Source organism: Geotrypetes seraphini, chromosome 1, assembly GCF_902459505.1.
Source record: "Geotrypetes seraphini chromosome 1, aGeoSer1.1, whole genome shotgun sequence".
In the NCBI taxonomy this organism is placed as follows: domain Eukaryota; kingdom Metazoa; phylum Chordata; class Amphibia; order Gymnophiona; family Dermophiidae; genus Geotrypetes; species Geotrypetes seraphini.
Genome location: NC_047084.1, coordinates 459,628,133 through 460,700,192, shown reverse-complemented (window position 1 = coordinate 460,700,192; position 1,072,060 = coordinate 459,628,133). Strand labels below are relative to the sequence as shown.

General features: G+C 43.6%; 3 protein-coding genes across 8 annotated transcripts; all 3 read right to left on the bottom strand.

The window, feature by feature from the left end:
• Positions 1 to 272,903: 272,903 nt before the first annotated feature.
• On the bottom strand, positions 272,904 to 752,113 carry PLXNA3 (plexin A3). 5 transcript variants are annotated; one of them, XM_033922827.1, is made up of 32 exons: positions 752,015 to 752,113; positions 731,147 to 732,393; positions 705,450 to 705,632; positions 610,006 to 610,134; positions 606,836 to 606,936; positions 500,653 to 500,776; positions 479,358 to 479,517; positions 474,281 to 474,380; positions 471,285 to 471,399; positions 425,710 to 425,910; positions 416,427 to 416,523; positions 415,944 to 416,134; positions 411,483 to 411,628; positions 407,750 to 407,870; positions 406,733 to 406,869; positions 405,252 to 405,422; positions 394,206 to 394,299; positions 360,667 to 360,909; positions 348,285 to 348,428; positions 341,577 to 341,811; positions 331,841 to 331,983; positions 331,002 to 331,261; positions 316,437 to 316,503; positions 310,729 to 310,875; positions 291,783 to 291,942; positions 286,680 to 286,783; positions 286,484 to 286,580; positions 286,181 to 286,371; positions 280,282 to 280,451; positions 278,905 to 279,117; positions 278,540 to 278,690; positions 272,904 to 275,983 (listed from the first exon to the last, which is right to left on the bottom strand). In XM_033922827.1, the coding sequence occupies exons 2-32, from the start codon at positions 732,323 to 732,325 to the stop codon at positions 275,888 to 275,890; spliced, it is 5,670 nt and encodes a 1,889-aa protein (XP_033778718.1). In that variant the 5' UTR covers positions 732,326 to 732,393; positions 752,015 to 752,113; the 3' UTR covers positions 272,904 to 275,887. The 5 variants fall into 5 exon arrangements, with proteins under 5 accessions (XP_033778718.1, XP_033778710.1, XP_033778727.1 ...); XM_033922819.1 differs by lacking the exon at positions 752,015 to 752,113 and adding an exon at positions 742,647 to 742,878; XM_033922836.1 differs by lacking the exon at positions 752,015 to 752,113 and adding an exon at positions 742,647 to 742,878 and having other exon boundaries at positions 331,002 to 331,258.
• Positions 752,114 to 939,053: 186,940 nt separating this feature from the next.
• On the bottom strand, positions 939,054 to 973,731 carry FAM50A (family with sequence similarity 50 member A). The gene is made up of 13 exons (XM_033922806.1): positions 973,509 to 973,731; positions 958,571 to 958,655; positions 958,089 to 958,188; positions 957,219 to 957,376; positions 955,632 to 955,714; positions 943,019 to 943,085; positions 942,817 to 942,878; positions 942,642 to 942,718; positions 941,965 to 942,019; positions 941,787 to 941,835; positions 941,310 to 941,380; positions 939,589 to 939,699; positions 939,054 to 939,363 (listed from the first exon to the last, which is right to left on the bottom strand). The coding sequence occupies exons 1-13, from the start codon at positions 973,617 to 973,619 to the stop codon at positions 939,355 to 939,357; spliced, it is 1,038 nt and encodes a 345-aa protein (XP_033778697.1). The 5' UTR covers positions 973,620 to 973,731; the 3' UTR covers positions 939,054 to 939,354.
• A 13,452-nt stretch (positions 973,732 to 987,183) lies between these two features.
• On the bottom strand, positions 987,184 to 1,058,987 carry GDI1 (GDP dissociation inhibitor 1). 2 transcript variants are annotated; one of them, XM_033922783.1, is made up of 12 exons: positions 1,058,845 to 1,058,980; positions 1,054,663 to 1,054,770; positions 1,053,609 to 1,053,741; positions 1,022,057 to 1,022,156; positions 995,377 to 995,511; positions 993,545 to 993,743; positions 993,172 to 993,303; positions 991,387 to 991,486; positions 990,364 to 990,535; positions 989,861 to 990,005; positions 989,622 to 989,676; positions 987,184 to 988,903 (listed from the first exon to the last, which is right to left on the bottom strand). In XM_033922783.1, exons 2-12 carry the CDS (start codon positions 1,054,698 to 1,054,700, stop codon positions 988,751 to 988,753), a joined length of 1,362 nt encoding a protein of 453 aa, XP_033778674.1. In that variant the 5' UTR covers positions 1,054,701 to 1,054,770; positions 1,058,845 to 1,058,980; the 3' UTR covers positions 987,184 to 988,750. The 2 variants fall into 2 exon arrangements, with proteins under 2 accessions (XP_033778674.1, XP_033778685.1); XM_033922794.1 differs by lacking the exon at positions 1,053,609 to 1,053,741 and having other exon boundaries at positions 1,058,845 to 1,058,987.
• Positions 1,058,988 to 1,072,060: the final 13,073 nt, after the last annotated feature.

Here is a 1,072,060-nt window from a genome sequence, read left to right as displayed (position 1 = left end):
ACTTTAGCCCTTCAGAGCAGCTCCTAAAACGGGACAAGGTTTGGGATATTCACAATGAATATTGAGAAAGTTGACATTTGTTATATTACAATGCCTTGCCAACATGAATATGATGGATGTTGCTGCTGCTTGTAGGGCAAAGAGCTATAAAGTCTCATAAGAGCTAAAGCTCCTATTGAACTGGGAGCACATTATCAGTTACCCTTCCATTATTGTTGGTCTCTCACAAGGTTCAGATAAATTTTCCCCTTGCTTTCCACAGACTCTTCCTTTGTGAATCTTCTTGCTCCCTGAAACAAACATTTGTCAGATATTTTTCTGTAACTGTGTATTGAGCTTGATGCAACTGTGAACCTGTTGGACCTTTGCTTCCAGTAATCCCCTTTGAGCTGGAAGTGTGTCGTAAGCATTATCAATGGTATTTTAATTATTGGTTGTGACTGTGCAAAGGCCTCTTTACTGTTGAAGATATGCAGGGCTATCACCAGTGCATATGTGTTTCTGTTGTAATCTGCCTGTTTGCATAGCATAAGAGCTATCCTAAAGCATTGGAAACCAGAGGAAGGGGGATAGGACTTGATATACTGTCTTTCTGCTGTTACAGCAGTTTACTTATTCTATTTAGATCAGGGCTGCCCAAGTCTGGTCCTCGAGATCTACTGGCAGGCCAGGTTTTCAGAATATCCACAATGAATATGCATGAGAGAGAGATTTGCATACCAAGAAGGCAGTGCAGGCAAATCTCTCTCATGCATATTCATTGTGGATATCCTGAAAACCTGGCCTGCCAGTAGATCTCGAGGACCGAACTTGGGCAGCCCTGATATAGATACTTATTTTTTGGACCTGGAGCAATGGAGGATTAAGTGACTTGGCCAAAGTCACAAGGAGCTAAAGCTAGAGACTCAGCAATTGGAGGCTGGTGCTGGTGAGATGACAACATTCCTTAGCAACAGCAGCAGATGAATCCAGAGACCAATGGGATAGCACACATCTACCAGCAGGTGGAGATAGAGAAACTGATTAACAGGTGGTCCTATTGACTGGCACACCTCATGCATCTTCAGTATGCTCTATCTCCCAACAGATGATGGTCACTATTCAACTAGCTCCTGGATTCTGGCTGTGACTGGATAGTTATTTTCTCCTGTTGAGGTTTCTCTTTAATGAGACAGGGGTGTCCGGCTGAACGGTGCCAGCTTTAGGGGTTACACCTGGGCCCCCCCAGGTCCCTCCAATGATAGAGGATCTGACTGGGTCTCAATTTTTCTTCTTTTCCCTTCACTGTAAAAAAAAAAAAAAAGACCACAGTGACTATTAAACAATTCTGCCCTCATAGTGCTGAGCAACCGGCATCTCCTGGCACTATCAACAAAGTTGTGAGTATACGTTTTATTTGAACTTTTTTTTCTGGTTTCTGGTTGTGGTGGAGCTGTGGGTTCGGTGTGAGTCTACAGAAGGAATATGTTTTTTATTAATTTTAATTAAGCGATTAATCAAGAAAAATAATAAACTTGAAACTTGATTAAACGCTATATTTTGTAGAGTTGTGGAAATGGTTTAGTGACTGACAAGTAAATTTACATTTGTATGAAGTTTATTCAGTAAAGGGCTTCAAGTGTATGGATAGAGCTCCATTGACGGAACTAGTGCCTTCTCGTGTGTTGTAGGCACGCGCTTATTTTTATACTCTGGCAGCAGCGCCACAGCGGTAGTGGGATTTCTCCCTGAGGCAGACTCTGCTTGGCAGTTCCTGCGGCCAGGGTGGAGGTAAATATTTGGATGGCTCCGGGTGTGTTCTTCACCCAGCAGCGGGTGTGTTCTACACCCAGCAGCGTCTATTGCGAGCTGTCAAAAATCAAGGTCAACAAGGCAATGGGGCCTGACAACCTACACCCTAGGGTACTCAGGGAGTTGGGTGATGTCTTGGCGGAACCGCTATCCGCGCTCTTCAATCTCTCCCTTAGTACAAGTAACGTCCCGATGGACTGGAAGACGGCTAACGTCATTCCACTACACAAGAAAGGCTCCAGGATAGAGATGGCAAACTACAGACCACTGAGTCTCACTTCAATAGTGAGCAAACTAATGGAAACCCTAATCAAACGCCAATTGGATAGGATCATGGACGAGGAGAATCTACAGGATCCCCGCCAACATGGATTCACTAAGGGGAGATCCTGCCAATCCAATCTGATCAGCTTCTTTGACTGAGTGACGAGGAAGCTGGATGTTGGTGAGTCCCTGGACATTGTCTACCTGGATTTCAGCAAAGCATTTGATAGCGTGCCACACCGCAGGTTGCTGAGCAAGATGAGTTCTTTAGGTTTGGGCGACACATTAACCAAATGGGTTGGGAACTGGCTTGGGGGTAGGCTTCAGAGGGTGGTGGTGAATGGCACCCCCTCCGAAATGTCGGAGGTGATAAGTGGAGTGCCACAAGACTCCGTCCTGGGCCCGATCTTGTTCAACATCTATATAAGAGACTTGACAGAAGGGCTCCGAGGTAGAATAACATTATTCGCCGATGATGCCAAACTGAGCAATGTGGTGAGCAAAAGCACAACAGACAAAAAAGCAATGGCAGACGATATGGTGCATGACTTACTTCTGCTGGAGCACTGGTCTAGGTCCTGGCAACTCAGCTTCAATGCCAAAAAATGCAAAGTCATGCACCTGGGAAGCCAAAATCCATGCAAGATTTACACCCTAAATGGCGAGATTCTGACAAGAACTGAAGCAGAAAGAGACTTAGGGGTGATTGTCAGGGAAGACATGAAGTCTGCAAACCAAGTGGAGCAAGCTTCATCCAAAGCAAGGCAAATCATAGGTTGCATACGCAGGAGTTTCGTCAGCCGTAAACCTGAAGTCATTATGCCACTGTATAGATCCATGGTGAGACCGCACCTGGAGTACTGTGTGCAATTCTGGAGGCCGCATTACCGCAAGGATGTGCTGAGACTGGAGTCGGTCCAGAGAATGGCCACCAGGATGATCTCGGGACTCAAAGAGCTCCCGTACGAGGAGCGGTTAGGGAAATTGCAGCTCTACTCACTCGAGGAACATCGAGAGAGGGGAGATATGATCGAGACATTCAAGTATCTCACGGGCCGCATCGAGGTGGAAGAAGACATCTTCTTCTTCAAGGGTCCCGCGGCAACAAGGGGGCATTCGTGGAAAATCAGGGGCGGGAAACTGCACAGTGACACTAGGAAGTTCTTCTTCACTGAAAGGGTGGTTGATCGCTGGAATGGTCTTCCACTTCAGGTTATTGAGGCCAGCAGTGTGCCAGATTTTAAGGCCAGATGGGATAGACATGTGGGATCTATCCGCAAAGATAGATAGGAAGGGTCACTGGGGTGGGCAGACTTGATGGGCCGTGGCCCTTATCTGCCGTCTATTTCTATGTTTCTATGAGTGCAAGAGGCGTGTGCTTATTTTCCTAAGTTGAGAATGAAACAGCATTCATTTATTTCTCTCCAATGTTTATGCATTTTATATCATAACAGTGAGAAAAATATTTTAATGGTTGGCTCTGGGTAGATTTTTAATGCATTGTTGATATAGCCAGCTCATTTCAGCATGAAACAGGCATGCACTTGGGTCTCCGGCGCTAGCGGGAGCACCGCAGCATTCAGAGTTTATTTTGCAGCTGACTTAGGTCACTATCCCGCGGTTTCCCTGTTTTCGGGATTCTACGCGTCAGGAGTGTTTCAACAGCTTTTACCACTGTTGCAACTTTAATTGCGACTGTACTGTTATGCCTAACGGTGCTTAAGAAAGAGATTCTGCCCTGTGCTCAGCCGCCCAATCTTGTTTTTTTGCCATTATGGGTCAGCAGAAGGCAAACTACTGCACAATGATGTCAGCGGCATGAGAGTACCCTGTGTTTCATACGGGTATCTTCTTGTCTCTCTCGGTGTCCCTGAAGGCTGAGTATATGTAGGTTTACAGGTTTTCTTATTCTTTGTGCCTCTATGCAGCGCTGTGTGTGTCTGGTAGCACTATAGAATTGATTCCTGAACTGTCTTTTCTATTTCTAGTGTGCCAGGGACTGCAAGTTTCAAAGTTTCTCGCACAGATTTTTCAGGTCGCCATCTTCTCATGGCACTTGCTAGACAGTCCCTCAAACTAGCAGGAAGAGCTGTGTGGCTCTTTCTAACCAGGGACAAGTTACCTATTCTCCCAAACCCACAGAGTAGCAAATGCTATGTGGCTGTTGGAATCATCCCTGAAGCTCTCTTTAGGGATGTGAGCTTTATCTGATAACAATAGTTAGGGTGCAGATTGTTTCCCATGGGGCAGTCAATGCAGCTTCTAGATTACGTCGAGTACATCTTCACTTTAAAGGCAGTAAGTTTTTGGCTAACATTACATGGAGTTAGTACTGTTTTCAGAATTCTACCATACTCCATCTTACATCGCAAAGCTGGATTTTTTTGTAGGAAAGTTCCTTTCTTCCAGAATTTACAGCTCTTGTCTGGCCATTTCCTGACTTCTTCATTCTGAAGGGGTCTTCACTTCCTCTGGTAACTCTTCATGCTTTCTTGTGAGGGGGGAGAGACACTATGATATCAGGTCAGGGGTCTTTGGGCATTTTTCAGCATGCTTGCAACTTTGAATCCTCCTCCCATTTCAGATTCTTTCTTGGAGTGACCATGTTTTGAGCTTCCAAAGGTTACGTTCGTGCGAGACCCTTTTTAAGTGTTACTGGTACTTGGGGCAGTAGTTTTAGTTCTTACGGAACTAAGGGAAGTTATTCCATTTTCTTCATAGTGCCTAAGACGGGGGAATTGGTCAGATGGGGGCTGGATCTCATTCTGGTAAATTAGCTTCTCAGAGTTAGACATTTCCGGAGAAAAACTGTGAGAATATTTACAATTTCCCTATGGACACTGAATTTGCACTATCTTCGCTTAGCTCTCATCGAGCAGTACTATCAGTTTTGGCAGATGCCATTTGGCCTAGCTACGGCTCCATGAACATTTTAGAAAGTGAGGGAAGTAGTGGCGTTTTGGTGCAAACAGGAGATTCAGGTACTTTCTTTCCTAGATGACTGCTTGATTTGGATGTCTTCCAGCCAGGTCAATTTGTCAGACACAAATGGGTGATTTCTTTTATTTGAACTTCTTTTATTCAGTTCTTTGGATGTGAATCTTCAAATTTCCAAAGATCTCTTTTCTCCTGTACTAATTATTGGAATATCAGGGGATGTTGTTCACATAGGAGAGGAATGTGTTTCTTCCCAAAGACTGGGGTGACAGGTTACAGTCTCAGGTTTGCCTTCTTCAGTCACCAAGAACAAGAGTATGGGATTTTGTACAGGTTCTAGGATCTATAGTTTGGACTCCACTGGGAACTTCGGCTTGCTTTCACATGAGAACGCTACAGCAGTTGCTTTTGTTCCAGTGATTCCTGGTATCTCAAGGCTCCAATTGTAGTATCTAGTAGGCTCCTCAAGCATTGCTCAATATAATTTGGTGGCTCAGCAAAATTAATTTTTTCAAAGGCATGCCTCAGTCTTTGCTGTACTGGCTCAAAGTCACCAAACATCCCAGGCTGTCAGGTTGGGGGACTCAGTGCCTTCAATCCTCAGCGCAAGGAGTCTGGTATTAAGAGAAGACTCAGTACTCGTTCATTCTACTGGACTGAAGCATGGTCAGGCTGCTGTTTCAGGAGTTTCAGACCATTCTTCCGGAATGACGATTAAGGTTTTTTAGGACAGTGGTATTTCTCTTCAGCCAGGAAAGTACATCATGTACTCAGTTGGCGAGTAAAGTAATGGTTCTACTTCAATGGGTGGAATCTCATCTTCCTTTGCTGTCAGCGCATCATTTTACAGGACAGGAAAAGGGTTTAGATAGACTTTCTCACCACAAAATCTGAGCATGGACCGTCTATTGTATGTTAAAATGTACAGCGCTGTGTACACCTTTCAGCGCTTTAGAAATAGTAAATAGTAGTAGTAAAATCTTCAACATCCTGGAAATTGGGAACTATTTGCTCAGGCATTCCAGCTCTTTGTATAAAGGTGAGATCTCCTAGAACTAGACCTCATGGCCTTGTCTCGAAATTCAAAGCTTTCTAGCTTCTTCAGCAGACGCAGGGAGTGGCAGTCAGAGGGGGTAGCAGCGTTGCTTCTTTCTCGCTTCTGGTTTTTCTTTTTAAGTGTTTTCCCTTGGATGATGATTGGATGGATTTGCCATCTCAAGCTCGCTTTCAGGGCACAGTAATTAGAGAATCTCCGGATTGGCTGCGCCATCCTTGCTATGCGGATCTGATGAGTCTTTCGACGGCCGAACTGTTGAGATTCCTGGTATCTCCGGATTTACTCACCTAGGGTCCGATCAACATGGATATTCGTCCTATTTTGGTATTACGACCTAGCTTTTGAAAAGTCATGGCTGACGTGTAAGGGTTATGCGAAGCAGGTTATTTCTTCTCTTCTCCAGGCGATACAGACGTCTTCACCTGTGGCTTATGCTTCTGTTTGGAGGCTTTTCCTTTCTTGGGTACTTCTCAACATTGGCACCGTTCCAGAGTTCTATAATTTATATTCTTTCTTTTTTGGCATAAGCGTATTGCCAAGGGCTTAGCATTCAATTCCCTTCAGCTTCAAGTGGCAATCTTAGCTTGTTACAAGGGCTAGGTATCTCGCTCTTCGCTTACTTCTCAGCTTCATGTAGTTAAGTTCCTAAAAGGAGTACAGTATATTCGTACATCTCTTAAGAAGCACTGTCTGGAGTACAGTCTTAAGATACTTCTTTGCAGTTTACAGAAGGCTTCGTTTCAATCTTGTCTTTTGAGACTCTAAAAGGCTGTGACGTTGAACACGGTGTTTCTTGTGCTCATGGCTTCAGCTCGGCGGTTTTCTGAGTTGCAGGACTTGTACGGCGGGGATTCTTATTTCTGATTTACCAATTCTGGGGTGTCAGTTCGTACAGTACCACAATTTCTTTCTAAGGTGGTGTCATCCTTTCTTTTATGCCGCTCTCACTTTTCCTTCCTTCCTTCCTGGGAGGAGGAATGGGGAGGCGAGCTTTTCTTCACTGCATTTTTTTAAAAGTGCGTAGCATTCTCCGCAATCTGTAGGTTTCTAATGACTTTTAGTCGTTTAGATCACCTCTTTGTATTCTTCAAGGGATGCGACAAACGTATGGCAGCGTCCAAAGCCTCCATTGCTTGAAGGATCCAGGAGGACATTCTTTACGCTTACTTGATGGCAGGGAAGCGGTTGGCGGAAGAACTTCATGACCATTCAGCCAGAGCAATGGCGGCTACTTGGACATAGTCCACGGGTTTGTTTTTTTTTCCTTGGAGGAGTTTTGTCATGTGGCTACTTGGTCTTCCAAGAATACTTTATCTCAGCATTACCGGTTGGATGTGGGGGGCGCATGCGGAGGCAGTGTTTAGTGCTTTGATTGTTGCTGCGGCGGCGTTTGCTTCCCACCCAGATTGGGAATTGCTTTGCTACATCCCATTGGTCTCTGGATTCATCTGCTGCTGTTGCTAAGGAAGGAAAAATTATGTTCTTACCTGTTAATTTTCTTTCCTTTAGATGCAGCAGATGAAGTCAGTGCCCCACCCTTTCCGGATATTGACTGTCGGTTTTTTCTTTTGGAACTTTCAAAGTTTGTTATTATTGATAGTTGTATTCTGTATTATTACCTTCTTTTTTTATTTTTTATTTATTGAGCAAATTATCAAGAATAACTTCTTGTACAGAGTATGATCAAGACAATCAGCAATCTACAAAAAAGAAGTTAAAATAAACAATCAGAAAATAACTAATTTGCTTAATCAATTTTTAAAGTCCCATAATAAGGATCCAAGGTGGTAATTTGAGTGAAAAGTAAAAACTAAATAAGTATAGCAAATTTACCAATTAGGCGGTTTTGCTGTAAGTGGTTCACAGGAGCATTCTAAATGACTAAGTTGTTACTATCTCCCCTTCAAGACGTTTCATGGAGAGAAAACCCGTCAGCTGTGAAGGTTCAAAAAAAAATACATAATTAGAAGATTTGTATTTAACTATACACTTGCAGTGACCCCTGGTTTAAGGAGCAAGAACTGTTTTCTGCGCGTCTGGGTTTCTTTTGTCACATCAGGAAATATCTGAACTCTCTGTGCCATAAACTCTTTGTCTATTTTTAAAGTATAACTTTAAAATCCAATTCTTGTCAGATAGCAGGAAGACTGTTACCAATAAAGTAGCTGGCCTATCTACCTCCTTTGTTGAAGTTTCCAAGATTGTAGTTAAATCCATCTGTTCGCTCTCTACCAGAGGTTGTTCCTCTGAGATTTTTGTAGAAAGATAATATATTTTTGAAAAGGGAGGAAAGGTATCTTCTGGAACATTAAGGATTTCCATAAAATATTTCTTTAGAACTTCTTTAGGAGAAAGTAGAGGTAACTGGAAAATTCAGTAAACTAAGATTATTTATTCAGTTATTATTTTCCAAGATTTCCATCTTTCTTCTTAAGTTTAGACTATCTCTAATTAAAGTTGTTTGTACCTCCTTTACTTCCAATATCTCTTTCTCAACTTTTTCAACCTTAGTTTTTACAACCACTATGTCCTGTTTAAAACCCATTTAATTCCTCCCTTTGTTCAGAAAGTTTGTTTTCTAGGTACTTTATTTGTGGTGACAAAGTCTGTCCCAGCGCAGTTACTAAATCCCATAAAGAATCTAGGGTAACATTGATAGGTTTAGGCATTGAAAATATACTTGCAGCCATTAATCCAGCCTGTGATGTTCCCGGTATCTTTTCCTCATGTAGGTCTTGTCTTTCTTCTTGTCCCCTCGTTGATCTAGCCACTGGAGTGTTATCTAGTGCTACACTCGATTCAGCCTCCCAGGAACTGAAGTCTGCCTCTTCGGACTGGCTACTTTGCTGTGGCGAGCTTGCACTCTGCGGCTGAGGGGGCGGGGTTCTAGCATCGTGGCTCAGCGTCGATTCCAGCCCATGGTAGCTCACAGCAGCCTCATTCCTAGCCCGCGGCTCCAGCGGGCGATTTCCATAGACGCCTCAAGAAATCATACAATGTCGCCTGTGAAGGGGTCCCCAAGCACCCCGAGGTTCCAGAGGTGCTTTTCCCTCTCCTCTTCAGCATTGAGTATAACGAAAGTAAGTAATAACTGAGTTCTGTGAGTGTCTCGCACACATTCAGCAACTTGCGGCCATCTTGGATCCTAATATCATTCCCATATTATTACCTTTTGAAATTTGTTATGGGAAAGAAGTTTTTTACATGCTAAGCATATTGATGGTTACGGATGCTTGGGCAAGGAGCAATACTGAAGATGCAGGAGGTGAGCCAGCCAATAGGACCACCTGTTAATCAGTTTCTCTATCTCCACCTGCTGGTAGATGCGTGCTATTCCATTGGTCTCTGGATTCATCTGCTATGTCTAAAGGAAAGAAAATTAACAGGTAAGAACATACTTTTTCCTTGAGCCATTTGGTCTCTTTCAGGGTTGATATAGAAACATAGAAATAGACGGCAGATAAGGGCCAAGGCCCATCAAGTCTGCCCACCCCAGTGATCCTCACTATCTATCTTTGCGGATAGATCCCACATGTCTATCCCATCTGGCCTTAAAATCCGCCACACTGGTGGCCTCAATAACCCGAAGTGGAAGACTATTCCAGCGATCAACCACCCTTTCAGTGAAGAAGAACTTCCTAGTGTCACTGTGCAGTTTCCCGCCCCTGATTTTCCACGAATGCCCCCTTGTTGCCGCGGGACCCTTGAAGAAGAAGATGTCTTCTTCCACCTTGATGCGGCCCGTGAGATATTTGAATGTCTCGATCATGTCTCCCCTCTCTCGACGCTCCTCGAGTGAGTAGAGCTGCAAATTCCCCAACCGCTCCTCGTACGGGAGCTCCCTGAGTCCCGAGACCATCCTGGTGGCCATTCTCTGGACCGACTCCAGTCTCAGCACATCCTTGCGGTAATGCGGCCTCCAGAATTGCACACAGTACTCCAGGTGCGGTCTCACCATGGATCTATATAGTGGCATAATGACTTCAGGTTTACGGCTGATGAAACTCCTGCGTATGCAACCTATGATTTGCCTTGCTTTGGATGAAGCTTGCTCCACTTGGTTTGCCGACTTCATGTCTTCCCTGACAATCACTCCCAAGTCTCTTTCTGCTACAGTTCTTGTCAGGATCTCGCCATTTAGGGTGTAGATCTTGCATGGATTCTGGCTTCCCAGGTGCATGACTTTGCATTTTTTGGCATTGAAACTGAGTTGCCAGGACCTAGACCAGTGCTCCAGCAGAAGTAAGTCATGCACCATATCGTCTGTCATTGCTTTTTTGTCTGTTGTGCTTTTGCTCACTACATTGCACAGTTTGGCATCATCGGCAAACAATGTTATTTTACCTCGAAGCCCTTCTGTCAGGTCTCTTATATAGATGTTGAACAAGATCGGGCCTAGGACGGAGCCCTGTGGCACTCCACTTATCACCTCCGACATCTCGGAGGGAGTGCCATTCACCATCACCCTTTGAAGCCTACCTCCAAGCCAGTTCCCAACCCATTTTGTTAAAGTGTCGCCCAAACCTAAAGAACTCATCTTATTCAGCAACCTGCGGTGTGGCACGCTATCAAATGCTTTGCTGAAATCCAGATAGACGATGTCCAGGGACTCACCAACATCCAGCTTCCTCGTCACCCAGTCAAAGAAGCCGATCAGGTTGGATTGGCACGATCTCCCCTTAGTAAATCCATGTTGGCGGGGATCCCGCAGATTCTCCTCGTCCATGATCCTATCCATTTGGTGTTTGATTAGGGTTTCCATTAGTTTGCTCACTATTGAAGTGAGACTCACTGGTCTGTAGTTTGCCATATCCACCCTGGAGCCTTTCTTGTGTAGTGGAATGACGTTAGCCGTCTTCCAGTCCATCGGGACGTTACCTGTACTAAGGGAGAGATTAAAGAGCGCGGATAGTGGTTCCGCCAAGACATCTCCCAACTCCCTGAGTACCCTAGGGTGTAGGTTGTCAGGCCCCATTGCCTTGTTGACCTTGATTTTTGACAGCTCGCAGTAGACGCTGCTGGGTGTAAATTTGAAATTACTAAACGGGTCTACTGATTTAATCCTTGTATGTGGTTGAGGGCCGATTCCCGGCACCTCGCGGGTGAAGACTGAACAGAAGTATTCATTTAACAGTTGGGCCTTTTCCGAGTCCGTCTCCACATGGTCTCCGTCTGGTTTTCTGAGTCGTACTATCCCGCCTGAGTTCTTTTTCCTGTCACTAATATACCTGAAGAAGGATTTATCTCCCTTCTGGATATTCTTTGCTAGAGACTCCTCCATGCGGAATTTGGCCTCTCTAACTGCCGCTTTGACGGCTTTTGATTTGGTCAGATAATCTACTCTGGAGTCCTGTGTCCCTGATTGTTTGTAAGAGATGAATGCTTTTTTCTTCTCTTTGATGAGGTCTGAGATCTCCATAGAGAACCACTGTGGCTTGTTGTTCCTACTTCGTTTGCTTACTGATTTAACATAGCGGTTTGTTGCTTCCTGTATGGTGGTTTTCAAAGTTGACCACATTTCTTCCACGCTGTCGGTATCTGCTTGGGTTTGTAGCGCCTGGTGAACGAAGTCTCCCATGTCCTGGAAATTTGTGTCCTTGAACTTGAGAACCTTGGTCAATGTGGTAGATTTCGTGAAACCTTTCCTGAGATTGAACCAAATCATATTGTGGTCACTGGAGGCCAAAGTTTCACCCACCGAGACCTCTGTGATACTTTCTCCGTTGGTAAGTACCAGGTCCAAAATTGCCTGATCCCTTGTTGGCTCAATTACCAGTTGCCTGAGTCCTGCTCCATTCAAAGAGTTTAATAGCTTCCTGCTGCTGCCGGAAGCAGAGGAAAGCGTGACCCAATCCACATCGGGCATGTTGAAGTCACCTACCAATACTGTGTCCCCCCGCAAGGTGATATTCTCTATATCTCCGATTAATTCCAAATCTAGGTCTTCTTGATGTTTTGGGGGTCTGTATACCACGCCAAGATATAGGCATTTGTCCTTCCCTCTGGCCAAATTTACCCAAAGGGATTCCCCAGTGTACTGTACATCTGTGATTCTGGTGACCTTAATGTCATCTTTAGTATATAATGCTACCCCACCTCCCATTTTGCCCTCCCTGTCCCGACGAAGCAAGTTGTAACCTGGTATGACCATGTCCCACGCGTGGGAGTCTGTGAGCCAGGTCTCAGATATCGCCACCACATCCAGGTCGGCATTCCTCATTTCTGTCTCCAAATCTAGGATCTTGTTTCCCAGACTGTGGGCGTTGACGTACATAGCCCTCCATGTTGTGTGCTTGTTGTATCTCAGTGGGGACAATCCCTCTATATCAACTAGACCACCATTAGTATTTTTCGCTTGTCTCTTACACTCCCTAGACCCAGAGCTACAGCTTGTACCTATCCCGGACTCCCCATAACTGCAGTGCGCTCCTATCAGAGACTTGGTAATGTGTGTACCCTGTGGGGGTATTCCCGTTTGGGCTACTTGAGCTCCTTTAGTGCAATTTGCAGCGTGTGCACTCTCGCTGGTCCCAGAATTACAGTGTGTACTCCCTCTAGACCTAGAATTGCTACGTGTACTCCCCTTAGACCCAGAATTGTAATGTGACCCAATGCAGTGTTTACTTAGTTCAGTTCCAAAATAGTATTGGTAGCCCGTACCCTCCCCCAACTCACCTAGTTTAAAGCCCGTACCCTCCCCCAACTTATATGTTTTTGAAGTAGGGAAACGTGTGGGAATATAGGCACCTTTGGGGAAAGTTCTTTAAATCAATGATAAGCTGACAAGCAGCTAGCTTTCTTTGGGGGCTGAAGAATTTCTGCTTGCTCCAGAACAGGAACTCCTGATCCAGGATCTCTTTCCCCACCCCCCAATACAGAAGTTGCATTATTGGATTTCCTGTGTAAAAAGATATTTTATTGTGTCATGCGTATTATGGATTTTTAGTTCAATAGGTACATCATTCCTGAACTCTTCGGTAATGAATCCCTTCTCATGAGATTCTGTATACAGTGCCTCATTAACATTTTTTCGTTCCACCTTCCATCACTCTGGGCTTTTCTTCAGTTTGACAGATGGTAGGAGCTTGTCTATTCTGCTTGTGTTTATTTCTCCTTTAAGTTCAGGTTTTTCCCTACTTTCATGAGGCTTTTCTATGCTGCAGAGGCTCCGGGTTATAATAATAATAACAGTTTATATACCGTAGGACTATGAAGTTCTATGCAGTTTACAACGATTATAAGGTATTACAGATCTAGTGGAATGAAACAAAGTTCAGAGTTGATGAGTAACAGTTCTAAAGATCATTTGTTGAGGACTAAGATTGTATAGATCAGTTACCTAAGTACTTCAGGAACAGATGTGTTTTTAGGCGTTTCCTGAATTCCCTATAAGTAGTAGGCACGAGCAGTTGTTCCAGGTCTTTACCCCATAATGCTGCTTGATGTGAGAGAAGATGTTGGTGATAACTTTTAAATTTACAACTTCTAACCGGTGGAGAAACAAAGTTCGTATGTGAGGTTCTCCTGAATCTGTTGTTTATGAAGGAGAAAAGGTCTGTTATATATTTAGGGGCTAAGCCGTAAAGTACCGTGAAACAAAAACAACCAAACTTGAATTTCACACGTGCCTCCATCGGTAGCCAGTGCAGAAGTCGGAAGGAAGGTGTCACGTGACCAAACTTCTTCAATCCACAAAGTAACCTAACCGCTGCATTTTGTACCAGTTGCAATCGCCGCAGGTTCTTCTGGGAGAGTGCCAAGTAGGCGATGTTACAATAATCGAGTTGACTCAGTATGAGTGATTGTACCAGAATTCTGAATGATGAGACATAGAAGTAAGCTCTGATGGACCAAAGCTTCCAGAGGGTGAGAAAGATCTTTCTAATCAGGGAGTCAACCTGGTCTTCCATGGTCAGGCTCTGGTCCAGTGTTACTCCCAGTATCTTCATAGTGGGCTGAATGGGATAACTAAGGTTATTGATGCACAATGATGCTTTGGTGTCAAGTGGGCATTATGAGACATCTCTGGCTGAAGGAGAGCTTAGACTCTGAGGTCAGCAGTCTGTAGTTAAGGGGCAGTCTGCTTGTCAGGGTACCTGCTTGGCTGGTCTGCACTAATAGTTCGGGAGCTCAGGGACCATTCTTTTGGATGCAAGGCTTACCCTAGGTTCTGTTTGCATTGGGCTTGAGCGCAGGCCGAGTGGCTCCATGGCAGTTTATCACCAGGATCTGAGCCAGCTCCGTTTCCTTGCCCCAAATATGCACATGGGTTCTGGTGGGGGTTGAGTCCCAGACCACTCATAGGGTCTGAGAGACAGAAGAAGCAAACAGTTTGGTTTCCAGGCTTGTTTGAGACAGAAATTCTCACAGAGAGCTGGCTGTAGTTTCATCTCTGGCAGCTCCCCAGTACAAGGCTGACAGCCTATGAGAAAAAGTGGGGAAGTCTTTAAAAGACTTTTGTGGAGAGGGGGGGGGGGGAGCTAGAGACAGGATTTCTTACCCCTGAAATACTAATCTTAGAATTTTTTGACCACCTGGTGTATCTCCCACAGGCCATTTTTGGTACCAGAATCACTTCTGTGGTAGCCATCTTTAAAGTATAAGCCTATAGGAGCCAGACCTCCAACGAGGTTAATGCCCTATTGGAAGGCATAGGCAGGGATCACCCAGAATGCTGAGTATTGGAGATTATTCAGGAGGGGTACAAGCTTCGGTTCTCTCATTCTCTCCAGGATCTGTTTGTGGATTCTCCAGTGGGGAAACCCAGAGAAAGTAGTCAGGGTCTGAGTGATAGTGCAGAGGCTTCTAGATCTAGTGGCCCTAGAAGCTGTGCCAGAAGAAAAATTAGGATTAAGCAGATAAGTGCCCAAAAGAGACTCAGGCCGATTCTGGCCCTCAAGATACCCCAGTTCTGCATGGAGACTGTGTGGTTGGTCATTGTTTCAATGGCACCAGGGGAATTTCTTGCCCCTCTGGATTTGACTAAGGCAATGGTTCATCAGAGCAGGTTGTGGACTGTGATTATTTGACTTTCTAACTGGAATTTTGATCTGTGAAAGGGACTATAAAATGAGCATTGCCTTTAAAAGATCATGTGAGATGCAGGTGGCATTCTCTTCTTAATACAGTAAAGTCTTAATACAGTAAAGTCTTGATTATTCAAGATAGATGGGACTGACCCATTGTCAGACAAGTGAAAAATTGGATAATATGGAAAACTATGGTAATTCCTCAAACATAAGCAGTAAACTCAGGGTCTTGAGTCCAAATCAAATTGTCTCAGATGTGACACTTATGTTTGTGCTACGCCTGAAAATGGAAAGAGAAGCTGTATTTTTAACAGTGACGCAACATCACTGGGGGGGTGTCTCGGATGTGCCAGATGGTCAAATTAGTAAACTTAGTAAATTAGTCAAACTTGGTAAAGGTGTGCAGGGAAGACCATGTAGCCGCCCTGCAAATCTCTTCCAGCAAAACTACTGGAGATTCTGCCCAAGAAGAAGACATACGTCTAATAGTATGAGTCCGAACCCCAAGGGGGGCTTTTTCCCTGCCGCCCCATAGGCAGCAGAAATGGTTGCACGAATCCATCTGGAAATGGAAGACTTAGAGACAGGCCTACCCATACGGGCTGGGCTCGAGAGAACAGACGGTCCCACCTGTTCCCAGAATAAAAGGGTGGATTTACAAGATAGAAGATTAGCCGAGGTAAGAACCTAATCTTTCGATGTTGACATCACTGGAGGATGTCTTGAATGTGCCAGATGGTCAAATTAGTGAAGGTTGGATAATCAAGACTGTACTGTACTTGTTCCGTTCCATGTGCTAGATCAGTAGATAATGTAGCTGAGTGAAGAACGTGATTTAACTCAGCAAAGTCTTCCTAAAAGGCTTCTCTGTTTCCTGAATGTCAGCATAGATGCTGGTGTAGACTATATGTATGAAGCCACTTGTCTGACCCGTTACTGTGGGAAAAAGTATTAGAAGAAGAGTATAGAGCAAACTGTGGCTGGCATATTTTGCTTTTGAAAGTTCAGTTCCAGGGTCTCCCCTGTCTAAGAAAGATAGGCAGATAATGAAAGTTATTTTATGTTTTTCCCCTCAGGACCATGTATATCTTTTTGTAGGTGCGGTCTTGAGACTTGTACACAGTATTCTAAATGAGGTCTCAGCTGAGACTTTATACAGAAGCACTATCGCCTCCTTTTTCCTGCTGGCAATAGATTAGAATTGGTACAGAGGATGGCGGCTAAAATGGTCAATGGTCTTTGAGATAAAGCATCTGGGAACAGATTGAAAGATCTAAGTATGTATAGTAAACTCTAGAACAGGGGTGTCAAAAGTCCTCAAGGGCCGCAATCCAGTCGTGGTTTCAGGATTTCCCCAATGAATATGCATGAGATTTATTTGCATGCACTGTTTTCATTGAATGCTAATAGATCTCATGCATATTCATTGGGGAAATCCTGAAAACCCGACTGGATTGCGGCCCTCGAGGAGGGATTTTGACACCCCTGCTCTAGAAGAAAGCAGGAGAGAGGATTTATACTAATGATAGACATTTAAATATCTTTGTGGCATAAATGCAGAACAAATAAGTTTCTTTCAATTGAAAGGAAGCTCAATGAGAGGGGCATAAGATGAAGGTGAAAGGAGTAAATCTTAAGGAAATAATGTTTTTACAGAAAGTGTAGTAGATGAATGGAATGGCCTTTTGGTAGAGATTGTGGAGACAAAGATATATCCAGCTTCAGGAAAGCATGGAACAAGCACATAGGATCTATAAGGGAAAGGAAAGATAGTAGATGGCATGGATGTATAGACTGGATAGGTCATATGATCTTTTTTTTTTTTTTTTTAAATAATTTTTATTGAGAAAGCAGTCAATACAAATAACAAGGTCCAGGCAGAGGACCAAAGAACTGGTTCATGAAAAGAAGAAGCATTGGTATATACAAATGCCATACAACAGGAGAGGTGCAATCAAAACGGCCTCATGAAACAAAAACAAAGGCAAGCTAGTAGAAGAGGAGAATCCTGCCAAAACGGGTCCCGGTAGGTGCACCAAAAACAAGCCCCGAAAGACATGCCATGGGGTTATGGGAAGATGTGGCCACCAACTCTCACAGCTCAAAGTCGCAGACAGATTCTGGCACCCCGATTAACCGTAAGTTGTTGCGGCGGCTGCGGTTTTCAGCCTCCTCAGCCTGGTCCTCCAGTTGTTTGATTTTGCGCCTCCAAAGCCATGATGCGGGTATCAGCCGCCACTGCACGATCCTCGTGCGCTGAAATGCGCTCCTCAGCCTGTTGGATCCGCGCAGCATGACCCACAATGCTGTCCTTCACCTCCTCCAACATAGCGTGCAGCTTGGACAGCTTCTCGTCTAGCAACTTAGATAGGTGACAGACGGAGACTTGCATGTCTGCATTGTGCTGGGGTGGAGGGGCAGAGATCGGCTGGAGGCCACCATATTCTTTGTTGACTTTTCCTTGCCGGGCCTCGTGGTCTTAATCGGCATCCCTGCTGAACGGAGCTAATCTAATCTAATCCTTAGGTTTGTATACCGCATCATCTCCACGTTATGCTGCACTCCACCGGAGCTCCCGGAGGGAAACAGGAGGGAATCAGAAGAGGTAAGAGCCCTGATACCGCGGGGAATTAGCCGACTACAGGCAGAATTAGGGGTATTGAGTGAGAGGGAAAGCGGAGCTCGAGCTCGAGACGTCTGGTCAGCTCGCTGTCATCACGTGACCCCCCAGGTCATATGATCTTTATCTGCTTTCACTTTTCTGTGTTTTATCCAGACAATATTTGCCATATCCTTAAGGAGAGAACTTTCAAGTAGAGTTAGTAACCCACCATGTTTTGTGCATGGCTCTTTTCAAGCAAAGAGACAAGACAATTATGAGATTTAAGCAGGTTTCTTATGGTACCACAGAATTTCACAGGGGCAGTAGAACCTCTTTTTGATAGATTTCTTTTGCCCCTCCAATCTCTGGCCCTACCCTTAAAGCTCTCTAGTTGCTGATATTGTGTTGAGTAAAATATTGGATAGGACATGGCCCTCTGGCCTATTCCTTTGGAATAACATTTCCAGATAACTTAAGAGAAATTAGGAAGGGAGATTTTGTTTTTTGTTTTCCAAAATGCACAGCTTACTTTGGCAGTTGCAGAGGCAGGGTCTTAGGCATCTGCGCATGCTCAAGGTCCTGCACAAGCCCAGCGCCATAACTGAGACGAGATGGGGGGCAGGGGTGGAGGCTAGCAATTCTGATTACTGTGAATTCTAGGGGTTCGGCTATTATTGGGGGGAATCTAAATTTGGCTTTAAGATGAAATTTAAAGTTATGTTTTATTTTTTGGTACCGAGGTGGGCTATTAGAAGCAATATAGTATTTAAAGATTTGCCAGAGTCAACTGATGAACTTATTGAAATGTAGAAAGAACTACAGCAGTTCAGTGTATTCTGTTTACCACTGCTGCTTTTGCATTCACATTGAAAACTCCACTTGAGAACCTGAATCTCACTTTGGGGTTTTTTGCTGAAAGACATGCAGATGTTGATGCTTAGGTTAGAGATTGCAGCCATAAGCAGTTTGTTCTTGTGCAATGCATTATCCACTCATTCAGGTATCTTACAGTTCCTTAAGACCATATGGTGGTTATTCCCTAAGACCACCATATTTTTTTTCCCCAATTTGATGTTTTATAGTCTAAGAAGCATTAATGGGGCTATTATTTGAAGCCTTGCATTTGTCTTGAGTACTTATTAGAAAGAGTTCTTGATGGCCATATACACAGCATAATGCGTTGAGAACCCTCTTGGTATTTGCACCAGGTTTTCAAAACTAGGTTTCATTCAGAAAGTCCATTTCTATTTTCATGTGAATCAAAAGGTAAGTTTGCTTAAATATTGTTCAGTGTAGCAAAATCAGAAGTTGGAAATTAAGAGCAAGGTTTTTTTTGTACAAAAGAAAAACTATTTAGCAAAACATTGATTTAATTTATCTATTAAGAAAGAATTACTAGTGTTTTGATATGTCCGTTTTCAGATGGTTAAAATTTTGTATATCTGAAGCTTAACTAAATTTTATAAGGACTCATCTAGAGATGATTAGGGCCCATTTGAGAAGGGTGGTTTCCGGGTATTGCAGAGGCGAGTATGGCATTAATCTGGAGCTCTTTTTTTTTTTTTTTTTTTAATCTATTGATTTTCAAACTTTGACAGTGCAGTACAATTAATTGAACATAAAATACTGCATAAAACGCACTATTAACTACACAAGTAATACATAAAACAATCATTTTCTCCCATCCTCCTCCCAATTATTAATACAATAAGACATATGATGTAATTACAGTATTATAATTAAGTAATTTAAATCCTCAAAATACATTTCCCACCCACCCACTCTGGAGCTCTTTTGATGTGGAGATGTTGCCTTATGGTTCAAGCAGCTGGCTGACCAGTACAGAGAATTTGAAAATGCTGGTTCAGGTTCATTACATTTGCTTATCTACTTAAGGGAAAAAAACCATCTATATAAGTAGTTCAAGTACCATAGTACTTTTTAAGCCAGAGCCAGGTAGATTTCTATGCTCCTTACCCTAAAAATGGCAAGGACTGCTGAAGATCAAGTATGCATATAATATCATATACACTTCCCCTTCCACATTCACGGTGATAGGGGAACAGCAAGGCAGCGAATAACGAAAAACTGCAAATATGGAGGGATACACTAGGAGTTTTATCTTGTTGGGGAGACTGGATGGACCATGCAGGTCTGTATCTGCCATCATTTACTATGTTCCTACGTTTGCAGACACTCCTCAACCACTGCAGGAATGTTCCATTGTTTTCTGCAGCTTTTGAGAGACTGATGCAGGCTGCACTATTCTGCTGCCCATGGAAATACAGCTTTGATTTGCCCACGCTAGTATGGGGAAAATTAGTTTTTGACTTGTCCACGACGATTCCTGTTATATTAATTATCCCTAGGATTCTAGACAAAACACCACTAAGCAGAGTGCTATATTTTATAAGATATTGTTGGAGACATTTTCACTTTTTCTTTTCATTACAATAAAGGTCTGGAAGTGTCTCCTAGGGGGAAACTGATTGATGCGTTATAGTCTCATCAAGGGAGCTACATCTTTGAGAGGGTTAGTTTTGGCCCTATAGGAGCAGCAAACTCATTTGTATCCAACCAAATTTGAAAGACGAAAAATGTAAGGGAAATTGACTTAAGTGCACTTAAGTGCTTAATTATTTCACCTCTCCCTTTTTAAAAATTTATTTCTTTAACCGTTTTGAACTTTATTTCTCTTTCCTTCACATACAGTTCTAACCATTGTATTTCAGGCACCTTAGCTCATATCGTGATCCCAGCTTGGGTCAGTTAGAGAAATTCAATGTGTCTACTACCTTATATAAATGGTTCTACTATTTTATTGTTAAATTTTCTTCTCCTTGTTGTACTTGTATTTCTGTAACCGCATTGAACTGAAAGGCAGTTTGCGGTATATAAATAAAAGCTTATGTTATGTTAAGATAGCATATTGGGGTCATAAGCAAGTTGAGAAGGCAAGAGGAATTAGGAAGAGAGTAGCCTAGTGGTTGCTTCAGCGGCAGACTGCGAATCGGGGAAACTTGGTTCAATTTCCACTGCAGCTCCTTGTGATTCTGAGCAAAGCACTTAACCCTCCATCGCCTCAGGCACAACATAAGTACCTGTATGAGTCTATAATATGTAAACTGCTTTGTAACTACAGAAAAGTGCTACATCATTCCCTTCCCCCTTCTAATTAGTGCTGAAAGTCCTCTTATTTAGTTGTGTAAATGGGCGCTGACTAAAAGCAAAATGGAAATTGGGATACCTAAAAGCCAGGTCCAAAGGGACTGAAATCGGCCAAGTTTAAAAAATTTGAGTAAAAGGGTCCTGTCATGTCTATTCAGTTTGATCATTTTATACTCCACTGAAGTGTGAGACTAAAAATAAAACACTATCTACTTACCTCATGCTCGGAGCAGAGAGGGATGAGCAGCATTCGGGTTACAGACTCCTAGGGAGTTTTCTTGAAATTGAAATATCGGTAATAATAGGTGGATGCGATTTGTCTGGTGAAGGAGAAAAATGGTGTTAGCCAGAGAAACTGTTAGTGCTTGGTATGTTGTCCTTGGGATTGGGGGCAGATACTGTATGTTTTTAAAGCAAACTGACAAGAGAAGCGGTTCTTGGTTTAGGAACTACCAACTGACCTCTTAACTGAAATATTGTAAATTGGTCTCCAGCTCAGGTAACAGGAACACCGGAGAAAGGATTTCATTAGTTTGCTTTTGGTTCTGTCAGATGCTGCTGCTGTTGCTTTTTCTTACTGATTTACCACAAAATGTAAAGAAATCAACTTCTTTCACCCAGCTACCATCTCAAAATAGACTCTAAATTTTACTTCTAATGATCCATTTCTTTATTTTTCCTCTTAAGTTGCTTTTGCTGTTAATTCTGAAACCTGTACTGAGAAATGAATAGTATTTGAATGTAAAATGGCAAATAAAAAAAAAATTTAGTTTTTATACATTGTTTTTGGAAATCTTTTTACAAAAAATAACATCTCTTCGACCCCTTCCTTAATATTCAGTCGCTGTGCACTTGTTCTGTTCTATAGGACTGAAAGATGCTCACATTTTTATACTCTTACTTTCCAAACTGTCCATCTTAGCTGGCTTCTTGTAAAGTGAATGCTTTAGAAAACAAATGAACAGTAATAACCTTTTAGACAGCAATTTAAACAAATAGATATTTTAAAATTTAGTTATCAGCAAAGAAAATGTATTAGGTCTAGAATAGCTCTTCCTCTTTTCAGGTTCTCACTCTAAATCAGATCAGCTTGTTGAAACTTTGTTGTGCTTATCAGCCTTTTAAGGTCACCTTATAGAAATTACCCCTCCCCCTTTTTTAACAAAACCGCGCGAGAAGTTTTTAGCGCCAGACAGTGCGCCGAATGCTCGGCACTGCTCCAGCGTCATAGTGTTCCTATGAGCATTAGAGCAGTGCAGAGCATTGGCCAGTGCTAAAAACCTCTTGTGCAGTTTTGTAAAAAGGAAGGAAAGATATTTGTCACCCCTTTCGGTTCAGCGAAAGCTGGCCTCTTTTTTTGAACTCTGATCCCAAAAGCGTACATATCCTCAGCAATCAAGGAAGGTTAGTCTTCCTATTTTACGTCTTTCCCACCATCGTGATTGGATGAGTTATAATGAGGATTGGAATAGTGAAACCACAACTACCCTTCAAAATCTAGTCAACGGGAAAATACTACAGCGGTCTTATTACAGGAGGAGCTCACGAATCTCTCTGGTTCGCTCAGTCCTTTGTATTTTCATGCTTTTCCAGTAACGCCTCCTTTGTGCTTCTCTCTGCCAATCAAATTGGGAAACACTGTCAGGCATGTGCGATGGAAAGCCACTCAATGTGAAAAGAAGTTGGATGCTACTGCAAGAGTCTGTTATTTTTGCAAGGGAATTAAGAGCTCAGAGGAGTGTCTGTTGCTCAGTATAGAGCAGGGATCTCAAAGTCCCTCCTTAAGGGCCGCAATCCAGTCGGGTTTTCAGGATTTCCCCAATGAATATACATGCAATCTATGTGTATGCACTGCTTTCAATGCATATTCATTGGGGAAATCCTGAAAACCCGACTGGATTGCGGCCCTCAAGGAGGGACTTTGAGATCCCTGGTATAGAGTGATTTTGTGGCATGTTTCCGCGCTCAGGAAGAGTTTCAAAAGAAGAATGCAAGCAAGTTTGGTGGTTGAGGGAGAGGGAGGTAGATATGATGTACACGAATGGCTATGATTGATATTACAGGGGAAAAGGCATATGAATTTGTCTTTTTTTGTATCTTTAAAAAAAACCAAACTTTTCTGCGTTGGTGCCTTCTCTGCCTGGCCAAGGGTGCCTGGGGTTTGGCCCTTTTCTTTTCCTGTCTAGTTGCAGCACAGTGGAGCTGAAGATTGGGAAGATGAGTCTTTAGTAGGGGGTTTGGAGGCTCACTTTGGTGGGCAGGTGCTAGTGGGGGTTCTGTTTATTTCCCCTTTCTCCATCCTCCTCTTCCATTGGCATTTGCTTGATGAGGCATTCCCTCTGTAGTTCCCCTACCTGAGCACTTTAAGGCTGTGCCTGTCACAAGGGCCCCGGTGGGATGGGGTTGCCATAGAGATGCTGGATCTGGACATGGGGGGGGGGAAGAAGAGAAAAGAGAGAGACAGAAAAGGACCTTGAGGAGGGGTGGGTAAGCAGACTTGAATTAAAAAGGAGGGGGGAAGACAGGGCAGACGTTGTACTAGAGGGGTATAGAGGGAGAGAAAGAGACTGCAGAGAGGGGAAACACCCTGAACTGAGGAGCGATTGATGCCAGGACCTAGGGAGGTAGAAGACAAAGAGAGTGAGAGAGACAGAAGGACCTGGAACAAAGGTGGGAAGATTTGAAATGTTAGCAGAAGGAAGATAGAGGGAGAAACCTGAAACAAAGGGAGACAGAAGAGAGGAGGGCAGATGTTGAACTTAGGGGTGTATAAAGGGAAAAGAGACCTCTGAGAAGTGGAAAGATTCTGGACCAGGGAGGGAGGAAGGAGAGAGGGAGAGAAAGACCTGGAAGAAAGGAGAACAAATGCTGGACTGGGGGGGGGGGTTGTAAGCAGAAGAAAGACAGAGGCCTGGACCAAAGGGGCAGACTGGATGGGCCATTTGGTCTTTATCTGCCATTATGTTTCTATGACATCAGGCAGATGTTGGACTATGGGAGGTGCAGACAGAAGAGACAGGGGGTGTGGAGACCCTGAGGAAGAACAGAGAGATTCAAGATCATAACAGAGGAGGTAGAAAAAGGGAGACGTTGCCAATAGGGGGTGGTAGAGACAGGAAGAAAAGTTGGACTCATTGATGGGGAAGGGAATGAGGTCCAGAGGAGAGGAAGCATGCAGGAGGCAGCAAAAAAAAGAAATGTTAGATGTCAGTCAGAAGGAAGTCCAAACAGAAACTAATTAAATCACCAGACAACAAAGGTAGGAAAAATTATTTTCAATTTAGTGATCGAAATGTGTCAGTTTTGAAAATTTATAATCTGCTATTTATATTTTGCACCATATTTGTCTATTTTCCTAGTTATTACTGAGGTGATATTGCATATTTTAAAGTCATCTGCCTTGACCTCTTTGAAAATAAAACAAATATAAATGATAATTATCATTTTCCCTGCATACAGTGTGCTTTGTTGTTTTTTTAAATTTTGTGGTTACCATTATGAATTAAGATTATATTGTGTGTACGTGAAAAATGAATGGAAGAAATTGCATTACAATTAGAACTATTATAGTGGGGGTGGGGTCGGGAGCGGAGCTTGGGCTGGGGTACTCGGTTGGTATTTGTTAGACTTAGGGGATACCTGGCTTGAAGAAATTGAGAAACACTAGTCTCGGTGACTATGGAGTTCACTCAATAAAGGCCCCTTTTAGAAAGCCACAGTAGTGATTCTCCTATGGCAAATGCACCAAAGTCCATTCAATTCCTATGGGCTTTAGTGCATTTGCTATGGCAGAATTGCTATCGCAGCTTTGTATAAGGAGCCTAAGGCAGTAATTACTATCTCTGTGCTATGTTTTAAACAAAAAAAAAAGATTGCAGGGGATGCAAAGCATTAACTGATTCAACATGAGTTTGAAGTTGGTTGAATACCACTCTCTCAAGTACAGTAGTTTTGAAAGAAATGGAAGGTTTGATACTGGCCAGTAGTTATTCGGAATAAGAGGATCTGTATTACTTTTTTTCAAGGGTGGCTTAAATGCCACTGGAACACTGCCCAAGTGTCAAACCTTAAAAAAGGAAGTCATATTGAGCATTGGAAAATAATTAACTAATAAAAATAGTGCATATTTAATTTTCCCCTTAAATTTCTGTGTCTCGCCCCACCTGGCTGGAAAAAATTTCTGGGGAGAACACTGGAATATCACAGCTGACCGATGAGGCAGGCAGTTGCTCAAACATGGCTATGTTGAGTCTTCCTCAGATTTCTCTACAATAATTCCTGAGGTTACATTCTCTTATCATATCGAAACTCGACTACTGTAATGCACTGTACAAGGGTATTTGTTAAAAAGATACCCGGTTACAATTGATACAAAACTATGCCATACAAATTATTGCAAATAAGAAAAAATTTGTCCATGTCACCCCTCTGCTAAAATCTGCTCACTGGTTACCAATTCCACACTGTATCATTTATAAAATAGCACTTCTCTCCTTTAAATCTCTAGACACTAAAGAACCGGCCTTTATTCATAAACTTCTTATCCCACATGAACCAACACGAGTCCTAAGATCCTCCTCGCAGTACCTTCTCCATATACCATCATTGAAAATTATTGGCTCACATCAGGCTTCTTTCGCAATTACAGCTCCTACAGGTCTAAAGCAGTCAAAGCGGCAGTCAGAGAGGCCAAGATTCAAACAGAAGAACAACTAGCGAAAAACATTAAAAAAGGGGATAAATCCTTCTTCAGATACATTAGCGACAGGAAACGAAACACAGATGGGATAGTACGTCTCAGGAAAACAGACGGGACCTATGCAGAAACGGATTCTGATAAAGCCAAACTACTAAATGAATACTTTTGCTCAGTCTTTACTTGTGAGGCGCCGGGGACTGGTCCACAACTGCAGGCAAGGCAAACCTCGGAAGATCCGTTTCAAAATTTCAAGTTTACACCCAGCAGCGTCCATGGCAAACTATCAAAACTCAAGGTGAACAAAGCCATGGGACCGGACAATCTACACCCCAGGATTCTTAGGGAGCTGTGTGATGTCCTGGTGGAACCGTTATCCGTGCTGTTCAATCTTTCCCTAAGTACCGGAAAAGTCCCCATAGACTGGAAAACAGCTAACGTCATTCCATTGCACAAAAAAGGTTGCAGAACGGAGGCTGCGAATTACAGACCGGTCAGTCTCACCTCAATAGTGAGCAAACTCATGGAAAGATTTATTAAACACGAACTAGATACAATCCTGACCGAGGAGAATCTACAGGATCCCCAGCAGCATGGATTCACAAAGGGAAGGTCCTGTCAATCCAATCTGATCAGCTTCTTTGACTGGGTTACAAGGAAACTGGATATGGGGAAGTCTCTAGATGTCGTGTACTTGGACTTCAGCAAAGCTTTTGATAGCGTCCCGCACCGCAGATTGTTGAGCAAGATGACTTCGATTGTTGAGCAAGATGACTTGCTCCTTTGCTGACCTTATGCCAATCTATAGGCTTCAATGTATTTGCATATGCCGATGACATTCAACTCTTACATCCCATAGATACCAATAATCCTTCCGACTCAGCATCAATTAATATAAAATTAGAGAAAATTCATAACTGGTTAAATGAAAATAGACTTGCATTAAATATTAAGAAATCCAACGTATTACTCTTCCCTTTAAAGGAGAATTTCAATTTACAGCTCCCCATTTCCATTAAGGGTCAACCATTACAAGAGGTATACAACATAAAAATACTAGGCGTTATATTTGATCAAAAACTTACTTTTCATGAACACATAAGTAGTGTTATCAAGTCTTCATTTTTCAGGTTCCGCCAAATCCGCTCTGTGTCACAATTTCTTAGTATTAAATCTCTTAACATTCTTATTCATTCCCTTGTCATTTCAAAAATTGACTATTGTAATGCGTTGCTTATAGGAACAGCACAAAAAGAAATTAAACGATTACAAATGATACAAAACACATCTATAAAACTTATTTGTAAAGCTAAAAAATTCGACCATGTAACGCCTCTTCTTAAAGAAGCTCATTGGCTACCAGTTGCCCATAGAATAATATACAAACTTGGTCTGCTTACTTTCAAATCCCTTTTTTTTAAAACTCCAGCTTTCATTCACAAATTATTAATACCTTACACTACCAACAGAACTTTAAGATCTGCAGAACAACATTTATTATCTATCCCATCTTTAAAAATAATAAATACGCGCCGTCAGTTTATGTTCTCCGTTATTGCTCCCCAAAATTGGAATTCTTTCCCTAGTTATCTAAGAGAAGAAACTAATATAGAAAAATTCAAAAGTAAATTGAAAACTTTTCTTTTCAATGATGCATTTATAAATTAATTATAATATGATTTTCAAAAAATCAGAAATCATTTTTTTCTCTTTTTTCTATCACCCTACCCTCCCTTATGTCCTTTCCCTATATGTCTCTCCAGACTTTTAATACAATGTAAATTCTCCCCTTAATCCCTTATGTTTCCAGTTTGTCGCATTTGTCTTAAGTTGAGTTTGTTTTATTTATTGTAGTAATAATTTTAATAATGTAATTTTATCAAGATGTATATCGCTTTGAATCCAGATAAAGCGATTAATCAAATTTTTATTAAACTTGAAACTTGATTGGGAGTGATATTGATGACATGGGTCAATGACTGGTTAAGCGGTAGAATCCAGAGGGTAGTGGTTAACGGTACCCCCTCCAATACATCGGAGGTGACCAGTGGAGTGCCACAGGGATCGGTCTTGGGACTGATCCTTTTCAACATATACATAAGAGACCTGACTCAAGGGCTTCAAGGTAAAATAACACTATTCGCCGACGACGCCAAACTATGCAACATAGTAGATAACAGCACCTTGCCCGACAGTATGGAACAGGACCTGCTCTTATTGGAACATTGGTCCTCGACTTGGCAGCTAGGCTTTAATGCCAAAAAATGTAAGGTCATGCACCTTGGCAGCAAAAACCCGTGCAGAACTTACACTCTGAATGGTGAGACCTTAGCTAGGACTAGGGCAGAACGTGATTTGGGAGTAATCATTAGTGAAAACATGAAAACTGCCAAGCAGGTGGAGAAAGCTGCATCCAAGGCTAGACAAATGGTGGGATGCATCCGTAGAGGTTTCGTCAGCCGGAGGCCCGAAGTCATAATGCCCCTGTACAGATCCATGGTGAGACCTCATCTTGAGTATTGTGTTCAATTCTGGAGACCATATTATCAAAAAGATGTGCGGAGAATCGAGTCGGTTCAGCGAATGACCACCAGGATGGTCTCGGGACTCAAGAACCTCCCATATGAGGAAAGACTGAATAAACTGCAACTATACTCGCTCGAGGAACTTGAAAAGAGAGGGGGGACATGATTGAGACTTTTAAATATATCATGGGCCGCATCGAGGTGGAAGACGATATCTTCTTTCTTAAAGGACCTTCAACCACAAGAGGTCATCCGCTGAAAATCAAAGGTGGGCAATTTCATGGCGACGCCAGGAAGTATTTCTTCACCGAAAGGGTAGTCGATCATTGGAATGAACTTCCATTGCAGGTGATTAACGCCAGCAGCATGCTCGATTTCAAAAAGAAATGGGATATGTATGTGGGATCTCTAGCCGGGTGAAGTCTGGGGGTGGGTCATTAGCGTGGGCAGACTTGATGGGCTACAGCCCTTTTCTGCCGTCATATTCTATGTTTCTATGTTACAATATGGAACTCCTTACCTCTGTATATCAGGGTGGAAAAAAACTTAATAAATTTAAGGGAAATTTAAAGACTTACATTTTCCAAGATGCATATGACTTCTAAATCGATCTTAAACATAGTCAGAGTTGCTCGATAATTCTAACTGCCTCCCCTTCCTATTGTGCTCTCCCCTTTTTTGTATTCTTTACTTTTGATTTGTAGTTCTCCCAACTTTCCTAACTGTTTCTGTCAGTCAGGTGTTAAGTGGATATCTGTCCATTTCATCTCCCTATTTTTAATATAATTTGTAAAATGCTTAGAAATCTTGATTTGCATTTAATCAAAATTTTAATAAACTTGAAACTTATTGTATTTTGGCCTTTGTTTCATCAATCAGTCTCTCTTCACTGGCAAGGTTCCTTGCAACCATGATCCCCAAATCTATCTACTTGGTGTCACCACTGAGAGATGGCTATAGCTCCCTCCTCTTTGCAACAGCTTCAACTAGCCCACGGGACAGGCCTGTCCTAGGAATCGAACCCGGGTTCTATACATGGCAACATGTGGCACCTGCCATTGATCCAGCTGCAAAAAGATGGATTTTTAAATAGCTACCCAACTGGTTCTAGATGGGGAACAGGGCCAGGTCACTGTAATGGGTCACACTTGCCTCGTGCACTTCCATTGGCAGCGCTGTACAAGCAACTTGGTAAGGTTTCGTAACCTTGTTATATCGGTGTCTCACAGCTGTGTTCATGTCAATGTGTGGCGATATCTTGCTGAGTGGTATCTATTGCATGTTTTTGTGTGTGGTGAGAATGTCAGAGCTTGATTTAGAGCAACGAACAAACAGTAAATTTCTTGTTAAACTTAGCAAGAGTAGAAGTGAAATCAGGGATGTGTTAGTCCAAGGTTATAGGGATTATGCCATGAACAAAACGGCAGTATACAAATGGATTAAAAGGGTTTCTGAGGGGAGGGAAAGTGTCACTGATGAAGAAAGGTCAGGGTGGCCAATAACGAGCAGAACTGATGAAAACTGCAAAAATTTGTTGAGTTGTTCATCAAAATCATCAGCTGAAAGAGAAACAGGAACATCTTAACTGAAAGTCTTGGCATGAGAAAGGTGTGTGCAAAACTGGTCCCAAAGGAGCTCACCGAGAAAGTGGACATGGGAAAGGATAGGGAAGCAAAAGAGGTGTTGGACATGGAGAAAGCATGGATACAGTGGTGCACAGGTGTGAAACTAGATATAAGGGGATAAAGTAAGATAGGAACACAAGATATACTGAATATAGAAGATGTTGGATAGGGTGAATAGAGACGCAGAGGAAAGATGGCTAATGAATACAGAGAAATGTCAAAAGGATAGGAGACCTTGGAAAGAGTTAAGAAAAAAACAGACAAATGCAGAAATCAGTGGGCCCAAAGCAATGCTCAGATCACAATCTTTTATTTCTGAATTTATTAATTGTAATATAATGACTGAGCAATTCAATTTCTATTACCGTGACAGGTTTGCTTTTTTGTAGGGTTTACTGGATCTCTGAAAGTGTGTTCCGTCCCCCCTCCCTCCTCTGATCCCTCCCACCTTGGGAGAGGATGTTATAAGGAGCCTATCCCAATTTTCTACTCGTGGCTCATTCAGTTCTATCTACACAGGATGATACCTAGTGTCCAGATCTAAAGCCCAAGTTTCAAGGTTCTTTAAGTGCCTTGGGTTTTGGCTCCTGGTTTCAAGCTGAGGAATGTTGCTGCAGTAACTAGACTGCAATGAGATAGCAAGGATATAAAATAGGGCAATTGATTGAATAGTCTTGGCATCAGACACCAGATGTATTAGAATTGAGCTGAAAGATCAAAAGTACTGGAGGAAACTGATAATCTAAGAAAATTCTTCTTTCTACTTTAATTGTCATATTTTAGGTGATACCTGACCAAAAGGTTTTTGAAAGTTATTGTAGTAACAACTTCAGAAGGTTGTAATATTCTGATCCTTATAACATTAATATCTTTTTGCATGTCTCATTGCTGATAAACCTGCTGCTTTAAATGCAGAAGCCTTGTTAACTGCTTTCTCTGGATAACAAACTTTACATATGGAGGTGTTGCTAATTTTGAGTATGTGGCACAGTGGTTAGAGCTACAGTTTCAGCACCCTGAGATTGTAGGTTCAAATCCCATGCTGCTCCTTGTGACCCTGGGCAAGTCACTTAATCCCCCCCCCCCCATTGTCCCAGGTACATTAGGTAGAGTGTGAGCCTGCCAGAACAGATAGGGGGAAAATGCTTTAGTACCTGAATGTAAACCACTTGGAGGGGCATAATCAAAAGAAATGCCTAAGTCGCAAGTTGCCCAAAGTCAGACACGGGAAAAGGTCCATTTTTGAAAAATATGTCCAGCATTTTTTTCCCAAACATTGTCTCTGTACGTCCAGACCGCTAAGTTGTCCATCTTTATACCCCATTTTTGACCAAATATTCGTCCAACACAAAAACGCCTAGAAAAAGACCTTTTGGGCATGGGAGGGGCCAGAAAAGTAAGGGACTAGATACCCAGACATGGCACTATAGTAGTGGGGTACCTTACAGGGCACTGTTGTAAACTTCACAAAAAGGGTCCTACATACACATCTCACAGCAGCTCTTTTATAGGTCATGGTGAGCCCCCCCCCCAAAAAAAAAAACCCTCCCCAAATCTACTAGACCTACCTATCTACCATCCCAATAGCCCTTATTGCTGCAGGAGCCACGTATATGGCAGTACAAAAGGGTTGGGGTTTTTTTTTGGGGGGGGCTCACATTTTTCACTATGAATGCAGTGATTAGAGTGGCTTATGGGCCTGGGTCCTCCTTTATGGTTCACTCGCCCACCCCTAAGACCACTTAAGCCACATCTGTGCAGCTTTACTAGGCTTTTCTAAGTCAGGCTGCCAGGTGCTGATGTTCTGAAGGCAGATGTAAAGTTGTTATGATTTTTAGGGGAGGGGGGGTCAGTGATAACTGGAGCAGTGTGTGGGGGTCTGTACTTTGTGTCTGCAGTACTTATCTGGTCACATTGGATACCTTGTGACTTAGACCTGGTTTTAGATGGCCTAAGTCACAACGTCCAGGTTCCATCTAGGTCAGTGGTTCCCAAACCTGTCCTGGGGGACCCCCAGCCAGTCAGGTTTTCAAGATATCCCTAATGAATATGCATGAGAGAGATTTGCATATAATGGAAGTGACTGGTATGCAAATCTCTCCCATGCATATTCATTAGGGATATCTGGTAAACCTGACTGGCTGGGGGTCCCCCAGGACAGGTTTGGGAACCACTGATCTAGGTAGTGTTGTAAAACGTTTGGCTATACATGCAGTATGACTAAGTCTAGGCCGGCCCACGTCCCACCCAAATCCCGCCCTAGGTACTCCTCCTGACATGCCCCTTTTAGCTCTGGTCATTCAGCAGCACTGTGAAGGCCTAGGTCATTTTTAAATTTGTCTAAAACCCGGTTTGATTATCGGCACTTAGATGACTTGTCTTTTAGATCAGTGGTTCCCAACCTTGTCCTGGAGGACCACCAGGCCAATTGGGTTTTCAGGCTAGCCCTAATGAATGAAAGATATTTGCATGAGAGATTTGCATATAATGGAAGTGACAGGCTTGCAAATGTGCTCCATGCATATTCATTAGGGCTAGCCTGAAAACCTGATTGGCCTGGTGGTTCTCCAGGACAGGGTTGGGAACCATTGTTTTAGATTGTCCAAGTGCCGATTTAGGCCGGTTTTTAGACATCTTTCAGTTTCGATTATGAGCCCCTTAGGCTATAAGTGACATATAAATACTAAAAATAAAATAAATAAATAACCGATGAAGTCTAAGGTCAGAGCAGAATTTACAGTAGATACTCAGAAATAAACCTATCCAAATATAAACTGGGATGAACACTTTCCCCTGTTTTTAAGGGGAAAACATAAATATAAACCAAGGGTAGAAATTTCAGTGAAGATGAGCCTAGCACAATGTGCTGACTCCATGGCTAAAACAGCTACTACTGCTTTCAAAAGAATAATCATTGCAGCTGTTTTTTGTATATTAAAATCAATAAAATTTTTGAACTAAAAATAGCAAAATTTGTACAGGTGTTCTGCCATATGTTTAAAAAATATATTCACTTCCCATTGTAGCCTGTAGTAATCGAATTTTGGTTGAGCTTGCAAAAATATGAACGTGTCAAAAGAGGATTCTTAAGTGTCAAGGTTTCCAAACAGCAGCCATTGACTTCTGAGATGTCATCAGCATAAACATTGTCATTATTGATGTCATTGTCACCATTGTTCTTGTAAGGCTGGAAGGGGTAAAACGTGGACCTGACGGACCTCGCGGATCTAAACCCGCACGTCCTTAAAAATCTGAGGTCCGTGCCGCTTGTAGTTAGTTTCTGGCTCTGACAGACCTCAGTGACAATTTAGTGCTGACGGATCCGTCTCCGCATAGGGAGGGAAAAGTATTAGGATCCATCAGTGCTACAATGTCACCGAGGTCTGTCAGAGCCAGAGACTAGAGCTAGTGCTGGAGCAGCTCGAAAATGAATCCTTTAAACTGGTTTCCTGCAGCCCCAGTAAATCGGCTCTGACAGACCTTGATGACATTGTAGCGCTGACAGATCCTAATACTTTTCCCTCCCTATGCTGAGACAGATCCGTCAGTGCTACATTGTCATTGAGGTCTGTCAAAGCCAGAAACTAACTACAAGCGGCACGGACCTCAGATTTTTAAGGACGTGCGGGTTTAGATCCGCGAGGTCCATCAGGTCCGTGAGGTCCGCGTTTTACCCCTTCCCTTGTAAGGCACTTCTTTACTGCCACTTTTTTTTTTTTTTTTTAAAGCATGTTGGTCTATATCTTCTGGAATGTCTTCCCATGCATCTCTGACTCACTTTGCAATCAGTTCGATGTCTGGTTTCATCAGATTTCCAGCTTTTGTCAAGCGTGCTTCACCAAAGGACATTCATACATGCCATGTTAATAAGAAAGTTTTAGTAAAAGAAGCAGGGTTGTGGACATATCTGAGTAGGTATAATTGACAGTTTTAAGTCCAAAATCTTGCTCTATCTTGACTATAACCTGACATCACAGAAAGGAAAATGGTAAAACCAGAGGACATAATTTGAGGTTGAGGGGTGGTAGATTCAAAGGCAATGTTAGGAAATTCTACTTTACGGAGAGGGTGGTGGATGCCTGGAATGCGCTCCTGAGAGAGGTGGTGGAGAGTAAAACTGTGACGGAGTTCAAAGAAGCGTTGGATGAACACAGAGGATCTAGAATCAGAAAATAAGATTAAATATTGAACTAAGGCCAGTACTGGGCAGACTTGCACGGCCTGTATATGGCCTTTTGGGGGAGGATGAGCTGGAGAGGGCTTCAATGGCTGGAAGGATGTAGATGGGCTGGAGTAGGTTTTAACAGAGATTTCGGCAGTTGGAACCCAAGCACAGTATCGGGTAGAGCTTTGGATTCTTGCCCAGAAATAGCTAAGAAGAAAAAATTAAAAAATTTAAATTAAATCAGGTTGGGCAGACTGGATGGACCATTCGGGTCTTTAGCTGCCGTCATCTACTATGTTACTATCTGATTTTTGGTATTTTGGTTCATAGTTTGGTATATATGGTCAAAATTTGTAGGGATTTCTAAAAAAATAAAAAAATTCTTGAATAGGAAACCTTTCCAGATCTCAAGTAATAATTTTATTAGGCTCAATAGAGATCACACAAATGGAAATTTTAGACCACAAAAGAGGGGGGGAGGGGGGGGGCAAGAAATTTTTTTATTTTATTTTAAATTGTCCTTTTCTGTAGTTTGCTTCTTTGCTACTCTCATTCAGTTTGTTTCCTGTTAGATTGTCTTAAGGGCTGTTCTTCAAAATTTTCAGTTTTATTTAATTTTTTGCACCGATACCAGTGTGGTGAACAGCATTGGGTAATTTTTAATTGAGAAGCTTTATTTTGCTTTGGCTGTTTGGGTTTTTTTTTTTTTTTTTTTGGGGGGGGGGGTTCTTTTTGGAATCCAATGTGGCCACAGTGACACTGACATATTACATGTATCCTATACTATACAGTATGTGTGCATCCTAGACACAATATTCCTAGCTATGCCACCCCAAAATCATAACATAATAGCCATACTGGGTCAGACCAATGGTTTATATAGCCCAATATCATGTTTTCAGCAGTGCCCAATCCAGGTCACAAGTTCTTGGCAGAAACCCAAATACACATCCCCCTCCATCTTCGAAGGTTCAGAACTCACAAATTTGGTTATTTGCTGTTTTCATCTGGGTGTACCACCCCCACCTCCTGGACCTCTCCACTTACTTTATAAAGCCTGGTAGTCTAGCAGTGAAGCAGGGCAAGAACGATCTTCCCATACTCCTGCCCTGTGCAGAACTGGGAACAAAAATGGCTGCCATGATTTCCTTTAAAGTAAATATAGTGGCGAGGTCCAGGAGGTGGGAGTGGGTCAGAGTCGGCCCTAAAGTAGTTTGTGACATTTTTGTATTTGCGGGTTGGGGCTTTGCACCTAACCCCCATGAATATGGAGGAGGATGTGTAGTAGCAAATTTCATGCTACTGATCCTAGGGCAAACAGTGGCTTTCCCTATGTTGATCTCAGTGGTAGACTATGGACTTTTCCTCCAGGACCTTGTCCAAACCTTTTTTTTTTTTAAAGCCCAGACACACTAACCGCTATTACCACATCTTCTGGCAATGTATTCCAGAACTTAACTGTTCTTTGAGTGAAAATATTTCAATGTAATTTTATTGGATATGTCTGTACTTTTTGAAAGAATGAAAAATTGATTCACTTTTACCTGTTCTACACCACTCGGGAAGTTGCAAACCTCAATTACTCCCCCTCCCCCCACCAGCTGTCTTTTACAAGCTGAAAAGCCTTAACCTCTTTAGCCTTTCTTCATATGAGAGGAGTTCCAATGCACAGGGGATGTCATAATTGACAAGAGCATACTGGAAAGATGGGTAGATGCTCTTAAAGTCCACTCCAGGCCAATCCACATTTATCCTCCATAGGTGCTGCAGTTGCACTGGGTTCAAGTCAAGTACTAGTAGAAGTCATTGAGTCAAAGCATCTAAGTCTCACATGATACATTCTGTTGCATTGGTAGAACCATATAATAACACTAATGTAGGGTATCAAGTGAAGGCAAAGAAACAGTATCAGACCCTGTCTATTCATGATGCTTACAGCAGGGTGCTTTAGCAACGGCTATACTTTCTCCAAAGCAACCCCACAGCGAGGGACATTCATTCTAAAGCAGGGATCTCAAAAGCCCCTCCTTGAGGGCCGCAATCCAGTCGGGTTTTCAGGATTTCCCCAATGAATATGCATTGAAAGCAGTGCGTGCACATAGATCTCATGCATATTCATTGGGGAAATCCTGAAAACCTGACTGGATTGCGGCCCTCAAGGAGGGACTTTGAGACCCCTGTTGTAAAGCCTCTCCTGTACTTTTAGCATTAGCAGTATTTGAAGAGGAGCGGGATAGAAGGATCCAGGTACTTTTGATTTGCTATCTTTAAACACTAGTACTGCACTGACATTGATATAAGAAGACACAAACTAATCCTGGAGACTGATGTTGGAGCCTGAAAGGGCTGTTTAGGTTTTTGCCAGTTACTGGTGACTTGGATTGGCCACTGTGGGGACGGGCTACTAGGCTTGATGGACCATTGGTCTGGCCTAGTAAGGCTATTCTTATGTTCCAAAGGAGGAAACTTCATCGTAACATTGGAGTCTACATCCCAGCATTCAAAAGGAAACTCTCACTGAAGCATTGACTGCTAGCAAGATCTTTGCTCAAAGATATCTGTGAATAATAGACTAATCTGACATGGATTCTGAGGCCCATATGCTCAACACTCATTGTGCTTTTAATGATTGACGCTAAACCAGTTTTAACCAATTCAGCTTTTGATGCCCAAAATGGCTAATCATGGTCTTTTCCATGGTTTGTAGCAGCCTCTGATAATCATATGTAAAGAGATTAAAATGAACTCATAAATATTAAAATGATTGATGCCCAGATGATGCTCAAAATGAAGCATTGGTTTTTAACACTCTGAAATATCTAACAAGTCTGGAGGTGCTGGTAATGTTAAAAAAAAAAAAAAAATGCTGAACAGCAGCCCTTTTTTTAATGGGCACAGATGTGTGTGTGTGTGCTACACATGCACAATAACTGTTCTTATTACAAGAAAAGGGGGCCAGGACCCCCTAGATCATTGGTTCCCAACCCTTGAGGACCACCAGGCCAACTGGATTTTCAATATAGCCCTAATGACTACATGAGAAATATCTGCATATACTGTAGGTGCCAGGCATGCAAATCTGTTCCATGCATATTCATTAGGGCTATCCTGAAAACGTGACTGCATAGTGGTCCTCCAAGACAGGGTTGGAAACCACTGCCCTAGATGATGGCTCTCATCCCCCATCCCTGAACTTAAAAAAAAATCAGCAGAAGGGGTAAATAGGGGCTTATAGGTGCTATGAATGTAGGGGATAGTGGTAAGTAGGGGTTTGTAGGTGGTGTGGAGTGCCTTGGTCACCTGGATCCCCCCACATCCCTCTGACCCACCCACATACCTTATTTAGATGACCAGCAGGAGGGATGCCAATTCCCTCCTGCTAGCAGGTCCGTCTCTTCAAAATGGTGGGCCTTCCCCTTCCCAGCACATCCTGGGATACACTGTGAGGGGCCTAAGGCCCCTTCCATTAAAAATACCTGCTCTTTCTGCCCTGAAAAGTTGAGCGGCAAGAGGATGCATCGGGGCTTCCCCTGCTGCTCATTTGTTCAGGGGTATAGAGAGAGCTCATTCAAAAGCAAAGGTTCTAGATAAAGCCCATCTTTGGCTTATCAAGTCTTCCCATTCAGTTTTCCTGAATCCGCCTGATAATGTTCCTGATATTCTGGTTTCTAAATAAGATTTCACTAGAAAATCATTGCTTGAAATGGAAGAGTTTTGCCATCTAATGTGAGTGAGTTATTGGTTCCTTTCTCCTTCCCCAGATAAAAAAAACACTGTTTGAATACTTTCTACAACTATCAGATTCAGGTTTAAAAACTGAGTCCTTTTACTAAGCTGTGTTAGATACTAATGTGTGTTTAATGCTACAAAAAATGGAGTCCTATGGGATGCATTCAGGCTTCCTGTGGTAATGCTGAAATATACATGCACTAAAAAAAAGTTTCAAAACTTTTTTTTTTTTTTTTTTTAAAGGCTAACTGATTAGTTCATGGATAATGTAGGAGCCCTTACCACTTACAAAATGGATGATGCCAATACTCTCCATTAATGCAAAAAAATAGAAAAAAAAAGTCCTTTATGGCTGCAGCAAAAATGACCTTAGAACCACTAATAAGACTATTATTAATGAAAGGATCCCTGTTATTCATGAAAGGCTGTTATTAATGAAAGGATCCCTAAGTTAAGGCTCACTTCTACATAATTGGCATTCATCACCATGATGAGGAAGGTAAACCAGTATCTCCGTACAACTCAAGTATTCTGTGTATGTGGTCCTGTTCCCTACCAAAGCCTCCCATCAAGCCACCTGCTGTGTCTGGGACTTCACTGTGGTATTAATCCAGCTGATGAACCCTCTGTTTCAGTGGTCTCAAACTTGCAACCCGCCAGGTACTATTTTGAGGCCCTCAGTATGTTTATCATAATCACAAAAGTAAAATAAAACAGTTTCTTGATCATATGTCTCTTTAGTTATAAATGACAATATTATTATTATGACTTAGCCAAAAGGAAAGATTTATAAACTAAAAAGAGTTTTTACCTCATGCAAAATTGTCATTTCTTTAACAAGACATTAACTATTTTTTTTCTGAGGCCCTCCAAGTACCTACAAATCCAAAATGTGGCCCTTCAAAGGGTTTGAGTTTGAACCACTGAACTTTTAACTAAAGCTTCTGATCTGGAAGGTCTTATTTTTTGTAGTGGTCATGTCATGCAATCAGTGAAAAATCTAAGCCTGACTGACTTATCCAAATTGTTTAAAATTTTGCCAAAATAGGTTGTATTTATAAAGCCTCCCTAAGTTCTTCCTGAAGGTGTTGTTGAATTTCCACTTTAACTAGTCCAGAAGGGAAGTTATCAACCTGGATTAACCCAGTTATTAGTAAATAGTAGGTCTGCGTTTCGATTAGAATTTTTCATCACAATCATTTACTTGAAAGTTATAATTGCAATGAATCTTGTGATTGAAGAACCAATATCAGAAGGAAGCAAGGATGCAGTGGAGGACAAGAAAAGGAGGATGTGAGATGGGTGAAGAGGTCTGGCATACTCCTGGATGAAAGTGTTAAGAGGTGGAATACAGAGCAAAAAAATTAAGGATTTAGAAGGGGGTGTGGCAGAGTTGAGCAAGAGAGTTGGAGGGGGTTGTAGGTGATGTGGGGTGTAAGTGAGAATAGAAGAGGGATGCAGGGTGTGAGTTAGAGAATGACACAGGGACAAATTTTTTCCCGTCCCCTCAGGAACTCATATTTTCATCTCATCCTGGCGAGTTCTTTTCCTGTCCCTGCTCCATCCCTGCGAGCTCTGTCCTCTTCTGTACAAGCCTCAAACACTTTAAAATCATAAGTATTCAAGGTTTGTGTGGTTAAGGCAGAGCTTACAGGAATGGGACAGGGACAAAACTTGTGGGGACAGGACGGGGAAATTGAGTTCCTATGGGTACGGAGAAAAATATGTCCCCGTGTCATCCTCTAGTGTAAGTGACATGTAGGAAAATGTAGGAAGATGAGGAAAGAGAGGGAATCGGAGGGCATGTGAGAGGCGGGAAGAGAGTATGTAAGTGGAGATCAGAAATTACACTGGCTGCCTGTGGAGGCGCGAATACTGTTCAAATTCGCTTGCATTTGCTACAAACAAGTCTGGGGCCTGGCACCTTCCTACCTGCAAACTCACTTCACTCTACACAACCCCACACGAACAACCAGAAACAAAAACATCTTTGCATACCCAAAGATCACAGGCTGCAAATACAAATCCTTCCTAGACAGAACCTTCATGTTCCAATCAAACAGACAGCAATCTTGGCTGGGAAACCACATAAATAAAGCCAGACAGACCTACAACACATTCCGAAAATCAATTAAAACCGCTCTATTTAACAAATTCCTTGCTTAATCAGATGTCCTCGCTCAGGTATTCCTTCCCCTTTCTACCCCAATGTATTATGTAACATCTTTCTTCTCTCATATATTTATGCTTCTCCAATTTACTATGTAACATCCTTCTTCTTGCATTTTGCAATTCGCTGATTGTCCAGCCTTCTTTCAAGTTTCAAGTTTATTAAAATTTTTGATTAATCGCTTTGTCTTTTTTTTCAAAGCGATGAACATACATATATATAAATAGAAATAATTAATATTACAATATAAAAATAAAAATTAAGACATTAATTATACATGACCTTAAAAATTAATTTAAAAGAGAATAAAAAAATCCTAAATAGATATTTAACAAAACATGAGTAAAAGGAGAGGGGGATAAGAACTACAAATTATAATAAAAGAAGGTTGGGGAAAAACATAAGGTGGGAAATTTTTTAATTATTAAATTATTGTGATCCAGATTCAAGTTTCAAGTTTAATAATCATTTGATGAATCGCTTATAACAATATCTAAGCGATGTACATTTTAAAAACCACAAGGATGTGGTAATACAATTAGAGTAACAAAAAATTAACAAAAAAATTTTAAACAAAAGACAAATAACATTGGACAAACAAGAAGGGTTGGGGAGGAGGGGAAAAGTTACAATTTTTATATTTAGAATTTAACATAAATGGGAAAATACATTAGGTAATAGCGGGTTTTAATAGAAAAAAAGAATATGGAAACCTGAAATATTACTTTTCATGCATCAAAAGCATCTTGAAATAAGTATGTCTTTAAAATTTTCTTAAAAGAGACAAGGTCTGTTTCATTTTTAATAAAATTTGGAAGAGAGTTCCATAATGTAGGGGCTTTCACGGAGAACATATCATTGCGTCGTGTTCCTATTATTCTAAGCGAAGTTATTAATCAAAGGCGTCTTTAAAAAGGAACGTTTTTAAATTAATCTTAAATTTTTCAATATCATGCTCTTTTCTTAGGTAGAAGTCAGTTTGACTATGGCGGTATAGAAAAATAAAGTAATTATTATTATTATAAATGGGGATTGTGGAGTGATGGGATCAGAGGGGCTATGGAGTGATGAGTGAGAATATCAGAGTTAGTGTAAATTGTTCCTTCATCTATCAGTTTACAATCAGGTTTTACTTTGCAAGTAGATAAAACGTCTAAGGTTTTGGGTATTCTTTTAGACTCCTCTTTTACATTTGAAGATCAAATTTCCCATATATGGAGGAAGACTTTATATATTATGAGGAAACTTAGGGCTCCTTTTACTAAGGTGCGCTAGTGTTTTTAGCGCGCACTAACACCGCACTACGCGAAAAATACTAACGCAAGCTCTATGGAGGCGTTAGCGTGAAGCACAACTTGTTCTTCCTGTTTATTTCGTTTCAGCCTGTAGCGTGCGCGGCATTGTAGAGGGCACCTTAGTAAAAGGAGTCCGTAGATTAGTGAAATCTTGTTTGTTTTGAACATCATTATACAGTTTTGGTCCAGATGTTAGGGTTGCCTCCACTCAATTATTATAATTTGTTATGTTTGAACTTAACATCAAAGTTGGTTAAAAAAACTGCAGTTGCTCCAAAATACTATGGTGAGGCTAATATTTGAACTAAAAAGATACGAAAGTGTTGCCTCAGCGGATAATAATCTTCATTGGTTATCGGTTGAGAGGTGAATTAAGTTTAAATCTGCTTGTATAGTTCATTGTATATTACAAACTGATTCTTCAGATATTTGACCCTCTTTTTACTTATTTACATTATACTTCCACTAGACTTTGCGGTACTTTATTATTACATTATCCTCAGGTTAGAGGAGTACGGTATAAATGACAGTTTAACTCCTCTTTTGTTTATGCTGTTGTTACAATCTGGAATAACTTACCTGTTCAAATAAAGACTGATGTTAATTACATAAGGTGTCATAAAATACTGAAAACTTTTTTACATGATTTATTATAATTCTTATCCTATATAATAAAACCCTAAGCGCACATGCACACTTACGGTTTTGTGATCCCTGCTGCCGTTTTTCCTGTTCTGTGGCCGAATTCTATTTTAGAACATGGCAGAAGGGAACATTCTGGCGACTCTCCTCCCGCCTCACTCACCAACTGCTGCTGCTGGAGGAAGCACAGGCAAGCTCTCTCCCAGCGGCGCCAGAGCCGCATCATCACCGCCTGATTGCCGGCCGTGTTGGCTGGCGCTGCTGTGAAACTGCCCAGTACTGCTGCCGCTCGTCAAAGGAGCCTGGTGAGGATAGCGGCCGGCTGTAGCAAACTTTGCAGGCCGCTCAGCACCTCTGGTAGCAAGTTTCCTTTGATGTACACTATCGCGTCAGAGGGATCTTGCTACTATGATGCATAGCGGCCTGTGAGGTTCGCTACAGCCGGCCGCTATCCTCACCAGGCTGCAAACAAACATGCGGGACAGGGGGAGCACGAAAGAGGTGCTGATGGACCGGGGAGCAGGGAAGAGGTACTGATGGACCGGGGAGCAGAGAAGAGGGACAGGGGAGCGCAGAAGAGGTGCTGATGGACGGGGGAGCACAGAAGAGGTGCTGATGGACCAGGGAAGAGGGACAGAATCACTTTCACTTTCAGAATCACTCAGCTCTGGAACAGTCTCCCTTCCCCTCTCCGCAATTTGAGCCCCCTTCTACCATTCCGTAAGCATCTGAAGACCTGGCTCTTCTCCAGAACGTAACCCCGTCCCACTCCTGGCACTCTCACACCAACCTCTCTTCTCTCATACTTATATAATTCCACTGGAGTTCCGTTCCTTCCCTAACCATGTAAACCGTGTCGAGCTCCATCTGCGGAGATGATGCGGTATATAAACCCAAGATTTAGATTAGATTAGATTAGACAGGGGGAGCACGGAAGAGGTGCTGCTGGCCACGGGGGGAGATAAAAGGAAGGGAGAAGGGCTATGGCTGGACAGGGGGAGCTGACAAGGTAGTGGACAGCGGAGGAAAAAGAGACAGAAAGACAGACAGACAGACAGACAGAAAGCGGCCAAGGAGAGAGAAAGACAGACACACATCTATTCTAGCACCCGCTAATGTAACAGGTTTAAAGACTAGTTATATGATAATAATTTAAATATTAATTGCCTCTGTATTTTCCTGTTACTGTACTGCTTCTTGGAGGTAAATCACCTTGAACCCTATTAGCATAGTGTGTTTCATAAGTTGTATATTAGATTAGTGTGGTGGGGAGAAGTGACGTGAGGGGATCAGAGTGCTATGGAGGGATCATCCAATCCTTGATCCACCCCACTATCCTATTGAATATTATAGTTCTCCCTCCCTCCCTCCCTCTGCATACCCTCTCCTCCTTTCTTCTTTTAGATTGTAAGTCGCTCAGATACTAAATTTATGGACAGGATAGAAATTCTAAATAAACTTGGAAATAAATCCCCTCTTTTTTGCATGCTTCCCTCCTCTCCCTCTTTTCTGCTTTCTGATGTTCCCTATTCTCCATTTTCCTGTCCCATTTCTCTTCCTTCTTGTCCCCCCATGGTCTAACATCACTCCTCCTCTCTTCCTTCTTTCAGAATCTCTTTCCCTCATGCCCACTCCCAAGTCCAACATACCTCCTTCTCAAGTCTAGCATCTCTTCATCTTCCCTTTCACCTTCCTTTTATGCAGCATTTGTTTTCCTCCTCTCCACTATTAGGTCCAACAGCACTCTCCCTCCATCCTTTGTTCCCTCCCACTTTCCAACATTTCTGTCTATGTTCCCCTCCATTTCTCTATTTCTCCCTCCACTTCCTGCTCCTGGCCTACAGTTTGACACCTCTCCCTATCTCTCATTCCCTATCTCCCGGTTACCTTTACAACTTGTCTTCTATGGTTCCTCAGCAGTGTTAGTGATATGCATATGAACATAAGAACATAAAAATTGCCGCTGCTGGGTCAGACCAGTGGTCCATCGTGCCCAGCAGTCCGCTCACCTGGTGGCCCTCTGGTCAAAGACCAGAGCCCTAACTGAGACTATGCTACGTGCAGCCTGATCTGAAGCTTTCCATTGGAACTGTTCCACTCATGCAGAAACAGGAAGTTACATCAGAGAGGGGTGAGACAGGTCAGGGGGGCCCAAAGAGGTGGAGAGGGACAGGCCTACGTGAAGAGGTACAAAAATTTCGTGGAAGGAGTACACAAAGAGGTACATATCGTGGGAGGGTCTCACATTCCGATACAGTAGGCCTACGTGGAGAGGTATAAAAAAATCGTGAGAGGGGGACATGAAGAGGTACCTGTAATAAGTAGGCCGACAATTGGTCGGGTTTTCCTACAATTGTATCCTATGAATTGATTTCCTACAAATTGTCTTCCTTCCAGTTGTCTGGATCCTGTTGATTAATTTTACTAGCTGCAACTGATTTTTTAAATAGCGACTTATAGTGCATTAATTGCTGTATTAAGAGAAATTTAAGGTGCAGCCCTAGTAATTAGGACTCAGCGGATAAAATGAGGCCTTTGCTAAAATAAAATGTCTTATTGGTAGCCCATGTTGATAACTGATGTTCTTCTAGGCCTCATGTCCAAAAGGATGAGCATACTTTTGGATTGCAGACACTTTCCAGAACCTAGTTAATTAACTCACAGCTGGAAGTCAGTGTCTGTATGTCTCCAGAACTGCCACACAACAAAAAGCACCAGGTCTCTCTGAGCACTGGCTTCATCTCTTTCATATAGCTTTTTCAGTCATATGGTTTGCATTCCTGTTTTGGTTCTAATATACTGTATTTGCATTCTTTAACAAAAGAAGGCATGCAACATTTATTCTGCATTAACCTATTTATCTGCAGATCACAGATGCTCTTACTGTCATCATAACTGTTCACTAAACTTCAGTGTGGCTCTGTTACAGAATAGAGCTGGAACTCTGATCATCTTTGTTAGGTGTGTTTATATATGTTGCTCACATGCTGGTTATTTTTATCTTTCAGTAGTTCTGAATGTTATAGAAACCAGCAGTTTAGACTAGCAGGTTTTTAAGTAATCAGCAGAGCACCCTCCACCCCCACTTAGATTTCTTAAAGTGATACTGGCAAAATTAGATGGAGCTTTCAATATTCCTCAAACATAAAAGGAAACACAATTTTAACAATGTGAGTTTGGGTCATTCCTAAGCCCATTAGAAGTGGGACAATCTGGATGAAATGGTGCTGGGGTCCTGCAGCATTCATATGAAATAGCAGATATATTCACTAGCCATGCTCTTGCATCCTCTAATGCAGTGGTTCCCAACCCTGTCCTGTAGGACCACCAGGCCAATCGAGTTTTCAGGATAGCCCTAATGAATATGCATGGAGCAGATTTGCATGCCTGTCACTTCCATTATATGCAAATCTCTCTCATTCATATTTAATAGGGCTGGCTTGAAAACCCGATTGGCCTGGTGGTCCTCCAGGACAGGATTGGGAACCACTGCTGTAATACCCAAATCGGATGTTCTAACCAGTGCTATGAGGAGCTCTCGGCTGATCTACCTTCTGTTTTCTTCTCTTCTCTCCCTCTTATCTCCTTACAGGCACATCTCCAAACAAAAAGGCTCGTAAGAAAGGCAGGATGCGATTAGACGAGAGCAGGCCATTGCTGGGGTGCTTCTGATGGTGGATACGATAGAATGCTGCTCTCCCTGTGCCAGAAGAGGCTATTCTCACATTTCTGACTGGACAAAGGAGACTGCCTTATAACCCATTGCCCTTTGTAAGGAGATGAAGTATTAGAGCTGTTTTTGGTTTTTTTTAAAAGCATACCATGTAATCTATTGCAGTATAAAGCAGGGATCTCCAAAGTCCTTCCTTGAGGGCCGCAATCCAGTCGGGTTTTCAGGATTTCCCCAATGAATATGCATTGAAAGCAGTGTATACACATAGATCTCATGCATATTCATTGGGGAAATCCTGAAAACCCGACTGGATTGCGGCCCTCAAGGAGGGACTTTGAGACCCCTGGTAAAGGAAGCACGTGGAGCTGGATTCCATAAATGTCGCTCACAATTTATTTATTAAAAAATTTATATACCATATATTACCTATACGGTTTACATAATAACATGCATAAGATGTTAAACAATCCATACACATTTCAAATATTATAACTCACCATACTTTAAAATGCAGTTGATAGGACAGAAGACATTTCCAGATCATTCTAAATATATAATCTCAACACAAGAAAGCATTAACAAACAGTTGGGTTATTAACATTTTCTTAAAATTCACCCTAGCAGTACAGAAACACAAGATTCCTGGCGGTGCATTCCAAAGCTTTACGCCCGCTACTGACAACAGGGCCTCACCAATCTTAATATGGGAGATTGGCAGCCCAACCCTCTGAACATAATCTTATACTATTTTCTGATCTCAAACTTCTTTTAGGCTGATAGATTTCAAAAAGCCCTTGAAAAACAGTAGGAGAGACATGGTACAAAATTCCATGGTATTATGGAAGGAATTTTGAATTGGAGTCTGCTGCATCAGCAACCAATTCAGCGCTATGCATCCTCTATAATAAACCCTAAGAGCGCATGCGCACTTACAACTCCGTGTTCCCTGACAGCGTGATGTGTACCTCCATGCTGAATTCAATTTCAGGCACGCTTGCGGCGTGTGGGGCGGCTTGCGACAGCTTGTGGCGCATGCAGCGATTTGAGCGGTGGTGGTGGTTTAACTCCTGCGCTGCCGCTGCCGGGATGCCTCTTCTCACACCCGGACCAGCAAATGCAGCAGCTGGGACATGTAGGGGGTTGGACATTTTGGGATAAATAAATATCCGGGCAACGCCGGATAATCAGCTAGTAGTGAATATTAACAATCTACTCCACAGCACTGTAACGGCATAATCCTCTGCTTCACAGACTACTATGCTCTTATGCTACATTATAGTCTACTGCCACCTTCTTTATATCTTCCCTTTCTTCTCCTTTTTGAACTGATAATTACTGTCTTTGCCTATTAGTGTTGGCACTCTCATATAATTGCTACTTTAGAACACTAGAATAATGAGAGATACAGATCACTGCCACTAAGAGAGAGAGTGAGAACACTAAGACTAAGAGAGCCCTCCCTTCCTCCGACGTCAGCACTGACATCGGGAAGACTTCCGGTTGGCTGTGTGCGGCAGGGCAGGTAGGGAGAAGGCAATTGCATACCAAAGAGGTGGGGTGGTCCGCCCCGGGTGCAGCCATGGGGGAGAGTGTGCACAGCCGGTCAGGTCCCCTTACCCTTTTGGCGCTTCCCCTGACCGACCGACAACAGGCCAGGCCGACAAACCTCCCTGCCCTGTAGCCGCAAATCTAAATTACCTTCTTACAGCAGCTTCAATACTCCAGCTGCTGTAAGAAGGTAATTTAGATTCGCGGCTACAGGACAGGGAGGTTTGTCCGACCGGGCCTTTTCTGTTGTCGGTCGGTCGGGGAAGCGCCACAAAGGTAAGGGGCAGGGAGGGAGAAAGGGAGGAAAGGTGGAGTGGAGAAGAAAAGATGCTTAAGGGAAATGGGTAAAACTGAGGGGGGCGAAGGCCGCTGAAAGCACTGGGGAAGACAAAGTTGTGGAGAAGGACGCTGAAAGGACATGGGGAAGACGGGAGGGGGGAGAAGGATGCTGAAAGCACATAGGGAATACAGAGGGGGGAGAAGGATGCTGAAAGCACATGGGGAAGACAAAGGGGTGGAGAAGGATGCTGAAAGGACATGGGGAAGACGGGGGGGGGAGAAGGATGCTGAAAGGACATGGGGAAGACAGAGGGGGGAGAAGGACGCTGAAAGGACATGGGGAAGACAGGGGGAGAAGGACACTGAAAGCACATGTGGAAGGCAGAGGGGGGAAAAGGATGCTGCCTGACAGGACATGGGGAAGATGGGGGGAGAAGGATGCTGAAAGGAAATGGGGAAGAGAGAGTGGGGAGAAGACGCTGGCAGGGAAGAAGACAGAGATGCCAGACTATGGGGGGAGCGGAGGGAAGAAGATGGGCGCCAGACCAATTTGAGAGGGGGGAGAAAGGGAGAGGCACAGTAACAGAGCAAATGGAAGACGCAGAGAGAAGAGAGACAGTGGATGGAAGGAATTGAATGAGAACATGAGGAAAGCAGAAACCAGGCAACAAAGGTAGGAAAAAAATTCTTTTTTTGCTTCAGGATAAAGTAGTATATTAGTTGTGTTGATAAAAATTTATAAACATTCGAGGCTCTGGTAGAAACCCGTTTACAAAGTATGTATTCTTCCCAATTAATATTTCCAAATTAATAAAGTCTTTTTGCTTATTTTTAAATGGGTTTCTATCAGAGCCTTTAATTCAGTAGCATAATTAAATAAAATAACTATTTCTGTAGTTTATAGGGACGGGCGGGGGTGGAGGGGATTCCTCGCGGGGACGAGTGGGGACGGAGGGATTCCTCGCGGGGACGGGTGGGAGTCCTCACGGGGACGGGTGGGGACGGGTGGGACTTTGGCGGGGACGGGTGGGATTTCTGTCCCCGCACAACTGTCTAGTTCCAACTGCCGAAATCTCTGTTAAGACTTACTCCAGCCCATCTACACCCTCCAAGCAATTGAAGCCCTCCCCAGCCCATCCTCCACCAAACGGCCATATACAGACACAGACTGTGCAAGTCTTTCCAGTACTGGCCTTAGTTCAATATTTAATATTATTTTCTGATTCTAAATCCTCTGTGTTCATCTAACGCTTCTTTGAACTCAGTCACAGTTTTACTCTCCACCACCTCTCTCGGGAGCGCATTCCAGGCATCCACTACCCTCTCCATAAAGTAGAATTTCCTAACATTGCCCCTAAATCTACCACCCCTCAACCTCAAATTATGTCCTCTGGTTTTACCATTTTCCTTTCTCTGGAAAAGATTTTGTTCTACATTAATACCCTTCAAGTATTTGAACGTCTGCAATAGTAGCAAGAGCTACTATTGCACAATCTTATTCATCTGGTTGCTGGGTTTGCTTTTCACTCACTATCTGGTTCTTCTTCAGCCACCCACTGTTCTTGCCTGCTGTTCCTCTACAGTGGGCTTTTTTCCCTCTGCAAGTATATTTTATTACTTTTCTGATTCTTTTTTTGTTTTTTCCTTACAAGATGCATACAGCTTCTGCTTCTTCTAGCATTACTATATTTATAATTACTGAGTTCTCACTCTTTATATGTAATGTTTTTACAGGTACTCCACTCTTTACGCAGTTCACAATTAAACAACATCCTTCCATTTCAATCTTATCCATCTCCCATGATACTTATGGTAGATGGGTTAGTACCAAACTTTCTATTTCCAATCGTGCATTAAGTATTATTAATATCTATGCACCAAATTTGGATTCCCCAGAATTTTTTCATAATTTGGCTAATCATATCTTACAGGACCCTGACACTCCCATTATTATTGGAGGTGATTTCAACCTTATCTTAGATCCATCTAAGGACAGGAAATCACATGCCTCGTACAAGAAACCAAAGTCCTGGTATGCATTGCATGATTTTATTTCCCAGCTTCAATTAACAGATCCTTGGAGACTTCAACACAAAGACCATGATCAATTTACATTCTTTTCTGCTCCTCACTCTACCTATTCCAGGATCGATTATTTTCTTGCTAGCTCATCTATCTTGCCACACATTTCCACTTCTGACATTCACCCCATTACAGTGTCCGATCATGCTGCTATTGCCCTGACTTGCACCTACTTCTCCATTGCACCTCGCAGAAAGCAATGACGGTTTAATTCCTCATTCCATGCTGAAGCCCAATTTTCAGAATGCATTACTGCTGCTATCAAGGAATTTTTTCAATTCAACATCCCCACACAAACCAATTGGATTGTCACCTGGGATGCCTTCAAAGCTTTTATACATGGGACAGTAATTCAGTTCACTGCTCGACTCCACTCCTCTCGGAAACAAACCCAACAAGATCTCGAAACTCGCATACATGAAGCGGAATCTAATCATATCTCAGATATTACCGATATTCCAGCCCTGACTAACCTTCAGAACCTCAGACTCCAGTATAACTATCCTGAGCTCATCTGCTGCCAAATCCATTTTCCAACTAGAGATAATAATAAACCCAGCCATTTGCTTGCAAATTATTTTTAAAAATCCCAAGATAAAGTCACCATATCATCGATTAAGGATCCCTCAGGACAACTTACTATGGATCCTTCTGCCATTTCTTCCGCCTTCTATAATTTCTATCAAGATCTATACTCGTCTGAAATCGCTTCTTCTACTCCTAATCTCAATTTCTTTTTGTCTTTCCCTCATCCCTCTCTATCACCTTCAGAAACTCTCTAGCTTACCTTTTCCTTCACTTCTCAAGAACTCACGGATGCCATCAACTCCATGGCTCCTAACAAATCTCCGGGCCCGGATGGTCTTACAATAGAATTCTACAAGGCCTTTTTACCCACTTTACTTCCCTACCTGCTACCTTTCTTCCACTCTTTGTGTAATCAAGACCATTCTACGGGGTCTTTCACAGAAGCTACCTTCATTGTTTTTCCTAAACCGGGTAAAGACTCCCAAGATGTTAAAAATTACCATCCCATTTCATTAATCAATGTCGATACTAAAATTTTCACCAAGATTCTCGCTTCCCATCTGCAATCTGTATTCCCTCTTCTTATCTCTCCGGACCAATCTGGTTTTCTAAATAATCGCTACTCTTCTAATAACACCCGACTATTGTCTCATATTATCCACCATTCCTCATCTCATTCAGATAGACTTTTAATTATGGCCCTAGATGCTGAAAAGGCCTTTGATCGTCTCGAATGGTCCTATCTCTTTCATGTTCTTCGTTGGTATGGCTTTCCTGAGTCTTTCTTATCTATGATTAAAGTTCTCTACTCTCACCCGACGACACGGATTATGATCAACGAACATCTTTCACGACCCTTCTTTCTGTCCCGTGGCACAAGAAAGGGATGTCCCCTATCTCCCTTACTCTTCAATCTTGCCCTTGAACCGCTTCTAACAACTATTAGAAATGATTCTCGGATTGGTGGTTTCCATTCTGGTGACTTTTCAGTCAAACTTTCGGTGTACGCTGATGACGTTCTTCTATATATCACTCCGGAATCCTTTATCTTTGTTCTTGAACAAATTCATCATTTCTCTGCCATTTCCGGATACAAATTAAACGTCAATAAATCTGAACTATTGCCGTTGAATTGTATCGACATTCAATCTGAATCTTCTCAATATGGTTTCATTTGGTCCCCTTCCAAGATTAAATACCACGGTCTATATTTCGGGCCATCTCTTGAATCTACTTCACGGCTTAATTCTGATTTTATCTTCTCTATTATTCGTTCCTGCACTTCTAGATGGTCCCCCCTCAATCTTTCCTGGTGGGGCAGACTCTCTACAATTCGCATGATGATCACTCCTAAGATCAATTACATTCTAAGTATGCTTCCTTTTCTTCTTCCCCATACAGTCTATTCTCGCATTGAACAATTACTTACTTCCTTTGTATGGCAAGGCAAGCAACCCCGGATTGCACTGCGCAAATTGAAATGTCCTAAGGAACAGGGTGGGGTAAATTTTCCCAGCTTTCGCGAATATCACTATGCATTTTTGATGTCTCAGGGCACTATGTGGCTGAATTGCTGTTTCATACGTACAACTCCTACGTGGCTATCTCTGGAATACTCTATAGTAGATACTGATATTTTACAACATGCTCCTGTTATTCCTCTTCCCCAGATTGCCAAACAAAATCCAATTTTATTGAGCACATGGCAGGTGCTCAATCATATAGACTCCATATCAGACAAAAAATTGGCGGATTCAGTGTTTGCACTAATCTGGCATAACCCCAAACTCAAAATAGATAATGCGGTGATCATTTGGAAAACTTGGCAACAACACGGACTTTGGAATTTTACTCATCTATTAAATAATGACAAATGGATCACCTTTTCTGATATTATGGCCAAATTTAATATTCCTCCTTCTCAATATTTTAAATGGATATAGCTACACCATTGTCTTACTGCGAGGTTTCCTTTCCCCCACATCGCTTCACTCCACCCCAGAATTACACTCTATGGCTCTTTCCTTTACTGCCTCCAAAGGCCAATCGTCTAAATGGTATAAATATATACAATTTAAATGTTTCCAACCACTCCCTGTTTCTATGACCAAATGGGATACAGTATTACAATCTCCTCTAACCGATCGTATGTGGCTGGCACTGTGGCCCAGATTATTTAAATCTCTCCATTCTGCCTCTCACCGACAATCAGCAATTTTCCTTTATCATCGAGCCTTCTGGACTCCTTCCAAAACAGCCAAAGTTAAGCGGTCCTTGGATAGCTCCTGTTGGACTTGTAAATCCTCAGAAGGCTCCCTGCGGCATATGCCATTTGATTGTCCCCATTTACAGGTTTTTTGGTCCTCTATTTAGGATATGATTACTAAAATTTTTCTTATTAATGACCCCATTTCATTGGACGTGTTAATTCTGGGATCCTTGGCACTATCTACACCTCTATGTATCATGATCGCCTTTTGACCCTTTTACTCTTTGTAGCTCTTCAATTAATTTTGTAGAATTGGAAAGACTTTACAAAACTCAGTTTCACTCAGTGGTGGAATTCGGTATATCTCCATGTTAAATATGAACGGCATATGGCGGAACGCTCTAATTCACTATCCACTTATAATAAAACATGGTCGATATTGGTGGATTTTTGTGCTTAAGACCTTTGCATACACACCTTTTGACCTCTTACTTGACTATTATTGCTTGTCTATTTGACTAATTCATTTACATTTCTTATTGTGTATTTCAACTATGCTAACTTCTTAAGACTCAACTTTGACCCTCTCAGTTACCACATTACCTGGTTTTGCTTTGTGCTGCTTTGCATCATATTGGATTATTCTTTCCCCATCTCAATTATGGTATTTTATCCACTACCCTACCAACTTATTTCTGTTTGTATTTTCTTATTACTGTCAGAAGACTGTATTGGATAATGCTTCTGTATTTTATTGCTGTTATATTGTCTTATTGTAATTTGATATACTTGATGGGAGTCGTCACTTCCACTTCTTTTTGGGCTTCCTTGGAAGCCTTTTCTATTGTTATTACCCTATCTATAAAATCAATAAAAATATTTTGAACAATAGATGTACTAAGGCCCAAATAAGTCATTAAAAAAAAAGAAGAAATCTTGCAGTTTTGAAAATGAACATTTTCTCTGCTGGATTTCTGGACGTCTTTCTCAAAACATCCAAACTCAGACTTAGATGTCCTATTGAAAATGCCCCTCCACGTATAGTATAAAATCCAGGGGATGGTATATCTTGTTCTCTGTAAGTGGAATGGGCTATGCAGTTCACTGCCCAGGATCAAAGGGCCCATGGACGTGTTTTGTGTTGAGTTTTTCTCTAGGTGCTTTGACTATTCTCAACAACACAAGAGCCCTGGAAGGCTCCCTGAATGTTTGCATTGTTTTAAAAGAAATGTAACAAACAAGTTTTAAGGCAAGACCTTTATCTGATGGATGAACCCAAGGTACTTGTGAGGGAAACAAAACCCCCAGCCAAGAGTATTCCAGTTGTAGAAAATAAAAGGTTCAACCTATCAACCACATGCACATGTGTGTATACAGTACTGTCCAACTGAAAGTGATAGTATTTACCTCCAGTGCATTTTCCCAGCATATCAGAAACAAAAAGAGGGGAGTCCAACCTTGTCTGCAGTGAAAAAACCAACCAGGAAAAAACAAGCCAAAACTGCAGATATGTACAACGATGTAGGCAAAATTTATTGTGACAACCAAACTATATATTAAAACCTTTTTACCAAACAGGGGACCCAACACGGTCCGTGTTTCGGACAACCTTCATCAGGGGTCCATGGTAGAAAAAGGAAAAAACATATGTCACAACAAATGTATATATTAAAGCCAAACTGATGTTATGTAACGCCGAGAGTCACTGTGAATAGTAAAAATCGCTAGAGTAAAAAGCTCATTTTCCAGCATTTTCCAGATCATTTTCCAGCATTTATAGATAGACTTTTACTTCCATACTAGTTTTTTAGCCCGTTACATTAATGGGTTCTAGAATAGGCTTAGGCCTTCCTTCCCTTCCCTTTCCTTCCCTTCCTTCCCTTCCCTTCCCATCCCTCCCTTCCCTTCCTTTCCCTTCCCATCCATCCCTTCCTTTCCCTTTCCTCCCTTATTTCTTTCCTTCCTTACTTCCCTTCCTTCCTTCCCTCCCTCCCCTTCCTTCCCTTCTCTTCTCTTCTTTCCCTTCCTTCCTTCTACCTCCCCATGTCTAGCGGTACTCCTTCTCCCTTACCTGCTCACTGTCCAGCATCCGCTAGGCTGGGCAGACTCGGGGCTTTTGCTAAGCCGGCCCGCTTCACATTATCGAAGTGGGCCGGCCTAGCAAATGCCTTGTGGCTGCTGCCGCTACTGATCCTCGGGTGAGAAGGAAAGATGTCATCAGAAGTCAGCCGGTGTCGGAGATAGGGGCAGGAATGGTGCTGGGGAAACCGTCACATGTGTCGCAAACCGCCGAAGGCTCCTACTGCGCATACGGCGACACAGAGCCATGGATCAGGGATCACGGCTGCACAAAGTTTCAACTGTGCATGCGCGCTAAGGGTTTTATTATAGCAGATACTACTTCAAGAGCACTTCGATCAGGCCAGCAAAATCTCCTTTCTGTTCCTTCCATTTGCCAGATAGTTTACACCATTTTTTCAGTTGTAACAGCTACACTGTGGAATAACCTTCCTAGTAATCTCAGACAGGAAAACTGCACCTCCAGATTTAAATCAACACTTAAAATCTTTCTCAAGGACACATTTGATTATGTAAATGGAGATAGTCCTTCAATAATATAATATTTTTAGTGCTTCCAGATTAGGTTTTTAATCTGTTTACCCTTTCCCTTCATTGTTTGCTCCGTTCACAATTTAAATGTTTAAACAATAATTGTAACAGTATTTTCCCTACTTTCCTCATGTATCTAGTATCGTCTTTGTTTTATTATTGTTCAGTTTTCTTGTAAACAACTTAGATTGTGAAACAGACAGTATATCAAATTGAAATAAACTTGAAACGTTATAGGTGAATCCAATTGCCTCAAACAGTCTGGTCACATTGTGGCAGAAGCAGAGTCCATCTTGATGGGTGAAGAAGATGGAAAAAGCTTGGTGACTTGAACATTTTCATCCAAGTTCCACTGCTTGATCCTAGATTTCAAAAGTTCAGCACTGGACTTGGCCAAGATCTCTGATCAAATCATTGAGGTCTTTTTGGTTTGGATAGTATGAATTTCTCTCATCAGCTGCACCATCTACAACATCTCCCTCACTCTCTGACTTGATGCTCCCTTCTGAAGACAGCTGCTCTCTCTCTGGGGGAGTCAGTATGGGGAACTCAAAGAAATGTGGCACTGGGGCGATGAATGAAGGAATGTCTGGATATGTGATTGCAGTTGCATGCTTGCCAGTTCGACATTTGGAAAGGTCCATCATGTAGAAGCAGCAGTTGCTTGAGTGGTCAGTGGTTTCCCGCCAAATTCTTTCATTTCCCCTATTACCATCCTGTAGTATAAGGTTGTCCAATGTCAGTCCTCAAGGGCCATAGTACAGTCAGGTTTCTAGGATTTCCCCAATTAATTTGCATGAGATCTATTTGCATGCACTGCTTCCATTGTATGCAAATAGATCTAATGCATATTCATTTGGGAAATCCTGAAAACCCGATCTGGAGAAGGCCAAGGTTGTACACCCCTTCAGAAGAAGAAAATGAAATTGTGGTAATGAAAACAAATATTTATACTGTAGGCAGAATTAAAAAGGGTGAAAAACCAAATCCATCAAGCTAAGTCATTGTGACAGGGTGACGTTCCTGCCACTGGCCAGCAGAGGGAGTCTGGGCAGCAGAAGAAGGAGCTAATTTGCATAAGACCCTACAAAGGCTACTGGGAGTTGTCCACTCACCCTGAGTGAAGTAAGATGCTGAAAAGCTAAGACCTGAGAAAAGCAACATAACATAACATAACAGCAGACTTATAAACTGCATAACCGTAAGTTTAATGTGGTGGACAAAAGATTAAAAATAACATAACCTAAGGATGATTTAAATTAGTTCCTTTGGGAGCCAGGGGCCAATAGTGGCCCTACAACAAGCAGTCAGAAGAGTCCAAGGTTCTAGGCTGACAGGGACCAGCATACAGACTGGTAATGGTAACAGGATCTGTCAGAAGACCTTTTAGAAAGCAGCTTGTAGACCATGAAGGTATTGACCAAAAGTTACTGGCCAGTAACTGGCAGACAAAACTGGTAAATGGTTCCAGAAGCTTCCAGAAGACCAATGAAGGGTCATGGAGTGTCTGGAGATGACCAGGAAGGCCTGGAGGGACCTGGTCACATGTTTTAGAAAGATTTCACCAGACTGTTGTTTTAGCAGAGCCCATAAGGAATACCAAAGGTGCCTGTAGGTAGCTGTGTGGTAGGCATTGACCGCTCAGCCTGATCACATGATCAGTCATACAACAATCAATACTAACAGGAGGAAAATATTTCAGTAGGTATCAACTTACTGTGGGCATAACCAGTATCACCATCATCAATCAGAAAGACCTCCTCAAATTTTAAGTAAATAAACATTTTGGCACAAAAATTACAACATAATGCTAAAAATTACAATGATATCTACCACTTAACTTAGAAGTGCTTATTTGAAACAGTAGTGTGGTAGCTACATAGGTAGAGACTGCTAGCGCTCAATGGTGCACCCATTTCACATGAGGCTTCATCAGGAGCTTATGTCGCCTGAAAAAAAATGTTCATACTAAAAAAGAAGTTGAATTGTGAAAAATCATATAAAGAACCCAGTGAAATAGACAAAAGTAGAAACTATAAGAAAATAGCTCACGAGTAAACAACTGCATCTTAGAGGAAGTAGTTGCAAGACACTCGTCACACCTAAAGATTTTGCAAAATGGTAGTGGTTTTTTAAAATGCCAAAAAAGCAGACACCAATCACATGCCAATTCTACCAACAGCCAGCTATTGGTCTCAAGCTCTTAAAGGATCCCACTGTTTCAAGCCCCAATCATTCCAATGGTTACAGCAACCTTCATGAACTGAATTCAGAAAAGAAATTTAAACCTGTTGGGTGCAGACTTTTCAATTTATAGATCCGCCTTTGTTCAGATCTCAATAAGGTTTTACCCATGATTGTAAATCATAAGAACATAAGAATAGCTGTACTAGGTCAGACCATTGGTCTATCTAGCCCAGTATTCAGTCTTCATGGAGACCAAACCGGGTTACAAGTACCTGGCAAAAACTGAAATAGTAGCAACATTCCATGCTTCCAATGCAGGGAAAGCAGTGGTTTTCCCCGTGTCTGTCTCATTAGCAGACTATGGACTTTTCCTCCAGGAAATTGTCCAAACCTTTTTAAAACCAGCTACTTTAACCACTCATACCACATCCTCTGGCAATGCATTCCAGAGCTTAACTATTCCCTAAGTGAAAAAATATTTCCTCCTATTGGGTTTAAAAGTATCTCCTAGTAACTTAGAGTGTCCCCTAGTCCTTGTAATTTTTGATGGAGTACAAAATTAATCCACTTGTACCTGTTCTAAACCTTCAGGATTTTGTAGACTTCAGTCATATCTCCTCTCCGCTGTCTCTATTCTATTTAAAGATTTTGGCTCTAGGAACTTAGAGATTGACCGAATCAAACGTAGTCTAAAAAAGCATGATTTTACGATGTTATTTATATGCCAAAATATTTACTTAATTAAAAACTGAAGAAGGTTTTTCTGATTGATGATGGTGGTACAAGTTATGCCCACAATGAGTTGAGATTAAGTAACCCGTGTTGGTAATACCTTCTGAAATCTTTTCCTCCTGTTAGTATTGATTCATTGTTGTATGACTTAGCTTGTTGGATTTGGTAAGGAAAACAATAAATTTATTTCACCTATGACTAATTCTCATATTTCATATATGATATATTTTCAAATAACATTGAAAATGTTTAAATTTGAATATTTAAAAAAAATTAAACATTCTAAGAAATTTTATAGCAGAAAATTATGCCGTCCTAGTGAGAAACAAAATTGTCTTACCTTCTAGAGTTTTCTTGGCAGTGCTTGTATGTGAAGTGACATGCCCAACAAGCATCACATACAGTGGCATAATAACTCCGTGCCCCTGCGTACCTCTTTAAAAGTTCACCAGTGCGAGCAGCATCTCGGCTCCCTTCTGATATTTCTGTCCACACGAGCTGCAGTAACAGCATGTCTGAAAAGCTATTACCACCTGCCATTTTGCAGGCAGTAAAGGCTCCTGCAGTAACCCAGAGGTTAGAAACGCCACATGCCTTTACCGCAGCGTGCCAGTGCATTGTGGGTATGCACACCCATAATACGTCCCTTCCTCTGCCCATCTCTGTCCACCTCTGCCTGAATTGTCACATGGTAAATATATATATATATATATATATATATTTTTTTTTACCACAGTGGTAAATATGGCATGCCTGCGGTGTTGTATGCCACATGGCAATAGCCTACCGCACCTTAGTAAAAGAGCCCCTAAGTTGACTCAGCTTGGAATCAATCTGGAATGTTCTACAAACAAGGTAAATTTCAAATTATCAATGTCCTAGTCACAAAAGCAAAGTTTGAGGGGGATTGATGGTCATTTTCTATACTTTTGTGGCATAGGCAGTTAAGAAAGAACACTTATTACTGAGGAACCAAAAATAAATAAAAAATTGTCACATAGTGATACGAGCCAGTTTATACAGTATTGGCACAGACATAAAGACTTTTTAAAATATATTATCACCTGCGCTTGGACTCAAGACCATCAAACTTTGAAAGTTTGAAACTGCAATTTCTTCAAGATAAACAGGTTTAGTTAATATCAGTAAAGGGTCCTTTTATCAAGCTGCGGTAGGGGTTTAACGCGCATAATACTGCCTGCCGCGCTAGTCGCTAACGCCAGCATTGAGCAGGCGTTAGTTTTTTTAGCCGGCTGCGGGGGTTAGCGCGTGATGAAATGTCCGACGCGCCAACCCCGTTAGCGCGGCTTGATAAAAGGAAACCTAAGTGTGAGATCTTGTCTCATTTGATTTGAGATGGGAAGGTGGATAGCAATAAGAAATTAAGCAGGTTTGATTGGGGGTCTTTTATCCCTTTTTATTTATTTGCTTTGGGTGGTTTTATTTTTTGTTTCAGAGTTTAATCTCCAAGATGTAGGCTAAAATCTCTATGTGATTGAACTATACTGTTTCTTGGACATGGTTTAGTTATTTTTCCCACATTTTTCTGATAATGCGTGATTAAAAGCTCAGTAAAGAGTTCAAAACTGTTTGAAGCTTAAGGGGGGAATTCAACAAGGGGCATTATTATTTATTGGGATTTATTAACTGCCTTTTTCATGATGAGATTCACCCAAAGTAGTTTACAGTACATTGAATAGTAATCAGGTACTGTTAAGTATTTTCCATATCTATCCCCAGCAGCCTTAAAGGTTAACTGACTTGCCCAGAGTTACAGGGAACATGCTGGAGCTCCCAACCTCAGGGGGACTCCTCGAGACGCTAACTGCTAAAGATGCCCACAGGAATATAATGGGGATCTTTAGCGGTTAGCGCATGGTAACGTGCTTAGCACCCTATGTTGAATCCCCCCTTAAACCACCAAATCTACCAGGAATATGATTAGAATTAAGCAGAGCCACTCATTCCTTTATCTGGCCTATTCAGTATAGTTTTCCCTGGATATTTATTTGCATATATTTTGATATACCTCCTTTATAAATATGTAATATTGATTCCTATGCAGTATACTATATTCCTTTTTTAAAATTAATGTTAACTGTTTTCGTTTGTTTTCAAGTATTTCTAAATTCGAGCTATGAGGTAAAGGAATGTTAGCTTTGAACCACACCAGTTTCACTCTAAAACCTCCTTTCTGTTCATAAAAATACTGCTTAAAGATTGATAAAGTTGAAGTGTACTGGAGGACTGTATTTGACTTTATTCATGTTTCAGTCTTTTTCCCTACAGTTTAGTGCGTATGAGTGAATGTGTAGCCTCGTGGCATTTTATTTCCCTGTGGATTTGGATTTTAGAATTACTTGCTTTTTCCAGATCTGGCCCCGAGGTGATTTATACTATTTATACCAGAAGCAATGAAGTGCTTGTCCAAAGTTGTAAGGAATGTCAGTAGGAGAAGCAACATTTCAACACTGGCTTCATTGATTTCCCAACTACTGCTTCACTCTGTATTATGCATCCCCAGGCCCTGTACGATATACTTGAATGTAAGTGGAAGGACACCCTCCAGCAGCATTACTGGCAACAGAAATGTTTACAAAAGCATCCATAGGATCATGAATGGGGATCAGAGGTTTGGAGGGGAAAGTTTTATTTTATCCTTTTTGGCACTGTTAAAGGGTACACCAACTAAGATAAAAGAAAATAGCTGGAAGTCTATGGAACTGTCATTGTAGCTTGTGTTTGATAAGCCTCACCTTGCATTCCCCTTATTAGAATTCCTAGCTCTTGGCCTGGCTATGTCACCAACTTTGAACTTCTGGTTGCATCAGAGGAGAAGCTTCCGCCTACACAAACGCAACTGCAGGCAGGCAGGCTTTGCCAGCTTCGGTAAGTTTCTTTACTAAAGCACTGCGAAGGTAAGGGGGAGGGAGGGAGATTCGAGCCAATGAAGGGCGGTGAGGTGGCAATTTTTTTCCCCCGTGTCATTCTCTATGCCTTATGTTGAAGACTATCGACCATTTTAGTAGCCTTTTTCTGACCCGACTCTATCCAGTTTATATATTTTTGAAGATTCGGTCTCCAGAATTGCCCACAATATTCTAAATGAGGTCTCGCCAGAGTCTTATACAGAGGCATCAATGCCTCCTTTTTCCTACTGGCCATACCTCTTCCTATGCACCCTAGCATCCTTGTAGTGTTCATCGTCGCCTTTTCAACCTGTTTGGCTACCTTAAGATCATCACATATTATCACACCCAAGCTCCTCTTTCATGCACAAAAGTTCTTCACCCCTAAACTGTACTGTATTTGCAGCCCAAATGCATGACATTGTATTTCTTAGCATTAAATCTTAGCTGCCAAATTTTAGGCCATTCCTCAGACTTTGCTAGGCCCTTCCTCATGTTATTTACACTATCAGGGCTGTCTATTCTATTGCAGATTTTGGTATCATCCACAAAGAGGCAAATCTTACCTGACAGCTCTTCAGCAATATCATTTACAAAAATGTTAAAAAGAACAGACACAAGAATCAAACCTTGAGGCACACCTTTGGTAACATCCCTTTCTTCAGAGCAATCTTGATTGACCACTACCCTCTGTCGCTTTCTTCTCACCCAGTTCCTGATAAAGTCCATCACTTTGCGCCCATACTGGGGCACTCAGCTTATTTATTAAATGCCTGTGTGGAACACTGTCAAAGACTTTGCTAAAACCTAAATACACCACATCTAGCGCACTTCCTCTATCCAATTCTCTGGTCACCCAGCCAAAGAAATTGATCAGATTTGTTTGACAAGACCTACCTTTAATGAATCCATGTTCCCTCAGGTCCTGTAAGCCACTGGATTCCAGAAATGTCACTAATCTCTGTTTTAAAAGTGTTTCCATTAATTTACTTACCACAGAAGTCAGACTTATCAGCCTGAAGTTCCCTACTTCTTCCTTACTTCCAATTTTGTGAAGAGGGACCACGTTCACCCTTCTCCAGCCTTCGATACCATTCCTAACTCTAATGAAGCATTGGTCAGCTAGCGGAGCTGTCATAACTTCCCTAAATTCCTTCAATACCCTTGGATGTACACCATCTGACCCTATCGCTTTGTCCACTTTTAGCTGAACTAGCTCCTCATAAACACAGTCCTCTGAAAATTGATCAGGATCTACCACACCTCCAGCCCTATTTGTGTTTGCATTCTGCAGTCCTGTTTCTGCTATTTCAGCTGTGAACACAGAAAAGAAATATTTATTAAGCAATTCAGTCTTATCGTTATCAACTTCTACATATTCCTCCCCTTTGAGTCTCTTGCCACTTTTGTCCCCTCGTTTTACCGTGTCAGCTATTTATTTTCTTCCATTTGCATCTTTGCTCTCCTGACTACACGACCAGCCTCTCTTAATTTTTCCAGATATTTTTGCCTGTCTTCCTCTTTCTGTGATCTTTTGTAGTTTATGAAAGCTAACCTATTTTTCTTTACCTTCTCAGCTACTACTTTTGAGAACCAAAGTGGCCTTCTTGTACTCTTATTTTACTTTCTTTCCTTACAAAATGGGTTGTTACCCTTACAATAGCTTTCTTGCCCACTGCTTTCCTACTTTTTCCATATGTTCCCATCCAGACGATTCCTTGACGTTATCCCTCATCCGAACAAGGTTTTTGTAAAGTCAAGGGCCTGTACTTTTGAATGATCCCTCTCTATCAAGTTTCAAGTTTATTACGTTTTTATATACCACCTATCAAGGTTATCTAAGCGGTTTTTACAATCAGGTACCCAAGCATTTTCCCTCTATACCTATCTTAATATTAAACTACACCAAGCAGTGATCACTGGATGCCATATGATCATCTACTGTAACATCAGAAACAATTTCTCTGTTTGTAAGCACTAAGTCCAAAGTGGCCCCATTCTGCATAGGCTCCATTACCAACTGCTAGAACAATCTAGGACCTCCCTACTTCTAGAAGACCCTCGTAATAGGGATACACCAATCAATATTTGGCATGTTAAAATCACCTATTAGTAATACTTTCTGTTTTACAGCTATATTCTGAATGTCTAATATTAAGTCTCTGTCTACTTCTGTCTATGAAAGAGATCTGTACATCACACCAATGTAAATACATTTTCCATTCTCTCTTTCCAATTTGACCCACAGTGCCTCTTCTTTACTCTGCAGATCCTGCAATTTTGTGGCTTTAATATGATCTTTAACATATAACACCACTCCCCTTCCTGTTCTTTCTACTCTGTCTTTTCTGAACAGATTATAGCCCAGTATAACTACTGTGTATCCCAGTCATGGTTCTCTGTAATCGCCACTAAGCCAATTCAGCCACTTCTATCACAGCCTCATGATCCAGAACCTTGTTTCCCACACTTCAATCATTAGTACATATTGCTTTCCAGACATTGTCCCCTTTTCCTATTTGTTTAGAGATATTTAGTGATTCACTTACCTGAGGGCTTATACTCACCTGGGGGCTTTGATCACCCTGCCCCAACGGTTCTAGTCTAAAGCCCTCTTCAGAAGGTTAGCCAGTCGGCTGCTGAAGACATTTCTTCCCTTCTTTGATAGATGCATACCATCCCTGCTCAGCAGCCTTTGGAAAATCAACCCATGGCCTTATAATCCTTGTTAGTAAGACTGTCTATAATAAATATCTTAGATTTAGCAATCATGGTAATGTTCAAAGAAATCAAAGGCCGTGTATGATAATCAAAAATCCAATACAATATAAAACACATACAATAATAAAACACAATCACAAAATGAAATCAAATGTGGCTACATTTTTGTAAACCCTCCTCCCCCATTGTTTAAGTGGGCTAGGTGGCTGCCTAGTCATTGCCCAACTGGTGGGAAGAAGGGGATACAAAGAATTAATTTTTGTCGGGGTCAGGAATGTCCTGTCAGGCTGGGCAAGTTCAGCATCAATAAATTAGTCCACACTGGTTGTTAACTTAAACCAAAAAAACAACTTTACTTCTACTTTCAGTTGAAGAAGCACACCACATAACAGTCCAGTACATGTGGCCAACTACTGTATTTGCATTAGTTCTCCTCCTCCTTTCTAGCGTAGAAAATTACCTTTAGTAGATGGTAGATACTGTTCCTTCAGTTACATAAGAACATAAGAATTGCCGCTGCTGGGTCAGACCAGTGGTCCATCGTGCCCAGCAGTCTACTCATACTGAGACTAGCCTTACCTGCGTACATTCTGGTTCAGCAGGAACTTGTCTAACTTTGTCTTGAATCCCTGGAGGGTGTTTTCCCCTATAACAACCTCCGGAAGAGCGTTCCAGTTTTCTACCACTCTCTGGGTGAAGAAGAACTTCCTTACATTTGTACAGAATCTATCCCCTTTTAACTTTAGAGAGTGCCTTCTCGTTCTCTCTACTTTGGATAGGGTGAACAACCTGTCTTTAAGTCTATTCCCTTCATTATCATGAACGTTTCGATCATGTCCCCTCTCAGTCTCCTCTTTTCAAGGGAGAAGAGGCCCAGTTTCTCTAACCTCTCACTATAAGGCAACTCCTCCAGCCCCTTAACCATTTTAGTCGCTCTTCTCTGGACCCTTTCGAGTAGTACTGTGTCCTTCTCCATGTACGGCGACCAGTGCTGGACGCAGTACTCCAGGTGAGGGCGTACCTTGGCCCGGTACAGCGTCATGATAACCCTCTTTGATCTGTTCATGATCCCCTTCTTGATCATTCCTAGCATTCTGTTTGCCCTTTTCGCTGCCGCCACACATTGCGTGGACAGCTTCATCGACTTGTCGACCAATACTCCCAAGTCTCTTTCCTGGGGGGTCTCTCCAATACTGCACCTGACATCCTGTATTCGTATATAAGATTTTTGTTACCGACATGCATCACCTTACACTTATCCACGTTAAACCTCATTTGCTATGTCGCAGCCCATTTCTCGAGAGTGTTTATGTCACATTGCAGATCTTCGCATTCCTCCCGCGTCTTCACTACTCTGAATAACTTTGTATTGTCTGCAAATTTAATCACGTCACTCTTCATACCAATTTCCAGGTCGTTTATAAATTTGTTGAAGAGCGCGGGTCTAAGCACCGAACCCTACAGCACTCCACTCGTGATGTTTTTCCAGTTCGAGTATTGTCCATTTACCCCGACTCTCTGTTTCCTATCCGCCAGCCAGTTTTTAATCCACGTGAGTATTTCATCCTCGATTCCATGGCTTGCAATTTTTTGAAGTAGTCATTCATGCGGAACCTTGTCAAATGCCTTCTGAAAATCCAGATATACAATGTCGACCGGGTCACCCTTGTCTATCTGCTTGTTTACTCCCTCGAAGAAGTGTAGCAAGTTCATCAAGCAAGATCTTCCTTTGCTGAAGACGTGCTGGCTGATCCTCATCAGATCGTGTCCATCAAGGTGATCAATGATGCGGTCCTTTATCAATGCCTCTACCATTTTTCCCGGTACCAAGATCAGACTCACCAGTCTGTAGTTTCCTGGATCTCGAACCTTTCTTGAAGATCGGCATAACATTTACCACCTTCCAGTCTTCCAGAATCCTTCCCGATTTGATCGACAGATTGGCTATTAGTTGAAGCAGTTCAGCTATAGCCCCTTTCAGTTCCTTGATTACCCTCGGATGGATGCCATCCGGTCCAGGGGATTTATTGTTTTTAAGCCTATCAATCTGCCTGCATACCTCTTCTAGACCAGTGGTTCCCAACCCTGTCCTGGAGGACCACCAGGCCAATCGGGTTTTCAGGCTAGCCCTAATGAATATGCATGGAGGAGATTTGCATGCCTGTTACTTCCATTCTATGCAAATCTCTCTCATGCATATTCATTAGGGCTAGCCTGAAAACCCGATTGGCCTGGTGGTCCTCCAGGACAGGGTTGGGAACCACTGTTCTAGACTGACCGTCAACCCCGTCAGTTTCCCGTCTTCGTTTCCTGCATATAGCCTGTCGGCTTCCAGTATGTTGTGTATATCCTCTTCGGTAAATACAGACGCAAAAAATGTGTTCAATTTGTTGGCAACGGCTTTATCCTCCTTTAGCACTCCCTTTATTCCATGGTCATCCAACGGCCCCATCGCTTCCTTCGCGGGTCATTTCCCCTTAATATATCGAAAGAACGGCTTGAAATTTTTCGCCTCCTTGGCTATTTTCTCCTCGTAGTCTCTTTTGGCCCCTCTTACCGCCTTATGGCACCTGCTTTGATGTTGTTTGTGCTTTTTCCAGTTTTCGTACATTTTTGACCTTTTTCATTCCTTAAACAAAGTCTTCTTGTCTCTGATCGCTTCCTTCACTGCTACAGTGAGACACGCTGGTTCCTTGTTTTTCCTCTTGGAACCCTTGTTGATACGTGGTATATATAGATTTTGTGCCTCGGTGACTGTGTCCTTAAAAAGGGACCATGCTTGCTCTAGTGTTTTTACAGTGCTTAACCTCTTCTTAATCTTTTCCCCATCATGAGTCTCATCCCTTCGTAATTCCCTTTTTGTAAGTTGAGTGCCGTGGCCGTCATTCTGGATCGATGTTTTGCCCCCGTGCCCCCGTGTCCAGGTTGAAGCAGATCATATTGTGATCACTGCTTCCCAGCGTCCCTTCTACTTCTACACCTTGCAGCAGTCCTCGTAGTCCATTTAGAATTAAGTCCAGAATCACATTTCCTCTCATATTTTCCTTGACAAGTTGTTCCAGGAAGCAATTGCCTACAGCATCCAGGAACTTGGTCTCCCTACCACAGCCAGAGGTGCCTAGGTTCCAGTCTATCCCTGGATAATTGAAGTCACCCACGATAACTACGTTGCCTCCCTTGCAGTTGTGTTTAATCTAGTCCGTCATTTTTCCATCAATTTCTTCAGACTGCCCTGGGGGTCGGTAGTAGATGCCGATCTTCGTTTCCATTCCATTTGTTCCCGGAATTTTGATCCATAGAGACTCTAACTTATTTTTCGTTTCCAGCGTGTTCTCTCCAGTAAGCTCAATTCCCTCTTTGACGTATAGGGCAATTCCCCCACCTTTCTGACCCACTCTGCTTTGTGGTATAGCTTGTATCTTGGTAGCACAGTGTCCCAGACATTTTCCTCGTTCCACCATGTTTCTGTGATGCCGATGTTGTCAAGGTTATATTTTTGTGCCATAGTTTCCAATTCCCCCATCTTATTCCTTAGGCTCCTTGCGTTCGTGTACATACACTTGAGTTTGCGGCCTGTTACTTTTTTGCATTTCTTTCCCTCTTGTGTCCCTTTTGATCCGTCAGGATTTCTGTCTTGCCTATGATCCGGTAAGTCTTCCCCGCTATCTTCCTGCATGGTATCCTCTGGGTATACCGGTTCCCGAACCATCGACTCTTGGTTGACTGTCGGTTTTCCCCTTCTTCCTAGTTTAAAAACTTCTCAATTTCTCTCTTAATGTTGCTTGCAAGTAGCCTCATTCTGTCTCCGCTGAGGTGGAGTCCATCATTCATGAATAGCTTGCTCTTCCCCCAGAATGTTGTCTGGGGCAGAGATTGGGTGGAAATGGGCAGGGTCTGGCAGGTGACTTAGCCTTTGTTTTGGATTTCAGGCCCTTAATGTGATTTGAGTTTGACACCCCTTCCATAAAGGAACATGTCTAGTCAGCTTGCACTAACAAGGAGCTCGGAGACTGTACACCTGGGAACAAGGCTCACCCCTGATTTATCAGGTGCTTAAACACAGGCTGTTTGGCTTTGCAGTGTTCCAGGAGGACTTTGCCAGGTGCCTGCTGCATTTTCCTCCCTCCTGTTGCTGTGTGCAGATCCATGGGGATTTGAGGTCTCAGTCTGGCTGGCAGCCTGAAGACTGAAGTGTCCTGGACTGAGAATGTACTTGTTTGAGGCAATGGTCTTCTTGATGGAAACAGCTAGCTTTTGATGGCAATCCCATTAGTGAGTCAGATGGTAGAGATCTGATTCCTGCATTCAGCTTTGCTGGAACACTAAATGAAACCCCCTCTGCCTGAGATGTAACCAGTCTCTTAGCTGGTTAAAGGGTTTTAGCTGGATGCTAATGCACTGCTTCAATAAGTCTCCTTCTCCTTCACTTGGATTTCTGTGGATAAAGTGGTTCCCTATGACAGGTAGCAACTTTTCTGGTTCTGGCTCCAGGATCTCCTAAATCCTTGTCCCAGAAACAAGTGCCTGTATTCAGTTAAATAGCGAGGGAGGGAAGTACCTGAGGCGGTGGCACCCAGTATTGTTGTGCCATGAACCCCCCCCCCCCAATTCTTCCCTGCTGCTTGAGCACCCCACCCCCACGTACCTCTTTTTTTTTTTGTTTAAATCTTTATTGAGTTTCAAACTTTGATAGTGCAATACAATTGGTAAATCATAAATACTACATAAAACGCACTAATAACTACACAATTATTACATTAAACAATCATTTACTCCCATCCTCATCTTAATTATTAATACAATAATACATATGATGTGATTTCAGTATTATAATTAACTACCCCACGTACCTCTTGAAATGTTTATTGGTGTGAGCAGCATCTTCCACATGCTGCTCGTGCTGGCCTTTGTTCCCTTCTGATGTCAAGCTCTGGTCCCGCGACCAGGAAGTGATGTCTGAAGAGAGCCGAGGCCAGCGCAAGCATGATGTGGAAGATGCTGATCGCGCCTGAAAACATTTCAAGAGGTATGTGAGGGGAGGAGAGGAGGAGAGGCACTGGCACCCCCGAAAAGACGGCACCTGGGGTAGTCTGTTGCCCCCTCCTCCCTTACTATTTATTTACCATATTTTTTGCTCCATAAGACACACTTTTTTTCCCCAAAAAAGTGGGTGGAAAAAAGGATGTGGAGCGAAAAATACGGTAATTAGTTTTCTATCCCGTCCACCCCAAAGAGCTCAGAACGGGTTACAGGTTAATATACATAATATACCATTTACAAGTTGCAATTTGCCATAGTTACAGTACAAGGTTTTTCAATTCAAGTTTTTATCATCTTCTTTTGTAGTTTATGAAAGCTAAACTCTTATTCCTTATCTTCTCAGCTACTACTTTTGAGAACCAAAGCGACCTTCTTGTCCTCTTACTTTTATTTACTTGCCTCACAAAAAGGTCTGTTGCCCTTATAATAACCCCTTTCAGTTTTGCCCACTGCATTTCTACTCCTTCCAGACGTTCCCATCCAGATAATTCCTTGATGTAATCCCCATCCAAACAAAGTTCTTTTTTTTTTAAAGTCTAGAACCTTTACTTTTCAATGAGCCCTCTTTAAACCCATCTTAATATTAAACTGTAACATGCAGTGATCACTGGATGCCAGATGATCACCCACTGTAACATCATAAACACTTTCCCTGTTTGTAAGTACTAAGTCCAATATGACCCCATCCCACGTGGGTTCCATTACCAACTGCTGGAACTTAATCCAGGGTTTCCCTTCTTCTAGAAAACTCCGCAATAGGGATATCCCAATCAACATCCGGCATGTTAAAATCGCCTATTAACATGCCTGATGTTGATTTGGGTATTCCTATTGCGGGATCTTCTAGAAGTTCAGAGACCCTGGATTCTCTACAAGGAGAACTGTTCCAGCAGTTGGTAATGGAACCCTGTGAGATGGAAGGTCAGAGGCAGGAAAATATCTAAGAGAATTTTGGTGGGCAATGCAGGAGTTCAAATTACTTTGGGGTGTTCACTTCTGCCACCAGGAACATCCCTCAAGAATAAACTTCTCTTCACTCCCATTCTCTTCCATTTACTTCCCCAAGTCTCTAAAAGATTCCGATGCCAGAAGGTCTGAATTTCCAGGCAGGTGCAGGAAGCACACAGGAAAAAACAACCAGTCAAAGTTCACAAAAGAGCAACCTAAATGCTCTAAGGTTGCTTAAAAGATTTAAACAAAATGCAGGCTTAATTTGCAGTCAGACTGCTCCAATTGGTTGGGCACCTATGATAGAAAAAGGCTGCATAGGAAATAGGCCACAGGCACAGAAAACCAAAATTAGGACAGCAGGGATAAGTTTACACATCTAATATGCTGAATTTACATTACATTACATTAACATAAGAACATAAGCAGTGCCTCTGCTGGGTCAGACCAGAGGTCCATTATGCCCAGCAGTTTGCTCATGCGGCGGCCCATCAGGTCCAGGACCTGTATTGTAATCCTCTATCCATACCATTCTATCCCCTTTTCCTTCAGGAAACTGTCCAATCCCTTCTTGAACCCCAATACCGTACTCTGTCCTATCACGCCCTCTGGGAGCGCATTCCAGGTGTTAACCATCCTTTGGGTAAAGAACTTCCTAGCACTGGTTCTGAATCTGTCCCCTCTTGATTTTTCTGAATGGCCTCTCGTTCTTGAACTTTTTGAAAGTTTTAAGAATCTGTCCCTCTCCACTTTCTCTATGCCCTTCATGATCTTGTAAGTCTCTATCATGTCCCCTCTAAGTCTCCGCTTCTCCAGGGAAAAGAGCCCCAGTTTCTCCAATCTTTCAGTATATGACAGGTTTTCCACACCTTTTATCAAACGTGTTGCTCTCTTCTGAACCCTCTCGAGTATCGCCATATCCTTCTTAAGGTATGGCGACAAATATTGGACGCAGTACTCCAGGTGCGGGCGCACCATTGCCTGATACAACGGCAGGATAACTTCTTTTGTTCTAGTTGTAATACCTTTCCTATTCGCCTTCTTAGCGACCACTGTCCACTGTGCCGACGGCTTCATTGTCTTGTCCACTATTACCTCTAAGTCCCTTTCTTGGGTACTCTCACCCAATAACAGCCCTCCCATCATATAGTTATACTTCGGGTTTCGGTTTCCTACGTGCAAGACTTTACATTTCTCTACATTGAACTTCATTTGCCATCTCGTCGCCCATTCCCCTAGTTTGTTCAAGTCCCTTTGTAAATCTTTGCAGTCCTCTTGACTTGTATTCCTTGCAATTCTAGGCAGATTACAAAAGAGGTAAGCTGGACATTTCCAGAATTACAGGATCAGGTACTAATTACAAGACTGTGAATTTCTCCTAATACTACATTTTTAATTGCGATTAATCTCATGATTTAAAAAAAAAAAAATTGTAAGCACAATTAATCACACAATTTAAGGTATTTTTATATATTTATTTAGCTCCTATTACAGCTCCTTGTGACTCTGGCCAAGTCACTCAATCCTCTATTGTTCCAAGTGTAAAATAAGTACCTGTATATAATATGTAAACCACTTTGATTATAACCACAGAAAGGTGGTATATCAAATCCTATCCCACTTCTCTTCCTTAAAAGACTGATAATCTCCCTCCTTCCAAACTTTCCTTCAGCTCCATCTCACCTCCTGTGACATCTTTTCCTGTTTCCTCATGGGCGAGGAACCATATAAAGAAGCAAAGTCACTTTAATGGCAGTCACGCAGAGTAAAAACTAGAAACGGACGCGACACAGACTGTGTTTCGGCTAAAGAGCCTGCATCGGGGATCCTCATGGGCGGGACCAGGATGTAGGCAGCATATGAGGGTCAATTGAAAAGTTTCTGGCTTAATCAAGAAAACAACATTTTTTGAGGGAAAATTAAATTTATTTTTCAATATTTATTTATTTAGTTTTCTAGCCCATCACCCCAAGAGCTCAGAATGGGTTACAGTGATATATTAGGAACGCGGCAGCGTGAAATCCCCGACAGACAAGGCCAAACAGCCTGTTTAGAGTGCTGCCGGCCTGACGCTGCTTCAGTTGAAGGTAGGGCTCGCTCGCAGTCGGCGGGGAGGGAAGGATGGAGGGTCAGTAGGGGTGTGGCTGCATGGTGGGGGGGGGTTGATGCGACGATGGCATGGGGCCGGGTTGAAGAGTTGCTGGCTAATCCCGGGACTAGGGCTTATTTTTGGGGTAGGGCTTATATTAAGACCTACCCAGAAAATGATGCTAGGGCTTATTTTCGGGGTAGGGCTTATTTTTGGGGAAACACTGTATTAATGGGTTTTCTCTTTTCTAGATAGTTAATAAAAATTATCTCTTGGAAATCCCTATAAGACGGTTGCCATCACTTTCCCAACCAATGGAGACATTTTCGCTTTCTTCTGTAGGAACTTGGACACATCCAGAGAACAAAAGAAGTCTTGGAGCTGTCTTCTTGTCCCAGACACTTATTTCACACACACCCAGAACCAAAGAAATCATACCAGACCGTGCACGGGCAGATACTTCTCTTTATACACTTCTCTTTATTTTGTTCTCTTTATTCTGGTTAGCTTACACACTCATTGAAGGAGAGGTTATACAAAACAGAGAAGAACACAAAGCTATATCAGGACAAACTTTACACATAATATACATATCAGACAAAACAAAGCCAGCAAAGACAAAAAAAACAACAGGTTTTGGATTTGTAATCCTGGCCCAGAAACAGTCTCTGAGGCAAGAGAACGAAGTTCCCTCAGGAGAAGTTGCTCTCCCAACACACAGAAATACATGTGTGGTAGAGAGAGCAAGACTCACCCCTCCCTTTGCTGAAACGAGGAGTTCAGATTTTATAGGTTTCTGAGTCATGTATAGAGTAGGAAAAATGCATGTTCACTAGTTCACATAATTGTTTAGTGTAGCTAAGGCCATACTATAAACCTTCCTTTGTTTCTGCTAATCTCTTTCAAGTGCTTCGCCAAGTGAGAGTTTTAAGCCAAACTCTGGAGTGTGCCATTTCTCTTGTTGCCAACAAAGCTTAAATTAGGCTACTACTATTACTATTTATCATTTCTATAGCGCTGAAAGGCGTGTGCAGCACTGTACATTAAACATTCAATAGATGGTCCCTGCTCAGCAAAACTTACAATCTAATTTGGACAATCCAAACAAACAAGGCTGTGGAAAGTCAGTGTTCTTGATGCTGATTTTATTCAACAAATTCTGTTAAAATACAAAGTCCACATTTGTGATAGAAGGACCCAACATGGGCTGTGTTTCGGCAAAACACACCTTCCTCAGGAATCCAAAATGTTGATGATGTGAACTTTACAAATTCCACATTTGGCGGTCATATTTGGCTTTCATAAAGCTAGCCCAGCCTTTGATGTTATTCCACATTTGTAAAGTTCATGACATCAACATTTTGGGCCTGATTCTCTAAAAGTGTGTCCCGATTTTAGGCAGCTGTAGGCGTCCTACAGCTGTCTAATCAGCCAATCGGGATGCACGTTTTTTAAAAAAAATGCTCCCCAGGCAGGCTCCCCAGGCAGGCCACCGCCCGGGAGAGGTGTCCTATTCAGAATCGGCCTAAACTAAACCCCGATTCTGTAACCGGCGTCCATGTTACAGACGCGAGTTAGAGAAACGGGTTAGATTAGACACGGCCCGCTACACTTATCGCAAGGGATCTCTCTGCCGCTATAAGTATAGCGGGCCGCGGCCCCCTGACCAGGAGGGTGCCCAAACCCTCTGCCCGAAGACGCACCCCCCCCCACTACCGACCGCCCCCCGACACTATCGACCGCCCCCCCGACACTATCGACCGCCCCCCCCGACATTACCGATCTCCCCCCCTGACAATATCGATAGCTGGCAGGAGGGTGCCCAATCCCTCCTGCCCGAAGACGCACCCCCCCCGGCGCTAACAACCCCCAAACCTCCACTCCACCAAACTGTTCTTAGATGGGTCTTGCACGTCTTGAGCCGGCAGGCACGCCTTGTCGAAATGAAGTGGACCCGCCCCTTCCCAGCCCATCCCGCCGAAGCCTAAGGCCTGATTGGCCAATCAGACCTTAGACTTAGTGGGGATGGGCGGACACGCTATGCCTAAGGCCTGATTGGTCCAGGCTTCTAGAGCCTGGGCCAATCAGGCCTTAGGCTTCGGCGGGATGGGCCGGGAAGGGGCAGGCCCGCTTCATTTCGACGAGGCGTGCCTGCCGGCTCAAGACGTGCAAGACCCATCTAAGAACAGGTTTGGTGGAGTGGAGGTTTGGGGGTTGTTAGCGCCGGGGGGGGGTGCGTCTTCGGGCAGGAGGGATTGGGCACCCTCCTGCCAGCTATCGATATTGTCGGGGGGGAAATCGGTAATGTCGGGGGGGGGGCGGTCGATAGTGTCGGGGGGGAGGTCGGTAGTGGGGGGGGTGCATCTTCGGGCAGAGGGTTTGGGCATCCTCCTGGTCAGGGGGCCGCGGCCCGCTATACTTATAGCGGCAGAGAGATCCCTTGCCGCGATAAGTATAGCGGCCGCGTCTACTTACAATGTAGGCCAGCATCTACTAGGGAGACGCGTAGGGCCGCCTAGGTTCAGCCTAAGGCCCGCCTAAGGCCCTTAGACGAGCTTAGGCATCTTGCGGGTCTCCCTAGGCTCCCGGAGGCGCCTTCAGGCTTGGCTGGGGAGCATTTTTTTTTTTAAAAAAACTTGCATCCCGATTGGCTGATTAGACAGCTGTAGGACGCCTAAAATCGGGATGCACTTTGGAGAATCAGGGCCTTTGTATCCCTGAGGAAGACGCTTTTTTGCCGAAACAAGGTCTGGGTTAGGTCCTTCTATCACAAATGTGGACTTTGTATTTTAACAGAATTTGTTGAATAAAATCAGTGTCAAGAACATTGAATTTCCACACCCTTTGTTTGGATTGTCCTTTTTTCACCTGTGGAAATCCGGTCATCTTCTTTTGTTGTAATTTTTACAATCTAATTTGGACAGACAGGACATCTCAGGGTTGGGGATTTTCTAGCAGAAGGAATGATGGTGAGTGGGAGTTAAGAGTTGAAAGCAGTTTCAAAAAAGTGGGCTTTTAGCTTGGATTTGAATACTGTTAGAGATGGAGCATGACGTATTAACACTGGCAGCCTGTTCCAGGCATATGGTGCGGCAAGAAAGAAGGGATGCAGTCTGGAGTTGGTGGTGGAGGAGAAGGGTACAGATAAGAGGGACTTACCTGATGAACAGGGTTCATGGGGAGGAGGAAGGGGGAGCATAGGGGAAGATAAGTGAGGAGAGATATTGAGGAGCTACAAAGTGAATATACTTGTAAGTCAGTAAGAGCAGTTTGAACTGTATTTGGAAAAGCCAATGAGTTTGAACTGTATTTGGGGAGCCAATGAAGTGACTTGAGGAGGGAGATAATGTAATCATGGTGGCTCGCAGAATATGAGCTGTGCAGCAGTATTTTGAATAGATTGAAGGGGAGAGAGAAGTATGTTGCAGTAGTCTAAGCAAGAGGTGATGAAAGTGTAGATAAGGGTTTTGGTAATGTGCTCGAAGAGGAGAGGTCGGATTTTGGTAATATTATAAAGCAGGAAGTGACAGGTTTTAGCGGTTTGTTGAATCTGAGTGAAGAAGGAAACATAGATTACATTAGACTAATTAAATTAGATTAATTAGATTGTCAATACAGTCAGTTGGGGAGACTCATTATAAAAGAACAGAGACAATAGCAGTTTCAGTTTCAGGTCCACGATTATGGAACCAGTTGCCAAGTTATTTAAGATTATATAGGGAGTTAAAATCTTTTAAAAAGGAGTTGAAAATTTACTTATTTGTACAAGCTTTTTTCTAGAGCGAAATGTGAAATATTCCTTTTTGATTGAAATGTCTTTGTGAGATTTTATATTTGAAATTTTAGAAGAGGGAATGATGTAGTAGGGTTACTTGTTGCAGTTTGTTTTGTTGTGAAGATTATTTGAAATATTCTGTGCTTTATTATAATCCACCTAGATTGTAGGCAAAAAATAAAATGTTAAAATAAGTAAATAATAATTAAAGATTAAATTAGATCCTTAATTGCAAGGATTGTGATTGATGGGCAAGGGAGTAAGAACATAAGAATAGCCTTACTGGGTCAAACCAATGGTCCATCAAGCCCAGTAGCCCGTTCTCACGGTGGCCAATCCAGGTCACTAGTACCCGGCCAAAACCCAAGGTGTAGCAATATTCCATGCTACCGAAGCAGTGACTTCCCCTGTGTCTTTCTCAATAACAGACTATGGACTTTTCCTCCAGGAACTTGTCCAAACCTTTCTTAAAACCAGCTACATTACCCGCTTTTCCCACATTCTCTGGCAACGCGTTCCAGAGCTTAACTATTCTCCGAGTGAAAAAAAATTTCCTCCCATTGGTTTTAAAAGTATTTCTCTGAAACTTCATCAAGTGTCCCCTAGTCTTTGAAATTTTTGACAGAGTGAAAAATCGATCCACTTGTATCCATTCTACTCCACCCAGGATTTTGTAGACTTCAATCATATCTCCCCTCAGCTGTCTCTTTTCCAAGCTGAAAAGCCCTAACCGTTTTAGTCTTTCCTCATACGAGAGGAGTTTCATCCCCTTTACCATCTTGGTTGCTCTTCTTTGAACCTTTTCTAGTGCCACTATATCTTTCTTGAGATAAGGAGACCAGAAATGAACGCAATACTCCAGATTAGGTTGCGCCATGGAGTGATACAGAGGCATTATAACATTCTCAGTCTTGTTAACCATCCCTTTTTTTAATAATTTGCTTTTTTTGGCCACCGCTGCCGAGTAGCTTCAAACAAAAAAGAAAACAAACAGGAATGTACAAGATGCCAAGTCTTTAATCCAAGAACAAAAATTAAAACACAATACTTGGAACAATGAGCAGGGGAGTCGCTTGTTATCCATATCTCTTCAGGCCATGTGAATCATTCTGCACTCTCCTTGAACTGGTCTTTATCAGGGATTGGGGAAAAAAAAGGAATGAAGGGAAACTCAGAAACAGAATTGATGTGAACAGTAGGAGGAGGCAGAAAGGTTTATCCCTTAGATAATTATTGTTTATTGTAGCAGTTATAGTATAAGATCTTAAAAGAAAAAAACAATTATAGGACAGAAAAAGGGAGTGTAACACTCCGCAGAGGCTAGATTCACTAAGCAAACCGATCGTGTACCTATCAGTTTGCGAGCCCTTTGCGACCTGATTTCCCTCCGACTCGATTCACTAACCGATCTTGATCCGTGCATGCAAATGAGGGGAATCGGCATGCAAAGCAGGAAGGATGTGATTCACTAAAATAAAAAAAGCTATACCAACTGGGCTGGCAGATCCAAAATAAGCGACTGCTGAAGACCACTTGCTGAGGTCCTTTCCGACTGCCCTGCCTTCTGCTGCCCTGCTCTCAGCCCCAATCTGCTCTCTGCCCCGTTCTCCCGCTCCTGTCAGCCCATATCTACTGCTCTGGCCACCCTGCTCTTGCCCTGAATCTCTCCTGCTGCCCCAACTCTCCTGCCCTTCCCCGCAGTGCGAGCCCGTGCGTTTTTGTTTTTGTTTTTTTTTAATCTTTATTGATTTTTAAACTTTGATAGTGTAATACAAATGAAAAATCATACAAACTGCATGAAAACACACTATTAATTATACAAGTATTACATTAAACAATCATTTTCTCCCCTTCTTATCTTTTACCTATGATATGGTTTCAATATTATAATGAAATAATTTAACTTCTTAAAATACATTTCCCCCCCACCCCTCCACCACGGGCTCACTGGGCTAGTAAAAGTTTTTTTTAAAAAAGTCACAACTCTTAGATGCATGTGCAGACCATCTACAGATGGTCTGCACAAGCGTCGGGATCGCACACTAGCAATCCGTGCAGTCCGAGGGGGTGTTCCTCCAATTGCCCTCATTTAAATTTTTTTTTTTTTTTAATGAATCATGGCCTGCACGGATCGGCCATGGATTGGGCACAGAAAGGAGGTTAGTGAATCTTGCCCTAAGTTTATAGCCTTATTGTTTCAAGACTTCATTCATTCTGAGAACCTTGACCAAACATTGACACATCCTACATTTCCCTGTAATTAGAACTGCTGTAGTCACAAAGGTTCTTCTGATCCTTTGTGCTATAGAAGTTTGCAAAGAGGAATAACAGTCACAGGTTCAGTTTCAGCAGAAACCGATAATCCTGGTTTCACTCAGGTTCTAACCATAGTGTAGGCGTTAGCACCAACTTACATTGGTACTCTCTAATGGCAACTACAGGCATAAGTGCTTTTATAGAATAGTGTGTCGCCTAAGATTTTAGGTATGCCGAAAAATGCTAGGAAGGAGAGGTGCCAGCTGACTGTCTAAAGAACATGCCTTTCGTGACATCATCGCGTTGACATCTGCATACTTCCAGATGCCTCAAGCCAAGGCCACCACGTCATGTCACTCCTCTTCTACAAAAAGCCCACTGGTTACCCGTCATATATAGAATAACATTTAAAATAGCACTTCTAACTTTCAAAACAATACAAACACATGTCCCAGCATTTATTGACAGACTTCTTATTCCATATGACCCTCCGAGAACTCTAAGATCCACCTCACAGCATACTCTTAATATCCCATCCTTAAGAATAATAGGTACTCGACGTAATACAATCTTTTCAGTAACTGCCCCCACGATTTGGAATTCTCTTCCTATATATATACGATCTGAAAACAATTTACAGAAATTTAAAAATAATTTAAAATGTTTCTTTTTTAAAGATGCCTACAATTGACTATTCGTTTCAAGTCCAGCAACTCTTGACTTTCCCTCCCATTGTTCTTTCCTTTTCTGTAGCTTTTCTTAATAAATATTGTAGTTCTCCCCCCCTTTTTTCCTATTGTGTCCTTATAGATTAACAAAAAAAACCCCAAAACAAACCCACGAAGTATGTTAAGATGTTAGCCTCTGTGTACTTTTGTCAATGTTTTAATTATTATTGTGTACTTTTGTCAATGTTTTAATTATTATTGTACAACGCTTAGTATTTTTGATAGGCGTTTAATCAAATAAACTTGAAACTTGAAACTTAGTATGCCGTGGCTTGGCAAAGTTTGCAAGGCACTGGAATAGGCTCACAGCTCAGGCATGGTGGACACTTAAATTGTAGCACCCCATTATAGAGTTTCTCCCACAGGTGCATATATACCATTATTTTAACGATTTACGAGTGCATAGTTTGAAAAATTATGCCTAACATGCATAACAGAATGCTCTGCATATATTCTGGGCCATCCTCTCAAATGTTAAATATAGATCAAACTCAAATTAGCGAAAGAATATACTTCCAGTGAGTGTGAACGTCCCGATGTGGGGTGTCAGATATGACCAATAAAAGCAAAAACGCTTCAACGGTCTGTCAATTCTTCATGCATCCCCAATCATTATAACATCGTGATATCTTTATGTATTTTTTCTTTATGCTTTTTATACTCTTTATACTTTTTGTAAAAAAATTATTTCTTTTTCTTATACGTATTCCAGTGCATCTATCTTAGAAATGTTGTTAAGTTTAAAGAACTTATCTTTGTTCCATTGTGGGTGATAGTAGTAATTATCTTATGTTCCAGCATTGAGGGGAGCGTTGACTTGAATGCTGGAACATAAGATAATTACTACTATCACCCACAATGGAACAAAGATAAGTTCTTTAAATTTAACAACATCTAAGATAGATGCACTGGAATACGTATAAGAAAAAGAAAGAATTTTTTTACAAAAAGTATAAAATATAAAGTATAAAGAGTATAAAAAGCATAAAGAAAAGATACATAAAGATATCACGATGTTATAATGATTGGGGATGCATGAAGAATTGACAGACCGTTGAAGCGTTTTTGCTTTTATTGGTCATATCTGACACCCCACATCGGGACGTTCACACTCACTGCATATATTCTGCCATTCAGTTTTACAAGAGCTTTTTTCTGTGCACAAATGGTGTTTTACATGCAGGAAATGGTTTAGAAATAGGGCTTCTGGTTTTAGATTGTAACCAATACATACTGATAAAACTTGCACAATACAAAAACAAACAAACAAACATGTAAATGGGTTTTAAAAAAAATAAATTCTGGAAAAAGCACTACCGTACTTCCCTTAGTACTGTCACTCCTCCCCTGATTTGTCCTGTATTCTCCACTCACTTTTTGTGTCTTTTCTGCATCAAATCCAAAATGATACAAATAAATATATTTCATTCTACAAGAAAAGCTACCAAGCAATAGTCCCTGTAGTATGAGATCCACAAAAATCACAAATTTCTTTATGCATACCCTTGGTTCACTTGGTTCACGGGCTCACACGGGTGGGATATGGCTATACCAGTGTACAATTTAATCCGTCAAGACAGAGAGGGCAGGTTAGGTGGAGGGGTAGCACTATACATTAAAGAGGACATCAAAACCACCATGATCACAGATGTCAAGTACACCGGGGAGTCCCTCTGGGTAAACCTAGCAAGAGGCGGCAAAAAATGCCTGTATCTTGGTGTGGTATACAGACCCCCAAGACAAATGGAAGACATGGACGCAGAATTAATTGAAGACATAGAGAATATCACTCTACGGGGCGACACTGTTCTGCTAGGGGACTTCAACATGCCTGATGCAGACTGGAACACATTTTCAGCGACAACCAGCAGCAGCAGGAGGCTATTAATCTCCATAAAGGGAGCACATCTTAGACAGATGGTAACAGAGCCCACTAGGGCCCAGGCGATCCTCGACCTGGTACTCACCAACGGGGAAAGCGTCTCAGAGATCTCAGTAGGAGATACGCTAGCTTCCAGCGACCATAACATGGTCTGGTTCAACCTTAGGAGAGGCTTCCCTAAATCAATCACAAAAACAAAGGTACTCAATTTCCGGGGCACCGACTTCGCACGCATGGGGGATTTCATCCATCAGACACTGCAGGACCAAGCAGAGACCGGTAATGTGGAAGCTATGTGGTCGTCCCTGAAATCATCCATACACGAAGCAACTAGTTGCTACGTAAAATCAGTAGATAAACGGCAAAGAAACAATAAACCTCAATGGTTCACTGAGGAGATCTCGCACCTCATTAAGGAGAAGAAAAAAGCATTTCTTTCCTACAAGCGTACGCAGAGAAGAGAAGCTAAAGTAGAATATTGGACCAGATCTGCAGCGGTCAAAACAGCAGTTAGGGAGGCCAAACTTCGGTGGAAGAAACTCTGGCAAAAACCATTAAGGAAGGGGACAAATCCTTCTTCAGGTATATTAGTGATAGGAAAAGGAACACGGACGGGCTAGTACGCCTTAGACGACCGGACGGAAACTACGCGGTAGCGGATTCCGAAAAAGCCGAACTGCTAAATGAATACTTCTGCTCAGTCTTCACCTGCGAGGCACCGGGACACGGACCACAGTTGAAGATAAAACAAAACGCAGAAGACCCGTTTCAGAGTTTTGAGTTCACACCTAGAGACGTCTACAGCGAGCTGACAAGGCTCAAGGTAAACAAGGCCATGGGACCGGACAATCTACACCCAAGAGTGTTCAGAGAATTGAGAGATGTTCTGGCGGAACCGTTGGCCGTGCTCTTCAATCTCTCGCTAAGTACAGGGAAAGTTCCCTTGGACTGGAAAACAGCTAACGTCATTCCTCTGCATAAAAAGGGTTGCAAGGCAGAGGCTGCGAACTATAGACCGGTGAGTCTCACTTCAATAGTGTGTAAACTCATGGAAACACTAATTAAGCATAAATTAGATACGATCTTGAATGAGGAGAATCTCCGGGATCCCAGTCAACATGGATTCACCAAGGGTAGGTCCTGCCAGTCCAATCTCATCAGCTTCTTTGACTGGGTAACAAGAAGGCTGGATTTGGGAGAGTCCTTGGATGTTGTATACCTAGACTTCAGTAAGGCTTTTGACAGCATCCCACACCGCAGACTGCTGAACAACATGGAATCGATGGGGTTAGGAGAGACACTAACTACATGGGTTAAAGATTGGCTAAGTGGCAGACTCCAGAGAGTGGTAGTTAACGGTACCCTCTCTAAAACATCGGAGGTGACCAGCGGAGTGCCGCAGGGCTCAGTCCTGGGCCCACTCCTCTTCAACATATTCATTGGGGATCTGACTCAAGGGCTTCAAGCAAGGTAACCTTATTCGCTGATGACGCCAAACTATGCAATATAGTAAGAGACGGCAATCTACAGGATACTATGGCGCATGACCTGTGTACATTAGAAAGTTGGTCCTCGACCTGGCAGTTGGGCTTCAATGCCAAGAAATGTAAGATCATGCATCTCGGAAACGGAAATCCATGCAGAGCTTACACCTTGAATGGAGAAACCTTATCCAAAACTACAGCAGAACGAGATTTAGGAGTAATCATCAGTGCAGACATGAAAACTGCCACTCAAGTGGAGAAGGCTTCATCTAAGGCATGGCAGATGATAGGTTGTATCAAGAGATGCTTCGTCAGCAGGAAACCTGAAGTCATAATGCCGTTGTACAGAGCCATGGTGAGACCTCATCTGGAATACTGTGTGCAATTCTGGAGGCCGCACTACCGTAAAGATGTGCTCAGAATTGAGTCGGTTCAGCGGATGGCCACCAGGATGGTCTCGGGGCTAAAGGGTCATTCGTACGAAGAAAGACTGAACAAATTGCAGCTCTACACTCTCGAAGAACGTAGGGAGAGGGGAGACATGATTGAGATGTTTAAATCACGTTTAAATACGTGATTGAGACGTTTAAATACGTGATTGAGACGTTTAAATACGTCACCAAACGTATAGAAGTGGAAGATAACATTTTCCTTCTCAGAGGCCCCTCAACCACAAGGGGGCACCTGCTCAAACTCAAGGGCGGGAAATTTCATGGCGACACCAGGAAGTATTTCTTCACAGAGCGAGTGATTGATCAATGGAACAAGCTTCCAGTACAGGTAATCGAGGCCAGCAGCGTGCCAGATTTTAAGAATAAATGGGACGCCCATGTGGGATCACTACATGGGTCAGGGCAAAACATTGGCTAATCTTAAGGGGAGGGTCTATAGAGTGGGCAGACTTGATGGGCCTTGGCCCTTTTCTGCCGTCATCTTTCTATGTTTCTATGAGACATTTAAGTACATTATGGGATGTGTCGAGGTGGAAGATATCTTTCTTCTCAAAGGACCCTCGACAACAAGAGGACATCCACTCAAACTCAGGGGAGGGAAGTTTCGTGGAGACACCAGGAAGTACTTCTTCACGGAAAGAGTGATTGAGCATTGGAACAAGCTTCCAGTGCAGGTGATCAAAGCCAGTAGCATCCCAGACTTCAAGAACAAATGGGATACCTATGTGGGATCCCTACGAGGGTCAAGCAAAAGAATAGGGTCAGTGGGGTATAGACCTGAAAGAGCGGGTCAATAGAATGGCAGTATAACTATAATAAAGAGGGTCAGTAAACTTAAAAGGGTGGGTCAACAGTGTGGGCAGACTAGATGGGCTATAGCCCTTATCTGCCGTCATCTTTCTATGTTTCTTTCTATGTTTCTATGTTACCCTCAAAGAATCCCTATCTCGAAAATGTTATCAACACCTAAGAAGAGAAGTCCTAATGATAAAATTACTTCCCAAACACCAAACAATTGTCAAAAACCACCCAAAATGTTTCACTTGGTTCTTAAAATGCAGCAAGAAGTCCTCCCAACACAGAGGAAGAAAATGTCTAGAGATGATGTATGGCTGCAGGATATGGCCTTATTGATCTTACATATGTTTTTTACTTAAAGAGGCTTTCCCTCTCCTGTACTCCATAATGATAAAGTGACCGAAACTGGGCTTTTTTTGGTTTGGGCCAAAACTGAATCTATGACCAAAATTCAGCTTTGGTTTCAGCTAAAACTGTGTGGTGAAAGTAGTATGACATCCCTCAACCAAAACCAAGCCTAAACTGGATTATGGCTGAATCCAAATTTTGGGTCTGTTTTCACACTAAACCATCACACTGACCACTATGTAATCTCGTTCAACCTACATGTCAAGACCAAAGGGCCCATATAAAATCCAGCATCACAAAAAGCAACCACGCTCGACACAATGTCGGTCAATCATCATGATTTTTCCATTGGTATCTCCAAAATAGACCTACTCACAAGTTCCACGACCAACTCACTACAGGAAAAGGCACAGGCATGGCAGTCTGGCATAAAGTCACTGTACAAAAAATTAGCAAGAGTCAAAAAAGTCAAAACTTACACAAGATCTTTCTCATCATCCTGGTTCACAGAAAGCCTGAAAGTACAGAAAAGGAATCAGGAAAGCAGAAAAAACCTGGTGCAAAACACACAATGCCAAGGACAAATCCACCTGGAAAAGCCTCTTGAAAGAATACAAACTAGCGACACTTGAAACAAAAAAGGCATATTTCACAAACCTAATATCCAAAATCCCCAACAGATCAAAGGCCATCTTCTCACTGTCAAAAAACCTTTTCATATCTTCACAAGGCCCACACCACATCCAACAATCAAACTTAGACAGTGAATCCCTCTCAAATTTCTTCCATGAAAAGATATCAAAGATACGAGAATCCTTAGACTTAGAAGCCAAAGCCCTGCCAAGCATCCCCATAACTATACAAAATAACAACCGACAAAAGATAGAGTCTCTAAACAGCTTCAAACCAGTTTCCATTGATGACCTAACACGTACAATGGTCTCCCTGCACTCTATGACATTAGTCCTGGACCCATGCCTGTCCACCACACTTCTAGCTATCAGCGAATCATTCCTGAACTCCATCTTACCTCAAATTAACGAGTTCCTACAATCAGGCATAATACCACAGAGCTGGAAATCTGCTGTAGTAAGACCACTCCTTAAAAACCCCACCATGGACCCAGACAATCCAAGCAGCTATAGGCCAGTCTCAAATCTCCCATTTATCTCAAAAATACTAGAAAAGATTGTACTCACACAACTACGAGACTTCATGGAAATAAACACCACCCTCTCCAACTTTCAATCAGGATTCAAGAAACACTACAGCACAGAAACAGTGCTTCTAGATATCGTAGATGACTGCTGGAAAATCCTTGATGAGGGGAAAGACGCATTGCTGGTCCTATTATATCTGAGCGCCACCTTCGATACCATTGATCACTCACTCCTCCTATCCAGTCTACACTCTATCAGAATCGGTAGGAATGCCACGAAGGAAACACAAACACGCAGTCTTAGAATCGGGAGGAGGCGCTAGTAAGGGCTAGCTCCGAGTCCCTATTTATTATGCTTCTAAGCTAATGACATCATAGTAACTCCCCCATTTACACATCTCATGATTGGTGAGTACAAAGGTACATGGTTTTACATTGTTGGATACAAAGATAGGTACATGCTTTTTACCTTGTAATTACCCTCCCTTTACCTCGTGCTTTTACCTCGTGATCATCCTCCAACTCAGCACTTAGACAAGGGCCTGATTAACACGTGGACAGGGCTTGAGTCTTTGCACATATGCAATGCCTGTCAGCTGATGTCCTTACCAAATAAGGACAGCTCAAATAAGATAAGCATGTGACAGTCCAAAGGTTATAATGCATGCTCCTTAGCCTTAAGCTATAGGCAAAGTCTGATTATTGCCCATATAAGGGATAAGGGTAAATGTGTATCAGGTTAATATGTGACAAAAGTCTTGTGACAAGATGCTAGCATGTTCCTATACTTAGAATGGCTGCATGGCAAGAAGGGAAAGGGAATAATTCATAATTCCTCACAGGGGCTCATGATTCTTTCACAGGGGCGGTGAAATCAGTGTGCCAATTTCACCCTGTTTCAGAATGGTAGAATGGCATCCCTACAGGAATCCATGATGTTACACTGGCATGGTTCTCCTCCTTCTTAAACGAAAGGTCTCAGAAAGTACTACTGGAACCCTCCTTATCGGAACCAAAACCTCTCGACTATGGAGTGCCTCAGGGTGCTACTATCACCACTCCTCTTCAACCTGTATGTCAAGCCAGTACTCGACATTGCAGAAAAATATCAAATCAAAATACACTCGTACGCAGACGACATATAGCTCTACCTTCCCCTAAGTCAACACCGAGATGTACAAATGAAAAAACTTCACTGCTGCCTAACAGAAATAAAAAAAACTGGATGACTGCAAATAAACTACAGCTTAACGTGTGAAAAACAGAACTTCTCTGGATACATAAGAACTCCTACGCATGCCCCCGTTCATCTCTTTCCTGGGGAAATGACACCCTTACAGCCAAAGACAACGTACACAGCCTAGGAGTGATTCTCGATTCAAACCTGTCGCTCTCAGACCATGTATCAAATTTAGTATCTTCATCCTTCTATTACCTCCACCAACTAAAATGCATCCGTGCTTACTTTTCAGAAAACAATTTCGCCCAGCTACTATACGCGTTTATGCTATCCCACTTAGATTACTGCAATGATCTATTAGTGGGCTTACCAGCAAAAACACTCTCCCGTCTACAAGGTGTGCAAAACACCACAATCCAACTCCTAAAAAACTTGTCACCCCTGCACTAACATCCATGTGCCTTTAAAGCCTTAGTGCTAGCTTTCAAGACTTTCCACAAAATGATACCAAACTACATAGCATCAAAACTACAAAATTACATCTCCAATTGATCACTGAGATCCCAAACAGAAAAATGGCTGGTCCTGCCACCAGGCTGCTCACTCAGATTAATAATATCCTCTCAACCTCCCACCCACCCAAGTGTAAATACTCAAAGGTCAAAATTAGGACAGAAATAGCCCCCCCCCCCTCCCATCCCACAAAAATTGACTCATAATCAAAGACCTACTATAGTGAAGTAATATAAGATGTCAACGGGCCCCATACCAATTTAAATAAATTACTGTGCCCCAAACTATTGGCATTCATTTTTTCATATCTATAGCTGGAGCACAGATTTGCCCACCAGAAAGGGAAATTTAGATGATCGTAATTCTTCCAATTTCGTATTACCATCTGCATGGCTATCCCGGTCATGATAAGGAAAAGACGGCATTTATATCGGGACTTGCAAGAAAAAAGCTTGTGCAAAACGGTGCGTTTTCAGTAATTTTCTGAACAGCAATAAATTTCCACAGAATCTACCGAGCCGACAGAACTTCAACATAAAAAAAGATAAGCATCTAACTTTTGGGCGTTTTTAAGTGTAATAAAAATAAAAAGGAAAAAGTATTTATTTAAATATTATGAAACAGATAAATGAACAAAAAAGGATTAATGTCGATTTGAGTAGTTTTTCTAAAAAATTATGAAGGATTACTGCACTCGACTCTCAGGATCCTAAATGGGGAGAAATGAATAACATAACATAATAGCAGATTTCTAGACCGCATAGCCGTTAGTTCAATGTGGTTAACAAAATTATGCTATAAAAAATACAGGAATAATATGATATACAGAAATCTAATTGATCAGAAATTTAAAAAAAAGAAAAGTTTTCAAGAGTTTTTTTGTAATGTTCATAAGCCGTAGATCTAATTAATAATGGACAGATATCTTTGTCATAGTAAGCTGCTTGGTAGGAAAGACAATGCCCATGATGTTTCTTACTTTTACAGCCCTTGGCTGAAGGGAATGTAAATAGGGCATGAGATTTTCTACTATTCTCATGCGCCACAATGACAAAATATAATGGGACAACACCGAAAGCAACTTTATAATATAAGCATCCCAACTTAAAGATCACTTGGGCCTCAACCGGAAGCCAGTGCAGCTTACAGTAATAGGGGGTTACATGGTCATACTTCCTCAGACTATAAATCATTCTTACTGCTGTATTCTGAACTAGGGTTGATCTAATTAAATTTTTCTTAAAATAAGTACGATTGCATATTTTTATGATACCTATTTTCATCTCCATTAAGGCTTAAGCTCAGCTGCCTTCCCTTCCAGCTCCCAATCTCCTATTTGCCTTTTCTGTTTATTTCACTTCCTAGCTTTTCGAAGAAAGGTAAATGCAGTATAAAATGTATCCACTAGGTGGCAAAAGAGTGCTTTCATTTGTTTCTACAGTAGGGATCATAAGCACAGTGAACCAAAGATTTCAATGTTTAGGGAAAAGGGATTGGGACTTGTAAACCACCTTTTTGTAGTTTTACAACCACACTCAAAGCGGTTAAAATACATGTACTTCAAGCATTTTTCCTATCTTTCCCGGTGGGCTCACAATCTATCTAATGTATCTGGGTAATGGAGGATTAAGGGCTCCTTTTACGAAGCAGCATTAGCGGCTTTATTGCACACACATTTTTAGCATGCGCTAACCCCTGCACTAGCTGAAAAACTACTGTCTGCTCAAGAGGAGGCGGTAGCAGCTAGCGCGGCCAGCAAATTAGCACGCGCTATTATGTGCATTAAACCGCTAACGCGGCTTCGTAAAAGGAGCCCTAAGTGTCCTGTCCAAGGTCACAAGAAGCAGTGTGGGGTTTGAACCACTCTTCACTGTTTATACTGTAGATTTATTTATTTGGTTTTATATCCCGTCCTCTCCAATTTTACCATACTGTCTTTACTGCTTGAACATGACACAGCGGTATATATACTAAAAATAAAGTAGAAAATTAATTAAATAAAATAGGACAGAAACAAGCTCTCACACATCACACCATAAAAGAAATAGACATCCAACCCATAGTACAGTTCAAAATAGAGTTGTGCGCAGACAGAAATCCCACCAGTCCCCACCTGTTCCCGCCAAAATCCCCTCCATCCCCCATAAAAGTTACCTGTCCCCATAAAAAGCAGCAATTACTTCAGAAAGTTTTGATTTTTTATAAGCCTTACATTGTACACCGCTTAGAAACTTGATTAAGAGGTATAATTTTTTTTTAATAAACTTGAAACTTGAAACTTTATTTAAACCAAAAATAAAATACAATCATTTTCTAACACCCCACTCTATAAAAAAATATTTTTAGCAATAATCCATGAGTCACAAAGCAAGGGTGCACCTAGGAAAAGGGAGTATCATAAACACTGCAGTGAGCATTAGAACATCAATATACCCATTGTTAAACTGAAGCCAAATTAATACAGATTGATCCCCCCAAATTTGCAGGGGTTCATTTCAAGGAGCACCCGTGAATTTTGAAAAATTGCGATAATTGGATGCAGTTTAGGGGAGGCGGGGGAGGGCTGCAGGGCCGGCTTTCCTCTTTCTCTTTGTGCCGTGCAGGTTGCCCGACTTCGGTGATGCGCTCTGTTTTGGGCTCACTCCTCTCCTCCTCTTTACTGCAGAACCCCTGGAAGGGAAAGGTGCAACAAAACAACCTTGGGTGCTGGAGAAAGCAGCTGCGCGGAGTGCTGGGTATTCACAGCATGGGAGAGAAGTGCGCAGGATAATATGAAAAACAGTATATTTTTGAGGAGGGAAAAAAAACGTGAACGACTGGGGCCACGAACACTGAACCGCGAGTTTGCGAGGGATTACTGTACATCACATCTCCACAATAATCTTAAACAATAAAAAACTGAACCAATAAAAGTATAGAAATACTACTCATCATGTCTTTACAAGGACGAGGAAGTTGTCAAGATACATCATCTACAATTGTCCTAATCTTTTCATATCAAGAAAAAAGCTTTTGCAAAAAGATGCGTTTTCAGTAATTTTCTGAACTGCAATAAATTTCCACAGAATCTCAAAATTGGAGTTCGTTGTGGAGGATGATCTGAATGCTTCAGGAGAGCATGATATTCAAGCTAAGTTTCTTGTTCTTTCACCCACACAGGAAATTGGACTTGCACTTTTTAAGTGTATCTTGTGTTGTTTGGACGGGGGTGGGGGCTGGGGGCCCTCCCGCAACGGAGCTCCTTTACCAATTGAGACTATTTTCCATGCTATTGAAGTGTATGAACAATGGATTTGCTAAATTTCATCAAGTGGGGTTTTGGGTTTTTTTACCAATGAAGCAGAACTGAGGTTTTTTCCCCACTTTTCACATGTTGTGTGTGTGTGTGTGTATGTTGAAGGTAATGGTTGTGTGAATAGGAGGGCTCTTCTGTTTTTTGCTTAGTGGAGTATGCTGAGTTTAGGAGGTGATTGAACATACTATCTTTCTTTCTTCAAAGGGGTCTCCATCTAACAGGACCTCATTTGGAGGAGAGCCCTTCCATTGTTCTGATATTATGAACTAAAACTGAGTGGCATACACAATCAAAGCCCAGTACTTTAATAGAACCACTAGAGGTCTCTGCAAACTTCCAAAAGCAGAACCTTAGGGGGTATCTATACAGTATATGTTATATACACTGCCTTGAACTCTGCTGGATTGGCAGCTAATGTCAAAAATTTTAAAAAATAAATGTACCAGAGAGAAAATTCAGGCATGCCTGCTCACTCAGTATGCACAGACTCTCACCCTGCCATCTGGTGTCCCAAATAGTCAACAGATAACAGCATACGCCAAATACTGAGCTACTTTCCCAGAAAAGCCTATCCACAATTAAGAATGGAACAGATGGCACCCTGGTTAGCAAAATATCCCCAAAAAGAGCTGCTAAGACCCTGTTAGACAGCTTTTCCCAAGTTCACAGAATTCCATATGAGGTTACTATGCAGTTCTGCTCTGTTTGCAATGCTCTTTTGGCAGCCCAACTAGCAGAGATACTGAAATGAAAAAAAAAAAAAAATCTACTGTTGATGCAGATATTTATTTTGGTCAGGATTCAGACCCTTTCCAGAAATATTGTTGCTGTTGACAGCCATCCTAAAAGCAGAACTCAGTCTCCTATTAAAAGCTTGAGAACAGAAGGGCCTTCTGAAATGTTCCAGGTAAAGAAACTCTTAGGGAATGGAGTGTTAATTCACAGCTTCTCGTAGACAGAAGGGTGTTTGGTCATGACTTCTTGCCTGATGAAGCTCGATGTCTTCTTCCACAATCTGCGATGTCAGTCTGAAAATGTTACAAGCACGGACATTATCTTCGCCTGGGCATACTTTATATGTCTGGCACTTGAGCCATTACCAGGGCTGAGAGAACAAAAACATTATTCACTAATTGTGAGCTTTTGGGACAGTCAGGGAATTTCTAAGTACCTTTTCTCATTTAATTTCAATTTTTATTGCATATTTATGGTATCTATACTGTAAACCGCTTTGAACCTCACAGTATAGCGGTATACAAGAAATAAAATTATTATTATTATTATTATTATTATTAATTGCAATTGCCAGAAGCCTAAGAAATAAGATGGGAGAGTTAGAATGTATTGCACTAAATGGAAAAATGGATATAATAGGCATCTCTGAAACCTGGTGGAAGGAAGATAACCAATGGGACACTGTCATACCGGGGTATAAGTTATATCGTAGTGACAGGGTGGATCGAATCAGTGGAGGTGTAGCGTTATATGTTAAGGAGGGCCTTGAATCAAACAGACTAAAAATTCTACAAGAGCAGAATCCCTACGAGTAGAAATTCCATGTGTAAAGAGGAAATGGATAGTGATGGGAATGTACTACCGTCCACCTGACCAGGATGAATAGACAGATGCTGAAATGTTATCAGAAACTAGGGAGGCTAACAAATGGGTAACACAGTAATAATGGGTGATTTCAACTACCCCGATATTGACTGGGTAAATGTATCAGGGCATGCTAAGGAGATAAAATTCCTTGATGAAATCAAGAACTGCTTTATGGAGCAGCTGGTTCAGGATCCGACAAGAGGTGAATCAATTCTAGATCTAATTCTTAGTGGAACACATAAATTGGAGGGGGAGGTAATGGTGCTGGGGCCACTTGATAAGTGATCATAACATGATAAGATTTGATATAATCCCTGGAATAAGTTTACACAGGAAACCCAAACCAACAGCACTTAACTTTAAAAAAGGAGACTGGTAAAAAGGAAACTTAAAGGTGCAGCTGCAAAGGTCAAAAATATACATCAAACATGGATGTTATTTAAAAATTCCATCCTGGAAGCCCAGACTAGATATATTCCATGTATTAAAAAAGGAGGAAGGAAGATGAAACAGCAGTGGAAGAAGGATCTGACTGAAAATAATTGTAAACAACATAAGGAATGTCAAGTCAAATGCAAGGCACTAATAAGGAAGGCGAAGAGAGATCTTGAAAAGAAGATTGTGCTAGAAGCAAATACACTAAAACCATTTTTAGGTATATTAAAAGCAAGAAGCTGGGAAGAGAATCGGTTGGACTGCTAGACAACCGAGGGATAAAAGGGGCTCTCAAGGAAGACAAGGACATAGCAGAGAGACTAAATGAATTCTTTGCCTCGGACTTCACTGAGGAAGATGTGGGGGAGATACGGGTGCCAAAAATTGTATTCAATTCTGATGAATCAGTGAATCTCAAACAAGTCTCTGTAACATTGGATGATGTAAAGGGTCAATTTGACAAATTGAACAGTAGCAAATTGCCTGAGTCCCACTAAATCTTAAATCTGATTTATATATTTGGTTGTCTCATCTCCTGGAAACAAGTTCTTTCCCATACACTGAAGGTCAAATTATTATCATTATTATCTAAAGAACCTATATCCACAGTTTCCAATTAAACGCCAATTGCCTCAATTCCATTTTTTATTAAAATCATGGAAGGAATGGTACAATTGCAAGTATCAAATTTCCTTGAGCAATACTCTCTTATACATGATTTGCAATCTGGATTCCGTTTTCAATTCAGTACAGAAACTGTAATGGCTGTGATCCTGGACTATCTTCACAATTTATTCAGTAAAAGCAGCAATGCACTTATATTACAGTTTGATTTAAGTAGTGCCTTTGATCTGGTTGACCATTAAAAACTTCTAGAATGCCTAGAAGGCATTGGCATCCATGATAAAGTCTATTCATGGTTTCAGGGTTTTTTTGGAATTCTTGCACCTATCAAGTCCAAGTTAATGATGTCAGCTCAGTATCATAGAAAAATCCTTGCGGAGTTCTTCAGGGATCACCCCTGTCTCTGACACTTTTCAACGTTTATCTCTCTTCTCTAGGACCAAGATTGTCTAAATTTGGAGTAAAATTGTTTAGTTATGCCGACGATATCACTATTATAGTCCCTTGTAAAATATTGTTACTATTGAGGATATTTCTGACACCATAGAGGCTTGGATGTCAGAATTTAAACTGGAGTTGAATTCTGACAAGACAAAATTTTTCTTTGCCTCTTCTCGGCATTCATCTTGACATGGATACTTGGACTTACAGATGATTCAACTGGACATACTGGCCTCACTTGTGTATGCTGGACACTACAGACCTATATTTTCACTTGTGTATGCTGGACACTACAGACCTATATTTTCCCATAGTCAGGCCTAGCCTGTACCTTGCTGTCTGTAAACACCTGCAGCCTTTGCAATGCTAACGTTTTTGTCTCCATTCCCTGCTAGGAGGCTATTTCTCCAAGGTTCTGCTGAGCTGTTATCAGTGCTGTATGACTTCATATGCCAGGCACCCTGGAAAGCCATAAAACTTTTATAATGAGCAAGGATCCCTGCAGGACGATGTGGGTGTAGCGAGATGAGAGAACTTGGTACCAAAACATTTGCTCCCTGTCTCTGAACCAAGTTATGGGAACCAAGCAGCTGGATTGTTGAAAGGTCACCTTTGCCAACTTTCAGCATACAAGGACACCATCCCGAAGATGCACAGAATTGTAAAATCACTAATTAGCATCTACAGCTCTCAGCGCTGGAGAAAGAAAGTTAACCAAGAGTTCTCTGTTTATGCAAGGCCCCCCCTACTGGGGAGGGGGGGTGGAGGTGAGAGAGGCGTGGACTGAGAGGAGGAGTTAGATTTACATTATTTTATGTACCAATAGGGAATTACATAACCAGAATTCGGGGATGTACTTTTTGGAACAAAGGAAGAATTTCTCTGTATAAAAAACACGTGTATTCTAGGTAAAGCCAGAGAGATTCACTTACTTATGCTACGGGGATCTGCTAGCCCCCTGCTAAGCATATGGGTGCAAGTTCTTCTCTCCATTGCATATTCTGAACTGACAATATATTTTTCTGATATGTCTCTGCTGCTGTAATACTGTAAGTTTTTATACAAACAATAAACGAATATTGTCTGTTTTGGAAGATACAATGCCGTCTTGTAGTTATTCCAATGAGGTAAACAAAGCAGCCTTTACTTCAATCTTATGATTCATAACTGTAAATTCTATAAAATACACGATCCATTCCACTATTAAAATACTGGGTGTTAGCATCAAGTTGATGCTGTGGTCCGAAAGAGCTTCTTCATGTTATGGAATTTATCACACTCAGATCTTATTTCAATGCTTCAGCATTTCGATCTCTGGTTCAATCTCTGGTCTTGAGCCAGCTCGACTACTGTAATATAGTATATCTTGCGGTCTTCAAGAAAAACATTTCAAGATTACGTATTATTCAGGATACTGCAATTAAACTAATACACAACCAAAAGAAATATGATCATGTCAGTTCTTTGTATCGAAATTTACACTGGCTCCCTGTAGAACAGGGGTCTCAAAGTCCCTCCTTGAGGGCCGCAATCTAGTCGGGTTTTCAGGATTTCCCCAATGAATATGCATGAGATCTATGTGCATGCACTGCTTTCAATGCATATTCATTGGGGACATCCTGAAAACCCGACTGGATTGCGGCCCTCAAGGAGGGACTTTGAGATCCCTGCTGTAGAAGCACGTGCTATTTTTAAATTGGGTTGCTTCTCCTACAAAGTAGCTACTGGTCAAGCACCACAATATTTGACAGATCTATTTGGTTATTCTTTCCAAAACCCTAGAAAAACTCATGCTTTCTCTGTCTTCCCACCAGCTAATGGCTGCAAATACAAAAAATTTCATGAGCGTCTACTCTCTTTTCAAGCTGGTATGTACGATAGTGACTTCAGGCACTTGCTTTCCATGTCTCATTCATATCTTCACTTTAGAAGGCAACTAAAAACTGATCTCTTTAATAAGTTTATAGCTAATTAGTTTCTTTTCTCCCCGTTTATTCTTTTGTTTTTTTTTATTATTCTTTTGTGAACCGCATTGAACTGCCTGATTATGCAGTCTAGAAATTGGTTTATTGTATTGTGGCATACATCCCAGAGTGCTGATAGAATTGAAAAATTAACTTGCAGAGCTATTATTAGTAATTTGTAACTTTTCTTTGAAAACCAGCATGGTACGGAAGACTGGAAGGTGGTCAATGTGACGCCAATTTTTAAAAGAGTTCCAGAGGACTGCTGGGCACGATGGACCACTAGTCTGACCCAGCAGTGGTAATTCTTATGTTCTTATAGACTGGCGAGTCTGATGTTGGTGGCAGGCAAAATGGTAGAGACTATTATAAAGAACAAAATGACAGAACATATATGTACTTGTGAACAAACTGTACCAAGACCTCAAATACCGAAGATACTACTTAATTCATTTTGTGTCTTTACTGGGGTGACATGTTCATCATTGGTCTTTTTTTGTAGTTTTTTATGCAGGCAATACCTTAATGCATCTATGTGGTGCTCTACAAAGGTTTAAGAAGAGCATTTAACTTATGGCCCGACGGCTACCCCGCCGTTTCACTGGTTTGTTTCCTCACTCTTGTTTTATGTTTTTTTTTCAAACTTTTCCAAGGCTCTTCCATGTGTATAAAGTCTGAAGCCAGTTGGTTGAATCAGAGGCACCAGAAGATACAGTTCAGCATGTCCATGCATTCAAATGAGATCTCTTTTTTTAGATTTAATTGTTAAGAAGGGTGTCAGGTCAAAAGCGCGCCGGGACAAAGGCGTGCCCAGACAATTGAGCGCAGCGCGCGCCGCCGCACCGCTCTAAATTACTGTTTTTAGGGCACTGACGAGGGGGACGTGAGGGGGGAACCCCCCCACTTTACTTAATAGACATCGCGTCGCGTTGTGGGGGCGGTGTGGGGGGTTGTAACCCCCCACATTTTACTGAAAACTTAACTTTTTCCCTGTTTTTAGGGAAAAAGTTCAGTTTACAGTAAAATGTGGAGGGTTACAACCCCCCAAACCCCCCATAACGCCGGCGCGATGTCTATTAAGTAAAGTGGGGGGGGGTTCCCCAACAAAACCCCCCGTCGGAGCCCCTAAAAACTGTAATTTAGAGCGGCGTGGCGGCGCACGCTGCGCTCAATTGTCGGCGCGCGCTTTTGTCTTTCGTGCCGTTGTCTATGAACCGTTAAGAAGACTGATGACAGATTTGAGACGCGAGTGTTCCACAAACTGACAACCAACTAGATGCCTACAACAGCAGTAGTTTTCTACTTTATCATTCACACTTCCGTGCAACGACAGGGTTGTCTTACTTCGTAGACCAGATGAACAGCTGATACTGTGACATTACAGTCCCCGACGTCATAGGATATTTAAACTGAGGCTCAGCTGCTTTTACGGCCATCTTTGCCTCCGGTTGAGCATTAAGTTTGATGCCAATTTGCAGTAAGTTATGTTTGTACAATGTTTGCTTTGAAACTGTGCCACAACAATCTGCTTTGAAAGTGTATCACAACAATCAGTTTCAGTCACGCTGCACGAAATGTTCTATTCGTGCTTGTGGGATATCAGATAACCCTCAGAGTAGCATAACTCAATAGGGTGTAATTCCTCATTTCTCCCAGTAAGGCACGAGCGGAGTAATTTAAAAGATTTTATAGAGTCATTTTAATTCATATCTTAAATATCTTGAATAAGTTAGAAAAATAACAGCTTTTTCAGCCATATAAGTTGTAAATCCCCTACTACTTATATGGCTGAAAAAGCTAAGTTATTTTTCTAACTTATTCAAGATATTTAAGATATGAATTAAAATGACACTATAAAATCTTTTAAATTACTCCGCTTGTGCTTTGAAACTATGACAGTCACAATGCTTATCATGATTTCATAATTTATTTCAGAAGATAACATCCTACCGTCCTGCCCCCCCCTGACGCAGCTTAGAGCGAACCGCTGGTTACCATCGTCGGAGCAGGAAGGCAATTGGGACGCCTCACACACTTCTGCTAAAGCAGTCGGATTCACGTCTGGGCTCGGCTTTTAAAAGATACTAGCTGATGCTCCGGCGTTGCACAGGTATTTAATTATAGCAATAACACTGTAAATGGATTCAAATAAAGATACTTTATAGTGGTGAATTAAATTATTTTTTTTACAGCTTAATAAAAAGTACAATATTCAAATTATAATGTGAAATATTTGACAAAATGAATACAATACAACTAACGCAAAACGTGATTATAAACAACATTTTTAGTTTCACCTCCTGGAGCAAGAACATATAAATTCTTGGGTGAACCCACCCTTGAGCAAGCAACATAGAGTTGTGGGCCGCGAGACCCCCAGAACATATCACCCCAGGTAGTGAGGGATCTGCATACCAAGTTTCGTTCAAATCGGTCAAGCCGTTTTTGAATTACTGTGAGAATGGCAGCTTTTTACATTTTTTCCATTGACATGATTGGGTGAAATCTGATTTTCTGTTTGTAGCTCCGCCCACATGTGCAGGTGGGCCGCAAGACCCCCAGAACATATCACCCCAGGTAGTAAGGGATCTGCATACCAAGTTTCGTTCAAATCGGTCAAGCCCTTTTTGAATTACAGTGAGAAAGGCAGCTTTTTACATTTTTTCCATTGACATGAATGGGTGAAATCTGATTTTCTGTTTGTAGCTCCGTCCACGTGTGTAGGTGGGCCGCGAGACCCCCAGAACATATCACCCCAGGTAGTGAGGGATCTGCATACCAAGTTTCGTTCAAATCGGTCAAGCCGTTTTTGAATTACAGTGAGAAAGGCAGCTTTTTACATTTTTTCCATTGACATGAATGGGTGAAACCTGATTTTCTGTTTGTAGCTCCGCCCACGTGTGTAGGTGGGCCGCGAGACCCCCAGAACATATCACCCCAGGTAGTGAGGGATCTGCATACCAAGTTTCGTTCAAATCGGTCAAGCCGTTTTTGAATTACTGTGAGAATGGCAGCTTTTTACATTTTTTCCATTGACATGAATGGGTGAAATCTGATTTTCTGTTTGTAGCTCCGCCCACGTGTGCAGGCGGGCTGCGAGACCCCCAGAACATATCACCCCAGGTAGTGATGGATCTGCATACCAAGTTTCGTTCAAATCGGTCAAGCCGTTTTTGAATTACTGTGAGAATGGCAGCTTTTTACATTTTTTCCATTGACATGATTGGGTGAAATCTGATTTTCTGTTTGTAGCTCCGCCCACGTGTGCAGGTGGACCGCGAGACCCCCAGAACATATCACCCCAGATAGTGAGGGATCTGCATACCAAGTTTCGTTCAAATCGGTCAAGCCGTTTTTGAATTACAGTGAGAAAGGCAGCTTTTTACATTTTTTCCATTGACATGAATAGGTGAAATCTGATTTTCTGTTTGTAGCTCCGCCCACGTGTGTAGGTGGGCCGCAAGACCCCCAGAACATATCACCCCAGGTAGTGAGGGTCTGCATACCAAGTTTCGTTCAAATCGGTCAAGCCGTTTTTGAATTACTGTGAGAATGGCAGCTTTTTACATTTTTTCCATTGACATGAATGGGTGAAATCTGATTTTATGTTTGTAGCTCCGTCCACGTGTGCAGGTGGGCCGCGAGACCCTCAGAACATATCACCTCAGGTAGTGAGGGATCTGCATATCAAGTTTCGTTCAAATCGGTCAAGCCGTTTTTGCGTGATCGCGGCACATACACACACACATACATACATACACACATACATACCTCCGATTTTATATATATAGATGTAGCTGTAGCTCTACGTCAGTTTATTAGACTGAATTCTTTAACACTGAGCTGTGTAAATCTACGGTTAAATCTACGGTTGTTAAAAGCCTGTGTCAACCATTTCAATTAGAGATTTAAAGTGCACATAACAATTCTGCCCTAGGAGGTTTTTTACAAGCCAGTGAGGTGTTTACCCTATCTAGTCTCTTAGCAAGATTTCATCTGCCTGAAGACGGGGGATCTGAGGCCTTCTCCTTCTTGTTTTAGTACAAGCAGCTTAAGTACTATATTAGATGTTTCTAATAAGAAAGTTTAAAAACAGAGGCATTCATCGATTTAAACCAGGGGTGTCCAACCTTTTGGCTTCCCTGGGACACATTGTCCAAAAAAAATGTTTCTGGGGCCACGCAAATGCTGCACCAAGACAGAGGAAGGAGTCAGCAAGACGGTAAACACCCGGAGGCAGCAGAAGAAAACACTGCATCGCCCTCGACTAGGGCCGCACAAAATACTTCACGGGGCCCAGGTTGGACACCCCTGATTTAAACTCTTCCTTCTAGGAAAGAAATTCAAGGAGTTAAGAATTTTAGCAGCTCTCTGGCATTTAAATTTCCCCAATTATGGAATGAACTTCCCCTAATTTTGAGGTGTCCCAGTTTCTTCCAACTCTTCCGTACACTTTTAAAAACTGTTTTATTCGCTAAACATTTTAAAAACGAAGTGCTCCTTTTACCAAGGCATGCTAGCAGGGTTAACGCGCGCGACTTTTCATCATGTGCTAACCCCCACGCTGGGCAAAAGGAGGCGGTAGCGGCTAGCGCATCCGGTAGTCTAGCACGCGGTATTATGCGCGATAAACCGCTAGCGCGCCTTTGTGAAAGGAGCCCTAATTCTCTTGTATTTCAGTTTACTTTCTTTTTTTAAATTTAGTGTTAACCGCGTCGAGCTTCCTTTGGTTGAAGATCCGGTATATAAGGTTAAGTTTTAGTTTAATTTAGTAAATAATGGGGTTCCCCAGGGGTCTGTGCTGGGACCACTGCTTTTTAACATAATTATCAATGATCTAGAGATGGGAATAACTAGTGTGATAATTTTTTTTTAAATAAATTTTATTAATTTTCAAACCTTCAATAGTGCAATACAACAAATGTAACTTATAATTATACAATAAAGGCACATTCAAATTAAACATGTTCATAATCAACCATTTCCCCCCCACCCACCCATCCAATGATTATTCAATAAAACACAAAAACATATATTACCGCAACAACCTTACCCACTCAAAATACTGATATATTCCCACCCCACATGTAATTTTTAAAAAAAATCAATTTATAGCAGGTAATAACCCACCCCCCTCCCACCCTTCCCTGGATATGTACCAAAATAACAAAAATTGACTCACATTCAATAATCAGTTATAATGAGGTAACATATGATGTCAATGGGCCCCATATCAATTTAGATATGTTACCATGCCCCAAATTCTCAGCGTTCATCCTTTCACATCTATAACTAGAGCAAAGACTTCACAAGAATTCACAAACAATCACAATTCTTACAGTTTCTAGTGTGATAATTAAATTTGCTGATGATACAAAGTTGTTCAAAATTGTTAAATTGCAAGAGGATTGTGAAAAATTGCAAGAGGACCTCGAGAGACTGGAAGACTGGGCGTCAAAATGGCAGATGACAGGGCTCCTTTTACTAAGCTGCGATAGCGTTTTTAGCGTGCGCAGAATTGCCGCACGCGCTAAACCTGCGCTACGCGGCTAGAACTAACGCCAGCTCAATGCTGGCGTTAGTGTCTAGCGCGCTCAGCAATTCTGGGCGCGCTAAGCACGAGCTAAAAACGCTATCGCGGCTTAGTAAAAGGAGCCCTTAATGTGAGCAAGTGCAAGGTGATGCATGTGGGAAAGAGGAACCCGCACTATAACTATGTGATGCTGGATTCTGTGTTAGGAGTCAATGCACAGAAAAAGAATCTAGGTATCGTTGAAGATACGTTGAAAGCAAATACAATGTTAGGAATTATCAGGAAAGGAATGGAAAAATAAAGATGAAGATGTTATAATGACCTAGTATTGCTCTATTCTATGGCCGCACCTCGAATACTGTGTGCAGTTCTGGTAATCATATCTCAAAAAAGATATAGCAGAATTAGAAAAGGTACAGAAAAGGACAACAGAAATTATAAAAGGGATGGGATCAAGTTTCAAGTTTATTAAAAGATTTGTTTGAACCGCTTATTTAGGTTTCTAAGCGGTTTACAATATAAAATTACATAAAAACACGTAAAAACAAGGGATATTAAATAACAGCACAGTCTAATTTAAAACTATTAAAATGTACAGACCTACATTCAAACAATAGGGTAGTGGGGAAGAACTACAATAATTATAGGAAAGGTACAACATAGAAGGAAATAACAATAGGAAAGGGGAGACATAGCAGAACGCTTTAGTTTTGTCCTTAAAAGGACAGCTGTTATCCAAAGGCATCTTGGAATAAAAATGTTTTTAACTTTGCTTTAAATTCTTTTAAATCCGGCTCGCTATGTAGGTGGTTAGGTAGTGAATTCCATAAAGTAGGGGCGGTAACGGCAAAGTTATTAAAGCGTAACGTATTAATTGACTTCAGGGAGGGAATAGTAAGGAGATTCTGCGATATAGACCGGAGAGATTTTGATGAGTTCTAATCTAATCTAATCTAATCTAATCTAATCCTTAGGTTTGTATACCGCATCATCTCCACGTTCTTAGAGCTCGACGCAGTTTATAGTAGGAGAAATAGGAAGGAACTACAACAGAGGGTTAGAGGTAGAAGTGTGAAGAAGATTTAGACGCCTTGGGATGCCAAGATATAAGAGTTTCCTTGATTCCTAAGTTGGAGGGAGACTTACATTTTTTGAGAAAAGCCAGGTTTTCAGATGTTTGCGGAAAACTTGGAGAGAGCTCAAGTTCCGAAGAGGGGAGGTAAGGTTGTTCCAGAGCTCAGTGATTTTGAAGTGGAATTATATGGAATTAAAAGTCTATTAATGAAATCTGGTTGGTTATTTGATTTTGTAGTGAATGTTAAAAGTAGAATTTTATAACTAATTCTATTTACAATGGGAAGCCAATGTGCATTAAACAAAAGGGGTGTAACGTGATCGTATTTTTTTGCTCAACAAATGATCTTAATTGCTGTATTCTGAACAATTTGAAGCCGTCTAATTTCCTTTTTTGTAATGCCCTTATAAAGGGCATTGCAGTAATCTAAGCAGGAAATTACATTAGCCTTTCCTCATATGGATGACTTCCACATTAGCCTTGTGGCTAATGTGGCTAGGGCTCTTCAGCTCGGAGAAGAGATGGCTCAGGGGTGATATAGCAGAGATCTATAAAATAATGAGTGGAGTGGAAAGGGTAGATGTGAATCGCTTGTTCATGCTTTCCAAAAATACTAGGATTAGAGGACATGCAATGAAGCCTCTAAGTAGTAGATTTAAAACTTTATTAAATGAACTACTAAATCCTAAACAATCCGCATTTATTCTCTCGTACTTATAAGTGGACACACATTTAACCACCAGAATGAGTAATTAAGTCTGTCGTGGCTTTTCCAGTTTCATGTAACCATTTGGATAGCTATTCCCGTCATGATCAAGAAAAGACGGCTTTTATATTTATCCAAAGTAGGCGTAACGTGTAATAATGTACCACAAATTATGGCTTCATAAGTTAAGGGAATAGATGATTCAAAAATAAGATTAATTTGTCCCCAAATTGTCCTCCAGAAATACCTTATAGAAAAATCTTGAAGTTACATACAGAGTAATTACCATACGGTATGAATTTATGTTCTTGTTCTCGTTTCTCACAGGCCTCTGCAGCATGCATCACTACTTTTGATTGACTTAGACACTGTGGGATGATCTTGTGATCTGTGAGTGCATCCAGTTGGATTGCAACAGTAAATCTGTGTTGTCAGGAGGCACCGTTTTCCAGCAGGCAGCTACAATTATACAACAGTTTGCCAAAGCGATATTGGACTCGGAGAATATTTCCAGGGGACCCAAGTCTAGGAGAGTGACCAGAATTGTCAAAAATATCACTTTTTCAGAGCTATTCCTCATCCTGGTGGCACTAGTTTGCCAATACAAAACATAGTGGTAGTTCTTTTTTTTTTTTTTATTATTTATTTATTCAATTTTCAAAATACAATTCAAGATTTACTTGTACAGAAAGCTTTTTAAGGCAAGAAAAGAAAATCACAACAATATTATAAATTTCAAGGATACCAATTAACTTAAATCAGCTCAAGTCTACAAATGATCCAAAATGTAATTATAAACGGAAAATACAAAGATAATATTAAGGAAAATAATGCAAGTCAGCTGATGAGGACATCTTAAATTTCCTATACTCCTCCATTCTTTTCCTTCTCAAGCCGAGAAAGAGATAGGAAAGTTGTCAGCTGGTAAGGCTCAAAGAAAACATATTTTTGGGAATTATATTGTATAACACATTTACAAGGATATCGTAGGAAAAAAGTTGCTCCAAGAGCTATAATTCCCGGTTTTATCATAAGAAACTCTTTGGTAGTTCTTTGACATGAGAGATCTATAAGCACAGGCATACCACCACAGAGGGAATCCACCAAAAAGAAGTAAATCCAAATAAGTTACTGTAATTAGTTGTGTAGCATTTGTAAAACAAAACAGTGTTTTTTGGTGGAACGGGAACCATGAGGTGCTATGATAGTTCCCCTGGCAGCCTATGTTTTTTTATTAATTGAGCATGAAGGTTGGTGGTCTGAGCACCTCACTTGAAACAAATACATTGTGTTTATAGAGACTGAGCAGTAAAACATTAAAAAAAAGAGGTGTATGTGAAATGAAAACAGTGTTATAAAGTGCACAGGTTTATTTATAAAGTGAACTCCCCAGTGTATAGTATGATAATATATATGTCAAACAATATGCAAGCTGTGCTGAAGTAGTTAATCAGTTTTAAATCTTTGTATTGCAGCTTGACCAGCTTAACAATATGGGATGGGCAAAGCAAGTGACTACAGCAGGCAACAAGGCAATGAACTCATTCAGCATCAAAGAAAGATTTGTTCTGGAAGGTTGCCCTTGGAGCAGACCTAGAATAAGTGACTGTCCTGGATCACCTCTGGTTTTTGAAACATACCAGTCTGGGAACTCTTATACCATATGGTCAGCATACAATTCAGACAACAAATCTGCTCTCTCCTCAGCAGGGGTGGCGTTGTCTAGGGAAAGAGAAACATTGCATTTTGCAGAGATGGCCTTCTGTTAAATGCTTGGCGGTAGTAGGAGGAAGGGGCTCTTGAATGGATTGCTCTAGAGCAGTGGTTTCCAACGCTGTCCTGGAGGACCACCAGGCCAGTCAGGTTTTCAGGATAGCCCTAATGAATATGCATGAGAGAGTTCTGCATATAATGGAGGTGCCAGGCCTGCAAATCTGCCCCATTCATATTCATTAGGGCTTTTCCGACTGGCCTGGTGGTCCTCCAGGACAGGGTTGGGAACCACCGCTCTAGAGCACACTCTGGTTTAACTTTCATTTTTGTTATATTATAGTGCTCTCTCTTTGCTGTTTTGGTTCAAACTCATCATGAAGCAAAGCTCAAAAGACTGAGATGGTGCTATGGCACGAATGGATGGCCAAAGTCAAATTATAAAGAGTTTAAAAGTCAGACCTGAAATCTATCACTAACTGGCTCTGGCTAAATTAGTCCTAGATATTCAATGTCAGCCATGTTCAAGACCAGCACTGAATATACGAGCATGATTAGGCATTATGCAGATCCCGAGCAGTATTCAGCCAGGACCCACATAATGATATTTGTCAAGATCTCCAATCCCTCTCCATTCTGATCCTCCATATCACCCCATTCTGAACCCCCAACTCAGCATCCTTTCATCTGATCTGTCCGCCTGAGAAGCACCCCCCCCCCCCCAATACTCCTCCTATCTACCTTGTCCTCTCAAGAACCTCCCCTCCCTGGGGACCATCCCTGGTATTCTAATGGGACAGGGCAGGAGCAGTCCCCTTTTGTTCCAGTTTCATCCGGCTTCAGGCTTATCATTTATTGGTCTTTTTATGCCACTTATTCTACCAGTATATATATATTATCTAGGTGGTGTACAAAATAGTATTTAAAGCAAATAGATTAGGAACTCCATAGATTAGTCTAGTGTGAATATTGTCTCGTTTCCTAGCTAATCGTAACCACTCACTGAAACAAGTACAAAATCCTGAGTAGAGTAGAACGGGTACAAGTGGATCGATTTTTCACTCCGTCAAAAATGACAAAGACTAGGGGACACTCGATGAAGTTAACAGTGAAATACTTTTAAAACCAATAGGAGGAAATATTTTTTTTACTCAGAGAATAGTTAAGCTCTGGAACGCATTGCAAAAGGTTGTGGTAAGAGTGGATAGTGTAGCTGATTTTACGAAAGGTTTGGACAATTTCCTGGAGGAAAAGTCCATAGTCTGTTATTGAGAAAGACATGGGGGAAGCCACTGCTTGCCCTGGATCGGTAGCATGGAATGCTCCTACTCCTTGGGTTTTGGCCAGGTATTAGGGACCTGGATTGGCCACCGTGAGAACGGGCTACTGGGCTTGATGGACTATTGGTCTGACCTAGTAAGGCTATTCTTATGTTCTTAGTCACCTCACACCTCTCCTCAAATCACTTCACTGGCTCCCTGTCCGCCTTCGTTTAAAGTTCAAACTCCTATTACTAACCTAGAAGTGTGTTTGCTCTTCAGCCCCTCAGTATCTCTCCTCTCTCCTTATACACCATCTTGAAAACTCCATTCTTCAAACAAATTGCTTTTATTTGTACCCTTCTCCTCCACTTCCAATTCCAGACTTCGTTTCTTGCTGAATCCCCTAGTTTCAGGGGAATCAGCACTACTAATAGGCAGATTCGAGTGCCAGCCTTTGGGGGCAGCAGTATACACTGCAGCCCTTTGAGCAGTCATGTGTGCTCACTCTCTCCAACAGGACATCGAAGGGAGGAGATGCAGCAGGTCTTCAGTGCTCATACATGTGGGTGAGCAGATACTCAAATGCCCACTGTTGTGATGCATTTCCTTTCTGTTCTCTGCAAGATTGTCTCCTGTGGAAGAAAGGTGGTGGTGGTAGCAAAGGGAAGGAAGATACTAGACATCTTGGAGTGGGGGAGAGGAAAGATACAGATGCTGGAGATTTTAAGGTGTAGGGAAGGTAGGGAAGATGCTGAATACCTGGGGAATGGTGATTAGGGAAGAGAACGGGAGATTATAGGTGGACTGGGGCAGGAGAGCATGATTCGACTAAGGGGTCAGTTACTCCTGAGCCAGCCCTGGGTGGAGAGGTCTCATCTTCAATTGCGTTCTACCCACTAGCTTAGGAAAGAGACTTGGGACTTATGATCGACAAGCCGATGAAGCCATCCACGCAATGTGCGGCAGTGGCAAAAAGAATGCTAGGAATGATAAAGAAGGGGATCACGAACAGATCGGAGAAGGTTATCATGGTACACTCTCACCTGGAGTATTGCGTCCAGCACTGGTCGCCGTACATGAAGAAGGACACAGTACTACTCAAAAGAGTCCAGAGAAGAGTGACTAAGATGGTTAAGGGGCTGGAGGAGTTGCCGTACAGTGAAAGATTAGAGAAACTGGGCCTTTTCTCCCTCGAACAGAGGAGATTGAAAGGGGACATGATCAAAACATTCAAGGTACTGAAGGGAATAGACTTAGTAGATAAAGACAGGTTGTTCACCCTTTCCAAGGTAGGGAGAACGAGAGGGCACTCTCTAAAATTGAAAGGGGATAGATTCCTTACGAACATAAGGAAGTTCTTCTTCACCTAGAGAGTGGTAGAAAACTGGAACGCTCTTCCGGAGTCTGTCATAGGGGAAAACACCCTCCAGGGATTCAAGACAAAATTAGACAAGTTCTTGTTGAACCAGAACATACGCAGGTGGGGCTAGTCTCAGTTAGGGCGCTGGTCTTTGACCAGAGGACCACTGCGTGAGCAGACTGCTGGGCACGATGGACCACTGGTCTGACCCAGCAATGGCAATTCTTATGTTCTCTAAGAGCAGGAGGCCTTACTCTTTACCTCAAAGACCCCTCGGTATGTTTTGTCTGTGTGGTATAGCGGGCAGTGGCGCTATGCACCCCCTCACTCTTCTTTGCCGCTTAAACACCCCATCACCACTTTTTCTGCCACATGAGTACCCCCCCCCCCCCCCCGTGTACATCTTGCAATGTTCGCCAGTGTGAGCAGCATCGTCCACCTGCTGCTCGCACCGGCCATAGATCCCTTCTGACATTACGTCCTGGTCCCTATGACCAGGAAGTGACGCCAGAAGGGAGCCAAGGTCGGCGTGAGCATCAAGTGGAAGATGCTGTTCGCGCTGGGGAACATTTAAGGAGGTACACGGGGAGGCGGAGTGGAAGAGAGGTGCCAGCACCCCCCACCCCCATCCCCCGCAAAGACAGTACCGGGGTGGTCCACTCCCCTTACTAAGCCACTGTCTACCATTTGTGTTTCTGAAGTGTTGCCTACCATAAAAGCCAGTTCTCTGGGTTCTTGAATACCCCTAATATTGAGCAAACTCTTTGACTGTGTCCAGGTAGGGTCAATTTCCATTGGGTTTAGCCCCTCCCCACCCCCCCCAAAAAAATACATCTTGAAAGGTTGTCTCTTATGCTGCTTACACCTGGTAGTACTACTGAATTAATAAAGGAAATCCGCCATGGTAAGAGGCACCACTGCTTGTGTTCTGTGGTGGCTGCTCATTATCCACTACTAATCTCCAGTCTCTGCACCTACACTGAATAAGCCTGAGATAGATTTACATGCATTTCCTCCTTGGTAGAAATAGTAATCCTGGTGAACTAAAGATCTCAGCCCACTGCTGCTCCTTATGACCTTGGGCAAGTCACTTAACCCTCCATGGCCCCACAAAACAGATTGTGAGCCCACTATGAACAGAGGAAGGACCTGCATAGAATGGGTATGTCCAGTAGCGCTATAGAAACCATTAATAGTAGTAGTAATTTCTATAGCGCTTCTAGACATACACAGCGCTGTACATTAAAACATAGAAGGGACAAACCCTGCTTAAAAGAGTTTACAATCTAATCAGGACAGGCAAACTGTGGTGTTGTCTTTGAGACCTTGAAGAGAAAGTCAAGAGACTTGAGAGCAGGTACCTAACAAAACCCTAAGAGGATTCATTCGAGCTGAGAACAGAGGTTTAGACACAACTATGCAATCTAATCTAATCTAATCTTTGATTTTTTTTTTTTTCATCCCAACAGGAGGGCTCGACTCGGTTAACAAAATATTAATAAAATTATACAGGAGATTAGAACAGAAACTATGGGCCTGTTTTACAAAGCCGCGCTAGCGGCTGCTGCGTGGTAACAGCCCCGAAGCCCATAGAGATTTAAAGGTCTTCCGGGCTGTTGCCGTGCAGCTTTATCAAACAGGCTGTATATCTTTTGGGCCAGGATTTTATCTTTTGTGATTGATTATTTGAAAAAGAAGGATCATTAGTAAATTTATGAAATAAATATGTCTTCAGTACTTTACGACAAGTGGGTAGATGAAAGAAAATTCTAATTATAGAAGGAAGGTCATTCCAAACTTTTACGAATAAAAGAGAATGATTGACAAAAATTGGCCATAGTTTTTATTCCTTTAACAGTGGGAAAGCCAAGTTTATATTTCTGAGAGCTCCTAGAATTAGAGATTTCTTGTGAATTAAATGAGGCAGGAACCAAAGGAGAAAAAATACCAAGCAGGAGGAGGAGAAGGATTGCTTCAAGAATTAGACTTTGAAGGGAAATCAAGAGAGCTATAAGGAATACATTAGGGTGTTTGAGAAGCAAGGTAGTGTTTATGAATTTTTGGGGAATTCTGATCATGGCAGAATGCAGTTTGCCTTCTTTTTAGAACCTCTTCTATTTAATAAAATACATGCGTGTGGAACTAGAGGCAAACATCTTTCTTTCAACAAGTAAACACATTCTACATTTTTTTTTAAAGTGTAAAAAGGTTTATTTCCTTGCCTCATACTGACAAGCTCAGTCTCTTTTCAATGAACTGTAACAGGTTGTAACATGGTACTTCAACAGGGACTGAAATGATACTATTTAAATTGGTTTCTAAATTTTCCCGTATCAGACTCTCCAGTGACAGCCTGAGAGACAATATGGAGAAGGACCAAAAATATAGTGGCATATGGTGCCTGTAAGCGTTTTCGCTTTGATCCAGAAAGATCTATGATGAGAGATGTCTTAGTTGATGTATCAGTAGCTGATTTCATTTATTACATTTTTAATTTGCCTGTACATAAACAAATGTCCCAATGATGCACATCATTTTCTTGAGAGCGTATGGAAACGTGAACAAATTGGAATCCCTTTAAAAAAAGGCTTGGCAGCAAGATCCTACGTCTGAACGCAGATGGAAATAGAAGTGGTGGTGGAGCTTTGCCTCAGCCACCGAGAATAACTGGGAACTGGAGGGCAGGGACTGTACACCAAAAAGAAGGAAGTATTGGGGTACCAGTAGTATACATGTATAGCAGGGGTCTCAAAGTCCCTGCTTGAGGGCCGCAATCCAATCAGGTTTTCAGGATTTCCCCAATGAATATGCATGAGATCTATGTGCATGCACTGCTTTCAATGCATATTCATTGGGGAAATCCTGAAAACCAACTGGATTGTGGCCCTCAAGCAGGGACTTTGAGATCCGTGCTCTATAGCAAGAAGATAGAAGCAAGATGCAAAAATATACCTTCCTTGGATATATAGGAGGAACATTCTAGGTCTTTGCTCCAAAATAGTGATGAGGGAGTGAGCTGGTTTGGCAGTCCACAGTAATAGGTGTTCCTGGTTTGGCAGTCCACAGTAGTAGGTGTTCCTTATTTTTGAAAGGAAAGATAAAATGGAATGGTTGGAGGGGCTCAGTGTTCTCCAGAGAAGAAACAGAGATTCCTATTACAAGAACATTAAGGAGTTAGGTAAACTTAAACCAGCTATAGCTTAACTAAATCCCAAGAGTGTAACGGGGATCAATAGGGAGATCTCGGAGATAAGAGTGGAGTGAGTTACAGAGGGGGGAGTAGAGGTGGAGCTGAAGAGAGGAAGAGCTCAGGTGCCTGACCCAGTGTGATAAAAGAGGTACATGATCAAGCCCTGGGTAGATCCTATTAGCCTTGAGAGGTAAATGTATCTTTAAGGGGAGAGAAAAGAACCATTATTAAACCTGTACTCCAGTCATGTTGTACAACCTGAGCATTCTCTATGTGCTGAGGAGGAGAGGTGACAGAGGGCTCCAGCTACTGAACTGCACTAAGGAGGAGCACCTGAAAGGTACCAGTAATGGTCCAAGGAGGAATCTGTACACCAAAGAATATACAGGAGGAGATATAGCTTAGTAACATGGTAAATGACAGCAGATAAAGACCTGAACAGTCCATCCAAGTTCAAGTTCAAGTTCAAGTTTATTGATTCTTAATGAATCGCCTATTATAGATTACTAGGCGATGTACAAAACCATAAAACATATAAAATAGACAATGGTGATAATGTAAAAACTAATTTTTGTTATAAATTAAAAAAAAAAAAATGACAAACAAAAGTACTTACATATTAAAACAAATATTAGTTTTAAACAAAAAAAAACATACAAGAGTTGTGAGGAAAAATAGGGGAGAAATTACAATATTTTAGCAAGAAAAGGAGGGTTACAACTATGGAAAAAAACAAATAGGAGGGGAGGTTAAATTTGGTAAAAAAGGAAAAAAAAAAAAAACAAAAAAAAAAACTTTAAGAATCATACGCATCTTTAAAAAAGAAAGTTTTTAATGCTTTTTTAAATTCGGCTAAGTTTTTTAAGTCCCTAATATACTGAGGTAAAAGATTCCATGATTGAGGGGCCAATACTGAAAACATATCATTACGCCTAGTACCAATTACCTTTAAAGAGGGGACCGTAAGAAGGTTAGAAGAAGAGGAGCGAAGTGAACGAGAAGTATTGTATGGGATTAACCATCTATTTATAAACTGTGGCTCATTAAAATTTATGGCTTTAAAAACTAGAAGTAATACTTTGAACGTAATGCGGTGGTTTACCGGAAGCCAATGAGATTTTATTAATAGGGGAGTGACGTGATCGTATTTTTTGGCATTGTAAATTAATTTAACAGCAGTGTTTTGAATTAATTGTAATCCAGGCTGCCTAACATTCACACTCATTATATATTCATGTTTAAATTGCCTTTTCTTTAAAATTTCTGTGCAATAGACCAGAGAAGTCTCTCCTGTACTGTCTAGGTTCCCACGGCTGGATTTGCAATTGACTCACACTCTGGCCTATTTTTTTATATATATATAATATACTTTAGTGGCAGTGGAAGAATGCAAACAAGAACAATGCTCACACGATGTACAGGAGACATGCGGCAAACAGCAAGGAAAAGAAATCAACCCCAGAACAAGGGATCCTAACAAAGGACTTCAAGGAATTCAAACCAATGCATCAGAACAGATCCGTTGCAATCTCAGAAATTGACTTATGGGCAGACTAACAGATACATGCAGAATTTTGCTTTAGCATAAGATATAAAACATTGAAAGGCAAAATAGTTGAAAAAGAGGACACTACTGGACTGACGGTGAAATAAGGTGTAAAGAGTCCATTTGAGAACAAACGGACGACACCTCTGCTGGTCCAATATTCACTTATATACCTATGTGAATAACATGAATAAATTGGAATTTGAGTTAGAGGCACGAGAAGAAAGAGTGGTTACAAAATAAACATACATAATTAATATTAATTCCCACATGCAATAGTCTTAGGCCCTCTTTTACAAAGGTGCTCTATGCGTTTTAGCGTGTGTTTAGCATATGCTAAATCAACACTTGTGCTAACCGCTAACGTAGCCATAGGATAACATGCATGCATTAGCGTTTAGCGCACTATAATATTTATCGTGCGCTAAAAAGCATAGCACACCTTTGTATAAGAGGGGGCTAGTCGGGATTATATTAATTAAAATAATGCAAGTAAAATGGAAACACAATTAAAACATCTTAATTCCCATCTTAAATTTGTTATGAAACAAGAGATAATTGGATGTAAGGATAAAGGAAGAGAATTCCATATTTTAGGTCCTGCAAATGAAAAAGCTTGTGATTTCTATGAATTGATTTTGGTATATCCAAAGGGGGAATGCATTTGTTGACTAGTACACAGTCTTCTGGTAGAGACATAAGTTTTAATCACAAATTGAAGTTCCATATTCCTCCATAAATGAACAATCCTAACGTCCATACAAAGAAGTATAAATTGAGTTTGGTATTTATAGGAAGACAATGAATATTTAGACATTTCGTGATCAGTTCTCCTTAGACCTACATTCATTCAGACAGCAGCATTCTGAATTCATTGTAGGGCTTTACCGCTCACTCGGGAAGCCCAACATAAATCAGATTGCAGTAGTCCATTAGAAAAGCCTAAAAATTGAACAAAAGTATGAAAATCATCTAAATCAAGAATGTAAAATCATGCTAAGTTAAAAAATATGTTATGAGGGGCATTTAAAACATTTTTGTTTTATTTTTCAATATAATCCGCTGAGAGCTCCGTACACTTCATCCACTTTTCCTGCAATGACTTTAACCCCTTTGAAAATAATTCTTTTGTTTGATCTTCAATCCAGGATGTCACAGCTTCCTTGATATCTTTATCACTTGAAAACTGGTTTCCATTGAGAGATTTCTTCAAAACTCGGAACAGGAAATAATTAGAGGGTCAAAACTGTAGGGTGGATGGTTCAGCTGCTGAAACCCACATTCTCAGATGGCTTTCTGTGATTGTCGTGATACATGCACCGGTGCATTGTCGTGAAGAAGCAGCACGCCTGCTGTGAGTTTTCCTCATCTTTTCTCATTGATTGACTCCCCCAAAGTGATCATTGTGGTGATGTAACCCTTCCCAGGTATGGTTGTCTTGTGTGGCATGAACTCCAGAAGCAAAAGTCCTTCATCATCCCAGAAGACAGCTGCCATGACTTTTCCTGCAGATTTTTCTGTCCTTAACATTTTTGAGGTGAGGGATGACTTGTGCTTCCACTGCATTGACTCCATTTTGGACTCAGGATCTCTGTGATAGACCCAAGTCTCATCTCCAATCACCAAACGATGAAAAAAATTCACTTAGTCTTCACGGAGCATCTCCAAGTTCTCCTGACAGCACTGGAGTCTCGTGGCCTTCTGACATGGCTTCAGCATTCTTGGAACCCATCTTGGGCTAACCTTGGACATGCCCAACTTTCATTACTTATTTTCCTTGGCCTTTTTCCCTCTTTTGTGAGAAATTTTATCACCGAATGGTGGTCCAAATCTAGCAGTTTCTTACTTGATTCACATGAGGACTTTCCTGACATCCTGTCTCTTGGAATGTTAGATTCACAATGAGCCACAACTGTGTATGAGTAACCTTGAGACATGTCACAACATGCACAGACTTGTTTCAACATGCTTGCTACTTTCTTTCATACTCAGTTTATGAATCTTCTTCATGACATGAGATTTAAAAGACAGACTATAGTCTATTACCACTCTTAAGTAAGAAATTTCATCATGAACTGAAATGTCATAGCCAGCAATATTAATTTTCATTGGAGGAACATGGGTTTTTCTAAAAAGATAACCAGTGCTTCAGACATTTTAAATTAATAGGGAAATCCATTTTCTAAGCATCAGTCAATGATATGTTGAAAATCAGTAACCAGTTTCAAGGACCGCATATATGCTGTTGTGGAAAATGAACAGAATAATAAAATATTGTCAGCATATGTTTGAAATATGATGTTCAAGCTTCAAAATTTCTGACAAAGTGAAGCCATACATATATTAAACAAAGATGTAGACAAAGCCAAGCATTGTGGTATTACCAGTTCACCTCATAGCATTCCGATGCTACATTCTTCACTCTTCTTGACTACCAGCCAAATAAGATCTGACCACCTCAAATATAATATCTCCTATTCTCAGGCTAACTAATAACTGCAACTGCATTTGAGGAAAGACTCTATTAAATGCAGCTGTTAAGTCAACAGATTTAAGGATGTAGTACTGTTCTTCTCTAAACCATACATTAGGAAGTTTAGAAGAGTCAAAAGTAAGGTCTCAGAACTACGGGATTTATGAAAGTCATGTTGCCATTTATATATAACACATTATTTGCATCCAAGACGGGTCGGCAAGCCACATGCAGTTCTATGATCACATGGCTGCAGCTCCTGCGGTGTGTACCTGTTTCCTGGCCTCCTCCTCTGACATCAGAGGAAAGCCTTCCAGGTCAGCCACGAGTAGCATGTTGAAACAGCTTCCTGCGGCTTTGTGAAGAAACACGTACAGCTGCCTGGAAGGAGAAGGAGGCTGCCAAGAGACTAATACCGCAGGAGGGGAGGCACAAATTTGGGCCACAGAAGGAAGGGAGGGAGAGAGGGTAAAACTGGGACATAGAATGGAGGGAAGGAGGGAAGGGACATGAACTTGAGACATAGAATGGAAGTACAGAGGAAGGGAAGGAAAGAGATGCTGAGGTGGGGGAGGAAATACAAAGGGTGAATTGTTAAGCATCGGTGTCTGAATGAGAGTTAAAGAGAGATGATGCATATGGGGAAAAGAAGAAAGAGGAGAATTATTGGACAAGGTGGGATAAGAGTGAGGAAGAAATACATGGGGAAGAGAGAGATGAGAGGGAGAAGTGGTGGATGTGGTGGTGGAAAGGGAACAGTGGGCAGATGCAAGAGGGAGGAATGTTGGACATGGTGATGAAGGGAATGGAGGAAGAGATGCAGCATAGTGCTGGAGAGGGGAGATAGAAGGAGAAATTTTGGGCATGGGGTTGGTGGGTAGGGATAAAAGATGCTGCACAGGATCCTGGGGATGAGAGAGGGAGAAATGTTGGGCATGAAACAACTCTGTGTGGAAATACAGTGTAAAAAGACTCAGTGAATTGTTTTCTTTATTTTCTGTAAGTACTTGAAGCTTTGTTTTTCTGTTAAATGCATATATACCCATATCACTTTAAAAATCATATCTCAAACCCTCTTCTCTACCCATTGTGGCTCTTTGTAAATCTTGGGTCAAAAATTTAGGATACAATGGTTCTATGCTTTAAAAAGGTTGCTGATCCCTGCTCTAAGAAACCAGTTGACTAACCACTGATTCAATTTAGTGAAAATTTTTATTTTAGGATAGGCAGTAGATAGAACAATCGAGCAAGGATTCAGAACATTTGATTTATAACAAGATGCAACAACACTTGTTTTAAGTTAATGCAACCAGGGGTTAAAATTAATTTTTACCTCCTTGGGAGGGGGGGGGGGGGGCTTCTGGGCTTCTGTGAGGTTGCTGTCTGTCACTTGGTTCTTTGGAAATCCTGGGTAGCTGTGAGCACCTGGGGGTCTGGTGGCCTGCTGCCGAATGAAGGCCTGGGGGTTTTGGGCACGCATTTGATGGTTCTGATTGTGTAAGTGGGTAAAGAATAATTTATTAAGATAACTTATGTAATGATTTGGGAATTTTATTGGAGAGCTTGGTGAGAAAAATATATATGACACACAGGAAAACATGTGGTTTTAAATTTTAAAAACACAGGGTCTTCAAAAGAGCTGGGAAGTATTTTTTTTAAAAAAATTTGTCCAAATTATTCTCAAAATGTTCCCCTCTTTATTGTCTATGGGCCAAAATGGAGCCTGGAACCTTGGAAGTGAAGATTCCAGCAACTTTAACGTCTGTGTTTTCTTGATTGATTGGACACTAGGGGCCGGATTCTGTATAGGACGCCTGATCTCAGAATCACACATGGGCTTTTGAGAATCACACATGGGCGTCCTATATAGAATCGCATTTATACCTCATGGACAGATGCCTAAGCCCGCCTAACACGACAATTCTCTAACTGGTGTCCATGTCATAGAGCTGATCGTGGCGAAGGAATCTCCCTGCCACAATCATTTTAGTGACAGGGAAACCCCCACCCCCAAGAAGACTACCGGCTGGAGGAATGCCCAGTCCCTCCTGCAGGAACCCCCGAAGCTGCCCCCCTACCCCAGAATGTCCATGGCAGGAGGAATGCCCAATTCCTTGTGCTGCCACCACCATAAGACATTCCCCAGCAGGAGGGACGCCCAGTTCCTCCTGATGGAAACTCCCCTCCCCCCAAGACATCCCCCGGTAGGAGGGATGCCCAGTCCCTCCTGCCAGAACCTCTCCACCCCCAAGACATTGAACCCCCCCCCCCCCAAAACAAAAACATCCCCTGGCAAGAGAGACGCCCAATCCCTCCTGCCAGAACCCCCTCATCCATAAGACATCGAACCCCTCCACCCCCAGACACATCCCCCGGCAGGAGGGATGCCCATTCCCTTCTGCCTGAAACCCTCACTCCCTTCCCTAAGACATCCCCTGGCAGGAAGGATGTCCAGTCCCTCCTGCCGGAAACCCTCCCAAGCCAACCCGCACCCCCCCCAAATACCTTATTGAGTTAGCCGGCCAGAAGGATGATTACTTCCTCTGGCCGGAAGGCCCACCTTCACTGAATGGTGTGCCTTCCCCTTCCCGGTGCATCATGGGATGCACTGGGGAGGGGCCTAAGGCCCTGATTGGCCCAGGCGCTTAAAGCCCCTCCCATAGGAGGGGCTCTAGGAACCTGGGCCAACCAGAATCTTAGGCCTCTCTCGCAGTGCATTCTGGGATGCACTAGGAAGGGGAAGGTGGGGAAGGTGGGCCTTCCGGCCAGAGGAAGTAATCATCCTTCTGGCCGGCTAACTCAATAAGGTATTTGGGGGGGGTGCGGGTTGGCTTGGGAGGGTTTCCGGCAGGAGGGACTGGGCATCCTTCCTGCCAGGGGCCTAACAAATACCTCTCTGAGACTAAATGGGTCAGATTACCCAATTAACCCTACAATCAAAATCCTTGGCATCACCTTGGCTTGTCTTTTGAAGACCACACTAAAGGTTAAATGTTTTTTCACTCTATGGAAACTTCATACCATCAAACATTTTGATTTCTTCTCTTTTCGGTTGCTGGTCCAATCTCTGATCTTAAGTACCATAATAGGATCATTCCCAATCTATCTATCTCATCATTTCAAATTTCCAGGCACAGCCTGTACACGCAGTGCCTACCTGTTCACTTTTCCATCTTGAAGGGCTGTATCTACAAGAGATTCCTTGACAGAACATTATCATTCCAAGCAGGCAAATGGAACTTTATCTCAAATGCACTTTCTTATCAAACTTTCAGGAAGTCAATCAAAGCTTATCTCTTTTTGATAAATTTATCTGACCCCACTCCTACCTTGATGTATTTCTAGACCACTTCCAGATAAATTTGACCAATCTTAACATACTAATGTAACTTCGAAAAGCTTCCTGTCATATCATTGTTTGTATACAATCTCTTCCTCTGTAAACCGCTTTGAACTGTTTGTGGTATAGTGGTATATAAAAATAAAGTTATTTTTATTAATATTCCAATTGGTCAGATCTCTTAGGCCACTCCCATGGATTCTGCTGTGATCTCTGCTGCAACATAAGGAGGCCTGGGAGGGAACTGGAGCAATGCTGCACCCAGGAACAGTGGATGGCAAAAGGGGAAAGGTACTATACTTGAGGGGGGGGGGGCAGAAATAAGTGTGAGAGAGAGCTGGAACAAAGGGAGGGGGAAGAGAGAGGGCAGATGCTGAACTGGGGGGGGCAGAGAGAAGAAATAGAGACTGGATCAGAGGAGAGAGGGAGATAGTTGATGCGTCAATAAAGGGACTGAGCAGCCAGGGGTGGGGTGCATTAGAACATAAGAATAGCCTTACTAGGTCAGACCAATGGTCCTTCTAGCCCAGTATCCTGTCTTCATGGAGGCCAATCCAAGTCACAAGTACCTGGTAAAAAACCAAAATAGTTGCAGTATTCCATGCTATCATTCCAGGGCAAGCATTGGCTTCCCCCATGTTTGTCTCAATAGCAGACTATGGACTTTTCCTCCAGGATCTTGCCCAAACCTTTTTTTTGTAAAAACCAGTTACATTAACCACTCTTACCACATCCTCTGGCAACGCGTTCCAGAGCTTAACTATTCTCTGAGTGAAAAAATATTTCCTCTTATTGGTTTTAAAAGTATTACTCTGTAACTTCGAGTGTCCCCTAGTCTTTGTAAATGTTGATGCGGTAAAAAAATCAATCCACTTGTACCCATTCTACACCACTCAGAATTTTGTAGATTTCAATCATATCTCTCCTCAGCCATCTCTTTTTCAAACTGAAGAGCCCTAACCTCTTTAGTTTTTCTTCATACGAGAGGAGTTCCATCCCCTTTATCATCTTGATTGCTCTTCTAGTGCCACTATATCCTTTTTGAGATAAGGAGACCAGAACTGAATGCAATACTCAAGGTAAGTTTGCACCATTGAGCGATACACAGACATTATAACATTCTTAGTTTGGCTGCCGCTGTACTTTGGGTGGAAGGTTTCAGCATATTGTCCACAATGACACCTGGATCTTTTTCTTGAGCGCTGACCCCCAAGGTGGACCCTAGCATTACATTATATTACATTAGTGATTTCTTGCGGTTCAAGACGGATTACATAAGAATTGTCATGATATTAAGAAGTGCATAAGGAATAGTTTGAACATTTTCTAATTTGCTAAGGAGTAGATAGTATTGCAGGTGAAGCTTGAGATATATCTGGTTGTGTTATATTGGCTTTATGTATTTTTTGAAGAGTAGGGTTTTTGTTTCTTTTTGAAGGTTTTGAAGTCTGTGGTTGAAATCAGCAGATTGGTGAGTTGTCTGTCCAGTTTTGCTGCTCTGGTGGCCAGTAGGTAACTATGATTTGGATTATTCTTCCCAATGTGCATCACTTTGCATTTATCCACATTAAGGGCTCCTTTTACGAAGGCGCGTTGGGGCCTTAACACGCGGAATAGCGCACGCTAAATTACCCCGCACGTTAGCCGTTACCGCTTCCTTTTGAGCAGGCAGTAGATTTTCGGCTAGCATGCACTAATCCGGCGAATGTGTTAAAACGCTTAGTGCACCTTCGTAAAAGGAGCCCTAAATTTCATCTGCCACTTGGATGCCCAGTCTTCCAATTTCCTAAGGTCCGCCTGCAATTTTTCACAGTTCCCATGCATTTTAACAACTTTGAACAGTTTAGTGCCAACTACTAATTTAATTACCTCACTCGTCGTTCCAATTTCCAGATCATTTATAAAAAATTAAATAGCACTTGTCCCAGTACAGACCCCCTGCGGCACTCCACTGTTTACTCTTCTCCATTGAGAAAAATGGCCATTTAACCCTACCCTTTGTTTTCCATCTGATAACCAATTCTTAATGCACAAAAGGGAAGAGAGAAGCAGGATATGGTGAAGGAAAGGGCACAGAAGAGATGGTGATTGGAGAGGGAACAGGGACATTGTAACAGAGGAGCAAAACTAGGCGCAAAGGGGGGCAAGGGATACAGAGAAGAGATGCTGAACCTGGAGGGAAGATAAGGATAGGGACACAGAGGGTAGTCGCTGGACAGGACAGAGACAATGAGAAAAGATGAATACTGGACATAGAGAAACAACATCAAAATGACAAGATATTGGAGAGAGTTAAGAAAAAATCCAGGACAACAAAGGTAGAAAAAAGTAATTTGTTCTGAATTTTATTCATTGTAATATGTCAGCTTTAGGAAATGTGCATCTTCGTGCCCCTCCTCCCCTCCCATTACCTCTGCCCTGGGAGCAATGGTGTTATAGGGATCCCATCTCAAATTTTCTGCCCACGGCACATTCAGTCCTATCTAAGCTACTGGCATAAATTAATCTATGTGGAAAAAATGATAAGAAAATTGAAAACCCGGATTTTTGAGCATAAAAACTGTCTTAAAAGAGGAATTAAAGATAAGCCATTAATAGAACACTATTTTTAAAAAAAAGGGTCATAAATTTGAAGATTTCAAATTTTGTGCACAGCATGTGGTAAAAATGTCATGGAGAGAAAGAAATTTTCAGAATAAACTATTGCATATGGAACAGAATTTTATTTTTGAACAGAACACTTTGAACCAAATGGATTAAATGAAGAGTTGGATTTAAAAGTATTTTTATGAAATAGGTCACTTGATCTACAGTATAATAATAATAAAGCATTTAGCTAATGTCTTTTTCCAAGACAAGCTACATTCAGGTACAGTAGAAGACAGTTTTCTCTCTGCCTAGTGAGCTCACAATCTAAGGGGGAGGGGGGTCGAAGGGAGGGTGAGGGCCATGCCAGTCTTGGGGAGGGAGGCCTGCGGAGCAGAAGGGACTGAGCACCCCTCCTGCTCCCAACTTTTTTAGTTCAGGGGTGTCGGTTTGAGCCAAGCCGGTAGGGGGGGTGCTGTGCCAGTTGGGAGGCTCTTTTTTCATTTTTTAAAATAGGCCTGATATTTTGCGGCCTATTTAAAAAAAAAAAAAAAAGCCGGCAGAAGCCCTGACAGTAGTGACAGGAGGCTGCTTCTCCTGTCACTACTGTCAGGGTCTGCACATCTCCAAGATCTCTCTCTAGCGATTCTGGCCATGGGTGTGTGGGGGGGGGGGGGGCGTGTCAATGATCATCTCCATTTACATGCAGGCCTTTTGTGAATTTGTCAGCCTGCATTCAATCGTGAATGGATCGGAGACAGACTCGGGGGTTATTGAATCTAGCCCCATATTAGGTATTATCGTGTGCCTAATGCAGCATAAAAAGGTTTACCACAGGACACGGTCAGGTTTCCTGTGGTAAGTTTGGTAGTAGCAATTGCAAATTGTGCACAATTTAAATTTTTTTTTTTTCCCGTGGAAGGAGTATTGGTGGACAAAGAGTGGACATTTCTGCACTAGTTAACCAGCACATCTACATCACCAATTAGCACAGGATTCGCGCATAAGCCCTTATCACCTACAAAATGGGTGGCAGTAAGGGCTCACACGCTAAGTTTTGTTAATGGCCACGTGCTAATGGACAAGATCACAGAAGTGGTAAAACTAACTGTTGTGAATATTTTCTCAAGGCAACTGACAGAAGAGGAAACCAAAGTGTTATCTCGTGGTTTAACATTTGTTCCCACAACGGGCCATGACAAATTCCAAGTGAAGATTGACTTGGAAAAATTTATAAGGCGATTTAACCTATGTTCCTTTTGTTAGGACCATCCTATAGAGAATGTAGCCTCCTCTTGTGTGTGACCTAGGTCAACTTGGTCCCCCTCCCCCGTCCCTGGGCTCTTTAAATCCAAATTTATTGGCATAGAAAAGTTTAGTAATGCAGGATTTACTGAAATGGGAACAGATTAACAAAAAAAGATATAATAACATGCCAGTAATGGAAAGAGAAGCTTTAAAAAGCTTGAGTGCAGATTCCACAATTGTTATCCGCCATGCAAACAAAGGGAGCACCATGGTAATTTGGAGTATAGACACATATTTGCAAGAAGCATACGGTCAATTACAAGTTACCTCCACATATAAGAAATTAGATCAGGATCCATCTGAGGAGTTTTTTAAATTATTAACACAGTTGGGTTCAGAAGGTATTCTGACCCGTAAGGAGTTTGGATTTTTAACTCCTCAATAATTTAAAATGCCAGGGTTCTATCTATTACCTAAGATTGGTGTCAGGTCAAAAACGCGCCGGGACAAAGGCGTGCCCAGACAATTGAGCGCAGCGCACGCCGCCGCGCCACTCTAAATTACAGTTTTTAGTGCTCCGACGGGGGTGTGTGGGGGGAACCCCCCCACTTTACTTAATAGACATCGCGCCGCTTTGTGGGGGCGTTGTGGGGGGTGAGGGGGGTTGTAACCAGTGGCGTACCTAGAGGGGGGCGGGGGGGGGCGGGCCGCCCCGGGTACCAGCCCTAAGGGGGTGTTCCCGGCCTTGCCGTTCAGTCCCCCGCCACCCCCGAAGGACCGCTCGCCCCACTGACCTTCCTGCACCACCTGTGAAGCAGCCCGCAGCAGGATCGCGAAGTCAGCGTCAGCATCCCTGCGCTGCTTCCTGCGCCGCGATCCCGCCCCTCCTCTGACGTCAGAGGAGGGGCGGGACCGTGGCGCAGGAAGCAGCGCAGGGATCGCTGACGCTGACTTCGCGATCCTGCTGCGGCTGTTCATAGGTGGTGCGGGGAGGCCAGGGGGGCGAGCGGTCCTTCGGGGTGGGTCGGGGCATCAGGCCTTCAGGGTGGGGCGGGAGGGCAGGCAAGCAGGCTTTCAAGGGGGAGGGGGTGACAGGCAGGCAGGCAGGCCTTCAAGGGGGGACAGGCCTTCGGGGGGGGGGTGCAGACCTTCAAGGGGTGCAGGCCTTCAAGGGGGGCAGGCAGGCCTTCAGGGGGGTGCAGGCCTTCGGGGGGGGGGGGTGTAGGCCTTTGGGGGGGTGCAGACCTTCAAGGGGGTGCAGGCCTTCAAGGGGGGAACAGGCCTTCAAGGGGGGAAAGGCAGGCAGGCCTTCAAGGGGGGGACAGGCCTACAAGGGGGGGGGACAGGCCTACAAAGGGGGGGACAGGCCTACAAGGGGGGGGACAGGCCTTCAAGGGGGGGTGCAGGCCTTCAAGGGGGGTGCAGGCCTTCAAGGGGGAGACAGGCCTTCAAGGGGGGGAAAGGCAGGCAGGCAGGCCTTAAAGGGGGGACAGGCCTACAAGGGGGGGACAGGCCTACAAGGGGGTGGGACAGGCCTTCAAGGGGGGGACAGGCCTTCGGGGGGGTGCAGACCTTCAAGGGAGTGCAGGCCTTCGGGGGGGGGGGTGCAGTCCTTCAAGGGGGTGCAGGCCTTCAAGGGGGGGAAAGGTAGGCAGGCAGGCCTTCAAGGGGGGGACAGGCCTACAAGGGGGGGAGAAGCTACAAGGGGGTGGTACAAGCCTTCAAGTGGGGGACAGGCCTTCGGGGGGGGGGGTGCAGACCTTCAAGGGAGTGCAGGCCTTCGAGGGGGGTGGTGCAGGCCTTCAAGGGGGGACAGGCCTTTGGGGGGGGACCATGATTTAGAAGTACACGGAGGGAAGGGGGTGTTCAAAGAGACATGCATATGCCAAACTTTGGGGGGGGGAAGAAATAATGGGTCTGAAAATAGAGGAGAGGGAGAGAGATGATGGACCATGGGATTTAGGGAGGGAAGGAACAGAAAGGGAGAGAAATTGGACACAAGGGATGGTGTGGAGGAGGGATAGAGATACTGGATAGGAGGGTAATTAGGAAAAGAAACGGAGAGATGGTGGACTCTGGGATGGTGGGGAAGGAGGGAGAGATGCCGGATGAAAGGGTATTTAAGAAAAGGTGGATCTGTGGAGGGAGATGAAAAAAAGGAAAGATACCAGACTTCCTGGGAAGGGAAGGGAAATGGAAAGGGAGGACAGAGTTGGCAGATGGATGGTTAGCATGCAGAAAGAAGGAGACCCTGGCAAGCAAGTTATCAGAAGAAAACCAGAGCCTTGGACCAACAAGATTTGAAATATAACCAGACAACAAAAGGTAGAAAAATTAATTTTATTTTCTGTTTTGTGATTATAACATGTCAGATTTGAAATGTGTATCCTGCCAGAGCTGGTGTTGGACTGCAAACGTGAGCTAGGATTTAACAGAAAGAGGAAAAGTCCTTTTTGTTTCTTTATTTTATTTACACCACAGCGCCAGTGTGGTTAGGAGAAGCCAAAGGGGGTGAAAAAGCTATAAAACCCACCAGGAGTTTTGAAAAAAATCACCCAACTGGGCAGGAAAATCGAATTGAAAAACCAATTCAATAGGGCTGAATCGAATCAAAATTTTTTTTTCCTGTATCTGGCAGCATTAGTTTGCGCTACTGTCTTAGACTTTAGGACCTGGGATTGGGGAGAGATGGCATCCTCAGTACTTTATAATGCAAGTGAAACGAGGATTTGGTCAGACTTTTGAAGGGTCTGCAGAAAAAAAATATTGTATAGGCCGGGGACATGAGACAGCAGGAAATGGGAACTTTTCTTCCTTCTATTTTTGTGAATGGAAAGGCTGAGGATGTCAGAGAGGTCAGTTAAAATATGTGCTTTATAAGAAAATATAATAATGTGTTTTATAAAGTTTATAGCATAGCTGGCCTACCCAGTGAGGTGTTCCTAGTGGTGATGGTGGCAGCGTGTCAATGTGTTGAGAGGAAGAGGTGGTCTGGGAAATTCTGCTGAGCAAACTCCGGGCCCATTTCCACCCCCCAGTTAGTCCACTCCACTCAACTGATTCACACACTGAGTGGGTCTTTGGGTGTTGTTTTGGGATCTCTTCCAGTGGTTTATCTCCTTCTGGTCCAAGGAAAGAAACTTTGTTATCCTTAGCATTGACCTACATAATATGTTTGTAACAGCGCTGCTTGTGTGGCATTAGGCTATGTAGTGATCGAAAGAAAAAAACAGACCTTTGCACATTTTTGCACTATATGGTGGGTGTATGAGGAGATTCACATTTCCTGCACAGCTAAGTCCATGTGAAGTTACCTTGTGCTGTATTTGACATCTAGCAAGGTCTCTGTTTGAAAGGAAAGATCTAAACTTAAAAATGAAGTGGCCAGAAGTTATGGTAAAAGCAGATAGTGTAGCTGGTTTTAAGAAAGATTTGGACAAATTCCTGGAGGAAAAGTCCATAATCTGTTATTAAGACATGGGGGAAGTGTCTGCTTGCCCTGGATCGGTAGCATGGAATGTTGCTACTCTTTGGGTTTTGACCAGGTATTAGTGTCCTGGATTGGCTACCATGAGAATGGGCTACTGGGCATGATGGACCATTGGTCTGACCCAGTTAGGCTATTCTTATGTTATGTTCTCATCTGTAGGGGCCTTTGTTTTCACTTCTTATTTTAATGTATTTTTTTCCTGGGAACTTATCAGTGTTTTTTTATAATGGGAACAAAAATGGAAGAGAATTAATGTGTGTGGAATGGGGGGGTAACTAATTTCTTCAGCTAAATAATTCAATCCACTTCAAACAGACATAGGAGAACTTGTGCACCATTCACACACCCTCCAACCAAAAACGTCAAAAGGAAAAAACTGTTTGACAACCTCCTAGCCATTCGAGCTGCAACACTCGACCCCCAACTCTACAACCAATTGATATCAACCACAGACTGCAAAACCTTCAAAAAGAAATAAAAACCCTTCTATTCAAAAAACACATAAAACCGAACTAACACAATCAGAACTGTCCCAAGCATCACCTGCAACTACTCCATATGTACTTCTAATGTCATGACAATTTAGACATAATTTATGTTATGTTATGTTTGGAATAATGGTTACATATATGAGGTTCAATAAAAGAAAATTTTCACTGCCTGTTTCTATTCTGACCATTTATTCCATTTCATGGTTATTGCAAAAAAAAAAAAAAAAAATTTTACATGGGGGGGGGGGGTGTCAAAAAATGATGGGCCCCGGGTGCCACATACCCTAGGTACGCCACTGGTTGTAACCCCCCACATTTTACTGAAAACTTCACTTTTTCCCTGTTTTTAGGGAAAAAGTTCAGTTTACAGTAAAATGTGGAGGGTTACAACCCCCCAAACCCCCCATAACGCAGGTGCTATGTCTATTAAGTAAACTGGGGGGGTTCCCCAACAAAACCCCCCATCGGAGCCCCTAAAAACTGTAATTTAGAGTGGCGCGGCGGCGCGCGCTGCGCTCAATTGTCGTCGCGCGCTTTTGTCTTTCGCGCCGTTGTCTATGAACCCCTAAGATCAATAAAAATCTTAAATCCTACTGGTCACCCTATTGTTTTGGTTCGTGGTACATGTAAATATGTAGATCTGAAACGATAACAAAACACAAAAGCAAAAATTCCACAATCAAAATATCAAATATACAACAAAAGTTGAATGGAGATGAAATTAAATTGCACCGATAGATCATTTATGGAAGAAGGCAAACCTCAGACCATATTGCTACGTCTCATAACAGCCAATGGCCATTTAACAAATGCAATGTTACAGTTTCAATCATTGGTCCGCCTCCATCCCTTTAATATAAGTGCAATAATTCATTAAACTAAACTAAACTAAACCTTAAGTTTGTATACCGCATCATCTCCACAGTGCAACAATAGGTATAAAAAAAATTTTCAATAGATTTTATGAGTTGATATTGAAAGGTCACTTTGGGCAGCCACAAAACTTAGAGACTTGAAGAAAGCTACAGGTTTTATTAGCATACGTATGTGACTCCTGAGCCCCAAGCTGGCTTCAGAAGTCCCGAAACCAGGAAGTTACAGAGATATTTATACATTCTTCTGGCTATACAACTGAATTCTAGAAAAAACTTTTCACGTGTTACTTTTCATAACAATCATTGATGTTAAGCTCACACTAGCAGGTCACTTATCTAAGCCCTGCAGTCTTTCTGTTACATGTCCAGGAGGGCAGAATACAATATCGTGAATGCTGAGATAGCCATAAGAAGCTAGAATGCCCAAGCTAAAACACCCAGTGCAGACAAGCTAGAACATGAGATAAGTTAGGTCTGCAATGAAACATAATTCAGCATTTTATTAAAGAGAAAACTTAGTTCAACACTTAGGAAAACCAGTCCCAGACTCCTTCGATATGATTGTCAAAAATTAATAATTATATAAGATCATACAAAAATTCTGTGCAAAATGGCAATTCCATGTAAAATGGCAACACAAAAATTCTGTGCAAAAATAGCAACTCTGAGCAAAATAGTAATTTATCATAAAAAGATTTTTTAAAATTCATATGGTCATTAGAACTAACTGTTTATAGGACTCATAAAAACTCATAAAGAAATCAATGATCTAAATAAATGGAATAAATGCTATTGCAGAATTTCATAAAGCATATCAGAATCCATAAAAAAACAACCACTTATCTTAGTGGCCACAATAACTGACTCTGACGGATCCGTTTTGTTAGTACTTCTTCAGAGAATTAGTTGAAAAAGCCATGATGCTGACTGGGCTGTGAATACAGCTTTCCAAAGAGCATAAATGGTCTGTGTCAGATCTGAATAATAACCATTTTTGAATGTTATTAAATCATACATTCGTGACATCACACATTTCTTGCAATTGCTAACAAATATTGAAGAAAATTTTCCAGAAAACTGTTTACTAGTGCCTTATACACTAGCATTCCTCAAGAGGAGGCTATAACTGATGTGAACATGCATGGATTTAAGATCTTGCCCTCATGATATTCCATCGGATTTTATTTTCAAATTGAGCTCCATCACTTTAGAATGGAATTATTTCATCTTCAACAGAGAATTTTATCAACAATTGTCAGGGATAGCGATGAGTGTGTCATTTGCTCCCACACTAGTAAATCTTTACATGTCCTGGTTTGAGGAGAAATTTATCTATGTGTTGAATGAATATAAATATGTTTTCAAATGGTGGCAATTCATAGATGATATCTTTGTGATATGGACAGGTTCAGTGACTCAATTAAATGAGTTTAAACAAATTCTAAATCAGATACACAATACAATCAAATTTGAAATGACATTTGACCTTAAACAAATCAGTTTTCTAGAAGTGCAAGTTCAACTAGAGGATCACAAATTAACAACTACTATCTATAGGAAAAACACAGATCGCAACACCATACTACATTTGATAGTATGCACCTGACACACCTGAAAACAAGTACAGGTAGTCATCGACTTATGACCGCAATTGGTTCCGACTGATAGGTTGTAAGTGGATCAGGATGTAAGTCGGCCTATGTTAAATTAAGGCAAGAATATTACACTGGGTAATGATATTTTAATCATTTTAATCATCTTATAGCTACATAGTGAGACTTCGGAAAGCGGAAGTCACGTCGTAAGGTCGATCAGTCATAACTTGGATAGGTCGTAAATCGACGACTACCTGTATTCCTTTTGCTCAATTTTTGAAGTATAGACATGTATGTAATACAACTGACAAATAGTTGAAGGAAGCCCCAGAATTGGAAATGCAGTTGAAGAACCAATTGTACCCTCAGAAGGCCAAGAAGAGAGCATTGTATAATCCATAATGTGAATTATTGAAGTATAATCCATCTAAAAGCATATCAGAGGTTATTTCTTGTATATCAAAACAAACTCAAAATACAGGATCAATAGAGAAAATAAAAAAAAACATTTTCCACTTTTAAAACCTTTACCTTGTTTTGTGGCTAAACGTTTCATTTTTGTGATTTCTAGAAATAAGAATTTATGTGACATATGTCACACTTCTAAAGAACATTTCAACCAAGAAAATCCACCCACGTTGGGTCATCACCAACCATGTAGACATTGTTCAAATTGCAGTAACATGGTCGATGTCACAAATCTAGTAATATACTCGATCACATACCCCATACAACCCACTCTAAAACTTCACGGAATGACGATAGACAGATGCTGTACCATGCAACCACAAATCAACAAAACAATACAAAAATCATTCGCGATCATGAGAAACTTAAGGCAAGTTCGAAAATTCTTCGACAGAACACAGTTCCAGCTCTTGGTCCAGTCTCTAGTCCTAGGTCTTCTAGACCAGTGGTTCCCAACCCTGTCCTGGAGGAACACCAGGCCAATTGGGTTTTCAGGTTAGCCCTAATGAATATGCATGAAGCAAATTTGTATGCCTATCACTTCCATCATATGCAAATCTCTCTCATGCATATTCATTAGGGCTAGCCTGAAAACCCGATTGGCCTGGTGTTCCTCCAGGACAGGGTTGGGAATCACTGTTCTAGACTACTGCAACATACTCTATCTCCCTTGCCCCGCAACCATGATAAAACAACTACAAACAGTTCAAAACACAGCGCTAAGACTTATCTATTCACTGAGGAAACACGACCACATCACGGCGGTATATCTCGACTCACACCGGCTCCCAATACAAGCAAGAATACTATTCAAATTCTACTGCCTACTATTTAAAACCATAAACAGAGACAGCCCAGCCTACCTAAACAACCGCCTAATCGAAACGACCTCAACCAGCCATAGGAGAACCCACAAACAATTCATGCATCCCCTAATCAGAGACATCAAATGAAAAAAAAACTGTCCGACGGCCTTCTAGCCACACAAGCAGCAAAACTAGACTACCAACTCTCCAGTTTACTGATAAAGACCACGGACTACAAATCGTTCAGAAAAGAAATAAAAACCATGTTATTCAAGAAATCCTTGAAGATAAACTTACACCGCAAGACTTGTCCCAATTCTCTGAAGCAACCCGCTCTACTCTTCAATTCCTCTGGAAATGGCTAGATAACTCCTTTTGTAATCTGCCTTGAACTGCAAGAATAGAAATCACTAATGTAATGTAATGTAAATTTCAGGTAAAAATTATTTAAATATAATACAAATTGTCAATTGAACCATGTTTATATTCTGATGTGCCCATGTAGACTTCAAATTATATAAAGTAAAGTAAACCTCATTTTCTTCTTGCACCAGAAAAAGTTAATATTTGTTGCGCAGATTAATTGGTATGATTTCTAACTTTATATCCTCATAAAGACAAATGCTAGTAGTCTTTAAAAAACACTGCAATTTTTTAATAATAAAAATATAAATAAAATATATACGTGTGTCTACAAGATTTAAATCATGTGAGGCAGTTTAAGATGTAGTGGTTAGTAGCAATGCATTTATGAATTGTTAAATATGCTTTCAATAATAGTTTAAAGCATTTAAAACAATTTCATCTTTGGCATGGAAGAAATGAATTATAGATGTATAACTTTCAGGTTCATAGATAATGCAGAGGAGCAGAGAGTGAGAGGCTGTGTTCGTATCAGGCACCTGCAACTTAGGTTAAATAATAACCCCTGGATATATAGCTAGCGGTGGTCAGCGTTTTTTTAAATGCTTACTGTCCCCGGCCAGATTCGCTCCCAATATTCAGCGCTGGGAATGTCTGGGCATGGACATTGAATACCTGGGATAATTTTTGTAGAGCTAGCCACCGGAGCCTATGGTTGATATTCAGCCAGGGCACAGTTGATATTCAATGCATTAATTTAGGATAGCTTTTGAGTTGTCCTAAATTAGCCCACTTAGCTATGCAGGTCCTAGCACAGAATATGTCCAGCACCCATAATAGCTCTCAGCTCCTCCCTAATTCCACCCCTGACCTGCCCACTTTTTTGTTGGGCAGTCTGTGGTGACATTCAGCTGTACTGTCCAGTTAAGTACCACTGAATATCACCATTTAAGACAGGTGGTGGTAAGTGATTTAAGTGGGCAGGAGAGACTCTTCTGCCCACTTAAATTGCTTTGAATATCATCTGGTATGCTTTTATATATAAAAACAAACAAACAAAAGAGAGGAAAACATAGTAAAAAACATTTTTAGGTATATTAAAAGCAAGAAGCCAGGAAATAAATCAACTGTACCTCTAGAACAGTGATTCCCAACCCTATCCTGGAGAACCACCAGGCCAGTCGGGTTTTCAGGCTAGCCCTAATGAATATGCATGAGAGAGATTTGCATATAATGAGGTGACGGGCATGCGAATTTGCCTCATTAGGGCTATCCCAAAAACCCTACTGGCCTGGTGGTCCTCCAGGACAGGGTTGGGAACCACTGCTCTAGACCAGTGATTCCCAACCCTATCCTGGAGGAACACCAGGCCAATCGGGTTTTCAGGCTAGCCCTAATGAATATGCATGAGAGAGATTTGCATATGATGGCATGCAAATTTGCTTCATGCATATTCATTAGGGCTAGCCTGAAAACCCAATTGGCCTGGTGTTCCTCCAGGACAGGGTTGGGAACCACTGCTCTAGACGACCAAGAAGTGAAAGGGGTGCTGAGGAAAAACAAGGCCATAGTAGAGAAATTAAATGGATTCTTTGCTTCAGTCTTCACCAAGTATTTTGGGGAAATACTTGTGCCATAAATGGTATTCAATGCTGGTGAGAACATAAGAACATAAGCCGTGCCTCTGCTGGGTCAGACCTGAGGTCCATCATGTCCAGCAGTCCGCTCACGCGGCGGCCCATCAGGTCCAGGACCTGTGTAGTAGCTCTCTATCTATACCCTTCTATCCCCTTTTCTTTCAGGAAATTGTCCAATCCCTTCTTGAACTACAATACCATACCCTGTCCTATCACTCCCTCTGGAAGCACGTTCCAGGTGTCCACCACCCGTTGGGTGAAGAAGAACTTCCTAGCATTGGTTCTGAATCTGTCCCTTTTCAATTTTTCCGAATGACCTCTCGTTCTTGTAGTTGTCGAAAGTTTGAAGAATCTGTCCCTCTCCACTTTCTCTATGCCCTTTGTGATCTTGTAAGTCTCTATCATATCCCCTCTAAGTCTCCGCTTCTCCAGCGAAAAAAGACCCAGTCTCTCTAATCTTTCAGCGTATGAAAGATTTTCCATACCTTTTATCAAATGTGTCGCTCTCTTCTGAACCCTCTTGAGTATCGCCATATCCTTCTTTAGGTATGGTGACCAATATTGGACGCAGTACTCCAGATGCGGGCGCACCATCGCCTGATACAACGGCAGGATAACTTCTTTTGTTCTGCTTGTAATACCCTTCTTGATTATTCCTAGCATTCTATTCGCTTTCTTAGCAGCTGCTGTGCATTGTGCCGATAGCTTCATTGTGATGTCCACTATTACCCCCAAGTCCCTTTCTTGGGAACTCTCACTCAATAACAGCCCTCCCATTGTGTAGCTGTACCTCGGGTTTCTGTTTCCTACGTGTATGACTTTACATTTCTCTACATTGAACTTCATCTGCCATCTCGTCGCCCACTCCCCTAGTTTGTTCAGGTCCCTTTGTAAATCTTCGCAGTCCTCTTTAGTCCTAGCCCCATTAAATAGCTTGGTGTCATCTGCAAATTTTATTACTTCGCTCTTTGTCTCCGTTTCTAGATCATTTATAAATACATTGAATAGCATCAGTCCAAGCACCGACCCCTGCGGAACACCACTCGTGACCTTCCTCCAGTACAAGTAGTAGCCCTTCACTCCTACCCTCTGCTTCCTGCCTGCCAACCAATTCCTGATCCATCAGAGAAGGGAAGACAGAAGGGAAAGAAAAATTGGAATCCCTCTGGATAAAGATTCCTAGACAAAATGAGACTGAAACGAAAATTGGCCTCTATTATTGACCCCCGGGACGAAAGGAAGAAACAGACGTAGAAATGCTAAAAGAAATCACCAATGGATGTAGAGCAGGAAATGTAACGATCATGGGAGACTTCAACTTTCCCGGGATAAACTGGAACCTAGGCATCTCAAACTGCGGCAGGGAATCCAAGTTCCTGGAAATGATAGGGGACTGCTTCCTAGAACAAATGGTGGGAGAACCGACAAGAGGAACTGCCACCTTGGACTTGGTCCTAAATGGCATAACTGGAAGGACAACAGATGTAGAAGTCACTGTTCCGTTGGGGACAAGCGATCACAGCATGATCAATTTTAAAATTGGCATCGGGAAGGGGAAACATACCAAAATTCAAACCACAGCCTTTAACTTCAGAAAAGGGAAATATGACAGCATGAGAGTCATGGTTAAAAAACGGCTCAAGAAAAAGGCAGCCAAAATCAGAACGGTCGATCAAGCATGGTCCCTACTAAAAAATACCATCACCGAAGCGCAGAATCTCTACATTCCGCGGATATCCAAAGGAAGGAGAAATAAAAACAAAGGAGAACCAGCTTGGCTAACTAAAGAGGTGAAGGAGGCAGTAAGGGATAAGAGGAACTCTTTTAAAAAATGGAAACATGAACACACAATGGAGGCCTGGAACAGTCACAAGGTCGACCAGAAGAAGTGTCACAAGGCGGTAAGAGACGCCAAAAAAGCCTATGAGGAAAAGATAGCGCAAGAAGCCAAAAACTTCAAGCCCTTTTTTAGATACATAAAAGGGGAAAAAACAGCTAAGGAGGCAGTGGGCCCTCTCGACGACCAAGGAAGAAAAGGGTGCATCAAGGAAGACAAACAGATTGCGGATAAGCTAAACTCATTCTTTGCGTCTGTCTTTACCAAGGAGGACACTGCATTAATGCCAGAAACAGGGAGAGCATTCAAGGGAGAAATTGAGGATAGCCTCACCACAGTAAATGTGGATTTGAACATGATATATTATCAGATCGACAAATTGAGGAGTGATAAATCCCCTGGACCAGATGGAATTCACCCAAGAGTGCTAAAGGAGCTTAAGATAGAAATCGGAGAACTATTACAATCCCTAGCTAACTTGTCAATTAAAACCGGGCAAATACCAGACGACTGGAAGATAGTGAATGTCATCCCAATCTTCAAAAAGGGATCGAGAGGAGAACCGGGCAACTATAGACCTGTGAGTCTTATGTCGGTTCCTGGGAAGATGATTGAAGCACTAATAAAGGATAGCATAGAGCAACACCTGGAAAATCACAACCTGATGAGAGCTAGCCAACACGGCTTTAGGAAAGGGAAGTCATGTTTGACTAATTTACTTCAATTTTTTGAGGAGGTGAACAAACAAATTGATAGCGGTGAACCGGTGGGTATAATATACTTGGACTTCCAGAAAGCGTTCGACAAGGTTCCCCACGCAAGGCTTCTGAAGAAACTACAAAGTCATGGAATAGAAGGAGATATACTAAGATGGATAAGCAAATGATTAGAAAACAGATTGCAGAGGGTGGGCATAAAAGGGAAGTTCTCGGACTGGGAAGAGGTGACAAGCGGTGTACCCCAGGGATCGATTCTTGGGCCCATCTTGTTCAATATCTTCATAAACGACCTAGAAGATGAAACAACAAATAATTTAATCAAGTTTGCAGACGACACAAAACTACGTCGGGTAGTTGGGTCACAAAAGGACAGAGAAGAACTTCAGAGAGATTTGAACAAGCTAGAGAAATGGGCGGAAAAGTGGCAGATGAAGTTTAACATAGAAAAATGCAAAGTGATGCACCTGGGTAAGAAAAACAATGAACATGAATATAAAATGTTAGGTGTGACACTGGGCAAAACCGAACAAGAAAGGGACCTGGGGGTACTGATAGACAGGACCCTGAAGCCGTCGGCTCAATGCGCAACGGCAGCAAAGAAGGCAAACAGGATGTTGGGTATGATAAAGAAGGGAATCACAAGTAGATCGGCGGACGTCATAATGCCGCTTTACAGAGCAATGGTCAGACCACACTTGGAGTACTGTGTCCAACACTGGTCTCCCTACCTAAAGAAGGATATAACCCTACTGGAGAGGGTGCAAAGGCGAGCCACGAGAATTTGAGAATCGAGTATTTGAGCTACAAAGAACGCCTCGGAAAACTGGGATTGTTCACCCTCGAGAAGAGAAGACTGCCAGGAGACATGATAGAGACTTTTAAAATAATAAAAGGATTTGACAAAATAGAGCAAGAAACATCGTTATTCACATTGTCAAATGTGACCCGGACAAGAGGTCATGGGCTGAAACTGAGAGGCACAAGGCCCAAGACAAATATTAGGAAGTTCTGTTTCGCACAACGAGTGGTGGACGCTTGGAACGCTTTCCCTGAGGAGGTCGTGATGGAGACCAACATTCTGGGATTCAAGAGCAAGTTGGATGCACACCTTCTTGCAAATCACATTGGGGGATATGAGTAAACAAGGTTTCTCAGCAGAGAACACCTAGCTTGGCCTCCGCGGGTGCGGGTCGCCGGACTGGATGGACCTAGAGTCTGATCCGGCGAAGCCATTTCTTATGTTCTTATGTTCATCTGTGTACATCTCCTTCCACCCCATGGTTCTTTAGTTTCCGAAGTAGGTGTTCATGGGGTACCTTGTTAAAGGCTTTTTGGAAGTCTAAGTATACAATGTCTATGGGGTCCCTTTTGTCCATCCGTTTGTTAATTCCTTCAAAGAAGTGCAATAAGTTCGTCAGGCACGATCTTCCCTTGCAGAAGCCATGTTGGCTTGTTTTCATAAGTTTATGCCTCTCTAGATGCTCTTCGATGCTATCTTTTATCAGCGCTTCTGCCATTTTCCCCGGAACTGAGGTCAGACTTACCAGTCTGTAGTTCCCCGGGTCACCTCTCGATCCCTTTTTAAAGATGGGCTTAACATTGGCTATCTTCCAATCCTCTGGGATCACACCTGTTTTCAGGGATAGATTACAAACCTACTGTAGTAGTTCTGCTATTTCCTCCTTTAGTTCTTTCAATACCCTAGGGTGGATTCTGTCCAGGCCCAGTGATTTGTCAGTTTTTAATTTTTCTATCTGCCTGTGTACGTCCTCAAGGCTTACTTCAATGGATGTTAATTTTTCTGCTTGGTCTCCTTTGAAGATTTGTTGGATGTGTCTTCTTTTGTAAATACTGACAAAAAGAACATGTTTAGTCTTTCCGCCACTTCTTTCTCCTCCTTCACCACTCCATTCCTATCTCCGTCATCCAGCGGTCCCACCTCCTCCCTAGCCGGCTGCTTCCCTTTAACATATCTGAAGAACGGTTTGAAATTTTGTGCTTCCCTGGCTAGCCTCTCTTCATATTCTCTTTTTGCTTTTCTAACCACAAGGTGACATTCTTTTTGATACTTCCTGTGTTCTTTCCAGTTCTCCTCGGTTTTGCCCCTTTTCCATTTCTTGAATGAATTCTTCTTATCTCCTATTGCTTTCTTCACTTCTTTAGTTATCCACGCCGGGTCTTTTGTTCGGCTCTTTTTGCACCCTTTTCTGAATCTGGGGATATATCGATTTTACGCCTCGCTCACCATGTCCTTGAATAAAGACCAGGCTTGCTCTACAGTCTGCCATTTCTTTGTGTCGTTCCTGAGTTTCTTCCTTACCATTACCCTCATCGCTTCATAGTTTCCTTTTTTGAAGTTAAAAATTGTCGCTGTGGTTCTCTTTCCCTTCGGTATTGCTACTTCAACTTTGAACTTGATCATATTATGATCGCTGTTTCCCAATGGTCCCACTACTTCCACGTCCTTTGCAGGTCCTCTTAGCCCATTAAGGATTAGATCCAGAGTGGCATTTCCTCTCATCGGTTCTCTGACAATCTGATCCATGAAGCAGTCCTGTATAGCCTCCAGGAATCCGGTCTCCCTAGCGCATTTTGAATTTCCAAGACTCCAGTCTATTCCGGGATAGTTGAAGTCTCCCATAATGATCGTGTTACCGTTTTTGCATTCCTGTTTCATCTCGGCTTCCATTTCTTCATCGGTAGTTTCATTTTGCCCAGGTGGACAATAGTACAGGCCCATCTTTATCTCGCACCCTTTCCTTCCCAGTATTTTAACCCATAGCGATTCCAATTTGTTGGTCGTCGCTGCTGTGTCCACTCTGGTCGAATGTATGCTTTCTTTAATGTATCGAGCTATTCCTCCTCCTTTCTGCCCTGACCTGTCCTCGCGATAGAGTTTGTACCCCGGCAGTGCAATGTCCCATTTGTTTTCTTCATTCCACCATGTTTCGGAGACCCCAGTGATGTCTAGGTTCTCAGTTTTGGCCATGACTTCTAGTTCCCCCATTTTGTTCCTTAGGCTCCTTGCATTAGTATATATGCAATTTAAATCCTGGTAATTTTTCTGTCTTCGTTTCCTTTCCCTGTGCTTCGATCTTTATTTTCTTCTCCTGTGCTACAATCCTCTTATCCTCCTCCTCTGGCTCAATCCGCTCCTGTGTTTTGCCCGTTGTTTCTTCCCAGCATTTTTCCCTCGTTGTATCTTCACGGGATACCTTTTCCCAAATCGTCGACACTTGGTCGACTGTCGAAACAAATCTCTGTACTACTGGAAAATGAACCATCGCCATATAACAACATTGGCATAAAACTGAAATTGATAAACAACTGCTGTTCAAATTCAGCCATGTATAAGCATGCTACCACTGGTGCTACAGTAGCAACCAAGGCTACTCTTGCTTTTTGAAGGTAAAAGAGGGTTTCACAGCTAAAGGGAGAGAGGGACGAGGTCTATCGATATGAGGCTGTTCGCTGCTAAAAAGATGTAAGTGTTGAAAGAATTTGGACCATTTTGTTCATATTATAGAGTGTATAGTTTAGAGCAGTGGTCTCAAACTCGCGGCCCGCCAGGTACTATTTTGAGGCCTTCGGTATGTTTATCATAATCACAAAAGTAAAATAAAACAGTTTCTTGATCATATGTCTCTATAGCTAAAAATTTCAATATTATTATAAAGACTTAGCCAAAAGGAAAGATTTTTAAACTATAAAGAGTTTTACCTCATGCAAAGTTGTCATTTCTTTAATAAGACATTAACTATTTTTTCTGCGGCCCTCCAAGTACCTACAAATCCAAAATGTGGCCCTACAAAGGATTTGAGTTTGAGACCACTGGTTTAGACTTATGTTGATATGTTGCTGCTTCTTCTAGAGTGCTGCAAATATCTTCCTCTTGACAAAGCTGAAGGGGAAACACGTATTGTGTCATACAGTTACCAGAGACCACATACTGTGTCAAGGAAGTCTTTCCTTCTAATGTAACTTCCTGTTTTGTGAAACAGGAAGTTACATCAGAAGAAAGGACTCTGGCATAGGGAAAGCCCAGTAGGCCTTTAACGATCAGCGGAAAGGGCTGAGAAGGTAGTGGGGAGGGTGTTGTGCTGCTTCCTTTGTCGCCACTGTCAGACTTACAGGGGAGGCACTGCCATGCCACTGGACCTATGCGGGGGAGAGAGGAGGTTGCTGGCCATTTGAAAAAGACAATATCTCAGAATTTTGTAAACCTAAAATCTCAGTAAGATATTTTCTCAATAAGATTTCAGGCGAAAGCAAATAAGTACTGTACAAGGAAAATTTACCAAACGCAGATTCCTAGCTCTAGCATTGTTTTCTAACATCTCAGTTTTAAAATGTAAGTTATATTAATCCTTAACAGCTGAAGTAGAAAGCATTTGCATAGTAGAAACCTGAGTTTCACTTAAAGATAATCGTTTGTCCACATGTGTGTGATGTCACCATGTCGCATCCACGCATGTGCAAATGCCTTCCAGACATGGCCCAAAGAGGCGAGGTTTGTGTGGGGTTGAGGGACGGAACTAGACAGGGCTGTGGGCGGAACAGGGTGGTGCCGCACATCCTCTATTTGCCCAGCAAAAATCTGGTAACCCTATGATTACCCCATTCCTGAAGAATGGCCTGGTATTTGGGTAATGGCACCTTTTTTGCTAGAAAAAATTGCACTGGTTACACCCATAAGTTTCAGGCCTCCTGAGCTTTTCACATGTGTACAGCCCCTGTGTAAATTCAAACAATGTAAGTCTGATGGGTGATATATAAAAAGCGTAATGAACTTGAAACTTGAAACTTAATACGAGTATTTACAGAATAGCACTTAGGCAGAAATTTATGTTATCACATATTCACACAAATGCCATTATTCTAAACATTTATGTGTTTAATGAATGTGCAAATGTTAGCATCTATGTAATTAAATCAGGGGCACAGTCAGATGGCCAATTTTGAGTGGACCTGAACCCAAACTGGGTGGGCATAGAATTTGTTCTCCCCCTCCTTGCTCTATTCTCCACCTCTTCCTACTCACCCACCAACCCAAAATATTAAACACCTGAACTGGGGGGGATCCCTAAATCCTGCCATCTAACAATTTCCTCCTCCTGAGGTAGCAAGCGCTTTGTTTCAAACATCAGCCAGCAGCACTTGCCTCAAGCTAATGCCACTGAAGGCAGGCCAAGCAAGTTCAGTGCTTGTACATGCACGGAAACGGATCAGTTTCAGAGGGGTCGGTATCGGTATTAGCTCAAGGCAAGTGTTGCCAATGCTGGCTACTGTTTGGAAGAACACTGGCTGCCCAAGGAGGAGGAAATCTTCAGCTGGAGGATTTAGGGATTCCCGCCAGCCTCAGTAAGAGTAGCACAATTTTGGGTAGGCCTGAGTCCATATTGGGTGGATCCTGGCCCACCCAGGCCCACCTGTGGCTATGCCACTGAATTGAATTACCCCCCTTAATGTTGTTTTCTTTCAAGTTGCAAAGATTTTGTGGTAATTCTGATCTTCAATTCCTGCAAGCCAGTTGGCTTTCTAAGATAACCATACTGAATATTCATGAGCTACAGTCATACACATGTCTACATTACAGTCTCATGCATATTTATAAGAGGTAATAAATTCCCTTTATTATCAGTGGTTTTGAAGCTTAACAAGTTCTGCTAGCAGTGATTGACTGTTGCCTGGAAGATATTCTGATGACACAATCCAGAGGGAGATGAGTCTAGAAGCATTACTATGTAGCCTCTTGTGAAGTATGGGGCTGGGTCTCCTTCCTTTCTGTCCTTCCTTGGGAGAGCTGGTACCGAGTCAGGAGGCCTTGGGTTAGGAGGAAAGGAGGTACATTGCTTTTGGTGCTGAAGAAGGGGATTTCTGGCCCTTAAAACCAATGACTTGGAATGATGTTCGACCAGCAAAAAGGTAATAACCAGGGAACCTCTCTAGGCAGCTGCAAAGTCCTATCTAGCAATGGGTGTATGCTGTTTGCAAGCACATTTTATCCAGTCATTTCCCTTAGTGTGCATTACTAAGATCTCAGGACTTTCCTGCACAATCAGCCTGATGCTGAAGGTAAAGAATCAGCTGCCACCGTGTTAGTCCACACTTTCCTACTGAAAACAATATGGTTTAATATGAGCAAGTGCAAAGTGATGCATGTGGGAAAGATAAGGTGACCATACATCCCGTTTTGAACGGGACAGTCCCGTTTTCGGATCCCCTGTCCCGTTGTCCCTACACACAGCTTCGGGACGCCAAAATGTCCCGTTTTCAGGGACAACGTCCCAAAGCTGTGCATGGGGACAATGGGACAGGCGATCGCTTCCTGTCCCTCCCCTGCCGCACCAAAAAAAAAAAAAGCCTCCCTCTCCTCTGGTCCACCGCTGCTGTTCCTCTGCTGCCACTACTCGCACCCGGAAGCCTTCTTCCTGACATCAATTCTGACGTCGAAGAGGATGTTCTGGGCCAGCCAATCACTGCCTGGCTGGCCCAGAACGTCTTCTCTGACGTCAGAATTGACATCGGGAAGAAGGCTTCCGGGTGCGAGTAGTGGCAGCAGATGAGCAGCGGTGGTGGACCGGGGAGGAAGTTTAAATCGGGCCTGGAGGGAGGCTTTTGTTTTCCGGAGGGGGGGGGAGGAAGGAGGTAGGCAAGCAGGCTGGCTGTCTCTGGGGGAGGGAGGGAGGTAGGCAGGCTTTGGGGGAGGTAGGCAGGCAGACTGGTTGACTTTGGGGGAGACAAGCAGGCTGGCTTTGGGGGAGGCAGGCAGGCAGGCAGGCAGGCTCTGGGGGAGATTGGCAGGCAGGCAGGCTGGCTGGCTCTGGGGGAGGCAGGCAGGCAGACTGGCTGACTTTGGGGTTGACAGGCAGGCTGGCTTTGGGGGAAGCAGGCAGGCAGGCTCTGGGGGTAGGCAGGCAGGCTGGCTGGCTCTGGGGGAGGTAGGCAGGCAGACTGGCTGACTTTGGGGGAGACAGGCAGGCAGGCTTTGGGGGAGGCAGGCAGGCAGGCAGGCTCTGGGGGAGATTGGCAGGCAGGCTGGCTGGCTGGCTCTGGGGGAGGCAGGCAGGCAGACTGGCTGACTTTGGGGTTGACAGGCAGGCTGGCTTTGGGGGAAGCAGGCAGGCAGGCTCTGGGGGTAGGCAGGCAGGCTGGCTGGCTCTGGGGGAGGTAGGCAGGCAGACTGGCTGACTTTGGGGGAGACAGGCAGACTGGCTTTGGGGGAGGCAGGCAGGCAGGCTCTGGGGGAGATTGGCAGGCAGACTGGCTGGCTGGCTCTGGGGGAGGCAGGCAGGCAGACTGGCTGACTTTGGGGTAGACAGGCAGCTGGCTTTGGGGGAAGCAGGCAGGCAGGCTCTGGGGGTAGGCAGGCAGGCTGGCTGGCTCTGGGGGAGGTAGGCAGGCAGACTGGCTGACTATGGGGGAGACAGGCAGGCTGGCTTTGGGGGACGCAGGCAGGCAGGCTCTGGGGTGGTAGGCAGGCAGACTGGCTGACTTTGGGGGAGACAGGCAGACTAGCTTTGGGGGAGGTAGGACGGCAGGCTTTTTGGGAAGGGGTGGGACAAAGGCTAGAAGGCAGTGAGGGGACATAGGAAGGAAGAATGAAGGAAGGAGAGAAAATGGCAAAGAAGGGTGGGGGTTGTAAGTAGAAGAAAGACTAGAGAGATAAAGGCCTGGACCAAAGGGGAAAGACAGGAGGCAGAAGCAGGACTTTGGGAGGAGGAGAGCCCCTGAGGAAGAGCAGAGAGAGGCAAGATCATAACAGAGGAGGGAGAGAGGGAGACCTGGAACAAAGGTACAAAGGAGAACTGACACTGGGTCTGGGGGTACTAAGGACATAGGAAGGTACTGGGGGCACTAAGGACAAAGGAAGGAAGGAGGGAGGGAATAGAAAGGGACAATTGTTGTGCCTGAGTGCAGAAAGAAATGAAAGATAGGATGCACAGTCAGAAGGAAACGCAACCAGAGACTCATGAAATCACTAGACAGCAAAGGTAGGAAAAATGATTTTATTTTCAATTTAGTGATAAAAATGTGTCAGTTTTGAGAATTTATATCTGCTGTCTATATTTTGCACTATATTTGTCTATTTTTCTATAGTTACTGAGGTGACATCGTTGAAAACCCCCCAAATATAAATGATAATTAACATTTTCTCTGCGTATAGGGTGCTTTGTGTTTTTTTTAATTTTATGGTTGCCATTATGAAATAATAAGATATTGTGTGTACATGAAAAATGAATGGAAGAAATTGGGGGTGGGGCTAGGGCGGGATTAGGGGCGGGACTGAATATTAATAGATGTCCCGTTTTGATGAAAAAATAAATGGTCATGTTAGGGAAAGAGGAACCCAAACTATAACTACGTGATGCTGGGTTCTGTGTTAGGAGTCACTGCCAAGGAAAAGGATCTAGGTGTCATTGTTGAGGATACGTTGAAGGGGATTTGTATCTCCACAGACCCCCAGAAGTTAGCTCAAGAAACCACTAGAGAAGGGGTTTAGAGCAAAAATGGAATTAAGGAGAGCTGGAGGGGTCATGGCTCCCAACTGCCAGTCTGAGGGCTGCCACTACTCATTATGTGGGAGGTTAGCTGGAAAAGCAGTTGAATCAATCCTGCTTCTTGCCCAAACATATTTATTAGGATTCATTCACTACCTTTTAAAAAGAATTCAAGAAAGTGTACAGCAAGAATAAGTTGGATATAAGCAATAGACAATTACAGCAGTAAAAATAGTCAAATAACAATGCAAAGTATAGCATCGTATACTACATTATAGGCTTACCAGATATCTGGATTTCCACAGACATGTCTGAGGGTCCAGATGACTTTTCAAAACCCAGCACTTTGTCCGGGTTTTGAAAAGCTTCCAACAAATCGCAGTCGAGCAGGAGGGCAGGGGATGGGTAGAACTGGGTGGATCTGGAGGCGGGTCTAGGGGTCCAGATTTTCCATTTGGAAAATCTGATAACCCTACTGCATTACAATGTACAAACAATTTGTAATAAAACATTTTAATAGACTGCATGATAAGACATAGGAAACAGGAGTAAGAAAATAAGGGGACTCATTTACAGGTCAGAAAGGTATCTGAATATTATCTCGGAAGCGGATAAACATGTATGCTATAGTATGTGCAGTGTGGCTAAAGAGACCACACAAAATCTTGTTTTGTGTGTAAAGCCATGAAGTAACTAGCAAGAATAACCCAGGGAAACACTTACTACTAAGCAAGTTAAATGGAGACTGAAACCATAGCTGACAAAATTGTTTGTTTCTCCATACTGGCTAGCTGCAGTAACCATTCTGATTTGTCTCCACCACGTCACATCTCCACTTTCTTAGATCAAACATTTATAGAATATTGCGTAAATATGAAAAGGAGTGCCAAATTCATCTATCACAAGGAAAACTACAAGTTTAGTCTCTGTAGAGGCCTCACAAACCCAACCAGAACAAGTGATCTGCATATGGTTGGTTACAGCTGCATTTGCCAAATCAGTGTCTGCAGAGTGTGGTATAGAACTGGGGCTTTTTTTTTGGCCCTTCAGTGACAGCAACATTTCAATGAAATCTTCTGCAGATGGTGAACCATGTATTTTAAGAGTCAGTGGTTAAGTTTGTACTCACTGCATCAGTCTGGCTACCTACTGAAGAGGGCTTTAAACTAGGGTTGTTGGGGATAGGTGAACAAAGCCCCCATTGTGTAAAAGCCCTCTAGAAAGTAAAGTATCAAAGGAGTACATCCATGTAGGCATTCATAGGAAATGTGATGATGCCGTGGAATAGTCTCCCGGTAGAGGTGGTGGATGCAAAAACCGTGTCTGAATTCAACAAAGTGTGAGACAGTCATGTGGGATCTCATAGGGAGAAGAGGAGATAGTGGATGTTGCGGATGGGCAGGCTGGATGGGCAATTTGGCCTTTATCTACCGTCATGTTTCTATAATGGCTTCTATGTGCCCAGATTTCGTTATAGAATATTAGCATAACCTGGTATCTGATGCACCTTAGGGTTACATACCTGCACTCACACCAGTCATAAAGTCAACATAACTGCAGACATGTAAAGGTAGCAGAAATATACGTAACTTAGTTATGTGGCTAAGTGGGACCCCCTACCCGTGCTCCACCCATGTGAATGCCCCTCTTGAATTTATCCACTATGTCACTTATGCACGCTCTTACAGAACAATACTCAGTCACCCTGAGAGCACTTATGTGCATTACACATACACCAGCGGTCTCAAACATGCGGCCTGCGGGCTGCATGCGGCCCCCCTGGGACTATTTTGCGGCCCGCGATCTGTCCTCTCCACTTCACAAGTTTTCCGATTGTGAAGAGGACAATTTCGTACAGACCGCGACTGCTGTAATTGGACTTGCAGAAGTCTCTCTGGAGGTAATGTCGGCAAATGGCTCTTGGCTCGTCTAATGTAGGGGTCCCCAATCTGCTTCCCTTCCCTTCTCACTGCCCTCCCCAAAGCCACCGCAATCAGGGAACAGGCCAGCGCCAAGGTCTTAGCTCTCCCTGCTTATCTTCCCTAGCTCGGAGCCGACCAATTCTCGCCACCCGACATCAATTCTAACGTCGGGGAGGAAGTTCCGGGCCAGCCAATCGCTGCCTGGCTGGCCTGGAACTTCCTTTCCGACATTAGAATTGACGTCGGGTGGCGAGAATTGGTTGGCCCCGTGCTGGGGAGGATAAGCAGGGAGAGCTAAGACCTTGGCGCTGGCCTGTTCCCCGATTACGGTGGCTTGGGGGAGGGCAGGGAGAAATAAAGAAAGAAAGGGGGAGGATAGAGAGACAGAAAGAAAGAAGGGAGACGGGACACAGACAGAAAGGGGCATGGAGAGAGAAAGACAGAAAGAAAGGGGGCATGGAGAGAGAGAGAAAGAAAGAAGGGGCAGGATGAAAGAAATAAAAAGTTGAGGGAGGGAAGCAGACAGATGCCAGACCAGGGGAAAGGAAGGAAGGAAGGATGGATGGAGAGAAAGGAAATAAATAAATGTCAGACCATGGAAATAGGGACGGAAGAAGAGAGAGATAGAAGGGGAGGTAAGACATGGAAACGTAGATTTTGAAAAGAAAGCAGAAAAATTGAATATTAAGTTAATGCCAAAGATGGATGCAAGGCAGAAAGTGAAGATTGAGAGAAAAACAGTCAAAGGACAAGAAGGCCCTGGAAACATAGTTAAATGCACAGAAAAATAAAGTCACCAGACAACAAAGGTAGGGAAAATGATTTTATTTTCAATATAGTGATTGAAATGTGTCAGTTTTGAGAAAGGAAAGATATTAAACTTTAAATGTGAGGGCTGCAGAAAAAATAGCTTACTTGGAGGGCTGCAGAAAAAATAGTTAATGACAATTTTGCATAAGGTAAAACTCTTTATAGTTTATAAATCTTTCCTTTAATTGTTAAAGGAAAGATTTATAAACTATAATGAGTTTTACCTCATGCAAAGTTGTCATTTCTTTAATAAGACATTAACTATTTTTTTCTGATGCCCTCCAAGTACCTACAAATCCAAAATATGGCCCCACTAAGGGTTTGAGTATGAGACCACTGGTATATACTTACCTGTAAAACTGCTAGTGCTCTATAAATTTACATGTGCAAGATGGGAGATTACCTCAAGGACTCGCCAGCTGGATGGCAACATCTGGAAGAATTAGGAAAGCAGTGGGAAAAATTGAAAGGAGCTATTTTAAAGGAAACAAACCGTTTTATAAGGAAAGTAAATAAAAATGAGGAAAAGAAGGCCAATGTGATTCTTAACAGTAGTGGCTGAAAAGGTAAGGGAAGAAAGGTTAGACTTTATAAACTACAAGAGATTGCAGAAAGAGGAAGACAGGTGAAAATATCTGGAAAAGCTAAGAGAAGCTTATAAAGTAGTCAGGAATGCATAGATACAAATGTAATAAAATAACCCCATACACGGTAAAAATGGGGGAAAAATTAAATAGAGCGCTGTTTATATTGGGATTTATTTCCAATGATTTTCCTTTACGTTTACCATGACAAATTTGGCATCACCCGTCTAGATGTGGACTTGATGGAATACTGTATTATTTAGAGAGATTTTTCTTTGTATGTATTTCTTTTGCATTTCCATATCCTGTATTCTGTATATTGTATAGCAAAATACGCAATAAAAAAATGGGGGGACAAGACATTTTTTTAGATATATTAGTGATAAGAGGAAGTGCAAAAGTGGCCTTCTGAGACTCAAAAGTGAAGGGGAGGAATATGTAGAAATTGATGAGGATAAAGTGGACTTGCTTAACAAATATTTCTGTTCTGTGCTCACAGCTGAAAGGCAGAGAGTAGGACTGCAGAAGACAAACTCAAATAGAAATGGAGGTGTGGTAGACCCTGAACAATTAGGACTGTGTTCATGAGGAGCTAGCTAAACTAAAGGTAAACATAGCAAAGGGGCCAGACAGGATGCATCTAAAGCAATGGTCTCAAACTCAAACCCTTTGCAGGGCCACATTTTGGATTTGTGGGTACTTGGAGGGCCTCAGAAAAAAATAGTTAATGTCTTATTAAAGAAATGACAATTTTGCATGAGGTAAAACTCTTTATAGTTTATAAATCTCTCCTTTTAGCCAAGTCTTAATAATAATATTGTAATTTATAGCTGAAGAGACCTATGATCAAGAAACTGTTTTATTTTACTTTTGTGATTATGATAAACATACTGAGGGCCTCAAAATAGTACCTGACGGGCCGCATGTGGCCCCTGGGCCATGAGTTTGAGACCACTGATCTAAAGGTACTGAGAAAAATTCTGCTGGCTCCACTGTCTGACCTTTTCAATGCCTCTCTAGTCGGGAGTGGTCCCGGAGGATTGGAGAAGGGCAGATCCAGTCCCTCTCTGCAAAGGATGTTATGAACTACAGACTGGTTAGTCTGACCTTTGTGCTGAGTAAGTTAGGGTAAACACTTCTAAAACACAGGACAGTGTGACTTCTGAAATCTTTGACTCGGTGTCCAGACAGTTGGATCGAGGGAAAGTGCTAAATGGCGCATATTTAGATTTTAGCAAAGCCTTTGACACAGTTCCACATAAAGACCAAGTTCCTTTGGTATGAGCCCTAAAGTGACTGACTAGGTTCAGTGGCGTACCTAGGGTATGTGGCACCCGGGGCCCATCATTTTTTGACACCCCCCCCCCCTATGTAAAAAAATATTTTTTGTAATGACCATGAAACAGAATAAATGGTCAGAATAGAAACAGGCAGTGAAAATTTTCTTATATTCCAAACATAACATAACATAAATTATGTCTGAATTGTCATGACATCAGAAGTACATATGGAGTAGTTGCAGGTGATGCTTGGGACAGTTCTGATTGTGTTAGTTCGGTTTTATGTGTTTTTTGAATAGAAGGGTTTTTATTTCTTTTTGAAGGTTTTGCAGTCTGTGGTCGATGTCAATTGGTTGTAGAGTTGGGGGTCGAGTGTTGCAGCTCGAATGGCTAGGAGGTTGTCGAACAGTTTTTTTCTTTTGACGTTTTTGGTTGGAGGGTGTGTGAATGGTGCGTGAGTTCTCCTATGTCTGTTTGAAGTGGATTGAATTATTTAGCTGAAGAAATTAGTTACCCCCTCATCCCACACACATTAATTCTCTTCCATTTTTGTTCCCATTATAAAAAACACTGATAAGTTCCCAGAAAAAAAATACATTAAAATAAGAAGTGAAAACAAAGGCCCCTACAGATGAGAACATAACATAAGAATAGCCTAACTGGGTCAGACCAATGGTCCATCATGCCCAGTAGCCCATTCTCATGGTAGCCAATCCAGGACACTAATACCTGGTCAAAACCCAAAGAGTAGCAACATTCCATGCTACCGATCCAGGGCAAGCAGACACTTCCCCCATGTCTTAATAACAGATTATGGACTTTTCCTCCAGGAATTTGTCCAAATCTTTCTTAAAACCAGCTACACTATCTGCTTTTACCATAACTTCTGGCCACTTCATTTTTAAGTTTAGATCTTTCCTTTCAAACAGAGATCTTGCTAGATGTCAAATACAGCACAAGGTAACTTTACATGGACTTAGCTGTGCAGGAAATGTGAATCTCCTCATACACCCACCATATAGTGCAAAAATGTGCAAAGGTCTGTTTTTTTCTTTCGATCACTACATAGCCTAATGCCACACAAGCAGCGCTGTTACAAACATATTCTGTAGGTCAATGCTAAGGATAACAAAGTTTCCTTCCTTGGACCAGAAGGAGATAAACCACTGGAAGAGATCCCAAAACAACACCCAAAGACCCACTCAGTGTGTGAACCAGTTGAGTGGAGTGGACTAACTGGGGGGTGGAAATGGGCCCGGAGTTTGCTCAGCAGAATTTCCCAGACCACCTCTTCCTCTCAACACATTGACACGCTGCCACCATCACCACTAGAAACACCTCACTGGGTAGGCCAGCTATGCTATAAACTTTATAAAACACATTATTATATTTTCTTATAAAGCACATATTTTAACTGAACTCTCTGACATCCTCAGCCTTTCCATTCACAAAAATAGAAGGAAGAAAAGTTCCCATTCCCTGCTGTCTCATGTCCCCGGCCTATACAATATTTTTTTTCTGCAGACCCTTTAAAAGTCTGACCAAATCCTCGTTTCACTTGCATTATAAAGTACTGAGGATGCCATCTCTCCCCAATCCCAGGTCCTAAAGTCTAAGACAGTAGCGCAAACTAATGCTGCCAGATACAGGAAAAAAAATTTTGATTCGATTCAGCCCTATTGAATTGGTTTTTCAATTCGATTTTCCTGCCCAGTTGGGTGATTTTTTTCAAAACTCCTGGTGGGTTTTATAGCTTTTTCACCCCCTTTGGCTTCTCCTAACCACACTGGCGCTGTGGTGTAAATAAAATAAAGAAACAAAAAGGACTTTTCCTCTCTCTGTTAAATCCTAGCTCACATTTGCAGTCCAACACCAACTCTGGCAGGATACACATTTCAAATCTGACATATTATAATCACAAAACAGAAAATAAAATTAATTTTTCTACCTTTTGTTGTCTGGTTATATTTCAAATCTTGTTGGTCCAAGGCTCTGGTTTTCTTCTGATAACTTGCTTGCTAGGGTCTCCTTCTTTCTGCATGCTAACCATCCATCTGCCAACTCTGTCCTCCCTTTCCATTTCCCTTCCCTTCCCAGGAAGTCTGGTATCTTTCCTTTTTTTCATCTCCCTCCACAGATCCACCTTTTCTTAAATACCCTTTCATCCGGCATCTCTCCCTCCTTCCCCACCATCCCAGAGTCCACCATCTCTCCCTTTCTTTTCCTAATTACCCTCCTATCCAGTATCTCTATCCCTCCTCCACACCATCCCTTGTGTCCAATTTCTCTCCCTTTCTGTTCCTTCCCTCCCTAAATCCCATGGTCCATCATCTCTCTCCCTCTCCTCTATTTTCAGACCCATTATTTCTTCCCCCCCCCCAAAGTTTGGCATATGCACGTCTCTTTGAACACCCCCCTTCCCTCCGTGTACTTCTAAATCATGGTCCCCCCCAAAGGCCTGTCCCCCCTTAAAGGTCTGCCTGTCCCCCTTTGAAGGCCTGCACCCCCCTTGAAGGCCTGTCCCATCCCCTTGTAGGCCTGTCCCCCTCTTGAAGGCCTGCCTGCCTGTCCCCCCCTTGAAGGTCTGCACCCCCCAAAGGCCTGCACCCCCCCGAAGGCCTGTCCCCCACTTGAAGGCCTGTCCCACCCCCTTGTAGCTTCTCCCCCCCCTTGTAGGCCTGTCCCCCCTTGAAGGCCTGCCTGCCTGCCTTTCCCCCCCTTGAAGGCCTGTCCCCCCTTGAAGGCCTGCACCCCCCCCTCGAAGGCCTGTCCCCCCTCGAAGGCCTGCACCCCCCCTTGAAGGTCTGCACCCTCCCCCCCGAAGGCCTGTCCCCCACTTGAAGGCCTGTCCCACCACCTTGTAGCTTCTCCCCCCCTTGTAGGCCTTTCCCCCCCTTGAAGGCCTGCACCCCCTTGAAGGCCTGCACCCCCCCCGAAGGCCTGCACTCCCTTGAAGGTCTGCACCCCCCCGAAGGCCTGTCCCCCCCTTGAAGGCCTGTCCCACCCCCTTGTAGGCCTGTCCCCCCCTTGTAGGCCTGTCCCCCCTTTAAGGCCTGCCTGCCTGCCTTTCCCCCCCTTGAAGGCCTGTCTCCCCCTTGAAGGCCTGCACCCCCCCTTGAAGGCCTGCACCCCCCCTTGAAGGCCTATCCCACCCCCTTGTAGGCCTGTCCCCCCCTTGTAGGCCTGTCCCCCCCTTGAAGGCCTGCCTGCCTTTCCCCCCTTGAAGGCCTGTTCCCCCCCTTGAAGGCCTGCACCCCTTGAAGGTCTGCACCCCCCCAAAGGCCTACACCCCCCCCGAAGGCCTGCACCCCCCCTGAAGGCCTGTCTGCCCCCCTTGAAGGTCTGCACCCCCCCCCGAAGGCCTGTCCCCCCTTGAAGGCCTGCCTGCCTGTCACCCCCTCCCCCTTGAAAGCCTGCTTGCCTGCCCGCCCTCCCCACCCTGAAGGCCTGATGCCCCGACCCACCCCGAAGGACCGCTCGCCCCCCTGGCCTCCCCGCACCACCTATGAAGCAGCCGCAGCAGGATCGCGAAGTCAGCGTCAGCGATCCCTGCGCTGCTTCCTGCGCCACGGTCCCGCCCCTCCTCTGACGTCAGAGAAGGGGCGGGATCGCAGCGCAGGGATCGCTGACGCTGACTTCGCGATCCTGCTGCGGGCTGCTTCACAGGTGGTGCAGGAAGGTCAGTGGGGCGAGCAGTCCTTCGGAGGTGGCGGGGGACTGAATGGCAAGGCCGGGAACACCCCCTTAGGGCTGGCACCCGGGGCGCACTGGCACCCGGGGCGCACCGCCCCCCTCCCTTGGTACGCCACTGACTAGGTTAAATATTGCTTGAGTGTAAAGGATAGTGGTATATGGAATTCACTCTGAGGAAAAGGATGCTTCCAATTTAAGTGATATTGCAGAAAGGCAAAAAAACAAAAACAAAGGAGTAATTCAATATACCGGTAGGTGGTAAAGTAGTTTTGTGCATGAAAGAAGAGCAACATTTTGGAGTAATTGTACCTCACAAACCTTAGGTAGAAAAGGTGACAGAAAAGCTGGAGAGAGATCCAAGATGGCAGCTGCATACAAGGACACTGCCATGGTTTCTCTTACCTGACTGAATTTTCTAATGGGCAAATGCAGAGGACAGCAGCTAGGTAGACTGCCAAAGCTCTTGGCTGCATCCATGTCTGGCCATATTGATACATATACAGTCCGTGGGGGCAGAGCAGCATAGCGACTCGGCAAATTTCCTGCTAAGAGCAATGTCTCAAGGAGGATGAAAATACTGCTCCTTTGTGTTTGAACCAAATTTGAGTCTGGATCAAAGAAAGCCCCCTCTGCAGCCATATGTTGCACGCTCTTTAGTATCTTTGCATAGGGAGAGTTGCAGGAGGGTGTTCAGAGGCCTGATAGATGGCTGATCTGACACAAATGCTAACGGCACTGGATTTGGCTCTGGAGGTAAAGCTGAAGCCTGGAAGTGAAAGCAGCACTGCTATTGCCCGAGGGGGCTGATGGAGGCTTGGAGGTAGGAGTTATTGACAATGTAATGAGACTTGAAACTATTTGGATAGAAATTGCAGATTTAGCTAAATTTATATATCCTGTTGTAAATACCTTTCCTGCTCAGATGAATTATCTTGAAAAATGGGTATTACAACTTGAAAGTGGCTCTGAAGGACTTAAGTCTGTAATGAGAAGAATAGCAAATATCCAAGCTTATTTAAAATTTGATATACCGCTTAATAAATACCTAAGCAATGTATAAAAATGTAAAATTCAGAGAAATCACATATTAAATCACAAACAGGGACAAAACGTTCATTTACATGTGGAGAGGAGGGTGAAATACAATTATTGATAGGATAGATATACAATAAGGTAAATACAATGGGAAAGGGGTGTGCTCTTCATATGAAATTGTAGACTGAGGTTCCGGATATTACAGATTGTAGGCATTTTTGAACAGAAAAGTTTTAAAATTTGATTTGAATTTGTCTAAGGATGATTCTTCCCGGAGGGTTAATGGTAAATGAATTCCATAGAATGGGTGCTGTCACTGAAAGTAAGGAGGGAACAGTTAAGAGATGTTGATTACTTGATCTATGTGTTCTTGAAACAGAGAATGGCTCAGGTACATACAGATCAGATGGTTATTATATCTGGTCTTAGGGCCAGGTTGGAGAGTGAAAAATACTTTGAAAAGTGTGAACCTAAGGATGGCTAATTTTCCCCGTAACATAAATGTCTCCTACCCCCCCAAAGAGTTGGTGATACATATTGTATAGAAGCTCTTCAATTATATCCAGAGCAGATATCTACTATTATGAAAGAGCTTATTTTCTACTGAATAAACTGTATGACAGCTCTATGCCAATAGGGAATTTAAGTTGAAATAATTTTTTATTATGAAATATCAAACAAACAACAAATAATATACAGCATCCACAAGAAAAGCCATACCATGAGCCCGATAGGGAATTTAACAGTGGATTCTTTGGATTCTCCTCAAGAAGCAAATATTGGGGCTGCAATATTTCTATTCTCTTTGGGTAGTAGCTTTGATAGGGATTACCTACTCCACTGCTACTTCAAGCATAATGCAAAAAGAGGAAGACAGGTGAAAATATCTGGAAAAGCAAGGAGAAGCTGGTAAAGTAGTCAGGAATGCATAGACACAAATGGAAATAAAAAAAAATAACCAATATGGTAAAAAAAAAAAAAATGGAGGGGGAGGCAAGACATTTTTAGATATATTAGTGCTAGGAGGAAGTTCATAAGTGGCCTTCTGAGATTCAAAAGTGAAGAGAGAGAATATGTAGAAGCTGATGAGGATAAAGTGGACTTGCTTAATAAATATTTCTGTTCTGTATTCATAGCTGAAAGGCAGAGAGCAGGACTGCAGAAGACAAACACAAATAGAAATGGAGGTGTGGTTGACCCTGAACAATTAGTTCTGTGTTCATGAGGAGCTAGCTAAACTAAAGGTAAACGCAGCAAAGAAGCTATAGATGTCTAAAAATCCTATAGTTTTCCTGAGCTATCAGACTCCCTGAAGAGAATGAGTCAATTTCTCATGTTGCAGCCTGGAGTTCTGTAATTAGAGGCAGCATCCCATCTTAAATTTATCTGAAAATGTATAAATATCTGAAGATAAGGAACAGTATTGCAATAAATAAAATTTCTTTGGAAGATCAGGTGACTCTTTTTTTTTTTTTTAAACCCATGGCCACATTTCAGGCTGTGTCAAGGGTGCAATGATACAGCAAATTCCAGTGTCAAACACGGGTTATTTGACTTATAGAATTCAACAGCAATGTAAAATTTCTCTCATATTTCTCATAAGTCAAACTAACCTCCCCTCCTGCCCCCCCCCCTTTTATTAAACCATGGTAGAGGTTTCTACTGTAGCTCAGAACACTAATCTAATCTAATCTTCCATTTTTGTGTTGCTCATCCCTATTCAGGCTCTAGGTGACTTATAGAGTGGGGTTAGAAGGGGGTCAGAGGGGGACCTTAAAAGAAAGGCCTTAATTGAGAGGGAGGAGAAGAAGGGAGCGAGAAAAAAAACTCATTTGTCAGGGAGGAGTTATCAGCTTCATCCAGAATAAGATGTGGTTAGGTTCCTTTCCGAGAGAGGCGTGTTGGTTCATCTGTCAAAGAGGAAGGTTTTCAGCTTCTTCTGGAATGACGTGTGGTTAGTTTTTTTTCTGATCATTTCTGGTAGCATCGGAGCATCGTTGGAGCATTTAGTGCCCCAGGCCACGGTAGAAACTTCTACTGCGGCTTAGTAAAAGAGGGCTTAAATATGTTTTGGGGGACCCTATACACCTATCTTCCTTTTTAACAACCAAGGGTAATGTAGGGTTGCCTAACCAGGATCAAGGAATTGAGTAAGTAGATTAAGTCTCCTCTCCCTTTCCAGCATGTAGGTTTGTCTGATTTTTCTTTGTTGAGTGTAATGTAATGAATTTCCTTTTCTCCTCTTTAGAATCGGATCTGAACTCAAGCAAGCTTTGGACAAGTACATAGGATTTCTAAGGGAGAGGAAGAGATATTAGATTGTATGGATGAGCAGACTGGATAGGCCATATGGTGTTTATCTGTTGCCAGTTTGTGTGTGTAACACCCATATGCCCTTAGTGGACTTGTTTTATTAATTCTCCTCTCATGGACTTAGATATCACCAGTCTTTTCCCCTTGCAGATGTTTGTCTATAACTCTCCACCAAAATTCCAAAATGCATCCTTGTGTGTTGGGCCTGAATGTTGTGATTTTGACCAGTCACCGGGTAGGGGGGTTTATGGTTATTAAAATTTGATATCCTGCCAAATGTTACAACAGTTCTCAGCAGTTTACATAATAATAATAATTCAATAAAGTAGAGAAAAGAATGCCATAAAAAAATAGGACAGTACTAAAAATCATACAACATGTCAAAAACCATTATTTCAAAGTGTTTATATACTGCTGACAGCTGGGAGTCTCTGTCAGTTGAATACTTCAGGTGGCTCTTTTTCATGTCTAATACTTGTACATCAAAATTATCCTTTTAGCGTTGTCATTGTTTTCCGATGATAATCTAGATAGAGTATCAGCAACTGGAGTGCTGTTACCTGGCTTGCATTTTATAAGACTGTCCTATTGCTGCAGTTTTATCATTATTCTTTGCTGCCTTGACTGGTAACGCTGCCAGACTTTTCCTTCATGATAATCTCCAAAGGCTTGTGATTGGATTTCACAGCCACTTGTAGAATACACTGTAGATATATTGATGAAAACATTCACAATCAAAGACAATGGCATCCATTTCCTTTTCAATTTAAGCACGGTTGATTTCAGTGTTTGGCAGCATCTTAGATGCCTAAGTGCCTGGCTTCCCTTCTTGCAGTAATACTGTTTGCATGCCAGTGTCTGAAATTAGTTTTTATCTTGTCAAACGCGTCATCTTGCCGTGCTTCCCAGTGAAAATCTGACATTTTCTTTAAAAGGGCTCCCAGGGGTGAAAGCATACAGTACCGTATTTTCACGCATATAACGCGCGCGTTATACGCGTTTTTACCTACCGCGCATACCCCTCGCGCGTTATACGCGTGAGCGCGGTATACAAAAATTTTTTTACATAGTTCCCACCCCGCCCGACGCCCGATTCACCCCCCCCAGCAGGACCGCTCGCACCCCCACCCCGAACGACCGCTCGCACGCGCTCCCACCCGCACCCGCATCCACGATCGGAGCAAGAGGGAGCCCAAGCCCTCTTGCCCGGCCGACTCCCCAACTCCCCGACAATATCGGGCCAGGAGGGAGCCCAAACCCTCCTGGCCACGGTGACCCCCTACCCCCACCCCGCACTACATTACGGGCAGGAGGGATCCCAGGCCCTCCTGCCCTCGACGCAAACCCCCCTCCCTCCAACGACCGCCCCCCCCAAGAACCTCCGACCGCCCCCCCAGCCGACCTGCGACCCCCCTGGCCGACCCCCACGACACCCCCACCCCCCTTCCCCGTACCTTTGGTAGTTGGCCGGACAGACGGGAGCCAAACCCGCCTGTCCGGCAGGCAGCCAACGACGGAATGAGGCCGGATTGGCCCATCCGTCCCAAAGCTCCGCCTACTGGTGGGGCCTAAGGCGTGTGGGCCAATCAGAATAGACCCTGGAGCCTTAGGTCCCACCTGGGGGCGCGGCCTGAGGCACATGGGCCCAACCCGACCAGAGGAGAGTCGGGGCGGGCGAAAGGACAGTCGGGCTGCATGCGCGGTATACCCGTGAGCGCGGTATACAAAAGTTTTTGTACATAAAATCGTGGTTTCTGCGCGCTATACCCGTGTGCGCGTTTTACACGGGTGCGCGTTATCTGCGTGAAAATACGGTATATCGGCAAGGTGCAGAATGAACTTTCCTAGGCGAATTGCCATTCTCAAAATTGGTTCCAGTTCTAATCTAGTTTTCGATGGTCTCATTAGAATTTGCTGCAATTTTTTTCTAGATCTGGCTTGAAGCCTTCTGTTGACAGTGTATGACCAAAGTATTTTATTTCACTAGCCTTTACTGTATACTTTTTAAAATTCAACAAATTTTTATTGAGCTGCATCCTGTAAGAAATGCAATTATAAAACAGTAAGCAACCCCCCCCCCAAACCCCACAATCCAAAGATAGACAACAGAATTAACAATCAAGAGTAGGATTTAAGAACATAAGAATAGCCTTACTGGGTCAGACCAATGATCCATCAAACCCAGTAGCCCGTTCTCACGGTGGCCAATCCAGGTCACTAGGACCTGGCCAAAACCCAAGGAGTAGCAATATTCCATGCTACCAATATAGGGTAAGCAGTGGCTTCCCCCATGTCTTTCTCAATAACAGACTATGGATTTTTCCTCCAGGAACTTGTAAAAACCTTTCTTAAAGCCAGCTATGTTATCTGCTCTTATCACAGCCTCTGGCAACGCTTTCCAGAGCTTAACTATTCTCTGAGTGAAAAAATATTTCCTCCAATTGGTTTTAAAAGTTTTTCCCTATAACTTTATCAAGTGTCCCCTAGTCTTTGTAATTTTTGACGGAGTGAAAAATCGATCCACTTGTACCAATTCTACTCCACTCAGGATTTTGTAGACTTCAATCATATCTCTCCTCAGCCATCTCTTTTTCAAGCTGAATAGCTCTAATCTTTTTAGTTTTTCCTCATATGAGAGGAGTTCCATCTCCTTTACCATCTTGATCGCTCTTCTTTGAACCTTTTCTAGCGCCACTATATCTTTTTTGAGATACGGAGACCAGAATTACATTATATTACGTTAGGGATTTTTATTCCGCCATTACCTTGCGGTTCAAGGCGGATTACAAAAGAGTTAAAAAGGGTGGGTTACAAAATTGAACGCAATACTCCAGATGAGGCTGCACCATGGAGTGATAGGGGGCATTATAATATTCTTAGTTTTGTTAATTAAGAATTGTTAACTAATTTTCCAACTTTCTGAAATTGGCATAAACTCCTCAGTCTTAGACTGGTTTTCAAAATTCTTACATTCCCGCTCTTACACCGTTAACATGAATGGCACCTCATCCTCCCCTTGGAAACCAATTTGTGGAGTTCCTCAGGGTTCACCTCTATCCCCTATTCTTTTCAACATCTATATGTCTTCCCTGAAACTCCTCCAACTATCCCCCATGGAAACACTTTACACTTACGCTGACGACATCCTTGTCCTCCTCGAGACCGACTCAAACCTCACTAACCTCTCTGAGAACATTTCTTCATGTATAATGAACCTCCAATCCTGGGCTCTCACCGTACAAATGAAACTGAACGAGACCAAAACAAAACTACTTTGGCTCGGCCCAAAATTAGATCAGCTACCCACCCTCATCCCACTGTCCTCTGGCACCACACTGCAGCTCGAGCTCTCAAGCAAAGTTCTGGGCATCATCATTGACTCTACACTGTCTTTCAACGACCACCTCAACTCCTTGGTAAAAAAAATGCTTTTTCAATCTTTACATGCTAAGGAAAGTGAGATCCTGCTTCCATCAACAACACTTTTCTGTCCTCGTACAATCAATCATTCTTTCCAGACTGGATTACTGTAACTCCATCTACTTAAGCCTAACAAAGAAAAGCCTTCATAGACTTCAGCGGATTCAGAATACCGTGGCTAAACTAATCTTCGCAAAAAGTAAATTTGACCATGTCTCCCCGCTCCTGTCCAAACTTCACTGGCTTCCAAAAAGCTCTAGGGTTCACTACAAATGCGCCTGCCTAACCTTCAAGATCCTACACGGCATCCTTCCCCCCCTTTTTCCACTATCTTGGAATTTCTCGAATCCCAATACCACCAGATCCATTCAAAAATTCAAACTATCCTTCCCCTCATTAAAAGGCATATCCCATGCAGGAAAACTAGGGACATCCCTCTCCTTCAGGATCACTGAGCTGTGGAATAACCTTGCTGCCCCACTTCAGAGTCTGAGCTCCCTCCAACTCTTCCGAAAACATCTGAAAACTTGGCTATTCTCTAAAATGTAATATCTCCTCCCTCTTCGATATACTAAGTCCCTCTAAACTTTCTCTACACTAGTCCTGCAACTCTTCATCGGCGTTCCTTTCTATATCAATTCCTGTAAACCGTGCCGAGCTCTACTTTTGTGGAGAGGATGCGGTATACAAACTTAAGGTTTAGTTTAACCATCCCTTTTTTAATAATTCCTAGCATCCTGTTTGCTTTTTTGGCTGCCGTTGCACGTTGAGCAAAAGGTTTCATTGTATTGTCTACAATGATACCTAGATCCTTTTCTTGACCGCTAATCCCTAAGGTGGATCCTAGGTTCTCGTTAAAAGTCACAAAGAACTCCAAGAGCAGGGCTGCCCAAGTCCGGTCCTCAAGATCTACTGTCAGGCCAGGTTTTCAGGATATCCTCAATGAACATGCATGAGAGAGATTTGCATACCAAAAAGGCAGTGCAGGCAAATCTCTCTCATGCATGTTCATTGTGGATATCCTGAAAACCTGGCCTGACAGTAGATCTCGAGGACCGGACTTGGGCAGCCCTGTCCAAGAGTGTAGCATCAGTAATACAAAGCCATCTCTAAAATCCCTCCCCCCCCCTCCCCGCCAGAGGCCCCCATGCCTCCCACTACCCAACAAGCTGCCCCTCCCATCAACCTTCGCCAAGTAGCCCTTACTTATGTTTAGTTTGACACTCATTTCTTTGGATCTTTGAAACATAGCTTTTAGGTTGACCTTGTACTGCACACTAGGATGTCATTATCATTATTATTATTAATATTAATAAACATTTATGTTTCACCTAACACAAACACACCCTTTTAATAAGCCGTGGTAGAGGTTTCTACTGTGGCCCAGAGCGCTAAATCTCTGACACTCATAGAATTCCTATGAGCATCAGAGCATTTTGTGCCCCGGGCCATGGTAGAAACCTCCACTGCGGCTTATTACAAGAGGGCCACAATTTCTAAGTGAAGTGCAATGACTACATTTATTACAGTAGTCATATAAATGAGAATCAATAAAACAATTAAACAATGGAACCCGCCCTCTTATGTACACTGCCTCTCAGAAAAATACATGCCATTCAAAATTCACCTTTCTTAAACCACATCCAATTCCAAATCTCCTAATCTGTTTATCCATTGTTTTCTTTAACAGCCAAGTTTTCAATCTCTTCATAAACTGAGGATACAACCCTTCAGTTCTCACTAAGGCTGGTAACTCATTCCAGGCATTTGGTTGTACCACAGAAAGCATCCTGGAAATAGATGAGGCTAGACAAGCATTCAAATAGAAAGGGGATGGATGGGACTACTCAATATACCACCTTTCTCTGGTTACAAAAAAACAGCTTACATATACAGGTACTTATTATATACCTGGAGCAAGGGAGGATTAGGTGACTTGCTCAGAGTAGAGAATAACATGGGGACAAAGTTTGTCCTCATCCCTGCGGGCTCTGTCTTCATCCCTGTCCCATCCCCTTGGGCTCTATCTCTATCCTCAGCCCATGCCTGTGGACTCTGTCTTCATCTGCACAAACCTCAAACACTTATTTTATATTTAAATCTTTTGAATAAAGTATAGAAAGGGACAATATTTTCTGTAACTGTTGTTTGTGAATCATAAATAGAGCCTTCCATTTCGATCTGGTTACGGTGCAACCTTCCCAAGATTTGGTTGCCTATGTTTTTACATCATCTGGGAAGATAATTGGATTGTCTTTCAGACTTGGGTGTAGAAGAGAACCAACATAGTATAGTGGATGAACAGGAAAACAAGTGTCTATTAAATATTGGAAATGTTCCTTGATGCCAGCAAAGATGGATGAATCTATTACAGTAATAGTAAGATGCTTGAGCAACTGGGCACATGATGGAAGAACGTCACAGGTGGTAGGATCTCATCAGCAGACAAAACACAAATGTCATTTAACAGTAGTTCATTTAAATCCTAGAGCAGCCCTGCAGTTTTGTTTTGTTTTTTTAATCATTGAATTCAGTTGCCAGTTGTCTAAGATATATTAATTTTATACATATCGATACTGGCATTTTACAGATGCTGTTCTATCTAGTTGGAATCAGTGGCATAGTAAGGGGGTGCTGTGAGGGGGGCAGTCTTCGTCAGGTCGCAGGCACCCCTCCTCCTCTCTGCCCCGCCCCTTTCTATTCCTCCCCCTTCCATGCACATGCGTTTTTAACTTTGGCGCATGCAGCGATGAACGTGCCGCCCGCGTTGGCTTCAGCGTTTTCTCTGATGTCACTTCTGGGAGGAGCTGACATCAGAGAGAGCGCCGAAGCCAATGTGGGCAGCAAGTTCATGGTCGCATGCGCCAAAGGTACGTGGAAGGGGCGCAGGTGCATGTGGCAGGGGGGGCAGGAGAGGGGTGTCTCCATCCGGGCGCTGGTCACCCTCACTATGCCACTGGTTGGAATGGCCTGTTTCACGCTAGTCTCAAGATTTTAGAGAATGACAAGGACACACAGTTTGTCCTCGCGCCCGCGGAATCTGTTCCCCTGGGACCTATCCCTGTCTCTGACCCACAGGAAATCGTTCCTGTCTCATTCTCTAGTCCAAAGCCACAAAGAGTTGCAGCAGGAATCAAACCCAGTTCTCAGGCTTCTGCACTAACCACTAAGCTCCTCTTCCACTCAATTGGCCATATTGTCTACTCTTTTTTTTAAAATCTTTATTGATTTTCAAACTTTGACATTGCGATACAATTAATTGAACATAAAATACTGCATAAAACGCACTATTAACTACACAAGTAATACATAAAACAATCATTTTTTCCTATCCTTCTCCCAATTAATAATACAATAAGACATATAATGTGATTACAATATTTTAATTAAGTAATTTAAATCCTCAAAATACATTTCCCTTCCCCCACCCACCCTGGATGTGTAAGGAAATCTAAGAAAAGGAGAGATACATGACCCCTTATTGCGAGGTAACAAATGTATTCAATGGGCACTATTGGCTACTCTTATGTTATAATCAGTGTATTGACCAAGTTACCAAAGCATACCACTGAACCAAACTGGATCCTCCAGATAAAAGAAATTAAAAAAAAAAAAAAATCTGAAAAGCAACTACAGCCGGTGTAACTCCCTGAAATAGGGAGTTACATGATCCTGAATGAAACCATCCATCATTGACCTCTTTGCATCATTCTGGACTAATTGTAAGACATGTACAACCAGTACCGACAATCCAAAATATAGAGCGTTACAGTAATCTAATGTAACCCCTTTGTTTGCCCGGATGCTGATAAGAGGCACACAAAGTAATTTATGTGTTTTGGGACCAGGGCTGGGACCAACTTAGCAGCTACAGTCCCACAGCTTGGAAAAAAGATAGGTCTTCAGCTGTGTTCTAAAATGTTTATAATGTGAGCAACAATGTTCGTAATTCTTTATTGTGAAAAGCCGCCCGAAACGCTAAGGTATGATTAAGAAATTTCTTGCTTCTGCAACCTGTACAGAAGGGAAGTTAAACAAGGCATGGGTTTTTCTACAGTGTTTGTATGAGGGTATAGAAAATCTATTTACCAAGTAAAGGGGGGGGCTGTATCATATAGAGCCTTATAACAAACCTATCTTAAACAACTCCCATGCCTGCATAGGCAACCAATGCAGCTCACAATAGAACGATGTGACATGGTCATATTTCTTCAAACCATAGATCACTCTAACCACTGTGTTCTGTATTAATACAAGTCTCGCTAGTTCTATCTTGGTGATTGTCAAATAGACAATGTTACAATAGTCAAGAAGACTCAGTAATCTAAAGGCAGTAAATTCAAAATAAGATCTGATTGTTCTTAATCTCCATAAGGTAAAATAACTCTTACGTACTACTCCATCTATCTGAGTTTTCATAGTAAGATGCTGATCTAAAACTACTTCTAATATTTTAATCGTTGGATGGATTATATGCGATGTTGAATTTATACTAATGGAGTTTTCAAGAAGAATTTTACAGGGTGACGGCACAAAAAACTTTGTTTTATCGGAATTGAGTTTGAGTTTGAATTGCTGCATCCAGGAATTCATCTGTTTCATTACAGTCTCAATTTTGGTGGTGATCTGGGACAAAACTGAGTTACAGGGTAGGACAATTGTGATGTCGTCAGCGTAACTAAACAGTCCTATATCTAGATTACTCAAACACGAGCCTAAAGATGAAAGGTAGACATTAAACAATGTGGGTGAAAGTGGGAATAAGAACATAAGAATTGCCACTGCTGGGTCAGACCAGTGGTCCATTATGCCCAGCAGTCCGCTCACGCAGTGGCCCTCTGGTCAAAGACCAGCACCCTAACCGAGACTAGCCCTAACAGCGCACGTTCTTATTCAGCAGGAACTTGTCTAACTTTGTCTTGAATCCCTGGAGGGTGTTTCCCCCTATAACAGCCTCCGGAAGAGCGATCCAGCTTTCTACCACTCTCTGGGTGAAGAAGAACTTCCTTACGTTTGTACGCAATCTATCCCCTTTCAACTTTAGAGAGTGCCTTGGAGAGGGTGAACAACCTGTCCTTATCTACTAAGTCTATCCCCTTCAGTACCTTGAATGTTTTGATCATGATCCCTGAGGAACACCACATGGGTTTTTCCAGGTAGAAGAAAGCTGAGTCCTAAACCTTACTTGGTAGAGTCTGGTTTCCAAAAATCCTTTGAACCATGAATCAACATTTCCTTGAAGACCCAGAGCATCCAGGCAAATTAATAGATTGGTGTGATCTACAAGATCGAAGGCCCTACTAAGGTAACCATTTTCTCAAGCTGCCTATGGCTGCCACAAAGCTTTCCCTGTGCTGTGATCCGCCCTCTCTATTGTAACTTCCTGTTTCCTTGGCAGACCTCAGCAGAAGGACAGCTTCGTGGCTCCTCTGAAAAGGGAGATTGATTTTTAAAGGTGAGGGGAAGGCAGGGAGATGGACTATGGTGGGGAGAAGGGGAAGAGAATGGCAGAGATGTTGGACCCAGTGCTTGGGTTTGAAACTAATACAGTCATGTTTGTCTGTGGAAAATGCTTAAACCACAACATTGGCTAAGAGGGGCCACTCTGATGCCAGAACTCTCCAAGCTCTGCAGCTGGTGGCAGCTTGGGAGACACTGCCACTAGCTGCAGAGCTTGGAGACTTCCAGCTGCCAGATTGGAGGAGGGCTTCAGCTAGCAGGGTTTCAGGATCCCCACCAGCCACAGTAAGGAAGGTGGAAAATTGGGGGACGGACGGACGGACCTGGGCCCAGAACCTGTGTGTGTTCAGTACAAAAAGAAGTGCATATCTGGTTTTATCTCTCCAGTGTTGTACTTGCTGAGTTTAATTTCTTGCGGTTCCCAGTTCAATTTCTATTTTAATTTGTGATCCCTTGTTCTGTATTTGGTAAAAGTTTCTCTGTGTTTTGTATGTGAAGAAATCATTTAAAGTTATTTCATGTGTAGTAGTAATGGTAGGTGAGGAAATTAAGGGGAGGGGCAGGGCCTTAGCATGTCTAAAACTGACCCTGTATCAGAGTGGCCCCTCTTAGCTACTGTTGTGGTCTAAGTATTTTCCACAGACAAACATGACTGTATAAGTTTCAAACCCAAGCAAGCTCTGAGTCCCAGCCGCAGTCGTTACAGTGTAAATTGCAGAGCATGTTCCATTTGGATTTACAGTCCGGTCTGCACATTCTTACTTTCAAATCTGGATGCTCCCCTCTGTATCCATAAAGCTTGAGGCTGGTGGCTTTCACTAGCTCTGAAAAGCTTTTCTTATTGAGAGAGACATGGGGGAAGCCACTGCTTGCCCTGGATGGGTAGCATGGAATATTGCTACTCCTTAGGTTTTGACCAGGTACTAGGGACCTGGATTGGACACTGTGAGAACGGGCTACTGAGCTTGATGGACCATTGATCTGAACCAGTAAGGCTATTCTTATCCAGTTGAAACATTATTTGCTTTGAATTTTTCCCCATTGCTGCTTCACTGGATACTTGGTCAGACTGCTTCTTGTCAACAGTAGGAATTGACAGTCAATAGCATTTACACAGGCAAAAAGAGGTTCCTGCCTGCTTAAAGCTCAATCTGCAGGCCAACCCCAGATATTCAGGGGAGCTGCTAAATATCCCCCTCTGACTATGAAGCACTATACAGTTAGCGCTGGAGGTCTGTGAGCAGAGTCAGGGAGAAGCCAGCAGTTATCTGCCATATTCAGTACCAGTGCCAGTTGACCAGCTGTGATGGTCAACAGTGCTTCCCCCATCAAAAAATTAGAGGACTCCAAATTTCACCAATAATAATAATTATTTTTTTTAAGTTCAATGAGTTTTATTGATTTTATATATAAGATATAACAAAACTAAGTAAAGAGAACATCAGTCAAGAAGTACAACGATCATAACAATCATCATCTGTGATACAAAGAAAAATGAAAATGAAAGGACAGATCCATAAATGTAAGATTCATTACATAGCTGTGCATCAATATTCACGTGCATATAGCATTTCTTATGGAAGAGATAGAAGTATATATACGTATTCAAGAAACAGTGCTTGAAATCCAATTGACAGAAAGAAACCTTACATATCAGAAATGTTACATATATTGGAGCAATAATTTAATACAGGGTCCCATATGCTATGGAATCGTCGTAAAGATCCCATTTTACGAGCATAAAGCAGTTCATATTTAACAACTATGTTAATGTTCGACCACCACAATGAAGGTGTAACCCTATCCAGAGTTTTCCAGTTAGAGGTGATGCATTGTAATGCTAACAAAAGTAGGCCTCTAAGTAGAATGCCCTCATCTCCCGTAATAGGAGTTGACAATGCGTGCATGCCAGTAATGATAATAGCATATGATAAATTATTATGTATACAGAGTATATCACATATATCTGACCAAACTGACTTCCAGAAATACGCCAGCATTGGACAATCATATATCATGTGTCTTAAAGATCCATCATACATTTTGCAAGACCAACACAATTTTGATGCAGAGGCGTCCATCTTAACTAGCTTACAAGGGGTCCAGTATGCTCTATGCAATAAAAAGAATGCTGATTGGAGTATGGAGGAAGAGTGGAGAGCTTTACCAGCAGAGACCCATAAGTGATTCCACGCAGGTTCGTCTAAGTCTAGGGAGAGTTCCTTATGCCATATTTCCTTGACGGATCTCACAGAAGCAAATTTATATCCCTGAAGGAGTTTGTACCATTTAGAGGCAGCCTTCCCAGAGTCTGAAATAGTGATACATGCTGTGACATATGAAGGCATGTCCATCTTGTAAGTATTAATTTTTAGAGCCTTTTTAATACAGTGAGTCAACTGAAGCCATCTAAAAAATTGTGAAGGAGGTAAGTTATGTTTCCTACAAATATCTTCATACGTAAACCAAGTATATCCATCAAATAGATTGGATATATTCCAAATACCATGTGTCTGCCACAACTTCCAGGAGATCAATTTGTTCTGTATTTTGAATGCAGGATTATTCCATATTGGAGCAAATGTTGATAAGGACCAAGGAATCTCCATCAAGCAATCTATTGATCTAATAGCGGTAATAGTGGATTTCGCTATTGGGTGTGAGTCTAGCTCTTCGAGTCCCTCCATAAGAGCGGCATGTTTTAAATATAAGGGGTCACCCAGTGATTCTAAGGTGGCCCACAGCGGAGTGTATGTGAGTTGTGATGGGTCATTCCATATCATGCTTTGTCGCAACAGAAACGCTAAATGATAGTCATATACACTAGGAAAGTTAACCCCTCCATTCCGTTTGTTGCATTTAAGTTTTTGTAAACTAATTCGAGGAGTTTTAGCATTCCAAAGAAAGGAAACTAGGATGCGCTCAATTTTCTTATATTCCGATATCGGGAGCAGGCATGGCAGCATGGAGAGAGTGTAGTTAATTACCGGGACTAACATCATTTTTATAGTATCTAAACGGCCCCACCAAGTAAGCTTGAGTGGTGACCAACAGGTCGTAAGCCTTTTAAGTTTAGTAATCAGAAAATCTAGATTATATGATATTGTGTCCTCTATTGACGGCCCAAAGTAAATTCCCAAATATCTTATCTTATTAGATGACCAAGTGAAGCCGTATTTAGCAAGGTCTTCTTTAACCCCGGGGCAGTGGAGAGGCATTATTTCAGTTTTAGATAGGTTAAGCTTGTAGCCCGATATAGAAGAGTATGTGGATATCAAATTCAAAATGAAGGGTACAGAGGGTGGAGATGCATATAATAAGACATCGTCAGCATACGCTGATAGTTTAACGTGTGCTGAAGGTGTGCAAAATCCCGTAACATTAGGGCAAGTACGAATCGCTGTTAGTAATGGTTCAAGAGCAATGTCAAATAATAGTGGAGAAAGCGGGCAACCCTGTCGGGTACCTCTACTTGGCTGAAAGGGTGCAGAGAAGTAGTCATTAATATGCAATTTAGTTGTAGGTGATGTATATAGGATTTTAATCATTGAAATAAAAGAAGACGGATAACCATACCACCGTAATACTTGGAAAATGTAATCCCACTCTACTCGATCGAAGGCTTTTTCAGCATCCAATCCCATAATCAGTAAGGGTTCCGAGTTAATTCCAGTTAGGTGGATCACATCAGCCAGGAGTCTAGTATTATCACTGGACAGGCGTCCCGGGATAAAACCTGTCTGATCTGGTGAAATAATACAGTGCAAACTAGGGATTAGTCTATTCGCTATAACTTTTGCAAAAATCTTGGCATCTGTATTAATTAAAGAAAGAGGTCTGTAGTTAGAAACCAATAAGGGCGATTTATCCGGTTTAGGTAAAACAATTATAGTCGCCTCTGTAAAGGACCCTGAAATTTTACCCGTCTGTATGATATATAGAAAGAAGTTATGCATATGAGGTAATATCTGGGGTAGGAACGCCCTGTAAAATTCCGCCGTTAGGCCATCTGGTCCAGGAGTTTTATTGTTAGCTAGGTGTCTAATAGCCTTATCTATTTCATCATGACTTAAGGCACTGGATAGATCTCGTTGTTGTGAGCTGGAAATGGTTACACGTGGAAGGGAGTGTAAAAATTGTTCTGTGGCAGCAGAATCACTAATTTCTGAGGAGTAAAGTTGGGAATAGTAGGCATGAAATTGGGAGACTATATCCGCAGAGTCAGTAATTACACAATTATTATCACATTGTATAGCGGCTATGTGGGTTTTAGTAGATCGTCCCTTAAGATATTGAGCCAACTGATGCCCACAGCGATTATTTTCCATATAATAGGAAGCATTTTTGAGCAATAGGGTATGCAAAGCAGATTTGCTCAAAAGTGTATTATATTCTACTCTAAGTGATCTAAGGTGCAGCAGAGCATCAAAATCGGCAGGATGAGCTATATGAGATTCTTCAGCTGCTTTGATCTTAGATTCTAATTCTTCAGTGGCACGCAAACGTTCACGCTTTAAATGTGCCGCTCTAGATATAATTTCCCCCCTAATAAATGCCTTAAAAGAATCCCATAGGTTAATCCAGTCTGTGGAAGTGGGACCATTAATTTCAAAGAATTCAGTTATTGCAGCAGAGATATGCTCCTTAAACTCAGTTTCCAAGAGTAAAGAGTTATTGAATCTCCATGGTTTATAGGGGATATTATTAACAACCCTATTAAGGCTTAGGAGGATAGTCGCATGGTCTGAGATAGCAATTTCTTTTATGGTGGCAGATGAGAGATATGTGGAAAGAGTTGCACTAACTAAAAAATAATTAATGCGAGAGTAAGTATTATGCGGTGGAGAGTAAAATGTAAAAGTAGAATCTGTGGGGTGTGTAAGTCTCCATGGATCTGCTAAATTAAAATGTTCAATGATCTCCAGCAACTTATACCAGGAACGGGATTTTTTATATAAAGCATGAGATTTGCGATCCAGACCAGGATCTATAATAAGATTGAAATCTCCTCCTAAAATATATTTAGTATCAGGAGAAGCAGAAATCTGCATGAACAATTCATCAAAGAAATCAGGGGTATCAGCATTAGGGGCGTAAATGTTAAAGCATGTGATAAGTGTACCATTAATATCCATATGAAATTTGATCCATCTCCCTATTAGGTCAGTGGAGTGAGTTATCAATTTAATATCCTTCCTTCGTTTAATAATAACCATAACACCATTTTTTTTATCTATGGCAGGGGAGTATAAAGACGGGAGAGCCCAGGGTAAACAGAATTTGGCAGAATCCCTGTCAGAGAGATGAGTTTCTTGTAGTAACGTTATGTCGGGTTGTAGTTGTGAGATATAATCACATATTTTTTGTTGTTTAATGGGATTATTGAGCCCCTTCACATTAAGTGAGCAAAACGTAAGTGTCATATCAAGTTAACAGTAAAACCTGAATTGATGCAATAGAAACAATCATGATGAATAGAATAAGAACATGCACTCAGCTATATCATTAGAAAGCGTCTTGCATCCCAATCTCAATGTGAGAAATGAGAGTGAAATGCAGACATGATCATATAAGACATGTGTTAAAAGCACTGCAACATAATAGTCATACCAGGAGGTCTCTTGGGAACCCAATAAAGTTGTTCTTAATACTCCAATGTAAATTAGGTTAGAAACTAAATTGACCAAATAAAAATCCAAATGCACACGCATACAGTTATACTCAACCATAAAAAGAGACTCAAATGAATCTATAATAATGGTCAAAAGCAAAAGAATAGAAGGATCTGTCATAAGAAGGGAAAAAAGATTCAGCAGAGTCAGAATTAGAACAGAAATATAGGGATAGTGAGATCACAAAGGCAGATAGCGAGGCACTCAACGCATCCCAGCCAATCTGTAGTTTAAGCATATGAACCATATAAAGACAAAATACCACTTGTATAAATGCCTGTAGTGCAAGGTAACAGCAGAATAAGATCAACAGTGCTAAGTACAGGACATTAATTAATATTTCAAACAGCAGTGATATAGACATACTAGGGCAAATATAAAAGCCCATAGCAAATAGCTAAATCAGCAGACCAGATAAGTACTGTGATGATCAGTACACAGGTAGGTCTAAGTAGAATCTATAGAACTTGGAGCCAGAGACTCCAAGTAGTCTGCCAGCTCATGAGGATGAGTAAAATTTCTGGTGTTATTATTGAAGGTGACTCTTAGGGTGGCAGGGTAGAACATGCCAAATTTGGCACCAATAATCTTCAACTTGGGCCTGTATTCCAAAAGTTGTTTTCTTCTTTTGGCTGTTTGTTTAGCAAGGTCAGGAACTATGAGGATATTATTTCCCTCAAACTTCAATGGACGTTGTAACTTCGCCTGCCTCATGATTTCCATCACTTGGGCGTAGCGCAGTAATCGAGTCACTATAGGCCGTGGATATTTGGCCCCCACATCAATCTTGTGCGTCGGCACTCTGTGAGCGCGGTCTATTTCCAAATCTTGTTTAAACTCGATGCCAAGGAGTTTCGGAATCAGCATCTGCACAAATGCAATCACATCTTTTCCTTCCCTCGACTCCGGGATGCCCAGAACACGCAGGTTGTTCCTTCGCGAGCGGTTCTGGGCGTCTTCGAGCTCCTGCTCAAGTATAGTTATTTTTTTAAATTGACGCTGTAAAGTTTTCACATTGGTCTCAGTTACCTCAATTTTCTGTTCAGCCACATCCAAACGAGATCTGCACACCGCCATCTCGACCGTGAGCGAGGCGAGATCGGTTTTTATATCCTCAGTGTTTTGGTTAGTGGAGGCCAGGATTTCCCGCATGGCTCGAAGTTCCGCCATGACAGATTGCAGCGTGTCTTCTTCGTCCTTCGTAGCCGCTGATTTCTGCGGCGAAATGGGTTCAACATTTTTTCTTTTACCGGTTTTAGTAGCAGACATGCTTATCCGCTCGATCTGCTGATTCGCCGATATTTTAAAAGCCCTAAGGCTATATCAAATATATCTTTTTAGTGTGCTGGGCTGCGGAGCTGAAACGCTACGCTGCCATTCACAGTGGTGCTCACTAGCGCCCCCAATAATAATAATTATAATTTTTCCTTTTTTTAAATATACATAGATCGGAGTATATACTGGTAAATTCTGAAGAAGTAAACCAGATACCAGTACATCAGACTTTAACAGACCTGTGACTGTCTCTAAAGCAATGAGTGACTTTAAAACCACTGCCCCACTATAAGCTGAATGTTGGATGGTTAGAGCGCCTGCTGGTACTACATAATAACCATTTATATGAATAAGTTATCTGCGCCTTCTTGTGAACCCATTTTAATGTTCCCCACTCTCATAGCAAAATGATTGCTCTCTTTACATTTGTAGGGCAATTATTCCAGGCATGTTTGTTTCCACACTGGCTACATGGCTTTTCCGGGCTTTTTATACTGCCTGAGTCTTTGTTATGTGGGATTACTTTAGGGCTGGGAACACTTTTCTTATTTCATGCACATTTTCTGATGCAGTCATTAACTTTAACTAGGCTTGTGCCGCCTCATGAATTCTTACAATGTCAAATGCTTTGTTTAGATTGAGCTCAGCACCTCGATTTATCAATTTCTCTCTCACACTGGAAGAGCTCGTGCCAAGTGTAATTCTGTCACAGATCATGTCATCAGTTTCAGTAAATGCACAGTTGGGTGGTCCCAAAAAAATCAAGTTCATGGAACATGACCTCCACAAATCTATTTTTTGTTTTATGCCTGGCCACTGTTAATTGTGCCAACCTGTATACCTTTTGGGGAAACATTTAGAGATTGCTCAGTGATTTTTAATTTGAATACATAAAATGCAAGTACAGAATTTATATTAATTTTCCATCTAAACCTGAATTGTGAGCAAATGCATATGGAAAGAAGTTAAAATACATACTGTTCAATGTTTGTTATGTGCAAATGCTGAACCATAGGCCTACATTCAGCCAGTATTCATCAGTGTGGCTTTGGAGCAAGTTGAATAAGTCTTTCTGTGCTGAGCAACAAGGTGAACGAGGAGTTGCTTCTGCTGCTCTTTTTTTTGTGAGACTTGCATTATACTGCTGCGTGTTTCTATAAGGGTAGTAGATGGGTGGAACAGTCTCATGGAAGAGGTGGTGGCGACAAAAACTGTGTCTGAATTCAAGAAAGCATGGGATAGACACTTGCGATCTCCTAGAGCACAGGTGTCAAAGTCGGTCCTCGAGGGCCGGAATCCAGTCGGGTTTTCAGGATTTCCCCAATGAATATATGCATGAGATCTATGTGCATGCACTGCTTTCAATGCATATTCATTGGGGAAATCCTGAAAACCCGACTGGATTACGGCCCTCGAGGAGGGACTTTGACACCCCTGTCCTAGAGAGAGGAAGAGGTTATGGTTACTGATGGGTAGACTGGATAGGCCATTTGGCCTTTATTGTTTCTATTAAGGCAATTGCTCTTTCAGTGGAGTTATTGACTGCTGTCACTGACGATGCTGGTAGTTAGGATCATCTCTCCAGTTTTCAGGATCTTTAACCAGAAATTGTTGAGCCTTTTCCCGTCCATTTGGGTCAAGAACACCAAAGAAGACATAAACATAAGAACATAAGAATATAAGAACTGCCATCTCCGGATCAGACCTTCGATCCATCAAGTCCGGCGATCCGCACACGCGGAGGCCCTGCCAGGTGTACACCTGGCGTAATTTATAGTCCACCATATCTTTTTATGCCTCTCTTAAGGAGATATGCATCTAGTTTGCTCTTGAAGCCTAGGACGGTCGATTCCGCAATAATCTCCTCTGGGAGGGCATTCCAGGCGTCAACCACTCTCTGAGTGAAGCAGAACTTCCTGACATTAGTCCTGAACCTGTCCCCCCTTAGCTTCATTCCATGTCCTCTAGTCCGTGTCAAATTGGACAGTGTAAATAATCTTCTCTGCTCTATTTTGTCGATTCCTTTCAGTATTTTGAAGGTCTCGATCATATCCCCACGCATTCTCTGTTCTACATAATTCCAGGATGACGTGACCAAGTGACTTGAGAGGGCAGTCGAGATGTCTCGCCAAACTTGCTGGTTAGGGAAGCTGAAGGTTTGCCACCATCTTGGACTTTACTTCTTTGTTTATCTGTCATCAAAAAAGTCCAGAACAGTCAAAATTTATGACAAGTACCACAGTTGTCTGGTGAATGTTATTAGTGCAGCCTTGTTCAGATATTTCCGGAGTTCTGAAAGCAGGAAGAGGTGCTTCATGCCAGTAGCCGTACCTTAATAAACATAAACACAAACACTTGCCACACACCTGGTGAATGTGTTCACACCTACATTTAGAAGCATCACTACCGACTTAGGCTAATACGCATGTTTTTACTGTAAGTCGCTTAGTTTTTAAGCGGGATGTAAATTTTTATAAATAAATATTCTCTAACGGCATCTTGGCACACAGATGCTGTTATAGCACTGGAGCTCAGCGTGCAGCATTGGCACACATACACTGTGATGTCCATCTACAGAATTGCCCCCATAGGGTATAATTATTCATCCGCATAGAACAGTCCTAAATCAGCCAATAAAACTTCTAGCAACAGGTACAGAACAGAAGCAGAATTCTAGAAACATTCTATCCAAACTTTAGCGTCATATAAGTGAGAGCAACACAAACTCCCTCCACTACCAGACACTAAAAAGTAGTAAAACCTTGTAAACAGACACTCAGACTGCATAAGAACACAAGACTTGCCGCTGCTGAGTCAGACCAGTGGTCCATTGTGCCCAACAGTCTGCTCACGCGGTAGTCCTTAGGTCAAAGACCAGTGCCCTGAGTCTAGCCTTACCTGCGTAAGTTCTGGTTCAGCAGGAACTTGTCTAACTTTCTATTGAATCTCTGGAAGGTGTTTTCCTCTATAACAGCCTCTGGAAGAGCGTTCCAGTTTTCTACCACTCTCTGGGTGAAGAAAAACTTCCTTACGTTTGTACGGAATCTATCCCCTTTCAACTTAGAGAGTGCCCTCTCGTTCTCCCTACCTTGGAGAGGGTGAACAACTTGTCTTTATCTACTAAGTCTATTCCCTTCAGTATCTTGAATGTTTCAATAATGTCCCCTCTCAGTCTCCTCTTTTCAAGGGAGAAGAGGCCCAGCTTCTCTAATCTCTCGCTGTACGGCAACTCCTCCAGCCTCTTAACCATTTTCGTCGCTCTTCTCTGGACCCTTTCGAGTAGTACTGTGTCCTTCTTCATGTACAGTGACCAGAGCTGGATGCAGTATTCCAGGTGAGGGCGTACCATGGCCCGGTACAGCGGCATGATAACCATTTCCGATCTGTTCGTGATCCCCTTCTTAATCACTCCAAGTATTCTGTTTTCCCATTTTGCTGCTGCCGCACATTGCACAGTTGGCTTCATTGACTTGTCGACCAGTACTCCCAAGTCTCTTTCCTGGGGGATCTCTCCAAGTACCACACCGGACATCCTATATTTGTGTATAAGATTTTTGTTACCGACATGCTTAAATCTTTATTAAATTTTTAATGCTAATATAAAATGCAACAATTGTACATACAATAATAATCCAATCAGCACTTACATCAAACAAAAATAACACAAATGATTATCCCCCCCCTTCCTACCAAAATATTTGATCAGATAAGAAAACAAACTATCCCCCTCCCTGGATGAGTGTATGCGTCTAAAGTAAAGTAAAATACCACTATACTGAAGTAACAAAAGTTGTCAATGGGCCCCATACTAATCCGAATGAATTATTATGCCCCAACATGTCAGCATTCATTTTCTCATACTTATAACAGGAACATAAATTCGCCCACCAAAACGAAAAACTAAGGAGATCCCAATTTTTCCAGTTGCAAGTAACCATTTGCATGGCTATCTCGGTCGTAATAAGGAAAAGCCGGCATTTATATCAGTCCAATGGAGATTTAATATGCAATAGTGTCCCACAGATGACTACATCATATGTAAATGGAATTGATGATTCAAGTATGTTATTAATATGTCCCCATATCGACTTCCAAAAATTAAGGGCTCCTTTTTCTAAGGTGCGCTAGCGTTTTTAACGTGCGCTGAAGATTGGCGCACACTAACCCCACGCTACACGAAAAATACTAACGCAGATTTACCAAGGGCAGGTCCTGCCAATCAAATCTAATTAGCTTCTTCGACTGGGTAACAAGACAACTGGATGCCGGGGAGGCTCTAGACGTGGCTTAACCTCAGATGGGGTTTCTCTAGATCAAATACAGTGACGAGAGTCCTCAACTTTAAAGGCACAGACTTCGAACGCATGGGAGATTTTGTCCACCGGGAGCTGCAAAACCAAGCACAAACCGACAACGTGGAGAATATGTGGTCGACTCTGAAATCCACCCTGCATGAAGCAACAAATTGCTATGTAAAAACGGTCAGCAAAAGTCAGAGAAACAAGAGACCCCAGTGGTTCAGTACTGAAATTTCTGACCTTGTTAAGGAGAAGAAAAAAGCATTTATCGCCTACAAACATTTAGGAAAGCAGGAGGCAAAAGAAGACTATCAGGACAGGTCTAAAGCTGTCAAGAAGGCAGTCAGAGAGGCCAAGCTCCGAATAGAGGAGAATCTAGCATGGAACATTAAGAAAGGGGATAAATCCTTCTTTAGGTATATTAGTGACAGGAAAAGAAACAAAGATGGGATAGAACGACTCAGGAAATCGGACGGGAATTATGCAGAATCGGATTCCACTAAGGCCGAGCTACTAAATGAATACTTCTGCTCGGTTTTCACCAGTGAGGCACCGGGATCCGGTCCACTTTTACAGACAAGGGAAAGCCAGAAAGACCCGTTTCAAGACTTCAAGTTTACGCCCAGTAGCGTCTACTGCGAACTTTCAAGACTCAAAGTGAACAAAGCCATGGGACCAGACAACCTACACCCCAGGGTGCTCAGAGAGTTGAGAGAAGTCCTGGAGGAACCATTGTCTATGCTCTTCAATCTCTCCCTAAGCACGGCAAGAGTCCCCTTGGACTGGAAAACAGCTAACGTTATTCCACTCCACAAAAAGAGCTGCAGGACAGAGACGGCAAATTACAGACCGGTAAGTCTCACATCCATAGTATGCAAACTCATGGAAACACTGATCAAACAGAAACTTGATACAATACTGGATGAAGAAAATCTACGTGATCCCCATCAACATGGATTTTACCAAGGGCAGGTCCTGCCAATCAAATCTGATTAGCTTCTTCGACTGAGTAACAAGACAACTGGATGTCGGGGAGTCCCTGGACGTAGTGTATTTGGACTTCAGCAAAGCTTTTGATAGCGTCCCACACCGCAGGTTATTGAATAAGCTGAAATCACTAGGATTAGGAGGGACACTAACTGCATGAGTTAAGGATTGGCTCAGCGGTAGACTTCAGATGGTGGTAGTAAACGGTACCCCCTCCAAAACGTCGGATGTAGCCAGTGGAGTGCCAAAGGGCTCGGTCTTAGGCCCGATCCTATTCAACATATTCATAAGCGATATGACCCAAGGGCATAGAGGAAAAGTATCATTGTTCGCCGACACCGCCAAACTGTGCAACATAGTAGGTCAAAACACTTTGCCAGATAGTATGACGCAGGACCTACTACTATTGGAACAACGGTCATCGACTTGGCAGCTCAGCTTCAATGCTAAAAAATGTAAAGTAATGCACCTGGGTAGAAAAAACCCGTGCAGAACTTACACACTGAATGACGAGACCTTAGCTAGGACCACGGTAGAACGTGATTTAGGAGTTATCATTAGTGATGACATGAAAACTGCCAATCAAGTGGAAAAGGCTTCCTCCAAGGCAAGGCAAATGATGGGTTGTATCCGTAGAGGTTTTGTCAGCAGGATGCCAGAAGTCATAATGCCATTGTACAGATCCATGGTGAAACCTCATCTGGAATATTGTGTTCAATTCTGGAGACCACATTACCGGAAAGATGTGCTGAGAATTGAGTCGGTTCAGCGAATGGCCACCAGGATCTCCCGTATGAAATAAGGCTGAATAAACTGCAGCTGTACTCACTCGAGGAACGAAGAGAGAGAGGAGACATGATTGAGACGTTTAAATATATCACAGGCAAGATCGAGGTGAAAGAGAATATCTTCTGTCCTATAGGACCCTCGTCCACCAGAGGGCATCCGCTGAAAATCAGGGGAGGGAAATTTCATAGTGATTCCAGAAAGTATTTCTTCACAGAACGGGTGGTCGATCGTTGGAACGAACTCCCACTGCAGGTGATTGAGGCCAAAAGTGTGTCAGAGTTTAAAAGTAAATGGGATATTCACGTAGGATCTCTAAGGATGTAAAGGAGGGTGGGTCAGTTAAATCAAGGGGGTGGGTCATGAGAGTGGGCAGACTTGATGGGCTATGGCCCTTTTCTGCCGTCATCTTCTATGTTTCTATGTTCTGGAGACGTTAGCATGTAGGGCACGCTAAAACCGCTAGTGCACCTTAGTAAAAGGAGCCCTAAGTATCAATGGACAATAGAACAACAGATGATCCAGTGTCCCTATTTCAAGATGACAGTGCCAGCATCTATTAGATTTAGAACTATCTAACCTCTGCAAACGAACTGGGGTCCACAAAGTGCTGTGTAACTAAAAAAAACCCGTTTGTCTCATAGATGCTGACGCTGTACATCTTATCCTCCAAGACCAAATCCGTGGCCATTGAGTAGCAGAAATCTGTTGCTTAATCTCAATGCTCCAAAAAGCCCTTATTCTTGTTTTTGGTTTCTTATTCAAGTATTCCGAAATTAATTTATACCACTTGACTGCCTGATGCCCTAGGAAATCTGTCTGGAAGCATAGGCCCGGCAAGCTATACTGATCTTTTAAATTTCGCCAATCAGGAAACCCCTTCTGAATGGCTTGCTTCAACTGCAACCACTTATATACTTGAGACTTTGCAATGCCAAATGATTGTTGCAGTCATGAAAAATCAAGCATTTTCCCCATTTGATAATACATCATCTAATGCAGTGATCTTCAACCTTTTGACACCTACGGACCGGCAGAAATAAAATCATTATTTTGTGGACCTGCACAGGTCCACGGACTGGCAGTTGAAGAACACTGGGCTAAGTTGTGGGCCAGACCCCGCCCATCTCCACCCAATCTCCGCCCCAGACCCCACCCCATAATAGTACTAATTGTAACACCATTTTTCCATTCATTTTTCATATATATACACACACAATATAATCGAATTAACAACACATAATGGTTAACCGGTGGCTAAGAGCTTAGGAAATAAAGGGATCATGGTAGGGACTCCTGTAACTCTAGTTTGTAAGATCTTAGATTTTTTGATCATGGAGGTGAGTTGAAGCCATTGATAAAACATTGAGGCTGGGAAAGCAAACTTAGCTTGCAGTTCAGAAAATGTCAGAAGTTGCAGAGGAGTGCAGACATCTGCTATGAATCGTACACCAAGGCTGGCCCATTGAGGCCAAAATACTGCTTTTTTATTGATGAGAAAAGACGAGTTATGCCAGAAGGAGATATACGTTGAGTTTCTAACGGGTGTATCCAATAACTCATCAAATTTGAGAAGACATTTTGTAGATTGAGAAATGATTGGATCTGTATTTGAGAGTAAGGCGTCAGAGGTTAATAAAGGGGCTAGCAACGGATAGGCTGGAAAAAGAGCATGTTCCAGCCGTAACCAGAGAGGGAGATAATCACGAGAAGAGGCAAACCAATGGCTAGTCTGCTGTAAAATGAAAGCTTTATGATAAGTTAGGAAATCTGGCAGGAAGAACCCTGCTCTATCTTTTGAGGCTTTAAGCTTCTTAAGGGCAATTCTAGGTGGTTTATGATTCCAAAAAAAGCAGAAATGTGTTTATCAACTAGTTTGTGGAAATAGTTAAGGGATCATACTAAGTACAAAATTAATTTTAGGTGCCACAACCATTTTTATAGTTTCTATTCTGCCCCACCAGGAAAGATGGAGGGGATGCCAAGACTGTATTAGTGATTTGAGAATACGAATAAGGTTGTCACTATTATGTTTGATTGTACAGGTAAAGGCTGCCAATAGAATGGAGTTATATTTAATAACAGTCTAATAACCTTAAGCCTCTCGTTAGAGAACTGGCCACCAACTGGGATCTTTGTCATCCTTTTGCAACTCATGAAGCCACCCTTTGAGTCCCTGCCACCCCCACCCACGATTTACTAGCTGGAAACACTTCTTTTTCATCACAGTCATTTTGGTTCAATGCATTAGTAAGCTTCAAGCACTTGTCCATTATCCCTCTACAACCAAGCCTTCCCTACTAGTCATTATCAAGACCCACCCAAATTCTACTGAAAGTTGTATTGGAGTTCCACATTAACCAATCTATTGTTCTTTGTACCTTTTATCTGCAACTGTACTTGGATACAGTCCAAGAAATGCTGCACATTCTGGCTTGCAAGCACGCAGTCCTTTACTAAAATGATTACACAAAATCCTCTGCAAAACCTCCCAACTGTTCTTACCATGATTCAAACCTAAAAGGCTGTCCTGTCATAAAGAGAATAAGTTCCTTGTGGATATCAACTTGTATAACTTTGTGCCACAAACAAGTGCAGATTCACTTTCAGTTACTGGAGGGGATAGGTTAGGCACGATTGGGCAGATGGGCTAAGGTCATACGGTCTTTCTCTGCCATCATTTTTCTCTGTTTCTATAGTCACCAACCTTTGCTTTGCTTTACTTACTGTAACTTGGTCATCTATCCATGTTTTTTTCCACTCACTGCTGCTCAGACCAGTCATTCAGCATGGAGAATAACTTTGATACAGCAACTTTCCACATACTTTGGTCTAATTTTGCTTTGCAGATTTGTTGCAAACTCTCTCTGTATTTCCTGTCTGGTACTGCTGTTTTTAAAAGGTTATTGGTCTATTTGGCTTTGCAGAATTTTTTGCAAATTCTTTCTGTATTGGTTTACCAGAATGAACCTTGTAGACTCTGTGATGTTGTCTTTGCTCACCTGCTTCAGCTTACTGCAACTACCACAAAGGTATCAAGGGAGAAACATAATTTTCCATCTGCCTTTGTACCCAATCACTTAGGTCCCGATTCTGTAAACTGCGCCTAACTGTAGGCGTGCTTTAGGCATCTGATTTAAGTGGATAATGAGCAATTTAAGGGTCTTAACAAGCGCTAATTGGGACTTAGATGGTGTTAGACGTCTATACGATGCCTAAGTATTGCTGATTGTCAGTTGCGCCACAAGGACGCCTAAAACACACCTAAAGTTAGGCACAGTTTACAGAATCGGGGCCTTAAGTGGCTGCCTTATCCAGCTTGCCCATGGAGAAAACTAGGTTCTTACCTGTAATGGAGGTTCTCCATAAATAGCAGGATAAACCAACCACACAACCCCTTTGCTTTCCGCTCACAGCTGAAGCAGTTATTAGTCTCTGCCATATGCAGGATCAGCTCTGCAACAATGTGAAAGAAGGTGGCAGTTACCACTAGCATTTCACCTATATGTGGCTTGTATATCTCTGTCCATGGAGAACCACTGTTACAGGTAAGCAATCTAGTTTATAGTACTATAAACAAATGTTGTTATATTCTATGAATGCATATTTTAAGCTATTATGGGCAGCTCTTTTGAACGGAAAAAGTAGAATAAAAACACCAAATAAAACCGAAAGGGGAGCACCTATTGAGTTGCTTGCCTTCCTAATTCCCAGAAATCATGAAGTGCAGTAGGGAGGTATCTCTAACTCTTGTGTTAAATAGTTTGCAACTGACCTATTTTCCATAAATGGACTTAATCTGTCACTGAATCTTGTTATGTTCTTTGTCTCCAGTGTCTTATGGTGATTAGTTTCACAAGATAACCGTGCATTGCCTCTGATAGTTCTTGTGTTATTATTCAATATGTCACCAAAATAGTTCCATGTGAAGTAGGTGTGTGTGTGTGTATCGGGGGTGGGGAATAGAGTAATAGGATTGCCAAGAACAGAGACACCTGGAAATCAGCCAAAATTCCGGACAACTTTTTAATTGGGGAAAAAAGAATGAATGTTTTACAGGGTGCTGAGTGCCACCCTCCTACCCAACTCTTCCTTCTCCCCAATAAATGTACTCCCAAACAAGAATGTTGACAGTTTTTACCAGCAGGAAGAACAGAGTCTATGAAATAAAGTTTAATTTGCTGACTTCTATTTGTTGACATAATAAAATAAAGCAGAAGCTCTCTTGCTGCTATTCTCTTTATCTCTTTGCCCCCTGCTCTATAGTTGCCCACACTGTGGTCCCTTTCATTTTATTGACTGCTTTTCCTGCGTATACGCCCTGATCTCAAGAACTTGTAGAACAGTGTGGCTCTGACATAGAGGTCCTTCTGAATTTCCTTATAAACTTTCTCCATTTCTTCCTTGGTCTCCTGCTCTGGAATTATATCCTTGCTGTCTGGCTCCTTACTAGATAGGGACCAATGTGACCCACAATCCTCATATATTGTGGTCTCCTGATCCCGGTCATCTCTTGTTTGGTGGTGAGTTTCTGGTAGGGAAAGCCTACCAGCTGTCTGATCATTTGGGCCATCTCTTTTTTCAGGTCTCATAGGGCTTCCCTTCAGAGTCAGATCACCTGTTGTCTTGTCTCCAGTAACTGTAGAAGTTCCTGCTTGGTCCAAGGCTCTGGGATCCTGGAGACAGTCTTGCAGGACTGATGGGCTGTCAGGGGGTGTGAAGAAACAGTCTACACTTTCTTCTGTTGGGGATAAAATGAAAGATGAAGAGCTTGTGTTCTTCAGTTTTGGTGCAGCGTCTTCACCGGTTAAAAACCCATGTTCTGGAGAGATGGAACTCTGTGATGGGCTTTTGAGATGGAATGTCTTGGAGTCCCATGGAGACAGCTGGTTTGCCCATTCAAACACAGGGCAAGACAACTCTTTAATTGGACAAAATGACAAAACGGAGTCTGAATTTTCTTCACCAGCCAATGAAAGAGAGTCTGAGAGGATCACAGTGGATGAAGTCAGAATTTTGGGTGAACTCTTCATACTCTCTGGGATGAAGGATTCTATACTTTGGCTTTCATCATGCCTATCTATGGAGTCTGGCATCATAGAAACACTACTTCCTTCATTCAGTGAAAATGAAGACCATCTTGGAGATGTTGGGCTTTTGTCTCCTTGGGTATCTGGCATATCCTGGACTCCACGTGTTCTTCCATGAAAAGCCAAGACTAGATCCTCTTGAGATTTTCTTCCCAACACAATGTGTGGAGGAACATTGGCAAGCACTTGATTTTTGACGTGGCCATTGGAACTTTTCTGCTTACCTTCAGCTTTTTGCAGAAGCTGGGGATCCCTTGTTGTTTGAACTGGGTTAGTGTATGGGTGAATAGAGTCTTCTTTCAGCACTGATGAGTTACTTTGCACCAATACATCTTTCTTGAGAACAGGGTTACCGGAAACTAGCACGACTTGAGTCAGCAGGTTATCTGTTGGCATGCCGGTGCATTGATCATTCAGATCTCTCGATTCCACTTTCTGGAACTCCTGATGGGTTTGGGATGGACTGTGCATAGATGTAGGGTGTGGACTCTTTTGAGGTAATGCTGCTGCACCACTGTTACTTGCCTGATGGTGTGAAGAGTTACCTGGAGAATGAGAACGAGAATGAGAAACACTGTATAGTGGAAGAGTAGCCTAATGACTAGTGCAGCAGCCTGAGGACCAGGGGAACTGGGCTTGATTCCTACTGCAGCTCCTTGTGACTCTGGGCAGGTCACTTAACCCTCCATTACCCCAGATACAAAATAAGTACCTGTATGTATTATGTAAACTGCTTTGATGGTAACCACAGAGAGGCAGGCTATCAAATCCCATCCCCTCTCCCTATAATCCTGGCGGGGAACAGAAAATACAACAGCTATAGCCAAAATAGGTTGCATTCAACAATAAGACCACAAATATAATCTGATCCGAGATAATACAGACTATAACCAAAACCCAGGAACTTTCCTCTCCATACTCTAGTTTATCTTACTATCGTTATTGCTGTTTTGTCATGTTTCCCATTTATTTCAATCAAATCCCCCCCCCTCCCTCTTTTCCGAAGCTGTGTTAGGCTTTTTTATCACTAGCCGCAGTGGTGGAAGAGTTATTCAGTTCCATGTGAGACTTTGAAGAGTGGCAAAAGGTTAATTCATGGTGAATATGGTGCCCGTCCCTCCCTCCATTAAAAAAAAAAAATGTAGATTAGATGTTTCTTTCAGAGGGAATATATTCTGGTGGCTAATATTCTTTTCTTGACAAACCTTATAGAAAGGCTAGTTAACTTTACATTGTATACTTTTCTAGAAGGCAGGAGGGGATTATGGTAATAGTGTCAAGCTGAAATCTGGACAGGAGACAATTGTAGTCTTGGTACATGAAGATATTTTAAGGTCTGCTGATGGTTGATCTGTTCTATAGGTCCTGTCGAATTTAATTTCAGTTTGATCTAATACATCATAGGTTTATGTTAATAGAATTATGAGGAGTGGTTTTGCAGTGGCTAGCTTTATTTTTGGCAGATAGATCCCCCTGGGTAAGTATAAAGAGAATACCATCAAACCCAATGTTTATTTTTTGTGGAGGTCCTTGGGAATCTTTGCCCCGTTGTTTGAAATTTTTTATGGCTTGTGCATATATATTTGTACAGATGGCATTCAAGTCATTTTTCCTCTTGGAAAAGATAAAGATCAAGCTCTCTTTTAAATTACTTGGGATGTACGTATATTTTCTGAGTGGTTGAAAGAGAACTAATTCTGAATCTCTAAAAACTTGACATTCTTACAACTCGGCTGAATGAACACCAGGCCCTATGCAAAAATACATTTGCAAACCCACATTCATTTTTATTTTTTCTGCTCCCCACCCCATCACCTACCCTCAGGGATCTCATTCATGGTCTTTTCCCCTCTCTCCCTGGCTATCCCCTTCTAGATCACCTGTCCTCGAATGGCCTGTGGGAAACTGTAAGGGCTAGTCCTTGGTATGGCAGCAGCATATTGCAAATAAACATGAGGAATAAGAAAAAGCATGCTTACAGGTCCTGCTTTGTAATCAGAACCCAGATGCAGGAGAAGCATATGGTCCATCTAGCCTAGTATCTTCATGGTGGTCAATCCAGGTCACAAGTATCTGGCAAAACCCCAAATAGTAGCAACATTCCAAGCTACCGGTCCAGGGCAAGCAGTAGCTTTCCCAATGTCTGTCTCATTAATCTGTCTCCTGTACTTGTCTAAACCTTTTTTAAAACCAGCTATGTTAACCGCTCTTATCACAACCTTTGGCAATGCGTTCCAGAGCTTAACTATTCCCTGAGTGAAAAAATATTTCCTCCTATTGGTTTTAAAAGTATCTCCCTGTAACTTCATCAAGTGTCCCCTAGTTTTTGTAATTTTTGAAGGAGTAAAAAAATCAATCTACTTGTACCCATTCTCATACACCACTCAGGATTTTGTAGACTTCAATCATATCTTCCTTCAGCCGTCTCTTTTCCAAGCTGAAGAGCCCTAACCTCTTTAGTCTTTCCTCATATGAGAGGAATTCCATCCCCTTTATCATCTTGGTCGTTCTTCTTTAAACCTTTTCTAGTTCTACTATATCTTTTTTTGAGATACAGTGACCAGAAATGAACGCAATACTCATGGTGAGGTCGCACCATGGAGCGACACAGAAGCATTATAGCATTCTCAGTCTTGCTTACCATCCCTTTTCTAATAATTGTTAGTATCATATTTGCTTTTTGGGCTGCCGCCACACATTGGGTGGAATGTTTCAGCATATACCCAGATGTTTTTCATGGGCCCAGATCACCAAGGTTCCCTTGCATCTGGTAACTATGATTTGGATTATTCAATGATCATTGCTATTCTAGAAAGAGTGCTCGTACCAAAGTGCCAGTTATAGACTAGTGTTGACTGTCAAATTTTATCAGCACCAAATTTTTGGCACCAAGAACACAGGATTGTGTGGAATAGACATTTGAATAAATAAATAAATCTGGCCCTAAGCATGATTATATAATGGTACTTATGTGTGTAATCACAGTTATAGAATACTAGAATAAGTATAGGCGTCAGGGACCATGGCCTCCCCCCAAATTGGCGGTCATTGGTTGGTGCCCGCCTTCCCACCCGTTTCCCAGCATTGTTCTTTAAATCTTTGGGGCAGCCCCATGCTGTATCAACGAGAAAGCCTAAGAATATAAGAATCGCCACTGCTGGATCAGACCAGTGGTCCATTGGGCCCAGCAGTCCGCACACACGGCGGCCCTTGATTTAAAGACCAGTACCCTAACCAAGCCTAGCTTTATCTGCGTACTTTCTGGTTCAGGAGGAACTTGTCTAACTTTATCTTGAATCCCTGGAGGGCAGGCTTGCTTGTTGACGCTGACAGTGGCTGCCCCAAAGATTTAAAACACAAGGCTGGGAGGAGGTAGGGGGTGGAGTCAGGAGCTGGTGACAGGCTGTGACACAGGATTCCGCTGTGGCCTAGGCCGGAGCTCCTGGGCTTCCCCAAACCAAACAGTGTTCCGCTCTCTCCTACTTCCCAGTCCTGTGAGTGTGAATTGCTGTCCTATCACAATTCTGAGTTCTTTTCAAGTTTTCCAGAATTTTCAGATCATACACCACTTAGCTCTGGGTTTTGTTTGGGTTTGTTGTTTGTTTGTTTTTTTGGAACGGTATAGAAAGTTTTGAATAAACTAAACTAATAGCTTCTGTAAATGCTGGCTCCCAACAGTTCAAAGAAACAGGAGATGCTACCTTCTCAAGGTAGAAAGGCAAGAAAAACAGTGAACCTTAGGTGCTCAATGTTTTTTTTTTTACTATATCTATTTGGAGGAGTCCAAATTGATATAATAAAGAAATTGAGCACCTAAGGTCGCCTTCACTGCTTACTTGGCTCCCAACAGTTGTCATAACTGCTAGCATCTTATAATGTGTATGTTTAAGGGCTAGGCGCACTCCTGACCTACCAGGTCCCTCCCATGGCCACACTCCTAAAAGGTTAAAGAATACTGACTACACATAGGGCAGGATGCACAAAGCTCCAACAAACCGGTAATAAATACCAGGTTAGAAGCCATTTTGATTTTCCAGGATATGCTCAGTACAAATAGAATGCAAGTCACATGGACACTATTTGTGCTGAGTAGCTCGGTAAAAGGGGGAGGAACTCTGCCTGGTGCCTGTGTATAAGAGCTAAGCAGTAGGCACAGCTGCTCCGCTCAGGCCCTGTACAGTTCCTGATCGCCAGAGCTCTCGAGCAATTTATTTTTGTGGGGTTTTCTTTCAGCCGTGGTATGGCCGTAGCTGTTGTGTGTGTGTTTTGCGACTGTGTGCTCCATGCCTAACAGCTGTGTTCCGACCGTAGGCGTGGGACATACACTCACACAACAGACACAGAAACAGCTACCAGCAGCTCCAGACCTGCAGGAACATAGAAACATAGAAGATGACGGCAGAAAAGGGCCATTAAGCCCATCAAGTCTGCCCACTCTAATGACCCACCCCCCTTGATTTTACCCCCCCTAGAGATCCCACATGTGTATCCCATTTTTCTTGGTAAGAGGTGAGTGTTCCCTTCTGAGCATTGCAAGGAGTGCTCATTTTAATGTTAATGAGCTCCTTGTAAGTTGCTACCCCAGTTAGTAGAAACCCCCCTCCCACCCTTACCCCCGAGAATTCTTTTGAGCATTGAAGTCGTACAACCAGTCTTACTTTCATGGCAAGCTTTTGAGAATCTTCCCCAAAGGGTTGGAAGGATGGGAGAGAGGAGAGGAAAGGGGGGCTGGTAGAGACAATTTGGTTGAAATTAGAGTGTACCAACTGTACTCAATGATTCTTTGGTGAATGCTAGCTATGCATACTGTTCTCTGTTCTATGTACTTTATATTCTTACATTGACCATTGTTTTCATGTTGGTTACACACAGTGGCGTGTGGTCAGGGCCTTCAGGGGATTCACCCCACCCACTAAAGGCCCCGAGGGCACTGCTCTGAATTTTATTGGTCGAGTTGCTCAGCCAATCAAATTCATATCAGTACTTCAGGTGGGGGGGGGGGGGTGGGGGTTCAGAGAATCCCCAGCCCAACAGCCCTGCTTTTTTGTTTTTGGATTAGTTTTTGTTTGATGCAGTTTGATTGGTTGAGCAGGCTGCCTACTCAACAAATCAAACTTCATCAAGCAAAAAGTAAACAAAAAAAATTTAAAAAGCAGGAATGTAGAGCTGGCTATTCACTGAGGGGAAGATTCTCAAAACTTTGCAATAAAAACTGTCACAGTAGTTATTCAAAAAGTTGAGTCACAGTAGCAATTTTAAAAAAGGCGAGTCATTCTCAAAAAACCATGCATGCAAATGAGGTTGGCGGAGAGTAGCGAAGGTTTACTAAATTTACTTGAGATGAGTTGCTGGTGATAGCGATTGGCACATGCACAGAATACACCACAAAATAGGCGTAAATGTGTGCATGTGCCTGGAAAAGCAACGCTGTAAGCACACATATCATGTGCGTACCTTATTGGAGCATAATAGGCGTGCCAGCGCTATTGGATGAAAGGGAAGGGAAGGGAGAGGAGATGCAAACATCGGCTTTCAACTACTATAATTCATGTAAATCTTCTAATTTGTTTGTAATGCCAAATTTTACCATGAGCCACTGCCAGAAACGCATAAGACATACCTATACTATACGCACTCAAGAAGCGTGCTTTTGCTTCCCCCCAACTCCCCCCAACTACTATAATCTATGTGAATTTTGCCATTTTTTTTTGTTGTTGTTTCATTAGCCACAGTCAAAACACAAGCCAGAGATGCTCTTTTCACAGTGCCAGCGCCGTACCAGCACCCCTGGACCTGTCGCTGATTTTTGCTCGCCAAAAGCTGACGCCGCACTCGGAGAATCGCTCGTCGATGATGAAAAATCACTCAGAGTGCTCGTTTAAATATTGATGAGCCCATTCGCAGGGCAGAATCGGAGACTGCTAGGAAGCTCGGAAAAGACCACGGTAAGCGATTTTGATAATACGCCGCTACAATACATGCGCGCTAAACCAGCTGGAACCGGTTTAGTGACCGCGTTGAAGGCAATGTTAAGTTTTGAGAATTTTCCCCTGAATTACCTCACCGCACGCTACTGGTTACACAATAAAAATGAGTACAGTTATGCATGTAACTGCAAATTACTGTCAATTGACTCCAATTATTGACCATAATTAATTGCTAATTCCAATTTGCGCCTAATTTAACAATTAAGTTACACTCATAACTAGCAGTCTTCATCTCCGATCTACCTGTCGCACCAGTTTGAGTTTCCAGGCACCACATGCACACGAAGCGCCTACCTCTTTGCCTTCTCCTCCCTGAAAGGCTGTGTCTATAAGAGATTCCTTGACAGAACACTGTCATTCCAAGCTGGCAAATGGAATAAATGTTTAACCACCCTCATTTCAAGTGCACCCTCCTACCAAGCCTATTTCTTTGATAAATTTCTCTAACCCCCCCCCCCCTCACCTTGCTTATCACTGATATAACCTGCTGTACCTCTGACATATTTCTGGACTTTTCCTAATCTCCCTCGGGTCACCAATTCAATCTGAAATTTGTTACCAATGTACCTGATTATACTTTCTGTAACATCGCTGTATATGTACAGTTTTTTCCTCTGTAAACCGCTCTGAACTGCTTGTGGTATTGAGGTATACAAAAATAAAGTTATTATTATTATTATTATAACTTGTGTGTGAAATTTTCCATGCTGAGCGCTGAAAGAAGAGGTTAAGTTTAAAGTGGTTCCTGAGAAACTTATGCTGTCAGTTAAGGATTGTAGGGTTAAAAAAAAATTCAGCTTTTGACTTAGAGTCATGTATTCTACACTGTGAAACAAACAAAAAAAAAACCTCACCAAAAGCGGTATATAAGAAATAAATTACATTACATTACATTACATCTTCCACAGAACTCGTCCGATTCTTATGAAATTTAGTGTGTCGTGTTCTGAATGAAGTTGATGTAAAATGCAAATATTTCACACCACACTACTACACTACTTTGTGAAAATGAATTGTAAACTGAATAAAAATACAGCAAAAAGTTTCATGACATATCTTGCAGAAAATGTAAAGTCAAAAAGTAATGTTTCAATTAAGCAGATGTTCGAAGTGCACTCCCTTTGCACAAAGGCATGCCCTCGGCCTTGGCCGCCACTGATCTATGGACTTGTCAAGGACGCTCTGCTTCAGCTCAACTCAAATAGAGATGAGGCACTGTTTAAGGTCTTCGATGTCAGATATCGTTGTCTGGTAGATGCATTCCTGTATCAATCCCCAGATCCGGTAGTCAGTTGGGTTTAGGTCTGGTGACTTCACAGGCCAGAGGTCTGGACCAATGAAGTCTGGGATCTCCCAATGTAGCAGTTCTATGGTGTCTTTTGTCTAATGTGCTGGGGCATTGTCCTGTTGGAAGATATGCGATGGATCGATGAAGAACACATCTGTGAATCTGAATTTCGAGATTAGGACAGCGACCATGACTGATTAGCTAGAAGTCAGGTGGGTGCGTAGTAGGCATTTGGTATTAACCTTATGCTTCAGTGTTGTTGAAGGAACGTGCAGGTGATCATTCTGTGTGTTAATTGGTGGAGCTGCCGTAAATTTCTTTTCATCTGTAAACCAGATGAAGTTGACGCTGTGCGTCGGGTTCTTGGTCAAAGCTGCTTGCACCGTTTCAGGCATGTATCTTTATTGTGTAAAGTTAACTCTTTGGTCACAACACTTTTTAAGGCACTTTAATTTTAGATTGTCATAAATTATCCTAACTGTAGTTATCTGGCTTATTCCTGTTTTGTTATTTGGCGAGTTGTTCGGTGTGTTTGCGGCATGTCCTCCTGGCTCAGTACAAGATCGCCAACAACGTCAATGTGCTCTTGTGTGCAAATCAAGCGTGGTCATCCGCTACCTGGCTTACGATCTACAGCGCCCATTGCTTGGATCTTGCATAGCAGCACATCGTGGCTGTTTTTAATTCCCACCCTTCTGTGGGAACTCTTTCAACAATCGTTGACTGCTGTAACCTTTTAGCAATTCCAAGTTCTTTGTCAGAATTCGGTCTTCTGCAGTGAAAACCATTTTGATACAGAGACTGTTTACAAACTATTGTCTGCTTTTGCGCATATCCCATAGCAACAATTCATTTTCATAAGATAGTGTTGTGGTGCGGTGTGAAATTTTTACATCAACTTCATTCAGGACACAAAGCACTAAATTTCATAAGAATCTGCCAAGTTCTGTGGAAGATGCAACAAAAAACATTGTGGTGTGGGGGCTTTGTTCGGTTCACAGTGTAGGTAGTTTGAGATACTTTTAACATTAAGGTTAGTACAGGAAACATTTCCCATCCGTAGACCTTAGATCTTTTAAAACTGTCGCCCATTTAGCAGTCATTTCTCAACTGAACTACTATAATATTACTTGTGTAGGCCTTCCTGTGAGACTCATAGAAATTACAAGTGGTACAGAATGGAGCTGCATGAATGATGTTTGGAAGTTCAAGGTGAGTTTCCACCATGATTCTGCTATGATCATTGGCTACCTATCGGTTTCTGAGCACAATGTATGCTAGATTTTTCAGACTGCGAGAAATGGCTCATTGTATCTTCAAAGGAAAGTGCAGTGGTACTTCTCTAGGCAATAGCAACATTCTAGGGAAAGAACATTCGTTCAGGTCCTCACATTTAGGAATTGGATAAATCTTAAACAAGAGCGGGCCTTCTCAATGGAACAAGCTTCCTATGGAGATTAGGTCAGAATTGAATTCTGTCTCCTTTCATAAGAAACTGAAGACACAAATTTTCCTGTGCCTACAGGTACTGATATATGGGCAGTTCCTCAGTGAGTTTAAGGGACTTTGGAAGATTTCCTTAGTTGATTTATAGGAAAGGAGAGTTTGTCAGTTTGTGGATAATATTGAACTTAAGATGAGGGCTGGTTATGTCATGAGGCCATTATTCTTAGCAGAATAGTGCAGCAAGCACCAAGTTTTTTTGGTTTGTGCTCAAAGACCTCGAACCTGAATGACTCTGAAGACCTACTTCTGTTTCCTTTGTAAAACTGTAAATCCTCTTGCTGAAAGGGACCCATTTGAGCTTTGTTAGATGTATCCTCTACCACCAGCAGGGCCAACAATGTGTCTGAGGCCTGCATTTGGAGTTGCTTCTGAGTCCCTGGTTCTGAACTGTCCTCAATAAACTCTTGAAGTACTGGAACTTCCTCAGGAGAGTAACTGCTAGTAGTGGAGAGTTCAATTTGCTGGAGGCTGTAAAGTGAGAGCTGAGAATTTTGTTCACACCACAACTGGGAAGAACCCTGACCCAACTTGGGCCATGAGCCCACTGCGTTTTCTTCACACAGTCCCACCTGGCTCAGCTCTGGGGATAATGGTGCATAAGCAGAATGGTGAAATGAATCTGTTGGTGAGGAGGTGGATTCACTTCTATCTGTCTTGCTGACAGCCTGAATAAATAAAGAAGGCTGGGATTCAGACTGCAAGTCAGACTGCAGAGAAACTGGCCTGGATACCTTCCGGAAGACATGAAATGGATAGGCTTGGTCTTGGGAGTCTTGAAAAGGACCAGAGAATGTAAAAGGGTTGCCCCTGTGAAGAACAGCCGTGGGATACTCAGATTGAATTTCAGTGACATCTTGTGCTTTTTCATCTACAGATCATGAAAGGGTACAAGTTACCAAGAAAAGAAGACAGATTTTAATTCTACTTTGCAGGACCACATACCAAGTTCTGATAATGCACCTCATTCCTGTCCTGTGGCATCTTCTACTATCCCAATACTGACACAGACATACACACAACATTGCTAATGCACCTCATTCCTACTCTGTGGTACCCCTGCTGTTCTAATACTGAGATCCCCCCCATACAGCTCTTTCAGTGCAGAGGGTTATCAGACATCCCCAGTTTGAGGGGACTGTCCCGGAAATAGAAGCCCTGCCTCTCTCCAGGTCCATGTCTAACCTGTATCTTTCCACAAACTGGCTGTTCAGACCTGCCAAGTTCTGCCAAAATAAGGTTGCCTTCACTTTATGCTCTGTCATTCTGAAATGGCACAAGGAAGCTGGTAACACCATCATAGTCAGTTCCTCATGCCATCTCATTGAGAATGGAGCTAGTGGGGAGAGGTGCATGAGCAGGGAGCTACAGGGCCAACAGGCCGAGCAGGAAAATAACTGGGAAGATTGAGACTAGCCTATCCAGAGGAGGAGATGCTACAGCCACTGCAGGATAGGGTTGCCAGATTTCCTCTTTAAAAAAAAAAAAAAAAAAAAGAGGACACCTGGCCCTGTCCCATTCTGCCCCCAGCCAAACCTCCTGTCTCCTTCCCCAAGGTCTGGAGGTCCTCTGCGCACGCGCTGAGGGCCTCCAGACATGGTCCCAAGCTGGGGACTTGCAAAACCCGGACAAACTGCTGGGTTTTGGAAAGCCCTTCGGGCACCTAAACAGTCCTGTATAATGAGGACATGTCTGGGTTTTCCCAGGCGTCCGGTAACCCTAGTGCAGGAGCCACCAGTGGGAGGAGAGTTAAGGCAGCAGACCAAGGCCTGAAGGTGAAGAGACAATAACTGCAGAGCCAGCAAGAAGAGAAAACAGCAGTTAGTAGAGCCTGTTCTAGATTTCCTATCCTCCCTACCCAGGGTTACCAGATTTTCCATTTGGAAAATCTGGACCCCTAGACCTTCCCCCAGGCCTGCCTAGCTCCACCCACCCCCGCCCTGTCATGCCCCGCCCCCAGCTGCCTGCTCTCGTCAGGCAGGACATCTGCCCATGTGCGGATGACTTCCTGCCCAACGCGATGTGGAGGAAAGCTTTTCAAAACCCAGACAAAGTGCCGAGTTTTAAAAAGCTGTCCAGACCCCCCGGACATGTCCTCAAAAGGAGGACATGTCCAGGGAAATCTGGACGTTTGGTAACCCTATTCCTACCCCCTCCCTATCCCAGTAAACAATTTTTGGCCATCCCTCTACAAATTTTTTTATTACCAAAGCATGCACTGCTATTTTTTTTAACAAGCATTTACAACTTATTAACTTGTGCAAAATGATCCTATGCACATTATTTCGTAGGTTAAGGCGCATTAAATAAATTTTGCGTGCATTAAATACTGTAGACTCTCAGTTAACCGGCATCCATGGAGATTGGTAGATGCTGGATAAATGTAGTTTTTGGTTCTTTGAGAGTTACTATTAAAAATAGGCCTAACTAATGTTATACCCCATACCATGCCATAAACTCTGTATTGACTTGATATTAATATTTAAATACAGTAAATAAAAGCAAAGTAAGACAAAGAAACAGCTTTGTGAATGCAGTGTGCAATTTTAGTTAAACGGCAGGCAATAAACTTTTCAACTTGGTGAACTTCACTAACATCATTTTTTTACTTCAAGTAACTTAGATAAAAAGCACACTCAGCCATAAGAACATAAGAAGTTGCCTCCACTGGGTCAGACCAGAGGTCCATCTCGCCCAGCGGTCCGCTCCCGCGGTGGCCCATCAGGTCCGCGACCTGTGAAGTGGTTTCTGACCACTTCTATAACCTACCTCAAGTTCTATCTGTACCCCTCTATTCCCTTATCCTCCAGGAACCTATCCAAACCTTCCTTGAACCCCTGTACCAAGTTCTGGCCTATCACTTCCTCCGGAAGTGCGTTCCATGTGTCCACCACCCTCTGGGTAAAAAAGAACTTCCTAGCATTTGTTCTAAACCTTTCCCCTTTCAATTTCTTTGAGTGACCCCTAGTGCTTGTGGCTCCCCACAGTTTGAAGAATCTGTCCTTATTTACTTTCTCTATGCCCTTTAGGATTTTGAAGGTTTCAATCATGTCCCCTCTAAGTCTCCTCTTCTCCAGGGAGAACAGCCCCTCCAGCATCCATGTCCCTTCCTCCTACTCCACACTTTACCTCCCTCCGCATGGGTCTGGCCTCCGATGGATACGCCCCCCACCCTTTAGAGCCACCTGCCACTCTCCCAAAGCAGCAGCAGCTGATCAACAGAGGTAGCATTGTAAACAGGCAGCTGGCGGGCAGCCCTGGCAGGGTCTTTCCTCTGCCACGTCGGAAATGACACAGTAGAGGAAAGGCCGTGCCAGGGCTAGAGGGAGGGGGCTGTGGGGTCAGGAGCGTGGGAGCCGATTTTTTTTTTTTTTTGCTGGTTGGTTGAGTGCCAGTTAACTGGGATTCTATTGTAATCGAATGTGAGTTAACACATGCACATCCCTGGATTTTATTTGTCAAAACAATTGCTGTAAATGTGCCACTCAAAACATGTGCTTGCTTTGCTGGTGCTTAGAGTCGGCCCTGGCAGTTTAAGCTGTGTAACAAACAGCAGAATAAACAACTACTGGCAGGTCCAAGGTTAACCAGAGTTGGAGAGGGCCAGGACCCAGCTCAAGGGTATCCGATGCCCGAGGCAAATTTTCACCCTGGCATCCCTCCCAACCCAACCCATATTCTAGCATCTCCTCTTCCTCTCCCATACGTACCAGTATCTCCCCTCACTATGCTCTCTCCCTCAGGTCCAGCATTAATCCCGCCGCTCTCTCTTCATCCCCCTTGGGACCAACAGTTCATCTCTCTCCCCCTCTCTACTCCTCTCCCTTCCTCAGTCCAGCTCTCATCTCCCCATTCTTACCCCAATCCTCTATCCAGCATTTCCCTATGCCACTACTGTTCCTGCCACCACACCTCTTCCTAGGCTTTTCTGAAGGTATTCCGAGCCAGCATGAGGCCTTTCAAGTAGAGGTCTACATTCACGCACTGCTGTCCCCGCCCTTCCCCTGTCAAAGGACTTCCTGTCAAGGGCATAGGTGGTAGTATTATTTCACTGCGGGGCTCTACTTCAAGGCCCTGCACCAACATGGAGTTTCTTTGAAGCGCTCAGGGAATATGTGCAGGGATGGGTGAGGGCAATGGGTATGGGTTGCAGGGGACTGGGGTATGGAAGGGAACATTAAAAGATGCTTGCCTACCATAATGCTGCCTCCTCAGTGCTGCTGTCCTAGCCAGATGCCTAGACCGCCTAGTGATGGAGAAGGCTCTGAATCAAACATATGTCCAACATTCCTTCCTGTCTCCTAGCTCCAAACACACACAGCCATCTGAACCTCTTCCCATCACCCCCAATACACATCCCAATATCTTGCTCTGGTGTTCTCTATCTTTCCCCTCATCCCCCCCAACCCTTAAATTTGCTTCTCACTCACCTCTGGTTACTAGGCTCAGTATCCCAGACTCACCCACCAAAAATCTAGTAAACCTTTTCTATTTATCACTAGCATATTACCTTCATTTTCCTCGGTCAATACATTTTGAAAAGGCTGTTTTGCTGAGACAGCATCTTTGGGAGAGTTATCAGATAGCATTCAACTGGATAAAGGGCATTTGAAGCCCAGCCTATGGGGCAGAGAGGCCACCAGCAGCTTTACCACTCATAGCGAGCAAAGCACTGATGAAAGATTCTTCCATCAACCCTATTCATTGCCTGGTTATGACATCATAAAAGTCCGACTTTGGATTCTTCAATCTGGCCAATCCCAAGCCCCTGCATATCAATGCCACATTCATGCTTCTAGGACCCTCTGGTGTATCATTCTGTGCCCATCGATGTGGCAATGAAATGTTAATTTCCATTAGAGGAAACAAAATGAAAAGTAAAAGCCCAAATTTAAAACTGGAGCACTGAAGGCTTCGACATCAGATGTTTTCACTGGTTCTCCCAATTGTAAGATCACTCTGAGACTTTTCTGCCCTGTTTACAGCATACCAGGACCTTAGCCCTGACATGTATGTACTGGGTCTGTGTGCCCCAAAATGCATGACTGTGTACCGGTACTTTGGTGTATCCACTTTTTTGCCTTGCTCCCGTTCCTTTTCTTTCTTTACCACTGTCCATTCTGCTGCAGGTCTCAGATTTGCTTATGAGATAGTCACACCTTTCCTGTTAGGCCCCATGTAGGAGAGAGCACTAAAAGGATCTGCGCATCCTCACCCCCCCCTCCCCTCAACTGGTCTCTGTTCCACCTGCCTCCTCTAATCTCTTCCACTTCTACCAGTGTCCAAAGGCATGAAATAGCAGAAAAGGGAGACGGTTCCCCCAATATTCAAAGCTATTTAAACAGCCAGAAATGGATGCTGACCGGTTAACTAGCATTTAACCAGATAACCATAAATATTTGGTACAAGTTATCTCCACTGAATATTCGCAGCTAGCTAAAAAGCTGTATCACACGATAACCAGCCATATTCAGTGCTAACCAGGTAAGTTTAGTGGGCAAATTGGACCGTCTAAATAGCAATCCTGTCTTTGACCATTTTAACTTAACTGGTTAGGTTATAGCTGGTAAAAAGGATTTTCAAATGCCGGACACTGGAAATGGCTTGGCATTAAATATCCAGGCTCAGTGCTGACCGTGGGACTTAAGCGGGCTGAATAGGGTGTATACAGAGGGTGCAATATTCTCTGCTTGCCACACGAGGGTGCTATGCACAAAAAGAATAACAAAGCCTTCAAGTAACGAACACAGCACAAAATAAGGCAAAGAAACCAAGAAAGCAAGAAATAGCACACAGAGAAGAAGGTTACATTTTACTGGTGGCCAAACGGCTTAGTTCATTTGAGAATGTCTTCATGATGGGCAGAGTTCACATCCCTGTGCCTCACAGGGGAAAAAATCTCAATTATCACAAAGGTGAAAGCATGGCTCTTCTCCCAAGCCTCTAATGCAGTGTCTCTCAAACTTTTTCGAGCCGGGGCACACTAAAGGTAGTGGCCACGGCTCGAGGCACCCAGAAATGCGCGGACGTTGCCGGGATGACATCACTCGCATGTGTGACATCATCACACTGACATCCACGCAAGTGCAGAAGCCCTCCAGACAGGCCCTGAAATGCCAGCAGAGGCGTCTAACAAATATCAACTGAGTACCCCCAACCACAGACCTCCCAAACTCCATCCTAGACCCACCTAAGCTCTTTCCCAGATCCCACCCCCTTTACTAATTGTAATGTATTTTTCTCCATTCATTTTTCATGTACACAGTAGATATAAATTCTCAAAGATGACACATTTCAATCACTATATGTAAAATCATTTTCCAGGCACTGTCTAGACATTGGGACACTGGATCATCTGTTCTTCTATTATCCTTTTATACTTAATTTTTGGAGGTCAATATGGGGTAGAATTAATAACATTTTGGAATCATCAATTCCACTAACATATGAGGCGGTCATTTGTGGAACACTATTACATGTTAAGCCCCCTATGGATCAATATAAAGGCTGTCTTTTCCTTATACACTTCCACCTCCCCATTCGCGGTTTCTGCACTCGCGATTTCACATAATCACGATTTTTTTCTGGGGAGGGGGGAAAATAAAACCCCCCATATTTTTTACCTCCCTGCCGCCTTCCTGGCCTTACCTGGTGGTCTAGAGGGCTTTCGGGGCAGGAGCGATCTTCCTATGCTCCTGCCCCGTGCAGATCGCCATTAGGAAATGGCTGTGGGAGTTCCCGTGATAGTCTTGAGAGACTACAGGAACTCACAGCAGCCATTTCCTGGCTGGCCTGGAACTTCCTCTCCGACGTCAGAATTGACGTCAGGAAGAAGGTTTGTGTGCCAGCATCTGGACCTTCCTTTGCTTTAGTTGTGGCAGGCTACGGCAGCAGAAGTGGACCGGGGAGAGGGGAGTGTTGAAACGACGGTAGGCCAGGGTTCGGTGGGTAGGTAGCAGCAGCGTGAGCCAGTCCAGGGGAAGCAGGCTTCAGCTTCGGCGCTGGAGGGAGGGAGGCAGGCTGGCTTTTGCACGGCAGGGAGGGAGGGAGGTAGGCTGGCTAGCTTTGGGGGAGGAGGTGGGACAAAGGCTGGAAGGCAGTGAGGGGGACAGAGGAAGGAGCACTGGGGGCACTAAGGACATAGGAAGGAGCCACTAAGGACATAGGAAAGAGGCACTGGGGGCACTAAGGACATAGGAAGGAGCACTGAGGGCACTAAGGACATAGGAAGGAGGTACTGGGGGCACTAAGGACATAGGAAGGAGGTACTAAGGACATAGGAAGGAGCACTGGGGGCACTAAGGACTTAGGAAGGGGCACTAAGGACATGGGAAGGGGCACTAAGGGCACTAAGGACATAGGAAGGGGTACTAAGGACATAGGAAGGAGGAACTGGGTGCACTAAGGACATGGGAAGGAGGCACTGAGGGCACTGAGGGCACTAAGGACATAGGAAGAAGGGAGGGAATAGAAAGGGACAATTCTTGGGCCTGAGTGAAGAAAGAAAGGATGCACAGTCAGAAGGAAACCTAACCAGAGACTCATGAAATCACCACACAGCAAAGGTAGGAAAAATGATTTTATTTTAAATTTAGTGATTAAAATGTGTCAGTTTTGAGAATTTATATCTGCTGTCTATATTTTGTACTATATTTGTCTATTTTTTTTCTATAGTTACTGAAGTGACATTGCATAATTTAAAGTCATCTGCCTTGACATCTTTGAAAACCCCCCAAATATAAATGATAATTAACATTTTCTCTGCTTGTAGTGTGCTTTGTGGGTTTTTTCTTAATTTTGTGGTTACCATTATGAATTAATAAGATATTATGTGTACATGAAAAATGAATGGAAGAAATTGGGGGTGAGATTGGGGGCAGGGCTAGGGCAGGATTTGGGGTGGGGTTGACAATTAATAGATGTTCCGTTTTGATGAAAAAAAATAAATGGTCATGTTAACCATTGGTCTGACCCAGTAAGGCTGTTCTTATGTTGTTACTTAGGCAGAGCTGTGTACTGGGATGGGGGCTCAGGACAGAACTAGCAGGTGATGCTGCAGGCCAGGAGGGAGTGTATAGCAGAGTTATGTACGGGGTGGGGGTGGGGTAGAGATCTCAGGCCAAGATGCAGGTGCATTGACAAAGGAGGTACTTTGCTCGTGTAGTTTTATTAATTTTATTGGATAACGCAGTTACTCCGGTTAGACATTCTGCGCAATCGTGCAACAGAATTTGTGCAGAATTCTCATCCACACAGAAATCTAAACTAAACTAAACTAAACCTTAAGTTTATATACCGCATCATTTCCACGGATGCTGTGGAGCTTGGCACGGTTTACAAGAACTTAAAATATAGGAAGAGAAGGAAAAAAAAGGTTTACATGAACTTATATATAGAAGAGAAGAGTAAGGGGGGATAGAATTACATTTTACAATCTGTGTATGCTCTGTAGATTTTAGTCAAATGGAAGAGGGAATCGGAGTACAAAGCAAACAGCAAATCAAAAAAAGCACCAAGGGCCTCACAGAATAGGATAATTGGAGTTCTCTTTATTTCATGACCTGACATGGGCCGTGTTCTGGCAAATATGCCTGTCTCAGAAGTCCATATGCTCATAGTCAGTATATCAAGTAGTGAGAACTCTTTATTCACTTTTCACTCGAGACTAATACACTCCTATAAAATGCACCGTGGTAAGCCCCACAGCATTCTTTTATGAAAAAAAACTGTCTACGAACATATGGATCCCCGAGGCAGGCACATTTGCCAGAATACAGTCCAAGTCAGGTCATGAAATAAAGAGAATTCTATGATCCTATTCTGTGAGGCCCTCAGTGCTTTTTTAGCATTGCTGTAGATTTTTAGTGCAGCGACCAGGAAATTGGCACGGTTTGCAAAAGACATGCCAGCAGAGGCAAAACAATGACAACAATCGTTTAAGCACCTGCAAGAGATCAGCAGTTTCGTTTCCCTCACAGGTCAGAAGAGACAATGTCAGTGGAGTTTATGCATGTGGCAGGAAGGTGTTACCATATGGCTGCAGAAAAAGGAGGACGGATTGAGACATCTGGGTTTTACTTCCATTACTTTCAATGGAAGTAAAGCCCAGATGTCTCAATCGGCCCTCCTTACTTCCATTGCTTTCAGTGGAAGTAAAACCTAGATGTCTCTAGCTTTTGATCCACATTTTTTGCCTTAGTACTTTCTTTGGGACCCCTGAGGAAGACTGGGTTGTCGAAACACGGCCCGTGTTGGGTCCATAGTTCCCATCACTTGGGTCCTAGACACTTTATCATGTGGATTAAATGACTGTATTTTCAATAAGGCCTGCATCTTGGACATCTTCTCCACAGTGTTTTTGGTTTTGGTTGTTCTTCGGTTCTGTGGAGTATCAAGGGTCAATTTTTGTTCGTTTCTTCTATCTGTAGGGTTACCAGATTTTCCCCGAAGGAAAATCCGGACCCATGGCCACGCCCCCAGGCCCACCCAGTTCCGCCCTGTTCTGATCCTCCAGCCCCGCCCCCAGATGGCATCCGCACATGCTCGGATATGATCCAATGATGTCACATGCATGCGCATGACAAACATGTTGCGTCTGCGCACGCGCGGATGCCCCCTTCCGATGCAATTTCTTTTCAAAACAAAGTGCTGGGTTTTGAAAAACCATCTGGACCCCCAAACATGTCCAGGGAAATCGGGAAATCTGGTAACCCTATCTATCTGCCCTCCTTACTTCCATTGCTTTCAGTGGAAGTAAAACTCGGATGTTTCAATCTGTCCTCCTTTTTCTGCAACCATATGGTAGCTCTCGAGAGGCAGGTTGGCCACGCATGCAGGTCAGAAGACAGGCAGCAGGCTCGTGTCATAGAAGAGAGACTGAGGTGGATGGCTTGACCTGTAATACAAGGACAGGAAGTCTGGTAATCTAGCAAAGAGATTTTGTGACCTTGGTGGGGGAGGGAGGGGGGAAGAGAGAGGTGGCTGCTGAAGTGGGGGTGCCAGGTCAAAAGCGCACCGGGACAAAGGCGCGCGCAGACAATTGAGTTCAGCGTGGAGGTGCGCGCCGCAGAAAATTACTGTTTTTAGGGCTCCGACGGGGGGGGGGGGGGCGTGGGGGGGAACCCCCCCACTTTACTTAATAGAGATCGCGCCGCATTGTGGGGGCGTTGTGGGGGGTTTGGGGGGTTGTAACCCCCCACATTTTACTGAAAACTTCACTTTTCCCTGTTTTTAGGGAAAAAGTTAAGTTTACAGTAAAATGTGGAGGGTTACAACCCCCCAAACCCCCCACAACGCCAGCGCGGTCTCTATTAAGTAAACTGGGGGGGGGGGGGCTCCCCAACAAAACCCCCCGTCGGAGCCCCTAAAAACTGTAATTTTCTTCGGCGCGCGCCTCCGTCATGCGCTCAGTTGTCGGCGCGCGCCTTTGTCTTTCGCGGGGTTGTCTATGAACCGAAGTGGGGACAGGGAGATGGGCAAGAGAACTGCAGACTATGCTTGGGAGAGAGAACATAAGAACATAAGAATTGCCACTGCTGGGTCAGACCAGTGGTCCATCGTGCCCAGCAATCTGCTCCCGTGGCGGCCCTTAGGTCAAAGACCAGTGCCCTAACTGAGTCTAGCCTTACCTGCGTACGTTCTGATTCAGCAGGAACTTATCTAACTTTGTCTTGAATCCCTGGAGGGTGTTTTCTACCACTCTCTGGGTGAAGAAGAACTTCCTTACATTTGTACGGAATCTATCCCCTTTTAAGAGTGCCCTCTCGTTCTCCCTACCTTGGAGAGGGTGAACAACCTGTCTTTATCTAGTAAGTCTATTCTTTTCATTATCTTGAATGTTTCGATCATGTCCCCTCTCAGTCTCCTCTTTTCAAGGGAGAAGAGGCCCAGTTTCTCTAATCTCTCACTGGTGAATGGAGCTGTGAGTTTGCTGTGGGAGGACAGAGAGATAGAAAGGGAGAATTAGAAGTGGGGGGGAGATCGGATAAGGAGCAGGACAGAGGTGACACCTGTGGTGAGGTCCAGAAAGAGAAAGCTGGGGGGTCTTGCTGGGGGGAAATTATATATCAGGGCTGGGGGCTCTTCCTTGATAGGTGGGACCGGGAGGAGAGAGCTGATTGAAGGGTATCTGAAATGGGGTGGGGTGGAGGAGCAGAGAGAGAGAGAGAGAGAAAAAAAAAAAAAACTAAGGAGGTTGAGCAGGGAGGGGTTTGGTAGTAAACAAGCTATGGGGATTGACCTCCAGGATGTCTGGGGAAGAGTTCTAGCTAAAGGCGGAGAGAGGAGTTAATAAGGGTACTGTGGTGGGGAGGGCCACACTTTATGATCCGGAAATTCTGCACAATATTTTTTATAATAAGGCTTCAGTAATTATTTTACAGTATAATTAAATATAGGAAAGTTTGTTACTTAGTAAAGAAATAAAGAGGTTCTTTTACTAAGGCGTGCTAACTGATTTAGTGCACGCTAAATGCTAACACACCCATTATATTCTATGGGCGTGTTAGCATTTAACACGCGCTAAATCGGTTAGCGTGCCTAAGTTTGGAGATGTTTATAGTTTAGTGAGACTTTCTATATCTCCCATTCTGACATACTTGAGCATTGTACAATCCAGATATCAATGAAGAGAAAGGACCTACAATGTTATGATTGGTTTTTATCCCCGTGGTTGTGCACTTTCCTAACACTAGAGTAGTCAAGAAAGCCATGGTGCATGCATATATCTCTTCAGGGATCGCACTACCACATGTATTGCGCTTAGAATTTTTAAGTCTGTTGTACAGAATTTCTAATTTTTCTTACACCGAATTCCCCCCAAAATAAGTAGAGTGGTGCTGTGTTTGTCTGTTTGGAATGGACTTTTTTTTAAACTGCAAACAAATTGTACGACATCCTCAAAGAAACAGCCCGCACAGATAAAAGATAGTACGTGAACATAAGCCAGCCTGATAGCTGATAAACAGAAATAAAGGTCTTTTTTCTAAGTGCTCACAGGAGGATTTTTATTAAGAATTTGTGGAACACTTTCCTTCATAATTAAGGGACAATTTACAGGTTCAGTGTCTGTAAGGGCAGAGGCGAGGAGGATCCAGTCAACCTTGGCATAAGTTAGTCATATTAAAAAAAAAAAAAATCAACCCCTAGCTCCTCTCTTTTAAATTAAAATTGTACCTTGTAGCACTAGACCTCCAGCACTACGCAGTGAGTTTCTGGACAGAACTCAGGCTGGTTTTTAAAAACATAATTAAAATTCTATCCCAGCAGCACAACCTTGCCATTAATATTCAAGGACAAAGATGACTTTTCCAGTCAAGAAAAAGCATATGTTTTAAAGATTCCTTTTTTAATGTGTCACCAAGACAGAAATGGAAGTCTCTCTTATTTATAGTCTCCATTCATCACGGTTTATGGCCGCATTGCTCCTGGGCTTGGCTTTCAGAATACTGGAATGGGATGGCACATTATGTCTAAGTATATGGGACTTGCATGTATCAGCTAAGGTCCGTCAGATGGCTTCAGTTTATTGGGCCCAAGCAGAGTCAGGCCTGTGTTGGCCCTGCTGCAACTGTGATTCTTAAAATTTCTTAATGAAGTTGAAACTACCAATCCCAGCATGCTGCTGGGGTAACACCAGGCCTGGCTCTGCCCATTCCCAATGACCAGTCATTGTATAAATGACACACATACACACACACACACACACACACGTGTGGCTTTGTTCCTAACAGCTCACCTCCTGCTCCTATGGAAACTGGTAATGAAGGCCCAGGGATGGTTCCCAAAAGCAAAGGGCATTTCCATGGAAACAGGATGTCATCTCACCAACAAAAGGATAAGCAAAAGACAGGGGTTTAGGATGTGACCAAGCATGTCTGTTTCTATGGACATGTGGGTCTCCTCTCTGCATGTAGTTTGAGATGTCTGTGGGTATATCTCTGGGTTGGTCTCTCTGCCTTGTATTAGATAAGGTAGACTGACTTATAATGAAAAAGTTCTATCTGCAGAGAGTGATCAACACATGTATAGTTTGCTCAGAGATATGAAACTCACAAGGAAGGCTCGAAAGCCACCTTAACCACAAGAGTTCACCTTCCAGTCATTGCGATTTGTACATGTGTGGTAAGTCACTCTCTGAGACTTGATGGAACAAAAGTTAAATGAATCAAAACGGTTCAAGAAAATTTTTTTTCAATTGCTGTAATACATTTTCTTAGAACTCTTCATATGGTTGAAATATGTCAATGGAAGTCTTTATATTATTCAAAAAGGTCAAAGTCCATGGTATGCAGGGATCAAAGATGGTAAATTGTAATGCAAAAATACTTAGCTTGTAATAATAATTTGGGGGGTCCCAACGTGGCCCCATTTCGGTATCTGCTTCTGGAGATCCGATCAAGATTCAAAACTGCTACATTCAAAAGCTCAAGACGATAACCAAGTCATTGCAAAATGTCCATGTCAACTATGAGAACTCGATCTGAAAAAGAAAGTCGGTGTCTCTCTGTCAGTTACAACTTTATGAGTATGTATTTTATACGGTTGTTTCTTCCCTTTTATCCCTCGCATTGCCTAGTAAGATTTATAATTTTTTCCATAACAGTGTGGACATAGAGTTTCATCCACACTACATGTTTATTACATTTTTTTCTTTTTCAGATCGAGTTCTCATAGTTGACATGGACATTTTGCAATGACTTGGTTATCGTCTTGAGCTTTTGAATGTAGCAGTTTTGAATCTTGATCGGGTCTCCTGAAGCAGATACCGAAATGGGGCCACGTTGGGACCCCCCAAATTATTATTACAAGCTAAGTATTTTTGCATTACAATTTACCATCTTTGATCCCTGCATACCATGGACTTTGACCTTTTTGAATAATATAAAGACTTCCATTGACATATTTCAACCATATGAAGAGTTCTAAGAAAATGTATTACAGCAATTGAAAAAAAATTTTCTTGAACCGTTTTGATTCATTTAACTTTTGTTCCATCAAGTCTCAGAGAGTGACTTACCACACATGTACAAATCGCAATGACTGGAAGGTGAACTCTTGTGGTTAAGGTGGCTTTCGAGCCTTCCTTGTGAGTTTCATATCTCTGAGCAAACTATACATGTGTTGATCACTCTCTGCAGATAGAACTTTTTCATTATAAGTCAGTCTACCTTAATATATATATTACATATTTTTCTGACTTCTCTGTTACAGTTTCTGAGGAAATTGTATTAGATAAGAGTTAGCCCATCTCTGGTGTTACATAATCCTGTACTTTCCCTCATGAGCTCTTAGATATGGCCATACAAACCATCTTAATGTGCCAAGCTATAGTGTGATAATTCACAAACACACTAGACTTTCCATTTTTTTGGTACAAGGCCTTGAACTGTAGAATTACTTATCTCAGCATCTGCAATAGGAATCAATTTAAGGTCGCAGTTTAAAACTTTTTTTTATTTTGAGATACATATTCCTAAATTCTATTTTTCCTCTCTAGCAACTGAGCATGACCAGCCATGGAGCTATGAGATACAAGAACACCAACTTTTTTGTTTTTTCGCCCCCTACTGTTCTGTCAATGATTCCCTCTTTTCATATTGTATATTATCTAGTATTGGAGAAAATGGGGCTCATAATCAAAACTTAAACACATCTAAAAACCTGCCCAAGTCGGCACTTGGACAACCTAAAAGATAGATCGTCCAAGTGCCAATAATCAAACCAATTTTCTGGACGTGTCACGAGCCTTTTTAGGCCTCTGAATCCCGCTGTGCGCCCAGAGCTAAAATGGGTGTATCTGGAGGAATGGTGTAGGCAAGATGGGGGCCTACCTAGACTTAGTCATCCTGCAGGGATAATCGAAAGTTTTACTAGACATCATAGAAACATAGAAAGATGACGGCAGAAAAGGGCTATAGCCCATCAAGTCTGCCCACTCTACTGACCCACCCAATTTAGTCTGTGTGCTAATGACCCAACTCTTTAACTCGACCTTCGTAGTGATCCTACGTAGGTGTCCCATTTATTCTTAAAGTCAGGCACGCTGGTGGCCTTGACCACCTGCACTGGAAGCTTGTTCCAGCGATCTATCACTCTTTCCGTGAAGAAGTACTTCCTGGTGTCGCCATTAAATTTCCCTCCTCTGAGTTTGAGCGGATGTCCTCTTGTGGCCGAGAGTCCTTTGAGAAAGAAAATGTCATCTTCCACCTCGACACGTCCTGTGATGTACTTAAATGTCTCAATCATGTCCCCCCTCTCCCTACGTTCCTCAAGAGTGTAGAGCTGCAGTTTGTGCAGTCTCTCTTCGTACGAGAGACCCTTGAGCCCCGAGATTGTCCTAGTGGCCATCCGCTGAACCGACTCGACTCTGAGCACGTCTTTATGGTAATGTGGCCTCCAGAATTGCACAAAGTATTCCAGATGAGGTCTCACGATGGCTCTGTATAGTGGCATTATGACTTCAGGTTTCCGGCTGCCGAAACTTCTATTGATACAACCCATCATCTGCCTTGCATTGGATGAGGCCTTCTCCACTTGTTTGGCAGCCTTCATATCTGCACTGATGATTATTCCCAAATCTCGTTCTACTGAAGTCCTAGCTAATGTTTCTCCATTCAAGGTGTAAGTTCTGCATGGATTACCGCTACCGAGGTGCATGACCTTACATTTCTTAGCGTTGAAGCCCAGCTGCCAGGTCGAGGACCAGCATTCCAATGTAAGCAGGTCCTGCGCCATACTGTCCTGCAAGTTGCTTTCACTTACTATATTGCATAGTTTGGCGGCGTCGGCGAATAATGTTACTTTTCCTTGAAGCCCTTGAGTCAAGTCCCCTATGAATATGTTAAAAAGGAGTGGACCCAGGACCGAGCCCTGCGGCACTCCGCTGGTCACCTCCGAAGTCTCAGAGAGGGTGCCGTTGACCACCACCTTCTGACATCTGCGACTCAGCCAATCGTTGACCCATGTAGTCAGTGTCTCGCCTAACCCCATTGATTTCATCTTGCTTAACAGCCTGCGATGTGGGACGCTATCAAAAGCCTTACTGAAGTCTAAGTACACGACGTCCAGAGACTCTCCCGAGTCTAACTTTCCTGTTACCCAGTCAAAGAAGCTTATGAGATTGGATTGGCAGGACCTACCCTTGGTAAAACCATGTTGACTGGGATCCCTTAGATTCCCCTCATCCAAGATCGTGTCTAATTTACGTTTAAATAGTGTTTCCATGAGTTTACACACTATTGATGTGAGTGAGACTCACTGGTCTGTAATTCGCAGCCTCTGCCCTGCAACCCTTTTTGTGCAGAGGGACGACATTAGTTGTTTTCCAGTCCAGGGGGACTCTCCCCGTACTTAGGGAGAGATTGAAGAGCATGGCTAACGGTTCTGCCAGGACATCAGCCAGCTCTCTGAGCACTCTTGGGTGCAAATTGTCCAGTCCCATGGCTTTGTTCACCTTGAGTCTTGACAGTTCGCCGTAAACATCAACCGGTGTGAACTCAAAATTCTGAAACGGGTCTTCCGCTCTTGGCATTGCCTCCAGCTGTGGCCCATGCCCTGGTTTCTCGCAGGTGAAGACTGAGCAGAAGTATTCACTCAGTAGTTTGGCTTTATCAGAATCTGCTTCCAGATAATTCCCGTCCGGTGTTCTAAGGCGTACTATCCCGTCTGTGTTCTTTTTCCTGTCACTAATATACTTAAAGAAGGATTTGTCACCTTTTTTAATGTTCTTTGCTAAAGTTTCTTCCACTTGAAGTTTGGCCTCCCTGACTGCTGTTTTGACCGCTGCAGACCTGGTCCTATATTCAATGTTAGCTTTCCCTTCCCCCTTACGTTTGTAGGAGAGAAATGCTTTTTTCTTCTCCTTGACGAGGTACGAGACCTCATCAGTGAACCATTGGGGTTTCTTATGAAACTTAAACATTGTGAGTTAGACCAGTGTTCTTCAACCTTTTTGCACCCGTGGACCGGCAGAAATAAAATAATTATTTTGTGGACTGGCAAACTACTAGGACTAAAATTTAAAAACCCCGTTTACGCCCCATCTCCGCGAGCTCGGTCCCCGCAAACCATCTGATCCCATCTGCATAAGCCGCAATTATGATTTTATATTGAACGTATTTTATTAAAGTATAAAAAGAAACAATATTCTGAACAATTGTGATTTTATAAATACAAATATACAGAGCACAGACCAACAAAACCCCTGTCTCCCCTCCCCTTCACATATATCCCCTCTACTATCAAGAAAACTGAACAAGCCAAATTATTACAGAATGCTACATAGAAATATCATGCTAACAGAATACTGCAGTCCCCAGTTATGTCTCTAGCAGGATATATAATTCAAATCTGATATATTCTAATGACAAAATAGAAATAAAATTATTTTTTTCTACCTTTTGTTGTCTCTGGTTTCTGCTTTCATCTTCTTTTCACTCTTTTCCTTCCACCATCTGCCCGTTCCATCCAATGTCTGCCCTCTCCCCCTTCCATATGTATCTGACTTCTTTCTATGCCCCTCTTCTTTGTCCATCCTCCTCTCTCCTTTTTACATCATTCAATCCAGCTTCACTGCCTTCTTCATTTTTATCTCTCCTACACCAGATCTAGCATCTCTCTCATTTCTCTGCTGACCCCCTTTCCAGCATCAATGTCTCTCTACTTTCTCATTCCTCTCTCTCCCCTTTCTCTCATCTGATCTCTCCATTCCACCCTGACCCCCTTCCCCTCCTGTAATCTTCCTGCCAGCTGTTTCCTTCCTTTTTTCTTTCTCCCTACCCTCCTTCCTTTTTTTCTTTCTCCCTTCCCTCCTCCCTCTATCCAACATTAACTCTCTTCCCATCCCTTTCCCTCCTCCCCTCCCAGCAGCATCTCTCCTTCTTCTCCCTTCCCTCCTCCCTCTATCCAACAGTAACTCTCTTCCCATCCCTTTCCCTCCTCCCCTCCCAGCAGCATCTCTCCTTCTAACTCCCTTCCCTCCTCCCTCTATCCAACAGTAACTCTCTTCCCATCCCTTTCCCTCCTCCCCTCCCAGCAGCATCTCTCCTTCTTCTCCCTTCCCTCCTCCCTCTATCCAACATTAACTTTCTTCCCATCCCTTTTCCTCCTCCCCTCCCAGCAGCATCTCTCCTTCTTCTCCCTTTCCTCCTCCCTCTATCCAACATTAACTCTCTTCCCATCCCTTTCCCTCCTCCCCTCCCAGCAGCATCTCTCCTTCTAACTCCCTTCCCTCCTCCCTCTATCCAACAGTAACTCTCTTCCCATCCCTTTCCCTCCTCCCCTCCCAGCAGCATCTCTCCTTCTTCTCCCTTCCCTCCTCCCTCTATCCAACATTAACTTTCTTCCCATCCCTTTCCCTCCTCCCCTCCCAGCAGCATCTCTCCTTCTTCTCCCTTCCCTCCTCCCTCTATCCAACATTAACTCTCTTCCCATCCCTTTCCCTCCTCCCCTCCCAGCAGCATCTCTCCTTCTAACTTCCTTCAAGTCCAGTAACAGCTCTCCCTTTTCCAGCACCTTCCCAGCCTCCTACAGTGGCTTCCTCCCCTTCCAGCAGCTCTCGGTACTTGCCTGCAGGAAGTTGCCGGTAAATCACTGCCCTGGCAAATAGGAGAGCTGGTGGGAGGGGAGGAAGTCACTATGAAGGATCCCCAGGATCTTGTTCGCACACGCTGACCATCTCCCTCCACCTGCACTTGAATCTGAAGCTCTCTCCGGTCTAATCGCAACTTCCCCGCTGCCCTCTTCAGCAACTCGGCAGGAGTGGCGATCAAGACACGCTGCCAACATCGGGACCTTCACTCTCTGAGTCCCGCCTATTTTGTTTCAACTTCCTGTTTCTGAACAGGCGAGACTCACAGAGGGAAGGCCCCGACGTTGGCAGCCTATCTTGATCGCCTGAGGCTGGGAGGAACATTAGTCAGCAGGAACCGCAGTCAGGAGGAACCGCAGTCGGCAGGAAATTTAACTGCCGACTTGATCTCGCCGGCCCTGTGCGGACCGGCAGAAATTTTCTGCGGACCGACACCGGTCCGCGGACCGGCGGTTGAAGAACTGTGAGTTAGACGATGTAAAAACAGGTATAAGTGCGAAGAAGGTATCCAAAGTGACCAGATAACCACTGCAGAGACAAAGTAAAGACCTACACACACTCCCCCAGTGTTCACTGACCCCCCTCACTTCCTCACAAAGATCAGAATAAAAATGTACATACCTGTCTCCAGAACGTCAGCATCTGGTATAGGAAAGCCTTGCAGAGCTGCATACAGGTGTCTTAAGTAGCCTGGGGGTGGGCTAGTGAACCATAAAGAGGAGAACCCAGGCCCATAAGCCACTCTAACTACTACATTTATGGTGGAACATGTGCGCCCCCCCCTCCCAAATCCTACTCTACTGCCAAAAGGGCTATTAAGGCATGTCTGTCAATGCACACACACAACATACTAAAGTAGGTTTCTCTGTATAGTAGAGGAGCTGTGAACCCAAGTTGAACCTTCAGCCTTATCCTCCACCGAGTGACTTTCAGGTCCCTAGTTTGTACTGCCTTCCCCCTTCCCAATTTTGATAATTAAACTCAACAATCATGATCCTCCAACAATCCTACGGTATAACAATGTATGACTGAACATCATACTTGTAAATATTAAACTTTATAGATAATACAAGAGGAATTTTGAAATCTTTATCCCAGTAAATGAGCAGTTTGAAAATTGCCCAGCGTCTATGAGTTGTGTGACTGTCAGAATCTTTTTTTTTTTTTTTTTTTGCTTTGGCTGCAGTTGTTCTTTGCTGCCCTCCAGAAACTGCCACCCTAGGTGAAGGTCTTGACTTGACTAATAGTTAGGTCAGCCCTGGAGTGCTATGTGGAGGAACTTTAGGATACCCGTAGAAGAATGCCCAGCTCATCCAGTCATCTACATGTGCATAGGTAGGGTTGCCAGATTTTCCAATCATAAAATCTGGACCCCTAGACCTGCCCCCAGGCCCGCACAGTTCCATCCATCCCTGTCTTGTAACACCCCAATCCCCCCCACCCCTGCCCCCCACTGCCTGCTCATCGGAAATTTGAGGAGGCTTTTCGAACCCCAGACAAAGTGCCAGGTTTTGAAAAGACGTCCGATCCCCCGGATATGTCCTCAAAATGTCCTGGATCACCTCAGGTGCTCCAGAAGAAAGCAGTCAGCAAACACAGGGCCTGATTTATTAAGGGCCTTTTCTTCTTTCTATGTTTAGGAGAAAAATATCTTAAAAGAAACAGACTCCACAGACAAACTGTACACTCTAGTCTATTCCACCCCACGCCCTCACTTCCTAAAACCAAAAATCTCTTCAAGATAGACACATGCTGGAAGAGAGATAAGCCATAATTATGATTTCAAAGTGTTCGAGGCTTGTGCAGATGAGGACAGAGTTTGCAAGAATGGGGCAGGGACAGGGAAAGAGAGATCCTGTGTGGGACAGAGAAAATTTGTCCCCGAGTCATTTTCTTAGCATGCCACAGCTGAAGTAACACTTGAGCAGGCGGGGGTGTTCTTCCTTAAGTAACGCCAGAAGTCCACTAGTAAAGACAAGGGAAAAATAAATGACAGCTGTAAGAGAAATAATAATAGAACATCTTTTTAGCATTCAGAATCTAAAGTTTGTGGACAGATTTTGACATATGACATTATAAATTTAGCAGTTTCCTAGATATGAGTCACTGTAGGAAAATATAGCCCGAGGACTGGAAGTCCCTTCAACAAAAAATGGGGAAAACTCTTAGTACGTCTGATCCTAAATCTTTTCTTTACAGCAAGCAACACAAGAGAATGATAAAAAAAAAAACTATGTTGTCACCTTGCCCCCTTCCAGACAAGAGAAATTAATAACGCATGGAAATAATGACTTAAGAGAGCACAACCCATATTAAAAATAATCAATCAACTGGATAAGCAAATAAAATGCACTAATTAAAACAGTGTATCTCAAACTGTGTGCCAAGGCACACTAGTGTGCCTCCTGAGATTTCAGGTGTGCCGCGGTACACTGGGGAGGAGGAGAAGCGACGGCGAGAGGCACGTCCTGTAGACAATCAGTGGGCGCCAGCACCTACCTTCTCTCTAGCCCTTTTCCCTTCTGGCGTTTCAGGGCCCGCCTGGAAGGCCTTCACACACACGCGGACATCGACATGATGATGTCACGCATGCGTGTGATGTCATCACGGCGATATCTTTGCACCTGCAGGTGCCTTGAGCCACAGCCACTACCTTTAGTGTGCCACGGCTTGAGAAAGTTTGTGGGACACAGAACTAAAACATCATGCACTAACATGTAGCAAAGACTCCATCACCTCTACGACTACTATTAATTATTTCTGTAGTGCTACCAGACGCACGCAGTGCTGCACAGAGTCACGAAGAGTAAGAAAACAGTCCCTGCTCGGAAGAGCTTACAATCTAAACAGCTAAGACAGACAAACAGGATGTCATGGATACAGTTATGGGAACGGTTAATCAGCTGGCTGGGTTGGAGGGCAGAGGGGAGTACAGGACAATCAAGCCATTGTGACATCACTGATGAGGTTGACTTTTATTGGTGGAAGGAGGCATTATGACATCATAATCTCAGCTCTGCTTCCCAAACAAGATGTCATAAACAAAGATAAGCTCTGCTCCACAAAGATAAACAAGATATCAGTTAAAGAGGAACGGTTAATCAGCTGGCTGGGCTGGAGGGCAGAGAAGTAGGGTTAAGGATTGAAAGCTCTGCCTATTTCTACTCTGAGTGCCGCCAACACACTCCGCCTACGGAGCTCTGACAGCCTCTCCCTCTTGACTGTAAGCTACTAAAAAAGAAAAAGAAACTACGATTTCTGGCATCTCCCACTGCAATGTCACCCAAAAATCTCTTCTCCCCCCCCCCCCCCCCGCCTTCCTATCCCAAAAGAGCATCCACTGTCCCTGAGGGCCCAAGCTCAGTCAGGTTTTCCAGATTTCCACCATGAATAGGCATTGAATTGATTTGAATGCACTGCTTCCATTGTATGCAAATAGGCCTCATGCCTATTCATGATGGAAATCCTGCCTGGATTGTGACTCTCTAGGACCGTGGTTGCCCAGCCCTGCGATAAAGGGAGAATCCAGTATCAGAAGTCGAATCGCTGTTGATGTTGGTAGTCAGAAGTCAGCAGCTATGGAAGTTGAGCTCTGCGTAGCTCTTACAATTTTGTGCGCAGCAAAAAATTCATTGCTGCGTACAGCTATATTTCTGCACAACTTAGAGGGAACATTGGGAGAATCCAAGACACTTGTTTTGGTGAGGGAGCCTGTTCTCAAAGTTCTGGGACTAGGGGGGATTTGATCATTCTATCCAGCTTATAGTAACATAGCAGCTAAAGACTTGCAGAGTCCATTCAGTCTGCCCATCAAGATAAACTCAAAGTATATGTGATAGGATAACCAATGGCATAGTAAGGGGGCGGGGTCCGCCCTGGGTACCATGCAGGCGGGGGCGCCAGAACCCTTCCTCCTCTCCCCCCCTGCCTCTTCCCATTCCTCCCTTCACCACGCGCATGCCCCCCTTCCCTTCCCCCGTATCTCTAGTTAAAGCTGTTGCTCATGGCAATCCACAGCGTGCCACACACAGGAACTGATGTCAGAGAGTGATGTCAGAGGGAGAGCCGATGGGTCATGAGAAGCACGTGGTTGACCACCACGAGCAACAACTTCAACTAGAGGTATGGGGGACGGAGCGGGGAGGTGGAGAAGGAGTGCCACCGCCCCCTGGGCGCCTCTCGCCCTCGCTATGCCACTGATGATAACATATCTTAAGTCCTTTCCATTTTCAGGGCACAGACCTTAGAAATCTGCCTGGCACTGGATTGAAGTTTAATGTGGAAAAGTGCAAAGTAATGCATTTAGGCAGAAAGAACAAGGAACACGAGTATAGAATGTCAGGTGGGTAAGAGCGAACAAGAAAAGGACCTGGGTGTACTGATAGATAGGACCCTGAAATCGTCGGCACAATGTGCGGCATTGGCAAAGAAAGCAAATAGAATGTTAGGCATGATAAAGAAAGAAATCACTAGTAGATCGGAGAAAGTTATAATGCCTCTTTATAGGGCAATGGTCAGATCACACTTGGAATACTATGTCCAACATTGGTCTCCCAACCTAAAGAAGGATATAAAACTTCTGGAGAGGGTGCAGAGACGAGCAACAAAGCTAATAAAAGGTATGGAGAACTTGGAATACGAGGAACGACTTAAGAGACTGGGATTGTTCTCCCTTGAGAAAAGGAGACTGCGAGGGGATATGATCGAGACTTTCAAAATACTGAAAGGAATCGACAAAATAGAGCAGGAAAAAAAATTATTTACAATGTCCAATGTGACACGGACAAGAGGACATGGACTGAAGCTCAGGGGGGACAAGTCCAGGACAAATATCAGGAAGTTCTGCTTCACGCAACGAGTGGTGGACACCTGGAATGCTCTCCCGGAGGAGGTTATTGCGGAATCCACCGTTCTAGGATTTAAAAGCAAACTAGATGCACATCTCCTTATGAAAGGCATAGAGGGATATGGGTGACTAAAATTACACCAGGTGTACACCTGGCTGGGCCTCCGCGTGTGCGGATCGCCGGACTTGATGGACCAAAGATCTGATCCGGAGATGGCAGTTCTTATGTCCTTATGATTTTCAATGACTGGAGTTGCTTTTGAAGCCCGTTCTAGTCCAACCATACATTTCTAGCCATAATCAGGTTACAGACTGTAGACATCTGCCTGGCACTAGCACTTACTCCCAAACTACTGGATTTACAGCAGTGGTTCCCAAACCTGTCCTGGGGGACCCCCAGCCCGTCAGGTTTTCAAGATATCCCTAATGAATATGCATGAGAGAGATTTGCATACCTGTCACTTCCATTATATGCAAATCTCTCTCATGCATATTCATTAGGGATATCTTGAAAACCTGACGGGCTGGGGGTCCCCTAGGACAGGTTTGGGAACCACTGATTTACAGCTTAAGCACGGCTAAGTTGTTTTGATTCCATTCTCTTTCCATATAGGAATCCTCTGTGTTCATCCCACACATTCTTGAATTCTGGCACAGTTTTCATCTCCACCAATTCCCACGGGCGGGCATTCCGAGCATCCATTCCCCTCTCCATGAAAAAGTACTTCCTAATATCACTCTTAAGTCAACACCCCCCACTCCGCCTCAATTCATGTCCTGTAGTTCTACTGCTTACCCTTTTTTGGAAAAGTTTTGTTGGCAATATCACATCCCAACAAACCAGAGATTGCTACCCTAGGACAGGCAAAGGCATCTTGTAGATTAGGGGTAGGGAACGCTGGTCCTTGAGAGCCATATTCCAGTCGGGGTTTTCAGGATTTCCCCAATGAAAGCAGTGCATGCAAAAAGATCTCATGCATATTAATTGGGGAAATCCTGAAAATCCGACTGGAATATGGCTCTCGAGGACCAGAGTTCCCTACCCCTGTTGTAGATCATAGTCTGCCCACTTCTTTAGTATAAGATCCAGGGAAGCTTCCATTGGAAAAGGTTTTAACTGCAGAGTATCAATGTATAGAATTTTCTAACACCTAAGAAACATTTTTAACCACAAAATGTTAGTGACCCAATTTAACCCATCTGTGGGATATGTTCTGCCAAGAGCAACAGACACCAGAACGGGCCAAATCAGCTAATCAAATTAAATTTTTTTCCACAACATAAAAGCACTTTTACAATGTGTCCCAAAATTCTTAATATTAGTCTATTAGCATGCTCTTTCTAAAAATAAAATAGCTTTCTATCCTTAGGCATTTTTAACTTGAATTTCTGGCTCCTTGTCTCTTTTCTCCTTCACAGGTCTTGTCTCTATTTTTTTTTTTCTTTTTTTAAATAAATATATTCAACTTCTCTCTCTCTCTCTCTCTCCCCCTCTTTCTCTCTCTCTAGTTTCCTTCTGTCTTTTGCTTTTTGCTTTTCAGTTGTGGTGCTCTCTCTTCCTTCTGAGCAGATATTTTTAATGTTTTCTCATCCCAGATTCCTTCCCTTCCAGCCTCCTAGAATCTAAGATCTCCTCTCTCTCTTTTACTCTCTGTCTCTAGTTCTATCTCATCCCCATCCTTTCTACTGTTATGGCTCCTTTTTCCCTCTCCTACACCTCCAGCTGCTCTCCACCATGAACAATTGAAGCATTCTCTGTCCTTCAGTCCCTGGTTTCTCCCCTTAACAGCTTCCTGTGCAGCTGATGAGGGTCCTTTTAACATTTTTATACATGACAATGCCCTCTCCGCAAACACATTTTATTCATTTTCTCCTCCATCCCTCACATATGCATACTTCTCATTCCCTCCCTGATCACCCAATCCCTATGTTCACATTCAGTCCCCCAGTCCCCATATATCTAAGTCTGAATCCCTTTCTCCCCTTCATAACAAATCTTTGTGTCCTGAGCCTTATCCTTGAGTTACCTACCTGTTAGAACAGGAGTGGGCAAGCTTTATACACAAAGGGCTGCATGAATGTCAGTACTATCCTTGCCGGGCAGCATATAGAAAATGAACAAATGTGCCATATAATTCACTGCCAACAAAACGTAATGTGACGACTGACAATTAACATACTGTAAATTATTACCAGAATGGTCTGTTACCATATGCTTGCCTTTCCAAACAGTTGCAAACACTATCAAACAAGTAATTTTTATTTATTTTATTAGGTGTTCATATACTGCCTATCAATGTTATTTAAGAGGTTTACAATCAGGTACTCAAGCATTTTCCCTATCTAGCCCAGTGGGCTCACAATCTGTCCAACGAACCTGAGGCAATGGAGGATTAAGTGACTTGCCCAGGGTCACAAGGAGCAGCGTAGGGTTTGAACCCACAACCTCTGGGTGCTGAGGATGTAGCTGTAACCACTATGACACTCCTTGTATACTTCAATAGTTCCACTGTCAACAAAACTCTGGTTATTGACATTTGTGTGGGACATTTTCTTTGTATATTTCCTATGATTTCACAGGCTGCATAAAATTTAAGGCGGCAAGTTTCCATCCCTGAGTTAGAAGGCTGCCTCTTCTGCTTCCTGGGTCATGGACCAATTTAACTACTGTCTCAAGACTGCCTCTTTTGAACCACACAGCTTTAGCGTTTTTGCCTCTTCCTCCCCTCTGCATGCCTCCTATTGATTCCATAACAGAGGCATCTTCTACCCTTCAGATCTGTTTCTATGGACCACAAGGCTTCAGCATCTTCTTCCCAGTGGAAACGTCTCCTTCTGGGATTAGAGAGCAGGGAGAAGAGTCCCGTGCTGGTCAGTCCCCAAAGGATAAAGCTGGAACTGAGGACACCTGGAATCCTTAGCCCCAAACTGAAACTCTCCTCAACACACCTCTATCCCCTATTCTTTTCAACATTTATATGTCCTCCCTGAAACTCTTCCACCTATCCCTCCTGGAAACACTTTACACTTATGCTGATGACATCCTTGTCCTTCTTGAGACCGACTCGAACCTCACTAACCTCTCTGAGAACATATCCTCAGGTATAATGAACCTCCAATCCTGGGCCCTCACTGTACAAATGAAACTGAATGAGTCCAAAACAAAACTACTTTGGCTTGGCCCAAAATTAGATCAGCTACCGACCCTCATCTCACTGTCCTCTGGCACCACACTGCAGCTTGAGTTCTCAAGCAAAGTTCTGGGCATCATCGACTCTACACTGTCCTTCAACGACCACCTCAACTCCTTGGTAAAAAAATGCTTTTTTAGCCTTCACATGCTGAGGAAAGTCACATCCTGTTTCCACCAACAACATTTTGCTGCCCCTGTTCAATCTATCATCCTTTCCAGACTGGACTATTGTAACTCCATCTACTTAAGTCTAACCAAGAAAAGCCTTCAAAGACTTCAGCGGATTCAGAATACTGCGGCTAAACTAATCTTCGCAAAAAGTAAATTTGACCATGACTCCCCGCTCCTGTCCAAACTTCCAGTAATCTCCAGGGTTCACTTTAAATGCGCCTGCCTAACCTTCAAAATCCTACACGGCATCCTTCCTCCCTTTATTCCACTATCTTGGAATTCCTCGAATCATACCACCAGATCCACCCAAAAATTCAAACTATCCTTCCCCTCATTAAAAGGCGTATCCCTCTCCTTCAGAATCACAGAGCTCTGGAATAACCTTACTATCCCACTTGAGAATCTGGGCTCCCTCCAACTATTCTGAAAACAACTGAAAACTTGGCTATTCTCAAAAGTGTAATACTTCCTCCCTCTATGGTATACTAAGTCCCTCTGAACATTCTTTATATTAAGTTCCTTTAACACTTCATTGGAGCTCCTTCTTTATACCAGTTCCTGTAAACCGTGCCGAGCTCTACGATTGTGGAGAGGATGCGGTATACAAACTTAAGGTTTAGTTTAGTTTAGATTTGCCAAAATACAGTACCTCATTACTGCCCTGCAGCATCTCAAGTTATCCCAGAATTAAAACCTCACACACTGCTTTCCTAGTGTCCCAGCATCGTTCCTGCCCTGGAGCGTCCCTAGGGTATCCACATTGCATATTCATGACACATATTTTCATATATTGGAAACCCAGTATAGAGGTGAATATGAGGACATCATCTGAATTCAAAAAAACATGGGACAAGCACATAGTATCTTTGAAGGAGAGGAAGTATCATAGATGGGCAGTTGGTCAGACTGGTTAGCAAAGATAACAGAAGAACATAAGCTCCTCCATGAATAAAATATGAGCAAAATAACAACAGAGTGGATGGCAATCAAAATAGGCTTGAAATGAATAGCAAACCAAGCTTTATTGGACAACGGTGTTGTAATACTTTAAATGGCTATCTCTGCTGAATATTTGCGGTTAGCGGCTAAACTTTAGTTGGCTATATCGCGTGATAATTATCAATACTGAGTGCTGCCCAGCCAAGTTTAGTGGACAAATTGGGCTTTGTAAATAGGCCTATCTTTGGCCGCTTTAAACTTAACTAGCCAGCTCTGAATATTGACTTAGCCGGTTATGATTATGCTGGCCAAAAACCCCTAGCTATTCAATACCAGTCATCAGAAACAGCCCAGCATTGAATATCTGCCATCGGTACTGATCACAGGAGTTAGACGGCCTGCCTCCTGCAGTCTGCATTTCAGCCCCAAGATGCTTACATGGAATAAATTCACTGGAAACCGTTCTGAGCTCCCCTGGGAGAACGGTATAGAAAATTAATGCATTAATTAATACAGTGGTCTTCATTAATTTTTAAGCTGAGGCCACTTTGGATTCTAATGAGCTGAAGAAATCTGCCAAATATCTTCACGTATGGGGCCATGACACTACTGACCAGTGTGTGTCAATGATATCCAGTCCCACCAGCCCACCATCATACTTCACTGAGTGGTATCTAAATGTCTAGTGAGAAATGCCTTGTCCTTCAAGCATGCGGCTCTTCCCCCCCATCCACTTTCCCCTTTCTATCCTGATCCTGGACATAGAAGCAGAACAGCAGAAGAAAAAGATAATGGGGGCCACCCCAGAAGTTTCTGAGGGACACCATTGAACCCTGAGCCTTGTATTGTAGAACACTGGTCTAATATTTCTCTCCCTTTATCCCACAGAACTGCATCTTACAGCAAGTGAGGAAAGGGTTAGGACAAGGGAGCTTGCATTACTTCTAAAGTGCTTTAATATTCTGAGCCAGCCGTGCTCATTGGAGGCACATTATTCAAGTTAGACCAAAATTGCAAAACTTTTAATTTTTCACCCAGTGAAAAAGCGTCTGTCAGAGAGAGAACAGCCTTCCCGGCGCAGGCCTGGCCTGAATGCAGAATTAATCCTGTAAGATATGCCATAGATTGTGTTAAAAGCCTTGCCTCATAATTAATCTTTATGGGCTCAGCTTTAAAAGTTTCTATCCGATTCTCATTAAAACATTAGTTGCAGTTGCTGCAAAACCACGAGGGAGTAGAATGCGATGGAGTAGGGCTGCAGTAGGCCAGGGTCTCTTACAAGCTCAGCTGGGGGAGAACTGCTCCTTTGGATCAGGTCTAGAATTTTTGGTACCAAACCTTTTGATTTCCACTCTTTCCCGCTTTGTCCTCACCATTTTAATATAGTGTGCTCCATCATGACAGACTCTTTTCATGATAGCAGAACAACAGTGACCCTGGAGAAGTCAGCAATGTCACCCTCCGATGCCATGCGCACACACATCCCATAATTAATTTCCCTTCTAACAGCTTCGAGCTGCCTTTGGAAACCAGCTCAAAAGATGAGAGCGACACCGCTCACCAATGTGGGGATGAATTATGGCTCTTTTTCTAGCTCCCCTCTTTGGGTTTTTAAAGGCAAAAACAATAAAATTTCATTTATGGCCCCATTAGTGAGGCCCGAGACCTAATGATATCACCTGGAAAATGTTTCTACAGATAAAACTCTGATTCACCCTTGTAACAGGAAACACTTTGGAAAATGTCTAGTCCGTTTATGTTCCGGGTCCTGATGCAATTAATGAGGGTTGTTTTTGGGTTTTTTTAATTGTCTTTTCTTAGTTTTTTTCACTACTTGCTAATTATTCCCATCTCATGTCTTTCTGATATATATTAACTGGTTACTTTAAAGCTGTATATAACTTGATTTGTTGAAGGTCAGCCCCAACAGACTGTTTAAATTAAGGCTAGAATGCACCTTTCTTCTCAAATATACTTTTTGGACAGAGTGAGGGCATCAACACGATAATGAGATACGAGGAGAGTAGTGAGAAAAGTTAGAGATGAGGGGAGAGGGCAATAATCTATTCTAGAGCCAGAGACAAAGCCGCAGCGAGTCCCGGCGTGGCAAATGTGACGCAATCCATAGGAATTGAATGGGCTACATCGTATTTACTGCATGGGAATCACTATTGTGGCTTTGTAAAAGCAAAGTAAAAGACTCTAGAATTAGAGACAGATAGACTGAAAGAGACCACAGGGAGGCAGTACTGATCTTCTCTATTGCCATAATACAGTAGACCACTGACTTGGAATCTTTTTAAAGTGTACTAATTTGCTTTTCTTTATCCCAGGGCAGTTAGAGAAGAAGGTAGACACTTATCCCAATCTCAAACCTTTTTCTTAAAATCAAATAAAAAATCTTCACTGGCATGGGATTACAGAAACATAGAAAATTATGGCAGAAAGAAACTATCTAGATAGGGTGACTTTCCATGGGGGGGTGGCCTAAGGGATCTGACTAATCGGAATACTAGACCACTCCCAGTGCATCCTAGAATGCCCTGGGAGAGAGGCCTAAGATTCCGTTGGCCCAGGTGCCTAAGGCCGCTCCTATGGGAGCGGCCTTAAGTCCTTTCCCGGTGCATTCCATTATGCACCAGGAAGGGGAAGGCTGCCATTCAGTGGAAGCAAGCCTGTTGGCCAGAGGGAGTATGCATCCCTCCAGCCGGCCAACTAAAGAAGGTACTGGTGGGGTATTGGGGGGGTTTGGGGTTTGGGTCGAGGTACAGGAGGCTGTCTCTGGGGGGGGGGGGGCAGGTTCCAGAAGGAGAGACTGAGCATCTCTTCTCCTGAAGATCTTTGTGGGGGTTGGGGGGTTCCAGCAGGAGGGATTGGGCATCCCTCCCGCCGATGATCTTAGGGGATGGATGAGTCAGCAGACTGGTGGCATGAGGAATTGGACATTCTTCCTGCTGTGGACATTTGGGGGTGGGGGGCGGCTTTAAGGGTTCCAGCAAGGGGGTGCCAGTAGTCTTCACGGAGGAGACGGATTCCCTGCTGCGGCCACTGAAATGATCGCGGCATGGAGATTCCCTTGCCATGATCAGTTCATCAGCCGCATCTATTTGAAATGTAGGCCAGCATTTTGCTGGCCTAAATTTAAGGCACCTATGGCAGCCCTAGGCAGATGCCTAGGGCCACCTTAGCTCGCCTAAGGCCACCTCCAGGCAAAACCATGCCCATGCCTTGTCTTGGGCGAGCTTAGGCGGCCCTACATGCCTCCCTAGGCTCGTGAGGACGCCTACAATGTAGGCAGCCTGCCTCAGGGTGTTTTATTAAAAAAAAATGTGCGTCCCGATTGGCTGGTTAGACAGCGGTAGAACGCCTACTGCCACCCACAATCTGGCCGCCATTTATAGAATTTGCCCCATATGCTTTAGAACAAAAAGTCCATTGAGCATTTTAATAGGTATCCTGTGGATAAGACTCTATTCTCTTTATATTTCTTTGAAGGTGGGCTCCAGCATTGCTCGAAATGAGGTCTCACTACACGTTCAAACAGATTAGTCAGAAGCGGAGAAATATAGGACTGGCAAAGATTTTCAGGAGATCTAGTTCAGTGTTTCTCAAATAAGGTTATCTATCTATCTATACTTGAGGAAGTTGGCTAGTGTGAACTGAGTTTAGCCAGTTCGGGGCTGGCTACTTTGAGGACTCATTGTAACCTTTTTGTTACCTAAAAATGCGCCCATCAAGTCTCCTTCAGCCTTCCCCTCTCCAGGGTAAACTCTGACCAGGCGCTGTTGTTGGTGATTTGCTGCTTAGCTATAGATCTGTGTGTCCCCCCTTAATATATAATTATTCTAGCTTTTGGGTAAAAGTATGAATTCTTATTATTCTATTTTATTTGTACATTTTGATTATACTATATTGTTTTATTATGTTTTTATTTGCTATTAGATTAAAATTTAACCCCTCCCCCCTTTTACGAAGCCGCGTTAGACTTTTTTTTATCGCCAGCCACATCAGAGCTAATACTGCCAAAGCCTGCAATAAAAAAAAGCATAATGCGGCTTCATAAAAGCGGGGGAGGGGCGAGGCTATTTAGGCATTTCTAAAAGGTTATATGCTGCCTTGACTGGTCAGAGATTACACAAAGGAGGTTCCTCAAAGAACATTAAAATACAACAAATCATATCAATAATAAAAATAAGCTCAATACAAATAAAATACAATAAAATAAAAATATATGATATACATAATAGAAAGCTAACAAAAATTCTGACCTGTGAAAAAAATCATAATGCCTGGTTATAATTGGCACATACCCTCTCTTTTATGAATGCATAGTGTGGGTTTTAGCACCGGCAACTGCTCCGATGCTCATAGGAATTCTAAAACCCACGCTAAGCGTTTGTAAAAGGGGTTACTTATTTCATGATGTGCATGTTCAAAGAAGAGTGACCAAGATGGTAAAGGGGATGGGACTCCTCTCGTATAAGGAAAGACTAAAACGGTTAGGGCTCTTCAGCTTGGAAAAGAGACAGCTGAGGGGAGATATGATTGAAGTTTACAAAATCCTGAGTGGAGTAGAACGGGTACAAGTGGATCAATTTTTCACTCTGTCAAAAATTTCAAAGACTAGGGGACACTTGATGAAGTTACAGAGAAATACTTTTAAAACCAATAGGAGGAATTTTTTTTTTTCACTCAGAGAATAGTTAAGCTCTTGAACGCGTTGCCAGAGGATGTGGTAAGAGCGGCTAGCGTAGCTGGTTTTAAGAAAGGTTTGGACAAGTTCCTGGAGGAAAAGTCCATAGTCTGTTATTGAGAAAGACACAGGGGAAGCCACTGCTTGCCCTTTATTGGTAGCATGGAATATTGCTACATCTTAGGGTTTGGCCAGGTACTAGGGACCTGGATTGGCCACCGTGGGAACGGGCTACTGGGCTTGATGGATTGGTCTGACCCAGTAAGGCTATTCTTATGTTCTTATGATAGCATTTTTCACTACTTCATAGCCTTCTTTGGGAAGGCAGTCTATAATTAATCAATCAATCCAACCATTTAGCCTGTTCTCCTAAACCAGGGGTAGGCAATCCCGGTCCTTGAGAGCTGGAGCTAGGTCAGGTTTTCAGGATATCCACAATAAATATGCACGAGATAGATTTGCATCTCAAGGAGGCAGTGCATGGAAATCCATCTCGTACATATTCATAGTGGAGATCCTGAAAACCTGACCTCTCGAGGACCGGAATTGCCTACCCCTTTCCTAAACCATACCTTCTAGACCTCATCATATAAATACGAGGACAAATCAAAAATTCAAAGCAATTCTTAAATTATGCAATAACTGGAATGGAGCTAGCAAGATGCAACATATGTATTTTGTACATTCCTGTTGGATAGTTCGTCCATGCACAGTGCAGCGCTCGGCCGAGGTCAGAAACATGGATGCTTCCGTTGCAAGAATGCACCTTCGAAGAACAATTTGCAGGAGCGCGCTTTCATTGGGCAGAGGGAGTGAAACCTGTAAAAATGTACATTCAGATATTGATGTCCAAAATAGTCTTGCTGCGCCATGACAATGTACGTCCCCACACGGCAGCAGCGACAGAAGAGACAGTGCAACAGCTTGGGTTTGACCGTCTTTCACATCCTCCTTACAGCCTGCATCTGATGCCTGTCGATTAATTATCACATCCATGGTCCACTGAAGGAGATGCTGTGAGGTCGCAGAATCACCTCTGACGATGAAGTAAAAGAAGCGGCGCTGACCTGGGTTTGGGAGCAGCCCAAAAACTTCTTCTCTGCAGGAATGCAGAAGCTAATTGAACGATGCAACAAATGTGTCGTCTTTAACATAAGAACATAAGAAATGCCTCTGCTGGGTCAGACCCGAGGTCCATCGTGCCCAGCAGTCCGCTCACGCGGCGGCCCAACAGGTCCAGGACCTGTGCAGTAATCTTCTATCTATACCCCTCTATCCCCATTTCCAGTAGGAATTTGTCCAATCCTTTCTTGAACCCCAGTACCGTACTCTGCCTTATAACGTCCTCTGGAAGTGCATTCCAGGTGTCCACCACACGTTGGGTAAAGAAGAACTTCCTAGCATTTGTTTTGAATCTGTCCCCTTTCAACTTTTCCGAATGCCCTCTTGTTCTCTTATTTTTCGAAAGTTCGAAGAATCTGTCCCTCTCTACTCTCTCTATGCCCTTCATGATCTTGTAAGTCTCTATCATATCCCCTCTAAGTCTCCTCTTCTCCAGGGAAAAGAGACCCAGCTTCTCCAATCTCTCAGAATATGACAGGTTTTCCATACCTATTATCAGACGTGTTGCTCTCCTTTGAACCCTCTCGACTAACGCCATATCCTTCTTAAGATACGGCGACCAATATTGGACGCAGTCCTCCAAATGCGGGCGCACCATCGCCCGATACAACGGCAGGATAACTTCTTTCGTTCTGGCTGTAATACCCTTTTTGATTATACCAAGCATTCTATTCGCTCTCTTAGCGGCCGCTGCACACTGTGCCGGGTCTATGTGGAAAAGTGATATATTCAAATGCTCACAGTTACTTCTATTAAAACCGTTAGATGTATTTTGCCTTTACTTTTTGATTTACCCTCGTATGTTTGAAAGGATGTCATGTCCATTAGGGTTGCTGCTACCTGCGATGTCTTCCCTGACACTTATAAGCCGTTCGTCTCTTAACTAATGGGAAGAGCTTGTAGCTGCAGCTAATAAAGGTCGCCCTAGAATACTTAATTCCCAGGAACTGTCATAAAGCTGCCTCTGAGCATGGTGGAGATGATTTATATTGTATTTAATTAAACATTGCTTCAATATTAGCGGTGCTTACTGGGGCTTAGGGGCCTGGCTGCTGATGCCTTAGGGACACTCAGTAAGAGACAGTGAAAGAGAGAGAGGAGATGGTGAGAAGTGTCACTTCTTACCCTTGGAAGGAAAGAAGCAACTCCACAGATGGAGTGGGGTTAAAACCAAGATTGGCGTGGGCCAGGGATCTCAAAGTCCCTCCTTGAGGGCCGCAATCCAGTTGGGTTTTCAGGATTTCCCCAATGAATATGCATCGAAAGCAGCGCATGCACATAGATCTCATGCATATTCATTGGGGAAATCCTGAAAACCTGACTGGATTGCGGCCCTCAAGGAGGGACTTTGAGACCCCTGGTGTGGGCTGAGAAGGGAGAGGTCCTCTGCTGCTCAGTCCCCAATGGACGTTGGGACAGGATAGAGCTGGATCCAGTGGCAACCCTATCCTGCCACAAAGCTGTAGCAGGCTAGGGGCTATCAGATGGTTTGGGTTAGGGCAGAGGTGGGCAACAAGGGCCGCGATCCAGTCGGGTATTTAGGATTTCCGCATAGAATATGCATACAATGGAGGCAGTACATGCAAATAGATTTTATGCATATTCATTGAGGAAATCCTAAAAATCAGACTGGATTGTGGCCCTCGTTGCCTACCCCTGGGTTAGGGTTATCACATGGCTCCAGGAAAAAAGTGATACATACAGAACAGAGGACAAAAACAAATCAAGTTATATCTAAATTACCAGACCTCTAATTACCCAAGCCACTACTAAAAAAGTGGACAGATTGAGATACAGTATTTGAGTTTTACTTCCTTTGAAAGCAATGGTAGTTAAACTGGATGTCTCAATCCGTCCTCCTTTTTTTGGAGCCATATGGTAACCTTAGTTTGGGTGATTGAGTGACAGGCTGAACGGGGCCTGGTTAGGGTTACCATATGGCTTCAGAAAAAGGAGAACGGATTGAGACATCCGGGTTTTACTTCCATTTGTTTCAATAGAAGTAAACCCACATGTCTCAATCCATCCTCCTTTTTCTGGAGCCATATGGCAACCTAACCACTAGGAGACTTAAAATGATCCAGAACACTGCGGTCCGCCTCATATTCGGCCTGAAAAAATGGGAACATGTCACCCTTTTTTACCACAAACTTCACTGGCTACCCTTTGAATCCAGAGTCCTATTCAAATTTGCCTGCTTCTGTTATAAAACAGTATTTGGCCTATCCCCAAGCTACTTAAACCCTCACTTCTACCTGAATCGCATAAACAAGCACTCCCGCAGAATTCAGCTGTTCGCCTTCCCCTCCCTAAAACTATGTCACTCCAAAAGATTCCTTGACAAAACTTTTGCCTTCCAGGCTGCCAAACTGAACCCATGGCTAGCCCAAATTGTCCTTGAGACCCCACCTACCTCAGGTTTAGAAAATCTCTCAAAACTCACCTTTTCCATGGACAAGACAACTAACACCCCTCTCCAATGAACCACAACCTCCTCCTTTCCCCCTCCACCTCTCTACCCAGCCTACCCACCTTAATCCTCCCCCCCCCTCGACTTACACATTCCCTTCTCTCTCTAACCTCAACTACTTCGTCGCTTCTAATATTGTTCAATTGTTGTGAACCACTTGTAATTTTTTTGATAAACAAATGTGAACCGCCTAGAACTCCTTGGGTATGGCGGTATACAAAAATAAAGTTATTATTATTATTAACCAGGACTCCTGGTTAGGGTTACCATGTGGCTCCAGAAAAAGGAGGATAGATTGAGACATCAAGTTTTTACTTCCATTGCTTTCAGCAGAAGTAAAACCCGGATGTCTCAATCCATCCTTCTTTTTCTGGAGCCATATGGTAACCCTAGTCCTGATTTAACTCCTATTGAATGTAGTGTGATATTTCTTAAGGAATCAGAATGACACATCCCTAACGCAGCGGGACAGTTCTGGGAGCAGATGAACCTAACTCTACAGACTTGGAGCTACCCCCACAGCTGCGGACAAGAGGGGCAAAAACTCTGGGCATCAAGCAAGGGAGAGGCAGAATAATATCCTTTTGAGTCAGTCGGCAGGCAGGTGATCTCTTAAGTGCTTGTATTGGGCATTATGGAATAAAATTTACCATACCCCTTGATATTCACCCGCAATGATCAGTGTTTGGTTTAAATGTCACTGCTGTGGTTTTATTTTTTTATACCCTGATATTCAGCACCGTCATTCAAACACCAGATGGCATTGAATTTCTGAATGTAACCTGGCCGTTGGCAGTTATCCAGCTCTCAGCAATATTTAAACCAGTATTCAGATAGCTAACCAGCCTTTTTTTCTTCTTCTTCTTTATTAAATTTCCTTTTAATTACAGGATCCAAAACAGGAAAAACAAATTTACAAAACTCACCAATATAACCTAATCAGAAATTAAATCATTCTAGTCCACGTTAATGGTGGAGATATCCAAAGACGATAAGCATACAATACAATTTGGTAAGAAAATATGGAAAAAAAAGAAATTAACTCTTTATCACTAGCAAGCACTATTAAATTTCAATTACTCTTGTTAAACTTACTAGAAAACATTTTACCGTGAAACGGGACCTTTACTAGAAAATTTTCCAAATATATTGGATCAAGAAAAACGTAAAAAAATTTTTTATATGTAACCAGGCATTTGCATGGAAACTTGAGAAAGAAGGAACCAAAAAATTGCCAAAACTTGGACTTCAGCTAATCAGCCTTTTTGATGTCCTAACTTTATATGGGTTGTCACCTAGTTAGTGGACTGAATATTAGCTCTACTTGAGTAACTACAAGCACTGCTCTGGTACTACCGGGATAGGGCAAGGGAGTTGAAAATCTGGGAATGCCCCCCGTGAGCAACACTTTAAGTGAAAATGCAAAAGGGACAGGGTGATGCTGAAAGCATCCTTTGTCCAGGGACTTCCCTAGTGGTTCCTCTACCTCCTTTTTAATGGAATCTAAGCTAGACTAAACACAGGCTGATAGGTACAAACACAGCTGCGATGCCCCCAGTCTATAGAGTTCTTAATATCCATTACCTACCAGGGCATTTCAAACAGTGGCCACCAGTGGATCACTCAAAACATCGGCTCACTTGTTTCTGGAACTGGTTTCTTCGACTTCTGCTCGTATTCCGAGCTCTCCTTTCTTTTTGGTCCCATGTGGTAGGTTTCTGAACATCTGCATTCATTCTTATAATGCATTAGTACAAACCCTGCATGGAGAGATGTAAGATTTATAATGATTGGAGTGGCCAAATTATTATCATCATCTTTATTATTAGGTATTTTTGCTGGCCGGCTATATTTTAGAGGTACCGAGGTGGTCCCTCTCCTGTCTATTCAGGATCATTTCTATAGGAAAGTTTCGATCGAGGCATCAATTGGATAACAGTCTCTTATTTTTCTTTTCTTGGAACAGAGTTTGATACCTTTAAGTATTTGCACTGGCGAAGCTGTCAGAGATGGAGGGGAAGAGGGTGGGGGCAGTTTTAATCTTCCAAAGTGGCCCACTGTGGAGAGGAGCTGTCTGGGAGAGCTGAACTGAATTAGCTGGGCCCTGATGGAGCAGATGCATGAGAGTATCATCAATTCAGCCTGCTGACAGCACGCCAGAGATTTTCAGTCACTGTGAGATAAGTTGGTAGTGACAGGAACAAATAATTCAGAGAGACAGGGATTTTAATACAATCAAGGGTGTCTTGGATCGGGTGAAGGGCAGGCAGGAGCTGGGAGACACCATAGAACTCTGGAGAATAATAGGGATCCACGAACTCCCAGATTATTCCTCTATCTTTTCCAGGACTTCCCTCAAACTTGATAACATTAGCTAATACTCAAGTTCAACACATGGATATGAGACTACTTTCTTGTCTCAGAAAAGTCTGCATTTTCTTACAGCCAGGCTGGAGCTGACTTCCTAGGCTTCTCAGTACCCTTTGGCCAGAGCGGAAACAGATCTCAGTGGGATATCATCACCCCCTCCCCTGGGGGATACAGAGCCTTTCATCTCTCCCTTGCTTTGACCCATCCCCTCCCTACCCCCCTTCAACTTCTTAAGTCACCTGTAATTTCTTCTGGTGGAAAGTAATTACCATCTGACAGGCTGTGGCAGGCACACACAAAGGCTAAAAATAAAATTTACATACTTATAAAAATTGCTACTGACATTAATTTGCTTTCAAATCAGTGATCTCAGTAGGGGAGGCTGGAGAGTAAAGCCAGAGAGAAGCCACGTTTCTCTCCTGCCTCTACTGCAGGTCCAGCAGGGGTCCCTCTTTATCAGGGAAGCCTAACACCATAGAAAAAGTGGAAATAAACACAAGCTCATCCCCGAGCTGTACACCCAAATGGGCACACCAATAATATATACACACATTTTCTATACCGCACTTGCAAAAAGCTAGTGTAACGCAAGTAGTACTGGATCTTGATTGCCAGAAAGCTCGCTGCAATCTAAAAATAGAAATTATGAGGTCAGACATGAGCGTGGCCCTAATAAGTCCATGTTTTCAGGATACATATAATGAATATTCACGAGACAGATTTGTACAGAATTCAGATGGTGCTTGGCTAGGTGTGTCCCATGGAATGGGTGAGAATTCCTGCTTTAGGGCTAGATTCACAAAGCAAACCGATCGGTTTGCGACCCGATTGTACTCTGGCCCAATTCACTTACCTCTCTGCCGATCTGATTCCAATCTGTGCATGCAAATGAGGGGAACGGCATGCAAGGTAGGCAGGGTTGCAATTCACTAAACAAACTTTGCAAACCGACTGGGCTGGCCGATCAACACAAGAAGCGACTGCTGGGGACCAGTCGCAAACTAGAGAATGACACGGTGAGAAAATTCATCACCATTCCCATCCCCGTGGATAACCGCGGGGAACCATCTCCATGTCATTCTTTAAGGAGAGAGGGAAGAATCAGAGTATGAATGGGCCCAGCCACTGGCCCTCAAGCCTTGCATTGAAGAACGCTTGTGTAGAAGGAATGAGTTTGAGATGGATACTAAAGAACAGCATGGAATGCTTTCCCACGGTTATCCGCGGGGATGGGAACGGTGATGAATTTTCTCACCGTGTCATTCTCTATCGCAAACGTCCTTTCCCACTCTCCAGCTCCATTGCCACCCTGCTCTCTGCTGCCCTGATCTGGCTGCCTTTACTCTGCAGAAGCCCTGGGGCCAGATTATAGGGGAGAGCAGTGGCTGTTGGCCGCATTGTTTAGCTCCTCTCGCCGCCCTGCTCTCTGCCCTTCTCCTGCCTTTCAGCCCCGACTTTCAGCCTCGCCGCCCTGACTCTCCTCTTGCCGCCCTGCTCTCTTCCCCAACTCGCCGCCCTGTTCTCTGCCCCGAATCCAAACTCCCCCTGCTCTCTGCCTCCCAGACTGATCTCTGCTGCCCTGACTCTCCTGCTCTCTGCCTCCTTCCCTGCAGTGCGAGCCCGCGTGTATAAAGCGGGGCTGCACTCCGCAGTGCAGCCCCGCTTTAAACCTGCGGGCTCACACTGCAGGGAAGGCGGCAGAGAGCAGAAGAGTCAGGGCCAGTGAGTTTTAGCCTTTTACAGAGGCTGCTGCCACTGGGGATCGCCCTTCAAGACAACTGATGGTAGTTGAAGAGATAGCAGGAGAGTCGGGGGGCCCACCCAAAAAAACAAAAATGCAGCGAACACGAACGCATGCGCAGACCATCTACAGGGAAAGCAGATGGTCTGCGCATGCATCAGGATCGCACACTAGCGATCCGTGTCGGCGGATGGGGGCGTTCCTCTGATCACCCCCCATTAGAATATTATTGGTTGCAGAATCCATCGGAACTGCCCGGCTCGGACACGGATTAGTCACGATTGGGCAGGTTAGTGAATCTAGCCCTTAGATCATTAGATATGGCCACCCTAGGAGTCTCTCTTGATTGGCACACTCATTATTTTACCCTTCCTTATGTGCTGCTCTAGTGGAAACCTGCACCCCCAAATGTAAGACTCTGTCCTTTTTTTGCAACCTTCATTCATTCAATTTTTGATACCATTCTCCCAGGGGAGCTCAGAACAGTTTACATGAATTTTTTCAGGTACTCAAGCATTTTTTTCCCCCCTGTCTGTCCTAGTGGGCTCACAATCTAATGTACCTGGAGCAAGGGGAGGGGGGACCAAGTGACTTGGCCAGGGTCACAAGGAGCAGCGTGGGATTGAACCCACAACCTCGGGGTGCTCAGACCACAGCTCTAACCAGTGCACCACAATGCCAGACATAGCATGGTAAAAGATAGCATGGCAAACCGATTCCAATCTGCGCATGCAAATGAGGGGAACGGCATGAAAGGTAGGCAGGGTTGCAATTCACTAAACAAAGTTTGCAAACCGACTGGGCTGGCTGATCAACACAAGAAGCGACTGCTGGGGACCAGATGGCAAAACTTAAGTTAAAAAAGCATGGTAAAACATAATATGACAAAACATGGCACAGAAAGACATAGCATGGCATGAGAAATTGTGGCATGACAGACATAGTATGGTAAATATGGCTTATGGTATAGTGGACAAAAAAAATAACTATTTACATGCAGAATATCAAAAACTTATATAGCCACCAAAAGGTATTCATATAATAATTCCCCTTACCAGAGACTTTAGTAGAGCAGGTATCAAAAAAATACGGCGAAAAGACCTCAGTGTTCCTTGAGAAAAAATTCAGAGAACTACTATGACAAATACAAAATTGTCATAGAAAACACATCCTTGGTCTATGAAAAACTCCGTTCGGATTCAATGAACACAGTTCACAAAAAGATAGTTCCAAAATTCTTTAAATAAGGTAGAAAACCCACACTTATCATCATGGTATCTTTGTCCTCTGGTGTAGGCAAGATCACTGCAATAATCACCCGGTGCTGTTTCTTTCAATCTAGCATTACACTGGAGTTAATCATAGAATTCCCATGATTGCTATGATCCCTATGATTATCTCAACTGCAATGCTAGATTGAAAGAAACAGCACCGGGTGATTATTTTTCACTGCGCTGCAGTAATCTTGCCTAGGACACCAGAGGACACAAAGATACCATGAAGATAAGTGTGGGTTTTCTACCTTATTTAAAGAATTTTGGAACTATCTTTTTGTGAACTGTGTTCATTGAATCCGAATGGAGTTTTTCGTAGACCAAGGATGTGTTTTCTATGACAATTTTGTATTTGTCATAGTAGTTCTCTGAGTTTTTTCTCAAGGAACACTGAGGTCTTTTCGCCGTATTTTTTTGATACCTGCTCTACTAAAGTCTCTGGTAAGGAGATTTAATGTATGAATATCTTTTGGTGGCTGTATAGTATAGTAGGCCAGGATGACAGAGTGTGCTAGAACATTGTATGACAAAACATGGGATGATCAGACGTAGGACAGAGCACATCAGTGTTTGAGACGAGATAGTGCAGGGTTGGAGCCCTTTCTCAGAAGGTCTGAGGTATTTGGGTTGGTGCATTTTCATAGAGGTTCAGAGGAAGAGCTGAGTTTTTATTGCCTTCCTGAAGTTCAGCAGACCTTCTAATGATCTTATGTGAGTAGGTAGTTTGTTCCAGGTATTTATGTATTTAATTCATTTTCTGTCCTGTTGTCCCTAAAGAGCTCAGAATAGGTTACAGGTTAAACATACATAATATACAGTTTACCAGTTACAATTTGCCATAGTTATCCTTACAGTTCAAGTTTTCCAGTACAAGTTTTATCCTAATTTGACACACAGACAGTTTACAGGTTAGATTTGCCATAGCTACAGTGTAAGATTTTTTAATACAAGTTTTCCTTACGTGACACATACCGGGATCTGGTACCAATATACATTTCTTTGTAATCCATCGGTTAAGGGCAGGGGGGTTAGGGGAAGAGGTATGTTTTTATTGCTTTCCTAAAGTTGAGGAGTCCTTCAAGGGATCTGATCTGCGGGGGCAGTCGATTCCAGTGGCTCGGTATGAAGTGAGAGTAGGAACGTCGTTTGGCGGTTTGCAGTTGATGGGCACAACCAGGGGGCATTTTGAGGCGCATTTCATCCTGGGAGCGGAAGGACCTGTTTGGTACTGCCCAGTGTTTGATTTGAGTAAATTTAAAATGACTAACCTCCTGCTTTTAAGTAAAGCAACATCTTCACGCACCCCTAAAACACCATCTGCATTTAGAGCAGGCTTTTCTCATTCCTTTTCTGGAGGCACAATTAACTAATGGGGATTACCCACAATAAAGAAACATGAGATATATTTGCACACATTGGTGACCCAGTGGATGTAATCTCTCTCATTTACATATATTGTGGTAATTCTGAAAACCCAATTGGCTAGGTGTGGCTCCAAAAGAGGGTTAAGATGTGTTGCCCTAGGGCAGGGGTAGTACATGAATATGTATGAGATGGATTTGCATGCATTGCCTCCTTGAGATGCAAATCTATCTCATGCATATTTATTGTGGATATCCTGAAAACCTGACCTGGCTCCGGCTCTCAAGGACCAGAATTGCCTACCCCTGCCTTAGTGCAATGGTTGTCAACTTTTTGTCTCACTAGGCCTGGATTTTGAAAAGCTTCCACCTCGGGACCGTGTCGGGAGGGCATTTGCGCATGCGTGGATGCAATGCAGTGACTGGTTGAGGGGGCAAGGCTGGGGGGATGATACAGAGGCAGAACAGGGTGTGACATGGGCATAATAGGGCGGGCCTGGGGCGAGGCTATGGGTCCAGATTTTACTGGAGTACAGTCTGGTAACCCTAGTTGCATCCTGCTCACAGAATCATTATAGTGTTAGTTGTAAACATAGACGCCACATTCAAAGAACCTTCCTCCCTCAGAGCAGCTAGAGAATATGGTAAATGCAGTTAGTATAAGTGGGTTTAAAAGGCTTTGGACAAAGAAAGGGCCAAGATGACAGCTGCTATTCTGAACAGTCTTTGACGGTTTAGTTTTGGTCACAAAAACAGTGAAGTGGAAGGATTTCAGCTGCAGGTTTTTCCCTCTGAACCCCAGTTTCCATCTTAGGAGGGGCCCATGGATTCCTTTGAGGTCAATTTGGAAACCCTGAGGTCCCAGAAGGCCTGCATTTTGGATTAAAGGCATCATTAAACCCAAAGTGGCATTCTCCACTCCCACGGTCTTCATCAGTCAAGTTTTGGCCCATGGTGGCAGCAGTGGTGCCTGGAGTTGATGAGGTTATACTGTCTAAGGGTCTAGTCCTACTGGCTTCTTCCTTAGGAACACCTCCACCATACAGACTCAGACTGGAAGAGTGTCACCAGTGGGGTGCCACAGAGCTCAGTGCTTGGACCCGTGCTCTTCAACATCTTTATAAACGATCTGGACATTGGTACGACAAGTGAGGTGATTAAATTTGCAGACAATACGAAGTTATTCAGAGTAGTGAAGACACAGGGGGATTGCGAAAATCTACAAAGTGGCATAATCAAGCTCGAGAAATGGGCAGCGACATAGCAAATGAGGTTCAACATGGATAAGTGCAAAGTGATGCATATCGGTAACAAAAATCTCATGCACGAATACAGGATGTCCGGGGCGGTACTTGGAGAGACCTCCCAGGAAAGAGACTTGGGAGTTCTGATCGACAAGTCGATGAAGCAGTCTGCACAACGTGCTGCGGCGGCAATAAGGGTGAACAGAATGCTAGGAATGATAAAGAAGGGGATCACGAACAGATCGGAGAAGGTTATCATGCCACTGTACCGGGCCATGGTGCACCTTCATCTGGAGTACTGCATCCAGCACTGGTCGCCGTACATGAAGAAAGACACGGTACTACTCAAAAGGGTCCAGAGAAGAGCGACTAAAATGGTTAAGGGGCTGGAGGAGTTGCCGTACAGTGAGAAATTGGAGAAACTGGGCCTCTTCTCCCTTGAAAAGAGGAGACTGAAAGAAGACATGATCGAAACATTCAAAATACTGAAGGGAATAGACTTAGTAGATAAAGACAGACTGTTCACACTCTCCAAGGTAGGGAGAACGAGAGGGCACTCTCTAAAGTTGAAAGGGGATAGATTCCATACAAACTTAAGGAAGTTCTTCTTCACCCAGAGAGTGGTGGAGAACTGGAACGCTCTTCCGGAGTCTGTTGTAGGGGAAAGCACCCTCCAGGGTTTCAAGACTAAGCTGGACAAGTTCCTGCTAAACTGGAACGTATACAGGTGAGGCTGGACTCATTTTAGAGCACTGGTCTTTAACTGGGGGCCGCCATGTGAGCGGCTGCTGGGCACAATGGACCACTGATCTGACCAAGCAGCAGTAATTCTAATGTTCTTATGTTTCAGGGACGCAACCAGCAGGCTCTAGCTTGGTGGAGGGAACTCAGCAACTTCATGAAGGGGCTTTTTTTTTTTTTTTTCCAATTTCAATTGCATTGTTTGTATTTCATCTAACTGCTGTGTACCGCCTAGAACTCCCTGGGTATGGCAGTATACAAAAATAAAATTATTATTATTATTATTCATTGGCACTTCAGCCTGGTTCCTTGTCATCAGCACTTCGCTGTGTGGAGGTTCCTATAACTTCTCCCAACTTTGCTGTAGTATGTCCTGCTGGTTTTTTTTCCTTTAGAGACCATTTGGAAGCTATTGCTGATTTGGGACAGGCTCTTCTTCTACAATTTAAGATTCTAATAGTCACAGTTCAGGAACATACAGTAAAGATCGGTAATATGGAGTCTGAAGTTTAGAATTTACAAATATCATTGGAGGATCAAGTTGGTTAAGTTAAATCTACACAGAATTTTAATGATGTGGTTGCTAAGGATATATTTTCCATTAGGACCAAAATAGAAAATGTTTCTACTAGGAACTGCAATTGCTATTATAAATTTTCCAAGTGATTTACATTAACACCAAAAGATGTGTTTAAGCAATATTTGGTGGAAATACTTAAAGTTCCAGAGACACATTTTTTAGAATCTACTGTTTGCTTGTGAGGAAAAGACTTTAAAGGAATGTTTGGAATCAGGGCAAAACATGGATTTATTGGATGCGACTTGGCTTTTACCATCATCTACAGTGGGTGAAAGGAAATGTGAGCGTAAGCATCCTTCAGGTTCAAAGAGACTAACCGACTGTTTTGTTTAAGAGTGACAGAATGTGCTTAGGGAGTTCATTTTGAGAACTTTTTTATGCAGAAGCATGTTGAGGCCTCTGAGGCCTAAGATAGGACATAAACCTCTGGGTTTTCTGGGGATAAGTAAATACCTGGAATAAAATCCTTAACTGTGTTTGCTATGAGGCACTTCCTCTACTGATCTCATTCCCGCTATCTATGTGGTTTTTTTCCATGAAATTTTATTGAAAATTGTTATCAAAATACAAAAGAAAAATTCAAGGCAAGAAAAACTGTTACATTATAGTGGATTGCGATATATGGAACATAAAAGTGATATCATACATGTCATAAGCTGAATTCTCCTATCCATTCAATACAAACATTATAAATGCACAGTAAAAGGGGAAAGGAAAAATAAGGAGAGAAGGAGAAAAAGAGAGAAAGAAATCCCCCAGAGACCAAAGAAAGAAAGTACTTTGGCTGCCATAATGTTCTATACTGCAAAATGATAGTCACTGAATCGAGGTGATGCAGATAGTGGTGGCTTTAGCGAACCTCGCAGGCCGTTCTCCAACTCGGTAGCACATTCCCTCTGACACGATCCCGTGCGTCAGAGGGAATGTGCTACTGAGGTTGGAGAGCGGCCTGCGAGGTTCTTTAAAGCCGGCCACGATCACAGGCTGATCTGAAGAGGAGGATCAGCAGTAGCGGTGAGCGAGGGCAGGAGGTGTGTTACCTGCCGAGGACGCAGGAAGGGAGAGAGCTTACCTGCGCTTACTGTTAGTGAGTGAGGGCGGGAGGAGGGGAGTGGCCAGAATGTTCCCTGCCGCCTGGTTCTAAAATGGAACACGGCCATGGATCACACACCACAGCGGCAGGGATCACGCTGTTTTAACAGCGCATGCGCCCGTAAGCTTTTATTATATAGGATAGCTATCATTTTGAGTATCTACTTGCCCATCATTATTTTGCATCACTGTTTGCTGAAATACGCTAGCCTCACTGGCGTAGTAAGTGGGGGGTGGTCTTTGTAAAGGGCGCAGGTACCCTGTCCTCCTCTCCGCCCCCTCCTTCCCAATCCCCCCCTGCCGCGCGCATGCACCCCCCTTCCCTTCCGTTGTACCTCTTTCATTTTTCCCACGCAAGCAGCGTTATGAACTTGCTGCCCGTGTTGGCGTCGCCTCTCTCTGATGTCACTACCGGGCCCCTCACCTAGGAAATGACGTCGGAGGGGCGACCAACACGATGCGATTATCAAGTTCGTGCTGTTGCTGTCGCTTGGCAAATTTAAAAGGTACTGGGGAAGGGAAAAACGCGCGTGGCAGGGGGGAGTGGGCTACTGCCCCAGGTGCTACTTACCCTTGCTACACCACTGGCTAGCCTCTCTCCTACTTCTGAGTAATCAAAAGGAAGGGGAACTTACGCCAATGCTGTTCAAATGTTATCTCTAAGCTTTAAATAAACTACTGGTTTAGCAGGGAATTTTTGTTATAATTTATGCTGATGATATCAAATTTAATGAAGAGAACTTGCTTCCGAATGGAAATTCTTACCCTGTTGTTTCAACTATCAAGATATTGGGAGTCTATCAATGACTAAACAGGTTGACGCCTTAGTTGGAAAATGCTATTTTATGCTTTGGTAGCTTTGTGTGATCAGGCCTTATTTTAATGATAACCCCTTTAGATTGCTGGTTCAGTCACTCGTTTTAAGCACTTTAGATTACTGTAATATTGTTCACCTGACAAGTTACCATAAAAACTTTTGTTGACTTCGATTGCAGTTTGTCTGATTTTTAAACTGAAAAAAACCCAGATCATATAACACCTTATTACAGGGAAGTATATTGGCTCTCTGTTGAGGCCAGATTGTTTTTTAAGTTTGGATGTTTGTGTTACAAAGTTTTACATGGTTTGGCCCCTGGTTATTTGGTAGAACATTTTAAATTTCCTAGTTCTAGACGTTCCTCATGTATATCAACATTATTCGATTTTCCATCGGTCAAGGCCTGTCTTTATAAGAGATGTCATAATCGACTGTTATCATTCCAAACAGCTATCTGGGATACTGACCTTCGCCGGTTATTTTCCACTTCTATCTTATATGAATTTTAGGAAACTGTTAAAAACTTACTTATTTATATGCAAAGTTTTTGTGAGATTAATTTTTATAATTTTGCTGCAAATGTTCAGTTTTTCTTAATTTGCTAAATCACATAGATCAGCAAGGTATTGCAGTATACAAATGCTATGTTATGTTAGGGATTCCTGGAAGGGGGAGGTGGAGGTACAACTAAAGTCTTGTTTAGATTTTCTGAGGGATTGGTTGAGTGCCAATTCACCTACCTTAAATCCAGTGAAAACAGAGCTCTTAGGAATTTGTTAGAAGAGGTCTCTGTTTAATGCTATTTACCTAGAAACGCTAGTCATCACATATTGCAATCTGCACTGAGATGGTTGGTTTGTAGCAGAATATGAGTTTTAATTGTAATTGTACAAAGATTATGGACAGGTCAGTTAAATCTCAACTTGTAATTTAAGAGTTCCCTTCATTGAAAGCTCACATGCCACTTGTTTCAAGCTCAGATTAATATGCAGGTTGAGGTACTACTTGAATAGAGAGGACTTGAAGTTGGTGGTACAGGCGCTAATTTTGACTGGGCTGGATTACTGTATTAGATTTATTTAGGATTGTCATGCAGTCCTATTAGTGCATGGAGCTTAAATAACAGTACAAACAGCTTTTAATTTTTTTACATTTTTGACACATGAATTAGGCCTGGCAAGCTGAAACACTGATGAGCAAGCAGAGAGAGAGATAACGGAAGCTGAATGGGGAACATTCTCTGATAATGCCTGGTTTGCAAGACAAAGGGATACAAAAGGCCTGAATCTTCCTGTGCTTTGATCTCTCCTGTGACCACCTTCTATTGAGTTTTTCTGTGTGTTTCTCATTATGGACAATAGCTACGTCTAAGGCTTTCTTAGCATAAGCCATTTGCCCACTGGTCAGGCCCTTGTCTTTCCTATCCACCTGGTATATGTGTGTTTTTCCCTAGCTGTAAAACAGTAAATAACACTGGGGATGCTTTCTCCCACAACCTAGTGCAGGGGTAGGCACAGGCAGGTCAGGTTTTCAGGATATCCACAATGAATATGGATGGATGGATTTGCATGCACTGCCTCCTTGAGATGCAAATCTATCTCATGCATATTTATTGTGGATATCCTGAAAACCTGACCTGCCTGTGGCTCTTGAGGACCGGAATTGCCTACCCCTGACCTAGTGGATGCATCCTTTCCCATGGATAGAAGTAAATTGGGTTCTAGCAGAGCATCTGCCACTTAAAAGGAAAGTGAAAGAAGTTGTATGACTGACTCTAAGATCCTCCATAGGAAAATGCCGCATACGCTAGCCGCTACCGCCTCCTCTTCAGCGGGCGGTAGTTTTTCAGGTAGCGTGCACTATAACACGCGCTAATGCAGTACGTGCACTAAAAACGCTAGCGCACCTTTGTAAAAGGTCCTTGGTCTCTGACCTGCCTGATATGAAGTGGAGAAGTGCTGTTGAGAGGAGTGATAATATGGCTGATAACTTCTCTTGGCGCAATATTGCTGGACATATTAAGATTGATAAGGTCATCTATTCTCCAAGATCTTTAATTTGTTAAAACACATTTTTGACTTTGTTTTTGAACAGATTGTCCCTGTGAAGGGTGCATCAGCGAGGCAGTCATAACGGTCCTCTCATAGAGTTGAAGCCTTAAGCCATTCTATCGACCATACGCCTATGGTATTTTCAGCTATCTTTGAAGAAGTATTATAGACATTGAGTGTACATTTAATGAAATGGAAATGAGATGCCTATGAGATAGTGGGAAGAGTTTGTCCTGCGTGATTTTATATTTTAGTATGATGAAAATGCAAGATATAAAGCTGGTGAGTAGTGATTCTAGAGCTAAGCATTGATCCTTGAAAGACCTTCTTTCCCATAATATCCAAAATTTAGGGATCTTTGTGAGTCCTAAGAATTATGATCTTTTGGCTTTGAATCTTTTGAGTGCTGACTCAAACACCACAGGTTGATTAAATATGAGTTTTCATGGCCTGGGCAGGCCTGGACTCAACACTTGTAATCAATACGTGTCAAGGTAGCTGGAGTAGCTAGGGAATCCTGCCAGTTATTTTCTTGGAGATTTTGGAAAACACCTTAGACAGCCATTGGTTCTTGAGGTACAGTCACAGGTTGAAGGGTTTCTTCAAAATCGTGTCTGTTGTTCTTGATCTCTGGCACATGTATGAAAAAAAGCTTGAGACAACTTCAAAAAGACTTTTGGATAACTTCCATCTTCTTTAGATAGTTCATGTAACAGAGTGAGTACGAGGATTATCTTCTGTCTGCTATTGTAAGGGCAAGAAATCATTTTGTATGGAAAGTAAAAGTAGACTGCTTTGGTTCTCAAAAATAGTAGCTGAGAAGGTAAGGAAAGAGAGGTTAGCTTTCATAAACTACAAAAGATTGCAGAAAGAGGAAGACAAGCAAAAATATCTGGAAAAGTTAAGAGAGGCTGGTCAAGTAGTCAGGAAAATAAAGATGCAAATGGAATTAAAAATAGCCAACATGGTAAAACGGGAGGACAAGACATTTTGTAGATATATTAGTGATAGGAGGAATTGCAAAAGTGACATTGTGAGACTGAAAGGTGAAGGGGAGGAATATGTAGAAACTGATAAAGATAAGGCTGAGTTGCTAAACAAATTTTTCTATTCTGTGTTCACAGCTGAAGCACCAGGAGCGGGACTGCAGAAGACAAAAGCAAATAGGGCTGGAGGTGTGGTAGGCCCTGAATGATTTTCAGAGGACTATATTTGTGAGGAGCTAGCTAAATTAAAGGTAGACAAAGCGATGGGGCTGGATGTCATACATCTGAGGGTACTGAAAGAATTTAAGGAAGTTCTGGCAGCTCTGCTGGCTTACCTTTTCAATATTTCTCTAAAGTTAGGAGTGGTACTAGAGGACTGGAGAAGGGAGTATGCAATACCTCTGTACAAAAGTGGAAGTAAGGAAGAAGTAGGGAACTTCAGGTTGATAAGTCTGACTTTTGTGGTAAGTAAATTAACCTTTAAAACAGATACTAGTGAAGTTTCTGGAATCCACTGGATTACAGGACTCGAGACAACATGGATTCACTAGAGGGAGGTTTTGTCAGATAAATCGGATCAATTTATTTGACTGGGTGATCAGAACTGGATAGAGGGAGAGCACTAGATGTGATGTATTTAGATTTTAGCAAAGCCTTTGACAGTGTTCCACACAGACATCTAATAAACTGAGTGCCCTCGGTATGGGATCCAAAGTGACAGACTGGGTGAGGAGCTGTTTGAGTGGAAAGGGAATTACCAGTGGTGTGCCTCAGTTTTTGGTTCTTGGGCTTGTTCTTTTTAATATTTTTGTAAGTGATATTGCTGAATGGCAGTCTGGTAAGATTTGCCTCTTTACGGATAATACCAAAATCTGCAATAGACACTCCTGATGGTGTGGATAACATGAGGAAGAACCAAGTGAAGCTTGAGGAATGGTCTGAAATTTGGCAGCTAAGATTTAATGCTAAGAAATGCAAGGTCTGCAAAAAGCTGAGGAAACAGTACAGTTTAGGGGGTGAAGTACTTTTGTGCATGAAAGAGGAACAGGACTTGGGTGTGAAAGTATGTGATGATCTTAAGGTGGCCAAACAGGTTCAAAAAGGTGACAGCAAAAGCTAGAAGGATGCTTGGATGCATAGGAAGAGGAATGGCCAGTAGGAAAAAGGAATTGAGACCTCATTTAGAATATTGTGTACAATTCTGGAGACTTACCTGATGTACAGAAATTCTGGGACATATCCATAAGTTTGGAGTTCAGCAAATAGTCCAGGAATGGAGGTTTTAGGAATAACAACAGTTCATAGACTATCATCTGCAAAACATGCAGATTTTAATTTCCTAATGACTCATTCAAAGGCCCTTTATGTACATTCTTTGGTGAATAAACTGTGCTACCAGTTCCATTAACAAGTGCAAACAGCAGGGGCAACAAAGGGCACCCCTGCTCTGTTCCCCCTTCTAGAAGAAATATTTCAATAAACTACCATTTATTCTAAGACAAGCTTGAAGAATATGATAGAAGGCCTGAATCTACTGGAGAAATCCTGTGCCCATTCCAACCTTATCCAACACTTGGAACAGAAATAGCCAATAGACCCTGGCCCAGTCCTTCTCTGCCATCAATGGCTATAGCTGCCATCCATTTATTTTGCTGCTCTGCCTGCCAAAACAGGTTACGCATCTTCTTAATATTATACAAGGCAAGGCAGCTTATAATGAAGCCTGTTTGATCTTCCATTATAATCCTTGGCATTATAGGATATAATCCTCGGTATTAAGTGCCAAGATTGTATCATGTATAACTACCTTTATAAAGTTAGCATGGTGTGACTTGATGACTGAAATGCCAGTGTTTAATCATAAAGAAGCCTAACTTGCATGGAGTGCCAGATACAACTCTGGTTGCCTTGTCAGGCAGACTGGATGGTCTATATAGGTCTTTAGCTGCCATCATTTGTTTTGTTACTATGTGGTGTGGAGTGTTAGAGGCAGGAACACAGAGATGGTGTTGGAGGCACAATGGAATGAGGGCTGCAATCCAGTTGGGTTTTCAGGATTTCCCTAATGAATATTCATGAGATTTATTTGCATACAATGGAGGCAGTGCATGCATATTAGTTGGGGAAATCCTGAAAACCCGACCGGATTGTGTTAGGAAGTTGAAGGAACTACACAAAAAGTATTTGTCCCTAAAGAAACACAGAACTCGTCAACGAGAAGGTGATAGAATGAAGAAATCTTTAAACTTGGACTCAAAACAGTTGTTTGATATTTCTTTTTTTTTAAATTTAATATCTTTATTCATTTTAAAACCAAAATTAAGTGCAACATATTATACAAACATTTTACACTTTAACAGCACTTAAATTGTATCAAATTATATTTCATGACAAATACATATATCATCCCCCCTTTCTACATATCCAACAATTGCACTCAAATTTAAAGTATTTTCCTACCCTGGACGTGTATGTTCAAAGGGCAAAGTCAACAATCACTCCTTACAGAATCTTGTCAATGGCTCCCAAACCTCCTTAAATTTCCTATAATATCCCTGCTGTATAGCAATCATATGTTCCATTTTAAAAATGTGGCATAAAGACTCCCACCAGAAATTATAATTTAACCGGTCCCAGTTTTTCCAGTTCCTCAAAATAAGTTGTATGGCAACCCCCGTCATAATAAAGAGAAGTTTATTATTATGGGAAGATATTGGATTTTTAGCCCTCATTAACGTGCCAAATAGCACGGTATCATACATAAATGCCACTGGATTTTCCAATATTTTATTCACTTGACCCCAAATGGATCTCCAAAATTTAAGTCAACGAGAAGGTGATAGAATGAAGAAATCTTTAAACGTGAACTCAAAACAGTTGTTTGATATTAAAAAAAAAAAAAAAAATGCTATGACTGAACTTAAAAATAAAGATCAAGAATTCCTACAGACGCAAAGACAGAATATGTTTTCTTGCTGTATGAGTAGACCTTCAAACAACTGCAAAAGAATGCAGAAAGAGGGATAACCCGAATTGAAAAATATGATATTTTGATAAAAGATGAACAGAAGCAATTTGTTCTTCAGCTAGTGGCCAGCCAAGAGGGGATTGAAAGGAAAGGATAGGTTTTCTGTCTCTGTCTATGAAAGGACACATTTTAATGGATAAGTTTTCTGTCTCTGTCCATGCTGGAAGTAATCAAATGTAGAATGTTGGGTATTTACTCTCTTAATGGTTTGGGAAGAGGTCATTTAATTTATGTTAATGAAGTTAACTCTCAGACAATGAAGGCTCGACCCCCCACTACTATGTACCGGTTGAGATAGATAAAGGAAGCTTTTTACACCTTTTAGCTTTAAACAATGAAGTACATATCCTGCTCCTTTTTTGATTACTTCTTTGAAGCCTATGTATCCTGTCACTAGATATGGTCTGTACTTACGTCATCTGCTAATACCACTGAAGATATATGATGAATGCAGACTAATAAAAAAACAGGCTATCCCTTTAGAACTCTGTCTGTGTATCTTTCTTTCTAAGGGGAATTGCCTCCGGACGTCTGAAATAGATGACAGAATGTTTTGCAGGACGATTTCGGGACCAAGAAACGGATCCTGTTCGTTTCAATTTGGGGGCTACGTCCGGGATGGACTTGACATTACCAATATTTTGTGAGTATTTCTGAATTTTGAATTCTGTTCTTTAATACTCACAGGTATTGGAGTCATGTTCCAACCCTTTATTTATATTGTAGGGTTTTTGGTAAACCCGCCACGGTTACTGTTCTTTTGGCAAGGACAAATATTAATGTGGAGTTTTCGGTAAATTCCCGCCGCGAAAACAAGCAGCTGCCATTCTTTCGGGAAGAATGAAATTAAGTGAAGACTTTTGGAAAGTCTCTATTGTGGATTTATAGAAATGTCTGCGCATTCTGTCATCTGTGCCATTCTTTGCATGCGCTTTTCTCTTCTATCGCTTAGATAAGATTTTATAGAGTATAAGATTATATTGTATATTATTAATGTACCTCGCTTATAAGGTAAGGTAAGCGAAAATTTCTGCATTGTTATATTGGTATTTTTATTGAAAAAATTCCTGCATTGTGATATTGTTTTTCTAATGGGTCATAAAGGCACTTAGGATTCTCCACCTCCTAGACAGATGAGACTTTGTTCGCTTCAGTAATAATAATAATAATGGTAATAACTTTATTCTTCTTGCGACTTCTAGGCGGTTTACATTTAAGAGAGCTGAACATTCAGCGATTTACAATATGTGGAGGGAGGACAGAGTACAGAGACTATTAGGAATCAAAATTACAAAATATAATGTTTGCTAAGAATTTCGGAGCGGACCTGTAAAGAAAAATCGCAGCTTTCCTAAAAAAAGGGAAAAAAATTACAATGTACAGTTTGTTTAGAGATTCAGAAACAGCACGAATTAGGATTTCAGAGAGCATTGTGAAAAGAAAGAGTGCTTGGTGAGGTTCTGTTTAGGTGATGTATCTGTCAAATAGGGTAGTTTTTATGAGTTTTCTAAAAGGCATTGTAGGTCAGTTCGGCTTTATTAATGTGACTGTCTAGCCAATGTTGTTGTTTGTTTGCTTGGTGCATGAAAGTTCTGTCCAGAAAGGTTTTGTATTTACAATTGGTTATGCTTGGGTATGCAAAAAGATAGCTGTTTCTGGTTTGTCTTATTGGGTTGTAGAATACCAGTGTGTTTGCAGGTACGTAGGTGCTAGTCCCCAAACTAGCTTGAAACATATGCAGGAGAACTTGAATAATATTCTTGCCTCGACTGACAGCCAGTGCAGTGGTTTGTGGTGGGGGTGACATGGTAATTCTTTTTTAATCCATATATCAAGCAGACAGCTGAGTTCTGAATGATACCCAAATAAACGATATTACAATAGTCCAGGGTAGAAAGCACTAGTGATTGCACTAGTAATCTAAACGAAAGTGGGTCAAAGTATTTTTTGATGGTCTTTAATCTCCATAGCATTGTGAAACATTTTGTTGCCACAATATTCGTGTGTTCAATCATAGTGAGGTGTGTGTGTGTCCAATGTGACTCCCAATATTTTTATTGTGTTGGTAATTGGGTAATCATGGTCTTTTATATGTAGCGTTGAATTGGCAATTTTATCCGTTGGGCTTGCAAGGAAGATTTTTGTTTTTTTCTGTGTTAAGTTTCAGTTTGAAGTTGCTTGTCCAATGTTCTATTTCGGTCATTATATGAGTAATGTATTTTGAGGTTTCATTTGTTATGCTGTTCACTGGGATTAGGATGGAGATGTCGTCTGCATATATGTACTAGATCAGGTTTGGTTTTGCAGTGGGTGTCCTAGAGAGGATATGTAAATGTTGAATAGGTGAAAGTGGTGAACCCTGTAGGGCTTAATATGAATTGAATGTGAGTGAACCAGGTTGTGGATGTGTGGTATGGGTGAAGTGGTTGAGTTGGAGTCGGAGATCTGATTCTGATTCTGTGGCAGTCTTTGGCGGGAAGAGGAGGAGGACAGCCCCTCCTTCTCCTTTGTTGTAGTGACAAGCAGGCTGACTAGTTTTCAGCACTGTTTGTAGGCCGGCTGAGAACTTTTCAGCAGCTTGTTTGATACATAGATAAATTGTCTGAAATAAGTTTTTAAGAATGATAAAAGAATATTGGAAATGTTATAAAATGTTAATGTATATTCAGTGGACAGAACGAATATGGTTTCTAAAACTTTTAAACGTAGAAGAGCTCCCTGTAAGTAGGTTTCAGGTTTGTTTGGGGAACTTACCGAAACAAAATGAAAAAGGGTAGAAATACATTTGTGTAATTATTAAAACAGACAGTCAGAAAGGCATATATTTAAAAACAAAACTAATTATAATGAAAAAGAAAGAGAGAAGGATCAAAACAAAAGGAGGAAACAAAAAAAAAAAATAATCTAGCACTTTGTAGAAAAGATTAAAATGAATAAGAAAAGCAAGGAACAAAGTCCCATTACAGTCCTTAAAAGGACTATTATACTCCAAATGCGTCTTTAAAAAGAAAGGCCTTCAAGCTAGTTTTAAATTTATCAAGTGATGAAGTTTCTCTTATATAATTTGGTGCTGAGTTCCAGACGGTGGGGGCCGTCACAGAAAAGATATTAGTATGCATGGTGCCAATGTGTCTTAAAGAGGGAATGGATAACAGATTTTGATAAGAAGAATGTAATGTGCAATGGAGGTTGTGGGGGATTAATAACCTGTTGATGAAATCAGGTAGACTGGAAGCTATGGTTTTATGTATCAGTAACATTATTTTATAAGTAAATCGATGATCTATGGGAAGCCAATGGGAGTTAATCAAAAGTGGTGTGACATGATCAAATTTTCGAGCTTTTAAGTTGAAATGATTTTAATTGCAGTATTTTGAGTAATTTGGAGGCGTTATCTTTCTTTCTTAGTGATGCCTTTATATAATGCATTGCAACAGGATCGAGATACAATGCAGATAGAATTGGAAAGAGTAAAAAGTGATTTGACAGCCAGAAAAAAAACAGTGTTAGTGCATAGGGATGTCCTGATTTTCTGTATCTAAATACCAAGGTCACTCAAACCTTCACAGCCCTGCCGGACTCCTATCACTTTCCTGTGGACTCAATTTTGGAGACGCAGGATAAGGGAAAGAAGTCAGACTCTGAATTCAGCTTGAGGTATGTGGCACCTTTGATTTTGGGCACTTGCGGCCGCCCCAATGTTAATACTACCAAAGAGGGTCAGGATAAAATAACTTTAATTAATACAGGGGCCAGAATCAGTTTTACAGATAGAGCAAGAAAAAATATGGAAATCTGTGAGATTCAAGTTTCAAGTTTATTTTTAACTTATTGAATAGCTTAATTTAATTTGCTAAGCGATTTACAAATAAAAAAACAAGGTGTACACATAAGCTTATTTATAATAAATTACATGAGTTTGACATATTGACATACAAACTAACAGATACATAAGGAAAAAAGGGCAGAACTACAATTGTATTAATAAAGCACAAAAGAAGATATGAATGGTGAAAACAATAGGAATAGGCAATAAATTAATTAAAGGCGTCTTTAAAAAGGAAGCTCTTCAGATTGCTTTTACAATGGTTTAGGTCATTTTCTTTTCTTAAATGCTGAGGTAAGGTGTTCCATAATTGTGGGGCCATTACAGAGAAGATATCATGATGACGAGTTCCGATAACTTTCAGTGATGGAATTGTTAAGAGTTTTTGATTAATGGATCTTAAATAATGTGATATACTATGGGGAATAAATAGTTATTAATGAATTGGGGTTCGTTCAAAGACAGTGTTTTAAAAACTAAAAGTAGGATTTTAAAGGTAATGCGATGAGTAACAGGAATCCAATGTGATTCGATTAGGATTGCAGACAGAGCTTGATAGGTGTGGAAGAAGTTTAATGAAACCTGGACCCAAGAGGCAGGACTTAGTGCCCATGCAAATATGGATTCCCTACTTCAGACTTTCCTTTCTAACCTCCGTTCTCCTTTGCAGATTCTGGTCAAACAAATGATTTCAGAATGGCCCACTAGTTCTCATGCATAATTTCAGATTGAAAAAAGGAGCAGTGCGGGGTTTGAACCCCCAAGCCTCAGGATCCTTAGGCTGTAGCGCTAACCACTACGCAACACTCTCCTACGCTTTGAGATCTCTAAGCCTCGGGAAATCCTGCATTATTAGGGCCAGCTACCTACCTGGGGACCGCGCCTGTCCGCTCCTCGCGGAAGAGAGGGTCATGGGTTTCGTAGGGGGCGGGCCCCTGTCTCCGATTGAGATGGTAATAATCCATCTAGAAGTACTGGATGTTTTAATTGCGGAGACCCTGGTCACTGGCTTAATCAATGCCCATCTGGCCGGTGCCCAAAGCCGCCCTTTGGACGGACTTTGGTGCAAAGAGGGAAAACCCTGTATACCAGCTGCCCTTGTTATTGTTGACATGTTCTCCCGATAACCTGAAATTTTTTCCCACTACAAATGAAACTGCTCAGACTATGGTGAACATTTTACTTCGCGAAATCATCCCTAGGTGGGGATGTCCCACACACATCAACTCAGATAATGGTCCTGCTTTCACTGCCAGAGTATGCAAAGATTTAGCTATCACATTCCGCATTGAGTGGAAATTTCATCTCCCATATCACCCACAGAGTTCCGGTATTGTCGAACGCATGAATAGGACTATTAAAGATAAAATCTGGAAAGTCACAGCTGGCACTTTTGTGATTTGGAAAAAAATTCCTTCCTATTGTTTTAGCTGAAATTAGGATGTTGCAAAATTAAAATGTGTTTTTCTTTTCTTTTTCTTAGCAGCGGTTCGGATATATGCATGCCCATCCCAGTTTTGGCACTAGGATATTTCTGGTGTTTTCCAGGGATCCTCTTTGTCACTGCAGAGATAAAGACGATCCAAAGAGACATTAGCTTTTCTAAATATGAGATGGTTATGATATGCATTATTTGTCCATATACTTTACTCATGTGTTCATCTCTGTTTTGTTTTTCTATAACAATGTGTTTATTTCCAGAGATAAGTTCAGCTCTGAACACTTGACCGATGGAAGAATAGTTTGAAGCCTAGAGCTATGTGTTTTGTGTCTTGTCTGTGCCATGTGGTCTGTGTTTTGTCTACTTGTTTTGGTTTGAGGGGTACCCCAGGATATATAATATTGGCCATTTCTAGAGCTAGCTCTTTTCCCACTTTTTACTAGCCCAAATGCGCAATGTTCTTTTTTCCCTATAATTTGCATATGCTAAATGTAGCTTAGTTAGGGGTTATATTTTTAAGAAAAGGTTTTATTCTATATCTATACAGTGTTTATTCTATGGTGCTCACTTGATATGAACCATTCAGTACACATTTCTGACTGACATAATTTTTTTTTAAATACATTCAGTACAGAATTATGGTCTCTCTGAATTGCCATAATAGTTATATGTGGCACACAAAAACATATCTTTTTGGAATGTCTGATTAAGAACCTTAAGTACTTGAATATTGTCTCTCTTTTGCCATAACTATAACAAGTAAATGTATTAATATTGTCACATGTTGCCAAATTCAGTACAGGCAACCTGGTCTCTCTCTCTCTCTCTACATTCAGTACAGGCAACATGGTTTCTCCTCCATTTTCTATCTCTTATTTGGATCACACTGGAGTACAGCTGCTGAATGATATCGGGACTCTTTTCAAATCCCTCCCTGTATGCACAAACATCATTCCATCTCAAGGGTGAATACCACTAATTTGCAGTGACTGAAGGATCCTGTGCAAACATCAGATCCTGTGCAAACATCATTTCATCCCATCTCACCAGTTTAAAGAGACTGCCGGTTCCTGCTGGACTAATTCATCTTCCTGCACCCTGACTGCAAAGACTTTTCCACACATGCTGTACACAATGTTTCCTGTTTATCGGAGATAGCCACCTTCCTAAGAACGCTTTGCTGTACAATTCCTCCTATTTAACCTATTCTATGGACATTTCAGACTTTATTTCATATGCTGTACATCCACTACCTCTTGGAATGGGGAATGAGACATTCCAAAAGCTGCTGAACTTTACTGAACTCCATACTTACATTGAACAACTTAAGAAAACCTCCAAAGAAGTGAATCATACTATCACTTTTGAAAATGGACAGATTGCACAAACTATAGAAAATTTGCTACGAGGCGCTCATGTCTCAGTTTGGGAACTTTTCTTTGGGTATTCGCCCACTGCAAACCATGTATTTAATGTTTTAATTCATCCTATCTTAACTATTCTACAAATTTTGCTATGTATTGTTATGATTCTCCTTTGCTGTAGAGTGAAACATGTGTACATTTCTTTTCTCACAAGGTTCCTTTTAGCTTGTAAGGCAGTTATACATGAATTTCCAGTATCTTCTCTGACAACTTGCTAATTTGGTTCTAATTTGGTTTTAATTTGGCATGGCCTATTGCATTACCATTACCAGGGTCAGAGATAATATTATCCCATATCCCATACTTACATACTCTCTTATGACATCCTTGTACCTCTTTGCCTGGGCCTCCTGAGAAAGTTTCCTGCACCTCTTATGCACCGTTCATTCACTCAACGAAGGGTAAGATATAGATACGACCTATGCAACCTAAGACAGAGGTTTGATCTCATAATGGGAACTGTTCATCTTCATAGCTCAGCCACTGAAAAAAGTTTTCTTCAGCATCAAAAGCGGCAATATACTGATAAGCTTAGTATAGTTTTTACAAAAAAACAGTGAGGTGGGGCGACCCCTAAACTTTGTTTTAAGTCAAATTTTGTGTGGTTTTCATTTTTATATAGATGAATCAAATTGGCCCTGTTTACCTCCTCTCAGGGCTCTACTGCCCAGACAGAGTTGAAGTGGCCGCCTGATGACCCTACAAAATACCAGTGCACCCAAACTATAGGTCAGGACCCCATATGGGGTCCCAAAACTCACATTTTGGGCCATGATCTGGGTGGGTTTTCCATAGGTGCATCGTTATTCCATAGGTGCATAGGGTCACATAACTTTTATTTGGCCATGATCAATCATAGGGCTCAGGGCCACAAAAAAAAACTGATAAGCACTTGAGAACAAGAAGCCAGAGCTCTGACAGATCTTAGCAAAATCCAGACTGTAAATCCCACAATGCAGAGGGATAAGCATCAATAATAGCTCCTCCTCAACTGGTCTTTGTGACATTTGGAGTATTGAGATAAAGCAGTATATTTCTGCATCTCGATGGCTGTGTGTTTGGACTTGGAGGATGAGATGTACAGTGTCAGCATCTATGAGACAAACTTGTTTTTTTCTGTTACATAGATCTTTTTGGACCCCTGTTAAGTTACACAGGTTAGACAGTTCTAAATCTAATAGATGCTGGCACTGTCATTTATGAGTAGAAGGCTTCAAAATAATAAAGTCTTTATAGAAGGATGAATCATATACAGTGCTTCAAAGGGAAGTTATAGTTCAAACCTCCCTTGTACCCCTCCTATTTCTGTATGGTTTTAACAGAAAGTTTCCCAGGCCCTCAGCGGTGCCACCATAGGTTCTTTGATCACCGTACGGGTTGCCGCGTCGTGTTGAGTGTATAGTTATGAGGGATATTGCCCTGAGGAAACCTTAACGGGGTGAAACATGTTGGCGACTCTGTCCCTCTAGGCTAACCACCCAAGCTAAGTGCATAGCATTTATCATTTAAGCACTTCTACTATTCAAAGCATTTAAATTATTAAATTATTTAACTTATTGAAAAATTGAAAAATATTATAAACATAGACAAAATATCAGACTTCTATACATACCAGGTACCCGATGACGATTAGGGGCATAAATCCATTGGTTATGATAGTTTATTGAACCTATGGTGGCATCGCTGAGGGCCTGGGAAACTTTCTGTTAAAACCATACAGAAATAGGAGGAGTACAAGGGAGGTTTGAACTATAACTTCCCTTTGAAGCACGGCACTGTCATTTAGACATTGGGACACTGGATCATCTGTTGTTCTATTGTCCTTTGATACTTAACTTTTGGAGGTCCATATGGGGTAAGATTAACAACATATTGGATTCATAAATTCTACTGAGGTATGAGGGGTCATTTGTGGAACATTATTACATGTTAAGCCCCCTATGGATCAATATAAATGCTGTCTTTTCTTTATCATGACGTAGATAGGCATGCAGATGATTACCCATAATTTGAAGAACTACAATTGTTTAAATTTTCCTTTCTGGTGGGCAAATCTTTGCTCCAGCTATGGATGTGAAAGGATGAATGCCGATAGTTTGAGGCACGATAATGTATTTAAATTGGTTTGGGGCCCGTTGACTTCTTATATTACCTCACTATAGTAGTCTTTGATTGTGAGTCAGTTTTTGTTTATTTTCGTACACATCCAGGGAAGGGTGGAGGGGGGTTGTTATTTCTGTCATAATTTAATCTTTGAATATGTATAGAAGCATAGAAACATAGAAAGATGACGGCAGATAAGGGCTACAGCCCATCAAGTCTGCCCACACCATCGACCCTCCCTTTTAAGTCTAATGTCCCCTTTAAGTAGAATTGTAATACTGCCATTTTACTGACCCGCTCTTTCAAGTCTATACCCTAGTGATCCTATCCTTTGGCTGACCCTCGTAGGGATCCTACATAGGTATCCCATTTATTCTTGAAGTCTGGGACGCTGTGTGCCTCTATCACCTGCATTGGAAGCTTGTTCCAATGCTCAATCACTCTCTCCGTGAAGAAGTTCTTCCTGGCGTCTCCACGAAACTTCCCTCCCCTGAGTTTGAGCGGATGACCTCTTGTGGTCGAGAGTCCCTTCAGGAGAAAGATATCATCTTCCACCTCAACCCGTCCCGTGATGTACTTAAATGTCTCAATCATGTCTCCCCTCTCCCTACGCTCCTCGAGAGAGTAGAGCTGCAACTTGCTCAGTCTTTCCTCGTACGGGAGACCCTTAAGCCCCGAGACCATCCTGGTGGCCATCCGCTGAACCGATTCAACTCTGAGCACATCTTTACAGTAATGTGGCCTCCAAAATTGCACACAGTATTCCAGATGAGGTCTCACCATGGCTCTGTACAATGGCATCATGACTTCAGGCTTCCTGCTGACGAAGCTTCTCTTGATACAACCTATCATCTGCCGTGCTTTAGATGAAGCCTTTTCCACTTGAGTGGCAGCTTTCATATCAGCACTGATGATTACCCCTAAGTCTCCTTCTGCCGTAGTTCTGGTTAAAGTTTCTCCATTCAGGGTGTAAGTTCTGCAAGGATTTCTGTTTCCGAGATGCATGACCTTACATTTCATGGCGTTGAAGCCCAGCTGCCAGATCGAGGACCAGCTTTCTAAAGTACGCAGGTCTTGCTCCATAGCATCCTTTAGATTATAGTCGTTTACTATATTGCATAGTTTGGCATCATCAGCGAATAAGGTTACCTTGCCTTGAAGCCCTTGAGTCAGATCCCCAATGAATATGTTGAAGAGGAGAGGGCCCAGGACTGAACCCTGTGGCACTCCGCTAGTCACTTCCGACATTTTAGAGAGGGTACCATTAACCACCACCCTCTGGAGTCTGCCACTAAGCCAATCTTTGACCCATGTAGTTAGAGTCTCTCCCAACCCCATCGATTTCATCTTGTTCAGCAGCCTTCGGTGTGGGACGCTGTCAAACGCTTTGCTGAAGTCCAGGTACACGACATCCAAGGACTCGCCTGAGTCCAGTCTTTTTGTTACCCAGTCAAAGAAGCTGATAAGATTGGACTAGCATGACCTACCCTTGGTGAATCCATGTTGACTGGGATCCCGGAGATTTTCCTCGTTTAGGATCGTATCCAATCTATACTTAACCAGTGTCTCCATGAGTTTACACACTATTGAGGTGAGGCTTACCGGTCTATAGTTCGCAGCCTCAGCCTTGCAACCCTTTTTATGTAGAGGAACGACGTTGGCAGTTTTCCAGTCCAACGGTACTTTCCCCGTACTTAGTGAAAGATTGAAGAGCACTGCCAACGGTTCCGCCAGAACATCTCTCAATTCTTTGAGCACTCTTGGGTGTAGATTGTCCGGTCCCATGGCTTTGCTTACCTTGAGTCTTGCCAGTTCGTTGTGGACGTCCCCAGGTGTGAACTCAAAATTCTGAAACGGGTCATCCACGTCTTGTTTCTCTTTCAACTGTGGTCCATGTCCTGGTGCCTCGCAGGTGAAGACTGAGCAGAAATATTCATTTAGTAGTTCTGCTTTCTTGGAGTCCGCCACTGCGTAGTTTTCCGTCCGGTTGTCTAAGGTGTACTATTACCGTCTGTGTTCCTTTTCCTATCACTGATATACCTAAAGAAGGATTTGTCCCCCTTTTTAATGTTTTTTGCCAGAGTTTCTTCCACTCGAAGTTTGGCCTCCCTAACTGCTGTTTTGACTGCTGCAGATCTGGTCTTATATTCTACTTTAGTTTCTTTTTTTTGCGTACGTTTGTAGGAAAGAAATGCTTTTTTCTTTTCCTTGATGAGGTGCGAGATCTCTCCAGTGAACCATTGGGGTTTGTTGTTTCTTTGCCGTTTATCTACTGATTTTATGTAGCGATTAGTTGCTTCGTGTATGGATGATTTCAGGTACGACCACATAGTTTCCACATTGCCGGTCTCTGCTTGGTCCTGCAGCGTCTGATGAACGAAATCTCCCATGCGTGTGAAGTCGGTGCCCTGGAAATTGAGTACCTTTGTTTTTGTAATTGATTTAGGGGATCCTTTCCCAAGGTTGAACCATATCATGTTATGGTCGCTGGAGGCTAGTGTATCTCCTACTGAGACCTCTGAGACGCTTTCCCCGTTGGCGAGTACCAGGTCTAGGATCGCCTGGTCCCTAGTGGGTTCCGTTACCATCTGTCTGAGATGTACTCCTTTTATGGAGGTCAAAAGCTTCCTGCTGCTGCTGGTTGTTGCTGAAAATGTGTTCCAGTCTGCATCAGGCATGTTGAAGTCCCCTAGCAGTACAGTGTCACCCGATAGAGTTATGTTCTCTATGTCTTCAATTAATTCTGCGTCCATGTTTTCCGGTTGTCTTGGAGGTCTGTATACCACACCAAGATACAGGCATTTTTTGCCACCTCTTGCCAGGTTTACCCAGAAGGACTCCCCGGTGGTACTTGACATCAGTGATCCTGGTGGTTTTGATGTCCCTCTTTAATGTATAGTGCTACCCCTCCTCCTAACCTGCCCTCTCTGTCCTGACGAAGTAGATTGTACCCCGGTATGGCCATATCCCACCCATGTGCGTCTGTGAACCAAGTCTCGGATATTGCCACCACGTCCAGGTTGGCATCTCCTATTTCAGTTTCCAGTTCTAGAATTTTATTACCTAAACTGTGTGCATTAACATACATGGCCCTCCACTCTTTGTGTTTGCTAAGTCCCTGTAAGGCTATTCCTGTCTGAGTCTGTGTGGCTCCTAGAGAACTGTTTGCAAAGTGGGTCCTTACCTTAGAAACAGAGTGTCGACTCGTCCCATCAGGATAGTTCCTTTCCCTCCCAGTATAAGAGTAGGTCCCCTCCCCCAACTTACCTAGTTTAAAGCCCTGCGAAGCAGGCGGGCTAGTCGGTGTCCGAAGATGTTCTTACCTCTGCTGGTCAAGTGGAGTCCGTCTGGTCCCTGTAGTCCCTGTAGCGCCTCTCCATGATTCAGGAATCCGAAGTTCATATCTCGACACCATCCTTGTAGCCATTTGTTCGTTCTCAGGATACATTCTTCTCTGGCTCTTCCTCTGCCTCTAACTGGGAGGATTGATGAGAAGACTACCTGCGCACTCGTCTGCTTCAGCCTCTCTCCCAAGGCTCCGAAGTCTCTGGTGATGGTCTCCGGGGTGTTTCTGGCAGTGTCATTCGTACCTATATGGATAAGAAGCATAGGAAAATGGTCATGAGGTGTTAGTAGTTTACCTAGGCTGGTGGTGACATCCCGTATTTTGGCTCCAGGCAGACAGCAAACCTCCCGTGAGTGTGCATCTGGTCTGCAGATTGGTCCCTCGGTGCCCCTCAGCATGGAGTCCCCAATGACTATAACTCTGCGCTTCTTCCATTGTGGGGGGGGGGGGGAAGTCGGTCAGCAGATGGAGTTGCGTGTTGGGCCTGCTCCTGTTCTTCGAGTTCTTCATGCTGGGTCTGCTCCTGTACTTGGTCGGCAGCTTCTTCCTGAAGAATCTGAAATCTGTTTTTTAGGATGAGTTGGGGGGTTGATGTAGGGTTGGCCTGTTGGGAAGAAAAAAGAAGAGGATGAACGAGATTGAAAGTGGAGGGGGGGGGAAATTTTATGTTTACCCTGTGGAAAGAGGTCACCAAGCTGCCATGGTGTCATTGCCGCCCAGCCCATTTCCTGTGTCCCAAATGTAGGCATTCAAAGCTGATGATTTGGCAAACCATACAAGAAAGCAAACAAACCCCGCTATGTAAAATTCAGTAAGTAAAACGGCGAAGTGGAACAATATGCCACAGTGGTTTTACTGCGGAGATCTCAGGACCTGATCATGGAGCAGAAAAAAGCATTCATCTCTTACAAACAATCAGGGGAAGCAGGAATCTAGATGCAGACTACCTGGCAAATCAAAAGCGTCAAAAAAGCAGTCAGGGAGGCTAAATTCCTCATGGAGGAGGAGTCTCTAGCAAAGAACATCCCAGAAGGGAGATAAATCCTTCTAATCAGGTATATCAGTGATAGAAGAAAAAACTCAGGCAGGATTGTACGTCTTAGGAAACCAGACGGAGACTATGAGGAAAAGGATTCGGAAAAAGCCCAACTATTAAATGAATACTTCTGCTCAGTCTTCACCCGAGAAGCGCCAGGGCTCAGCCCTCAGCTACAGACAAGGGTTGGCTCAGTTGACCCGTTTAGTAACTTTGAGTTTACGCCCAGCAGTGTCTACGGTAAGCTGTCAAGGCTCAAGGTTAGCAAGGCAATGGGGCCGGACAACCTGCACCCCAGGGTGCTTAGGGAGCTGAGTGATGTCTTGGCGGAGCCACTGTCCGCGCTCTTCAACCTCTCCCTTAGTACAGGCAGCGTCCCGTTGGACTGGAGGACGGCTAACGTCATTCCACTCCACAAGAAAGGCTCAAAGATGGAGACAGCAAACTACAGACCAGTGAGTCTAACATCGATAGTGAGCAAACTAATGGAAACTCTAATCAAACACCAATTAGATAAGATCCTGGGATGAGGAGAATCTACGGGATCCCCGACAACATGGAATTTACTAAGGGGAGTATTCCTAGCCAATCCATACCTGATCTAGCCTTCTTTGACTGGGGTAACGGGGAAGCTGGAATATTGGGGATGTCCCTGAACATCAGTGTACCTGGACTTTAGCAAACGCATTCGATGAGCGTACCACACCGCAGGGTTACTGAGCAAGATGAGTTCTATAGGATTAGGTGACACATTGACGAAATGGGTTGGGAGCTGGCTTGGAGGTAGGCTCCAAAGGGTGGTGGTGAACGCACCCCCTCCGAAATGACGGAGGTGATTAGTGGAGTACCACAGGGCTCAGTCTTGGCCCAATCCTATTCAACATCTTAGAGAAGAACTTAGCAGAAGGGGCTTCGAGGTAAAATAACATTATTCGCCGATGACGCCAAACTGAGTAATGTAGTGGGCAAATGCACAACAGACGAAGATTCATTGCCCGACAACATATGCACGACCTACTCCTACTGGAGTGATGGTCTAGGACATGGCAACTACTAACTTCAATGCCAAAAAAATGCAAAGTTATGCACCTGGGCAGCCCAGAATCCATGCAAGGTCTTATACCCTTAATGGCGAATCCTAGCAAAAACGGTAGGCAGAACGAGACTTGGGGGTATTCGATCCCGTGAGGGACATGAATGTCATTGCAATCAAGTGGCGCAGGCTTCGTCCAAGGCACAGACAAATCATGGGCTGCAATACGAAGGGGTTATCGTCAGTACGTAGAGGCCGGAAAGTCCATTATGACCATTGTACAGATCCCATTGGTGAGGATCCCCACCTAGGAAATATCTAGTGTGCACTTCCTGGAGGCCGCATTATCGCAAGGAAGGATGTAGCTAGTGAGACTGGAGTCAGGTGGCAAAGAATGGCCCACCCGGATGGATCCTACAGGGCCATCAAGGATCTACCATACGAAAAACGGCTTGACAAATTACAGCTATACTCGCTCGAGGAGCGCAGAGAGAGGGGGGACATGATCGAGACGTTCAAGTATCTTACGGGCCGCATCGAGGCGGAGGAAGATATCTTCTTTTTCAAGGGTCCCACGACAACAAGAGGGCATCCGTTGAAAATCAGGGGCGGGAAACTACGAGGTGACACCAGGAAATTCTTTTTCACTGAAAGAGTGGTTGATCGCTGGAATAGTCTTCCACTACAGGTGATTGAGGCCAGCAGCGTGCCTGATTTTAAGGCCAAATGGGATCGGCACATGGGATCTATTCACAGGGCAAAGGTAGGGGAGGGACATTAAGGTGGGCAGACTAGATGGGCCGTGGGCCCTTATCTGCCATCTATTTCTATGTTTCTATGTCTCAAGAATGGACTTGTCATGGGTCTGCTCTGTAATTTGGGACAATTCCTGAACGACTCTGTCGATGTAGGCTCCGTCGATGAACGACTCCGTCGATGTAGGCTTCATCCTCTCGGATGCTTCTCAGGCGAACCACCTCCTCCCTGAGGTTCCGGTATACTTGGGATGGGCGAGAGGATGGAAGGATATGACTTATATGAATAGGGTAACGTTACTGGGAAATCTATGCTTCTATGTTTTATTAAATAATCATTGGGTGGGTGGGAGAAAATGATTGGTTATGTATGTTCGTAAGTTAAATGTGCTTATAATGACTTATTATATGTGATATATTTGTGTATTGCACTATTGAATTTTGGAAAATCAATAAAGAATATTAAAAAAAAACCCTCCTCTTCAAGTGCTCTTTGTGGAGTTATCGAGATTGCCTAATGAGGGAATTAATTATTCATAACAATTTCATATCTGCCGTTTCTTTCCAATTAAAACAACCCCTACACTTCCAGTCCCTCTCCATAACCCAATCTTGAAACGTTACCTCTCCTCCACCTGACCTTCCCATCTCAGTCTGGCTTCTGCGCTTCTATCCTTCCTCCATCCTCTATTCTAGATATTCTCCTTTCCATTCCTGCCCTGCAACACCCCTATTTCAGTACTGAAGCCCATATACACATGCAAAACGCACAGCTCTGTCAATTCCTCTCATTTCTGCCCTGCAACACCCCTATTTCTTGATGCTTTATCTATAATTTTGCATATATACTGCATTTATATGTTTAAACTACTAGAACAACCCTGAATACTGAAAAGCACCCACATATATTTGCTGGCGAACCTTGATCCTGCTTAAAAGCAACCTCCTGCTTTCCCAGACTCCTCACAAACAGTTCTGCAAATATACCTCAATCAGGGTGAATGCGCAGAGATTTGTGTATATGTGTGGGGAGAGTCTCATTACTGGAATAACAGGGCAGGACTAAGATGCACTGGCAGAGCTGTGATGGGGGAAGGAGGAAAATCAACAAGGGATCTAACAGTGTGGAAGAATGGTGTAGTGGAAGAGCTGTGAGGAAGACACGAGGGTGACAAACAAAATGAAAATGCCTGAAGGTACAGCACACTTTCTTACTGAATGTTCACAAAGCTGCCTGTCTCACACTGAATGCAGACAGAAGAGACGCATCAGACTTTTAAATAATGGATAGGATGGGGGGGGGAGGGGGAGCCCAAAGGAATTATGACGGCTTCACAGCTCTCAATGAACAAATATATTTTAAGAGTTGCGGCTTCTACAGAGAACACACCTCCTAAAACCAGGAAGTCTGTGTTAAGAGGATTGTAGCTGGTACATAAAGACCAAATGTGCCCATCCAGTCTGCCCTAAACTGTGAAGGAAAGCCCAGGCATCTGATAGCTGTTGATCCTCGATTGCTTGTAAAATATTGCTTTTACAGTATTTTCACCATCTTCTTGGTTCTCCTTGATCCTGGGTAGTTGAGCATACAGGCTGGCTCAAATCCCGGCCTAGTATGGTGCTGCTGTCTCAGCATCCTGAGACTGAGTTCAATTTCCCAGTGACTCTGGGCAAAGTCACTTAAACCTCCACTTCTCCTGGTACCACAGTAAAGTTAGATTGTGAGGCTGATGGGACAGATAGAGAAAATACTTAAGAGTACCTAATTACTATTCAATGTATTGTAAAACCACTTTGGGTGAATCTCTTCATGAAAAGGCAGTTAATAATCCCAATAAATAAATATCCAGCAGTCTCTCACAGTGGCGTACCTAGCATATGTGACACCAGGGGCTCATCATTTTTTTTTTACACCCCCCCCCCCCCCATCTATATTAAAAATATGATTTTTAGTAACAATCCACATATCTCACAAGAGTGTACCTAGGAAAAGGCAGCATCTTAAACACTGCAGTGAGCACTAGAACACCAACACATACATTGTAAAACTAAACAAGCCAGATTCAGCAGTCAATTGATCCTGTAGTCCAGGGGTGTCAAACTCAAATCACATAAGAGGCCGAAATCTAAAACACAGGCTAAGTCATGGGCCGGATTTTTTATTAAGATACTTACCCCCGCCTTTGCTTACGCACAGCATGGGCCCCAGCACCGGTGGCGGCTCCGATGCTCACAGGACTTCTGTGAGCATCCGATCATTTGCTGCCGCCGCTGCAAAAACCCACGCTGCACACCAGCAAAGGAGGGGGTTAGTCTTAGTAGAAGTATAGGGATACAACCTCTCCAACCCCACGCTGGCTACAAAATAAATAAAAAGGACTTTTCCTCTCTTATAGGTCCTAGTTCACGCTTGCTGTCTAACACCTGCTCTGGCAGGATACACATTTCAAATTTGACATATTGTAATCACAAAATAGAAAATAAAATACGTTTTTCTACATTTTGTTGTCTGGTCATTTTGCTTTTAGTCCCAGTTTCTCTTTCTAATTTTGTCTATCTTCTAATTCTCTTTCCTGTGTCTGCTGCCCTTTTTTTTCTCCTCTTCTCTCTTGCTCCAGTCCCTGTCTCCAACATATTGATTTTTCCCTTTCAACTTTTCTCCTTTTTTCTTTTCTGCCTCTATCCACTCAAATCTTGCCCTCATTCTCATCCTTCTCCTTTTTAAATTTTCAGCTACCTATCAATTTTCCATCTTCTCTTATTCTGTAGCTCTCCCATTTCCCATCTCATTCTTTTCCCAGCATCCTATTTCCTTCTATCGCTCCTCCTCTCTCCTCTTGGTCCAACATTTTGCTCTCTCTCTTTTCTGTTGTTCTTCTTCCCTCCCCCTTGATGCTGAACAATGAGATGGAAGGAAAAAAAAAAAGAGATGCTGCATCTCTCTCTCTCTTCCACCCCCAGGCCTAACATTTCTCCCTTCCTTCCATCTCCAGATCCAACTTCTCTCCCTTTCTCTTACCAACTGTCCCCCATCTCTCCCCTGTCTGCCTGCCCCCCCCCCTCAGGTCCACCATTTCTTCCTTTCTCTTCCGGTTCTTCCTTCAAGTATCTTTTTCCCTCTTCCTCCACACTACCCCAGATCCAACCTCTCTCCTTTCATCTCGCTCTCCTCACAGCCCAGCTTCCCTTTCCCTCTAGCGCCGGTACCTCTCTCCTTACAGCCCAGCATGCCTTTCCCTCCAGCGCCGGTCCCTCTCTCCTCACAGCCCGGCGTGTCTTTCCCTCCGGCGCCGATCCAATGTCACCGCCAAGCCAAGGAATCTGCCGGCCTCAGCGATTCGGGAGTGTTGTATGCTGCTCATCTTCCTGCTTTTCATCAGCCGCGGTCTGTCTCGTGACATGCAACTTCCTGTTTCCGCCCAGGTGGACCACGACGGAAGGAAGGCAGGAGAGGGAGCCACAAGCAACACTGCTGAATCACTGCCGAAGCCGGCAGACTTTCCGCATGACAGCGACTTCGTACCGGCGAGGGATGGAGGACATGCTGGGCTCTGAGAAGGGGAAGTTCGGAAGCATTGCCGCGGGCCACATAAAAAGGCCAGGCGGGCTGGATTTGGCCCGCGGGCCTTGTGTTTGACACATGTGCTGTAGTCAATGCCAACTGAAAACTATGTCCTTTTCATACACACAGAACACCCTCGCCCAATATGGAATAATCACAAACTAAAAATAGAAATATGTAGACAAAAGTTAAACTGAACCGCCAAGAAACCAGACTCTGCATACAATGCAACACCACAACAGTGACACGTCCCCTGTGCAAAATATAAAGACAGTAGATGTATATTTGAAAAAATTGATACATAACAATCACCACTTTACAAATTAACAAATAAAAATAAAACAAATAATGAGAAATAAGAAAATACCATTTTATTGGACTAATCCATTTTTCAATTAGCTTTCAGAGGCCAAATCTTTCTTCAGAACAGTACTGTTATGGTATCCTGTCCTGATCTGAGGAAAAGAGGGTTTAGTCCAAAAAATTGCCTTATTTCCATTTCCTATTTATAAACTTTTATCAATATAGTTACAATACTACTTGATTCTAAGTAAAGCAACAAAAAATATTTCTACCTTTTGTCGTTTCTGCTTTAATCATCTTCTCTTTGCTCTCTTCTTTTTATACGTTTGTCCTCTCTCCCTTCCATGCAACGTCTGCCCTCTCTTTGACTCTTCCAGCCAGCTTCTGCCCTCTCTCTCTCTACCCCTTCCATCTACTGCCCACACTCTCTCTTCCCCTTCCATCTACTGTCCACCCTCTCTCTCTTCCATATGGCATCTTCCCTCTTTCTATGTCCCTTCAATAAACTGTATATCCGGGGCCCCTTCTCTCCTTTGCACGATTCATTTCAGCTTCACCCCCTCTCCATTTTTGTCTCCACCCCCTCCCCTATGCTTTGGCATCTGTCTTTCTCTTCTCCTTTCCTTCCTTCCCACTCCACACCATGGTGTGTTATCTCTATCTCCTTCCCTTCCCTCCCTCCATGCCATAGCATCTATTCCTCCCCCTCCATGGTCTGGTATCTCCTTTCCTTTTTTTCCTTTCCCTCCCTCCCATGGACTTGACATCTCTGGTTCCTCTCCCTTGTCTTCCTTCTCCCTCCTTCCCTCTCTCTCCCCAATTGGGTGCTGCAGCAGCAACAGCAGCATGTCTCTCCCCCTTTCCTTTGCAGCATTTCTCCCCCCTTGCCTGTGCAGTATTTCTACCCTCCCCCCTTTCCCTGTGTAGCAGCATGTCTCCCTCCTTGCCTTTGCAGCATTTCTCTCCCCCCTTGCCTGTGCAGTATTTCTCCTCCATTGCCTGTGCAGTATTTCTACCCTCCCCCTTCCCTGTGCAGCCGCAACATTTCTACACCCCCCTTCCCTGAGCAGCAGCATTTGTCTTCCCTGCCCAGCATGTCTGGCCGGTTCTCCTGCTCAAAGCCGTGGGCGTCTACAACTCACACAATCCACAGCTGTGTCGGAAGCCTTCTGATGTTGTGACATCAGAGGGAACGCTTCCGATGCAGCCACAGATCACGCGAGGAGCCAACGCCTGTGGCTTTGAGCAGGGGAGCCGGCCAGAAGCTGTACAACACCAGAGTGAGCACCCACGGACACCCCTGTTTACCCTGGCAGAATAGGGAGGGTGGCTGGCTGTGCAGCCCCTTGGGGCGGGCACCCGGGGCGGACCGCCACCCCCTCCGCACCCCCCTTGGTACGCCACTGGACTCTCATTTTAACCTTAGTTTCACTTTTCACTTAAACTAAATGTGGAGGGCTCCTTTCACCTACAAGCAAAACCAGTGGAGGAAAACAAGGTGAAGAAATGCAGAAGTCAGTAAAGAGACAGGAGACACCTGCAACAAAGCAGCAGATTTAGTTCTGTAGTTAAAAATCTGCTTCTACTTATAACTGCATAAATGTTTGAAACTTACTTTGGCTGGGTAAATTTTATATGAACAAAATCACAGTTGCCTGGCTGGGGCAGAAGCATGCTGGGAGGAGGATTCTCAACTAACTGGGTAAAATTTCGCCAAATTCAAGGGCTGCAATAACAAACAGCCAGATTGCCCTCCTTCACACCTGCTTGGGGGGGGGGTGTAAGTACAGTTGCCAGAAAAATGAGAATGCATTGGAGGGTTACCATATGGCTCCAGAAAAAAGGAGGATGGATTGAGACATCTGGGTTTTACTTACATTGAAAGCAATGGAGGTAAAACCCAGATGTCTCAATCCAGCCTCCTTTTTCTAGAGCCATATGGTAACGCTAATGCATTGAGACATTCAAGTTCAACTTTCATTGAAAGCAATGGAGGTAAAACCCAGATGTCTCAATCCAGCCTCCTTTTTCTAGAGCCATATGGTAATGCTAATGCATTGAGACATTCAAGTTCAACTTTCATTGAAAGCAATGGAGGTAAAACCCGAATATCTCAATCCATCCTCCTATTTCTGGAGCCATACAGCAACCCTATTAGAGAGGGCTACCAGGTCAGACTACAGGTGGGAGAAGGAATTTACTGGCTTTCTTTAAAACTCTTTTTGTCAGTACTTCCTCTAAGCAGGAGTGTTTAGGCACAAGGCAGGGTGAAGAGGTGTAGGAGCAGAAACCAATACAAAATACGGTAGCATAGAACAGTGTTTCTCAACTCGGTCCTGGAGTACCCCTTTGCCAGTCAGGTTATGTAAGAAAGAAATTTGCATAAAATGGAGTATGTAAATCAAGTTTATGCATACAGTGGCATAGCGAGGGTGCCCTGCCCTTGTCTCTGTATAATATATTCCGATGACCCTGGATAATCATTGGCTGGGGAGGTTTGGCCTGCCAGCCCAGAAAGTGACTTTGTTTATAGGGTTTCAACAAAGCCAAGTAGATTCAAAAGCCAGCTGGGAGTTGTATTTGGTGTGCCATAGGATTTACTTCTTTCTGGATCACAGAAGGTCCCCATGAGTCTTTGATCTAGCTTACCAAAGGGTCAGTTACTCTTTAAATGTCTGGTGGAGACCCAGATCTTATCCTCCAAAGTGAATTGAGGGCTCTCTCAGTCAGTGTTCCCTCTAAGCGGGCGGGTGTTGTGAGCAAACTTTTTTTTCACTGTGAGCTAAAAATATCGGGCGCCAGCAAGTTATGAGCCAAATAAATATGTTGTCAAAGTTGCTGATACATGAGGACGAGGTATTCAAAGGAATTTTAGGCCTACACGCTAAATTAAATAACGTTAAATAATATTTTTAAGAACACAAAACAACGCATTAATTCTTGAAAGTACAAAATTCTTTATTTTTTTTTTTTTTTTTTTTTTTACCAGAAAAACTCAAATTTATTTTAAAACAGTCTACAGAAATTGTAGGGATGAAATGATATCTTAATAAATGTTTTACAACAAATGTAGTTATGTCTGTTACATCCATATGTGTAAACTGTAAATTAAAAACAGTCCAGAAGACAATACGTTTGATGCTTTCAATTTCTAGACAATCTATCAATTCCAGCTTCTACACAAAAGTATAAATACATTAAAACAAAATATTGAAAACCATTTTATTGGGCACAAAGTTTGCCTTCAGTGAGAAGAGTTCACTCAATATGTTGTAGAATAATTGTTGTGAAACTGGAATGGAATCAATTCTTCACTCAAGTTAGATATCATCAATATCTTCATCATCATCCCCAATATCATCAAACTGGATTTCATCGTCATCACCGGGGCCAAATGTGTCCGTTTCATTGATTTTAGCATGTTCTGGAAGTTCTCCATAGGCTTTTAGGCTCCAAAATTCTTTATTAAGATTGTTCTCTTCTGCCTTTTTCTGATTTCCAAAAATTGTAAACACTGTCTATGTTTACATTATTTCCTGTGGCTAAATAAAGTTTGATTCTAATTAGGCATTCCAAATGTTCTACTCTTAACTTATTACGAGTCTTTGTCTTTATAGCATTCATCAAGCTAAATCCTCTCTCACAATCGGCACTTGAAGCCTGAAAGGTGCCACACACGTCTAATAGAGCATTTAGTCCACTGAACTGTTTATGCTGCTGAGCAAAATTGTACATTTCCTGAAGCGTTTGTATAGCTCCTGCTTTTACTTTTTCAGCAATAATATATTTGAACTCCGAATATTCTGAAATAAACTGCCTTTTGAAACAATGTTCATCATCTTTGTTCATTAACAGAAAATAACGGTTAGATAATCGTGAAAATTGTTCGTTTCCAAATGTAAATTCCTCTAAGTTGGACGGATTTGAGATACAGTCTTTGTCGAAAACACGCCAGTCCTCTAATTCATTGTCAGGAAATCTTTTGTCCATATGATCACAAGTTTGTGTAATAAATGTAAGAATATGATCTGTTTTAATTACAGAATTACAAGATGAAATGAGAGTTTCAACATTTTCATTGAAATGTGGTTTTTCTCCCAGATATTGAGATCTGAGTTTCCTTAATTTGGCTTTAGTGAACTGGAATGCATCCAAAGGTGCCAAACAACTCTTCTGAAGAAGCTTACACAGTGATCCAAGCTCCTCAAGAACATCGCAGAGAATAAATAGCGCAACTTTAAATTCCAGATTACTCAATTTAGTCAGGCAGTATTTGTGCACGGGATCATTGTCTTCTTCCACCTGTTCTTGACAATATTCTAACAGGATGTCATAATTTCTAACCACTGCACTTACAGCAAAGTGCCGAGACAGCCACCTAACATCATGTATAGCTTTAAATGAAATGACATCTGAGTCTGCAGCATTAGCAATATCCTCCAGTTTGGCTTTTCGTACGCTCGATCTACTGAAAATCGTATACACGGTGCGTATTAGAGTTTCGATCTCTTTCATGAATGGGATCGTTTTCCATGCATCGTCTATGCCTAGATCTTCGCGGTGAGCTACACAGTGTTGCTCTAGAACAGTGATTCCCAACCCTGTCCTGGAGGAACACCAGGCCAATCGGGTTTTCAGGCTAGCCCTAATGAATATGCATGAGAGAGATTTGCATATGATGGAAGTGATAGGCATGCAAATTTGCTTCATGCATATTCATTAGAGCTAGCCTGAAAACCCAATTGGCCTGGTGTTCCTCCAGGACAGGGTTGGGAACCACTGCTCTAGAAGATGAGGAACTGATTGACGTAACTTTGCAGCTACACCATTATGCTTCCCAAGCATGACTGATGCTCCATCGGACGTGAACATGACCATACGACTGAAATCTAAATCGTTCTCACTATAAAACTGCTTTATAGCATCAACTATAGCTGTGCTGTCACAAGCAGTTAGATGTTTGATGCCAGCAAAAACTGTCTCATGAATGTTGCTGCCACTTCTTCTAAATTTAATGTATATTATGAGCATTTTCGAAACAGAAATATCAGTACTTTCATCAATTATTAGGGTATGAAAAGGAGACCTCTGGATTTCTGTAAATGTTTCCCGTTTAACAATGGCATTTATGCAGTCAAGGAACTCGAAAGCATAGTTTTTGCTTCTCCAGCTATCAGGTATTTTTACGTATTTAGCCATGTGATTGTGAATTTCCTGGACGGATAGCATGGACGAATTCAACTTTACCGCTAGCAATATATTATCAATTAAAATGTTAACTTCCTCTGGACTTGATTTATATCTCTGTGCGTATTCGATTCTGTTGTTCCGACTATCGGGAGTTTCTTTCAAGAAATTCATTAGAAAACCTCGGCTTTGATTGTGAAGCTTTTGAACCGCTTCTAAATGAGAATTATGATTCAGATGACGCTTTAAATAATCAATTTTCCACTCAGACCAAGTCTTCCCTGTGCTCCATTCTCCGTTAACACCTGCTTTTCGGCATAGGGAGCAAATTAATGCGTTGTCCGTGTCGCTATATTCAAATATTTCTTTCATCGCCACTGTTTTCCGTCCACTCGCGTGCGGCAACGTGGTGTCAACCAAAAACTCGGTCAGCCATTCCTTCTTAAATTGGCTGCGCTTTTTCTTTGTGCTGCTACCAAACTCTTCATTCTCTTTACGCTTCGACATTTTCGAATGGATGTAAAAATTATTTGACTGAATCTATGGAAGATCGCAAAAGAAAGTTTATGCACACGCTTCAAACGATCGAAACTTGAAAAGAACTTGCTTCATGCATGTATAGATAAACAATGGCGCTCGTGCGGCCTCAGTTTTGTAGCGCATTACTAATTTACTAGTAGTAGTACCGTGTTTCCCCGATGATAAGGCAGGGCCATCAAATAAGACAGCCCCCCCTTTTTAGACAAAAATATAAAATAAGGCACCCCCGCAAATAAGCCACCCACCGATACCTGCGCTTACCCGAATCGAGTGGTACGGTGGGTGACTTCATGTGGTGCCTAGTGCAGGAAATCACTCGCGTCTGCTCTGACCGCCTCTTCCTGCACGAAGTCGGGCCTTATCCAATCAGGAGCTGCATGTCAAAGCAGCTCCTGATTGAATAAGACCCGGCTTCTTGCAAGAAGAGGCGGTCGGAGCGTACGCGAGTCCGGCTGCCTCTCCTTGTTGGCGAGCTGAGCGGACCGTCGGGATCGACCCCCCGCACCCCCTAGGTACGCCTCTGCAAGTCTTGCCTTGCCCGGATTTGCCGCTCTCTTCCGGCGTTACTCCCCCCCCCCCCACCTGACTCTCCTCTCGCCGCCCTGCCATCTGCCGTACGCCTCTTCCGATCGCCCCCCTCCCTGCTCGCACCCCCACCCCGACGTCCGATTCCTCCCCCAGCCTCCCCTTACCTTTGCGACGCGTTACATGGACTGCCAGCTCGCCTGCCTGCAAGCACGTGTGTGCGCTGTGACGAGAAACTTGTGCGCTGCGATGTAATATTTTGTGCGCCAGCGCACGCCAGCGCAGCTTAGCGGGAACACTGCTCTCAGTGTCATTTGACTGTAAAGTTCATCTGGGCCTCCTTTCTCTGTTCCAGCATCGGGGCACCTAAAAGAGACGTCTACTTATAGAATTCCCCTCTATGTGGAAAGGCAGATCATGCAGGTTGACTAGTCTTGGGCCAGCATCTTTGCTGTTCTGTGCAGGTTTAGGAGGATAAGAGCAGCAATAAAATGGACTATCTTTGAGAATGAATCAGTCAGTTAAAAGGACTATGGACTGTGGCTTGGAGTGAATCTGTGATAAAATCCATGATCCATTCCTAGGGTGTAAAAGGTATAAGTAACGGTATTAAACACCCTTGGGGCGCTATCCTTTGACTTCTCACAATGGGTGCAGATTTCACACATACTCTCTTTAGATCTTGGCTCCATCCTAGCCACCTTAAATCTTGGCTCACTAGTTTTCCAGTCTTTCATAGGTCGGGATGACCTGTCAATAAAAACATCATGGCAACTATGAAGCACTTCCAGGTGTACCCTGCCCTTAGGTACAAAAAGCTTCTTGACTCCGGCTCCAACCTCTCTTTCCCTTTCATAAAGGAATCCTTGGCACCAGCAACAACTTCTCTCTTCCTCTGATCTTGTCATTCCCTGCTGTGGATCTTGTGCAACCTCATCATTAGGTGACCCTGCCACTGGTTGGAGGCTCTGACTCTAGCACCTTGCCTCCTTCGCTTTGGGAGTTAACCTTGGTATTTCGAGTATCTGCTTAGTAGACAAGGATGAAACTAATGCATAAAAAGAAGTGTCTCACTGGCTTTTTGTGTTCATATTTCAAGAGGTCTTCAGAAACTCCAGGTTCTTATGATCCATGTAGACCTCAACTTGTGACTCCTCCCTTAATACAGTGGCACCATTATTCAAAGGCAGTTTTAACGGCCAATAACTCCTTGTTGTACATGTGATCATTTCCTTCTGTTGCAGTTAGCTTCCATGAATAGAACACGCATTGAAAGAACATATCCTCCAATGTCTTCTGCTTGGAAAGTACAGCACCAAGCTTAATATTAATAGAAAAAAAAAAAAAGAAGATAGCAATGTTAGGAATTATTCAGAAAGCATGGGAGATTAAAATGGAGAATAGCATTATTTTATTTATTTTTTTCCATTTTCTATACCGCTCTCTCAGGGGAGCTCAGAATGCTTTACATTAATTTATTCAGGTACTCAAGCATTTTTCCCTGTCTATCCCGGCAGGCTCACAATCTATCTAATGAAGTGGTTCCCAACCCTGTCCTGGGGGACCCCCAGCCAGTCGGGTTTTCAAGATATCCCTAATGAATATGCATGAGAGAGATTTGCATACCTGTCACTTCCATTATATGCAGATCTCTCTCATGCATATTCATTAGGGACATCTTGAAAACCCTACTGACTGGGGTTCCTCCGGAACAGGGTTGGGAACCACTGATCTAATGTACCTGGGGCTCCATGATAAAGCCATAGTTTTGAGCATTGTGTGAAGTTCTTGTCATCCTATCTCATAAAAGGTAGAATTAGAAAGGTACAACTGAATTGCCGGGGATTAATAATCGGAAGGAACCATATATGCTGGGAGGTGAGAAGCTGATATGCACGGATGGGGAGAGGGACCTTGGGGTGATAGTGTCCAAAGATCTAAAGGTGAAAAAACAGTGTGACAAGGCGGTGGATGCTGGGCTGTATAAAGAGAGGCATAGCCAGTAGAAAGAAGGCGGCGTTGATGCCCCTGTACAGGTCATTGGTGAGGCCCCCGCTTGGAGTATAGTGTTCAGTTTTGGAGACCGTATCTGGCGAAGGACGTAAGAAGACTTGAAGCGGTCCAGAGGAGGGCAACGAAAATGATAGGAGGCTTGCGCCTGAAGACATATGAGGAGAGACTGGAAGCCCTGAATATGTATACCCTAGAGCAGGGGTAGGGAACTCCGGTCGAGAGCCATATTCCAGTCGGGTTTTCAAGATTTCCCCAATGAATATGCATTGAAAGCAGTGCATGCAAATAGATCTCATGCATATTCATTGGGGAAATCCTGAAAACCCAACTGGAATACGGCTCTTGAGGACCGGAGTTCCCTACCCCTGTTCTAAGATATCAGCATGCTCTTGAGATACTCAATAAGGTGACATGGAAGCAATCAAGACTCCTTTTTTTCCAGGACTTTGCGAAAAAACACTGCTAATAAAAGGAAAAAATTTCTGAGCTTAAGGGAGTCACTTAAACAAATGGGAGCTCATTATGGTTTGTTGTATCTGGCAATAATGAAAGTGACTCATCTAAATAAAACTACCAACTATGAAGATCCAACAGCTCTGGAAGAGTATATTAATTTGCACTCAGGTCCCATGACTTAACAGGATATTGAAATCACTCTGCTATTTATTATTACTATTATTATTAATTTTTTAGGATGTTAACTTATTTATTTAATATTAATAAGAAAAAGATATTTCTCAATGAATTAATTTAATTTTACTTTATTGTAATTAACTAAATATTGCAAGAGTAATATAACTTTTAATGTTGTATTAAGAAGTGGAATTTTAGTATTGCTATATATTTAGTTTAGTTTGTCTTCAATACAGTAAATAAGTGAAATCTAGGTTAGGGCTAGGTTAGACTTTATCCCACCCTCCCAATTAAAAAGTAAATATACCAAACCTTCATGAAACTATTCATAAAATCCTTAGACCAATTTGATTACCATTCCCTTCCTCCCCATCCCCTCACCACCCCAGGATGTGATGTGTACTTGTCTATAAAATGAAACGCAATTATTTTTCTTTACAGTATTTAGCCAATGGTTCCCAAACACCCATAAAATGACCCTGTTGTATAGCCATACATCGTTCCATTTTATAAGTATGAGGAACTGTGTTGAAAGCTTTCTGAAAATCTAGGTACACTACATCAAGTGGCTCACCTTTATTCATACCTTCAAATAAATGAAGCAAATTGGAGACTGAACCCATGTTGACTCTGACCTATTAAACCATCTTGTGTACATGTTCCATAATATGGGGTCCATAGACTATAATGGACACGTTAGTGTTTAGCACACACTAATATTTAGCGTGCCCTAAAACAGCTAGTGTGCCTTAGTACAAGAACCCATATATTCTTTACAAAACTTTCCACTATTTTGCCTGGCACTGAAGTCAGGCTTATTGACCTATAATTTCCCTCTGGAACCCTTTTAAAAAATTGGCATTAGCCACCCTCCAATCTTCAGGTAGTATGGACTATTTTAATCATAGGTTACATATCACTCCCCCCCCTTTTTAAAAAAAATAAAACTGTAGTGCAGTTTTTAGTGTTGGCTGCGATGGTAACAGCTCTAATGCTCATGGGGGGGGGGGGAGTGAGAGGGGGAGGAAACAGGAGATCAGCAATTTAATGTTTGAGTTCTTTCAGTACCCTGGGGTGTAAACCGTCAGGTCCAGGTGATTTATCACTCTTTAGCTTGGGAAACTCCACTGCTTACCCCTGGAGATAAGCAGCATAAAATCTAGTTTTAGGATCCTGCCTGGTTTTTCACTGTTGAAAACATATAGTACTTCTGGGAATGAGCCATTGAGTGAGTTTTCTCTGGGTAGTCTATTCTCAGGATTAGTTTGCGCACACTGACAGGAATGAACCTCACTTGTAAGCCAGAGTATGTTGCAGACAAATCCCATGTTTTAAAATTTACTGTTAAATGCTCTCAGTAATGAGTAAAGTCAACATATCAATGTGCACATGCAAATTTTCTTAATCAAGCTGTTGTGCCCAATACAATTTTCTGTTTTAACATTCTCTTGGTCTCCAATCGCTTGTTCGCTTTGGTCTCTGCTTTTCCCATACAATGTACAGAACAGTTGCTGGTACTGACACCTCTTAGTACTGCCCTTCTTGTTTTTCAGCTTTCCCACAAAGTCTGGCTTTCTTGTGTTAAGCTTTTTAATCAGTGGGAATATGCAATAACTTCAGTCACCACCATTCCATCAGTAGGGGTTTAATGCGCGTTAAAACGCCTGTCGCGCTAACCGCTAGTGCCTGTATGGAACAGGTGTTAGTTTTTTAGCCGGCCTTGGGGGTTAGCGTGTGATGAAATGTCTGACGGGCTAACCCCGCTAGCGCGGCTTGATAAAAGGACCCCTATGTTTCCAGTGGATGAGAAGTGCAATCTTATTGTGCTTTCTGACCCAGTAACAAGATGTGATGGTTTCTGTGCTACTGAATCTACATTTGTTTTATAATTATTATTTTTTTTTTTTACTTATGCTATGAACCATCTTGTCTGTATTCTGTTGACCTGTACTGTAATTATCAATCTCTCATCTTTAAGTTCAGCTCTTTGTAATCATTCCAGTTTCAGGCATTGATTTTGCTGTGGTTTCTAGTTACTCTTTATTTCTCATTGTATTTGTATGCTAGCCATTTGTTTTCCTTGCTCCTTTAGTTGGGTTTTTTTTTCCTGTTTGGCTGGTCAATTCTCATTCATCCCTATTTTTCATTGGAATATTTACCTACAAAGTCAGATTTTGACCTTTGATGCAGATTTGGGAGGCAAGAAATCCTACATATCATTTTCTAAGGTTATCTGGTTACCTTCGTCTTTAGATTCTACCCTATGCAGTGCAATGCGACTCTTGCCTTGAGCACAGGAGCCAGTTCTGTGTGTGCTTGAGCATCCCCAATATTGAGCAAAGTTCTTGATTGTGTCTGGGGAAGAGAATTTCCATTGGGTTTATCACCCCTAATGATTTTGAAAAATTGGCTCCCACAGCAGGGACAGTCCCTCAGAGGCAGGCACAGCAACAGAAGAGAGCAAAGGGCCATTTTTTCCACTGGATACTGATGGGGAATTGACTGACACACTAATTGTGATTGACACCTAGTGGGCTGTGAGGTGAATGCAATGGAAATAACTTATCAAGAGCTGTGCAACCTACTCTGACTTTCTGTTTCTGGCACTGAACACCCAAGGGCATATGGGATAAACCACTGAAGTCTGTCTGCAGTGCAGTTCCAAGTGCTGTCACATGAGGACTATGTATGATGGCTTCTTAATTATACAACATAGCTTGCATGGTCCATAAAGCCATCTATGGTGATAACTCTGCAGGACTAAGCACAGACATCACTGTTATATGCTCCTTTCTCACTGCCAGACCTCATCAGCAGTTCAAACTAGCCTTCAACCCTCTCCCCCCTCACACGTTTGTCGGAAGCTGCATGAATCCACTTTCACGTACTAGAGACCCAAGATATGGAACGACCCCCTCCTTCACCTGTGACAAACATGCACGTACTATATCTTCAGGAAAATGTTAAAGATTCACCCTCTCTCCTCAAACTCATAACAAACTCAGCACTCTACCCACCTTTCATTCAATGTTCATGTCCTCTGATCGAGAATCTTATTGTAAACTGCATTGAATCCTAGCCGAAACTTGCAAAATAGAAGAAAACTGTATGGTATGGTATGGTTAATGAGGACAGCATAAGAAGAAAGGGCATGGATGATGGCTCCCCAGTGAGAGTTTGGGAAGTAAGAAAGGTTCTGTATTAAACTGTAGACCAGGATCACAGGTAGGATGTAAATTCCTAAGTGCTAATTTTAGTATCCTTGTTTTAAGAGATTTTAAGAGCATGGACATAAATGTCATATAAAACTTGCACATGAAAAGGTTTGATACAAGGTTCACTGGGCATGGACACTAGCATGAAGCACTTATGTGTGTGTAAGGCAGCCTCTGTGAAAAGCGTTCATACCACATAACAGACACATGACTACAAGTGTAAGAATAAAAGTCCTACAACAGATCACACCCATGATGTTTTTAGCATTTAATTAGCAAAAAGAACATAAATCCTCATTTTCTGATCATAAAAATAATATTGGCCACGCCCACGACTTGTAAGTGACTCTCTCTCCAGTAAATCTGAAAGAAAAAGTGCAAATATATACAGAAAACAGCCTTCCAGGATAAGCTCTTTCACTCCATTTTTTGTGTTCATAGTTTTTTCTTTTTTTTTTGTACATTAAAATTTCTACAGCAACAAATAATTTAACATTTTTTAAAATTCCTATGACAGTGAAATAACTTAAGGCACAAAAGTCCCCAATTTTCATTCTTTTTTCCACTGAATATTCAGGTAACACTAAAAAAAAAACCCCAAAACAAAACACTTTTTAAAAATCTTTTGTACAGGTAGAGAGAAAAATTCTTTCCAGTGGGCCTATGTGTGTGCATGTCTGGTCCGTCAGTGTGTGCTAGAGTGTGGTGTAAGCACGTGCACATGAATACGCATGTGTGTGTAGGTGCGAGTTGGCCTTTTGAAAAATGATCATTACCTAGAAATGTGAAAACACTATTGCAAATTACCACAAAAGGTAAGATTTATATTTTTATTTCACTATTTTATTCCTTTTTATTTTGGCATTTTACTGTCCTCCCCTAACCACCTTTGATATTTTGTATCCTGTTATCCGCCCAACTCCCCTCTCCCGTGACTGCCAGCAAGCACACTGGTTTGGACAAATTCCTGGAGGAAAAGTCCATAGTCTGTTATTAAGACATGAGGGAAGCCACTGCTTGCCCTGGATCAGTAGCATGGAATGTTGCTACTCTTTGGGTTTTGGCCAGGTCCTAGTGACCTGGATTGGCCACCTTGAGAACGGGCTACTGGGCTTGATGGACCATTGGTCTGACCCAGTAAGGCTATTCTTATGTTCTCATTTCTGGCTCAGACCACCCCTTCTACCACAGCATATGCTACAAAATGCTGGGAGGATGCCAGTTGCCCCCTCTTGTAGCCAACTGGTTGTATCGTACCAGAGAACCACATGTTGTAGTGATTTACTGGCAAAGGCAAACACACATTCTGAGCTTACAGACCCATTTCCACTCTTCAGGAACAAAGCCAAACTTGGGAGAGAGACAGAGGCTAAGCTGGGAGTCATGAACACCAAATACACATATACAGACAGGGCCTCAGTTTTACATGGTTCTCATTACTAGTTGGGACACCTCAAATGCCATGATCAGGGGTGGTCCCCATGGTGGGATTACTAATACATCCTACCATCTGGATAGGAGTTGTACAAAAGCAGAAAAACCAGTTCACTTTAATCCCCAAGTCAGTTTCCCCCCCAAAAAAAACAAAACAATTTAAAAAAGCTGCTCGAATATATATATAGATATAGATATTAGATATAAAAAGTCATTATTTACAGTACATAAGAGCAACTTTTGGGGGAATACAAACAGCCTATTTTGCAACTCCAAGGCTGGCCCCTTGGTCTCCCCCCCCCTGCTTTGTCTTTACAAATAAATACAGCAATAAATAAAATAGGCATGGAATAAATAAAGCTGGGCAGAAGAGGGGAGCCTGGTGTTATTGCCATCTTTACATAGCATGGGGGAACGGGTGCTGTACCGTTATCCCAGCTGCTGTATTATAGCACACAGAAACCTTGTGAGTGTGTCAGCACATACACACACACGCAAAGGACAGGACAAGTATGGCTGAGGGAACAAGAGAGCACAAGTGTGCATGTCTGTTCGGGAACAGGGTTTCATCACCAGATTTAATGATTCCATGACCAGGAGAGTGGGAAAAAAAAAAAAAAAAAAGATCGAAAGCTTAGGGGACTGGGGAGTTCCTGCTGCTTCTCTCCATCTGAGAATGAATGGGACCAGGAAGAGTTAAAGGCACAAAAAACACAAACTAAATTATTCCTTCTATACTAGTGTTTGCTCGGTCCACAGGGCAGAGTGATCAGAAGGGGAGAGGATGGAGGCAGGTGGACATGTGACAGTCTCATAAGTGATCATGATCAGTGTGAGAGGGGAATTGGCCCACTAACCTGCCCAGTTCTCCTTTATCAGTCTGGGTAAATGAACATGCAAGTTCCCATACTTAAGTTTCCCCGGTGTTTCTACCAGTCTCATCATACTACTGCCTTCTCTCTATGTGTCTAAAGCATGTTAATCCAGGACCTAGGGCTCTTCCAATGTCATGACACCACATTTTGCAATAATCCAGACTGACATCAAAACCATTGAGACTGTCTGACACATCTGGCCAGTGCCATGGTAGAGGGAAGGATGGGGATGAGCCCAGGTATTATGACAGTTTCAAGTAAAAGTGATCCTTGAACCTGAACATATTAGAAGAGCCTATTGAGGTCTTGCTGACAGCTGATTCAGGAGCCAGGGTGAACTTTCTGATTCCTGGCCACCTGAATTAAGTAACGAGCCATGTCGGAGGGAGGGGATGAACAGGAGTTAAAAAGCCAGGACCATCTCATCTGAGGATATCAAAGGGATCAAGATTTCATAAATAAATAAATTAAAACACACACAATTTAAAAATCCTTTGATCTTAGAGTTAAAAAAAGTTTAAAAATCCTTTGATCTTAAGAGTAAAAAAAGTTTAAAAAAAAGGCTGCCTCCCTGCGCAGTAAACACACACAATGAAATTAGATTTAATCAGAGAATGGTTTTTCCTTTAGTCTCTTTGCAAGCCACTGCCTCTCTGGCTGTGGAATGGAAGTCAGAGAGAGGGGGAATTCCAAACTCCTTCTCCCTCAACTTATGTGAACAAGTAATGGAGGCAGTTCAAAGGTCGTGTTAACCCCCTTCTTGTACTCTGCCAGTTCTGTTCCTTGACATGGTCTCTCCCTCCATCGTTATCAGCATGAAATTTCTCCTTGCCATAGTGATGGTAGGGAAGGAATGAAGTCTGGCTTCGGATGGACTCATCAGTAGGGAGAGGTAAGGGTGGCCTCTGTTGGCACCTCAAGGCTAGATTCAACTGTTGCTTGATATCAGGTTGATGACTTGCTCCAGTTTCTGGTGCAGTTTATGCTTCCGACAATAAGGGTCACGGTCTAGTGCAGTGAGGATCTGTTCAAGAGAGCAAAATGAAGGTAAGGGTGGGGAAGGAGGAGAAGGACAAAACAGTTAGATCTTAAAAGAGCTAGGAAGACTGAAATCCAAACACAAGAAACATTGGCTTAAAAATCCAAGAACACGTATCCAAGAAAATGGGTATAGAGCAGGGGTGGGCAATGAGGGCCGCAATCCAATCGGGTTTTCAGGATTTTCCCAATGAATATGCATGAGATCTATTTGCATGCACTGCCTCCCATTGTATGCAAATGGATCTCATGCATATTCATTGGGGAATTCCTAAAAACCTGACTGGATTGCGGCCCTTGTTGCCCACCCCTGGTAAAGGGCAAGAATGGATACCATGTAGGCATCTGCCAAGCAACCTTCCCTCTAAGCAGTTGTGATCTGTGCCAAGAGTCCTCTGCTGGCATTTTTGTCGATGGAGGAAGGTGCAACGTCATCAGTTTTCAGCCACGAGGGATAGACAGATCGCTTGAGATCTGTCTGTCTCTTGCAATTAAAAGCACAATATCTTTGCACCTCCCCTCACTGGTAGGAACACTAGTACAAGACTCCCACACAGCTCAAAGTTGCTTTGTGGGAACAATGGTGCCGAGAGAAACTCTCAGAGCTGATCTATACTTTGTGAATTTTTATCTGAAGGAGCTACTGGCACGCTGACAAAAGGAAGGCATGCGAATAACAAAATGGTCACCTTGAGGAGACACTATGTTCATTCAAAGCCATGTATAAGGATAAATCAAAAAGTAAAGGCAAAATACATTTAATGACTTTAATAATAGAAGTAACTGTGAGCAACTGAACATATTACTTTTTCACATAGTCCCCATGTAAGACGACACATTTGTTGCAGAAAATAAATTTTTCGGCTGCTCCCAAAGCCAGGTGAACACATTCTTTATCATGCTTTGTCTTTTGCTCTCCGTGTCGCAGTGATGCACCCATGTCTCGGCGCCGGTGACAATTTTCTCGGATCTTCTTCACACTGTCTGAGCAACTGGGCTGCAACCTCCACACGCTGTTGCTTGTGCAGATCGGTAAGCTGTTTGGGAACCCATTGTGCAGGCTTTCCTGTATCCCAAGTCATCATGCATTATGGCAAATGCAGATCCATAGCTGATATCCAAATTTGCAGCCAATTGAGACACCGCTATCCATCGGCCTTCTCTAATCAAGGGATCTGCCTGTCAACGTGCTCTTGTGTGCACGATGTTGATGAGCGACCAGAACGACGTTCATCAGTTACATCTGTTCTTCCCGCTTTAAACCTTTTCACCCACTCATAAACCTTTCGTTGATTCCCATGGTGCTATTGTCCAGACTGAGTCAATATCCGATGGTGAATTTCCACAGGTTTCACTCCCTCTGCCCAAAGAAAGCGCACTCCTGCACGTTGTTCTTCAATGGTGCAATCTTGCAATGGAGCGTCCATGTTTCTGACCTTGAGGCTGCCACATGACTAAAGGCCAAGCGCTGCACTGTGTGTGGACGAACTATCCAACAGGCAATGTACGAGTACATATGTTGCATTTTGCTAGCTCTGATCCAGTTATCGCGTAAATTAACAATTGCCTTTAACTTTTGATTCTCCTTGTATGACCTGAAGTCAAATAAACTAAAAAAAGGGGGGGGGGAGACAAGGAAACAGACCTTCATAATGCACTACATATCAACATACAATTTATTAGTTACTTAAAACATACAAGTGAGCAGAGTAAAAGATGACCTGGTTTCGATCACCATGACTTATCAAGGAGGAGTGGAAGCCATACTATGCCTCAGTAGAATGGTAATAGCTCAAAATGAAATCAAGCGTCTACAAATTATTCAGAATGCTTCTATCAAGCTCATATTCAAAGCTAAGAAGTTTGATCACGTAACACCCCTTCTCAATAAAGCGCACTGGCTTCCAGTTGCTCACCGGATAACATATAAACTATGTTTGCTCACATTCAAATCCCTTCTTTACAAAACTCCAGCTTTCATTTATAAGTTATTAATTCCATATACTTCCAATAGAACGTTAAGATCTACTGAACAGCACTTGCTGACGATTCCCTCTCTTAGAGTTATTAATACTAGACGGCAATTGATTTTTTCTGTTACAGCCCCCCAAAATTGGAACTCACTTCCTATTCACTTGAGGGAAGAACACAACTTAGAAAAATTCAAAAGTAAACTAAAGAGCTTTCTTTTTAAAGACGCCTTTGAAAATTAGCAATTTAGTTTTCCAACCAATTTTACTTTTTCTCTCTAATTTTATTGAAGTAATTTTTAACTTCCCTTTCCTTCTGTATCTCCCTTATATGTCTCTAACTTTTAAATAATTTGTAGTTCTTATCCCTCTCTTCCCTTATGTTCTTAGTTTTGTTACGTTTGTCTATAGTCTTGTCAGACCTGATTTTTGTTATTTATTGTATTGTTCCCCACATTTTATAATTTTATTATTATGTACATTGCTTAGAATTATGATTAAGCGATTAATCAAATCTCCATTAAACTTGAAATAAAAATGAAAGGAAGCAATGAAGAGGGAGAATGATTCACCTCTTCCCTGTATTTGTTGATGTAGAAGTAGAGTTCACTGAGTGCACTCAGTGAGTTGAACTCATTCGCATGGAGACGAGACTGTTCCACCAAATAGGCATCCATATCTTGGTCACTGATGGCAGCCATCTTGCTAACATCTCGATAGTACCTAATGGAAGGTAGAGTTAATGGTGACACATTAACAAAAACCTTAAAGATGATGGAATCCATCTTCAGCTTTTCAAAAGAAATGAGTGGTGACACCAGATTCCTGCCACAGTACTGATAATCCCATGATAAATTTGTCACAGAAAGAGCCAAAATCCAGAGTGATTAAAACTTCACTGTACTTGCAAAGTGAAAGCTATATTTTGAAGCCTCACCTCTCCACCCAGGTCTTGTAGTTGGGGATATCCTTGGCATACAGCAGCTTATTTGAGGGTGAGTCTTTTCCCAGGCGGTGCTCTGACGTGGAACAGGAGTCCATGAAGGTCTGAGCCACCACCGAAAGACAGGCATCTGTAATGCTGTTTTTGTGGATATCAAAGACGAATTGTGGGTTCTTGATCACGTTCACCCAGAAACGCAGCGGGAGGCTGAGGAGGGAAGGAGACAAAAAGGTCTGAGCTGGTTTGTAGAGCAGGAGTCCTTTCAACAACAGGGTCTTTTGACTTTTAGATCCTTACAAGTTTAGCTATGAGAGTTTATGGAAGCAGGTTGCTTAGAAATTATACAAGGACAGATAAAAAACAAATCTCAAAACCCATCCACATGGCTCCATTCTCCCTCCCTGCTGTAATACCATAGGATCCTATATGATTTCTGGCTTTTCCTCTCACCCCAAGCTCCCTACTCCACTGATATAAAGAACATGAGAGGTACAGAGGATTTTCCTCTCACCAGCCACCCCTCCCTCATTAAATATCTTCTATATTTCTCCTAGGATTTATCCCTCACTTTCGCACCACTGGGTATCCTATACTGTACCTCTCATAGCTTTATCTGGTTATTTTTGCCTTCATCACTTCCCCTGGGAAGACATTCCATTATCTATCGTCTTTTTCCATGAAGAAATATTTCCTTTAATTATTCAATCTATCCTCTTTCAACCCCACACCATATTTTCCACTAGAAAATGTTTATGCATATTTATATCTTTAAGGTATCTGAACATCTCTAACTTATCCCCCCCTTTCTCTTTTCTAGGTCTTTTTATGTCACAGGCCTGATGAGATGAAGCCTATTCTGCAACATTTTGATCCCCTTCTTTGGGCTGCTTGTAATTTGTCTACATCTTTCTATGTGAACACTACCTCAACATGAGAAACGGAGGGAGTGGTGCTGCTTTCCAGTGTGTCATTAAGAGGGGCAACTAGCACCATCCCTATGCACCCACATCAGATGAGGAGAACAAAGAACCAAAGCTGACTCAGAGGGGCAGGTGGTTCTGAACCTGATCTCTGTGGCTCCAAATTAATCTAGTTATCAAGCTATACATAATGAACTTGCATGACGCACAGCTGCACACATCAGTCTAGTTGTCAGACACAATGCACACACACGTTTCTCATGTACATTCAATTGTGGATAGCCTGGAAATTAGCCCTGCCTGGTGAACCTCCAGAATTACTGCTACAGGAGGAGACAGTTAATATGCAGGGCATGCCTTATTGGAAAATTAATGCAGTGGCTACAGAGGGCTTCACCACACTTCAGATGCCAGTTTGATAAGCCAAAAGCCATCATGGAACACAATTTACCAGTTGCTCTTCCAGGTATGTCGCACATCGGGGTCACTGATCTGCCTCCGGTCCGCTTGTTCATCAAGGAAGTCAAACATATATTTGATGGCCAGAGGTAGGGCGCTGCCCCTGTGTGCTGTGCTGAAGACAGTCTCAAAGAGATCATCTACAAACTTTTGCAGCGTCCCCTGCAGGAGAAAGAGGAGGTACAAAGATGATTGCCATTCATAAACCTCCATCAGGCTGCTCCAACCCCTTAACAGCAATAGTGGAGATAGAACTGAAAAAAAAAAATAAAATTTCATACCCTCTTTCCTTGCTTTTACATTTCACTCTTGTTGTAGTATAAAAGTAATATATGGAAATAAAACAAAACCATAAAGGAAATAAGGTAATAGCTTTTTTATTGGATTAACTTAATGCATTTTATGATTAGCTTTTCAAGGTAATCCCTTCTTCCTCAGAACAGAAAGAAGAAAATGTTGACATATATCAGTATATATAAGGGAAACATGAAAACATTCCAGTGATAGTTTCACAGGAAGAGGGAAGGGTGGGTGAGTATATAGGAGACAAAGCAGTTTAAATTTCTTTGTAGTGTGAAAGAAGGCCAAGGTCTTTGTAAAGTCCTGCCATTTTAATTTCAAAGGTCTTATGTTCTTGGATTGTCTTAAAATTTCCTTTTAGTATTCTTACCATAAAATCACTAGTGCAGTAGTCAGTTTTTCCAATGTGCTGTCCAAAAGAGATGACATCCTGGTTGGCATTACAATTTTTAATATGATATCTGTGTAAGTTGATCCTAGTTTTTAGTATCTGGTCTGTTTCACCAATGTAGAACCCTTCTTTGCACATTAGAAGATGATTATGTGAAGGATCCCTTTATGTTGAATCTAAAACCACTACTCTAAGAAGATCAATTACTAAAAGAAATATTCTCAGCTCTACCTGTGCTGGCCTTCTTTCAGCCACCTAATCTGAAATAGAAACTGGTAAAAAGCAAACTCCCCACACAAACCCACAAAGAATAGAATGGCATACATCCTTATGGTGTTGCAAACTGCAAACTGCGTGAGCACATCTCAAAGGATCCCATGGTCACTCATATGGGAAAAACACTAAACCTAAGGGGATCCTTCACATGCTTATATGTTCCAGGCAAGTCTAGAACCTGTTGGTTGTACCCGTCAACAAAACCCAGAAGTTCTGCATGCTTTGACCAGTAAGGGCACTATGTAGCCTTAAATGCTCAGTATTTCAAAAGGCAAAGCAATGGACCACCTATTTTACATTTCGCTCAAGTTCTACTAATAATACTCATCAGAACATATTGCAATTAAAAATACAAAATGTTAAACTGCTAGAGAAAAACTGTTGAGCTTGAAAAAAGTTGGTAAAAGAGTGAAAAGAGCAACATTAAAGTATACTAAAGTGTTGCAACTAGACTGCTACTGGGTTTCAATAGGATGGCACATATTACACCAGTTTTGAAGAAATTACACTGGTTACCAGTTTTATTTTGGAACGGGTACAATATAAAGTCATTTTTGTGGTCCATCAAACACCTTGATATTTTTGGCCAAATAGATCTTTACAATCTGAAAATCAAAGGTTATTAAACCCGATAGTACAGGGAAATTATGCAGACACTAGAGCGATGACTTTTTGTATTGCCGGTGTTAAGCTGTGGAACGCTCTGGTGGCCCAATTAAGATTGTGTATAAATCGGCTTCATTTTAAGAAACAGTTAAAAAACTCAGCTGTTCATTACTGCATTTTTGTGATTCATCAGTCGACATTTAAAGAGAAGAAACTATTTTATCATGAAGATTTTAAGGTTTTATCTTTTTTTTGTTGTTGTAAACCAGGGATCTCAAAGTCCCTCCTTGAGGGCTGCAATCCAGTCGGGTTTTCAGGATTTCCCCAGTGAATATGCATTGAAAGCAGTGCATGCACATAGATCTCATGCATATTCATTACGGAAATCCTGAAAACCCAACTGGATTGCGGCCCTCAAGGAGGGACTTTGAGACCCCTGGTGTAAACTGTTTAGTCTTTTTGAATGGTATAGAAAAGTTTTAATTAAATAAATAACTACTGATAATATAATAAGGAGGGCATTTGGACTGGTCTAATGGGTCTAAAGGAAAGAAAATTAGCAGGTAACACCTAGTATTTCCTTCCTTAACATCTTCACCAGACCTGTGGGAAGTATCACCGGATTTGTAGAACTCCAGAATCTCTGCTCAGTTAATTTCTGTTCCAAACGCAGCATAAAGTTGTGCTGCTACCTAGAGTCAAAAATGCTTTGCAAATGTAAGAAGGAATGATTATATCACCAATCTGCAGTTGAAAAATCAGAAGTATCACTCAGAACTCTGCCCAAGGGGTTGAGATACCTCTGGTAGAAAGTTTTCAAATTTTAGGAGATCACTTCTTTTTGAAATTAAATATATATGTTGATGAAATGTTAACTCAGCTACTAAGCAATGATAGTTTAGAAGTTGGTTCAAGTATCTGAAATTTGCAGAGAAAAAAAATTTATCTGTTCAAACTTGGAAACTGGTAGTCAAATCCACATTTTTCAGACTATGATAAATTCACTCAGTTTCAAAATAGCTAGAATCCAAATCTCTTAACATATTAATCCATTCATTGGTCATTTCTAGAGTTGATTACTGTAATGCCTTGTTCACAGGAATTCCCCTTAAAGAAATTAGACACTTGCAACTTATCCAAAACACCTCTATCAGACTCATATGGAAAGCAAAGAAATTTGACCATGTTTCACCACTTCTCAAAAAATCTCATTGGCTCCCGGTGCCTCATCAAACAACCTACAAGATATGTCTACTAAGCCTTAAATCGATACTTTATAAATCTCCTTCCTTTATCAAAGGAGTCGTAATACCTTATGCCCCCACTCGATCACTTAGATCTAATGATCAACATTGCAGGTTGTTCCCTCTCTCAGTTGCAAGGCTGTTAGAAAGTGTTCCAGCCACATGGTTTCAATTTTGAAGTAATAGGAATATATTCCAATTCTTCAGATTATTCTGGAAACAGTTTCATTGCCCCTCGATCTAGAACAAGGGTGTCAAAGTCCCTCCTCGAGGGCCGCAATCCAGTCGGGTTTTCAGGATTTCCCCAATGAATATGCTTGAGATCTATTTGCATGCACTGCTTTTATTGTATGCTAATAGATCTCATACATATTCATTGGGGAAATCCTGAAAATCCGACTGGATTGCGGTCCTCGAGGAGGGACTTTTGACACCCCTGATCTAGAAGGATAGCATAGAACGGAAGGCTGTCTCTAGGATGGGGGCACAATGGTTGTAGGCAAGAGATGGCTGCCTGTACATCCCTGAGAGGAGTGAAGTCCCAGGGGATCCTTGTAACATCAGAGACGCAGGCTCTTTAGTTGCCTGATGTACCTATTGCTCCAAAAGGACTGGTGGTGCAACTACAAACCAGAATCATTGGTAATAGCTTTAGCTGCTCAGCTTGTACCTTCTTCACACTTTCTGCAACCTATTTTAACTTTATGAGAATTGTTCTTGTCTCAGAACTTTAAGGTTTTGGTTCCTCCAAGATAATCATTTGGGGTTCCAGATCTTCCATGAAGAGCATTTTGCTTTCAAAGGAAGTCTACTATGTAAAACAAATGCTGGGAGAGGAAACCACAGTCCCCTTTTCTAAGCCATAAAAGAGGAATGGCCAAAGCTATTAGCCCACCTCCTACAGAAGTTGCAAGAAATCAGGGGCCATATAGCACATCCTGATGCTCAGAATGTGCCGATTCCTTTATCCAAGAGTATTGTGCCTGGGTTCTGCTGGATCCAGCACACCCAAGCATTAGAACATTAGCGCTACACTCTGTCACTTAAGACAGCAAGAGGCTTTCTGAGAAAGAAAACAAGAGCGGAGGGTACATAAGCTAAAGAGAAAACAGCCCTCGACTGCAATAGCAGCAACAACCCTGAAAGACTAAACAGAAAAAGAGGCCTGCCTACTCACCGTATCGACTAAGAGACCGTGTGAAGGTGAATGAGTTGGTAAGAGCTAGCAGTGAGAAAAAGTCTGCTTCCAGAAGAATTCCAGCTAGGAATACTACTAACCCCTGGCATACAGGCCTCTTTTTTTCTCCTGGAATGGTAATCTCTATGAAGACCACTGGAACTTAGTTATCCCTCTTAGGCAGATTAGCTATTCCCCACTTAATTGGAGAAGCTTACTGCACTTAAATTAGATTCTGAATGATTTGATAAAAAGGGAAGGTGTTGCTGGCTCTCAGATCTTCACCATGATGTGTTCCTTCACTGAGGTAAGGCCCAGGGAGAAAAAAAAAATCATCACGCTCAAGGACTCCAGAGCCTAGGAATTAATCAAAGGAAACTCTACTCTCCATAAGAGTAAGACTAGTGAAGGGTCAGTTCTTATGGATACTGGGTGCACATACTGCTTTGGTAAGGAACCAAATCTAGTTGCTAGAGACTGCACAGACTGCAAATTTTGACCAAGAAACATTCAGGTACCCCTTCTGAAATGTATCCCAAGGACCTCTTCAGGTGCACAACCTGCAGCTGTGGCCTAAATGCAGTTCGGAACACTGCTCCACCAGCAAAAGAAACTGGCTACATCGCACGCTCCCCTGGGCCAGGCAAAAGAAAATGCAGCCCCTGCTGCTCACGATGCTAGTGGAAGACCTCACTTGGTTTTGTTTTATTTTATTTAGAACCCGCTTTTCTCAAAGCGGCTCACATACATAATAAAAAAAAACACATAAAATACATATAAAACTTGCAACCTTACACCAAGAAAATCTGATTCAGTCAAGGCTACCGTCTTGACTTTACATCTAAAGGTTAGAAACTCCAGCTGATGGAAAAAAATTGGTGTTTGGAGGATAAGGGAAGAACGCAAGGTTCCTCTCAATTATCCCCTTACACTGATGCCTGCATCCTGAAGTATGCCTCAAAAATTACATCAGGCACGTGGGCTGAGCTGGTAGAAAGACCAGTGTCTGTCCTAACATTCTGAAATAAGCACTGTTGCCAGTCTGAACATTTGGCCTTTTACAAACTCTCTCATGACTATCTAAGCAAGGACATCATCCCTCCTCATGGTTAGAGATGTGTACTGTACACCCACCTTTTCCTGCTAATCATTAGTACAATCTGTAATAAAATCTGTAGAATTCTTCTGATGTCTTATCGTGAGGGAGCAACCTCCCATAACCCCTTTCAGAGTTAAAAAAGAAAACAGAGGTGAATGGAGAGGAATGGTGGGAGGAGAATAACTCGGATTCTAATTATCATCCCTGCTCCAGATCAAATTAAATTTTGCTTTATATCCTCTATTTTTGATGCACAGTTCAACTTGATAAGAAGCTGCTTCAGAAAGCAGCCCAGAAGCTGCATGGTCTACCTGTCCCCATCTACTGGAGACAGAGCACTACTGAGCAGCTAGGACTGCACAGTGTCCGTACTGGGCAAAGCACAAAAGACTTCTTTTTTTCTCCATCTTCATCAGCTATGCTATGGACACAACCCACAGGTTCTGAACTGGTCTGGTAGGATTGTTAATGAAATGAGATAATATGTAAAATAACAGGAATAAAGACAGAGGAGCAACGAAAATATGTGCATTAATCAGAGCCATATACTCAAGAACAGGGAAAATATAGGTGAAATGGACCATCTTCCGTGGAATTAAATGAAGGAATTCTCTGGATCTGAGAATGGATTCTGGCTAGCTATCCAAGAATACTTTAATTTACTTATTAAACACCTTATATATCCAAATTCCATCAGATAATTAAAATTCTAACTGCGGATTAGGTCTCTACCTGGACAGTGGAGCACTATGGACCCGCAGATGTAAAGTCCAGGAGAGGGAGTTGGCCTGAGCTTACCTTGGTGGCCAATAGCCGAGTTAGATAGATTTCAGACACCATCTTGCTGCCTCTGTCACCCTCCTTGTGGTCATTGTGGTCATGGTTCTTTACCAGATGCCATAGCTTGGTGCCAGTCTCCTGGTCAGGTGTAATCATGGGAGCCCGTGATCGCAGGCTATCTGGGCTGCTGGAGGTCCGCAAGAGGCTTTCTGAGAAAGAAAACAAGAGTGGAGGGTACATAAGTTAAAAGAGAAAACAGCCCTTGCTGCAATAGCAGCAACAACCCTAAAAGACTTATAGAAAAGAAGCTTGCCTACTCACCGTATCGACTAAGAGACCGTGTGAAGGTGAACGAGTTGGCAATGTTGTAGGCCGAGATCTGCTTAGGTACCAGAGCAACTGTGGAGCCATCCGTCATCTGCAGAATTAGGGAGAAAAGGGTTATTGGGAGTTTTTCTCGTATTGGGAGTACATTGAGGGATGCTGCACAGCAGCAGAGGAATGAGAGAAGGGTCACCTGGTAATGTGCCAGCGTGTTGAGCCGCTTCCAATCGCTTTCAATTTTGGTGGTGACATCCTCATCCTGCAGGATGACCCGCGCCACCCGACCTTGCCGCCACTCTGCTCAAGATTAAAAACAAAATAAGATAAAAATGAAGATGGAGGGTAGATGAACTGAGTAGGGCCTCCTGCCTTTGTAAGTGGCCACCTGCCCATATGATTCTCCTACATCCACAAACAGCTCTGATGATATTTTATTTGGTTTTAAATCAGGAAACCCTTGCTGCCTGGCCCCTCTCAGCCAATGAGCGCAGGATGTCTCACAATTCTCTCAGCCCCTGCCTTCTTCCCCTATGTGAATGCCTCAAATGAGGGTTGGGCAAAGCACTACCTCACTGCACTAGCCCTGATACGCACTGCATCAGGAAACAACTCCTCAACATCTAAGGAAAAAGAAGGAGGGTTCAAATAAAAGCTACTCTCGCTTATTCATTATTTGAAATATTAACTTAAATGCATCTGCTTTTCCTTTGCAAAAGTTGTAAACTTGATGAATAATATGGGGGGGGGGGGTTCCGAGACTGGTGTGAGTAGTTTGGAGAAGGGGGTATAGGTGATTTAAGGTGGGGGGAGGGGTAGCAAGGGTTTAGTTTTACTTAAACTTTTCCTTCTAATTGGGGAAAACTCAAAAATGAAAATTACAGTTCTATATATTTTTGTTACAGTGATAAGGATGGAGGATGTATGCCTGTTTTCTTATATTATTCTGAATTGCAGTTCTGTGCAACTTGCATTATTTGTTATCTGTTTCTTTTTCTGGTTGTAAGACTTTCATAGATTAAAAAAAATCCCCACGCCTGCCTTTTTCAGATTACTAACTGCCTCTTTTACAAAGCCGCGCCAGTGACTGCTGCGCGGCAATGGCCCCGAAGCCCTTTAAATCTCTATGGGCTTCGAGGCCATTAGCACAGCACAGCACAGCTGCTAGTGCGGCTTCGTAAAAGAGGCCCTAAGCTACAAGAGTGTGTGGTTACAATTGTGGGAGGAAGGGAGTGTGCGAACATGGTTGATATTTCACCTTTCCTAGTACAAGGAATGGTATGGGAAGAGAGTAAGTAGGGGCAGAAGAGAGGTGACTGCTGTAGACAATAACTGGATTTTGGATTTGATTAGCATTATCCTATACCTTTGCTCTTTTCTTACAGATCCTTTTCCTAAGCTCCATAAGCACAAACGTGTGCTTCCGCAGCAAAAAAAAAAAAAAAAAAAAGCCCTACCATGGGGTGCGCTCAGGCGTCTCTTGGTAATTTTGGGATCGGCGTGTGCTATCCATGCATTAAAAAGTAAAATATTTAATATTTATTAATACTATAATGTATATGAATGTGTTAATAATTTTGATATATTGTAGATGGAATTTCTGTAGAGGAAGGGAGGGGATGGGAGGGTTTTCTATCCTAATATTAATTCTTTAGATATTAGATGTAGTATATAATATTCAAGATACTAGTCGTTAAGCCCGTTACATTAACGGGTGCTAGAATAAATTTGTCTGTCTGTCTGTGTTTCTTTATATAGCCCGTTACATTAAGGGTTGCTATAATATATGTGTGTGTGTGTCTGTCTTTATTTCTTTCTCTCTCTCTCTCTCCTTAGCCGCTTTCTTTCTTTATGTCTTTCTTTTTCCTTGGCTGCCCATCATCACCCCTTGCCTGCTCCCCCTGTCCATTCTCCCTTCCTTTTACCTCCCCCTGTGTGCACCACTACCCCTTCACAGCTCTCCTTATGCAGCAGCAGCCCTTCTCCCTTTGTTTTACGTCCCCCCTGTCCAGCAGCACCTCTTTCCTTCTCCCCCTGTCCAACATTAGGCCTCTGTTCCTTTTTCGTCACCCCCCTGTCCATCAGCACCGCTTTCCTTCTCCCCCTATCCAGCAGTAGGCATCCCTTCCTTTTTCTCCCCCCTCCTCCTTCTTATCCCTATGATACCCTTACCTTGCTCTGCCCCTGATCGCAGGTGTATGTATAAAAGCAAAACAGTACAGTGACTGGTGAAATGACCCCCCCCCACCCCATGGTATGTTCCGCATAGATTGGCCCTAAGTATAGAGGTGATATAGTGACTGGTGAGGCAACCCCATATGGTTACTCTCTTCCCATCCTACCTCTTACTTTGTAGGCCCTCTGGATGTGTTTTAGAGCTTCCTGAGCCCCTCTGGGATTTGCCTCCATAGCAACCACCACACTGACTGGCAGGCCAAAGCCATGGAGGGAAGTGGCCAGTTCTTCACCCGTCTCCACCCACAGATCTTGCACTGATGTTACTATGGCAACATGGGCCCACTGGCAGAACTTGAGCACAGTGAAAAGAATGCTTGAGGAGAGTGGAAGAGGCCTAATAAAAGTGGTAGCACTTCCTGTATCATTGTCAAGATTGAGGCAGGCCCAGGAGTTTTTTAAGTTGAAAGCCGGCGCTGCAGCTCCTCTCTCGATCCTGGTGCAGTTCGAGAGAGGAGCCGGTACCATGCAGTGGGAGCCGGGTGAGAGCGGCGATCTGCAGTTGGGGTTTTTTTTTTTTTTGTTTTAAGTTGAAAGCCGGCGCTGCAGCTCCTCTCTCGATCCTGGTGCAGTTCGAGAGAGGAGCCGGTACCATTGCTTCCCTTCCCATCCGAACGTACCATTCGCTCCCCCCACCCTCCTTCCACACGGTCGCACTGCGGCCCTCTCGGAGTCAACGGAAGAGAGGTGAGCGGAGAGCAAATAAGAGGCGCTGGAGACATAGAACATAGAAACATAGAAGATGACGGCAGAAAAGGGCTACAGCCCATCAAGTCTGCCCACTCTGCTTACCCACCCCCTGTCTATGCCCTAATGACCCAATTTCCTTATCTTGACACTCGTAGGGATCCCACATGGGTATCCCATTTATTCTTAAAGTCTGGCACGCTGTCTGCCTCGATCACCTGCACTGGAAGCTTGTTCCAATGATCAACCACTCTCTCTGTGAAGAAATACTTTCTGGTGTCGCCATGAAATTTTCCGCCCCTGAGTTTGAGCGGGTGCCTTCTTGTGGCCGAGGGTCCCTTGAGAAAGAAAATATCATCTTCTACTTCGACACGTCCCGTGAGGTATTTAAATGTTTCGATCATGTCTCCCCTCTTCCTACGTTCCTCAAGAGTGTAGAGCTGCAATTTGTTCAGTCTCTCTTCGTACGAGAGACCCTTGAGCCCCGAGATCATCCTGGTGGCCGTCCGTTGAACCGATTCAATTCTGCGCACATCTTTACTGTAATGTGGCCTCCAGAATTGCACACAGTACTCCAGATGAGGTCTCACCATGGCCCTGTACAACGGCATTATGACTTCAGGCTTTCGGCTGATGAAACTTCTATTGATACAACCCAATATCTGCCTTGCCTTAGATGAAGCCTTCTCCACTTGATTGGCAGTTTTCATGTCTGCACTGATGATTACTCCTAAATCTCGTTCTGCTGAAGTCCTAGTTAAAGTTTCTCCGTTCAAGAAGTACGTCCTGCATGGATTTCCGCTTCCGAGGTGCATGACCTTACATTTCTTAGCATTGAAGCCTAGCTGCCAGGTTGAGGACCAACTTTCCAATGTAAGCAGGTCCTGCACCATATAATTCTGTAAACTGCATTCACTTACTATATTACATAGTTTGGCGTCATCGGCGAATAGTGTTATTTTACCTTGAAGCCCTTGAGTCAGATCCCCTATGAATATGTTGAAAAGGAGTGGACCCAGGACCGAGCCCTGCGGCACTCCACTGGTCACCTCCGATGTTTTAGAGAGGGTACCATTAACCACCACCCTCTGAAGTCTGCCACTCAGCCAATCATTGACCCATGCAGTTAGTGTCTCTCCTAACCCCATCGATTCCATCTTGCTTAGCAGCCTGCGGTGTGGGACACTGTCAAAAGCTTTCCTGAAGTCCAGGTACACGACGTCCAAAGACTCTCCCAAGTCCAACTTTCTTGTTACCCAGTCAAAGAAGCTGATGAGATTGGATTGGCAGGAACTACCCTTGGTGAATCCATGCTGACTGGGATCCCGAAGATTCCCTTCATTCAAGATCGTGTCCAATTTGCTTTTAATTAGTGTTTCCATGAGTTTGCACACTATTGATGTGAGACTCACCGGTCTATAATTCGTAGCCTCTGCCCTGCAACCCTTTTTATGCAGAGGAACGACATTAGCTAATTTCCAGTCCAGGGGAACTTTCCCCTTACTTAGGGAGAGATTGAATAGCTCAGCCAACGGTTTCGCCAGGACATCGCTCAATTCTCTGAGACAAACCTTGAAGATGGGGGTCATAGGCTTTTTCGTCCCTCCACTGCGGCGGGAGCCTGAGCTGGCATAGGCGGTTGAGGGGGGAAGGTTGTGGTCGGAGTTGCTAGGCTGCAGCGGATGTGTGAGTTGCGAGTGTGGGGTCTGCAGCGGCGCAAGGTGGAGAGCAGGCTGTGGTGACGTTGTAGGCGCGCATGCGCACTCGTTTTTCCGCGACGGGATCAGGGAACACGATTTTTTAATGCACATGCGCGGCCTATCATTTTATTATATTAGATTATAGAACATAGGTATTGACTGAAATGTTATATTTAAAAGTGTACATGAAAGTTAATCAAGTGTATATATACAAATTCGAATTATTTCATCTGATACACTTGTTGTAATATGTAAAAATGAATAAAGAATTAAAAAAAAAAAAAAAAAGTTAAATTTGATTTATTAATTTTTTTTTTTTAGTGCTGGGTCTGGGAGTAGGCAAATTAGCATGTGGCCATTAATGCTGCAAATAGAAAAAAAATCAGTCCTGTGGTAAACAGGGGCCTTAGCGCACAGGAATGGCCTGTGCTTTAAGGAGCTGCTAACACCACTTTTTACTGAAGTTTGGTAAAAGGGCCCCTTAATCTGAATTGTAACCTAGATCTCGTATTGTGTCCCTCCACGTTTCCTTCCCTTTTTATCTATTTTATGTCATATTTGTACTTGTCAACCACTAGATATCTTTTTTTGATGAATGTTATATGAAAATAAACTGTGTGCTGATTTGGAGAAGGAGGGAAAGCTGTTTCTGCTCCCAGGCGCTGTCTTTTCTCTACCTAAGTCCATGTCCTCTGCTTTGGGGCGCTGGGAGTAGGGAATTCCCTTGTAGACGGCATCCAGCAGCTTGTCCTTGGACTGGGTTACTGTGTCACAGTTGAGCACCTTCACTGGGATCTCTGTGTTATTATCGTTGTCCGGGCATACACAGTTCAAGGTCTGAGACACGGAGGGGGAGAAAAAACAAACAAACCAATCCACAATGAGAAAAAGTGAGAGGCATAGAGCCATAGTAAAATCATACTACATTAAGTAATGGTTTCAAGGTTTATTAAAAATGTCTTATACTGCTTAATCCAAAATTCAAAGCGGTGTACAATAAAATCCATTATCAGCATACAATAGCAGAAAACAGAAGATTAAAAACAAAACAAATTACTGGGGATTGGTTAGTAAAAACAAAAACAGATACACCAGGCAAACAGAAGTAAAACAAGAGGGAAAAGGGAAGAACTACAATAAGTAAGAAAAGAACAAACAAGGAAAGAACAATGAGAGGGTTGACCTGAAGAACAACAGTGAGATTATTGCCCTTACGAGGGCAGTTATATATCAAAAGCGTCTAAGAATAGGGAAGTCTTCAACTTTATCTTAAAAGGTCCTATGGAAATTCAGAAATTTTGTGTAATAATAAGATATTTAAATTAACGGGGGGTCCATTGACAAATTTTGTTAATAATGATTAGCTGGATTATCCTATTAGATTTGCACATCCAGGGAGGGGGGTATTATATTTTATTGTATTAATTGTCCAAATAAAAGAGTTTGGATTCTTGAACAGGGTGGGAGGTGGAGAAATGTTTTGTAGTATTTCTTTGAACGATTGTAAGTGCTGTCTTGAAGTCAATTGTATATAATTCAATGCACTGTTGTTCTTATGGAAAATTAATAAAGATTTATTTAAAAAAAAAGGTCCTACAGAAGTTTCTTCCCTTATGTAATTAGGAATGGAATTCCAAAGGGGAGGTGCTGTCACTGAAAAATTATTGGATCTAAAAAGTGTTAATATACTTTAAGGATGGAATGTTAAGGAGATTTGGGGCTGCAGAACGGAGAGACCTGGATGGGCAAAAAAAAAAAGACAAAAGTACACCATTCAGTCTGCTCAGTTATTCCTCTCCACACTGCCAAAAGATGCACATAAGAACTGCCATCACCGGATCAGACCCTGGGTCCATCAAGTCCGGTGATCCACTCATGCGGAGGCCCAGCCAGGTGCGACCTGGCGAAAACTTAGTCATCGGTATCCTGCTATTTGCCTTCCGAGGAGATGTGCATCTAACTTGCCCTTAAATCCTAGAATGGTGGGTTCCGCAGCAATCTCCACCGGGAGAGCGTTCCAGGTGTCCACCACCCGCAGAACTTCCTGGCATTTGTTCTGGGCTTGTCCCCCCTCAGCTTCAGTCCATGACCTCTTGTCCTAGTCACATTTGACATCGTAAATAACTTTTTGTCCTGCTCTATCTTGTCGATTCCTTTTATTATTTTAAAAGTCTCAATCATATCCCAACTACTAGCATTACTACTTTAAGATCTCTCTCCCTGTCCGGGACAATTACTGCAGTGTTCTTCAGCTGTTGTGTACTCTCACGGGCAGAGCAGCCTTCAACATCTTCCATTTGCCCCTGCTACTCTTTCCTTCCCAAGTTCAACTACAAGGTTTGTAATAATTCCAGCGGATACCCATGATACCAGCATGGCCATTATCTGAATATCTGATCTCCTAGGTCACCTATCTGGCCTTTGCCAGGCACTGTGGAGTAGCAGCACCTGGAGTGGTGGCACTCCCCCCCACCCCACTCGCACCCTCCCTTCCCACTCTTTAAATCTTCCCCAGCGCGGGCAGCTTCTCTGGTCTGCTGTTTGTGCAGGCATTAGCTTTCCTTCTGATGTCACCTCCTGGCTCCGTGACCTGGAAGTGATTTCAGAGGGAGCCAGGCCAGCATAAGCAGCAAGCCACAATGACGAAGATTTAAAGAGGTACCGGGGGGGCAGAGAGGTGCTGGCGCCCAGGGCGGTCCGCCCACCCCTTTACTACGCCACTGGCCAGGCAGACCCTGCTACATGAATACCAGAATTTCTGCTAAGACTTGTGATTACAAAAACTTGCAGCCTGCCAAATGGACCAGATGCCGGCTAATTCTATCACTACATCCTACCAGACAAATCCGCCCACATAGCTAGGTTTCTGCTAGAAACTTTAACAAATTAGTCGCTTTGCCTTTTGTTCAGGCCATTCCAATACACAGACAGAGCAGATGAGTGCCTGGAATTATAGTACCCAGGATTCCAGTTCTGACTCATTTATTTCCTCTGGTCAGTAATTTATTGCATGTCTCACTCAATGCCTACCCTTTCCATCAGCATCTTTTACACTGTGCTGACATTTGTTTCTTCATTTTTATATTCTCATCAGTTTATATATATCCATCTATTTATAGCCACTGTTTAGGGATTTCATGCCAAATCTTTAGCCAGTAGGATTAAAGCTTGGTATAAAACTTTAGGCAAAAATTTCTAAATCTATGGTAGAACTCTTATTAAAGAGATGGTAAAATCTAAGGTGATTTCTAAAAACTGATCATTAAATACTTCACAGGCATTCATACAAAGTACAACTTAGGACAATTTCATGTCATTATGGATATATTCTAATGCTTGAATATTGTCACTAATAAAGACACAAGTGAAATTCACTGTTAAAAAAAAAAACACTATACAAGCTTTTTTTTCTGCATTATTCTCTCAATGAAGATATTAAGTGGCAGATTTAAACCAAACTGGAGTGGACCTCAGACAACTCTCTCTCTTATTGGGGGTGGAGAATCAGTCTTCATGAATTGATGGGCTGGGAAGCAAGAGATGCCAAGGGCACCTATGAACGGAAGAAGCATTTTTTTGGGATCCCTGCTTCAATTCCCTTTCACAAAGAATGTGTAGTCAAACTTTGAATATATTGTAATGGCATTCACTGTTGGCATAGTTATTTCTCTTCCCTCCACAATTTTAGGATCTTTTGTTTTGGGTGGGGGTTGAGGGGGGGGGGGCGGATTGGGAATTGGGTGGTCTGAGTAATAGAGCTTTGGAAAGGCTGCTGTAGGGGGTTGTATGTTGGGGTTATGGAAGGTTGGGGAGGCAGGCACATGGGGAGGATTGTTGACTTTCTTTTGTATTCCTGATGCTGTATTCTTGGAGTTCTTTGTCAGCAAGGGCCTCAATTGATTAATCACTTTGTTGCCCTAGCATTGTTTTCTTGTTCACTGCTTAATGTTTTATTTTTGTATTTGTTGTTCTTAGGGTGAAGTTAAATAAAAATTGTTGAATCTTAAAACAAACTGGAGAACATATCTTCCCTCAACATTTAATTAAACTCTGGAATTTGTTGCCAGAGAATGTGCTGAAAGCAGTTAGTTTAGCAGGGTTTAAAAAAGATTTGGATAACTTCCTAAAAGAAAAGTCCATAAGCCACTATTATGATGAATTTGGGGAAATCCACTGCTTATTCCTAGGATAAGCAGAATAAAATCTGTTTTACTCTTTGAGATCTTGCCAGGTACTTGTGACCTGGGTTGACTACTATTGCAAACAAGATACTAGGCTTGATGAACCTTTGGTCTGTCCCAATATGGCAACTCTTATGTTCTTATGATTTAAATAAAATTTGGGATATTAAATTTGCAATAAGTCTGTATTCATGCCAGCAACATCATGTAAATGAGGCCATTTCACTACCTGGTTCTTCAACTGTTATAATGTTTTTCTTCAGTGAAAATTGATTGGACTTTGCTGCTCTCTGACTGGCAATCATCTGAGCCCATATTTCATAATTTCTTCAAAACATATTCTGGCCTGGATTATCTAACTGGCGCTGCTGATCATGTGTCAATCGAGACGGTGCTGGTTAGAGAATTGAGCATCCGACAAAGGTAGGCGCAAAAATGTAGGCTAGGGTTTTCCAGGCCTACATTTCCAGTGCCTGCCTTTGATGAAAATTGCACCTCCGTAGGTGTTTTATGTCACATAACGCCACTTCCAGCATTAGCCATGCCTACACTGGTGTCAGACGCTGTAAAGTACCTACAGAGGCACGATTCCAGTGCTGTTTTTTTTAGGCACTGGTAGGTGCCTTGAATATCAGTTTAAAACGTTGTTTAAACAGCATTTTTCACTGAGCCTGGGCACCTTCTAGCACTTAAAAAACTGGCACTGTTTAGAGAATCCAGGCCTCTAAGTTTACCCTTTTTCACCTTTTTTTCTGAAAACTCTTGCACCAGTAAATGAGAACCTTGACCTTTCTTTAGATACACATTTTTTAATAAGAATCCAGATCCTTCTGGGCTGAAAACCATGGTAACTTTTTATGTTTAAAGCAAAATGGTGCCTGCGCGTTATCATTTATTTATTTGAAACAATTTTTAAGGCGGCTCACAAATTTCCATACATAATAAAATGAACATTTTAAAAGAAGACCTGCGTCAATTAGAGGAAAATACAAAGTCACAGTATCATATCATCACGTCTTCAACAAGACTGCATCCATACTAGTTATCAAGTAATTCCATTCTTCAATTTAGTACCATTTTTCAATAAAAACATTTTCAATAAAAACATAACTCAAAAGATGCTTTATATTCACTTAGAGAAGGCTTGAACAAACAGACGACGATAATCACTAGGTGGTAGTGATATCGGTGTCAGGTCAAAAGCGCGTCGGGATAAAGGCGCGCGCAGACAATTGAGCGCAGCGTGGAGGTGCGCGCCGCAGAAAATTACTCTTTTTACGGCTCCGATGGGGGGGGCTTGGGGGGGGAAACTTTACTTAATAGAGATCGCGCCACGTTGTGGGGGGTTGTAACTCCCCACATTTTACTGAAAACTTCACTTTTTCCCTGTTTTTAGGGAAAAAGTTAAGTTTACAGTAAAATGTGGAGGGTTACAACCCCCCAAACCCCCCCCAACGCCGGCGCGATCTCTATTCAGTAAACTGGGGGGGCTCCCCAACAAAAACCCCCGTCGGAGCCCCTAAAAACTGTAATTTTCTTCGGCGCACGCCTCCATCTTGCGCTCAGTTGTCGGCGCGCGCCTTTGTCTTTCGCCGAGTTGTCTATGAACCAGTGATATCATTTAGGTGAGGTACCCAGCGCGAGTGTAGGCTTATTGCTAATTTAATTAGGATAGTGTATTCCAAATCTTATTGAAATTGTTCAAGTTTTGACAGAGTTATGCAGAAAGCAAGCTTTGTATTTTGTTGAAACAGTATCGTCTACTCAATCTCCCCTTTCACTCCATAGATCCAACTTGTAAGTTTATTCACAAATCTTCTTCAGGAGAGGTTTCCATAGTGCATTTAGAGGACTAATCTTTACATTGTGTGCCAGTTTTTCCATAATATACAGCTCTCCAACTCAACCACTAGCATATAGTAGGACTTTTTCAATTAAATGCTACACTGCACTGTGCCAGCACCAAGGAATGAGAAATTAACTTTTTGATTCAATTACATTACATTAGTGACTTTTATTCTGCCTTAACCTTGCAGTTCTAGGCGGATTACAGAAAGAGAAGCTGGACATCGCCGGGAGATTAACAATAATTGGAACTATTCATGGGGGCCAAGCGTGAACAGGAATGCCATTAGTTTGAGTTGACATATTTTCTGAATAGCAGGGTTTTTATTTCTCTTCTGAAGGTCTTATAATCGGGCATTGTTGTTAGTAGGTTAAAGAGGTGGTGTTCAAGTTTTGCTGCCTGATATACTAGAAGGCCGTCATATATCTTTTGTGTGCCTTTGATTGGGGGGGGGGGAGAATGTACATGGGGTCTGAGTTCTTCGTGGCCAAGTTGGGTTGTTCAGGTATGTGAGGGCGGTGCCGTTTAGGGCTTTGAATAGTAGACAGTAAAATTTGAATAATATGTGTGCTTGTATTGGGAGCCAGTGTGTGTCTAGGTATGCGTTGGTGATGTGATCATATTTGCTTAGCGAGTAGATCAGTCTACGGGCTGCGTTTTGTACGGACAGTAGTTGTTTTATCATTCCCACTGGGCATGGTAGGTAAAGGATGTTGCAGTAGTCTAGAAGTCCCAAAACAAGAGATTGGACCAAGAGGCGGAATTGCTCCCTATCAAATAATTTTTGTATCTGTCGTAGGTTGCGCATGACAGCGAAGGATTTCTGGATGGTCTTGTTGATTTGCAGTTGCATGGTGCAACATCTGTCTATCATCACTCCAAGGAGTTTTAGGGTGGGTTGTATGGAGCATTTGGTAGTGTTTATTTCTATTTCTGTTATGGTTGGAGTTTTGCCCTTGTTCTCTGGTGTACGTGGGTCGCACCAAGCGCGCTATACATTTGAGGTTAAATGAACATAAATCTAGAATAGTCACGGGTAATGACAGCTCCCTTAGTCCACCATTGGCAGTCTAAAAAACATGAGGTGGCCCACATTAGGTGGAGGGTGATTGAAACTTTGAATACTCAAGGAATGGAGGGGGATTTGGAGGCTAAATTAAATTATCTGGAGCAAAGGTGGATATACCGCCTAGATACTGTGATTCCTCATGGGTTAAATCTTGAATTGGAATGGTCATCTCTTCTGTGATTTTTTCCTGGGAATTCTATGAAATCCTCCCCTAAAATTTAATGGGAGTTAGGAAATATTGATTGACACTTAGTGTAAAAGCCCCTCCGGCCTTGGGGTGATGCAAGGGATCGGGCGATTGGCCCCTCCCCTCCACACCTCACTTCCGGGTTTAGGGAGATTTAAGGTTGATTTTTACCACGCTGCGGCCATCTTAAAAAGACTTAGATTGGGTGGTCATGTCGTGAAGAATCGGTACTAAAAAGGTAGGCACGTATGGTTAATATTTATAGTGTGCATGCTGTTGATATTTATACTTAGCGTTTCTCCTACTAAAATAAGGTTTTCTTATTGTAGGGATAGTAGCCCTGAGGAAACCCCCTCTACGGGTGAAACATGTTGGCTCATTAATCCCTTGCTAACCACCAACCACCAGTTAAGCTAAGTATTTAATTCATATAAAATATTCTTTAAAACTATTTATTGTTTTAAAATAAATTTAATTAATTAAAAAATAAGAAATTGATATACACACCATATATTGACCCAATGACGATCAGGTGCGTAAAGCCAGAAGATATGATAATGTGATCTTCTGGTGGCGTCTCTGAGGGCTAAAAGACTGGCATTGAAACCTTTTTTGATACAAGGTATAAAGGGTGAACTAACTGTATCACCTTGGATAAACCATTGGTATTCTCTTCCTTGTAAAAAAAATTTTTCGTTCTATATAAGCCAGATACACCAAGCTACATAAATCTGCGCATACTACACTCCCCTATTGCTGGGAACTACATCTGCATGCAAGGGATAGCACCCCCAGAAATACTCAGCGAGTCCTTTACTTACAGGATCACTGTGGAAATTGATGTTTTACTGAATTATCTATATGACTTTTCATTGTTCTTTTGACAAAGACGATCCCAGGTCTTGTTTTCATCCACCATTTTGCCCATTTTCCACTGTGCACTCAGTATATGAATCAGTGCACACCAATCCCTGATTCTACAAATAGCGCATGATTGGACACATGGTATAGAACAGGGACATACATGTATGTAAGCCTATAGGTTCAACTGGCAATAGCTATCAATAACTGGCCTCAGCAAGTGTAAATTGGCACTAATTAGAACTTATGCATGTACCTTATCTATGGCCCTATTCTATAAACAGCATGCCTGATTTTTAAATCATAAACTATCTAATTAAACCAACCCACTATGTTATTCTTGCAAAGCACAATGAGTAGGAACCAGAGACTATTTAAAGTGGTTGTTGTCTTCCTATCCAATCTAGAACATATGTTTACTAACTGCATGAGAGTGTGAATTTAAATTAACCTTTTCCTATCGTAATACATTTTACATTACGCTGGTTCCAATCATAATGTCCAATCTGTAAATTCAAACATTTTGTGTTCCTGGCTCTTTATTAGTATGGGACATACGATGGCAACAACATTTTTGGAATGTCCCATCATCCCGGACACACGATAGGAAAAGGTTAATAAATAAATTAGTTTGAATAAAATATAACATAAAACAGATTTTAAAAAAGATATCAAGAAAAAAATAATAATTAAAAAAGGGGTTTTTTTTGGCCAATGACTGTAAAAGGAGCTTAGTGATTCTATCGCATTTGAGACCCTCATGGCTCCAGTTCTGAGGTGTTTTTTTAACCCTATTAAAAGCAATAGATAGCAATATTTGAAGATAGCAACATTATAAAGATAAACAGTAAAATATACAGTAAAGGATGCTTTAAGACAGTGGTTCCCAAACCTGTCCTGGAGGACCCCCAGGCCAGTCGGGTTTTCAAGATAGCCCTAATGAATATGCATGACAGAGATTTGCATAAAATGGAGATGCCAGAAATGCAGATCTGCTCCATGCATATTCATTAGGGCTATCTTGAAAACCCGACTGGCCTGGGGGTCCTCCAGGACAGGTTTGGGAACCACTGCTTTAAGATATCATAAGTGATTCACTAGTGGGTGGGTTTAATTGGATAGTTTACAAATTTGGACCACTAGGTTACAATAGATATTTATTGCTTGGTTTCTAAATCACCCATCTCTTAAGAATATGGCTTTGGGAGAGGCATGAGCATGTCCAACATTTAGGAGCGGTTTTAGAGAATACTTGCATTTGCACACTTAAATGTCAGTAGTTGGGCATAAGCATTTACTCCAGCCTTTAGGGCTCCTTTTATGAAGGCACGTTAGCGGTTTAACGCGCTTCATAGCGCCCGCTAAACCGCCGGCCACGCTAGCCGCTACCGTCTCCTCTTGAGCAGGCGGTAGTTTTTCAGCTAGTGCGGGGGTTAGCGCGTGATTAAAAGTTGCACGCGCTAACGTGGCTTCGTAAAAGGAGCCCTTAGTTTAAAAAAAAAAATTGTGCTTCATGCACTGCATCCAGGCTTTCTCCTCCTCATCCTTCCTCCTCCCAATAAAATTTTAAATATGAGCTTATAAACTTATAAAACTTTCTTAAGAAAGGAAAGGAGTAGAATTTGCAAGACTTAAAGCCGCTTGGGGAATAACGTTAGTTTAATAAGACTGACTATCAGACAATGATAAAGGGAGAGATTGCCAAGCTGAGAACCAGTGCTGAGTGAGCACCAAAAGCTCCAAGGAGTCAGGTATTAAACTCCTTTGACTGAGTTTACTCGTTGTTGGGTGATGGGGTGGGGGGCCCTGCATACAGTGAACACCAAGGATCAGAGGTGGGTTTTTTTTGTTATTATTTAGGGAATGTTAGGGTTGGGTTACTACATTCAGAAAACTGGTTATATATTGTTTTGTGCTGTTCTAATCCAGTTGTCTGTGCCAGCCCCATGGTACCTATGGGAGATAAGAGTCAACTCCCCCTGGTCATTTGCATGGGGTAGGCATAGTTGCAGTATGGTTTGTTTATTGGATGGGGACTGGAAGCTACATTTCATATTACTTAAGGCTTTGTTTGCAATTTCTTATAATCCGGTTTCCTGACCACAGATTTTACATAAAAAGAACAGGGGAGGGAAACAAAGTTGGCATTTTTATTGTAAAATTGAACTGCCTTTTGATGGTTGGCTTGTATTTATTTTTCTTCTTACCTTGTTCAATAAAAATCATTTAAACATAAATAATATACAATATACCTCTCACAGAAGTCGAAAAGAAGACTCCCCATTATTTAAAGGATTCCGATGTCCAACAAAGAGGGGAGAAGAACCCCCATAACAACTGGACTGAGTTGTTTGAAGCAAGAGCTTCAGACTTAACTGAATTCACTTTCTTCCTAGAAATTTCATCTTACTCTGTGAAACTCTCCATTACAGCTCCCCAGGACTGCAATGGGTTAGTAATGTGGACAAGAGGATCGTCAGAGAAGACCACCAGCTCAAACTCATGCCCCCCCTGCAACCTGAATCTCATGATTTGCATAAATTTCTCAAGTCAACAGGTCAAGGGATAAAACAAATAGGAGAGAAAGGGGGCAACCTTGAAAGGTGTCCCAAAATATGATAAAATCATCTGAAACTCATCCATGTACCTACATTTGGGCCTTAGGGTGGTAGTATAAGTCTTGAACAGCTTCCAGAAAACTTTCATTGCTGTATTTCTTTAAGATTTTCTATATAAAATCTCAAAATGACTCAATCAAAGGTTTTCTTTCCATCAAAACTAATCAACAGGCCTCCAATTTCTCCCAATAGCCTTTAAGGAGGCCAAAATGGGCCTCAGAATTTTTAAAAAAATTTTTGAAGTAGTTTATTGACTAACCAATCAGAAGTATAAATACGAGCCAGCAAGATGTGCAATAAACAGAAAAGCATACACATCACAAAGTCAAGTGCAGGAGTGTTGGGAATATAGTAGCAAAAGACCACAAGTAATAACTTCTACTTATTTTAAGATCATTTTCATTAGGAACTCCCCCCACCCTTCCACCCTCCCCAAACTCTTCAAAGAAATGTAGGGGATGGAACACAAAGTCAAAGAAAAGAAACCAAATCTGCCATACTTTAGAGACATCTAAAAAAAAAAAACCTAGAAGATAAAAAGGGTGTCCATATGCCCTCTTATTTGAGAAGAGTCTGTTTCTTGATTGCACCCAAATGTTCCATGTCACAAATACACCACAACTTGGTAATCCATTTCACTGTGAAGGTATTGTTCATAATTTCCAGTGACATGTCAAGTTGATTCTCGCCATGCTCAAGGTATAACGAACCAACAAAGATTGCTGATAAGTAAAGCCTATAGGCTTTCTGCCAAATAGAAACACTGCTGGGTGTCATTAAATAGAATGTCCAATCCAGTGCTACAGTGTAGCTTGCACCACCTTCTAATAGGCCTGGGCCTTAGGTCAAGTCCACCAGATGTGACCTGTGGTGCAGTGTACCATTCCCTCTCCATCAAATTGGGGAGCTTCCTGGAAACACATGTATTCTAGCAGGGGTAAGATACCAGCAGTAAAAAGCTGTAATAGCATTTTCTTTAATCAAAACCCCCCTTCCCCCAGCCACAAAAGGACAGCAGTGCACCCTAGCATCCTGGTGAAAAGATAGTGGAAAGCGGCCTCGTGTTTTGGCGGAGAGGGAAAGAGTCTCACCAAAATGGGGAAAACTGAACTGCCACCCAATCCTCAAGAGGGCGGAATCCATTCCAAAACTAGAACTGGTGAGCATGGTTTGTTTTAGCAGAGACACACAGTACGACTCTTAGGACCTGCTGAGAGGCAACTGGGAGCAGACAGCTTGAGGAGAAGAGATTTATGAGTGGAGTAGCAACCCTTCCAGACACTCTCCCAACCATGGAGACAACCCCAGGAGAAGGGAGACAGCAAGCAGAGCAATGCACACCCCTTCCCCACCCTCAAATCATGTAGTGGGAGGCCTAAGAGTAGAAATGGGAGTGGAGCAATCACTTCTCCGCACAGAGAGAGGCCTTACAGCAGAGATGGTGACTGAAGCACTGTTCAAAAGAAGGAGGCAGCAGACTGAAGGTGGAGTAGCTGATGAGTGACCCCTGGGTAAAAGGAGTTCTAGCTCTGGGTTCTAGCTTGCACCACCTTCTAATAGGCCTGGGCCTTAGGTCAAGTCTACCAGATGTGTCCCGTGGAGCCCAGTGTACCATACCCTCTCCATCAAATTGGGGAGCTTCCCGGAAACACATGTATTCTAGCAGGGGTAAGATACCAGCAGTAAAAAGCTGTATTAGCATTTTCTTTAATCAAAACAGCTTTAGAGGTCTTTAGCAATACTTTCTTCAAAGCAGTCTGATCATCCTCCTGAATAGTAAAACCTAGTTCCTGCTCCCAGTTAACCACATGATGAGTGTAACACTTAGCACGTTTACACAAAAACTTGTGGCATTAAGACATGTAATAAAGACCCTTAGTGTCCTTGGAATCTGCACACAAACCTAATAAAAATGTTTCAACTGGCACTGTGTATGTGAAGTTCACAGCAGTGCCTTCTAATGGGCCCCAATGTTCTATTGGCATGTCTGTGTGGCTAATCCATTAGAAAACTGGCCCCTCCCACGTCCAGCTTGGAAATCTCTCCCTTTATCATTGTCTGATAGAGCCAGTCTTATTAAATTAACGTTATTCCCCAAGTGGCTTTAAGTCTTGCAAATTCTACTCCTTTCCTTTCTTAAGAAAGATTTAGCACAGTTTTATGAGCTCATATCTAAATTTTACTGGGGGGGGGGGGGAGGAGGAGAAAGCCATGTGGAAATTGGCAACAGGGAGGGCTGGGTTATTCCAGAACTAAGTCTATAATGGGAAGGAGAGGTGTGGCGTAGTGGTTAAAGCTACAACCTCAGTACCCTGAGGTTGCGAGTTCAAACCCCATGCTGCTCCTTGTGACTCTGGGTAAGTCACTTAATCCTCCACTGCCCCAGGTACATTAGATAGATTGTGAGTCCCCCAGGACAGAGAAGGAAAATGCTTGAAGTACCTGTATGTAAACCGCTTTGAGTGTGGTTGTAAAACTACAAAAAGGCAGTATATAAGTCCCAATCCTTTTCCCTATAATCAGGCATGTTTTTTACGTTACCTGCATGATTGGCTGGCAAGGGGCTTGGTATACACTAATTTAGATTATGAGCAAGCATTCTTGGCTTCATGGTATGGCATCTCCGTTGCTTACTGATTACTCCTAGTAAGCTTCTTTCTAGCTCACAAAACCTTTGAGGGACTTTTGCAGGTTCTTGCTGTGACTTTGGGGTTTCAATCCCGAGGTTTCGGATCAACTGCCACTTTTAGGGAACATGGCCTTTTTTGCCAGGGAGAGAGAATCAAGTTTTTGCCCAGTGGGCAGAGAATGGGATATTTTTAGTGAGACATTTGTTGGATTCAGAGGGCTCCTTGCTGTAATTTCAATGTCTTCCGCCTTATATTCGAACAAGATGGGGAGAAAAATTTACTTACTGTAAGAATTATATGAATTCCTTAGACCCCAATGGTGTACAATGCCATCTAGGAGCTAAGGTCAAGGAATTTTTTCAATCTTTTTTTTTTTTTTTTTTTGCTGGAATCTAGTACCATTTCAGAAGCCCATAGAATATTGCAGCAACTGGGTGGACCTCAGAATTAGGTTAAGTTGAAGGGACAGTGGGAGCATGATTTGGGTTCATTTTTGGGTACCTGGGACATCAGAAGGAGTTTTTGAGGAATTCCTGAATTAATCTTTGGTGCAAATTATATGGAATGCCAATATGGAGTAATATATGAGTCAGGGCATATTTTACATATTCAGAAATGCATAAAGCAGTCAAATTGGACATTGCAGTGTTTATTAAATGTGTGCAAGGCTGTGACAACCTTTTTCATTCATCCAGAACTTTTAGAAACAGATTGGGAAGTTCTTGAGTAATCGAATAGCTCATTCTATTAAGTTAAAGACCTGATTGCTGGGTATACTGGAAGCATGTAATATCCATGGCATAGGCAATAAACCTTTTGCTCATAAGGCCTTTTTCGGGGGGGAAGAAGTGTATTTTACAACATTGGGTATCAGTAGACCCCTCTCAATACTGAGTTTGGAGGAATAACCTCCACACTCTCCTTCTCCAGGAGGCCCGAGTGGTTCATTCCATGCCTAGACAGTAAAAATATTTCCTATTGGTATTGGGGTCCCCATGTACTCTTTGAGGGGCATTTTCGATAGGATGTCATGGTTTGGGGTCCCGATGTACTCTTTGAGTGGCATTTTCGATAGGATGTCTAAGTCCAACGTTCAAAACTGGACTTCCAGAAGGGTCCATTTTCAAAAATGCTGGACATCCAAATTTTGTTTTTGAAAATCGTCTAGTTGAATGTCTTAGCCACCAGGATGTCCAACTAGATGTTCAACCTCAGGACGTCTAACTTTATTTCCCATTTTCAATTACAATATCGTCCAAGTTGAAAACAAACAAATGAAGCTCAGCTGGTTGTGGGAGGGGCCAGCTTTCTAATGGTCTAGCTACACAGACATGCCAAAAGAACATTGGGGCACATTAGAAGGCACTGCTGTGAACTTCACATAACATTGCCAGAAGTACATCTCACCTTACAATGTATGGTGAGCCCTCCAATATCCCCCCCAACCTACTATACCCACTTGACCATCACCCCTATAGCCCTTATGGCTGCAGGGGGCTCCTACACAGCAGTATAGTAGGGTTTTGGTGGGCTCACACTTTCCACCGGAAATGTAATGGTTAGGGTGACTTGTGGGCCTGCCTCCTCCTCTCTATGGTTCACTAGCCCACCCACCTGATTACTTAAGACATTTGTGTGATGCTCTACTAGGCTTTCCCATACTAAGTGCTGCTGTTCTACAGCCAGGTATGTACGGTTTCATTCAAATTTTGGGGGTGGGTGGAAGGGGTCAGTGACCACTAGGGGAGTGTGTGGGGCTCATTACTTAATCCCTCCAGTGGTTATCTGGACAGTTTGGGTACTCTTTTGGCACTTAGACGCTTCTCAAACAGGTCTAGTTAAAATTGTCTAAATTCCGTCAAGGACGTCCTGGGAAAGGTTTGATTATAGCTGCAGGCGTCCAAGTCTAAGCTAACCAATTCCCTGCCCATGGCACGCCTAACAACATGTCCATTTCTATTCTGGATGCACAGTAGGTAAAAAGTCCTGCTAGATGTCCAGAAAGTCTGTTTTGAAAATGCCCACTTTTGACTAGTAAGACTTCCAAGTGCCAATTTATACTGGTTTTTGGACTTCTAAGGTTTCTGATTATGCTCCTGATAGTCACCTAGAGCAAGAAGCCTAGTAGTGAGTCATTGGTGATTTATTATTTTGGTCTATTTTGTTTTTTAGGGAGAGTTAGGGGGGATTAGGAGGGTACTGAGTGGCTTTATTCCAGTGATTATGTGTTATTAGAGTCCAGACCGCTTGTCAAGTTGGCAGTTTGTATAGTTTTTTTAATTCAAGCCTAGAACTGGATTGATTGTAAGGGTGAGAAGCATTTTACGTATTGGGATGGAGAGTTGAGTGAGATAGGCAGTTACATTGCAATTGCATTGTGTGTTTCAATATCATTTCTGGTTGGTTATTTTCTTGTAATATAACCAGTTTTCTTTTTAGTTTGGGTAAGGGAATGGAGGGGCAATAACTTTCTCATGTTCTGGTGTTTGTTCCCATTATACTACTAATCTTTCAAAATTTACATTATCTGCATATGAAAACTACATCGCTGTTGTCACCAATAAAGTTTTAATCTAAATTGAACTCCAAGTACCCTCCTTTTTTCCTACCAAACAAAATTATGTAATGGTTGGGGACACCATAATACCCCTTTCCATCTCCTACCTTAAAAAAAAGGAAAACAAACAAAACTCAGACCAATCAGTGAGAAGCCATGTCCCCTCAACCCGCACATTGGTCTGAAAGCCAAACAGACTAAATACTAGAACTGTCAGCATAGACAGGCACCAGAACTCAATATTCATTTATTCACTGCTCTTCTGACAGAGTACATCAAACCCATTCAGAAATGAAATGCTGAACAGAGAGTGGTTACTTCACAGAGAGCGCAGTCAATAAATGAACAGTAAGCACAGGTAGTTGTCAGTGCTAATTGCTCTTACCTCCTCCCCCTGGGCTGACTACAACCCTCTCTCTTCCATCCAGTGGGCTTTTTACATTCTAATATTTGTAACTCGCGACATACCGCAAAAGGTTCAGTGCGGTTAATAAAGAGCAACTAGTAATTCCTAGGAATATTAAAAAAAACCAACAATCATAAAAATAAAACTACTATTCTAAGATAAAAATTTATGAAAGAGAAAAGTTTTAAGTTGTTTACAGAATAGTTTATAATATTCCATAAGGCCTAACTTCAATAGGTAAGGCATTCTACTACTTTGCTGCCTGATAAGCTAATGTAAGAGAAATAGCGGATTTATAGATCACTTTTTTTTACGTTTGAAAGTTGCAGATCAAGCTACTTTCTAGTGATACAATCACATTTTCTCATCCGATATTCAACCAAATTTATCTTGTATTCATGCAACTGACCATGTATTAAGAAAACCAATGTAATTCTATCAAACTTGGATGATCTAAAAATCAGTCTTACTGATGCATTCTTCAGTATTTGCAGCTTTTTATGAAGGGTTTCTTTACAACTGATATAAATATTGCAATAATTGGAGTGTAACAGAACTAATGTTCGTTCCACCAACCTGTTCAAAATAACTTTGGATCCCTCTCAGTTTTCTCTCAGTCCCAAAAATATCTGGAACAGCCTGGACTTCTGTTTCAAATGTCAGGCGATTATCAAAGATAATTCCTAAACTTTTATATTGAGACATCAAGTTGTATCTTATTCTATCAAATACTAGTTCCAATCTTGGGATAAAATTAAACTGGTTACCAACTACCAAACGCTTGTTTTTTTCTCAATTTAATTTTAATTGATGGACAGATGTCTAGACTTGAGGATAGGGCTTCAGTGGTAGGGAAGGGAGAATTCAGCTCCCCATTTTTAAAAACCTTGAGCAAGAGAGAAGAGATGTTTGGGAATTTTATTTTTTGGGATTTCTTTTGGTCCCCTAGAGCAGTGATTCCCAACCCTGTCCTGGAGGAACACCAGGCCAATCGGGTTTTCAGGCTAGCCCTAATGAATATGCATGAGAGAGATTTGCATATGATGGAAGTGATAGGCATGCAAATTTGCTTCATGCATATTCATTAGGGCTAGCCTGAAAACCCAATTGGCCTGGTGTTCCTCCAGGACAGGGTTGGGAACCACTGCCCTAGAGGGTTTAGCCAAAAATAATTAAGGCTGCTATTTAGATTCATCCAGCCATATTTGCCCACATGTAACTTACTATAGGTGTAACTACTTATGTCAGTCACAGAGCTGGTATAAATGCTTGTGTCTAGATTGGCAGAGTTATTCATGTCTATTGTAGAATATTAACAATGTGTATACTCACCTTCAAAATATACACTATGGTACATGTGCATGTGATTACAGAATAGCACCTATAGACACAGTCATTGAAACAGACACATAACGGTAGATAAAGGCCCAAATGGCACATCCAATCTGCCTATTCGCAGCATTCACTATCTCCTCCTCTCCCTAAGAGAACCCATGTGCCTCCATTATCTCCTCCTCTCCCTAAGAGATCCCACATGCCTGCCCCACACTTTCTTTTTTTTTGTAAAAATTTTATTATTTTATAAACTACAACAGTGTAGTACATTTGATTGAATACAGAAAAATATTACAGAGATTACACCACACTTTCTTGAATTCAGACACAGTCTTTGTCTCCACAACCTCTACCGGGAGACTATTCCACTCATCTACCACCCTTTCTGTAAAGAAGTATTTCCTTAGATTACTCCTGATCTATCACCTCTTAACTTCATCCTATGACCTTTCACTCTAGTGTTTTCTTTCAATTGAAAGAGACTCATCTCATGCACTTTTATGCCACACAGGTATTTAAACATCTCTATCATATCTCCCCTCTCTTGCCTTTCCTCCAAAGTATACATATTGAGATCTTAAAGTCTGCCCCCGTACGCTTTATGGTGAAGACCACCGACGATTTTAGTAGCCTTCCTCTAGAACCAACTTCATCCTGTTTATATCTTTTTGAAAGTGCAGTCACCAGAATTCTACACAATATTCTAAATGAGGTCTCACCAGAGTCTTATACAGGGGCATCAATACCTTCTTTTTCCTACATTTGGTGATCCTCCTCAAAACTACCTTTCTACAGCAGGTGTGGCCTCTACAATAGAAGACTTAGGGTGTGATCTCACTGGAGACCTATAGAGAGGTCATATGTGGCCATCTTTGGGAAAAGATGACTAAAGTCTCTAGAAACAAAAAATGAGATTTTAATGAATTCTGTTAGAGCAAACAATTTGTAATACAACATTCCAAACTCCATCCTTTTATGTGGAAAAAAAATTAAAACAAGCAACAGAAGTTCAAACATGGAACTTTTTCTGACTGCTTATGGACCCCATAACATGAAAAAAATCAGCTATTCTCAACAATTTGGATCTGCTACATTAGTCACCTTTTCCCAGATATGGTCACATATTACTTCCCTCTCTGTACTACTGGAGCCTCTCTTTATGCATTTGTTCACACCTGGGGTGTTCAACCTTAGTCCTCAATGGCCATAGTCCAGTCGGGTTTTTAAGATTTCCTCAATAAATATGCATATTCATTGTGAATATCCTGAAAACCTTATCTGACGAAGGCTGAGGTTAGATACTTTCCCAGATGCTTGTTCCACTGACTGGTCATTCATCAGTTATGAGAAATGGTGACCCACAGGACACTTATCTGGTAACTGCTGGTTCTTCACTTCTCAAATGCTAGTTGACTCTTGGATTTCTGTACCCCAAATGCATGATTTTGATTTTTTGAAATGGGGTGGAAGGATAGATTACAGTTATTACAGTTATGTGATGAGAAATGTAGCTGGAGGAGGCCGAGAGCTAGCCATGGTGGGTTGGTTGGAAGAGGTGTGCAGGCAAATGTCAGGGTTTTTGTGGAAAGATAGAAGAGCCCAATAAATTAGTATACTTGTTTAGGAGTAAGAGAGGTCTAGAGGGATGACTTAGATAGTGGAGGAAGGAAGAGGAAGAAGACAGTTAATGCTTCCAAACAAAACCCTTCTTGGTTCTCACCTAAAATTTTGCATGTTTCTACATGTTGACTTATGAAACCATCTTTCTAGGGCTGCAGAAGCAGATTCATTAGGTGTTTCCTTAAGGTTCACAGCTGCGATAATGAGATCAACCCCAAGCAAGGTAAACCATAGAACTAAGCACATATAGTTAGCCACCACACTGTATTGTTCTATGCTGCAATGAATATTATCACTGGACTGCCACACTCACCAGCGTCTTGTAGTCGATCTGTTGCCGGATGAGCTTGTCCTCGCTCAGGGAATACCGGGCCTCACCTGTGATGGCATCAATAGGTCCTTTCTCCATCTGTTGCTTGATGGCACAGTACAGCATGAAGAGTGGCTCTCCTGCACACTCCTGGGACAGGGAGAGAAAAAAGGCACAAGCCCCACGGGGGAATGTGAGTGGGTCACAGAAGATGCTCATACACACAGGTGGCCAGATGAGGCTCAAGCAGCCACTGGTCATAAAATAATTCACAGCTCACATAGTTTGATGTCTGCAGACTGAGGGGCACAAAAGCATGCACAGTGCAGAACAAAAGATTAGGTTATTTACCTCTGCTAATTTTCTTTCTTGTAAATAGACTCTGGAATCTTTACCAGGGGGTTTGTGTATCCTCTAGTTCTGAGCTACAGGTACTCCAAAAAAAACCTTTCGTACTTCCCCATCCTGTTATGTGCCTTAGAATTCATACAACACAATCAAGTGTCAACCTTAACATCATGAATCCAAGAGCCAGAAGCAATCAAGTTTTACAAAGTGGACCTCAAAATCTACGAGATAATTCTCCCAAAGTACACAGACTTAGAAAAGGGAGACTAGTAGAGAGGTCAGTTATTCCTGATGCAGCAACGTATAGCGAAACAAGGTCTCTTGTTGAAGATGTGGTATTCCGGATGGATTGTAGCCGACAGTGCTTTGAGTTTTTATTTCCTGCCAAAAAGCCTACGGCAGTTGTTGGATTTCAGCTGAAGAGCCATGCTACTTACTGGCTATAAAGACAGCAACGCAAAGATTGCAGCTAAGTTCTTTGTTGAAGTATCGTACTTTCCTGCATTTTTTTGCTGTTCTTTTATGACTATTTGCAGTGCTGTTTTCAAGCTACCCTCTGGGGTTTCTCAGACTTACCTCCTGAAACCACTTCCCCTTAATGGCAGGAGCCCTTGAGCCTATGTTTGATTTAAATCTAGCCCGGGTATTGTTAGTTTAGGGAGTTTTTTCCCTATTTATCATTACTACTATCTACCCGGAGCGGACCAATGATAATTTGTTAGTCTCCCTTTTCTAAGTCTGTGTACTTTGGGAGCATTATCTCGTAGATTTTGAGGTCCACTTTGTAAAACTTGATTGCTTCTGGCTCTTGGATTCATGACATTAAGATTGACACTTGATTATGCTGTATGAGTACTAGTTAGTAAGGGTGTCTTTTGCTCCTTACATTGTATATTGACGTGCCTTAGAATTCTAAGCCAGGGAGACCTAAGAAAAACAGGAAACACAAGAAAGGAAAGAGAGAGGTGCGGGGACTCCCCGCAACATGTAAATTCTGCTCATGAGAAACAAAGCAAAACAATTGGTGGCAAACGGCCAAACTTTATTCCCATTTAAAGTTATGCAATGTCAAATAACATTGTAACATTGAAAAAGAGACACAGCATGAGGGCGCAGATGAGACCACCACCTCGGGACCCCTCTAACCCCCCAACCCCACATAGAAGAGACCAAATGGGAGTCTCAGGGAGGCTGGTCAAGACAGACATCCACTTATCAGGTACTGTTAGGCGATCAGCAAACGGACAGAATAGATGGGCGGGTGTGAAGATTCCAGAGTCTATTTACAAGAAAGAAGATGAGCAGATGTCCCCCCCCCCTGGGGCCAAGGCTTGACCAGAGTGTCTAGCCCCTTGCTGTCAACCTCTCTGCATCGGCTGAAGAATCTGGCCACCTTCCATTTCCAGCTGGACGCCAACAAATCAAAAGCCGGATGGCCCCACTACCGAACAATGGCCTCGAACGCCATCCCAGATAAGGACCCATCTCCCAGGTCCAGAATCTGACAACTTGGAAAGTCTGCCTAAACGTTCCCTATGCCGGCCATATGGACTGCGGACAAAGTCACCAGATTCTTTTGCCCCCAGGAAAAGAGAATACGAGCCCCCAGACTCAGCAGGGGACTCATTGCGCCCCCTAGAGAGATGACAAAAGCTACCTCTGTCACATTGTCAGAGAATACCCGAACTGCCTTCCAATGGAGACAGAGTTGAAACTGCAATATGACCAACCGGATCACTCGAAGTTCCAGGCAATTGATGGACTATCTGTGCTGCAGCGCCATACACCAGCTTTGTAACCAAACAGCCTCATGTCAATCATCAGAGTCACCCAGGCCCCTCAGAGGAAGCCCTCTGTCTAGCGTCACAGGAGGTAGCCATCTATGGTATCTTGCTGCGGGATGCTGCCAACCCATGCAGCCTCAAACTCAGAGAAGCCCGCTGGGAGTTCCATCAATCCAGAAGAGACAGCTGAAGAGGTCATAGTCGCGCTCTGGTCCACTGAAACACATCCATGGTCGCAACCATGAGACCCAGGACTTGCAGGTACAACTAGGCCGTCAGTGCCAGAACCTGCAAGAGTTGCTTGAATGGTACGCTGTAGCTTGAGTGTCCTGTAGTCTGGAAGAAACACCTGGTTCATGCCCGAATGGAATCGGGATATTCCAATGCCTGCTTCAAGTTGAGCACCCAAGACGCTCCAGCAACTGCACCACCTGGTGAACTGCCTGGCGGTTCTCCTCCATTGAGGGGTCCTGAACAACCAGTCATCTAGGGACGGATGGCCTAGCACACCACCACCACTATGATCATCGTGGAAGAACATGGCTCTGTTGTCAGCCCGAAGGGAAGAGCTGCAAATTAACAATGCTGACCGAGTACAGGACACCGCAGAAACCTCCTATGCTCCTGAAAAATCAGGATGAGGAGGTAAGCTTTCGTGAGATCCAGGGAAGCCAAGAATTCCCCAGATGCTACCGCTTCCAAAAATGAACGCACCATTGCCATCCGGAAATGGGGTATGTGCAGAAAGGTATTCATGTACTCGCAGTCCAGAACAAGCCTCCAACCTTTGAAGCCTTTCTTTGGAATGATGAAGAATATCGAGTATCTCCCTGAGCCCAAGTCTTCATGTGGAATCGGTTTCATCACGGCCAGATCTAGCAATCTTTGAACCGCGGCCCACATGCGCCGGGCGTGATCCAGATTTCCCATGGCGAGAACAGGGAGAAATCAGACGGAGGTTGGAAAAAAATTTAAAGCGGAGAACCGGTCTGAGCACTTCAAGGTCCGAAATCATCCTCTGCCACTCTGTCAGGTAGGCCGAGAGGCATCCCCCAATCCAAGGAAGAGGAGCCAGAGCCCTGGTGTCAGAACTCCCTCAAGGGATGGGCAGGAGGATGGTTGTTGGAAAACTGATGTCACGCCTGACCTCCAAAACGAGGTCTGGAAGGTGCTCTGAACTGGTACCCTGTAGTTGGGGGTTTGGAGGACTGGAGGTCTCCTGTAAGGACAAAAAATCTTGGTCGTCCAGATCCCCAGGCAGGTCGAGGCATTGACTTGTGAAGAACTATAGGTTTACGGCCCTGCTCACTGGCCAGATCAGCCAAACCCTGCCCAAGAAAGATCAAACCTCTGAAAGGAAATCGGCTCAGCGCAGACGTAGAAGAAATACCAGACTACTGGCGAATCCACATCATTCGCCAGGCAGAGACCGAAGAAGCTCCCAGTTTAGCAAAAACCTTTACCATGACAAGGAGGGTATCCACCAAACAAGTCATCATGGAGACTAGGAAATCAAAGTCCCGAAGGACAACCCCCTTGGTATCCCGGTGGAGCTTGGAGCACCACGCACTGGCAACAAAGGAGTAGGCTGCTGTAGCTCATACTCCCACCGCTGCGGAATTTAAAAGTCATTTGAGGACAAAATCCAGCCGCCTGTCCTGAACCTCTGTCAGGACAACCCCTCCAACAGAGGGCAGGAAATGACTTGTGCTACTTCCAAAACCACCTTCAGCGAAGCTATACACTTGGAGAATTCCAGGTCCATGGGATGCAAGTGCGCTATGATCCCAGCACATTTAAGGGAACCCTCCTGGGGGTCCCAAGTCACTAAAGGCATCCAATCCCAATCTGGAATGTCCGGAAAGGAAGCAGGCAGCAGGCGCTGATCATTCAAGGAGAAACATACTGCCAGCAGCTGGTGATCCAAAATCAAGTTCAGGAACCTGAGGACTGAGAAAGGAGTGCAGGACACCGGTCAGACCGGAAGAACCTGCACACAGCCAGGACAACCCTAAGTATTGAGGACCCGCCGTGAGATCCCGAAGATGCGTCAGAAAAGCCACATAGGCGGATGCTGCAGAAAAAAAACCTGTGACAGCAAAGGGACAGAGAGTAGGGCAGAAGCGATGGTGGAAACTGCCAGTCTGCTCTCCAGTGTCACTGAAAGGAAACACAAAGACATGCTGGAATCCAGAAGAGCAGATACCATCTGCAGCACTGGATTCAATGGGGAAGAAGCAGGCACAGCCTTTTTCAACCAGAAAAGTTTGAAATATTATCTGACACTTGCAGGCGGGAAATAGGTACCGGCGGCGAAAGTCATGCTGTGTGCCACAGTATTAGTGCTCTTAGCCAAAGAATGAGACATTCTTCCCCGAAGCTGTGCTTGCGTTTCACTGCAGTGCATGTTGCACCTGTTTGACGCACCAAAAGCATGTCCAGTAGAAGTGGAGACAAAAGGGGACTCTCCGAAGGAGGAAAATGCAGAATATGTGAACGTCTCGCCCCCCTCCCCCCCACGCGGGCCTAGGTGCACGTGAATTGCGGCCGCGATTCTGCCAGCTATCCACTGAAATTGAGGAATGAATCCATGCCATCCTGTCCTGAGGTGGCTATCTGTTAAGTTTGGAGCAAAACAAAGTGTCTAAGGGCAAAAACTATACTTTTAAAAGTTTTAAAGAAAATCCAAGATGGCCACTGCAGGTGCCAATTTTGCCCTAAAATGGCCCGGGAAAAACTGTGATTTTTTGATTTTACAGGTGGGGGGAGTGGGCTAGGGCATGCAGGGAAACCACCCAAAAACCCCTTTCCAGGACCCCCAAAATTGCCAAACTTGTGCTGCAATAGAAAACCAATGGCAGACAGCTAACACAGAGCAAGCAGAGAGATCATACCTCAGGAGCTGATAAACTGGATTTCAGATCTTCTGACCGCCTCACCTTCCCAGGCACCCCAGATAGGGACTCTCAGGACCTCACAGGAAAATTAGGGAAGACATGTGGTCCGGTTCCGATCCCGGTGTACCTCCATAGAACCGCAGCAGCCTGTGCTCTATCCTGTCGCGGACGAACCCAGGGTGAGGTGACTCCCGATCCCAGAGACCCGATCTGACCTGCAGGCTGTCTGAGGGTTTTACTGCAGGCTTGTTCATAGTGCCCCCCCCCAGAAGCAGATGATGTAAATACCAAAGTCTGCAATCTCTCGCCAAAGGATGTCCCTGAAGGGTGAATCCACAGCACAAGGGCAAAACCCGCGCCAAAAGATGAATTAAAAGAACTAGAAATGTAAAATTAAGCACGAGCAGAAAAGACAAACCACAGTCAGAGATGCAGGAACAGACTGGAATTCTAAGACACGTGACAGGATATACAGTATATACCTAGGAAGGAGCTAAAGGTTTGTTTTGGAATACCTGCAGCTCAGAGCTAGAGAGGATACACAAACCCGCTGGTGAAGATTCCAGAGTTTATTGTACAAAAACCAAGCATTAAATGTGAGAATATGAGGAATGCAAACCACTGGGGTGTCCAACTCTCCACCCACCCCCCCCCAAAAAAAAAACCCAAAAACCCGCCTCACCTTCAGGAATCGATACAGCAAGAAAGTGAACCAATTTGTCAACATCTTCTCTGCCACTGATTCGGTCCTGGAGAATGAAAGAACAGAAGTGCTATCTCAGTGCTTTGCTCCCTCAGATTACCATGACCCCACTGTTTGGCTCTCTTCTCCCTGCCTAGTTTGATGGTCCTGCACATAACCGTGTGAATGTCATACGCTGTGGCCTTAAGCTCTCCACCTGAAAGTGCATTCAGAATCTGCAAAATATTGTACATTAGACGACTGAATTCTGCTGCACATGGTGACCATGTTACCCCTACTTCTTGTGGCTGCTTATTGCTTAATTGCCAAAATTCTATTGTTGGCCCATACAGCCTTTTATACCAGGGTCCCGGATTGCCTTCCTTGGCATCTGGTGCTGCTGACATCTTCACACTCAACCAGTTCAGCAATATATGCTACATTCCCTCAACTGTGTAAGACAGATATAAGGGGTTACTGAAAAGATCTCAGCCCAACCAACCAACTTCCTAAATTCTGAGCATTATTTTGCCACTGTAGTTGAAAATAGCGTTATCTTATTTAATTAAGTGCCTATTTGCAGAAACAATGTCTATCCTTTGACATTGTTTCAGATCATTGATTGAACCATATCCACGTCATTCTTTTCTTGGTTGGGCTGAGACTTTTTCAGCACCCCCTCATACTTGTAACCTGGATTGGCCACTGTTAGGAATAAGATAATGGGCTAGATGGACCACTGGTCTGACCCAGTATGGCTCTTCGTATGTTCTTATGTAGAGTCTGTTCGATGTACAGCATTTTTCTTTATAGCCTTGTTAAGGAATGCCTTGCCCATCTGCCTGGGTAGGGAATTTTCCTTCAATAAATTGACTTTCAAACAATTTTATTGATGACATCTACAAGAACGTTTTCAATACAGAACAAGAAAATAGGAAAGCTCCAATCAACATTTTGAATATTATATCCCAACTCTTCCCTTCCCTCCCCCTCCATATAACCCCACCCTGAGATTCCTAAACAGAATTCATCTAAGGACCTTGGTTCTTATAGTCCCTGACAGATAAATAGCAATATACCCTCCCCCCACAAGTTATGGTCTCCTAAAGTACTGGTATATAAGGCAATAGAAAAATATTTCTTTTCCATGTGGAGCGTTTAAACTTTAAAGAACAACAACTGATTTTTTCTCTGAACACTGTTAAACCTAATGGCCTGAACTCTGAAGTAGAATGGATGACATTAGTTTAAATTCCTCTTTGCTGTCTTGCGATTCTGATTGGGTACGTCTGTATGAGATCATCACGTTTACCCCTGGGATAAAAAAACGCCGCCGCCATGTCTCTGCTTCAAACACTATCGGCAGTATTCATGGAACCGGCATAACAAAGGTATACGCTAAGATCTTTTGATTCTTTTTATAAAAATTATTTTTGGCTACTGATATGGGCTTGAAGATATGTCTGTATGGGTTAGTTGAATAATATAAGTGAAAGTGGTATGATTGGAACATTTTATGGTGACTCTCTTTTTCTTTGTTTGTCAGGGGAAAATACCTTGATAAAGCCCCCTGGGCGAAACATAGCCTATGTTGGTGAAGAGCCCCTGCTATGCTTTTCTAAAAGAGATGAGTACCTTTCTAACTTATCTATACTTAAAATATTTAAATAAGATAAATAATTAAAAAAAAAATATATAAAATAAGACCGATGAAGACTTTAGTGCAAACAACTCTATGAATGAAATGTTCTCACAGCTTGCACCGCTGAGATCCTAAACAGGAATAATACCTCTATCTAAGGTTGTATATGTGATACTCCTAAAGTACTGCCACAATTGTAGTGAGAGCATACAACATACCAACAGGATGAAAATGTAAAGTATCAGATCTAATCATCAATGTGGAACATTACCCTCCACCCCTCTTTCCCCCCTCAGGAGTGATTCAAACAACTACAATTAAAAGTACAAAGCACCAATAAGAAAGACAATGAAAACAGTGTCTCAGAATATAGAGTGTCGGTCTGTAGTGTGTGGCCACTAACCAAGCATATTCACCAGAAGACTAAGGGGATTCAAGGAAGCCAGGTAAGAATCCCAAGTGAGCAAAAACTGTTGTCTTGGCATGGCCCTCCACCACCCGTGCCTCCCAAGTAGCTAGAGTATGAAGTTTGAACCTCCATTTCCAGAAAGAACATAAGAATTGCTGCTGCTGGGTCAGGCCAGTGGTCCATCGTGCCCATCAGTCCGCTCACGCAGCGGCCCTTAGGTCAAAGGCCAGTGCTCTAAATGAGTCCAGCCTTACCTGCGTACGTTCCAGTTTAGCAGGAACTTGTCTAACTTTGTCTTGAATCCAAGGAGGGTGTTTTCTCCTATAACAAACTCCAGAAGAGCATTCCAGTTTTCTATCACTCTCTGGGTGAAGAAGAACTTCCTTACATTTGTACAGAATCTATCCCCTTTCAACTTTAGAGAGTGCCCTCTCGTTCTCCCTACCTTGGAGAGGGTGAACAACCTGTCTTTATCTACTAAGTCTATTCCCCTCAGTATCTTGAATGTTTTGATCATGTCCCCTCTCAGTCTCCTCTTTTCAAGGGAGAAGAGGCCCAGTTTCTCTAATCTGTTGCTGTATGGCAACTCCTCCAGCCCCTTAACCATTTTAGTCACTCTTCTCAGGACCCTTTCGAGTAGTACCTAATCCTTCTTCATGTATGGCGACCAGTGCTGGACGTAGTACTCCAGGTGAGGGCCCACCATGGCCCGGTATAGCGGCATGATAACCTTCTCCAATCTGTTCGTGATCCCCTTCTTTATCATTCCTAACATTCTGTTTGCCCTTTTCGCTGCCGCTGCGCATTGCTTGGACGGCTTCATCGACTTGTCGATCAGAACTCCCAAGTCTCTTTCCTGTGAGGTCTCTCCAAGTATCGCCCCAGACATCCTGTATTCGTGCATGAGATTTTTGTTACCTACATGCATCACTTTATACTTATCCATGTTGAACCTCATTTGCCATATCAATGTCCATTTTTCGAGCTTGATTATGTCATGTTACAGATCTTTGCAATCCCCTTGTGTCTTCATTACTCTGAATAATTTCATATCGTCCGCAAATTTAATCACCTCACTTATCATGCCAATGTCCAGATCGTTTATAAAGATGTTGAAGAGCATGGGTCCAAGCACTGAGCCCTGCGGCACCCCACTGGTGACGCTCTTCCAGTCTGAGTATTGTCCATTTACCCCCACTCTCTGTTTCCTATGCTCCAGCCAGTTTTTAATCCATGTGAGTATGTCACCCTCGATTCCATGGCTTGAAATTTTCCGAAGTAGTTGTTCATGTGGAACCTTGTTGAACGCCTTCTGAAAATCCAGATATACAATGTCGACCGGGTCTGAGGCAGTCCACACCTGTAATATGCATTTACGAGCTAGGAAACACACCTTACGACAACACAAAATCCCACCCCCCTTCCCAGGATAGTCCTCAATAAGTTCCAGGAAGGTCCAGCACCAATTATTCTACAGTAGCTTCTATTGTGCAACCCAGGAAATAGACCTTGGGGTGATAAGCATCTTGTTATTATTTGAATGGCAGATGTGTGTTTGGGTCACAAAAATTCACTAAGGACCTCTGGTGAAAAAAGAACTGTTTTTTCCCCCCCTGTTTTCTGTGCCCTCTGTTTAGGCTCTCATTGTTATCATTGTTGGCCCGAACTTGCATTGAAATCTGGTTTTATTAAGAGACCAAATATATGCAAAAAAACCAGAATACTACAAAACACATCAGAGCAATTTCACAACAAGAACAAACAGGTCTCAATATATACCATTAGCCAATAAATTTCTAAAACCGCCCTCCCTTCCCAAGTGCGCTCTACCTCCCTCCAATCAAATCCCATACAAAGGAACCTAAATAGTAGTAGGAAACCGTAGATGTGCCAATACTGTACATTTTTCAGGGACTATACCAGTGGTCTCAAACTCGTGGCCCAGGGGCCACATGTGGCCCGCCAGGTACTATTTTGAGGCCTTCGGTATGTTTATCATAATCACAACAGTACAATAAAACTGTTTCTTGATTATACGTCTCTTTAGCTATAAATTACAATATTATTAAGTCTTAGCCAAAAGGTTATTGATCATCGGAGACATCAATCTCCACCTAGACAACATCACCAGCAAGGATATGATTGAACTTAATAGCTTCTTCACCTCCCTTGGCCTCCCCCTCCCCTGCACCATCCCCAACTCACGAAAAGGGGCACACACTAGACCTCATTAGCTTCCTCGACCTTACTGCTCACAAGACATCAGTTGACGACACTCGCTGGGAACATGTCCCCTGGTCTGACCACTTCCTAGGGGCTTTCTGTCTCCCCATCTTTATGTCGCACCTTGGGGCTCCTCCCCGCACTTCCAACCCCATTACCTTCCGCAAAAAAATCACAAGCGACCTGTTCTGGTCTAAATTTCTCAATCTATTCTCCTCTGCCCCTAAGCCTGTAGATTCAGGTACCAATTGGCATAACTGGGGCGCTCTCTCCGAATCCACCTATCTTTCCCTCGCCCCTCTTTCCACTAAATCCATCTCTTACCCCCGCAAAGCCCCTTGGTACCTCCCATATCACAGAGAGCTAAAACAGAAATGTCGAGCTCTGGAGCGCATATGGAAAAAATCAAAATGTCCCATAGACAGACAGTCCTGGAGAGTCAATATCAAGCTGTACAATACAGCGCTAAAAAAAGCAAGAAAGAACTTCTATGGTGACAAAATCTCCAGGTCCAACAATCAGAGCAGTACACTATTCAACATTTGGCGCTCATTAACCTCCAAAAAAGACCCCACCGTGCTCCCATCCTCTCGCTCAGCCGATGTTCTAGCAAAATTCTTCAACGATAAGGTGACCACCTCCAATCCTTGGTAAAAAAATGCTTTTTCAGCCTTCACATGCTGAGGAAAGTTAGATCCTGCTTCCATCAAAAACATTTTACCCTCCTTGTCCTTTCCAGATTTGACTATTGCAATTCTATCTACCTAAGCCTAACTAAGAAAAACCTCCACAGACTCCAATGGATTCAGAATGCCGCGGCCAAGCTCATCTTCGCTAAAAGTAAATTTGACCATGTCTCCCTGCTCCTGGCCAAGCTCCACTGGCTTCCGATAATCGCCAGGGTCCACTATAAATGCGCCTGTTTAGCTTTCAAAATCCTACACGGTATCCTCCCTCCCTTTATCCCTCTTTCCTGGAATTCCTCAAACCCTAATACCACCAGATCCTCCCACAAATTAAAACTAGCCTTCCCCTCACTAAAAGGCATTTCCCACACAGGAAAGCTAGGGACCTCCCTCCACTTCAAAATCACCAAGCTCTGGAACAACCTTACCTCCCCTCTTCGGAACTTGAGCTCTCTCCAAGTTTTCCGCAAACATCTGAAAACCTGGCTTTTCTCAAAAATGTAAGGCTCCCTCCTACTTAGGAATCAAGGAAACTCTTATCTTGGCATCCCAAGTCCTCTAAATTTTCTTCACACTTCTACCTCTAACCCTCTGTTGTAGTTCCTTCCTATTTCTTCTACTGTAAACCGCGCCAAGCTCTATGAACGTGGAGATGATGCGGTATACAAACCTAAGGATTAGATTAGATTAGAAAGATTTATAAACTATAAAGAGTTTTACCTCATGCAAAATTGTCATTTCTTTAATAAGACATTAACTATTTTTATGAGGCCCTCCAAGTACCTACAAACCCAAAATGTGGCCCTGCAAAGGGTTTGGGTTTGAGACCACTGGACTATACAGAAACAGCAAACAATTGGTCCCAAATCTAAGAAATAAACAAATGGAACAAAAACCAGCAAAATAGCTAAACCTCAGAACAGGAGAGCTGAGAATTATGAAAGCTAAATCCAACAGAATCCCTGGTGGCCCAACTCTTATGGCCAATCCAATAATAGTATCAGCTTCCTCACTCCCTTCTCTCCCCTTCTAAGATACACCCCCCCCCCCACCAATGAGATGCTGGAGTTGTTAGCCTGAACTTATAACTGAGAGGTGCACATTAATCATTTTAGCACTACTTTGCGTTTAGTTAGTACCCAGTATCCAAGCACAGTCTAAGAATCACAGTGGTAAATCATGTTAGCAATAAGTGACTCCCCCTAGGTCACACACAAAAGCCAGTGATTAGAAGTGATGCACACTGGGACATGGTGATTCCCCCAAGGACATAAACAAGAGTCAGTGAGAGAACCCAGGGTTAGAACTTAGGGGATAATATTCAAAGACCTTTCCTTGGCTGGTAAAAGCATCTTAGTTGTGGAAATCAGAGCTTTACAAATTAGCCAATCTATCTGTCTCTAAAAGTAGATATGTGGTTGAACAACATGTGTCCTTTTACCAGAGGACTGCAGAAGCAGAGAGGGAGGGACCGAACTAGTGTTTTGATTACTCAGAACTACATTTTGTGCAGAAAAATCACATGGAGAAAAAATAGACACAGATCTCTGCACGAGATTTTTCTTTAGATAATAACCAAAGGAAAAAGACAGGGTAAAAATATCAGAGTGTACAGCTACATGGTTGGCTTTGATTATTTTACCCCTTTGGAATCAGCACACCTACCTTAACATTTCATACCAGCTCATTCATCCTGCACATTACTAAACTTTAAGTTTGTATACTGCATCATCTCCATAAAGATAGAGCTTGGCATGGTTTACAGGTAATTCAATAAATGAGGGAAGGACATAATAAGAAATTAGAGGTTATGAAGAGGATAGCTAGCTTTACATTTTAAATAGATAGCTTTACGTTTTGGAGAAAAGCCAGGTTTTCAGATGTTTCGGAATAATTGGAATGAGCCTAGGTTCCGCAGCAGGGCAGGGAGGTTATTCCAAAGCTCAGTGAATTTGAAGAAAAGGAATTTCCCTAATTTACCTGCATACATGACGCCTTTTAATGAGGGGAAAGATAGTTTGAGTATGTGGGTAGATCTGGTAGTGTCAGGTCTCAAAGAATTCCAGGATAGTGGGATTAGGGGAGGAAGAATACCATGTAGGATCTTGACAATTAGGCAGGTACATTTAAAGTGAATCCTAGAAATCACCGGAAGCCAGTGAAGTTTTGACAGAAGTGGAGAAACATGATGAATTTGCTTTTTTGCGAAGATCAACCAATTACATCCAATTGTAGATAATAATAATAATAATAATTTTATTTCTTGTACTAGTATTTAAGCCAGTTACATTAACGGGTGCTAGAATAGATGTGTGTGTCCGTATTTATTTCTCTCCTTGGCCTTTTTTTTTTAAGCACACCCCTCCTCATAAAGTAGCCCCTTTCTCTCTCTCCCTCCAATCCTCTTGATGCCTGACATCCAAGTAGGGGAAATCCACTCTCCCCACCTCCTTGCTCCTGCTGCACTGCCTCCTCGGCTATACACACGCACACACACACTTACATACACCTCTCCGGCTTCTCACGCCCCTCCTCCACCTTCCGCTACTTTGGCGGGGGCCAACAATTTCTTTATTTTCTTTTGTTTTCTTTTCGCCTGTTAAGCCGTAGTGCCGTAGGAGTGCGTCTTGGTGCGGGCCAAGCTCTGGGAGAACTCGCGCAGACCTCCATCACAGAAAAACAGCACTACCATCCAAAGTTTATTTTAAAGTTTAAAGCCGCTGCGCACTCTCTGCCCTCCCTCCCCCCATCCAGTCCACTAAAAATGCTCAGCCTCGGCGGTTTCGCTTATGCCATAGCGAGCGAGACACGTCCCTCTCCTGGGGCGGGGTGGGGCAGGGCCACGATGTGGCAGTAAAAAAAAGTTTAGATTTTTGCACTGGAGCAGTGGACCCTTCCTAACATGGTTCCCGGGGAGATCCGCCCCCTTACTATGCCACTGGTTATGATCCCCCGATGGTGGCTATCGTTTCATGGCTCCGCTCTGCACCGCCTTTGCCTTAGCGCGCATGCGCACTCGGTGCCGAGGCCGGGGCTCGCGGGAAGGTGGGGAAGCCGGGGTTGCGCGAGCGCTGAGCCGCACCGTGGGAGAGGCAGGAAAGGAAGGCCGCTGCTCTTCTTTGGCGGCTCCTGAACGAAGGTGAGTCGCGAGTGTGGGACCGTTACTGCAGCGGCGCGAGGTGGAGAGCAGGGAGGTGGAGAGCAGGGAGGTGACATACTAAGCGCACATGCGCACTCTCATGTCCGCGACGGATCAGGGAACACGACTTTAGAGTGCACATGCGCGGCCTAGCATTTTATTATATTAAGATACCGCTATACCGTGAGGTTCATGGTGGTTGCCATATGGGAAAAGGTGTGGGATTGGGGTTCATGAACAGACAAACATACTTGCTGGAATAATATAGAAGGTAATTTTATTTATTTATGGCTCACATACCTGTTCTAGGTGGGTAATGAGCAAACACTAGAAATAGTTAATGTGGCAATCCAAGATGGTAGCATGCTAAGAGCACACCACAGCAGCTTCAGCAAGGCTCTCTTTCTGCCCATATTTTTTTACCTTGGGCTTTGGTTTTCTTGCCTTCTCTAATGGAGACATGGACAGGCTATGCATGGGAGGTTTTCTCTGTTCCTGAGGCAAACAAAAATCCCAGAATGGCTTGAGGTCAGAACCCCATGAGGAGCCTCTGATTTCACCTGTAGCCCTATTTCAGAGAAATCCGATGGAGGTCTCGAAGTGCTATCCCACCAGTCAGTTAAGGCCTTTTTTTTCTGCCTGGTGGGAAGAGTTTGGAGATCCAGGAATCGAAATAACTGGAAAAGAGAGTAGGAGACCCACTCTCTTAGTAATATTTGTTTTTCTGCAGCCTAAGGATAGTGTTCAACACCTGTTCTTTCATAAGCAGTGTCAAATTTTTTTATGAGACAGGTGGTTGGGATTTTTCAAGATGTGTAAGACTATACAAGATTGCCTTTAGGCACTTCAACAAGTTTCATGGCAAATGCTTGATTCAGATGCTTAGTTCAGATGTAAGGTAATGTTTTTCAGACCTTTACAGCTAAGGAAGTTCTTTGATCTAAAGAAGGTTGAGGGGGTTAGGATGATGGGTTGGGTTCCTAAAATAACGGGTTCTTGATCTTTTTTTTCCAGTTTTTCTTTCTATCTATATTCATTATTAGCACCTTCCTGATTTATAGCTTGGTATGTATGTATGTATTTATTTATTAAATTCCTTATTTAGCACCATCTCCAAATCTACTGCAGGCATTGTGGAAACGATAGAATTACAGAGTGATGATTCCTTATTGGAGAAAAAAAAAGGCAAGTGAAATCAGCAAAAGGCATCGTTGATAGTTACAGGCAGAAAGCTGAGCAACAATATGGAATAATTTCTTGTTTGGGTTTTAGCAATTAGCAATGAGTTTTTGTCTTTTTCTGGTTATCTTTTTTTTAAATCTCTGGAGTATTACTAGAGTACTGAACAAAGTATTTGTTTGGGATTGTATTTGGAAATGAAAAACTTAAAAAAAAAGAAACGCCAATTATACAAAAATACACATAAATCCCTAAATTCCATAAAAGGCCCTTTGAGCTGCACACATGCCCAATTTGCACGTGCAACTTAATTGAATAAGCCAATGAGCACTGATTATTGGCTTAACAAGCAATTATTAGTGCTGATTGGTTGTAATTAAAAATTATGTAAATAAATTTAGGCATGGGATCCAAGCCTACGATTGACGCACAACACCAAAAAGGGGACGCAGAAATAGGACAACCATGGGTGGATCAGAGGCGTTCCTCTCAGTTGCACCAGTAATTATACAACAAGGGGCATATGCACCAAGCTTTAGCTACAAGGTTTTGTATCATGTTTCTATTGGTGCAAATGGCTGTGCCTAAAATTAGGCACAGCTTCTGGGTGTAAGCGCTAGTCTATAAACTATGCTTAAATTTAGGCCGGGTTTATAGAATCTCGTTTATATGTTTCTTTTTTTTTTCAATGCCAATTATTTAAGTGCAATATGTACCTGTAGAACTCAGTTCAAAGAGGGTAATTTTATAATGGGCAGTGGCGTAGTAAAAGAAGGGGGGGAGACTGCCCTGGGCGCCGTCTTGGAGGGGGCACCGGCGCCTCTCCTCCTCTCCACTCCTCCCCTGCTGCGTGCTTTCAATTCCTTGCCACTGTACCTCTAGCTCTTGCTGGCGTGAGCAGCAGCTCCAACCTGCTGCTCGTGCCAGCCTCGGCGACCCCATCTGACGTTACTTCCGGGTCCCGTAACTAGGAAGTGATGTCAGAGGGAGAGCCAATGCTAGTACGGGCCGCAAGTTAGAGATGCTGCTCAGGCCGGGGAAACTAAACAGGTATGGGGGGAAGAGAAGGGGAGCACGCGCAGCAGGAGGGGGCAGGGAAGGAATGGAGAAGAGGGTGAGGGAGCACCACCAAACCAAGTTCCTCCCACCCTCGCTACACCATTGATAATGGGGTGCCTAGTATGATCTTTGAAGTAGGTATAAATCTCTGTGCCTATAATTTTTAAGTACGCAAGTAGCCTAGTGAATCTTATAATCTACATGTACAAGCCACTCATGCTCTGCCCAAATTCTGCCCTAGGCCTACTGGCAAAGAGAGCACTATTATATTGAAGCATATACTTTTATACAGGCCAGTATTCTATAAGAGACCACATACACACAAAAAGGCTTTATAAGGTTACCCCACAAAGATTGTAATTTTATAAATATTACTAGCTTTTTAGCCCGTTACATTAACGGGTGCTAGCTGCCCTTCTCGCTTACTTTTACCTCCCCCTTGTCCAGCAGCATCCCCTTCCCTGCATCCCTTGTCTAGCAGTAGGCCTTCTCCCTTACTTTTACCTACCCCCTGTCCAGTAGTACCCCTTCTCCCTTACCTGCTCCCCCTGTGCAGCATCTGCTAGACCGGGCAGCCTCAGGGCTTTTGCTAGGCCGACCCGCCTCACATTATCAAAGTGGGCCGGCCTAGCAAATGCCCCGTGGCTGCTTGATGAAACCGCGGCTGCTGATCCGGCCTCAGGCTGAGGAAACCCCGCTAGTCCCTGTCTGTGCGCCTGGCAGCGGTGCCTTGACCACCTTGAGGGCTGGACATTTTCCATTCATCAAGGCGCAGGCTGGCTGGGGTGTGGAAGGGGGGAAGCTATTGCCGCGTATGCATGAGAACTGAGGCCGATAGAGAAACCGCCGCAGGGTCCTACTGTGCATGCAGGAGCACTGCACCACGGAAGCACGGAACACGGAATTTGAAGTGCACATGTGTGCTAAGGGTTTTATTATAGCGGATGATGCCTCTCTACTGCTCCATGGGGTGACCTCACCTTGAGTACTGTATGCAATTTAGGTCACTGGATCTCTCCCCCCCCCAAAAACAAAATAAATAAATACAGCAGAGTTAGAAAGGATTCAAAAAAGGGCTACCAAAATGATAAAGGAGATGGAACTCTTCACCTAGTGAGGAAAGGCAAAGAGGTTAGAGATGGCTCAGGGAGGATATGAAAGAGGGCTACAAAATCCTGAGTGGTGTAGAACGGGTAAAAATGAATTGAATTTTTTCACTCTTTCAAAAAGTACAATGAAATTACATGTAAATATTTTTAAAATATATAGGGGGAAATTTTTTTTTCACTCGATGAATAGTTAAGCTCTAGAACTCGTTGCTGGAGGATGTGGTAATAGCAGTTAAAGTAGCTGGGTTTAAAAAAAAAGTTTGGACAAGTTCCTGGAGTAAAAGTCATAGTCTGCTATTGAAACAGACATGGGAAGAAGCTGCTGCTTGACCTAAGATCAGTAGAATAGAATGCTATTACTATTTGGATTTCTACTAGGTAGTTCTGACCTGGAAGCAGAATACAGGTCTGAATGAACCTTTGGTCTGACCCAGTATGGCTATTCATATGTAAAATACTTTTTTGCATGTAAACTGTTTTGCATGTATAAACAGCTCTCATAAGTGTGTAACTCATGGGGCAATTTTATATGTACAATAACAAGTACATGTATACTACACGTTTTGGATTTGTGGCCCAGTCCAGCGGTTTTGGAGGACAGTGGTGGCCTATCTTTCTGGACTGGTACACAAACGTTTGCCTTGTCAGGCTGATTTTGTACTGTTTTGGGACTGTCTATTGTATGTTAAAATGTACAGCGCTGCATATGCCTTTCAGCGCTATAGAAATAATAAATAGTAGTAGTAGTTTTATTTCCTTGTGTACTCGTAGTGCCAATAATTGTTTATTTGAGCGTGTGTTCCTTTTGGCACGCAAATGTATTTTAAGAAATTGGAGATTGCCTGGGGCCCCCGGGGTGATGGAATGGAAAAATGCAGTACAGTAAAACCTTGGATTGCAAGTAACTTGGTTTGCAAGTGTTTTGCAAGACAAGCAAAATATTTTATTCAATTTTAATTTGCTATACAAGCAATGACTTGCAATACAAGCACATACAGTATACACACATCACAAATGAGCCGATGGTTCTTCTCTCTCTGACGCTGCGGGAGTATAGTGACTGTTCTAAATACAAGTGCGCATAGTATTTTGTATTAAAGTTTTTGGGCTGTGGAACGAATCATCTGAGTTTCCATTATTTCCTATGGGGAAATCCCCTCCCTTTTGTTTTGTTCCTTCTCCCTCTCTTTGCCTATATTTAAAATGTATTTCTGCCCTTTTCCATCTTGTATCGATATGTTAATGTTTGTCAGTGCGTTTTGATTGTTTGTAATATTAATTGTAATTTGTTTTTAACTTGTCCTTTTTATTCTTTGTTCTCATATTATGTAAAACCGCTTTGAATTTTGATAAGGCGGTATGTAAAATTTTTAAATAAACCTGAAACCTGATATATGAGTGCTTTGGATTACAAGCATGCTTCTGGAATGAATTATGCTCACAAACCAAGGTGTTAGTGTATATGCTTTGCTCCTTATGGAGCGATTAGATATTAAAAGAGCATCGCCTGTGGCATGGCGGCGATTTATTCAAGCCTGGTCACCTATCTGGGATAATCTACCTCATAGAGCCTGTAGTTATTTGTCGAATATGTAAGTAGGGGTGGGGGTGGAATGTGTGTTTCAACTGTGGAGGGCCACCGTGAAGAACAAAAACGGGTGGCTCACTTTACCTTGTACTGTTTTGTTAGTTAATTGAAAATTCAATAAAGAAATTTATAAACAAGAACACGTGTACTTTTATACCACCCACATTAGACATTTTCGGAAACATCATTTGGATGAAGTATGGGAGAAGTCACCAAGTATGTGCATAGGTTATATATATAACATGCACACGAACTCCTAGCCACCATGAGTGCAATTGCCAATCATCTGCTAGACTCCATTTATACTGCAGAATGAAGCGATCTTAGGCACCAATAGGAATTGAAACCTTAGGCGCACTCCCATTTAGACCAGGTTTTTCTTGGCCTACGTGAGTGCGCCTAAGTCAAACCATGCCCAAAATCCACCCTGAATCTGCCCCTAACCGTACCTACTTATTGGTAGGTGCCTTGGAGTAGACGCCTACTGGCTAATTAATTTTTTGAATTTTTTTTTTGTTTTTAATGACACTTTCATTTAACAGCGCTGATTAAGCCAATTAAGAAAATTAAGTTAGGCACCTACTGTGTTTCCTCGAAAATAAGACTGTATCTTATATTAATTTTGGGCCCAAAAAACGCATTAGGTCTTATTTTCAGGGTATGCACATGATCATCTCTCCCTTCCTCTCCTTCACCCCAATTCTTCCTCTTTCCTTTCTCTCCCCAACACATCCCTCCATCCCTTGTGCAGCATAATCCTTGCCCAGCTTCTATCCTTCCCTCCCTTCCTCCCATCCCTTGTGCAACAGAACTCTTGAGCACCCCCCATCTCAACCGCGCAGCCGAACCCCTGCTGACCCTCCATCCTCAGTAACACGGCAGAGTGAATTATCCAACAACAAGGCCGAAGCAGCCTGTTTAGAGTGCTGCCGGCCCAACGCTGCTTTGGATGAAGGTAGGGCTCGCTTGCAGTCAGCGGGGAGGGAAGGATCAGCAGGGGTTCGGCTGCACGGTAGGGGCGGGTTGAAGAGTTGCTGCTGGTGAATCCTGGGACTAGGGCATATTTTGGGGGTAGGGCTTATTTTCGGTGAAACAGGGTAGATTGCTACAAGCTGCATTTTAGTTGATTTTGGCAGCTTTGGTGATCTTTTAGAAATAGGTGCCTCTTAGTTTCCAACCTAGATGACCCGTTACAAAATTATTCTCAAAATATAACTAAGCTTAAAATATTATTCCAAGTCACAACAATTAAATGCATCATTAACCAGAAAAAAATTTCCTTCTAAACGCAGATAAACCCAGTTCCAATCACAAGGCAAGAGGAGGAACGCTATGGTTCAGCAATGCAGAACACCTGAGCATGGACCTACAACTTTAAATAAGGGAATCTCAAGAAGGATCTACTGTGGATTTACAGTAATAGCTAACGTGTTGGAATTAATTGGACCAATACTGCACTTCTGCTCTGGGCCTCAAGCCTCATGCAAAGGCTGGCTTTAACGCATAAGGGATACGAATCCTGTTCTCATACCTGCGCAGCAGCAGCTTTGGGTGGTTTTTATTCTCCAGGTTCTTTTCAATCAGGTCCGAAAGCAGCTGTTTCAGCACCACAGTGGCGTACTCCATGCGGCCCTGCAGGGTCACCATGGCTAGGGAAGCCACGTTGCCGCGATCACGCATGGAGAAGCTGCGTTGTGCCTCTAGCGTGTGGATAAAAGTCAGAAGGAAGACCTTGTTGTTCAGCAGCTGTCCGAAGAGACGTAGGGCTTTCTCCACATTGGGGGGAGTCTGCTGAAAGAAAGACAGAAGATTAGACAATGGAAGGCCGTCTTCGTGATGGGAGGGTTCTGGTGGGAAAGGTTTTCCTCATCAGAGATAGAGTTTTAGGCCCCTCCTCTATCCCAATATCTCACTCATTGGCATTAAACACGGAAGGAAGTCTCAAAAACGTTCACAGCAGAGTTCTTTAGTTTGTCATATTGTTTTACCATGCTTTGTTAACTATGTTTTGTCATCCCTGTCAGACAGACAGTGGTTGCCATGCTATCTCCGACCATACTATATCTGAGAGTGTGGCGCAGGAGTTGGAACTGCAGCCTTGGCACCTGGGGTTGTGAGTTTGGGCCCGCGCTGCTCCTTGTGACCCTGGCCAGATCACTTGGTCCCCCGCTGCCCCAGGTATATTAGATAGATTGTGAGCCCACCGGGACGGACAGGGAAAATGCTTGAATAAATTCATGTAAACCATTCTAAGCTCCCCTGGGAGAACGGTATAGAAAATAAAATAAATAAATAAAAATGGTGACTTGGATCGTCTCCCACCCACCAGAGCCTCCCAGTCCCTGCTCCCCATTCTGACCATACACTTACATCCAGCTCCTTTAAGACTGGGTGCTCCTCAATGCCTGGAAACAGCACCCGCATGGCGTAGGTCTTATAGTCTAGGAATGGGATCTTCACACCATCCATATTGTTGGTCAATTCATGAATGTCTGTCTGCAGCTCAGCAAAGGCTAAAAAAAAAATCCACCAAATCAAACCAAGAAATCTAATGCACTAGCTGCTCTCATCATCTCTTCTGCATTTTCTTTATTTAAGGCTTATAATAACCTATAAAACTCACATCAATCACATCTACAAGATACATATGTGCAGGGCACTAAATAGGATAGGTCAGGATTGTCCACCGTCGCTCCTCAAAAGCCACAATCCGGTCGGGTTTTCAGGATTTCCCCAATGAATTTGCATGAGATCTATTTGCATGCACTGCCACCATTGTATGCAAATAGAGCTCATAGAAACATAGAAATAGACGGCAGATAAGGGCCACGGCCCATCTAGTCTGCCCACCCCAATGACCCTCCCCTATCTTTTTCTGTGAATAGATCCCATGTGTCTATCCCATTTGGCCTTAAAATCAGGCACGCTGCTGGCCTCAATAACTATTCCAGCGATCAACCACCCTTTCAGTGAAAAATAATTTCCTGGTGTCCCCATGCAGTTTCCCGCCCATGATTTTCCACGGATGCCCCCTTGTTGCTGCGGAACCCTTGAAAAAGACGATATCTTCTTCCACCTCGATGCGGCCCGTGAGATACTTGAATGTCTCGATCATGTCACCCCTCTCTCTGTGTTCCTCGAGTGAGTACAGCTGCATATTCATTTGGAAAATCCTGAAAACCTGACCTAGCAAGGGCCAAGGTTGGACACCCCTGGGATAGGTGTACCATATTTTTTCACAAACAGTGCGTTCGTGTAAATAACAAGCCCACACATATAATGCACAGAAATGATGAAATTCTGTAAAAACAAAAAAGAAGTTCTGGCATAGTGTGACCACACACATATCGTTTATGTCTAGTGACATTTTCAGAAGTAAATTTCAACTTCATTCTAAGTCACCTTAGTCTTATACTTGCATGCATAGACCTATAAAAGGCCAACATAGCAGTTATACTTGGTGGCTTTATCTGCAAGCTGCAGCCGCCTGATGGGTCAATCACCCATTCAAGACTTTCTTGAGAAGAGAGTGGGATGAATGGGATGCAGTCTGGGACTTAACGAAGTCACACCATCAGGGCAAATGAAGTGGGAAACGTTTACGGAAGTCTGCAAGTGGGTGGAGCTTCTGCTTGGGGGAAAATAATATCAGAAACCACTTGCAATGGCTTTAGAAAGACTGGGGTTATGTAGCAGCAGAGTGAAGAACAACTGAATACCAATGACAAAGATGAAGATGCAGAAGGCAGCGATGATGATGGCATCAGTTCAGAAGTCACAGAAGAGCATTTAGAGGTTGCTCTCAGATACTTCAAATGATGATAGCGATGAAGAATCAGAGTTTGAAGGCTTCCAGGAGTCGGATGAGGATGATGAATAAACTAAAATGGACTATTTTAAGATGAAAACACAATTTCTTCTGAAGACTTTTATTTGTTGAATTCAAAGACTGATTATCCAAAATTGTGCTTCCGTTTAAGATTTATGAAAACATTAAAATATGAACATCTTGTTCTTTTAATTTCAAGCCTAGGATCATTTCTTACTTAATTTGCAGTTCTTCGTGAACTTCATATTTTTTGGTTTCAACGTGGCATCCCATGGCTCCATTCATGAGAATTGCTATGATATTTTATCAGGAAATTTAAAAAGTTAAGGGCTCCTTTTACTAAGGTGCGCTAGCGTTTTTAGCGCACGCAGGAAATTACCGCACGCTACGCTTCTAGAACTGACCCCAGCTCAATGCTGGCGTTAAGGTCTAGCGCGTGGGGCAATGCAGCGCGCTTTAGAGCCCTAACGTGGCTTAGTAAAAGGAGCCCTAAACGTTGAATATCACTTTTGATCTACTGGTAAATGTTTTGGGCTTAAATTTCAAGTAATATGAAATCAATACCTATAGTAATTAAGGCCCTCTTTTACCAAGCAAGGAGCTGAACAGCATCACAGGTTTTAGCTGGGCAGACTTGTACGGTCTGTGTCTGTGCATGGCCGTTTGGAGGAGGATGGGCAGGGGAGGACTTCAATGGCTGGGAGGGTGTAGATGGGCTGGAGTAAGTCTTAACAGAGATTTCGGCAGTTGGAACCCAAGCACAGTACTAGGTAAAGCTTTGGATTCTCGCCCAGAAATAGCTAAGAAAAAAAAAAAAAAAAAAATTTAAATTGAATCAGGTTGGGCAGACTGGATGGACCATTCGGGTCTTTATCTGCCGTCATCTACTATGTTACTATGTTATCTCAAGAAGACATTGAATGCTTGAGCGTTTGGAATGCCATTGGTAGATGACTACACCAAAGTGTACGTGTTTTGCCATTAGCGAAAAGTACATAAATGTCTATTATTTTCCCACAATAAAGTGCAGATGTTGAAGGTTCATCGATGTATCATGGCTGAGTGTGAAAATATAAAAGTTATAGCTATAATACCATTAAGCAAAAATAGCAAATTTTAAGGAAAATGGAGCTTTATGTAATCAGTGGCTTTGAGTGACCCCAGACGGGGCTTTAAAACATTATTTTCTGATCAAGCTCAATCAAATTCATGGGAAAATCTTCAATTTCCACAGTTTTTCCAATTATGCTTGTGAAGCTGCCAAAGTTATGCCTACTCTGGAACAGGTATACCGGGTATGAGCTGGTAAGAATGGGCAGCCTGGTTTCCGTGAACACCTATGTGTGTATACTGCATCAGAGGAGGTACACTATCCTTGTATGTGTATATCCCTGAACAATTTTATATAAGCCTACTTGAGCATTTAAAATACTACTTTTCATGCTAAAGTCGCTTAAAAATTACCAACCCCCCAATAATAAATAATGAACTAAGCAATGCTTCTGATAGATATTTTTATCTGTGAGTCTTAAAATTTATCTTCTATACTGTGACAATCAAGAAATCGTCACTCTAGCCAAGCTCCCATTATACCATCTTATCACCCATCCTTAATCACCTCTCTATCCCCCTCCCTACATACCTTTCTTCCCATTTTCACTTTCTGAAGGCAGGCTATCCTCTCCTAGTTCCCATTCTCACCCTCCAGGGAAATCCTCAGATTGACCAATTAACTCAAACCTCTCCTACCTTTATAACTGCACTGCACCTCCCATCCACTCCTCTAGCTTCCTCTGCCTCTGGGGCCTTCTTGCCTCTATTTGCTCTTCCCTCTTGCACAGCTTTGCTCCCTTCCTTTATTTGTGCAGATCTTGCTGGTGATTTCATGTGTCTTGCTTTCATTTGCAGGCTTTGTTACCTATTAGGATGAGGCACTCCTCTTCCTTCCCAAGGGGCTTCTGTCTTTTTTTTAAAAAAAGTGTCAATGCTTTCTGCCAAGTTCCTTTTCTAGAAGCTGAAAATACCAAAATTGCTCACAAAAACAAGGTGTACTCCACTGCAGGATGAAAATCCAACTTTCTGACAGCGTGTGTCCTTCTATCTCACCCCGTCCTAAAGGTAAAGAGATTTACCTGCATCTCCTGCTTTTAGGCATATTAGTGATGCAAGAGAGACTACACATGAGTTCTGAATTCATCTATCTCTCCTTGAGCAACTCATTGCAACTGCTCTCTAAATAGGCCTCTTGCGTGTTCACAGTGAATAGTGTCCTAGCCTCAGAACCAACCATCCAAAATTCTAGCGTTCTGCTCCAATTCTAGGACATCAAGTGTCTGGAGTAGAGGTCTGCACGGGAACGGGGATCGCGGGAATCCCCCCTAACCCACGGGACTCCCACGGGAACCCCCCTCTGGCTCACGGGACTCCCACGGGGATGGAAGGCTTTGGAAGCAGGGTTCATCCATATAATATAACGGACACGTCAGCCTTAGTAAAAGAGGGGGTTTATAAGTTAATTACCTGAACAGAAAACAAAAAAAGGGTTCCACCAAAGAGATTCCACAAGGAAAACAGCAGCGCAAACACAAAAGAAACTGTGCAATTGATGATCCTGTCAGAAGTAATTGCTGCTTTTTATGTGGACGGGCGGGGATGGAGGTAATTCCTTGCGGGGATGGGTGGGAACGGAGAGGATCCTGATGGGGACGGGTGGGGATGGAGAGGATCCTGGCGGGGACAGGTAGGGACGGAGAGCATCCTGGCGGGGATGTGTGGGATTTCTGTCCCCGTGCAACTCTCTAGTCTGGAGTCCCAAGGAACACCTAGAACTGGCACAGAATTTCTCTGAGTTTTACTTGACTTTGATTATAGGGCTATCAAGGGTCATGAGACGGTTTGAGCTCAACAGGGTCAAGCCAAGTCAGTGCTGGTTTCATAGCAGCTGTATCTTGCTTTTTCTTAGAGCACTTGGAACTCATGTCGGGGGTAAAATCTGGCTTAGTCTGGGCTATCTCTGATGCATTAGCTATTGTTTGTTTTATATTTTTGTTATTAGGGGTTTTATTGTACACCGTATTGATGCTTTTGGTGGAGAGCAGTCTATCAAATGGAATAAATTAAATGAAAACAAGAGTCATCTGAAGTTCTTCAGTTACACTGAAAGTGGGTGGCCCAGCTACTGGTATTGATATGGGTTGAACAGACAACCCGCTGTTGGTGTTTATATGAATGTCAGCTGCATCTGATTAGCAACATCAACATACATAAATAAATCATTAAAACCTTACAAAAAAAAACTGCACAGCACTGCTCTGCTCTGCCTCTCTGCAAGATTGTCTTTAGGTTAATGTGACGAGTGTGACCGTACCAAACCCATGGCACTGGTACTGCACTGAAGATGGCGCTACACATCTGACTTCTAGGCAGAACCAGCAGCAGAAAAATGCCCCAGTTCTTCCTGATATCAGGCCCCAGCTGCAATTTCAGCAATAGCAGGTAATTAGTAAGCATGGCAGGGTGGGGACATTACTGTTAAATAATCACAGGCCCTGCAATGGCACTGTCTCACCATAAAGCACCCCTTTTTATTTGTTTACGAATTGTATTCAATCCTTCAATTTTTTTTTTACTCCCTTTTTCACGTTTGGTTTTGTTAAAATAGTTCCAATTGTCTTGTTATGTCTGCTTTTTTAACCTAATTTTTAACTAAATGTAAATCACATTGGATCTGGATTTTGCAATCAAATCAAATAGTTTAATAAACTTGAAACTTCTTACTTGTAAAAGGGAACTCATGAGGTAAGCAGAGCCAGCAAGGGGGAAAGCCGTGTGAATGCTCAAATTCACAGCTTGCTTTTCGTACCAATACTGCCAGTTCCAGGCCTATCTTAACACCAACCCCAGCTCAGAAGTGGAGGTAAGCAATGGGAAGAAGGAAATGGGAGAGGGAAGGAGGAGTAGAAGACTAAGGAACAAAATGAGGGCAAAATCAGATGGGGGACCTAAGTTAAGAACCTAAGAATTGCCATATTGGGACAGACCAAAGGTCCATCAGGCCCAGTATCCTGTTCCTTCGGTGGCCAAGAAGTAAACAGTCCTAGCATAGGCCCTGTGGCAAAATATACTGTATATTAGAGAATACTGAGTACAAAGGAGAGATCATCTTTCTCCCCCTTCCTTCCAATTAGCTAGGTCTCCCTCCCCTTTACTACCCTCATACTCTGGGGCTTGATGTTCCATTATTGTTCTCTAAGCTACAGACAGCTCTGCTGCCAGATTTCCTGTTTCTTATATTTTTTCTCCTTGTATAACTGAAGGAAACCCCTGCTCAGGGCTAGATTTAAATCAGTTTCCCAAAGGCAGAGGCCAGAAGGTGGGAGAGGGGAAGAGGCCCCTATATTTGAGCACCTTTAGAATATGCTTATGTTCCTTAGACCTAAATGTGTTCCTGGTCCTGCTAGATATTTCCAGTACCCAAAATTCAATTTTCCGAATGCCATTTCAGTTTAAAATTCCTAGAATATTTTGCCTCAAGCTACAAATCCCATCATGCTTCAGGGAAGGGCAGTTACAAAAAATATATATATAACCAGAGGACTGGTGCAAATAATTTTTGTGAATGCCACAGAATTATAAAATAAATGATAGGTTATTACAATTACAGTGTATACATTCTATTCTGCTGAACCCAGAAAATTCTTGTGTTGTTTTGTTCAAGCACCCTTCATCTCTTTGTTTTCCTCTTCTCCCTTTTTAATAGCAGTCTCCTTTTGCTCTTATGGACTTCATATAGGCTTTGCACGATAGGCCTTCATTCACAATTACCTGTATTTTTCCTTTTCTTTTATATATCTTTTCACCTCCCTTGCCCTGTCTAGCCTGCACAGTTAGGGACCTCAGCTGGAGGCACAAATGCAGCAGCTTTCTCAGAACTCGGGTACATGCTGCACTCCAAGTCTGGCCAGTAGGTGTCACCACTGAGTGAGGATAAACTTCCTCCACAGCTTGCCCAGCCCTGAGTGAGCCAGTGGAATTATCTCCAAGTCAGTTCTGTCACATCTCCTCCTGGGCAAATCACATGTGTGGCGTTAATTACCTCTGCTGTAGTGAGGATGATCTCTGCACAATATTAAGAATTATATTGCCACTGTGTGACTGCACATAGGCAGGTCAATATTAAAAAAGCACTTATAAATTTGACACTGTGCCAAACATATAGCTGCTTTTTAACAAAAGAATTCAGGGGCATTCAATGTATAGCTTAAAATACAGTAACACTATGTGCGAAGCAGAAAGGCAGGGCCAGAAATCTGTATCAATAATAATAAAATGCTAGAGGCGCATGCGCTCTTGAAAATTCGTGAGCGGTGGCACTGTGAGGTGTGCTTCTGTGCCAGTCCTCATGGCGCCTGCGCGTGACTGTGCAGAAGACACAGAAGACTGTGCAGAAGCGGCCTGCTGAGGTTCGCCAGCCGCTGTAGCGAACCTCGCAAGCCGCTCTCCACCTCCGTGCAGAAGAAGGAGTCGCCGTGTCACCTCCCGCCCTCACTCGCCGCTGATCTTCCTCTTCAGAGCAGCCTGCGATCGTGGCCGGCTTTAAAGAATCTCGCAGGCTGCTCTCCAGCTTCAGTAGCACGCTCCCTCTGACGCAAGGGATCACGTCAGAGGGAACGTGCTACCGAGTTGGAGAGCAGCCTGCGAGGTTCGCTAAAGCCGGCCACCACGATTGCAGGCTGCTTTGGTGAAGAGGAGCAGGCCAGAAGACGCCTGGATGTTGGGAGGGTAAGAAGGGAATCAATACCGGGAGCCAGGGGGAAAGGGAAAGGGGGCTGCTTTGGGGGGAGGGGTGTGCTGGGGGGAGACAGAAGGGGCCATGGATAGGGAGAGGGAAAGGGGGCTGCTTTGGGGGGGAGGTGTATCTTGGGGGCAGACAGCTTTGCTCAGGGGGGGGGGGGAGACAGAAGGATACAGACAGCGGCCAAGGAGAGAGAGAGAGAGAAAGAAACACAGACAGACACATCTATTCTACCACCCGTTAATGTAACGGGCTTAAAGACTAGTAAATTATATATATGGACATGGAGAAGCCAAGAATAAATTGGGCTGAATATAAATATAGTATAGCTTTACAGGGTCTTACACATTTAACTTATACGCTGAAGTCCCAATATTTGGCGCTTCTAAATATAGGTACACTTGTATAAGTTTGTACTGGCATATGAAGTTGTACTACCCATACATATTGGGATAAATTCTACATTAGGCGCTTTGAGTTGCATGTGCTAATGTGGGTGGCATGCCCAACTTAATTGAATAACAAGACAATTAGCATTGATAATTGGCATCTTAAGAAGATAGCGAGATTGTGAACCTGCCAGGACAGATAGGGAAAATGCTTGAGTACCTAATTGTAAAATGCTTAGATAACTTTGATAGGCAGTATATAAAATACCTAAAACAAACAAATAAATAATAAATGTGTGCAAATTTGGGCATGGGATCTGTGCCTAAATTTTACATGCAAGTCCAAAAAGGGTGTGTGAAAATGGTAGGGTCATGGGGGCATTCCTAGAATTTACGCATATAATTGTAGAATAAGAGGGATCGATACCTAATTTACATTGGGTTTTACTGAACGGCGGTAGAGGTTTCTGCCACAGGCTGGCGCGTTAAATGCTCCGATGCTCATAGGAAATTCTATAAGCATCGGAGCATTTAACTCGCCGGCCGGAGTAGAAACCTCTACCACCGTTTAGTAAAAGGAGCCCTTAGGCACTAGAAGATGCACCATGTTTCAATAAGTGTACGTGGATATGCTTAAAATTAGATGTCCAGGGTGGTACATGGAGAGACCCCCAGGAAAGAGACTTTGAAGTACTGGTTGACAAGTTGATGAAGCCATCGCACAATATGCAGCGGTGGCGAAAAGGGCGAACAGAATGCTGGGAATGATTAAGAAGGGGATCACAAGCAGATTGGAGAAGGTTATCATGCCGCTATACCAGGCCATGGTGTGTCCTCACCTGGAGTACTGCGTGCAGCACTGGTCGCCGTACATGAAAGACACAGTACTACTCGAAAGGGTCCAGAGAAGAGTGACTAAAATGGTTAAGGGCTGGAGGAGTTGCTGTACAGCGAGAGAGACTCGCCCTTGAAAAGAGGAGATTGAGAGGGGACATGATCGAAACATTCAAGATACTGAAGGGAATACTCTTAGTATATAAAGACAGGTTGTTCACCCTCTCCAAGGTAGGGAGAACAAGAGGGCACTCTCTAAAGTTGAAAGGGGATAGATTCCGTACAAATGTAAGGAAGTTCTTCTTTACCCAGAGAGTGGTAGACAACTGGAACGCTCTTCCGGAGGCTGTTATAGGGGAAAACACCCTCCAGGGATTCAAGACAAAGTTAGACAAGTTCCTGCTGAACCGGAGCGTACACAGGTAGGGCTGGTCTCAGTTAGGGCACTAGTCTTTGACCTAGGGGCCATCGTGGGAGCGGTCTGCTGGGCACGATGGACCACTGGTCTGACCCAGCAGCGGCAATTCTTATGTTCGGCGAAAGTAAACTGTGCCTAACTCTAAGCATCATTTATAGAATAGTGTTAAATGGGGGTTTTACCCCGTAATGCTGCTGAAAACAAGATTAATTTGAAATGTCTAGATTAAATGTTTAAAAAATTTTCCCCAGATATCTTGCTGAAAATTGACTTGAGGGTGCCTGATGTCCTCTTTGCCGTTTTTGCTCTGTTTAGCAAACTACAATTCTCATTGGCACTCTTCCAGCAAGGACATACACGCTGTTGCTTCAGACAACCTGCAATATTTTTGCAGCTGTGATTCAGAACCTAGCTGATTTTTAGCTGCTTGTACAGAGCATTCCCAGCGCTGCAGTAACCTAGAGCAAGCACAGCGGGTCCAACCATAGTGAAGGACGTTCACCGTTTTAAGTTTGCAAGCTTGTGTTGTTGTTTCAGATGCTGAGTGGTCCTAAATGAAGGAGAAGAATAGAAAAATAAAAGGGGTAAAATACCCCAAGGAGAAGCAAATGAAGCAGGCCTGGTTCAAACTGAAATGGAAGATTAAAGGAAAGGAAGAAGCTGCTCAACTAAAAAGTCGTTAGCAGAAAAGTCCCTTCTGTACTCCTTAACCCTCCTCCCCTCCCAAAAAAAGAAAAAAAAATCAGATGCGAAAAACTCTCAACCAATCAGAACAGTGCTCATGCATCTTTAAACAAAACAAGACAACTGAAAGAGCACTCTGCTCTCCAGCTTCACCATACCTTCCTTGCACTCCAGGGCCACACGGGACTCTAGGTTGTCCATCTGCATCTGGAGCCTTTTGAGGGTCCGGTCAGCATCCCTTGTCTTCCTCTTGTAGGCGATGAGCACGGCGATGATGGCAAGAAGCAGCAGACCCCCTCCAGCACTGATCCCCATGATGGCAGGTAACGTGAGGGCACTGTCAGCAGAGATCTGCAGGGTGCCTGGGGAGTACTGGAGCCCTCCCACCAAAATCTGAGAGGGGGGACAGGAAATAAAGGTGGCCAATCAGCTGTCAGAGGTGATGAGGAACAAAGTCACACCAATGGTCACAAATATGCCCTCGCTGTTCAACTTTCACAGCAGTAAGTGTCATTGCTATTGAAATATCTATGTTTAATAACACAACTGCAGACAGAATCCTAAAGAATAAAATCTTGACCAGATACAGTAGAACGTTGGATTGCAAGTAACTTGGGATGCAAATGTTTTGCAAGACAAGCAAAACATTTTATTAAATTTTAACTTGATATACAAGCAAGGTCTTGCAATACAAGGACACACATCACATCATCACAACTGAGCTGATGGTTCGTCTCTCTCTGACGTTGCAGGAGTGTAGTGACTGTTCTAAATGAGCAAGGGCTTGCAATACAAGTACGTATAGTATTTTGCATTAAAGTTTTGGGGTTGTGGAACAAATTGCTTGAGTTTCCATTTTTTCTTATGGGGAAATTCGCTTTGATATACGAATGTTTTGGATTACGTGCATGTTTTCGGAACAAATTATGCTTGTAAAACCAAGGTTTTACTGTATTTCTATGTCATAAGAAGTAGGGTATCCAAAGCCATGGTTTTAATCCACATCTGCATATAAATGTGATTTCTGCTCATAAGACGAGGGCAGAGCTATCTCAAGGATAGATACATTAAGCCAGAAGAGGGATCAAGTAGATGATATGGACATAGGGGTATTAGTTGAAAGAGTGACCATAGGCTATGGTTTGTGTCTCAGGGTGTTGTGGAAGTAGCATTTGCACACATCCTTCCCCCGTGGAAAGACTTGGGCCTGTAACTACACGCTCTGAAGAAAGTGTGTCAGCCTAATCCATGACAGAGTGCAAATTACTAAAGTCATACTTCTCTCCAGTGATGAACACATTTCAACAAGATTCTGTGTTGCAAATGGGTCATCGGTAAAATCAATTGCAACTGATACAGCGTCTTGCAAAAGCTTGCATTCTGTTGTCTAAAATATATAATTCAGAATGTATTAAAGTGGGGACCGTTTCACTGAAGTACAAAAGATACTCTACCCTTTCAACATGAAAGAACACTTACAGAACATCTTCAAAAAGTAAATAAGATTAAGAAACCCAAAAGCCTTGATTGCATAAGTCTTCTTACCCCTTGATCCAATATTTGGTGGAATTGCCTTCTGCAGCACTAATAGCCATGTGTCATTTAGGATAAACGTCTCCAGCTCTTCACAATGGAATGGTGTATTTTTTGCTCAGTTTTCTTGGCAAAAAAGCTCAGGCTCTTGCAGGATGGCTGGGGATCATCTGTGGACTGCAGTCTTCAGGTCTTGCCATAGGCATCGGAATGGGGGAGGCCACAGGGGATGTAGGTTCCACAAAAATTGCCGGTAGTAACAGGGCCAACAGGGATCCTGCAGGTATAGAAACGCCAACTGATGCAGCGACCTTGGCGCTCTCATGGGAGCAGCATCTTGCTGCCAGCCACTGTACCTGTTGGTCTCTCTTCCCTTCCTTGAGATCTACTCCCACCCACCCCCCACGCATCTACTTTGAATTTCTTGTAAAAGTTGCCGAGTAGCGAAACCGATTCACAGTGTCGATCTGCTTCTGGCTCTGGCATCTTATCTCCACTGTGGCCTGCCCCAGAGGAAACAGGAAGTTGTCAGAGAGGGTGGGCTGCAATGGAGAGAATGCACCTGGGCTGGCGGCAGAGCAACGCTGTGAATTGGTTCTGCCACCCAGCAACTTTTACAAGAAATTCAAAGTACATGTGGAGGGTGAGAGGGGATGGGAAAGGAAAAGGAGTAGATGTCGGAGAAGGGACATAGAAGAGACTGACGACCAGCAGGCACGTTGGCCGACAGAAAGATGTAACTTCCACCAGAGTGCCACTTAGAAATGAAGCCCTTCCTGAGACATTTCAGATTTGGAGGCGGGGTAGACGTTAGAGAGCGATATAGGTCTTGGGGAAAGATGTTGGACTCAATTGATGGAAGGAGGGAGAAATGCGAGACTCAGGAATGGGGTAAGGGAGGGAAGGAAGGAAGGAGGGAGGGAGACATGGAAAGATGTCAGATTTGCGAGGGACAGGGAAAGATGGACTTGGGGACAGCAGAGGGGGGTAGAAGGGGAACAGTGAGAGATGAATTTGGAGGAGGCCAGAGGAAGCAAGAGAGAGAGAGATGGACATGGGGGAAGACTAAGGGTCAGGGAGTGATGGTAGAAGGAGGTGAAAGGGAGAGATGGATATGGAGTGGCAAAATGGGGAGAGGGAGAGATAGATTTGGTGGAGTGGGCAAAATGGGGAAGGGGAAAAAGATTCAGGGGAGGGATAGATGGATGACTCAGGGAGAGCAAAGGAGGGAGATGGACAGAGAAAGGCGGAGGGGATATGGACTCAGGGCCAGAATGGGGAGGGGGGAAGAGAAGAGATGTCAGTCTTGGGAGGAGGGAGTGGAAGAGCAGAAAGGAGAGATGTTGCACTTGTGGGAGGGAAAAATAAAGAAAGAGGAAGAAAATGATGTGGGGTAAGCGATAAGGAGGAGAGATGCTAGAAACTGGATAAATGTGGGAGAGTTGTCAAGGAGATGAGTGAGCAGAATAATGAGTATACAAGAGTAGAAATGTGGTAATGGGAAACAGATAAAAGGGAATAAGAGGGTGACAAATATGAAAGCTAGGGGATGAGAGAAGGAGATAAAAAGTTGATCAGATAAAAAGTAAAAAGGAATAAAGCAATGTTCCCTCTAAGCTGCATGGCAGCATACCTTTTGGTAGCAGGTAGAGAATGACATGGGGACAAATTTTTCCCCGTCCCCGTGGGAACTCATTTTTCCATCCCGTCCCCACGAGTTCTTTTCCTGTCCCTGCCCCATTCCTGTAAGCTCTGCCTTAACCACACAAGCCTCGAACACGTATGATTTTAAAGTGTTTGAGTTTTATGCAGATGAGAATGAAGCTTGCAGGAGTGGTACAGGGACAGGAAAAGAACTCACCGGAACAGAAAATTTAGTTCCCGTGGGGATGGGGAAAAATTTGTCTCCTTGCCATTCTCTAGTAGCAGGCCATTCAACCAGCACACCAGGACCACTGGCCATACTCTGCTGCTGTTGCTGCCTGTGACTTTGTGAAGAAAAAAGTGCATCTCGAAGAAAGGAGAAGGAGGCCTACTTGGATGTCTTAGAGCTGACCAGAACACAGGTACACACCCTTGGGAGGGGGCATGAACTTGGGACACAGAAGGGAGAGACGAGGCACAAACCTTGGACAAAGGCTGGAAGGAAGGGAGGGGGCATGAACTTGTGACACAGAAGGGATGAAGGGAACACACTGGGGGCACAGAAGGGAGGGGGCATGACCTTGGGATATAGGATGGAGAAAGAGATGCTGAGGTGTGGGAGGGAATAGAAAAGGAGAATTATTGAGAATGGGTGTGAGAGAGGGAAAGTGATGGTGTACATGGGGAAAGGAAAAAAGAGGAGAATTGTTGGGCATAGGGAGGGAGAGAATTGTTGGACATAGTGAAGGGAGTGGAGTAAGGTAAAGAGAGATGAGAGGGAGAAATATATGTGGTGGTGGTGGAGAGGAAACAGTGACAGACGGAAAGTGATGCAAGGGGGAGGAATATTGGACATGGTGGAGATGGGAATGGAGGAAAAGATGTGGCATGGTGCTGGAGAGGGGTGATAGAAGGAGAAATGTTGGGCATGGGGCTCGTGGGCAGGGGCAAAAGATGCTGCACACAGTCCGGGGGATAAGAGAGTGAGAAATGTTGGATGTGGCAGTAGAGGGAGCTGGAAAGATGCACCCTGGATCTCTATTTCTCTTTTCCTACTCCTTTGCAGCAAGGGAGGGAATGAGAAATGGTAGACAGTGAGAGAGAGAGACATTGCACATGGGGGTGGATGAGATAGGAAGAAATGCTATACAGGGGTATGAAAAGGAAAAAGGGTGTGCTTTATGTAGTTTAATTTTGTGGTTACTATTATGTGTTGCTAAAATATTATATTGTGTGTATATGAAGAATAAATGGAAGAAATGGCATTTACAATTAGTACTATTATTATGGGGTGGGGACTGGGGCAGAGCTTGAGGGGGGGGGGTCTTGGGTGGGGTCTAGGGCAGAGCTTTGGGCCCTACCAAACAAAAAAAAAAAGTGTTCCACTGCCTATGGGTCCTGCCACACATTTTCTATTAGATTCAGGTCTGGGCTTTGACTGGGTCACTCGAGGACATTCTATTGTTGCTTTAGCTTTGTACTTAGGATTGCTGTTCACTGTCCTGCCAAAAGGTGACTCTGAGACAGCAGATTGGGACAGGGTTCCTCCAGAATCTACCAGATCTTTACACCATCCATCCTTCCCTTGATATGAACAAGTCTCCATTGAAGCAAAGCATCACCTCAAAATAACGTTGCCACCATCTTCTCCCATGTTGTGTGCACTGTCCCTTAAGTGCTTCTTTGCTAATGCTATGTAGCACACCATATGGATTTTTTTTTTCGGCACTGGCTTCTTTTTTTCCTACTGGCCCATGCAGGCCAGGTTTGCGGAGTAAAGTTTAAATTTCTGAACAGTCAACATTTTCCTTAGTCTCAGCCAGAGACCTCTGTAGTTCATTTAACATAATTTTAGGACTCAGCAGTTCTCTCTGCCTCCTTCATGCCATCAGTAACTGTAGATTATGTCTCGATGGTGCCAAAATATTTCTACTTAACAGCTATGGACCTAACAGTACTCCATTAATATTCAAGCACACTGAAAGTTTCTTACAGGCATTCCCCAGTTTGTATCTTTTTGAATAACCTTATCCCAGGGTTCTTTCCATATCTGGCACATTTAGACCTTTGCTTAAAATTGATTTCGTACAGATTGTTCTAGCACATTGAAAGCACGGAGTATGTTATGTAGTTCGGTAAACAAACCTCCCCTACTATAATGCATTCCGAACTGTATTTTTTATACAGAATGTAGAAAATGTAGACGGGTGTGATGAAGGATATATTTAGGTGTGATTTTTTTTTTTAGTTTTATTGTTTTATTGATTGTATATACAGTCAAACCTCGGTTTGCGAGTAACGCAGTTTGCATGTGTTTTGCAAGACGAGCAAAATATTCTCGCAAATCTTGCCTCACAAACCGAGCGTTGACTCGATATGCGAGCCCCCACCCCCTTCCAAACCCTTACCGCGATCGGGTACCGGCACGCAACACCAACCCACAGGACGTGTCGGTGCTGAAAGAGTCTGCCGCCTGCCGGTGATCTCTGCTGGGTCTTGAGCATCTGTGCATACTCAAGGCCTTCTGGCTCCCGCTCTCTCCGAGATTCTAATGAAATTCTAAACCGAGGGGGGGGGCAGGCGATGCTGGTTCTTAGGGATGGGGTGGGCGAAGCTAATTCCTGGGGATGGGGTGCAAGCGTGCCAATGGTATGGGGGGGGGTGTCTTTTGGGGGTGGGGTGGGGTGTAAGCACGCCAGGGGCCTTGGGGGGAGAGTATCTTTTGGGGATGTGGAACGAATCGCCCGCTTTTCCATTCATTCCTATGGGGAAAATTGCTTTGATATTTGAGCACTTTGGTTTACGAGCATGCTTCTGGAACGAACTATGCTCACAAACCAAAGTTCCACTTTATTAATAATAGTTTTAATTGATATGTTATGTATGCATTCTGTTACTGGACCGGTTAATAGGTGTGATTATTTATTTATTTTAAAAATGTATCACCCGCTTAGCATCTAAGCTGTTTACAAAAACACATTCGTAATACAAAGGTAGCACAAGAAAGAAACAATAATAAAACATTAAAACATGTTGTATTTCAAGGAAAAACATTTTATAGTGGAGCTTACTCTGTGCTGGGTTTCTCTACCTCCCCTGAATCTGGCTTGCTCTTAGCCTCTTTTCCTTTTTATATTTCCCCCCTACCTGAGTCGCTGCCACCTGCTAATTGCCAGGTAAAGTGATGGTGGCAGCGCTACAGAGAGAGTCTCCTGGTTGCTGTGGCAACAGGTTAGCAGGTGGCGACAGGGCTGGTTAACAGAGAGTGAAAAGCTCTTTCCCAGGCTCCTCCCTCTGCCTTCAAAAAGAACCAGCACTGCACACAGGAACGGTGTTTTAGCACAGAAATCTCAGCTGCCATTTGTCCTTTTCGTGTATATCCACACCAAAAAGATACACTCTCACATGCACACATCTATTTACAGCACGTGCAAATGCAGGCAAATGTGCAGACACACAAGCACACATACACTGAAAGATTCAGCCAACCAACGTAACCTGCTACACAATATTATTTTTTTCGTATGCCAGAGGTGAGATGAGATGTGCAGCTAATCCTGCTGCTAACAGACACTGTGTGGAGTACACATGTCTCTCCTTCCTCAATCCCCTAGCCCCTCTCCTAAAATAAGAGGACCCATGGGAGCCTCCTTAGCAGAGGTTATGAGAATGGCATACTGATTTCTCACCATGACACGCTGGCGGCCGCTCTGGATAGGAGTGTCGCACAACAGCTGGGTGTCGGACACAGTTGGTGTGCATGGCTTATCCCCAATCAGTACCGTGTAGTTCAGCTTGGCATTCCCAGGAGCTGCAGGAGTCAGGTTCCTACCCTGCAGGGATAAAACCAGGTCCCATAGGTGAAGAAAGGAACACAGGAACCAGAGGAATAACATTTGCACTTGAATTGCTAGGAGTCCATTTGCGGGAAACCTGGCTTACTCTTAAGCTGGAATCATTGCCTGTCTGGTGTTAAAGGACACCTGTGACCTTCAAGTTTGTCTTGGCTGCTGTCAGTAGTACTTTAGCATTGTAAATACTAAATAAATTCTGGTCTATACATTTTCTGAGAGGATGCTGAGCGGGGGAAAAAAATTGGCATCCAGACTGTGCAAGAGCAGCAGCTCTGATTCTCTGTGCAGACGCAGCTCTAAACACCAGATCTGCTTTCCTGCCTCTGGGATCAAAGCTAATTTTCCTCCACTGTCTTGGTGTTAAGGGGCATTCTTTAGGGCAGGGGTGTCCAACCTTTTGGCTTCCCTGGGCCGCATTGGCCGAAAAAATTATTTTCTGGGGCCGCACAAAACGCTGCAGCAAGACAGAGGAGGGAGCAGGCAAGAAGGTAAACACCCGGGGGCAGCAGAGGAAAACACTGCATCGCCCTCAACCTGGGCCGCACAAAATACTTTACGGGACGCATGCGGCACTCGGACACCCCTGCCTTAAGAGCGTCCAGTTATCCCAGGGCAATAGTAGCCCCATGAACAAAGGTTACACTGCCAGCAGTACACAGACATATTTACAAATGACTTGGAAACAAAATTAACAAGCAAGGTGATCACATTTGCCGATGATACAAAGTTGTTAAATCACAAAAGGGTTGTGAAAACTGCAAGAGGACCTTACAGGACTGGGAAGCTGGGCATTCATAGATGACATTAAGTTTGATCAAGTGCACATAGGGAAGAGCAACCCAAGCTAAAGCTATATGATGCAAGGTTCCACATTAGATGCCACCACCCAGGAAAACTGACGATATGTTAAAACCCTCCGTTGAGTGTGAAGGCAGCTAAGACAGCAAATAGAATGTTACAAATTATTAGGAAAAGAATGGCGAATAAAGCTGAAATTATAAAGCCTTTGTATCGCTTCATGGTGCTACCACACTACTTACCAGTATTACTATTTATCAGCCATATAGCACTGAAAGACTTATGCAGCGCTGTACATTTTGACATTTAATAGATGGTCCCTGCTCAGAAGAGTTTACAGTCTAACTTGGACAGACAGACATGGCATAGGGTTGGGAATGCAGATCCCAAGGTGAGAGGAACTAGGAGTTGAAAGCAGTCTCAAAGAGGTGAGCTTTGAACTTGGACTTGAACACTGCCAGAGGCGGAGCCCACCATAGGAATTTGAGCAGTTTGTTCTAGGCATACGACGCAGAAAGATAGAAGGGATAAAGTCTGGAGTTGGCAGAAGAGGAGAAGGGCACAGACAGGAGGGACCCACCAGCTGAGCAGAGCTCACGGGGAGGGGGGAAGAGGGGGTAGGAGACATAAAGGGAGATAGTGAGAGCATGGAAGTGAATGCATCTGTAAGTCAGTGCACTTCTCTCTCCGTATTCGTGGTTTCAGCACTTGCGATTTCGCTTATTCGCGATTTTTGGCATGCTGGCTCCCCCCCCCCCAAATTATATCCAGCGCTGTGCCAATAAAAATTTTGGATTGATGTGGTAGCTAGGAAATATTTTCTTTCCTGCTATACAAGCAACCATATAAGATCTTAACCGACCCTCAGTGGCACCACTCAGGACTCAAACTTTTCATTGTCCTGAGCTTTACGTGTCTGCTCATCACTGGGTCTAATGATCTTTTTCATAGAGCTAAATATTTTTTTCTTAAACTTTTTAGCTTTTTATTTTTTTATATTTTTATACTTAGCTTAAAACTGTGGCTAAGTCCTCTTGGCTCGAGATGTCAGCATTTATAAGGGATGTCAAAGCCGACATGTTTCGCCTAAATAGCTTTTTCAAGGCTTCATCCCTCTTTACCGCCGACAACCACTGTAACCGCCAATTCTTTAGGGGTGTAAAGAATTGGCGGTTACAGTGGTTGTCGGCGGTAAAGAGGGATGAAGCCTTGAAAAAGCTATTTAGGCGAAACATGTCGGCTTTGACATCCCTTATAAATGCTGACATCTCGAGCCAAGAGGACTTAGCCACAGTTTTAAGCTAAGTATAAAAATATAAAAATATAAAAGAATAAAAAGCTAAAAAGTTTAAGAAAAAAATATTTAGCTCTATGAAAAAGATCATTAGACCCAGTGACGAGCAGACACGTAAAGCTCAGGACAATGAAAAGTTTGGAGTCCTGAGTGGCGCCACTGAGGGTCGGTCAAGATCTAATATGGTTGCTTGTATAGCAGGAAAGAAAATATTTCCTAGCTACCACATCGATATATGAAGTAAGCACCTACATTTAATTATAGTGCTTTGGTTTGAATAAAAATTTTGGAGCATTTTTCCCAGCACTTCCTTCAGAGAAAATCGCTGCTTACCAATGGCTCACGCCGTACGTCATGTGAAGCTTTTGCCCAGTCCCGTTTGAGCCATCCTTGTCAGCAGTTTAACCGAGGCTGGCCCTTCCCTTCCTCGGTCCAAGCACTCTTTTTTTTTTTTCTGAATTGTTCCCGCTCCCCATTGGCTCAGATTTGTCTCGAGCCCCTTAACAGCTGAGAGAATCTGTTTAGCTAGAAATCTAGCACCTCCTCCTTACGTGCTCTTCCTCTGCTGATTGGTTCAAATATGCTGTTTGTGGAGCTCTCCATCCTCATTGGTCAATGCGGTCAGGCTACCTTGAATGGAACGGAATCGTACAAGTGGCGGGTCGGAGAGAGTGGCAAGGCTTGTGTTGGTTGGTATGAGTAATAAATAGATGCAGAAGTTTCTTCGTCCTGCCGGTTATTTATTTTTTTGGCTTGTGCTTAGTGTAGAGTACGCGGTTAGTTCGATTGGAGTAGATAATGCCGTTATATGTCACTGAGGAAAGTTGTACTTTGCGTATCGAGCTTTTTTGTTATTTGCGGTTTTTCTGTATTCACGGGTCTGTTCGTCCCCCAATCACTGTGAATATGGAGGGAGAAGTGTATTTGAAAACGGATGGGAAGCCAATGAAGTGACTTTAGGAGATGGGTAACGTGAGTATAGTGACTCACACAGAATATGAGTCATGCAGCCAAATTGAGTATTGTATTGTGTACAATTCTGGTCACCTCAACTCAAAAATGACCTAGCAGAATTAGAAAAGATACAGAAAAGGGCAACCAAAATGTAAATTCCTAAGTGGAGTGGAACTGATAGACATGAATCGCTTCTTTACTTTTTCCAAAAGTACAAGGACTAAGTAGTAAATTTAGAACAAACAGGAGAAAATATTTTTCCCTCCACACATAATTAAGCTCTAAAATTTGTTGCCGGAGGATTTGGTAAAAGCAATTAGTGTAGCAGAGTTTTAAAGAAGGCCCTTACAGATTTGGGAAAAACCCACTGGTTATTCCAGCATGAAATCTGCTTTACTTTTTTTGGGATTTTGCCAGATTCTTGTGACACAGACTGGCCACTGTTGGAAATAGGATGCTGGGTTAAACAGGCCTTTAGTCTGATCTGGTACGGTGATGCTTGTGTACTTAGGCATTATAAGAAAGAAGTGCCACTGGGGGTCAGACCAAAAGGTCTGTCAAACCCAGCATCCCGTCTCCAGTAATTGCCAATCCAAGTCCCAAAATACATGGTAGTATCCCAAAGAGCAGCTCTATTCTTTACTGCTAATACCCGGAGATAACCCATCTGTTCTAAAAGTGCCTTAATACAGTAACATCTTTCAATAAAACTCAAGAGCCTAACTAGCCCCCTCCTTTACAAAGCTGCACTAGCGTTTTTCACGCTGGCTGTGGCGCTTAACAGCTTGGACGCTCAGAGGAATTCCATGAGCGTCCGAGCTGTTACCACCGCAGCCAGTACTAAAGACGCTGCCGCAGTTTTGTAAAGGAGGGGGTATATGTTGAGTCAAAACATACTTTCTCCAATTTGTTTTAACATATTACTTAATAGTTTCATGGTGAGTCCCCTATTCATAAAGATAAATAACCCTCTCTTATTTCACCACTGCCTCCCATTTATATTATACACCTCTGCCATATCTCTGCTTGGCATTCCTTCTCCTAACATTACATTACATTAGAGATTTCTATTCCGCCATTACCTTGCGGATTACAAAAGGCGGATTACAAAAGATATAAAAATGGGGGTTACAATGGAAGAATAATAGTCATTTCTAGCGTTGTAAAGACCTGTTTAACCTGTTTAGCTTTTCTTCATAAGGAAGCTAGCTGTTCCAATCCCTTTATCAGGGCCAGCTTAATCTATGGACCAGGTGAGGCTCTGGCCAGGGTGCCAAATGCCCAGGGCGGTGATGTCACAGGCCTATAAGTTAAGCTATGAGATGGCTTGAACACTCTCCAACTCATCCCTCCTCTGACGCTGTTGCACAGTCCTGACAGGATGCGGCTTTAAAGGCCAGCTGCTGTGAGGGGGGGGGGGAAGGGCCTGCGGCAACATCAGCATCAGAGGAAGGCGGTCCTTCCTCATGACGCTGCTACTCAATACCCCCCGCTGGCCCTCCCTCCTTGCAGCAGCTGGCCTATGAAGCCGCATCTTGTCGGGACCAGACAGTAGTATCAGAGGAAGAAGACTACCCACACAGATCAGGTCACTAAACTCACTAATGACCTTCCGAAGAGCAGTAAAGACCTTCCTCTTCCATCAATCAGGCCATTAAAAACTGCCTCCTCAATATACTTCTCCTAGTACTCTTCGCTATGACCAGTCTGGTCTCTAGAATAAGCTCTGTTATTGTCTACTTATTTGTTGTCATGACTAGTCTGTTTTCAAACGATTGTGAATGTCTATTTGTAACCCGTTCTTAGCTTCTGGGAGAACGGGATAGAAATAGAAATAAATAAGAAGAAAACTGGCCTGGGGGAGGTGGGGGTAATAAAATGGGTCCGGGGCACCAGAACAGAAGTAGATCCAGGGCATCATAATCTTTTGAGTCAGCCTTGCCCTTTATCATTTAGATTGCCTTCCTATACCTTTTCTAGTTCATAAGAATAGCCTTACTGGGTTAGACCAATGGTCCATCAAGCCCTGTAGCATGTTCTCACGGTGGCCAATCCAGATCACTAGTACCTGACAAAAACCCAACAAGTAGCAAACATTCTGTGCTACTGACCCAGGGCAACAGTGGCTTCCCCCATATCTTTCTCAATAACAGACTATAGACTTTTTCAAACTGTATGGGGCTCATAATCAAAACTTAAACACCTCCAAAAACCCAGCCAAAACAGCAATTGGACGACCTAAAAGACAGGTCGTCCTGCAGGAATAATCAAATGTTTCACAGGACTTCCTGGACAAAACTTAAAAGTTGTTGAGTTAGATGATATAAAAACAGGTATAAGTGTCAAAAAGGTATCTAACGTGACCAGATAACCACTACAGAGACAAAGTAAAGACCCCTACACACTCCCCCAGTGTTCAATGACCCCCTCACACACCACAAAGATTGAAATAAAAAACTACATACCTGTCTCCAGAACATCAGCACCAGAGGATTTAGAATCAGAAAATAATATTAAATATTGAACTAAGGCCAGTACTGGGCAGACTTGCACAGTCTGTGTCTGTATATGGCCGTTTGGGGGAGGATGGGTTGGAGAGGGCTTCAATGGCTGGGAGGGTGTAGATGGGCTGGAGTAGGTTTTAACTGAGATTTCGGCAGTTGGAACCCAAGCACAGTACCGGGTAAAGCTTTGGATTCTTGCCCAGAAATAGCTAAGACGAAAAAATTAAAAAATTTAAATTGAATCAGGTTGGGCAGACTGGATGGACCATTCGGGTCTTTATCTGCCGTCATCTACCATGTTACTATGGTATAGGAAGGCCTAGTAGAGTTGTTAAATAGCCTGGGGGTTGGCTAGTGAACCAGAGAGAGAAGGACCCAGGCCCATAAGCCACTCTAACCACTACATTTATGGTGGAACATGTGTACCCCCCAACCCCCCTCCAAAAAAAAACCCCTACTCTACTGCCATAACGGCTATTGGGGTTGTAGACAGGTGAGTATAGTGGGTTTTGGGGGGCTCACCATAACCTATAAGGGATTTCTGGTGAGATGTTTATGTGGCACCCTTTTTTGTGACATTCACAGCAGTGCCCTGTAAGGTGCCCCACTGCTCTGTTGCCATGTCTGGGTGTGGCCAGTCCATTACAAGATTTGTCCCTCCCACGTCCAAATGGCCTTATTCTGGGCATTAGGGACTTGGATGAAATTTTGGTTGAAAATGTGGTATAAAGATAAACATTCTAGTGGTCTGGATGAACAATAGCCTGGACGTCCAGATAGATGATTTTCAGGAAAAAAAAATGTATTTCAGTCTTATGGAAGCTCCGCACCTTTAAGAAGTTTTTTGATGAACCTTCTTTTCGTTTGCTGGTACAGACATCCATTTTGAGTATTTTGGACTATTGTAATATTAGATATTTAGGGGCCTACAAAAAAATACTCAAAAAATTGAGACTGATTCAGAACACCGCAGTTCGCCTCATTTTTGGACTAAAAAAATGGGAGCACATTACCCCTTTCTATCAAAAACTCTACTGGCTGCCAGTGGAGTCCAGAGTTCTGTTTAAATTTTCTTGCATTTGTTACAAAGCAGTTTTCGGGATGCTACCAGATTACCTTGCCTCTCAGTTTTCTTTGAACTATTCTAATAAATATTCTAATTATCCTTCTCTAAAGTCATGTCAATATAAGAAGTTTTTCAACAGAATTTTATCATTCCAGGCCGCTAAACTGAATATATGGCTTGGAAAACCTATACTTGAGGCTACTTCTTATTTTGATTTTAGAAAATCACTACAGACACGCCTGTTTGACATGTTTACATTTTAGCTGTGATACTTTTTTAACCTCTTCTTGCTTTTTAATTGATGTATTCTTTTTTATCGATTGTGTTATTATGTATTTATATGAACAACAAAGAATCCACTCTTTAAAATCACAATCTAAATTCATTCAATATTATGTCAATGTAATCTAAATATACCAGTGTTAATTGACACTGGTATATTTAGATTACATTGACATAATATCGAATGAATTTAGATTGTGATTTTAAAGAGTGGATTCTTTGTTGTTCATATTTGAATAGATTTGAATCCTCTTATGTTTTTGAATATAATTTCTCTCAGTGGTTTTGTTTATTATGTATTTATATACATTAACTGTATGTATCTTTTCTGTTGTGAACCGCTATGAACTTTTGGTACAGCAGTATATAAAAAAATAAATTATTATTATTATTATTTTTCCAAAAATGGGAATTTTCCCACTGCCGACTTTGGACGTCTAGCGCTACATGTCCAAATCGGACTTAGACATTTGTTTTGATTATGCCCCTCCATGTCTTTTGAGATGGGATGACCAGAACTACACATTGTGCTGAAGGCATGGTTGCAACATGGATCAAATCAGAGGTGCTGAATATTCTCTGTTCTATTCTTTTCCTCAGAACATGCTAATTAGCTTTCCAAAAAGAAGAAATTCTCACCTTAAACAGTTTTCCTTAGGTGCTCAACATCCCTATCCATCACATTATAAATAAATAACATTTACGGATTGTCTTGTAAGGTTTTAACGTTTTTTAATGATTTTTATGTTTATTTACACAATTTGATATACCGCCATATCTGCACACAGATCATAGCAGTTTATTAAAAATGAAGAAAAGGAAAGGAAAATAGGAAAGAACACTTTCAATCAAAAAAGAAGGATAGGTAATGTAAAATAGCATAAAACAAATTGGAGACTGTATCGGCATAAAGGTCAATCACACATCATAATCCAGAGGCGTCAAAGACAAGCTGGAAAAAAAAATGTGCTTTTAAGAAAACTTTGTATTTAATCAAAAAAAGTTCCAAATGAATTATGTGGTGACAAATTATTCCATAAAAATGGTGCTTTAAAAAAAAAAAAAGAAAGAAAGAAAGTTGATTTCCTTGTCTACTAACAGTGAGCCTGTTTTGGTGAGGGAAGCCCCAGTCACTATGCATCAATGGAGCAAAGAGCACAAGACAGTGTATGTAACTGTTAAAGAAGAACGGAAAAGTAGCACACCGGAGTGGAGAGCTTTTTGTGAAATGCACAAGACCATAAACCAAGCACAAAACTTTATTGGTATCCAATGCAAATGCATAAGAAGTAGAGCTAGAGAATGACATGGTGACAAAATTCATCACCGTTCCCGTCCCCGCGGATAACTGCGGGAAACCATCTTCATGTCATTCTTTAAGGAGAGAGGGAAGAATCAGAGTATGAATGGCCACAACCATTGACCCGCAAGCTTTGCTTTGAAGAATACTGGGGTAGAAGGATTGAAGTTGAGATAGACACTACAGAATGACAGTCTCTGGTATCCAGAGCAGATATTGTGATGTCATAATGCCTAATTCCACCAGTGCCTAAGAGCCAATCACATCAGTGATGTCACAATGGCTTTATCCTTGGCTCACATAAGAATCAGAGTATGAATGGCCACAAACACTGACCCGCAAGCTTTGCTTTGAAGAATGCTGGTGTAGAAGGACCGAGGTTGAAATAGACACTAGAAAATGACATGGGATTATTTCCCGCGGTTATCCGTGGGGACGGGAACTGTGATGAATTTTGTCACCGTGTCATTCTCTAGTACAGACAAATAAGTGTGTCTTTTGCTTTGCATAAAACGTGAGCGGCAGAATTTTTAAGGGTTTGTAGATGCCTTAAGGTGGTAGGAAGAAATACCACAATGTACTGTGTTGCAGGGTGGCAAGTCAAATGCGCACAAGACAAAAGTGCGCGGACAATTGCGCCAAGACAACTCAGCGCAAGAAAATTGAGCACAACCACAATTGCGCGCAAGACAATGGAGCGCAGAACCGTATTGCAGTAATCTACAATAGGTGTGACATAACAAATGCATGAATCAGAGTATGCAAAGAAGAGAAATTTAAGAATTTACTAACAGAACCAGTGGAGCCAATAGAAACCTAGTTTAACTACCTGAAAAACTTATTTATCAAAAGAGAAGAGAATCAATCAGTACTCCACGGTCGAGTCTCTTTCATTTGAAAGGAAGCTCTGGAATGAGAGGGCATAGGATCAAGTTAAGAGGTGATAGGCTCTGGAATGATCTAAGGTAATACTTTTCTACAGAAAGGGTGGTAGATGCATGGAACAGTCTCCCAGAAGAGGTGGTGGAGACAAGAGACTGTATCTGAATTCAAAAGGGCCTGGGATAGGCACGTGGGATCTCTCGGAGAGAGAAAGAGATAATGGTTACTGTGGATGGGCAGACTAGATGGGCCATTTGACCTTTATCTGCCATCATGTTTCTATGTTTCTATATGAGTCAACAGTGGCAACTGGAGTATTGAAGAGTATAGGTATCTGGGTAGGAGTGAGATGTAAGTCAGTTATCAAGCAGGTTTTAGATGGATTTAACAGCAGTTTATGACAGTAAGCCAGGTGGAAAGAGAGAGAAGAAAAGACTGAAGAGCAGATTGACCTGGCGAAACTGGGGAGGTCGGAAAAATCAGTAGGATATTGTCATCAAAAAAGAATCTTATGTTAAAAGTTTAGTAATAGTACAGCCAGGGACTCAAAGATATTAAATAGGAGAGGAGACAGAATCGAGCTCTGTGGAACCCCACAGAGCAAGGACATTTCAGATCTGGAAATAATGGTAGAAAATGAAAAACTGAAGTTTAGAAAGAGAACCAATTAAGAAAGTGCTGGCTATACCAATAGATTGAAGATGGGAAAAGAGAAGTACATGATCTTCCAAGTTAAAAGCTGCTGAAAGGTCTAAAGAGGCAGAACAATGTTACCAGCATCTAGGGAAGAATGAATTCACTGATGAGGGCTGTAATAGTAGTCTCTGGAAACTAGTCTGATGACAATGAAGTATGGACAATTGCTCAACTCGATGGAGGAATGGATCGAAAACTATTCTTTCAGTGACTTTAGCAACCATACTGAGATTAGAGATTGGACAGTAAATGTTCTGGGAGTAAAGGAATCCAGAGACTTTTTATTGAGAAATGGCTTAATTACTGCCAATTCCCAGGACAGGGAGACATAGTCAGTTAAGAGACTTAGAAACCACGTAGAGGAGAGAGGAAGTAGGCCTTGTTTGGACAACTGTAACCAGCTGCTAGATGGTGAGGCACATATCATGAAGAGTTTTAGTATGTAGGTGAGGGAGGGAGAATTAAATGAAATTCAAAGTGGACCTAAGCTATTGTATTGGCACGCTGGTCTGCTTGACCTTCAGCACTATTTAACCAGCCAGGAACAGCATCCTGACTAGTTAAATAGCTAAGTAGTTAAATTACATTACATTCTGACTTATATTCTGCCAAAGCCCTTATGAGCAGAGAATGACACGGGGACAAATTTTTCCCCGTCCCCATGGGAACTCATTTTCCCATCCCGGCAAGCTCTTTTCCTGCCTGTGCCCCATTCCTGCAAGCTCCGTCCTCATCTGCACAAGCCTCAAACACTTTAAAATCATACATGTTCGAGGCTTGGGCGGTTAAGGCAGAGCTTAACCCTTTCAGGACCATAAGGATCGTAGGCCAATTTTTGTGGTTTTGACGACATTTTTATGGTAAAAAGGGCTTGCAGATGCCAAAAAATTGATTTATTTTTGTGAAATATCATTATTTTTTTTTAAAAAAATCACACTTCTGGCTTATGGACAGTGTGGCAAGTGAATCTTCTCGTCAATCTGGCAACGACGCTAATGAATGAATGTCGGAACCAGTTTGTTTACATAAAGGCAGTATCATATGGAATCCGTACATATCAAATTTAGAACTGTAGACTATCCCAATTAAAATTTATAGGATTTTAAAGTTATGGGACAAATATGTCCCTTGGTCCTGAAAGGGTTAAAGGAATGGGGAAGGGACAGCAACAAAATTTGTGGGGACAGGACGGGGAAATTGAATTCCTGTGTCGTTTTCTACTTACGAGTTCATAGCGAATAACAATATATTTCTATTACTGGGAACAAATCCTGTTAAACATAACACAATGGAAAATATTCAAGTAGTCCAAGATATTTTCAGCCCAAATCCTTCTTAAATTCCTCCCCTTTTCTGTCACAGGACTTCAGCGGCATCACTCCGGGCTTGAAATTCGTTTCATAGCCCTAAGCTTAATATGCCAAATCGTCATCGGTCCTTGAATTTTTTTATATTCATAATTTACATGCAGTTGACTCCGCTTAAGTGCAAGGCCTCCGGACTGGACCGCCTCGTGCGCTTAAGCGGATTGTACGCTTAATAGGAATACCACTTTTTAGTCAGGCAGTTGTTTAGCCATTATCAGCAGCTACCTGGGACGATGGCGGCAACAGCAAGCAAGTGCTGAGAGGAAGGTGCTGGAGAGTGCTCGGCACGCTGGCGTAGGTCTCCCGTCTACTTGCTGCCTAGGACAGCTTGCGATGCTGTCACGTTCCAGAGAGGAGGGTGGGGGGATAGTAAATGCGGTGCAATAAATACAGAGGACCCGTGATTGCATTTAACCAGAGTAAATGTAACGTGAAAGAATAGAAGTGGGACCTATGACATCAGTGCGCATAAGCGGATTGTGTGCTTATCAGAAGTGCAAATATCCGGAGTTTACGTCCAATGATTTTAATGTAAAAAAAAAAAGCAAACAGGACCGTGGTGGTAGGGTTTGGACATGCTTATCCGACATGCACTTAGGTGGAGTCGACTGTATATCTTTATATCTAAATATAAACTTTTTTACTTAGCTTTAAAGCTATATTAAACTTTAGTATTTCACTCAGCTAGGGGTAACGTGTTCAACATGTTTTGCCTAAACGCTTCTTTGGAACCCACCCCTTTTAAAATTGCCACTGCTGTCATCTAAAACTCCAGTTCTTCCCCAGGTTGAATTGTGTAATTTAATTGATTTTTCTATGCATATGGATCATATCCTATATATATATTTTTTTGATATTATGAGCTGCTCATAAATCTATCATAAATCGTATCCTTCTTGTGGAGGCTATTTGTGTGTCTGTTTTTCTATTTTCAACGTACTGATTTCATCACATTTTCTCACTCAGATCCTGCAAACTGCCAATGGAAGAGAAGCCCAGAATATATTTTCTCCAAATGCTTTGCACTTTGGAGGGAAATGGGAATAGTAGGGGGAAGGGGGAGTGGGGTATTACCTTCAGAATGACATGGGACCCAGGTTTCAGCTCCAGGATGCCAGAAGGACCAAAGGACTCAAAAGAAGGGTCAGGGTAATATGTGAAGGGAGTGGTGTTCAGCGCCACGACAGATTTCACATTGTCCAGCACAAAGCCAAATTCATCAGGGTGCACCCCATCCTCTGGGAAAGATCCCTTTTTCCCATAGATGATCCCTGGAGCTTTGCACACCATCACTGTGTCGTTCTGAGTCCAGCAGATCTGTGGAGGAGAACAAGAGTGGGCGTTAGACTGGTTCCTGCCAGAAGGGGAAAGAATGGACTCGGTGACCTCCTACAGTCCCTTCCAAACCTATCTTTCACAGATTCTCTTTGACAGTCGCTTCCAGCCTCATCAAGATAACTGCTTGAGATCATTTCCAGCCCCATTCTTCTATGATTTGTGATGACTCACAAAGTCTTCTCAAGAAGGTTTTTCATGATTCTAGAGGTCAGTTCTAAGTTCTAATATTCTACGATTCAAACTTTTGTGGTCCCTTCCAGCCCTCACCTTCATGCTACATTGTCTCCAGATCTTTATGATGTTATGTAACCTCCTGAGATCCCTACCAACCCCCTTCTTTTCATATTTCTAGAAGACAAACCTCCCAAACTCTCTTGCCATCCACTTCTATGACTGAGGTTTACTACTCTTCAATTTAAACACGACTGAGATAGAAAGGCAGTATTAGGAACATGGTTGAGACTGGATAGCAGACATTTTGTATTTTAAACTTTGATGATAGACATTTGTATTTTTTGTTGCTCTCTGTGTGCTTTCCTATTTTAACTGGCATTCCTTTTTTGTTTTTCTATACTTAGTGTTTATGTAAACCATGGAGAACTCTCAGTAAGATTCAGCGGTATATCAAATCCGAATAAACATAAACATTAGGTAAGAGTGAGCTGATGTTCATTAAAACACGTAAATTTACAAGCTCATTTACTCAATGTGGCAGACAACCAGGATGGAGGACAACTGGGCAGAGTAGACAGGTGAACCAGTCCTTATCTGTCATATAATATGATACCTTGCACATTGATTAGCTTGTGACTGATCAGTGATATTTACTGTTATGGGTATTGCTGTCAGCCGCTTTCATCTTTGATAGGAAGGCGACGTATAAATAAAACTGTTGATTAAAAAATGTAATAACCCATACATATATCAAACTGATTTATATTTATAACTTTGAAAGCGCTTTTGCTTGCAGACTCCCTAGCTGAGTTATTACTCGAACTGAGCTAGCCAGCTACCCTATTTTCTTTTTAGCATGCTTTATGAAATAAAGGGGCTTATGTTTTTGCTTCGCCAAGTATGCCCACCCATCCTTCTTTAACACTGACATCGTAGGTGGGGGGAGGGGGGAAGGGGAGTTTACAGCAGGCAGGAAAACCAACCAAGAATATACAGTAAGTTGTAGGGAAAAGACTGTCACAGCAGTGATCCAGTAATCCAAAGACTCAGTAAAACATTATCTCGCTGTGGCAGGGTTTACCCAAGACTCTGCCACTTGAAGGTGAGTTGGCACCAGTGGAAGAACCTTCGCTTTCTCTCCCTTCCCAAATATACTCCCACCTTCACACCCAATCCCTCTCTTCTCTCCCATCCCTTCCCGAGAGCAACAGCAAGACATACAAACACACACCTACGGGTACATAAAATTGCAGATCTTGGAGTCATAAACCGCCCTTGCCATACAATCTAAGCTTGTTTTTGCACATGTCTATCACATGGAAGAGCTTACAGATAACCATTGGTGTAGTCAGGGTGAGCGGCGCCCCTCCCCTGCTGTGCACATGCCCCCTTCCCTTTTTTTAACTTCTCCGGCATGAGAAGCATGCCCATGTCGGCTTGCCCTCTGACGTCACTTTCTAGGTGCGGGTCCCGGAAGTGACATCAGAGAGAGCACCAATGCCGACGAAGGCAGCAATCTCACGCCGGGGAAGTAAAATGGGTACGGGGGAAGGCAAGGGGCACGGGTGGCAAGGAGGAAGAGGAAAGGAAGAGGGGTGCCAGGCCCTTAGGAAGACCGCACCCCCTTTACTATGGCACTACAGATAGCATTTTGAGATTACAGGATAAGCATTTTCCTTTTCTGATTGCAAAAGCATAGTTAGAATAAATACTTTAAAGAGGTACACTTCTCCCTCAATATTTATGGGGGTTAGGGGCAGAGCCGGCCCACAAATATTGAAAATTTCGAACAACATTTGGGCCGGCTCTGACCCACCCCCCGCCTTCCCCCGGCATCCCGGACCTTACCTGGTGATCTAGCGGGCTTTCAGGGCAGGAGCGATCTTCCTACACTCCTGCCCCGTGCAGATCACTCGAGACTATGACGGGAACTCCCCATAGCCATTTTGTTTGAGTGATCTGCAGGAGCGTAGGAAGATCACTCCTGCTCCAAAAGCCCGCTAGACCACCAGGCAAGGTCCGAGGAGGTCCGGGATGCAGCGTTTCTTTTCTTTCCCCCCCCCCCAAAAAAAAAAATTGCAAATAGCTAAATCCGCGGATACTGAAACTGCAGATTCAGAGAGAGAAGTGTAATTCATTTTATTTCATAGTAATAGAAATGGAAATAGGAATGGAAACTTGCATACTGGCTTTGGCATTTGAAAGCCGACATTTAGATGGGTGGGCACTGGAGGATTAAGGGCCAGATTCTCAAACCTTTGAGGTAAAAACTGATGGGTTGCTGTCACAGCCATTATTGCAGTGATTTAAAAAAGATGAGTCATTAAAAAAAAAATAACCACAACAAAACGCGCAGACAAATGAGGTTGATGGAGAGTAGTGAAGGTTCGCTACATTTACATGAGATGAGTCGCTGGCGATAGTGATCGGCAACATGTGCAGAATACACCACAAAAGAGGCGTAAATGTGCATGTGCCGGGAAAAGCAATGCCATAAGCGATGTGTCAATCATAGGCGTGCCAGAGCTACTGGAGGAAGGGAGGGGAGATCCAATGTCGGCTTTCAAAAGCGTGCATAAGACATGCCTTTTCTCTCCCCAAAACTGCTATAATTCATGCAAATCTTGTATTTGTTTTTAATGTCAAATTTTATCATGAACCACAGCCAAAAACACATAAGAAACGGCTATAATACGTGCACAAGAAGCGTGCTTTTATCCACCCCCAAAAAAAACAAACTATAATTTACGTGAATCATGTAGGTTTAAGTTTTTTTATTTTCATGAGCCACAGTCAAAACATATGCCAGAAATGCGCTTTTCACAGTAATGGCACCCTCGGACCAGCCACTGATTTTTGGTCGCTAAAAACCGATGCCACGCTTGGAGAATCACTCGGCAATGTTGAAAAATCCATCGGAGTTCTCGTTTAAATATTGATAAGTCCATTTGCATGGCCGAATCGGAGACTGCTAGGAAGCCCGCTTTGATAATCCGCCTTTAAAAAATTACCAACTGTGTTAAAGCAGTGGTTCCCAACCCTGTCCTGGAGGACCACCAGGCCAATCGGGTTTTCAGACTAGCCCTAATGAATATGCATGAGAGAGATTTGCATATAATGGAAGTGACAGGCATGCAAATCTGCTCCATGCATATTCATTAGGGATAGCCTGAAAACCCGATTGGCTTGGTGGTCCTCCAGGACAGGGTTGGGAACCACTGTGTTAAAGGCAGCCTTAGGTTTTGAGAATCTGTCCCTAAGTGGCTTGCCCAGAGTCAAAAGGAGCAGCACTGGGATTTGATCAAATCTCTGGATGCAGAGGCAGCAGCTGTCCCAGGGAGCCATACCTTCCCACTAATGGTGGGCGTGATTCAGCATAACTATGGGGTAGCAACTTTTAGAGAGAATGTTTGGGGGGTGTGGTGGTTCAATCCGCACTGCAGCTCATTGTGACCCTGGCAGTGACATAGTGAGGGAGGTTGGCACACGGGGCAGTTGTGCCTGGCATTGGCGCACCATGCCCCTCTCCCACTCTGCTCGAGCGCCCCTCCACCCGTGTACCTCTTGAAATGTTTTGTCAGCGCGAGCAGCACCTGCCTTCTGATGTCACATCCTGACCCTGCGACGAGAAAGAGACATCAGAAGGGAGCCGAGGCCGGCGCAAGCAGCAAGTGAAAGATGCTGCTCATACCGGCAAACATTTAACAAGGTAGGCAGGGGGCGGAGTGGAGCAGAGGCACAGGCGCTGGCACCCCCTGCAAAGATGGCACCCAGGGCAGTCTGCCTCCTCTCGCTCCCCCTTTACTATGCCACTAGGCATGCCATTTAACTCTCCATTGTCCCAAGTATAAAACTTAGATTGTGAGCAACTATGAACAGAGAAAGTACCTGAATATAATAAATGTAAACTACTTCGGTTGCACCACAGTAATCGTGACCCCATTCACTGTGTCCAGTTCTCTGGACTGAAGATGGAAATTGCTCAGTTTGGGGGTGGAACTGGTTAAAATTAAGGGTGTTTCTCCATATCTAGAGACCATTAAGTTTGTCTCCTCTCTTATACAGTATCCTAAAACTGAGGAGTTTATAGTGGGTTGCTGTCATGTAAGGTCTATCAGAAACAAATTCCACAAGTGGAATCATACAACTTGTCTATGGAGCTAAAGCAAAAGACAATCCCATGACTACTGTATTACCTTCTCTGGTACTAGCAGTAGCTAGCAGCAGTAGTTACAAAGCCTGAGCATAGGATCCGTGAGTCAGCGTGCAAACACAAACCCCCACCGTAGCTCTGCCCCTAATATGGTTTCCTTACTGAATAAGAAGCCTGGGCTTGCAGAGAACCACTGAATGACATTATTCAGATCACAAGATGGGTCCTCAGTGGCTTCAATAATTCATGTTCAAAATTTTTGGTTAACATTTGCATTGATTCTATAAAAGCCACTAAACTGCTGCAGAAAACAATTTACCTGCAAAAAGGTTCCCTCTATGGCTGGAAGGATAATCATTCTGCTATGAGTTCATAGAACTTCCCGTATATGCACTTAAGTTGCATTTTGTGAAATTACCCAGTGCGCACTTGTCCACAACTCTGGTGTAGGTAATGTCCAGGGTGGAATGTGGGAGAAATCAAAATTCACCTTCGTAAATTTACACCAGCTCCTGAGCTGCTGTTAAGTGTAATAGGCAGGTTCATTTTATTCATGATTTGTGCAGCTTTTGTGTGGAAATTTACAGGTGGAGGAGCATTTTCAATCAGACATCTAAATCTGAATTTGGACGTCTTGGGAAAGACACCCAGTAGAGAAAATGTTCATTTTCAAAACTGCAAGACGTCTTATCTTTTTTGTTTGAAAATGTGTTACCTAGACGTTTGGGCCCTTAGTACATCTATCTTTTTTGACCATTCTTGAATATCAAGATGTCCACATGAAAAACACACAAAAACAATCTTTTTGGACATCCAAGCAGCCAGCATTCTTAGCAAACTGTTCACATACAGCTGAGCATTCTTCAACATAGCAGAGAGGCACTTTAAGGATTACTGTAGAGAACGTCATATTAAAAATCCCAGGTACAGATGTCACTATAACTTGCTTATATTGTATGGTGAGCCCTCCAAAACCTACCCAAAACTTACTGTACCCACCTGTACACCACAACAATAGCCCTTATGGCTGCAGGTGTCATCTTTATGGAGGTACAGTAGGTTTTGGAGAGCTCACCATATAATATAAGCAAGTTATAGCGACATCTGTACCTGGGACTTTTAATATGACATTCACTGCAGTAATCCGTAGAGTGCCCCTCTGCTCTGCTATGTCGATGTATGAGAGCCTTGTGAACCTGTCATACAGGCTGGACAATACTGGGAGGGTTTCACATCTTTGGGTGGTGGGAGAGGGTCTGTGACCACTGAGGGAGTAAGGGAAGGGTCATGCCTTAATCCCTCCAGTGGTCCTCTGGTCAGTTTGGGCACCTTTTTAGCACTTAAGACGCTTTTAAAACAGGTCTAGCTCCAAATGTCTAAAAAAAAAAAAAAAAAGCCCTGGATGGATTTTTTAAAGGTCCAAATCTTAAGCCCGCCCAAAACATGCCCCCTTAAGATTTAGACATATTGGAGACCAGAAAGTCTGTTTTGAGAATGCCCACTTGGACATTTTGACTAGTAGGACGTCCAAGTGTTGATTTATGTTGTCTTTTGAATGTCTATCTTTTTCTGAAAATGGGCCCCATAGGCACTTATGTGATTTTATAAAATAATCCCAAAATAGGTGCCGGTTTACCCTGTTATATAATTACTCTTGCAATGCATAAACTGGCCACACAAGTAAGAATCTCAAACTAAGAGATGCTTTTCAACAAAAATATGGGAACACTAAATCTGCCAACAGGTGTAGAAATATGTTTGCTGGAAGAAAACTCATTTAGGCTTTCACTTCATAATTCTTCTTAAGACAAGTAAAAAAAATAACAGAACCAGTGGGGTTTGAATTGGATTCTACCTCTCAGACACAGACAGCACTGAGGAAGCCTGTGAACCCTCTTGGATGGGTCAGTATTTTAGCACAATTTACACTTAAAACATGATTAAAGCTTAATTTAAACCATAATAAGTTAGAAATAATTAAAATATGTCATAACTAGATTGTAAGCTCTTTTGAGCAGGGACTGTATCTTCCATGTTTTTGTGTACAGTGCTGTGTATGTCTGGTGAACTATAGAAATGAATTGCTCCTGTGAGTCTCACAAGAATTCAGGAAGCCACTCAGTGCCGAGCAGCAGCGCAGGAAGTGCTCTCCTGCTCGGTACAGTTGAACCAACAGAACTCACAGCAGTGACTGGCTCAGAAGTGGGGCAGGAGTGCGGAAAGCTCACTCCTGCCCACTACACCTCTAGACTACCAAGGATGAGGTATGCGGGTCATATGGAAGGTGCGGCAGCATGCAGGATATTGGCAGAGAGGATGTACAATGGACAGGACAGGAAGGGGAGACAGGGTGCAGAGCCTGGGAGGGCAGAGAGGGAAGGGGGCTGGGTGCAGAGCCTGACAGGGGAGGGAGAAAAGGGGGATGGGTGCATTGCCTGGCATGGAGAGGGTTGGGTGAGAACCTGACAGGGGAAGGAGGGAGGGAGTGCTGGGTGCAGATCCTGGCAGGGCAGGACACTAATTTACAATCTACTACTGACGACCATTCCAATCTCCAACCATGCAGTTGAGAGAAGGTCTAAGAGCAGACATGTTCTGGAACAAATGTGACATTCCAGATTGACAACAATTCATCACACTGTATAACAAATATGTTAGATCAAACTGTTTACTTGATATATGTTATCCGACTATTATGAAGAAAGCTCAAATCACATTTAAAGCCGATTTATATAAATGAATTAGTTTCTCTTTGATAAATGGGTTATTTCCGGAAGAGTTGGGTCATATTTTGGTTACTCCTATCATAAAGAATCTATATCTGTTAAAACAAATTACAAACCTGTTGCAAGTTTATCTTTATATTGTAAAACAATGGAAGGTTTGGTTAACCTAGAACTAGTTAAGTACTTAGAAAAATTCAATATTCATCATGACTATCAATTTGGTTTTAGACAAAGCTTCAGTATGGAAACTGTTATAGCTTCCTTGATTGATCACATCCATGTCCTGTTTAGTCAAGGCACTAGTGCTTTAATACTTCAGTTAGACCTTAGTAGTGCCTTTGATCTGGTAGACCATGAGATTCTATTAAGGTGTCTCAATGCTATGGGAATATCTGGAAAGGTTTGCGATTGGTTCGAAGGCTTCTTGGAAAAAAAAAAAAAAGATCATATCAAGTTTGTTTTTTGTTTAGTTCCAGTAATTTTAGTGGTTTTATAAACAGTATAATACAGAAATATAAGAGAAGCTTCCGAAAAAACTACGGAAGTAAGTTTTTAGTAATGGTCAATATTCTGATTCTTGGAATAATCCTTGTGGGGTACCCCAAGGTTCCCCACTATCGCCCACCTTATTTAACATTTATGTAGCTCCTTTGGCGGATCTATTACAAAGCTTAAACGTAATATTTCACATTTGCACCAACGATATCACCATTCTGATACCAGTTACTTCCTTTATTACCGAATTTAAAAAAAAAATCAGATTATTGAACAGTGGACTATAGATTTCAAGTTGAAATTAAATACTGAAAAAACTAGATTTTTTATTGCTAGTCCAAATGATAAAATCATGGATAAGACCCTCTATCTTAGAGGACAAGAATATCCAATAGTCACCTCTCTGGGAATTACATTAGATTGCCATTTAACCTTGGTGGAACACACTGATATACTTGTAAAGAAATACATTTTTTGCATTATGGAAACTGCGAACTGTTAAAAAAATATTTTGATCCAATTTCATTCAGACTACTAATTCAGGCATTAGTCCTGTCCATTCTTGATTATTGCAATATAATCTATCTAGGATCTTTCAAAACAATCCTTGGAAGATTAAGGCTAATTCAAAATACAGCAGTTCGCTTAATCTTGGGGTTGAAAAAACAAGAACATATCAGACCTTTTATCAGCAACTGCACTTGTTACCAGTGGAAGCTAGAATATTATTTAAATTCACTTGTATCTGTTACAAACTGTTATTCAGATTGTCTCCATCCTATCTTTTGTCGCACTTTGAATTGTATAGATCGATCAAGTTTACTCGCCATACTTATTTGTTTATTTTTCTGAATCCTAAAAATTGCCGCAACAAGAAGTTTTTTTGATAGAACCTTGGCCATTCAAGCAGGCAAAGTCCAATCCTTGTTAGATGGCATGATCCATCAAGCTGCATCATATTGTTGTTTTAGGAAACTAGCGAAGACCTACTTGTTAAAAAAATTTCTACCTAAGAACCATGTACTGTATTTGTGCTTTTTACATATTTGTATCTCATCACTGAGGCCCTGTTTAACTAAGGCGCGCTAAATGCTAACGCGAGCATGTTAGTCTATGGACGCTTTAGCGAGCACTAATTGGTTAGCGCATCTTAGTAAAACAGGGGGGTGAATGTCCAGTTCTATTATTTGTAAACCGCCTAGAACTCTTGGGTGTCGGTGGTATAGAAAATAAAGTTAATATTATTACTTTAATATTGGGCTGCCATCTTATATTGGAGTCAACCATTTTTCCTCCTTTTTAGGGGGGAAAAATGGGAGGGGGTGTCTCGACTTATATTCAGATCGATTTATATTCGAGTATACAGTATTTGTTATGTTAAAGCTCAATGCCCATTATTTGTATTCGTATTCAGCCAAATCTTTATGGAACACGATTTTTGTTCCTGGGCAATAAGTGTAATTTCCTAATTGTTCATGCTTAAAAAGTATAGAAAATGAACGTTATTTCCTAAAACTTTGTTTTTGTGACCAGGATACTCAAGATTTTGCAATTTACCTATTTAAAATGTGAAAATGTCAAATTTTCATCTTTTCATTCTTAGAGAGTCATATAAAGCAACAAATTAATCACAATTAACATATTTATTTTGAAGTTAAACAAAGATGACCACAGAAGATTAAAAAATGAGTAATTTATTTAAATTTGTTATTATAATGTAAGCCAATTTTAAGAATCAGCCTCCAGATGTAGTCTCCCATCATGTTCTCATTATATTGTCCTTGGTAACAGTGTTTGAAGTCCAGTATATCCTGGTGAAAGAGCTCACCTTGCTCCTCTGAGTACGTTCCCATGTCCTCCTTGAATGTCTCGAAATGAAACATGGACTTTGAGAAACATCCTACAGCCCATTTTACTTTAATTCTTCACCAGATTCTCAACCAACTCCATGTAGTTTTCGGCCTTGTGACCGCCCAGGAAACTCCAAACCACTATGACACAGCTGTTCCAAGCCACTTTCTCCTTCGTAGTTAGCTTCTTGGGGAATTCCTTGCATTCCAGGATTTCTTTATCTGTGGTCCGACAAAGACACTAGCTTTGACCTTTGCCTCAGACAGATTAGAAAAGATGTATTGAAGGTACTTGAAGGCTACTACTACTACTACTTATCACTTATAGTGCTACTAGACATATGCAGTGCCGTACATCAAAGCACAGAAGAGACAGTCCCTGCTCAAAAGAACTGTTTCATTAGGCCCTATTTGATGTGCAGTGGTGGCATCAACACTTTCCGGAGGTCCCCCAGTGGTTCCCATTTGACATTTCTCCCCATAGAGAACTTGGTCCACTATGGCCAGTCCCAACTTTGGTAGTGCGCCTTTGTATCCCTATTGTCCGAAAGGCAGACATAGCAGAAAAACTTGGTAAAACTGCCTTGGAGACCCATTAGGATTGCTACCATTTTGAAGTCTCCGATGACCTCCCAGCTGCACTCATCACACTCAAGGTGCCTAGTAAGATTTTGATACTGTTGTAATCCTCTTTGAAGTACACCAAGTGAACCAGTGGAAGAGATGGGTACTTGTTCCTGTAATAGCGCAGCATAGCTTTGATACTCCTGGATGAGCTGTCAATGAAGAGAAGCACTCTTTTGGGTTACAGGCAATTCTAATTGCCTCAAAACAGACTGGTCACATTGTGGCAGAAGCATAGCCCATCTTGATGGGTGAAGAACGTGGAAAAAACTTTGTGACGCTTCCTCTGATCTGTGACGTTCACACTTTTATCCAACAAGTTCCACTGCTTGAGTCTAGACGTCAAAAGCTCAGCATTGGACTTGGCAAGACCAAGATCTCTGATCAGCTGCACCACTAATATTGTAAACTGGATCTACAATGTCTCCCTCACTCTCTGACTTGTTGCTTTCTTTTAAAGACAGATGCTCTGCCTCTGGGGGCCAGCCCGGAATCAATCTGGAATGTTTTGCAAGAAAGGCAAATTTCAAAATATCGATGTCCAGGTCAAGAAAGCAAAGTTTGAGGGGAATGAAAGCCATTTTTTAAATACTTTTGTGGCATAGGCAATTAAGAAAAATACCCCACATTACCCAGGAACAAATAAACAAAACACAATGTTGTTACATAGTGATAGGAAAATATTGTATGCTATTCAATACAGCTCTAGCTTTAACCAAGATTTCTGTCAAACATATGAAAGGTTGATCTGCACAGTACTGTTAGATGTGAGAAACAGAAATGTTAAATACATCCATTCTGCGCTAGATTGACTTGCTAGATTGACTTGAACGTTTAGGGTCATTACTTTGCTGCATGACCTGCTTTTGGCTCAGCTTCAGCTCACAGATGGCTGGTCTGGCATTCTACTCTAGAATGTTCTGATATTAAACACAATTCATGGTTCCATCGATGATGGTGAGCCGTCCAGATGCTGATGCAGCAAACAACCCCATATCATGATACCTGAACCGTCATGCTTAATGTTAATGAGGTTCTTACTTTGGAAGGCAATGTCTAGGTTCAAACAAAATGCTTCTAGTGGTCTAGTGAACCCCTATCCTCTAACACTCTGATCTCACCCCCTGCCCCTCCCCAACTTCCAACAACCTAAAAAAAAATTCCCTGATACTCTAGTGGACCCCCTATCTCCAATCCCTGGTAATCTAGTAGACCTGATACCCCCTATATACCTTAAACCAGAGGCAGAAGTTATGCCCACTCACTCCTATCTCCAGGTCATCATTTTGCAAAATGGTGTGAATGCCTGATCAGTCTGCTAAATAAGGGAATTTTCACCTTATCTTGGAGCCTGGGAGGATACTAATAATTAAGGGAAAAATTCCCTTATGAGTTCCAGAATGCACCGTGCAAGATCAGGCACTGTCATTTTGCAAGATGGTAGCATGGATACAGGAGTGAGTGGGCATCACTCCTACCTTTGGTTAAAGGTTCAAAGGGAGGGGCTGGAGTCCACTAGACTACCAGGGAATCTTTTTTGGGTATCTGGTAGAGAGGGGGGAGGGGAATCCAGTAGGCTACTAGGGATTTTGGGGGTAACCCTCATTTGGCAGTGATTTTTAAAATGACTCCCTTCCTATTGATGTGTGAGACACTAAATAAGAGACTCCATAGAACAGCATAACTACCCCTCATGGATTCCTGGCCCTTTTAAAATGAGAGACATGAGAACATAGGCATACTGAAGACCTGTCCTCCAATAAAGGCTTGCCTGCCTCTTCCAATGCACCAAGGTGATTAATTTAAAAAGAAAAAAAAAATCTAAAGTGGTGTGTGTTAGGCAGTGACTTACCGTACCTAGAAATGATTTGTTTTGGGAAAGGGGGGTGGCCAAAGTTAACTAGGAGGGAGATGAGGTATGCAGGTCTGAGCCATACTAATTATACGCTTATCAATAAAGACTTGGAGTGCACCTAAGTAAATTGCAACAGCTGTCATGCTTCATGGGTGGTACTTTCAAATACTTTATACTCAATTATTTCAAGCATTTGCCAATGTTAAATCACATACACACACATGAAAACAATTAAATTATATTTAAAGATGACTCCAGAGGCAGTATTCCCTAACTTAATTTAAAATTGACCAGACACAAGTCTGTTACAAAAGACAAACATATGAATACACTTTACGTTCTGTACAATGTTCAAAAATCCCATCTGATGTTATTGAGAACATAAGAATTGCTATACTGGGACAGACCGAAGGTCCATCAAACCCAGTATCCTATTTCTAACAGTGGCCAACCAGGTCCCAAATACCCTGCTAAATCCCAAGTAGTAAAACAGATTTTAGGAAAAAGCAGTGGATTTCCCCAAACCATCTCAAATAATGGCTAATGGACTTCTCTTTTAGGAAATTATCCAAACCTGTACAGAAAGCAAAGGATATACGACATTGGATCCAATTACACATTAAAACAAATATCGGATGACATTAAGGGGGGAATTTATCAGGGGGTGCTAACCAATTTAGCACACACTAACGATTAACATGCACAAAATGCTAAGACACCCATTATCTGGCGAAGGACGTAAGAAGACTTGAAGCGGTCCAGAGGAGGGTGACAAAAGTGATAGGAGGCTTGTTCCAGAAGACGTATGAGGAGAGACTGGAAGCCCTGAATATGTATACCCTAGAGGAAAGGAGGGACAGAGGAGATATGATTCAGACGTTCAAATACTTGAAGAGTATTAACATAGAACAAAATCTTTTCCAGAGAAAGGAAAATGGTAAAACCAGAGGACATAATTTGAGGTTGAGGGGTGGTAGATTCAAAGGCAATGTTAAGAAATTCTACTTTACAGAGAGGGTGGTGGATGCCTGGAATGTGCTCCTGAGAGAGGTTGTGGAGAGGAAAACGGTGACTAAGTTCAAAGAAGCGTGGGATGAACACAAAGGATCTAGAATCAGAAAATAAGATTAAATATTGAACTAAAGCCAGTACTAGGCAGACTTTCACGGTCTGTATTTGGGCTGGAGAGGGCTTCAATGGCTGGGAGGGTGTAGAAGGGCTGAAGTAGGTTTTGACGGAGATTTCGGCAGTTGGAACCCAAGCACAGTACCGGGTACAGCTTTGGATTCTTGCCCAGAAATAGCTAAGAAGAAAAAAATTAAAAAAATTTACATTGAATCAGGTTGGGCAGACTGGATGTTGGGGTGGGCGGTGGAGGGGGGTGCATTGGCACGGGGGGGATGGGTCTATATCACTACTTTTTTAAATAAAAATTTAGTAGGCAAGGGAGCCCATGGTTTTAACCCACTTTAACCCACGGGTTAAAACCACGGGCTTGCAGTGCGGGGAAGGGCAGGAGAGATTTGGGGTGGCAGGCAGGAGAAATCCAGGGACAAGCAAGGTGGCGATTTGGGGCAGAGCAGGCAGGAGAGATTGGGGAAGAACATCGGGGCAGCAGAGATTTGGGGCAGCAGAGAGCAAGGCCGGCAGAGAGCAGGGCTGTGAGCTGGGCTTCTATGGAGCTGGAGAGTAGGAAAGACGTTTGAGACTGGTCCCCAGCAGTCGCTTTTTCCGAGCCCAGTCGGATTTGAAAAAATGGTTAGTGAATCGCATCCCTGCCTATTTTGCATGCAGTTCCTTCATTTACATGTGTGGATCGGAAGAGGGTCGCTATACAGGTTAGTGAATCGTGTTGGGGAGAAATGGGGTCGTGAAGGGCTCGCAAACCGATTGGTACACGATCGGTTTGCTTAGTGAATCTAGCCCTAAAGCTACATGATGCAAAGTTCCATATTAGAAGTCGCCGCCCAAAAAAGATTTAGGTATTATTGTTGAAGATATGTTGAAACCCTCTGTTCAGTGTGCAGTGGCAGCTAAGAAAGCAAATGGAATATTAGGAATTATTAGGAAATGATTGGAGAACAGAACCGAGAATATTATAATGCTTTTGTTTCACTCCATGGTGCGACCGCTCCTCAAATACTGTGTGGATTTTTGGTCATATTCTGCTCAAAAAAGATATAGCAGAATTTAAAAAAGGTACAGAGGAGGGCAACGAAAATGATAGAGAAGATGTGATGACTTCCCTATGAGGAAAGACTAAAGAGGATAGGGCTGTTCAGCTTGGAGATATGATACAGGTCTATAAAATACTGAGTGCCATGGAATGTATAGATATGAATCACTTGCTTACTCTTTCCAAAAATGCAAGGACTAGGGAACATGCAATGAAGCTACTAAGTAATACATTTAAAATACTGTATTTCCCCAAGTATAGGCTATGGCTTATACATGGGTACTTTGGGTGCGGCTTCCTTATATGGGGCGGCCTATCTAAAGACATCTTAAATAAGCCGCCCCATTAGTTAAGCCGTGGCGCTACTGGAGTCCCCCATACCTTTTAAAATAGCTTCCTCGCTGGCCGGCTGCCTCCTCCAATGTCGCAGCCAGCGGTGCAAGCAGGAGTGATCTTTTCAGCATCCTTCCTGGCCCCGCGCTGCTTCCTCAATGCCTGCCATCAGTTCTCGCGGGACTCGCACGAACTGACGGCAGGCATTGAGGAACGCAGTGCGGGGCCAGGCTGAATGCCAAAAAGATCGCTCCTCCCCTGCACCTCTGGCCGCGACATTGGAGGAGGCAGCCGGCAAGCGAGGGAGCTATTTTAAAAGGTACGGGGGACTCCAGTAGTGCCACGGCTTAACTAATGGGTCTTTAGATAGGCCACCCCATATAAGGAAGCCGCACCCAAAGTACAGGTTTGTAAAACCCATGTATAAGCCATAGCCTATACTTGGGGAAATACAGTATTTTAAATGTATTACTTAGTAACTTAGTCCGGCTTATCTAATGGGGTGGCTTATCTAGGAATTTTAAAACGAGAATAGACGTTTCCTGAGGCCTATACAAAAGGGCGGCCTAAACAAAGAGGTGGCCTAGACATGGGGAAATACGGTAAATCAGAGGAAATACTTCCCTCAACATGTAATTTAAAACGCTGGAATTTATTTCAGATAATGCAGTAAAAACAGTTAGCATAGCAGGGTTTTTAAAAAAAGGTTTGCACAAGTTCCTAAAAGAAAAGATGGACTTGGGGAAAAACACTGCTTATTTCAATGATAAGCAGCATAAAATCTGTTTTACTATTTTGGGATCTTGCCAGGTACTTGTGACCTGGATTAGCTACTGCTGGAAAGAGGTTACTGGACTTGATAGACCTTCGGTTATGTCCCAGTATGGCAATGCTTATGTTCTTATTTTTTTTTATAAGTTCCTTTTGCAGAACACTCAAGGACACCATAATTATTGCAATAAAATGGTGCCAAGCTGATTCAGAGCAGTGGTCTATCAAGCCCAGTGTTTTGCCATTCTGAATCAATTGCTAATGGGAAAGTACATTTTTGTTCACTCTCTGAAGTTAAGAGATGGCAATTCCCAAGCAGGCAGGGCCCCTTGAAGCTGCTGTTAGTCTGGACTCACAGTCAGTGCCACTTAAAGCAGTTTAGGTCCCAGCATGGATTATTTTTCAGCAACCTTAATACACACGGGGGATGATCTGGCAGAATAACTGACTCCAGTTCTCTGCAGCAAGTTTCCTTTGGATGTGTTTCGTAACTGGGGCATCTAGTCTCCCTGCAGCAAACACAGGTTTTGTGCTTGTAAAAAGCTATCATAGGACACCAGCACTAGCTCCAAGAAACCAAAAAGTAGAAACTCTGTACTTCTGGGACACATAAAAAAACAGCATGGCCTGGCCCTTACCCAATACAGAACAAGGGACTATAAATTGACAACAGAAACATGCAGATATGGTGGAAAACCCAGAAAACCAAAAGGAGAACTGGAAACATGAAGAAAATGCCCCACACTGCCTTGCAGCCCTCTTCCCCTAAACCTGCTCTCCTATTTCCTTATCTCATTCCTGGATCACAAGCATCTTCTTACCCGTCTCCTTATCCAGCATCCATCCTCCGTGCCTTTCCCTCTTTCCCTAGCACCACAGCAAATACGCCTGTGATGCCCCAAGATGTGCCAGATTTTTTTTGGGGGGAAAAAAAAAAAGGACAGTGGAGTTTGGACCATGTACACACTGATTCCTCACGGGCAACATTTTCCACTGATATTTTCACAAGTTCAACAGGGAATTCAGAGAATTCAGCACAGCACGAGATCCCTGCCAGAACCAGTAGTCTCTCTGGGGGCACAAAAGGGCCCGAGACAAAAGCCTGTGCCCTTCTACGTCTTCCAGTGGCTGCATCCCTGAAGTTCTCAGGCTGCTTCAAGTAGTTAGAACCAGGGGCAGTGAAATGCCGTTTTGGATTAGGAGCCCAAGCTCTGTCCACAGTCCTGCCCCATTACATAAAATAAAACTTGCTTCTATACTGCAATACCATTAAGTTCTCTGCGGTTTACAAAAGAGAAAAGTGAATACAGTAGATCAGGGCTGCCCAAGTCCGGTCCTCGAGATCTAATGGCAGGCCAGGTTTTCAGGATATCCACAGTGAATGTGCATGAGAAAGATTTGCCTGCACTGCCTTCTTGGTATGCAGATCTCTCTCATGCATATTCATTGTGGATATCCTGAAAACCTGGCCTGCCAGTAGATCTCGAGGACCGGACTTGGGCAGCCCTGCAGTAGATGAAATGCTTCAATTACCCAAAGGATCTAGTAAACAAATATGTTTTTAAGAGTCACCTGAATTGTTGATAAGTGTTGGAAGACACTTTTCACTTTACATTTACACTTATTTAACATTAAAAAAAAAAACATCCAAGAACATCTCATAGACATGAGACATTCCAGATCAACCCGTTAAAATTCTCCCAATAAACGGAATGCAAAAGCAGAATTATTTCCCTTTGCAATGCAACATACAAAACAAAACACTGTTCAAATTCTGGTGTTATTAGTAACAGCAGCACAAACTCCCTCGAATAACAGACACTGCGAAGCAATGCTAAACCCTTTTACTAAGGCGCGCTAGCATTTTTAGCGTACGCACAAAATTACTGTGCGCCAAACCACGCGGTACGCTTCTAGAATAATGCCAGCTCAATGCTGGCGCTAAGGTCTAGCGCACGCAGCAATTTAGTGCACGCTATTCCGCGCGTTAAGGCCCTAACGCACTTTAGTAAAAGGAGTCCTAAATGTACACTCAGAAGCATACCATACAATGCCAGCAACAAGTCTAAGAACTCAGCCCCGATAATGAAGAGACAACACTGCAAATTATTCTAAACAAGTCCCTCCACAACTCAGAAGAGAAAACAAGCCAGACTGCCACAGATTCCTACACAGAAGCTACATGTTAACAGAATCCCTCACCTTAATTAGACATGGAAAACACAGACTGTCGTCTGGTAATGGATAAGAGCTGACAAATTGGAAAAACAAGCAAACGGTGAAACAGAAAATCTAAGAAACCAAAATTTGTGAGCAGTTAACACTAAAGAAACAGAAAATACATCATGGAGAGGCATTTCAATAGGACGTCTTAAGTTTGACTTTCAAAGTTTTTAAGGAAAACATCCAAAAACTGAGTGGAGGAAATGTCCATTTTTGAATCCGCAAGACGTCTATCTTTCTTTTCTTTGATTTTTTTTAAATGGCCCAGCTAGACGTACTATTTTTTGTCACAATTGGAAAAAAAATTCAAATTAAAAATGTTCAAAACAAGCCATTTGCAATAAGGAGGGGCCCGCATTTTTAATGGACTGGCTACACAAACATGCCAGAAGAGCAGTGGGGCGCCCTAGGGGGTAATGCTGTAAACTTCACATTAAGGATGTCAGGTACACATTAGAGAATGACACGGGGAAAAAAATGTGTCTCTGTCTCCGCCTCGTCCCCACGAACTCGGTCCCAGTCCCTGTGAGATCGGTCCCTGTCCCCGCAAGCTCAGTCCCCTTCTCTGCCCCATCTCCGTAAACCATCTGATCCCACCCGCACAAACCTCGAATAGTTTTATACTGAACTTATTTTATTAAAGTATAAAAAAACAATATTCTATACAATTGTCATTTTATAAATCAAAGTTCTGGCTGATGAACGAGACAAAGATCTTCAGCTAGCAGGGCTTTGTTTATAAACGTTTATCAACACAGCTACAATACTATTTTAGCCTAAAGAAAAAAGAAAGAAAGAAAGAAATAAGAAATTTTTTGTCTGGTTTCTGCTTTCCTCATCATTTTCTTCCTTCCAGCCACTGTCTGCCTTCTCTCTGCCTCTTCTATATGGCATTTGCTCTATTTCTATGCCTCTTATCAGAAACTGTCTACCTCTCCCTCCCCCACATTGGTACGGCACCCGTCTTCTTCCCTCTGCTCCCCCCATGGTCTGGCATCTCTGTCTTCTTCCCTTCCATCTCTCACGCCCTCCCCCAGGTGGTTTTTAGCATCTCTCTCCTCCTTTCAGATTTGGTATCTGTCTCCTCCTCCTCCCCCAATGTTCTGGTATTTCTCTCCCCTCTCCCTTTCCCTTCCTTTAATGTTCTTCCTTCCCAATTTGTTTTCTACCTCGTCTACTTTCTTCCTTTCCAGTCCTCAATTTCCCTTTCATTGTGTCTACCTATAGCTTGCCACCTCTTTCCCTCTCTCCTTCTAGTATCTCACTAAATCTATCCTCTTTCCCCAATCCAACATGGCTATCCATGGGTAACAATCATAGTGTTATTCTCTAGTACACATCTCCCCATAACTCCCCATACATTATACGGTGAGCCCTACAAAACTCTCCCAAAACTTACTGTAGCCACCTATCTATCTTTAGTTGCTTTTGCAGGAACAAAATGCCCTAAATATCTACCTCCTGGCTCCATACAAACTGTGTAATGTTCCTCTTTCACTATGCTGGATATATTTTTCCATTTACTTTTGCCTTTAACATGACTCTGGTATCATCATGACAACGATCAAAGAAAATGTAACCGATACCATTCTGTTGCAGTTCCTCCTCAAACTGTCCATTTAAATTTTTCATGATTTTCATCTGAGCCCTCTTCACCGTGTTGTGATCAATCATCAAAGCAATGTCCAAGTGACTGGGTGGCCTTTATCTGCCATCATGTTTCTATGCAATTCTGGTTGCCACATCCCAAAAAAAGATGTGGAGGAGCATTTTCGATATGACGTCTAAGTCCGAGTTTGGACATTTTGTGAAGTGCATCCAAAAATCAGGTAAAGAAAATGGTCAATTTTTTGAAACCGCAAAATGTTTATCTCTTTTTGAAAATTACCTTTCTAGACATGTTTGCTCCAAGTACATCTATCTTTTTTGACCGTTTTTGAAAAATAAAACGTCCAAACGAAAAGCCAAGTTCCTGGAGGAAAAGTCCATAGTCTGTTATTGACAAAGACAGGGGGGGAAATCACTATATGCCCTGGATTGGTAGTATGGAATATTGCTACTCCTTGGGTTTTGGCCAGGTACTAGTTACCTGGCTTGGCCACCGTGAGAACGGGCTACTGGGCTTGATGGCCCATACCGTGAGAATGGGCTACTGGACTTGATGGACCATTGGTCTGACCCAGTAATGCTATTCTTATGTTCTTATGATGTAGAAGAAATCAGCATTTGTAGTAGACTGACCACACAGACATCCCAGCAGAGTAGTAGGGCACCTTAGGGGGTCACTGCAGTGAACTTCATTTAAAGGGTCGCAGGTACACATCTCGCCATAACCTCCTTATGGTGAGCCTTCCAAAACCTACTGGCCCAGCTAGTTATGTGTGGCGCAGTGGTTAAAGCTACAGCCTCATCATCCTGGAGTTGTGGTTTCAAACCCATGCTGCTCCTTGTGACCCTGGCAAGTCACTTAATCCCCCCATTGCCAAATGTAGGATTGAAAAAAATAGCTGAATGACAGTCAGAAATGTAGATATTATTAATGTTTAACCACGTATAGTGATGTTGTTTGTGAAGTGTCTTAGAAATGAGGTTTGTCTTTTTACAGATGGTAGGTAAATCTGCAGCATGATTGACATGCCAGATGGGTAGACTTGAAAAATAATTAAGAATTTGGTATTTTCTTTCGCTTTTTATTTTTCCTGGTAGGAATGATTTTTCTGTTCTGATGAGTTAAGGTCTTTTTCTTTGTTATATGGAGTTCTTTTCTAATTGATGCTTTCTATTGTAATTTTATTTATATACAGTACTCCCCCGATATTCGCGGGGATTCTGTTCCCTGTCTCTCCTTTGCTTGCTGAATGGCCAACAACAAGGGTTCCAAAACAATATCAAAAAGCAAAGGAGATAAGGGACATCCTTGTCTAACTCCCCTCTTCAGACAAAAACGCTCCGAGAATGTATTATTAATATATAATCTGGCTGAAGGGGAACTATACAAGGTTTGAATAAATCCGGATCCTATTCCAAACCAATCCATTGCTTGGTATATAAAAGTCCATTCTACTTAGTCAAAGGCCTTCTCTGCATTCAAGGATACCGAGAAGGCCGGATCTTCTATAGTTTTATATTTTAATGTAAATCACAATGATCTGTGAAGGCCGGGTAGTATATCAAGTTTTAATAAACTATAGCTAAGTATCAATGCAAAAAAGTATCAATGCATCATGCGTGTGGAGGGCATTATCATAACAGTTCTCTTATGGTTTAAAGTAAAGTGGACACCTATTTCCAGACAATTTTGAAAAGACACATAGGTCTTGCTTCTTTATAATATACCAAGGTGGCAATTTTGTAAGTGGTTGCCTCCTTATAGGAACCCTGATACAAAGCCATTGGCAGCTATTCTATAACTATGACTAAGCACACGTTATACATTAAACAATACAGTCACCATCAACAGTTATATCATATAACAAATGTATTTTTAATAGTGGCAATTTAAGGCTCAAGCATAGACAGTTCTTAGTCCGATTCAATATAAGAGGCAGGAAAAAGCCTCAGAACCCCACCTACACCATGTAAACTAAATAGTAGGTAATTTAGGAGTAAGGTAACCTCATCGGCATAAAAAATCTTCTCAGTTAAGCCTTCTAATAAAGTTTTGTGCAATGCAAGAGACAAGCCACTATCCATTAAACAGTACCATAACTAAACCGCACGGGACTAAAGCACGCTAATAATTCCACGCAGGACTTATGTGCGCCACGTTCAAACACTTGCTGTTACCACTATGAGGGGGGGAGGGGGCACAAGTGTTTGCGCTTCCATTGGGGGAGGGTGGAGACCCCCCCCCCACAATACATTGAAAACTGCCGAATACCCAAAAAACTAAGGAAAACGACAGTTTTCAGTGGGGGTGTTCCCTCCTAACAGGACCACAAACACTTATCAGGTTAGTGGGGGATTCCCCCCCCCACAGAGTGGTAACAGCAAGAGTTTGAACGTGGCACGCATAAGTCCTGCACGGGATTGTCGGCGCACTTTAGTCCCGCGCGGTTTTGACGCATCACCCATTAAACAAGATATATCCAATACTCAACTGGAGGAAGGATCCACCACATTGATGATGGCCAGCGTTTCTCCTGTGCTGGCTGTGAAGCAAATGAGACGCTTTGAAAAGTCACACTTATTATAAGGAGAGGACCAGTATTTCCACATCCAGAAGCAGCCAGCACAGGCGAAACGCTGGCCGTCGTCGATGTGGTGGATCCTTCCTCCAGATGAGCATTGGACATATCCTATTTAATGTATAGCGGCTTTATTAGGTTTAATTAAGGAGGTTTTTTATGCCGATGAGGTTCCCTTACACCTAAATTACCTACTACAGTAGAGTCTTGGTTAACTCGGTCTCAGTTAATCAGGACTCTCACACAATCGGAAAAAAAATTACCGCTGGGGAGGGAAAAAAAGTCCCCCAAAGCAACAGCAGAAGCATCCTGAGCCACAAACCCTCCCTCAAGCCCCCAAGCAGCTATGAACCCCCTCCCTTCTGCCCCGAAGCACCAGTATGGCAGTGGTCCTGAGATGAAAAGCCCTCCTCCCACAAGCCCCAAAGTGTCCGTGAACTCCCTCACTTCCTCCTTCTCTCCCTTCCATACCCGAGCGCAGCCAGTCAGCAGCCTCAAACAGGCTGTTCGTGGTCAGCCCCAGCAGGGCCTTTCCGCTGATGGTGTCGGAAGTGACGCGTCAGAGGAAAGGCCATGCCGGGGTTGGCCACAAGCAGTCTGTTTTGAAGCTGCCTTCTGCAAACTGGCTGTGCTCAGATAAGGAAGGGAGGGAACAAGGAGTTTAAGGCTCTGGAGCACCACCTGCTCCTGCTATTTGCAGACATGTTTCCTCCTGGGAGCAGAGTGGTGTGTTTGGGATGTATGGAGGAAGTTTGGTTGCTATGTAGCTGGGTGCATGATTGTGCATGTAAACCCCACAGGAACCATGCAGTTAGAATTGCACTAGCTTTCTGTACAGGGCCCATAATGTGTCCCCTAGATTTCAGTACCCCGAGGGAAGTATTTTTATAATGGAAGTTTTGCACGTAAAGGTCTGTTAAAAAATTGCTCCGAAGATTAAGGGTACCAGACGGCGTTCCTACTCCCACATCCTACCAAGCTATTGGAATCAACTGCCTCCTCAGATCAGATCCCTCAAAGGGCATCTGAACTTCAGGAAAGCAATAAAACCTACCTCTTCCCCTAAATCCAGTCACTCTTTTCCAACCATATATATTCTAATGCATGCTGAATTAGATCCACTCTGGTTGTTAACTGAAGATGAAAATAACCATATGTTAACTTAAAGACCACATTTTATGCTAAGCTTGACTCTATATCTAACATTACTGTACAAATGTAAATTCATAATTTGTTTGCCTAAGCTTTATGCATGTCAACCTTGTTACCCGTTCTGAGATTGTTGGGGAGGACAGGATATAAAAGTAACCAAATAAATGAATAAATCCTGGCCAAGCAATGCAGGAAAGAGATAAGCGCAGACATAATATGTGTGGTAAAGATGACCGCAAGCTATATTGAAATGTGTCAAAATGGATGTTAATGAGGCTATTGAGGATCCCGTCGCAATGCACAGACAGAACCAATGCGATGCTGGGAGTGAAACCATGGTCTACAAAGCAAGAAAGTTTTCACCAGGTCAGGGACAGCTCAGAAACTTTCTAAAGTGCCCGCAGAAGGCTGCACATGTCTCACACGCCAATCTTACAGGCAAGCTCCCTACAGACCTGCAAGCCATCAGCATATGCAGGGTGGAAACCATGACTATAGGCGTGTATCCACAGGCACATATTTATAAGTGCATTATGTTTTTCATGTGACTATCCACCGTGACTGTGCATGTGCAGAAGACAGCAATTTTTAATCAAATGCACAATATGGCTGCCATTAATGCGCAAAAGAAACGCTAATAGTAACATGGCAAATGTCGGCAGATAAAAGACCTACATGGTCCATCCAGTCTGCCTAACAAGGTGGCCAAAATTGTATTTGGCACTCTGCACAGGTTCCAATTCTTCATAATTTAACACTGGTATACTTTCTCTCTATCTTCCCCCAGCCAATTTTGGGGCACGGATTGTAGAAGTCTGCCTAGCACCAATCCTATTTCCCAATTACTGGAGCTGCCATTGAAGCCCACTCCAGCTTTGATCCTGATCTGTTTGTGCCATTTATAGGACCATAGACTATAGAAGTCTGCCTGCCCGGCATGGTCTTACTTTTGAGGCTGCAGTCAAAGCTCACTCCAGCTGTGAGGTCACTTAAGTTTGGCTTTAATTGGATTCCATCCATTTTTATATGTGTTCCTCTGTTTATCTCACACATTGTTGAATTCTATCACCATTTTGTCTTCACAATCTCTCGTGGGAGGGCATTCCAGACATCCACTACACTTTCTGTAAAAATAAGTACTTCCTGCGTTAGGGGTCAACAGAGAGCTTCTTGAACCGTTTAGCAGCAAACGTATTCCAGAAAATTAAAATAGCACATTAGCCAAGCAGATGCTGTCATCACAAAATGGAATATGTTTGTGCTGAATGGTTCAGGAAGCACTCTGTTTTGAGACCACACTATATGACCCCTGACGCAGGCACCTTGAGTTACAGAACTTAAGAGTCTGTCCTATCATGTATGGACCCTAAAATTTCGCTCCCACGTAGAAGCACTGGTTGAATGATGCTGTCAAATAAATCTCATGACTTTTTAAATTGGTGGTTGAAAGTGGAATTTAGATCTCTATGCATACAAGGCACTTGGGACTTTTGTCTTTACATTTATTATAAAGGAAATGAATGCTGTGCTGGGTGGGCAAAGGTGATGGGTGAAAATGTCACTTTGACTCCTCCTCCCCTCCCCCCCCCCAAGATGCCTCTGTATGTGGGACCAGTGTTTATACTGAGACTTGGGACTGAGTGATTGCTAGGGAGGGCGGACAAAATGAGGGAGTGTGTATGAGAGTCAAGGTAAGAAAACAAAGAGTTCACCCCTCTTGTTCACGCCGGGATAAATTCTGTGCAGCTACACAACAGTAACGTATACCGAGAACTTGGGGTAGGCTTCTCAGTTTCACCTAGGCCCCATCTGCCTTACAGTCAGTTCTGGTCCCTGAGCCCCTCCTCAAAAAACTGTGATGGGTGGCTTGCAGGTCACCCTGGGAAACCAACTCAACTTCAGCCACTTTTCAACTGTTCTTCTCTTGGCCATCAGCACCCTGAAACAAAAGTATTTTTAGCACTTCCCACTCCTCAACCTAGTGCACACCAGCCTCTAAAGCTGAGCCCAGGGCTGACTGAAGCCATACCACTTAGCTAAGAATGAGTACCTCCCATGCCCTGCAGAAGCTGAGGATAGAAAGAAGGGAGAGTCCTGAGCATCTCTTGTTATTTGAAGGGGACACTTGTCTTCTTTTCTACTTGGGGAGAGAGGGATGGACTAATACTGTGGGACAGGAGAGGCAGTGGTGTAGTAAGGGGGGGGCGGGGGAGGGGCAGTCCGCCCCGGGCACTGCCTTGGTGGGGGGCGCCAGCACCCATTCTCCTCTCTTCCCCCCCCCCCACTACCGCACACACCCCCTTCCCTTTCGCTGTACCTCTTTAACCAACTTACTTCATCTCTGACTACTTTTGTGAAGAGGTGGTAGAGACAAAAACTGTCTGAATTCAAGAAAGCACGGGACAGGCATGTGGGATCTCTTAGGGAGAGGAGGAGATGGTGGATGCTGTGGATGGGCTGACTGGATGGGCCATTTGTCTTATCTGCCGTCATCACATTTTACCCTCCTACTGTTTCTTGTTCATAGAAAGATAGAAATAGGATGGCAAATAAAAACCAAATGGCCCATCTATTTAGCCCTTCCTCAGCATCTACTATCTCCTCTTCTCCTTAATAAATTTTTAAGCAAAATATAATTGGTATAATCTTTATCTAGAGGTACCCAGACTTTACAAAAGCTAAGTAATGTATGATTTTTAATAGAAGTGCAATATGTGTAGATTTCATATTCCTTAAGTTGAAACTTGTGAGATGGTAAGCAATATACCCAAGTGATTCATTAACTTTGCTGCTGTGTCAAAGAACTAGTAATCATTGTCTTACTCTGGCGTCACTTCCTGGACCCGAGCCTAGGGAGGGAGAGTCAACGCTGGTGCGAGCAGCAGGTTGGGGTTGTTGCTCGCGCCAGAAACATTAAAGAGGTACAGGGGAAGGGGCGTGTGGCAGGAGGGGATGGGGAAGGAACGGATGGGAGCGGGCAGAGAAGAGGGCGGGGGAGGGGTGCCACTGCCCCGGGTGCCTCACCCTTGCTACGCCACTGAGGAGGGGGGAGGAAGAGAGAAAAGGTAGTGTTTTTTTTCATGAGGGGACCCTTTCCTACTCTACCTCACCCCTGAGGAGGAGGGACCATCCCATCCCTTTCCTCAGGCAGCAAATTGCTTTGAGCTCTCCTCGAGGAGAGGAAATAATGAGTATGGAGAAGAAAAAAAAAAAGTGCTAATGCTTCCACATAAGTCATTAATAATAATAATAATTTATTTCTTATATACCGTTATATCAGGAGTTTTGTGCCCCATTCTGGAATCCAACAAAAAAGGTAGAGGTGGTCCAGAGATATAGTATCAGAATGGTCTACAAAATGAGACTTCAGAAAAGGAAAGACTATCATAGGGATACTCAAATACTTCAAAAGGTTAAATAACACACATGGAGTAAACATTTTTATCAAAAAGGAGCTGTTATAATGTGGGATGACTAAGGAGCAGAAAGAGTGGTGGATAAAAGACAGCCTTGCAGGGGCAAAAACACTATCCAAACTAAGGGATAGATTCACTAAGGGCACGGATCTAATCTGATCCGTGTCTGGGGGGCTGATTCATGAATCGCTCTCATGCAAATAAGGGCTATTGAAATCACGCCCCCCAACCGAGCACCCGGATCACTCTATAGCAATCCCGAAGCATATGCAGACCATCTATAGATGGTCTGTGCAAGCTTAAAGCAGCAGTAGCCTTTTTTTTTTTAAACTCTTAACTTTTCTAACTTTTGTGAGCCCAGCGAGCCTGTGATTTTAACCAGCTTTAAACCCACAGGTTAAAACCACGGGCTTGCACAACAGGGAAGGCAATTGTGGCAGAGTGCTGGCAAGTCGGGGGCCGAGAGCAGGAGATCGGGGCAGACAGAGCTGGCAAGTCGGGGACTGAGAGCAGGAGATCGGGGTAAACAGAGCTGGAAAGTCGGGGACTGAGAGCAGGAGATCGGGGTAAACAGAGCTGGAAAGTCGGGGGCTGAGAGCAGGAGATCGGGACAAACAGAGCTGGAATGTCGGGGGCTGAGAGCAGGAGATCGGGGCAAACAGAGCTGGAATGTCGGGGGCTGAAAGCAGGAGATCAGGGCAGACAGAGCTGGCAAGTCGGGGGCCGAGAGCAGGAGATCGGGGCAGACAGAGCTGGCAAGTCGGGGACCGAGAGCAGGAGATCGGGGTAAACAGAGCTGGAAAGTCGGGGACTGAGAGCAGGAGATCGGGGTAAACAGAGCTGGAAAGTCAGGGGCTGAGAGCAGGAGATCGGGGCAAACAGAGCTGGAATGTCGGGGGCTGAGAGCAGGAGATCGTGACAGACAGAGCTGGCAAGTTGGGGCTGAGAGCAGGAGATCAGGGCAGAGAGCAGAGAAGAGGAGCAAAGAGCAGGGCGGCAGAAGGCAGGGCAGTCAGAAAGGACCCGAGCAACTGGTCCTTAGCAGTCGCTTATTTTTGGATCGGTCAGCCCAGTCGGTGTCCCTCATTTTGTTTAGTGAATCACTGCCTACCCGTCATTTGCATGCGAAGATTGGAGGATGAGCGGGACAGAGGTTAGAGAATTGAGTTGGAGGGAAATCGGATCGCAAACCGATCGGTACACGATCGGTTTGCTTAGTGAATCTAGCCCTAAAAGAAGCATAAGACAAACACAGAAGATACCCTCCCCCCACCACCGATATTCAGCTGGTGGTGACAAGCATTTTTGAAAAACTCTTTGTTACCAGCTGATTTAGCAATTAATATTCAGTGCCGGGCCATGTCCAGGCACTGACACTGAATACTGGGGGCTAAATCTAGGTGGCCTGGCCAGGATTTATACCGAAAGAATGGAAAGAAGCAATCATCCATCCAAGAATAAAAATTCCTAAAGACTCAATTGCAATTGAGTCAAATTACCGACCTATTGCCAATCTACCCTTTATCTTTAAATTAATAGAAAAAGTTGTTTTCAATCATGTAAGCAACTTTAGAAAAAACGCATACATTACATCCCAATCAGACAGGCTTCAGATCTAATCACTCAACAGAACACTCTATGATAGGTCTTACAACCAATATCCAATACCACTTAGATCACCATAAATCTGTACTTCTGATCTCACTTGATCTATCTGCAGCATTTGATACCATTGACCATCATTTACTCATCAAGAGACTGTCTTCCATTGGCATTTCTGACCAAGTGCTAAACTGGTTTAAATCATATTTTCAAGATAGGTCAGCCAAAGTTATTTTCAACAATTCATCATCAAACAACTATACAAACTCTTATGGCATCCCTCAAGGCTCAATCTTGTCCCCTCTTTTATTTAATATTTTCTTGTCGCCACTCCTCACTTTAAGTCAGTCCATTGGATTCTCCGCTTTTGCCTATGCAGATGACATCCAGCTTTTGTATCCATTAAATATAGCTGATTCCAATGAGATAATAAGTATAAACAATAAGTTAAAACAAATAAGTCAATGGCTTAAAGACAACATGTTGGCCCTGAACGTAACCAAATTTTCAATAATGTTTTTTCCATTCTCATCACAAATACTCATTCCTCAACGCTCAATACGTCTACTGAGGTCAGCCGATCAGAAACTCTTGTCAATTCCTTCTATAAAAGATTTCTTCTACACTAGGAAAATAAACTTTGCAGTAGTAGCTCCAACTTTGTGGAATGCTCTGCCACAGTCACTCCAATCCGAACTTCAACTTGATAAATTTAAGATAAGTCTGAAGACTTTCTTATTTAGCGATGCCTTTTCCTGTGTTTAGATTTTCCCTCTTATATATTCTTTTTTTTTTTCTCGTTCTTTTTTTTTTTTTTTCTTTCTCTTCTTTCTTTTTTTTCTCCTCTTTCTTTCATTCTTCGTCTTTTTTCTTCTTTTCATATTCAACCAACCGCTTTTATAAAGCGATCCCATCCTATTTGTTTTACCCTCATCCCTCTTTCTCCTTTCTTCTTTCAACATGTAACTTCCCCCCATCCTTCCTACTCTCCCTCACAATCAAGTCTGTCTAGTTAATGTCTTTGGTGTGCACTTTTCATTATTTTTTATATATATATATATTTCTTCTTTTTAAAAATTTTTTATTGTAAACCGGCCAGATACTTGTTGATGGTCGGTATATTAAAAGTCAATAAACTTGAAACTTGAACTCTTAGACAATTTCCCATTACAAAAAGTAACAACGACGAAAATACTAGGAGTATTATTAGACCAAGAACTTTCTTTTCATGATCAGATTAGTTCCGTAGTTAAAAACTGTTTCTATAAGCTACGTCTCATTAGATCTTTATCCAAAGTCTTAAAACCAAAAGCTCTTAATATTCTAATTCATTCATTGGTTATTTCCAGGCTGGATTACTGCAATACATTGTATCATGGCATAACTCAGAAAGAAATAAGAAGGCTACAAATTATACAAAATACAGCAATAAAAATTATTACCAACTCCAAAAAAATATGATCATGCACACTTCTTCTACGAAAAGCACACTGGCTACTAATTTCGCACAGAATAATCTATAAAATTGCACTGATAGCCTTCAAAATCCAACAAACCAACATTTCTGCATCGTTTTTTGATGCCATACTCTCCAGCCAGGACTCTAAGATCAACGGAACAGCATTTGCTGACTATCCCTTCTTTAAAAATAATAGGTACCAGAAGAGCTACAATTTTTTCAGTCATAGCACCCCAGCTTTGGAACAATTTACCAATCTATTTGCGTGGAGAAACCTCATTAGAAAAATTTAAAAGCACATTAAAATGCTACCTGTACAAAGACGCATTTGAGTCATAGATAGGATTATTCTTCTATCATCAATCCCAGGCTCAAATACCTAAATTTAACCAGACCTTATGTATAGGTCACAACCTCCCCCATTCTCTTTTTAGGCTTAGCCATATTTGTAAAACATTTTTTCATTACCCTCCTGATGATGCTTTTTCCTTAAAAATTGTAGTTCACCCCTCTTCCCTTATGTATCGCTAATTATTTGTGTACATACATTGTATGTTTACTTGTACAAATTGTTTTTTTTTGTCTCCCAAAAATTTTTATTGTCATACGCATGGAATTTATTTGATATTGCGTGTATAACAAACTTTTAATAAACTTGAAGTATACACAGTGAAATATACATGTAGAAACACAAGAATAAAAAGTCCTATAAACGTAATTGTCCTTATTGGGAAAGGATCCAGTTGATGACCCAACATTGCACATGTTTCAGCCTCCAGGTGGAGGCCTGTCTCAGGGGTGTGTTTAGGTCTTATAGAAATTCACTTTACATCAGGGATGCCCACACTTTTATGGCTTGCGAGCTAATTTTAAAATGACCATGTCAAAATGATCTACGAACAAAAATATTAAAAAAAACCCACAAAGCACACTGTATGCAGAGAAAATGTTAATTATCATTTATATTTGGGGGGGGGGGTTTCAAAGAGGTCAAGGCAGATGACTTTAAAATATGCAATGTCACCTCAGTAACAACTATACAAAAATAGACAAATATACCCCTCTCCTCCCTTTTACTAAACCGTGATAGCTGTTTTTACCACATGGAGCTGCGCTGAATGCCCCACTTTGCTCCTGACACTCATAGGCTCCCTGCGCTAAAAACTACTATCGCAGTTTAGTAAAAGGGGTCCCATAGTGCAAAATATAGACGGCAGATATAAATTCTCAAAACGGACACATTTTGATCACTAAATTGAAAATAAAATCTTTTCTCCTACTTTTGTTGTCTGGTGATTTCATGAGTCTCTGGTTGCACTTCCTTCTCACTGTGCATTCGATATTTCTTCCCTTCTTTCTGCCTCCTGCATGCTTCCTCTCCTCCAGACTTCATTCCATTCCTTAACCAATATCTCTCTGTCCCTCCATGAGTCCAACTTTTTCTTCCTCTCTCCCTGCCTGCCCCTTGCCACCCAACACACTCCATTCTCTCCCCCAACTTTAAACTTTTTTCCTCTCTCCCTGCCCCCTCCCCTTTCTTTCTTTCTGTCTCCCTGCCTCCTTTCTTTCTTTCTCTCTCTCTGCCCCCCCAGCCACCACCGCCAATTTCTCCCTGCTTCCCCGACGCCAACACAGCAACAGGCGAGGTGCGTGCAGCGACCGCACATATGCTGGGCCCACAAGCCTTCCCTCCCGAAGGGATTTCAGGCGAAGTATACAACTGGTTTCAAGGATTCCTTAAAACAAGAACATACAGAGTAAAAACAAACGATCTTATATCGGAGCCTTGGACCAATCCCTGCGGAGTACCCCAAGGTTCCCCACTGTCACCCATGCTCTTCAATCTTTACATTTCCTCCCTCGGTACCCTGTTAGACAAACTCAAAGTAACTTCATTCAGCTATGCAGACGATATCACCATACTCCTCCCCTTTGACACACAAGACCCCACCAAATCAGGCATCCTGGAAAAAACTCTAGAAGCAGTGGAAAAATGGATGAAAGAACAAACTGAAGCTCAACCCAGATAAAACTAAATTTCTACTGCTTGAAAAGGACAAAACCCCTTCTATAACAGAGCTAGAAATAAAAACCACCAAATATCCCCTACAACCCACTCTCAAACTCCTTGGAGTAACAGTAGACAGAGGTTGCACTCTTCAGGTGCAAATCAACAAAATCACACAAAAAGCTTTCTTCACCATGCGCAACCTTCGCAAAATCAGAAAATTCTTTGAAAAAGAACAATTCAGACTCATAGTTCAATACCTAGTCCTAAGTCTATTGGATTACTGCAATATCCTCTACCTTTCTTGTCCTACCTACCTAATAAAACAACTACAGACTGTGCAGAACACTGCCCTCAGAATGATCTATTCCCTTGGAAAATTTGACCACATCACCAACGCCTTCCTAGACTCACACTGGCTTCCAATACAAGCCCGCATCCAAATCAAACTATACTGTATGTTATTCAAAACCTTAAACGGAACGGCACCCACCCACCTAAACAACCGTCTAAACAGGAACCTCTCAACCAGACAGAGGAGAACCCAATCCCCTTTCTCCTTCCCCCCTTTTAAAGGAACTAAACGCAAAAAGATGTATGACAACTTACTTGCAACACATGCAGCTAAATTGGACCCCTCCATCACCAACCTACTGACAGCACCAACTGACCTCAAGGCTTTCCGCAAAGCAATCAAGACCCTACTATTCAAGAAATTCACCCAAATGTCCTAATCCCTTCCTTTCCCCCTCTCTCCCCCTCTTAGAACCCACTCATCAAAATTGCTTTAGACCTTACGCCTTAATTGTAATTTGTATTTCTCTTCCTGGAAATGTCCAGTTATCGTTCTGATGTAATCCGCTTAGAACTGAAAGGTACAGGCGGAATATAAGCCAGTAATGTAATGTAATGTAAATTCTGACATCGGAGAGGAAATTCCAGGCCAGCCAATCACTGCATGGCTGGCCCGGAACTTCCTCTCAGATGTCAGAATTGATGTCGGGGGAGGGGGGGGAGGAGGAGGCCTGGCCTGTTGCTGCATTGGTGTTGGGGAAGTAGGGAGAAATCCTGGGCTCCGCGATCAACTCACGTTGTCTTTGCAATCTACTGGTAGATCGTGATCAATGTTTTGGGCACCCCTGCTTTACATTAATAAAAGTCAAGAATGCTTAAAAAAATACAATCAAAGTTCTTGTGCTATAGGTGGTTTTGTGCAGCCTATTTCTTTAGTACTGATGTCATGCCATTGGTCTCTCATTATATATCAATGGATGGATAAGTCTTTATAAATTCTGTTATTCTAGGGATCATTCTATTTTAAATATCCTCTGACTTTTCAAGTTTGGTATTTTCCAAATAGGACATTTTACCTAATTCTTTTGCATTTTAATTCTTTGTCAACCCCTTTTTTTAAAAATAGATCTTTTAGTATTATTTGTGACTTGGTTATGTTTTATTGCTTAGATCTTCGTTTTACATGTTTTTATATGATAGTTTCTCATTATTATATGGTGTTTGTATATTTGTATTACGTCATATCTTTATCATCATACTTTTCAGGACTCTTTAGGCAGGCTTTTTAGCCGAATCGGCCCGTGTCGAGAAGTATGAATGCTTAATGAGTTATATGAATGTCCTATCTATATGGTTGCTATTAAAGTGTGGTTGGTTTGAAGACCTGGCGTTTTCTGTTCTTTTCTGGATCACTTAGTAATTAATATATTACTTGCCCAACGCTGGCCTCAGTACCCATCTCATGCTGTTTCTATTACTTCATATCCCCTTGTCCAGGCCTTGTCTTTCTAGGATGCTCCATGAGCTCTCTTAACGTTATATTCCTGCTTGTTGAGGGCCTCTTCAAGTGCCTCCTAACTCTATGTTCTATGATCTCTTGAGGTCCTCAGCCATCTCCCTCTCAGTTAAGCAACACACCAAGTCCTCTTCAAAGTTCATACTTCCTTATCTATTCTTCAGCTAACCCCCCCAGCTAACCCCTCCAGCTAACCCCCGGGATTTGTTCCGGATGAAGTTGGCAATGCATGCTTTCACAACTGCTGCGGTTGGGACTTACATTGATTGTCTCGATGCCATTGTACTTCGCTCTCACTTGTGGCTCCTGGATGGTGAGGAGGTGGGTGCCAATTACGGTGATCAGAGTGCTGCCACTGTGGGATGGAGAACAAGAAGAGGATGACTTAAATTAATGATGGCAAGTAATATACCAGTGCAAGCGACTAAGTGGTAAAATCTGGCCCTTGCTCAGAATTCCCTATTCCCTGCAGAATTGTCAAGGAGCTCGTGGACCAGATGAAAGCGGAAGCAGTGTTGGCCCACACTGCCCCAGCATCTCCCCTCCTCCTCACTGATCTTGATTTTGCATTAGCAGAAGCGCATTGCCTCAGGCCACATCACTCTCATCTGATGCTTTGAACCATGCAGCAATACAGTCTCCCGTGCTTCAAAAGCAAGGCATCTCAGATCCAAATAGCAGAGACGGCCAATACAGCCCAAGGCACCTGCTGCTGTTGTTCTCTTCCTATTAACAAACTAGAATGAAAAAGTAAAGACAGAGAGAGAGAGAGCGCATGACAAAAAGCATCAGGCAGGGTCTTAGGGTGGGGTGAGTGCAGAATGATCCAGCGGATTGGAATTGGTGTGGAGAGGAGATCAGAGAATGAAGGAGATTAGAGTGGGCCAGAGAACTGACATTGAAGGAATCAGAATAAGAGTGGAGAGTGTGTGAACGAGGGGGATCAACACTGGAAAGATGTATGCATAAAGAATTGATCCTCCATTCCTCTCCTGACCCCACCCCTCAACTTGTTTTGAGATCTTTCTTTACTCTGCTCCAAAACCTCCCTCCTCTCCCTTTCATTTCCCATCCCTTAGCTTCCCTGTCCTATCCCTAAGCCCCCTCTCATCAATATCCCCTTTCTCTCCCCTTTCTGATCCTCCAGATCCTTTTGTTTACCCTGTCTATTCTGTGTTCCCACTTCCTTTCCCAGCATCAATCAAGATCCCTTTTCCTTCAAAAATAATTGCAAATCAGTTAACCAAACACACGTCAGAAGAGAACTGTCTGTACAAAACAGAACAGGTTTACCTCATTTAATATGCAAATTTATGCAGATGTGCCACAAAATTGTTACAGAACTTAACTTTTGCAGGAGAATCTACCTTTACCAGCAGCAGGAATTGGGGGCTAAGCTAAAAACTACAACCCTAACCTAGGCTGGACCCACCATTAGGAATTCCTAGGCAGTCGCCTAGGGCAGCAATTACTTGGAGGTAGCAAACAACAGCCACCGTCAAAGCAAAACAATAAGCCCTTACAGCCACACAAACCCAAAGAACCATCAGCACGTAGTTTAACCTGTGGGTCTAATATTCAGCTGGTGGCAGTAAGCGTTTTGCTTACTGCCGTCTGAGTTATTCCCTATTCAGCGTCGGGACCCATACGAGCTTCAGCTTTGAATATTTGGTTCTTTATAAGCTGCCTAACACACAGCCACTTAAGTTGGTATTCAGGGTAGACTTTTATGTGGTCCCATTTTTGCGGCAAAGTGCTGACTCCGCTTCCAGAATTCCCCGAACATAGTTGGCTTTGAGTTAGACACTAACCATAAATTTCAGAGGAACTTACCCCCCCCCACACACACACTTTTATCAAGTTGCGTTAGGGGTTTTTATCGCAGGCCAAAGCGGTAAAATCTCCGATGCTCATAGGAATACTATGAGCATCAGAGCTTTTACTGCCAAGCACTGCAATAAAAAACCCTAACGCAGCTTGATAAAAGATGGGGAGGGGGAGATAGCCAGTTAAGTGCCACTGAAAATTAGTGGCCTGTCCCAACCAAGTGATTTAACCAGTCAGTGGCCAGCTAAATTGCTGTGAATATAGGCCTCTTTATTTTGGGTGACGATCATGATCGTTGAGTTTAATTATAGTCTTGGGGAGGGGGGACTGCAGTCTAGAGATCTGAAAGATAATTTATTGTGAGCTTATATACCGCTACTAATGACTGGGGAGTCAATTCAGAGTGGTCTGCTTGAGTTTCTGTAAAGGTGCTACAATACAGAGTTACAAAGAGCTTCCGCAAGGTGTTACAATACATTGGCTCTATACCAGGGGTCTCAAAGTCCCTCCTTGAGGGCCGCAATCCAGTCGGGTTTTCAGGATTTCTCCAATGAATATGCATGAGATCTATGTGCATGCACTGCTTTCAATGCATATTCATTGGGGAAATCCTGAAAACCTGACTGGATTGCGGCCCTCAAGGAGGGACTTTGAGATCCCTGCTCTATACAGAGTTACATAATTATGCCACAATCAATCATCCTACTTATTATGTTAATTGATGGGGGAGGGACAAGCCTGAAGGCTGGTCTAGGATGTACCCTATTCTTGCACTGGCTCTGGTCCTAACAGAGTGCAGGGCTTCTCTTTGAAATCAGTCACTTGGTGGTGGTCAGGGCAATATTTATTTTTTTAATTTTCTATATCATTCTCCCAGGGGAACGCAAAATGGATTATATGAATTTATTCAAGTATTCAAGCATTTTTCTCTGTCTGCCCTGGCAAGCTCACAATCTATCTAAAAATGTACCTGGGGCAATGGGGGGGGGGGGATTAAGTGACTTGCCCAGGATCACAAGGAACAGCAACATACAAGGAATCTCTCCCATGGGTGCCCTTTATTTATTTATTTTAATTTTAATAATTTATATTCTGCCTACACATTATTAGGCAGATTACAATGAAAGAAAAATCCAATAAAATTTTAATATTGACAAGAAGCATAAAAACAAACAAACAAAACAAGCTACAAAATAGAGAATGACATGGTGACAAAATTCATCACCGTTCCCGTCCCCGCGGATAACCGCGGGAAACCATCTTCATGTCATTCTTTAAGGAGAGAGGAAAGAATCAGAGTATAATTGGGCACAACCACTGACCGCAAGCTTTGCTTTGAAGAATGCTGGTGTAGAAGGACCGAGGTTGAAAGAGACACTAGAAAATGACATGGGATTATTTCCCGCGGTTATCCGCAGGGACGGGAACGGTGATGAATTTTATCACCGTGTCATTCTCTACTACAAAATCTGTCTGCAATGTACCTATACTATATCTTACACAAATGGATATGCCAAACTACCCTCCCCCCCAACACAAATTAGCCTTATATGTTGTCCCTTACCTCTAAGTCAGTGGTATTTATATTCACTCCAAGTTCTTGAGTCAGGTTTTCAGGTGATCCCTAATGGATATGCATGAGGTACATTTGCATACGCCTTAGGGATATCCTGAAAACCTGACCTGAGGGCTAGGAGTAAATACCACTGCTTTAGCCACTTGGAAACCCTGGCCTGGATCCTCCTTCACGAAAACCAGTCCTTAAAAATAGCTCAAAAGAGATGTCTTCAAAGCAAAGCACTTGAAACAAGCTGGTTGCAGTTTCTAGATGGATTACAAAGAAATGTACACTGGTACCAGAACCTGGTAGGTGTCAAATAAGGAAAGCTTGTAAGGTAAAAATCTTCTACTATAACTACGGCAAATCCAACCTGTAAACTGTCTATGTGTCAATTAGGATAAAACTTGTACTGAAAAACTTGCACTGTAAGAATAACCAGGATAAATTGTAACCAGTAACTGTATATTAGTATTAGACCGGTGGTCTCAAATTTGCGGCCCGCCAGGCACTATTTTGAGGCCCTCGATATGTTTATCATAATCACAAAAATAAAATATAACAGTTTCTTGATCATATGTCTCTTTCGCTATAAATGACAATATTATTATTAAAACTTAGCCAAAAGGAAAGATATATAAACTATAAAGAGTTTTACTTCATGCAAAATGGTCATTTCTTTAATAAGACATTAACTATTTTTTTCTGAGGCCCTCCAAGTACCTACAAATCCAAAATGTGGCCCTGCAAAGGGTTTGAGTTTGAGACCACTGGTTTAGACCCTTAATATGTGTCTAGCTAGGAAAAAAAACTTCTATCGGAAACTTGTACTGAAATTGTAGCAAACCCAGTGTAAATTGTAGCCTGTTAATCTGTATACAGTGGTGCCTCACACAACGAACTTAATTGGTTCCAGGAGCAAGTTTGTTATGCGAAACGTTCGTTATGTGAAACGCGTTTTCCCATAAGAATACATGTAAAAAAAAATAATTCGTTCTGCAGCATAAAATATGCTAAGATGACATAAAAAAAGATAAATTTTTGGTTATTATTTTTATTTAGATACATCTAAAAACATAATTGTTTTTTAAAACAACACACATTTTTTAAATTTAAAGACAGACTAAGTAGAGTCTAATTTTACAGTGAGAGAGGGCAGAGTCTCAGCGGCAAAAACTGGGACTTAACTGTTCATTTTTTTTTTTTTTCTACCGTGTTTCCCCGATGATAAGGCAGGGCCATCAAATAAGACAGCCCCCCCTTTTTAGAAAAAAATGTAAAATAAGGCACCCCCCCCGCAAATAAGCCACCCACCGATACCTGCGCTTACCCGAATCGGGTGGTACGGTGGGTGACTCCGTGTGGTCCCTGGCACCCCCGACACGATCGGGGCAAGAGGGAGCTCAAGCCCTCTTGCCCCCCCGACTCCCCGACACGATCGGGGCAAGAGGGAGCCCAAGCCCTCTTGCCCCCCGACTCCCCGACACGATCGGGGCAAGAGGGAGCCCAAGCCCTCTTGCCCCCCCGACTCCCCGACACGATCGGGGCAAGAGGGAGCCCAAGCCCTCTTGCCCCCCCCCCGCCTCCCCGACACGATCGGGGCAAGAGGGAGCCCAAGCCCTCTTGCCCCCCCGACTCCCCGACACGATCGGGGCAAGAGGGAGCCCAAGCCCTCTTGCCCCCCCGACTCCCCGACACGATCGGGGCAAGAGGGAGCCCAAGCCCCCTTGCCCCCCCGACTCCCCGACACGATCGGGGCAAGAGGGAGCCCAAGCCCTCTTGCCCCGCCGATTCCCCAACTCCCCGACAATATCGGGCCAGGAGGGAGCCCAAGTCCTCCTGGCCACGGCGACCCCCTAACCCCACCCTGCACTACATTACGGGCAGGAGGGATCCCAGGCCCTCCTGCCCTCGACGCAAACCCCCCCCCCCCCCAACGACCGCCCCCCCCAAGAACCTCCGACCGCCCCCCCAGCCGACCCGCGACCCCCCTGGCCGACCCCCACGACACCCCCAACCCCCTTCCCCGTACCTTTCTGTAGTTGGCCGGACAGACGGGAGCCAAACCCGCCTGTCCGGCAGGCAGCCAACGACGGAATGAGGCCGGATTGGCCCATCCGTCCCAAAGCTCCGCCTACTGGTGGGGCCTAAGGCGCCTGGGCCAATCAGAATAGGCCCGGGAGCCTTAGGTCCCTCCTGGGGGCAGGGCCTGAGGCACATGGTCGGGTTGGGCCCATGTGCCTCAGGCCCCGCCCCCAGGAGGGACCTAAGGCTCCCGGGCCTATTCTGATTGGCCCAGGCGCCTTAGGCCCCACCAGTAGGCGGAGCTTTGGGACGGATGGGCCAATCCGGCCTCATTCCGTCGTTGGCTGCCTGCCGGACAGGCGGGTTTGGCTCCCGTCTGTCCGGCCAACTACAGAAAGGTACGGGGAAGGGGGTTGGGGGTGTCGTGGGGGTCGGCCAGGGGGGTCACGGGTCGGCTGGGGGGCGGTCGGAGGTTCTTGGGGGGGGCGGTCGTTGGGGGGAGGGGGGGTTTGCGTCGAGGGCAGGAGGGCCTGGGATCCCTCCTGCCCGTAATGTAGTGCAGGGTGGGGTTAGGGGGTCGCCGTGGCCAGGAGGACTTGGGCTCCCTCCTGGCCCGATCGTGTCGGGGAGTCGGGGGGGCAAGAGGGCTTGGGCTCCCTCTTGCCCCGATCGTGTCGGGGAGTCGGGGGGGCAGGAGGGCTTGGGCTCCCTCTTGCCCCGATCGTGTCGGGGAGTCGGGGGGGCAAGAGGGCTTGGGCTCCCTCTTGCCCCGATCTTGTCGGGGAGTCGGGGGGGGCAAGAGGGCTTGAGCTCCCTCTTGCCCCGATCGTGTCGGGGAGTCGGGGGGGCAAGAGGGCTGGGGCTCCCTCTTGCCCCGATCGTGTCGGGGAGTCGGGGGGGCAAGAGGGCTTGAGCTCCCTCTTGCCCCGATCGTGTCGGGGAGTCGGGGGGGCAAGAGGGCTTGGGCTCCCTCTTGCCCCGATCGTGTCGGGGAGTCGGGGGGGCAAGAGGGCTTGGGCTCCCTCTTGCCCCGATCGTGTCGGGGAGTCGGGGGGGGCAAGAGGGAGCCAGGCGGAGAGAGGGCAGTTAAGCGCAGTGCCTGCGCGGAAGGATGCAGCTCGGGCGACTTCGTTGTGTGAAACGAAGTTCGTTGTACGAATCAAGACAAAGTTCGTTGTGCGCAGCGTTCGCTGTGCGAGGCGTCCGTTATGCGAGGCACCACTGTACTATGTATGTTTAACCTGTAACCCCGGTCTGAACTCTTTGGGGACAACAGGATAGAAAACGAATTAAATAAATAAAGCAGAGAGGTATGGACAGAATAGAGGCACTCCATCCTTGCAACTTGGTTGGGATATTTTCATTTCCCTTGGGCCTGATGCTGGGCTCTCCGACTCTGAGCATCCTTGTGCACCTTTTACTCTAAATGCCTGAACCTCTGTTTGATCCTTTCTTCTCAAAGCTGGGACAGAGCACTAGGTGGGCAGCTCAATTTCTCTTTACCTTTCAACAGGGCTTGGTACTTTTCTGGACAGGCCCCTAACATACTTCTCACATTCCTGAGAAGATCCACATATATTCACATCAGAGTCCTCTTTCCTCATGAAAGACTTTTAATCAGCATGAGAGAATGTTTATTGATTTTCATTCAACCATTCATCATAATGACTTGTAAACATATAACATACCATATTAAACTTCTAACAAATCCAAGGTTAAATCCTGTTTGTTACAAGACAAACCAAGGTTTTTATAGCCCATGACCCTAGCTCCTCCTCTCATGAAACAGCCCCAATTCCCTTTCTCCTCTCTATATGTTATTTGATTGGGTTTACATAATTGGAACAATCTGAATACATTATAAACATCCATGATACTTCCACCCTGCCCCTCTTATCACCCCATTTCCCAGTTGGCTTTAGAGTGTCACACTGCCTGGAGTATATCGATACAGTACTCTGGAGTAACATCTCATCTCACATATGCCTCAACATGAGAGATTTTTTTTCCTTCAAAGTGGGGATATGCTCCATTCTACTGTTTGATTTCTCAGGTACAGCTGGCAGAACCATGCCAAGGGCTGTGTGCTATCTCAGATATGAGGCAGGCTTCCTCTAGCCAGCTGTTTTCTCAGAAACAGAAGAGTGAAGGACTCCTCCTCATCCCACCTCCAAACCCTCTCACTAAAATCTTTCCTGAGAGGCCATATTACACTCTCCCCTCAATTAAAGAAAAAAATATGGAACAGCAAAATTCAGTTTGTAAGAACTGGAGTACTCCTGTCTACGTTACCAAAAATCTGGAAGCAGGGCCTCCATGTTCTAGAAGAGGCCTGTTGTTACTCCATTTAAAGCACGCAGTTCAGAGTTCATGATCTTCTCTCCCCACTATACATAGCAAAACATATAAAGATTCAAGATATTTCTACTAATTAATTTTTTCTCTCCACAGTGCACCAGTAGTCATGATGTTCTCTCAAACTGGAGGTTTCTAATCCTTGACCAACTTCGAATCTACTATCTCCCAAAGTATCATGGTGTTCTCCCCAGCAAACTTCAAAACATGAAGAGAAACCGAAATAAGTCCTGCTCTTTTTGTTCCTATGTAGAAACTAACGGGGAATGGTTTCTTTGCACCTCTGCAGGCACAGGCTGATCTAACCATTCACTTTCTGATCAGGAAACAGTCTCCATTCTGCCAACCCACAAATTACTAGCTAGAGGAAAGTGGGTCTACAAACAGGGGTATGGATGCATGTGGAAATCCTGTCTTTGTGCAGTTTCAAAGCTTAAGAGATATAATCCCTGCAGGTCTTGGGTTCTTTTACCCACAGAAACTACTATGCAGAGCTCAGCCAGGGCCCCCAAGACATAAACCGAATGACTGATTCTTTTCAAACATTGAGCTTTTTGCAAATCAGTCTTCATATGAACATCTATGTGCCCTTCTGCAGGACCATCTGGTGTTTGGACCAAGACTAGAGGACCTCTTGTTGATCTCTATTCCTTTGGATGCATTTCAGGGCCTGACTCTCGGGTGGAACACTGACCTCTTGAAGTGGAGGTGCAGGACAGGAGGGGGGGGAGGAGGGAGTAACCAACACTGGGTTTGGAACAGCTCACTTTTTGGCAAGGCAAAAGAGCCCATTACTGAGACAATATATTACGCAAGTGATAACTTGCAGCAGCTCGCACTCTTTCTATTGTACGGGTCTTGCTGTAGACACACACCAATAATCCCATGTTGAAGACAGACCAATTACCTCACTGAACAAATGTGGTAGCTAGTATGAGATACAGTAGTGCAGGGGTGCCCACACTTTTTTGGCTGGCGAGCTACTTTTAAAATGACCAAATCAAAATGATCTACCAACAATAAAATTTTTTTTAAAAACCACAAAGCACACTGTACGCAGAGAAAATGTTAATTATTTATATTTAGGGTTTTTTTTTTTTCCAAAGAGGTCAAGGCAGATCACTTTAAAATATGCCATGTCACCTCAGTAACAACTATACAAAAGTAGACAAATACCCCCTTTCCTTTTACTACACCGCGATAGCGGTTTTCAGCAAAGGGAGCTGCGCTGAATGCCCCGCGCTGCTCCCGACGCTCATAGGCTCCCTGCGTAAAAAAACACTATCGCGGTTTAGTAAAAAGGGGGCTATAGTGCAAAATATAGACAGCAGATATAAATTCGGACACATTTTGATCACTAAATTTAAAATAAAATCATTTTTCCCACCTTTGCTGTCTGGTGATTTCATGAGTCTCTGGTTGCACTTCCTTCTTTTGACTGTAAATCCAATATTTCTTTCTTTCTGCCTCCAGACCTCATTCCATTCCCCAACCAATATCTCTCTCTGTCTCTTCATGAGTCCAACTTTTTCTTCCTCTCTCCCTGCCCCCTCCCCTTTCTTTCTTTCTTTCTCTCCCTGCCCCCTTTTCTTTCTTTCTGTCTTACTTTCTCTTTCCCTGCCCCCTTTCTTTCTGTCTGTCTTTCATTCTTTCTTCCTGCTCCCTTTCTTTCTGTCTTTCATTCTCTCTCCCCGCCCCCCCCCCCCCCCACAAGCCACTTCCACATGCACTTAGGTAGGTGCCTATCCAGATGTACTGAGCTCTGTGGAAAAATGAAGATGAGAAAAGAGAGGTGCTGTGATCTAAGGGCTCAATTTCAACCATTTGAAATAAAAGGATACTTAGAGTCAAAGAGCCCAGTGCTTCCACTGCAGGGGTGTCCAAAAGGTCAATCACGATTGACCAGTGTATTGCAAAGGCAACGCAAGTCGATCGTGGAGTCCATACCGGGCTCCGCGATTGACTCGCGTTGCCTTTGCGCTCTGTTCTCCCTGCTTCCCCTACGCCAGGCCAGGCGCGTACAAGCGCCGGGCCCACAGCCTTCCCCCCGACATCAATTCTGATATCAGAGAGGAAATTCCAGGCCAGCCAGGCAGCGATTATCTGGCCTTGAACTTCCTCTCCAACATCAGAATTGACATCCGGGGGGAAGGCTGTGAGCCCTTAACATGGACATGTGCAAAGTGATGCATCTAGAGAAAATAATCTTAAGTATATGCACACAACACTGGGTTCAGTATTAGGGGTTACCACCCAGAAAAAGGATCTTGGACAATATATTGAGATCTTCAGCTAAGCATGCAGTTAGAATTTTTCAGAAAGGGATGTTAAAAAATTATTTATATTGCCTCTATGTTGATCCATGCTGTCTTATCTCCAGTACTGTGTTCTGCTCTAGTCTTCTCACTTCCAAAAAGGTATTAAAGAACTAGAGACAGGTGAATTAGAGAAGGATGACCTGGAATACTGTGTCCAATATTGGTCGCCGTACCTTAAGAAGGATATGGCGTTACTTGAGAGGGTTCAGAGGACAGCGACACGTCTGATAAAAGGGATGGAAAACTTTTCATACGCTGAGAGATTGGAGAAACTGGGTCTCTTTTCACTGGAGAAGACATAGAGGGGATATGATAGAGACTTACAAGATCATGAAGGGCATAGAGTAGAGAGGGACAGATTCTTCTAACTTTCAAAAAATAAAAGAACAAGAGGGCATTTGGAAAAGTTGAAAGGGGATAGATTCAAAACAAATGCTAGGAAGTTCTTCTTTACCCAACGTGTGGTGGACACCTGGAATGCGCTTCCAGAGGACGTAATAGGGCAGAGTATGGTACTGGGGTTTAAGAAAGGATTGGACAATTTCCTGCTGGGAAAGGGGATAGAAGGGTATAAATAGAGGATTACTGCACAGGTCCTGGACTTGTTGGGCCACCGTGTGAGCGGACTGCTGGGCACGATGGACCTCAGATCTGACCCAGTGGAGGCATTGCTTATGTTCTTATGTCTTCCTGATGAAGAAGCACAGGCCAATACTTTTCAGTTTAGAGAAGAAAATGGCTGAGATGACAGAAGTCTGTAAAATCATGAGTGGAGGAGGGAATGGGCAAATAGGGAAAGGTTGATTATCCTTTCAAATACAATTATGATTAGGGGAGTGAATTGCAAAGACTGGCACAGATACAGACGATCTTTTGAATTTATAACAAGTACAGACGATCCTCAGTGGAGAAAGAGAGTGAGGAGTAAAGCCTGGGAGAAACAGAGAGGATCCTAAATGGTAGGAGTGTGAGGGGTGAAACATGGGACAGATACAGAAAATCATTAAGTAGCTATAAGGGTGGGAGTGAAACCAGAGATCAGGCAGAGCTATGGATGAAATAAGTTACATGTGGGCTTGATGGACCATTGGTCTGACCCAGCAAGGCTATTCTTTTTGTTTTTATGTCATCTCTTACTGGATCAGATCCAGTGAGAACCTGAACTCATCACACTGCAGCATACACCACCCTTGCAAAAACACCCGCCTCCCTGTGGCCCCTTACTTGCAGATACTCCATTCAGGCTCAATCCTGGAGATGGAGGGATCCTCCGAATAGGTGTACAACACGCCTGGGTTGGAGATGTTTGCCCGGTCCATGCCCACAGTGACTGTTGCTTGGCTTGGACCCAGAGAAGAGGCAGGCGAGATGCAGACAATCTCCCGTAGGCTCCTCCTGCCATTAAGAAGAATTAATTAATTTGAAGATACAGCATAGGCATTTTAAATAAACCTATCTGCTGAGATGAGCTGCTCATTTTCTATTCTCTCTGTCCAGTGATAAAAGTCCCTATTTAATAATGGTTTATTTTGCTGCTGCCTGTGTCTCTCTTTGCTCTGTGAATCCCAGGTCACATATTTTCTGGTTGCACACCACATTCTTACTCATTTAGTTGCTGCAGAGTAGTAATAGATGGGGAAGCTCAGAATGTGTTCTGGGCTGAATTAGGATTCCCTTCCATGATAAATGTCCCTGCTTAATATTGATCCCTTCAGGACAGGTAATGCTTTCCTGCCTTGTAAGTTGCATATTAGGTTAAAAAAATTTCTTCCATTTGATTTGCTCAGTTACTGGAGACATTCTGAAACCTAGGATGTGTTTTAATCTGTTAACCGAAACAAGATAAAATTATTTGTCTAATGGAGTGAAGTGCTTTTCTGATGGGGGCCTCACAACCCCCAGTTGCTTCAAAAATTAATATCGCAACTCACTCAACCCCCTTCCTCCAAAACCCAAAGAATGAAGTGTAGCCAAGGTCTTTAGTGCCTGATCCTTTGTTAAATAGGGTGAGGGAAAATTGAGCAAATCAGCTGGGGAAAAGTACTGAATAATCTGTAAGACTGAAAAATGAGCCTTTTAGCACAATTTACCAAGATTAGCTTTGTGACCGACAGGGCAGGGTGAATGTATGCTTGTTTCATTGTGCATCTATACAATGCATTTTTGTGTGGGTTTTTAAACCAACATTCCTCTAATAATGTAATCAATTAAGGATGGATCAATACTTTCACGACAAAGCTAATCAGTTAATACTGTCAAAGTGCGTCACTCTTTTTTTTTTTTTTTTTAAAGCATACATTCTATAACACAGCATTTTTAAAGCTTGGGACAGGATCAGTAGTGGATCTGGAGATCAAATGGAGTTTCTGGAACTCCAGGAGGAAATGGAAAAAGGGGCAGACTGGATAGGCCTAGAAATCTCTGCCATTTTTGGTTACACTCTGTATGTACTGTTAAGGAAAAACCCTGGGTTTGTTTGGACCAGACTGAGATTTTACATACATTCTTTAAATAGCAGGACATCCTACTGTATGAGGTGGCTTCACTTGCATATGCTGCAACTACAAGACCCATCATGCAATGAGGCATAACCATCTGATGACCCAGTGTTTTCTAGTGTCTTGACTCAGAGTATAGCTGGAATAATTAGTTCTGGACCCCCTCAAAACCCTAACCATTGGTCCAGGATGAAGTTTTCCATCTACCTGACAAACTGGCATTCTCTATCCCGCACCAGCACAGAGACACTGCTGCCAGCATCCAGGTTCCTGCCGGAGATGGTTATTCGTGTGCCACCAGACACAGGGCCCCTTGCTGGGCTCACTCTGTTGAAGCTGGGAGTCTGAAAGGAAAGGGGAGATTTAAAAAAGGTAGCCTAATCAGGTTGCAGACATGAGAACTTTTCACTTTCTATCCTCCTTGAATCACTGGAGAAGCTGGAGTGGTCACCAGCCCTCCTCACCCCCCCCTCCCAATATTTAGCCAATGGCGAGTGACCACCGATATGTGATTTAAGTGGGCCAGAGCCTCTCATGCCCACTTAAAACGCTCTGAATATCGGCTCCCAGGTGACTCCAACCCACCTAAAGAAGATTAAGCCAGATTTGCATACAAGTAAATGCAGTCTTTGTACTCCTTAGGCAATTGTAATCTCATTATATATGAAATGGGAGGGAGGGAATCCAAATCTAAAACTGCCTCAACCTGGTTCTCAAAGCTGTCAAGTTGGCTGGGCAAAAATCAGGGATCGGGTGTCAGAGGGATTAACATCTACAAGGCTTGCTTCCCACTAGAGCAGGGGTGTCAAAGTCCCTCCTCGAGGGCCGCAATCCAGTCAGGTTTTCAGGATTTCCCCAGTGCATGCATGAGATCTATTTGCATGCACTGTTTTCATTGTATGCTAATAGATTGCATGCATATTCATTGGGGAAATCCTGAAAACCCGACTGGATTGCGGCCCTTGAGGAGGGACTTTGACACCCCTGCCCTAGAGCCCTTTAAAAGTAAACACCTCCCAGTGTGGTCATCATGCTATTGTATCCAGTCTATGAGGAAACACAGTGGGGAGTGAGTGTTTGTGATGTCATTGACTATTGCACTACTGGTGGTACATAATGGCCAACTCCAGCACCTGCAGGAGAGAGATGCCCTTCAGGGTCAGTATGAGGCCCTTTTAGCTCTCTGCTCTGAAACCCCATGCAGAAACAGAAAAGGTAGTTTACCACGAAGGTGTAGAGCTGCTCTGACTGAGTGCGGTAGTCCAAGCTGCAGTCACCAACACATAGCTCCACTGGTCCTGGGGCAGGGTTGGGAACTAGGGATTGTTCCATCTCGCAGACGATCCTGCACCCAAGAAGGCAACAAGTCATAAGCACTACTGAAAGAAGGTCGCAAAGAGCTGAAGAGAGAAAAATGAAGCAGACCAGTGTCAGCCTTCCCCCCCCTCCAGCTTCAGTTTTTACTTACAACCCAGCATTTAAAAAAAAATAAAAATAAAAAAGTAAACAGGAGAATCTTAACAAAATGAAAATCGTTATTAATAGCCATCAAGAGAAAGCTGTGCTGAACTGGCTTAAGCACAGAGAGTTTTAATTAAGTGAGAAAGCAAAAAAACATTTGTCTGATGCTGGGAAAAAAATTTAGGTGATTTATGCTTTACTTACCCTTCCCTAATTAGCTGTGTAACTGCAGGGCACAGCTGAGCACTTAACGAGGGCGCTTTGTATAATTCATGTTGTGTGCATGATCCTTTGCATTAAAAAGATTTTTAAGGATTTTTTTTTTTTTTTTAATATATTTAATAGGGCCAGCTTCCCAGCTCCTGTGTTCCTGAAGCCCTACAGAAAACTGTAGCCAGTCCTGGTTTTGCAGAATTCTTTCTTTCTCTCTGTTCTTAACATATGCCACCTGGATCAGACACTTCATATCACATACTGTATTTGGAAAGCGGGGAAAAACCCACACTACTAATGGTTCTTTTAACAAAACCGCATTAGCGATTTTCCCATGGTAAATGCACCGAAGCCCATAGGAATTGAATGGGCTTCAGTGTTTTTGCAAAGGGGAATTTCTACTGCAGCTTTGTAAAAAAAGCCCTAAATTAGTGGTCACATTTTGGATTTGTAGGTACTTGGAGGGCCGCAGAAAAAATAGTTAATGTCTTATTAAAGAAATAACAATTTTACATGAGGTAAAACTCTTTATAGTTTATAAATCTTTCCTTTAACTGTTAAAGGAAAAATTTGTATACTATAAAGAGTTTTACCTCATGCAAAATTGTCTTTATTAAGACATTAACTATTTTTTCTGCGGCCCTCCCAGTTAAAGTTTAACATCTTTCCTTTCTCAGAACTGACACATTTCAATCAATGTATTGAAAATAAAATCATTTTCCCTATCTTTGTTGTCTGGTGACTTTATTTTTCTGTGCTTTTAACTGTTTCCAGGGCCTTCTTGTACATTGACAGTTTTTCGCTCCGTCTTCACTTTCTGCCCTGTATCCATCTTTGGCATTAACTTAACATTCAATTTTTCCATTTTTCTGATTTCTTCTCAAAATCTACTTTTCCATGTCTTACCTTCCCTTCCTAGCTTTCTTTCCTCCCCTCTATTTCCCTGGTCTGACATCTCTCTCCTTCCCTCCTACCCCCCCCCCCAACGGTCTGACATCTCTCTCCTTCCTTTCCTCCCTTCCCAGTCTGGCATCTCTCTCCTCTCCTTCCTATAATCTGGCATCCCTCTCTACTACTACTATTATTATTATTTCTATAGTGCTACCAGACCCCCTTCCTTCCCTTCCATTCCATTCCCTGGTCTGATATCTCCCCTTCCTTTAGTCATCTCTCCTCCCCCCCCCCAGTGTAACATTTCTCTTTCCCTTCCTCCTTTCTGGCCCCCCTCCCAGTCCAACATTTATCCCTCCTTTCCACCAGTCCAACATTTCTTTCTCTCTTCCTCCTGCATGCTTCTCCTCTGGTCCTCCTTCTCTCAACCAAACAACATCTCTCTTTCTTTCCCTCCATGAGTCCAACTTTTTACTCTCTGCCCTCTCCCCCTTCCCCAGTGTAACATTTCTCCTTCCCATCCATCTTGCCCTTCTCCATGAGTCCAACACTTCCTGCCTCCTGAATGCTTTTTCTCTCTGTCTTGCTGCCTCCTTCCCATTCCCCAACCCAACATGCTCTCTACCCATGCACCATCTCACCCTCCCCGCCAGTGTGTAGCACCTTTCCTTTCCCTCCCTTTCTGCCAGGTCCAGCAGCACTTCTTCTCCCTTTCTTTTACCTCCCCCTTGTCCCACAGTACCCCTTCTTCCTTCCCTGCTCTCCCCTGTCCAGCAGTACCCCTTCTCCCTTCCTTCCTCCCCTGTCCAGCAATACCTGCATTTTGCAGACGTGGTCTTGTATGCGATCTTGTACACTGGGCAGGAAGAGGGGCTCTGGTGCCTGCTGACTTTGCAGCCGTTGCAAATGCCGGGACTCCTGCCTTCACATATCTGCCGGAAACGCGAAGGCAGGAGTCCCAGCATACGCGATGGCAGCAGGAAGTTGCAAGTCAGCTGACACTGATGTCGGAGCCTCTCTTCCTGCCCAGTGTGCGAGATTGCACTGGCATCAGCTGACTTGCATCTTCCTGCTGCTGCCGCGTATGCAGGGACTCCTGCCTTTGCGTATCCAGCAGATAGCGAATGCAGGAGTCCCGGCATATGCAGCAGGAAGTTGCAAGTCAGCTGACGCCAGCGCCTCTCTTTCTGCCCAGAGTGCGAGATCAGGTACAAGACCATGGGCCACAAAATAGCACCAGGGGGGCTGCGTGCAGCCCGTGGGACGCGAGTTTGAGACCGCTGCCCTAAATGTACAAAATAAATTGAACACTGGTACCAATCTTGGCTTTCTCTGGTTCTATGGCACCCTTCAAGGCGTTCTTCAGTTTGTAGGCTGAGAAACTCCAGAAAGGAACCCCCCAAAATTACAAGAGAGGCAGAGAAATAAAAAAGAGTTGGAAACCAGCATTGACTCCAGGCTTGGACTCCGTAAGTTCATCTTGTTTTGTTTCCTCTCTGTCGTGCTGACCCCCTCTCATCCAACTATAGGAGAGGTCTTCACCAACCCTCTGTCTAGTAAAATCTCACTATTTTCACCAATTTCTTCCCAGAATTACATTCAATTTATTCTTGCACCACTGGCACAAACCTCATGATGAGTTTGGGCCCATTCCCCCACCCCCAATCTAATAATGTAAATATGAATTTCATGTGATGTATTTAATTTACAATCAGGCAATGGAAGTTCCTTGCTCCCCAACAAGTCACTTTCTAGTTCATATAGACTACATTCTGGACCTCTACATGGGCCAGGGCGGCCAAGAAGGGTTTAAAGTCACACAGAGAGGCCATTGTTCCTGCCCAGTAAGAAAAAAAAAGAATTCTTTTTTCTGTACAATAAGGGGCTTTTTTCCCCTCTGCCTCTCATCGTCACTCATAAGGTCGTTTTGTTGTATGGAGATGGGGGGGGGGCCTCTAATTTGTGCCTCAACATCCATACAGAGGTGCTTTCTCCTTCTCTGCAGCCAGCATAATGGAGAGTTCTGTGTATGGATACCCTAAGACAAAGTCTGAACCTCTGTGGAAAGGTTAGCCTGCTGAGAAGGGGAAAGCCTCGGGGAAGATGGGGTGGGGAATCAACATGGGAGCTGGGGTCATGGCAGAAAGGACAGAGGGAGGGGGCAAGTTACATAGTTTTGTTATAATCTTTCTCCCCCTTCCCTCTTCCCAATTTGCTTTCTCTCTCTCCTCAACTACATTTATGAAGCAAGAGATTGCAGGATTGAATTAATACAACATTGCCCAGCCTTTGACTGCCTTTTCCTCAAGCTGGGATTAGTACAGATAACCCTGCAGTCTAAAAAAGTTGAGGTGGGGGGGGAGCGGTTTATCCCTCACTGTCCAAGCCTTACCTCTCAGCACTGATATATTCAGCAGGGACAGAACTGCACTGGACTCCTGCTACCTGGATCCAAACTTCATGGGAATGAAATCCCAGGTTTCCCCCATCAATTGTCACTCGTGTCCCTCCTTCTCTTGGGCCTGTCAGTGGATGGATCTTAAAAAAAAAAAAAAAAAAAAAAAACCAGAGCTGGTTAGAAGATGAACAAGTTCAATTTCAAGACAACCTTATAAAGGGTTATGTTGATAAGATAGCAAGCCAACATTTTTATATTCAATGTTGACTTTCATGCAGTGACTTACCAAAGGTGTGGTGGGGGGGGGGAGGGAGTGGTTGCGGTCCACCCTAGGTGCAGGGGTGCTGGAGCAGTCATACTTTTTTACTGATGTACACTGTCTAGAAGTCTCCCATTGCTTGGAGTAAGGGGTAGGTGCTCTGCCTTGGGTTCCCGCCCATCCAGGTACTCCACTGCTTTCATGAAAGCTAAAACTAACCATTAGACTAATAGGCCATTCTGTTAACTAATGACGCCGATGATATACTAACTTACTTTCAGTAAAAACCCACTGCAATACAGTGTTAATGTCTTGTTTTTGCACTGGTCTCCAATACTTCACCCAACCCTCCACAGTATCCAACATCCTTCTCCACAAAATTACAAGTTGTTCCACATGCTCTCATATATTTCAAATCTGGCAAAATGTGGCCTCAGGTACACCTCCTCCACCCTTAGTAATGTTCAATAGCAGTAGGGATACCGGTGTTTTTATTCCTCATTAGCCCACATTCTTTTATTGCAGTTATTTAGGTAAACTTTAAAAAAAAAACTTTTTAACTTTTTTATCCACCATAATCTTTTTAGAAGTTTCCTTGAGATTATTCTATTTAAACATATTCAAATAAATTTTATACTTAGCTTAGTATGCTACTGGGTTACATGATCCGACATATTTCACAACAATTTGCTTTATCAAGGATCCCCCAGATCCATTATGTCCACCATCTTACTCAGAGTTTATTTTTGCACTGGTCATTTAATTTAATGTAACCTGCATGCCTGTGATACAGTCTTGTTGGAAAAGAGAAATGCTCTACTTATACAGAAATGAAATTTAATGAGTTACAATATCAGTAGGAAACAAAATTGTTACCGCTATTTGGAATTCTCACCTGTAAATCTCAAAGTAAATTATAATTTTAAAAAACAGAACAGAAAACTAAATAGAACAAAACAAATCCCTAGAACTCCCCCATATGACATACAATCAGAATCATTACTAAGTATATTGTATGTAGATCTTGGGCCACAGGGTATAACGCAGGGTACAACGCAGATGCTGTGGAACCCTCTATTTTGAGCTCTGGTGAGAGGCTTAGAGAATGTTGTGAATAGACTTTAGAGGAAATGAGTCAGTCTGGAGTTAGCTTTCAGTGTGTGAAATAGCATCTGTGAATAGCTGCATTAAAGGAAGCTGACTGACAGAATCTGCAGGAGTCATTGCTGGAGAGAAAAGGCTTAGATTTAGGATCAGCCCATCTATTAAGCAGACTAGGCATGTATCTGACTAGGATAGTACTAGTTTTTGTGAGCGGGGAGGGGAGAAGGTGATGATGCACCAGGTATTGTGTCTATTGAAAATTCATAACCAAAGAAGAACTGCAGAAACTGTATAAGATTCAGGAATTTTTATTCAAGTCAGTGAAAAGTTGTATGTCCTTAATTTTAAAGTAGACGGACCTGACATGGTCCGTGTTTCGAAAAATACTTCTTCCTCAGGGGTCCATAATGCTCAGTACATTTGTATACAAGAACCATATGGATTACAGTAATTGAACATAACATTCAAGGCAGTCAGCCAGGTCCTCTCTGAAAACCCACAGGAGTCTCTGCTTTCCTCTCCTACCAATCAGAGAAAAAGTCGTTTATTATTACATATAGACAGGCCAGAGAAGAACTGAAAGAGAACAGAGCACATGTGTATACAAATGTACTGAGCATTACGGACCCCTGAGAAAGAAGTGTTTTTTGAAACACGGACTGTGTCAGATCCGTCCACTTTAAAATCAAGGACCAATTTTGGAAATACAACTTTCCATTGGCTTGAATAAAAATTCCTGAATCTTGTACATTTTCGGCAGTTCTTTTTTGGTTACGTTGCTGTATCTTCACTGCAGATTTGTTGATTACATTTTTGTTTTGTCTATTGAAAATTCCTCATGGCTGGCATAAGGCCTTGAGCATCCAGACATATTCGATGGCAGTCTCCGTCTCCTCTGAAACAGGAAAATTAGAGAAGATGGGACCCTCTCATACCTTGAATATGCAGAGATGCTCAAGGCCCCACATGGCCATGATGTAGCTTCTACAGAAACATGACTTCCAGACTGGTGATGGTACTGCCCCAGAAGTGGTATGAAAACCATTGAACATCTCAGAGATTGAAAATATGGAAGAATAGAGCTGCAGGACACTATAGGATGGGGGTGTTAGGGAAGAAGAGATGCTGGGCATTATGGAAGGTGGGAATAGTTAGGGGAAAGAAAGAGATGTTGACTATGGAAGGGAGAGAGGCTTTGAACTACCTTTTGATTGGGAAAGGGAGAAACAGCTAAACTTTCACCGAAGGTGTTAAATACTCTTAGCCCAGCTTTGCTTAGAGCAAGCTAAAAGATTTTCAGTTTAGTGAAGGCTATGGAACGACAAAGTATTCAAAGGCCAGGAGGCAACACTCCAAACAGATTTGTCCACGCACTCATTTTCTCAGTGGTCAGTTATGGATGCAAAAGCTGGACACCACAGAAACAAGACAGAAAGATGATTGACTCATTTGAGCTTTGGTGCTGGATTAGGATTTTAGGCGTGCCATGGACTGCCAGAAGAACTAACAAATCGATTCTGGAAGAGATCAACCCGGCTATGTCACTCCAAGTCCAAATGATCAAGTTATGACTGTCTTATTTTGGTCACACCATCAGAAGAGAGAGGTCAATGGAAAAGGACATCATGTTTGGGAAGATCAAAGGAACCAGGCAAAGAGGGTGACCTGCAATCAGATGGCTGGACCCGTTGAAAACAACCATGGGGATGATGCTGGAGGACCTTTCTGGACTAGCACAAAACTGATTTCTTTTTAGATCCGCAATTCATCAAGTCATTAGGACTCGAGCACAAGTCAATGGTACCTAACAACAACATGGAACACAGAATAACTAGAGGACCCTTCTGAAAAACTGAGAAAACCAAATTTGTTCATAAGGGAGAAGGAGCTAAATCCTAAAGAAAGCCAGCAATAGACTTCAACTTCTTTATGCTTTTCCATGAAAGGATAATTAGTAAAGTGTTAAGGAAAAAAAACATGGATTTCTCAGTAACAGTTGTGAATCTTATGTCCCAGTGTTCAGCCCAGCTATCTGAGAACTGTGTGACTCAAATGTGCCTATGAAGCAAATTAGAGAACAACATGGGGACAAATTTTGGTTCCATCCCCACACAGTATGTCTCCATCCCTGGCCTGTCCCTGCGAGCTCTATCCCTGTCTCCGCCTCATTCCCCGCCTCTGTCTCATCTTCACAAGCCTCAAACGCTTTAAAATCTTATTTTCGAGGCTTGTGCAGATGAGGACAGAGCTTACAAGGACCAGGCAGGGAAAGGAAAAGAGCTTGTGGGGACAGAGCAGGGATGGAGACAAACTTTGTCCCCGTGTCATTCTCTTACAGATCTGGAGCTATCTGCAGAAAAGAGCGACTAAGATGGTTAAGGGGTTGGAGGAGCTGCCGTACAGCAAAAGCTTAGAGAAACTGGGCCTCTTCTCCCTCGAACAGAGGAGATTGAGAGGGGACATGATTGAAACATTCAAGATACTGAAGGGAATAGACTTAGTAGATAAAGACAGGTTGTTCACCCTCTTCAAGGTGGGGAGAATGAGAGGGCACTCTCTGAAGTTAAAAGGGGATAGATTCCGTACAAACGTAAGGAAGTTCTTCTTCACCCAGAGAGTTGTGGAAAACTGGAACGCTCTTCCAGGGTCTTTCATAGGGGAAAACACCCTCCAAGGATTCAAGACAAAGTTAGACAAGTTCCTGCTGAACAAGGACGTACGCTGATAGGGATAGTCTCAGACAGGGCGCTGGTCTTTGACTAGAGGGCCGCCACGTGAGCGGACTGCTGGACATGATGGACCGCTGGTCTGACCCAGGAGCGGCAGTTCTTATGTTCTTATTTCAGGTTCAGACTGTGCAGCAACCACACCAACTGATCAACTATTGACTCTGCAGGCCATGCCCTCTGTCATCATTCCTGCATCTTTATACGTCACAGAGTACTTTTGAATCTGAACACAATGTTACACCGCTGTTGGCTATTTGTGAAGCACAAGATGAAAGAAGCCTGCAACGATGCTTCACAAACCATGCAACATTATCATATGAAGGACAAAGGTGGCCACCATACTGCACGGTGTGGGAGACTCACCTGGGTGACATGGGGGTGGGTACAGCGGGTGTTCCGCTTGCTGAGATGCATCCAGTTAACCTTGGGAGAGGCACAATGCTGCCGCAGGGAGCAGCGGTCTTCAGGGGCACACCAGCCACACTCAAAGCGGGGATCAGCTTTCAGGCAAAGACCACAGTTCTCACGCTGGGCGGGGCATTTGTACAGCAGTGCTGCAAGAGACAAGTGGGCAGAGACACACATTAGTGACCAGTTCTACCCCTCCATACACAACTCTGTCACCTTCTGTATGTTCCTTCTCCCTCTACCTTTTCTTTCCTCTAATCAGTCTGTCAGCTACTGAGGACTGGAGAAGCTTCACCTCCCCAAGCTATCATTTTTATAAGGGAAAAGCAGGTTGTGCTCAGACACACACACAGTATATGTGTAGTTACTGATGTCACATGGGTCAGGGGCTCCTAGAAAAGGGGAGGGGGAAGCAGATGAGCAGTTCCATTTGCCTACCTTTAAAGTTGGCTGGCTTATCAATGTAGAAATCCCCGTCCCAGACAATGGAGAAATCCACAGAAATGTCACCCGATTCGTTGCCGTCATATGAGTACTGCAAAAATGTTGAAGGAGGTTGGGAGGAGTTAGTGAAAGGCTTGACCACAGCACAACCACAGTGCCTCTCTTCCCCACACATAGAATAGTTCAGCAGTCATGCTACATAAACCTTGGTATGTCCTACTCCCCATGCCTGGATTTCCTGCTAGGTGATTATGGGCTAATTTCTAAGACTAGTGCTTGACATTTGCAGCTGCTGTCTCACAAATCCCCCAAACATGCACACAAAGGCAGATGAACATAAACAAGACACAGGCAACAGCACATAAAGAAAGGCTAGGTCAAACGTCAAGAAGATCTTCGACATTCAGTGCTGTTCCAAACATCCAAGAGCTTTTTTATCCCCTGCAAGCATCTTGGGGGTAATTCTATACAGAAAGTGCCATGAATGTGTATATGATCAGCATTTTGTCATGTGGTGTGCAAATAATCGCATAGAACATAAGAGTTGCGGTACTGGGACAGACCAAAAGTCCATCAAGCCCAGAATCCTGTTTCCAACAGTGGCCAACCCAGGTCACAAGTACCTGATAAGAGCCCCAAAAGCAAAGCAGATTTTATGCAGCTTATCCTAAAAATAAGCAGTGGGTTTTCCCAACTTTTCTATGAAATGGTGTCTAAATGCGATGGTAAAGTTTCAGGGTGGACATTCACATGGGGAAGGGTTTGCTTAGTGTTCCAGCCACTGACATTCAACAGCACTTAACTGCACTATTGCTCACTTAGTGGCAGAATGGTTTGCGAGCAAAGTTAGGGAGAAACTAGCAGTTACGCAGACATTGGTCATCTTAAGTGCCAGTACTTTTACCCCTTAGCATTGTATATTGGCCAGCAGCTACATGGTTATGCTTATTTTATTATTTGATATTCCTTCTTTCCTCCACCAATAACAAAGTGGCTTACGATACATTGAGTAGTACTCAGGTACTCGTTAAGTATTTTCTTTACCTGTCTTGGCAGACTCACAATCTAACTATGGTACCTGGGGCAATGGAGAGATGACTTACCCGGGTTCACAAGGCATGGTGCAGGGATTGAACCTGCAACCCCAGGGTGCTGAGGCAAATTGTGAAACTCCTAAACTGCCTCTTGGAAATAAAAAAAACTGGAAGTCCGTCAACAAACTACAACTAAACGCCTCCAAGACAGAATTCCTTTGGATCCACAAAGAACACTGCAACCATGCCCGACCCTCACTGCACTGGAACTCGCCTACTATAACTGCAAAAGACCAAGTGTGCAGCCTAGGAATACTCCATGACTTAAATCTGTCGCATATCTCTCAGGTGGTATCTTCCTCATTTTACTACCTGCGACAATGCCAAAAAATAAGGAACTACTTTTCAGATTCTGACTTCGCCCAACTACCCTATGCCTTAGTACTCTCCCTCATGGATTACTGCAATGCGCTATTCAACGGTCTCACGGCAAAGAATGTACGACATCTTCACCGTGTTCAAAACGTGGTAATCAGGCTTCTAAAAATCCTCCATGCCCCAAACCCTGTCTCCCAGGCTCTAGCATCGGCTCACTGGCTGCCTGTAGCCAAACATTGTGTCTTCAAGGGCCTGATGCTAGCGCTCAAATCCTTGTATGACATGGCGCCAAGCTATGTGATGGCTAAACTTCCTCTGCCGAACCAGGCCCTCCACTCCTCAGGATGAAATATGCTTCAAAACACTCCCTGGTCATGCCTTTGATTGCAAACCCCCAAATGACGGTCAAACTCCCACTTCATACTGAGCCACTGGAATTGACTGCTCCCACAGATCAGATCCCTTGAAGGACTCCTCAACTTTAGAAAAGCAATATAAACATACCACTTCACCAAACCCCCTGCCCGTGACCCATGAACTACAAAGAAATGTATATTGGTACCAGAACCAGTATGTGTCATGTAAGGAAAACTTGTATTGTAAAATCTTGCATGTAACTATGGCAAATCTAACCTGTAAACTGTCCATGTGTGTCAAATTAGGATAAAACTTGTACTGAAAACCTTGTACTGTAAGGATAACTATGGCAAATTATAACCAGTAAACTGTATATTATGTATATTAATATTAGAATCCTAGTATGGGCCAAGTTAGGATAAAAATTTGTATCGTAAACTTGTACTGAAATTATGTATGGTTTTTAAAAAAAATATATATTTTTTATTGAAAATATTTATATTACTAACATACACGTCAAACAGAACAGTACAAAGTCAACAGCAGACAACGCAAGGATCTCTGTGTTGATCCTTCACAGAAGCCTAAAAGACTCAAACACCGCCCCCCCCTCAGCCCCCGCCCAATAGACCCACCCAACTGAGACCCCCACCACCACCACTCCAGTGTCAAAAGTTCAGGAGAGGAGAGAACTTCTGGCTCTATGGGACAGACCTTCCCATATAGGGGCCCAGATTCTCTGAAATTTCTGCCAGGGACCAGGGCCACCAATTATGTATGTTTTAACCTGTAACCCCTTCTGAGCTCTTTGGGTACACTAGGATAGAAAACGAATTATATATATATATATATATATATATATATATATATATATATATACACCTTTCAAGTATTTAAACATCTGTAACATATCTCCCCTGTCCCTCCAGGCCAGCCATCTTCCACCCCTTTCCTGTTTTGAAGGGGGTATGAGCTGGCAGGCCTTGAGCATGCGTAGATGCTCAAGGCTCCGCGTTGGCCATTGGTGTATTGCTTCTTAGACAGATCAGATGACAGAGTCACTGTCCTAGGAGAACGAGGTAAAGGGGGAAATACCTTGTTGCAGTAGAGAAGGAGAGAGGAGAGAGATGCTGGAAAGGAAGGGGAATGCTGGTCACCATGGCAGGAGGAGACGGGGTGAGGGAATGCTGGGTACCATGGGAAGGAAGAAAGGAAGGAGAGAGATGCTGATGAAGGAAGGGGAAATTGCCATGGAAAGAAGGAGAAAGAAAGAAGGGAATGAGAGAGATGCTGAAGAAGGAAATAGAAAGAGGAATCCTTTCGTATTACATCATAATTTCATTATTCCATTTCATTAAGGCTTTTTCAGCATTTACAATTGCTTTCTTCGATCTCATAGCATAATCTAGGTATGTATCATGTCACCAAGTTTATCCTTGGTATCATGTGTTTCACCTATAACTCAACCTTGTTACTCACATAGCACCATCACATCATCATTTGGTCTACTTCACACACTTTTAATTGATATCATTTCTATTTTTGTAACCTTTGCAATTCTGCAACCTCTCTCGTCAACGTTTTTGTTTTTTATAGCCTGATTGCACATAGCCTACTCACCCATTTTAAATTTCATTCACACTAATTCCATAATTGAATGGGTTTTTTTTTACACTTAGACCCACATTCATACCCATAGGACCCCTGAGGAAGGAGTGTTTGTCGAAACATGGACCTTGTTGGGTTCAACTGATGCATATGTGGATTGTTATTGCAACTTTGAATTGACAGAATAAATGCCTGCATCAAGAACATTTTCTCCATCGTTTCTTTTGCTTGAGGAATCCTGGACAGCATGGGCAGGGAGACAGATTAAGGGAAGGGTAAGGGCAGTGAAAGAGAACAGAGAGATGCTGGAGACCATAGGGGGTTTAGAAGGAGGAAAGGCAGAGATGCTGGAGACCATGAGGAGGATAAGAGACAGGAAATGCTTAGATGCTGGCGACCATGGGGCAAATGGGGTTGAGAGGTAGAAAATGCAGAGATACTGGAGACCATAGGTGATAGGTTTGAAAAGGGGAAAGAAAAGAGAGATGCTGGACACCATGAGTGCAACTATGGAATTGTAGGAAGGATTGGGGGCAGAATTGGGATAGACCTGGGGGTAAAGCTTGGGCACCCCCAAATAAAAAAAGCTTTCCGTTGTTCTTGGCTGTTTGTATCCTATTTCGACAAGGTAGTCAGGAACCTAGTAATGGCTTACACTTGGAGACTCTAATTCTAATCGCTCTTCACATTTCCCTCTCTCCAACCCTGTTTCCTGGGTGAAATTAAGTGCTTGTCCCGGGCTCATGGTGTGTGCATGCAATAGACTGTAACCCAAATGACCTAAATTTAATCACTCTCCTTTCCAAATCCAAGCTCAAGGCAAGATATAGTTAGTCATATACAATACAAATTTCTCTACCCCCAGAGCACTTGATATAATAAAAGCGTGAGTTAAAATGTGAACTGGTTTTAATGCACAATTTAATTAACCCTTGTGCTAAAGAATATATTAACTCGCATGCAGCAAGTGGTTAAAAATAAAAGGTGACAGAAATTCACACTAAAACTCACACTAAAACATTATTAAAAGGAGAAATTTTACATCAGCTGCTGATTTTTTTTTTTTCTCGAGTCGTACCAGATTAATGTAGATGCATGAATTAATACCCTCTGACCAGCATATGGGAGATAGAGAAATTGTTCAGTTCTATTTCCCTATATAGAGCTTACTGTGCAACAGTTACTTCTACAGTACTCCTGTGCCAAAGATGCCCAATAACATGACTATACCTCACAAGCAAGGTATTTTCACCATGATAACAAGCTGCTTGTCCTCTCAGAGCTAGAGGCTGAGTTGGTCAAGGAACCAATAGTTAAAAAAAAAAAAAAAAAAAAAGTAGGGATGGAATTGACAAGCAGACGGACAGCAGTGTGTGTGGGCCCTGACTACTCTGACAGCACTCAAGCACAGAAATTGTCAGGTAGTACTAAATTTCTCCTGGTGGGATAGTTTCAAGCCTGCTCTCAAAATGCCCACTGTCGGGGCAGCATCCTCTCCGACTCATATGTTGAGATGCTGTTTCATGAAGGAATGCAAGGACAATCAGATGACCATTCTGCAAATGTAAATGTTCTGCTCACCAAGATACCTATGATAGAGAGTTTTGTAGCTGTCCTTGTCCCATTCCTGTAAGCTCTGCCTTAACAGCACAAGCCTTGAACATTTATGATTTTAAAAAGTGTTTGAGGCTTGTGCAGATGAGGACAGACATGCAGCAATGGGGCAGGGACAGGAAAAGAACTTGACGGGATGGGAAAATGAATTCCCATGGAGATGGGGAAAAATTTGTCCCCGTGCCATTCTCTAACCTATAACGAGTGATCCTGAAGCCCCTTAAACACTGGTAAACCCTTTGAGACACAGGCAGATTCTATTTGGTTTTTGATCCAATGGTCTGCTGACACCTTTGAATCGCACTCACTTATTTATTTACATGAGCTTATTATAACACCATCTCATTATAGTACTGTTAAGACAGTTTACAACAAGCCTACTAGGGGCTAGATTCACTAACCTGCCCGATTGGGCCCTGATCCCAGCAGGTCCGACTGATTCAGTAAACTTAAACATGCAGATGAGGGCGATCGGAGGAACACCCCATCTGCCTGCACGGCTCGCGCATGCACAGACCATAGGAGCAGCGATCTTTTTTTACTTTTGACTTCGGGGAAACGCCGCCACCTCCACTGACCCCCAACCCGCGTGACTCCTAAAAGCTGGTCCCGCTTTTGTCAGCTGCCACCCTCACAAAAAGATAAATGGAGCCCGTGGTTTTAACCCGCGGGTTAAAACCACGGGCTCGCTGGACGGGGAAGGACAGAAGAGCTTCGGGGAAGGGCAGGAGAATGGCGATTCGGCAGGGGAAGATAGAGGCAGAGCAGGGCGGCATGAGGGCGAGCAGCAGAGATAGCAGGGCAGCATTCGGGGCGAGCAGGCAGGAGAGATTGCAGGGCAGAGAGCAGGGCTTCCAGTCGGAAAGACGTTTTCGACTGGCCCCAGCAGTCGCTTCTTCAGGTGATCGGCCAGCCCAGTCGGATCGGAAATTTTGTGTAGTGAATCGGGTCGCTGTCCAATTTTCATGTGTTTCACCTCATTTGCATGCAAGGATTCCAAGCGGATCGCAGGAGAGGTAAGTGAATCAGACCGGAGGGAAATTTGAGAGTTAAGTGAATATAGCTTAGTGAATATAACCCTAGGTGGGTAAAAGGTACAGAGAGAGAGAGAGAGAGAGAATGTAAAACAAAAAAAGAGGGAGAAGAGAGGACCTTCTATCCACTGAATGGCATGAACAAGTAACATGATTTCATAAACGAATTATTCACCTTCTGATACCTCTGAAACACTCTGCAAAATGCCTGAAGATGAAGCTACTTAATCTCCTACCACAGCCTATTGTGATTTTCTTCTATTACTGCATGCACTCCTTCCTAGGTACTGCCCTATTTTGGCATGTGTGGGAAGCAGAACCTAGGAAAAGAGCCTGTGTTGATGGTTCTGCACACCTTATTGTTACAATAAGGTCTATACTGAGCCTGCAGGGAAGCAGATTTAGGAGAAACATCAGGAAATGTTGGGGTGGGATTTTTGGTTGGTTTGTTTTTTTTCAGAGAAGGTGGTAGATGCCTGGAATATCCTCCTAGTGGAGGTGGTGGGGTCAAAAACAGTGACAGAATTAAAACACACATAGGATAAAACCAAAAGATCCTTATATAAAAAAAATGGAGAGATTGAAATCAAAAGTTAAATGACCTTCATACTTTAGATATGGCAAAGAGGGGTGCAACATGCAATAATTAGGGTTACCAGATTTTGGGCCACGAAATGCCCCGACACATGGCCCCATCCTGTTCCACCCTGGCCCTGCTCAGTTCTGCGCTTCCAGCCCTGACCCATTCTGCCCCCAGCCCCCTCTTCTTCCCCAATGAGCTCCAGCCACCTCTAGAGGGCCTGGTGCATGCGCGGATGTGTGTGATATCATTCGCGTATACTCAGAGGTCCTCCTGTTGTGGCTGGAGCTCTTTGGGGCTTTTCAAAACCCAGACAAATGAGCACCTGGACAGTCCTCTAAAAAGACGACATGTCCAGGTTTTCCCGGACAGCTGGTAAACCTAACTATAATCAAGCCTTAGGCTGGCCCTTTATAAGAACAAGTCCAGAGGTCAGAGAAGTTGGTTGTTGGAAGGGCATGCTGGGAAAAGGAAGTATCTTCTAAGTAAAAAACAAAACACTTTTCTGTAGGCCAGCTTCTATCATTAAGCAAATATTGGAGTGAATGAGGAATTAAAGTTGCATAATTGGGTAGCAGAGGGAAGAAGGGTGAATGGGGATTTGTTAGAACAAAGTAAAAAAAAAAGAGAAAAATGTCATGTTTAAAAAGAAATGTGGTTTAAAATTACTCAGGGGCAGGCCTACTCTGCAGTGCAGGCCCTCCTGTTTCCATAGTAACCGAGACAAGGCCCTGCAGCATACCCTTGTCACTTGGCAAGCACTTTGTATGTATTTGGGGTTTTTTTTGAAGGGTTTTTATGGAGACCAGGGGGATGGGAATTGAGGTTTCACAGGTGTCTTAATATTCTCTTTCCTTGCCCTTGTGTTTTGTATCAAAGGCCTTACATTCTCTGGAAACCAAAATGCACAAGCCAAACTAGAGAATTAAGAAAAGAAAGAAAAAAAACCCAGGCTCCCTCATAAGGCAAGAGGAAGATAAAAGAAATTTATCATACAAAAACATAAATCACCCCCCTCCCCCACCACCATCTTAGTGACTCTCAAACAAATACACAGGCACAACAGTGTTGAAAGCTTACATACGGCGTCATCTCTGAATAATTCTTTTCTCGCTGGCCCAATGCAAAGATATCACATTTAGCTAACTATTCTATTGTTTTCTACAAATCAACGTGGGTGCTGGCACTCCGTGCTATACTTTCAGACACATTCAAATGGTTGTCCTTTTTTACCTTTCATCTCTCAAACCTCTTCAACAGCATCTAATGAAATGTTTTACAATCCCTTTGGGTATAGGGCTGGGGAGAGGGGCGGAGGGGTGTACAAACAGAACACCACAGCTGCTGCTGCTGCCCACCTCTTCTCCCCTTCCCCCAGCTCTGTTTTCTCATCCCTCTCTTTGACTCTCAGGCTGGTTGAATGAGAATACTACTGGCTTATGAGCACTTACGAGAGAGCGTTGGGAGGGGGGCCCACACTGTTAATTCAATTACATCTGATTAGTGCAGAAAGCAGGGGCTTCTCAGAGGTCAGGCTTAATGGATGACCTCTGGTCCAGCAGGGGGTCTACGGGAGGGGATCATGCATTAGTACACTCTATCCACAAACCAAGCCTGCTACATGCAGGGAGCTTAATGTCTACACAAGATGACAATTACACCCGGGGGCTAGCGTGTGCCCGAGAACAGCTGTGACAACAGTTAATTCTCCATCAATTCTTCCTCCTTCCAATTCCCTCCTCTAGTTTCTCACAGCACAAATATACCTAGACAGCAAGCCACTAACACACAGACCTATAGAGAGCTACATCTGTACAAACAAGGCAAAAACACATCCAGATACACAGTCTCCCCATTTTACAATAGCCTTGATCATTCTGTTACTAAAGCACACACTGGGCCAGAATCAGTAAATGGTACACAGTCAGGCACTGTTATGGATCCCCCTAACAGAATACTAGCTTGGGGCACTTCATGAGCACTTGCGCCTGCCAAAAATTGACAGGAGTTAGGCACACAAATGCAGGTATTTCATAACATGGTGCCTAATTTCTGGGAACGCCCCTGAACCGCCCCAGCCCTTCCAATGTCCACATCCCCATTTGAGTTACACACTATGAAATTTAGGCACATGTGTTATAGAATAAGGCAATGTCTAGCAAGCTTTGTCCGCTGTGGTACACTAAACTCGGGGCATCTATAGGGACTCTGACCATGCACGGACGTCAACCTGTGAAGTCACACGCATGTGAGGGACGTCATCACGTTGACATCTGTTCATGTTCAGAGGCCCTGTAAACATGGTCATGAGCTCGGGGGCCTTTCCCAAAACCTGGATAAACTGTCAGTTTTTAGAAATCCCTCCATTGCCAGGGTAGGGGGAGAGAGGAGGAAAGGCACCAGTGGTGACCGACTCATCTCTTTCGCAGCACATCTGGAATCTCGTCGTGGCACACAGCTTGCGATATACTGGAATAAATTATAGGGTGTATAATTGACTAATTAGTTTGTGCCCAAATTTGAGTGGCCTACACAGAATCTAGAGGGTTTCTCCTAACTCTGGACTTTTTTTTATTGGTGTCTCCATCCAGTGTCCTCTTTGTCATGATGCCCTTGGCACGGTCATCTCTTCCTAGGTCCCCTGGCACGCTCTTAGCAGTGCCCTCTCTTACCGAGGTATTCTGGCACTGTACACTGCTGCTGTTGAAGCGGACCGCAGGAACACGCTGCTGCTTGCCCTGGATATTGAACACACACTCGTAGTTCTTCTGTCCAGACTGGGGCTGCGGCAAGTTCTTGGCTCTCAGGGTGATTGGCTGCACGACCCCTACTGGCACCAGAATCTCACCTGTTGGGATGATCTCTGGGCAGGCCTGCAAAAAAAAAGATAGGAGAGAGAACAGAACGCTTTACACTTTCATCCCACTCGGTAGATAAGATCTGTATTAGCTATGCTCCGGAGTAGTGAATTAGGATTCAGATGTCACCGGTCTCCATTTTTCAGTGCCTCATCTCTAATTTCTAGCTTGGCCACAAGCTGTGTGTGAAAACCCTTCAGATTGTAAGCTGTTTCTAGCAGGGACTGTTTTCTTCTTCTTTGTGACTCTGTACAACGCTGCATACGTCTGGTAGCACTACAGAAATAATTAATAGTAGTAGGCAAGAGGAGTTGTAAATCCCTGCATCTTAGTTTAATCATCCATATGGTTATATAAGGGCAATTTTGATACTGCCTATTCTCGTAGGCTCATGGGTATAGAGTGTAAATTAATTTTCAAAAAGCAATGCCCTGTAGAGTTCCCTCATGCAGTTGGTGTACCTGCCATGAGTCCTTTGTACCTGCACTGAAAGTATGCAATCAATTTTAGGTATAGTTTAGCTGATATTCAGTACCACAAATATAAACACAGTAAAATCTTAAGTGCTTCTCCATCCTTACCTTCCTTCCCCTCCCCCCACAATTTTTTTTAATAGGGGTAAACACGCATTATCCATGTAAATACTTTTAAATGTTGCAAAACAGTACTAAGCACACAGGTAAACAGTGTGTCCCACAAAATCATCCAGCTACAGCAGCTGAGAATTTATTCCCTACTCAAAGGAATTCTCGTCAGTATTAACAGCCATGAGGTCACTTCTGCCTCCTCTCTTCGTCAGGAGCCTTTATACACAACAAATTCCAGAATCAGCAGCTAGTCTTTGCATGCCAGATGTGGCTGTTCATGGGTGGAGATGGGGGGGGGGGGGGGTGGCAGAGGCGACACTGCAAGGAGGTACAGTAGGTGGTTGGAAATAAAGTGGATGTAGATGCAAAAAAATAAATCTTCGGAGTCCTGGGATGCATCTCTTACAAAAACTATGCTTCTTTATTAGTTACCATACCTCTTTTTAAAACTGATATAAGTAATGTTTTCATTCTTCCCCAATGAAGATTATGGAGTATAAATCCCTGTATATGCTTAAATTAGCAGCCACTGAGGTCCATTAGATAAGAAGTTTGTTCTGGGGTTTTTTTTAAACTCATGGTGTCTACAAACTTTTAAATATTAGAACTTCTTTCTCAGTTTGTAGATTATTTTTTGAAAGCAGAAGTAAAAAGAATGACATCTTACTAGAAAGATTAAGCTCACCTTTTCAAATTTTGGACAATATGGATAATTTATCTTAGGACACATGGCTAGTCACAATGGATATCACCTCTTTGTATTCACGGATTCCGCAAATTGGAACATTGAATAAAGTATCACGTTCTCCCTCTTTAAGGTCTGAATCACTTAATTTTGTCTGAATTTCTTCTTGAATTGACAAAGATGGGGATTTGTGAGAATTTTTTTGATATGAAGGAGTTTATTACAAACAGACTCAGGAAGTGGCCATGGGGGCAACTTTAACACCCTCTGTGACTACTCTACTGTATATGCTACTTTAATAATATTTCATTAAGAAAGAGATTTTTAGATGATATTTTTTATATGGTAGGTGATGCCAACTTTGCAACTTGGATAAATTCACTTGACCCAAATTTACAGTTTACGATGGTCAGCAATCTGTATAAGATTGAACTTTTAAATATGATGATTATCAAATCTAGAGAGAGACAGAGCTACTCTATATCAAAAGCCTGTAGAAAGGTAATAATTTATTACATTATGGCAGCTTTCATCCATATAATTTGAAATTTAATTTACCAATAAGTCCATTTTTACAATTGCATTACATACTAATTTAGTTGAATTTAAGTCTCAATCAGAGCTATTGAAACAGAGATATAAGAAAGGATATAAAAAAGGCGTACTTGAGAGCTCATTACACACAGAGAGATTTACAAGAAAATCCCCAAATTAGAGAAGATTTTTTTTTACCTTTCTCTTCAATAGCAAAAAGATTGACACAATCGATTAGGAAATACAGTGGTACCTTGGTTTGCGAACATAATTAATTCCAGAAGCATGCTCGTAAACCAAAGTGCTCATACAGGAAATAAGGGAAACTCGGATGATTCGTTCCACATCCCAAAAACAGAACCTCTCCCACCCCCAAGACCACTGGCGCTGCTCGCTTCCACCCCACCCCACCCCGGGAACCGGCTTTTCTTTCCCTGTGGCAAACCCTCAAACCCTTACCTTCAGCGGACACCGGCACGCACCAACTCACATGACATACATGTACTGGTGCTGAACGAGCCTGCCGCTGATGTTCTATGCTGGCTGCTGCAGGGGCTTTGAGCATCTGCGCGTGAGAATCACGGAGAGGGTGTGAGCCAGAAGGCCTTGAGCATGTGCAGATGCTCAAGGCCCCACAGCCGCCCAGCATAGAACACCAGCAGCAGGCTCTTTCAGCACCAGCACACGTATGTCCTGTGGGTCGGTGCGTGCCGGTATCCGCTGGAAGTAAGGGTTTGGGGGTGGGCCGCGGGGGGAGAGAAGCCGGTTCCCGGGATGGGGTGATGCGACACGCTCACTCATCGAGTCAACGCTCAGTTTACGAGTTAAAGTTTGCTCAAGTGTTTTGCTCGTCTTGCAAAACACTCGCAAACCGAGGTTTGACTGTACTGGTATATCTAATATAATAAAATGGTAGACGCGCATGCACACTAAAAAAATCGTGTTCCCTGAGCTGTCCCGTTTTTTTTTTAGTGCGCATGCGCGGGTTGTACGTCACCAGTCAATCCCCTCCACAGGTGCAGTGCTGAGGTCCCGCCTCCGCCCTACACGGCACCGCCAGACCCGGCCCTACACTGAGATCCGCGATCGGGTTGCCATGGAAACCCCGCCGCAGCCTCGCGGCTAGGTAGGGGGACAACAATCGCGCTTATGTTCAAGCCGCCGCCACGACTCCTCTCTCGAACCGCACCAGAATCGAGAGAGGAGCTGCGGCGGGGGCTTGAGCATAAGCGCCATTGTTATCCCCCTACCTAGCAGGCGGCCTTCCTCACCCGGCCCCACCGTTCCTTCCCTTCAGTTCAGCTCCGCCTATGTTAAAAGGAGCTGCTTTGAAATTGGAGCCCTGCCGCCATCGTAACACGTTCCCTTTGCCGCGGTCCCATATGTCAGAGAAGGAGCGGGACCAAGGCAGAGGGGAATGTGCTACGGCAGTGGCAGGCCTCCGATTTCGACGCGGCTCCTTTTAACATTGGTGGAGCTGCACTGCACTTGATGGAGGGAGGGAAGGAAAGGTGGTTGTGCGCTGTTGAGCCCCTCTTTGCCCTCAGACCCTCTCCTAACTGCTCCCTCCTGTCTCAGACCACTGGGGGGAGGTGCCTGTCTTCAGCTGCCGGGATGGAGGGAGGGAAGAAGAAAGAAGGGGCCCTGGCAAGCGAGTTATCAAAAGCCAACCATAGCCTGGGACCCCTACATGATATGAATAATGACCAGACAACAAAAGGTAAGAAAAATAATTTTATTTTCTGTTTTGTGATTACAATATGTCAGATTTGAAATGTGTCTTGAGGGAGGCTGCTGCCACGACTTTGGACAGAGGGGTACCATTTTCGTGGGAGCCGGTCTTCGGAGAGGCTTGGGACGTGGGGACGGATGCGGGAGGGGCTGCCGCTGCGAAGGGCTTTGGTGGGGGAGCCAGCCAGACCGCAAGTGTGGGGACATTGTAAGCGCGGATTGGTCAAGGAGCCGCCGCTGCTGAGGCTTTGAAATTGCTCTCCCACCGTCACTCCCTCCCGCCCCGGCTCTGCCTCTGCCCAAGTTCAAAAGCAGGAGACATCTAGCACCCGTTAATCTAACGGGCTTAAACACTAGTTCTACAATATTCTAAGAGAGCATATAAAAGGAATAAAACTATAGGAGAATAATTTATACCACAACGCTATTAAAATATGCTGATGCCACTCATAAACCATGCGGGCACTGTCAATGGTGCTCATCTACAATATCAGGAACATGTTTATGTTTATTATATTTATTAACATATCGGGTGGTTCCTTCCATAGACGTGAAATACCCAGGCCTGTCATTAAATTACTATATTGTCAAAACGTACTGTCTAATGTCACCTACGGTGAATGTTCGCTTGTAACCCGTTCTGAGCTCCCAGGAGGACGGGATAGAAATCAAATAAAATAAATAAATATAGCTAAATAAATATTTTGCTCATGTAACTACTACAGTTCTCATGCAATATATATGATTACCTGTCCATGTTCATTGATTTATACAGGATGCAGGAGTCGTCTTATTAAATTACGTCTTATAAAGCACAAATCTCATATAGTTACTAAAAATCTGGACGCCCCTTTAGTTCAACATTGGTGTGATAAGGGTCACTCTGTTTAAGATTTTCATTGGCGTATTATTGATAAAATTACTGTTGTGTGGGAGGGTGGTAATTATAATCACATGTTAAATTATAAAGAGCAGAATTAAATTTTTCACTTAAATTTGGTTTAACCCTGTGGTTTAAATTTAGAAATAGAATGGATGATATTACTCTGAATTCACATTCTGCTGTGGGAGGAAATGTCTGTGCGCCTTATGGAGCGAATATAACAATTTTTTTACACCCCCCCCCTCCCCGGAACCTTTAAATTCTGGTGGTAAAGCGGTGTATCGGCAAGCATGAGCTTTCTGCGCTCCTGCCCCTCCCTCGCTGGACGGCTGCCTCCTCATATCTTGCGGCCAGTGGTGCACAAGGCAGGAGCAAGCTTTTCGCGCTCCAGCCTGGCTCCGCGCTGCTCCCTGAATGGCTGCCATCAGTTATCATGGGACTCGCGAGAACTGACGGCAGCCATTCAGGGAGCAGCATGAGGCCAGGCTGGAGCGCGATAAGTTGAGTTAAGCTGTGATATAGGACAGCTTATATACTTTTTCTAAAATAATTTCTTAATGGAAAATTAGGTTTTTACCTTGCTAATCTTCTTTGTTATAAGATATATGATTCTTTACCATAGCTGTTGCTTCCCATTAGTCGCAAATCTGCAGAAGGGTGTCATTCAAAACTCTGAACTCCTTCCATTCCACAGTGGAAAACAGTTCCCTCTTTAGTTAGTACCAAAGCAATCAAACTCCACTGAAACAGATAAAAAAAAGAAGGGGCACAGGGAACTTCCCTGTCTATAAACTATATTCTGGTCTTCTCTGTAACTTATGAGAAACGAACAATGATTAACAATTAAGAACACTGAATAACAAATTATGCACATGAATAGCTATGAACCAACATACTAAGTGCAATTAGTAGGAGCCATAAACCCCCTCCTCAAAAGGAGAAAGGGAATAGGAGCCCTCATGTTCCTGTAGTTTTGTCTCTGCTAAATCTTAGAAACAGGAGATGTCCTGAAATGGACACCAGCAAAGTTTGAGGCAGAAATCAGGTGAATCAAAGGTCTGCACAGGGCAGGCTGTACAGAATCTTATGTCTTATAATAGAGAGAAGATTAGCAAGATAAGAACCTAATCTTCCATTCTGTAGCAAAAACATAGGATTCTATATCATAGCTGACATACCAAAACAGTGCCAGACATCTAGGCAGAAACAAATCAGCCTGCCATGGAAAGCAGAAACCACCTTCAGTAGAAAGTAGAGATGCAGGGACAAAGATTCATTCCCGTCCCCTCACCGTCCCTGCAGTGAAGTAAATTTTTCATCCCCGTTCTCTCACTGTCCCCACATTTTTCATCCCCATTCCCGCAGTCTAAATTTTCTTTTTTGCATCTCCCCGCTCAAAGCAGAAAGATTATTTTATGCAATTTTAAGGGTCTAAGGCATCGTAAATAAACATTTTAAACCTATAGTGGGTTTTTTCTAATTTTATTTTAATTGAAAGAACATCAATAAAAGTACAACATGCTGGGTTCTGCATTGCAAACAGAAAACCAAACACCAGTAATATTTTAGTTTTAATTATTCATACGCTAAACATAACAGCAACAGCCCTCAGAATATCACAAACAAATTTTAACTTACTGCTTTTTTCCCAGTGTAAAAGCAAACCAATAGCACATGGTATGATGCTTTTCTCAGTGTCAACTGTGAAGCCAAACCAAACAACATAAACAGACAATGTCCATTTCCAAGCAACAAAAAATGAAAAATGAGAAAATACCATTTTATTGGATTAATACATTTTTCAATTAGCTTTCAGAGGTCAAAACCTCCTTCTTCGGGTCAGTACAGTATACTGCTGTTACAGTATCCTGTCCTGAACCGAGGATGGGGTTTTTTGTCTCCAAAGGTTAATAAAACAAAAGTATTGAAATTAATCCAATAAAAAATTAACTTATTTCTATTTTTTTATTTATAAACATTTATCAATAGAGGGAGTTACAATACTAATTTATTCTAACGCAACAAAAAAACAAAACAAAAACTTTTTTCTACCTTTTATCATCTGTGGTTTCTGCTATCTACATCGTCTCTTTTTTCCATCCAGTGTGTGTCCTCTTTCCTTTTCACGCAACATCTGCCCTCTCTGCTACTTCCATCCACTCTCCGCCCTCTCTCTCTCTCTGCCTCTTCCATCCACTGTCTACCCTCTTTCTCTCTCTGCCCCTTCCATCTACTGTCCGCCCTCTCTCTCCCTTCCATATGGCATCTTCCCTCTTTCTATGCCCCTCTCAAAAACTGTCTATCCTATGCCCTTCTCTCCTTTATACAGTACATGATTCATATCTGCTATACCCCCTCCATTTTTTTTTCTATCTCCATCCCTCCCCCATGCTCTCACATCTCCTTTCTTCCTTCCCACCTTACCCTATTGTATGGCATCTGTGTCCTTCCTTACCCTTGTGCCCTGGCCTCTCTCTCCTTTCCTCTCCTTCCATCTCTCTCCCCCTCTCCATGCTCTGGAATCTCTTTTCCTTCATTTCCCTCCTTCCCCATGGTCTGGCATCTCTCTATCCTCTCTGTTCCCTTCACTGGTCTTCCTTCTTCTCCACCCCCCCAACTGGACAGCTTTCTTCTTTAATTCTCACCCCCCCCCATCAATCGGGTATAGCATTTCTCTATCCCCCCCTCCCCCAACGGATGAGTACTTTTCTCGCTATCTTTCTATATTTGCAGCAGCAACCTTCAGAACTTTCTGCTCCTGACAGCATCAGACCTGTCCCACCTACTTCCTGTTTCATGAAAGCAGGACCCAGCAGAGAGGAAGGCCTGACACCAGCAAGAGCAGAGAGTGGTGAAGACTGCCACTGCTGCAAGGGGTTAGATGTTCCCAGACCACGACGCCAGCACCCCACTGTAGTCTGCACCCGAGGTGGACCACTCTTCCCCCCTCCCCTTGGTACACCACTGCAGGACTGCATTATTCTGACAAGCTGTTAGCTACCTCGGAACAGGAATAGACGTCAGAGGGGACAAAGGACCAACACAGCTGACAGCGTGCCAGAGTTTTATTCAAAATGGCTGCTGAGATTTCATGAAGCAGTCTTGTAACACTTCCATGAATCTCGAAAGGCTACCTCATGAAGTCTCAGCAGCCACTCTAAATAAAACATTAGTGGTGGCTACAGCAGCAGCAAAAGGCAGATAAGAATGGGGTTCTTTCCTTCCTCAAAGAGGCCACTAGACCACCAGGACCATAAGGTAGGGCTCCGGAGGGCCAATAGAGGCTCGGGGGTGGCTGGCACAATTTCCCCATCACCGTGAGGATACCGAGGTACCGGTCCCCAGTCCTGCAGTGCCACCACAGGGCAGGTCACTGCTATCACAATATCCCCGGGTTTCTGCCCAGATCTCTTACTGTTACTGCAGTAATTACCACAGTAACCAGAGTTACCATGTCATTCTCTAATAAAAAGGAATTTACCACCCACAGAGAAACCCCAGATTCCATATACCTGAGAAAGGGTTCTCTACAGGAGAGGGTCTGTAACTCTAAAATCCGCCTTCCTAAAACTATGGCAACCAAAAACACGGTCTTAACCGTAAGATCCCAGAGGGATGCGTCTTGCAGGGGCTCATATGGAGCCCAAAAACACGGTCTTAACCGTAAGATCCCAGAGGGATGCGTCTTGCAGGGGCTCATATGGAGCCCAAGATAGGCCCTTCAGAACATTAAGGTCCCAAGATGGGAACAGTCTACGCAGTGGAGGACAAACTCTGAGCGCCCCCTTCATAAACCGAGTGACATCTGGGTGAGATGCCAGTGACTGCATACCTCTCTGAGGCATAAAGCACGAGAGGCTGGCTACCTGTACCTTGAGAAATGAAACCGCTAGGCCCTTTTCAAATCCAGCTTGCAGTAATGCTAGAATCACCAGGATGGGAGCCCTCTCAGGCTCCACCTGCAACTTGGTGTACCTGGAAAGCCTTCCAGGTCTTCGCATAACCCACAAATGTTGCAGGCTTATTTGCTCTAAGAAGAGATGTAACAACAACCTCCAAGTAACCCTTATGAGTTAGGGTCATGTGCTCAAGAGCCATGCTGTAAGATCAAAGCACTCTGGATTCTCCTTAGGAACTGGACCCTGGCTAAGGAGGCTGGGATGAACCGGCAACCTGAGAGATCCACAAACCAAGGCTGACAGGGCCAGTCCAGATTCACCAGCCCCTGATGGCTTGTTATCCTGTGGATGATCCTGCCCATCATGGCCCATGGTGCAAACACATAGAGCAGGAGTTTGGTGGGCCAGGGCTGAATGAGGGCATCTAGCCCTGCACTTCCCAGTTTGGCTCTTTGACTAAAGAAGCAATTTGCCTTCGCATTCTTGGCAGTGGCTATGTGGTCCATTTCCAGTCTTCCTCAGCACTGTACAATGAGGGCGAACACCCTATGGGACAGAGACCGCTCCCCCAGATCTAGAGTCTGCCTGCTGAGAAAATCAGTCTGGACATTATCTACTACTGTTATATGAGCAGCTCAGAGGGCTTGAAGTGAACTTCTACCTACTGGAACAACATCTGTGCTTCCAGGCATAGGGAAGTGCTCTTTGTGCCTCCTTATTTGTGTACATAAGCTACTACTGTGGCATTATCCGAAAGCACTCTGTCAGGAAAGATTGCAATTCCTTCAGCACCAAACAAATGGCTTTCAGTTCCAGATGATTTATGGATCACTTGCTTTCCGATGGGGTCCACTTGCTGTGGAGCAGATGACCATAGCAGTGGGACCCCCCCAGCCGCTCAGGTTGGCATCAATTGTGAGGGTCACCCATGAGTTGATTCTGATAGGTATGCCCTTCGATAAGGCATCCCCCCTAGAGCCAACAACATAATCTGTGTTTTGCCCCCAAAGAACTCTGGGCTGTCCTATAAGTCCTCAGTTTGTATCAAAGCAGATGGTCAGCCCTACAGAAGAAATATAATGGAGAGGGGTAAGAGGAATCTCCCCAAGAAACAAACCTGTTCTGCTCATATCAAAACATTTAATACGAAATAATCATGAACCATAGGGAATAATGGGAGTACTCACTGTGACTTCTGGTACCTATTAGCTTGTCTGTAGAGAAAGGATTTCTGCCTCAGAACATGCAGTCCACTGTTGGATATCTTCTGGTTGCTGGCCAGGCAAACTCTGACCATGGACACCCACCCCCAAAAATCCAAGCAATGTATTGGGGGTAGAAAATACGCAGCCTGCTCCTTAATACCCAGAGGGTTGTTACACAAGGGCCCCACAGCCTGTGCTCAAGCTTCTGATAAATCAGCAGGTGAGCAAGTTCCCAAGGGAATAGAACCCAAGCTCCTAAAGGAACAAAAAATAGGCTGGTTCCACAGGTATTCAAAGAGAATGGCCTGTGAGCAGCAATCTGCCAACGTGGGACTGCGTCTTTTCCTCAGCGGAGTAAGCCCAAGAAGGGGACATATGAATATCAAAGACATGCAGAAAAATAGAGAACTGACGGCAAAAATACCTGAAAATAAGAAAAAGAAAGCAGAGCAGATCAGAATACACCTTTTGAGATCACTTGCAAAAGTTAAAACTGAAGAGGAAGCTGTTCTTCACTGAAGAAGGGGAGGAGTTCAGAGTTTTGAGTGACACCCTTCCGCAGATTGTTTGTTCTAGTTTTTTGGACCTACCGCATTTTTCATTCCTTATGAAGTGGGGGGAAATAAGGGTGTGTCTCATGGAGCAAATATCCCCCCGTTACCTTATTTTAATTCTGGCGGCTGCTTCCGAGTCCTCTTCTGTTCTCTTGCAGCAGAGCGGCGCACAGTTTTCACAGGAAGCAGTGCCGGACCAGGCAGGCAGCCTTGTGCGCCGCTCTCTGCAACAGAAGACGACTTGGAGGTAGCCGTGTCATGTGAGAGAGGGCGCCAGAATTTAAAAAAAGGTCCGGGGGGGGGAGGCCGGAGCTGGGACCTGCCTGCCTGCCCTGGTAAATTAAAAATAGGAACGGGCGGGGGGGGGGTGGAAGGCCGTGGCATGCTTGCCCTGCCAAATTAAAAACAGGGAGGGAGGAGGGAGAGGCCTGCCTGTCACTAGTCCTGCCCTGTGCCCTGTCCCGGCCTACCACTAGACCACTAGAGAGGGGAAACAGGGTACAGGGCACAGAACAATTCGAGTAGCAGGGTTCAGAATTTTTTTTTCTTGGATTTTCCTCCTTTACATGTAGGTGTGTCTTATGATCAGATGTGTCTTATAGAGCGAAAAATACAGTTGTTTTTTGTTTTACTGTATTCAGGCACATACATCTGTTCATACAGAAAGCTAACAGAATGGTACAGGGAAATAAAAGGACCTAAACTTCTCAAAACACCAGATTGAGTCTTTAGTATATAAATTCTTTGAGGCTCAGGATATATTGCTACACCTCTTTGACTGTTTTTCATATCTTCCCATCTCTCTGTACATGTCTCCCTCCTGCTACTTGCTTCCCCCTCTCTGTGTCAATTTAGCAGGCCCACAGCGCTTCTTCCTGATTAAAAGTGCTGCCATTACTGCCTGAACCTCATTGAGCATCATAGAAACCCTCTGGGCTCCCTTCTCCCCTCCCACGTAGGGCAATACACTTCAGGGGTATTTTTTAACAAATGAGACAGGGGGTAGGAAGGTAAGAGAAGAAAACATGTGTATTCCCCAATTTATACAAACATGGCAACCAGTTTGAAAGACCCACCGATTGACTGGACGGTCTAACCAGACAAGGAAGAGGAGGAGGAAAGAAATAAGAATGAGGTCATCCATCCCCTCCAGTGACCCATAATCATCCCACATTTTACAGAATCTTGGTGCATAGTGAATGAGAAAGAAAGAAGAAAGCACACAAGAGAAAGCAAAGAGAATAAGATTTGCAGGATAATGTCGGGAGGCCAAATCCTCTACTTAGAAGAGAGAAGCCAACTTCTTGGTGCAGGCTTTACATTTTATCTCTTAATATTAAGCTGCCCCACAAAGTGCCTGTAATCCTAAACAATTCAGAGCTGGAATAAACTAGATTCTAGGCAAGCTGTGAATATATGTCCTGCCATAAGGGGAATTAGGTCTTTGTGCATAAGCTTTCCAAACCACACAGGTCCTCTTTTCAGATGTGACTCGCAAGGTCTTCAAAAGCTCATAAGAATCATATTTGGGTACTTCTAAGGTCAGTCCAATAAAATGGTATTTATTAAAGCCTGCATAGAATCTACCGTTTATTCTCGAATATAAACCAAGGTAACCTTTTTTTCCCCAAAGGAGGAAAAGAGGTTGATTTGAATAAAACCAGGGGAAATGGGGTGGGGGTGGGGGGTTATATTCAAGTGCCCTGCCTTGCACCCAGCCCTCCTTTCTTCCTTCCTACCCAGCCCCTGATGCACTACAGGCCTGCCTGAAGCCCTAATGATCCAGCAGTGAGTCAAGAGAGGCGCAATACCTCCTGCATCCTGTCCCAGCCGACTCTAAACCACCCCACCTCCCTGACCCCTGCAGACCTTACTTTTAATGCCCCGGTAGCCAGTCATGAAGGAGCGATCTTCCTGAACTCCTGCCCCATGAGAGCCACAATCAAAAATGCCTGCCATGAGTTCCTGTTGCAGTCTTGCGAGATCGTGGGAACTTGCAAGCCTATAATGGAAACTTGCGGCAGGCATTTTTGATTGCAGCTCTCATGGGGCTGGAGCATAGGACGATCGCTCGTGTCCTGCTTCACTGCTAGACCACCAGGGCTTTAAAGGTAAGGTCTGCAGGGGTCAGGGAGGCAGGGTGGTTTAGAGTCAGATGGGACAAGACGTGTTAAGGATCACTCATGTCCCGGCTCGCCACTGGATCACCAGGGCTTTAGGCAGGTTCACTGGAGGCCTACAACAGGTCCAGGTGGGCACAAAATCGAGGACCCGAATATAAACCGAAACCCCCATTTTTGGGCCATTTCTTTGGCTCCCAAATCTCAATTTATATTTAAGTACAGTGGTACCTCGGAATCTGAACTCCCCAGAACTTGAACGACTTGGAATCCAAACTTTTTTTTGTAGTAAATTTTATCTTGGAATCCGAACTCTGCTTTGGAATCCGAACGCCCTGCACATTGTATATGTGTGTTTGTGCCCCAGAATCTGCTCTGCTTTGGAATCCGAACACCCTGCATATTGTATTTGTGTGTTTGTATCCCAGAATCTGAATGCTGCTTTGGAATATTTGTTAATATTTTACCTTAAAATCCAGTGTATTTCCTGTTAAAATTTGAGTTTGTGGGACCCAGGAACAGATTAATCCAGTTTCTATTATTTTCAATGGGAAAAATTGTCTTTTAACTCGAACGCTTTGGAACTCGAACAGGGTCCTGGATGGATTAAGTTTGGATTCCAAGGTATTACTGTATATACAGTACTTAATCTTGAAATAGAAAGCTGTGCTGTCCCCTATAACACAAGGTCACACTGCTATTTTTACATAGCCAGGCCTATAACCTAGAAGTGGCCGCAACCCCTGTTGTTCTAAATATTTTAATAGTAAGTAGCTTTGCATTCTTGTTTGGGCATAAGAATGAAACAGCTTTCAGAGGAATTTTCATGCAATAGATGATACCATGAGTTTCAACAAGTATAAAAATATTAGACTCCCCTTCACCACTTTTATCCAACAGCAATTCCACCTTACAAGAACAAAAAAGGCCTTCCCCCTTCCATGTTTTCCATCACCTTCATTCCTTGTACTTCATTCCTCATCACCACTATCATATCCCTGTTAAAAATACCAGGGATTACAATTCACTAAAGATTGTTAATAAATTATCAGGAGAGCTTATCAGCCACTGCTCCCCTTCCTCCTTCTCCTCTCCCCCTTCCCAGCCTGCACAGCCCGATGGGAAGCTAGGCCCAAGGCTCCTCCAAGCCACAGTTTCCATAGCAACCTGGGTCTGTTTCCTCACTGTTGGGTACCAGAGAGGAGCTGAGGAGGGGGAGGCGCGAGAAAGTCTGGAGATGCTGCTAATAGAAGAAGCTAAGTTGTGAATGTGTGTGCACAAAGGTTTCACAACTAGCAGGACCCCCAAGGGTTTAAATAACCTCCTTTTGTCTCCTTGCTGTTTTTCACTTCTCTTCTGGTCTACCCTTCCTTGTGTGCTCTGCAGTACACCACACAAGCAGCATCAAATACATATGTACATAGTATCAAGTTAAAACCTTTCAACTAATTTGTGAAATTAACCAAGGTTGGCCATGTTATCAAGAGAACAGGCGTTACCTCACAAGCTTCCAGATCTGACTGGTCCACGTTGGTTGTGATGTCACAAACGAGGACATACACCCACACAGTTTAACCAGCCAGATTCTGTAACACATTTCTTAACATGGCTACTTCTAGAGCATAATATTGGTAAACTTCATCCAAATTCAACTTTAATTCCTCAGAACTGCTAGAATGATACAAGTACTTATTAGCCATCATATTCAATCATTCAATAGGTTATGTCGTTAAGCAACAGATAAACTGCCAGGCTGAAGGTGGTTAGTGGCAGCACAGTTTGCAGAGCAATTCAGTTCTGCTACTTTTCGTCTTTGGTCACAGGAAAGGAAATAAAAGAGCAACAACTAACAGTTTTGGTTTATCTCTTCCATGGGGACAGGGCAGAACCGTTAGGACTGTACAGACTATAAGGTAATAAAAGATAGGAGTGTTATGGAAAGGTGTAGTTTTATTCTGTAAAAATATATAAGAACATAAGAACATAAGAAGTTGCCTCCGCTGAGGCAGACCAGAGGTCCATCTCGCCCAGCGGTCCACTCCTGCCCATTGCCTGATCAGTGGTCCCTGGCTATTTCTATAACTTGCCTCTCACTCCTATCCCTGTACCTACCTCTACTCTTATCTGTACCCCTCAATCCCTTTGTCCTCTAGGAACCTATCTAAACCTTCTTTGAAGCCCTGCAACGTGCTCCTGCCTATCACAGCCTCCGGAAGCGCGTTCCATGTATCCACCACTCTCCGAGTGAAAAAGAACTTCCTAGCGTTTGTTCTAAACCTGTCCCCTTTCAATTTCTCCGAGTGCCCCCTTGTACTTGTGGTTCCCCATAATTTGAAAATTCTGTCCCTGTCTACGTTTTCTATGCCCTTCATGATCTTGAAGGTTTCTATCATGTCTCTTCTAAGTCTCCGCTTCTCCAGGGAGAACAGCCCCAGCTCTTTCAGCCTGTCAGTATATGAGAGGTTTTCCATACCCTTTATTTAGCTTTGTTGCTCTTCTCTGGACTCCCTCAAGTACTGCCTTTTTGTGGCTTTGGTATTTCAAAGCTAACATTCAAAGTGGTGAGCACTGGAGGATTAAGTGATTTGCCCAGGGGTCACAAGGAGCAGCACTGGGATTTGATCTCACAACCTCTGGGTGCAGAGGCAGCAGCTCCACCAGTGAGCCACACCTTCCACCTGACATTTCAGAGAGGTGTCACTGTATTAAGAGTGTGTGTTATTGGGAAGCAATTAGAGACTCTTAGATTAGTCTCAGAGGCACCAATGTTCTAAAGTCGTCAGATACCATTGTAAGTGGCATCAAATTTTCCGATTTCTAAAAGATGAGCGCTGCTCCAAAAACTTTGCATGCAAATGAGGTTCATGGAAATACCATCTGATCAGTCGATGGAGAAAGCAACTGACACGTGCATGGAAAGAGACATAAATGTGCACATGGAGCAGGAAAAGCTACATCGTAGGCACACAAATCACAGGCGTGCCTTATTGTAGCGTGCACATCATACGCATCATTGGGGGATAGAGAACTACCTGCAAACCATGCAAATGTTGTCTTTTATTATTATTATTTTTTTTTTTTTACACTGCTTATGCAGTCCCAGTCCTGCCAGTATATGGTTTTAATGAACGCGCCTGAGACATGCTTTTAACACACATATAGCATGTATAGCAAAAAAAAAATATATGCTTTTTTTGAACCCCTTCAACCTTATAAAAGTATGATGCATATATCCCATACTTCTCTCTCTTTTTTTTTTTTTTTTTAACTTCCACCTCTCATGCAATTGGCAGCTCCAGGCCTGTCGGTAATTTTGGAGCGTTAAAGGTTGGCGCTTCATTTTTATGCATCACCCAGCAATATCTGGGCATTTTAATAATAATGAGCTTGCTGTATTTCATTTCCATAATAATCTTGGAGGCTGGAAAAAACAGAGTCATTTTGTGAATTGGAAGCTAAAATGCTTGTACGCTAAACTGGTTAGGACTGGTTTGGCAATGAATGTTAACGGCACAATAAGTTTAGAGCATTGGGGTCAGAGAGTTTTAAACTGGCAGCACTGCTTTCTTCAAAGTTAAAACATTTTCACTGCAGAAGCAGTGCGCTTCTTTCCCAGTGTCTCTGTGGTTCTAAGTCCTCTTAAAAGCCAGGTAATAAACAGTAAGAACTATTAAAAAAAAGGCAAAACAAATTAAAAGGGAGCAATTAATATTCTTTTTCTACAGCACAAAAGGCAGACAGAGAACGCTCCCTTGGTGGAAATGAGGGCCCAAAACCAGAAAACCACTCCTTACAAAGTAATTAAGGAAACGCGGTTAACCTGGGGCTAGCAGTCTGGCCTAACAAGCATAAAACTGTGCTTGAAGGCAAAGTATAAGGAAAAGTAGCACACCCACATTAAAAGCGCCTCCAGATCAATCTAACAGAGCCTTTAAAAAGCTGCGGGCCGGGTGGTTATCTCAACAACACACTGATAATGCTCTCACAGAAAAAGAGGAAGCATGCAAGAGACCTATCCTGTCATTCTGCTAACTAGATAATGAAAGCATGCCTCTTCTCTTCCTCCATACACTTTGGTCCAGCCACTTAAAATCCATTAGCGGTCAACCATATTAGATTTTGTGAAGAAAATAAGCTCTTTCTACATCTGTGGAATTATTAGCTTTATTAAAAAAAACTGTACACTTGATTTAAATCAAAGTATCTCTCTCAAGGATCAGTCTACAGATGAAAAGCCACACAGAGTCAGTGCAAGGATATTAGGCATAAAAGATGAGATTTTAATCTTGTACCTCCTTCCAAGTCACTCCCTTCTCCAAGATCCAGCATCTTATTGCTCACTGTCTTCCCCTTATAATCCACCATCTTCCCTGGCCCCCATTGTCCACCATTTTCCTGTCCTTCCCCATCCATGGATCAGCAACCACTTCCCTTCTCTTTCCTTGCTCCCCAGCAGTCCTGTATCTCTCTCATAGTCCAGCATACTATATCCCCCCTACCTAGTAATCTAATATGTCCACTTTTCTCCGCTTTGTCCCTTGTCACTATATCAGTGGCATAGCTGATGAAACAGAAAGAAGAAGCAGGGGGGAGGTATTATGGAGCTGGGAACAGAGAGGAGGCAGATGCTGGATGGGGTAGGGGAATAGAGAGGGGATTTAGGTTGGAAGGAAGAGAGGAGAATGAAAGAGCAAAATCTGGGTAGGAGGAGGATAGGGGTCAATGGTTGAATGGAAATGGGGAGAGGAGGGTAGTGGCTGAACGGAATGGGGAGAGGAGGCAGAGAGTTGTTGAGTAGTAGTGCTGCCCAATTCACGATTCGAATCAGTTCACCGATTCACTTTGGGTGAATCGATTCAAAACAACAACCAAAAAAAAAAAATAAAAAAATCAGCCTCCCGATTCGGTAACTGACCCTCCTCCCTCACCCCCTAAAGCAGATCTTGGGGGTGCCCATTCAGTGGTCATACAGGATTTTGGTGTTGGGTCATGAGAAGGAGTTTTTGGATCAGGGATTTACTGCCGCCCATTATTTTGTCTATGTTGCTTCACTTGTAGCTAAACGGGGAATACTCCATAAGTGGATGGATGAGGAACCCCCGGAGTTGCTGGGATGGCGACGGTCCCTTCAAGAATTGGCCCATTGGGAGCGGCGTAGCCTCAGGGAGAATGTTGTGGGATCCCATAGATTGTATGGGTCACTCTGGGAACAGGTCATTTCTGCCGATGCTCCTTCATGATGCTGCCTTGTTTCTTTTTCTTCTTCTATCTGCTTCTTTTCTTCTTTCTTCAGTCGCTGAGGGGGGGAGGGTCCTTGTTTGTTTGTATGTAGGGGATTTCTCGAAAAATTGTGGGAGTAAACTGACAGACTGTGCTGCTGTTTTCCATACTGTATTTTTTCTTCTTCAATTCGGGGCCTTGTTCAGCCTGTGCTGTACTGGTGCCCAGGTAGGGTTCCTACCTTAGACCTTAGATCTGTGCTTTTGGGGGTTGTGCACTGTATTCTCCTTGTGATGTTTATGGATCTTGTTCACATGTATTGGATTTATTTGTTCGTTTGCTTCTTAAACATGTTTTAAACCAAAAAAAATGCTAGGAATCATTAGAAAAGAGATGGTAAATCAGACTAAGAATGTTATAATGCCTCTGTATCGATTCATGGCGCAACCTCACCTTGAGCACTGCATTCAATTCTGGTTGCTGTATCTAAAAAAAATATATAGTGAAATTAGAAGTGGTTCAAAGAAGAGTGACTAAGATGATGAAGGTTATGGAACTTCTCTTGTACGAGGAATGGTTAAAGAGGTTAGGATTCTTCAGCTCGGAAAAGAGATGGCTGAAGGGAAATACAATTGAAGTCTACAAAATCCTGAGTGATCTAGAACGGGTACAAGTGGATCAATTTTCCTCTCCACAAAAAATTACAAAGACTAGGGGACACTCAAGTTGCAGGAAAATACTTTTAAAATCAATAGAAGAAAATATTTTTTCACTCAAGAGACTAGTTAAGCTCTGGGATGCTTTGCCAGAGGTTGTGATGAGAGCGGTGAACAAAGCTGGTTTAAAAAAAGGTTTGGACAAATTCCTGGAGGAAAAGTCCATAGTCTGCTGTTGAGGCAGACATGGGGGAAGCCACTGCTTGCCCTGGATCAATGGCATGGAATGCTGCTACTATTTGGATTTTTCTAGGTATTTGTGACTTGGATTGGCCTCCGTGAAGACCATTGGTCTGAAACAATAAGGCTATTTTTATGCCTCTTCTTAAAACTGTGTGTACTTTTACATGCACATGCTATCATATGATTAAAATTAGCTCCTTGGAATATAAGCATAGGCACACTCTCCCCATATCCCCAAACTTCAAACCCTTGTATTCTGCACTCTAGAAAATGGGAACGAGAGAAGGGGCCGAGACCAGGAAAGATGCTCTCTTATGGTTTCTGCATTAGTGAGACCTCCTATCAATCTTCTGCCTTCTTTCTTTCAATAAAAGGTTTAATCTTCCCTATTCTCCTAGTGTGGCCATGTTTTAAACCTTTCATTCTCTCCCCCATGGCAGAGCATTACCATGACCATAATATACGCTTGAAAGAGTCTGAGCATCTTAGATGGCTCTCCGTGTCTCTCTTTTGGAAGAGTTGATATTTTGATTGGTGGGTCATGCATTTCTACTAATTTGCAATCCATTGCCCTTCATCAAGTCCTGTGAAAAAGGCAACTTGCAGTACAGGGAAAGAATGGCTCTCCTACTGTGCAATCCCTCAGTACTACCTGCATCTGAAGAGATCTCTCGGGTCACGGCTCAGACCCTACCTTGGTTTACGAGCATAATCCGTTCCAGGATCATGCTCGTAATCCAAAACGCTCGTTTATCAAAGCAAAGTTCCCCATTGGCCTTAATGCAAACTCAGAAGATTCGTTCCACAACCAAAGTTTGCAATGGTGGCCCAGGGGTGAGTACCTGCCTATGGGTGCTGCAGCGATTCCAAAGTGGTGTCTTCCTTCCCTCGGGGTCCCCGTGCGGCTGCTCTCCCGCTTCGGCCGATGCCTCTGCTGTCCGTCAGCGCCTCCCGGTTCCTGATCCAAGCCGGCCGCCATCCTGAACGAGCATGCGCGCGGCCTCACCTCTCCTCTCCTTGTACGTGGTAAGCGTGTTGTTGGGGCTGCAGCTGACTTAGGAGAGGAGAGGTGAGGCCGGGCGCATGCTCTTTCAGGATGGCGGCCGGCTTGAATCAGGAGCTGGGAGGCGCTGACGGACAGCAGAGGCATCGGCCGAAGTGGGAGGGCAGCCGCACGGGGACCCCGAGGGAAGGAAGGAACCACTTTGGAATCGCTGCAGCACCCACAGGCAGGTATTCACCCCTGGGCCACCACTGCTGAGTGCTCGTTTATCAGGGCAGTGCTCGGTTTACGAGACAAAAGTTTGCTGTGTTTTGCTCGTCTTGCAAAACACTCGAAAATCGGTACTTGCCAAGAAGCCAAGCAGCACTACTGTTCCACAGAACAGGCAAAGAGCTGAAGGAAACCTGCCTTTTCCTCAGGCTGAAATCAGTGACAACATAGTATTAAAGACTGCTCTTCCTCAGGCTGGAATCACATGCACACTATTAAAAGTGACCTGCCATTTTTTTAATTTTTTTTTTTAATTGCAGTGGAGTCTTACAGGATCTTCTGTGGAATTCTCCTGCTACACTGTCTCCCCTCTGACTGCTTCCATGTGGTAGATAATACTAATCCGAAGCTTCCTAGTTGTAAGAGGTATCCTGTCAATCCTTGGGAAGGGAATCTGAGCTTGTCTTCATGTCCTATGCAGCAGCTGTTCTGGCCTTTGTTGCTGTCCTCGGGTACCAATTGCCTCCTGCCTTTTTGTCAAAATTAAAATTTCCTTTAAAAAAAACCCATAAAAAAACAACAGATACCTGTTGTTTGACGGGTGGGTGGGGCAGCGTGTGTGTGTATATGTAAGAGAAGCTAGTAGAAACTAGAAACGTCTACTAATGCTACCCGTGCTGCAGGTGTTCTGCGACTCACAGTAATTTATTTTAAGGCAGTCAATTGATCAGTTTTATGTGTCCCGAAACAGTAGAATAAAACAAATAGATAGAAAGTTATAGAAAAACCAAATCTGAATGTCTGTACAAAGATTCAAACCCAACTACACTATTTCAATAGCCTCATATCCCAAGTGAAATCAACTCCAAAGAGAGGGGGGGACTCAGCGATGGCAATAAATAAAACTTGAGTATTAAAATTCCACTCAGCCTGCCATGAAAGATGAATGACCATGAATTAAATACTCTTTCCTGAGAGCGGAGGCCCAAGAGCTTTAATCAATTCGCACCCTCTATGCTGAAAACACCCAAGTCCGAGGGTCCCATACAGCTCTTCCCCAGCCTCTTTAGAACCATTAATTAGTATGAAAAACATCCTGTGAGAGATCAAAGGCATCCTGGCATGGCTCGGATATTATTTTTTTTTCTCTTTATCCAGGATATTCTCAGTAGAATCTTTGGGTGAGGGCTGGGGCATTTCCAGAGAGGCAGGTGGATGGCGACAGTGCACATGGGTATTTCATGAAGGGAGGGGAAAAGACAGCAGACAATGCATTGAGAGAGGTAAGTAAAGCTCCGTCTCTGGCAGTATTCAAATGCAGACTCAAAGCCCACTTCTTTGAAGCCTCTTTCAATTCCAAACTCCAGCCGACCTGCTAAGCACCAATGTCTGTTGTATCATTCCCTCTGTAATTCCCCCACCTGAGCACTGTATATATAGGTGCACCTTCTTGTCCAGTTTGTCTGTCTTGACTAGATTGTAAGCTCTCTTGAGCAGGGACTGTCTCTTCTATGTTTTGATGTACAGTGCTGCATAGGTCTAGTAGTGCTATAGAAATGATTAGTAGCAGCAGTAGGGTAACAGAAGTATCATATAGGGTCTGACTGGCCTGCAGCTCAGTCATCACCCTGACAGCCATCTCTGAAGCTTAGATGCTATAAAGATAAAGGCCGCTCCTTCTCTCCTTGGTATCAGTACAGAAACCATAAGGAGGAATGGGGATGGGAGATTATGGAAGAAAACTGCAGAGAAAAAAGCTTCCTGAGCTTTGTCATTATTTTTTCTTAACAGGCAGGGTGAGAAAAGCAGAAAAAGAAAAGAAAAAAGAAAAAAAAAAAAAGTTACCCAGGTAACATAGTAAGAAAAAGTATGTACACTTCTCCCTCTGTATTCGCTGTGATAGGGGATTAACAGAACCACAAATACAGAAAAACCACGAATAACTCTTTCATATATTTATTCACTGTTTTCTATTAAAAACCATCGTGAATATGGTGAAACTGCGAATAACATGGTGGAGGCCTGGCCTGTTCCTGAAGGAGAGGCAAAACACAGTGAAGAAAGTGCTGGTAATCAGCTATTTTCTCTCGAAATGCTTGGAATCAGCAATTTCTCTATGCAAGGTGATGTAATTGGGGGGGGGGGGGAGGAGCCAGCAAGCTAAAAACCATGAATAATTGAAACTGCGATTGCTGAAACCGCGAATACGGAGGAAGAAGTGTACACACATATAACCTCCCAACACTTTACAATTTCAAAGTAGAAAGTTACGAATTTTAATGTTTTTTTATTGACTAACTGCTTATGTTCCAATCTGTTTTTTGTTAGCTGACTTTCTTTTTTTTTTGTTTTTTTTTTTTAAAGAGTTGTGTTATTGTCCTGGATGTTATTGTATCGTAATCTACCCCAATGCACAGCACAGAAGCAGGCAAATCAAGCCAATAAATCAAAATAAATGGAATTTCTTGGCAATTTATTTATTTACTTATACAGATTTGATATACTGCCCATTGCACCGTTATGTTTCCAAGCAGTTTGCAATTTTAATATAAAAAAAAGGACGATGAGGGGGAGTTCTAGCAAAGATAAAGAGAAAAGGAAGAAAAATCCAATAAGATAAAGATCAAGGTCAGAGAGTAATGTTATTTTCAGGTGGGGGAAGGGGAGTAGTGATCTGACTGAGAAGTCATGACTAAATAAAAACCAAGAGGGTACAACAGATCAGCTGTGGTCTGTAGACACGCTGGAACAACCAAAACTTAACTGATTTCTTGGATTTTTGGAGTGATGGTTGTCGTCTAAAATCAACAGGAAGAGAATTCCATAACCGGGGCTCAAGGCAGCTAAAAGCACAGTGTCTCATGGTATCCAGACATTAACTTATTATTAGATGACAGAAATAATAGGACTATTAGTATGGAATGCAATATCTACATGCGCATGTACCATATTTTTCGCTCTATAAGACTCACTTTTTTCCACCCAAAAGTGGGTGGAAATGTAGGTGCGTCTTATGGATCAAATAGCAAATTTTAAACACCCACCCCACCGGGCTCCTCGATGACCGCCTGCAGCTCATCCTGCAGCAGCACCACCTGCTGATGCCTTTCCTGGTCCGGCAGCTCGTCCTTATCCCAGCTCAGCCACTCCAGCTGGCCATGCAGATCCTCCGTCTTCAGCCCGCCGCCGTTGCTCTTTGAGCTCCCCAATGTGGGTCTGCTGTTTCTCACCTTCTGCCGAGAGCCGTCGCAATACCTTCTCCAGCTTCCCGATGCATTCTTGTCGCTCGCGCAGGACCGCATCCCGCTCCTTACTCATGTCCTTTGGCTGCCCGTGAAGTCTCACCGTCCCACTCATGCTGCCGCTTGTAGTCATCCTTAAAGCGGATCATCTGGTGGTTGTTTACCAGGTCCTCGAAGCGCTCCTCCAACTGGCGGGCCCGGGGGTAAGTTCTGGCATCCTCTTCTGCTTTACAGTGCTGGACCACCGGAATTAAAAAAAAAAAAAAAAGGTGCGGGGAAGGGGGCCCTGCCTGCCTACCACTAGACCTGCCTTGTACCCTGTGTCCCAACCTACCACTAGATCACCAGATGGGGGATGGGGTACAGGGCAGGGCAGGGGGCAGAATTTTTTTTTACTTGGGTTTTCCTCCTCTACAAGGGGGTGCGTCTAATGGAGCGCAAAATACGGTAATTATAAATTAGCCAAATAATCTGGTGCTGCTCCTGGTGCAGTGGTTAAAGCTATAGTCTCAGCACCCTGAGGTTGTGAGTTTAAACCCCACTAATTAATCCCCCCATTGCCCCAGGTACATTAGATGATCTGTGAGCCCACCAGGACAAACAGGAAAAAATGCTCGAGTACTTGAGAATAAATTCAAGTAAACCATTCTGAACTCCGCTGGGAGAATGGTATAGAAAGCTGAATAAATAAAGAATAAGGATTTTATGTTTGATGTATGAGGAAATGAAAAGTCAATGTTCCAAAATAAGAAGAGGGGAGCTATGGTTGAAGAAGCATTCATTATAGAGTAATTTAATTGAGGTGGACTATACTAATTGAAGTTTGAGAGAAGATGGAGGTCAAGTCAGAGCAGACTGTGTTGCAGTAATCAAAATGAATAATAACCAAGGACAGTAAGAGGGTACAAATGAGTTCAGAAGGCAGAAATGGTTTGACAGTTTTGATTCTATATAAAGCAAAAAAGACGAATGAAGCACAGAATTTATCTGTGGTTTGAAAGAAAGTTTAGAATCAAAGGTGACATTTAAATTTGGACAGAATCATTAAAGAGGATAGATCGCCCAGAGATTGCAGAGAGAGCTAGTGTGGGGACATCCAGGGTTTGGAAAATGAATGGCTTCACTCTTAGTTACACTGAAGAACAGAAGGTTACTTTTGAGCCAAGAGGAAATGAGTGAAGGCAGGTGTTGAAATTCAAGGTATCTCAGGAAACACAGGGCAGGGTGTAGAGCACTTGTAGATTATCAGCATAACAATGTGGGTTGCATCCCCGAGAATGAACTACGGTCAGAAGAGGACCAATTAATATGTTGAACAAAGCAGGTGACAAAAAAGAGCCCTGAGGGACACCACAAATCATTTTATATAGGCTGATGAAAAAGTATTTTCAATTTGAAGTGTATGGTTTGACATAAAAAGAACAAAACCATGATTCTGAAGGCATTCCAAAAGATGTTTGAGGTCAACCACAGAAGAATACAATAAGGCAAGGTCTACAAAGGAGCATTGATCTAAGGATATCCTGATTTTATTGTGCATAGCTAGCTGTAAGAAGTGGTTCAGTACTATGATTTATCCTGATGGATGTATAGTGGATCTTTAAAAAAAAAAAAAAAAAAAAAGGGGACAAATGAGAGATCACTTCTTTCTCCACTAGTTTACAAAAGAATGGAAGGTTGGATATTGCCCGGAAACTAGCAGACTCTATAAGATCAGGATAGGGCTTCTTGAGCAATGGTATAGCCGTGGCATGTTTCCAAAGGGAAGGAATATAGCCCAGGGAGAGGCTGGTTGTCAGCAGAGGCAGAACTGGTCCAATCCGAGATGCCAACTATTATGCCAAACATGCTGGACATAGATCTCTAGAGGAGGAGGTGAGCCTAAAGGATTAAATGGTTTCTAAAAGAGCTGATAATGGGCTAGATTCATCTTGTCCCGACCACTTTGCGACCCGATTGTTCCCCGACCCGATTCACTAACCTTGGTGCTGAGTAACCTTCGATCCGATCCGCGCATGCAAATGAGGGGGAAAGGCATGCAAATGTAGGCAGGCAGCAATTCACTAATCAAATCTGGAACACCGACTGGGCTGGCCGATCAACAAAAGAAGTGACTGCTGGGGACCAGTTGCTCATGTGCTTTCCACTGCATCTCCTGCCTGGATTCTCCTGCTCCACTCTCTGCTTCGACTCACCGCCCTGCTCTCTGCCCCGAATCTCTCTTGCCGCCCCAACTCACTACCCTGCTCTCGCCCCAAATCTCCTTCTCTTGCCGCCCTTACTCACCGCCCTGCTCTCACCCCAAATCTCCTCCTCTCGCTGCCCTGACTCTCCTGCCCTTCTCCGCAGTGCAAGCCCATGGTTTTAAAAGTATTAAAAAGTTTTTTAAAAAGTTTACAGCTCTGCCGGGCACGGAGGGCCAGCGTATGCGCAGACCATCTACAGGCAGTCGGTTGGAGGCGTAATTCCGATCACCCTCATTTGCATGAAAGCGCTTTGTGAATCAGCCTCCCAGGCCATGGATTAGATTGGATCCCTCACGGATTGGATCAGATCCATGGCCTTAGTGAATCTAGCCCAATGTTAGAGGAAAGAAAACAGATCACATTGTCCCTGATAAGCCTATTACAGAAGACAGTGGAAATGAGGTACATGTGGGTGAAAATTTAGGACACGAGAATCCTGAGAAAGGTACGTGGGAGCTACTAAGGGAAATAATTTTGTCCTGCCATGTTCTAGACAATGAATCTGGTGGGAAGAGTTCTGGTGAATTGAAAGGATGATCAGTTGAGCTGAGGGCAATAGAATGGAGGATTAGTAAAAGCATTTTTTTAGGTTTGTTGATAGTATGCTTGACAAGGTCAGTGTTATAAGTGTGCTTTGCCCCACTCAGTACTGAACAAAGTTCTGCATACTTCGCATGGAAGAAAGCATGGGCAAAAGGAGGTTCTTTATTTTTATGACAGCGGCATTCAGCTGACTGAACTTGAGATTTCAGGTGACGTAGTCCAATGGGAAACTACAGGGAGTATTTATACCTTGATGCAGGTTGAAGGGAGCAATTGGATCCAATATTTGAGAGAGAGTGGAGTGAAAGTACTTGCTCCAAAAATGAAGCTTTGGTGAATTGCACCTGAGATGGGCTAGAGATGACACCATCATCTAGATGCCTGGTGTTTGAATTATACTCCTTATCCCCCAAGTAACCTATAAGAGACTGACTGAGTGGGAGGAGAAGGAAGCAAAGAGAAAATAATACTAATGAGATGATGATCAGTCCAGGGCAAATGAAATAACTCTAATGAGGAGGAAGTAAAAAGAGAAGATGGTGAGAGTACCAGATCCAACATTTATTTATTTAAAAAATTTCTAGTCTGCCTATCAACTAGGCCGATTACAAGTTGACATACATAATGTAAAAAGACCTACTTAAAAATGTACAAATTTTAACATATTTCCACATACATGAGTGGGGAAAGTAATGTGCTGGGTGAGACTACATTAAAGGGTAAACATTGAAAAATTGGAGGAATGGCAGAAGAAGAGTTTGAAGTCATTTCTTAAGAATACCGGGACGGACACACCTCAGCTGTAAAGTCATCAGTGTTGTATAGGAACTAAAGAAATGTAACTACAGTAAAACCTTGGATTGCAAGTAACTTGGTTTGCAAGTGTTTTGCAAGACAAGCAAAACATTTTATTAAATTTCAACTTGATATGCAAGCAAGGTCTTGCAAAATACAGTATACACCAGTGGTCTCAAACTCGCGGCCCAGGGACCACATGTGGCCCGCCAGGTACTATTTTGAGGCCCTTGGTATGTTTATCATAATCACAAAAGTAAAATAAAACAGTTTCTTGATCATATGTCTCTTTAGCTATAAATTACAATATTATTATTAAGACTTAGCTAAAAGGAAAGATTTATAAACTATAAAGAGTTTTCCCTCATGCAAAATTGTCATTTCTTTAATAAGACATTGACTATTTTTTCTGAGGCCCTCCAAGTACCTACAAATTCAAGTTTCAAGTTTATTAGTTTTTAATATACCGACCATCAACAAGTATCTAGCTGGTTTACAATAAAAGTTAAAATCAGGGTAAAATCCAAAATGTGGCCCTGCAAAGGGTTTGAGTTTAAGACCACTGGTATACACACAATTGAGCCGATGGTTCTTCTCTCTCTGATGCTGCAGGAGTGTAGTGACTGTTCTAAACGAGCGAGGTCTTGCAATATGAGTGTGTATAGTATTTTGTATTAATGATTTGGGGGTTGTGGAACGAATCGTCTGAGTTTCCATCATTTCCTACAAGGAAATTTGCTTTGATATACGAGTGCTTTGGATTACAAGCATGTTTCTGGAACGAATTATGCTCGTAAACCAAGGTTTGACTGTAATCCCTGTACTTTGGTAAAAATCTTGTTACTTTTACTTGCAAAGACGTACAGGATAATTTTTATTACTTTTACTGAAGTAATAATTTTACCAGTTTTAACTACTTTTACCTAGTTATATCTGATGCTTGTAGTTAAAAGTAAAAAATAAAAGCAGAAGCAGATCTAAGTGATAATTTTTCAGTAAACCACATCAAACAGCAAAACCTGAAACAGGATTTTGTTACTGCAAATGCTATTATGCAAACAACGGGTCATTTCATCTTAGATGTTGCTGTTTAGTGAATATCGCCTAAAAGAATAGATGGAGTTGTCTGCTTATGTTGAACTGGTTACTGGTCTCCAAACAAACAGAACAACGAAGAGTTGAGTCACTTAGGGCTCCTTTTACGAAGCCGTGTTAGCGGTTTAACGCGCGTAATAGCGCGCGCTAATTTGCAGGCCGTGCTAGCCGCTACCGCCTCCTCTTGAGCAGGTGGTAGTTTTTCAGCTAGCGCGGGGGGTTAGCGCGCACTAAAAATGTGCGAGAGATAAAGCCGCTCTAACGCGGCTTCGTAAAAGGAGCCCTTAGCAATTCTTGGTGGACAGACATAGGTCTCTATCACAACAGACTGCTGGTCATCCCAAGGAAAAATTTACATGGGGGTGACTGTCTATTGGTTTCATAATCTTTAGAGAGGAAGCCTGCTTGTCTGGCCCCAAGACTGATGGGTAACCACACATTTGACGCTCTTGCCTCAGTTCGCAAAGATATTCAAACAGGGCTTACCATCAAATGAAAGCTGTTAGAACAACAGAGGGACAACCAAAAACAGGGGAAAAACCAAAAACAGGGGAACAGGCCGAGGACGAAACAGACACACCACAGGGAGAGGATGACAGAGACGAGGCTCGGGGTCTGGCAACTCACGAGGGGGCAAGGAGCGCCAAACCACGAGGAAAATCAGCAAGAAAGGTGAACAAACGGGACTTACTTTGCCTATACACTAATGCTAGGAGCCTAAGGGCTAAAATGGGAGAGCTGGAAGTCCTAGCCAGCAAAAAGGGCCTAGACATAATTGGAGTCACAGAAACGTGGTGGACTGATGAGAATGAATGGGATGTGACTTTACCAGGATTCAAACTCTACAGGAGAGATAGGTCACACAAAAAGGGTGGAGGAATAGCGCTATATATAAAAGATTCCATACCTTCAACCAGGATGGAAACAACAGTAAGGGCGTCCGACTTGGAATCACTATGGGTTAAGCTACCAGGAGGAACCGGAGCAGACATAAAATTGGGTCTGTACTATCGCCCACCTGGTCAAATGGAAGAAATCGACCAGGATCTGGAGGCTGAACTGAGGCAGGTATGCAGAAGCGGAAGTGTGGTGGTGATGGGAGACTTCAACTACCCGGGAATAAACTGGAGTATTGGACACTCAAACTGCATGAGGGAGACCAAATTCCTGGAGGTCACGAGGGATTGTTTCATGGAACAGCTGGTCACGGAACCAATACGGGGTGATGCCACTCTTGACCTAATCCTCAACGGACTAGGGGGATCCGCTAAGGAGGTGGCGGTACTAGCCCCACTAGGAAACAGCGATCACAACACGATCCAGTACAGGCTAGAAATTGAATCATCAAAGGTGAAAAGAACTACAACGACTGCACTTAACTTCAAAAAAGGGAATTATGATGCCATGAGGAAAATGGTGGGAAAGAAACTCAACGACAGCGCAAGGAAGATGGAGTCCGTAGAAAATGCCTGGACCATACTCAAGGGCACAGTGCACGAAGCACAGAACCTGTGCATTCCCAAGTACAGGAAAGGGTCCAAAAAAAATAGAACAAAAACCCCAGTGTGGATAACAAATGCAGTGAAAAAGGCGATAAGTGACAAGAAAGCATCATTCAAAAAATGGAAAAAGGACAAAACAGAGGAGAACCAAAAGGAACACAAAAAACACCAAAAGGAGTGTCATCGAGTGGTTAGGAAAGCAAAAAAAGAATATGAAGAGAGACTGGCGGGGGAAGCAACAAACTTCAAATCATTCTTCAGGTACGTTAAGGGGAAGCAACCAGCAAGGGAGGAAGTGGGACCCTTGGATGATGGGGACAGAAAGGGAGTGGTAAAAGAGGAAAAGGAGATAGCTGACAGGCTAAATAAGTTCTTCACGTCAGTTTTCACGAGAGAGGACACAACCAGCATTCCAGAGGCCGAGGAGATCGTAAAGGGAGAGCAGGATGAAAATCTAGTCCAGCTAGATGTGAGCAAGGTGGATGTCCTCAGGCAGATAGACAGGCTAAAGAGCGACAAATCGCCAGGTCCGGATGGCATTCACCCAAGGGTACTCAAGGAACTAAGGAACGAAATAACTGAGCCACTTCGACAAATATGCAACCTATCCTTAAAAACTGGAGAGATTCCGGAAGACTGGAAAATAGCAAATGTCACGCCCATCTTCAAGAAAGGCTCAAGGGGAGACCCAGGAAACTACAGAACGGTGAGCTTGACCTCGGTCCCGGGAAAGATGATGGAAGCACTGATTAAAGACAGCATCTGGGAACACATCGACAACTATGGGCAGCTAAAGTCGAGCCAGCATGGCTTCTGCAAGGGCAGGTCATGCCTCACGAACTTATTATATTTCTTTGAGGGGGTAACCAGCCAGGTGGATAAAGGGGAATCCATAGATATCATTTACCTTGACTTCCAAAAAGCCTTCGACAAGGTGCCACACAAAAGACTACTAAGGAAGCTAAGGAACCATGGGGTGCAAGGAGAGGTTCACCGATGGATCAAAAACTGGCTGGCGGACAGGAAACAGAGGGTTTCCTCAGACTGGCAATGGGTCACGAGCGGAGTTCCACAGGGGTCGGTGCTGGGACCGTGTCTGTTCAATATATTCATTAACGACCTGGAGGCAGGAACAAAATGTGAGGTTATTAAATTTGCGGATGACACCAAACTATATCGCAAGATCAATAACATGGATGACTGCGAAGATCTCCAAAAAGATCTGACTACACTGGAAAAATGGGCCAAAAAGTGGCAAATGAGTTTCAACATAGGGAAATGCAAGGTCATGCATATAGGGGAAAAAAACCCAATGTTCACTTACAAAATGGGGGGATCAGCGCTAGGGGTGAGTGACCTTGAAAGAGACCTGGGAGTGATGGTAGACACAACATTGAAGGCGTCGGCGCAGTGTGCCACGGCCTCAAGGAAAGCAAACAGAATGTTGGGTATCATTAAGAAGGGTATCACGACCAGGACAAAGGAAGTCATCCTGCCACTGTATCGTGCTATGGTGCGCCCGCACCTCGAGTACTGTGTTCAGTTCTGGTCGCCGTACCTCAAGAAGGACATGTAAGTACTAAAGAGGGTCCAGAGAAGAGCAACTAAGCTAATAAAGGGCATGGAGGACCTCTCATATACTGATAGACTGAAAAAGCTAGGGCTTTTCTCCCTGGAAAAGCGGAGACATGATAGAAACCTTCAAGCTCATGAAGGGTATAGAAAAAATAGACAGGGACAGATTTTTCAAATTAAGGGGATCAATAAGTACAAGGGGGGCACTCAGAGAAATTGAAAGGGGAGAGGTTTAGAACAAACGCCAGGAAGTTCTTTTTCACATAGATGGTGGTGGATACATGGAACGCGCTACCAGAGGATGTGATAAAAAGGAGCACGCTACAGGGGTTCAAAGAAGCTTTGGATAGGTACTTGGAAGACAAAGGGATTGAGGGGTACAGATAAGAGTAGAGATAGATTATAGGGATGGGATTAGAGGTAAGTTACAAAATTAATCAGGGACCACTGTTCAGGCACAAGGCCTGATGGGCCGCCGCGGGAGCGGACCGCTGGGCAGGATGGACCTCTGGTCTGACTCAGCGGGGGCAACTTCTTATGTTCTTAACAGACCACGATTCTAACTATGTGAAAGAAAGCCTAATAGAGAATGACACGGTGACAAAATTCCATCACCGTCCCCGTCCCCGCGGATAACCGCGGGAAATAATCCTATGTCATTTTCTAGTGTCTATTTCAACCTCGGTCCTTCTACACCAGCATTCTTCAAAGCAAAGCTTGCGGGTCAGTGGTTGTGGCCAGTCATACTCTGATTCTTATGTGAGCCAAGGATAATGAAGCCATTGTGACATCACTGATGTAATTGGCTCTTAGGCACTGGTGGAATGAGGCATTGTGACATCACAATATCTGCTCTGGATACCAGAGACTGTCATTCTGTAGTGTCTGTTTCAACCTCAGTCCTTCTACACCAGCATTCTTCAAAGCAAAGCTTGCGGGTCAGTGGTTGTGGCCATTCATACTCTTGATTCTTCCCTCTCTCCTTAAAGAATGACATGAAGATGGTTTCCCGTGGTTATCCGCGGGGGCGGGGGACGGTGATGAATTTTGTCACCATGTTATTCTCTATTCTGTAACTGGCCAGCAAGATGATGATAACAAAGATGAAGAAGATGCAAGTGATAAATTAGAGTCTAGACCAGGGGTGCCCACACTTTTTGGGCTTGCGAGCTACTTTTAAAATGACCAAGTCAAAATGATCTACCAACAATAAAAATGCTAAACATATACATATTTATTTATTTATATATATATATATATATATATATATATATATATATATATATATATATATATATATATATATATATATATATATATACATACACACCGAGTGTACTTTGTATTTATGTTCAAATATTTTTTTATTATACAGCCCCCCCCCCCCGAAGGCCTGACCCCCCCTGAAGGTCTGCACATTCCCCCTCAAAGGTTGACTCCCCCCCTGAAGGCCTGCACTACCCCTTGAAGGACTGCACTATCCCCCCCCCCTCCCGAAGGCCTACCCTCCCCACATCCATTTACCTAATTCCAGCAGGGAGCAGTCTGCAGAGAGGATCGCTGGTACTTTAGCAATCCTTGCAGGTTGCCATAGGCCTCAGGAGCTGTCTTCCCTCTGCCCCAAGCCTGTCTCTGACTTAGAGGAGGGGCAGGACCACGGCAGAGGGAAGACAGCTCCTGAGGCCTATGGCAACCTGTAAGAATTGCTAAAGTACCACCTGCCACCGGCCTTCTCCCATTCGTCCCCTTTGGAGATCCCCACAGGAATAAGGAAGTTAAATTAATAGAATACTTAGGCACAGAAAAACAAAGAAATACTTCCAAGAACTGCCCCATAAGAACTGCCTGTCACAATGCTCATTAGTGGAACTGAATAAAAGACAAGTACAATGGATTTAGAAGGGGGACGATCCGCCCGGGTGCATGGCTTGGAGGGGTACACAGCCGGCCAGGTCCGGGTCATCCTGCCTTTCTTTTCCTCCGGTCCGCGCTCGGGGCTTGCGCCTGCCTGGTCCCGCGCCGACGCTCGAATGGTGCCGTCAACTCCCGCGAGTCTCGCGATAACCAACAGCACCATTTGGGCGGCGGGTGTGAGCCCCGTGCGCAGACCGGTGGAAAGGAAGGGCAGGAGGACCCGGACGGCTGTGCATCCCTCCAAACCGTGCACCCGGGGCGGGGGCGGACCGCCCCACCTCGGTACGCCACTGATTGGGAGGCCGATTTTGGGGTTTTTAAAATTGTATATCGGGCAGCATTAGGCCTCACTCTTACCTCAATCATTACAGGCGCTTCTATTTCTTGTGATGCGCTGAGCTCCATCCCCCACCGACCTTCACCCCGCCCTTCCAGCACTCTGATTGGCCAGCGTTCTTTAAGAGGTGGGCCAGTCAGGAGGGGAAAAAAAGAGAAGGGAAGAAGGGAACCTGCTGTGCGATCGACTGGGGTCGCCTGAGCGAACGACCTGTCGATCGCGATCGACGCGTTGGGCACCCCTGGTCTAGACCATACTGCTTCTAATGTAGATGATAATGACAATAATAATGATGATGATAAAGTAGTGTTTTCTATACAGAAGTCAAATGTTTCAGATAGAGATTTCCTTAAACAATATCTGTAAACCCAGTCAAAAGACATCACCAATATTACAGCCTGTTTGATTTGAAGGAACTTCGTACTCAGACTGAGCAATCCACTTTCTGCCAGTGCAGTTGTTGGACACCTTTTCAGCTGTGCTGGTTTAATGACTCACAAGCACACTTGCATGCCTGATAGTCATTTCTAAAATTTAGTCTTATTAAAAGCAAAATGGACTGAACTGTAGAGCAATAAAATGGTTGGGATAAAAACATTAACAATAGTTGCATTCATTGTACTTGAATTACTTTTTACTCCAAAAGTATTATATTAGCCAATAGTTTTTTAGATTTTTTTTTTTTTTTTTTTTACTTTTGCTTAAGTAAAAATTTTAATGTGTTCTTCACAGTGCTTTTACTTTAGTATTAAAAAAAATACATGTATTGTAAGTACTTTGAACAACACTGAAAGTCATATAGCACTTCAAGGAAGGTTCCGGATTAATCTAAGGTAATACTTTTTTACAGAAAGGGTGGTAGATGCATGGAACAGTCTCCCAGAAGACGTGGTGGAGACAGAGACTGTGTCTGAATTCAAAAGGGCCTGGGATAGGCACGTGGGATCTCTCGGAGAGCAAAAGAGATAATGGTTACTGCAGATGGGTAGACTAGACGGGCCATTTGGCCTTTATCTGCCATCATGTTTCTATGTTGTTGAGGGAGGTAGAGGATGATAGATTAAGGCAATGAAATGAAGAGAAGAAGAAGAAAAATGTTAGACCGCAATATCCGACAGTAAGTGGAGCAAACAAACAGGGCTTAGCACACAAGGCTTTAGAACAGATGAAGACCACACCACCACCACTACCACATCGTGAAGGATGTGGAAATTGCACAAAACTGAAATCGAGAGGACAGGATTCAATAAAAAAGCTGCAATGTCTCTCAGTTGGAGCCAGGTTTCCGTTAGATATAGAACTTCCAAATGAAAGACAGTGATCAGAATCACAGTTAATGAGTCTCTGGGCCTGAGAGAATAAGCATCAAGTAGGTCACGCTTTAGATGAGTTTGAAGAGCTAAGTGTAAGTGAGAATTATTTGGGAGCAGAGGCTAGAGACACCTAGTGCTACAGGGATGCTTAAGCATATATGCTGGTGTAGGCCAGTGTCCCCCACTAAGAGGGGGATACTAAGGGCTCCATTTACTAAAGTGTGCTAGCGTTTTTAGCGTGCGCAAACCATGCGCTAAACGAAAAATTCTAACGCAAGCTCTATGGAGGCATTAGCGTTTAGCGCACACACTACAATGCCGCGCGTGCTAAATGCTAACACCTCCATAGAGTTTGCGTTAGTATTTTTTGTTTAGCGCATGGTTTACACGCGCTAAAAACACTAGTGTACCTTAGTAAAAGGAGCCCTAAAAGTTGAGGGCAAACTAATTTTCATATTCATAGGACTACAAAACAAATGAAGAATGCTAAAAAAAAAAAAAAAAAAAAGATTATGAAGGTATCTAGGATTTATCAGCAGGTGCCCCAAGAACAACACAATCCTTCTCAATAGAAACTATGGGACCGAGATGAAAATCCCACTCACTGAAACTTATCACCCCAGCATACTAAACACAGCTTTGTGCTTTTTTCTCTCTCTATTTACCATACCAACTAGTTTCTTTTATCCCACAATTTTCAACAAGGAATCATTGCGGCTTTCAATAAGATTTGGGATCAGACTTCTCAGTGGCCTGGTGAGATGCATCCTAACAATTCTGACCAGGATTTACCTCCGTTTATGCTTCACCCCAAGTTTTGAGGATAGCACTAGTAAACTGCCAGGGATCAGAGGTTCAGGCTCCATAGGCTCTACATACATATACAGATGGACTAAGATGGCATAAGAGTGCGCTAATAAATGTTCTTAGTGAAGCACACTGGAACCCTAGGCTAATTTGTCTCCCCCTCACTGAAAATTTCCTCAGGTCAATTAAAAGGGAAAGAGGGAGAGACCCATCCTTCACTTTTTTTCATTCTTTGTTTAAAAATTTTATACATTGCCTTAGTGATACACAACCATCCAACGTGATTCACAAGCTAAAAATCCTTCCAATAAACTCCTGGAAGTTGCCACCTTGCTGTAAGATCCCAGGTTGAGAGAGAGTTGAGTCATGGGTGGGGGGGGGGGGGGGGCGGGGTGGAAAGAAAACCTGGCCTGGGATATAGGGATTTCCAGGGGAGATAAGAGTTCAACCAGGTTCCCTAAAACTGTAGTTCAGAGCTTCCAAAATTTCCCTGGTCATACCTGGAATGGTATGAGAGTGATTGAAGAACAGTCGCCAAAAAGAGAGAAGGCATTCAGGTCACAGTTTGTGCTGGTGTGAGAGTTTTATTGGAAAACAGCAGAGGAACTGGACAAGTGTTAAAGTTGATATTTACCCTATATTAATGACTGTTTCATAACCAAGAGGATATATAAGCTTGGGACTATGATTGATTTGGCTTGTGAACTCACATGTGGTTTACTGGCTGAGGATGGATCAGGAGGATGGATCAGCAGCCCAAGGTTTGGTATCAAAAGGAAGGACGCATTTTAAATCCATCCATTGGAGGTGGGGAGGGAGAGGCAGCAGAGTACATTTTTATTTTGGGGAGTTCATCGTAATATGTTCCCATTACAGACCAATTGTTCAGAGATAATGAAACACATTGGTGGCACTAGATAAGACTCCAGAACTGGCACCTGGGTCCAGGGCACCTAGCTGAACACATATAGAGAGAGAGGGAGGGAGTAAGAGCAAGCAAATGAGGAATGACTCAGTGGTAGAGCTGATACCTCAACACCCTGAGGTTGTAAGATCAAACCCTAATACTGCTTCTTGGGCAAGTGTTTATAAAAAAAAAAAAGGTATCTGTGAACCACAACAAGGTATTTTTACATTATTATTTGTAGCAGGATAGCTACACTGATACCTGTAACATATAATAATAATAATAATAATTTTATTCTTATATACCGCCATACCCGGAGAGTTCTAGGCGGTTTACATCCGTTACAGTAGTATCTGCGTTAACACGCAGATTTACAAACAGTTTGAACAATTTTAAACAATTTATCAGCAATACACAATTTATCAGAACGAGGGAAGGAGACGTGTATTTCCTCGTCAGTCTCTTCCAGGCCTATCTATACCGTAAGTATGTCCTCCTCTGGCCTCGGAGGACAAAGTAGTAGTGCTTTTTGGTGAGGAAGAGCCTGGCCAGCAGCCTTGAATCAGCCTCTGTAAAATTAGGCTGCCTCCTACAAGCTATCTTAAAACAGCATAAAATTGCCATCTTAATGACATCATAAAGCCAAAATGCGCTTATGTCATTGCCTAAGAGACATTTTAAAAGCAATTCTATAAAACACACAAAAAAATGCCCGAATCTGTAAAGCACTGTTCTTCAACCGCCGATCCGTGGACCGGTGCCGGTCCGCACAGGGCTGGTGAGATTGATTAACTTCAATTTCCTGCTGGTCCGCGCAGGACTGGCAAGATCGACGAGATATTTCAGCTGGTCCGCGCTAGGCCGGAGAGATCATGGAGAACCTCCGACAGTAGCTTTCTTCCCTCTCTGCAGCTCTCCTTACTTACCAGCGCAGCGATTCACGAAGGCAGCCTTGGGGCTTTTGCTGAGTTGCGGCTGCCTCTGATGATGTAACTTCCTCTTTCCTCAGAGGCGGTGCGACCCAACAAAGGACCCGAGGCTGCTTTCCTGAATCGCTGCACTGGCAACTAAGGAGAGCTGCTGGGCAAGGGAAAAAAAAGGGACAGCTGCTACTGGACCTGGAGAGGGAGAAAGAGAGATGCTGCTGGGAGGGGAGGAGGGAAAGGAGTCAGGGAAGCTGCTGGGCAAGGGGAAAAATGGGACAGCTGCTATTGGACCTGGAGGGAAGGATAAGAAGAGATGCTGCTGGGAGGGGAGGAGGGAAAGGAGTCTGGGAAGCTTCTGGACAAGGGAAAAAAGGGACAGCTGCTACTGGACCTGGAGGGAAGGAGAAGGAGAAATGCTGCTGGGAGGGGAGGAAGGGAAGAGAGTTACTGCTGGACAGGAGGAGGAAGGAAGGGAGAAGGAAAAAAGGAAGGAAACAGCTGGCAGGGAGATTAGAGGAGGGGAAGGGGAAAGACAGGCATGAGAAAGTAAAGAGACTGATGATGGGAAGGGGTCAGCAGAGAGGGACAACGATGCTAGATCTGGTGTAGGAGAGATAAAAATGAAGAGAGCAGTGAAGCTGGAATGAATCATGTAAAAAGGAGAGGGGGCACAGGCTGGATGGAAAGGGGAGAGGAGCATAGAAAGAAGACAGATACCATATGGAAGGGGGAGAGGCAGACAGTGGATGGAAGGGGCAGATGCTAGATTGAAGAGACAGAGAGGGCAGATGCTGGAAGGAAGAGAGTGAAAAGAAGATGAAAGCAGAAACCAGAGATGACAAAAGGTAAAAAAAATAATTTTATTTCTATTTTGTGATTAGAATATATCAGATTTGAAATATATATCCTGCTAGAGCTGGTGTTAGACATAACTGGTACTGCAAAGCCCAGGCAGTGCTTCTTTAGCTTCCAGCTGGCTTAGGGTGCTCTCTGACCAGGGGGCAGTTGCCCTAGTTGCACTCCCCTAACACTATTCCTGTCATGTGTGACTGCAGTATTCTGTTAGCATGATATTTCTGTGTAGCATTCTGTAATAATTTGGCTTGTTCAGTTTTCTTGATAGTAGAGGGGATATATGTGAAGGGGAGGGGAGACAGGGGTTTTGTTGATCCTTGCTCTGTATTATTTGTATTTATACAATGACAATTGTACAGAATATTGTTTCTTTTTATACTTTAATAAAATACATTCAATATAAAATCATAACTGAGGCTTCTGCAGATGGGACCAGATGATTTGCGGGGACCGAACTTGCAGAAACGGGGTTTTTAAATTTTAGTCCTAGTAGGTTGCCGGCCCACAAAATAATTCTTTTATTTCTGCCGGTCCACGGGTGTAAAAAGGTTGAAAAACACTGCTGTAAAGGACACCTAATAATACAGACGTATTCTTTGAGCACCACTGAGGTGCATTACAGAATCATGATGGGTGCTGCACTGCAATGTTGAACGCCTAAATCAGTGTTTCTCAACTCGGTCCTGGAGTACCCCCCTTGCCAGTCAGGTTTTCAGGCTATCCACAATGAATATGCATTAACTTCACTGCCTCCATTATATGCAAAATTCTTTCATGCATATTCATTGTGGATACCCTACTCTTAGGATATCCTGAAAACCTAACTGGCAAGGGGGTACTCCAGGACCGAGTTGAGAAACATTGGCCTAAATGACACCTAAAATTTAGGCATCATTTATAGAATCAGCCCTATAGGGGCTAAAAACGTCAATATACGTTTAACAAATCTGTGTATTTTAGGGACAGATGTAAACTTTGGCAAAAAATAGAGCAAACTAAACCTGCAAGCCAGTTTGGGAAAACAGAATATATACCTGGGTGCAGAGAGAGAGAAGAATCACTAACAAAAAGAGGAAAGTAATATTAGCTCTCCACAGGTCTTTCCCCGAGACCCTTCCCTGAGCACTGGGTTCCGTTCTAGAGCCATCTACAAAGGGATCAGTGATAAGGTTGAGGGAGCTCAGAGGAGGATCACCAAATGACACATGGCCTATATGAGTGATAAAGAGGGGTGAAAACCACAGATCAAGACCTGTGACAGCTCGATAGGTAGGCACAGAGGGCAGTCTGGTCAGGTCAAGTGATTCTAATCTGCCAACAACCTCAATCTTCCTACAGTCAAGTATGTAATTTCCTGCTGTTTCTGGAAGGAGGATTCCACAGAAAACATCATCCAAGCAAACACTTGTGAAAACCACTATTACAAATTTTCTCAGCCCTTGAACTTGCCATTTTGGGGCCAAAGGTCCATACTACCTTCTCAACATTTTTCTAGGCTCAATCTTTCCTGAATTTGTAAGAAATTAAACCCTGGGTCAAATGATACAGCCATTTCAGAGCTGTGTGAGCAAACCAACCAGTGAGATTTTTATGCATTTTGTTCCCTGCTTTTGATTGAAATGTAAAACCTAACCCTTAGTCTCTCATATGAACCCTTTCATTGTACAGCAAAGTAGAAAACAAACACCAAAGCAAGAGGTACTAAAGGACAAATCCTCAGCCAAACCTGCATATCCCAATTGAAGAAAGTGTGACTGAAATGTACAAAGACATGAAATATTTTTTTTTTCTTTTTTAAAATAAACGACCTAGCAAGAATCAATAGAAAAGGTACTTGAATGCCGTCCAAACTGCTCCATCTTTTTGTGATTCCTTGAACTTGCCAGAGACTTTCAAGTCCTGCTCTCCCAGCTCCCTCATCTGTCCTCACAGCACTCAAGAGGAATGGCAGCAGGGGAATCCATCCCCATCATGTCATCAAAGGTCATTGGGCTCATCCACATCTTGGGCTCGCTCACACACACACACAAACACACATATGAGTGCTGAGAAAGGGAGAATGTAACTAGAAACAAAATACAATGGCAGTGGTAACCATCGCAAGGTGGGGGGGGGGGAAGGATTTCTAGGCCAGGAGCAGAGGAATACCTCACCCCATGCAAGCTATCTGGTTGCTGAGGGCATATTGGGCAAAATATTAGATGATTCATGGCCCTATTGGCCCATCCCATTGTGTTCTTATGGGGTTTCCATCTTTTAATTCAGGTGCAAAAAGGACAAAGCAGGTTCAAAAAGTTACAGGTTAGTGACTTGGCCAGAAATCACTGCCATGATTACCCAGTCTCTGACCAAATTATTCCCTACCAATGTCATAGACCTCACTTTACCTTTGCCTTCCCATCACTTTATTCATATTTTTATAACGAGTGCTCTCTGTAAATTAGCAAACACAGGTAACAAAAGTGAAAAAGTATAATAAGCAATGAAACTTCAAAAGACAGCATATAAACAACTCTTCATATATTCTGATTTCTGAAGGCAGGAAAGGGCACAGCTCATAAAAGGAACCAAAAGCAATGGTAAAGAAGAAAACTAATGGTAAAGAAGAAACCAGGTGAGAGAGTTGAATGGTATTAATGTAAGCACAGTGATCAGCTGACAAACAGATCAGAAAGGTGGGGGAAGGGGAATTCTCTAAAGCCTGGGGGAAACCTGTTTTACACTTGGAAAAGGCCGTTTATAAAAAACAGCACAGCAGAGATTAGAATATATATCATACTGAAGACTACACCACGTGTAATTTACAAGAAATGACATAAGGTCCTTAATCTGCTCTTTGTTTGTCTATTTTGTTTGTCTAACTCTACTTTTCACTTCTCTATTACCCTCCAGGTACTTTAGTTAGATTGTGAGCCTTCGGGACAGTAAGGGAATTTTTCAAGTACCTTTCTTATTTCTAATCTTAATGTATATTTTCTGTAAACCGCTTTGAACCTAACGGATTTAGCGGTATATAAGAAATAAATTACATTACAAATTACATTACATTATTTTGGTTTACGTAAGACCTCTCTATTGCAACTGTGGTTGTTTCCAATAAAATAACAGCATAGCAGTATACTCTGTGAAAGATGGCACATACCAATATGCTCAGGGGGGGGGAGGGGCAGTTCCACAACCTAGACACTCACATGTTCATATTTCATTGTTGAGAATGTTAGCATTTATGTATGTCTGTGCCTACACCTAACATGTGTAAATGTTAGCAGGATGCCTGTGTGATCTTCTGCAAATACCCGCTTAACTTACCTAGTGGATATTTGCAAGGGAAGTGCACACAGGTGTGGAGCATGGGCAGTGCTCCCACTTACATGGGTAACTTAACAGACTTCTGTAAGAACTGTCCCCAAATGTGTAAGCATTTTTGAAAAAAACATCTAAGTCCAGTTTCCAGCTGAACATCCAAAGTTGGAGGAACAAAAATTACCATTTTCGAATGGCAAACTGCTAAACGCCCAAATATAATTTTTTATTTTTGAAAATCGTCTACTTAGACATCTTGGCCACTGGGATGTCTAAACCTTATTGGCCTGGTTGAAAATATCCTAATCCTTACCATTTGGACATGGGTGGGGCCAGCACAGTAATAGACTGGCCACATAGACATCCCGACAGAGCAATGGGACACCTTAAAGAGCACTGCTGTGAACTTCATATAAAGGGTGCCAGCCGTATCTCTCACCATAACTCCCTTATAATTTAGGGTGAGCCCCCAACCCCCCATAAAACCCAACTATACCTTCTTGTGTACCCCCCCAATAGCACTTATGGTTGCAGATGGCACCTCTATGGCAGTATAGTAGGGTCTGGGTGGGCTCTCACTTTCTACCATAAATGTAGTGATTAGAGTGGCTTACGGGCCTGGGTCCAACTCTACTAGGCTTCCCCATACCAGATGCTGCTGTTTTAGAGACAGGTATGTACCTTTTTGTTCTCATTTTTGTGTGGTAGAAGGGGGGCAGTGAGCACTGGGAGAGTTTGGGGGTGTCTTACCTTTGATGCATGCAGTGTTCATCTGGTCAGTTTGGGTACCTTTGTGGCACTTAGACCCTTCTAAAACAGGTCTAGGTTCAAACATAAGTTCCATCCAGGAGTCTTGCAAAATGTTTGATTATCGCTGCAAGACGTCCATGTCTAACCCACTCTTGAGACCGCCCAAAGTCTGTCCCTAATACGCTTCCACCATACCCATCTCGTGCTCTGGACGCACAGAGACTGAAACACCTCGCTAGACGTCCAAAGAGACAGTTTCAACTATCGGCACTTTGACGTTCTAGTGATTAGGACGTACAAATGCCGATTTAGCATGCTTTTTGGACATCTATGGGGTTTTTTTTTATTATGAGCATGATAGTGTGGCCTCGGCAGGGGAGTAGTTGCGACATTCCAGCATATTTTATAAGTGGAGGTCATATACATTTACACAAGCTTCAAAGCAGGTGCTTTGTGAGGGTCAGCATTTATGTGCCACAGGGGTTGGATCTGGGAGCTTATGCCATAAAGATTATGCCATAAAGACACACAGGGGCCCATATTATCTCATAAATAGTCACCTTTTTGGTTCTCTCGCCTGTTATAAAATCAAGCCCAAAAAGACTTGCATTAAGTGAAATGGGAGAAGATAAAGGGGGGGGAAGAATGTTAGGGGAGTGGAAACAAAAGAGTGAAAAGAAGGATTGTTGACAAGCCAAAATAATCTCAACCAAGTCAGCAGGACTGTTACAAGTGTTGGACAATGAAGACCTTTTCCTGTGGCTCCCTGCCCTTCCTTTTTCTTGCCTTCATAGACCCAAACCAAGAAAAGTCACGGCTACTCTAACACCTAATGGTGATGACAGTGGCAGGAGCAGTCAGTTAGACGTGCAGGTCTCCAGCTCAACTTCCTCTGCATAGCCCTGCCCTTGCAAGAGGCAGAGTTTGGCAGGCAAATGTCAGCTGACAGTGTCACCTCACGTGCCTCATAGATTGCTCCAGTTGTTAATGTTGCCATGGAGTCCTGGACCAGCCCTAACGTTTGGAAGATTCTGCCTGAGGGCAAGAAAGAGTGGGTGAGGGTGGGAGATTTCTTTGACAATAGCTGCCACCTTTAGGTGCTGGGTCTGGGTTCCTCACACTGCTCTTTCTTCCTGCACATTTGTTACTTACCTACAATGCACACACACACTTGTGCAAACCTACAGATGGACAGACAGATGGATTTTCAACTACAGGTGCTATTATTGCCTGTTTATTTTAAAATTTTCTATCCCGCCTATCAACTAAGCAGGTAACAATTAATACATACATAAAAATAATAGACTTTACATTATATGTAAAAGACACTCATTTAAAAAAAACATCATCTTGTATTCCAATCAAATAGGAGCTAAAAAGAGGGGATTCTTACAGAATATGTTCTAAATGAAATGCTCAAAAGATGAGCAGAATACACCACCCAGAAAAAGAAAGAACATAACATAAAATCGAATTTCTACACCGCATAACCATGGAGTTCAATGCAGTTTACAAAAATTAAATAATAACAAAGGAAGAAGGCAGTGAAGGTCTAATCAACAAAATATTTAGAAAAATATAAGTTTTCAGTTGTTTTCTGAAATGTACGTAAGAACAAGATGAAAACAATTGAAAATCCTTATCATAGAAAGTGGGAAAGAGGCTAAGATAAAAGGAGAAAGAAGAGAAGTCATTGTCGATAAGTAAATAATGTGTATAACCATCACTGAATCCTTCTGCAAATGGGAAATGAGTTACATGACATTTTGAAAGCAGCTAACAACCCAGCTGTTGGAACAGATCATGATTGGGACTATTCTGAGGTTGCTGGGTGGGGGAGTGAATTTAATTAGTGTTACACCAATTGTTGACTGTTTTTAGGTGGTTACTCTATTGCAATCTGCATAGAACCAGGTCTGGGACTATAAACACCAAATTAAATTGAATTAAGTTCTACAATATTTCTTGTAGAACCAGCATTAATACAAAAGTGTGTGGAACTGCTGAAGGCCAATTCTGACAAAGAGCAATGCAAACCAAACCAAATGATTCAAGTAGATGAATGGTTTCTGTTGTTGATTCCACATGATTTTATCCATTTTAGACACCTCTTACCAAATACAATATTGTATATAAAAGACATCTTTTAAAAACATATTTGGCTCATGTATTATTACATGTTTTCTACGCACATAATGCAGAGCTCCACAATAATGTGGAGAATATTGTGCTTCCATTCTACATCATTTTGAACAGTCTCTTTCTATAAAAGGGTTTTAAAAAAGGGTCTTTCCTCTTTCTCTGCATAGCTATATCTGTTCATGTTTGCAGCCTTTTAATATCACACACAACTTTTTTCTTTCCCCTGTCTTTCTCCTTCCCAATACCGTATTTTTCGCTCCATAAGGCGCACTTTTTCCACCCCTAAAAAGGGGGTGGAAATGTAGGTGCGTCTTATGAAGCGAAGATACAAATTAAGGCCGTTGCAACTTTTAACCCCCCCCTGCTGCCACTGCATCTTTTAAACCTGATCTCTGCGCTTCTGGCCTGTGTGCCTGCTGGCTGGGAAAAATGAGAGCCGTCTAAGCAGGAAAGAATTTAAAAAGGTATCGAAGGGATATGAATAAAGGTAAGGGGTGATTAAAAAGGGTACTGGGGTGGTATGTGGAGGATGATTTAAGGTACTAGGGGGCACGTGGTTGTATGGGGTTAATTTAAGGTACTGGGGGGCACATGGGATGATTTAAGTACATGGGGGATGATTTAAGGTACTGAGGGCATGTAGGGGTATGGGGGATGATTTAAGGTACTGGGGGTACGTGAGGGGTATGGGGCCTGCCTGCCTGTCACCAGGCCACTACTCCTGCCTGCTCTGTGCCCTGTCTTGGCCTACCACTAGACCACCAGAGAGGGGGACATGGTGCAGAGCCTGGCAGGGAGAATTTGGGTCAGAATGTTGTTTTTCTTGTTTTCCTCCTCTAAATCTAGGGTGCGTCTTATGGTCAGGTGTATCTTATAGAGCGAAAAATATGGTAATTATTGTTGAGGCCTTAATTCTGATCTTGATTTCGTGATATCCATTGTCCTTTTCTATCCCTGGAGTTAAAAATATACAAGGAGCTGGAAAGCTCGCTGACATTTTTTGTCATGTATTACACACTACTCCCTTTTCACTTACCATTGCATTTGCTCTAAATCCATCAATTTGTGAACAAATATTTTCTAATGTTACTCCTAAATCCACCCTCTTTTAAGCCTCAAACATGGGATCTTTGTTCTAGAACTTTCTTTCCACTGAAAAAAAATTCATCTCTTCTGTATTACTGATACTCTTTTAAGATATATATATATATATATATTTAGGATTTTATATCTCATCCCATAAGGCTTATGGGCCAACCCAGATTCATTCTGGTAACTTCCATCCTGTCAGAGATGCAGTTACCAGAATTAAACACAGTACTCTAGATAAGATTACTCCAATGACCCGCAGTACATGTTCAATTATATTGTTGTCCCACAAATAAATAAACAAACCTCAAACCGTAAAAAGTCAGTTCAGGTGTGACATTTCTCATTCCAACCCTTAATCTCTGAAGCCCCCCCTTCCTTTTAGGATTCTTTCCAGACCCCCTCCCCCACTAATCCACAGACCTCGTCCCCCACCGTCACCCAACCTTCCTCCTCTACCTGGCACCTTCAGTCTGTTAGTTGCAGCCTTATGCAGGGTGCCCTATTGCCTTCCTTACCTCGGTGGTGTTGACCCGTCCCTCTGCGAAGGAGCACTCAGCTGGGTTATTGGTGCAGACATGTCGGTATTTACACCAGTGACATGAGTAGGGACTGCTTACGCAAGACAGACACCTGACAGGAGGAGAGAAAAGACAGAGAAGACTTTGCTATGCTAAATGACTTTCTATGGAGGAGAATGCAAAGTAAAAGGGGGCAGGGAAGGAGCATCTCAAATGCAAAGAAAATTTTTTTTTTTTTTTTGCATAATTTACAAAGTACCAGTAATGTACATAATTCTCTATGGACAAACAGAAATAGAAAAGAGTTTGCATAAGTCCCTGCTATGAACAGCTTACTAATCAGTCAGTCTTTTCTCTGAAGAAACTTTCCAAAACCTACGGTACTTCTAATGTCAAATCACTTTTTGGAAATTAGGTGCTGCTTTCAAGGCCAAGAGCAGCAGTCGAGGGCCAGAATGGAGCCCAGATCAGGCACGGTAAAATACAGCATCATCCACTCTTCCAGCCCAAGCATTGGGAGCCATAGCTGGGAATGGAGCCCAGTCTTGTTTCCTCTGCAGCACTTCTGAGCCAGGACTAGAATTCAAAATCCAATATTAGCAATTAACTCCTCCTCCCTGAGTTTTACGAATAGGGGTTTAGACAAATTGCAGTAGCACAAGCTTGCACTGATTCTGAATCCCTTCTTTTATTTCTTTGTTCTGCACTGCCTGCTCTTATCTCATGTCAGCAGTCTCACACCCTCACAGAAAAGCCTCAGCAAAGCCCATTCACTGCATATAAATCTCAGGAAATTATATTGCAGGTTGTTCCAGGGTTTGATAACTTATACTGCTGGCACAGGTGAGAGCTATGTCCTTCATTCCTACTTTCCTGTCACTTTTCCATACAGCACAGTTTCCCAAAGGCAGATCGAAGCAGGACAAAGTGATACTTATGGCCATGGGGTAGGTTACGCTGGTACCAGCAGACAACACCTCCCCAAAAAAGTCTGGGTCACTGCTGGCAGGTTTGTGGTGGCCAGCTTTTGTCCAGCAAGGCCATGCGGGCATAGAAGTCAGCAATGAAAACAACTACCAAAACAAGTATGGCTATTTCAAATACTGGATGTAAATCTCAGGAGGTGGGGGAGCACTAGATGTTGAATTAAGTCTGGAACTGTGTATGTTTAATTAGCTAGATGGAATCATTAAAAAAAAAAATCCTGGATAGAACATGATATCCTACAACTGATTAAACATCTATAAATGGTAGCTGGGTTACATCAGGGGCAGATTAGATGAATCAATACACCATTTTCTACTATCATCTACTCTGTTATGTTACCTCAAATAACTCATTTTAGTCATTCTGTTTTCCCATAAGAAAGAAATGAGTAGGTGACAACAAAGATTATTTTTGTTTTAAACCACTTTAGGCAGAGGGAAATAATTATACATATATGGAGATTTACACATACATTTATGGACACATTAGTATCTCCCCCCCCCCCAAAAAAAAAAAAAAAAAATATTTGACACTCCACACTCCTGTGTGAATCTGAAGGCAGGCAGTGGGAGGTGGGATGGTAAGGTCCTTTCAGACAAGCTGTGGCAGTATTAAAACAGGAAGGTGAAGGCCTTCTTTCCCATGTGTATATATAAAAGACCCTGGCACTGCAACATCCGCAGCTGATGGGAACAGCATTGTCGCATTGTTTATTTCCTGGCAAAAAGAAGAGAATGAACAAACTTCCCCTGCTTCCACAAATACTCCCCTTTTTCCATGGAGATCCCCCCACCCCCCGGGGACCTGCTCACAAAGAGAGCCAAAGCTTTTCCCACCAGACTACTCTAAACAGGAAGGCTAAGAAGCCTTACTAAATTCATAAGCAGGTAGAAAGAAGAGAGGCCTAGAGTGTCACGGTCACTATGGCAACCCTCAGGCAAAATGGCCATCTCATGCCCCTCAAGGAGGGCTGCAGCTCTGTGGCAAAGTGGAAGGGGAGGGAAGACAGCTACCTACTGGTACTAAGAACAGATAATTTAAAAATGGGTACCCCTTGCTAGTATGTTAACACATGCAGTAAAATTAATCTACCAATTCTGCAATTTAGTTCCAAAGGAGAACCATCAGGCTCAGGTCTATGGCACAGAGCGGCTCTTGTTACCATTAACTGATCAATTTAGGTCTGCTTTATTTAGGAGTGCCTCTTCATGTTTGCCTTTTATAACATGACAAGTATAGGCTCATGCATAGTATGCCTTAGAGCTGCCCAGTATCTGTCATTAATTGCCTGCTTAACAAAAAGCATAACTTCTTAATCAATCCCCCGTCTTCCTGTGTATTTTTAGCTTTGCCTTCTCCTTTCTATTCCAATGGATCTCAAGTTCCCTGCCCCCATACTATACACCCCCTGCCCTCAAAGACTAGGGTTCTCATGCTTTTTATTAATAGCTATTCTTCTCATTTCCCACCTGCATCCTTTCATAAGGAGACAGGAAAACATACCATAAAAATTTTAAAATCAGACTCCAAATCCCCATTTTTTATTTTTACTTTGCACAGAAGCCTCTCTGGAGCGTCCCGCCTTTGTGAGAAGAGGAAGACACTTCACAGAAAAGGCTTCTGGGGGCAGGTACCTGGTACATCTCCAACAGGAATCCCACAGCAACTTCTTCCACTCCTGTCGGGATCTCACAGAATCTGTGGGATTCCCACAATCCCCATGCAACTCTCTACTGGCCAGGTGATCAAGATCTCTCTCCTTTCACTCTAGAACAGGGATATCAAAGTCCCTCCTTGCGGGCTGCAATCCAGTCGGGTTTTCAGGATTTCCCCAATAAATATGCACTGAAAGCAGTGCATGCACATAGATCTCATGCATATTCATTGGGGAAACCCTGAAAACCCCATCTGGATTGTGGCCCTCGAGGAGGGACTTTGACACCCCTGCTCTAGAAGAAGGAAGCTTAAGCTGAGGGTGAAAAGCAATAGAGTAGAGGAACACTTACGACTGGAGGACACTGCAGTTATAAAAGACAAATTCAGTGCTGGCAAACTTCATGCCTGTCTCGCGGGACTTCAAGTATAATTTGACAGCCCGTATATCACCTATGATAAAAACCATCATATTATGACTGAGGAACTTCTAAATGGAATACGTGCACCTGCAATCACTTTACAAACTTGATCAACAGAAGTGTCTCTCACAAGCCCCAGGGATAGCGCTGAAGGGGAGATATGGGGTACACTAGCAGACCTGTGATGGGGGTCTCACTACTGCAACAGCAAGGGGTAACATTGGTAGCACTGGAATGGGGATCTCAGTACTGAAGTACTACAGGGCAGGATCGAGGTATACCAGCAGAGTTGTGTGTTTTGGGAGGAGGAATGTGTCAGTTTCGGAGTAATAAGGAGAACTAAAGAGTAAGATTGAGCTGCATTGGCAGAACTGTGTGCATGCATGAAGGGGGAAGTCTCCATATTAATGGGGGTAGCTACCACTGAGTGAGCCCAGCAAAAAGCCCAGGGCTGCCCAATGGTAGGGGCCACCCCCTATTGAGCCCAAGTGCCTTCTAACCCATTGGCTTCTTGCTATCCAGCAGCTCACTCTCTCACTCACTCTGTCTCTCTCTCTGCCCTTCTCCTCCCCACCAATGTGTCCAGAATCTCTCTCTCTAGCAGCCCCCCTCCCAATGATCCTTAAAATTTGCATTGGCAGTGAGAGATATAAATAAATAGCCTCTGGCTGGCCTTGTCAGGGCACTTCCTCTGCTGCATCCTGCCCACAGAAAGTTTAATCAGAGATGGTGGGACGTAGCAGGGAAAGATGCTAGGCCTGGAGAGGAACGTAGTTAGAAATACTAGACCTGAGAGGTGTAGAAAAGAGGAGGAGTGATGCTTGACCTGAGAGGAAGCAGAGAGAATCCTGGACCCAAAGGGGGTAAAAGAGAGGGACAGTGATACTGGAGGTAGGGTGGGAGTGAAGAGAGAAACTGGACTAGTGGGAGTCAGAAGGGGAAAGATACTACACCAGGGGTGGGCAAACCTTTTGACTCGTGGGCCACAATGGGTTCTTAAATTTTCCAGAGGGGCAGTGCAACCCCAGGATGGGGGGGGGGGTTGTTTATTGTACCGCAGAATGATGATGGTAAGAGAAAGGGCTAAGGCACAAAGAAAGAAAGAACTCCCCCCCCCACCAAGGGCAGACTGTTGTCTCTGGTTTCTGCTTTCATCTTCTTTTCACTCTCTTCCTTCCAGCGTCTGCCCTCTCTGTCTCTTCAATCCAACATCTGCCCCTTTCATCCACTATCTGCCCTCTCCCCCTTCCTTATGGTATCTGCCTTCTTTCTATTCCCCTCTTCCTTTTCCATCCAGCCTGCACCCACCTCTCTCCTTTTTACATGATTCATTCCAGCTTCACTGCTCTCTTCATTTTTATCTCTCCTACACCAGATCTAGCATTTGTCCCTCTCTCCTTATTTCTCTGCTGACTCCCTTCCCAGCATCAATCTCTCTACTTTCTCATTCCTGTCTCTATCCTTTCCCTCATCTGATCTCTCCATTCCACCCTGATCCCTCCCCCTCCTCTAATCTCCCTGCCAGCTATTTCCTTCTTTTTTTCCTCCTCCCCTTCTCCCTTCCCCCAATCCAAGTAACTCTCTACCCTTCAATTCTCCCCTCCCAGCAGCATCTCTCTTCTCCCTCCCTCCAGGTCCAGTAGCAGCTCTCTCTTTATCCAGGAGCTTCCCAGCCTCCCCTTCCCTCCGCTCGCCTCCCAGAGGCTCTCAGTACTTGCCTGCAGCAGCGATTCATTTAGGCAGCCTTGGGTCCTTTGATGGGTTGCACCGCCTCTGAAGAAAGAGGAAGTTGCATCATCAGAGGCGGGCTGCAATTCAGCAAAAACCACTGCGCTGGCAAGTACCAAGAGCTGCTGGGAGGGGAGCAGAGGGGGGAAGCCACTGTTTGAGGCTCTCCCTGATATCGCCAGCCGTGCATGAACCGGCAGGAAATTTCAGGGCGCCGATCTTGCTGGCCTTGCACAGACGGGCAGGAAATTTTCAGCGGGCCAGATTAAAACAGTCAATAGGCCAGATATGGCCCGCGGGCCTTAGTTTGCCCATGTCTGTACTAGACCAATGGAGGCAGGGAGAGAAAGATGCCAGACCACAGACGGAGCAGGGAGGGAGGGAGGGCAGGGTGAGAAAGGAAGAGATCCTGGTCCCAGGATGGGAAGGGTGAGGAAGAGAGAGAGCATAGAAGCCAAGACACAGAGAAGAGAGGCTGGGTACTGAGGGAGCATAGAGGCAGGTACATAGAAGGGAGATGCTTGACAGAATAGGATAGGGACACAGAGAAGAAATGCTGAATATGGGGGCAGGGCAGAAAGACAGCAACAATGTCTTGGGCCGATCCTTTTTAATATTTATATCAATGACCTGGAGGAAGGAACATCCAGTGAGATCATCAGTTTGCAGACGATACAAAACTATGCCGGGCGATCAGATCGCAGGAGGATAGAGAGAAACTCCAGAGCGACTTGTGTCGGTTAGAAACATGGGCGGAGAAATGGCAGATGAAGTTCAATGTGGAGAAATGCAAGGTAATGCATTTAGGCAATAAGAATAAGGAATACGAGTATACAATGTCAGGTGCAACTCTGGGAAAGAGTGAACAAGAAAAGGACCTGGGTGTACTGATAGATAGGACCCTGAAGCCGTTGGCACAATGCGCGGCAGCGGCAAAGAAGGCAAATAGAATGTTGGGCATGATAAAGAAAGGAATCTCGAGTAGATCGGAGAAAGTTATAATGCCGCTTTATAGGGCAATAGTCAGGCCACACTTGGAATACTGCGTCCAACATTGGTCTCCCTACCTAAAGAAGGATATAAAACTGCTGGAGAGGGTGCAGAGACGAGCAACAAAACTGGTGAAGGGTATGGAGAAACTGGAATACGAGGACAGACTTATAACACTAGGATTGTTCTCCCTTGAGAAAAGGAGACTGCGTGGGGATATGATCGAGACCTTCAAAATACTGAAAGGAATCGACAAAATAGAGCAGAGAAGATTATTTACATTGTCCAATTTGACACGGACTAGAGGACATGTAATGAAGCTAAGGGGGGACAGGTTCAGGACTAATGTCAGGAAGTTCTGCTTCACTCAGAGAGTGGTTGACACCTGGAATGCCCTCCCAGAGGAGATTATTGCGGAATCGACCGTCCTAGGCTTCAAGAGCAAACTAGATACATATCTCCTTAAGAGAGGCATATAAGGATATGGTGGACTATAAATTACGCTAGGTGTACACCTGGCAGGGCCTCCGCGTGTGCGGATCGCCGGACTTGATGGACCGAAGGTCTGATCCGAAGATGGCAGTTCTTATGTTCTTATGAGGGCAGATGCTTTACACAAAGGAAAGATAGGGACAGGAATAGAGATGGATGGTAGACGCAGAGAGAAGAAATGTCAAAAGGACAAGCGACTCCAGAAAGAGTTAAGAAATTTAAAAAAAAAAAAAACCAGAAAAGCAGAAGAGAGACACCGGGACCCATGCAATGCTTAGACAACAAAGGTAGAAAAAAGTATTTCTTTGTTAATTATAATGCATGAGCTTTTGGAATTGCGCATCTCTAATATATTGTATTTCAGTTTCTATTTCTATTACTATGACTGGTTTACTATATAAGTCTGGAATGTATTGGCGTTTAGCAGAGTTTGTTTACTGGAGCTCTAAAAGGATTTCTAACACCCCCTCCCCCCAACAAGTCTCCACTTCCTTGTGAGAGATGGTATTATAAGGGGCCCATTTTAATCTTTCAACCTGGGGGTCCATTCAGTCCTGACTATGCCACTGTCCCTACCAGAGTAGCAGGAGAGCTACAGGGCAGGAGCAAGATGCACTGACAGAGCTTTGAGTGTAAGCGGGAGAGGGAGTTAGCCTCCATACTCTGAAATGTCTCATATAAAATGTAATGCAAAAAAATATCTGCCTTTTCAATCCTCCCCACAACAAAATGAAAATGCTCTTTCTATTTCAGTGACAGATAATATGACATATCTCCTTGCTGATGCATGCTCCACGGCCTTCTAATAATACAAATGGCATTCTCTTTCTGAGCCGTAATTCTATTTTTGCTCTTAAAATTTATTTAATTTTAACAGCTCATGATGTGCAGTCTGCCGAAAGGAAAAGGGGGGGGGAGGAGTGAGAGCCATAGGAGAGATAAGGACAAAGAGGGCAAGCGACAGAAAAGAAGAGAAAGCCCTCAGGTCTGGGGGGAAAAAACAGGGCTATTTGGAGAGGGTGGAGAGCAAGTCAGGAGGGTCATTTGGTGTAGGCCTCAAGCTCAAAGGGGACCACAAATACAGTTACTTAATTTTAGTGTATACACACAGAATAAAGGCTACAAAAGAATCTGTAAACAAGAAAAACATTCAAATCATGTCTTACACATTTGGTACCTTATTTTATTCTCATGCATTTTTTTAAATTATTATTATGGCTAGGGCCCTCAAAGGCTGGAAATAGCCCAAATCTCTTTGGACCTCAGAAGGCCTTGAACGGAGAGAGAAATAAAGGAGAGAAAGAGAAGCAGAGGAGAGAGAGAGAGAAACAGAGGAGAGAGAGAAAGAGGAAGAGAAAAATAGAGAGAGAAAGAGAGAAAGAAAAATAGAGAAATAGAAAAATAGAGAGAGAAAGAGGAGAGAGAAAAACAGAGGAGAGAGAGAGAAAAAGGAAGAGAAAAAGAGAGAGAGAAAGAGAAAAAGAAAAAGAAAGAGAGAAAGAGAAAAAGAGAGAGAGAGACAGACACAGACTACATGGTCAACAACCTCCATTCCAGGACTGGGCTATAGCTACACCTTGTGCAACTTGTCCACAGGTGCCCCCCACACTTCCCCATTTCTGCCACCACCAATAAGAGGACACTCTGGGCTGGGAGCACGTGTTGTGTCCCTTCATATTTGCCCCCTGTGCATCTGCACTGCTGGCACAGCCCTTGGTGTGATGCTGTTCCACTTCTATCATCCCAGGTCATATTCGCACACATCCAGCATATCCAATTACGTTAGTCCAATGCTCACCATATCCAGCAGAGGTGAACGTAGAGGGGGTCTCCCGCAGGGAGGGCAGAAAACAGCGTATCTCCCCTCTCTCCAGCAGTGCCTCACTCTCACCGATGTCCTCAAAGGAGCAGGTGACCCCCACTGAAAGGTCAGGGATATTCTCCACGGAGAGAGTAAGCTGGGAAAATCAACAGGAGAAACATAGCAGGGTCAAGAGACTTTGTTACATTCTCAACCTCCCCTGTCATTTACTGTGTCTATATGTGTTACCTCAGTTCAGAATATTAAGTGACCTAATCCTGAACTCTCTAACATACCACTCTTTCAGAAAATCACTAAAATCCTACCTATTCGACAAATTTACCCGATCCTCCAAATCTGCGCGACACCTACTTCATCTTACACACCTCTTCCTCCTGCCCTATGCCACCTCATCACACTTCTGTCTTTCTACCCCTCCCCAATTCTAATTGATGTTACCTTGCTGTCCTTACAGCACCTCTTGTTGTACACCGTCTTGAACTGAAAAGGTACGACAGGATATAAATAAAGCTATTGTTATAGTTCAGCTTGTTGCCTGCAATACCCTTGATGGCCTCCAGGATATCCATGTTCAAAGTGCATCACCTCGGATGCATCTACTCCAAGGGCCAGATTCTATGAGCGGCACCTAAGCATGCCTACATTGCAAACGCTGCTTCGTGCAGTTGTCAATCAACCACTAGACACAGCTTATTAGTAGGCATCATTAGGCAAAGCAGAGGTAGGCACCGAAATTAGGCCAGGTTTTACCTGGCCTAATTTACTGGCATCTATCTTGCAGCCTAGCGATGTCTAAGTATACCACATCTATTCTCCACCCCTAACCATGCCTACTTTTCAAGTAGGCATCACTAGGTATCGTAAGAGCTCTGCGCAGAACTCTTAAAATGGTAATTTGATATATATAGATTTTTTTTTAATGGCTGAAAACTGGTGCGATTAATTACCACGCCAATTTTTTTTTTTTTAAAGTTATACGCAGATTCCAAAGTTAGGCATCGCTAAGCATCTATTATTAGGATGCCTAGTGGCATCTAATGTAGGCATCCTTTACAGAATCCAACCCAAAATGTGTATCTGTAATGTAAGTTGTGATATTACAATCACCAAAGACCAACCAGTTTGAACCGAAGAGAAAATATGGCTGCTGCAAGGAGAAGTAGGCCAGCTTTATACACACTTCAAGCCTACCACTGATGGGATATGACAAAAAAAAAAGGCTCTGCTTTGCTGGTCATATCAGAAAAAGTATAACCCAAATACTTGTGAACTGGGGATACAGAAATACATTAAAATCCAGGGGAAATTACTGTAATGCAGAATTTCATTTTGTCAATCAAAATGACTAAGAAATACAATTGCTATGCAAAGCTAAAATAGAAAAATTGGGAATGCTGACATACTAGGGCATACTAAGATATTCAAATTAGTTTGGGGTCCATTGACGTCTTTTGTAGAGTTGTTATAGTTGTCCTTCATCTTTATTTCCTGTTGTTTTACCACCTACACATCCAGGGGAGGATGGGGATATATCTTTTGTTTGGTATTATTCCCTGATGGAAAATGTTGGATGGGAGAGGGAGTTTTATTTTTGTATTGATACTGATTGATTATAAGTGCTTATTTGATTATTATTATTTGTATGTATATTGTATTGCATTTTTTGTTGGCTTTGAAAACTAAATAAAGATATAAAAAGAAAAATTGGGAATAAGACTTGTATTGCACTATCTGGACCCAGTCAGCTAAGAAGGCGGACGAATCAGAAATAGCTCAAGTGATTTCTTTTTCAGCTATTCCCACATATTGGCAGGTATAAAGTAAGATGCTCACTGAGCAGCAACTGGAAACACTCAGTATTTACTACATGCTCAGCTGAAGGTGAGTCAGTTCGGTGCTGCTCCCATTTTACCTTTGGGACATGTAAGATAGACAAAAGCAGCAGGACCCATCTGTTCCACAGCCGTGTTCCTCGCAGAGATGCCAAGGGTGAACCATCCCAAAGAATGAGATTTACCACGTCAAGAAGCAAGATTGAAGGCCAGAGTGAGAATTTTCAGATATACATCTAGGATATATATCTGGAATGATTTAAGTATAGCATTGCTTTGCAAATCAATTAAAGCAGCATTAAGGCCCCCTTTTTAAATTAAGCTGTGTTAGGGTTTTTTATCGCCATCTGCTGTGGTAAACATTCTGACATTCATAGAAATTCCTATGAGCGTCAAAGCTTTTACCGCAGCGGTCGGTAATTTAAAAAAAACAAACTAACGTGGCTTGATAAAAGGGGTCCTAAATGATATTGGCTTTTCTTTGAAGCCTTTGAAAGAATACAAACAAGGCAGCAATTTGGCTAAGTTCTTTTGAGCTGAAAATTGTGCTCCAGCCAGTAGTTAAAAGTACGTAAGTGTGGAAGTGTGCAGTGTAGTGGTTAGAGCCATAGCCTCAGCACCCTGAGGTTGTGCGTTCAAATCCCACACTGTTCCTTGTGACCCTGGGCAAGTCACTTAGGGGTCCTTTTACGAAGGTGCGCTAAGTGTTTTAGCGCACGCACCGGATTAGCGCGAGCGCTAGCTGAAAAGAAGGCAGTACCGGCTAGTGCATTCGGCAATTTAGCACGCGCTATTCCGCGTGTTAAGGCCCTAACGTAAAAGGAGCACTTAATCTCCTATTGCCCCAGGTACATTAGATAGGGTGTGAGCCTGCCAGGACAGATAGGGAAATATGTTTGTCTGAATGTGCACCATTTAGGTCAGTGGTCTCAAACTCAAATCCTTTGCAGGGCCACATTTTGGATTTGTAGGTACTTGGAAGGCCTCAGAAAAAATAGTTCGTCTTATTACAGAAATGACAATTTTGCATGAGGTAAAATTTTTATAGTTTATAAATCTTTTCTTTTGGCTAAGTCTTAATAATAATACTGTAATTTAAAGCTAAAGAGACATATAATCAAGAAACTGTTTTGTTTTACTTTTGTGATTATGATAAGCATACTGAGGGCCTCAAAATAGTACCTGGCGGGCCGCATGTGGCCCCTGGGCCGCGAGTTTGAGACCACTGACTTAGGTTATAAGTGGTATATAAATAAAAATTCAAAAATTTTTCAGGGCACATGTAGCTGAAGGACAGGGAAAAGGGACAGGGCAAGGGGAAGCAGTGTGCAGGAAGGTGTGCTCAGATTTTTTCCTACTGGTTGGACCACTTGGTTTATTTCTCTAAGGCTTCCCTCTCATGAAAGCAGTGATCAAGATGAGTGTGCTGGTACTGAAGCTCTGAGAAATAGGGTTCAAAGAGTATTAGAGTGAGAAAGCTTTCAAATGAGCGTGATATATTCCTAATGAGTGAAACTTGGCATCTCTGTCCTAGGCCTCAATGCACAACACTCCAATGCCACAGTAAAATTTACCATGGCGGGAGCAATTTTTCCCTCAACAGCTACTACTATTTATCATTTCTATAGTTCAAGTTCAATTTATTTAATATACCGCAAATATAAAACCAAGGTTAACATCTATAGCGCTGAAAGGCATACACAGCGCTGAAAATTTAACATGTAATTAGCGGACCCTGCTCAGAAGAGCTTACAATCTAATTTGCTGATGCTCAGCACAATTAGCATGTAAATCATTTGCACGCTATTCGTGCGGAGCAATGCCAGTAAAAGAGAGAGGAACTGTTCCTGGTACCTGCTTGGAAGAGCAATCATTAGGCACAGCTCCTCCCTATCCCAAATGTCAAACTTTTTTGCAGCTCTCTGCCCACCAATCAACGCCAGCAGATCTTCCCAAATCTACCATGGCTTCAGGGCTTCTCCTGCCCTTCAGGTGTATGGGGTTTCCCTACAGGCTCAGTCGCTGTCCCTGCCCCATTCCTGTAAGCTCTGCCTTAACTGCACAAGCCTTGAACACTTATGATTTTAAAGTGTTTGAGGCTTGTGCAGATAACATTCCATCTTTAAAAATAATTGGTACACGTCGTACCTCAATCTTTTCTGTGACAGCCCCTATGATTTGGAATACTCTTCCTTTACACTTAAAAATGGAAAGAAACTTACAAAAATTTAAAAGCAATTTAAAGTGCTTTCTTTTTAAAGATGCTTTTAACTGATCAACTGTGTTTTAGTAATTAATTTAATCTTGTTTCTTACATTTATTTTCCCAATTCCCTTTTGTGTTTACCTTAAATGTTTCTCACATTTTCTATACCGATTGTATTTCTCCCCCTCTTCCTATTCGTGTCCAGGGGCTTTTCGGTCCTTTTTACCCAGTACGTATTTGTTGTCAGTCATGTAGTTTTTATTATAATTCAATTAATAATAGATGTGTCATTACAGTAATGTAAGTTTTATTTGTTAAATTTTTGTCTAAATGTTAATTTTAAATTTTGTACAACGCTTTGTAGTTTCGAAAAAGCGTTCAATCAAAAACCTGAATAAACATAAACATAAACATGAGGACAGAGCTTGCAGGAATGAGACAGGGACAAGAAAAGAACTCGTGGGGACGTGTCATTCTCTACTATAAATGATATCTCAAAAAAGGCTTTAAATAGAGTCACTATTCCCTTTTTCCTGCTGGCCATTCCTCTTCCTGTGCACCCAAGCATTCTTCTGGCTTTTGCTGCCTTTTCTACCTGTTTGGTCACCCTAATATTGGCAGATATGGTCATTTCCAGAACCTGCTGCTCTTTTTAACACAAAGGAATTGTAGCCCTTATACAGTAACACTTCCTTGGTTTCTGTAGCTCAAATGCATTGGATCAAAAATAGGGCACAGAATGAAAGGCTAGTACAAAGCACTCAGTGGCCCACTATAAGCCTGACTATCAACCCCTATACAACCAAGTACCCAGGAAATTCTTGACCCTGGTGGTACCTCTATTAAACAGCCTGGTGGTCCAGCGGTATTCCTCCTTCATTAGACGGCTCTGGTATTCAGGTCAGGAGCGCGGATGTCAGGAGCAAGCTTTACGTGCTCCCACTTGGGCCCGCCTCCACTTTCTGAATGGCTGGCGTCAGTTCTCGCGGGACTCGCGAGAACTGACGCCAGCCATTCAGAAAGTGGCACAGGGCCAGGCAGGGAACACGAAAGCTCACGCTTGACCTCCGCACTGCCAACCTGAATACCAGAGACGTCTAGCGAGGGAAGAATACCGCTGGACCACCAGGCTGTTTAATAGAGGTATCGACGGCAACGGGCGGGCGGGTGTTTGTTTTAAACAGGTGTGGTGGCAGTGCTGAGAGGCAGGGGGTGTTTAGAAAAAGTGCGTCGGCGGCAGTGTTGAGAGGCAGGGTTTTAGAAAAAGTGCAGCAGCGGCGGTGCTGAGAGGCGGGGGGTTGGGGTTGAAAAGGTTCAGTAGCTGAGTACAAGAGCCATCTAGCGAGGGAGGGAGATATGCCCTGGTCTGGATTCTTGATTGTGAAGGTATGTGTGAGGGGTAAGGAGAGTTGATCTAGGAGCTGAACTACTGTACTCCTGGCCTGGGACCCCTAACTAGTGAGCTAAACCTGAAAAGGACAGTGTTACCTTCCTGATGATGGTCTCCTGAATGGAAAAAAAAAAAAATAGGCAATGAGAGATCCACCAAGGTGAGACTGCAAGTGTAGCCTCACCTGATATCATAGCTCAAATGTACAAGGGTTAGTTTCATGAAACCTAGCCAACCATTTTTCACTTTGTGAATTTCTACAGAATTAGTCTGAGCCTATATAATACCCTATGATTCTCATTTTACCTTTTTAAGTACGGCAGGATAAAGCAAGGGATCCAGTCTGGCAATGGCAAAGCCAACCGAAATATACCTTTTGTTACAGAGGCCCACCAGTCTAGACTGATGGATGCATAACATTGGCTGAACCCCTGGCACCACAGGAATAGGCAGCTAATCTCCATTAAGGAGTATCGTACTGTAGAAAAAATAGCTTATGAAAAAACTGGAAACTCGCTGGACTAAGTATATAGCTCTTGATGGAGACTACATAGATTAACTTGCTTTTTTAGCAAACTTTTCAAACCACCCTCGTACTTTGAAAGAAAAGCAGGCGAGAGAGAGATATAAGAGACAGTTTTATATATTTCTATGGCATGAACTGCGCAGGAGACGGACTTCTTTCAAAATGAAAGGAAATTCTGCAACAAGGGATCATAGGATAAGGGTGAAAGTGAACAGATTTAGGAAAAATCTAAAGAAATATTTCTTAGCAAAAATGGTGATGGAATGGTTCCAGTGATGTCATGCATTCTAATGGAAGCTTAGTGGACAGGCTCCAAGCAAACAAGTACACAGTTCCTAAATATTAGTGGGCTAATTACCGTAACTATCTAGCTGGAAGCGTGCTGCAGAGAAATAGCAGGAGCACTGAAGACAGGAAAGATAACCACAAGTATTAAAACTATAGATCTGAAAGAGTTCTTGTACGCAGCACAAACCGAAGCCCTGCAAGAGGCAGCCAACATGACAGGCAAATTGCAGCACTCTGCCCACGTGGCAGGGAGTGAAACAAGATGGAGCAGAGCTGTCAGAGGGCAAGACAATGCCAAATAGAACATAAATCATTAAAGGCAACACTGCCACCTTTAAAAGGAAAGACAGGGGGCTGCTCACAGAATTAAAAGCAAAAATTACAAAATAGGCAGAAAGGTTGAGGAGGGCAAAACTTAAATGGAAGGGCAGAATGGGACGATGTTCCTCCAGCAGCACGTATGGGAGCTCATGAAAAACAAGCAGAGATATGAGGGACAGGCTTGAAGATTTAGAAAATCAGAGCCGCTGTAATAATCTCCATATAAGGACACACCTGAAACCAGAAATTATTTTTGACTGGATACATCGCACAATGAATATTGAGTGCAACAGGCAGTGGGGATCTAGAGTTGAATATAATGATCAAGAGGGAACAGTGAGCATTAGGAACCCCAAGAAATACGCCACAAGATATTGTTGCATGATTCTGTGATGACAGAAAATCTTGGCAGCTTTAAGATCACTGGGGTCTATCAGATGGGAGGACATTCAAGTTGAGATCTACTCAGATTTACACCAGATTTACCTATAAGCTAAATAATCTTCAGCTTAGGGCCTCGCAATAGTTCAGAATTTTTTTAAAATTTTTTTTTTTAGGGGGGGGGGGCCCTGAAAATTGTATGTGCTTTTTTTCAGACTTATTTAAATGTTCAAAAGGTAGAATTAGTTTCATCTGTACTTTTAAAATGGCTTCATACTTACCCTCTCCTTTACAAAGCTGCGTTAGCATTTTTTGCACCGGTTTCCGCACTAACAGCACCGACGCTCATAGACTTCCTATGAGCGTCCAAGCTCTTAACGCACAGCCGGCACGCTTTCTAAAGGAGGGGACTAATGAATTTAGGTACTATTTTAAGCATAAATTTTCTGTTTTTCAAGATTATCAGTTTTGATTTTGCAAACAAGTTCATTACTACTTATCCCTCCCCTTTTACTAAGCTGTGTTAGAGGTTTCTACTGTGGCCCGGATTCTTATGAGCGTTGGAACATTTAGTGCTCCGAGCCACAGCAGAAACTTCTAACGTGGAGTAGAAGAGGGCTTATATTAATAAACATGACCCAAATGACTAATTTTGTCAGCATTATATATATATATATATATATATATATATATATCTCAATGTACACTAAAATTATTTTTAAAATTCCATTTCCGTATTGTTTCTAGGGTATATGATATGATGTAAGTTGTTAATAACAGACCTCCAAACCTTATATAGCTTAGGACCTCATGAAGTCTAAATCCAGCACTGAAGAATTTTTGGTGATCACCAAAAAACTAAGAAGCAAAAACATCAAGTGTTGCTGACTTTTTCCTCCTAGATTTTTTTAAAATGATGAATGGATTCAAGACTGGTGTAAGAATAGCGGAAGAGTCATAAAAACATAAGAATTGCCGCTGCTGGGTTAGACCAGTGGTCCATCGTGCCCAGCAGTCCACTCACACGGCGGCCCTTAGGTCAAAGACCAGTGCCCTAACTGAGACTAGCCTTAACTGCGTACATTCTGGTTCAGCAGGAACTTGTCTAACTTTGTCTTGAATCCCTGGAGGGTGTTTTCCCCTATAACAGCCTCCGGAAGAGTGATCCAGTTTTCTATCACTCTCTGGGTGAAGAAGAACTTCCTTAAGTTTGAATGGAATCTATACCCTTTAAACTTTAGAGAGTGCCCTTTTGTTCTCTCTACCTTGGAGAGGGTGAACAACCTGAACATCTACTAAGTCTATTCCCTTCATTATCTTGAATGTTTCGATCATGTCCCCTCTCGATCTCCTCTTTTCAAGGGAGAAGAAGCCCAATTTCTCTAATCTCTCACTGCATGGCAACTCCTCCAGCCCCTTAACCATTTTAGTCGCTCTTCTCTGGCCTCTTTCAAGAAGTACCGTGTCCTTCTTCATGTACGGCGACCAGTGCTGGACGCAGTATTCCAGGTGAGGGCGTATCATGGCCCGGTACAGTGAGTTTCAAGTTTAATAGTGTTTGATTTTACGCAATGTCATATAATTCAATGCGTATAACATGTATCCATTATATAAAAGAAAACAGGGTGGACAAAATAAAATAAAATAAGACAATACATACATATCATTTTTGTTCTATTACAAACTGATACAAACTGGTACAAATGGATGATGGGAGGGACTACAGTTTATAAAAAAGGGGAACATTTGAGGTTAGAACACAAAGGATGGGATCACTTGAAGAAGGTATAAAATGAATAAGATGAAGATATTTTAATAGTTTGTATAGATTTAGTTTTATTGAACAGACTATGTGATATTGACCTCTTTATAGAAAAGAGATTTTAGGGAATGATTAAATTAATTTTTTTTTTAAATTTGATGATCTATTTGTTTAATGCATTAGGGTCAAGATATTGTATTTAATTAATTATTCTATCTATATATTGAATGCATCTTTATAAAGGAAACCTTTTAAGGCGCGCTTAAATTTATCTAAGGCATGATAACCTTCTCCGGTCTGTTCGTGATCCCCTTCTTAATCATTCCTAGCATTCTGTTCGCCCTTTTCGCTACCGCCACACATTGCGCGGACCGCTTTATCAACTTGGGACTGATGCTATTTAACATTTATAAATGATCTGGAAATTGGAACGACAAGTGAGATGATTAAATTTGCAGATGACACTAAACCATTCAAAGTTGTTAAAATGCATGCAGACTGTGAAAAATTGCAGGCAGACCTTAAGAAATCGGAAGGCTGGGCATCCATGTCATTTTTAATGTGGACAAATGCAAAGTGTTGCACAGGAGCGCATCCGCAAGCAGTGGGGGGGCGGAGCTGGGGCAGGGATAGGGTGGGATTGGGAGCAAGACTGGGGCATAATGGGGTGGGAATTGGTAGAACTGGGCGGGCCCGGGGGCGGGCCTAGGAGGTCCAGATTTTCCAAACAGAAAATCTGGTAACCCTAGGTATAGGAGATATGGGTTAGTAAAAATTCAATAAATAGTTTAAGTAAAAGAAAGAAAGAAATGGGTGATGGATGGAACAGTGTCACAGTCATTTCCACTCTAGTGGAACACTAGGATCTTACTGCACTTTCACCTACAACAGTTCTCTTTTCTTTCAGGTTGTGCTTTCTGGTGCTCAGAAGCTGCCAATACTTGAAGCACAGATGTTCTAACAGAAGTGAGAGGACACTAGATATTAGGAGAGGAGGTGACAGGAGAAGAACAAAATGTAGATCCAAAGCCAAATGGCAGGCTGACAGCATGGAGGAACAGGCAGAAGTCAGGACAGACAGAACAGGATCATAATCAGAAAACAAGCAGAAGTCAGAGGCCAGAAGTCAGTGGAGAATAAGGCACTCAGAGCTCCCACAAGAGACCTGTCTGAGGACAAAGAGAGTTGGGGGTCAAAGGACCCGGTTTGGAAGTCAACTGAAGTAAAGAGGGCAATAAATGACAAAAAAGTATCCTTCCGGAGATGGAAAAAGGACCCAACGGAAGAAAATCACCAGGCGCACAGGAAATGCCAAAAGGAATGCCACCGAGAGGTTAAAAAAGCAAAAGGGGAATACGAAGAGGGGCTGGCCAGGGAGGCGAAAAACTTCAAGGCATTCTTCAGTTACGTAAAGGGGAAGGGACCAGCCGTTGGACGATGGGGATAGGAAGGGAGTGATTAATGAGGATAAAGAGGTAGCTGAGAGGTTGAACACGTTCTTCTCGTCGGTTTTCACGAGAGAAGACACATCTAATATACCGGACTCAGAGGAGCTCATGAGTGGGGAACAGGCCGAAAAATTGGAGCACATAGAGGTAAGTAAGGAAGATGTCCTTAAACAGATAGAGAGGTTAAAATGCGGCAAATCACCGGGCCCAGACGGGATTCACCCAAGGGTTCTGAAGGAACTAAGACAAGAAATAGCGGGCACAATCCAGCATGTTTGCAACCTATCCTTGAAAACTGGAGAGGTACCAGAGGACTGGAAATTGGCGAATGTCACACCTATCTTCAAGAAGGGATCGAGGAGTGACCCCGGGAACTACAGGCCGGTGAGCCTGACTTCAATTATAGGGAAGATGGTGGAAGCTATGATCAAGGACGGCATTTGCGAGCACATCGAGAGAAATGGCCTACTGAGAACAAGCCAGCATGGATTCTGTAAGGGAAGGTCGTGCCTAACGAACCTTCTGTACTTCTTTGAGGGAATAAGCAGTCGGGTGGACAATGGGGAACCCATAGACATCATTTATCTCGATTTTCAAAAGACTTTCGACAAGGTGCCACATGAAAGGCTGCTTAGGAAGCTGTGGAACCACGGGGTGGGAGGGGATGTGCACAGATGGATCAAGCACTGGTTGTCGGGTAGACTGCAGAGGGTCGGAGTAAAGGGCCAATATTCTGACTGGCGGGGAGTCACGAGCGGTGTGCCACAGGGATCGGTGCTGGGGCTGTTACTCTTCAACATATTTATCAATGACCTGGAAAATGAGGCAAAGTGCGAGGTTATAAAATTTGCAGACGATACCAAACTGTGCGGCAGAGTTAGGTCCAGGGAGGAGTGTGAGGACCTGCAAAGGGACCTGGACAAGCTGGAAGACTGGGCAAACAAATGGCAAATGCGCTTTAACGTGGAAAAATGCAAGGTCATGCATATAGGGAAAAAGAACCCGTTGTTCAACTACAAATTGGGGGGGGGGGCATTGTTGGGAGACAGCAGACTTGAAAGAGACTTGGGTGTGCTGGTGGATGCATCACTGAAGCCATCTGTACAGTGCGCAGCAGCCTCGAAAAAAGCCAACAGGATGCTGGGCATCATAAAGAGGGGCATAACAACCAGGACGCGGGAAGTCATCATGCCATTGTATTGAGCGATGGTGCGTCCGCATCTGGAATACTGCGTTCAATATTGGTCGCCGTACCTCAGGAAGGACATGGCGGTACTTGAGAGAGTCCAAAGGAGAGCAACGAAACTGGTAAGAGGGCTGGAACACTGCCCATACGCCGAGAGGTTGGATAGGCTGGGGCTCTTCTCTCTAGAAAAAAGGAGGCTCAGGGGAGATATGATAGAGACCTTCAAGATCATGAGGGGCATAGAGAGGGTGGATAGGGACAGATTCTTCAGACTGAAGGGGACAACAGGTACGAGGGGGCATTCGGAGAAACTGAAGGGAGATAGGTTCAAAACAAATGCAAGGAAGTTTTTTTTCACCCAAAGGGTCGTGGACACTTGGAATGCGCTACCGGAGGAAGTGATCAGGCAGAGTACGGTACAGGGATTCAAACAGGGATTGGACGGATTCCTGAGGGATAAAGGGATCGTGGGATACTGAGAGAGGTGCTGGGATGTAATACAAGTATAGAAAGCTAACCAGGTAATAAGTATAGAAACCCAACCAGGTCGTGAATGTGCAAGACCGGAGGGTTAGGACTTCGATGGGAAGATAGGACTTCAATGGGAAACCAAGGTGGCAAGGGGGCCCCTTCTGGTGATTCAGACAGGTCGTGACCTGTTTGGGCCGCCGTGAGAGCGGACTGCTGGGCAGGATGGACCTATGGTCTGACCCGGCGGAGGCACTGCTTATGTTCTTATGAGTTCCAGGGTAATGCAGGTATGAGAGCAAGAGGGTCCCTTCTACAGCATCCAATCAGTTCATAAGATGTTCAGTAGGACCAATCAGGTAGTACCACATCCTAAAGCTAGACTGCTAATAGCATAATAGAAGGAAAGAGGCCTGGGTCCTAGAGATAAGTGCCAGTGGAGACGAAAACAATATCTGAATTCAAGACACCGTGGGACAAGCACAGAGAAGATCTTTGAAGAACAGGAAGGGATTGTAGATCATTACAATTATCTATCATCATGTTCTTTGTTTCTTTCTAACCAGGAAGAGGGGGAGGAGCCACAGGACCTAGGACTACACACTGTTCCACTCAATTCCATTTCCGCCATGACTGTAAGGGAGTTAAGATGGGCAAAGAGGAGAGGAAACAGGAGAGGGAAGAGCAGCATGGGGAAGATGGAAATAGACGAGAGAACCTCATTTGAGGAGATGGGTTTCAGTTTGTCTTTGCCTGGCTCAGAGTTTGAATGTTTACAAACAGATATGCATAATGTGGACAATCTAAAAATCAGACCTATTTGTGCTACTTAAAAAAAAAAAAGTTCAGAATCCCCACTTGGCTCCTACATGCTCTGTGATGGCTTCTAGAAATTTCTGATCTTAGTCTACCAGATTGGAACCTCACACCATAACCTCTTGTTCTAGAGCTGCCTTTCCACTTGAAATATTTTTATATGTTGTTTATATCTTTGAGGTATGTGAATGCTTTTATCATATCCCCTTCCTCTCTAAGGATAAGGAAGCAAGAGACATTCCTAGAATACAGAGCATCCTCTCAGTAAAAGCACTTAATATTACCATGTGATTGATCACACTATTATCACACTACCTCCAGTACTGACCCCTAGAAATAGAAACCTGATGGAGAGGAATCATAGTAGGATGAAATAAAAGAATCTAAGGAAGGGGGAGATGAGAATGAATCAAGAAATGGGAAAATTAAAGAGAAGTCTGGCAAACAGAGAGAAACCAGAGGGACCCCTTTGGTTATCTGATGAGGTGATGATACACAAAATGGAAGGAAAAGGGGAAGTATAAATTAATTCAAGGGGAATACAAATGGACAGATATCTGAGGAAGATGAGAAGAAGGGAAAGAACAGGAGGGGAAACAGAGATGGGATAGATGGTGAAGAAGAAAGTGAAGATAACAAAGGAAGAGGGGAAAGTAAGAGGTTATGATGCATCACACTATTTTAGCCCCCCTCCCCCCCCTCTTTTTGAAATTCTGTTCCTTTGGGTCATGTATACAAACTCTGTCACATTCCTTTTTGCCTGGATAGCCAGATTTTAAAGCAGGACTTGTATGAATCCTATAGGATGCCATGGATACAGGCATAGCTGTGTTAGTATAACCAATTTATTGAGCTTCCAATGACAAGAGGCTATTTTGTCAAGATGCATCCGATAAAGTGAATTTTTGCTCTTGAAAGCTCATGCCTCAAATTGACTAAATATATAAGGTGCCACCACCATCTGTCATTTCTGTATAAAGCACAACGTCTGGCCATCCTAACTAGGATATACATAGAATCACAGATGTCATCCCTGTGTCCATCTGTGCTGGCCTCCTGTACATACTTAGCTCCCAAGTCTCATTTCATAGAGCTTACCATTTTACAGCTATGCCATTTTACAGGCCTCCTCCAGTTGACCTTATTTTGGTGGACTCCAAACCTGGAGCTCTCACCAACGACCTGTGCAGAGGCATTATCTCCTTTTCTTCCTATTGGTTATGCCTATCCCCGTGCCTCCCACCCATCTGCAGATTCTGACCATCAGCCCGTCATGCTACTTTACTATCTCAAGATCACTGCCTTTTGTAAGATTCTATATGCTGTATCTCTCTACCTTTTTGTAAGATTCTATATGCTGTATCCCGGACCTTTTGTAAGATTCTATATGCTTTTTGTAAGTTTCTATATACTGTATCCCGGACTTCAACATATTGTAACTCGCTGACTGTCCAGCTCTCTTCAGTGTGAACCACCTAGAAGTCTCACGACTATGGCGGTATAGAAGAATAAAGTTATTATTATTATTATTATCATCATTAACAGTGACCCAAGATCACTCTCCTGTTTGGTGTCCATCAGCACCTCACCGCCCTCACATAAGCTCCTTTGGATTTCTCCACTCTAAATTCATGACGACACTATTGTGCATTACGTCTTTGCTGCCAAACTCTTCAACACCACTCACACACTCCTCATTTTTTCCATTCTATTTGAATTGTCAACTCTGTTGCAGATCTTTGTATCTACAAAAACACCTGTGATATCACAAACAAAAGCATCCTAAGGCACTTCACTCATGACTTTCGGCCAGGCACAATACTTGATGTGAATTCCATTGATTGCCACCCTCTAATCTACTAGTTTCTAACCCATTTACCACTCCAGGACCTATCCAAAGGCTACGCAGTTTATGAATTTCCAAGTCTTAGAATTGAAACCTAATTACAACACATCCAGCACATCCTAAGAAGAGTCATAATGGGTCAGTCCAATGGTCCACCTAGTCTAGAATCCTGTTTCAAACAGTGGCCAGTCCAAGTCACAAGCACCTGGCAGAAACCCAAATAGTATCCAAGATCAGGGACACAATGGACAATGGATGCAATACTTGGGACTGACTGGGATGTGGGTTGACTAAGTCTACATAAAAACGTTACAGCAAGGTGTCTATTAAGGAAGCCATCACTAATATGTTTACAGCATTAGTTTGCTTTGAGTAATGTTAGGAAAGTGGGATGGTTTATTCATCCATTAGTCCCCCCTTTCGTCTATAGAAACCCAAATAGTAGCAGCATTCCATGCTACTGATCTCAGGTCAAGCAGTGACTTCCCCCATGTCTGTCTCAATAGCACACTATGGACTTTCCTTTCAAGAATCTGTCCAAACCTTTTTTAACTCAGCTACACTAGCCACTGTTACCACATTCTCCAGCAACGAGTTCCAGAGCTTAACCATTCCTTGAATGGAAAAAATATTTCCTTCTATTTGTTTTTAAATGTAATGCAATTTCATTGAGTATCCCATTGTCTTTGTACTTTTTGAAACAATAAAAATGTGATTTACTTTTACCCATTTTACACCACTTAGAATTTTGAAGACCTCAATCATATCCCTCCCCCCCCCCCTCTGCTGCCATCTCTTTTCCAAGCTGAAGAACCCTAACCTCTTAAGCTGTGATGGGCCCTCAATGATGGAACTCTCTGCCACAATATATTAGAAACGAAAAAGATGTCACAATGTTCAAAAAAATCTTTAAAATCTTATCTGTTTAAAGATGCTTTTAATATTTAAACTTCTTAAGTGAGGTTTCAAAATGTGCTATAGTTTAACCACCCCCCACCCTCTTGTTTTTTCCATTTTTCTACCAAAATGAGAATTGTAACTTTTGCATTTTCCCTCCCAACTCATGTTTGTATTTTATGAAAGAATATTGTCAATATGTTAGTTTCTTTGTATTATACTCTATTTTTAATTTTGTTCATCGCTTAGTAATTTTAATAAGGGATTCATCAAACATATTAATAAACTTGAAACTTTTCCTCATATGAGAGGAGTTCCACTCCCTTTATCATTTTGGTCGCTCTTTACTGAACCTTTTCTAATTCCACAATATCGTTTTTGAGATACAACTACCAGAACAGAACACAGTACTCAGTGGGGTAGTGCCATGGAGCAATGCAGAGGCATTATAGTATTCTCTGTCTTATTTTCCATCCCTTTCCTAATAATTCCTAGCATCCTGTTCATTTTTTGGTCACCTCCGCACATTGGGGCAGAAGATTTAAGCAAACAGACACTCATTTTCAAAGCACTTAGACACACTAAGTACCTCTCTCGAGATGCATTTAAACACATAAGCCTCATTGTATACAATGACACCTAGATCTTTTTCTTGGGTGATAACTCCTAAAGAGGACCCTAGTATCTGGTTAACTATGATTTGGATTATTCTTCCCAATGTGCATGACTTTGAATTTATCTACATTAAATTTCATCTTCCACTTCCAATTTCCTAAGGTCTTCCTGCAATTTTTTTTTTACAAATATGTATATTTTTTAACAACTTTGAATAGTTTTCTGTCATCTGCAAATTTAAAGCCCCTTTTATCAAGCTGTGCTAGAGGTTTTTAGTGCAAAGCCGTCGTGGTAAATGCTCTGATGCTCACAGAATTCCTTTGAGCGTTGGAGCACTTACCTTGCCGACCTTGCTATTTATTTATTTATTCGGTTTTCTATACTTTTCTCTCAGGGAAGCTCAGATCGGTTTCAATGAATTTATTCAGGTACTCAAACATTTTCCCTTAATGTACCTGGGACAATGGGGGGGGGGGGATTAATAACTTGCCCAGCGTCACAAGGAGCAGCGTGAGTTTGAACCCACAATCTCAGGGGTGCTGAGGCTGTAGCTTTAACCACTGCGCCACACTCTAGCGCAGCTCGATAAAAAGGGGAGGGGAGGGTTTAATGTGAAGCGAAGGTGATTTGTATACTGCTTATATATTGAAGTGGTTTATAGTGAATAGTGATCAGTGAAAAGTTTTTCTTATCTGTCCCTTGCAAGGTCACAGTCTAACTATGGCAATCACCTCACTTGTCATTCTGATTTTCAGATCATTTATAAATATGTTAAATCGCACTGGTCCCAAGCACAGATCCCTACAGCACTCCACTATTTACCCTCCTCCATTGAGAAAAATGGTCATTTAACCCTACCCTCTGTTTTTAATCTCTCGTTCCTAATCCACAACGGAACGTTGCCTCCTATCCCATGACTTTTTAATTTTCCCATTGGTCTCGCTCTTCAGTCACCCAGTCAAAGAGATTGATCTGTCTGATGCTCTCTTCCTCAGGTAAAAATCATGCAGTCTCTAATCCTGTAGCCCGCCAGATTGCAGACACTGTTCTGAACTTTCCTTTAGTAACAATGCCATTAATGTACCCAGCACTACTATTAATTTCCATAGCGCTACCAGACGTACACTGCGCTGTGCAGAACCAGAAAGAAGAAAACAGTCCCTGCTCGAAAGAGCTTACAATCCAAAGAGCAAAGACAGACAAACAGGATGTCATGGATACAGTTAAGGGGAACGGTTAATCAGCTGGCTGGGCTGGAGGGCAGAGGGGAGTACATGACAATCAATCCTTTGTGACATCACTGATGAGATTGGCTCTTAGACATTGGTGGAATGAGGCATTATGACATCACAATTTCAGCTCTGCTTCTCAAAGACTGAAACTCTTCAGACTACTACTATTATTATTTCTATAGCGCTACCAGACGTACACAACACTGTGCAGAACCAGAAAGAAGAAAACAGTCCCTGCTCAAAAGAGCTTACAATCTAAACAGCTAAGACAGACAAACAGGATGTCATGGATACAGTTAAGGGGAATGGTTAATCAGCTGGTTGGGTTGGAGGGCAGAAGAGTAGGGTTAAGGATTGAAGGCTATATCAAAAAGGTGAGTTTTCAGTCTGCTTTTATTTATTCATTCAATTTTCTATACCGTTCTCCCAGGGGAGCTCAGAACAGTTTACATGAATTTATTCAGGTACTCAAGCATTTTTCCCTGTCTGTCCCAGCGAGCTCACAAACTATCTAACGTACCTGGGCCAATAGGGGGATTAAGTGACTTGCCCAGGGTCACAAGGAGCAGCGTGGGTTTGAACCCACAACCTCAGGGTGCTGAGGCTGTAAGCTTTAAGCACTACGCCGGGAAGGGAAGGGGCTTGGTGGACAAACTCGGGTAATTTATTTAAGTTTATTGTATATTTGATTAATCGCTTACTCAAATTTCTAAGCGATGAACATATCATTAAAATTACATACAATTAAGGGGCAGCAAAACAAGCAAAAACTAAACATACGTAACATGTTAAAGACTAATATTACAAACACTAGTCTTTAAGCCCGTTACATTAACGTGTGCAAGAATATATGTATGTCTGTCTTTCTTTCTTTCTGTCTCACTCCCTGCCCTTGTGTCTTTCTTCTTTTCTTTCTGTCTCCCTCCCTCCTATTATTTGTCTTTCTTTCTATTTGTCTCTCTTTCTGCCCCATATGCAGCATTTATGTCAAGCCCGTTACATTAACGGGTGCTAGAATAGATGTGAATGTCTGTGTTTCTTTATCTCTCCTTGGCCGCTGTCTGTATCTTTCTGTCACCCCCTTCCCCCCCTCCCCCGAGCAAAGCTGTCTGCCCCCAGCACCCACCTCCCCCCCAAATGTCTCTCCATGGCCCTCTTCTGTTTTCCCCCCAGAGCAAAGCTATCTGTCCCCTTTCCCTATCTCTCCATGGCCCCTTCTGTCTCCCCCCAGCACACCCCTCCCCCCAAAGCAGCCCTCTTTCCCTCTCCCGCTGACGCTCTCTCTGGCCCCCTTTCTCTGTCTGTCTTTCTGTCCCTCTCCCTGCACCTGTCATTTTCCCCATTTCCCTGTGCAGCAGCATTTCCATCTCACTTCCCTATGCAGCAGCAATAGCATTTCCCTTCTATCCCCCCCTTTCCTGTGTAGAAGCAGTAGTAGAATTTTCCGCCACTCCCCCTTTCCCTTTTCTTACCTTCTCTTCCCTGCTCCGATTGGCCCCTCCCCCTTCTTTTACTGGCGTTGTCGATCCGGCCTGCTCCTGACCCTCCCACCGCCGACAAACCTCGGGACTCCAGCCGCGTAGGCAGCACTTTAAACACGCTGCTTAGCGGCCTTCAACTGGCGATTTCCTCTGCCGCGTCTGTCTCCGATGATGTCATCAGAGACCCGGCAGAGGAAATCGGCAGAGAAGGGTGCGAAGCAGCGTGTTTAAAGTGCTGCCTACGTTCGAGAGAGGAGCCAGGGGTGAGGAAGGCCGCCGCAGTTGTGTACCTGTTTTTTTTTATTTGAAAGCCGCCGCCGCAGACTCGGATAGAGTCCTTGCGCCCTCCTCCCTTCCCTTGTAAGTCGGCGATTCAAGCAGCCTGTGCAGCAGTCTTCACACGCTGCTTCGGGTCCTTCTACTGCGCTTATTTGCTCTGCCGAGAAAATCAGGGCAGTAGAAGGGCCTGAAGCAGCGTGTGAAGACTGCTGCACAGGCTTCTTGAATCGCCGGATAGGTATTCGGGTCAGCGGCAAGGGAAGGGGGGTGAGCGGCAAAGAACTCCTCTGGTCTGTTGCGGAGGGCGGCCCGGCTCGATTTATTGATTCTTTGGGGGGGGGAATTCGCTGTGTTGGGGGGAAGGGTAGGCAGACGCGGGGACCGTCCAGTTCGAGAGAGGAGCCGGGGGTGAGGAAGGCCGCCGCAGCTATGGAAATTTTTTTTTTATTTGAAAGCCGCCGCCGCCGGGGCTGCGCATGCGCAATCGTGTTTCCGCGACGGGATCAGGGAACACGATTTTTTTAGTGCACATGCGCGTCCTACCATTTTATTATATTAGATGTAAAAATGAGAGGAAAGGATGGGTAAATAAATACAAATTGCTGATAGAAAAGAAGACAATTATGGTAAAAAACAGTAGGGAGGGAATAAACAATGAACCTTAACAAGGTTATGGAAATAAAATGAAACTCTTAGTCAAGCTTTTTAAGTATCAAAAGCATCCTTGAAAAGAAAGCTTTTTAGTTTGCTCTTAAATTTATCTAAATTGTTTTCTCCTCTTAATAAATGGGAAGGGCGTTCCATGTTTGAGGAGCCGTAACAGAAAAAATAAAATGCCGCCGTGTATTAATAATTTTAAGTGAGGGAATAACTAATAAATGTTGATCATTAGATCTCAGTAATCTGGTTAGAAACATAGAAACATAGAAGATGACGGCAGAAAAGGGCTACAGCCCATCAAGTCTGCCCACTCTGCTTACCCACCCCCTGTCTATGCCCTAATGACCCAATTTCCTTATCTTGACCCTCGTAGGGATCCCACATGGGTATCCCATTTATTCTTAAAGTCTGGCACGCTGTCTATAGAAACATAGAAGGGGTATAGGGAATCAATGATTTGTAAATGAAAGCCGGAGTTTTATATAACAGAGACTTAAAGGTAAGTAGGCTTAGCTTATACTGTATACGATGCGCTACTGGGAGCCAGTGCGCTTTCTTAAGAAGGGGAGTGACGTGATCAAATTTCTTAGCTTTCATTATAAGTTTAATTGAAGCATTTTGAATGATCTGTAAACGTCTAATTTCATTCTGGGCTATTCCCTTGAGTAGGGCATTGCAATAATCAATTTTTGAAATAACCAAGGAGTGAATCAGAATGTTAAAGAGATTTTGGACATAGAAATTTAGATACTGAACGGATTTGACGAAGTCTGTAAAAGGTGGATTTAACAATATTACTAATGCGATTATGAATAAGTTTATCGTCGAAGATAACCCCTAAAATCTTGAAGTTACTTATCAACTGTAAAGTGGTACCCTTAATAGGCATAGGGGGCAGCTAAATAAAAGGAACAAAGTCTGGAATTGGCAGTGGAGGTTAGATTAAATGAACTATTCTGTAGTTACTTGCCCAAGTTCTCTTAACAACCCCCCTCCCACACACAGCATTAGCGTTTTTTATTGCTGGCTGGCGGTGGTAAAATTTCCAACCTTCATAGTAATTCTATGAGTGTCAGAGCTTTTACTGCCACGGCTGGCGATAAAAAATACTAATGCGATTTCATAAAAGGGAAGGGGGGGGGGGATTAGAAAGGGATTGGGACATGCATACCGCCTTTTTGTAGTTATACAACCACACTTAAAGTGATTTACATACAGGTACTTCAAACAGTTCCCCTATCTGTCCTGGGGGGTTCACAATCTATCTAATGTACCTGGAGTAGGGAAGGATTCAGTGACTTGCCCAGAGTCACAGGGAGCAGCGTAGGGTTTGAAACCACAACCTCAGGGTGCTAAGGCTTTGGCTCTAACTACTACGCCACAATAGAACATCTGGAACTACATTGGATTTGTTTATTTCAAGGAACTTTCTATACCGCCTTTGCAAAGCTATTAATATAAAACTTAAGGATAAGAACTCCATTTAGCAGATTGTGTAGACTGAAAGGACAGATTAAAACCAAAAAGATAATGAGAGAACATAAACAGGTAACACCACTCAACTCTTGATATATCTCCTCAGGCTGGGAGAGGTACGAAGAGTTACAAGCCAGCGCCTCCTCCAGGCAACTTACTCACCAGCAGCTGTGGGACTGTGACGGAAGCATTGCTGGGCCAAACCTCCAAACGGACACAGTGACTCAATTCAGCAGCAAAGCGATATGGCTCATCCGCGCGTGGGCACACGCTCTGTCGGCAGCACCTGACAAAAGAATCGGGAGGAGCGGGGAGACAAAGTCAAGCAAAGGTTAGCAAGGAGAGAGGGAGGGAGAGTGGGAACAGAGCAGTCTTATCAATATTCCACAATATGTGCATGTATGCAATTATATACAGGAAAATAAATATACCCACACACGTACGTATAGTCACATGTTATTTAATCAGAACTAGGCAATGTGTCTTGGGCACAGGAACAGTAGGGGGTGCTATAGTCTTCCTTCTTTGATGAGCGTTAAAAAAAAAAAAAAAGTTCTACTCATCAACTTTCAAGCTTCTCAATCTAATTGCTTCCCAAGTGCAGCGCTAACACATTTCCCAGGTTCTGCCGGATCTTTCACACTGAACCAGCTGATGAATACAACACTTTTGCCGCCTTGAGTAGTGCCAGAACCTGTCAGAGCAGAGCAGATGTGAGCTATATAAATCCCCCACATCCCCAAAAAGGTGAGATCAGTCATCAGGTGATAATGCCACTAGCAATGGAAGTGGTAACAAGAGAAGGTTGCGTGGGGAGGGGGAGCAGGGACGGGGGGGGGGGCAATCTGGTATTATCTCAGCCCTGCGTACAGCATGCAAATTCTGTAGCCTGTAGATGGGCTTCAGACACCAAGTGTTGAAAAGTAAAGGAAGAAGGCATTAGAAATATGGAGGCAAACAAGGACTGAAGTTCCACCCAGTCTGTGCAGTGTCACAGAGCCTCCCAGTTACTCTCCAGCTTTCCTCCTGTGCTTATCCCAGGCCTGTCATAGTTTCCATCACCTCTCTTGAGAGGCTGTTTCGTGCATTTGCCACATTTTCCAGAATAAATAATTCCCTATATTAGCCCCTTTTAAACCTCATATGATGACCCCTTGTTCTTGACTTTCTATTGAGAAATGAGCATTTCCTGTGCACCGATACATTTTAGGTATTTAAATGTCCCTATCATATCTTCCATTCTCACCTCTTTCTCTATCACAACGCTTCCTAATCTTTATGTAGCCTTAACTCCGTTCATGTGGCTACAGAAATACATGACCCTTCTGAAGTAAGGCGGATAACGTATCTATGGAGGGCCTGCCCAGGTCATGGTCGCAAAAGCAGGTTTCACAACACCAGTTTAGGAAGCTGAGCTCTAGAGTATTATACATGCAGATCCATAAGTGTCATCTCATTAGGCTGGAAGTTCAGACCCTGCACTATTTGCACAAATTATAGATAGAGAAAGGCTGTCCAATCTTATATAAGGTGAGGAGTGGCCTAGTGGTAGAGCAGTTGCCTCAGCACCCTGAGATTGTGGGATTGAATCTCAGCACTGCTCCCTGTGACTTGGGCAAATCACTTAATCCTCCATTCCACTGCCCCAGATTCAAAATAAATAACTGTGAATATGTAAATCACTTTGAATGTGTAAAAAAAATAAGGCAGTACTGTAAGCAAGTCCTATTCCCTCCCCTTCCTCCCAAATACCACCTCCCCTCAGGAACCAGCAGGCAACCTGAGGCAGTTTGCAGTTCTGTACTTAAAAGCATCTTCTGTATGCACCAGAACGGGACACAAAATTCCAGATACAGTCTCACCAGGGATCTGTCCAGAGGCATCAGATGCTTTTTTTTTTTTTTATTCTGCTGGTTGGGTGCCCAACCCCTATTTTTTTATGTGGGCTGCAGCAACAGTCAGGAAATTCTGAGGCTAGCCTGTTGTATTGTTGAATATTAAATAATTCAGATGCTATTGCACATCATCTTTATAACGTTTTTTGACCTCTTTATTTCTGGGTACTTTATTTTGTTCTTTGAGTTGGGCTGCTGGGTAAAGGATATGAAAGAGTGTGATAAAAGGGAAATGGATGGAGAGGGTTACAGATTGGAAGAGAGCAGAAAGAAAGGATTGTAATGGGGAAAAGAGACTCGGGAGGGGGGGGGGATAATATGGAAGGACCAGAAGGGAAGAAAGAGATATTAAGGAAGGAGAGTGGAGAGGGACAGAAGGATGGGAGTGAAAAAACCCACTCTTGCATCCTTTATGAATCTGTTAATGACCATCTTTCAGACACCCCCACCCCGAGCACCTATCCCCCATCTTTGCAAACCCCTTTTCTTCTTTCCCACTCCATCTCCTTTTTCCACACAGACACCCTGTTTTTCCTTTATCCCCTCTCTAAACATCCCTTCTTCTATCAACTGGCCCGGAGGAGGGGGAGAATGGCAGTGCCACCCAGGGCCCAAACTTGGGATATGAACTGAACTGCTCTCACATCGTAAGTGGCAGGCAGGTCAAAATCAATGCCCAGGCAGAAGAAGATAATGACATATCCTGAGGCACTGCCATTACCTTCTCTTATTGCCAGTCACTCCGAACATGGAGATGAGACTGAGGCGATATTGTGTATATCCCCCCAGCCCACCTTCAATCCCACAGCTAATCCTACCTCCTCCTTCTGTCCCCAGGCACCCATTTCATTCTTAACTAGGAAGCACAGATCCAGCAGAGAAGGCAGGGTTGTTGTATTGCAGAATGTGCTGGAAAGACAGGAGTTAATGAGAGCGCAGTGCAAGCAACTGTTAATACTACTCCCCGGTACTTTGGTTCTCGCCTGCTTTTAGCTTCCAGCTCTGCCGCTTCTCTCAGTAGTAAGCTGTGATGCCTCCCTGAACCAGGAGATTCAGCAGGCCTGGCATTAGGGGGAGGCAAACAGGGCACAGTGGGCCCCAGGCCTGCCTCGAGCTGAAGGAAGCATATCCTGCAGGCAGGCCTTGATGCCCCTTCATGTTTAATACTGGCAGTTGCTCTGGGAGTTAGGAGTAAGGGCAATCTCTCCAGAGGCTGTTAGAAACCTTTTCTGTATTCTGATCTCAAATTTGTGCTCATCCCCTCCCACATATCCTGTGTCGTGCTCTCTGTCTGCTCTTTACAGGTGGCTTTGTGAGATTCTCATGGCTGTGGGTTTCTCCACGTTCCTCATTGCTTGTTGAGGGTTATTGCCCGGTTCAGGAATGGGGAACAAGGGCTACAATCCGGTCAGGTTTTCAGGATTTCCCCAATGAATATGTATTTGATACATATATAACTAGACAGGCTTTCTGCATAAATACACTATGGGCTCCTTTTACAAAGGTGCGCTAACGTTTTTAGCGCACGCACCAGATTAGCGCGTGCTAGCCGAAAAACTACCGCCTGCTCAGGAGGAGGCGGTAGCGCTATTCCGCGTGTTAAGGCCCTAACGTACCTTTGTAAAAGGAGCCCTATATTTATTAAATAACTCAAATCACAGCACCATTTTACATATTAAACAAAATGAACCAATCCATCTTGCACTTTCAATTGATAAAATCTGTGTTGCCCAACTAGGCAGCAGCCTGGTGGAAGAAAACCTGGAGCTTTTTAATCATGCATTAGTTCTGTGTGAGGTATCTCCTGCCCTCCCACTTACATATTCAAAGAACAGACTTGAAAACCAAAATAAAAATACTCCCCCCCCCCCTTATCTTGTCAGCAGCTTAGGACCCTCCCTGATACTGCATCAATTTAACTACCAGCTATATCATTTGACCCAACTGAACTGTGGCAAAATTGATAATCCTTCTATCTCTGGTAATACTCCCAGAGAGGGAACATTCATAAATATACATAGAAGGATCACACAAATCCATAAAATAAAGCATAACAATAATAAAAAATAATTCAATACAAAAACAATACAATTATTAAAACCATACATCCAAGTAACAAACCACCTATACAACTAGACTTGCTCATAACAGACTATGCTCAATTGCAACCAGCAGATAACAACTCTCCTCCCCTCCATATAACAAAGAATTATTTGGTATCAGGTCAAAAGTGCGCAGGGACAAAGGCGCGAGCAGACAATTGAGCGCAGTGTGGAGGTGCGCCGAAGAAAATTACTGTTTTTAGGGCTCCGACTGGGGTGTGTGTGGGGGGGAACCCCCCCACTTTACTTAATACAGATCGCGCTGCATTGTGGGGGGTTTGGGGGGTTGTAACCCCCCACATTTTACTGAAAACTTCACTTTTTCCCTGTTTTTAGGGAAAAAGTTAAGTTTACAGTAAAATGTGGGGGGTTACAACCCCCCACAATGCCGGCGCGATTTGTATTAAGTAAACTGGGGGTGCTCCCCAACAAAAACCCCCGTCGGTGCCCCTAAAAACAGTAATTTTCTTCAGCGCGCGCCTCCGTCTTGCGCTCAGTTGTCGGCGCGTGCCTTTGTCTTCCGCGTTGTTGTCTATGAACCAATTATTTGATTATTGTTCTAAACTTATAAATAAGGCTTTTTGATAGGTCTTAACCAATAAAACAGCCCCAATGCAAAACAATTAAAATAGGTGTTTATTGGATAAACACTGGAAAACCACCACTTCCCTGGCTTGTCCTATATCCTCCAATCATTGTTTGTGCTTTTCTACACAAATAGGAAAAAGTATGAAGCAATAAACAGTATTGGCAAGAAAACATTGGAAAAACAATGTTTTTTTCTACCCTCAAAGAAAAGGAAAGAGGATGGGTCATGTGATCCAGTGCATCAGATCACGTGGCCCAAAACATACCAGCTACTGTTTCTTGAAACCGCTGATCTGCCTCTCACTGTGATCCCTTTGAATCTCAGGCACATTGGGTCGCATGACCCAAAATGTAAGCAGTTCACCCGGAAGGCCCTCTATATAATACTTCTGCCCTAGCGGCGTCCTACGCCATCTCCATAATTTTTTTTCTCCCTCAGTTCCTCTCCTAGTCTACACCATTACAGGTATAGGAATTTCAAGTATGAAGTTTAATTAAAAGACCCTTTTTTCTCTTTATCTTGGGAATTTTATCCCATTTTAAACTTATCTATGCCTTCCGAACAGAAGACACCCTACCCTAGGGTTACCATATGGCTCCAGAAAAAGAAGGACGGATTGAGCACAATGGACCACTGGTCTGACCCAGCAGCAGCAATTCTTATGTTCTTATATAGAAACTGTACCCTATCCTTCCCTGTAATTTGGGGCTAGCATATAGCTCCTGCTACTTTCATTCCTCGTATTTTTCCATTAAAAATTCCTATGATGCGTCTTCTTTACTCAGTCCCCAGAACAACTAAATCTATTATACCAACAGCTTGCTTTTCAACTGATTTATTAAATTGCTGATCATTTTAAAACAGTATTAATAAAAGATCACATTCGCTCCTCCCATCCTTATTGGCTATACCTTATGTAGACTTGACTCCATCCTGGTGAACAAAACACACTTTACCAATGTCTTACGCCTGGATATGATATAATACAGGCAGGTCCCAGGTTAAGAATGTCCAACTTACGTCGGACTCCTACTTACGAACCGGGGTCATGCCTCTCCCTTCCTGTGCCAACGCGCTCCCTCCTCCTCCCTTCCGTGTCCCAATGCGCCCCTCATCGTCCTTCCCTCCGTTCTGCATCCTAAGTGCCTCCCTCCCTCTGCTGGCTAGCTACCTCCTCTCAGCCACACTTCTCTTCACAAAGCCGCAAGCAGTAGCTTCTGCACACGGCTGACCTGGAAGCCTTCCCTCCGACGTCAGAGGGAAGGCTTCTGGGTCAGCCATAGGCCGTGTGTAAGAACCAAGCCACAGCATTGTGAAAAGAAGTGCATCTGGGAGAAGGGAGCTGGACAGAGGAGGTAAACACCCACGTGAGGGAGGGAGGCATAAAACTGGTACGCAGCATGGAGAGAAGGATGACGAGGGGAGTGTTGGGACGTGGAAGGGAGGAAGAGGGGGCACATTGGCACAGGAAGGGAGAAGCAGGATCACGTTGAGGCACAGAAGGAAGGGAGGGAGCACAAACTTCAGACAAAGGATGGAAGGAAGGAAGGAAGAAAGGAGGGAGGGAAGCATGAACTTGGGACAGAATGGAAGGAAGGAAGGAAGCATGAACTTGGGACAAAGGAGGAACAATGGAGGGAGTGAGGGAAAGATGTTGAGGTGGGGAAGGAATAGGGAGAATTGTTGGGCATGGTGTCTGAGTGAGAGGGAAAGAGAGATGATGCACATAGGGAAATGAAGAAAGTGGTGAATTGTTGGGCATAGGGAGGGAGAGAGAAATACTGGACATGGTGGTGGAAGAGGTGTGAAGTACAGATGTATGGGGAAGAGAGATGTCACAATCCGTCCCCAGTGGCTCCGCTCATTCCAGAGCTGCCGGTGGCTAAACCTTATACAGCCATTCAGCGAGCTAACCACGGGGATAGGATTGTGACTAGTCCCAGGAAAAAAGGTACATTTCCCTTTAACTGGAAGCAGGCTGAACTGCAGGGAGTAGAGGAAGGAGAGCAGAACAGCTCAGAAGAGCCTGAGAGGGACCTCCCTCCTCCTGTTCACTCCCAGCTGAGGCCCATGGTGAGAAAGGTAAAACAAGCTAAGCAATCAAGGCAGGTAACTCCTCCCCCTCAGAGAGCAGGGTGTGTTCGTTTGAACAATATAGAGGCTGCTCTGAGGAGAGGAAAGTTAGTTGGCCCTGAGCCAGCTCAGGGAAGGGTCTCTCCTGACTATATTCCTGACTGTGAGGATGTGACCCTGATGGAAACTGACACTGACCTTGTTGCCAACCAGCCAGCCCCACCTGAGCCCATGGAATGGGTAGAGAGCCTTGGACTGCCTGAAGATACGCTCATGCAATAAAGATAAGTGGCAGGTCTGAAGGTTTGGAGCCTTTCTCTGTTTATTAGAACACTGTTGTGCAGTTGTGCTGTGTGTGAGAAAGTGCAGGGACTTGTGCTGGAAGAAAAAAAAACGTTTTTTTTTTATTGTTGTTTTGTAACTCAAGTGGCCTGAATTGGGGATGCATTTCTGTGACTGTGAGGGAAGTAAATGTCATAACTTTTGGGGAGAATTCACTTAAGATCCAGGTCGGGATAGTGGGGCCATTATTGGCATTCTGATATTTCAGAAAAGTAATAAGTGAATTCCTTTACTCCCCTCCCCCACCAACAGTTTCTCTGTTGGATTCAGCCCAGCTTTAAACTTGCTGAGCTTAGAGGCCCAGAACTTGAGTGAGAGTGTGTAAGGTTGCTTTATCTTCCCTAAGGTAAAGACAAGCCCACTACAGTTCTGTTTGCTATTTTTGGATGTAAATGATACTTACCTTAATTGCCTGATTGAAGGTAGCAGTGGCAACCCATTCCAGTGGGTCCACTCCAGACTTTATTTTTGGTTATCTGTGTGCAGCATTCTAGTTGGACTTTGGGGGGTTTTTTTTTATGAATGCTTAAGGGAGACGTTGCTCCCAACTTCGTTTCAAGGAATAAAGGGACTTTGAACAAGTGAACTGATTTGTTTATTTTTGCTATTTTGCTTCCTGACAAGAAAAGATATTCCAGCAGGACTTCCTTCCTTCATCGGAAGCACGTCGGAGTTGCGCTCGGGTGAGCAGAGGCCGGGTTACGGCAAATACAGGTACCGGCCCTGTCACATATGGTATCAGGAGTGGGATGAGCGCCTCCTGCTGGACATTGTGAGAATTGGAGAAAAAAAAAAATATTTTTTTTGTTTGGGAAAAAAAAAAAAAAAAAGTTTTTGGACTTGTGAATAATTTGTTGTTTTAGCTTGTTATTTTAGTTTGTTGTATTGGTTCCAGTCTGAGCAGAGCGGAGTTCCGGAAGTCTTCCGACCGGGGTGCAGAGGAAGCAAGTGGCTTGGCTGACCCAGATGCACCAGTGAGGAGCCAGAGTCGGAGGAGGCTGAGGATCGATATAAGAGGACAGAAACGCAGCTATACGACTGGGGGCCAAGGAGGCCTACAAACAAAAGGCAAAGACTCACCTTGTGCTCTGGTAAGAGGCTTGACCAGGGGGGTGAGGGAGTTTGACTACACTCATATAGTGGTACCGCACTTGGGTTGGTCTCTCTCGCTTTGTTTCTTGTAGGTTAATCAGCAAGATGGACCAGCAACAGCTGATAGCGTTCTTGACGGCGGAACGCCAGAAGCAAAGTGAGGACTTACAAGCAGTGCTAAAGACCAACCAGGAGTTATGGTACCGGTCTCAGGAATTATCTCGGCGGCAACACGACGAGATGGTGCTAGCGATGGGGGAGCAAACGCAAGTACTGTCTAGAATTTTGCAGAACCCATCGACATCTGCAGGCAGTGAGCCTGGACATAGTAATTTGCCACAACCCTCAGGAGCAGCTAACCCTCTAGCCACGCTAAATCTGTGTAAGATCACACCAGCGGATGCGCCGGATGAATTCCTATCCGCGTTCGAGAGGGTAGCTACTGCTGCTGGTTGGCCTCAGGGTCAGTGGGCTGTAAGGCTACTCCCATGCCTTGCAGGAGAAACCCTGTCTGCTTATCAGACACTAGCCCCTGAGGTAGCTAACAATTATCAAGCTGTAAAGACACATATATTGGAGTACTTAGGCTACACTCAAGAGCATTACCGCCAGCGGTTTAGAGCAACCCTTATGCAGGATAAGGAAAGGCCTAAGGCACTTGCTCAAAAACTGTCTAAGTTGGCTGAGAGGTGGCTTAGTCCATGGCTTGGGGATGCCCGGGCTATTGTATTAGAGGTGATCAGGGAGCAGTTTCTGCAATCCGCTCCCAAGAATTTGAGGGGCTGGGTGCAGAAACAGGGCTGCAAAACCTTAGCCCAGACCTTAGAGGTAGCAGAAGCCTATTTGGACGCCCAAGGCGCCTATGAGGAGGGAAAGACAACCACCCTACCAGGCCTGGGAAAAGCTAAGGACAGCCGAGGTCAGGACCCACCTAGGAAAACTACAGGGTACCCTAGGGCGAAGGAGCCTGTCCCTGAGAAAACCCAGAGGTGCTATCGTTGTGGGAAAATAGGGCATACCCAGAAGTTCTGCAACCCTAAAAGAGAGCTGATGGTAACGCTAGGAACACATACCCAGGTTCCGGAGGCTTATAGAGCTACAGTCTCAGTTGCCGGGAGAATGGTGGAGGCTCTGGTAGACACAGGAGCGGATCAATCCATGATGTCTACCCCATGTTATAGGAAATTGTTTCCCTCTGAAGCCGAGCATAAGGGGGAAGAATCTGTGGTTATTAAGTGCGTACATGGAGACAGGGTAAGGTATCCTCTCCGTACCACGACCATATTGAATAAGGATAAGGTAGACAGGGTCAAGATAGCCATAGTACCCGGCGCACCCTACGACCTCATATTGGGTCGGGATTGGAAGGGTTTAGAGGGGTATCTCAAACCTAAACAAAGCCTAGTGAACACTCGATCCCAGGGACCCCTTTCTTCAGCCGGAGAGGAGGAACTGGGGAATATATTTCCCTTTAGGGGGGAGGTAATAGGGGAGGCAACCCAAAGGCCGAACCGAAGCTCTAGGGCACAGAACCGCAGACAGAGGCAGCAACGGAGCCAGGCTATGAAACAGGTTAGCACAGGCAAGGATATTCCCTGGTTACCCAAGGAGGTGACACAGGCATTTCCTACTTTCGCCGCCGAGCAGAAAGCGGATGCCTCTCTGGCAGAGTTCTGGAAACAAGCTTCCCAAACCCCTAGGTCCCCAGTGGGCTTTAAGGTAAAACAAGGGTTATTGTATAAACTCACATTGGGGAAGGACTCTAACTGCAACACGGAACAGCTAGTAATTCCTCAAGGGTTCCGGAGGATAATAGTGGAAACAGCACACGATCATCCGCTTTCTGGGCACAAAGGAACGGAGTCCACGGAAACTCAGGTCTCCCAAAGATTTTTTTGGCCAGGCCTCGGTCAGGATGTAGCAAGTTTTTGCAAATCTTGTCCCACCTGTCAAAAGCTCTCATTGAATAGACCAGCTAAGGCCCCGTTAATACCTATACCCAGAATAGGAGAACCCTGGGCCCGGGTGGCTATGGATATTGTGGGTCCATTGGAGAGGACTCCAAGGGGATACAGCTACATTTTGGTGATAATGGACGTGGCCACTCGGTATCCCTGGGCCTTCCCGTTACGGAAAACAACGTCCTCAATACTTATGAGGGAGTTGATGAACCTCTTTTGTATGATGGGGTTCCCCCGGGAGGTCTTAACGGACCAAGGGAGCAATTTCCTGTCAAAAGAGATGGAGAAATTTTGGCAAGGGTTCGGGATCCGCCACCTTAGAACGGCTGCTTATCATCCCCAGGCTAACGGGATGGTGGAAAGGTTCAATCAGACATTAAAGCAAATGATTAAAAAGGTGGTGGGCTCCGAAAAGCGAGATTGGGATCTTTTTCTGCCCTTAGTTTTGTTTGCCGCGCGTGAGAGAGTGCAAGATTCCTTGGGGGTAAGCCCTTTTGAGATGATGTTTGGGAGAGTCCCTAGGGGAATATTGGATGTGGTTAAGGATCAGTGGGGCTCCCAAGGAAGCGAGGATATGAATGTAGTGTCCTACTTAGCCCAGCTAAGGAAAAAATTAGAACAGGTGGCCCAGGTGGGCAAACATAATTTGGAGTGGAGTCAAGAAAAACAAAGAAAGTATTACGATAAGGGGACTCGGGTTCGTCACTTGAACATAGGGGATAAGGTCCTGGTTCTGATACCCACAGACCCTCATAAATTCCTAGCAGAATGGAAGGGACCCTCCACGGTGATAGAGAGAGTGAATGAAGTGGACTATAAGGTCAGGGATGAGGCAAACCGCGTTCAGACTTTCCACATAAATCTCTTAAAGCCCTGGAGGGATAGGGAAATATTAACCATGATGGCGGAGCAGAAACCCGACGACGACCTGGGCCCACAAATAGCGGACATAGACCAGAATGAAGGGGTCAATATTGGGACTGAATTGTCCACCAGTCAGGCCAGACAGTTGGAGGCTTTGGTGCAGGCTTTTGGGGATGTATTCTCGCCAATCCCGGGGCGGACTGAAGTGGTCACTCATGAGATAATCACCACACCAGGGAAGGTCATCCGGGTGAAGCCTTATAGACTCACAGAGGGAAAGAAAGAACTGGTTCACAAGCTGGTGGAGGAGATGCTAACACTGGGGGTGATCGAACCATCCCAAAGTCCTTGGAGCAGCCCGATTGTTATTGTTCCAAAGGCTGATGGCACCCCCAGGTTTTGCATCGACTTCCGTCAGTTAAACGAGGTCTCGCAATTTGATGCCTTCCCCATGCCCCGGGTGGATGACCTCTTGGATCGGTTGGGTCAGGCCCAATTTCTCTCCACGTTAGACCTAACGAAAGGGTATTGGCAAATCCCGCTATCCCCATCGGCCAGACCAAAGACAGCCTTTAGTACACCCCACGGGCTGTACCAATTCAGGCGCATGCCCTTCGGCCTTCATGGGGCAGCCGCAACTTGCCAAAGAGGAATCACGGAGGTCCTAAGGGGGCATCATAGTTACGCAGAGGCGTACCTTGACGACATTGTGATTTTCTCTAAGGATTGGGCCCAACATCTGGTGCATGTGCAAGCGATACTGGAGGCCCTAAGAAAGGCAGGGTTTACAATCAACCCAAAAAAATGCTATCTAGGGCAAAAGGAGGTAAAATACCTAGGGTACGTGGTAGGCCGAGGGCAAATTAAGCCTTTAGTGGACAAGGTACACTGCATAAAGGAATACCCCATCCCTAGCTCCAAAAAACAGTTGAGGGGGTTTTTGGGTCTCCTCGGGTACTACCGCAGGTTTATTCCAGCATTCTCTACCAAGGCCGCAGTCCTCACGGACATGCTAAAAAAAAATAGTCCGGACACCTTACGTTGGAAGGAGGAGGGAAGGCAGGCCTTAACCGAGTTAAAGGAAGCTTTGTGCACTAACCCGGTGCTCATAGCAATTGACTTTAAGCGACCGTTAATTTTACAAACCGATGCGTCGGGAACAGGGTTGGGGGCGATATTAAGCCAAGAGGTTCAAGGGGTAGAACATCCAGTCCTCTTCCTCAGCCGCAAGTTACATCCTAACGAAAGGAGTTATGCCACGGTGGAGTTGGAATGTCTGGCAGCCAAATGGGCTATGCAAACCCTTGAACACTACTTGCAGGAAAGAGAATTTACCTTAGTGACCGACCACGCAGCCCTGAAGTGGCTGAACACTATGCGAAATAACAACGCAAGGCTAACACGATGGTACTTGGCACTGCAAACGTTTAGGTTCAAGGTTTTGCATCGCCCTGGCAAGTTAAGTGTGAATGTGGACACTCTGTCTCGTATGCAAGAGGATAGTGAGTTGCCCCGGGAAAATAGGGACAATCACTCCTTAAGGGTGAGGGTATGTCACAATCCGTCCCCAGTGGCTCCGCTCATTCCAGAGCTGCCGGTGGCTAAACCTTATACAGCCATTCAGCGAGCTAACCACGGGGATAGGATTGTGACTAGTCCCAGGAAAAAAGGTACATTTCCCTTTAACTGGAAGCAGGCTGAACTGCAGGGAGTAGAGGAAGGAGAGCAGAACAGCTCAGAAGAGCCTGAGAGGGACCTCCCTCCTCCTGTTCACTCCCAGCTGAGGCCCATGGTGAGAAAGGTAAAACAAGCTAAGCAATCAAGGCAGGTAACTCCTCCCCCTCAGAGAGCAGGGTGTGTTCGTTTGAACAATATAGAGGCTGCTTTGAGGAGAGGAAAGTTAGTTGGCCCTGAGCCAGCTCAGGGAAGGGTCTCTCCTGACTATATTCCTGACTGTGAGGATGTGACCCTGATGGAAACTGACACTGACCTTGTTGCCAACCAGCCAGCCCCACCTGAGCCCATGGAATGGGTAGAGAGCCTTGGACTGCCTGAAGATACGCTCATGCAATAAAGATAAGTGGCAGGTCTGAAGGTTTGGAGCCTTTCTCTGTTTATTAGAACACTGTTGTGCAGTTGTGCTGTGTGTGAGAAAGTGCAGGGACTTGTGCTGGAAGAAAAAAAAAACGTTTTTTTTTTATTGTTGTTTTGTAACTCAAGTGGCCTGAATTGGGGATGCATTTCTGTGACTGTGAGGGAAGTAAATGTCATAACTTTTGGGGAGAATTCACTTAAGATCCAGGTCGGGATAGTGGGGCCATTATTGGCATTCTGATATTTCAGAAAAGTAATAAGTGAATTCCTTTACTCCCCTCCCCCACCAACAGTTTCTCTGTTGGATTCAGCCCAGCTTTAAACTTGCTGAGCTTAGAGGCCCAGAACTTGAGTGAGAGTGTGTAAGGTTGCTTTATCTTCCCTAAGGTAAAGACAAGCCCACTACAGTTCTGTTTGCTATTTTTGGATGTAAATGATACTTACCTTAATTGCCTGATTGAAGGTAGCAGTGGCAACCCATTCCAGTGGGTCCACTCCAGACTTTATTTTTGGTTATCTGTGTGCAGCATTCTAGTTGGACTTTGGGGGTTTTTTTTTTATGAATGCTTAAGGGAGACGTTGCTCCCAACTTCGTTTCAAGGAATAAAGGGACTTTGAACAAGTGAACTGATTTGTTTATTTTTGCTATTTTGCTTCCTGACAAGAAAAGATATTCCAGCAGGACTTCCTTCCTTCATCGGAAGCACGTCGGAGTTGCGCTCGGGTGAGCAGAGGCCGGGTTACGGCAAATACAGGTACCGGCCCTGTCACAGAGAGATAAGAGGGAAAACAGTGGGAAGGATAAAGAACAAAAATAAGTGTAAACCTCCTATTGTGTCTTTCTATTTAAACTACAGTACTTTATTTTGAGGACTGTTCTTTTAATGTTTAGTATTTTTATAGATTGTGTACTGTACAGGATTCAAGTTACATACAAATTCAACTTAACAGTGTTTTTAAAAGAAAAACCAGAACTCGTTCTTAACCCGGGGACTACCTGTATATCATTTGCGACCTAATCAAAGAGGAGGAGGCTTGGCCTGCATTTTTCCAAATTCTATTCTCAGTCAAGAATTCCCTTACTTAGAGCTCTTAATCGCCAAGGTTCTTTTGCCCTCATCACTATATATTCTACTATTTTATTGTCCTCCATTATCTTCTGAACAATCTCTAATTGAAGCCACTATTAAGTTCTGTAACAATCTTATGCTGGGGGATTTTAATGTTCATGATGACATACCTTCTAACCAAAAAGCCACCAATTTCCTTGCATTAATATCAGACCTAGATGTAATATAGCATGTCCCAATCCCACTCACCAAGCTATCCGCATCTTAGACCTAATTCTAACACCTGCATCTTCAGCTCTACAACTACACTGTATTTCAACCACCCCAGTCTCTTGGTCTGATCATTTTATTGTTCACGCCATCTTCTGACTCAATACTGTCCTGCTTTGTAAGGAAGCATGCTAAGACCCACATACCTTTTATCCCCCTAGAAAAATTTCAGTATTGGGAAAAGTTCTCCTTTAGCAAAGCAACTCTGTGACTCCCAACATCACCATTATAACTTTTTCTAATAAGAGCAAGATAAAGCAAATCATCAGGAAGCATTGGCCGGTACTCCAAACTCATACAAATTTGACAAGTTGTCCCAAGTTTGCTTTGACCAGGGGGCGAAATTTAGTCAAGTTGCTCAAGTACAGGGGCGGATCTGCCTAGAGGCAATGCTCAGTGTTACCGGCCGTGTGGCCATTGTGTGTATTGTCGATACATCATCGATATGGATTGGTTAGATATCCCATTTTCTGGATGTAGGAAATACTTTAAGAACAAGTACTGATGCAGTTATATATTACATTGTATGCCTATGAGCAAATATTACATTGGCAACATGAAGCGGGCTATAAAAAAAGGGATTGCTGAGCACTTGAGTAATATTTGTTGTGGCAGACAGACGGCCCCCCTGATAAATCATTGGCTGGAGACCGGCCATGCTTTACATGATGTCAAGTATATTGTTTTGATGAGAGCCTACAGGGTGGACAGTGATGTGTCTCAGTTTTTGTTAACTCGTGAACATCAATTTATATTCACATGGCGAACATTGGTCCCTGTTAGGCTCAATGGTGAAATCGAATGGTTTCAGCTATGAGAGAGGGGTTGGTATCCAAATCAAGTTTCACGCTGCCTGCAGTGGCCCCGCCTAGAAGTTACATCAGTTCTGATGCAGAGTATTTAATTTAGTTTAGGGTTGGTCCTGGGTGTTATTGTTGTCGGAGCTGCCTGCCAGTCCGGGTTAAAAGCCCGTGAACAGGTTAGTCTAGTACTTAGGGATAGAGCAAATTTAATATGTATTTTAGGCATTGTAGGCTGGATTTTAGTAAGTATTGTGAGTTTGTTAGAAGTGCATGAGCTAGTAACATTTGTGTCTTTTCAGGGTCCCCTCTTGAATTACTATCTCGCGAAAGTCAAGTAGGGGGGTCAAGGAAATTGGGACAGCACTGTGGCAGCATTTACTTTACTTAGAATTCAACTACAGTCTGGCGCGGCTGTCAGAAATTAACATTACCACCAAGGAGATCCTGATAAATGGATTTGATATACTTTGTAATTGCTCATTGAGAGTTTTTTCAGTTTGATTGGTGGTAAGAGACTGTGAAGGCTATGATGGTCTCGTTGACAAAGGTCGCCATGTTATATCACTTGGTGTTTTGGTTGAGTGTCTGATCACTTCACAACAACACTATATTATTTAATGGCAATTTTTTTTTTTTAATTTAGTTTTTGTATATATAAATAATAGTGATCATTGAATGGGACAATTAGTATCACCAAATGATAGGACTGTTTCCTATTAATTAGTTTGTTCACCAATTAGTTATGCCAGGGGCAGAGCAATGGGTGAGGCAGACTGGGGGCTGACCCTGAATCTCCCACTGAGTGGGACAGCCCTCTTGGTAGCTCTGAGTTTCAGCTGGTGCTGCTAAGTCAGAACAGCAGGGTTTACGCAGCTGAGGGCCCAAGTCTTACCCTCCTTTACCCCATCCCCACGGAGAGAGCCTACAGAATGAACCACTTCAGTATTCTCCCCATAAATTTTTGCCAGCCAGGTGGCATGAAGCAGCAGCTGGGTGGAGGCTAGGGAGGACTGCACAGTATTATAAAACTTTCAGCTAAGTAATCCGGGTAGTACACAAAAGCTCTTGGGACAACACTGCCCTTTTAAGTCTGAGCCCTTTCTTGCACTGAAGGCGCACAGCTGTGCCCTTCACATGCTAATCTTTTCACACCTGTCAGGAATCAAGGATCCAGAGCAGTGGAGAAATGCTATAAGGACATCAGAGCTGGCCCCTATGAGCCACCATCACCCTGTATCTCGGTGGAGGAGGAGAATGGAAGAGGAGCGTTATGGCAGGGAGGGGATCAGCCAGGGGCTACTCTAGCAGTTCAGAAAGACTGTTGGTGCCCTAGGGCAGTGTTTCCTAACCCTGTCCTGGAGGAACACCAGGCCAATTGGATTTTCAGGCTAGCCCTAATGAATATGCATGAAGCAAATTTGCATGCCTATCACTTCCATCATATGCAAATCTCTCTCATGCATATTCATTAGGGCTAGCCTGAAAACCCGATTGGCTTGGTGTTCCTCCAGGACAGGGTTGGGAATCACTGCCCTAGGGAGTAACAGATGCACCCTGGCAATATTCTGTCAGGGTTTGCAGTTTACCAAAAATCTAGACGAGGGAGCTGGGGGTGAGATTTCGAAACAGGAGATCAGCTGAAAACTGGGAGCTGGTTGTGAGCTGACAGAGGAAATGAGCAAGGAGGTTTGAGAGAGTCAGACTCAAAGGAGCTCCTTAGATTAAATATTTACTTCTGTGTTTTTGCACAAAATTACAAGTTTAAGAGACAATGATTGCATTAGATGCACAGGATTTTTTTTTCCAGAATTATGGAGGGAACTGTAGTCTTGTTTCCCCCAGCTAATGTGTTTATTTTTTTTCATTATCATCTGGGGTCAGGGGAAGTTTCACTGCTAAAATGAGCTTACATCAACTAAAGTTCGGGAAGCAGTGTTGTAATACATCCAATCTACACCCATGTCACAAAACCAGTGAAAAAAAACTAAAGAATCAAAAACCACCTCGTAGCATTCATAAAAGGGGAACAAACCAGTAGAAGACCATCAAAAGGCTACAGAACGCATACAGAGAACGTAGCTCTAAGGCTTAAATGCCTTTTGGATTACCTGTAGCTTTTGTGTAACAATCTCACCATCTCTTTTCTCTGCTTCAGCAATACCACAAATGTGCTTGTAGACTCATTAATGGTTTGGATTTAAAATTTTAATTACTCATCTTTTTCAAGTTTGACCTAGCTCCCCACTAATCCTTCCCCCCCCAAAAAAAAAAATCCATCCTTCTCAGAAAGACCCTCTTTAGAAGGGCTTCTTCCTCCTCTAGGATCCTCAAACACTAAATCTGAGCAGTTCTTTATGGTGGGTCTCCACATACCACTCTGTTCCCTCATCAGCTGCCTATCCGGCACACATACCCTTAAATTTTGTATATGGAGCCTTAAGCTGTGCGAGCAAATTGGTGAGCACAGCCGATTTGCGTACACAACTTAATCGATTGACCCCCCCCATTGGCACAGATAATTGGCACTGATTAAAAGATGCACACAATATGGGCCAGGATTCACTAAACCTCCAAACCGTGCACGATCCGTTTCCGTTTGCATGCTGGCCGACTGATATACTAAAGGCCTGCATGCAAATGGGGATGATCATTAGCACGCCCCCCCCCCTACCCATGGCCAGAGCGATCCCCGCTCATGCGCACACCCTGACAGTAGTGACAGGAGAAGCAGCCTCCTGTCATTGCTGTCAGGGCTCAACCCAGTCCAGATCTCTCTTGTCTGCTCCCGGCCGCCATTCCCTGTAGTGCAAGCCCGTGGTTTTAAAGCGGGCCTGCACTGCGGGGAACGGCAGCAGAGAGTAGGAGAGTCCGATGAGCAGGGAAGAGAGATCAGGCACCAGCACGACACACTGGCCCTGTCCGACCCTCTCCCCCCGCAGGCTCCGATCTCTCCTGCTCTGCCCAGATCTCTCTTGCCTGCTCCCGGACTCTCCTGCTTTCTACCGCCGTTCCCTGCAATGCAAGCCCGTGGTTTTAAAGCGGGCCTGCACTGCGGAGAACAGCGGCAGAGAGCAGGAGAATCTGGGAGCAGGCAAGAGAGATCTGTCCGACACCTCCCCCAGGCCCCGATCTCTCCTGCCTGCCCTGCTCTGCCAACTCCCTCCTGCCATCAGCGTTAAAAATAAATAAATAAATAAAAAATGCTGCATGCATGCAGCATGGCCCTGGCCCTGCCCACCCCCCTCCCCGACCGGCATGGCCCTCCCTCGCCCCCCTCCTGGCACGGCCCACACCCTCCGACACCAAAAGATTGGGAGCAGGAGGGGTGCTCAGTCCCTCCTGCTCCTAGGCAAACCACCCTCCAGCCCATCCCTGGTCGGCCCAGGCGGTCGGGCCCGGTCCAGCCACCCGGTACCTGTAAAATAGTTGGGAGCAGGAGGGGTGCCCAGTCCCTCCTGCGCCTTGGACAAGCTTCCTCAACATCTTCGGGAGCAGGAGGGGTGCCCTGACCCTCCTCCTGCTGCTATGCACCGCCAAAATCTTCGGGAGCAGGAGGAAAGTCCCCCTGCTCCTACTCTTCGGCCACCCGCCGTCCAATAGCGGCCTTAGGCCCCGCCTCGGCACATCATCTGATGTACGGGGAGAGGTCTAAGGCCCTGACTGGCTGAGGCGCCTCGGGCTCCTCCCTTTGGAGGGGCCTGGGGCACCTCAGCCAATCAGGGACTTCCTTAGGGAGGAGTCTAAAGAAGTCCCCGATTGGCCATTGTTTTGGGGTAAGGCTTATATTAAGACCTACCCCGCAAATCATGCTAGGGCTTATTTTCGGCGAAACACAGTAACACCCTTATTGTTTCCAACCTATAAACCCCCTATTACCTGGTCATCATACCCTCACCCCCCCCACACACACAGACACATACTCTGCGTTTCATTGCTAATAGGAACCAGGTACGATCTATAATCCCGCACTTCTACCCAGTTGCGTAACGAGGGTAGTAGGCACCTGGGGCGGTGGCACCCCCTGCTCCCCCCCCCCACACACACACCACACTCATGTCCTCCCTTCCCATCCCTAAACCTCTTTAAATTTTCATCAGCATAAGCAGCTTCTCTGGCTTGCTGCTCGCGCTGGCTTTCCCTCTGACATCATTTCCTGGCTTTACAACCCAGAAGTGATTTCAGAGGAAGCTAGGCCAGCACGAGCAGCAGGTCAGAGTCCCATCTGTTCATGATGGAGTGGAGGCAGTGGCGTAGCGAGGGTGAGAAGCGCTCCTCCCCCGCCCCCTCCTGCCACACGCACGCCGCTTCCCTTCCCCCGTACCTCTTTTAACGCTCCTGGCACCAGCAGCAACCCCAACCTGCTACTCGCGCCAGCGTCAGCTCTTCCTAGGCACGGGTCCAGGAAGTGACATCAGAAGAAGAGCCGACGCTGGCGTTGCTGCTTGTGCTGGAAGCATTAAAGAGGTACAGGGAAAGGGAAGGGGGGCGCCTGGGGGGAGGGAACCGCTCCCTCCTGCTCCTCTTTATATGCCACTGAGTGAAGGAGTAGACTAATGTTAGTGTAGTGGGCTAAGAACTTTGGGAATTGAGTTCAATTTCCACTGTGGCTCCTTGTAACTTTAGGCAAGTCACTTAATCCTCCATTACCCCCAGGTACTAAACACTTAAGATTGTGAGCCCACTAAGGACAGAGACATAAAATAAACGTAAACCAATTTGGATATATCACAGAAAACCAGTATATCAGATCCATTTATTTATTTATTCAATGTTCTATACCGTTCTCCCAGGAGAGCTCAGAATGATGAGTTTATTTAGGTACTCAAGCATTTTTCCCTGTCTGTCCCAGTGGGCTCACAATCTATCTAGTGTACCTGGGGCAAATTGGGGGATTAAGTGACTTACCCAGGGTCACAAGGTGCAACGTGGGTTTGAACCCACGTACACCCCCCACACACACACTTTTTATCTGTAGATTTCCAGCAGCTGGACAGATAGTGGTGGTCTGAAAATCCATCTAACCACTCCACCACTATCCATATAGTGGACAGAGGGCAGAACCAAGACATGATCAATATAGAGGTGATATGGATTATTTATACACTTAGTTTAAAACTAAACAGACAGCCATGGCAGCACAGACCACATTATACATATATTTAATGCTACAGACCACACATATAGCAGCACTGAATATACATAATTTAAATGGAAGCATTTAAATTATTACAGTCACTACCCACCACTGAAAATCTAAGCCCTTTGTGGAAATAAAGGCAGGCTTGATGGACTCTGTATATAGGGAAGAAGCCAACACGTGTACATCTAAGTCAGGGTTCAAATCCACTTTAACACAAACTATGCGTGTGAGAGAGAACTTTGGACAATTCTACTACTACTACTACTACTAATCACTTATATAGCGCCGAAAGGCGTACGCAGCGCTGTACATTTCACTTCATCTTCCAATATTTCACTAAAATCCCTAATGCTAAAACAGGAAAACAATTAGATTCCAATTTTGGTCTTAATCTAACGGAGGCAGAACAGTTTTCTTTGGTGACCAGTTTCACCTGCAACTGTTTTTAGAAAATACCTTTCCGGCTTTGCTCAGTAGTGTAAATGTTCACAGGTCTTTGGGCTTCACCTCCTAGCTGTAGCCCTACACTGCAGGATTCCCCAGGCAATATCACAGATCAGCTGCTATTGCAGAGATTCCTGGATGAGGAATAAGCCAAGTAAAGCAAGATGGAGGAAGTGGGAAAGACACTAGGAGGAAGGGAGAGAAGTAGCTAGAGACATATCAAGCAAACTGGTTTACAGCATTCTCTTCTTGCATTATTCAAAGAGAAAAAAATATATACCAATGTATCCTGTCTCTAGAAAGTGCTGCATCCCCTTCCTCGGGGGCCTGTGTGTGTCTTGTGCTGGCATGTCTAGCTTTTTGAAAAAGAAAGATCTGTCACCTGCCATTACCCATGCTCTGCTCCCTGCTCCACCCTCCCCCCCCCCACCCCGAACAAATAGCCACAGCAAGGGCAGTGCACATTACAGGAGGGATTCTTCTGCCCCCCCCCCCACTGGATTCTTCTGCTCCCCCCCCCACTGAGCCAAAGCCCTCTATTCAGTCCTCCAACATATATAAACTGCCCCATATACCTCATCTTTCCCCAGATCTCCCATACACTAGAGAGTTGCGCGGGGACAGAAATCCCACTCGTCCCCACCAAAGTCCCACCCGTCCCCACCCGTCCCCGCGAGGAATCCCTCCGTCCCCACCCGTCCCCGCGAGGAATCCCCTACGTCCCCGCGAGGAATCCCCTACATCCCCACCCGTCCCTATAAACTACAGAAATAGTTATTTCATTTAATTATGCTACTGAATTAAAGGCTCTGGTAGAAACCCATTTAAAAATAAGCAAAAAGACTTTATTAATTTGGAAATATTAATTGGGAAGAATACATACTTTGTAAATGGGTTTCTACCAGAGCCTCTAATGTTTATAAATTTTTATCAACACAACTAATATACTACTTTATCCTTAAGCAAAAAAAAAAAAATAATAATAATTTTTTTCCTACCTTTGTTGCCTGGTTTATGCTTTCTTCATGTTCTCATTCAATTCCTTCCATCCACTGCCTCTCTTCTCTCTGTGTCTTCCATTTGCTCTGTTACTGTGCCTCTCCCTTTCTCCCCCCTCCCAAATTGGTCTAGCACCCATCTTTTTCCCTCCGCTCCCCCACACCTCTGTCTTCTTCCCTGCCAGCGTCTTCTCCCCATTCCCTCTTCCCCATTTCCTTTCAGTGTCCTTCTCCCCCACCATCTTCCCCATGTCCTGTCAGGCAGCATCCTTCTCCCCCCTCTGCCTTCCCCATGTCCTTTCAGCATCCTTCTCCCCCCCCCCTGTTTTCCCCATGTCCTTTCAGCGGCCTTCTCCACCCCTGTTTTCCCCATGTCCTTTCAGTGGCATTCTCCACCCCTTTGTCTTCCCCAGTACTTTCAGCGGCCTTCTCCCCCCTTAAGCGTCTTTTCTTCTCCACTCCACCTTTCCTCCCTCCCTTTGTGGCGCTTTCGCACCCGACCGACAACAGAACAGGCCCGGTCGGACAAATCTCCCTGTCCTGTAGCCGCGAATCTAAATTATCTTCTTACAGCAGCTGGAGTAGTGAAGCTGCTGTAAGAGGTAATTTAGATTCGCGGCTACAGGGCAGGGAGATTTGTCGGCCGGGCCTGTTGTCGGTCGATCGGGGGACCTGACCGGCTGTGCACATTCTCCGGGGCGGACCGCCCCCTCCCCCCTCTTTCGTACGCCATTGCCTTCTTCCTACCTGCCCTGCCGCACACAGCCGACCGGAAGTCTTCCTGATGTCAGCGCTGACGTCGGAAGAAGGGAGGGCTTTGCTTAAGCCCTCCCTCCGACGTCAGCGCTGACATCGGGAAGACTTCCGTTCGGCTGTGTGCTGCGACAGGGCAGGTAAGGAGGAGGAGACTACCCTCGCGGCTCGAGTGCACTGCGATCCAACCCCGCAGGAACCCCGCGACCCTCGGAGGTGTCCCCACAGGATCCCTGCGACCCTAGGGGGCGTCCCCACGGGATCCCCGCAACCCTAGGGGGCGTCCCCACGGGATCCCCGTGACCCAAAGGGGGAACCCGCGGGATCCCCGTGACCCAAAGGGGGAACCCGCGGGATCCCCGTGACCCAAAGGGGGAACCCGCGGGATCCCCGTGACCCAAAGGGGGAACCCGCGGGATTCCCGTCATCCCCGTTCCCGTGCAGCTCTCTACCATACACATACAATCCTTCATACTGAATACTTCCCAATGAAATACTGTTAAGTTGATAAGTCCACAAGACGACAGCAAAAAATTGCAAGAGGACCTTGTGGGACTGGAAGACTGGGCAACAAAATGGCAGATAGTGTTTAATGTGAGCAAGTGCAAAGTGATGCATGTGGGAAAGAGGAACCCGAATTATAGCTATGTGATGCAGGGTTCCACGTTAGGAGTCACTGCCCAGGAAAAGGATCTAGGTGTCATCGTTGAGAATACATTGAATCCCTTAGCTCAATGTGCGAAGGCAGCTAAGAAAGCAAATAGAATGTTAGGAGTTATCAGGAAAGAAATGGTAAACAAAGATGAAAATGCTATAATGCTTAAGGATGCTCAATGGTACAGATGGTACATCTGAACCTCAAATATTGTGTGCATTTCTAGTTGTCGTATGTCAAAAAAAGATATAATGGAATTAGAAAAGGTATAGAAAAGGGTGACGAAAATTATAAAAGGGAAGGGACAACTTCTCTATGAGGAAAGCTAAAGCAGTCACAGCTCGTCAACTAGGAGAAGAGACAACTCAGGGGAGGTATGATAGAGGTCTATAAAATACTGAGTGGAGAAGAAAGTGTAGATGTGAATCGCTTGTTTACTGTTTCCAAAAATACTAGAAATAGGGGCCATGCTATGTAGCTACTAAGTAGTAGATTTAAAACAAACTGGAGAAAATATTTCTTCACTCAGCATGTAATTAAACTCTGGAATTCTTTGATGGAGAATGTGGTGAAAGCAGTTAGCTTCACAGGTTTAAAAAAGGTTTGCATAACCATAAGCCATTATTGAAACGGCTTGGGGAAATCCATGGCTTATCTCTAGGATAAACAGCATTAAAATGTTTTATTCCTTGGGATCTTGCCAGATACTTATGACCTGGGTTGGCCACTTTTGGAAACAGGATAATGGACCTTTGGTCTGTCCCAGTATGGCAAGTCTTATGTTCTTATGTACTATTCTTACAAAGTACCATCCATAGCCCTCACTGTCCAACCTATCCCAGGCCAACCAATACAATATAATAAACCAATTTCTAGACCACATAACCAGGTAATTCAATGTAGTTCACAAAAAAGTAATAAAAATACAAAGGAATAAGCAAGTAGAAAAAAACTAGTTACCTATGAACGTAGTGAAAAGATACGTTTTTAGTTGCTTTCTAAACTGAAGATATTAATGAGAGATGGCAAACAGGTGCCTGAAATCACTATCGTACATAGCAACTTGAAAAGAGAGTAGACGCTAATGGAATTTTTTTGTATTTACAGCCATTAGCTGGTGGAAAGACAAAACGTGAGTTTTTCTGGGGCTCTTCTGGAATGAAAAGACAAATAGATCTATCAGATACTTTGTAGTAGAAGCAGCCTAATTTGAAATTAACATGCGCTTCCACAGGAAGCCAGTGCAAATCTTGGTACAAAGGATAACATGATCATATTTCATTTGGTTGTATATAAGTTTCATTGCGGTATTCTGAATAATAATAATAACTTTATTTTTATATACCGCTATACCACAAACAGTTCAAAGCGGTTTACAGAGGAAGAGATTGTATACAAACAACGCTATGACAGAAAGCTTTTCGAAGTTACATTAGTATGTTAAGATTGGTCAAATTTATCTGGAAGTGGTCTAGAAGTACATCAAGGTAGGAGTGGGGTCAGAGAAATTTATCAAAAAGAGATAAGTTTTGATTGACTTACTGAAAGTTTGATAAGAAAATGCATTTGAGATAAAGTTCCATTTGCCTGTTTGGAATGATAATGTTCTGTCAAGGAATCTCTTGTAGATACAGCCCTTCAAGATGGAAAAGCGAACAGGTAGGCACTGCATGTGCAAGCTGTGCCTGGAAATTTGAAATGATGAGACAGATAGATTGGGGATGATCCTGTTATGGTACTTAAGATCAGAGATTGGACCAATCTTGATATGTTTTTCTTGAGGCCAACAAGGTATACTCAAGACCAGAGACTGGACCAGGGATCGAAATGCTGAAGCATCGAAATAAGATCTGAGCTTGCACAATTTCCATACCATAAAGAAACCCTTTCGGACCACTTGGATCGACTTGGATGTTTCATAGTTAAGCTGTGGTCTAAAGTAACACCCAATATTTTGATAGTGGAGTGGATCATATATTTTATGAAATTTACAATTATGAATGAATCATAAGATGACTGTCGAGGAGAGGAAAAGAAAAATTTTGTCTTGTCAGAATTCAACTTCGGTTTGAATTCTGACATCCAAGCCTCAATGGTGTCGAAAATAGCTTCAATGATATACTGTATTTTTCGCTCCATAAGACGCACCCTAGATTTAGAGGAGGAAAACAAGAAAAAAAACCATTCTGAACTAAATTCTCCCTGCCAGGCTCTGCACCCAACCCCACATTCCTTGCCAAGCTCTACACCTTGTTCCCCCTCCCTGGAGGCTCTGTACCCTGTTCCCCCTCTAGTGGTCTAGTGGTAGGCCGGGACAGGGCAGGCAAGCCTTGTAGCTGACAGGCAGGTAGGGACAGGGCAGGCAGGCCTAGCGGCTGGCAGGCAGGTAGGGACAGGGAACAGAGCAGGCAAGCCTAGACCTTGACTCCTGGCTTTCTGTCTCTCGAACCTTTATTTCCTGCATCCTTGGTGATTTTAACATTCATGCTAATGATACCTCTGACTCCTATACCTCAAAGTTTCTTGCGCTAATATCCTCATTCAATCTTCAGCTGTGCTCCACTACCCACACACACCAGAACTGTCACTGCCTTGATTGTGTCTTCTTCTTGGACTGCTCAATTGCCAACTTCTCCACCTCAATGTTTCCCCTCCTTATCTCATAACCTTCACAACTCATTACCCTCCCCTCCCCCCCCCCCAGACATGACTGATCTTCACCAATACTTTCAGGAATCTTCAGGCTACTGACTCATGCACTCTCCACCACCTAATATAAGAAGATAAAGATGTTCCTGTCAAGTCTGTACTATAAAGAGATACAAAATACTAACCAGGGACCGGGATAGCCATGCAAATGGCTACTCGCAATTGGAAAACTTGGGATCGCCTTAATTTTACTTTTTGGTGTGCAAATTTATGCTTATGCTACAAGTATGAAAAAATGAACGCTGACATGTTGGGGCATAATAAGTTATTCAGATTAGTTTGGGGGTCCATTGACGACTTTTGTTACTTCGTTATAGTTGTCTCTTTATTTGTCTGTCGTTTTGCACACACATCCAGGGAAGGGTGGGAGGGGGAATGGTATCTCTTTTGTTCTGTTTTATTCCTTGATTGAAAACATTGGAAGGGTGGGGGGATTATTCCTTCTGTATTGATTGATTATAAGTGCTTACTATTATTATTAATGTATGTATAATGTTTTGCACTTTTTATTAATCTTGAAAACTTAATAAAGATTAAAAAAAAAAAAAAAAAGGAATACTAACCAGGGTAGATAAAAATCAATGATTTTTTTTTTTTTTTTTAAATAAAGGAATCAGATTTTTTTTATTATTATTATTTATATTGGGGTTTTTTTTTTAATAAAATGCTTTTTTGAGGAAAAATCTATCTAAAGATAGTTTTCTATTTAAGATACATTATAGTCCAAAAGTTATTCATCAGGAAATAAGGATTAGTTTTTAATTACGAGCATGTAGCATGAGGCTGTATGTCTTGATGGGTGGAGTAATGTCCACAATAATCCTGTTGTATATGCTTGTATAACAGAAGAAGGGACTGTCTTTCTTGCAGAAACAATTGATACCTCAGGAAATGCACATAGAGCAGAATACTTACAGGAAGTAGCAGTATAAGCTATAATAAAATGTGAACAAAAATTCAAAAGTCTAGTACACAGTTTAGTCACAGACAGTGCTGCAAATATATCCAAGATGAGAAGAAATTTATAAGAGCATGAAGAGAATATCAAGCTAACAACATATGGTTGCAGTACTCATTTGCTGCACCTCCTAACCAAAGATTTCAGTATCCCAGAAAAAAAAATAATGTCATTGAAATTGCAAAATTGTTCCATAACAATCATTTTGGAGCAGCAGCTCTGAAAGGAATGGATGGAATCAAGCTATAAATTATAATTTACATGTATATTTGCATGTTCCACTCAATCTTCACCTGTGCACATGTCTACTGGAAAGTACACATCATCAAAACATGTTGCATGCTTTTCTGCTGCTTTGTGTTCTGTAAGAGGATTTACACACATTTCTGTCACAGAATGTGTACTGAGTTGAGCACCTCCAATTATTTTGAAAAGTTAGCTCCTAACCTTTCCAGTGCCCCAGCACGTCCAGCATCTCCTTTCCCTTACCTATAAGGTGGACACTGCCTTAGCACCCTGGCAAGACTCAGCGGCACCTCTTCAGGGTAGGCTCAAGGTAGGCCCTCGCTAGCTCTGCTGTTGTAGGTCTCAAGATGTTCTGGCAGTAGCATAAGGTGGTGAAGGATAGAAGTTGGAACTTGAAAGGGAGATTAATTGTGCTGCTGGAACAGATATTTCACTGAATGAGCCACCCTTGAGTTGTCAGTCAGTAGAACACTAGCCCTTACAATGGCTGGTTTTCTATACTCCTGGCCCCTGGCCTCTTATTTAGAATTCCAGCCAGGCTGGCCAAATACCAGCCAGTTGGCAACTCTACCTTTCCCCCTCCTTGTTCACAGGCCTAGTGAGAGATTTATTCTGCAATGAATTTGTCCTGAAATACAGTGGCTATCAGAGAATTAATATATTAAAGTAAATTACGGCATCTGGAGGTCACTCCCTGTATCACTACCCTTCTCTCAGCAAACACATGACAAGATTTATTAACTGCTTTAGTCCAGTATTAGAAGGGAATAAAAAATAAAAGCAGGCATGCAAGAGACATGAAACGCTGGAGGAAGGAAAACCTTCTAGCTAGCTTAACCAACTTCCTGGCTGCACACTGGGATACACATTTGAGAAAAATAATCCAAATCATAGTTACTAAATGCTAGGATCCACCTTGGGGGTCAACACCCAAGAAAAAGGTCTAGGTGTCATTGTAGATAATATGCAGGTGGGATCTCTTAGAGAGAGGAAGAGATAATGGTTACTGCAGATGGGCCAACTGGATGGGCCATTTGGCTTTTATCTGCTATCATGTTTCTATGTTTCCTCCCAATGTGTGGCGGCAGCCAAAAAACCAAAGATACTAGGAATTATTAGAAAAGCAGTGGTAAGACTACGATATTATAATGCCTCTGTATCGCAACTTCACCTTAAGTGTTGCATTCAATTCTGGTCATTGTATCTCAAAAAAGTGGTATTAGAAAAGGTTCAAAGAAGAGCAACCAAAATGGTCAAGGGGATGGAACTCCTCTCGTATAAGGATAGGCTAAAGAGGTTGGGGGCTCTTCAGCTTGAAACAGAGATGGCTGAGAAGCATAGCTTCATGGGAATCAATGTTTTACTCCATCAAAAATTATAAAAACTAATGGACACTAAATGTAGTTACAGGGAACTATTATTGAAACTAATAGGAGAAAATATTTTTTCACTCAAAGAATAGTTAAGCTCTGGAACTTGTTGACCGAGGATGTTTGTACAAATTCCTGGAGGAAAAGTCTAAAGTCTGCTATTGAGACAGATGTCAGCCCAGCTTTAGCCGTCAGCATTTTCTGTTGGCCTAACCAAGGTCAGCAGAGGCCTATGGGACATTATATCAATCTGACTCTGGAATGTTGATGCAGATAGACCCTAAATGCTCCTGCATAGAATTCACATACATTAAACATTCAGCCAGACTGGATTGTTTATCAAGAAGATAGGCTACTTGAATGGGCCAAAGAAACCAGAGACTAAATCCCATCTGCCATTCCTGCAAGTATCACACCTTCCTTTTTCAATTAAACTAACCAATGTTTCAAACAGTTTACAAATTATAAACAGAAAGATACTGGGACATACAATAGCTTCTATTTTTAGAATAAGATTCCAGCCTATAAAACCTCCTCTCTGCAACACCCTTCTCTCTCTCTCTGGAACCTGAAGCCTGGACCATCACACCCCCCCCCCCCCCCATTTTTCTTTCCTCTGGACTCTGTAATGCAGGTAAACTGTCCTCTCTCACACACACACACACCCAAGCAGTCTCTAAATCCACTCTGTATTTGTAAAGCTTATATCTATTTCTTTCTGTACATTTGTAACCCAGTATACATGCTGGATGTATAACTGTAACATTGCCTTTCTGTAATATTAAGCCTATTTCTGCACATTATATTCTTTATGCAATCACTCTTGGCTGTCACTGTCAGTAATTTCACTTCATACTGAGAATCTTCCAGGAGAGTATCGAATCCACATTATATCACTGGGGCTTGTTTGCTCCAACATTACCCCTCCAAAACATTACATTTTGGGTGGGGTTAATCCTTACAACAGACATGGAGGAAGCCACTGCTTGCACTGGGATTGGTGGCATGGAATGTTGCTACGATTTGGGTTTCTGACAGGTAGCTATGACCTGGATTGGCCACTATAGAAACAGAATACTGGGCTAGATGGACCATCGGTCTGACTTGGTATGGCTATTCTTATATTCTTATGCTTATTGCTTCAGATGCTCAAGGCGCTCGCAGACCTAATACTGATATGCACTGCTGTGTGCTCAGCACTTCAGAGGTGTTGATCATTTGTTTAGCTTTGTGTGCTTAAAAACACCTAGGACGGCATGTGACTTCTTAAAGGTTCTTATAAAATCTGTGTCACCCAGCACTCTGCATCACTATCACAGAAAAAGAGGAAAGAATGACAGATAAAAAAGTTACAAGGCCCCTGTAGTCTTTACCCACTTTCTGTGCAAAACCCAAACGCCTGTTTCAGTTTCAGGATTTACCCGCATCCTCACATCTCAGGATCCTCTGCATTTCTCCCAGGCCTTCCTCCATTCTGTGAGGCCGGTCCATGAAGTCACCACCTTTTTCATGAAGAAATATTTCTTAATGTTACTTTCAAGTCTACTCCTTTTGAGTCTCATTGACAAGGTTCTTGCTCTGTTAAGTTTCTCTCCTCTGAAAATGTTTTCTCTTGCATTATTTTGAATGATGAGATATCTGAATGCATCATATCCTCCTCTAAAATAGACATATTCAGGTCTCTACGCTTCGTTTCACAGAGCAACAAGGCCACGCTTCCCATCATTTTGGTAGCCATCCTTTTGGCCATCTACATCCTTTTGAAGGCACAGCCTCTAGACCTGCACTTAGGACTCAAATTGATGTCTCTTCAATAACCTATACAAGGCATCTGAGCCTCCTTTATACCACAGTGAGCACATGAGGCACTTCAGATACTACAGAGTGTAAGCATTAAATCATGGGTTATGCTATCCTAGGGTTACCTCTTTTTAGAGGACTGTCCGAGCTCCCGGACTCGCCATTTGTCTGGGTTTTGGAAAACCTCAATGAGCTCGGCTGCATCTGGAGAGCCTTTGAGCATGCACAGATGTCGCACACACACATCCGTGCATGCTCCAGGCCCTCCAGAAGCAGTTGGAGCTCATCCGGAAGAAGAGAGAGGTTAGTTTTGAGTTTTGTTTTTTTACTTGGAAGGCTTATATCTAAGAACAAAAGCAGGCACCAATGTGTGCTTTCACTTTTTGTGGGGGCAGGACTAGGGGTGGAATTGGGTAGGGACGGAATAAGGGTGGGGCTGGAGGTGGAACAAGGCAGGGTCACGTGTCCGGTGAAAAAATATGGTAACCCTATGCTGTCCTCTGTGTCTCTAGTCATTTGACTCTTACTTTTAGGTCAGATACAATCACTCCAAGGACTCTCCTTAAAGCTAAGCCCTCCCCTGTTCTACACCTTCATAATAATAATAACAGTTTAAATACCGCAGGACCGTGAAGTTCTATGCGGTTTACAATGATTAAAAATGCTACAAATTGAGTAGAATTTACAAAGTTAAAAACTAGTGACTAACAGCTCTAAAGATCAGTTATTGTGGGAAAGATTGTACAAATCAGCTACCTAAGTACTTTAGGAACAGATATGTTTTTAGTGTCTCCTAAATTCCCCATAAGTATTAGTAAGCATAAGTAATTGTTCCAGATCTTTACCCCATAATGCTGCCTGAAATGAGAGAATATGTTGATGATGTCTTTTAAATTTTACATCCTCTAACGGGTTTCCCTACTGACTAACACCAAGCTGAACCCACCTGAGCCTTAAATCTAGAGGTGCCCCAGTTCAAGAGGCAAATACTTCCTGCCAGATTAATAGTAGCCCCTTGGGCAACCGCACATCCCTAAAGTTTGCCCACAAAGTGAGAAAATCTGTAACTTAAACCCTCAGGGGCCAATGCTCAGAACCTAACACTGGCATTAGAGCCGATTATCATATTTTTCACTCCATAAGACGCACTTTTTCCACCCCCAAAAAAGGGGTGGAAATAAGGGCGCGTCTTAAGGAGCGAATGAAAAAAAAAAAAAAAAAACCAAAAAGCCCTGTACCTTTTTTTTTTCCCATCCCAGCGGTCCAACGCACTTTCCGCACTCCTGCCTCGGTTCTCCTGCTCTCTTCCGGTAGCAGCAGCGGCACAGCGGTACACGAGGCAGGCAGGCACTTTTTACGTGCATGCTAGGTCTCTCGCAGGACGAGAACTGACAGGCAGCCATTTGGAGTGCAGCGCAGGACCAAACAGGCACGCAAAAAGAGCGCGCCTGCCTCTAGTACCGCTGTGCCACTGCCGGAAGAAAGCAGGGAAACCGAGGCAGGAGCGCGGAAAGCGTGCTGGACCGCCGGGATGGGAAAAAAAGGTATGGTGGGGTGCCTGCCTTTGCTTTGCCTTGGGGTTGTCTGGCTGTCTTGGGGCTGGCTGGCTGGCTTGGGACTAGCTGGGGGCTGTTTTGGGACTGACTTGGGGCTGGGAGCTGGCTGGCTGGCTGGATACCACTACATGTGCCTACCATTAGACATGCCTTGTACCCTATCCCAGCCTACCACTATACCACCAGAGGGGGGACAGGGTACATGGCACACCATTTGTTAAGAATTTTTTTTTCTTGGTTTTTGCTCCTCTACAGATGGGTGCGTCTTATGGATTAAATAATACGGTAGCTTGGGACTAGTGCTGGAATTCATCTGTGATGCATGCTCAGAGGGCTCTAGCATAAGAAATGTGTGCACCAGAGATGGCCAAAAATTGTATTTAAATGTAGTGAAAACCAGTGTTAATGAGGTCATTTGCGATGCCTTCCCAGTGCTCAGACAATGGCACACAAACCAACCCTGCACTTACTGCTGGAAACCTACCACCAACTCAGAGAGGATTTCTTTTGATTTTCCAGTTTAAAATCTGCCAGTTTTGATTTCTTTTGGAAGCAGAAGAAAGCCCATGCTAGTCTGTGGGCATTGGTACCCAGAAGTGAAAGCATACGTTGGTGACTGCTTTTGTGCTTAGACATAAACCTTCTAAGTAAAAAAACAAAAAAAACAAACAAACACACACACAAACGTGAAAAGATCATATTTAAAAGGCATAGAAGAGCAACGTACTTCACTTTTGAGTCTGCCTTGTACACAAGAGCTGCACTTACTGTGAAACTCTTCTGTGCATATGCAAAGCACAGTTTATCCCCTTGCATTCAGTTTTACAGTACGCGCATAATTTGAATATCATTTCCTCTGAGCTCCGGCAAGGTAGTTTTCTGTGCCTTTCCAGTGATATGGGGGAGTATGCTGTTCGCTTTACCGTGGGCGTTCCGAGCATCAGCCTCTCAGATTCTTAAACAGCAATTATTTATTTACTATTAACTGCCTTTTTCATTAAGAGATTTACCCCAAACAGTTTAAGAACATAAGAATTGCCGCTGTTGGGTCAGACCAGTGGTCCATCATGCCCAGCAGTCCGCTCACAAGGCAGCCTTTTGGTCAAAGACCAGCGCCCTAACTGAGACTAGCCCTACCTGCGTACGTTCTGGTTCAGTAGGAACTTGTCTAACTTTGTCTTGAATCCCTGGAGGGTGTTTTCCCCTACGACAGACTCCGGAAGAGCGTTCCAGTTTTCTACCACTCTCTGAGTGAAGAAGAACTTCCTTATGTTCATACGGAATCTATCCCCTTTTAATTTTAGAGAGTGTCCTCTCGTTTTCCCTACCTTGGAGAGGGTGAACAACCTGTCCTTATTTACTAAGTCTTCCCTTCAGTACCTTGAATGTTTTGATCATGTCCCCTCTCAATCTCCTCTGTTCAAGGGAGAAAAGGCCCAGTTTCTCTAATCTTTCACTGTATGGCAACTCCTCCAGCCCCTTAACCATCTTAGTCGCTCTTCTCTCGATCCTTTTGAGTAGTATCGTGTCCTTCTTCATGTATGGCGACCAGTACTGGATGCAGTACTCCAGGTTAGAGGTCTGCACGGGAACAGGGATCGTGGGAATCCCACGGGTCCTGCGGGGGTCCCGCGGGAATCCCCCCTAACCCACGGGACTCTCACAGGGACCCCCCTATGGTCCACGGGACTTCCACGGGGACTCCCCTCTAGCCAATGGAACTCCCACGGGGATGGAAGGCTTTGGAAGCAGGGTTTGTCCATATAATATAATGGACACATCAGCCTTAGTAAAAGAGGGGGTTTATAAGTTAATTACCTGAACAGAAAACAAAAAAAGGGTTCCACCAAAGAGATTCCACAAGGAAAACAGCAGCACAAACACAAAAGAAACTGTGGAATTGATGATCCTGTGAGAAGTAATTGCTGCTTTTTATGGGGATGGGTGGGGATGAAGGTAATTTCTTGCGGGCATGGGTGGGGACGGAGAAGATCCTGACAGGGACGGGTGGGAACAGAGAGGATCCTGGCGGGGACGGAGAGGATCCTGGCGGGGACGGGCGGGGATGGGTGGGATTTCTGTCCCCGCGCAACTCTCTACTCCAGGTGAGGGCGCACCATGCCCCGGTACAGCGGCATAACCTTCTCCGATCTGTTCGTGATCCCCTTCTTTATCATTCCTAGCATTCTGTTTGCCCTTTTCGCCGCCGCCGCACATTGCGTGGACGGCTTCACCAACTTGTCGATCATAACTCCCAAGTCTCTTTCCTGGGAGGTCTCTCCAAGTACCGCCCTGGACATCCTGTATTCGTGCATGAGATTTTTGTTACCTACATGCATCACTTTACACTTATCCACATTGAACCTCATCTGCCATGTTGATGCCCATTTCTTGAACTTGATTATGTCACGTTGCAGATCTTCACAATTCCCCTGTGTCTTCACTACTCTGAATAACTTCTTATCGTCCGCAAATTTAATCACCTCACTCGTCATACCAATGTCTAGATCATTTATAAAGATGTTGAAGAGCACGTGTCCAAGCACCGAGCCCTGCGGCACTCCACTGGTGACGCTCTTCCAGTCCGAGTATTGTCCATTTACCCCCACTCTCTGTTTCCTATGCTCTAGCCAGTTTTTAATCCACGCGAGTATTTCACCCTCGATTCCATGGCTTGCAATTTTCCGAAGTAGTCGTTCATGCGGAACCTTGTCAAACATCTTCTGAAAATCCAAATATACAATGTCGACAGGGTCGCCTTTGTCTATCTGTCTGTTTACTCCCTCAAAGAAATGCAGCAAGTTCGTCAAACACAATCTGCCTTTACTAAAACCGCGCTGACTGGTCCTCATTAGCCCGTGTCCATCAAGGTGATCAATGATGCAGTCCTTTATCAGTGACTCTACCATCTTTCCCGGTACTGAGGTCATACTCACCGGTCTGTAGTTTCCAGGATCTTCCCTTTAACCTTTCTTGAAGATCAGCGTAACAATACATCAAATAGTAATCAGGTTCTCTTTATTTTCCCTATCTGTCCCGGCATCCTCACAATCTAACTGTGGTACCTAGGACAATGGAGGGATTAAGGCCTATATGCTCAAAATTCACCATGCCTTTTAATGACCAACGCTAAACCATTTTTAACCTGTTTAGCATCAAAATATTTCAGCTATTGATGTCCAAAATTGCTAATTGTAGTCTTTTCCACGGTTTGTAGCAGCCTCCGATAATCATATGTAAATGGATTATAATGAGCTTATCAATATTAAAATGAGACTCCAATTGATTCCCAATGATGTACAAAATGAAGTGCCGGTTTTTAGTGCTCTGGAATCTCAGACATGTCTGGAGGTGCCAGTAATGTGTAAAAAAAAAAAGTGTCTCTTTTTTTTTTTTTTAATGGGCACAGATGTGTGTGTGTGTTGCGTAAAATATCTGTTCCCATTAAAAATAAAAATTGTGCCAGGACCTCCCAGCCCCACCCCACGGCAATGGCCCACACTACCCAAACCTTAAAAATTGTTAGGACAGAAGCTCACTCACTCCTGCCTTGGCCACCCATACCCCTCCCCACACCCCAACTTTAAACTGAAAATCGACAGGAGGGAGGCCCACTTCCTCCTGTCACTGGGAGCTTCCAAGAACCCCCCCCCCAGCAAACCCCTTGACCCCTCCATACTTCTAAATTGAAGATCGGCATGAGGGATGCCAACTCTCTACTGTTAGCAGGCCTGCCTCTTCAAAATGGCAGGCCTTCCCTTTCCTGGAAGGGCCATAGGTATCTAGTCCAGAGTCTTAGGCCCCAGATGCACCAGGAAGGGGCCTAAGGCTCCGATTGGTTTAGATACCTAAGGTCCCTCCTATGGGAGGGGTATTGGGCACCTGGGCCAATCAGAGTCTTAGGCCCTTCCCTGTACATCTCAGGATGCATCGGGAAGGGGGCTAAGGCACCTGAGCCAATCAGAACTTTAGGCCCCTCCCAGTGCATCCCAGGAAAGGGGAAGGTCCTGCCAATCTTCAATTTATAGGTACGGAAGGTAGCAAGGGGGAGACTCCAGTGGCAGGAGGGAATGGGAATCCCTACTGTCGATCTTTATTTTAAAGAAGGGGGATAGCCCGGTGGCAGGAGGGAGTGGGTATTCCTCCCGCTAGTCTTTAATTTAAAGTTTGGAGTTTTGCAGGGGGCCCCTGGTAGCAAGAGGGAATGGGCATCCCTCTTACCAACCTTCAATTTAAAGGAGGGAGGGTCTGGGGTTGGGGGGTCTGGGTGGCCGAGGCAGGAGGGAGTGGGCTTTCCTCATACCAATTTTTTTTTAAGGGGGCTTCATCAAGGGGGGTCTTGGCACAACTGTGCTCATTTAAAAAAAAAAAAAAAAACAACCATACTCTTCCTGCCCTGAACAGTAGAATAGCAGGAGGCTGCTTCAGGGTTTCCCCTGTCACACAGCTGTTCGGGGCTTAAGAACATAAGAAAAGCCTTACTGGGTCCATCAAGCCCAGTAGCCCGTTCTCATGGTGGCCAATCCAGGTCACTAGTACCTGGCCAAAACCCAAGGAGTAGCAACATTCCATACTACTAATCCATGGCAAGCAGTGGCTTCCCCCGTGTCTTTCTCAATAACAGAATATGGACTTTTCCTCCAGGAACTCGACCAAACCTTTCTTAAAACCTGTTGGCTCTGCATGTGTGTCAGTCGCTTTCTCCTACTACTGATCAGATGGGTTTACGGTGGACCTCCATGAAAATCATTTGCATGCAAAATTGTTTCAACATCAATCGCCATCTTCAGATTGGATAATTTACCGCACCACAGTGATCCACAGGATTTTAACAGCGATTTTAGAGCATCCGTTCCTAAGTGACTTGCCCAGAGTCACAAGGAGCAAGCTGGATCGAATTCACAACCTCAGGGTGCTGAGATTTTCTGATGGCAAAGACCCTGACTACCTTATTCTGGTTCTAATTTGCCTCTTCCATCTTCCTTTTAAGATTTTACACTGCTGTTTGCTAAGTGATGTAAACACAGTCTTCCCAAAGCCCTGAACCCTGTTACTACACACCAACAGCTTCTAATGTTCTCTTCCTCCATGCCCCAGTGTCTATATCTCAGGACTAGTGGCTCTTACCCCAACCCCTTCCCCGTGCCGTTGCAATCCATCAGCACCTCATGAATCTTCCAGTGGCACTGCAGGGCTGGGAATGACCCAGACTCCAGTGGAGCCCGACCTGCGACCTGCGAGGGATGGCAGAGAGCTCCTTTAAGAAAGGTAGGGGTAAGGCACAGACCAAAAAATGCCATTACTACTACTATTAATTATTTCTAAAGCGCTACCAGACATATGTAGTGCTGTACAGAATCATGAAGGAAGACAGTCCCTGCTCGAAAGAGTTTAACCGTGAACAGGGGAGTGAACAGGAGAGTGAAATCAGTCCTCAGCAGCAACTGAGCTAAAATTTAAAAAAAGGCAACTAGTTTAGAAGACTTGGTTCAGTAATCAGTGTGGCCTCATATTAATTAAAGTAGCCTGAGTATGGTGTTAGCCTTTTTGTATATATAGGAATAATGTGTGAGCACATGGCAAACACATATGATGACACTGCTTTTAAATTAGAGCTGCCATAATGGGATGGACCACAGGTCAATCTAGCCCAGTATCCTGTTTCCAACAGTAGCCAACTCAGAGCTGCAGGATATGTTAAGATGCAGCATTTGGAGGTGCCAAGGTCTGCTGTCTTTTTGGCGTCAGTAAAAATGATTCCAGTTTAATTAGAGGATTCTAAATTTTTCTTGTTATATTACCTCTAAAATATCTTAGTATCCGTTTTCTTGTATTAGAAGATATGTTGCCTTATTTGTTCAAATGATAATCTCCCTAAACGTGGGCTTGATGGAAATTGATAATTTTGTTTAATAGTTTTTCTTGTTTGCTTATTTCTTTTTGTATTCCATTCTTGTATTCTGTATAAGAATTATTTGAAAATTTCTATAATTCGATCACGTCTCGCCAATTCTCAAAAAAGCACACTGGCTTCTGGTTACTTACAGAATATCCTATAAAATATGTCTACTAACCTTTAAATGCCTTCTTCACAAAACCCCGGCTTTCATCGATAGGTTTCTAATTCCTTATGCCTATAAGAATCCTTAGGTCCAATGATCAGCATTTAGTTTCAGTTCCTTCTCTTAAGGTTATCAGTAAGCGCTGACAATACATCTTCTCTGTAACAGCTCCACAACTGTGGAACTCTCTCCCCATTCATCTAAGGGAAGAACGCATGCTAGATTGATTCAAGAGCAAGTTGAAAGGCTTTCTTTTTAAAGATGCTTTCAACCGATAGTACTCTTTGTCTTGATTCATTCCTTAGGGTGTGCCATGCGATTTTACTTATTTTTACCCTCCCTTTTGTCCATTCCTTTTTTGTCTTACTTTCTTTAAAATATTGTATTTCTTTCCCTCTTTCCTCATTATGCGTAAGTCTTGTTTATAGTTAAATGTGATATGTTTGTCCCCCTAAAAGTTGTATGAATTTTAGCTATGTACATCGCTTTGAAGTTTGATTAAGCAATCCATCAAATTTTTAAAAACTTGGGAAACTATAATTCTGCAGTATTCCACCTGTGCCATGCTTTGTGAAATTAGATGAAATTGCCCCTAAACGAAATAGCAAAAGCTGCTCAAATAAATACAATAAATGGTTTGACACTGAACTTCTAAAAATGAAACAAGCAGTAAGACGATTGGAAAGGATCTGGAAAAAAACGGGAAAATTGTCAGACCGGAACAACTGGAGATCCAACATAAAAATCTACAAACAATTGATAAAAGAAAAACACAAAGCTTTTTACTCATCCAAAATTGACTCATCCAACACTAGCTCAAAAGGAATCAATACAAAAGAACTGTTCAACCTAGTTACGAACTTATTCGACACCACACGCTACACTCGATCTATGCATAACAGTAAGCTACCTTCAGCAAAAATCTAGCACAGCATTTTGATTCAAAAATTAAAAACCTAAGAAATAACTGCTTGACAAATGATATACATGAACATCAAATAGTTAACGTACAACGAAATGAAATACCAGCGGATATGATTTGGAACTCCTTTCAAAATTTAGAATGGAACAATTATATCAAATTATATAAGTACGCTAAATCATACTGTGTCTTGGACTCCTGTCCCCCAGAAATTATGAAAGCAGCCCCATCAAGCTTTAAACTAGCTTTGTTGAATTATTTGACCGGTAATTTAAAAAATGGAAATTTCCTTACTAATAATGGTCACATCATAATAACCCCAATTCCAAAAAATCGTAAAGAATCACTAGCAGTCGCAACCAACTATAGACCAGTAGCATCCATTCCACTTTTTGTAAAAATCATGGGAGGATTGGTACACACCCAATTGATGGAATATCTTGATCAATTCTTTCTTTTACATGAAACTCAATCTCGTTTCAGACCTCTATTTAGCACTGAGACAGTAATTGCGGCCATCTTGGATAATTTACGCTCCTTGTTCAGTAGGGGTCTTTTTTTTTTTTTTTTTTTGTAATATCATGTTTATTAGGCCGCAAAAACCATGTACAACAAGCAGATAATACAGAACTGCAGACAATAAAATAACTAAGACATTGGAATAACACACAGTTCTGTGCGTCCAACAAATGGCAATAATAGGATAAAGACATGGTTCACACGTGCCCATTTGCAATATAAGAAGAAGAAAGTGTAAGGAAAAACAGGAATCCCCAAACGATTCGCCCATCAGTCAGTCAAACCAACAAACACTCTCTCATTCAAACCGTCACATACACACATCCGCTCGGATTAGTAGTCTACAGTGATCACGGTTATTGATATTGATACTGCCACCGCTGTTAGTACAGAAACATGGCAAACCAGGAGAAGACCAAATGCAGGTGGTCACATGTACATTTTACAATCAGCAAACATCATATAGGAACCCAGCCCTCTAAAGCAAAGGACAAAAATCATGGCGGTGCAGCAGCAGAGGAAGACATAGTTAAGAGGCGCTCCCACAGGGTACAATAAGTAATCCACATGGCTTGAGATCTGGAGGCGTAAGAGTCAAGTTCAAATCTAGCCTGCAACCTCATTCTAACTAGCCATAGATTGAAGCCAGGAGCTTCTGCGGTGGACCACTGCTGTAGCACAAGAGATTTACCCAGAAGGACAGCATGCAGAATAAACTTCTGAGCTGGGAAGTCCAATCCCTGTTGTGTGAAGTCCTGAACATCCCCTAGCAAAAGCGCTGCACTATTCCATTCAAAAGTACATTGAAGTACCCGTTCAAGGTAGTGATGGGCCTGGCCCCAAAATGTAAGGTTTGGACAATCAAAGAAGGTATGAAGAAGTGTACCTGGATCTTTAGTACACCGGACGCACTTAACGTCAGCCCACAAATACATGCGTACTCCTCGTGTTCTGGTGATGTACGCTCTATGGAGAATCTTGAACTGTATCTCCTGAAGGGATACTGCCTTTACCATTAGATAAGTGTTCTGAAAAAACTTATGCAAGTCCTGTACAGTAACAGTGCTATCCAGTTCAGAGGACCACTCCGCGGCTAGTGCCACCAAAGCCAGCTCTGGGTGATGGTCTCGACATGCAGAGTACCAGCGGGAAATGGTATTCATGGAGGATGGAGTCTCCAGAAAAAGATTATCAAGGGATCCACTCTCCCATTTGCCAGCAGATCGAGCAATCTGAGGGGCAATATAGTGTTGAAGTTGTAAGTATGTATGTATGTGTTGGGAGGTTAGACCCCAGCAAGCCTGGACCTGAGAAAAGGAAGGAAAGGTCCCCCCCCCCAATGTCTAAAATCGCCCCCACGGTGATATCACGCTCTCCCCTATCAGACAGACCCCATAAATGTGTCATACCTGGAGGGAAGTCAGGATTGCGAAGTAGGGAAAGAAAGGGGGAAAAACCGGTCAGCCGGTTCTGCTTCCCTCGCCACCATGCCCACGCCTTCCGGAAGGGGTGAAGTAAGGGGAGGAAAGACGCAGAAAAAGGAGAGGAAAGGGTACCAGAGCACCCCCCAGAACAACCATGGAGAAAGGAGGAAAAGGATATGGGGAGACAGCAAGTTTCCAAAAGACTCGTAGATGAAAGGGATGATTGGGAGTCAGGTGCCAAATGTGCATGTATCCAACGAAATAAAGCTGCCACGTTATATGCGCGGAGGTCAGGAATGTTTAAGCCGCCATGCTGTTTGGCTCGGAGTAGTTTGGAAAGGCTAATTCTGGGTGTCCTATCTCTCCAAATAAAAGATCTGACAGTAGCGAGGTAGGAACACTCGTCGGAGGAAGACACCCATACAGGGATGGTCTGAAGAGGGTATAAAAGTTTGGGGAAGAGTACCATTTTGACCAATGCCACTCTACCCATAAGGGACAACGGCAGGGCCTGCCAGCGGTGGCACAAGTTTTTAATCTTACCAATTGCGGCAGTGATATTAGCTGCATATAAGCGCTTGGGGTCACAGTGCAACATGATTCCCAGATATTTAATTTTCCCAGAGGCCACTCTCACACCCAAGGTGTCCGTCCAACGTGGTGTACCCGACGTCCCGAGCAACAGGACCTCCGTTTTGTCAAAGTTTATCTTGAGACCCGAGAAGCGCCCATATAGTTGTATAAGTGTTATAAGACGTGGAAAATTAGTGTCCGCATGATTGACGTAAAGAAGCATGTCGTCCGCAAACAGACTAATGCGAAATTCGTGTGTCCCCACATGAAGACCCTCAAGGTGCGGATCTTGCCGAATCCGTTGTGCTAAGGGCTCCAATGATAGCAAGCAAAGGAGAGGGGATAAGGGGCATCCCTGCCGAGTGCCGCGTCCCAAAGGAAAGGAAGCAGAGAGGTCCCCGTTTACCAAAAGCTGCGAGGATGGTCGAGAGTAAAGAGCCGCTATCCACCGGACAAAATCACCAGTAATGCCAAACCGCCCCATGACCCAAAAAAGGTGTTCCCATGAGACCATATCGAATGCCTTCTCAACGTCAAGGCTGGCTATGAGAGCCCTAACCTCTGTTGCGTGAGAGGCCTGCAAAACTGATAAGACCTTCAAAAGATTTAACGAGGCGTGGCGACCGGGGACGAAGGGGTTGTTCAGTAGGGGTCTTAACGCACTGATTATGCAATTTGACATGAGCTCTGCCTTTGACCTAGTGGACCATGGGAAACTGTTACAATGCTTAGACGCAATTGGTATCAGAGGCGAGGTGCTAGACTGGTTCCGAGGTTTCCTTACATCCCTCACTTATCAAGTACACTTTAACTACAATCTATATGAAACCTGGAGTAATCCATCCGGCATTCCGCAGGGGTCTCCACTGCTTTTTAATGTTTACATGTCATCACTAGGTGTGCAATTGTCCCAACTGGGGATAAAATTATTCAGTTACGCAGATGACTTCACGATTATTATCCCATTCACGACCTCTCTCTCCGAAGTCACTCCTATGGCAACAGAAGTACTAAATGTGATGGAACAATGGATGACTGAATTTAGATTAAAACTAAACTCAGAAATAACAAAATTCTTCGTAGCCTCGCCACACTCACTTGACACCAAAACATCGCTGCGCATCAACAAACTCAGTTACCCTATTCAATCTACTATGAAGGTACTGGGTGTAATACTAGACCAGGGCCTAACCATGAAAGACTAGGTGGACTCTGGTCAGAAAGGGTTTTTTTTACTCTCTGGAAGCTTCGGTCCATTAGAGCATATTTTGATACTTCAGCATTCAGAATTCTGGTACAGTCGCTTATACTGAGCCAATTTGACTATTGTAATATAACTTACCTGGCAATTTCCCAGAAGAACCTCTAACGATTACAACTGGTGCAAAATTCGGCGATCAGGCTGATTTTGGGTCTGAAGAAGTTCGACCATATAACCCCTTCCTACTGACTCCTGTATTGGCTGCCGATGGAGGCACGTGTGAAGTTTAAATTCGGATGTTTCTGTTTCAAGGTACTTTTCGGCCTAGCCCCCAGATATATAACTGACTTTTTCTCTTTCTCAACCAATCAACTTAAGAGAAGCTCAAATTTGAATTTTGTTTCTCCACCGGTTAAAGGATGTAAATTTAAAAGACACCATCAACATCTCTTCTCTTATCAGGCAGCATTATGGGGTAAAGACCTGAAACAATGGGGAATTTAGAAAACACCTAAAAACATATTTGTTCCTAAAGTACTTAGGCAGCCACACTGAACAATCTCTCCACACAATAACTGACCGCTAAATCTTAACTCTGTTAGTACTACTCAATCTGTAACGTTTAATCATTGTAAACCGCATAGAACTTCACGGTCCTGCGGTATATAAACTGTTGTTATTATTATTATTAGATGATGCAGTTTATGAAAACATGCTTTTGGAATGTGAAGGCCAAATTGAAGATTTAGAATGAATGTCTGACAAGCTTAAAGTTAATTAATTCTTGATTAAGAAAAATCTTATCTCATGGTCAAGTTCAAGTTTATTGTAGTTTTGATTTAAACGCAATATCAAGTATTTTCAATGCGTATAACAATAATAAAAATTTTGGGGAACAAATAAAATAATTTGAGATAATAAACATACACACCTATCCATAGTTAATTAAAGATACATAAGGAATATCAGGAAAAATTACATTTGTTTAAAAGAAAAAAACCGAAAATAAAAAACATTTAGGAAAGGAAAGATCTGGAGAACTCTGAGGAAAGTTAATTTAAGAATTATCAATTTCTCTTACAATTCTTTGGTTTCAGCTCATGAAATATTTAAAAATAGCTGTCTGAAGTGTTAGAGTTCCCTCCTGAAGCATTCGATTTATTATATTTTATCCAAAACGATTTCTACCACATGTGAAAGGGGATGGAGGGTGCGGGGAGGGGGTTGCAAACTACAAAATAACTTATTGATGGATAATTTGGATGTCTCTCAGTTACTTCTTTAGATTCTGATAATGTCCCATCTATGCTTTTGGTGATTTTTCCCCTAATCATGGATAGGGATTTCATTTTGAAAACCTATTTTGTAAGAGACAATTATTGTTTCTTGAGCTAAAAAAACTATCTATATTTCCAGATGTTTTGAGAGGAATGCAGAGTAAGTGTAAAGCTTTCTTGTTGTTGCATCCATTAGTTTGCCAGTTAGGGGCTCAATCTTTATTTTTAATGTCCTCCTAGAAAAGTTAACAGCAAAAGCCAAAAGGATGCTTGGGTGCAGAAGGAAAGAAGGTGATAAAGCCTCTGTATGCTGTATTTACTTGAATATAAGCCAAGATTTGGGGGACAAAAAATGGTCCAAAAATGGGGGATTTAGCTTATATTCGTGTCAAAGCCTACCCTCCCAGATCTGCTGCAGGCCTCCACCAGGCCTGCCTAAAGACCTGATGGTCTAGCAGTGGGCTGGGACAGGAGGAATCCCTCCCGCCTCCTGCCCCAGCCAACTGTGACCACTTTTACTTCCCTCCCATCTCCCCTGCACACCTTTCAAATCCCTGGTGGTCCAACAATGGCCCAAGACAGGAGCAATCTTCCTGCACTCCTGCCCCATGCAGAGCCGCTAGCTGGTCGACTGCCACGAGAACTCACCACAAACAATCAGCTAGTAGCTCTGCATGAGGCAGGAGTGCAAGAAGATCGCTTGTCCCGGCATACCGCTGGACCACTAGGTCTTAAGGCAGGCCGGGCAGAGGCCTGCAAGGCATCAGGAAGGAGGGAGAGGGGACAGGGGAGGGAGGGGGAACAGAGTGCAGAGCCTGGTAGGGGAGGGCACTTGAATATTAACCCCCCTGTTTATATTTGAGTCAACCTTTTTTCCTCTTTTTTGTGGGGAAACAGATTACCTCGGTTTATATTCGGGTCGGCTTATATTAGAGTACACACAGTAAGACTGGCGAGACCTCATTTAGAATATTGTGTACAATTCTAGAGACCACACCTTCAAAAAGATATAAATAGGACATAGTCATTCCAGAGGGTAGCTACTAAAATGGACAGTGGTCTTCACCATAAAGATTATGAAGGCAAAGATCTCAATATGGAAGAAAGGCAGGAGAGGGAAGATAGATATTTAAATACCTCTGTAGGCACATCTCATCTGTTTTTATGGGTAAAACAAGAATATCACAACAAAGAGAAATATCAGTTACCATGTCAATATAAAAGTCAAGTGTCTGAATGCACTGAATAACAGGTAATCAATTTTAACAAGGCAGAGGATGGAATCATCCATACAAACAAAACGTCAATAACAAAACCCTGAGAGGGCTGTGTACTCATACTCCCCCAGAAACAGCATGTCTCAATTCCATCCAAAATAGCCCTTAAAACAGCAAGACAGGAGGTAAGTTTCTTTTATTTGAAAGGAAGCTCTGGAATGGGGCATAGAACGAAGGTAAAGAGAGACAGGTTCAGAAGTATATTAAGAAAATACTTCTTCATGGAAAGGGTGGTGAATTTGTGAAATGGCCTCCCAGTGTAGATGGTGCAGTCGAAGACAGTATCTGAATTCAAGAAGGCTTGGGACAAATACACAGAATCTCTAAGGGAGAGGAAGGGATAGAAAATGGCCTGGATGAGCAGACTGGATATGGTCTTTATCTGTCTTCAGTTTTTTCTGTTTCAATATTTCTCTAAATAAATGTCATCTTAAGCTTCAAGGGAACTGTTATATTTGGGGGGCGGGGATCAGATCATTTGGCTGGTAAATCATCCGACTAACCTAGATGTGGGATGGGTCCCTGTATTAGGATTTAAATCTCCTTATTCTGTTAGCCAGTTTTAAATTGAATACTGAATAATCTTTTCTTTCAATTATCTGTTTCTTGCTTCCATCTATTATATGATAGAACAGGACTTTCAAATTTATTGTATGCTAGAAGGAGTCATTTCTTTTATTTTGAATTTTTGCTAGAAATTAATAAATGTTAAATAATAAAGAAAAGGTTTACAGGACAGAAGGCAGCTAGGCTATATAGGAGGGGACAGAGTGCTACAAGTCTGATGGAGCAAGAGTGCTGGCTAGTCCCACACTGAATTTTGTGACCAGATTTTATGTTGTTCCTGGAGATGGAGGCATGGCAGTGAAGCTCTAATACCTATCAGAAGTTGGCACCAAAGAGAATTGCATATGCCTAAATCTAAGCTTGTATCCATCACATTCCCCTAGTCCAGTGTTTCTCAACTTCTTCAAGCCAAGTACCCCCTAAGCCTAACAAATACCAACCGAGTACCCCTGCCCAAGCTCTGCTCCTAATCCGCCCAAATACTGCCCCTGACTCAACCCCCATAATAATAGTACTAATTGTGACGCAATTTCTTCCATCCATTTTGTCATATACATACAATATAATCTTATTAATACATAATGGTAACCACAAAATTTTAACCCCACCCCCACACAAAGCACGCTGTACGCACAGAAAATGTTAATCATTTATATTCGGGGGGGGAGGGGTTTCAAAGAGGTCAAGGCAGATGACTTTAAAATATGCAGTCAGTACCAACTATAGAAAATAAGACAAATATAGAGCAAAATATAGACAGCAGATATAAATTCACAAAACTGACACATTTTGATCACTAAATTGAAAATAAAATTATTTTTCCTACTTTTGTTGTCTGGTGATTTCATGAGTCTATGGTTGCGATTCCAATATTTCTTTCTTTCTGCCTCCTGCATGCTTCCTCTCTTCCGGACCCCAACCAACATCTCTCTCTTTCTCTGTCCCTCAATGAATCCAACTTTTCTTTCTCTCTCCTCCACCCCTATTGGCAATATGTCTCCTCTCTCTCTCGCACTATCCGTCTTGAGAGATCCAGGCATCTCTCCCACCCCCTCTACTTCCACATCCAACATTTTCTCCCTCTCTCATCCACTGGATCATGTGCAGCATTTTTCACCACTGCCCACCAGCTCCATGCCCATTTCTCCTTCTAATACCCCTCTTCAGCACAATGCCACAATTCTCCCTCCATCACTATGTCCAACAATCCTCCCCCTTGTATCCCCTTCAATCTGCCCTCTCCACCACCATATCCAACATTTATCCCTCTCATCCTTCTATTCCCCAAGCATCTCTACCTCACTCCTCTCTGTGCCCAATCTTCCTTTCCCCATGTGCACCATCTCTCACTCACACACTCAAGCCCATCAATTCTCCCTTTCTATTTCCTCCCTCTTATGTCCCAAGTTAAGTGCCCCCATGTGTCAAGTTCAGGCCCCTTCTCCCTCCCCCCCCCCCCCGAAGCTGACCCATCCACAGAAGCTGCAGGCGCTGCTGGGGATCCCTGCCTGCCCTCCACTGAAGCCGAAGCCACCGGGGATGCCTCTGTCTGCCTGCTGCACCACCACCCATCCCTGAAGCCGACCCTGCCACCAAGCCAGAGCCAACACGCTCCATTGCCCTCCTCCCCCAGCAGCAACTCCATGCAGGGACGGGCCATGACGGCGCGTGCAGTGACTCACACGCTGCACATGGCCAGCTCACAAGCCTTCCCCCGACATCAATTTTGATGTCGGAGAGCAGGTTCCAGGCCAACCAGCAGAGAGAAGGTTCCAGGCCAGCCAGGCAGCAATTGGCTGGCCTGGAATCTTCTCTCTGATGGCCCAGAATGTCAGGAGTAATCTTAGCAATACTTTTTTACAGAAAGTGTGGTAGATACATGGAATAGTCTCCCGGTAGAGGTAGCAGAGACAAAGATTGTGTTTGAATTCAAAAAAGTGTGGGACTGGCACATGGGATCTCTTAGGGCAGACATGTCAAACTCTGGCCCGCCAGACAATTTGAAATTTGCAGTGAAGCTGGCCGGCCTGAGCTGCTGGGAGTTGCAGTCACACGCTACCGTGAGTGAGTAGACGCTGGAGTTATTGCAGGAAGATTGGTGGCCAGCTTTCGATCCTGCGGTGAGCGGCAGACATTTTTATTACCCATCAGCTGGTTGAGCCGGAAAGGGGAGGAGTGAGAAGGCAATGGGGCTAGAGCCACTGCTGGGAATTGTGGTTGCACACTACCAGGAGTGAGTCAACGCTGGAGTGAGTACGGGCCTGTATCCTGCGGTGAACGTTGGGCAGATTGGCAGACAGCTTTCGATCATTGCTGAAGGGCCGCTTTCGATCCTTGATGAAGTGTCTGGCCTAAATCGGTTAGCTACATGGTTTTCTTTAAAAATGTTCATAGGTAAAGATGCAGATAATAATATGTTTTATAAACATTTTAAAGGTGATATTACCCAAGTAACCAATAGTATTTGCAATGGATTAACAATAATGGCATGTCAAACTAAACTAAAATTTAATAGGGAAAAATCAAATTTATGGTGATAGATAGCAATTTTAGTTAACTAACTAGTAAGGAACTAATTAAAGATACTAGTATTTTAGCCCATTACATTAACGGGTGCTAGAATATATGTCTGTGTGTCTTTATTTCTGTCTCTCTCTCCCTTCCGTTGTCTGTCTATCTCCCTGGCCCCCTTTGTCTGTCTGTCTTTCTGTGTCTCTCCCTGCCCTTGTGTCTTTCTTCTTTTCTTTCTATCTGTCTCTCTCCCTGCCTCCTATGCAGCAGCATTTCTCTCCCACCACTTCCCTGTGCAGCAGCCACAGCAGGATTCCCTTCCCCTCCATTTCCCTCCCCCCCCAACACCACTTCCCTGTGCTGCTGCAGCGTTTCCCCTACCCCCTTTCCCTTCCCGCGGTCTGGCCGGCTCCCTTAGTCCCTTACCGCCCCCCCTTCCCACGGTCCCGACTAACCTTCCGATTCCAGCAGCGTCTGCAGCACTCTACACACTGCTGCTTCGGGGCCTGAAGCAGCGTATGTAGAGTGCTGCAGACGCTGCTTGAATTGGAAGGTTTCAGGACCCGCAGCCCTTGCCAGACCCGAAGCAAGCTCTGGTTTTTTGTTTTGTTTTTTTTACGCGGGCCCAGCCGGATCAGGAGAAGAAGCCTGGGAGGCAGCAATTAAAGTCCGTTCCGGCCCCTGCGGACTTCGCCCTGGCCAATTCACATCCTTCAGACTGCAAGAGCCGCCATGTCCGACTGGCTCTGCGCCACCGCGCGCATGTGCACTCCTACCTGCGGGTCCCTACAGCTCACGGAAAACGGGAGCATGCAGGTGGGAGTGCGCATGCGCGTTTAGGGCTTTATTATATTAGATTCCCTACAAATCAGAAAATTAATTAAAAATCCTAGGAGTCAAAATTGGCAATATACTATCTTTTGAACTTCAAGTGAAACAGATGTCAAATAGGGTGTTCAAACTTCTCTGGAAATTGAGAAGAATTAGATCATATTTTGACTAACTCTGCTGTCTTTCAATTAATAGTACAATCCTTGATATTAACACATTTGGATTATTGTAATTTGATATACAACTTTTACAAAATACAGCAGCAAGATTGATCTGCCCAATAACATGATTTGAATAATGACCAGACAACAAAAGGTAGAAAAAATAAATTTTATTTTCTGTTTTGCGATTACAGTATGTCAGATTTGAAATATGTATCCTGCCAGAGCCGGTGTTGTAACCCTATACTTCTACTAAGACTAAGGGGTGCTTCTATTAAGGTGCGCATTTAGCATGCACTAAATTGGTTTGCGTACCTTAATAAAAGGACCCCTAAGTGTCTTAATAAAAAAATTCGAACCACGACTTAGCCTAAGTTTTTTATTTCGGCCCCTTATGTGATTGAGTTTGACATCCCTGTCTTAGGGAGAGGAGGAGACAGTGAATGCTGAAGAGAGGCAGACTGGAAAGGTCATCTGGCCTTTATTTGCCATCATGCTTTTATGTTTCTATCCTTACAAATAATGGTTTTGCTACATGCATCTTCCAAATATTCTCCACCAGAAAGACAGAATTTATTTAGTTTTTCTGCTATGTCTTCTGCTTCTTTTATTACCTGGTCATTAATAGCCCAACTAATTTCTTTGCAGACTTATTTTTAATGTACTTTCCCCTTCTTTCCTCTTATTCTTTGACCCTGCTTTATTAATGGTTTACATCTAATTTGCCAGCATTTTGCACCTTCCTATTTTGTTCCTTCGGTCCTGCTTTCCTTTTTTTAACAGCCAAGTTTACAGCCTCTTTCATCAGTGTTTAAGCATACTGGCAGTCACTTGTTCTTTTGACATTTTTGAATCTGTGGGATATTATATTGGAAGCCCAGATTAAAAGTATTTTAAACAGCCTCCCTTCCTCATGCAGATTTTTAATCCCTGTGATTGCTCTTTTGTTTTGGTTTTTTTCTAGTTTTCATTTTAGCACAGTTTCTCTTTCTAAACGTCTGTTAACGTAGTTCTCTTTACATCTCATTTATTCCCCCGGGTCAATTCTCTGTCACCCCAATGCATGTAAAATCTCATATTCAACAGTCAGATTCCACCTTTGCCCCCATCTCTCAAATTTGGGAAACTTTACTTTCAGGAAAATTTATACATGTGTTTTTACAGTTATACAAAAGGTGATTAAAAAAGGGAAGAAAAAAGTGTAGACACATAGAAAAAATTACCCCCCCCCTCCCTTTTACAAAACTGTGCAAGAGGTTTTTAGAACCGGCTGGTGCATTGAATGATCTGTGCTAATCTGACACTTATAGGAACTCTAAGACCGTCGGAGCAGCGCCAAGTATACAGCACGCAGGCCGGCACTAAAAACCTCTTGCACGGTTTTGTAAAAAGGGGGAGGGAGTAAATTAGACAGTGCAGAAGAAAAACACCAATAATCCCAGCATTCTGGTGCCAATGCCTGGACATGGCCTGACCTTGAATATCTGGGGCTAAATTTAGCCAGCAATGATCGCCACTTTAAGAAAAACACTGACCGCTGAAAGCTGAACGTAGACCAGAAAAACGCTAGATCTCCAGAGTATGCAAAATTTATCACAGGGATATGAATTCTGAAATAAGATAAGATAGCTTAATATCCCATCTTGTATACATGCATCTAGAACATTTTGATATAGGAGCTACTGTTTCTTTTGTTTTGATTTTCTCCGTCAGCTCTGGGAAATGTGCATCTCTACGACAGATGTATCTTGTACAGTACAGAAGGAAAATTGGTTTTTTTTATTACTCTCCTGCTACACTGTATGTAGTGTTTGGTTTCTAGGACTTCCAGGTTAGCTACTATCTGTGCTTTAAGTTAAATAAAATTTCAACAATACAAAGCCAAAAAAAACATGCAAACAAACCAAATGAAAAAGAAAACTATAAAAACAATTCATAAGTTAAATCAATACATGTACAGACAAGTCCCCAAAACAATGAGAGAAAATTTTTTTTTGAAAAATTACACAAAAGTAAAACTCAACTCCAGCAACACCCCAAGCCCAGGGTCACCTTAAAACTGGTAGGCAATAAAAACTGACACAGGATCCTCAAACAGAAAATAAAAGGGCCCTTTTGCTTAAGCTTAGCATGCGCTAATGGACATTAATGTGCTCCAAGGGCCCAATTCTATAACTGGCGCCTAACTCATAGGTACTGTTAGGTACGGCTGTCAATCATCCGCTAAGCACCATTTATGAAATCAAGCCTAGCAACATCTAGGCACTCTTAAGTCCTGGTAGGCAATTAGGGCTAGATTCACTACTCCCCCGATTCCGTGTCCGATTTGTGCCCGATTGCCGACAAATTCACAAAAGGCCTGCATGCAAATGGGGACAATTGTTGACACCTCTCCCCCCCCCCCCCCCCGGATCGCTAGAGAGCGATTCTTGAGCATGTGCAGATCATCTTCTTTGCCTGTAGATGGTCTGCGCATGCTCTCATTAGGAATTTTTTTTTTTTTTTTTGCAAGCCCGTGGTTTTAACCCTCTTTAAACCTGTGGGTTAAAACCACGGGCTTGTACTGTGGGAAAGGGTGGGAGAGTCGGGGGCTGCAGGAGTTAGGGGCAGGCAGGAGATCAGACACAAAAGTAGACACCCTGAAGTAACCAACCTTGGGCTCAAAGAGAGCAAGGCCAAAGTCGGACTGCTCAGCTCATTTTCCAGCTCAGTAGCTGTAGTAATCCAGCCTAGCCAGCTGCTAACAAGACTGTGTCTGAAGTTTATCTCCACTGTGCTGGAGATTGGGGCAGGCGGGAGAGTCGGGGCTGCAGGAGTTCGGGGCAGGCAGGAGATTGGGGCAGAAAAACAGGGCAGAGCAGGGCGGCAGGGCAGTCAGAAAGGACCTGAGCGACCTGAGCGACTAGGTAAACTTGTTTGTGATCAGCCAGCCCAGTCGGTGTTGCAGGGTTTTTGTTTGTGAATCGCTGCCTGCCATCATTTGAATGCCGTTCCCACTCATTTGCATGCGTGGATAGGTGGATGATTGGGACACAGGTTAGTGAATCGGGTCGAAGAGAAATCGGGTTGCAAAGGGCTTGCAAACCGAGCGGTAAATCTAGCCGGCCTTATTAAAAAGATTTTCCACCCAAAATGATGGGAAATATTACTGTATCTTTATTCTTTTAGTCTCAGACTGCATTTCTTGCTATTTGAGGGTCTTCTCTCCATGTGATTCACCAAGTACTTTTCCCTTTTATCACTATATCTGGTTTTCTTGCATCCCAATGCTTTTCTGACACACTGTTGTCTGGTATTGAGGGAGGACTTGTGTAGCGGTGTGCTTGCTCTGGTGTGGTTTGCCCTGGTAGGATTGTGGGCAGCACAGAGTATGGTACTGCTGCTGAAAATATGCCATGTACAGCAAAACCTTGGATTGCAAGTAACTTGGTATGCAAGTGTTTTGCAACAAGCAAAACATTTTATTAAATTTTAACTTGATATACAAGCAAGGTCTTGCAATACAAGAACATACAGTATACACATATCGCACATATCTCACTCTCTCTCTGACGCTGCAGGAGTGTAGTGACGGTTCTAAATGAGCGAGGTCTTGTAATACAAGTACGTATAGTATTTTGTATTAAAGCTTTTGGGTTGTGGAACAAATCATCTGAGTTTCCATTATTCCTTATGGGGAAATTTACTATATACAAGTGTTTTGGATTACAAGCATGTTTTCGGAATGAATTATGCTCATAAACCAAGATTTTACTGTACTTTCTTCAGATGGAGGAGGAAGCTGTGAGCTAAGCACATAATTCCCTTAATTTAGTTCACTGGGACACAAAGTAGAGTGTCGGCCAGAGTATCTGCCACGTCATTTGTACATATCTTCACCAAGGTCTAAGGCTAAGAGCGAGAGGTCTTTAAATCCAGTCCTCAAGGTTCACAACCCATCCTGGTTTTCAGATCTCAAACAGACCTCATACATATTCACTGTAGAAATCCTGAAAACCCGGTTGAATTGTGGACCTCGAACACTGGACTTGAGGACCCCCCTACTATAACCTATGTGATTCTGCATGTTGCAGTGGCTAGAGCAATTCTCAAGGCTGTTTCATAGGAGTCATTGATGGAGCAATGGAGGTGAAAGTTACAATCCTTGACACTGGTAATGAGGAGAGGACATGAGCTGTGATCATATCTTAAAGGAAACTGGAGAAGTGGTCTAATGGTTTTTGTAGTGCGCTTTGATCCTGGTGAACCAGGTTCAAGTCTCAATTGCAGTTGCTTGTGACCTCGGTAAGTCACTTAAACCTCTTTTGCCCTAGGCACAAAAAAACTTAAATTGTGAACACACTAAGGACTGAGAAAGTACCTGCATATAATGTGCACAGCTAGTAGAACTATGGAAATGATTAGTGGTAATGTACAGTTGATGGTCAGTGATTCTAGAATAAATATGGCTCTCTGGTTCATGACAAATGGTTGGACATTAATTTTAATTTAATTTAATTTATTTCTTATATACCGCTATACCATGAGGTTCAAAGCGGTTTACAATAAAGTGGTCAGATGTCACTATTGGGCGAGTCTGCTTTATCTTGGCAATTTGAGGAGAAAAAAAATGTTTCCTCTTCTCCTGGGTTCTATAAAAAAAATCTCGGAAAACTTGAATCTTATAATTTAGGAACACATACCTCAGAGTACACCACTTCTTGGTAGGAAAAAGGGAATGGGACTTGTACATTGCCTTTTGGTAGTTACACAGTCAAAGCGGTTTACATATATACAGGTACTTATTTTGTATCTGGGCAATAGAGGATTAAGTGACTTGCCCAGGGTCACAAGGAGCAGCCTTGGGATTCAATCCCACAACCTCTGGATGCAGAAGCAGCAGCTCTACCACTAGGCCACTCCTCCAGAAATACTGTTAGATCCAATTCTATCCCCCAGGCCAGGGATCATCCTGACATCTCCCTTGAACAGCTATGGGGCACCGTGAGGAGGGGGAGGGGAGGGAATACTGGAGAGAGAGAGACCATAGTAGGAAGTGCTTCAAGTTGACATTTCAGTACCAGAGAGAACACAATAAGGCCTGGATTATTCATTTCTTTGGTTTTATATCCTGTCCTCCCAGAGGAAACATTGGCTCAGAACTATCTGTTCACTTTCATAGCTGGGTTACCACCCCTGCCTCCACAGTTATGCAGAAAACCAGCATCTGCTCCTCCTCTTCCATCTACAAGGAAGAGAAATATGAGGGGGGGACGTGTGGCTGCTGTGGAAAGCCAGTGATGTGCAGAATACCAGAAATAACACTGCAGATACATAAAGTCCTCCCAGCTTCCAGCCTTCCTTAATCAAAACTGGCTAGACTAGCCAAAATATGGGCCAGTTGGCAAACCTAACTCCCCCTCCTACCCCCAGAGTAATTTAGGAGTGAGGCCAGGGTAACACATGGAATTAAACGGTTTTCTTTTTTTTAAGTTAATGAAATAAGAAAATATTCTCCCCAAGGGGGTAGTTTTTATGTTTGTTAAATCAGCATCTGTTGAGTAAATATGTGGGCAGTGGTTCATTGCTTGGGGAGGAACCTAATCCGACTTCTGTTCAGCCTTTTGCTGTCACATTCTAGGATTCTTTGTTGAAGGCATGAGAAAACAGTTCGGTATGTTACTGCTAATCCAAATAATTGCAGGGAGATGCGTATTAACAGTTTCCTTGTGTTTATAGATGTAATTAATCCCTCTGACCAGGTGTCGGAGAAAGGTCGAGACAGTGGAATCAGGTTAAATAATTTTACAAGTGCTTCCTAGACTTTCAGGCTACTGTATTAAAGCATTTTCTTTACAATTCTATCAGGTCCACAATGCTCTCTGGAGCTTTTACATTTCTAGGCATGCCTCAGTTTGCTGGATTGGTCTAAGGGCTCCTTTCACTAAGGTACGCTAGCGTTTTTAGCGCACGCAGGAAATTACCACGCGCTACGCTTCTAGAACTAACGCCAGCTTAATGCTGGCGTTAACATCTAGCGTGTGCTATTCCGCACGTGAAAGCCCTAACGCGGCTTAGTAAAATGAGCTCTAAGTGTATCGAATGGTATTTGTTAATCTTTGATTACATTTATCTTGTGTGCAATCTTTGGATTTCATATTGCTGTATAGAGTTCTGGAAAAGCTCTGTCTAGTTTGTTTTACCATTCTGGGCTGCTAAATCAAGTTTTGTTTTATGTTTACATCCTTTCTAGGTGTCCCAGAAAGAATCTCTGTCTTCAGTTGCAGAATGCTTTTGTACTACTACTGCCACCGTGTTTCCACGAAAATAAGCCGTAGCATGATTTTTAAAAATGTTCCTAATAAAAACCCTACCCCCAAAATAAGCCCCAGCAAAGCAGCATGTTCAAAGCGCTGCCACTGTTTTTGGAGACCTCGGAGGTACGGTATGTCAGTCTCACGGTGGGAGAGTTGGTGGGGTTCTGCTGCACAGGGGGATGGGAGGGAGGGATAGAAAGATGCTGCACAAGGGGATGGATGAGAGGGGAGGAAAGATGCTGTACGGGAGGGGGAGAAAAGAAAGAGGAAGGGAGAGATGTTTGTTGTACATGGAAAAAATATGACATTCCCCCGAAAATAAGCCCTAATGCATTTTTTGGACCTATAAATTAATCTAAGACACTGTCTTATTTTCAGGGAAACACAGTACTACTTATCCTTTCTATAGCATTACTAGACATATGCAGTGCTGTATGGAGGCAGGCTGAGGTGCCTACCCTTACAATGTGGAAAAATGAAATGTTTACCTTATTAAAGTATGAATACTTGGATACTAAGAACTGTGGCCCTGGTCAATGGAGGAAATTCTGGGCGGTTTGGGCTCCTGTTTGGGACAGTTTGTCCCATGGTGCCCGAAGTGCTCTCTTGAATTTCTGACACTGGAGTGCTTGGAGGGGTGGGGGGGGATTCGGGGGAGGGGGTTATTGGGGGAGGGTTGACATTTGGATTTTTGGTGGGTATCTTTTGTCTCTGCGCAGACACCACGCGGTAGACCCTTTTGTCTTGTGCTTTGGTTAGTTTCTGGTTGTTTCTGTTTCCAGATTGTGGTATACTTTCTTTGTATTTTAATTTTCCTAATAAATCTTTGAAAATTAAAAAACAAACATATAAGAGATAATCCCTGCTCCATAGAGGTGCCAGTAAATTAGGCCAGATAAAACCTGGCCTAATGTACCGGTGCCTAGCAATGCTTAAGTCCACTTAGGCCACTAAGCGTGATTCTATATGCGGTGCCTAGTGGTTGATTGACAACTGTGTGGACCAGTGCCTAAAAGGTGAGGCGCCATTTACAGAATCCTGCCCTAAGTGCTGTTTTGCTATATAAACGGTGCTCAACTTGCAGCACTGTTTATAGAATAGCACCCTGCGCTGATTTTTTCCAGCACTGATTTTTCAGCACCGTTTATAGAATTTACCTCTCTGTACCTCAGGCTATAGCAGTATTCCAAAACGAGACTGTGCAATCCTTACTTGGGGCGCAAGATCATAGCAGCAAAAAAAAATTAAAATTAAAAGGAAGGTGTCTCCCTAGCTGCAAACCCCTGCATCCCCTTCCAGTCCCCAAACCCCTACTTTTTCCCAGGATTTGTCCAAACTACTGTACTTTAGATACAGTTTTTATGCTTGCATTTTTTTTTACTCCTCACCTTATACAAGCAGGCAGCTAGCAATAAAACTGTTGGGATAAAATCATTAATAGTTGAATTCATTGTACTCATACTTTTATTTTCTACTCAAAAAATATATTAGGCAATAACTTTTAATTTTACTTAAATACAATTTTTAATGTGTTCTTTGCTGTACTTTTACTTAAGTATTCAAAACTAATATATGCAGCCTTACTTTTACTTAAGTACTCTCACCAAGTAATAATAATAATAACTTTATTTTTATATACCGCCATATCACAAACAGTTCTAAGCGATACTTTGAACAACACTGGTTTAATTCCAGTCATATCTTAACTTCAATCAGTTCCAGGTCCATCAAAAAGTTAATGTTCAATGTTGTGTAACCTGGCCTCGGATGTTTCTCAGAATTTAGCCTTGTCAGTTATGCTATTCAATATTTATTTGAACATAAACTTGTCCCTGGGCTTGGGTTTAGGGGCTATTGTTTTATGTAGGTGACCTTCAGTTCTTCATATTGAAAAGTTTGTAGTAGCTGTTACTGATTATTTTGTAATGCATGGATATTTGCCAACAGATTTTGCTGGATAAAAAATATCTTAACTTTTAAAACTAAAAATGAAACGTGCAGCCCGGATGGGGATTACTGCGTCGCATTCTTGCCCGAAATGCAATCAGGCTCACGCATCTTTGAGTCACATGTTTTGGGCCTGCCCCGCAATCCAACAGTTTTGGAGACATCTTGGCCTATATACCACATCGCTTTGGGGAAGGCGATGGCTTCTGCAACCGAGGGCGTTATTTGGATTTTATAATATAGCCTCGCCCAAACCCAGGGGAATGTCAGCATTTATCTCCAGAGCCCTTTTGATGGGGAAAAAAAGCCATCCTCACCAACTGGCTCTCCCGTGATCCCCCGTCATATGCACAATGGAGATCCCTAATGATAGTGCACGCAACACTGGAGAGACGCATGGTGGGAGACTTGACTCTTGGCCCGGGTCGCAAATTTTGTCAGGTGTGGGAGCACTTCTGGCAGGACCTCACACCGCGTGCTCGCAGTAGACTTTTGAATCTTTAAGATTTTATTCCCACTCTCAGCTGTTGGACTGGCCATGGACTCTTGGGGAGGGGAGGGGGGGATGGGAGGGGAACTGATTATATGGTTGAAAATGTTATTTCCTGACTGGTACTACTGTTTGTATTTGCTTCTTACTGCTGGAATAATAAAAATCATTTAAACATAAAACTAAAAATGACTGTCACTCATGTGATTTTTCTTTTTTAAGTGATGAGATTGTTCTACCAGTGATTTAGGCTACTATAAATACCCATTTTGACTAGTATAGTGGCTCAAAAGGTAAACCCAATCACTTTCCTAACCTCTAAGCTCTGGTCTCATCTTCACCCTTCACTGATAGCCTTTCATGTCCCTCTGACGAGTCCACTAAAATTTCTGGTGTAATTTTTGATCCTGCAGTAACGTTCCAAATATTGCTGTTCAAAATTTGATCATGCTACACCCCTTTAAAAGCTGAGCATATCCTCCCTGTTTCTTCTTGTATTCCTTTTAAATATAATATTCTTTATCAGATATTATCAAGCGGTCTTTCTTTTTTATTTAGTTTTTTAGTTCAATATTCTCCACAGAGAACTCTTCGATCATCACACCAACAGTTGCTGATTGTACCTTCATTTAGATAATTATTCCTTGACGTTCACAGGAATTCTTCCTTCTCCGTTATGGCTCCCACATTCTGGAATTTTTTGCCTTTTTACCTTCATACAGAAAGTTTGTTTCTGAAATTTAAGGATCAACTAAAGGTGTATTATTTTCTCAGGCATTTTGTTAATAGTTTAATAGAATGGTCCTATAATTGAGAGAGTACATTTTTTCCCTAAACCTTATGGGGCTCATAATCGAAACGGAAAGACGTCTAAAATCCCATTTAAATCAGTACTTGGATGATCTACAAGACAAGTCGTCCAAGTGCCAATAATCGGAACGGGTTTTAGACATACCTAAAAATAGCTTAGGCCTTTTTAGTGTTGCTATATGCCCAGAGCTGAAAGAGGCGTCTTAGGAGGAGTGGTGAGGGCGGGACGTGAGCTGACCTAGAGACTTAGTTGCACTGCAAGTTTAACCAAAAGTGTAACGAGGCTGCCTGGGTGTCAGGTCAAAAGCGCGCCGGGACAAAGGCGCACCGCCGCACCACTCTAAATTACTGTTTTTAGTGCTCCGACGGGGGTGTGTGGGGGGGAACCCCCCCACTTTACTTAATTGACATCACGCCACGTTGTGGGGGCGTTGTGGGGGGTTGTAACCCCCCACATTTTACTGAAAACTTCACTTTTTCCCAGTTTTTAGGGAAAAAGTTCAGTTTACAGTAAAATGTGGAGGGTTACAACCCCCCAAACCCCCTGTAATGCCGGCGCGATGTCTATTAAGTAAACTGGGGGGGTTCCCCAACAAAACCCCCCCGTCGGAGCCCCTAAAAACTGTAATTTAGAGTGGTGCGGCGGCGCGCACTGCGCTCAATTGTCGGCGCGCGCTTTTGTCTTTCGCGCCGTTGTCTATGAACCGGCTGCCTGGACAGAACTTGTACATTGTGACTTAGGCGATGTAATAGCAGGTCTATATGCCCAGAAGGTATCCAAAGTGACCGGATAACCACTGCAGACACAAAGTACAGACCCCCACACACTGCCCCCCAGTGGTCACTGACCCCCCTCCCACAACACCATAAAAATTGGAATAAAAACGTACATGACTGCTTCCAGAACATCAGCATCTGGCATAGGAAAGCCTAGTAAGACAGCACAGAGGTGGCTTAAATAGTCTGGGGCTATTGGGGTTGTAGACAGGTGGGTCTAGTAAGGGAGTTGTGGTGAGATGTTTATATGGCACCCTTTTTGTGAAAAGTGTCATGAGTTCGGTGCTCGGGCCTGTGTATTTATAAATGACCTAGAAATTGGCACGAGTGAGGTGATTAAATTTGCGGATGATACAAAGTTATTCAGAGTAGTGAGGACACAGAAGGATTGCAAAGAACTACGAGACAAACACACTTGAGGAATAAGCCACGAAATGGCAAATGAGGTTCAATGTGGATAAGTGCAAGGTGATGCATGTCGGTAACAAAAATCATATGCACGAATACAGGATGTCAGGTGCTATACTCTGAGACCCTAGGAAAGAGACTTGGAAGTACTTGTAGATAAGTCAATGAAACCATCCACGCAATGCGTGGTGGCGGCAGCGGCGAAAAGGGCAAACAGAATGTTAGGAATGATTAAGAAGAGGATCACAAATAGATCTGAGAAGGTTATCATGCCACTGTACCAGGCCATGGTATGCCCCCACCTGGAATACTGCGTCCAGCACTGGTCGCCATACATGAAAAGGACATAGTACTACTAGAAAGGGTTCAGAGAAGAGCGACAAAAATGGTTAAGGGACTGGAAAAGTTGTCATATAATGAGAGGCTAGAGAAAGTGGGCCTCTTCTCCCTTGAAAAGAGAAGACTGAGAGGGGACATGATCGAAACATTCAAGATAATGAAGGGAATAGACTTAGTAGATAAAGACAGGTTGTTCACTCTCTCCAAGGTAGAGAGAACAAGAGGGCACTCTCTAAATTTAAAAGGGGATAGATACCATACAAACGTAAGGAAGTTCTTCTTCACCCAGAGAGTGGTAGAGAACTGGAACGCTCTTCCGGAGGCTGTTATAGGGGAAAACACCCTCCAGGGATTCAAGACAAAGTTAGACAAGTTCCTGCTGGACCAGAACATACGCAGGTAAGGCTAGACTCAAATAGGACATTGGTCTTTGGCCTAAGGGCCGCCACATGAGCAGACTGTTGGGCACGATGGACCACTGGTCTGACCCAGCAGCAGCAAATCCTATGTTCTTATGCCCTGTAAGGTGCCCCACTACTGTGTTGCCATGTGTGGGTGTCCAGTCCATCACTTTGCTGGCCCCTCTCATGTCCAATAGGTCTTGTTCTAGGCATTTTTGACTTGGACAAATTTTTGAACGAGAATGGGGTATAAAGATAGATGACTTAGCGGTCTGGCTGATCAAATGGCTGGATGTAGACGATTTTTCAAAAACAAAAAATATTTTGGACGTATTTTTGGGGAATGGACTTTAGACACTGCCAACTTTGGGTGACTAGCGACTTAGGCCCAAAACAGACTTAGACGCTTTTTTTGATTATGCCTCTCTATATGTTTTTATCCCTTTTCCTCTTTCCTATACCCCAAATTTCATGGTAATCAATCCTTATTTTTTTCCCTATGTTTCGGAGATGTTTGCATTAGTTCACTGTCTGTTTGTTCCCCTCCCTTTTATATTTTATTATATTGTAAACCGCTAAGATTTTAACCTCAGTTTTATATTTGAAGTATATCAAATAAATTGAACTTGAACTTCAAAGCCCCTCATTGACTATTCTAGACTCTTCCTTCTTTTCCCTCCACCGAATACAAACTATCCATCACTTATTCCCTTTGCAGTTTATTCAGAACCTCACCCTTTCCCTTATAATCCCCCACCTTGATAAATGTAACTCACTCTGCTGTATTACCTCTGCATTCATAAAAACATACTGAGCAAGACCAACGTCTACCTAGCCCAGTTTCTTGTCTCCAACAGTGGCCAATCCAGGTCACAATGTCTGACACAAACCCAAAGAGTAGCTACATTCCATGCTACCGATCCAAGGCAAGCAGTGGCTTCCCCCATGTCTACCTCAATAGTAGACTACGGACTTTTTCCTCTAGGAACTTGTCCAAACATTTTTTAAACCCAGATATGCTAACTGCTGTTACCACATCTCCTGGCAATAAGTTCCAGAGCTAAACTATTCTTTGAGTGAAAAAATATTTCCATGTAATTTCGCTGAGTGCCCCCAGGTCTTTGTACTTTTTGAAAGAGTGAAAAATCGGTTCATTTTTACTCATTCTATACCACTCAGAATTTTATAGATTGCAATCATATTCCCCCTCAACCATCTCCTTTCCAAGCTGAAAACCCCTAACTTCTTTAGCCTTTCCTCATGCAAGAGGAGTTCAATCCTCTTTATCATTTTGGTCGCTGTTCTTTGAATCTTTTCTAATTTCACTGTATCTTTTTTTGAGATATGGTGACCAGAACTGAACACAATACTTAAGGTGAGGTCACGCCATGGAGCGATACAGAGACATTATAATATTTTTGGTCTTATTTATCATCCCTTTCCTAATAGTTCCTTGCATCCTGTTTGCTTTTTTGGCCACCGCCACACACTGGGCAGAAGATTTCAGTGTAATGTTTACAAGACACCCAGACAATGGTTCTGAGCACATTTCAGTCAACAAGAAATTAGTGAAAGTACAGGAATGCATTTTGTTGTTTGAACATAATGAGAAACTCTACAGAATAATCTAGCAGCTGAGTTCTTTTTTTTAATTTGCATTTATAATATACATATTTCATACAAGAAATCATAGTCCATGTTAGTGGAAAAAAAAGTACCGGTAACTGAAATACAAGAAATTTAGTTTATGAATTTAGACCCCACCCCATCATCATTCTCTTTCTAAATCCTCATGTACCACTTACATTACCCCTCAACAGAAACTTCTTTTTCAACTAGCATCTTTCAAGCTGGGTAGGATCAAAGTAAATATATCTCATAGCATTCAATGTTATCACACATTTATAAGGGGAACTATAGGAAGAAAACGCCTCCTAATGCTATTACCCTGTCTTTTTAATTCAAGGATTCCTTCCGATACAACTGTGTGATCTTAGCCACATCCAGAAAAATCTAGATTGGATGGCCACAGAACTGAATGTCTTTTTATTCTGAAAATATAGCTTCAAAATATTAGCTAAGTTCTGAGTAATCTGTAATGCCTGAAGTACAGCCTGTGGCAAGGGTATAAAACTTTGAAATAAATAAAAACCCACCTGCACAGTGTAAGAACAGCAAGGAGCTATGGGTTGATCTCTGACAGCTTGAGTGGGAGGGGAAGCACAAGACTTGTAATGTTGCTCCCACCTCCTCTTAACATCCCTGCACTTGTGCTGAATACACACTTCCAAAAACCACATGGGGAATGGGAACCAGCAGTATGAAGAAAAGCACCTTCATCCTGTCCCTTCTCAACGCCACCATACAGCAGCTCAGTATCACTGACCTCTAAGCTGGAACTCTCCCAGACCTGGAACAAAGCGTCACTCTGTCACAGAGATTCCAGGACACAAAAGGAAAAGAGTTCTCAGCTACAAAGCCGAAGTTTTAATTTAGGTGTTTATTACTTAGCTTACTGCAGAAGCAATCAAATCAGTGTAACAAAATGATCAAGCTAAACACTACTGCTACTACTACTTACCACTTATATAGTGCTGAAAGGCCTATGCAGCCTGTACATTTTTACATTTATAGACAGTCCCTGCTTGGAAGAGCTTACAATCTAACTTGGACAGACAGACATGACATATAGAGTTGGGGATGCAGAACCCAAGGTGAGAGGAGTTAGGAGTCGAAAGCATTCTCAAAGCGATGAGCTTTTTTGACTAGGCCTTGAACACTGCCAGAGACGGAGCCCGCTGTAGGGATTCGGGTAGCTTGTTCCAAGCATACGGCGCAGCAAGGTAGAAAGGACAGAGTCTGGAATTGGCAGCCGAAGAGAAGGGCACAGAAAGGAGGAACTTACCAGCTGAGCGGAGCTCACAGAGGGAGGGGGAAATCATAGGGGGAGATAAGTGAAGAGACATAGGGCTCCTTTTATCAAGGTGCGCTACAGGGGTTAGCGTGGACATTTCATCACGCGCTAACCCCCGCGGCAAGCCAAAAACCTAACGCCTCGTCAATGGAGGCGTTAGCGACTAGCGCGGCAGGCAGTTAAACACGCGGTATTCTGCGCTTTAACCACCTACCACACCTTGATAAAAGGAGCCCATAGTGAGGGGCAGCTGAGTGAGTGTATTTGTAGGTAAGCAAGAGGAGTTTGAATTGTAGTCGGAAACGGATGGGAAGCCAATGAAGTGACTTTAGGAGAGGGGTAACATAAGTAAAGCGGCTCTCCCAGAATATGAGTCGTGCAGCCAAATTCTGGATGGACTGAGATGGAGCGAAATGGCTAAGCGGAAGGCCTGAGAGTAGCACGTTGCAGTAGTCTAAGAACAAGGTGATGAGGGCATGGATAAGTGTTTTGGTAGTATGCTCAGAGAGGGTCAGATTTTGGTAATATAAATGCTAAAACATTATACAGATACTTAATCAAAGAGAAAGACAATATATACAGTATAGTGCTGAGAGAAAAAAAAAAGTTTGTGAACCTCCTGGGATAGTCAGTACTTTAGCACAATTTATGCTCAAAACATGATCAGATCCAGATTTAAATCCTGATAAGAAACAGAATCAAAGTACCCTGAAAGGGTGAATTTTAATTATTCAACAAGATTATACGATGTCCATGTGTGGAGAATAAGTGAACCCTTATGCATTTTATTTACTTTACCTCTTCAATAGTATTTCATAAGGTATTTTTCCCTTCTTCAGTGATTCTTTTCAAAGAGGATCGCTAATTAGAATATGAATGAGCAAACTTTCACAGACTGAACCCAGCAAAGGAGATGGTTTGGATAGGCTGGAGTGAGCTTCAATGGCATCTCCAGTAGTTGGAACCTAAGGACAGTACCGGGTGGACTTCTAAGGTCTATGGCCCAGAAATAAAGAAGAAAGACATTTTAATTTAAACATGAAAGATGTAATGCATGTGATTACAGGGAAGCTTGGTTGGATTATTCAGGTCTTTATCTGCCATCATTTACTATGTTACTATGTAGTAACTGTTGGCACCTCCCTAAGCTACAGTGGCTTAACGAAATATTTCCTGTAATTGTTGATCAATCTCACATCGCCCTTCAGAAATGTTGACCCATTCTTTCATACAGAACTATTTCTACTCTTGACATTCAAGGGCTTCCTCCTCCTCACAAACAGCTCTTGTCAGGTCTTGGCACAACATTTCAGTCAGATTTAGGTTAGGACTTTTGACTTGGTCAATCTAAAAACAAGTATTTCTTCTCCAGTCATTTTGTTGCAGATTTATCACTACGAATTACATGACCCATTTGTTGGCTCAGTTTCAGCTCACTGATAAATGGCCTGACATTCTCCATTAGGATTTTCTGATACAAAGCAGAATTCATGGTTCTGTCAATGACTATAAGACATCCAGAGTCCTGATGCAGCAAAAACAGCCCACTCCCATCATACCTCCACTACCACGCTTGATAATAGGATGAGATTCTCTCTCTGAAAGGCAGTGCTTGATTTTCACCAAACAAAACATTTGTTATATGACTAGAAGTTCAACTTTTGACTCATCCATCAAGAAGGCATTATTCCAGAGTCTTCTGGGTCATCCAGATGCCCTCTGCAGACCCCGAAGCAGATAGCAGTGTTCTTTTGAAAGAGTAGCAATTTCCTCTTAACTCTCCTCACACGAACACCATTCCCATTCAAGTTTTCCTTAATGACTGACACATAAACCCTCGCATTATCCACAGCAAAAGAGCTTGGCAGATCTTGTAGTGTTAGTCTGGGGTTTTGAGATTTCGTAGAAGACTTTCTGGTTTGCTCTTAGGGTGACCTCTACAACTTTTCCCATTTATAAACTGACAATGGATAGAGCTCCAAATATTTAGCAATGGGCTTGTTATCCTGTCCATACAAATGAATGTCAACTACCCTTTTTGTAGGTCCTGACATTTCTTTTAAAAATTGAGGCTTCTTCATTCATGAATTCCAGCCATTTTAGAAGTGATAAATCAAAACCTCACAGTTAGACCTTTATATTGAACCAACACCCATACTTACTTGCTACCCTTGTTTTCACTTTGTAGCCAGCTCATATAGAGATTTTGGATCAGTGTTTACCTTCAATCCATATAGGCTATTGTTCTTTTTCTATTTGCAGTTTAATTAGATACCGTGCCAACCCAGGACCCCTGATGAAGGCGTGTTAACCGAAACATGGACCGTTTCGGGTCCCTAGGTTTGTGTAAAGGTGGTATCATTAACCGCAATCATTAATTGATATAATAAACATAGCCTGCATCTTGTACGTTTGTCTGCAGTTCTTCTTTGTTTTTACCCTTTTATTTAACTCCTGATTCCAATTAACATAATTACTACCATACTGGATCAAATTAAAGGTCTCCAGCCCAGCACCCTCTTTTCAGCAATGGTCAGTCCAGGTTATAAACACCTTACACTACAGGATTGCCAAAAAGTAGTAGGAAGATTTCATGCTTTTCATTCCCATAGATAAGCAGTGTCCTCTTCCAGGTCTACCTTAGCAAGTTTATGGACTTTTCTTCCAGGAATCCGTCGAAGACATTTTTAAATCCAGCTACACTAATTGCTTTTACCGCATCCTCTGGCAACAAATTCCAGAGATTAAGTATGCATTGAGTGAAAAAATAATTTCTCCTATTTGTTTTAAAATGTATTACTCAGTAACTTTGCGGTATGTCCTTTAGTCTTTGTGCTTTTTGAAAAGCAAACAAATCAATTTGCATTTACTTATTCCACTCCACTCAGATACCTTGGTTGTATCTCCCCTCAGCCGTCTCTTCTCCAAGCTGAAGAGTCCCATCCTCATTAGCTTTTGTCTGCGAGAATCATTCCATCTCCTTAATCATTTTGCTCACCCTTCTTTTTTTTGAGATTCAATACTACACACAATATTGAATGTGCAGTCACCCAATAGAGTGTGATACACAAGTATTACAATATTTTTTTGTTTTCTTCTCTTTTTCATTCCTAATGTTTTCTTCTCTTTTTCATTCCTAACGTTCTGTATGCTTTCCTGGACAGAACCACACACTGAGCAGATTTCAATGTGTTGCCCATGATGACATCTAGACCCTTTTCCTTGGTGGTGACTCCTAATGTGGAACCAATATATAGTTATAATCTGGGTTATTCTTTCCAATGTGCATAACTTGTCCATATTAAGTTACATCTGCTGATTGGATGCCCAGTTTCCCAGTATCCCAAAGGTCCTCCTGCAAATTTCTCACAATCCACATGCAATTTAACAACATTGAATAGTTTTCTCTCACCTGTAAAATTGATCACGTCACTCTTCATTTCCATTTTCAGATCATTTATAAATATGTCACCGGTCCCAGTATGGATCCTTGTGATACTCTACTATTCACCTTCCTCTCTAGAGATAATTAAACCTCGTTTCTATTGTAAACCATTTAGTTCCTTTATTTACAGGTGGTATATTAAATAAAGGTGAACTGTGAACAGTGCGTATCTATTTTTGATTAGTTCCCAGTCCACAACAGGATACTTCCTCCTATCCCAAATTTCCTCAGGAGTCTGTCAATGAGGGACTTTTTCAGCTGTCTCACCTTTAACCATGTTTATTCATATCTTCAAAACCATCTACCACATTGCCCAAATCCATGTAGACTGACTCATTAAACCATGCTGCTTTTCTCTACCACCTTGGATCTTGCTGATCAGCTGCCCTGTTGCTTTTTTTGTGTGTTGGTGTGACTAGGAAGGGATTTGGTGCTCGGAGAAGTGTGTGTAACATGCGAGGCTTGTGTAAAGGGTTATGTGTGGTTTGGTATGCTGTTGTGTGTGTGCAAGGGGATGTTTATCTTTGTGCCTGGAGGGTTGGTGGTGGTGGTGGGGGGTGACAGTGAGTATATAGTAACGTGAGCGTACACTGTAAATGTAGCCTGATACTTTTTTGGATAAATATACAGGGAAGGGGTACGTGTGCCCGAAGAAAGTGCTGAAAGGATGTGCTTATAGGGAGGCCTGGGGAGCAGTAGTGTGTACATGTGAAGATGTGTGTGGGAAAGAAGGTGTATTTTGTGGCTTGAAGAGTTAAAATACACACCATTTCAATAAATACATTTTGAAATGCATTCTGTAATGAATTGCCAAATTGCATAATAGCGAGTGGTGCTCACAGAGAAATGTACAAAGATAAAAGTATTGAAAAGGGCATCATTTACTGTTCAATTGTCCATTGATACTTAAATTTTGGAGATCCATTTGGGGGTCAAGTGAATAAATTATTGGAAAATCCAGTGGCATTGACGTACGATACTGTGCTAATTGGCACGTTAATGAGGGCCAAAAGTCAAATATCTTCCCATAATAATAAACTTCTCTTTATTATGACAGGGGTCGCCATACAACTTATTTTGAGGAACTGGAAAAACTGGGACCGGTTAAATTATACTTTCTGGTGGGAATCTCTATGCCACACTTTTAAAATGGAACGTATGATTGCTATACAGCAGGGACATTATAGGAAATTTAAGGAAGTTTGGGAGCCATTGACAAGATTCTGTAAGGAGCGATTGTTGATTTTGCCCTTTGATCATACACGTCCAGGGTGGGGAGATACTTTTAATTTGAGTGCAACTGTTGGGTATGTAGAAAGGGGGGGGATGATATATATATTTACTAAATTAAACTAAACCTTAGGTTTGTATACCGCGCCATCTCCGCAAGCGCAGAGCTCGGCACGGTTTACAGAGTTAAGAGGAAAGGAACTACAATAAGTGATAAAGGAGAAGGACTAAGAGGAAAGAGAGGGACAGAATACTGGAGAATGGGAGGTGATTAGATTTTTGCAAAGAGCCACGTTTTGTCATAAAATATAATTTGATAGAATTTAAGTGCTGTTAAAGTGTAAAATGTCTGTATAATATGTTGCACTTATTTTTGGCTTTAAAATGAATAAAGATATTTTTTTTTAAAAAGAAAAGGGCATCTTTCTCCCTTCCCCATACATACTTGTGTATATACACCCCTGTGTTGAATGTCATTCATGTACCAAATGAGGTGGATTCTGCTCTTCAAAAGCTCACAGTATGACCGATTTGAAGCATAAGGTTTCACCTGCCTCTTTCAATTTTGCTATACCAGCCTAACAGGGTACCTAAAAAACAGTCTGTGATCAACCTAAGGTCTTCAGGAAGCCCATTCAAAGAACATAAAGATAAGGATGTATAGCATGCAACGCTAGATTCCAGGCAACTGCTGACCATCTTCTTTAAAGGCAGGACCCAGCAGGAGGGGTGTAACATAGAAACATGACGAGAGATAAAGACCAAATGGCCCATCCAGTCTGCCCATCCACAGCATCCACTATCCCCTCCTCTCCCTTGGAGATCCCATGTGCCTGTTACTTTTTTGAACTAGACACAGTCTTTGTCTCCACCACCTCTATTGGGAGACTATTCCACACATCTACCACCATTTCTGTAAAACAAAAAGTGCTTCCTTAGATTACTCCTGAGCCTATCACCTCTTAACGTAATCCCATGCCCTCTCATTTTGGAGCTTCCTTGCAAAATGAAAGATTTGCCTCATGCGCATTTATGCCATGTAGGTATTTAAACATCTCTATCATATCTCCCCTCTCCTGTCTTTCTTCCAAAGTATACATATCGAGATCTTTAAGAACATAAGAAGTCGCCTCTGCTGGGTCAGACCGGTGGTCCATCGCGCCCAGCAATCCGCATCCGCGGCGGCCCATCAGATCCATGACCTGTATGTGATCGCCTTGATACCCTTTCTATATCCTATCTTTATCCTTATCTGTATCCCTCAATTCCTTTATCTGTCAGGAATTTATCCAATCCTTCTTTAAAACCCCGTAGTGTGCTGTGTCCTATCACAACCTCCGGCAGCGCATTCCAGGTGTCCACCACCCTCTGAGTGAAAAAGAACTTCCTGGCATTGGTTCTAATCTCTATGCCACGCTTTTAAGTCTGTCCCTATACATCTTTGGATGAAGACCACCAACCATTTTATAAACTTCCTCTGGACCAACTCCATCTTGTATATGGCTTTTGAAGATGAGGTGTCTGTATAGCCTGTGACTTTAAGGAATAACCTGGAATATACGCTGAAGCCATTCACAGAGGTAGGGTATTTGTGGATTCTGTGGCACCTTCAAGATTAAGCACCCCGCCTTGGACTTTCCTTCAATCTTACCAGGCAGTCAATACTTAAGATAAGAGATGATGTGATCTCTTAGACTGTGTCCATTTCATCCAAAGCACCGTTGAGCATGTCCTTTCTAAAACATCTTCAGGTTTTACTGTGTGGGCCATTGTAATAGGCCAAATACGATATAAGCAGATCATGAATATGGGTAGCTAAAGCAGAGTTGCTGAACAATGGTTTTAATTCCCTCATCAGACAGAGGTAATAAAGTGCACTTCTAGAAATGCTGGTTGAATAGAAATGAGAATTTTCTTTTTTTATTTTATTTTTATAGAAATTTTAAAATTATCAATCCCAAATATCCACGTGCACAGCAAAATTAAAGTATCTAAAGAAGAATAAACAAAGACCACAAAGTCTAATTATAACAGAAAGAAAAAATAAGCAATATTCTAGTCTTCAATAAACAGAAGATTAAAGTATTTCATACAAAAGCAAATGTTGCTAATCATCTTTAACAAACAAACCTAAAAGGAAAAAAAATACCCTGTATATGCTGTCTTTCAACAGGAGCTCGTCAGTGGGCATCTATGTCCACAGGAATTGAGGAAGACGTTCTTTCATGTCCCTCCATTACCCCTTTGGTAGTTATAAAGGAAGACAATTGTGTAACATAAAAAAATATATATTTAAATGATTTATATTTCACTACACATTTATACTGAAATTTAAGAAGAGCAGAGCCCCCATCTGCAAAACAGCGAGTCTCAGCAAAAGAAACTGTTTCCTATTCTTTTAAGACTCTCTAAAGACATCCAAATAAATAGGTATTTTCATATTCAAAAAGTAAAATGGTGTGGTAGATGTGCATTTTATGATTAGTTTTCGAAGGTAACCCTTCTTCTTCAGATCAGAGAAAAAGGGTTACCTTCAAAAGTTAATCCTAAACGGCATTATGTTAGTGCAATAAAAAATGATCACCTTATTTCCTTTATTTTTATATATTATTGTTGTTTTTAGGTGCCATCGACACATGCGAGTCCTAGCGACTTGATAAATTGAGGATCTAAAAAGAAATCTGTTTTATGCTACTCCGGAAAGGTCCTCCAGCGTCATCCCTATGGTTGTTTCCAACGTGTCACCTGGTTCCTTCGATCTTCCCAAACATGATGTCCTTCTCCAGTGACCTCTCTCTTCTGACGGTGTGACCAAAATAAGACAGTCATAACTTCATTATTTGAGCTTTGAGTGAAATAGCCAGTTTGATCTCTTCCAAAATCGATTTGTTAGTTCTTCTGGTGGTCCACGGCATGCTAAAATCTATACATTACCATATTAAAAAAGAGTTTTGATGTTTAAAGACAACAACCATTCTTTATCAAAGGACAAGGCAAATGTAACCAACAAAGTGGCACATTGAACTACTTCTGATTCAGGTGTGTATTCAGATTAGAGACATCTAAAAGTGCCATTTCTTGCGTAGCATCTAATTGCTGATCCATAGCAATTCTTCTTGAAGAAAGTAGAAATGGGTGGTATTCAGTCCAGTAGCAAATTCAAAATTTCTTTTAAATAGAAAAAAAAAAGTTCTTTAGCAGAAATAGCTCGTAATCGCGAAAAATTTAGAATTACCATTATTTTTTTTAGATTTATTAACTGCCTTTTCATGAAGAGATTCACCCATAGCAGTTTACAATTCATTGGAAAGTAATCAGGTACTCTTAAGTATTTTCCTGATCTGTCCTGGCAGACTCATAATCTAACCCTTAAGTTATTACTTCTAACAGTATTATTCAAGGATTCAAAATTTAATTTTAAGCAGACATCTTTCAATAAAGCTTTTTTTTTTTTGTTTTTACCGCAGTAACCTTTTCTTCAACCTTCTCCAACCAACCAGAAAGTTGAATAATATCAGTTTTATTTTTATCTACCTTCTTCTCAAGCTCTTGAATAGTACGTTCCATATTAGTATATTGAGCAATCAAAGTCTTACCCACATCCAAAATAGCTTTCCAAATTGATTCCAAAGTAAACACCTCAGGCTGAGAGAGTTCAAAAGTTTGAGGCATAGCAGTAGAAAACAATTGCTATGAAGCAGGAAGGCCTTGCTCCTTATTCAAACCAACAGGCAACAGAGTGTCTCAGAAACCAACCTAGAGAATGACACGAGGGACAAATGTGTCCCCATCCCGCAGGATCTATCTTTATCCCCGACCTGTCCCTGTGAGTTCTGTCCCTGTCCCATCCCTGCAAGCTCTGTCCTCATCTGTACAAGCCTCAAACACTTGTTTTTTCAGTTCAAAATTTTTTTATTGAGTTTAGTATATAAAGTACAATAAATGTTAACAAGGCAAAAAACATGCCGTACCAATGCAAAGAGTCACAAAATATTATCTATATAATGTAATTCAGCAGGCAGACCCATGCCTATCTAGGAGGAGGAAAGTAGCAGCACAACATGCAGCCAAAAGTACATGTAATATCCAAAACCGAGACACACCGGAGCTACACACCTATAGAAACACTGGGAGTGAGCCATAAAGTAAGAGCCAGGTTTAAATGATGATATCCATGGTAAAAAGCTAGTGGTCAAGATCGATGGCGTTATACGATTAGGGACCCAGCCTTGAAAACACGTTCTTATCGCAAAACATGTTGGCACAAAAAGTCCCTACAACAACCACACAATTAAAGCTTAGTCTTTTTGACTAAATATTTCTTAAAACGTTAGCACTTTAGAACATTTAAATAATTAACTTATATGCAGTTTATAAAAAAATATTATGAATTATAATACAAATTGATCCAGGGAAGATTTTGCACATCAAGCTTAACGTTATGATAAAGTTTGAACTTGGAGTGGTGCATCTGAGGATCAATTAAGCATTTCTGGAGGCTTGGTTCTGAATTGAATCTGGCTTGGTTGTTATCTTTATTGAATGAATGCTTTATAAAGATTGAGTGCGATTACTGATGATATCCATGTTTCAGCACATGAACTGAATGTTGTCAGCCTGTGTTGCAATAGAAGTTAACCGAACTCCATATTTTAGTATAGGAACTCATGGCCTTATGTTTTTCTGCTATAACACTTTCATATTTTACTGTAAGGCCTAGCGTATTCCACCATATGTTGTAATTCACCTTAGACCTGTCTTTCCAGCAATGTAGGATGTTTTTAAAGACTAAAAATATCAATATGTTGAGCAGTCTCACATTATGATCATTATGAACACTTTAACATAAGTGTCGTTAGGAATCCCTAGGCATTGGATGGCGCCTCCACTTGGGCGTCGCTAGATTTCCTACGAGTTTGGCGCCGAACTCTTAAATTGCTTAATTTTATTTTATTTTTTTTTACTGAAAACCGGCATGGTCAAGTAAAAAAAAAATTAAGTTTGGCACAGATCCCAAACTTAGGCATCACTAGGTGGCTGGGATTAGGGCACCTGAATATGGCCATAAGGGTTTCAAAGTTAATTGAGAAGGTGTGCAAGACTGAAGATTTTCCTAGGGAGCCCGATCCCCTTGCACCAGCCCTGGATCAGATTTGACCAAGCACAGAACAGAGGGGGCAATTCTCTAACCAGGTACCACAATGTAGTTGTCATGATGCCAAGTGCATCTCTAAGAGCATCTAGGCGCCAACATACCACTATTATTCAACAAGTGAAAGTTCATAGTTTATTTAAAATTTGATTACACGCCTATCAAAAATTCTAGGTGAAAGTACAATACACTTCCCCCTCCATATTTGCAGGGGTTAGGGGCAGAGCCGGCCCGCGAATATGGAAAAACTGCAAATAATATTCATGCCGGTTCTGCCCTTATCCCACAATTTCCCTGGCTATTTTTAGCCCTGTAAGCCCCCCCCCCTTAAGCCTTACCTGGTGGTCTAGCGGGTTTTCAGGCAGGAGCGATCTTCCCACACTCCTGTCCCGTGCAGATCGCTCACAGGAAATGGCTGCCTTGAGCTCCCGTAGTCTCTCGAGCCATTTCCTGTGAGCGATCTGCACGGGGCAAGAGTGTGGGAAGATCGCTCCTGCCTGAAAACCCGCTAGACCACCAGATAAGGCTTAAGGGGGGAGGGGCTTACAGGGCTAAAAATAGCCTGAAAAATGAAAAAAAAAAAATTCTGGTCAAAAATCGTGAATAACCGAATCTGTAGATATGGAATTCGCGAATATGGAGGGGGACGTGTATTAATAAAAATAAGGGGTACAATAGTTTAAAACACAGATATCTACAAACTAAGGACAAACCATACAGATTATACATGGAAAGGGGGAAGGAACTACAATTAAGTTATGAAAGAAACATATAAGGAACAAACACAAGGAATGGGAAAATGCATATTATGCTGCTGTATTTCTGTTAAAAGAAAGAAGAGAGACTGAACAAGGCGAGTAGCAAATACGTAGAGGGTACCTGGCATCAGCACACTCATTTAGGGGTCCTCTTATTAAGGCACGCTAAATGCTAAGGCGCCCATAGAATATAGTGGATGCGTTAGCATTTAGCGCAAGCAAACTTTTGCACACGCCATAATCAGTGTTAAGAGGCATGCCAATTGATTCATCATTCAAAAGCGTCCAATTTCCAAAATAGAGTGTCAACGTCCCGAGACAAACAGCAGGAAACTGAATGATTTATTATCCAAGAATGCTGTTGGACCCTTGATGCAGGCACTATACACCGAAACACGGCTCGTGTCGGGTCAAAGATCTGTCCCTGTTTGTTGAGGCCCATTGTGCCGTTTTCCTTGTTACACATCTTCGGGCACCATTTATTGAATTCCCTCCCGACTCAATTTTCAGCACTTGCACAAGCAAGACTCACGTAACTGCACGTGCCTCATTACAGACTTGCCCTAGAAGCGATCACAAATTAGAAATAGAAACGTATAGCTGAAAACCAAACTCTATCCAGACTCTACATGCAGTAGAAACTGGAGGAATAGAAACAGAGATTAATTTCCTCCTGTACTGTGCAAAATGTAAAGACATCAGAGCTGCACATTTTGCAAGCTGACAGAGAAAATCAAAGACTTTTCACAAAAGAATGAAGCATGAGAAAAAAAATGTATAATCCTGGGGGAAAGGAGAAACAGCAGCAAAATATATTGTATTCTGCCAACTGGCCAGGAACAATTTAAACCGATAATGCTGAGCATCACCAGAGAGTTGTATTCCTCATTTCCTCATCATTAAGTCTTTCCTTCAACCACTTTATTATGTGAGCAACACATCTACAAACTGCCATGCCAATAAAGTTTCTAGAATTCAGTGGTGAGAGACAGGGGACCTTATTCAAGATAGAATCTTTCTATAAGCACAAAACTGAGATGTTTTTTAAGGCCCACAGGGGGGAGGGGGAGAGAATGTAACCAGTCTTGTAGACAAGCAGGATTGTTATGAGGGGAAGCAGGGTCTGCATGTTGGATTTCCTTTTGGCGGTCTAGAAGTTTAATCACCTGGAACTAGAACAGAGTTCAGGAGAACAGTAGCAATTGTTCGATATATCCACGGCCAGTTTTAACTGTTTGTGAGTCCTTTGGGCAAATATTTGAGGATGGGCCCCCATGCTGTGCTGTCCCATAAGCCTCTCTGGGGCCTAGTTTGCCACAGCCACGAAAAGGAGAATCCCCTGTTCCTTTCAGGACTCAAGTCAGCAGTGGAGCAGTGGGACACATACACAATTTGTATCTATAGACTGGATGTATTTATATATTAATGGGGGAGGGGGGGAGATGGGATAGTGCCACAAGTCATAGATAAGAATGAAGGCCTGACTCTTGATCCTATTCTGTGTTTGTCTATAAGGAAAAGGTTTTGTAATCAGGCCCTAGAAAAGGAGTGAAAAAGGATGGCAAATGCTTTGGTCTAAAGTCATAGCAGAAGTTATAACTGCAGTGAGGGTGGGGGGGACTGGGAAATAGACGGTCGGGAGGGCATCTGCGCACGCATGGATGCAACATGGTGACATCATGCGCATGCGTGCAATGGCCATCATGTCACACCTGTGCAGGCGCAGATGCCCTCCCGACGCGGCTTCTGAGCAAGAAAACAGGTTGAGGGGGTGGGGCTAGTGGCGTGGTCAGGGGTCCGGATTTTACGTGAATAAAATCTGGTAAACCTACCTAGGGGAATACAGGAGCTGGCCAAACTCCTGTGTATGACTGTACTTTTAAGGATACCTAATTGATCACTAACCCAGTTTCCGTGGCAATTATAACAGTTTAGATTAAAATTTTAGTACCCCTTACCTTTCATTTTTTCCTTAATTGTTCTTATAATCTCAACTTATTGTAGTTCTACCCTTTTCCTTTCGTGTCAGTTTGATTTGCGAGACTTTGTACTTGTCTTTACTGGATATTAATTAACTATTAATTGTGATGTGTCTGTATTACCCTGTTTTTGCTTTTTATTGTTGTAAAGCCGCTTTGTAATTTTGGAAAGGCGGGCTAACAAGTTGTTAATAAACTTGAAACACTGCTGCATCACGAAACGCCTGCTTCTTGGGCCACTGGAGAGCCAGAATAGAAAGTGCACTGGGACTGGCTATGCCGACCTGCAGCTTGTTCCTAGCATGCAATCAGGTCTACAGAGCCGACAGCTGGAAGAGCTCTTTAACGGAGGGGGTAAGGACAAGGAAGAGTGAAGGCCACAGCTGTAGAGTTGGAGCCCCGGCCCATATGACTGCCAGCTAAAGCAGCTTAGGTAGGAGAAACTGAACAAGCCATGCCCCTTACCTGTTTTATTTTGTGGGAGAGAGAGAGATTTAATTACTACTTAAATTATTTGGGGAGTAATTTCAGAAAAGTTCTTCAATGGGTCAAACCGTTTTACATGCAGAAGAGGTCGTGGGTTGAAACCCTGCACTGCTCCCTGTGACCCTGGACAAGTCAATTAATCCTCCACTGCTCCAGGTACATTGTAGACTGTGAACCCACTGAGACAAACAGGGAAAATGCTCGAAGTGCCTATATGTAAAACTGCTTTGAGTGTGGTTGTATAACTACAAAATGGTAGTATACAAGTCACAATCCCTTTCAAATAATTATAGACTCGATTCTATAAATGGTGCCCAAATTTAGTCGCTGATAAAAAATTAGTGCCAAGCACTATTCTATAAACAGCACTCAGAGTTGGGCACAGTTCATAGAACAGCATTTGGGTGCTAGAATCAAGTAGAACCTGGTGTAAATTATCACGCCTAAATTAGGCGCAGACCTCCCTTATTGCACATAGATTCCAGAAACGCCTCTGATCTGCCCACGTCCCTCTCATGGCTGCACCCCCCTTTTCGGATCTGCGTGAGCTCAGCACCTAAAGATGTGCGCACACATTTTAATGCCAATTAGTGCTGATAATTGATTATTAGAGCCCTAACTGGGCACGCGCCATATCTGTGTGTGTAATTTTGAGTGCCATAAATAGAATAAGGGCATATGTAGTTGTGTATATGAATGCATGAATGATGCTTATATGTGAAGTTCGTAGGTGTTCCCAGGGGCATGGCTGGAGCAAAATGCAAGCAGAGGGGAAGGGAAGGTGATTTGATTGGCTATTAAGTCTGCATGTGATCTTATCAAATGGGCAAAAACATACTTAGAGTAAACACACCTTTATATATGTTTTTTTCTGTTTTTACGAATTTGTACACTGCCTAGAAGGCTGATTGGGTGGTATAAGAAATTTTAAATAAACTTGAAACTTCTTCGGAGGAGTAAATTTGTGTGTTGGTATTTGTGTGCTATTGGGCTGATCTGGGAGCTTGTGTGTAACATGTGCAGCTGCCTGGGGTATGAAACTGGAGTTTTCACATAATCACCCTGTTACCAAAATAATACATAAATAAGAGAAGTAAATTTAACATAAGTAATAAAAAAAATTTTTAAAAACCTTTTCACACAACTAAACTTATTTACATTTGGCAGAGGGAAAAACGAAATGGGGTGAAATGGGGACAGATAAGAGAAGATAGCAGTCGGCCTTCAGCACGGGAGAGCAGGAAACTCCCACATCCCCTCGCTAACAGCTCTCTCACATCTCTTAAGGTTGCTACTGAGGGTCCAAATCATGACCCAAGAAATGAGAAGGAGCAGAAAAGCCCATCTGTCATTTAGAAATTTTAAAAAATGGCTGGTCACCCCTTTGAGAGGAACAGCATCCCTTTAAGTGAATTAAACTCCATAGCCAATTATTATTATTATTTTTTTTTTTTTAATTTATTCAGTTTTCGAGACCGTTCTCCCAGGGGAGCTTAGAACGGTTTACATGCATTTATTCAGGTACTTAAGCAGTTTTCCCTCTCTGTCCTAACCAGTAAAATCACTATTATAGTGGAACCTTTACCTGGTTTGGGAGGGAGGGAGGGAGGAGAATCTTCGGGATTTTTACACAAAATCCACAAGGAACAAGAAAATTTAAACTGCACCTCCCCCCCCCCAATTCATCTGATGAAAAAAAAAACAAAAAACAACTTAAGAAACTGCTCACAGGAGCCAAGAGAAAAGCCCCGGGCAGCCCTGAAGTGAACAGATGGAGCAACACAGCATGAGCAGGCCAAGAATCAATGAGCAGAGAATTGAGCTGTAAAAAACAAAACAAAACACAGAATTTCAAAAGAAAAAAATTAACAGTGGAATGTGCCAGCCTTAAGAGAGACAAATGCAGATTACCACAAGGGATAGACTATACATGTGTGGAATCAGACACATAGTAAACAGCCGCCTCCTGGATGCAAGCAGAGCTTCAAAAGGAGGACTCTCTACTAGAATAGTAAGAGAAGGGGGCACTGAAGAGCAGGAGTGAGGTACATTGGCAGTAGGGTCTCTGTACAAGGATTGCAGGGAGGTTGCTACAGGGGAGGAGTGAGGTGCATTGATAGAGCTGTTTTGGAGGGGGGCTCAGTATTAAAATAGCAGGGAGGAGTGCTATGGAGTAGGAGTGAGGTATATCAGTAGAGCTATGAGGTACAGCACTGTAGCACTATAGAAATAATTAATAGTAGTCATAGTAGTAGAGGGAGGTGGTTTCTGTACTAGAATAGCAGTGGGATGCTGCAGGGCAGGAGTAGGGTGCATTGGCAGTTCTGTTTTAATACTTGAACAAGGAAATGCCATTAGTCCCTCAGCAACATGAATGGTGAACAAAGGAAAGAAAATGAAAGGAATTTAAAAAAAAACAAAACACACACACACACACTCACCACAGCACCAGGCTCCATCCATCTTCTGCTCTTAAGCCACTATAAATCATGACCTCACTTCTGGCCAATCAGCCCAAGCTATTCCCCTGCTGTCACTCCCAGCACACTTTACACACTGCACATTGTCATCACCCAGCTGAACCTTGCAAGTCAAGTACAGGCAAACTTTTAACACTCCCTCCCTCCCCCACAACAAAAACTCATTCTCTTCTATGGAATAAAGTGAGCTCTACAGCTGCTTTATTCTCTCACTGGAAGTGCCTATACCAGAGGGTAACTAACAGAACACGCACCCTATCTTGTTGCCCTCTGCTTTAACTACAGTATCAGTGCAGACCCTCCTCATTCCTCTCCCTCTCTCACCACCATCTGCAGCTGCCCCCTAGCACACATGCATCCTACCATGGTCCGGGCAACTCTGGGTACTACCCACTGCCCTCTCTGTATGAAGTACTTCAAACTAGCTGATGCCAATATGCTTTTGTGAGGTAAAATTCACTGTCCTGACACAGCCCCTGGATTGTGATGTTAGCAAATGAAGTTCAATAGACTGTGTGACATATTTGTGCTCTGCCTCTTCCAGAGAAGGCAACAGTAGGTTTGCTATGGCCTGGGCAATGATATCTGAGAAGCTGCTATCTCTCTCATATGGAAGTAGCACCCAATGCCCCTTCCTCCTCCCACCACACTACCCTGCTTATTAGTCTTCCTTACATCACAGAGGCCAATGTGGACTTGAGCCCACAATTACAAGTGCTGAAGATGTAGTAACCCCTGCACCACACTCTCAGACATCGTATGGTAGAAAATAGCAGCAAGGCAGCCACTGATAGATGCCAGAACTAACCTCGCTGGAAACCCAACACTCCTAGATGAGATCACAATAACCCTCTCAGACAAAGAATCAACAGCAGCAGATAGAACCTGGTCCCTCTTCCCCACTATTCAATGGTCAGACTTCAAACTCTACAAAAAATACAGTCACGCAGCCTGTGACCTAAACCACTGTCCTCCATATCTACTAAAACAGTGTTTTTCAACCTTTTTACACCCGTGGACCGGCAGAAATAAAAGAATTATTTTGTGGACCAGCAAACTACTAGGACTAAAATTTTAAAACCCCGTTTCCGCGAGCTCGGTCACCTCAGTAACTATAGAAAAATAAACAAATATAGTGCAAAATATAGACAGCAGATATAAATTCTCAAAACTGACACGTTTTGATCACTAAATTGAAAATAAAATCATTTTTCCTACCTTTGCTGTCTGGTGATTTCATGAATCTCTGGTTGCGTTTCCTTCTGTCTGTGTATCCTTTCTTTCTTTCATTTCTTTCTTTCTGCACTCAGGCCCAAGAATTGTCCCTTTCTATTCCCTCCCTCTTTCCTTCCTATGTCCTTAGTGCCCTCAGTGCCTCCTTCCCATGTCCTTAGTGTCCCCAGTGTCTCATTCCCATATCCTTAGTGCCCCTTCCCATGTCTTTAGTGCCTCCATTGCCTCCTTCCCATGTCCTTAGTGCCTCCTTCCCATGTCCTTAGTGCCTCCTTCCCATGTCCTTAGTGCCTCCAGTGCCTCCTTCCCATGCCTTTAGTGCCCCTTCCTGTCTTTAGTGTCCCCAGTGCATCCCTCCCATGTCTTTAGTGCCCCAGTGCCTCCTTCCTATGTCCCTCTCATTGCCTTCCACACTTTGTCCTACCCCCACCCCCAAAGCCAGCCTGTCTGCCTGTCTACCTCTCGCCCTCCCTCGCTGGCCAAAGCCAGCCTGCCTACCTCCTTCCCTCCCTGCCGTGCAAAAAGCCTCCCTCCTTCCTTTCCCTGGGTGGGCTGCTATTTTACCGCCCTCCTGCTACTGCTAAAGCCGACACAAAGTCTTCTTTCCGATGTCAATTCTGACGTCGGAGATGACGTTCTGGGTCAGCCAGGCAGCGATTGGCTGGCCCAGAACGTCCTCTCCGACGTCAGAATTGACGTCGGAAAGAAGATTTCCTGTCAGCTTTAGCAGCAGCAGCAGGGCGGTAAGATAGCAGCTGACCCGGAGAAAGGAAGGAGGGAGGCTTTTTTTTTTTTTTGCGCGACAGGTAGGGACAGGAAATGATCGCCCGAAGCTGTCCTGAAGCTGTGTGTGGGGACAACAGAACAGGAGGTCTGAAAACGGGACCTATAGTCACCTTAATCTTGCCAGCCTTGTGCGGGCTGGTAGAAATTTCCTGCGGACCGGCGGTTGAAGAACGCCAGATTCAAATTCCACCCTCTCCTCCTACAATGGACGCAAACAATGCTCACAGGCAGCCTTTTCCCACAAGACCTCAGCGAAATCTTAGTTACCCCAATCCTAAAAGACCCTAAAGGAGCAACAGATCAACCATCCATCTACAGACCCATAGCATCAATACCACTTTATGTCAAAAATATGGAAGGCCTAGTAGCCAAATTCCTCACTGACTATCTAGAAGCCCACAACATACTCTACCATACACAATCTGGCTTCAGAACCAATTATAGCACTGAAACTCAAACACGCGGTCTCAAACACGCGGCCCATGGGCCGCATGCGGCTCTTCAGGTGCTATTTTGCGGCCCGCAGTCTGGACGCGATCAAAACAGCAGTTCTCTTCCCCCTTCCCTTCCTTTTGGAGCAGCAGCGTGTCAGGCCGGCTCAGTCGATCGTTCCGTTCAAAGCTGCTCCTCGTGCTATCCACTCCTGCATCGGAAGCCTCTCTGATGTCACAACATCAGAGAGGCTTCAGAAGCAGGCGCGGATCTCGCGAGGAGCCGCCACCTGCGGCTTTGAACGGAACGATCAACTGAGCCGGCCAGACACGCTGCTGCTCCACAAGGAAGAGAACGGAAGGGGAGGGGAAAGAGAAATGCTTCTGCTGCATAGGAAAGGGGGACCCCAGGGAAATGCTGCTGCTGCTGTACAGGGAAAGGGAGAGGGAGGGAAAGGGGAAGAGAAATGCTGCTTCTGTTGCTGCTGCACCTAATTGGGGAAAGAGAGGGAAGGAAGGAGAAGGAAGACAAGGGAGAGGAGAGGAACAAGAGAAGCCAAGTTCATGGGAGGGAGGGAAGGAAAGGAGATATCAGACCATGAGGGGGAGGGAGAGATGCCAGGGCATGAGGGAAAGGAAGGAGACAGATGCCAGACCAGGGGAAAGGAAGGAAGGAGGGAGAGAAAGGAAGGAAAGAGATGCCAGACCATGGAAATAGGACGGAAGAAGAGAGAGATAGGAAGGGAAGGTAAGACATGGAAATGTAGATTTTGAAAAGAAAGCAGAAAAATTGAACATTAAGTTAATGCCAAAGATGGATGCGAGGCAGAAAGTGAAGATGGAGAGAAAAACAGTCAAAGGACAAGAAGGCCCTGGAAACATAGTTGAAAGCACAGAAAAATAAAGTCACCAGACAACAAAGGTAGGGAAAATGATTTTATTTTCAATATAGTGATTGAAATTTTCAATTTTGAGAAAGGAAAGATATTAAACTTTAAATGTGAGGGCTGCAGAAAAAATAGAGTACTTGGAGGGCTGCAGAAAAAATAGTTAATGTCTTATTAAAGAAATGACAATTTTGCATAAGGTAAAACTCTTTATAGTTTATATATCTTTCCTTTTAACTTAATAATCAACAATGATACATATAATATTCTCTTATCTCCCCCCCACCCCACCCTTATCTATCATATAATCTTAGGTGGCTTCTGAGGCTGAGCGTCCTATACAGAAGCCGTTAAATGTATTTTGCCTTTTTGTTTTGATTTACCTCATATATGGCTGAGCTTTTAATTTCAATGTATGTCCATAGTCTGTTATTGAAACAAACATGGTGGAAGTCAGTGCTTGCCCTGGACTAGTATCATGGAATGTTGCTACTTAGGCCCTTCCCCGGTGCATCCCACAATCAGATGAAGGCGGACCTGTCTTTCCAGCCATCAAAAAAAGGTCGGCAGGGGGTGGGGACAGGTTGCTGTTAAACTTATCGCAGCAGGGAGATCCCTTGCTGCATCTGTAACATGGTTGTCAGTTAGAGCACTGTTCTTCAACCACCGGTCCGTGGACCTGTGCCAGTCCACACAAATTTCCTGCCGGTCCACAGGGTCAGCACATGCATCAGGCCCAAAACAGTGTTCTTCAACCACCGGTCTACGGTGCAATCGATGAGGCGCTATCTTCGAGCCAGCAACCTCTTCCTCACTGATGTGGTGCACAAAGCCACAGGCAGTGGCTCCTATGCGCGTCCTGCGCCTGAACTGGAAGCCTTCTCGCTGACGTTGCAACGTCAGAGGGAAGGCTTCCAGATGAGGCACAGGACACGCAAGGAGCCGCTGCCCGCAGCTTTGTGCACCGCATCAGTGAGGAAGAGGGAGCCGGCCTGAAGATAACACCGGGGGCGGCATAAAATGGCCAGGCAGGAGCAGGCCAGAAGGTAAGGCATAGTATGGAGGGAGGGAGCCAACAAAGGTTGGGAGGAATGCTTTTATTTTTGAATTTAGTGATTGAATTATGTCAATTTTGAGAATTTACATCTGTTGTCAGTGTGCTTTGTGTAGTTTAATTTTGTGGTTAACCATTATGTGTTGTTAAAAAGATTATATTGTGTATCTATGAAAAATGAATGGAAAAATAGTGTTGCAATTAGTACTATTATGGGAGCGGGGTCTGGGATGGAGATTGAGTAGAGATGGGTGGGGTCTGGCCCATGACTTAGCCCAGTGTTCTTCAAACGCCGGTCCACGGACTGTTGCCAGTCCACAGAATAATTCTTTTATTTCTGCCAGTCCATAGGTGTAAAAAGGTCGAAAAACACTGAGTTAGAGAATCAGGTTCTTTTTTAGGCAGGCTTAGGCGCGATTCTGTATAGGATGCCTGTGTGCGATTCTTAAAAGTCGTTTAGGTGGCTTCTGAGACTGGCCACCGGGAAGACAGGCTACTGGGCTAGATGGACCATTGGTCTGACCCAGTAAGGCTATTCTTATGTATATGTTCAAGACCAAAAAGCAAGGTATGGAAATAAATAATTTTACATTTTGATTCTTTCTGATTTTAAAAAAATGAACACATTTTAGTGGGGCCCTAGGCACTGTGCCTTTTGTGCCTAATGGATAAGTCTGCCCCGTTCGCACATTAGCTCTCAAAGCTCAACACACCAGAAAAATCTTCCTTCAAAATCAGATCTCCCTGTCTAATCCTCCAATTAACAGATCACACAGCTCTGAAGCTGCCACGCTGTCCGTGGCTGCCACAAGAAAAAAGCCTGCTCCTCTGACCAAACTGCCCTGAAAACCTCTCAGACAGAACAGGCAAGGAAAAATGGATATTCTTTAAATCAGAAGGTGGGTGTGTGGCATTGTAATGCTTGCTGTTTAGGTTATTTGACAGGACTAAGTGCTCGGCAGGTGGAGATTTATCTCTTATTTTGTGTTAATGAATTGCTGTAGGTAACTCACTGCAGACTTGAGAGAAGCGTGTAATCAAGCATCCTAATTTATAGATGCCTTTTTTGAGCATTAACCTGCTGAAGCTAGTAGCTCTCTTCCCCTTACTTAGCTGAAAGGGCTAGGGGAGAGGGGAGGGGGGACAGACTGCCCTCGGCGCAGTCTTAGTGGGGTCATTGACACCTCTCCATCCCCCACACCACACTTGGCCCTCCCCTTCCCCGTCCTCCGAACCTCTTTAAAATCTTCGCCAGCGTCAGCAACTACTCTAGCCTGGCTCCCTCTGAAATCACTTCTTGATTGCGGGGCCAGGAAGTGACATCAGCAGGAAAGCCCCCGGTGAAGATTTTAAGAGGTTACGGGGGTGGGAAGAGAGGTCACGAGAGTGTGGTGCTGAAGGAGGGGGGTGGGGGGGTAGAGAGGGGGGCATGAGGAGGGCACCACCACCCAGGTGCCTCCTACCCTTGCTACGCCACTGACTGCCGGTCAGCAAGACAAAGGCATGATCTTGATCCTTCCCAATCTCCTAATCCACATGACCATTCAGACGTCAAGACGAGTTTCAAGTTTATTACAATTTGATGAAATGCTAATCATAAATTTTAAGCGTTTAACAATTAAAAAATTAAGATGGGGAACAATTAACATACTTGTTAATGACAAGATGTAACATACATGAAAACAACAGGATAGCAGGGGGAAATACAATTTTAAAAAGAAAAGAGTACAATTAAGGTTAAAAACTAGAGGGCAGTGAGAGAAATCTATTAAAGTTGGATGGGATCAAGACATTCAGGATCGCACTGCATCTTACCCAAAGGTTTTCTATTCCTCCTTTACAATTAACACAACGACGACAAAACTTACACAGCAACAAGACGACCGTGATAAACTCCAAATCAGAAAGAGGGAGGAGACCGATTTTCTCTCCCCTCCCAGCCCACAATTTCCCCACGTTACCTACTACCATTTATTATTTCTAAAGCGCTACCAGACACACATGGCACTGTACAATAAACACACAAGAGACAATCCCTGCTCAAAAGACCTTTACAATTTAATTATGGCATGATACTTAGGTGGGAATTACCAGGGATTTAAGAGGTGCAGGGGGTAGGGTAGTTAGAAGGAATGACAACAGATATGGATGCTTTACAAGTTGGCATGGTTGGTTCCGATCCAGCTGGGACAGGCCACTGTAAAGCAGGCCACGTGCCCCAGACATATAAAACTATCACAACCCCAACAACAAAGAACTGCCTCACTCTGAGCACAACTCTCTCAATTCAATCAATCCCCCATAGGTTACCAGGGCTGCATCTGGGGATTTTCCTGGCACAGGCTACCACTAGCATCCATCACACAGAAGAACAAGCAGATCAAAGTGGCTAGGCAAGCATTTAAGCTCTGGCTGCTATCCGGCAGCTCATGCGCCGCTTCCTCTTAAAATATTCAATAAATGAAAAGGAGAATGTGTGCGCTGAGGATGGCAGAGAATTGTCTGGTGCAGGAGCCCAACTGTTGAGAAACACTTAAAGCCAATATTTCACAGCCTCTTCTATCATCACATATTATAGAATAGTGTCTTCTATGCATCCGGGACCTAGAAGGCCCGATTCTATCTCAAAAGGAGGAGCGTCACCCATCTTACTAACGTAGGAGCACTGCACTGAGGTCCATTTGATGGAGAAACCACAGAAACTACACAAAAGGCCTGAAATTCTGGGTAAGGTGTGGTTTTCCCAGCAGGATGGACATCAGTTTGGCGCTCTTGTAAGATAGGTAATGGGAGAGAAATATGGCAAGAATCACTCCATTCTACATCCGGTCTTGCCAACTACTGCCACACCACGCTTTGGTAGTATCTCCACACCATCAACACACAGGCTACATGTTACTGTCATCCCTCAGGATTCAAGCCTTGGACCCATTTGAGCATATTGGGGAGGCATCCGAGCCCAATGCCTCTCCAAGCAGTGACTCTCCCTCCATCAACCATGCTTCTCTTCCTAACCTGACAGATGTTTCTTTTTATATAAGTAAGTAAGGCCAAAGGGGGAGGGGGGCAGGGATGGAATGGGCTTTCACCAGACTCTCCAATTGCCTTGCCTGCCTAAGGTCACATAGATCTTAAGAAAGTGGGTAAGGGCAGAGATGGGCAGCTTTGTAAGGATGCCATCGATCAAGGTGCAAGGAAGTATCCCCCCCCCACCATCCCACCCCTTTCCATCATGCTGTCATGGATGGGGTTTGGAATGGAGATGCACCAGATGTCACAGAAAATCAGTGAAATCTAATGAACACAGCATCTCTCAAAAAATATATATGTATACATGAACAAATAGAGAAAGCAGGGAGAGTATGGTTCACAAAATTCTTTCCAGCCCCTCTGCATGTGCAAGCCCATCTATCAGTATTACCAGTGTGTGTGTCTGTTTTGTATGTATGGGGGTTGCTGGTATGTCTCATGTGTGTATAGAGTTATATCAGTGCAAGTACACCTGGATGTGTATACATGATGTGGTTGAATGAGTCTGTGCATGCACAGAAATAGAGACGCCAAGGGTAGCCCAACCCAAAAACTGGAGATTTACCACCACTATGCTGGAGATTGACGGCCAATGAGTGACTTTTTTTGATGGGCCCCAGCCATGTTTAAAACCAGTTCTGGTAGAAGCACATTCCAAAAACTGATATATTCTCATCAATAAATAGAAAATAAAAACTATTTTTTATCTTTGCTGCCTGGTCATTTTATTTTTCTTATTATGTTAGTCCTAGTATCTGGTTTCTGCTTTTCTCGTTCTTCTCTTAACTGTCTTGCCAGAGTCTCTTTGTTTATTTGGTACTTCTTTTCTCTCCATGTCCATCATCCATTTCTTTCTGCATTTCTATCTAACTGATCTATCATCACCTGTGTCCTTGCCCCTATCTTCCTGCCATAGTGAGCATATCCCATGTCTATGTTCATATTCTTGCCCTGTCCAACATAACTCTATGTCCCTATGTCTGCCCTTCTCATCCCCCCCCCCCAGTCATGCAGCATATCTCCCTCTTTTCCTTCTCTCCTGTATCCCTCCCCAGACAACATCTCTTCCTCTCTCTGCTCTCTACTCCGAGGGGTCCAGAAAGTGTTTCTCTTTCTTTCCTCGCACCTGTTCTGTCTCCTCTTTGCAGGACCAGCAGCTCTCCCTCTTTCTTCTTTCCATGGAGACCCTGGCACCTCTCTCCTTTCTTGTTCTTCCCATGTCCAGCACCTCTTTCCCTCACCGCATTCCCTCTCTTCCTCATCCACCTCAATGAATCTCTCTTTTCTCTACCTGAATTCCCTGTCCAGCATTTCTCCCTCATTGACTCTGATGCAGCATCGCTCTCCTCTTACCCTCCCATCCAGAACCTCTCTCCTTCTTTGACCCCCTTGCAAAACTGTTCTCCCTCATTCTCACACTCCCCCAGTCCCGTCCAGCACCTATCCCTCATTCTCAAACCCACACCTCTCCCTCATTGTCAGGCTCCCACAGCCCCAGTCAAGCATCTCTTCCTCATTCTTAAACTCCCCACTCCAGCATTCCACCTTTCAACTTGTCTTTAAGGTCACCCACGAAAGGCCCTTCAGCTTCTCTTCTTTAGCATCCTGTCCCCTTCTGACACAATTTCTTGGGGGGAGGAGGGGTTCAGCAGGGTGGGACGCAGTTAAAAGGTGAGAAGTTGTGTCAGAGGGGGCAGGACACCAGAGAAGAAAAGCCACAGGAGACTTTAGGTACAAGTTTGAAGGTAAAATAGGGTGGGGGCAGTTTGAGATTGAGGGAGAGGTACCAGATCACAGATGAGGAGGAGAGGGGGAGAAATGGCAGACCATGGGTATGGGACCAGTCCCTGAATGTGTGTGAAGAAGAGTGCTCAGTGAATTTATGTTTGTGTACTTTAAAATTGTTCGAAATGCTTCTGCCACAGAAATGCACGAGGGCATTTTTTTGGAAGAGGTGCTTCATTTCTTTTACTTCCTTCCCCTCCATATCTACGCATACAGACTCTCACTTGTACAGCACAAGAACCTCTTCCTCCCTTCCTGTGACAGAGATACTTTCCAGTGCTCCACCCCTATTGCCTTCCCATTGGCTGAATCCTACTTACAGTTTAGAGCTGTGGTCTTCAATGCAAGGACCTAGGGGGCCAATAGGTGCCCTTCGAGGACCAGGAGTAGCCCTCATCATACTGGATTTTTGTTTCTGCTACTCTCTGCCTCTCTAACCAAGTTCATGAGAGAAAGAGGGAAGTGGATGGGAGGAAGAAACACATACTTGAAGGCTAAGGCATTTCTCAACAGATTTAGTTAGTTAGTTAGTATATAGAAACATGAAACATGATGGCAGATAAAGGCCCATCCGTAGGGTTACCAAACATCCAGATTTAGCCGAACATGTCCTCTTTTTAGAGGGCCATGTCCAAGCATCCAGACGGCTTTTCAAAACCCCGCACTTTGTCCAGGTTTTGAAAAGCAGATCGTGTTGGGAGGGGCAACGTGGTGACGTCATGCGCGCATGACCTTCCAACCAAGATGAGCAGACTGAGAAGGGCGAGGCCAAGGGCAAGACTGGGACGTGGCGTGAGCATAACGAGTCTATGGGTCCATCCACAGTAACCATAATCTCTTTCTCTCTTTCTGAAAGATCCCACGTGCCTCATAGAAAGATGGTGGTAAAGGCCAAATGGCCCATCTAATTGAAGTTTTTTGAATGTGGCCTTATTTGATTACAGTTATGAAGAGAATGCATTTAGAAATGTTCACCTTCTTCAGAATTCGCCCAATACCAGTTTGAAGGTGGGTTGTTGGGGTATATGTCATTGAAACACCCTGGTCAGCAGTGTTGTGACCTCACATGGGGAGATATTTGGTGGTTTCCTTTAGTTCACTGGATCCAAAGTGGCTCCAACTTAAAAAAGTTAGTGAAGACCATTGGTCTAGACAGAGAGGTAAAAAGCAGGGTGGATAACTATCAAAAATTTGTTGTTGGGTGTGTTTTTTGTTGTTGTTGGGTTTTTTTTTTTTTTTAAATAAAATGCTTTCTTGAAGAAAAATCTATCTAAAGAGAGTTTTCTATTTAAGATATATTACAGTCCAAAAGTTAATCATGAAATTAGGATTAGTTTTTAATTATGTAGCATTAGGCTATATATTCATGCAATGTTTAACATTTTTTGGTAAATGAATTCCATTAATCTATTCATAATGTCACAGGCATGATTTAAATCAAGTCTTTTTAACTAGTGATTTAAATTGTGATTTAAATCAAGTCTACCCTGGGCACAAGGGGACAGAAATTTCACCTATTCCTCTCATCACCGCTGGACTCTAACCCAAACTCATCCATACCTGCCAAGATCTATTCCATCCCCACAATTAATCTATTCCATTCCCATTCTTATCTGTACATAAATCCTTCAATACCTCACTGAAACTTTCTTTCAGATTCTACAGAGTATAAATATTAAAACCTTATGGAAAACCTGTATTTCTTAACTGAAAGCAGTTATTTCTTAAGCCTGTGCAGAAACAATGAGTATTCCAGACTTCAGTTTGGTGTTCTGGCTGCCTTTCTAGGTAGAGAGTTGCACGGGGACCGAAATCCCACCCATCCCCGCCAGGATCCTCTCCGTCCCCACCAGGATCCTCTCCGTCCCCACCCATCCCCGCAAGGAATTACCTCCATCCCCTCCTGTCCCCATAAAAAGCAGCAATTACTTCTGACAGGATCATCAATTCCACAGTTTTTTTTGCTGTTTTCCTTGTTGAATCTCTTTGGTGGAACCCTTTTTTTGTTTTCTGTTCAGGTAATAACTTATAAACCCCCTCTTTTACTAAGGCTGACCTGTCCATTATATTCTATGGACGAACCCTGCTTCCAAAGTCTTCCATCCCCATGGGAGTCCCGTTGGCTAGAGGGGGGTCCCGTGGGCCAGAGGGGAGGTCCCCGTGGGAGTCCCGTGGGTTAGGGGGGATTCCCGCGGGAACCCCGCGGGACCCACGGGATTCCCGCGATCCCCGTTCCTGTGCAGACCTCTATTTCTAGGCATTTTAAACATCATTCTGGCATTCCAATAGCCTCATTCAGGACTACATTCTCAAAACTTTATGGTAAAAAACGATGGGCCAGTGTCAAAACCGTTATTGTAGCGATTTCAAAACGGCGAGTTATTCTCAAAAAAAAGCACACATGCAAATGAGGTTGGCGGAGAGTAGCGAAGGTTCTCTAAATATACATGAGATGAGTCGCTGGTGATAGTGATCGGCAACATGTGCATAATACACCACAAAAGAGATGTAAATGTACGCATGTGCCAGGAAAAGCAATGCTGTAAGCGGTGCGTCAATCACAGGCATTCCAGAGCTATTGGATGAAGGGAAGGGAGGAGAGATGCAACGTCGGCTTTCAACAAACATGCATAAGACATGCCTTTTCTCCCCCCAAAACTGCTATAATTCATGCAAATCTTGTATTTGTTTTTAATGTCAAATTTTATCATGAACCACAGCCAGAAACACATAAGAAACAGCTATAATACGCGTGCACAAGAAGCGTGCTTTTATCCACCCCTACCAAAAAAACAAACAACTGTAATTTATGTGAATCATGTAAGTTTGGGTTTTTTTATTTTCATGAGCCACAGTCAAAACACATGCCAGAAATGCGCTTTTCACAATACCAGCACCCCCAGACCAGTTGCTGATTTTTGGACACCAAAAGCCGATGCCGCACTTGGCGAATCACTCAACAATATTGAAGAATCCACCGCAGTGCTCGTTTAAATATTCATGAGCCCATTTGCGTGGCAGAATCGGAAACTGCTAGGAAGCACGGTAAAGACCACAGTAAGCCATTTGATAATCCGCCACTAAAATACATGCATGGTAAACCGGCTGGAACCGTTAAAGGCAACCTTAAGGGCTCCTTTTACAAAGGTGCATTAGGGCCTTAACATAAGGAATAGTGCACGCTAAAATGCCGCGCACGCTAGCTGCTACCGCCTCCTCTTGAGCAGGAGGTAGTTTTTCAGGTAGCGTGCACTATAGCGCGCGCTAAAAACGCTAACAAACCTTTGTAAAAGGAGCCCTAAGTTTTGAGAATCTGGCCCTCAGTGTGATGCCAGAGATTTTTACTAAACTCTCGCAGGAAACCTGTAGCACCTTCTTCCATACCTGCAGGATTCCCATGACCCCCATTCCTGTGCAGCTCTCCACTATGCTAGTTACAATGGACACAGGCAGGACAGGTTCACTCACATTATTGGAGAAGGAAAAGGAAGGAACAGAGAACTGCATATGGAGGTTTTAAACTCAAAAATGAGCAGACACATTAGCCATTGTTCTAGTTTCGAACATTCATGTAAAAATCTGTAAAATTCTGAAGAGCCAGACTGTTGTCATTCCTAACCTTCCAAGTCCTAAGCACATTTCACAGGGTTCCCCCACCACCGCCACAACTAAATATTTAGACCCATAGCACATGCCTACCTTGCCAATGCTTTCATCTGACTCTTTCCACAGCAACAAATATTTGGCTAATACACATACCAACCAATAAGAAAACTGTACAAGTCTGTCCGTACTTTTCACAGTAGAATTAACAAAGAAAATGAAATTTTCATCAAAATGATTCAACCGCACCCCATCAGAGATAGGGATTTATAATCACTGTGTTTATGTTGGCTGTGGAAGCAGAAGCATCCCAAGCCAGCATCGCACCCTATGCAACACCCTCCCGGTGCTTTCAACTTACTCATCATCACAGAGGAGACGGCTGACAAAGAACTATATTTGTACTTCTATTTTACTTGTGCCTTGTGCACTGTCCAGACAGCCCTTGGGACAACCCTATGTGGAGGGGTTGGTGAGCAGTTTCAGGGGGTAGGCACAGTTAGAGGGTTAGTAGGGCAGGAAGTATTTTTTGGGTGATGGAACAGTTAGCATGGTGGTGATTAGGCAGATGCCAAAAACAAAACAAAACAAAAAAAAAAAAACCGGACAGTTACAGAATAGAGAACAGGGAGACAATTTGAAAGCATTCCCAACCACTATAATTCACTGTATATTATGATAATGCTAAAAAAGCTGAAACTCCTTCTCCCATAGGAGTACATTCAGCTATTTGGGGGAGGAGGGGAGTGCCTATGTCTCTGGAACTCCAGGTCCAGTCTGGCTTTTTCTGAACTTGAAGTGTTTTCTGATCAGATTTTCCCACATGCCAAGCTTCATTCCATTCCAATATTTTTTTGGAAATTTATTTTGGCCCTATATGGAGAAAGGCAGACATTGATCCCCCTTTGTATAATTATTTCCAACTTCATTTGGGTTTCAAAGAATAAAAAGCAAAGGGAAATATGAGCCCTAACAGAGAAGGGAACACTTCTACTGCAAAATCAGAATATACACAACTTGATTTTTTGTAGATTTACCTATTTTTTACTAAGTCTGCAGAGTGGAAAAGAATTACAATGTGAACCAAAAGTTGATGTCTGTGTCCATGGAAAGAACCTGTGTTAATTCTTGATTAGGGTTTTCCTCTTCCTGGCCAACCAGGGCTGAGAATGCTACAGAGACAGCCTCTTCCTGGCCAACCAGGACTGAGAATGCTACAGAGACAGCGCTCTAAGGTGGGGAGAAGAAAAATTCAGGCAACAGCAACATGTACATTGGGGGGGAAATTCTGTATAGGACGCCGGTCTCAGCAGTCGCCTAAGAAGTGGCTGAGAATTGTATACTGGCGTCCTATACAGCATCGTGTCTGCCCTAGTGGACAAACACCTAGCCATGCCTATCCACCCTGATTCTGTCATAGGCGCCGATTAGAGGATCAAACCTAATCCCTTGCCATCAGCTGATTGCAGCAAGAGAATTCCCCTACTGCCATCAGCTGAGCTGCTGCGGCAGGGAACCTCCCCCCCCCCAACGTGAAGTGCATTCCCTCCCACTGGAACTGATGACCTCCCCCTCACCCTGAGAAGTCCCCCAGCAGGAGGGATGTCCACTCCCTCCTGCCTCCACCCTCTAAAAGTTCCCAACCTTCCCAACCAGCAACACCCCCCACTTCAGACCCCTCCCACACACTCCCCTAAATCTATGGGCCCCTCTCCAGCACTCCTAAGACCCACCCTCACCACCGTACCTTTGTAGTAGAAAGTCTGGCCAGAGGGATGCTTACATCATTCGGCTGGCAGGACTGCCACTCCAAAATGGTGGTGTGCACTCTGGGATGCACCAAGGAGGGGCCTAAGGCCCTGGTTGGTTCAGATGCCTAAGGCCCCTCCGCTATGAACTTGTAAGAGCTTTGGCAGAATATAAGTCACAATGTAATGTAATAAAGTGGCAGAGCAGTGGTGTATCCAGCCAGCCAATTGGGGAGGGCGGGCCCTGAGCCCATAGTGGGCGGGCATCTCTCTCCCTTCTCCAAGCCTGTGCAGCAATCTCTCTTTCCCTTCTTTCTCTCCTCCTAGCCTGGGCAGCTTCTCTTTCTTTCCTTCCTTTCCCACCTCTCCCCCAGCCTGTACAGGATGTTGACGGCTGCAAAAAGGCTTCCAGGTCAGCCACAGGCAGCATGTAGGAACCGCTGCTGGCAGTCTGTGACTGCCAAGTGGATAAGCCTGAGCCCAAACTTGGTGGGCCAGGCCCACGTAGGCCAGCCCTCGTTATGCTCCTGTGGCAGAGCCTGATCAGTTTGCACAGAAGAAAATATCACGATAGTTGAAGAACCAGGTAGTGAAGTGACCTCATTTAGGTGAGGTGGCTGGTGTTGAGTGTAGGCTTATTGCAAATTTATTCAGGATGATATATCCCAGATTTTGTTGAAAATTTTCAAGTTTTGACAGAATTATGCAGAAAACAAGCTTTTTATAGTTTTGGGGTTTTTTTAAACACAGTGTAGTTGCTGGATTTCGGGCCCAGGAATGCAGGATCTTAGGAGTCACCCTAGTGCAGGGGTCTCAAAATCCCTCCTTGGTGGCTGCAATCCAATTGGGTTTTCAGGATTTCCCTAATGACTATGCATGAGATCTATGTTCATGCACTGCATTCAATGCATATTCATTGGGGAAATCCTGAAAACCCGACTGGATTGCGGCCCTCAAGGAGGGACTTTGAGATCTCTGCCCTAGTGCATGGCCCCTATCTGAGGCAGTCACTGCAATGGCAGCACTAGAGTTGGGAGGGCATTATTAAGCAGGGGTGAAATAACACAGCTGTGAATGGTTCCAATTGAGCTGGAAGCTGCTTCTGCTCCTTCCTCCCCCCCCCTAAACACTGATAATTACATAAGCCTACATGCATGTGAGGAGAGGTAGCCAGGTCTCCCAAAACTGCAGCACTGAGGGTCATAAAATGTATTTGTGGCTGGTGGAGGGTTACAAGAAGGAAAAGATTTACAGATCTGGTTGTTAGCCTTCCAACAAAGAAGCAGGACTAAAGCCAGCCTGGCCCCACTCCAGAAAAGCCTATCACCACCAGGTGCCTAAAGGAGACAAGAGAAGCTTAGCACTGTGCCCCCTCTCCTCCCCAAGTGTACAAGGTGCAAGTAACTGCAGGGGAGGAGAGGAAGGAAGTGGGGCACAGGCAGCAGATGGTCTGGCAGAGACAGGTGATATTCATTTAATGCACTTGGAGTGCCACAGGAAAATAAAAATCACAGCTCTGAAAGGAGACACCACAACTTCAGCATACTTTCCCTGGGGAGATATGGTAGGAGGCAGGAGTACATAAAATGGTCACTTCAGTGAAAGAATGACCCTGCATTTAGTCACGCTTTCAATGAAGGCTCTCGACAAAGTATTCAAAGGCAAGGTAATAACACTCCAAACGAAGATCAGACTTGTCCACGCACTCATTGTCTCAGTGGTCACTGGACACTACAGAAACAAGATAGAAAGAAGATTGACTCCTTTGAGCTTTGGTGCTGCAGAAGGATTTTATGCATGCCGTGGACCACCAGAAGAACTAACAAATCGAATCTGGACGCAATCAAACTCGCTATGTCACTCGAAACTCAAATGATGAAGTTACAACCGTCTTATTTTGGTTGCACTGTCAGAATTTAGAAAGACTACTGTAGAAGATAAAAGGAAGACCGAAGGAACCAGGCGAAGAGGGTGACCTGCAATCAGATGGCTGCACACATTGAACATAACCATGGGGATGACGCTGGAGGACCCTACCGGACTAGTATAAAACCGATTTCTTATTAGATCTGTAAGTCACCAATTCACTCGAACACGAGTCAATGGCAACTAACAAGGTGGAACCCTTCCTCTGGCCACCACTCCAGTATAGCCTCTATCTCCACTCATTGTTTATACATCACTTTACTGTAGGAGTTTCTCACAGATAAGAGCTGGAGACCCATTTTGTCTCTGCCCAACTCGCTCTGCTACAGGTGATTTCTGGATTTCTCTTCTGGATTTCTCTTCATCCATGTAACTAAGGATCCTCTGCCTTTATCTACAAACTTTACTGCATTCTGCTTCTTTTTGTCTCTCCTGCAGTTACTGTAGAGTGACAATGGAAAAGGGAAGCTAAGGATGTGTTCTAAGAACATAAGAACATAAACCGTGCCTCTGCTGGGTCAGACCTGAGGTCCATCATGCCCAGCGGTCCGCTCACGCGGCGGCCCATCAGGTCCAGGACCTGTGTAGTAGCCCTCTATCTATACCCTTCTATCCCCTTTTCCTTCAGAAAATTGTCCAATCCCTTCTTGAACTCCAATACCGTACCCTGTCCTATCACTCCCTCTGGAAGTGCGTGCCAGGTGTACACCACCCGTTGGGTGAAGAAGAACTTCCTAGCATTGGTTCTGAATCTGTCCCCTTTCAATTTTTCGGAATGCCCTCTCGTTCTTGTAGTTGTCGAAAGTTTGAAGAATCTGTCCCTCTCCACTTTCTCTATGCCCTTCGTGATCTTGTAAGTCTCTATCATATCCCCTCTTAAGTCTCCGCTTCTCCAGCGAAAAAAGCCCCAGTCTCTCCAATTTTTCAGTGTATGAAAGGTTTTCCATACCTTTTATCAAACGTATCGCTCTCTTCTGAACCCTCTCGAGTATCGCCATATCCTTCTTTAGGTACGGCGACCAATATTGGACGCAGTACTCCAGATGCTTGCGCACCATCGCCCGATAAAACGGCAGGATAACTTCTTTCGTTCTGCTTGTAATACCCTTCTTGATTATTCCTAGCATTCTATTCTCTTTCTTAGCAGCCGCTGTGCATTGTGCCGACAGCTTCATTGTCATGTCCACTATTACCCCCAAGTCCCTTTCTTGAGAACTCTCACTCAATAACAGCCCTCCCATTGTGTAGCTATACCTCAGGTTTCTGTTTCCTATGTATATGACTTTACATTTCTCTACATTGAACTTCATCTGCCATCTCGTCGCCCAATCCCCTAGTTTGTTCAGGTCCCTTTGTAAATCTTCGCAGTCCTCTTTAGTCCTAGCCCCATTAAATAGCTTGGTGTCATCTGCAAATTTTATTACTTTGCTCTTCGTTTCCGTTTCTAGATCATTTATAAATCATTGAATAGCATCGGTCCAAGCACCGACCCCTGCGGAACACCACTCGTGACCTTCCTCCAGTCCAAGTAGTGGCCCTTCACTCCTACCCGCTGCTTCCTGCCCACCAACCAATTCCTGATCCATCTGTGTACGTCTCCTTCCACCCCATGGTTCTTTAGTTTCCGAAGTAGGTGTTCATGGGGTACCTTGTCAAAGGCTTTTTTGGAAGTCTAAGTATACAATGTCTATGGGGTCCCCTTTGTCCATCCGTTTATTAATTTCTTCGAAAAAGTGCAATAAGTTCGTCAGGCACGATCTTCCCTTGCAGAAGCCATGTTGGCTTGTTTTCATAAGTTTATGCCTCTCTAGATGATCCTCGATGCTATCTTTTATCAGCGCTTCTGCCATTTTCCCCGGAACCAAGGTCAGACTTATACTTGCACTAGATTAGTCTGGCCCCAGTGTTAAAAAAAGTCCCTATGGCAGAGTGATCTTGTGTCCGATTTGGAGCTCTCAGCTTATAGCTGCTGCTTAGTTTCCAGTCACATACTGGGCTATATTCCTGTGCTTGAATTCCAATCTCAGCCACTGTAGTATGTGAAACACACTGGGGTCCCAACTAAAAGCCAAACTGTCTGAAGAACTATCATATCAGAGACGAAGTGTATGTGGGGATGGGGGTATATGTTTGTGTGAGAGAGAGCACGAGAGAGATGAGAATTATATGCAGGTACTCAGCCAGCCATCAATCACAGCTAATAAACATTGACAATGAGGAGTAATTGATAAGAACTGCAACATCAATCAATCACTAGCTGCTGGAGATCATGATGTCCAAGCGTACATTACAGTTGCTGAAGCAGTGTGCTGATGTTCTTTATGCACCTGTAAAAGGCGGACAAAGCAAGGGCCATGCAGATGCTGTTCCAAATTCTGGTACGGGACCTGCTCTCCCCCATGGCTTCAGTTCTAGCTCAGTCCCTCAAAATAGAATCTCTCTCCTTTCCACAGCTTCCTCTCTATGCATCACTCTAAGTCTCTTCCTCTATGTCCCGGCATAGTTTAGCTGCTTCTCTTTTTTTAACACTATTTTTGGAATGAGAGAAGGACAGAGACAGTAATAAAAACATCTGCAGGAAGCACAGCTGGAAGTGCTCTGGAAAGACAGGGCAGGTGGGGCCATCGTAAGGGTAAGGAGCCAGAGCTGCTGATTGGACAGTGTGCATCTAAACAAGATGACTTTCCAGCATGTGGACTGGTCACAGCAGGGCCACAGGTGCCAGGCTCTGCTTCATGTCTGCCCACAGAAGAACTGCATGTTAGCCAACCAGTGACCACTAATAGGTCTTTCCTTCTTTCAATCTCTCCTATTTCCAACATGTTTGCCTGCTTCTCCCCTCCCCTTGGGAACAGTGGCATAGTAAGGGGGAATGGGGGGGAGGAGTCCACCCCAGGCACCTTTTTGGTGGGGTGCTAGCACTCCTCCTCCTCTCCACCCCCTGCTCATTCCCACTTCTCCCCCCGCCACACACGCTCCTTCATTCCACAAACACACTGTACCTTTGCTGGTGTGAGCACCAACTTCAACCTGCTGCTTGCACCAGCGTCAGCTCTCCCTCTGACATCACTTCCAGGTCCTGCACCTAGGAAGTGACATCAGAGGGAGAGCTGACACTTGATACAGGAAGCAAGCTGGCGTTGCTGCTCGTGCCAGGGAACTTAAAGAGGTACGAGGAAGGGGAGGGGCGCGTGCGGCAGGGATGGGGGGGATGGAGTGGGGGAGGGGGGCAAATAAGAGGACAGTGGAGGGGGGCGCCACTGCCCCAGGTGCCTTTAACCCTCGCTACGCCACTCCTTGGGAAGACAAAAACCTGTGTTGAAGAGACAGGAAAAGAAAGAGGTGAGGTGTTGGGAGGAGCAGCAGCTGAAATGACCTTGTTCCCTCAGGAGGCAGAAGTTTCTCTATCAATTTTTACATAGCAGAAATTGACTTCAACAGGACGTGTAGTAAAAGAAAGACTGAGGTGTACCAGAGAAGTCAATGCACCTTGTTTTTAGTCTCCAGGGATGAAGGTTCTAGTGAAATCATTTAAGGTAACCTGTATCAGCTGGCTTGAAAGAAAGAGTGAAATGCTGGCAGAGCCATGGAGGGTGAAGGGGTGGAATTTTAGTACTGGGAGGGGTCCTGCATGGCACCAACGGCTATGCCCTCCCCTGTGCCTGCACACACACAGAACTACAGGCATACACGCATACACATACTTCCATTTCTGTCAGGTAGCCCCTGAGTCAGCAGCTAAAAGTTCACATCCCACATGTTAAATTAATTTTCCGTTTGGAGCTGAGATGAGGACCCTGCAGCTTTCAGCACGGAGGCCTGTGGTTAAGAGTTCCAGCCCTGCCAGCATCTCTTGGATTGTACCAATGAAAACACATTTTTTTCTCCAAGATTTGGCAGTGTGGATAGCAGAGGATATGTCATCTTCTGACACGGGGGGGGGGGGGGGAGAGATACAGACAGACAGATATGCAGAGGCATGAAGAGTGAAAGAAGATAGGAAGAAACGGCAAAAGGAGACCAGGACGAACAGAAGGAGGAGGTGGAGGAAGAGTCAAAGGGAGAGGGAGACTGGAATGCATCTCTCTCTGTTGGACAGCTCTGCATAATATGAAGCAATAGGTTATAGTCAATGCCAGAGCTGAACAATAAAGGGAAGGTGGACAGACAGCAAGGAAGGAAGGATGGAGGGAAGAGAAACAGATACTGGAAAGAGTCCAGAGAGAGGAAATGAGAGGCAGGTAGGGGATTAGCGAGAGAAAGTCTCTCCAGCGGCCAGAGGTTGTGCTGGGGCTGGCGTGTTCATTCCAAGTTTCAAGTTTATTCAGATCCTGATATATCGTTCATCAAAAGTCTGAGTGGTTTTACAATAAAAGTAAATACAAATATGGAGAATTCCAGACAAACAAAAAACTTTAAAAAAAAACCCCAAAACAATCAACTAGATACAATAAGGAAAAAAAAAGAAGAGAATACAATATTTTGAAAGAAAAGATTACAGAGGAGAAACAAAGGGAGAGGAAATATATTTAAGATGGGCCATACTTTATCTAGGTTTTAGCTAAAATAGTCTCATTCTTATGTGATAAAAAGAAATTGTAAAGAAGTTTAAAAAAGCCTCTTTTTCTCATATACTATATACATCCTTAAACAGGAAAATTTTGAGATTCGATTTAAACCTATCCATGGAAGATTCTTGGCGTAGATGGGAAGGCATGGCATTCCATAAAGTAGGAGCTTTTACAGAAAAAATAGATTTATGCATGGTGTCGTAAATAACATGAGAAAAAATAACAAGAAGAGGCACTGGAGACATCACAACCAGTGTGGAAGCTAAAATCTTTTTATTGAAGTAGAATGATAAAAACATCAACGAAATCCCGAGAGGTGAGGAGGAGCAGGTGCCAGCTGACTGACTACAGGACGTGCCTCTCACTGTAAGAGGCACGTCCTTTAAGCAGTCAGCCAGCGTTGGCGCCTCTCTTCCTCACCGGCATCTTGGGGGACACCTGGAATCTGCCGGGGCATACTATCGTGGCACACAGTTTGTGATACAGTGATTTAAAGGATGCAAAAGTTGTATATCATCAGCATAGGAAAAGACCAGGAAAACCTATTGATTGCGCTAAGGTTAGCAATGGTGCGAGAAAGGTACTGAATAGAATTGGGGATAGAATAAAACTTGGTACAGCCACTGTATAAAAACACCAGTGTAAAATAACAAGCTCAACAGAAACATACAAGGGGCATCACAACAGGGCAACAGCCGTCCAGCCAGAACACAGCACAGGCATTATTTTTCAGCCTTACAAAAAAAAAAAAAAGATGGTTTTAGTGGAGGAAACCCTTACGCCTCAAGCAAACCCACCAACAAAAAGCAATAAACCATATGAAGTTGACATCCACTGACGCGGCCATGTTTCGACTTATCAAGCCTGTCTCAGGGGGATAGTCATGTTACAAACTAGCCAGGTGGTGAAACCCAAGCGCCATGCCAAAGGGGAAAAGCAGTGCCCGACACTACTGCACATGGAGGGTCTTGAAGAGGGTCAAATCTGACAGCAGCCCAGGCCAACGATGTTTCAAGAGCAGGGACTCACCCTATTCCCTTGCTACCATCTGCTCTCGCTGCAAGTTCACATGCATACATGTAGATGCACATGAGATGCATTTATGTAGAAGCTTTGTGTGCTCCCCATAGCTACAAGCGCACATGAGTATCTTTCTGTGGTGTATACACAGGAGCCATAAACTCTGCAAAAAAGCAGAGACCCTTCCTTGCCCTCTACCTCCACAAGCATACCAGGGGGGGGAAAAATCACATGTAGTAAGTGCTTTCCTACCACAATCACTCCCCCCACATAGAAATGCACCACATAAAGGCCTCCAAAGCATTACACTGCAGTGTAGACAGTTCTGCTTAGCATTTCAACAAAATTACCCCCTTGCACTTTCAAATTATCTCTTTCAAGTATTTGAAACACTGGTAATTTTGACAGAACTCACGCAGGGTGCTCTTCACTAAAATGACAGTAACCACATGAATGCATACCCCTATACCCACAGAGACAGACCTAAAAGCAAATGAGCTGGATCCCAATACAATCTGGGCATAGGCATAGTTCAGAGTGGGACTGTATTCCCCACCCCTCTCCCAAATGTTGCAGGCCAAATGCTGAATTATACCCCCTTCCTTACCCTTTTCCACTCCTCATTCCCCTAAAATAAGGGAGCAAGCTGCCCTAATGAATACAGGAACATTTAAAAGCAAATTACCTTCTACTGGTTTTTTTTCAGTTTTTTGCTTGTTTGGAGAGTTTCTTTGAGGAGGGTGGGCGCACAAACCAGACCAAGGGAAATTTATACCGAATCCACTGACTGGATTTTTATTTTCTTTTTGCACAAAATGTTATAATACAATACAAATTTAGAAAAAAAAGATATTCCTCAATATAAAAGATGTCCTTGAAAGACGAGCCTGAAGCTGAAATTAGCAACCTAGCTGCTACACTAGGATGTTCATTACAGATTGGATCACTTTTCCAGAGCACACAGCCCCAGACATGATAGGTGAAAGTGGTCCCCAGTAGTGCCCACAGCCATTACTGGATAATTCTTAGGTCCATCCAATATAGGGCATCATGGCCCATAATGAATCTGGTTCTTTCTTGGATTCAACAGGATCTACATCTTTACCCAGAGAAATAAACGAGGCCTCTCCACCCCACATTCAAAATACCACAGACTTAAAATAAATTGCTGAAAATAAAACAGTGGTACTAGAATGAAGAACAGAGAACATTTTTCAGCCCATTTGTGCCACATTCAAACCATCACCAAAAAATCCCAACTATCTTTTTCCTTCTCCCCAAAGACTCCCTCCCCCCCTTTTTTTTTTTTTTTTTAAAGGTGGGGGATGAGTTAAATGTACAATTCTTATACCTCACAGTCCTACCAGAATTTTAGGTATCATACACACACACATACAATTTGTTGTATAAACTGAGCACCACTCAGGAAGGACCCTAGGAAGAAAATAAAGGTGTGTAAATATTTCTATATACAGATTCCTACTACCGTAATTCATAAAGAGAAGCAAAGCAGAGGGCTCAAGGAAGTAACAGCTCTGAGGAAAAACAGAGTCAGAGGGATAAACAAATGCATACATATAGGCTTAGTAAAAAAAAGTGGAACTGCAAATCTCTTTATTGGGTTGGAAAATTTTAACATTTGAGGAAAAATTGCCAAGGTCTGGAAGCAGCAACATGTGCGTTTCCCAGACAGTACTGTTCTGCCCCCATTTTATGTGGGTTCTTGTATAAATCAAGTATATAAGTGTTTATGCTAAGATATGTAAGCAAAGTATGCTCTGTGGACTCAAATCCCCAGTAGGCTTTGCTTCTTACAGAGAGCCAGGCTGCAACCAGAGTGCTTAAGCTCGTCCTTCTTTAGCTTCTGGGAGAGAACAGTATCAATTTTGTAAGGCTGCATGAAAACCTAAGTCTAACATTGTCCTCTCACCAGGTTTCCTGCCTTTATTTCCGCTAGCCGAATAAAGCTTATGTTCAATAGCAGCGTGCCTGATTTTAAGGCCAAATGGGATCGGCACATGGGATCTATTCATAGGGCAAAGGTAGGGGAGGGACATTAAGGTGGGCAGACTAGATGGGCCGTGGGCCCTTATCTGCCGTCTATTTCTATGTTTCTATGTAATATCTATGTCTGGAGAACAGTGTTATTTCCCACAAGGTGTGTGGACACACTCCCAGCTTCCCTTTGAGAAGGATGTGCTGGTAGAGTAAGAAGATTCTACATAATGTTGGACTGCCTTGAAATCATCAAATTGCGTTTATTCTTTACTTCAAGTTATTAAAGAAAGTTGGCTGATAACACTAAGGTTACAGAAGTAAGGGTTAACTGAGAGGGATTTAATTCAATGAGTTCAACAATGTTTGGCCACTTCAGAAGTCCCTGTTTTCAGTACAAAACCTGAGATTTCAGTGAAGATCTATGGTATTACTGTTCAGTAAAGCTGTTACCAGCATAGTGAAAAACTGGGCCCAGCATAAGTACAGCCCCTGCCTACTAGGTGCAGAATGGGCAGTGTGTTCACAGGGTTCAAGCATCCTTAGCACCCTTCTACAAAAAAAAAAAAACATATCCTTCCTGCCTGCCTTCCCCCTACTACAAAACACACACACATTCACTACCCTTCAGGTATCTGAGAAGGGTTTAGTGACTAAGACAAAGAATGAAGGACAGGGAGAAAAGTGTTTCTCTCACCCTTTGTATTGAAACTATGTCCCAGTAATAGCTGAAGTAGACACCACATCAGAGAATGCAATGGGGGAGTAAAGGGCCACATTTCTACCAGTACAAGGACCCTGAAATAGGAAGCAGTGACACATGCAAACAGCCTGGTGCTACCCTGGCCTCTCTTCCAGGCTGGAACCCTTTAAGCATTTTACTGATATCAGGATTTAGGTTAAAAAAAACCCAAAAACAAAAACAACCCAACAACAGGATACTGTGCTAGATGGACCTTTGGTCTAAACTAAACTAAACCTTAAGTTTATATACCGCATCCTCTCCACGGAAGTGGAGCTTGGCACGGTTTACAAGAACTTAAAATATAAGAAGAGAAAGGAAAAGGTTTACATGAGCTTATATATAGAATGGAAGAGTAAGGGGGAAAATAGAATTACATGTTAAAGAAGAGCCAAGTTTTCAGTTGCTTGCGGAATAGTTGGAGAGAGCCCAGGTTCCGCAACGGGATAGTAAGGGCGTTCCAGAGACCTGTGATTTTGAAGAGAAGAGATTTTCCCAGTTTACCTGCATAGAGAATACCGCGTAGAGAGGGGAAGGATAGTTTATATCTTTGGGCGGGTCTGGTGGAGTCAGGACTCGAGGAGTTAAGGATAGTGGGATTAGGGGAGGAAGGATGCCGTGAATGATCTTAAAAGCCAGGCAGGAGCATTTGAAATGGATTCTGGAAATCATTGGGAGCCAGTGAAGATTGGACAGGAGTGGAGAGACATGGTCAGATTTGTGTTTTGCAAAGATCAACTTGGCTGCAGTATTCTGGATAAGCTGGAGTCTTTGAAGACTTTTTTTTGTTAGGCATAAGTAAATGGCATTGCAGTAATCAAGTTTGGAGAGGATGATGGATTGGACAAGGACGGTGAAATGTCTGTACCAATATAGCAATTATGTTCTTGTGAAAATGTTCTCTCTCTTTCAGAATGGCATGAACTGAAATTGGAAGAAGAGAACAGAGGGTGCAAATTCTTCCCCCACAACACACTCTTGCAAGTTCAGGTCTGCCTCTTCTGCCACCTTCTGGCCTATGGGGGTCCAAGCTGCCAACTCTGTCCTTTTCCCTCTTGTTCCCCCACCTGTCAAGTCAGCAGCTCAGGTTTCTTAGGTGGCTAAAGAAAATAGTAGAGGGGGTAGAATGCAAAGGAGTACAGCAGAAATTCCAAGTCACAGGCTTCAGGCCTTCCTCCCCCTCGCCTCAACTCTTCCAAACAGCAGAAGCAGCATGTTGGAGGCAACATGCTTACTGACGATCCCGCTGTGTGTTCAAAAACCTTTTGCTAACCCTTACTCTACCTTCTTCTGCACTAAATCCTGCTTCTAAAAGGAAAGCACTAGGACAAGAATGTTCGCAGTGATAGCTCCAAGGTGGTGGAACTCCCTTCCGAAGGAATTAAAACTTGAAAAGGACACCGGAAAGTTCAAGAAATCTAATCTAATTTTTGATTTTTTTTAAAATACCGATTCATCCCAACAGGAGGGCTAGACTCAGTTAACAAAATATTAATAAAATTATACAGGCGATTCGAACAGAAACTATGGGCTCCTTTACTTTACTAAGGTGCGCTAGCATTTTTAGCGCACGCTACAATGCCGCACGTGCTAACTCCACGCTACACGGAAAATACTAACGCAAGCTCTATGGAGACGTGTGGTGCGTGTGGCAATGTAGCGCGAGCTAAAACCGCTACCACACCTTAGTAAAAGAAGCCCTATATCTTTTGTGCCAGAATTTTATATTTTATGATTGATTATTTGAAAATGAAGGATCATTAGTAAATTTCTGAAATAAATACGTCTTCAGTACTTTACGAAAAGTGGGTAGATGAGAGAGCACTCGAATTATTGAAGGAAGGTCATTCCAAACTTTTACGAATAAAAAAAGAAAATGATCGACAAAAGAAAGGGATAAAGACCATCCTCTTCATAGTCTACTTTAACTAATAAAGCAACACAGAGCAGATACCTGGCTAGTCCTCATTAGGTACACAACATAGAACACAATACAGGTATTATGTATACAAATAAGTATGATTTTGTATGAACAAAGTACAATACTACTATTATATGTATATATATTATATACAGTTTATGAGATGATTGATTCTGGTATAAATGAGTCTATACTGAAAACCATCTTTAAAAAACCCGCTAATTCTGTACTGTAACACCTTTATAGAAGCTCATGTAAACTGCTCTGAATTGACTCCCCAGTCATAGTAGCGGTATAGAAGCTTTCAATAAACATAAAATAAACCCTGTGGGTGACAAGCCAGCACAGAAGCTGTAAGTGCACACTTATACTTATAATATCCTGCTTCCACAGCCACCTGTAAGAGTTGATATGAGCGAGGGGAGATGCCTCCAGTATCACATTCTGAGGTTCGTTATACATTCTTATCCCGTGTCTGTCACTAATTTACACAAGGTGACAGCACAGTTCCGATACCTGCTAAATCCAGTGCCTAGCTCTGCCAAAATCAAGACAGAACCACAACATCCCCCAGCCCTGCCACCTAACTTACTTGTTGTGGAGGATGCACCAGCCGCAGTGTGGGTCACCAGACCCCAGGCAAGTGGCGCAGGTTTGGTACTGCTCACAGCTCTCTACTGGCACTCGCACTACCTGTGAAGAAGAAAGGGGTTTTCAGAGTAATCACCCAGATCTGAATACCATGTCCTAAGCTCTCAGAGCTACAGGCTGAAACACCCAGACTGGAAATCTGTAACAGTAAGCAGTGAAATCTCTTACCCGCACTGAAACCGACGGCAAAAATAGTATTATTAAAATCAAATAAAGTGGAACTTTTGCACATTCAAAGAGGGATATTCTTTAGCAGAGCAGAGGATTAGAACTCAAGGCTTCTCTCAATCCCTTGCACTTGGCTCTATCCCTCCCTTCTGTATACAACTGTCCAAATGGCTGCGGTGAAGGGCAGAGACCTAAAGCCACCGAGTATGACACTAGAGAGATTTATAAATTAAGGATGTGTCTTATCCTAACTACCATATATACTTGAATATAAACCAAGATAACCTTTTTTCCCCCAGAAAAGGAGGTAAAAAGGTTGACTCAAATATAAACCGATGGTTTATATTCAATTACTGTTACCAGGGTAGAAGCGACCCCTCCTCCCTTACCTGGTGCCCTTTCTGCTGGCTCTGCAATCAAACAGCCATTCAGTCCTCTCCCCTTCCTGGACCCACTGAGGGCCTCCAGTACTGCCACAGTGGGACAATGGTGCGGGAAGCCAGAGCCCCCATCAATCCCTCCCTCTCTCCCGCAAGCGACTTAGTGCAACTAGCTAACCAGCCTGCCCCTCCCGTTCTCTCCCATCCTGGTCCCCGGTGGTCCAGCAGTGAGTTGGGGCAGGAGTGATCCCTCTACACTCCTGCCCGGCAGTCTCCTTACTGAAAAATGACTGCCACGAGTTCTCACGAGTCTCAACGATTGCCACAGGATCTCGCAGCAGCCATTTTTCACTACAGAGACTGCCGGGTAGGACCCGCAAATGAATCACTCCTGCCTCACCTCTGAACCACCAGGAACCTAAGGTAGGCCTGCAGGGGGACTGGGAGGGGAGAGAAGAGTCGAGGGTGGGCTGGTTTGCTAGTCGCCATGAGGTAGGGAGAGACTGACGGTAGCTCTGGCTCCCCACACAACTGGACCACCACAGAGCAGTACTGGAGGCCCACGGAGGGTCTGGGAGGGGGGTTGGCTCAAATATAAACCGAGACCCCCATTTTTGGGCCCCAAAATCTCAGTTTATATTTGAGTATATATGGTAAGCTGCAGGGGCAATATCTAAAATGTATGCACCCAAAAAGAGGGAGAAAAAGCCTCAGACTAATGTAGCAGTATAGAACCAAAAGGTGCAAATCAAAACTTCTTTTGATACTTTCACTGGCTGGTCTCAGCATGGCTGCACTTTTCAAAGCTGTATTGTTTGTTCCCCTGATGAGCCAAACATTGATGAAACAAGGTCGCTTGTTGGGAAGATTGGAGAAGACGTGACAGCATTGGAGCTCAAGTCGTCTTTTGTCAGCTAAGTCCTTGAACGTGCCTCCGGGTGACTTTGCCCTTTTCTAAACCTGAGCTGTTCTGTGAGGGAGTTTTTGCCAGTGAAAGTATCAAAAGCAGTTTTGATTTGTACCTTTTGGTTCTATACTGCTACATTAGTCTGAGGCTTTTCCCCCCTCTTTTTGGGGGGTACCTAGGTGCCACGATCACACAACATTCTGAATCATTATATGAACATATTATATATGTTGTGCATCCTCCTATAATTTATTAACACAAAGTTATGTTTGCAAATTGATTTTCGGCATAACATTCTTAATGTTCAATATTTATTATTTTGGTTGTTCGTGTGACGTTTCAAATTACTTTTATTATTTGAAGTTTACATAGAACACTCATGTTACATATTTGTTGCGTGTTCATTTTCTAGCTCTACTGTAGTTCTTTTAATATTGTACACCCAGCCAATTATTATAGAGAAATAAGGGGTCCTGTTATTTTAAAGCACGATGTACAAACATGCAAGAAAAAAAAAAAATGCAAACAATACAGGACAATGGGCTAGATTCATAAAGCAAACCGACCGTGTACCGATCGGTTTGCGACCCGATTTCCCTCCTGCACTATTCACTAACCTCTCTGCCGACCATCCTCCAATCCGCGCATGCAAATGAGGGCAAAGGCATGCAAAGTAGGCGATTCATTAAGCAAAACCCTGCAACACCGACTGGGCTGGCCGATCACAAACAAGCTACTGCTGAGGACCAGTCGCTCAAGCCCTTTCCAACTGCCCTGCCCTTCTGCCGCCCTGCTTTCTGCCCTGGCAGCCCCAATCGCCTCCTGCAGCCCCAACTCTCCCGCTGCCCTGATTCCCTTCCTGCCCCAAACACCGGCCTGCCCCGAATGCCTCCTGCAGCCCTGACTCTCCCGCTGCCCCGGATTGCCTTCCTGCCCCAACTCTCCCACTCTTCCCCGCAGTGCAAGCCCATGGTTTTAACCCACGGACTTAAGCGGGTTAAAACCACGGGCTCCAAAAGTTTTAAAAAATCTCTGCAGGGCCCAGAGGTTCAGCGCATGCCCCCATCTGCATATAATAATTTGTAGAATTCATCGGACCTGCCCAGATCGGGCCCGATCGGCAGGTTCATGAATCTAGCCCAATGTGCCAGTCCAGTTGTATACTGATCCCTAAGTACTGGCCTGAAAAGGGGCACTGGAGAGCCAGGTGCTCAAGAAATTTGCACACTATACCTCCCTCCTGCTGTGACCCACTCTTCAGCTGGCTGGGCCGGTGGCAGTAGAAGCAAGAATAGAAAAGGGAATGCCAGAGTCTTCAAGCTCTGGCGCTCTAAAGGCCCTGCCACATCTTGCGCCCTCCGACGCATAATTCCTCTTGCCTTGGGGGTGCTTTATTACAGTGGCCTCTGAGCGAGAGCAAAGTTATGCAACCCAGAGCTATGATACTCAAAAAGCAGGTTCCAAATCTCAAGTCCCAAATCTCAGGTCCCTCACTAATTGTGCAGTGTACGAACTTAATGGCGAGGGCACAAAATTGACACCCCCAATACCACCATTATCAGCAAAAAGTGGACAGATAAAGTATCTGTTTAAACAAGAGTGTTTCCATGCTAATGGACCACTGGTCAATAGCCCTCCTCTCTCACCCCTATTTACCTGCTTCTCGCTGAGGAGGTAGATGGAGTGTCGGTCAGGGCTGAAAACCATGTCACGGAGGATCGGTCGCCCTTCCACCACTGGCACCGTCTCATACAGCAAAACATCCTGGGTGCCATCTACTCGGATCTAGGGAAGAAAGGAGAAACTGCATGAATAGTGGATAAGAGGGGATAAGTCAATGCCAGACATTCCAGGATCCAGGGCAAAACCTATGCCTGGGGGGTGATGGCAGCAGAATCCAGCTTTGGTTGTAGCTAAACCAATTTCTGATCCCTCAAGCTCTCCAATAGCTGATGTTGTTATGGTCCACCCCATTTGGCTGCTTTTGCTTGTTTAGGTTTATTAGAACTTGTTATATCATGTATTCCAAAACAAGGGTCTAGGTAAGGGGTCGGCAACCTGCGACTCTTCTGCCATGTGGCTGCAGTTCTCCAGGTCACCACCACCTGTTAATCTCCCTCCCAACTCCACAATTTCCCTCCCCACACCCCGGGCCTACTGAGATACCTGATGGACCAGCAGGGGGTCTTCATGGCAGGAGTTTGGCCTTCTCAATCCTGCCTCCTCACGGCTGCCTTCTAAAATGGCTGCCACGACTTCTCGCAGCAGCTCACAGTACTATAGGAAATGCCGCAAAAAGTCACGGCAGCCATTTTAGAAGGCAGCTGTATGGAGGCAGGAGCAAAAGGGCTGCACTGCTGCCATAAAGACCCTACTGGACCACTAGGCACCTCAGTAGGCCAGGAGGATCGTGGGGTTGGGAGATACATTAAAGGGTTAGGGCTGGAGAGGGGAGTGAACCTTGGCTATGGGTTGAGGGGAGGGGGACCAGCAGGGGAGGGAGGGAAGAGAGGTGTAGAGACCTGTGAAGGGTTGGAGGGAAGTATGAGGGGAGAGAAGCTAGACCTTGGGGAGAGAAGAGAGAGTGAGAGACCTGGAATATCTCAAACTCCCTTCTCTACCCATTGCAGCTCTTTGTAAATATTGGGTTAAATTTTTAGGATAAATTGGCTCTTTGCTTTAAAAAGGTTGCCAACCCCAAGTCTAGATGGTGTACAATACCAGTAAAGAAAGGAATGCCATTAAAAATAGGATTAGAACATTCACATTTAAATACAATCAAAATCCTTGCTGTGGGTGAGGGATCGATTCTCAGCTGCTAAGGGGTTGGGTAAAGTTAAAAAGTCTGTTGAAAGTAGAAAGTCTTTAAAAGTGATCTAAATTTAGAGAAAGACTGCTCACTGTAAATTAGGCACCAGGAAAAAAGAAAGCTGACTGATGAGTAGACTTGTAGTGAATCAATCTGGGGTTGGGGAGTACAAGTCAGTTGACAGCAAGCAAGCGAAGGTTATTTGATGGTATATAAAGAGCAGTAAGGGCTGAAAGATTTGGTGGATCTCCAAAATAATTCTGCATCCCTTTGAACCGCACATCTGTATGAAAATCAGCTGGGTTCAAATGAACAGTTGGGTCCACGACAGTAGATGAAAACATAGCAGCTCAATGGGAATCTGTTCACGTTCTTTTGCTATGAGATTGGAACAAGGAAGAAAAACAAAAGAAGCTGAGGTAGGTACAGTATTTGGGGTGGGAGGACAGAAGGCTTAAGAGTGTGGCAAAGGGGATGAAGTGAAGTACTTACTAAGCAGGAGAAAGACAACTGGGATCAGATCAAGTAAAAGCTGGGAAGGCTAGAATCTGAGGAGGGTAGACTTAGGAGGGAATTTTAGGTCTGGGGAAATTCTGCACAAAATTATAAAATCTATGTTGAATTCTACAGGGTTTTTTTTGCCCAGAATTCCCCAAGGAATAGGAATCTAAGAAAAGACCACTCCAACTGTGGGCCTTCTCTCTACCTCCTTCCTCGCCATCCTCTCTATCCCAGCTCAATTTTTATTTTAAACAAATTACTTTATTGATGTATAGTTTAGGAAACACAAATGAAAATATTTAATATGATGTGTACCAACAACAACAAAAAAAGGAAATTGCCTGAATAGTTAACATCCTTTTAGTGAAAAATATCCAAGATCATATAGATCTATAGATACAGGTTGGGTGAAGGATACGGAAAGCCTGAGTGGGTGTTAAGCTCCATACAGCAATTTGTACCTACATCTACCCGTACTAGTCAAATTGCTCCTGGACAGAGTAGTTTTTTTTAAACTTATAATCTACCAGTCAAAAATAACATTTCTAAGCAGGGAGCAATAAAAACAAACCGAAACGTGTATATAAAGGGAGACAAATGGAGCTAAACCTCAAATGCCTGTGTGGACAGCCGTGCCTTCATGCTTCTGAAAAAACACACAAATCGTCAAGCAAACACAGCTGAGGTGGTAATGAATTCCAGACGCACAATGGCGAAATAGAGAGAAAGCCGAGAAATGAAAGGTGGCTTTCAAATCTCTCATTTGCTCTTTAGGTTTAAACAATTTTTATTGAACACCAATAAGGAACAGTGATCAGCACGTTAACAAGAAATTCAGTTTAAAGGTTTTGTCAGAAGATCTACAACAGAAAGCATTGTGTATAGACTATCTCAGATTTCCCTCCTTCCTTACCCAATCCCTTCATCATATGCCTTAAAAGAACTCTGTATGTGAAATGCATTGTGTAACATGCACTCCCCCTACACCCCCCCCCCCCAAGATAACCAAATAAATCAATATGCCAGAACTACCAAAACAACCATAGGGAACATTCCATGTCTGCTTAATCCCATACCTAACAAAAGAAGGGTGACATGATTGAGACATTTAAGTACGTCACAGGTCGTGTCGAGGTGGAAAACGACATATTCGTTCCCAAGGGACCCTCGGTTACAAGGGGGCACCCGCTCAAACTCAGAGGAGGGAAATTTAGTGGTGACACCAGGAAGTACTTCTTCACAGAAAGGGTGGTAGATCACTGGAACAAACTTCCGGTGCAGGTGATCAAGGCCACCAGCGTGCTCGACTTTAAGAATAAATGGGACATCCACGTGGGATCCCTACGAGGGTAGAGCTAAGGAACTAGGTCATCATCACTCAGACTTAATGGGGTGGGTCAGTAGAGTGGGCAGACTTGATGGGCTGTAGCCCTTTTCTGCCGTCATCTTTCTATGTTTCTATGTTCCATGTATCTTTAATTCCATACCTAAAACCCATCCCCTTCCCCCTTCTATTACTCCTATATACATAATCCTTGTAGCGTAGGGAGTTTGGACTCTTATAATCCTCTCTCCCCACCCAACATCGTCAAATTTCGCCTACTCTTCCTCTACCATCACAAGTTGCTCTTTATCTGCAATCATTTATTATGTTGTCGTTTGTACTTCCTGAAGGACTCATCCAAAATATGCAAATTGCCCCTCCATTATTTATCTTTAGTTCCTGTTTCTATATACCACCTTCTCTCATGAATTCAGAACATCCTGAGCTTCTCCTGTAATTGGAGCACTCTTCAGCACCCCAATGCCAGCGCTACCCTGAGTTCAAGGACAGCAGAATTTTAAAAAAAAATAATTTATATTCCACATATCTTACAATTCTATGCGGATTACAAATTATTCAGGTACTCAAGAATTTTTCCCTAACTGTCCTGGCAGGCTCCCACTCTATCTAATAATATACCTTGGGCAATGGGGATTAAGTGACTTGCCCAGGGTCACAAGGAACAGTGCGGAATTTGAACCCACAGCCTCAAGGAGCCGAGGTTGTAGCTCTAACCACTGCACCACACACTCCCACAATTATAGCATGCCACCAGTGGCCCAGTCCATGTGATCTCGCATACCAATTCTACCCAGAACCCACCATCAGATACATGTGCACTGCAACATGTCAAATGAAAAAAGGGCACCCTCCATTATTTATTTCATTTTCTATACCATTCTCCCAGGGGAACTCAGAACAGTTTACATTAATTTATTCAGGTACTCAAATATTTTTCCCCATCTGTCCCGGTGGGCTCACAATCTATCTCAGTGGTTCCCAAACCTGCCCTGAAGGACCCCCAGGCCAGTCGGGTTTTCAAGATAGCCCTAATGAATATGCATGGAGCAGATCTGCATTCCTGGCATCTCCATTATATGCAAATCTCTGTCATGCATATTCATTAGGGCTATCTTGAAAACCCGACTGGCCTGGAGGTCCTCCAGGACAGGTTTGGGAACCACTGATCTATCTAATGTACCTGAAACAATGGAGGGGGGGATTAGGTGACATGTCCAGGATCACAAGGAGCAGCATGGGTTTGAACCCACAACCTCAGGGTGCTGAGGCTGTAGCATTAACCACTGTGCCACACTCTCAAATCCTCTATCAAGGGAGGAAATGGGGAGGTGGTATGGCAAGGCAACCTAGAAGACATTTAAATACAGAACGTGGTCTGAAAAGCAGCACAATTATTCTATATTGGCATACATGACAAATCGTAATCATGGCTTCTACCTGTAGTTTTTACAACACCCCCAGTGCAAAGTAAAATAAAATAAAATAGGGGTTTATTGAATAACAAAGCACTTCCACGGGCATGGAGGAGTAGCCTGGTGGATAAAGCCCAGTTCAAATCCCGCTGCTATTCCTTGTGATTTGGGTAAGTCTTTCAATGTTCCATGACTCCACAGGAGTGGAGCATCCTAGTGGTTAGAACACCAGGAAAGCCCAGTTCAAAATCTCACTGCTGTGCCTTGTGATTTTTGGCAAGTCACTTAACCTTCCACTGCTTCAGGTACAAACTTACTTTGTAAGCCCTTTGGAGATGGGGAAACATTTAGTCTACTTGAATGAAACCCACCTTGATCTATGGCTGAAAAAAAAAAAAAAAAAAGGTAAACTAAACCCAAATAAAACATTACATAGAGAATTCATAAGAACGTAAGAATAGCTTTACTGGGTCAGACCAAAGGGCCATTAAGCCTGGTAGCCCGTTCTCACGGTGGCCAATCCAGGTCACTAGTACCTGGCCAAAGCCCAATATTCCATGCTACTGATCCAGAGAAAGCAGTGGCTTCCCTCATGTCTTTCTCAATAACAGACTATGAACTTTTCCTCCAGGAAATTGTCCAAACCCTTCTTAAAACCAGCTACATTATCTGCTCTTACCACAACCTCTGGCAATGCATTCCAGAGCTTAACTATTCTCTGAGTAAAATATTTTCTCCTATTAAAAGTATTTCCCTGTACCTTCATCGAGTGTCCCCTAGTCTAATTTTTGATGGTGTGAAAAATCGATCCACTTGTACCCGTTCTACTCCACTCAGGATTTTGTAGACTTCAACCATAACTCCCCTCAGCCGTTTCTTTTCCAAGCTGAAGAGCCCTAACCATTTTAGTCTTTCCTCATACGAAAGGAGTTCCACCATCCCCTTTATCATCTTGGTCATTCTTTTTTGAACCTTTTCTACTGTCAATATATCTTTTTTGAGATAAGGAAACCAGAATTGAACGCAATACTCCAGGTGAGGTCGCACCACGGAGTGATAGAGGCATTATTACAGTCTTAGTTTTGTTAACCATCCGTTTTTTAATAATTCCTAGCATCTTGTTTGCTTTTGTTCAGCCAGACATTGATTTTTTCCCCCCAATACTAACATGTTTTTATTAACTTATATGTCCCAACGGAATGAATTTATGAGAAACTTTAACTATTCAGTTGTGAGGTTTGCAACATTTGACAAATACTATCAGACTATCATGCAAATACTTCCCTTTAAACAGGATACCTAGAATTCCTTCTTCGCAGACTACAGGGAACAAAGCGGCCGCCAAATTGCTCTTATTCAATATCTAATCAGGCATAAGCTCTAAAGAGAGAATCAAGTCCATGCAACATATTAATGCTACGTGCTATGTAGTAAGGGAGTTATGATCCTCCAGTGTTCACTCAGGTGCTGCTTGGTCACACAGCCCTGCCTACTCTTTCCTGGGACAGTTCTCAGATAAAAGGTTATTCTAGGATTTCTAGAACATAAGAACTGCCTTTGCTGGGTCAGACCAGTGGTCCATCGTGCCCAGCAGTTCGCTCACACAGCAGCCCTTAGGTCAAAGATCAGTGTCCTGATTCTAGCCTTACCTGCATATGTTCTGGTTCAGCAGAACTTGTCTAACTTTGTCTTGAATTCCTGGAGGGTGTTTTCCCCTATAACAGCCTCCGGTAGAGCGTTCCAGTTTTCCACCACTCTCTGGGTGAAGAACTTACTTACATTTGTATGGAATCTGTCCCCTTTTAACTTTAGAGAGTGCCCTCTCATTCTCCCTACCTTGGAGAAGGTGAACAACCTGTCTTTTATCTACTAAGTCTATTCTCTTCATTATCTTAAATGTTTCGATCATGTCCCCTCTCAGTCTCCTCTTTTCAAGGGAGAAGAGGAACAGTTTCTCTAATCTCTCACCGTATAAAGGGAGAGGCACAGCCCATGGTAGCTGAAGTCTGAATTGGGGCCCAAGTCAGGGGAGGCAACCAGGGATAATTGCACTGCACTCCCTCTGCATAGAAGGCCTCAAACCCTGCTCAAAACCTGCCAATGGGTTTAGATGCTCCCTCTCAAATTTCTGCTTTAGGCACCTGCATCTCTAAACACCAACCCTGGCTTGAATGCCTCCTCTGCATAGACTTGGCAGGCACTCCAATGCCCAACTCAGGGGGAGATTAATCATGAAGTAGGCCACCGCTCCCTAGTACTAGCCTGTTCAATTCAGCCTAGTCCAGATCTCGGCACACACTTCTCACATAGGAGGGATGCTCAGCTCCTGGTTTAATTCAGATGTTGCATTTGGCATTTGAGTAAGAAGTCCAGGGACACGAAATCTAAACTAAATTTCTGAGTTCAAAGCATATCAGTTTGGAAACCTGTTTTGTTTTGGGTTTTTTCTCAACAGGGTCAAAAAATTTACTTATTCTTTCCCAGTTCATGATCAGTTATCCTCCTCCTTCTTACATCCAGATAAAATATTTAATTCACCTGGTAATGCCATGTCTCACTAATTTAGCTGTATCCAGCCACCATTTCTCCCTTTCAGATTCTACGTCATACTGTAATCTGCCCATTTCCTCCTCCACTCTCTTAGCCAGTCCATTCTCTCCTCCCTGTGTCAACATAGCACAGTTACTTACCGTAACAGGTGTTATCCAGGGACAGCAGGCATATATTCTCACATGTGGGTGACGTCATCTACGGAGCCCCGATGCGGAAGCATTTTCAAGCAAACTTGATTGAAGATTTAAGTTTGCTCTGCTGCTCCACGCATGCGTGCCTTCCTGCTCCACTAGGGGGTGCATCCCCTCGTGGTCTCCAGTTCACTTAACTAGCCAAGAAGCCAACCTCGGGGAGGTGGGTGGGTTGTGAGAATATATGCCTGCTGTCCCTGGATAACACCTGTTACGGTAAGTAACTGTGCTTTATCCCAGGACAAGCAGGCATGATATTCTCACATGTGGGTGACCTCCAAGCTTACTGCAGAGGGATGGAGGGAAGTTGGCAATTTTAAGCAAATAGATTTCGCAACACCGATTGGCCGAATCGGCCATCGCTTCTGGACAGGGAGTCCAGACAGTAGTGGGAGGTGAAGGTATGAACCGAAGACCATGTGGCAGCCTTGCAGATTTCCTCAATAGGTGTTGACCTGAGGAAGGCTACGGAGGCTGCCATCGCTCGGACTTTGTGTCCCGTTACTCGACCATTCAGCGCGAGACCAGCCTGAGCGTAGCAAAAGGAGATGCAATTGGCCAACCAGTTGGACAAGGTGCGTTTGGAAACTGGGTGACCTAACCGGTTTGGGTCGAAGGACAAAAACAGTTGTGGGACTTTCCGGTGTGGCTGAGTGCGTTGGAGGTAAAAGGCCAACGCTCTTTTGCAGTCAAGAGTGTGGAGCGCCACTTCTCCGGGGTGAGAGTGGGGCTTGGGGAAAAACACAGGTAAGACAATGGACTGATTTAGATGGAAATCAGACACTACTTTAGGTAGGAACTTTGGATGGGTGCGGAGTACCACCTTGTCGTGATGGAATACCGTGAAGGGTGGGTCCGCTACCAGGGCTTGTAGCTCACTAACCCGCCGTGCGGACGTGAGTGCAAGTAGGAAAATTACCTTCCAAGTGAGGAATTTTGGATGGCATTTGTCTAGGGGCTCAAATGGAGGTTTCATTAGTTGAGCCAGAACCACGTTAAGGTCCCAAACCACCGGGGGAGGTTTGAGAGGGGGGTGGACGTTCAGCAGGCCCTTCATGAAGCGAGTGACTAAGGGATGGAGCGAGAGGGCTTTCCCTTCCAGGGGCTGATGAAAGGCCGCAATCGCACTGAGGTGTACTCGAATGGAGTTGGTCTTTAGGCCGGAATGAGATAGTTGAAGTAGATAGTCAAGGACCAGGGGGACGGGGACCGACACCGGGTCCTGGCTGTGGGAGGAGCACCAGGTTGAGAATCTGGTCCACTTTTGGGAGTAGCAGGTTCTCGTCGAGGTTTTTCTAGAGGCCTCCAGTATCTCCTTGACTGATTGAGACACGGGGAGAGCAGTCAGGGGGAGAGAAACCAAGCATTCAGATGAAGAGATTGAAGATTGGGATGTAACAGTGAACCCTGACCCTGTGACAGTAGAGAGGGAAACAGAGGCAGAGGCAGTGGATCTCTGACACTGAGTCGAAGTAGAAGGGAAAACCACGGCTGGCGTGGCCAGCGAGGGGCAATCAGGATCAGGGTGGCTTGTACCGTTTTCAGGTGGATAAGCGTCCGCAGTATCAGAGGGAACGGCGGGAACGCGTACAGGAACCTTCCCTCCCAATCGAGGAGGAAGGCGTCGGCCTCGAGCCGGTCCGGGGAGTATATCCGGGAGCAGAAGAGAGGCAGCTTGTGGTTGTGAGGGGACGCGAACAGGTCTATTTGAGGCGTCCCCCACCGTTCGAACACTCCTCGTAGGGCCTGAGAGTGTAGTGACCACTCGTGTGGCTGGAGGAGGCGGCTGAGTCTGTCCGCCAGGCAGTTTTGTTCTCCTTGTATGTACACCGCCCGAAGGAAGGTGTTGTTGGAGATTGCCCATTTCCAGAGGCGCAGAGCTTCCCGGCAAAGGGGCCAAGATCCTGTGCCCCCTTGTTTGTTTACGTAGTACATCGCTACTTGATTGTCGGTTCGGATAAGAACCACTCGGTCGCGGAGCAGATGTTGGAAGGCTACTGCTGCGAGGTAGATGGCCCGAAGTTCTAGCACATTGATGTGGCAGCGTCGGTCTTGTGCTGACCACATTCCTTGGGTGCGCAGGCCGTCCAGATGGGCTCCCCAAGCGTACTCCGACGAGTCCGTGGTGAGTACCTTGCTGTGGGGTGGGGTGAGGAAGAGCAAACCTTTGGAAAGATTTGAAGAGTCGGCCCACCAGCGGAGCGATCGTTGCAATGAAGTAGTCACTGTCACTGAGTGGTCGATCGGGTCCCGGTCTTGACGCCATTGAGACGCCAGGGTCCATTGAGGGATTCTCAGGTGGAGGCGGGCGAAGGGTGTGACATGGACGGTGGAGGCCATGTGGCCCAGGAGGATCATCATCTGTCGGGCTGATACTGAGGTCAGCCGAGAGATCCTTCGGCTCAGACTTACTAACGCCTCCAGGCGCGGAGGGGGGAGGAAGGACCGGAGGCGAACCGTGTCCAGCGTGGCCCCGATGAACTGTAGGGATTGTGAGGGGCGTAGTTGAGATTTTGGGAAGTTTATTTCGAACCCCAGACTTTGTAGATAGGTAATAGTCTGTTGGGTCGCTGAGATAGCCCCTTCTTTGGACGGGGCTTTGATTAGCCAGTCGTCCAGGTAGGGGAATACCTGGAGGCCCTGGGAGCGTAAGGTTGCTGCTACCACCACGAGGCACTTGGTGAAGACCCGAGGTGATGATGCTAGTCCGAAGGGGAGGACTCGGTATTGTAGGTGCCAGTCCCCTACTTGGAAACGCAAAAACTTGCGGTGAGCGGGGTGCACTGGGACATGTGTGTACGCCTCCTTGAGATCGAGGGAGCAGAGCCAGTCGCCCTCGTCGATCAGGGGGTAGAGTGTTGGTAGTGAGAGCATCCGAAACTTTTCCCGTACCAGGAATTTGTTGAGGCGTCTCAAGTCTAGTATTGGGCGTAGGTCTCCCGTTTTTTTCGGTACCAGAAAGTAACGGGAGTAGAAGCCCTTCCCCCGTTGGTCGGGGGGGACCTTCTCCACTGCTCTCAGGCGAAGTAGGTCTCGAGCTTCGGAGAGGAGTAGAGGTAGCTGAGTCCTGTTGGGAGGGCAATTCCTTGGGGGGTTGTCCGGGGGAATGGCCCGAAAGTTGAGAGAGTACCCTGATGAGATCACGCCAAGGACCCATGCGTCCGTCGTGAGTTGTTCCCAGCGAGGGTAAAAGGCTTTGAGTCGACCTCCGATGGGAAGGTGGTCTGGGACTATGGCGGAGGGGGCCCGCCCCCTTCCGCGTGTCCCGTCAAAAGGACGGGGATGGTTTGGTGGTCGCGGGCGGTTGGGACTTGGGCATGGCCCTGTGATGGGCTTGCGGACGTCTGGGTGGGGGCCGCGAGAAAGCAGGGGTGGACTTTTGTGGGTAGCGGCGCGGAGGGGCCCTGTATGGCCTGGGCGCTGGCGGTTTGGGCTTTTGCCGGACAAGGGAGGCAAATGAGCGTTCATGTTCGGAGAGGCGTTTTGTCGCCGCCTCGATAGTGTCATCGAACAATTCCTTTCCCACGCAGGGGAGGTTTGCTAACCGGTCCTGTAAGTTGGGGTCCATGTCGACCAGGCGCAGCCAAGCTAGTCGGCGCATGGCGATAGCGAAGGCAGCTTCTCTGGAGGAGAGTTCGAAGCCATCGTAGGCCGCGTGGAATAGATGAAGGCGCAGGTTGGAGAGGGACTCTAAAAGCAGGCCGAACGTTTCCTGTCGGGAGGCCGGTAGGTCAGTCTCAAAGGCTCTCAATAGTCCAATGAGGTGTTTGAGGTATGATGTGAAGGTGAAAGTGTAGCTTTGCACCCTAGAGGCCATCATTGCGTTTTGGTATAGTCTCCTGCCGAACTTGTCCAGGGTTCGGCCTTCCCGGCCTGGGGGTACCGCTGCTGAGACACGGGACGGGTGAGCCTTTTTCAAGGAGGATTCCACCAGCAGCGATTGGTGGGAGAGCTGTGGTTGCTCGAATCCCGGATAAGGTACTGTGCGGTACTTGGTCTCCATTTTGGAGGGTACGGCAGTGACCATGTAGGGGGTCTCCAGGTTCCTGAAGAAGGCCTGTTGGAGTACCGGGTTAGGTGGTAAGCGGAGGGACTCTCTGGGCAGTGATGGCATATCCAGCTCTGCCAGGTACTCTTTAGAGTATCTGGAGTCGGACTGGAGATCTAAGTCCAATGCTTGGCCCATGTCTTGGACAAAGCGAGTGAAGGATGGGCGAGATGTCCCCGGAGCCCCGTGCGGGGTCAGGGAACGAGACCTTCGCCGGGTGGAGAAGGATAAGGAGGCTTCTCTCGAGTATCGAGGTTCATGCTCTGATCCATGCTCCGAGGTTGGGGAAGCACTGTGAGAGTGTTCCGGGGTTGTCGATCTTCGGCGTCTCGAGGAGCCCCTCGGAGATGATGCCGGGGTTAGGGGTACCGATCGATGTCGGGTTGGTGACCTCGATCCTGACTCCCTCGGAGAATGCGTCCGAGGGGGAGTTCGGAGGATACGCGGGTTGGAGAGTGATAACTCAGCCACCCTTAGTGGTCCTGTACGAGGTGTGGGGGAGCGGCCTCGTAGGGTTGGTGAACCTCGGGCCTTCTTGGAGGTACGGCGGTTCGAGGTTTCTGTCGTTCTAGCCCGACGTTTTGCCCCTCGGCGGTCCGCAGAGGGGGAATGTCTCGGGCGTCTCGGCGAGGAGTCCGAGGAGGATGGGATGCGGCGAGGATTGCGCACCTTTCCTCGAGGTTGTTCGGTGCGAGGCTCAGGTTGGTCTGGCGCATTCGAGGTCGAGGCCGATTGAAACTGGGCTATTGCAGCGGACAGCTCCGACGTGATCATCGCTCGGAGTAGGTCCTGGAAGACGGGCACGGACAGCATCGAAGGCATGTCCCCTGCCTCTGTGCGCTCCACCGGGGGCGACCTCGTATCAGAGTATTCCCGTGTGGTGGAGGCACGGCCCGAAGGCTTGGAGGGCTTAGACGGGGCTGTAAGCATGGGGCTTCCGCCATGCGTCGCCGTTGTCCCCGAGGCTGGCTTCTTCGCTGTTACAGAACCTGAAGAGGGAAGAGGGGACTTACCCGGAGCCGAGGCTTTCTGTTGTCCCGAGGACTTCGGGTTCGAGTCTCGAGGCGATGCCGAGGTTTCCGGGGCCGAGGTCAAGGCCGGGGCCGAGGCCAGGGCCGACCTCGAGGCCGAAGTGGGGGGTTGGTCCGGGGTGAAGAGATCCGCCATGCGGGCTTTTCTTCGGCGGAGGGCCCGGTTTTGGAAAATAGCGCACTGGGGACAGGAGTCGGTTGGATGAGTCGCCCCCAGACAAAGGATGCACCGGCGATGCGGGTCTGTGAGAGAAAGAAGCCGCTCGCACCGGGTGCACTTTTTAAAGCCGGTCAAAGGCCGGGACATTAAATCGAAAGTAGCCGCGGCTCGATTAGCCACGCGGCCACGGGGACCCGGAAGCCTCCGGGTCGTTGAAAACGAAGCAGGAATCAAGTAAAAAGGTAAGGAATTCGCGCACAGCGACTTAATCGTGAAAAAACAAGAAAAAATCGCGGTGCTAGAAGGCAGTTGGGGCAGAGCCTGAAAACACGTCTTCTAGGCTCGCGGAAAATTTTGAACTGGAGACCACGAGGGGATGCACCCCCTAGTGGAGCAGGAAGGCACGCATGCGTGGAGCAGCAGAGCAAACTTAGATCTTCAATCAAGTTTGCTTGAAAATGCTTCCGCATCGGGGCTCCGTAGATGACGTCACCCACATGTGAGAATATCATGCCTGCTTGTCCTGGGATAAATCTCCTATTCCCATCCTAGCCTAAGTTGGGAGAGTGAAGGGAGAGTGCCTGAGGCGGCCAGGTCCAAATTAATTATAAAGAAAATCTCAGCCCAATTCCAAGCCTCTAACTTATACTTCACCTCACCACCCCCACCCCTTTTCCAGGCAATCCTCCAGTTTACACAAGCACTGCTCCTTTTCCGACTCCTCCAAATTTTCTGCCCTTCTTTCTCTAGGCACCAACTTTTAATTGCCCTCTCTGCTCCATTCCCCTCATCCAAACAGCACAGAACCTAGTGTGTGTGTGGCTTCAGGCAGCAGCAATCAGACACGAGTTTACCCCCCTCCCCCTCACATACTCAGGTGTTCTTAGTACCAGGAAGGGTGAATGTGAGGAGAAAGCGTGTACTGGTTCACAAGCCCAGTGCAATGGTATCAGGAACCCCAGACAACCTTTCAGTCTAATGCCCCCTGATATTTTCACATTGAAAATTAATCATGACATACAAACACCACTCCTCCCAGAGCAATCCTGTAAAAATGCACAATTGACATAATATTAAATATTAAACTTTGTTTTGCATACATATTTCTTCAATCAAGCATAGAGGCAATTTCCAAAATGGCTGTTTTAAAAACTGCTCATCTCCCTGGTGTTGGGAAAGGTACAGAATAATGGTTCAGTGTGCTAAGGTCAGGATCTATTGCTTTGTATTGACTACAGCTGCTCTTACTATCATTCACCTCCCACTGAAGCCCTAGGCAGCTGCTTATTCTGCCTTATAAGTTAAGACAGCCCTGCACTAACAAATAAAGACAGGAAGGGCTTTGACTGTCATCTGAGCTGGGAAGTAACCTGATGCTGGAGCGCGACTGCCCTTGTCAGCCTTTCACTTTTCTCAGTTTGGACTGCGAGTTGCTACTTCAGGTGGTGAGCTCTGTTCCGAAGCAACATCTAGGCCTGACCTGCCCCTTTAAATTGGATGTGGGGACAGGATGTGCAGTTGTGCACTGTCAAAGGAGTGTGTCTTACCTCTTGATGTGCACTTTGGAATATAATCAAGTGCTCAACTATTTTTATTTGATTGAGAGCTGATATTTTACCAATATGTTGGGCTGCTTGGTTGATTCCCTTTTTTTTTTTTTTTTGGGGGGGGGGGGATAGTAACATAGTAACGTAGTAGATGACGGCAGATAAAGACCCGAATGGTCCATCCAGTCTGCCCAACCTGATTCAATCTAAATTTTTAATTTTTTCTTCTTAGCTATTTCTGGGTAATGGGCTAGAACCATAAACCTGGCATTTAAATAGACTCTGTCCCTTCTATCTTGCTGCGCCATATGCCTGGAACAACCTGCCCAAATCCCTACGGCAGGCTCCATCTCTGGCATTGTTCAGGTCCAGGTTAAAAGCCTACCTCTTTGAGACTGCTTTCAACGTTTAGCTCCTCTCACCTTGGGTTCTGCATCCCCAACCCTACATGTCATGTCTGTCTGTCCAAGTTAGATTGTAAGCTCTTCTGAGCAGGGACCATCTATTAAATGTCAAAATGTACAGCACTGCGTAAGCCTTTCAGCGCTATATAAGTGATAAATAGTAGTAGTAGTAGTAGTAGTAAGCTCAAACAGCTGGGGAGGTTACTATCTTCACTTAAGGGGTAATACATCAAGGGGCGCTAACCGATTTAGTACATGCTATATACTAAGACACCCATAGGAATATAATGGATATCTTAGCATTTAGTGTATGTTAAATTGGTTAGCGCACCTTGCTGAATTCCCCCCTTTAAGCAGGTTGGGTTAGCAGCACATGAAACAGTTTAGTCCCACTCATTTAGGGCTAGATTCACTAACCCCCGATTCCGTGTCCGATCCATGCCTGACTGCATGCAGGCCGAGGAATTCACAAAAGGCCTACATGCAAATGGGGACGATCATTGACACGCCCCCCAAAAAAAAAAAACCCCACCGCACAGATCGCTAGAGAGCAATCCCGACACATGCACAGACCATCTGTAGATGGTCTGCGTGTGCGTCTAAGAGCCATCATGCAGCGACTTTAAAAAAAAAATTTTTACTGGCCCAGTGAGTCCATGGTTATAACCCACTTTAAACCCCCCAAAAACTCTGTGGAGTGACGATTTCCTAAATGGATTTTATTTGAAAGTGTCAAAGTTCCAAAGGTACACTGAAATCATCCACATAAAATAATTTCATCCACATAAAAATAAATCATCCACATAAGAGCCTTAAAGGACCTAGTCCGCTAGGGATACAGGACCCAACACGGTCCGCGTTTCAACAAAAAGTTTTCTTCAGGGGTCCCTGGGGGGTCCTATAAAGGTGAGTACATGGGAAACAATTGTGTGGTGAACCAGAAGTGAAATGCAAGCAATGTTCTAGGAACATTGTCACTCCAGAGTTTTTTTTGGTTTTCTCTGGATTTTCTTCTTTGTGGATATTTTGGGGTCAATTCCTTTTGTTTTTTTAACCCGCTTTAAACCTGGGGGTTAAAACCACAGCCTTGCACTTTGGGGAAGGTTGGGAGAGTCATGGCTGCAGGAGTTCGGGGCAGGCAGGCAGATAGGGGCAGAGAGCAGGAGTTTGGGGCAGAGAGCAGAAAAACAGGGAAAGAGCAGGGCGGCAGAAGGCAGGGCAGTCGGAAAGGACCTGAGCGACTGGTCCTCAGCAGTCGCTGGTTTGTGATCGGCCAGCCCAGTCGGTGTTGCAGGATTTTTGTTAGTGAATCGCTGCCTGCCATCATTTGAATGCTGTTCCCCCTCATTTGCATGCGCTGATCGGAGGATGATTGGGACACAGGTTAGTGAATCAGGACGGAAGGAAATCGGGTCGTCAAAGCGATCGGGACACGATCTGTTTGCTTAGTGAATCTAGCCCTTAGTCTTATCAACGTGTGCACCGTAGGGAGAAAATGGCTTTTTATTAAGGATCTGTTCTGCGAGCGCTTTAGGCTTATGTTTAACAAACTTAGTTGGGGAAAGAGAGTGTTTCTTTAATTAATGTTTGCTCTTCAAACTGGGAATTTCATGATGTAAACAGGATGGGATAAAGAGCAGGAGAATCGCAGTCATTTAAAAAAAAAATGTTTTATGACCTACAGAGTTGTTAAGCAGATAGTGCCAGGCTGTGAGGGGCTTTTTACTTGCCTTAGCCACAACTAAGCTGTTGTGTCTGTTGGTGGTTTATGCAGCTTCTTGTGTATCTACTACGTCCTTAATGGAGTTCATTTCTCCAGCACAGATTTCAGAAATTATTTGTCCTGGGAGATTCATTTTCTACAGATGCTCAAGGTGAGGATGAGAAAATTTTTTTTTCAGATCATGAAAAATTCATCACGTGTTCAAATGGTTCACCCAGCAATCCATCAGAAGGGGTAATACCCTGGATTTGATTTTTTTTTCCCCCCCCCAATAGAAAATGCTAGGAAGTGGATCTCGTGCAGGATAATCTTAACACCATGGTCACATCATTATCAGATCAGACTTCAGTTTGATTTAGGTAGGGGGAGGATGCTAGGGATTTTTTAAAAACTCAATTAAGATTGGAAGGTACAAAAGTGCTTTGATCTGCCATGTGTCAAAACTTCAGACTTGACTACATCCTCTTTGGACTTGTTAGTTGAGCAACAGACAAATTCTTATTCACATTTTAGAGACTTTTGCTCCAATTGAGACATCAAGGATGGTAAACAGACTTCAAGGGGTAGTACTTTTATAAAAACAAAAAAAGGGTAAGTCGAGAGAACCCTTGGTGAGTTTGCAGCTGCCTCCAGTCTGAAGGACATGGCATTAGTAGCTAACGAAGAGCTTAGGAAGGTTTAGATGGTATTGGTTTGTGCTCTCCAATTTAGCCCAGGGGTGAGAGAGATTCAGAGTGTGTATCGGGAAACTCTGGCCCTGATTCTATAAATGGCCCCTAGCTCCTAGGCACTGTTGAGCATGGTTGTCATTCATCCATTAGTAGAATCATGCCTAGTGATCAGGGCCGGATTTAGATGAAAAGAGGCCCTAGGCTATTCCACTTGTGAGGCCCTTTCACCTCCCATTTTTAAGTTTGTAAATTACATGAGAGATAATAAAATACATCATTACTGTGATATATATCAATATGTTAAATGAAACATGTTGTTATTGGTACTAACCTTTATAAAAAATGTGACACGGATAATAAATAAATAAAAAGTCGAGAACACTTATTTGGACATTTATTCTCAGCACCATATATAGTACTTGTAACAATAACTAATCAAACATAACATACAACATTGCCCCTTCCTATGTCCATAGTGCCCCCAGTGCGTCCTTCCTCACTTCATCTCCCCTCCGATGCCCGCCTGCCTCCCATCCCCCTTCCATTGAACACCCCCCATGCCATCCTGCCTGCCTGCTTTCCATTAAACCCCCCTATCCCCCTCCGATGCCAGCCTGCCTGCCTCCCATCCCCCTTCCACTGAAACCCCACACCCCACACACACACCCCCCTCCCCGATGCCAGTCTGGGCCGCCCTGTCCTGACGGATCCACGTTTTGCCTCTCTCCCCGCAGGGCGGGGCTCTGCCCAGCTGTTTCCGGACTGACGTCTTTCCCTCCACGGTGCTCCTCCCAGGGCGAGAAAAAGAAAGGGAGAAGCCGAGTCGGCGCCCCGTTGCGGCCGGAGCCAGTTCCGATCCCAAAGCTTAGAATTTCTCCTTATTTTCGGTTCAGTGTTTTAGTGTTCACTGTTTTTAGAATAGTGTAATTTTAATTTGCTAACAATTTGAATGTAGGCCCTCTTGATCTTGAGGCCCTAGGCTGAAGCCTAGTTAGCCTATAGGAAAATTCGGCCCTGCTAGTGATACCTAAGCATTCTTAGGCACCGGTAGGAGTTAAAACCTTAGGTGCACTATCATTTAAGTCAGGGGTTTCTAGGCCTGAATGAGTGCGCTTAAGGTAGGTGCCTACCAGCATTTAAGTGAAACCACACCCAAAGTCCATCCCAAATCTGCCCTTAACCATGCCTACTTGCCAGTAGACACCTCACTGTAGATGCCTGCCTTGAAGTGATAGGTGCTTACCAAGTTAGACACCTACCGGCTAATTAATTTACCCCCCTCTTTTACGAACGCATAGTGCAGGTTTTAGCGCCGGCAGTGGCAGTAACTGCTCCGATGCTCATAGGAATTCCATGAGCGTCAGAGCAGTTACTGCTGCTGCCGGCGCTAAAACCTGCACTATGGGCTCCTTTTACGAAGGCGCGTTAGGGCTTTAACACACGCTAAATTGCCCCGTGCGCTAGCCACTACCGTCTCCTTTTGAGCAGGCGGTAGATTTTCGGCTAGCGCATGCACTAATCCGGTGTGTGCGCTAAAACGCTTAGCGCACTTTTGTAAAAGGAGCCCTATGCGTTTGTAAAAGAGTGGCTTTAAAAATATTTTAAAATTGGTTTTAGTGTTACTTTCAATTATCAGCACTGATTAAGCCAATTAAAAATTTAAGGTAAGCAACTAGACTGGCTAGAAGCACTGATCTAGACATCATTTATAAAATCTGGGCCTTTGTCTTTTCAGTTAAAATCAGACCAGGATGTCGAATGAACATTACTGTCCTAGTCATTTTATTGTGACCTAGGGCTCCTTTTACAAAGGTGCGCTAGGGCCTTAACGCGCGGAATAGCACACGCTAAGGAATGGAGCTTGAGTGAATTATAGAGAGGTAGGCAAAGGTGAATGAGTGGGAAGAACATGTGAGTGGTAAGAAAGGAGGAAGACATGTGTGTGAGAAAGAAGGAGGGAAGGGAAAAGAAAATGGAAGAGTAAAACAAAAGAAATGGAATCTGGGAATGACATAAACAAAAGGAGAATGAGAAGGGAGTGGAAAATCTAAAGCAAAAGCCAATAAGAGAAGCAGAAAACGTAGGAATCAGAGGGAGAGGAAATGTGGAAAAAGGGAAAGATGAATCAATAAGGAAAGGCAAGAAGAAGGAAAACACATCTAAATACAAGGAAAACAATAATGAAAAATTGACAAATGCAAAGCTAGCACACCTTTGTAAAAGGAGCCCCTAGACCAGGGATCTCAAAGTCCCTCCTTCAGGGCCGCAATCCAGTCGGGTTTTCAGGATTTCCCCAATGAATATGCATTGAAAGCAGTGCATGCACATAGATCTCATGCATATTCATTGTGGAAATCCTGAAAACCCGACTGGATTGTGGCCCTCAAGGAGGGACTTTGAGAACCCTGCCCTGACAATCTTCCACCAAATTAGATAAAGGGACCGCAAGACTAAACAAATCTCTGGCTAACAGCTTTAGTGAATTTTGATGAAGCAGGGCTACATGGTGTTGAAAAACAGTAAGATTTGTATCTAAGAAAACTAAAGATTAATTATGAAATTGTATTTTTAAAATAACGCCGCCAAATTCTGTGGGGCTCTAGTATTACTTTTTCCTGATGTGGCCAGAGCCACTCAACTGAGAAGAAAGGAATTTCTTTTCATTAAAATCTCGGGTTTTGGCCCTTGAAGCTACATTTTTCTTAAAGTTTCCATGCAAATGTATAATTAAGTTACAGGAAAAGGAATTCATATTTTGGGATCCTGTTCAACTGCAACAATTCTTAAGCACTAGGGAAATGGAGAAAAATAAACAAACTGTTTACTTTATTATTTTATTAGTTTGAATTGTTTAGGTTGATTTTGAATGAGGAGTGAGATAATCATCATCAGGAAAGATTAGCTCATTTATTTGAGGGTTTGTAAGCCCTCTTATTTGAGCTTGATTTATTGATAATATGTATCTGATTTCTGTGGTAAATCCACCAATATTGTGGGCTAGAGAGAATTATTGTTAGATACTTTATTACTGCCTTCTGTGGTTTGTAAATCTCTTATTATTCTTTGAGAACTGTATTATGAAAAACTGAATTAAAAAAAAGAAAAAAAGAAAACTTGAGATTGGACTTTGAATCGTCGATATCCTTATCAACCCATATCTAAATGTTCCTTTTTAGATAAGTGTTTCAACATTATTTGATTTTTGTGAGAATGAAGTACCCCACCCTTATCAATCTGGCTTTAGAGAGGTCAGTGAGCCTGAGATTTTGTTGACTTCAATATCAAGTGACAACTTGACAGCAGTTAACAGAGGCCAGGCTTCAATACTGATATTTTCAGATTTAACTTCTACCTTTGATATCATTGACAATTCTCTTTTGCATTGGTAATTACAATCTATTGGGCAAAAAGATGTAGCATAGTCCTGGTTTTCTTCTTTTTGATCAATGATTGTTGGAAGGTTAGTTGGAATAGTCAGAGGCAACCTTTTGTTGTTTATTCTGTGGCCTTTTCCAAGGATCATCACTTTTAGTATTTTTTTTTTTTTTTGCATCTACTAATTCTCTAAATTGAAAAATTTGGATTTCAATGTTATCAAGAAAGATTCTTTAGTTTAGATCATCTGGTTAACATTAACATTAATGCTTGCTTGGCCATACTGGCCACAAGGTTTAAGAGGCATAAACGCCATTAAACCCCACAGAGCCATAATGCATCTGGTTTAGCCGGAATAGAAAGGGCTTTGGGGAGTTTACTCTGTTTTTGCTGATACCCCTTTAAACATGTCACACAGTGGTCCAAAGTCTGTGGTTTTTGCTAGATTCAAAGCTATCATTAGAAAAAGCAGATTTTGAATGTTCGGTGATCTTGCATCTTCCGTCTGTGATTAAAGCGAGTTAAGCCCTAATTTGAATGGATGATTTAGTAGCCAAGGTTTTTGCACTCATTATGAATCAGTCGACTATAGCTTATACATAAGACTCCCAAAAAGCAAGTGCAGTCAGTGCCTGCAGCTGTTACAATATACAGCTGTAAGCCGCTGGCAAGAAAGATCTTATTGATCATATTATCTCTGTGTTACAATCGCTTCACTGGCAGAGAGGAGAGTTACTGAAGCGTCAAAGTGCTGTGTCTGATTTTTCGGGTGTTAAGAACCAATAAACCCTACTATTTAGCAGGTCTGTTGTTTTCTTATCCCCTGCAGAGATATCTACAATCCTCTCACAAGCACTGTTATTCATATCTTTGCAACTTCAACAGAGCTTTTCCAATATGCGGCCAAAGTTCTGGCATTTTCTACCTTTGGGGGCCCTTTAAGGTACCATAAGCACTAATGCGTGCTTACAGAAGATTAAAATCCTCTGCTGAGGAGTGCTTCAGGAGTTTATGTTTGGAATGTGCTACCCACACACTAAAAACACTAGAAAATATTTTCTTAGAGCTGGGAGTATTTGGGGGCGAAGAGTCAACGTGCCCAGCACTAATCTGTTAGCACAGGTGCATTGTCATGCATTAACCCAGTGTATCGCAAACTTGTGTGCCGCGAAACGCCGGCAAGGAGGAAGCACCAGCTGACTGCTTACAGGACATGCCTCTCACTACGAGAGGCACATCCTATAGGCTGTCAGCCAGCGCTGACGACTCTCCTCCTCGCCGCCTCACCTCCTCTCCCCCACTGGCAAAGGGACAGGTTCAAGGTCTGGCTGGAGGGCCTCCACATATGCACAGATGTCAACATGATAATGTCACACATGCACATGACATCATCGTGCCAACGGCTGCGCACTTCTGGGTGCCTTCCTGCTGCGGCACCGGGTTTTAATGTGCCCCGGTGCCGAAAGGTTTACAGGACAATGCACTAACCAAATAGCATGTAGTTAGAGTGGGAGCCCTTATCATCTAGTAAATAGGCAACAGTAAGGGCTCCCATATTCCGAAATCAAGGGAGAGAGTGTTACAATTGGTACAAAATGCCACAGCTATGTTAGTAATAGGAGTTGACAGGATGGCACATATTACGCCAATTCTGAAGAAATTACATTGGTTACCAAGGAGACAAAATGATATTAACGTATGTTAACATTTTTAATGCATGTTAAATGCTTAACGCATTAATCGTGCAGTCCATTCTACACCACAGAGCTTTCCCATGCACTGAAGACACTTTTATTGTGGCTTTAAAATAGATGTTGGCATTGTCATATTGATATAGGGACTTTGGATCATCTTCTGTTTTTTTATCCATTGATACTTGGCTTTTGGAAGTCGATCTGGGGGCAAATTAACAATATTCTTCAAACTTCTATCCCTTTGACATATGAAGCAATAATATCTTGAACGATTCTTCATGTTAAACCCACTTTGGATAAAAATAATAGTCGCCTTTTCATGATTTTAACAGGAATAGGGGTTCAAATGATCACATCTATTGGAAACATCATGATAGGATTAATTTTAGTTTTTGGTGGGCAACTGTAAGTGCAACATATAAATATGAAAAGATTATGGCAGAACGTTTAGGGTTTAGCAAATCCTTTAACGGGGTATGGGGTCCATTAACTAATTTTGTTACATTATAATTAAAGTGTGACTTTTTTTTCTTTATGTTAGATTCCTTTGCACATCCAGGGTGGGTTGGAGGGTGGGGGTGGAATATTTATTTGGAAGAGTAATTCTGATGATAATGTATTTTCATACAGTTTTTCTGATTCTTCAATTGTATACATTATAAAGTTTGAAATATCAATAAAGATTTAAAAAAAAAAAAAAAGATGGGCACATTTTCAATTTGCCCCATTAATGAGCATGTGGTAATTTCTCAATTTGCGTATACAGCCATTATTTATTTATTAAATTTTTTTATACTGGTTACAAAAAAACTAAATGGTTTACATCAATTAAAACATGCATAAAATAAAAACAAACCATATAATAAAATCTGTATAATTAATTTCTTCTCTGCAAATGTCAACTAATCACAAGAATACAATAGCAAACATGGTTAAGCAGATTCTTTTTTTCAAATACCGACTAATAAATCGCAAATAGGAATGGGTAAAACAATGGAGATGGTACCGAGGAGGGAAGAAGAGAAATGGTGAGCACAGAGTAGTAGGGAGAAGGAGGGGAGGGAAGAAAGAAGAGAAGAGAGGGTACCCATGGAAGGGAAAGGAAAAGAAAAGAAAGGAAGGCGAGAGAGATGACGGTGCCCATGAATGGCAGGGAAGGAAAGAAAAGAGAAGAGATGTAATAAAAACTACATAGATTGGAAAAGGAGGTAGAAAAATGGAAGTTGATAGTGAAAAATATATATATAGGGCAGGAAGTAAAGAGGACAGGAAAAGAAAAACTGAATAGACAGAACATGGAAGAACTAGAGATGTGGAACGAGATGATTAGAAAGATAAACTCATCAGATAATAAAGGTAAGATAATTGATTTTATTTTTAGTTTAGTAAGGGTAGCAATGAGATATGATATATCGCCTTTCTATGGGTCAGTTGAATTGAAATGAGTCAAATTAGAGAATTTACATCTGCTATATATATATTGCACTACTGTATACAGGAGGAAATGTGAGTGGGTGCAAAATCAAAACACAAATTAAAAAACAAAAAAACATAAGAGCTTTAAAACACATAGGCAGTGGAGTAAGGTGGACCACTGGACCATATTTAACTTTTTCACACATGGCAGCAACCACTAGAGAGCTGAAAGGGAAGGGGAGATGATGTTTGGTTTGTTTAGATTGTAACAATTTTTATTAAGCACAGCGGAAACAGAGATAAGACAATGAATACAACAGAGAACACAAGGGTGCACCAAAAGCCATACATCAAATATGCCCAAATCCCCATAACCCCATCACCACCCCCAACCCGCCTCCCCACTCTCTCCCCCCTCCACCCTCAGACAATAGTAACCAGAATAAGCAAAATTTTAATTTAATTTAATTCTTATATACCACTATACCGTGAGGTTCAAAGCGGTTTACAAAAAAGATACAATAAAATAAAATAAATAAAGATAGATATTTGGAAGTTCCCTTACTGTCCCGAAGGCTCACAATCTAGCTAAAGTACCTGAGAAAGCAATTTATGAATAGTAAAGATATAAAATATAAAGACAGAGGTAGAGATAGAAATAGATATGAATATGGATATGAAAATGGAAAAAAAAAACTGCCAAAGGAATCCAACCCAAAAGAGAACATAGCATCGAATACAGGAGCGAGAACAAAAGAGTTACCAACAGTAAACCAGTAAAAAAAGAAGAAGCCACCCAACCCATCCAAGTAAGAAGGTCTGAACAAGGCCAAGCAAAAGCAGTATATTCAGGGCCCTGGACTCTGATGAGCCCCAAAGGATCCGAAAATGGACCTCCCAAAGAAAAAAAAGAAAGAGAACACAAAAGGAAAGAGAGAGAGAGAGAGAAATAGGGAAATGAAAAGAAAAGAAATAAAGCAGAGAGAAGCCGGGATGTTTGGTTTGTTTATTCCCTACCCCCACCATCCAAGAAGGTGGTTCTGCTGACACTTAACACACAGCAGCACTTTCACCTCTGTATATTTGTGATGTGGGTTACTTTACAGAGAAGAGAAACAGAAAAAAAAAAAGCTAGTGTGGAAATTTTCTTTAATTTGAAGCACCCTCTGAGCACTAAGGGTTTGGTGTTAATGAGAGGTGCGAGTGAATGCAAGAGCTGGAAATAGAGCCAGCCTTTAATAGGGTTTAATATTTAATTTGTGAGTATGCCTGCCACTTCTCTCTTTCCAGTCTCTCATGTGAAAAGAGAAGCCGCTTCCCAGGACAGCTTATTAAAAGTGTCATTTCTAATTCTTCCGCTGGCAAAAGAATGGCGGAGAAATGTCAGACTAACACCAGAAAAAGTGAGAGGGGCAAGGGAGAGGCGATACCTACTCAAAGCAGAATTTTTCATCCAGAGGAATAAGTGCACACAGTGAGCCCAAGACAACCCTCATGCATGACAAGGGTGTGCTACAGGGCAAAGAGGAAGGTGGGGAGGCTGGAGCTGCAAGATAGGAAGAAGGTGCACTGGCAGAGCCACATGTGTAGATGCCACTCTCCTTACTATTGCAAGTTTTTACCTTTATTTCTGCTATTTTGGAGGAACACCTCACCAATTAATCTCCTCTTTCATTCTCCTACTAATACATACTAATGCTGCCCGATTTGCCGATTCGAATCGATTCGTTGTCTGAGAAAATTGGACTCACCAATTCAGCAACACCCTGGACATATCTCCGAGGCCTCCTAAAGCACTAGTGGTGGCAGTGCTCTGAATGGGCTGATTCGCGGCCTTCCACGTAGGGGCCTTCCCTCTGTCGCTTCACTGATGACAGTGACGTGGCAGAGGGAAGGCTGCTGCTTTAAGAGGCCTCAGAGGTAAGTTAGTCTCATTGGGGGGGGAGGGGAAGAAAGATGCTACATATGAGGGGAGAGGAAGGGAGAGATGAAATAAAGAGGTAGAAAAGGATGACAGGGAGAAATCCTTCATATGGTGGAGGGGAGGGATAGATACATAGAGAAGAGAGAGGGAGAAATCGTGGACATAGGGTGGAAAGCAGGGAGAGATGGTGCATGGGGAGAGAAAGAAATGTGGCACATAATAATGGAGAGAAGGAAGGGAAATATGCTGCATGGAGGGGAATAGAGAGGTTTGACCCAGGGCACAAAGCAAGGAGGAAGAGAGAAAGAGAGATGGTAGACAGCGGGAAAGAAACAAATGTTGCATATGGCAATGGAAGGTAGAAAAAAAATATTGTAATTTTATTTTCTATTTTGTATCCTGCCAGAGCTGGTGTTAGACAGCGAGAGTGAGTTAGGACCTAACAGAGAGAGTAAAAGTATATTTGTTTATTTTGTTTACACCACAGTGCCGGTGTGGAGTTGGAGAGAGCAAAGGGGGATGGGGTAGGTGGAAAGACTAGAAAATAAATCTGCCAGGATGTTTGAAAAAAAAAAAAAAAAATGCCCGAATTGAATCGAAAAAAATGATTCAGTAGGCTGAATCAAAAAAAATTTCCCTGAATCGAGCAACATCACTACGTACTGATCATTTCTATAACGTTACTGAATGTATGCAGCGCTGTATACATTGCAGACAGGTCCTTTCTCTATCCCCAGTGGACTCACAACCAAGTTTTTTTTCTATCTGGGGCAATGGAGGGGAAAGTGACTTGTCAATCTTTGGTTTTTAAACTTTCGCAACTCTGGAATGAATTCCCCTTAACTTTGAGAAGCCCCAGTCCTTTCCAATCTTTTCGTAAATTTCTAAAAACTTTTCCATTTGCTAAACATTTTGAAAATTAATTCTCTTTTCAAACCTCTATTATTTCTTTCAGTTTTTATTTAATTGTTGTAAACCGAATCAAGCTTCCTTAGGTTGATGACCCAGTATATAAAGTTAAGCTTTAGTTTAGTTTAGTTAGGAGCTGCAATGGGAATTGAACTCAGCTCCCTAGGATTGCAGTCCAGTGTACTAACCCAATAGAAACTTTGAGTACAGTCAGCCAGCAACTCAGCTGTTTGGGGAGGTTAAGGTGCAGGAGCGGTATATCAAATCTTAAATAAACATAAGTTAAAATCTGTAGGGTGGGGGTAGGGCTCAAACAAATGCCCTTCTGTTTTTCCCTTCTTTGTTCTCTTTCCTATACTAAGTTGCAGTTCCTCCCTCCATTTCCCTCTCATCGAATGTAGGTCTGTGATTCCCCCCAAATTGTTTGTCTCCCCCATTTTTTTTTTTAAATTGTTAATCGCTTTGTAATCTATGAAAAAAGCGATTTTATCAAATCCCAAATAAACTTGAAACGTGAATACTTATACAAGTATAAAGGGACAGAAGGGGCACTTTTGAACACAGCAGGGAAAGATCAGCTGTCTCCCTCTAGTACCTCTGTTACTGATGGTATCATGTATACTGAATACACTCCAGGAAATTATGTGCCAAAAAAAATAATGCACCAAAACATATTAAACAATAAGTATATGCAATATTCTGGAAATACATGTGGGCTTGGCTCCTAGTCAGCTCCGACTTCCCAGTCCAGAATTTTCCTGTTGACCATGTGAACACTGGTGTTTAGTAGCACTAACAGAAATCCTGTGGTTACTGGCAAACACAAACTAATTTGCCTGTCAAGTTTTTTTGGTAGGTTGCCAAATGGCCACCAGGCTTCAGATCTGCCAGACTTTAGTTTACTGCTGAGTTACTAAACGTTTGGAATATGTACTATCTATATCAGCTGTACCTAATGGTGAGAGCAGGCGGAAAAGAATCAGGTAAAGCCAGGGTTCAAATCCCACTGCCAATCTTTCAGATTCTGGGCCAGTCACTTAATCTTCCATTGTTTCAGGTACAGACTGTAAACCTTCTAGGGAGGAAAGTACCTCCTGTACCTCACAGTAATTCAACTTGAGCTACTGCTGAGAAAGGCATGGCTAAATCCAAATCCAAAATCAGTACCAGGCATTTTGTGAAGCGATATGAAAACCTACAAAAAGTCCCTCAGGACCTGTTAAGTAATTACACTGTAACACCACCAGCTTCCAGGAGTCACACAAGGCCCTATCTAGAAATGGACAGTACTGTAAACATTGCAGAGATGCAGCAGCATTTCAATGTACCTATCAAAAAACAAGCTGGATTAGTACAGATTGATCCTATACAGACATTCAGGGTCAGATTCTCAAAACCTAAGGGTCCTTTAACGCTGTTTAGCCTGCATGCATTTTAGCAGCAGTTTATCAAAACGGCTTATTGGGATCTTTTGCTAACTTTCTAGAAGTCTCCGACACTGTCATGCAATGGGCTCTTTGATATTTAAACAAGCACTCAGGTGGATTCTTCAACATCACCGCGTCATTGGCTTTTGGCGACAAAGAATCAGCAACTGGTCCGGGGGGGAGGGGGGGTGTCTCTCATGGCGTGTGTTTTGACTGTAGCTTGGCTAATGAAACAAAATTAAAATTACATGATTCACAAATTATAGCCTTTATTTTTTTTAGGGGGGGAGTAGTAAAAGCACACTTCTTGAGCACGTGTATTATAGCAGTGTCTTATGAATTATAGCAGTTTTGTGGAAGAAAGATATGTTTTGTGCGCACTTGTTAAAAGCTGATGTCGCATCTCCCCTCACGCCATGCAACACCCCTCCCCCCAACACTCCCTCGGCTGCGGGAGGGATGCCCACTCTCTTCTGCCGCCCCAACATGCTCTCAACAGTAGGAGAGATCCCCCACCCGGGTCTCTGATGACCTCCACCTTCTCCCTCTTACCTTACTTAGATAACTAGCCGGAGAGATGCCTACTCCCTGGCATCTGGGGAGAGGCTTGAGGCTCTGATTGGCCCAGGTTGTTTAAGGCCTCTTCCATAGGAGGGGTCTTAAACAGCCTGGACCAATAAGAGCCTCAAGCCTCTCCCTAATGCACAGGAGAGGCCTAAGGCTCGGATTGGTCCAGGTTATTTAAGGCCCCTCTTATGGGTGGGGCCTTAGGCATATGGGCCAGAGCCTTAAGCTTGGATTGACCCAGATGCATAAGACCCCTCCCATAAGAGGGGCCTTAAACAACCTGGGCTAATCAGAGCCTTAGGCCCCTCCCTGGTGCATCCCAGCATGTACTGGGGAGGGGAAGATCCGCCATTTTGAAGAGGCGGGCCTGCTGACTGGAATGAGTAGGCATTCCTCCGACCAGCTATCTAAATAAGTTAAGGGGGAGAGGGCAGGGGTCGTCAGAGGCACCGGGGGTGTGGGGGGAGGCGGTTGTGTGGTGGCAGGAGAGAGTGGACATCTCCTCTCACTGCCAAGAGGGTGTTGGGAGGGTGTTGCTTGACAGCGGGAGAGAGTAGGCATCTCTTCTGCTGTCGGGTATAGGGTTGCTTGACATTGGTGGCTCCATTTGTTGGAGGGTTGTTGTTTTTTTTGTGTTTATTCTGCGTATATGTCCATCGCTATTACCAGCAATGCGCACATGCAAATTTAGCGATCTTCGCTACTGTCCACTAACCTCATTTACATGAGCATTTTTTGGAGAATGACTCGCTTTTTTTTGTAATATTGCTACTATAATGGCTGCGACAGAGGCCCGTTGGTTTTTAACACAAATTTTTCAGAATCTTGGCCTCAGTACTTACAGAATAGCTGGCCTCTTTCACACATGCAGAACAAAAATAGACCCTCATCAAGTACAGTGGACTCTCAGTTAACTGGCACCCATGGGAATTGATAGAGGTCGGATAAATGTAGTTTCTAATTGCTTGAGAGTTACTATTAAAAATAAGCCTAACTAATACCATACCCCTGCAGAGTAGTGCTGCCCGATTCACGATTCGAATCGATTCACCGATTCACTTCGGGTGAATCGATTCTAATCGATTTACCACACAAAAAAAATCGGCCTCCCGATTCGTTGAATGACCCTTCCCTCTCGCCCCTAAAGCAGGAGCGGCAGTGCTGCCTCTTGCTGGCCTGCCGCTCCTGCTTTAAAGGGCGAGTGAGGAGGGTCAGTCGGGAAGTGGCTTCCCCGCTAGTGCCAGCTTCCCCGCAGCAACTTATCTAAATTCAGCAGCTTGCCCTGCAGAAGATCGCCACTGGCTCTACCTATCTTTGTAAGCTGCAATACGAAGTCCAAGTCGTCTTCTCTGCCGCAGTCCCGCCCCTTCTCTGACATCAGAGAAGGGGCGGGACCGCAGCAGAGAGAAGAAGACTGGGACGTCATATGGCAGTTTACAAAGATCGGTAGAGCCAGCAGTGATCTTCTTCTGCAGGGCAGGCTGCTGAATTTAGATAAGTTGAACATGCAGGCCTTCCGGGGGACGGGGTGTAGTCCTTTGTGGGGGGATGCAGGCCTTCAGGGGGAACAGACCTTCAGGGGTGGGGTGCAGGCCTTCAGAGGGGACATGCTGGCCTTCAGGGGAGATAGGCTGGCCTTCGGGGGGGACAGGCTGGCCTTCAGGGGTGGGGTGCAGGCCTTCAGGAGTGAGGTGTAGGCCTTCAGGGGGGTGCAGACGTTCAGGGGAGGGGGCCCTGGTGTAGAAGTACACAGAGGGAGGGAGGGAGGGGAGGGGAGGGAAGGGGGGGTTCAAAGAGGCATGCATATACCGGACTTTGGGGGAAGAAATAATGGGTCTAAAAACAGAGGAGAGGGAGAGAGATGGTGGACAATGGGATTTAGGGATGAAAGGAACAGAAAGGGAGAGATGGTGGACCCTGGGGTGGTGGGGAAGGAGGGAGAGATGCTGGATGAAAGGGTAGATCTGTGGAGGGAGATGAAAAAAGGAAAGATGCCAGACCTCTGGGGGAGAGAAGGGAAATGGAAGGGGAGGACAGAAATGGCAGATGGATGGTTAGCATGGAGAAAGAAGAAAAAAGGAGATCCTGGCAAGTAAGTTATCAGAAGACAACCAGAGCCTGGGATCAACAAGATTTGAATAATGACCAGACAACAAAAGGTAGAAAAAATAATTGTATTTTCTGTTTTGTGATTACAATATGTCAGATTTGAAACGTGTATCCTGCCAGAGCTGGTGTTAGACCGCAAACGTGAGCTAGAATTTAACAGAGAAGAAGTCTTTTTTGTTTCTTTATTTTGTTTACACCACGGCGCCAGTGTGGTTAGGAGAGGACAAAGGGGGTGAAGAGGCTATAAAAGGGGTGAAGAGACTATAAAATAAACCCACCAGGATGTTTTAAAAAAACACCCAATTGGGCAAGAAAATCGAATCTAATCGGAAAATCGATTCAATAGGCTGAATCGAATCGAAATTTTTTTTCCTGAATCGGGCAGCTCTACCCCATACCATAAATTGTTCCAGACAAACTACTGGACATGTGGTAGGCAAAGCTTGGACATACTCAGGTGTAGTGTGCCAAGTTTATATTTAAATTTGTGCCAGAAATTGATTTTATTTTCATTTTTATTTAAAATATTACAGTATTAGATTTTTTTTTTTACTGGTTGCTTGAGAGTTCTGGTTGCTCTAGTTCTGTCGGTTAACAGAGAGTGTACTGTATACAATAGGTAACCTCAAACTAAAAATAGAAATACACAGGCAGAGGGAGGCTGTGAGGAGGAAACTAGTAAGAGGGGAAGAAGTCATGGTACGAAATTAAGAAAGAATAAGCACAGTGAATGAACAAATGGGCCTACAAGAGTTTAGGAAATTAAAGGGGGATATGGGGAAGGGGGAACTAGGGGTTAAAGTCTGCACTTACTACATTACATCTTGATTTACAACTGGAATTGTCAATAGTTGAGTAGGATTGGTTGTGTAGTAAAAACAAAAAAAAAACCTTTATTGAAAAAAAGAAGAAATAGACAAAAATTAAACTGATCCTCCTATAACGCCAGACTCTGCATACAGTGCAATATTAGCGAAAAATGAAAAAAGAAGAAATTTGGCAACTGAATTTCAATCCTACTCAAGACAAACACTGGTACCTGTATTGAGCCACAATATCAATTAAGACTTCAGTACTGAATAAACTGAGGACTTTGTTTTCCGTTTTTTACCCCGGGCAGACAACTCATAGGTGACAAACACCAGGCAATGAAGCCTAAGTAAGTTGGGCCCCGTGCACCATCAAGTCTTGTTTATTTGAGATGATTATAAATATAAATGGAAAAAATTTTTTCTCATAAGGCACATAGGGCTCCTTTTGCGAAGGTGCGCTAGCGTTTTTAGCTCAAAAGGAGGCGGTAGCAGCTAGCGCGCCCTATTTTGCGCGTTAAGGCCCTAGCGCACCTTCGTAAAAGGAGCCCAGTTGCTTCAGTATGGAGGAAACAAATTAAGTTGTAAATCCCCAAACTATCCTATGAATTGATACAAAAATTTACTTGACGTGAAAAAAAATACATTTAAATGTGATCTAATAAAATATTGAAACCGTAAAGCCGAGCCAACTTATTTGAGTCCCATCACATGGCTTGAATCGGCTTTACAGTTTCAATATTTTATTAAATCACATTTAGGGGTCCTTTTACTAAGGCACTCTAGCCATTTTAGTGCTCACTAAATATTAGTGCGTGCTAAACGCCAACGCATCCATTATAGTCTATGGGCACGTTAGCATTTAGCATGCGCTAAAACGGCAAGACCCCTTAATGTACTGTTTTTTTCATGTTGAATAAATTTTTGTATCAATTCATTGGATAGTTTGGGGTTTCTTGTCCTACAACTACTAAGGTACGGTATCACTGGTTGTTCTTACATGTTGATTGTTCTCCCTCTTTTAATAAATCCCACAGCGTGGTATGGCACGGTAAATGCCCCGATGCCCATAGGAATTGAATGGGCGTCAAAGCATTTGCCACACGGCACTCGGCTGCGTGGCTTGCAAAAAATAAAATTATTTTTTCTATCTTTGTTGGTTCCAGTCTTTGGCTTCTGCCTTCCTGTCTTCTCTTATCAGGATTTTCTGTCTCTCTTGTCATTTTTCTCTGTCTTTTCAGGTCTTCTACTACATCCATCTCTAATACTGATCTTTTCCTTTCAGCTTTCTTCCAGATGTCTGCCTCTCTGTCCAAACTTCATTCATTCTTACTATTAGTCTTCAATTTTCCTTTTTTTTGTCTACCTACAGTTTTTCAGCTCTTTTTCTTATTCTCCAGCCTTTTGCCAACTTCATCCTCTATCTTCCTCTTCTACTCAGCATCTCCCCTCATATCCTCACCCTCAACTATCCATCCCAGCCACTTCTGCTTTCTGCAGCTAGCAGGAAGAGCAGCAGCAATAAAAGGTTTACGAGCTCAGCCTAATCCTCTCCAAAACAGAAGTTGATTTCAGAGCGGGCAGGACTGGCAAAGCTGGAAGTGGTGTAGAGAGAGTGGCCCTGCATGTGTTTGCTTTGCTGCTGCTGGTGTCAAGAAGGGAGGGGAAGTTCTCTAACTCCTGCCCTCCCAACCAAACTACTAATCTCAACCTCGCCTCCCTCCCCAGTTATTTTTCCTTTCCCCTTTCTGCACCCCCCCTGCAACAGTTATTGGATCATTTTGTAATTGCCACTGGTTTATACCATACACTTGATAACTAATTCTCTGTACCTTCATTGCATATGTACAGTTCTCTTCTCCTGTAAACCACTCTGAACTGTTTTGTGGTATTGCGGTATACAAAAATAAAGTTGTTATTATTATTATTATTATCATGGTTAGGGCTGGGGAGACAGCTTCCCCAAGTCTCTTAACAGGTTTGCCTATCATTGCATGATATTTTAGATGCACTTTGCTTAAGCAAAAAGGGAGAAATTCTATAAATGGTGCCTATATTAGACACCACTACGCTTGGAACTACATTTAATTTAATTATTATTTTAATTATCAATTTGGGTTGCACGCAGATATCCACACGGTGCCTGGCGATGCCCGATGAAGCACTCTCTGAAGCCTAACGATGCCTACCTGAAAAGTAGGTGTGGTTAGGGGCAGCGAATAAGCGTGGTTCACTTAGGCATCACTAGGTATCTGAGGGAGGCGCCAGGAAATTGGGTAAGCAGACTTCGGCGTCACGAGGTGCCTATCTCTAGGACGCCTAGCAACGCCTAAGGGCTCCTTTTACTATGCTGCGATAGCATTTTTAGCGCGCACAGAACTGCCCCGCGTGCTAAACCTGCGCTACGTGGCTAGAACTAGCGCCAGCTCAATGCTGGCGTTAGCATGTGCGGCAATTCTGCACGCGCTAAAACCGCTATCGCAGCTTAGTAAAAGGAGCCCTAAGTCTGTTTAGGTGCCTAGCGGTTGATTGACAATCACACGGAGCCCCAAAGTGTCTGTTGGGAGGGTCCCATTGGTAATATACGTAAGGCTAAATGGAGGTTGCAGGAGGAGCCTAGGGTGGTGCGAAAGTTAGGCCCTACCAGTCCTGGGTTTCTATTCGGTGAAGAGTTACCCGATTCAGGACTGAAAGAAAGATTCCGGAAAAGCGTAGCTCCCAGAAGACAGGAGAACTTCACGTAACCATTATGGAGATCTAGTGTTTAAATGCGACATATTAAAATCTTTTGGTACCACGAAAGCCTTTGCTTCCATCTCTGATCTAAATGTTGAAACCGTAAAGCCGATCCAAGCCATGTGATGGGACTCAGATAAGTTGGCTCGGCTTTACGGTTTCAACATTTTATTAGATCTGCTGTGAGGGAGGCCCAGGAGGAAGATCAATAGGCTGGGAAACTTCAGGTTATCCCATCTGCCAAAAGAAGGTGCTCTGGCTGGAGCATATGACTTAAGCAGATATACATGGACAGAAACATCTGTTATAAATTATGTATATTTGTTGGAATCCATCTAGAAATGTTGATAGAGCGGAATATAATTTTTTTAAATAAATACAGGCGTACAAGTATGAATGTTACTGCATTTACATTTTATTCTACAGTATTTGTGTGTTTCTCTCTTATCTCCCTAAAATTTAAGAAACTCTTGGCATAACAATTTGTGGGATCTTCTAAAAGCCACATTTTCCAAATTCTCTCCACCCACTACAAAACAAAGGCAAGAACACAAATCTTACAAACCCTAAAGAAGAATGCTGGCTGTGTATCCCCACCAGAGCCCCAGACTAAAGTATCACAAGACAGCACCACAGGCTCTGCCTTTAGGCAAGATTTTAAAAAACTAACTTTTATTTTTACTTTAATAAGCAATTTAATACAAACATGATGATCTTTCTACAGAAATATGCTCTACATAAAAATTACAATCATGAGAAATATTCATGAGACAATGGGTCCCCAACAAGGGAGAGAGACAAAAGCTTCATAAGAACATAAGAATAGCCTTACTGGGTCAGACCAAAGGTCCATCAAGCCAGTAGCCTGTTCTCATGGTGGTCACTAGTACCTGGCCAAAACCCAAAGAGTAGAAACATTCCATGCTATTGATCCAGGGCAAGCAGTGGCTTCCCCCTTGTCTTCTCAATAACAAACGACTTTTCCTCCAGGAAATTGTCCAAACCTTTCTGAAAACCAGCTACATATCCGCTCTTACCACAACCTCTGGCAATGCTTAACTATTCCGAGTGAAAAATATTTCCTTATATTGGTTTTAAAAGTTTTTCCCTGTAACTTCATCAAGTGTCCACTAGTCTCTGCAATTTTTTGACTGAGTGAAAAATCAATCCACTTGTACCCGTTTTACTCCACTCAAGATTTTGTAGACTTTCATCATATCACCCCTCAGCCATCTCTTTCCCAAACTGAAGAACCCCAACTTATTGAATCTTTCCTCATATGAGAGGAGTTACACCCCCTTTATCTTCTTGGTTGCTCTTCTTTAAATCTTTTATACTGGCGCTATATCTTTCTTGAGATAAGGATACCAGAATTGAATGCAATACACCAGGTGAGGTTGCACCATGGAGCGATACAGAGGCATTATAACATTCTTAGTCTTGTTAAACATTCCTTTTTAATAATTCCTAGCATCATTTGCTTTTTTGGCCGCTGTTGCACATTGGGCGGAATGTTTCATTGTGTTGTCTACAACAGGGGTGTCCAATGTCGGTCCTCGAGGGCCGCAGTCCAGTCGGATTTTCAGGATTTCCCCAATGAATATACATGAGGTCTATTTGCATGCACTGCTTTCATTGTATGCTAATAGATCTCATGCATATTCATTGGGGAAATCCTGAAAACCCAACTGGATTGCGGCCCTCGAGGACCGACATTGGACACCCCTGGTCTACAATGACACCTAAATTCTTTTCTTGAGCGTTAACCCCCAAGGTGGATCCTAGCATCTGGTAACTGTGATTTGGGTTATTCTTTCCAACGTGCATCACTTTGCATTTGTCCACATTAAATTTCATCTACCACTTGGACACCCAAGCTTCCAATTTCCTAAGGTCTGCCTGCAATTTTTCACAATCTGCATACGTTTTAACAACTTTGAACAGTTTAGTGTCATCTGCAAATTTAAGCACCTCACTCGTCATTCCACTTTCCAGATCATTTATAAATAAGTTAAATAGCACCAGTCCCAGTACAGATCCCTATGGCACTCCACTGTTTACTCTCCTCCATTGAGAAAAATGACCATTCAACACTATCCTATGCTTTCTATCCGATAGCCAATTCCTAATCCACAACTGAACTTTGATACCTATCCCATGACTCTTTACTTTTCTCAGGAGCCTCTCAAGAGAAACTTTGTCAAAAGCTTTCTGAAAATCTAGATAAACTACATCAACCGACTCACCTTTATCCACATGTTTATTCACACCTTCAAAGAAGTCAAGAAAATTGCTGAGGCAAGATCTCTCTCAGCTGAACCCATGCTGACTCTTGTCTCATGGGAAGCGATATTACCAAAGGGACAGAAAATCAAAAAGCAAAAGGAGTGTCACATGCATATCAACCTAAGATCACGCGCCCCCCACCCCTCCAATCTTATTCAAAATTGACAGTCATGAAACTCTAAGCCTATCCAAAAAGGTATCCAATTACATAGGCTCAAAAAAGTAATAAATTGTATTATCAGTTCTGATCACATATTTACATGGAAAACATAACTGAAATCTAGTTCTCCTGGCAATCCCTTTTTGTCACGTGTAGAGAAATTTTTTTCTCCTCTCCTGAGGAACGAGACACATCCAGAAAATTTTGCATAAAGGATAAAATCTTGTTGCAATTATTCTTTAGAAAGGACAAGATCATTTTCATATCTTTCTGAAACTTGTTTCCTAAGCTTGCCAACTTTCAGCAGCTGAGGACCGAAAAATCTAACCACCTCAGGCATGACAGGCTGAATGTCTGGACTGCAAGATGAGTCTCAGTGGCAGGAGTATGCAGGGACAAAATAAGTCCGTTAAGTATATTACTATAAATTGCCTTATTTTTCCTACTTTCTCAGTCAGAGATGCAGAAAAGCTACATTCTCTAGATCTTTAGATAGAATAGTCTAGAACTAGAAGAGTTGAATAGCCTTTCACTTATGTTTTTCTTCCGAATGGAAATGACAACGAAACAAAGAAAAATACAGATAAAACCCATATGGCCCATCTAGTCTGCCTATCCATGCCATCTACTATCCCCTCCAATCCACTGACTTCTTGGTATACATATCTCTCTCATGCATATTCATTGAGGATATCCTGAAAACCTGACTGGCTGCGTGTATCCCAAGGACTGGGCTGAGAACCATGCAGTGGAGATAATAGAAGGCAGTGCATTGTACTATGATTGATGTATGGTGTAAATCAGTGGTCTCAAACTCAAACCCTTTGCAGGGCCACATTTTGGATTTGTAAGTACTTGGAGGGCCTCAGAAAAAAATAATTAATGCTTTGGTAAAGAAATGACAGTTTTACATGAGGTAAAACTCTTTATAGTTTATAAATCTTTCCTTTTGGCTAAGTCTTAATAATAATATTGTAATTTATAGCTAATGAGACATATGATCAAGAAACTATTTTATTTTACTTTTGTGATTATGATAAACATACTGAGGGCCTCAAAATGGTACCTGGCGGGCCACGAGTTTGAGACCACTGGTGTAAATGAAAGCAGTTCAAACGAAAAGCCAGAAAAGGGACTCAAAAAGTACACACCAACCCAGTGAGTGAAAAAAAGCACCAAAGGCCTCAGAGATGGGAATAGTAAAGTGCACTTTATTGAAAGACCCGACAGGGACCATGTTTCGGCACAAATTACCTGCATCAGGAGTCCAAACTGCTTTGCTTCTTCACTCATAGAAACATAGAAAAATGACGGCAGAAAAGGGCCTTAGCCCATCAAGTCTGCCCACACTAATGACCCAATCAGACACAGCTATAAATCCCAAAAAGGTCCTTGATAAACACCTTTATGATAAGATAGTATAAACTTGTGAAAGACTTACAGTGTACTCACTATTTGGAACAAATGTATAACCCAGCTTCACAGGGTAAACATCTTTAAACTCACCAGAGAGGGAAGGGGTAAAACGTGGACCTCACGGACCTTAGGGATCTAAAACCACACGTCCTTAAAAATCTGAGGTCCGTGCCACTTGTAGTTTCTGGTTCTGACAGACCTCTATGACAATTTAACTCTATGTTGAGACTAGCGGCAAAACTTTTGCCCTGAGGTCTGTGCCACTTTTAGGCTCAGCATAGGGAGGGAAAAGCATTAGGATCTGTCAGTGCTAAAATGTCATAGAGGTCTGTCAGAGCCAGAGACTAAAAGTGGCGCGGACCTCAGATTTTTAAGGATGTGCAGTTCAGATCCGTGAGGTCTGCGAGGTCAGATGCACTGCAGACTTTTGCACACATTTTTTAACCCCTCCCTCCAAACCCAGCTATTTGCCATCCAGTGTCATATTGCGGGGGCTCTCGGAATCAGCGCAGAGGGAGCGATCTGGAGGAAGGGACGATTGGGCTAATTAGCAAAAGCCACAGTGCACCTCCTCCCTCCTTAGCCATTAGGGAAGGTAGAGCCAGGGGCCTGAGCTGAGCGTGCAGGGAAAGCGGTGGAATAAGCTAAAAGGCAGACTTGTCAATGCACGGACCTCAGATTTTTTAAGGACATGCGGTTTTAGATCCGTGAGGTCCATGTTTTACCCCTTCTCCATAAAGACTTCCATTCTATGGAGAGAAGAAAAAAAAAAAAAAAGAGAGACCGACCAACTGGTTTTCCCACCAAAATTCAAAATTGGTGACCAACAGACTGTCCTGTTCCCAATCAGGTTAGTGGACCCACTATTTATAATGACAAACTGCAGACCTCACAGCATACCCTGAAGAAAGCCACAGCATGATGGCTGAAATGTTGGTTTCTACCTGAAAAGACACAGTGAGACCCGGAAACCTGCAACAATTTTTCTATCTTCAACAATCTTGTCACAATCTAGTTTTTGAATGCTTTTTCAAGCAATATTATTACCATATTTTAACTATTGTAATGCATCTGAAAAGGTTCATACTAAATTACAGCTATTTCAAAATATAGGTACTAGATTAATCTTTTCGGGTAGAAAATTTGAAAGGGTTTAATCACTCTTGCATATATTGCACTGGCTTCTAATTACATACAGGATTAAGTTTAAGGTATCTTGTCTAGTACATAGGGCTTTACATGGCAATGCTCCAAAACAATTAACATCTCTTTTATGTGTTCCAGCTAATTTTAATACTACACAGAGTAACTGTAGTTTTACACTTTTAGCGTTTCCATTTTTAGAGTAATTAGGAAGAGTCAATTGGTAGGATCTTTTTCATATTTATTTTTAGTCAATTATCTTAGCCCGTCCACCCATAGCAGCACAGAACAGGTTACAAATTTACATAGGTTAGTAGTAAGATGGTATGAGCAAACACTTCTAATAATAATAGAACAATTCAAGTTTCAAGTTTATTAAAAAAAATTTTTAAACCGCTCAATCAAATTTCTAAGTGGTGTACAATATAAAATTTACATAAAAACAGATTAAAAATCAGGGGTACTAGATAAAGTCAAAACATCTTAATAAAATACATAACACAAATGGACTTACTTCAAACAATAGGAGAGAAAGGGAAGAACTACAATTGTAAAAGAGAAAGCAAAACAAAAAAGGAAAATACAATAGGTTAGGGTAAAAAGCAATAAAATTTGTTTATTTGTTTGTTTGTTTTGTCCTTAAGAGGACAGTTATAGTCCAAAGGCATCCTGGAACAAAAATGTTTTTAATTTTGATTTGAATTGTTTTATTTCAGATTCACTGCGCAAATGATTTGGCAGTGAATTCCAGAGAGTAGGGGCAGTGACAGCAGTTATTGGAACGCAAGCACAGAAAATAAGAACATAAGAAGTTGCCACCACTGGGTCAGACCAGAGGTCCATCACACCCAGCGGTCCGCTCCCGCGGTGGCCCATCAGGTCTGTGACCTGTGAAGTGGTTCCTGACCATTTCTGTAACCTACCTCTACATCTATCTGTAACCCTCAATTCCCTCATTCTTTAGGAACCTATCTAAACCTTCCTTGAACCCCTGTAGCGTGCTCTGGCCTATCACAACCTCCGGAAGCGCGTTCCATGTGTCCACCACCCTCTGGGTAAAAAAGAACTTCCTCGCATTTGTTCTAAACCTGTCCCCTCTCAATTTCTCCGAGTGACCCCTTGTACTTGTGGTTCCCCCACAGTCTGAAGAATCTGTCCCTGTCCACCTTCTCTATGCCCCTCAGGATTTTGAAGGTTTCTATCATGTCTCCTCTAAGTCTCTGCTTTTCCAGGGAGAACAGCCCCAGCATTTTCAACCTGTCAGCGTATGAAAAGTTTTCCATACCATTTACCAGTTTAGTTGCTCTCCACAGATTCGTATATAATTTTTTGTAAAGTTTTAAAGACATACTTTAAAAAAAAAAAAAAGTTACTCTTGATTTTTACTTTTTGTGTAATAATATTTTTTTTAGTATATGTGTTCCTCTTAATATTGGGTTTCTCTTATCCACTCTGAATCTTAATTGAAAAGCAGCACAATATAAGATTAGATTAGATTAGAAGACATATAGGAGAGATGATGAACATGGGGGGAGGATAGGGACAAAGACACAGAGAGGAGACACTGGACAGGACAGACAGGGATACAAAGGAAAGCTGGATGGTGGACACAGATAAAAAATGTCAAAAGGACAGGAGACCCTGGAAGAGAGCTGAGAAAAGCAGAAGAGAGACACTAGGATCAAAGTACTGTTCACACAAAAAAAGGTAAAAAAAGTATTTTTAATTATGTCAGCTTTGGGAAATATGACTTCCCCTCCCATGGTCCCATTTCCCTGGGAATGATAATGTTAAAGAGGACCCACTTCAATTTTTCTACCCAGGGCCCATTTAGTCCTAGCTACGCCTTTGTGCAAAACAGCACCAATGTGTGCTTGCACTTCCAGGTTTGTCTGGGCATGCACATAACAGCCCCACATTGCAAACCCTTTGTGCACATGTGCCAGAACAGTCCTCCCCCTTGCTTTTGGTTTGTTAGCACCAATTAACGGTACCATGCATATTATTTGCATAAAGTTTTTTGGGGGGAATATCTCTTTGCTAATTCTTTACATTCCTTTCTGCATTATGGGATTTGTGTTATGTTCTTTTGCACCCAAACCCTAAGTGACATATCAACTCTCACCTGGTGATATCTTTCCATATTCACAGATCAAACACTGTAACACTGTCATGAGTCCTGGGATCTGGAAGGAAATGCAGGGGGGAAACATGCAGGAGGAAACACTATTAGGTACACATCAGACTTTCCTCACCTCCCTCCCACTGCTACTAACACTGCTACTTTTGCTTCTCCAGACCAGGAGCAGCAGTGACAAAACAACCAGAAGAAATCCAACGAGTCTGCAGTAATTGTCGAACAACAAAACCAAAAAGAGATTGCAGAGATTTAAATAAAGTCTTGGCTTTGTGTACATCTTGAAGTCTCAGGACCACAATTCTCCATGTATGCGCTGCTGTTGGCTCTGCCAGTTCCCTGACCCAGAACAGGAAGTTATGTCAGAGGGGGCAGTGGACTGGAAGAGCTAACAGCGCATGTATGGAGACTGGCGACTGCTTCAGATTGTTTTGCTACTGCTGCTTCTGGTCTGTAGAAGCAGCCATAGCAGAGGCCTGGGGAGTGGGGAGAATGAAGATGCAAAGATAGAGACGAGGGGGTGGGGGAGGGAGTGAGAAAGAAGGGAAAGGAGAGGCTGGTTGAAGGGGGATAGGAGACAATAGAGTCAGTGGAAGACTGGGGAATAAGAGGAATGTGAATAGGAGAGCTGGGGTTAGGGAAAAAGACAGAAATTTCCTTTTTTTTACAATAAAAAGAAGGAAATTGAAGACTGGATAGTAAGAGTGAATTAAATCTGGCTAGAAAGGCAGAAAAATAAATTAAAGAAAGCTGAAAAGGAGGAGAGCGAAAAATGACTTTAGAGTTAAGAGAAGATACAAGAAAGCAGAAACCAGAGCTCAGACCAACACGATTAGAAAATTAAAATGACTAGACAAGCGATAGAAAGAAAATGATATTTCATTATTAGAATGTGTCAGTTTTGGAATGTCCATTTCAAAATCTCTGGTGATGGGGTACTTGGTTGAAATTTGTTTAAGGGGTACTTGACTTGAAGTTGATAAGCACTGGTCTAGAAAGGGCTGATATCATGGATTTACAGGATGTTGAAGTCAAGGGGAACATATACCGTAAATATATTTGTGATTGAGGGATAAGGAATGGTTGGGGGAGTGGGACAATATTTGAGAGGACAGCAAAGCTTGCAATTACAAGCCAGGCAATGGAGACTGTGTATAAAGTGATGATGCGATAGTAGGAGGACTCAAGACAGCCTTTAAGAGAGGATAATTGCTGGAGAGGATGTGGGTGCCAAGTAACCGTCAAAACATGTTTGGTGGAAACGTCCAGTTACCAGTAATAGTGATACAGACATATTGGGCAGGGGTGTTCCGTCTTTTTGAGCACTTTAGAAAAGGAGGGTCCAAATTATAGGAGGTTGCAGTTGAAGCAAGCCATTCAGAAGGAGTTCCCTGATTGGCGAAATCTTAAAACTCAGTAGTTTGCCAGTCCTATGCTTCCAGACAGATTTCCTGGGACATCAGGCCGCTCAGTGGTACAAATTAATATCTGAATTTTTGAATAAGAAACCAAAGACTGGTCTTCGTGACATTTGGAGCATTGAGATAAAGCATCAGATTACTGCGTCTCAATGGCCACGAACTTGGACTTGGAGGATGATATGTACGGCGTCTGCTTCTATGAGACAAATATGTTTTTTCTTGTTACATAGAGCATTTTGGAACCCTGTTTGTAGTTCCAAGTCTATTAGATGCTGGCACTGTCGTCTCGAAGTTGGGACATTGGATCATCTACTGTACTATTGTCCCTTGATACTAAAATTTTGGAGATCCATCTGGGATCAAGTGAACAAAAATATTGGAAATTCCAGTGGCACCGATGTACGATACCATCCTATTTGGTACGTTAATGAGGGCTAAAAGCCAAATATCTGCTCGGAATAATAAACTTCTCTTTATAGTGACAGGAGTTGCCATACTACTTATTTTGAGAAACTGGAAAAACTGGGATCGGTTAAATTATACTTTTTGGTGGGAATCTCTATGTCACACTTTTAAAATGGTTAGTATGGTGGCCATACAACAGGATCAACTAATGAACTGATAGAGGAACTATCAGTTCCTCTATCAGTTCATTAGTTGATCCTGCTTTTTAGGAACTAACTTTGTCTTTTTGACCTAACCCAGTCGTTTATATTGGGCCATACAACAGGGACATTATAGGAAGTTTATGAATATTTGGGAGCCATTGACAAAATTCTGTAAGGAGTGATTGTTGATTTTCCCCTTTGATAATACATGTCCAGGGAGGGTGGGTAGGAAGATTTTTTATTTTTTTTTCAATTTTTAGTGCAAAATTTTGGATAAGTAGAAGGGGGAGTTGATATATGTATTTGCCATAGAATATAATTCTGATTATATTTAAGTGCTGTTAAAATGTAAATGACTGTATAATATATTGCACTTATTTTTGGCTTTAAAATGAATAGATTTATAAAAAAAGAAAAGGAGGGTCACAAAGGATATGGAGGTAACCCTCCAGAATGGTAGGGTATTAGGTCTGGGAGGCCACCTGGGGCTTATAGCCACCTGCCATATTGACTGCTCAGTGAAAAAAAACAAAGTACATCCCCCTTTGAAGGCAGTACAAGGTAAGCTCTGATTTATGTGTGAAATGGACAGGGTGACAGTCCTACATACATACATCGTACAGCTAAGTTGCAACAATTTGAAAACCTGACAGCTTTCTTCATGGAATGGATTAACACAGAGGAAGAGGCTGAATATTTGGCCCTGTAAAGGATTGGTGAGTATCTAAGGCTGGCAATAAGGAGAGGGGAACTGAGGGGGGTGATTAGATCTTAATGGAAAATGTTCAAGACCAGAGATGTTCTGATGCATTGTAGTTTTCAATGTTGAATTAAGTTTCATTTAAAAAAAATGCATATCAAGATGTCAGTAGTTAAGTAAAAGTTTTATGAGTTGTAGGAAAATGAGAGACCTCAATCAATATTGCAAATGTAAGTTTCCAAGTTTATTTTATATTTAATATATCACATTAGTAACAACATCTATGCGGTTTACATGTTAAAATTCAATAGTTTGGATGGCAATCTTAAAACAGCCATGAGGTGAAATGAAGATTTCCATCCTGCTACCTTAAAACTCAGGTTATTAGGCATTTTTCTTCATTAAGGCCCTCTTTTCCTCATAGGAACTGTATGAGCGTCAAGAGTTAGAAACATAGAAATATGACGTCAGATAAAGGCCAAATGGCCCATCTAATCTGCCCATCCGCAGTAACCATTATCTCTTTCTCTCTCCGAGAGATCCCACATGCCTATCCCAGGCCCTCTTGAATTCAGATACAGTCTGTTTCCACCACCTCTTCCGGGATACTGTTCCAGGCATCTACCACCCTTTCCATAAAAAAGTATTTACTCAGATTACTCTTAACTTCATCCTATGCCCTCTCATTGCTGCATTTCCTTTCAAATTAAAGAGATTTGACTCATGCATATTTATATTACGTAGGTATTTAAACGTCTCTATCATATCTCCCCTCTCCCACCTTTCCTGCAAAGTATACAGATTGAGATTTTTAAGTCTTTCTCCATACGCCTTATCACGAAAACCACACACCATTTTAGTAGCCTTCCTCCTGACCGACTCCATCCTTTTAATATCTTTTCGAAGGTGCGGCCTTCAGAATTGTACACAATATTCTAAATGAGGTCTCACCAGAGTCTTATACAGGGGCATCAATACCTCCTTTTTCCTATTGGCCATACCTCTCCCTATGCAACCTAACATCCTTCTAGCTTTCGCCGTCACCTTTTCAACCTGTTTGGCCGGCGCTAAAAATGCTAGCACAGCTTTGTAAAGGAGGGGGTAAATATGTCATCCTATATTTATAAAATAATTGTGATAAGATTATTTGGACTTTGCTTGAATTCTCCAGCTAATGTTTTATTTTTTATGAGATAGTTGCCAGACCCTCTTTTTTAAAATTATTTTATTTTAGAATTTCAACATAATATTCAAGCATGGACTTGAAAAAGAAATCAGAAAAATACAGGGAAACCCCTTAATACAGGAAATAAAAATCATTCTTTTATAAGGGAATTCATCAAAGGGCACTAAGCAACATCCATTATATTACTATGGGCATCTTTAGTAGTAAGCACTAGTGCTGCCAAATCGCATCGATTCACTTCAGTGAATCAATCCAAATCGATTCATTGTCTGAGAAAATTGGACTCACAGATTCAGGAATCAACATACACTCCCCCAGGGAGACCTGACATACCTACAAGGCCTCCTAAAGCAGCTGCTGCAGCGGTGGTGGTGGAGGGTCAGCAGTGGCATCATTTTGAACTGGCAGCTTGCGGCCTGCCCCACCAGGGCCTTCCCTCTGCCGCGTCACTTATGACGTGGCAGAGGGAAGCCCTAGTGGGGCATGTCACGAGTAGCCCGTTCAAAGCCTCATGCAGGGTGACTTATTTTATCATTGCAGAAACTTACTGGGATGGCCAGGCCAAAGCTAGACATCAAGAGGCCTCATCATAGGGCTCGGCCAGAAGAAAGGAATTTTGGATGTTAGAGAAAAGGGGAAGGGGCAACAAGTATAAAGGCCCAAAAGGGAGAGGGAGCTTACAAAGTGAGGAGGGGAAAATGCTAAGTAGGGCCCATGATTAGCCATTAAAAAAGACAAAGTCCATATAGTTGCCAAGTTCATGGTTTCACTACATAGTATACGAAAGTAAACAATTAATTCAAAGGAAAGTGTTCTGTCAAAAACTGATACTGTATTTACCTGAAAAATGGTGAGTCTGTCCACTGGATTTCTCAGTTTTATTCTTAACCCCCCCCCCAAAAAAAAAACAAACACCAAAACACCAATTTCCAGGACATATAAACTACCCAAAAACTGAAAATGAAGGTCACTATATATTGTGTATCTGAATACTTGAATATGCGAAACATTGGCATAAGTACTGTGATTTGCTTACAACCCCCCCCCCCCAAAAAAAAAAAAGAATACCCACTTATTGTAAGAAAATTTGGCAAACAGACCAGGAGGATGACAGTCTAAAAAGAGAAGGTACAGTAGAATTCTGGAGAATCTGAAGATAGGGCTGCCCGACTCACCAGTCACTAGTCATCTTTAGACAGAAAAAAAAGCCTGAATAAGGAAGCTGCAAAGGCTTCCGAGACTATAAGGTTGGAAAATAAAGAAAGAGCAGAGGGCAGAAATGGGAGTGGAGAGAGTTACAGAAGGATCAGTAAGAATGTTAATTATATGGAAAGTCACACACAAACCTATTTAGATTAATCATGTTTGCACCAGAGAATTACAATGATGGGACGGAATATTAAAAAGACATTTTCATTATCCTATTGTCTTTCCAATCCCCTGAATATACACATCAGCTCTGCAAAGGCCCCACATTCCTGTCCAGTAGCATCCCCCCCCTCATCCATACACACTGACACAAAGTTCTACCTATGAACCTTCACACACAATCTTGTGTGATTCTTAAGATCTACTATTTTGTTTTGATCGCATCTGCTTCTTGATGCTTCTCAGAAGCTGTTTATTAAAAATCTTTATATATCGCTTAAATAACCCCAAAAAAGGATCAAAACGATTAACAACATAATTCAATCAAAGTAGTGTAAAGAACTCCATTTAAATAGTAAAGAAAGCTTATGCTTAACTTATAAGTATGAGAAAATGAATGCTGACTTGCTGGGGCATAATAAGATATTCAAATTGGTTTGGGGTCCATTGACATCTTTTGTAGATTTGTTATAATTGCCTTTTATCTTTATTTTCCGTTGTTTTGCACCCACACATCCAGGAGGAGGGGGGGAACGGGGATATATCTTTTGTTTTGGTATTTTTCCTGATGGTAATGTTGGATGGGGGAGGGAATTTTAATGTTTGTATATATTCTGATTGTTTATAAGTGCTTATTTGATTATTATTATTTGTATGTAAATTGTATTGCACTTTTTGTTGGCATTAAAATCTAAATAAAGTTTAAATAGTAAAGAAAAAGAAAAAATATATACATTTCTAATACATAATTATATAACAATCTAAAATGATAAAATACAAAAAATGTAAGTAATTAATTAATTAATGCAGATTGAAGTCCTGAATTCACATTCCATCAGTGGGAGAAGGTCAATTGAAAATAATGGGTGAATGGGTTTTGGAAACTACCCTCATATCTGATTGTTGACTTGAATGATCAAAATCTCAGAGGAAAAGGAACTGGGGAGCCTGAAATTTAATTGAAGGGAAGAGCACAAGGTCTACTACCCTTGCGCTGGCCCTGGTAGCACTTCTGCTTTTCTATTACAATATCCCAGTTTGCTTGAGATGAACACTATTAAAGAGGCTCCAGTTCAAACTCATTAGGTTGCCATGTGTTCCCCAGTACTGCTCCATGAACTCTACCTAACCCCAGATTGACCCTGCCATGACCTCTCCGAAGTCAGAGGTTCAATGTATATGGCTTTGCTGAGAGAGTTGGAGGGGTGGGGAAGTGTACTGGAGGTATAGTTAGACTTCAGAATAAGGAAACAAAAAGATACACTTTTCTCTTTTTGTATATCTACTTTCAACTTGGTCAGACCAAGAGAATTAACACAGGGACAAATACTTCCCCGTCCATGCGAGATCTCATTTTCCTGTCCCAGAGAGTTCTTTTACTGTTCCTGCCCCTGCCCCATACCTGCAAGCTCCGTCCTCATCTGCACAAGCCTCATACACTTTAAAATCATAAGTGTTCGAGGCTTGCGCGGTTAAGGCAGAGCTTACAGGAATGGTGCAGGGACAAGGACAGCGACAAAACTCATGAGGATGGGATGGGAAAATTGAGCTCCTGTGGGTAGAGAATGACACGGTGACTGTCAGCCGAGGCTAGCCACTGGTAGTCCGCCAAAATGGAGAGAAATGAAGTAATTGCCGCGGATATGGGGACAAGATCATTCACCACCCCCTGGAGCAGTGAATGGCCTTGTCTCTGCAGTGAAATAAGTGAATGTGCGCGGTCACCGATTGCACGGTCCAGCAGCCCCCTCCCTCCTTCCTTTTGATCGCTGCCGTCCGGGCATCTCCCTTCCTCCCACCTTCATGGCGATTTTCATTTTTCTTGTCTTCCAGCAGCACAATCGTTTCAACAAGTCATGTGCGGCTGCTTGAAGCTTCTCCTCTGACCCAATCGAAAACAGGAAGTTGCGTCAGAGAAGAAGTTTTGGGCATCGCACGTGACTTGATGAAAGGCTTAGGCAGCTGGGAGACAAAACAATTAAAATCACCACGAAAGGGAAGGAAGGGAGGGAGGGAGATGCCTGGACGGCGGCGATCAGGAGGGAGGGATGCCAGTCGGGTTTTCAGGATTTCCCCAATGAATATGCATGAGATCTATTTGCTGCACTGCTTTCAATGCATATTCATTGGGGAAATCCTGAAAACCCAACTGGAATACGGCTCTCGAGGACCAGAGTTCCCTACCCCTGATGTAACCCTATACTTCTATTAAGACTAAGAGTCCTTTTATTTAGCGTGTGCTAAATCGGTTAGCATACCTTAATAAAAGGACCCCTAAATATCTTAGCCTGTTTTTGATTTCGGCCCTTTATGTAATTGAGTTTGACACCCTTGCTTTAGGACAGGGGTAAGCAATTCCGGTCCTCGAGAGCTGGAGCCAGGTCAAGTTTTCAGGATATCCACAATAAATATGCATGAGATGGATTTGCATCTCAAGGAGGCAGTGCAAGCAAATCCATCTCATACATATTCATTGTGGATATCCTGAAAACCTGACCTGGCTCTGGCTCTCGAGACCGGAATTGCCTACCCCTGCTTTAGGATATAGTAGCATATTAGTTGTGTTGATAAACATTTATAAACAAAGCCCTGCCTGCTGAAGATCTCTCTCTCTAGACCGGCAGCCAGAACTTTGATTTATAAAATGACTATTGCAAAGAATATTGTTTCTTTTTATACTTTAACTAGCTGATGCCCCGGCGTTGCACGGGTATTTAATTATAGCAATAACACTGTAAATGGATTCAAATAAAGATACTTTATAGTGGTGAATGAAATTATTTTTTAACAGCTTAATAAAAAGTACAATATTCAAATTATAATGTGAAATATTTGACAAAATGAATACAATACAACTAACACAAAACTTGATTATAAACAACATTATTAGTTTCACCTCCAGGAGCAAGAATATATAAATTCTTGGGTGAACCCACCCTTGAGCAAGCAACATAGAGTTGTCCATGGGAAAAACAGGGGGATCTTAAATCCACTCCACAGTATGTAATAGTCTGTCCCTGTGATTTGTTGATTGTGATAGAGAATGCAAGTCTCACTGGAATTTGCAATCTCTTAAACTGAAAAGGAAGATCTGTTGGAATAAGTGGCATCCAAAAGTTCCAGTATTGATTTAAACAACTCAATATGTGGAAACTCAGGTTGAAAAGAAACTCCATGTTTCCCGGTTCAGAATGGAACCTGTGTTCCTAGTTCAGCATATGTGAGTACTCATGTAATGTAATAACATTATGAACTGGGGTGCATGAAGGAAACAGTTACAAACACAGTTAGAACATACAAACTCTATATGTATGGTGTCCGTGGTAGAATAGAAACGATGTCCCTAGTGGTTATAGTGTCATAGAAAGTGTTTTATAGTTGGAATTACGGTGAGAATGGCAGCTTTTTACATCCTTTCCATTGACATGAATGGGTGAAATCTCAGTTTCTGTTTGTAGCTCCGTCCACGTGTGCAGGTGGGCCGCGAGACCCCCAGAGCATATCACCCCAGGTAGTGAGGGATCGGCATACCAAGTTTCGTTCAAAGCGGTCAAGCCGTTTTTGAATTACAGTGAGAAAGGCAGCTTTTTACATTTTTTCCATTGACATGAATGGGTGAAATCTGATGTTCTGTTTGTAGCTCCGCCCACGTGTGCAGGTGGGCCACGAGACCCCCAGAACATATCACCCCAGGTAGTTGGAATAACTGTGGGGGAAGGCAGCTTTTTACATTTTTTCCATTGACATGAATGGGTGAAATCTGATTTTCTGTTTGTAACTCCGCCCACGTGTGCAGGTGGGCCGCGAGACCCCCAGAACATATCACCCCAGGTAGTGAGGGATCTGCATACCAAGTTTCGTTCAAATCGGTCAAGCCGTTTTTGCGTGATCGCGGCACATACACACACACATACATACCTCCGATTTTATATATATAGATAAAATAAATTTAGTCTAAAACTATTCGAGGCTTGTGTGGATGGGATCAGATGGTTTGTGGGGATGGGGACCGAGCTCACGGGGATGGGGACAAATTTCTTCCCCGTGTCATTCTCTAGTCAGAACCAGAACTGCCAAAGGCAACTGCATACTAAAATTTTCACTCAATTTACAGCCCTCCTTTCTATCTTTATACACTGTATCTTTATACACTTAGTCTGGTTATTGCAAGGAACTCTTGACCCTGCAATCATGAGACCCAAATCCAGCAAGGGGGGGATGGGGAGAAGGAGGACAAGGATACTGAACACTGCCACTGCAGATCCCCAAACAATCCAGAGCTGACTGAGGGCATGCATAAAAACCCTTCATGCTGTAGATCACAGCATTTAACAACTGAACAACTAGGCTGGCACACCACTGGCTTCTATCCAAAAAGAAAATGCAGACTTTTGTTCCCTGAGCTGACTGAGAATGCTGAGTTCACACCCTCAGTCACTCAATGGTGACACCTACCGGCCACAATAAGGTATCACCAAAGCCAGGTACCAAAAGGATTTTACTGTCTGTGGCTTTTGGCCAACAGCCGTCGCTGCCATGGCTCTAAAATGGAAGAACCCCCCCCCCCCTCCTCTTGCCTAGTTATTATGAAGGTTCATAAAATTGACATAGGGGAGTCCAGGAGATTAACAATGTGACAATTGATAATATGATCTTTTTATGGTTGGTTTTATCATGTTTTTTCTTTTCCTTTTATTTCCATTTTTTGTTTTTGTCTTTTTAATGTGAAATGGTGTGGTGGCCATGTTTGTCCACTTTAGAGAATGACACAGGGAAAAATTTGTCCCTGTCCCCGAAAGAACTCAATTTCCCTGCCCCATTCCTGTAAGCTCTGCCTTAACCGCACAAGCCTCGAACACTTATGATTTTAAAGTGTGTGAGGCTTGTGCAGATGAGAATGAAGCTTGCAGGAATGAGACAGGGACAGGAAAAGAACTCGTGGGGACGGAATGGGTAAATGAGTTCCCACGGGGAAGGGGAAAAATTTGTCCCCGTGTCATTCTCTCGTCCACTTTTCAAGGTAATATACAGAAATAAAGCAAAAGTCCCCTTTTAACAAGCCGCAGTAGAGTTTGTGTGTTTTTTTATTGCTGGCCGCTGCAGTAAAAGCTCCAATGCTCATAGGAATTCTATGATTGTTAGAGCTTTTACCACAGCAGCCAGTGAATTAAAAAAACCCTCACATGGCTTGATAAAAGGGAGCCAAAGGAAATAAGGTACCGTATTTTCACGCATATAACGCGCGCGTTATACACGTTTTTACCTACCGCGCATACCCCTCGCGCGTTATATGCGTGAGCGCGGTATACAAAAGTTTTAAAACATAGTTCCCACCCCGCCCGACGCCCGATTCACCCCCCCAGCAGGACCGCTCGCACCCCCACCCCGAACGACGGCTCGCACGCGCTCCCACCCGCACCCGCATCCACGATCGGAGCAAGAGGGAGCCCAAGCCCTCTTGCCCGGCCGACTCCCCGACATCCGATACATCCCCCCCCTCCGGCAGGACCACTCGCACCCCCACCCCGAAGGACCGCCGACTTCCCGACAATATCGGGCCAGAAGGGAGCCCAAACCCTCCTGGCCACGGCGACCCCCTAACCCCACCCCGCACTACATTACGGGCAGGAGGGATCCCAGGCCCTCCTGCCCTCGACGCAAACCCCCCCCCCTCCAATGACCGCCCCCCCCCAAGAACCTCCGACCGCCCCCCCAGCCGACCCGCGACCCCCCTGGCGACCCCCCACGACCCCCCCACCCCCTTCCCCATACCTTTGGTAGTTGGCCGGACAGACGGGAGCCAAACCCGCCTGTCCGGCAGGCAGCCAACGAAGGAATGAGGCCGGATTGGCCCATCCATCCTAAAGCTCCGCCTACTGGTGGGGCCTAAGGCGCGTAGGCCAATCAGAATAGGCCCTGGAGCCTTAGGTCCCACCTGGGGGCGCGGCCTGAGGCACATGGGCCCAACCCGACCATGTGCCTCAGGCCGCGCCCCCAGGTGGGACCTAAGGCTCCAGGGCCTATTCTGATTGGCCCACGCGCCTTAGGCCCCACCAGTAGGCGGAGCTTTAGGATGGATGGGCCAATCCGGCCTCATTCCTTCGTTGGCTGCCTGCCGGACAGGCGGGTTTGGCTCCCGTCTGTCCGGCCAACTACCAAAGATACGGGGAAGGGGGGTGGGGGGGTCGTGGGGGTCGCCAGGGGGGGCGCGGGTCGGCTGGGGGGGCGGTCGGAGGTTCTTGGGGGGGGCGGTCGTTGGGGGGGAGGGGGGTTTGCGTCGAGGGCAGGAGGGCCTGGGATCCCTCCTGCCCGTAATGTAGTGCGGGGTGGGGTTAGGGGGTCGCCGTGGCCAGGAGGGTTTGGGCTCCCTTCTGGCCCAACTACCAAAGGTACGGGGAAGGGGGGTGGGGGGTTCATGGGGGTCGCCAGGGGGGTCGCGGGTCGGCTGGTGGGGCGGTCGGAGGTTCTTGGGGGGGCGGTCGTTGGGGGGAGGGGGGTTTGCGTCGAGGGCAGGAGGGCCTGGGATCCCTCCTGCCCGTAATGTAGTGCGGGGTGGGGTTAGGGGGTCGCCGTGGCCAGGAGGATTTGGGCTCCCTCCTGGCCCGATATTGTTGGGGAGTCGGCGGTCCTTCGGGGGGAGGGATGTATCGGACGTCGGGGGGGGGCATCAGGCTTTCAGGATGGGGACAGACCTTCAAGGGGGGACAGTGCACGGAAGTCAGGGGGGGTGAACGGAGAGTCGGGACAGCGCACGGAAAGTCAGGGCGGGCGAAAGGAGCGTCGGGCAGCATGCGCGGTATACCCGTGAGCGCGGTATACCAAAGTTTTTGTGCATATCATCGTGATTTCTGCGCGCTATACCCGTGTGCGCGTTTTATACGGGTGCGCGTTATTTGCGTGAAAATACGGTAATACCTTTTCTATTGGACTGAGTCAGTGCATTTTACAATGAGTTTTCGAAGGGTACTGATGTGGCTGACCCTTCCTGGGATAGGTCTATAGGAGTTGGGAGAGAATCTGCTAAAACAGCTACTAGTCTCTCCATTTTATACTCTTTTTTGGACTTGATAGACTCCTGGAGAGTCTTGCATCCTCTAGAGAGGGATTTTACGCATGCATCCAGGGCCCACGCTTAGACTATATTTTGATTTCTTGTACTCTATTCTCACATTGGTCCAATTGAGATTTCTGATCATGCATGGGTGGCAGTGGAGTGGTCGCAATCGCCCACACCATTGATAGGCCCTCGCTGGCAGTTTCCTTGTCACCTTTACAGAGATGGCAAGTTTTACGATTATCTCCTGGATAAGTGGCATCTTTATCAAGAAAATAACAGAGCCCACTTGGATAACCTATCCCTGTATTGGGAGATGTCTAAAACTGTTCTAAAGGGAGAAATCATACCGTATGTCAATTTCCAGCATAGGGCCCGTCGGCAACAGCTTTTGCGACTAGAGCAACTGGTTTCCTCCCTGCAGCAACGGTATGGTCACACTCATGCTCTGGTTGATAAGGCCCAGCTTCTGGAGGCCCAATGTTCTCTGAAGACTTTATTGCATCAGCAGGCCAGGAAGTCAATGGAATATGATAAATTTCACCTCTACTGATCTGCAAATAAAAGTAGTAAACTTCTGGCTAAATTAAGTGAAGCAGAGAGGGAGCACTCGCATTATTACATTGCTAGTGGTTAACATCGATGTTGCTATCAATGCTACCTTACGTTCTTTCTTTGAGTCATTGTACTCTCATCCTCAGGAACCTCTAATGGCAGGTGAGGTATATTTATCTGGTCAGGATCTTCGCACTCTTTTGGACTAAGGTTGAGCTAAATTGGAGGCCCCCTTCTCATCATAAGAGATTGAGTGGGCTATTCAACAAAGCTCGTTGGGGAAATCATCAAGTACTGATGGCCTCCAGAGTGAATTTTACAAGCTTTTATAAGCCGAAATAGCCCCTATTTTAACTGCAGTGTTTAACGAAGTGGTGCAGAATGAGAAGTTTCCCTGACATCTGAACTTGGTGCAAATTATTGTCTTATTGAAACCCAGTAAGGAGGTGAATAAACCTGAATCTTATCGACCGATTTCGCTATTAAATTATGAGACTAAATTGTTTGCCAAGATCTTGGCTAATAGGAGGAGAAACAAGATGGCGTCTTGGTAGTCGGACGCTGGGATTGCAGCTCTTGTCCTGAAACAAATTTTTCTTAATAAGCTTTTGAGCTTAAAAATTATGCCTAAAAGAAGAGGTAGAGCGGCGGTGGCCCGACCACAGGGCCTACCTTGATGCGACAGGCAGCGATTACCAGCTTCTTCTCATCTTCGCCTCGGGGCATTCCTACTTTGTCCGATGCGAGGGAAGCATCGGACCTAGGGAGCAAAATCTCGCTCAGCCCTGCAGGATCAGCGCCTCCTTCGCAGCCGGGTGAAAGGGGAATGCGGGCTGAAACTCAGACAGCAGAAGTCTCGCTGGCTGCGGAGCTATCGGGCTTGCTGGCTCACCAAGACTCCACAGCCGCACCTACTACACCGAAGGAGGCTACAGGAATCTCAGCAGTGCGAGGGGAATTGCCATCTCTTCAACCCCTCAAGAGACATGCTGAAATTATCTTGGAATCTATTTGGACAGCATTGGACTCCCTCCATAAGATATGTTTGGGAATCCTACCAAGAGGATTTGAAAGTTCAAGGGGAGAAAGTTAAAACTTTGGAATACTCAGTGCAAGCAGTCCAGTCTACTTGTATATCAATTGTTCAGGACAAATTGGTGCTTTTGAGGAAAATGGAAAATATGGAGAATTATACTAAACAGTTGAACTTAAAAATTGTGGATTTCCCAAAGACACTTATAATGTCCTCAAAAGATCTGTTTTATAAATTTTTGAAAGAAGTTTTTAAGTACCCTGATGATGGACTTCCACCTCTACACAAAATATACTTTATACCCATTTCTGTTAAAAAAAAAAAACACCACTTCAGACGTCAATCAACCTAATGCAGATTTGTCAAGTCCTATAGATATATCTAGAATATTGAAGACCTCAGAAGAAGAAATGGTAGTTTGTACAATGCTTCTAGTGACATTTGTATTTCTACAAGATAATGAAGCACTTTTCTTCATCTATTTTTTAGGCTTAAGGAAGTCTCCTTTATGGATGGAAAGATTTCTATATATGTCTCTAGAACAACAAACAAGAAGGAAAAGATTCCTAGAACTGAAAGATAATGTTAAGTCATTGGGGCGAAATTTAAATTGCGTTATCTTTGTAAATGTGTAATTTACTTGGATCAGAATATTTATGTTTTTTATGAATCTTCCCAATTGCAGTTTTTTTGGAAGGGAAAGGAGTGGCAATGCAAAGTCCCAACTGATCCCAATTTACTGGTCTGAATTAAGAAAGTAGATGAGCTACTTATTTGATTTCCGTTATTTTTAATTTTTTGATTTTCCATTCCCAGTGGTATGTGAATTGTTTCTCTCTTTAATGAGGACTATTGAAAAGTTTTATGTATGTAAATTTGCAATGAGGTATTTCTCTTTCTTTATAATTGTAACTTGGGAAAATTTTTGTTTTGTTCAATGAGTTTATATTGTTGAAATTATGATAAATGATTAAATAAAATTTTAAAAATAAAAAAAGATCTTGGCTAATAGACTTGCCTCTATTCTACCTCTTATTATTTCAGAACAAGTTGGGTTTATTAGGGGTAGGACAATAGCGAAAAATTTGTATCGTATCTTAGCAGTTTTGGAAAGAGCTGCCCATGCACAACTTCCATCCCTTGTGATTAGTTTCGATGCTGAGAAAGCCTTTGATCAGGTGGATTGGGGGGTTTTATTTGACACCTTACAAGCTTATGGGATGGGACCTTGGTTTACCTGGGCTATTTATACTCTTTAGAGAGACCATCAGGTGCATGCTTGGGCTAATGAGCATTCTCTCGACTTGTTGCCTATACAACGGGGAACACATCAGGGGTGCCTCCCATCCCCTCTATTGTTTATTCTGACCTTAGATCCATTAATCCAAGAGATTCAGAGTAATCCTGAAATACAGGGTATGGTCATTGGTGCCCATCACTTTAAATTGCGGCCTTCGCCAACATCTATTGGTTTATCTATCTTGAGCCCCGGGTATCTCTACCAGTCCTATTGAACAGCTTTAAGGAATATGGGGACTTCTCCGGTTTCCAGCATAATCCTTTGAAGTCAGAGGCTTTGGCCTCCCAGCTTCACTGAGTGATATTTGGGGATCCTCCTTCCCCTTACGTTGGGCCAGGGGTTCTTTTAAATATCTGGGGATCCAGCTGCCAATCGATATAAAACCTCTTTACCGCTTGAATGTGGATAAGCTTTTGTTAAAGACCAAGACCATTCTCAGACGGTGGAGAAAGCTTCCTATTTCCTTGCTATAAATCTATTCCAGATGGTTATCTTCCCTAAATGTATTTACACTATGCAAACCTTGACATTATACTTGTTGAAGAGGGACAGTGTGAGCCTTCTTAAGCTGGTTCTTTCCTTTTGTTGAGTTGGGGGGCGGGAGGAGGTAAGCTCTGTTGGGAATTTCTATAAGGCACCTGGCCGAGAGGAGGCCTGGGTATCCAGATTTCAAATTGTATAATCTTGCCTGGTCTCGGAGACACTGACTGCTTTACATATTTACAGTTGATACACTACATTGCCTCCTTGCCTGTTGGAGTGATAAGTAGGGATTTCTTCTCCGATGATCACTGGGAATGGCTTTTGGTGTTCCAATATCATAAATTAGTGGAAAAACTCCTGCCCCAAAAGGATTATCAGATACTTCTGGATCAATGAACGAGAGACTTGGGTGGTCGGTCTCGGCTTACTTCCCTATCTTCCAATGTGGCTGCTATCCCTCGCTTAATTCAAAGTATGAAGCTCCAGGAATGCCTGTTCCATATCATATACAGGGCCTATATCTCTCAAAAGCGGGCATTCCATTTTGGGGGGATTGCCGACTTCCTTATGTCTTAAAATGTCTAAGGGAAAATAATTCTTTTTGTCATAGCCTCTGGTGCTGCACAAATATCAGAGGTTTTTGGCTCTACATACAGACTTATTTACAGTCTTTACTGGGATACACCCTCCCCCATCACTTGGAAGGCATAATCTCTCAGTAGGTCACTTGGGGGGACATGCTTCGGGAGACAAGTTGCTATTGAGTAAAAGTTGCATCCTAGGGAAAAAGTATATCCTTAATTATTGTCTGCAAGATTCTCCACCCACCATATGGTATTGGAGGAATAAGTTTCACACTTAGATGCTATAGGAATCTATGTCTGCATGGTTCTCCAGGAACAAGAGTAAAATCTTTCTTTCTGTCTGGTCTTCTTATTTGTCTACTCTTTCCACCATATTGAGGAGTCAAATTCTGAACAGATTGCAGAAGCTGGCGCTTCCTCTGTTACCTGACCATAGTTTCTCAGAGGAGGGGATAGGTGTGGGGGAAAGGGGGGGGAGGGGTTCTATATATGGGTACTGTTATGTTCATTGAATCCGGGTCTGAAGAATCCAAACCTGGGTTTTTTTCTGTATCTTTATGTATAGCCTTAGGATGTTCTGGATGAATTATTTGGGAAATATGTGGAAAGTTCATATCTGCATTTGTATGCTTTTGTGTTATTATTGCAATAAACAGTTTATTTAAAAAAAAAAAAAAAGCGGCCGCCAATCATGACAATGGCACCATTTAGAGAATCGCGCCTTTGGGAAAGGTAGGCACCAGAAATGTAGTGCAGGGTTTTCAAGGTCTATATTAGAGAATAATACGGGGACAGATTTTTCCCCATCCCCGTGGGAACTCATTTTTCCATCCCTGCCCCATTTCTGCAAGCTCCGTCCTCATCTGCACAAGCCTCAAACACTTTAAAATCATAAGTATTCGAGTCTTGTGGGGTTAAGGCAGAGCTTACAGGAATGGGGCATGGACAGCAACAAAACTCGCGGGGACGGGGGATTACGGCACCTAACGCCACTTCCGGCATTAGCCATACCTATAGTGGCGGTAGGTGCCATTAAAGCGCAATTCAAGTGCCTTTTTTAGGGAACCTACCAGCACATAAGTTAAACATAACTTATAAAATGTGGGCCTAAGTGCCATAAAAGCTAGATTGTACATATGAACAAGCTTAAAATAGTACCCTAAGTACAGCTTCTCACTCCTTCCTATGCATTCCTCCACAACAGTGAATTGCAAACGGTGTCGTGGTATGCGAGATTCAAAGTGTGCCGCGAGACACCGGTGAGGAGGAGAGTTGCAGGTGCCGGCTGACTGCCTACAGGATGTGCCTTTCCTGTTGACTCCCCCCACGGCATGTGCATGATACCGCGTCAACATCCACGCACTTCCAGGTGCCCTCGAGCCGCGGTCACCTGTTTAGTGTGCCGCGGCTGGAAATAGTTTGCGAGACACTGCTCGATTCTCCTCACCCCTTCCCCAGCTAGCTCCAGCATGTGGCCTGTACTATGAGCACAAAGCCTGGGTGTGCAGTAGAAACTTGGTATTTGTTTCCCATTATAGAAAATCCCCAGTGAGCCTTATGATAAACCTGATGAGAGCCAGATGGAAGGTAAAACAAAAGATCAGAGCCATGGCAGAGCACAGAAATACAGGATGAATGGAGCCGAGTGCTACCAGCATGCATTAAATAGTATTTTATAGAAACCCATTCCAGCTACCCTCCCTCCCATAAATTCTAAACTCATTACAATGCACTCCCAGATAGCCGTTTCCTCTGAAGAACAGAAATCCCTCATCTGCATGATAAAAAGGGAGAATGACCTTTCCACAGCCACCCACTGCAAGAGCAAATCGCATTCCCCCCTTTCCCCTCCCTCCACCCGAAGACCAAATACACCTGCACAGATACACACCACCTGCTAACACAGGAAGGCACAGACATGCCCACGCAGGGGCCAGTGCTCAAAACCTAACACCAGCACTAAAGGCAAGCAGCACCAACATCAGTGTGCCACCTGATTCTCTGTTTCAGCATAGGCAATGAAACCATTAGCCCAGACCGCATTTAAATGCAAAGCCACTTAACACCTATCAATGAAGATGTAAAAGAAGGATAGTGTCTCCTCCCCAGGCTTTTCCTTTAACCTCCATTAAACAAGTCTTAATATTCAGGTAAAAATGAGAGCGGCAGAAAATCCAGAAGACCTCTGGGTGTAGGGTTACCAGATTTACTCTTTAAAAATTAACAGGACCCATGGCCCCACCCTGTTCTGCCCCTTCCCATTTTACCCCTCAGCCCTGCCCACACACAAACCTCGTGTCTCCTTCCCCAAACTCCAGGTCGCATCTAGAAGGCCTCGGTGCATGCGTCTAGAGGGCCTCTGCACATGCATGGACATCGACACGATGACATCACGCTCATGTGCATGTGTTAAGTCATCACTTCAATATCCATGCATGTGCAGACAGTGGCGTACCAAGGGGAGGGTGGTCCGCCCCAGTGCATGGCGTGGGGGGGGGGGTGCACAGCCGGCCAGGTCCGGGTCCTCCTGCCCTTCCTTTCCCCCGGCCCGCGCCGCTGCAATCTTACCTCCCACGCCGACAAGAAGTCTTTCCGACGTCAATTCTGACGTCTGAGAGGACGTTCCGGGCCAGCCAGGCAGTGATTGGCTGGCCCGGAATGTCCTCTCCAACATCAGAATTGACGTCGGAAAGACTTCTTGTCGGCGGGGGAGGTAAGATTGCAGGCGCGGACCGGAGGAAAGGAAGGGGAGAGGCACTTTTTTTTTTCTTTTTTCCGCGGCAGGGCGAGCAGGATGTAGGCAGGCAAACTGGCTGGCTTTAGCACAGCAGGGAGGGAGGGGGATAGGCAGGCTGGCTTTGGGGGTGGACAAAATCTGAAAGGCAGTGGGGGGGACATAAGGAGCGGGAAGGAGGCACTGGGGGCACCATGGACACAGGACGGGGGCACTGGGGGCACCAAGGACACAGGACGGAGGCACTGGGGGCACCTAGGACACAGGACGGAGGCACCAAGGACACAGGACGGAGGCACCAAGGACACAGGACGGAGGCACTGGGGGCACCAAGGACACAGGACGGAGGCACTGGGGGCACCAAGGACACGGGAAGGAAGGAGGGAGGGAATAGAAAGGGACAATTGTTGGGCCTGAGTGCAGAAAAAAAGAAATGAAAGAAAGGATACATAGTCAATTAATAGATGTCCCCTTTTGATGAAAAAAATAAATGGTCACGTTACCTCTGACTTACTTTCTCTGCAAGAGTCTGCAGCCGCGCTGAAGTGCAGGAAGGTCTCGCAATGACTCGTCTGCCGGCTCTGCTCCGGAAGATGTAAGTTACGTCGGAGGGGGTGGACCCGGCAGACACAGTCATTGCGAGACTTTGCCACAACTCCCTGCGTGTGCCGGGTCCACCCCCTCCGACGTAACTTACTTCTTCCGGAGCAGAGCTAGCAGGATCTTCCAGCATGCGGCTGCCGAGTCCGCTCCAGAGCAAGTACGTCGGAGTGGGGTGGACTGGCAGCCGGCAGCTACAGTCATCATGGGACCTTGCTGCATGAAGGGAGAGAAAGGAGCAGGATTGCTGGAATGGAAGAGTGGTGGAGGGAAAGAAAGGGGGCAGGATGGTATGGAAGGGTGGTGCTGATAGAACTGATGTACAGAGAAAGGGGAGAGACATAAGGGGAAAGGATATTGGAGGGAAAGAAAGGGGGCAGATGCTGATTGAAGAGGGGTGGATGGCGAGAGAAAGGGCAGGCATTGGAGGGTAATGGGGAGCCTATGCTGGATGGAAGTGCAGATGGGAGAGATAAGGGAGCAAATGCAGGAAGGAAATGGGAGGAGAGAAAGTGGACAGAGAAAGGAGAAGGTACTAGATGAAAGGGTTGGAGAAAGGGTACATGATGGAAGGAGGGGATAAATAAAAGGAGGGCACATGATGGGGAGAAAAGGACTGAGTTAGGGAAACACTGGAGGGGTGAGGGAAAGAGGTGGCAAGCTTTAGGTAGACAGTAAAAAAGGACATTGATGAGAGGGTAGTAAGAACGTAATCTAGACGGATGCAGAAAATAAATTGAAAAGGAAAATGAGGGGAAAAAAGGGAAGGGATTGCAGAGGAAAGGTGTGGGAGAGGGAAGGAGATGCCAAACCAATGGAGGTGAAAGGAGAGATGGAAGGGGGATGCATACAGTTTCTGGAAGGGGCATAGAAGGAGAGAAGATGCCATATAGGGGAAGAGAGACGCCAGACAGTGGATGGAAGGAAGAGAGTTACAAGAAGATGAGGAAAGCAGAAACCACAGAAGACAAAGGTAGAAAAAAATTTTCTATTTATTTATTACTTTAGGAGACATGTGTCACTGTTTCTGTGGTGCACTGTATGCAGAGTCCAGCTCTTTACTGGTTCAATTTAACCTTTGTCTACGTATTTCTATTTTATCCCCTCTTTTACAAAACTGTGAAGCGTTTTTTTAGCGCCAGCCGTGGTGGTAGCAGCTCTGATGCTCAGAATTCTATGAGCGTCAGAGCTGTTACCACCGTGGCTAAAATCCACACTACAGTTTTGTAAAAGAGGGAGGGGTTAGTTTGTGATTACATATTCCATACTAGGCGAAGGTGTTTTCTGTGTTCTGTGTGTTCGAAAGACATGGTTTTTTTGTTAGGCTTGACTGCAGGATTGATCTGTACTAGTCTGACTTGTTTAGTTTTACAATGGGTGTATTGATATTGTACTGCTTACTGCAGTATGTAAGATGCTGCCTTTTCCTAGGTACTCATGTGTGACATGTGGCTTGTTACTAAAAATCATGTTTTTCGTACAGATGGGGGGGTGCCAAAAAATGATGGGCCCCGGGTGTTACATATGCTAGGTACGCCACTGTGTGCAGAAGCCCTCCAGACGTAGCCCTGAGTTCGGGGCCTTCCAAAACCTAGACAAACTGCCAACACATATCTTCCTACTTGGGGTCATAACACCAATAAAGCTTCACGACTTTCATTCCTACCGGAATACCTGGCCTTGGTCATACGTGCAAAACACAAATAAATAAGGGAGGCTGTGTGTGGTGGCAGTGGCAATAGGGTCTCACCATTTCATCTTTGGCTTCTGCTAAAACTGAGCAGTCAATTTCAGTCACATATTTGGCTTTGGCAGAAACCGAAGATCCTGGGTTTGGCCAGGCTCTAATGTCAGGTGCATCCTCCTTAATCATCTAGCCACCTCAAGCCTTGTGGTACATTTCTCACATTTTGTCCATCTAGCACACATCTGTGTACAGCTGAAAAACTTCACATTGTTGCGGATTAATAACCTCCTTACCATATTCCATGCTGTGCACTGATGTGTGCCTTGTAAGTTAACTTCAGTGCTGAAACCCTTTCTGCATTGTGCACAGTGAATTAAGCGTGTAAAACGCTCATTAGCCATGCGCGTCTACCTTCAATAGCTTTCTGCATCAGCCCCTGTTTGAACCTGATGAAATGGTGGGTTAAAAGACTTGTTTAAGATCAAAAGGAGCTGCAATGAGATTTGAAATGGGTTAACTCTGTTCACAACCTATCCACTGGCACTATGCCTAAAAGCTGGAAAGAGGCATCTATTCGACCAATTCCCAAGCAACCAAATATGCCTCTGGAAGAATGTTCAAACTTTCGGCCTATAGCCAATCTTCCATTCTTGGCTAAACTCACAGAAAAAGTTGTTTTTAACCAATTATCGTCTTTTCTAGAAAAGACAAATGCTTTGCATCTGAATCAAACAGGTTTTAGGCTCTGCCTAAAAAAAACTGCGGATGTACTCACTGGAAGAACGAAGAGAGAGGGGAGACATGATTGAGACCTTTAAGTATATTACGGGACGTATAGAGGTGAAAGAAGATATTTTCTCTCTTACAGGGCCCTCGGTCACCAGAGGGCACTCGCTGAAAGTCAGGGGAGGGAAATTTCATGGTGATACCAGGAAGTACTTCTTCACCGAAAGGGTAGTCGATCATTGGAACGAGCTACCAGAGCAGGTGATTGAGGCCAACAACGTATCAGATTTTAAGAGAAAATGGGATATTCACGTGGGATCTCTAGGGGAATAAAAAGTCAGGGAGTGGGTCATTGGTGTGGGCAGACTTGATGGGCTGAGGCCCTTTTCTGCCGTCAATTTCTATGTTTCTATGTTTCTATGCCACTCCACTGAATTCTCACTGTTAGGTCTCACAACTTCAATTAGATACTTCCTAGATCACAGAAAATCGTTCTTTCTGGATTTCCCTAGATTTAACAGCAGCATTTGATACCATCGATTTCTCTTTGCTATTGAAGAGACTTCAAACAGGAATCTCAGTAACAGCTCTAGAGTGGTTTAATTCATATTTTTCAGATCATTCTATCAGGTGAATCTCACAAATTCCGCATCAAAACCATACACCCACAGGGATCAAAACTATCTCCGATCCTATTTGTTTCTAACCCCTCTATTAACCCTCGTGCAATCAATAGGTTTCGCTGTCTTTGCGTAAGCAGTAGTGCTGCCCGATTTCCAATTCAAATTGATTTACCAATTCACTTCAGGTGAATTGATTAGAATCGATTCGTGGTTTGTTTGTTTGCTTGTTTTTAATCGGCCTGGCCGATTCAGTGACTAACCCCTTTTTCCCATGTCTTCAGGTCTCCTAAAGAAGGAGCAGCAGTGCTACCTCTTGCTGGCCGTCCACTCCACTCCTGCTTTAGGGGGGGGAAGGGGGAAGGGTAATTCAAGAAGTGCTGCAGTGCTTAGTCACTCTTTCAGTGTCCTCCGGCTTCCTCCCAGGCCTCCCAGTCTTACCTTTACTTAATTACAGCAGCAGATCAGCCTGCAGAGAGGATCGCCAGTGCTGTAGCGATCCTTGCAAGCTGCCGTTGTCTTCAGTAGCAAGTTCCCTCTGCCGCGATCCTGCCCCTGATGTCAGAGGAGGGACGGGACAGCGGCAGAGGGAACGTGCTGATGAGGACAGTGGCAGCCTACAAAGATCGCTAAAGCAATGGCAATCCTCTCTGGAGACCAGGGGGAAGCCAGAGGATGCTGCAAAGATAGGGGGAACCTGCAGGTCTTTGGGAAGGGGGCAGGTCTTCAGGGGGAGGTGGGTCCTGGTGTAGAAGTACACAGAGGGAGGGAGGGAAGGGGGAGTTCAAAGAGAAGTATATATGCCGGACTGGGGGGAAGAAATAATGGGTCTAAAAACAGAGGAGAGGGAGAGAGATGGTGGACAATGGGATATAGGGAGGGAAGGAACAGAAAGGGAGAGAAGTTGGACACAAGGGATGGTGTAGAGGGGGAGGATAGAGATACTGGATAGGAGGGTAGTTGGGAAGAGAATGGGAGAGATGGTGAATCCTAGGGTGGTAGGGAAGGAGGGAGAGATGCTGGATTAAAAGGTAGTTGAGAAAAGGAGGACGGTGGAGTCCATTGCTGCAGCTGCGGGGATGAAGACAAAAAAAAGGAAAGATGCCAGACCTCCGGGTGAGGGAAAGGAAATGGAAGATGGATGGTTAGCACCGAGAAAGAAGAAAACAACAAATGGGCAGGAGACCCTGGCAAGCAAGTTATCAGAAGACAACCAGAGTGTGGGATCAACATGATTTGAATAGTGACCAGACAACAAAAGGTAGCAAAAGTAATTTTATTTTCTGTTTTGTGATTACAGTATATCAGATTTGAAATGTGCATCCTGCCAGAGCTGGTGTTAGACCGAAAATTCAAGCTAGGATTTAACAGAGAGAGGAAAAGTCTTTTTTGTTTATACCACAGCGCCAGTGTGGGTAGGAGAGAGCAAAGGGGGTGAAGAGGCTATAAAATAAACCCACCAGGATTTTTGAAAAAACACTCAATTGGGAAGAAAAATTGATTCAATAGGCTGAATCAAATCAAAATTTTTTTTCCTGAATCAGGTAGCACTAGTATGCAGGTGACATACAGCTTTTACATCCTGTTCAATCGCACAGCTCAGGAGACATCCAAGAAATCAATAAAAATTGGATAAAATTAACCAATGGCTTAACGAAAATTTGCTTTCGTTGGAACATTACTAAAACAAATGCCCTTCTCTTTCCAAGCAGTGAAAATGATCACTTAAAGACTCCAATGTGCATAAGATCAATCCCAATTAAAGTGGACACCACCATAAAACTTCTTGGAGTAATCCTAGATCAGTGTTTCTCAACTCGGTCCTGGAGTACCCCCTTGCCAGTCAGGTTTTTAAGATATCCACAATGAAGATGCATGAAAGAAATTTGCATATAATGGAGATCAAGTTTATGCATATTCATTATGGATAGCCTAAAAATCTGACTGGCAAGGGGGTACTCCAGGACCGAGTTGAGAAACACTGTCCAAGATGATAAACTAACCTTCCATCAGCAAATTAGTTCGGTTGTATAAAAATGTTTTTACAAACAAAAATTAATTCGGGCTCTTTCAGCTCTTTTGGAACCTAAATCTCTTAACACTCATTCACTCATTAATTACACTGGTCCACAAAAAAAGAGGTCTTCTTTGCGACTGAGAACTTAAGAAGCGTTTTCAGTTAATTTAATGATGCTTATTTCAGATCTGTAATTGAAATTCAGCTACCACATCAGGTTTCCGAGATGCACGTTACTGATTTTTTAGACAGTTTGCCAAATCAGCACAATATTGCAAGTATGCAAACTTGTGTTAAGGAGTTTACTCTGAAACACCAAGACAATAAGGAGACATGTTACAGCATATATTTACGCCTCTCTTAACTCACACAAAAGTGATGTCAACATGTTCGAGACACTTGCTTTTACGTTTGTACTGTACATTTGTCTCTCCTTGCAAGAACCAACAATAGTCTCCCATCATACTGGGATTGAACTTTCCCTGATAATCTGCTTTCCATCACCTTGATATCTTGATAAAATCTTTCCGCATGCTCATCGCTGACATCACCAAGATTGGGTGGGAAGAAGTCGAGGTGAGAAAATAAGAAGTGCATTTTAAGTGGCATTCTGGCACCCATTAGCTGATATGCTGTCAATATGTTCTCCACAAGCTCACACAAGCTCAGCATAATTCTCCGATCTGTGATTACCAAGAAAATTCTGAACAACCAGCATGAATGCTGTTAATCCGGAATAACAGATAGTATAACACACATGAGGTACCCATGCTTTATCTTGGTCACCAACTTTACAGTCAAAATAATGCTTGTATGCACTTTGAAGTCTGCTGAACAGATTCTTTCACTGATCTTGTGCAGTATATTGTCCGCAGACATAACAGAAATTATTAGGATTGTTAATACAACCTCATCTGTTCATAATCATTATAAAATTTTAGACAAAAACAAATAAAATATAAAAATTCACAGGTAGAAAAAGCAGCGCAATCACTTTTTAGTATAAACTTTCAAATTGCCGGTATATGTGATCGATGAGCTGTCCTAAAATGCAATATTGTGTTACAGAAACAGTAAAATACTGATGCTTCACCGTAGCATTATTGATGAAAATGATATAAAACACAAACTGATGTACAACTTAAAAATAGAATGTGATAGACGAAAACCATTTTCAGATTTAGAGTCAGCTTGTGAGCCTTAAGGTACAGGTGACAGAACTCCAGTAAAAAAAAATGCTTGTTGACTAGTGTTATTTCTCATCTAGATTATTGTAACTCTCTCTCTATCAAGGTATTGCTCAGAAAGAAATTAGAAGACTTCAGACCTACAGAAATTAGATAGTTCCAAGTCTAATAGATGCTGGCACTGCCATCTTGAACCTGGGATGTTAGGTCATCTATTATATTATTGTCCCTTGATACTTCAATTTTGGAGATCCATTTCGGATCAGGTGAACAAAGTACTGGAAAATCCAGTGGCACTAACATACGATACTGTGCTATTTTGCACTTTAATGAAAGCTAAAAGTCAAATATCGTCTCACAATAACAAACTTCTCTTTATTATGACAGGGGTTGCCATACAGCTTATTTTAAGGAATTAGAAAAACTGGGATCGATTAAACTATACCTTTTTTTTTTTTTAATAAATATTTTTTATTCTTTTTTTAAATTCTTACATCAAGTGAAATACATGTAATACATTCAATTATGAAAAAAACACTTGAAATTATTATTAAATGTTCTTACAATGTGAATTAAATAAACCCTTTATCAGAATTTTATATCATATTAATATTACAATAGTTTTCCCTCCCTACCCCTTCTATATGTTCTATACATGTGTTATTATATCTGATCAGTAGAATAATTTGTCAATGGTCCCCATATTTTATTAAATTTTTTAATATAACCTTGTTGTAATGCCAATACTTTTTCCATTTTATATACAGTGGTGCCTCACACAACGAACTTAATCCGTTCCAGGAGCAAGTTTGTTATGTGAAACGTTCGTTGTGTGAAACGCGTTTTCCCATAAGAATACATGTAAAACAAAATAATTCGTTCTGCAGCCCTGTTGTCCCATAAGAATACCTGTAAAACAAAATAATTCGTTCTGCAGCCCTACATTTCCCTCCCTCCACCTCACCTCACATGCAGAGCCTGCCAGCCTTCTCCCTCACCCAGCCGCACGATCTGCAGGAGGCTAAGAACTTCGGGAACGGGGTCAGTTCCCACTGCAGCTCCATGTGACTCTAGGCAAATCACCTGACCCTCCAGTTGTCCTAGGTCAGTGGTCGGCAAACCGCGGCTCGCGAGCCGCATGTGGCTCTTTAGCCACTTGAGTGCAGCTCTGCACTTGCCTAGGGCCCGAAACTGTCAGAAGGGTCCCAGGGCTGGCGTAAGAGGGGGGAGCATAGATCTAAGGGGCCCTGCGATCCAAACTTCTTTATTAAACACCTAAATTTTCCTTTTCAGAGGGACCCCGACATGGCAGCTGTTCTCATAAACTGCCGGTAGCTGCCCCGAAGCTTTCCCTTTGCGGCGATCTGCCCTATCAGAAACGGGAAGTTGCAGCAGAGGGAAAACTTCGGGGCAGCCGCAGGCAGTTTGTGAGAATGGCTGCCATGTCGGGGTCCCTCTGAAAAGGAAAATTTTGGCTGGAGAGGGCAGTGATCTCTTGCCTTCCCTACTGCTCCTCCCCCGTACTGTCCAGCTTTCCCTCCCCTGCTGGCCAGAACTCCTCATCTTTCCCCCAAGAAATTCAACAGTTTTCCTTCCTCCCTCTTCGGCTGTACCAGCAGGTTAGTTTGTCTGCACAATATTCACTGCTGCTGTGCATCAGCGGGTCTGGCTCCCGGCACGATCTCAAAAAGCTGTGCAGGCGCAGCTGCTGGAGTTGATCAATGTTCTCCTCTCTGCAACTTCCGGTTTCCGGTTGCGTCAGAGGAGAAGATTGAACAACAGAGCATGCGCGCATGTGCTGCTCCCTGAAAGCGTGTGGCTGGCCGAAAAAGAAAGCCGGAAAACTCGGCATCCGAGGTAAGGTGAGGGTGCTGCTGTTCCCGGCTCACATTAGGAAGCGGCGAGAGTAATTCCGCCCCCCCCCCGGGCCCCTCGGGCGACTTCGTTGTGTGAAACGAAGTTCGTTATAGGGAGCAAGACAAAAAGTTCGTTATGCGCAGCGTTCGCTGTGCGAGGCGTCCGTTATGCGAGGCACCACTGTATATGACAAATTGAATTCCACCAAAAAGTGTAATTCAATTTAGTGTAATCCTTCCAGTTCTGAGTAATTTGCTGTATGGCGACCCCTGTTAAAATTAATAAAAGTTTATTATTATTAGCTGAAATCGGACTTTGTGTTCTCATTGCTGTTCCAAATAATATTGTATCATATGATAGTCCAACATGATTTTCTAATAAATTATTAATTTGGGGCCAAATTAATTTCCAAAAGGAATTAATGCAGGGACAAAAGAATAGTAAATGGTCCAATGTCCCCACTTCTAACCTACAATGCCAGCATCTATTAGATCTATTACTATCTAATTTTTGTAATCTCGTAGGGGTCCATAAAACTCTATGTAATAAAAACAACCATGTTTGACTCATAGATGCTGATCTTGTAGTATGTATTCTTTTGGTGGGAGTCTCTGTGTCACGTCTTTAAAATGGAACGTATCATGGCTATACAACAGGGACATTATAAGTTACTGGATATTTGGGAGCTATTGACAAAATTTTGCAAAGAGTGATTTTTGATTTTGCCCCTTGATCATGCACATCTAGGGTGGGAAGGTGGGTGGGAGGGGGGTTGGAAAATATTTTTTTTTAAAAAAAATTTAATTTGAGCGCAATATTTGAATAGGAAGATGGGGGGATATTGTCATAGATTACAATTTTGATTGAATTTAGGTGCTATTGTAATGTAATATTATTGTATAATATGTTGCACTTATTTTGGGCTTAAAAATGAATAAAGATAATAAAAAAAAAAAAAAAAAAAAAAGACTTCAGATCATACAAAATACAGCCATAAAAATTATCTATAAGGAAAAAAAATTTGATCATGTTACTCCTCTTTTAAAAAATGCTTATTGGCTTCCCATATCTCTTCATATAACATTTTAAATCTTATTTCTTACCTTCAAAACAAAATTAGAACATGCCCTGGCATTTATTGACAGATTACTCCACTCAACAAAATCTCCTTTCAATCCGCCATATTGTTTACGACACTTTTTTTTTTTTTTTAAGAATACAGTGTAAACTCATTACCTTCACCTCTTTTGTATCAAGGGGAGTGGGAGATACTGAAAATGGTGGAATCATGTGGGAGAGATCAAGGAGAAGGGTGGTAAGGAGATGAGTGAGAATAGTGAGTACAGAGTTAGAAATGTGGTAATGAGATGTAGATGAAAGGTAGCAGGGAATAGGAGGCTGGAGAAGGAGTGAGATGGGATATGTAAGCATCACAGCATGAGAGGAGATGAAAAGTTGAAAAGTAAAAAAGAAAGGTGAGAAAGATGGTGTAATTTTGAGAGGACAGGGGGCAGAAAAGAAAAGAAGAGAGGAGAGAATTAAAAGGGAACCTTAAGTATATTAGAAATAGGTATAGTGGAGGGAATGAAACAAGATAGGAGAGATGAGAAAAGTCAAATGGAAAGAGAATTAGCAGAAGACACAGAAAGACTAAAGAGAATATGATGGAAGAATAAAATGTCCAGACAAAGGTAGAATAAAAGTATTTTATTTTGGAATATATTAACTAGAATATATTAACTTTGACTTGTTTAGTGACACAGCCAGACAGCTGATTTAGGGGGGGGGGGGGGGCTAAGCCTAAAGTGTGTGGGCACCAAATTTTCTCCATGCCCTCTGCCTAAATGCAAAATATAAATACCTGATCTGGCAGGGATCCCTTCCTCCAATCCAGCAGTCAAATCTCTCCAAGCTTTTCAGCTGGTGGCAGCTCAGGGACATTGCTACTGGCTGTAGAGCTTGGAGATTTCTGGCTGCCAGACTGAACAAGGAAATGGTCTTCAGCTGGCAGGGCTTCGGGATCCCCACCAGCCACAGTAAAGGAGGTAGCTAATTTGGGGAGGGCCTGGGCCCAGGACTCCCTCTTTGGCTATGACACCAATTATGTTCAGTACAAAAAGAAGTGCACTTCTGTTTTTATTTCTCCAGTGTTGCAGTACTTTGAGTTTAATTTCCCAGTTCAGTTTTGGTCTTCATATTTTTATTTCTGTTTGCAGTCCCTTGTTATGTATTTGGTGATAGTCTGTCTGTGTTTTGTGCATGAAGATCTCATTTAAAAAGTTGTTTTATGTGTAATAAAGGCAGGTGGGGAGATCAGGGAGGATAGAGAGTGGGGCCCCTTCCCTAATTTCTGCCCTGGGCCCTATCATGTCTAAAACCAGCACTGTCCTTACTCTTTGCCCCCCGCCGCCACCACCACCATCAAAGTAAGCAAACTACAGTGATGGGTGGAGCAGGTAAATAGACATTAATCTTTAGGGGAAGATGGTGTCATGAATCAACACAAACCCAGTAGCAGATGTACCACAACATGAGAAAGGTTGGAAATCGCTGTATTACACTATGCACAACAGCTTCCTGGTGAAAGCCAAAATGTTAAAAGCAAAAAAAGGTGGATGATATAGGAGAGCATAACAGATGCCAGGAACAGCCAAAATCTAAAACACACTCTCTGCATGTGAGGGGTTGCAGGAGGAGCCTGGCGAGTATTTGTGACCAGGACTGGCCACTGCTAGAAACAGTGGTGGCCTTTCCTCAGCTATGAGACGCAGGCAGGGACACAGTGAAACATTGCTTTAATTCCTTTCTACTTGTATTTCTTTCATCTCTCTTATATTTGTATTATGTAACCCACTCAGCTGACATTGCCGATGGTGTGGTATATCAATTGGAGACTTAGAATATTAGGCTAGAAGGAACTTTGGTCTGACCCAGTATGGCAATTCTGTACATAATTACCAACATCCACCTAGGAGCTGGCACAGAGGGTTTCATCTCAGAGGAAACATCATCTGGGGTATCCTCCAGATACTCAGAGGGCTGCTACTTCCTCTGCCCTCCTCATCCACACGGAGTGGAGCAGTGCCACTGCCCACAGCTCCAGTTGATCCTTAGCCAGCAGTCAGCCACAGGCGTGGAGGAGAGGGAGAGACCAGGAAAAGAAATGCTGAAGGGAGGGGAGATGTTTGTTAGAGAATCAAAGAGGGACAAACTTTTTTTTTTTTTTTTTTTAAGACAGAGAAGTAGAGAAGAGCTTGCCAAGGAGACCTGGTCTGAAGTGCCTCATTAGCTCAGATTCATTTGGCATGGCGCTTTAAGAATCCTCCTGTGTGCTGCTAAGAGCATGTCTCCTCTCTCTCTCAGGGAGAGGGTCCTCCAGTCCAATTCTACATCAGTGAATCAATGGGGCCAGACAGCAGGGTGGGAAGAGAGCAGGAGAAACTGAAAAAGTTATGTTCTCCACGCAAACTGCAGGTCCAGCCTAGAGTTTCCCCACCAACTAATAAAAATTCAAGAACCCTGCTAGTCCCATTAGGCATGCTCCCATGTGGCTAACTAAGGGCAAGATTCTCAGAAAACCGCGTTAAAAAGCGACGGTCTGCTAACGCAGCCGTTTCGATAGCAAATTTAAAAAAGCAAGACATTCTCCAAAAATCGTGCATGCAAATGATGTCGGTGGAAGCAGGGAAGATTCACTAAATTTACGTGCGTCAAGTCACTGGTGCTAGTGACCGGCACATGCACAGAATATAAAAGGAAAGAGGCGTGAATGTCCCTGGAAAGCAACACAAGGCAAGCAGCACCATCCATATTTTAACACAAAATATGAGCAGCTCAGAAACAATTCTAAACCACAGGCATTAGAATTCTGGAATCGCAGGACAAATCCCATCATGCTTTGTGAATCTTCCCTACCGTAAAGCATCAGTGGCGCCATATAAGCCGTAAAGCACAGTTACTTACCGTAACAGGTGTTATCCAGGGACAGCAGGCATATATTCTCACATGTGGGTGACGTCATCTACGGAGCCCCGGCGCGGACAGCTTTTCAAGCAAACTTGATTGAAGTTTCAAGTTTGCACACTGCACCACGCATGTGCGTGCCTTCTCGCCCACTAGAGGGCGCATCCCACCTCGTGGTCCTCAGTTCCATAACTAGCAAGGAAGCCATCCCCGGGGAGGCGGGCGGGTTGTGAGAATATATGCCTGCTGTCCCTGGATAACACCTGTTACGGTAAGTAACTGTGCTTTATCCCAGGACAAGCAGGCATGATATTCTCACATGTGGGTGACCTCCAAGCTAACCAAAAAAGGGCAGGTGGGAGGATGGCAATTTAGGAAAACAGATTTTGCAAAACTGACTGGCCAAACCGGCCGTCACTCCTGGATAAAGTGTCCAGACAGTAATGAGAGGTGAATGTATGAACCGAAGACCAAGTGGCAGCCTTACATATGTCCTCCATCGGAGTGGATCGGAGGAAAGCTATCGAAGCTGCCATCGCTCGGACCTTGTGCCCCGTGACTCGACCCGGGGGAGGAAGGCCAGCCTGAGCGTAGCAAAAGGAAATGCAAGCGGCCAACCAGTTAGACAGAGTGCGCTTGGAAACTGGATGCCCTAATCGATTGGGATCGAAGGACAAAAACAATTGAGGAACCTTCCGATGAGGCCTGGTGCGTTGAAGATAAAATGCTAACGCCCTCTTACAGTCAAGCGTGTGAAGCGCCGTCTCGCCAGGATGGGAGTGGGGCTTCGGGAAGAACACAGGAAGGACAATGGACTGATTGAGGTGGAAGTCAGAAACAACTTTAGGTAAAAACTTAGGATGGGTGCGGAGAACCACCTTGTCGTGATGAAAGACCGTGAAAGGGGGGTCCGCAACCAAGGCTTGCAACTCGCCGATCCGCCTGGCGGAGGTGAGGGCAATTAGAAACACCGCCTTCCAAGTCAGAAATTTCAAGAGGGACTTGTTGAGTGGCTCAAACGGGGGTTTCATCAGTTGAGCCAGAACTACATTCAAATTCCACACGACAGACGGAGGCTTAAGAGGGGGACAAACCCTGAGTAACCCTTTCATGAAGCGTGTCACCAAGGGGTGGAGTGACAGAGGGCGTCCCTCCAGAGGTTGGTGGAAAGCAGAAATCGCACTGAGATGAACCCGCACCGAAGTGGTTTTCAAGCCGGAGCGCGACAAATGAAACAAATATTCTAAAACCGAGGATACCGGGACTGATACCGGATCCAGGTGAAAAGACGAGCACCAGGTGGAAAACCTGGTCCATTTCTGCGCATAGCAAAGCCTTGTCGAGATCTTGCGGGAGGCTTCCAACACCTCCTTCACCGATTGAGACAGGTCCGGAGGAGTCAGGGAACAAGAAACCAGGCTGTCAGGTGCAATGACTGCAGATTGGGATGTAACATGGATCCTTGACTCTGAGACAGCAGAGAAGGAGAGACAGGCAGGGGAAGAGGCTCTCTGGCACTGAGCTGGAGCAGCAGGGAGAACCAGTGCTGACGCGGCCACCGAGGTGCTATGAGAATCATCGTGGCCGTGGACGATTTTAGGTGTACCAACGTTCGCATGATCAGAGGGAACGGAGGGAATGCATACAGGAACCTCCCTTCCCAGTCGAGTAGGAAGGCATCCGCTTCCAGACGGTCCTGCGAGTACATCCGAGAACAATATAGTGGTAGTTTGTGTGTCTCCGGAGAGGCAAACAGATCCACCTGTGGCGTTCCCCAGCGAGCGAAGACCTCGCGTAGAACTGCTGAGTGTAGAGTCCACTTGTGCGGTTGCAGAAGTCGACTCAGTTTGTCCGCCAGGCAATTCCGTTCTCCTTGGATGTAGACCGCCCGGAGGAAGATGTTCCGGGAGGCCGCCCACTCCCAGAGGCGAAGAGCTTCGGAGCAGAGGGGCCATGACCCTGTTCCTCCCTGCTTGTTCACATAATACATTGCCACCTGATTGTCCGTGCGGACGAGGACCACCTGGTCCTGCAATATGTGAACGAAGGCTCGAAGTGCTAGGAAGATGGCTCGCAGCTCTAGCACGTTGATATGACACTGACGGTCTTCTGACGACCACAGGCCCTGCGTGCGAAGACCGTCGAGATGGGCTCCCCACGCGTACTCCGAGGAGTCCGTGGTCAGGACCTTGCGAAAAGGCGGAGTGCGAAACAATAGCCCCATGGACAGATTTGAAGAGTCTGTCCACCAACGCAGCGATTTCCGCAAGGGCGGAGTTACCGAAATGAGGCGAGACACCGGGTCGCACTCCTGGCGCCACTGGGACGCGAGGGTCCACTGAGGGATCCTCAGGTGTAGCCTCGCAAACGGCGTGACATGTACTGTCGAGGCCATATGGCCCAGCAGCATCATCATGCGCTTGGCCGACACCCTCGATAGTTGGGAGACCTGGCGGCTCATCCGTACCAAGGTTTCCACCCGCTGGGTCGGCAGGTAGGAGCGTAGGCGCACCGTGTCCAGCACCGCACCTATGAATTGAAGAGACTGCGACGGTCTCAACTGAGACTTTGGAAAGTTTATCTCGAACCCGAGAGTTTGCAGGAAGGCAATAGACTGTCGGGTCGCTGAGATAACCCCCTCCCTGGTCGGGGCTTTGATGAGCCAATCGTCCAGGTAAGGGAACACATGGAGTCCACGTGACCTGAGGGCTGCTGCAACCACCACCATGCACTTCGTGAATACTCGTGGGGACGCGGCCAGGCCGAAGGGCAATACCCTGTACTGGAGGTGGAGGTCCCCCACCTGGAATCGTAAGAATCTTCGACAGGCGGGGTGCACCGGAACATGGGTGTATGCTTCCTTCAGGTCGAGGGAGCACATCCAGTCCCCTTCCCCCAAGAGGGGGTACAAAACCGGGAGAGATAGCATTCGAAACTTCTCCCGGGCCAGGAATTTGTTGAGCTTCCTGAGGTCCAGTATGGGGCGCAGGTCCCCGGTCTTTTTGGGGACCAAAAAGTAGCGGGAGTAAAACCCCGTACCCCACTGGTCCTTGGGGACCGGCTCGACCGCCCGAAGCTTCAAGAGGGCTTTGGCTTCGGTTATAAGGGTCGGTAGCTGCGAACGGTTGCAGGGGACTAAACTTGGGGGACTGTCCGGCGGCGAGGACACAAAGTTGAGCGAGTAGCCCTCGGAGACGATCCGGAGCACCCAAGCGCCTGAGGTAATCCCGGTCCATGCCTCCCGGAAGAACCGAAGACGGCCCCCGATAGGAAGGGGTTCCTGAGAAAGTGCGGAGGGGAACCCGCCCCGTCCGCTCAGCCCGTCAAAAGGAAGGCGCTGGCTTAGAAGGGCCCTGCGCAGGGGCTTGGGGTTGTCCCCCTCTGCCTCGCTGAGACGGACGTCTCGGAGGCGGTCTCGAGAAAGCCGGGGTCGACTTCTGAGGGTATCGGCGCGGCGGAGGCCGAAAGGGTTTCTGCGGCGGGGGCCTAGGTTTGGGGCGGACCAGGGATGCTAGAGAGCGCTCCTGTTCCGACAAGCGCTTGGTCGCCGCATCCAATGACTCGTCGAATAACTCGGACCCCACACAAGGCAAGTCTGCCAGGCGTTCCTGCAGGTTTGGGTCCATGTCGAGGGTGCGAAGCCAGGCCAAGCGGCGCATGGCCACCGCGAGGGCCGACACCCTCGAAACCAGCTCAAAGGCGTCGTACACTGCATGGAATAGGTACAACCGCAATTGAGACAGGTTGGACATAAACTTGTCGAATCCTGCTCTTTGGGAGTCCGGGAACGAGTTTCGATATTGAGGAAGGTCCTTCACCATCCCACGCAAAAAGGAGGAGAAGGTGAAGGCGTAATTTAGAACCCTGGTGGCCATCAGGGAATTTGAATAGAGGCGACGGCCAAACTTGTCTAGGGTCCGCCCCTCCCTGCCTGGTGGAACCGCCGCAGAAACCCGTGAGGGCTGTGATTTTTTAAGAGCAGACTCCACCAGAAGAGACTGGTGTGAGAGCTGCGCCTTATCGAACCCTTTAGGGGGAATCGTCCTATACTTCGATTCCATTTTTGAAGGCACAGACGTGACTGTAAGAGGGTTTGACAAGTTCTTCAGCCAGGTTTGCAGAAGGACACTGTTGAGAGGGAGTCTAGGCACCTCCCTAGGAAGAATGGGGAGGTCCTGTTCCTCCAAAAATTCTTTGGAATACCGAGAGCCTACCATCAGGTCAATCCCCAGGGCTTGGGCCATGTCCTGAACGAAGGATGAAAATGAGGACGGCCTAGCCTGGGGAGAGGGGGTTCTCGACCGCCCCACCGAGGAGAGGGGAGAGGCCTCATGGGAATAATGAGGATCCCTAACCGATCCCGAATCCCAGGATCCCCTCTCGAGGGCCCTCGAGGGGGAAGGGGAAGTTATCCTCCTCGCAGAACCCTTGGGTGAGGACCCCGGGGTTCGTGGGACACTCTCCCGTTTCCTCGGCGAGGCGGCCCGGGAAGACTTCCCATGGGGTGAGCGGAGGAGCCTCGGGTTGTCGAGTCGCAACTCCGACACCTGCAACGCCTCGCCCCCGAACGACGAGGAACGGTCGCGCCGAGGCGAGCCTCGGGGCCTCTTAGACTTCCTCGATCGACGCCCCGTCCGAGGTCGCGTCGAGGGCGAGGCGTGTCTGGAAGACCCGGAGGAAGAGGAGGAAAGACGGCGCACTCTGCGCAACTTTTCTTTGGGCCTTACACTCCGCTCAGGGGGTTCCCCCGAGGTCGAGGTCCGGGGCGGGGCCGAGACCGAGGTGAACGGGGTCCCAGTACCCGAGACCGAGGTCGCCGAGGCCGGGGCTCCCGAGGGAGCCGAGGCCGGGGCCTCCGAGACCGAAGGCGTCCAGGCCGAGGTCGAGGCCGCCGGAACCGCAGCACGCTGCAACACTTCCAGGGCTCCCGACAGCTCCGATGAGATCAGTGCTCGGAGGAGATCCTGGAAGGCCGGAATCCCCACGAAGGTGGGGAGTTCCGAGTCCGGGGCACACTCCCTGGAGGGCGACCTCGGTCTCGAGTATTCCCTCGGGGTGTGCGGAGTCGAGGTCCGATGCGGGGCCGGGGTCGACCCACCCGCCTTGGCCTGACTCGAGGATGGCTTCTTTGCTGAAGGGGATGGAACAGAGGACTTACCCGAAGCTTGCTTCACTGACGACGCCTTCGAGGAAGAGGGCCGAGGCGAGGCCGAGGCCCCCGAGGACGCCGAGGCCGAGGTCAAGGCCGGGGCCGAAGCCGAGGCCGACGTCGAGGCCTTAGGCGGCGCGTCGACGGCGAACAATTCGGCCATTCTTGCCTTACGGCGACGGAGGGCCCTGTTTTGGAAGGTAGCACAGCGATCACACGAGTCTGTCGGATGTTCGGGCCCAAGACAGACAATGCACCACCGGTGAGGGTCAGTGATGGAAAGCAACCTCTCACACCGGCTGCACTTTTTGAATCCCGTAACAGGACGGGACATCCACGAAGAAAAAGAAGAAGGCCGGGAACGTACCGACGTCCCGCGGCCACGGCTTCCGGGAGCCCCCGGAACCCGACGAAAAACGAAAGACTTTTTTTTTTTTGAAAAGAAACGAAAGGAAAACAGTACCGCGAACTAATTCGAAGGGAAAAACAAACTAAATGCGGCAGCTAGAAGGCAAAAACACTGGAGCTCAGATCCACAGGGCTTTCTTGCTCCGCGGAAAAATTTGAACTGAGGACCACGAGGTGGGATGCGCCCTCTAGTGGGCGAGAAGGCACGCACATGCGTGGTGCAGTGTGCAAACTTGAAACTTCAATCAAGTTTGCTTGAAAAGCTGTCCGCGCCGGGGCTCCGTAGATGACGTCACCCACATGTGAGAATATCATGCCTGCTTGTCCTGGGATAAGCAGTGTGTCAGTTATAGGCATGCAAGAGCTATTGGACAAATGGGAGGGAAGAGAAAGGGAGAAGCAACTTCGACTTTTATCAATCGCATATAAAACATGCCTTTCTTTCCAAAAAAACTACTATAATTCAGATAAATCTTGTAATTTGTTTTTAATGTAAAATTTAATCACAACCCACAGCCAGAAACAAAACAAGACAAGGGTATCATATAAGCCCTCAAGAAGAAATGTTGGCTTTTAACAAGCGCGCATGAAACATGCCCGTCTCTCCCAAAAACTCAAAAAGAAGCGTGATTTTACTACCCTCCATTAAAAATATATACTCTTTTACCTTCATTAGCCAGTGTCAAAACTGAAGTGCTGGCACTGTAATGGCACCCCCGGACCAGTTGCTGCTTTTTGTCACCAAAAGCCAATGCTGCTCTTTGAAAATGACTCGGTGATTTTTAAGAATCTACCGTAGGGCTCATTTCAATGTTGAAAAGCCCATTTGCATGTCAGTGTCAGAGACCGCTATAAAGCTCGCTAAAGACAGAGATAATCCGTTTTGATAATCCACCGCTAAAATGCATGTAGGCTAAACCGCTGGAAAACAGTTTAGCGACGGTGTTAATGTTTTGAGAACTTTGCCCTAAGTCAGGACATTTTGTCCAGGATAGAACGAGTTTCTGAAGCACAGGCTGCAGATCGTTTAGTCTGGACAGTAGTGCTGCCCAATTCAGGAAAAAAATATTGATTCGATTAAGCCCATTGAATCGATTTTTCGATTCAATTAAATTTTTCTGCCCAATTGGATGTTTGGTTTTTTTCAAACATCCTGGTGGGTTTATTTTATAGTCTCTTCACCCCTTCTATAGCCTCCTCAACCCCTTTGCCCTCTCCTACCCACACTGGCACTGTGGTGTAAACAAAATAAACAAAAAAGACTTTTCCTCCCTCTGTTAAATCCTAGCTCACGTTCGCGGTCTAATACCAGCTCTGGCAGGATACACATTTCAAATCCGACATATTGTAAATTGCAAAACAGAAAATAAAATTATTTTCTCTACCTTTTGTTGTCTGGTCGTTATTCAAATCATGTTGGTCCCACACTCTGGTTGTCTTCCGATAACTTGCTTGCCAGGGTCTCCTGCTCATTTGTCATTTTCTTCTCTCGGTGCTAACCATCCATCTCCCATCTATGTCCTCCCCTTCTGTTTCCTTTCCCTCCCCTGGAGATCTGGCATCTTTGCTTTTTTTTTTGTCACCATCCCAGCAGCTGCATCTCTCCTTTTCTTAACTACCCTTTCATCCAGCATCTCTCCCTCCTTCCCCACCACCCCAGGTTCACCATCTCTCCCATTCTCTTCCCAACCTAACCCTCCTAACCAGTATCTCTACCCCCCTCTACACCATCCCTTGTATCCAACTTCTCTCCCTTTCTGTTCCTTCCCTCCCTAAATCTTATTGTCCACCATCTCTCTCCCTCTCCTGTTTTTAGATCCATTATTTCGTCCATCCCTCCCACCATCTCTCCTCTCCATGATCTCCCCCAATTTCATCTCTCCATAATCTCCCCCAAGTCCATCTCCCCTCTCCATAATCTCCCCCAAGTCCATCCCCCCTCTCCATAATCTCCCCCAAGTCCATCCCCTCTCCACCATCCATCTTACCCCCTCCACCCTAGTGAAGAAACAGCATGAGACCTATCAAGTTATCCAGTTCCAGGGTGGATCCTTCAGACCAATCTGGGATTTCTGGCAGCCTCATGCAGTTTTGTTTTTTTACTTTAATTATCAAAATCTCGATGGGTGGCGAGGATAGTTCAACTGAAGACTCCCAACCCTGAGGACCCCAAGCCCTTTACATAGGCCTGACTGGAGCTGGAGGGAGGAGCAGCTCCTGCATTTTATAGCCAACAGGAAGAGAGACGAGAGTGAAGCACACTGAAAAGCAGCATCGGCAGCCTAGATGGCCTCCATTTTACTAGCCCCCAATCAGCGCTGCATCTGGTTGAAAACCATGCAGTCGGCCTGGGCTGCGAGAAAACTGGCGGCTGCAGGTCAGAACCAGGGGGAGGGAGAGTCGCGTTTACTTTCTGCGTCTGGGATCGCATGCACAGAGGAACAGTCAGCTTTCTCTCGCTAGCATGCATTAAGGACGGGACCTTTCATTATTACTATTTTTTTAAAACTTACTACTACTTTTTAGCACTCCCTTTGCTAAAGTCCTTGCTTCTGATGTAACTTCCGGTTTCACAAAACCGAAAGTTACATTAGATGGACGGACTCCAGCAGCAGCGGGAAAGCCCCTCTAGCAAGGGTGCCAACCAATTGGTGAGTTTGGTTTTTTTTGTAAAAACGAATCTATTCGAATTGATTCATCCAAAGTGAATCAGTGAATCAATTTGAATCGCGAATCGGGCAGTACTACTGGACAGTGGCAGTCTCAGAATTTTTGTTCACTGCCAAGACAGTCAGTCTTTAGTTCATTGGCACAGGCTGGACCCTGTAGGAGCATGGAAACTAGAAGAAAAACTGAGGGAGTAATAGCTGGCCAAGTATGTGGGGGATGTTCCTCCCTTCCCCTCTCAGACTCCTGCAGTGCTAATCTGCCAATAGGGTGAAAGCTGCAGCACTCGAGCATGCTCCCTGCCTTCCCCCCCCCCCAACTTCCTATATTGGGTCCAACTGATGCTTTGAAAGCCCCAGTATGTCCTGTCCAACAGGTGCTTCTCTCATGGAATATGTGAAAGTGGGTTCACGTAGCATAAATTTGAAACCTGTGAGCAGAAGTGTCCAGTCAGGGTTTCACCTTGGGCCATTCACACCTTCCATATCCATTCAGAATTCAGTTTTCTGTCTTTAAGCAGCAATACAATACACCTAAATTTGGTCTTGTCAAATGCATACAGCAGTCTTAAATTTGCAATGCCAAGCTCAGAGGAAACTTTATACCTTTCAGAAAAAAAGAGAGCGAGGGGGGACAGAAACCTTAAAAACTGGGATTTAAATAAACAGTGCTGCTGAAAATCAGTTCCAGGAGAGGTTTGCACTTATCCAAACAAATAAAGCTTAAGAAAACACAAAGCAAAAAATTAACTGAGGCGCGCACACACGGAAACCTTAAACCCTAGCTCTCCTTGATCAGAGCCTTGTTGAACTGAACCATGTTTGCTATAATAAACATTTCCTGAAGCCTCTTATTGGCCTTGATGGTGTCTCTTCACTAGACAGTAAGCTCCAGGAAGCAGGGACAGGCTCTATGCAGGTTTACACAACAACGATTGATGGATGTGTAGCAAAAGAATACATGCAAATTCAACACTTCGCCAAAAACAGATTTTCTGATCTGCCTCCAATCAGGGGGACATCACAGCGCCCCTCCTTACTCCTTTCCCAACTAGCTTCCATACATGGCCTGTACTTTGTGCATATGATGCTGCAAAGACCACCACAGGCAACTGAATGGCCATACTAATATCTTGCCCCAACACAGCATCTAGAGCGCTCAGAAGAGGGGCCAGAGGTTGGTTTTGTTTTGCCCCCCTCCAACCAAAAGATATTCTGCTCCCCCTACAGACCCTACTTTATTTCTCAGCGATGCCAAACCTACCTGCCAGGACACTCCATCAGTGCTGATTTTCTGCAAGGTCACCCCAGGTCACAGACTTGAAACTAACTGGGGCCTCTTCCACCCTCCCCCCCCCCACCCCACTGTGACCAAGGTGTAGGCTCCTGCTGGCCTTGAGTTCTTTTTTTCAAATAAAAATCCCCAGTGGGCATACGAGATAAAGCCTGGTTCACTTCTCCAGAAGCACATCGGCTCAGTCTCCTCCTCCGTCCCCCAATGGAGTCAAAAATAAAAAGATGGGATAGCGCTGCTCAAAAAGGTATTTTATTAACAAATCCAAGCAAAGCAAGTCTTGGCTTCCAGGTTCTCTTCTCCAGATGTTGTTGATCTGCCTGTACACCATCAGCTCAGTCTGAGTGCTGAACAGACGCTGTTTACAACACAGAGCTACCAAATGGCTCAGAAAATAGATATACAAATCATTTTTTCCAGAAATAGATTTTTGTGTGTGTAGGAACATTTTCTCATTTTAAAAAAGCAGTGTGTGTATATCTATATGACATACACACACACATACACGTATACCTATATACTATTCATACATGCATTTTTATTTTTAAAGAGCAGTGGTCTCTCATCGCCCAAGGGGCCGGCTCATGTGGATTATTTTATGGGGATGCTTTATATGTCACTCAAAGCTGCAAGAGACGTATCGTAAGCTCTAAAAATACCATCTGCTGAAAATACCATCTGCTGCTGAAATTTAATGTGGACCATTCTAACTATAGCTATAGGATGCTGGATTCCATTTTAAAATTACCATTCAGGAAGAGATCTTGGAGTTACTGTAGACAATACATTCAAATCTCTCTGCACTCTGGTGCAAAAACCACCCCCAAACAGGATACTGGAATTATTTAGAGATAGATTCACTAACCTCAAGGATCCGATCCAATCCGTTAGCGATCCGATCTGTGAGGTTGCCGAGCGCCTGATTCACGACGCGTCCTCATGCAAATGGGGTGATTGGAGTCATGCCCCCAACTGACCGCACGGATCGCTACAGAGTGATCCTGATGCATGCGCAGACCATCTTTTTTGCCTGTAGATGGTTTGCGTATGCGCTTTCGCTCGCCGTGAACAAAATTGCTTTTTTTTTACTTTTATTTTGATTCGTGTGCCTGTGGTTTTAACCTGCGAGTTTAAAACGGGGCTGCACTGCGGCATGATCCAAACTTAACAGAACACACCGTAGTGCAGCCCCGCTTTAAACCCATGGGTTAAAACCACAGCGTCAGTGCGGCAAGAAAAGGAGAGTCAGAGCACAGAGCGGGGCGACAAGAGCAGGAGAGTCGGGGCAGAGAGCGAGGCAGCAAAGTAGGAGAATCAGGGCAGAGAGCAGGGCGGCAAGAGCAGAGGAGACGAGCCAGAGAACAGAGCAGCAGAGAGCAGGGCAGTCAGAAAGGACGTGATCGACTGGTCCCCAGCAGTCGCTTCTTTGTTGATCAGCCAGCCCAGTCGGTGTTCCTGATTTTGGTTAGTGAATCACTGCCTTCCTACATTTGCATGCCATTCCCCCTCATTTGCGGGCGCGGATTGGATCGGGAGTAAGGTTAGTGAATCGGGTTGGGGGTCGCAAACTGGTCGGGACACTATCGTTGTCGTTAGTGAATCTAGCCCTTAGAAAGGAAGAGTACCATGGAGCCGCTGAAAAGTTCCCAGACCAACCAATTAAGCTAGGGCTATCTCCATCGAGGGCTATACACTTAGTCCAGTGATTTCCCACTTTTTTCGCTCTGACAGTAAACTATGGAACAAAAAAAGTGGAAATAAAATCACTGGCCTAAGTGTAAAGCCCTCGATGGAGACTGCTCCAACTTTATTGGTTGAGCTGTGGTCCTCATACATGTAAATGGTGTGATTGAATCTTGAAAGTCACAACAATGGCAGAGGCGGCGAAGAAACCAAAATGGTCTATGGCGTTCAATTGGATGAGTTTATTACATAATCAGAAGGGTGACAACACAAATCATGTTTCAGTCACTAGAACTGTATCAGGAGTCTAAATATACAGAAAAGTACGCAAATAGCATATACAATAAAAATGATAACCATAAAAATACTTAACATTAAATCATAAGGATAAAAATCAATAAAGAGTATAGCACAATAGAAGTGTACTGTAATAACCATTATTGTGTATTGAGAAAATAAGCAAACAGATAAAGACATGTAACAATCATACTGTTATACAAGTATGAACTAATTTGCTAAACAAATGAAATATAAAGTATGTAAAGAATATATGAAACAATTTTATAAAACAATTAAAAATATAATTAAAAAATATATGATAAAGAAATTATCACTAATAATAAAACCCTAAGCGCGCATGCACACTTCAAACTTCGTATTCCTGCGGCCGTGATCTGTAACTCCGTGCCAGCAGAACACTACTGCATGCAGAGTTTGGCGACCATGGACGCAGAGAAAACGGCGGCGACTCCCCCCTCCTGCCTTTACTCACTCTAAGGCCCCCCGCCAGACAACAAACCGCTGCCGCCGCTGCTGCTCTTCGTTCGCGTCTGCCCTCCTCTTCAAAGCAGCCTGCTGAGGATCGCCGGCCAGCTGTAGTGAACCTCGCAGGCCGCTCTCCACCTCGGTAGCACATTCCCTCTGATGTACGGGATCGCGTACAACACATACAAAGAGGAGCAGCGTTAAGGAAAGGTGATACTTGGTTTATCAGTCAACGTGCAGTTCTCGTCACCCCATCTCAAACTGCAAAGAGCAAAACTAGAAAAGGTTTAGAGAAGAGCGGCAATGAAGGAGAAGGATATTTTCCTTACAAACAGTAAACAGATTCAGAGAGAGATGGCCAGAGGAGATAGTTTATGGTATTGGACCCCTTATCCTGAGTGGATTAAGTTAATTGGAGGAGTGTCTAATCCTTAGTGCAGTGATCTGAGAACCTGGGGAACTGGGTTCAATTTGTACTGCAGTTCTTGTAACCCTGGACAAGTCACTAGGTACAGAAAAAGTACTTGCATATAAAACTGCTTTGATTGTACCATAGAAGGCAGTATATGAAATACAATGACTTTATTCTTTACCCCAAATTTCCTCCAGCGTGGACAACAAAAGAACATTCATAATTCACCCTTTTAAACATGACTAGGGGTCCTCTTAAAATGACAGGTAGCAGATTGATCCCAAATTTAAGTATTTTTGCACTCGAGGTATAATTACGAGTATAGCGGTGGAACTTCTTTTTGCACGCATGTTAACCATAGAACAAGAGGCTTTTCTGGTAGGTGGAGGGAAGTGCGGAATAATAATAATAATAATTTTATTTCTTCTATACCACCCTGCCATCAGTTCTAGGCGGTTCACAACAGTAGATAAATACAATCGTATACACGAATGTCAGATTCTCTCTCACTGGTGATGTCATAGGCAACCCATCTGTGACGCCACAAATATAGTGCTCACTGTTTGGGCATGGATTAAGTTAGGCGCCTACCTCAGGCGCACTCATTTACACCAAGACAACCCTGGTGTAAATGGAGTTCACCTACGGATTTTAACGTCTAATGTCTCCTAAGAACACTTAGGCACTGCTAAGCTCTATAAACTGCATCTAGCGATTGACTGACAATCACGCTGAACAGAACCGAGGAGTTAAGACGCCATTTACAGAATCAGGCCCAAAATTCCTTGGTAGTCTAGCAGCACCCCTCCATTCTCGCATCATAAAAAATAAAATCCCTAGTAGTCTAGTATGCCTTCTCCTCGGCGACCCCCTTGCCCCATCCCTGTGCACTTCATAAAGTCAAAAGGCAGAGTGATGCCACTCGCTCCGATTTCAGTATCACCATTTTGGAAGACAGCAGTACCTGGGCAGGCACAGCTCCTGCATCTTCAAGGTATGTGGTGAGGGGCAGAGGGGCCTGGGGGATTCTTTCAATTGTCAAAATAGACAGTACTGCATAAGATCTAACCTTTCTACAGCTCCTCTGAAGTGGTATCAAAGCTCCTGCATTGTGTCTAGCTTTAAAATCTTCCGTGCATTTCTCTGCATCGGAACTGAATAGCTAATAGTTTCATTTTAATTTGCTGTGTGCTGGTGTCCTATGCATATATTCCTGCAGTGCTCTCTTATGTGAAAAACACCTCTCTGAATTGCGTGGCAATAGAAGTCAGGCTCTCCCCGCCTGCACTGGCCCCTCAAGCAACAGGACTGGAGGGGGTGAAGCTAGAGTGAATTAAGCGCAATGTAGTTCAAAGAAGAGCCTGTCTACTCCCCCAAGCCAGTCTCTCTCTCCCTCCCCTTGTCTTCAGGGAACAGGAAGGGGAAGGGTGAGGCTAGAACAGGTAGCAAAGCAAATTTTGGAGATGATGCAGAAGACTACTGAGGGTACAGAGCACATTACTGTGAGGTATACATGGGCCTATGATGCAAAAACAGGTTGGATGTGAAAATTACCTTACGTGGTGACCGTCAGCACACAACATATTTAAATCAAATGTTAAATATTAGCTATTCTATTCTGATGAGAATAAGTTTTGTTAGGTTACCATATTTCCAGAAGCAGAAACCCAGACATATGGATCCCACCCCGTTCCACCCCCACAGGGCCTTGTCTCTTCTTCCCCGACCAGCTCTGGTTGCGTCTGGAGGGCCTCAAGCATACGTGGATGTGTGAGACATCATATGCACATGCTCGGAGGCCCTCCAGATGCAGACGGAGCTGGTCAGAGCTTTAAGAATTGCCGCTGCTGGGTCAGACCTGTGATCCATCGTGCCCAGCAGTCCACTCACGCGGCAGCCCTCTGGTCAAAGACCAGCACCTAACTGAGACTAGCCCTACCTGCTTACGTTCTGGTTCAGCAGGAACTTGTCTAACTTTTGTCTTGAATCCCTGGAGGGTGTTTTCCCCTATGAAGAGTGTTCCGGTTTTCTACCACTCTCTAGGTGAAGAAGAACTTCCTTACGTTTGTACAGAATCTTTCCCTTTCAATCAATTTTAGAGAGTGCCCTCTTATTCTCTCTACTTTGGAGAGGGTGAACAACCTGTCCTTATCTACCAAGTCTATTCCCTTCAGTACCTTGAATGTTTCGATCATGTCCCTTCTCAATCTCCTCTGTTCGAGGGAGAAGAGACCCAGTTTCTCTAATCTTTCGCTGTACGGCAACTCCTCCAACCCCTTAACCATCTTAGTCACTCTTCTCTGGACACTTTCGAGTAGTACCATGTCCTTCTTCATGTACGGCAACCACTACTGGGTTATGGAAAGTCCATCCGGGCACCCGGAGATCCTCTAAAGAGAGGACATGTCCAGGTTTTCCCAGCCATCTGGTAATCCTAACTTTTGGAAAGCACAACACTGGTAAAACATGAGAAAATTACTGCCAGGTCTGAGGCAGCACAGAAGAGTCTGCTCCCTCTCTGCATGGTGCTGAAAAACTAATATCCCCCAATGCACTGTTCCTTCTAAGCTGAGTGGGAGTCATTCATCTACAGTCCTGACAGTGGAGGTTGCTGTTTCATTATCACATTTTCAATAGTTTAGATTTCTGTAGCGCTTACCTGTCCCTGAGAACCTGCCTGTCCCTAGAGATTGGAAGCAAGATATTGAAGCTCCACCCCCTACTGGTAGCAGTGCAGTTGGAGGACTCCAGCTCAGCTTAGAAGGACACTGCATCAATCAACCCCAAAATATCCTTAGTAATCTAGTGGCCCACATACCTTGCTCCTCATGACCAGACCCCCTGCCTCCAACACTAACTCATGCTTACCACAGGATGCACTGAGGTACCCCATGATAAATTTGCCAATTTACATGCGCACACCATATGCTGGGGTGTGTTGGGGGGTGGACAGTGCCCCCTATACCTGGAATAAATTACCTGAGTTTGTCCGCAAAGCCTTGTTTAAAAACAGACTGAAAAACCAACCTTTTTAATTTAGCCTTCAATCCTTAACACTACTCCTCTGCCTACCATCTCAGCCATCTGATTAACCGTTTCCCTTAACTGTATCATCCTGTTTGTCTGTCTTGGCTGTTTAGATTGTAGGGACTGTTTTCTTCTTTGTGATTCTGAACAGCGCTGCAGGAAGTGAAGATAGGAAACTGACAGGGTTGACGGTCAATCTAGAAGAGGTATGCAGGCAGACTGATAGGCTTAAAAATGATAAATCCCCGGGACCGGATGGCATCCATCCGAGAATAATCAAGGAACTGAAAGAGGTGAAAAGGGTGAACGGAATGATTAAGAAGAGGATCACGAACAGATCGGAGAAGGTTATCATGCCGCTGTACCGGGCCATGGTATACCCTCACCTGGAATACTGCGTCCAGCACTGGTCGCCGTACATGTAGAAGGACATGGTACTATTCAAAAGGGTCCAGAGAAGAGCGACTAAAATGGTTAAAAGGCTGGAGGAGTTGCCGTACAGTGAGAGATTAGAGAAACTGGGCCTCTTCTCCCTTGAAAAGAGGAGATAAAGAGGGGACATGATCGAAACATTCAAGATAATGAAGGGAATAGACTTAGTAGATAAAGACAGGTTGTTCATCCTCTCCAAGGTAGAGAGAACGAGAGGGCACTCTCTAAAGTTAAAGGGGATAGATTCCATACAAACGTAAGGAAGTTCTTCTTCATCCAAAGAGTGGTAGAGAACTGGAATGCTCTTCCGTTATAGGGGAAAACACCCTCCAGGGATTCAACATAAAGTTAGACAAGTTACTACTGAACCAGAACGTTTGCAGATAGGGCTAGTCTCAGTTAGGGCGCTGGTCTTTGACCTAAGGGCCGCCTTGTGAGTGGACTGCTGGGCACGATGGACCATTGGTCTGACCCAGCAGCGGCAATCCTTATGTTCTTATGTCTAACAGCACTATAGAAATAATAGTAGTAGTAGTAGTAGTAGTAGAGAGTGGGTGTGACAGTGTTAATCAGTTAGCGCGGGGCAGTTACTGCCACATGCTGATTAGCGTGGAGATAGTGCAGGAACCCTTACTGCCTACAAGGCAGTAAGGGCTTACATTTTAAATTGCTTGGCATATGACCTTTAACTCTGGGCATAGGAAAATCTGCCTATTTCTGGTCACAGCAAAAGTGGCCTTGGCACGTGGAAAAGACCCGCAGTAAGGGTGTGCTAAAGCCACTTTTGCTACAGTTTTAGTTAAATGGCCCCTCTTATAATCTAATAGCATACCTCATCCCTGAACCCTCTCCCAGAGCCAAACCCTGCACCTTTGAAAGAAGCAGAAACAATGCACTGCCTTGGCACTGTTATCTTTGTCAATGGCAGCACCTTTGCCCCACATGGTGCATTCTGGGATACATCAAGCAGGGTCAGTCTGCCAAATAAGGACATTTTTTCCTTCTTTGGTAGTCTCCACCCTACAAGGGAAAAGTTTCCTTACATGGCAGACTGACCCCACTTGCTCCATCTCAGAATGCACCACACAGAATCAGGTGCCCCCATTTTCAAAGATTGCAGCAGTGCTAAAGGCAGGAGCAAATGCCCATTGCTTCTGCCTCTTTCAAAGATATAAGGGTTTGAAGGATTGGGAGATGGGGGAAGGAGGGATGGGTGCCACTAGGCACCAGGGAATATTTTTAATAATTGGGGGGGGGGGGGCGTTGGTTCAGGTCAGATGGGTGGTTGGAACCCATTGTCGGCACCAAAATCCCCCCTAATCCAGTACACAGAAAGGGTGATATTTTGTGACGATATAGTTTATTTTAACATGACAGTAATTTATATAGTCACTGCTTCCTGTATACTGCGGTATTTTTTCTTGTTAAATTTTGCATTTCTGTCTATATATCTGTTTTATAGTCACTTGTTCTGTTTTTGGGGACCCAGTAGAGGGAGTCTGTTAGTGTGCGCAGGGATCTCTAGCAGTTCAACTTACTCTGAGGCCAATGGCGCAAGCAACTGTGGGCTGAACACTAGTTGTACGAGCCAAGGACTGCAGAGGACTTGTGCGCAGGTGTTAACTCGCAGGAAAGACACAGATGCAAACTGTATTAAAATTCCTGCTGCTGAGATAATTTAGATATTCCATAGTATGCAGAGAATACATTGCCCACTTTTTAACTTGTACACAATGCATTAATTTTTCTGTGAGGGTCAGGTGGTCTTACAGAGAAGATTTCTCATCTCTTTTTCACATTAAGGTTCTGGTTTTCTCTTGTTATGCAAGCAGAAAGAAGCTCATGCAAGTTTTAAAGGCAGATAAGTAACAAACATGTGGCTTGTCCGAACGAAACTAAAAGTAAAAGCGTATAATGGTGCCTGTTATCGCAAACTGTGTGCTGTGGCAGATTCTAGGTGTGCCCCAACAAGATGCCAATAAGGAGGAAAGGCACTGGCTGACTGCTTATAGAACGTGCCTCTCGTGGCGAGAGGCACATAAGAACATAAGCAATGCCTCTGCCGGGTCAGACCTGAGGTCCATCGTGCCCAGCAGTCCGCTCACACGGCGGCCCAACAGGTCCAGGACCTGTGCAGTAATCCTCTATCTATACCCCTCTATCCCCTTTTCCAACAGGAAATTGTCCAATCCTTTCTTAAACCCCAGTACCGTACTCTGCCCTATTACGTCCTCTGGAAGCGCATTCCAGGTGTCCACCACCCGCTGAGTAAAGAAAAACTTCCTAGCATTTGTTTTGAATCTATCCCCTTCCAATTTTTCCAAATGCCCTCTTGTTCTTTTATGTTTTGAAAATTTGAAGAATCTATCTCTCTCTACTTTCTCTATGCCCTTCATGATCTTGTAGGTCTCTATCATGTCTCCTCTGAGTCTCCGTTTTTCCAGGGAGAAGAGCTCCAGCCTCTCCAATCTTTCAGTGTATGAAAGGTTTTCCATGCCCTTAATCATTCGTGTCGCTCTCCTCTGGACCCTCTCAAGTATTGCCATATCCTTCTTAAGGTACAGTGACCAATACTGAATCTTAAGAATATATATAGTCAGTCAGCGCTTACGACTCTCCTCGTCGCCGGTGTCTCTCCTCCTCTCCCTGCACCTCCCCTCCTCCAGGATCCTCCCACTGAAGCGACAGCTTCAGGATCGCAGCCGGAGGGCCTCTGAGCCTGCGCGGATTTCAACACGATGACATCGTGCATGCACGCGATGCCATCGTGTCGACGTCCACACACTTCCGGGTACCCTCTGGCCGGGGCACCGGGTTTAGTGTGCCACCGGCCGAAAAGTTTGTGTGACACAGTTCTTCATCTAAATATAAGTCTCTCACAATTTCAAGTGGAAACAATTTGAGCAAGGCTTACTGTATATTTAGGTACAGACAAACTAAATGCCAACTGTGCTGACACTTTTGTTTTTGGTTTGGACATGTGAACAAGAAGCCGGCTTACCATGAAACCTTGTGTCCATGCATCCGGCATACTCCCCTCCCCCCAACACACACATTTGCTGCAGGTTTACCACACATAAAATTTGCATCCTGCTGTATTACCTTCACGGTAAAAGTCGTGTGCTCAGACATCCACTTACAGCTTTATCATGAGCTTTTCTACATCACCCCCTCTGTTGTCCAGTTAGGAGGTGTTTTAATTTCCCAAGGTCCTCTGTAATATTTGCATTGAGACTTTTTCATACAGTTCATAGTCATTTGATGATGGCAAGTTTGCTATATAGTTTGAGTGAATTTTTTTTTACAGGTTTGTGTGTTCCTTCATGAGCTATCAGGTAATGAAAATATTTTGTATCTGTTACCGAGATGACAACAGAAATGGAACATTTTTTTCTGGGGCAAGTACAAAGGGGAAACATCCCATTTCAGGTCAGCCAGGCATTTACTTTCAACCAAAGCAATATGAATTTCTTACAATTCATAATTTATAGATTTTTTTATTTTTTATTTTTGCAATCTACTCTGAAAAATCACTGTTGACAGATGCAGACTAATTTAATTTATGAAATGTTTGTATTATATAGCACATAATAATTTACTATTTAAAAGCATGGAGTGAATATTCAGCAGGACTGGTGCATAAAACTCATGTATACAGGTACGCATATCATTTTACACAGACATTCAGATACCCTTTGTGCTGAAGACAGGTGTCTAAATGTTCAGGCAGAAGTCAGTTTTAGCCCTGCAGTATGGACAATTTTGTCTTTACAGCAATTTCTATGGTTAGAATATGATCCGCTGGGATTTTCTTTAAAGGCCTAATGCGGTCAGTGCGGCCACTGACCACATAAGGGCTTTTGACTATTGATCTCATGAAGTCCAATTATGCATTTTATATGACTATTCCTGGAGCGTTGGTGGTGGAATCATTACAGCTGTTTAGTTAAATTATCTATATCTCCAGAAGGGGGAACCAAGGACCTGAGTTAATTGGAGGGGTGCATGACTTTAGGGTCACCTCAGGTTCTTAAAATCTTTGCACCAGCCCTGCCTATAGCATAACGCCCTTAATACCATCACACAAGTCCAGAATAAAGTGCACACATCCTTCCATCAGCAGTGGACCAGCAGCATCAAATTAACAGGGTGGGAGAGAGCCTGATAGGAAAAGTCAGAGTGGTGGTCAGCATGGAAAAATACAAAGAGCCCATACACAAAAGTTTGCCCAGGGCTCCTTAAGTGGTTTAAAGCAGTCCTTCTCCCTAGAGCAGTGCTCCTCCACTAATTTCTAAACAAGGGCCTCTTTAGTTCCAGAGTGGCTGATTGAAAGCTGACAAATTATATTCCCATGCAGGGCCATGACACTGCCAAATCCTCAAGTCTCTCAGTGTCTCTCAACTCCCCCCCACCCCCAGACCACGTACCTCCAGTCTCTCTAAGCCCCTCACTGTGTGCCACCACAATCTGTCAAAGCCCTCTCCCCACAGTATCACCAGTTTTCCACCTTTTGGCTCCCCCCCCCCTGCACTAGCACTTTTTAAAAACTGGAACTTCAATGCTATACAACTGCGATGTCCTCTGGAGTCCCAGGGACTTTCAGGAGGTCCTTATTAATCACTTTTGTGAAAACAAAGACAACCACACTAAGAGGAAAAACAGGGACAGACTCGCTGATAAGAAACTGGTAAGCATATCTCAGGGGACAGATTGTTTAAAAAAAAAAAGATTTATATGCGATGCCTTTAGTTAAGCATAAAATGCTTTCCTATTTAATACATCAGAGACAATTACATCCTCAACTGAAATAGATAAATGAGAACCACTTTCAAACAAACCATCAATAACCTGCAAAAGAACAATGCTACCATTACCATCTACTTACAGGTAGGACTAGGAAAGGCACAGGGAAACGGATTTGTGCAAACTCTTCTGTAACTCTTAAACAGCAGCTGACGGTCCAACAGAAGAGCCTTAGCATCAGCTACAGCAGGGTGGATGGGCAACCACGGTCCTCGAGGGCCACAATCCAGTCTGGGTTTTCAAGATTTCCACAACGAATCTGCACGAGATCTATTTGCATACAATGGAAACCCGACTGGGTTGTGGCCCTCGAGGACCGCGACTGCCCACCCCCTGAGCTAAACAAACAATTTCAGGGCAATGGCAGCCTGAAGAACAAATTTCTGAATCCAATGCACTTACCTTGTTGGATATCTATGACCCGAGCCAACCAAGGAAGAGAGGGGACAGAATTTGGTGAAGAAAACCTGCAGCAGCATGAAAACAAATTCTGCCCTACCGCTATGGGTTGACTTACACTTCTCTTTTTGAGGGTGGAAAACAGAGATTATAATGCGGGTCAATTCAGGGGTCCTCGGGGACACCAACGGCCTGCAGGGGCCATGCACAGGCCACTGTTAGCAGCCAGAAGGGAATGGGAGGCTGGATTGACCAGACCCACAGCAGCTTCTCCCTTTCTCACAAAGAGTTTCCTTATTAAAGAAAAGTGTAAGAGGAAGGATGGAGACTATGGGTACACTCTTATCACATAGGTCCCCTTGCTCAGTTATGCACATACACCCTCCCTTCTCTTCTCCCCTAAGCCAAAAGAAAGCTTTTGGGAGAAGAATAGAATTAGAAGTGGATAAAGGTCCACAGCTTCTGCAGGAAAAAGTGATATCATGAGGCGGCCTGTAGACTTGAGGCCAGTGGATTATCCACATCTCCACTGGCAATGATATAATAGTCTACCTTCAGCAAACCCTAGAAAAGCCAAGGATGGCCCATCCCAAAGACTGATATTAAAGGTCAATGAGCGAGGTCTTTCCTACAGACCCCAACTATGTCTAACAATAATAATAATAATTATTATTATTATTATTTATTTTCTTATATACCGCCCAACCAGAAGTTCCGGGCAGTTCACAATAGTTCTGGCAGACATACTTTCTATAAAACTGACATTTTAATCAACAAATAGAAAATTAAAATCTTTTCTGTCTGGTCATTCTATTTTTCCATTCAAGTTGATTCCAATCTCCGGTTTCTGCTTTCATCTGTCTTCTCTGAACTCTTGCCAGAGTCTCCTTGTCCATTTGGCATTTCTCCTCTCCTCCAAGTCCAGCTTCTCCCCTCACTCTTCCCTCCCTTCCCCATGGGTCTTAGCACCTCTCCCCCCTCTCTCATTCCCCTTTTAAACAGAATGCAATGCACATTGAACTACACCCCAATAAAAGTAAAACCAAGCTGCTGGATGTCAGCGCATGATAGCAAATGAGGACCGTAAGGACCACCATATCTATTCAACTTGCTTCATATGGCATGCATCTCCTTCACTTCTCCTCAGTTAAGGATTCACTTTCTTTATCCCAGGTTATCACTTTGCTTTTATTATCTTCATTGGGTGCTGAAGAGCTGGAGACACGTGGGTTGTCTGCTACTACCACAAACCACTTTGGCTTCCCAAAAAGGGCAGAGTTTCTAAATTTCAGGCAGGTGCCCAAGCTAATGAATACTCATTGATAAAAGAACCAGGCTGGTTACAGGAGACATAACAGCTGAAGAACATTTATGATGATTTATTATTTGTCTTTATGAAGAAATCCACCCAAGGCATAGGGTTACCATATGGCTCTAGAAAAAGGAGGATGGATTGTGACATCCAGGTTTTACTTTCATTGAAAGCAATGGAAGAAAAGAGGATAGATAAGATACATCAGATTTTATTTCAACTGAAAGCAATGAAAGTAAAACCTGGATGTCCTCCTTTTTTCAGAAGCCATATGGTAACCCTACCAAGGCAGTGAATAGCAAGCCATGGACCGAGAGAACTAAAGAGGCCTAGGAGGATGATGGGCACAGATCTGGTGTCTGTCCTGAGCACAGACACAAAATTCTAACTACATCTCAAAGGGAAACAGATGGCAAAAAATGAAACCATACAACTATAGAAAACATTAATTTTTCAAAAGCTCCTGCTGTTTGTTGCATGATACCATTGACATTAACATTGCAAGCAGAGAAGCCATTGGGTCTTTGTGAAAGACTAAGAGCCCATCAGTGAAGGTCATCTTACCTTTTTTAGGGTGCCAGTCCGGGTTCCAATGAACACCACAGAGTGGTCCTCATAGGTGTAGGCAGCCACACTGACCAGGCCCTCCTCTTTCTCCTCCAGAAGGGGGATGCCCTCAATGACTTGCAAACCCCCCAGAGGCTGATTTAGGACCAGGCCACAGAAGGTGTCTCCAATCTGGATAGGCTGCAGAAAGGGAAACACAAAATCAGAAACTGTGGCTTCACCTTTCCCAACCCACTCTTGGTATAATTTACTTTTTTACAGACAGACATTTCAGCAGCACAGAAAAGCAATTTTTTTTGTTTTGGTTTTTTTTTTAACAGGGAAAAAGGAAAATGTTACTACCCATTTGCACTCAGGTAGACTGAGCCACTAGGAGACAAGTGACTCCCGAGGTCACAGAGCCAGTGACGGAACTGGGGATTAGAGCCAAAGCACAGGAAGAACGAGTACATTTGCCAAGAAGTCTTATTGACATTCCTGGTCTGCAATCCATGCAAAACTATACCCACACATAAGAGGCCAAAAAAGCAGAAAGAAAAACAGCAGAGCTCTGCAGTTTTCTCCTCCACTTTGCTGCTCAGCTGGGCTAGGCCTCCCGTCACCCAGCTTTCGCTGACTTGTCTGAGATCTCGGCTCTCTTTGGTTTGGCTGTAATTCTTGCACAAATGCCTCCAGAGACTAGAGTTTCGGAAGGGAGGGAGTGCACGATCCAGCCATTGGACGAGTTATCAGAGAGTTATACTTAGGGGCTTTCGCAGTCTCTCATTAGCCCTGATGTGGTTACATGAATGCATACACCCACAATCCATTCTAAATTCATTCTAAATTGTCTTGCTGCTCACGTTGTGGTCACTGGCATGCCCAGGATAGCACCAAGGAGTTACCCCAGGTGCAGAAACTGGGGTGCAGTTCAATTAAGACATACCAGAATGATTCCCTTCTCTCCTTGCACAGCTTCAGTCCAATTTAAAAGGGCTGTATAGGTAAGTGCTGAAGCAAGGGAGGAGAGACAGGAGTTCAGACAAGAGGAGTGGTGGAGGAGGCACAAGGGAGCCAAAGGATCTGGAAGGAGCAGGGCAGACTAAGCAACTAGACACAGGGCCCAAAACCGCCAACAATGTACAAATTACAGAGCACTGAAGAACTGCAAGCTCCAACAGAAGAGAGAAATAACATGGGACAAACAGTTGAAAGCCACGTCACCATAGCAAGATTTCAAAAATAAGACACACAAAAATTCTCCAAGACTGAAAACACACTAGTTTACAGACATAGGGCGGGGGTGAAGTATGCTTGTGAAAAAAACATGACTTTAAAAGAATTCTCCTGCCAACCAGCCACTCTAAGCCCCTCAAGTCTTCTTTGGTTCTAATCCCAGGGGGAAAGGCCATAGCAAAGGTGGCTCACATTATGATTCCATCAGATCGATTTTGCTTCATGTCTGGATATTTGTATTCATTTGACAGTAAAGATTACACAGAAAACATTACATGAGATACAGTGCATGATATAAAAAAGGAAAGTTCATAACTAAACACTGAACTGGAAAATGGATACAATGCAAAGGGACCCTGGCCTAAAACCAGGATATAGTAAAGACCAAGTAGAGTTGTCCAAGGGAAGGCCTGGCTAAACAGCCCACCTTTGTCACTAAGTTTCAAAAAGATAGCCTGCAAACCTCTTGCATGAAACCAGCTGACTTGTAGTGTTCACCACTGCAGGCTCATTTCAAGGTCAGCACTGAGTCATCTCTACCAACAGTGAAGGGGCTCACGGGAATCAAAACAAGGCCACCTCGCCAAGGAATTACAGAAGTTATGGTGTAGCATCTCCAAAAGATGCAGAGAGACAAGCGGCATGGACACCTGAGATGAGATTAGCCTTCAAAAGAGCAGCAGTACTGTTGTTCATCAGTCCCTTACTGTCACCACAACATCTATGACAGAACATGTTATCAAGGTCTTGACTATCTCTGTATATCATCTTCCCTTCATTTCCATGTCCTCAGGGACACACTGAGGCAGGTGTTCCAAGAGGACTGCCCAGTGCTAGCCATATAGGTGGAACCACCCTTGCTTCACCCTGGCACAACTCCACAAATAGCCATATTCTTGCCAGCTATGTGCTTTAACTCCCCCTGGAAACAGCACACAAGCGCTCCTACTCCCACTTCCTCCCAAGACTGTGGAGCATGCTACCCCCACAGATCAGGTCACTGGAAAGACTGATGGACTTCAGAAAGGCAGTGAAAACCTTCTTATTCCAATGGCCCAGCAACTCTCCCTCCTTGTTGATGCTACGTTCTTCCATGTTACCCAAGATTCTGCATGTTAGCTTGTAACCGGTTCTGAGCTTTCTGAGAGGATGGGATATAAATCTAAATAAATAAACAAACTTAGGACAACAAAAAGGCTGTACTAAATTAAACCATTTAGCTAGAGATGTTTGGCTTTTTTTTTTTTTTTTTACTGTCTTATAAGGATAGTGGCTGAATGTCATTGGTTATCTGTATTCAGCTCTGTTGACTATTCAGATAATGAGAATGGCAACTTAGTCACAACTTGAGCTATGGCATACCATAAAAACTTGATCTATAATTCAAAGCAACCTGGCTCCTTTAAACAGCTTCCAGAAGAGACAATATAATCCTAACCTTGCCTTTATTTAAAAAACAAACAAACACAAAACCCAACCCCCACACACTGTATATAAAAAATATGCATTGGAACCCATCCTGCATACACAAAAACTAATCACAATCTGGACCACAGCAACCATTATAACACATAGATGCTTCCTAGACTTGACACTGATCCAACCCAGAAAATGATGACCATGTCAAATGCACTGCCAGATACCTCCAACAGGTTAAGACCTTGTCGGTGCAGAACTGGAACACTCATGTTAGAAGTCAAATGCAAGTACTGTAGTATTAAATGATATAAAGAGAACTCTGGAAAAAGACAATTATCTTTTAATAGATTGCTGCAAGGACCAGACTCTTTTGGCCGACCAGAGCCATTGCAGAATACAATGTTTTGTGCCCAGTTCTATGTAACAAAAATCTATCCTCCAGAAGAGATTGGATGAGCTCCACTGCAGTAGGCGGCAGTTGTGTATCATACCATAGATGTCGATAGTCGACTGTCTTATGATGGTGAAAGGTTCACGAGACGGATGACGCCAGGATCCATCTTTAGACCTGTCTTCTATATGTTGGGGATATTTGGCTGCTAAGGACTTCACAGATTTGGCTTCTTCCTACATATACTGAAGCTCAAGTACAGAAACACCTTTACTGAAGCTCAATCAAACTGCTCTGAATTGACTCCCCAGTCATTAGTAGTGATATAGAAGCTACTATAAACGAAATGGAAGAAACCTCTCGTGACCCACAGTCAAAAGACAGGCTTCTATACAATTAGAGTGCTATGTAATAAGAGGGAAAGGTCTCAGAGCTCCTGCGCTTTCAATGAATCATCACTGGAATAGCTTATGCAGGTCAGGTTCTTCAGCGATAAGGTCTCCACCTTGAGGCGCTCCTTCCCACCTGCAATCTCCTACAAATCTTTGATTCCAATCGACCCCAACCCTATCCCAATAGACTCCTACCCCATCCCAGCCAACAGATCCTGGTCTTCCTTCGAACTAGTTTCTGAATCCCTGGTCCATAATCTCTGCCTCAAATTGAAATCCTGCAACTGTACCTTGGATCTATTCCCCACCTACCTTTACGAGAACACTCCCCCTCAGGCCATCTCATCTCTTACCATTCTCATAAATTCCGCCCTCCATTCGGGTCTATTCTCCCCAGAAATGGGCCATATCTCCTTAACCTCACTACTGAAAAACCTGATCTAGACCCCTCCACACCATCCAGCTACCGACCAATAGTAAACATTCCTCTCCTTACCAAGATGCTAGAATCCATCATAACCACTTAACTATTTTCCTACCTTGAAAAATTCACCATTCTTCTACCCTATCAATACGGCTTCCGTCCCAACTTCAGCACCAAATCCCTTCTGACCTCCTTAATCTTAAAAGTTCAACATCTCCATTCTCGCAACAAGTTCGCCGTCCTTCTTCAATTCGACCTCTCTGCAGCTTTGATGTCGTCCATCATGATATCCTAATTTACCAACTCACCGGTATAGGCATTAACTCCACAGTCCTTGACTGGTTCTCGAAGTTCTTACGCTCCCGCTCCTACACAGTCAACATGAAGGGCACTTCTTCCTCCCCCTGGAACCCGATATGTGGAGTCCCACAAGGCTCACCTCTCTCTCCTATCCTCTTCAACATTTACATGTCCTCCCTTAAACTCCGCCATCTCTCCCCACTTGAAACACATTACACTTATGCAGATGACATCTTTGTTCTCCTTGAGACCGACCGGAACCTCACCAACCTCTCTGCGAACATATCCTCATGTATATCGAACCTTCAATCCTGGGCCCACACTGTGCAGATGAAACTGAACGAATCCAAAACAAAACTTCTCTGGCTCGTCCCAAAATTGGACCAACTGCCCACCTCCATCCCACTGTCCTCTGGCCCCACCCTGCATCTTGAATACTCAAGTAAAATTCTGGGGGGGAGTCATTGACTCTACACTTTCCTTCAACGATCACCTCAACTCCCTAATAAAAAAATGTTTCTTCAGCCTTCACATGCTAAGGAAAATGAGAACCTGTTTCCATCAAAAACACTTTGCCGTCCTTGTCCAATCCACCATCCTTTCCAGACTGGACTATTGCAACTCTATCTACCTAAGCCTAACAAAGAAAAACCTTCAAAGACTCCAGCGGATTCAAAATGCCACTGCTTAGCTTATCTTCGCAAAAAGCAAATTCGACCACGTCTCACCACTTTTGTCCAAGCTCCACTGACTCCCGATAATATCCAGAGTCCACTTCAAATGTGCCTGCCTTACTTTCAAGATCCTACACGGCATTCTCCCCCCTTTTATTCCTCTTTCTTGGAATTCCTCTAACCCCAATTCCTCCAGATCTACCCAAAAACTGAAACTTTCCTTTCCCTCTCGAAAAGGCATTTCCCTCCCTTTCAGAATCACTGAGCTCTGGAACAATCTTACCTCCCCTCTTAGGAATCTGAGCTCCCTCCAAATCTTCCGTAAACATCTGAAAACCTGGTTATTTTCAAAAATGTAACTCTTCCTCTCTCTGGTTACTCTGTCCTAAATTTTCTTTTCATTTTGTCTTTTCCTTTCGCTGGAGTTCCTTTCTACCCTAACTCTTGTTAACCGTGTTGAGCTTTGCGAATGTAGAGATGATGCGGTATACAAACCCAAGGTTTAGTTTAGTTTAGTAAAAACCTAATCCTTCCTTCCGATGCAAACATTCTTCCTTACCCGATGGGATACCAGAGCAGTCCCTTGAATCTAGGGCAGGACAGATGAGCCTGCAACAAGCACCAAGAACCCAAAGGCCACATTCACTTGTGCTGACAAGTCCACTCCATAAACTTCATAAAGGTATGAAGAGTGGACCACATGGCTGCCGTACAAATTTCATCAGGCAGCACTGCCCTGGATTCTACCCAAAAAGAAGCCATACTTCTAGAAAAGTGAGCCTTCAAGGAAATTCGCGGTTTACCGTAGCCAATGTACACTGAGGAGATCACCATGCAAATCCATCGGGAGATAGAAGCCTTAGAGGCTGGTCTTCTCTGAAGATTAGAGTTGGATAAGACAAGCAGATGGTCTGAGAGGCTAAAATCATTTGTTACCTCAAGATAGCAGAGAAGCACCCTCTGCACATCCAGCATCTTCAAAACATTATCCTGTTTTTCACCTGTGGGCAGAAATGCATGTAACCTTACTTCCCGATTAACATGGAACATCAAAAGCTCCTTCAGCAGAAAGTAAGGCAGTGCACAAAGATACTCCTATTTCTGTGAATCTGAGAAAAAGCTCTTTGCCACTTGGACACCCTCCTAGCCAAAGTGATTGTGACCCGAAACACTGTCTTCACAGTCAGATCCATGATAAATGCTTCTGATAAAGGTTCATACGGAGCCTTAGTGAGGGCCCGTAATATGAAATTAAAATTCCACATTGGAAATGGCTGCCTCACTAGATGGAAGAGCCTCAGTGCTCCCTTCAGGAACCTGGAGACATCTGGATGAGAGGCTAGACACTCTGATCTACTCTGGACTAGAAGCTTGAAAGACTAGTTATTTGAACTTTAAGAGATCCAACTGCTAAGCCCTTTTCCAATCCATCCTGCAGGAATGGAAGCCCAGAAAGGATTTGACTGCTTATCCTTGCACCAATGCTGAAATGTTTTCCACACTTTAGCATAGGCCATCACTGTCATTGGCTTTAGAACTTGTTTAGAACTTAAGATAATCAATATCACCATCTCCAAATATTTTTTCCATGCTAAGGTTGCATGCTCAATAGCTACGTCATAAGACCAAGGCGTTCCGAATTATCTAATACTAAGGGCCCCTGCGACAGAATGCTGTGATGCAGATATCCCGCTGCAAGTGAACCGGATCCACATATCATGGGCAAATGACTCGGCCTATCATTGGCCATAGTGGGAACATGTTCAGTAGTTTTCTTGCTGGCCAAGGTTGCAAAAGAGCATCCATTCCAATGCTTCCCGACTCAAATCTTCAACTGAAAAGCTGAGGGGCTTTCCTGTTGTCTGCCAACACCATTAAATCGAATATCAGGCATCCCCAGCATTTCACAATACAGTTGAACACTCTAAGACAATGCCCATTCGCATGGATCCAGCATCTGCCTGCAGAGGTAATCAGTTTAGACACTGTCCACTCCCACTACATGCATCGCTGTTTATCACTTGCAGGTGGACTTCCACCCACCGAAACAATTGGGCTTCCAGCTTCAGAGAAGAACTCTTGGTTCCCCTTGTCTGTTGACATACGCTACCACTGTAGCATTGTCCGAGAATACTCGGACAGTTTTGTCTTTCAGCCGTGTCTGGAAAAAAAAATGGAGAGCTAACCGAATGACTCAACTCCGGTCTGTTGATAAACCATGTTTTCTGCAATGGTAGCCATCAGCCTCGCACTAGGTGATTCTCACAGTGACCACCCTAGCCAGAGACTGGCATCCACAACTCTATGTGGAGAGGAAGGATTCTGAATAACGACTCCAGCCAGAGCCACTATTTTAAGCTCTGTCATCCAGGCTAACTCCTTCTGGAGCGAGTACAACTGAGGAGACCAACGTGCCAGGAGAGAGCTATGTAGGGTGCATAGGTGCACTCTTGCCCCTGGAATCACCTCTATGGTCGCCACCATGGATTCCAGAACCTGTAGGTAATGCCAAGCAGTAGCAGCTGGCTCCAACAAAATATCTAGGATTTAGCATCTGAGCTTCAGTTTGTATAGCTCTGGAAGAAACACTCTGCCCTCTGCCGTGTTGAATAGGATTCCCGGATACGCCAGACACCGAGTTGGTTCCAGGTGGCTCTTTTTGAAATTGATAATCCACCTGAGATCCTGCAATCCAGCAAGGATAATGCCAGTCATCCAAGTAAGGATAAACCTGGATTCCTGCCTTGTGCGGGTGGGCTGCTGCCACCACTATTAATTTGGTGAAGGTGCGCGGTGAAGTGGCCAACCCGAAAGGCAGCGCCCAAGAATGGAAAGTTCTTCTCTAGCATGTGAAACCTAAGAAATTTTCTGTGATCTGATAATATGGGAATATGCAAGTAAGCCTCTGTCAAATCCGGTGAGGTAATAAATTCTCCTGAAGCCACCGAAGCAATGACTGATCTCACAGTTTTCATCAGAATCTGAGAACTTTCAGCACCATATTGACCACCTTGAGATCTAGGATTGGCCTCCAATAGTCTTTCTTCAGCAAGATTAATTATATAGAGTATCTCCCTGAGCCCGAGTCTGAAACCAGCTCCATGGCTTCAATTTGTAACAGCCTTTGCTGTTGGTCATCACTCTGACCTTGACAGCCTTCTCCTGTCTTCCTGACGGAGAGTCTAAGAAAGGGTCCCGGAGTAGGTGATAAGATTCGAGCTTGTAGCTCTCTCAGAATATGTCCAGCACCAACTGGTCTAAAGAAATCTGTGCCCTTGTCTCCCAGAACTTCGAAAGTCTCCCTCCTATGCTGGGAAGCTCAGTATCCGATCTGGTGTCATGGGACTTCTTAGAATTGTTTGCTGAGCACAAGCCAAATGTCTGAGCTCTCCCGGAGCAACCAAACCTTTGCCTAGATCCTTGATAGGACCTTTGTGACCAGGATCCCTTAGATCCTTATGTGGCAGTCTTCTGTTGCCACATAAGGAACCATGATCAGAACTGCCTGATCCTCGTGGTTTACTGTATGGCAAGGATTTAGGGCGATGGTCCATTATACCTGTCATCAGGTTGTCCAGTCCTTTACAAGAGCCATTTGTCCCTTAAAACAGAATCTGATCAGAGTAACTTTAGACACAGAATCTACCGCCCATTGCCTGATCCAGAGCATTCTGCAGATGGATATTGTATAAGCTGAAACTTTACTCATAACGCTGAGCATATCATAGATAGCATCAGCCACATAATCCATCCCTGCCAGGACTACAGGGAGGTTGTGGCAGGCTTGCATCACAAAAGATGCTGCAGCCTCTGCCTTTAAAGCCAGTGCCTCAAATTGTTTTTTGTGGACCAAATCCACTCTGCAATCCTGCGTATCCTTCAGGATCATGCCCCCCCTTCACTAAGCAGCAAAGTCAATTTAGTAACCAACGCTACCAGCGAATCCACCTTAGGTGGTGTAAGCAATTGCTGAAATTCTGAAGCCCCCCGTTAAGAGATCTTCTGGCTTGTCCCAATGTTCCGTTATCATCCTGGTAATCTCTGTGACTTGGTATTGCATAACAGTGAAAACTGAGCGGCCAAGACCTGCAGGGACTCTAAATCCAACTCCTCCAAAGAAACTGTAACAACTTCAGTTAAATCAACTGTTTTGAAAAGTCTTTGCACCGTCAGATCCTCTCCCTGGCCTAGGGTTGCCACCAATTCCTGCCTGTCTGCCCCAAACTGTATAACAGAATCCTCCAAAAAGGATGTTTTCTCGGAGAGCAATGGCATACTGTCTGACCTCAAACCATCCCAGTCCTTTTCTGACTGGACCTCTGGCTACTGCAGCTCCACAGGCTGTGAAAGGGGCTTCACCCTCTCTGTGCACCTCCCCGACACCCTGTAGATGTTTGTTTATATTTTAGTACCTTTTGGTAGACTGCATATATCAGGGTCACAAAATTGGGGTCAAAGACCTGACCTGGATCCTCCAGGGAACCTCTGCCAGTCTGAAATTTGCTTCCTCTCAGGGTCAGGCACTTCCAGACAGAAGAACTTCGCCATCAACAAATAGTCATGGTTTAGGGGCTCTAACAGTGTTTTGAGACCCAGCTCTTGCGCTCTTTGTGACTCATGACCCACAGAGGGACAAAAGGGGCTAAATCCATGGCTCCCACCCACCCCAACCCCATCACATGTCCTGCAGCATGTGGTACACGCTAGAGAATGACACAGTGACAAAATTCATCACCGTCCCCGCGGATAACCGCGGGAAACCATCTTCATGTTATTCTTTAAGGAGAGAGGAAAGAATCGGAGTATAATTGGGCACAACCACTGACCCTTAAGCTTTGCTTTGAAGAATGCTGGTGTAGAAGGACTGAGGCTGAGATAGACACTAGAAAATGACATGGGATTATTTCCCGCGGTTATCCGCGGGAACGGTGATGAATTTTGTCACCGTGTCATTCTCTAGTACACGCACACTCCTTAGGCGCCTATCCAGCGCAAACGTGGCATTATATAGGAGTAAAACAATCAATTTAAAACCAAAATTGAGGTGTTTTGGAGGCAGACAGAGGCTTTTAAAATAAAAATTGGGAAATCCAAGATGGCCACCACAACAACGATTTGGTGTTAAAAAATGGCCCATGGGAGCAAAACTAAAAGTTAACACACTGAAAATAGGATTTTAGAGATGGGGGGCCCTGGGAATCACCAAAAAACACCCCAATGATTCAAAAGCACATGTAAACAAAACAATTAATCATTAAATGATGGGAGCAAAGACCTCTCATAGACCTTCACGGTCAAAAATCTGCATTTAAAGTCCTTTGACGTAAAACAGGTCATGTCTTAATCATTGGTCATAAAAATTCCCACAGCATGAATTTTTAATTTTCTATCACATTTCAAACAAAAAATTCAAAAAGCACCTCAATTCAAAACTCAAAAGCCAAAAAATAGCACTTATCTGTGTCTGTAGACGGGCCACACTTAAACACCAGCACTACTCCTTTAAACCCGTTTCACCGGTTTTGTGGGGCTTCATCAGGGGTTAGGTGCCAAGTAATTTGTTTGAGAATGATCATACACTGGGTGTTTTATGGGTTATATTTTAAAAAACTGACACCCGTTTGTTCTGCTGTTGATGTTAATTCATGAGATAACCCCAGAAAACCTTAGGGCTCCTTTACAAAGATGCGTTAGGGCCTTAACACGCGGAATAGCGCACGCTAAATTGCCACGCGTGCTAGCCGCCACCGCCTCCTCTTGAGCAGGCGGTAGTTTTTCGGGTAGCACGTGCTAATCCGGTGTGTGTGCTAAAAACGCTAGCACCTTTGTCAATTTCTGATCCATCCCAATTTCCCCTAGAAAATAATGAGCTGTACTAAGTAGTAGAAAATGAGACAGAGATAGAATTTGTCCCCATCCTGTGAGAAACCATCCCATGTCATTCTTTAGTGTCTATCTCAACCTCAGTCCTTCTACATCAGAATTCTTCATTGCAAGGCTTGAGGGTCAGGGGCTGTGCACATTCATACTCTGATTCTTATGTGAGCCAATTATAAATCCATTGTGACATCACTGATGAGGTTGGCTCTTAGGCATTGGTGGAATGAGGCATTATGACATCACAATATCTGTTCTGGATACCAGAAACTGTCATTCTTTAGTGTACATCTCAATCTCAGTCCCTCTACACTGGCATTTTTCAATGCAAGGCTTGAAGGTCAGTGGCTGTGTCCATTCATACTCTGATTTTTCCCTCTCTCCTTAAAGAATTACACAGGGATGGTTTCCCATGGTTAACTGAGGGGGAGGGGACAAATTCTGTACCTGTGTCTTTCTCTTCTAAGTAATAGATTTAAAACACACTATTTCTTTACTCAACGTATAATTAATCTCTAGAATTCGTTGCTGGAGAATGTGGTAAAATAAGTTAGCTTAGCAAGGTTTTTAAAAGGTTTGGCTAATTTCTGAAGAGAAGTCCATAGACCACTATTGAGATAGTTTGGGGAAATCCACTGTCCACTGTTTATTCCTAAAATAAACAGCATAAAATCTGTTTTACTCCTTAGGATCTTGCCAGGTAGCTGTGACCTGGCTTGGCCACTGTTGAGAAACAGGACACTGGGCTTGATGGACCTTCAGTCTGTCCCAGTATGGAAATTTTTACATTCTTATGGGCTTACCACAAAACTGAGAATTTTTATTCCAGAAATACTTTAGAACATTTATCTTCTGTTGAGAAAGTTGCAAGGAGGGTTGCTCTATTAACAATTTCCTTTTGCGAGGATTCAAGAAATTCTGTCAAATTCAAAGACTCTTTAGCTCCCTTCCTTTGCATTTCCCTCAACCATCTCAACTTTTCACACAGACACATACATGCAAATCAGGAATAATTAATTCTTCAACTTTATCCCAAAGCAATATCTCCCTTAAATATCTGCGTAACAAAATTTCAGAAGGCAGGAGATAAATAGGAAAATTCAATAAACATAATGTTGTAGATCTCATTCAATTTTCAAGAAATTCTAGTTGCCAGTGTATAATCAAACTGTCTTTAACAAAAGTAGAAGAAACCGACTGATAATTAGGTAAATTTAAAGACACCCGGAGAGTCAGTCTGGTACCAACTTGTCAATTTTCGTATCAACTTCATGAAAGTGGATCATTTTTCACTCTGTTAAAAATTACAAAGACTAGGGGACACTGGATGAATTGAAAGGGAAATACTTTTAAAACCAATAGAAGGAAATTTTTTTTCACTCAGAGAATACTTAAGCTCTGGAACACGTTGCCAGAGGATGTGGTAAGAGCAGATAACGTAGCTGGTTTTAAGAAAGGTTTGGACAATTTCCTGGAAGAAAAGTCCATAGTCTATTATTGAGAAAGTTTCAAGTTTTATTTTGATTTGATGACTCGCTTATTCAAATTTACTAAGCGAATTACAATAAAAAAAGATAAACATACATTTAGACATACTATTTAAAATTTAAAAATGATGGGTTAGACCGACAGACTTACAAACTAATCGATACATAAGGGATGGAGGAATAAAGTTACAATTCAATTCTTTAAAGTCGGAAAAAAAAAGAACCATAGATGGAAAAAACATTAGGGAGGGAGTAGTATAAATCTGGAAGGTAACTATTTTAAGATTTGAGTATAATTTAAAGATTAAAAGCATCTTTAAAAAGAAAACTAAGTTATTTTTTAAATGGCTAAGATCATTTTCCTCTCTTATATATTGAGGCAAGGTGTTCCAAAGTTGCGGGGCCATCACCGAAAACATATCATGTCGAGTTCCGATAACTTTCAGGGAGGGGACTACTATGAGCTTTTGGTTAGAAGACTGAAGAGAACACGGTGTATTATAAGGAATAATCATTCTATTGATAAATTGTGGTTCATTGGTGGAAAGAGTTTTAAATACTAAGAGTAATGTTTAAAAGATGATACGGTAGTTGAAAGACAGGGGGGGAAGCCACCGCTTGCCCTGGATCGGTAGCATGGAATATTGCTACACCTTGGGTTTTGGCCAGGTACTAGTGACCTGGATTGGCCACCGTGAGAATGGGCTACTGGGCTTGATGGACCATTGGTCTGAACCAGTAAGGCTATTCTTATGTTCTTATTTCTCTACTGTCTGTTGGGTATAGTAGTATAGCGGCGGTATAGTAGTCTTTATGCACTCTTCAGTCCTAACAAGCACTTGCCAAATATCTTTCAAAGTAATATCTTGAGGTTGGTCCAAATTTTTAGACACATTTGGACAAATTACAACTTCTGGAAAAGTACTGGCAACACTTGGTTGTACCTGAAGGGATTCATTCAAGTCAACAGATATTTTGTCCACCTGGGTTATACCATTTGAGGAACCAATCCCAGGTAGATAAGCAGGAGTAGATAAGATGGGGTGGGGAAGAAGTAGAACATTCACCTTCACTTAATGAGCCTCCCCACCCCCCCCCCGAGATGGACAAATCTTCTATAAACACTACATGTCTTAGAATGAATATATTTGTCTATTCGGCCAATAATTTTTGGCTTTCCCCTTCACCATTATCATATAGGAAAATTTTACCTCAGTCTCGAGTCACCAAATTTTCTTCCACAAAGTCCTTTCAAGCTCATAAACGGATGCCAAGGGGCCAATTGTGCCCCTTGTGACATGCCCCTTTGGGCAAGCCACATGCTGTTACTAGCACGGTGCAAATTTCTAGTTGCTGGTCCCAACAGCTGCATGTGACATCAGACGACAACGCCCTCTGCCTCGCGATATTACTGCCCAGGGTCCTCCAGTAAGTTGCCTCTTCCATGTTCTTAACAGCCATGTACTATGCCTGCATCAGCTTCTCAGTGCAGTTGGAAATGGAGAAGGAATTTCTGCCTCAGATAAGCAAGGTTGGCTTTAGGCTGCCTTTTATTCAGATTCCAAAACCTGAAATCCTTGACTGCTCATGCTCCTGCATGATTTTTTTTTTTTTTGGGGGGGGAGGAAGACACAGCTGACCTCCGCCAAGCCTCCCGGCCAGTCACAGGGTCTAATCAGCCTGCACTCAAATGCCACACTCCACAGGGATAAGCGCCACTCCCAGGGAACCTATTTCCAAGCTCAAAACGCTAGAGCAGGTTGGCAAAGCAAGTGAAAAGCATGGTCCTCCTGGCTTCAGACCCTAACGTCTGACCCTTCTCCCAGAAAGAGTTGTCCCGAGACTTCTGGGAACCTCTTATCACAGGGAAGCCTCAAAAAAGATCAGATTAATGCCCAAAAATAAATCTAGTGCAGAGCAAAGGAACAGACACCTTTCTCAACTCACATGTAGAAGTTAAGGCTGAAGAGAGAGGGCTCTACCCAGGGAGACAAGGAGGCGGAGCTGATAAAAATGATTGATGCCTTCTACAATCCAACTCATGAGTCGGGGTACATAACAGATCTGTAAGGAATCGTTTCAGGGTTTGCACAGGAAATAATTTTTGTGGATGATGGATACATGAGCATGCTGCTGGAGCAGATAGTGAAGCCTGAAACAGTAACAGATTTTGAGAAGACGTGGTAAGCACAGAGGATTCTTAGTTACTAAAACAAGTGGAGATAATGGATATTACAAACTTGCAGCACATGTTTACAGAGTATTTGGCAATGAGTGAAGGGGCTGCCAGAATGAATGGCAAATTCGGTAATAAGAAATGGGAGAAGAAAATGCAGGCAATCACCCAATAGTGCAGTAGGTTGCTGGTAGCAGGAAATGCCATGGAGACCTAGAAAGTCAGGCAACAGCCATGCTATCAATGATAGCTATTTTGATTATTAGTGTCTTTGTGGTTCAATATGGAGAGGGAGGGGATCCTGAGGTGAATTAAACAGGGGATCCTGAAAGTTCATCTTTCCAAGTACTAAAAGGAAGAAGACACTCAAAACTGTCCTGGACAAGGAGAGATCTCATTCAAAGCAGAGACACGCTGGAGAAGCTTATTGGCCCTTTCCTGCAATTGTTTACCATGCACATTACAAACAAGAAGCCAAGTAAAAACTAATTATTTAGTGACACAGGACCGAAGACCATCTTTCAAAGCACGTCAACATGAGACCTATAATCAACACCCACAAAGAGTCAACTGAGCTTCTTTGTGAAAAAGAATGGCCAACGGGGAAGTAAACCATGCGTGCTAAGATGGTGGAGCCTATTCTAAATGGACATTAAGGGACAGCAGGATATTTAAGCACAGCCTGTGCTTTCTGGCTGACACAGAACCATCTGAAGTCAGGAGAAAGACAGCAAGCCAAAAGAGAAAGATAAACAGATGCTGGAAGACCCAAGGTGTCTACTATATGGTCACACAGGAGTAGGCAAAACATCTTTAATGACAATAGATTTATGACCTCTGACAGTCGGCAAAGCATAATGGAGGTCCTGGAATGAAAGGCTACGTACATAAAGTGAGACAAACTAAAATATCAGGAAATCCTGAAAGACCTTCCCATAGGGCCTAATACAAGGATCAATATGGCAATGTCTCTGCATACAGGCTGTGATGAATTACCAGTATTAGCATGGTTACATCTGGCTACTTCAATGACATGAACACGTGCAAGCACAGAGAAGAGTAGACCATGGAGCTCTTGCCAGTTTGCCAACACTCATTGATGGAATAAGACACTTGTAAGAAGGATCTTCCTTCAGCAACGGAAAGAGCCAGTCTTTGCAGCACACTTCTGGGAAGGCATCTAGTTTACAGAGGCCAGCACACCCTAAAAGCAAAATAACCATAGGGGTGCCAAAAGTCATTGCAAGCCATGTTTGCCTGTTGCACTGGCCTTAGGGTAACTGCCTTCCCCAGCTCCTCCACACTGCCCCCATACAGTCAGACTTGAATTGCTAACTCTGCCTCCAAACCCACCCCTACCTCCATACAGTATCTTTCTCCCTTCCCTCCTCTCCTGGCGATGTTCTAAATTTCCCCCCTAAATCTCTACAACAGCAACGCCAGTGGATGCAGGCTGCCTCAGGCCTTCCCTTGGTCATATTCCGTCCTCCTCTGATGCAATTTCTCCTGTTTCCATGAGAGTGGGACACAACTAAGGGAAGGCCTGAGGCAGCCTACATCCACTGCAGAAGCTGCCAAAAAGATGCAGAGTAAATGAATGCAGGGCAGATGGAAGAAAGCAGCTGGGGCTGAAACTAGTGGCTGAAAAAGGAGTTGAGAGGGGCCTTATGCGTCTGAGCCAATCAGGGCCTTGAGCCCCTCCTCGTACATCCCAGGACTGCGGCAGGGGGAATCCCCAATCAGCTGAGATGGCAGGACTCCCCCAAAACTGCTAATGGGTGGTCTCGGGGAGCCCTGCTGGCTCAGTTGATCAGGACTCCCCGGCAGGGAGAGCAGCAGAAGCGGGTATGTTTTTTTAATTTTTGACAGGAGGTATGGAGGATGGGGGAAGCAGCTGTGCCTAGCAATTGCCCTTCTGAGCAAGCACCAAGCACAGTTCCTTCCCCCTTTTACCATTAACAACATGCACATAATTTGCATACTACTGTGCTGAGCATCACTAGTAAAAAAAATGTTGCTCCCACCACAGTATTTTTTATCATGGTGTTAGAGCTTTTGTGCATCAGGGGGCCGGGGGGCAGAGGTGTAATACATAGAATAGCATCAAACTAGTAATCTCACAATTCCCTACATCTTTCCCCTTCCCAAAAAAACCCCTCAAAAATGAAGGAAACTAGGGACATTACTGAGTCTGCAAGTAGCAATGGGTCTTGTAGGCAGAGGCTATTTTTAAGTCAGACTATTACAGGTCGGACACAGCACAGCCAGCCAGAAGCCACTACTGACTCACACTGAGTTCCTTAGGGAAGGTGATCGCCTCGGCCTCGTACCAAGGACCAAAGCGCTAATGCACTGGCAAGCCTTAACATACATTAAAAGCGCTTTTTAACGTGTCAGCTAGATTGCAATGCTAATGTGCACTTGTAACATATGTTAATTAGTGGAAGAAAGTTAATAGAGAAAGCTATGCTAATGAAGCAATCGGATGCAAAACTACACAAAATGGTTCATTTCCTGGTTAACATACAGCAGGGATCCTCAACTCCATCCTCGGGACACACCCAGTCCATCTGGTTTTCAGCATAGCCATGGAAAATATGAATGAGCAGCAGGGCCAGTTTTAGACATGCTGGGGCCCAAGGCAGAAGTTAAGGAGGGGTCCCCAATCCCTTCTCCTCCCTGCACCCCTCCCCCCAATTTTCCCACCTGCTATTACTATCACACATAGTACAACTTTAAAATAAACTTCCTCACAACAAAACCCAGACAGACCTTTACCAAATACAGAACAAGGGATCACAAAAAGAAATTGAACTGGGAACCCCTAGAAATTATACTCGGCAAGTATCACAACCAATGGAGAAATAAAAACAGATAGGCACGTCTTTTAGTATTGAACACACAGAGGTCCTGGGCCCAGGCTCACCAAAAATTAGTTACCCCCCTTGCTGTGGCTGGTGGGGATCCCGAAGTCCTGCTAGCTGAAGACCACCTCCTCCAGTCTCTGGCAGTTAGAAATCTCCAAGCTCTATAGTTAGTGGCAGTGTCCCCGAGCTGCCATCAGCTGCAAAGTTAGAGAACGCTGGCCACTGGACTGGAGGAAGAGGTCTTCAGCTGGCAGGGCTTTGAGATCCCCACCAGCTTAGGTATTTATATTTTGCATTTGGACAGGGGGCAGGAGGCATATGAGAAAGCAGCCACTGCCCACCCTCATCCCTCACTCCTACTTCATCGTTCTGGACACAATACAAAAATCTGTGAAGCACATATCCCAAGTAATAAATTTTAAAAAATACAACACTTTTTTCTGCCTTTGTTATCCAGACAATTTATTCTTCCATCATGCTAGTATAATTTTGTCTCTTCTGCTTTGCTTTGGGGCAGCTGCCGGCAGCTTGTGAGAATGTTTGCTGTATTTGCGCCAGATTTTATACCAGGTAGGGAGGGGGGCACTTTAAAAAATGGGAACGTAGGGGTGTACAGTACTCTGGCCAGATCCTGGATAGGATGATCAAAGTTTTTCCTGATGTTCAGCCTCAGTTAGAGCCGGGAGATCTAGTCCCTTACTTGCAGGTGAAAAATCTCATGAGGGCCAAAGTTGTACACTTCTCCCTCAATATTTGCAGGGGTTAGGGGCAGAGCCAGCCCACAAATATTAAAAAACCACGAATAATATTCAGGCCGGTTCTGACCCACCCCCCACTTTCCCTGGAATCCCGGACCTTACCTTAAGCCCTCTGAGACTCCCCGGAATCATATCTGGTGGTCTAGCTGGCTTTCGGAGCAGGCGCGATCTTCCTACGCTCTTGCTCCATGCAGATCACTCATAGGAAATGGCTGCTGTGAGTTCCCGTCATAGTCTCGAGAGACTATGGGAGCTCACGGCAGCCATTTCCTATGAGTGATCTGCATGGGGCAGGAGCGTAGGAAGATCGCTCCTGCCCCGAAAGCCCACTAGATCACCAGGTAAGATTCTGGGGAATCTCAGAGGGCTTAAAAATAGCGCCAAAAATAAAAATCATCACGAATAACTGAATCCGGGGATACTGAAACCGCGATTTCGGAGGGAGAAGTGAGCCTAAAGCACTACAGTGCTCACCGTTTGAACTAACTTTAGGGACCCTGGTGCGCCAAGGGCGTATTTCATACCTGTATAAATGATTACATGAAGACAAAGGCCAGAAGACATCCTGCGTGAAGGCTTAGGACAGTGGTCTCAAACTCGCGGCCCGGGGGCCACATGCAGCCCGCCAGGTACTATTTTGAGGCCCTTGGTGTGTATCATAATCACAAAAGTAAAATAAAACAGTTTCTTGATCATATGTCTCTTTAACTATAAATTACAATATTATTATTAAGACTTAGTCAAAAGGAAAGATTTATAAACTATAACGAGTTTTACCCCATGCAAAATTGTCATTTCTTTAATAACACATTAACTATTTTTTCTGAGGCCCTCCAAGTACCTACAAATCCAAAATGTGGCCCTGCAAAGGGTTTGAGTTTGAGACCACTGGCTTAGGAGGTAGATCTCGGGATAACTTATACTTTGGAGGAAAGGAAACGGATTGTATTAAGAATTCATCGTGTAGCGGTGGCTCCGCTCTTGGTGGAGAATGCACTCAAGATCTTGGTGCGATGGTATATAACACCGGCCCTCCTCAGTAAAATGTATACATCCTGTATATATAAATGTTGGAGGGGGTGTGAACATAAGGGCACATTTCATCCTATGTGGTGGGGATGCCCACGGATTACGGGAGATTAGGAACAGGTATTTTGCTATGCGAGTCAGCTTCTCCAGATCACGGTGGTAGTACGGGCGGAGACTGCATTATTGGGGGCGATACCGGAGGGGGGGGGGTGGAAGACACTCAGGACCAACTAGCTTGTCTGGCTTTCATGGCAGCCTGGTTGATTCTAGCCTATCATTGAAGAGCCTTATGGTGCCCACCTTGACACTTATGAAGGAAAAATTGGGGTGGGTGTGTGAGAGGTATAGTCTGTCTGCTTTGTTGACATGCAGATGGCAACAATTTATAGATATATGGGGCAGATATTTAAAGGGGGAGGGGGGGAAGGTACCTAGGCTGAAGATGGTACTGTTGGGGCCTGTCTTGGATATGTTTTTTGTTATACTGCTCGTATGATTTGCCTAATTCTTAGTGGGGGGAATGGAACTGTATGTCTTGGTGATACCTGGCTGTCCCTAAGTTTCAAGTTTCAAGTTTATTAGTTTTTCATATCCCGATCATAAAGCAAATATCTGACCGGTTAACAATAAAAATTTAAAATAAAAGAGTAAGAACTAGTTAATAGTGTATTAAAGAGTATAGGGGAAACATATTAAACATATACAGACAAACACGACCGTGAGGATGAATGGGGAGGAGGGGAAAAGTTACATGATATTAGAGGAAATGATATAGTGGGAAGGGAAAGAACATGGAGGGTAATTGTGCGTGATGTTATGAGATGCGCTAATGAAGAAGATGAGAATCGTGAGAGTGTTGAAAATTTAATAGATGAAGTAAGGATTAGGATTTGGTAAAAGCATCTTGGAATAGGAAAGTTTTAAGATTGGTTTTGAATTTTTGTAGATGATTTTCGTCACGAAGAAATTGAGGGAGAGAATTCCATAAGGTTGGAGCAGAAATAGCAAAGTTAGTTTTCCTAGTATAGTAGGACTCTTTTAGAGACGGAACAAAAAGAAGTTTTTGATCAGTAGATCGTAAGGATCGGGGAGAGCTTTGGGGAATTAATAATTTATCGAGGAATAAAGGTAAGTGAGATTGTTTGATTTTGAAGATAAGCAGTAAGATTTTGTAGGTTATGCGATGTGTGACTGGGAGCCAATGTGCTTCTTTAAGAAGAGGGGTGACATGTTCAAATTTACCAATTTTGTAGACTAGTTTTATTGCAGTATTTTGTATAAGTTGCAACCGTCGAAGTTCTTTTTGAGGTAATCCATTTAACAAAGAATTACAGTAATCTAAATGTGAAATGACTAGGGAATGAATGAGGATGTTAATTGAATCATTATTTAGAATAGAACTGAGTGAACGGATGATGCGTAATTTAAAGAAACAGGTTTTTACTACTGAGCTTATGTGGTCATGAAAGGAAAGATCTCTATCGATAATTACTCCTAATAGTTTTACTTTAGTATCCATTGCTAAAGGTGTGGATTTAATATAAACAGTTCCAGGTAAAGTTTCAGATTTTTTGATGGGGAGCAGAATACCACAAGATTTATCAATGTTTAGTGAAAGTTTGTTAGAAAAAAGCCAATCACTTACAATATCTAGTTTGGTATTTAGATCATTTATTTCTAAAGGGTTTGAAGTATTTATCGGGAAGAGTAACTGTATATCGTCAGCATAGGCGAAAATTGAGAATCCCAGTGATTGGGCGAGAGAAAGAAGAGGGGAAAGAAAGATATTGAACAGTAGTGGTGAGGGGGGGGAGGGTGGAAGGACAGGGCGGGGAGGACAGTGGGGTTTATAGTGGTATCGGGGGGCAATAGAGTTGCGAAATGTTAGCTGATAGCACTCTGTGAATGAGGTAGCAAAATCAACGGGTTTAGTATGTTGATATCTTCTATGTTAGTGGTCTAAAGCGGCCCGCCAGGTACTATTTTGAGACCCTCGGTATTATAAAGAATGATTCTTTATGGAAAACTTGTGCCTTAAGTGTCCGGCGGTTGCATTCTGGAATGTTGCCCTCACGCAAGCCCTTTCCTGCATCTGTACACGATTGTGAAGTGAAGTGGAGAGGACAATCGCATACAGATGCAGGAAAGGGCTTGCGTGAGGTTAAAGCAGCGAGGCGGGCAACGTTCTAGAATGCGACCGCCGGACACTTAAGGCACATGTTTTCCATAAAGAATCATTCTTTATAATACTGAGGGTCTCAAAATAGTTGGTCCAAAATCTTGTCTCTTGCAGTTGATACTTTGATAGTTTTTCACTTTCACATGTTGCACTGCTTTCAGCTGTGTATAGCTGAAATTATCAGAAGCAATTAAGGAAAGATTTATAACCTATAATGGTTATCCTATATAATAAAAGGCTAACTCGCGCATGCGCACTCCTATTTGCGTGTTCCGTGCGCTGTAGGTCTGTGGCCGCAGGAGTGCGCATGCGCAAGTCCCCAGTCTTACTTCTCTCTGACTACGGACCCACAAAGCCACCGCCGCGGCTCCTCTCTCATCTTCCGACGCAACTGCAGCGCCTGAGAGGAGCCGCGGGGGCGCCTTTGAAAACGGCTCCCTTGTCCGAGTGCCCATCCCCTCCTCCTTTTTTTGCGATCCATCGAGCGGCTCCTCAGCCTTCTTCCACCACCTACCGAACCAGGCCCCGCCTCCCCGGTTCCAACCGACACGGCGCCGCCAGACCCGGACAGCTTCAAATAGGAGGAAATAACATTAGGGCCCGACACTCACAGACCCGCGAGCAGGGTTGCCATGGAAACCCAGCCGCCATAACAAGACAGCAAGACCGGTCCTGGAAGAGAAAGGGAAAGCGAGGCAGGAAATGGGTGAGAACAGGAAAGCAAAACAGTGAGAGGGGCAAAAGGGGAAGGGGAGGAAGAGTGGGAGAAACCCCGGCCAAAACCAAAAATAAAAACAACCACTGTCACAGAGAGGGAAAGGGACGCTTCCATTTGGGCCAGGGAAGGGTGGGGCTTCTCGGTGGATTAATAGGCTCCAGGGACATGGGAGAAAAGGGGGCTGGAAGCTGAAAGGAAAAAGATGGGAGAAGAGGGCTGGGGGGGGGGCTAAAAAATGAGTTTGGAGCTGGGGCTGAAAATAGGGGACATGTGAAGGAAGGAGGCTTTAATAGGCTTAAACACTAGAGGGGATCAGGAGTGACATACACAGCAGGGGCAAGAGAGCTGCAGTTGGAGAGACTGAGGAAGGGAATGTTCAGATAAAGAACAGAGACTGAAGAAGGAATAAAATAAAAAAAAGAGACACCTACAGGAAAACACAGGATCAGGAGCATACAGAGAAAACAGAAGTTTGAAGGAATCAGGAACATATACAAAAAGGAGAGCAGAGACCCCTGCAAGAAGAGAAAAAAAGCAAAGAGACTGGGGATGAGAAAAAGAGCAGAGATGCTTGCAGGGAGAAAAAACTAAGCAGTAATGTTACAGCTTGAGAGTGCAGACTGAGGAAGAAAGCAGAGACAGCGCTACACAGGGAAATGGAGGGAGGAAAAGAGACAGAAAGAAAAAGACAGAGAGACATATATTCTAGCACCCGTTAATGTAACGGGCTTAACAACTAGTAGTTTATAAATCTTTCCTTAATTGCTTTTGATAATTTCTGTGTAGGTACTTACCTCATGCGAAGTTGTCATTTCTTTAATAAGACATTAACTATTTTTTTCTGCTGCCCTCCCAAGTACCTACAAATCCAAAATGTGGCCCTGCAAAAGGTTTGAGACCACTGTTCTATATGGTATTATTGTCTGAGTGAACTGCTATGATCGTGTTTCATGGTTTGAAATTGCTATTATTATAAATAAAGAATTACAAAAAATGAGAATGTCTGCTATGCTGGGGCCCCTCTGAAAAGGAACATTTGCATGTTAAAAAGACCAGGAAGGAGAGGGGAAGTGAGGGAGATGGAGAGAAGGGAAGAGATGTCCAGACCGTGGGATCCCCTGGAACTGTGGGGCCAGGGCAGCTGCCCCATTTGCCCTCCCCTAACGCCGGCTCTGATGAGCGGGACAGATTTGCATACAATGGAGGCAGTACATGTAGATCTCTCATATACATATTCAAGGAAGATACTGAAACTGGGTTGCAACCTACTGCTATACAGAAAAGGCAGGCATTAATGGTAGGTATTGACAGGCCTATATTAACATTTTTACAACTTGATTTGGGGGATGCCTAATCAATTCAAACCTTATCCAAAAAGGTTAACAGATTAACACTAGCAAATGAATTGTGTATTAATTTGCATGTTCTTAATATGGGCCATTAATGGAAGCTACTTCATATGCCACTTAGACCAAGTTAACATAGGTTAGTACATTAGTAAACATAAAACAGGGACGCTGCCCTAAAAAAAAAAAATGGGAGGGAGGAATGAAAGGAGAAAAAAAGACAAGGTATTGATATTCAGATGAAGGAACAGAGAATAAGCTCTGAAGTGCCTGGCTACAGAAGAGGCATCAGCTGCAAGCAGGCCTGAGCTTGGAGGGCAAACAGACCCCCCCTCCCCTAGCCCTTCCAATCTCAGTTATGGGAATCAGAGGCCAAAGCCTCTTGCCCTGTGTGGAGAATGGTAACTGCTTTTCCATGGAAAGACCAAACAATGAATCTAATTAGCGCCACTAAGCTCCTTAAAGAGCTTGTCTGGTTTAAAAAGAAAAATTCATTTTTAATGAGATTATACTTTTAAAACTCTGCCATTTACCTTTAACACAGTGCAAGGTTTCCCCTGCTCTCTTGTCCTTTAACTGCTCTATTAAACTGTTTTCCCATTACATTAATCTTGAGGGCCCCGATGGAGGTGTGAAAGGAGATCAGCTTCCATCCAACAAACGCTCCCGATGCCACAGTGCAAGGCATGTACTCTCAACCCCAAAAAAGGCTACCTCAACCAGAGAGGAATCAGACAAACCCAAAACTAAATGGAACTGAAAAATATTCTCCAAACTGCTCCCCCTCTCCATCCAGCGAAGAACTAAGGTATAAGGGAAACTAGACACATACTTATGGCCCAAATGTTTAGGAGGGGCCCTCTCAGATGCGCCAATTCAGCAGCTCACAAGGGCAGACCTGCTCTGGTAAATCAGCAGCTCGGGGTGAATTAGAGTTGCCACAGCCTGTAGACGTTTCTTTATTCTCTATTCAGCAAAAACTTCTTACCTGTCAAAACCACACTGGGCCCATTTTCTGGACATTTAAAATGTACAGTTTGAGTCTGGATTGCATGGGGCGTTCTTTTGGAAGCAATATATGGGGGTTGATGAAGGTTTGGAGATTGGATTAAGGGGTGAAAATATTAAACTACAACACTTTATTGCTATTATATTCAATTGATCAATTTTTAAAAACTGCTTAACTCTCCCCCTAATGTGCTTGCTCACTTAGGATCCCATCAGACTATTGTCCTTTTCCCAGGCTTTCCTATCATTTTCAGAGCAACATCATTTCTTGAAAGCAACTCTCAGCTAGAGCACCCCCAGGTCTAGCCAATAGGCTGATCAGACCCTGGTTTTGCGCGAGGACAAAGGAGCTCAGCCCCCCCTCCCCCAATACAGAGGAAAGTGTAATTTCCCGTTTGAGGAAAAAATTAGTTTCCTCTTTAAGTGGGGGGGGTTCCCCCCCACCCTCAAAGGCAGCCCCAACACTTCTAAGTAAAGTGGGGGGGAGGTTCCCCCCAACCTCCTCAGAGCCCTTTAAATGTAACTTTTAATCTGGCGTGCCGACGTCCTGAGAGCATTTGGCTGAGCTCTTTTGTCCTCGTGAGATTGTCTGGCACGCTATAGTCCCGTCGCCTTAAAATATGTAGTTTTTATTTTCCTATTGTTTTCCCCTATGAAAAAAAAAAAAAAGTCAGCCCTAAAATTCTGTGCATACAATGAAGCAAAAGAACTGGATTATTCTGTACAGATGATGCTACTCTCAGCTCTTTCAGAACAGATACAGAAGGCAGGGGACAGTCGGAAGGGGGATGATTCTATAAAGAATGCCTAAAGTTAAGCACCTCTTTAGGTGCCCAACTTACACACCCTCTCTTTCTCTCCTTTTACAAAGCCACACTAGTGGCTGCCTCTGTGGTAACTGCCCTGAAGCCCATAGGAATATAAAGGGCTTCAGGGCTTTTCACACACGGCTTTTTAAAAGAAGGGGGTTAATTGGCAAAAAGCCCTTAACAGCCTCAATAATTGTTTTTTTAAAACATTTATTTTGGCGATAGGCACTTATTGCAATGCACTTAGCGACGCCTAACGCCTAAGTGGGTGTTCTATGGGCAAAGTGCGAGTTAGGCACCGCTAAGCACGATTCTCCCAAAAACTTGGGTGCCCGAAATGTAGCCCTTTAAAATTTCTCATCTATATTTCAGGCGCCTAGGTTTTTACATAGGCGCCACAAGCCGCAATTCTGTAAATGACGCCTAGGTGCGATTGACACACAGCCAGCACCATTTTTTTTTTAAGCACCGGCTAATTTAGGTGCTGTTTATAGAATCAGCCCCAAGATGTGTAGGGAACACAGCAATGAAGTATGCAGAAGATAAAACAATTTAGGTGGGGCACGAGATGAAACCCGTGCTCCTAGTCTACTCATTGGTCTGGTAGGCAGATGAGGGTACTCACCGTCGTTATGCAGGGCAGCTCCTTGTTCAGTAGCCAAGGCAAGGACAGCCGACCCTCACCACGGTAGCATGACTGCACTCGCTCCTTCATCCGCCGGTCAATCTCGCTCAAGGTAAAAAGGCAAAGCGCCGTCTCCCAAGGCGGATTGGCTCGGTTCTTCTGTCCTTGTGAGAACACAGCGAACAGTACATCCTCATCCTCAGCCACACCCAGGGAACGTGCCAGCCGCTGGCCTGGCTTACTGAGGTAGGCACTCTGCACCAACCGGTATTCTACACCACCTTTGGAGCAGCCAATGGGAAACTCCACGTACGAGTAGAACTCTGGATCTGTGGCACACATGCGGACCACTTTGGAGGTGAAGAACTTCTCTCCGGCTGTATCCAGTAGTGTCTGCTGGGTGTCCAGCTGCAAGGTCAGGAAGTAAACAAAGGTGCGGCTGGAAAAGCCATACACATAGTAGATGTCAAAGGCTGGATGGAGGGAAAGGGTATCTGAGGGAATCTTGATTTGTGAGGACACAAACTCATCCTGGTAGACCAGGCTAAACATTTCAGTGCTCTCCTCATCCCGCACCAGCTTCCGGCTTGATAGTGTGGGGAAATATTCGGACTTGCCATCAATGGAGGTGCCAATGAAAAGTTTGCTGAGCTCAGGCCCTTGTTCCACGATCACACCGGCCATGGAATCGGGCTCTCGCACACCTGACAGATAATGCTCCTTCCGGTGGTGAGGCTCCCCAAGCTTGAAGAGGTCATCCAGCTTCAAAAACTGGCACACCCCCTGCCAGACACTTCCGCAGGCCACCAGCCTCTTGCCCAGGTAGTCAATTAGCAGCAGTTTGTTGACATTGTCTGCAGGAGCCAAGCGGTGACTGCAGACTCGTACGCTAGGTGGCGGGTAGCAATAAGCATTATCGTCGATGGGACCTGTCAAATGGATCTTCAGCTCCGTCAGGTTTTCCGAGAGTTTGTAAATCCGGTTGACTGCTCCCAAGTAGACCTCTCCCGTCTGCTGGTGAACAGCCAGATGGGTCAACTTTGTGTCGGTCAGTGTAAACCTCTGGAATGTAGTCTGGCTAGGATGTGGCAGGAGGGAAAGGACTAGGAGGGGAACTGTGCTCATCAAGACCCTAAGGGTCTGGGCTCCAAAATTAGGTCCCATTTCTTCTGTCACCATTCAACAGCAGCTGACCGGTGAAGATGGCTTAGATTCAGTCCCTTTATCTTCCATATTCAGAGTTGACCCTGAAAGAAGAGAGTTTCCCAGTTATTGACTGCTCTTGAGAGACCAGCCCCCTTTATAAAAGAACCTCCTTGATTAACACAAGTTTTAATCCTCCTGTCAAAGTAATGCTAGTATACATGAAACCCTCTCTTCCTAGCAAGGCATATTACAAAGGACAAGATCACAGATGAGGTAAAGAACATGACAGGATAGGGGGAGGGTAAGATGGGCGAGAGCAGAATCCTGATGCGTACAATGGTTGCTTTAATGGGGAGTGGGTACTGTCGGGAGCAAACTGATGAGGGTCAAGGAGGGTATAGGTGCTTTGATGGATCTGTGATGAGAGATGGGAATGGGTGAGGATAAAGCAAAGAAAAAAAAAAAAAAAAAGAGGACTTTAGCAGTGCCACTGTCCCCCCTCCCCCCTCACCAATTTGGTATTTCAGGAAGCTGCATTAACACATCCCAGGGTGGCAACAACACTCTGAAGAGAAGGTGCTGCTGACACAAATCACAAGGTGTTAATGTGCCTCCCTACATGCAAGAGCAGCTCAGGGTGATAGGGAGGAAGGAGGGCTAGGAGAAGATTCCATTCACTATCCACCATTAATCCAGAGACCAAGTGACAGCATGTCACACAATGTGAGCATGAAAATATGAAATGAGTGTTAAAGGCCACACGGCAACATAAAGGAGAGAGAGAATGCCCAAGCATTCAAGCACCAAGTGCGAGTGTGTGTAAGAGAGAGCACAAGTTAAGACAGAATGTGAGAGCACGAGATGGTGTTACAAAGATGGGCTTTCACACTGTAATTGTATAAAAGCACCTGTGTGTGTCTATTTCCCTGTGAAATCATTCTGTGATCAACTAAATCCAGGAGTGTTGCAAGGGAAGGGGGGGGGAGAAGAGAAACCATCATGCTTAGAAGTAGCACACCTTTCCTCCCACCCCCACCCCCACCCATCTTGTAAATCAATACACAAGCAGACTTGTGGAGGATGGGCCAGCCAGCTCAGCTTGTTAACACAGAAGACATTAATGCATTTTCCCAACATGATGCATTACCCGATCTGCCCAGCACCGGAGGTGGAGGGGGAGACAGTCAGATCAGTATAATTCCCCCCCCCCCAATTCTCTCAGGGCACATGCTGGTCTGCATGTCTGCATTTAATCAAAAACTGCTCCTCGCCTGACCCACAGGAGCTACTCAGCCGCTGAAAAGCTGCTCAGTGACCCACAACCTGGATGCAGGGAATGTCCTGATCTACGTCTCCCTTCTTCACCATCTTCCATACACAAGCTGGCATTTCTAGTGCATTGATGCTCCTTGTGCAGGTTTCCAGAGCTGGATTTTTTTTCCCCCCCCCCCCCAAATATCAATATCGCACACTGCTCACCTCTAATTCTTTTCTCCTCTATTATGGCCCAGTACTAGCTTAGCTTAAACTGACCCCAAAAACCTCCAATTTCACAACCAGCATTTTTAGAAACATAATGGCAGATAAGGGCCAAATGGCCCATCCAGTCTGCCCATCTGAAGTAACCATTATCTCTTTCTCTCTCTGAGAGATCCCACGTGCCAATCCCAGGCCCTTTTGAATTCTGTCTCCACCACCTCTTCTGGAGACTGTTCCATGCATCTTCCACCCATTCTGTAAAAAAGTATTTCCTTAGATTACTCCTGCGCCTATCACCTCTTAACTTCATCCTATGCCCTCTCATTGCAGAGTTTCCTTTCAAATTAAAGACTCGACTCATGCGCATTTACATTACATAGGTATTTGAGCGTCTCTATTGTATCTCCCCTCTCCCGCCTTTCCTCTAAAGTATACAGATTGAGATCTTTAAGTCTGTCCCCATACGCCTTATAATGAAGACCACATACAATTTTAGTAGCCTTCCTCTGGACCGACTCCATCCTTTTTATATCTTTTTGAAGGTGCAGCCTCCAGAATTGTACACAATATTCTAAATGAGGTCTCACCAAAGTCTTATACAGGGGCATCAATACCTCCTTTTTCTTACCAGCCATACCTCTCCCTACGGAACCTAGCATCCTTCTAGCTTTTGCCGTCACCTTTTCAACCTGTTTGGCCACCTTAAGATCATCACATACAATCACACCCAAGTCCCGCTCTTCTGTCGGGCACATAAGCTCTTTACTCCCTAATCTGTACCGTTCCCTCGGGTTTTTGCAGCTCAAATGCATGACCTTGTATTTCTTAGCATTAAATTTTAGCTGCCAAATTTCAGACCATTCTTCAAGCTTCGCCAGGTCTTCATGTTATTCACACCTTCCAGCGTGTCTACTCTATTGCAGATTTTCGTATCATCCGCAAAGAGGCAAATCTTACCCAACAACCCTTCAGCAATATCGTTTATAAAAATGTTAAAAAGAACAGACCCAAGAACAGAAACTCGAGGTACACCACTGGTAACATCCCTTTCCTCAGAGCGATCTCCATTGATCACTACCCTCTGTCGCCTTCCACTCAACCAGTTCTTGATCCAGTTCTTTCTGGTCAGGTCTTCTACCAGGGTCCTTCCAGCAAATCCTTGTATTCGCCAACAATACCGCATTTTGTATTCCTAGAGCTTCTCTCCATCATCTCTAGTCTTGCTCTAATAAGTCCATGTCTGTGTCCTACCACTGAGGTGTCATCTGGTGAAGTATATCAGACACTTCATGTTACCAGGCAGGGAATCTACTAAATATCTACAGAAGATCAGTATTTTGAAAACACAGTGTCAATTTGTACGTTATACTCTAAACACCGGTTTTAATTAGATAAGACTATTAAAGTCAAATTACAAAATTCTTTTTTGTATTTTTAATATATGTATATTAAATACACGTGAATATGAGTACTCAGTGCCCAATCTCCTGCATTGGAGTCACAATGAGATTATAGAGGGACCATCATTGCGCTCATAAATCCTTGATTTTGTTTAATTTTGATGGTAACAAATAAGAGCCACTGTGCCTTATTCCCGCTTGCATCTTATCTTAAAATACTAGACAACGGTATTGGCTTAAAAAGATATTTCCATGCGACTCCGCAGGATTCCACCACCTTGATTGAGCTGGGTTACGTGTGTTCCATGTTACATGTGTTACCAGGCAGGGAATGCCATTCTCAGATTCTACCAAAAGGAACAAGCAGAGCACAACTCGTGGAGTTCTGAGCCTAAGGCTGAAAAGTTCTGCGGTACACTTGCATAGAAACCTACACAGGAACACTTTTATAATGAAAACTGATCCGTTTAGAACTTTTTTTTTTTTTTTTTTTCAATAAAAATCGTTCTTTCATTTTTTTCCAATTCAGATTTACTTTTTATTCCCTTTCCTCACTCCATTCTCTCTCTCCCCTTTCTCTCCTTCTCAAAATAGTCACATTTCCACCTTGGTCATAAGCAATGGACTGAGGCAGGCTACAGGTGCCACAGCAAAACCAATTTTTTGACCAACACAGCATTGGCTACTAAGGAGTCAGGAATAGAGGTTGGTTGGTTGGTTTATGCCCCTCCCCCAGCCTAGATTCTCAGAGGTATTCTGCTGACTGCAACTGGCTTTGAGCTACAACTGAAAAAAAGGTGCGAGCTAAATCTAAAATCCCTTTCCTTATCCTTCCCCTTCCACCCATCTCTCTTCCTTTATGCATATATGCTGTTTATTCCCAAAATACCCCAATCAGAAAGGAAAGAGAGAGAAGGCTAACGGAGTACACTAAGGATCAGTGCTAGGACCACCAATTCTATTCAACATATGTGAGTGACATTACTGAAGGGTTAGAAGTAAGGTTACCAGATGTCCAGGAAAACACAGACATGTCCTCTTTTTTGAGGACTGTCTGGGTGCCCAGACTTTTTTTTTTTTTTTTTTTTTAAACGGAGGAGTCTGTCTGGGTTTAGCCTGGCTCTTCCGACTCCTCCACCTATCTCCTCCCTGGGCTTGGCCGCTCTAAGTGAATCATTGGGCAGTTGGCTGGAGCAACTAGGTAATCCTGCTACTGGAAGACGCCTCTCTGCAGTGACTTCTTGTTCCCATGTAGGCAGGACTTGCAGAGAGGCAGCTTCCGGGACAGGCCAGCGGTAGCAGGCTTACCTCTTTGCTGCTGCCTGCTGCTTGAGGATTCAATTAAAGCAGCTGGACCCAGGGAGGAGATAGGTGGGAGAGTTGAGAGCTAGAGGCCCTGAGGTGAAGCAGTCTCAGAGGAGGAACGGGAGGGAAAGGGGACTGGAGAAACAGCATGGAGGGGAGGGGGGGTGAAAACAGCATGAAGGGAGGGGGGCTGGAGAATCATTATAGAAAGGAAAGAATACTGGAGAAAAAAGCATGGCGTATGGTAGTGCTGGATAGGAGGGAAAAGACAGAAACAGAAGGAGAGGAGGTTGGAAGAAAAGAGAGGAATGCAAGGGGGGGAGGGGATGGAGAGAGAGAGAGAGAGAGAGGTAGGTGGGATGGGGAAAGAGAAGCACTAAAAGGGTACAGAGGATGGGAAGAGGGGACCAAGAAAATGGGTGGTATGGATGGAGGTGTGTGTGGAATGTGGGTAGGGTCATGTCCTCTTTCTCTTCACAAATATGGTAATCCTAGTTAGAAGGAAAGTTTCCTTCTTACAGATGATATGAAGATTTGCAGCAGAGTGTATACCACCCTTTAGCTCTCCCACTGTCCCACCCCCTTCAAGAAATCTTTCTTCTGCTCTGTAAACACTGCCTTAGTACACTGTGGCCACCACCATCACCACAAAAGCCACCTTCTGCACAATCCTGCATAGCATTATCTTTCAAACCTTCCCCTCCCCACATACACTACTACTATTGGCGCTTGTCAGTCTGGGAAATATCACTACAGCTCGGGCTAAGAGGCAGCCACTGCAGGACCACATTGCAGAAAGGGGGGAGGGGAGAGAGGAATACTGTACGTAGGAATGGAGATGGGGGAGAAACGCCAAATGTGTACGCAAAGAGAGAAAAATAAATAAAAATACATTTTACTTTAATTGGTGCCCAGATAAAAAAAAAAACCAACCTTACACATCCCAGTCTATAAGGTATTAATATTACACTTCAGAGATAAACAGTATAAGGAAAGTTTTTAATCTAACAACCTGGAAGATGATTTAACATAGAAGAAACAGCTCAAATCTAAGGGGAAGGGAGAATACAGGGATTTGAGATGCTGGTTATCCCCAGGGACGATACCCCAACCCGACTCCTAGGTGTACAAAAGGAGTCTGGTTTTGTTTGCATTTATATAAAGACATGCATGAGCAATGCTCTGGGAAAAGAACAGTAACTTTTGTGATCTACTCCTTCCCCATCCCACAGCAACGGCAAGGCCACATTCCTGCTAGGATGAGGGAAATTAAGCTGTTAACAGCAGTGTTTATATAAAGCAGAGGAGAGGTGTTAATCTCCAAACTCTCATGGCCCCCTAACCTCCTCCCCTTCACTTGTCAGCAGCTTTGGGACCCTGGATCCCTGTCAGAACCACCTCCATCTCTCCAAGAAAACAAATTACAACTGAAAAAAAAAAAAAAAGTGAGTCAAAACGTATGGGAGAGGGCTGATGTAGTGAAGGTGACTGGTTGCACTCTGCTTGACCTCTGAAAGACAAGATACAACATAAATTCATCTAACCTATACACGATACCTTCAGTGTATAGAGCTGTCTCTATACACTGAAGGTAGTGCGCACACACACACACACACACTCACAAGAAGCATTAGGACAGAAAGTTTACACATCCCGCGAGACCAAGGGAGAGGGAGTCCACAACTTGGATAGGAGATCAGAATGAATCACTTTATAGACCTCATTATGTAATGCTTTCTTTCACCTCTCTCTCTCTCTCTCTCTCTGCCTTCCCCCCCTCCCCCCCCATCAGACCCACACTAATTCTCAGTCCTGCAGACAACCAAAAACCACAGGACTGCTGCCAGCACAACATTTCAGGATTACTTGGCATCCTCCACCTAGACACGGCAGCATCCATCTGGTGCTTTCTAGATCCGTGCAGGAGCTCCAATCCCCTTTCACTTAACACGAACTCCACCTCAGCTTCCCAAAAATGCATATAAATAGTTGAAAGCAGCTTTTTCACTGAAATGCAAAAACAGAAGGTCTCTGGTGTGACTGGCAGCTCAGATCTTCCACACCCTGAGTCAGTGAGGGCTGCAGAAGCCATGTTCACTGCCTCTGGAGAGAAAGATCTATAGACACCACTAAGTGTCATGTGGACCACTGTTAAAATGATCAGACTTGCAACGGTGGAAGCGAAGGAATATATTAAAATAAAGGGAGAAATCCCAGAATGGGGGTGAATAAAGTAGTGGAAAAAAACTGGCAGAAAGGAGAAAAGAACTACCAAGGCAAAAACAAATTCTGAAAGCAGATCAAGTAAAACAAAATCACCCAGACCCCTCCTGCATCTGAGTTTGGAGCTTTTAAAAGCTTGTTCTCCTTAGTTAAGAGTCTTGATGAATGGGGGTAAGAGGGAACTAAGGAAGTCATCTGCACCACAGGTCCACAGACCCGGCCCGCAACTTCCTGAGGGGGGGAGGACTCACAGCCCCTCTCACAATAGTGCCACCTGGTGGCTGAATTTAGGCCCATCACCACCACAGGGCTCTGAACTAAGCACTCATTTGTGTGTGGCCTCATCTAGGATGACTGAACAAAAAGTAAAACCAAGAAAACTGCCTAGAGAGTTATGAATAAAGGCTCATGGTATGAGATCTTAGCCTTGGTTCTGACTGAGCTGGAAGTGTAAATGCAGCAGCAGGTAATAGCCACAGTGCTTTCCCCCACCCCACCCTCCAAACTCCATCATGCACTCATCACACATACAAAAACAGAAAAAGGATTAGTTCGTTCACTCAGTCTACCCATTTGTGCCTGCCTGCTGTGATCCCCTCTCCTAAAACTACATGGCCCCTTTCTGTCTACCCTGATACACAGAAGCATACAGTACAAAATAGCTGAAGACAGATATTCTGAACTCACAAATACAAAAGCCATTTGCTCCCCTCCCCAACCTACTGCCACAATGAAAGAGCCTCATTATTCCCAAAGATCTACATTAATACCCTCCACTACATCAGTTTCCTAGATTCACAGACCTTCCAGAAATACATCTTGGCCTGCTCACCTCAATTAGCTAAACTATTTATTTCAGTGGCTCTGCTTTTCATGTATCTCTATATTTATAGTTTTTTATATTTTTTGTTGTAATCAATAGATGCTCTAAACAAGATTGAATGAGAAAAAAAAAATGAAAAACCTCCACAAGCTGCTGTCTCCACAGTTTAAAGCAAGATGAAAAAAAGACAAACTTACTAATCAATTTCTGTAAATCTAAAATTATGAATTACAGCTTGTCCTATCGCTCATTCTGAGCTCTAATTTGGCAATGGAGGTTTCTGGCTTGCACATGGTTTATTCCAACTTAAAGGGGCCGATCAACACCAAAAACAGCAGAAGCGCTTCTGCAGGGCAAATGCATAGTGTGGAGGGGTTAAAAAGCCACAAATCTGTCACCACACAGCTCGAACAGAGCGCGAGGCTAAGAAATGGCTTCGTTTTCTGGCATGATGTCACCAGGGCCATTAACCAGGGGCTGACGGACCACATTCAATGAGGTCATCCCAGGAGAAGGAAAACATCCTATGTTTTCCGATTCTGTCTGCATCCTGCAAAGAATGAAGGCACTTTTGTTGTTTTTGAAAAGGTGAATGTAATTGCTGAACAGAGGCAAATCTGCCTTGGGAGTCATAGATCTCACAAATACAGGCATCAACCCAGAGGGATCTTTAACAGACCAGCGCAATACACATCTCAAGCTTCCTCATCCACTGCCACTCTGCATAATGACTCCACATCATTTTTCACTTGGTGAACTGATGTGAGCCGGGACTCACAGAGCAGAGAGACAAGACCATGTCTCTTTATGAAGTACTTTTGGGTTTGTTTTTTTCTATAACAATTTTTTTTATAGCAAAGGAGCTTTTCAAGAGCTCAGGGGCCCTTATTGTAGTCTCCATCTAAATAACTCTTCCTCTCCTTTCAGGGATCTCAAAGTCCCTCCTTGAGGGCCGCAATCCAGTCGGGTTTTCTGGATTTACCCAATGAATATGTATTGAAAGCAGTGCATGCACATAGATCTCATGCATATTCATTGGGGAAATCCTGAAAACCCGACTGGATTGCGGCCCTCAAGGAGGGGCTTTGAGACCCCTGCTAGTAAAAGCAAGAGGGCGTGTATGAGTGATGTTGCTCTGAAGGGAGCAATGGGAATGGAGAAAGGCAGCGCGGAAAGTCAGAAGACAAGTGAAAGGATAGGTGCAATGGCTCCCTGATGAGAGCCAGAAATCATGCACAAGTCTAGTGTGAGCAAACCTGATACAGCTTACTGAAGCAGGGATCTATGCCCAAGATTAAGAAAAGAAAACAAATGAACACAACCACCAGACACCGAAAACAGTACAGCGCTGCATCCAGGGGAGCATTATAACGAGGTGGCACTGAAGGGATGGGACTTAGTGTCACTGTTATGTGCTCACACCCCCAGCTCTCTCCATGTGGTGTTCATAATTAAAACGAGGGAATGGAAGCGCTCTCCAATAAATGAGAAAAAAAACGAAACCACTGGAATAATCCACTGCCAAAAGGGGGGGAAACCCCCCCCCCATTGAATAAACCAAATTAGAATAAAGCTTTAACATTTTTTTCTACATAGTCTCTGCTCCGACTGGAAAGGAGCTCGTGTCCCCACGTCCTCTAACTAAAAATCCAAATATTTGAGACAGGAGGTGAGAGAGAACGTAACTGTGACAAAAAGGGGGGGGGACCCCCCCATCGGAGTCAACATAACATAAAAGACGTAAATCCCGATCAGAAAAGTGGGTGCAGAAAAAAAAAAATGAAAGTTGAAAGAAACGAAACAGCGCAGCCCAAAAGGGACAGGGGGGGGGGGGTCAAAAGCAGAGCGAGAACGAGCAGGGACTTGCCAATGTCACCTGGGCGATGGAGACGCACCGAGAGCCCGAGCCAAAGTAGGCGAGGAACGAGCCCGCACAAATTAAAATGAACGCGCAGGGAGCGAAAACCAAGCAGCGACGAGGGTGGGAGACTCCAGCATGGAGACGGGGCTGCCAGGCGCCCAAACCACGGATGCTACAAAAATGTAGGTGCTTAAAAAAAAAAAAACACTAGACTGCAATGCAAAACCCCCCCTATGTAGATACACAGCAGCATACGTTTATATATAAATGCATAGGCATCTTTAGAAACACTCCCATACCCGGGTGTAAAGGTATAGGCAGAAATATAGACACATTACAGACTGTTTCCTTTACAGGCAAAGATCGAAGGGGGGGGGGGGAAGGGATGGAGGAAGTTCCTAGGAGCATGAGAGAATAAGGCAGTGGTGGGTGCCAAGCGAGCTGGAATTTATAGACAATTCCAGTATTTCAGCAAAATAACGTCAGGATCGAAAAATGACCATAAAAAGAAACGGAGGAAAGCCCAGTTTGGAGAGCCGAGGCCATAAGCTCCTCATTCTCTCCCCCCACCCCGGCCCCATGGCATAAGCTCTACCTGTAGCAGACCAGCGTAGCCTTAAAAGGGAAGACTGGCATCCCCTGCTGAAGGGAACAGGAGAAAGGGGTGATTGATGCCCCCAGCCCCTCGCCCTCCATCACCCCCCCCCCTCCGATCCCAGCTCGTCTCCATTCTACCTATTCGTGATCTTTCTCTTGTCTTAACAAACCAGTGTCCTCTCCCTCTCTAGCCTACCCATCTTTTTGCCTCTCCATCCTTCTCATTTCTCCACCCATCCCTTTTCTCTCCACCCTAGCCATGCCCTAAAACCACCCGTAGGCTAAGCAAAATCAGCCTAATTGTGGCACTACACAAACGCGGGGGGGGGGGGGGGAAATCAAACTTATCAAAATCAGAAATCTCCAGTCAAAAAGCACTAACGAACCAAAGGGAAGGAAGAAAATAGTGCAGTGCCTCCTATCACTGAAACCCCATTACTACTTCCACCCCCCTCCCAACTTACAACAGCCACAGAATAAATATAACATTACATTCCCCCGTGCAACAGAGAGCAATATTACAAAAAGCATGCAAAAACACTAAATAACAGAAGTAATCATTATAAACACTGCTAGGAATATACACAAAATAATTTTAACAAATCTTATAAACTATCAATTTTTTTTTTTAAACATAACTGCGTGCAAAAGAGTAGGGGTGAATACCTGAGCTGAAGCTTGTGCAGTTCTTGCATTTATTGTATCTGAATATTTTATTTTTTTTAAGTTATTATATTATATGGTTTTATTCTTCAGCTAGCACTGCTAAAACCATGCCGCCAGGTGCAATGGTACTGAAGATTCCCGGTAAAGTGGAAGCGCGAGAGACTTGTGCCGTGCGCGCGTGCTCTCCCTGCGCTTCTGCGCATGCACCCCAAATAACAAAGCACCAGCAGCTCTCTCTGCAACTACTAATTTGCTGCCGGCCCAGTCAACTGCTTTTACAGACGGATTGTACCATATGCAGAAACAAGAAAGGGTGAAATTAGAGCAGCCCAAAACAATGTCCAAGTCCCACCCCATAACCACATCATTTCACAGCCAATGTTTTTCCCCCCCCAGGCTCTTCTGCTGTACACACATTTTGTGTTCGAACTAGATCATTAATACAAGCAACGATTAAGAGGCTCAGAGCATACCAATACAAAGCATCTCCCCTTTGCACTGTAGCTGGCCCCATAATGGTACGATCCACTCAAAAATCCAAATCTCTAGACTTGCTTGGTGGTTTCTCCTTGTATTTTTTTATTTAAAGGGCCTTTTGAAACCTCGATGATTCCAAATACATCATCTAACTATTTATATTTATTTTCTTGCGTTTACATTCAGACTTTATTGATATAAATGGTTAGCTGCTTCAAATACATTTATTTTTATTGCAATTGTTTATTGCACTTAGATACATTTTATTGCATTAACATTGATTGCCTAGCATGGCATACATGTAATTATTTTGTTGTTTCTAATGGGAGAATTCCTGCACACCCTGTTTTCAAATCTATTAAAAATGAAGGAGCCTTAACATGCCCCTATGTGGGTCTTTTCCATGAGCTAAGGCCGGAAAAATTACTGATTTTCTATTTTTAGCATTAATAGCCATGCACTAATATTGCCATTAGCACATGGGCCTTTACCACCACCCGTTTTGTAGTTAGTAAAGGTTCACACACTAATCATGTGCTAATCAGTTAACGCACAGAACTGCACTGCACACTGATAAGCATAGCTACACCTACTTTTTTCACCCAGAAATGTCTTTTAGCATAAAATTAAAATCATTTTTTATGTGCAGTTTGCATGTGTACATTTCAAAAGTTACCATGGAGCGCCTCAGCACAACCCACCGTAAACACACCTTAGTGCTTTCCACAGCTTTGTAAAAGGACCCCAAAATGACATAAAACAAAGGCCTAATTAGGCTTGATCCAGTTATTTTGATCTTGCAATATATTTAAGTGGCTGCCAAACCACACATGCTCAGTAATTGAACTGGAGGGGCTGCCGAGTTTGTGCACTGGGTTACCAAAAGTGAATGAGTGGCTGAATGCTTTTATTATTTTAGTGATAACCCCAGAAAAAGCAAATCAGCCTCTGTAAGATATTTTAAGCAAATGTGAACAAAGTGGAACTTTATTCCAACTAAAGACAGCTTTTCTGGTTAAAACATAAAGCTGATTCTCTGCATTCTTTATTGATCCGCTCTGTAACTTAGTAGATAACAGCAGATAAAACACCAATTGGCCCACCCAGTCTGCCCCAGTTCATTGGTGCACTGACTGGTGAACAATCAACCTCCATTTTTCAACAAACATAAATCACAAGAGACATACACACACAATCTCCCCCTTCAATGATGTCAGAATAATCAGCAGCATAATTTACAACATTATTATTCACTCAGGAGAAGACACTGCCAAATAAGTCTTTTCTTTACATATAGACTGCAAAGTGTCATTTGTATAAAATGCAAGACTTTAGAATTAGATCAATAAAGCTGGCCAGGGTTTGGAAGCAACAAAGCTATGTGCTTGTTTAAATCAGTCAGCAGTTTATAAAAACTAATAGTTAAAGTACCTCTTTCTTTCATGTTCTCAAAGTCGATTGCTCTCTCTGAAACAAAATAAGTTTACTGCTAAGCTATATTATACCATCCCAAGACACCCTAAATATAAATTCAACATGGGACTCCACAGGAGGAGACAATAGCACCCAAGGTATGATGCCAGGTTTTCAGGATTTCCCCAATGAATATGCATGAGATCTATTTGCATATTCATTGGGGAAATCCCAAAAAAATCCAACTGGATTTGGCCCTCGAGGACCGGAGTTGTACAGGCCTGATCTAAGGGAAAGAAAGGGGATGTAAATTCCAGCTCCTCTTCAAAATCAATTTGAAGAACCATGACCACTGAATCCCTCATTAAGGGCCCCTATCTCAAAGCCATGGTAGCGATTCCCACGCAGCAAATGCGATGCAGCCCATTCAATTCCATTTGCCACATAGGGACTCGCCACCATGGCTTTGGACAAGGAGCCCTAATGACTTGCTCCAAGGCAGTTGCCAAATTGGTCTTAGTGGTGGAATTTTAACTTACATCTGCAAGATTCTTAGTGTCAATCCCCAATACTCCTAATTTTCGTTCCAGGGTCTGTCTGTCCATTCATCATTTCTCTTCTCTCTTCCTGTCATATGCCTAGAGGAGGGATCTCAAAGTCCCTCCTTGAGGGTCACAATCTAGTCGGGTTTTCAGGATTTCCCCAATGAATATGCATGAGATCCTACATTCTATATCATAAGTACAGGGAATATAATTACGTCTTCTAACTTTAGGTTTTAGGTGATAAAGATTGTTAAAAAAAAAAAAAAGTAACATAGGTGTATATTAGATCAACATTGGGAAAACAAACTTCCCCTTATAGCTCCCTATTTTCCCAAAGTGGTCCAGTCCTGCAGCAGGCCCAATGCTTCTCTATATCTGCTCTCTCTACTAACAGTTCCTCTCTGCCTAAGCGATTTATAGCTCAGATCAATGTTTAGCCTGTCTAGGGGTCTACAGATTTCTATTGAGCCCCAGAAAAGAAGACAGCAATGGGAAGAGAGTGAGAAAAAGCACCTGGCCTGCCATGCCACTGACTCCACTCTCTTTTGCTGCTGTCAGCTGGTATTGGGTGGCAGAGTGTGAGCAGTGGATAATGGCATTACTCACTACTTAAAGGAATCAGGGTTCAGACCTTAAGAGTCCCCTACCTACCTATCTACCCCTATGAAAAATAATTCTGTACCAATATATAATTTGGATGCCCAATACCAACAACTGGGTAAATAAGTGAACAAAAAATGTTCCCAAGGTAAATCTAGCAACAACAGCAAAAAAGGAACAAAAGTAGAAGTTTTTAATACCTTCCAAGCCAAAGTGGCGCTCAGAATCCAAGAATGGAATGGAAAAGCTCAACGTGGGGAACAAACCCCTAAAGAGTCTTTCACTGAATCTATCATTGCACCATCTTATTTGATAGAAAGGTGATTTCGCGCGAAAAGAAGTTAGGCTATTGCGCATGTGTGCTACTGCATGCGTCACAGCACTAAACCCGCCAGGAGGATTTATAATTGAGGTCGCACACAGCATAGCAGGTTCTCTGAGGAAGCCAGTTCGGCGAAACACGTCAGAACCCCGCCGGACCATCGCTGTATGGACATTGAAGCTAAGTTTTTGATTACACTACCTTTTGCAGTTACAAGGTGTTGGACATTTTATTCACTTTATAGATATATAAGACATTTACACTGTTTTTTATGAAGCCATTTTAATCACCTTTCTATCAAATAAGATGGTGCAATGATAGATTCAGTGAAAGACTCTTTAGGGGTTTGTTCCCCACATTGAGCTTTTCCATTCCATTCTTGGATTCTGAGCGCCACTTTGGTTTGGAAGGTATTTAAAAACTTCTACTTTTGTTCCTTTTTTGCTGTTGTTCCAATATATAATTTGACATCATACTTTAAAATATTAAACTTGAATATTTTAATTTTTTGTATCACCAAAGTAACAGCAACACATCTTCCCTCCAGTGCAAAATGCAATACAAAACCCTGCAAAAAGAGGGCTTGGAATATCCCAGAAACTTGCCATACGATAATAGTTCTGCTAAGACTCAAAACAACATCAGTCCTACTTATGAAAGTGCAGTGTTTCAAATGTCACAATATGCCCCCAGAGCAGTGTTTCCCAGTTCAATCCTGGAGTATCCCCTTGCCAATCAGATTTCAGGATATCCACAATGAACATGCATGAAAGAGATTTGCATAAAATGGAGGCAGTATATGCAAATCAATCTCATGCATGTTCATTGTGTATAGCCTGAAAACTACTACTATTACTATTTATTATTTCTATAGAGCTGTACATTTTAACATACAATAGACAGTCCCTGCTCAGCAGAGCTTACAATCTAATTTAGACAGAACATTTCAAGGTGGCAACCTGTGTGGCAAGGGAATTCTCTAAGACTGACAGGAAACACTGCCCTAGAGCATCAATATACCTATTACTGGCAAAACAGAACATGCAGGACTGTTACAGATCTTTACACAAAATACTGTACTACATGTCAGTCACACATGCAAAACGCAGACAGACCCTCACCAAATGCAAACCAGGTGACCACTAATTAGAAGAAGAAACATGGAGACAATAGTTTAACTGATAACAGACTTTGCATGCAGCGCAGCAATGGAGAAACAGAAGCAGGAATGAATTTCTTCCTGTGTAGAACAAAATTCATCAGAGATGCACATTTCCCAAAGGTAATATACAATAGCCGAGCCAAAACTGATTTTTTGGTGAACCCGGACCTGAGGTTCACTTGAGTAGGTACAAGACAGTATTGACATCATCTTGAGTTGTCCTCTCATTGACCTGTGCTACAACCTAACTCCAATATGGACGAGCCATGAACCATCAGCCACATCCATAGCTACATCTCTGCTGACATATTCCAGTTAATAAATTAAAAACTCAATACTTTTTCTACTTTTGTTGTCTGGGTATTTTATTTTTCAAACCGCCTTGGTCCCAGTCTCGTTTCCACTTTCCACTATCTATTTCCATCTAACTGCCTTTCCAGGGTCTTCTGTCCATTCACCATTTCTTCTTTACCTCTGTCTCTGACAATGATCTTTTTCTTTCAACTCTTTCCTTATTTCACCATGCTAAACTTTCAGTCCTCAAGCTTCATTTTTACTTTTCACCGATCAATTTTTCATCTCCTCTTACCTTCTTCCTAGCCCATCTTCCCTCTTACATTCTCCCTAGTTCTCCCATTTATCCTTTCTCCAGTCTCCCTCTTTCACTTGCTCTCCCTCTCTCTTCCACTTCCACCCTTGATACTCACTCCCTATCCAGGTCATGTCTACTTTGCTCTAGCTCTTATCTCCTTACCTGCCCCAGAACGTTTGCTCTTCTGAATGGAGTAGAACAGGTACAAGTGGATCGATTTTTCTCTCTGTCAAAAATTACAAAGATTAGGGGGACACTCAATGAAGTTACAGGGAAATACTTTTAAAAACCAGTAAGAGGAAATATTTTTTGCACTCAGAGAATAGTTAAGCTCTGGAACTCATTGCCAAAGGTTGTGGTAAAAGCAGATAGCATAGCTGGTTTTAAGAAAGGTTTGGACAATTTCCTGGAGGAAAAAAGTCTATAGTCTGTTATTGAGAAAGAAATGGTGAAAGCCATTGCTTGCCCTGGATCGGTAGCATGGAATGTTGCTACTCCTTAGGTTTTGGCCAGGCACTAGTTACCTGGATTGGCCACTGTGAGAACAGGCTACTGGGCTTGATGGACCGTTTGTCTGACCCAGTAAGGCTATTCTTATGTTCTTTTTTTTCCCCGTGTCTTATCCCCACTCAGTTTCTCCCTGCCCCATTTACAGCTTCCCAGCTTTCTTTCCAACCTCTTCTGATTCATCTCCTCACCAGCTCTCTCGCCATGGAATCGAGGGTGAAATACTCACGTGGATTAAAAACTGGCTGGCGGATAGGAAACAGAGTGGGGGTAAATGGACAATACTCGGAATGGAAAAGCGTCAGAAGTGGAGTGCCGCAGGGTTCGGTGCTTGGACCCATGCTCTTCAACATATTTATAAATGACCTGGAAATTGGTATGACAAGTGAGGTGATTAAATTTGAAGAAGATTCGAAGTTATTCAGAGTAGTGAAGACGCAGGAGGATTGCAAAGACCTGCAACGTGATATAAACACGCTCAAGAAATGGGACACAACATGGCAAATAAGGTTCAATGTGGATAAGTGTAAGGTGATGCATGTTGGTAACAAAAAAATCTTATACAAGAATACAGGATGTCTTGGAGAGAACCCCCCAGGAAAGAGACTTGGAAGTACTGGTTGACAAGTCGATGAAGCTGTCCGCGCAATGCACAGCGCGAGCAAAAAGGGCGAACAGAATGCTAGGAATGATTAAGAAGGGGATCACGAACAGATCGGAGAAGGTTATCATGCCACTGTACCAGGCCATGGTACGCCCTCACCTGGAATACTGCGTCCAACACTGGTTGCCGTACATGAAAAAGGACATGGTACTGCTTGAAAGGGACCAGAGAAGAGCGACTAAAATGGTTAAAGGGCTGGAGGAGTGAGAGATTAGAGAAACTGGGCCTCTTCTCCCTTGAAAAGTGGAGACTGAGAGGGGACATGATCGAAACATTCAAGATAATGAAGGGAATAGACTTAGTAGATAGACAGGTTCTTCATCCTCTCCAAGGTAGAGAGAATGAGGGCACTCTCTAAAGTTAAAAGAGGATAGATTCCGTACAAACGTAAGGAAGTTCTTCTTCCACCCAGAGAGTAGTAGAAAACTGGAACGCTCTTCTGGAGGTTGTTATAAGGGATAACACCCTCCAGGGATTCAAGACAAAGTTAGACAAGTTCCTGCTGAACCAGAACGTATGCAGGTAAGGCTAGTCTCAGTAAGGGCCGTCGTGTGAGCAGACTGCTGGGCACAATGGACCACTGGTCTGACCCAGCAGCGGCAATTCTTATGTTCTTATGATCTCTCCCATACAGTTCTCACCATGTCTAGAGAAAGAGAGATGCCAAAGAGAAGCAATTTGTGAAAGGGAGATTTTTAGCATATGTCCACTTGCCTGCCCTACTCCACTTCCAAGCTCAACCTCCTGTCCCGCCTCTGTCCAACGGTCATTCCAGCAAATACCTAGTGTCCCTGGCTCGAGACACCCGGAAGTGCACTGGTGTCGGCTTGATGACATCATGCGCATGTGTGACATCAGCTCGCTGCTGTCAGCACATGCGCAAAGGCCCTTCAAATAGGACTTGCGCCGAGAAAAAGACCTGCGCTGGAGAGAAGGGCCAACAGATAGAAGAGGTGCCAGCGTCGGGAGACTGTTTACAGGACGTGCCTCTCTTCATGCAGGCAGAATGGAACAGAACACGCTTTGCAGCCAAAACAGATCACGCTTTACACCTGCAGGTTAAAACTGCGGGCTCGCATTTTGGCACAATATATAATAAGGGGGGGGAGAGTATGTATATGTACAGGTTTTTTTTAATGTTGATGGTTGTTTTCAGGCCATCAGAGTGCAGGAGAGTCGGCAAGGACAGTATCGACTGATCCTCAGCAGTCGCTTCATTTCAGATCGGCAAACCCAATCGGTGATCCTTCTTCTGTTTAGTGAATCGATGGCTTCCTACTTATGCATGGCATTTCCCCTCATTTGCATGTGTGGATCGGATCGGAGATTGATCGCACGGCTGTTTAGTGAATCGGGTCGGCGAACAATCGGGACAGGAAACGATCGCAAAATTATCGGTACACAATTGGTAAGTTTTGTGAATCTAGCCCCATTTCCCCTACTCTTCCTGTCATCTCCTCTCACAACTCTTCTTTCAACTCAGCTTCCCTGTCTGTCACTTTCACTTTCTTAAGAGCTGATGCAGAAACATATTGTGAAATTAACGCGAAAAAATTCCACGCTCACACATTAAGCAATAAGCATGCAAATTACTGCTGCAATAATCCACAGCTCACTGCAAAATGTCTCCTTTCCTGTTAGTGCCTGAGCAGTGATTGGCTCATGCACTGACAGGAAAGGTGACATTTAAAAAAAAAAAAGTTGAGGCAGCCTGCATTGCCATCCCCCAATCCATGCTTTGACAAACCACTACTACTACTAGTTATCATTTCTATAGAAATACACAGCACTATACATTAATATGTAAGAGCAACCCCTGCTCAATAGAGCTTACAATCTAATTAAAACAGACAAATAGGACAAATAAGGGTTAGGGAATTTCTCACAAAGGGAATGATAAAATAAACATGGGTACTCTACAACTGAGTGGGGAGTTAAGAGTTAAAAACAGCCTCATAAAAGTGGGCTTTTAGACTAGATTTAGAGCTTGATTACTTACTCAGACAGTCTGTTCCAGGCATACGGTGAAGCAGAATAGAAGGGATGGAGTCTGGAGTTGGCAACAGAGGAGAAGGGTACAGATAAGAGACACTTAACCAATGAATGGAGCTCCCAGGGAGGAGTATAAGGAGAGATAAGAGAGGAGAAATATAGAGGAGCTGCAGAGTGAATGCACTTGTAAGTCAATAAGATCAGTTTGAACTGTATGCAGAAATGAATAGGGAGCCAATAATGTGACAATAGGAGAGGGGTAACGCTAGCATACCCCGACCACCAATTTAAAAAATATCCCTGGTGTCTAGTGTACTCTACATTCCATCCCCATCTATTAAAAAAATTAATTAATTAAAAATGTTCTCTCTGGTGTCTAGTATACACCCCCCACCCCTGACTACAACTATAAAAAAATTAAAAAAAACCCTCCCTGGTGTATAGGTATCCTCAATCCTAATCCTGACTGTGAACAAATGTCTATAGTGTCTACCACACCCTATTCCAGGGATCTCAAAGTCCCTCCTTGAGGGCCGCAATCCAGTCGGGTTTTCAGGATTTCCCCAATGAATATGCATTAAAAGCAGTGCATGCACATAGATCTCATGTATATTCATTGGGGAAATCCTGAAAACCCGACTGGATTGCAGCCCTCAAGGAGGGACTTTGAGACCCCTGCAATATTCCCAGCTGAAAAAAACCCTAAAATACCTTTCACTGGTGTCTAGTACACCCCCCACTCCTCTTTCCCCTTGACCCTGATAATAAAAAAAACAAACAAAAATAATCATTTCCCTAGTGTCTAGTGATTCCCCAACCCTAATCCCAACTGTAAAAAGAGATGTCCCTGGTGTCTAATACACCCCTCTCCTCCCACTTTTCAGGCCTCACTGACTTCCCTCCAGTTCATATCTTAATGGAGGCTGGAGTGATATACTTACCGCCCCCTCTTCTCTGGTGCTGCCATCCTGAAAAATGACCACCCAACCCTGAGAGGTTCATTCTGGGATGCACTGCCATATAAGAGAAGTTTTCCCTTACATGTTAGTTCAGCGGCAACTACCAAATAAGTGAAAAAGAGATTAGGTTCTTACTTTGATAATATCTTTTCCAGCATGGTAGGGATGCTGAACCATAGGATTGTCCATGCTTCCTCACCAGCATACAGCAGAAGATATTAATCGCAGCTCTTCAGCTCCCTCCTCGTTCTCCCCGGTCTCTGCTGCCTCCTTCAGTTCATATCAAAGCCAGCAATAGCCCTATAGAAGAAGACAGGAGAAAGAGGGGTAGAGGGAATTCCACAAAACCAGGTGTCTGATCTGTTCAAATGGATTTTAAAATCAATCACTGAATAAACAGTAATGTAATTAAAACATTAACAAGCCTCACAGTGGAACAATGAATGTAAGAAAATACAAGTTAGACAAGAATATAACTGCCTGAACATTTATGGAGCTCAGCATTCCTCCCTTTCAATCATATACACAGACCCTTCATAATCCAATAGTCTGCCTGACAGGAAAAATCCTAGCTTTGGAGTTGACTATTAAGCTTGAGCCAGAAAGCAGGCGAATCAGATAAATTGCTGGGTAGAGGGGGGGGGGTGTCATGCCTATCTACTGGAAAATATATTATCAAGGTAAGAACTGTAATGAGGATGGTTTAGCCCCACGGGTAGATAATGATAGGAGTCCTAGTTTTACCTAGAGAATAATCCCCAGAACCCTTTTAGCTTGCAATATTCCTCCCCAGGTTCCAAAGACAAAATAAAAATCTCTTTTGAGACTTCTTACTCCTGAGAAGAACCCACTTAGACCTTGGCCCCAGAAACACAAGATACTAAGTAAGAGAGACAATAGGAATAATTCTAAATTATCTAAAGAGAAAGATGAAATTATGTGGGAAGTACAAGGAGATGAGGAAGTACCTATGGAGCTGATGAAAGAGAAATATAGAGGTGGAAGTTTAGGAAAGGATGGGAACAAATGAGGAGAAGAACTATATGCATGTTCCATGTGGGTAGTGAATTCCTCTCCTTGCCCTATGTCCATGGAGACACAGAAAGTCCCAAAGAAGGACTTAGGAAGAGGAAAGTAATGGAATTTCATTCTTCCTTGTGAAAAGCCATGGTTTGCATGACCCTTGAATAACTCAGGGTGAAACCAGGAGGAAATTTGCATATTGGCTAATTTGCATATGTATTAGTTTTTGCAAAGATGGAAAAGGACTAAAGGACTATTTATTTGAGAATTAAATTATTGGAACATGAACTCAAGAGAGATGACAATTTATGATTTGAATATATGAAGACTTTAATTTTTTACCTCACCCTAACTCTTATAGTACTGATTGGATATGACTTCTGTTGTGGCTGCCCTATGAGAGAAGCAATGTAGGGGAAGAAGAAGTGGGTTGGTCTATTTTCTGGCAAGCTTTTCTGAAGTCATAGAGCTGTTTATTATCATTATTAATGTGGATTGAAAACTCCTGAAGAACCTAAGAGATCACTCAATTTTGGTGAATCAGAGCAGCTAAGATTTAATTATCAGATGTGCCCAACCAGAAGTGCGTGATAGAACCTAATCTTCTTTTCTAATGCAATAGGGATGGTATGCTGAACTATAGAGACATATCATAAGCAGTCCCCAAAGTTTAGGATGTGAGAGATGAGGATCCAAAAGCAGCATTCTCCTGTGCTGCTATGTCCACCCTGTAGAATTTGGTGAAAGTATGAAGGGATGACCAGGTCACTGATGAGCCTGCATGTAGTACTGAGGACCCAAAAGTAACATCCTCCTGTACTGCTATGTCCATTTGGTGAAAGTATGAGGGTCATTTCATAAATAATGCACAGATTGGCAACATTGGGGAGTGGATGATGCAATTGCAGTAAACCTTGTTTCACTTTCACTTCAGTGCTTGAAGCAGCAGGGAGTGTGCTTATGAGCTATGCAGTGTACTTAGTGTGGCTGTGACAAGTGTGGGAAATGGAGGTTGCAGGTGTCTCGGGTACTGTGTCTGTTGACGATCAGGGGTCATACATTAAGATTGAAACGCTATGTGGCAAAATCCGACAGAAATCCACAGTGTGTTACGTGAAGTTTGTGGTGAGTTAACAGTGGACTGTAGTACAGTTTCTCGGTGGGCAGATCTTTTTTTGAATTAGTCATGAGCTTAGATGATGATGCAAGACCAGGAAGGCCAAAATCAACAACCAATGAGCAATGTGTGAAACTTGTGGCCGATGCTCTTTAACAAGAACATCGTGCGACATGCGAGGAACTTTCTGAAACCACAGGGATTCCACCGACATCAGTATACCGAATTCTGACAAATGATTTAAAAAAGAGAAAAATTTCTGTACAATGGGTCTCCCACTTCTTGATTGCTGAACAGCAGCAACCGTGCTGAAACAAAGATTCGATTTTGAAGGTCAGGCATTCGTGAATTGTTGCTATTGATGAAACATGGGTCAGAGACTGAGCTGGAGCTGAAATCACAGTCCAAAGAGAACTCCATCTTCCCCACGACCAAAAAAATTTTGACGAGCTCAATCAAAAGTCAAACAAATGATGATTTTTGCTTATGATCATGAAGGCATCATCATCACAGACAAAGTTCCATGTGGAAGAAGTGTCACAACAGTGTATTATTGTGATTTTTTGCAAAAAAAATGTGCAGAAAAATGCACAGAACCTAACCTCAATTGCTCTTGGCTGGGCCACTCATTCTTCACGACAACCCTCGTCTGCACATAGGGAATGTTGTTATTGAAAAACTACACAAATATGGCTGGGAGGTGGTACCTCATGCTCCCTACAGTCCCTATGAGTCCATCAGAGTTCAACCCTTTTCCAAAGTTGAAACAACCTATATGTGGACATTGTTTTGCATCTCTGGAAAAACTTTCTTCCACCGTTACTCGAGCCATTCGGCAACTGAACAAAAACGGTGTCTTGGATGGAATAATACATAATTCCAGCTCAGGATACTCCTGCTGATAAGTCAAGGAAGAAAGGAGAAAAAAGCCAGGTCTTGGGCCCTCTTCCCACCTGCTGCTGCCACCACCACCAGTCCAGCCTGTTTCTATGGTTCTCTTTTGTAAAATGGTGTGGTAGCCATATTAGTGCACTTTTAAAGGTAATATATAGAAACAAAACATAAAGGGAATAAGGTGACACCTTTCTTATTGGACTAACATAGGGTTACCAGATGTACAGATTTCCCCGGACATGTCTTCCTTTTTGAGGACATGTCTGGGGGTCCAGATGGCTTTTCAAAACCCGGCACATTGTCTGGCTTCTGAAAAGCTTCCTGTGCAAAATCACATCGGGAGGGGGGCATCCATGCATGCGCGGATGCCACATTTAGGGGCGGGGCTGGGGTCATAGAAACATAGAAAATGATGGCAGAAAAGGGCCATAGCCCATCGAGTCTGCCCACTCTATTAACCCTCCCCTAACTACCCTCCTAGAGATCGCACACTTGACGGCAACACCTTTACAATACCCTCGTAGAGATCCGACGTGGGCATCCCACTTATACTTAAAATCAGGCACGCTGTTGGCCACGATCACCTGCTCTGGGAGCTTGTTCCAATGGTCAACCGCTCTTTCTGTGAAGAAATACTTCCTGGTGTCGCCATGAAATCTCCAGCCCCTGATTTTCAGCGGATGCCTTCTTGTGGCCGAGGGTCCTTTAAGAAAGAAAATATCATCTCCCGCCTGCGATATACTTAAACGTCTCAATCGTGTCTCCCCCTCTCCCTGCGTCCTTCGAGAGAGTATAGCCGCAATTTGTTCAGCCGGTGTCAGGTCAAAAGCGCGCCGGGACAAAGGCGCGCGCAGACAATTGAGCGCAGCGTGGAGGCGCGTACCGCTCTAAATTACTGTTTTTAGGGCTCCGATGGGGGGGGGGCGTGTGGGGGAACCCCCCCACTTTACTTAATAGACATCATGCCGCGTTGTCGGGGCGTTGTGGGGGGTTGTAACCCCCCACATTTTACTGAAAACTTCACTTTTTCCCTGTTTTTAGGGAAAAAGTTCAGTTTACAGTAAAATGTGGAGGGTTACAACCCCCCAAATCCCCCATAACGCCGGCGCGATGTCTCTTAAGTAAACTGAGGGGGTTCCCCCCCATGCCCCCCCCCGTATGAGCCCTAAAAACAGTAATTTAGAGCAGCGCGTGCCTTCGCGCTGCGCTCAATTGTCTGGCACGCTTTGTCTTTCGCGCCATTGTCTATGAACCGTTCAGCCTTTCCTCGTATGAGAGGTCTTTGAGCCCCGAGACCATCCTGGTGGCCATTCGCTGAACCGACTCAACTCTCAGCACATCCTTACGGTAATGTGGCCTCCAGAATTGTACACAATACTCCAGATGAGGTCTCACCATGGCTCTGTACAATGGCATTACGACCTCGGGCTTCCGGCTAACAAAACTTCTACGGATACAACCCAGCATCTGTCTGGCCTTGGATGAAGCTTTCTCCACCTGATTGGCAGTTTTCATGTCTTCACTAATGATCACCCCCTAAATCTCGTTCTGCTGCAGTTCTAGCCAAGGTCTTTGATTCCAGGTGTTCCCCGATAAGACGCCGGTAAGGAGGAGAGGTGCCAGCATGGGCTAACTGCGTCTCTTCTCCTCCAGAATCCCTCACCAAAGTGACAGGTTCAGGGTCGCAGCCAGATGGGCCTCCTTGCATGTATGGATGTCAAATGAATAGAGAACTCAATTAAAAGCAGGAAAGCAAGCCAAACATTAGAAATAAAGTAACCACATGGAATAAAAGAAACAGTTATTGTAGCTGATCAGGAACATTCACCTAACACACAAAAACCACCCTAAACCATATATTCTGTGTAAATATTTATTTTTCAGCTGATTTTTCAGTGTTTTTGTGTGGTATAGGAGCCATTGCTGGGTTCTAGCTCAGTGTTATCAAACACATATATTTGTGCAGCTGAGAGTTGGGAGTGTGGAACTGACACCCCAAAAAAATTGGAGAACTCAAGGCATGCAAATTAGTTTCATGGAGGTCGGCCAAAATCACACCCCACCAGTCACTGGAAAAGCGACTTTCACAGAACCGGCAGGGGAAGCCCAAACAGCTGAGCGGCAGGAGAAGCCCCAAAGCAGCCTCCTCCTGCTCAGCTGTTCGGGGCAGGCTTACTTTTTTTTTTTTTTTTTTTCCTTTTTTTCTTTTAATGGGCACAGATATGTGTGTGTTACACACACACAATACCTGTCTCCATTAAAAAAAAAAAAGCTGCGGTATTCCCCCCCCCACACACACACACACAATAGTCACCCCACTGACGACAACTGCAGGCCCACCAATGACAGCTGCATCCCTGATGACAGTTGCCAACAGCCGCCGCACCTGCCTGATGATGATGTCTGCCCCCTCCCCCCTAATGATGTTGATGGCCCCTGAAAAATAAGAGAGACAAGAAGGATTCTTTCACTTTCCTGCTTCAGCAACCCTGCCTTTGTAGTGCATCCAGGCCCCCACCCCCACACAAAGGCCTCCTCCCACCACCCCACCAACAAGTACCAAAAGAAGGTCCTGGTGGGCTGGGGAGGAGTCAACTCAGAACCCTTCCAACTCAAGCACACAGCCCAACCCCCCTCCTCGTACCTTGTCGTAGAAATCCTGCAAGAGCTTGGATGCTCACTCCCTTCTGCCAGCAGGCCTGCCTCTTCAAAATGACAGGCCTTCCTCTTCTCGATGCATCAGGGGATGCACTGGGAGGGACCTAAGATTCTGATTGGCCCAGATAGCTAAGAGTCCTCCCATAGGAGGGGCCTTAGGCACCCAGGCCAATCAGGGCCCTAGGCCTATGGGACACCATAGCAAATTCAAGGAAATTTGGAGCCCGTTATCAAAATATTGAATGCCAATGTTAATTAGCAGTATTTCCCTTTGATTCATGAAAAAATGCTGTACACATCCAGGAAGGGCGGGGGAGGGGTGTTAAATTGCTGTATATTATTTGTTGGAATAGAGTGCAGTATGTTATATTACTTGATTGTTCATATGTTTGCACTAAACTGCTCTGAACTGTTTGTGGTATTGCGGTATACAAAAATAAAGTTATTATTATTATTATTATGTCTTTGACTTCAAAAATGAATAAAGAATTTATTTTAAAAAGTTTTAAAAACCTTTATTTTGAAAGGTTTTGTTGAGGAAAGCCTGTGGGTTTTTTCTGCCATTACTCTTGTATACATTTCCTATTTTAATTGTAGCTCTTTTCTATACATTTTTTGTATTAGCCTATAAACTACTTTGCCCTACTAGACAGTGTAAGTGGCCTAGAGTTAGTTTGAATAAATAAAACAAATACTTGAATTTCTACACCTGACTGTAGTTGGACACAAGCATCTACATTAGCCTTTGGCTGGCACAAGTGCTCTTGCCCAAAATTAGGTGTGAAATTGTGTGCTAAGCTAGTATTCTACAGAGACGGTTCCACGCAAAGCTGTTGTCTGGAACAGTGTTTCTCAACTTGGAGTATCCCCCTTACCAGTCAGGTTTTCAGGATCTCCACAATGAATATGCATACACTTGATTTGCATACACTGCCTCCATCATATGCAAATTTTTTTCATGCATATTCATTGTGGAGATCTTGAAAACCTGACTGGTAAGGGGGATACTCCAAGTTGAGAAACACTGTGTAGAACTTGCAGTTAATGCACATCATCCCGGTGACGGGTCATAAGCGCGCGAGGACAAAGGCGCGCCGACAACCCAGAGCAGACAACTGAGCGCAGGGCTTGATCGTGCCGAACAAAAACCGTATTTTAAAGGGCTCCGATGAGGGTGTGGGGGGGAACCCCCCCCCCACTCTACTTAATAGGGATCGCGCTGCCTCACGCTGCCATTATACTGAAAACAACTTTTTCCCTAAAAACCCCCAACGCCAGCGCGATCTCTATTAAGTAAAGTGGGGGGTTCCCCACCAACACCCCCCGTCGGAGCCCTTTAAAATACATTTTTTCTTCGGCGCAATCAAGCCCTGCGCTCAGTTGTCTGTGCTCAGTGGTCTGCGCGCCTTTGTCCTCGCGCGCTTTAGACTATGAACCCATCATCCCAGTGCCTAACCATGGGAAATCTTTATTGGATCACCCCCCCCTTAATTTACAGTTTACAAACACCTGAGAATAGAAGGCCTAGTTTCACCGTGGGTTTTTCAGTGTCTAGGTCCAGGGTTTGTTTCAAGTCAATGTCTCATATGGACAGAAGCTGTTCCCTGAATTCCTCTCTCCAGCCCACTACAGAAGCCAGTCAATAGCTACCAGCGGAAATGCGATAGCCAACAAGGGACACACTTGGCAGAAAAAAAAAAAGTTTAGAGTCAATATAAGCACTATTGACTACTAGAAATCTATACAGATAATCTGTCACAGATGTGTTCCATGGTTTTTCCCACTTTTCACTGTTGCTGCAAATAATCCCAGGCAGGTTCCAGCTAAAGACAGCCCCTGGAAACTTAATCCAGGTGACCAACAGAAGGAACTCAATCTCACTGGGCTGCCTCCCTGGGCAAAACCGAAGGGAACAGGAAGTTTAGGTTAGAATCTCAGAGCAGTGTATAGGACTCTTATAATTGCATATTGTGAATTGTAATTATTGTTTGCCCTAACTTGACAGTCATGACTCAGGAAATCCCATAATACCTTAGGCTGCCAAGAGATTTTTTTAAAAATGTTGATTGAATGTTAAGGCTCTGCCTGTTCTCTTTCCTACATTGAAATGTTTTCTGTTTTTTTTTTAATAGTATCTTGCCATACTTTGTACTGGAGTGCAAATGGAGTCGGGAAACCTGACATCCAAACCAAATTCAGGGTTAAAAAAAGTAATCCATCCCCCTCCCAGGTCACAAACAGAGTCAGTGACAGAGTTGCGGATTAGAACTGAGGCACAGAGAATGAGAGAAATAAAGTCACTACCCTGATATTATTACACAAGCAAAGTCAGGAATTATTAGAACTAGGGCACAGTGAAATAAAGCAGAGCGGTGATTAGACCTGAAGCACAGAGAGAGAAAGTGACTCCCTCCCCTCCCCCACCCAGATGTCAGAACAGGGCCTGGGATTAGAACCCAGTCATAAAGAGACAGTGACTCCCTCCCCTCCCCCACCCAGATGTCAGAACAGGGCCTGGGATTAGAACCCAGTCATAAAGAGACAGTGACTCCCTCCCCTCCCCCACCCAGATGTCAGAACAGGGCCTGGGATTAGAACCCAGTCATAAAGAGACAGTGACTCCCTCCCCTCCCCCACCCAGATGTCAGAACAGGGCCTGGGATTAGAACCCAGTCATAAAGAGACAGTGAATCCCTCCCCTCCCCCACCCAGATGTCAGAACAGGGCCTGGGATTAGAACCCAGTCATAAAGAGACAGTGACTCCCTCCCCTCCCCCACCCAGAAGTCAGAACAGGGCCTGGATTTAGAACCCAGTCATAAAGAGACAGTGACTCCCTCCCCTCCCCCACCCAGATGTCAGAACAGGGCCTGGGATTAGAACCCAGTCATAAAGAGACAGTGACTCCCTTAAGTCCCGTATACACTCGTAGATGACAGTCGGGGGGGGGTAAGAACCGTGGTGCAGAGAGGTAAAGGTACTTCCCTTAAATCACCTACACAAAGTCAGCAACAGGGTGACAGAGTCGGGGATAACTGGACGTGTCCTAGAGAAGACTCTAACCTTGTTTCCCTTTATCAAATATTGGAGAAAGCTAATGAAAATGCATCAGTGAAAGCAGAGGTCTTGGAGAGGTTGGAGGCGGTTGTATCTCAGGCCCCTGTGGCTGCCGGAATGAATTACAGACAGATATCAGATTGCAGCTTCTGATTCCCTGAAACGAGTTTAGCCTACTTGTCGGCACTACATTAACCAAATCTTGGAACCGTAATTTAATGCGGCATTGACGGCTTGTCAATAGGAGATTCTTATTTATACTTTCCCACGCTGCCTGCAGCCTTTCCTAGCTGCTCCGGCCTCTTGCCGGCCCTGCTGCCTGCCCAGAATCCCCTGACTTGTGAGTTCTAATCCCGACGCAGCCTGAGGGTGTTGTCTGTAGAGAATTCAAACCTTCCTTAACCTCTCATGCCATCTAGTCACGTTCCCGATACTAGGCTTAGGCATGAGTTTAGAGCCGCAGGAATCCCTCCCCCTCCTCGCTCAAGGTGGTAGCAGACTAAAAGCTGCTCCTTAAGGTTTGCCACCTCAAATTCAAATAAGGTAAATCCAATCCTGCTTATATCTCACTCCATACACAGAAATTAAGTCTTGGTTTTGTTTACCTGAATCAGAGCGACTAATCAGTGAATTCAATGGAGCAAAAGCAATAGCATTCAGTTGGCCTGGGGTGAGGCTGCTGTTTTCCCTGGTCCATTCGGTCCCTTTAAGGTCCCGTGGAGGTCTGTTTACAGTTGACTTCCAGGAAAGGAGAGCAGAGGGGATTTTGAACGAGCTCCCCTTCCTGTCCTGCTCCAGTACTGCTGAGATTGCAAATCCTCAGGGGAAGGAACCGTCTCTCTCACTCTGCACAGCACCTGTTCTGTTTATCTGCACTTTGGAAGTAGGAAATTAAATTAAATATGGCTAGGTTTGCTGCTTTTAACTGGAAATTGTCTCACCTTTTTTTTTTTTTTTTTTGCACCCAGGACTGTTACATGGAAGAAGCAAGGAGTGAGAAAGATCCATTCTCAAATCACATACACAAAGCCCCTGATCTCCTAATTTATAAATATTATGAAGCATTTGCTCCACCCCAGCAACAGGAAGATGCTCCTAAACAGTGGGGACAGATGTAAACCAAAGAGATCCCCTTTCAGTGCAATGTCTCCACCACATGGAAGAAAAGGGAAACTGCAGCTTCACTTTCTGAACAGAAATAAAAATTGAAAACAAACAAAAAACAGCTTTATACATTTTTAATTGACCCATTAATTTTATTTCATATTTATTCATTTTTGTTTCCATGCATTTGAGTGGATTAACAGAGCAACTCTAATACTTTATCTTCTGACTCACAGCAGAGCAGGAAAATGTATTCCTGTTCGTCAGAAAGCAGCTTTGTGCAGTCACTGCTGCCAGCTTTTTGGGTTAGGGAACGGGATAATATAAGAACATAAGCATCGCCTCTGCCGAGTCAGACCATAGGTCCATCACGCCCAGCAGTCCCCTCCCGTGGCGGCCTCCCAGGTCAATGACCTGTAAGTGATCTCTTACTTAAAACATTTTGTCCTGTATAGTATCCCTCTAATTATACCCTTCAATCCCCTTTTCCTTCAGGAAGTCATCCAATCCCATTTTGAAACCCAAAATCGTACCCTGCTCAACTACCTCCTCTGGAAGCGCATTCCAGGTGTCCACCACCCTCTGAGTGAAGAAGAACTTCCTAGCATTTGTTCTGAATCTGTCTCCCTTCAATTTTTTTTGAGTGCCCTCTTGTTTTTTGTTACCCCCACCAGTCTGAAGAATCTGTCCCCCCTTACCTTCTCTATACCTTTCATGATCTTGTAAGTTTCTAACATGTCCCCTCTAAGTCTCCGCTTTTCCAAGGAAAAGAGCCCCAGCTTCTTTAGCCTCTCAGCATATGAAAGGTTTTCCATGCCCTTTATTATTCTTGTTGCTCTTCTCTGGACCCTCTCGAGTATCGCCATATCCTTCTTAAGGTACGGCGACCAGTACTGAACTCAGTACTCCAGATGCGGGCGCACCATTGCCCGATACAGCAGCAGGATAACTTCCTTCGTTCTGGTGGTGATACCTTTTTTGATAATGCCCAACATTCTGTTCGCCTTCTTTGAGGCCGCTGCACATTGTGCCGCCGGCTTCATTGTTTTATCCATCAAAACCCCCAAGTCCTTTTCTAGGTTGCCTTCCCCCAGTACCAACCCCCCATCGTGTAGTTGTACATCGGGTTTCCTTTCTCTATGTGCAAAACTTTACATTTCTCTACATAGAAGCTCATCTGCCATTTATTTGCCCACTCACTCAGTTTGTTCAGGTCCCTTTGTAGTTCTTTACATTCCTCAACAGTTCTAACCCTACTGGAGAGCTTTGTGTCGTCCGCGAATTTTATAACTTCGCACTTCGTCCCTGATTCCAGGTCATTAATAAATATATTGAACAGCAGTGGTCCCAGCACTGACCACTGCGGGACGCCACTCGTGACCCCTTTCCAATCAGAGTAGTGTCCCTTTACTCCTACCCTCTGTTTCCTGTCCGCCAGCCAATTTCTGATCCATCTGTGCACGTCCCCTTCCACCCCGTGGTTCCACAGTTTCCTTAGTAGGCACTCGTGGGGTACCTTGTCAAAGGCTTTTTGGAAGTCCAGATATACGATGTCTATGGGGTCACCTTTGTCCAATTGTTCGCTTATCCCTTCAAAGAAGTACAGTAGGTTCGTTTAGCATGATCTTCCTTTGCAGAAACCATGTTGGCTTGTTCAAAATCATATACCCGCTGTTAGCCAATCACTAGTCAGATTCAAGCCATGAGGATACATTGTGTTGAGTTTAAACATCCACCGAAGTTCTTTAATGTTTAAATTGTGTTCATAATTAGTGATTGGCTAACAGCGGGTATATGATTTTGATTAAGGGTATTTCTGGTTTTAAGTTAAAGGTCTGGTTGTAAGGAGTTCATTGGCTAGTTTTGTGTCACATGATCAGGGGTTTTGACTTATTAGCTCTCTTCATGCCGGGGTTTTGTTCATTTCCGGCTCATTAAACATGGATTTAGCATTTCGCTAAGACATAGAACTGCTCTGGTAAGCCTTGTAGCAACTTTTAAATTTAAATTACTCATATTGCTGGGTTCTTTAAACTTATACGATGTTTTGTTTTTTATAGCGTTCTCCTTCCCCGACCCTGATGAAATAATGAAACGCGTCGGTGGGGATTGAGCCAGACCCAGTTTCTAAAAAAGCTAAGTAATTGCTACACTTGCTACTATTGCTATTATATTATTAAGCACAAGCACTTTATAACTTATTGAATTAAGAAAAAAATCGCACACTATAAGGTTCCTATGAGGACAGCTACCATACGTTAAAACTGTGTGGCATTCTGAGGAACTTGTGTGGAGCTTCTTTAGAGCTTTTTATTGAAGCTCATTATTTTGGTGGCTAGTTTAAGTATAACACATCTGTAAGTGAAATTCTGTGCACAATCTTGAATTTGTGATTGTGTTATGGCATGTTCATTGAGCCGATCTATTTAGGATAGGAAGATTGTCTGGAGAGATTAATGTTCTTATGTCAGTTTGTCATGTAATTTGGTGATGTTTTAATTTTTTTGTAAAATGATTGTAATGCCATTTGTGTATTTTTATGAATGTGTTGATGTACTTTGCCTTGTAAAAGGCAGATTATAAATAAATCAAAAATGAACTAAATAAACTAACAGAGCCTCAGTACTGGGCTACTAGGGATAATACATTTTGGCAGATGCCTGCCACCAAACATGGTTTTTGCCATACCATTGCTACTTCAGTTAGCTGATACGCTCCTCCCTCTTTATTCGCGGGGATAGGGGCAGAGCAGACCCCCCGAATACGGAAAAACGTGAATAACTTTTTATATGTTATTCATGGTTTCTTTTGTTAAAACATTCGTCAAAATGATTAAACATAAATGAATCCATATTGCACTTTCAGTTACTAAAATCTGTATTATCCCACAATACAGTGGAAGAAAACCTGGAGCTTGTACTCAGTCCATTCACAAGCCTTTTCTGATTAAAATAAGGCTGTTCCACATCATAGTCTGTGTGTATTATTTCATTTCTCCAGTATTCTCCAATGTTCCAACAAGCATATATTGATTCTTAGACTAAGCTGTTATAATGCCTTGTCGCTCCAATTCAGACTGTGTCCAGCCAGCCCGACGTAGCACCATGTTTCGCTATTACAGCATCTTCAGGAGCTGAAACTGTGGCAGGTTTTCAACTTCTACAACATAATTACTTAAATCATTACAAGATCCATTCCCTCTACTAAACATATATCTAACATCATTAATCCAGCAAAATCAATACCGTAACATACCTTTACTGCTTCATTTCATTATAGATTAGCAACTGCACGGGTTCACAAGCCCACTCTCCCCTCAGACAGAATATAAACAGTTGAATTCCCAGGTGACACACTCACCTCATTTAAACTACCTTGCATATACCCCAGATCCTATCACTGAAGCACAGAGAGTATGACATCACAGAATGTTCCACTCTACTTCTTTGTTAAGGCCAACAGGTTCTATGGTTCCCCTTTGGAAAACGAGCCTTTGCTCTTTACATAACAGCATTTTAGAAACATCTTCCTCTCCCCATAAGTACTACAAATCTTACTTCATCTACTTTGTGACCCTCGTCCTCCTCCTTATAGAGCCCTCGAGTTGCCCATGTCTGCTCTATAGACATAATTTTTATAAAGTTGACAGGCTCCCTTGCCATAGTTTCCAGTATATAGTATTTTTTCCTCTATAATCTTCAGATTGACTGTGTAGTTTCCAATGAACTATTTCCTTCATGCTGGCCTTCCAAACCGACAGAGGAAGGGGGCAATTCAAAATAAATTTGTGATGCATAGATGACAAACATTGAGTCACTAGTGTGTTAGTGCGGTCCAGAAGCAATATCTCATAAGACCACTGGATTGGCTGCCCTGAAATGGCAACTAAAGTTCAAAAGCCCACTCCAGTAAGACTCCAAGGTCACACATTCAACCAGCATATGGAGAAAAGTGCCAGGTGCAACTTTACATTTCACACATTCCTCCCTTGACCAGAGCTCCGCTTAGCCCCCTGACATTTGATGAAATAAGTACTATGAAGTATATTGTATTATATTGCATTTTCTGCAGCTGGGCATTCCTGGAACTCATGGCTATATAAGTAAAGCAATCCAAAATATCTTTACCAGTGAGTGAAACCCCGACATCCCTAGACCAATGTTCAGTCAGGGAATCTAAGTATGGCAGTTCTGTTCTTCCCTTCCCACCTTGTAGCATATAGAAACCCTCCAGAACTCTCTGAGTTCCCTCAGTATCCTGGGATGGATCCTGCCCAGTCCCATCGCTTTGTCCACCTTCAATTTTTCAAGTTGTTCATAAACACTTTCCTCCATGAACGGCGCAAAATCTATTCCATTTTCGTGTGTAACTTTGGCAGACAATCTCGGTCCTTCTCCAGGATTTTCTTCCGTGAACACAGAACAGAAGTATTTATTTAGCATGTTTGCATTTTCCTCATCACTCTGCACATATTGATTCATAGCATCTTTTAATTTCACAATTCCATTTTTCATCTTCCACCTTTCACTAATATATCTATAAAAAATTTGTCTCCCTTCTTTACATTTTTAGCCATTTGCTCTTCCGCCTTCCGCCTGCGCTTTCACCAGACGTATCTCTCTCTTGGCCTCTTTCAGTTTTACCTGGTAGTAATTTCTGTATTCCTCTTCTTGTTTTTTTTTTAATATTTCAGGAACGCCAACCCTCGCTTGCACTCTGGGTGAGTATTTTCTCCATCACTAGTTTGGAGAACCATATCGGTTTCCTTTTTCTCTTGTTTTTATTTATTTTATTCACATAACGGTCCATAGCCATTTTTATTGCTCCTTTCAGCTTAGACCATTGTTTTTCCACTTCTTATGTCCTTCCATCCTAACAACTCTTTTTTCAGGTATTCTCCCATTTTATTAAAATGGGAGAAACGTTTGAAATCTATGACTACGTTTTGTGCGACCACTGTCCACTTTAGCTGTTATATCAAACCAAACCGTTTGATGATTGCTATTTCCCAGGTGGGCACCCACTCGAACATTAGAGATACTCTCCCCATTTGTGAGGACCAGATCCAATATCGCTTTTTCGCTCATGGGTTCCATCACCATTTGTCTGAGCAGAGCCTCTTGAAAGGCATCCACAATCTCCCTACGTCTTTCTGATTCTGCAGATGGAACTTTCCAGTCTGCATCCAGCAGGTTGAAATCTCCCAACGGCAGCACCTCCTCTTTCTTTCCAAACTTTTGGATATCTGCAATCAGATCTTTATCAATTTGCTGCAATTGAGTTGGAGGTCTGTAGACTACAACCATGTAGATAGAAGTTCCATCTTCTCTTTTCAGAGCGATCCATATCGCTTCTTCCTCTCCTTAGGTCCCTTGCATTTCAGTCACTTGGATATCGATCTTTACATAAAGAGCTACTCCTCTACCTTTTTGACCATCTCTGTCCTTCCTAAAAAGATTATTTCCCGGTATGTTTGCATCCTGTCCATGGGATTCATTGAACCATGTCTCAGTGATAGCAACAATATCCAGGTTTGCCTCTAACTTACTGGATCGGACCAATGGTCCATCTAGCCCAGTATCCCATCTTCACGGAGGTCAATCCAAGTCACAAGTACCTGGCAAAACCCAAATAGTAGCGACATTCCATACCACCATTCCAGGGCAAGCAGTGGCTTCTCCCATGTCTGTTTCAACAGCAGTTTATGGACTTCTCCTACACGCTAAGGGAATTTTTACCACCAGAGTAAAATGGCTGAATTTTCTAGTTTCCCTTTTAATGGCCACAAGCTAATTTTCCCAATAGTACGTGAGCTCCTATCATCACACATTATGTAGACAGTAAGGCCATGATTCTATAAATGGCGCACAGTGGTGCCTAACTCCTAGGGGCCGTTCAGCTTGGTTGTCAATCAAACACTACGCACATTTATAGAATCGTGCGTAGCAGTGCCTAAATCGACTTAAGCATCATAATGTCAGGGTTTTCCTGGCCTAATTTACCAGCACCTAACACAAACGCTCACCGATACCTGTCATGCCATGCCTATTCTCTACCGGATCTTCAGACCATCAGGGGTTAAGTACCAGACAAAATCTTTGAATAAAATACGCTGCTCAATTCTCCCAAAAGTGGTGTTACACGATCAGTAGAATTTGTTTTGTTTTTTTTAAGAACTGGGCTGCTGTATTCTGTACCAGCTGAATACAAATGATGACATCACACATACTTTGTACAAACAGGTGACTTGTCGCAGACTCTTCTTGGATTTTACCCTGGTACTGGGAATCCTCTGCTGGAGTAGATTGATGGTTAGTGCAGGGGCCTGAGAACCTGGGGGCCTGAGTCCAATTCCTACTGTAGCTCCTTGTGACTCTGGGCAAGTCACTTAACCCTCTCTTGCCCCCAAGTACAAAATAAGTACCTGTATAATAACCGCTTTGATTGTAGCCACAAAAAGCATTGTGCACACTAAAGACACTCACAGGAATATAATGGGCATCTTGAGTGCATACTGACATGGTAATGCCCATCGATAAATATCCTCCTTAAGGTCTGTCGTATCTGATGGTTTTTCACAGACAGCTTACGGCTTATTTCTTTCTTAAGCAATGTAAAGGATTCTCAGCTGAACTGAGGCCCCACCTACTGGGCCTCATTACGCAGCCCTTTAATGGGCTTCATGTCAGGTGGGCCTGCATCGTCGGCAGGCCCCGCCATAGGGTGTGGCCCATCGTGCGGACCAAGAAGGACCAAGCTAAAACCTCTGCCCAACTTCACCCATAAGTAGCAACAGTCCACAAGGCTGTTTAATTGAGGACCAGTGCATCGGAGGAAATCACTCTTCAAATCCACTTTCGAGTTTCAAGGCCCCAAAATTTGGAACTGCCTCCTGACCTGCTTACGTCAGACCTCCTCAATTTAGGAAGGTGCTAAAAACACATCTGTTTTCATTACAGTCTTGCTGTGATTCATAATGTCCATATTGCTAACTTTATTAATCTTATGTAAGCCCAGTTGACATATGTAAGAAACAATATGGAGTGGTATTGTGATCTGCTATGATAATTTTATGTTTGTTATCAGTCAGCCACTCTGGACTGTGTGAGGCAAAGAAGCCTTCTAAATAAACAATTACATAAATAAATCATCTTCTACAGCTGCATTAAAGGTGGGGGAGGGGAGGGCTACAAAGTGCATCCTTGATTACCCTTATCCCCATTGCCCTTCCTTCAATAATTACTTTTGTCTGGAGATGCCACTGGACAGGACTGAGGTGCGTTGGCAGCGCGTTCTGTTAAAACCATTCAAAGCTTTGTCAACCTGTTACAACTTCTCCTCCATCTCCAAACATTTTGCTGCAGCAAACAGCCTGCGTTTATCATCCATGACACACAAGTGGGGGAGAGGGAAGGTGGGAGGGTTTAGAAGGATAAAATGGCAAAAGCCTCATTATGAAGAAACACCTCGGAAATATATTTATTATTTATAAAGGCTTGAAAGAGAGAAGATTTTTTTTTTTTTTTTGAATAGCAGGTACAATCTCACACTGGGGTGCTTCGTCCAATTATTGCCTCTCTCTCCCCCTAAGCACCATGCCTGCTCTTTTTCCACCCTCCCAGCTACTGTTGATAACCTTTCATCCTTGACTGTATGGGCAGCTGAAGGTATAATTTGTCCATTCCTCTTCCCTTTCCACTGACATCGCAAAAAGAAATACTCATGTAGGAACAGGAAGGGCAAAGGTAAGAATAATTTAGCTGAACAAATCAGATCCTCTAGGACTGAGAAAGAGAGGGCTATGTGCTGAGGAGGGGTATCATTGTTCATACATAGGTTGCTGGTCTTGGTCCCAGTGAAAGAATCTCATCACAGTGGAACAAATGTGCCGCGATTGGAGCAGAGATTTCATTCAGTGGTCTAGCTCTAATGTGAAGTACAATTTGGCACCCACTTAACTGCTAAGCTTTATAAATCTTATTGTTAACCACTTTGCCGTTATGTGGTAGCTCTATGTCACTGGTCAGCTCTGCCTCTTTGTAAATCTTTACTGGCAACCACCTATGTCAAGTTATGCTGTAGCTCAGTGACATTGGTCAGTCTTACCTCTTTTAAAAACCACTTAGAACTGAAAGGCTTATGCGATATATAAATACAAATTTATGTTATGCTATGTACTTAATTAAGCCCTATAAGAAAGTGAGGCCTAGATGGGCTCGCCATCTTCCCAAAAGAAATGGGGCCATAGATGGTAACTACCAGTCATGCAAAGACTCCTTCACTTCAAAAAGGGAGTCCCTACTGGCGCCTAAGTTAATTAGCAAACGCTGTTTGAAACAACAAATAACTTTAAAATTAAAGCACCTACCAGCACCTAAAGAAAAGGCATCAGAATCACGCCTCCAGAGGCACCTACTGGTGCCTAATGCAATTTTGGGTGTGGCTAATGCAGTAAGTGGCATTAGGCACCGTAAAGCGCCTACATAGGCAAGATTCACAACAAAGATAGGCACCAGAAATGTAGGTCTGGAAAACCCCTTGCCTACATTTCTGGCACCTGTCTTTCCTAGAGGTGTTATTCTCTTTATGACGCAATCAGTGGCTGATGATATCAGTGCTGTATTGAGAATCCAGGCCTTAAGAGTCTTGACAGTGGGACGCTTGTTACCTGATGTTATATTCGCTTTCTGAGAAGTTTTAGCTTACTTTCTTTTTTATTCAAAGTCTGGCAAGATCTATCAGAGTGGCAATATATTCTAGATATACACATTGGTGACTCTCAAGACTCCTGAGGAAGGCCTGTTGGCCGAAACATGTGCACGTCGAGTCACTGAGTCGTTGGATGTATTTTTATGGTATTGGATGAATAAAGATTCCTATATTATCAGATGCATTGGAGGACACTTTCATTAGTGCACATTATTCTGATCTGGACAATTCCACTCAGCCTTTGGTACATTTGGGTCTGTGGTTTTGTTTTTTTCCCCTGTTTTTGCTTTCCTATATTCTTTATGGCGCTATCGTGTGATTGACACGCAATCAGTGGCTGATGATATCGGTGTTGTATTGAGAATCCAGGCCTTGGAGTCTTGACATAACAAAATTTGCGTGGCGTAATTTTGAGATACATATATCCGCATAACCATCTTAAAATTCAATTCCCAAAGCATGATTGATAATTTGGACATTACTTTTAAGTGCAATTGGATGGTCTCAACTGAGATGACAACCCCCATATTCTGTGACCATTGCTGACTAAGCCAGACAAAGTCATAGTCTGGCAGTAGTTCCTGTAAAAACTTATGATGGAAGCCCAATGGAATATCTTGTTGCATGTCTAAATACAAGGCTTCTTTTAATAATGCTAGAGATTCAAAGACTAAAGCTGCCCAGGGCAATGAAAAGGCATAATGACACAGCTGCCAGTAAGCAAAAAGATCTTATGCTGTGAGCCCAAATTTGATTTTGAAATCCGAGAATGGTTTCAAAGAGCCATCGTTATTGAGAGCCTGATGGAGATATATGACATTCTTGAATGCCAACGTTGAAACACTGCCGGCATCATTCCAGACAGAAAGGCAGGATTACCCCCTACAAGCAAGAGAGATTAAATATCCATCCTTAATTTTAGCAGAGAGCATAACCATCTCCAAGTCTTCCGAAAAGGTGGCTATACAGGGTAGGCATACAATGAGGAACGTATATGATGCACTGGTAGATGTAACAATGCACAAAAGTGCAAAAAAGATAGTAGTTTAGTTTCAACTGAAGTAAACGAAAAATCATTAATATGGCAGAGATGTCATGCCATGGTAAACAATCGGATGTTTAATAAGCCTAATCCCCCCCTTATCCTGAGGTGAGGCTACTGTCATTTATGCTAACCGAGGCTTTTTACCATTCCAAAGAAATTGATTTATAACGCATATGATATGCTTGTGGGTGGCCAAAGAAATAATGACCGGCAACATTTGAAACAGGTATAACCAATAGAGGTAGCATTAACATGTTATAGAGGGAGATTCTGCCTACCAAAGACAAAGGGTATTCTTGGCAAATTGATAGTTTCCATTCCATGAATTGCAATCTTGTTGTTACATTAAGCAAGTATAATTTGGATAGATCACTTGGTACCCATACATTCAAATATTTGATAGCTTCATGTGCCCAAGTCAAAGGGAATTCCCCTACCCACAGATTGGGTATCTTAGGATCTAGCAGAAGGACTATGGTATAGACTTTTGGCTATAAAGTTGGAATCCAGAATGAAAAATGAATTCATTCAAGGGTCCCAACATAGCTGCCATTGAGGACTGTGTCTGAGTCAAAACCAATAGGATATCATCTGTGAAAGCCAAGACTTTCACCATTTGTTCACCAAAGCAACCCCTTCAACATCTTTGTCTGCTAACAATGTTTGAAGTAGTTGGAAATCTTTGATGCCTCTTGAACCATTTCATCGATGTACCTTTCATTCTCACGGATGCTTCTCAATCTTGCCACCCATTCCTTTATTTCCTTTTTGGGGGATTCAAGCTGAAGACAGCTTACACATATAACCACTCCCTCTGCCTGGGTAACATCTTCTGTCTGCAGAGACAGAAGTTTGTAACCTGAGCAGCAGTTTTGGTGATACGATGTTTCCCAGCCATACTGTGGTGCAAAAGTACTTACACTTGGAAGAATAAAGAAAGGGGAGAAAAATCCTACCAAAGTAATGCCTTGTCTCTGGTTGGCTGAAGAGCCTATAAATAAAAAACTCTGTGTTGGGGTGGGTGAGATAGAATTAAATTACCACCAGAACCTTTCCTCAACAGCTATTTGTGCCCTAATCTGATATTATGCCCTTAAATGCAACCTAAAACACTAATCTAGGCTAAAATACTGTTTTGTATTAAACCCTAACAGAGACTCTAAAGAGTATGGGGAGGAAGGGTGGGTGGGCAGTAGTGCTGCCCGATTCTCGATTTGAATTGATTCACCGATTCACTTCAGGTGAATCGATTCGAATCAATTCCTTTATAAAAAAAATTTGGCCTCCCGATTCGATGACTGAGTCACCAGCCAAGGATAACATGACTGATACCAAAGCAAAATGTTCCTACAGCAACCCTCCAAGCCGAAGTGAAGGAGAAGGCTGACGAGGTCGGATGACATAGATTGTGACACGCTGCGATGGTTGTGGCGGTGGCGGGGGGGGGGGGGGGCTGAGCTTGGTGTCACTTTCACTCCCTTCCTGTCATCCTGCCCCTGCCGCGACTCCTTCACGCACCAATGGCTGCTGCTGTGGAGAGAGTGATGACCTTATGCCTCCCACCGCCCCTCTCCTGCGGCTGCAGATGGTGGAAACGTCCAATGGTGAAGGCGTTCCGGTGAAAGGAAGTGAGACCTGCCTGCCAATCGGGTGCAGGAGGAGGCAGGCAGAGCGTTGCCATGGCGAGAGAGGGCAACTCAGGCAGATGCTTTGTGGTGCGCAAGTCTGGTTACCCAGGGCGGGGGGATGCGCACTGGTGAGCTGTTTTTCGATTTGTTGCTCTCGTGCGGCAGTTGGCTCTTTCTCCCTCAAATTTAATTTTAACCCGACTCTATTTACTAATAAGTCTCTGCTCTTGCAGTAGTCAGCTCCTGAAGTTCGCATGGGAAAATGGACATGCGTGCAAAGCGATTTGTGCGGTTTTAGTAGTCAGTGCAACTTACAGATAGATGCTATACTTTGAGAAAATATGTTGCTTCCCTTTCACCAAAGGGAGGTAATATTTCAGAATGGTTAGGCATGCTAAATCCAGTACACATTACACGCCTTGGACAAATGCTTTTTTAAAAATTTTTTATCAGAGGCGCATGGTCCGTCAATTAAGATCATTGTTGGACCAATACAATCTGATGAAGATAGTCCATGATTACAAGAAGACTTGATTTTTGCAATTCGCTGTTTCCAGGTATTACTTTAGGCATGAAAGGATTGCATTTGGACCAAAATACAGCTGTCCACATCACCCCTCTTCTCAAGTCATGCCATTGGCTTCCTGTTTTCGCATGTGAGTCAGTTGAGGAAGGAAGGAATGAGAGAGAGAAGCATAGAAAGACCTTGAAGAAAAGATAACAAATGCTGGACATGGGTGGGGAGACATGCAGGCCTTCGGGGGAGGGCATGCCTTCAGGGATAGGGGGGCCCTGATGTAGAAGTACACGGAGGAAGGAGGGTTAAAAAAGATGTGCATATACTGGACTGGGGGGAGGGAGGGGGGAAGAAATAATGGGTCTAAAAACAGAGGAGAGGAAGATATATGATGGACAATGGGATTTAAGGAGGGAAGGAACAGAAAGGGAGAGAAGTTGGACACAAGGGATGGTTTGGAAGGGGGTGGGTATAGAGATACTGGATAGGAGGGTAGTTGGGAAGAGAAAAGGAGAGCTGGTTGATCCTGGGGTGGTGGGGAAGGAGGGAGAGATGCTGGATGAAAGGGTAGTTGAGAAAAGGAGAGATGGTGGATCTGGGGATGGTGGGGGGTCCATCGCTGCAGCTGCGGGGATGGAGATGAAAAAAAGGAAAGATGTCAGACCTCCAGGGGAGGGAAGGGAAACAGAAGGGAAGGACAGAGATGGAAGATGGATGATTATCACAGAGAAATAAGGAAACAAGAAATGGGCAGGAGACCCTGGCAAGCGAGTTATCAGAAAACAACCAGAGCCTGGGACCATCATGATTTGAATAATGACCAGACAACAAAAGGTAGAAAAAATAATTGTATTTTCTCTTTTGTGATTATAATATGTCAGATTTGAAATGTGTATCCTGTCAGAGCTGGTGTTAGACCGCGAACGTGAGCTAGGATTTAACAGAGAGGAAAAGTCTTTTTTGTTTGTTTACACCACAGAGCCAGTATGGGTAGGAGAGGGGCAAAGGGGATGAAGAGGCTATAAAAGGGGTGAAGAGACTATAAAATAAACCCACCAGGATGTTTGAAAAAACAACCAATTGGGCAGGAAAATCGAATCAAAAAATCAATTCAATAGGCTGAATCAAATCGAATCAAAATTATTTTTCCTGAATCGGGCAGCACTAGTGGGCAGAGGCAGACAGTAGTTCACAGGTTGCTGTGAAAACTATCTTTAATGCTGAGCCTGAAATTTTGAAGTCAAGAGTAGGGAATACAATAGTACCACCACATTCGTGGATTTGGTTTCTGGGGTTTTAATTATCCATGATTTACTGCAGCTCGAAAATATTAAATGGAAAATTTTTAAAATTGCGTGTTATTCTGAGGAACATGGTTAAATCTTCCTACCCTGTCATGCTAAGCCAATGACTATCCATAATAGGCCAATATATATTTTTATTTAAACTGTGTGTAAGATTTTTCATTGCTTCATCGTCCATTGAGGGTTAAACTAAAACATCAGAATCCCGTTCATTCAAGAGAGAGAGAGCACAAGTATAATAATGTACAGTATATTTTATTATTATTTAATGTTGGTAATGTCTTATTGTTCATAATTTATCAATTAAACTTTATCATTGGTATGTATGGCGGACCGTCCAAAGCCATAAACGTACCCCGAGTGACATGCCCCACTGACCTCCTATTCCACCATGTCCCAACCAAGCAGGGAAGACAATCAACAGAACACAATTTTTGAACCCCCCCCTCCTCCCTTGCTCTCTGCATGGCTGTTCTGCCCGCACATATCTTGCTATGCCCCTGTATGTTTATAAATGAAAAATGACTTATATGTAGGATTTGCTACTATTCACAGTTTTGGGTATCTGCGGTAGGTCTTGGAACATATCACCCGCAGACACCAGGGGACTACTGTACTTATGTGATAATATGTTGCAGAAACTGCTGTCCCTATTCCTACCACAGGTTGTCACGTCACCTATGAAAAGTAAACTTATCCTGCAAACCTGTAGTCTTAGCCACCTGATAGCATTTTGACAGCCTGGATTGACACCCTGCACCAGCTGCCAGAGAAGAGATCAACTCAGCTGACCACTGAGCAGATTTGCAGTCTCTCGCTTGCAAAGGGAACAGCTTTCTGTGCAAGACAGGTATCATGAACTGAAGACTGAAACTGTTTCTCTTCACACAACAGCACATTTATGCATAGTATAGCAAAAGAAGAGCATCTGAATAATACATATTAAGTATTAGACCACTGCAACAAAGTGAATGCTTAACAAAAGCTGATTGTTAGTGATTTTGGATTGCTTTATTTCTAGAAGTAGGCATAGAAATGAATTGTGCGTTTATGCTGACATAATGGAAATGATAATCAATATAACCACAAATATGATATATGTAACTCTGATGGAGTGCTTAGAATAATCCTAGGTTTCTAAACTGCACTCTCTCACTGGGCCACATTAATGGAGAAGAGCTAGTTGGCTTATCCAGGAGGGCAGGGATCAGTTAATGCCTCAGAGTGGGAACAGAACAGAGAGGTCCCAAGGAAAGAATCTTCCAAGTATGTCCCAAGCTAGTTATTGGACTGGGATGGGAGGTTTTGGGAAGAGAGGAACAGCCTCAAGCTTAAGTCTCCACAGCAGGCGCACAGTGGTTAGATCTACAGCCTCAGCACCAGATAGGGAAAATGCTTAAGTACCTGATTGTAAACCACTTAGATAACTTTGAAAGGTGGTATATAAATACTTTAATAATAATAATAATATGTTAGACAGACCATGAGCCTGCTGGATCAGATAGGGAAAATACTTGAGTACCTGATTTGTAATCTGTCCTGAGCTATTTTGGGAGGAAAGGCTAAAATATTGAATTAATAATAATAATTAAAATGCCCAGGGCTGCCCAATGGTAGGGTCCACCATAAGAACATAAGAACCCTAAGAATTGCCACTGCTGGGTCAGACCAGTGGTCCATCATGCCCAGCAGTCGGCTCACGAGGCAGCCCTCTGATCAAAGATCAGTGCCCTGAGACTAGCCCTACCTGAGCATGTTCCGGATCAGCAGGAACTTGTCTAACTTTGTCTTGAATCCCTGGAGGGTGTTTTCTTCTATAACAGCCTCCGGAAGAGCGTTCCAGTTTTCTACCACTCTCTGGGTAAAGAAGAACTTCCTTACATTCATACGGAATCTATCCCCTTTCAATTTTAGAGAGTGCCCTCTCGTTCTCCCTACCTTGGAGAGGTGTCCTTATCTACTAAGTTTATTCTCTTCAATACCTTGAATGTTTTGATCATGTCCCCTCTCAATCTCCTCTGTTCGAGGGAGAAAAGGCCCAGTTTCTGTAATCTTTCACTGTACGGCAACTCCTCCAGCCCCTTAACCATCTTAGTCGCTCTTCTCTGGACCCTTTCGAGTAGTACCGTGTCCTTCTTCATGTACGGCGACCAGTGCTGGATGCAGTACTACAGGTGAGGGCGCACCATGGCCCAGTACTGAAGCATGATAACCTTCTCCGATCTGTTCGTGATCCCCTTCTTTATCATTGCTAGCATTCTGTTCGCCCTTTTTGCTGCCGCCGCACATTGCATGAACGGCTTCATTGACTTGTCGATCATAACTCCCAAGTCTCTTTCCTGGGAGGTCTCTCCAAGTACCACCCTGGACGTCCTGAATTTATGCATGAGATTTTTGTTACCTACTTGCTTTTTTATCGCCAGCTGCAGTGGTATTAGCTCTGACGCTTATATGAGCGTTGGAACTAATACCACCATGGCTAATGAGGCTTCATAAAAGGGGGGGGGGTGAGTTAGGCACCTAGATTGGCTAGGCATGCCGATCTAAGCATCTAATGACAGGCGCTTTTTATAGAATCAGAGCCTTACTGCTTAAGTGACAGCTCCACCCTCAGAGTGCCCACAAATTAGCCAGTTTTGGTTCAGGCGCTAATCGTGAATATTCAGCAGTACTAACCAGTTAAGTGTCGCTGAATATTTGCAGTTAGCCACAGATAAGCAATTTAATCAAGCAGAAACTTCTCATGCTCTGTTCAATTGCTTTGAATATTAGCCGGCATATTTTTTTTTGTGTGTGGGAATAGTCCGTACAGTTCCTTCCTTGGAGTCACCCATAAGTACTGAGTCGCCCTCTTGTACTGAGATCATCTTGTCAAACCTCTGTGCATTTAAGGCTGTGTGGGCCGAATGGAAAAGGTGAGTGGAGGGTGGAAAAAGCAAAACCACATGGTGATGTTAAGTGAGAAGTTTCCTCTATCTATAAAAGCCAAGAGAGAAAATATTTTTGGAAGCAAAATGCCTGGGGAATTAGAGAAGTACAAAGCAAGCAACAAACGAAGTGTTAAAAAGACTTCTTACAAACTGCAGTTTTCCTGTAGAATGGAGATGATAAGTACTGTAGAGGCTAATTACTAAAAAGTAGTACATCAAAGAAGTAAAGACACTTTAAACCCATGCAAATAATTATCTCTAAGTGCTTCTATGCATTTCTGTAAGCAAAAAAAAGGAATAAAAGCAAATAGAAGACAATATTCTAATGGAAAAATATATATGCACTCATATATATAAAAATAATGATTATAACTATAACATTTTTTATAGACCTGTTTATATAAAAAGTGTTTATGTAAAAGTTTCTGGAGATATAAAAAAATATTCCCTAAACTGTCATATCCCACACCAGAATAAGTAGCTGTCACCATCGATCAGGCAATATTATGATAAACTGTAAAATAGCATTAAGAAGAGAATAGGAAGGGTGACAGCAGTATAATCATGTTAAATATCTCAGTAGGATAAAAGTTACTAATGTAAAATGAAATATTGATTAGACGGGTAATAGTCAGCATTTTTTTAAACGCTGATCGCGGCCACTGAAATTATGCCCGGCCATGTCCAGTCGCTAACATTCAGGGATCCTTTTATCAAGCCGCGCTAGCGGAGTTAATATGCGCAACTCTTCATCACGCGTTAACCCCTGCGCTGGCCAAAAATTACCGCCTGCTCATGAGAAGGTGGTAGCGGTTAGCGCGGCGGGTGGTTTAGCGGGCGCTATTATGCGCATTAAACCACTAGCGCGGCTTGATAAAAGGAGCCCTCAATATCCAGGTATGTGCAAATGACCAACTAATAACTGGATAAGAGATGATATTACTGCTACTACGTATCATTTCTCTAGCAATACTAGACATACGCAGCACTGTACATTAAACATTCAAGAAACAGCTCCTGCCCAGGAGAGCTTACAGTCTATTTAAAACAGACAAACAGGACACGTAGGGAAGTTAGGGGGTTTCTCAGAGAGGGAATGATAAGCGAGTGGGTGCTTTATAAGCGAGTGGGAGTTAGGAGTTAAAAGCAACCTCCAAAAAGTGGGCTTATAGCCTAGATTTGAAAACTACCAGAGACGGAGCTTGACGTACGAACTCTGGCAGTCTGTTCCAGGCATCAGGTGCAGCAAGAGAGAAGCGACGTAGCCTGGAGTTGGCAGTAGAGGAAAAGGGTACAGAGAGGACACACTTACTCGATAAGCAGAGTTCCCGAGGATGAGTATAGGGAGAGAGAAGAGAGGAGAGATATTGCGGAGGTGCAGAGTGAATGTACTTGTAAGTCAATAAGAGGAGTTTGAATTGTATGCGGAAATGGACAGAGAGACAACGAAGTGACTTGATGAAAGAGGTGATGCGAGCATAGCGACCCTGGTGGAATATAAGTTGTACAGCAGAATTTTGAATGCATTGAAAGGGGGAGAGAGATGGTTAAGTGGAAGACCTGTGAGAAGCAAGTTGCAGTAGTCTAGGCAAGAGGTGATAACGTTGTGGATACGGTAGTGTGCTCAGAGAGGAAAGATCAGAATCTGGTGATATTATAAAGAAAGAAATGACAGGTTTTTGTGGCCTGTTGCAATTGTGCAGAGAAAGAGAGAGAGGTGTCAAAGATGACCCTGAGGTTGCAAGCTGATGAGACAGGGAGGATGAGAGTGTTATTCACTGAGATAGAGAGTAGGGGGAGAGGAGAAGTAGGTTTAGGTGGAAGGATAAGTAGCTCAGTCTTGGCTATGTTCAGTTTTAAGTGGTGGAGAGACATCCATGCGGCAATGGCTCTACAGGAATCCAGGCTGTGTAAAGAGACAGATCTGGGTATCGTCAGCATAGAGGTGATACTGAAAACCATGGGAGGATATCAGGGCACCAAGGGAATGAGCATAGATGGAGAAAAGATGAGGTCCCAGGACAGATCGGCGAGAGTTAGCTCCGCCCACCCCCACCCGCGTCAGAGGTTACATCGGGCCCGGGCTCCCCCTATAAGAAGAAGGGAGCCAGGGCACGAGGTAAACCTCGGCAGCGTTTTTGTTTTTGTTTTCTTCTCTTTCAGGAGCGGAGAGGCAGAGGGGAAGGCAGGAGGAAACAGCCAGAGCAGGCTGTTAGACCGGGGTCGCGGCGAGAGTTAGCTCCGCCCACCCCCACCCGCATCAGAGGTTACATCGGGCCCGGGCTCCCCCTATAAGAAGAAGGGAGCCAGGGCACGAGGTAAACCTCGGCAGCGTTTTTGTTTTTGTTTTCTTCTCTTTCAGGAGCGGAGAGGCAGAGGGGAAGGCAGGAGGAAACAGCCAGAGCAGGCTGTTAGACCGGGGTCGCGGCGAGAGTTAGCTCCGCCCACCCCCACCCGCGTCAGAGGTTACATCGGGCCCGGGCTCCCCCTATAAGAAGAAGGGAGCCAGGGCACGAGGTAAACCTCGGCAGCGTTTTTGTTTTTGTTTTCTTCTCTTTCAGGAGCGGAGAGGCAGAGGGGAAGGCAGGAGGAAACAGCCAGAGCAGGCTGTTAGACCGGGGTCGCGGCGAGAGTTAGCTCCGCCCACCCCCACCCGCGTCAGAGGTTACATCGGGCCCGGGCTCCCCCTATAAGAAGAAGGGAGCCAGGGCACGAGGTAAACCTCGGCAGCGTTTTTGTTTTTGTTTTCTTCTCTTTCAGGAGCGGAGAGGCAGAGGGGAAGGCAGGAGGAAACAGCCAGAGCAGGCTGTTAGACCGGGGTCGCGGCGAGAGTTAGCTCCGCCCACCCCCACCCGCGTCAGAGGTTACATCGGGCCCGGGCTCCCCCTATAAGAAGAAGGGAGCCAGGGCACGAGGTAAACCTCGGCAGCGTTTTTGTTTTTGTTTTCTTCTCTTTCAGGAGCGGAGAGGCAGAGGGGAAGGCAGGAGGAAACAGCCAGAGCAGGCTGTTAGACCGGGGTCGCGGCGAGAGTTAGCTCCGCCCACCCCCACCCGCGTCAGAGGTTACATCGGGCCCGGGCTCCCCCTATAAGAAGAAGGGAGCCAACGGCGCCCAGCCGTTCGGCGCACGGCGAAGGCGAGCGGCAAAGGCGCTCGCCTTAGCGAGAGCGCCTTTGCGAAGGAGCCTTGAGAAGGAGCCCAGACAGCAGCAGCAGCAAAAATCTTTTTTTCTCTCTCATTACTCTCTTCTCGCTCTACCCTTTCAGCTAGCTGCACGCCGGACACCACTCATACACACCGAGGAACCAAAGGAACAGGGAAAAAGAAATGGAGGCTGCAGGAACCCAGCGGAGCTACCCAGTGTACTGCATCGAGTGTCATATGTATGACTACCTCCCCTCCGGGAGGCAGGCGTACATATGCGGTCGATGTCAGGAACTGGATAGCCTGAGGAAGGAGGTCGGGAGACTGCAGGCCAGGGTCCAGGAGCTGGAAGGACTGTGCACCTTAGAGGAACCATGCTGGACAACGGAGGATACCACCGGAGAGAGTCACGTCACGGAGCAAGTAAGAGAGCTCGAGAAATTCATCGAGGAGGCCTGCAGGATGGTGGCGGCTCAGGACAAACAGCACATCGGAATGGAACCAACAATTGGACAGAATCCACCAGACGCCATGAGAGTAGGACCTTGCGGAGGAGCTGGACAGACAGAGGAGATAGTGACCCAACCGAACCCAGAGGAAATTCTAACGGATCGCGACACGGACCTGAGACCAGAGAGACAACCAAGGAAGGGGAAGTCTGCAATTGTAGTGGGAGACTCAATCCTGAGAGAAGTGGACAGTCACATAGCAGGAGGGAGAGAGGACCGACTAGTGACATGTCTCCCGGGGGCGAGAACGAAGGACGTCATTGACAGAATAGAGAGAATCCTGGACGGAGCTGAAACAGAGGAGACAGCGGTGATAATCCACGTTGGAACCAACGACATCAGCAGGAGGAACTACAACAGGACTACACTAACTGAGCAGTTCAGGATCCTGGGGAGGAAACTGAAGCTGAGGACAAGGAGGATAGCCTTCTCGGAGATCCTGCCAGTACCGAGGGCAGATGCTAAGAGACAGACCGAGCTGCAAGCAGTAAACGGTTGGCTGAGGAGATGGTGCGAAGAGGAGGGTTTCCACTTTGTACGGAACTGGACAACTTTTTGGGGGAAGAACAAGCTCTACAGGAGGGACGGACTGCACCTGAGCACGGCTGGAATGAGGTTGCTGGCACGCAACGTCCAGAGCAGCATTGACTTGGCTTTAAACTGAGGAGAAGGGGAAAGCCGACAGTCGACCTGACCTCGACACATCGGACCAAAGTATCAAACAAGGATACTGAACCAGAAATTTGTAAAAGAGGGCTCGGGACTGAGAGGGTACTTTTGGGAAAAGGACACAAGGACGCAATGCAGGGAGCCAATGCACAAACAAAACTAGCAAGCAGAATTAAGAGAGAGCAACAGGAGCCAGAGGGTCATCCAAACATGGGGGAGCAGGCTGAGGACAACATAGACGCACCGCAGGATGGGGATGAACACAACAAAGCTCCGGGGCTGGCAACCCATGAGGAGGTTGGCAGGGGCGCCAAACCACGAGGAAAACCAGCGGAAAAGGCAAACAACCAGGACTTAAATTGCCTATACACTAATGCTAGGAGCCTAAGAGCCAAAATGGGAGAACTAGAAGTCATAGCCAGTACAAAGGACCTGGACATAATAGGAGTCACAGAAACGTGGTGGACTGACGACAACAAACGGGATGTGGCCATACCAGGGTACAAACTCTACAGGAGGGACAGGACACACAAGAAGGGTGGAGGAATAGCGCTTTATATAAAGGACTCCATACCTTCAACCAGGATAGAAACAACAGTAAGGGCGGACGACTTGGAATCACTATGGATTAAGCTACCTGGAGGAGCTGGAGCAGACATAAAATTGGGCCTGTACTATCGCCCACCTGGACAACCGGAAGCACTCGACCAGGACCTGGAGGCTGAGCTGAGGCAGATATGCAAAAGCGGAAGTGTGATGGTGATGGGAGACTTCAACTACCCTGGGATAGACTGGAGTATTGGACACTCAAACTGCACAAGGGAGACCAAATTCCTGGAAACCACGAGGGACTGTTTCATGGAACAGCTGGTCACGGAACCAACACGGGGGGATGCAACTCTCGACCTAATCCTCAATGGGCTAGGGGGACCTGCAAAGGAGGTGGCGGTGCTAGAACCCCTAGGAAACAGCGATCACAACATGATCCAGTGCAAGCTGGAAATTGGACCATCAAAGGTGAAAAGATCCACAGCGACAGCACTCAACTTCAAAAAAGGGAATTATGATGGCATGAGGAAATTGGTGGGAAAGAAACTCAACGGTAGCGAAAGGAAGATGGAGTCTGTAGAAAAAGCCTGGTCCCTACTCAAGGGCACGGTGCAAGAGGCACAGAACCTGTACATCCCCAGATTCAGGAAGGGGTGCAAAAAAAACCGAACAAAAAACCCAGCGTGGATAACAACTGCAGTAAAAAAGGCGATAAGTGACAAGAAAGCATCGTTCAAAAAATGGAAAAAGGACCAAACAATGGACAACCAAATGGAACACAAAGAACACCAAAGGGAGTGTCACCGTGTGGTTAAAAAAGCTAAAAGGGAATATGAGGAGATACTGGCGGGGGAAACAACAAACTTCAAATCGTTCTTCAGATATGTGAAGGGGAAGCAACCGGCAAGGGAAGAAGTGGGGCCATTGGATGATGGAGACAAAAAAGGAGTGGTAAAAGAGGAAAAAGAGATAGCAGACAGGTTAAATAAGTTCTTCACGTCAGTCTTCACGAGGGAGGACACATCCAATATTCCGGAACCGGAGGACATTGTAAATGGGGATCAGGATGAAAAGCTGGTCCAACTAGAGGTAAGCCAAGAGGATGTCCTCAGGCAGATAGACAGACTAAAGAGCGACAAATCGCCAGGTCCGGACGGCATTCACCCAAGGGTACTCAAGGAACTAAGGAACGTAATAGCAGAGCCACTTCGCCAAATATGTAACCTATCCTTAAAAACTGGAGAGATCCCGGAGGATTGGAAAATTGCGAATGTCACACCCATCTTCAAGAAGGGTTCAAGGGGGGACCCAGGGAACTACAGGCCGGTGAGCTTGACCTCGGTCCCGGGAAAAATGATGGAAGCACTGATTAAGGACAGTATCTGTGAACACATAGAAAACAATGGACAGCTAAAGTCGAGCCAGCACGGCTTCTGCAAGGGTAGGTCATGCCTCACAAACTTATTGTACTTCTTTGAGGGGGTAAACAGACAGGTGGATAAAGGGGAATCCATTGACATCATTTACCTTGACTTTCAAAAAGCCTTTGACAAGGTACCGCACGAAAGACTGCTTAAAAAGCTGTGGAGACACGGGGTGCAAGGGGAGGTCCACCGATGGATCAAAAACTGGCTGGCGGACAGGAAACAGAGGGTTGGAGTGAAGGGCCATTACTCGGACTGGCATGGGGTCACGAGCGGAGTTCCGCAGGGGTCGGTGCTGGGACCGCTCCTGTTCAATATATTTATTAATGACCTGGAGGCAGGAACAAATTGCGAAGTTATTAAATTTGCGGATGACACCAAACTCTACCGCAGGGTTGATACCATGGAAGACTGCGAAGATCTGCAAAGGGATCTAACGACGCTAGAAGAATGGGCCAAAAAATGGCAAATGAACTTTAATGTAGGGAAATGCAAGGTCATGCATGTAGGGAAAAAGAACCCGATGTTCAGCTACAAAATGGGAGGATCACTGCTAGGGGTAAGTAACCTTGAAAGAGACCTGGGAGTGATGGTGGACACGTCTTTGAAGGCGTCGGCACAGTGCGCCACAGCCTCAAGAAAAGCAAACAAAATGTTGGGTATCATTAAGAAGGGTATCACGACCAGGACGAAGGAGGTCATCCTGCCACTGTATCGTGCAATGGTGCGACCGCATCTGGAGTACTGTGTCCAATATTGGTCGCCGTACCTCAAAAAGGACATGGCGGTACTTGAGGGAGTCCAGAGAAGAGCAACTAAACTGATAAGAGGTATGGAAAACCTCTCATATACTGACAGACTGAAAAAGCTGGGGCTGTTCTCCCTGGAAAAGCGGAGACTTAGAGGAGACATGATAGAAACCTTCAAGATCCTGAAGGGTATAGAAAAAGTAGACAGGGACAGATTTTTCAGATTATGGGGAACCACAAGTACAAGGGGGCACTCGGAAAAATTAAAAGGAGACAGGTTTAAAACAAATGCCAGAAAGTTCTTTTTCACCCAGAGAGTGGTGGACACATGGAACGCGCTTCCGGAGGCTGTGATAGGCCGGAGCACGTTACAAGGCTTCAAAGAAGGTTTGGATAGGTTCCTAGAAGATAAAGGAATTGAGGGGTACAGATAAGAGTAGCGGCAGGTTATAGGGATAGTCTGGGACCATTGCTCAGGCAATGGGCCTGATGGGCCGCCGCGGGAGCGGACCGCTGGGCGAGATGGACCTCTGGTCTGCCTCAGCGGAGGCAACTTCTTATGTTCTTATGTTCTTATCTCTGGGTTACACCGACTGATAGCAGTGGAAGAGGATCAAGGTGCAATGTAAGAGATGTAATTCTTTTCACGGAGAGGGTGGTGGATGCCTGGAATGTCCTCCCGAGGGAGGTGGTGGAGAGGATAATGGTGATGGAGTTTAAAAAAGTGTGGGATCAACACAGAAGATCTCTAATTAGATAACAAATGGTATAAATTAAAGAACAGAGGCCGATATTGGACAAACTTGTCCAGTTTGTGACCCATATATGGTGATTCGGTGTAGGATGGGCTGGGGAGGGCATCAAAGGGAACTCCACAAACTTGGAACATGAGGACATTACTGGCCAGACTTTACAGTAGATATCCTTCAAACAATGGGATGGTCGGATAGACTGGAGTGAGCTTAGATGGCAACTTCAACAGTTTGGAACCTAGGACAATACCAGGTGGACTTTAGTCTATGGCCCAGAAATATCAAAGAAGAGACAAGTTAATTTAATCATGTATTTTTAATGAGAATAACTAATGGGCAGGCTGGATGGACCGTTCAGGTCTTCATCTGCCATCATTTCATTTACTAGGTCTAGATCTAGGTGGCTCCTTATACAATTAGTGATTTTAAGTGAGCAGGAGAGGTTCCTGGCTGGTTAAATCAATTGTTCAGGACTATCCGCTAAAATTCAGGGGCACTTAACTGGCTAATGCTGCTGAGTCAAACCAGAAGAGGAAAGAAGAAATTTGCTTCAAAAATATAGCAAAGCAAACCTACAAAAGGAGGCACATGAAATGTCAAAAACTTCAACCAAAGAGTTAGTTTATTAGCGCAAATGGTTAAAAAATCACATGAGACCTGTAAAGTCTATGACATAGTGTCCATTTTGATAAAAGGATCTCCAAGAGAATCCAACGTCTATAACAGAAGGTCAGTCTTGGTATAAAAAAAAGACCTCCTAGATTGTCCCAACTAGGATCCCAGTTTCGGCATCCATAGATGCCTTCAGGGGATATATGACACTTTTTATTGGCCCAACAATCAATTTCTTGACAAGCTTTTAAAGGCACAGCCTGCCTCTTCAGGTCTTTCATTATGCAATTTCCGGAGCCAGGCTGGTCCACTTTCTTTCCTTATTCTCTTGTTGTAGAATGTCCTCTATTATCAATTCTCCAGAGTTTCAAGTTTATTAATTTTTAATATACCGACCATCAACTGGTATCTAGCCGGTTTACAATAAAATAAGAATAGGAGAAATGCTTATAAAAAGTAATGCTTATGAGAAAGAAGGGATGTGTACATAGAGGACATTCGACAGTAACAAACATGATGGTGAGGTTAGAAGAGGGGGGATGGGAGTAAGAGTACATTATTAGTGGTGAAGAAAAAAAGAAAAAAAAAAGGGTTGAAGGGAAAAGGAAAGAAAGAGGGGGAAAACATTAGGGATGAGATCGCTTCTTAAAAGCGGTTGGCTAACTTGATGATGAGGTGTTCAAGAGCAATGAAATGCATCTTGAAATAGGAATGTTTTTAGTTTTGTCTTGAATTTATCGATTAGTTTTTCATGATGAAGTTGGGATGGTAGAGCATTCCATAGAGTTGGAGCGACTACAGAGAAGTTAGATTTCCTGGTATAGAAGAATTCCTTGATTGAAGGGATGGATAGTAGATTCTGATCAGCGGATCTGAGAGTCCGAGAAGGGCGAAAAGAGAGAAGAAGTTTGTCAAGGAAAGGTGGTTGACGGGAAGATTTGATTTTAAAGACCAACATGAGCGTTTTGTAGGTAATACAGTGTGTAATAGGTAGCCAATGGGCTTCTTTCAGGAGAGGGGTGACATGGCTAATCTGCCTTTTACATTTCCAGTGCCTCCAAGGCTTCCAGTTATAGACTTTATAGGTTTAATGCTGCTGAGTAACAGCACCAACAGCCAAACTGAAAACCAGCTATTTTGAGGGCCGTCCGGGGGTGGAGAGGCTTAGTAAAAGAGGGGCTAAGTGACTATCTACGACAAACCCCTAAATTCTGAGTTCCGATCCTAACTTAAGGGTTTATCGTGTATAATTAATTGAAAGCCCTCCTATTTCAGTTCTGGGTGGACTCGTAAGTAAATACTTGGCTTTATCCTTTTTCATCTTTAATCTTAAACTGTCTGTCTGTTTCTCAATCATGCTTCCGGCGTCACACATTTTAGCTTATGGATATTATTCTCAGTCTCAGTAAAAGGAAGATAAATTGTAATGTCATCTGCATAAGAAAAAAAATAAAATTCCTTTGCCATCTAAAAAAATAACCCAGTGTAGGAATTAAATAGCACTGGAGAAAGTAGTGATCGTTGTGGTATACCACTCAATGCCAACCATTCTGCAGATGTTTCCACTTTCATTCTCACACTATGGGGCTCATTTTCAAAAGAGAAATAAACATCCCAAGAAATAGTATAAAGTGGCATTTGAACATTTTATTTGCTAAAATGTCCAAATTGCCATTTTTGAAATGCCCTTTTTAGACAGTTTTCTATGCTGTTTGTCTGAATTGCATCTAAATCTTAAGGGAGCATGTTTTGGGGCAGGATTAGGGTGTACTTTTGATTTGGACATTTTTCTGCAATAATGGAACATTGTAGAAAATGTTCAGGGCAATATTTGGATATTTGAGGTTAGTCCTGTTTCAATAAGTGGCACAAAGGTGCTCATGCTGACCACTGGAGGGTTAAAGATATTACACCCCCCCTCCCCAGTGGTCACTGACCCCCCAACCCCCAACCCCCAAAGATGTGAATGAAAACAGTACATATCAGCCTGTATCACAGCTTTAGATGTTATGGCCATTCCTATTAGTGCAGTGAGCAGGTCTCTAGAGTAGCCTGGTGGCCAGTGCAGTGGACTGCAGAAAAGGGGGACCCAGACCCATATCTTACTCTAACTAGTACACTTGTGGTGGAAAGTGTGAGCCCTTCAAAACCTACTGTACCTACATATTGGTGATGCCTGCAGGCATAAGGGCTATTGCTATGGTGTACAGTTGGGTCCAGTAGGTTGTGGGTGAGTTTTGAAGGGTTCAATATATTCATTAACGACCTGGAGGCAGGAACAAAATGTGAGGTTATTAAATTTGCGAATGACACCAAACTATATCGCAAGGTCAATAACATGGAGGACTGCGAAGATCTCCAAAAAGATCTGACAACACTGGAAAAATGGGCCAAAAAGTGGCAAATGAGTTTCAACATAGGGAAATGCAAGGTCATGCATATAGGGAAATAAAACCCGATGTTCACTTACAAAATGGGGGGATCAGCGCTAGGGGTGAGCGACCTTGAAAGAGACCTGGGAGTGATGGTAGACACAACATTGAAGGCGTCGGCGCAGTGTGCCACGGCCTCAAGGAAAGCAAACAGAATGTTGGGTATCATTAAGAAGGGTATCACGACCAGGACAAAGGAAGTCATCCTGCCACTGTATCGTGCTATGGTGCGCCCGCACCTGGAGTACTGTGTTCAGTTCTGGTCGCCATACCTCAAGAAGGACATGGAGGTACTTGAGAGGGTCCAGAGAAGAGCAACTAAGCTAATAAAGGGCATGGAGGACCTCTCATATACTGACAGACTGAAAAAGCTAGGGCTTTTCTTCCTGGAAAAGCAGAGACTTAGAGGAGACATGATAGAAACCTTCAAGATCACGAAGGGCATATAAAAAATAGACAGGGACAGATTTTTCAAATTAAGGGGATCAATAAGTACAAGGGGGCACTCAGAGAAATTGAAAGGGGAGAGGTTTAGAACAAACGCCAGGAAGTTCTTTTTCACACAGAGGGTGGTGGATACATGGAACGTGCTACCAGAGGATGTGATAAACAGGAGCACGCTACAGGGGTTCAAAGAAGCTTTGGATAGGTACTTGGAAGACAAAGGGATTGAGGGGTACAGATAAGAGTAAAGGTAGATTATAGGGATGGGATTAAAGATAAATTACAAAATTAATTAGGGACCACTGTTCAGGCACTAGGCCTGATGGGCCGCCGCGGGAGCGGACCGCTGAGCAAGATGGACCTCTGGTCTGACTCAGCGGGAGCAACTTCTTATGTTTTTAATATAAGGGGCTTATGGTGAGATGGGTACCTAAGATATTTTATGCAAAGTTCACTGCAGTGCCTCCTAGATTACCTTACGGCTCTGCTGGGATATCTGTGTGGCCAGTCTGCTAAGTATGCTGATCCCCCCTCCTATGTCTCAATGGTTGTTTTTTTGTGTGATTTTCATTTGGACTTTTTTTTATTTTTTTTTCAAAAATGGTTCAAAAAGATAGACACACTAAGGGCAAAAGTATCAAGGAAATGGTAATTTCTCTACTGGATTTTGGACATTTTTCTCAAAACATCTAAACTCAGATTTAGACATCATATTGAAAATGCCTCTTTATATGGGCCCCCAATGTTCTATTTATGCCACTGGGAAGTAGGTTGGGCCACAAGGCCTCTTTCTCACCAGACCTAAAATATGATTATATAGAAGCTCCTTTTCTGCCTGGTTGCTAGCATCTCTAAAACCAGGTCTTTTACAAGTCAGGGCTGCATTTAGTAGGGTTACCATATGGCTCCAGAAAAAAGAGGACGGATTGAGACAGCCAGGTTTTACTTCCATTGAAAGCAATGCTGAGGGATGACAAGTTTATCTATTGGATTGCACTCCATTGGATTCTGTTTAGTCAGAGATGTAGCATTAAGCTGACATCAGATCCTCCCCTCTGTCTTTTTTAAATCAACAATTGATTTCACTAGTTCATCCAGATGTTATAACCGTGACTTGGCCTACATACCTCGCAAGAAATTGTACTATTAAATAAGACTTCACCAAAATGATTACAAGCCTACCTTGCACATCTTTGATTTGATTTGACACTATTCCCAGACTTTGTTGGACTGGTTCCAAGCTTTGGAATTGAGAACTTTAAAAAAAAGTAAATCTGCAGATTAGTATATGGAACTAGAGTATTACATTACATTAGAGATTTCTATTCCACCATTACCTTGCGGTTCAAGGGAGTATCTATGGTAGAAAGATATGGGATAAATGGGCAACAGCAGGACCTTCTAGGAATTCAGTAAATCCATAGGAGGTCCAGATTAGTGACCTTGCTAGGGATCACTAGCACATTGGGTCTTTGGGTGATACTATTATCTAGTGCCCTAAATCTCAGGCGTCAGAAAACAGCTCTTTTGTTCATTGCCCCACTCCCTCTCCCCCAGGCAGCCTGCAGGGAACAGAAAAGGAGGGGCTGGTTTGAAGGAATGGTTAGGGCAGTAGGCCGTGCGCCAGCAGAGTGAGGGGACAAATGTTTCTGGTACTCTTTGTGACGACTTAAAGCTTTAGGCATTGCTTGTTCAGTTCTGAAGTAGTTTGAATCCTTTTTAAATGAGCAACAGGTCAAATGAGGTTGAGACATCCTTGTGACTTGATATTTTTTATGGGGTTCCACGAGGTTCTTTTCTTTCCTCATTACTTTTCAATATTTATATTGCCCCACTTTGCAAAGTTCTCTCCTTTTTGGATGTTCAGTATTGTCTTTTTTCCCAATAGAGTTGCAAGTACCATATTCTCTCTAATAATTATCCCTTAAGCTATTATTAGAAACAGTGGGTTTTCTGAGGCACCATTTTTCTCCACTATCCTGATCCCCTTGGTAGCCTGTATTGCTCTCCTCTCTACCTCCACCATCCCCTGCGATGACTGGATCTCTCTTCTTACTTCTCCTCCCTGTTACGATGCTTGGCCGGTACAGAGTCCTGAACTCTTGGGCATGCTCAAAGCTTTGAGTATCTGTATATGCTCAAGGCCTCACACCATCCAATGCCAGAACCGTGAGAAAAGGTGAAAAGAGGGATCTGCTCATTGTGTGGGGGTGGGTGGGTGGGGGTTGATAGGTGAGGAGATCAATGCTGTTTACTATGAATTTTGGACGTGGACTATTGAAGGAATCTAAATTTGGCTTTGAAGATGAAATTTACAGGGCTTTGTGGGCAGTGTTCCCTCTAAGCGGGCGGGTGTTGTGAGCAAACTTTTTTCACTGTGAGCTAAAAATATCGGGCGCCAGCAAGTTATGAGCCAAATAAATATGTTGCTTTCTACCACAGAACTTCCTTACGTTTGTATGGAATCTATCCCCTTTCAACTTTAGAGAGTGCCCTCTCGTTCTCCCTGCCTTAGCTACTAAGTCTATTCCCTTCAGTACCTTGAATGTTTCTATCATGTCCCCTCTCAATCTCCTCTGCTCAAGGGAGAAGAGGCCCAGTTTCTCTAATCTTTCGCTGTACGGCAACTCCTCCAGCCCCTTAACCATTTTAGTTGCTCTTCTCTGGATCCTTTCGAGTAGTACCGTGTCCTTCTTAAAGTACCAGTGCTGGACGCAGTACTCCAGGTGAGGGCGTACCATGGCCCGGTACAGCAGCATGATAACCTTCTCTGTCTCTTCAGTCCAGCATCTGCCCCTTCCATTCACTGTCTGTCTTTCCCTGCCATCTCTCCTCCTGCCCCCCCCCCCCCCCAATTTGGTCTAGCATCCATCATCTTCCTTCTGTTCCCCTCATGGTCTGGCATCTCTATCCTTCCCTCCCCCCTGTGGTTTTTAGCATATCTCTCTTCTCATTTCCTCCACTCAGATCTGATCATTCTCTGCTCTCTCTTCCCTTTTCTTCTCTGGTCTTCCTTCTCTATTTTCTGCCTCCATCTAAATTAAATTCTTTCTTACTATTTAGTCCCGTTTCCCTCTTTTCACTGTGTCTACACACAGCTTGTCACCCCTTTCCCTCACCCCTCCATTATCTTACTATTTTCTTCCCCCTTTATTTATCTCCTCCTTCCATCCAGTATGTGTTCTTTCCCCACTTCCATTCAGCATCTGCTCTCCCTTCTCAACTGACATCCATCTTCCTTCTGCTCTCTCTCCCTTCTTCTCACTTCCATCATCTGTCCCCTTCTCTCTCTCTCTCATCTCCTCCATTCCATCATCTGCCCCTTCTCTCTCTCTCTCTCTCCCCCCCCCCCCCCCAACTTCCATCATCTGCCCCCCTTCCCCTCACCTTTGTGGGTCACTTTCTTTCCCCTGAGGGTGGCTCATGTCACAGGGGAAGCTTTGGCCGAGCAGAACCGCTTGATTGACAGTGGAACTTACTTGATTGATGTCGATGCTGGGGCCCGTTGCCGTTTGAAGGAAAAAAAAAAAGGTGGAAAAAAGGAACCTGTAAAGGCGAGAGGAAGGGAAACCTCCAGGACAGCTGCTTTTTGCCCTCCTTCAGCGGCCCAAGAGTTCAGACCAGCAGCGGCAGCTCTGTATGCTTTTAACTTCGGCACAGAGCTGCCCCTAATCAATAGTTTAGCGCGGTTTCATAAGGCAGCCTCGGGGCCTTTGCTAGGCCGGCCCACATCGCATCATCGAAGCGGGCCGGCTATCAAAGGCCCCGAGGCTGCCTCATGAAACCGCGCTAAACTATTGATTAGGGGCAGCTCTGTGCCGAAGTTAAAAGCATACACAGCTGCCGCTGCTGGTCTGGAGGTGCGGAGACAAGGCAGGAGGCAAACGCGGTGGAAGGCAGGAGTCCCGGCACAGCGACTGCAACAGGAAGTTGCAAGTCAGCTGACGCCGGCCTTTCGTTGCGGCGGGGACCGAATCCTTCGCGGACCGGCAAGATTTTGTTTGCGGACCGGCGGTTGAAGAACTGTGCTCTACACTGTGTGCGCTGTGACGAGAAACTTGTGCGCTGCGAGGTAATATTTTGAGCGCCAGCGCACCCCAGCGCAGCTTAGCGGGAACACTTGTGGGCCATTATTAGAAATAATACAGTACTTTTGCCTTTCTGGTTTGTGCGTGAATACAGTGAAATCATGGCTGATGGTAAACAAATTTTCCTCCTCCCCTCCACACACTTTTACAAAACTGCGCAAGAGGTTTTTAACACCGGCTGGTGCGCTGAGTGCTCTGTGCTGTTCTGACACTCATACGAGCTTTATGACCGTTGGAGCCATGTACAGCATTCAATGCGTCGACTGGCACTAAAAACCTCTTATGTGGTTTTGTAAAAGGGGGGGATAATTTGAATATCAGCAAAACATAAATATTATTTTTATTGAGAAAGGATGACTCTAATTTTCCTTCTATTTTTACTTGTGATGTCTGTGACATTCCCATAATAAGTGAAATTAAATATCCAGGAGTAACCTTAGATACTGCCTTCTCTATAAAAGTACATTTATGAAACACTTGTCGAAAGATATGTTTCAAACTAAAATGCCTTAGGAATCTACAGTATGTGTTTTTCTAAGCCCTGAAAACCTTTGCAATGTAGTTCAGGCATTTATTTTTCCATTATTTTATTATTGCAATGCTTTGCTTTTAGGGTTGCCAAAAAAGTACCTCGGAGCCCTTCAGGTGGCCTAGAATGCCACAGCCCACTTAATTTCAGGAAGTTCACATCACATTATGCTCACATTACTCCCTTACTAATGCAATTACATTGCCTTCCTATCACTTGCCAGATCCGTTTTAAGATGACATTAGTCTTTAAAATAATATGGGCTCCTTTTATCAAAGTGCGCTACGGGGGTTAGCGCGTTGGACATTGCATCATGCGCTAACCCCCGCGCCACACCAAAAAACTAACGCCTCGTCAATGGAGGCGTTAGCGACTAGCGCGGCAGGTGGTTGAATGCGCGGTATTCCGCACGTTAACCGCCTACCGCAGCTTGATAAAAGGAGCCCTATATGATGAAGCTTCCTCATACCTCTCTTCTACTTTGAAGGTTTACACCCCTACTTGGTCATTGAGATCAGAAAGCCAAAATCTGCTTAAAATTCTATCTTTCAAACAAGTGAGGCTGGATGAATAGAGAGAGAGGATTTTATGGTGGCAACCCCTAAATTGTGGAATTCATTACCACTGTATTTGTGGCAAGTTTAACTGGTACTCTCTTTCAGGAAACATCTAAAAGCCTTTTTCTTTTACAACACTCTAATAATTATCAAATCCTATTGACAAGTTTTTTAAATTTTTTGTATTGATATCTCTATAGGCACGAGAGATCTCTTAGAGAGAGTTCTATCATTAAATGTGCCTGTATATTCTTTAAAATTTTACTTGGACTATATTTGTTCCATCTCTAAACACCCTGAGATCTTCGGGCACGAGAATAACTCATATAAGCTCTCTTTTCTATCATCAAGTGCATTAGTAAAATTTCACACTCCTTTCCTTACTTACTAACTGCGATATGGAATGGACTACCTCCTCAAATTAGATCGTGTTTATCTCTTCAGATCTTTCGCAAAACTTTAAAAACCACCGTTTCATCGCTTTTTAGGCTACAGCTCCAATGAATGTTAATGGATCTTTCTTTGTGATCTAATTATGTAAACCGAATCGAGCTCCTATTTTTAGGAGATGATTCCGTATATTAGACTAAAGCCTCCTTTTCCGAAACTGCAATAGCAGTTTCTAGCGCAGGGAACTGCGCGGAATGGCCCGCGCTGCTCCCGATGCTCACTGAGTTCCTATGAGCGTCGGGAGCAGCGCGGGCCATTCAGCATGGCTCCCCGCGCTAGAAACTGCTATCGCAGTTTCGGAAAAGAGGGGGTAAGAATGAGATTAGATTACATAATGGTTGCTGTAGATGGGCCGACTGGATGGGCAATTTGGCCTTTATCTGCCATCATGTTTCTATGTTATGTTTGCCGTTTTATTATGTTTTTAATATGTAAGCCACCCAGCATTGTAGGTGGAGTGGATCAGAAATTGTTTTACATAAACAAATAAAATACATCAAGTGAGTATTAAACAGCTAATGAAAACTGGACGAATGTGAGCTGGAAGCATCACTTCTTAGTGAAGTTCATTCTAGATTAGATTCTGGGAATAAAGTAGTGACTGAAAGCCAGAGACTGTGTATGAGAGCCATAGGTGGTAAAGGAAGAAGCTGGTGATAGGAGGAGAGAGAGCCAGAGGAAGTCATTAGAAGGAAGGATTTGAGCATGGGCCTTCAAGCATGATAATTATAAAATTAGCTCCTATTTCTTATTGATATAATAGGGATGGTTCAAGGTCATAAGAATCCAGGTCATTGACCATTCTAGATACTCTCTATTCAGGGAAGGTATTAGGTTAATAAAGGGAGGGAGGTAAAGTACTTGTCCTTATGGTCTGCAGCACATAGATAGCAATGATGACACAATATACACTGTGGTTTGTTGTAGTAACTATTTTAATTACAGTTGAGTTGAGCTATTTTTCATATATTATTATCGCCAGAGACTATGAGTATTTATGTTGTATTTTTGCAGAGGGAGAGTGAGGGATGCATCATTCAATAATTGGGATCACACTCTTGGTTAACTTTGGGAATGGCTTTATATTTCTCATGATGTCGTATTCTTCTGTAACCTGGCTCCTGAGATTTGATGATATTTCTTTCAGCGATCCTGAATAAAAGCTATTTCAAGTAAAATTGTCTCCTAGAAGACCAGCAATGGCAGCTTCAAGGATTACAGACGTGTAGAGGGGGAGACCTCTTCTTACCTCCTTGTGTTGGGGGGTGCTGAGGGGCAGGGGAAGGAATACTCTTCAATGTCCTAATTTGCTGGATGCACATACCAGACCTCCAGTAGAATTCACCCTTTCGTTTGGAACCCTCAGTCATAAACGCAAATACCAATGACCACTCCGGAACCTCCCCTCCCGATATTTAAATTCCACTCTCAGTGTTGCTTTAAAATGATCACCACAGCATTTGAAGATGTGGCCACATATTCAGTACCAGGATGTACCTGGATGCCAGCACCAAGTATCCGGGTATAAGGTGGCTGCCAGAAATTATTCAGACACTGCTGATAAGTCAACATCAGTATCCAGAAAACTATAAGGACAAGTTAGGACAATTTAGATGGTGAGAAGGGAATGTCCTGATACTGATGAAGCAATCTGGGGCAGAGCTGAAAGTTATCTGGGAACTGCTAATCTGTGTCCTAACTTGCCTCAATAGGCATCCATAAAAATACAAGAGTTGTCATACTTGGACAGACCGAAGGTCCATCAAGCCCAGTATCCTGTTTCCAACACTGGCCCACCCAGGTCACAAATACCTGGAAATATCTCAGAGTAAAGCAGTAGATTTCCCAAGTCCATCTTAATAATGGCTGAAGGACTTTTCTTTTAGAAAGTTACTCAAACTTGTTTTAAACCCTGCTAAACTAACCACATTCATTGGCAACAAATTCCAGTCTAATTACATGTTGAGAAAAGAAATATTTTCTCCAGTTTGTTTTAAATCTACCAGTTAGTAGCTTCATTGCATGCCCCCTAGTCCTAGTATTTTTGAAATGAGTAAACAAGCAATTCACATCTACCCATTCTACTCCATTCAGTATTTTATAGATCACTAGCTGATGCCCCGGCGTTGCACGGGTATTTAATTATAGCAATAACACTGTAAATGGATTAAAATAAAGATACTTTATAGTGGTGAATGAAATTATTTTTTTACAGCTTTATAAAAAGTACAATATTCAAATTATAATGTGAAATATTTGACAAAATGAATACAAAACAACAAACACAAAACTTGATTATAAACAACAATTTTAGTTTCACCTCCAGGAGCAAGAACATATAAATTCTTGGGTGAAGAGACCCCCAGAACATATCACCCCAGGTAGTGAGGGATCTGCATACCAAGTTTCGTTCAAATCGGTCAAGCCGTTTTTGATTTACTGTGAGAATGGCAGCTGTTTACAGTTTTTCCATTGACATGAATGGGTGAAATTTGATTTTCTGTTTGTTGCTCCGCCCACGTGTGCAGGTGGGCCGCGAGACCCCCAGAACATATCACCCCAGGTAGTTGGAATTACTGTGAGAATGGCAGCTTTTTACATTTTTTCCATTGACATGAATGGGTGAAATCTGATTTTCTGTTAGTAGCTCCGCCCACGTGTGCAGGTGGGCCGCGAGACCCCCAGAACATATCACCCCAGGTAGTGAGGGATCTGCATACCAAGTTTCGTTCAAATCGGTCAAGCCGTTTTTGATTTACTGTGAGAATGGCAGCTTTTTACTTTTTTTCCATTGACATGAATGGGTGAAATCTGATGTTCTGTTTGTAGCTCCGCCCACGTGTGCAGGTGGGCCGCGAGACCCCCAGAGCATATCACCCCAGGTAGTGAGGGATCTGCATACCAAGTTTTGTTCAAATCGGTCAAGCCGTTTTTGAAATACTGTGAGAATGGCAGCTTTTTACTTTTTTTCCATTGACATGAATGGGTGAAATCTGATGTTCTGTTTGTAGCTCCGCCCACGTGTGCAGGTGGGCCGCGAGACCCCCAGAGCATATCACCCCAGGTAGTGAGGGATCTGCATACCAAGTTTCGTTCAAATCGGTCAAGCCGTTTTTGAAATACTGTGAGAATGGCAGCTTTTTACTTTTTTTCCATTGACATGAATGGGTGAAATCTGATGTTCTGTTTGTAGCTCCGCCCACGTGTGCAGGTGGGCCGCGAGACCCCCAGAGCATATCACCCCAGGTAGTGAGGGATCTGCATACCAAGTTTCGTTCAAATCGGTCAAGCCGTTTTTGAAGTACTGTGAGAATGGCAGCTTTTTACTTTTTTTCCATTGACATGAATGGGTGAAATCTGATGTTCTGTTTGTAGCTCCGCCCACGTGAGCAGGTGGGCCGAGAGACCCCCAGAACATATCACCCCAGGTAGTTGGAATTACTGTGAGAATGGCAGCATTTTACATTTTTTCCATTGACATGAATGGGTGAAATCTGATTTTCTGTTTGTAGCTCCGCCCACGTGTGCAGGTGGGCCGCGAGACCCCCAGAACATATCACCCCAGGTAGTGAGGGATCTGCATACCAAGTTTTGTTCAAATCGGTCAAGCCATTTTTGCGTGATCGCGGCACATACATACATACACACATACATACCTCCGATTTTATATATATAGAAGAAGAAGATACCATACCATACAATTTCTTATATCCCTCAAAATTTCAGCAAGGATTCATTGTGGTTTATAATAATATTTCAAGATCTGTCTTTGCATTTATAATGAAATTCAAAGAACATTAATAGAGAAGAGATATGCTTTTAACATTTTCCTGAAATTGTAATGAGGAGAGCTGACGCAAGCATAATGGTAGGCTGTTCCATACTTTGGGCGCCTGGAATTTGAAAGTAGACGTGAATAGTTTTTTCTGTTGAACTTGTGGAGATGGAGGGTTAGTTATTCCAGGACGAGCAGGCAGCATATTCTCACAGATGGGTGACATCATCCATGGAAACTAAGTGCATAGCCCTCGATGGAGACTATCCAAATGAAGTTAGTTGGGCTGAGAACTTTTCAGCACCCCCTCGTATATTGAGCTGTTTTTTGGGCTGCTTATTCAAGGTAATTGGGTGGGATTAGAAAAAAGTATCTGACAATACTGGGGTGGATGATTATGCCCAGAGAATGAAGGGAGAGAGAAGGAAAGGTGATTTTTGCCAGGGAATGAGAGAAGGGACCATGGGGGTGCGTTTTCTGACTTTTCAATGTCACTGTAGGCCAGTGGCATACCAAGGGGGGGGGCGGAAGGGGCGGTCTGCCCCGGGTGCCAGCCCTGAGGGGGTGCTCCCGCCTTGCCGTTCAGTCCCCCCCACCCCTGAAGGACCGCTCGCCCCACTGACTTTCCTGTACCACCTGTGAAGCAGCCCGCAGCAGGATTGCGACGTCAGCGATCCCTGAGCTGCTTGGGCACTGCTTTCTGCGCCGCGGTCCCGCCCCTCCTCTGATGTCAGAGGAGGGGCGGGACCGCGGCACAGGAAGCAGCGCCTAAGCAGCGCAGGGATAGCTGACGTCGCGATCCTGCTGCGGCTACTTCATAGGTGGTGCAGGAAGGTCAGTGGGGCGAGCGGTCCTTCTAGGGTGGGGGGGGGACTGAACAACAAGGCCTGGAGCATAGGTAGTGCTGCTTCATAGGTGGTGCGGGGAGGCCAGGGGGGTGAGCGGTCCTTCGGGGTGGGGCGGGCGGGCAGGCAGGCAGGCTTTCAAGGGGGAGGGGGGTGACAGGCAGGCAGGCAGGCCTTCAAGGGGGGGGCAGGCAAGCCTTCAAGGGGGGAGGCAGGCCTTCAAGGGGGGGGACAGGCCTTCGGGGGGGTGTTCAGACCTTGAAGGGGGAGGGACAGGCCTTCAAGGGGGGGCAGGCAGGCCTTCAAGGGGGGACAGGTCTACAAGGGGGTGGGACAGGCCTTCAAGGGGGGGACAGGCCTTTGGGGGGGTGCAGGCCTTCAGGGGGGGTGCAGGCATTTGGAGGGGTGCAGGACTTTGGGGGGGTGCAGACCTTCAAGGGGGTGCAGGCCTTCAAGGAGGGGACAGGCAGGCAGCCCTTCAAGGGGGGGACAGGCCTACAAGGGGTGGGACAGGCCTTCGGGGGGGTGCAGACCTTCAGGGGGGGTGCAGACCTTCAGGGGGGTGCAGACCTTCAGGGGGGTGCAGACCTTCAAGGGGGTGCAGGCCTTCAAGAGGGGGACAGGCCTTCAAGGGGGGGACAGGCAGGCAGGCCTACAAGGGGGTGGGACAGGCCTTCAAGGGGGGGACAGGCCTTCGGGGGGGTGCAGACCTTCAAGGGGGGGGACAGGCAGGCAGGCCTACAAGGGGGAGGGACAGGCCTTCAAGGGGGGGAACAGGCCTTCGAGGGGGGGACAGGCAAGCAGGCCTTCGAGGGGGGGACAGGCCTACAAGGGGGAGGGACAGGCCTTCAAGGGGGGGACAGGCCTACAAGGGGATGGGACAGGCCTTCAAGGTGGGTGCAGGCCTTCAAGGGGGGACAGGCAGACCTTTAAGGGGGGACAGGCCTTTGGGGGGGACCCTGGTTTAGAAGTACCACGGAGGGAAGGGGGTGTTCAAAGAAACGTGCATATGCCAAACTTTGGAGGGGGGAGGAAGAAATAATGGGTCTGAAAATAGAGGAGAGGGAGAGAGATGATGGACCATGGGATTTAGGGAGGGAAGGAACAGAAAGGGAGAGAAATTGGACACAAGGGATGGTGTGGAGGAGGGATAGAGATACTGGATAGGAGGGTAATTGGGAAAAGAAAGGGAGAGATGGTGGACTCTGGGATGGTGGGGAAGGAGGGAGAGATGCTGGATGAAAGGGTAGTTAAGAAAAGGTGGATCTGTGGAGGGAGATGAAAAAAAGGAAAGATATCAGACTTCCTGGGGAGGGAAGGGAAATGGAAAGGGAGGACAGAGTTGGCAGATGGATGGTTAGCACGCAGAAAGAAGAAAGAAGGAGACCCTGGCAAGTAAGTTATCAGAAGAAAACCAGAGCCTTGGACCAACAAGATTTGAAATATAACCAGACAACAAAAGGTAGAAAAATTAATTTTATTTTCTGTTTTGTGATTATAATATGTCAGATTTGAAATGTGTATCCTGCCAGAGCTGGTGTTGGACTGCAAACGTGAGCTAGGATTTAACAGAGAGAGGAAAAGTCCTTTTTGTTTCTTTATTTTATTTACACCACAGCGCCAGTGTGGTTAGGAGAAGCCAAAGGGGGTGAAAAAGCTATAAAACCCACCAGGAGTTTTGAAAAAAATCACCCAACTGGGCAGCAAAATCGAATTGAAAAACCAATTCAATAGGCTGAATCGAATCGAAATTTTTTTTCCTGAATCTGGCAGCATTAGTTTGCGCTACTGTCTTAGACTTTAGGACCTGGGATTGGGGAGAGATGGCATCCTCAGTACTTTATAATGCAAGTGAAACGAGGATTTGGTCAGACTTTTGAAGGGTCTGCAGAAAAAAAATATTGTATAGGCCGGGGACATGAGACAGCAGGAAATGGGAACTTTTCTTCCTTCTATTTTTGTGAATGGAAAGGCTGAGGATGTCAGAGAGTTCAGTTAAAATATGTGCTTTATAAGAAAATATAATAATGTGTTTTATAAAGTTTATAGCATAGCTGGCCTACCCAGTGAGGTGTTCCTAGTGGTGGTGGTGGCAGCATGTCAATGTGTTGAGAGGAAGAGGTGGTCTGGGAAATTCTGCTGAGCAAACTCCGGGCCCATTTCCACCCCCCAGTTAGTCCACTCCACTCAACTGGTTCACACACTGAGTGGGTCTTTGGGTGTTGTTTTGGGATCTCTTCCAGTGGTTTATCAGTATCTCCTTCTGGTCCAAGGAAGGAAACTTTGTTATCCTTAGTATTGACCTAAAGAATATGTTTGTAACAGCGCTGCTTGTGTGGCATTAGGCTATGTAGTGATCGAAAGAAAAGAACAGACCTTTGCACATTTTTGCACTATATGGTGGATGTATGAGGAGATTCACATTTCCTGCACAGCTAAGTCCATGTGAAGTTACCTTGTGCTGTATTTGACATCTAGCAAGGTCTCTGTTTGAAAGGAAAGATCTAAACTTAAAAATGAAGTGGCCAGAAGTTATGGTAAAAGCAGATAGTGTAGCTGGTTTTAAGAAAGATTTGGACAAATTCCTGGAGGAAAAGTCCATAATCTGTTATTAAGACATGGGGGAAGTGTCTGCTTGCCCTGGATCGGTAGCATGGAATGTTGCTACTCTTTGGGTTTTGACCAGGTATTAGTGTCCTGGATTGGGTACCATGAGAATGGGCTACTGGGCATGATGGACCATTGGTCTGACCCAGTTAGGCTATTCTTATGTTATGTTCTCATCTGTAGGGACCTTTGTTTTCACTTCTTATTTTAATGTATTTTTTTTCTGGGAACTTATCAGTGTTTTTATAACAAAAATAAAAGAGAATTAATGTGTGTGGGATGAGGGGGTAACTAATTTCTTCAGCTAAATAATTCAATCCACTTCAAACAGACATAGGAGAACTCACGCACCATTCACACACCCTCCAACCAAAAACGTCAAAAAAAAAAACTGTTCGACAACCTCTTAGCCATTCGAGCTGCAACACTCGACCCCCAACTCTACAACCAATTGACATCGACCACAGACTGCAAAACCTTCAAAAAGAAAAAAACTCTTCTAATCAAAAAACACATAAAACCGAACTAACACAATCAGAACTGTCCCAAGCATCACCTGCAACTACTCCATATGTACTTCTGATGTCATGACAATTCAGACATAATTTATGTTATGTTATGTTTGGAATATAAGAAAATTTTCACTGCCTGTTTCTATTCTGACCATTTATTCCGTTTCACGGTCATTACAAAAAATATTTTTTTACATGGGGGGGGTGTCAAAAAATGATGGGCCCCGGGTGCCACATACCCTAGGTACGCCACTGCTGTAGGCCCCTAGACCCTTTCCTTATACTCACTCGTAGCTGGCTGAGGCTACTTGAGTAGTCTGTTCAGATAACCTAGGGAAGTAGCTGCAAAGCCTGAGAAAGTTTCTGGATGGGAGCCTGGAGGGAAAGAAGGTGAGGTAAGGGAGGGATGGGGGGTCAGAGAGTGCTGCTTACCATTGGTGGTTTGCAGCTTTGGAACTTGGAGGAATGCTGCTGAAATCATCTCCTCAATCTGCTGACAAGTGAAAAAAAATATCCCAAGAAAAACCAGGAGCGCAGCACATGGAAGGAATCCCAACGATGCCAGAGGACCACAAGGAAAAATAACCTCCAGGAGCCCGTGAGTCAGAGAAGACAGGCTCCACAAGTCAGGGAGGGATGCACAGCCTTTAAGCCCTTGGACGAGATAGTTAGGGGATGGGTACAATGAGACACTGTGGCACCTCCAGGACTGACATTTTCCTCTATAAATCTTCCCCCTGTCATTCACAAACTGGTACAAGCAGCTGGCCCCAGGGCTATCCCAGTTGAAAATATTCTGACCGTGTCTATTACTATTATTTTGGCTCTGAAGTCCACTCCACACCCTCTCCCTTCCCAGCCTGGTAGTTTCAGCAAAGCCCAGTGCACAGCTCTCCATACCTCTGGTTTCCATTTTTTTTTTTTTTTTTCTTTAAAAAACACAAAACCAACAACATTTTCGATAATTCCAACAAGATGACGCCAAACCCCAAAACCCAAGAGAGGCACGGAGCCAAGCAAGCTGGGTCAAAGATCTCTCTCTCCACGTCCCTGAGGGCAGGCCCGGCACGGCATGAGAAGGGGGAGGGGAAGTCAGCAGCGCAGGTCCTCATCATCCATCCTGTACAGCTGAAACCCAAACCTCAGGAGCATGTTATGAGAACCAGATGCTGCTGAGCTACTGAGCCTGCAAGGGAGGGGAAGTTTTGTGGGAGCGGGCAGGAGATGAGCCTGAAGAGGCAAGGGGGTATAGCGGTGTGGAAAGAACCCTCTAATGGAGATATCCAGTGCAAGTCAGCAAGTTACAGGATGTCTGTCGTGCATTTCTTTCTTTGAGGACTGTTATTCCAGTACCGACATTCACATGTCCTGCTCTGCTTATACATTCCTCCTCTATTCCTATGCTGTGACTTCCACACACAGCTCTATTGATGCACCTCTCTTTTTCTGCCCTGCAACCCCCCTCCCCCCAACTAGTGTATTTAAAGTTTTAACTAAAATTGTATCTAATACAATTGTTATGCCCCCCCCCCCCCTTATAGTCTGCATAATACAATTATCCCCATCAATACCAGATCCACATGACAGCTAGTCCCTGGTCTGTGGAGTTTACTAAAGGCCGAGCCAATAGGAGACCTGAAATGTATTTAATCTAGTAAAACTCAAGACTCCTGCAGCGTGCCTGTAGCTATTCTGTCCTCCCTGGCCTGATGCTGTTTGCACTGCCCTCGGTACATACCAGCAGCACATGCCTCGGATTCCTGCTAATCCAGCCAGCCTTTACAGCTTGTTAGGATCCTGCTGGGAGGAAGTTATTGTTTGCTGCTGCTTTTGACCGGCTAATGTGTTACAAGCATAACACAGCTGAGCAGTTCACCTGCAGGCAGGGTCAGAGGAGGTGACCTCTGAGGCCCCTCTTCCAGCCAAGGAGGGCCATGAAGCTGAAGCGCAACCATGTTTCTCCCTCTGCCTCCTCAGTTTACTGGTGTGCAGTGACATTTATAGCAGGGGATTCAGTTGATGTACTAAAATATTAGTGCAAAACCTACGTACCCTGAAATAAGGTTAATATACACAGGCCCTGATGCACAACACTCCAACACCACAGAAAAAAAAAAAATAAAAATACCAAGGTGGGAGTGATTTTTCTTGACTGGGTGATGCTCAGCAGGACTAGCATGCAAATTATATGCATTCTATTTGGGCGGAGCAGCCCTGGTAAAAGGGTGAGGAAATAATAATAATAATAACTTTATTCTTCTATACCACCACAATCGTGCGACTTCTAGGCGGTTCACAACAAAGAGAGCTGGACAATCGGCGAGTTACAACATGTAGATAGACAGTGAATTTACAGTATACAGAATCTTAAAAATGCAGCATATTACAATAAAAATGCAGGGTATTACAATATACAGTTTGTTTAGAATTTCAGAGGGGGCATAGTAGGAAAAAGAAATGGAGGTGGAGTTTGGAGTAGTTAATGTTTCGTTGATATGTCTGTCGAATAAGGCAGTTTTTATGACTTTTCTATAAGCGACGTAGGTCAGTCTAGCTCCATTAATGTAGTTGTCTAGCCAGTGTTGTTGTTTGTTTGTTTGGTACATAAAAGTTCTGTCCAGAAAGGTTTTGTATTTACAGCCAGTAATGTTTGGATATGCAAATAGTTTGCAGTTTCTGGTTTGTCTTATGGGACTGTATAATATGAAGTGAGATAGCGAGTATGTAGGAGCTAGTCCCCAGACTAGCTTGAAGCACATGCAAGAGAACTTGAATATTGTTCGTGCCTCGACTGGCAGCCAGTGCAGCAGTCTGGAGTAGGGGCTGACGTGGTCGTTTTTTTTCAACCCGAATATCAAGCGGACCTCTGTGTTCTGGACAATTCTAAGTTTCCTCAGTTTTTTTGGGTATACCCATATAAATGATATTGCAATAATCCAGGATAGAAAGTACTAGTGATTGCACTAGTAATCTAAATGATGATGGGTCAAAGTATTTTTTGATGGTCTTTAATTTCCATAATGTCAGGATCAGTGTTCCCTCTAAGCGGGCGGGTGTTGTGAGCAAACTTTTTTCACTGTGAGCTAAAAATATCGGGCGCCAGCAAGTTATGAGCCAAATAAATATGTTGTCAAAGTTGCTGATACATGAGGACGAGGTATTCAAAGGAATTTTAGGCCTACACGCTAAATTAAATAACGTTAAATAATATTTTTAAGAACACAGAAATTGTAGGGATGAAATGATATCTTAATAAATGTTTTACAACAAATGTAGTTATGTCTGTTACATCCATATGTGTAAACTGTAAATTAAAAACAGTCCAGAAGACAATACGTTTGATGCTTTCAATTTCTAGACCAGTGTTTTTCAACCTTTTTTGGGCAAAGGCACACTTGTTTCATGAAAAAAATCACGAGGCACCCCACCATTAGAAAATGTTAAAAAATTTAACTCTCTGCCTATATTGACTATATATAAAGTAATTCTCTTGAATAGGAATCAAATAAACACAAAGAAAGTATTTTATAATTACTTTATTATGAAATAAAAATTATAAAATACTTTATTCAGTGCGAAACCTGGGCCTGTTTGGCTGAACACAAAGCTGATATTCTGGCTGGAATGGAAGAAAGACACACACGTAGCTCTTCGTCAACAGCTCTCAGTCTCTCTCTGTATTTGGTTTTTATAGCATACAAAAATAGACAAATATACCCTCCATCCTTTTTATTAAACCACAATAGCAGTTTTTAGCGCAGGGAGCTGCGCTGAATGCCCAGCACTGCTCTTGACGCTCATAGGCTCCCTGCGCTAAAAACCACTATTGCGGTTTAGTAAAAGGGGACCATATTGTAAAATATAGACAGCAGATATAAATTCAGAACTGTGCATAGTAAGTGAAGGGAAGTTTTCATCTCTGGGAATTTACCCAGTTAACTATTAAGTTATTTGGGCAAATTCCTTTGAAAACTGTGGTAATACTGCCTCCACTTTGCTAAATTTAAAATAAAATCATTTTTCCTACCTTGTCTGGTGATTTCTGGTTGCACTTTCTTCTTCTGACTGTGCATCCAATCTTTCTTCCCTTCTATCAGCCTGTATGCTTTCTCTCCTCCACACCTCATTCCCTCCCCCAACTTTTTCTTCCTCTCTCCCTGACCTTTCTTTCTTTTTTTCTGTTTCTCTTCTTTCCTTCTGTTTCCCTGCCTGCCCCCTTTCTTTCTTTCTCCCAGCCTCCTGTCCAGCAGTAACTCTCTTCCCTTCCTCCCCTCCCAGCAGCATCTCTCCGTCTCCCTCTCCAGTAGCAGCTGTCCCTTTTTTTCCTTGCCCAGCAGCTTCCCAGATTCCTTTCCCTCCTCCCCTCCCAGAAGCATCTCTCCTTCTTCTCCCTCTCCAGTAGCAGCTGTCCCTTTTTTTATCTTGCCCAGCAGCTTCCCAGATTCCTTTCCCTCCTCCCCTCCCAGAAGCATCTCTCCTTCTTCTCCTTATCCAGTAGCAGCTGTCCCTTTTTTTCCTTGCCCAGCAGCTTCCCAGATTCCTTTCCCTCCTCCCCTCCCAGAAGCATCTCTCCTTCTTCTCCCTCTCCAGTAGCAGCTGTCCTTTTTTTTCCTGGCCCAGCAGCTTCCCAGATTCCTTTCCCTCCTCCCCTCCCAGAAGCATCTCTCCTTCTCCCTTTCCAGTAGCAGCTGTCCCTTTTTTCCCCTGCCCAGCAGCTTCCCAGACAGATAGTGGTTTTCTCCCCTCCCAGCAGCTCTTCTTACTTCCCAGCGCAGCGATTCACGAAGGCAGCCTCGGGTCCTTTGTTGTGTCGCGCCGCCTCTGAGGAAAGAGGAAGTTGCATCATCAGAGGCAGCCGCGACTCAGCAAAAGCCCCGAGGCTGCCTTCGTGAATCGCTGCGCTGGGAAGTAAAGGAGAGCTGCAGAGAGGGGAGAAAGCCACTGTCGGAGGCTCCCCAAGATCTCTCCGGCCCAGCGCACGCTTCCGATGCTGATGCAGGAAGTTCAAATGAGTCAATCTTGCCGGTCCTGCGCTGTGACGAGAAACTTGTGCGCTGCGACCTAATATTTTGTGCGCCAGCGCACGCCAGCGCAGCTTAGAGGGAACACTGGTCAGGATACACTTTTTTACCACGAAATGTGCCTGGCGCTTGCGCAAATCGCTAGGCACAGCTCCTCCTCCTATCTGCAGCTGCCATTCTCCTTCCCTCTGCCCAGCTGATGGCGGCTCCAGAGCCACAGTCAGTGAGCTGGCAAAGCAGTGATTCGCAGCTTCCCCTGCTGACTTTGGAGCCACAATCTTTTTTTTAAGAAGGGCACAGCTATTGTTCATGTTTTGTGTGAGCGCACAACAGCTGCGCCCATTTAAACAATAAAGCCGGCCACAGCTGAGCTAGCAGTCTACTCTCTCTCAGCCAGCCTGAATAAATGTGTGGTATTTTTTAAAAAATGGACGCTGCTGTTGTGCGTGTGTTTGCCTCACACAATGCACACAGGACAACTACCGACAGGTCCAGACCTGCCGGAAAATGTTGACCCATAAAAGGGGGGCATTCCCTTTTGTGTATCACAAGGAGAGCTCAGTTAAATATTAATGAGCTCCTTGTGATGCTTTTGCATAGGGTTCTCAGTAGCTGCTATGAGGACCCTTTTGTGCATTTAGAGGAGAGCTTTCCGTGGCAATAAGACTACTTTACGAGTCTTACTGCCACAGAAAGCTTTTGTGCATCTGGACTTCACTGTGTTGAACGATGTCATGTCTTGGTCTCTTTCTGAGAGTCATCTACAACAATTGTCAATTGTGTGATGCATGGGGTGGGGCCTAAGGCCCTGATTGGCTAAGGCGCCTCGGCCAATCAGGGAGAATTTGGAGTAGGAGGGGCATTGGGGGGGCATTGGAGTAGGAGGGATTGAGCACCCCTCCTACTCCGTTAAAGGTACGGGAAGGGGACCAGGGGTGGGGAGGGGCATCTGGGGGGATGGCATCAGGGAGTTGGCATCCCTCCTGCCATTACCTTAGTTTTTGGGAGGGACTGATGACAGCAGGGAGTGGGAACCATCCTGCCATAATTTTTCTAAACGCAGCTGCGGGGCAAATTTTTTTGGGGGTTCGGGTCACTTGTTGGGAGGTGGGGTTTAATTTTTTTTTTTTTAATTGGGCAGCTATTTTGCATGTTTAAAACACACAAAATATCTGCCTGATTAAAAAAAAAGCCGGCAGAAGCCCTGACAGTAGTGACAGGAGGCTGTTTCTCCTGTCACGACTGCCTCTGATCGCTCCCATTTGCATGCAGATGGTTGGTGAATTGATCGGCCTGCCTCCAATTGCACACAGATCGCACACGGATTGGAGGGTTAGTGAATCTAGCCCATAATAAAATACCAGTACGCTTTGCCTTGTCACCAATTCTTTCTTCAGGTCATACTCACATAGGAGTGAGTAGACAAAGCAAAATCATTGTAATGTAATGTAATGTAATTTATTTCTTATATACCGCTACATCCGTTAGGTTCTAAGCGGTTTACAGAAAATATACATTAAGATTAGAAATAAGAAAGGTACTTGAAAAATTCCCTTACTGTCCCGAAGGCTCACAATCTAACTAAAGTACCTGGAGGGTAATAGAGAAGTGAAAAGTAGAGTTAGAGGAAAAATAAAAATAAAATAAACATTTTAACAAGACAGCATTGATCTAAATACTTTGGAAGGTAGAAGAGAGGAGAGAAAGGAATAGAAGCAGAAGGGGGAACCGTTGAACATTAGAATTCTGGACAAATTTAAATGATAGAAATAGAACAAAACAAAGACAAAAGGCAAAACATTGTCATTTATGGCCAAACCAATGGCACAGCTGACTGAAATGTCCGTGAAGATGTCAACAGAACCAGTTAACAAATTGCAAACACTGTGGCTTTGGGCCACTGGTACCCACAAACAAGATGCAAAAGCAGGAGCACTGCAGTTTGTGCTCAGGCAAATTAATGCTAAAAGATTCAGCAGTACTCCAAATCAGAGAATGACATGGGGACAAATTTTTCCCCGTCCCTGCGGGAACTCATTTTCCCGTCTCATCCCCGCGAGTTCTTTTCCTGTCCCTGCCCCATTCCTGCAAGCTTTGCACAAGTATCAAACACTTTAAAATCATAAGTGTTCGAGGCTTAAGCGGTTAAGGCAGAGCTTACAGGAAAGGGGCAGGGACAGCAATAAAACTCGCGCTGTGCTGTAAACAAAAAACAAACAAAAAATACTTTTCCTCTCTCTGTTAGGTCCAAGCTCACACTCGTGGTTTAAAATCAGCTCTGGCAGGATACACATTTCAAATCTGACATATTGTAATCACAAAGTAGAAAATACAATTATTTTTCTACTTTTTGTTGTCTGATCATTTTATTCTAATCATGTTGGTCTCAGGCTCTGGTTTCTTTTTGTCTTCTGTTAATTTGCTCACCAGGGTCTCCTGCCCATTTGACATTTTCTTCTTTCTCCGTGCTTACCATCCATCTTCCATCTCTGTACCTTCCCTTCCACTGCCATATCCAACATTTCTGTTTCTTTCCCACTGTCTACAATCTCTCTCTCTTTCTAGCTTGTACCCTGGGTCAAACCTCTCTATTCTCCTCCATGCAGCATCTATCTCTGCCCTCCACCCTATGTCCGACAATTCTCCCTCTCTCTTCTTCAAGCATGTCTTCCTCCCCATATGCAGGATTTCTTCCTTTCACCCCTTTCTACCTCTTTGTTGCATCTCTCCCTTCCTCTCCTCTACCCCATGTCCAACAATTCTTCCTCTCTCCCCCCATGTGAAGTAGCTTTCCATCCCTCCTATCCCCTTGTGCAGCACTTCCCGACCGACCCCCACACAGTGAGATCTGACATACCTTTGGGCCTCCTAAAGTAGCAGCAGCGGCGATGGTGGCCAGCTGGCAGAGGCAGCACTGTGAATAGGCTGTTCATGGCCTGCCCCGCTAGGGTTTTCCTCTGCCATGTGATCAGTGACATCATCAGTGAAGTGGCAGAGGGAAGGTCCTGGCGGGGCAGGCCACAAGTAGCCTATTCAGTATTGTGTCTGCTGGCTGGCCACCACCACTGCTGCTGCTGAAGAGACCCAGAGGTCTCATGGGGGAGGGGTGGTCTCACCTGGTTGGGGGGGGGGGGTTACTGAATCAGTGAGTCTCATTTTTTGGAAAAACAAATCAATTTGAATTGATTCACTGAATTGAATTGGTGGATCAATTTGAATCGGCAAATCGGGCAGCACCAGTACAAGCCAGAGATTCCAAGGACTGCTCAAAAGAGTGAGATTTAAGGACAATGTGTACAAGATATACATTTAGAAAGTTTTACAAGTGAAAATAGGTTCACAAATGGAAAAGGCAAAATAAAATATTTAGTTGGGTTTAAAAAAAAAAAAAGCTTTTAAAAGAATAAAGGCAGAGTGGAGGCAGTATTAGGTCCATGTTCAAGGAATTTACCCAAGTAATTTAATAGGGTAAATTGCTTGGTCTGAATGAAAACATCCTTCCACTTAGAATATGCACAGTATCAACAGACCTCTCTTCTCCAGCCCAGATTTTCAGAGGAAAGCTTTATTTAAAAGAGACTGTCCTCGCCATAGACACAGAAACATACACAAGTACATGCTCTCTCTAGTTTTCTAGTGCTTTCCTGTTGTTGATATGCTCCTTCAGACATTGCCCCCCTCCCCCAGGTCTGCTCACCATCATGTAAATTTTGATATTTGCTACTTTGATATTTGTAGATTGAGATTAGAATTATATCTCTTCCTGATAGCAAAGGCTGTCCTATGTGAGATTTTTGCATGAAATGAGATCGAGATATATTTTAGTATACTGCTGTAAGATCTTCTTGAATGCCAAACTAGTCTAACTCAAGTAAAAAAAATTGGTGATTAAAATAAAGCACATTATACTTCACTTTTCATTTTCTCTGTTTCACATCAAGTGAACATACAACACTTTTGCTTTCAAGACAATATATAATTTTAGTAAAACCATTTTGAAGGACTTTCCCACACAGAGAGTCAGTGACAGGGTGGAAATTAGAGCTCAATTTGATGAAATGACTCTGGGAGGTCTGGCATCAGAAAAGCCCTGGGATAGGGTTACCATTTGTCTGGTTTTACCAGGACATGTCCTCTTTTTATAAGACTGTCTGGGTGTACGGATGGTGGGGTTTTGTTTTGTTTTTAATTTGGGAAGGTTGGCCAGGTTTAGCCAACCGACTGCTCTCCCCCACTCATCTACATCCTCTGTGCTGCAGACAGTTCAACTTTGGGCTGCCGGCAGCGTTAGTGAGTTGAGCCTACTTGCCTCGGCCTGTCCCGGAAGCCTTCTCTCTCCAGCGACTTCCTGTTTCTGCGTAGGCAGGATGCTGCAGAGAGAAGACTTCTGGGGTAGGCAGAAGGCAGCAGGCTTACCTTGCTGTAACTGCTGGCAGCCCGAAGATTGTCTGCAGCGTGGAGGAGGTAGGTGTAGAGCCAAACCTGACTCCAGGGTAGAGGGGCTGGAGAGAGAGAGAGAGAGAGAAGCCATGCCACCAGATCCCATTGGAGGTACAGGGTGTTAAAAAGATAGAGAAAGCACCCAAGGGAGGGGGTGGGAAGGAGAGAGAGAGAGAAGCACCCATGGGGGAGGGGGGTTGGAGAAAGAGACAGAGAAGCACATGAAGGAGGGGGGAGGATGGAGGATGGAAGTTGGGAGAGAGAAGGGGGAGATAGATACACCCATGGCGGAGAGGGGGTTGGCTGGGAAGAGAAAGAGAGATAAGCATTCATGGCTGGGGGTAGGGAGAGATGCTACCAACGGAGAGCTTTTATGAAATAGAGGGTAAAAAGGGAGAGAGAGAGGTAGATGCTGGGATAGAAACGGATCCTGTTCGGATCCGTTTCTGGGATGAGTGGAGGGGGGGGAGGAGATTGAGAAAGATGATGGATCAGGGAGAAGGAGGGGGATGCAGTACTATGGGGAGGGGGCAGGGGAGAGAAGAGATAGATATTGGTCCTGGGGTGGAGGTACAGGAGAAAGGAGAAAGAAGGAAGAGAAGCTGGATGGAGGGGTGGAAAATGGGGACAGGGATAAAAGAACAGCCTTGAAGGCAAGGGAAAAGAAGGAGAGATAGGGATGGAGCTGGGAGGGGACTGATAGGGTGATGAGATGCAATGGAGGATATAAGGGTCCAGAGCTATAAGGGCTATAAGGGTACAGATGATTGAAAGGGGGGACTAAGGAAATGGGTGAAAGGTGGAGGGGTGGGGCAGGGTCATGCATCCTCTTTTTTGTTCTCACATAACATAACATAACATAGATTCTTTTATACCACAACTACCTCATGGTTCTGTGCGGTTCACAAGAAATACTAACCAACATAGTATAATCGCAGCAAATTAATCAAAATATTTGCCAAACAAGTATGTTTTCAACATTTTCCTAAAAGCCAAATAGGAAGTGCAGAATGATATGTGAGTGCTGACTTGTTTCTCCCACATAGCCGCCTGGTATGCTAACATTTTGCCAAAGAATCATCTATAAACACATCCCTTTACTGATGGAAAGTCAAAGTATCGTACATTGCGTAAATGTTTTCTGTTTACGAATTTGAAATGATCAAAAAGATAACTGGGCAAAAGTCCATTCAAAGCTTTAAAACATATACAACCGAACTTGAAAATACTCTAGCTTCCATTGTCAGCCAGTGTAATCTGTGATCATACTGCGATATGTGATCAGTTCGTTTCAATCCAAAAAGCAATCATACTGCAGTGTTTTGAATGATCTGCAACCTTTTCATGTTTTGCTTAGAGATCGAAAGATAAAGAACATTACAATAATCCGGTAAACTCAAAATGAGAGAATGAAGAAGTTGTGGTCACTTGAGGCATTCCTCTTCAAAGCAATAAAATGCTGGACTTTGTGGTAAAGGAGAAAAGCACTTGAATGATATTACTAGCAGAAGAGCTGATGCAGAAAGCTACTGTGGACTACAATGCATCCTTAACAAGCAGTTTGCATGCTCAATAAAGGCCACTGCATGTTAAAAGGGTTTCTGCATCGAGGTTTACTCCCACAATAGACATCAGTGCACAGCATATTAAAATGCGTGCTAAAGAGCTGATTAGCTACCCCAAAGCAATGCCGGCGTCTACCATCCTCAGGGACTCAACACCAACTGTCAAGTCTGAGGCTGGCCCACTGAAATTTAAATGTCCCTCTGATACCTTCCCATCCCCCAAAATGATTGGCATTCTCCCGCCCAACTCAACCGAACCCTGGTCCCTCCCACTCCCCACCTATTTCACTTTTGATTCCTACGGAGTTGCCATGTGTGATTACATAATATGCTTATACTTTTCTGAAAATATTATCTGTACATCCTTGTATTCATGCATTGGCATCTGCCATATATGTTTTACCTATTCTGTTCTATCTGAAAATTTGTTAAATAAAAATATTTGAAATTTTAAAAAAAAAGAATTTCTCCAGTGGCACCCCCACCTCAACATAATTGGCCCCTCCCTCCTTTTCTCCCTCTCAACTTAAAAGTATTGCCCTGGTGTCCAGTGACACCCCATCATCCAACCTGATTTTAAAAATAAAAAGGTCCCTGGTGGCCTAATGGGCCCCCTCCCTTCTCCCACCCATGACTTGCCTGCCTCTGACTATTAAAAAAAAAAAAACACACACTCCCTTGTCTCTAGCAGCACCCTGATCCCTTATATGGTCGACTGGCTCCACCTGGTGGATCCCAGGATATACGTAGCAGGGCAGAGCACCACCATTTTGTAGATGACAGTGCTGGAGTTAGGAGTGAATGGGCATCACTCTTGCTTCTCTACTTTACTTTACAATCATTTTTATATTGTGCAATATCTTACAGTTTTATGCAGATTACATCTTATAAACATAACATAACATAACTTTATTCTTCTGTACCGCCATAATCAAACAATTTCTAGTTGGTTTACACAAAAGAAGGCTGGACAATCAGCAAAATACAATACAAATAATTAAAGTACAACAAGTTTCTTACATATGTTCAATGTAAAATTTTGTTAACAGTAATATCCACATTTAGGAAATGAATTTATCAAACAACGCTGACTTAATTACTTTTTGAAATGTACAATAAGACAGCATAACTCCACCAGTACAATTACCCCACCAGGACTGCTGCTTACTTGCTTGAAATGCAAGAGTCCTATCCAAAAAAGTCTTGTATCTGCAGCCAGTAATTTTTGGATAAGCAAATAGATTGGAATTCCTAGTTATCTTCGTTGGGCTATATAATACGAAATGAGATAAAAGGTAAGTTGGGAGCAAATCCCCAAACCAGCTTAAAACAGATGCAAGAGAATTTGAATAGTACTCGTGCCTCCACCGGGAGCCAATGTAACAGTCGGTAGTAAGGACTAATATGGTCATTTTTCTTCAACCCAAATATCAATCGGACAGCCATATTCTGTACTATTCTCAATTTTCTCAGGATTTTCTTTGGAGCTCCCAAATAAACAATATAGTAGTAATCCAGTATGGATAAGACTAGTGCCTGTACTAATAGTCTAAAGCAGGGGTGTCCAACATTTTGGCTTCCCTGGGCCGCATTGGCCACAAAAAAAATTTCTGGGGCCACACAAATGCGCAAACGCTGCAGCAAGACAGAGGAGGGAGCTATAAAGATGATAAACACCAGGGGGCAGCAGAGGAAAACACTGCATCACCCTTGACCGGGGCCGCACAAAATACTTCACAGAGCCGCATGTGGCCCTCGGGCCGCAGGTTGGACACCCCTGGTCTAAAGGATAAAGGATCAAAATATTTTTTAATGGTCTTTTGGTTTCCATAGTGCAAAAAAAACACTTCTTTACCACAAAGGGCTCCTTTTACAAAGGTGTGTTAGCGTTTTTAGCGCACGCACAAGATTAGTGCACGCTAGCCGAAAAATTAATGCCTGCTTAAAAGGAGGCGGTAGCTGCTAGCGCGTGTGGCAATTTAGCGCGTGCTATTCTGCGCGTTAAGGCCCTAACGCACCTTTGTAAAAGGAGCCCTAAGTTCGTATGGTCTGCCATAGTTGGATGTGAATCTAGTGTGACTCCCAATATTTTTATAGATTTTGAAATCAGGTAATCATAACCATTTAAACAAAGTGATGATCTGGTTATTTTGTCTTTTGGGCTGGCCAGAAAAAATTTAGGGCTCATTTTACAAAGGTGCATTAGGGCCTTAATATATGGAATAGCGTGCGCTAAATTGCCCCGTGCACTAGCCGCTACCGCCTCCTTTTAAGCAGGTGGTAATTTTTCGGCTAGCGTGCGCTAAAAACGCTAACGCACCTTTGTAAAAGGAGCCCATAGTCTTTTCTGTATTGAGTTTCAATTTAAAATTGATTGTCCATTGCTCTATCTCGGTCATGATATGAGAAATTTGTTTTAAAATATCATTAGTTAAATTATTTAAAGGAATTAAAATAGAAATATTGTCTGCATATATATAAAAGTTTAGATTTAAATTTTGCAGTAATTGTCCTAAAGACGAAACATAAATATTAAATAGCGTAGGTGATAATGTACCCCGCATGGATTACTCCAAGAGTGAGAGTAATTACCATCACAAACCACTCGGTATGATCTTTTTGTCAAGAATCCCTGAAACCAATTCCAAACTTTTCCTGAAAGTCCCATTGCATCCAAGCAACTCAACATTATTTTATGGTCCACTAAATCAAAAGCACTGCTAAAATCCAATTGCAAGATTAAGGCAAGATTTAAGTACCTTTACTAAAAAGACCATTAAGATGATCAAGGATTGAGGCTAAAATTGTCTCTGTACTAAAACCTTTTCTAAATCCTGACTGATGTTCATTAAGGATATTAAATTTATCTAGATAATTCACCAATTCTAAATTAACCAATCCTTCCAAAAGCTTAATAAACAAGGGAATGCTTACTATAGGCTTGTAATTGGATTTCAGGGCAATTGATACCTTCTGATCTTTCGGGATAGGTGTAATTAAGATATGTCCTATTTCGTCATAAAATAACCCCTTAGTAAGTATAGCAGAAAGCCAATTAAATAGATCCACTTTAAAATCGAGTGTTGCAACTTTCAGAATCTTTGAGGGACATTCATCCAGCAAACAATTTGATTTAGTATATTTATTAAATAACTTTAAAAATTGATGGCAATTTGGAATCTCAAAGTGGTCCCAAAACACTCTGGAATCATTTTCCTGATATCTAGGTTGGAATTCAAAAACACCTATAGGAGAAGGTATAGTTGCTCTCAAATCAAGAATTTTATTATTGAAAAACTCGGCAAAGATTTCCGGTGATGGAGTGCATTCATTATCCTTTTTCAGGGTGTGTCAGAGTGGCGAGGTCCCTGTGCTCCTAAGTCACGTCTGATATCCAGGGTGTGTCAAAGAGTGGCAAGGTCCCTGTGCTCCTAAGTCACGTCTGATATCCAGGGTGTGTCAGAGTAGTTAAGGTCCATGTGCTCCCAAGTCACATCTGATATCCTGGGTGTGTCAGAGTGGCGAGGTCCCTGTGCTCCCAAGTCTCGTCTGATATCTAGGGCGTGTCAGAGAGTGGCAAGGTCCCTGTGCTCCCAAGTCTTGTATCTGTTAGTCTGTTTACCAACTTAAACAATTCTCTACTATTTATGTTGGATGAGCCTATTTTCTGTAAGTAGTACTTTGAATGTTTTTCTTTAATCAAAGTTTTATAGTTTTTCATTTTATGTCTCCATTTTATTCTATCTTCTTCTTTATTTGATTTATACCAAATTCTTTCCAATTTTCTTAGTTCCTGTTTAAAAACTAATAATTCAGAATCAAACCATTCATTAAGAGCCTTCACCAGCAAACTCTGGTGAATATTAGTACATCCTCTTCAGGTACAGGGGTCCTGGGAGAACTTGCAAAAGGAGTCAGGGATGGGTGGATGCCATTAGACTCAAGGTAGCATGGAATGTTGCTACTCTTTGGGTTTTGGCCAGGTGCTAGTGACCTGGATTGGCCACCGTGAGAACAGGCTACTGGGCTTGATGGACCTTTGGTCTGACCCAGGAAAGCTATTCTTATGTTCTTATGAGTAGTTTTGCTATGGTCAGAAGGTAGGCAGGTCAGGGTGAAAGAAAGGAGGAGGCCTATTACACTACCAGGGACTTTATTATTTTTTTAAATTCAGGTTGGGAGGGTAGGGAAGAGTGCTACTAGACAGCAGGAACAATATTTTTAAGTTGAGAGGGAGATGATTGGTTATGTTGGGTGCCACTGGGGAAATTTTATTTTAATATAGGGTAGGGGTGTTAGATCAGGACCCATGTTGAATATAAGACAAAACCCCCATTTTTGGGCCATTTTTTTGGCCCAAAAATCTCATCTTATATTTGAGTATATAAGGTAAATCTAAAAAATGTCTTATCTCCCCATTTTACTATGTCAGCTATTTTTTTTCTTCCATTTGAATCTTTGCTTTCCTGACTACTTGACCAGCCTCTCTTAATTTTTCCAGATATTTTTGCTTCTTTTCCTTTTCCTGCAATCTTTTGTAATTTATGAAAGCTAACCTCTTATTTCTTACCTTCTCAGCTGCTAATTATGAGAACCAAAGCAGCCTTCTTTTCCTCTTAATTTTACTTACTTGCCTCACTAAAAGGTATGTTGCCCTTACAATAACTCCTTTCAGTTTTGTCCACTGTATTTCTACTTCTTCCAACCTTTACTTTTGAATGAGCCCTCTCTACATCGGTCTTAATATTAAACCACACCATGCTGTGATCACTGGATGCCAGATGATCACCCACTGTAACATCAGAAACACTTTCCCTGTTTTTAAGCACTAAGTCCAGTATGACCCCCATCCCGCACGGGTTCCATTACCAACTTCTGGAACAGTTCTCTTTGTAGAGCATCCAGGATCACCCTACTTCTAGAAAACCCCACAATAGGGATACCCTGATCAATATCCAGCATGTTAAAATCACCTATTAGTAAAATATCCCTTTTTAAAAAATATATTCTGAATATCTACTATTAAATCTCTGTCCACTTCTTCGGTCTGTGAAGAAGGCCTTTATATCATAGTAATGTAAATACATTTACCACTGGCTTACTGCACAATTCTTCTGCACACGTGCCTAGCAGTTTCTACCTCTTACGAAAAAATAGCTTCCCAATGCTCAACACTAATAGCACGCATATGATTTGCATGCCATTAGTGCTGAATATTTGGAAGTTATTTTTCAGCACTGTTCCTGCGGTATTCTCTTGTGCTGTATAGAACACGCAGGAGTTCTGAGCATCGGCCTGATAAATTGCTGACTGAATGTCTCCTTTAATTGGCAGTAATTTTGGAGGGATGATCACTAACAGAGTCTGAAAAGGCCCGTTCTAAGAAGGAGATACCGAAACCACTGTAACAAGCCAAGAGACACTGGATTTCTGCCATTCTGTTAAGTCTTTTATCAACCCCCTAATCTCAAGGGGGTTAATTCACTTGAAAGAAGATTCCTTTTAAATTAGTTAGGTCCCTCTCCACTCACACAGTTAACACATTTGGAAGCCCAATTTAAAATAGAAAACAGAGCTGCTTAGGGCTGGTAGACTGATGCCGAGGGCTGAAGTATTGCTGTAATTAATTTTAAGCCTGACACGAGTCCCAAGAGTTCAATTTTCTCAGATTAAATTAGGCTGCAAAATTTTAAACACTTTTTATTTATTACAGCATTTTCACAAACAAACACTAATCTTGTACCCAAAGCTGCTTCCAGTATCTGATAAATTACAACATAGAGTAAAACACACACATGAAAGGTGATTCTAGAAGGGTGCAGTGATAGTCTGCTCTACAATGGCATTTGGGCACCCAGATTCCCTTACAGAAAGCTAGCTTAACTCCACATTGGCACACCTTAGGCCTGATTCTATAAATGGCGCCTAACTCCTAGGCGCCATTCGGAACAGTTGTCAATCAACCACTAGGTGTCATTTATAGAATCACACCTAGCAGTGTCTAACTCAACTTAGGTGCTGGTAGGCTTCATAATGTTAGGCACCAATGGAGTAGGCTGGGGAGGGGAAGAGTGTGGCGCAGTGGTTAAAGCTACAGTCTCAGCACCCTTAGGTGGGCTCAAACCCATGCTGCTCCTTGTGATCCTGGATATGTCACTCAATCCCCCCATTGCTCCAGGTATATCAGATAGATTGTGAGCCCACCTTGAGTACCTGAATAAATTTATGTAAACCATTCTGAGCTCCCTTGGGACAGCAGTTTAGAAAATTGAATTGAATAAATAAAATAATTTACCAGTGCCTAACACAGATGCATACCAACACCTAAGTCATACCACATCTATTCTCCACCTCCTAACTACACCTACTTTTCAGGTATGTGCAGATAGGCGCTGAGGCTTAGATGTCGATAGGCACAGCGCCGATTTCCACATGGAACATTGATCATTTCTTAATTGGCTTTTAAGTTCAAGTTCAATGTATTTAATATACTGCAAATATAAAACCAGAGTTAAAATCTAAGCGATTTACAATGAATAATGGCATTTTCAATTATCAAGATATTTTAAAAAATTTTTTAAAAAATTAACCTGCATGGAAATTGGCTAGGCACTACCAAGCACATAATCTAGACACCACTTATAGACTCTGGACCCTTTTATGCATGTACCCACAGTTACACCATATAGACCTGGTGTAACAGTAGTCATGTACATTTATTTATTCAATTTTCCATACCATTCTCCTAGGGGAGCTCAGAACAATTTACATGAATTTATTCAGGTACCTAAGCATCTTTACCAGTCTGTCCTGGTGGGCTCACAATCTATCTAATATACCTGGGGGCAATGGGGGGATTAAGTGAGCAGCATGGGTTTGAACCCACAATCTCAGGGTGCTGAGGTTGTAGCTTTAACCACTTCACTACACTCTCTTCAGGGACACAGGGGCACACATAACTTACAGTAAATATATTTACAATGGTCTGATATACAGGCCTCCTTCACAGACGGAAGGATGACGCCAAACTATGCAACATAGTAAGTAAAGGCACCGTGCCCGACAGTATGACGCAGGACCTACTTCGATTGGAACATTGGTCCTCGACTTGGCAGCTAAGCTTCAATGCTAAAAAATGTAAGGTCATGCACTTTGGCAGCAAAAATCCGTGCAGAACTTACACACTAAATGGTGAGACCTTAACTAGAACTAGGGCAGAACGTGACTTGGGGGTGATCATTAGCGAAGACATAAAAACAGCCAATCAAGTGAAGAAGGCTTCATCGAAGGCAAGACAAATGATGGGTTGTATCCGTAGAAGTTTCGTCAGCCGGAAGCCCAAAGTCATAATGCCGTTGTACAGATCCATGGTGATACCTCATCTGGAGTATTGCGCACAATTCTGGAGACCACATTACCAAAAAGATATACTGAGAGTTGAGGCGGTTCAACGAATGGCCACCAGGATGGTCTCGGGGCTCAAAGATCTCCCGTATGAGGAACGGCTGAAAAGATTACAGCTATACTCACTCAAGGAACGTAGAGAGAGAGGAGACATGATTGAAACGTTTAAATATATCATGGGCCGTATCAAGGTAGAAGAGGATATCTTCTTTCTTAAAGGTCCCTCGGCCACAAGAGGGCATCCGCTGAAAATCAGGGGTGGGAAATTTCATGGCGACACCAGGAAGTATTTCTTCACTGAAAGGGTGGTTGATCATTGGAATGAACTTCCACTTCAGGTGATTGAGGCCAGCAGCGTGCCAGACTTTAAAAGGAAATGGGATATACATGTGGGAACTCTAGGGGGATAATGTCATGAGGGGTTGGTCATTAGAGTGGGCAGACGATGGGCCATGGCCCCTTTCTGCCGTAATTTTCTCTGTTTCTAAGGCGTGGACAGAGATTTGATAGTAGACATTCAGAATATATCTAAAAAAGGGGATGTTTTACTAATAAGTGATTTTGTAACATACCAGATATTGATTGGGGTATCCCTATTGTGAGGTTTTCTAGAAGTAGGGTGATCCTGGATTCTTTACAAGGAAAACTGTTCCAGCAGTTGGTAATGGAACCCATGTGGGATGGGGTCATACAAATGGGGAAAGTGTTTCTGATGGGTGATCATCTGGCATCCAGTGATCACTGCATGGTACGGTTTAACATTAAGATGGGTATAGAGAGAGCTCATTCAAAAGTAAAGTTTCTAGACTTTTAAAAAACTAACTTTGTTCAGATGGGGGATTACGTCAAGGAATTGTTGTCTGCATGGGATCATCTGGAAGAAGTAGAAATGCAGTGAGCAAAACAAAAAGGAGTTATTGTAAGGTTGACAAATCCTTTTGAGGCAAGTAAAAGTAAGAGGAAAATAAGGCCATTTTGGTTCTCAAAAGAAGTAGCTGAGAAGGTAAGAAATAAGAGGTTAGCTTTCATAAACTACATAAGATCGCAGAAAAAGGAAGACAGGCAAAAATATCTGGAAAAGTTAAGAGAGGCTGGTCAAAGTCAGGAAAGTAAAGATGGAAGAAAAAAATAGCTGACACAGTAAAAAGGGGATACAAAACATTTATAGATATATCAGTGATAGGAAGAAGTGCAAAAGTGGCATTATAAGACTCAAAAGTGAAGTGGAGGAATATGTAGAAGCTGATAAAAAAAAGGCTGAATTGCTTAAAAAATATTTTTGTTCTCTGTTCACGGTTGAAGACCTGGGAGTGGGACTGCAGATGAGAAATGCCAATAGGGATGATGGAGTGGTGGACCCTGATCAATTTTCAAAGGGATGTGTTCGTGAGGAGCTAGCTAAATTAAAGATAGACAAAGCGATGGGGCCGGATGGTATACATCCGAGGGTGCTGAAGGAACTTAGGAAAGTTCTAGAGACTCCGCTGATGGACCTTTTCAATGCTTCTCTAGAGTCGGGAGTGATACCGGAGGATTGGAGAAGGGCAGATATGGTTCCTCTACACAAAAGTGGAAGTAAGGAAGAAGTAGGGAATTACAGTCCAGAAAGTCTGACTTCTGTGGTAAGCAAATTAATGAAAATGCTTTTAAAACAGAATGGTGAAGTTTCTGTAATCCAGGATTACAGGACCAGATTTACTAGAGGTAGATTTACTAGAGGTAGGTCTTATCAGACAAATCTGATCAATTTCTTTGACTGGGTGACCAGAAAATTGGGTAGAGGGAGTATGCTAGATGTGGTATATTTAGATTTTAGCAAAACTTTTGACAGTGTACCACACAGACGTCTAATAAATAAACTGAGTGCTCTTGGGATGGGCCCCAAAGTGACAGGCTGGGTCAGGAACTGGTTAAGTAGAAGATGACAGAGAGCAGTGGTCAATGGAGATCGCTCTGAGGAAAAGGATGTTACCAGTGGTGTGCCTTAAAGTTCTGTTCTTGGGCCTATTTTTTAAAAACATTTTTATGAGTGATATTGCTGAAGGGCTGTCAGGTAATATTTCCCTCTTTGCGATGATACCAAAATCTGCAATAGAGTACATACCCCTGATGGTGTGAATAACATGAAGAAAGACCTAGTGAAGCTAAAATTTAATTCTAAGAAATGCAAGGTCATGTATTTGGGCTGCAAAAACCTGAAGGAATGGTACAGTTAAGGGGGTGAAGAACTTATGTGCACGAAAGAAGAGCAGGACTTGGGTGTGATTGTATGTGATGATCTTAAGGTGGCCAAACAGGTTGAAAAGGTGACGGTGAAAGCTAGAAGGATGTTAGGTTGCATAGGGAGAGGTATGGCTAGTAGGAAAAAGGAGGTATTGATGCCCCTGTATAAAACGCTGGTGAGACCTAATTTAGAATGTTGTGTACAATTCTGGAGACCGCATCTTCAAAAAGATATAAAAAGATGGAGTGGGTCCAGAGGAAGGCTACTAAAATGGTGTGTGGTCTTTGTCATAAGGCATATGGGGGCAGACTTAAAGATCTCAATATGTATATTTTAGAGAAAAGGCAGGAGAGGAGAGATATGATAGAGATGTTTAAATACCTATGTGGCATAAATGTGCATGAGCCTCTTTTATTTGAAAGGAAGCTCTGAAATGAGAGTGCATAGGATGAAGTTAAGAGGTGATAGGCTCCGTAGTAATCTAAGGAAATACTTTTTTACAGAAAGAGTGGTAGATGTGTGGAATAGTCTCCCGGAAGAAGTGGTGGAGATAGAGACTTTGTCTGAATTCAAGAAAGCTTAGGATAGGCACGTGGGATCTCTCAGAGAGAGAGAAAGAGATAATGGTTACTGTGGATGGGCAAACTAGATGGGCTATTTGTCCCTTATCTGCCATTATGCTTCTATAAGTAATGTGTGCTAAGAGGGAACTTGCCCATGTTTTCACCCCTTGCATTTACTTACAATGCCACTTTTATGTAACCTTACAGAATAGTCCTTAGGCACCCTACTGAAACCTCCATGGGTAGTGTACACTTACCCCCAAATTCTGTATATAGTAGCTTAAGTTGTGCATGCAAATCAGTGCGCATAGACGATTTGCATGCACAATTTAATTATTTAACAAGCCAATCAGCGCTGATGATTGGCAATTAACATTAATTGATGCCAACTGGCACTAATTAAAAGTTATGCGCATAGCTTTCTAAGTGCATTCTATAAAGTGGTGTATGTCGCTTCTGGGGGGCGTGGCCAGGAAAAAAGAGTGGGTGGATCATAGATGTTCCTAAAAGTTAGGCATTTTGCTGTGCAGGGGGTCTCTGGGGCAGCAGCAACTCTGATACACTTCCTGAAGCCTCTCTGGCGCTGTCCCTCTGCTATGGTCTGCCCAGGTGGAAACAGGAAGTTGCATTAGAGCAGTGTCTTGCAAACATTGCAAAGCCGCAGCACCCTAAATTGGTGGCCACGGCCCGAGGGCATCCGGAATTGTGTAAAATTAGGATAAATTTTTTTATTAAAAAACCTGTAACTTCGTCAAATTGTAATCTGTTAACTATATTATGTATGTCAATCTGTAACCCATTTTGAGCTCTTTGGAGAGAAGGGGATAGGAAACAAATTAAATAAATAAATGTCTCTCAAGAGAATATCCCACATCACTGAATAGATTGCATGATAAAGTATAATCCAGAACACTTAAAACAGGAATGAGGAAACCTTCAGCTGAAAGGCCTTTCCTCTGTCTGTGGCAAATAAGACAGACAGAAGCCAAGAAGGCATAGTCACATGCTCTCGCTTGGTTTGCCGCACTACCATTGCTAGGAGGCAGCTGCAGAAGTAGTAAGAACAAAAACTGCCACCGCTACTCAAAATACAAGCACCACTTCCTGAGCTTCATGTTTTCCAGTACAGCAGTAGAGGAAGCCTTTGCAGCAACAGTGCTCTCGTCTCCAGTCTCCCCCTCCATATCCCATGTTGATCCCTAGTTCTGACTTAGGAGGAGGATAATGGCATTTCAGTGGCTCAGACTGCATCTTCTCCCTTCTGATGCTGAGCCCAGTATCACACTTTCAGCTGTTCAATAGTAGGCTGTCTCATGCATATGGTTACCAGAATGTTGGCAGGAAATCTTGGACACTGGTCCTAGGGAGAAGGAGGCTGCCTTCCCACAGTTCAGCTCTTCCACCAGCTTCTCAGGTCCAAAATATTTCATCCAGATCACAGTGGCAACATCATCCAGAAAGACATTCCAGGACATAGACTGCCAGCACAGGATGGACAGAGGCATCATGAAAGCCATCGTTTGTCACCTCCATCATGACATTTCCAGGAAAGTTTCTCTTGGAATAAGTTCAAACCACCCAATATCAATATATAACATTTTCTGACACCTAAGAAACATTTTTTTTAGTTTTCTTACCACAAATTGCAAGTGATCCAATGTGACCCATCTGGGGGATATGCTTTGCCAAGAAGAGCGACAGACACCAGAATGAGCCAAATCAGCTAATCAAAATCAGTGTTTTTCAGAGCATAAAAATTCTCTGTGGGACATACACAGATCATAATACTTTTGTATTGTGTCCCCAGATTCTTTAGATTGCTTTATTGAAATATCTTCCCCTCAACCCTCTTGATGCTGACCCCAGCTTGGCCTCCACTCTCTGTAATCTGGTTGGGAAAGCAAGTAAGTAATGGGATCATGAGGGAGGGTAAGAAAAATGAGAGAATGCGGGGGTGCAGGAGAGCGAATAAGGGGATCATAGGAGGAGCAGGAGGGTAGGAAGAGTGAGAGGATTGTTGGAGGTATCTGGGAGAATGAGGGAGAGAGTTAGAGGAGCAGAAGGTGGTGAGAGAGTGAGTAGATAGGCGTGAATTTTCATTGCAGGGGCTGAGCAAGAGCTCTGGCCATATCTTCTGCTCTTTGGTCTTCTCTGCCCTTTTGTCTCTGGGTCCTCTACTCCATTCCTAGCCTTCTGTTGGCTATCTAGGGTTTGTTAAAGAGAAAAACCCTGAAGGAGCAGTGTAACAAGGGCTGCTTTTGTAACTACATAATACAGTAAGTTCCAAATGGGGACCTCCCCGCATCCTCAGTGGTTCCAAGGGAAGACACTCTAGTCAGCAAATGTGCACCCTGTTCCCTAGTGCACATCATTGCTAATGTGACTCTTGATCCCAAAAGTATTCCCTAGAGCAGTGTATCGCAAACTGTGTGCCAGGGCAGATTCCAGGTGTGCCGCGAGATGCCAGTGAAGAGGAGAGGTGCCGGTGCCGGCTGACTGCTTACAAGATGTGCCTTTTGTGGCGAGAGGCACATCCTGTAGTCAATCAGCCTGCACCTGTGCCTCTCCTACTCACCGGTGCCTCTGCTCCTTCTTCTCACCTCTCCTTCTGCAGCACCCCTCCCCCCCTCACACACACACACACCAGCGGTAATAGGAGGCTAAGGGCTACACCTGGATGACATCCACGCATGCGTGGATGTCGATGTGATGACATCGACATCCGTGCATTTCCCGGTGCCCTCCAGCTGCGGCCCCGAGATTAGTGTGTCACAGCTTAAAAAGTTTGCGACACAGTGCCCTAGAGGGAGAGCCAGACAGATGGGGAGGGGGGGGGGGGAGAACAATTTTATAACAGAGTACTTAAAAATGTGGGAGAAGCAGTGATTATAAAGCTAATGTGTGCAATTTCCCATAGTACATACATGTTCCCAGCCTCCCACAAAGTTATGCCTACCCAGAAGCACCTGTATTATGTGCAGGTATGTGCTCAGTCCATACCTTGCAACTCTGCTCTTGCTCTGGATAAACCCACACTCCCAGTACACATGCTCCAGTTAGTCCACATACACAGTCATAAGGGAGATAGGACGCCACTGGGGAAAAACAGAAAAGTCCCACCTCTTTATTAGAGACCTAATGGGGCCCTCCTCAAATCCCCAAGCTCGCATCCCATACACCTTTCTTAGGCCAAAAGAGTTACTGAAAGTTCACTCGCCCATTGGGTAGAAAAAAGGTGAAAAAAATATATCTTTGGCTATCAATTCAGTTTACTCATTATACACATACACCAAGTCACAATAAAATGTACAATATTGACAATTTGAACATCAAAATACATGTCCAAAATAACTTCCTTCAGCTAGATGGGAGTTCCCAAAATAGTATAAGAAGGAAATGTAGGGGAAACATGTTCTAAGAAAATATGGCATCTGGATTAGATAGATTCAACTTCAATATATTGTCATAAGCCACCTAACAGAGTCTAATTTGAACAAGAATTCAGAAACAAAGTCAGGCAAATAAGAAAGAATAGGTACAAAGAGCTGTATGTTGTATCCTTTCATAGGAAGGATGGTCTCCAGGGTCTCTACCCAGGATGGAAGGGTTAGAATAGTTGTTTTAATTGGTGATGGACATGAGGATTGCTTTGCCCGGATCCTGACTGTAGTGGAAGTAACCAAGGAGAATGAGGAAACTGGTACTCCCATTCCTCTTCTTCCTACTTCTCCCTCCCCCCATAAAAATGTTATGTTATATGGATCTTATATCCCATCAAATCCTTCAAAGTGGAGTGTGAGGCTTGTTACAACAATAATCAGTGTAAAAAGGAAACAATACAGTAGCAGTTATTGCAGTATAAGCAACAGTAATTAGTACAGTATGAGCAATTCAAAAAGCCGTTAATTCAGTACAAGTAGAAAGATAATCAAATGTGGCGACAGTTCAGGTTTTGTTCCTGGTATAGAGTTCTGGTGCCATATGTTTGTATCGTAGTTTGAGGTGTGCGATTTGGGTGATAGGGTAGGGTTAGGATCCTGGCCACGATTTTTGGAAGAGCCATGTTTTCAGGAGTTTATGAAATACTAGTATTTTAGCCCATTACATTAACGGGTGCTAGCTGTCTGTCTTTCTTTCCCCCCCACTTCCCTGTGCAGCAGCCACAGCAGCATTCCCTCCCCCTCCATGTCCCTGTGCAGCAGCATTTCCCCCACCCTACTTTCCTGTACAGCAGCATTTCAATCCCCCCCCCCACTTCCCTGTGCAGCAGCAGCATTCCCTCCCCCCACACCACTTCCCTGTGCAGCAGTAGCATTTCCCTTACCCCCACTTCCCTTCCCGCGGTCCCGACAAAGCTGCTGATTCCAGCAGCGTGTGCAGCACTCTACACACACTGCTTCGGGGCCTTCTACTGCCCTGATTTACTCTGGCACGTCCCTGATGACATCGTCAGAGACGCGGCAGAGCAAATCAGGGCAGTAGAAGGCCCCGAAACAGCGTGTGTAGAGTGCTGCAAACGCTGCTGGAATCTGCAGTTTTGGAGTCGGGACTGCGAAGCGACTGGAGTGTTTTTTCAGTGCTTCCCTTCCTGCCCCGTGAGTTGTCACCGCAGCTCCTCTCAATCCCCGCCAGCGTCAGAAGCCTTCTCCGACGCTGGTGAGAGGAGCCGACTTTTGGGGAGAGCAGGGAGTCCAGCGCTGGTGGCCAGTCCTGTTGGCCAGTGTAGGTAGGTGCTGGGAAGAAGGCTGGGGACTTGCGCATGCGCACTTCTGCGGCCACAGACTTACGGATCATGGAAGCATGCAGTTAAGAATGCGCATGCGCGGCTAGGGTTTTATTATATAGGATAGGGCTCCTTTTATCAAGCCGCGCTAGCGGTTTAACACACATAATAGCGCACGTTAAACCGCCGGCCGCGCTAGCCGCTAACGTCTGCCTTGAGCAGGCGGTAGTTTTTGGGCCAGCGCGGGGGTTAACGCATGATTAAAAGTCACCCCACTAGCGCGGCTTTATAAAAGGAGCCCATAGTGTATGTGGAGGTCGTGCGGATCCCTGTGGGGAGCGAGTTCCACATTTTTGTAATTTGGTAATGTATTGAGTTAGTGTGGTTGCTTATATTTTATTCCTCTCATTGATGGGAAGGATAGTGTCATTGTTTAGTTGGTCTTCCTAGTAGTTCTGCAGAGCTGGGGGAGCTATCGGGGAATTCCCATATAGGATCTTGAACATTAGGCAGCAGAGCTTGAAATTACCGTATTTGCCGGCGTATAAGATGACTTTTTAGTACCTTAAAATCCTCCCCAAAGTCGGGGGTCGTCTTATACGCCGGGTACAGTTTACATGCCCTTACTTGCGGGGCTGGATGTACTCAGTCGCGCGGCTCTTCTTCTCCCTACCTTCTCTGCTTGCAGCACAGAGCCGAACGGAAGTCTTCCCGACGTCAGCGCTGACGTCGGAGGGGAGGGAGGGCTTAAACAAAGCTTAAACAAAGCCCTCCCTCCCTCCGACGTCAGCGCTGACGTCGGGAAGACTTCCGTTCGGCTCTGTGCTGCAAGCATGGCAGGTAAGGAGAAGGAGAGTAGCCTCGCGGTACCAAGAGAGAGGGGCGGCCGCCCCGCCCCGGTTGCAGCACAGCCGGCCAGGTTCCCTTACTTTTGTGGCACTTCCCCGACCAACCGATAACAGCCCGGGTCCGACAATCCTCCCTGCCCTGTAGCCGCGAATCTAAATACCTTCTTACAGCAGCTGTAAGAAGGTAATTTAGATTCGCGGTTAAGGGCAGGGAGGTTTGTCGGACCGGGGCTGTTGTCGGTCGGTCGGGGAAGTGCCACAAAAGTAAGGGGACCTGGCCGGCTGTGCTGCACCCGGGGCGGTAGAGAAGGTGTGCGGAAGAAGGGGTCGTCTTATACGGCGAGTATAACACAAAACTCTATTTTTTAACTAAAAGTTGGGGGGTCGTCTTATACGCCCAGTCGTCCTATACGCCAGCAAATACGGTAATTCATTTGTCAACTGGAAGCCAGTTTAGTTTGTCACAGACAGAGCAGACTTAAGTTATCTGGATGAAGTTTTTTCAGTCCCTTCAAGCTGCAATATTCAGTTGCACTGAGATAGAGCCACATTCCTCAAAGAGAATATCCAGTTATAAATATCCAGATATTATTCCACTGAATATCAACCCCAGGGTTTAATATTTAGAGGGATTATTTTTCCAATTATGTATTTGATCTTATTTTGCATCTCATACCGAAAACTTCCCAACTTATGACAACATAGGAAAGAATGCACCAAAGTTCCAATGTCTAGTTTGCACTTTAAACATGTTAGATTCAAAGCATTTAAATATAAATCCTTTGTCTCTATCCAAGTAGGCTCTATTAATCAGTTTAAATTGAGTTTCTCTGGAGTAGGAATCTGAAGTCAATTTAAAGAGCAAATTTGTTTCTCAGTGTCTTCCGGTAAGAGCTTCACTTGCAGGCGCAAGCCAGAATATCCAGATGTTGAACCTTGGCATTATCCCTGAAGAATTTATACCATCAGGATATTGCATGGAACAACTTGGGAGTCCTCTGAACAAAAAGATCTCAATCATCTAGCATCTTCTTAAATTGACAATCAGCTTTAAGGTATCTGGATAAGTGGAAATGAAGAACTCCTTGTATTTTGTTTCATAGGTGTCAGAACGGAGGGGGGGGGGGGAATCACAGGGGCCATGGCCTCCCCCAAATTTGCCAGTAGTAACAGGGCCGACTGGGATCCTATGGGGATAGAAACACCAATTGAGATGTTGGCCTCTGCACTATTAAATATTTCTATAGTGCTACCAGACGCTCGCAGCACTGCACAGAGTCACAAAGAAGAAGACAGTCCCTTCTCAAAAGAGCTTACAATCTAAACAGGCAAGACAAACAAACAGGATGTCATGGATACAGTTAGGGGGAACGGTTAATCAGAGGGCTGGGTTGGAGGGCAGAGGAGTAGGGTTAAGGATTGAAAGCTATATCAAAAAGGTGGGTTTTCAGTCTGCTTTTAAACAAGGGAAGGGGCTTGGCAGACAAACTCAGTTACAGGACAATCAAGCCATTGTGACATCACTGATGAGGTTGTCTTTTATTGGTGGAAGGAGGCATTATAACATCATAATCTCAGCTCTGCTTCCCAAAGATAAACAGGATGTCATGGATACAGTTAGGGGGAACGGTTAATCAGCTAGGTTGGAGGGCAGAGGAGTAGGGTTAAGGATTGAAGGCTATATCAAAAAGGTGGGTTTTCAGTCTGCTTTTAAACAAGGGAAGGGGCTTTATGGATAAACTCAGGCAATTTATTCATGGAAGCGGCATCATACCAACTGGTCGGCTCTCTCTGCAATGTCCTTTTCCTGACATCGACTCCTCCTGCCCCTGCTACCTTCAATTTCTCATAAAAGTTGCTGGGTGGCGGAACCAATTCACAGTTTCACTCTGCCACCGGCCCCAGCGTCTTCTCTCCATTGCGGCCCACCCCAGAGAGGGCAGGCTGCAGTGGAGAGAAGACGCTGGGACCGGTGGCAGAGTGACGCTGTGAATTGATTCCGCCCCCCAGCAACTTTTACTAGAAATTCAATGTAGGGGGGAGGGGAGGAGTAGATGTCAGGGAAGGGATAAGAACATAAGAAGTTACCCCCGCTGAGTCAGACCAGAGGTCCATCCTGCTCAGCGGTCCGCTCCCGTGGCGGCCCATCAGGCCTAGTGCCTGAACAGTGGTCCCTGATTAAGAACATAAGAATTGCCATACTGGGACAGTCTGAAGGTCCATCAAGCCCAGTATCCTATTTCCAATAGTAACCAACCCAGGTCCCAAGTACCTAGTTAGAACCCAAGTAGTAAAACATATTTTATGTGCTTATCCTAGGGATAAGCAGTGGATTTAAGAACATAAGAACATAAGAAGTTGCCTCCGCTAAGGCAGACCAGAGGTCCATCTCGCCCAGCGGTCCGCTCCCGCGGCGGCCCATCAGGCCCATTGCCTGATCAGTGGTCCCTGGCTATTCCTATAACTTGCCTCTCACTCCTATCCCTGTACCTACCTCTACTCTTATCTGTACCCCTCAATCCCTTTGTCCTCTAGGAACCTATCCAAACCTTCTTTGAAGCCCTGCAACGTGCTCCTGCCTATCACAGCCTCCGGAAGCGCGTTCCATGTATCCACCACTCTCTGAGTGAAAAAGAACTTCCTAGCGTTTGTTCTAAGCCTGTCCCCTTTCAATTTCTCCGAGTGCCCCCTTGTACTTGTGGTTCCCCATAATTTGAAAAATCTGTCCCTGTCTACTTTTTCTATGCCCTTCATGATCTTGAAGGTTTCTATCAAGTCTCCTCTAAGTCTCCTCTTCTCCAAGAAGAACAGCCCCAGCTCTTTCAGCCTGTCAGTATATGAGAGGTTTTTCATACCCTTTATTAGCTTTGTTGCTCTTCTCTGGACTCCCTCAAGTACTTCCTCAAGCAATCTTAATAATGACCTATGGACTTCTCTTTTAGGAAATTATCCAAACCTTTTTAAAACCCTGCTAAGCTAACTGATTTCACCACATTCTCCGGCAACAAATTCCAGAGTTTAATTACACATTGTGTGAAGAAATATTTTCTCTGGTTTGTTTTAAATCTACTACGTAGCAGCTTCATCGCATGTCCCCTAGTGCTAGTATTTTTGGAAAAAGTGAACAAGTGATTCACATCTACCCTTTCCACTCCACTCATTATTTTATAGACATCTATCATATCTCCCCTGTTATACCCAATGTTATACCCTGGGAGATCTGAATAATACCATATGACCATGTAAAAATAGGCCTTCAGTTTCGAATGTGATGGGTAAAAGCTATAATGAAAAGCTTCAACCACATTCTCTCCCAGGCTGGAATTGTCATATTCTACAGCCAGCGGGACCTTCACCAAAATGGAACTAGAGTGGCAGTTCCTGGAAAGACCTCGTGTTTCATGATGGGAATGACTTCACAGAGGCAACTGGCCAGAGATAAAGCAAATGATTTTAAGTCAGAATTAATAAGGGATAATGGTTGTGGGAGATCAATACCTTTAAATGTTATGGGAATAATTGAAATTAGAACTTGATTAATCTCTGCTAAAGTATCTCCCATGCAACATTTCTTTAAACACCAGCCACTGCCAGTTTTTATACCCAGATATTCAACGGCAGTACCTGGACATTGGACAGTGCTGAACAAGTTGGTTGTATTACTGGGTACCAGTGATTGTCAGACCCAGTTTCCAGATAGGAAACGGGATAAAGTTAGGAGAGGCTTTATTCTGTCCTAACTTTGGGCTACATTCACTGACACCGATCGAGTCCCGACCATTTTGCGACCCGATTAACTTCCTCCCGATCCGATCCGCACCTGATCCGCGCATGCAAATGAGGGGAAATGTCATGCAAAGTAGGAAGGCAGCGATTCACTAAAGACAAGAAGGAACCCTGACTGTCCAATCCAAAAAGAAGCAACTGCTGGGGACCAGTTGCTCACGTTCTTTCCGACTGTCATGCTCTCTGCCGCCCTGCTCTCTGCTCCTTCGAGCCTGTGGTTTTAACCCGCGGGTTAAAAGCATGTTCGGCTCAGCTTAATGGATGCCGCAGGTGCTTAAGAAGTGACCATTTCTGTGCTTGCAGAGTTGCCTTATAAAACTACACCACTGGTAAATATTTTACTTTTTCTTCGCCTGCGAGGCAGGGCTGTTTGGGTCTCAAGGGGCTTGCGCAGGGAAAGGGAACGAGAGCAAGTCCCTGGGTGTGTTCTGTTCCAAAGCCCTTCCCCTCCCTTCCTTCGTCACTTGTGCAGCCCCGGGACTGTGCAGAGCGCAAGAGCATGCGCAGCCGCAGACCATCTGCAGGCAAAGAAGATGGTCTTCGCATGTGTCTGGATCGCTATCCAGCGATCTGTGCAGTCGCTGTGGGGCATGCCTCCGATTGCATTAATTTGCATGAGGAGGGTTGGTGAATCGGTCGCCCGGGAAGACTCGGCCACGGATCGGATCGCTAAGGTAAGTATAGTGAAACTAGTCCTTTATCTAGGCAGTTACCAGGTTAGTGGACAGAGTATGGCCACTAATTGGGTATTTTCTGATTCTGCCCAAACACCACCCCGGCACTGTTCAGAGAACATAAGAACATAAGAAGTTGCCTCCGCTGAGGCAGACCAGAGGTCCATCTCACCCAGCGGTCCGCTCCCGCGGCGGCCCTTCAGGCCTATTGCCTGAGCAGTGATCCCTGTCTATTTCTATAACTTACCTCTTACTCCTATCCCTATAACCTGCCTCTACTCCTATCTGTACCCCTCAATCCCTTTGTCTTCTAGGAACCTATCCAAACCTTCTTTGAAGCCCTGTAAAGTGTTTCTGCCTATCACAGTCTCCGGAAGTGCGTTCCATGTATCCACTACCCTCTGGGTGAAAAAGAACTTCCTGGCGTTTGTCCTAAACCTGTCCCCTTTCAATTTCTCCGAGTGCCCCCTTGTACTTGTGGTTCCCCATAATTTGAAAAATCTGTCCCTGTCTACTTTTTCTATGCCCTTCAGGAGAAAGTTGGGTATTAATAGGTTGGGTGTGTTCCCACCAGCAGGTATGACTTAGTGGCCTAGTGGTTAGAGCAGTTGCCTCAGCACCCTGAGATTGTGAGTTTGATTCCCACTCTCGACAAGTCACTTACCATTTCATTGCCCCAGGTAAATAAGTACCTGTATAAAATTTGTAAACCATTTTGATTGTGTAAATTATACAGAAAAAGTGGTATACAAGTCCCATCTCTTTCATTATTCCCACTGAATTTATTTTACTAAGTCTCTGGCTAGTATGGCCTGCCATTACTCTGTGTTACAAATATAAATTTGTTTTAATCATATGCAGTGCATGTTTGATATTCTTTCCTTTTCTTTTGAATATGCAGCTCCTTTCCTACTTTTAAATTAGATTGTTAATCACTTTGACTTGCTTATTAAAGAAAAAAAAAATCATAGAAAATAAATAGGGAGGGGAATAGTAAGTCACCCAGAATCATATAAAGTTGTTTCCAGTTGATCGGGTCCAGGAGCTTTTGCAAGTTTCAGTTTGGATAATTGTCTTTTAATTTCCATTTCAAGTAACAGTTTGAGGTTCACAATTTGATCCAGCATTAAAGCTGTAGGACTTAGGAAAAAGTATCTATGTGAATGGGGTCCTTGAAAGTCTGAACAGAGATTTTAAGATATATCAAGTTTAAATTATCCTTGCACTATATTTTTTATGGTAATAATGTAATTACTATTTATATGACCTTTTCCAAGCGTGACAACTTCACTTGTGTAAGTTATATTTTTAAATAATGCATTTCTGTTTGATTTATGAATCAATAAAGTATTTCGTCTCTGAATTCTTTTTTAGAACATAAGAACATAAGAAGCACCATCTCCGGAACAGACCCTAGGTCCATCAAGTCTGGCGATCCACACACGCGGAGGATCCGCCAGGTGTACCCTGGCATAGTTTTGGTCCCCATATAGCTCTAAACTTCTCGTAAAGAGAAGTGCATCTAGCTTACCCTTACCCATGTCACTTCATGCCACTCATAAGGAGATGTACATCTAACTTACCCTTAAATCCAAGAATGGTGGATTCCGCAATTACCTCTTCTGGGAGAGCATTCCAGGTGTCCACCACTCGTTGCGTGAAGCAGAACTTCCTGATATTTGTCTTGAACTTGTCCCCCCTTAGCTTCAGCCCATGTCCTCTTGTCCGTGCCACATTGGACATTGTAAATAACATTTTTTCCTGCTCTATTTTGTCGATTCCTTTCAGTATTTTGAATGTCTCGATCATATCCCCTCGTAGTCTCCTTTTCTCACCATTCATTCTATACATACTTTTTTTTCTTAATTTTGTAATTTTTCAACATGAGCCCACTAATTTGACCCCTGAGGACACCTTTACCAGCTTTCCTAAATATAGTATCATTAACACCCTAACTAAAAATTCTCATTAAAATTATTTCCCCAAGCAGAATACAGAAAAGCTTTAGGATCATATTAAAGAACTGGACTCATTCTGCATGAGAAACTATTAACGTAACCTCTGAATTTTATTTTCAAAGAATATACGAAATAGCCAAAAAGCACATTTACATTAATGGAAGGGTACAGTACAAACAACTGAATGGTGTATTGGAACTTTAAAAAAAGGTGAAAAGTAAAAAATAAAATAAAATAAAATTCCACCTTTAACACAAGTACAATAAAACATTCTCAAGAATGACATATTGTGGTAATGTTAAGCGAGGGCGGGCCTGGGGTCAGGAAACACTGGAGCCACACAATGGGTGCAGGTAAAAGAAAATACTATTTATTTATTGGGATTTATAAGCATATAAGTAACAAGTAGAGGTCTTGTTCCATTCACAGATAAGGGAGAGAAAATAAACAAAAATATTCTTTAGACATAACAAGGTTCTCTAGTGGTCTGCTTGTGTAGAACCACCAACAAAAAATAATAATAATTGGCCGAACCCTTTCAATCCGCTCGAAGGACCAATGCTGGCAACTAACAAATTTTTTAATAAAGAAACACATTAGTATGGGCCCAAAAGATTGAATTATAACAATGAGTTTATAATAATTTCTTAAGCCCCAGGCAGGAAACTTGTAGGTGACCAGCACCAGGTTGTCAAACCTAAATAAGTTCTGGCCCGTACATCATGTGGTCTTTCAATCAATAATCAATAGAAAAATCAATAAACAGTGAGAGTACTAAGAGGGGAAAGAAGGGGCAAAAAGAGTGTTTCAAAAACCCCATCCCCTTATAGTCAATTTAAAACTCTTCAAAAATTTTTTCAAAAATAATCAAGAAATCACCCCAAAAGACTTACAGGTACAGGTGTAGAACCACAGCATATGTTACTGTCTCTCATCATGGCACTACCATTTATTTGTCTCTGGCCTGGTTCCCCAGAGTTACCAATGTAGTCTTTCTAGCAGTTTCTTGGGTCAAAAATCCAAAGTTGCAAGGTTCCAGATTGAACTTGTTTTACCTGACTGTAACAGTTGGATTTCACATGTAGGTGATAGAAGCAAATGCAGTTGGACATCCTTGCTTCCCTCTGGGCTTCCTTGGTTTTTATACTATACAGTTCAGTGTCCCGCAATTTTTTTGACACCACGGCACACTACACTTGGGGCCACAATTGGAAGGCATCCGGAAATGCGTGGACATCAATGCGATGATGTCACACTCATGAGTAATGTCATCACGTCGGCATCCCTTCAGACGGGGCCCTTCAGACGGGGCCCTGAACATGCTGTCACTACACCGATGGGGTTGCTGGAGGAGATGCGCTGGTGCCAGCTGACTGCCTATAGGACATGCCTCTCACCGCGAGAGGCACATCCTGTAAGCAGTCAGCCAGCAATGGTGCCTCTCCTCCTCACCAGCATCTCGCGGCACACAGTTTGTGACACTGGTACAGTTCCTGCTCTTCTGGCTTCACTACTCCATTGTCTCTTCCCCCTTGTGTTGGACTATGGATCTGACATTGTGAGGGAGTATCGTTAAGGGAAAGTGGCAGCATCCTATGACTTCCTCACACATGTACTGTATATAACAAAACATCAATCAAATACAAAAACAAAAAAAAACAATATTTCTGTGGCTGAACAGGTGTAGTCAGATAACTCTAGTTATACAGTCACTGAAATCTGTTACATGCTGTTCAGATGATAAAACTGGTTAATATATTACAATAAATAAATACTGTATAAATAAAAAGCTGACACCAGCACTAAGACAGCTTCTCCCCACTGCCTTTGGAAGTTTAGAGTCACTTTTTAGGCTATAAGCCAGGTTATGTTTCCAGGCATTATGGCAGTAATATAAAGTTTGCCCAAAATATTTGGGAAAACTTTCTGATTGTAGACATTTTTCACCCAGAGAGTGGTGGAAAACTGGAACGCTCTTCCAGAGGCTGTCATAGGGGAAAACACCCTCCAGGGATTCAAGACAAAGTTAGACAAGTTCCTGCTGAACCAGAACATACGCAGGTAAGGCTAGTCTTAGTTAGGGCACTAGTCTACATACGCAGGTAAGGCTAGTCTTAGTTAGGGCACTACCGTAGTCTTTGACCTAAGGGCTGCCACAGGAGCGAACTGCTGGGCACGGTGGACCACTAGTTTGACCCAGCAGCGGCAATTCTTATGTTCTTATGTATATTTCTGATTGGCCAGTTTGTTTATCATAATAATAAAGAGGGTAGCTTTATTAAGCCATACCTAGTTTACACCTATTTTATAATGTCAATTACATTCCTACTTGATGTTATAAAATACTATCCTAGGTGGCTGATAGTATGGAATGGAACTGATTAATAAAATCCAATAAAAAAAGAAGATAATCAGGCCAAAAAAAGTTCTACGCAAAGATCAGTGAAGAATAAAATGCCATTAGGGAATTATTTAAAGTGACTGTAGGACTCATTTTCAAAACAGAAAAACGCCCAAAAAGTGGACTTTTTAAAATCAAAACATCCAACTCGCTATTTAGCCGCTTTGAAACTTTGAAAAGGCGGGATAACAAATTTTAAATAAACTTAAAACCTGAAACTTTTTGGAACTCATGTTGTAGATGGTTTTCTAGGCTGTTCATTTGCAGTATGTCTAAATGGCAAGGGGGCATGTTGCAGGCATGGTTTGGGTGGAACTAGGGCAGGCTTATGATTTGGACTTTTTTTTCTGACTTTTTGCAATAATGGAACATTGTAGAAAATGTCCAGGGTAAAATTTGAACGTTTGAAGCTAGTCTTGTTTAAATAACAAATAAGTGCCAAAAAGGTGTTCAGACTGACCACATGACCATTGGGGGCTAAAGGAATGCCCTCCCCCCTCCTCCAGTGGTCACTGACCCCTTCCCGTCCCCCAAAGATGTGAATGAAACAGTACATACCAGCCTATATGACAGCTTCAGATTAGAGAATGACACGGTGACAAAATTCATCACCTTTCCCGTCCCCCCGGATAACCGCGGGAAATAATTCCATGTCATTTTTTAGTGTCTATTTCAGCCTCAGTCCTTCTACACCAGCATTCTTCAAAGCAAAGCTTGAGGGTCAGTGATTGTGCCTAATTATACTCTGATTCTTCCCTCTCTCCTTAAAGAATGACATGAAGATTGTTTACTGCAGTTATCCACGGGGACAGGAACGGTGATGAATTTTGTCACTGTGCCATTCTCTACTTCGGATGTTATAGCAGCAAGCACGTTCCTAGAGTAGCCTAGTGGTTGGTGCTATGGACTGTAGAGATGGGGACCCAGGCCCATATCCCACTCTTAACTACTACACTTATGGTGGAACATGTGAGCCCTCAAAAATCTACTGGACCTACATACAGGTGACACCTTCAGGTATAAGGGCTATTGGTGGCATACAGTTGAGTACAGTAGGTTTTGGAGGACTCACCATAAAATATATGGGTGGGGGAGGAGTTATGATGAGATGTGTACCTGGGTTGCCAGATTTTACCATCGTAAAATCCAGACCCCCTAGACCCACCCCACCCCCACTTCCAGTTCCACCCCCCATTATGCCCCAGTCCTGCCCCCGATCCTGCCCTAGCCCCGCCCCACCCTGGCTGCCTGCTCTCGTTGGGCAGGAGGAAATCCGCACATGTGCAGATTTCCTCCAGCCTGACGCAACTTAGAGGAGGCTTTTCAAAACCCGGACAAAGTGACGGGTTTTGAAAAACAGTCCAGACTCCCACACTTGTCCTCGAAAAGGACATGTCTGGGGAAATCCAGACATCTGGTAATCCTACCAAGGGAAGAAGTGTAGATGGAAAAAAGAAGTGGTCGTAGGGCGTCTAAGGTACACTGACTGACAGCAGGATGGCGGTGGAGGAGGATCCAGCAGAGTGTGAAGGTGTGATGGGAAAGATAGAAAGAAAGCCATGAGCTAACAGAGCCCTAAAACCCAAGCGAGAACAGCATATGAATGAGTAGGTGGTGATTTACTATGTCAAAAGCTGCAGATTGATCAAGGAGGTTGAAGAAGTTTGTTAAATGATCTTCGTTTGTGGTACATAAGAGTATTTTGATCCAGTGGGTTTCACCGGATCCTCCTACATTGCCGATTTGGAGGTCTAATATGATATATTTGTTGTCTATGGAATGTTGCACTATACAAAATTTTCAATCACTGAAGGTAAAATAATTTCAAGCAACATGGGAACCTTTCTGGTCCACTTTATCACCCACAGCACATAGTAGAATATTGAATATCTGAAGATAATTGTGATATTTACGGTATTAGTTTTGACAACCATGGCTTCACATCTGTTGAACAAGGGCGGGAGGGAAGTGTTAGATAGCGTGAGCTAGGACCTAACAGAGAGAGGAAAAGTCTTCTTTGTCTACACCACAGCGCTGGTGTGGGATTGGAGAAGGCAAAGGGGAATGGGGTGGGTGAAAAGGCTACAAAAATAAACCCACCAGCATGTTTGGGGAAAAAAAACACCCGATTGGGCGGGAAAAGTGAATTGAATCGTAAAATCAATTCAATGGGCCAAATCAAATCGAAAATTTTTTCCCTGAATCGGGCAGCACTATTGTCTGGTTACTTCGTAATCTCTGTTATCTTTGAGTTCACTTTAAAACTGGAAAATTGAGCAATGCACATGTTATGTATCAAATGGAGTTTGTATTTGTAATGTGAACTTGCTCAATAAAATTCTTTAAACATAAAGACCAGTCCAATCAGAGTTCCCAGAAAAACCAACACAAAAAGAAAAAGGTTTTTCATTTAAGTCCCACTACTGTCTTTTCCAATTATGGAAGGGCACATTAAAGCAAAAAGGTTCAGGCCATTGAGCAGCCTGCTACCTGCCACCATTCCCGTGGAGGGGCAAAATATCAAAGTCCAACTTGGACATTTCCAGTTCGACGTCCAAAGCTGGAGGAACAGAAACAGCCATTTTTTAAATGGCAAACTGCTGGACATCCAAATATATATATATATATATATATAAATTTTGAAAATTGTCTACTTAGACGACTTGGCCACTGGGACATCTAGGCCGCAAGAATGTCTAACTTTATACCCCATTTTTTATCAGAAAAACAAGCATGTTGAAAACATCTAAATGCAGACCATTTGGATGTGGGAGGGGCCAGCATAGTAATGGACCACATAGACCACCTTAGAGGGTGCCAGATGTATATCTCACCATAACCCCTTTATAATTTATGGTGAGCACCCCCCCCAAAAAAAAAAAAAAACCTACTATATCCACCTGTGTACCACCCCAATAGCACTTATGACTGCAGGTGGCACCTATATGGCAGTATCGTAGGGTCTGGGTGGGCTCACACATTCTAATATAAATGTAGTGAATAGAGCAGCTTACGAGCCTGGGTTCTCCTCTCTATAGTTCACTAGCATTATATGGCATGTAGAAGAGACAAGCTAATTTAATCATGTATTTTTAATGGGTATAACTAATGGGCAGACTGGATGTTTTACCTTAAACACTACACTCTATTCTGCTTAGTCTGCTTTTATAGGGCTAAAGACACCTTTGCTTTCAGGTTCCAGAGAAGGGTAGGGCTCCAAAATGAGTTAGCTTTGCACATACCATGATGGTGATGAATCTCACTCTGTAGCCAGTGAATGTGGGGGTTTGATCTCAGTCTCTCAAATTTACTGCTAATGTTCACCAGAACACTTGCATCATGCCAAAGAGAGCTGCCCTCTGGAATTCATAAAATGTAATATGTAGAGGTAACCTATTAAGGTGTGATTGAAATTGCTTTTAATCAAGTCTGTGGCTTCCAATACAATGGGAAATATTTCTGTATCTTTCTTCTGCATTTTCAGGTTTCAGACTGCATTTCTTGTTACTTGAGGATCTCTCTCTTCAGGTGATTCACAGCTATTCTGGTGGTTTTCTCCTTTATCAGTTTTCTTTCGTCAGGCTTTTTATCAGTTGGACTGGGAATTTCCTAAGTGATCAGGGGTTTCGTCAGCCGAAAGCCGGAAGTCATTATGCCATTGTATAGATCCATGGTGAGGCCCTATCTAGAATACTGTGTGCAATTCTGGAGGCCGCATTATCGCAAGGATGTGCTGAGACTGGAGTCGGTTCAGAGAATGGCCACCCGGATAGTCTCAGGACTCAAGGATCTCCCATACGAGGAACGGCTAAACAAATTGCAGCTATACTCACTCGAGGAGCGCAGAGAGAGGGGGGACATGATCGAGACGTTCAAGTATCTCTCGGGCCGCATTGAGACGGAGGAAGACATCTTCCTTTTCAAGGGTCCCACGACAATAAGAGGGCATCCGTGGAAAATTAGGGGAGGGAAACTACGAGCTGACACCAGGAAATTATTTTTCACAGAAAGGGTGGTTGATCGCTGGAATAGTCTTCCACTGCATATGATCGAGACCAGCAGCGTGCCTGATTTTAAGGCCAAATGGGATCATCACATGGGATCTATTCACAGGGTGAAGGTAGGGGAGGGATCTATTCACAGGGCGAAGGTAGGGGAGGGACATTAGGGTGGGCAGACTGGATGGGCCTTGGCCCTTATCTGCCGTCTATTTCTATGTTTCTATCATAACCTCTTCATCCTCCATAATTCTCTTAAGAGTCCTGAACCCAGTGCTTTTACAGTACATTGTTCGTTTTGCAAAGTTTCCAGTGGATGAGACGTGCCACCATATCTTGCATTTCTGCACAGAAATGTTCTGCCTGCAGCCAGCTACCAGATGAGTAAATGTTTCCCTCAGTAGTTGCTGTGGTAACCAATTTGCCCTGATTTTCTACTGGAAGACACTAATCGCCCAATTGTAGGTTCTGCTCTTATCTTTTCCCTTTCTATACTGTTGAAGGTTTAATTTTGTGGTTGTGGTTTCTGCCCTTGTTGTTTTCCTTTCTGTACTCTGAGACAGTACTGGCAGAATATACACTCTCTTACAGGTCAGTACTTGAGGCTGGAGTGACTGGACTAGCAGTTTAGGGTCCTGACAGTCAAGATTGATTGCAGGCCCAGGGCTCAATTCTGAGAATTGAGATTTTTAAGACAGTTTTTGGGTTATTTTTAGGGTTACCAGGTTTTGGGTTGCAAAACCCCAGACACATGGCCCCACCCTGTTCCACCTCTGGCCCCGCCCCAGCCCTGCTCAGTTCTGCCTCCAGCCCCGCCCCACAAAGTTTCCTCTCTTCTTCCCTGAAGAGCTCTGGCCACGTCTGGAGGGCCTAGAGCAGGGGTACCCACACTTTTATGGCATGCGAGCTACTTTTAAAATGACCAAGTCAAAATGATCTACCAACAATAAAATTTTAAAAAACACAAAGCATACTGTACACAGAGAAAAATGCTAATTATCATTTGTATTCGGGGGTTTTTTCAGAGGAAAAGGCAGATGATTTTAAAATATGCAATGTCACCTCAATAACAATTATACAAAAATAGACACATATACCCTCTCCCCTTTTACTAAACCGCAATAGCGTTTTTTAGCGCAGGGAGCTACGCTGAATGCCCTTTGCAGCTCACGACGCTCATAGGCTCCCTGCACTAAAAAACACTATCTCGGTTTAGTAAAAGAGGGCCATAATGCAAAATATAGACATCAGATATAAATTCTCAAAACAGACACATTTTGATCACTAAATTGAAAATAAAATCATTTTTCCTACCTTTATGTCTGGCGATTTCATGAGTCTCTGGTTGCACTTCCTTCTTCTATAAATCCAATATTTATTTAATTCTGCCCCCTCCCCTTTTCTTTCTGTCTCTCTTTCTTTCTCTCTCTCTCCCCCTTCCCCTTCTTTATTTCTCTCTCCCCCTGCCTGCCTGTCTTTCTTTCTCTCTCCCCCTGCCCCCCAAAGCCATCGTGCTGATTTCTCCACTTCCCCGTTTCTTTCTCTCTCCCTGTGCTGGGCCCACAAGTCTTCCCCCACCCCCACCCCCGTCAATTCTGATGTCAGAGAGGAAGTTCCAGGCCATCCAGGCAGCAATTGGCTGGCCCAGAACTTCCTCTCCAACGTCAGAATTGACGTCAGAGGTGAAGGCTTGTGGGTCCAGTGCTTGTATTCACATTGCCTTTGGGATCTACTGGTCAATCGAGATTGACCATTTGGGCACCTCTGGCCTAGAGCATGTGCAGATGTGTGTGACATCATCCGTACATGCTCAGAGGCCCTTCAGATGTGGCCAGAGCTCATTGGGGTTTTAGAAAGTCCATCCTGGCACCTGGACAGTCCTCTAAAAAGAGGACATGTCCAGGTTTTCCCAGATATCTGATAATCCTAATTATTTTTTCACTACCCTGATGGTTTAGAATGCAAAAGATGAAAGAGCAGATGGGGAACTGCTTACACAGATAACGCCAGTAGGTTGAAGAAAACTGGAGAAGAGAGGAAGAGGAAGGAGTTAAAAGTATATGGAGAATTTGTGATATGACTTGCAACTGAAGCATCTTTTTAATCTTCCTTGGAGAAACACCATACTACATGTTGAATTTAATAGAAATACCACCCAAGACAAATACAACCTTATCAGCAACCATATGAGAATAAGATTCTCAAATCCTAGAGGAATCAAATACAAAATTATTCACTCTACAACCTTCCCATACCTGGCAACAAAATAGTGGAATCTTTTACCAGCACGATTAAGAAATGCCCTCTCCTACCAAAACTTTCGTAAAGGCCTATACACCTATTTGGAAAATACCTTACTTCCCCCTTCCCCCCCCCCCCCCAAATAACAAGCTATGACCACCAGAAACCAAACAAGGCACAAATCACCTCTCCTATCTCGATAAATGACCAAGTTCCCTATAAGCTGGGAAAGAGACACCCATACCAGCACCCATAATATCAAGACTACATCATCGAAACATTCAAGATAATGAAGGGAATAGACTTGGTAGATAAAGACAGGTTGTTCACCCTCTCCAAGGCAGGGAGAACAAGAGGGCACTCTCTAAAGTTAAAAGGGGATAGATTCTGTACAAACGTAAGGAAGTTCTTCTTCACCCAGAGAATGGTGGAATACTGGAACGCTCTTCTGCAGGCTGTTATAGGGGAAAACACCCTCCAGGGATTCAAGACAAAGTTCGACAAGTTCCTGCTGAACCAGAACGTATGAAGGTAAGGCTAGATTCAGTTAGGGCGGCAATTCTTATGTTATGTTATGTCTAATCTTCTCTCCAAACCATATGCCATAATCATATGCCTACATGAACACAAACCAAGTTATCTGTATCATGAACCTTAATGAAATAATGCAATCACTGGATTTGGCCAGGCTCTTCTAAATTGTAAATTTCATTGAACGCCTTCTGGAGCTTAGTAGCAATCCATAAATACTAATGTAATGTAAGGTTAATATACTGTAATGGTTGTGAGACCAGGAATAAAAAAGAGGAATCCTGTTTCTCTGATCAGAACTGTCCCTGGATCAGCACTGGAAGAAGAGTCAGGAACACAAGAACTGCCCTACTGGGCCAGACCAAGAATCCATCTCAGGACTAATATCCTGTTTCCAACAGTGGCCAGTCCAGGTCACAACTACTTACTACTACTACTACTAGGTGTATGCAGCGCTGTACCCATGATATGCAGGCACTTAACTACCTCGCCCCCTAATTCCAAGGCCTGAAACTAATTATACTTTCCACCTTGAATCTCATGTACTGACAAAACGTATCTTTATTGTAACCCATGTACTGACTAAATGTATCTTTATGGTAACCCACCTGTATCCCATACACTGACAAAATGCACCTTGATAGTAAACCACTTGTATTGTCACCCACTTGCATCCCATGTACTGACAAAATGAATCTTTAATGTAAACCACTTGCATCCCATGTACTGTCAAATGTATCTTTATTGTAAACCGCTTCGAACTTCATGGTATAGCGGTATATAAGAAATAAATTATTATTATTATTATTACCTGATAGAGTTCTAAAAAGTAGCAAGATTCCACTAAAGAGTTTCCACCAGCTTGTGCACAATTTCTTTTTGGGAAAGAACAGAAAACTATTTTTATTCATCACCCAGTAAAGACTTTGGGGGTAATTTTCAGTGGCAACAGTCTGCATCTTAATTTAAATATTGGCCTCAGCGTTCAACTTAATTGGTATATTCAGCACCACTCACGTGTATATAAAAACTGCTAGGCCTGTTGTAAGGCGCTTATCTCTGTGGTGTTCAGTTCTGCATCTTATACAGCAGTGGTCTCAAACTCAAACCCTTTGCAGTGCCACATTTTGGATTTGTAGGTACTTGGAGGGCCGCAGAAAAAATAATGTCTTATTAAAGAAATGACAATTTTGCATGAGATAAAACTCTTTATAGTTTATAAATCTTCCCCCTCCCCCCTAAAAGCCTGCATGTTCCCCCCCCCCTCCTTCTTTGCAGCATCCTCCAGCTTCCCCCTGGTTTCCCGGTCTTAGTTTCAGCTAATTACCGCAGCCTGCAGAGAGGATTGCTGGTGCTATAGCATTCCTTGCAGACTGCCATCAGCCTCGGCAGCATGTTCCCTCTGCTGCGGTCCCGCCCCTCCTCTGACGTCAGGGGCAGGATCGCGGCAGAGGGAACTTGCTGCTGAGGACGATGGCAGCCTGCAAGGATCGCTACAGCACCGGCAATCTTCTCTGCAGGCTGCGGTAATTATCTGAAGGTAAGAGCAGGAGGCCAGGGGAGAAGCCAGAGGATGCTGCAAAGAGTGGGCAGCACTAGTACAGACCGTGGGCCACAAAATAGTACCTGGCGGGCCGCAAGTTTGAGACCACTGTTATACAGGATCATCACTTCAAGCCCACAGGAGAGGTGGGCTCGGCATGATCATGATTCTTGAGTTTAATTAACAGCATCTCGGGGTGGAGGATGGTGCTAGGGATGCAAGCTGAAGGCTCTGAATGCACTATGTCCCATGTGACTGAGTTAAGCAATTGCCTGGCTGTTCAGCACCCTAGATCGTTGCCTCCTAGGTGAATATTTATCATGTTTGATTGCCCTGGAGTCAAATAGAGTAAATAATTTACTTAACTCACACCAGTGTATACTTCATTGACCCATGCATGTTATATGCATGCCACCTATTTATAAACCTGTAAAGGCATGCTTCTGCTCTCCTGGCAGCCCAGCATAAACAGGAGTGTCCGGTGATCCAAACAATTTTGGATGTCCCAAAGAGGTTTATAATACATAAAATCCAGGTAGCCGAGTAATGGCTGCTCTACTGTAATGGAGGCCTCACGTGATTTGAATGCATTAGATGGCCATCAGCCAATTTGCAGTATATGACTGTACTGGGCCAGCCGACCATGGCAGTGCCTGTGTAGCCTTCATTCTGAAAGTGTGCATTCCCATTCTTTGGATCTACACCAAGAGTCACGACTGGTGTCTTAGTACTTCACTGAATTGAAAACCTGCTAAAGGGGATACAGTAAATCATTGTGTAATTAAAAAAATCATTCCTCCCCTTTACCTCATTTTGGAATGTGTTTTCATAATTCCCAGAGAGTGCTTTACCAAATGAGACAGAACTCTTAGGAAAAAGATATTACCCCTTCCCCTTTGGACCTGCAAGGCACTTTACCTCCCCCCTCTCCAGTCTTTAGAACTTCTTATTCTTCCTCACTCATCTTAGACCTATGGATGTGTAGCCAAGTCCCATACTCCTGCAACTGTATGTTTTCCAAAAGTAAACCATTGAGGGGCATTTTCGATATGATGTCTAAATCCTAATTGAAATGTTTTGCTGAAAAATGTCTCAGTCCAACATCTAGCACACAACCATAATCGAATCAGAAAAATATCTAAATTTCTAGTTCGATTACAGCTTTGAGCTAGACATTTTTAGGCTGAACACGTCCATCTGTAAGTAACCATTAGAAAAAAAAAGTCCTAGGGAAAAACGTAGAAAAACAAGTCATAGATCTGTCTAGCAGCATTTCTAGTAAACTGGCCACACAGACATCCCAGCAGTGCAGAGGGGCAGCCTAGTGGTCAGTGCAGTGGACTTTACATAAAAGGACCCTTCATATTGTATGATGAGGCCTATTGTACCTAAAGGTCCACCACTACAGTAGCCTTAAGGCTTGCAGGTTTTCTACCTAAATAAATATATTCAAGGAGGACTGAATGAAATTAAAGAATTAAAGTGGGAATTGAACCTGGGTCCCATTGTTCACTATATTGACCCCTCAGCTATACTTAAGAATGGTCTTAATATCTGGACCCATCATAGAGCCTAATATCTGTTGTCACTGTCACAGCTTTGGGACTACTGGGAGGTTAAGAAGGGGATCATTCTTGTCTGTTTAGATTGTAAGCTCTTTCGAGCAGGGACTGTCTTCTTTGTAACTCTATACAGTGCTGTGTACGTCTGGTCGCGCTGTAGAAATAATTCATAGTAGTAGCAGTAGTAGTATTCAGATGCATTCAGTGAAAATGTCCTAATTCTGCCTTTTCAAAAACTGCAATTTTGATACGTTGGCGAGAAACAGTCTATTTGGCAATTTGTGTCACTTTTGAGATGGTTTTCTCTTGTGAACATGAGCACTAGTGCTGCCTGATTCACTTCGGGTGAATCGATTCAAATCAATTTAAAACAAAAATAAATCAGCTTCCCGATTCGGCTGACCCTCCCCCCTCACCCCCTAAAGCAGGAGCGGCAGCGCTGCTTTTGCTGGCCGGCACCTGCTTTAGAGAGCGAAGGGGGAAGGTGAGTCGGGAAGTGCTGCTGTCCAGCTTCCCCCCCTGGCATTCAGTTCCCCCCACTGGCCTCCCTGCACAGTTTACCTTTGAGGAGCAGCCTGCAGACAAGTTTGCGGTGCTAGTGATCTTTGCAAACTGCTTCAGAGCTGTTTCCTCTGTCACGGTCCCGCCCCTCCTCTGATGTCAGAGGCAGGATCGCGGTGGAGGAAACAGCTCTGAAGCAGTTTGCAAAAATCGCTAGCACCGTGATCTTTTCTGCAGGCTGCTCCTCAAAGGTAAATGGTGCAGGGAGGCCAGGGGGGAAGCCGGACACCAGTGGGAGACCAGGGGAAACACGCAGGCCTTCCGGGGGGGGGGGACAGGCCTTCAGTGGGGACAGGCAGGCAGGCCTACAGGGGTGGGATGCAGGCCTTCAAGAGGGGGGACAAGCCTTCAAGGGGTGGACAGGCCTTCAGGGGTGGGATGCACACCTTTAAGGGGGGAGACATGCCTTTAAGGGGGGGACAAGCCTTCAAGGGGGGGGGAGACAGGCCTTCAAGGGAGGGACAGGCTTTCAAGGGAGGGATAGGCCTTCAGGGGGAGGTGCAGGCCTTCTGGGGGGACAGACCTTCAGGGGAGGGGGCCCTGGTGTAGAAGTACACAGAGGAAGGGAGGGAAAGGGGGATTCAAAGAGACATGCATATGCCGGACTTGGGGAGGGAAGAAATAATGGGTCTAAAAATAGAGGAGAGGGAAAGAGATGATGGACAATGGGATTTAGGGAGGGAAACTAACAAAATGTATATATCTATATAACTTTAGAACAAGTTTCCATATAAAATCTTTCTCAAATAATTTAGTTCTTTGAAATAATTTTTTTCTCACAGGGTCAAGGTGTAAACTCCTTTTTCCTCACAGGGTTCAGGTGTCCTTTTTTCTGTAGAGTCGTTGGGTACCAGCACTTCTTCTTTTCAGGAGATTCAGCTTCAATAAATGGAGTACCTACTCCCTAACTAAAAAAATACACAAACCCAAAGGAAGCTAAACCCTATGACACCCTGACATTTATATTTGTTTCTTTACTTTTGACTAGCTACCCAGAGAAAAAAAATGGATAATTAAAATTTCCCTAAACTTTTTTCCACCCACAATGTATCTTAATCTATAGACTTATCTCCAAGGTTATAAATCAAATGATTATCTAAACCAAAATATTTTAGTCACAGAATTCACTCCAATTCACAACTGGTTTTTATAAATAACCAGAACTCATCAATAAATGTTTCCTCAGCACTACTTCTTACAACATCAAAAAGTTACTTTCTATCCTGTTTTCTTAATGTCAACCAGGACAAAATTAATTTAACTGTTACTACATTCCATTTAAATACAAGAGCTCTGCACCTCAACACAAAAGTGACAGAAAATCACTGTATGACATAACCAAACACAGCCCTTGCCACAAAAATAGGCCAGACTTGAACTTAATTAACATTAGTCAAAAATCCACTATAAAAATTTTTTAAAAAATCTTTTTCTATTCTCAGGCAACCAAGACCAACCTGTCTTACAGACCGATAACCACCCAAATGCTCTCCCTAGCCATTTTAGAATTCTCCCCAGCACTACTGACTTCTACTTGAGGTCATCAGACCTGGTGCAGACATCAGCAGTCTAGAATTCCAACAATCAGTCATGCAAACACAGCATTATCTTTGCTGGATAACAATAAAAAAACTTTTAACTTTAAAATATTAGAGGAAAAAACCTCTGTTAGGTCTCTCCTGCCCTGGGTCAACTATAACATATTTATTTTGTAACCCATGGTTACAGGAAGGAACAGAAAGGGAGATAAGTTGGACACAAGGGATACTGGATAGGAAGGTAGTTGGGAAAAGAAAGGGAGAGATGGTGGACCCTGGGGTGGCGGAGAAGGGAGAGATGCTGGATGAAAGGGTAGTTGAGAAAAGGTGAATCTGTGGATAGAGACGAAAAAAAGGAAAGATGTCCGGGGGAGGGAAGGGAAACGGAAGGGGAGGACAGAGATGGCAGATAGATGGTTAGCACAGAGAAAGAAGAAAGAAGGAGACCCTGGCAAGAAAGTTATCAGAAGACAACCAGAGCCTAGGACCAACAAGATTTGAATAATGACCAGAGAACAAAAGGTAGAAAAAATAATTTTATGTCAGATTTGAAACGTGTATCCTGCCAGAGCTGGTGTTAGACCGCAAACGTGAGCTAGGATTTAACAGAGAGAGGAAAAATCTTTTTTGTTTCTTTATTTTGTTTACACCACAGCGCCAGTGTGGTTAGGAGAAGCCAAAAGGGGTGAAGAAGCTATAAAATAAACCCACCAGGATGTTTGAAAAAAACACCCAATTGGGTAGGAAAATCGAATCGAATCAAAATTTTTTTTCCTGAATGGGGCAGCACTAATGAGCACCTTTAATCCTACTTGGATTTTGGATGGGGAGAACAATTCTCTGATTCAAAAATGATGAAATAATCTAAAATAATAGACAACTGAACACAGCACTTATCCTGCTGCCTAAAAGGAAAACTCTTGCAAAAGGTTCTCTTTAAAGGCTACTTTCTCTAGCAATAATTTTAAATAGATATTCACAAATATGACCCTAGCTTGCTCTCTGTTTGTATTAATAGAGCTGTTCTTTGAAATGGCTAAGTTAAAAAAAAAAGTCTAAACTGAGGCTTCCTGTTCCTATTAACTATGTTTTATACTGATACTATAGTAATGGTTAAGCTGTTTTAATAGAAACCACTGTGAAGCCTTTCAAGGCCATGTGGTGATATATCAAATGGGAAAGATAAAGATAATTTTAAAATAGCTCCCGTACATACTAGCTTATGAACTGTAAAATTAAAAAAAATACTATCCCTTAAATTCCCTTACTAAATGATCAGGGTACTTAAAATAAATACCCTGAGCTTACCTATTTAACTTTACGGGCTCCTTATACGAAGGTGCTGTAACGGTTTAACGCACGTAATAGCGTGCGCTAAACCACCGGTTGCGCTAGCCGTTACCACCTCCTCTTGAGAAGGCGGTAATTTTCCGGCTAGCGTGTGATGAAAAGTCACGCCCGTTAAAGCCGCTACCGCGCCTTCGTAAAAGGAGCCCCAAGTCTACCTTTCCCCATGTTTACAAGAAATTTATCAGCAAATTCTTACCAGTGAAGAGCTCTCTATCTCTGGAAGTCCTCTCACAGTACTTCTAAAGATTAGGGTTACCACATTTAAAAAAAGAAAATCTGGACACATGACCTCCGCCCCATTCCGCCTACAGCCCTGCCCCGTTCTGCCCCTGCCCACCCCGGTTCTGCCTCCAGTCTTGTCCCGTTCTGCCTTCAGCCCTGCCCCCAGAAAGCCTCCTCTCTTTGCTATGAGCTCCGGCCGCTTCTGGAGGGCCTGGAGCATGTGCGGATGCGTGTGACGTCATCCGCATATTCTGAGAGGCCTTCCAGATGCTGGGTGCTTGCTCCTTGGCCACTGGAGCAGTATCCTGCAGGACCCAGTGTCGTAGTATGAGTGCATGCTTGTATGGCTTTGGGCTGCTAGAACTTGTTCTCCCACTCAGCATGTAATCGTTGAGGTTTTAAGTTGTGATTCTAGCTGGGCTTCTAGAGTTTAGAGTGAGCATGTGGCAAAGAATCTGATGTGGACTCTGCAGGCAGAAGGTGGCCATTACCTGGAATCGGTAAGTACCAGGAAAAGTGATGCAGTGTAAAAGGGGCTGAGGAACAAGTCCCGGAAAATAGGACTGTGCCTGGAGCCAGGGAGAGCAGAGCAGGGAAATGATCCAAGCCTGTGGTCAATGGAAAGTCATAAATTGAAGATGAGTTAAATCTACAAACAAAAGGAAGTCTCATCTGTAGAGGAAAGTGAGAAGTGGGAATCATTAAAGGGATGATGAGTGAGCCAAAGCTGCATGGAACGACAACTAGCTAGGGAAAAGTGCATTGGAGCTTGCTGGGGAGCAGAGAGAAATAGAAGGCTGAGTCAAGGGAAAATGAGAAGCAGAACAGGCTAAAAAGATTTAGGGAGTGGAGCAGGCAAAGAGCTATTAAATTAAATATAAAACATCAAATTATGCCTGTGCAGAAGGAGAAAAATTTAAAAGTGCAGAGGGAATTGGGAGGGAGAAGTGAACAAGAGTGAGGTAAAAAAAAAGAAAGAGATTAAGGGAAACTGAAAAAAATAGAATAGAGTGTTGTGTAGATGGGCTGATGAAAGAGAGGGACTAGTTGGAGAAAAATGTTATGAATGGCTTGGATGGAGGAGAAAGAAAGAAAGAAAGAAAGAAAGATAGATGCTGACAAGCTGCCAGGGGGAGGACAGAGTGGCATGATCCTAGCTTATGGTTTGTCCACATTACCTGCTGTGCTCTTGACATTTAGATACAGGCTGGTCATTTATAACCAGATATATCTTGGGTTTCCTTTTTTTATTTCTTTATTGGGTGAGGGGAAATTTGTTTTCCCTGCCCCTGCCCCATTCCTGCAAGCTCTGTCCTCATCTGCACAAGCATATGATGTGAATGTACCAGCGATTGTGATTTAAGCATGTACCTGGAGCAGCTGTGTGTTAGCAGTGTTGCCACCATATATACCAGTTAAGTTTCAAAAAATTTTCTTTCTAATTGATTATTCATTGGAATTTGATAGAACGTTTGTTCTGTGGTAATTGGTGGCAGAAACAGGGAATATGCAATGATGGTCTCTTACACAGCTGACTCCGTGAATTTTCACTAGAGTTATAGTTGTGGGTCTGAGCGTTCACTTAAAAGCACATGTGGGGTTTTTGATTTTTTGATTTTTATTGTTATATTTCATATATAAATAATTTAGTCATTTGTAAGGTGATTAATGAGAGGTGTAGGATATATCACCTTAGCTAATTGGAGTTTCCCTTGTATAGTGTGTGATATAAAATACACATACGTGATCTTGACTTCTCCTTACCATTTTTGGGACACAGTCAGTAGAAGTCTTCTTTCCAGTACTGGCCTTACTTCCTAACTGCTGAACTTGCTGACCAAGCATCATTATGTTTTGTTTTGATTCCAGCCTCTTTCCATATAGGGATACACGTGTTTATCTGATGCATTGTTGAATTCAGTCACCCTCTACCTCCCATGGGAAGGCTTCCAGGCATCCATCACCCTCTCCATGAAAAAGTACTTCCCGATGTTATTCCTAAGTCTGCCACCCTGCAACTTCAATTCATGTCCTCTAGTTCTACCACTTCCCTAGATTTATTTGTATATTACCGGTAATACTTTCAAGTATTTAAATGTCTGTATCGGTACATAGATGAAAGCGCGCGGGACAATCACACGCGGGCAAAAGAGCTGAGACATATGTGCTCAGGATGTCATTGTGCCAGATTAAAAGTTAAATTTAAAGCACTGCCTTTGGAGGAAACTGTAATTTTTCCCTGTTATAAGGAAAAATTACAGTTTCCTTTCTCTAAGTTGGAGAGTTCTCCCTCCTTCCCCCCCAACAGCAACGCTAACACTTCTAAGTAAAGTGGAGGGTTCCCCTCCCCACATCCTCCCTCGGAGCACTTTAAATTTAACTTTTAATCCAGTACGCTGACGTCCTGCATGCATTTGTCTCAGCTCCTTTGTCCGCGCACAACTGTCTGGCGCGTTTTAGTCCCATCACCATCTGTACCATATCACCCCTGTCTATTCTCTCTTCCTTTTTTTTAAAATTATAAATCTTTATTGAAAACATTTTTATTACATAAAAGAAACACACACACCATACATAAGAATACAATCATTCTAGGGATATCCAAAATACAACACTTTCACTTTTCCAAAACAAATTTTAAATTTAAACGTCTCCCAGGACAAAGAAATCTGGGTTAAATAGATCATTAATTATTAGTATTACTAGCTTGTAGATTTCGATATTAGTTCATTCAGCATTATATTTAACATACCAAACCTCTACTGATTCCCATTTCCCACCTCTTCTGGAATCCAGTTAATTGATTCCTACAAATAGCTGTCAATTGACTAAGATAAAATGCATGCCATATACCCTGAATAATCTGAGGCATAAAAGGGATATTAACAGATGACCATGTTCTTGCTATTTCCCTTTTGACAACTCCTGTACATAAACATACAACCTTATATACATTCTTATCCATTCCCACCAGTTTATATTGCACCACAAATAGTTTAACATCACATACTATATCAGTATTCAACATTTCAGAGAATAAAAGAGTACATTTATTCCGTAGATCCTGTATCAGGGGGCAGTTCCACCACATATGAATATAAGTACCACTCATGCCACAACCTCTCCAACACATTCCAGTTCTATTGGGGCAATAACTTGACAGTCTGGTTAGATATAGGTACCATCGATATAGTACTTTAAGACTTTGTTCAAGCAGATTAGCTGATATTGATAAACATTGTGTTATCCTATAAATTGTTTCCCATTCCTTTGGGGAGATAGTAATCCCTAAATCTCTTTCCCATTTATTTCTATGATTATATATTCCCCTAAGATTCCCTTGTAGCATTGCATAATACTTAGTAATTTTTTTTTTTTTTTTGCATCCTATTGTTTATGAACATTTCTTCCCACTGCAATAGAGGCCATTGTAACCATTCTTTAATAAGTGCCTGATTTGCAAATAGATATAAAAGTCAGTATAGGAAAGAGAATACTGTGGACACAACTGTGAGAATGACTTCAACACTCCATCCTCATATAAGTCCCCTAGTAACATTATTCCTTTACTAATCCAACCATCAAGTATTTTTTGTTCCAATGCTGGTGCAAATGCTTATAAACATATAAATGGTGCAACACATGATAATAATCTCTTATTTCCCAACAATAAAGATCTTACTCGGGGGTATCAGTTTACAGAAAAATATCAAACCAGGGTAGGGATCTCTCAAATGATAAGTTTTTTTCAATGGTGTCTATAATAAATTTGCCCATTCATTTTTAGAGAAATAACTTCTACATATCCGGACCCAACCTTTAGGTTTCAATTGTGCAGCCATGTAATAGCTATATAAATCTGGTACCCCCAGCTTACCTTTAGTTCTAGGACTTAGTAGCAAGGCTCGAGATATTCTAGGTGGTTGCCTACCCCATATGTAATCAAACATTATTTTTTGCAGGGACCTAATAGCCAATCTAGGAATTTTTAGAAACAATGTCTGACAATAATACAAGAATCTAGGTAGTAACATCATTTTACATATTGCTATTCTCCCCAACAAAGAGTGACTCATCCTATGCCAAATCATTTGATAAATCCTGAAATAGTTTTCCATAATTCAAATGATATAAACGTGAAAGATCAGATGGGATTTTTATCTCTAAATATTGTATATAAGATTCTGCCCAAGCAAAGGGGAGGGAGCTTTACAATCGTAGTACAACTGAATTATCCAAATTTACATTCAGGCATTCTGATTTTGAAGCATTCATTTTAAATCCTGATAGCAAACCATATTCTGTTAACACTTGTACTATGCATGAGAGCGATCCCACTGGCTCCCCAATTGCCAACAAAATATCATCTGCAAATAATGAAATTTTATATTCTTCCCCTGCTATATTAACCCCTTTAATACCTAAATGGTTCCTAATTGTTGCAGCTAACGGTTCCATTACTAATGCAAATAAAATTGGAGATAGGGAACACCCTTAACGTGTACCCCTATATAATGAAAAACCTCTGAGTATCCCCCATTTATTTTTATTCTAGCTGTTGGTTTAGAATAAAGGTCGGCTATCCATTGTCTCATATTAGGACCAAATCCATAGTACTCCAAAGTTTAAAACAAAAAAGCCCACTCCACCCTGTCAAATGCTTTTTCATTGTATTTCAGGGGTATTATTAAGTTTAGCCCACCACATAATCTCAACTGTTCGTTTCACATTATCTCCAGTAGATCTGCCTGAAACAAATCTCACCTGATCTTCACCTACCAATTGGTCCAAAATCTTATTAATTCTTGTTGCCAATATCTTTGCTAATATTTTAGCATCAATATTTAATAATGAAGTAGGCCTATATGAACTACATAAGGAGGGGTCTTTCCCTGGTTTTGGTAAAACTATAACTCCTGCTTCCAGCATAGAATGTGGGATTTCGCCCTTTTTAAGATATCATTAAATACTTCTTGTAGTATTGGAGAGAGTATATCTATAAATTGTTTATAGAATCTTGCTGTAAGGCCAACTAGGCCTGGAGCCTTCCCTGATGGTAAAGATTTAATTGCTGCTTGTATTTCTTCCATTGATATCTCCATTTCTATCTGAGCACTTTGATCTATCTCTAATTTTTTTAAAGGGGCCTTTTCTAAATATTGCAATACTAGCTGGTGGTCATGTTTTACTTCAGATGTATATAACTTTTGATAAAACATTGAAAAACTGTCCCTCAACTTACTTGTTTCAGAAATAACCTTGCCCTTTATATCTTTTAAGTGTGTAATATATGTTTGAGATCTTTTTGCTTTTAATTGATGTGTTACCAATCTACCTGCCTTGTTTCCCTCCTCAAAAAATGGACATTTAGCTAATTGCATTTCATATTGTACTTTATCCACCCATAGTTGTTTTAACTTTGTTCATATTAATTCTAACTTAGATTTCAAAGAATCTGTTGGTATTTTAATAAATTGTTCTTCTAATTCTTTAATTTGTGTTCGTAACTGAGTGTCATCTTGATTTGTTTTGCCTTTTCATTCTAGGAGCCCATTTTAATAAATGACCTCTAATAAAAGCTTTAAAGCCATCCCACACCATGGTCAAAGCTACTTCAGATGAATTATTTATAGTGAAATATTCTGGGATGATTTGATTTAATTCTGCCAATACTGCCTCATTATTTAATACACTTTCATTTAATCTCCAAAATTGGAGAAGTCTATCAAGTTCCTTTAAATTCACAGACATAACCACTGGTGCATGATCTGACCACAACTGAGCCTCTATTTCTTCATATCTGATGCAAGATGTTTATCCCAAAAAAATAAAATCAATTTGTGAATACATTTTATGTACGTGGTAATAATACATAAATTGAGATTTCCCCGGATGTCCTTACCTCCAAGCATCAAACAATCCCAAATTTTGCAGCATCCCTTGAAATTCTTTCCAATCTTTTCTGCAATAATTAACTCTCCCAGTATTATCTAATGGAGGGAATAAAGTTACATTGAAATCTCCTCCTACTATCCATAAACTAATAGGCATACTTATCATCTTATCTTGTACTAACTGATAAAAAGTTCACTGATTTTCATTTGGTGCATATACTGATATTATATTATACAATTTTCCATATAAAGCTACATGAAGTATCAGAAATCTACCTTCCACGTCTGCATAGTGTTCTATAATTGAGGTCTGAATTTTCCCTGAAATCATAATTAGCCACCCCAGATATCTTCTTAAGTGGATGTGATGCAACTTTACAAATGGGGAAATGCTTGGTGTTCAATAGATGCTGATGCCTTTTCTTCAAATGAGTTTCCTGAATCAAGCATATTGATGCTTTTAATCGCAACGCCTCCTTTACCAAGTATTTTCTTTTGAAGGGAGAATTCAGGCCTCTAACATTTATAGTTACCATATTAAACTCAAATATCTCAGAATTGCTTTTTCCCCCCTTCTAATCTTCCTATTGTGATATTAAATATCCCTTTCAAACTTACTCTCATCACTCTCATCGCACAACCACAACACACATACATCCTTCCCCCCGTTCCACTCATACCTACCCCATTCACTTCCCCAAATCCCTCTCCCCTTCCATTTCCCCCATCCTCCTTCTCCCTTAATTCCAAGACATCTCTCCACAGGAAGAAACCCCCCCCTCCCGCTGGAGTATTCTTTAAATATTTTTCCCCTTATTTCTCCAAAGACTATATAAAAGAGCATGCGCAATATCTAGTAATTCTACCCAAAAGCTCTATAAATTCTTATGGCAGATTTTTTAAAAACTTATTCTCATCATTAACAAACATAGTCTTCTTATTTTTTAAAGACAGAACATAGTCTGCTCCTACCAGCTCCAATCCATTGCCATTTCAGTGTTGAAATTGTCTGTTGTTGTTTTGTCCTGCAATGGGATTTTCTTTTCCCCATCCTAAAAGTTGAAAAGTTTGAAGGGCTTCAACTTTAGATGAAATACGATAAGTAGTTCCTTTTGCATTAAATTGTAATCCAAATGGAAATGTCTATTTATAACATATCTGTTCTTACCTTAGTTTCACTGTAAAGGGTGCAAGTTCTCTTCGCCTTCTCAACGTGAGGGGTGATAAATCCGCATATATGGATAGTTCGTATGTGTCCCATAAGATCTTCTCCTGTTTCTGTGCTGCATTCAAGATTTCCTCCTTTTGAACATAATTATGAAAACATACTATAAGTCCTTAAATTGGTTGGGCCTTGTTGCTCCTAGTGCGTGATGAGAGCGATCGATATGAATTTGGTCTGCCTGCTTCTCAATTTGGGCTTGGGACAGAACAAACACTGATATCTTTTGAACTACTTCTTTACAATTGCGATATTCTGGTGTATCTGGTGTATCTTATGCGAAGATTTTTTCTCCTACCCCTATTTTCCAATTCTTCTATGCGGTCCATTAGTTCATTTACTTGTTTTTCCTGCTGCGTATGGTTTTCTTCCATTAAGTTCAAATGTACCGCTACTTCTTCGATTTGTTGTTCCGCGTCCTCCATACGCTGACCCAGACCAATTATATCCGCCTTAAGTTCAGATTTCATTGCTGCCAAGTCCTCTCTCAAAGCTGCTCTATCCGCTTTCAATGCCTGAAACCATCCTCGTAACTCTTCCATACCATGTATACTCTCATTCTCCACTGGACAAACCAATTCCACAGTCCTCTCCCCTCCCAGTTCTTCAGGTATCAGGGCCACACTTTCCTCTTCTCGTCTTACTTGACTACTGCCAGAATATGCGTACTCTTTTAAATCAGGAGTCTTTTTCTTACTCATTTATAGTCTGGATCCTCAGTTACCAATAAAACTCAAAAAGTTAATCAGCCTTGATTCTCTCAAGTATCGCTGTCTCCAGAGCGCAATACAGCTTCCACTCCAGTGGTTGGGGAGCCGTGGGATTACGCTTCCCTCCGGCTCATCGACGTCACTTCCCCTAGAGAGGGCCCAATCACCTTTTCTGTCTATTCTCTCGTCCAAGGTATACATATTGAGGTTTTCAGGTCTCTTTTCCAAAGATCTTTTGGCACAAATCCCACACCATTTTGTCATCTTCCTATGAACTGCTTCAAGTCTTTTTATGTTTTTAGCTGGATAGGGCCTCCAAAAGTAAACACAATACTCTTAAGTGGGGCCTCACATATGAATATACAATGGCATTAACACCTTATTTCTACTGCTGGTTATATCTCTCTCTATGCAACCCAGCATCTTTCTGGCGTAAGCCACTGCCCTGTCACATTGTTTCATTGCCTTGAAATCCTCAGACACTGTTACCTCAAGGTATCTCTCCTGGTCTGTGCTTATCAATCTCTCACCTTCTTCCATAAACATACATTAAAATACTCAGCCACTTGGACATTAAAACATAAGCAGACATTTTCATGTCTGGAAAACATTGTGGAGACATTCATTTTCATTCAAATTTTTTGGTACACAAGTAAAAAAATACATGCACTGGAAAACTGAAAAGTGGATGTGGGGAAGGGGAATTTCAAAGAAGGTTTTTACACAAGTAGTTTTACCCATGTAGAAAGTTTTAAATATTACTCCCCTAAGTATATAAAATTCTGATTCTACCCCCGAAGTTGCTTATAAATTACCCCTTTAAGCAGGAGAAGGTAGTGGTTGTGAGAAACAGCCTCCCAGCTTCACACTGTGCAGCTGCAGCAGGACATAATCCGGCAATATTCACTGTCCACCGATTTATTGTACTGATTTCTCAACACTCACCGTTCTCCATAATTATGATTCTATTTCATCCGGACCCTTGAGGAAAGAGTGTTTCTCTGAAACACGGCCTATGTTGGGTCCTGTACTTCAAATATGAGAACCACTATTGAGATTACTATATTTGATTTATTTTTAATAAAGTAATCTGACACTTTGTACATCGTTGCTGCAGTTTTTTCCTTTTGTCATTTTTCGCTTGGTGGTGGAGACAAGGACAGTATGAAACCAGGAAAGCTTGAGACAAGCACTGACGATTTCTAAGAGAAAGGAAGATGTAGCTTTTTAGGTGGTGTGAATGGACAGACTGGATAGGCAGTGGCTTGGTTGTCACCCAGGGCAAAGCACCCCCCTCCTCCAGGCAGTGGAGGGGGGTGGGGTATAGAGCAGTTGCAGGGCCACAGTCTGCATGTATGTGGTCATTGGCTCTGCTGGACCCTGCCCCTGAAGAAGAAATTGACATCAGAGAGGGAGCCCACAGCCATATGCATGTGGACTGTAGTCCCATGACTGCTCCAGGCACCTTTCTACTGCCTGCACCCGGGGTGGACCACCCCACTCTTGGTATGCTAGAACATATAAGTGTTGATATTCAAAAGGATATAACCCTGCTAAACAAGCTAGCACCTGATATTCAGAGGCATTCAACTGATACGTACCACAGAAAATCACTACTAACTGGCCTTCTCTTAACTGGAGTAACAACTTAGCTGGTTAGTGGTGATTTATGGTCCACTAAGCGGCTAATAACCACATAAAGTTAGGACAACAAAATGACCATCCTTACTTTAGGTAGCAAATAAACCAGGCACCAATCTGAATATCATCTGGTGCCTAATTAACTTCCAGGCTGATAGTCATACCTGTATAATCAATGCAGGAAGCCATTCATGCCCTTACATTCAATATTCAGGGTTAGTTGAGCCAGTGGTGGATCCTAGTGAATATGACAACCGAGTTTGTGCTGGTGTTTGGTTAAGTATTCTTTAATTCTCTGTTGTAATTGTACCAATTTTTGGAACTTTCTCCCTTGGAATTAATGCCAGCAGGACATGGTCGCAGGAATTATGTAGTATGAATTGGTGGAGGGTTTTTTTTCCCCTGAGACTAATGACTGTTCTATGCTCCTTGACAAGATTTTTGTTGAATGTTTTTTGGGGTTTTTTACCAGCTATTTACCAATGCGAGCTGAATATCGACCTCATAGTTTTTATTTTCAATCATTTTCTGGGGGGGGGGGGGGGCTTAATATCAAGCCTACAGCAGTCAGTATTTTCTTAACCATTGACCACCACAGGCACAATTTGAATATTCAGCAGCAATATCTGACTCGTGGTTGCCGCTGAACATCAGGGTTTGCAGTCTGCACTGGAGCTCTCTAGATAGTGGGAATAAGCAGTTGCTATCCAGACGGCCAGTCCACATACACTTAGGAAAAACTTTTTCCGTTCTAAGTTTCGTGGATACTTATCTGGTTGGTGACACTGAAAATTGTCACTATCTAGTGCTGGCTTCTTCCAGCTCTTTTCACAGACTGCCCTGGTGCTATCCCGAGGGTGCCGCGCAGTCAGAAGAAATATTCTGAGGTTCTGTCTGGATAATGCTGCTGAATACTGGAATCACTGAGTCTTATCCGGATAGTGGGTCCTGCTAACCAGATAATCCCATTTGAATGTGAGCCCCTCCGTTTCTATGCATGTAGAACAGCTTTCTGCAAGTCAGTGGCGTAGCCATGAGAGGTCTTGGAGGCCAGGGCCCACCCCAATTTGGACTCAAGTCCCCTCTATACATGCAGCTTCCATTAAATGGATGGCAGGGATGCCAAAGCCCCACCAATCAAAGAAATATGTTCCTGAGCTGCTGTCCTCCTCCTCGTGTTGCTGCCTCACAGAAGCTGGTGGTATCGGTTGGAAAGCTGGCACCTATCTGCCCTGGCCTACCATGCCACCCTCACCCTATCCCTCTCCCCCATTCCATACCTCCATATTATCTCTGCTAGTGTGAGCAAATTCTGCTTGTTGCTTGTGCCAGCCCGGTTCCCCTCCGAATCAGTTCTGGGTCACAGGGCCAGGAAGTGACGTCAGAGGGAAATCCAACGCTGGCGCGAGGAGCATGCTTGCAGAAGCTACTCATGGTGGCGAAGATTAAGAGGTATGGATGGGGGAGGGAGAGTGCAAGTGTGGAATGGGGGATGGGAAGGAGTGGGGTGGGGGCATGGAGAGGAGGGCGCAGGGGCGCAGCCACCACCTCGGGCACCTCCTATCCTTTCTACCAAAATAGCTCCTAAATGAACATATCTCTGAATCTCCAAACCAGTGTCTACTCTGTCTCTGCTCCGAGGTCCGCGAACCTTCAGCTAAGCACTAGCCTTTCTTGAAATGGTGAAACCCCCTTCCCCCTTCTTTCATTTCAAACAGAAGCCATTTTGTTTATAAAAGTCTATTAACAGAACATATTTTTAGCCTGACAGGTGTAGAGGAAAGTGTCTGTGGTAGCTGAACCAATAGTTTATGGAGGACATTCTGAGATAAACTGGTGGCCTTTCTAAAGTTCAAAGCACCTTTTTTATTTTTATGGGATTGTTTAACCTCATAAAACAACTCAACATCAGCCAGGATCATTTCCTCTAAAGATCACTCTTCCAAAACAGCAGCTCTGAACATTAAGGAAGCAGTTTTGAAGCTGGCTGAATGCTTTCTTGTAGTTTCAGCTTTGTTTTACCTTTTTGCAGATGACACAAAGATTTGCAACAGAGTGGAAACACTGGAGGGAGTGGACAACACGAAGAGTGATCTACAAAAATTAGAACGGTTGAATGGTTGGCAGTTAAAATTTAATGTGGAGAAGTGCAAAGTGATGCACTGGGATGTAGAAATCCAAAAGCGCAGTACGCACCGGGGCAATCTGACATACATAGATCAGGAGAGAGACCTTGGGGAAATAATGACTGAGGATCTCAAGGCAGTGAAACAATGTGGTAAGGAGGTGGCTGTAGTCAGAAGGGATGCTGGGTTGCACAGAAAGAGGCATAGCAAGCAGAAAAGAGGTGTTGATGCCACGTTTCAAGTTGTTGGAGAGGCCCCACTTGGAGTACTGTATTCAGTTTTGAAGGTCATATCTCCCCAAGGACATAAAAAGACTTAAGGTGGTTCAGAAGAAGATGAAAAACATGGTACAAGGATGGTGCCAAAAATGTTTGAGAAGAGACTAGAAGACTTTAATATGTGTACACTGTAGGAAAGAAGAGAGGAGATACGATACACACATTTAAGTACTTGAAACATATTAATATACAAACCAATCTCTTCCAGAGACATGGAGGCAGTAGAACTACAGTGCTTGAATTGAGATTGTAGGGTGGTAGACTTAGGAGTACAATCAAGAAATGCTTTTTCACAGAAAGGATAGTGGATGTCTGGAATGCTTTCCAGGAAAGGTGATAGAATCAAAAATAGTGAGGGAGTTGAAAAATGTATAGAATAGACACAAGGAATATCTAAATGGAAAGAGGATGGAAACACAACATGGCTGCTGAAGTGAATGTTGGGCAACAGTAGTTGAGAACTAAGGCTAATGACACATGGGCATATTTTTCCCTGTCCCCGCAGGAACTCATTTTTCTGTCCCAGCGTGCTTTTATCCTATCCCTGCCCATTTCCTGCAAGCTCTGTTCTCATCTGCACAAGCCTCAAACACTTTAAAATCATAAGTGTTCGAGGCTTGTGCGGTTAAGGTACAGCTTACAGGAATGGGGCAGAGACAGGGACAGCGACAAAACTCATGGGGACGGAACAGGGAAATTGAGTTCCTATGTGGACGGGGACAAATTTGTTCCCATGTCATTTTCTGATGACAGCAAGAGGAAGATAGGCAAAAATATCTGGAAAAGTTAAGAGAGACTGGTCAAGTAGTCAAGAAAGCAAAGATACAAATGGAAGAAAAAATAGCTGACATAGTAAATGGGGAGACAAGACATTTTGTAGACTTAATGATCTCAATCAATTTACTTTGGAGGAAAGGCGGGAGAGGAGAGATATGATAGAGACATTTAAATACCTACATAATGTAAATGCGCATGAGTCGAGTCTCTTTCATTTGAAAGGAAACTCTGCAATGAGAGGGCATAGGATTAAGGTACGAGGTGATGGGCTCCGGAGTAATCTGGAAATACTTTTTTACAGAAAGGGTGGTAGATGCGTGGAACAGTCTCCTGGAAGAGATGGTGGAGACAGAGATTGTGCCTGAATTCAAGAGGGCCTGGGATAGGCATATGGGATCTCTCGGAGAGAAAAAGAGATAATGGTTACTGCGGTTAGGCAGACTAGATGGGCTATTTGGCCTTTATCTGCCATTATGTTTCTATATGTTTTGGACTTGCCTGTTTATACAGACTTTTTGGCGGACTTTGCTGGCCTACATATCTTCTCTCTGTACTTGTGGAATACAGATGGATCCTCTCCTATTGTATGACCTGTATTCTTTGCAGACCCCCACGCTGAGGGGATATTGCCACTTTCTGCGGAAGGCAATCCTGATGGAGAAAAGAAAGTAATTTTGCTTAATTGGCTTGTTCAGAGCCCTACCCCCCTTTACACAGTGGAGGATGAAGATGTTGACTTTACTTAAACTGGAGCAGGTCCAGATCCGGGTCTTGCACTCTTTAATGGGATGTCAGTTTAAGAGGACTTGGCGTGCGTTTTGGGACACTTTGACCCTGAGAGTGCGCAGATGTTTTTTGAACATGTAGCTTTACTGTATGTGGTTTCTCTCATTCCCATGTTGTTCAGTGCATTGTAATAGGTGTGGGGGGGGAGGGGTTCTCACTGCATATTTTGAGATTTACGATTATTGTATTGTTCTTTCTTCTCAATAAAAAAGATTGTACCATAAAATTTGTGTCAAGATCATCGATTCTACAGTTTTTGTTCCTTGTGTTGGTTTCCCCTGCTTTTCCTGTGGAATTCTCTTGGTGAACCTTGTTGTTTTGCTTTTAATATGATCTTTAACATATAATGCTACTCTCCCACCTCTTCTTCCTCCCATGTCTTTCCTGAATAGATTATAGCTTGGTATAACTACATCCCAGTTTAGCAGTAGGTGCTAGGTCAAAGATTTGTCCCTCAATAATTTTACAGGACATTTTAGTATGCCCTTCTACTGCTCCAGTGTTACTCTTGAAGTTGTGTAGCCTGGGTCTCCCCCTAATTTGGGTTTGGGCCTCCCAAACTGTCTGTTGCTTTGGCTGACAGGAGTCTCTAGGTTCCGCCTATGGAAGCCCTCCTCCACCTGATGCCTGGTAGTTGATGGTGCTTTTCCTAGGTCGCAATGCCAGCTCTTCCCCCCCCCCCAACACATACATGGTTTTTGTTAAACTCAGCATGTGCAAGGGAGGCCGGACCATCGTGCATGCATGAAAACCAAGCGCACATGGGGAGGTGGGCTGTGCCCAAGAAAAGTGCCACCAACCGCCAGGCTTCAGGTGAAGAGGTCTTCTACTGGTGGGGCCTGGAGATTTCCACCAGTCCAAGTAAGTGGGATTGCAGGGGGGCAGAGAATATGGTGAGGCAGGGGAAAATTATGTGTTCCCCTACTAAGTTTAGGCTTAGGTATCCCCGGAACCCAAAGTCTAGCTACACATCTGATTCTCACACATTAATTTAACATCGATACTGTATAGGAAAGAAGCCCAAAGACAAAAGCCCCTCCCCCCTTTTATCAAATCACATTAGAGGTTTTTATTGCCGGCTTTTACCACATTGGCTGGTGATAAAAAAACCCTAATGTGGCTTGATAAAAGGGGGCCTAATTCTCTAGATCCACCCTTCTATCCCTTGCTAAATGAGGCAGTGAATACTTCTAAAAATCTCTGGTATAAACAGGAACGTTTCCCGTTCTCCTCTGCTTTCCCACATACATACAGAAGCATTTACCACAGCATTGGGATGCACACCCTCATTCGCCTACAGTCTGGCTTGCATCATTTATTTTTAGATTAAGGGCTAGATTTTCGCTAATACCATTAATGCATGTTATTAGCAAATGAGCCCAATGGCATAAAATGGGACCTGTGGCAAATAACACATGTTAATGCAGGGTACTGCGGTTGTGTCTTTTAGGAAATTTAGCCCTAACTGGTTTATTTGAAGTTATTATCTATAATGTTGATATTTTTTTTTCAGCACAAGCTTTATTGTGTAACTGCTGCCCGCTGAGAACAGGGCATTTAGGGCCCCTTTTACAAAGCCACAGTAGTGATGCTGCCACAGAAAATGCACCTTCAAAAGACATTTCTTCTGTGCAGAAAGTGTATTTTGGTTAATTGGGATCAGCAGGATGTGCCTTCATTTATTCAATGGAAAAAAATGAGATGCACAGGTTGCTGAAATTGGAAAGCATAGGACTGATGAATAAATCGCCCCAGCAATGAAGACTATTTCAACAAATTTCGTCCTCCTGTGGGAGATCTTCTCTTCAAGGGCATGGAGTCTTTTGTTGAACTAGTGTAGAGGCTTACAAGATATGCAGTGGATTTTTTTGCTGTGTTGCTTCCTGGCAGATCAGTAAATCCTGAGTACTGTGTAAAAGAAGGATATTTGATGACTTACTTACACTCTTGTGAAGAGTAAGCCCAGAGTGGGGATCTTCTTACTTATTGAAGGTAAAAAGGAAGTGGGGAAGTGAAGTTGGGAGGAGGAGAGGACTGTGGGGGATGTCCATGGTCCTTGTTCTCCCCATTCAAATTAGATGCTTCAGTTTGTAAGATGGATGTTTGTGTTAAACATAGCCAGAACTTGGACATCCATTTCTCATGTATTTAGAACAGGCTGTATGTCTGCAGGTCTTGTTTCTAAAATACATGAGAAATGGCCATCCATATCTAATGTGACCATATATCCTGTTTTGAACAGGACCGTCCTGTTTTTAGATTGCCTGTCCTGTTGTCCCCACGCACACCTTCAGGATGCCGAAATGTCCCGTTTTCAGAGAGCGCGTCCCGAAGCTGTATGTGGGGACAATGGGACAGGCAATCGTGGAGCCTGGGATTTCCCCGACACAGCTCAGATCAGCACAACGCAGCTTGGATCAGCATAGATCAGGTGTGTGCAGCCGTAACTGCACAAGCCCCCCTACCCCACCCCCACCCTGTCAATTCTGACATCGGAAAGGAATTTCCGGGCCAGCCAGGCAGCGATCAGCTGGCCCGGAAATTCCTCTCCGATGTCAGAATTGGCATCAGGGGGCAAGGCTGGTGTAGTCTCGGCTACACGCACCTGTTGCTGCATCGGCTTGGAGAAATTGGCAGTTGCGGCAGCGGCTTGGGGGGCAGGGAGAGAGAAAGAAAGAAAAGGGGGCAGGGAGAAAGAAAGAGAAAGAAAGGATGCACAGTCAGAAGGAAGTGCAACCAGAGACTCATGAAATCACCAGACAACAAAGATAGGAAAAATTATTTTATTTTCAATTTAGTGATCAAAATGTGTCAATTTTGAGAATTTGTATCTGCTGTCTATATTTTGCACTATATTTAACGGAGTCCGGGGAGGATCTGGGAGGGTGGGAGGATCTAGTGGTCCAGGGAGGATCCGGGGAGGGGGAAGGGTCCAGTCCAATTTTCAGAAAAAAAATAAATGGTTCCATTATCTATATCTGATGTGAACCAGATTTTTAGAAAGGACGTCCAAGTCTGCCCATCTACTCTCTGCCTAACTTAGTGCTTAGTCACAAACCCCAGCTGGTTTGTGATTGCCTCTTCCTTTCTTTGTTACCAGGGATCCTCTGTGCTTATCCCAGGCTTTCCTGAATTCATTTATTGCTTATGTCTTTCCATCAGCTCCCTTGGAAGGCTGTTTCATGTATTTGCATCTCCTTTTTTGGCTGCATCCCACCAACTGTGGCCTGGTCAGGGCTGGAAAAAGAGCTCTGTTTCCTCTGTTAGGAGGAGTTCCCAGTAGTGCTGCCCGAATCAGGAAAAAAATTTCAAATTGATTCGATTCAGCCTATTGAATCGATTTTTCAATTCGATTTTTCTGCCCAATTAGATGTTTTTTACAAATATCCTGGTGGGGTTATTTTAAAGCTTCTTCAACACCTTTGCCCTCTCCTGCCCACACTGGCACTGTGGTGTAAACAAAATAAACATACAAAAAAGACTTTTCCTCTCTCTGTTAAATCCTAGCTCATGTTTGCGGTCTAACACCAGCTCTGGCCGGATACACATTTCAAATCTGACATATTGTAATCACAAAACAGATAATAAAATTATTTTTTCTACCTTTTGTTTGGTCATTATTCAAATCTTGTTCCCAGGCTCTGGTTGTCTTCTGATAACTCGCTTGCCAGGGTCTCCTTCTTTCTTCTTTCTCCGTGCTAACCATCCATCTTCCATCTCTGTCCTCCTCTTCCGTTTCCTTTCCCTCCCTTGGAGGTCTGGCATCTTCCCTTTTTTCATCTTCATCCACGCAGCTGATGGACCCCACCATTCCCAGATCCACCATCTCTCCTTTTCTCAACTACCCTGTCATCCAGCATTTCTCCCTCCTTCCCCAGTGTAATATTGCTCCTTCCCTCCTTTCTGCCTCCCCATCCATCTTGCCCTCTCTATAAGTCCAATACTTTCTGCCTCCTGCACGCTTTCTCTCTCTGTTCTTGCCTCTTCCCTTGAGGGTCAACCCTCCTTCCCACCCCAACTCAACATGCTCTCTCCCCATGCACCATCTCAACCTCCCCTCCAGTGTGTAGCACCTTTCCTTAACCTCCATTTCTGCCAGGTCTAGCAGCACCTCTTCTCCCTTCCTTTTACTTCCCCCCGTCCAGCAGTACCCCTTCTCCCTTCCCTGCTCCCCCCTGTCCAGCAGTACCCCTTCTCCCTTCCCTGCTCCCCCTGTCCAGAAGTACACCTTCTCCCTTCCCTCCTTCTGGGTACTTCTAGACCAGATCCCTCCTCCCCCGAAGGCTTGGCCCACTCCCCTTCTTTGCAGGTCCTCCGGCTTCCCCCAGACCTCCCACTCTTACCACAAGCCTGCAGAGAGGATCGCCGGTGCTCTACGCGATCCTCTCTGCGATCCTGCCCCTGATGTCAGAGGAAGGACGGGACCGTGTCAGAGGGAATGTGCTTATGAGGACGGTGGCAGCCTACAAGGATCGTGTAAGAGCACCAGTGATCCTCTCTGCAGGCTGCAGTACAAGTGGGAGGCCCAGGGGGAACGCCGGAGGATGTAGGAAAGAGCGCCAAAGCACGTTACAAGATAAAACCAGCATTTTTGCAGCTCTTCCTGACTAACCCTCCCCCCTCAAGCAGGAGCGGCAGGCCAACAAGAGGCAGAGCTGCCGCTCCTGCTTTAGGAAGGCACAGGGAGGAGCGTCGGTCACCAAATCGGCCAGGCTGATTTTTAAAAAAAAAATCAAATCTATTCGAATCGATTCACCTGAAGTGAATCAGTGAATCAATTTGAATCAAAATCTGGCAGCACTAGTCCCCAGGCTTCATTATACATGTTTACATAGCCTAGAGTCTATTCTTTCACCTTTCTGACCTGCAGGGAGAGAATGTTGCTTATAGTCTGACCTCCTCTCTCTTTTGCATGAATTCAAACATGATTAATTGCAGTAAACCCTCCCTTTCTCTCATCTTCTGCCTGCCTCAGGCTGAAAATGGACCCAAAGGTAATCTCATGGCCTCTGCCCAGCCTTGTTTTGTCCAGTCACCCCAGTGGTGAAAGGGGACTCTGTTCTAGCCAAGACCTTTTTCCCATTCAGGCTTCCTGGAAGGAAGGGGGGAGAGAGGCAAAGGAAGCCATCAGGGGAAAGGTAGAGGGAAGAGGATAGAATTGGTCCTGGGCTCTGGCAACAGAGATGCAAAGGAACTTGTAAAGAATATTTCCTTTCTTGGAGGAGGTTCTGAGCAGTGGGAGGTTTAAAAGCCAGAACAGACTAGAGCAGTGGTCTCAAACTCAAATCCTTTGCAGGGCCACATTTTTGATTTGTAGGGGGCCTCAGAAGAAAACAGTTAATGTCTTATTAAAGACATGACAATTTTGCATGAGGTAAAACACTTTATAGTTTATACATCTTTCCTTTTGGCTAAGTCTTAATAATTTATAGCTAAAGAGACATTTGATAAAGAAACTGTTTTATTTTACTTTTGTGATTATGCTAAACATACCAAGGGCCTCAAAATAGTATCTGGCTGCATGTGGTCCCCGGGCTGCACGTTTGAGACCACTGGACTAGAGTGTATACAACCTTTTTCAAAGACTTTGCAACAGAGAAAGGGTCTCACAGGGGAGCAAAGAGAGATTAATTAAAAATAGAAATCTTTTGTATTTTTCTTGTATGTCTCCTCTGCTTGTTCAGTGTAGACGGAGTTTACTGTGTTCACAGATCTGACTGTCTTTGCTAGGTTTGGTGCTCTGCATCCTACCAGGACCAGGGAAAGGTTAACTAATCATTATTTCTTATTGAGCACATTTGGTTTTCCGCAGAACCCCACTTAGAATGCAAAGTTCAGGCTGTTTTCTCTGTAGGACTAACTTCAGCAAAGCTAATGAACATTTGAAGAGGAGGAGGGAAAAAAAAACTCATCCTCAGTGATCATGAAAGAATGAGACAGGAACTGTCTAATACACATGTGGTATGAACTGTTGATCGCCATTATATGATATCTGATTTAATAAAGCACCTGCATCAAGTACATCAAATTCTGCAGTTGCTTTTTGTTTTGACTGTATCGAGACTCACTTGACCGTTTCGAGTCTCAGATTCTCCTTTGCTTGTTAACATTTCCAAGTTTCCTTCTCCTACACTGACCCCCCCCCTCCCCACCACACTCGAGTCTTTTATAAAGTAAGGAAACACACACACATTACAACATATTCCAACGCCATCAGATCAATCTGAGAAGTCTCTGTGTATTGAACACAAGCTGAAATAGAGGATGGAAACCAGCCGAATTGAGTGGATTTTACCGAAACACCATAGAACAACTCACAACTCTTAGCTCAGTACAGAAGCTTTTACCATTATCAGCCACAGAGCAGTAGTAGCAGCAAGAGAAAAGATAACGACTAGAGAATGACACAGGGACAAATTTTCCCCCATCCCTGAAAGAACTCAATTTCCACGGCCCCGTGAGTTTTGTCGCTGTCCCTGCCCCTGCCCCATTCCTGTAAGCTCTGCCTTAACTGCACAAACCTCAGACACTTATGCCTAACAATCTGCTCTTGTGCACTGGCGCCAGGCACTGTTCCTCCTCCTTTCAGCAGGATACTCAAATAGGGTTACCGTATGGCTCCACAAAAAGGAGGATGGATTGAAACGTCCGGGTTTTGCTTCCATTGCTTTCCTTTTTCTGGAGCCATACGGTAACCTGAGTGGAGTAGAATGGGTACAAGTGGATCGATTTTTCATTCCATCAAAAATAACAAAGACTAGGGGACACTCGATGAAGTTACAGGGAAATACTTTTAAAACCAATAGGAGGAAATTTTTTTTCACTCAGAGAATAGTAAGAGCGGATAACATAGCTGGTTTTAAGACAGGTTTGGACAATTTCCTGGAGGAAAAGTCCATAGACTGTTATTGAGACAGATATGGGTGAAGCCACTGCTTGCCCTGGATCAGTAGATTGGAATGTTGCTACTTTTTGGGTTTTTGCCAGGTAGTAGTGACTTGGATTGGCCACCGTGAAGACAGGCTACTGGGGTATACGGACCATTGGTCTGACCCAGTAAGGCTATTCTTATGTTCTTATAACCTTAACCCAGCACAAATAGCGTGCATATGATTTGCATGCTATTTGTGCTGAAGAAAATTCTCCAAACCCGGGTTGCCAGAGCTTTGTGCATCCTGCCCTCAGTACACTCACTGCTTTTATGAGAAGGGAGCCTAAAAGAAGAAACGCCAAATGTCCCAACCAGTAGGAAGAAATCAGAGAACATTTTATTGTGTATTTTGCATTCCCCTATCATGTTCCTTTTCCTTTTACCTACAAGTTCCAGTACTTTTAATTTAAAAAAAAAACAACTTCTACCCAATCTTTTAGTAACTGAGAGAAGTGTAATTTTCATCCTCAAGAATAGTTACCCAAGTAAATTCCTTTGAAAATTGTCACATTTTGTCTTTGTGTCCTTTTCAAAGACATCAAAGAGAAGCAAATGGCATTTTATGCAACTTTTTTTTAAATTCACAAAGCAACACAATACATTTTTGTAGACTGATACCCCAAACACACCATCTGAAAAATCTTACTTTTTAATGTATCTGAAGTCCACCTTTGGCATCTCTGCTGTGCCAGATTCTAAAGTGATCCATAATAGACACATATTAAATAAGCAATATTATACAGTCAGGTGCTCTAGAAACAGAGATTTGGACAAAAGGTAACTTGCTCAAATAACAGTTGCCAGTTGGCTCTAGATTCACCTCACAGGATTGATCCAGGCCTGAGTTTGCTCCATTGTATGCAGGGACTTGTAGTTCTGATTTGCAAATGGATTCCCCTACAAGAAGATTACAAGTTAGGACTGGATTAATCCTGTTAAGGGGAGATCTGGAGCCAGCTGGCAATCTTGTCCTCAACTCTCATTTAGTTTGCACATTATCATGTCTAAAGAAAGATACTCTGATAGAGGAGGGGTCTTAGGTACCTGGGCCAATCAAGGCCTTAGGCACCTCCCTGGTGCATCCCAGGATGCACCGGGAAGAGGAAGGCCCACTATGTTGAAGAGGTGGGCATGGCGGCGGAAAGGAGAGAGCATCCTTCCTGCCAGTCTTCTAAAAATGGTAGGGGGGATGGAACATAAGACCACCAGGCTTGATGTGGTGGGGGCTGTCGGAGGAAGGAGCTTGCTGTTGGGGTGGCTTTTTTATTTATAGACCCAGCTCTTGTGTGTGTGCTGTGCACATACAACAGCTGACCCCAGAAGAAAAAAAAAAAAAAAAAAACTTAGAAATCAGGCTCTAAATTAATTAAACAGCTGTTCCCAACACATAAATTCTGTGTGGGAGATGTGTTCAGGTCCTGACATGTTGAACTGGGTCCCGTGACATTTTACACTGACGAGTTATTAATATTCTCCATCAGACCAAAAAAGCTTCCAACCTTTCGTGTCTTTACCTCGATTTTCTGGCTCCGCATCTCTTGCTACATCTCCTTTCCTTTTCTAATTCTCTGATTTTTCAACCCAACAGAATGTAGGAAATAAATTACAGTATATGTAAGGGGTTAAAATGTCTGTCCATTAGTCTGGGTGGGGCAAAATGAATCTCCAAAATCTTAATAGATGATACCAAATTTGGTATGGATCAAAAACCTGGGGAAAGACACATCAAGTTAGAAAACGGGCCAGACTTTACCAACGCTTTTCTATTGAAGAGGGAGCTCAAGCAGCCGTAGGATAGAAACATTGATACACTGAAGTTAAGAAATTCTTTTTTGTTTTTCCCCAAGACATTTTATTAAAGAAATGTAAGCAATAATACAATAAATGCTCAACATAATTCAGTCAATATTGATATAAATCTCTAAGCAATCACCAACTCTCCAACCAACTATAGTAATTTCCTTTTTTCTTCTTCTGAGCCTCAGCACCACCACTTCAATAAACTTTCATGGCGGTGAGCTTTATGTGGAAAAATCATCACTGGCTCAATCTTAATTTTATAGTTTTCCTGTTACTTATTGCACTATAGTTTTTCTATTACGTCTTCTACTTTTAAAGTGCTCAGTGCTCAAAACTCTATTTCAAGTGTTTCTTGCTTAAACTTATCTACTATAATAAAACGCTAAGTGTGCATGTGCACTCCTACCTGCGTGATCCGTAGGTCCATGGCCGGCAGGAGTGCACATGTGCGCTTAGCTGTACCAGTGGCCGACAGAGAAATTAAAAAGTGTTGGCCTCCCTGTTCTCCACCTCCTCAAGCCATCGAAGCAGCAGTCCTCCATTCAGGAAATACGGCCCTAATGGCCAAAGTTTATTTTTAAGTTAAAAGCTGCCGTGGCACCTCTCACGAGCCGCACCTGCGTCGGAGAAGGCTTCCGACACAGGCGGGAATCGTGAGAGGAGCCGCCACGGCACCTTTAAACTTAAAAATAAATTCCAGGAGCCGGCCAGACCACGAGAAGGGAAGGGGGGGCAGCAAGGGGCTAAGGGAGCAGGCCAGACCACTGGAAGGGAATGGGGTAGGGGAAAATGTTGCTGCTGCTGCACAGAGACATGGAGGGGGAGGGAAATGCTGCTTCGGCTTCTGCACAGGGTAGTGGGGGGAGGGAAATGTGCAGCACAGGGAAATGGAGGGGGAGGGAATGCTGCTGCGGCTGCTGCACAGGGAAGTGGGGTGGGGGGAGGAAATGCTGCTGCAAAGGGAAATGGAGGGGAAGGGAATGCTGCTTCAGTTCTGCACAGGGTAGTGGGGGAGGGAAATGCTGCTGCACAGGGAAATGGAGGGGAAGGGAATGCTGCTTCGGCTTCTGCACAGGGTAGTGGGGGTGAGGGAAATGCTGCTGCTGCACAGGGAAGTGGGGTGGGGGGAAATGCTGCTGCACAGGGAAATGGAGGGGAAGGGAATGCTGCTTCGGCTTCTGCACAGGGAAGTGGGGGGGGAGAGAAATGCTGCTGCTGCATAGGGGCATGGAAAGAGACAGATAGAAAGAAAGACAGACAGACAACGGGAGGGAGGGAGGGAGAAAGAAAGAAAGATAGACATCGGGAGGGAGACAAAGAAAGGAAGGAAGAAAGACACAGGGGCAGGGAGAGAGACAGAAAGGCAGACAAAGGGGGCCAAGGAGAGAGACAGACATAAAGAAAGACAGCGGGAGGAAGAGAGACAGAAAGAAAAAAAAGACAGACAGACAGACAGACATATATTCTAGCACCTGTTAATGTAACGGGCTTAAATGCTAGTCTTTTATAAATAAATAATTTCCACTTTTAAACCCATTTCAACAATAAACTTATCTTAGTAGAATTCCTCTTTAAGAATAATTTCTTCTTTAGACTCGGCCCGGGAGGGTTGGACCCGACATGTTTCGCGTTCTGCATTTTCAAGGGTCCTCCTGCAGCCGCCCGGGGTCATCTACCACACTATATTAATCAAAGTACTTCAATAACATATTTGACTCTAAGTATATCAAGAGCACAAAACAAGAAAATATTACAAAATATGGAAGCACAGTGCATAAAAAATGAAATTACATACTACTTCCTTAAAGAAAAGGACACACTAGTCCTTTTACTATGGTGCAATAGCTGTTTTAGTACGCGCTAAATGCTAACACACGCCAACGCATCCATAGGATATAGTGGACATGTTAGCACGCGTTAGCGTTTAGCACCTGCGCTAAAACAGCTAGCGCGCCTTAGTAAAAGGACCCCTCAGCATATCAAATAGAAATTATGAAATAATTTCAGTTATGGTAGAGGAGGGTCACAGAAAGAAGATAGCAGGGACCAATGGTTGTGAACTGATCTATCTGTTCCCAGCTTTTCTGCTATCGCCATTTCACATCTCTGATGAAAAAGGATTGAGCTTCACCAACCACAAGTATTAAGAAGATGTGACGTTTTCCAATTGGAAAGAATTCATTTTTGGATAATTGTAAGTATAATATCAAATAACTTCATATTCTTAGCAGAAATATTAATGTCTGGAGAATGAGATTTGAATATGATGATTGAGAAAGATATATGAGCCGAAATATCAAATATCTTTTGTATAATTACCCAAATTTCTTTCCAAAAGGAATTAACAAGGGAACATTCATACATCATATGTATGAGAGAACCCGGGAATTGTACGCAAACTGCTGTGTCTCTCTCTTCCTGGTCACAAATACACATAAGTGCCCTATTCCTAAAAGGCGTGAAGCAAAATGATTAATGGGATGGAAGTACTCTCCTATGAGGACAGGCTAAAGAGGGTAGGGTTACCAAATGTCCAGGAAAATCCGGACATGTACTCTTTTTAGAGGATTGTTTGGGTGCCCGGACAGATTTCTAAAACACGGCAGTTTGACTGGGTTTTGGAAGGCTTCGAGCTTGGTGCCATGTCTGGAGGAAGCTAAAGGGCGCCAAACTCCCAGGGCCATAACATCACCAGCCCATAAGGTAAGATTAGTTTCTTACCTCAATAATCTTCTTTCTAGTAAAAAAAAAGCACATGAGTCTTGAACTAGTAGGTTATTCACCTCTAGTCATGAGTTATGTAGAAGAAATCTACATTTTTTTCTCTCTCAGCTCCACCTCCTGCCTCACTGGGCTGTATTGTAGTTCCTCCGTTCGTACCAAAGCACTTGTACATCACTGTAAGAAGAAAAATAAAGAGGTGGGGCACAGGAACTCCCTGACCAACCACTTTTGTTCTGCTCTGAAATCATTAAAATGCAACAAATCAATGCAAATAGGAACAAAACAAAGTGGAAACAACTTGAGAACAACCAGCACTAACGCTTATGTAGCTCTCAAAGTCTCTCATTTGCCTCTTCACAATAGAGAGGTAACATCATTCTCTGGACCTGTTTGATAGGTATGTATGGAGAGATGACAAAGTGGCTGCCCTACAAATCTCCTTGAACGGAACTGCCTGGGACTCTGCCTATGAAGACATCATATGTCTAGTACAGTGTGCTCTTAAAACAATCAGTGGTTTCTTACCACAGCCAATATATGCGGAAGAAATAGCCATGTGAATCCATTTTGAAATGGAAGCCTTAGAAGCCAGCCTCCCAGGCTGCTAGTACTCATTAGAACAAAGAGATGATCCAAAAGATGGAAATCATTTATCATTTCAAGATATCGGAGGAGGACTCTCCTCACATCCAATAATGCCTGGATTGGTAGCATGGAATGTTGCTACTATTTGGGTTTTTGCCAGGTACTTGTGACCTGGATTGGCCATTGTGAAGATAGCATACTGGGCTAGATGGGCTATCGGTCTCACCCAGTAAGGCTATCCATATGTTCTTTGTCTTTATTCTTCAAACCCATGGTATGGAATGCAGGTAGTTGGACTTCCTGATTTACAGTGCATGGAAGACCAAGAAGCGGTACCATGTGCAGTGAGACACCAGCCTCCATAAATCAGAGAAAAGGCTCTCTGCATGACAGAAAGACACCTTCCAACTCACATGTAGAAGGAAAAAAAATGTAGATGATTCCTTCTATACAACTTGCAACTAGAGGTGAATAACCCTCTGGTTCAAGACACATATGCCTTTTGCACTGGAAGTTAAGCTGTAGGATGCAACTTGAACACTCTCCATCCTCCTCCGATGCCGGTGCCCAATCTCGACAGGATGTGGCTTCATATGCCAGCTGCCACAAGGAGGAAGAGCCAGTGTCAGCATCAGAGGAGGGATGTGCAGCATTTTCCTCCTCCCTCCTGATCAGGGCTGGATTAATGAATAGGCCCAGTAGGCACGTGCCTAGGGCCCAAAATAGTCAAGGGGGCCCGCTGAAGGACAACTTACCAATATGCCAATTTTTTTTTCAGACGGCAAAGGATCCCCACCCGACAACGATGAGAACACTGGCTGGCCGCCCTGCCCCCCCTTCCCCCCGGCATCGATGGATGGCAACGCGGTCTTCTGCCAGCATCAAAGGCAACGCGGCCAACACAGCTCCAAGAAGGTCCCACAATGAATGCATCTGCCGGTCCATCCCCCTCCTACGTCACTTACTTCTTCCGGAAGATGTAGTCATCGCGGGATCTTCATGGAGCTGAGCCGGCTGCATTGCCGTTGATGCTGGCGGAATGCCGATTGCTTTCCGTTGAAGCCAGGGGGGCCGGATGGTGTTGTTGTCATTGTCGAGTGGGGGGCCCATTGCTGTGGGAGGGCCCCGTTGCCATTGCTGGGGGAGGCATTTCCATTGACGTGTGGAAAGGGTGGTGGAGGGAGAGAAAGGGGGCAGATGCTGATGGAATTGGTGTGCAGGGAAAGGGGAAGACATAAGAGGGAAGGATACTAAATGGAATTGGGTTGGAGGGAAAAAAAGGGGGCTGATGCTGATGGAATTGGTGTGCAGGGAAAGGAGGAAGGATACTGGAGGGAAATGGGTTGGAGGGAAAGAAAGGGGGCTGATGCTGATGGAAGGGAGAGGAGAGAGTGAAATGCCAGATCATGGGGGTGTTGGTGTGGGAGACAGAAGGGAAGAAGAGGAGAGGAGAGAGATGCCAGACCATTGGAGGAGGGAATGGAAGAAGATGGATACCAGACCAATGGGGGTGAAGGGAAAGATGGAAGGGGGAGGCATTCAGTTTCAGGAAGTGGCACAGAAGGACAGAAGATGAAAGGAAGAGAGTGACAAGAAGATGAGGTCAGCAGAAACCAGAGAAGACAAAGGTAGAAAAAAAATTTGGGGGACATGCATCGCTGTTTCTGTTGTGTTGCATTGTATGCAGAGCCTAGCTTTTTGGTGGTTTTATTTAACCTTTGTCTACGTATTTCTATTTTATCCCCCCTTTTATAAAATTGTAGAGCATTTTTTTAGCGCTGGTCGTGGCTAAAAACCATATTGCTGTTTTATAAAAGGGGGAGAGGTTAGTTTGTGATTACATATTCCATACTAGGCGAAGGTGTTTTCTGTGTTCTGTTTGTATGAAAGACATGTTTTTTTGTTAGCGTTGACTAGCCTTGTTTGGCAAAATGCATCAGGCATGGTTCTTGGGAGCACCTTGAATTAACCTGATTTGAATCTCCTTATTTTCTGCTAATCTTCTTTTGTTTCATGTTGGATTCTTTGGTGGATTGCTTGCCTTGTTGTTTCATTGCAAGTTAACATACATGGAGTGGAACGTACTAGAGGAGTTACAGATTTGGTTGTTTATATATACATATGGGTTACAATTGGTTGATGTAGAGTGAGGCACTTGAGAGGTGTTGTAAACTTGGTTATTAATACAGACTTGTATTTCGGGTAGTATTACTGCTTTACAAATATTTTAACACTTTTATATATGCATGGAAAGGGTTCAGAGTTAAAGTTCTGGGTAAGTAGGTGGGAAGGGAAGGAAGGGGGTTTGTTCAGAGATGTTTGGGGTTTGCATAGAAGAAAAACTATCTTTGTTTGTTTTGAATTAAAAAAAAAGAAAGAAATACAAGTGGAAATAAAGAAGTAAAGAAAACAGATCAAGGGGGCGGGGCAAGGGCAGGGGGTGGGGCTGGGCACGGCCAGGGGGGGGCTCAGTGTACTTGTGTGCCTAGGAGTCCTTGAATAATTAATCCTGCCCTGCTCCTGATGCTGCTACTTGATACTGACGCTGGCCCTCCCTCCTCGCAGCAGCTGGCCTATGAAACTGCACCCTATCAGGAACGGGAAGTAGTGTCAGAAGAGGGAGGAGAGAACTGGCCTGGTGAGCGGGGCTTAGGGGTGCCAAAACAGAAGTAAGTCTGGTTGGGGGTACCATATCATCTTGAACCGGCCCTGAAGAAACAAAGGGCAAAGTTTAAGGTAGAAAGTCTAGACTCTATAGAAAGAATGCAGGAGAGAAGTAGCTTTGGGACAAAGTGAGATAGGATAATCTAAGAGTAAGTGTAGTGTGAAAAGAGAATAGGGAAACAAAAGGAGAAAAAACTTGAATAAAAAAAAGTGAGTAGAAAAGGTGTGTGTGTAAGAGCAATATCCAGAAAGCCATAGGCGCTCTTTACTTCAGGCAACCAGGCAGGTGTATACGTCACGAATCAGCAAAGAATACCTAAAAAATGGAAAACAGAAATGAAGAAGAACATGACAAAAAACTGCCCCGATAAACACATTTTTAAATTCTTGATAGAAAAACGTTTTCCAAATTAAATAGAAATAATATGCTAATGTTTGCAAAATATGCAGCAGATTTGTTATAGAATTTCAAAACTTTTGCTGCAGAATTTTGTTTTTGAACACTGGCTGCAAAACCCTCTTCTTCATTACTTCCCCTCCCCTATGACAGCCACCAAAGGAAACTAGAAGCCTCTCAGTATAGGAGTAGATGGATACTGGAGATAGACGCTGTACCTACAGGCAGAAAGATGCTTTCAGAACAGGCTTTCTTCCAACTCGCATATGCTTGAGGGGAGAGAGCATCACCTCTTGGCCTTTCTCCATCCCCCATGGACACAGAGGTCATGCTCCATGTCTCTTGTATTAACCCTAGAAGAAACGATTCTCTAGTTTCTAGTTGATACAGGAAACACTCTGGAGTGTCAGTACAGAAACGTGGGAATAACCTCCTTCATCCTCTCCCCCTTACAGATTCTGCTAGTGACAGATGTCTCTGTGGGACAGTAATTGACCTATCAAACAGGCCAAGATGGGAAGAAGAGGGCAGGGAGCCCCCTAACAGCTGGTGGTAATACTCTTCCTCCCCTCCATACCTATGAAAGAACAGTTAATGCACTGCCACCATCTGCTCTGAGGAAGCTGCCTGCAGGGTATGCAAGACTGTGCTAAGAAGCCTGCTGATGGGAAGTGGGGGGGCTGGCCACTGTCCCCAGCACCTACCCCCCTCCCCCCTCCTCATAAGGACAGAGAATCACATCATTCATACGTGCAAAGATGAATGCTTTGTTTTCATTTTTTTCCTTTCATCATTAGTTAATTGTATAGTAACAGGATGATATTCACATAGCTCATCATAGAGCTATAACCTCCCCCCTTCACTCCTCCTTCACCCCTTCTTTTTAATTTGTTCCTTAGCCCAGCAGGGTCTTGCTTTAGATTCTTGCTCAATCAGAACTGGCCCCTCTGGACGCTGGCTTCATGGGATCTACAGTATGTTCTCAGTATTCCTCTGTAGCCTGCCAATGAGGACCCTAAATCCAGCCACTAGGTACCACAACTTTAAATTCCTGGTGCTGCCTCAGCCCTGCCTGACCCTAGAAATAGAAGACCCCCCCCCCCCCCCCCGAACAGGGAATCAGAATCAGATCCAGACCTTCTGCAGCACTGACATAAAGCTTAGCAAGCAAAACAAAATGACACCTTTTATCAAACTAACTGAATACACTGATTGACTAACTGTTAGGAGCTAATACACCCCTTCCAGGGCCATCCCAAGAGCTGTGTGAGCAGGTGCAGCCACAGAGGAAACAAGGAAGACAGGCAGAAAAATTGCTCCTTATCTGTCGTCTCCCATGTGGTGACTGTGGGGCAGGAGTACTAGAAGGTATGTTGCAGAAGGCATAATCCCGGCTGCTGCTCCCTCCCTCAGGACAGAGCAAAATAAGCTAAAGATGGCGTTTGCCAGAAGATATTCACATTTGGATAACTTTGTTGTTATGATAGTTGTACATATTGGTAAAGTAATACATTAGGGGAGGTAATACATAGTAATGTAGTAGATGATGACAAATAAAACCTGAACAGTCCATCCAGTCTGTCCAAGTCACACTCATTATCAATTCATGATTAGACTAACAATGAATGTGGTATAAACACTCGATCCTGATCTTTCTTTGCCATTTCTGGGACATAGACTTATAGAAGTCTTCCTGGCACTTTTCATCATATTCTCAATTACTGGAGTTGCCCTCAAAGCCCTCTCCAGCCCATTCTAAATTTTCTTGCCATATACCATAGAAGTCTGCCTGGCACTGGCCTTAGTTCTTCCCAGCCGGAGTCGTCATCTAAGCATCATTCAACACGTCAACACACATGCAGTTATTCAGGCAGTGGTGTAGTAAAGGGGAACATACTTTCCCAGGTGCCATCTTTGTGGGGGATGCCAATGCCAGCGCCTCTCCTTCTCTCTACCCCTCCCCCCACGTACCTCTTTAAATGTTCGCCGGCATAAGCAGCTTCTTCCACATGCTGGTTGCACCGGCTTCGGCTCCCTTCTGATGTCACATCCTGGTCGTGGGACCAGGATGTGACATCAGAAGGGGGCCAAGGCCAGCACAAGCAGCGGATGAAAGACGTTGTTTGTGTTTACGAACATTTCAAGAGGTACGCAGGGGCGGGGAAGAGTTGGGGGTGCACAGCACGCGTTACCGGGTGTCAATCTCCCTTGCTACGCCCCTGCATTTAGGTGCTGTTGGGTTTTTTATGCCATTCATTTTCTGAATCCCACATTTATGAATTCTGTGGTGATTCCCAGCCTACTCACATACCATCCATTTCCTTATTTAATTTATTTGTCAGTTGGTATATCGTTCATTACAACATCACAGCAGTTCACAATTACCATGGGAATTAAACTGATAAAAGACAAAGACCCATTGATAGAACAGCCTTTCAGAAAAAATATGCAGGAGCATGATAATCTTAGCTAAAGTGCACTGGCATATCCACTGGCTGGGTAGCTTAACAGGGAGCCAAAAGTCTCCATAGAGCCAGTAAATATCACCTAGGGTGAAAATCTGATGCTGCAACAATGGAGCATACCTATGAGCCAAGACAGAACAATAACCTGGGGGTAAATTACCTACAAAACTACCCTGTGTCAGATTAGAAACATGACATGTGTAATTACCCTTATAGATGATAACGGCAATATCAAGCTTTTTCTGTCCAGTGCACAAAGGGGATAGGTAAAATTAGAGGAGGTAGATAGATCCCGTAAGAAAAACTGATGGGTCGGATAGCTAGACCCACCCGTAAACCACTTGTCCATAATGTACATACCTTCATCAGTAGGTCTAGGGTTGTCAATAGTAAGAGAAAGCTTAATAATTTGTGCAGGAACACTTTTCCTATAACAGTTTCCAACCTTATGAAGGGTCATACAAGTAAGCAGTGATTTACCATTTTGGTCCACTTTTTTCAGAGTACTTTCTGGTCTATAAGCCCAGTCAGTATCAATATTCCACCCTACCGCTCCCCAGAATGCACACTTATCCCCCCAATGTGAGTCAGTAACACACATATATATATATATATATATATGTCTTTAGTTTTATGAATCTCTGAGGACCAATGGCACAGCCTTGGGATATCAATTGATGAACAGTCCACAATGTCACAATACTAAAAAGAGAAGGTGGCAACTTGCACACTGCTGGAATTATACCAAAAAGTAGCATACTGTCTGTCTTTCTAGATTCCAATTGAAGGACAGCCTTTGCGAGGGAGTAGTCCTACTTGACGTCATGTTCGCAAAGAGGTGCCGGGGGTGCTGTTTACAGCAGGAGTGTCATTTACAGATGGGTATGGGCAGAAAGTGTCGTGGACTCAAAACACATCATCCCTGTAGACCCAGTTAGAAATTATCTATACAGGGAGAAAAACTAGCAGCAGCGTTGCCAGTAAGAGAATGATAAAGTTGGTAGAATGCTGCAATGAGATCATCATGTTGTTCCACTGGAGGAGGTGAAATCTGCGCAGGGAAGACTTGCTTCTGGGGTTTTAGGTTAACCCTCTTCAAGCGACTTGCGTGGATCCAAACAGGAAACTCCTCAGTGAGTGCAGCGGGCCTGGTCACAGTGATCACAGTAGTGGAAGGCCAAAGGGGAAATCCATCTGCTTCCGATCCTTGGAAAGCTTCTGGACAATCACCAGGCTGGAAAAAATGGGTAGGAATCTGTGGAGAGAAAGGAGAAGTGCAAGACACGTTTCTTTGAACAAGCCCTAATATTTCAATGAGCTTTTGGACGTATTCCTCCTGTATCAAGGGAAGATCACTACTCTCAACTATTGAGGGTTTGTCTACCCATGGGGTGGGGAAAGGTCATCCCATGAGAATCTCAAAGGGAGAGCAGCCAGATGTCTGTGCATACATAAGTACATAAGTACATAAGTAGTCGCCTCCGCCGGGGCAGACCAGAGGTCCATCCAGCCCAGCGGTCCGCTCACGCGGCGGCCCATCAGGCATATTGCCTGTTCAGCGGTCCCTGACTAATTTTATTGCCTACCTCTACAGTTATCTCTAAACCTTCCACTGCTCTTATCTGTACCCCTCAATCCCTTTGTCTTCCAGGAACCTATCCAGGTCTTCCTTGAAACCCTGTACTGTGCTATTTCCTATCACGGCCTCCGGAAGGGTGTTCCATGTGTCCACCACCCTCTGTGTGAAAAAGTACTTCCTTGCGTTTGTTTTAAACCTGTCCCCCTTCAATTTCATCGAGTGACCCCTTGTTCTTGTGGTTTCTTTCAAATTGAAAAATCTGTCTTTGTCAACCTTTTCGATGCCCCTCAGGATCTTGAAGGTCTCTATCATATCTCCTCTGAGTCTCCGCTTTTCCAGGGAGAACAACCCCAGCTTCTTCAGTCTGTCAGTGTATGTAAGGTTTTCCATACCCTTAATCAGTTTAGTTGCTCTTCTCTGGACTCCCTCAAGCATTGCCATGTCCTTTTTGAGGTACGGTGACCAGTACTGTACACAGTATTCCAGATGCGGGCGCACCATAGCCCGGTACAGTGGCAGGATGACTTCCTTCGTTCTGGTCGAGATACCCTTCTTAATGATACCTAACATTTGGTTTGCTTTCCTCGAGGCTGTGGCGCATTGTGCCGACGCCTTCAATGTCGTGTCTACCATCACTCCCAAGTCTCTTTCCAGATTACTGACCCCTAGCATTGATCCCCCCATTTTGTAAGTGAACATCGGGTTCCTTCTCCCTATATGCATGACCTTGCATTTCCCTACATTGAAGCTCATTTGCCACTTTTTCGCCCATTCTTCCAATGTCGTAAGATCCCTTTGGAGATTCTCGCAGTCAACCGTGGTTTCAACCTTGCTGAATAGTTTGGTGTCATCTGCAAATTTGATGACCTCGCATTTTGTTCCCTCCTCCAGGTCGTCAATGAATATGTTAAACAGGAGCGGTCCTAGCACCGATCCTTGAGGAACCCCGCTCGTGACCCCTTGCCAGTCCGAGTAATGGCCCTTTACACCAACCCTCTGCTTCCTGTCTGCCAGCCAGTTTTTGATCCATCGGTGGACCTCCCCGCGCACCCCATGGTTCCATAGCTTCCTGAGCAACCGCTCATGTGGTACCTTATCGAAGGCTTTCTGGAAGTCTAGGTAAATTATGTCTATGGGTTCTCCTTTGTCCACCTGGTTGTTTACCCCCTCAAAGAAGTACAACAAGTTTGTGAGGCACGACCTACCCTTGCAGAACCCATGCTGGCTCGACCTTAGCTGTCCATTTTTTTCGATATGGTCACAGATGCTGTCCTTAATCAGTGCCTCCATCATCTTTCCCGGGACCGATGTGAGGCTTACCGGCCTATAGTTTCCCGGGTCGCCCCTCGAACCCTTCTTGAAGATGGGCGTGACATTTGCTATTTTCCAGTCCTCCGGGATCTCTCCAGTTTTTAGGGATAGGTTGCATATTTGCTGAAGTGTCTCTGCTATTTCATTTCTTAATTCCTTGAGCACCCTTGGGTGAATGCTATCCGGACCTGGCGACTTGTCGCTCTTTAGCTTGTCTATCTGCCTGAGGACATCCTCCTGGCTCACCTCTAATTTGACCAGCTTGTTATCTTGATCTCCATTTTCTATTTCCTCTGGTTCCGGAATGTTGGATGTGTCCTCCCTCGTGAAGACCGACGTAAAGAAGTCATTTAACTTGTCAGCTATTTCTTTTTCCTCCCTCACTACTCCCTTTCTATCCCCATCATCCAAGGGCCCCACTTCCTCCCTCGCTGGTTGCTTCCCCTTTACGTACCTGAAGAATGATTTGAAATTTTTTGCCTCTCCCGCTAGTCTCTCTTCATATTCCCTCTTTGCTCTCCTAACCACTCGGTGGCACTCCTTCTGGCTTTCCTTGTGTTCCTTATTGGTTGGCCTGCGTTTGATCCTGTTTCCATTTTTTGAACGATGCTTTCTTGTTACTGATCGCCTTTTTTACAGCTGCCGTTATCCATGCTGGGTTCTTTATTCGATTTTTCTTGCACTCTTTTCTGAACCTGGGGACGTACAGGTTCTGTGCTTCGTGCACCGTACGCTTGAGCAGGGTCCAGGCGCTTTCTACGGACTCTACCTTCCTTGTGCTGCCGTTGAGTTTCTTCCCCACCATTTTCCTCATTGATTGATACTTGAAAAGAGATGCTTGAAAAGCATTCCAAATATCATTCAGCAGCTGTAATCCAATGTGATCCAAATAAGAGATAGAAAACAAGAGAGAAACCATGTTGCCTGTACTGAATGTGGCAACATGTGACAATATCAGTACATTTACTTGATATAGCTATGGCAAAAGAGAGACAATATTCAGTTACTTAAGGTTCTTAATTGAACAATCCAAAAAGATATGTTTTTGCGTGCTGCATATAACTATTATGGCACTTCTGAGAGACCATACTGATGTACTGAATGTATTCAGAAATGTATACTGAATGGATCATATGTAGGGAACACCACGAAATAAACGCTGTATAAAGTAAAACTTTTCTTAAACATATAACCCCTAACTAAACTATATTCAGAATATGAAAGCTAAAAGTAAAAGAACATTGCGCAGTTAGGCTAGTAAGAAGTGGAAAAATAGACATGACACATGACACAGACAAAACATAAAGTTTTAAGCGTGGAGCTATTACTTCATCTGTCAAGTGTGCAGGGCTGAATTTAACTCTGCAAATAAACACATTGATATAAAAAAAACCAAAACAAAGAAACAATAATGTATATCATAACCATCTCATATTTGGAAAAAGGCATAAAGCTAATGTCTCTTTGGAGCATCTCCATCTCTGCAGTGATAAAGAGGACCCTTGGAAAACATTAGAAATATCTGTGCCAAAACAGATCTGGGATGGCTATGTATATATCCAAATTACTGCTAAGAAAAAGAAAAAACATTTTAAATTAGCAACATCCTAATTTCAGCTAAAACACTAGAAAGGAATTGTATTTTCCAATTTGTTTTCAATTCACAAACGTACCAGCGGTAATTATCGAGCTATATATATCTGTATCAAGGAGCAAAAGGTCAAGAATGAAAATATCACTAGCAAGAAGTTAAAATGTCGAGCGAGCACTACGATAACCAATACCATGATATTGGGCAATGAATAAGGGAGAGCTAGCAGCTGGTATCCAGGGTTTCCCCTCTTTGCACCAAAGTCCGTCCAAAAGGGCGGCTTTGGGCACCTGCCAAATGCCAGGCATCAAGTTCAGAGGGGGAGTAACAAAGGACTGAAGCTGTGAAAAAAAAGAGGAAGAGAATCCTGTTCACCCTTGAGACCCAGGAGCTCATTTAAAAGAAGGGCTTGGACATCGTGAAAAGTGTGAAGGGTAGTGGGGTGACCAAGGGTCAGAGGAGTAACCATCTCTACCACCATAGCACAAGCAGCCAGGACTTTCTTGAACAGGAGTGACTATAAAAAAAAGGGGCAACAGAGCGTAACTTACCGCCATGTTCTCCCTTCATGGTGTTACAATAGTCCCAAAAAAAGAGATAAAACATATGGGCATAAGCAGGAAGACCCAGACCTGAGCTAGAAACCAAAGCACATCTCAAATGTCCAACATTTCATGAGTCCATCTGATAAGAGCAGTCATTTCAGAAACCAGGGTCTGTCTCAGAATCTGGTCATAGAAGGAACAAGCAGAGATCCATTGGCGGCAGTGACCAATCATATCGAGAAAAGTAAGCATGTCTTTCTTGGTAGCTGGGCGGGGCAGACCCAGAACAGCAGCAATGCAGAAAGTGCAAATTTTCCTCTGACCATGAGACAGGACAAAACCCAGGTATTTCACTTCAGATTTACACCAGTGCAGTTTATTTCGTGACACCTTGTGACCACATACAGACAACCATTGTAAAAGGTGCAAACTATCAGCCTGACAGGTCTCCTGAATTATGGAACACAAAAAGAGGTACAGAATGAGGACAGGACCATGAGGGGCAGAGCATGGCTGTAGAATAGCCCGGAGGACAATGGAGTCAACATAGCTCTGGGGCATTCCACACCAGGTATACTGTTGCTTAAAGGTGAAGGCAAAAAGGGGCTGAAAAGCCTCACCAATAGGGACTAAAAAAAACTTTCTTTAGGACAATGACAGAAAAAAAATTGGCTGCCGATGGAATGGAGGAGAGGAAGAAACTTCAAGGACAAAGCGGGGGATGCCATCAGCTTTGACAACAAGAGCGATGGGCGTATTGTAAGAAGAGATGGTGGTTTTGATAATGCCGGAGGAAAGAAAAGTGACAAGCAGTGGAATCTCACCGTACTGCTTGATAAAAACAAGAATGAGTAACTTCAAAGAAACACTATAGGGGGTCAGTGGAAGCCCAAACTGAGAAGTCTGGGGGAAGGGGCAAAAGCATTCATGCACGGACCCTGATAATGAAAGCAAAAAACAGCGTCTGGCAGTCAAAGTGCCAAAATAGAAAAATATAGCTTTCAGTCAGAAAGAGAAAACCAGAATCGCATTCCTTAAGGTCAGTAACTAGATATCCAAATAAGCACAAAGAAAATTCACAACGGGCTAATCTTCTAAAAACAAAACAAAATTTTGCCAGCACAGAACACAAAGGAAGCAGCCGTAGAAGAAACGCACAGAATAAATCTGGATCAAACTATTATATGTTCAAAAGGAAGACAAAAATAGTGCTTGTGTACAAGCTGCGAAGGAAAGATCTTAGACTGATTCAAACAGCGCTTGCAATTCATTCCACATAACAGCATGTCCTACCTCAGTGTTAAACATATAAACAGTGCAAACGTATACAGGAAAGGATTGGTGACACAGAAAGATGTAGGCTGAAGGGAGAGTGTCACACACACTGGCAACATAAGCCTACAAGTCTCATCTGTCTAGGAGGGGAAGAATCCTAAGTGCCTTTATGACTCATTACAAAAACAATATAACAATGCAAAAATATTCGCTTATCTTACCTTATAAGCGAGGTACAGTAATAAGAGACAATAAAATCTTATACTCTATAAAATTTTTTAACCTCACAAATGACAAAGTGGGCAGGGGGTTCTATAAATAATTTCATTCTTCCCGAAAGAATGGCAGCTGCTTATATTCACGAGGGGCGCTTACCGAAAGTACCCCGAGATTTTTCCCAAAAAAACTCCGTAATAGAACCCAAAGCTTGAACTTAAAATAAAGGGTGGGTATAGGTCACCAAAACCAGTGAGTATTAAAGAACAGAAAAAATTCAGAAATACTCACAAAATATTGGTGATATCATCTGCCCATCCCGGGCGTGCCCCCAACTGAAAAGGATTTAGGTCCCAATTCCTGCCCCATACTTTCTCTGTCTCTGTCATTTGGAAGTCATGTACCTGGGGACATATCTTAAAGACCAGAAATCATCTTCCAAATATGTCCAATTTTATTGTGAGCTTTACATCCCTTTTATATCATTTTACATGAATCATATGGACACAGGTCACATGAAACTTAAAAGAAATCAGCATTTTTCCTAGCTAGAGACTGAAGTCCACAGAGGGTGCTGTGGTCAGCAGAGCTTTTTGCTTATCTAAAGCTATTTGCAAATATGGCTTTATGAAAACAATTGAAGTCACTTCACAACAAGATAACACACATCGTATCAAACATCAGAGAAGGAAAAACAAACAGGGTCTGGTTTTCTTACAGCTTCAAAACAACATATGGAAAACTGCAAGACGTGTCCCTTCACAGATGTTGAGTTTAAAAGATAGAGCCTGCCTTCTGCTCCATCCTGGAGAATGACACGAGGACAAATTTTTCCCCGTCCCCTTGGGAACTCATTTTCCCATCCTGTCAAATTATTTTCCTGTCCCAGCCCCATTCCTGCAAGCACTGTTCTCATCTGCACAAGCCTCAAACACTTTAAAATTATGAGGCTTTAGCAGTTAAAATAGCGTTTACAGGAATGGGGTAAGGACAGCGACAAAACTCACCGGGACGGGGAAATTGAGTTCCTACAATTTGTCCCTGTGTCATTCTCTACTCCATCCTCATGCACTGCTTTTGTCACCTCATTAAAGAACTGAGGTGCAGAGGCACAAAGCTCCGACACCATAGTAGAAAATACCGTGGTGGGAGCAATGTTAACAAAACAAATGATGCTCTTTGTAAATAGCATGCTATTCATATGGAGCAGCGTCGATTAAAGAGGGAGAAACTGTGCCTGGCACCTGCTCAGAACAATCGCTAGGCACTGCTCCTCCCCCTATCCCTTCTGTCAACTTTTTTTTGCTGATCACCTTGCTTGCTGATCAGCGCTGGCAGGACTCCCCCCAAAGCCGTCGATCTGATCTGTGGAAGATGATATCTTCTTTCTTAAAGGGCCTACGGCCACAAGAGGGCATCCGCTGAAAATCAGGGGTGGGAAATTTCATGGTGATACCAGGAAGTATTTCTTCACCGAAAGGGTGGTTGATCATTGGAACGAACTTCCACTGCAGGTGATTGGGGCCAGCAGCGTGCCAGATTTTAAGAAAAAATGGGATAGGCATGTGGGATCTCTTGGGGGGGTGAAGTTAGGGGGGTGGGTCATTAGGGTGGGTCATTAGAGTGGGCAGACTTGATGGGCCGAGGCCCTTTTCTGACGTCATTTTCTATGTTTCTATGGTGGCTTCTAGGTTTCCCCTGCCGCTCAGCTGTTTGGGGCTTCCCCTGCCAGTATTCTCGGAGGACCTCCAGATGCAGCCCCGAGCTCAGGGAAGAAGAGACGAGGTTTGTGTGGGATAGGGTTACCAGATTTTACTTTAGTAAAATCCGGACCCCTAGACCCACCCCTAGGCCCATCCAGTTCCCCCCATCCCCGCCCCATTATACACCAGCCCCGCCCCGCTACCTGCTCTCGTCGGGCAGGAGGGCATCCACGCGTGCGCAGATGCCCTCCTGCTCGATGCCGGGTTTTGAAAAGCCGTCTGGACCCCTGGACGTGGCCAGGAAAATCCGGACATCTGGTAACCCTAGTGTGGGGGCAAAGCAGGGCGTGGGTGGAGGCAGAATGGGCGGGGCCACGTGTCCTCTTTTTCTAATGAAGAAATCTGGTAACCCTAGTAAGAGTGCTTTAAGGACTTTTACTGCCACAAAGCTTTTGAGCAGTGAGGCTTGAGTCAGGTTGGCCTGACAGAAATTTATTTCCCCCTTTGTGAATCCATGCTATCTGGTGTCTGCAGTCTTCAAAGATTCTACACTGTGAACAAGGTGAGGCTGAGGATTTTTCCTCTTTGCCGAGGGCCTAGAGATGACTGGAGAAGAACCCTGAGAAGTCACACGGTAAGACAATGCAGTCATTCTTCCTGGCAGCGTCTCCTCCGCAGCCTGCATCTTAAAAGGTGTTATGACAATGCAAGCAAAGGCAAGACCCTGATAGTATGCATGTGTGAGAAAGAGGGACAGGCAGATCAAGACAGGCTGTGCAATTCAGTCTTATAAACCTGCACTCCCTGAGGCCTTCCAACTTTTGTTTTGGCCAGTAGTTCCCTCCTGCTACTTTAGATTTCTAGCTCAGTCAGAACTGGCCTTTAATGGGCTGATGCTATAATGTACTTCCTTCCTAACAACCCAGGCATCTCAGCAACAGCCCATAAACCGAAGCTTCATCTGCAACCCTGGAACCATGGCTTTAAATGTAAGCCCCACCCCCTCTTCCTTACCACCCCCTCCAGGGCATCCACAACACCCCTAGCTTCTCCACTTCCCCACCACTCCTGATGACTAATGAAGATAGAACGCTGGCAACATGGACCACATCTGACAACAGGCAACAGGGCCCATCTTATATTAACAAGAGATCACATGACTTGCACAAGATGGCAGGAGTAGAACTGAATTTAGATCTTCAGGTTCCTAATTCATTAGTTGAACCACTCAGCAGGGTCTCTTATTAAAAATACACCGGTATTCGGTATATTCCTGTTTCCTCTCATTTAACTTTGCTCTCACTGTGTCTTCCTTTTTCCACTTCCTGCTTCTCTTTTAGTGGCGTAGTAAGGGGGAGGGCAGGGGGGGTCCACCCCAGGTGCCTCCTCTCCGCCCACCTCCTCCCACTCCTCCTCTCGCCATATGCATACCCCATTCCCTTCCCCTACCTCTAGTTGTTCACCGCCGCGAGCAACAACTTTAACATGCTCCCCGTGACCACGTCATCTCTCCCACTGGCATCACTTCCGGGTGCCGCACATAGGAAGTGATGTCAGTGGGAGAGACAACGGGGTTGCAAGGAGCACCTTGAAGTTCTTGTTGCTCACCAGAGGTACAGGGGAAGGGAAAAGAAGGGGGTACGCACGTGCAGTAGGGGGGGAATCAGGGAAGGAGTGGGGGGTGGAGATGAGGGTGGGGGAGGGGCACCAACCTTGCTATGCCACTGTTCCCCTTTTGCCTCCACTAATTTCTCTTCACCACTCTTACCTTCCCCCCCTTGTTCCCTTTCTATACTCCTCCTCCCCTCTTCCCTTTCCTTATGGCACTCCCACTCCCCTCTGTATGTTCTTTACTATCTCTCTCCCTTCTCTGCTTCCTCCTCTTCTCCCTACTTGCAGACACTGCATTAAAAACGATAAGTAAAAAAAAATGGTGCTGTTTATTAGTTTTTATTTCTGAAAAATAATACAGAAATAAATAAACAAGCTGAATTAGAAAAGGAGGCAATGATATGAACCAAGTCGAAACATCTACATTGGATTTTTTGTATTGATGTAAATGGCTTTATGATCCCTATTGCCATCCTATATTGGATCCTGTTGAGTGGGTAATAATATAACACATCAACTATGTCACTATCAGCAGAGCAGGAGTGGCTTTTTTGCTGTTTGTTCCTCATGGGTTTGTTCTATTCTTATCAGCCTAAGTACAAAATGAGGTCTGAAGGAATCTGCTATCAACCTACAGTGGTAATTACAAAAAGAAAGTGTTGGTGGCCACATTTCACAAGACTTCCCACTTCTCCCATGGGTCAAAACCTGGAGCAGACATAAGCTCCAATGACTGGTCTGTCTTGGGTCTCATACAGGTGCAGGTGAAGAGATTCTTACGTTGTCAATAGGTCCCAAACTCATCCATTTGGGTTTTCAAGAAATTTACCACAACTATAAAGGGGGTAAGTTTGCATTTAATAGGTCTCTGCTGTATGTAGATTTATCTTCTGCAAATTCATGATGGATATTTTGAAAGCGACTGCCTGTAGGGGTCTCTCTCTAGCACAGGTTGAGAGTCCCATGTGTTGTACCATCTAATCTAAATCAATTCAGTATCAGTCAGGCAACCCGAGACATGAGGTGATCCTGCCACCTAGAGGCTTTCTATGGCACTGATCAGAGCAAACAAGGTGGAAAGGACTTAAAAATAATAGAAGCTAGCCTGAAGGATAGGATCCAAATGTACAAACACAGGCCCCAGTGTTCAAAACTTAATGCCGATACTAGAAGCATTTAGCATCAGACTAGGAAACGTGTGCACCAAAGATGGCTGAAAATCATATTCAAATGTAGTCAAAATGAATGTTAATGAGGTCGTTTGGTATTCCCTCCCAATGCTGTGAGCCCATAAACAACTGCTGTCCTTTTCTCTGGAAACCGACCGCCAGCTTGGGGTGGTGCTGAAAGTTTCAAAGAGAGGATTTCTACAGAATTTTACACTTTAAACAATCGGTTTTGTGTTCATAAGAATCAGAAGGAAGCTCATGCAGCCTGTAAGCCCCGATAGCGATATACAAACTCGAGAGTGAAAACCCACATTGGCGCTTGTTTTCTGCACTTAAAATATTAGACTCTCAAGTGAAAACAAAATTGAAAACCTTACATGTAAAGGCACAGGAGAGAATGGTACCAATGTGTGTGTGCACTAGAGAGTTGCGCAGGGACAGAAATCCCACCCGTCCCCGCCAAAATCCCACCCGTCCCCGTGAGGAATCCCACCCGTTCCCACCCGTCCCCACAAGGAATCCCTCCGTCCCCACCCTTCCCTGTGGGGAATCCCCTCCGTCTCCACCCGTCCCCGCGAGGAATCCCCTCCGTCCCCGCCCGTCCCTATAAACTTCAGAAATAGTTATTTTATTTAATTATGCTACTGAATTAAAGGCTCTGGTAGAGACCCATTTACAAATAAGCAAATAAACTTTATTAATTTGAAAATATTAATTGGGAAGAATACATACTTTGTAAATGGGTTTCTACCAGAACCTCTAATCATATATAATAAAACGCTAAGCGCGCATGCGCACTCGCGCCGCGTGTTCCCTGATCTGTCGCGGCGGCACGAGTGCGCATGCGTGCCAGATAAGCTTCCCTGCTCTCCACCTCACAATACGGCCCTACCAGCCGAAGTGTCTTTAGACGCTGCCGCGGCAAGGCAGTGCAGAGCGGCAGCTGCCGGGAGGAGGCCGCGGCGGCTTGAGGCGAATGGTGGTGCGGAGCGGCGGCTGCCAGCCGCTAGCACCCCCTACCCTCTTCGTCGCGGCTCAGGAGAGACGTGGCAGTGCAAGGCCTGGACGTCACCGCCGCGCGATGCGACGCCTGCGGGCTGCAGTAGGGACTCTAGAGGAAGTGGCTAAAAGTGCAGACACCAGCTCCCCGCGACACGGCAGAGGCCCCGCACCAGAGTGAACTCACGCTGCCCCCAGAACTCCCCCACCTCTGCTGACCCTTGCCCCTGCCTGTCCCACAGGGCACCCCTGGCAATCCTGGCCCACAATAGTCGGCCCAGACCCAAGGCAGAGGAGACACTGGAACACCAACAATGCAACAGGTACTCTAATGATGCTGGATGGGGTGAAAAAGGTGGAAATAGGAAAGGTAAAAGGGGAAATGGGAATATTGGTAGGTAAAAAGAAGGAAGAAGGGCTACTGATGGACAGGGGAAGCAGGAAAGGAGTTCTGCTGGACAGAGGGAAGGTAAAAGGAAGGGAGAAGGGCTACTGCTGGACAGGGGGGAGAGACAGAAAAAAAGGGGGGCAGGGAGAAAGAAAAAAAGACAAACATACAGAAAGAGAGAAAGAAATGCCTAAGTCTACACATCTATTCTAGCACCCGTTAATGTAACGGGCTAAAAAACTAGTGTAAATATAAAATATAAATACTCAGCTGAGGAGAACCCCTAGGATCAGCTGAGGACTTCCTTTGCAGTTGGCCGGGGGTCCCTTTTGCCAAACTTGGCAGGCAGCAGTAGCGTCCCTGAGTCACAGATGCTGGCATCTCAGTGGCTCATGGATACTGCCAGCGACTGCTGTGCTTGGTGGAGGGGAGTTCTGGCCTTCTCTAAAGGAGATCCTCTGCTGGGGATGCTTGGGGATCCCCATCAATCACAGCAAGGGTCAGCAAGTACTTCAACACTGTAGAAATAAAACCAGAAATGCATTTCCTTTTCTTTTGAACACAATACAAAGACATCTGCTATATACATTTCCCAAAGCTCCCTCCATTCCCTTCACCACTATGTCCAATATTTCTCCCTCTTGCATCCCTTTCAATCTGTCATACTGTACCCTTTCCACCACAACATTTCTCCCTCTCATCTTTTTCTTCCCTATCATCTGTACCTCACTCCCTCCCTATGACCAAAAATTCTCCTCTTTCTTCCATTCCCCGTGTACACCATCTCTCTTTCCCTCTCATTGATACACTCACGCCCAATTCTCCCTTTTACATTGTACAGTATTTTGTTTACCTTCTATCTATTACTTCAGTTCAGATCCATCAGTGGACTCATTTCCATTCTGCACTTGTATAGTCCTGCATTTTGATACACACATTAACAAAAAGAATTCTTAAATGCTGATTTCCTCTTAAAAAAACTAGATAACAGTACACTATGATAAAATACGGAACGGGCCATCTAAAGAAAGCTAACCCTCCCCCCCCCCAATGCTGAAAAGCAAAAATCCAGAGAAAGTGCAATAAACTTTGAAAGGACAAAGCCTAAAGGAAAGCCCCCCCCCCCCAAAAAAAAAGCATTTAAATGATCACTTACCAGATATGTGTTCTGAATACACAACACAAAACAGCCCCGTTTCTTCCGACTGACTGAGCTGCACTTCTTTGCAGGGCAGCGGGCCCTACCTTTTCTGACCCCCTCCTGTCTCCCGAGTGCTGCACTTCTTCAGGGCAGCGGGCACTGCCTTTTCTCCCCCCTCTCCCCCTCCCCTCTCTCGAGTGCTGCACTTCTTCACAGGGCAGCGGGCCGTGCTCGCTCCATGTGGCTGACCCGAAGCCTTACCTCCGACGTCAGCTCGGACGTCGGGGGAAGATTTCCGGGTCGGCTACGTGTGGTGTGCTGGGAGCAGAAGGGCAGGAAAAGAAGACGAGCAATTTGGCTCGAGCTGCCTCCCAACCCCGCAGGATCCCCGCGACCCTAGGGGGCGTCCCCACGGGATCCCCGTGACCCGAAGGGGGAACCTGCGGGATCCCCGCGGGTCCCGCGGGATTCCCGTCGTCCCCGTTCCCGTGCAGCTCTCTAGTGTGCACTTCCAAGCTTGCCTGGGCATGCATGAGCTGAGCTTGCTGCATAACTTTTCTGTGCATGCGCCAGGCATGCTTTTTCTCCCTTGTTTTCAGTTTCACAGCACACATAATTTGAGTGCAGTTTTGTTTGAGATTTGGGACCACTCCTATTCTCAATCTACACCTATTCACTTGAAGCACTGATCTACTCCCATGGTTTCCAGTATCACCTCTATGCAGACCACACCCAGATCTACCTCTCCACACCAGATATCTCTACTGAAACCTAGACCTGAATCTAAGCCTGCCTATCTGACACTGCTGTTTGGATGTCTCACTGCCATTTAAAACTAAATATGGCTAAAATGGAGCTGCTTATCTTCCCGCCTAACCTCCCCTCCCCCCATTCTCTGTCTCTGTCGACAACTCTCTCATCCACCCTGTTTTGTCTGCTCACAATATCAGGATCATCTTTGACTTCTCTCTCTCCTCTACCCAGATACAACATACTGCTATAATATTGCCAAAATCTGACCCTCTTCTCTGAGCACACTACCAAAACCCTCATCCATGCCCTCATCACCTCATGCTTAGATTACTTCAACTCACTACTCTCAGGTCTTCCGCTCAGCCATCTTTCTCTCCTTCAATTCGTTCAAAATTCAGCTGCATGACTCATATTCCACGAGAGCAACTATACTCAACTTTACTCCTCTCCTAAAGTCCCATCTGCTTCCAAATACAATTCAAACTCCTTTTACTAACCTACAAATGCATTCACTCGGAAGCCCCTCATTATCTCTTTTAACTTATCTCTTTCTATGTTCCCCCCCTATGAGCTCTGCTCAGCCAGTAGGTCCTTCCTATCTGTGCCCTTTTCCTCCACTGCCAACTTCTGTCTTGCCTGGAACAAACTGCCTTAAATCCCTATGACGGAGCCAACTTTTCAAAATGATTGGGGGTGCTCAAAAGTTCCGTCCCAGACCACGCCCCCATAATAATAGTACTAATTGTAATGCCATTTTTTCCATTCATTGTTCATATATATACACAATATAGTCTTATTAACAGTACATAATGGTTAACCACAAAATTAAACTACACTGTATGCTTTTCAACATTCATTCCAACCAGAATACCTGGCCTTGGTCACACATGCAGAACACAGATAACCCCTATGCAAATAAAGGACCACAAACTAAAAGTACTAATATACACAAATGAAACCCTAAGATGCAAGACTCTGATGCAGTACAACTCCAGAGAAATAGAAACAAATGCATTTCTTCCTGAACAGTGCAAAATATAGACAGCAGATATAAATTCTGACATACCGTATTTCAATCACTACTGTAAATTGAAAATAAAATCATATTCCCTACCTTTGTTGTCTGGTGATTTTATTTTTCTAATCATCTTTTCCCAGGCCCTGGTTGCACTAACTTCTGTCTGTGCTCTTAACTGTGTTTCCAGGTCCTTCTTATCTATTTGCTGTTTTTCTCTCCTTCTTCACTTTCGGCCCTACATCCATCTTTGACATTAATTTTTAACATTTAACTTTCTTCCATTTTCAGTACTAACAGAAAACAATGTCATTTTCATACATACAGAACACAGATATACCCTCACCGAGTATGGAATAAGTAATTACAAACTAAAAACAGAAATATATAGACAAAAGATAATTGAACCATCAGGAAGCCAGACTGTATACAGTGAAGCACCACAGAAACAGTGACATATGGCCTCTAATACTGTGCAAAATATAAAGATACAAGATGTAAATTTTGAAAAAAAACAGACTTTACAAATTAACAAATAGAAATAAAACAAAAATGGGAAGTAAGAAAATACTATTTTATTGGACTAATCCATTTTTCAATTAGCTTTCAGAGGCCATAACCTTCTCCTTTAGGTCAGTACAGCTCTTACGGTATCCTGTCCTTACCTGAGGAAGGGAATTTAGACTCTGAAAGTTAGTTAAAAAATGTATTAAAATTAGTCCAATAAAAAGATTACCTTATTTCCGTTTTCTGTTTATAAATGTTTATCAATACAACTGCAATACTATTTTATTATAAAGCAACAATAAAAAAATTTTCTACCTTTTATTGTTTCTGCTTTAATCATCTTCTCTTCTTTCTATCTAGTGTCTGTCCTCTCTGCCTTCCATGCTGCATCTGTCCCTTTCATCAAGCCTGTCCTCTTTCGCTGCCCCTTCCATCCATTGTCTGCCCTCTCTCTCTGCCCCTTCCATCTACTTTCCACCCTCTCTCTCTGTCTTCCACCCACTGTCTACCCTCTCCCCCTTCCATATAGAATCTTCCCTCTTTCTATGTCCCTTCCATAAACTGTCTATCCTGTGCCCCTTTTCTCTTTTGTACATGATTCATTTTGTCTTCACTCCTTCTCCAGTTTGCTTTCTCTCTGTCTCCATCTCTTCCCCTATGCTCTGGCATCTCTCTTGCTCTTCTTTACCTTCCTTACCACCCCACCCAATGAACTGGCATCTGTCTCCTTCCCTTCTCTTCCCCCATGCCCTGGTATCTCTCTCCTCTCCTTACCTTCTATCACTCCCTCCACCTCCATGCTTTGGCATCTCATCTCCTTCCTTTCCTTTCCTTTCCTCCCTCCCTTTCCCTTTGGTCTGGCATTACTGTCTCCTTCCCTTCCCTCCATGCCCTGGCATCTCTCCCTCCCCCTCCATAGTCTGTCATCTCCTTTCTTCCTTTCCCTCTCTCTCTTCCCTGATCTTCCTTCTCCCCAGTTAGGTGCTGTAATTCTTTCCCCCTCTGTTCCCCTTCCTCCCTCTCTTTGTCATCCTCTCCTCAGTCGGCATCACTGCGTTCATAAGCCACTGCTCTTGTCAGCTTCGTACCTTCCTCTCTGCCGGGTCCTACCTTCATGGAAACAGAAAGGAAGGTGTGAAACCAATAAAAGCAGCGAATTGTGAACACTGGCTGCTGCTAGAAGTTGTTCATGATGTCTCTCAGAGCATCCCCTTATAGGCTGCACCCAGGGCAGACACCCCCCTCCTTTGGTATGCCACTACGGGAAGGTGAGAGAGTAGACACAAGGGGAAGAGATGCTGGACCTGGTCATGTGAGGTCCCATAAATATTGGGCGTCTATGTGGCGCACTCCATCTCTGGCAGTGTTCAAGTCCAAGTTAAAAGCCCACATCTTTGAGACTGCTTTCAACTTCTAACTCCTCTCACCTTAGGTTTTGTATTCCCAACCCTATATGTCATGTCTGTCTGTCCAAGTTAGACTGTAAGCTCTTTCAAGCAGGGACTGTCTATTAAATGTCAAAATGCACAGTGCTACATGTGCCTTTCAGTGCTATAGAAGTGATAAATAGTCATAGTAGACTCTGTCTCTGCGCTGTTCTGGTTCTATAGGATAGGCACTGTTGGCTTTAGTGCCAGAGTTTTGAGCACTGGGGCCACAGAGCAGTGACAGCACGCCAAAGAGTCACAGAAATTATTATTATTTATTAAGTGCTGTCAGCATATAGAGCAATGATATAATTTATAAAGCACTCTCAGTGTATACAGCATTGCATAGTTACAGAGCAATGATTATTATTTAGAAATAGGGCTGCACATTAATCGTGCTGTGATTAAACAATTTAATTGTTATTAAGAATTAATTCAGGGCTGCCTCCTTCTGCCTCTCCTGTTGCTTTGCACAGTCCGACATCTCTCCAAGACTTTACTGCAACTCTCAGGGTATACCGTTTCCAAATGCAGGCCCTGTAGTTGGTAATTAAAGAATTCTGTTTAAATCAATCAATCCCTGACACTCCATTTTAAATCTTAAGTCCTTGGGGGGGTAGGCAGGGGGGGGCAGGCACTAAATGGATCTATGCAGGGCCCTGCAATAGTTAAGGTCTGCCTTACTTAGAGAGTATTTATTTATTTTTTAAATTTCTATTCTGCATGGAACTTAAGCTGATTACAATAATACAGACACAAAAATTACATATCAACTCAAGAACAATTACAAGTCCCACAAACTTCCAACAATCAGCTAAATGAAAACTTACTACGTTCCAAGCCCTGATGGGTTCTCTGCTAAACTTTATACAGTTTCTAGGAGGCTGATTATAGAAAGATTGGTTTTACTTTTTTTTTTTTAATACTGGAAATTTTATTCAAAAAGATAAACATTAACATAGAACAATATATACCACATAGCGAAATGTGTATTGCTTACTTCCCTCACACTACTGACAAAGAATCGCAGAGTAATTATGCAGTCAAGTAAGAACATAAAAATAGCCCTACTGGGTCAGACCAATGGTCCATCTACCCCAGTATCCCATTTTCACAGAGTCACAAGTACCTGGCAAAAACCCAAATAGTAGCAGCAGTATTTCTGCAGTAAAATCCCAGATTGATTGGATTGAATATAGTTATCTATTTTATTCTTTTAAAGAATGACACGAGGACAATTTTTGTCCCCATACCCGTGGGCACTGTCCCTGTCTCCCAAGCTCCATCTCTGTCCCTACCCTATCCCCGCAGACTCTGCCCTCATTTGCACAAGCCATGAATATTTATGATTTTATATTTAAATCTTTGTACTAAAGTATTAAAAAAAACAATATTCTTTACAACTGTTTATAAATCACAAATAGAGCCTTCCATTTCTATCTGGTTTTGGTACAACCTTCCCAAAGAGACTATGCTGTTGTGGGTTGTTGTTTTTTTTCATAATATGGAAAATTGATTGGAATGTCTTTCAGACATGTGTGTAGAAGAGAACCTAAACTGTGTAGTGGAGGATCAGGAAAACACATGTCAATTAAACGTTGCAAATGTTCTTTGATGCCAGTAACAATGGATGAATCTGTTGCAGTAACAGTAAGACGCTTGAGCAGCTGGGCACACGATGGAAGGACATTGCAGATGACAGACAAGACACAAATGATGTCATTTAACAGTAGTTCAGTTAAATCCAAAAGCAGCTTCTGCAGTTTTTTTGTTTAATCATTGAATTCAGTTGCCAATTGTCTAAGATGTATTAACTTTTTACATATTGATACATCTCAAGTTTTTAGAGAATGACGAGGGGACAAAATTTGACCCTGTCTCTGTGGGCAATGTCCCCATCCCCATCTGACCCAAGGACTCTGTCCCTGTCCCTTGGCTACCCGTTCTTGTGTCATTCTCTACTGTCACTCTCATCATCATAACAACATGCAGTCTCTCATGCCATCTAGTGGTAAAAAAAATGGTAGTTGTGGTTTCCATTCTGTAGTTATTACTGATCTAGCTGCATACGTTTCAACAATCTAAGCCCTCAGGATAAAGACTGAATGAGCATAAATCCTTATGAAGTTCAATATAAGAACATAAGATTTGCTGCTGCTGGGTCAGACCAGTGGTCCATCGTGCCTAACCTTACCTGTGTATGTTCTGTTCCAGCAGTAACTTATCCAACCTTTTCTTGAATCCCTGAATGGTGCTTTCCCCTATAACAGCCTCTGGAAGAGCGTTCCAGATTTCTACCACTCTCTGAGTGAAGTAGGACTTTCTTACATTTGTACGGAATTTAGAAGAAGGATAGTCCCACCACAAATGCATTAGGATACCTATTTCTCCACATTGTTTCCAACATAAAGGATCATCTTTCATACATCTTATCCAGGAAGTAACATACCAATGCATTAGCAATTTCATCCTGTTCTCCCTAATATGTGCTGAAACAGAAAAAGCAGTACTACACACCATCACATCTCAAGCTTAGCCTGCATAAAGTGCATACATCTTTTCCCCAGGAGGTTTCTTAAACCCACCTTGTTAGTTTTATAGAGGCCAGATATTAAACCTCTAGAGATATCAGGTTGTGACTATAATTCCTCCAATGGTGACCGTTTCCTCAGCATGACCCCTCAGTATAACTCCGAGGACAGACAGTGTCAAATACAGATTGCAAATCTACCTGCAAGTAAGCTAAATCTCAATCCTCCTATAGCTGATAAATATATCTGAGGCTCTTAGCTGCCCACGTAGCTATTTGAGGATCACAAGTACATATATCACCTCCTAGAACCAATGCTAAAGACCTCCAGTTTTTACCATACAGTGACATAATGATCTTATGCCAAATATGAACAATGGGCCTGATTCTATAAATGGCATCTAGATTGGGGGTGCCTAGCTGAGTTCCACATGGAGCTCAAAATTAGCTTAATTGGCATGATAATTGACCACACCATTAAAAACTAATTTTTAAAATGATTGAGTTCCGCGCAGAACTTAGAGTAGCATCTAGCAATTCTTAAGTCGAGATGCATAGCAGCACCTACCCACAAAGTAGGTACGGTTAGGGGCGGAGAATAGATGTCGTAAGACTTATGTGTCGCTAGGCATCTGTGTTAGGTGCCGGTAAATTAGGCCAGTAAAATCCTAGCCTAATATACTAACGCCTAATATTAAGCTTTGGTGCTGGAAAAGGATTTTATGTGTGCTGTGGACCGCCAGAAGAACTAACAAATCGATTCTGGAAGAGATCAAACCGGCTATTTCACTCGAGGGCAAATTCTATATGAAGCGGACAAAAGTTAGGCACCGATATAGGCACTGTTCAGCGTGATTCAAGTAAAATTGGGTGCTGTTTAGTCAATCACGCTGAGCGGCACCTATTTTGGAAGCGACCATTAAATAGGCCAGCTCTAGGCACAACTAAAAGTTAGGCACCCATGTGAGCGCTTAAAGCACGCTTAAGAGCAGTGATTCTGTAAGAAGGCACCTAACACGTAGCCACACCCAAGCCTAACATGCATAGCGCCTATTTTTTCAAAGGCTGCCTAAATTTTTAGAGGCGTCTTGTTACAGAATCGCACTTGCTTGATAGGTGCTGATTAAAAAGCTTAATTGAGCTTGTTATTTAGTTTAAATAGGCGCCTATCTAGGTGGGAGCCTCCAAAATAGGTGCTTAACTTTAGGTGCTGGTTACAGAATTTGGGCCTCGAAGCCCAAATGATGAAGTTACGACTGTCTTATTTTGGTCTCACCATCAGAAGAGAATGATCATTGGAGAAGGACATCGTGTTTGGGAAGATCAAAGGAACCAGGCACAGAGGGCAACCTGCAATCAGATGACTGGACACATTGAAAACAACCGTAGGAATGACCCAGGAGGACTATGTTGGACTAGCACAAAACCGATTTCTTTTTAGATCCACAATTCATCAAGTCGCTAGGACTCGAACACGAGTCAATGGCACCTAACAACAACATTAAGATGCCTAGCAACACCTAAGTTGAGTTAGACACCACTAGGCATTATTCTATAGGCGACACCTAGTGGTTACCTGACAACTGTACCAAACAGCACCTAAGAGTTAGGCACCGCTAAGCACCGTTTATAGAATCAAGCCCTAGATGCTTAAGGATAGGATTAGAAATATCAGCTACCCAAGGAGATGCCAATATTCCTCAAAGAATCCCAAAGTGGGATTTTCTTTAAGTACACCTGTTTTATTTGAACATATAGTTTTGGAGATTAATTGGTTTCCAATCCCACACATTTTGTAATGGGCTGCTAAGTAATAAGACTTCATATCTGGCACCCGTAATCCCCCTTGTTCTTTATATTTTGGTAGTACAGCCAGAGCTATTTTAGGTCATTTGTCTCTCCAAATAAATTGTGCTAATAATCTTTGCCACTGTTTGAACTCTTTAGTACTAAGTGGGATCAGGAGAGATATACAAATATAGTGACTTAGGGAGAATGTTAATTTTTAAAATTACAATTCTGCTGAGCCATGAATATGGTCACTTGTTCCAGTCTCCAACATTCAACCTACGTATCAGGGGCCCATAACTGGCCAAGTATAAGGAGTCATAAAATGGAGTCAGTTTTATTCCTAAATATTTAAGGTATTGGGAAACCCATTTAAAAGGGAAATGAGCATTTTCTTACTTTCTAATAAAATACAGCTTCATTAGGGGGGAGATGAACAGAAGGGATTAATCTAATCTAATCTGGAATTTCTGAGTTGCACTATGTCCAAAACAGATTTAAGGTGACTTACAATTTGAAAATTATTGGGTATACAAATTAATGCATTGCAAACAGAATAAGAGAGGATACAGTTCTCTAGGGGGATAGGAATTGATCAATTTTATGAACGGTGCAGAGGTAGGTAATAGGCTTGGGTCGGTAAGTTGCTTGGTATAGATACTGATGGGAAGGTCTGTAGTGTAGGTTCAAAAGTTAATTGTTAAAGGAGAATATTGAGTCTCAGAGGTAGATCTTTAGCTTCTTCGCTTCTTGTGGAACGTGAGGTAACTTGGTTCTGATCTGATGGTTGTTGGGAGTTACTTGTTGGTAGAGTATATGGAGTTGAAGAGGTAGATCTTTATCTTCTTTTGAAATGTGAGGTAGATTGGTTCAGATCTGATGATTTTGGGGAGACTGTTCCATGCTTTTGCATCAGAGATTGTAAACATTGTGTTGAATATGCTTTGTACTTGAGGTTTTTTGTTGAAGGTAGGTTCAACTGTATCCTGTCAAGATTTCTGGGCGAGGAGGACCATGCTGAGGAGAATAAGTAAATAAGTGATGTGGCTGAGCCTCATCTCCCTAGGTTTCTCCCCCCCCACATCCGCTCCTACCCATGAAAAAGGGCACACCCTAGACCTCATCCAGTTCCTCGACCTCACCGCTTATAAAACGTCTGCCGAAGACACCCGTTGGGAACACATCCCGTGGTCAGACCATCTCCTAGGGGCCTTCTGCCTCCCCATCTTCATGTCTCATCTTGGATCCCCACCCCGATCCCCTAATTCTATTACCTTCCGGAAAAAAATTTCGAGCGATCTATTCTGGACCAAATTCCTCAACCTCCTCCCCTCCATTCCCAAGCTTGCAGACTCTGAAAACAATTGGCACAACTGGATCGCCCTTTCCAAGTCCACCTACCACTCCCTCGCCCCCCAAACCACTAAATCCATCACCTATCCTCATAAAGCCCCTTGGTACCTTCCACTCCATAGAGACCTGAAACAAAAATGTCGAGCCTTAGAGCGAAAATGGAAAAAATCCAAATCCTCATCTGACAGACAGGCCTGGAGAGTCAATATCAAACTCTGCAACTCAATATTAAAAAAAGCAAGGAAGAACTTCTATGGAGACAAAATCTCCAAATCCAAAAACCAGAATGGCACATTGTTCAACATTTGGCGCTCCCTAACCACTAAAAATGACTCCACCCTTCTTCCCTCATCTCCTTCAGCCGAGGTCCTAGCAAAATTCTTCAATGATAAGATCTCTACCTTAAGGCGCTCCTTCCCGCCCGCAATCTCCTACAATTCTCTGGTGCCCCCCGAACCCAACCCCACCCTAGCTGCTCTCAACCCCATCCCTGCCGACAGATCCTGGACTGTCTTCGAGCTCATATCTGATTCTCAGACCCTTAAACTCTGCCTCAAGTTAAAATCATGCAACTGCATCCTGGACTCATTTCCCTCCTACCTATTTGAGAAAATCCCTGCACAGGCCATCACATCTCTTACCAAACTCATAAATTCTGCCCTATTATCAAGCCTATTCTCCACTGAAATGGGACACATCGCATTGACCCCTTTACTGAAAAAAGCTGACCTAGACCCCTCCATACCATCCAACTACCGTCCAATAGCAAATATCCCTCTCCTCACCAAACTGCTCATATCTACCCAGCTCTCTTCCTACTTAGAAAGATTCTCCATCCTCTTACCTTACCAATATGGCTTCAGACCCAACTTCTGCACTGAATCCCTATTGGCCTCTCTAATCTCTAAGGTTCAGCAACTGCATTCTCGTAACAAGTTTGCTGTCCTTCTACAATTCGACCTCTCCGCAGCTTTTGACGTTGTCCACCACGACATTCTAATTTTCCAACTCTCCGAGATAGGCATTAGCTCCATAGTTCTTGATTGGTTCTCCAAATTCTTGCGCTCCCGCTCTTACATGGTTAACATGAGCGGCACCTCATCCTCCCCCTGGACCCCGACTTGTGGTGTCCCACAAGGCTCACCCCTCTCCCCAATCCTCTTTAACATTTACATGTCCTCCCTGAAACTACTCCAACTATCCCCCCTTGAAACTCTTTACACTTACGCTGATGACATCCTCGTCCTCCTTGAGACCGACTCGAACCTCACTAACCTCTCCACGAACATATCCTCATGCATAAAGAACCTCCAATCCTGGGCATTCACAATGCATATGAAACTAAACGAGTCCAAAACAAAACTCCTTTGGCTCGGCCCAATATTAGACCATCTACCTTCCTCCATCCCATTGTCCTCCGGCCCCCCATTACAGCTCGAGTTCTCAAGCAAAGTTCTGGGTGTCACCTTAGACTCTTCTCTATCCTTCAACGAACATCTCCAATCCCTGGTGAAGAAATGCTTCTTCAGCCTTCACATGCTAAGGAAAGTCAGACCCTATTTTCACCAAAAACACTTCGCAGTCCTAGTACAATCCATCATCCTCTCCAGATTGGATTATTGCAATTCTATCTACCTCAGCCTAACCAAGAAAAGCCTCCACAGACTTCAGCGGATTCAGAACGCCGCAGCTAAGCTTGTTTTCGCGAAAAGCAAATTTGATCGCGTCTCACCACTCCTGTCTAAGCTCCATTGGCTCCCAGTAATCCCCAGGATCCACTTCAAATGTGCGTGTCTGGCCTACAAGATCCTACATGGCATCCTTCCTGCCGTTATCCCTCTATCCTGGAACTCCCCAACCCCTACTTCCTCCAGATCCTCCCAAATTTTTAAACTATCCTTCCCTTCCATTAAAGGTATTTCCCATGCAGGCAAACTTGGGTCATCCCTCCCCTTTAGAATCACTGATATCTGGAATAACCTCACCTCCCCACTCCGAACCTCAAGCTCCCTCCAACTCTTCCGCAAACACCTAAAAACCTGGCTATTCTCAAAACTGTAACACTTCCCCCCTCTTAGGCCTCTCACCTTCCCCTTTACACCTAACTCTTTAATCTCTCCACTGTAGTTCCTCTCTCATCCTTCTTCCTGTAAACCGTGCCGAGCTCCGCATTCGTGGAGATGGTATATAAACCCAAGGTTTAGTTTAGTTTGGCTGAGCTTTCATGGAGTATTTGGAATATTATGCAGGAACTTTTGAAATTTAGTGAGGCTGAGATGGGTGGCCAGTGTAGTTGATTGAGGCAGACAGAGATCGAGTCATATTTTTTCAGTTTGAATATGAGTCTTATTGCTGTGTTTTGTATAAGCTGCAGTTTGTGAGCTAGGTCCACAATTCATGTAGATGGACTTGCAGTAGTCCAGCTGTGATAGAATTAGCACCTGTACTAGCTGAGCAAAGTGTTGTTGATGAAAGTATGGTCTGATGAGTCTCAGTTGTCTCATAGTGAAGAAGGTTTTCTTCCAGCGGTTGTAAATTTGTGGTTCAAGAGATAATGTGGAGTCCAAGACACCTAGCACTTAAGAGATGGAAGGGATGGAAAATATTTAACTATATCTACTTTTGCTGTTGTACTGCATTTTATTCAGTTGTTCAATAAAAACTGTTTAATGTAAAAGGAAAATTAGCTTTAAGTCTAACTTATCCTGTGCTATAGCAATATTAAGTCTTGAGTTTTGTCAATATTAGCTTTAAAGCCCAACACATTGCTGTAGTCCTTCATTTTGTGAATAAGGACTGGAAGAACATTATGAGGGTGAGACAATGATAATCTATAAACCAGAAGATCTTATGGATCGTATTTCCCACAAGGACTCCCCATATGTCTGAATTTTCCCTAAATATGTTGTGCAAAGGGTTCCATACCAATGCAAAGAGAAGAGGCAAGAGAGGACATCCCTGCCTTGTTCCTTTTCTCAGGTCAAAAGTAGATGTATAAGCCCCATTGATTTTTATGAAGGCCTTTAGATTGTATATAATGCATCTAACCAAGAGCAAAAACTGCACCCACCGCAAACTGCAAGCATAAATGGCCGATGCACTCAGATGCGTGAGACAGTTTTTGGCGTCCCATTTGAGATACACCTTGAGGCAGCTGATTTGTGAAACGTTGGCCACCATTGGTGTACCAATCCGCTGAAGATAAGTTGAAAAGTTTTTCTTCTATCTTTTGTTTTTCATTAGTGAAGTACAGCATAAGGCTTTTATTACATTGAAGGTTTTTTCCATTGAGGTGACCGCTCAACCACCTTTAATAAACCACTTCAGTGGAAGTGGGGGGGGGCCCTTTTCTGAGGCTTTTTCCTTCATTTTGAGTTATTTAATAGCCTATGCTGTCCTTATATCACATTATAGGACATCACAGCATCAACCAGTATTGAAATAGTTTATTATTTTATACATTGTCTCTTCATGATATCTAAGTCATTTGTGGCGGTGCACTCAATCAAACACTTTTTCAGCATCTAGTGCCAAAAATGCACTACCCATATAATATATTCTTTTAATATTAACTATAGTTTATTATCCTGGCACAAACAGCTTGATCTGAATTATTTAACAATAAATTTCACTAGAATTTTTAAATCCACATTCATAAGTGAGATAGGTCTATAAAACCCACAAAGGGGTCTTACATAGCTAGTTCACAAAGAATTAAAATATCTTGCTAAAGCTGGGCTTACCGTTTGAATGTATAGGGCCAGATTCTACAAATGGTCAGCTTTTTAAGACACCTGGTCAATAGGTGCCCTGACATGTCCCCCTGCTCAAAATATTGTTGCTGAGTCTGGTGCAACTGAAAGTCTGTATCAGTGAGCCAAAGTGTGTAGTTCAGCCCTTAGCTTATCTAATAATTTCCTGTCTGATGGTCTGATTTTTTAAAATTTGATTTCTACCTCCTTAATCTGATAAAGAATTCTCTTTTTCTACATTTTCTTTCTTCTTCCTAAAACCCCACTTTAAAAGAGCCCCTCTTATAACTGTCTTTATACCCTCCCAGAGTATAAGGTCTGGATATCATGTAATGTCAGGTACTAATCTAATTCTCTTTGGACATCATGCAGATTCTCTTATCTTACAATAAGCTTTCATTTAAGTTACAGTAGGGGAGATCCAAGATGGCCGCATGAGAGGTTGTTTGAGTTTCACTCTCCCTGAAGCTCCTTTAAATTTCCGTTTACTTCTAAACTTTTCCTACCTGTTTTGAGCAATGCCGAAGAGGAGGGGACGCAGCACTGCTGGAGCCTCGCAGCACTCCAGAACGGCCATCTTCGGCAACATTGAGGAGCTGATGAGGAGAATGCAGGGCACACCAATATCTTCGGGGAGTCCCCTGCAGGAGATGCATGGTGGAGGCGCATCTATGCCATTCTCCATGGGGTTGGAGACATCGCTGAGCCCCGAAGTGAGAGCACCTCCCCCACGCCCTCAGTCCTCCAGTTCCCCGGGAGAGGAGGTACTTCCGGAGGTCGGAGTTCACCTCCTCCCGGAGGCTAAGGAGAACAACAGGGGGACTGTGTTGCAGGACTCCCTGCCGGTTCAGAGGAGTCTGAGCGTGGAGACTGAGGAGGAAGCAGTGGGGGATGAGAGAACCTGACAGACTGTTGTACGAGATACGCTGCCAGAGGGTGAGCTAACTAAATTAAACTTACAAGCTTTTCAAATTGAGAAGTCCTGAGAGGTAACATTGGACTCTGTGGGATCTTGTAGCCAATTTGGCAAGATCCATAAATCCACAATTACAACAATTAGAAAAGAAACTTAATGACCACGAAACCGAGATTAAAAATTTAAAGACTGGTCTTGAGGACTCTAACACTTCAGTACAGAATGTCCAACAAGAATTAAAAGTCTCTCAACAAATTACTTAAGCATTAATTAAAGACAACACTAACCTAAGAAGGAAGATGGAGGCAATGGAAAATTTTTCTTGTAATAATAACCTTAGACTGATTAATTTCCCTAGGGTTCCTATGGATTGAGGGGTACAGATAGGAGTAGCGGTAGGTTATAGCGATAGTCTGGGACCATTGCTCAGGCAATGGGCCTGATGGGCCACCGCGGGAGCGGACCGCTGGGCGAGATGGACCTCTGGTCTGCCTCAGCGGAGGCAACTTCTTATGTTCTTATGATAGCCCCTAGGGAAATGTTGAAACGTTATATGACGGAAGTATTGGAACTTTCTGAAGAGTCATTACCACCATTTATGCAGGTTTATTATCTTCCAAATAAGACCCAGGACCAACAACAACAACAACAGAAATTGGGACATGATTCAATGAATATATCTAATAAAGAATTAGTGACCCCAGCCACTTTACTCTTGACAGTAGCTCTCGCACCAGATAAAAACTGGTTGCTGAGACTTTTCTTTAAAAATAAACAAAAATAATTTTTAGGTTGTAAAATTCAGATGTTCCCAGATTTGGCTAAGGATGCGCAGAGAAGGAGACGAGAATTCTTATTAAGGAAACCTGGTGTTATATCCCTCGGGGCGACCTTTTACTTGCGACATCCACGTAAATGTGTAATTAATTATCGTTCCCATAAATTTGTTTTCTTTGAGCCATCTCAACTGACAACCTTTTTCTCAACTTCTTGTCTGGAGAAAGTAGAGTGCTCAGCTTAAGAAAGGGTGCCTTAATCTCATTCAACTAGTTATGGTTTTGTTAAATGTAATTACTTTGATTCGCCTATTACCCTTCTTGGATCTTTTTGAGGACTTGAGTTGAAATTTATGCTTATATTTGATATTCTTTTATATATGTTTTCATTTGTATTAATTTCTTGCTGAATTTCCTTTCTGTACAAGTTATGCTTGATTATATTGAAAAAATTCAATAAATATATAATTTTTAAAAAAATTTTTTTTTAAAAAAAGGTTACAGTAAATTCTACCCTTTTTAATAACAGATAAAATAAACTCACATCACAGTAGAGCATGATCTGACCACATTGAGGATTCAATGCTGATATTTTTTAATCTTTCTACCATTGCTACTACTATTAATTCTTGTAGAAGAGCATTCCAGCCGTACATGGTGCTGTACAGCCAATAAGAGTCCCGGGCAGCAGTGTAAAAAGAAAACTGGTTTTCCTTCAAATACTTAGCATGCCAAAGATCAGTAATGTTATAGTCTTTTAACAGTTCTTGGTACGTCTGTGATGTCTCAACCTATTTTCTCTGTCTGCATGGTATTCTATCCAGCAAAGGCTTAGCTGCAATCTTTAAATCATCCACAGCCAATACATGAACCCCTTTCCAAAAATATTTTGACGATCACTGTGAATATATAAACTGATTATGGTTACATGTACACCATATAATTCACCTATCACTAAAAGAGTTCTACCTTCTCCATCTTTCACTTCTTCCGTCAGAAACACGGGTAGTCCACTAAGGATCATGGTAGAAATTCCATATCTTTTCTTCCTTGCATCCATAGAACAGCTGCATATTTGTGAGTAGTGTTTGTGCTGTAAAATTTTATTACGGCGATTCTCCTGTTTAAGATGCATTGATTCCTTATACAGCGGACTCTGTTTGCGTGGAGAACTTAGGCCCCTCATTTTAAAAGTTCCCAGGTTTATCATCATACTATCCATTTTCCAGAGATAGAAACAGTAATTAACATCAGCAGTCCCTCAGATTGACCTCAAAAACAAACCTATCCCAACCCTCTCTGTACATTTTACTATTTGGCCAAATATGAATAATGAAAATTATTATTCGGTCAAATATGAATAATGAGAATTGAACTTTAACACAACAAATAATAAAGAAAGCAACGTGAAGTCATAGATCAAGTATTTATTTTAGTAAGATGTAGAGCTCCAAATTATTCGTATTTGAATTTAAATCAATATTTGGCCAAATATGAATAAGATATTCGGGGCCAAATTGAATTCAAATATTCAGTACAGCCCTTCTTATTATATTAACAATACTGAAACATAGCCTTTCCCCCAGCTAATACAATGGCATCAAAGCACTAACTAGATGCCAAAAATAATCATTTCCGATATAAGATGTTGATTGACAAGTAAACCAGGAGATTAAACCTAAGCAGCAGTCTGAAGACAAACTAGCGTGTAAATAGCAGGGTTTTAAAAATCTTGAACCCTGGCAGTTGAATCTGATAGTCTAGAAAGCCTGAACCTTTTATCCAGTCTTCACCATTTGAAAGTTGCAGAATTTGATTTATGGTCTATTTAAAATTTACTATATTGCTTAGCTACATATCATAGATCTCGGCAGTTTAGAATACTAAAATCAAATTAGAAAACAAAAAAAGGAATACAACAATGACAGGATAGAACACATCTGAGTCCAGAATAAAAAAAAAGGGTTTGATCAAAAGAATTTTAGTTGATATGCAGTATTAAAGAGCTATGTTTTTAATAATATCTTAAAAGTCTTCAAAGATAGTTCTTCCCTAATGTTCAAAGGCAACAAGTTCTAAAAACAGGGAGCAATAAAACAAAGCACAGTGTCTAGTAATTTCCAGATGTTCCTGTCTAGGATTTGGTAAAACCAGACAATGGTCGTTTATGGATCGAAGAAGACGAGTAGGACTATAAGGAATAGCATGAACTTCTAAATAGTCTGGTAAACCAGTTCTATGTGCTTTGAAAGTAAGAAATAATAGCTTGAATTTTATACGCTGTTTAATGGGCAGCCAATGATGAGATTATAAGAGCGGAGAAACGTGATCATATTTCCTAGAATGACATAGCAATTTAGGTCCCCATTGGGCTGATCAAATTTCCCCTGGCATGTTAGCCGCCTGCAGATCTACAAGCTGTTTTCATGTTTCAACTATGTCCTGAGCCTAGTGAAGGGGCCCCTGGGTGGTAAATATTAATCCTGATGGATAATTCCACTTATATTGTATCTGTTCAGATCTAAGAAAGGTAGTGACTTCCTTGAATTTGCACCTTTTCTGCGAGTCACTGAAGATAAATCCAGATACAATTCAATTGCCCCTCCTTTCCATTTAAATTTCCCTTTTGAACAGACAACTGCTAATACATGAGAGTTCCTTCAACTCAAAATCATGCACCAGAAGCTATAATGTCTCTACCTTGTTTATCTCTTTTCAGTCCTAGCGCCCAGTGGGCCTGGTCAATTTTAATTACAGACTCGCCTCTGTCGCCTCCATCTAGACTCAAGATTGTTTCACCAAGTCCTACAATTACTCTATATAGTTTCTTCTGGTATTCTTCTCAAATATTATTTTAGTGGGACTTATTCTCCAGATCCTCTGCCTTATCCCTTAGTGCCTGAATATTTTTGTTAAAGGAATGACAAGGATCTCACACATTAGCTAACCTGTCCTCACAATGTGCCACTATTTCATAAGAACAGCCATACTGGGTCAGACCAATGGTCTATCAATCACAGTATCTTGTTTCCAAAGTGGCCAATCCAGGTCACAAGTACGTAGCAAAATCCCTCTCTCTGAGAGAGCAAATGTCTTGCTTAATGTGATCCAATACTGATTTGATATCTTGACAAACAAGCATATAAATTCTGTTTTGAGCTCCGACATCCATCTGCTAATTTTACATGATTGGCTTGGCAGCCCTGTGCAGTCTGTGTTGGCGCTATAATCTCTTTATGAGTCCTCAGAGAGAATCAGTGCCATCTTGCACACATGCGGCCACTATCCACTCTCAAAGTGGCAACACAAAAATCCAACAATGGAGGTATCCACCCTTGGTATAGCTGTATGTAAAATTATAGCCCACTACTCTTTCACTCTGATCTGCACTCTGGGGTATCTTATTGAAGGTGAGTGATTTGATTCACATAGGTTCACTAGGATGGAGTCCTGAGTTCAAGTTGCCATCCTTGATGCTGACATCACTTCCTCTGTTACATTCTTTTTTGAGAGGTATTCCTATCCCTCATAATAGAGGAAGCACATAACATGATAATTCTTATGGAAAGAAAAGATGTCAGATTGTGCCGACTACAGATCAATTTCATTACCGAATATATCATAGAAACAGAAAAAATGACAGCTGATAAAGACAGTAGGACCCATCTAATCTGTCCATCTATACCAGTGGTCTCAAACACGAGGCCCACCAGGTACTATTTTGAGACCCTTGGTATGTTTATCATAATCACAAAAGTAAAATAAAACAGTTTCTTGATCATATGTCTCTTTTAGCTATAAATGACAATATTATTATTAAAGACTTGGCCAAAAGGAAAGATTTATATACTATAAAGAGTTTTACCTCATGCAAACTTATCATTTCTTTAATAAGACATTAACTATTTTTTCTGAGGCCCTCCAAGTACCTACAAATCCAAAATGTGGCCCTGCAAAGGATTTGAGTTTGAGACCACTGATCTATAATACCCTCTAGTGAACTCTACAATCCCTTCCTCTCCTTCAGATATTAAATATTTTACAAGAGCCTCGATTAGAAATTATACAAAGTTTTACCATGGCTTATGCAAATGTCACATAATATCCAAAGGGTTATTAGGTCGCTTATGTTGCACTAACTAAAATAGATCCAGAGTAAGCAATTGTAATTAGACCTCAAAAGCCTTAACTAGGTGACTTGGGCTTTCTTTTTTCTTTTTTTAAAAGAAGGGGGTCTTTAAAAGAAGTTAAGCTAAAATTGTTCCCTCCTCTCTCTATCAACCCATAGGCCCATATAATAGCTTCACAGACAGGCCTCTATCCAGTTTATTCAAGTTCAATTTGTTTGATATACCATAAGAACATAAGAATTGCCACTGCTGGGTCAGACCAGGGGGGGTCCGTCGTGCCCAGCTGCCCGCTCATGCTGCAGCCCCCAGGTCAAAGACCAGTGTTCTAAATGAGTCCAATAATCTATATACCAATAATGTAACAAAAATCTAAGCAGTTTACAAAGTAATTAAAATAGCAAATCCAATACCAACACATACGAGCCCAAAACAGAACAAGGTACTTAATCAAGAAGGGAAAATGAGAAGGAATGGTTTATAATCCATAATAAGAGGAAAAGAATGGGAGGGGAAGACGTTAAGGGAGAGAATTTCTAGTTACACTTATCTGAATGAAGGTATGACTAGGACAGAGATAGATAATTCCGGTCCTTGAGAGCTGGAGCCAGGTCAGGTTTTCAGGATATCCACAATAAATATGCATGAGATAGATTTGCATCTCAAGGAGGCAATGCAAGCAAATCCATCTCATACATATTCATTGTGGATATCCTGAAAACCTGACCTGGCTCTCGAGGACCGGAATTGCCTACCCCTGGACTAGGAGAAGCTGTGGAGATGAACACTGAGCCCTGATTGGGGATGAGGAGACTGGCAAGAATAGAAGAAAGGCCAGAAGACTTTGGATTTAACAAAATAAAACAAGAATTGTATATGAGAACCTATAAGGTACTGGTAGCCAATGTTTAGATTTCAAAAGAGAGTAAGATGATCAGTTGCAGTGTTCTGCATTAGTTGCAGCCTAAGGCAGTGATTCCCAACCCTATCCTGGAGGAACACCAGGCCAATCGGGTTTTCAGGCTAGCCCTAATGAATATGCATGAGAGAGATTTGCATATGATGGAAGTGATAGGCATGCAAATTTGCTTCATGCATATTCATTAGGGCTAACCTGAAAACCCAATTGGCCTGGTGTTCCTCCAGGACAGGGTTGGGAACCACTGGCCTAAGGAACTGAGCGTTGGGTAAACAAATAAAGAGCAAGTTATAGTAGTCCGGTTTCCAGACTTCTAAAGCACAGAAAAGAATCTAGAGAGACAAGGGAGCAAAGAAGGTAACCTTGGGCCACAATCCAGTTGGGTTTTCAAGATTTCCACAATGAATAGGCATGAGATTGATTTGCTTCCACTATATGCAAATAAATCTCATGCCTATTCATTGTGAAAATCTTAAAATCCTGACTCAGGGCCAGATTCTCAAAACAGCTGTGATGTTATAGCGATTTTAAAAATGCGAGTCATTTAAAAAAAAAAAAAATAAAACCCCCAACAAAAAACCACGAATGCAAATGAGGTTGGCGGAACATAAGAACATAAGAATTGCTGCTGCTGGGTCAAACCAGTGGTCCATCGTGCCCAGCAGTCCGCTCACGGCAGAGAGTAGTGAAGGTTGACTAAATTTACATGAGATGAGTCACTGGTGATGATTGTCACATGCGTAAATGTGCGCATGTGCCAGGAAAAGCAACGCCATAAGCGGTGTGTCAATCATAGGCATGCCAGAACTGCTGTATGAAGGGAAGAGAGGGGAGATGCAATGTTGGCTTTCAACAAATGTGTATAAGACATACCTTTTCTCTCCCCTAAACTGGGTGTCAGGTCAAAAGCGCGCCGGGACAAAGGCGCGTGCAGACAATTGAGCGCAGCATGGAGGCGCGCACCGCAGAAAATTACTGTTTTTACGGCTCCGACAGGGGGGGCATGGGGGGGAACCCCCCTACTTTACTTAATAGAGATCGCGCCGCGTTGTGGGGGCGTTGTGGGGGGTTGTAACCAGTGTTCCCTCTAAGCGGGCGGGTGTTGTGAGCAAACTTTTTTCACCGTGAGCCAAAAATATCGGGCGCCAGCAAGTTATGAGCCAACTCGCCCGATTCTCCTCTCGCCGCCCTGCCATCTGCCGTACGCCTCTTCCGATTGTGCGCTGTGACGAGAAACGTGTGCGCTGCGATGTAATATTTTGTGCGCCAGCGCAGCTTAGCGGGAACACTGGTTCAAATGGTTTTATTTATTTCCCCAAATTTATTTTTGTTATACGCATTGAAAATATTTGATATTGCGTTTAAATCAAAATCTCAATAAACTTGAAACGAGTGCCCGTGAGATTGTGGGAGGGTTAAATACTCAAAACTTAGAAGTTTTTGCTACGCCAGCTTTCTGGTATCTTTACATACAGTGGCGTACCTAGCATATGTAACATCCGGGGCCCATCATTTTTTGGCACCCCCCCCATCTGTAAGAAAAACATGATTTTTAGTAACAAACCACACGTCACACATGAGTACCTAGGAAAAGGCAGCATCTTACATATTGCAGTGAGCAGTACATCAATACACCCATTGTAAAACTAAACAAGCCAGACCAGCACAGATCAATCCTACACCGTCAATCCTAACAGAAAACACACAGAACACAGAAAACACCTTCGCCTAGTAAGGAATATGTAATCACAAACTAACCCCTCCCTCTTTTACAAAACTGTAGTGTGGATTTTAGCTACGGAGGTAACAGCTCTGATGCTCATAAAATTCTGAGCATCAGAGCTGCTACCACCAAGGCTGGTGCTAAAAACGCTTCACAGTTTTGTAAAAGGGGGGATAAAATAAAAATACATAGACAAAGGTTAAATTGAACCAGCAAGAAGCTGGACTCTGCATACAATGCTTCACAGAAACAGTGACACATGTCTCCTAAAGCAATAAATAAATAGAAATTTTTTTCTACCTTTGTCTTCTGTGGTTTCTCCTTTCCTCATCTTCTTGTAACTCTCTTCCTTCCATCCACTGTCTGCCGTCTCTCTTCCCCTATATGGCATCTTCTCTCCTTCTATGCCCCTTCCAGAAACTGTATGCCTCCCCCTTCCATCTCTCCTTTCACCCCATTGGTCTGGCATCTCTCTCCTCGCCTTCCCTCTCCCACACCTCTCCTCATAGTCTGGTATCTCCCCTTCCCTGATTCTCTGGCATCTCTCTCCTTTCCTTTTCTTCCATCTTTCGCTCCCCCTCCATGCTCTCACATCTCCCCCTTCCTTTTCCCTTAGACTGGCATACCTTCCTCCTACGCTCCAAGCCCTGGCATCTCCTTTAATTCCCTCCCTCGTCTTCCTTCTCCCTCCAGCTGGGTACCGCAACACTCTTCCCTGCAGCTCTGCACTTCCCCACAATTGCCATGCTTCGGTTCCTCTTCTTCCTTCCTTCCTCCCCCCCCCCCCCCCCCCGCGGGACCCTGCGGCACCATCAACTCTTACTCCCTCTAATGTCGGCCCTGCAGCTCCAGACTTCCTCGCACCTTCTCCCCTCCCCCTTTGGATCGCTATTATTTTAAATGTTATAGCCGCGGAGCTGTATCCATCAGTGGAGATGTCTAACCTCGGCCTGCCCCGGAACTCTTACTGCAACAGTGACTTCCTGTTCCTGCCTAGACGGGCGGCTGCTGCAGTAAGAGTTCCGGGGCAGGCCGAGGTTAGACATCTCCACTGATGGATACAGCTCCGCGGCTATAACATTTAAAATAATAGCGATCCTAAGGGGGAGGGGAGAAGGTGCGAGGAAGTCTGGAGCTGCAGGGCCGACATTAGAGGGAATAAGAGTTGATGGTGCCGCAGGGTCCCGCGGGGGGGGGGGGGGGGAGGAAGGAAGGAAGAAGAGGAACCGAAGCATGGCAATTGTGGGGAAGTGCAATCCCCCCAATGCGTCCCCTTACCTTACCTCCCCTTACCTTTGCGACGCGTGTGTGCGCTGTGAAGAGAAACTTGTGCGCTGCGATGTAATATTTTGTGCGTGAGCGCAGGCCAACGCAGCTTAGCGGGAACACTGGTTGTAACCCCCCACATTTTACTGAAAACTTCACTTTTTCCCTGTTTTTAGGGAAAAAGTTAAGTTTACAGTAAAATGTGGAGGGTTACAACCCCCCAAACCCCCTACAACGCCGGCGCGATCTCTATTAAGTAAACTGGGGGGGCTCCCCAACAAAACCCCCCGTCGGAGCCCCTAAAAACTGCAATTTTCTTTGGAGCGCGCCTCCGTCTTGCGCTCAGTTGTCGGCGCGCGCCTTTGTCTTTCGCGGGGTTGTCTATGACCCCCTAAACTGCTATGATTCATGTAAATCTTGTAATTTGTTTTTAATGTCAAATTTTATCACGAACCACAGTCAGAAACACATAAGTCACAGCTATAATACACACACTCAAGTGTGGTTTTCTCCACCCCCCCCCCCCTCCCAAAAGACTAATTATGTGGATCATGTAGTTTTTGGGTTTTTTTTCATGAGCTACAGTCAAAACACTCACCAGAGATGTTATTTTTCACAGTACTGGCACCCCCAGACCAGTCGCTGATTTTTGGTCACCAAAAGCTAATGCCACACTTGGAGAATCACTCGGCGATGTTGAAGAATCCACCGGAATGCTCGTTTAAATATTGATGAGTTCATGTGCATGACAGAATCGGAGACTGCTAGGAAGCTCAGAAAAGACCACGGTACGCTGTTTTGATAATCCACCCCTAAAATACATGCATGCTAAACCAGCTGGAACCAGTTTAGTGACTGCGTTAAATGCAACCTTAAGTTCTGAGAATCTGGCCCTGAGTTGTATCCCTCAAGGTCTGTGGTTGCCCATCCCTGGGATAGAGTGTTACAGAGGCTGACACCTACCATTCTAACAAATGAGCTATGGAGGGAGAAGGGTTCCTTTAATGCTAAAAGAAATGACAAGAATAGAGAGAGGTTGAAGGGAGATCATAGATTCAGACTAGAGAATGACACGGTGACAAAATTCATCACCGTTCCCGTCCCCGCGGATAACCGCGGGAAATAATCCCATGTCATTTTCTAGTGTCTATTTCAACCTCGGTCCTTCTACACCAGCATTCTTCAAAGCAAAGCTTGAGGGTCAGTGGTTGTGGCCATTCATACTCTGATTCTTATGTGAGCCAAGGATAATGAAACCATTGTGACATCACTGATGTGATTGGCTCTTAGGCACTGGTGGAATGAGGCATTATGACATCACAATATCTGCTCTGTTATTCTGTAGTGTCTATTTCAACCTCGGTCCTTCTACACCAGCATTCTTCAAAGCAAAGCTTGTGGGTCAATAGCTGTGCCCAATTATACTCTAATTCTTCCCTCTCTCCTTAAAGAATGACATGAAGATGGTTTCCCGCAGTTATCCGCGGGGACGGGAACAGTGATGAATTTTGTCACTGTGTCATTCTCTAATTTCAGACTTAATAGCATTCAATCTCAGTTTGTTTTCTGCTAACCAGTCTAATTATGCAGAGACCCTGTGAAGGAGTACATCAGTGGTTCCCAAACCTGTCCTGGGGGACCCCCAGCCAGTCAGGTTTTCAAGATACCCCTAATGAATATGCATGAGAGAGATTTGCATATAATGGACGTGACAGGTATGCAAATCTCTCTCATGCATATTCATTAGGGATATCTTGAAAACCTGACTGGCTGGGGGTCCCCCAGGACAGGTTTGGGAACCACTGGAGTACATTGAGGGGAAACGCAATTTCCTACACACAGATGCAGAAAAGGGGAAGTTGTGAGGCAAAGGATGTCGAACACTCAGCGATGGGTTATTCCAATGTCTGCTCTAGGGTATCAAACAAGTGGACTCGACACTGGCAGTGTTTCGGCAATCCTGCCTTTGTCAAGCTGTTCTGTCTTCTTATAAATGCTTGTGTGGACACAAACAGAAAATGTGTGAATCAAACGTGGCTACGGCAAGCAGAGGTTCTTCAAGAAGTTTTAGTTAAAATAGATTCTTCGCTCTTTGAAAACACAAGAACCCAAATAATAATTTAGCACATGGGTATCTTTCCATGCTTTTCTTCAAAGAGGAACCTGACAGAGAAAGAATTTCCTATTACTAATTGTTTGACTATGGAACTGTCAGCATAGAAAATAAAATCTAGTAGAGACATCTCAGGTTTTGGAAAGACTAAAGAAAACAAAATTGTCCTGTTTGAAAACATTGAAGATATCGAAGCTTTTAATCTTCCTCCTAGGAGAGGAGGGGCCAAGGTGTTCTGGAGTGCTCATGGAGTGGGTTGCTTTTTACTAAACTCTGGCTGGGTAACTGAAGGCAAAGCTAATGAAAATATAATGACTCAAAAACAGTGATGGATACTAAAGGTGTTGGTGAATAAAGAATCCCCAGGGGTTGCTAGATATCAAGAAAGCCAGTGATTATTAGCATTAGGTGAGAGAGTCAAGTGAGGAGAGAGTTATGAACTGTTTCAGTAAGTACAGTGTTTCAGTGCTGTTTATTTGGTCAGTGAGATTGCCTACACGAGTGTAGAGACTGTAGGATTTTCACACTAATAGTGTGCAGTGAATATTTCTACAGGCTCAACCAATATAGTGCAAACTGTATATTTTGTGACATCATTTGTGGTGTTTTGAGATCTCTCAATTTACATTCTATGAATAGGCGTGTCTACAGTGGCCAGTATTCTGATTAAGGGAGGAGCTAATATTGGAGGGAACTTCAAGGCTAGTGATGTGCTAAAGGGCCAATTTTGGGTGGGCATGAAATTTTCTCTCAATCCCTGCTCTCCTACAGTTGCTACTATTTGGGTTTCTGCAAGGTACTGTGGCCTGGACTGGCCACTATTGGAAACATGGCTAGATGGACCATTGGTCTGACCCTGTATGGATGTCCTTATATACAGTCTCTCAAACAACACCCTCCTCCCCCCACCCCACCCCACTGTACCTTCTTGAAAATAGACTTCTGGAGGTCATGAGCAGCAAACACCATTCACACATGCTATTTATGACTAGCCCCAAAACCTTCCTTCTAATAAAGAAGCTGCATCAGAGGGAAGACTCTAGTGTAGACATGGGCAACTCCAGTCCTCGAGGGCCGGAATCCAATTGGGTTTTTAGGAATTCCCCAATGAATATGCATGAGATCCATTTGCATACAATGGGAGGCAGTGCATGCAAATAGATCGCATGCATATTCATTGGGAAAATCCTGAAAATCCGATTGGATTCTGGTACTCAAGGATCGGAGTTGCCCATGTCTGCTCTAGGGCTAGCTGTGAGCAGCATGTGAAATGCTGTGTGTCAGGTCAAAAGCGCGCCGGGACAAAGGCGCGTGCAGACAATTGAGCGCAGCGCGGAGGCGCGTGCCGCAGAAAATTACAGTTTTTACGGCTCCGATGGGGGGCCGTGGGGGGGAACCCCCCACTTTACTTAATAGAGATCGCGCCGCGTTGTGGGGGGTTGTAACCCCCCACATTTTACTGAAAACTTCACTTTTTCCGTTTTTAGGGAAAAAGTTAAGTTTACAGTAAAATGTGGAGGGTTACAACCCTCCAAACCCCCCTCAACACCGGTGTGATCTCTATTCAGTAAACTGGGGGTGCTCCCCAACAAAAACCCCCGTCGGAGCCCCTAAAAACTGTAATTTTCTTCGGTGCCCGCCTCCGTCTTGCGCTCAGTTGTCGGCGCGCGCCTTTGTCTTTTGCGGGGTTGTCTATGAACCGAAATGCTGCTTTCTGCCAGTGACTCCAGAAGTGAAGTTTTAAAAGGTATGTGGTGAAGGGGATAGGTTGAGAGACGGTGGGAAATGCTAGATTGTCAGCCTGGGAAAAGAGACAGAGAGAGATACTGGAAGTTAGCTGAGCAGTGTGCCCACTATAAATGCCCTGAAGAGAACACTGATTATTCAGTTAGTGGGATTCCCTTAGGCTATTACAGATTTCCCACAGTGATCATGACATTCGGGAAAAGGAGTGTCATTGCCTTCTGCGATGTCTACACCACTTGGTGTTTTTTTGGTAGCCTTCATACGAATATGAATGGACTTAATATTTGACAAGTGCAGGATCCCCCAGTGTTATTGGAGATCCTAATTTTACATATGTTGGAAGGGCATAGCATTTTGTTTACTAGATTTTAAAATCATATACTGACATAGTTATAAAATATGAGTTAACCTCGGTCATTTTTATTACTAACACAACTACATATACAACCAATGATAGCAACAAGCACATTTACAGTCTCATCACTCACACTTCCTTTTCCCTATTAGATGAGATATTTTACGCAGAGAAATCCAACATAGGGCTGGTATGTGAATGAAGCAGTTTTTGGTATCATTATGGCATTTTATGTAGGGTTGTAGGCTCCTGATGAAACCGAAAGGCGAAATTCTGATCGGAGTCTGGGAGAGCTGCCAACAGTATAAGATTTGGGTGGAAACATTTTTACCTTGTAATGAGTGTTTGAGCTCTATCTGCTGGAGCACAGGAAACGGGAACAATGAAAATCTTGAATTATGGACATTCATCGCATCACCACCTGTTTTTTCAGAGAAGTGACTGTGTTTTAAAGTTTTTGTATAATGCTGGTGGTGGGGAACAGTTGAAGTGCAATGATGGTTCCTAGTTATTCTTTCCTCCAAATAGGAGAAATAAATGGCACTTCATTCACTAATTATATATAAGTGTTTTAACATACTGATGACATTTTCATTATTATGTATATATTTTTTCAAATGTTTATTTCAAGATTAAGTCCTGTAAGATCTGATAAAGTACTTTGTAAACTTTGACATGAGTATGTGCCTGCCAAAGCACTAAGATCCAGTCAGCAAGAGCTGCTTATCGTGCCCAGAGGATTCAGTCAAGAATGTTTTTGATTTCTGGAACCCAGCTGTTAAATGAGTTACTGTTCATTTCCCCCTTTTGTAAAAAAACTGAAAGCATTTTTGATCTATAAGACTTTCACTTGCTAACAGTAAGTTCAGCTTTTGTTCTGATGTTTAATTTAATACGGGGTTTATATACCGCTAAATCATCATAAAGGCTACTAAGTATTTTACAACAATTAACCAAAATAAGTAATTAGGCACTTTGAAAATTCCTCCCAACGGGCTGCCAATACCACAATACTCATAGTACCCTAGAAAATAAATATTTATTTATATAACAAAGATATATATCAAGAAAGAGAAGGGAGAAGAAAATGTTGTACGCATTCCATAATGTCTCATGCATACAGATGAAATGGAACCTGTGATCTTTGAAAAAGTCTTGTAACACAGAGAACACAGTCATTTTTGATCTCTTGATTAAAGGAGGATCAACAAAAGGGAAAATATTCCTGAAGAAACATCCCGTAGAGTTGACTAACGATCCACTTTTAAAGGAACATTGGACTCAGGCATCCAAACTGACTGTTATTAATGAAGCAGCAGAACAAGGGATAAGCCTCACTGAAAAATATGATACTTTTTTTTTAAATTCTTTATTCATTTTACCTCTTACAACAAGTGTATAATTAATTGACATATAAAAATGTATACATCACTTGAATTTCTTATCATTTTAACCTTAATACATAAGAATTGAATTGATCTCTTCCCTCCCTCCCCTTCCACATTATATCAACCCAAATATACCCAAGAAGAAATCTTAATCAAAAAAACCAAAAATTTACCCAAAATTCAGTGTAGGCAATCTCACTGACCAAATAAACAGCACTGAAACACTGTACTTACTGAAACAGTTCATAACTCTCTCCTCACTTGACTCTCTCACCTAATGCTAATAATCACTGGCTTTCTTGATATCTAGCAACCCCTGGGGATTCTTTATTCACCAACACCCTTAGTATCCATCACTGTTTTTGAGTCATTATATTTTCATTAGCTTTGCCTTCAGTTACCCAGCCAGAGTTTAGTAAAAAGCAACCCACTCCATGAGCACTCCAGAACACCTTGGCCCCTCCTCTCCTAGGAGGAAGATTAAAAGCTTCGATATCTTCAATATTTTCAAACAGGACAATATTGTTTTCTTTAGTCTTTCCAAAACCTGAGATGTCTCTAGTAGATTTTATTTTCTATGCTGACAGTTCCATAGTCAAACAATTAGTATGATACTTTGACAAAAGATGACGAACAGAAGCAATTAGTTCTTTGGCTAGTGACCAGCCACTGAAAGAAGTTTCCTTCTGCATCAAAGGCGGCTCTTATGTTAGACCGTTTGTCAAGTGCACAAGAATTACAATATGCTATTAAGCTTAGCGGTGGTTTTGAAAAACAGCAAGGTGGGGGCGACCCCTAATTTTTTAATTTTTTTTTTTTAAGTAAAATTTGTGTTTTCTTAAACACAAATAAAATGATAGGCCGCGCATGCGCACTAAAAAAAACGTGTTCCCTGATCCGTCGCATTTTTTTTAGTGCGCATGCGCGGGTTTACGTCACCAAACTCGGCAACTTGGACAACAATGGCGCTTATGCTCAAGCCGCCGCCACGAATCCTCTCTCGAACCGCACCAGGATCGAGAGAGGAGCTGCGGCAGGGGCTTGAGCATAAGCGCCATTGTTGTCCCCCTACCTAGCTGCGAGGCTGCGGCGGCCTTCCTCACAGTTTCATGGTGCTTGGTCCGCCAAACAATTCCTGCCGTTGACCAAATTTGCCCCACCGTTCCTTCCCTTCCTCCATCAGGTACAGTTCAGCTCCGCCTATGTTAAAAGCAGCTGCTTTGAAATTGGAGCCCTGCCGCCACCGTAACACGTTCCCTCTGCTGCGGTCCCATATGTCAGAGAAGGGGCGGGACCAAGGCAGAGGGGAAAGTGCTACGGCAGTGGCAGGGCTCCGATTTCGACGCGGCTGCTTTTAACATTGGTGGAGCTGCACTGCACCTGATGGAGGGAGGGAAGGAAAGGTGGTTGTGCGCTGTTGAGCCCCTCTGCTCGGGCCCAAACCAAAAAAGGAGCCAGGACTCTTCCCAACCCGGCGCAGCCAGACCCGACAAAACGGCCCTACACTCACAGACCCGCGAGCAGGGTTGCCATGGAAACCTAACCGGAATTACATGCAGTCGCAAGGGTCAGTGAGAGGGGATCAAGGGTCAGTGAGAGGGGATCAGGAGCTAAAGAGAGATTGAAAAAAACAAACAAACAACAGTGCACAAGTAGAGAGAGACACACAGACAGTCACAGAAGGACAGGGGGCTAAAGACACAGATTGAAAAAATAACAAAACACAGAGGACAAGGAGAGAGAGTGACACAGACACTCACAGAAGGACAGGGGGCTAAAGAGACAGATTGAAAAAAATAACAAAACACAGAGGACAAGGAGAGAGAGACACAGGAAAAAAAATGACAAACAGACATACAGCAGCCAAGGAGACAGACATACTTACATACAGCGTCCAAGTAGACAGACAGAGAGACAGCAAAAAAAATACAAACAGCCAAGGAGACAAACAGAAAAAAATAAAAATTACAATGCCCAAGGATAAATTCAGGAAAAAAAACCTTCCAGACATACAGTGGCCAAGGAGTTAGACTGAAAAAAAGGCATACAGACATACAGCAGCCAATGAGACAGACAGACTGACAGCGACCAAGTAGACAATCAGCAAAAAAATACAAACAAACACACAAAGCAAAAAATTAGAAACATACAGCGGCCAAGGAGACAGGCATGCAACAAATAGGAAAAATAAAAAAACTTTTAATAAATCAACCATACATGAAGAAGGAATTTAAAAAAAAAAAAGGGAAAAGACACCTACAGGGAAACACAGGATCAAGAGCATACAGAGAAAACAGAAGTTTGCAGGAATCAGGAACATATAGAGAAAGGAGAGCAGAGACCCCTGCAAGAAGAGAAAAATAGCAAAGAGACTGGGGATGAGAAAGAGAGCAGAGATGCTTGCAGGGAGAAAAAGCTAAGCAGTAATGTTACAGCTTGAGAGTGCAGACTGAGGAAGAAAGCAGAGACAGCGCTACACAGGGAAATGGAGGGAGGAAAGAGACAGAAAGAAAAATACAGACAGACATAAATTCTAGCACCCGTTAATGTAACGGGCTTAACGACTAGTTTGTATATAAAGGAATAAAATTAGCTTTGTGGACAATCGAAATGTGTTAATTTATTTGGACTATCCTAGTGGACAGTATTCAAATAGCCCATTGCTTGAGTAAAGGCCTTTGGAACGTTCCCTCAGAACATATAATAGATCTACACAGTATTCACAAAAGACAAAATTTAATATTTAAAATTGCACAGGTTAGTATTCAGCAGCAGAAGTCAGTTGATTTTTAGTTCTGCTTCAGCTCTACCCTCCCTTTGCTCCTAATCCTGCAAATATTCAGCCCCTACTCGCCACATAACCCTACGAATACATGGGATACTATCTTTTCAGCTGCAGCTCCAAAAATATGGAACGCATTGCCAATTTATATTAAAGAAGAAAAACACTTACTAAGTTCAAAGGAATGCTAAAATGTTGGTTATATAAGGATGCTACACGAGACAGTTCAATGTTTCTTTAAAAAAAAAAACCAACTTTTTACCCCCCTTATGTTTTGACCTCTTTGTCTTTCTTTTCTATATTTATTGTAGTTCCTCCCACTCTCCTCACTTATAGGTTTGTAATGTCTTTGACTTCAATGTATTTTAAACAGTATGGACCCCTTCTTTTATTTGTAAATTGCTTTGAAATTATGATATTGCAATTGAATCAAAATTTTAATAAAACTTGAAAATACGAGGGTCACTTCATAAATAATGCACACTATTTTTTAAAAATTTAAATGTTTTATTTTTTGTTCCAATTATTTCTGTACAATCCTTGAATATAGTCTCCCTGCTTTGCCATGATCGAGTCCCGTCTGGGAAGCTTCATTATTTCATCCAAGACACCGTTTTTGTTCAGTTGCCAAATGGCTCTGGTACCGGCGGAAAAAAGCTCTTCCAGCGATGCAAAACAATGTTGTTTTGACTTTGGAAAAAGGTTGAAGTCTGGACCGTAAGGAGCATGAGATAACACCTCCCAGCCATATTTGCGTAGTTTATCAATGACGACATTCCCTATGTGCGGGCAAACGTTGTTGTGAAGAATGAGTGGCTCAGCCAAGAGTAACTGAGGTCAGGTTTTGTGCATTTTTCTGTGCATTTTTTGCAAAAAAAATCACAATAATACACTGCTGTGACACTTCTTCCACATGGAACTTTGCCTGTAATGATGATGCCTTCATGATTATAAGTAAAAATCATCATTTGTTTCACTTTTGATTGAGCTCGTTGAAATTTTTTGGGCCGTGGGGAAGATGGAGCTCTCCACTCGTCATTGAAAAACTACACAAATACGGCTGGGAGGTGTTACCTCATGCTCCCTACAGTCCAGACATGAGTCCACCAGACTTCGACCTTTTTCCAAAGTTGAAACAACTTATGCGTGGACACCATTTTGCATCTCTGGAAGAGCTTTTTTTCGCCAGTATCCAAGCCATTCAGCAACTGAACAAAAACGGTGTCTTGGATGGAATAATGAAGCTTCCCGGACATTGGGACTTGGTCATTGCAAAGCAGGATTGTAAATAAATACTTGAAAAAAAAAAATAACATGTAAATTTAAAAAAATATTGTGCATTATTTATGAAATGACCCTCGTACATATGGACAGCAGATTTCTGAGGCTGCTGGCTGTAGATGGCTTAATACCAACTCAATGTTGTCCAAGTTTGTGTTTTTACAGGATTATTCAGAGGGGGGGGATTGGTCTGATCAAGAATTTCCTTGTGAAAATGTCAGGGATGGGGCGGACTGAAAAATAATTAGGTGGGGTAAAAGGCAGAAGGTTTGTGAAGTGTACCTAATACCCTGGCACCAGCCCTACCAAGGGAACAACTTCTTATATAGGGGAAAGGTAGAAAGGAAACAAAGAACTGAGATCTCTGGTAAAATGAAAGAAATCCAGCATTTATGAGGCTTCTGGGAGATCCTACTTGGGAAGTAATCTTTCATTCTGAAGAAAGGCCTTATCCTATGATACAGTGATGGATCTTCCTGAGGTCATGTTGAGGTAAAGGAGGATGATCTCCTGCTAAAGCATCATAAAACTAGGCATGAAAACTACTACTATTATTTATTGTTTCTATAGATCTACCAGACTCATGCAGCACTGTACATTAAACATACAAGAGCTTATAATTATGACAGACATAGGATAAGGGTGAATCTATACATGCTGCTCAGGTAGGGAATTACTGTACACTGGGAAAGAGGAGGAGAGGGGACTATAGGGGGAATGACAAACAGATATGAGTACTTTACAGAAAGATTAGGTTCTTACCTCGGTAATATTTATTGCAGATGTATCTAGTGGTCTTGAAACGATAGGATTCTGAAATTCTGAATCTCAATTTGCAAGTTGCTTGCATAAAACTGTCAATCATGTTTTCAACTCCACCTCCTTCCCAGGTGGCTGCTCCTACCCTCTCAGTTCCTACAAAAGCAATCAAGTAGCACTGCAATAAAAGACATAACTGGAAGGAGGGAAACGGGGGAAAATCCACACCATTACAATTCTGTTCTGCTCTATAAAAAAATATATAGTAATCAACTTTATATCATCCAAACTTGTGTAAGCAGCACTAACCATGTATAGAACTCGTAACTATTCATATGACTTTAAATCAAGCAGAAACTTAGGCCTAGATTCACTAACAATAGCGACTCAATCGCTGTTGGCCGATTTTCCAACAGCAATTGATTCACTATTAAGTTTGCATGCAAATGATTTGCATGCAAACTCTCTGACTCAAATTGCTCAGTGAGCGCCGAACTTATGGTGGGAGGGATGTCCGGTCCCCTCCTCCTCCCACCCCTCCCCCCCCACTGAACACCCAACACCCACGTGGTGCGCACCTAAACATATGGCAGAAGGGATGCCCACTCCATCCTGCCATCGGGCCCACCCCTTCTGCCACCATACGTGGATGACGCCCCCTTTCCTCCCTTTAATAGTTGGGAGTAGGAGGGGTGCTCAGTCCTTTTTGTTCCTTTGGACTCCGGCGATACAATGCAGTCTTAGGCCCTGCCCTGGTGCATCATGTGATACATGGGGAGTGGCCTAAGGTCCTGATTGGCTCAGGCGCCTCGGGCTCCTCCTGAGCCTAAGGAAGTTCCTGATTGGCCAAACAAGACTCCCAGGTACTCCAGGCGCTGAAACAGTTCCAGCTGACACTTCTTGAGATTGACTACCAGTCCAAGTCTTGGAGGAGTTGCACCACTCTCAAAACCGCCAGCTTGCTTTCCTCCTTGGACGGCGCTCTGATGAGCCAATCATCCAAATATGGGTGCACCTTAATTCTAGCCTTGTGGATGTATACTGCCATTACTACCAGCACCTTGGTAAAGGTGCAATGTGCCACAGCTAGGCTGAAGGGGAGCATGGAGAACTGGAAATGCTGCTCCAGCCCACATGAAATCGCAAGTATCTCCTGTGGGCCTGGAAGATAGGAATGTGAAGATAGGCTTCCATCAAATCGAGGAAGGCATGAAATTCTTCCCCCCTCCCCTCAACACCACTGCCTCTATGACTGACCGCAAAGTCTCCATGCAGAAGTATGGTACCTTCAGAGCCACATTGACTGACTTGAGGCTGACAGTCTGCCCCATATCTGAGGGAGTTAGGCCCCTGTCCTGGCTGATGAGGAGTGAAAGCCTGCCCCTGCTGAATCTCTTATATTCTTATAGGGAAATCTTGCCTCACCAATCTACTGCATTTCTTTGAAAGGGTGAATGAACATGTGTATAAAGCTGAGATGGTTGATTTTCAAAAGGCATTTGACAAAGTACTTAATGAAAGACTTCTGAGGAAATTAGAAAGTCATGGGATAGGAGGTAATGTCCTATTGTGGTTAAAGAACTGGTTGAAAGACAGAAAACAAAGAGTAGGTTTAAAAGGTACATATTCTCAATTGGGAAGGGTAAATAGTGGGGTTCCCCAAAGGTTTATGCTGGGACCACTGCTTTTTAACATATCAGTGATCTAGAGATGGGAATATCTAGTGAGATAATTAAATTTGCTGATGACACAAAATTGTTAAATTGCATGGATAGTGAAAAATTGCAAGAGGACCTTTTGAGACTGGGAATCAAAATGGCAGATGATGTTTAATGTGAGCAAGTGCAAAGTGATACACGTGGGAAAAAGGAATCCGAACTATAGCTACGTGAAGCAGGGTTTCATGTTATGAGTCACAGCCCAGGAAAAGGATCCAGGTGTCATCACTGATACGTTGAAACCCGGTGGTGGCTAAGAAAGCAAATAGAATGTTAGAAATTATCAGAAAAGGAATGGAAAATAAACATGAAAATGTTATAATGCCTTGTATCGATCTATGGAATGGCTGCACCTCGAATACTGTTTGCAGTTCTGGTCGCCATATCTCAAACAAGATACAGTGGAATTAGAAAAGGTTCAGAGAAGGGCAACAGAAATGATAAAAAGGGATGGGAAGGCTTCCCTAAGAGAAAAGGCTAAAGCAGCAAGGGCTCTTCAGCTTGGAGAAGAGGCAGCTTAGGGGTGATATGATAGGTCTATAAAATACTGAGTGGAGTGGAAAGGGTAGATGTGAATCGCTTGTTTACGCTTTCCAAAAATACTAGGACTAAGGGACATGCGATGAAGCTACTCAATAGTAGATTTAAAACAAACCGGAGAAAATATTTCTTCACACTGGGATTCATTGCCAGAGAATGTGATGAAATCAGTTAGCTTAGCAGAGTTTAAAAAAGGTTTGGATAAATTCCTAAAAGGGAAGTCCATAGGCCATTATTAAGAAGGCTTGGGGAAATCCTCTGCTTATTCTTAGGATAAGCAGCATAAAATGTTTTACTAATTGGGATCTTGCTAGGTACTTGGGACCTGGGTTGGCCACTGTTGGAAACAGGATACTAGGTTTGATGGACCTTCAGTCTGTCCCAGTATGGCAATTATGTTCTGACGTGGACCCTGAAAGGGTCTCTACTAGAGAATGACACGGGGACAAATTTGTCCCCATCCCCTCAGAAACCCAATTTCCCCATCCCATCCCCATGAATTTTGTTCATGTGACTGTCCCTGCCCTATTCCTGTAAGCTCTGCCTTTACCATACAAGCCTCGAACACAGATGAGGATGGAGCTTGCAGGAATGGGATAGGGACAGGAACAGAATTTGCGGTGATGGGAAAATTTGTCCCCGTGTCATTCTCTAGTCTCTAAGTTGTTTGGCTTCCTGTATATGTACGGAATCTTCAGGAGCCTCAAAAATTGCCCCATCCCAAACACAAGGCCATTCGGGGTCTGCTGTCCCGCAAGGCCTTGTGGTGATGGTCCGCCACACTGGCTATCAGGTCATCAAGGCCCTTGCCAAATAGCATCTGCCCCTGAAAGGGAAGCCTGCTCAGAGTACCATGAGAGGCAGAATCTCTTGTCCACTTTCTGATCCAGTATATGTTGGGTGGAGATTGCACAGGCCGATACGATCATACAGAACATCTGCAATGTAATTCACCCCAGAGAGAATTGGGGGGATCTTCCTCAACTTTTGGGTCTGAAAACTGAGACAGGCGGCTGTGACAAGCACATGTCACAAAAGAGGCAGCTACCGCCTTAATCTCTAGGGCCAAAGCCTCAAATTGCTGCTTGAGGAGCAAGTCCACCTTATGGTCCTGAGTATCCTGCTGATCCTACTTGGCTCTGTAGCACCCATGCGACTGCGCTTGGCCAATACATTTTCAGTGGGTCTTAGAAAATGTCACTTCCCCTGGGAACACACACCTGCTGATCCCCAGCCCTAGAGGACTCAGAGGAGGCTGAGCCCAAGGCTCCTGCCCCTACCCCGCACACGAGACATGGATGCTTCTTGGCCAGTCATCCAGCACAAACTTGGTATGATACAGGGGTAAAAAGGCCTGAGAAATCCATCTCTGTTTATTTTAAACAAAATTGAGGGGTTCTGGGGCAAATGAATACTACAGAAAAAAAGATAGTTTAAAATCCAAGATGGCTGCCACCAGAAAACTTGTGACAAAAACAGCCCATGGAGTCCTCCGTGAAGGAAATAAATCACAAGTAAAGGGGTTTTTGAGGTTGAGGGCCTAGGCTCAATAGTCAGAAACCTTTAAATTCAATTTTGAGGATCCCCCGATTTTCCCCATAGGCTAAAAAGTATCTTTAAATTTTTAACCTTGTCTTTTGTTTAGAAACAGAGCCGCAAACAAGTCCTACTTATGCAAACTAACATGTAAATGAGCTCCCATAAATCCTCCAGTGGTTTCTCTTTACTTTAGGCTCAACAAATAAAACCTAAATTATCATCCCCACCCCCCGCAAAGTCCTGCATTTTTCAGTAGTCAGTCTTACTCACTGTACCACGTGGTGCCTGCCTGCTTCAGCATAGGATTTCAGCTGGAAACAATGGAGAAGAATCTGCTTCACAGATTTGTTGGAGAAACCTGGTCTTCTGGCTGCCAATCGGACCAAGGAAAACCTTGCCACAAAGGGGGGGGAGGGCCACGTAGCTGTTCCACTGTAATGAGCCAAACAGCCTGCGCTGAAGCTCCTGAGTAAATCAGGGGTGCAAGCAGCTATGCAGGGGACGTCCCCTGAGCTCAAAAATGGTAAAAGCAGGCTGGCTAGCTAAGTGTCCCCAAGGGCTAATCCTACTAGCAGCAGACCTCTGCCACACGGGTCTGAGTCTTCTCCCAGGCAGAGGTCCCAACAAGTGGGAACCTCTGGACACTGAGCCTCAAAATGAAATACCTGAAAATAATAAGACCACAGAGCAAACCAGAAGCACTTCTAAGCAATTTGCTTGCAGAAAACATATTGGGGGGGGGGGGCAGGAACAGCTCCCTAGAAAGGAGGTGGCGTTGAAATCATGATTAAGCACTAGAAACACTGCATTAGAAAGCGAGTTGGTTTAAGAGGACTTAAACACAGCTTCAAAAAAGTGGACTTTCAGCATGAATTTGAATTCAGCCAGAGACGGAGCCCGATGTACCAAGTCAGGCAGGTTATTTCAAGCAAACAGAGCAGCTAGGTAGAAGGGATGGAGTCAGGAGTTGGCAGTACAGGAGAAGGGTACGGACAAGAGCGACTTACCCAACGAATAGAGTTCACAGGGTGGAGTATAGGGAGAGAGGAGAGATACTGAGGAGCTGCAAAGTAAATACACTTGTAGGTTACTAAGAGTTTGAACTGTATGCAGAAACAGACAGCGAGCCAGTGAAGTGATTTGAGGAAAGGAAAAGACATGAGCCATGGGCCACATGCACACCGAGGCTTCAGCTAATACATTGCCTTTGTCCAAAACTAAGACCAGGGAGCCAATGAGAAGTCAATTATTGGTCAGGACCTTCCCTTATCGTCTGCTCAGGAATTATCATCTCTGTTCTAATCTAATCTAAACCTTAGGTTTGTATACCGCATCATCTCTGCATTCGTAAAGCTCGACACGGTTAACAAGAGTTAGGGTAGAAAGGAACTCCAGTGGAGGGAAGAGGCAAAATGAAGAGAAAATTTAGAGGAGTAGAATAACCAGAGGGAGGAGGAGTTACATTTTTGAGAATAACCAGTATAGCTTGGAATTCATGTTTTCTGGTGGACTTCCTGGGACACCAGGCTGCACAGTGGTATAAATTGTTAGCTGAATTTACAAATAAGAAATCAAAAACTGGTCTTAAGGACATTTGGAGTATTGAGATTAAGCACCAAATTTCTGCATCTCACTTATTTTCCATGAAATTAGGAAACAATTATGGGAATAGAGTTAAAATTTTGTAGATTTATACTTCCATAATACTTTTTTGCCCGGGACCATTGGCTAGGTATTCTGAACAAGAGTATTCTCTTCTTTCTTTTTATATTGCTTTTAAAGTACATTTATCACAACAGTGAATCAAGAATATCAGGAAAAAAAACCATCATCATCACAAGGAAAAGCAATTATTTGATACAGTCCACATTAATGGGAGGAAAAACAGACACAAAATCAATAAGGCAATAAAATATTAAAGATAACAAATAATAATACAAGATCTTAACTGTGCCAAATACTTTTAAGATTCATCTCCCCCCACCACTTTCTAAAGAGAAATATCCCCCTGACCAAAGAAAGAAAAAATTTCCTTAGATATTCTGTTTGCATGGGTGTATTATGTTTGATATACTCTTAGGGTATGTAGAATGTTCTTTTGACAAGCAGTTTTCAAGTGTTCTAGGGAAGTTCCAGTCCAGAAGAATCCAGAGGAATCTGTCCTTTGGTGTAGCTCCAGTATAGCAGTGGTTCCTTTTAGTGATAGCTAATAAACTCATTCCAAACCATGAATAAATCAAAGTATTTTCCAAACCTTCACAGGTAAAAGGTCTCTTTAAATGTTTAACCTTGTTTTTTGTTAAAAAACAGAGCTGCAAACAGGTCCTACTTATGCAAATTAACATGTAAATGAGCTCCCATAAATCCTCCAGTGGTTTCTTTTTAATTAATTTTAACCCAAACAAACCAAGCGCAAATTACCCCCCCCATCCCACACACACACACAACACACAAAGTCTTGCATTTTCTCAGTTCAGGACCATATAGCAGAACAATCTTTTCCTCTCCCAGGTCTTCAGACTGACTAGATTTAAACCAGCATTTTTACAGTTGACTAGCTCAGTCTGTCACATTTCTTCCCAAAAGGTAGCTTCTTTTTCAGAGCAGATTTGCTATCCGTCATCCCCATTATTGTGCAAAGGTTCAACTGGTCTTGCTTATGATAAGTCCCAATACTTATGCAGTAGTCTGCCAGTGCTCCAGCACCTCTTTTTCTTCCCTCCTTAGGGGGTTCCTGGTAATCTTCAGCTGTTTCCAGTTCCATGGATTCAGGTTCAGCCTCTTCAGCAGCCATGCTTTCACGTAGGACAGAAAGAAATCACTGCACTGCTGCATTATGGAAGATCAATGACATTATCTGAATTGAAACTACCTGGTTTAGTTACTATGCAAATCAAGGTTCTAGATAATGAATACTGGATGATGCTATAATCTCAGAAGTAGGCTGAGAAAAAGGGTGAGCCTAGTGCAAAAGTGCTGCTACAGAAGATGAACAATTGTAGTGGCAAGTGGTCCTCCACCCAAAACAACGGCTTTTAATACTGAGATTAAGGATGAAGGACACAGGGACTAGGTAGGCATTGGGTGAAGATTGAAGGTGAGGGGACATAACTCCAATTGTTTGGGATGCTTTATCTATTGGAATTACAGTACATTGGAATTCGGTATGTCACATATACAGAATGGAAAGATCAATAGCGGTGCAAACTGGAAATTATAAAAACTTCATTAAAATTTGGGAACCATTAACGTCCTTTTGTCATGATTAATGCCATTTTTCTAATATTTCTATATTTAATATGTAAGATAAGGGTGGGGTGGGGGGAGGATTTCTATTATATGAAAAATAACATTACTAGAGGGATTTCAGGGTGGGAGAGGGAGGGTTATATTTGCAATTATAAGATATAACGTTAAGATGTACAAGTGATTAAATCTATGTTATTGTATTGCAATTTTTGTACACTTGATAAAAGTTTTAAAATCAATAAAGAATTATAAAAAAAAAAAAGGAATTACAGTACATCAGTGAAGTTTCTCATCAAGAAGGTGGAGTCATTTTCTACAAACGTCGTGTTTTCAAGTTGAAAACGAACAACAGTTTGATTTTATCTCTAAGTCGTTAACTTTATCACAGGATGCCCATTTAATGCCATAGTCTTGAAGTAAAGGCTGCTTTGTTTACCTCATTGGAATAACTACAAGACGGCATTGCATCTTCCAAAACAGACAATATTCGTTTATTGTTATATAAAAACTTACAGTATTACAGCAGCAGAGACATATCAGAAAAATGTATTGTCAGTTCAGAATATGCAATGGAGAGAAGAACTTGCACCCATATGCTTAGCAGGGGGCTAGCAGATCCCCGTAGCATAAGTAAGTGAATCTCTCTGGCTTTACCTAGAATGCACGTGTTTTTTATACAGAGAAATTCTTCCTTTGTTCCAAAAAGTACATCCCCGAATTCTGGTTATGTAATTCCCTATTGGTACATAAAATAATGTATAGCTAACTCCTCCTCTCAGTCCACGCCTCTCTCACCTCCACCCCCCCTCCCCAGTAGGGGGGGGCCTTGCAGAAACAGAGAACTCTTGGTGAACTTTCTTTCTCCAGCGCTGAGATGACTTTGTAGATGTTAATTAGTGGTTTTACAATTCTGTGCATCTTCGGGATAGTGTCCTTGTATGCTGAAAGTTGGCAAAGGTGATCTTTCAACAATCCAGCTGCTTGATTCCCATAACTTGGTTCAGAGACAGGGAGCAAATGTTTTGGTACCAAGTTCTCTCATCTCGCTACACCCACATCGTCCTGCAGGGATCCTTGCTCATTATAAAAGTTTTATGGTTTTCCAGGGTGCCTGGCATATGAAGTCATACAGCACTGATAACAGTTCAGCAGAACCTTGGAGAAATATCCTCCCAGCAGGAAATGGAGACAAAAACGTTAGCATTGCAAAGGCTGAAGGTGTTTACAGACAGCAAGGTACAGGCTGGGCCTGGCTATGGGAAAATATAGGTCTGTAGTGTCCAGCATACACAAGTGAAAATATAGGTCTGTAGTGTCCAGCATACACAAGTGAGGCCAGTATGTCCAGTTGAATCACCTGTATGTCCAGGTTATCCATGTCAGTCTGCTCTACATTTTCATGCCAGGTAACTAAATATGGTTCAGCACCTCAGTTGCAATGTGAAGGCAGCATTTATTGATGCTCTATGGCCAGAAGTTTGATATACTAGCATTAACATGTGCACATGTATTTTCTGCAGTATGACCTCTTCACTGTCACCATTTAATATTCAGGTGGAGGCAGACAAAGACATTTCAAAAGAAGCTTAAAACTTTACTCAGACTTTTCATGATCAAGTCTTGGATTTCTGCTAATGTGTTTTGCCAGTCTACTTTATGTAATTGTTAAGTCCTTTTAGTATTTGTTCTTGATTCATTATTATCTGTCTTTGTATCAATTGTGTTGAATTATTTCTTATGTTTGGGTGTAACTACTTAGAATGATAAATAAGCAGCATATAAATGCTTAAATCAATCCAAAACGTGTGGATATTTTTCTGGAAAAACTGAAGAACGTGGCCTCGCAGCCTTTGAATTATTTTTTTAAAGCTGGTTCTACTTCTAGTGGTGAATGGAGGAAGGCCACAACCTTCTCAAAACTTCGGAGTTGTCTGGATCATATATTTTATTTATGTTTTTTTTACATACTGGAGAAGTTTCCCATATTTTCCTCAAGGATTTGATGGACTGAAATTGCTACAATATCCTTAGTAAATTAAGGTATTCTAGGGATCTTAGCAATGAGCACCTGCCTCTCCTTTGTAAGTCAAAAGAAAGTGCTTCCAACAGCCTTTTAGTGAAAACTGGGAAGAACAGACCTTCTAGAAGAGGAGAAGGCTCCTAGCCTAGGTAGACCCAGTCAATTTTAGTAGTACACATTTGCATTCTATCCAGAGGTGAAATGCCACCTTCAGAGAGCTGCCTCAGCACCAAGACTTAACTAATAGCCTTGCACTCTTCTGAAACAGCAATGTTTAGTTCTATACACCCATTTTATGAGAAATTATATTCACTGTTCCAGATTTCTGTCGTTCTACAGACTGATACTCATCTCTGTGTCATTTGCACTTTTCATCTTTCACACACACACACACACACACATACACACACACACACACACATACACACACACTGCCATTGCTACCAGGCTAGTTCATGGAGGCTGAGTGTCTCTGAGCATGTAGGGGATGCTCAGGGACAGAAATAAATGATCTAAAAGAGTGATGAACATGGGGTATTTATTTGAGCAGGGATGAAATAAAAGGGACCTATCTGTACAAATACTTTAGAAACACCAGCGCAGCCCAAACTGATTTTTTTTTTTTTTAACCAGGGCCACTCACTGTTCTTTACAAGAGACATAACTTGGGCAAGACACAACCAGAGAATGTGCCAACAATGCCTCGCAGCGGCAGAAGACAAATAAAAGCCAAGAGCTGAAAAACAGTTCTGTTCCATGGTCAATGTGGCAATGATCATGTAGCGACTATAGAAATTGCACGCCAGGCTTCAGCTTTTTCTCAGCGGATCTGTGAGAAACAAAGAACACAGGGATAATTAGGTCTCTGACGAAAGAGGGGATGAATTAAGATTTAAGTGATAGCGCCAAGACATGAGTTAATGATCAGCTCCTTTGAAAGCTCGGTAATTTGTGGATGGAAGAGGGATGCACATTAATCCAAGGTGGACTTGGAGGCATAGAAAACCCCCAGCACATGTTATCAACCTGTAACAGAGACAGCGCAAATCCTTACCGTGTATTTATCCCATTTCTTCTCTGGATCGTAGGGCTCCCAACGGCTAGCTGGGAAGATGTGTTTGTTTTTCTCATACCAGCTACGCAGGACCACTTTTCCAGCATGTGACTGAGGGAAAGAGGAGTGGAGAGAAGACTCAGATCAAGGGCACTATGTACGGGGGTAGGGATACTTGGACCCTAAATTTTCTGCAAGTTTGGGGTCCTTATATATCTTCCTTGTCTCCTAGAGTCCGTAGTTTGATATTTAATACTCTAAAAGTTTGATTTGACTTGAGCAATGGGGGGGAGGGGGAGGTAGCGACCCTGGGTCTGCCCTTCTACTGATATGGATCTCCTGGTTATTCCTCATCTATTCTGGTTCTTTTTTTGTTTTATTCGTATTTCGCTGTTTTGTTGATTTTGTTCAGTTTTTGTTTGATATGTCGTAGATTTCTGAGGAGGTGGGGGGGGGAAGGATGGGGAGGTCCTGTTGTGCGTCTCTCAAGACCCATCAGAGTCCAGGGCCCTGATTTCTTTGTTTTCGTTTAGGTCCTGTTGGAGCTTCTCTCGTCTGGTAACATTGGGATGCTTGATATTTCGCTCTTTGAATTACCTATTGACTGCTATTCTTCCTTCGTGATCGTAAAAAATTTTTCTCCTGGCGCTGCATCACTGGTTTTATTCTTTTTCTTATTGGCTTTCCTCTTAACCATATGTCTACCTTTAAATATACTGTCATGGGGCAAAGGATGGGGGGAGACAGAGTATTGTTTTGATATCATTGGCAACTTCCTTTGACCACTTATGGAACCAGAGCATTCCAGAGTTCTTTCTTATGACTTTTATTGGTTTTACGCTGTCCTTGTCCTAGCGCATCACTGTTGTTACTTTACATACTTTATTAGGTGGGGGGGTGTTGTCATAAGGGATGTTGATGTATAATTCTTCGACAGTTACTGTTTCCATTGTTAAGCTATCTGTTTGTTCAATAAAAATTGTTTTCACCTACCAGGACCGCTCCACAGCAAGCTTCCCCACAGCTATTACGTAAAAGCTGACCTGCAACTGTGCGATTGAACAAACACTAATCTCTCTTATGAAAGGTTGCTGTATAGTGGAACCTACCAGCTACAAACTAGAGTTGCACAGGGTCAGAAATCCCACCCATCCCCGCCAGGATCCTCTCCGTCCCCACCTGTCCCTGCAAGGAATTACCTCCATCCCCGCCCGTCCCCAAAAAAGCAGCAATTACTTCTGACAGGTTCATCAATTCCACAGTTTCTTTTGTGTTTGCGCTGCTGTTTTCCTTGTGGAATCTCTTTGGCGGAACCCTTTTTTTGTTTTCTGTTCAGGTAATTAACTTATAAACCCCCTCTTTTACTAAGGCTGATGTGTCCATTGTATTATATGGACGAACCCCGCTTCCAAAGCCTTCCATCCCTGTGGGAGTCCCGTTGGCTAGAGGGGGGTCCCCATGGGAGTCCCATGGGTTAGGGGGGATTTCCGCAGGACACGCGGGATTCTCGCGATCCCCGTTCCCGTGCAGACCTCTACTACAAATTCCAAGTCACTATTAGAGTTCTAGATATATATATGACAGAATCCCTAAGTGAAAACCAGCCTGTAGCCTTCCAATTTTTTCTCTTTTCCTCCCCAGAAGCAAATGTACAAAATATTTTCTTGAAACCCCCCCCCGCCCCCACCAAACCAAGAATTCATCATCATAGCCTCCCTTACCTCATCCTTTTCCACGGTGGCATCACTCAGTAGCCGAACATCTTCATGGACATCAAAGTTGAAAAGCGGCCCTGGAAGGGAATGTGAGGGGAGGTGGAGATTAAGAAACTGAGGTGTCACCTATAAAATTCACATCATTCCTGTCTCTGCTAATCACCAGACCTCTGTGGAATAATCAAGGAAGCAGGACAAGAGAAAAAAAGGGAAAAGGAATAGTCTGGGGTGTCACCTATGAAATTCACATCATTCCTGTCTCTGCTAATCACCAGACCTCTGTGGAATAATCAAGGGGGACAGGACAAGAGAAAGAAAGGAAAAGGAATACTGTAGTGCTATCCAAAGCATGCATCTTACTCCTCACCTAGCCATGCTAAATGCATGTCTTTTTCAGACATGATGCAAATTCAGCATCTGTATGCAATAAGAGGCAGGAGTAAGCTGGGAGGTACACTAGAAAACAGAGAGCTAGGCACTCACCACTTTTGCCTCTGGCTTTGGTTACAATGAAATCATAAAAACTGTGATGCTGGAAGACAGAAGTGAGCAGAGATTAATGAACACAAACCATTTAGGGCAGGGTCATGGAAAGAAAAGTCCGACAACTGTGAAAGTCCAGAGTTAGGGGGAAAACCAAAGGGCAGACAGCAACACTCACATGAGGAATTATCAAGTCCTCTTTGATGTACATCAACTGTTCCACACCAGCAGATCTAGACAAGAGACAGAAGGATGAGCAGAAGTGTATCACCTATAATCCAGTTCACACAAACCCTAATTTTTCTGAGCATAGACTGGACAAAAACCCCAACCCTGATTTGCTCACTACAACTTTCCCAGGAATTTACGGGGAATTCAGGAAGCGCCTAAAAACATACCTATTCCTGAAGTACCTAGACAACTGACCCGTACACCTCTCTCAATAACGGTTTTCTTGACCTATTCTCATTCTCTTCTCTCTTAAGTTCACTCATTTTGTACCTCTTGTAACTTTTGTAAACCGCATAGAACTTCACGGTATTGCAGTATATAAACTGTTATTATTATTATTATAAGGAAGCCAGGAGCTGCACTGACAATCTTTCCATGGCCCAAACTCCTTCCTAAGGGCAAAGAGAGTAGGATAATAATACATGCTCTTTCTTACTACTACTACTAATTGTTTCTATACTGCTACCAGACGTACGCAGTGCTGTACAGAGTCACAAAGAAGACAGTCCCTGCTCGAACGAGCTTACATTCTAAACAGACAAACAGGATGTTTGTATCCATGACATCCCATTTGTTTGTTTCACTGAAAGGGGTCAGGCTGTTACACATTATCTCGAGACTGACCGGAGCTCGCTGAAGTCCTTGCGCAGGATTTCCAGCGCTTTCTGCAGGAACTGTTGCATTGTGTTGCCTTTCTTCATCTGGAAGGGAGTATACAGAGTGCAGGTCAGTCTGGATTGGCAATACAATGGAGTGAGAGGGGGGAGACACAGCATTTGAGGAATGTAAAAGGCTTCACCTTAACAGTCCGGCGGTGTCCTGATCCATCCCAGTAACTAAATGTGATCTCAATCTCTTCACCTGCAGGAAGAAATGAAAGATGCGCATGCCAGGGTACACAAGCAGAATGTCTTGACTGATACTACTTCAGTGATAAATGCTCAGATGGACACAACCTACACATCCTGTGTCAGTAGGCACTTTTCCAAAGATATACCTACTTTTTATTTTCTCTTGTTTGGCTTCCCACTCCTGCCGTAGCTCTTCCCGCAAACGGTTCTCCTCTTCCTGGGTTAAGGGAAGAAATTAAAAGCTGGATGAGGGGGAGGGGGAGCCACCACGCTGAGGCCCTGCAGAGGACCATGCCTTTGTATTTTCTTTATCAATGCTTTAGAAATTAACAAACAAAAATCCTTTCTATTACAAAACATAAAAAAATAAAAAAATAAACCCCCATTAAAAAAGGCAAAGGCTAGATTCTATAAATAGCACCTAGATCGGAGACACCTAGCTGAGTTCCACATGGAACTCAAAATTGTTTAATAAACTTTACTGGTATGGTAATTGATCATGCCATTTAAAAAAACTCATTAAAAAGATTAAAAAACAATTAAATGTTCTGTGTGGAACTCGGCATAGCGCCTACAATGAGGTGCCTACTTGCACCTACCCACAAAGTAAGTGTGGTATAACTTTAGCGTCAGTAGACGTCTGTGTTTGGTGCTATTTCTCAATTTAACCTTAATATCCCTTCTTTAAAAATCATTGGCACATGTCGCACCTCCACGTTTTCTGTAACAGCCCCTACAATCTGGAATGCTCTTCCTTTATATCTAAAAATGGAAAAAACCTAAAAAATTTTAAAAGCAATCTAAAGTGCTTTCTTTTTAAAGATGCTTTTAACTGAACTACTATATTTTAGCTATTAATTTTATATTGTTCCCCAGTTCCTAAGTGTTTTTCCCTTAAATGTTTCTTACTTTTTCTATTACAATTGTATTTCTCCCCCCTTCCCACATGTATCTAAGGCCTACGGGTCAATATTTACCCAGTTTGTACGGTTGGGAGTCCTGTAATTTTTATAGGAAAGTATGTTCAATTGTTATTTTTGTTTTAATGTTAATGTTTTTACTTTGTACAACGCTTTGTAGAATCAAAAACTGAATAAACTATAAACTAGTATATTAAGCCAGGAAAACCCTGGCCTAATATTAGGACACCTACTGGTGCCTAAATCAAGTTAGGCACCAAAAGACGTATGAGACACTGGAAGCCCTGAATATGTATACCCGATATGATTCAAACGTACAAATACTTGAAAGATATTAACATTGGACAAAATCTTTTCCAGAGAAAGGAAAATAGTAAAACCAGAGGGCATAATTTGAGGTTGAAGGATGGTAGACTCAAGAGTAATGTTAGGAAATAGAGAATGACATGGTAACAAAATTTATCACCGTTCCCGTCCCCGCGGGAAACCATCTTCATGTCATTCTTTAAGGAGAGAGGGAAGAATCAGAGTATAATTGGGCACAATCACTGACCCACAAGCTTTGCTTTGAAGAATGCTGGTGTAGAAGGACTGAGGTTACTAGAAATAGATACTAGAAAATGACATGGGATTATTTCCCGCAGTTATCTGCGGGGACGGGAACGGTGATGAATTTTGTCACGGTGTCATTCTCTACCTGGAATGCACTCCCAAGGGAGGTGGTGGAGATGAAAACGATGACAGAGTTCAAACAAGCATGCGATGAACACAGAGGATCTCTAATTAGAAAATAATGGGTATATATTGAAAAACTAAAGCCAGTAGTGGGAAGACTTGCACAGTCTGTGTCCCTTATACAGACATTCAGTTGAGGTCAGGCTGGGGAAGGCTTCGATGGCTGGGATGGTTTAAATGGACTGGAGTGAGCTTTGACAGAGATTCCAGTAGACAGAACCTAGGCAGAGTACTGGGTTTCTGGCCCAGAAATATCTAAGAAAAAGGACAATTTAAATTCAAGTTAAAAAGTGATAAATTGCCAGGACTGGATAGTATACATCCCAGGGTATTAAAAGAACTCAAAAATGAAATTGCTGACCTGCTGTTAGTGATCTGTAACCTATAGCTAAAATTGTCTGTAGTACTTGAAGATTGGAGGGTGACCAATTTTTAAAAAGGGATCCAGGGAGATCTGGGAAATTATAGACCAATAAGCCTCACTTTGGTGCCAGGCAAAATGGTAGGCACGATTATAAAAAATAAAATTAGAGAAAATGTAGATAAGCATGATTTAATGAGACAGAGTCAGCATGGGTTCAGCCGAGCGAGATCTTGCCTCACAAATTTGCTTGACTTCTTTGAAGGTGTAAATAAACATGTGGATAAAGGTGAGTCGGTTGATATAGTATATCTAGATTTTCAGAACGCTTTTGATAAAGTTCCTCATAAGAGGCTTCTAGAAAATTAAAGTGTCATGGGATAGATGGCAAATTTCAGTTGTGGATTAGGAATTGGTTATCGGATAGAAAACAGAGGGTAGGGTTAAATGATCATTTTTCTCAATAGAGGAGAGTAAACAGTGGAGTATCGCAGGGGTCTGTACTGGGACTGGTGCTATTTAACTTATTTATAAATGATCTGGAAATTGGAATGACAAGTGAGGTGATTAAATTTGCAGATGACACTAAACTGTTCAAAGTTGTTAAAACGCATGCGTATTGTGAAAAATTGCAGGCGGACCTTAGGAAACTGGAAGACTGGGTGTCCAAATGGCAGATGAAATTTAATGTGGACAAATGCAAAGTGATGCACATTGGGAAGAATATCCTGAATCACAGTTACCGGATGCTAGGGGCCACCTTGGGGACTAGTGCTCAAGAAAAGGATCTGGGTGTCATTGTAGACAATACGATGAAATCTTCTGCCCAATGTGCGGGGTGGCCAAAAAAGTAATAAGGATGCTAGGAATTATTTAAAAAGGTATGGTTAACAAGACTAAGAATCACTCCATGGTGCAACCTCATCTGGAGTATTGCATTCAATTCTGGTCTCCTTATCTCAAGAAAGATATAGTGGCGCTAGAAAAGGTTCAAAGAAGAGCCACCAAGATGGTAAAGGGGTTGGAACTCCTCTTGTATGAGGAAAGACTAAAATGGTTAGGGCTCTTAAGCTTGGAAAAGAGACGGCTGAGAGGAGATATGACTGAAGTCTACAAAATCCTGAGTGGAGCAGAACGGGGTACAAGTGGATCGATTTTTCACTCCGTCAAAAATTGCAAAGACTAGGGAACAATCGATGAAGTTACAGGGAAATACTTTTAAAACCAATTGGAGGAAGTTTTTTTCCACTCAGAGAATAGTTAAGCTCTGGAACATGTTGCCAGAGGATGTGGTAAGAACAGATAGCAAAGCTGGTTTTAAGAAAGGTTTGGACAAGTTCCTGGAGGAAAAGTCCATTGTCTGTTATTGACAAAGACAGGGGAGAAGCCACTGCTTGCCCTGTATCGGTAGCATGGAATATTGCTACACCTTGAGTTTTGGCCAGGACCTGGATTGACCACCATGAGAATGGGATACTGGGCTTGATGGACCACTGGTCTGACCCAGTAAGGTTATTCTTATGTTCTTATAATCATTCATTTATAGAGCATGTATGGTTGGGCAGACTGGAGGACCATTTAGGTCTTTATCTACCATCATTTACTATGTTACTAGGTGCAATTCTATAAATGGCACTTAGGGGTTGATTTGACAACCATGCCTAGGAATTAGGCGTCGTTTATAGAATCAGGCCCAAAAAGCCCCTAAGCTACAGGATCACAAATATATAGCACACATGTAACTCATAACATCTTATAATCTTCCCTCACTCCTTTCCATGGGGGAAATTCCAAAATTGGGCACCACATATTTGGCACCTAAATGCAGTGCACTGAGCACCAATTTTATAATAGCATCTGAGTGTCAAGTTCCCATTACAGAATACAAGTATAAATTGGCATCAACACGCCTACATTTAGGCATGCACACTTATGCCACGCACAAGAAAGCCGACGCCAGCGCCACACAAGCCAGCTCGAACGGGCCGGCGTGGGAGCCCTGCTCCGCCCCCCCGTTCCCGCAGGAGGACACCATATTTAAAAACAAGAAAGCCGACGCCAGCGCCACACAAGCCAGCTCGAACGGGCCGGCGTGGGAGCCCTGCTCCGCCCCCCCGTTCCCGCAGGAGGACACCATATTTAAAAACAAGAAAGCCGACGCCAGCGCCACACAAGCCAGCTCGAACGGGCCGGCGTGGGAGCCCTGCTCCGCCCCCCCGTTCCCGCAGGAGGACACCATATTTAAAAACAAGAAAGCCGACGCCAGCGCCACACAAGCCAGCTCGAACGGGCCGGCGTGGGAGCCCTGCTCCGCCCCCCCGTTCCCGCAGGAGGACACCATATTTAAAAACAAGAAAGCCGACGCCAGCGCCACACAAGCCAGCTCGAACGGGCCGGCGTGGGAGCCCTGCTCCGCCCCCCCGTTCCCGCAGGAGGACACCATATTTAAAAACAAGAAAGCCGACGCCAGCGCCACACAAGCCAGCTCGAACGGGCCGGCGTGGGAGCCCTGCTCCGCCCCCCCGTTCCCGCAGGAGGACACCATATTTAAAAACAAGAAAGCCGACGCCAGCGCCACACAAGCCAGCTCGAACGGGCCGGCGTGGGAGCCCTGCTCCGCCCCCCCGTTCCCGCAGGAGGACACCATATTTAAAAACAAGAAAGCCGACGCCAGCGCCACACAAGCCAGCTCGAACGGGCCGGCGTGGGAGCCCTGCTCCGCCCCCCCGTTCCCGCAGGAGGACACCATATTTAATTCGACCCAGGGTCAACGGCGCACCACACACAGCCAATCCCAATCATTACAGTACCAAACAAATCGGTCATACAAACCAGAAAAACCCAAACCCCTAGAACCTTGATCCTCTGTTCACCATCCAACCAAACAAGCATACCCACAATCTGGGGAAAAAGACATACAACAAAAGCCAAGATAAGCTTTCAAAGACCCCAGACAATACAAAAAATACTATCAAATATAGCTCCTACCCCCTGCCCACGCACATAAATCACACAAATAGCATGTTCATACTTAAATATACGATCGGTAGGCCCAAAAACAGAACTAATCAAAGACTGGCTAATCAAAGAAGACCTAGGATGCCTCTTCCTCACTGAAACCTGGCTCACTTCCGACAAAGACCCTCACATTATAGAAATCTGTCCCAAAGGATACAAAATTGAACTAGTATGCCGAGCAAACAGACGAGGAGGAGGGATTGCAATCATAGCAAAAAACAACTTCAACATCAAAGTCCTAGCCAAGCACTCCTCCCCCCATCTAGACCTTCTAACCTGCCAACTTTCTGACACCACCCTAACAGGAAATCTAAACTGCCTTCTATGCTACATCACCCCAGGAAAATGGAACATAACTAAACATGAACTAGAAGAGTTCATCCTCCAGAACTCACTTTCATCTACAAACAATCTGATCCTTGGTGACTTAAACCTCCACCTAGAAGACCACTCCTCCAAACAAGTAGAAGATATTATATCATACCTCAGCACCCTATCGTACCAAATCCTCAACCCAGAACCAACACATGAAAAAGGTCATCAACTCGATATCGCAGCATACTCATCCCCAAACTACAACACACAAAACATCCAAATCACCAATGGCACCTGGCAACCCACCCTATGCTCGGACCACTATAAATACAACTTCACCATCAACTGGGAACATACCAAAAACAAACCCATCCCCCTCAAAACAAGCTATAAGACTAGACAGAAAACCGAACCAAACACATTCTGGAGCGCAGTGGACCCAGAAATAGATTCCAGCAACCCTAGCGAATTCATAAACACCTGGCGATCTCTCAGCGAATCGACCTTGAACAAACTAGCACCACTAAGAGAAAAAAACAAAATACATAGACAATCAGATAAATGGTTTGACACCGAACTCCTACAACTAAAAAGGAAATGTAGACAACTAGAAAGGGCATGGGCAAAACAGAAACAAGTTATTACCAAAATAGAATGGAAAATCCAACTCAAGCAATACAAAATCAAATTGAAGGAAAAACGCAAAGACTACTACTCTAACCTCATAGGCGCCGACAAACCAGACACAAAAAAACTGTTCAACCTAGTAAGAAACCTCACCGACACTAAACCATGTCTAGCCACCCAGGAAAACCTAACACCTACAGCCTCTCAATTAGCAGACCACTTCAAAAATAAAATCATCTCAATTAGAACAACATTCAACAACTCACAATACAACACAGACCAGATTCTAACAAAACCCACAACAGCCAAAGCAATATCAGCAGACAGGTTCTGGACCGACTTCCCTAAAACCCAATGGACCGAATTGGACAGGCTATACAAAAAATATTGCAAATCAGCATGTGATCTGAATAACTGCCCACCATACCTACTAGCAACAGCTTCCACCAACTTCAAAGCTTGCTACACATTATGGCTGCAAACCACACTCAGGGAAGGCCAGTTCCCACCAGACCTCGGAGAAATTATAATCACGCCAATACTGAAAGATCCCAAAGGTCTAACAAACAGCCCATCAAACTACAGACCAATCGCTTCTATCCCAACATACGTCAAAATAATAGAGGGACTAGTCGCACAACAACTGTCCACGTACCTTGAATCCCACAATATCTTACACCCATCCCAATCCGGATTCAGAACCAACTACAGTACCGAAACTCTACTAGTATCTCTACTAGACATAGCTCGAAGTCACCTCAGCCAAGGAAACAAACTACTAATCATCCAATTTGATTTATCAGCTGCATTCGATCTAGTGGACCACGACATACTCCTCCAAATACTAGACGCAATAGGAATTTCAGGTAAAGTTCATAACTGGTTCAAAGGCTTACTCAAAAATAGAACATACAGAGTCAAATCTAAAGACATTCTATCTGAACCATGGTCCAATCCATGTGGAGTACCACAAGGCTCTCCCCTCTCTCCCACACTTTTCAACCTATTCATATCCTCCCTAGGCACCGTCCTAGACGCCCAAAATATTACTTCTCTCAGCTACGCGGACGACATTACTATCCTCCTTCCATTCGACATACATAACCCAATCTCCACAGAACACCTGAAAACTACATTGGAAACAGTGGATAAATGGATGATAGACCACAAGTTGAAGCTGAACTCTGACAAAACCAAATTCTTATTACTAGAGAAAGACAAAAAACCATCCCTAACAGAACTGGAAGTAAACTCAATCAAGTACCCTATACAGAACTCCCTCAAAATCCTTGGAATACACTTAGACAGATGCTGTACAATGCAAACACAAATCCAAAAAATCACCCAAAAAGCATTCTTCACAATGCGAAATTTAAGAAAAATCAGAAAATTCTTTAAAAAAGACCAATTCAGGATCATTGTCCAATCCATGGTACTAAGTATCGTCGACTATTGCAACAGCCTCTACTTACCCTGCTCGACCAACACAATAAAAAAACTACAGACCATCCAGAACACAGCCCTCAGACTCATATATTCACTCAGCAAATACGACCACATTACCAATGCATACCTAGAATCCCACTGGCTACCAATAAAAGCAAGAATACAATTCAAACTCTACTGTCTCATTTTCAAAGTAACCCATGGCACGGCACCCAGTTACCTAAATAACCGTTTTCACTACTACCACCCACCAAGAAAAAGGAGAACACAGAACCTCTTCACCTATCCACCACTCAACGGTACCTGTCGTAAGAAACTCTATGACAACCTCCTGGGGACACAGGCAGCCAAAATAGACTCTGACATCTCTAAATTACTGACCAAAACAACAGACATAAAAGAGTTCCGCAAAGAAATAAAAACACTACTGTTCAAAAAATATCTCCCATCACTCTAACCACCGCCCAACGAGTTCCCATTCAACGACTTCGGAATCACTCATCCATATTATCTCTTTGTCGGTGATCAAGAATGTACTGAAACTCTTCTACATTACACCCGACTTAACTGATCGAGTTGACATGTATTACCTCTGCAAAATGCATTATCTTCTGCTATATGTATTATCTTCTGTCATAAGTAATATCTTCTGTGAAATTGTAATATCATAACTCTTCACTGTTCCTGTAACTTACTCCTATCCTGAAATGTAATTCTACTGGAATGTCCCAGATATTTTCTATATTGTAATCCGCCTAGAACCGCAAGGCACAGGCGGAATAGAAATCCGTAATGTAATGTAATGTAATGTAATGTAATAGCAGCTCTAAATGTGGCACTTTAGCGAGTAACTCACTGCAGTCTACTGAGTTGCAGCTGGAAAGGAGCATTACGTTGCAAGTCTTTCATGCATTACCAGAGTTATCTTTTTTTCAATACAATACAAGCAAGAGTACAATTCAAATTCTACTGCCTACTATTTAAAACCTTAAACGGAGACAGTCCAACCTACCTAAACAACCGCCTAATCCAAACTACCTCAACCAGACATAGGAGAACCCACAAACCGTTCACGCATCGCCCAATCAGAGACGTCAAACGAAAAAAACTGTACAATGGCCTTCTAGCCACACAAGCAGCAAAACTGGACTACCAACTCTCCAATTTCCTGATTATGACCCCAAACTACAAATAGTTTAGAAAAGAAATAAAAACCATGCTATTTAAGAAATCTTGGAAGACAAACTAACACTGCAAGACTCATCCCAATTTCTCCTAAGCAATCCGCTCTTCTCTTCAATTCCTCTGGAAATGGCCAGATAACTTCTTTTGTAATCCACCTTGAACTACAAGGTATTGGTGGAATAGAAATCACTAATGTAATGTAATATATTTAAGCACCATTACATCTGGGACCTCTGAGGAAGGAGTGTTTTCCGAAATACGGACTATGTCAGGTCTTGTGTCTCCATATGAGAACTATTATTTGGATTGCTACGTAGTATTTTCGCCAATAAAGACTTTGTACCTTGTACATCGTATCTGCTGTTTTTTCTTGTTTTCGTCATTTGACTCTTCACTGCGAATTTGTTGGAACGTTCTTTTGTTTTGCTTAATGTCTGTCCCACCCATGCTCCTCTCATGTGAGCATTCTCCCTTGCAGTTACGCTCTAGGTGAGTAGTACAGGCCATTTATGGAACAGCGCAGAGCTAGCAACTTATGCATGCAAGCACATGTTTAGCTGCATAAGTGCCAGTATTCCCTAAAAGTTTAAATTCACAAACAGTGCCTACATTTTAGACGCCAAGGAAAAGAATTAGGAGGATTACGTCCCAAGAAAAATTTGCATCAAGAAATGTTGTAAGTTGCTCTGGTTCAAAAAACACATACACTTCTCCCTCCGTATTCGCACTCACGGTTTCATTTATTCGCGATTTTTCGCATGCTGACCCCGCCCCCAAAATTACATCACGATCAAAGTTCCTTTCCTTTTACTGTACCGAAAAAAAAGTTTAACGTTCATTCATTCTAAAAATCGCTGCTCCCATGCTTTCTCCCACCACGCTGCTTCCCATCATCCATAGAGAGAAATGCTGCTTCCCAGCATGCATGGAGAAAATCGCTATTATCCAGAAAATCGCTGGGAATCGCTGCTTGCCTGCTAACAGCTTTGGGAATCACTGCTTGCCTGCTAAAAGCTGCTAAAAGCTTAGTGAATCGTTTCCCAAAACCGCAAATAACATTTAAAAGGTTATTCGCGGTTTTAATCACAAAACCACTGGCAGTTACAAAAAACCACGAATAACATATAAAAAGTTATTTGTGGTTTTTTTATATTCGCGGCTATGTTCCGCCCGCATCCACCACAAATACGGAGGGAGAAGTGTACATACAGATGATCCAAAATGCTGTTGCATGTTTAATCTGTGGTGTGAGAAAGTTTGTCCATATCACACAATGGTTAAAAAACCTTCATTGTCTGCCTGCAAGGTGTCTAATTACAGTGGTACCTCGGTTTACGAGTGCACCGGTTTGCGAGTGTTTTGCAAGACGAGCAAAACATTCGCAAAATCGGCGCCTCGGAAACCGAGTGCGCTTCGATTTGCGATTGCCCCCCCTGCGAACCAGCACCCCCCCCGCCGCCATGGTGCCCCCCCGCTGCCTTCGGGCACCCCCCCGCCGCGACCTGAGGTCCCCCCAACCCACCCAAACCCTCTTCTTACTTTTCTATAGCCTCCGCAGCGGCACCGGCACCAGCATGTCCTGTGCTTGGTGCCGGTGCCTGAAGATCTGCTTCCTGTGCTGGGCAAGGCCTGAGAGTTCACGTCGAACATGAACTCTCACTTCAAACGTGAACTCTCAAGGCCCAGCACAGGAAGCAGATCTTCAGGCACCGGCACCACGCACAGGACATGCTGGTGCCGGTGCTGCTGCGGAGGCTACAGAAAAGTAAGAAGGAACCTCAGGTCGCGGCAGGGGGGTGCCTGATGGCGGCGGGGGGGAGGGTGCCGGTTCGTGGGGGGGCCTTCGGGGGGAGCAATGCCGGTTCTTGGGGGATGGGGGGGAGCAGCGCTGCTGACCTCGGGGGGGGGGGGAAGGTGGGGGTTGGAAACATATCAAAGCAAGTTTCCCTTACTTCCTATGGGGAAACTTGCTTTGATATGCGAGCATTTTGGATTACGAGCATGCTCCTGGAACGGATTATGCTCGTAATCCAAGGTACCACTGTATTTCCAAAACAATAGTGCTGGTATTCCTTGGTACTTGACACAAGCGATGACACTCTACCAACTGCTCAGAACCTTATGGTCTGAGGAGATGATACGATTGTCAATGATGGATTTTTCATAAGCACATTATGAAAGCATAAGAACATCTGCGTTCTCTCTTGCAGAAGTGACCTTATGGAACAATCTAAATGGACCATTAAGAACATAAGAATAGCCTTACTGGGTCAGACCAATGGTCCATCAAGCCCAGTAGCCCGTTCTCACTGGTGGCCAATCTAGGTGACCACTAGTACCTGGCCAAAACCCAAGGAGTAGCAACGTTCCATGCTACCGATCCAGGGCAAGCAGTGGCTTCCCCTATGTCTTTCTCAATAACAGACTATGGACTTTTCCTCCAGGAACTTATCCAAACCTTTCTTAAAACCAGCTCCAAAACCTCTGTCAACACGTTCCAGAGCTTACCTATTCTCCGGGTGAAAAAATTTCCTCCTATTGGTTTTAAAAGTATTTCCCTGTAACTTCATCGAGTGTCCCCTAGTCTTTATAATTTTTGACGGAGTGAAAAATCGATCCACTTGAGCACTCTTGGATTTTCAAAAATTTAAGAAGGTATTAAAAACCACCTTGTTCATGGAAGCATTTAAATGATTGCTTATTTCTTGTCCTTGCAGAATATTTCTGCTGATATGCGGGTAGCAATGTCAGATAATTGCTTCTGAAGAAACTGATGTCTCTAATATGTTTGTACAAAATTATTGTATGTACCTGCTTTTTATGATTGTATTTTGCAAATCGCCTGTGAATAGGCAGGTAAGAAATTTTTTAAATAAGTAAGTAAACCAAGAAACTTGAGAACACAAGCTCAAAGAAATCTGAGCAGGAAAGAGGCTCCAAGGATACAGCCCTCTGCCTTAGACCCCCCAAAATCTTTATGATGCCCAAATGCTTTTCCATCCGAAAGACACCCTGGGCTCCCTTTACAAAATGGTGCTAACAATTAATGTGTGCTGAATGCAAAGAAGCCAATGAGAACTGAATGGACTTATTTGCATTTAGCACTCCACTTTGTAAAAGGAAGCATCTGTAATGGAAATAAAATTTCAAGATCCAATTCTGATTGTATTCATGGCTAAAAATTACAAGCAGTATAGAATACACTCTAGCTCCTCCAAGAAATTTTTAAAAACCCTCATAGATTGATTCAAATTGTTCTCCAATAACTGGAGCTCTTTCTTCTCTGAGCCTTTCACAGTTAAACAGGTGGCCCTGGCAATGGGAGGCATGAACCCAGCAGAAATCTTAAGAATCTCCCTGAATTACCTCATCAGCATATTCTCAGGAGTACCACTATCGATCTTAAGAAATTTAGAAATATAAATAACATCCCCTGCTCTGATCTTCTAGGGCCTCCAACTTCCTCTTAACCAGGGTGGACACACTATCCTGAATGGCCTCCCATGCCGACAATCTATTTTCCTGCCGTTAGAGCTAAGATGTCATATCTGTAAAAAAGTCTAAATCGGATCCAGCCAATTGGACAATGATATTTTAAATTAAGCCACTGCAACCAAGAGGGTATGGAAAGTCAGAGTGTGACACGTTAGACAAAATGTGGCGTTTCATGTATCTCAACAGTAGTTAAGGAACCTTGTCACTTCTACACTCTTTGACAAAGGCTCCAGGGACATCTACAATCAACTGCCCCAACAATGGCATCTTTGTTGCAGCTTCTCCCTGCATTGTCTCCTCTCACCTCAATGAGAACATGCTGCAATGACAGGCAGAGTGCTTGGACATAGTTTCATTATCACCGCTGCTCTCTGAGGTACCTCTTAAAGACAAATGCCAGAGAAACTTATCAATCTTTGCTTGCAAGACAGAGGGGTGAAGCCGACTTCAGGGATAAGATGCAAATTACCCTTTTCCTCCTGAACCATTATAGAGGTAACACCATTAACTGAGAAAATAGTGAAGGAAAAAGTGAAGTAAGTCAGAGCTCAAGTGCACACTGAGAGCTAATAGCTATCTTGGATCCCCAGGCTATGTTTCATGTCGATTCTTCCTCTCACAGGAGGAAAAAGAGATACAGAGGGAAGCAGGGACTGTGTACCTCACGGTCCCGGTCTGGAAGGAAGCTGGTGTCCACATCTGGATTTTTGCCCAGCTGTTTCTTCTTCTTTTTTGTGGGGATCTCTAGAAAGGAAACATATGGGGTTAACAGTGAAAAGGAAGAAAGGAAATGCCCCAAATTGAGTCCCCTGCTGCCTACACAACTCAAGGAGTGGTCTAGAGGCTGGAACACTATGCTCAGAACCAAGAATCTAGGGCTCAAATCCCAATGATGCCCCCTGTAACCTTGGGCAAGTTATTTCATGCTCCTTTGCTTCAAGTACAAGAAAATACTTAGTGTACTTGAATGTAACTTACTTGGAGCTACCACTGAAAAGCATGACTAAATAGTCAAAAGCACATATCCACATAGTGACAGCTTCTATAAGGATAAGTAGCCTATAGCCGGATAATGCCACTGAAAATTCTTAAAGATCGCCTCTGCAGTATCTAGACAGCACCAAGACAGAGCATCACAGAGAATGGCTGTTCTAACTGTACAGTTAGCTGGCAATGTTCAGCTGCTATCTAGATAGCTAAATAAATAAATAAATGGAGTCTACAAAAAGGCTTCCTAACATACATGTAGCTATATGATTTAAGACTGACAATCTCCACGTCTATTCAACATGCCTCCTCATCCAGCCAGTATTTAAATAAAGGCCAACTGCAACATTTAAATATTGACCCCAGTAATAATTATCTATAGATGCCACTGGAGAGGGGTGACAAATCAGACATATAGCTGGATTTTTAATTATTAATCCAGAAGGTCTTGCAACATTTTTCATAAGTTGTTTAATCCAACGTGTGTCTAAGGAACACCATTGGAGTCATAACTCCTTATTGTTACTATTATCTTTGAAAAAAGGGTGGATGGGGAGATAGGGGTTGGGGATTAGAACAACGGCTAACTTTATAGTAGGGAGAGGGGAGACATGATCGAAACATTTAAGTACCTCACGGGACGTGTCGAAGTGGAAGATGATATTTTCTTTCTCAAGGGACCCTCGGCCACAAGAGGGCACCCGCTCAAACTCAGGGGCGGAAAATTTCATGGCGACACGAGAAAGTATTTCTTCACAGAGAGAGTGGTTGATCATTGGAACAAGCTTCCAGTGCAGGTGATCGAGGCAGACAGCGTGCCAGACTTTAAGAATAAATGGGATACCCATGTGGGATCCCTACGAGGGTCAAGATAAAATTGGGTCATTAGGGCATAGACAGGGGGTGGGTAAGCAGAGTGGGCAGACTTGATGGGCTGTAGCCCTTTTCTGTCGTCATCTTCTATGTTTCTATGTTTCTTATAAGATAAGATGGCATTAACTGTTATTGCTGTTGTGCATTAGTGCATAAGTATGCACATCGTTATTTTGTTATGTTTCCTTGTTCTCAATGAACATTATGCAAAAAAGAAAAAAAAAATCTGTGCCACTCATGTCTCAATCCACAATCATCTTCCATGCCACATTAATGAAACAGAAGCAAAAAAAAAAAGGGACCCATGGCTGACCCAATTTTAGAGCCTCCTGCCTCCACATATCTCAACCCTAAAGCATCTAAAGCCTAGAGTGGGTACGATTCTTACCCTGTGGGTCCAAGTCCTCCTCTCCGTCTTCATCCTCCTCTTCTTCCTCCTCCTCCTCCTCCTCCTCTGCTTCGTCCTCATCCAAGTTGAAGGACAGACTGGCAATCTTACGTTTCTGTTCTTTTTTTCGCTCCTTCTCTCGCTGCTTTTCCAGTTTTCTGGAAAAATAAAAAGACATAGGCCCAGATTCTCAAAGCTGGCCTGTGCTGAAAATTAAGCAGCGGTTGACACCCTACCGCTGCCTAACTTAAATGGTTTAAATGATGACAAACAATGTAGTAACTGATTGCGTTGTTTAAAACCAATTACAGTCTAATTTTAAAAAAATGTAGGCGCTTGCAAACGCCTACAAATGATGGCAGTCAACTCCAGTCCATAGAGGTGCTTACCGGTACCTACGTTTAAAATAGGTTTGGTATACGCCAGAAATTGATGTAGGTGTCGGTAGGTGCCTCTATGACATGATTCTTGTTGAAAGTAGACGCGGGAAATGTAGGCCTACACTTCTGGCGCCTAGTTTTGACATGGCCAGGATTTTTTAAAAGGCGTCATTGTGTGATTAACACATGATTGGCACTGCTTTTCTAAGCGGCCGCCACTAGTGGCGACATTTAGAGAATTTGGCCCATAGTCACTATCAAAAGGGCACAAGAGCCAGTGTGGCGTTCCACATATGAGATTTCTGAATTCCAGCTCTGCAAGAAGGCAGCGGCTGATTGCAATGAATTCAGAGGTGCTTAATAGAAGGAATGGTCAGGAGCGTCCGCTAGAATGGCCACTACACACTATTAGGGAAGGAAAAGCAGAGAAGACAGGAGGTAGCAGAGGATGAACTGAAGCCTGTTCTGCAGTCACTAGTTTGAAACTCACAGCTGCAAGTCCTTGTACTGTTCCTTCTTGGCCAGCTGCTTTTCCCGCTCTTTCACCAGAGCCTCCTGCTTGGCCTTCATGTCATTGAGGGTCACCAGACCTGAGGAAGACAGAATGGGTCTGGGAAGTAAAATAACTCAGAGGGACAGCAAAAAAAATAAATAAATTCAAAACATGTTACCAGCAGTAGAAAATCAATCATCTGGGGCTAGACTGATCTCTTCTTCTTTGCACCAGGCAATTGTAATTTGAACCTTGAACAGTAGAGGCTAGGCCCAATGAAGCCTCAGAAGTGCCTCCCCAGCCAGTGACTACCAGCAGGCTAAGTTGGCCCAACCACTCACCCACTGACCTCCATTCCTGCTGTACTCAACAGCAAGTTTTTCTTACAAAGGTAGAAGGCACAAACCTTGGTTGATAAGCCTGCCAGATGATGGGAACAGTGCTTGAAACAGGAGGGCTAAGCCAGCTTTTGAACTTACCCACAGTGCTGGATTTGAGCTCTGCCTCCACAGCATCATAGTGTGCCGAGAACTTCTTGTTGATGTTCGACTTCACGACATTCTCCTGCAAGGTAGAGGGGCAGACATGACAGGAATTGATCATGGTTTCTTTCATTCTTGAAAGCCACAAACAAGCCCTGAAGTGTCAGTGTATCCAAGACAAGCCATCCTACTAAACAAGGTTTCCATAAATGTTCAATGTGTAGCCTCAAGTTAGCTGATTTTTCAGTGAATGTTCATGAGAATTATGTATATGCATTTGGTTGGCTTTTAAAGCCAAACTGATCAGTCCGCTAGACTAAGGTAGAGGAAAGGATAAAAGCATGGTGTAACTAGTCTTTATGAAAGCATTTCTTACATTGCCCACACAGCTATAAAGTCCACAAATACTTTGTACATTGATTGTGCATCAATTTTCAAAGTAAAAAGACAAGTTCCGTCTATTTTCCATTTGAAAATCACCTAATGAAAAGTAACTATAGATATCTACACTTTTTTTTCTGCAGGTACTTTGTGTGGTGAAAATTACATGCCTTGTTTTAAACTTTTTAGAAATGTATAGACTTGAAATGCAGCATGACCAAAATTGTATAACTTAATATAAAAGTTGTAAATATCTGGTGTATTGTGGAGGTCTTTATATGAAATGTTACTTTTGTGGACAACAGGTCTTAACTGAAGCCAAGCAAAAAAAAGCATCTTTTAAATTACACAAGGTGTGCATTTTAGAAAAAGTTCTCCAATTTGTCCCAAATTTTGTGTCCTTGCCACTGTGACCAAGAGATAATTTTCTTATTCATTAATAGGATAGAATTATTCCACATAGGAATAAAAAAAGAATTGGATATAGGAATTTTTTAAATGGAGTCTAGATTTTTAAGCATATCATAAGTATTTTTGATGATAGGATTACTTCTGACTTAGGCAGTGTCATTCCAATTAATCTGGATAAAGGAAGTGGTTGTGTATATGTACGTTCAAGGGTCAATCAACATGGAGGAGAGAGGTGATCAAGTTTCTGTTCTATACTTTGTAATGTTCTTCGTAAATGTTGGGAAGATATAGGACAATGTATACCTAGGCTGACTGGGACTTAATACTTAATAATATTTGTTAGGGAATTCATCCAACCCAGGGGCTTTGCCCAAAGGCAGAGCCTTAATGACCTGCAGGGTTTCCTCCACCTCTATAGGTCAGGAAAGCCAATCTGCCTCCTCCTGTGATAGACAAGGGAGGTTCACCTGACTCAGATATTCATCAATATCCCCCTCAGGTACCCCATCCTCAGCGGTATACAACCTAGTATAATATTAGGTAAGTATTTCTCCAATCTTACCAGAGGACCTATAATCAACTCTGGCTGGGTCTCTACTTTTCAAAATTACTGAGCTGTGGAATGATTTTCCTATTCAACTGTGAGCTCTGGGCTCTTTCCAATCATTTCGAAAACATCTGAAAACTTGGCTATTTTCAAAGTTGTAAATTCCACTCCTCTCCTTACTATTCCAAATCCATATTGTATCTGTTCTCCTTCCTAATTTATTGTAAACCGTGCCAAGCTCTACTGTTATAGAAAAAATGTGGTATATAAGCCTAAGGTTTAGTTTAGTTTAATCTGAGCTATATAGTTTTGCAACTGCTTTTGTCTAAGTTTATGAGCCAACAAGTGTCCTGCCTGATTGCCGATATCAAAATATGTTTGCTGCAACACCTGGAGTTGTTGGGATAGGGCCAATAACTCTAAATCTTGAATTTCACCTCTAACTTGCTTAATTTGATGCAGTAATGCAGACCGCCCCCCTTGTTGTTTATGTTAAGCCTCCAATGCCACTAGTTTTTGCCTCAAGTTCTCCAGTTTCTAATGGTGTTCCCTCCTACGAAAGGTTCCCAATGAAATTACCCTACCCCCCAAGACACTTTTCAAACCCTCCCAAAAATTAACCAGGGAGATCTCATCCATTTGATTAAAAAGAATATATTCTTTAAGATTCTCTGTTAGCTGTTGAACATTAGCTGGATTCAATAAGAGCCCCTCATCAAGGTGCCAAAACCGTCTACCATGACTCTCCAACTTACATTCCAAACCAAACCAGGGAGTGGTCCGACCAAACCTGAGGTTCTACCTCCACTTTTCCAACCCATAAGAGAACATCAGCTGACACTCCCCAGTAATCGCGATAGATTAAAACCTCCCCCAGTACCAGATGCCCTTCTACTTTTTCCACAAAGGAATCCAACAAAAACTGCAGTATCGCCAGCCAAAGCAAAAACAAAAAACAAACCGCAGACTCCTATGTACGAGATGCAGGCAATGTTTATTATACCAAATATTTTATGCAGTTGAAAATACCACCTTATAACAAACCAAGGGACCTGACATGGTCCGTGTTTCGGAAAACACTCCTTCCTCAGAGGTCCTAATGAAAATAAATATGAAAACTAAGTAGATATGTATAATACATAAATCAATATAAATTGGTGTGCAAAAAATAATAAATCAAATAAAGATCCATGTGAACAAATATATGAGATCGAATAGACTTATGAGATAAAGAAATGAGGTTAATGTGCGAACAGAGTGGAGAAAAATAGTGTTATTTATAATTCATGCATGTAACTACCGTGGTGAGCATAATAATTTCACATAAGTATTACAGATACAAAAAAATGATAATTTGCTTATGTTTATAAGTGTAAATGTGAAACTGAAACCCAGAAAATATAGGATTATTGGAAATGCTCACAAACCTGTGATAGATGCAACTATGTGCTTAAATGTTATGCGACAAAAACACATGATGTGAAAGTGACTGGCAACAATGCGTATACATATACTGAACTTAGGTGAAAACAGAGACCACAAACGGGTGAGTGAACACAAACTAAAGAAATCTATAAAAAACAAATCCTAAATGGAATACCAATAAATAAGTGAAAAGATCAAAGGTATAAAATAAACCACAATGAAAGGTATAAAACTGAAGTAAAAGAAAAGAACCAAATGAGTAAATTACAGGTCATGACTTTAATCTGTATAAAAAGTTAAAAAATATAATTAAAATATATGTAAAAGGTATAAAACGTTTAATAAAAACGGGTTAAGTTATAAAAGTTTAGTTAAAAAAAGGGGGGGAAGGGAAACATAACCCATCATGTAAGCCCAAACATGTTCCGTACTGAGCACAAAGGGGGAGAGAAATAATGAGCACCGCTTAGCGGTCTAGGCCCCATTAGAGGATATCTGTCGCTGCATCCCATTGTTGTTATAAGATCCCTCCTATGGGTCACGTATACCATTTATATTGCTATAAATATGCATAAAAGCCTGCCGGGGCTCGCCCTACCCCCAATCTAAAAAGGCTCATTGAAGATACATGAGCTTTAAACCATGACAGAGGCTGAACTTAGCAACGCTCAATGGCAGGATTAAAGTAAAAATGTGCGAAGCAAAACTAGTAAAGCAAAAGCAAAAACGCTGCAAAAAACTTGCTGATGATAAAGGGGCAGTCTGAAAGTGTGGATTGGCTGAAAATCGCAGAAACACTGCAGATAACTGACAAATCAAAAATGAGGGCGGGCTTAGAGGATGGATAGCTGCGATTGGCTAAACAACGTGTCCTAAGATGTTTGAGTAACAAGAAGTTATTGTGTTTCTTAAAGAAAAATATCTCACTTATGAAAAACTGTATGGTTACCTAAAAGGAAAAATAAATGTCACAAAAACATATATGTGTTAAGGAAACTGAAAAGAAGCAAAGGCCACCGTGTGAGTGAGAACCAAAAAGGTATTTGATTTTTTATTATTTTTTGCACACCAATTTATATTGATTTATGTATTATACATATCTACTTAGTTTTCATATTTATTTTCATTAGTACCTCAGAGGAAGTAGTGTTTTCTGAAACACGGACCATGTCAGGTCCCTTGGTTTGTTATAAGGTGGTATTTTCAACTGCATAAAATATTTGGTATAATAAACATTGCCTGCATCTCGTACATAGGAGTCTGCAGTTTGTTTTTTGTTTTTGCTTCTACTTTTTCCTGCAATAGGGTCCCTAATCCAAGAAAAACAGTCCTTGCTCTGTATTGGGAGCATAAATATTAACACAGGTAAACAATTCTTGTTCAATGGTAACTTTCAAAATCAAATATCTCCCAAGTTTGTCTCTCACTACCTCATGCACCTCTGGGGAAGGTTGACTCGCTTTAAAGATCCCCACCCCATTTTTACTCCCCGATTAAAGGTTAGATACCAAAAAAAATATGAGGAAATTTTTTATGATGGAGCAGGTGTTCGTGAGATTTTCTCAAATGGGTCTCCAGAATAAAACCCACCCCTACCTGTAAACATGGCGCTTTCTGGGGACATTCAACCCTCGTACAGAAAATGTCATCCAGCGATATTCCCAACAATTCATCACTCTATTCCCCAACAGTATAGTAGAACAAGAAGATACCCCCAAGAACATCACCCCCCACAGATATCAAATCCCCATTGACTCTGTCCAGAACCACAACAGAACCCCCCGACCCACCCACTACAACCCACCCCATTCCCTCCCACCACAACCACCTACACTCTAAAGCAACCTCCGTGAAAAAGCAACCTCCACCCCCCTCCCCTTCTCTACTCTCTTAATTTAGAGGACAATCCCTGCATTCCTATGATCCCCCTGTACCCCCTGTTAAATAACAGTAAAGATGAAGCAAGCAGATACAACTCAGCAAACAAATAAATCCAAACAAACCCATTCTCCCTCTTAACCCTGCAAATCCCGAGTCAAACAGAATAGCAAGCAATACAAAGGTCCAAATATACCCCCTGTATGGTATCCAGTCTTGGCGAGTACAAGACAAGTTTCAAGTTTTATTTAAATTTGATGAATCGCTTATTGCATACTAAGCGAGTAACAATAAAATATAGAATAAACTTATAATCAATGTACAGCATTAAAATGGGTTAAAACGGACTGACAGACAGACAGACTTGAATACATAAAGAAAAAAAGAAAGGGAGACAGTTACAAAATTAATGTTTTTTATAATTAAAAAGAAAAGAAAAAGCCAAAAAAGGGAAGAACATAAGGAGCGGTATAAGGTATGTTAAAACTAGATCATTTAAAAATTAAATGCGTCTCTAGAGAGAAAAGTTTTCAGGTTGTTTTTAAATCTGTTGAGATCTTTTTCTTCTCTTATATGTAGTGGTAGGGCATTCCAAGTTTGAGGGGCCATCACTGAATATATATCATGGCGTCTGGTTCCAATAATTTTCAAAGAAGAAACCATTAGCAACCCATGGGCTGTGGATCGGAGAGAACGTGTCGTATTATATGGGATAAGCAACCGATTTATAAATTGAGGTTCATTAGTAGATAACATTTTAAATACTAAAAGCAAAATTTTATAGGTTATATGTTGATTAATGGGAAGCCAGTGCGAATCATCAAAAAGGGGATTACGTGATCAATTTTTTTTCCATTATGGATAATTTTAACTGCGGTATTTTGAATTATTTGTAAACGTCTCTTTTCCTTTTGAGTGATGTTTAACAGTAGTGAATTACAATAATCAAGCTTAGCAATGACAAGTGAATGTATTAAGATGTTTAAAGATTTGGGTTCCAGAAACTTGGACATGGAATGAATCAAACGTAAACGGTAAAAACAACATTTGACAACATTGCTAATGTGATCATGATAAGAAAATTTATCGTCAATAATAACCCCAAGTATCTTTAATGATGATACTAGATTTAGATGTATGTTATTAATTGAAAATGGGGCCGCTAGTTTCAACCCCTGTTTCATTGGAAAAAGTAGTGCTTTAGTTTTTGTTATATTTAGAGCTAATCTATTTTGGATAAGCCAATTTTTAATTTTTTCTAATTTTTGGTTGATCAGATATATTTCATAAGTACTTTCAGGATTGAAGGGATGAGTCAGCTGAATACCGTCCGCGTAAGCATAAGTAGTAAAGCCTATTGATTGACATAGACTTAGTAAAGGGGAAAGAAAAATATTAAAAAGTAGGGGAGACAAAATTGAGCCCTGAGGAATACCATAATTATGGGTGAAAGGATTTGAAATTGTATTATTAAAGTGTACCGTAGATGAACGATTAGATAGAAAAGAAGTAAACCACTGTAAGGTTAAATCGCAAATGCCTATGGTTTTTAATCTATCTAGGAGCAGAGAGTGATCAATAGTGTCAAATGCAGCAGAAAGATCGAGGGGAAAAAGTATGACAGAGTTATGATGGTCTAAATGATAGATGATATTAGTAGTAAGGCCGATTAGTGAGTATTCTGTGTTATGATTCTTCCTAAAGCCTGTTTGGTTAGGATGTAAAACGTTTGTGGATTCTACAAAGTCAGACAGTTGGTTGAATACTACTCTTTCGGTTATTTTTGCCAAAAATGGAATATTGGCAAGACCTTGCACACAAACTCAACAATTAAGTTCTGATTGCGGTCTCCTCTCCTTCACGGCAGGGAAGCAGGTGTAATAGCATCGGAAAAGCATTGCAGGCGCTGGTCATTCTTATCCCCTCTCTGCCACCTAGAGGGGCCCGGGACTCCACTTTTATTCTGCTGAGTAGGTTGTGTCGGAGCCTCCGCTTCTTTCCACAACTTAGCCGTCTGCAAGAGATGTTGTGCCTCTTGGGGCATTGTCACCTTGTGGGACTGGTTATGCAACTGGAACGAGAGTCCAAATGGATAATGCCATTTATAGCAGAGGTGATTAGCCACCAGACATTGAGTAACCTCTCAAAACTCATGCCGCTTGCGTAGTATGATTGCAAACCGCAAGATAATGGCGGAATAGAAATCGCTAATGTAATGTAATGTCCGCATACAATTCTACTTTGGCACCCTCCCAATCAATATGTTCCATTTTTCTCGCGGCTGCGAGCACCTTCTCCTTTACTGGGAATCGATGGAAACATGTTATTACATCTCTCGGGCTGTTAGAAGACACTGCCCTGGCCGCTCGATGAACCCGCTCAAACTCAAGGGTAAGCAAATACGGGTTGGGATCGGTGGTGCGCAAAAATATTTCACAAATGGACCACATAAGCTCCTCCTTGGACAGGGAGTGCTGTGTTTCCGGGACGCCCCGGGCCCGGTTTTCTCCATCTTAAGCAAGAGCTCATCATATTTGTCCTCCAAGCCTTTGCACCACTATTGCAATTGCAGGATCTCTCCGTCATGGTCTATGAACAGTGGGCAATTTTCAAACAGAAATTGTCCACAGAAATGGCTTTGAAAAATATCTTTTCCATGCAAAATGCCCTTACGAATATTCATTTGGGGATAAAACTTGGACCAGAAGGAAATATATATCAAAGAACTGGGTTTCTTTTTATCCATGTCAACAAACATTTTAATAAGGACATAATATGTTTGCCATTGCCAACAGGGGACTCCTTTTACAAAGCCGGACTAGTGATTTCTACATGGCAAATGCAACGAAGCCTGTAGGAATTGAATAGGCTTTGTCGCATTTGCAGCACAGGAATCACTAGCGCAGTTTTGTAAAAGGAGCCGAAAGACTTACCAATACTGAACTCAGAGCGGGAATAATTAAGCACTTGGGAATATTAAAAGACATAAAAACAAAGTTATGAATATTAAAATGACATTTGTGATTACCAAACAGAAGTTCCACGCATCATTGATGTCAGAAATATTAAAAACATCTACAGCAAATCAAGCAACGTATGTAGGCTTTTATGGGAATGATACCATCTATTTAGCTGTTGCTATACTGTTCATGTACTATATTTCATAAGCGGATTGAAAGAGTGTATATTCTTGAGTGATTGAACTAGGCTTGCCTATTAAAAATAGTTTCTTTGGTTGCGAAAACTTTATTGCTTTTATTTTTATATTTTGACTGCAAACTGCTTTAGTCTTTTGAAGGAAAGCAATATATCAAGTGTACTAAAACAAACATCATTTTAAACTATCTTAAAATTATGAATGTTAATAATCTCAAATGTTGTATTTGCAAAGACTGTGAATAAATACCTATCACTACAGTATGTGACCACTATTCCCCTCTTCTACGAAACCGAGCTAGCAGTTTTTAGCGCAGAGAGCGTCGGGAGCAGCGCGGGTCATTCAGCGCGGCTCTCTGCGCTAAAAACTGCTAGCGTGGTTTCGTAGAAGAGGGGGTAAGTGGCACCTTGAGTATTAATGTTTATTTAAATTTGAATCTCAAACATTTAGGATATCACACTGCAGTACAATACAGTAAAATCATGTTTGCAACACTATCTTATTCTGCCTAATTCTAAAGAAGAAACATAAATAGAAAGTGTTATGCATATTAGAGATGCTTTTGAATCCGAGGTGGGTTACGGGCTGGCAGAGCTGCAGCGTTTGGTTCTAGCCTTTCAGGAGCAGGGAATTTGAAGTCACTTTTGGGGTACTAGCCCAGGCTGGCTTGGCTTGATTGGGGACATGGAATTAAAAGCTGCCTGTGACTGAGGGTAGTGAGAATGACTGGGGTTTATTTTTATTTTATTTTTGTTGGACTTGTTTCATTTTGCTATTTTTTTCTTGCTTTTACTTTTAAGATTTTTCTTTGGGGTTCTTTGATATTGAAGTTTTCCCTTCTGTTGTGCCTTTTACGCACCTATAGTATTGAATTTATTATATTAGCTTTTCCCTCTTCCTTCTCTTTATATACATAAATGTAAGTAATTATTTTTTTCAGAGAGGGAAATTCAAAGTACCTGATTAGATTTTTAGCTATTACTTAAGTCGATTTAATTGTTCTGTAAACCGCTTCAAATCCTTTTAATGTATATATTAATGACCTGGAAACGGGGACGAAATGTGAAGTTATAAAATTTGCGGATGACACTAAACTCTGTAGAAGGGTTAGAACTACGGAAGAGTGTGAAGACCTACAAAGGGACCTAAACAAACTGGAGGAGTGGGCAAATAAATGGCAGATGAACTTCAATGTAGGGAAATGTAAAGTCATGCATATAGGGAGAAAGAACCCGATGTTCAGCTACCAAATGGGGGGATTAGTATTAGAGGGAAGTAACCTTGAAAGAGATTTGGGTGTACTGGTGGATTCAACAATGAAGTCAACGGCACAATGTGCAGCAACCGCGAAGAAGGCAAACAGAATGTTGGGTATTATTAAGAAGGGTATTACGACCAGAACAAAAGAAGTCATCCTGCCATTGTACCGGGCAATGGTGCGCCCGCACCTGGAGTACTGTGTTCAGTATTGGTCACCGTACCTTAAGAAGGATATGGCAATATTTGAGAGGGTCCAGAGGAGAGCGACACGAATGATTAAGGGCATGGAAAACCTTTCATACACTGAAAGATTGGGGAGATTGGGGCTCTTCTCCCTGGAAAAGCGGAGACTCAGAGGAGACATGATAGAGACCTACAAAATCATGAAGGGCATAGAGAAAGTAGAGAGGGATAGATTCTTCAAACTTTCAAAACATATAAGAACAAGAGGGCATTCGGAAAAATTGGAAGGGGATAGATTCAAAACAAATGCTAGGAAGTTTTTCTTTACCCAGCGTGTGGTGGACACCTGGAATGCACTTCCAGAGGACGTAATAGGACAGAGTACGGTACTGGATTTCAAGAAAGGATTGGACGATTTCCTGCTGGAAAAAGGGATAGAGGGGTATAGATAGGGAGCTACTGCGCAGGTCCTGGACCTGTTGGGCCGCCGCGTGAGCGGACTGCTGGGCACGATGGACCTCGGGTCTGACCCAGTGGAGGCATTGCTTATGTTCTTATTAATGAGATGCTTGTGAACTTGAGGTGGATTTAGGGTTGCCAACTGGCCGTCATTCAGTCGGCCTGGCTAATTTTTGAATGATCAGGCCAGCTGCCAGCAGTCCCTTCAAACTAGCAATGGAAAACCTGTTTTTGTTTCTTCTGTCTTGATGGCACTGCATAGGCCAACACTGGATAGACATTGCTAAGGAGTAGGAAGTGCCATTCCCCAAAAATGGCCTTATTCAGCAGCTGTCAGCCCCAGATCACTTGCCATCACTATCACAAACAGGACAATAATGGCGTGAGAAGCTGTGGAGGGTTCCTTCTTCGCATGCGCTGCTAAAGGCTCTATCGGTCTGTGTCCCACTCTCAAAAACAGGAAGCAAAAGGGATGCTGCACATTGGACAGGTTTGGGGATGCTCAACATGGGAGAGATAGGGGAGGTGCTGATATGGAAGGGGAGAGGGACAGAGAGTTGCTGGACATGAGGAAGGAGTAAGGTGATGAGAAATGCTGGGGAAGAAGAAACGCTGGATAGAGGGAGTGAGAGAGGGAGTGGAGATACTAGTCATAGGAGTAACTATAGGGAAAAGGAAAAAGAAGGAGGAAGGGAAAAGAGGGGCGCGTTAGAAAAAAAAAAAAGGGGGAATAATAGGATAAGAAATGGGAGGGCTAGGATGAGGGAGATGGAACGTTGTAGGTAGATACAATTTAAAAAAAAAAAAAAAAAAGGAATATTGATAACTAGTAAGAATGAAGTCTGAGCAGATAGAAAAATGGAGAAAAGTTGAAGGGAAAAGATCAGTCAAAGATTGATGTAGGAGAGGAAGTGAAAAAGACAGGTAGGGAGAGAAGTGGCAGATAAACTGAAGACCCTGGAAAGAAAATTAAGACAGAAGAAAGAAGAAACTGGAGACTGGGATATACATGATCAGAAAAAAACAAAATGACCAGATAACAAAGGTAGAAAATATTTAGGGATCTTTTACAAGGCTGCGTTACATACCAACACATGCTTACCACAGCAAAAAAATGGCATATTGCAGGGGCACACTGAGGTAATTTCAGGATGTGTGCGTGCTATCCACACACTAAAATATAATTTGTTTTGCAGTGGGGGAGTGTCTGAGTTGGAGAATAAGTGTGTTCTGCTCTAATTGATTTGCGCAACCAGAAAGAGTTTACACGCTAATGGCAAAATTAGTAGGACTAGCAATGTGAAAGCTGTTTTCTCAAATGATTGGGAACTATCTCTTAATGAAGCTTAGAGGAAGTAAAATAGGCAGCTCTGTTAGCATAAGTTCCCTGATTCTTTCCAACTGAATATATCACTGTTTTTTTTTCAAATTGAATATATGTTGAGTGGGAGAAAACTATGGCTCTCTTTCACAAAGCCGCAGTAGCCCGGGGTGCTAAATTCTCCAATGCTCATAGGAATTCTATATAAGTATCAGCTCCTTAAAACCATGGTAGAGGTTTCTACCTTGGGCCAGCGAAGTAAATGCTCCAACCCTCGCAGGAATTCTATGAGTGTCGGAGCATTTATCTCACTGGCCTATGGTAGAAACCTCTACCACAGCTTTGTAAAAGCCAGCAATAATATGGATGATATGGAGATTTTTTTGACCGATGATTAAAATTCTGTAAAGTGGGTTTGCACTCTTAAGTATATGGAGAGGAACCACTACTGAAGTCTTTTTCTTCTTTGTTAAGATAGATGAGTGTACATTCAGGGCCGGACTCTGTATAGGATGCCTAGTCTCAGAAGTCACCTAAGCGGCTTTTGAGAATTGCACACAAGTGTCCTGTATAGAATCACTGCCTAAGCCCGCCTAACACCAATGATTCTCTAACCAGCATCCATGTCACAGGCGCTGGTTAGAGAATCGGGTTGCCGCTGAACTTATCACAGCAAGGGATCTCCCTTCAACAATAAGTTTAGCGGCAACCCATTCCCCCCCCCCCCACCCTGCGAAGACTGCCGGCAGGAGGGATGCCCAGTCCCTCCTGCTAGAACCCCCCTCCCGAGCATTGCCAACAGGAGGGATGCCCTTCTTCTGGACACCCCCCCTACCCTATGGCCTAAGGGATCTGGGCCTTCTGCCTTCTGCCGGCAGTCTTTGTGGCAATATTTGAAGGGGGTTTGGCAGAAGGACTGAACAACCCACCTGCCGGCAATCTTTGTGGCGATATTCAGGTGGGGGTCCGGGGTTCTGGCAGGAGGGACTAGGCATCCCTCCTGTTGGCAATGTTTGCGGTGATGTTTGGGGGGTTCCTGCAGGAGGGACTGGGCACCCCTCCTGCTGGTAATCTTCACGGGGGGAGGGGGGAACGAGTTACTGCAGCCGCTAAAAGTATTCTGAGCGAAGCCACACCCACCCCTAGCCTTAGGCAAGCTTAGGCGGGCCTACGTGCTTCCCTAGGCTCCCAGAGGTGCCTACAATATAAGTGGCCTGCCTCGGGTTGGGGTTGTTTTGTTTTTTTTAAAACGTGCGTTCCGATTGGCTGGTTAGGCAGCAGTAGGCCACCTACAATCAGGATGCCATTTATAAAATTTGCCCCTCAGTGTGCACATTTTCCTCATTTTCAGTTGGTGGTTTTCCATATATATGTGTGAAGATATAGTCCATCTGGGTGGTTTTATACTTTACAAAATTAACAAATGACCATTAATTCAAAAAATAGAAAATGCAGCCATTTATCCCTGTGGTAAAAATGGCCTTGTAGCATGAGGGAAAGATTTATGTAAGGGTGCACTAAGAACACTTTTTACCTCAGTTTAGTAAATGGACCACTTAGTAAATGGAAATGGTCAGTTTATTAGTAAAGAAGAATGTGACACAAAGTAAAGAAAATGACTACAATCAGTTTGGAAAAATAAAATGCACAGAGAACAAAAGCAGAAAAGAAAAAAATTACTTGAAATTTTTAGGGACTGGAATGTGTCAGCTTTGGGAAATGTGCATCCTTTCTGTTATATTTTTTTCTAGCATTGCAAAGCTTATAGAATCAGATTTTTTATGTTTTCATTTCAGTTTTCATCTACACTTTTCTGTCATTTAATTTCCTATTCTGTATTAGGTGAGGGTCTGGCTGTGTTTTGCATGTGTGAGGCGTTACTGTATACTAATATGTAATTTCTATCTAGAGATCAATAGCAAAGCAGCTTCTTCTAGTTTCTCAGTAGCAGGTGTATTAGCACTCTGACGAAATATTCTTTTCATAGGGTTGTTACAGTTTGAGTTCTGGGAATTAGAGGTACTGTGATTTGTTATATAGATTCTGAGTTTCTTTTTTTAGGGTTCTGTGTTATTTCACAAAATGTTTGACAGTGGAAGGAGGTTGTGTAGCTTATATCACAATTTGAATAATAACAATTTTATACAATGAGTTGTATGAGGAATGGTCCTAGCTCCACTTTTGGGGACTGAGTATGTTGCAAACCGGAGGTTCAAAGTTTCCACTGAGATTTGTAGAGCTGCCAAGTTACCCAGTTCCAACTGGGAGATTTTAGACCAGTTCTGGCATTCTGACAACCCTATCATGATGCATTATGAAATCTGCAGCATGGATTCCAATGGATAGAATCAGGAACTATAAATTCCACACTGCTTTGGGATGTTGGTCAAAAAGACTCATCTTCCTCTTGCAACGGTAACTTGGCTTGGCATCTCACAAGGTTAGCATTTCACAATGGTAGTTCTCACAAACCCCCTCTTTTACTAAGGAGCGCTAGCTGATTTAGTGCTAAAGAACCCAATATATTCTATGGACGGCTAGCGCACCTTAGTAAAAGGACCCCATTGTCTCTTATAGCTTATTTAAAGGTGGGGGAGGAATGATTAAGATGTATGGAAATATTTTGGCTTGCCTTCCTGTTGCCACCCCAAATACTTTTGTCTAGAGATGCCACTGCAACAATGTCCTACCAACATCTGTCTAACAGACAGTCAGACTAGCTCTCAGCATCAGACCTTGATCCTGCCCTTTCTTTAACTCCCTCCTTCTCTCTCTTTGCCCTCCTTCCCTTAGTCTGCATCTGGTGTTTTTTTTTAATTACTTAACTTGAAAGAGTCGCTTCGCAGGCAGCTTCCAAGTTCCTTCCTAGTCCTTCCTCCTTCGGGCTCAAAAGTCAGCCACAGGACCTCTGCTGCTTCAGCCCACCCTTCTCCAGATGTCATTTCCTGTTTCTTCCTCAATGGTGGGCCACAGCAACAGAGGCAGCCTGTGCGAGCCAATCATTGTTAGCTGAAAGTCACAGCACAGCAAGACACTCTTCAGCCACCCTTGTGACCACACACCACACCTGACCAGCTTGTCACTTTTTCACAGCACCAAATGACCAAAGGCAAGTTGGACTGTGGACACTGAGCGTGGAGTACTAGGGAAATGGAATAGTTTAAAAAGTACTATTTACAAATAAATGTTTAATGCTGTGGGAGGAAGCATGACGACAGTGAATGCTGGCTATGCTGAGCTGTTGTTGATGCTGCCTTAACTGTGTGTTCCCCTTTCCCTATAGAATTAGGAAGATTAATTTATTGACACATTAAGATGAGCATGTGCACCTTTGTGGTGGAGGGGACAAGAGAGAAACTGGATGGAAAGAACCGATGGACCCAATGGGAACAGAGGGAAGCAAGGCAGAGGAGAGGCAGGGAGAAAATGACAGCTTGACCCCAGGGAGGGGGGGGGCTGGATTGTGGGAGGAAGAGGGGTCTCAGGGGATGGATGAGCAGAGAAGATAGGCATGGAGAGTCTAGGGGCCAGGCAATCCTGGAAAGAAGTGTGAATGAAAGAGGGGCATGAGAAAATGCACTGGAAGGAGACGTGTAAGAATGAGATAAGGGGGGCAAAGCTAGAAGTTAGGGGGGGAGGGATGAACAGTGGGATGTGAAATGGACAGTAGACTCTACATAGACAGGAAAAAAAAAACAACCTGAAAGTCAGAAAAGAGACACTGGGAATAAAGTAAATGGGCGAAGCAAGGGAGAGTTGTGGGGTGGGTGTCTTTTTTTTTTTGCTCTGTTAAAAAGTTGACAACGCAAGACGGATTATGCATATTAATGAAATGCTTGTGAATGAGATCACTGTGGATCTTAAATGAAGACATATTTGTGGGTATTTTGAAGAGCGGGAGGGCAGATGTTACCTCGGCGATCTTCTGCCGCAGTTGCTCCATCTCCTCCCGCTGCCTCTCCCTCTTTTTCATCAGCTGCATGGCCCTCCCAGCCTCACTGGCCGCTCCCTTGTACTGCGCCATTATGGACACGAAACACCGACACCAAAACACTCAACGGCAGCCGACCGACCAAGCGCCGCAACTGGGATTGCTACTACGTCCCTCACTTCCGCCCCGCGACACGTCCAACTCCTCCTCTTCCGCCCCGCTATTAGCATCAGAGACAGGCGGCGTCATTTTTTTTTCACATTTCCGCCCCGCTGCATATCTCAACCCGGCAATGCCTTCGCCTGATGGCGTCACAGAGCACGCCGCGTCTCTCCCTTTCCTCTCTTGCTGCTGAAAAGTCAGTGCGGCAGGTTTTGTCTCACCCACTATTATTTTTATATCACGGGGACATCCTTGCAGAGTTTTCTTAGCTGTAGACAAGTAGGATGAGCTAGCCGCACGCACACTGGACACTTCATTCTAGAGTACCATGGATTGATCGTGGAACTTCTCTGGTACTTTCTCAATATTCACCGACCCTCAGAGGTGCCACCTTGATACTCAAAATATTTCACTGCATCCGGCTTCACGTACCATATCTTCACCGGGTCATATTTATATAAACTTTTTTAAAAATAATTTGTTCACAATACTTGGTGGTCAGATAAGGCTGCGAAAGCTAGTTTAGGGATATGAGCCTTGAAAAAACCCGCTGGGTGAAACATGTTGGCATAAATGTCCCTACAAGCTGACCACTAAAAGATTAAAAGCTAAGTACTTTTTTAAAAAAATTGTTGACAAAACATTTAAAAATTATTTTTAAAAAAGTTACCCGGTGAAGATATGGAGGGGCATAATCGAAAGGGACGTCTAAGTCCGTTTACGTCCATCTCACAAGTCGTCCAAAGTAAAAAACACCTTAAGACACATTTTCGAAAGATATGTCCAACTTTTTTTTTGTTTCGAAAATCGTCTAATTATACGTCCTGCCGATTTGATCATCCAAGCCAATAAATCATCTATATACCACATTTCTGTCCAACTTTCCATCCAAATCCAAAACGCCTAGATTAGAACAAGCCCTGTTGGACATGGGAGGGGTCTGCAAAGTGAATGACTGCACACCCAGACATGCCACCTAAATAGTGGGGTACCTTACAGGGCACTGCTGTGAACTTCACAAAAAGGGTGCCGTGTCTTCTCCTCCCTACAGCTCCCTTATAGGTCATGAGGCCCCCAAACTACCTCCAGAATCCCCTAGACCCACTTATCTACCACCCCAATAGCCCTTATGGCTGCAGGAGCCACTTATATGCCAGTACAAAAGGGTTTTGGGGAGTGCACATGTTTAAGGATCAATGCAGTGATTACAGGGGCTTATGGGCATGGGTCCTCCTCTCCTTGAGTCCCTAACCCACCCCCAAGACGACTTAAGCTGCCTCTAGGCTGGACAACTAGGCTTTCCTATGCCAGGCGATGATGGTATGGAGGCTGAATTTTAAAGTTATGATTAAAATTTTTATGGGGGTGGAGGGGGTTGGTGATCACTGGGGTAGTGTGTGGGGGTCTGTTTTATGTGTTTGTAGTGCTTATCTGCACTAATGCATGTTTTACATGGTTAAGTCACAACGTCCAAGTTCCGTCTAGGCTCTGTTGTAAAACTTTCGGTTATAAATGCTGTACGACTAAGTCTAAGCTGGCCCACGTCCCGCCCAACTCCTGCCCTCGATACGCCTCCCGAAACGCCCCGTTTAGCTTTGGTCATTCAGCGGCATTATGAAGGCCTAGGTCGTTTAGAAATACATCCAAAACCCATTTTTATTATCGGCACTTGGACGTTTTTGAGAAATGTTCGTCCAAGTGCCGACTTAGGCCGGTTTTTGGACGTTTTTCTCTTTCGATTATGAGCCCCATGGTGCTTCAAGCCGGATGCAGTGAAATATTTTGAGTATCAAGGTGGCACCTCTGAGGGTCGGTGAATATATTGAGAAAGATTGAGATAAGTGTGAGTTTATTGAAAGGGGGGTGGAGGAGATATCCTTTTCTTATTTCTATATGAAATTTTTTTAAAGACAGAGCGATAGAGGGAGAGAATGTTTTAAAAATGCAGAGTGGCAAGGTAAAATGTACCATGCCTAGTGGACTCAAACTGGGTGAGTCTTGGACCTGGGGGAACTAAGGGCTCCTTTTACTAAGGTGCGCTGGCGGTTGCGCGCGCTACAATACCGCACGCGCTAAACGCTAACGCCTCCATAGAGCTTGTTAGTATTTTTCATTTAGCGCGTGCTAAAAACGCTAGCGCACCTTAGTAAAAGGAGCCCTAAGTGAAATTGATTGAGCGGAGCAGATGAGCTGGTGAGTGAGGAATGGTTATAGGTAGCTAAATACGATGGTAAGCCCAGCCTGAAAGCCTTACAAGGTTAGTGTGAGCAATTTGAAAATTATTCGCTGTTCTACGGGGAGCCAGTGGTCTTTTTGCAGTAAAGGTGAAACATTATTGAATTTGGGCACGGCAAACATACTTGTTTGGTAAATTTTTTTAACTAATGGATTCTAAGTCACTGTGAATGTCCAATATCTTTACTCTGTAAACCGCACAGAACTGAGAGGTAGCTGTGGTATACAAGCATATTGTTATGTTATGTTGAATAGCAATGTTCCAAAGGAACTGAAGGCATTTAAGATTTGCTCTGCAGCATCCTAAGTAGCTACACTAGTCCAGTCTTGTGACCAGTAGTGACAGGATAACATAATATAAACATAACAAAATCTATTTCTTAACCGCATTACCTTTGAATTCTATACGGTTTACAAAAGATTAACTAAAAAATACTACAAATAATGAATAAAGAACCCAAAAATTAAAGTCCTGAAGTTAAGAGCTCCAAAATTTTAAGAACAAATAAGTTTTCAGTAGTTTTCTAAATTGAAAATAAGAAACTGAAGAGAGTAACAAAGATTTAAAATTCTTGTCCCATATTGCAGCCTGATAGGAAAGCATGCGATCATGATATATTTTAAGTTTGCAACCCTTCACCATAGGAAAAGTCAACAAGACTTTAGAGCTTCGAGAGTATTTTTTAATAGAAAACCAGAATAACTCAATCATATAGGGCGGGGCTTCACCCACTACTACTCGATAATGCAACCCAGCTTGAAAATGACTTGTGCCACAACCGGCAGCCAATGCAGTTCCTGATAGAAACGAATAACATGGTCAAACCTTTTCAAACCAAAAATAAGTCTGACAGCGGTATTCAGAATAATTCTGTCTGGAAAGATTTTTCTTATTACCAGCCCTGTAAATGATATTAAAATAGTCTAAATGGCTTAGTACCAAAGACTGTACCAACAATTTAAACACTGAGAAATCAAAATAAGCTCCGAGTGTGCATATCTTCCAAAGAATGTGGAAGCCAAGTTGCGAACTACAATACCAACTTGGTCACACATTTTGGTCGAGGGTAACACCCAAAATCTTGATAGTTGGTTGAATCAGACATTGAATGGTATTTAGAGTAAAAGAAGTCTCAGAAATTATTCCGACTAGAAGTGGCAAGAAAAAATTTTATTAGAATTGAACTTTAATTTAAATTCTGTCATCCATCCCTCAATTGAATCAAAGACTTCAATAATATGAACAATCTTAGCAACTAAAGAGGGTCAGGGAATTATGATGGTAATGTTCGTATAGCTGAACAATTTTATACCAAAGTTACTTAGTTTGAAATTCTGGGAAGAAAGATAAACATTAAACAATAACGGGGGAAAGTGGGGAACCCTGAGGGACCCCACAAGGATTCTGCCACTTATGAGAACAGACATTATCCATTCTAACTTTACAAGTGCGAGAAGATAGAAAACCCTGAAACCAAGCATAGACATTATTTCGTATCCCAAGTGATTCTAAATATTCTAATAGTTTAGAATGATTGACTGAGGCATTACAGCCCCTACTAAGCAAATTATTGAGATGGTCTAGAATTGCAGTAAGCACCGTTTCTGTACTATATTGGGAACAAAAACCGGACTGTGAATCATGGAGCAGCAGTGCATGTTGATCCAGATAATTTGAAAGCTGCAATTGAACTAAACCCTACATTATTTTAGTAAACAAAGGGATAGAAGCAATAAGTTGGTAATTGGACACCAAAGAATGAGATTCTTTAGAATTTTTAATTATTGGAGTAATGATAATGTGACCTCCTGAAAGTGGGAATAAACCTGTATCCAAAAGATGAGACAACCAGTTGAAAAGATCCATCTTAAAATTTAGTGAGGCATTTTTCATTAACAGTGGCATACAATGATCCAAAACACAGGAGTTAGAATATTTATTGTAAAGTTTATTGCAGCTGATGTAAGACGAAAAAGCCAATCTTGCAGAGAGCTGAAATCGGGGAAGAAAAGGTGAGCTTAGAATCTAGAACGATTTCTAGATAACAGAAAAAAGTAAACCAGATAGGAGTTCCCAGAAGATTAATGGAGAGAGTAGGAGTAAGGAGACCTATAAACCAACAGACAACAATTTTTTCTTTGTTAAGAACTAGCCTATGATCAAAAACCCAGTAAGATATTAGATTTAGACAGCTTTGCAAAGGTCCAATAGAGGGAAAGAAAGGGTTTATGGGAAAGATAAGGAGGATATTGTCAGCATAAAAGTGAAAACGAGTACCAGTGGAATGATAGTAGCCAGAGGGCTCAGAACTAGATTAAATAGGAGAAGAGACAAAACAGATCCTTGTGGGTCCCGCAAGTCAGAGGACACAGTGAAGAGACTGAAGGAGTGACAACTTTGAAAGAACAGTCAGCAAGATAGGAGGTGAACCAAGCAAGTACTATGCCACATTGTCCTTGAAGAAAGTTGAGATAGTAGGAGTGTAGGGACGCCATTCTGAAACAGGGCGAGATCAGCACACTGATTTCCTAGTCCCTGTGAAAGAATGCTGAATCATTCCCTCTTTCCCCCTTACCTGTCACAAATTAACCCTTATCTTAATTTAACTAGTCCTTATTTGGAAAGGACATCAGCTGACAGGCCTTGCATATGTGCAGAGACTCAGGTTTTCTCCACGTGTTAATCAAGTATTGCCTACGTGCAGAGTTGAGGGTAATACGATGTAAATGCATGTGACTTTGTATCCACCAATCATTAGACATGTAATCGAAGGAGTTACTATGATGTCAATAGCATAGAAGCATAATAAAAGGGTTTGGAGGTAACCACTGGCAACGCCTCCTTCCCGACTCATATTCTGTGTGTGTGTGTTCGCTGTGTTCCATCCCCACATAGGAGTGATTAACCAAATCCAAAACGGCTGAAAGGTCAAGGGATACGGAAAGAATAACATATAAAATTTTATTTATATGACGCAATACACCAAATAGTTTGATGTGGTAACCATAACAATTCTAATAAACTTACACAGTACAGGCAGTCCTCATTTTATGAGCATCCGACTTACATCGAACTCGTACTTACAATCGGGGGTCTTGCTCTACCTTTGGTGTCCCAATGCACCCCTCTCTCTCCCTCCCAAGTCCCAATGCACCCCTCCCCTTCCAAGTTCCAACACGTCCCACTTTCCCTCCCTCCATTCTGTTCCCCAAGTACATGCCTCCCTCCTGTGGGTGTTTACCTTCTGGCCTGCTCCCTCCTCCTTCCAGCCGCAGGTGTTTCTCTGCACAAAGCCGCGGGCAGCGGCTTCTAAGTGTATCCCACGGCTGAGCCTGAAGCCTTCCCTCTAACGTGGGAGGAGCTTCCTCCGACGTCAGAGGGAAGACTTCCAGCTCAGCCATGGGACGCGCTTAGGAGCCACTGGGATATGACTAAAGTGGTGGGATGTGCAGAAGCCCTGTAATCAAACCCAAATCTTCCATAAAGCACTTTCCCTCTGGATGGTTTAGAAATAAAGGTTCATGTTTAAGGAAAGATTTAAGATCTTACCTTGGTAATCTTCTTTCTAGTAGACAGTCACATTATTCCTGAACCTGTGGGTAGTCAATCTATTCCCATGCAAATTCTTGTATAGAGAGACTCATTAGCATTCTTTTGCTGTGTCTCCAATCTCTCTGGCCTGTCCTCCAATTCCTCAGTTCGTATTAAAGCAGATGGTCAGCCCTACAGAGAAAGGAAACAGAATAGGGAGGAGTATGGGGACTCTCCCCTAGAAACTTGTCCCCTAGAAACACCCTCCAGGGATTCAAAACAAAGTTAGACAAGTTCCTACTTAATTAGAATATACATGCAGGTAATGCTAGACTCAGTTAGGGCACTGGTCTTTGACCTAAGGGCTGCCGCGGGAGCGGACTACTGGGCACGATGAACCACTGGTCTCACCTAGCAGTGGCAATTCTTATGTTCTGCTCATATCATTTACATATAATAGATGAAACAAAAAACATATGTATTGCAAATGTTTAACAAGGTGAAAGCACAAGTCACAACCCAGAATGCAACTGGCACTAAGAGTGTGGGAAATTCTTCAGATATCTGCTAGATTTTTCCAAGTGGCAGTCGTCTCTCTCTATCCTTATCAATGCTGGATAAAGGAAAGAAACAAGACGTCCAGATTCCCCAGCACATTTGAGGCCATAAGGAGGCAAATGAACATCTGACAGGATAGGCTTCACAAGTACATTATGAAAATACAAGGGTATCTGCAATTTCCATAGCAGTGGTATTATGGAATAAATTGATAGGGCCATTGAGAGCACTTCTGGATTTTTAAGTTTAAAATTCTTAAAACTACAGTACGCTGTTTGTGGAGGCATTTAAATGAAAGAATTAGTATTTTATGCAGATACTAACATTATTGGATGGGGAGACATTTAAATGAATGAATTTAACTGTATGGAGATATACTGTACATTATTTTATGTTACTTATATGTATGTCTTATTATTTTGATTGTACTGTTGGAAGCCGCTTAGGTATAAGCGGATAAGAATCTTTTAAATAAATAAGCTTCATGAATAATGTGTCTGTCTAATAGAAAGATTACGAAGGTAAAGAACCTATTCTTTCCTTCTAGTGCGACAGACACATTATTCCTGAACCTGTGAGACATATTAAAGCAGTCCCCCGAATTTAGGACGGGACAGATGAGCCTGCTGACAGAATGCAGAGTTCTATTTGGCCTCTACATCCACCCTGTAAAAATTCATGAACTGTATGGAGAGAGGACAATGTGGCCACTTTACAGAATGCTTCTGGAGACACCACTGAGGATTCTGCTCATGAGGAAGCCACACTTCTAGTGAAGTGTGCCTTTACATTTATAGGCAGTCGCTTTCCACTTCCAATATAGGCTGAAGCAATGGCCATACAGATCCATCATGAAATGGTTGGTTTCGAGGCTGGTCGGCCTTTCCGGGCAGCATCCACCAGTACAAAGAGATGATCCGACAGTCGAAATTCATTCATAACCGCCATAGACTGTAGTAACACTCTGTGCACATCCAATAATTTCAGCAAGTTAACCTTCTTTCTCGATCCAGAGGGCGTGAAAGTAGGCAACTGCAGTTCCTGAGTGATATGAAAGTTGGAGACTTCAGGCAAGAAAGATGGTACTGTATGTAATACTCCTGAATCTGAAATTCTGAGGAAGGGATCTCTGCATGACAATGCCTGAATTTCTGACACCTGTTGAGCTGATGTGATCACCACTAAAAGCACCATTTTGACTGTAAGATCTATCAGTGAAGCTTGCTCTAGAGCAGTGGTTCTCAACCCTGTCCTGGAGGACCACCAGCCACTCAGGTTTTCTGAATAGCCCTAATGATTATGCATGGGAAAGATTTGTATACCTGTCACCTCCATTATATGCAAATCTTTCTCATGCATATTCATTAGGGATATCCCAAAAACCTGACTGGCTGGTGGTCCTCCAGGACAGGGTTGGGAACCACTGCTCTAGAGCAGAGTTGTCCAATATCATTCAAGGGCCACAATCCAGTCAGGTTTTCAGGATTTTCCCAATGAATTTGCATGCGATCTATTTGCATGTAGTTTCCATTGTAACCAAATAGATCTCATACATATTCATTTGGAAAATCCTGAAAAACCCAATCTGGCAAGGGCTGAGGTTGGATACCTCTACTATAGAGGTTCATAGGGTGCTAGCACTACTAGTAGGACCAGATTAAGACGCCATGCTGGAAAAGGCTGCCATACTGGAGGATGTAGACTAAAGTGCTCTTCACAAACTTGGCCACCTCTGGATGTGTGGCTAAGGTACTTTTATTAAGCTTAGGCCCAAAACTTGAACACGACAGCACCACCAACTGAACTTTCAGGGAGACAACCGCTAGGCCTTTTTCCAGTCCTTCCTGCAGGAAGGCAAGCACTATAGATATCAGGGCTGAGTTTAGGTCCTCACTTCTCTGAGCACATCAAGTTTGGAAACACTTCCAGGCTTTCACTTATGCGGCTAGAGTCGCTCTCTTCCTACACCACTCCATCTGAATAGCTTCTGCACGCTAGTGCCGCACACTCAAGAGCCATTCCACAAGACCAAAACGTTCCAGATCCTCCAGGGCAATTGGGCCCTGTGTGAGCAGTCTCGGATGACATGGAAGTCTGAGACCTCAGTCCTTTTGCAGATGTATCAGATCTTTGCATATCACGGTTGCCTCATCCAGTCTGGTGCTACTAGAATTATCAACCCTTGGTGAGTTGTGATCCTGCACAAAAGTCTGCCTATCATGGGCCATGGCGGAAAGACATATAGAAGTCCTGCCTTTGGCTAAGGCTGCATCAGGGCATCCAGACCTTTGCTTCCTGGCTCGTATCTTTGAAGAACTGACCCACCTTCTTGTTGGCTGGTGATGCCATCAGATAGAAACCTGAGCACCCGTACCAACTCACAATGCAGGTGAAGGCTTCCTGATACAGGGATCCAGAGGAAAATCCTCTTGTCTACTGTCCACTCCTGCGACATGTGCCGCTAAGAGTGCCAAGAGATGGGACTCTGCCCACCTGAACAGCATCTGGGCAGTACTCTTGGTGCCCCCCCAGCGATTTGACATAAGCTACCGTCATTGTGCTGTCTGAAAAAACTCGTACCGTTTTGCTCTGCAGTGTGCTCCTGAACGCCTGAAGCACCAGGAAAAACTTCTGCTTCAAACAAGCCTAGAATCCAGACTGCTTGTCCCTTCAGACTGCCTCTCAGGCCCAAAGACTGGCCAGAGATCTCAACTCCCACCAGAACCTCACACATGAAGTCGGGGAGGGGGGGGGAGAAAGCAGTCTGTCCCAATCTTGGGAAAGCTGCTTCAGAGCCACTCAGCCTGCGCTCAAGTCCACTGCAGACAGAACCTGGGGTGAGCCTGCTCTCAAGGGGACCAGTCCCTGAGCTCCCAGACTGTTCGTTCAGGTTGTCCAAGTAGGTGCACTGCAAGGCAGTCTGCCCTTGGATGCAGACCCTGAGTCTGCGCTCTCACGCAGCCAGAGATGCCCAAGAATGGGATCTTCTGCAGCACTGAAAAGCCTCACAAATGGTAAGCCAGAACTGAATTTAATGGAAAGATAAAACATGAGCAGAAAAAAGACAGGCTCCTACCATGTCACTTATAGAGAGACAACTGGGGAATTGGAGGACAGCCCAGAGAGGCTCTCTACAAGGATTCTCATGGGAATCAACTGACTGTCCACAAATTCAGGAATAATATGTCAGTCACACTAGAAAGCCCCTTATGGAAGTCAAAGTTCACTTTATCATATTTCTCTTTGCAAATCTTGAAGGCTGGAGGCGGCCAAGAAAGAGCAAAAAGTGTGAGCTCATATCGCCCAAGGACTGCTTGAGCCAGTGTTCATTGTGCTTCCTTGCAGGAATGGACATGTAGTTCCTTTTACTAAGATGGAAAATCAGAGTTCTTAAGGAAAGGAGGGAAAGGGAGATATGATACAAATGTTTAAATACAGTATTTGAAAGATAATATACAGAGACAAGTAAGTTACAGGGTGTCAGGAAACAATTCTCACAGAGAAGGGGGGGGAGTGTAAATGCTTGAAACACCTTCCTGGTGGAGAAGGTGGGGATAAGAACAGTACCAGAATTAAAAAACATGCAAGATAAACACAGCTGTGCACGATCTACTGCACTTTTAAGCCAGCAAGAATGAAAGTAGAACTTCACAAAGTAACTATAATAGTCTATTTACAACAGGGGTCTCAAAGTCCCTCCTTGAGGGCCGCAATCCAGTCGGGTTTTCAGGATTTCCCCAATGAATATGCAAGAGATCTATGTGCATGCACTGCTTTCGATACATATTCATTGGGTAAATCCAGAAAACCCAACTGGATTGCGGCCCTCAAGGAGAGACTTTGAGATCCCTGATTTACAGTGAATAAATTAGTCATAGCAGCGGCTTGGAGGAGCCAACCACACTTTCAATGTCAACATTGTTGTACAAGTTAGATTACAAAACTGACAGTATGGGAATTAAATTCTGGAATTCATTGCCGGAGAATGTGGTAGAATCAGTTAGTATAGCAGGGTTTAAAAAAGTTTTGGATAATTTCCCAATGTTATTATCCCTCCCTTTTCTTTTATATTTTGTAGTTCTTCCCCCTGAACCTCAATTTCACATTTTTATGTTGGTTTTATTGTTATTACAACTTGTTTTTTAGACTGTAAGCCGCTCTGAAAGTCCTCCCTAAGGCGGGATAAAAAAATGTTAATAAACCTGGAAAACAAAAGTCCACAAGCCACTATTGAGATGGCTTTGGGGAAATCCACTGCTTGTTCCTGGGATAAGCAGTATAGAATCTTTTACTCCTTGGAATCTTGCCAGGTACTTGTGACCTGGATTGGCCCTTGTTGGAAACAGGATATTGGGTTTGATGGACCTTGAGTCTGCCCAGTATGACAATTCTTATGTTCTTATTTATCATGCTTGGAAACGCCAGCATAAGAGATGATAATGTAATGGGATGATAAGATTATATAACATTAGGAAACTCAGCTTCGCTCCATCTCTAACCCCTTTTACAAATGATTGTATCTGTTTATGCTGTGGGGGCTGAGGGGGGGGAGAGTGAGCTTTGTTTGTGTTTCATAGTACTGATACTTACTTGTAGGAGTCCTATGCTATGCTATGTTACAGTTGTCTTTTGAATAAAGTTTAAACATTAAAAAACAAACTTGAAAGTGGGAGGGTCATCAGGCTGTAACAAAGGGTCGTGGGTAGACTTTATGGCCCTTTGGATTACAGATTTTGGATACTATTTATTCATTCATTCAATTTTCTATACCATTTTCCCAGGGGAGTTCAGAATGGTTTACATGAATTTATTCAGGTATTCAAGTATAATTCCATCTGTCCCGGTGGGCTTACAGTCTATCTAATAATGTACCAGGGGCAATGAGATTTAGAATTCCTTCTCTCACACCAAGCAGCATCATGGGGTAAAGACCTAGAACAATTACTTTCGCCCTCTACTTATGAGGTATTTAGGAAACGTCTAAAAACACACCTGTTCCTAAAACATCTTGACAACTGATCCACTTATCTCTTTCCTCTCAATAGCGACCTACTGTCCTTTTGATCACTTTTCTCCTCAACAATGAATTTCCTGTGTAATTACTTCTCTTTCTTCTTCCCCTCTTGAAGTCAGTCAATTTGTACCTTTGCTTAATCTTTTGTAAACCACATAGAACTTCACGGTATTGCGGTATATAAGCTGTTATTATTATTATTATATATGGTGCCACAGCTGTCAGAAAGCTTGATATTGTAGAATTCCACTATAAATTCCTGGTGTGTGTGTGTGTATGTGTATATATATATATATATAATCACCCCTTCAAAGAACAAAAAAAGAAGATTCGTCCTTCAGATGGGATCTGTCTGAAATCTGGGGTAATAGAGGCTTCTTATAAACATTACGTATGGGACTGTGAGCATATTCAACGCTTTGGACTGCTGTATGGTCTTACTTGAGTGGTCTGTTTCGTACTGCATGGACTCCGACTCCTAATATTTGTCTATTGGACGATACCACCTGGCTAGGCATAATGATGCCATATGCTCCATCTTATTACTCCTTTAGAAAACTGGTGAAGACCTATTTATTTGAAAAATTTGTTACTTGATATCAGTCTGTTTTTCCATTGCTTGTATTTCCCTAATATTGTATTCTTCACCGATTGTTCAGTTCTTCTTTTTTGTGAACCGCCTAGAACTATGTGGTGTGGCGGTATACAAGAATACAGTTATTACACTTCTCCCTCCGTATTCGCTGTGATAGGGGGATTAACAGAACCGCAAATAACTTTTTCATATGTTATTCAGTTTTCTGTTAAAAACCATCGTGAATATAGTGAAACCGCGAATAACATGGTGGGAGACATGGTCTGTTCCTGAAGGAGAGGCAAAACACAATGAAGAAAGTGCTGGGAATCAACGATTTTCTCTGTAAACGCTTGGAATCAGCAATTTCTCTATGCCAAACTGATATAATTTGGGGGGAGGAGTCAGCAAGCTAAAAACCGTGAATAATCGAAACCGCGAATGCTGAAACCGCGAATACGGAGGGAGAAGTGAATTATTATTTATGGATTGCATTAGGGCCCTAGGCCTTTTCTTGCGTAAATCTGCTCTTATTGCCAAACGCTGTATACTGTAGCAGTGGATACATGCCACCCCACCAACACTGACTCGGTGGAAGAAAATATAGACATGAACTCTTACGTGTGGAGAAGCAATCAGTAATGTTTCGAGCACGACTAGTGCAATGGAGATTTTTTGAAATTACAGTACGGACACCTTTTGTTAATGCACTAACCAATGAGACTTCACTCGACAATACTAAATGATCTAGAGCAGGGGTGTCAAAATCCCTCCTTGAGGGCTGCAATCTAGTCGGGGTTTCAGGATTTCCCCAATGAATATGCATAAGATCTATTAGCATACAATGAAAGCAGTGCATGCAAATAGATCTCATGAATATTCATTGGGGAAATCTTGAAAACCCGACTGGATTGCGGCCCTCGAGAAGGGACTTGAGGTATAATTCAAATATTATCATTTGCCATCTATGTTGATTAGGAAATTGAGGGGAGAGAGTGGGGGAGGGTTTGATTAAGAACAGGAAGGAGTTTTCTCTAAGCAGGTAGGAGTTCTGATGGGGGAATGGTATTAAGATTATCAACCAAGCATCCAGAACATTTTGTTACATGGATAATATATATGCCGAGGTTGACATTAATAAAGATATTTTCAAACAAAGTGGGAAAGTCATTTAACAAGGCACAGAAGGGTGTAACTATAGAAGGGCAGATCTAACTCTAGCCACTGAAATCCTGGACTGAATCCTCTTGAAAGAAACTGAAGCCCCAGCTATCAACTCTTACTTGAAGTCCCCTTGCGACTAAGACACTCTGTCAAATCCCTAAAAAAAACAACTTTACATGGTGCAATCATGTACAAAAATCACAAATTAACAATTAAAAAAAAATTATCTCACAATGTTTAAATTTGTATTTAATTTTCCGCAAAACACACATTAAAGAGAGACATCCACTTTCGGTTAAGATACCTTTCCTGTTTATTACGTTTGGCTCCTCCAGAAATGACGCAGAAGGCGACACACACAGTTCAAGAAGTAACAAAAAAAAAAAAAAAATGCATACCCCACCCTCCCTCCCCCCGAAAAAAAAAAACAACCTAAAAAACCCCCCACAAACAGAGAAAACCAAGGCAGCGCCAGGCTTTGGTGACAGGGGAGGCAGATTCTTGCGCCAGCTGAATCCACCATTTCAAGCCAATGCCACAAGGAAACAATTAGAAAGGACACTGGGAGAATGCTGGTCAGGAGAGGTGGGATAACCCACTACATGTTTTAACAAGAATTAAACCTGACAAGTTTTTAAACTCTTGTGCTAAGACCAAGGTGGAAATCACTCCCAAGTACTGTAAGTACTCTTCATCCCTCAGCATAACCCCCACCTCCAAACACAATGCTCTTAATGTATTATTTCTGGGACTCAATTTCGCTGCATGCCTGCTATCAGCTCTACTGCCCATATGGCTTCTCAACTGGTAATTAATGAATAAGTTAAAATAAATTACATCAGGCTGAATCTTTAAGTTTCATTTTCATTCTTGCTCCCCCCTACCCCACCCCACCTTCTTTTGTTTGTAATTCTTTGAAAGTAAAATTCCCTTTTCCTGACACAGCATCACAAAAGGGATTCACAAGAAGACAGACACGTTTCATTGCTTTGTGGTCCCTGGATCCTTAGCAACATACAGAAAGGGGCGTCATGGCAATGGCTACAAAGATGACAGAATTAATTGTACTAGCTGTGCAATAACAAAGTGCACACATTAAGCACATGGTGCACAAAGCTTTAACCAAGTTAACAAGGAAAAAAAAGTCAGTCTCTTTTCACACTAGCACATAGTGTATGTAATGTCCCCCCACCGTCTGCCTGCTCTCCCTCAGTTTACTGGATGGAGCAAGGTCACCACCTTGTGGACAAAAAAAATGGAACATATGAATAATTTCTGATAAGAGGCAGAAATCACTGTGAACTCAAGGAAGGGAAGGGGAAAATAGCTGGAGCACTAGATTAATTCTCACCAAATTAAATAAATGTTGGGCAGGAATGGGAGAAGGAATTAAAAGGATACTTGCTTCCTCGTTCATATTTCAATTAACAAAGCGACTTGCTACTGCCTTCTTTTTTAAGCAACATTTACACTAATCACAAGACAGAAAATGTTGTCCATAGCATACTCCATTCAGACGGACATTTCTGCACATGGAGTTCCAGTTCTAAAGCCACTCTGCTTCTAGAGCTCCAGCTCTGCGACCCATTCCTGAAAATCAGAACCCCCCACTTCCAAACTGTATCCCAAGCCTGGATTTGCAGCTATAAGACACTTTCCAGACAGGAAAATGCCACAAGAACCTTCCCTTCCCCTCCCCCTAGAGAACACCAGCGAGAAAAAAGGAGAAAGGAAAGTGGCAAAAAAGAACTGTGGGCAAGACCATGGGATGGGGGGGGGAGCTGTTCAATCTGATTTTTCCAAAAGTCAAAAGAACAAGGGCGTTTTGCCTAGATAGACAAATAAAATAGGTAACTGTTGAACAGCAGATGACAGTGAATGAGAAGCAGCATCGGCCAATCTCTGAAGGAATGGCGAGGAAGGGGGGGAGGCAAGGGGTCTTCCGCTCTTCCCTGTGGCTGCTCCCACCTTCCCCTTCCTTCTCCTCACTGCTCGTCCTCTCCAAAGACATCCTTCTGTTTGCGCTTCATGTTCTCAAAGTTAAAGTCTGTACCGCTCATCCGTTTGTAGATGTCTTTGATGTCATTACAGGTGGTCTCGAAGTGGGTCGTAGCATCGTACGAACGGGAGCAGAACACCTACAAAAATCACAGCCGTAAGAGAGGTCAGACCACTGCACATATTTTCTAACACATCCCTTCTTCAAAGGTACCCCTGAAGGCTCTTGTACAGTTGCACTTTTAACCAATTCCAAGAAAACAGGTGCTCTCTCTCAACCTAAACTGAAGCCCATTATGGTCTTCTATAGAAACCTTTTAAAATTTCTATGCATCTGTTTGGCTCACTCCTTGTATCCATTACCACTCCCCCCCCTTACATACCTGGTTTCTGATATTTCCCCCTTTCACTATAGCATTTTTGCTCCCATCCCAACAGAACCGCTTTTATCACCAGAAGATAACACTCACCCTGGGACTGCATTTTTGCAATAAAATACAGACTCATCTGCAAAGAGATAACAGTTCATTTCCTATAAATGCTCTCAAGACTGAAAAGTGGAGCACCTTTATTAGCAGAAACCCTTACAAGGAGAGGGTCAACACCAAGTTTTCTGGTGCCTGCAACCAGATAAAGAGCTCCTCTCCCTCTCATCTGTTTAATTCTCTAATATCCAACTACATTCTTGCACCTACCTCATCCCTTAAAAAACTTCTCTGATCTGAAGTTCCTATTATTTAATACTCAAGCCTTGCTGACTTCTAGAAATCTGGTTTTGACAGAGGTAGCACCTTCCCGCCCTCCCTCCCTCCACCGATGGACATTCCTCCCACTTTACTGGAGTGTTAAAGATGTTACCTGGCTCTCTGATCCATCATCCGTTGGCTCATACAAGTCACTGATGGCAACAAATCTGGAGAAAAAATGCCCAGGAAGAAACTTAGAATCCATGGCACCTCATGCCAACAGCACAGAAATATAAGAGATCAGAAATGATTAGCTCAGGCCAGCACCAGCGGAAGGGCCTGCTAGGGACCCAATGATAAATTAACAGATCTGCATCACCTCACCCAAGAGATTTACTCAAGGAATCTTACTTCTGGTCAATGGGCTCCAAGAGCTCTAGTGCTGGTTCAATCTCCTTCTCCGGCTCTGTCGTTTCCACGGTGGTGCTGACGATAGCAATGTACTTGCCCTGTGCTGCCACATTATGTGCGTATGAGATCATGCATACGTAGATATCTGCAGGCAGTGGAAAAGAACAAAAGCATATGATGCCAAAAAATGGGTAGCAGGAGCCAACAACCCCTCCCCCTCTTTCAAAATACTAGCTTGCCTCTTTCCCAGCTCAGCTGCTGGTTTCTGTCATTTCTCTTTTCGTCAAATTGCTCTTTTCTACTTCCCTGATTGGTCTCCTGCTTGCAGGAGGTAGGGGAAAGTACTACCCACTGCCACCTGAGAAGATGGCGGGTGATAAGCCATGTACAGCCTCTAGTAACCCCTAATGACTCACTACAGATTTTCACTGGTAGAGTCTCTACAAGATGTTATACCCTCACTCATTGTCTCCCTCTGCCCACCCCAAAACCCAACAATTCACCTGACTTCCTGTTGACTTGGTTCTGGGGGATGATGATCTGGCAAGAGTTGGCATCGTTGGTGTTCTTGATGGGATGACTGAGGATGCAGATGACACGGATCACTTGACCAGCCTTGCGCACACGATCTGGAACATAGCTGGGGTCACAGATCAGCTGCTTGCATCGGGCTACCTGGGGGAGGACATAAATGGAAGAAGACATGGAGATAGATCCATTAAAGCTTATTTCGATACGTCGGCATTCAGAACCCTGGTCCAATCCCTCATACTAAGTCAACTTGACTACTGTAACATCGCCTACTTAGCCATTTCCCCAAAAAATATGCGACGTGTACAACTAATGCAAAATGCAGCGGTCAGATTAATCTTCGAACTAAAGAAATTCGATCATGTATCACCCTACTACCGGCAGTTACATTGGCTACCAATGGAAGCACGCCTAAAGTTTAAATTCGCCTGCTTCTGCTTTAAAGAGCTAACCGGACTTGCCCCTAAATACATAATTGACCTTTTCTCCTTCTCTGCCAACAGACACAAGAGAAGCTCTCATTCCTACTTCGTTTCCCCCCCCAGTTAGAGGTTGTAAACTGAAAAAACACCATGAACACCTTCTTTCTCATCAAGCAGCATTGTGGGGTAAAGACCTAGAACAATTGCTTTCGCCCACTACTTATGAGGAATTCAGAAAACGTCTAAAAACTCAACTGTTCCTAAAGTATCTAGACAACTGACCCACTCATCTTCTTTCTCCTCCATAGTGATTCCTCTGTCCTATTAATCTCTTTCTCCTCAACAACGCATTTCCGGTCCTATTAACTCTCCTCTTCCCCCCTCTTAAATTCAATCAATTTGTACTTCGCTTAATCTATTGTAAACCGCATAGAACTTAACGGTATTGTGGTATATAAGCTGTTATTATTATATATATATATAGAGAGAGAGAGAGAGAGATAGAGAGAGAGAGAGAGAGAACAGGCAGAACAAGAAAAGTGGCAGAATTCCAGAGAAGCAGCAAGAGTGTACCTCTCCCTCTGACTTCACGCCAATCACTTTTCCTCCATCCATCACAATTTCTTCCACAGGCTTGTTCAGCATGTACGTCCCACCATAGATAGCACTCAACCTGGAGGCAAAGAGAAAGAGGGAGGGGTCACAAGGGAGTGTTCATCCTTCTACATGTCCCACTGTTTCAAGGTAGAGACACTCAGGGCCAGAGTCTCTAAAGTTAACTGTGCATTTAACAATGGCGCTAAACCATCGTTGTTAATAGGGCAGTAAAATACATGCATTTATCAAAACAGCCTCCGATTGTACTATGCAAAAGTAGGTCATTAATATTAAAACTGTAGTACGATGTAGTATAATGAATCATGAAGATTAAAATGAGCTCCCCCGTAGATTCTCTAAAAGGGAATGCCCCTCCGTTTATGTAGAATTGGGGCTGATATTTAGCGACAGGGTCTAAGCTGTCATACTCTTACTTTCCTATCAGTGCCCGAGCGCTGTTTGGCTCAGGCACTAACAGGAAAATAAAAGCTCAGACCCACCACCACAAACGGGCCCGATTCCCTCCCCCCTCCTACAGTGCCCCCAAAACAAGCCTGGTGGTCTAGTGGCCTCCTCCAATATTACTGCTCTGCCGAAGCCCCCCCAAAGCAAAGATCAGCAGGGCAGGAAGGATGCCCATTCCTGTTGAAGGATCAGGGACACCCCCCCCATGGCAAGCTTCCCCCAACCCCTCACACCAAGCCTGATGGTTTAGTGGGTTATCCCCCTCCAAACCCCTGGCAGCCCCCCATCACACCAATCCTAGTGGTCTAGTGGGCCGCCCCCTCTGTACCTTTTTTAGAAGAATGGCAAGAGGGATGCTCACTACCTCTAGCTGGCAGTCCTGGGGAGGGGCCTAAAGCCCTGATAGGCCCAGGTACCTAAGGCCCCTCCTATGGAGGTTACCATATGGCTCCAGATGGGAGGAGCCTAATACTATGATTGTCCCAGGTGCCTAAGGCTCCTCCCTCCCAGTGCATCCTAGATTACACCAGGAAGGGGAAGGCCCGCCATTGTGAAGAGGTGGGCCTGCCGACTGGAGGGAGTGAGCATCCCTCCTGCTGGTCTTCTAAAAGTAGTATGACAGGGAGTGAGGGAGAGTCAGGAGAGTGGCCAACTAGATTACCAGGCATAGTGTGCAGGAGAGCTGCTGTGGGGGGAGCCTGCTGCGAGGGGGTACCAGGGACTCATAGGAGGGATTGCCCACTAGACCACCAAGCTTGGTGTGGTGAGGGGCTGTCAGGGGGTTATAGGCACAGCTCTTGTGTGTGTGTTGTGTACGTACAACAGCTACGCACATATCAAAAAAAGGCAGCCCCTGCACTCCCTGCTTGCCAGTTCAAGCAGGGAGAGCAGGGGCTGCTTTTTTTTTAGGCAGGCAGGCAGGAAGGAGGAGGAGCTATGCTAGTGATTTTTCTTCTGAGCACAGCTCCCCCCTCCCCCTTTACTAGCGATTTTCTGAACACCTAGCATGCATATAATTTGCATGCTATTGTGCTGAGAATTGCCAGTAAAACAAAAATCGCTCCCACCACGGCATTTCTCTACCATGGTGTTGGAGCTTAGAAAACCCGGCCCTCAGTCCTTCTGCACAATCCTTACTATCTTGGGGCAGAATGTATTACAGGGATATCTAGTCCTACACAGTCCCTGCTGACTGATGGCAGGATGTGTCCTCCTGGTTTGTTTGTTTCCCCCCCCCCCCCCCCCCCAAGCTGTACAAATATAAGGGGAAGATTTGTCTGGGCCATAGCCCCTCACCTGGCAAAGCCTTGTGGCAGCTCTCCCAGCCCATAGAGAGGGTAGAGGTAAGGGCTCTTTCCATATCTTGCCAGGGACTCACTATACAGCTTGATACGGTTGATGGTCTCCAGGCAAGGCTGGTCCAGATAACTATCATCCAAAAGGTACAGAAAAACCATTACACATTTGTCGGCATTTTACCATACACTTATTTTTATACCACATGCTGAGTTGAACCTTACACTGAAAACCCTCTCAAGAGACACACAGAAACCACCCCAAAGCCCCAGAGACTCTCACAAAACCACCTCAGACATCTTTTCAGAGCCCTCCCTGCAAACACAGACATGCTGAAGGAGACTCCTTCACCCCCACTCCCCGCCACACTCACTCGTCAGTGCGATAGAGCGCCAAAGCATGGCCGGTGAAGTCAATGACATCCTGCCCCAGGTCGAACTTCTTGTAAACATCCCTCATGGTGGTGGTCTTGGGGTCCACCCCCTCAAAGGTCTTGGGGTCATTCTCATCGAAATTAGCTACGACGACCAGAAACTTCCGAAAACGTCGCTTCTCGAACATGCCCATAAGATCTGAGCAGGGACGGATGGGAGTGGGGTGGAGAGTGGAAGCGATGGTTAGAGACTGAACCTGGAAACAGCAGGTAACCTTATCCCAGAGCGACAGCAACAGAGATAGGCAAAGATGCACATTTCCCAAAGAGGACAAAGAAAATCAAAGCCTTCTCACAAAAGGACGAGCAGGAAAAGTTCTGATTAATACTGGAGGAAACAAGAGAAACAGCAGCTAAAACAGTAACCTGGGGTCAGGTTTCAGTCAGACATAGCCATATAGTAAAGAGGCAGAGAGGGCGGAGTGACAAAATGATCCATACAGTGGTGATATGCAGGTGCTATAGGCACCCATGATATGGCTAGTTTAGGCCTGCTAAACAGTAACCTACACTAATCCCCTCTTTTATTAAGCTGCGCTAGCAGTTTGTAGCGCAGAGGGCCGCGCTGAATGGTCCACGCTGCTCCCGACACTCACAGTAACTCTATGAGTGTCGGGAGCAGCGCGGGCCATTCAGTGCAGCTCACCAAGCTAAAAACTGCTAGCGCAGTTTAATAGAAGAGGGGGTAAATGTATAGAGGATAAGTCTATACGTGTATGCCTCCATTTAGGTGTGCCAAGGACACAAAGTGAGAGTATTTTTTTTTTTATTGACATCTGAGTGCCTAGATTCCATTTTAGAACGCTAGCATAATGATGGGCCTTACACATTTACGCACCTGCAGTTAAACCAGCCATAGACCTGGTACAACTGCAGGTGCCTAAATGTGGCAGGGACATGTGTTAACTGGGAGCCTTGCCTACTGCCCCCCATGCATTTATATACTGTGCCACTTAGGAGCTTCCTTAAGCACGCTGCTAGCACTTTCTCAGATAAGTGCGCATTTGTGCGTAAATGCGGATCCTGTAAATTTATGCACATAATACGGGCACCCAGTTGTATAATCGGGAGGGGAGTGTGGTGAAAACGGTCACTGCACTAATCAATTATTGAGTGCTGTTGACTATACCTAGAGCAGTACTAAATATATGTATTCAACAGTCGGTGTATAAATACAAAAACTGTCACCAGTGGCATGCAACGTAACCTGAACAAAGAGAACACTGCATCCCCAGAACCTGGGAACTGTGTTTGGTTTTTCTCCTCTCAGTGCAATGCTGTGCTTTTACCCCTTCAGGTATTACTTTGCCAATATACATACCTGTGGAGGATAATTCTATAATACAGTAAGCCCAGATGTGAGCAAGTTTATGCAAGCCTTTTCTCTAGTTGGTATTCTATAAAGAGATCTCTCATACAGCTCATACAGCTCATAAAGAGATCTCTCACCCTGCTGTCCTGAAGCTCAACTGAGACACACACACAGAAGACAAGAGAGCAAGTGACGGAAAGAGCAGAGAAATAGCAGATGACCTCAGCCGGAGAGGGATACAGACAGGAGGACAGAGGGGGTGCGAGACAGGCAATTATGACACAGCAGCTGGATTGAACTCTGCAAAATAAATGCCAGAAGTCTATGCCACTTGGGCCACCTTCCCCTCTGTCCCATTTTTCATCATCTGGGACCTCTTCTTTCAGAAGTTTTACTATCTCCCCCAGCACCCAGTTATCGCACCGGGTCTCTGTTGATGCGGTATCCCGCTGCCACTCACTGGATGCTAGTGCTTCTGTCTCAGTGGAGGGCACTTTGTAAATCTTGCCCCCTTTGTAGACGAAGCTGCCTTCCACCACCTTGAAGTCCAGATACCGGGTCACCTCTGTGTACAGCAGCATCTTCACCAGCTGACCTACAGCAAGAGTGGATACAGAGACACATGCCTGTGTGAATGGCTGCAGAGTATCTGAAATATGTTTATCTGGCATATGAAGAAACCAAGTATGTGGGGGTGGGGAAATTCTGGCTTCCTGGTGGCTGCAGGAATAACCAGAGGGGAAAAAACTCACAGCTATGGCCCCCAGGCATGCTGCTGGAGGAGAATGGCCATTATGGCACAGCTCTAGGCAAGTGTGGCGCAGTGGTTAGAGTTACAACCTCAAACCCTACTCTGCTCCTTGTGACCCTGGGCAAGTCACTTAATCCTCCTCACTGTCTCAGGTACATTAGACAGACTGTGAGCCAACCGGGACAGTTAGGGACAATGCTTGAAGTACCTGTAAGTAAACCACTTTGAGTGTGGTTGTAAAATTACAAAAAGGCGGTATGCAAATCCCTATTCCTAGCCAGACTGCAGAGAAATGCGCACAGATGTCATTACGGTGGCAAAGCGAGAGGTCACTGCGGTGAGAGCTGGGGTAAAATGGACAGGGATAAAGATGGTATGGCAGTGGAGCCCAAGGAGTAGAGAAAGAGCAATGCCATTACGCTGGGACCTTAGGAAAAGAGACGAATATCATACTAGCAGATCCTGAAGGGGTTAGGGGAGGAAATGTTGATAAGGGGAGGAGATGTTGATAAGGGGAGGAGATGTTGATAAGGGGAGGGTGTTGAAAAATGCCCTTGTAGCAGAGCCTGGGGAAGGATGGAGAATAGTTATGTTGGAACCTAGGAGAGGAAAGAGGAACACAGCTGCTGTTGCAGCAGGACCTGGGAAGAGAGCTGGTGGAAAGGGGATGCTTGTGGGGTTTTGAGAGAGACTGCCAGCAATTTAGGTGAAGAGGAAGATTGGGCTGGGGGTAAACAAAAAGACTAAATTCCCATTAAAAAAAAAAAAAAAAAGACCCCCCAAACAAACCATGAAAACATGAAAAAGGTAAAAAATAAATACATTTTATAAAGGATGTTTTACTTTTTGAAAACTTTTATTGAACCATTATTCCAACATTACATCAGTACAGTAATGGCCATGCAGTACTGAAAATCAACATTTCAATTCACTTATAAAACATTTGCCCTTTTCACTTTCCCCTTTTGTCCCAATCCCCACTAACCTATCCCCAATCCCTGCCCCCCATTATTCCTACCCTCCCAAACATATGATCACATTAGCTCACACAGCTGAGTCCACCAGTCCACTACTTATTCTAGTACAGGAGGATCAAAGCTCCGGCAACCCAGTAGAAAATACCAGGTTGGTATTTTGATTTGCCAGGCTATACTCAAATAGTGTGCAAATCGTATGCATGCTATTTGTGCTGAATATCCTATTGGAAGAGGGAGGAATTGTGCCTGAAACCTGCTCCAAACCTGCCAGAAAATTTTGCATGGTAGGAGGTAGAGTTCCCTGTAGAGTTGTGCGGGGACAGAAATCCCACCCGTCCCCGCCAGGATCCTCTCCATCCCCACCCATCCCCGTCAGGATTCTCTCCGTCCCCACCCGTCCCCGCCAGGCTCCTCTCTGTCTCCACCCGTCCCCGCCAGGATCCTCTCCGTCCCTACCCATCCCCGCCAGGATCTCTCTGTCTCCACCCGTCCCCGCCAGGATCCTCTCCGTCCCCACCCGTCACGATCCTCTCCGTCCCCACCCATCCCCGCAAGGAATTACCTCCATCCCCGCCCGTCCCCATAAAAAGCAGCAATTACCTGTGACAGGATCTTCAATTCCACAGTTTCTTTTGTGTTTGCGCTGCTGTTTGCCTTGTGGAATCTCTTTGGTGGAACCCTTTTTTTGTTTTCTGTTCAGGTAATTAACTTATAAACCCCCTCTTTTACTAAAGCTGACTTGTCCATTATATTATATGGACGAACCCTGCTTCCAAAGCCTTCCATCCCCGTGGGAGTCCCGTTGGCTAGAGGGGGGACCCTGTGGGAATCCCATGGGTCAGAGGGGGATCCCCGTGGGAGTTCCATGGGTTAGGGGGGATTCCTGCAGGACTCCCACGGGACCCACGGGATTCCCGCGATCCCCGTTCCCGTGCAGACCTCTAATTCCCTGCTGTGCATTATAAGGAGTGTTCATTTGCACAAGATTCTCGGAGGCTGCTACAGCAATTGGTAGAAGAAGGGTTACCAGATGCCCGGATTTCCACGGACATGTCCTCCTTTTGAGGACATATCTGGGGGTCTGGATGACTTTTCAAAACCTGGCACTTTGTCTGGATTTTGAAAAGAAATTGCATCAGGAGGGGGCATCCACGCATGCACAGATCCAATGCAGATGCCTTCCTGCCCAATGCACCAGCAGCTGGGGGTGAGGTCTAGGAATCTGGATTTTACTGATGTAAAATCTGGCAACCCTAGCGTAAACGTAATTCTACTGTAGAACCCTTTTGCACATCAGAGGCTGAGCTGCCTTGAAAGTAAGACTGGCTACATGCTTTTAAGCATCAGGACCCTAGCCTAGATCCTAGAGGTAAGAAATAGACCCCCCACACACACACCTTCAGAAATGTACACATTGCTTGCTTCTCTACATCCAAGGCTGATGCTCTTTCTATCCATAGCAGTTCATGCATCCAGTTTCTCTATAAGTTTAAATGAGGCAGTGTCTCTGAAATCTGCCGTATTTACTGTAGGCACCTAATTATTAGACGTGCCTTCCTAACAACCAGAATGTCCTTTTATCAGGCACCTAAAATTATATGTATGGAGCAGAAAATAAAGACAAAATAATAAATAAATCCCTCTAAACATATCAAATCTTCAAAGATTATAATTCTGTCACATATTTAATGCACCATTGTCATAACTGGTCAATTTGCTTGCAGAAGTTAAGACTGAGGAGAGGGGACACTGTCCAGAGACACAAGGGGGTGGAGAGAAGAAAATGATTGATGTCTTCTACAAGCAATTTGTGAGTTGAGGTGCTTAACCCATCCATAAGGACTCGTATGCTCTTTGCACAGGAAAAAGATTATGTCCCTACCTTGATAAAATCTTTTCCAGTAGATAAGTGTTTCATTCTAGACACGTGGGTTATCTCCCTTTGGCAGGGGTGTCAAACTCAAATCACATAAGGGGCCAAAATCTAAAACACAGGCTAAGTCGTGGGCCGGATTTTTTATAAAGATACTTACCCCCTCCTTTGCTGACCCACAGTGTGGGCCCCAGCGCCGGTGGCGGCTCCGATGTTCACAGGACTTCTGTGAGTGTCAGATCAATTGCCGCCGCCAAAACCCACACTGCGCGCCAGCAAAGGAGGGGGTTAGTCTTAGTAGAAGTATAGGGATACAATCTCTCCAACCCCATGCCAGCTACAAAATAAATAAAAAAGACTTTTCCTCTCTTTTAGGTCCTGGTTCACGCTTGTTGTCTAACACCAGCTCTGACAGGGTACACATTTTAAATTTGATATATTGTAATCACAAAACAGAAAATAAAATTATTTTTTCTACCTTTTGTTGTCTGGTCATTTTGCTTTTAGTCCCAGTTTCTCTTTCTGATTTTGTCTATCTTCTAATTCTCTTTCCAGTGTCTGCTGTCCCTTTTTTTTCTCCTCTTCTCTCTTGCTCCAGTCCCTGTCTCCAACATATTGATTTTTCCCTTTCAACTTTTCTCCTTTTTTTCTTTTCTGCCTCTGTCCACTCAAATCTTGCCCTCTTTCTCATCCTTCTCCTTTTTAAATTTTCAGCTACCTATCAATTTTCCATCTTCTCTTATTCTGTAGCTCTCCCATTTCCCATCCTCTTATTTCCTTCTATCTCTCCTCCTCTCTCCTCTTGGTCCAACATTTTGCTCCCTCTCTTTTCTGTTGTTCTTCTTCCCTCCCCCCTTGATGCTGAACAATGAGATGGAAGGAAAAAAAAAAAGAGATGCTGCATCTCTCTCTCCCTGCCACCCCCAGGCCTAACATTTCTCCCTCCCTTCCATCTCTAGATCCAACTTCTCTCCCTTTCTCTTCCCAACTGCCCTCTATCCCATCTCTCCCCTTGTCTGCCTGTCTGCCTCCCTCCCTTCCCCCAGGTCCACCATTTCTCCCTTTCTCTTCCCAACAGTTCTCCCTTCAAATATCTTTTTCCCTCTTCCTCCACACTACCCCAGGTCCAACCTCTCTCCCTTCATCTTGCTCTCCTCACAGCCCAGCTTGCTTCTCCCTACAGCGCTGATTCCTCTCTTCTCACAGCCCAGCTTGCCTTTCCCTCCAGCGCTGGTCCCTCTCCTCACAGCCCTGTGCCGGTCTGATGTCAAGTTGAGGAATCTGCTGGCCTCAGTGATTTGGCAGTGTTGTATGTGGCTCCTCCTCCTGCTTTTCGCTTGCCATGGTCTGTCTCCAATGATGTGCAACTTCCCGTTTCCGCCCGGGTGGACCGCGGCAGACATAACGCAGGAGGGGGAGCCACAAACAACACTGCCGAATCGCTGCCGAAGCCAGCAGACTTTCTGGACCAGTGCAAGAGGGAGGATACACTGGGCTCTGAGAAGGGGAAGTTCAGGAGCATTGCTGCGGGCCACATAAAAAGGCCAGACGGGCTGGATTCGGCCTGTGGGCCTTGTGTTTGACACATGTGCCCTATGGCCACAACCCATCTGCAGAAGGAATCCACTCTGGATTTTTTTCTGTGCCCCTCCTCTACTTCACTGGGAGCTTAATACCAAATATAAAGAGCTCCATTGACAGTATGTGAAGTAGGGACAACAATGGAAACTTTTCCAAGTAACAACTATTCTACTTAAATAAAGTAATCTTAAAAGATCAAAAATTTAAAACAGCCAACAGAAGCAGAAAAGGAGTTCAGGAACAACCCCCTGTATATAATTTGAACATATATACAGCGTTCTTCAAGCCCCAAAGGGCTGACTGGAATCCAAGAATTAAACTTGGAGAAACATAAACATAATGAGACAGTAGGCATTGAAGAAGGGCAGGGCGGGAGTCTACAATGACACACCTATCTATTGGAAAAGATATTATTAAGGTAAGGACATAATCTCTTTTCCAGTGCAATAGGTGTGTCATTCAGGACATGTGGGACGTACAAAAGTAATCCCAAACTCCTAGGGCGGGCTGACTGTGCCAACCCTCAAGACTGAGTCCTGTCTTGCTGTCACATCCATTCTAAACTTGGCAAACATGTGCAGAGTAGACCAAGTAGCTGTTCTATAAATCTCCTCAGGGGAGATTGCCCTAGCTGCAGCCCACAAGGAGGTCATACTCCTGGTTGAATGCGCCATAATAGAAACAGTAGACTGTTTACCTCAAAGAATGTAGGCAGACAAAATGGCCTTATGGATCCATCTGGAAATAGTGGCCTTGGAAGTGGGAGCACTCTGCTTAGATGAATGAATCAGCACAAAGAGATGGTCAGAGAAGTGAAACTCATTTGTGACCTCTAGATAACGCAGAAGAACCCTGCGCACATCCAACTTTTTCAAAATGTGGTCCTGCTTCCTAGAACCAGTAGGCTGAAAAGCAGGCAAACACACTTCCTAATTAACATGGAATGCTGACACCACCTTCGGCAGAAACAAAGGAACTGTATGGAGAGAGATCCCAGTCTCCAAGATCTACAAGAAAGGCTCTCTACAAGACAGAGCTTGGAGCTCCGAGACCTGTCTCGCAGAGGTAATGGTGACTAGAAAAACTACCTTTAGCATTAGGTTCAAGAGAGAAGTGTCTTTTAGCAGCTCAAACTGAGGTTTGGTGAGGCCAGACAGAACCAAGTTAAGGTCCCTTGAAGGGAACGGTGGTTTGATCGGTGGTCTAATGCAAAAAGCACCTTTCAGAAATCTGGCCACATCTGATCACACATCGCTTTGTTAATTCTCAAATTCAAACGGTTTATTTATCAAAGAAATGCAGTCAAATAAAAAAAGCAAAAAGTGAAGTTAGTAATTCAAGAAACTGTAACATGGGAGGAAATTCTGCTCCCTGTAGCCGGCTTTTACAAGGAACAGAAAATTTCTCTCTGAGCCTGCTCTATTTGTTTTCCCAACTTTTATACTCAGTAAGACAGTATCTGTATGAACCTATAATATTTTGCCAAGCTTGCTATCTGACTTTCCTGAGTTTTCTTAGCAAATCTGCTTGTGACACCTAATTTCTCTTGTTGTTCTTGGTTTGCATAGCTACACCTCGCCTCCAGTCCCCCTTCCTAGCTCTCGTGGGCCTGAGTTGTTTCCTTGTCCTTATAAGAGTGTTCTTCCTTTCTTCTTCTTCTTTCATGTGCAGCTGAAGGCCATATTGCCCTGTCTACTATCTTTGGGCTGTGAGCCAAGGACATGTTGCCTATGGTTCATTCCATGTCAAGTCGACAATACTAAAAACCGCCCATGCTCGACCCCCTTGAAATACAACCAAATTTTACAGGGGTGTTGTCTAGGGTCTCAAATGAAACTGCAAAATTTTCTGGATCTATCTCAATTTTGTCAGGAGCTAGGGGTGGTTGAACAAAAGCAATCGATCCACTCCTATGCCTCGTGTGATCTAAAACGCCAACTTTGCTTAAGCACTGTGGCAGAAGGAAACTACCTAGGAGTCTGAAATTTTGCAGTTTGGTATAACACCTTGGGACAAATTTCTGTGCCAAGTTTGAAATCTTTTGCGAACGTGCTTCCATTTCTACAGGTCAGCAAAGTAGGCAAAAAAATTCACGAACGGAAATATTTGGCAAAGTTTGGCTCCATACTGCTGCTGGTAGGTAAATCAGCTGAGGGTACAACTTTACCAGCAGACATGTACCATGAGATACTTCCAAGATTTGCAATACGAGCCTTTATAGTGAAGTAAAGCTGAAGATACGACCATTCAAAAAATATGGCTTTATGCATTTATGTAAATTTTCACTGTTTTTCAGATTCAAATATCTCTAATGTGTAGGTTTTCTTTTTTTGGGGGGAGACGGGGGGGGTTATATCCTGTTTCATCTTGGACCCGATCTTTCCTTGATGAGAAAGCAATGTTACTTACCGTAACAGTTGTTATCCAGGGACAGCAGGCAGCTATTCTCACTAGTGGGTGATGTCATCTGACAGAGCCCCGATACGGACATCTTGCAAGCATGTCTTGCTTGAAGAAACTCAGAAGTTTCGAGATGCCCGCACCGCGCATGCGCCAGTGCCTTCCCGCCCGATGGTCCGGGCGTGTCTCCTCAGTTCAGGTAGCTAGCAGAGAAGCCAACCCAGGGGAGGTGGGTGGGATGTGAGAATAGCTGCCTGCTGTCCCTGGATAACAACTGTTACGGTAAGTAACATTGCTTTATCCCAGGACAAGCAGGCAGGTATTCTCACTAGTGGGTGACCTCCATGCTAACCTCAATGGGATGGAGGGAGAGTTGGCAACTTAAGAGAACAAATTTTGTAACACAGTTTGGCCAAACTGCCCATCCCGTCTGGAGAAAGTATCCAGACAATAATGAGAGGTGAACGTATGAACCGAGGACCAAGTGGCAGCCCTACAAATCTCCTCAATCGGTGTCGATCTGAGGAAGGCTACAGAGGCTGCCATTGCTCTGACCTTATGGGCTGTGACCTTACAGGGAAGGGGTAATCCAGCCTGGGCATAGCAGAAAGAGATACAAGCCGCCATCCAGTTGGAGATGGTGCGCTTCGATACAGGTCGTCCCAACTTGTTTGGATCAAAGGAGACGAAAAGTTGAGGAGCAGTTCTGTGTGGTTTGGTGCGATCCAAGTAGAAAGCCAAAGCACGTTTACAGTCCAGAGTGTGAAGAGCTGATTCTCCAGGATGAGAATGAGGCTTTGGAAAGAACACTGGAAGCACAATGGATTGGTTGAGGTGAAATTCAGAGACCACTTTAGGCAGGAATTTCGGGTGAGTGCGGAGGACCACCTTGTCATGATGGAATACTGTGAAAGGTGGGTCCGCCACCAAGGCCTGAAGCTCACTGACCCTGCGAGCAGATGTGAGGGCCACCAGAAAAACCACTTTCCAAGTGAGAAACTTTAGTGGAGCCTTGCTCAGAGCCTCAAAAGGAGGTTTCATAAGCTGAGAAAGGACAACATTTAGATCCCAAATCACTGGAGGCGGTTTGAGAGGAGGATTGACATGAAAAAGTCCTTTCATAAATCTGGAAACCACAGGATGAGAAGAGAGAGGTTTCCCTTGTAGAGGCTGATGGAAAGCCGCAATAGCACTCAGGTGGACTCGTATAGATGTCGACTTGAGACCAGACTGAGACAGATGTAAAAGATAGTCCAAAACAGAGGATAGGGAGGCTCGCTGAGGCTCCTTAGAATTGGAAATATACCATGAAGAAAATCTAGTCCATTTTTGGGAGTAGCATTGACGAGTAGCAGGCTTCCTGGAAGCCTCCAAGACATCCCTCACCGCCTGGGAAAACTGGTGCGGAGTTACGTTGAGAGGAACCAAGCTGTCAGGTGGAGAGACTGCAGGTTGGGATGAAGCAGAGACCCCTGATGCTGAGTAAGCAGTGAAGGAAACACTGGAAGTAGGTACGGTTCCCTGCTGCTGAGTTGAAGTAGAAGGGAGAACCAAGGTTGCCTGGGCCACCGAGGAGCTATCAGAATCATGGTGGCATGGTCGGACTTCAGCTTGACCAGAGTCTTTTGAATGAGAGGGAATGGCGGAAACGCATACAGAAAACGATTCTTCCAATCCAGCAGAAAAGCATCTGCCTCGAGGCGATGAGGAGCGTAGATCCTGGAGCAAAACTGAGGCAGCTTGAAATTGTGGGGAGCCGCAAAGAGGTCTATCTGAGGCGTTCCCCACTGAGCAAAGATCTGATGAAGGGGCTTGGAATGGAGTGTCCATTCGTGAGGCTGGAGAAGACGACTCAGTTTGTCCGCCAAGACATTGTCCCTCCCCTGAATGTAGACAGCTTTGAGAAAGGTGTTGTGGCGAACCGTCCAATCCCAGACTCTGAGAGCTTCCTGGCAGAGGGAGGCCGAGCCCGTGCCCCCCTGCTTGTTGACATAATACATGGCGACCTGATTGTCGGTGCGAATGAGGACCACCATGTCGTGAAGCAGATGTTGAAAAGCTTGAAGAGCATTGAAGATGGCTCTGAGCTCCAGAAGATTGATTTGATGGAGTCGGTCCGCACAGGTCCAGAATCCCTGAGTGCGAAGCCCATCCAGATGCGCTCCCCAGGCATAGGTCGAGGAATCGGTTGTGAGAACCTTCTGGTGGGGAGGAGAATGAAACAGCAAACCTCTGGATAGATTCGAAGAGGTCATCCACCAGAGTAGAGACTGCCGAAGAGCAGGAGTGACTGTGATGTGTCGAGTCAACGGATCCGACACCTGAGTCCACTGAGATGCCAGGGTCCACTGAGGAATTCTGAGGTGGAGTCTGGCAAACGGCGTCACATGAACTGTAGAGGCCATGTGGCCCAGGAGGACCATCATGTGTCTCGCTGAGATGGTCTGGCGAGAAGACACAGACTGGCAGAGATGAAGAAGAGCATCCATGCGCTGAGGAGGAAGGAAAGCTCTGAGACGTATGGTATCCAGGACAGCCCCGATGAAGGGAAGAGACTGGGTCGGCTGTAGATGAGACTTGGGAAAGTTGATCTCGAATCCCAAACTCTGCAGGAACAGAATCGTTGACAGGGTTGCTGAGATGACCCCTGAGGCCGAGGGAGCCTTGATCAGCCAGTCGTCGAGGTAGGGGAATACCTGAAGACCTTGGTTCCGGAGGGCCGCGGCCACCACCACCAGACATTTGGTGAAGACTCTGGGGGACGAATACAGGCTGAATGGAAGCACTCGATACTGCAGATGGAGATGTCCCACCCGAAATCTGAGGAACTTGCGAGAGGCCGGATGAATGGGAATATGAGTGTAGGCCTCCTTGAGATCCAGAGAGCTTAACCAGTCATTCTGCTCGAGGAGGGGGTAGAGAGAAGCAAGTGTCAGCATGCGAAACCTCTCTTTGACTAGGAATTTGTTGAGGACCCTGAGGTCCAAAATGGGTCGCAGGTCGCCCGTCTTCTTCGGAACAAGGAAGTACCGGGAGTAAAACCCCTGGTTCAGTTTGTCCGTCGGGACCGGCTCCACGGCACGAAGCCGGAGCAAAGCCTGAGCTTCCTGAAGAAGAAGGGCGGTCTGAGTCAAGTTGGAAGGATACTCTCTTGGAGGGTGGTCCGGAGGGACCCGATGGAAATGAAGATAGTATCCTTCCTTGATGATAGTAAGGACCCAGAGGTCGGTTGTTATGGCCTCCCAGCGATGATAAAAATGATGGAGGCGCCCTCCGATGGGAAAAACAGGGGGAGGCAGAACGAGGTTGGTTATGCCCTCGACGAGACAGTCAAAAAGGCTGAGTGGTCTTAGGGACAGCAGGCGACTGAGACTTAGGCTGACCCTTCTGGGGAGGCTGTCGCTTCGCCGGTTGCCTCGCAGGTGGAGTTTGCCTCGGCTGATAACGCCGCTGATAAATCAACGGCGGGCGAGAAGGTCGAGACTGCTGAGGCTTAGGCTTCGGCCGAAGGATAGATTGGAAGGACTTTTCGTGGTCAGACAACTTCTTCGTGACAGTCTCGATGGATTCGTCAAAAAGATCCGCCCCAGCACACGGGACGTTCGCCAGGCGGTCCTGAAGATTCGGGTCCATATCAATGGTCCGCAACCAGGCCAACCGGCGCATCGCCACCGAGCAGGCCGCCGCTCGGGCTGAGAGCTCGAACGCATCATAGGCAGATTGCATCAACTGAAGCCGAAGTTGGGACAGCGAAGCAACCACTTCCTCAAACTCAAACCTAGCCTGGGACTCGATGTATGGTGTGAACTTCCGAAGCACAGGTAGAAAAAATTCCAAGTAGGCTGCAAAGTGGAAATTGTAATTCAGGACTCGAGACGTCATCATCGAATTCTGATAGATGCGTCGACCAAACTTATCCATGGTTCTGCCCTCGCGGCCCGGAGGCACTGAAGCATAGACCTGGCCAGGATGAGACCGCTTGAGCGAGGATTCGACCAGGAAGGACTGGTGAGAAAGCTGAGGACCCTCGAAGCCTTTATGATGCACCGTGCGGTACCGCGCATCCAATTTGCCAGGGACCGCAGGGATAGAGTAAGGAGACTCGAAGCATCGCATGAAGGTCTGGTCGAGGAGCAGGGGAAGCCGCAAGGACTCTGCCGGAGGACGAGGCAAGTGCATGGTATCGAGGTACTCCTTGGAATATCGAGACCCAGCATCAAGAGTAATGTCCATGTCATCTGCCATCTGCCTGAGGAACGATGAAAAGGACAGTTGGTCCGCCGTCGCCGGTCTGCGAGATGGACTAGAAGAAGAAGAGGCTTCAGGCTCCAGAGAGGCCTGCGAGCAACAGGACGAGTAGAAAACCTCGGGGTCCTCGAACTCCGGGCCCGGAGGAGGAGACCCAGTCGAAGCAGCATACCCCAACCGAGGCAATTTCTTCTGAGGCGAGACGGTTGAGTGCCGAGAGGAATGCTTCGAAGAATGTCTGGATCGATGCCCCTCTCGATGCCTGGAAGGGGATCGAGCCCGTCTGTGAGAAACTGGGTCAGACGCCTCCAAGGAGCAGATCGGACTCGATGCCGTCGATCGCAGAGGCGGAAGAGTCGGCGCCTCCCCCGACGACGCCCAGGCTTGATAGGGGGTTCGGAAGAACTCGTCCTGCTTCCTGCTATACCCAGGACTGGGTGGCCCCGAAGGTGGACGCCACACTGAGTCATGGGGCGGAGTAACCGGTTCCAAGGGAGGCAGGTCACTAAACGAGGCTTTCCTCGAGGGGATGGGCTCCAAGGGAGGCATATCACTAAGGGAGGCCCTCCTCGAGGGAATCGGTTCCAAAGGAGGCACAGCACTAACGGAGGACCTCCTCGAGTACCCTGACACCGCTCGCCGCTCCTCCTCGCCGAGCAACGAGGTCGTGCGGCGAGGAGGAGGAGGAGGGGGCGGTCCGCCCCTCGAAGCCGAAGCTGGGAGGTCACCCTGGATGGTGGCAATCAGCCGAGGCCCCATGGTCTGCATGAGCTCCACGAACTGAGCCTCCAGAAGGGACCGCAACGAAGCCGATATGGAGGGATCCGCACCAAAAGGGGGCCCTTCCGCACGGTCTCCGCGCTCCTTCGGTGCTGCGTGCTTCTGCTTGCCAGTCTTCGGCACCTTGAGCACCACCGGTGGAACTGTAGGGGTCGATACCTGCTCCGAGGAGACGGAGGAAGGCACCGGCGCCGAAGCCGGGGCCGATGCCGGTTTCAGGAGGCCCGAAGCAGCCGGGGAGGCAGAGGGCTTCGCTGAAGGAGTCGAAGCACCCGTCGATGTCGATGTTGCAGGATCCGATGAAGCTTCCATCTTGAACATGGACTCCCACAGTAGACAGCGGCGCTTAAATGCTCTCGCCGTCAGAGTGGAGCAAGGCCGGCACGATTTCGGAAAGTGATCCGGTCCCAGACACTGTAAGCAGCGTCGATGAGGGTCCGTGAGCGAAATCGCGCGCTGGCACTTGCTACACTTTTTAAAACCGGTAATCGGCCGGGACATAGGCCGGAAAAGCTCCGCCGCAAGGTCGAAGGCGCGGGGCCCCAGCCACGCGGTCGACCCGGTATCGGAAGGAAAATTTTTTTTTTTTTTGAAAAAAGAAATCAAAGAAAGAAATAAATGCACAGGAGAGCCAAAAGAACTCAACCCGCGGCAAAACAGAAGGCAAAAAAAGAGATTCAATGGGTGCAAATTGAAGATAGACTTCTCAGCTCCGCGGAAGAAAAAGAACTGAGGAGACACGCCCGGACCATCGGGCGGGAAGGCACTGGCGCATGCGCGGCCAGAAACTTCTGAGTTTCTTCAAGTAAGACATGCTTGCAAGATGTCCGTATAGGGGCTCTGTCGGATGACATCACCCACTAGTGAGAATACCTGCCTGCTTGTCCTGGGATAACTGATGGTTTAAAGATAAGCATTACTTGCTTGCGTAAACATGTTATGTTGAAGGGTCATTGACACTTTATTGTGAATGTGCAGTGGAACTATATTGATCTGAAAACTCATAACCAAGCTTTGCCAGCCACAAGTACTTGTCTCGTACTATGCTCAGCATTTGACAAACTTATTAACATGCATTGGCTTGAACAAACTACTTACTGCATGCAAGCCCAAATGCATAATCATGTGATTCACAAGAATGTACGCATAGCTGTAGTAGTATGTCTGATACATCCAGCTTTTCTGAACATGTTCTGACTTGCAACTATCACAGCACAGTGGCTATAGGAACAAGTCTGGCTTTAAGGTTCATCATGACCTTATAACACCATATGACTTCATTATTTAACAAAACTTGCCTTTGGCATGTTGCTTTCCGTCTATTCTTTCTTTATCTTTATTTAAAATATTTGATTAAACGCTTATCCAACAGTATAAAGCGTTGAACAAAATTTAAAAATTACAGAAAGGCAGACTTATCTACAATATTAAACATATATGTATTAAATTGTTAGACAAACCAAGACTAAACAAACAAACACTAATCTTTGAAACAATATGGAAAAGGGCAGAAATACAATTTTATAGCAAAAGTATATTAGAGGGAAACACAATAGGAGGAGGGAATTAAAATCATGAATAGGATTAAAAAATTGGTGGCCAGAAAATAAAAAAACATTTGGATTTTTTAAGATAGGTAGCTACCTCATTAGCAATTATATGCATCCTTGAAGAGAAAACACTTTAAACTGCTCTTAAACTTCTGCAAATTGCTTTCAGCTCTTAGATATAAAGGAAGAGAGTTCCAAGTCGAAGGGGCGGTTACTGAAAAAATAAGGGAGCAATGAGTACCAATTATCTTCAGTGATGGGACATTGAGGGTATGCAAAATTATCCAGTTAAGATCCAATTTTGGATCATTTATTGATTTGGATAGGGTTGAGATGATGCAATTGTTATCGGATGGGTCGAGAACAGACATGAATTGCTCTAATTTTAAATCCCCAGACTGGTTTCTTTTTTGCAAATTATTTAGGAAGTATACTAGATCTTATTGCAGGCTTGATAATTGTCCTCTCAATGTATTGAAAAACGCATCTTTTAAGTTTAAAAGTGAATTATTTAAGTGGATTACTTTCTTATTTAATGAGGGACGATTTCCAGAAGATCTTGGCCACATTGTAGTTACTCCCATTGTTAAAAATTCAAAGGAGTCTATTACTAGTAAAATTAATTATAGGCTGGTGGCTAGTATCCCATTGTTCGTGAAACTTATGGAGGGCCTGGTAAATGTTGAATTGGTTAATTATTTGGAAAAATTTAGTATTTTGCATGACTATCAATCAGGTTTCCGTGCTGGGTTCAGTACTAAAACAGTTATTGCATCATTATTGGAGTACCTTCACACACAATTTAGCTTAGGTACAAGTATTTTGGTTCTGCAACTAGATTTGAGTAGTGCGTTTGACTTGGTCGACCATTTGTTTGGAGACCATGGAAATCACTGGAAATGTTTGCAGATGGGGCAAGAAAACCCAGAGGAAAAGAGGGGAAGTGGGGTGGCGGAAATGTGGGGAAGCTGAAAGCTACGAGGGTAAAGGCTGAGGGCAAAGCAGTAGTACAGGGAACAGGAGAGGCGGCCCAGGTGAATGCAGAGGTGGAGAAAAAACAACGGGACCTGCGGTGCTTATACGCAAATGCAAGAAGCCTCATGGCCAAGATGGGTGAACTAGAGGTCGTGGCCAAGGGGGAAGACCTAGATATAATTGGAATTACAGAAACATGGTGGACAGAGCAGAATCAATGGGATGTGGCGCTACCGGGGTACAAGCTCTACAGGAGAGACAGGACCCACAAGAAGGGGGGAGGCATAGCACTATATATAAAAGACTCTATCTACTCGGTCGGGATGGATATGGCAACGAAGGCAGAAGGGCTGGAATCGCTATGGGTCAAATTGCCGGGAAACAAGGGTGCAGACATAAAACTGGGGCTGTATTATCGCCCACCTGGTGCGCCGGAAGGAGTCGGACACGACTTGGAAGCTGAACTGAGACAGGAGTGCAGGACTGGAAGTGTAACAGTGATGGGGGACTTCAACTACCCGGGGATAGACTGGAGTACGGGTCACTCCAACTGCACTAGGGAAACAGGATTTGTAGAAGCTGTGAGGGACTGCTTTATGGAGCAACTGATCAGGGAACCGACGCGGGGGAGTGCTACTCTTGACCTCATCCTGAACGGATTAGGAGGGCCTGCAAGAGGGGTAGAAGTGGGAGGACCACTAGGCAACAGTGACCACAATGCGATCAGATTCACTTTAGAAAGGGGGACACCCATAGTAAGGAGGACCGCAACAACTGCGCTCAACTTCAAGAAGGGGAACTATGTTGCTATGAGGGAAATGGTGGGGAGGAAGCTCAGAAACATCTTTAGGATGGAGACTGTGGAAAGCGCCTGGACCCTATTCAGGGACACCCTGCAGGAAGCACAAAAAAAGTACGTCCCCAGTTTCAGGAAAGGCTGCAAGAACAAGCGGTCAAAGGACCCGATTTGGATCTCAGCAGAAGTAAAGAGGGCAATAAACGACAAAAAAGTATCCTTCCGGAGATGGAAAAAGGATCCAACGGAGGAAAATCACCAGGCGCACAGGAAATGCCAAAAAGAATGCCACCGAGAGGTTAGAAAAGCAAAAGGGAAATACGAAGAGGGGAGGCGAAAAACTTCAAGGCATTCTTCAGTTACGTAAAGGGGAAACGACCAGCGAGAGAGGAGGTGGGGCCGTTGGACGATGGGGATAGGAGGGGAGTGATTAAAGAGGATAAAGAGGTAGCTGAGAGGCTGAACACGTTCTTCTCGTCGGTTTTCACGAGAGAAGACACATCTAATATACCGGACTCAGAGGAGCTCATGAGTGGGGAACAGGCTGAGAAATTGGAGCACATAGAGGTAAGTAAGGAGGATGTCCTCAAACAGATAGACAGGTTAAAATGCGGCAAATCACCGGGTCCGGACGGGATCCACCCGAGGGTTCTGAAGGAGCTAAGACAAGAAATAGCGGGCACAATCCAGCATGTTTGTAACCTATCCTTGAAAACTGGAGAGGTACCAGAGGACTGGAAATTGGCGAATGTCACACCTATCTTCAAAAAGGGATCGAGGGGTGACCCCGGGAACTACAGGCCGGTGAGCCTGACTTCAATTATAGGGAAGATGGTGGAAGCTATGATAAAGGACGGCATTTGCGAGCACATTGAGAGAAATGGCCTACTGAGAACAAGCCAGCACGGATTCTGTAAGGGAAGGTCATGCTTAACGAACCTTCTGTACTTCTTTGAGGGAATAAGCAGTCGGGTGGACAATGGGGAACCCATCGACATCATTTACCTCGATTTTCAAAAGGCTTTCGACAAGGTGCCACATGAAAGGCTGCTTAGGAAGCTGTGGAACCACGGGGTGGGAGGGGATGTGCACCGATGGATAGAGCACTGGTTGTCGGGTAGACTGCAGAGGGTCGTAGTGAAGGGCCAATATTCTGACTGGCGGGGAGTCACGAGCGGTGTGCCGCAGGGATCGGTGCTGGGGCCGTTACTCTTCAACATATTTATCAATGACCTGGAAAAGGAGGCAAAGTGCGAGGTTATAAAATTTGCAGACGATACCAAACTGTGCGGCAGAGTTAGCTCCAGGGAGGAGTGTGAGGACCTGCAAAGGGACCTAGACAAGCTAGAAGACTGGGCGAACAAATGGCAAATGCGCTTTAACGTGGAAAAATGCAAGGTCATGCATATAGGGAAAAAAAACCCGTTGTTCAACTACAAATTGGGGGGGGCATTGTTGGGAGAAAGCAGTCTTGAGAGAGACTTGGGAGTGCTGGTGGATGCATCACTGAAGCCATCTGCACAGTGCGCAGCGGCCTCAAAAAAAGCCAACAGGATGCTGGGCATCATAAAAAGGGGCATAATCAACCAGGACGAGGGAAGTCATCTTGCCACTGTATCGAGCGATGGTGCGTCCGCATCTGGAATATTGCGTTCAATATTGGTCGCCGTACCTCAAGAAGGACATGGCGGTACTCGAGAGAGTCCAAAGGAGAGCAACGAAACTGGTAAGAGGGCTGGAACACTGCCCATATGCCGAGAGGTTGGATAGGCTGGGGCTCTTCTCTCTGGAAAAAAGGAGGCTCAGGGGTGATATGATAGAGACCTTCAAGATCATGAGGGGCATAGAGAGGGTGGATAGGGACAGATTCTTCAGGCTGAAGGGGACAACAGGTACGAGGGGGCATTCGGAGAAACTGAAGGGAGATAGGTTCAAAACAAATGCAAGGAAGTTTTTTTTCACCCAAAGGGTCGTGGACACTTGGAATGCGCTACCGGAGGACGTGATTGGGCAGAGTACAAGGATTCAAACAGAGACTGGACGGATTCCTGAGGGATAAAGGGATCGTGGGATACTGAAAAAGCTAACCAGAAAATAAGTATAGAAACCCGACCAGGTCGTGCATGTGCAAGACCGGAGGGCTAGGACTTTGATGGGAAGATAGGACTCAATAGGAAACCAAGGTGGCATGGGGGCCCCTTCTGGTGATTTGGACAGGTCGTGACCTGTCTGGGCCGCCGCGGGAGCGGACTGCTGGGCAAGATGGACCTATGGTCTGACCCGGCGGAGGCACTGCTTATGTTCTTATGTTCTTATATATCATATCAAGATTTTTATATGGTATGAATTTTATATCATATCAAGTTTATTCTACTGGGACATACTCATTTACCTGGAGTAATCCATCTGGTGTGCCTCAGGGATCCCCCTACTCTTTTTAATATATATTTGATCTCTTTAGCTAACCTCTTGCAACAACTGAAAGTCAAATTCTATATCTATGCAGATGACATTATTGTGTTATTGCCTATATCATCTTTTTCAGAGCACATAAAAGTCCAGATTGCTGAAATTTTGACAAAGGTGCAACTTTGGATGTTTAGATTTAAGCTTAAACTTAACTCAGATAAAACAAAATTTTTTTCTTGCCAGCCCAAATGATATCATTTCAGATAAACAGGTTTTAATCAATGATCAAACTTTTGAAATTGTTCCTTCTATTAGGATCTTAGGGGTTATATTAGATAGACAGTTAACATTTGAAGATCATACTTACCTTAAGATAAAACGATGTTTTATGATCCTTTGGAAACTCAGAATCATCAAAAGATATTTTAAGAAGACGATGAAATCTCTAGAATATGCCCAGGCAAAAAAAGATTATGTCTCTGTTCAGATCAGTGGTGAAAAAGTACAAAAGCAGAGAAGATTGCTATTATGCAATCTGAAGGAACTGTACAACGCCTATCACAGTCAGCATAGGCCTGAAATTGGGTTCTCAAAGTTTTGTGAACTTCGACCAAAGTGGTGTGTCACAGTCAGTTTATCAGGGACTCATTCAGTCTGTCTGCACAATCCACCAGAATGTGAAACTTATGCTTTCAGCAACTGCAGTTCCAGATGACTACAAGGTGCTTCTGAATAAAACTGTCTGTGATATTAACTCAAAAAACTGCATTTTGCAGGGTGTGAAATATGTCCTGGGCAGATCCCTCTGGAGGAATATTTTACTGAGTTCTTTGGTGAACATGATCTAGATGATATCACTTGAATTTAAGCAGTGGATTCACAATGATCGGGATATACTGGAAACTCGATAGTTATCCATAGAGGACTTCACTTCCAAATTAATTAGAAAAATTTCTAATTTGGCCAGCCACCATTTTATTTCCAAGTACGAAAGTGCTTATCTGAAGGAACTGAAAGCAAATATAAAGGAGAGGCATGCTATTGTTTTGATGGACTTAGCTGAAAATTAGTCCTTCATCATTCAGGATGCAGAACAGGAATTTCACTGGGAAAATAGCCAAGCAACATTACACCCCTTCGTGGTCTACTTCTGCAATCCTGATATCCAAAGCCTATGCATATGAATGATCAGTGACTACTTGCATCATGATACTATTGCTGTTCATGCATTTTTGAGGAAGTTTATTCTGCATCTGAAGGAAGTCTTGCCTGTCTTAAGCCATATTCACTACTTTAGTGATGATTAACATAGAAACATAGAAGATGGCAGATAAGGGCCATAGCCCATCAGGTCTGCCCACTCTACTGACCCACCCCCAAGTCTACTATCCTAGGGATCCCACTCCTGGTGACAGGTTAACCTTGGCTTAACCCTCTAAGGGATCCCACATGGGCATCCCATTTGCTGTGCAATATAAAAACTTCAAGAATATCATTAACCTCTGCAGCCATGATACTGACTTTCAAATTACTGCTGAGTGGAACTTCTTTGGCACCAGCCATGGCAAATCTCCATGTGATGGGATTGGGAAAACAGCCAAGCGTTTAGCTGCCCATGCCAGCTTACAACACCCTCTCAATAAACAAATTTTGACACCAAGGGATCTATTTGAATTCTGTCTCGGGAATCAAATTTTTCTTCATTTCTAAGGAAGATTTTGAAGCAATAAGACCTGCTCAGGAGCAAAGGTTTAGTATGGGCCACACAGTGGCTGAAACAAGAGAAAATCACCAATTTAAGCCCATAGACACTGCTAGACTCTGCATTAGCAAAATTTCAAGTGACACCAGCTCATTGATTGTCAATGTCTTAGAGTCTGATACTGATCATGAACATGGTCCTACCTTTCAATAATCCAGCTTTCAACCTGGATAATACTTAGCTTGCATATATGACAATTCTTGGTGGATTGGTCATGTATGTGAAATTTCAAAGGAAGAATGCGACATTCTGGTTAATTTTTTTGCATCCACAAGGTCCTGCACGGCCATTTCACTGGCCTCCCCGCAGAGCCATATGCTGGATCCCTGAACAGCATAATATGTGGTCTCAGTGAATAATACACTTGTCATGATCTTCATGACCAGTGGCAGTGGGTATATGAAAATGCATGAATACAGGGAAGGGGATCATAAAACAGTAACAATCTGAACTTAACTGTGAAACTTCATATACAGTGGTACCTCGGTTTACGAGTGCACCAGTTTGCGAGTGTTTTGCAAGACGAGCAAAACATTCGTAAACTTGGTGCCTCGTAAACCGAGCTTGCCTCGCAGTACGAGTGCCCCCCCGCCAGCGATCCGGCATCCCCCCCCCCGCTCGCGTTGCCCCCCTCCACCGCGATCCTACTTCCCCCCCCCCGAGCAGTCAATGACCCCCTTTACCCGACTTGGCACCAGTGCCGGTGTCCGAAGATCCTCCCTCTTCTGGCACGGCTGGGCAGTGCGTCGGAGATCCTCCTTCTTCTGGGCTGGGCTGGGCTGGGCTGGATTGGCTTTGAGCATTTGCGCATGCTCAAAGCCTTCTGGTCTCGCTCTCTCCGAGATTGAGAGCGAGATCAGAAGACTTTGAGCATGCGCAAATGCTCAAAGCCAGTCCAGCCCAGCCCAGCCCAGAAGAAGGAGGATCTCCGACGCACCGCCCAGCCGCGCCAGAAGAGGGAGGATCTTCGGGCACCGGCACTGGTGCCAAGTCGGGTAAAGGGTGTCATTGACTGCTCAGGAGGGGGGAAAGTAGGATCGCGGTGGAGGGGGTGGATGCTGGTTCGCAGGGGGGCGAAGCTGGATCGCGGGGAGGGGTTTGGAACAGCGTCGGATTCCTCAAGGGGGGGGGAGAATGGAGCAGCGCTGGTAGCCTTGTGGGGGGGGAGGAGGTGGAACCAATCAAAGCAGTTTCCCTTACTTCCTATGGGGAAACTTGCTTTGATATACGAGCAATTTAGTTTACGAGCATGCTTCTGGAACGAATTATGCTCGTAAACCAAGGTTCCACTGTACTTTGTTCATTTGCATACAACATGGTTTGTGTTAAACATGCCTCTTTTCAATATTAAACATTCATGCGCATAAACAACTAATGCTTATCTTTGAAGCTTTAATTCTCACCAAAGAAAGGTCGGGTCCAAGATGAAACAGGATAGCTTCTGTAGCAAAAAAACATGCTCTTTAAAATGATATAAAAAAATTAAAAAAAAACTACACATTAGAGATATCTGAAACTGAAAAACAATGAAAATTTGCATAAATGCTTAAAGCCTTATTTTTTTGAATGGTCATATCTTCAGCTTCACTTCACTGTAAAGGCTCATATTACAAATCTTGGAAGTACCTCATGGTACACGTCTGCTGGTAAAGTTGTACCCTTAGCTGACTTACCTACCAGCAGCAGTATGGAGCCAAACTTTGCCAAAAATTTCCGTTCGTGAATTTTTTTGCCTATTTTGCTGACCTGTAGAAATGGAAGCACGTTCGCAAAAGTTTTCAAACTTGGCACAGAAACCTGTCCCAAGGTGTTATTCCAAACTGCAAAATTTCAGACTCCTAGGTAGTTTCCTTCTGCCACAGTGCTTAAGCAAAGTTGGCGTTTAGATCACACGAGGCATGGGAGTAGATCGATTGCTTCATAGCTCCTGACCAAATTGAGATAGATCCAAAAAATTTTGCAGAGTTTCATTTGAGACCCTAGACAATACCCCTGTAAAATTTGGTTGGATTTCAAGGGGGTCGAGAGTGGGCTCCTGGTCCACTTGACATGGAATGACCCCTATGTCCAGTCATTTCTTTGTAAATGGGAAGTTTCTTGAGAAATGCACAGCCTTTTGGAGACTTAAGCTTCAGTCTGCACCATTTTGTATGCCTTCTTTGCCTCCATTTTGTGAACATTCTTTCACAGTCCATTCTTTCTCAGATGCAAGCAAAGGGCTATGGTCCCAGGCTCTGAAACAAGAGAGCCCAGCGATTTGGACCGGAAGGGAAGCCACGGTGAGGCCATTATCAAGGCCCACTTGGAAAAAGGCGAGTACCGCTGAAAACAGAGAATATGGCTCTACACTTTTCTGGTTGCACCAATGTTGGAAAGTCTTCCACGCCTTAGCATAGGCAGACACAACAGTCAACTTCTTAGATTTTAGAAGAGTAGAAATGACAACATCAGAATATCCTTTGCACTCTTAATGCTTCACACTCAATAGCCATGTCGTAAGAGCAAAATGATTGGGATCCTCCATGCACACTGAACCCTGAGGGAGAAAGTCTGGAAGAGCCCACAACCGAAAAGGCCAATCTGGAGCCACCAGAACGACCCTTCACTGATGAGTCGAAATCCAGCAAAGGACCCAATCTATCATGGCCAGGGAGCAAAAATATACAGCCGAACTCCCTGCAGCCATGACTGTACTAGAGCATCTAGGTCCTCGCTTCCAGGCTCGGATCTTCAACTGAAGAATCAGGCTGCTTTCAAATTCTTCACTGTAGCTATTAGGTCAAAGTGAGGCTTGGTACACTGCTGAGGAGAGTACCCACTTGGCCGGATCCAAGGTTTGCCTGCTGAGGAAGTCTGCTTGAACACTATCGACTCCCGCCACATGCGCTACCAAGTGCACCTGGAGATGACACTCCACCCAGTGAAAGAGCAGGCGTGCTTCCAGAGTTAGTCACGCACTCTTGGTTCCTCCCTGGTGACTGACATATGCCACCGCAGTCATACTATCGAAGAAGACTGACCGCTTGGCCCTCCAGAGTCCTCTGAAATTTTACCAGAGCCAAATGGCCCTCAGTTCCAACCAGATGATCGACCATTTCTTTGGGAGGGCATCCGATGCCCTTGAATGGGATGACGGTTGCAATGGGCCCTCCAGCCCAGGAGAGTGGCATCTGGTTGTCACAACCACCCAGAAGCAATCCGCAGCAACATGCCCCACAAAGAGACTATGGAAGGAGCCACCAATCCATGCTGGCACTGGCCTCTAGTCTCCAGACTTGTTTGTAATGTGTCCATCTGAGGAGTCCAGAGCAAGAGCAAAGCGTCTGGAAAGGGCACCCTCAACCAAGGAACCACATCTATTGTGGCTACTATGGACCCCAATACTTGAAGACAGTCCCACACTGATGGAGCCTTCCTGTCCAGGAGACAAGAAAACTGAGAACACAACTTGTCTGCATGCCCTGGAAGATAGACGCGGCCCGCTACCGTCTTGAACAATACACCCAGGTATTCCAGGAACTGCATTCACAATCCAAACCCCTCAACCAAATCAAAACAAGATGAGGACAGAAAAATGGGAACCTATGAAGAAAGAATTCAGAAGCAGAGAAGTTAGCGGTAGGAAGAGAAGAGGTAACCATCCGTCTGTCAGGGAAAGAGGAAAAGAGAACCAGCTCAGGGTTATAAGAGGGACCTGCTGCTCATGTGTGTCTACTCTATACCCAAGAGGACTCAGCACTGTGGTGACAAGGGATCTGTCTCCCAGGTGCATCCTTCACCTCTTATCCAGGAGTATTCTTTAAACAGTTTGATATCTAGTTTTCTTACTTGCATTCCTGGGGAGGAGCACATGTAAATCCCCTTGGTTACATCTCCCAAGAGGAGCTTTAACCATCACTAATTAGAAGAGCAGCTCTGAATCCAGACCTCGGGACACACCCAGGCACTCAGGTTTTCAGGATATCCACATTACAGTATAATCTCGTTATAACGGACTCACTTATAACGGAACCTTGCCTATAGCGGACAAGGCCCGCTAGTCTCGGCCGTGCGCCTTTATAAACATACAGAAAATCATCGCATATAGCGGACTCGCATATAGCGAACTTTCAGATATAATTGACAACCAATTGGGTCCCCAGAGCCGCTTTTAGCTATAGTTTTGTTAGGCTATAACAGACATGCAGGCTCTGCCTACAAGGCACATAGTATGCCGTTGATATAGTATTAAAATGCAGCCCAGAAGAAAATGACAAGAGTATTTTTCTTTCCAGTATAGTACAACATAATGCTTTAGAACAGGGGTCTCAAAGACCCTCCTTGAGGGCCGCAATCCAGTTGGGTTTTCAGGATTTCCTCAATGAATATGCATGAGATCTATGTGCATGCACTGCTTTCAATGCATATTCATTGGGGAAATCCTGAAAACCCAACTGGATTGCGGCCCTCAAGGAGGGACTTTGAGATCCCTGCTTTAGAACATCTTTTAGTGCTCTGGTTTTGCAATCAATTCGTGCCATACCAATGTTTTGTTGAGTTTTGTTATTGATGTTGCTGATATGCTTGTGCAGTGACTGTTGTTCATTGATTGAACATTGTTTCAAGTTGACCTAAATAAAGTTTTTAAAAAATGCAACTCTGGATATAACGGACTCTGGATATAACGAACTGTTTTTCCAGGTCCCTTGAAGTCTGTTATAATGAGATTATACTGTATTAATGATAATAATAAAAAATGAGATATATATAAACTGTGGTTAACACAAGGCTCAAAATGGCTTACAATAAAAGGGGAAAAAAATCCACAAAAAGTTGCACAATCCCGCAGGAGGGGTGTGTGGCACAGTAGTTAAAGCTACAGCCTTACCACCCTGAGGTTGTGGGTTCAAACCCATACTTCTTCTTGTGACCCTGGGCAAGTCACTTAATCCCCTCCATTGTCCCAGGTACATTAGATAGATTGTGAACCTGCTGGGACAGACAGGGAAAAATGCTCGAGTACCTGTATAAATTCATGTAAACCGTTCTGAGCTCCCTTGGGAGAACGGTATAGAAAATTGAATGAATGAATGAATAAATAAAGTGCAATGAATCAGTATTAATGAATATGCATGAGATAAATTTGCATGTACTGCCTCCAATGTTTACAACCTTATCTCATGAATGTTCATTGTGGTTTCTTGAAAACCCGAGAGCGGGTTGAGAACCCCTGAATCAGAAGGACTGAGAAAAAGAGTTTGATGTTTTGTTGTCCAGAGCACAACTATGCTGGCGGTACCTGAAAGTGAGATCCAGTTCTTCAAGGATAAGTACATAAGTACATAAGTAGTCGCCTCCGCCGGGGCAGACCAGAGGTCCATCCTGCCCAGCGGTCCGCTCACGCGGCGGCCCATCAGGCATATTGCCTGAGCAGCAGTCCCTGACTAATTTTATGCCTACCTCTACACTTATCTCTAAACCTTCCACTGCTCTTATCTGTACCCCTCAATCCCTTTGTCCTCCAGGAACCTATCCAGGTCTTCCTTGAAACCCTGTACTGTGCTATTTCCTATCACGGCTTCCGGAAGGGTGTTCCATGTGTCCACCACCCTCTGTGTGAAAAAGAATTTCCTTGCGTTTGTTCTAAACCTGTCCCCCGGATATCGGAGAGAGAGAGGTGCTCACCTAGAGACCATTACTAAAGGCAGATCCAGAGAACTCTGAGGAGAACTTCAGGTCCAAGGACTCTCAATTACAGCTCAAAACTTTGAAGTCTGTCTTCATTTTGTAAATACTTGTTTGGGTAGACCTCCTAAAAAGAGTGGTTTCACTTGGAATACCCTCATATACTCTTTTTGCCTTTTTGAATTTAATAACATAATAGCAAATTTCTAGACCCCATAGTTCAGTGCGGTTAACAAAAGATTATGCTATGAGAAAATACAGGAATAATATGATATACAGAAATCTAATTGATCAAGAATTTGGAAAAAAGAAAAATCTTCAAGAGTTTTCTGAAATGTTCATAAAATGTGGATCTAATCAATAATGGATGGAAATCTTTGTCATAGTAAGCTGCTTGGTAGGAAAGACAATGCCCATGATGTTTCTTACTTTTACAATCCTTGGCTGAAGGGAATGTAAATAGGGCATGAGATTTTCTACTATTCTCATGCGCCACAATAACAAATCTGTTGGCAAAATATAATGGGGCAACACCAAAAGCAACTTTACAGTATAAGCATCCCAACTTAAAGATCACCTGGGCCTCTACCGGAAGCCAATGCAGCTCACAGTAATAGGGGGTTACGTGGTCATACTTCCTCAGATCATAAATCATTCTTACTGTTGTATTCTAAACCAGAGTCAATCTAGCCAAATTTTTCTTAGTACTTGTCAAATATACAATATTACAATAGTCCAGTATACTCAGAAGTAGTAATGTAATGTAATGTAATTTATTTCTTATATACCGCTACATCTGTTAGGTTCTAAGCGGTTTACAGAAAATATACATTAAGATTAGAAATAAGAAAGGTACTTGAAAAATTCCCTTACTGTCCCGAAGGCTCACAATCTAACTAAAGTACCTGGAGGGTAATAGAGAAGTGAAAAGTAGAGTTAGAGGAAAAATAAAAATAAAATAAACATTTTAACAAGACAGCATTGATCTAAATATTTTGGAAGGTAGAAGAGAGGAGAGAAAGGAATAGAAGCATGATGAAGTGATGAAGTGGAGCAAGTAAGTGTAGGAGGAACTACTGTAGTGTCTGAACTAAAATTGTAAAAGCAGCGGCATTGAAGTAGGATCTGATAGTATGAAATGCGACCCTCCCTCCCTCCCCTTCCTCACCATCCCCCCCAATAATTTTCACTTGGTTCCCTCTTTTGGGGTTTTGGGGTTGGTTGGGTGTTTTTTTGCTATTTTCTTCTTATTTAAAGTGCCTATAAACTGCTTTTGTGTAGGACCTCTGGGACTACATTCACCCCCACTAAGAAACCAGCAAACCAGGCAAGAACCAAAGTCCAAACAGCGCACCCCATTTTCATTCCACTTACCATTTGCCATCAGAAACTTTGGGATGAGGTCCACGTTCCAATCTCGTCCCCGCCCCATGCACTCAGGGGGTCCTTCAGAGATCTCAAAGCGTTTATAAAGCTGCAGGGGAGAAGGCAGAGGGAAATGAACCAACGTGCATGTATGTATGTGAAAGGGGAACGAGGAAGACACAATGGGCTCTTTTTACTAAGGTGCGCTAGCGTTTTTAGCACGCGCTGTCCCCCCAGTGCTACGCGTAAAAACTAACGTGCGCTAAAACCGCTAGCCCAGCTTAGTAAAAGGAGCCCTATATTAAAAATTCAGACACACAAGCATGACTGCATACCTTTTGGGGGGCCTGACACAGAGGAGGAAGTCCCAGTCTCAAATATTTATAAAGCATTTGCTCAGATAGTACCTGGTAAAGAGATGGGACATTACAGTAGGGGATGGGAAAGGGAATTATGAATTTCACTGGGGTTGTGGGATGTGAGAGTCAGTATTAATGGAATTCCAGCTTTGACATGTAGTGCTCCATTACAAGAATGTTATTACAGTGTTATTACAGTGTACAGTATGGGCATATTTAACACAAAAACAGTTTTATTATTGTGAGCACACCGGGAAAGATAGGGAAAATGCTTGATGTACCACTCCGAGTGTGATTTTATAACTACAAAAAGGCGGTATACAAATCCAAATCCTTTTCCCTTTCCCCAAGTGTAATATGCATTAAGGGGTCCTTTTAAGGTACGCTAACTGATTTAGCATGCGTTAAATGCTAATATGCCCATAGGATATAATGGATGCCTTAACATTTAGCGCGCGCTAAATCGGTTAGTGCACCTTAATAAAAAGACCACAAAATGTGGGCAGGCGGAGGGAACATTTGGGCATATGTTTCGGTTATGTAACAAAATTCAAACTTATTGGAAAGAAATACGAGATCTGTTCAAAAAAGTTCCAGGACAGTGTGAATTGCAAGCCAACGGAAAGTTCTTTTGAGATGCGCTAGGCGGTGTTGAGTAGTTTGAAACCTTATAAGTAACCTCATTTTTTCTGTTTGATGATATCTGTTTTTGTCTCAGAGCTACAGCAGTTTTTGTGAAAGTGCGTTTTCCTGATTGGCTATTTTTCATTATATGCGACCTCAATGAGCAGCACTACAGCATGAAGTTCTGTTTCAAATTGGGTAAGGCTGCTGCAGAAACTTATGAAATGATGAAAGTGGCTTATGAGGAACACGTCATGAGTCATGGAAGGTGTTTTGAATGCGTCAAAATTTGTGAATTTTGCACAAGAACGCAATGACAGCTCTTCCTCAGCCACCTTGGCTCCTGCTGACTTCTTGTTTCCTAAACTTAAATCCACGCTGAAAGGAAAGCGATTTGACACCAGTGAAGACTTAAAGCAAAATCTGACATAGCAACTTTTGGCAATTCTTGAAGATGCATTTAAGGACTGTTTCCAGAAGTGGAAACGACATTGGCAAAAGTGTATCCGTAGGGAAGGGGAGTACTTTGAAGAGGACCCAATGGAACAGGTTATAAGATTGTTTAATAAATTTTTATAAAATCAGTCCTGGAACCTTTTCAACAAACCTCGTATTGCAATTTATGAGAAGTGTGCTTGGGATTGACTTTCAGGGTACAGTAGAGCAAATGGTGTTGGATCTGCCTATGGACACATGACTAAGGAGACTAGATGTGTCTGGTGGCACACAAAGACATATTACAAAATTAGACCTCCTGCGACCCTCCCTTTTGGCACTGGCATGCCGAACTTCATAGCCTGGCTTGTTGGGAAGTGAAGAGCTCCTGTAAGGGCAAGTCAAACTTCAGGAAGGTGTAGGATCTGTATTTGCAGACAGAACACCAGAGAGGTCATGCTTCTTACTAAATGAGTTGTGAATGTTTGAAAGGGGGAACCGACTGGTAGGTTAGAGGATGACCAAAGACTTTGGTCATCCTCTAACCTACCAGTCGGCTCCCCCTTTCAAACATTCACAACTCATTTAGTAAGAAGCATGGGGTGGGGTGGGGGTACATTTTTATATTATACAAATGACGGCATGACTGTTGCATATCTTGAGAATTGTTGGGAAGGTAGTGTTTACGTCTAAGGGGACTGCATAACATTTGTGGATGATGTTTAGGCTATGGCATGTCAACTTGATGACTGTAATGGTGGGGTAGAGGCGATACAAGTACAATGGAGAGAACTACTGCTGTATTGTTGATGATGTGTCAGGGATACAAGTCATAGGTATACAACGTCATCAATAAAATATTTTTAAACATAAAGATTCAGGTACCGACATTAAGAACATAAGAATATTTATTTCTAGCATTTCTAGACCACCTAAAACTAAGCGGTTAACAATTGAAAAAAACATTCACAGTAATTCATGAACAGTACATTTACAAAATGCATTCGAATTGCATTACATTGCAATTACAAGGTAATTTCATCCTCCTAAAATAATGGCGAGAGCTCAATGAATTTGCACATTAGCCATCCCCACATTAGCAAAAATCACAGCTTAGAAATCTTATTAAATATGTCTACCAAATAGTTAAAAAAAAAAAAGCCTCCACAAACAGTTGTGTCTTCAATATCTTTCTAAAGTGTAAACGGTCAGAACAGGTCCTCAGGACACCAGGAAAGGAGTTCTGGGTCTGACCAATGGTCCATCTAGCCTAGTATCCAGCTTCCACAGTGCAAATGCAGGCCACAAGTATCTGGCTACCGATCCCAGGGCATGTAGTGGCTTCCTCCATATCTGTCTCAATAGCAGACCATGGACATTTCCTCCAGTAACTTGTCCGAACCTTTTTAAGACCCAGCTATTCTAACTACAGTTACCACAGCCCCTGTTAACGAGTTCCAAAACTCAACTATTTGTTGAGTGAAAATATATTTCTTCCTCCTAATTGTTTTACAAGTATTACCATGCACCTTCTTTGAATGACCAATAGTCTGAGTTCTTTTAGAAAAGAATAGCTTTTACCCACTGTGCATCTCTCAGGATTTTGAAGACCTCTATCATATCCTTTATCAGATGTCATGCTATGCCCTGCAACAATGATAAAACAACTACAGACAATCCAAAACACTGCACTCAGATTGATCGACTCGCTAAGAAAATTTGACCACGTCACTGCGGCCTACCTAGACTCACACTGGTTACCAATACAAGCGCGAATTCAATTCAAATTATACATTATTCAAAGCAATAAATGGCACAGCCCCCAATTACCTAAACAACTGCCTGAACCAAAACCTTACCACTAGACAAAGAAGAACCAAGACTCCATTTACCTACCCCCCACTCAAAGACACCCAGCGCAAGAAGATGTTTGACAGTCTACTAGCGACGCAAGCAGCGAAACTGGACCATACCATCTCCAACCTGCTGATAACAACAAGCGACTTCAAATCTTTTCGCAAAGAAATCAAAACCCAACTATTCAAAAAATTTATACAGATGTCATAAATCCAACCCTGGATTTCCCTCCAGGTAACTCCCCCAACCCCTCCCCCTCATCAGTTACCCTTACTCACCAAAGCCTCAAGCACGACAACTGCTGATTCCCCAATTGTATATATACAGGAACTGCAACATCCCCTATCTGTACATCACCACACATTGTAAATCTACTGGAACAGCCCAATATTCCTTGCTGTAACCCATTCCCCTTGCCTATATTGTAATTTCACCAATCTTCTTGTAACTCTCCTGGAAATGCCCAGATGATTCTTTGTAATTTCCCCTGGAAACAGCCCAATCTTCCTTGCTGTATCCCATTCCCTAAATTGTAAATCACCAATCTTCTTGTAATTCTCCTGGAAATGTCCAGATGTCTCTTTTGTAATCCGCCCAGAACTGCAAGGTAGGGGCGGAATAGAAGTCAATAATATAATGTAATGTAATGTAAATATGTGCCATCAACTGAACAAGTTTATTTTTCAGTTCTACTAAGAAGCCATCAGGTGTCAAAACCTCAGCTGAAAGTGAATCTGTAAGCTTAACATTATAGCTAAGTGCCTAAGCATCATTTTCCCTACTTCACAAATTAATAATAATAATAACAACAGTTTATAAACCGCAGGACCGTGAAGTTCTATGCGGTTTACAATGATTAAAAATGCTACAAATTGAGTAGAATTTACAAAGTTAAAAACTAGTGACTAACAGCTCTAAAGATCAGTTATTGTGGGAAAGATTGTACAAATCAGCTACCTAAGTACTTCAGGAACAGATGTTTTTAGTGTCTCCTAAATTCCCCATAAGTATTAGTAAGCATAAGTAATTGTTCCAGATCTTTACCCCATAATGCTGCCTGATATGAGAGAATATGTTGATGATGTCTTTTAAATTTACATCCTCTAACCGGTGGAGAAACAAAATTCAAGTGTGAGCTTCTCTTATGTCTATTGGTTGAGAAAGAGGGTCAGTTATATATTTAGGAGCTAAACCACATAGGCCACGATTCACTAAACCTCCAAACTGTGCATGATCCGTTTCCGTTTGCATACCAGCCGGCCGACTGATTCAGTAAAGGCCTGCATGCAAATAGGAACGATCGTTAGCACGCCCCCTACCCACAGCCAGAGCGATCCTCGCTCATGTGCACACACTGACAGCAGTAGTGACAAGAGAAGCAGCCTCCTGTCACTGCTGTCAGGGCTCAGCCCAGATCTCTCTTGCCTGCTCCCGCACTCTCCTGCTCTCTGCCACCGTTCCCTGCAGTGCGAGCCCGTAGTTTTAAAGCAGGCCTGCACTGCGAGGAACGGCGGCAGAGAGCAGGAGAGTCCAGCGAGCAGGGAAGAGAGATCGGGCACCAGGCCAACACACTCTGTTCCTGCCCGACACCCCCCCGCCTCACCCACAAACGATCCCCCCGCGACCCACAAATAGCAGGAGGGATGCCCACTCCCTCATGCCACCACCCGACACTGCCCTCCCTGCCCGTGCGAATATGGCAGGAGGGATACCAACTCCTTCCCGCCACTAACTGGCTCACACCCTGACCAGCACGCGACTCACCTCCCCCCCCCCCCGGCCTGCCACACCACAGCACCCCCGACCGGCATACTGCACTACCCCGACCTGTCCGGCCCACCACTGGTCGGGCCTGGCCTGACCCATCCTGATCCAACACCCCCTCTGTACCTAACAGTTGGAAACAGGAGAAGTGGTCAGTCCCTCCTGCTCCTTAGGCTTCCAGCGACGTCTTCCGGAGCAGGAGGAACCGCAAAGTCCTCCTGCTCCTTTGCCTCCTCCTGCTTCCCTGATGACTCACTGCGAATGTGGGCCTTAGGCCCCGCCCCGGTGCATTATGTGATGCACAGGGAGGAGCCTAAAGCCCGGTTTGCTTAGTGAATCTAGCCCATAGTACTTTAAAGCAAAAACATCCAAACTTAAACTTCACACATGCCTCCATCGGCAACCAATGCAGGAGTCGGTAGGAAGGAGTTACATGATCGAATTTCTTCAACCCAAAAATCAGCCTGACCTGAAACACTGTACTATAGCCTTCTACCCTTTAAAAACTATTTCAACAGCGCTTGCCTGCTGAACGGAATAAGACCTTGTCTAAGTGGGAAAAGGGCTCGAGACCTTTTTTGAGTGAGGATTTGTAACACAAATGTTTTTCTTTTTGTAATGCCCCATTTGGTATTGCTGTACCTTATAAAGCAGCCTACTTATATTTACTCATTCAGGTGGTACTTGAATTTTTTGGTTTCCCCTTTTTTGGGTTAGGGGGAGGGTTTCCCCCCCCCCTTTACAGGGATAGCTGGGGGGAAATACTAGCGGGTGGACCTATTTAAGGGTCCCTGTCAGGCTTGTTTCTGTGCTTTGTTTTAGAACTGTTATGCTACTGTTTGAAATGTTCTTATAAAAGTTTAAAAAAAAAAACCCACCTCAAAATCAACAGCAGCAAAGCAAACCTTATTTAATGGGGTCAGGGGCAGAGCTTGGACGGTGAGTACTCAGTTAACAATTGTTAGACTTAGGGGGTACTTGGCTTGAAGAAGTTGAGAAACTTTGCCCTAGAACACCAGTACACCCTTCCTGCTGGAACAAAACCAATTAGACAGCTATATATCTCACAAAGAAGCTACACATTAGCAGAAACCCTTCTCTCTTTATGTGACCGATATAACACTCTTATTAAATACAGACTAACTAGTTAGAATTGAGAACATACAGACAAGGCAGCCTTGTGGCTCAGATAGTTAAGTACTGTGCATTTCGTACAGAAAGTTCCCACTTCAATGTTCATGTTAGTATATGGGCTTGGCAGTCTAGAGACACTGTAAAAGAAGCATATTCAGTCCCAGGGGGTAAGGGCAGAGCTGTGGCACGATGACTGATCACAGGCTCAGGGTTGCCAGCTTTTAAAGCAAGCAAAGCTGCACATCCTCCAACCTAGTATTTCAGATTTAAATTCGCCAGTTGAAGTAGCAGAAAGGGGTGATTTCCTGTTTATTGTTGAACTGTATTGTATTTGATGTCTTATTTGTTAGGTTTGTGAACGGGAAAACTAATTTTAAAAAATGTTATACAAGTCTGGCTTTATCCAAGTTGACTTTCCCTACCTACAATAAAGAGAATACGCTAGATCAACTCGGTCCTGGGAGTACCCCCTTGCTAGTCAGGTTTTCAGGATATCTATAATGAATATGCATGAAAAAAATTTGCATATAATGGAGGAAGTACGCAAATCAAGTTTATGACACTGTGGTAGATCTCTTATCTGCTCCCAAAGAGGTTTTGCTTCAAGACAATGGCAAAGTAAAGATAAATGGGATGCTAGAATTCCTTGGTCAGATCATATTAAGAAAAAGAACTATAACAATTTTAAAAAGATTTGGGGGCCATTGATAACATATTGTAATGATTAGACACCATTTTACACTAAAAGTATAATTATAATTTTGGGAAAGGGGGGATATATAGCTATATTATTGGTTAAATCAATGTTTTTCAATTTATTGTATGTGAGATATGTTTGTTTTATAATATTGTGGAAAGGGTGGGTGGAAAAGGGACTTAATTTATATATTGAAGATGATATTAGAAAAGAATTTCAAGTGATGTGTATGTTTCAATTGATATATTATTGTACACTTGATGTAAGATGAAGAAATGAATAAAGAATTGAAAAAAAAAAAGTTTAATCTTACAGGATACGTCTGTTGACTGAAAGGTTGACAGTTATTAATATCTAAGATATTTTATTTATTTATGGGATTTATTAATCGCCTTTATGAAGAGATTCACCCAAGGCAGTGTACAACAGGCATAATTCAACATAAAACTTACAATTTTGTTAATAGCATAACAGTAGTAAAAAGACCAAATACAAACATATATTCAATAAATGAGGTCCAGTCAAATCAGTAAACTGAAACTTAATACGACTAATCCTGAAACAGTTTCAAAAATATACTTATTAACAGCACTGAAAATTCAAATGAGAGATACTAAAAGGAAGACATTAAAAAAACCAAAAAACTTATGCAGCATCTAATAAGCACAAATCATAACATTCAAATACAGATACGATGATAATGCTTTTCTATAATACAGATTATCCTATAGCCAAGGGGGTCAAATGTAGATATTAGATGGGGACAAGATGGGTGGTATAGAGCGAACTGGGATAAAGAGATGGGAGGCTAAACTCAAGGCAAGTTGTTTATACAGTTAAACAAGGTATAAAGAACTGATTTAGTTACAGTGTGTGTAGCAAGCTAGTCCTGGTGCAGAATGAATGTATAGGCAATCATTCTGTGTACAGTACTCCCCCGGTCATTCGCGGTCGGTGATTCTCGGTCCCAGTCATTCACGGTATTTTCCGACTGCGAATGACCGGGAAGGAGAGAGCAGCCAGAGCGCCGGCGAGTGAAGGAAATCACTCGCGATATGCTCTGACCGCCTCTTCCTGCACTAAAGTCGGGCCTCACCAATCAGGAGCCACGAATATCGGGGGAGTACTGTATTATATAAAGGCTTGGGCAAAGAGCCAGGCTTTCACCTGCTTCCTGAAGCAGAGATAGTTTGGAGTTAGATGTAGTCCCTTTGGGGGCTTGCTGGCAGGTATCACATCATACAATTTCTTTTGATGAGGGTACAGATAACGATGCTCCTTGAGAGAACCTAAGAGGTCTCAATGATGTATAAAGGGTTAGCTTGTTCTTTAAAGTATTTTGGTCCTATTTGTCTGATGACCTTGAAAATCAAACAGATTTAAATTTATCCCTGTAAGGTACTGGTGGCCAGTGTAATTTGTGCAGGAAGGGTATGATGTGGAGACGCCTCTTGCAGCCTTCTATCAGTCATGCAAAAGTCAAACAGATCTTTAGGTGTGAGAATTTGGCATTCAAGTGGATGCTGAAAGCTTGCTCTACCTGCTAAGTGCTTTGTTGTACCTCCAATGCCATTGCATGGTGACTTACCATGACTTGTAGCAATAAAATTCCATTTGGTAGTCATTCCAAAATCTCTTTTATGATGGCACAAATTAAGAAAATTCTTGAAATTTCTGTATTGAGCACTAGAGCCATCATTAAATAAACCTGATTTGGCGATATAACAAACTTTTAATAAACTTGAAACTTGATGTGGCATATTTGAGCTAACGTTGCTTTTATATACTGTACTTGATTAATTCTTTCATGAAAACATGCACAGCCATTGTATCATGGTGCAGGCAGTCACTGATAACACAAAAATTTATAAATTGCAACTTTTGATTGTGACGAAAATATTCTCCCAATGGAAACCTTGCACCGAGTGGTGAACAACAAATTATTAATTTTCAGCAACGTCCATTAGCACAATAAGCTCATCTTCCTTCAGGTTGCTTTTAACAGTTTTCAGATAATAATAACAATAATAATAACTATTTTTATGTACTGCAATACCACAAACAGTTCAGAGTGGTTTACAGAGGAAGAGACTGTATACAGACAGCGATATTATAAAAAACTTTCAAAATTACATACGATACATTAATTAATTTTTCCTGGAAGTGTTTTAGAAGTACATCATGGTAGAAATGGAGTCAGAGAAATTTGTCAAAGAGATAAGTTTTGATTGACTTCCTAAAAGTTTGGTAATAAAGAGCATTTGAGATAAAAAAAACTCTTATGTAGTGACGGCATGATAAATTCAAACTTTTTGTTGCAACTTCCTGAGTAAAGTCTTCTATTGTCAGATGCTTAGTTTCCAAGGTTTCCTGATCAGTACCTGTACCCAATCAGCAGTTCTGGATCGCTATCTTTGAAACAGCTTGCAGATTCTACCCTTCTGGTCCAGGGTACTCTTCACAGAGATGAAGCATACATTCATTGCCAAGAAGTTCCTTATAATTCTCATTGATATTCCACTAAACATAAGTTTTACTTTGGCATGCATTCCTACCGATCCAACTATCACCACTTTGATCTGAGTTCACAAAATTGAGAATCTAATATCTGGTCCATTTTGATTCCAGTAGCAGACATACATTTCCCGTAAACTGCAAAGCAGCGACCATTTCTGCTTGTATGTCTTCATTCCTGAAATTCTCAAAGGCATATTATCCTTCTTTCCAGAACACAGTCTGCTGAATTCATCATCTTCCACAAAATTTTGTACCCTGCCAAAATTCCCTTCTGAGAATGTTTTACCATTATTTCGGAAACATCAAATTCTGCTGCTGTTGCTTTGATAGTCCAGCTTCTTGGGCCAAGGTTAAAAGTTGAATCTTTTAAAGTTGATTCTTTTATCTTGTCTTTCAATTCTTCTAGGAAGTCAGCACAATTTTCACACATGGCCCGTGCAATTTGATATCCAATTACATTTTATGCCTTCACAATCTTCTTTTACACATATCCAGGCTTATCTCTAGTGCTAATTTTTAAGTGGTGAAATCCCAATTGATAAGCTGCTGCTGTTTATCACTTCATCTGCTACAAAGTCTTCATCAGATTGAGATGATGATGCAGATAACACTGCCTCCAGCTTTTCATTCAATGCAGTCTTGCAGGCAGGGCAAAGCTTCTGACCTGGTTTTATGGCATGTACTAGTTTCTTCTTCAACAAGGCACAAATTTATCTGCCATTTCAAGATCGACTGCTCTAATTCCTGTCTTTACATTATGATTTATCTCACCAAAGGGATTACAGCATTTCTTCTGTAAAGACTCATATTCAGTAAGGAAAAGAACTTCATGATGAAGGCATGCATGAGATGCTTGATCTAGCTTTGCTCCTGAGCATCTGATCAGTAGCTTCCGCTCATGATCAGTAAAATCCTCAAATCTTTTCAATACAGCCTTGTCCGCATGGAAAATTACATGGCACTTTGCTGCACCAGTACCTTGCCCAATTGAACAGGGAGGCAAAGTTATAGCCTCTTCAAAGTCTGAAATTTATAACCTAAAAATCAAAGAACACAATCTAAATCAGATATCTTGACACAGGTTCAAAAATTTAAAAAATACCCGACTAAAGCACTTGAATGGAGCCAAAGCAATGAACAAATGGCTAAAATGATTGGTAATAATGGGTTCAACAAGGCCTACTTAAGCCTATCAATTCTGAGTGTAAAACTTATTTTAATACTGTATCTGGAAAATATGAATGGTATACAAATGTTATACATAGCAACCAACTGATAAACTCAACGCTGCCTTCACTGGAGAATGTGGCGCAGTGGTTAAAGCTACAGCCTCAGCCCCCTAGGGTTGTGGGTTCAAACCCACGCTGCTCCTTTTGACCCTGGGTAAGTCACTTAATCCTCCCATTGCCCCAGGTACATTAGACAGATTGTGAGCCTGCCGGGACAGACAGGGAAAAATGCTTGAGTACCTGAATAAATTCACGTAAACCGTTCTGAGCTTTCCTGGGAGAACGGTATAGAGCAGGGGTGTCGAAGTTGGTCCTCGAGGGCCGCAATCCAGTCGGGTTTTCAAAATTTCCCCAATGAATATGCATGAGATCTATGTGCATGCACTGCTTTCAATGCATATTCATTGGGGAAATTCTGAAAACCCGACTGGATTGCGGCCCTCGAGGACCGACTTCGACACCTGTGGTATAGAGAAATGAATGAATAAATAAAATAACAGCAAATGAAGCACAAAATGTAGTTCCAATCACTAAACTCACTCACCACCAGAAAAACACATATTACAGCAATACTGTGGAACCTTTAGAAATCGTCGACAAGCGTAAAACAATTAGAAATACTGTACAGTTGTATTCAAATTTATGAAAAATATAGAATGTCACACTGCTAAGCATTCCTAACACTTTGAGGTGAATTTGTATATTTATGACAGTGGCATTGCAAAACCAAAAGATATGTATCTTATAGGGTAAAATGTTCACTTTCAAACAGTGTTGCTTTTATGAAGATATAGGCACTTTTTTTTTTTTTTTTTTTAAATAATGGACCCTGAAAATTTAGAAATTTCAGTCCCTGTGTCAAAGATGCCAAATTTGAAGGAATGTTTTGATGCAGCTATTCATGCAGAATTTCTGCAAATTTGAGAGTGTAGAGTCCAATACAAAGATAATCTAAGCTAAAAATCTGAAGTCTGTATTTACTCTTGATCTGGAGTTATAGCAGCTGATAAAACTGGTCAAAATTTGTTGCAACAAACTAAGTTTTGGGGCATACCTTGAGCAAAATGTTTAGGTGGGCTTTTGAATCCATTATGCTCATACTAGAATCGTTACAACTAGCACAAAAATGAGGAGGACTCAGTGTTCCCGCTAAGCTGTGCTGCCGTGCGCTGGCGCACAAAATATTAGGTCGCAGCGCACAAGTTTCTCGTCACAGCGCAGGACCGGCAAGATTGACTCATTTGAACTTCTGCAAGATCAGCATCGGAAGCGTGCGCTGGGCCGGAGAAATCTTGGGGAGCCTCCGACAGTGGCTTTCTCCCCTCTCTGCAGCTCTCCTTTACTTCCCAGCGCAGCGATTCACGAAGGCAGCCTCGGGGCTTTTGCTGAGTCGCGGCTGCCTCTGATGATGCAACTTCCTCTTTCCTCAGAGGCGGCGCGACACAACAAAGGACCCGAGGCTGCCTTCGTGAATCGCTGCGCTGGGAAGTAAGAAGAGCTGCTGGGAGGGGAGAAAACCACTATCAGTCTGGGAAGCTGCTGGGCAGGGGAAAAAAGGGACAGCTGCTACTGGAAAGGGAGAAGGAGAGATGCTTCTGGGAGGGGAGGAGGGAAAGGAATCTGGGAAGCTGCTGGGCCAGGAAAAAAAAGGGACAGCTGCTACTGGAGAGGGAGAAGGAGAAGGAGAAGGAGAGATGCATCTGGGAGGGGAGGAGGGAAAGGAATCTGGGAAGCTGCTGGGCCAGGAAAAAAAAGGACAGCTGCTACTGGAGAGGGAGAAGAAGGAGAGATGCTTCTGGGAGGGGAGGAGGGAAAGGAATCTGGGAAGCTGCTGGGCAAGGAAAAAAAAGGGACAGCTGCTACTGGAGAGGGAGACGGAGAGATGCTGCTGGGAGGGGAGGAAGGGAAGAGAGTTACTGCTGGACAGGAGGCTGGGAGAAAGAAAGAAAGGGGGCAGGCAGGGAAACAGAAGGAAAGAAGAGAAACAGAAAAAAAGAAAGAAAGGTCAGGGAGAGAGGAAGAAAAAGTTGGGGGAGGGAATGAGGTGTGGAGGAGAGAAAGCATACAGGCTGATAGAAGGGAAGAAAGATTGGATGCACAGTCAGAAGAAGAAAGTGCAACCAGAAATCACCAGACAAGGTAGGAAAAATGATTTTATTTTAAATTTAGCAAAGTGGAGGCAGTATTACCACAGTTTTCAAAGGAATTTGCCCAAATAACTTAATAGTTAACTGGGTAAATTCCCAGAGATGAAAACTTCCCTTCACTTACTATGCACAGTTCTGAATTTATATCTGCTGTCTATATTTTACAATATGGTCACCTTTTACTAAACCGCAATAGTGGTTTTTAGCGCAGGGAGCCTATGAGCGTCAAGAGCAGTGCTGGGCATTCAGCGCAGCTCCCTGCGCTAAAAACTGCTATTGTGGTTTAATAAAAAGGATGGAGGGTATATTTGTCTATTTTTGTATGCTATAAAAACCAAATACAGAGAGACTGAGAGCTGTTGACGAAGAGCTACGTGTGTGTCTTTCTTCCATTCCAGCCAGAATATCAGCTTTGTGTTCAGCCAAACAGGCCCAGGTTTCGCACTGAATAAAGTATTTTATAATTTTTATAATTTTTATTTCATAATAAAGTAATTATAAAATACTTTCTTTGTGTTTATTTGATTCCTATTCAAGAGAATTACTTTATATATAGTCAATATAGGCAGAGAGTTAAATTTTTTAACATTTTCTAATGGTGGTGTGCCTCGTGATTTTTTTCATGAAACAAGTGTGCCTTTGCCCAAAAAAGGTTGAAAAACACTGGTCTAGAAATTGAAAGCATCAAACGTATTGTCTTCTGGACTGTTTTTAATTTACAGTTTACACATATGGATGTAACAGACATAACTACATTTGTTGTAAAACATTTATTAAGATATCATTTCATCCCTACAATTTCTGTGTTCTTAAAAATATTATTTAACGTTATTTAATTTAGCGTGTAGGCCTAAAATTCCTTTGAATACCTCGTCCTCATGTATCAGCAACTTTGACAACATATTTATTTGGCTCATAACTTGCTGGCGCCCGATATTTTTAGCTCACAGTGAAAAAAGTTTGCTCACAACACCCGCCCGCTTAGAGGGAACACTGCTCCTGACCAATTAACCTCAATTTTACAGCAGCTAAAAATGACACTTTGGGGTCCTTTTACTAAGGTGCGATAGCCGATTTAGCTCGCCTTAGTAAAAGAGGGGGTTTATTCATCACTATGCACAATGCTGCCAACATCCAGCCAGACAAGTGGGTCCAGCTCAGTGACTATTGCAGTTAGGAATCTTAAAATCTTAGAAAATTTTTCTTAGTACCCTGACTATTCTATGTTCAAATTTTGAACAAAGTCTGCAACATAAATGGTGGTGACCATTAGACAACTTGGTACTGACTGGAAGGTGGCAAATGTTACACCAATCTTCAAGAAAGATTCGAGGGGAAACCCGGGAAACTACAGACCGGTGAGTCTGACCTCGGTACCGGGAAAGATGGTAGAGTCGCTGATAAAGGACCGCATCATTGATCACCTTGATGGACAATGGCTGATAAGGACCAGTCAGCACGGTTTTAGCAAAGGCAGATCGTGTTTGACGAACTTGTTACACTCTTTGAGGGAGTAAATAGACAGACAGACAAGGGCGACCCAGTCGACATTGTATATCTGGATTTTCAGAAGGCGTTTGACAAGGTTCCGCATGAACGACTACTTTGGAAAATTGCGAGCCATGGAATCGAGGGTGAAATACTCACGTGGATTAAAAACTGGCTGGATCATAGGAAACAGAGAGTGGGGGTAAATGGACAATACTCGGACTGGAAGAGCGCTACCAGTGGGGTGCCGCAGGGCTCAGTGCTTGGACCCGTGCTCTTCAACATCTTTATAAATGATCTAGACATTGGTACGACGAGTGAGGTGATTAAATTTGCAGACAATACGAAGTTATTCAGAGTAGTGAAGACACAAGGGGATTGCGAAGATCTGCAACGTGACATAATCAGGCTCGAGGAATGGGCATCAACATGGCAGATAAGGTTCAACGTGGATAAGTGTAAAGTGATGCATGTAGGTTACAAAAATCTCATGCACGAATACAGGATGTCCGGGGCGGTACTTGGAGAGACCTCCCAGGAAAGAGACTTGGGAGTTCTGATCGACAAGTTGATGAAGCCCACCCAGTTTCTCCAATCTCTCATTGTACGGCAACTCCTTCAGCCCCTTAACCATTTTAGTCACTCTTCTCTGGATCCTTTTGAGTAGTACCATGTCCTTCTTCATGTACAGCGACCAGTGCTGGACGCAGTACTCCAGGTGAGGGCGCACCATGGCCCGGTACAGCAGCATGATAATCTTCTCTGATCTGTTCATGATCCCCTTCTTTATCATTCCTAGCATTCTGTTCGCCCTTTTCGCTGCCGCTAAACCTCCCAAGACACAGGCTTAGTTTGTCTATTCCTTAATCTTGCCCTGCTGCTAAGGATTGGGGACCCATTGGCAGAGCCTGCAGCATTGGTTTTGTAGGTACAGTGTACAGTTTCCCTTAATTTGTTCACTTCCTTCCCTGTAGAAATATCCTGTCAGGTACAATGCTGGAACCTGTCTAACCGACAACGGCCTAGCCGTATCCGTAGTCTACAATTTTGGCAATGCTCAGAAAACTGCTAACTACCGTATTTTCGCGGATATAACGCGCACCATTGTAAAACGCGCACAGGGGTATAGCGCGCAGAAATCACGATGATATGTACAAAAACTTTTCTATACCGCGCTCAGGCATATAACGCGCATGCTGCCCGACTCTCCTTTCGCCCGCCCTGACTTTCCGTGCGCTGTCCCGACTCTCCGTTCACCCCCCTGACTTCCGTGCACTGTCCTCCCTTGAAGTCCTGTCTCCCCTTGAAGGTCTGTCCCCATCCTGAAAGCCTGATGCCCCCCCGACGTCCGATACATCCCCCCCCCCGGCAGGACCACTCGCACCCTCACCCCGAAGGACCGCCGACTCCCCAACAATATCGGGCCAGGAGGGAGCCCAAACCCTCCTGGCCACGGCGACCCCCTAACCCCACCCCGCACTACATTACGGGCAGGAGGGATCCCAGGCCCTCCTGCCCTCGACGCAAACCCCCTCCCCCCAACGACCGCCCCCCCCAAGAACCTCCGCCCGTCCCCCAGCCGACCCGCGACCCCCCTGGCCGACCCCCACGACACCCCCACCCGCCTTCCCCGTACCTTTGTGTAGTTGGGCCAGAAGGGAGCCCAAACCCTCCTGGCCACGGCGACCCCCTAACCCCACCCCGCACTACATTACGGGCAGGAGGGATCCCAGGCCCTCCTGCCCTCGACGCAAACCCCCCCCCCCCCCAGCCGACCCGCGACCCCCCTGGCCGACCCCCACGACACCCCCACCCGCCTTCCCCGTACCTTTGTGTAGTTGGGCCAGAAGGGAGCCCAAACCCTCCTGGCCACGGCGACCCCCTAACCCCACCCCGCACTACATTACGGGCAGGAGGGATCCCAGGCCCTCCTGCCCTCGACGCAAACCCCCCTCCCCCCCAGCCGACCCGCGACCCCCCTGGCCGACCCCCACGACCCCCCCACCCCCCTTCCCCGTACCTTTGGAAGTTGGCCGGACAGACGGGAGCCAAACCCGCCTGTCCGGCAGGCAGCCAACGAAGGAATGAGGCCGGATTGGCCCATCCGTCCTAAAGCTCCGCCTACTGGTGGGGCTTAAGGCGCGTGGGCCAATCAGAATAGGCCCTGGAGCCTTAGGTCCCACCTGGGGGCGGGGCCTGAGACACATGGTCGGGTTTGGCCCATGTGCCTCAGGCCGCGCCCCCAGGTGGGACCTAAGGCTCCAGGGCCTATTCTGATTGGCCCACGCGCCTTAGGCCCCACCAGTAGGCGGAGCTTTAGGACGGATGGGCCAATCCGGCCTCATTCCTTCGTTGGCTGCCTGCCGGACAGGCGGGTTTGGCTCCCGTCTGTCCGGCCAACTTCCAAAGGTACGGGGAAGGGGGGTGGGGGGGTCGTGGGGGTCGGCCAGGGGGGTCGCGGGTCGGCTGGGGGGGAGGGGGGTTTGCGTCGAGGGCAGGAGGGCCTGGGATCCCTCCTGCCCGTAATGTAGTGCGGGGTGGGGTTAGGGGGTCGCCGTGGCCAGGAGGGTTTGGGCTCCCTTCTGGCCCAACTACACAAAGGTACGGGGAAGGCGGGTGGGGGTGTCGTGGGGGTCGGCCAGGGGGGTCGCGGGTCGGCTGGGGGACGGGCGGAGGTTCTTGGGGGGGGGGCGGTCGTTGGAGGGAGGGGGGTTTGCGTCGAGGGCAGGAGGGCCTGGGATCCCTCCTGCCCGTAATGTAGTGCGGGGTGGGGTTAGGGGGTCGCCGTGGCCAGGAGGGTTTGGGCTCCCTCCTGGCCCGATATTGTTGGGGAGTCGGCGGTCCTTCGGGGTGAGGGTGCGAGTGGTCCTGCCGGGGGGGGGGGATGTATCGGACGTCGGGGAGTCGGCCGGGCAAGAGGGCTTGGGCTCCCTCTTGCTCCGATCGTGGATGCGGGTGGGAGCGCGTGCGAGCGGTCGTTCGGGGTGGGGGTGCGAGCGGTCCTGCTGGGGGGGTGAATCGGGCGTCGGGCGGGGTGGGAACTATGTTTAAAAACTTTTGTATACCGCGCTCAGGCATATAACGCGCGAGGGGTATGCGCGGTACGTAAAATCACGTATAACGCGCGCGTTATATCCGCGAAAATACGGTACTACTCTCCTAATGGCCAAGGTACCGTTTCAATGCCCAGGGTTATTTGAATGTTATTTGAATGTATTGTTTAAATGTTTTCTATCCTATTAAGAATTGTAGTTCCTCCCTTTCTCCTTTTATCGGTAAGTTTTTTTTTTCTTTGTTTTTTGTTATGTCTTGCATATGTGATTTTATTTATCATTTTGTATCCCCTATTTTTTAACTTGTAAATCGCTTAGAACTATTGAAAAGCGTTACATTTTAATAAAACTTGAAACTCACGTACTTCAGAAATCTGAATGTCCAAGTTGGATGATCTTAATAGAATCGTTTTGTAAGGAATTTTAGATGTTTTTAATGAATGATTATAGTATAATCAAGCACATAATTACATCTATAAGCTCTTACTTAAGCCTTTGAACCCTGAAAGCTTTCATATAGTCTCAAATTTGCCATTTTTGTCTAAGATGATCAAGAGCACAATTCTCTTCAGGTTACAAGTATTTGTGGGTGAACAAAGGTAATTGACCACCAAACAAAGACAATTCTGACATCTACTCTCACTTATGAACATTTTCTACAACTTTCGCAGGCATGAGAAACCTGAGGCAAGTCATAAAATTCTTTGACAGAAAACAATTCCAACTCTTGGTGCAATCCCTAATCCTAGGTCTCATAGACTACTGCAACATACTATATCTCCCCTGCACAGCAACCATGATAAAACAACTACAAACAATACAAAACACAGCCCTAAGACTGGTCTACTCACTGAAGAAATTCGACCACATCACAGAGGCATACCACAACTCACATTGGCTCCCAATACAAGCGAGAGTACACTTCAAATTTTAATGCCTACTATTTAAAGCAGGGGTGCCCACACTTTTTGGGCTTGTGAGCTACTTTTAAAATGACCAAGTCAAAGTGATCTACCAACAATAAAATTAAAAAAAAAACACAAAGCACACTGTACGCTGAGAAAATGTTAATTATCATTCCTATTCCAGGGTTTTTCAAAGAGGTCAAAGCAGATGACTCTATGCACTATCACCTCAGTAACAACCAAACAAAAATAGACAAATATACCCCCTCCCTTTTTACTACACCACGATAGCAGTTTTTAGCGCAGGGAGCTGCGCTGAATGCCCAGCGCTGCTCTCGACGCTCATAGGCTCCCTGCGCTAAAAACCTCTATTGCAATTTAGTAAAAGGGGACCTTAGTGTAAAATATAGACAGCAGATATAAATTCAGACACATTTTGATCACTAAATTTAAAATAAAATCATTTTTCCTACCTTGTCTGGTGATTTCATGAGTCTCTGGTTGCACTTTCTTCTCCTGACTGTGCATCCAATCTTTCTTCCCTTCTTTTAGCCTGTATGCTTCCTCTCCTCCAGACCTCATTCTCTCCCCCAACTTTTCCTTCCTCTCTTCCTGCTCTTTCTTTCTCTCTGCCTCCCTTTCTTTTTTTTCTGTTTCTCTTCTTTCCTTCTGTCTACCTGCCTGCCCTTTTTCTTTCTTTCTCCCTGCCCTCCCCCAAGCCACTGCCACTGCCATCGGGGTCCAGGACCCAAACTGCCATCGGGGACCAGGATCCAAACCGCCACCAATAACAGGTCCGAAAGCCGACGACGCCCCAAGCTCTCCCTGCTTCAGCCGACCAGCATCGCGATCGACCTATTGGGGGGAAATGCTGCTGGGTCCTGCCTTCGCGGAAACAGAAAGTAGGCAGGACCCGGCAGCAAGAAGAGGAAATGCTTCACTAACCTGTCTCCTGCCTTAGCCCGTAGCAAACGCTTGCTTCAGGGCTCTCAACATGTGCGTGCCGGGGATATGATAGAGACTTATAAGATCATGAAGGGCATAGAGAGAGTAGAGAAGAACAGATTCTTCAAACTTTCGAAAAATAAAAGAACAAGAGGACACTTGGAAAAGTTGAAAGGGGACAGATTTAAAACGAATGCTAGGAAGTTCTTCTTTACCCAACGAGTGGTGGACACCTGGAATGCGCTTCCAGAGGGAGTAATAGGGCAGAGTACAGTACAGGGGTTTAAGAAAGGATTGGACAATTTCCTGCTGGAAAAGGGGATAGAGGGGTATAAATAGAGGATTACTGCACAGGTCCTGGACCTGTTGGGCCGCCGCGTGAGCGGACTGCTGGGCATGATGGACCTCAGGTCTGACCCAGCATAGGCATTGCTTATGTTCTTATGTTCTCCCTTCTCCCCCCTCCCGGACATAACTTCCGGTTTTGGAGGGAAGAGAAGAGAAGCCGGCACGCACACGTTAGAGCCCGGAGCATAAGTTCGCTACGGGCTGAAATCTCCAAGCCGGGTTTTTTTTAATGTTCAGTGGCGGCGGCAGCAGCAGATGACAGCTGGGCGGACCGCCCAGCTAAAAGGCCCTAAGAAGAACACAGAGGAAGGCTGATCGGCCCGGTAGATCAGGACGGCAACACGAGTCTATCACGGAGCCCGGGATGGGCTCCGCGATCGACTCACGTTGCCTTCCTGAGCTACCGGTCGATCGTGATCGACGTATTGGGCACCCCTGATTTAAAGCAATAAACGGAGACAGCCCAGCTTATTGGAACAATCAACTAATTCAATCCACCTCAACCAGACATAGGAGAACCCACGCACCATTCACACACCCTCCAACCAAAAATGTCAAAAGAAAAAAACTGTACGACAACCTCCTAGCCACTCGAGTTGCAACACTCGACCTCCAACTCTACAACTTATTGACTTCGACTACAGACTACAAAACCTTCAAAAAAGAAATAAAAACCCTTCTATTCAAAAAACACATAAAACCGAATTAACTCAATCAGAAATGTTTCAAGCATCACCTGCAACTACTCCATATGCATTTTTAATACCATGATAATTCAAATGTAATCCTTAGCAACTCAAAGAAATGTACAGACTACTCCCTAAGTACTTCTAATGTCCTGACAATCCATTTGTAATCCGCCTTGAACCGCAAGGTAATGGCAGAATAGAAATCCCTAGTGTAATGTACTATTTATCATTTCTATAGCGTTGAAAGGCGTACGCAGCGCTGTACATTTAATAGATGGAAGACAAAGGAGAAAACAAAATTCTGATTCATCAGTTGGCTGGCATGGGATCAGTAGAAGATCATTTTTATTGGAAACATGGTAGTGTGCGAGTTCGAGATCAAGACTTTTTTTAAAATTGCATTTTAACAAAAAAATAAGGACACAATCTCCTTACAGATAATATTTCAGAAGAAAGGGGGATCAAGATTTCTAAAACCATATCCCGTAGCTTATGTTGTCTGTTTGGGCATACTGCTTTTGCTTGGTTTTTTTGTTGTTGTTGTTGTTGTTTTTTTGTTTTTTTTTAAATCTTTACAAACATAAAAAATGAAGGCAGATAAAGACCACATGGCCTATCCAGTCTGCCTTTCCTCACCAGCTACTAATCTCTACAATCCCTTCTCCGTTAGATATCCATGTGCTTGCCCCATGCTTTCTTCAGTCACTTACAATTATGATTTGGCAATGTGGAGCTTAAGTATTACATTACTTTAAAATACATTTCTAGACTGCAATACCTTCCAGATCGATGCAATTTACATCATCAAGAGACTGTACATCACAGTGAAATATCATCTTCCTTACTTTCCTAAGAATTTTACAAAAAGAGATGTCTTTAATAATTTTCGAAAATGCATATATGAAATCGAAGAAGCAAGCAAAATACGCAGTCCCGAATTCCAACTAGCAGCCTGATATGCAATTGTTCAATGCAAAAAGTTTCTTGTAAAGACATCCTTGTACTGGAGGGAACACAAACAATGAAGTTATCCTTAATGGCCTTAAAAAATGTAAATTGTTCTAGTAAATAACCAGATGCCTGACCATGTACGGCTTCATAACAAAGCATCCCAAACTTAAACCAAACCCTGGCTTCAAAAGGCAACCAATGGAGTTGTCTGTAATATGGAGTAACATGATCTGATTTCTTCAAATTAAAAATTAGACGCACAGCCGCATTCTGGATTTTGTGCAATCTATGCAAATTTGACTGAAGACCTGCCAAATGAACTAAATTACAATAGGCCAGTATACTAAGGGCTCCTTTTACAAAGGTGCATTAGGGTCTTAACGTGCGGAATAGCGCAAGCTAAAATGCCCCGCGCGCTAGCCGCTACCGCCTCCTCTTGAGCAGGAGGTAGTTTTTCGGGTAGCGGGCACTAATCCGGTGCGTGCGCTAAAAGCGCTAAAGCACCTTTGTAAAAGGAGCCCTAAGTATCAGAGTTTGGATCAGTATTCTGAATGCAATGGGATTAAGAAAAGAGTGAAGAAATATTTTTTTAACTAAGGCATTAGTGAATTGTTTCATAGTTAAATTCTTATCCAGGTAAACACCCAAAATTTTAATTTCTGGATCAATAGTGTAGTTTATCTCATCTACAATCAGTTCTTTTTCTATCATTTTATTAGAAGGGGAGGCATAAAATAAATTTCATTTTATCAGTATTAAGTTTTAATTTATACTCCCTCATCCAATTATTCACTGTAAAAATAATCTCCTGAATAATATTCCTGGAAGTTGAAAGACAAGAACTGATGGGAATAGCAATAGTAATGTCATCAGCATAGCTGAATATTTTCAAGCTAAATGAGGATAATCTCCGAGCTAGAGGCAAGATAAATATTAAAAAGTGCAGGAGACAGTGGTGAACCCTGTGGAACCCCACACGGATATTACTCCATCTATTTGAGTATGAACCATTGAAATATACCTGATATGTCTGAGATTTTTTTTTTTTTAATTCATTTTCACATCAAAGAACAAAAACACTTTGATAAAAGAAATTAAATATACAATTATTATCAAAACACAAAAAGAGGAGTAAAACACTCCTATTTCTAATACCATGATCATAGTCCACATTTGGGAGAGGTAAAGCCATACCCAGTCAAGAGGAGTTGACTTTAAGAAATCATTCACGGTCATATTAACACATGTTCTTCATAAGTACAGGGTTCTTTTGGTTATTTACATTTAGGCCTGAGTAGCAGAAATTATGGAGGGGTCTGGAACCTTAATGGCAGCCTTTCCTTCTCAAAAAAATTGCAATTGTTCTGGTTCATAGAAGATATATTTGTTCGCCTGATAAGTAATACAACATTTACAAGGAAATCTAAGCTGATAGGTTGCTCCCAAACCCAAAACTGACTGACGAAACGTCAGAAATTTCTTGCGTCTAGCCTGCGTCCACTTTGAAACATCAGGAAAAATAGCAATCTTGTGATCATAAAATTCAACATTTTCAGTTCTGTAGAAGAGACGAAGAACAGCTTCTTTGTCTTGCAAGAAAGCAAAGGTCACAGGCAGAGTAGCTCTCACTGAAATTTCAATCTGTGAGGATTCCAACATCCCGGTAAAATCCAATTCTCCAGGATGCGTAGGTGACTTATCTTTTTCCTCTTTTAAGATGTTAAGATAATACAATTTCTGCAGCGGAGGCATATTAGTCTCTGGAAATTTTAATACCGAAGTCAGGAAAGAATGAAAAAGTTCTCTAGGAGATTGTATTCTAGATACAGGAAAATTAAGAAATCTCAAGTTCAAATTCCTATTAACATTTTCAAAATTTTCAATTTTCCTGATTAATAGATTTTTATCTTTCATCTGAAGGTTAGATGCAACTTTTAATTCTGAGACTGTTTTCTCTACTTGATCCAATCTACCTGATTGTAGTTGAATTTTTTCTTCACAGTTTTTAATTTGAATTGCAGTTTGTTGAGTTGAAGTAATAAATTGGGAGCATATCTAATGAAGGCTCTCCATGGCGCCTCACAACGCCTCCATATCCACCACTTCTGGCTTAATCAGGGGTTTCAGAGGCCGAATTGGAGAAACTACTCCATTTTCTGCACTTGTCACTCCCTGAGTGCCTCCTCCTCCCCTGCCGATTGCTGGCAACCCGGCAAAGATCGAATCACCTCCAGGGTCAAAGGCAACACCATCGACTCCGATGGAGACTCACTCCCTGATGCTTCCAGTTGAGTCGAGGGACTGCCCGACATCGTCCCGGGACGGGGGGCATTACAGGCCCAAGCAAGCTCAGTGAAAAATCACTGTCTAACTCCGAGGTCTGCCCCCGTCGGAGAGCAGATCTGCCCAATCTTAAAGGGACAGCATAAGCTGTAATAGCTGTCTGACGTGTAACTGAAGAGGCAGAGGAGGCCGGGAGATCTCTCCTCTGTTTCCCCCTGTGTTTCGGCATGTTGGAAATCAAACTCCGCTACTTAAACCAGGTAAGGAAGTCTTCACAGAAAGAAAAAACGCCGCAAGAGGGGGAGCCTCTTACAGCACGTCTCTCCCTGACTCCATCTTGGCTCCTCTCATGTCTGAGATTTTTAAAAGTCTTGAAACCAATAAAGTACCTTCCCTGTAATTCCCATATCCAATCATTCTAGTAAGATATCATGATCTACAAGATCAAAAGCCAAACTAAGATCAAATTGCAGTAAAAGCACTCCAGTACCTTTACTAAACCAAGTATATAAATAATTCAAGAGCGAGATGATTAAAGTCTCAGTACTGTGCAAGGGTCAAAAACCTGATTGTGACTCATGTAGGAAAGGAAACAAATTCAAATAGTCCAATAATTGATGGTATACTATTCCCTCCATTAATTTCACAAAGAAAGGTAGTGAAGCTACTGGCCTATAATTGCTAACATCTGACAAGGTAATTTTTAAATTTTAACAAATGGAGTGATCACAATATGCCCTTTATTTTTTGGAAAGCTACCTGTCACCAATAGAAAAGATCTTTTTGGCTAGAGGCTCTCATAACCGAAGAAGAGTAAGAATCTAATGAACAAGATGATTTGGAGTATTTTGCATATAAAGTTTGAAACTGAAACCAATCCAGTACTTCAGGGGTGTCCAATGTCGGTCCTCGAGGGCCGCAGTCCAGTCGGGTTTTCAAGATTTCCCCAATGAATATTCATGAGATCTATTTGCATGCACTGCTTTCATTGTATGCTAATAGATCTCATGCATATTCATTGGGGAAATCCTGAAAACCCGACTGGATTGCGGCCCTAGAGGACCGACATTGGACACCCCTGCAGTACTTTAAAAGAACCCCAATGCAAAACATGCTGATACAGGAACATTAGAATTCATGATCAAAGTATCTTGAGTAATAGAGCAGGAATCTCTAGATGACTTTATTTTCTGCTTGAAATAAAATGCAATCTCTGCAGCTGAAGGGGCCGAAGCTTGAGGAAACATCAAAGATGGAAGCAACTAATTTGAAAAGTTTAGTATCCGGATTTGCTGGATTAACCTTTAACATTTTTCTTTTATTTTCATTTTATACTCCTTTATACTCTTATGCCAAGATAGTTTGTCCTCCACTGATTTACCACCTCTTTTACAAAGGCGCACTAAGCGTTTTAGCGCTGATTTAGCACATGCTAAATCAACGCCTGCACTAACCACTAACGCGTCCATAGGATAACATGCACGCATTAGCGTTTAGCTCGTGCTAAAAAGCATAGTGCTCCTTTCTAAAAGAGGGGGTTAGTTTATTGCCAACTACACTCTGATTGTCTTAACGAGCGTTTACAATTTAATAATTCATGGTCATACCTAGGTTCGTTTTTTTCTTTTTAGTAATAGACTGGCTCAGAGCTATTTCATCCAAATAGACAAACTTATATTATCGCATTGATTGAGAAAGTTTTCGGTCATGTCTTGGTTCATAATGGTTCCAAAATTCAGTAGAATTAACTATTCCCCTTGACTGTATTTTAATTTGGGGGGCATGTATCTTAATATTAGGAAAAGATAGCCAATTTAAGTTAAAACAGCATACAAAATGATCAGACCAGATTATTGGATTCCAAACTTCATCTGAAATGTTAATACTGGAAGATGAAAAATCACGTATCTTTGCTGATGACTTACAGATAGATCTACATTCCTTTCAGTAAGGATCAGGATGAGCAAACAGAAAAGCTAGCAAACTGCAAGTACAAGGGGGCGTAATGAATAACACCTTTGAAAAGAATTCCTCTGTTTGGCCATCAAATCAGGACGTCACAACTTCCTCGATATCTTCATCACTTGAAAACTGCTGTCCATAGAGATTTCTTCAAAACTCGGAATAGGAAATAATCCAAGGGGGCCAGATCAGGACTGTAGGGTGGATGGTTCAACTGCTGAAACCCACATTCTCAGATGACAGCCTGTGATTGTCGTGACGTGCACCGGCGCATTATCGTGAAGAAGCAGCATGCCTGCTGTGAGTTTTCCTTGTCTTTTTTTCCTTGATTGATTCCTGCAAAGTGATCATTGTGTTGGCGTAACTCTCCCCAGTTATGGTTGTCTTGTGTGGCATGAACTCCAGAAGCAAGAGTCCTTTATAATAATAATAATAATAATAATAATTTTATTTTTATATACCGCCAAAGCCATGAAAAGTTCGAGGCGGTTTACAACAAGAAGCGAAGTTGCCATGACTTTGCCTGCAGATTTTTCTGTCTTGAATTTTTTTTTTGGGGGGGGGACGACTTGTGCTTCCACTGCATTGACTCCATTTTGGCCTCAGGATCTCTGTGATAGACCCAAGTCTCATCTCCAGTCACCAAATGATGAAAAAAAATTCACTTGATCTTCACAGAGCATCTCCAAGTTCTCCTGACAGCACTGGAACCTCATGGCCTTCTGACATGGCGTCAGCATTCTTGGAACCCATCTTGCACTAACCTTGTACATGCCCAACATTTCATGATTTTCCAAACTGTACCTGCTAAGATGCTCATTTCTGTGGAAGTGAGAGGGTCATCTTCAATGGACTCTCTACCCCACTTAAACTGCTTGCTCCAAAATTTTACTTTGTAGGATGATGGGGCAGTCATGCATTCATGGATCTCCTTTGGCTTTTTTCTCCTTCTTTTGTAAGAAATTTTATCACTGAATGGTGCTCCGAATGTAGCAGTTTCTTACTTGATTTCCACAAGGACTCTCCTGACATCCTGTCTCGTGGAATGTTAGACATGCACAGATTTGTTTCAACATGCTTGCTACTTTCTTTCATACTCAGGTAGATAAAATTATTGAATGCCTTGTATTTAAGGAATGGATGTTGTTGAATTTCAAGTTCCAGCCTAATTTGCAAAATTTATTTATTTAGTTAGTTAGTTTTCTATACTGTTCTCCCAGGTACTTGTCAGTCCCAGCAGACTCACAATCTATCTAATGTACCTGGGGCAATGGGGGGGATTAAGTGACTTGCCCAAGGTCACAAGGAGCAGCGTGGACTTGCACCTACAACCTCAGGGTGCTGAGGCTGTAGCTTTAACCACTGGCATCGTAGTTGCATGATCCCTTAGCCAGTTATCAGTTGGGAAAAGGAGAGAGGTGTTAATGCTAAAGAAAAGGTTTGTCAACTAGTGTCAGTTATCAGTTGGGAAAAGGAGAGAGGTGTTAATGCTAAAGAAAAGGTTTGTCAACTAGTGTTAAATATGGATGCTAACAATGGAATGCCAAATTTCCAAAGTTGTATTGTTAGGATTTTATTACTTCTATTGCCTGTGTACTTTTCATCTAACCTTTGAGCAGCAGGATTTTGCACCTGTTAAGCATGTGGTTATGATGCCATGGTTGGACTCCTGCATCACCCTATAGTGGAGATAGGGAATAAGACACATGGGTTGACTGTAATGAGCCCGACTTAGGGCTCCTTTTACAAAAGTGCGTTAGGACCTTAATGCATGGAATAGCGCGTGCTAGCCACTACCGCCTCCTTTTAAGCAGGCGGTAATTTTTCAGCTAGTGTGCGCTAAAAACGCTAGCACAACTTTGTAAAAGGAGCCCTTAGTATTATCAAAACCAAGGGACCATATTTTCCAAGTTTATTTGTCATTCTGCTGTCCACCTATCCTCTAGGGAGCCCACTCAAAGCCTTGATTCTAGCGTTTAAGTCTTAGTCTCGGTTACATCTTTGACTGGCTTAATTATTTACCATCTGACTCATTCTGTTATCAGAATGACAGGATCTTTGTGTCACCACCAAATAGTAAAAGCTCAGTTGAGTGTGTTTTCTCAATTTTTTTCTACAGTGATGGAATGAATTACCATCTTTGTTCTTTCTGCAAATTCAGGAAAGCTTTGAAAATATGTCTCCCATTTACACAGTAACATAGTAGATGACGGCAGATAAAGACCCAAATGATCCATCCAGTCTGCCTAACCTGATTCAATTTAAATTTTTTCTTCTTAGCTATTTCTGGGCAAGAATCCAAAGCTCTACCCGGTATGGTGCTTGGGTTCCAACTGCCGAAATCTCTGTTAAGATTTACTCCAGCCCATCTATACCCTCCCAGCCATTGAAGACCTCTCCAGCCCATCCTCCCCCAAACGGCCATATACAGACACAGATTGTGCAAGTCTGCCCAGTACTGGCCTTAGTTCAATATTTAATATTATTTTCTGATTCTACTGATTCTATTAATATTATTTTCTGATTTAGTGAATTAAGCTATACTGGCTAACACTGAAACTGTATTAGGTTCTAATATTGAATTTTCTGCTATCATGGAGTGGATTATTCTTTAGACAGGATTCTTCCTGGGCACTGAACTGATACAGATAATGGTGATTTATATGTTCTTTCTGATGTTTGCTTTATGCATTTTTATAAATGTTTTCCTGTAACCTATCCTGGGTGTTTTTTTTAAGGAATTAGCAACACAATGAAATAAATGTCATAACAATGACCCAACTAAAGTGTGTATATTTGCGGGGGGGGGAGGGGGGAATTGATATTCTGGAGACTGCAAATGGAGGTACATGAATCCAGATCCCAGCCTGACTCTGATTCAGCCTGAAGAAACGGAAGCAGGGAAAATTGAGCAAACTACAAAAAGATTCACATTCTCAAAAGCAACATATTCCAATCATTAATCTCAAAATTAAATGCTTTTTATACCTTTTGTTTCTAGGCATTTTACAGTATTTTTCTCATCATGCTGACCTCAGACTCTCTCTGCCCCCATCCCCCCCTTTCCAATTTTTTTTGTCTACCCCTCACTTCTTTGGTCTTTTCTTTTTTTAAAAAAAATTATTTATTTATATACCACTTATATCCTAAGTGGTTTACATTCAGGTACTTTATCATATTTCCCTATCTGTCTCGGTGAGCTCAAACTCTATCTAGTGTACCTGGGGCAATGAGGGGATTAAGTGACTTGCCCAGGGTCACAAGGAGCAGCGAGGGATTTGAACCCACAACCTCAGGGTGCCGAGGCTGTAGCTCTAACCCCTGCACCACATACTGTTTCTTCTCTCATTTTTTATTCAGTTCCTTCCTTACTTTTATCTCAAACATCTTTTCCCTTTCATCTGTTTTCTTCCAACTTAGATGCCACTCCTTCCCCTCTCATTCTCAAGTTTAACTTCTCATCTACCTGTCAACCTTCCAGCTCCAACTCAATTTGCAGTTCATTTTGATGCTTCCCAGTACCTCCTCAGTCTTCCCATTCCTCTATTCTCATTCCATTTTCCCCTCTCTCTTTTGCCACATCTTTACTGCCCCATTTCCATCCTCTGTACTCACCCTCAGCCCTTTTACTTTTTTTCCCTCTCTCATCCCTCAACTCACCTCAGTCCTCCATTTCACTCATCCTCTTCCCTGCCTCCAGTCATCCTCTTCTCTCCAGTATTCCCATCCTGCCACTATGCCTCTTTCATTATGTTTCCAGTGTCATTTCCACCATCTTGGCCTCTTCTCAGGCCCATGCTTTTCCCCTCTCTCTCATCCCCTCTACATTCTTCTCCACTGCCCCTCACCAATTTCCCAATCTTCTAGGCTTTTCTTACTATATCTCAACCTTTTCTCCTGTCCCACCCCATCTTAACCCTTATCCTGAGCTCATATCTCCCACTCATCTAATGCATCCACACTTACACACTCATGCCTCTCACTCAATTGCTGACTCCCTGCTGCTCTCAGAATCTCTACTCTCTTTCTAAGTTCCCATGCTCTCTGTCAATCCATGAGTTCCCATGTTCCTCCTACCCAGCCAAGGGCAGGATGCACAAAGCTCCATCACCAAGTAAAAAATACCATGATGGGAATGATTTTTGTTTTGTGAGTGATGCTCTGCACAAATAAGCTTGTAAAAATGTATGGATGCTATTCGTGTGGAGCAGCCTCGGTAAAAGGAGGAGGAACTGTGCCTGGCACTTGCCCCGTCAGGTCAGAAAAAAAAACCCCAAATTTTAAAGAGCTCTTTTGGGCTCATTTCTTCTACCGCTGCTGATTCTCCCTGACGGCTTATCTAATCACAGCAGGGGAATTTCTGATCAGCTGATCAGGGATTCCCCTGCCGTAATTAGATGAGCCGGCAGAAAAACAGGGCTGCAAACTTTTTTTAATGCATGTATAACACACGCACAATAAAAACAGGGCTGCAAACTTTTTTTAATGCATGTATAACACACGCACAATAGCTGCGCCCATTAAAAGAAAAAAAAAAACTTCTGATCCCTCCCACAAGCCCTCCAATGGTCCCCACTCCCACTGAGCTCCCCAAATAACCTGGTAATCTAGTGGGCTGGGCTGGGACCCTCCAAACATCCCTGTACTTTTTCATGAAACATTGGCCAGGAGGGATATTCACTCTTGCCTACCTAACGGCCCGCCTCTTGAAAATGGCTGCCATGCCCCAGGTGGTGCATCCTTGGATGTACTGGGAGGGGCCTTAGGTGCCTGAGCCAATCAGGGCCTTAGGCAGCCCTGCCAGTACATCTGCAAAGGACTTTTTTGGTTTAATTTTAATGGGCTCAGCTGTTGTGCATGTGTTGTGTGCTCATACAACACACACACAGAAGCTACCAACAGCTGCTGGAAAATTTTGGCATCAATTATTCGTTGCCGAGGGGAGCATTCCCATTTCTGCATTGCAAGGAGAGCTTTTTGTGATGCATTTGTAAAGGGTTCGCAGTCGGTAGCAGCCACGGAGAACCCTTTCGAGCATCAGCAGGATGGTTTCCGTCCCAGTAAAGACTACTTTAACAAGTCTTACTGGCTCGGAAACCTTTTGTACATCTGCTCTTTTTCTAATCCTCAAGTCCAAGCAGCAGTATCCCCTATCCAACCTACTCCATCTGTCCCCCATCCTCAAGGTGCTCAATGTTCTCCCTCTATCCCCTTAACCCCTTCTTTTCTTCCATTACCTCTTACATCCTTCATCCTGCCCCAAAGTGTCTCGCATGGACTCCCTCAGCAGACTATTCCACACAATAATGACTAGGCAAAAACCAACCAACCAAAGTCTCTCCCTCAATCCCTCCTACTTGCTACTGCAGTCTCCCAGTTGGTCCTTAGGCAGTGGCTTTGGAAAGATCCAGAATGCAGGCCAAGAGACTTCAGTGGTAGCACATTGAGAATAACATGGGGACAAATTTGTCCCTGTGGGACCTCAATATCCCTCAATGTCCCTGTTCCATTCCTGCAAATTCTGCCTTAACTGCACGAGCCTTGAACACTTATGATTTTAAAGTGTTTGAGGCTTGTGCAGATGGGGCAGGGATAGGGGACAGAGCTTGTGGCAATGGGGAAAATCTGTCCCCATGTCATTCTCTAGAGGGCTCTCAAGCACAAAGACACCCACCATGCTTTCCCCCCTCCCCCCATCCAGCCACTCTCTCTGCCTGGTCCAGCATTTGTAAAACCCCACATTTCTTCCTGCTGCACAATGGCTTCTTATAGCTGTCTCCTTCAGCCATCTGGTTCCTACTTGAACCATTTGGGGTTCTTCAGTTCAACCTGGCTCAAACGGTGTTTCTACAGGAACCGTGATGCTGCAGGAGGAAGTATAGGTTGTTTCATGTGTCAGCTCAGGCACAGAGGGATGGTTAAAGGGAGAAAAGAAAAAACAAGTCTGGCCGCAGTGAGGTGCGGAGGGGGGGAGGGGAAAGGCTCTGCAAGGAAAGAGAATGGAGTGCTAGCATACTTAAAACTCCAGGATGTGAGAGTCAGGAGACCCAGGCACCCACAGCTAATTATGCCTCTACTTCTCTCCAAATCAGGAAAAGAGCTGCCTGGTCTGCTGTCTCTCCCTTCTCATCTAATTCATATGTACCACCACCCTGTGTCTCCGCAGAGACTCACCTTCTTAAAAAAGGTATGGGGATGCCATCGATGACCGTCCCAGCAGCGCCATCCCTCTGAACATAGGTAGCATACACCTGCTATCCCACAAAGACAACTCATGGGAACAGTTCTGCAACAGGATACCTTGGGGCTAATTTTATACAGACGTGTATAAAAATTTGACACAGGAGAAAAGAACAAATGACAAGAATGTGAAAACTTTAAGCCACAGATGTACGCGTGTTCAGGGGTGGATTCTGGGTGGAGCACGCATAGAGTAGCAATTTGCAAGGACTGTTTATAATATACACACATTTACATCTAATCTCCAGCAGGTGTAAGTGGATGTGGGCTCTTGTTACCCATAATTCCTGCAGGATTTGTACTGAGATTTTATAAAACCAAAATAGGTGCCTACTTGGCCTCCTCACTTTGGGTTCAAGCCCCCTTCAAAATTATAGCTTCAGGACTGGCAGAAAAGGTCCTCCATTGGTGGCCAGGCCAGTGGCACTTTCCATAGGCTACCACTGACCCACCCTTCTCCCATGTATGCTTAATTTTCACAGAAGCAGGGGTGGAGAGTAGAAGGGCGGGGCAAAGTTTTGTATCCTCCCCCCTTTGGGTTTAGGCCCTCCAAAATTTAAGGTCTAACTACATGACTGTTCCTCACCTAAGCAATCTGATATAAATGACCTTCTGTGTGTACAAATTGGATATTAAAAGCACCTCAAGAAGTCTAATACATTAGGATATAAACCCTTACTCTTAAGTGCTGTAATTTCACACTGCCAGGCTGAGGGAGTACCTCTTAGAGGATGGGCCTTACAGAAACAGGCCTCATTGCAGCACAATTCCTCATTCTCAATAACAGCACACCACAGACCAAATCTAAGCTAGGTCCAGTGTTGTGAGTTGTGTCATTTGGACCGGGGATGCTTCCTCTACACTTCACTCATATTAAATCAGTTAAAAAAAAAAAACAAAACAAAACCAACCAAAACCAACAACCCAACCCACTGTGAAATAAATACAAGAGCTGTTCTTTAACATATCCCCTCTCCCTCCTCCTTACCTCTTCAAGAGGGGTGATAGAAGAGCTCTCCCCACCATAGTATGGGTTTCTGTCCATGTGCAGCACCTTCATGCCATTCACTGACATGATACCAGAAAGGATGCATTCCTGCAAAAAAAAAAAATCAGCTTGTTAGTGACTTGCTGGGCTGAGCCTAACACACTTCAGGCTTCTTTCACTCAGTGACTTCTTGGGCTGAGTCAAGCTTAAAGCTCTACAGACTGTTTCTGCAATTGGCTAGACATGGACTAAACCAGTGGTCTTTGCTAATCTTTAAACAAGGGATGTTTTGGGTCCAAAAGGGTCAGCAGAGAGTCAACAAATATCTTCCTTCCTGGGGCCATTACAAAAATAACGTTTCACGACATTCATTCCCACCAGAACACCTGGCCTTAGTCATATGTTCAGAACATAAACTAAAAGTTCTAATATACACAAACAAAACCCTAAGATGCCAGACTCTGCATGCAGTACAGCACCATAGATAAAAATGCATTTCTTCCTGAACAGTGCAAAATATAGACAGAAGATGTAAATTCTGAAAACTGACACATCTCAATCACTAAATTGAAAATAAATTCACTTTTCCTACCTTTGTTGTCTGGTGATTTTATTTTTCTACTCATCTTTTTCCCAGTTTCTGGTTGCACTTCCTTCTGTCTGTGCTCTTATCTCTGCTTCCAGGGCCGCCTTATCCATTTGGTGTTTTTCTCTCCTTCACTTTCTGCCCTACATCCATCTTTGGCATTAACTTTTAAAATTCAACTTTGTTCTATTTTTCTGCTTCCTCAAATCTATTTAATTTTCCATGTTTTCTCTTCCCATTTATCCATGTGTACTATCTCCGCCCTCTCTGCCCTTCCACACCATCCATGTATGCCATCAACTCCCTCTTTCTTCTCCCCTATTCCCATCTATCCATAACAACATTTCTTGGATGCACACCTTCTTGCAAATCATATTGAGGGCTACGGTATATCTGGGTCTCCAATCAGGAGTACCTAAATGGGCCGCCGCGTGTGCAGATCACCGGACTGGATGGACCTCGGTCTGATCCGGTGAAGGCTTTTCTTATGTTCTTATGTTCCCTTCCCCACCTTTCCCATCCCTGTGTACCATCTTCTTCCTCTCTTTCCCTCTCCTTTGGTCTGGGATCTTTGGGCCAGATTCACCAACCTGCCCGATTGGGCCCGAACCGGGCAAGTCCGACAAATTCAGCAAATTAAAATATGCAGATGGGGCAATCAGAGGAACGCCCCCATCTGCCGGCACGGATCACTTTTGTGATCCCCACGCATGAGCAGATGGTCTGCGCATGCGTTTTGTGTCTGGTTTTGGGCTGTTTTTTTTTCAGGCCCGACTCTCCTGCTCCTGTTATCGTCGCCACCGGCAGCCTCTTCCCAGCGGCAGCCTCCTCTTCCCTTTGCCGACATTCAGCTGGTCATGCCCTGCTCTCTGCGCCTTCCCTGCAATGCAAGCCCACAGGTTTAAAGCAGGGCTGCACTGCGGTGTGCAGCCCCGCTTTAAATCCGCAGGCTCACGCTGCAGGAAAGGCAGCAGAGATCAGTCTGGGCAGCGAGAGGAGCTAACAGTTTCAAATTGGCAAAGATCTAATAGAACTTCAAAGGAAAGCGAGAGGGGATTAGCAGGCTCCTGACCCAAGGAGAAACACGAGATCCGATTCAGGGTTTATTGCCCGCAAGCCTGGGATATGAACAAAATAGGGGGTAGAAGAAATCTCAAGACTGGAGGAAGCCAGAAAGCTCGATCGAGGCTTCTCTGAAGAGCAGCACAGATTTTAAATTAGAAGCAGAAAGTATCACCCTGATTTTAGATAGTAGCTCTCCACAGGCAGGAGACAAGAAGATCCGGGTGGGGCAGAGCAGGGCGGCATTCAGGGCGAGCAGGCAGGAGACAGATCGAGGCAGAGCAGGAGAGTCGGAAAGATGTTTTCAACTGGTCCCCAGCAGTCGCTTCTTGCGTTGATCAGCCAGCCCAATTGGATCGTGAAATTTGTGTCGTGAATCGCGTCCCTGCCTTCTTTGCATGCGTTTCTCCTCATTTGCATGCACGAATTCGAAGCAGATACGCAGGAGAGGTTAGTGAATGGGGCCTGAGGGAAATCTGGTTGCAAAGTGGTCGCAAACCGATCGGTACACGATCGGTTTGCTTTGTGAATCTAGCCCTTTATCCTCTCCTTCCCACAGTCTGGCATCTCTCTCCCTTTCCCTCCTCCCCCCTTGTGGTCTGGCATCTCTCTAAACTTCCCTTCCCTGGTCTGGCATTTCTCTCTCCTTCCCACCCTCTCCAGTAATCTCTCTCTCTCTCTCTCTCTCCTTCCCTTTCTTCCTTCTTGTAGTCTGGTATTTCCTCTTCTCACTTCCTCCTCCCTACCATGGTCTGGCATCTCTGCCCTCCCCTTCCCCAAAGGTCTGACATTTTTTTTATTCCTCCCCCTCCCTGCAGTCGAGCATAACCACAACCCTTCCTGCAATCCCCCCAAGACCTCCCCTGCATTCCTCCCCTCCACGGGATCCCATATAGCAACAGCTCTTTCACTCTTCGGGCCTATGGCAGCGCAAGTAAAGTAAACACGTTGCTTTCGCTGACTTATGCGGGGGACAAGAAGCAGTAGCAGAGGGAAAACTTCTGGGTCACTGAAGGCAGCGAGTTTACTCCCCTCAAGTTGCCGGTGGCCCGAAGAGAAAAAGTGGCTGTAGCAATGGATCCTGCAGGGGGGTGGGGGAATACAACCCTGGACTGCAGAGCGAGCCACCAAAAAGGTCTCCGCAGGCCGCTATTGGCTTGCAGGCCTTGCAATGAAGACCACTGGACTAAATAAAAAATGCAATTTCTTTCACCCTAACGAGATTTTTAAAAACACATTATAATTTAATAATTATGCAAGCAGCCACCAGAGGAATAACTAGAACTAAGTATTTGGCACCATGGCCTCTGAAAATCAAGAAAATACTAATAGTTTACTTGCACTTTTATCATTTACAAATTACAGCAAAGAAAGAAAGAAGAAGAAAAAAAAAAAAAGAGGCCCAAGACAATAAACGACTCCCCTGAGGAACATGATGACACCTGTCAGTGACAGAGACTAGAACTAAAATACATGGAGATAAAATAAAATGAATCCCCAGCACTTAGATATGAACAGTCTCTAAATGAGCCTGGTATTGGCCCTGCTTCCAAATGCAGCACTCTAACCCACCTAATTTGTGCATTCTGTATCATAAAAAACAAGACAGCCATACTTTGGAGTACAGTGGATATTCTGTAGTTCTCAATATAAACGAGTCAGTGACAGCAGAATAGCAGATCACAAGCAGATGACAGCTTGAACATGATGGCTGGTCATGGATCCATACTCAGAGGTCTGGAGTGGACTATGTAAATCTCACTTTAAGGCCACATAAAATCAAGATTAGTTTCTCTCCTGGAGGAAAACCATGTTTCCCTATATTCCTAAATATAATTAAAGAATGTTTTTGAGTAGGTTGCAGGATCTCTGATCACTGTCCCTAAATCATGCCTTCTCATTGAGCTTCCAGTTCCACAATTACATTTCTCCTCCTCACACCCAGAAAACAAACAATAAAGGCAACAGAGGCAGAGAAAAAGGGTGGGTTACTAAACCACTGGCCTCAGCAACTGGTGAATCAATATAAACGCCTCCATTTTATTGCTGATCCATCCGCATCTTTTTGTATATATTTTGTTATATAAAGGAACACTGTATGTCACTTCAGTTTAACCCCTTTTGTAAAAAAAAAAAAAAAAAAAAAAAGACTATACTACAGGTTGCAAAATTCCAAGCTGTTTATGGCCATTTAAAAATGAATAAAGCCTCTGGTTTGCACAGTCCTTCCCACCCCACCTTCGCCATCATCACCGCCCTCTTCTCCACCCTGCAATCCCCCAAACAGTACACAGCTGAAAAATAAGAAGAAAATAGGGGGGGGAAAGGCCTACATAAAGGGAAGGAGGGGCAGAATGATGCAACATTGCAAAAGAAAAACTGATGCATGCACTTCCCAGTCCCCTAAATCATCTTTATTATATGGCCAGCCCTCTATTCCGGGAAAGGCTTGCATATAAGGAGCAATGGGTGTCTTCGGTTTCTGACTGCAGATATAAGTGAGGTGCTTGTCATTTTCAGGGGTGGGTACTCACGGTCAGGCCTGTGCCCAGGACAATCACATCGTATTCTTCATCCATGCTTCCTACTAAGGCGGAGGAGGCTGCAGAGATGCAGCGGCTGCAGCAGGAGCCAGGAAAAGAGGCTGCTGACAATTGGACCAAAGATGGCTCGAGAAGCGGAACCGCTTCATCTACCCGCACAATCCCTCCGCGACGTCAAAGAGTTCCGCATCCTCCCTGCACTGTTGAAGCCCAAGGCGGGAGAATCGGAGACAAGACGGTATTTCAGCATCCCTTTCCTGGATCCTGCTATCTGCCTGGCCCCCTGTTCTCTTCACAAACCCCTGCTGCAGTAGCGATGGAGAGAAAGAGGGTGGATGACCTTGGTGAGGAGGTCCGAGATCCCTGCGCTGCCTGCATCAGCCTGCAAAGAACTGCCACCTCCCAGTGATCTTCGACATGCAAATGAAAGTACTGTATTCGTTAGACCAATTTTATATATGCATATTTATTATACGTTATATATAGTTTATTCTAGCTATATATTATTTCTTTTTATAGGTATAATATATGCAATGTAGAGTACATGGATTTGTTCAATTTTTTATTACAACAAATAAACTTCGAACAAAACTATTTTCATATTTTTAAAAAACATCTCCGCCTGTAACTTAAGTTGCAGAATTCAAATTAGATTGCTTACAAAAATCACTACTTGAGTGGCTGGAGTTGGGTGTAACGTGGAGAACAACATTCACAGCTGTTGGGGGGGGGGAAAGGAACTGTTGTCATTGCTTAAGAGGGACACAGTACTGTAAATTCTACTCAAAAAGGCCCCAGTGGCCTTTTAAGGATCCACAAGAAAGAAGGGGGCCTACTTGGAGCTCCCTTTGGATCTTCCCAGGTGGACGCTCCCTGGTGATAAAAAGCAGAAATGTTAAAAAAAAAAAAAAAATGGCTTAAAGCAGTGGTCTCAAACTCGCGGCCCGGGGGCCACATGTGGCCCGCAAGGTACTATTTTGAGGCCCTCGGTATGTTTATCATAATCACAAAAGTAAAATAAAAGTTTCTTGATCATATGTCTCTTTAGCTATAAATGACAATATTATTATTAAGACTTAGGCAAAAGGAAAGATTTATAAACTATAAAGAGATTTACCTCATGCAAAATTGTCATTTCTTTCATAAGACATTAACTATTTTTTCTGCGGCCCTCCAAGTACTTACAAATCCAAATTGTGGCCCTGCAAAGGGTTTGAGTTTGAGACCACTGGCTTAAAGGGACTGGAGGACTTCTTGCTCATTGTGGGCAGCTGTGTGTGGTGCAGGTAGCACTCTGGATAGCTCCATATACTTTCTTCCCTAAAATGAATATGGGTAAACCCATGGGCCAGATGTGATATATCTTGAGATGCATGGAAGATGGTAGATGCATGGAACAGACTCCCAGAAGAGGTGGTATAGAGAATGACACGGGGACAAATTTGTCCCCGTCCTCACAGGAACTCAATTTCCCCGTGAGTTTTGTCACTGTCCCTGTCCCACTCCGCCCAGAGCTCTGCCTTCACCGCACAAGCCTCGAGCACTTTTAATTTTAAAGTGTTTGAGGCTTGTGCAGATGAGGACAGAGCTTGCAGGAATGAGGCAAGGACAGGAAAAGAATTCACGAGGACGGGATGGGAAAATGAGTTCCCATAGGGACGGGGGAAAATTTGTCCCTGTGTCATTCTCTAAGGTGGTGGAGACAGAGACTGTGTCTGAATTCAATAGGGCCTGGGGTAGGCACGTGGGATCTCTTGGAGAGAGAAAGAAATAATGGTTACTACGGATGGCCAGATTAGATGGGCCATTTGGCCTTTATCTGCCATCATGTTTCTATGTTTCTATTAAGTGAGGTTCTGGTTGGTCTGTTCAACACATCTGTGAAGACAGAAGTGGTTCGAAAGTACTGTACTGGAGAAAAACACAAGAGTCCCTCTTCCTAAATGTAGTGGCTGGAAGTTGCAGCCACTTAGGTTAGTTCAGTGGCAGTAGAGGGTGAGAAAAAATTACTCACATTTCCTGCTTCGTGGCCCACTTCTTTAACCACTAGGCCACATTGTTTGAAGCATGTGCTTGCAGAGTCCCCATGTTCACTCACAGTCTGCTACTGCTGCAACACCCAGAACCAGAGCTTGTAGTTTTGGGAGAAGGCCATGAAGATCCCAAGGGAGAGGCAAAGAAAAAGCACATGAGACTATTGGAGGGTTGATAGAATAACTAATTACACAGTAACATAGAAAAAGACCTGTGTAGTCCATCCAGTCTGCTCAACAGTCTCACACTCATCATTGAGTAATTATTAATTTTACTTGCTAAGTTCTCAATAAGATGTCATTGTCCCCCCCCCTCCCCCCCGATAAGCAAGATATGTACTTGGATGATATGAGTGTGGTATAAAATACACAAACTTGCTCCTGATGTCTTGCCATGTTACAGGACACAGACCACAGAAGTCTGTCTGGCATCGGTCACATTACCCCAATGCTGGAGTCGCCATCAAAGCTAACTCCGTCCTGATCTGTCTTGCCATATACAGGAAAAAGACCACAGAAGTCCATCCAGCATCAGCTTCACTTCCCCATTGCTGGGGCTGCATTTAAGCATCACTTAATCCTGAGGTGTTGGCATATCTGGCACTATGAAAGGTGTTTCTGCAGTTACCCTTGGTCGCACGTTACAGGGGAGGGAATGGGGGTGGTTGAGTGGGGTGTGTGTTTGTGCTTGTGGGGCGTCTGACTGTATGGTGTTGTGTGGAGTGCCCGGACTCTTCTCTATTAGAGAGCTGTTCTGGATGGGATGTCTGTACGCTTTTTCACACCGAAAATGTAAAGGGTCGGCTGGTGACAGGGGATGTTCTTTTCGCCTCGCCTCCCCCCCCAAAGGGGGGTTGTGGGGCTTGTTGTCCTTCATCCTACCTCTTCTGTGGTACCGGGGATGCTCCTCTATTGGCTATTTGTTCTAGCTATCTCCTCGCCTTAGCTCACTGGGGGATGTCGTTTTTTCTTTTCTTTTGTTGCTTTGTTGCTCTGTGCTACCTGTTTTATTCCAGTAACTATCAGCAGAGAGTGTATTTTTCTTGTATTTTTCATGATTATTTGTATTTGAACCTTTGGTTTTTCTGTTTTTCTGTTCTTCATGTTGCCCTGTTGTACCCTTTCTAATAAAAATTATTACAAAAAATAAAAAATAAACAAAGTTATAGTTGTTGATCTGAAGATCTCTTGCGTTTTATGTCATTACTATCCTCTTTCTATTTAGAGATCCTTTGTGTCTATCACACATATTTTTGAACTTGGTCACTATTTTGCCTCCACCACCTCCGTAGGGAGGGCCTTCACATGTATGTTCCATGGCCCAATAGTGTTAATCCAGCTCTGTTTGGGGAGGGGCTTTAGAATCTAAATGCTCAGAGTGCTTTAAGTCCTAAATCATCTTCCTTGTGGTCTAAACCCCAGCCCCAAACAAGCAAAGAAAAAAACAGGAAAAAGGAGGTCAAGATACCACAAATATAAAACAGTCCAAAAAGTATGGAAGGGACTGAAAAACCCAACCAAGGGTATTTCCATAAAGAAGATACAGTCAAATTAAGAAAGCTTCTAACATCAATGCAGTTCATGCTGCAGGACTGGCCCCAAGAAAGGAGCATAAAACCAAAGCTGGCTTAAGCCACAACCCCTTGAACCAGTCCCGCAGGATCTGTCTTAATACTGGTTCTAACAGGGCTGGTTCAAGGATCTCTGGCACCCTAAGCCAACTTTTGCATTGGTACCCCCCCTCCCTTGCAATCCAGTATCTTTACCTCTACAGGTTACCAAATTTGTTAATGCAAAAAAAGGACACATAGCCCTGCCCCCACACAAGCCTCATCTCTTTTCCCCCAAGTCTGGGCCACACCTGGAGGACCTCCGAGCATATGTGGATGCAACATGATGACATCACATGCATGTGTACATATGTGTGACATCATCACGTCACTTCCACACAAGCTCAGTAGCTCTCCAGACATGGCCCCAAACTCAGGGCCTTCCAAAACCCAGACTGCCAGGTTTTGGAAATCCATCTGGGTTTTGGAAATCCATACCAGACTATCTAGTAACCCTACCTCCACTCCCATTCCTGCCTGGGATCCAGTATCTCCCCTTCTTTCTCAAACCCCACTCCTGTCTACCTTAAAACTTGTCTTTATTCCTAGGTGTCGTGAGCAGCGATCCACATATGCTGCTTGCAGCCAGCACTGGAGCCTTACTTCTGCTGTATACAGCCACTCTGGAAACGGGAAGTTGCATCAGAGAGAATGTTCTGGCCTGGCTGCAAGCAGCATGTGTGAATTGTTCTCATTGCTGGCTACTTCTAGAAGTAAAAACAAGTTTTAAGCATTGTTTCCTCTAAGCTGAGCAGGAGTCCTCCAAATGCATTAATTATAGGGTTACCATATGGCTCCAGAAAAAGGAGGATGGGTTGAGACATCCGGGTTTTTCTTTCATTGAAAGCAGTGGAAGTAAAACCTGGATATCTCAAGCCGTCCTCTTTTTTTTCTGGAGCCATATGGCAACCCTACGATTAATGCCAGTGGAAGGTGGTGTTTCAATACTGTGTTTTCTTTTACTAGAGGCATGCAGGTTACATGAAGTCCTGAAGAGTTTACCTGTCCCTCACTATTAATAATGCAATAGTGAAACAGCTCCCCCACTGTTGGAGGACTCCTGCTCAGCTTAGAGCAGTATATCGCAAACTATGTGCCTCCTGAGATGTCAGGTGTGTCGCAGTACACTGGGGAAGAGGAGAGTTGCCGGCGCCAGCTGATTGTCTACAGGACGTGCCTCTTGTGAAGAGAGGCACATCCTGTAAGCAATCTCCTGACACCAGCACCTCTTCTCTCTGCCGGCCCTTCTCTTGGCGCAAGGCCCATTTGAAGGGTCTTTGCGCATGTGCTGATGTCGGCGTGCTGACATCACGCATACATATGACATCATCATGCCAGCGTATTTCCGAATGTCTCGAGCCAAGGACACTAGGTTTAGTGTGCCCCGGCTGGAAAAAGTTTGCGAGACACTGGCTTAACGGGAACAGTGGTTTTAAGGTAGACAGGGGAGGGGTGTTGAAAGAAAGGGAGAGAATTTGGACTGTGGGAGGCCTAGAGAGAATAGTTATTTGATGCCCTTAATCACCTGTACCCTGCCTGAGCCAGTGATTTAATGAGACAGAGTTAGCATGGGTTCATCCGAGGGAGGACTTGCCTCACCAATTTGCATGATTTCTTTGAAGGTGTGAATAAACGTGAATAAAGGTGAGACAGTTGATGTAGTGTATCTAGATTTCCAGAAAGCTTTTGACAAAGTTCCTCAAGGGAGGCTCCTGAGAAAATTAAAGAGTCATGGGATAGGAGGCAATGTTTAATTGTGAATTAAGAATTGGTTATCGGGCAGAAAACAAAGGGGAGGATTAAATGGCCATTTTTCTCAATGGAGGAGGGTAAATAGTGGTGTGCTGCAGGGATCTGTACTGGGACCGGTGCTATTTAACTTATTTATAAATGATCTGGAAACTGGAACTGTCAGTGAGGTGATTAAATTTGCAGATGACACTAAACTGTTCAAAGTTGTTAAAATGCATGCGGACTGTGAAAAACTGCAGGAAGCCCTTAGGAAATTGGAAGACTGGGCATCCAAATGGCAAATGATATTTAATGTGGACAAAGGCTAAGTGATGCACATTGGGAAGAAAAATCCAAATCACAGTTACCAGATGCTAGGGTCCACCTTGGGAGTCAGCGCTCAAGAAAAAGATCTGGGTGTCATCGCTGATGTGCGGCAGCAGCCAAGAAAGCAAACAAGATGCTAGGAATTATTAGAAAAGGGATGGTAAACAAGACTAAGAATGTTAGAATGCCTCTATATCGCTCAATGGTGCGACCTCACCTTGAGTAATGCATTCAGTTCTGGTCTCCTTGCCTCAAAAAAAGATATAGCGGCACTAGAAAAGGTCCAAAGAAGAGTGACCAAGATGATAAAGGGAATGGTTAGGGCTCTTCAGCTTGGAAAAGAGACGGCTGAGAAGAGATATGATCAAAGTCTACAAAATCCTGAGTGGTGTAGAATGGGTACAAGTGGATTGATTTTTTTACCGCATCAAGATTTACAAAGACTAGGGGACACTCAAAGTTACAGAGTAATACTTTTAAAACCAATAGGAGGAAATATTTTTTCGCTCAGAGATTAGTTAAGCTCTGGAATGCGTTGCCAGAAGATGTGATAAGATCAGTTAATTAATGTTTTAAATTAATTAATTTAAGTTAATTAATTTTTTAAATTTAAGTGACACTAGGAAGTTCTTCTTCACTGAAAGGGTTGTTGATCGCTGGAATAGTCTTCCACTTCAGGTTATTGAGGCCAGCAGCGTGCCAGATTTTAAGGCCAAATGGGATAGACATGAGGGATCTATCCGCAAAGATAGATAGGGAGGGTCATTGGGGTGGGCAGACTTGATGGGCCATGGCCCTTATCTGCCATCTATTTCTATGTTTCTATGTAAGTTAATAAATGGTTTTAAGTTTTAAGTTAAAGTTTTAAGTTAATTAATGGTTTTAAAAGAGATTTGGAAAACTCCACAATCTGCTGTTGAGACAGACATGGGAGAAGCCACTGCTTGCCCTGGATCAGTAGCATGGAATGTTGTTACTATTTGGTTTTTTAACAACACAACCACACTCTCAAAACGTTTTGCAGCACAGCAAACACACATACCATGTAAATGCTACGGAATGAATCACACATAGTCTCCCAAAACACTGGATGGAAACAGCGCAGGGATTAGCTAGCAATTGGTGAACAGGCTTAATATTGTGAAAATTATCACGAGGTAGGAAAAAGCCTCATATGCCCTCCTCCAACCCAACAATATGTTAAAATTGCAGATAAATAGGAGGCTTTATAGGGGTAAATGGCATAAAAAATCTCCTCTATAATATTTCACGAAACAAAAAGCCTTGTGCAATGCAATCAATCCCTGAGTTGTCCACAATGTACTGGGAGACTAGAAAGAAATTTAACAACTAGTGCTTAAATGTTCTCATCAGAACAGTGCTAGTTGTATCAAGAAGAAATATCCCACACGTCTCGCTTCAAAATGTACAGGTAATGAAACTCTTAGTGAAGCTCCGAGTCAGAAAACATGGCGGCTTCTCAGACTAGTAGAGTTGCATACAGGTGTCTTGAATAGCCTGTGGGGTGGGCTAGTGAACCATAGAGAGGACCCAAGCCCATAAGCCACTCTAACCACTACATTCATGGTGGAAAATGTGAGCCCACCAAAATAACTAACAAGATATAGAAGATGGTGAAGTGAGGTAAACTGGAAACATCCACAATAGCAAATCACCCCACTTCCAAGTGTCCAGTACGGAAAGAGGTCTACAGGGTCTCAAACACCCCCTCAATTCCACATCGAATGTGTAATTCAAACATTTAGTGGGTGATGATGTACATCCTTGACCCTTATTTTCACCTCCTCCTTGATGTCTTATTTAACACTTACTGTTGTTTTATAGTTCAATTAACCAATTCAAATAAAAACATCACAACAGAAAGTATTTTCACTTATCTTTTAATATGCAGAAACACTAGCCTGCCCCGACGGGACCCGTTTTGCCATATAAAGGCTTTCTCAAGGGTTCTTAAGGAGCTCGAGTGGAGCTCCTTGTGGCTCTGGGCAAGTCACTTAACCCTTCATTGCCCCAGAGTCGCAAGGAGAAGCAGTAAAAAATAAATATATCATTAATCATGATTACAAATTTTAATTAAAATGCAGCCCTAAAGAAATTACCCCCACTTTTATCAAGCTGCGCTAGAGGTTTTTAGCCCAGGCCGGCGAGGTAAGTGCTGTAACGCTCATAAGAATTCTATGAGCGGCGGAGCATTTACCGCGCCAGTCCACACTAAAAACCTCAAGCGCAGCTTGATAAAAGGGGCCGTTAAAGAATAAATAGTAATGAAAAGGTAGAAATACAAAATACAAATTGAAGAATTTAAAACAGCATGCAGAATAGCTATAAACAGCCTTGCAGTCTTCATAGCCCACTTCAGAAAAGCAAGCTTTGTTTCTAAATTCAGGAAGTAATAGATAAATGATGTTGCAATAATTCAGTGATAATAAAATTAGATGATGCAATACAGTCTTCAAATCAGAAATAGCAATGTAGGGACAAAACCACTGTAATATCCACAGCTTATAACTAGTGTTTAAGCCCGTTACATTAACGGGTGCTAGAATAGATTAGTCTGATCCAGTATGGCTATTCTTATGGCTTACCCCCATATTCAGGCTCCCATTTCCCCTTTTACCTTCCCTATTTCCACCTTTTTTCACCAACTTAAAAATCTGTCCCCTTTCTGTCCTTCACCTCCACAGAACTCCCTCTCCATTCCCCCTTTCCCCATCAACCTTCACTTATTCTTCCAGCTCCTATCTTCAGCCCCTTTCTCTCACATGCCCCCTTTTTAGCCCCCAGCTTCAGTCCCAGTCCTTTTCTCTCACATGTCCCCTTTTGGAGCCCTCTTCTCCCACCTCCTCCTTTTTTCATCCCCAGCTCCCTTCTCTCACACATTCCCTTTTTATAACCCCCAACCCTAACCTCCTTCTCATACCTGCTCTTCCAACCCTCAGTTCTAGCCCCAGTCTCCTTATCACACTTGTCTTCCTTTTCAGCCCCCCAATGCAGACCCAGACCCCTTCTCTCACAACTCACCTTTTGCAGTCCCAAGCTCCAGCCCTCTTCTCCGAACTGTCTTCGTTTAACAGCCCCCTACATCAGGTCTCTTTTCCCAAGGACCCCTCTTTAAAGCCTCCTTCCCTCACATGACCCCTTTTTTCAGCCCCAGCTCCAAACCCCTTTTTAGCCCCCCTCCCAGCCCCCTTCTCCCATCTTTTCCCTTTCAGCCTCCAGCCCTAGCCCCCTTTTCTCACATGTCTCTATTGCAGCCATGAACTCTATAAGTGTCGGGAGCAGCGCAGAGCATTCAGCGTGCCAGCCGCTAAAAATCACTTTTGCGGTTTTGTAAATGGAGGTAATAAGTATTTTGGGGTTGTATTTTAGATCATACAATGTAGCTCTTCATCAGCTGGCATCAGATAGGTATGGATACAGTAGGTTACTTGAAATTTTGATTCTTGCGTTTATTGTTTGCAGTAATTTTAATTTTTGCTTTTAGAGAATGAAGAGACTCCTTAACTGCTGGTGATATGTCGTATGTAGGACCCTTCCCACCTCTTTCTTTGCTCTGTTTTATAGATTGTCTCTTGGATAAAGGTTTTCATGCTATTTCACCAATTGGGTACAGCAGGCCTCATCTTCAATTAGACTCTGCCTACTGTCCAGCTCTGAGCTTCTCAAAGAGGCCTCATTCCTTGTCCCCATTATTAATTCAGAGACTACCTCTCTCTCTCTCTCTCTCTCCTGATACTTATCTGTCTTTATTAGACTTTGAGTTAAAAAAAAAAGCAAGGACCAAGTATTATGTTTATCTAGGAGCACTATACTAAACACAGTAACTACTAAAATAGTGCCAGGTTCTCTATATTGCACTGGAAAAATTGTTACAGAAAAAAAACAACAACTTGCCTAGCGCTATTCTATAAGCCATGCCTAAAGTTATGCACGGTTTATAGGCTGGAGATGTGCAGACTAAAGCAGCAACAATGCACATTTATGTCCCCAAAGAAGTGGCAGGCCCTCATAGGGTTTTTTTGTTGTTGTTGTTTCCCGGCACTGCGGTGCCAGCCCTGTCGGTGCCTCTTGGCAATTCCCCGGTCCCACTCCCCTCAGAGTTCCTGCTCCTGCCACCAGTGCCGCAGCTTCTCCTCTGCCGCCACCCGTCAGCCCACGTCACCTCTGTCGCTGCCGCCCCTCTGCGCTCCGGAGGCCCAGGGCATTTTCTCCCAAGCACTGGCACAGAGTATAACTTGTATAAAGTAAACCGCGACTCATTGGAAATTGAACATGTGCACGCGCCAAATTTTCTCTGCTTTACAATTTTTCTGCCGGCCACAGAGCTACGGATCACGCAGGTAGGAGTGCGCATGCGTGCTTAGGGTTTTATTATTAGTGATTAATTAATAACCATTTAATCTTTGAATAAAAAGTCAAACGTGTAACCCTTGTCAGCCTGGATGAAGGCTTAGCAGGGTTGTTACCATAGGGCTCATTTTCAAAACAGAAAGACATCCAAAAATATGGAATAAAGTGGCACTTGGATGTTTTTTTCACCAAAACATCCAAGTGCCGACTTTCAAAACTGACATGTTAGATGTCTTACAGACAATTTTCCCTCCAGTATGTCTAAATCTTAAGGGGGCATGTTAGAGGCGTTTTGTGTAGGATTAGGGTGACCTTAGGACCTGGACGTCTTGCAGGGATAATGAAACCTCTTTGAAGACATCCAGAGCATTTATCCACCTCCCCCCCCCTCCAAACAAAGGCACATAGCGCAAGAGGTTGTACGACGGTTTACTAGCAACTCAGGCAGCGATACTAAACCACCATCTCACCCAAACACTGTTGACATCGCCCGACTACAAACCCCTCCAAAGGGAAATAAAATCCCTGCTGTTCAAGAACTTTGTAAAGACAAGTTAATGCTGTATTAAGTATCTCATATCTCGGACAATGTCATAGTCGTATAACAAGTACTTGAACCTGTAGCTCTCCTGGAAATGTCCAGCTCGCCTCTTTTGTAATCCGCCTAGAACTGCAAGGTTAAGACAGAATAAAAGACACTAATGTAATTTAGATGTTTGGAGTTAGATGTTTTAAAAGCGAATAAGGGCCAAAAAGGTATGGATGCATTAAGGCATGACCCCCCCACACACACACACACACACTCCCCCATGATCACTGACCCTGGCCCTTCACACCCACCCCAAAGATGTGAAAGAAACAGTACATACCAGTCTCTATGACAGCTGCAGATATTATGGGAAATCCTAGAAGAGCAGCAAGCAGATGTCTGGAGTAGAGAGTTGCACGGGGACAAAAATCCCACCCATCCCCACCCGTCCCCACCCATCCCCGTCAGGATCCTCTCCGTCCCTGCAAGGAATTACCTCCATCCCCGCCCGTCCCCATGAAAAGCAGCAATTACTTCTGACAGGATCATCAGTTCTACAGTTTCTTTTGTGTTTGTGCTGCTTTTTCCTTGTGGAATCTCTTTGGTGGAACCCTTTTTTTGTTTTCTGTTCAGGTACTTAACTTATAAACCCCCTCTTTTACTAAGGCTGACGTGTCCATTATATTATATGGACGAACTCTGCTTCCAAAGCCTTCCATCCCCGCGGGAGTCCCGTTGGCTAGAGGGGGGTCCCCGTGGGAGTCCCGTGGGCCAGAGGAGGGTCCCCATGGGAGTCCCGTGGGTTAGGGGGGATTCCCGCAGGATTCCCGTGATTCTCATTCCCATGCAGACCTCTAGTCTGGAGTAGCCCGGTGGGCGGTGTAGTGAACCATGGCCAGGGGGATCCAGGCTCATATCCCACCCTACCCACTACATTTATGGTGGAAAGTATGAGGCCACCAAAACTCAGCAAAACCTACTGTACTGCCATATAGGTGATTCTTGCATGCATAAGGGCTATTGGGGTGATAGCCAAGTGGGTATAGAAGGTTTTGGGGGAGTTTTGGAGGGCTCACCATACACTATAAGTGAATTATGGTGAAATCTGCATCTGGCACCCTTTATGTGAAGTTCACAGCAGTGTCCCCTTAGCTGCCCTACTGCTCTGTTGGCATGTCTTTGTAGCCAGTCCATTAAAATGCTGACCCCCTGCCATATCCAAATGGGCTTGTTTTGGACATACACTTCTTCCTACATATTCGCTGTGATAGGGGATTAACAGACCCGCAAATACAGAAAAACCGTGAATAACTTTTTCATATGTTATTCACTGTTTTCTATTAAAAACCATCGTGAATATGGTGAAACCGCGACTAACATGGTGGGAGACCTGGTCTGGAGAGGCAAAACACGGTGAAAAAAGTGCTGGGAATCAGCGATTTCTCTATGCAAGCTGATGTAATGGGGGGGGGGAGGGGGAAGGAGCCAGAAAGCTAAAAACCGTAATCAAAACCGCAAATTCTGAAACCGCAAATACGGAGGGAGAAGTGTATTGATTTTCAAGAATGGCCAATAAGATAGACTTCCTAAGGCCCAGAATGTCTAGATGAGTCATTTTTGAAAAAAAGAATAGATAGACGTCTTGTGGTTTAAAAATAGTAATTTTCCTGACCCAATTTTTGGATGTCCTTGTGGTAGCGTCCAAAGTCAAACTTAGACATCCTATCAAAAATGCTCTTCCACGAATATTAGTTTTGTTGGGGGCTCTAGGTTGGGACAGTATCACTATAGGGCTGTTAGCAAGCTAATCCATACTCTCCCCTGGCACTTAGTATCTCAGTACTATTTTTTTAAACCTCTTTATTTTAACAGCAGAGGCAATTCACATATGATTTTTTTTAAAAAGTGCATCCCAAGGAAAAAAAAAATGCATCCAGTATACAATAACCATTTTGAAACACCTTATAGTATAAACAAAAACGTGGGCCAAGGATAAAGTGATTAATCAAAACAATTCAGCTGTGGCCACATTCTCTACTTTTCCAATACTCCCTCCAAGTCCCATCATAATCACCAATATTCCCCTTCAAAATATAAAGCAATTTATCAATTCAAGCAGCTTGTACTATGTGCTTGTGTAATCCAGTGGGTCAATAAAAATGTAGTTTTCCAAAATGTAGCTATGGTTTGTTGTGGAGCACACAATAAGGGGTAAATTACGTAAGAACATACGAATTGCCTACTGGGTCAGACCAGTGGTCCATCTAGCCCAATATCCCATCTTCGTGAAGGTCAATCCAAATCACAAGTACCTGGCAAAAACCCAAATAGTAGCAGCATTCCATGCCACTGATCCAGGGCAAGAGCAGAGTAGAACGGGTACAAGTGGATCAATTTTTCACTCCGTCAAAAATTACAAAGACTAGGGGATACTCGAAGTTACAGGGAAATATTTTTAAAACCAATTGGAGGAAATTTTTTTCACTCAGAGAATAGTTAAGCTCTTGAACGCGTTGCCAGAGGATGTGGTAAGAGCGGATAGCGTAGCTGGTTTTAAGAAAGGTTTGGACAAGTTCCTGGAGGAAAAGTCCATAGTCTGTAATTGA

Coding starts and splice junctions, on each gene's coding strand:
- PLXNA3 (XM_033922827.1), bottom strand. CDS start 732,325: ATGGTGACAGAAGAAATGGGACCTAATTTTGGAGCCCAGACCCTTAGG. Junction 406,870..407,749: donor AGCAGCTCTACACCTTCGTG/GTAAACTACCTT, acceptor CTTTCCTTTCAG/ACTCCCAGCTTCAACAGAGT. Junction 278,691..278,904: donor TACAAGACCTGGGTGGAGAG/GTGAGGCTTCAA, acceptor ACCTTCCATTAG/GTACTATCGAGATGTTAGCA.
- FAM50A (XM_033922806.1), bottom strand. CDS start 973,619: ATGGCGCAGTACAAGGGAGCGGCCAGTGAGGCTGGGAGGGCCATGCAG. Junction 942,879..943,018: donor CAAACAAGAGAAAATAAAAA/GTAGGTATATCT, acceptor TTCTTCCTGCAG/GTGAAGAGATTGAGATCACA. Junction 941,381..941,786: donor CAAAGCCAGAGGCAAAAGTG/GTGAGTGCCTAG, acceptor ATTCCCTTCCAG/GGCCGCTTTTCAACTTTGAT.
- GDI1 (XM_033922783.1), bottom strand. CDS start 1,054,700: ATGGTGGGGAGAGCTCTTCTATCACCCCTCTTGAAGAG. Junction 993,304..993,544: donor GCGCTCTATCGCACTGACGA/GTGAGTGTGGCG, acceptor TTTGGATGATAG/TTATCTGGACCAGCCTTGCC. Junction 988,904..989,621: donor ATGATGGATCAGAGAGCCAG/GTAACATCTTTA, acceptor TGATTTTTGTAG/GTGTTCTGCTCCCGTTCGTA.